General features: G+C 37.1%; 2 protein-coding genes across 12 annotated transcripts; one reads left to right on the forward strand and one right to left on the reverse strand.

Moving 5' to 3' along the window:
* The first annotated feature begins 81244 nt into the window (after window positions 1-81244).
* Window positions 81245-136765, forward strand: PRPF18 (pre-mRNA processing factor 18). 2 transcript variants are annotated; one of them, XM_056800848.1, is made up of 11 exons: window positions 81250-81442; window positions 100734-100811; window positions 101030-101056; window positions 104923-105027; window positions 110026-110139; window positions 112448-112594; window positions 113120-113188; window positions 116607-116747; window positions 116891-116962; window positions 119878-120033; window positions 131190-136765. In XM_056800848.1, exons 1-11 carry the CDS (start codon window positions 81377-81379, stop codon window positions 131268-131270), a joined length of 1056 nt encoding a protein of 351 aa, XP_056656826.1. In that variant the 5' UTR covers window positions 81250-81376; the 3' UTR covers window positions 131271-136765. The 2 variants fall into 2 exon arrangements, with proteins under 2 accessions (XP_001368681.2, XP_056656826.1); XM_001368644.5 differs by lacking the exon at window positions 101030-101056 and having other exon boundaries at window positions 81245-81442.
* Window positions 136766-152812: 16047 nt separating this feature from the next.
* Window positions 152813-896254, reverse strand: FRMD4A (FERM domain containing 4A). 10 transcript variants are annotated; one of them, XM_056800843.1, is made up of 24 exons: window positions 895849-896254; window positions 895318-895458; window positions 392558-392623; window positions 340304-340398; window positions 318746-318838; window positions 302638-302722; window positions 279483-279539; window positions 277614-277636; window positions 261241-261324; window positions 255738-255803; window positions 255445-255502; window positions 252233-252319; window positions 223766-223842; window positions 218653-218791; window positions 210922-211063; window positions 194360-194493; window positions 189767-189889; window positions 184200-184428; window positions 181655-181711; window positions 175592-175829; window positions 173733-173897; window positions 168820-169682; window positions 164130-164226; window positions 152813-156277 (listed from the first exon to the last, which is right to left on the reverse strand). In XM_056800843.1, the coding sequence occupies exons 2-24, from the start codon at window positions 895360-895362 to the stop codon at window positions 156175-156177; spliced, it is 3126 nt and encodes a 1041-aa protein (XP_056656821.1). In that variant the 5' UTR covers window positions 895363-895458; window positions 895849-896254; the 3' UTR covers window positions 152813-156174. The 10 variants fall into 10 exon arrangements, with proteins under 10 accessions (XP_056656821.1, XP_007504048.1, XP_007504044.1 ...); XM_007503986.3 differs by lacking the exons at window positions 895318-895458; window positions 895849-896254 and adding an exon at window positions 688819-690482; XM_007503982.3 differs by lacking the exons at window positions 895318-895458; window positions 895849-896254 and adding an exon at window positions 515139-515631.
* Window positions 896255-1034575: the final 138321 nt, after the last annotated feature.

The following is a 1034575-nucleotide window of genomic DNA, read 5'->3' on the forward strand; positions in this document are numbered from 1 at the left end:
GTAGGAGGAAAATCAACAAGGCAAGAAAATTCAAGACTTGCCATAAACTAAAGAACTGGGAGATGGTTAGCCTGGAGAAGAGACAATTTATGCAAGACATGACAGTAATCTTTAGGTATTTAAAGGGTTGTAATCTAAAAGGGATATTCAATTTGTTATGTTTTACTCAAGAGGGAAGGTAAGAGTGAGAGGAATTGCAAAGAGGAAACTTGGGACAAAATTCCTAATAACTATAGCTGTCCAAAAGTTGCATGAACTGCTTTGGAATGTAGTAAATTCACCATTCCTGGAGTTCTTGTTTCTGAATGTATGATTGATCAGGTCTTCAACCCATCAAAGCAAATCCCTGCTATGCTAAAACTATTCTTGTCTTTGCTTTCTTTCCTTCTATTCTTCCTATTTCTTTTCCAACTACCCTAAATTGAAAGTCAGAAGTCTTAGCATTAGACTCTTATTTACCCTGATTCCAACTCTTTATCTTTTAAAAGCTTTTAAAAATCTATGCCCAAAACAAATCTGAGGAACAAACTGACTAAAGAACATTTAGGAACCTTAATGCCTGTGAATTTAAAATGAGGTTTTATTACACTTAAACTATGATGAAATCATTGAAGTTGTCATACCAAGGAGCAAAACCCTAGGAAAGCTATTAACAAATTAGCACTTCCAGTACAAATGGGAATACAAATTCCGCTTGCCATAGAGAATGTTATATGTGTAGTTAGGAATAAAAGCCAAAGCAGAATGGGTTAGACAAAGCTAGATTTCCTTTGAATCTTTTACCTAATATGAAACTCAAGACTAGAATATGGCTCTGTAAAGAAATACTTTTTCAAAAGCATTGTCTGTGGACCATAATTCTGAAAAGGTTGACCACAGACTCTGGATCATATCAATATTAATACCAAATCAACAAATTCATTTTGAAAAACCACTTTGCATAAACCCCTATGTATGCGTTTCAAAAATAATGTATATATTTTTATTTTGGCTGGAAATGATTCTAATCAAAAGGATTTTAAATGGAAAGGAGGAGAACCTTTTCTATATCTATCCACCAAGGTAATAGCATAGAAAGTGCTATAATGTAATAATAATAAGTAGCACTTGAAGTAGCTTGTTTTTTGTAGTATTTTAAGTTACAAAATGCCCAGTATATTAGCTTAACTGATCTTCACAACAATCCTGGTAAGTAGTTATCTTAATTTTACAGATAACTTGTCCAAGGTCATACAGCTAGAAAGTATCTGAGATAGTTTCTAAACCCAGATGTCTAGTGACACCTACTAGTTTATAGGAGGCAAAATCCAGCAAAGTAAAATAACCAGTAATCAATTCAATGCCTGAAAGTGTCTGTAGGTAAATGTACAAAATATGGAAAATAAGCAGAATTAACTAATGAAAAGTCCAGGGCCAATCATAGATCCTGAAGACACTCTCCTGGAACCTCATTCAGATCGTCATCAAACCATTAAGAACTGCTTGGTGTCTGGTGATACAAATAATTCCAAATCTGCCTAATTGTATTCTCACATTGCCCAAATCTCTCCAGCTTTTATTAAAACAGATCTAAAGCTTGGCAGAGAAGCATAGTATAATGGTAATGAAAAATTTTAATTATTTGGACATCTGATGGAGCTCTTCATGCCAAAAGCAGAGCAGCTAATAATTTCTTCACTTCCTTTAATGATCATTTCATCTTCCAAAAAGTGGAGGAACCTACACAAGGAAATTATATTCTGGTTCTGATTCCTATCCATAAGGAGGATCTGATTGGTAAAACAACAATGATTAGAATCTTAAGAGGGGGAAGTAACTTCCATCTTATAATTGGAGGTAGAGAAAAGGAAAACTGAGAATAATCTGACATGTGCCCTAGATTCAGGGAGAGTAGATTTCACAGGTAAAAGAATATTTTGCAGAATTTTCTCAGAAAAAAATAGATGGGATTCCATGGAAGAAAAATATTAAAGAAGAAAAAGGGAAGAAAAGGGCCAGAGACACAAATAGAAACAGAAAGACATATATGCAGAGAAAGATCAGAGACATTTAACAGATACAACATCCAGCAGAAAAATACTCTTGGTCCAGTGAGCCTATAGTTCCCAGGCAAGCAAATAACCATTTTCTGATTACTGGACTTGAAAAGAAAGCCATGGCCTCTAGAAGAATGGAGGTGAGTTACTAGAAAAGAAAGCATTACTTCCATAAGGGATGGGGGAGTTCCCTAGCATTTGAACAAGGAGGCCCCTTAGTCCAAGAGATGATTGACTATTCAATTAGCCTTGCACACCAGCTCCCCTTGGTGGTCATATGCAGAAAATGGAAGCAAGGGCAGATAATAGAACTTGATTAAAATGTTTCTAGTTCTAAAGGAATAGTGTAGTAGAAACACTTAGAATGAGGCTGAAGAAGGCTGAGGATAACAGGAAAGTCATTTGCTCTCAGGTTTGGTTTTTTTGCTATATAGGGGAGAATCAAATTAATAATAGTTTACTAAGTGCTTGCCACATTTTGGGCAGTATGTAGGGGGCTTCAAGATTAAAAAATGAAGGGAATAAAAGGAACTTATATCCTTTTAGGTGATGCAGTATATGTGCGTGCATGCACACACACACAAATACACACACCTCATGCATACAAACATATAAGTGGAAGATGTCCCAAAAGACTTAATGAAGTTTGAAGGTATAAAAGCTTAAAACTGCAGGAAGACTTAAGGATATCTCATAGAACCATAATGAATATGTATATGGAAAATACAAAATAAATAGATATTAGTTAAGTAAAAGGTAGTTAGAGAGGTAAGACTATTTGTAGGAATTAGAAAATATTTTGTGTGTAGAAGGTATGCACGTGCTGAGTCTTGAAGGAAGTAAGGAATTTTATGAGGCAAAAGTGAGGAGGGAAGATCAATGCAGAGGGTTCAGGTTGGAGATGGAGTATTATTTGTGAGGAACAGAGAGAAGCCTATTTTGACTGAACTGTGCAGTTTAGGGAAAGGAGTAATATGTAATGAGGCTGGCAAGATAGATTAGGGCCCAGTTGTTAAAGCTGTTTAAGACAGGAGTTAATATTTTATCCTATAGGCAATAGGGAATCATTGAAGTTTATTGAGTAGGGAAATAACACTGGCAGACCTACACTTAAGGAACATCATTTTGGTAGCTGTATGGAGGATGGATTGAGTGAGGAAGGACTTGAGACAAAAAGGACTATTTAGAAGGCCATTGAAATAGTCATAATGAGAGGGGATAGGGACCTGAATTAATTTGGTAGATGTCTGATTGAGGAAAGGGTCAGATGCAGGACTTGTTGTACAGGTAACTGATCATCTCTATAGGATAAAGGCCTGGGAGGAGTCATGGACATTCCCAAACTTGGGAGATAGGAAGATTGGTAATTTCCATGAAAAACATAAACAGCTCAGTAGAGGGAAGGGTTTAGGATGAATGATAATGATTTTTATTTTGGACATATTGAGTTTTAGGAGTCTCTGTGACAACCAGGTTGGATCTTCCATTACATTTGTCCAAGACATTCTCAATTAAAATTAAAAAAAAACAGTTATGACCACTGCTCAAGGTGGATGGGATAATAATTTTCAATGGAGATAAAGCAAAGCTGTTCTCCTCTTGGTTTGCTTCTTTTTTCTCTGCCAACCAGAATAATCTTTGAATCTGAAAGCAAAATAAATTTGGCTAGTAGGAAATTGGTTCTTAATGAAAGTAAGTAAATAATAAGAGAATGCCTAGCTGTGTTAGATGAATTGAAGTCACCTAGTCTATATGAGCTACTTTCTTGGGTACAAAAAAAAAAAAACAGACAACTGACAAACGTGATGTCTGAGCCAGTTAGTGGTTCCTGAAAGATTATGGACAATGTGTGGGAAGGTTAATTTAAGAAGGGTAAATATTCTGATTTTAAAAAAGATAACTAGGCTTAAGAACTAAAAACAAATGAGCTTGACTTTGCTACTTAGTGAAATTGTATTATGTATTATTAAAGGGATGGCTATTTAGAAGAGTAAATGTTAATCACAAATACCAGCATCAATAATAAGTAGACCAAGACTAACCTTTCCTTTGTTGGCAATATTACTAGATTTATAGATCAGGCAAAGTTTACCTAGATTTTAGCAAAAAGTTTTGATTTGGGGGAAAGAGATGGAGAAATAGGAGATAGACAAGAGTATAATTGGGTGAATTCAGTGTTTTTTCAGTGCCAAATGGTCATTATTTGTTCTATATTAACTAGGAAGAAAGTCTAGTGCAGTTCCCATGGGATCTGTTTGACTCTGTATCTTCAAATTTTTATCAATGATTTGGATGAAGCTATAGATGGCATGCTTATAAAATATACAGACATGAAACTAGGAAGAATAATTAACCTCCTAGAAGACAGAACAAAGTTTGAAAAATATTAACAGGGTAGAACTGAATCCAGACTATTATCTATTAAGATAGACTAGAATTTGTTAAGATAATTATTATTATCTATTAAGAAAAGACTAGAATCTATTAAGACATTAGACTGGATTCAATAAGCTGAGGCATATTAGAGGGATAAGTGTAAAGTCACACTTGGGTTCAAAAATAAACTCCACAAGTGAAAAATCAAGGCAGTGTAGCTAGACCCCAGCTTGCCTAAAAAAATGATCTGGCAGTTTTACTGACTGTATACACTCAATATGAGTCAACAGTACAATATAGAAGCAAGATAGCTAATGCTATCCTAACTTAGTTTGCATCATCAAAAACAATGTCCATGAATAAGGCATTGATAGTCGTTCTATACTTTGGCCTGGTCAGACAATATCGGGAGTATTGTATTCCATTCTAAAAGCCATATTTTAGAAAAGACATTAATAAGCTGGAGAGTTTGTTTTTCAGGTATTCCCCTTCTCACTTCTACTCCCCATTTAGTAAACTGTAGTTGCTATTGGCTCTGGGGTCAAATATAAAACCTTGTTTGGCATTAAAAGCCTTTCATAATCTAGTCACTTCCTACTTTTACAATCTACTTATGTGTGTGTGTGTGTGTGTCAGTGATGCTGAGCTCAGGAACTGCACTACCAGAAAGAGCACCTGAAAAGCTATGGATTTAAATGATGCCAAAATAAGTATTCATTCAGCTTTGAGGAAAAAAAATTGTCAGTGTTGTTTAACTTATATAGACAAAAACAACTGGATAATTATAGATAGTAATAATAACTGACATTAAAAAATTTCTTTAAGAATTTCAAAATGCTTTATATACATTATCCCATTTGGTCCCTAATCCCAAGAAGTTCTATGAGATAGATGCTATTGATGTTATCTCTTATAAATTATAATGCTATCATTTATAAATTGATGTTATATAACATTTGATATATGACATGTTACATAACAATTGATAAGTTATAATAGATTATAAAACTGTCATCTACAAGAGAGAATATCTTTGGCATCTCTCTAATAGAACCCTTTGAGATTGGGGACCAAATTAGATAATGTATATATTATAATTATTTTATATTAAATTAGATTATAAATGTATGAGATACATTCTATATATGTTATAAAATGATACAAATGGTTTTATATTTTATACTTAAAAAAAGAGGCTTAGAAAGGAGAAGTGACTTGTCCTTGTGACTTGCACATAGCTAATAAAGATTGAGAGTAGGATTCAAATCCAGTATCTAAAACTCATTCTCCTACACAGTGCTACTTCTCATATATCTCATGAGGTTTTTCCTCTTAAGAATATATTTGCTTATATGTCAAGTGGTGGTACAGGAACCATGAAAATTAATAAATCAACAGTTTTGATACTGTGAAATAATTTATTTTAAATTACCTTGAAAATTGAATATGAGAAAAGTTACTTTATAAAGCATAGTGCATAGTGCAAAATGCATGTACTTCCACAAAACTAAACTTCAAATGTAGAATGCAACATATTATCACCTCAACAAATTGACTACTGATGCAAGTCTTCTCATTGCTAAAAGGAACTAATGGTAGAGGAATGTGAGAATTACTTGAACAAGGCCAGAGGAGAATTCATGTTGAAATGTATTCCTCCTTGCTTCATACTTGATTTTAGTTTTGAGCTCCAAACATATGTAATAGGTGTATTTTGGGAATAGTTAGCACATAACATTTTGAGTGTATACTGGAACACTTGAAACATCACAAATGGATTTTACAGTATACATTGTCCATATCAGCTCATGTTATACATTCATCAAGCCTTTGAAAAGGCAGTGTTTCTCTATTAATTATCTAGCAAGGGAATATCATTTCTATATTTTCCACCAACTGATGTTTTACTCAAACCACCAACTAAGTGGACTTCTCAGAGTGTTTCTGGTATACATACATGAGAAAATATTTCACACCATCAGAGGTTGCACAATTTATAACTTATACTGATAAGGTTATAAACTTAAACTAGGTGACAAGAGAAAAATATTGCTAAAAACTTTTAAAAAATGGAAAATCTATGGCTCTACCTCATATCCTTCATCTGGAATCATTTTTCTCAAATAGCTCCCTCATTCACAAGTCACAAAGATTGAATTGTGGTCACAGTTTTATTAGATGTAGCAAAAAATGAAAGGAAAAACAAAGACCCCCCAAAATGGAACTTTACACCCTAAACAGATCCAAAAATGTTATCCCTCATCCAAAGCTTATAGAAAAGATTAAAGGATGGTATGTGTCCAGGACCCCAGACTCCAAGTTTCAGAATTACACCAAAGAAATTCCCACAGAAATGTGGGAGAATTATAAATTATTTCCCTTCATTTCACCAACTAATCAGTTTCAGTCTATACTGCGATTATCAGCAATGTAAGGATCCAGGAAAACTCCAAGGGACTTATGGGAGAAAAGGTTATCCATTGCCTTAGAAAGAATTGGTAGAGTCTGAATGCTAGTCCCAATTGCTATTGATTTGTCCCTAGGACACGGATCTCAGTCATCTTAATCTCCAGGCACTGTGGATTAGGAAAGTACTAATAACTTTCTTCCCATTATCCTCACCCCTGGCAGACAGTCTTAGCAGACAAGCATTAGCATTAGCACTATGTGGCTGCTGCAGCCAATATGGTTACCCAGAAAATTCAGTTCAATTTCATTGCCTCTCCACTCTAGGTGCCCTTCATGGCCTACAGGAAGAAAGTCCTTGCCAAGGTAAACTTTAAAAAAGAACTATTTCCAGATTTCTTCACCTCTCACCTACACAGCTTTCATTATTTCCCTATCCTATCTTGGGGCTTTGTGCTTGTTCCAAAAAGCATTTCTTGCAGACTCTTAAAGAATCCCCCTTCCACTAAGGGTCCTCAATGCTGAATTCATAGGCTTAGTTCAGTTTTTTTAATAAAATTTTTATTTTTTCCAGATTGTACACTTATTATCACATAATACATATTCCATGTTTGCCATGTTGTGAAAGAGGACACATATTGTTTACACTAGAGAAAAATTCAGGGAGGAAATAAAGTGAAGAATTGTATGCTTCAATCTGCATTCAGACTCCATCAGTTCTTTCTATGGCAATGGATAGCTTTTCTGGCATAAGTCCCTTGGAGTTGTCCTGGGTCCTTTCTTTGCTGATAGTAGTTAAATTGATCATTGTTCTTTATTGTTGTTCCTGTGTACAATGTTCTCCTAGTTCTGCTCACTTTAGTTTGCATCACTTCATATAAGTCTTTCCAGGTTTGGTTTTTGGTTTTTGGTGATCATCTTGCTTGTCATTTCTTTTGAAACATTAGCATTCCATTACAATCCTCTACAATAATTTGTTCAGTCATTACCCAATTGAAGGACATCCCCTCAGTTTCCTGTTCTTTGCCACCATAGAGAGGTACTATAAATATTTTTGTCTAAGTAGGTCCTTCTCCCCTATCTTTGATCTTTTTGGGATACAATCCTAATAATGCTATTGCTAGTTCAATAGATATGCACAGTTTGATGGCCCTTTGGGCATGGTGAAGTGGTTCAGTTCTGAAGGAGTCCAGCCCCCAGAGAAATAAGTCAGTCTTTTCTTCATTATCTCTGACCTTTTGTGTCCACAACCTGGTGGAGGTTAAAATCACCTAAAGATTTTATGTAACCCATCTGAAAGAGATTATTAGGGTCCCTTCTGGAAAGGTACTCTAATTCAAAGAAGATCAATTATAGAACAGTCATTTGTTTTCTCCATCATAAGAGAAATGAATAAAACACAAAAGACTCTTAAACTGCATTGATAAATACTTAAAACTTACCTCAGTGCTTGGATCCTCTTCATCTAGATATATATCCATTTATTCAGCATTCTCAACCTGGAATGTCCCTTTGTAAGTATCCTCCCTTCTCCTATGGGTTAATTCCTCCTGTGACCTCGATTTTGTGGAGAAGCCTAGGCTAAATTTACTCTCCTCCTAGACTCAACTTTCCTGTCTATAAAACCATATGCCCCTATGCCAAGTACTTCCATCCTCCTCTCCCTTTAAAATGTACATTCCTTTAGGAGAAGTACTGTCTTTATTTTTGTTCGTATTTGTGTCCTAAGAACTTAGGCACAGAACTTGGCTCTTGGTAAGCTTGTTTCCCTCCTTCCTTCAATTATTTGTTTCTTCCTTCCTCCCTCCCTTCCTTCTTTTCTTATTCCCTTCTCCCTTCTCTTCTTCTTTAAAATTATTTAAAATAACCCTTTCTTCCTATCATATTTTCTTAGAAGGTTGATAGCTAAGATAAAACATCAGTTCAGTTAGTGCCAGTTTCCCTTCCTCTTCATCTGTTCTAGCTTTTGTACTTAAGTCACCAGAGATCTATGCAATGGTGTGAGTGTTAGACCCCTGGAAAAATAACATATTGAGAGTGGTTTCAATACTGTTTAAGGAAAAACTAGCCTTTCCTGATAGGATAGGTGCATAATAAAAGCTAACCCAGCCTATGCATCCGGGCTTTAGGAGATACTGCTTCTATCACAACCTGCTCCTTGGTGACAAGGCCCCACAGGTCTCTTAAAGTACATTGGACCACTCAAATGGCCTCAGAGCTATTAGTGGATGACCTGACCCTGACCTCAGGGATGTGAGAAGTGAGAGAGAAAAAGAAAAACTAGATAAAAAAATAGCACACCTCCTTCCAAAATAAAGAATTTATCAGCCTCTCAAAGAAGAAAATGAATATGGAAAGAGAATTAAAACTAGGAATCCAAAGCTTTGCCTTCCCTCTTTGTAAATAGAGAGTACCCTTTGTTAATGATCCAGTCTTGGTTGTGAATAGTGCCAAATCTTTTCCATTTACAATGAATTTCCCATTGAAAAGGGATGCCAGCAAAAGAAGTCCCAGGAAATATCAAGATCACAGAGTAGATTATGACATTCCCAGCACAATCACCAATCATCTCAGATTAGGATCATCTGTAGTAAATTGACTGAGGCTGTTAACCATGAAGCCTAACATAAGGCCAGGGTCAATAATGTGAATTATCCTGTATCACCATCCACTCAGAGTGCTCCCTAGCCTACCAGCTACTCCCTGGGAGTCCTCTGAGGAGGAGGGAATACCAAAATCATTATCCCTTTAAACATCTCTACTAAGGAATTGTCCCCCTTCTTCAAGAGGCTCTGCTTCACTATTGCCAGAAAGCAAACCATCTTCTAACACCTTTGGCTCTGTAAGTCCCTTTTGGGAAGGAGATGTCCAAAGACCACTGAATACTATGTTGGAAGCCATGTAGAAAAAACTCCAGTAGTTTCAGATTACAATAAGCAAAGGGTTATGCTAGACCGGCCTTTGTTGCTGCCTGTGTCACTGTCCCTCTGTTGAAGCTCATTTTACTTCCCACTTCCACTGGGCCTAAGTAAGCACTGTTCCTTTTTGTTGGTGTCTGAGTGTCTGTCTTCAGTATTGCTACTCCACTATGGCATAGCCTGAATGTTTACTCCTCTGTATCTCAGTCTAAACACTATGCCCCACCGCTCTATCCTCCCCACACAAAACTTTCCATCCAGTGCTGGAGTGAGAGTGCTGCTATGAATGCTGCCATTGCTTTGGCCCAAGTACCATCCCCATGTGTCTTCTTGTGCCAGAAAAATGTTGCTTCTTCCACGGCTGTTGCTACTGCCCTCCAAGGCAGAACCAAGCTAAGTGAAATATGTTGCCAATGCATTTATATTTGTGAACCATCCATAAATGTATTCCCTAGATATACCTTTCCTGCATGGATATGCCCTTGTGCATTTGAGTACCCATTCTTCTCACCAATAGATGGATGTGTTTGTGGGAGAGTGTACCAGAGATTCTGGGGGAATTCTTACCTTATATGCCATTTCATCAAGTGTCTAGACTTTGAATTAATTGTGACCTTTGGTTGACTTGTAAAAGTAGACAAATGGGTACTTTTGAACTATGGAGAGAATACCTTGAATGAGAGCTCTTTTTCTGAGGACTCTACATGTGAGAAAGGATTCCCTACATGCTATAATTTTTTTATTAATCAGAAGCAAAAATGGGGAAGAAGTGACAATCTTTTCTCTTCATATTTCCCAAACTTTTCAGAGTTATTCATTTCACTCTGTCATTTAGACATCCACATCTAAGGTTTACTCATGTAACCTAAAAATACATCAATTTGATTTTCAGCAATGATTTTGTAGGTATAAATGAATTTTTGAGATTTCCTAAAATAAAAATGTATACAATTATGTACTGATTCTCTTGAAGAAATTGTAGTTACTTCATGATTTTTATCTAATTAATCCTTATAGTCTCTCTGAAATGAGTAGATACTATTATACCAATTTTGAAGCTGAGAGAAAAATCAGTTTTGGAAAATTGCCTTACAGTGAAAACTGTATAGTCCCTAGGATTTCAAACTCTCACAACTGGGTGCATTAATTAAAGGATCTTTCCCCATCACCTTTGACCTCTTCAAACAACTCTATACTGAAAGGAACTGAAGTCCTCTCTGCTCTATAAAATGAAAGAATCTATTTTACTTTTCTCTCTACACTTAATTTTCCCATGAGGAAGAGTTGGCAACTGGTCTGGAAACTGGTATGAAAATTATAGGAGCCACAAATTAAGAGAGTGTTAGTTTGATATGTCTGAAATTAATGCTTTAATTTATTCACCACAGAATGTCTTCACACATCGCTGTTTTCTGTAATTTATACCATATACTGTCTGCTCCAGTTAATGTGTAGAGCATGGCTAAATTATGCCTAAAAGGGAACATGATAACTATCTACAAGGAATGGAAGGAAAAAGCATCTAACCAGGAGTAATGGAATTGAATTAAAATAAGACAAATTGGGATAGAAGATCCGGAAAAAAAAAAACCTGTCAGATATTTAAGGTATACTTAACGGGAACAATCTCCCAAGAAAAGTGCTTAAAGCTTCTTATAGTAGTCATTTGAATTGGATTAGACAAACTTCTAGGATATATTTCTATAGGGAACAAATAATTGTACGCTGCTTTCAGAAGTAGACTGAATGATCTAATAGCTTTCTACATGCTTCATATCCTACAGTTTTCAATCCTGTGCTAATCAATTCAAGGAAGACTTGAATAGAGATCAAATGAACAGTCTTATGGAAGAGAGACATATTTTGTCAATATGTTTTCATTTTGTTCTTTTCCCATATGTGCATAACTACTGGCAGAACTTATATTCATTTTTATAGCTAATTTATTGCTGAGGGAGGGTACCAGATTGATAGCTATGAATTTTCCTATTTATATTGACCAGAAACAAAAGGATTATTTTTTTCTGGCTGGGTAGTGGTCTAGAGTAGAAGGGTCAAACATACAACATTCCTGAGTGCAGAGCAAAACAGTTTAAAATTTAGTTCCTATCTGATTTTAATGTGGTATATTAATAATAAAAAATCAATATATAAATCCATGGTTTCCCAAGTCAATATGGGCCCCACAGGGATCCTTATGTATGATTTAGTGGACCCCATTTCTACTTAAGTTTGACACCATTGGTCAGAGGACCAGAGGCGCAAAAATCATGGAGCATTAAGCATTCTGGCAGTGACAAGCCTTGTGTGCCTTTTCCAATGCTGTATCTTCTTGTGTTTTTACAGCCTACACGTTATGATTCCTAATTCCTTTATCAGGCCACATCTATGATGGAGCCATTTTCTGGTGCCTCAAATTGATTGACTTAATTCTGACTCATATGTCTTATGGTATAAAAGGTTCATGCTCACATTCACTTGTTGGGACACCTCAGGCTTGCCCCATTATCCTTAAGTGGTACCTGTGCTTTTCCTAGTTGTTGAAAACTCTATTGAGAGCTGTGCCACTGGGTAACTCAGGATGATTGAGGGTTCTTGGCATGAATTTGTAATAGAAGTAGCATATGTCCCTTCATATATCCTTTACCCAATAAATAGCTGATTTGATTCTTTAACAAGTGAATAGAATATAGGTAGCCAGCTAGGTGGCTCAGTGGACTCAGTGCTGGACCTGGAGTCATGAAGACTCATCTTTCTGAATTTGAATGTGGCCTCAACCACTTACTTGCTGTGTGACCCTGGGCAAATAACTGAACCCTGTTTGCTTCAGTTTCCTCATCTTTTGAATTAGCTGGAGAAGGAAATGGAAAACCACTCCAGTATTGTGACTTAGTGGCTTAATGGATAAGGCATCAGCCTCTAGAACTGGGAATTGTGAGTTCACCTCCCATTTGGGTCAAGGTTAAGCTGAGGATAGCTTAGTGGCTCAGCATCAGACCTGGAGTCAGGAAGACACATCTTCCTGAGTGAAATCTGTCTTTAGACTTTTCTTAGTTGGCCAGCTAAACCTTGTGAAGGTAGCCATCAGGTCGTAAACCCCTGGTGAACTAGGACTTTGCTCACCCAGCATGTGAAGACTGCTTCGGCTGAACAGACAGAAGAAACCAATAAGAAGGTTCAACGGCTGAGATGACGACGCAGCAAAGTACTGTGGAGTGCTTAGGGTGTGTTGGAGCACAAAAGACAACACAGCCATCCAGTGCAGCTGAGGAAGTCTCCAGGTGTAATGACTTTTCGTGCCACTGGACCCAGGCTTCCAAAGCTGAGAGAGTGGGACTGTCTCTGTGCATTGACTTTTCCACTTAAATCTCTTTCACTCACAAGTGTCTTTGTGCACACTCATCTATCATAGATGAAATCACACAAAGACAATCGTCATCCTCAGTTACTGAGAGACTACTACTATAGTGGTATGATCTGGGGCAAGTCACTTAACTCTGTTTGCCTCAGTTTCCTAATCTATAAAATAAGCTGGAGAAGGAAATGGCAAACCACACCAATATCTTTGCCAAGAAAACATCAAATGGGGTCATAAAGAGTCAGACACAACCAAAACAACTGAACAACAATAAAACTTAGGGGGCAGCTAGGTGACTCAGTAGATTGAGAGCCAGGCCCAATGACAGAAGGTCTTGGGTTCAAAGTTGACCTCAGACACTTCCTAGCTGTGTGACGCTGGGCAGGTCTCTTAGCCCTTACCACTCTTCTGCCATGGAACCAATATACAGTATTGATTCTAAGACAGAAGGTAAGGGTTTAAAAATAAACTTGGAAAGCCCCTATAACACAACTTCTCTGTAACTCCAAATTTTAGAGTTGTCCCTATTCACTATGCATAAAGATAGAGACTTGATCTGTGATTTCACTGGTATAAAAAACTCCAGGTGAGAAATCTTCCTGTTCCAATGCATATTGCACATCCTCTTCAATGCATAGTCTTAGAGAACTTTTTAGAGCAAGGATCCAAATTATGGCCCAAGGGCGAAATCTGGGCAACCTGCTTTTGTATGGTCCCTAAGAAAGTTTTTTTTACATGGTAAAATATAGTTTTATTGTATTTTAAAAGTAAAAACAAAAAAAACAAAAAAAACATTGTTGGCTTCAAGCAGTAGGTTGGATTTAAATTTTTTGAAAAAATTTTTTTCAAAAAAGTTTTGAAAAATTAAGCAACATGTCCAGGGTCAGAGAGTCAAATATCTTCCTGGCATTGAAGCCAGCTCTCTATCTACATAATCTTTAAGTATTGATATTTGTGATATGATATTAATGCTTGTATCACTATAATGGGAATCAGCCAGTTTACTTCACATAGACTTCAATCCCCTGGACTATGACTTTTGAAACTTTGTAACTCTGAGCTTTTGGCATAGCCACAGATCTTTATTCATGTCCAATACCCTATTTCTGAATGTCCCTCAAAGTTCTGACCTTGTCTTTCTTGCCCTCTCATAATACCCTTGTCTTTTGGTTATCTCATCTGTTCTTATGTCTTCAGTTTTTATCTCTATGCAGATGATTGTCCAGTTTCTATATCCAGTCCTAGTTTTTTTCTTTAGCTTCAATCTATATCATTGATTACCCAATGGATATTTCTAATTGGATATTCCATAAACATTCAAAATGCAACATATCAAAAATGGAAATGATCTTTTCTTCTAAATCAACCCCTCTTCCCAACCTCCCTATTTCTATTGAGAACACCATCATCCTTCCAGTTAGTCAGACAGAGTAACAACCTAGGAATTGCTCTAAATACCTAATAAATTTTCAAGTATTGTCAATTTCATCTAGAATCCTCACCTCTAATTGGTGAGTTCTTCTTAGAATCTCCATTTGGAGGAAGTGTCCAAGCCAGCCATTATCACTCTCTTTTTCCTTCTGGCTCAGATCCTGATTCTTCAGATTCTCTACCTTGTCCCAACAACTTTCTCCCCCAGGATGATTCCCTATGATCTTCTCTGGAAGATCTGTCTCTGTCTGTGATCTTTTCTTCTGATTGGTAAATTCCTCCTGCAACATCCATTTTGAGGAAGTTCTCAGGCCAACCATATTTACTTCTTCATTCCTCTCTCAGCTCAATTATTAACTCTCTGGACTTCTCTACTATGTCCAGAGGTGGGTACTTTTCCTTCTTTTCAGTTCTCTTTTATATATTATGTTCTCCACTTGGGTGCAAGTTCCTTTATGGTAGAGATTGTCTTTTTGCTTGTATTTGCATTCTCTGTTCCTAATTAAAAATCCTTCACAGTTTTGTTTCAGTCTACACTTTCAGTCGATTGCACATTATTCTCCTTCCCACGCTTTATGGTCCAACTGAACAGACTCAGTTGCTTTTCCTTATACATGATATTCTATCTCCTGGCTTTGTTCCTTTGCACAATTGTTCCCCATAAGTAAAATTCCTTCCTTCCTCATTTCTGCCTCATAGAATCTCTACCTTCCACCAAGGCTTAGCTCACATCCAACTTTCCAAATCCTTTCAGTTGCTAGAGCCTTCCCCTATGGATATTACTTTCATGCATGATGTTTCCAAATAATAGAATATCCTTAAGATACTTGAAGACTGGAATGGTTTTGTTTTTTATTTTGTATCCCAGGTCTCTAGCAAATACTGTTTGCCACATAGTGAACATTTAATTACACCCCTGTCTATGGCCATTAAAACCTACCACCACTCCCTTGCTATCCTCTGACGGTGACACTCTCATAAAAGATAAAAAAGGCATCAGCAACAGGTGGAAAGAACACTTCAGTCAGCTTCTCAACCGACCCTCTTCAGTGGACCAAAGCGCCCTTGACCAGATCCCCCAAAACCACACCATTGAACAACTTGACGTCCCTCCTTCAATAGAGGAAGTCCAAAAAGCCATTAAACAAATGAGTGCAGGCAAGGCACCCGGTAAAGACGGGATCCCAACCGAGGTGTACAAGGCCTTAAATGGAAAGGCACTCCAGGCATTCCACATAGTGTTGACCAGCATATGGGAAGAGGAAGACATATCCCCAGAACTCAGAGACGCCTCCATCATAGCCCTATACAAGAACAAAGGCCCATGAGCAACCTGTGACAACAGCCTGTGACAGAGGCATCTCACTACCCTCCACTGCCAGAAAGATCCTCGCCCGTGTTATACTCAACAGACTCCTGTCATTTGTTTCAGAGCAGAATCTGCCTGAATCACAATGTGGCTTCCGACCAGATTGCAGCACCATCGACATGGTCTTCACGGTGAGGCAAATGCAGGAAAAATGCCTTGAGCAGAACCTAAGTCTCTACATTGTCTTCATAGACCTGATGAAGGCATTCGACACAGTGAACAGGGACACATTGTGGGTAATCCTTAGCAAGCTCGGTTGCCCAGCAAAATTTGTCAAACTGATCCAGCTCTTTCATGTCGACATGACAGGGGGAAGTCCTATCTGGTGGAGAGACTTCTGATCGCTTCAACATCTCCAATGGCGTGAAACAAGGCTGCGTCCTTGCTCTGGTGCTATTCAACCTATACTTCACCCAAGTATTACAACATGCTGTGATGGATCTAGACCTGGGCATCTACATCAAATACTGACTGGATGGCTAACTATTTGACCTTCGCCGCCTGTCTACAAAAACAAAGACAACAGAGAGACTCATCCTGGAAGATCTCTTTGCAGATGACTGTGCTCTCATGGCCCACCAAGAAAATCATCTCCAAACCATTGTGGACAGGTTCTCTACAGCAACAAAACTGTTTGGCCTGACTATCAGCCTCAGCAAAATAGAGGTGCTGTTCCAATCTGCACCAGGGAGGCCAACTAACCAGCCGTGCATTATAATCGACGGCATGCAGCTTTCTAACATCAATACTTTCAAGTACCTGGGCAGCACATCGCCAACGACGGGTCCCTAGACCACGAGATCAATGCCAGGATCCAAAAGGCCAGCCAGGCACTCGGGCGGCTGCACTGCAAAGTCCTCCAACACAGAGGTGTAAGCACTGCGACGAAGCTCAAAGTGTACAACGCACTGGTCCTCAGCTCGCTCCTGTAAGGTTGCAAGACATGGACACTGTACCAGAAGCATATGAAACAGCTGGAGCAATTCCACCAACGCTTCCTCCGGTCAATCATGAGGATCCGATGGCAGGACCGAATCACCAATCAGGAAGTCCTCGACAGAGCCAACTCCACCAGCATTGAAGTCATGGTCCTCAAAACCCAGCTACGATGGTCTGGACACGTCATCCACATGGACCCACAGTGAATACCAAGACAGGTATTCTATGGTGAACTGTCAGATGGACTCAGGAAACAAGGCCAACCAAAGATGTTATATTTAAAATTGGTGAGGTCATAAACTGTAAGCGTTAAAATAGTGGAAGATATAAATTATAGTAGATATAAGAGTGGGTGAGTAAATTTGTGACTGCAGAAAATATGTTTCACTACAGTGTCTTGGTTTTAAATCAAATATAAGGTGGTCGCCAGGGAAATATTCCCAATTATGAATATACCCAAGTCAACTGGGTTTTATAGAGAATTTAATTAATAATACAATGAGGAATTAAAGAAAAGAGAGAAAGAGAGAAAAAGGTAATAAGTATGAAGGGCCTTAAGCCAACATGGCCTAGACCCGAGTCTTAAGAGAGAGAGATCAGTCAGTCAGTCTTTTATCACTCACCACAAGGTCTGTCTAAGCAAGTGACAGAGTCTAGTGACAGAGCCTCCTCAGAGAGAGTTCCAGCCAGAGTCCTCCTCAAAGAGCCTTCCAGCCAGAGACTGTTTCAAAGGGCCTCTCTCAAGAGCCTCCAGAGGGACAGAGTCCCCTCAGAGGAGCTCCAGCAAGACCTCCTTAGAGATTGTCTTCCAAGAGCTTCCCTTCTTCAGAGCCTCTCCCAAGAGCCTTTCTCCAAAAGGATTTTTCATAAGAGATCTTCCTCAAAAGGATTGACTTTCAAGTGATTCTGATTTTTCTTATATAGGGGGGTTTCTCTTATGTCACCTCCCCTAAGTCCTTACATCTACCAATCATAGTAGACATTTTCCAAAGGACAACCCATTCTAAAAACACTGCTGGGTCGACTAATCCCTTTAGTAAGTTTGTACCAGAAAAAACTTCTGAATAAGTTTTCACCTCTTTGCTCCTGGCAAGTTTACAAGTTGCCTGACCTTTAATAGGTACTTAGGACCCCATTGTATTAATTCTAAAAATAGGCATGGCGTAAAGAACTTTTTGCCTCATTAAAAGTATGGGTTTAAGTACTTTCATTGTTTAGCAAGGAGTTCTCTCCCCTAAAGCAGTCCTAAGTATGGGTGGAGTAGTGGTCCTCCCATTTCTGATCCAAGTAGAGTTCTCACATTTTAGATGGGGAATGTTCCCAGTAGGGAATTGTTCCCAGTAGGGAATTGTTCCAATGGAGAATTCCCCAATGTGGAAATTTTTAACATTCACAAGTCTGAGAAATTTCAAGATTTACAATCCCCCCTGATGATCATTGGAAGACTAGTCTCCCCATTGATCATTTAACATAATCATTTTGTAGTTCTAAATGCACTTCTAACTATAGATATATACAAGATTCAATTTTTCTAAGAGGAATTAGAATAGTGAGGGAGGAAATAGAAAAGAAAAGAAAGCAAAACCAATGTTTTGGTAGGTGCATTGACAGAAAGCCAAATTAGGGGCAGTCCCTTTTGGCATAAATGTGTACATTTACAATAAATGTTCAATCAAAGTTCAGTTCAATCAATCATATCCAAAGTTCATTCTTGGTCTTCTTGATGAAGTGTGGATTTTCTGGCATCTTTCTGCAACAATTCATTCTCTGGATATAGGAGTTTCAAGCTTCTTTCTTGAAGATATTTTCTCTAACAAAATTCTTGGATTTTTATAACAATACAATCTTAAACAAAAAAAATCAAAATTCTTGGATTTTAAATTAAAATACAAAGAAAAGATTCAAGTATCAGCTAAAGTCAAACTTGAAGTGGGCTGGCATTACACCAAAGCAAGTAGAACTCGCTGCCTCTGTCAGAAGCAGCTGGCGAACCCACCTTAACCATGCTGCCGCCACCTTTGAAGATGAGCGACGTCGGCGTCTTGCCGCTGCACATGAACACCGACACCAGGCCACAACTGCACCTCCCGTAACAACTGGCGTCCCAGGCCCCATGTGCCACAAACTCTGTGCCTCAGTCTTTGGATTTCAAAGCCACATGAGGGTACATCAATAGATGATAATGCAGAAAGACAATAGTCATTCTTGGTCACCGAGAGATTACTACTAACTAAACATTTAATTAGTATATATCAAATTGAATTATGGGAACTACATCTATTCTTAGCAATTGCCTTGAGAATATTACTCTCTCTTTGGCTTTTGTTGCCCCCACCCAAAGTTTTCTTTGGGAGACTATAGATATAGTTGATATCTAGGTTCCACAGAAATAGGTATTAGATCCCTTATGTCCTATACAAGGACTCTAAGTTTAAAAAATATATATTTATTGATTACTAGGCTCTCTTTATGACATTCCACCAAAAAATGCAAAAGATTTTAAAGGATTCAAAGTAGCTCATAAACAATAACTACAATCCACTTCACCCTCTAGCAGTTCTCATTTTTCCACAAATTCATAAAAACTTCTGGACTTCTAGATTCCCATGGGAAGGGAGCTGAGCTTTGGGCTGATAGTCCAGAAATTTTTCTTCCCACACTGTCCAGTTAGCTTACTGTAATAACAGAGTATAAAATCCAAGGCTTTTGCTACTCTATATTGTGGCATTAGTCATTTGGAGCTGAAGTCACATGATTGATCCTCTTCTCTAACCAAGGGACAGACATACTACTCATGGAGTTTCCCTTCTCTTGCTAGAACAGATCTTCAAACCAGTCAACTTGGGACTATCAGCTAAATCATGAGGCAAAACTTTCCCTCGGAAACATCCCCTCTGTGTGATATTCAAGAATAATATTGTTGGGGGAAGCTAGGTGGCTTAGTGAATTTAGAGTTGGGCCTAGAGACAGGAAGTCCTAGGTTCAAATCTGGTCACATCCTAACCTAGGCAAGACTTTGGGCAAGTCACAACACCCATTGCCTAGCCCTTAGCACTCTTCTGCCTTGGAACCAATATACTGTATTGATTCTAAAACAGAATGTAAGGGTTTTAAAAAATGACATGGTCCAAGAAGCCCCTATTAGGAAAATAAATGTGCATATGTCTGCTTCTGCCATATAACTGTTAAAAGGTCTTATGGGACTATTTCTGCCCCTTTCCCCAAAGCAAATATTGTATCCTTGACAGATAATCCAGTTTAGCTGAAGCAATAGGATACCTTGAGGAAGAGACAGGAGATAGTTTGTGCTGTGAAGTTCAGACTACTGACCACTACCTCCCCTCAGACCTTAGTAGGCCTCTGAGCTCAAGAACCTTGGAGATAGCAGTAGTTGGCAGTTCACTAATCTAGCTTCCATATCAGCCTTTGTAGTTATCATTAGATGAGCAATTCTTATGGGAAAAGAATCCATCATCTTTCCACTCTTACCATCTGCTGACCAATTACCATTATTGGGAAGGTTGACCCAAGAGCCCCAGGAACAGCAGCTCCCCTACGCTACCAGCCCTGCTTCTATCCTGCCCCTTTCTTGAGATAAGATCTGGAAATTTCCCCTGCAGGTTCTGAAGACCCTGCCCCAGTCACCACTTCTGAAAATCCAGAAAAAACTACACCAAAATTCTTTGAACTGCCAAATTGGTTGAATAGCTTAAACTTATCAGGTTTTATTACTGGACTTTAAAGAAGATATGTTACCATTAGCTTTGAAGCTATACACTAAGGATCACTGGACCTTTCAACTTAATTTACAATTAAAACTACTTATATATGTTGTTTCCTCCATTAGAATGGGAGCTTATTTAGATCAGGGACTGTCTTGCTTTTCTTTTTGTACCATAGCACTTAGCACAATGCTTTGAACATAATAAACATTTAATAAATTATTTTTCATACATTTATTCAGTCTATCCAAAAGGAAAAAAGAAAAGGAAAAAGGAGGAAACTAGTCTATTGGTTTTCATGATAAGCACAAAAGGATTCCTTAAACATTTTTTTCCCCAAATACTGGGACCCCAACCAATTTATCTCAGTGATCACCTATAAAATGTTTCCCCTTTTACAGTGGGTTTTTTGAAATATAGAAAGCATACTTCCATTTTTTATTTCACTGTTCCTCTAAAAATATATTAGGGTTTAAAATACTTTGACATGCATCTGTGGGTACATTGAATTCCATTTATCACTTAATTCCTGCTACACCCCTCTTTCTTGTTCACTAATAACACTGCATTCACTATCCTTTCTGTGCCACTCTATACTCGCTTGGTTTTACCCCACTGATCTTCTATGCCATCATTATCCCAGACTGACAAATAATCCTCAGCATTGCTCAGGCAACAGTAATAGGGACTAGAAACATTAAGCCAAGTGCTTTGGAAATGTTATAGCAATGTACAGATGTTAACTATTATTATTGTTATACACTGTTGTGGTGCCCGTGGACTAGCATAAATCCTATTCTCTTTTTCTTGATGCTCTTTTTTTATAGCTATTTTTAAAAATTCAGATATTTTGCTCAGGAAGAGTTTAGTGAGCTCTGTGTTGTGTTGGACAATTTAATTTATATACATATATGCATGTCATATAAAAAATTATTTACATTACACTGCAAGCAGTTTTCACGTGTACTATGAAACCTTGCTGATTTTCAAAAAAAGAAGGCCATTTTATTGAGTCCTCTAATTAGAAACCTCTGGTTAAGTATAGGAATTCTATCCAACAATATATTTCAACAATTTTTTATTAGTTTAACTTCAATAATTTTATGCATCAAAGTATACAATAGCAGGTTTTAAAAATAAAGGGTTGGTAATATAACTAGAGTATTGGATTCCACTTAGCAAATCTTTGCTGTGAATTGGGGTGAGATTGTCTTTTTTGTGAAAATGATCAAGTTTGCAGTTAAGTAAAGTGAGAATTAGCTAGCTTTGACTGTATTTAGCACTTCAAATTTTCACTCTCCCTTTCAATCTTTATTAGTGATTTTCAAGAAAAGGAGAAAAGTCATGGGATTTTGCTAGGTCTGCTTTCTTCCTAATCCTCTCAAATTTTCTTTAGTTTTTATTGCTATACAAATAGACTATTTATATGATTTTCACCTTGATGTTATAGTGAAGCACATTGTATGTGTGGTGGAAAGATTATTTAATTTAGAGTAAAATATGTGAACCCAGTATTTACTAGATACATTTAATCATTTTAATTTTTATTAATTTAATTATTAGACCAAACTTGTATTTTCATTGTTATATGTATCTTCCAATAAGGAAACTCCCTCTAACTATGTAGATTGACACTTGTCCTGCAACTTATAGTCTTGGAATTACCTAGGATGTTAACAGGTTTGTAACTTGCCTAGAGCCTTAGAGGCAACATGTGTCAGAGATACTCAAGCCCAAAGCTTCCTAACACCCCAAATGCTGCCTATCCACTATACCATCCTGCCACTCATAGAAATGTTGCCATGGGCAATTCATTTAACTCTCTGAAATCATCTATAAAATGGGGGTAATAATTGCCCTGTATATTTTTCAGGATTGTTTTAGATATTGAGAACACATGTGAAAATGACTTGAAAACTATATAGTTATATATGACTAAATTATTAGAAAAAACATCTAATCACCTTACCAGTTTAGCAAAGGTTATCCTCCAAAGGTAGCATGCTATACCAGCAAACCAAAAAAAGATGAATGGAGCTCATTTTTATTTTGTGAGCAAGTAGATTTTCAGAGAGCTACAATATCATGTCCTTTAAGCACATGCTGACTTAGTCTCTGTGTCTACAGTTTGTAAATAAAACATCTCCAGCTGCTTGAGCAGTTTAATGCTTCAAATTGTCTCTGGCATTGCTATTTTTTCAGACTTTTTATTGTTGATGTTGCTGAATTTGGAATTTGTGTGTGCATGTGTGTGTGTGTGTGTGTGTGTGTGTGTGTGTGTGTGTGTGTGTGTTGAGGGGGTTGTTGTTATTCTTTGTACCATAGTAGATAGGCCTTGAGAAATGTATAAGAACAAGATATTTCAAGGCAAAAAGTATGATACCTAAAAGATGGTTGTAGTTTATTTGTAAGCCTTCAGAAAATAGGTCTGAACTATTTGTATCAAGCCTATATTTTCCCAACAAAAATGGACATAGAGTAATGATGTGCCCTAGAGAAAGAAAGGATGGAAAGTTTGAACAGAAAAAGAAAACACCTTTGGCTATAAAAAATAAACATGCCTTACCTTAGAAAGGGTCAAAGGCTCAAATAGCTCATTTTTGTATTGGCTGTTGTCCTTCCTACTTGAAAAGGACCAGAAGGGCTTCATTTTGTTGGGGTCAATGTACAGTGTATGCAACTATGGCTGATCAGACAAGTAGAGTCTGGAAGGCTCTTCCACAAGTTGGGCACAAATAGCATGTGGGACCACTTGGGATGAAGATGTCTTTAAATTTGTATACCTCATGTTTCTTTTGAGCTACGGCAATTCTGCTTTGCTTATAAAGCGCAGAACCTCCTTTGAATTTGCCATACCATGCAAAATAGCCCGATGCAAGTAAGTCCCATGGCTCACAACTGATACTAAAGTTTTTCAGAAAGACCTAGAGATTGTCCCTGTATTGTTTCTTCTAACCTCCATGTGAGCTCTTCCATCCTCTGAGTTCTCTGTAAACTGCTTTTAGGCAAACATATATTTACCATTCAAACATGGGCAACCCATTGGTGTTGTTCTCTGTAATAGAGTCTGAATGTTTAGCAGTTCCGCTCAAGAAAGGACCTCTGTGTCCAGTATCTTATCTTGCCAGGCGATCTTCAGATTATTCCTAAGACAATTCAAATGGAAACGATTTAGTTTCCTAGTGTGGCACTGGTATATTGTCCAGGGTTCACAGGCATATAACAATGAGGTCAGCACAAAGACTTTCCTTCAGAGCCTCCCTAACTTTGAGCTAGTTCTGGATATGAACTAGCATATAAAGGGATCGACAAAGGTATTGAACTTGCCTCCAGAGCACAGATTGTATTCTTATCTTTGTCTCTAGTTACTTAGCTTCATAAGACCCTAATAAAAGACTTTGACTGTTAACTGGATGAATAAACCAAGGGAAAGTCTCTAACTCAGAGAACCAGCTCTGAAGTAGGAAGGAGTATCAAAGAGGATATTTTAAAGATTTCACCAACCTGCTACCTGGCAGTGGCAAACCTTAGAATCTTGACTCTGAGAGAGTCAAAGAGAAGTTTCTGCCAGTCCTAGGTTGAGGTCATTGTTCTAGCTAAAAGACTTTAGCATTCCTGCTAAAAAGAGTCCTATAACACTCCAGCTAAAAGAAAAAATGGTACTTCCTATCCAGCTGAGCCAAAAGCTAATGGTAGTGAAAGATTACAGTTGTTCATTGAAGAATAAGCCCAAGGAGTCCAGAAGGTTGATCCAAATAGCATAGACACTATCCCCTGAGAAGAGTCCAGTGGCCGAGTGATCTACTTGACCTAGCCCAGCAAAGAATTTGCCCATTGAGTTCTGGGGACCAACAGCAGGGCTCTCCATCAGGGAAGATGTTCCCTACAAGGACACATCCCAGATGATCATCCATCACTGACATGATGCCCCACAATTAGCTTCAAGAGGTCCCTCCCCCCTGCCCCCCAGAGAGTGAAAGGACTTAGAGGCCCCATAGTTCTGGAAAGTTGCCTTGGCCATGCATGTTCCATATATTTATTACCACTTTTACCTTAAGTTTGTGACCACTCTTTCACCTCATCAAAAATTCTATGTGTATTGGTTGAAGTATATCCTCCTAACTTCTTTTGAGGAAAGTGCTTTGTATCTACTGACCCTGCTATTCATTTGAATAAATGCCTTTCTTAAAGAATAAAATTAATCTACTGGCAAATTGTTAGTGGCACCACACAGATGGAGGTTCATGAGCTAATGTTAAAGCACTCTTGGTCTTATAACCTCAGATATACAGTCTATAACTGGACAATAAAATGGAATTTGTGATATCTTAAAGATGCTTCTTATTTATGTAGTGTAAATTGAGAAAAAGGGGGCAAATGCAGACATGATAGTGTTAGAATTGAGTAAACTTGGCAGCTGATTGAATGTGGGAGTAAATAAGAGGGAATACTTTTAAAATAGCAGGTATGGTACTGGGTAACTGGGAGGATAGTGGTGGCTTCACCAGAAAGAGAATTAGAGCAAAGGTGAAATTAATGCTGAACACAAAGATTGGGGAATAAATTTATATAGAGATAATAGTTGAATCTATATGAATAGAGGAGATTGCAAAAGAAGAGACCATAGAGATGAAACAGGATACTAGATATGAATGCCTGAAAGTTTCAAATAGAAATCTCCTAGAATTCCACTCCTTAATCCCTCAGGGAGTTTTGCCCTGATATTCGTACTAGTGGGATATTAGAACCTTAAAAACAGAAACATTAATGCACTGTGGGTGAAAATATGAATTGTTCTAACCATTCTAGAAAGCTTGGAATTATGCCTAACAAATCACTAAACTGCATACCCTTTGACCCAATGATACCATTACTGGACATATTCTCTAAGATCAAAGGAAAAAGAAGAAAAACCCATATGCCTAAAAATATTTATATCATATCTTTCAATGGTATTTGAAAAAAAACCCTGGAGGCACTTCCAGGTTAAGACGGACCAGAGTAGAAGCAAGGTTCTTCCCTCCTGTCTACCAACCCATATAACGTGCCTCAGAAGAACAAAACCCAAAATCAGATGTGTGAAGGGGCCCCACAGCATTGAAGATGGGCAAAGGTTGGGCGTTTCTACACTAAAAGGGGGAAAAATTACTCCCACCAAAGCAAGAACTCATCACCCCTCCCCCGCTCTGCCTAAGGCACCAGAGTCAGAGTGAACATGGGGCAACCTCTAGGTTCTTAGTGGGGAGGAGGCTGGCTGAGGACACCACAGACTTACCCCTAAGAGAAGTGAGACCTGGGACCCCAGGAGGCTGAGGAAACTTGGAGATTGAGCATGGAGATTGGGCAGAGAGAGGCTGCACACAGCAGACACTGCAGAGACTCAATATATAACCTCAGGACAAAAACCTTAAACAAACAAACAAGAAAGAAACCTTGACCCTAGATAATTTTTATGCAGAAAAATTCCATTCTACAGAGGAGATAATAGAAGATGACAACCAAATAAACACATCCAAACCTCAAAAAAAAAAAAAAAAGGAAATTGGTCACAAGCTCTTGAGGAGCTCAGATTTGAGATTATGAACTAAATTAGAAAGATAGAAGAAACTTGGAAAGAAAAGTGGGAAATAGTTCAAAAAGAAAATAATAGTTTAAAAGACAGAAATTCCCACATGGAAAAAGAGGGCCAGAAATCAAATGAAATAAGGAAATTGGAGACCAGAATTGAATAGCTGGAAGCAATGAAAAGCAGGATAGACCAAACCAAAAAGGAAAATCAAAAGATCATAGCTGAAAACCAGTCTTTAAAGACAAGAATTAGGCAAGTAGAAGCTAACAATCTCACAAGACAGCAAGAATTAATAAAGCAAAGTCAAAAGAATGACAAATAGAAGGAAACATGAAATATCTTGCTGAGAAAACTGGTGTAGAAGAGACAATTTGAGAATCATAGGTCTACCTGAAAACCTAGAAATAAACAGAAACCATGACATCATACTACAAGAAATTATCCAATAAAACTGCCCTGATGTTCTTTAACAAGAGGGCAAAACAGACATTGAAAGAATCCATAGAGCACCCTCTACATTAAATCCTCAAAAGACAACCCACCAGGAATGTAATTGCCAAATTCAAGAGCTCCCAAACTAAGGAAAAAATATTGCAAGAAGCCAGAAAGAGACAATTCAGATATCAAGGAACACCAATCAGGATTACACAGGATCTGGCATCTTCAACACTAAAGGAACATAAGGCTTGAAATATGATATTCAGAAAGGCAAGAGAATTGGGTCTACAACTGTTAAAATTAAAATTAGTTTCTCTACTAAAAGAGTTATATTTTTATGAGGTTTATTAAAGATTAGGAAATAAAGAAAATACAAAATAAGAAAAGCACATGTCTAGGAGGGCTGAAAAGCCCATTCAGTTTCACTTACTACATCTTGAGAGATGCCTGTGCTTAGAAGTGGAAGCAGGGAGAGAGGGTGAAGTAGGCAGAGAGTCAGTTTAAATACAAATTGTGTTCTCGCACTCAGGTGAGAACTCGGGGTGATATTTATAGGGAATTCTGGCAACTACAAAGGACTTCTGGGAATTGAAGTCTGGGGTTCAAATCTCCATTTTACACAACCAAGGATCATCTACCTATCAAAACTGACTATATACTTCCAGGGGAAATTAGGGGAATTTAACAAAATGGAAGATTTCCAAGTATTTGTAAAGAAAAGACCAGAACTAAATAGAAAATTTGATGTCCAAATACATAAATCAAGAGAAACATGAGAAGGCAAACAAAAAAGGGGGGAGGATTTTTAAGAGTTTCAGTAAGGTCAAATTGTTTATATTCCTATATGAAAAAATGTTATTTGTAACTCTCAAAAACTATATTCACTATCTTAGTAGTTTGAAAAATTGTTCATAGCTAGAGTTTGGGGTACTAAAATGTTTAAGATTATATGTAAAAAAAGAAAAAGAGGGAATAGAAGATGGCACCAAGAGAAACTTGAAGGAATAAGAAAAATACGATAATTTATACCATATAAAGAGGCACATGGGAGGGATATGGGGAGGTTAAGAATATTATTATAAGAAGGAGATGAAGAGAGTGCTAATAGGTAATTCTTAAACCTTACTCTTAGTGGAATCAATTCTGAGAGGGAAGAGTATCTAGATACATTGGGGTATCAAAATCTATCTCACCCTACAGGAAAGTTAAGAGGGAAAAACTAAGGAGTGGGGGGAGTGGAGGCATATAAAAAGGGAGGGAAAGAGGGGGGAAGGGAACTTAATAGACCCTAAAGAAAAATAAGAGGGGAATAATAATGGAGTGGGGTAGAAAGGGAAATAAAATGAGAATGGGGATTAGGGGGACTGATTAAAAGCAAAACACTGGTAGAGAAGGAAATAGTGAAATAAGAAAGGGCAGGACTAGGAGAGGAAATCAAAATGATGGGGAATAATACACAGGTGGTAACCATAACTCTGAATTTGAATGGGATGAACTCACCCATAAAATGGAAGCAAAGAGCAGAGTATATCAGAAACCAAAATCCCATAAGAGACACACAGAGGGTAAAGGTAAAAGGCTGGAGCAAAGTCTATTGGGCATCAATAGGAGAAGGCAGGAGTAGCAATCATGATGCCTGACAAAGCCAAAGTAAAAATAGATTTGATTAAAAGATAATTACATCCTGATAAAAAGCAATACAGACAATGAGGAAATATCAGTAATCAACTGTATGCACCAAATGGTATAGCATTCAAATTTTTAAAGGAGAAACTAGTGGAGCTCAAGGAGGAAATAGATAGTAAAACTATACTATGGAAAGACCTGAACCTACCTTTATTAGATCTAGATAAATCAAACCAAAAAATAAATATGAAAGAGGAAAGAGATATGAATGAAATCTTAGAAAAATTGGAGTTAGGGGGCAGCTGAGTGGCTCAGTGGATTGAGAGTCAAGCCTAGAGACGGGAGGTTCTGGGTTAAAATCTGGCGTCAGACACTTCCCAGCGGTGTGACCCTGGGCAAGTCACTTGACCCCCATTGCCTAGCCCTTACCACTCTTCTACCTTGGAGCCAATACACAGTATTGACTCCAAAATGGAAGGTAAGGGTTTAAAAAAGAAAGAAAGAAAGAAAGAAAAATTGAAGTTAATAGATATATGGAGAAAAATAAATAGGGAAAAGAAGAATACACCTTATTTTCAGCAGCACATGGTACATTCACAAAGATTGACCATGTACTGTGGCATAAAAAAATGGCAAACAAATGCAAAAGAGCAGAAATAATAAATGCAACTTTTTTCAGATGATAATGCAATAAAAATAATAATTGTCAAGGATACTTGGAGAGGCAAACCAAAAATTAATTGGAAATTAAATAATATGATTCTCCAAAGTTGGTTAGTTAAAGAACAAATCATAGAAACAATTAATAATTTCATTGAAGAGAATGACAATGATGAGAAATCCTATCAAAATCTATAGGATGCAGCCAAAGCAGCACTCAGTGGGGAATTTATATTCTTGAGTTCATATATGAACAAAATAGGGAGGGAAGAGGTCAATGAATTGGGCATGCAAATTAAAAAACTAGAAAGAGAACAAATTAAAAATCCCCAGAGAAAAAGTAAATTAGAAATCTTAAAAATTAAAGGAACAATTAATAAAATTGAAAGTGAAAAAATTATTGAATTAATAAATAAGACTAGAAGCTGGTACTTTGAAAAAAACAAATAAAATAGATAAAGTACTGGTCACTCTAATAAAAAAGAAAGAAGAAAACCAAATTAACAGTATCAAAGATAAAAAGGGCAACCTCATCTCTAATGAAGAGGAAATTAAAGTAATTATTAAGAACTATTTTGCCCAATTATATGGCAATAACTACAGCAATATAGGTGATATGGATGAATATTTATAAAAATATAAATTGCCTAGCTTAACAGAAGAAATAGAATACTTAAATAATCCCATATCAGAAAAGAAATTGAACAAACTAGCAAAGAACTCCCTAAGAAAAAATTCCCCAGGGTCAGATGGATTCACAAGTGAATTCTATCAAACATTTGAAGAACAACTAATTCCAATACAATACAAACTATTTGACAAAGTAAGCAAAGGAGTTCTACCAAATTCCTTTTTATGACACAAATATAGTACTGATTCCAAAGCCAGGCAGATCAAAAACAGAGAAAGAAAACTACAGACCAATCTCCTTAATGAACATAGATGGAAAAATCTTAAATAAAATACTAGCAAAAAGACTCCAGGGTTCTTTATTATGATCAGTTGGGATTTATACCAAGAATGCAAGGATGGTTCAATATTAGGAAAAGCATCCACATAATTGACCATATCAGCAACCAAACCAACAAAAATCACAATTATCTCAATAGATGCAGAAAAAGCCTTTGAAAAAATACTCACTCATTCTTATTGAAAACACTAGAAAGTATAAGAATAGAAGGGCCTTTAAAATAATAAACAGTAAAATAGTAAAAATGATAAACAGTATAATATTCAAAATTATCAGCAAGCATCATCTGCAATGGGGATAAATTAGAAGCCTTCCCAATAAGATCAGGAGTGAAATAAGGATACCTATTATCACCTCTATTATTTAACATTGTACTAGTAACACTAGCAGTAGCAATCAGAGAAGAAAATGAAATTGAAGGTATTAAAATAGGCAACCATAAACTATCACTCTTTGCAGATGATATGATGGTCTACTTAAATAATCCTAGAGAATCAACTAAAAAGCTAGTGGAAATAATCAACAACTTTAGCAAAGTTACAGGATAAAAAATAAACCTACAGCATTTCTATATTTTCCAACACATCTCAGCAGCAAGAGTTAGAAAGAGAAATTCCATTTAAAATCACCCTAGACAATATAAAATATATAGGAATCTATTTGCCAAGGCAAACAGAGGAAATATATGAACACAACCACAAAACCCTTTCTACACAATTAAAACTAGATCTAAACAATTGAAAAAAATATTAATTGCTCATGGGTAGGATGAGGTAACATAATAAAAATGACAATCCTACCCAAATTAATTTTTTTATTTAGTGCCGTACTTATCAAACTACCAAGAAACTTTTTTTACTGAATTAGAAAAAAAAAACTATAACAAAGTTCATTCAGAAGAACAAAAGATCAAAAATATAAAGGGAAATAATGAAAAAAAATGTGAAGAATGTGGGGCTAGCAGTACCAGATCTTAAACTGTACTATAAAGCAATGGTCATCAAAACAATATGGTACTGGTTAAGAGACAGAAGGGAGGATCAGTGGAATAGACTTGGGGTAAATAACCTCAGCAAGACAGTGTATGATAAACCCAAAGAGCCCAGCTTTGGGGACAAAAATCCACTATTTGACAAAAACTTCTGGGAAAATTGGAAAATCAGATCTCCTCTCTCTATACCTGGCTTTCAATCCACTGAGCCATCTAGCTCCCCTGGTGAATGATACACTTTTGAAAATGGTTATATAAGGGAGGATCTCTCACTGCTAAAAATCTCCTTTGGTCTCTGTATGGAGGCAGATGATTTTCATTTCTTCTTCTCTTCCTTTTCCCCTTGCTTTCTTGAAGAAGGATCAGCTTTTGAATCTGATCTTTCCCTCAGGACAAGAAACTTATCCTGCTTCTTAAAAATGTATTTGTCTTTCTGTGTTTAAGTGTATTTATCCATTAAGCTGACAGTTGTGATAGAAGCTGTTTCCACTAAAATTATTTATGTAGGAGTATTATTGCTAATGCAGTTAAGAAGTAATTAGAGGAAGCACCTAGGAAGAGATAGGGTTATTTAAAATTACTATATTTTGCCAGTAACCAATCTCTTTTGGGGGCTTAGAGCTATAGAAAAAAAATAATTTGTCTTATAACTTTCAAGGGTAAAGAAAATACATGTACTTGAATTCTTCTAGGCAACTGAGTATAGAGGAAGCATCTGGAGGCTGAGGGCAGGAATCTGCCCTATTCCGAGACTTGGTTTGTTGGAAAGCCACACCTATGGGGAAGGAGTCAAGGTAATGAAAGAAAAAAAATTATACACAAGGGAAGGAATAATCCACAAAAATTTAGGGAATAAGAATAACTAACAGTTCAGACTGCAAAAAGACCAAAGTATAGCAACCATGGTACTATGACTAGAGATCGAGAAATAGAAGGTTCAAGACTGAGCTTTGAGGAACACTCATACATGGTAAAAAGCTATGGACAATAACTTCTCAAAAGAGACTGAAAAGTAGTTGTACAGTTGTGAGTAGAACCTAGAAAAGGCATCATTCCTAGACAAAAAGTAGAACAGAAAAGTAGATAATTAGCAAAAGCTGCAAAGAAGGTGAGTCCTTAGAAAAGACTCAACTTTAGCATAAAGAGATCTTTGGTGATCTTTGAGAAAGAAGTTTCAGAAGATTGCTATTGTTGAAAGTTAAATTTCAGGCGATAAATGCATGGTGAGAAGGGGAGACATGAAATATGTACAGTTCCTAGAATTTTGATGACAATGAAAGGGAAGAGATATAAGATAACAGTTTAATTGATTGGCAAGGTCAAAGGAAGGGTTTGTTGTTGTTTGTGTTTCTGAGGTAAGAAAAGACCTGAGTATAATTGTAGGAGGAAAGGAAGGTGCTGGTAGATAGGGAGATATGGAAGATGAGAGAAAATTATTTATCATCTTTCAAGTAACCTCAGGAACTTGCATACTTAATATACTTTATGTATGATATCCTCCCCTAAAATTCTATTGATTCATTATCATGGCTTGTAAGTGACATTGAGTTCTCAAAGGCTATGCCAGCAGAACACAAATGGACAGATGTATCAAGTTGAAAATGATCAACTTGTAGTAGTATATACAGTACTACTATAGTAAAAAGCAGTATTGTAGTAAAAAAGATAGTAAAACAAAATTTGTCTATAATTCAAAGACCAACCTAGTTAAGGTCAGAGAGGCTTATTGCCAGAAAGTTGACTACCAAGTAATGATTTCAGACACAATGATTCATAAAATGGTCTATAAGGTAGTTATAATCCATCCATGGACATAGTACCCACAATAATGGAACTTTGAATTAATGTATTCATAACATATACACATATATACACACATAGAGAGGTAAATGTATACATATACTTATATGTGTATATATAATATATATACACAGATATAGGAATTTATGGGGGCAACTGAATTAGTCAATAGTACTATTTATATATATATGTAGTAGTAGTCTCTCGGTGATCGAGAATGACTATTGTCTTTGTGCAGTTTCATCTACGGTGTATCCTCATGTGGCTTTGGAGTCCAAAGGCTGAGGCGCACAGTTTGTGGCATATGGGGCATGGGACGCCAGTTGTTACTGGAGGTGCGGTTGTGGCCTGGTGTCGGCGTTCACGCGCAGTGGCAAGACTTCGATGTCGCTCATCTTCAGAGGTGGTGGCGGCATGGTTAATGTGGGTTCGCCAGCTGCTTCTGTCAGAGACAGCGAGTTCTAGTTGCTTTGGTGTAATGCCAGCCCACTTCAAGTTGGACTTTAGCTGATCCTTGAATCTTTTCTTTGGTCGGCCTTGTTTCCTGAGTCCAGCTGACAGTTCACCATAGAATACCTGTCTTGGTATTCGCTGTGGGTCCATGTGGATGACGTGTCCAGACCATCGTAGCTGGGCTTTGAGGACCATGACTTCGATGATGGTGGAGTTGGCTCTGTCGAGGACTTCCTGATTGGTGATTCGGTCCTGCCATCGGATCCTCATGATTGACTGGAGGGAGCGTTGGTGGAATTGCTCCAGCTGTTTCATATGCTTCCGGTACAGTGTCCATGTCTCACAACCATACAGGAGCGAGCTGAGGACCACTGCGTTGTACACTTTGAGCTTCGTCGCAGTGTTTACACTGCTATGTTGGAGGACTTTGAAGTGCAGCTGCCCGAGTGCCTGGCTGGCCTTTTGGATCCCGTCATTAATCTTGTGGTCTAGGGACCCGTCGTTGGCGATGGTGCTGCCCAGGTACTTGAAAGTGTTGACATTAGAAAGCTGCGTGCTGTCGATTGTAATGCACGGCTGGTTAGTTGGCCTCCCTGGTGCAGATTGGAACAGCACCTCTGTTTTGCTGAGGCTGATAGTCAGGCCAAACAGTTTTGTTGCTGTAGAGAACCTGTCCACAATGGTTTGGAGATGATTTTCTTGGTGGGCCATGAGAGCACAGTCATCTGCAAAGAGAGCTTCCAGGATGAGTCTCTCTGTTGTCTTTGTTTTTGCAGTCAGGCAGAGAAAGTCAAATTGTGAGCTATCCAGTCAGTATTTGATGTAGATGCCCAGGTCTAGATCCATCACAGCATGTTGTAATACTTGGGTGAAAAATAGGTTGAATAGTACCGGAGTGAGGACACAGCCTTGTTTCACAACATTGGAGATGTTGAAGCGATCAGAAGTCTCCCCATCAGATAGGACTTCCCCTGTCATGTCGACATGAAAGAGCTGGATCAGTTTGACAAATTTTACTGGGCAACCGAGCTTGCTGAGGATCACCCACAATGTGTCCCTGTTCACTATGTCGAATGCCTTTGTCAGGTCTATGAAGACAATGTAGAGACTTAGGTTCTGCTCAAGGCATTTTTCCTGCATTTGCTTCACCGTGAAGACCATGTCGATGGTGCTGCAATCTGGTTGGAAGCCACATTGTGATTCAGGCAGGTTCTGCTCTGAATGAGATGACAGGAGTCTGTTGAGTATAACACGGGGGAGGATCTTTCCAGCAATGGAGAGTAGTGAGATGCCTCTGTAGTTGTCACAGGCTGCTCGTGAGCCTTTGTTCTTGTATAGGACTACGATGGAGGCATCTCTGAATTCTGGGGGCATGTCTTCCTCTTCCTATATGCTGGTCAGCACTATGTGGAATCCCCTATTGATATATAGCAGTAGGACTAAACCTGTGATATTTCAAAAGTTTTTTATAAATGTAGGTCAGCAACTTCCTTTCAATTTATAGTCTAGAATCTCTTAAAGTATTGAAAAGTTAAGTGACTTGCCCAGGATCACACATCCTGTATATTCAGAGGTGGGATTTGAACTCAGGACTTATTGGCTTTGAAATTGGCTTACTTTTTACACTATTGCTTTCAGATGAAGCTAATCTCTCCCTTCTCTGAAGTAAAAGTCCCTCTCATGCACCCTTTGAAACCCTGCTTTCTGCCATGAACATCCAAGCACTGTAGGAGCTACATGGTCTATAACTGTGCCTCTTTGCTTTTTTTTTTTTTAATGTTATTAGGCACAGATATGTATACTGGCAAAGAACTGATGTGTAACAGAAAATGTAACAAAATTCACACACACACCTATCTGTGTGTAGCTAAGGTAGGGTAGAGACATGGGTCCTCCTAATGAGTAAAAAGGAGTAAACTGAGAAATTGGTAGATTAAGGTGTTTGAAGGAGTAGCACTATGTATGTTAAAATTCCCTATTATAAGGGTAGGAGTTGAGGAAGAAAGACATGAGCTAGACATTAAACTCATTGTTGTAGTCAATAGGCAGTAGACAATAGCTATCAGAATTTTGGTAGGTGGTAAATATGAATTGAATGAAATTCAGATGTTAAGAGGTTGCATTAGTAGTGATGGATGGCAGAGGGAGAGCCTGAAAGTGGCAGTGGAAAATAAATAATATTCCAATTCTCCACTTGAACAACAGTATGTGTGTGTGTGTGGGGGGGGGGGGTGTAAGGGACAGAGGGTGGAGGGGAATGAGTAAAAGTGCAGCTAGCGTTAGAAGGAGAGGCTGTATCATCTGGAGGCAGCCAGGAGATAGAAGGAATGGGAAAGAAAAATATTGACTATGAAAGCAAGTTTGTGATCTGTGGAACAGGTGTTCCAGAGAGCATGGTAGGAGTGGGTAGCTTCAGAGTGAGACATTTGGGCAGGGGGTTAAGGGAATGGGAATAAGGAATGAGAATGCTGACAACAGGGTTCAGAATCATTGAGATGAAGAGGATATGACCAGAAAATATCTGTTAATCACTGAGGAATGAGTTCAGGTAAGTTATCAACAGCCCTGAGGTTTGGCCTCTGGGTGGAATCCTCTCTGGAGGTTAGGCAGTTCAAGTGAGTGGCCCAGCAGGGGGAGCTGATAGAATGGAATATTTCTCTCTTTCCATAGGCAAGAAGCCAAGATGAGAAGACTGGCAAGTGATGGAATGAAGGGGGGTGGGGGGTGGGGGAGGAGGTGAAGGAGGAGACTGGTGTAACATAGAATGATAGAATGGCATGACTCTCCTTCACCAGGAAGCATGAAGAGAACTAGTGCAGAAATCAGCAAGCGATAGAAGAAGCATTAACAATGAGAATCAGGGAAACCTGAAAAGAGGAAGAAGAGATACCTTTTGCCCCATGTCTCGTTCAATGTCTTTTCCACAACCATTAATTACATTTAGCTAGGTATAGGGAATGAGGGAGTGGGGCTAAGTTCAGTGGACAAAAGTAATAAAACAGATTTTTTAAAAATAAGATTTAAAAAATTCAAATTATCCCTGCTCCCTTTGAAGGACAAATATAACCTGCTTCATATTATTAATTATATCGACAAATGTCAGGCAAAATTATGTGTAGCAAAGTCTATCCCACTCAGCATTTCAGGGATGGACTTTATGGGAATGTACTGAAACTCTTCCTTTGGCCATATCTACTCAGACCCTTTGCTAAGGGACATGGGTTACCAATAGCTTTTGATTAGTCCTCAGTACCCAAGAAGAAATGTTGAGGTGGGACTGTAGAGTAGCAAGTCTGTAGATATGGACAGTTATTCACAAGTTCTGTGTATGTACATATAAAGCGTACACTGCCTATTTATTATAGGCCAATATAGAGGCAGCTTCTATCTTGCCAAATATTCCATTTGTGGAGGTAGCTAGAGGACAGGACTACCCACAGGACACTGTGATATCCATCCCAAGCCATCCATAAGCTGAAGATTGGGACTCCTGGCCAACAAATCTATGGATACTGATAACCATCCACAAATGCAGAAGGTCATGGCCAAAATTATTTGGCCATGTAAACACATTAGATGAGCCTCAAAATATGCTCCCTTAAGCCTAGAAGATGCCCTCTTTTACACAGCAGCTCTGCTTCTGGATTCAAATAGACTAGGTTTAGACTCAAAGAGAGGGGAGCCTGGTTTTTTCTCACAGTGTCTGGTTCTTTATACTCCTGCTTCAGAGTCCTGGAGAAAATCTCTTAAATAAAGCCTAATTTGGCTTTAATGACTGATTTCTAGATTCTACCCCCCCCCCCAAAAAAACCAAAAGGGTCCCTCCTAGAAAAATATAGAACACAAAATAGTCACTATCAAATATAGGATACTTATTTATTTCTTCTTACTGCAAAAGATATGCTGAAGACAGAAAAGATACATATGCTGGACCTGGAGTTAGAAAGACCTAGTTCAAATGTGACCTCAGTCATTTAATAATTGGCCTCAGAGACTTACTAGTTGTCTGACCCTGGGCAAGTCACAACACTGCTTGCCTTATTTTTTTCATCTATATAGTGAGCTGGAGAGTTAAATGGCAAACCTCTCTAATATCTTTGACAAGAAAATTAGGTCCAAATTGGGTCAAAAAGAGTTGGACTCGAATGAAAACAAATGAACAACAGCAACAATAACAACAGATATATATGTGTGTGTATAATAGATATTATATACATTTACATATAAAGTATATATAACATCAAAAGTTATTCAGAACCAAGTATGTTAAGTAAGTTGTATGATCAAGGTAATACAATTTGAGGGTAAAACAAAGAGGGCCTACAAATGAATAAGATCCATTTTCTTGGTGGGGTTCATAGATTGCCTCTCAAGTTACAAAAGAAAACCTCAAAAACTATCTTAATGATAAAACATATTAAAATGTTTTAATAACAATATTAGTAGCATCATTGGAAAAAAGTTTCACCTTCTAAGATGACTGTATATTAGTTCCTTTCCAATTTGTATTTTTTTGTTTTTGTTTTTTTAATTAGTCTCATTTGCTTTACAAATATACCTTATATGTATGCCTCTCCCATAGGTAGACTTATCATTCTGACACAGAAAGATTCTGAAAAGGACTTTTTGCATTTTTATATTTGACATGGGCACTGTACCCCAGAAACCCAGGCTAACTATTATCAGGGAAACTCCCTTGCCTTTGCATCCTTGTGACTTAACCTAGAAACACTCAATGACCCCACCTAGGGTCCTGAGATGTTTACCCCCTTTTGTCCTCTAGATTTAAGGTGGACAAAGAAATGAATCTTTGTGCCTCCAGGCAAGCCCCAGTCAGATGACCACCTCACTCCACCAAATGCCTGAGGGACTAACACTCTATAGGTCAGTCCACACCATGACCTAGCATCTAAAGAGTATATAAACCCCAGAACTGATGCCTTCTGGGGGACAGTCTTTCCATCCATGCTGTCCCCATGGGGAACAGCCTTTCCATTCATGCTGTCCTCCCTGGAACTGCTCCCCATGTTGCTGTCCCACCTTGCTATCCTCCTGGCCATTCTCAACCTTACTTTCTAAATTAATAAATTTCTCTTTTTGTTTTTAAGCTAAGTTCTGGAGTCTTGCATTCTTGCAAAAGGTATCCTTCCCAAACCCCAAAGGTATCCTTTCTGAACCCCAAAGGTATCCTTCCCGCCCATAACATTTTGGTGTCCAGAAGAAAGAGGGAAACCCCAGGGGTACACATCAACCCCCATAATATATTGACATGGTACTTGTTTAAGATTCACTGTTTTTCTAGAGCTCAAAGTCACGTCCATTTTATTCTATGTTGACGTAATTTAGTTTTGTTAATGTTGTTGAGTCATTTTCATTTGTGTCCTACTTTTTGTGACCCCTTTTGGGGATTCTTTGGGCAGAGATACTGATATAGTTTGCCATTTCCTTCTCTGGATCATTTACAGATGAGAAAACTGAGTCAAAAAATCTTTGACTTGTTTAGGGTAACACAGCTAGTCTCTGAGGCCAAAATAAAACTCTGGAAGATGGGTCTTCCTGACTCCAGACCCAGCCCTATACATTATGACACCTAGCTAATTAGTTATAGTAAACTATAATTTAGTTGTAAATAAATGGCATTAAAAAAAAAAAACTGGAGACTTCCGGTTAAGATGGCGGCTTAGAGAAAGCTAAAGCTCAGATCTCCTGAAAACCCTTCCCGACCGATCTCAAATGATAAGCTCCTAAGGCGCCGAAATTCAAAACGATCAACAGCACAGACCCTGGGAACCCTCCTCCTGGACCTGGACCCGGTTCAAAAGGTACGGCTCCCCTTAAAAGCCAGAACCCGAGATCACTCGGACCTCAGGGGTAGGAGCGCAGAGTCCAAGGCTCCCGGAAGCCGCAGCCCGGCCGGGCTCAGAGAGCAGAACCCTCAGGGCCTTCTACAGTCCCGGTGAAAGTTACTGCCTGGGGCTTCCGCTGCAGAGAGCTGGTCGAAACAACAGCAACCCTCAGGGCGGGCAAGACAGCCTCACGGGCTGGATCCTGCTATCCAAGTCGCAGTGAAAGTCCTTGCCCTAGAGCTTGGGAAAGCTGCAGCCCATCCCCCCCGCAGGCCGACGAAACAGCCTCACGGCCAGCGATTCTGAAGGCAACTTCCTGAAAGCGAGCTAGGGGGAGAGTGTGGCCTTGTGGTCTGACCCTTCCATTCCAGTTCCAGTGAGGCATATTCAGTTTAACCCAGGGAAAGGTCATAGAACCAACATCTGCCCAGGACTAAAGCCTCGGATCACCAGAGATAAGAAAAGCTAATCCTCCACATTCAGAAATGGCAAACTCCACAGAACCACAGAAGCCCCAAAATACCAAGAAAAATAAGAAGAAAGGGGCGACTTTGGACACATTCTATGGAGCCAAAATACAAAATACAGAGCAGACAGAAGATAATATAAAAGAAAATGCTCCAAAACCTTCCAAAGGAAATGGAAACTCTCCACAAACCTATGAAGAATTTGAATCAGAAATGACCAAAAAGATGGAAGCCTTCTGGGAGGAAAAGTTGGAAATAATGCAAAAGAAATTCATGCATCTACAAAACCAGTTTGACCAAACTGTAAAAGAAAACCAGGCTTTAAAGGCCAGAATCAGGCAGCTGGAAGACAACGATCGTGTAAAAGAGCAAGAATCAATAAAGCAAAGCCAAAATACCAAGAAATTAGAAGAGAACATAAAATATCTCACCGACAAGGTGATAGATCTGGAAAATAGGGGGAGAAGGGATAATTTAAGAATAATTGGACTCCCAGAAAAGCCAGAAATAAACACCAAACTGGACATGGTGATACAAGATATAATCAAAGAAAATTGCCCAGAGATTCTAGAACAAGGGGGCAATACAGCCACTGACAGAGCTCACAGAACACCTTCTACACTAAACCCCCAAAAGACAACTCCCAGGAATGTAATTGCCAAATTCCAAAGCTATCAAACAAAAGAAAAAATCCTACAGGAAGCCAGAAAAAGACAATTTAGATATAAAGGAATGCCAATCAGGGTCACCCAAGACCTTGCAAGTTCTACTCTGAATGATCGTAAGGCATGGAACATGATCTTCAGAAAGGCAAGAGAGCTGGGTCTCCAACCAAGAATCAGCTACCCAGCAAAACTGACTATATACTTCCAAGGGAAAGTATGGGCATTCAACAAAATAGAAGACTTCCAACTTTTTGCAAAGAAAAGACCAGAGCTCTGTGGAAAGTTTGATACCGAAAATCAAAGAGCAAGGAATACCTGAAAAGGTAAATATTAAGGAAAGGGGAAAATGTTATCTTCTTCTTTTACTCAAACTCTCTTCTATAAGGACTACATTTATATCAACCTATGTATACTAACATGTGGGGAAAATGTAATGTATAAATAGGGGGTAAAGAAAGACCAAATAGAATAATCATTCTCACACAAAGATTCACATGGGAAGGGGAGGGGAAGAAAACTCCTATAAGAAGGAGAGGAAGAGAGGGGGGGGGGGGTTACTTAAACCTCAATCTCAGGGAAATCAGCTCTGAGAGGGAAAAACATCCAGATCCATTGGGATCTTGAATTCTATCTTACCCAACAAGGGTAAGGAGAAGGGAAAACCAAGGGGGGGAGGGGGAGAGGGAGAACAAAAAGGGAGGGAAAGAGAGGGGGGAGGGGGAGGGAACAAAAAGGGAGGGACTAAAAAGGGAAACATCAAGGGAGGGGACAAGGGGGACTGTTTCAAAGTAAATCACTGGACTAAAAGGTAGAGCCGAAGAAGAAAAGGTTAGAATTAGGGAAGGCAATCAAAATGCCAGGGAGTCCACAAATGACAATCATAACTTTGAACGTGAATGGGATGAACTCACCCATAAAATGTAGACGAATAGCAGAATGGATTAGAATCCAAAACCCTACCATATGTTGTCTTCAAGAAACACACATGAGGCGGGTTGACACCCACAAGGTCAGAATTAAAGGATGGAGTAAGACCTTCTGGGCTTCCACTGATAGAAAGAAGGCAGGAGTGGTAATCATGATATCTGATAAAGCCAATGCAAAAATAGACCTGATCAAAAGGGATAGGGAAGGTAATTATATTTTGTTAAAAGGGACTATAGACAATGAGGAAATATCATTAATCAATATGTATGCACCAAATAATATAGCACCCAAATTTCTAATGGAGAAACTAGGAGAATTGAAGGAAGAAATAGACAATAAAACCATACTAGTGGGAGACTTAAACCAACCATTATCAAATTTAGATAAATCAAATCAAAAAATAAATAAGAAAGAGGTAAAAGAAGTGAATGAAATCTTAGAAAAATTAGAATTAATAGACATATGGAGAAAAATAAATAGGGATAAAAAGGAATACACCTTCTTCTCAGCACCACATGGCACATTCACAAAAATTGACCATACATTAGGTCACAGAAACATAGCACACAAATGCAGAAAAGCAGAAATAATGAATGCAGCCTTCTCAGATCACAAGGCAATCAAAATAATGATTAGTAATGGTACATGGAAAACCAAATCTAAAACCAATTGGAAATTAAACAATATGATACTCCAAAACCGTTTAGTTAAAGAAGAAATCATAGAAACAATTAATAATTTCATCGAGGAAAATGACAATGGCGAAACATCCTTTCAAACCTTTTGGGATGCAGCCAAAGCGGTAATCAGAGGTAAATTCATATCCCTGAATGCTTATATTAACAAACAAGGGAGAGCAGAGATCAATCAATTGGAAATGCAAATGAAAAAACTGGAAAGCGATCAAATTAAAAACCCCCAGCAGAAAACCAAATTAGAAATCCTAAAAATTAAGGGAGAAATTAATAAAATCGAAAGTGATAGAACTATTGATTTAATAAATGAGACAAGAAGCTGGTACTTTGAAAAAACAAACAAAATAGACAAGGTACTGGTCAATCTAGTTAAAAAAAGGAAGGAAGAAAAGCAAATTCACAGCATTAAAGATGAAAAGGGGGACAGCACCTCCAATGAGGAGGAAATTAAGGCAATCATTAGAAATTACTTTGCCCAATTATATGGCAATAAATACACCAATTTAGGAGAAATGGATGAATATATACAAAAATACAAACTGCCTAGACTAACAGAAGAGGAAATAGAATTCCTAAATAATCCCATATCAGAAATTGAAATCCAACAAGCCATCAAAGAACTTCCTAAGAAAAAGTCCCCAGGGCCTGATGGATTCACCTGTGAATTCTATCAAACATTCAGAGAACAGTTAATCCCAATACTATACAAACTATTTGACATAATAAGCAAAAAGGGAGTTCTACCAAACTCCTTTTACGACACAAACATGGTACTGATTCCAAAACCAGGCAGGTCAAAAACAGAGAAAGAAAACTATAGGCCAATCTCCCTAATGAATATAGATGCAAAAATCTTAAATAGGATACTAGCAAAAAGACTCCAGCAAGTGATCAGAAGGATCATTCACCATGATCAAGTAGGATTCATACCAGGGATGCAGGGCTGGTTCAACATTAGGAAAACCATCCACATAATTGACCACATCAACAAGCAAACTAGCAAGAATCACATGATTATTTCAATAGATGCAGAAAAAGTCTTTGATAAAATACAACACCCATTCCTATTAAAAACACTAGAAAGCATAGGAATAGAAGGGTCATTCCTAAAAATAATAAACAGTATTTATCTAAAACCAACAGCTAATATCATCTGCAATGGGGATAAACTAGATGCATTCCCAATAAGATCAGGAGTGAAACAAGGATGCCCATTATCACCTCTACTATTTGACATTGTACTAGAAACACTAGCAGTAGCAATTAGAGAAGATAAAGGAATTGAAGGCATCAAAATAGGCAAGGAGGAGACCAAGTTATCACTCTTTGCGGATGACATGATGGTCTACTTAAAGAATCCTAGAGATTCAACCAAAAAGCTAATTGAAATAATCAACAACTTTAGCAAAGTTGCAGGATACAAAATAAACCCACATAAATCATCAGCTTTTCTATATATCTCCAACACAGCTCAGCAGCAAGAACTAGAAAGAGAAATCCCATTCAAAATCACCTTAGACAAAATAAAATACCTAGGAATCTACCTCCCAAGACAAACACAGGAACTATATGAACACAACTACAAAACACTCGCCACACAACTAAAACTAGACTTGAACAAATGGAAAAACATTAACTGCTCATGGATAGGACGAGCCAATATAATAAAAATGACCATCCTACCCAAACTTATTTATCTATTTAGTGCCATACCCATTGAACTACCAAAATACTTCTTCACTGATTTAGAAAAAACCATAACAAAGTTCATTTGGAAGAACAAAAGATCAAGGATATCCAGGGAAATAATGAAAAAAAACACAGATGATGGGGGCCTTGCAGTCCCTGACCTAAAACTATATTACAAAGCAGCAGTCATCAAAACAATTTGGTACTGGCTAAGAAACAGAAAGGAAGATCAGTGCAATAGACTGGGGGAAAGCGACCTCAGCAAGACAGTATACGATAAACCCAAAGATCCCAGCTTTTGGGACAAAAATCCACTATTCGATAAAAACTGCTGGGAAAATTGGAAGACAGTGTGGGAGAGACTAGGAATAGATCAACACCTCACACCCTACACCAAGATAAATTCAAAATGGGTGAGTGACTTAAACATAAAGAAGGAAACCATAAGTAAATTGGGTAAACACAGAATAGTATACATGTCAGACCTTTGGGAGGGGAAAGGCTTTAAAACCAAGCAAGATATAGAAAGAATCACAAAATGTAAAATAAATAATTTTGACTACATCAAACTAAAAAGCTTTTGTACAAACAAAACCAATATAACTAAAATCAGAAGGGAAACAACAAATTGGGAAAAAATCTTCATAGAAACCTCTGACAAAGGTTTAATTACTCATATTTATAGAGCTAAATCAATTGTACAAAAAACCAAGCCATTCTCCAATTGATAAATGGGCAAGGGAAATGGATAGGCAGTTCTCAGATAAAGAAATCAAAACTATTAACAAGCACATGAAGAAGTGTTCTACATCTCTTATAATCAGAGAGATGCAAATCAAAACAACTCTGAGGTATCACCTCACACCTAGCAGATTGGCTAACATAACAGCAAAGGAAAGTAATGAATGCTGGAGGGGATGTGGCAAAATAGGGACATTAATTCATTGCTGGTGGAGCTGTGAACTGATCCAACCATTCTGGAGGGCAATTTGGAACTATGCCCAAAGGGTGCTAAAAGAATATCTACCCTTTGACCCAGCCATAGCACTGCTGGGTCTGTACCCCAAAGAGATAATGGACACAAAGACTTGTACAAAAATATTCATAGCCGCGCTCTTTGTGGTGGCCCAAAACTGGAAAACGAGGGGATGCCCATCAATTGGGGAATGGCTGAACAAACTGTGGTATATGTTGGTGATGGAGTACTATTGTGCTAAAAGGAATAATAAAGTGGAGAAGTTCCATGGAGACTGGAACAACCTCCAGGAAGTGATGCAGAGCGAGAGGAGCAGAACCAGGAGAACATTGTACACAGAGACAAACACACTGTGGTATCATCGAACGTAATGGACTTCTCCATTGGTGGTGGTGTAATGTCCCTGAACAACTTGCAGGGACCCAGGAGAAAAAAACACCATTCATAAGCAAAGGATAAACTATGGGAGTGGAAACACCGAGAAAAAGCAACTGCCTGAATACAGAGGTTGAGGGGACATGACAGAGGATAGACTCTAAATGAACACTCTAATGCAAATACTATCAACAAAGCAATGGGTTCAAATCAAGAAAACATCTAATGCCCAGTGGACTTATGCGTCGGCTATGGGGGGTGGGGGGGGGGGAGGAAAAGAAAATGATCTATGTCTTTAACGAATAATGCTTGGAAATGATCAAATAAAATATATTAAAAAAAAACTGAAGGTAGTTAAAAAACAAATAAAACATAGTTCTAAATAACTTTGAAGAGAAAAAAAGAGAGAACTATGATAAGCAAGAGCTCCATGAATAGGAATAAGAACAAAGCTTTATGGCTTAACCACCTCTTGATGAACACATTCACTTCCCCACCCCTCCACCCCTCACTTAGCTATTCTTCTTTCAGGTAAGCTCATGAACAGACATGAAAAAAACCAACAACTCTTCATTCTCAGTCTCACTTTTTGTAAGTTGTGTTTTTCATTATAAAATTAAGAGCAAATACCAAGGTCTAATGCTTTTGTACATTATCATCATTCACCTTTTTGTTTCTGGGCTAGAAAAAAGAGAAAAATTGTTGGACAGGAGTTAGCAAGGAAAAAGCTTTGTCAAGATGATGGATGGTGAATTTGGCCTCAAAGAAAGTATCATAGTTGGCAAACAGAGAGTGAGGAGGAGAGGCTAAGATGGGGAGGGAGAGTAAGAGGGGGAAGGGAAGGGAGAGAGAGGAAAGGGGAGAGAGGGAGGAAGAGGGGGAAAAGAGAGGAGGACAGAGAAAGAGAGAGGGGGAGGCAGGGAGACAGGGAGGGGTGTAGGGAGGGAGATATCATATTAGATAGAGCTCATATTATTCCATGGAGGACCAAAGTTCCCTTTGTAGACTTACTATTTCTTGGTGGTACCTATGGCTCTCTTTCAATTTCTTTATCAAAATCAAATCTAGCTATCTCAATTTAGGAAGGATTTGATCAATTAATTTGTACTAAGGTGTCAATAAAGGACATAAAGCTTTATCAACTATTTCTTAGGAGTATTTAAATCTAAGTCAATTCAATAACCCAAAGTACCAGCTATGTACTAGATACTTTGTACAATACTTGGAATAAAAATGCAAAAAAAAAAAAAAAGGAAGCACTTCTGACTCAAAGAACTTAAACTCTGTTGGAGAAAAGCAACATATGAGTAAATAAGTAATATTAATACAAAATCAATACAGATTAATGGGCTGAGGCAAGGAAGAATATGATCATCTGGGGTTGGAGAAATCAAGAGAAACCTCATTTTTCTAGAAACTGGAGCTGAGATTTGAAGTGAGGTAGGATTTCTAAGAGACATTGGTGAGGAGAAAAAGCCCTGAAGGCATAGGGACAGAGGATACAATGACAGAGAAATGAGACACGTGTATTGTGTAATGCAATTCAGCCACTTTGGCTGGAAGATAGAGGGCATAAGGGGCAATAATATGAAATTTGTCTGGAAAGAAAAATTAGAGTCTAATTGTGAAGTGATTTAAATGCATTTTATTCTAGGAGTAATAGGGAGCCATTGAAGTTTCTTGATCAAGCAAGTGTTTTAGAAATATTAATTTGGCAGGAACTTGATACCTGAGGGAGGAGATCTGAATTTTAGAAACCTTATTTAGAAACCATAGTTCTTTTTACTTTACTCTCATATGTAAAGCCTCTCTAAATAGTCTGCTCAGAGCAAGGACTACTATCAATTCTTTCACTATTGAATCTCATCTTATTCCCTTGCAGTTATTACCTTCAGGTCACTGAGGAATTGTACTTCAGGTGCCTGAGTAGTTTTACTCTACTGGGGAGGAGTGTGGATTTGTGAATGAATCTCTATGAGTCTGACCAAGACAAGAGCATTGCCCTAATTTCACACTGAAGCATGGTGACTAATACACAAATCAGGGCATTCTCCAGTTGATAAATGGCCAAAGGATTTGAATAGGCAGTTTTCAGAAGAAATCAAAATGATCAATAATCATATGAAAATTTTTTCTAAATCACTACTCATTAGAGAAATGCAAATTAAAACAATTCTGAGATAACCACCTCTCACATATCAGATTGACTAACATGACTGAAAATGAAAATGACAAATGTTGTAGGGATGAGGAAATTTTGGGGCAACCATTCTAGAGTTCAATTTAGATCTAGGCCCAAAGGGCTATAAAACTGCATACAATTACTAGATCCAAATCTGAAAGAGGTCAAAGAAAAGGGAAAAGGAACTATTTGTTCAAAATATTTACAGTAGTTTCTTTTGTGATGGCAAAGAATTGGAAATTGAGGGGATGATCATTCACTAGAGAATGGCTGAACAAATTAGGGGTGTACAAATGTGACAGTTAGCATCTACAATATACTCTTATAGTATAAGAAATGATGAGGGAGATGGTTTCAGAAAAACCTAGGAAAAAGTACTTATAATATGAACTGATGCAAAGTGAAGTGAGCAGAATCAGCACAATATTGTACACAATAATGGCGATATTGCAACAATGATCAGTTGTGAAATACTTAGTCTAATCAAGAAAATAACTTGAAGACAATTCTTAAGGACTCATGATGGAAAATGTTATCTACCTCCAGAGAGAGAATCAATGAACTCTGAATGCAAATTGAAGCCTTCTTTTTTTAAAACAAAAAATTCTTTCTTTATTGTTTTATTTTGCAACATGGTTAACTAGGAAACATATTGCATGACTCAAGTTTAATTGAAATTAAATTGCTTGGAGGGAGAAAATTTGAGCTTAAAATTTTTAAAAATCCTCCTTTATAAATTTTTTCAGTCACTTTCAGATGGGAGAAAGACGCCTATAAGCTGTTCCTTACTGTCTACAATTTAGCTAGACTATATTAATGTGGTCTTTCAATTTAACAAACCTTTATTAAGCACCTACTCTGCAGAAGGTGCTTTGCTAGGGGTTGCCCATACAAAGGCAAAGAGGGAAACAGTTATTGAGAAGTAACATTGTGGGGAGGAGGGATACCTAAATACATGTTCAGAATCATAGAATTTGGAGGTTAGAAGAAACTGCAGAGGCCATGTAGATCAATCAATAAAAGTATATATGGAAGCAGCCTGGCATTGTGGACAGAGGATTGAGCTTGAAGGAATATCTGCATAATGAAGTTTTTCCTAGCTAAAACAACTCACAACAAACTCCTCTAGCACTTATTTTCTGTACTATTCATTTAGGGTTTAATTGTTATGTGTTTGTTATTAGGTTTCATAATTTTTTTTAAATTCTGGTAATTTCCTGCTGTAGCAATTAACTGGATTTAGGCCAGAGTAATTTTTGCAGAAATAAAACATTGTTATATTGAAAGCCTGCATAATCTTTTCTGTTTTTTTTGGAGGGGTGGGGCTGATTTTCAACAATACACATTTTTCTATCCAGTTAATTAATTTTTAGCATTACTTTTTTAAAAACATTGAGTTCTAAATTCTTTCTCCCTTCCACTCCTCCCCAACCCATTGAGAAGGCAAGCAATATATCAGTTAGACATGTGATATCATGCAAAACCTTTCCATACTAGCCATATTGCAAAATAAATAAAAAGCAAGAAACATAAAGAAAAAAGTATGAATCAATCTGCACTCAGATTTTATCAGTTCTTCCTCTGGAGGTAGATTGCATTTTTCTATCATGAGTGCTTTGGAATTTTCTTGTTTAGAGTTGTAAGTCTTTAACAGTTGATCATTGTAACAATATTGCTGCTACTATGGTGTACAACATTCTGATTCCACTATTTTCACTTTTTATCATGTCTTCCTAAGTTTTTCTGTTATAAGAACGCCAGGGTAGAATCTACCTGTTTACAGACTCTGATCACCAGCAATCAGGAAATGATTTCAAGATTGTTGACTGGGAAAAAAACACAGAACTACTAAATAGTCAAAATCACTCTTTAATCAAGGGAAAAGGGGTTCAATGCGATAGTAGGCCTCGACACAGAGCTGTGCACCACACGACTGCACAGAGTCCGAGGATTGAACTCTGGTCGCTCTGGACACTGACCCCTCAGAAAGCCAATCATGCTTTCTAGGTGAAACATGGGGGCTGAGGATGTGAGGGACAGTTGATTGAATTTACAATGGTAAGAAAGGAAAAGGAGGAGTTCCAGACGGGAATAATGTAAGGGGCTGATGCTTCACAATGGACACAAAGCGGAAAGACCCAGCCCTGGGCTGGGCCACCAGGGAAAGGACTTTAGCCTAGGCCCTAGGGGGAGAAACCATGTGGGACAAAAGAGACTCTTAACATCTTAAAGTCTATTGTTAGTCTGAGATAAGGGAAGTAGACTTTCCCTCAGGGAGGAACTCTTATCTGACAAGGTCAAACCTGGGGTTTCTGCCTCCAAACTAAATAAACCGGGAAGCACCACCTCTTTCCAAGCTACAAGTTTGGGGACTTCTAGATTCCATGTTGATACCCCTCATCATTTCCCACAGCGCAATTGTATTCCATTACAGTCATATGCCACAACTTGTTCAGCTATTCCCCAATGGGTGAGCATTCCCTTGATTTCTAGTTCTTTTGCTACCACAAAAAGAGTTGTTACAAAATTTTTTGTACATATAGGCCCTTTTTCTTTTCCTTGTACTTTGGCCCTGGTTCCAAATTATTCTCTAGAATGGTTGGACAGATTCACATTTAGTGTACCCATTTTCCCCTCATCTCCTTCAGTATTTGCAACTTCCAATAGGTATGAAATACTGCCACAAAATTGTTTTAACTTATTTTTCTCCAATCAATAGTGATTTAAAGCACTTTTTCATGGCTTTAGATAGTTTTGATTTCTTCTGAAAAACTGCCTTTGATCATTTCTCAATTAGAAATTGAGTCTTATTTTTATAAGTTTAATTCAGTTCAGTATTTTGTATATGTTGGAGAGATGAGGCCTTTATCAGATAGACTTACTATAAAAATATTTGATATTACTTCATAGCCTATGGTACCTTTTTTTAGCAAAATGTTGTTTCCCTAGCTATTCCTTTTAATTAGGTCTATTTTTGCTCTTGCTTTGATTGAGTTACAGATTGCTATCCTTTCCTTTTTAAAGTTCAACTGAAGCATACTACTGTAGATTCTGCTCTAGCCCTTTATTTTAACTCTGTATATATCTTTCTGTTTCCAGTATGTCACTTGTAAATTACATATTGCTGAATTTTGGTTTCTCATCAATTCTCTTATCCACTTCTGTTTTATGGGTGAATGCATCACATTCATATTCAAAGTTATCATTGCAATACATTTCCCTCCATTTCTTCTTTTTTTCTTGCTTTTTGTCCTGTCCCTCATTAAAAGTCTATTTTGCTTCTAATCACTGCCTCTCTTAATCTGCCCTTCCTTTTTTCATCACTTCCCCTCTTTCTTTTCCCTTCTTCCCCTCCTATTTCCCTCCTATATATATATATAGTGAATCTTAAAAATTCTCAGACCCTACTTCAGAAGATTTGGTTAAGATTATTCCCCATTTTAAACAATGAAGGTACTTGATCAGGAATGTGAGAACTCTACTTCACCCATACTTAAGCATACTTTAGGGGAAGATAAAGTTGTAAACTCCTTACTGAACAATGAAAAGTACTTAACCCACCCCACCCATGCTTCCAACCATCCTAATGCCTCCACTCTAAGTTCACACCCTACTGATTCCTCCAACCCTAACACATCTGTATCCCCCCCCCCCCAGTTACTAACACTTCTTCCTTTGCTCCTCCTTCCCACCCTGCTCAATTCAATTCCCATATCTTTCCTACCTCTGATCTTTCTGGCACTATGGGACAACAACAAACCCTCTCCCTCGGTGTGCCGAACTCTTCTTTTTCTCATACCTACCCCATTGAGAATGGATTAAGAAGCGTAGAAACAGAAACAGGAGTACCAAATAATTCAGATAGGTTATTTCCTTTAAGGGAAGTACCCACTTTTAATAAATATGGAAACTTGGTATCTGTAAGACATCATACACCTTTTAGCTCTAAAGATTTAAATAAATTTAAGGAAGATCTTCCATCATTTGAGGAAGAACCAATATTAATTATAAACAAATTAGAGAACATATTCAGAACTTTTGACCCCACTTGGATGAATGTTGAGAATTTGTTAGAGACATTTTTAACAAAAAGAGAAAAAAAACAATATCGTCTCTCTGGCTAATCAAAAGCGAGGTAGAAAAGGACATTATTGGCCAACTGAAGATCCACATTGGAACATGAATGTTGAACTAGATCACACAAAACTAAACCAGGCCAGAGAAGCATTATTGACAACCATAAGAGCTTGCTCTGATAGACCTGAAAAGTGGTCAAAATTTAAAAGAACCTGACAAGAGATTGATGAAACACTCTCCAGTTTATGGACAGACTTATTGATGTAGGAACTACATACATGGACCTTGATTTATCCAGATAAAGGGACATTAGGCAAATACATAGGCAATTTGTTGAGAATTGTTGTTCAGTGGTAAAAGACTACTTTAAAACTAGCTGTCCTAATTGGGACTCTATGAACCTCGAAGAATTTAGGAGAGTAGCAACCTATGTTTATAAGGGTCATGTAAAAAGACGTGAGGGAGGCAATATGTTAGTGGAAGACTTAAAGAAAGAAATTGAAATGTTAAAGAGACAATTGAAAAATAAGGGAGAGACTATAGTCCCTTTGCGGGAATTCACGAATAAACCAGTAACCTGCCACTTCTGTGAGAAGGGCCACAAAATGATAAAATGTAGAACCTTTCTTAAGATGATTGGAAGGAATACACAGTTTAATAACAACTTTAAAAATAATAACTATAGAACCAGAATTTTAGAAATTTTAGAAATTATAATAATAACTATGGAAATAACTATAATGACTATAGAAATAAGGACTTTAGAAACCGAAATTATACAAATAGGAATTGGGAAAATAATGACAATGCTCCAAATGAAGAAAATGATAATACACAACAACAATATATAAAAAATGGTGCTCATCCAAAAAATACTCGAGGTGCTAATCCCCCTCAGGGAGGTGCCCTTCAGGGGGGTGCCCAAGGAACGTCTCAAATATAATGAAGGTGGTTCTTTCTTAGACTCTATTGATTTTGTTGATGTTAATTAACCTTTTTCAGTTTTGTCTCCCATCCAAATAGTAGGAAAGAATGAACAAAGAACTTAAAATTATGATTGGAAAATTATGCACTGAGACATTTAAAATGGCCTGAAATTCTCCCTCTGGCCCTATTTTATCTTAGAAGCAGGCCTAGAGGAGACCTACACATCTCACCATTTGAGATGCTTTTTGGACATCTACCTATACAGGCTAAACCTTTTCCCCCTGCATATACATCACTATTAGGGGGAGATAATACTATTGCTTCTTATATACAGGAATTACAGCACAAACTACATGAACTTCATGAATCTGGAGCTGAAGTACAAGCCAGACCACTAGACTTTTCTCTTCATGACCTGAACCCAGGAGACAAAGTGTATATTAAGAATTTCAAGCATACTGGAGCAACTCAGCCTTCGTGGGAAGGACCATTCCAAATACTGTTAACTACTCCAACATCTATAAAGTTTGGAGAGAATGACTCTTGGATTCATTGCTCACATGTGAAGAAAGCATCTTCTGTTGAGACTGATTGACTCTATCCTATCATATGCATTGGAGATAATAATCCATTGATAAGTGGATGCTGTTTTTCAAAGACACATTGAATTACTGATTTTTTCCTTATTTTTCATTATTGCTTTTCTTTTCTTTTGATTAGAATAATTGATTTTTTTTTCATTTCTTGTACTAAAGGTACATACAATTAATATTATTTTCTGCAGTAATAGAAGTTTTATATATATATATATGTATATATATACTTGCTATAATACCAATGTATACCCAAAAGCTTTAAACTATGGGAACCTGCCATTTATTAATAAAATATTATGGGACTTTGATTAATGTTTATGTATGATTCCAGAAAAAGGGATAAAAACAAGGAGCACAGCCTTAACCTGAATAGTGCCAAAAAGAGCACACAGGAAATACTAATGTGAGACTTGAGATTGCGACACTTGACATAGGTTAAGTCGTAGGACTTCCTTGTATCTACACTTTTTGTGAAGTACTCATACAAGTACAAAGTTTGACTATCATGCTGGCTCCGTATATCCCTGAGAATGTCAAAAATCAGATGAGGGAATGACACTTCCCTATCAAAATAGAATTCTAGTTCCTTTTCTTCTTATATTATGGCAACTTCCTGTAGTCTTGGCTACAAATGAGTAAATGTAATATTATTGCATTCTGTTCTACAGACTTGTGAGATAGAAATTACTTTAAATTGGACCTATACAAGGGCCTATTTTGAATTTTTTTCCTTATGTTTTTGGTTGTGTTTTTTCTCTTCTTTTGATAATTGACTCATACACCCCCATAACTCAACATTGAGCTGAACTGGATGGTTTTTTAACGCTTACTTCAGGGGGGATTGTATTTTAATTTAAAATCCAAGATTTTTTATTTTTTGTTTGAGATCGTATTTTTTATAAAATTCCAAGATTTTGATTTTGTTCGAGAAAAAGATCTTCAAGGAAGAAGCTTGCTAAATCCAGAGCATATCCAGAGAATGAACTGTTGCAGAAAGATGCCAGAAAACCTATACTACATCAAGAAGATCAAGAATGAACTTTGGATATGGTTGATTGAACTGAATAATAATAAATTGAAAATTTATTGTAAATGTACACATTTATGCCAAAAGGGACTGCCCCTAATTTGGCTTTTTGTCAATGCGCCTAGAAAAACATTGGTTTTGCTTTCTTTCTTTTCTATTTCCTCCCTCACTACTCTAATTTCCTCTTAGAAATTGAATATTGTATGCATGTGTAATTAGAAGCGCATTTAGGACTACAAGATGATTATGTTAAATGATCAATGGGGAGACTAGTCTCCCAATGATCATCAGGGGGAATTGTGAATCTTAAAAATTCTCAGACCCTACTTCAGAAGATTTGGTTAAGACTATTCCCCATTTTAAACAATGAAGGTATTTGATCAGGAATGTGAGAACTCTACTTCACCCATACTTAAGCATACTTTAGGGGAAGATAAAGTTGTAAAGTCCTTACTAAACAATGAAAAGTACTTAACCCATACTTATAGTGATGCCAAGTACTTAAGCTAAGTCTATTTTTAGGAAGGTGCTAAGTACCCCATGAAGGTCAGGTAATTTGCAAACTTGCAAGTTGCAAAGAGGTGTGAACTTACTCAGAAGTTTTAGTCTTCCCAGGAAAAGTTTAGTCTACTCAGGTGTGAATTGCTCAAAAGTTTAGTCTCCTCAGGTGTGAATTAAGAATGGTCAGTCCTTGTGAAAACATCTACTGTGATTGGTAGATGTGAGAATTTAGGGGAGGTGGCATAGGAGAAAATTCTCTTTAAAAGGAGCTGTCTGAACCAGTTCAAGGGAATTCAGGAGGATGCAGCCTCAGTGGCTTAACTTAGTTGAGTTTGCCAAAGCTGAACTGGTGGGTCTCTGAACACTAGAGTCTTGCTTGGACAAATCTTGTGGTGAGTGGATTAAAGACTGACTGATCTCTCAAGGCTTAAGCCTTAAGGCTGGCCTAAGCTAGTCTAGCCCTTTTCCTACTATTCCCTCTTACTCTGTTCCTTTCCCTTTCTTTAATTCCTTCATTTGTACTAATTAAAATCTCCATCAAACCCAGTTGACTTGGGTATATTTAATATTTGGGAAATTTTCCCTGGCGACCACTATATTTTTGATTTGAAACCATATTTACGCGGCTACAATTTAATGCAACCACTCTTTTATCTGTAACAGTTTATGGCAAACACTCTTTTAACTATTACAATATATATTATTCCTTCTTTTGGACCAATTCCAACAAAAGTGAGGTTTAAGCATTGCCCATACACCTTCCCATTTTCTCCTCAATTATAAAAGTTGTTACTTGGGCATCTCTTTTTATATGAGAAAATTTCCCATTCTACCTCTCCCTCCTCCCTTTTCTGCCTATGCATCTCTCTCTTGTCCTTCATGTTTTTTGAAGATCATTCCTATATAATCAACTCACATCCATGCCCTCTGTCTATGTAAATTCAAAAGGTATGAATCTTAAAAACTACTCAGACTGTACTTTAGAACATTTGATTTTAGCTATTTCCTTATTGTAACAATGGAGATATTTGGTCTAACAAGAATCAGGAATGTATTGGGCACTTTTAAAATTACTCCACCCTCATTAGACATACTTTAGGGGAAGATAAAGTTGTAAATTCCAGATTGAACAATGAAGGTACTTAACTCATACCTTATAGTGAAGCTAGAACCTTAAGCTAGGTCTATTTTTAGATCTAATACAAAAAGGTTTTAAGAATCTATAAAGGTTAAATTAATCACAAAAAGGTCAAGTAACTCACAAAAGGCAAGCTTAACAAAGAAGTGTGAAGTACCTGAGAAGATATAGTCTAGCCAGAGAAGGTGAGAACTAAAGAGTGGTGAGAACTAAGAATGGGCAGACCTGGAAAAAAGTGTCTACTGTGATTGGTAGACATAAAAATTTAGGGGAATTGACATAAGAGAAGATTCTCTTTAAAAGAAGGCTACAAGTCAGTTCAAGAGCTTATTCTGAACTCAGTTCAGGAGATTGAGTTCAGTGGAGGACTGGAACCCAGCTTGGAGACGGTTGTGTGGTGAGTGATAAGACTGACTCCCTTACCCTTAGTCTCAGGGAGGCCACTTTGACCAAGGCCTTTAACTACTTCCTGGCTCAGCCTGAGCCAGAGCAGTTTAAATTAATTCTCTCTCCCTCCCTCTCTCTCTCTCTCTCTCTCTCTCTCTCTCTCTCTCTCTCTCTCTCTCTCTCTCTCTCTCTCTCTCTCTCCTCTTTTTCCTTAATTCCTTCTTTCTATATTATTATGGAGATTAAAATCTCCATAACTCCCAGCTGACTTGGGTATTTTATTATTTGGGAAACATCCCTGGTGACCAATTATTTAGATTTAAGTCAAAACACTAAAATTATGCTTACAAAGGAAGAAATCTTAAACCAGGTTTTCAGTATGAGCTAATACTACTATATTATTGAGACTGTTATTCACCACCCACCAAGGCAAGGCATGTGAAATACATGAAATTCTTGTTCTAAAAACAAGGCAAGAACCTCAAGTCTTATTGAAAATGTTCAATTGCTACCATATTTTCATTCCACAAAAGGTCACGGCAATTTAGCAACCATTCCTGAGTCACTTTTCTGCTTACCACAAAAAGGCAATCTGTGGAGTTAGACTCACCAGTGTAAGTAAGGATGCTTTCTGGAATTTCAAACAGTTATTGACTTCTCTGTCTGTGCTGGTACATTACAAAGAACGAAGATCAGCAGACCTGACTACCAATGCTTCATCTAACAGTGCTAGACATGTGTTTAGCCACAAAATTCCGGATGGCATGGAGGCAGCTTTTTTTTTTTTACTGATCAAGAACAGTGTCATTTACCAAATGGAAGTACACAAAAATTAACACAGAGACCTTGGTGACTGTGAGAGTTGAGGAGTTCTGTGAATTTTCCTTTTACAATTTGTAGTGTTCATAAAATCTTCAAAGCATAAATGCCCACACAATTAAATCATCCTATATGTTGCCTTAGCATCATTTGCTCAGTATTTATGACTACGTGCCTTTAAGCCTGAAAGTACAATGTGGAGGCCCTAAAATTTTGGTCATTAGACCTTGCAGTTTTCATGGGTCATTTCCATTAAATATAGTAAGTCAGTCAGTGGTTAGCTTTTGATGAGAGGGCAGGCAAGGCAGAGGGCAGAGTTTATAGATGCTTCAAGATTGATAGCATAGGGAGAGAGAACCAATAACTGAGAGCAGAAAATAATCCATCTATAGCACCAAACTAAAGTCCCAAAGTGAAAAGGTCACTAGATTGGGAAATAGGAAACCTGCATTTAGGTCTCAGAGCAACCAGCTTGGTGTCTAAGTTTATTAACATTTATTTAGATTTCTGATATCAAAAGTCATGAACAGATTCACTTCAAATCCCAAAAGCATTTATATTAGAGCCCCCATATCCATATGGGATATATGTTCCAAGACCTATCCTGGTTGACTGAAACCACAAATATAAGCAAACAACTGCTGATTCCATATATAACATGATTTTCTTATAAATACATACATGTAATAAAGCTTAATTGATAAATTAAGCACATAGTAATAATAAGGTACAATGCACTTTATTATACAGTACTGTACAGTAGTCCCCTCTTATCCATGGGGCTTACATTTTAAAATTCCTAGTGGATACTTGAAACTGCAGACAGATCTTGATTTAACTTTTAATTTTTAATACCCATGTTAGCTTTACTGAATAGTACTGTGCTTTCGCTGTCTCCTCCTGCTTCTGTGCAGCAGGCTGACCACTACGGGGGTGGACTTCAGTCACAGAGAAAGAAGACCTTTGCCCCATTCCATCATCCTGATGACATAACTGAAACCCAGGATGAAGGAATGACTGTATTAGAAAATCCAGCCTATGACTTCAGTATCACCAAATACATGACCTTTTCTTCATTCCTCATCATGCTTAGTCTTTCTGCAGTTTTTGAAACTATAATTACTCCCACCCTTCTGATTTTCCCTCCACATCCTCAACGCTTACCCCAATGAATTCTTTGTCCTCCTTTGGTCTCAGAGCTACTCTATGGTCTCTGTTCCTCTCTGTCTCCATTGCTCCTCCAACAATGTGTCAAAGTCATTAAGAGAACTGATAGTTAAATTAATATTTATATATGACCTTCAACAAATACTTATTAAGTATCTAGTCCCTAGAAACATGGTTCAAGATGTAGTTCTTAAATTTACAGGTAAAAGAAGATGTGAAAGTAGAACAGCCAAGAATAGAAACTGATTTGTAATAGAGCTGATACTGAATATTCATTGTGGTAAATCCTCCCAGCTTGTACATTATTTAGATTTACTTCCTATATGTTTTTTTAAATCTGTGGTCTTTCAGAGCCACTTGTTGCCAAACATAATGTACATGTTGGAACATATTGCTCATTTATGAAGTATTTTAAAGGTTTTAAAAATATTATGAACATGACAAACATGTGCAGACATAATTATTTCCATTTGCAAAGAAAAAAGTATATATGAATCTGAGAATTTCTATCATGTGCCACTTCGTTTTTAAAAGTTCTATAATAAATTTAAAATTGTAGTTCCAAAGACCTATGTATCTTGGGTCTTTTTGAACCTCCTTATGCTCCTTCCTTTGTATATTTAAAATGTTTTAAAATTTTTTCTTGGCATCACTATCACTTCTCTGCAATCCCCTTTATACCTTTCCCCATCACCTCTGAAAATAACGCCCTCCTTAATAGAAAAAAATAAAGTCAAGCAAAAATAAATAAACATATCAATCATGTCCAGAAATGCATCTCAGTCTGCATCTCTAGTCCATTACCTCTCTATCATTTCATCATTAGTCTTAAGGAGTTATCTGGTCATTACTCATCATACTTCTTAAGAATTTTTTTCCCAATTTTTTTTTCTTTATAATATTGTAGCCATTGTACAAATTGTTCCCCTAGTTCTACTCTCTTCACTCCACATCACATTATAAAAGCCTTCTCAGGTTTCTCCAAATCCATTCCTTATCTATACTTTTTATATATCGTTTATGAGAAATAATGATTTTCTCTCTCTTCTTTCTGATTTTTTCCTAGTATATTCATTTTCTCTCTTCTTTCTTTCATCTTTTAAAACCATCACAAAAACAACAACAACAAAGCACCCCAAGACCTTATATTTGTTTTTCTTAGTTACCTTTCTGAACCTTGAAGTCAGTGGAATTTGGAATAGTTGTCTTACCTCTTCCTCCTATTACTATGTGAGAAATTTTCATTTAGTCCCTTTAAAGTTGTTCAGATATGTTCAACTTTCTAAGTTACTCGACTCCCAGGTTTTCATTTTAAAAAATTATGCACAGTTCTATGTATTTTTTTTTACACCAAGATTGTGTGAATGTCCTGTATTCTATTTCCCCCCATCTGTATTTGGGAAGGGAGGGAATAGAGAAATACCAATGCTTTCTGGGTAAGTTATTCTTACTTTTAAAATATTTTTTGTCTTTTAAAAAAAGTTTGGCCTTTATCTTTTATCTATTGAAATGTCATATTCTAAGGAGAGCCATCCAGTGGTCTCTCTGAGGGTCTGAGGCTTCTCCATCTACGTGTGACAATCCAGTCGAGTAATGGAGATGAGAGACATGTGTGATGTGTGCTCAGGCCCATGTGCATAAGCATCACACAGTGTTCTGCCATAGCACAAAGGTTCATTTATTATATAGACTGGTGGTTACATACTTCTTTGGCACACAATCAATTTTATACATATGTTTCCATAGTACTTAACAACAGATACGTAGCCTAAGGAGATAGTCAATGAAACATTGTTGTTATAGATGAATGACATAAACAGGGTGATCTAGAGATTAGTTCTCCCTGACCTAGGAGAATCATTGTTACTTTTGGTCAGCTTTCACAATCAATTACAATTACTTAGGAGATGGGTAACAAAACATTTTGTAGCTAGGTACAAGGTTAGAGGGCAATTTAATGACAGACAATATTTGAGGTTTTCCTCAATTTAAAAGTTCTATTTTTCTTGTGTTACTTTAAAGCACCTGACAATGTTGCTTGGTTTCTATCCATAAACAGAATTCAGTGGAGTGTGTCTTGAAGGTGATTGATGTTCTTGGCTTGCCTGGCTTGTAATAGGAGTGAATGTGGCTCTGTGAAGAGGAAAAGGAGGGGGGGTAATAGGCAATAATCTTTGGGTTTTAATTCTGTAAATGCAATCTTTTGGGGGTAATAACCTAGGGGGATATATATATATATGTATATATATATACATACACACATATATCCTATAAGTATTTGCTCATATTATTTCTCCTGTATTGGGGAGGAAACAATAATCATAACAAGTCCATTAGTTAGGAAAGGTGGAGAGAGAGAAGTCACAGAAGGTGGTCAATGGGGGTGGGGACTTGTTCTCGGGGGGCTGCCTTGCAGTTCCCGTCTCCCAAACTGTGACCTTGTCAGACAGTGGGGGGGCTGTTGGCTCCCCACAATCTTCTAAGATTTTCTCTCATTTAAATAATTTTAGAGTGGCTTATGTGATCTTGATTTTGGTTCTTTGGTACTTGAACTTCTTATTTTTGACTTCTTGGAGTTTTTTTCTTTTGACAAATGTCACAATACAACATAACATAACTTAACTATGACATAACAACAGAGCAAAGTATAGCATAACAAATACAGCTTTGAAAGCTATTATATTCCTGGGTATTTTTCAATTTCAGTAATTTCAATTTCTTTCTGGAATTTCTTTTAGGAGGTGATTGATCATTTTTATTTTCATTTTGAAATCCTCTGGCTCTAAAAGATTTATGAAGTTTTATTATTTCCTAAAATTTGGTATTCATGTATTTTTTCAGAAGTTCAAATTTCCTCTCCTTAAACTACTTTCAAGTTTGTTATTATTATTATTTTGTGTCTGCTATAGATTAATTATATTTCTTCTATTTTTTGGTCTTTTGGTTTGCTCTAATGTTATCTCTTGGAGTCATAGAATTATAGTATTCCATTCTAATACTCAGGTAGTTTGCTACTAGGTTAAGGATTTTATCTTTAGTTATTCCCCTTTTATTCTTTTCTCCAGAATTTTTATTTCATATATAATTTTGTTTCTTATTTCTTGTTAATTTCTTTCATCCACCTTTGGAATCCTTGTGACCAATCCTTTTTCCCCTCCAAAGCTTTTCTTATGCTTATTTTAGAATTAATCTCTTCTGGATTTATTTTGGGGGCATGCTTGATCCATGGCATTTCTTCATTGTGTTTGGTGTTTTCCTTCATTCACTCATCTCTCTAGCCTAGTTTGGGGCTTTGGACCATTGTCAGTCCTGACCCCTTCTGCACTCTTGAATAGAGTAATGAGACTGTTTGCTCCTATCTCTGATTTCTTGGGCTCATGTTACTGATTTCTATCTCTTTTGATATACCTGTGCTTAGGGTGCTAGATGGCATCAGGCCCCCTGGAACATAATCTGTCACAGTAACATGGATATCCCTGGTCAGAGCATTGTCAGGCTTCTGGATTATTTACCTGAACTTCTGCTTGTTTCCCTCTCTTGCCACCTGCAGTTTCTGCCTCGTGTGTGTGTGTGTGTGTGTGTGTGTGTGTGTGTGTGTGTGTGTGTGTGTGTGTTACTGATGAAGGAGTTTTCTATGGATTTCTTGATCATTGTTCAATATGGTGCCCTTTTAGATCTTTGCTGGAATATATGTAAGAGAGATGGGCTTCTCTGTTATCTGTCATGTCAACTAAAAGTCTTAAATATTAAATATAGGTGAAAAATATGTCAAAAAACTCTGATAGAAAGCCAACAAGCATTCATTAAGCACTGTAATAGGTGGGTTAAAAGAAAGGTTAAAACTAACTAACTGTGAATCTTAAATTTTCTCAGACTTGTGAATCTTAAAAATTCTCAGACTCTACCTTAGAACATTTGGTTAGGACCATTCCCAATTTTAAAACAATGAAGGGACTTTGGTCAGAAATGTGGGAATTCTAACATTACTCCACCCATACTTAGGCATACTTTAGGGGAAGATAAAGTTGTAAACTCCTGATTGAACAATGAAAAGTCCCCAACCCATACTTAAAGTGAAACAAGAACCCTTAAGCTAGGTCTATGTTTAGATCTAATACAAAGGGGTGCTCAGTACCTATGAAGATCAAATTAATCAGGCAACTTGCAAAGGACAAGATTAGTCTACTCAGGTGTGAATTACTCAAAAGTTTTAGTCTACTCAGGTGTGAATTAAGAATGGTCAGTCCTTTGGAAAACATCTACTGTGATTGGTAAGCCTAGAAATTTAGGGGAGGTGACATAGGAGAAAATTTTCTTTAAAAGGAAGGGGTTTAGGCCTCTGAGGAGAGATTCAGCTTTGGAGCTGAATTGGAGGCCAGGAGTCAGAGGAGGCTGCTGAGCCTCTGAACTTAGTTCAGCTTCCTGAAGCTAAACTGGAGGGTTTCTCTGAACACTAGAGCTTGCTTGGAACAAGATCTTGTGGTGAATGATTAAAGACTGGCTTAGTTTTCTCTCTTAAGGAGAAAGGCCTAGGCCATGGCCCCATTTCCTCTTACTCTCTCTCTCCCTTTCCTTAATTCCTTTATTTGTATTAATTAAAATCTCCATAAAACCCAGCTGACTTGGGTATATTTAATATTTGGGAATTTTCCCATGGCGAGCACTTTATTTTTAATTTAAAACCAAGACACTAAAAATTATCTTTACAGTTTAGAAATTCAAAGTCTTGAAACCCATATTTTTGTGGTCACAATTTATGGTAACCACTCTTTTGTCTATAACATAACTAACTATATATAAAATAACAGGTTTATTTAGTTAAAGGGTAAAGGGAATTAGGGAATAACCAACTCTTAACCCAAACAGAGATTTAAAACCTCTATACCTTCTCTAATTATTCTAAACTAAATTCTTAAATTAGTAATTAAGGTTAGGGGTTTTTGGTAGGAAAAGGGCCAAAGAATATCACAATACAGGAGTCCTCTTTGATTCAAATAGTAATTCCAGTAGTAAGTCACCAACATTATTGAAATACACTTCTCTGTAGCAGTAAGGACAGGCAGAATATCAAGAAAGCCAAAGAAGAGGGAACCACTGACTCTGGGGCCACCCCAGAGATACCAGACAGAAACCCTCTGGGATTTCCTGACTGCTAAAGAAAAGCAGCCTCTTCCTCTTCCAGAGGAGTCCACCCACTCTGTCCAGCAACTGCTTCTGAGTTTTTTGTTCCCCAGCTTCTGAGAGTTCTGTGTGGAATGTTGGTTTGCAGGATCTCTTGCTTCTTGCTTTTGCTAAAAACTAATCCTTATAATAGCACTTATCACATCTTTCAGGAATGTACTTAAAAAAGCATTTGCCCACCTGAAATTAAAAGCTTTTAATTTTTATATAGAAGCTGTGACTTACTATTACTATGATTTTTAAATATCCCATTTCTACTTATCAAACATTTGTAGAGCAATGGAAACTGTAAGTCATTATTGGTTGTCATGTTCTTTTCATATTCAAGAGTCAAGTCATCTAGTCCAAGTATCTCATTTTATGATTGGGAAATTGAGGTCGAAAGGGTTAAATAATTTTCCTATGATCATACATGGAATAACAGCTAGCATTTATATCGCACCGTAAGGTTTGCAAGCTACTTGAAAAATGTCTTATTTTATCTTCACAACAACCCTGGGAGGTCAGCTGTTATTATTACCATTTTATAAATATATAAATTGATCCAGATGGAAGTTAAGTGTCTTGCCCAGAGTCACATAGCTAGTCTGAGACTGGATTGAAACTGAAATCTTACCGATTACTAGTCTGGCATTCTATCACTATACCTCTTGGAATGCCTCGTTTCTATCAAGGCTCAGCTCAAATGCTAGCTTCAACCTGAAGATTTTCCTGATGCCCTTGAGTTGCTAGTGTCTTGCTGACCAATCACATAGTGTCTGTTTTCAATGAGGAAATGCTGTTTCCCATGGCTAGTTTGTAAACTTCTTGAGGGTAGGGACTGTTTCACTTTTGTCTTTGCATCTCTACCACCTAGCACAGTATCTGGCACATAATAGACACTTTATAAATAGAAGAGCTAATTGGCCCAGTAGAGTGCCAGGTCTATAGTCAGGAAGACTCATCTTCCTGAGTTTACATCTGACCTTAGACATTTACTTTATTAGTTGTGTGACCCTGGGCAAGTAATTTATTCCTGTTAGACTCAGTTTCCTCATCTGTAACATGAGCTGGAGAAGGAAATGGCAAACTACTCCCATATCTTTGCCAAGAAAACCTCAAGTGTGATCACAAATCATTGGATATGACCAGAACAACTGAACAATAACAATAAATGCTCACTATTTGATTGATTAATAACAGTATAGAATGAGACCATTGCCCATCTGCCTGCTGAGAGCAAGTTTGATATAAAAAAATAAAGAAATGGATAGAGTAGTGAATATGGAACAGAGTGAAAATCAAATTTTGAAAGATTTATTGATTTTTCATAATTTAGATATCACAAAGAAGCTCTGCATACTTGGGCATATCTTATTATTTACACAATTTAAGACTTTATTTTCGGCTGTCTTCCATAAGTCTCTAATTATTTTATGTATGTGCCTTGTTTCCTTGCCTAGATTGTAAATGCATGAAGAAGTTTCTATTTTCAAGTGCCTTTGAAATGTTCTTTCAAGGAATGTTTAATTCCTTGTCTAGTCTAGTGTAGAACACATAGTAGGCACTAAATTCTTACTTGTTTAATTTGATAAATTATAGTGACTTTTATATTTTATTGGATTGCCCTTCTTATCTTCTCCATCCCCCTTCCATTGAAATTATTTGAGAATAACTTAGATATGGTTTTTTTTAAGTAGATATAGCTAAGAACATTTTATAAAGATGTTTCATTATATTTGCATAAAAGAGTGAAGCAGGTGCCTAGTGTTTGAAAAGTGTATTTTCCAACTGAATGACTTCTCCTTTAACACCAGAACATCAGTAAGCTATGCTGCTCTATTTCAGAACTCTCTCAGTCATTTTCCTTCTCCCACCTTTCAAAAGCAATTACCGATTCTCTGTATCTTCAGGAAATAGTCTATCACTTTGTATTTCTTCCTTCAACTTAGGGCCAGTAGTATAGTGTATGATTTTGATGTACATGTTTACATATGCAACAAAATCAATGACTTGGAAATTTTAAAGTATCCTTCATGTGTTATGGTATGCTACTAATCTGCTTACTTGGATCCTCTTACCAGCTTCTCTGAGTTCCCCTGATCCTCTCTATCAGACCACACAGCTGCTCTGATATACTCTCTGAACTCCCCTTAGTACTGTCTCCTTGTCAATCCTCAAGTTTGCTGTGTCAACTCCTCCAATCTCTTCTCTAAGGAATGGTAGGATTCATAAATTATCATTTGTGTACTGTACTATGACAGTAAAGCAAAATCAAACATTCTCTGAGAGAACATTTCAAAGGCACTTAAAAATAAGCGATTTAAAACTTTAAAAGCTTAAAGATGACCAAAATAGCACTAGATATATCATAAATTAATTCCTATGATTCTCTTTTTAGAAGTGCTTGAAATCCAAAGGTCCAACATTAATTTTTTTATTTTAAATCATTAAAAATTATTTTCAATTACACACAGAAACAATTTTCCCCTTCCCTACCATACCTCCCTTCTCCCCCCAAAAGGCTATAATATGATATAGGTTATACAAAAGCTATATAATATCACTCATATAATTCCTATTTCCTCATTCACTGTGTTGTGAAATAAAACACATATTGCTTGGACCAGAGAAAAATTCATGGAGGAAATAAAGTAAAGAACGGTATGTCTCAGTCTTCATTCAGACTCCATCAATTCCCTTGATAGTAGTAGATTACGGTATTTTTTTTTTAAATCATGAGACCCTTGCCGTTGTCCTGAAGCTTTGCCTTGTTGATAATAATTTAGTCATTCACAGCTGATCAGCATGCTTTATTGCCACAACTATGTGAAATATTCTCCTGGTACTGCTCACTTCATATAAGTATTTCCAGGTATTTTTGTGATTATTTTGTTTATCCTTCCTTTTTTTATATTTTATTTTTATTTTTTTAAGAAAAACCCTTTATCTTCCATCTTAGAACCACTACTGCGTAGTGGTTCTAAGGCAGCAGAGTGTTAAGGGCTAGGTGAAGGGGGTTAAGTGACTTACTCAGGATCACACAGCTAGGAAGTTTCTGAGGTTAGATTTGAACCCAGAACCTCCTGGTGTCAGGGTGTCACCCTTCTTTAAGCTTGATACTCCCACCCTACCCTGAAACCTATGCAAATCTAACTGGACAGACCTATATTTATTTTGTCACCAAATGCACAGAAGCAGACATGTTGGACATTATCTACCTACCTCTCTATGTATCTATCTGTACATTCATCTCTTTTAATGTTTTGTTTCTGCCCATTGTTCTTATGGTGCAATTTCTGTCCTTAGGCAGTGCATGTAATAGCACTGAACAAAGTCCTGTAACAAAGGAAAGTAGTTAAGCAAAAACAGTCAATTCAGTGAATTGTGAATGTTTCTGATAGAGCATGCAACATTCTGCCACTTCAGTCCTCCACCTCTCTTCTGAGGTAGACAGATTTTATCTCATGTTCTCAAAGACTGAAATTCTTATTGTTACTTAAGGCAATAGTCTCCAAAACTGAGGGCAGGCTTTGTGGTGACCCTGAAGGAAAGGGGAGCTCCAGTTAAAAGGTGGCAAGATCAGGTGTATCCCAGCTTCCTTCTGATAGTCAATCATGAGGCATTTTCCCAACACAACCAAATCTGCTCTGATATCCAAATCCCCCAACTCTGTCCCTTTCCTCTGTTATACAAGCACCTAACCTCCTCTCTTCTGAACCAGATGTTGGCCTTTCAGGACAGTTATAGTCTTCTACCTGCATGCCCATAGGAGCAATTATGCAGGTAACAATGGGAAAATTTCTTCCCTTCCCCACACCAAGGTATTCAATTGTTGCCTCCCAGATCAAGTCATGATTATGGCAAATGCCCTTGGGAGGGGCACAGAGCAAGCAATAAGAGCATCCTGGTAGATAACTCCTTTTCTTTCAGGGTGGGACAGGCTGAATGAGTGGCTCACTGCGCTGTAGACCTCTTTACTACACTTTGCTAAAATCTACTCCTCTTTTCAACTTCTGGATCATATTATATTATAATATATGTCATATATAACATAATGTATTCTATAATAGCCTGTCAAGTCTATTACCATCCTTCCCATTCATCTAAGTTTGGAACTTCAAGATCACATTTGACTTCTCACTTTCCCTTACCCCACATTTCTAATCTGTTGCCAAACTCATTATTCCTTTCTCCACATCTGCTTCTATCGTTTCTCTTTAGTCATGCAGTTTATCTGCCTAGTTCAGAACCTTATAACCTCTCCCCTGGAATGCCACAAAAGTTTGTTAATTGGTCTTTCTGCCTCAAGTCTCTTCCCTCTCCAAACTGTCTTTCACACAGCTTCCAAAGTTATTTCCTTAAAGTACAAGTCTGACTGTGTCACTCTCTTACTCAGTGAACTCCACTGGCTCCCTATTTACTTTTGGATCAAATATTATTTTTGTCTCACCATTTTATTTTTGTGCAAGTTTTATACATGCAATGAGCACAACTGTATATATCTATATAATTTATAAGCTATTATATACATTTGGATAAGGTATGTTCAAAATTGTTTAAACTGATGGATTAAGTGATCAAAAAATTTGGAAACCATTGTCTTGGGATCACTTTTATTTTAGTGTTCTTTTCATTTCATTATTGTAGTCATTGCATATATTGCTCTTCTCATTCTTTCTACTCCTCTCTGTCATTTCATATGAAACTTCCCATATATCTCTGAATTTTTCATTTTCCTAATTTACTGAATTCTACCATGTCATTACAATAATTTACAACTTTGTGCACCTGATCCTCAGCCAATGGGAATGAACTTATATTGCAAGAAATTTTTATTAAGTTAAAATTAAAGAACATTTTATTTATTTATTTTTAATAAACCCTTACCTTCCATCTTGGAATTAATACTGTGTATTGGTTCCAAGGCAGAAAAGTGGTAAGAGTTAGGCAATGGGGGTCAAGTGATTTGCCCAGGGTCACACAGCTAGGAAGTGGCTGAAGCCAGACTTGAACCTAGGACCTCCCATCTCTAGGACTGGCTCTCAATCCACTGAGCCACCCAGCTGCCCCCTAAAGAGCATTTTATGCTGTTTGAGTGTATTCCAATACCTTTAAGACCTAATAAGTCTGACATTACATATTTCCCAGTGTTCCTAATAGTTCCACAATAAGGGTTCCTCTCATGCTAGAGTCTGTATTGCACACAAATTATTGTCCCCATCTTTCCTATGATCTCAATTGTGGCTCTCTTCCCCCAGCAGTTACCCTCTAATCAAGTCTATGTATGGTATCTTTTTATGTTCTCTTACATAATGTGTCAGCTATGCTAGTGGTCTTTAGAGGACTTGACTATTGCTTTTAGTAACCTAAGGATAAAATTAAAGATATTGCTTAACCCCATATCTATTTGTGGTTTCAATCATCCATGAGAGCACATGGCTGTAATAAGAGAGCACCAAACCCGAGATTTCTTGCTTCCCTGGTGACTCTAGTAGGAGAAAGCATTTAGTGCCACCTATAAAAATAAAATACTCTTTGTCTTTGGAGTTTCTCATTGGAGTCCTTGTCTCTTTTGGATACTTTTAAGTCTCTAATATAAATTCCATGTTTATTTAGGGTAATAAACTTCTCCCATCCTTCGAACTCACTTAAAAGTATCAAGTGAGGGACAACTAGATAGCACAGTAGATAGAGCACCAATCTAGGAGTCTAGAGGACCTGGGTTCAAATTTGACCTCAGACACTTCCTAGCTTTGTGATCCTAGGCAAGTCACTTTATACCAGTTGCCTAGTCCTTACCACTCTTCTGCCTTAGAATTGATAGAATCAAATTCTAAAATTCTTTACCTTCAAATGCTAAAAAAAATCAAGTGACTACTATGTGCTAAGTTCTAGAGTTACAAAGATAGATATGATACATATTCTCTCCTTAAGGAACTCATAATAAATATGAGGAAAGACAAGGACATATATCATTACATATAATTCAAGGTAACCCTCCAGAGAAAGTCTTTATCCTCCTTCTCTCTTTGACGTCTCAAGACCGAGAAACCCTCACCACTCTCTCAGCCGGAGTCTTCTCTCCTTAGCAAATTCACTCCTGGGGTCCCTCCCCTGTTGAGGTGATCAATTTCAAATACTCTTCAGTATGGTACTTTTTCTTTAGTTCCAGCGTCTATCACAGGGGACCATACCTTTATTGGCATATCTTGCTAAATTAGTAATTATTTGTCTTTTACTTTAAAGTAACTTCTAGTTGGCTGGTAAAAGAAATACATTAGTTGAGGCTTGTGCATCGTGCTTTTGAATGGAGATACACACATATACATACACACCTGAGTATACCTCAAACCTAAGATAGAATTCAGTGAGGCATACCTGTGGGAGAAATGCCAAGTGCTACAAAACATTTTCTGCCTCTAAGGAAATGAAAATATATTAAGGGGATATGACATAAATGTAAATAAATATCAGGAAATAGATCATAAGCCTAGCCAAAAGGCATGGTAGCAGTAGTAGTCACAAGTCTTTTCAGTTATTTAGATATATGAAGGGGCTCTGCTTCTCTGCCAAGAGTTAAGTACCTAATAATTTCTTGACTTGCTTTAATGACAATTTCATCTTTCAAAAAGTAGAGGGACCAATGAGGAAATTTTCTATCATGAATCTGATTCTTGCTAAAATGACAGAATTTGTTTCTGGTTTGGAGATGATGGTAAGTACTCCTCCCTCATAGAGTTTTTGATAGAGAACAGGAAAGCTAATCAGAGCCTGATATGTACCCACACTCAGAAGAAGCCAATCCAAAATGAAATGTTGAAGATACAAGGAAAGAATTCCAATGAGAAGAAAGATGGAAATTTTCTGAAGGAATTGATGTCAATGTACAAAGATTTCACTAACCAACTTAATTTTAAAAAGATAGAAGACATAAACAAAGACAGGTAGCTGATGATTATAAAAATGTAACATGGTTATAAGAAGAGTTTCATTAACACCAATGCTCAATTATTACTGTAAAGTAATGTAAAACAAAGAGGAGTGGCTACTGGGTTCTTGTCAACTTGGGAAGAGGTTGTTAGTGGAATGAACCAGAGATTTGTGCTTGGTCCTGTGCTCCTTAATATTTTTATCAATGACTTAGATTAAGACATAGATGGCTCATCTATTTGATTTACAAATGACATAATATGAGAGAGATATTTAACATATTTGATGACAGAATCAGGATTGAAAAAAAGACTTTTACAGACTAGAATATTAGATTCAATCAATCTAATATGAAATTTAAGAGCAACAAATGTAAAGCCTAATCACTGAGTTAAAAAAAATTGATTATACAAGTATAAAATGGGGTAGGCATGATTAGAGAGTAGTTTAAAAAAAAAGATTTGTGGGCTTTTATTGAACAATATGCCTACGATGACTCAACAGTGTAATATTGATGCCAAAAGAGCAAATGCAATTTGGACCACATTCTTTTAAAAGACAATTTCCGGGAATAAGGAGATGATTGTTTTGCTTTACTTTGCTTTCTTTCAATCTCATCTGGCATATTGTGTTCAGAGGTAAAGAGGGAGTTCCATTGTGAAATTCACAGAATACAACCTGATGTAACCCAAAATGCTCTTCAAGGTGCCCTCTGATTCTTGCTTCAGCATTTTTTTGAAATTGTAGAATTTCTTAGGTTTATCTGAGCAGCAGCTCAAATTCATGATAAATATAATAGAAAGGAAAACATAGAAGGCCATGCCTGTGAGCTTCCTCTTCAGTTTAGGAATGACTTTGTCCATTGCCTAGCAACACCAATGGAAGAAGAGAGAATATTTTGACCAACATTCCACCTATCAGCCACTACTTATCAGGTAAGTCTAAACAAAGGAGTTTGTGGAATTGTTTTGGAGTTCAGAGGTATTCTCATAGGTATACATCAGTCACTTTATTAGTGCCTATCTGCAAGTCCTTCCTTCTTCTCCCTCAAGCTTCCTCCCTACTGAATAGATCTCATCTAACTGTGATCTATCAAGGAAATTGTGGAAAAACATAGTTACTGGCTTTAGGTCAATATCCCAACTTGGAATTTTGTAGCTAGAAAATACTTTGGAAGCAAGGAAAATCCCAGAGAGAATGAGTGATTTCACCAAGATCACACAACTAGCTAAAATATAAGCTGTGCTAGAATATATCTCTTATTTCCCAGTCTGGGACAGTTTCTATTACATCACTAGTATCAAACTCAAAAAGAAATATAGTTCACAAAATTGTATTTAAGTATCCTTGTGGGCTGTACATTGACTTAGAAAACCACACATTCATATATTTCTTTTTTAATAAATACATCAACCCATTAAAATCAGATAAGACTCATGTTTTCATTTGATTTGGGGTACACTTGATAATTCTATGGGCTGCATGCAACCCTCTGTACTATACGAGGCTACTTCTCAGAGGATGTGTATTAGGAAAACAACATAGGAAGTGAAAAATATTATTTTACTTTGCTTTTTTTCTTTGCCTCTTTTTCCTTTTTAAAATTTGACTTATAAAACGTGTTTGAAACACCCTGAGATTCTATTTCTGACTTAAATTTGGTATTTTTATTGAACAAAAAATCTATTTTCTTCTTTTACTCCTCTCCTTATTCAAAAAAGAAAAAGAAAACACTTAATAAATATGCAGAGGCGAGTAAAACAAATTTACCACCTGAGCATGTGAAAACAATGTAGTTTAATGGATAGAGTGCTGATTTTGTAGTCAAGAAGGCATGAAGTTGAATCTAACCTTGGACATTTACTAGCTATAATTCCTGTGAGTATCAGTATACTTAATTCTATAGGAAAAACCTTTTGAAAGAATTGTGTTTATTAAACCTGGAGAAGAGAAGACTAAGGAGGGAACATAATTGTCATCTTCAAGAATTTTTTTAAACCTTTGCCTTCTGTCTAAGAATCAATACTGTGCATTGGTTCCAAAGTAGAAGAGTGGTAAATGACTGGGCTATGGGGGTTAAGGGACTGGCCCATGGTCACAAAGTTAGGAAGGATCTAATGTCAAATTTGATCCCAGGACCTCCCAGCTCTAGACCTGGCATTTAATTCACTGAACTACTTTACTGACCCATATATGAATGATTTCCATGTGGAAGATTTGTTCTATGTTGTGGGAAGTAACAAAAAAGCAGATTTCTGTTCAATAAAAATATGATGGGAAATGGGAAGGAAGTGGCTAATTATTGGCTTCTTTGTGGGTTATTTAGAGAATGTGCATATATTCTCTGCCTGGTTCCAATCAACAGATGGAGTTTTACAACCTTGTGTGACTGAATGGCTAATAACGTATATGATAGAGACATGAAGAGAGAGGTTTTGCAGGACTTGTGGACCAAGATGCAGGGCTGGAGATTTGGCTCTAGATGTCAGTCAAGAGAGGATTCCAGGACTTCCGGTCAAGATGGCGGTGTAGAAGCAGCGAAAGTTCAGACCTCGGAAACCCTTCCTTACCGATCGCAAACAGAGTGCTCCTAGGCCACCGAAATTCAAGCTGAACAACAGGATAGACCCGGGGAAACCTCCTCCTGGACCTGGATCAAAAGGTATCACACCCCAAAAGCCAGAACCCTAGATCACTCAGATCTAAGGGGTAGACAGAAAGAAGGTCCCAGGACCCATCCCCCCCAACCCAGAGTGCTGAGCCCATGGCAGCAGCAGGAACCTCAGGGCTCTGAGGACTCACCTTGAAAGCAACCAGAGCCAGTCTCTGGAGCACCCAACACAGACGGCAGGGAAGCATAGAGAGAAGGGGGAAGCCTGTGGCCCCCTGGCTGGGTTCTTCCATCTGGGTGTCGGGGGAGGTCCCAGCTTTGGGGCACCAGCTGAGCCCAATCCCATCGGGAGCCCTCAGAGCTACTGAAAGGACAGAGGGCTCAGGGCTGGCAAAGGGGTTGCTCCGAAGAGCCTACCTTGAAAGTAACCTGGGCCAGTTTCCGGGCACTCAACACAGACTGTGGAAGAGGAGGTTGCTGCTTTTCTCTTTCTTCCTTTTTTTGGCTCTAGGATCTTTTGGCCCACACCACCTGAACCTAATCCCATCAGGAGCCATCAGAGTCCAGGCAAGCCACGACCCCTCCCTCCTTAGAGAGCAGGGTCTTCTGAAAGAACCAGCTGAACCTAATCCCATCAGGAGCCCTCACAGCTACTGAAAGGACAGAGGGCTCAGGGCTGGCAAAGGGGTTGCTCCGAAGAGCCTACCTTGAAAGTAACCTGGGCCAGTTTCCGGGCACTCAACACAGACTGTGGAAGAGGAGGTTGCTGCTTTTCTCTTTCTTCCTTTTTTTGGCTCTAGGATCTTTTGGCCCACACCACCTGAACCTAATCCCATCAGGAGCCATCAGAGTCCAGGCAAGCCACGACCCCTCCCTCCTTAGAGAGCAGGGTCTTCTGAAAGAACCAGCTGAACCTAATCCCATCAGGAGCCCTCACAGCTACTGAAAGGACAGAAAACTCAGGGCTGGCAAAGGGGTTGCTCCAAAGAGCTTACCTTGAAAGTAACCTGGGCCAGTTTCTGGGCACTCAACACAGACTGTGGAAGAGGAGGTGGCTGCTTTTTTTTTCTTCTTTTTTTTTGGCTCCAGGATCTTTTGGCCCACACCACCTGAACCTAATCCCATCAGGAGCCCTCAGAGTCCAGGCAAGCCACAACCCCTCCCCCCTTAGAGAGCTGGGTCTTCTGAAAAAAACAGAAACCTAGAGGCGAAGTCAAGATGGCAGCCTAGAAGGAGCATAGACCTGGCAGCCTGGCCAGAGCTTTAGAGATCCTCCATATCTGCTCCAGCCGTCCAGGAAGTTTAAAACTCAGAATAAACCCAGCCCAACTAAGCTGAACTCAATCCCATCAAAAGTCTCCAGAACACAGGGAAGCCCAGGCTCCCCAACCATCCTCACTGACTGCTGGATTTTAAGCCAATCAAAAGCCTCCAGAGGACAGGAAAGCTCAAATCCCCAACAACCCTCCCTCAGAGATTACACCAAGAGATCCTCTGTTAAAGCTCCAAGAGGGGAGACTGATAGAAGTCCCTAAAAAACAAAAAATGAGAGGAACAAGAGCACAGACAAATACGGGGAGGAAAGAAGGGGTGAATTTGAACAAACAACAGAAACAGAAGAAAGAAACTACAATAGACAGCTACTACTCACCAAATGGAATAGAGGGGAAGAGATCAGCAAACAATAAACCAGAAATCCCAGCGAATTGGATACAGGCTGTGGAAGAACTCAAAACACAACTAAGAGAGGCTGAAGACAATTGGGAAAAGAACTTAAAAATTAAGTTAAGTCATCTGGAAACAGAGGCACTTGAACTAAAACAAGAAAATAGTGTCCTGAAAGCCAAAATCATCCAGCTGGAAAATGAGGCAAAGGAGATGAAAGATGAGATAAAGAGGATGAAAGACAATCTTCAAAGAAACTCAGACCAGAAGGAAAAAGACGACCAAAAAGCCAAAGATGAAATCCAATCTTTAAGAACCCGAGTAAAACAACTAGAATCAAGTGACCTCACAAGGCAGCAGGACACTATAAAACAAAACAAAAAGAATGAAAAAATTGAGGAAAATGTGAAGCATCTCATTCACAAAACAGACGATTTAGAAAATCATTCAAGAAGAGACAATTTAAGAATAACTGGACTACCAGAAGACCACGACAAAAGAAAAAGCCTGGACATAATACTAGAGGAAATTATCCAGGAAAACTGTCCCGAAATCCTAGAACAAGAGGGGAAAGTGGAGATTGAAAGAATCCACAGATCATCCCCTGTTTTTAATCCCCAACTGACAACACCAAGAAATGTTATAGCCAAATTCAAAAACAATCAGATAAAAGAACAGGTATTACAAGCTGCCAAGAAGAAACCATTCAGACACCATGGAAACATGGTGAGGATAACACAGGATCTGTCTGCATCCACACTGAAGGACCGAAAGGCATGGAATATGATATTCCGGAAAGCAAGGGAATTAGGCCTAAAGCCAAGAATAAAATACCCATCAAAACTGACTATATTCTTACAGGGGAAAGTATGGTCATTTAACACAACAGAAGAGTTCCAAGTATTCATAAATAAAAGACCAGACCTGAACAGAAAATTCGAAGTCCAAACACAGAACTCAAGAGAATCATCAGAAAGTAATTAAAAAAGAGGGGAAAAACAACAACAACAAAGGTTTTTTTTTTTTTTTAAGAGACTCAATAAGTTAAAATGATATGTATCCCTATAAGAAAAGAGGTCATTGGCAACTCTTAAAAACTGTTGCTATCACCTAAGCAGCTAGAAGAAATACACTCAGAGGGAACAGTGACAAACTGTATAGGATGAAAGGACAAGACATAAATAGGTATATAGAGATATGCATGCATAAATACATATACATGTGTATGTATATATATATATATACATGACTAAAGTTAAAAAAGAAAAGAGATTATGACTAAAAGAAATGGGAAAAGAGACAAATGGGGATAGATTTATATATCACAAAGAAGCTCATGGCGGGAGGGGGGAGAACATCGATACACTGGAAGGGTAAAGAGGTTGGAGATAGGAAATATTCAACTCTTACGTACTTTGAAACTGACCCAAAGAGGGAAGAACAATCCAATCCATTGGGGAAGAGAATAGATTTGCGCCCTATAGGGGGGTAGAAGGGTAAAAAACAGACTGGTGGGGAGGGAAGCAGTACAAGGGAGGGAGAGGGTGTGGGGGGGAATTTTTAAGAAGACTGCAGGGGAAAATAAGGGAGGGAATAAGAAGGGAGGGGGGTAGAAAGGGAAATACAAGGGGGACTGATTTAAAGTAAATCACTGGACTAAAAGGTAGAGCTGAAGAAGAAAGGTTAGAATTAGGGAAGGATATCAAAATGCCAGGGAGTCCACAAGTGACAGTCATAACATTGAACGTGAATGGGATGAACTCACCCATAAAACATAGACGAATAGAAGAATGGATTAGAATCCAAAACCCTACCATATGTTGTCTCCAAGAAATACACATGAGGCGGGTAGACACCCACAAGGTCAGAATTAAAGGATGGAGTAAGACCTTCTGGGCTTCAACTGACAGAAAGAAGGCAGGAGTGGCAATCATGATATCTGGTAAAGCCAAAGCAAAAATAGACCTGATCAAAAGGGATAGGGAAGGTAATTATATTTTGTTAAAAGGGACTTTAGATAATGAGGAAATATCACTAATCAACATATATGCACCAAATAATATAGCACCCAAATTTCTAATGGAGAAACTAGGAGAATTGAAGGAAGAAATAGACAGTAAAACCATATTAGTGGGAGACTTGAACCAACCATTATCAAATTTAGATAAATCAAATCAAAAAATAAATAAGAAAGAGGTAAAAGAAGTGAATGAAATCTTAGAAAAATTAGAATTAATAGACATATGGAGAAAAATAAATAGGGATAAAAAGGAATACACCTTCTTCTCAGCACCACATGGCACATTCACAAAAATTGACCATACATTAGGTCACAGAAACATAGCACACAAATGCAGAAAAGCAGAAATAATAAATGCAGCCTTTTCAGACCACAAGGCAATAAAAATAACGATCAGTAATGGTACATGGAAAACCAAATCAAAAACTAATTGGAAACTAAACAATATGATACTCCAAAATCGTTTAGTTAAAGAAGAAATCATAGAAACAATTAATAATTTCATTGAGGAAAATGACAATGGCGAGACATCCTTTCAAACCTTTTGGGATGCAGCCAAAGCGGTAATCAGAGGTAAATTCATATCCCTGAGTGCATATATTAACAAACTAGGGAGAGCAGAGATCAATCAATTGGAAATGCAAATAAAAAAACTCGAAAGTGACCAAATTAAAAACCCCCAGCAGAAAACCAAACTAGAAATCCTAAAAATTAAGGGAGAAATTAATAAAATCGAAAGTGATAGAACTATTGATTTAATAAATAAGACAAGAAGCTGGTACTTTGAAAAAACAAACAAAATAGACAAAGTACTGGTCAATCTAATTAAAAAAAGGAAGGAAGAAAAGCAAACCTCAAATATCAATTATTTTCTTCTTATGGAGATCAAAGCACGAACTGCTTTGAGCTTCTAAGTGAAGAGAAGGCAGCTGCCATATTAAAAAAAATTTTAATGTGTGCACAAGCAATAGTACCGCTATTGCTTTTGTGTTTTACTGTATCCTGATCTTAAATTAATGAGTATTCTGAGAAGAGAGTGATTAGGTAACTGTGTGAGTTTGAGAGATTCATCAGAGCCATTGGAGGTCCCAACGACAACTAGAATTAGTAGTAGTATCCATTAGGATAGTAGTAGCCAGTGAGAGAAGAAACACTGTAGAGAGACAAGCAATTATTAATTATTTACTATGTTCCAGGCACTCCCCTAAGTGCTAAGGGTATAATGGAAGGCCAAAAAAGGGTTCTTGCCGTCAAGGAGTTTATATTCCCAGAAGGGGGGGAAAACCTTAAAATACCTATATACAAAACACAAAAGAGTGTAAATAGAAGGCAATATCAGAAGGAACAAACTAAGACAGTAAGATGGGACAGAAAAGGCCTCTTGTAGAAGGTGCAATCTGAGCTGAATCTTGAAGGAACCTTTGAGACAGAAATGAGAATGGAAAGCATAATATGGAAAGACAATCAACTCAAGAAAAATGGTGGCTTCAGAGATTGTGACTATTTGTAAAGGAGGAAAGTTTCCGCTATGAACTATAAAAATGCCTTGATATTCAGAGTCTAGATACAGAACTTACCTAAAGGGAACTTTCTGAGGACTCATCAAAGGGAGAAAGAAACTACCAGGTCCAGGAGTTAGAATGTACTGGTTGGTCATAGGTATCCCCTATATGTGTGTTTCAATTCCATTGTACTTTAAATTGAAGCCCATTCTCCCTAAGGACTTTATGTGTACTCTGGTAATGTAGGGACTTGTTTTTGTAACCACTATTCTTCCTGTACCTCCTCAATAAATCTCTTTTCTAAAAGGTAATGGAGTTTGACTAATAATGACTGATAATATGAAGTATAGCAGAGGGGACCCAAGTATTAGACACAACAGCCCATCAAGATTATCCTTAAGATGCTAAGAATGGTAAACCTCCACACTCTGAGGCTCAAGCTAGGGATCCAAGTACTTGGATAGGGACTAAGCCCAGAGGACTTGTTCCATAAGGGGAAAAAAATTCTAACAATTTGAATTGTTCAAAGTCAGAATGGAAGTGAGTTCCTCTCACTAGTGGTCTTTAGGTCAACAGGTAGACAACCATTTGTTTAAAATTTTATAGATTCTTATTCAAGCTCTGGTTGAACTGGAAGGCATTTGAGGTTTTCTCGAAATCTGACATTCTGTGATTCTGTTTCTAACTTACTTGATCTGATTTATTGAACTCTCTAATCATTCTGTTTGATTCTGTGATAGACAAGATTATTTCTAATTAGCTAATAAGCTCAAATACCAACCTGTTTTTATATTGGGAATAATTTTTTTCCCCTTTAGAACAGACAGTAGAGAAAATAAAGCCATTGTTAACCAATTCATTTGGCTTAGACTGTTAAAAGTAAATCACGTCTTCCTCTATCAAGGCATTTTGACTCTTCTGTTTTCATATCCAAAAGGAGATCTTTAGATTCAAGTGTAAATGATGATTTAATAATGCTAAGGGACTTAGTATTTTACATTGTCAAAATGTGCATCAGCAGTAATTTGTGAAAAAATACCAATCTATCAGTATTGGATGATGTCAATGATCAGGTTTGGAAAGGTAGAGGCTAATTCAGTTCCTGAAATGACATAGCTGTAACAAATTAGTGTAAAATTTAAAATAATATCAATTACTTCAGGTTCTTATTTTCTATAGAGTTTTATTGATAATCATTTGAAGTAGAAAAAATAAACAAGAATAGAAGTATAAAGCCTAATTTTCAAACCTGACTTCCCTGAATACAGCAGAAAAGCATGGCTGAAAGTCAAGCAGGAGAAGACACACATGTGGTCATTTAGGTTAGAAAATTAGGCTTTATACTTCGATCCTTGTTTATTTTTTCTACTTCAAGTGATTATCAATAAAACTATGGAAAATAAGAACCTGGAGTTATTGATATTAATTTAAATTTTACATGAGCAATTCAAGTATCTCTTATTTCCTTCCTATTCTATCCTCATCTTTAGTTAGAGGTGTTATGACTTTTTCTTACTTGCTTGAGAAGAACTCATTTTAGCAAAATAGAGAATACTGAAGTAATGCTTTCTGAGGGCCTGAAAGAGATTCCAGGATGACATGTATATATTATGTATAATATATATGATATATTTATGCTACCCATGTTGAAAAAAAAAGAATAGAAAAATAAAGTAAATTTTGAAAAGATGCCTCAATTTACACTCAGATCATCACTTCTCTTACTGAAAGTAGGCAGTATTTTTTATCATGATCATTTGAAATTGTCTTGGATCATTGTATTGATTAGAGGATCTAAATCTTTCACAGTTGATCATCATTACAAAATTGGTGTTACTGTGCACAATGATCTCCTGGTTCTTCTCACTTCACTTTATATTAGTTCAAATCAGTCTTACCATATTTTTTGGAAACTACCCCTTATCATTTCCCAGAGCACAATAGTATTCCATCTCAATCACACACCACAGCTTCTTTAGCCATTCTCCATATGAGGGCAGAAAAAGAGCTTCTATAAATATTCATGTGCATATAGATCTTTTCCTTTTTTTCTCTATATCTTTGGGACATAAGTCTAGTTGTGATATTGCTGGTTCAAAGAGTATACACAGTTTTATAACCCTTTGATCCTAGCTCTAAATTGTTCTCCCAAATGGTTGGATAAAGATGAACTATTTTAATATGGATTCAAATAGAATGATGAACTGGTCAAGTAAATTAGATCAAGTAAGTTAAAAACAGATTCATAGAGTCTCAAAATTAAAAAAAAAAAACAACCACCAAAGACCTCAAAAACCTTCAAGTATAACTTGGGCTTGAATAAGAATATTCTCTACAGAATTTTAAACAAATAGTTAAAGACCTCAGTGATTATCTCCATCTGCTTGTGGGTACTTCAAACTGTTAGAAACACTTTTTTCCTTATGTAGCAGTCTCCTTAGAATGGTTGGACAGCAACTCCACCAGTGGTGTATTTAGTATCTATTTTTCCACATCTCCAGCATTGACGTATTCTTTTTCTGTCATGTTAGCAAATCTGATAGGTGTGAGGTCATACCTGGAATAATATATTATGGCAGAATATGTATAAATATTATAGAATATGTGTCAATCAGTCAAACAACAAGCATCTAGTAAGTACCCACTATATACAAAGCACTGTGCTAGATTCTAAGGACAAAAACACAGGAGATGAAACAATCTTTGCTCTTCAATGTGTTTTACATCACTGGTGTCAAATTCAAGTAGAAATGAAGGCCACTAAACCCTACTTAAGAATCTCTGCAGGCCATATTTTGATTTAGAAAACCACATTAACATTATCAATGTTTTAGGGTAGTTTTGTTTATTTCTTTAAATACTTCCTAATTGCATTTTAATTTGGTTCAGGTGGCACTCAGTCTTCTGTTCAACACCACTGCTTTACAATATGTAATACATAATATTATATAACAAAACCCAGAGTGCATATTCAGAAGGTCCTGAACAAGGCAAGTCAAGTGGAAATAATTTATCCTTTAATAAAAAAGAGCAACTTGGCACAATGGGTAGAGTGTTGGCTTTAAACTAGAAGAACCTGGTCCCAGGCCATGTTTCTGACTGGTTAAATCACTTAACACCTCAGTGTCCCCAGGCAGCTCTCTAAAATTGTACAGGTCTCACAATAAGACTATTTAATAATTACTAAATAAATACTATTTACAGTACTATTTAAACTACAAATGAATTGCCAACCACGTCAGTGGAGAGTTTCCATCTTAAGAGTTCCATATAATGACAAAATCAAAGGATTGGAGCATGCCTGCTCCCCCTAAGCATAGAGAACTGTGCTGGAGCCCTAATGAATTGGCTCATGTCAGTGGATTGGAACATTTTTCAGTGTATTTGCATCTCAGAGGAAATCAGTAAACACTGCATCACAGAGCTAAAATAAGCTTTAACAATCAAATTGTTTTGTTATTGGTCTAGATTTAGGAAAGTGAAGGAGAAAATGTTAAAAATGTAAATAACTTAAAAGTGTGTCTTGTATTTTTTCCTCGAGAACCAGCTGTTAAAGTTTTACTAGCACACAGTAAGTATACTCTAATGTCACTTTGGGGAAGTCACGTAATCTCTTTTGGCCCTTGTAAAAAGAGGGCTTGGAGTAGAGAACTGCTTCCGTCCCTTTCCAGTTCTAAACACAGACCTTTATATTCTTAGTCTGTGTACGTAAACTCAATTTAAAGAGCTCTGTGTGATGCCGCCAGACGCCGCCAGAGGGCGGTGTAGGCGGAAGCCTCACCATCTCTCCCTGGCCTTCTTACCTTCTTTACTGTACGCCACTGAGTCTTGCCCTACAACTTCCCCCGGAAGTAGTGGTTGTTGACAGTATTTCTTGTCCCTGCCTTGAGTTGGATGGTTGGAAATCGGTACGTGGGGTCGCAGAGACTCGCCTCGAGGGAGGCCTCAGGTGCGGCCAGAAGATGGATATCTTGAAAGCGGAGATCTCTCGGAAGCGGCAGCTGGTGGAGGACAAGAAACTGCTGGGGGTGAGATGCGTTCAGGCTGGAGGATGTGGAAAGTGGAGCGGAAGGGGGAAAGGAAAGCCTGGGCTGGGGGGAGTGGGGATCGTGGAGAAGAGCTTTGGCGACCTTCCTCCTTCCCCTGCTCTTCCTCTGAATTTCTTGAGTGGAAGATAACGGAGGGATCCTAGGAAAACTAATATCCCCCCCCCCCCCCACCCCATAAGAGCAAAGCTTTAGAGATGGAAAGTGCCTTAGAGACCGGCTTCAGTCCGTTTTGCGAGTGAAGAAATCGAGACCCAGAATACAAGTACTTATTATTATAATAAATAGCATTTATATAACTCTTATTATGTATCAGGTTTATGCAACTAGCAAGTGGCCGAGACAGAACTTGAACTCGAGTATTTCAGACTCCAAGCCCTACTCTGTTGTATCGCCTAGCTTCTTATTTGAAACAGACTAGTACATTACAAAGACTTAAGTTGCAAGACAATATTTGACTTTGCAAAATATTGATACCAAGGATTTTTTTTAATGGGTTGGAGCGCGAGAGGGAGAGGAGATTTCTAGTTAAATTTTTTTTAAGTGGGAGGAGTGTTACAGATGTGAAAAGTTGAATGGATTTTCAGAGGACATCGTTGTAATAATTTTACTTAATTATCTTTGTTACTAGTAACCACTCTCATGAAGAGGAAGTGATCTGTAAATGTTTGTAATGTAACAGAACTTTAAAAAAAAAATTAGCCCGTGTTTTCTCACCCCTTCCTCTCCTTGAAAGTAGTTTACAATCAGATTTTGGTTGCAGATATACTTAGGTGCATCACGAATACCTGTTGCTTTATTAGAGGACAATTAAAATTCAAAGTAAAAGTGTCCCTAAGTCTCTAAAACCGATGTAGAGTTGGAGTTGGATGATTCAACCAATTCCTTTTACAGATATGAAACTTCATACTGTTAATATCTTACAGATTTTCCTGAAGATTTAAAGTAGAGTTAACGCATCTCTGTAAAGTGTTTTCCAAACTTTAAAGTGCTATAAAAATACCTTCTACTTGCCACAACTACGTAATACCAAGACCAAAGCTGCGTCTTTCCCAACCCAACAGTCTTTCCACATTTTTAATATTGTTGGAACTGAGTACTGATTGTGGACACTCTCAGGTGGATCAAGTAATCTTTTTCTGATTTACTTATGTAGCTTTGGATAACAACTTCTTTTCCAAACCCTAAGCCAAAAAATGGCACCTGTATTTGTCATCTTGCCTTCTTCACCATCCAAGCACTTCTCAGCCCAGTGAAATTGCTTTCTGACTTTTCCTCATCTTCATCCTTCATGCAGTGAAAAGAGCATAACACCAGATTCATATCTTGTTTTTGATGCTCAATATGTGTAATTAAGGCAAGTCACAACTTCCCTGGGTTTCAGTTTTTCATCTGTAAAATGAGGGAGTTGTACTAGATGGGTCTACCAGCACTTGATCATTGATTGATATATTATCTGTCTAGAACAACCTGCTTCTTTTAACACTGTTGATTCTCCTCTACTCCTACATTGTCTCCTGTATAGCTCTTTCGGGATGTTTCCATTCTAATTTTAATTGACCTCCAGCCCATCTGCCTGTACCCTCTCCTTTCCCTTCACACTCTTTCTTGCTGATCTGATGAACTTCTATTATATAAAACCCTCAGTTTCCAAATGTTTTCACAGCATCTTTCATAACTCTCCCTTCACTTCTCTTTACTCTTGTGGGCACTTTTCCAGTTCAGACTTTCATTACCTTTCAACTGAACTTTTGTAATAACCTCATTATTGGTTCCAATCCATCCTCAACACAGCCACCAAAATAATATTTTTAAAACCAAGATCTGACTATGTTATTGTCCTGTTCAAAAGTTTGAGTGGTTTTCTGTTGATACTTCAATAAAATTCCCCATCCCCACCCCAAGTCATTTAAAAGTTTTTCACATTTCTTTCACTAGACTTATTTTATATACTTCCCTTCACATACTCTGTATGGACTGGGACTGTTCCCATAGAGATGGACTGAGTCTGTGATTGCATTATATAGGGAACTTTCAGATAAGGAAACTTCCTTTGCAGCTTCAACTCTTAGAAAGTATTTTCCAGGTTCTAGCCAAACTCAATTATATCTCCCTAAACATAACGTTTCATCTTTTGCTTTTTTTCCCCCCTTGCTATGGTTTGTCTTGTATCCATGGATTACATTAGAGTTTTGTTCATCTAAGTCTCTTAAAATTTTTAGTGCCCTTCAAGATTCTACTTGAGCACTGCTTCCTACTTTTTGCCCCTCCATTTTTTAAATATTCTTTCCCTCCTCAAATTGTCTTGTAATTATCTATCTATGTGCATGTTGTATTCCTCCTATAAAATAAATATAAACACCTTGGGTACAGAGACTGTTGTTCTTTTTGACTTTGTATTACTATAGTGTTTATAATGTATTATAGTGTAATAGTGTAAGTACACTATAGTGCAGCATAGTATATATAATATAGTATATTATTACAAACACTAGACACTTTGATGGATGCTTTTTGTTGTTGAGAAAGGACCTATTATATTGGTTTCTCCCATTATACAAATAAAAATTTATGTGTTCATCACTGCCAAAAAGGCTAAGAATATTTTAGACAGCAGAGATTAGCAAGAGTGAGCTTGATGAGGCAGATAGATAACACTCTCTAGGTGGATCATACCCCAGTTCTGGAGACAGGAGGTCTTAGTTTCAAATATGGCCTCAGATATTTCCCCGCTGTATGATTCTGGGCAAGATACTTAATCCCAATTGCCTAGCCCTTGCCAATTTCTGACTTAGAATTGATTACAGAAGGTAAGGGTTTAAAAAAAAAGGAAGGAAGGAAAAAGAAGGAATAGCGATCTTGTTGCACCTCTGGCATAGAGAGCATTATCATATTGCATATAGCATTCAGAAGATTTTTTAATTTTGATTTTATATTTTTACAAGTAATTAAGTAGAATTGTGTTTCTAAAGTTTACAGATATCTGGGAATGTCAATATTTTGGAGGGCTTTTTATGTTTCATAATGATTTTAATTTCCAAAAATTAGAAAAATGACATGACATTAATAAATCAAATAAAAGTTAATAATAATAATATATTCCATATATGGAAAATTGGAAAGTACTAGTAAGATAGATAATATTGAAATTAAGGCTTATACAATGACTTTCTCTTATCTCCCAGCATCCTTAAAAAATGGTATTTGGGGAATTTGTATTCTCAGGTATTATCTTTAAAGCTATACAGAGTACTCTATTCTTTCATACTATTTGTGAGTCTTTAATTGAATGTTCTATTGTTATACTGAAGCCTTTGAACATTTAGTAGAAAGTACCATTAATCAATGATTCAACAAAAGTACCTCCTGTGTACTGAGTACTATGCTAGGTGCTAGGAGAGATCTTTATTATCTCTCTTAGCACCTAGCAATAGCACACAGTACACTGTACTCAGTACCGTGCTCCTCTAATTTACCTGTAATGTTACCCTTCATTTCTAAACCCTGTACCCATTCTAAGCTTATCTTGGTATAAGATGTCAGATGTTAGTTTATACCTAGTTTCTGTCATTGCTTTCAAGTTTTCCCAGCAATTTTTATAAGTTCTTGTCCCGAAAGCTTGGATTTTTGAGTTGATCAAACACTAGATTACTGTGGTCATTTACTTCTATCAATTGTGTACCCACTGTGTCTACTCCAGTAATTAACCACTATCTTTCTTATATAATACCAGACTGTTTTGATGACTACTGCCTTGTAGTATAGTTTGAGATTTGATACTGCTAGGTTGCCTTCATTTACTTCTTTTTGCCATTGATTCCCTTGATATTCTTGACCTTTTATTCTTTTTTTTTTTTTTTAACCCTTACCTTCTGTCTTGGAGCCAATACTCTGTATTGGTTCCAAGGCAGAAGAGTGGTAAGGGCTAGGCAATGGGGGTCAAGTGACTTGCCCAGGGTCACACAGCTAGGAAGTGGCTGAGGTCAGATTTGAATCTAGGACCTCCCATCTCTAGGCCTGATTCTCAACCCACTGAGCTACCCAGCTGCCCCCTTGACCTTTTATTCTTACAGATGATTTTTGTTATTATTTTTACTAGTTCTACAAAATAATTCTTTGGGAGTTTGATTAGTATGATGTTTAATAAGTAAATTACTTTAAATAGTATTGTCATTTTTATTAAATTGACTTGGCCTAACCATGAGGAATTATTATACTTCTCCAAATTAAAAATATTCTTAAAAATTACATTTCCAGTCTACAGAATCCAAAGATGAATCAGGCAACACCTAAATCTCCGTTTAGAGATTGAACAAATAAAACAAGTGTTTTGATTCTAGTGGGAGAAAGAAAGGTCACACACTCTCTTTCAGAGACACATAAAAGTTTTCATGTACATTGACACACAGTCGATTTAATAACTCCAATCTTTGCACTATTTAATGTGTTTTCTTTAGTTGAGTTGTTTGGGAACTTTTTAGTGACTCTGTTTAAGTAGTTAAGATGGATGAGGATAGAGAAAGGTGAAGATAATTGATAGGTGTTGTTAGGAATTAGGTAATTGATAGGAAAAAGAATCATAAAAGATACAACTACAACTTTCTTGTTTTAATACTTAATAACTTAAGGCGTTATAATAGAGATTAAGGTACCTAGGGAAGTGCTATAGAATTTCAGCCTACTTAGGCAAGACAACAAGCATTTCTTTCTTTCTTTTTTAAAATTAAAAATCCTTACCTTCCATCTTTGAATTAATACTGTGTATTGGTTCTAAGGTAGAAGCATGGTAAGGGCTAGGCAATGGGAGTTAAGTGACTTGCCCAGGGTCATACAGCTGGGAAGTGTCTGAGGTCAGATTTGAACCTGGGCCTCCCATCTCTAGGCCTGGCTCTCAATCTACTGACCCACCCAGCTATTCCCAAACAAGTATTTCTTAAGGGCTTACTACATGCCTGGCACTATGCTAGTCATACAGAACATTGTTTCTCTGTAAACAGAAAGATATGCAAATAGTTAGAGGTGGAATTTTACATGTAATCACCAATTCCCAAATTATAGTATGTTTTAATCCTTAAGTATTTGTTTGGAGGACTGCCTTTATTGAGGCAAGTAGGAGTAAATGTTATTTGTACAAAGGCTTTGACCTTATTGGTGTACAGTTTTAGGATAATGAGACCTAGTATATGGAGGAACAAAGGAATGAAGAAAAGTAGAAAAAAGAAACAAAGGGAAAACACTGGGTATACTATGTGTCTTTGATATATAGCACTAATTTAAAAGCATTAAATGTTATAAGTATCTTTATTGACACTCCAAGCAAGAGAATTATTAGCTATTTCCTGTTCTCTTTTCTTTAGTCTTTATTTGCTTTTGTCAGACTTCTGTGGTGCTTTTTATTATTTTGTTGTTTAGCAGTTAATTGCCTTATTACTTAACATGCCTGTCAATAATAACATCAAATTTCTATTATGGCTTACAATTTCATAGAATTTTACATACATTATTTTTTGTGTTCCTCAGAATAACCCTGTGAGATTTCTTAATTTTTTTTTAGTAAATCTATGATTACATACACGTGTATACTACCTTCAACATTGTAGATCAGAACCCTTCCATGCCTTCCTGTCACCTTGATTTCTTTTTATATCTTCCCATAACTCTCCACTGATGTGCTTATTCATTATTTTGGGGCCTTTCTCTATGTTACAGGTTCTTAACATTTTTTTGCCTTGGACCTCTTTGACAGTTTGAATCCTATAAATCACTCCTCAGAATAATATTTTTAAGTTCATAAAGTAAAACATATAGGCTTACAAAGGAAATCAGTTATATTAAAATATTATCAAAGTCCTGAAAAAACCCTACAAATTAATAGACTCCAGGTTAAGCACTCTTGCTCAAAGTCATTTAATGTTATCTCTCTCGATGCAACATAAAGACCATTCATTAGTTATTCTTCACTCTTATATCATTGGTCTATCTCCCTTTCAGGTCAAACATCATTTAGGATGTTTTTTTATAACAGGTCTGGTTTGCTAGTTGTCATTGGGAATCTACTATAGATTAGTTATGCCTACGGTCTTTGTTGTTTATTTGGTTACTCAATTTTGATCCTCCAAAGCTTGTGTTTTGCAGCTATTTGACATTACTAGAAGAATATAGTATTTAAAAAGTTATGATTTTGTTTTATCAAGAAGCTTCAGGTTGTTAACAACAATGGGCAATGTCATGAAAGCAATACTGTTCATTATCTTTGTCTTTTCTTTGGAATATAGTTCGTTTGTTTATCTACTGAGTGTTTCAAGATAATTTTTTACTAATGGACCAGTAGTTCATTTAATTGCATATAATATTGTGAACAATAGAAATTTTTCACTTGCTTTTCATTCTGTGGATTATTAGGCACTTTTGGGTGCCTAATCTCATTTAGGAGGTACTATGGTGTTCTGAAACCTGATGTAGTCAAAAGGTCATCTGTAAATAGTATCTAGAGGGGCTCATCCCTCCTAAATTCCTTCTATTTGAACTATTTGTTGGATATCCTCCATCACCGAAATAAACACTTTTGGTGAACTTATCTGTCCATGTATTGCAGTTAGTAGATTGGCATATAAAGTTGTTTTCGTTATTTATTTCTCCAAGAAATCTTGTGTCATCTTTTTGTATAATTGGACAAAACATTGGAGGAAAGCCTTTGGCTCTGTCAAATTGAATGGTTTTTTAAAAATAGTTTACAAGCAATAAAATTGCATTTTCAGCCAGTTTTGCGACTAACAATGTGGTCCATTGTAGAATGTCACTTGTTCAAACCTAACTTTCTCTCTCATTTTTTAAAAATCAGAAATACCCTCCATATTGTCAAGGCTACCATTCATTGAGGTAGATAGGTGATACAGTGGAGGACTGGGCCTGGAGTTAGGAAGATCTGAGTTCTATTATGGCCTTAGACATTTAATAGCTGTGGGACCCTAGGCAAGCCATTTTAACCTTTGTTTGCCCCAGTTTCCTCAACTGTAAAATGGAGATAATAACAGCACCTACCTTGCAGATATATTGTGAGCATCAGCTGAGATGGTACTAGAGAAGCATTTAGCATAGTACCTGGCCAATGGTAGGTGATATATAAATGCTTATTCCCCTTTGTTTTTCTTCCACATGTTTGTTGGTCAGTCTCAGAAAGATACCTTAGAAATAGAGAAGTAACTTGCTAGTGATTTCTGTGCTCTTAATTGCCTTTTTTTCAGTAGTAATACCATCTCTGATTTTTCCAATCATTTGGTATTTTCTTAATATATATATATTTAGTCTTTGTTCCTTAAAGCCCTCAGAACTGTGCATAACCCTCTCTGTATATTTGTTTTGGTCTAGTTTTCTTTATTTTTTCTTACACCATTTTTACTTCCTTGTATAAAACATTGGAGTCTGAGATACTGGAGCACAAATGTATTGTCATTTACAGTAGAAATTTTGAAAAGTTTTGAATTTTTTTGTCAGTTAATTGTCCTTCTAGTTTTTGCTTTTAATACTCAAGATATTGTGGCATACTTGGGTCACATGCTAACCTTTCTCCAAACAAATTTTTTACATTGTTGCTTCATGATGTCTTATTCATTTGTTTGTTCAACAAGCATTTAAGAAGCACCTAATATGTACCAGGCACTGAGACAAGAGCAGCTAGACATAGATAAAAATTTAATGATCCTTGCCTTTAAGAGCTTAGAAACTACTGGGGAAACAATATGTGTGTATATAATGATATTTGGGAAGACTACTAGCAGTTGGGGGAATCAAGAGAGTTTCAGGTAGGAGGTGGCACTTGAACTAACTTTGGAAGAAACTGGGGCTTCTAAAGGTAGAGGTGAGGAAGGAAGGGCAAGCCAAGATGGGTCAGCTTGTAGAAAGCCGTAGAATTGGGAGATAGGATTTCATATAGGGAACAGCCAGTTTGCCTAGAATGTGTAGTGTTTGAGTGAATGAGGGAATAAATGAAAAAAGTGTTTATTAAGTACAAACTAAATGCAAAGCATTGTGCTAAAGTACTGGAGATATAAATAGGAACATAAGACAGCCTTCAAGGCTTTTTCTTACCCCCTTTCTAATGGGGGAAGGTTTCAGCTACAAGTCTAATGGAAAGGTCCCATGATCATGATGTTTCCAGCATGGTGACAAGGCATATGGCAAAGCACCAATGATATGCATCCCCTTTATTGTCTTTTTCATTCATAAGACATTAAGATGCTGATTGATTTGACAAAGTCAGGGACATAATGGGTGGTATTTACTTTCTTTTCTGAATCTTCAGTAATGTTGTACCCATTAAAGCAGCTGCCAGACTACATCTCCATGGGGTTTTCTTCTCAGGATAGTGGCTTTTAGGGTGAGGCTGGAAGCAGGACCGGTGGTCTGAGGGGTGCTGCCCAGGGCTCGTAGGTCCTTATCTAATACCTGAAGCTGTAGATATGGTCAGACAGAAGCAAATTCTACTACATTGAAGAAATAATGTGGGTTAAAATAATTTCAAGGGAATGAAATGACTTTGAAATAATTATAGGTAGAATCTCAGGAGGAAAAAAAAAAGGATTAGCCATAAAGTCTTCTAGAGTGGGTACAAAGAATGAAGAATTGAAATGAGAACCAAAAAAAGAAATTAAAACACTCAGAAAGGGAATAAGTCATTTAGAGCAAAAATGAACAGCTTTTCCAAGTAGTTGAGACTTGAAAAATACAAAGGTATATAAAAATAGAGGGTGAAATGGAAAGTGGGGTAAGGTAACCCTAAAGTTCCATATTTCAGTCCTTGGCCTTGGGGAGCTAGGGTATTGCACCTCCAGGTTTCTCTGACCCCACAACTATTCTCTATAGTTAACTAACAGACCTAAGATTTAACAGGAAGGCAGGCGATAAGATGCAGAGGTAAGGAGGCAGGGAAGGCAAGAGAGCTGGTCCCCCTCCTCCAGGAGTCCACAGCCCCCTTTTGGGGTTTAAGATATCTTCATCTCTTTTACCATCCTTCTCAGTAAAGTTTTGAGAATGAATTTTTACTCTAAACTATTGTTGTTGGTTGTCATATCTTTCCATTTGGCAAGGAGGTCAAGTGTTTGCTGGTTGAGTTTCTAGGCTTCAGGCTTTAAAAATTTTTCTTATGGCAGTTGTTTCACTTTGATTAAACTTTATGAGGAATAGAGATTGTCCATGCCTATGTCTTGCTTTTTCTAGCTTCTGTATTTTGGTGGTGGTATAAGTACTTAATTTGTATGTTAGGCTAGACCTCTTCTAGTTAAATACTACTTCCTCTTATTTTCATGTGTCTTGGGTTTTATTTTTACTTATTTTTTAATAAGTCCATGTTCTGACTATGCATGAACATTTAATGAAGAAATAATTCTCTCACCAGTAACTATGTATTTCTTCTCATAAAATATACTCCATTTCATTTTTGTAATGTTATTCTATCCTATGTCTAGTGCCCTCCACCTTTCTTCTTGAAGGCGTTCATAGTAGCGAGGAGTAAGACTTGTATCTCACCTGTAAACTTTGGCCCTTTTTTGTTTCTTGATTTTGATTTATACTTTCTTTTTTATTTTTCTCTAATATTCTTCATGCTTACTTTTATATTGAAGTCACTAAGTATTCAATATATATGTATATGCATATATAGGCATATATACCTACATATATATATATATATATATATATATATATATATATATATATATATATATATATATATATGTAAAAGTGGTAAGGGCTAGGCAGTGGGGGTCAAGTGACTTGCCCAGGGTCACACAGCTGGGAAGTGTCTGAGGCCAGATTTGAACCTAGGACCTCTCTCATCTCTAGGCCTGGCTCTCAATCCATTGAGTTACCCAACTGCCCCCATCTTTCTTTTTTGCAACAGATATTGGTGTAATTGTCATCTTTACTTTTCCCCCCTACTGATCATTATGATCACTAAAGAAAAAAAAAAGATCCAAGGACTCTATGAAATGGTTTGTTGGTACCTTTTCAAAGTAAGTACCAAAAATATTATCCCGATAGCAGAATTGGGACTAGAATTTTAGACTTGTGTTTCTAGCTCACCACTCTTTTCATTGCCCCAGTGAAATCTACTAGTAGAGAAATACTTGCTTTGACATCACATCTCTATAAATAAAGTTAGTAACAATATCCTCTATTTTTAGAGAGAAAATAAACAAACGCAAAGCAGGTTAGTGTGAAGATGGGAATCAGTACACTGAAATTCCTACTCATACCAACTTTTAGCTTTATTTTAAGTAAAGATTGGCCTGACATTTTTGAAATAATAGCCTGTTTCCTATCATATTTGCCTTCTACTACCTAGAATTTGTTACTATAAAAATGGAGATTTTGAACCCTAGACTTCAATCCCCAGAAATCCTTGGTATTTCCCAGAATTCCCTATAATCTTACCTGAATCTCCACTTATCACAATTGGTATTTAACTGGCAGTAACGCCTACCAAGCTCTCTTCTCTTCCATTGCAATGATATAGCAAGTAAGCTAAGCTCGGGGATTTTGAATGGGCTAATCAGCCATGGGCATGTGCTTTTTATTTCATATCCTTGATTTCTAATAATCCTTAATTAACCTCATAAAATATAATATTTTAGTATTAGATATATAATTTAATTTTTACAGTTAATGGCAACCACAAGATTGGAGGAGAACTTCTCAATTTTTTTTTAAAGATAGCCTAAATAATTTTTTTTAAGCTATGTTTCTCCTGCCAATGCTTTTCAGCTCCCCTTGCAAAGCTGATTCTGATTCAGCTCGCTCCAGCCATCTGCTCTGGACCTGCTTGACCCAGATCACTCTCCCGCCCAGGTTCCAACCCCTGCCAGACCTGGCCCCAGCTGATTTCTGGCAACTCAGATTGCCCCAGGCCCAGCCTCAGGACCCAGGCTGCTGGTAGCTGCCCCAGTGTCTTTGGAATCACAAACCAGGTGTTAAAAACTGGGGTGTTCTTTCCTTAGCCTACAATGATCCTCCACATGGCAGGGGACCTCAGTGGGGGGAATGAGGAGAAGGAAGAGATTTTTCCAAACAGGAAGTTGATTATAAGCATGGCGTATTTCAAAGGATATTTTTTGAGTGCATTGATCCGTTTGCTTATTTTACCTGAGATTCAGGGGAGAAATTCATCTCCCTGCAACTCTTTGCCGTTTGGGCCTGCCCAATTTGAGATTCCTAAAACCTATGTTCTTCCTCGCTATGGGGAATTCCACAGTACTGACAAAAGGAATCTCAATGGATAAAAAAAAAATGAAACAAAAAAATGCACTTTAAGGAGGCTGGAGATTATATTTTTAAGACTTTTCAGACTCCAGTGTTTTATAAGAATTTCTGTATTTTATGGCATTTTGCTGATTTGTTTAAGGTTTAATTTTGTTGGTTTTAAGTTCATATATTAATGTATTCAATACTATTCTGTTACACTGAATTATTTTAATGTACTGGATTTTAACTACTATTATATTCTGTTGCTTTTCCCCTATACAAATACTATTGAATAAGCCCATATTTTAAAAAAAAAACCTTTTTTCTATTTTGAATTTGTAAATTGTCACATAGAGGATGAATGGACTACATCAAAACTGGTTACAATTGTATAACAACCTTTGGAAAATTTAATGAGCTAAATGTCTCAGATTGATTTTAAGGGGTCTTTAGACATGATTTTTAGATTTTTTTTCCAACAACTGATCATTTTGCCTGCCTCTAACAGGAGGTAAGGTCCATTTTAGTAGCTGAAGTGAAATACAATTATAATCCCCACCTCCCACATTTATAAAAATGTGAATGGATGGGACATCACAGTCTCATACCAAAGGAGCTAGGAAGTTAATCCCCGGGCATGGTACCCCTGGATGGCTCCTAAAAAGGAGCATCTCTCATTTATAACTCTTCAGCTCACTTTCCCCAACATCAACAGTAAAGAGGTTTGGTTTTTTCCTAGACTCCTGCCACATTTTTATAATGATATCTAGATTTCTTGATGTTCTAGACCCAAATAAATTTTACTTTGTTTAAAAATATGTTTGCCAAGGTTGAAAGATTTGCTACGTCTGTAAAAATTGTGACAAATATCCATCAGTTCATAGGGTTTTTTTTGTCATACAGCAACTTATATGAAATATGATAGTGGGTTTGTTTGCTATTGTAATTAACTGGGATATTGTGAATTTCGGGCATATTGATACCTACATATTTGTACTACTGTTCTTTATAAAAAAAAAAAAACTGTTACTTTGTGAAATTCATTTGCTTGTACTCACAGTGGATCATGGCCAGGTATAAAGAGGAAATGGATCTCATTTTTGGTGAGAAACCTTGTATTTTACATTTTCTTAGCTGATACAGTGTATCAATGATTATAAGCTATATTTTTTATTTTTAAAACTTTTATTATATTTTTCTTGCATGTGCAATATACTATTTCAGTTTTTTGTTTTTTCTCTCCTTTTTATATATGAAGCACATGTCACCAGTATTGAGATTTTCTTTAACTTTTTTGATTTAGCAGTAATACAAGTTTAAAATATATTTGCTATAATGTTATTGCATGCCCCAAAAGCTTGAAACTATAAAAAATGATGCCATTAATTGTTTTAAATAAATTTATGGGACTTTGCTTAACGATTCTGTCTGATTCCAGGACAAGAGAATACAAAAAGAACCATTGCATAGTGCCAAAGAAGCACAAAGCTAAATTGCATAGTATCAATTGAGCACAAGGTCAAAGAGACCAACCAATCCTGATGGGGTTGATGAAAATTTTGAGCCATGAAAAGAGGAGTTGAACATGTTTGGGGTTTGAGGTTGCGGCTGTTTAACAGACCTGTTAAAGGCAGGTCTTCCTTATTCCACATTCTACCAAGTATCTCAAATTTGACTCCTACCTGGCTCCTAAAATCTAGGCCCTATCTTGTCTTTCATAGTGTGGCAAACTTTCTATAGTCCTGGCTACTGACTGGGTAAATGCATCATTGCTTAAATCATTTTAATTGGGCCCTGATTCAAGGACCTGTTATAGACTTATTTTTCCTTTACTTAGAATTTTTATACATAAGACTTTGATAGTCTATATTTCATCCAGAATTTTTTTAATTTTGATTTTTTTGATGTTTTTGATTTCTCTTCCAATTGATTCATGTATCCCAGAATTCAGCCATGCATCCCTAAGTGATCCCTCTGTTTTTCAATAACCCCCTTCAGGGGGGAATGTATAAATATTATTATCATTTTAAATTGCAAAGTTTAAATTCCTTTTGAGAGTAATTTTAGGTTAAGAAACATGCTAACTCTCAAATCCAGAAAGTGAACTGTTTGGAGAAGACACCATGAAGATGCCTCCACAGACAACAAGCTGCACTAGAAGATTGTAAACCTTAAAATTTCTTAGACTTGTGAATGTTGGAAATTTCACCATTGGGAAATTTCATACTTGGAAAAATGTGAACCCCATTGGCATGAGAGGTTCCTTCTCCCCCCTTCTTAAGATTACTTTAGGACAGAAACCTTTTGCTGAACAATGGAGAGGGCTTTGACCTATGCTTAAGCATGGGAGGTTCTTTGAGTCATGATTGATTTTAGAATCGATACAATAGAGATACTTGGAATGATAGAACCAGGTCTTGGAAATTACAATCTACACCCTACTCAGTCCTAACAGGATTTAGGAAGGGCTGCAGCATAGATCAAAATTTAATTATTCCAATCTCCACCCTACTCAGGGTAACAGGATTTAGGAAGGGCTGTAGCAAAGGATCAAGATTTAATTATTTGAGAATATGACCTTCAACAGACATGTGCAAAGCCACAGACCTCTGGGCGGTCCTGGGTTAAGCTAGAGCCACCATTGGCACAGGGAAGACATGGACAGTGATTGGTAGATGTGAGAACTGAGGGGAGGGAACTTGGATGGTTTCCTTAAAGATAGAGGGGTCTGAGGACTGAGGGGGGTTGGTTGGAGAGGTTTTTTGCTCTGAGAGGTGGTGCTTTGAGAAGTTTGCTCTGAAGGAAGCTGGAGGGGGAGGCCCCTGAGACTGTTTCTCCATTTTGGTCATGTGAGTGATAGGGACTGATCTCTTTTCTTTGCCTCAGCTATCTAAGGGCTTGGGCCTTTTGGCCCAGCCTAAACAGAAGGGGTATTTAAGCCCTATTCCCTTCTCTTTCCTTTCTCTCTCTCTGTCTCTCTTTCTCTCTCTGTCTCTGTCTCTGTATCTCTCTCTCTCTCTCTCTCTCTCTCTCTCTCTCTCTCTCTCTCTCTGTCTCTGTCTCTCTTTCTCTCTCTGTCTCTCTCTCTCTGTCTCTCTCTGTCTCTGTTTCTCTCTCTCTCTCTCTCTCTCTCTCTCTCTCTCTCTCTCTCTCTCTGTCTCTCTCTCTCTAATACCTTTCTTCCTCCTGTTTGTAATTAAACTCCATAAAAGGTTGACTGCTGACTTGAGTTTTCATTAAGGAATTACATAGCTAAATTCCTTGGCGACCTTAAATTAATATATATCAGTCTTTTAAAGTGATTTCCTTCCAACAAGATCCAGAGTGAACTTTGGGATGTGGTGATTTGAACTGTGTGGGGTTTAAATGCATTTGTTTTGTATGTATACTTTTATGCCAAAGGGGACTGTCCCCTAACTGGCTTTTTGTCAATGTGCCTAGCAATTATTGGTTTTGTTCTCTTTTCCTCTTATCCTAAAATTATTGTAATTTCCTGGCTGGTATGTTTACAAGACCCATCAGAGAGACTAGTCTTCCTCGGGCCTCAGGGTGAATGTAAAAATGGATATTTTGAATCGTAGACTTCAATCCCCAGAAGTCCTTGGTATTTCCCAGAATTCCCTATAATCTCACCTGAGTCTCCACATAGGTGAGATCACAATTGGTATTTAACTGGCAGTAACACCTACCATGCTCTCTTCTCTTCCATTGCAATGATGTGCAAGTAAGCTAAGTACGGGGATTTTGAATAGGCTAATCAGCCATGGGCACGTGGTTTTTATTTTGTATCCTTGATTTCTAATAATCCTTAATAAACCTCATAAAATATAATATTTTATTAGTAAAAATATAATTTAATTTTTACATTACTAAGAAGTACTGCCTGGAATGGACCTTTTATATGATTATAATTTCTCCTCTCTAAGCTTTTAATTGATCTACTTCAGTATTCCATCAGCCATCTATTTAAATATTCTGCTGTCACTTGTTTGTACATATGTTGAAGAAAGTATTTCTTTGCTAGTAGATTGAATTTTATGACCTTATGGTTGATAATGCCTGTTGTAAACATAGCTTTATGGGTCAGACATATAACTGCTCAATTAGAATGGAATGTTTGAAGAAGATTTTAAGCGTCACACTATAAGAAATGATTCTATATATCCCATAAGATCATAAATGTATATGAAATTTATATTGTGCCTTATACATCTGAAGAGAAAAATTCTAACTACCTTTAGTACTTTTGATTAGCATTTTAAAGAACAGTTTTGTTTCCCACACAATAGCATAATACTGTGGAAGAGAATAATGATTTTGTAGTCAAAGACCTGTTTTCAAATTTTAATTCTACTACTTATAGTACCTGTGTATTACCTGAGGAAAGTTACTTAACCTTTATTGGTCTCAGTTTCCTAATTTTTAAAATAAGGGATTTAGACTACATTTCTTTATGGTTCTTTCCTGCTTTAAAAATTGATCTTATAATCCTGTTTTTATTTTAGTTCCATTGTGAGAAGTCCCATCAAATGACAGAATTATTCTCTTCTGGATTTTTTGGAAAAGGTTTAGTGTATTTCTAGTGCTTATGCTTATGATGCTTGCTTTTGGATTTTGATAGGTCCTTTTTATGTTATTAAAAAAAACCACCTCTTTTCCTGTACTTTGTAGGGTTTTAATATAAAAGAGTGTTTTCTTTGGTCAAAGATTTTTTTCTGCATCTTTTGAAATACTCATATTAATTTAGATATTTTGGTTTTTAATATGATTAATTATGTTGATTGTTTCCCAAATATTGAACCATCCTTGCAATCCTAATATAAATTGCATTTGATCATAATGATTTCTTGGATAAATAGCTGTAGACTCTTTGATAAGATTTTATCAAACTTTTCAAAGAACCCAGCTTTAGTTTTAATTTCAGGGTTGGGGGGTTTATTTCTAATTTATTTCTTTCCCCTCTAATTTTTTATATCTCCTCTTTTGTATTTATTTTAGGTTTGTTCAGTTGTTGGGCTTTAAAATTTTTTACTGTATTAATTTTTATTTTTTATTAAATTTATTAATCCTCTCTTTTTATTTTTTATTAAATTTATTAATCCTCTCTTTTACATAATTATCAATTATTTCTAAGATTTATTCATTAGTCCACTCATTATTTAAGATTTCATTGTTAAGTTTACATTTTGTGGTCTCTAAACCAATTTCTATTTTTATTGTATTATCATTTGTAAAATGTGTACTATTTCTGTGTTTTTACATTTCTTTGCATTATTTCTGTGCTTTAGTATATGATCAATTTTTGTAAAAGTCCCATGTGGTACTGAGAAACAATGTAGATTCTTTGGCTATCCCATTTAGACAATGTCATAAGTTTTTAAATTATAGACTCTCCATCAGTGAACTTATGCAGAATGAAATAAGTAGAACCAGGAAAACACTGCACACAGAAAGTAAAACATTGTGGAACAATCCAATATAATGCACTTTGCTACTAGTAGCAATGCAACAAACCAGAACACTCCTTAAGGACTTATGGGAAAGAATGCTAACCACATAGAAAGAACTATGGGAGTAGAAATGCAAAAGAAGAACATATGACATCACTTATCACATGTACATATTCTGGGTATATGATTTGGGGTTTGGGCTTTAAAAAAATCACTCTATAGCAAAAATGAATAATATAGAAATTAGTATCAAGTGATAACATTTGTACAACCCAGTGGAATTGCTTGTTGACTCTGGGAGGGGGTAGGTAAGAGGAGAAGGAAATTAAATGAATCATGTAAACATGGAAAAATATTTAAAAATAAAAATTAAAAAATAAAATCACTTTAGATAGACATAAATAAACATATAATTAAACAATAGGCTTTCCAACAGTTCATATTTTCCCTTTTGTTTATCTTGCTGTTAGATTTATTCAAAATTGATAAGAGAGATACTAAAGTCTCTTGAATTGTGCTACTTGAATATTTCCCTTAGGAATTTGGATGCCAAGGTTTTTGGATTTTTTTTTTTTTACTTATACTGATTTGTTGTCTATGGGTCATGCCAATATAATACAGTTTCCTTGTTTATCCCTCTTTATTTTACAAACATTTTTTTTGTCAGATTGTGTAATTGCAACTTTTACTTTTTTATGGTTTCACTTGGTGAATAGAAATTTTTTTTTCTCCATTGCCTCAGTTCTATTTTGCATATGTTTGTGTTTTTTAAAGTATGTTTCTTGTAAGCAATAGATTGTAGGGCTTTGTTTTCTTATTGAATCTATCACTTTTTTTGTTGTATTAGGTTATTTAGTCTATTCAGATTTAAAATTATGAGTTAGATTTATATTTTTCTCCATCTAATTTTTTAAAGTTATCCCCCCACACACACACACACACCTTCTTCTATAGACTCAGTATTATGTTCTTTGCTCTTGTCACTGCTGATCCTCTACTCTTGTTTGTTACTTCTTTCCATTTGGGGTTTTTATAGTCTTTTTCTTATGCTTTTATGTGGTTATATAATTCTTCTCTCCCTTTTTTCCTCTCAGTTGAGTAGATTTGCCTTTCCTCTCTTACCCTTCAACGAGTTTTATTCATTTGTTGTTTTGTTTTTATTTCTCAGCAGTCCTTTTCAAATTCAAAAGAATTTCTCTCATACTCTTATCTTTCTTCTGATTTTTTTCTCTTTTCTCTCTGATTCATGTGTCCTTTTGGTCTTTGCCTTTTCTTTGTGTATTCTTCATTCAATCAAAACTTCCAAGGTACTCATTTTGCCTAGAGGAGAGAGCTTGTCCCATGGATTCCCTTTTTCTATTGTGTCTCAATCCAAATTATGAGGACACTGCCCTCTGGTAAGACCCTCCCCTATAGGCCCCTGATTATGCAAACTATTACTGATCTATGCTGTCTCTTGGATACCTTTCCCCTCCCATTTGTCACACAATCTCTTCCATGGGTACATTTTCTCCCACTTCTCCAGGTGTCAGTTGCCCCCAGTAGTTTTAACCCCTCCCCTTCCCCCATGTAGGACTACTAGGCTTTTAAAGCACCAAATTTCTGGGGCTATAAGTCCTCATCTTCCTTCAAAGACCTTCTCTCTTTACTCATAGCAGCATTCATTATTGGAATCCCAACACTAAAACAATATAGTCAATGATTATATATAACTTAAGGCCTAGGAAGGTAGTCACTAACTACTAGATTTGGAGCTAGAACATTCCTCAGATTTGATCTCTGGTTCTGCCACTTACTCATGCAGTACCTCTGGATCTCAGTTTCCTCATTTTTAAATGAGCACTTTGGATTAGATGATCTCTAAATGTCCTTCTAGCTAAAAATCTAGGATCCTGTCAACAGATATCCCATAGGAAGAGCTGTGACTAGAAACAGGCCCTACTTATAGTTGCTATAGAAAAAAAATAAAGGTAAGTTTGAGGGTAGTATGAAAAGAATTGCTTGTTGTCCATTTCTTTTTTCAACCACATCAGATTTGAAGCATATTTCATAACATCAAATTCTATTACAGCACCATTCTAGCAATCTGCAACAAAAACTATTCCCTAGGTACAATCTATAAGCCATATTTATTTTCAGAATCAATAGTATTCCAAATGGCAAAAAATAATTTGGATGATCCCTTGGAGATTATTGTATTGGATTTTAACATGTACAATATATACATACCATATGTTATCTGTGGCCTTGTGAGTTAGCAGGGAATAGTAATTTAACTATCCCATTATGTTTGATCAATCATGAATCATTTTTTCAAAGGTTGTCTTTTAAATAAAGCAATATAAAATTAAATAAAAGAAGATAAAATCTGTGTTCCATTCTCTTGACTTTATTTCCTAAAGAACACATACAAAAATACTATTACTTTTTCACACATCAGTACTTTGAAAATTGGCAGAATCTACTTACTTGCTAGACATTGATGGAATAAAGCATTGGGGACAATTTTTAGACCTTTGGGATTGGCACTGGGACAGGAAATGTTGCCCAAGAGTTATATTAACCTATTTACTTCTTTCTATTAGGAAAGTAAAAGATATTTCAAACGTAGTGAACTTGCCAAGAAAGAAGAGGAGGCATACTTTGAAAGATGTGGCTACAAGGTATGAATAATCTTTTTGCCCAGACCTCTGGTTTCATCATGAAGGGAGAACTCCCAATGAGGAATCTTCCTCAACCAGTATATATCAGAATATGTTATACAACTTATAACCTGAGAGTTATTATAAATTGTATTTTTATGAGTATTTAAACGTTTAGATTTTGTTAAAATGACAATAAATTGTTGTTCTCTGTTTAATTTGTCATTGTTATACATTAGCCTGTAAATGAGAAGCCAACTGGAGAGGTATGAATTTTTGATGTATATTTTTTTTAAGCATTTTTAAATGCAGGAAGAACATGCATGATATTTGGCTTTGGAATTTGTGTTATGGTTTGGCTTTTTGTGAATAGCATGAAATGGCTTGAGATCAAAGCTTGAATTTTTTTTTTTAAATTTTTGCCTTTTTTCTGTGGACATGAGTACTGGATCTGATACTGGGCCATGTTAATCTCCTCTATCTCAAATATCACTGCTATCCCCAAATGAATCAAAAGCAAAACATAACATAACATACTAAAAAAAAGTTGAAATTTGATAGATGTGTCATTTATTCTGCTTTTAGGCAGATGTTTTATAGTATTAATAACTTTATTTGGCCATGAAGATCCAGTGCATGAAAAATGGTGCCACATAGCATTTATGTGCCTTTGTTCAATAAGACAACACATTTCAAGCACTAATCTTAAATTCTCTGCACTTTTGAAACAAATGAAGTATTGGGAAGACCTTGTTGATATTTCTTAGAAGCATGAAAGAAATTGTCTTTGAATTTATCTTGTTGATAGGGTTAACTTTTGGAGAGGTTGGGGTGAGTTATGGTAAAAGTGTGCTACAAGACTTTCTATAATCAAGGCAGTTTTTTTTCTAAAGTTAAAGAATCTTTTGGAAGAATTTCACTTAGTCTTCTCCCAGGTTTCAGTTTTAGTTATTAAAGTGTATTTGCCTTTATGCGTGTAATATAGGGAGAAAGACTTCTGGAAAGCAAGTTCTTTTTTAGCATTTTGAAGGCAGCACGAAGAATGCACACAGCTCATATGTACATTCAGCTTTTCTGGTAGTGTTTGGAAAGAGGATTGATATTTAACGAGAAAATAGTTAGGGTTCTAATAGCATCAAACAGCAAGTACTATTTGATTTCTGATTTTTTTTATATGTGTTGATTTCCTTTGTTCGTTGTGTAGAAAATTAAGTAGCAAATATTGAATTACTTTTTTTGCCAATTCCATTTGCTCTGATTTAGACGATTCAAGAAAGCATTAACTGTGTGTTTAGTCCATTTTCCCATGCCCTTCCAAATTCCCCATGGCCCTTTTGAGCTTAATGAAGTAGGGGGAAATATTTTTAAAATATAAGATGCTTTTGCTTAGATAATCTTAGTGATGTGTAAGTGATTTCCTTGCTTGTGAAGAGAGAGCACTGAAGCAAGATAATTACTGGAAGGATATTGCTTGTAACTTTGAGCTCAGTTGACAGAGTGTCTCAGATCTTTTCCCCAGAGCTATTAACTGTCATTTTAGAATAAAAAATAAGATTTTTTTCCTTTGCAGTTTGTGAATACTTTTTTGAACCTGGGGAATATTCATCTCTATTCCTAACTAGGAAGCAGAGGTCTGACTTTATAAAGAGCTTTTTCTTTTTTTCTTTTTTCAAGTAGTAGAAATGTGTTCCTTGAATAGTAGTTACTTTTGTTCTATAAATAGTATTCCTTTCTTATTGATAGAATAATAAATTTAGAGCTGAAATGGATATGTTAAAATCCAACACCTTATTTTACACATGATGAGATTGAGAATCTGGTATACTAATTTGCTCAAGATCTACTAGGTAGTAATTAACAGGGCTAGGACTTGAACTAAAATTGTCTCTGATTCCAAAACCAGCACTCTATACACCACCCCTAGATTCATGGCATCTCACTTTATTAACCAATATACTCTGATTTATACCTTTACTCCACTTCAGTTATAGCCAGGAATAGTCAAATCCTTGATTAATCAACATTCATAATTGTCCAACACTCTCAAATTCCATTTTTTGATCATACCCTACTAATCCATCCATCTCTGTCTTCTGCCTTATTCCTCCTAAACTTATTTTTCATCATCACTCTGACTTGTTACTGCACTTCTCCCTACTCTTCCAACCAATACTGTAATATTGAAAAATTAATATTATGCCAAATGTAATATTTGAAAATATATTAGTTAAAAAAAGATTATTGTGGTCGCCATTTATAAAATAAGCCTTAAGTCACAAGGATGATAGTAGCTTTTAACAATATAATTTTAATATAGATATAGTCTAGTAAGAAATAAGGAGCGAAGGAAATGAAAAAATATTTCCTAGCCTACCACTCTAATCTTACCTCACTCTTGTGAGGAGAGTGTCTTCTGCCCTAGCCACCAATGCTGGATCGCAGAAAGACCTCCAGCCAAAGACCTCCAGAGAAGCCCCTCATCCTCATCCTCTTTGGTCTTAATTTTTATAGTCCTATAGACATCTCAAGAACCAATCAGAGTCTCTCTGTTTGGAGCATTCCAGTCAAGCTAATGAACTGGTTCAGACAAGCAGAAAGTTCATGACCTAGGGAGGAAGGGATTTCCTTTACACTACCCAAACCTTACCATCCTTTATTATCTTCCTAGTCTTGATCCTATAGTTGAAACTGTTTAACTGGTCACTTTTTTAAGTGAACGTGAAAAAAATAAAATAATTGCTCATGTCAACAAAACCCGGGGGCGTAATGCAGCACATTGGCCATCTCAGGATCCCGAATGGGACTATAACAATCCACATTAACAACTTCCTAGCGGATACCTCTACCTATATATATCTTTAGTATCTCAGACCTAACCCTAACAGCTACAAAAAAAAAAAATCTCCCCTAAGCTTACCCCTCCTCCAAACTTCATTTGAACTCATCACTTTCCTTCTAGTAACTTGAGTTTGCACTTTGAGAGGTCCTTGAGTCTTCTTTCTCTCTTCACCACCTCCCATATCTAATTAGTTGCTGTCTTGTTGATTCTGCCTTGATAGTATCTCTTGTGACACTCCTCCCCATATCTTCACTCACATAGCCACTTAATTCAGTACTTCATTGCCTTTTACTTGAATTATTATACCTTCTCAATTTGTATTTCTACCACCAGTTTTTTCTGTCTCCAACCCATCTTCCACATAGTTGCTAAAATAATTTTTGTCAATCACTTCTCCACTCAAAAACTTTGTCAGCTCCTTATTTCTTCTAAGATAAAATATGAACTTCACCTTGTGATTTAAAAATCTTCACAAATTGACTCTACTTTAATTTTCCTCATCTATGATAAGAGTTCAGTTTTCCAGAACTGAACTTTGGAAAAGAAACTCAAAAAAAGGAAGAGTATCTACCCATCTGTCATGAATAAATTGGCTATTTAACATTTCTTTTAACATTCTCCATAATTGATAACTGCAAGAATGTTTACTTGAAACATCTACAAACTCTTGGGCATTTATCTAGCTATGCAACAGTGGTCTCTGTGTATTGGTGCTGTTGGAAGTAATTTTTTAAAGAATAAAAAAATTTTTCAACTTTGTGGCTTTTACTGGCCACTTCTTTTTATAGAATATTTTACTTTCCTTATTCTTTAGGCTAGAACAAGGTAAAAATGTATCGGATAGGATGGTGACATTTGCTGAATTGTACATCTGTAGCAATAGAAATAGGACAATTGATCACTTTACAAGGGCAGTTCATTTATTCTTTAAAATTTTTTGACTGGAACAAATCTTACTAAGTTTTATTATGCAAAAAATCACTTCTGCATAAAGAAAGTCCAAATTTTTTAGGTTTTTTCATTTTTTTTTAACATTTGGAGATTATTGTTACATGCCATTTTCTTTTTGTATCATGAATGCCTTCTATGCGTGTGCAATCTTTCCAGCTTCACTTAGCTTGATAAATGTGATATCTTTTATTATGAAATACTTAGAAGCATGTTCATTTCTTGATTCCTTCTTCAGAAGAGCATCTTAAAAAAAGAAGTTTTTTTTTTTCAGTGAGATTTATATTTAATTTCAAGACCAATTAAACTGTAGAATTTTTTGCAAACTGAGTTTCTTTTGCTTAGGTACAGCCAAAAGAGGAGGATCAGAAACCATTAGCTTCATCCAATCCAGTATTAGAACTGGAACTGGCAGAAGAAAAATTGCCCATGACTCTTTCAAGGCAAGAGGTAAGATTAGATGTTAATCTGTAACAAAATATGATGTGTTTTAATGTTTCTTTTCTGTGTTTCTATTTATCTTTAGCTTCACCTAGCAGGTTACATATATTTAATTCAGTATTGGTTGTCTGATGTTCCATGCTCCTAGTAGGAGTTTTTGTATTTTTTCTTTGATTTTGACTGCTTAAAGGGATGACCCGCCAGCCGCAGTGTGCTGACCGGGTGTTTGTAGGGTAGGCAATGTTTGGGACACCTTTTCTAGTCCCTCCCTTGATTAGGGTGAACAGTGCTGTCCTAGAGAGAGCTGTTCAGTCGCCCAGGATGCTGCCCTACAGGACCGAGCGACCACTGGTCCGTGGGCTGCCTATGTGCAGGATCGTGACTACAACTGCCAGTGGTCACTGCCACTCCCCCATCGCCGCAGGTCTTGAAGAGGGTGGACGGGGTTAGGATAGATGAGTGTGCACAAAGATACTTGTGCGTGAAGGAGATTTAAGTGGAAAAGTCGATGCACAGAGACAGTCCCACTCTCTCGGTGTTGGAAGCCTGGGTCCATTGGCACGAAAAGTCGTTACACCTGGAGACTTCCTCAACTGCATTGGATGGCTGTGTTGTCTTTTGTGCTCCAACACGCCCTAAGCACTCCACAGTGCTTTGCTGCATCGCCATCTCAGCTGTTGAACCTTCTTATTGGTTTCTTCTGCTTGTTCCGCTGAAGCAGTCTTCACATGCTGGGTGAGCAAAGCCCTGGTTCACCAGGGATCGACGACCCGATGGCTACCCTCACAAGGTTTGGCCGGCCTGTCGAAGCCCGTTGCCTGGGGTGTGGCCGCTGCCACATGCTAGCAGCTACTGGGAGCCACAAGTGAGAGTTGGGTGTCAGGTGGGGGTCAGAGGCTGGAGAGCTGCCCTAGGAGGGCACGACAAGCCCTCCATACCAGAGATACTACCCCTCCCTGAACACCCCAAATAGAAATCTCATGCACCTAAGAAAAACATTGAGGCTTAAATTCAATAGTTAGCTTGCAGGATGATGAATTTTTCAGCTGCATCAACTCTTGAAGACCTACTAAGTCATAGTTGGATTATAGTTTGTGTTGGTAAAGGGAAAGGAAGTACAATCATCAAAATCATAGATCTTTTAAGAATTTAAGATTAATTAAATTAATTGGTTTTCCTTCTTGATACCAGTTGTCTGAATCCTTTCATATAAAACATGATTTTAATTTCATTCTCAATTGAATAAGACATTCCAATTTATGTGTAAGTTGCTTGAATCCAAACATTTACAAAATTATATTCAAATGATAATAGTTCCCATTTGTAAAACACTTTCAGTTTATAAAGCACTTTGTTACAATAACCCTATGGGGATGATAAGTGTAAGTATTAGTCCCATTTAACAGCTGAAGAAACTCAAGTTCAGAAGAGGATTAAGTGATTTATCCTAGAATCTGAGAGCTGTTAGGAATTGAGACTATTATTTAAATTCAAGATTTGTCTCTGGGGCCAATACAATGTTCTTTCCACTATACTAAATTAACATTTTGTAGTTATGTGTTCCCTCCTCAGTCTTTTAACCCCTAAACCTTTACTTATCTACTCTTATGATATTCTTTTATGAATTCTTATTTTGTGTATTTTTGTATTATTTCTCAAACTATATACAGGCATATATGCATCTGTGTGGTTCCTTTTCTCACATTTGATAGAACTCAGTTCTGACTACCTTCTTTATGTCCTTATCCCATACATTCTGACCCTAGTACTATTCCCTTTTTAAATCTGACACTCTTTTATCAACAATTATAGTTCTGTTTTTTTGGATAAACCATCATATTTGTAGGAACTTAGTGATCTTGTTTCCACATTTTTTTTAATTGAAGGGATACTTTTACATAAACATCAAGTTACTGAAGTTCTTTCCCCTTATAGATGTCATTAAGGGCTAAAACATTGCTTTTAACCACTGGAAATTCACAAATCAAACTGCTGGATATTTGAAAGAATATAGAGGAAAATATAATACCTACACTTAGGAAATGCAGCTCAAAGATTTGTTATTGAGCTGCCTGTGAGTGGAGCTAATGCAGGCTGGGAGCATTAGGCACCCAAATTTTGGAGTATTGGTATGATGTATCATGTTATAATATATAATATTTATATCCTAATTAGTGAAAGAAGCACTGAATAAGTAACCAAGAACTCATGCACTATAATTCATATTCTGTACTTCCTTGTCTAACTTTGCTATTAGTATTAAAATTTCTTTCTAAATGAAATCAGAACAATTGCAACATTCTAAAGCTGAAAGGAATCTGGAAGTTTGCAGGTAGTCTTATTTATTTTTAAAGTAAACTTTATTTTTTCAGTCATGTCTTTATTTTTCTTCCCACAACTGAAAGAAAAAGCAAACTCTTGTAACAAATATGCATAGTCTTGCAAAACATTCTTTTATTGACCTCACTATTGTAGTCAAGAGAAATGGTCAAAAAGCAGAGAAAATATGAAAGGTAATGGAAATGAACCCAAGAGAAGCAGATGGAAGCATCAGGAGCCAGCAGGGGAAGAATTCCATGGAATTCCAAAGAAGATTCAAAAGGAGAAAGCTATTTGGCCAGGAGGAGGTCTGGTTACTTCTCTTCTGACTCTCACCAGAGACTCTGTCCAGATCTAGAGAGCAGAATTGGGTTTCCATATACCTTTTCCTACCTGAATTGTGCTGAAGATGTTACTGCTTTGTTTTGAAGATCATCTTATACTATCATTTCATTCTTGAAAAAACATTTTGATCTCCCATCAAATATAGATATAGGAGGTATTGGGGTAGTAGGGTCTACCCAATCCCTGTGTGCTACCTTTCCCCCTTTTTATCCCTTTGCAATAGAAATAAAATAGCCAATTAGTATACCATAGCCTGTCTCTGAAATTTGTAATAGGAGGGAAGATTTAAAAGTCATACAGAAGAAAGTTGGGAGGGGTTTGACTCACTCAGGGTCAGGTACAGACTCCATAGCTTAGTAGAGGAAGGAGGAAGTGCTACACTTAAATCAAATCCCCCTCCAGCAGCTGGTTTCCTGTTCCTAGTATTAGGAAGGACCCCTCTCAATCCCATCATTACAAGTTGGCACCCCTAGAAAACCTGAATCGACCCCAGGCTTTTGAAAAGACTAAATAGAGGTGTGCTTAAAAAAATAAAAACAGAGACAACATGATGCTTCAATTGTTATTTTGGGCATCTGTAATCACTGTCATAGCGATGTATTGGATATACTGTATTATATATAATAATACAGTGACTGAAGTTATATGGGATACTATGAACTATATATATAGCTAATTCAATGTCATTTGTAACAATGATACCATTTTCCAACAATGTAATGTGGCAAGTGGTCACACAAATCTATGTTATTCTAATGGCCACGATTCAGACCCTGTTCTGTTTGAGAAATGTTTTGAGACTAATAACACCCAAGAAAACAGCTCAAATATTAGTTCTGGATGACAAATTAGAACAGATGGTTAAAAAAAAAAACGTGCTCTGAATATCTAGCAAGCAAGGAAAAAGGAACCAATAAGGAAGAGAATGAAATACAGGCAGGAATGGTGGAAGATACAGAAAATACTGGAAAAGATATAAAGAAAGATACAAATAAAACTAATGAGACAAGGGCAAAGGACAAAGTTACTACTAAGGCTGAGGAAAAAGACAAACATGTTACAGATGAGGTCACAGGGGCTCATAAAATCCTATCCTGTTCCCAGTATTGGGAAGGATCCCTCTCTCAATTCCACCATTACATTATGAAGGGATGGTTGCTTATTTCATCATGAATCCTCAGGAATTATAACTGATCATTGTGCTAATCACAGTTTCTATATCTTTCTGTTACTTGTCTACAATGTTGTTTTTATTGTACAAATTGTTCTCCTGGTTCTTATAGCTTTCCTTTGTATCAATTCATACAGATCATCTGAGATTTTCTGAAAATATCTTTCATACTTTTCATAGCAGAATTACATAATTATATTTATGCCATAATTTGCTCTGCTATTGCCCAGTTGATGGGCATCTCTTTAGTTTCCAGTTCCTTGTCACTACAAAAAAGAATCGTTATGAATATTTTTATACAAATAGAAACCTTTTCCTTTTTATTGAATCTTGATGGGGCATTGTCCACTATGTAGGGGTATCAATAGTAAATGGTGCCAGTGGGCTAGTTCAGTTGCTTTTTGGGAATAGTTTCAAATTGCTTTATAGAATGTCTAGACCTATTTTTATCTCCTCAGAAAAGCCTCTGTTCTTGGAAAACTTTTCATACAATCTGGATATTTTGAATATTGAAAGTGGCAATTTATTAAAAATGCTATTTATAAATTTTTAATGAAACTATGTTATGTCTGGATAATTGTGAGTAATATTTTGTTCCATGATAATGGTCTAGTTCAGTATAATTTATTGGTAGGATCTGCAGAATATTTTTAGTGTCTGTATTTATAGTGTAGGAAGGTTTGTCTGTTCCTCAGAGATTGTGAATTGAATAATCAGATTATGCATTCCTACATATCTGATAGGTGCTACATTTTTACAATTTGCAAAAAATGCATTATTTTTGTATTTGTATTTGTAGCAATATTGTTGTAATTGTTATTTTTTGGACTGGATCTATTATTTCATCCATATAGGAACTTCTTGGTGAGGAAACTTCTTCCACCAAGGCAAATTAGAAAATAATCCATAATTTAAAATCTTTAAAGAGTTACCTGGACATTTAGAAGTAAACCAATTTGCCTAGGATTGCATGTGTTAGAGGCAGGACTTGAAATGAGGTTTTCTTGACTATAAGACCTATTCTCTATTTTACTATACCATAGCCTAGCATTTTTTTAAAAATTATTTTCTTTTTAGATAAGTTTTGCTTAAGAGATTTATCCTCTTGTCTTAAAAACTTAAATGATGTTTAAAAGTTGAAGTGGTTTTTTTCCCCCTTTGCCTTTTTTTAGGTCATCAGGCGGTTGAGAGAAAGAGGAGAGCCAGTTAGATTGTTTGGAGAAACTGATTATGATGCATTTCAACGTTTAAGAAAAATAGAGATTCTCACACCGGAGGTTAACAAGGTAAGTTGGCAGGTGTGAACCAAAGGAAAAAAAAAACCAAAGTGTTCTATATATAAATAATGGGTTGTATTGACAGAATATAATAATGTGTACAGTGCATAAAACTGTACTGTCACATATACATTATATAAGACTGCCAGGTCATTGCTAGCAAATCTGATCATGACAATGGTTTTGAGACTAAAATCAGATTATTTCCCTGGTCCTATCTCTACTCTGATGGCAGTTCTAGAGCATCACAGTGAAGGTTTGCTTTTTTTTTTTCATCTCTATCATCATCTCAGATGCATCTAATCCTTTGTTAGCAGAACTGGTTGCCTATTATTTACTTACCACTATTCTACTTTTGTGAAAGAATAGTGAAATTGAATTGGATGGCTTCACATATTTTTCACTATAACTCCAATTTTAGGGGATAAATTTAGTGCTTGGGTAGGGCAATGTATATTGTCTCCAAATAGAAGATTTTTTATAGTGTATCTTGTTCAACATCTTAGCCCATGCAGGGATCCCCCCCAAAGCATCTTAGTAGTTAATCATGCAGCCTTTGCTAGAGTACTTTTATGACAGAAAACTGATTAAACAGAGGAGTTTTCTATTTTTATTTTTTTTGACTATTTTCATCATTAAAAAATTATTCCTTGAATTGAGCAAAAATTTCCTTTCCTCTAACTTAATCTTGGGCAGCCAGGTGGGAGAGTTGATAAATCACCTATCCTGCAATTTGGAAGACTTGTCTTTCTGAGTTCAAATGTAATCAAGCACTTTCTAGATGTATGACCCAAGGCAAGACATTTAATCCTGTTCGCCTTAGTTTCTCATTGTACTATGATGTAGAAAAGGAAATGGCAAACCACTTTACTGTTGCCAAAAAAACCCTAAATGGGATCACAAAGTCCATGAAGAAAACACCACTATTGGACATAACTGAAGTAACTCAACAGCAAAAATAACTTAGTCATTTGTCCTAGTTCTCTCTTAGCTACATATAATAAATCAAGTCTTTATTCCAAATACCAAGTTTTTATGTGTTTAAAGACAGCTCCTTTTTCTTGCAAGCTGACCCCCCTTGAAGCACATGCATAAACATATACTCTTTTCTGGGCTAAATAACCCCAAGTACTTTTAACCATTTCTCATATGACGTAATTTAAAGACATTACCATTTTTGTTATTCTCTTTTAATTTACCATCAATACTTTTAAGATATTATAGCTTAGAGCCAAACATAGTGGTACTCTGACTAGTACAGTCTACTATGAGTGTTTATTTATGAACATCTTCTTTCCAGGTTATCAGTTCATTGAATATAATAATACTCCTTTGCCATGATTATTCAGGCAGTTAAAAATACACTTACTGTATTATTGTCATAGTTTCTCACACAAATATGCTAAAATTTACCATAGTTCAGCAGATCAAGAGTTGGATACTCAGAGAAGAGCCCTATGACATCTAAGAAGATGGTTCTACATGTTTGTTTGTTTTTTTTAAATCTGTACCTTCCATCTTAGAATCAATACTGGGTATTGGTTCTAAGGCAGAAGAATGGTAAGGGCTAGGAAATGGGGGTTAAGTGACTTGCCCAGGGTCACACATGTAGGAAGTTGCTGAGGCCAGATTTGAACCCAGGACCTCCTTTTCTGGGCCTGACTCCCAGTCCACTAAGCCACCCAGCTGCCCCAGGTTCTACATGTTTTATGAGAGAAGAGAAAAGAATTTATCTGGAAAGAAGATGGGGAACTTGGGAAAATTGAGGAGAGGACAAATGCTATCCATTATCTCAGATATGGTTCTTGGTTGAGAGAGGTCTCTTTGTAGGGTCAAGATAGGTAAAATTTAAAGTAGGAAATGTATAAGAAGGCTCAATCAAGACTTCAAATCTCTATTCCTTGGGAAATTTCTAGTACTAATTATGAAGATGACCTTGAAATGATGGTTTAGATTTTAGCTTTTTGTGATAATTTTCCAAGTCCAGCCATCAAGTTGACATAAGCATAAATCTCCGACATAAAGTGTGTATTTGGATTGTACAGCTATTTCTTTGAGTCCTGATAAGTTTGGAAAAGTTAACTCTGAGGACTTTTTAACAAGTTTGATTCTTATTTGAATCACTTTCTTCATTTTAGTTTATTCAAACTTTTGAATCTTTTCCTTTATGTTCATTTGAAAAACACATAGAATTTGTACTTTCTAGTGAGGTTTAATTAACTTAATTAAAAAACTTATTAACCTCATGTTAACTAATTAAAAATTAAAGATGAAACTTCCTTGTTGAAATTGACATTTTCTTTTTCTTTATTTGTAGGGTTTAAGGAATGATTTGAAGGCAGCTTTGGATAAGATTGATCAACAGTACCTTAATGAAATTGTTGGTGGTCAAGAACCAGGAGAAGAGGACACACAGAATGATCTGAAAGTCCATGAAGAAAACACCACTATTGAAGAATTAGAGGTAATCTGTGTAAAAAATAGATGAAATTTAATTGCTCTGCTGTGATTATACATTCACAAGGCATATGTCTTAATTTTTAACTCAGTGATTTTGATGTTCTAGAAATATAAAATTAAGAATTCTTGTTATTCCTTTAATAATTATTGCGGTGCTGAAAAGGTCTAAGAGACATGTCATTGTTGAAATGGCTCTCTTTAATAAGCATTTTTCTTGTGATCTACACATAGCATCAAAATTTGAAGTTATATGTGTCTTAAAATCAGGATGTATTTTAAGCATGTTTTGTTTTAGAATTTTTTAGTAGAAAACAAGTCTTTTCTACTTAATCTTGAAATTCTATCAGATTGTAAACTGAAACACTATTAAACAGATTTAGGAATGTAAAGCAAACTTCCATATTTTTTCTTATATTTTTGGCTCTGTGTATCCTGTGTGTGTATATATGTGTGTATATACATATATATGTACCATGCATTTTTGCTATTGTTCACTACTGAAAATTAGGAACACTTTTTCTTTTCTTAGGCATTGGGAGAATCCTTAGGAAAGGGGGATGATCATAAAGACATGGACATCATAACAAAATTCCTTAAGGTAAAATTCTTTTGTGCTAACAGAATGATGATACTTTGGTGGCCTGAAAACTCTCCTTTTATTCTTAGACCGTTGGGTTCTTAAGATCTGGGACGAAAATAGTCATGTATAAAATTAGTAGCTGACTTTAAATAGTGATCTCAGGTTTACAAAGTGATTTGTTATTTCTTTTTTTTTATTTTTATATCAATCTTTTTATCAATTTATATTTTATATCAATTTTTTATTGATTTTTATCATTCTTTTTAGGTAGATAGTATTATTTCTCTTCTATAGATGAGGAAACTAACGTTGAGAGAGGTTTAGTGACTTGTTCCCAAGGCATCCAGCTGTTAAGTGTTACTACATGCATGATGCAAGGATGCCCTTTTCTAGAAAGCTTAATTGAAGAAATCATATATACACTCCCTACTTTTATGTCATTGAATTTTATTCAAAGATGGATATACTGATGTAGATACTTACAAAATAAAATGGCAACTATATGAGAAAACAAGAATGAAAAATGCTATTGCTATGCAACACTATATATTTTTTTCATAAATTTTTATGCTTTCTTATTCTAGAATAATTATCTTTTTTCCCCTTAAATTGGAAAGTAGATAGGAGAAAGAATTTTGACCAAGAATCAATTCAATTTAGCCAACATTTATTAAGCACTTTCTATGTGCTAGACCTTATGCTAAGAATTGGAATCATGTGGAAGAAAAGGGATTATATGGAGGAAATGATAAGATAGGAGGAAAGTTGAAGATAGATACAGAAGATAAAAAGATATAGAAGAATGTATAAAATATGTATATTTTATACATAACATACGGATAAGAGAGAAAGACACTGGCCTGAAATCAGCAAAATTCATTGTCCTGAGTTCAAATGTGATCTCAGACATTCATTAGATATGTGACCCTGGGCAAGTCACGTTAGCCTGTTTATCTTAGTTCCTCATCTGTAAAATGAGCTAGAGAAGGAAATGGCAAACTACTCTAAGATCTTTGTCAAGAAAACCTCAAATGGAGTCACAAAGAGTCAGATATATCTGAAATGACTTACCAATATTAACAATATACACATATGTATATACATACATACACATACACATATCACTAAATCTTTAGGGTTTGTGTCCATTTCTCTGTTAATCTGTCTTTGCTGAGAAAAGAACTATGCTATTAGCTGAATGTTTCCTAATATTCTCAGCTTATTTCTTTCTTTCCTTAACAATTTTATTCTTACCCTCCCCAAGGAATTTGGAAGTATTTATGTTTGAACCCTAAAAATATTTCTTGTGTTAGAATTTAGATGAAATATATTAACATTAATTATTTTAAATGCAACTGAAAACAGAGCATGTCTTCATCTATTTGTACATTTATATATTTTATGTGTGTGAAAAATCAATAATGTCTATTTCGCTTATCAACTTTTACTTTAACCTGACCTAGAATTTACTCTTGGTGTTAAGTGGTGTTTTTTGCAATGTCATTACAAGAATTTTGTCATGTTACTTCTTGTTCTTAATGTGCCACTGCAAGGATTTTTTCTACTTTAGTTAGTGATTGTTGTTGTGAAGGGTTATTTGACAATGTTGGAGAAAGGGATGGAAAAAGAAGGTTATGGTTGTATATCTTTATTTTTTCTCTTTTTTGCCCTTTCTTGCCTACAATTGTTAGGGTCACATCTTTTCCCCTAATAATCTAAAGTTCAAATGCTCATGCTGTTGTAAACTTTAAGTGATCACATATTAATTGAACACCATTTTCGTGGTGTTGAAAAAAGATACTTTGTAAATGCATTACTTCTTGATGGAAATTTCACAGATTGACTTACCTTCATGAAATAGAAGCCTAAGCAATAAATACATTCTAATAAATCCCCTTTAGATATATTTAAATCAATAATTTTATACTTTTTGTATAAAATTGGTTATTTTAGAAGCTAGGAAATATAACTAAGATTTTTATAATTGCTGAATAATGTAAAACATATAAGGGAAAAAGAATAAATTGAGTGTCAGAAATATTGCAGTTTGATGATCTTCCACTAAAATTCTTTGACGTTTTTGGCACGGGAGTGGTGGTGGCTCATAAAGGCTTATCTAGAGAATCTTCACCTCTTGGCAAGTTCTATCAGGCTTTGTAAGCTTGGAGAACTGACCTAGGAAAGGATAGGCTGTTAATTGTTTGAGAACTAACCTGGTTACGTTTCTATTGTCTTCTTCCTAGGTTGGTTTCATGTGGATAAATATTTTTGAACATCAGGCCTCTCCAAGCCTATCTTCTCCTAGTTAACAGTTATTTAGTTTTTAAATTTTGTGAAGTACTTTACCTGCACTCTCATTTGAATCTCATGTGTAAAACAAAACTGAAAGGATTATTTTATTATTAGCCCCATCACCTCATATCTAGACAGTCTTGTGGTTGGTCTCTCTGTCTCTAAACTCTCCCCACTGGAGTCTGACTTCCATTCATCTTTCAAAGTGAACTTTGTCTTCCTTCTCATAATTCTGTTTGACTTTTTTTTTTTTTTAACTCTTCTGTTAAGTGAATTGCCCAGGGTCATACAGCTAATAAGCATCTGAGGCCAGATTTGAACTCAGGACTTCCTGACTCCAGGCCTGGTCTCAATCCACTGAGCTGCCTCACTACCTTCTTGTTTGATTTTTAAAGCACTTCCTATAATCTGGTCCCTTCCTACTATTTCATTCTTCTTACAAGTTACTCTATGATCCCCTGACCCCAGACTCCTTGTTCTTCCTGGCATGAAATAATCTATCTTTCAAGTCATCGCATTTTCCCTTGGCTGCCCCCAATGCTTAGAATCTCTTTTCCCCTCCCCTCCATTTCCTTCTTGACTTTCTCTGGCTTCCTTTAGGGCCGAAACCAAATTTGACTATTTGCAAGATGCCTTTTCTCATTCCCTCTAACATTCCCTTCAGTTTATTCTCTATAGAGCTCACTTGTACATGGACATTTACACATCATTTCCTCCATTAGATTGTGAGCTCCTTCTGGCACGTAGCCCCATGGGAGGTATAGTAAGCCCTGAATTGGTGCTTGTTGATTGACTCCAACTTTAGATATTGTGACTTGCTCAAGATCACACAGCTAGTGTCAGATATGATCCTAGGTTCAATCTCCTGGACTCCTATAGCATGTCGTCAACTCTCCCAGACAGCTTCTCTTAAATCACAGGAGAAAGTCTTCCTCAGTGGAGAGAATACTCAGTCTATTGACATCACAGGTCCCAGAAGCATACTTCATGGTGGAATTGTCAGTAATAGAGTAGGCACTAAAAATCCTAAGAGAGTAATGATTAATTACTGAGTAATTGATGCTCATCGTTTCTTGCACATTGTATGTCCAATCTTTGACCAGTAGGTGGCAGTGTGGTATAAATCTACCCATTCTCTTTACAGTTTCTCCTTGGAGTTTGGGCTAAGGAACTCAATGCTAGAGAAGATTATGTAAAACGCAGTGTTCAGGGGAAACTGAACAGTGCCACACAAAAGCAAACAGAATCATATCTGAGGCCACTCTTCAGAAAACTACGAAAAAGGGTAAGAGACATCTGCTAACAATGTTTCTGATCACTGATGTTTTGTACAAGTCAGATATTCTCTCTTTAGCATAAATGTCATTTCTTTCTCAGGGCAAAGAATGGATGCCCAAATTAATTTCCTCCTTTTTCTCTTTTTTTTAGACTCTTCCTGCCGATATTAAAGAATCAATAACAGACATTATTAAATTCATGTTGCAGAGAGAATATGTGAAGGTATGAAAGAGAGGTAACACATGTGGATTGAAATTGTGATTAGCAGCATATCTAGATTAGAGATTTCACAGTATTCATTTCACTTAGAATTAGTGGGATCTTTATAAGATCTTGGGAAAGATGTGACAATCAGCTGGTCACATTTAAAAGTCAGCTCTCCCACTTTGCGGCTCACAATGACATTTGGCCCAACTGTCCATGCTGCCCATCACCCACACCTGGGACATCATCTCCCATTTGTTTGCTCTTGCTCAAGTCTACCTACATGCTGAGCCTGCCACACTTCTTCAGGACTCTGCTCAGATGTGAGAGGTGCATTTCAGCTGTTAGTGATTTATTTCTGCTTAAATTATCATACTCTTTTTATTTGTGTGCATGTTGAATCCCATACCTTCACCTTCATAAAAAGGGAAGATTTTCAAAGGACTGGTTTGTTTGTGTTTTTGTATCCCCAGAGCTCAATGCAGTATCTTCCACTTGATAAGTGCTTGTCACTTTGGATTACCAGAAGTAAAGACAGGGGGAAGTTAATTGGTAAAGCATGATATGAACTGACACTTTGAGATCTTAGTTGTGTTGCTCTTCCTTTGAAAAAATCCAAGCAGCTTTTCTGAGAATTTTTGAGTCTATGAACTGTATTCAGATATGCAATATATAGGTTACATTTCACAAATTTGTTTTTAAGTCAATAATTTGAAATTTGGAACATGTTTTACATAGAAACAATGTTCATTATTTCCAGGCTAGTCCACAAAAGTCTACTTAATATTTGAATCACTAGTATAATTGAACTGTGGTACCTAATCATTATTATTCATTATAGCATTGTTTCTATGTGAAATAATTTTCAAATGCTATCTGAGGATAGAATATAATTTCCCCCTCTGTAGTCTCAGAGATCAGAGCACTTTTCCCCTCAATTCAATAAGAACTTATTAAAATAAGAACTATATGTAAGACATTGTCTCTTCCCCATTATCCCACTGACTTGTCTTCCTCCAGGTCTCCAACAGATTAAAAAAAAAAAAGGTTTGGGAGAGGACACTGATGTTGTTGGGCCTGTAGGAGAGAAAATAAAGATTTGTTAATTCACATGAACATATATATATATATATATATATATATATATATATATATATATATATATATATATATGTTGCACGTGCCTTTTTAAAGGCATTTTATTTTTAATTATTTTATGATAAATGTATAGTCTTTCATTTTGTAGCCTTCTCCCAATATTAAATACCCAGAATCTTGCATCTGATTTTTTGGCTAACTTTGTGTTTACTTGAGAGAGAGAGAGAGAGAGAGAGAGAGAGAGAGAGAGAGAGAGAGAGAGAGAGAGAGAGAGAGAGAGAGAGAGAGAGAGAGAGAGAACCTAATTTGAACATTTAAACTAGTTTGTTTTGTAGTCTGCTGAAACATAAGTATTGAAATTTCCATCAATTGACCTCTGTTGTTGAAATTACATATGTGAGTACCTGTGATAAAATGCTGAGTTAGTTATAAAAAACATCCATGTCCTTTTAAAAAACCTAATAAAACTTCTGCCTGGAACAAGTTCAACTGTTTGCATTTAGCATATTTAAAAAGAAAAAAAACCTTTCTTTTTTTATTGCCAACTTAATAATCATTTTTAAAAAAAGCAAGCTTATATATAAAAAAACTTATTGTATGTAGTTTTATATATAGATTTCAATCTATAAATTTAATATAGGCACTCATATATTTATGTTTATGTATATGCATTAATTTGTGTGTTTGTGTAGTACCCATATTAAATTTAGCAATATGGTAATTGCTCAATTTTCCAGTTACTCTTCTGTACTTTTTTGTTTTATTCTGTGTATTTTTAATCTAGCAGATTTTGTACCTTTCAAAAAGATTTGAATTAAACTTGTAGTTTTATTCATTGAGGGAGCTATCCATGAAGATGTGAATTGGCAGTTGCTTGGCAACCAAATGGACTTTCCCAGGGTCATTTTAACCCAGGTCCTCTTGACTCCAAGCCTGGCTCTCTATCTTTTATGCTACACTGCCTTTCACATGTAATTATTAAAGACTCTTTTGAGATTTAGTCAAATAAACTTTTCTAAAGCTGGCAAGGTCAGATATGCTTCTCTGCTTTGTGACTTTATTTTTTTTTCCCTATATCTGACTAGAGTCAGCTTATAAAAAAAAAGCTTATAAAAAGGAAAAAGAAATCCTATGTTACCTTATTGATTGGTCATTTTCTTCAATTATATATTATAGATAGATAGATAATAGATAGATAGATAGATAGATAGATAGATAGATAGATAGATAGATAGATAGATTTGGATAGGATTTTTGGAGTATATGGCTTTTGAGAGGCCAAAATGAAGTTAAATTTTTATTTGAGATCCTCTATATTTATATATCTGTTAGGGACTTTATCCTACATATATAACACCCATGGCTTTCATTGCGAATTCCATGCGGGGAACAACTATTTCTTCAGGTTGGATTATGAAAAACTAATTAGATGCCATATCCATGTATGACCACCTATAGAGGAGATAGTTCTTGAAGAGACCTAAATTAGAATGTCTAGCAGTGCATAAAATTGCTTCTCCTTCCAGATATGAAAAAAACATTAAATTTCCATTGCAAAAAACAATGCAAGGAAGTATTTGTTTTATATAAGTAAACACTGGTCCAATTTTCATTTTTACCATTGATTATGGCCTTGAGCAAGTTCGGCAATCATTCTAAACCAAAAACTAAAGTGTAAATAATATGATCAACAGTATTTTACCTATATACAGATAAGATGCTATAAAACATTTTTTTAAAAATTGTATCTAAAGTGTTATTAAATCATTGAAAAATTAATACTTACACAAAGCGTTTTGCCTTTCTTTCTCATTAAAAACTCAATTCTTTTGTAGGCCAATGATGCTTATCTTCAGATGGCCATTGGAAATGCTCCTTGGCCAATTGGAGTCACTATGGTTGGTATCCATGCCAGAACTGGTCGTGAAAAGATTTTTTCCAAGCACGTTGCACATGTTCTAAATGATGAGACACAAAGAAAATATATTCAGGTAAGCAATTTGTGAGGAAGAAGTTGACAGAGTTTTGTTTTAATGTTGAGATATTCTTTGGAAAAAAATCACATTTTATAAGAAACATGTTTAGACACTAAGTGGCAAATGATGATGGTTGTCCTTAATAAATTTGCAGTTGAATTAATGGCAGACATAGTCATTATCAATTCATCATTTCTTTCAGTAATTTAAAATTTCACATGTTGTATTTTAGTTACATTAATATTGAAATTATTTGTTAGGGTTTATTTTAGGTATACTGTCCAGTAAGTTTGAATAATTGAGTGCTGAAATGTATATTGTGCTATCTCCCTGTTTAGAATGTAAGCTCCTTGAAAGAGGAGATTTATTGTTTTTATTTTACATTCTCACTGCTTAATCATGGCACTTTTCGCAAATTGACTTCAGTCATTCAGTCTTGTCTGACTCTTTGTGATTCCAAGGACCATAGCATGCCAGGCCCTTCTGTCTTCCACTAAGGTGCTTGACATCTTCTAACTTGAGGGGCTCATCTTCTGATGTCATATCTTTTAGCATTTTATTATTGCCCATGAGGTTTTCTTGGCAAAGATACTAGAATGGTTTACCATTTCCTCCTCCAGTCGGAACTCTCCACTATGACCTGTTTATCTTTGGTAACCCTGCACAACATAGCTCCTAGTTTCACTAAGCTATACAAGTTCCTCTGCTATGACCAAGCAATTGTAAATGAAGATATTTGAGAAATGACAAATGGATCTGCAGAAAAGCAAGGAGCTCAGCATTCTGAATGCCATTCAGCAGAGGAGGGGAGACTGTGGTCCAAAGGAACCTTGAAGTGAGCAGTTAAGCAGCTTGAGCTGGCTGAGAATTCATTCCTTCTCTGGCTGTTTGACCAGAAGGTGGAAGATAGACTACTCTCTAGCCATTACCTTATCCATAAGACTGTGAGCTGAAAAGACATTTGGGTTTTAGCCCAGAAGAAACCTGTCAGCATTGCTGTCAATATCTCCCCTTAGGGAAAGATAATTTTGTTTCCTGAATTTGAATATATCTTGAAATCTTTCAATCAACAGGATAACTTAGAAAAATTTGAGACCCAATCCCTTCCCTCACCACCACCCCTTTTACCTCCTCTATCCAAAAGAATAAAAGACCTTTTAGTTGAAGGATTAATTGTGGGAGTTGGTTATTAGAGGAAATCTTCAATTTACCATCTGTGAGAACATTTCCAAGGCAGTTGAGAGGGAACAGGAAGTGGTATAAGGGAGGGGCTCAAACTCAGTCTTTTCCTTGACTTGCTTCCTGGTGTTACATCTCTGATATTTCCCCATTACCATAATTCCCTTAGTATCAATATCTATGACACAATGATCTAGGAAAGACTTGACAAATAGTAAACAGTTAACAATTGCTTTTTCATTCCAATATGAACATATTAATAAACAAAACCTTATTAACTCAAACTAAGTAGGAAGACCAGTCTGAATTATTGAAGAAAGTAAATTAAATGTGTATTTGAAAGAAATGCAATTCTATTTTCAAATTATTATTAACGTAGGCCTAAAAATAGTACCATAATAGAGATCTGCTTTGATAAAGATAAGAATTATTGGTAAGCAATATATATAATTACATTAGGTATATTCTCTACTTAAAATTTTTTTTCAATTAATACTAATAAGCACTAGCATTTACATAGCACTTTAAAGTTTGGAAAAGGACTATAAATATAACATGTTTGTCATCATTACAACTTCGGGAGGCAAGTGTTAATATTTTCCCCATTTTACAGATGAGGATAAGTCACTTGTCTTGGGGTCACACAACTAATAAGTATCTGAAGCCAGATGCAGGTTTTTTTTACTTTTGTTCCATTGCTCTAGCTACTCATAGGTGCAGAAAATAGAAAAAAAAATCTAGTTTCTTTTGCACTATTCCCTTCATTAAAAAAGAAAGAAAAAGAAAATCAACTCCTTGTTAAAAAAACAAAACAGTATAGTAAAGCAAAGCAAATTCCCACAATTTCCATATTCAAAAAAATCTGTCTCATTCTTTATCCAGTGTCCATGAACTTTTTTTAGGGAGGTGGATAAGTATTCCATGTCCTTTTAATTGCTACAGGAGATCTCTAAAGTTGATTTTAGGATATAGGATTTAGAAAAGACTTTTAGAGACCACCAAGTCTTAGTAGATGGAAAAGTTGAGATCCAAAATGATAGGATAATGGAGCCATCAATTGAATCCAGAGTTGCTTTCCTAATTACACAACTGTTTGAAAATTATTTGTTCCCTTAAATGTGAGTATATTTCTTACATAATCTTCTTTATGCCTTTAATTTACTCAGCAAAACTTTTTTAGTGAAAAGTAACAGCTTCTTTCCAATTCCAAATTAGATTTGAATCAGTGAGGCTTTACTGAGCATTATTGTTAATGACTAAATGTAGGTTAGGTGATGTCTAAAATGGGAAAGAGCAATTGACAACTTCATGAATTATTCTTCTGTTTAGACTTCATTTTAAATGCTGGTTGTTCATTTGCTTGTTCTGTTGTGTGTCATGATCATCACTGTATTTCCAAGTACTGAGTTTTCTTTTTTAATTTTCTGAGTAGGAACCATAGAACTTAAAGAATTTAAAGACATGCATATGGAAATAAAGGCACATGTTTAGAGCAGAACAATAATAACTTCAATTTACTACAAAATATTTTACTTAAAAGTATAATTACTTAACTTTGAAAATAGAAACATAAAAAGAATTATTTTCATATTTAAATGTCTTTAAATATTTGGTGATTTATTAGATTTAGTAATTTAATAACCAGTTATGGTGATAATATAATAATAAATATTTGTTTATGCAGTATATTCATACATTGTACCCTTAGCTTAACTATTTTTAAGGATCCATTAGTATTGAACCCATCTCTGCCATAGCTTCTCAAGCTGTATAATTTTTATTCATGATACTTTAAAAAGTATATAGTGTTAAGCACAGCTAGATAACTCAGTGGACTGAAAGCCAGACCTAGAGATGTTAGGTTCTAGGTTTAAATTTGGCCTCAGACAAATCACTTAACTCCCATTACTTAGTCCTTACTACTCTTCTTTTCTCAGAAGGAAAGGGTTAAACAAAAAAGTATTTTGTATTTAAATATTATTATATAATAACATATATAATTGTATAAATTTTTCTTATTTTGAAAGATTAATTAAGAGACCCACCAAGGAAAGCAGCCATGCTTGCCTGAGATTGCTGGCAAGGCCCCAATCTGTCACACAAAGGCACCCCTGCTCTCGGCCAAAGGTCATCCTTAATTCCTGAGTCCCCCCTCACTCTGAAGAGCAAAGGAGTCCTTGTAATATCATGATTGGAAGTACCAAACCTGCCTTTACCCAAGACCAGATTAGCAGTCACTATTTCTCAACTTGCTTATGTCTATAATAGCAACCCTGGTAACATTCATATGTGAAGTCATTTTCATAAGCATTATCCTTTGGGAAACTAATACCCCCCAAGAATGTTGTGGTGTTTAGTATTTCACTCACTATAAAAGTCTTTCTCTTTGTCATAATAAATGAAGAACATAGCCGTCATGGTGCCGTGACTCTTCCACTTGGTCCTTCTCAGGCATGTTGGACACAGTCTTTCCTATCCTCCTTTTTATCCCATTCTCTCTTTTTAGCTGCTAGTTTCCCTAGAAGGCTCACTGGCTACAGTAGCCCTCAGATCCAATCACTCATCACTGTGCCTCCCATGCATGACTGTGACACATGGCATGTAGATAGGGACACCACCACAATTAATAATGTCTTTAAGAAGCTGTGTGGTGTGAAAAACAATCCCTCTTCTCTTTCTTAAAATTAAAAAAAAAAAAGATCTTTTATTCCATTTAATTTTTTCCCTCTTTTTTAATGTCTTCCTCACTATGGCTTCCCAGGGATGTTGCTTATGCCCTAATGCAACTCAGACCAAGATAAATTACTGATTCCAGATAGTATTTTGTAAAATGTCTGATTAAGATGAATATAATTTAAGTGCTAAAGCTTTTTTTCTGAATATTAAGCATTTGTCTTAGACAGAGGGTCAGACTAGGAACAATGAATGAGTAGAAGTAGCAGAAGCAATTTCTGGCTTGAGGTTTAAGAAACCTTTCTAATAGTTAGAGCTGTCCAAACATGGAATGAATAAACACACAAGGGAATGGATTCCTGCCAAACTGGAAGTCTTTAAGCAAAGAATAGAGGACTATGTGTTGGCTTTATTTTAGAGGGGATTCTTGCTTAGATATGGATTGAACTTATATGACCTCTGAGTCTTTTTCTAACTCTTAAGATGCTGTGATTTTTCTTATCTTCTTAAGTGTCATTTCAGTATTTGTATAATAATATTTTATTTAAATGTAAACCTATATAACAATAACAGTTGATTAATTTTATCAAGCCATTCATTGAAATGATTTATTATTACTTTTAAACATCCATAGAACATGTTACATATGCCTAGCACTTATTTATATTAATATAAATTAATTTCAATATATTAAATGCCACATGCCCACAACTTATTAGTTACAATAGCTTTAAAGGAACAATTTGGATTCTTTATAATTAAGAAAGAATTAATGTCCTCTTCTTCATTAGAAAATCATCATTAATACCATATATTTAAAAGATTAGTTTTTGATTGAGAAATAAGAACAAAAAGCATTTGGTTTATGAAATACAGTGTAAAACATCTAATAGGCTTGTTTGGTAACATTAGAGAAATCTTTACAGTTCTTAAAGTCTTTTTATTTTTGTCATGCATTTTTATGTTTTTTTGACCATTGCACAATTCTGTTTTTTAAAGTGTTATTTTCTTTGGTATTTTTTGTGCCTTTTTCCCCCCCAAGCTATTGATTCTTTTCTTGCTTTATTAATTTCTTCACTCAGTTTTTCTTCTGCTTCTCATTTGAGCTTTAAAATCCTTTTTGAGCCCTTCCAGGAATTCTTGTTGGACTTGTATCTAACTCACATTTTTCTTTGAGGCTTTGCTTATACATAATTGTCATCTTCTGAGTTGCTTTGTCTGCCCTGTCACAATAATAGCACTTTATGGTTAGTTCTTTTTTTGTTGTTGTTTGCTTATTTTTTCCAACCCATTTCTTGATTTTTTACTTTGTGTTAATGTTTGACTCTGCTTCTAGGGCTTCCCAAGGTTCAGGTTTTTCATGGTACTATTTTCTGGGGGTTTGAACATTTTGGTGCCTTCAGGGTGGTATGATCTAAGGAGGGAGAGGTATGGTCACTGTTGCCCTGACTTATGCTCTGGTCTTTACCATGGAAGAGACTTTGTTCCCCTGTAAGCTACAAGTTGGTCCTGAAACTATGACCAGGTCTCCTGTTCTGCAGCTCTAATTCATTCTCCTTTCTATGTTGGAATTGAGACCAGAGTTCCTATTCCTTTGTGAGTAACCATAAGCATTCTACTCTGCTCTGAAACTGTTTGGCATCAGTGCTTCCCTATAGCCACAAGTGCTATCACTCTTTTTGTCCCTGAAACTGTGACCAGAATACCTGTTCTCTCATAACCAAAATCCCTAGTGCTCATTTTTGCCTTTGAACTGTGATCAGAGCCCCATTTCTCCTGTGACCACAAGTGTTAGTGCTTCTTTTCTCCCTGGGATTGCAACTTAGAACCGCTTATAAGCTATAGAACAGATTTCTGAACCCAAGACCAGTATAGGGTCTCCAGTAGCATCTTTCTCAATGGTTGTCTGACCCTATTACTGTCTATGGGCTAAGACTTCCCTAAGCTATTGCTGCCATTAATGTATCAGCCTCCAAGACTGGCTGCTAGTGCTATGTCAAGGCCTGTGCTGAACTCTGGACCAACCACCATCCCGATAAATGGAACTTTCTTGCTAAACTCCCGAGTTATTGTAGGCTGGAAAATTGTTTCACCCAACCTTTTGTTGGTTTAGCCACTCTAGAATTCAATTTCAGGAGTTATTTTAAAGTTGTTTAGAGGAGAATTTGAGAGAATCCAAGTGACTTCTTGCTGCTCCTCTTCCATCTTAGATGATTAACTTTTAAATGAAAGTATATTCACCTATAAAAAAACAGCCACAAAAACAAAAAACTTAATGCATCTTCCTGTTTCATGCTAGAAACTGTGGGAAAAGTTTTAGTCTATCCCAACCTTTCAAGCTATCAATTTTTATCTTATGGAAATAACATTTTCCAGTATGCTTTCCACATGTGCATAGTGTTTTTTAAACATTTAATTTTTGTAGTGGGACCTTTTCACTCACAGCTGTGTGGAAATACCTGCATCTGCTCACTTCCCAAGAGATTTTTATATCCATAGCCCTTACATGAATGGTTATTTTGTCAATTAAATACTAGTATGGCTTTTACTCATAAGAATTTGATTTTAGTGATATACTATGCTGAAAGACTTCCCTGAAGCTAATGCTTAGAACATCCATGGCTTTTCCTTAGCACCTACCACAGCTCTTGGCACGTAGTATTTGCTTAATAAATGCTTGATGATTGATTCATTGTGCAGATGATGTTAGGCTAATTAATGTTGGGGTTAAGAATGTGTATTTGAACCTTAGTGTCAGGTTTTTTGTTTTGTTTTGTTTTTAAGTTCAGCAAGTGTAACATAAGCTTAATCATTTTATATACCAGAGAATACCTTCACTTGTGCAGAATTGCTTATATGTAAATATCACAATATAGATTAATTTCCTTAAAGTAATATGAAAGGAGAATCAGTAGTTACATTTAGATCTTTCAGAATAATTCTTAGAATGACGTCACAGACAGGCAAAAAGACCACTCTATCTAGAATCAGGAAAAATATGGGTTTGAGTACAGTATCAATATTAGCTATATCAGCATGTTGTGATTATTAAAAAGTCTTGAGAAATTGGGTTTTTGGTAAGAAAATCTATTTATTGATTAGGCTAGCAATAACCACTAAATTAATTGGTCAGTGAGCTCAGTGATAAAAGACATTCAACATCTTGAGTCATTAAACATAATTTTTGAAGCTCATTATTCAGCCCTCCCCTAGAAATCTCTAATTTGTGAATGCCTAATGAGGAGGTAGGCCAGCATTCTCTCAATCCCTCCCTGATTCCTTCATGATGATAGAAAATCACGTGCTGAATCCTAAGATTCCAATGTCTATATGAAGAAATCAGATTATGCTTGACTAAAGTGACATCTTTCAATTCTTTTCCATGGAAGACCTAAGGAAACTGCCATGTTGCCTAAAGACATCTTGTTAACCTGACAAATTTTTATCATAATCTCAGTCTCAGTCATCTCAATTTGAGAAACTTCTTTGGAATAGGGAATATGAAATCATTCCTTGAATTACCAGAAACAAAGCAATGAGGAAGGATACTGAATCTCAATAATAAAATTACATAGAACATTATTAGAAATAAGTCTTATTAATGGATACATCATTTGACAGTTTTTAAACCTGTAAAATAATGATGATGGGGTGTTAGTAAACTATATTGGGACTTAATTTTTCTATTTGTTGAGATTACTTTGACTTCTTATTGGAATCTTTGATGTATGTGACTCAACTGAGGACGTCTTCATATTGTTAGGATGTGTTGTTAGGTAGTCCTGCCTTTCATCTTCAGTAGTATATTTTGTAATACTGTATTTATTTTGGTATATAGAATAATGAGAAATAGTTTATTATTAATTTTTAAAGCTACCAATATGATTGATAAATATTTGTACTAGAAAACCTTGAAAAATCTTGAAGACTAATTAGGGAGACCTACTTTTGTTTTTTAAAACTTAATTGTTTAAATATAAGATAGAGGTAGCTCAGCTAGATGATAATTTGTATGAAAGATACATGGGGTTATTAGTGAACTGCAAGCTCAATATGCATCAATTATTTGATGTGGCAGGGCCCCATCTTTAATGGTCTGTATGAATTTAGTCTTTAATTGAAGATAGGCTCCAGAACTAGGGAAGTGATAGTACCGTAGTCAAACTGTATTTGGAGTGTTTTGTTCATTTATGAGAGTATATACTTTGGGAAGATTTTTGACATACTGAAATATATCAAGAGAAGAGTAATCAAGATAGTAAAAGGGTTGGACCTCATGTGATATGAAGGTCATTTGAAGGAATTGGAAATTAGAAGGCTTACAAAGCATACATGAATTAGGGTTTCTTTCTGTATATGAGTCCTATGGAAGAGGGGGGATTAGTTTAATTTGAGTTGATCCCACAGGGTAGAAGTAGGAATAGTAGGTGGAAATTGTAAAATGACAGATTTCAGATTAATGTTAAGGATAACTTTCCTAAGTAGAAGGACTAATTCAAAAGGGAAAGGCCTGCATTAGGGAACAGTGAATTCCCTTGAGTACTTTAGGCAGATAAGCTGAATGAGCACTTGTAAGTGGTTTCTTAGAGGTTTTGGACTGTTTTCCAAAAGTTATTCCAATTCCTAGATTCCAGGAAAATGTACTTTCTCTTAAGCTACATTATTATCTAGTGTTAGTTTGATAAAAAAGAAAGATAAGTTGGACTAATCAGATGAAGCTATAGCCTGGTTTCAGTAAAAGCTTATTTTTTCACAATTGCAGAAAAAAGTTGGAGTTGAGTTAATAGATGTAGCTTTCAGAAGACATTTAGAGCTATTTTTCAGGGCATAAATAATTTAGTGAAAGATCCCATTAACCAGTCAATATAATGTTACTAACATTCATGGAGATGAGTTAAATCTTATCTAATTTGGTATGCTTGTATATTTTATAAATGGTTATCATAGTTTAACAGAAGCAATGCCATTCATTTGGTAATGCTTCTAACAAGCAAAAAATTGTTTTAGAAAGATAATGATTTAGAATTTATATATTGTTTAACATTTTAGAATTATGGAGCCATTTTTGCCACTATTTATTTATCATAAGCTCTAATTACTTTGCTTCTTGTGAAAAACTTGTAAGGAAATGTCTGACTAATTTTAGGAAGTTAGACTCATGCTTCATATTTTTATGAATTAAGAGATCCTGTCAAGTCTTATGTGGCAATCAAATCCAGAGTACAGTAAGCCAGTTTTAGATATTGGCCTACATTTAGTTAATAATTCTGTATGTACTGTGCTTTGAAGATGATCCCTTGAAAATCTATACTGTAGAGGCATCTAGATGACTCAATATATAGAATACATAGACCTGGAGTCCGGAGGACTTACGTTTAAATCTGGCCTCAGATACTTCCTAGTTGTGTGACCCTGGGTAAGCCACTAAACTCCATTGTCCAGCCCTTGCCCTTTTGTCTTAGTTATTACTAGAATAGAATTTAAGGGTTTTTAAAAAAGAAAAATCTCAATTGTGTATTATATAACCATGTTGAAAATGGTATAGTAATATTTTGTTGAAGCTAATAATGCCATGAACTGTCATTTTTATAATTTTCAGAGAATTAGGATAATTTTAGCCTAAATACAAGTGGTATATTTTAAATCATTGCTCATTTAGTTAGTTTAAATCCTTCTCACCACATGGAATAAGCCCTTAGAAATCCACTGTTAAATGGAATGAAAATTACATTCAGCAGAATTATATCAATTTACTTTTCATTTGCTCATAATAATTCTTGCCATGTTTTGCTGCTGACTAAAGCTATTTATTTTTCATCAGGAGTGTTCTTTTTCTTAGCCCCACATCTCTCTTCTTACCTATTCCTTCAGGGGATTTAAGATGCCAAATTAATGATATCACATTCATTTCCATGGTTACAGATCACAATTCGGCAAACATGGGATTAGAGTTTCACTTCAGTACAAGCTGGGCTTCTGAGAAGGGAATGTTATTTGTCTTAAAGCAAATACCTGAGCAGCAAAAGGGAAAAGAGAAAATTTGAAGAAAATATTGTTATATGTCAAAATAGCCTTAGTTGTTTCTTCGGGAAAAATCTTTCTTTAGATTAAATAAAACTGCTAAATACAGTGTTTCAAAATTGGCTTAGAAATCATTAGGGTATTTTAAGTAAACAATTTTAAAATTGTGTTTGTCAGATTTTCTGAGTCTGCTAGATCCTAGTAGGAGTTTAATGATTGACTTAGCAGTAATAAAAGCCTTACATTTTTAACTGTTTGCCTGTGTTGTAGAGAAAAATGTAAATTTCCTTTAGTAGATTTATGTGTGTCAGTAAGCTTGAGTTTGAATAATTGATTTTGATGATAAAAACAAAATGTCTGATCCCTAGTGATGGTGTTTTTGGTAACTTTTAAATCAGTGGACTATGAATGAAAAATGCATACATTTTTAGAAAATCTACTTCCTCCATAGAATTCAGTTAGTTTGTACAAATATACATCAAATACCTACTGTGTACGGCAGCTAAGTAGGGCAGTAGATAGAGTGCTGGGCTTAGAATTGAGAAAGATGAATCTTCTGGCCTTAGATATTTATTAGCTGTGTGTCCCTGGGCACATCACTTAACCCTGTTGGCCTCAGTTTCCTCATCTGTCAAATGAGCTGGAGAAGGAACTGGCAAACCACTCCAGGATCTCTGCCAAGAAAACCCCAAACAGGGCCAGGAAGAGTCAGAAATGACAGAAAACAAATGAACAACAGCCTCCTATGTATAAAATATGGGGTTCTCAGATGTTAACTAGCAAATATTTCATTTTGTTTGTAATCATAGCCATGAAGCCCTTTTAGGTTTCAGTAATATGAAATCAGGAATACTAGAAATATATGAAATTTACTTAGACTTTCTTTCTCCCTGGATCTGTCTGGGTACCGTCAATGTAGGCTATACCCCTCTGATGTACACCTTAGCAGACAATTGTTTTGGCAGAAAAAAATTCATTCATTCTTGCATAATGAGTCTGCAAATGGAGCTAAGCTTTGTTGTCCTTGGAGAGCAGACAAAAATCAGTCTGGCTGGGCCCTTGTTTGAAGCCTTTCCAACTTGGGTAAGACTCCAGAGTTTTTGCTTTGTTAGTATAGCCTTTGAGAACTAGTCACCATCACAGTGAGGATTTAAGTAGAACTTGAGCAGAGGGTTTAAACTGTAGAATTGATTTTACTTCAGAACAGCATATTATCACTGTTATATGATGAGACTAAATTTTTTAAAAAGCATTTTGTCTTGTTTTGGGTTTTTACCATTTTCTTTTTGTTCTCTTAGGGTTTGAAAAGATTAATGACCATTTGTCAGAAGCACTTCTCAACAGACCCCTCAAAATGTGTGGAGTACAATGCCCTCTGACAACACTTCTCTTTGGAGCTGTAGAATAATAAGAAGCATAAGACCTGTGGCCTTTTGGGGAACTGCTACCACGAATGAAGAGGAGAGAGAGAATCAAGTTTTAGGAGCAGCTGTTGTTTTTTTACTTAATTTATTTTTTTGTTTATTTAGAGAATTTTTTGGTTCTTACATCAAATATGATAGCAGATTCTTGGTTGTTGCATCATAATTTGATTTTTAATAGTTTCAGAACCAAGCACCAAGGCTTATTATTTCCCCACATTCTACATACATAGACAACAACCATCGAGGGATGCTATTGGACTTTTCCCCTTAGAGGTGTTGGTAAATGATTAGAAGGAAACAATGGAGATTGATTTTGTGATTATTTCTGTAAAATATGATAATATTCAATTTATAATTACATAAGTCTTATAGAAAAAAAAAACTTTTCTTCTTCTTTAGTAACAATCCCTAAAATACAACATCCCTTAGTGGCATTTGAATTCTTCAAATGTGTCTGATTTTTCTGGATTCCATTAGAGGTTTGACTTTTAATTTTGTGACTCGTTTGTTTTTCTTTGGTTTCTGATCTTGTTTTTCAAAATTTTCTGGGGCTTATATCTTAAAGAAGTTCAAATAATCAGGAAATTGATGTTTTAAAAATTAATTTGGTATATCTTACTATGCAAATTTCTAAAGAAATTTAGTAATCTCTGCATGTGAGATTATGAAACAAAAGGTTTCCTGTGGGAAACAGTATCAGCCAAAAAGGGTGATGAAGTTTCAAAAACTCTTATTCTTTGTAGACCATGATCATCTAGGATCTTGCCATACACTGTGAATTAGTCATTTTTTCATGACATTTTGCCACATTGTAGCAAGTAGCAGAGGGCAAATCAGATGGTACCTTTGTTATCCAGAGCATTCACTTAATGATAGTATTTCCTAGTTCCAAATTATCAGATAAATAAGTATTTGCTCTAATTTCTTTCTGCACATAGGAGCCTCCCCTGCCCCCATCCTATTCAGTGCTGTCCAGTGATCATATTGAATATATGTCTCTGAAGGTAGAAGAAAGAAAAGAATTAGGATATTTTAGGGGATTATGCATATAGAATGTCATTATGTAACTAAGTGGGGATAGTCAAGGTACTTTCATGAGTGGATTGTCATACTAGGAAGGTCTATATGCTCTTGCCCATAGTTGGTTCCACATTTGTTTAACTCAGAAGTCAGGAAAAAAGAAGTTTTAGTGGGAATTAGATTAGACTAAGTTCTTAATGAAGATGTATAGATATTCCTGGCCCAGAAGTTCTTAACCTTTTTGGTGTCATGGACTCCTTTGGCAATCTGGTGGGGAAAAAAAAACAAAAACAAACTCAAGATTATTTTTGAATGTATGAAATAAAATTCACAAGACTGCAAAGGAAATCTATGCTGAAATATAGTTACCAAAATACGTTTTTAAAATTCCTGACTCAGGTTAAGGACCTCTGTTCCAAGCCCTTGAAGAGAACTGATAGTAACTTTAAGATATAAATCAATGAATTAAATGTCTTTATGCACATAAAGAACATTGTGTGTCAAACTGGGGAAGATAGCAAGTTTAGAAAAAATATTGTCCCTACCATCTTACTTAGTGAAACAAAGCTCAAATAACAGATACTTATAATACACAATGTTGCCTGAGCACATTTGAAGAAAGGGCTATGTGGGTTTGCCCATCAAAAGTTGGTTTTTAGAAGGAGGAATAACCAAGATTTCTCGAAGAACCTGACACTTGAGTTGAACTTTTAAGGATAGATAGTAATTTAAGTAAAAGGTGGGGGGGGGGGGGCATTCTAGATAGGGATCCAGGTCAGCCAGTAGCACCAGCATGGGAAAGTATTAGACATATTTGGCATATATTTACTTTTCTTTTTTTTTTAGAAAGAAATATATTAGTTCTGCCTTTTTTATTTAAAATTACAAAAATAATTATGTTGTTTTAAAAAGTAATCTGTAGGATTTCCCAAAAGTATCCCTACCAGGCTCAGTGAAGGAGAAATATTCTTCAGAATTGGATCTGAAATGAAAATACTAACCAGGAAGTAGTCTAGAATGTTAATGATCTCAATCTTTGGGGGAAATTTAAGGAAACAAATCTTAGCCAGAAAAAAAAAAGGATAATTGAATATTAGTGACTGAGGATAGTCCATATCTTTCAGGAAGGCAGAAGAGGATCTTGAGAAAACAAACCTAGAATGGCAGCTGCCAATAATAATAAATCTTGGTGATTTGCTGTACAATCTGAACTCTTAGAAGGATTTTGTGGAAGAGGAAATGTGATTTATAACAGCACAACTTGTTTTTATTTTGTAAGTCTCTATGGTAGCTTCTTGATCTTTCTAGCTCTTTAGGTTGACCTTGGTTTTGAAATGAGTAAATGATTTAAGATTCCTGTTATTTCCTGTAGAAGAAAGTGATAATTTATTCTGAAAGTAAACATCCTGGGAATGATTAGGATAGTATTTCAGTGCCTTTAATGAGTAGATTTATGTTCTTGAATTCTTATCACCATAATTTCCCTCCCACAAAAAATCATTTGGTGATAGTAAAAGAAGTGGGACTGAGTTGCTATGAAAGTAGCCTATTAATGGGGGTGCTGCAATTGTAGGGGTTATCCCTAAGGATGTGATGGCCTGTTCCTCCTCACTTCTGAGAGTTCCTTTCCTTCTCACTCTCTGCCCCACTCCCCCAAAATACTTGTCCCAGTTGAATGAATCCCATGGCAGAATAACTTTATCCCATAGAAATTTGTGGAATGGCACCATATTGGGAGTCTTGAAACTGAAAAATACTTTCTCACGGCATATTTCTATAAGAGTTTCCAGCTGTCCAGAGTGTGAGAGCCAACACTAGTCCCCTGAGGGTCACTATGGGAATACTGTTATGGCAACTGTTTTTCATCACAGACTTTCTGCTGCTAGATTTGCTAGATTACAACCACAAGTTAGTACTCTAATGGTTAATAGTAGCTTCAGAATCTTTTTTGAAAAGTAAAATAAATTCGGGTGGTATGGGATGATAAGGGTGAGCACAAGCATGGCTAGGAAAGAGCAGCAGCTGTAGTGTGGACTGACCCTATTCTGCATTTTTGTAATTTATTTTGTTCTTAAAGTTTCACTAAAATATTGGATTATTGATTTATTGATATTGATATGATCAATATTGATAATATTGAAGGGCTGCCAGTTTATTTTGGGTTGTTGTGTTTTTTTTTTCTTATCAAAGACTTTGTGACACTTTATAGGATAGACTTAAGCTAATCATTTGGTTGCTTGTAATGTTTGCTTACTCTAACTGCTGTTTCCTTTTGTTTAGTCTCTTCTCTCTGTCCTTAAGCATCATCTTTGAAACTATGTCAGCCTTTTCTTACCTTCTCTTCACCAAATATCCATGCTTTAGTTAGCCCATGCATTTACCCATATGGAACAACAGAGAAGGTTGCCTTTTCTTGAATGCTGTTGCTAATCTAAAATTCATTCACTGCACTTCCTGCCAAGAAGCTCAAAATCAACTGCACATGGCTGGGACCCCTGACACTTGCCCTTCATAGTACCGGCCTGTTAACTTGCCAGGAATGGGCCCCAGAAGGCTAAGGTCTTTCCAGCTCTATTACATGGTTCTATGGTTCATTTAGAATTGTCTTGCCTCAGCACAGATTTTTTTAAAGATTTAAAGCAGAGAAGAGGGTGATGTGAATCAAGAATGTGTTTTTAGATGCCCATTTTTATTTTATTTGTGTAGGTTTCTGTACTTGCAATGCAGGAAAACTGTAATAGTAGGTGGTATTTATTATCTTTTCCTCTTTGCATTTGAACCAACAAACATTGAAATATAATGTAATTACTGTAGGCCTTAGGCCCAGAAAAGGAAGAAGCTGATCTGTTAATAACCTCTAGATGGGCCATCTATTTCCATTTCTCTATGCCCATGTATGTTTGTCTGGGGGGTGTGTGTGTGTGTGTGTGTGTGTGTGTGTGTGTGTTGGGGGGGGTTGTGTATGTGCACACACTTATTTATGTATATCAGCTTTTCTTTTTCCTTTTCATCTTCCATATCCCCTGTTCTGCAAGGCTCATCTCTGGACTCTCATCTCTCTTTACATCCTCTTCCTCAATGATCTCATCAGCTCCCATGGGTTTAATTAATAGTTTCTTGCAAATGGTTGCCAGAACTTATATACATGGCCTCAGTTTCTCTTCTGTGCTCTAGTCTCACAATCACTGACTGCTGATTAGATATTTTGTACTGCAGTCTCATAAACATCACCAACTTAGCATGTCCAAAACAGAATTCATATTTCTCTTCCCCCTGCCTCATCTCCTCCCTTTCTTATTTCTTTGGAGGGCACCCTGGCACCCCTTCCCTGCTAGGTACCTAGGCTTATAACCTTGAAGTCACAGTCACATGGAAGAGCAGGATGTGTGCCGATTTTACCTTTGTTTCTCTAGCAATCAACACAGCACCAGGCATGTAGTAAATGCTTCATGAAAGCTTATTTTTTATTGGTAGTAAGACCATTTACATGTAACAGATCCTTATGCTACATATGCAGCTATTTGCTAAGTTTGGTCAATTTTTAGTTCCCCCCCCCCCCCATATCTCCTATCTTTTAACCCCCATGACTTCCACGTTAGTTCAAACTCTTGCCACTTCTCTTCTGGACTGCTGCAGTAACAGGTTTCTATCTTGAACCTCCTTTCTCTCTCTTCCATCTTCAACAGTATTCCAAAGTGACATTTCCTTATGCAGAGGTCTGACCATGCCACTCCCTGCTCAGAAAGGTCTTCTCTCTTCTTTCTAGAAATACAGACTTCTCTCTTGCTCTCGTAAAGCCCTTCCCAACTAGTTCCAGTCTAGCCCTTCCCAACTAGCTCCAGTCTACGTTTCCAGGCTTATTACATATTCTTTCCCCCCGATTCTGCATTTGAACTAAGCTAAAGTACTTCTTCTTTGTTCCATGACCAGGATATCCCATTTCCCCTTTGCACAGACTCATTCCCAAGCTTAGAAACTACCTCCTCTTCACCAGAGCTGCTTAGAAAACAGGATTCCTTCAAAGCTTAGCAAACTTTTTAAATTATGCCTTTCCTTCTCCCCACAATTACTATTGTATTATACCAGTGACTTTGTACTATAAATTTTGTATCTACTTAAATATATCTATCTCCCCCTCCCCCCTGTCCCCCGTAAATTGTGAACTAGAGAGGAGGGGTTTTTGTCTTCCTACTTCCAGAATCTAGTGCACATTGGTATGTAGTAAGCATTTAATAAATACTTGGTAATGGGTTACTTTTTCTAATAGTTGTTTAAATGAATAAAAATCAATTGGTTTAGAACTTTAAAAGAAGTTATTTTGCACATGTTTTTCTTTAGATCTTCCCTTTTTTACCAGCATCATGAGTAAGAGGAAGTAGTGTGAAAAGATTTGCACTGTAAATTTTTATTAAAATTCAGTTTTATTAAAATTCCTGTCTCATGTACTTTGATCCCTTTTAAAACCTGTATGTGGCAGAGAGAAAGGGAAAAACTTTGGAGTTCTGGGCTTTCAGTTTCATAAAGAGATGGAAAAACATGTTTGGGTTGTAATTTGCATTGTTGGAAGAAATATTTGAATCTAATTTTATGCATCTATTTAAGTACAGAAGAACTGGGTAAGTATTGGGATGTCCTGAGTGTGCTGATGGGTTTCTGTTAAAATGGAACAAACTGAGCTTTTCTCATCTCCCTGTGAATAATGGTGCCCTGTGATTGTAACCATGGAAAAACCACTAGGCCACATGGGTAACAGGTCTTGCTGTGCTAGGGCAGAAGCAGAGCCGGTAGGTCTACCTTAGACAATTGTCTTTATCATTGGGCCAAGTTAGGGGGCAACTAGCATTTGTTTTTCAGAAACAGTTTTCTAGCTGGAAGTAGCCTTAGAGTTAGTTCCTCTAGTCAAATCTTTTTTTACAGTGTCATATACTGGACATTGCTAGACTTGAACTCTTAGCTCTTTGTGACTGACATTTACTAGCTCTCTGACCTTGGGCATACTCTAGGTCTGTTTTCGTATATGAAAGTAGGGGCAATATTGCACACTACCTACCTGACAAGGTTTATTTAAAAGGAATTTTGAGAACCTTTGATTCAATTAAAAGAAATTTTTTGAGTATCTCCAGTTGCATTAGTCATTAGTCAGGCTGCTGACACAAAGACAGAAGGAAAATCCAACCTTGTCTTCCAGGAGTTTGTTTTCTACTAGGCGGATGTGACATAGCCCCAGATAACTAAATACAATGTCATTTGGAGAGGGAGAAAGCAAAAGCAACTGTGTGTGTGTGTGTGTGTGTGAGAGAGAGAGAGAGAGAGAGAGAGAGAGAGAGATAAAAGAGAGAGAGTGTGTGTGTGTGTGTGTGTGTGTGTGTGTGTGTGTGTGTGTGAGAGAGAGAGAGAGAAAGTGTGTGTGTGTGTGTATGGGGGGGTACAATGTGGAGAGAGATGGGGAAACCTTTATAACTAGCATTCGATCTGAGGCTTGAACAAGTTGTTTGCAACCTAAGAGCCAAATCTGGCTGCTGTTTTTGTCTAGCCCGTGGGCTAAGAATGAGTTTTACATTTTAAAATCAAATTTACTTGAAAAAAAAACAAACAAACGGATTCATATTAATTTAAGAAGGAAAAAAAATACTTATTAGCTCCTGTGCTGTACAAAAACAGTGGGCTGATTTGGCCCTTAGGCAATAGTTTGTGGATCTCTGGTCTTGAAAATCAATGATGAGGAATTTGAGAAGTTAAGAGACTGGAAAAGAAACAGCCATCTGCTAATAGTCCAGTTTATCTGGCAGTGGTCTGGATTTGGAATCAGGCAGACCTAAATTCAAATCCTAGCTCAGACAAACTGTGACCCTGAGCAAATCATGTAACTTTTCTGATCATCAGTTTCTTCATCTGTAAAAGGAAGTTGGGCTTGATGACTTCTAAGGTCTCTGCCAGCTCCAACTTTATAATCCAATAATGAAACATAGGGCATGTAAAGAGGAACTTTCTATAAAACCCTTCTTGTGCCCCCTTCTCATTTCACAACTCCTTGATTTCGTTCCCCATTATTTTCATTCTCTGAGGATGTAGTCCTTCTTGCCAAGGCCATTCCTTTAATAATAATAATAATAATAATTAATACCTAGCAATATAGCATTTTGGGGTTGGCAAAGTATTTTACATATTTTATCTCATTTGATTCTTATAACCATCTTATATCTCTCTCTTTCCCCACCTCTCTGTCTGCCTTTCACCCCCTTCCCACACACATTTATTTGTATACTCCACTAAAATACAAGCTTATTGAAAGTTGGGATTATTTTATCCTTTGTATTTTTATCTCTAGGGCCCAATCAGTGTATAATTGGGCATTTAATAAATACTTTTTATTAATATTTCATTATCTGTTCTTTTGAGTTGTAGTTTATTTTTTATTTCATGCACTTAAATTTATCAAAGCGATTTGTTTTTTCATTGTTCTTATTATATAAATTATTCTCTTGATTCTTACTTCATCCAGCATCAGTTCATGCAAATCATCAGGTTTTTAAAAAACTGGCAATTTCATCAATTCTTATAGTGTAACAATATTCCCTTATATTCCTATGTAGTCATTTGTTTAGCCTTCCTCAGTTGACAGGCACTCCCTTAATTTTCAGTTCTTCATTATAATTAAATGTTCTTCTATAAATACTTTTATAAATATGGGCTTTTTTCCTTTATTAGTTTGGGAAGAGGCCTAGTAGTGGTATCATTGGGTCAAAGAATATGCCCAATTTAGTGACTCTTAGGGCATAATTCCAATTGCTTCCTAGTATGCCTAGATTATAGTTCCATCAAATGCATTAATGTGCCTATTTTTCTGAAGTCCCTCTCGTGTCATTTACCTCTTTTTTTTGCCATTTTTGCCATTTGGATGAGTGTGAAGTAGAACTCCAGGATTGTTTTAATTCGCATTTCTCCAGTAGCAATTTAGAACATTTGTTAGATGGTTGTTGATATCCTCAATTTCTTCCTTTGAAAAATGCTTCATATCCTTTGGTCTTTTATTAATTATAGAATAGTTCTTGTTCTTTTAAATTTTTGATGTATATTTTGGCTATGAAACCTTTATCAGAGAAATTTTCTATAACAGATTCCCCCTACCAGTTAACTTGTTTCCTTTCTAATTTTTAATTCATTACTTATTTGTATAAATACTATGTAATCAAAATTGTTCATTTTATCTTCTGTTCCTCATTTCTGTTTTTAATTTGAGCCAAATATTTTATTTTCAGAGATCAGCCTCTCCTCACTTCCTTCCCTCCACTCCTCATTGAGAAAGTGCACTCATGTACACACACACACACACACACACACACACACTGCTATTACAAACAAGGAAAACAAAATTTCTTCATTGATCATGTCTTTATCTATAAATCAGCATGTAATCTGAATCTAGCAGCTCTCAGGAGGTAGGTAGCATGTTTCCTCATGAGTCCTCAGGATTTCTGGTTTCTTGTTTGATTAGAGTTTTCAAGTTTCCTTTTCTATTTAAAAAATTTGTTTTCGTCATCCAAGATGGGCTTTGTTATCCTTCTATTCCATCCCCATCCCCATTGAGACCTTTAGAGAAACAAAACCCAATAGTATACCTGTACAGTGAATCAAAACAATTTTCCACATTGGCTAGCTAATAATTTGTTTCATTCTGAATTCGGAGTCCTTCACTACTCTATTAGAAGGTGAGTAGCCTGTACTCTATCATTACTACTCGAATCCTGGTTGGTCATTATGCTCATAAGAGTTAAACACAATATATCCATCCCATTTATGTTTCATGACTTAGTCACCATTCCCCAATTTCTGGGCACTCCCCCAATTTCCCAGAGTTTGCTACTTCAGAAAGATGTATAATATCTTTTGTTCTATATATATGTACACACACACACACATATGTGTGTACATCTTTAGAGTTTGTTTTACTTAAAGCTGAATCCTCTGCAAGTTCCTCACATGAATTTGATTCTGAACAAGGGTAAACTGCTGCTGGACTTTGCTCCTATCATCGACCTGGAAAGCACTGTTGGTTCAGAGCAGCAAAATTTATAGGCTCTCCTTTGACCTAATATTCCTGCCTTGGCTAGTCTTCCACATGCTGTACTTAGATGCTGTAAATGAAATCCTGCTCTGATGCTGTGAAACCAATCTTTGGGCCTAAGGTGTGAGCCACACAGCTACTGCTGGCTTCTTTCCTCCTTCCTTGGAACACCACCGGTGGCTTCCCTACCTGATGACACCACTCCCCTGTGCAGAGACTTCTCTTTCTTAAATAGATAGATAGATGGTGACCCAGAACTGGACAGTGAGCAACAAAACAGCTAATTCATACCTCTCTATTTTTTGGTGCCCTGTTATGGATCTTGAGTTGCTCCTTTTGTTTTAATACACATCTCTCAGGGTGTTGGAGTATTCCCATGGGGCATACTTCTGGCGTGAACCTATCCCTAGTGTCAGTCGATATCCCTGTCTGACTCCTTATGCCCGCCTGAACTGAAAAAATGATTCACTGTTACTTTTTCTGGATTTTCCCTTTACAATTCTGTTTGGTGCATTTTTTTTAGATCTGTTTAGAAGAGTTTGTGCAGGGGAGCTCACCACAATGCTTCTATCTCTACACCATCTTGATTCTGCCTTCTGTGATCCTCTTCTATCCTGTTTGGACATGAGCTTTTTCCTTATCTATATATCTGAAAGGTAATTTCTTTCTTGCTTCTACAATCTTATATCAATTTCTAGCTCAGCGATAGATGGTGTGAGATGTTAATCTCTGCCAGAATACTTTCCTATTTCTCCAGTAGTTTTTGACAAAGAGTGAGTCCTTACTCTGTTTGTTTCTTAATTTCTTGAATTCTAGACTACTGTTCATATGCTTGTTTATATGTTGTTTAAAGTACTCCACTGGTTGACCTCCCTGGTTTTTTTTTTTTAATTCTACCAAATCATCTTGTAGCACAATCTGATATTTGGTACTCCCAGATATTTCCCATTTTTTTCATTATTTCCTTTGAGATTCTTGACCTTTTGTTTCTCCAGATGAATTTTGTTATTATTTTTTACTAGCTCTTTGAGATAATCTTTTGGTAGTTGGATTAATATGGCACTGAATAAATAACTTTAATATTGCTATTTGTATTATATTTCCCCAACTTACCCATGAGCAATTGATATTTTTCCATTTCTGTATTTCTGTAAAGAATATCTTATAATAGTATACTTTTTCTTCCTATGTGTGTCTTGGCAATTAGATTCCTAAATATATTTGATAGTTGCTTTTAGTGGAGTATCTTATTTTTTCATGATGAGTTTGTTAATATTATACTTAAATGCTGATTGTGAATTCACTAATAATAATTTTAATATTTATATAGCTTTACTTCCATAACGCTTTTGGTCTTTGGCTCTCACTTCCCTTGGTTATACCCCTCATTTACCCCCCTTTACAATAACTCTATGATGTAAGTGGTATGGATGTTGGGTACCTTTTACAGAGAAGAGCAATAACACTTAAGAAAGTTGTAATTTATGTAAACTAGCTTATAGCAGAATTGGGATTCAAAATTAGTCTTAAGAATAAAAATCCTTTGTTTTTTCTCATGTGATCATGCCTACTTAACACGCACACAAAGATAACGCCTATCCTAATCATCAAAGGACTTCATGCCAAATAATGCTCAAAAAAATCCTCTGAAAAACTATTGTATAAGTGATCTCTTCCATCAAAGACCTACACAAAAAGTTAACCAGAAGCCCCCAGGTTACAGAAAAGGAGGACCCTCTAACAAAGCAAGTCTGAGAACACCAGAAATGGAGCAAGTGTAGCTTGTCAAGGTCTGTGTAAGGAGGTAGCAGGAGTAAAAGACTCCTCTGAGAAAGTGGAGTGGAGGGGGCACCTTAGAAGTTCAAGATAGCAACAATACATGGAGACCAGTGATCAGCCTGGTGCCATGACACAGACCAGGACAGCCCAGCACTAAGGGCTTTGAGATCCCTAATACTTGGTCCTGAGACAGCAGAGAAAATGGTGAAGATGAAGCCCATTGATACCCAATGAGCTTAGGAGAAAGGTACCAAACATAAGAGGGCAGAGATCTGTCAGTACAAGGACCTGGAGGACCCATTATGACACCAAACAGGTCCCATCATCCCACCTAAAAACATAGCAACAAGTGGAGCCTAGACTTGCCACAATTAATGAAGAATAAATCAAAGAAAACTGGCCAGTATGAAAAATTATTGTAAATTTTATTTCTAAAGCAACTATAAGAAGAGATTCAAGGAGGGAGGGGTGGATATTCCACAAGGACTACATAAGTACATAAGTAAGGGTTAAAAAATTAAGGTTGGACTAAATATGAGAACTGTGGTCGCTGAAATTAATATATCTCAAGTCAAAATGACTTTATAGTTTTATTTACAAAATAGAGGGAAAGAGTAAGGTAGAGAAATGAGAAAGAGGTTAGAGTAAGAAATCTACCTTAACGAGCTAAATATCTGCTCTGGCTCCAGAAGCCCAGCCAGAGGGCCCAGAGGTAAATTAGGTATCACCCACATGGCCTCCGAGGAGGCCTATTTGGTGTTAATCTCTCCAGCATTAGGAAAGGAAGGCCAGCTTTTCCACTTGCCAATCAACAATCAAGAGCCTCTCATTAAATGATCCTCTACCAACCTTCTCAACCTTGAAAGAGCTCTAACCAAACTTCAAAAAACTTCTCACAGAAAACTTCCTGTTGCAACTACTTTTAAAGACCCTTTTTTGTGTCACTTCCTGTGCCTTCCTCCACTTTATGTGGACCAATTTTAGTTTATAAATTTTCTTAGGACTGCTCAGGGGGCAGTCATTCGTTTCTGAGTTGTCACCCACTTTAGCATGTGGGTTATAGACCTCCCCCCATTAAGCATAAAGTGGGGGTGTATATACTTCTGGTGATAAAATCTAAAAGTAGACTGGGGAGAGTTAATCCTGTCTTTACACTTATAAGGAGTTAAAGCAAGAGGTAAAAATGAAATAAAAATCTTGGAAGAAGGAATTGAAAGAAGAATTACTAACTTAGAAGGGAAAATAGTCAACTTTGCCCTAAAAATGAAGTCTTTAAAAAGCAGAAAGCAATGACTCCATGAAACTTTAAGAAATATTTCAACAAAAATCAAAATATTGAAAAATAAAATAATATCTATTTTTTATATAAAATAACTGCCTTGGTAGCTACTTTAACAATCATTAGACAATGAAAACTATTATCTTTTTAAAAAGCTTGTATTTTATATTCCAAGAAAACAAATGAAAATTACTTCATTTTCTTAGAACCAAAGGACAAAATAAAGGAAGAATTCTACCAATCTCCTCTGAAAGATTCTACAAAGGAAAAAGTCTTAGGAATGTCATAGCCAATATCCAGAGCTCTCAAATCAAAGAAAAATTACTGCATGCATCCAGGAAAAATCAGTTAGACTCCTAAGGAATTACAGTTAGAATCATATAAGACATAGCATCTTTTACTATAAATCAGAGATCGTAGAATATAGCATTCCAAAATGCAAAAGATACAGCTTTACAGCCAAAAATAACTTAACCTTGCAAAGCTGAGCATAATCCTATGGGGGAAATATATATCTTTAATAGACTAGAGGACTTCTATGAATTTCTGATGAAAAGATAAGCACTAAATAGAAACTGAAATACAAACACAGGAGACTAGAGGAATATAGAAAGGTACATTTATTTGAGCAATTGGAATTGCAATTGGAACCTTTGGCAAGATCTATATGATGATTTAGTACTGTACTAAGATTCTAATAGGAAGAGAAGAAGCAAGAAACCAAATTTTAAAACAAGGTCTTGAGTTTCTGTTCTGATGATTTTTAAAGGGAAAAAAGAAGGAAGGGTGAAAGGAATACACTAGTGTAGAAAAGAGGAACATAGGGGGAAGACTTGTGTGTACAAAGAAGGGAATACAAACATGGAGAAAAGAGTAGGGGAATTTTGCATTGGATTAACCTCATCCTTTTTGGAAATGGATAAAATAGGCTGAACACATACAGATACACAGATATTTAGGTATTAACATATATTAAATTCAATAGGAAAACAATTATGGATATGGGTGGGTTGGAGTTAAGAATGGAAGGTAATACCAGGGAGGCAATTGTTACAAACAAAACAGATTTTCAGATCTTGAAAAGAACACTGAAAGGAGTGAAAAAAAAAGAAAAGAAAAGAAAAGCAAACAACTAGAATCTAATTAGATTCCTTGAATCAATGTTGTCAAACACATGCTCCACAACCTTGGTATGCAGTCTGAATCAGATTAAAATGTAATTGAGAAATATTTAACAACCTAAAAATACAATAAAACAGATAATGTTAATATGTGGTTTTCTAAATCATTATGCAACCCATTGGGATCCTTTTGTGCAATTTAGTGACTCTTGTTTTTATTTGAGTTTGACCCCAATGCCATGGATTTCCTCTTAAACAATTTGGGAATGGTTAAACAAATTATGGTATATGAACATAAATGGAATTTTATTGAGCCATAAGAAACTATGAAAGGAATGTTTTCAGAGATACCTGGGTAGTATAAACCTACAATATCAGGAAAACAATTTTATATAAGGGTAGACATATTGCAAAGAAAAAAACAGCTGAAAAACTTAATATTAATCAAAGCATTAGCCAATTATGTCTCCAGAGGACCAATGATGATGAATCATTTTATTCCCACCTTGACAGGTGATGGACACAAGTTGCAGACATACATTTTTAGACACAGTCAATATGTACAAAGAAAATGTACAAAAATATACTTTTTTAAACAGAGCAAGCAGTATGAAATGTAGATTCATGCTTCCACCTAGCACCATCTTTTTGTGTACTGCTATGCCATTTTTGGGGATGTCTAAGTTCAGATTTTTAAAAACCCCAACAAACAAAGGCTGTCAGGATTGAAGAAAAGATTTTGCATTAGTGGAGTCAGATGTGTGTAAAGATTTATTTTGCTTTTCCTTGGAGTCCCATTTAGAGATGAAAGGAACAGAAAGATATACCTTTAACTGCCCAATCTTCCAGAAATTCCTTCTGACAAGATATGAGGATCATATACCTAAACTTGTGGGCAATGCCTTCCTTATGCAAAAAGAAGCAGATAAACAAGAATAACCTAGCTTTACATAAAGGCAGGTTTTAACTTGCATTTTGTTTTACATCTATTGTAGAAAAAAAAGCTTCTGGATTTCTTCCCAAAGGAGGAGTATCATGACAACTTAGGCCAAGTGAAATCATTCATCTGAATCTAAGTGCGGTTAACTTTGCAGGGTGATGTTTTTGTTAATTTCAAGGTGATGGCTCCATTTTTCTTCTCTATCAAGGCCAGAGATACTATGGCAAGGAGGAGTGGCAGTTTTTCTGGTACATTCTTTGACTTCCACATAAGAGCAGACCTAAGCATTTTAGCAAGGTGTTATTTTATTCCCCTAGTACAGATCTTTAGGTCTGGAAATTTCTTCTCACTAAGTTGCAGCTGGTGATTAAATTTTCAGCTGGGATAACAGGAGGAAATAATTAGAATCATGGCTGTAAAAGATTTTAGAGATTATTTGATTCAATCCCTTCATTTTACATATGAGGAAACTAAGGTTCAGCAATAAAGTAACTTGCCCCAGTTCACACCGTAGAGCTAAGATTTTAACCCAGATATACTATGTACACTAACTGGCCTCTTCCTCAAAAAGATCCAGTTCACTTCATTGCTGCCATAGAAGTAATAGTAGCCCACTGTTTGGGTTTTGATCCTGAAATGAACTTCAAATAAGATGAAGCGCAATTAAAAAAAAAAAAAAGCCTAGTTAAGAGATGACATCCATAGGGATAGAAATTTATAACTTGATTGAAGAACCCAGTGAAGATCTTGTTGAAATGGTATTCTCAAGGGAACTTACAAATGGATCTCCATTCTTATTATTCTTTATTCCCATCCTCTTCAACTTATTCCTTTCAATGTTCCATTCTAATGTGACCCATCCTTTCTACTATGCTCTCTAGAATGTCTGCTTCAAAGGTAGCAAACTTGATTTTATCTAAAATATTTTCTTTTCCCATTATTTTCATCTATATACTGAGAATGAGCTCCCTCCTGATAATACAATCCACCTTGGCCACCCTCCTTATTCAGCACTCAAACCTTCACTCCTTCACCCTGACTCACTGGTCAAGGTGAAGTAGTTGGAACCTTCTTTGCTACCCATTGCAACTTTCACACTCTCCTACCACTATCTTTCAGTAGCTTTTCCTCATTTGACATTCACTCAATACTCAATACACCTTTAATCACAAGTAGTTGTCTACTGACCTGAAGATCCCTTCTTTCTTAAATGAATTCAGTACCTGATTCAAAATCTATCTCTCCTCCCCAACCCTTACCTGAATACTAGGGGACTTCAATATACATATTGATATCTTAGGTACCCCAGTTTCTATACTTCCTCAACTTATTTATTTCTCATGACTTTCTCCTCCATCTCATTTTTGCTACACACAGATGTTTGATCTTGCTGTTACCCACAATGCACTAGTTCCACGGCCATGAACTCTGTAATTCCCTTATGTGACCACAGTCAATTACCATCTCTCCCTTTGATTTACCCTTTTCTTTGTTTTCATCTAATTCCTAAACTTTTCAGATTTTCCCCTGGCCATCACCCCTGCACTATCTAAACTTTCCTACCTTTCCCATATAAACTGGCTCTTGGCGAGCCAGTTTAGTTCTACCATCATTTTCTCCAAATCACTCACTCTCATATCCTGTTGATGGCCTTTACCTGCCATTTCCCCCTTCTTCCTTCACTACTTCTCTCTTTTTAAACTAAGTTGGAGAAAATAAAAAATCTGTGTTGGCAAAACAAATTTGTGTTATGTATTCTTAGTTGGGTCCTCTCTGCAACAAGTCAATCTTTTTATATATCCCTAATTGACTCACTATGTCATTCACCATCTTTTCTTTTTCTAAACCTTTTCATTCCTCCCTAAATCTCAAATGGCTCTCTTCCTCCTTGTATTTGACTAAAAAATATTGAGACCTTTCTCTGAGAACTTGTCTTATTTTCACTCAGGTCTGTGAGCCCAGCCCAAATGCTTGGTATAAAAAGAGACTCCTTAGAATCCCATGCAGTGCTTTTTCCAGACTAGAACAGCTGGCTCCCTCAAGAGAGATCATCTGTATCTTCCAGAAATGCTCCCTTATCCTTTAGCTCCTCTATGCAGGTAAGCATCCATGTCTACTTTTGCTTTAGTTCATATCACTCTTAACATTTCCTATAAGTTGTACTCAATAAAAAGCAATAACTACTAAAAGAGATGCAGCATTGGGATGACTCTCTCACTTTGGAACATATCCTAAGAGGAAGACAAAAACTGGATCTTCATTCTCATTGTGCCTGATATCCATGGGTTTCCTTAACTTAAGATTCCTTTTTGGACCTTCTTTATTCTATTTCATTTGGTAATTTCATCAGTTAATAAAACTAGACATACCCTTTGATTTGGTAATACCACCACTGAGTCTGTATCCCAAAGAAATCATAAAAAAGGGGAACCGACCTACTTGTACAAAAATGCCTATTTTTGTAGTGGCAAAGAATTAGACACTGAGGGAACGCCCATCAATTGGGGAATGGCTGAACAAATTGTGGTACAAGTTAGTGATGGAATACTGCTGTGCTATAAGGAATGATAAGCAAGATGATTTCAGAAAAAGCTGGAAAGATCTGCAGGAATTGCTGCAGAGTGAAATAAGCAGAACTGGGAGAACATAGTACACAATAACAGCAATATTGTACTATGATTATCTGTGAAAGCTTGGGTCCATCCTGAAAGATTAGGATGGGGAATGCTATCCACCTCCAGGGAAAGAACTCTTGGAGGCATCTTTCACATCACTGTATTTCTGGTTTCATTCTGGGGTTTTGGTTATGATGAATTTGCTCTTACAATAGTGACCAACATGGAAGTGTATTTTGGGTGACAATAAAAAATTTTAAACTCTTAAATCCCATCAGCCATGGTTTCAGTTATAATCTCTGTACTGCTTATCCAGTCCTCACCTCTCTCCTGACCTCTAGACTCAAATTGCCCTTTCTACATCTCGAACTGGTTGTCATATAAACATATTAAACCCAACCGAACTTATTATCTTTCCCCTCAAAAACCTCTCCCATTTGAATTTCCCTATTACTGTTTTTGAGGTTATTTTATTGATATTTATTTTTAACATTTATTTTTGATGGGGCATCCCCTCAGTTTCCAGTTCTTTGCTACACAAAAAGAATGGCTGTATATTTTTCTTGTACAAATAATTTTTTTCCCCTTTTCTTTGATGTCTTAAGAATACAGACCAAGTAGTGCTATTAGCTGGGTTGAAGGGTATGCACAATTTTGAAGACCTTTGGGTATAGTTCCAAATTGTTTTCTAGAACAGTTGGACCAGTTCTCAACTCCACAAACAGTACCCGAGTATTCCTATATTACCCATCCCTTCCAGCATTTGTCATTTTCTTTTTCTGTTATGTTAGCCAGTCTCATAGGTACGAGGTGGTACCTCAGGTTTGTTTTAATTTACATTTTTCTTGTCAATAGTGATGTAGAGCATTTTTTATGTGTATGTTCATAGCTTTATTTTATTTTTCTGAATCCTTTGATTCATATCCTTTGATCATTTATCAATTGGAGAATGGCTCTTATTTTTAGATATTTGGCTCAGTTCCCTATATTTTTGAGAAATAAGGCCTTTATCAGAGAAACTTGCAGTAAATTCCATCCCCACCCCTCCATTTCCTGCTCTTGTTGTAATTTTGGCTACATTGGTTTTGTGTAAAACCTTTTTAATTTTATGCAATCAAAATTATCCATTTAACTTCCCATGATCCTATCTTTTGTTGGAGCATGAAATCTTTCTTTTTCTTGTCTCATTTCTGCTATGGCTAGCATTTCTAATACAATATTAAATAATAGTGCTGGTATTGGACATTCTTGTTTCACTCTTGAATTTTATTGGGAAGGCTTCTTTTTTATCTCCATTATAGATAATGCTTGCTTTTGGTTTTAGATAGATATTACTTATCATTTAAAGAAAGGCTTCATTTGTTTCTATGCTTTCAAGTGTGTTTTTAGGAATGGGTGTTGTATTATGTCAAAAGATTTTTTCTGTATCTATTGATAGTCATGATTTTTGTTTTTTTAAATTATTGTCAATTATTCTTATAGTTTTCCTAATACTGAACTTTTTCCTCTTATAAATCCCATTTGGTCATAGTGTATAATCTTTGTGATATGTTGCTATAATATTGCTAGAATTTTACTTTAAAATTTTCCTCAATATTCATTAGGGAAGTTGGTCTATAATTTTCTTTCTGTTTTTGCTTTCCCTGGTTGAGGTATCAAACTTGTATTTGTGTCATAATAGGTTGATGGGACTCCTGTACCTGTTTTTCCAAATAGTTCATATAGTATTGGGATTGTTTGGTAGAATTCACTTGTAAATTCATCTTTTTCGGAGATGGGACTATTGGATAGCAAACTCTCCTCTCCTCCCTTGATTTGTGATCTGGAAATGGGTAGAGGTGAGTTAGTTACATATCCAGTGCTATCACAAGAGTCCCCTGTAATCTCTCTCTGACCAGTGGCTTGATCCCCTTATCATCTCTGGCTTGAAAGCTCCTGCTACTGCCATCTTCACCACCAAGACCCACCACTGGTGTTGCTACCATGTAGACTTGGATGGCCAATCTCACGCTGTTACAGACCTCTCCTTACAAATTCCAGAATTGTCTTGGACAGGAAAATTTTCTTGCCCCAAACTTTTGTTGGCTCTGCCCCTCCAGAATTCAGTTTGTGGAGTTATTTTAAAGTTGTTTAGAGAGCTTGGCTGTAGTGCTTCCTCTGCTACATCATTTATTACTGCTTAGGGACCCACAATCCTTCCTGTCATCCAGGCTCACAACCTAGGTGTCATCCTCTCACACTTCATACCTAATATGTTGCCAAGTGCCGTCAAGCCTACCTTTATAACATCTCTGGTTTGTGCTTCCTTTCTCTTCTGTGACACTCCAAACACCCCAGGTTTAGATGACACTTTAATGGCCTCTTTGAAGAACTTTAGTATCAATTGTAAGACATGGGAGATACGGGCACAGCACCACCTAGCATGGCGTGCCCGCATCAATGAAGGCACTGTACTTTATGAACAAAGCAGAATTGCAATGGGCCAAAAGAAATGTGAGATGCCCAAATGTAGACTTCTCCATCCCAAGTGTTCATGTGAGCTATTTGTGCCCAACTTGTGGTGCAGCCTCCCAAGCTTGTCTGATCAGCTACATTTGGACATACCGTACCTTGATTCAGACATAGTGATGCAATTTTGGCCCTATTCAAGTAGCAAGGACAACCAATGGACCAGGACCTTTCCCCCTCGTGCTAGAATGATTACTATAGTCTGCTGGTTGTTCTCCCAGATTTGTCTCTCCTCATTCCAATCCATCCTCCTCTGAGTTGTCAAATTAATTTTCCTAAAGAAGAGTTTTGACAATGTTACTCCTCTCCCCCAACCCTTTCATTGTATAAACTCCACTTTCTCCTCCCAGGATCAAATATAAAACCCTTCATTTGTTATTCAAAACCCTTCATTACTTAGCCTTCCCTCCTTCCAATCTTCTTACCCCATATTTTCTCCCCCATTCACTCTGTACTCCAGTGATAACAGCTTCCCTGAACAAGACACTCCTGGATGGACGTGTTCACTGACTATTGTCCATGCCAGGAATTCTCTCCCTCCTCATTTCCATCTCCTGGCCACCTAGTCTTCTTCCAAGTACCAGTAGGATCCTTCTTTCCCAATTCCCCTTATTGCCAGTGACTTCCCTTCATTGATAGCTCCTATTTTCCTGCACATGTCTTATTTGTACATCTTTTTTTTTCATGTTGTTTTCTCCATTGAACTGTCATCTCCTTGAAAGCATGAACTGTCTTTTGCCTCTTGTGTCCCCAGAGCCAGGGCCAGGTGTGTAAGGTTTTGCTTGACAGAATGGTGTGTGATGAGACCATTAGTGTTTCTTATTCTCCTCTATCATGTCATGAGCTTTACGAGGAGATACAAGTGGAAAGTTTAACCTTAAGAACCAAACTGAATTTGCTTTTCCATTTCCCTGAAGAGGGGATGACTGACTCTTCTATACGGATTCCCATGTGATACTAGGCACTAAAAGGGAAATGGGAAAGGGTTCCATAGACAAATGTCATCCTGCCATCCCGTAATCACTGAAGCAAATAGAGGGGCTAAGAAAGGAAAGTAATATGGCATCACGAAAAAGTAGATCAAAAAGGGACAGAGGGATAAGCCCAAGAACCCAGAATCGCCAGAGCTATCGTCTTTATGCAGAACGACTCTCAGATCCAGGTATACAATCCTGCTCTCTCTCTGGAAAATTGGACTGCTTCCTGGGTTCTCTGGCTTTTCCACTGAGCTTTCATAACACCTTTCTCATATGCTCCCTATTCTCTACCCATGTAACCACCAGCCTGGTGTGGGCCCTCGTCCTCTATCCCTTGGACTATGGCAAAAGCCTGCTGGTTGGGTTCTCTGCCTCAGTCTCTCTCCATTCCAATAGCCAGCTGCCAAAAGGATGTTTTATAGCACAGGCCTAACCAGGTCATCATTCCCTCCCCTCTTGCCAATGCCCCCCGTGGTTATGTATAGGATCAAATAGAAAATGTTCTGTTTAGCATACCTTCACAAGCTACCCTCTTCTTACCTTTCAAAACTTACTATACCATTCTGTCCTTTATGCTAAAATCCAGTTATCCTGGCCTTCTTTCTGTTCTTTATACATGATGTTCCCCCAGCCTAGACATGGGCACTGAATGACACGCCCGTACCTGGATGCTCCACCCTTTCCCTTCTACCTCTTGACTTCTCCAGTTTCCTTCAAGACAGCCCAAATAGGATCTTCTCAAGGAGGCATTCCCCACCACCCAAGTCCTGTTCCTATGATATGTGCATTTACCCCTATATAAATCTTGTAGGTGCCCAGTGAATTGGAGATTTTCTCTTCTGTTTAGAATGTGAACATCTTAGCTTATAGCCCCAATGCTTAGTGTAGTGCTCAGCATATGGTAGGTGCTTAATAAATGTTTGTTAGCTGACTAAACACCTCCAAAGCTACATGTTGCACAGCAGGTGCCGACTTCCATTGAATTCCCTGCACAAATGAAATCCCATGTTTAAACCCAAGTCCATGTGTCTCCCCCAATGTGAAATCCCAAGTCTATCTGCTGAAAATAAGTCTAAGGAAAGCGCAAAGATGGAGTGACATCAGTGGCCAAACTTTGATGAACTCTGCAAATGTGTCAAAGTGTCTGGTGTCAAGGAAGGAACGTGCAAAACCTTAAAGAGCAGCCAGGATCATTTCACTTTGAAAATGCTTTAATAAGTGTTGACAACACTGTTTTGCAAAATGTAAAGGTACTATACAAATTCTTAATACAAAAAGAATAAATTAAAAGCAGATTTTTCTTTTTAAATTCTGCAACTTTTTCTACAACATACATCTTTTTAAATTGATTACAGTCAAACAGAATCCAGTAAAATCATTTTACATGCTCTACAGTCAGTTTCAGGAGCAACCTAATCTTCTCCCCATTTTTTAAACTAGAGTCCATTTTACACAACTTGTAATAAAACTATTGACATTAATGTATATGTAAAACTTTACACCTAGTTAACTAAGCAGTAACTGGTCATCTGGTAGCACCTGGATGGAGTTTGCTATGTTTTGAACTAAACTAATACTGAATGAAAACAAATTGGGTTTTTTCTTTAACATTTTCAACACTCAACTGCATATAATAGACTTTTAAAAAATCAACCTGCCTCACAATATAATCTGGTGTATCTGGGAACACCAGTTTTCTGGCTAAACAGGAAATTTCATACATGTATCCAAAGAATGCAATAGTGGCTTTAGATCAGACCAGGGGCTTAATATTTCATTTTATTCTTTTTTAAACAAATAGGTTTTGTAAGAAGTTTGCAAGTGCTTGTATACAATAGCTATAATGTCTCCCATCGTAAGATGTTTAAACATGTTCATCTCAAATGACTAACATTTATGTACATTTGTATGAATTGAATGCAGCTAAACAGTAAAACCTGTTTTACTTAATCTCTCATCTTCACTACCAGACAGGCATGAAATCTGCCTGCTAGTCCCCTTCCTTGTCTTTCTTCCCTTTCTTCATCCAAAAAAAAAAAATCCCCAATTGATGTTTTAGGAATAAATTTTTCCTCTCATCCCTTTTGTGACTAAAATCTGTCTAAATTTTCAATTCTTGACTATATTCACTTTTGAGTGTAAAGTTTAGACTAAGCTTTGTATAAAAGTAGCGTATGTAGTTGTTGTCTCCTTATCCCATTCTTACTTAGTCTTTTGTCCCTTATTGCCCATGCCCAACCAGCTCATAGAGAATTTCTGTTCAGCCTGATTTTGGCCCTGCCTAATTTTTAAGGTGTGTGTGTGTGTGTGTGTGTGTGTATGTGAAACCTAACAGTGTAACAGTAGTTAATGGATGGGGACAAGGAAGAAAAAGAAAAATGTTTATAAAAATAATTACACTTCATAGGTTGATAAAAATATGGGATAACAAAAAACTGACCAGCATTTACACTGGCCTCTATGTCTCCAGTCTGTAATCCAATTTTGTTTTCTTGCCAATTGGTTTTCCTGACCTCATCACTAAGGAGAGGGAAATCACACACACAGTACGTTACAGAAGTGTTTGAGAAATTGCCCAGAGTCTCATCTTTCCTCCCAGGCCTGGGTTCTGACTTTTCTCCCCAACTGCTCCACTAGACTTGCTGCCTGAGCTATATTCAATTGTTCCACAATAAATCATTTTCTTTCTCGTTTTACTATTTTGGTTCTTATCCTCCTGGTCTGGTAGTCTATTGTTATTCTTGGATCACACACACATAAACAAAGGATTATCTATTTTTAATTTCTTTTTTCTTTTTTTTTTTAAAAAAAGGTTTTATTCTAAAGCTAACTTCAGTTTTGCTTTTCCACAAAATACTCCCAATCCCACCCACCCACCCCCTGGCTGTTTAATGCCTTTCCAATAGAAACTCATTATCTGCACAGAACAAGTGGAAAAAAGTCTCCTGCTCCCTCACCTTCCCAACCCCACTTGTGGCAATAAACCCAGCCCAGCACCGATGTGGAAACCTTATTTGTGCAGGCGTAAATAACCCAGTGGAGATTGTGCACTTGTTCGCTAATACAAAAGTACTTTCGAGGCCTTTGAAGATTGATGGCTTTCTAGACAGGTAAAAAGCATTGCTCATAATACATGTAAACTTGCAGCCCCTTTAAATCTTAACCCTTCTTTTTTTCCCCCTTCATCCATTTTGGGCATCTGTAGACAAATCTATGCATTAAGGTTATTGATAAAGTTTTTGGTGGTATTGTCCCTTGGGGAGGTGATTTTTCAAAAAGCTCTGCCACGTCTGCTGGCTAGTAGACACCCTGGTGAAAACCTTAGAGTTTTCGAGCATAGTTGGCTTATTTAAGTTAGCGACGCGTCAAGGAGCTAACTGGGTGCTGAGAGCTTTGAGATCATCGGAGCCCTTTGCTACACAAGTGCTAAATAAACATGAAAAGACCTATGACAAATGCTAATGGAGCTTTACCACTTGGATGGATCACAATGTGCTTTTAATCCTTGGTTTCTCACAAAAAATAAAACGAAACACCCTGTGCATAAAAGAGGATGTGATTTGTATGGGTTGTTTCCATGAAAGACTGCTTGACCACAACCATGAACATAAAGCGACTACCTGTCTTGTCCTCTGCTTGTGCAGCCAGGATCAACAGTACTTAAGCCTCTCGTGCTATCCCTCCCCACATATTTTCCCATATGTCCAGATTACGGCGGACTTTGGGTCAATAACGCTCTCCAAGACTACGGGGTCTTTCCCATCCATCGCACTAGCGTGGTTTTCCAGACTTTATGCTGAAGGGGCAATAGAGGTTAAGGGAGGCAGGCAGGCAGGCAGGCAGGCAGGCAGGGAGAGACGCTCACTTCTGGGAGTGATTGAGAACGTGAAAGGAGCTTACAAAGCAGAATGCCCTCCATCTCTTGGCCTTTCTTTTTCGTTGTTTTGTTATTTTTATTTTAATCTTTGGCAGCATAGAACTGATTGTGATCCTCTGATGCAGCTCTAAAGTGACAGGCTTCCTTTTTCATTCCCCCCAAACTGTTGTGTTAAAAAAAAATACTTCGAGTATAAACTGTGACTACCCACATCCGATATCCTCTTCTGGAAGTGCTTCATTAGCCTAGAGGTGGCAGGATGGACACATTCTTTCTGGGTCACAGAAGAGTCGTACTTCCCTTAGTTCTATCTCCAGGGTTGTCCCTCTGTCACACCCACCCCCAAATATCCGTTAGTGACATGGACCTCGATGTCAACTCTTGATTGTCCCTGGCCTGGGGGAATCTGTGATTGGAGGGCTGGAGGCAGTCACCAGGGATGCTTCTTAAGGATCTGCATGACTCTCTGTGGGCAGGAGAGCCATAGGACACACAGTGGGACCGGAACCTTCCAAAATGTCTCCTCAGTCAGGTTTTGAGGGCGAGGGGATGAGGAGAGGGGAGGAAAAAAGTGCTAAGAGCTGAAGCTGGTGCAGGGTGACCGTGCGTCTGGGTAAGGCAAATGAGAGGCAGTGAGGTGATCTCAGAATGGCATTGAGAAATTGGGGCCCAGCTCATTCACACCAGAGTCCCGGGCTTGGCTTTGTCCTGTCCATACCACTGGACATCGGCTAGTTCTGGATAGAGGGAAGAATCCAGGAAACAGCTATCATTGTAACTCCTGCAAAAAACAAAAAACAAAACAAAAACCCACAGGAGAAGCCATTAGAAACGAGAAGTGATCCTTACAGTCGACATACACATGAGTCCTAAGACACAGCTGAGCAGCGAGACCCTGTTATAGTTGCTTTCACAAACTACATGCTCATTGAGCACTGTAGGGAAGACTCCGTGTGGGAGGATCGAATTTGGAGGCAGAGACCCAGGTTCAGATCCCAGCTCTATGCCTCAGGCGCTTGGTGACCATATCATCAAGTCACTCAAACTCTCTGGGTCTCTGTTCATGGTCTGAAGAACGAGGCTGTCTTCTAATGCTCATTTCTAGCTCTAAATCTCTGGTGCTCTGACACAGATGATATTTGATTTACTATCAAATTGTTGGCTGGAATATGTTAGGGTGTGAAGGAATGAGACAAAATTTGGGGGAAGCACAAGAGGCACAGCTTACACTTTGATCTAGACAAAATTAAGAGCATCTTTCTCCAAAGGACCATTAAAAACACATCAGCTCAGTGAACCTCTACTCTCGCCAGAATGTAGAACATGCTTTGTAGGTTTTGGGTTGTGTCTGGAGATTGGCATTTTAAAGGTAACTATATATTTACTTTTCAGATGGAGGTCACCAATAAGATGGACAGTGGGATAATTCTTATTGTGACCAGTCTCTAGGAGGGATCCAACTCCTACCTGAGGGAACCATCTTTACACCTGTTAGCTTCCCCAGTGCATCGCTGGGAAGACTATAGTCTTCATTGGTGGGATCTCAAATTTCTAACCTGGATCTTTTTTAGGTAATATAAGTCAAGCATTTCTTTCTCTACTTCATTAGGTATAATAATGGGCTGAGATTATAGTTAGTGTATGAAGAAGTAATTCAGGCTATCAGTATAATTAGAACTCCTCCCCCTGAATTGTAAGAATCATCACATTTAGAGTCTGAAAGGATGTTGGAGGCGATATCATGTACCTTCTACTCTAGTCCTCTCCTTTTCTGAGCCCTTGTAGTGAGGAGCCTCCAGGAGGACAGAGTCAGGTCAAAGAGTTGCATAACATTATCTTTCTTACTCCTTCTAACTGATAAATAATATAGATTTATTTCTTGGTCCCTCTCTTTGAATTATGGCGTATGGTAACTGCTAACTGGATGACATGCTGGCTTTTAATCTTAGCACTTATTCTCCGTATTAGCATTTGTATCCTCTATGGAGCCACTGATAAATAGTTTTCTCCCTCATCTATGTGTCTACACTGCTTGGAGGTAGGGATCATAACTTTTGTTTCCTTGTGGCAGATGACATTTTTGGTGATGATAATGTCACTTATTATCTCAATTAGCTGAAGGGGCAGCTATCAGTGAATAGAGAACCAGGCCTAGACATAGGAGGTCCTGGGTTTAAATCTGGCCTCAGACACTTCCTAGTTATGTCACCTTGGGTAAGTCACTTAACCCCCATTGCCCAGCCCATACCACTTTTCTGCCTTGGAACCAATGCTTAGATTTGATTCTAAGACAGAAGGTCAGGGTCTAAAAAGAAAAGAAAAAACACTATGAGAATATAAACTCATCACCAGATGTTTTTCTGCCTGCCACCTTGGCTTGCCCCACTCATCATTAAGGAAGTTCAAAGGGAAACAAGACCAAAGAGAATTTCAGGAATGAACAATCTTCATGGATCCATTTAAGACCAAGAACAACTAGAAATAATATTTTCCTGTTTGATTTGCTGGCCTCTCTAGGAACTAGCTAGTGAGTGAAGGAGCTCTGGGTTTTGTAAATGTTTCCTGTCTAGGCTTTTACAGAAAAACCAAGAAACATCAGGAAATTCAAAGGCTTCTGCCAGAATACCCATGGATTCTAAATGGGCGTCATGTGGCTCCCTTGAAATGCTTGAGTTAGCTAGTACTGCTTAAATGTGGCTTCTGAAGCAAGATGCTACAAAAGCCTTTCATTAGGAGACTGGCCACAGATGTTGCTATCATTAGGGAGTAAATGAATGACACTGTTCTATCCACCCAGCTTTCCCTGTCCTAGAAGAGCTGGCATTTTCACTGGAGTCTGGTATTTTGAAACTTTCGTAAGAGAATAGAACAGTTGGGTATTTTAAAGATTTTCTTAAATTTATTTTCTTTGGTTCTGACATCTCTTCATTTTGAGATAAGAGCAGGACAAACCTTAGTTGGGGAAATTTTATGGCACAGAAGAACCCTCTAAGCAGCCTAAAAATGTTTGAAAAAAATATCTTCTATTAGAAATGTTTTCCAGTTTCTTGTCATGTCATGTCTAATTTAATTACTATGTGTTACTATAGTGTTTTGTAAAAAGTATTGTTAAATGACATGAATGACATGCAAATTCATGAAGCATTCTGTATTGTTGAAGGCTTTCCTGTTTCTACCTGCAAACTAGACTGGATCTCTTCTTCTACACATCCTTAGAATTTTGTTCTTCTTGTGGTAATTATTGAGTACTTATGATACCCGATACAGTATTATTTTGTGTTGCTGGCTTATTTCCCTACTAAATTGTAAGCTTCTTGAGGGTAGAGAGTTTATCTTCTACATTTTTATAGTTCTCAATGCACTGAGCACAGTGCTTTGGAAACATTCAATACATTTTTAAAAATAGAAGAATGGGAATTTTATTTATAGTGTATCTTTGTTCAAAGGAAACTCAAAGTACTCTTAATAATATTAGTCAAAATATATAACTGAGGGCCCCTTATTGTGCAAAGCACACTTAAAGTATGAAGCTTAATTGCATCGTTTTAACAGTGTTAGATTTAGTTGGCTTGACCTAAACTAAATGTTTCAAACATTTCTTAGACTTATAATTTGCTGTATGTGGAGATCCCTTTTGTGGCTCACACTGCCTCCTTGTGGATGAGCAATTAATTCTTCTATGACTAGACTGGGAATCAAGAATTCCCAAGGATGGAAGTAGCCTAGCAACATCAAAGCCTTCCACCCCCATCACTTTAAGCGTATCAAGGAGGATCAATTGTACCTAGTTTAATTTTCCATTTCCTTTTTACTAACATTTTGAGAAAATAGTAAGAAGTGGAACTCCAAGAAAAATCTCATTTAGTCTACCTCTAGAAGGTCAGCAAAGAGTATTTCCTAATGGATGAACATAGTTGTTATTATAATACATGGCATTTGAAGCCAGGATTGTGGCTTAAACTATATTTGCATCCTTTAAGTTAGTAGAGTCAATTGGAGAGAGACACAATACTAATTAAAAGACAGAATCCTTGGAGTTGTATTCTCCATTAATCCACTGATTCGATAAATATGGTAAACATGTACCAAACTATGTACCATAATACCACATATGATGTACAGGTACAGAAATGCCTCATACTCTAAGTGGATGGAACTAAAAATATGAATTAATAATTGGAAGTCATTTTACACAGTGTCTGCTTTGTGCAGAGGAATGTGCCCAATTCCTTCCTCAATATTCTTTTCCTCTTGCGCTCCCAACTACTCCCCAATGGTTTCAATGAATAGCTCTCTTTGGGAGATAAATTCCAAATTTATTTCTCTAGCCCCAACCTCTCATCCTGTTTCAAATTTACAACAGGTCTCCTTGGATATCAGGCTGGCACTTCCAAATTTAGTTTATCCAAAACTGAACTGCTCTTCTCCCCTAAGCTATATTCTTTCCAATTTCCTTCTTGCTATTGTGTTATTGATCTAGTTGGTCAGGCTTTAACTTTTTGATTCTTCCCTCTTCTTTCCCTTTTATACCTAATTAGTAGCAAAATTATATTTATAACTCCTTCAAAAATTTTCTTACATTTTCTTTTCTATTCTTCACTCTCATCATCTTAGTTCAGGTTCTTATTTTCTTATATTAGGGCTATTTTAAAAGTCTAGTCACTAGTATTTCTCTTCCTCCAACTCTCTTTTTATCTCTTTACAGTCTATTGTATATACTGGTGCGAGAGTACTTTTCTGAATGTACAATTCATCATTCTAGTCCTCTACTCAAAAACCTTCAGGGCTTCTCATTGCTTTCCAAATAAAGTACAAACTTTCTAGGCTTCAAGGCTAAGCAATAGGATCCCAACCTGTTATCTATCCAGCCTCTTCTCTTCTCTTCCCTTTACACAAACTTTCTGCACGAGCCAGAGAATGCTATTTGATATAGCTTGCATACAAAATATTCAGCATGGTATAGTGGATAAAGATTTGACTTTGAAGCCAGAAAAGATGTAGGTCTCACCTCTAAGAAATATGAGCTGTATGACCAAATAACTTAACCTCTTAGTGCTCCAAGGAACATTCTAAGACTGTAAATTGTAGAGAAAGTGCTCACCTGCCTTCCCTACTTGGAGTTTTCATATTCCAGTGAGGTTATAGATCTGGTCCCCATTCCTATTCTTATCATAAGTTTATCTTTGAAACCACAGCTTCCCTTTACCCAGAATGTCCTCTTTCATTTTAGCATGTTGAATCCAAACAATCTCAAATACTAGCTTCTCTTTGAAACTTTTGCTGATGCCTCTGCAGGAAGGGATCCTACTTTCCCCTGAATTCAGATGGTACTTTGTCCTCCTTTTATGATGTTTAACATATATTGTTGTCTTATTAGTCATTTAATGTGTCTCATTACTTCTATGCCTGACATATACTGCCTATTTAGATTTTGAGCCTCATCAAGATATAGGATAGGTCCTAAAATTTTTAAATATGGCACAAAATATTGTATGCAGAATGCCTTCAGTAAATCATTTTTCCTTAATGAATGGATTGTATCTTGTGATAGCTCTTTTACTACTGTCATAATCTGACTCCTGTATTATTATTTGCGTTTTCGAAAAGTATGGGTATTTCTTGTTCTTTTACTGTCTTCTCCCCACCCTGTCACTGGATTCCCATTAGTCTGGACTCCAAGTGCTCACGAATTAATGATTATACATTTCTGTATACTAGCTCCTAGCATAGTGCCATATATGATGAACAGAACTTGATCACAGAATACATATTTCTCATACACATCCAATAAATATTTGTGGATTTAATTAATTTACTATTAATTTTTAAAAGCTCACCTTTTTTTTTTCAAAGTCAGATTAGAGGGCAGCTATATTTTATATCTAAATAGCACAACTGATTTTTTAAAGCCTTTTGTCCCATATTGTGAAAAAAGATAGGTGAGGACTTTAGAATTGGAGGATAATTATGCCTGATTCACAGACAACTCTATATGTATCTAGAAACAGGACACAATCATAATAGCTTCCATACCATGCAAAAGTTTCCTTTTAGCTATTATGGTCTGATCAAGACAAACACATCTGGATCATATCTGAGATTATAAACTAAAGGGAAGTGTGAAAAGAAAAGGACCATAAGAACAAAAGATTCCCTTACTATACCTCTATTCATCAGTACTTTGGTGAGTTGGAGACTCAGACTCATCCATAGTGGGTGAGTTTTCTGTTGCTTCTCTGAACAAAGGAAAGCAAAGGAAGGAAGAGCAAAGAAGTAATGTTAAAGAAAAGAAGTGACACAGACATTGTTAAGAGCTTATTAATCCAATGGGAAGAATAATGAATGGATCATCTTTCCAGTTCAGGATATTAGTGACATACAACCCACTGATTTGTACATATTTTTAAACCATCTAATTCAAAATAACGTTTTCGAGGAGCAAATGACATGATTTACCTTTATTACCATTGTTTATGTGGTTCCCGCATTCTTTTTGCCTTCTGTCCAAAACCATTACCATGCCACAACAGACTATATGATTCTTGGCTGTTATGTACCACAACCTACATAAGGCATCGCACTAACAAGATTGGTTATTTGGGGGACTCAGGTGGTCACTTAGAGTTCTTGATGGCTAGAAGTGGTCAGGGAATCTTTCCAAACCAGCTGTGATGGAAATGTCTTTCTCAAGGAGTATACGAGGAGGAATACCAAAGGATTTCTAAAGTGCTTTTTAAATACTTATAATAGGATAATTATATGTGTGTATATGTGTATATGCAGATTACATATGGATGCGCAATCTCCATGTATATGTACATATATTCTACACATATACTCGCATGCCTATCTGTCCTCAGAACTGGACTTCATCCCAAAAAGTCTAGGTAGTTCAGAGAGATATTTTGGGACATGAATCCACACATCAAAATTAGAGAAATTAGAGAAATCACAGAGGTAAGGACTGTTTGTATTAATAATGTCTTTGATAACTATATGCATTTTGATAACTATATATATTGATAACTATATGCATTTTGATAACTATATGTATTGATGACTATATGCATTTAAATTATATTTAATCTAATAGAACCAATACCTAATTGATCCTCTGACTTCTTGGTTAATCTGTGTGCTCCCTAAGCCTCAAGGGAGGAGTTGCTTAGTCAATTTGTGGAATGTCTTATCAAATCTAATGCTTTCTACAGCCGGCCTTCATGGTCTGTGCTAGAGCCTTCAGGAACCCAAGGGTAATTTCTGCCCAAGCGACAGACCAAGAAATCCCAATAATCATGGTAACATTATAGGTTGGATCCACTGGTTCTCTTAATTCAACTAAAACTTTATTCCTGCTCATTCCTATAAGAGCAACCATGAATAGTGAATAGAGGGCCAAACCCAGAATCAAGATGTCCCATGCCTCAGATCCATAGTGTTTTCATGATCCTGGGAAAGTCACTTAATTTCTCAGGATCCCATACAACTTTCTTTTTTTTAAACCTTTACTTCCCATCTTAGAATCAATACTGCATATTGCTTCCAAGGCAGAAGAACAGTATAGCTAAGCAAAGGTGGTTAAATGACCCACTTGCCCAGGGTTACACAGCTAAGAAGTATATCAGACCAGATTTGAACCCAAGATCTAGGCTTAACTCTCAATGCATTCAGCCACCTAGCTGCTCCCATCCCACACAACTTTCTGAGGTTGTAAGTTGAAGAGCAAGTAGTGATTTATGTTATTGGAGCAATTTTCACAAAACAAACCTGTGCTAGGTCCTGAACCTTCCAAAAGTTTTTGAAGGACAGATGACATGGGCATGCACAACTATAGGCATCCAAACATCCTTATAAGTGAATATAAAAACTGAACTTAACTATAACTTTGCAGAGTCAAATAATGCTCACCAAATTTGGGTTTGCTATATGTCAATCAGCTAGCCAACAAGTATTTATAGGAATCCTATTGGTTTTATTGATTTGACAAGGAAATAACTGAAGATCATTACCAGAGAGCTTACTCTTTTGCTGTAGAGATGAAGACAGCTATACAAAGAGTTCATATTAGAGATCTTTAAGCCTGCCATCAACTGGTGTTGGTAGACCACCACTGTGATATATTTCAGGCACAGTTAAATAAAAAAAAAAAAAGATGCTGTGAAACTTCTATATAAAGATCAGATGAATAAGGGGCTAAATTTTGACCCTCACTTAGAAAGGGTTGTCACCATCACTGTGGTGCTTACAGCAATTCCAAGGGCTCTAACAATTCCATTTCCTCAAGTGTGAGTGAAATAGGAAACATTTCAGCTGCCAGTCATGTCATCAAAAAATCAGGAAAGTGTTTAGGGCGATAGATGACTGATATGAATGTGGTAGAGGTAATAGTACCTGATGGTTTTTCCTTTCTTAGCAAGAAGCATTCTGTGTAAATATATAAGCTATCTTCTCTTTTTCCCCCCAATGCTAAAAATACCTTTGCCCAGTACCTTCCTATCTTAGTCTTAACCCATTCCCTTGTTGCTTCCCCCCACTTTAGAAGGCTGCTATTAACCACTTCTCTTAAAGCTTATTGGTTGCCCTTTGAAAGTACAGCCACTGAAAAGAGGAGAAACAGCCCACATGGTACTCACCCGGATTGCCAAGTTAGGATGTGGTGTGGACTACTTGGGGGAGTAGCTCCAATTTCACTGGAAGGTGTTGAGCTTCTCTGGCTGTGAGGTAAGGCAGCTGTACAGGGAGCCAGAAAAGATGGGAGAGAAAATGAGTGTCAGAGCTTGGACAATGGAAACGTTGCTAGAAACCCCATGGAACTGCCATGAGCTCATCCACATTTATAGATGCAGAACACCAGCAAAATTCCCTCCTCCTTTCTTGAATCTTGTTGCTCTGGAGGTATACCAGTAGCCTTCCCTCTTCAACTAATGCCTTGTACCATCTAGTCATGAGTATGTACTTTTGGAAGATCTGGTAACCAGCTGAGAGGTATGAAGGAAGAAGTTTCAACAGCAGAAGAAATTTCAAAACTCCATGGTCCTTTTAGAGATTGCTAATACAGGAAAGACTGTTGTCTATCACTAGAGAGACCTCTCACAATACAAAAATATTTTTTTTTCCGTGCCCAGCATTGGGATTAAAGTCCACTTTTATGAACAGAGGTCTCAAGGAAGCGGCTTTTAGACCTTTTTCTCTTCACTGATGCAGGCTTATAAAGTACTGCTTATCTTATGGCAAAGGTGATAGAGCTTTAAAATTGATCTATTTAAGTCTGAATAATGGAAATGCATTATTTGGAGCAAGTGCAAAACCAGAAGAAAAAGCTTGGCTGATGGGGTTATTGACTTTCTCCCTCCTCGGTCAAGCTAGTATAACCAAACTAACCTAATTTATTTTTGTTTCTGCTTTGGCAGTGGGTAAGAAATGGGCTGATTCAAGCAAGCCTTCAGGGAGCAAGTCCAACCTGAAATGAATGTCCCAGGCTGCCTAGATCAGCAATCAGAAGCCAGTTGTGCTTCTAGGGTAGAGAGAGGCAGTTTGACTAGCTGTTCATCTTGAAAAGAGCTATCCCCAAAAGGAATGGTATCTGTTACTAGAGACATTAAAAAACAAGCTGGGAATGTCAGAGAAGGGATTCCTGACTTAGGAAGTAGTCCAGACCAGATGACCTCCATAATCCCCTCCAATATATAGCAGTTTGAATTCTTATGATCCCTGGAGCCCCTAAGAAAATGGTAATGAGTAATAACTGGTGTTAGGATCTTATGACCCTGTGGACTCACTATAATAATATTCATGAGAGTGCTTTTAAGGAGAGTCACCTTAAAAACAGGGCATATACTGGCAAATAAGCCAATTCTGGTGGGTCCCAAAATAATTATAAACCTTAAAGAGAATTTGACACACTGGCAAACAAGACCTGGAGGATCTTAAACACTCTATTGTTGGGAGTTCTCAGACAGGAGTTGAACTTATTTTTTTTTTAAATTTTGATGATGATTTCAATATAATTGGCTTTATTATAAGCTTATTTATTTTTCCTATGTATTTAAAATATGTTTTCAGAAATGGGGTCCATGACATTAGAAAAGTTAGGCACTTCATATTTTCTGAGTAACAGAATGTAGAGAATGGCACTAAGCTTCATGTTACTATATTACATAAAGTTTACTCTTCTATCAAAATCCAATCAAAATACAAAAGAAACAAGAGAGCTTTAAAAGAGCAAAGGAAATCCTTATAATTGCCACAGGGTGCTATCTCAGGAAGTGTGTGTGTTTGTGTTTGTGTGTGTGTGTGTGTGTGTGTGTGTGTGTGTTTTAAATTGTATTCGATTCCATTTAGATGAGTACAACTTATCAAAACTGTACCTATGTAGCACAGATGAAAATTCTGGAATTCCAAGTAAACATTTCAAGATGGTTCTTCTGACCACTGCTTAAATGTGACCCTACATACCCAGCTCCTTAGCTAAAAGAGGCTTCTCTTTTTATGGCCATTCCTGAGATGTAAGCACTACCTGCATGGAAGTTTCAAACATGGCTGAATATATTCTCGTGGTGCTCTGGCTTCCCTAAGATCTCTCTACTTGCTCCCCAAAAGATGGTCTAAAAAAAGAACTTGTGGCTTTTCAGAAAAGGCTTCTTGATTGATTTCTAAAAAATCATAAAAGTAGCATTTTAGCTAGGGCTCCTCCAGAAAAAGTAGGCTACTGGACAGGTTTTTCTATTTAAAGAGAATATAAATAATCCCCTTCCTTCATCTGCACAGTTTGCAAACTATTCTTTTTGCTGAGGATGCCATTGTTTGAAGGTTGGACTTTTTTGAATGATAGGATACTCTCATTCTTTGTCTCTTATAGTCTCCCTAAGAGATCAATGGCAATCATCATCAGGCTTGTTTCAGAGGTGGAACAAGCGAAGAATGACTAGAGAGTCCCAGAAAGTTCAAGCTTCTCATAATTAAATTAATGTATTATGTAAATTAACTCATTCTTATTTATTTATTATATAGTCTTAGAATGCTGAAGTGTCATGTAATTAAATTATGTTGATTTATTGTGCAAAATAAATAAAATTATGCAAAATATTTATCAGTCCTACAGTCGGGAATATCTGAATCTTTTTTTTTTTTAACTTGGCAGTGTAATACAGTGGAGAAAATATTGGTCTTAAGAGTCAGAAAGCCCAAGATTTTGATCAGTCTGAGTCCCAGCTAAGTGATTCACCTTTGGGAAATCACTTAAATTCTTTGAGCCCCAGTTTCTTAATCTGTTAAAATGGGAATGATAATAATTATATTGTCTACTTCACAGGGCTGTTGTGAGGCAATAACCTTAGAATTAAAGCTTACACCATAAATCTTAGAATTCTACATACATTAGTTATTATTACTGTTGTTGTTACTAACTATTATGAAAGATATAAATTAAGAAACCAGAAACGGAATGAGGAACCTGGACACTCTAGTCAGTAGACTGGAATTCTTTCTTCCCAGTTATCTGATGTATCATCAATGCCAATAATTTTGAGAAATTGCCTGTTCATCCAGATCCTTAGTTTTTTGACCAGAGAATCTTTCTTCTCAGTTTCTAGCCTTGATTTGGAACTTCTAATCCTTTCTATTGGTCCAACTCCAAATCTGACTCCTTTTTGAAGTGGTGAGCTGGGAAACTGTCTTTATTCCAGGCCACTAATGGGGCACTACATGGGAAATGACCTGCTGTACTTTATAGGTTTGAAATATTAATTTCAAAAGTGAGTTTTGGGATTGTGGCCTCCTTGGGTGGTTCAGTTTGCCAACAAGCCTTTGGGATTACTTTCAGTGCCTCTCTAGGGGAGCCCAGCCCTGTCCTAACTGTTCATTAACTGAGTCACTGCACAATCTCCTCATGAGTCAGATCTGATGATTATCCCTGGCTGGGCTACTTCCTCCTTAGGGCTAACATGAATAGCCTTCTGAAGGCATAGAATACTCTATCTCAATGTGCCATCTGAATTTGGAGTAAATTAAGCTGCCATCTTGCTATGCATGAAACCCAAGCTGCTCATTCTTGACTCTAAGGAGTTGTCTCTTTCCCCTCACCTCCATACAAGTACATTTTCTTTCTCCTGTCCATTTCCTTCCCTCTGGAAAAATGGCACTTTCATCACTCTTTTAAGTGAAAAATTCAGAGTTTCTTCTTAATTTCATGTCTACCCTCTGTTCTTTGAAACCCACCTCACACCCCTTCCTTAAGAAACAGAATTATTTCTTGTCAGTTCCACATCCACAACCTTTTTTGCTCTACGAGTACATGTATATGTGTGCCACTCCCTTCCTTAAGAACAGGAGTCATTATATTAGAGGGTAGCTAGATAGTGCGGCAGATAGAGTACCTAGCTTAAAGTCAAGAAGATTTATCTTCCTGAGTTCAAATTTGGTCTCAGACACATATTAGCTGTGTAACCCTGAACAAGTTATTTAACTTTGTTTGTTTCAGTTTCCTCATCTATAGAATAAGCTAGAGAAGGAAATGGCAAACCATTCCAGTATCTTTGCCATGAAAATTCCAAATCAGGTCATGAAGAGTCAGACACAACTGAAATGATCCAACAACACAGTGTCAGAGGACTTTGTGCTGGAAAAGGATTTAGAAGTCACCTAGTTCAACCCTCTCATTTTTTAGATGGGGAAACAGAGGCTTGGAAAGACTAAGAGGCTTGAGTAGCAGAGTCAAGATTTGATCTCAGATCTTCTGATTCCAAATTCCAAAAGATAGAGTAGGAGAAAAGGGGTGTCATGATAGATTATTCTCTAGGCTTGTTCAGCTCCCATAAAGACATAAAGCTCAGATCAGCTGTTGTCCAGCCTCAATGTTAGCCAGTACATTTTTATATGGTTCTTCAGTTGGGTTCTACTCAGGCTCAGAAGCTGAGAACTAGACCAAAGAGAAAGTGGTTAGGGCAAGTGGTCTTAGATCCTGTACTTTTTTGGATAATTTGATAACTATTTCAGTGTAATTGGTTTCCTTTGTAGAGAAGGGAATGGGTACTTGTTAAATTCCAGCCATTTTATTTGCCAGGCATTGTGCAAAGCACTTTACAGATATTTTCTGATTTGGTCATAACGTGTAACCCTCTATTTTATGAATTGAAAAGAAAAAAAATCTGTTAAGTGTTCCTTAGACTTCACCAGAGCATCACCAGGAACCATGACATAAAAAAAGGTTAGGCAGTCCTGAGTTGGGAGCTCGGTGAATTTCTATTTTCAGCACTATATTTATAAAGAATCGGAGTCCCTTGATGGACCCAACCCAATGAATCCTGAGCCCCGGCCCGCTCTTACCTGACGTGGCTTTGCACATCTGAGGCATTCTCGTTACCCGGCTGTGGGCCACAAAGGTACTCTGAGATGATGTACTATATTGGGAGCCGCTATCTGAGGAGGTGGAGCTGGTGTGCGACAGGCGGCTGTGCTCCTTGTGGGAGGCAGTCGAGCGCTGGTACCACAGTCGCAGCTCATCCGAGACAACCGTCCGGCCGGAGCTTTTCTCATGGTGGCCCTCTCGGCCCAGCGACGGAGTCCGTATGATCTGGGAACGGGAGGGGGTCAGCCGGACCGAGTCCCCCTCGTCCCCGTGCCAGTTCTCTTTGAACATGCCTCCCGCAGTATAGGAGTTGGACGTCTTAAATTGTGCTTTTACGCTGTAGTGTCCCTCCTGGTCATTCTCCAGGCTGCGCACTACCACCGGGGTGGAGCTCCCCTCAATGTACAGCGGGTACTCCTTGATGCGGTACTGAGACGAAGGCTGGCTCTGGCTGTGGAGGTAGACCCCGTGGTGGCCTGTGCCATTCCGGGCCGCCAGGTTGGGCATGCTCCCTGAATTGGAAGAGACCAGGTTCCCGGCCGATTTGTGTCGCTGCCGCTGCCTCTCCCTCGCCTTCGAAGGGGAGTCTTCGGCGAGAGTGGAGTAGTTGGGGTTCATCTGGGCTGGGTAGTAGTGCTCAGAGCTCGAGTGGCTGGTACAAGAGGAGCAGTCGTCCATGGGATCCGAGCCGTTGCTGCTACGAGTCCTTGGGGTGTAGAAGTCAGGGCTACCCGTGTCATTCTCTGACCCCAGGAGCTTGCCCTGTGATTCCAAGCTGGAACTCCGGTGCCTAAAGTGCAGTGCTAAGCTGTGCAGTCTGGTTGGGCTGATGTCAACTGACCTGTGGAAAAGCATCAGAAACGTCGGTCTCGGGCTCTGTTTGGGGAACTGATGGCAAAGCTATAGGGGAGGAGGAATCGTCCAACTAAGGGAGCCATGGATTCCTCTCAGTTATGCACAAATGAGCAAAACAGGGGCTCAGGGTTTAGGCCAATTGCTGGAAAGAGGATAAAATGCAATGTTGTCAAAAAAGAAGTTTAAAACCAGAAGGAATGAATCAGTTCACTCCTCAAGGGTCTGCCTGGGGCTATGACAATAAAGGAAGTTACGAATTTATTCTCATTATCATTCTTGCCGAACCTCCTCCCCCCCGGTGTTTTTGTGGGGCTTTGGAATGGGGTACCCAGAAAATCAATAACTACCACTTACTAAATAGCAAGAGGAAAGAGTTAATCCACATCAAAAAATACTTGATCATCATTCCCTCACCCTGCTGTGTTGAATCAATCAAAAAATATACACTAAGCAACTATTATGTTCCTAGTTCTAAGGGAGAGAGGTAGTATTTTGAAAGTCTAAGATGTCCTGTCTGTCTTCAGGGAGCTTAAAGTCCATCCCTTATTAGAAACACAGTGAATGCACAAGAAACTAAAATCTGACTACTGGAACTCTAAGTGCCTCAGTGCTTTCCTTCCATTACTACATTGCTTGACTATTCATTATTTTTAATTTGAATGCTTGTAATTTGAAATTAGTGATCATGCAAACATGCTTATGACAATTTCAGTCATGTAAACGTCCATTTTGTCATAGAGGAAAGTGCTGGAAGCAAATTTCTCTCTCCATTATGTTGCCTTTTTTTTTAACATCATCTCTCAGTGACCTGCAGGTCAAAGACCACTGAGTAAATTCAGGTATAGACAAGCCCTCAGAAGAAGGAAGTTAAAGAACCCAGGAACCAAGGAGACAGGAATCTGATTCCACAGAAACTGGCCCCCCTGGGCGGTCCAGGCAAATTAAGAAGCTGTGATTGGTTCCTGAGATGTGACTTGTGAGAGTTAGTGGGTGGAGAAAAGAGCTTATAAATGGAGACCAGGTGGTCTTTGGGGTCCTCTGACTGGAGCATGGAGAGCTGAAGGAACCTTTGTCTGAGTTAACCAGAGGCCCATCATAGTGGCCAATAAAGAAAGCTAAGTATCTCTTTACCTCTTTCCTACCTTTCCCTCTCTTTACTACTTCTATTACTTTGATTTAATAAAATTATTAAGTTACTATCAGTTTCATAATTTTAATTATTACAGAAGAATACTAGATGTGGAATCAATAGACCTAGGTTCAAATCTCTACTCCTTCACTTATTAGCTCTGAGACCTTGGGGAAAGTCATGCTACTCTTGGCTTCAGTTTCTTCTTGTATAAAATGAAGGCAGCTGAAATAATCTCCAACTACAATATTCTATGATTCTAGTAAATTAACAGGATTACATAATAAACTAAGGTAACATATATTTAAAGTGCAGTCAAATAAATGCTTTTGAAACACTTTTTTGGGCTTAAAAACAATTGCTATGCTTAGTTTAAAATAATTATTATCTTCTTTTTAAAATTATCTAGTCTTAAAAATTTTTCCTAAGTATCTCTTAGGTAACATTTTGTTGGCCTACTCTAAGTGAATGTATACCCATAAATGCACTAAAATTGTAAGTTATTGTTTAATATAAAAAACCCAACATTTCCTAATTTTGACTTGGTTTCCCTAAAATTATTAAGTCAAAGTCAGGTTTTGCCATAGTTATCATTTTGGGCTTTCAGTACGTTGTAGTAACTTCTTCCTCAGAGGTACCTCAGTATCATTACCCAGTTTTGGAGGAAACTAATCCTGTACTCTAATTTTTCACAGGTTGACTGACTCACCTGAAGCCCATCACTGAGCCAGTAGAACTGGAAACAATACAGTCGAGTCCCTGATTTCCTTGCCTGTGCATGGGCTACATGGGCTACAGTGACCTTCCTATGTAGGAAGTTTACTGTAACAGTTTATGGGGGCCGTGGGTAGAATGCCTGGCTTAAAGTCAGGAAGATTTGAGGTCAAATATGGCCATAGACATTTCCTAATGGTGTGATCCTGGGAAAGGCACTGCCTCTGTTTACCTCAGTTTGCTAATTTATAAAATGGGGATAAATAATAGCACCGGGCTCTTATTGCAAAGACCAAATGAGATGATAACTGTAAAACACCTAGCACAGATTAGTAGGAGCTATATAAATATCAGCAATTATTGTTTTGTTATTAACATGAAATGAAAATGTGTATAGACCCTTTTTTCAGGAAGACCTTATAGCTATAAACAAATATCAGCACCCTCCATTTTAATGGGGTACATGTATATTAACTTGATGGGATTTGTTTTTTGTAAAGGGATTTTTAGGGAAAGAAGATCACATAGGCAGAGATTGCTTCATCCATCAGTCACTTGAAGATACCAACCTTTTAGATAAATTTAGCTCCAACTTGGAGGGGGAACATTGTCTTCGAGGCATACAAGATCCAGCGGCAGACAGATCAGCACACAGAGCCCAGACTTTGTCAGATGTTTTACATCTTACCAAGAAATCTCTGAGTATTCATTTTAGTGTTTGATGAATGATTATCTCAAAGCACAAAAGGGAGGGAGACATGTCTGTACAATTTCAGGCATTCATAGACCTGAGATTGACAGCTAAGTTCCATTAAAGCCTTTCCCATCAGCAAAAAGTTATTCTAATTAAAGAACTAGTACTTCTATTAACCCTTATCATCCCACGTTTCCATATGACCAAAGAAGCTCTTCTTAGCCTCACAATCACTAGAGAACAGGGCAATCTCATCCACCCCTTAGGACTTGACAATGTGTCATCTCAGAGTTGTGGCAAAAAAACAAAAACAAAAACAAAAACTGGTGGTCTCATTTGTATTCTGGAACCCTGACAATGACTGAAATCAAGACTTTAATTAATCAGTCAGCAAGGGTGTTGTCAAGCTTTGCAAAGAAAGCTACGATGCAAGTGTGGAGAAAATACATCAAATGATTCCAATTTATGACTGTGATATTTCCCAATAGATGCAATAGTCAAAGAATATGAAATAGCACTTTTCAAAGGAGGAAATCCAAGCTAATGACAATGACAATGTAAAAATGCCTAGCTAGGTGACCCTGGAAAAGTCACTTAACCCCCATTGCCTAGCCCTTACCACTCTTCTGCCTTGGAAGCAATACTCAGTATTAATTCTAAGACAGAAGGTAAGATGTTAAAAAAAATGTAAAAATGCTCCAATCCCTAAAAAAAGAAATGCAAATTAAAACAGATCCTAGTTTCTACCTCTCATTAGTTGTATTTGCAAAGATGGCAAAAGAGGAAAATGATCAATATTAAGTAAGGGAAAACTACTATACTGTTGGAGAGCTGTGAATTGGTAGAGCCAATTCCAAAAAGTCATTAAATTGTCCTTATCCAGCAATGACATTATTAGTCCTATACCCCAAAGAGATCAGGAAAGAGGAAAAGGAACCATATGTATGTTACAAAAAAGATTTACAGCATCTTTTTTCATACTAACTCCAACTGGAAACAAAGGTTTGCCTGCCTATTGGGCAATGGCCAAAACAATGATGTTATATAAAGGTAGTAGAATGTTATTTCACCATAAGAAATGATAAAATGGACAGTTACAGAGGAAAATGGAAAGATGATGAACCGATGCATGAAAATAACTTATACAATAACAACAATATCATAAAGAAAAACAACTCTGAAAGACTTTAGAACTCTGATGACCACCATACCAAACCACAAGTGCCTAAGACTGCAGATGAAGCACTCACTATCTGACTCTTGCCAGTGAGTGATAGGTTTAAAATGCAGACTGGGATAAACTTTTGGACATGGCCAACATGGGAATTTCTTTTTATGGACTATGTGTATTTGTTATGATGCCTTTAAAATTTTTATTGTTGATGTAGTAGAGGGCAGGGTAGTGGGAAGGAGAGATAATCAAGGCTTATAAAAACCAATCATTTTTTTTTAACCACAAAGAAAGCTACTAAAGAATCAATGTGCTGCAGAAGACTTACCTAGTGGAATGAACATAGTGAGGGCTCCGGACCCGTAGATCTGGTGTAGATGGCATGCTGGACTGGGAGTTCCAGTGAGGGAGGCCTCGGATGGGACTATTTTGTAGAGAATTGCTTCCTCCAGCTTCTGCACAGCTACCTGTGCTGGGAAACCTCTTGTGGCTACTGCAAACCAAAGGAAGTCACACCTGTCATCACCAGCTACAATGACGCCTTTCCCAAGGGTCTGAAAGCTAAACTGATGCTCTTGGAATAGTTAGGATTAGATAGATGAAGTCCTGGGCACTGAAAGACTAGCTGAAGACCCAGGTGGAAACCAGGCTTTTTAAACCTCTAGTTTTTGTTTTTCTTTTGGTTTCCATGTTTACTAGCTTAGATTTTTTTTTTCTGTCCAATCTCAGCTCTGTACCTCAGGTCTTACTTTCCAAAGGGTGTGTTTCAAAGTAATGGGGAAGGGGCAGCTAGGTGGCTTAGTGGGTAGAAGAGAACCAGACCTATCCATGGGAGGACCTGGATTCAAATCTGATCTAACTGTGACCCTCGGCCAGTCACTTAATACCTAATTGCCTAGTCCTTTTCATTCTTCTTCCTCGGAATGGATACTTCATATTGATTCTAAGACCGAAGGAAAGGGTTTAAAAAAAAAGTGATGTGGAAAACTATGGAAAAAAATCATTTTTGCCTTTAAAAAAAAAGAAACCTCAAAAAAAAAAAAGTCATCCAAATAGTGAACTAGTAATTTGCAGCTGAGATTATAGCTGTTGGGCATGGCTGTTCTGTTGGATGGTGGTTTAGTGTTCTGAATAAACTTGGGACTCATGTGGGTGGACTGTGGTCATGTCATCTTAGAAAACTGCTGCTTAAGATTCCCTAATTCATTCCATGAAATCTTGCCCTTCTAAAGCCATCTTCCACCAGCCAGGTTATGAACAACAATATGACTTTGCATGGACCACTCAAACACCCTGACAGGACCAGCTGGATTGGGTCAGACCTTCTGCCATGTTGCAAAGCAACCTTTCCACAGCAGAGGGGGCTATTAACCCAGGGCACGGAAAGGTGGCATCAGCCAACAGGAGAAGGAAATAGTTCTAGTTTTAGTTTATAATTTGTGGACTCTCTCCTCATGTCTCCAGGATAACAGACTCACACACATGATGCTAGAATTGGAAGGGACCTTAAAGATCATCTAGGCCAATCTCTTCATTTTACAGAAGAAGAAGAAAGGTAGGCTGGGTGAGGCTAAATGACTTGCAAATGTCATGATTTAGTGGCTGGTTTGGGACTAGAACTCATGGCTTTCATGTCCAATGGGATTTTTCTTTTAAACCTTTACCTTTAGTCTTGAAATCAGTACTATATATTGGTTCCAAGGCAGAAGAGTGGTAAAGGCTAAGTAACGTGGGTCAAGGGTCTTGCCCAGGGCCACACAGCTGGAGTGTGTCTGAGGTCAGATTTGAACCCAGGACCTCCTGAATCTTTAGGCCTGGCTCTCAATCCACTGAGCAACCCAGCTGTCCCCATCCGATATACTTTCTACTACATTGTTGGTGCCAACACATGACATTTATATAGTGATTTAAGATGAAATTTCACATTACAGTTCTTGATTCACTTCAACCTAAAAACGACCTGGTGAGGTAGGTTTTTCTCCATTTTACAGAGAAGAAAACTGAGGCTCAGAAAAGTTAAATTATTTGTTCATGTTCAAACAGCTACATAGCAAGATAGAAACCCAAGCCTCGCCAGACTCCAAGACTCTTACTTCACACAGGCCTTTTATCCAATTCAAAATAAAGAAATAAAGCAATGAATAAACATCCAAATTTGCTCATTGCATCTTCATCCTCTTGGCTCACCTGGAATGGCTGTGCGAGGAGCGCTTCTTTACCTTCTCATAAGGTTCATCCAAAGAAGACTCACTCCACATTTTGGGCTTGATGGGTGACTTGTCATAGTCATTCCGGTGATAGTGCATCTGCCTTAGTCCCTCCAGGGATTGGGGAGGAGGGGGGCGGTTGTGCGATGGTGGTCGAGGGGGGAGCCCTTTGTGAGGGGACTGTAAAGGGGAAATTGTGCTGGTAACCTGAGAATCTTCTGTAGAAAGAGACAGACATAAATAGCAATGGTCATCTCTTGAATACATTAGTATGCTTCTTTGCAGTTCAACAATCTGGTGCTAGGTTCTTGAACTTTATCACTCCCATCGTCTGCCTCCTCACCCATTCATTCCTCCTCCTCCTCCTGAATTACTAGGGCATCTCCCAGCTCAAAGTCTGGCTAAAATTAAACACTATAAATGAATCATTTTATGCTCAAGACAAAACATGGACACTGTCATATTATAAACAGTCATTCAAGAAACGTTAGTCAGTGTCTGCTCTGCTCTCAAAGTTGGCTAGGTACTGTGGAGAGTTCCAGGAATTTCAAGATCTATTTCTAATATAATCTGCTCAAATCCAGAGTAAAAAAAAATGCTTTAAATGTCTTTTTTTTGCATAGTAATAAATGAAGTAATTTTAGAGGCATTATGTCATAGTGGATATAGTGCTGACCACAAAGACCCAAGTTCAAGTCCTACTCTGACTCATGCTGACTATGTCACACTGAGGAGATCACGTAACTTCTTAATGTGTTAGTTCACTTTCTAAGACTGAATTGCAGAGAGGAAGCTTGCCAACCTTCAGTGGTAGAATACTAGAAACTCTATACCAATGAATTGACACTCTATCCCTATTTTAATCTCACATCATTTCACAAGAAGATATTCAACACATCTGAAATAAATAACTTTTATGTACTCAATGCTAGATTTTTAATCTAACAAAATGATGTGTGTACTGCTGAAATTTGAGTCTGTCCAAGAAACTGTATTCACTTATACAAGAAATTATTATTGCAGAGGCACAGAAAAGTTGGATTTTAAACTGGGCTTTGGAGGAAATACAGAATTTGGACAGGCAAGGCGAATAGGGAGAGAAAAGGTATGGAGGAAAAGATGAATGGTGAACTGGTAAAAGGGAATAATAATAAAAACAGTAGACATTTATCTAGCACCATCAGAAAGTACTTCGTAGCAGAGCTGTCTCTTATACTGGGGAGAGGGTCTACTGTCAACTCATTATACAAATCCCAGAGTCCAAATTATCCTCAAATTCCTGAAATTTTCTAGTACAGCATCTTTAAACAGCTGTAGCTAGAAAGGTGCCAGAGCTTTTTTAAAGTCAGTCTATGAGAGAGCAGATGAATAAATCTGAGATGATGACTATAGGAAAAAGCCCATATATTTCATTTTTCGTAAGTCAATAAAACTATTGGCCATGTGAGACCTGGGAACAAGGATTCTGACACAGAAGGGCTTAGTTAGCAGGATAGCTGATGAAGAAGGGCTTTGAAGTTGGCTCTACTTATTAACAGGATGATTACCCCAGGTCATAACTATTTCTTCTTCCTGTTTTATCATGAGGACCCCATCATAGGACCCCAAATGAGCTGATCAGGAATGATATAAGGGCCCCAAAAAAGTGCCCCTCTCTTATTAGCCTAAGCAGAATTCTGTATGCAGGTGTGATGAAAAGGAGAGTTACCTTCTCTGAAAGGTATGTGGGAAACAACAACAAATGAGGGAATAGTAGATTCTCATACTCAGCATTGGAGCAAACATTTAGTGAGTGGAATGGTAGTAAGAACCATCCATACTACTTATTCTGTTTCTCTCTTCTTTTGGGGATGGGGCAGTGATGAGCACCTAGAGCTGAACTGCCATGAGTTAAGTGTATGATACAACTCCATACAACTCCCTGATCTCATTTAATCTTTCTTAGAATAAATGGTCTATGGTGAGGGGAATGTGAGAAAAGATTGGATGGGAAGGATGAAGTCACTAGATGAAGGGTCTTCTATGACAGTGTGAGGATTTGTGTAGCTTCTTCATCTGGGAAGTTACAGAATATTTAGCAGGAGTGACCTATATTATGGAATGGAAGGACTATGCAGGGAGGACAGAGAGGAAACAAACTTTTGAAAAAAAAATTAAGGAATGAAGGTGGCATTGAGAATAGAGAAAGAAAAAATGCCATGGATACTGTGAAAAAAGAATTAAGAGCACTTTAGGTGACAAACTAGATTTGAGGGGTCAAGGAGAGAGAAGAGACAAATATTACTTCTTGGTACCGATTTTTCAGAACAGAGAATATAACAGTGTCATTGACCAAAATGCTAAATATTCAAAAAAGGAGTAGAGAAAGATAATGAAATTCCTTTAAGATTTGTGGTGAATTTGCAGTGATGGCAGGGCATCATCCATGTTGAGACATACCATAGTTGGCTAGAAATAGAGTACTGATGAAGGGTAACCTTAGGGTATTTTCAATGGAATGGCTAGTGTGACAGACTCCAGAGGGTTATGGAGGCCATGGAGGATGAAAAAAGAAAGAGAAGAAATCTGGCTCTGAAAAGAAGGAGGGAAAAAGAATAGTCATTGAAAGGCTTGGGTGAGGATTTTTTCATGATTAAGACTTATACCTGCTTGGAGGCATAAGAAAAGCCAGTGGAGAAGGAAAAACAACACATTGGAAGGAGGAAGCAAAGTTCATTAGAAGACAAGGGCTGAGACACTGAGTGAAAGGAGAAGAGTCAATTTCTGAAAGAAAGCAGGGATGTGATTTCATCAGAAACTACAGTGAAAGATGAAAAGATAGTCATAAAGATCATTCTATACTGGGATGAAGGAGGTAGGATGTGATGGTCTCAATTTTCTCCATGAGAAGATATTTCTGGTCTTTAGCTTTTGGGTGAAGAAAAGGATTGCTATGATGGTTGAAGAAGGGTAGGGGACTACCTAGGAGAGAAGAGAAAATTTGTAACAGGAGTGAGAAGCTCCTAGCCATATGGGAACCAACAATACAGAATGCCCATATTTCATAAGGGTCATGAAAGATATCATTCTAGAATGTTCTATTTGCTCTGTGGACCTGGAGGTCTACTATATACTGGAGAAATGTAGTGTACCAGAAGAAATCATTTTTGGTACTGGCTTGGGATCCTAAAACAAGATGGAGATCTATTCTTCTAAAAAGTATCATGATGGAAGGAAGTGTCAATTTTTTGAAAAGAGATTATACCACATAGAGATTGCTGTTGCAAGTATTAGTTTAAAATATGAATTAGGTCACTGCTTTTGAGCCACTGTCACTAATAAAGTAATTGTCAGCAAAAGCAAGAAAATGTTGGAAGCAACACATTTCAAATGCCTTAAATTCAAATCCCTCCTCTCACACTTATTCTGTGTAACATATGGGAAGTCCCTTAAACTTTGCTCAGCCTCAGTTTCCTCACCTTTAAGATGAAGGGATATGACTAAATGGCTTCTGAGGCTCCTTCAAGCATGAGATCTAGAATCCTAAATTTAAGTTAGAATACAAATGTGAATTCTGTTTTCTGATAGCAGTGCCAGAAAACAATTCTACTTTATTTTTTGCATAGCTAGAGAAACTGAAGCCTATAGGGGGCATATGAGCTATCTATCCAGTTGGCATTAATTAGGATTTCAGACATTCAAGCCAATTCTGTGCCCATAATCCTGCCAGTTCTCCTCCCATACTTATTCTTGTCCTCACCACCCATGTAGTAAAATTGGTAATAAAGTATTATAATTTGGTTTTCTAATAGCAAGATCAAGAAGACTAGTTAAATAACCTGCCAGGCATTGCCCACATCAGTAACAATTATTATTACTGTAATTATTGTTACTACCACTTCTTATGTAACCTTTTTAGGTTTTCCCATCTCAGCAGGCACTTATCACTGCCAGCTTGACATTTTCCCAAAAGAGGAAAAAAATCAATTGCTTCTTATGTTTTTATGTAATCCCTGACTTTGCCTCCAAAGTTTGAATTAAGACCCACAAGAATCTTCTCAAAAAGGATTCCATGTTGGTCATTCTTTTTTCTTCTATGTTAATAGAATTAAATTCCATTTTTCTAGGAGTTTTTATTTTTTTCAATTCCATGCATGTCTTAGCTTTCCATTAAAAAACTTTCCCAAATTGAAGGATCATCAAAATGGGCAAACACTGCCATAAACAACAGAGAATCAAACAGGAAAAGAGGGCTATAAGTGAAGCCAAAGCATATGTAGCTTGCTTTTTTTTTTTAAAGAGCATATATTTAAATGTGCTACTTTCAAAGATATTTTCTAGCAATTCTTAAAAACGGTTAATCTGTTTCTCTTCCAGAATCAATAGGAAATTTCAAAAAAGTTTTGAAGGCAAAACCCAGAACCCAAAGGGACTTCCCCCTGCCCCTAGCTAGAGGCACTCTAAGAGAAGAGGTTCCCCTACCATATCCCCAGAAAATAAAAGGCATTCCAAAGGAAAAGTCAGGCAAAACTGGGACACTCTATATAGTTCAAAAAGGGCACTTTGTTATGGAAAGAAAAAAGTGAAACCCTGTAACGTATCATCTATCTCACACAACACACTCTGCTTGGTTCAGTGGAGTGACTATGAAACCAATAGACATTTCTTTTAGTTGGTCCTAATTTTTTAAAACTTTATCCTCACAGAATTCTTTTTTAGATTTAGAAGACTACTTAAACCATCCAGGACCAGAAAAGAATTTCCATTCTGAGCTACCTGACAAATGGCAACCCTGCCTTTGCTTAAAGAATTCCAGATTGGAAATCAATTATGTCCTGAAGGAGTCCAGCCTATCTTGAGATACCTCTATTTGTTAGGAAAGTTTCCCTGACAATAAGCCCACTTTGCTTTTTTGTAGTTCCACAAATTGCTCCTGGTTTTGCTCTTTAAGGCCAGGAAAGACTAAACTATCACCCCATTTCAACATGACAGCCCTTGCCATACACAAACACAGCAATTACTCATGCTCCTGAGTCTTCTCTTCTGCAATTCCTTCAAATGCGCCTTAGAAAACAGACTCAACATCCTGGTTGTCCTCCTCCAAAATCTGTCCAGCTTAGCAGCCTCCTTTCTAACCTGTGGTATCCTTATCAAACCTAGTACTCTAGAAGAAGCCTAACCAGGACAGAGTATAGGAGGAATATCACCTGTTCATTTCTAGAAGCCATGGCTCTCAAAGCAGCCTGAGATCACATTCCATTTTTGGTTGCTCCATCACATGGCTTACTTTTGGTCCATTGACACATTCAGTTCTTTTGATAAAATACTTTCTACCATCTTATGAAGTTGGTTTCTTGAACTCCAGAATAAACTTTACATTTGCTCCTATATAATCCTCTTTCTTCTGTCCTTTAAATGCTGCACCTCACAAAGTCATTGGAAGAAAAACCATTTGTTTGTGAAAAAGTATGCTATCTTGTTGTGGACACAACAGTAATTTCTTTGGTATGAGATTCTGATGTGGAAACTCCCTTTTTATATACTGAGTGACAATTCAACTATAATTTCTGGTCTTAGAGAGTTGTGTAGGGCAGTGAGAAACTCATTGGCTTACCAAAGTCCCCTGGTTGGTGTGGTCAGAGATAGGACTTGAACTCAGATCTTTTAACCTTTGAGGCCTGGCTCTCCACTCAATTTTACTACCTCTCATAAATGTAAATGATTAATTATTAGTTATTACTATTTCAATACAAAAATATACATTGCATGAAATTATGGATATAATGTAGCAGACTATTTTCTACCTTGGGGAAGGAAAGAGAGAGGAAGAAAATCTGAATCATAAAATGTCAGAAAACAATAGTAAAAAAAATTTTCTACATGTAACTAAAAAATTTTTTTTTAAGTAGAAAAGTAAAAAAAGAAAAAAGCAGTTATTGGTATTTGCTTTTATAAACTAGAATAATGGGATGACAGATTTGGAAAACCCCTGTGCCCAAAAATAATCTAAAGAAAATGTTAAGCCTGATCCATGTCCCAAATATGCAAGCTGGAAATTACCCACCATCCTCAAGAACAAGAGCATCAGAGAGGGAGCTGTCTTCACTGGCAATATTTCCATCTGGAAATAAACAAAACAGAACATTCCCCAGTTAGAGCACATTATTTTTTGTTCTGGATCAAAGAAACATTTCCCATGTCAAGATTCACCCATAAGAAAGTATGCTGTTCTCATTCCACTCTGCTCTCTTCCCCTCTTTCTGCCCAATTAGCAGCAACACCCAAGCGACATGGAATACTGCAAGTTATTATAATGCTACTTTATATCATTATAATCTTTTGAATTATCTCCATGACCAGTTAGGGGCAAATCTCTTTAATCCTATTGCATTAGGTGGCAAAGCGGAGTATCATTATGTCAAAGAAGAAAAATCTGGGACATGGAATGGTTTAATGTCAGGTATAAAAAGTATCCCTCTCTTGGCTGGACTCTATTGCTATCATAGCATAAGGACATGTGCAGACTGAACTGAGACAATAGGTAATTTTTTTTTTTACATTTACTATTTAGATGAAAAGCTTGGCCACTTCCACTTTTCCTTATTGTCCAGTAAGTGGCTTCTTAATCGATTGTTTGAGTCTTTATCAGAGCAAATAGAAGCAGGATTAAGGTAGCATCCTTCTCCTAGAGGCTTATTTGGCCAACTGTTGAATGAATCCAGCAAATGTGCCTGAAGGGCAGATAGGAAAAATGATCTCCCACCCACTTTTTTTAAAACCCTTGCTTTCCATCTTACCATCAATGCTACATATTGGTTAGTAGACAGAAGAGCAATAAGGGTTTGGCAATTGAGATTAAGTATTTTTTTAAACTCTTATCTTCCATCTTATACTGTGTAATAGTTCCAAGGTAGAAGAATGGTAAAGACTAAGCAATGGGAGTTAGGTGACTTGCCAAGGGTAACTCAGTTTCAAAGTGTCTGAGGCCAGATTTGTTCCTTCCACTTTTACAGCTGGGGAAACTGAGGGGCAGAGGAGCAAAGACTTTCTCCAAGTTGTTCTGCTAGTTGAGGGTCAAGTTAGGAAACAGTCCTAGGTCTCTTGATTCCTAGGAATAATAATGCAAATGGTACCCAAAGAAGGCCCCTAATACCTCTCCATCGCACATAAACATGACTTCAATGAAGCAGCAAAATTGAAATAACATATTCTCAAGAAAGCTAGGCCCACGTTTTTACCCGACTCTAGATTGGAAGGAGGACTGAAAAGACGAATACAGATGGATTCTTTTAAAGCTGTACTTGCATTGTAGTTATGTCAGATTAGCCATTCCTGGGAAGGCTCCATAAAGCTGGAGCTTCCCCTGTGGCAAATCACCAGAGACATTCCATTCCATCCCTGAATTTCTCATTCTGGTTTGTTGGCCCTGATGGATGATCCATCTCAGAACTGGGAACATGAGCCATAAAGGTTTTCAATGGGGCATAAAGAGGTATGCAAATAAAAGAATTAAATAAGGAAAGAAGAGTTTATTTGTTTTCATTTACACTAGCAAGTTAGTTGTGGCTCCTTTAAAGAGAGTTGTGGGGAAGGAATCAGGAAAGGAGAACCAGAACCTAGCCAAGACCAAAAGGGCAAACTCAGGAAAGATGCTTGCTTCTAATCTTCTAAAGAGGCGGTATTTTAGAAATGTATAAACCATGAAAGAACCTTTTACACTGTCTCTGGAAGAATTGTCTGACTTGTTAAAAAGGATAATAGTAGGGAGGACTTTTTGCTTCACTTAGGAATCTCCTTGTGGTGGGTTTTTGTTTTTTCTTTGGCTAAATAAATATCCATGGGCTTTGGATCATATCAGTAAGTCACTCAAGGCTGTGGGCAGGCCAGTGGTGTTGGCAGGGAGGGGATCAAAGTTCTAGTCCCTCAGGCTTTGGGTAGCAGGGCTTGTGGGGGTACTCAAGGATAGCAAGGAGATCAGGCTGTTGGAGAGCCATAGTGGTGCTACACCTTTAGAGGCAAAAACTGGTGAAGGCAGGGTAAGCCCTGCCTACAGAGCAGTAAAGAAGGCAAAGACCTTGGTGTCACGGTTACCTATTGATCTATCCTCTTCCAAAGTGCCTGGGCTTAACAAAGGCTCTGTTCAGAAGTGGGATGAGAGACCAAAGGGCATGAAAGATTGAGAGCCTCCATGTTTTACCTTCGCACTTGAACTTGGTTTGCTACATCACCTGCCTCTGCCTCATGGATATTGAGGCAGAAAAAAAAAATCACATATCATAGAATGGTAGACAGGTTGGGCTTCTTCACCATAATTTCTCCCAGATTAGTAGTTAGTAGAAATAATTTGATTTATATAGTTCCTTTCATCTGTGGATCTGAGAGTACTCTGCTACTCTGATCTGGTTGCAGGCATTAATAACTCCATTTTATTAAGGGATAAATGAAACCACTGAGTGGTTAATTGACATGCCTGTGGCCATGCAGGAATGAGGGTTTAGAACTCCCCAAAGAACTTGAGTTCCTAGTTTTCTGGGGTTCCAGCTGACCATGTTTCCTAGGTGGTTCAAGCTGACAGACACTCAGGCAAGGAAGGGAGGCTTGGGACTGACCATCTATTATCAGTGAAGCCCGCTGAGTGGGTTTCTTCCCAGACTTGATGCGGTTGTCATTGATTGCATTTTCAATTTCTTGCAGCTTCTTGAGTGCATTAAGGTAAGAGGTTTTCCTTTGTTTCTTCAGCTTCTTGCTGACGTTGGGGTCACTGGCCAGGCGGCGGGCGGCTTCTGTAATCTGGGACTGAATGGCAAACTCCCGCTCTAGGCGCTCCAATTCAGCTTCCTGTGGCAAGGGAAAACACGGGCTCATTATTCACATGACTAAACATGAGGGCTTTGGGATGCCAAAGCAGAAAAACACCCAAATAACCCTGTCGGTTCATCTTATTTGCCATCCTAGGATCACAGATCACACAATTGGAAGGTACTTAAGACACTTTAATCTAAAACCCTCATTTTGCAGATGAGGAAACTGAGTCTCATGAAAGTTTAATGACCCACCCATGAGCACACAAGATGAAATTTGAACCAAAGACCTCTGACTCCAGAGTCAGTCCTCTTTCTACTATATCATTACTAGGCAACAAGGAATAAGACATTTAACATCAATGGTAGCTGGCATGACAACCTCAATAAAGTGGGCACTATTCCTAAATCTGCTGCAACTGAATGTCCTGGGCATATCCACTTAATTTTCTAATTCCCTTTTTCCTTGTTCTCTTCAGGTGGCAAATTAAAGAAGATTAAAAAAAAAAACCCTCCCCATGCCACGTTTGCTCAGTTTCCATTTGAAGGTCTCTTTCTAGGTCTGTAACAAGAAAGCCTGGGTGGAAACTGTGCATTCGGTTGTGATTTCCTTTCTATTAATGGCATTTTTGTTGTCATTGTTCAGTTGTCTTTGGTTCCTTGTGACTCCATTTGGGATTTTCTTGGCAGAGACACTGCAATGGTTTGCCATTTGCTTCTCCACCTCATTATACAGATAAGGAAATGGGGGCAACGATTAAGCATCTGAGGGGAAATTTGAACCCAGGAAGGGAAATTCTCCTGACTCTAGGTCCAGCACTCAGTCTCCACTGAGTCACTTATCTGCCCATTTGGGGCACAGCAATCAGTAGAGCACTGCTAGCATTAAATTCTTTCTGCAACTTTGCCAACAAAGGATCCACCCCATATGAAAAATGTACTATCCCTTTCATTAGATGCTTACCAAAAGGGGCTACCTAAACATTACTCACAATATACATGCCTCCCCTGTCTGCCAAAGTTTTCTTTTCCCCTTCCTTATTACACTCAGTTTCTGTCCCCCATATTTACAGAGTCCCTCTCTCACATGTCCTTGGAAAATTTTTCTTCTTAAACTCTTGTCTTCACTGTTTCAACCCTCTAATCAGACAAACTTTATCCCCTGAATCTCTTATTTGTCTACCCTTGTGGTTTGCCTTTTGTTATCCATTTATGAAGCCACCCAACTTTCTACTTTTGGTCAGGAGAAGTAGGTGGATTAGGGACTTACAATATTTCCTGATTCCTAATGCCAAGAACACATATGCATTTTGGGAGGACAGATTAGAGACAGATGCACAGAAACTGTCTGGTGACAATCTGTAAACTCTTTTGGAAATCCCTGCTGCATGCCAAGTATTGTCTATTTCCTTTTGGGCAAGTGTGTGTAGAATCCTCTAGAGGAAATAATGGGGGCTGTCACTTGTGCAACCCTCAATTGCTATATAGGAACTTCACAAATGTGAGTGTGTTCACAGGGGAAACAGAATCCCTTTGTCCATCTTGTCTATTGCCTCTCTTCCAAGGAAAACTCCCAAAGTTAGTGTTAATTCACATGGAGGAGACCCTGTTCTGCTCAAGGCTTCATTGAGAATTTTGTCCAGAGCCAAGCAAAGAAGGTTGGAAACCACCATGAGAAACCTCTCCAGCCAATCTTAAAATAATGTAATGCCACAAAATGAATACAGGAGTTAAAGAACCAACACAGAGACAGAGGGAAGCAGCTTTCAAGAAGAGAATGAATTAAAAGGAAGACAGAGAACATTCATTGAGTGAACCTTTGTGTTTGCTGCAATGAGCAGACCTTCTTATCCAACAGCTAAATCCAATACACTTGCTTTCCATATAATTCACCTGGTCAGATGCCTGTAGTCGCCATCAAAGGCAAGGCATTGGCTTGATTTTGTTTACTTTAAACGGTATTAAGCTGAAGGGGGAGGGGAAAGTGGTGGGAAAGCAGGAGAGGAAAGGAAGGAGGAAATTAAATTTAGGAGATGACCAATTGTTAAAGCCCACTCCAATTTATTCAGCAGCTAGCCAGATTTGTTCCATCCAGGGGAGAAGAAAATGAAAACTGACACACTCTGATGTCTTGAAACAAATAAGTCACCAGAGACAATGAGTGTTCTGTGAGTCCTGACTCCACCTTACAGCTGCTTCAGGGCTGTTATGATAGCCATGGTTCAGGACACTGACCCAGGGATTTGTGGGAGACAGAGCCCAGAACAAACACTCCCTATTAAAGAAGAAAAACACAAGGCTGAACACTCCCCATTAAAGTAAGAAAAACACAAGGCAAACTCCCTGGATGTACAGTTGACAGCCTGTAGGAAGGAATGGGAGGAAAACTACATTTGAATTAGAAATCTGAAGGAGCCAGACTAGAAAGGTAGTGGGAGGGAGATGGGGGAGGAAATTCTTCCTGTGCTAGAGGATAAGACCTTTGAGGAATGGCAGTCACCATTAAAAAACAAACAAACCCAACACTTTTTAATTTATGAAAAGTAAAATAATCAGAAGAGAGAGAGCATTTAAAAGTGGACAGAGAGCTGGCCTCAGAGTATGGAAGACTTGGGTTTAAATTGGGTATCTTCTCAGTGTCCCAGGAAACTCTTTTTAAAGTTGCAGAACAAAGGCTTAACTACTTTGGGAGAGAGGTTATTTCCTTATCTTTACCAATGAAATCACAGTTACAGAAGAAAGAAGAAGCCATCTTTGCTAACAAATGAGGAAAGAGTATAGGGACATGTTGCTGTCAGAATGAGAAGGGAGGTGAGGGAGCTTATTAAGGAATGTCTCCCTTTTTAAGAACTTTGTTTCCTGATCAACAAGGCCATTTATAAGCAGAATTTATCTTTATATGTTGGACTAAAATGAAGGTTTAACCTTTATCTAACATCCTCTCTTCCTTTAAAATTCAAGGAAGCCTATATTCCTTAGCTGACTCCAAACCACAGCTTTTCATGTAACCCCAATATAAACCCTAGTATTTAGAAGTCACAGTCTTAGAGTAGGGGGGCTTCTCAAAAGCCATCCAATTTAACTTCTAACAGGAATTCCTTCTATGAAATATTAAAGAGTAGCCAGACAAGTCATCTGCCTAAAGATGTTCTTTGATAGAGAATTCACAACCTTATGAAACAGACAATTCCATTTTAGGACAGCTCTGATTGGTGGCACTCCCCTCTTCCATCAGAATTTGCAACTTCTATTCATTTCAACCAAGTTCTTACCTCTGGGACAAAATAACACAAGTTTAACCCATCTTCCCTAGTGACACTCCTTCAAATTTGAAAGCAGCAATCAAGTCTCTGCCCCTTTGATCTCTCCTCTCAAAAATTTTTTTTTCTCCGCATGCCCTATGATCCAGTTATACCACTATCAGGTTTGTATCCCAAAGAGGTAATAAAAAAGGGTTGTACAAAAGTATTCAGTCATGTTCTTTGTGATGCCAAAAAAGTGGAAAATGAGTGGATGCCATTCAATTGGGGAATGGCTGAACAAATTGTGGTATTTGATGGTGCTTTAAGGAATGATGAAATGGAATATTTCTATATGAACTGGAAAGACGTCCATGAACTGATTCTGAGAGAAATTAGCAGAACCAGGAGAACATTGTACAGAGAAACTGTAACATTGTGGGATGATCAAATGTGATCAACTTTGCTACTAATAGCTATGCAATGATCCAGGGAAACCCTGAGGGACTTATGAGAAAGAAGGCCATCTACATTGAGGGAAAAAAACTGGGGGAGTAGAAATGCCAAAGAAAAGCATATGATTTGTCACTTGTTTATATGGGTGTATGGTTTGGGGTTTGGGTTTTAAAAGATTACATTATTACAAAAATGAAATAATATGAAAATAGGTATCAAGTGATAATACATGTATATCCCAGTGCAATTGCTTACCAGTTCTGGGAGGGGGGATGGAAGAGGGGAGAGAGACAACATGAATCAAGTGATCATGGAAAAAATATTTTAAAATTTAAAAATAAATAAATAAAAATAAAATTATTTTAAAAAAATTATCCTTCAGACTAAAGACTCCTAGTTAATCCCTTCAACTATCTTTATAAAGTATGTGTTTTAAAAATTTCCTAACCTTTATGGTCACTTAAGCATGGCCCAACTTCTTTCCTGTTTCAAGAGCTTCAGACACATTAAAATGCCTTCTGGTGAGTCAAGATACTGATCTAAATGGAGGTCAGCAATGGATTTCATATTGGACTTGATTATTTCTTGAAAATACATTCTGGGGAAGCTAGTTGTCATACATAGAGAGCCAGGCCTGGAATTGGGTGGATCTGGGTTAAAATTTGGCTTCAGACACTTCCTAGCTATGGGACCCTGGGCAAGACACTGACCCAGTTAGCCTAGCCCTTGCCTTTCCTTGAATTGTTACTGCAACAGAAAGTAAAGTATTTTTTTTAATTAAAGAAAATACTTTCTTAAATATTAAAAACAAATAAACCAATATATATCCTTCCATATTTTAGTCTGGGTGTAGCTTTCTCTCATTGATTTAGTGATTTTTCATGATGATATCTCATTAGTAAGTGGTGATAGAGTCCATTCAGAAACGAGTTTGGGGATACATTTCTAAGGCAGGATCTTGAAACCTTGGAAGACATTTCCTTTTATGCTCTCTTTCCTTTTAGGGTCAGGTTTTGGATACTGAGGCTAGGAGCAAAAGCTTTAAAAATCTTCACCACATAAATTATTAGTACTACCATTGAACATGGGGGAAGTTGAGGATTTGAGGGTCCAAGCAGTTGAGCTTAGATTTGAAGTTCTGTGATGGTTGGAATCATTTCTTCATTTTCTTGGTAGCTCCCTCAACACACCACCTAAGAGTCTTATGTTCACAATCAATGTGTGGGGAGAGATATACTTTGTTGTCATTTGAGTAACAAAAATGTGTTGCTCAGGACCCCAATTCCTGACTTCAACTGCCTTATTTCAAATACATACTATCCCTGTTGGACTAGGCTTTAATTCACGTTCTTTTTCGTGGGTCTCTTTCTTCAGCAGATCTGGCAGGGAGACCTGCCTTAGAGAAATCACATAAACTATTATTTTATACTCTGTATTATTTACTTGTTATAGACTCATAATGTTAAATAAATCACTCGAAGAGAAATGAAAATGCTTACTAAAGCAGTAAATACCACCAAAGACATGACTAATAATCAAACTGCAGATCATTGCTGAAGAAGAAAATTCTGGCCATAAAAATCATTATTAAGGCTATGGAAACTGTACAGAAAAGCATGAATATCCAGAACAAATAGAGATAATGTTAGATAATCCAAATACCAAAAGGAAAAGACTCACCTCTCCTTTGGGCAGTATTTTCTGTTCATCCAGTTTGAAGGCAGTACCTATTCTTCTCCGAACAATGGGTGGTTCCTCCCCTGGATCCAAGGGATATTCTCTTGGCAGTTTCCCTGTAAGCTCCTATATACATGAAAAAACATTAGTAGAGGCAAGAAACACAGGTATTAGAGATATTCACATACCTATAAGCTTATATACAAATCTACACACGCATAGTCATACATACGTTCTAAGACAAGCACAGACAGACATACTCTTCAATGCATCATCTTAGAGTGATTAACCATAACAGAAATCCTAGTGGGAAAGTTGTATTTTCATTACAGTATATACAATTATTCTGTGCCCAGAACTATGAGTTTCAAAACAAATTTCCATAAAGTAAATCACTTCCTTTATACAATCAAAGGACAACTGTTTCTACTTTGAAAAAAAAAATCCTAATGGACAGAACTGGAAATTTGGAGGGAACAAGGTTCATAAGCCTTGTAGTAGTGGAAGGGTTTTCTGGTCTTTTTAGAGGTCTATGTAATTTCTCCCATATCAGGACTTTTCTTTAACTCCTTCCTCCCGTAACCTGTCTTTTCCAAGACCATGTGGAGGAATTTGGCGTCTTCTCTCATGGCTTGGTTCACAGCATTCAGAATTTACTTCCCCTCTCTTGTTCATGATGAAATGTCTAAAGCAGTTTAAGGGCTATAAGAGCTTTGTTAATGGGTGCTGCTATCTAACACGTGATATATTTGCTGCCTGAAAATAAGTGATGGCTTCATGTTTTATAAATCTTATAAGTTAAGATTCCATAGAAGTTCATTTATAATAAATTATATTTATATCAAATGTTTGCATGTACCTCTGAAGCAGTAAATTAAAAGATAACTTTGGTGTACACAAGAGGATGGATATATAGAGTTAAAGCCCTAAAGAAATCAGCTAAGCTGAAAAGAAACTAGATTGTACACAATAGAAATGGGAACTGGAGATTTGGAACATTTTCTATCAATAAAGAGCTATTACTTCTAGGCTTGGAGTGTTTCCTAGAGCCCTGTGAGATTACGGGACTTGTCCTGGGTTGCACAGAATATGTTAGAGGTGAGCCTTGAACCCAAGGCTGCCAGCTTCCAAGGCTGCTTCTCTATCCAGTATGTTATACTGCCTCATGAAAAAATGAATAGAAATTAGAAATACAATGGACATGAGTAATAGACTTATTTTAATTTCTTTACCGTTTGTGTGTGTCTGTGTCTAAAGTATCTCAAGATTTAGTCTTGAACATGAAAATTCCAAGTGGTCAGTCCAAAGGCACAGGATTGTCTTTCCTGCCCACTACCTGAGACACTCCAATGGCCTTCCCTCCTACTCCATTTTCAGGTAACTATTAAATGAGCTTTTTAATCCTAAAGGATTGTAGAATACAATAGCCTATGATTGACACAGAGTACTTTGCTCCTTCTCTCTTTCCCTTTTTGAGAGGAACCTGTAGCTCTGATATCTCTAATATAGCTATTACATGTGAATAAACATATGCTTATTCTATAGCCTGTTTTGCTATTACCCTAATATCCTGACTATAAATAGCATAATAACTGGAGGCATTATGTGCTACTGAAGAGTTATACCAATTTAGAAATATTTTTCTTTCAGTTTCACTTGAAATATCCAAGGAGAAAAATAAAAATGATTAAAGCTGTCACTAATTCATGACTCTGAAGCACGCATGGTAACAAAAGAAAATACAAATTTAAAAAGAGGAGTCTACTGTTTGGCTTAAAAGCACTTTTTAGAGTCAAGGTCTCTAATCTTCAGAAATTTAATCTGAATTAATAAGTAACTAAAGCAGCATGAAGAATGATTTGATGCTACTGTTGTGGGTAGCTTTCCCAGGCTACCTCAGTTACAATGTATTGAATTTTCTCACTCATTCTCTTTATGGATGCACAGTTTATGCAGGAAGTCATAGCAATTCCTGATATTCCCAGTGAAGTACAAAATATGCATTTTATAGAGAAACAAAAGAATACCACTGGTGAAAGGAAGGCTTTTTGCCAATATAAGTGAAACAATGAATTTAGTAGATAAGTGCAGAGAGTAGGAGGTGGAAGGGAGTGGGGGTGGAGGGATAATCATGACTTCAGTACTCTTACTATGCATCTTTTGCTCTTAGGATATTTTTTTCTTCTTTATTCAATTTCCTAGTGTCAAAGTTATAAGAAGCTGGGAATTTGGCCTGGGGGTTAGGAGACCTGGCTTCAAGTCTAGATATCACTAATTATTAACTAATTTAACCTCATTGAGAGATTTAGTTTGCTTTGCTAGGAAAACTATTACTTGCTCTGGTTCTCTTTGAATTTGTCATGATAAACATGTTTCTAACTTGCTTTAAATTTCATCATCCCTCTAATTGATATTAAAATATATTTGGATCCTTTAACGTCATTGCTATTTTTTATCCCCTTATTGCAGATAAATAATCAATAAATTTAATTCTCAAAATGATATTTTTAGTTCTGTTGAACAAGAATCTCCAATGTAGTTACTGTTTAATATTGTTAGATATCGTATAAATGCCTGTACAGGTGCCTTAGTTCCTTATTTTTATTAGTATAAATTCTCTGATGGCAAATATATGTATCCTTTGAAATTTAAATCCTCCTAAATAGAATAATAGAGGAGAATTTGGCAATCAAAATTCCAAAAAATTGCTTTTACCTATGATTAAAATAAATACAAAATTTTACATAGAAATAAAATTCCTATCTCCCACTGAATCGAGTATAGTGCCTTGCAAATAATAGGTGCAAAAGTCTGTTAAATATAGATACATATATATTCTAAGAGAGAATGCAAGTAGAAGGAAATATTTTGTAAATTGAAATGCCATACAAATGTGAGGTCACAGTGTCATTATTATATGCTGTGAAGAATGAATCAATTCTCTAAGAATTCCTGATTTTTGCTGAGTTTGAAGGCACTGCTGTGTTAGAAAATTTCAAATACAAAAGCAGGCTTTCAAATCCATTGATTAAAGACATGCAGAGAGCCAGTGAGCTTAAAAAATACTTTAAGTAGGTACTTTATCAAAATGCTTCCTGATATTTTCAATATCACCAGGACATCTGTGGCCAGGCTCTGTGCTTTCCAAAGATTTGAAATGGATTTCTGTTAATACGGTCCTGCTTTGTGCAGACTCCAGTTTAAATCAATCCAGACTATAATTAAGCAAAGGAAAAATGTAATATGATCTCGGTCTATGGCCCCTTGTCTCATTCTTCCTGCTGTAAGCCATTATTATTTGGGGGGCAGGGAAACATGTCTCTTTCAACCAAGGCTGAAATCCCATTTGTGCTTTCCCAGTCTGGACTCTTTACCCAATCTCTTAGGAGTGTACACACATTAGAAAAAAACACACATGCACACACATAGAACATTCACATATACCCTCTCTTTCCCCCTCCCCACATGTATCATATACTTTGAACTTCAAAATAACATCTACAGAAATGCTCAGAAATAGTCATGGAAGGGAAAATGAGGCAGATGTGGGCATGCAGAAGCACTGGCAAGGGACTTTAGCAGGCTCTGAATCCTAATGAACTGTGAAATCATGAGTGTGCACAATTGGCTTGAAGAAATACAGCTGTGTTGCTTTAAAAAAAATAGCAGTGGGCAAACTTCATTGAAAGAAAGAAGGAAAGAAGGAAGAAAAGAAAGAAGGAAGAAAGGAAAGAAGACAACACTTCACATGTATAGGCTTTAGGATTTACAAAATGATTTCTTCACAACAACCCTGTGAGGTGGGTAGTACAAGTAATAGCATCCCCATTCTATGGATGAGCAGGGCTGGGGCTCAAGGAAGTTAAGTGATTTGCCCAAGGTCACACAGCTAGTAAGTGGCAGAGCTGGGATTCCAACCCAAGTCTTCTGAATCCAAGTCCGGTGCTCTTTCCAGAAAAAAAGGAAGTAAGGAAGAAAGAAAGGAATGGAGTAAAGAAGAAAGAGAAGAAAGAAGGGATGAAGGAAGGAAAGAAAAGAAGGTATGAAGGAAGGAAAGAAATGAAAGGGAGGAGGGAGGGAGGAAGGAAGGAGGAATGGAGGGAGAAAGAAAAGAAAGCAAAGAAAGAAAAAAGAAAGAAAAGAAAGAATTAACAAAACTCAAGCCTAAGAGACTAAGGGGATTTATGCATTGAGTGAAAACACTGATTTCCCCCTTTTCCCCCTCCCAACCCAACCTTTCAATAGGAAATATGATTTTTAAGGCAACTTTGAAATTTATCCTGTTTTAAGACCAACACAAACCATAACAATATCATATTTAGGCAGTCTCATGACTCTTGGCAGAAGCCATCCATTCACTAGACTCTTTGATGTGATACTAATCAAGATTTAGCATTCAACAAATGCAACAACTTTCAGTGTGGTTCATTAACTTCCGGCAATTTTTTCAATAAAGGCTCTATGAGTGTCTCTGGAGGATTTTCATTCCTGTTTACGTCCTTCCCATTTCTCCCACCCTTTCCCCCTCTGAATGTGATTTTCAATACATGTTCATGCGTAACAGTTTTCCAAGGCTGCAAGATTCCTATTACTTACCGCTTCTCGAAGACATAGTTTCTTTAGCTCTTCCAGTCGTTGGCGGAGCGTCTCCTCCAGAGCTTCCTGCCTAGATTTTAGTGCAGCCAGCATGTCCTTCTTGGCAGACTGAGAGCTATCCGACTCCTGGGAACCTATCAATAAACATTGGTGTTACTAGGCTAGCTGACAATGGGACCCACATCTGGAATCCTCATGAATTTCACTGGAGCCCCAACTGTGACTGTGGGCTAAGCCATAGCAATCAAGAGACTATGAAATGAAACAGGTGTTGCAAGAGTTGCATTTGTGTCTAGTGAGATCTCAGTGCTTAGCTGTATTTACAGCCAGCCAACAGAACAGGTGGAAGACTTAATCATTCTAGCAAGTTTATTTTTCCTCAGAGGTGCCATGCACCAAATAACCTCCTCATCAAATTTCAGTGAAACTTATAGAGCTTAGGAGACATCTGAAAAAGTTTAAGTGACTTATAATAATAAGAGCTAACATTTACATACTGCTTTTATTTATATAGATATAAATACATAACATACATATAAATACATGTATGATATATATATATATATATATATGCATATATGTATGTAGACTAGGCACAGTGCTAAATGCTTTATAGTGATCATCTCATTTAATCCTCACATCAACTTGGTGAGATAGGGACTATTATTATAATTTTACAAATGAGGAAACTGAAGGTGAGAGAAGTCAGGGACTTGCCCAGGGTTACACACCTGGTAAGTGTCCAAATCTAGATTAAAAAAAAAGTATGCTACATCTAGCTGCCCCAGTTATCATTATGCATATTTTAAAATGTTTTCTAAGTTAGCAATAGGAATATAGGAGGTTCAAGGGTTTTGAGTTAGAAAGCTTCACAAGATCACACGATCATAGATTTCAAGCTAGAAGGGACCTTAGTGATGCTCCTTTTCAACTGTTCTTTCTCCAGGTGGGGATGTTGAGGCCAAGAGAGGCTAATGACTTGTCCAAGGTCACAAAGGTGAAAGAGCAGAGGCAAGATTCAAACCTTTCCATAATACCCTGCCTCCTAAAAAGTTGAATAGTGCTCTTTTCCACTCTTTCTAAAAGACCAAGAGGAAAACAAACAAAAAACTAGGAGGATTAAGAAATACATCAAAAAAAATTTTTTTTGACATGAGTGTGTTGGATTGAAGCAAATTGAAACCTGCTAAAGCCAATGAGTAAGCCAGATTTAAGAATCTTTTATGTATTCGAATAATCTTCCTACCATGCAGTGCCAGAAATAGCATGTATTCTGTGTATGTGATGAACAGGAGCACAAATTCAGGAGACCACTGTTTGTGTTCAATCAAGTATAAAGACTGTTTTTAACAGTAAGACAGTTTTCATTCCCAGAATGAATCATTTCTGGCACTGCTTCCACCAATGGCAAATAAAGAATCATAGAACCAAAAAAGGAAAGGATCTTCGTCCTTTTGTGCATGGCAGGACTCAAACTAAACTATAAAAATATGAATCTATCTTTTTGCTGAAAGTCATTGGAAACTCTGCCTCTTCTAATAGCAATGAATTTCAGTGTCTCATTAGCCATAAAGTTGGGTAGTTAATTTCATCACCTAAATATTTCCCACTGCAATTTGCCCATATACGATTCTATTTATGTCCAATTTCAACTGAAATCAGATAGCTTTTCATTGTCATGGTATCTTTTACATATTTCTGGTACATAATGGCCCCTTCATAAATCCTTGATGAATGAATGAATGGTGAAAGCCATATACTTTCTGAAAATGGTAAAGTACTATCATAGTTTTGTTCCCTTTGAGTAAATAATCCCTATTCTATAGCCTTTGCTTGTAAGACTTGTGACTAAAGATTATAACCATTCTTTTTTTTTCTGTTCTGGATTATCGTAAGTTTTCTCTATCATGCTTCAACTGCACATCCCCAAACTGAATACAGTTCTCCTATAGAAACTTGGCCAATGAGTAGAAAATAGTTATCTTGTGGTTGCTCTATGATTATGTGGTTGTATATGATTATGTGTGCTGCTATGAGAGTCTATTGTTGCTTTGGGGGTGTTTGCTTGCCTTTGACCTATGATATCACTCTGAAGATGGATATATCTTGGTGGTGAAGGAAGGAAGACGTTTGTAAAAAGCCAGTCATCTTGTATTAGTACAGGTCTTTCTTCTTCCCTAAGTGAATTATATTATATCTAAAAGTGCTGCACTGTATTTCATCTTGTATATGTCTGTCTAATTTCCCAATTTGCTCAGGTCATTTTGTATCTTAATTTGGTTTTCTAAGGTAATGGTTACCAATAAAAGTTGATGACCCTGGAAATTTTCATGATTATGTTCTCTATGCCTTCATTTAGGAAAATTATAGAAAAGGCAAAATGTTACTAGGCACTCATTTTTTAAATAAATGTCAACCAAGAGACTGAGATGTTCAAACCAAAGGAGATTAAAATAATATAGACTGGAAGGGGAATTCATTTCTTTCTTCACTATAAGACCAGCCTTTTAATGGGGAATGATGATTTCTTAAAGGAAATGTGAACTGAATTTGTATTCAAGATCAACATAAATCATAACAGTATTAAAATCAAGGAAGCCTATAATCTTAGGATGATAATAGACCATTCATTCTGGTCTCTAGTATGGGAAGATTTAAAATTTGGTCATCACCAACTGCCAAAGGCTAATATGGTTAATTAATATTAATTAAATTATTATTACTTTGCAACTCAACAACACCAAAGACTAAGAACATTTGTACCAGAGAAAGACAGTGTGGGTGTAGTGGAAGTCTCATGAAACTCTTGAGTTTCTGGCTATTTTCTATAGTTGATCTCTGAATGCTAGAACTGTAAAGAGGAATTCTAGCACCTGGGGCAAATTCCATTGTACTGGATTTGGGAGGAGGAGGATAGGTGCTGAAGGGTATGTGGGGGTGAGAAAGGGAGAGATCCAATGTACAACTGTGCATCACTGAGACACAATAGAGATAGGTTTGGGAAACTGGGGAAGTTAAAATTAAGTGGCTAGGTTTTTGAAGGTGGAAGAAGTTAGGATGAGGAAGACTATTAAGTAGGTGCTGAACTTGATAGAAAAGAAGGGTAACTAGGTATCCTAGAGGGTAGAGCACCAGGCCTGGAGTTGGGAGAGCCTGGGTTCAAATCTGGCCTCAGAAACTTCCTAGCTTTGTGATGTTAAGCAAATCAATTAATCCCAATTGCCTAGCCTTTGTCCCTTTTCTCTCTTACTATGACAGACAGTAAAAGTTTTTTTTTTAAGTTATTAAAACTTCTCTCATCCTCAGTTTCTTTATCTAGAAAATGTTTAATTTGAAGGCTTTAATTCTTACTTTTAGATAAAAATCTAGCCACTCATCTCCAGGCTAGGCTCTCCATCCACTGAGTTGTTTTCCTGCCCTTTGTATTATTTACTCTTAAGTAAACTCACCTCTATTTCAGCTAAGGAAAAGTATTCGGTCCTATGTCCTATCACTCTTAGTTGTGACTGTTTTCTAGGAAATAAATCAAGATTAAGACCTACCTACTTCATATTGCTTCTCATGCTGTATTCCTTTTGCTTACTGGGCTTAGCCTCACTATTTAAAATAGAGTACCTAGAATTAATGTATAGCCAACTCTTGGTAATTCATGCCAATGGGGACAAGAACAGCATGGAAAAAAACAATGTTCAAATAATGACACAATATCATTTTAACCTATAATTTTAATTTCCTTTGCCACTAATCCCTTATTGATCTTATGTTCTAATTTAGGTTTACCCTCTTTTTTATTACTCTCCCCCATCCTTTGAATCCCTAATTCCTAGTGCAACAACTGATACATGGTAAACGTTGAATAGACACTTGTTATTGACTTTTTTTGACATTAGTGGGAAGGCAATTGAAAGTACTAAGGTATCACAGCTAAGTGACTCACTGAATAGAGAGCCAGACTTGGAGATAGGAAGTACTGGGTTCAGATCTAGCCTCATATACTTCCTAACTGTGTGACCCAAGGTAAGTCATTTAACCCTCACTGCCTAGCCCTTACTGCTCTTTTGTTTTGTAACTATCAATTCTAAGACAAAAGTTAAGGATTAAAAAAAAAAAATCCTAAGGAGTTGAAACTTTCAATTCAATTCAACTAGTATTTCATTGAGCACTGGAGGGATGGAGATTACATGTGTGCATGTGCATACATGTGCACACACATACAACATAAAATAGAAAGAGATATACAAAGTGATGCCATGGGAGCACAGGGGAAAAGAGATTATTTCATGGAAAACTACATAAAGGAAACAGTATTGAAACTAACCATTGAATGATGGGTAGAATTTCAAAAGTAGAGGAGAAGAAAGGGATAGAGGAGAAAAAGTAAGAAGTGTTTTTAGGTGATGAGTAGTTCAGGTCGACTGGAGTTCAGAATGTATTAAGAAGGAGGAATGAAGCTAAAAAGATTCTTTGGGTCCAGATTGTGGAAGATCAGATTAAAGGCTTTGGCTTATCATCAATAAGTTATGGTGTGAGTGTGTGTATGTCTATGTGTGTTATATAATCATGAAAATTCCTGGGGAAAGGGAGAATGATATTACTCAACAAAATATTCTTCTCTGCTAAAAGAAAGATCAGCAACAACAAAAGAACCAAGGAATGGAAATAATCCATCCATCAAGGATTAATAAGTAATCCTGATAGAGAAATTATTGTATGTATGCTATGAGAGATTTTCAAAAAATGCATAAAATATAGCTTCTTTAAGGAGTTGATAATCTCCCTACAGTCATAAAATATATACTTAGAAAGCACAGTACTTTAGACATAAGTCAGTTTTCAATACATCCTTGTTAATTTGATTTGAAGGATACCAAATTAAAAAATTTTAATCTGTGCTTTTAATGATCCTAATAATCAAATTGCTTTGATAGTTTGATCCAAATGATTTCATGGAAAATAAAAATTGGATCATGTTAAAAAAGTTTTTGCTCTCAAATTAGTCAATTTATTTGTAGGCATGGTTAGAAAGTAGTAAAATGACTTACCTAAGGCTAGACAGTCATTATGAATGGTACCCATGACATGCATAGCTGAAGACTGAGAAAAGAACCCAGCTAGTTCACCTATCTTCTAGACAGAACTGCCCCTAAAGCTATTGTTTTGTTGGTCTTCAGCTGGGGAAGTCCAGCCAGTGCAGCTTTCACGCCAGTGAGTGGTCTGATTCACTGGGTCCGGATGTCAAGGGAACACCAGCAAGCACAAATAACAGCTCTCTTCCTGGACCATTGAACAAATAGAAGGATATCCTCATTCAAAGAGGATAGAGAATTTGCTCCTATCTTTCTAAAGTTGCTGAGTTACTCAGCACAGGATATGAGCATTCATCCTGGAGGAGAAGACTGTTGATCATCAGGAATTTCTGCTTTCTATTTGATGAAATGTTGCTGGTTGGAGCAATGATTGCAACATAGAGGAAGAATGCTTCTCTCTATGAATGGAATGGGGAAAAGCCAAACAAACTCAAGAAGAAGAAAGAAATCTGTTGTCTGAAAAGCAAGGAAGGAAATGGCAATCTGTTTACTTGGATTTTTGGTAAACAATCATTAGGAAAGTAGATTCATAGTAGATCAGTGGCATGAGGGAAAGTTTTGGCATGCTTCTTGGTGTAAATACAAAGAAAAATATTTTTAATTTATTTTGTAGAAAAAAAGAAGTGGATACTCATTTCCCATTCAAGATCTGGAATTATTTATTCCTTTCATGAAGGTGAACTCAAAGGCAATACAGATTGAACAAAGAGAAGAGACTACATAGAACATACTTATGGCACTGTTGAAAGTCATTCTTGAGGCACCTTATCTAAGAGGTAAATGGAGCCTTTAATATGAATATCAGTCTACATTAGGCTATTTAAATTCCAAAGTCATGGCAAGAAAACTCTCCATCATGTTCTTTAATTTTGTAGTGTGAAAGTTTATGCAAAAGTGGGGCAGAAAGGGAAGGCATTGGAAAAACAAACATATACATTTTGCTAATGCATGAACTGAGTAATGGAAAGTTTCTTTTCTCTTCTGGTCAATTTGTGGCTCAGGATTATCTGCACTAGAGGATTGGGAGTAGAAATAGTCTAATGGGTCTTTGTCATCTTCATGAAAGGAATAAATAATTATGGATTTTGAATGTGAAATGAATATTCATTTCTTTTTTCCACTGTATCACCTCTCCAACTCATATTTCAACCGTATATATTTCCTCTGCTAGAAACCCTTTGATAGCTCCATATTTATAGCCCTAGTGAATAATATTCAAATGCATTGACCTGGCACTTAAGATCTTCCATGATTTAAAAGGGCACCCCACCATTCAAGCTTTATCTTACAATGTACCTCCTCTTCCCAGATTCTCTCTTTTCCCCAAGTTTTTATACCACTAATGTCTTCTGATTCTCCCATCCTTCTGACCATTCTTTTTGCAGCTCATCAGCAATTTCCCACCCACTCTGCAAGTGGGAACTTTGAGGATCTGTCCTAGGCCCATTTCTCTGCTTTTGATATAACTGTCGGTTTCCATGGGTTCAGTTATCATATCTACTCAGATGACCCTAACTATATATGCAGCCTCAATGTGTCTATCTCTCTTCCTCTCATCTATCAGTCTCTCATCCAAACTCAGAATACCAACTGCCAAACTGGCATCTCTAACTGGAAGGCTTGTAACTCATCTAAAACTCATTATATTCATTCCTCTTTAGGTCCGCAGCTTCAACCTTCTCTCCTTCCTAACTATTTTTCAAAGGACATAAACGTCTTTCCAGTCACTTAGGTTTGTAACCTGAGTTATCTATCTATGATTTCAGTGGCAGGCACATAATAGGCACTTAATAAATAGTCATGATAGAGGGAATGCTGCTTAAATGCTCACTTTAGTATCTCCCTCATATCTAATCAGGTAGCAAACATACTCAATTGTCCCTGAATGATATAGCTTGCATCCTTTTCCTTCCTCTCGATTCACGTGGATATCACCCTAGTCCAGGCTTGCATCACCTCTCATCTGGACTATAATAACTTCCTTACTGGGTTCCTTGCAATAAGTCCCCCCACCCCCACCCTTTTCACATATCTGCCAAGATAATTTTAGGATATAGGACTGACCACATCACTCACTCTGGATCAAGAAGCTCCTGTGTGTCCCTCTTGTCTCTGGGATAATATGAAAATTCTTCTGTTCAGCTTTTCAGGTCCTTCAAAATCAGACTCTTGGCTTAACTTTTCCATATGTTTCCTAATAATCACCAGTGAGTACTTGACATTCTAGCAGAACTGGACTAACTGTTGCTTTTCATACATGATGCTTCATCTTCCATCATTATGATTATCCTACTCTCTTCCAAGACCCAAATGTACTCTTCTCTCATCTCTGCCTAGGCTTCTTACCCACTCCTCCAAACTGTTCAACTGCTACTTTTGAAAAGAAGCATGATTCCTCCAACTGGCAGTGTCTATCCTTGGGAATATTTTATATCTATTTTGTATATATTTAGTATTTATTTTCTGTGTGTATTTTGTCTCCTTCCTTCCACCAAAATAAACTTTTTGAGGTCAGGGACAATTTTGTGTTTACTTTTGTATTCTGGTGCCTAGCACAGTAATAGGTATGTGGTAAGTGCTTAATAAAAGCTTGCTGAATTATTGACATTCCTTTTTATCTAGAATTGTCTTCAATTGTCTTCACATGACTCTTTTTAAAATACAAATGCTCCTGAGAGGATTAATGGGAATCCTAGGCATTTATATGGCTTTACAAAGTACATTACATAATTTTATTATCAAAAAACCTTGAAAATAGTTGACATAGTTGAGGTAGGTATTGTAGTTTGTTGATTGGGGCAAGGCTGGAGGAGTGTTTTGATCAATTGGTTTCCCCTTTAGTCAAACAGATGAAATTAAAGAAGTTAAGGGCCAGGTAACAGAGAATAAGTTGTTACATTAAAGAAAAAAAAAAGGTATAAAAGTTTACCCTTATATTCTACACATCTTTCCAACTGTAAAGATGTGGTCTGCCATGGAGCATCAGTTTGGTGAAATGTTACCTGTTTCCTTCTCATGTTTTCACAAAGAGTACCCTTGATATGTGTGTATCATTCATATGCATATATAATTGAATGTATATCTTAAGATGGGAAAGTAGTCACTACTGTTCTATTGGTTTCCTTTTTTTGGGTAATGGTATCATCTGTGACTTTTTCCTATTTCTTTGATATCTTCTCCATCCTGAGTCATTCTGCAAAATGATCCCTCTGTGCTTTCAAGATTATGTTACTTCAGGTATGGATTTCTTCAATGTGATACATAAAGCTGGACTCACTGCTTTTCCTGATTTCTTAAGGCATCACTTTGGATTTCTCATATAGCACAGGGGGAACTGTAGTTTCAGTTCCAGAAATGGCAGGTCTTCTCTCATTGATGATGAAAGCAGAATCATAATAAAAATGATGATGAATTGATTCCATTTTCCCATCTATTTGTTGTCTTGACAATTTCAACTATGAAAGCTCTTGAGAAGATGTTCATTTGGGTCTTGTGCCAAACTTCTGAAATTCAGCACCTTAGAGTAGACAGGGACCTCAAGTATGATCTAGTCTAAATTAAATCTGGAAAAAATACTGTCTACAATAAATATACCAGAAAAGTGCTCTTCTACTTTTGAAACTCCAAATGACGGAGAATTCACTAAACTCCTAAGGAACACCATTCCACTTTAGGAAAGCTCTGTCTGTTAGGATTTTGTTCAGCTGTTTCAATAAGGATTGACTCTTCCTGACCCATTTTGGGGTTTTTCTTGGCACAGATTCTAGAGTGGTTTGCCCTTTCCTTTTCTGGCTCAATTTATAAATAATGGAAATGAGACAAACAGGATTAAGTGATTTATTTGCCCAGTCATCCAGCTAGTGTCTGAAGCTGGATTTGAATTCAGGTCTTCATGATTCCAAGCCTATAGTATTCTATCCACTGCATCACCTAGCTGTCCTGTTAGAATTACATTAATGTCCTTAATGTCCCTCTTTGCATTTTTCCCCTGATTTTTCCTAGTTTTCTTTCTTCTGGGATTGAGCAGTATAAATCCAATCCCTTGTCTACCCAACAATCCTGAGGATACTTTAATACCCCCCTAGTTTTCTCTTTTTTAGGCTAAGTTCCCTTGCTCCTTTCAATGATCCTTCAACCGATCCTTACATGGTATGACCTTAAAATCTTTTATTATCATGGCGTCTCATTTATCTATGTTCTTCCTTAAATATGGCCCCTCAAACCAAAAACCATATTCAGGATTTAGGTTAAGGTAGAGTTCAGTGAGGCCTTCTTTACACCTGCTTATTTTCTAGTGATTTTTGTTAAAATGTTTCTTTTGGCTGCCATATTTCTTTATATGGGAAGGATATCTAGTGTTTTCCAGCTGAGCTACCTTTTTTAAAAACCAGTGTTGACATCTGGCTACTATTTGTGATGTTGTTTGGTGCTTGCTTTATTTGAATTCTTCAAATTTCTTTTAGAATAAAATATTCATGACATATAGGCTTCTTAGTTACCTATAAGCCCCAATCCTTTCTCATTTCTCAAATATGAAACTTATTCCAAATTAATTTTTTATATTCTCCACTGGACATACTTTTGCATTGGTTACGATAAACATTTTATTAGGTAGGGTAAAAATTAGGTAGGGGGCAGCTGCGTAGCTCAGTGGATTGAGAGCCAGTCCTAGAGACAGGTCCTAGGTTCTGACCTCAGACACTTCCCAGTTGTGTGACCCTGGGCAAGTCACTAAAACCCCATTGCCTAGCCATTACCACTCTTCTGTCTTGGAACCAATATATAGGAGTGATTCCAAGATGGAAGGTAAGAGTTTAAAAAATATATATGGTACTAAATATATATCCAATACCAAGTATAGACCAAACACACACACACACACACACACACACACACACACACACACATGCACGCATGCACACACACACACTCGTTCTCTGTCTCTTTCTCCCTCCCTTTGGAGCATTATCAAGGTCTTCATAGATTTCTTTACCTTTTCAACTTCTCCAAATATCTTTTTGGTGTTTGTGTGTGTGTGCGCTAACATTCATAATGAGTACTGATGAATGAGATGTCTTAATGGCCCATGAAATGGCATTTCTTATTGCCTCCAGGCACAAAACACCTCTGCTATTTTGTCACACCAAGGAGAACATTTCAGTCATCATTCCATTTAGCTACAACTTCCCTTTGGTTTCCTTTCCTTTTTTTTGGGGGGGGGGGGATTATAGTATCAGAGAGGTTCCAAATGCATGTCAATTTGTAGGTTGCATTTTGGGCATTCAGTGTTAAGTTAATGTGCATAGATAGTCTTAAAACTAACAAGCTAAAGTTTCCTAAGTTTACTTTTTTGCACTTGTGTCTGAAGAAGCAGAAGTTGAAGGGAAGAAAGGGAGAGGGCTAAAGTACATTAAAAATTTTTCACCCCTTTATTTAATTAATTCCCATGGTCAGAGAATTCATCATATCATGGCCAACTCACTGTTGCTGAGCCTTTTCAAATTTAGCTGGACAGCAGATAGAGGATTTGATGAGTATTGTACTCAACACATTTAGAAAATGTTAGACTTTATGGTCTGTGCAAATAGCTTTTGAGACCTCAGGGTCATATCTATGATTTCAGAGCAGGACTTTGTGGAAGCCTCATTGTATAATAGTTATTAATAAACTTTCCAACAATGGGAGGAAATACTTACATTAAGAGAATAAGAATGTGCAAACAGTAGAATGATGAATCTATAGTGACCTCAGCCAAAGCTAGAGTTTTATCTGTGCATAACATACTTTCTCCCAGATGTCAAGACCAAAGATACACACTTTTTTAAAACCCTTGCCTTTCATCTTAGAATCAATACCATATATTGTTGGTTCTAAGACAGAAAGGTGATAAAGGCTAGGCAATCAAACTTAGGTGACTTGCCCAGGGTCACACAGCTAGGAAGTTTCTATTTCTGAGGTCACATTTGAATCCTGGACCTCCTGTGTCTAGGTCTGAATTTCAACTCACTGAGCTATCTAGCTGCTCCCCTCCCAAAATACTCATTCTTCATGTGATGTTCCTGCTGTTCATGACTGGGATGATTCAATCACAATCTTAAAATTGGTGTCTAATTCTTATTTCTAAACATTCTCCCTCTCCCTCTCCCATCCTTTTCTCCCTACTCCCCTCTCCTTCATTCTTTTTGTCTCTAGTTCTTTCTCCCTCTCTGAAACAACTATAGTACTTTATATAGAGTGGGTGACAGAGGTTCACTGACTTGTCTAGGGTCCAAAACCAAAGTAGAGGCAGAAATGAAAAAAAAAAAATCCTCTTAAATACTCTCCCACAATTGTATCCCCAAACAGGAACTAAGGGGGAATGTTGAAAATGAATGGTTTATGCTTCTATATTTTCAATCAAGACACCACCATCAGTAACACTGTCCTAATTCTTTAAAAGTAGATATTATGATAGCAAGTAAAAAATAGATGTAATTCTACTTGCTTACATGCTGGTACTAAAACCCACAAAATCCCCCCAGGAACACTGGCATTTTCTTGGTCATTTTATGGAATTTTCCTTAAATAACTTAAAAGAAAAAAAAAAAACCACACACTTTTTTCACTCCCACACTAGCTATGGTAAATTCCCTGAACAATGTTCAGAACAAACCCTAAATCTTCCCCTTGTGAGGGGATCCAGTATGTGTTCAAGTCTAAAGGGAAATTCAGAGCTTTGTATTCAGGACCTGAGCATATATATATTATGTCTCAAATCTATCCTCATTTTCTGTCCTCACCATTTTAAGCACAGCATATTAGAAGAGAAAATATATCAAATTTTTCACAAAAGGTATACTCATACTTTATTTACTTTGACTACATAGTGATCAGCCAAGGCTCAGTGACTAGTCAGTATTCATGGCTGCTCACCTAAATTTTTTCTATGCCTATGAAACACAGTTACTCAAAACAATAATGAATGAAGAATTATAACCATTTAGTGAGAACAGAGTAACATTACGAAGAAGTGTGATTTCTGCCTTCTTGCCCTCCTCAATTCATTATATTAATCAACTATTCAATAAGTTCAGTAGGAAATACACACTATGAACTTGATTCAAGGCATGTTACTATGGAAATAGAGGGTTTGGGTCTGCATTGGCCAATTCTTGGGCAATTAGCATCAAAGAAAACTGAAGAGGTCCCACTTTGGTCTTTCATTTGCATGTTGGCAATGCTGATCGGAGGATGCCTTTGGAGGCCTGATTGTTTTGGTGTGTATTCACAGAAATGTTCCTCTGATGGTGACATGGTAGAAGTACATTGGAAAGAACATGAGTTGGAAGTAAGAGAACATGAGTCTGAATACCAGCTCCTCTATTTACTACACCTAAACTTTCTGGGCTTTAGTTACTCATCTATAAAATGAGGGGTTGCTACTTCAAAGGTCCCTTCCAACTCCAAATCTATGATCCTTTGAACAATGGCCATGATAGTATATAACTAGTTAGTTATAACATTTATATGAAGACCTTATAAGATGAGACCTGCAAGAATAAATAGTAGATATCTCATTAAGTCTAGGATTCTATTACTATAGCCTTGGAAGAATTCAGAAGAGTCATGTTCCTTCATATGATTTAGCCTCTTTTCCATTTAATTTTTCCTAGTAAGATTCTTCATTTCAATCATAGATCATTAGAGATAGGAGGAACCAAAGATATGTTCTAACTTCCCCTCATCCTTTTATGGATGAGAATCATGTACTAAACTGGATTTCTGTTTATGAAAAGCATTACGAACACGAAAGATGGTATGTGTCAGTCAACAGTTGAGTAGGAGGCTATGGGAGTAAGAATGCCAAGAAAGGGAAGAGGAGGTTGGAAAGAAAGTTATTGAGTTGCAGAATTTTTTAACCATAGGTCATTTATTCCACTATAAGAGAAGAGTGATAAGAAATGGGTTCATAAGAAGTGAGACTATCTATTAACTTCATACATAGAGTCCTATTATCTTCTAGTATCAGGAAAGACCAGGGCTACTGACAGCTAGTGAAAAAAAAAATCATAATCAGCAGCACCCATCTGACTGGTGATAAGATCAATGGTGTCTGAAGTGGTTTCTCATTATTATCATTTAAAGAAGTTTTCATTGTTAGGTGTCTGATGATAAGTTTCCTGTTTGGTGGCTAATCCTCCGGCTTCCCACTGGTCTAACCTCAGAAACTTCTAAAATGCCTATTATCAGTGTATCTGAAATCTCTTATATTAAGAGATACTTTTCAGGCTCAGACATGCAGCAGTGGGATAGGCTTGACATGCTATCCAGTCCAGTTACCTCTGATACTAGTTTGGTGCATGATTCACTCCTTAACCCTTTCTTCAATTCTTAAAAAAAGGTCTTGCTCATTGAGTGCAGTAGAGTTGTAGGGAGATGGAAAAGGGCTGGGGAGAATTAAAATATCTAATCTTAAACCATTAAGTATTTGCAAACTTCTTCCTGTGTCTGAATTAAAAAACAAACAAAAAAAAACCAAACAAACAAGCCAAAACCCAAGAAATTTCTTATATTAAAGGCAAAGGATGAAGAAAACAAAGAGATAACATTATTCCATTATTTCAGTTTTCTGAATAATGTTATTGATTACCACAGTATAGATGAACTACTTTCTATTTAAGAAGGAACATTTTCTTATTAAAAAAAAATAGAAGCTATTTCTGATAATAAACCGCTTCACTTAAGCTTCTAGAGATCGTAGGTTTATATGCCCAGCATAGAGAATACTCTGAACACCATTATAGACATTGCTAAGATTCTGAAGAAAGGCTATATAGGGAAGTTAAGTAGCCCAGTAAATAGAGCACCAGGCCTAAAGTCAGGAGGACCTGGGTTGAAATCTAGCCTCAGATACTTCCTAGCTGTGTGACCCTGGGCAAATCACTTGACTCCCATTGCCTAGTCCTTACTACTTTTCTGCCTTAGAACCAACAATACAAAGTATTGATTCTCTGATAGAAGATAAGGTTTAAAAAAAAAATTAATACCAAAACAAAAGTTATGGTTTAAAAAAAAAGGAAAAGAAAGGCTATAAGACAATGCAGGAGACTTCAGAGATGGAACAGACTACAGTATTATCTGAATTAGGCATTTGGGAACTATTTTCAGCTCTGCTAAATGTCTATACTGTAAAGCAGAGATAAAGAATCTATCATCTCTTGAAGTTTAATAAGACTATGTTCAAGGACAACCAGGTAAAATCTTTTACATGTGTGTAAACTATACAAAATTGCATACTATCTTAGGGAGGTGGAAGAAGAGCAGGGTAGGGAGAGAATTTAGAACTCAAGATTTTGAAAAATGAATGTTAAAAATTGACGTTAGAGGAAATCATGAAAAATAAAATATTATTGAAAAAATAAGTTCAGAAAGCAGTTATAGATCTTGAAATGGACCCGAAAGCATGGTGAAAGGAGCATGACTGTATGTCTATCCAACCAAACTTGACAAATGAACAGCACTGCTAAGAGGGGACTAGATACAGAGAGGGCTCTGTACTGATAGGAATGTGGATGCTAACTTGAGATCTAGTTTCAGCACTGTCTGTTCAATAGACCTGCATATTTTATTTCCAAAAACCAAACACAGCTGTTAGCTTTTGATCTACTCTCTGATTCTCAGCAGAAGATTCCACCCATGGTGACAACTTGAGATAAAAGAACGAGGCTCTCACTGGAAACCTGTGACTTGGATGTGAGTACTTTGGAAGGTGAAGTCAAGGACCTCTACCCCACTCCAGACATTTAGGAACAAAAAGCATTAGGTCTGTAATACTGAAGAAGTAAATGAGGTGAGGACAAGTTTGTGGATGACCAAAAGACCAATTTTGTGAATTAGAAAAGGAATTCAATGATTGTGACAGATTCGTCAGCTAACATTTAATAATACAGTTGTATAGTACTTTACAAGCTTTTTTCTCACAGTAAGCTTGTGAGTTAGGTAGACTAGGTAGTCTAAATACAATTATCGTTGAGATACAGAGGAGTTATTGATAGGCTCAGATTGTTGAGTGGCAGAGCCAACACTCAAAGGAGTTTTCCTAAGTTTTATGTTTGTTCTTCTACAATCCCTACATACTTTCCCATTGGTAAGTGCTTCTAGGAAGAGAAAACTTTGTAAGTAATCCCCTGACTTTTGTGGAGCCATTACAGCCCATTTATGGACTCTAAAATAGCCACCCAGAGAAGTTGGATGCTTCTGAGATATATCACTAGGGCCAACACAGACAGGTTTTTTCATTTCTAGCTCAAGAGGAGACGAGTTTTGGAACAAAACATTCTAAAATAAATGAACGTTAAAAATTTACATATAATTGGGAAAAATAAAATATTGTTGTTTTCTTAAAAAAAAAAAGCCTTACAAAAGCCTAGAAAAGATGGTCAAAGCTTCAGACTCCTTTCTTTGTTCTAACACTCTAGAGGCAGGACTGGATTATTCTAAAGGGCAGTCAAGCATTTGACCTGTGGAGTAACCCTCACTTTTTGGATTTTTCCAGTGGGAAGGTTGGCACATGGCCCTTAGCAATTCTGCTAAGTCTGGCCTAATAGGAATTTGCCTTACATGATTTTCCAACTATTGCCCCAAAGGCATTGCCATCACAGCTAATCCCAGCCTAAAGTCCAGACAGTAAGGAAAAGATATGATTGGTAAGACCCCCATCAATGGTGACCAGTAGATTCTCCTACATCCTTCAAAATATTTCTTTTCTGCCATGACAATGTGATTTACTATCAGTTACGTAGGTTGAGTAATTTGACAGTGCCAATGACTTTACCTAGCATCTGAGTAATTTCATTTATCAGTTTGTCTGTGACCATTTTAGAAACAAGCTCTACTGGAAAGTACTATTATTTCTATTGAAGAAGTAACTAGCCAAAGGTCCAGGGTTAGCCTTTGAAACTCAAGGAGTCTAATGCATTGCCTTAGAACTCTCATGAAACTCTTACAACTCTCTAGTTTTTTGCAACCTAGAGAATTAAAGTGGTCTCTCTTGGTTCCACCACAATACATTTCCTCCATTCATGAAATCACCCCCCCCACACACACACACACTCACTTTCTTTTCTGTTTAAAGATAATGCTACCGACAGTGGATGGGTCCATCAATCAAGAGGCATGACTAATTGATTGATTCTAGGATGTGGGTAAAAAGACTATTGTATTTCAAATCATCCTTCTCTCCCTGAACTATTCGTTGATTGGCAGCTGCAGCTTAATTTTCTTTTGGTAGCACCTGTTGACATTTGTGACAGGGTATCACAGTTTACTCGCAACTTTGTGGTTTTTTTGTTAAGTATCCCATTCTTGACCGCTATACACTGGGATGTTCTGTCAACTATCACTGTTTCCCAGCTCTATGTAGCTCTGCCAGATGGTATGGAGTTGTATTATTTTTTACATTCCCCCCTCCCCAGTAGAACAAACCAAAGTCCTTACCTGATGAAAGGAGACTCCCACTGCTGCCACTGATAATTTTGCCTTTGCTACCCATGTTGGCTAACTTTGAAGTCTTCAGTGTTCCTGTTTCAGTCAGGTCAATAGCAATCTCACTCAGGCTTCTTGCAGCATGGATTTTGGACTAGAATCAGAGGGGGGAAATGTGTTTATGGAGAAGCTCACATTTGGAGAAACATTTACCACTTCCAGACAATATATGAACAATAGGAACTCAACTCTTTGTGATGTTACAATTTGACATTGTGTCTTATTAGCCTAAATATTTAACTATAAATCTAGGGAGTTTGGATCCAACTATTAGATAACATATTACTAAAACTTCTGGCACAGATCCACATGAGGGAGCTGCCACCTAACATGAAGTAGATCATTGTGATCATTTTAATTCTTGGAGACTTAATTGCCTAAGGCCCTAAGAGTTTGGTTAAGTGACTTGCTCAGGGTCTTATTCCCAATATGAAGGAGCTTTTGAAACCAGATCTTCTTGGCTCTAATAGTGAATTAATTCACTAAGCTAATACTGCCAGGACACCACCTAGACTTGGCTCCTTTGTCATAGCAACATGAATAAATGTCATTAGATGGGGTAGCACAAGTTCTCTCTCTCTCTCCCCCCTTTAATATCTTCCCTCTATTGTAAAAATAAATTACCATGAATTCCATTTAACTTTAGTAATTCATTTTGGGATTAAGAAAGAAATTAAATCCCTGGCGACCACCAAATTTAATATTCATTCCAACCAAATAATAAATTTAACAAGTGATTGACGTGTTTCATAACACAAAAGTCATTTTTAGTTGGATCTAAGTTAATTTCAAAGTCTGTATTTGTCATTCACACAGAACCAAAAAGGATTCTTAGTCACATTAGGGGAATGGTAGTTAGATGGTTAGTAGCTATGTCTGTATTATTGGCATGGAATTCTAGTGTGTAACTCATGAATACTTAGGGAACAAATAAATGCTTGCCTTGACTATTCAGAGTCCAAGAAAAAGCAGAAATACAAACTTCTGAAGAAGCTTTTTATATCAAAGAAAGCACACTAAGATTTGTAACTAAATGCACAGTTTATAAATAATTTTATTTGTACTATATTATTATATAGTTAAATATGGGCTGATTGCAATAGGAACAATAAAAAATGTGCTATGTCTATACACTTAGCCTCAAAGGTCACTAAGATATCAACTTTCTGCTTTTGGCAACTAAAATGTCTTGCACTCCCATAAATGTATGAAGTTTATAATTTTCATTTCCTAGCTTGGGAGCAAATTCTGAGTACAGGAATCAAGGCAATGGGCTACATTCAAAGAGTTGCCTGTAACTGCAATCAACATATTTGATAGCCATTCTCCTCAACTGTAGTCATTAACCAGTGTTTATTAGTGTTTATATATAATTTATATACATGTTTTAGGCGGTATCAGACAGCAGATGGAGAGCTGAACTTGAAAGCAGGGAGACCTGGAATCAAGTCCTACCTCTGATACAGACTGGCTATATGACCCTGGGAAAGTCATTCCAACTCTCATTGCTCTAGGTAACTCTAATATGAGAAGTTGCAGAGTAGGGCTGTCCTTCATTGGTAGAATCAGTAAAGTAAGTTTCCTTATATGGAGTTCCTTGTACCAATGACATCACAGGCTGGTTCCACTAATGTAATCCAGCTCAAAGTCACAATGGAGGCTCTAAAGAACCTTACCACCTGAGTAATAATTAATAGTCATCCCCAGCCTGGATAAGTGCCATGGTGTCCTCTCTACAAAAGAGAGCACAGGTGAAGGGTCAAGGAAACATTGTGAAGGCAGAATAAATTAATTTCTTTTTTCTACTCTCACACTGGGGGGTCCCTCTTCCTGCTCATTCTAATGTTACTTTTTCTATTTGACCATCGAGGCACAAGGGTGCTACAGACATGGTCTGGACATCTATCCTATTATCCCAGCTTTGACTGAGCGCCAAAGTAAAGTTTAAATTAGAACTTCAGCTGGTGAATGCCAGGAGAGGTTGACAGGATAAAAGCCCAGGGGATAAAGGAAATGCTGAGACTTGTTGCTTGTTTTCTTCACCTAGGGATGAACCATCTTCCTCCTCATCCTTCTACCCTGTGAATCTTTCCTCTCGTCACGATTCCTTCCTGACCTCAGCAATTTTCCTTGCTCTCAGGATCAGGTCAGCTTTCTCGAGGTGGTGCTTCCTTGTTCTCTAAAATAATCATAGCTGCCAGAGCCCTCTCACAGGATTTGGGTCTGGAGCAGAAAACAGGAAAGACCTTCTATTTCATTTTGACATGGAATATCAACAGCACCCATCTGGATGAGCCCTATCTCTGAAAAAGATCACATTGTGCCTGGAGAAATCTTGCTTCTCTTCTGGCAGTGGCTCTCCTTTTACACAAGCTAGTGGAGATAAAAAGAAAAACCCATATCTAGTATTTAGTTATCCAGGAACTAACAGCACCAAAAAATATGAGCTCCAGATTGACCACCAATTTGCTGAATGACCTTACATTCATGTGGTTAAACCTGAAGCTAATGTGTCCACAAGGAAAACCAGGTTCTATTGCCTCTCACCAACAGTATACATATATGGGTGGATGGCTGTGTGTGTGCGCGCGCATATGTGCACACACACTCTGTGATATACTTTCACTCTGGGCCAGGAGATGTAGAAGAAAATACAACCCTAAATGTGTGAGCCTGAAAAAGGCACCAAGAATCCAGTAATGAAAACTTTGGACCTGGTTTGGTTTGGAATGGAAATATGACAATGACAAAGTTAGGCTGTTTTGAATACAGCAGAACTTGGGGGTGGGGTGTGTGTGTGTTCCTATTGGTAAAGCAAATAGTTTGAGAGTCCTGAGTCTCAGGAAATAGGTCTATCTGTGTGAGGCATCAAGCTCTTGCAGGCAAGACCTAAATTTCTTTTGACTCCTGGTCTTGGACCAACTGAAGAAACCTGTCTTATCTTTAAAAAAAAAAAAGAAAGGACCCTTCAATTATCTGCTATCTCAAGGAAAATTGTTACTAGGTTTCTGGGAAAAGCTTGCTCTTTAAAGGACAGGAAGGGGGATTGTGATTACATTGGAACAGGGAACTCCCATGTGAGGAAGGTCCTTCTATCAAGGCAAGTTGTCACCTTTCTATGTTACTTTTAGATTTGCATTTCAGAATATTGTCATCTGAAGACAGCAACACCTTTCTTGATATAAGGATATAATAGTTTGTCAAACTTGAATAATGTCAACTACCTTGTTCAGCATTTCTGATCTCAGAGGTAAGGTAACTCCGTTACTAATTGCAATGAATATTTCTAAAGTTCAATGATTCTTATTCTCAAAGGGTTTCATAGACATTAAGCAACTTATACTTAGTCAGGGACAGCTGGGTGGCTCAGTGGATTGAGAGCCAAGCCTAGAGATGAGAGGTCTTGGGTTCAAATTTGACCTCAGACACTTCATGGCTATGTGACCCTGGTCAAGTTGTTTAACCCCCATTGCCTAGTCCTTACCATTCTTTTGCCTTGGAACTAATACACAGTATTGATTCTAAGCCAGAAGATAAAGGTTTAGGGTCTTTCCCTCCTCCCACCCCCCAAAAAATGGTCCTTAAATATAAAACTGGGAAAAACTAATTAAGTACAACTCCATGTGTGCACAGATGTGTGTGCATGTGCTTCTGTGTGTATAAGAGAAGGGTGGGATGAGGGAGGAAAGGAAGAAAGACAGAAAGGGGAGGATGGGCATGCAATATACATGTATATTGATATATATACATACATATATATATATATATATATATATATATACAAACTTAACAAAAGGAGAAAAAGGTTCAAATCAGGGAAAGAACATGAACTTTTTGGACCACTTTTTGGGGAACTGTTTGCTCAGATCACTAGATAGTACTTTTGTCTGGAGAAGGTGCTGTTGAAGGACTGGAGAAAAGAATGGGTGAAATGGTACTGTAAGCAGAGTATAATACAATCCCCAATATTAGCCAACATGAGCTGTTCTAAAACATTTCTAAAGTATCCAATTACTTAGATATAACTCATCTAGAAGTATATCTACTCATCAGGAAGAAATTTAGCTCTGAGCATGTGTATATATACATGTTGTTATTCAGTTATTTTAAAGCTATGCCTGACTCTTCATGACCCCACTTGGGGTTTTCTTGGCAAAGATACTAGAGTGGGTTTGCCATTTCCTTTTCCAGTTCATTTTACAGATGAGGAAACTGAGGCCAACAGGGTTAAATAATTTGCCCAGGTTCACCCAGCTATTAAGTGTCTGAGGCCAGATTTGAACTTGGGAAGCTGTCTTCCTGACTCCAGATTAGATACTCTAACCACTGTGTTATCTATCTGGCTCTGTGTGTATGCGCACATGCACACACACACTATCCATTCATTCTATGCATATATATGCATATTATTCATTCCTTGGTTGAAGATTGTTACTCTTCCCCTAAGGGGGCATTTTATCTCTGTTTAAATTGGGGAGCTTTCACTCATTTAACTAACATGACTATGGTAGCAATTTGCATAGCCTTTTCACCATAGTTGTTTCATTTTATTACCTGCTTATTGGATAAGGACAGAGATTTTCACTCCTATTCCGGAGATGGAGAGAGCAAAGTCAACAAGGTAGTAAAAGGCATTTGCCCAGAGTTCTGACTCCCAGATGTTGTACATGATCCCTGACACTCTATATGCCAAAGAATGGACTCATGTATAATAGAAGGGGACCTGGCTTTTGTGAGCAGCCAAGATTTACTTTGGTGAAGCCATTGCATCCATCAGAGGACAAGCATCTCTCAGCCTGACAGGTTGAAGGCGGGAGAGTGAAATTGAGGGATGTTCAGGACCTCTTTGTGGATGCTGAAATTTGGAAGAGTTGCTTAACTGATTGTTAACACAGCATTGATACAATATTACAAAATAATATATAATGATTATACTGTAATGGTTGATACTATTATATGATCTTTCTGTACAAAAATTCTTCTCTCAAGACAAACACAAGGTAGAGTCATTATGTGATCCCTCAGTCAATGCACCAATAACCCATTGAGCCAGGCATGCTGGTATAGTGAGAAGTATATTATTAGGTTGTGGTGTAGTATCCGAGGCTGGGAACCCTGCAGTCTGAGTTCAGATCCCACTTTTAGGATTTCCTGTGTGATCTGGCTCTAGAGTCTTCACCTCTCTGAGACTGGGGTTTCTCATTTTCAGGGGGCCGGGGGGGGGGGGGGGGGGGGGGGACTTGCACTCACCCCTGGGACTTCAGTGGTATGGGGATGAAGCATGCCACCCAGTCAGGATACTTCTACCAATAAGAAATTCTTATGCAACTCACAGCTTTTAGAGGCACTGAATAATGTCTTCCCAGGGTAGGTTTCACAGATAAAATTTGAACTTGGATCATCCTGCCTTTTACCGATATCTTTTTTCATTTCATCATAACTATCACTCTTTCCTTTAGTACAAATTGAGCAAAACAATTTTTGCACTACTCACCTCACAGAGCTACTAGGAGCAAAGTATTTAATAAATCTTAAAGGACTACATCCATATAGATTATTGTTGTTAATTGTTTGCTAGCTATGAAGCCAAATAGGACTTCCCCCCTTTAAAGTCATGACATCAAAATAGGAACCTTTACTTCAAGAAGGAATAGCGTCTGTGTTCTAGACTGAACTACTGAGTCATCTGTCTTTTATATTGATAAACATATATATCTTTTAACAAAGGATCATAGATCTTGGGTTTGAAGGGACCTTAGAAGTCATCTAATCCAGCCCCTTCACTGTCCAGATGAGGAAACTTCAGCCTAGGAAGGTAATAAAAGGACTTACCCAAGATAACACAGGTATAAAGTGCCAATGATAGAATCTGAACCCAGGTTCTTAAACACTACAATCATCAAATCAATATTTAAAGGTCTTGCCTTCAAACTGTGCTTTTATTTCTTAAACTCTTACTTTCTATCTTAGTAACAATCCTAAGACAGGAGAGTAAAGGCTATGCTAACAAGGTTAAGTAACTTGCCCAGGGTCACATAGCTAGGAAGTGTCTGAGGCTTCATTTGAACCCAGGTCCCAACTCCAGGCCTGGTGCTCTATTCACTATGCCACCTAGTTACTCCCAACTGTTCTTATTGGCAGGTTCGACAAAACTTTTAAATCCATTCAACACATGCAATATATAACTAGTTAAGAAACTTGGGCACAATTTCATTTTATTATATCAAATAAAGTCACAAATTCTTGTGCCAATATAAATCATAACCAGAAAATACCATAATCCTAGAGCATTTTAATAGTAAAAGCAAAGTAGAAAATGCCAAATGTCCCTGTCTCACTTTAAGCTAACCAATGCCAAGAAGGAACCAGTGCCAAAAAAGGAGGTAGGAATAAAAAAACTACTAAAAATGTGTGTGTGGAGGTGGGGGGAGGGGGGGGTCTCACAGAGGAAAAAAAAAAGGTAGTTTATTCTGCATGATAGATAGATCCTGGTTGAAAGCTATTCTACACCTTATGCATTAATTTGCTATTCTCCTTATCTTTTCTTTCTCTCCTTTCCCACGCTCTTAGAAAAAGAGAAGAAAAAAAATCTCCAAACAAGGAAAGATAAAGAAAAAGAGAAAATCCCTAAGACCAGCAATTTCTCTGGGTTAATAAAACTCTGAGCTGGTTAAAGTTAGAGCCCTCCCACACCCACCATAGAAACTTCCACCCCAGGAGAGAAAACTCCCCAAGAGATCGGTGGTATCAGCCAGCTGGGCTGCCAAGGTTTGCTCATTAGATATTCCCACCCCCTCCCTGCCATGGCAGTCAGATCCTGAGAAAGGGGCAGAGCCCATCTTGATATGCTTTTATTCCAGAGGGATAATGAGTAGGAGTGGCTCTTGATGGGGGAACATGGGGGTGGGGGGGCTGAAATAGTAGGAAAGAGGGGGTGTTGATATATTTGTGTGTGTGTGAACAAGAGGGATATCACCCACCTATCCATTAGCCAATGAGAACTCCTGAAGTGTCTAAGGGAACCACAGAGATCCTAAAGAAGATGATTATTTACACATTTCTGAGGCTCTGGGACGTATCTTGAAGAAGGTTACCATTACTTTTTTTCTCTTTTTTCAATTGTGTGCGTGAGTGTGTCTATATATTTCATGAAGCTGGCAGCTGGAAAAGCCCGGAGGGTTCAAAACAATTATCCTAAACAGTTAGGTGTTGTCTATCTATTAACTGAGAAAGGTGACTACTTCTCTCCCCTCTAGAAAGAAGAAAACAATTTACCACTAAATAAAATAATAGTTAAAGAGTTTTCCTATTTGCTTGGAGGTGAGTTCCCCAGTGGTTTGAGAGAGAGTCAGGATGCCACAGATGAGTCTTAGCAGACTGCATGAAGAAGGATGAGCAAATGAGATTGTGGGTGGGCCGGAAGCCCCTCTGGCACTTTGGAGGGAATTGGTCTCTTGGCAAATTCTGGTTTTATTCCATCTATCCACAGCCCAGAGAAGCAGAGAATACCATGACTGGCATGAGTTCATGCCAGTAATGAATAAATCAGGCTCCTGTCCAATTTTTAATACCTGAGTTTTATGATCCCTGGGACCCATCCAGCCTCTGACCTCCAGAGACAGTAACATGGTCTATCTAGGAGAAAGCTGCAAAATGAAATCTTTAGTGTAAACAGAGATTTACCTTACTCTGCTTTCTGTCCAGGTAGAACTGGTGTTGGCTAATGGCCATAGCCCATATGGACTTGATTAATGCTGGACATGCATACCACGTATGCACTGCAATGCCACTGTGACCAAACGTCCTCCTAGTCACCGAGGCCCTAGGGAAGCAGAACGAGAAGGTGGAACATGTTTATGCTACTGTTACTTTCAGGGTCAGTAAGTAAATCAGTGATGAGTTTTTATAGTGCTAAGTACAATGCCTGCTGGTTACAAATGTGACTTATCAAAATACACAAGCACAGACACACATATTTTGGAGATGAGCCAACAATGGTCCCTTTTGGGAGTCCTGACTCCTTAGGGTTCAAGCTGCTGCCAAGTCTCTGCCTTGCTGGGTCCTAGATGGGTCCAAGTGGGCCACTGGCCTTTCATGATTGGTACTCGATTGTTGAGAAGACCCAACTTATTGAGGGAATAAAAGCCTCCTATCCAAGAAAATTCGTGAATTAATTGGCAACAAGGTCTCTGGTGACATATAGGTAAATTATTTCCTAATCCTTGTAATCCAGAGCTCCTGACTCAGTCATGCTTTATCTGTCACCTTAGGCTCAATCCTCCATGGGAAATGCTGATTACCAATCTGAATTCTGGCTGTTGAGGTGGAGAGCAGTTAGAGGGAAGTAAGGTTGTTAGAGCTGAAAGGAGCCTTGGAGATCATCTGGACCAATTGTTCTCAAACTGTGGTCTTTATCAAACCCTGTGGGTTTCCAATACCATTTTAGGAGGTCCTCCAGGTCAAAAATACTTTCATGAGGTTAATACATTGTACCCACCTAAACCAAAAATCTTTAGCATCTTTGATGATTTTTAAGAGCATAAAGGCATTCTGAGACCAAAAAGTTTGAGAACTGCTGATCTGGTCTACACCCATTATCTTAAAGATGATATGACTAAAGGCAAAGAGAAAGACAAGATAACAACAAGGGCAATGGATGATAGAGGTTAATGAATGATAGAGTGGAATTCCCCTATCCTGTCCGCCCATTAAATATCAATTATTTCAGCATTGAGTAAAGAAGAAAGAAGATCTAGATTTCCAAAATGACACTGTAAACCACTGGATTTTTCATATAATTAGCTGCAATAAAGAATAAAGGCCAATGTTTTCTGAGAAGGGAAGGAAGTCTCTCTTAATAAATTGAGGCTATCTGGTTACTTTACTGAGGGTCAGGAGGTACATGGTAATGGTAGACTGATTATTATGAAAATGGAATTTTAGCTTTGGAAAGTGGCATACATGAGATAGATAGAGAGACAGAGAGAGAGACAGAGACAGAGAAAAACAGAGACAGAGACACAGAGACATAGAGAGAGAAAGATTAGTTAGAGGAAAATGGAGTTAGGACACTGATATAAGACTTAAGGTTTATCAAGTCTTTTTTTTTTTTCAGGAGAATTAAGGAATATGATTCTCCTAAGATCAGTAAACTAAAAGATCTTAGAGTAACACAAACAGAATATTATCTTTGGTTTTTAGGAAATATTAATAATACATAGCACAGTCAACATTTCCCTTGAGAAAAATTCAAGGTTGCTTCTTGTTTATTTGGGTTATAATTTTAATTTTCTATTCTGCTCCCCTTCCTGAATACTCACTTTTTTTATTTAAAAAGTAAAATCTAGTGTCAATTAATATTACTAATTCCACATGTGTATGATTTGTATTGTTGCTTTGGTTTGAATGAAAGTAAGAGGTAAAAATCAGCATGTGAATGAGCAAAGAGTTGTCGGTTGAAATGGGGCCAGAAAAAGAGGGGAGGGAGGGAACCACATACTACAAAACACAGAGAGATTTAAAAACGAAACTGCCAACCAAGGACTTCTGGCTCCCATAACAGCTATTGGAACTGGGATGAGTTCAACTCTTATTCTTCTCTTTAGCAAAACTGAATCTGGGCAGGGAGTTAGAGGGGGAAAAGTTTGAAAATCAAGACAGTGAAAGTTGTAAAAAGAACAGTAGCTTGTGTAGGGATCAGAATTTTTCTCACAAGGATAGTGGGGGAAAATTAAGACTACCAGGTCCAAGTAGATCCACATTCTTTCCCTACTTCAGGCCCTTCTGAAAAGTATTTTTTTCTTCTGTCCTTCCTAGTTGTTCTAACCTGAATATCTGACAAATCTGGAGGGCCAGAGAACCAGAAGTTAGGCATGGAGGGTCCCTTCCACCCTCCAGCAATTAGACAGGATCTTCTGTGTTCTGTATTGAAAAGATAATCATTATGGGGATGGGTAGTGAGAAGGGAAAGGCTGTGAGTAAATGTGTGACTGATCCAACTCAGAAAACATCAGCTAGAGTGAATTGTTTTCTTGTAAGTTGCAATTTCCCACTGATTGCATTTTAATTAAATGATTATAGCTGACATTTCCTATTCTCATACTCATTTGACTTCCTTCCTCATTCGTAATAGACAAGTTTGAGGAGGTAAGGGTATTGAGAACTCATTATCATCATTACATGTGGTCAATTAGATTAATCTTCTGTACCCGAAATAAAACAATATACCAAGAATTGGAATGACAAATATATTTAACACTGGGGGAACTATCTTCCTTGGATGCTTCTTGTACCTAGTAAAGAACATGGCTAGCTTAAAGTTTGCATCCACTCACTGGAAAGTACTGACAGCAAGATGCTTGCCCCTTACCTTCTCCACCTCTCTCCAGGCCTCTTCTTCCCCAATCCTAATTCATAGACTAAGAATATTCATTCAAGGTCTGTGACCTCCTGCAATCCCACGTCCCTTCCTAGTTGAAGATCTAAATTACATGTATCTTTGAAGATCCACCTCAAATTATTTTTTCCTTAGTGGGGTATATCTTGCTTATCTCTGCCCAAGATAATCTATTTCTTCTCTGAATCTCCTAATAACACCCAGAAGACATTCATCACATACTGCCTTCTACTGTTCTGCCAATGGTTCTAAGATTATCTTTTGGTATTTGTATGTCTCACTTTTTTGAAGGTAGAAATCCAATTTTTTATATTTCTTTGTATAGAAGCATTATAAGTCTAGAATAGGAAAGGAATCTAACTCAACTGCATCACTTTACAGATGAGGAAGCTGAGGTCTAGTAAGTGGCATGATTGTTTCCCTCAGTGCCTTGAACATAGGTTCCTCAATAAAATGACTGATCTATTGTTTTTCATTTAAAGGCTTAAAATGTCTAATATATATGTTTAGAGGATTTCCTTTTCTTTCCTACATCTCTGAGGAGTAGAATGAAAAAAATATGATGGTACTAATTTGACTGCTGGGGGAAATTGAGAAAGGGGCAGTAGACTAAATTTTGTAAAATTAATTTCCATTTTTTACATTTATTTTTCCTATCCTTCATTTAGAGCTCTATGCCTTTACTTTCTCCTTATTGCTCTGGACAAATAACTGAAATTTTCTGCTAATTCCTCCGAGTAGGATATAGGATATTCTCTCTGAAATTTGCTTCTTTCTCTCCCTTTGAGCAATTCTGACTCCTCCCTACTGTGGCAGTATTTATTAAACATAGGACCCATGCACCAACTGTTACTAGTGTCTTCTCCCCATCTACAGAAATTACTGTTACTTGGTTTGCTTCCACTTCTTATGTACCTCTGAGGTGGAACCACCAAAGAGCCTTTGGCTTCTGTCTCCTCCTGTCAGCTGTGAGACATAGGATAAGACTCTTGCTTCTAACTAGAGCAGCTGTTTTATGCAGATTACTGAGTTAAAACACCACTTCTGTCCTGATGAATTATCATATGCTACAGGTACAAATTGTATTGCATGAGCCACATCTTTGTGCTTTGTAGGCAAGGTTTCCCAAGTACAGTGAGAATTCCTTAGAAGTACAGTATTTCATTTGAGGGGCCCTTCATGGGAAAGGGGGGGACAGGAAGCAGATCCTGAAGCCAATGCCTATAAAGCACAGAATGTGCCAGATTTTTAAAATGAAATTTTATTTTTTTAACTGAGAAAATTTTATTTTTTCTCCCTTTCTCATCAGTGGGGGAAAAAGGAAAAATTAAGTCCTTATGACAAATATGTATAGACAAACAAAATAAATTCCTGCATTGCCATATCCAAAAAAGAATCATTCTGGGCCCTGAATCTATCACTTTTCCCCGGAGGTTGTACTTTATCATTGGCCCTGCAGAAGTGTAGTTGTGTACCAGACTTCTTTTCATCAAAGCAAGGAAGGGAAAGGGGTAGTGTTAATGGTATTTAAAATCAACCTTCTTTTCTTGGCAGGAGTCTGATCTTACCAATGTCCCCCTAGAGCTACCTTTTAGTTGTAAATCTGACTCTGGACCTGTCTGAAATGATTTATGTTTAGGTACTAGGCCTGTTTTTAAGATTTCTAACTGCGGTCTGGTGGCTGTGTACAATTCTCAGACTATAAGCAGACAAAGAAAGGCAGAGCACTGGGTTAAAATGGTATTCTAAACTGAGTCTCTCTCTCTTTTTTTTAAACATCTTTCTCAGCATGAACACATTTGTCCTAACCTAGTATCCCCAGGAAAAATATGTGGGAGGTAAAATATGATGTAGAGGTATGCAAAAAAAGTTTTATTTCTTTCCCACCAGAGCATAACTTGCAAACTGTGAAATTTTGAGGCTGGAATGATGCCCTTTGATACTCTATAGCTGGCAGTGTAACTGCTTCATTTCTGTGCTCCTTTTGCCCTGATTGCTTATAATTATGTATATGCTATATCTGTCATTTCTGGAAATTTCTCAGAAGATGCTAAGCTCTGGAAAGTATTTTTTTTTAAAGAAGGAATTAGCTTTCAATTTACTTTAATTGGTTATTTGTTAGGGGAGGACAGGGTGTCAAAACATTCCAGAACTGCAGGCATCAGCACTATAACCACATGAGACATTCACCAAATTGACAAAGTTCAGCCTATTTATTGTCACATTCTGTGCTGGCTTGCAGCTTGGTGTCTACATGATATAACCAGTCATTTCCTAAAAGAAGGAACAAGGACAGTATTACCAGAGAAACACACAAAGCCCTAAACATTCATACTTTATTCTGATGGAGACATGCAAATCGTATCCACTCAAACATGCCAAAGGAAACGTTCAGCTTACCTGCGTGGATCATGAACTTCCACCGAAAATTTCTTCTCTCTGAAGTACAGATTCTCTAACTGTCTCCATTGGAATATCTGAACAGAAAATAACTTTGTTTAAATACAGTGGTAGTTCACAGCTGGAAGTTGGTCCAGTTAACTTCGATTGTGGGCACTTCTCTTATCCAAGGGCAGTCTGTACGTCCTGTTTGATGATCCTCCTTCCCTTGCTTGAAACACAGGGACACATGGATCTTCAGCCTAAAAAGGGCCACTAAGGGTGTGGATTTCCCTGCAGGTTTCTTAAAAGGAAGACCACAAGCTCTTTCCAATCCTTTCCCTTTGTTTAATCCTGCCAGATTGCTCTCAGCTTTGCAGACTTTTTTTCCTCCGGGGGGGGAGGGGGGTGGAGGGGCAGAGAGGTGAGAGGGAGAGGGAGAAAGGGAGAGAGAGAGAGAGAGGAGGAGGAGGAGGAATGAACTCTAGGAGAAGGGAGGAAAGAAGAATCTTTCAGAAGGAAGCAGTAGCCATCTGTGAGTAGTGCTGAACTGAGCTTCCTCCTCTCAGAGTGCTGAAATGGGAAAGCTTTCAAATTCCCCAGTCTCCCATTGGGACTCCACTTCCTGCCCACTAATGTGTAAGCGTCCCTGACTCGAACTGGTGCTTTGGAAACTCCTCTACTCAGAAAGCCTCTCTGTGAAGGGCGGAGGCTGTTATGACCTTAATTCAGGGTAGGCAACATGAGATAACAATATAAGCCTGTCAAGCCCATTCTTTTCTCTACAACACAAAGAGAAGCAAGAAATCTGTTTCTGCAGGAACTTTCTGTGCAAACCAGAGTTTACCTTTAGCCCAGTTGAAGTGGATTGGAGAATGGGAGGGGGAGGTTGAAACAGCTATGAAAATATGCCCTGGCTAAGATTTCTTAGGTTCCCTCTACACCCTCTCTTCAGTGTGGGGTGGATAAATTATCTAAGAAATCTGATTTTAATGTTTGGAAGCAATTAAGACTGCATTCATGTAGTTCTAAGAGTGGGGTATCCTTTCATCTGATGAAAGATAATGTAATTTAATCCCTTGGAAAATTATAAAAAAGTTACATATATGAAGTTAAAGTAAAAATTTTTAATTATTTGTATATATATTATATATAAGATACATATATATGGAGAGAGGGGAGAGACAGAGAGGGTTTCTCATCACCTTCTTAATCTTTTAGCATTATTGTTACTTGTTTTTTATGACCAGCTGTGGGCAAGGGATAGGCAAATGAAGTTAAGTGACTTGCCCAAGGTCACACAGCTAGGAAGTTTCTGAGGTCAAATTTGAAACCAGCTCCTCCTGAAGCCAGGATTGGAACAGTTCTAATTTCTCTTATGGATCCTCCCCACACCCCAACTCCTTTCCCCCTACATCTACTGGTCTGCTATAGCTTGTTCCTCCCCCTTCGCTATATTTCATTCAGCTGCATTGTTGCATCCTCAGCCAAAGGCTTTTCTCCTTGTATCAACTTCTGTTAGACCTCTGACTGTGTTTTCCACCCAGCTTCCATGATATACTATCTAGACCTAAGGAATGTTTGCTTAACAGATGTTACCTTAAGCAAATCTGGAGTAGATTAAAAGATGCTTCCTATAGATGCCATATTTGTTTCAGATGTCTGTTTCGTAAACAATCTCACCCCTTGCAGTCCTCCTGATACATATTTTTTTTTTTAATTTGGTACTCTCCTACTTTTGTAGATTAGGATAAATTTCAACCCTAGACCTTAGGATCATTTCTGTACTTTGGGGAGGTATCCCCAAGTGGGTAGAGGGATGTCAGTCATTTGACAGCACAAATCCTCTTTCAAGGAACAAAATGACCCAAAGCTACAACAGCAGATACCTCCTACAGCTTTGTGTTTTAATTGCCATTGATTGATTGTTGCTTCCCATGTGTCTGTACTCAGATACTCATCTCTAAGCATGGTTTCCACAGGAGGATGTAACTGTGCATCACTATGAAATTTCTCAATAAGATCAGGCAAAGCTTTTCTTCTTCCTCCAAGTGGAAATATATTTGTAGCTATTTTACCTGCAGTTATTACTGCCACCAAGGTAATAAAAAACATACAAGTTATGCTAATGGTCCCCTAACAGTTCTCCAAGCTGCTCCTCCCAATTCTATTTTTAAAAATACCTGGCAGAGGGAGTCAGAATCTTATTCATTTTATTCCTAGCACACCTAAAAAACATCTCAAGGTCAAACACCATTGATATTTGTGACTTGCGATTTTTAACTAAAAGGCAGATGACTTTTCCATTTAAAAAAAAAAAGAGAGAGAGGGAGAGATAGGCTGGGAGATAATGGTTTGGGGGAGAGCAGATTCCATGCCTGTGTGGACCTTTCTTCTTGTACCCTCCCTGGTCAGATACAAGTCCAAATGCTTGAAATAGCTACAGTTGCTTCAGATACTTATTCTCAGTACAAGAGAGCCGTGTAGTTACACTATGTTCCATTGGAAGCCATGTGGTGTGGCTCACCCTGGGTGAGGAGGCTGTTTTCCCACATTTTGAGGGTTCTTCTCCAGCACTCAGCCTGGTGGTGAAGAAATGCATAAGGGAATTCCAACTAGCTGCATCCAAAGCACTTGCTTCTCCTCTCTGTCTTGCCCCTCTTCTCCTCCAACTGATAAAAGACCCCACAGAGCTGAGTAATGTTTGTGGTGAGTTCCCTGGCAACTCCTTCCCCCCTTCATCCTCCATCCCCTTACAAAACAAAACAAAAACCAAGCTTTTCCTCTAAATGCTCCCTACTGCTGCCTGGTGTAGAGAGTTACATGTCTGCCAGCCAGCACAAACAAAACCATCTGGACTCTGCCGAGGGTCTGTCTCCTGTGGCCGCTGCTGCTTCTCACAGGCTCGCTGTCAGTGGTTCTTTCCAGCAGACCCTGGGGGGAGGGGGGCAGGCAGGGGAGAGGACTTTCTGTGCAAGGGAATGACTGCATGGTATCTGTTTTCTTCCCAGGAATGAACTCTGGACTCCTGGCCCCTGGTTCTCTCTTCCAAAGAAGTGGCTCTGTCTTGAATTTTTGGTATATGCTACTGGGGAGCTGACTTGTCCTTCCTGGGTGTTACAAGCCATAGACATGATGTGAAACTTTATTTATTTTGCAAGAGAGAATTGGATTAAATCAGAGCAAAGGCAACTTCCCTACTAGAGGCCGAAATATGGTTAGATATGCTGAAAAGAAAAGGAAATGATGGCAGCCAGAAAGACAAAACCATTAGCCAGGTCAAAGGATGTTTGAAGTTTTTCTTTGAGACTGGGTTTCTATACTGGGGCATGAGACGATAGCAGGAGCTTTGAGGAAATGTGGGCTGCTGCCAACACAATTAAGAGTTTTCTGCTCAGATGTGTATCAATTGAGATAGAGTGAAGGAGGAGAAACACATAGAACAATAAATTCGTGGCATTGCAAAGGAAAGCAATACAATATAATGACTAATCTTGGTCCTGGAGAACAGATGAAAAGCAGAGGTATCAGACTTCTAGCCTAGAGCCTGCAAAACTCTCTAGTGCCATCCACAACCGGATTAAAAAGCAATTGGGAAATGTTTAAAAAATAAATAAAACTAAAATACAACATAGATAATGCTAATTTATGCTTTTCTAAGTCAATGTGTAGCCCATTTGTTTCTATTTGAGTTTGACACCAGTAATGAAATGCATCTCCCTAGTGAAGTGGAATAATCAGAAGACCAGAATTAAAATCCAGTATTAAATACCTGAAGCTATATGACCCTGGCCAAGTCCCTTTACCTTGTTTTCCCTTAATTTTCTCATCTGTAAAATGTGTTGGAGAAGGAAATGGAAAACCACTCCAGTACTTTTGCCAAGAAAACCCCAAAAGGGGTTGCACTGAGTTAGACAGGACTGAAACAAATGAATTAACAAAAGAATAATCTGTAAGCATAGAATATTGTGTTCTCTTGTCAGCGTTCATCACTGTTGGTTGATTTTGCTTAATTGTTTTCTTTTGCTGTAAGGGAGGGCTCACTATGGTAGGATGGCAGTGTACCTAGAAATGACTGATGTAAAAAAGCAAAAAATATCATCATCTCTTTTTGAAGTTGGCAGTATGCTGGATAATTTGGGATTTGGTTACTAGTTATAGAATACATCTAAATTTTGTGTTTTGCTTAATTCTCTTCCTTTTATTTTCTCTGACAAGGAGAATGATCCTTAGACTGTAAAAAAGAATACAAATGGCTAATGGGGAATTAAAATTCAGAGTACATAAGGAGAATGTTCCTAGCTGCCCGTGGTGAGTTCAAGAGATCAGATCCTGATGAACTACATCCAAGAACTGGTGAATGTGATTACTAAGCCATCCTTAGTGATCTTTGAAAGGGTATGGAGAATGGGAATGATGCCATCAGGCTAGAGAAATGCAAACAGTGTTCTGATTTTCAAACAAAGAAAGAAGTGGCTTTTGCTTGTGGCCCATGAGCTTGACTTAAGAGCCTGGAAGAACTGGAGTGCATTCTGGAATGCATTATTAAAGGGATTATTAGTGAGCATCTAAAAAAGGAAGCAGTGATAACGGAGAGCCAGCATGGCTTCATTAGGAATAGGTCATACCAGGCTAAACTCATTTCCTTTTTTGACAGGGTTACTAGATTGGTGGATTAGGGGAATGTTATTTACCTAGGCTTAAGCAAAGCATTTGACAGTCTCTGTACTATCCTTTTACACAAGATTGGGAGATGCTGGTGAAGCAATCATGCAGTAAAAATGGATTCAGATCTGGTGGAGTGACCAGACCCAAAGATTTGTTACTGAAGGCAACTCAGAAGGAGGCCCCTGACTGAGACCTCCAGTAAGCTGATTTTTGTCTCACTCAAGTGGTTTCATACTTTGATCAATAACTTATTCAAGTTTTACAATCATTCATTGTCCTTAATGTTGGGCACTTTATTGTGGCATTGATGCAGTCTCTTAAACAAGGTGTGAAATTCCTTTCACAAAGTTGACTCTATGATAAAGAATAAATTTCTTGCATGAATTCTGGATGCTAGTTGCTATCACCTTGATGCTGATGGCTTGACCACTAGTTTTATGTACTTGTCCCAGACCCTTGGGCTTCATCTTTATAACTGCTGGAGAAGCAGGTGGAATAGCACAAAAGCTGGAAGATCAGATGGAGAGAAGTCAGCTGAGCATACACAAACTTGGTTCCCTTGCAGGAAACCTGCCCTTAGCCTCTCCAGGGAACTACATGTATAAGATCTACATGGCTGTAGAAATGGCAGGGGATTGAAGGAGTGGTCAAACATAAAGGAGTTCCTGGGTCAATCTGAAAGCTATTAGGATGAGTCAACACAAGTGGAACAGTAGTTGTGAAACCACAGAAGAACTCTTGTAGCAAATGGGAGCCAATGAGCAGGAAAGGACAGAGTTGTGAAGGAACAACATGGATCCTGCTCTCCTTTAGCTGTGACTATATGAGCCTTTGAATTCTGAGATTCTCTAGTGGAATAGAACATTTGAGATTTTTCCCTTTGGTGCCCTTTTTCCTCGATGCTCTATCTTATTGGATACTTTAAGGCTTGGGCTGGTAAAATGACAACCAGTAGTTCCTTCTAGAGCCTCTATTTAAAGGATGACCATGACCAAGCCAGCCATGTCTTCATTCCTCTCCTGTTGACACTCCTGACTCTCTCTACCATGCCATAGAAACCTCTTTGCCTTGAAAGTACATCCTTCTTTGACCTGGATTTCTCAGGCTCTGATCCTATTGCCTCTTTCTCTGAATGGCTAGTTCCTTCTAGAACCCTCATCAGAAGGAGGACCTCCATGTTTTTACTCCTATCAAGGCTACTCTCTTGACTCCTTGGAATTCCCCCTCCTTGTAGATCCCTTTGCCAGCTTACTGTTAAAAGTGTTGTCTTCTCCCATTCAAATGTAGGCTATTGAAAAGCAAGAGACTTTCAGCTTGTATTTATATCCCCAGTACAAACATTCGACAACTTGACTTGCCGTCCTCACTTTGGTTTTAGCAATGGAATAAGAATGTGAGGACACATGGATGTTAATCCCTCTGCCATTACTGGCATGACTGCATAACCTTATGCTACTTAGTTAGCATCTCTATGTCTTAGATAATAACCCTCCTCCTAGATAAAGTGTACAAGGTGCTTTGAGATCTTCAGATGAAAGACTCACTGAAATAAACCTGATCATTATCAGCTGTGCCAAGACAAAGTGACTGGGTTAGTACTATTAGGATTTTTTTTCTGGACAAACATGTACAAAAAGCTAATTAAAGGCTATGAAACAAACTGTCCTATCAATAATCAAAGTTTATTAATAATTACCTATGTAAAATAATGCTAGTTTAATACCATTCATCTAAGATTCTGAATAAAAAGTTTTGCAACCCCAAGGAGGGTTAGTGGCACAGGTTCTTCATTTTGCTTTTACAGATGGGGAGGATGAGACCTAGAAAAGTTAAGTCCTTTGCCTAAGGCCACCCAGAAACTCAGTAGGGGAAACAGAAAGAGAACTAAGGGACACCTGGTATACTATGATAACTTCTGGCCATGTTTACCTTTCTACTCAATACTGTGAATTAATATAACAACTTCTAAGAAGTTCACGTTGAAAGTAGAAAGATTTTTAGAAAGAGGAAAAAGTGACTGAAAAATAGGAAATGCCTCAACAAGCCCTTTTTTCTTCACAATGATTTTTCTTTCCTTTTTCTCCTGAAATGATAAAAGGGAAATGAGTCCTGCTGTCACTAGTGATTTGGTTTTCTATATATATAGTTATGAGCCTTGAGGCAGGAAGTCAGATTTCAAATTTGGCTTCAGATTCTTCTTAGCTGTATAACCCTAGCCAAGTCACTTGACCTAAGTCTACTACAGTTTCCTCATCAAAAAAAAAAAAAGGGATAGTAGCACCCATCTCTCAGGATGCCTCTGTAACTGTGAGGAGTCGATGAGATATTTATGAAGCATTTTGAAAACTTTAAAGCACTATTAATTGATAATAAAGGTGTAGTAAAACACCTACAATTCCTCTTGGAAGTTTGCACTAAATAGCAGAGATAAATTTGTTGTGGAAAAAGTTAGGTTTGCAACATGCTATTTGACTTCAGGAATGTAACTGAATGGTTTGGGGTTCTAGGATCCAAATTTTCCTCTGATTTCCATTGTAACCTGAGTTCTTTTAGCCTTAGTATCTTATAAGAGCTGAGGAAAACAATAAATCACAAAAGAGTAGCTAATTTTTAAAAATCACCTTTAAGAAACTTGTCAGAACAAAATACTCTATAAATGTTAAAAAAGAGTAGGACCTCAGTAACACACTCTTTAAAAAACAAACAAATAACTCCCTTGACTTCTGTCTTTTTTTAAAAACCATACTGTATATTGGTTCCAAGGTAGAAGAGTGGTAAGGGCTAGGCAATGGGGGTTAAGTGACTTGCTCTATATCACATAGCTAGGAAGCATCTGAGGTCAAATTTGAACCCAGGACCTCCCAACTTCAGATTTGGCTTTCTTTCCACTGAGCCACCTAGCTAACCCCAATATACTATGATATTGCAGTAAAATTCACACTCTGTAGAATAGCTAAGGTTCAGCACTAAAAAAAGTAATCTACTCTACTTGGAGTGGTAAAACTGTAGTATCAGTGACAGAGGGGCCCAATACTATTGTCAACATCCCAAATATTTATGGACACTGTCTGAGAGTAAAGTTAATAATGATAGTTTGGTCCAGAGGCTTGCCCAGATCTTGGGGAAATCTCAATTTTCTTCATACTACTACTGAGTCTCTAGTCACTTAATAATCTCTATGTGAATTATTACTTTTACTAGACCAAGTTTTTTGTTGTTTAGCAATTTCAGTCCTATCTAACTCTGTGTGACTTCATTTGGGGTTTTCTAGGCAAAGATTTTGAAGTGGTTTGTCATTTCCTTCCCCAATTCATTTTTCAGATGAAGGAAAAAAAGCTAATAGAGTTAAGTGACTTGCCCAGGGTCACACAGCTAGTAAGGTTCTGAGGCCAGATTTAAACCCTGAATATGAGTCTTCCTGATTTCAAGCCCAGTGCTTTATCCACTGAATCACCTGGCTGCCCCTCTAGACCAAGTAGTTATCATATTAGAGGATGAATCAGTAACTGATAAGATGAAAGGCATAAAATACTTTGCTTCAAAAATATGAACAAATTTCTTTTTTCAACTTCATATTGCAGAAATCAGGAGCATGGTAATGTATTTGGACAGCAGTGAGGACAGCTACTGGCTAATAGCAACATAGGGTAACCCTAGGTTCTGCCAGCTCTTGTAGGACCTCCCAAATTAGAAAGGCTTTGAGCATGGGCTTGAAGACACAGTGGAAGTTTGTTTTCCCAAGGAGAGTCCAGCAAATTTAGAGAAGCTCACAGCCAATGGAAGTGATTAATTTTGGGGGAGTGTCTCCACATAGGCTATCTCTTAAGGTATAGAAGGGCAACAATCTTATATGGATTAGGGGAGATAGTATTTACTCCCCAAAATCACAGATTCTCAAAGTAACAAGGAATACTGGAATCAATGTTGATTTTAGAAGCAAAAGAGATCAAGCCAACCACAAACCACCTGAGGGACCTTCTCTATCCCTTGGTATAGTCATCTCTCAAATGAAAGGGTTAGACTAGATCTCTGTGTTCTTCTAGCTCAAAATCTATGTTCTTGTGACCATGAGTATTGAAGAGTAAGGAATGAGGGTTTCTAGGAATGTATACATTATAGGCAATAGGGCTCATAGGCAATTTCTGAAAATGCAGCAAGAGTTAAAAGATGGACAACCAGAGTAATCCAATAGTACTCGTGAAATACAAAGAAACAAATGAAACAAAAGGACAATGAGTGCATCTATCCTCTTTGGAGGATTTATGGAAATATATGGAAAAAAATTCCACCTCCCACCCCAACAATAAGGAGTTGAAAGTTTTGGGTCTGTGTAGTGGAAGTATATTATCTGTGAGCTCATGGACAGTTGGATTATCCACATAGAATGAACAAAATCCCCATGCTTATCTTTGGAGGATCGTAAAACTTTAGAGTTGAAGAGACCTTGAGATCATATTAGGGCAGCCAAGTGACACAGTAGATAAGAGTGCTGAACTTGGATTTAGGAAGTCCTGGGTTCAAAACCTGCCTCATTCACTTTTTAGTGATGTGACTATGAGCAAGTTACTCAACTGCTTTCAGCATCAGTTGTTTCACCTGCAAAATGGAGACAATAATGGTACCCACCTCACAGGGTTGTTGTGAGGATCAAATCAGATATGACAAGTGCAACATATTGCAAACCTCAAAAGCACTATATAAATGCTAACTACTAGACCGTTAATTTTTTAGGCTCAGAAGGTTAAGTGACATACAGGATATGTAGCTAAGCAGGAGAAGAGATGATGAAAAAAAGGAATTTCCAGGCTAAGCAACTTTTTGTCACTGTCATAATAGTTCTAAGAGAGTGAGAAGGCAAATTTGAAGGTTTATGCACACTTTAGAACCTCTAGGATTTCTACCAATTCATTTAGCTCTTCCTCAAGAAACCTGGTACCTAAAGTATGCAAAGGATCTCAAAGCATCAGACAAGTTTTCTCCATACTTAAAAAAAAAAAAAATTAAGCTCATTATTTGTGTACAGCATTGATATAAAAACAAAGCATTAAAAAAAAAGACATGGTTTTTGTCTCACTGAGTTTTATTCATAGGACTACTTTTCACTAACTTCAGAGTGTACTAATACCTCTTTTGTCAATGAAATAATTAAAAATGAGTGGCCACATGAGATGAGAGAGAAGCTAACTTGCACCAGATTGGTGAGAAGCAATATTTCTCTAACTTGCTCACTCGTTCTTTCTTTCTTCCTTCCTCCCTCCTTTTATTCCCTCTTCTTTTTCTTTTCTTCCCCTCTATCTTTCCTCCCTGCTACCTTCCTTCCCCTCCATTCCTTCTCTGTTCTCTATTTCTTTTTCACAACAATCATATAATGAATACCTACCAATGTGCCTGATACTATAAGGGGTACACATGAAGAATCTATTATTTAAATGGGGAAAGAAGTCTTATTTGCCTAATGGTAAATAGCAAAGTAAGAACTGGTTCCATCATCATGATGATTCACATTTGATGTCTGTAACATTCTCATTGAGGTACTATTCCCAACTCTTTCCCATTTGTGTTAAATAAGCTTCACTCTTCTTATTTCCATCAGTTTCCTACTTGTAATTGCTTAGCTTTCTATTAGCCTTCTTTCCATTATAACTTTGTGCTTACAGCAATATGAAAATACAAGCAGTAGATGTCCAGGTCTTAGACTAGCCCAAGGCTTGCAATTCCATGACTCTACATGATATTACATGCAATTTTGTTCCTGATGATGCAGAAAAGCAGACCATTTGGATGAGTTATGGTTTGCTTTCTTTAGGCCAACCCAAGGCTGGAAGAAATCTATAGTGGATATCTATTTGCTTTTGAATTATGGGAGTTTATATATTTTTAAAATATTTTATATATTTTTTCTCTTTGGGTTTGTTCTGCCTCAGTTTGATCAACTTTTTGTTCACCTAAGTGGCCAACTAGAGCAGTCATTTTCCAAATAAGAAATCTAGACCCCATATACACACTACAAGTGGAAAACATGGTAGGACTGTTAAAACATAGCTTATAATTACATAGATTCAGATATACCAGGGATTAAATCATGCTCTCAAAATATGTTAACTATGCATCATAAAAGTTTGAATTTTTTTATAATATGATTATAAGCCCTGTCCCTCAAAACCAGCCATATAAAGGGGTTCCAATGTATCCACTTTCCTCTTAGATGGCCAGATACTATGCAAGGAAAACAATGTTTAATTTCTGTTCTCAGCCAGACCTCCTAATAGAATCAAGATGTTCCTTAGACTGATTCCCTAACCTTTTAGACGGCATGACACTCCAAATTGATTTGGTTAATTCAGTGACAGATGCACAGAGCACCAGGACTCATGACCTTTTAATGGATGGCATCTTTTAACCCATCAAAGCCCTTTCAGCTTCCTGTAGTTTAAGTCTTTACTGTGTGAAAGGAGAAAGAGGGGGTGGTGATTAGGGAGGGGAGAAGTACTGACCAAGTGCTTAGCAGTCCCACAAAGAAACAGGCTATTTTATTTTTCCCTATTGGATTTTATATCCCCCTTTTTTTCTTTTTTAGAGAGCTTCAATATATTATTTTTCTTTGTGTACTTTGGCTTATACCCCAGAAAGACTTCATCTAAAAGTTTTGGCAAATCTAAATGCTTTAAAGGGAGGCCGAAAGTGTTTTTTTGCCTCCTTAGCATAGCTTTATTCCTTCCCCATGTGTGCCTCACAGGGATTTATGAGATTTAGTGACCTAATGACAGGGATTTTAGCCTACAAATCAGAAGACCTGCTTTCTAGTCCCTGTTTTCTCAGGGAAAACCCTGAGATTTTGTGACAAGTAACGTTTCATTTTTCTGTGCCCAAGTAAAGAAAAAATTGTGAAGCCAATCATACTAGCCATTATTTATCTCAAAGGAGTGCTTCTAAAGGACTTGGATGGTCTAAAGAAATGCTTTGGGCTTTTAGGGACAAGGATTATAGAGGACAACTCATTGTTGACCTCTGACAAGGACTCTAAAACAAATGGATTCAATATGATTCTTTGTCTTATATCCCTTGAGAGAATATGATCTTAATATTTTCCTAGGTGAGAGATACATTAAAGTGGTAATACTTAGCCTCTCCTGCAAATGACTATTTTATTTTAAAGCAAACAAATATGAAGTGTAGGCATTGACTACCTAAAAGGGCAAGTAAGTACTGTCCTGATGGTCTTTGAGGAAACCTGCATTTCCCTGGGGCAGCTAGGTAGCACAGTGGAAAGAGTGCTGGATCTGGAGTCAGGAAGACTCACCTTTGTGAGTTTGAATCTGACCTCAGACACTAGTTGCATGACCCTGGGCAAATCACTTAACTGTGTTGAACTCAGTTCCTCATCTGTAAAATGAATTAGGGAAGGAAATGGCAAATGGGTCCCAGGATTTCTGCCAAGAAAAACTGCAAATGGGGTCATGAAGAGTCAGACATGACTGAAACAATTGAACAATATATTTTTCTACTTTTTTGAGAATAGGGTGCCCCAACGTCCTGCCAACCTTGGAAAACTGCCTAATATTTTGCAAGAAGATCAAAGACCAAAGGAAAATTTTGCGTGTACCCAAACATTTACAGTGGTACTTTTTGTGAGAGCAAAGAAGTGGATGCCCACTTTTTAAAGTGGTCATTCATTGATTGGGGAATAACTGGACAAACTGTGGCATCTGAATAAAAAAGCACCTTACATTGCTATATGAAGAAGACTGTGAAGAAATTTGAGAAGACAGGTTGCACACAAGTCATTGAGTCAAATAAGGAGACCAAAGAGAACAATTTGACATGAGGATTTCAATGATGACAGGAAAAACAACTTGGAGAGTCAACACAACTCAGATTGATTCAATGAGTCTTATAGGACTGGTTGCTGAAGCATATTTCTTTCCTTTCAACAGAAGCATGGAGGACTACATGTGAAGAATGGGGCATATGTTGGCATGAGCAATACAATAATTTCTTTTACTTAACTATATTTCTTTATTACTAAACAGGTTGCTATAGAGGGAAGTAGCCAGCATGATCAATGAAAGGGAAAGCAATATTAAAAAAAAGAGACAACAGCAGACCATTTATTTTTTTAAATGAAAAGATCTACCCAGAGTCTATTCTCTTTGGAGTTTGCCAAGCTTTCTTTGCAAAGATGGTCTGATGCTGTTGAAGTGTCTGAAAAAACAGGAGAGCTCTATCGACTAAGGACAGACATAAATTCACACTGCAAACCCTGCCCCTTTGTGTAGCATTCCTTCTGACCCTAAACAGTGCTATTTGAATGACGAAGAAAAAACATTCAAGAGGTCTTAGCAAATTTACTTAACCTTTAGAAGCATGTACTTCTATGGGAAAAATTGCTTGACACCAGGCAGCTTATTTGCAGCATTAAACTGTTCAAATGTTTATGAAGTAGTCCATGCCTCTGTGATTTCAAGCCAGAAATGCTGCCTCCTTCAAAGCTGGGTACTTGGGATGTTTGGGACATCAGAAGGGCCTCTGCTGTCTGATGCTGAAGCTGGAGGTGGGTGCTCCACACTCCTCAAAATTGGTCCAGGGGGGAAGCGGCTGAGCTGGCAATGGGCCTTAGGTGTGTGGCTCACTTTTCAAGTGAGGGTTCTGTTGTGAGAACACTTGTGGCTTTGCTAGTTGCTCTGTAATTAAAGCTGCAGCCAGCAAAAGACGAGAGTCCAATGAGTCTGCTCCCACTTTAGCCATCACTGTCTGACAGGGTCTGCCTGTGCGGAGGGGCCAGGGGTTCTAAATGCTCTTTGGCAGATATCTCTGGGTATCCTTGTAGACCGGGTAATTTTACAATAGCTCCTCAGCTTTTCATTTTGTCTCAGGAGGAAAGGAGGGGGAAGGATGTTTTCCAGAGCTTTCCATCCTTCCAAAAAAGGCTGCTATTATTTAGGGCCCTCCATTAGGTCCACTTTTTGAGTGAAGGCAATCTGTGGAGCAGGCTAACATGGGGAATCGGATTTTGTTGTCCCCTCCCTGCCTCTCGTCTGGTGCCTGAATATAGCCTACTTGACAAGTGACTATTTTTATATGCAGATATAGATATATCTCTGCCTTGTATGTACACAGACAGTCCAAAGGAAGAATGGCAAGAGAGCAGGAATATAAATAGAGAACAGTAGAGTCTTACTATTGTATTTGAAATACTTGTAATGGCTTTGATGATATCTGTGAAGGTTGGCAGCCAGGCTGGGTGATGGGGACAGATCTATTCTGTTCCAACGTAAACTCAGGCTGAACCTGAGTGCATAGTAGTACAGCAATTCTGGAGTCAGAGGGCTTGGGTACAAATGCTGCTATTGCACGTCTAACCCTGGCCCAGTTGTTTGGTCTCAGTTTCCCTAGATGTAAAATGAAGGGTTAGATTGATTTAGATGGCCGCTGAGGCCCCTTCAAAATTCTTATTCCTTGAATCTCATGGTTAGACTCAGAAGTCATTTGGTTCAATTTCAGTCAATCTGAACCACGCCACGATTTAGGAGCTCCTGTTTCAGGATGGGCTCAGTGGGCAAATGGAGACCACGAACTAGACCTGGAGTTGCAACCTACACTAGACCTCAACCCTACATGCCTCATGCAGGTCATAAACTGACCCAATCAACCAGGCTAATAAGGAGGGACTTCAGTGAATTACCTAGTAGAAATGCTTCTCTTTCTCTAATCGGCCCCCTCTTGTCCAAGGTGAGGACTGACTTCCCAAAATGATTTGCCTGTCATGGTTTGGTGATCTATTGACCCACAGCTTCAGGGTGAGGGCCGGGTTAGCATCGGTTTCATTTTTAAATCACAGTCACTTCAAAGACCCGCACACTTCCCCAAGGGTTGCGTGTGTCCACTGAAACAAGCTGTCAAGGGCTCCTAATAGAGAAGAAAGCCGTGTTGCTTGGATTCAGCAAGTAGAGCTTGCCAATTCCAACTCTGAAATGGAAGGCCTAGAGACTACCCAAAGCTTTTTTCAAAGATTTGGCAACAATCCTTCCTTGTTGCCTAATTGCTGGCTCATTTTGATCAGCTACGGAAAGAAATGGGGAGGGGCTTCAGTTTTGCTTCTTTTCCATTTGTCATGACAGTGACTTAAAAATAATTAAATTAAATTAAAAAAATAAAAGTCTTCCTTCTTGCCCATTCATAACACAGGATTTGCTATTATACTTTATGCACCCTCACCAAATTCCATTGAATTCAATCCAAGGAAACTGATCTTGCTATACATGTAATACACAAGCACATACTTTTGACATTTGTTACTAGATCATATTGAATTATAGTCTATGTTTCTCTGACTACATAAAGCTCAGTCTCTTTTGCTCTGGGAAGGCAGGAAATGCTGGGGTGACATTTGATCAGCCCAGGACACCTGACTAAGATGTGAAAGGCCCTGGATAACACTCCTGTCTAAGAAATGCAGACTGTGGTGCTCTTGCTTCTAGTCTCCCCTGTTCATTCTCATCACTTTGTATTCTTGCCTGAGATCCTGGGACCTTCCAGTTTCTCTGAAGCCCTTAGGGCAAGGCTGGGTCTGGAGGGATTCCAACAGAGGCTGCAGTTTCCCACCTTCTGGGACTGGCTTCTCAGGTGGGGCAGCTCTTGTGGGTGCCTGAGGTGGAAGGAAGAAAGCTTCCCACAGTTTCTGTCTCTCAGGAACTCTTGCTGGCAGAGTCAGTTTGGGGTATTATTTTGTGGGACAAAATAACAATAATAACAGTGATGATGATATACATTTATACGGCACTGAAAGGCTTACAAAATATTTCACAAACTATTCCTTCTAGTCCTCAGAGGAAACCTGTGAGTCAAGTACTATCAATATTTTAAAGATGTGGATGCAGGTGAAGAAGGTTAAATGATTTCCCTGAGGTCACGAGTCAGACGCTGAATTCTAACTACTATCTCTTCTGACCCCAAATCTAGTATTCTTTTCATTATTGTTGTTCAGTTTATTTTTTCACTCATGTCTGACTCTTTTTTTTTTTAAAACCCTTACCTTCCTTCTTGGAATCAATACCATGTATTGGTTCCAAGGCAGAAGAATGATAAAGTGGTTAAGGTTAGGCAATGGAGGTTAAGTGACTTGCCCAGGGTCACCAAGCTGGGAAGTGTCTGAGGTCAGATTTGAACCCAGGACCTCCCATCTCTAGGCCTGGCTCTCAATACACTGATCTACCCCATGTCTGACTCTTCATGATCACATTTGGGGTTTTCTTGGCAAAGAATGGTTTGCTATTTCCTTCGCTAGCTCATTTAATGGATGAGGAAACTGAGGAAAACAATGATGTGACTTGCCTAGCAAAGCTGATATGTGTTTCAGGTTGGATTTGAAATTACAAAGATGAGTCTTCCTGACTCCTGGCCTGCCACTCTAACTACAGTGCCACTTAGTTGCCCTCTTTCCATTATATCGAACTCAAATTAAAAATATCCCAAACTAAAATTGTTATCTTGCCACAAGACTTTCTCCCTTCTACCAAATTCCTTATCTCTCTTGTGGTGCCACTGTCTTCTTAGAAATTCAGGCTCAAACCTTCAATTGCCTTCAATTCTTCCCTCTCCCTCAACCTCCAATAATCCAAGGAATTGCCACATTATGTTGATTCTTCCTCAGTATTTCTTGCATTATTGTCCACTCCCATATAATCATCTAGTTTAAGCTCTGGTGACCTCTCAAAACAGCATCTTAATTGACTTCCTTCCTCCTATTCTCTCCCTTCTTTAATTCATGATTCACACAAATGCTAAAAAAAATCTCTTTAATATTCAGGCATCACTATATTATTCCCTTTAGAAACAAAATAAAACAAAACTTCAACTCCCCATTGACTACATGATAAAATACAAACTCTTTAACTTGGCATTCAAAACCCCTCCAATCTGGCCCCCAATTTACTTTGTCCTTTACATATTGTACACTCTTATCAAAACAGGTGACTTACTCTTCACTAATTTGAGAAGCAGGTCCTATATAAATTTATGCTGTATTCATCCTGTGAATTTTAGATCTTACTCCACCCTGCTTAGTCTTTAAAATTCTAGCAACCAGGAATGTATACACCCCCACTTAAGGATTAATTGTAGGAGAGGATGGGTCTGTGACCTGCCTGTGCTAGCAAGTGACAAATCAGAAACAACTGACTGACCCCCTGGGCTGTCCTGAGCCAAGTTTAAGCCACCATTGGTACATGTGAGACACAGGAAGTGATGTAAAGAACTGCCTTTATATTTCACATCACTTCCTGTGAGAGGGGCTTTTGCGACTTTTGTGGATTTTTGCAGTGATTCTTGACTGGAGCTGGAGGCCCAAGACTGCTTCCCTTAGTTGACTACATGGTGAGTGTTAAGACTGACTTCCCTTTCCCTTCACCCTTATGAAGGTTCCAGCCTCCAAGGAGGGCCCTCATTTTGGAGGAGGCCTCATGACTGGAAGCTGAGCTAGATTTAATCTTCTGGGAAGGCCCCTAGGCTGAGGCTTCTGAACTCCCCCTGGGCTCAGGCCAGGTTGGAGCAGATCTTTACCCCTTTCCCTCTTTCTCCTTCTTAATTTCTTCCTTTTATTGTAAATAAATCACCATAAAATCCCATCATGACTTGATTATTAAATTGGGATTGAGAATTTAAATCCCTGATGACCACTAAATAATATATTCAGTCTCAACTCTAAATTTTACCCTTAACAGTCCCTCACCTAGAATGGACACCTCTCTTTATCTCCACCTACTGAAATCTTCTATTCTTTTCAGTCTATCTTCCATGTGTTCCTTTCTTGGAGGACTTCCCTGATCTCCATAACTAGAAGTAATGACTTTCTATTTCAAAATTTTCATTCCATTCTCTTTGATTTTTCCATGCATTTACTCAAAAATTCAATTTGCATTACATTTATTTACAAACATATTATGTTGTTCCCTCTTAAACTGGATGCTTCCTGAGGGCAGACATTGTTATTTTTTCATCTTTGAGTGCCACTCAGCAGAATCACTGGCAACTGTAACAGTGCTTAAATAAATATTTTGTTGTTGACTTGGAAGCATCAATTTGAGTTTACTTTCTTTTTGGAATCTTTGTCTCCTTCCCAATGTTTTGTGTAATCTAAAGTTTATTTTAAATGCTAAATTTAAATTGACATTCATGAAAAGACACAAAATAATCTTTGATCAAGAGATGAAAGGAAGGAAATAAGTTTTTTAAAAATACCTACTATGCACCAGGCACTGTACTAAGTGCTTTACAAATATTACCTCATTTGATTCTCACAATGACCTTGATAACTATTAGTATTCACATTTTACAACTCAGGAAGCTGAGGCAAACAGATTAAATGACTTGTCCAGGATTACATAGCTAGTAAATGTCTGAGGCCACATTTAATCATAGGTTTTCCTGGCTCCAGCATTCTATCCACTATGCCACCTAGTTTTCTCTTACATAAAACTCAAAGGATCTTAGCCTAAATGTGTTTTTAAGCTCAGAATTGGGGTTTAAACTCAGATTTTAAGATCAGGTGTGCGTTTTCTATTGCCACAAATCCCAGTCTTTTCATTCCATCACCACTATTATCCAAGTCACTCAGGTTCAAAACCTCAAAACCATCTTCAAATTTCCTTCTTCATCACTGTCCAATAAGAATTCCAGGGTCTCCAGGAACTCTAAATAGTCTTTCTTGGAGGAATTCTTAACTTGGGGGCATGTGAACTTCTTTTTTTTTTAAACTGATAACTGTGTTTCAATATAATTGATTTACTTTGTAATCAAGTGTATTTTATCTTATACATTTAGAAACCTTCTGAGAAGGGGTCCATTGGCTACAGGACACTGTCAGAGGTATCTGTGACACAGAGGAAGTTAGGATCCCTTATACAATCTCTACTCCCTCCTCCTTCTGTAACTGTTTCTTTATGCCCCTAAGAAGCTCTCAGACCCTGTCATCTCTCATTCTGTTCTATGGCCCTACACCCCCAAAGCTGTCCACTTTATTAATAAAGAGCTCACCAATCCAGGGTGCCTCCCTATGTGCATCCAAACATTTTGCAGCATCACCAGCCATGTCAAATCAGGGAAGAAACATAAAAAGAGAGTAGGTTTTTCTCCTTGACTAATGAAGTGTGGCCAAGGAACCATTAGCTATCCCAGACCTGGCTAGTGACACACTTGGCTGGGGATCAGCTTTTTTATGATTTTCCAACCCTGCAGATGCAAACATAAACTTAAATACTTATGTACATATACACAGGCTCTATAGACACACACCCAGAGATTGACTGGGCCATGACTTATGACACTTGCTGAAATGGGAATGGAGTTTAGTTTCCAGTCAAACATGAACATCTGGAAGAGGCTGTAATCCTAGAGCTGCTTTAGGACTCTGGCTTCTACTGAATTTCCTTTCTGGATTTGGGGGGTGCAAATTTTCCTTGAATGAGGTCAGGCTTAGTCTCAGGGATTCAGAGACCACACTGCAGCTGAACTGATGATGTAAATCTGCCTTCCTGAGGGGCTTGGTGGATTGACTAGAGAAAACTTGTGAAGGCCTTTTGGACCACCAAATACAGCCCGGAGAAGTCAGCTGATGCTAACTGTGACATCTGAAGCTGGGGCTGTCCTACTGGCCAAACCCCATTGAACATTCTCTGAAGATTGGCCCAATATGAAATTGTTTTCTTTCTGCATGATGACCATCTGTAACTAAGAACATAAATTAGCAAAAAAGAGACGATACTGCAGAGAAACTCAAACTATGTGTAACTGGCCAGTTGGCTAATTGTACATGGTTCACTGCAACACAGGCAGGCTGCTGCTTGGCAATGGTTTATTACCCAATAAAATCTTTGGTTTTGATTTTGCTTTTTCAAAGGCACATATACATGGTCAACTGTGCTCAGGGGATAATACTAACAGAGTGTTTCTACTGAGATGTTTTGGGAGCCTGAATCTGAGGCTGTGCTGGCCAGTAGAGTGTTTATAGAAGTATGTTATAAATACCAAATGTTGTTGAGTTTGACCCCTGCTATGTAAACAATCAACATAGCTATTTATATAGCCTCTCAACTCTGTGTGTGAATGTCCATTCAGCTGCTGGAAGGAAAACAGGAGGGAGGAAATCAGCAATGGACACTGGAAGAAACTGAACACTGGGGGTTACAGGGCAATATACCCCGACACTTAAAAAGTGTGGGGACCAAGGTGGAAATTTTGATCATGTGATCAGGTATCACTAGGTCTTTGGATTAACTGGCATTTGCACAGGATGTCAGGATTATCAAGCCTTGATAGCCAATATATCAGCATTCCATGCTAATGCTATTTTTCTGGGGAGACTTTTATTTGTTCAATCTTCTCTCTCTCCAGGGTACATTTGAATTTTGTCTTATTTTATTCCTTCCCCAAATCCTCAAATTGCTTATATGACTTCTTACCATTTTCTCCTTTTCATCTGTTCTGTTAACCTCAGATATATTCCCACTAAATAAAGCCAGCTCTCTAACCATTCCCTGACTGTCTTTGGGCAAACTGTCTAATGCAAAGCTGAAAAATAGGAAAAGGATATGAGTGTGTGTGTGTGTTGGAGCTGTGCATTTAGGGACTTTTTTGAACAGTTTAGATCCATTCCTACTTTCATATCAAAGTATCCATTCTAACAAGCCTCTATTCATTTCACCTGGCCACCCATCATTGTCACTGTCTCTGTCTCTGTCTGTCTGTCTCTCTCCAGATGTCCTCTTAGCCACACTGCACAGCCTGTATGCCAAATAAGAATAGGCTACCCAAAGACAAATGGCCACAGGTCCACATTGATGATCTATGGAGGGTATAGGGTGGTGGTTGTGGTGCTAGAGAGACTTATAGCAAAGTATTTAATGTTTAGCATTCTTGGAAGTTTGACTGACCCTTTACAGGGTGAGATACAGACCAAATGGTAATTCTGGGTGAAGTGAAAGACTCTGGGTTTCCCCACTTAAAGACTAAGAGAAAAAAATCTTCAGTTTTTCAAACACATGCTGCCTGCTGCCTGCAATTATTACCCATCTCTTAGCTAGTGATTGAAAAATGTCAATAACATTTGCTATGGGAGGAATGTAGTGCTTTCTGGAATATTCCCATTTCAAAAAGGGAAAAACAGAAATACAAAGAGATCATGATTTTAGAGCCATGCACTATCACTCAAGTCATCACCCCTAAAATGATCACAAATAATGAACCAACTAGCCTAGTTAAAATTCACTCTGGGACCTTGAGTGATTTGCATTAATAGCAACAGATCATATTTATGCATATAGTAATGTATAATGTAGTGTAATGTATTATTTGCAAAAACATTGAGAGTAAAGGCAATGCAAATATTATTCCCACTTTACAAATGAGGAAACTGAGGCACAGAGAGATTGCTAATTTATCCACAGTCACATAGCTAATAAGCAGCTGATCCAAATTCAGTGAAATTCTTTCTACTATAACATACTCAAGTAACTTTGGAATGGTAGCTTTGAAAGGTGTGTCTGCCCCAGGGAGGAATTAGATTTTGGATTATTTTGAATATAAAAGTCCAATTCAATGTTGCCAGGAGAATGGCTCAATGCTTTCATCTTAAAAGTAGTCTGTCACAATTCGTGAGAGGCAGTGTGATATACAGGATATTCCAAAAGTTTAAAAGCAGTTTCAAGCTACTAAAACTTAGTCTTGCATTTGAGGCGCAAGTATGGAAATCTAGGGCAAAATGAAAATGCTATCTGCATAAGATAGACAGCTGTCAGCATCCAGGCAACTTGCCTTTCTAGGGGCTTACATTACAGTGTTTAACTGCCTTCCACCTATAAAAATGAGGTAGGGACAATTTCACGTGGATTGACGTCACAACCAGTTCTCCAAAGCTACAGTTCAGTGTTTCCAGGTGCATATGGATTAGAGGCAAGAAATTTAAACACTGGAAAATATGATCGATATCAGAAGACGAGGACATTCAAATCCAGAGAGATCAATGCCTTGGTTGAGGTCACATAGCTAATTAGTGGCTGAAGACAGACTTGAATCCAATTCCCTATATTATCAGCTAGTTTTTGTATACCAAGTTCTTATATTTTTATGAAAACCAAGGATGCTATAATATGCTTCTCATGGTTTTTACCCACATGTAGTTATTTAGCAATGGCATGACTTATATTAGTGGTTCAAGAAACGTATGGGGAAGAGGGGGTTGAAAAATCTAGCAACACTGTTAAGGGTGGATTTTTCTCATGACAAGCATTCTTGCAGGTCTGGTCTTTGAGGATGGCTTGCTAACCCATATGCCAGAAACTGTTCCAGACAAGCTTTTGAACCCTGCTAAGGACCACTCAATCCACTTTTGTGAGATCTGAAGGATTGATAAGTGGTGATAGCGGGTGGTGGTAAGAGTGGGGTGGAAGCTTTTTGATCAAAGCACCATGGGATGAGCAGAGGCTACAAAATGCAAAGAATGTTAAATATATAAAGAGTCCAGCACAAGCTGCAGGTATCCATGGAGAATGGAGAATATAGCATGAATAAGAACCCAGAACCAGACCCTGATCAAGAGAGCTCAGAAATAAGGAGAAAAGTCAAAAGGAGGAAAAAACAAATCATTTTAAACAGAAATGGTTACACTGAATAATTAAACAGGGTAACTCCACTGGGAATCAGGACACAATTAAATGGAGTATTTCCTATAAATATGATTTTCCTTGTCCCCTCATCCACTCAGTTCAAAAATATTTACTAATTTATAGTCATGACATCAATTCTCAGAGTAAATTCCCCTGGTTATAAGTTATTCTCTGGGACAACATAAAGCTGCTTTGGCCACTTCTGAAAAAAAAATGTTAAATTGGAATAAACAGCAGGCCATTTAAACCACTCTTGTTTCTGAAGCCTCATTGGGGACTCCATAATGCATCTAATTGTACATCTAAGTGTACATAAAAGCACATCTAATAGCACATCAAATAAATAAGTAAATATGGACAGCCAAATAACAAGGAAATGATCCTGCCATTTTTCCCATGAGGAAGATTTCACTCCATCTAAATTGGTAATCAGGTTTGGCCCTGTATGTAGGCTATGCTCTATACTAGTATATGGATGATTGTTGGTTTTCACCCCTGTAGACTACATTGCCATAATAGGGTTTCCATTTTAACTCTATATAAAATTTTTTTAAAAAGTTATTCTTAGGAGTAAAGGGTTTTTTGCATAGTGTTTAGACTTCTTAGAGAACTTTAGAAAACATTAAGCCTAAACCATCATCATTTTATAGGCAAAGAAACTGAGATCAAAGAGAATGTGACTTTTCTGAGGGATAACAGAGATATGAGTTGCAGGACTTAGATCTTAATCGAAGTCAAGTGGGATTAGAAATGGAAGGTTCTAGGTTTGAACCCTAGATCTTTTCCTTATTGCCTGGAAGACAATGGACAGATTGCTTAGTCTCTCTGGACCTCAGTATCCTCATCTTCAAAGTGATGGGTGGACTTGGACTATATGGACATTAAAGTTCTTCCTAGGGTTAAATCCATATTCCTAAATCCTACATCTTCCAATTCATTGTTCATTGTGTAACACGAATCTACCATACTGTCTCCAGGGATGAGACAGGAAAACTTGTATTTCAGAAAGGGAAAAGAAAGTGGGATGCTTCAGTTCACTGGGTGTATACCAAGTCAATGGGACTTGGGTGCTTTAGAATGTGATAGCATGGTCACCTCTCAAATAACTCTCAAAATTTTAGAAAAGAGGATTTTATTGACCAAAATAAAGTAAAAAAAAATTACCATGATATTTTTGAGGGGAAGGCACTTTCTATGTTCTTGGTCCAATATATGAAGAATCTGGGGTCTGTCTGTGGAATGAGGCAGCCCTGCCATTGAAAATGTCTGCCATGTTGATTTTTTGCTGCCTAATTCAGAATTTGATTTCAGATAAGAAACCATAATGATTGATTGCCAGAGTTCATGAGATTTCTATTTTTTTCAAACCACTACCCACTATCAGTATCAATTCTAAGACAGAAGAATGGCAAGAGCTAGGCAACGGGAAGTATCTGAGGTCAAATTTGAACCCAGATCTTCTTACCTCCAGGACTGACACTATCCATTGTGCTATTGAACTGCCCTTATTAGATTTTAATTGTTCTAAAGACTGAAGAAAATAAATTCAACTTCTTAATACAATGGAAGGGTTCCTTCCTTATAAAGGAGAATCCCTGATCAATTTCATGGGTTCCACTTTATACTGAAAAGACTATGGAAGTATAATCTTCTATTATGGGGGCATCTTCTAATGTTTGTACTTACAGTTGACCAAAGGAAAAGACGATGACATTGGTTGCTGAAACCTGCTGAAGGATCTCCCCAGTAATCAAAGTCTATTTCATTAGTCATTTATTCATATCAACACAAAATTCAAGTTTTACCATTAGCCAGAGGTACTAATTTGACTGTGTTTCCTTCATTATTTCTTGAAAGAAATGCAACATTGATGTAATAAAACAATTTTTTAAAGCAATTCTTAAACTGAATTTTCCCTATTCTCTCTCTCACACACACATGCACAAAAATGTGTGTGATCTGCTAGACATGCTAAAAAAAGTCGATATGACAAATCTACTCATATTTATCAACATCAAATTCCAATCTTTGCTCACAATGGTCTAAAAAACTCACAGAACACAAATGAATTCTGTCAGCACAAATACCTTGGAAGATTCTAACTGTCAACACAAATTCCCATCAAACTTAACGTAAAGTGGCTATGGGAAAAAAGACAGAAAAAGATAAGACCACAAAAAGGTATATTTGAATGTAGTGTTTTAGTGCTGAAAGGTATAAAGGAGAGGGGAAGGACATTTAGAGAATGAGAAAGAATGAACAATTGGGTAAAGAAAGAAAAAAAGGGGAGTCCAAGATGCTGACATTGGAGGCAAAATGGGCAGCTTATTAAAATCTTTTTTAGGGAATTTGGTTGGCCCACTACCTTATTTGTTTTTGTACAGAGGCATTTGGGCAAACCCCATTTTACATGACTTTAAGTACAAAGAGTTGATTTCTCACATTTAAGTACTGCATACTTGGGGGAGGTATATGAGACCATTCTGCTTGTGTTGCGAGGTCCCAGTATACTTCCCAAACTGACATTTGAGCTTGGAAGGAAGAAGACTAGCACAAGTAACCAGCCTGGCAGGGTCCCCTGTACCATATATATCTAGAAATTCCTAGGGAGCTAAATGGCTTTTTTTAAGAAGAGGAAGCCATGTCTGAGGCTAGGCTCTAGGTCTGCAAAGAAGCTGCTTCATAAAAGTACTCTCTAGGTGGCAGGAAGTGAGGGAGGGGAGGACTCTTGGGCAGAAGTAGATCCAAAAGGGGCTGAGAACCTCTAGTACCTTGAACAGAATATACCTCTGAAAAAATAAACTATATTTGATTTCTTCCCAAAAGGCAGCCTGAGCCCCAGGATGAGCTACCCAGGCTGATATCTGACCCGAATGGCAGATGGCAGAAAAACTGTGAAATCTCTCCCTGGCAAGAGTTGGAAAACCTAGAACAAGTTTCAACAGTCAGTTGCCATTTCTGGAGAGCTTTCAGAATGCCAAAAATGTTTTTAAGGCATATGGAAACACTTGAGAAGATCTGTTTAGACTGCTTAGCTCTTCTGACTGTGTTAATTGTTTGCTAAAACCATTAAAACCCTGCTTACCACAGGATTCCTCTGGTCCCTCCAAGGCAAGGAAGGCAGTCTCACTCCTATCATTGTGGACACTCAAAGTGTACATCATTTTCACACAGTGCCACTGGCTACCTCTGCTTCAACTGGGGCAGAGACTCAAAGAAAACTGCAAACCTGTTGCTGGGCAAGAGCAGCTCAAACTGGAAATGAATTGAGCAAAGAAGACCTCCATATAGACTACATGGGTCTCCTTTCAAAGTGTTGTGAGGATTTAGTTGATAGATGAGGCTGTGGGAATATTTTGTGGTTGAGTTGTTTCAATTGTATCCAACTCTTGTGACCCCATTTTGGGTTTTCTTGGCTAAGATACTGGAGTGGTTTTCCATTTCCTTCTCTAGCTCACATTATAGATGAGGAACTTCAGACCAACCGGGTTAAGTGACTTGCCCAGGGTCATAGCTAGTAAGTGTCTGAGGGCTGATTAGAATTCAGATCTTCCTAATTCCATTCTATTCAATGCATCATCTAGCTGCCCTTTGGGAATATGATCTCCTCTAAAAAAAACACTATTAGCTCAGCTCCACTTGCACAGTGTTCTACTTCCTATTGCTTAGGACCACAGTTTTCCATTGTTTTTTTGTTGGGGATGTGCATTATTAGGTGAATATGTCTTGGCTAATTTCTTTCCCTAAAGTTTCATTTTAAAATAGATTTACATTTTCAGATAGACCCTTTTATGTAAAGGAGCCATAAGGCTCAGAAGAGTAATCGTTTTGTATTTAATGTATGCTGCCTTTTATTGTCTTTTATTTTCTTATGAATGGGCAACTAGGTAGTCCAATGGTTAGAGTCTTGGAGTCAAGAAGACTCATCTTTCTAAGTTCAAATTTGGCCTTGGATGCTTACTAGCTGAGTGGCCCATGGGCAAACCATTTAAGCCTGTTTGCCTCAATTTCCTCATCTATAAAATGAGCTGGAGAAGGAAATGGAAAACCACTCCAGTACCTCTGACAAGGAAACCCCAAATAGGGTCAGGAAGAGTCATACATCTGCAAAACAATCGAACCATAACAATTATCTTGTGCAAGTATGTTTTCCTAACTAGATTTAAGGGTGAGGAAATGTCCCTTATGTCCTTCATGAAGCTCTAAGAGCATAGATCCATACACATGTATCTTAAGTGCTCAGTGACTGTTGACAATTCTTAGGTCCTGCCTACAGTATAGGGTCACCATCCTTAGTTATATTCTATATACAGCCTTGTCTCTAAGTTCCAAATTGTCATTGAGGATAAAGTACTAGAATGGTCATTAGAGAGAAAGACCTAGGGTAATATCCTACCTAAGACTTATTAGCTGTATGACTCTGGGCAACTCATTTAACTTCCCTCAGCTTCAATTTCCCCATCTGTAAAATGGGGATAACAATGAGATAATATATGTAAAACACATTTAAGTGCTATGTAAATGCAAGCTACTATTAAGGCTCAATTCAACCCAAATTTAGAACTCTATTTGTGACATAGAAGTCAATGGAATAAATTTTCTCTCCTATTCTTACTTCTAGACTTCAAATGAGTAAAAAAATCCACCAAAATGAAAAAGAGGGATCGTCAGTCTTGATGATTTTGTCCTATGGCAATTCAGCTGAGATATCCAAAAAGAGAACCCATGAGGGATTTGGATTTGATAATCTTATGGAACTTGGGGCCCAAAGCCTGATATTTATTGTTGTGTGATCTTTTGCAAATGACTTCACCTCTCTAGGTCTCATTTCCTTCCTTTGGAAAATGGGATAATGGCTTGAAAAGATGACCTTTAAGGATCCAATTCAGAGCTAATATGCCAATATTCTAAAATGAAGAGGTATATATGGAGAAAATGAGGGAGACAAAGAAGAGATAGAACAGTACAGGGGATTATTTAGAAGCAGCAGAGACAAAGAGTGTGGGAAATTGGCAGCAGAGAAAGCGGGGTGGGGGGGAAATAAGAATGAAATATCCAGCCCCTCCTCTAGATCATAAAAAACGAAAACTGGAAAGATTTCAAAGACAGCTACATAATGATACCCTCTCCCTTGGCCCCCTAAAGAGCCAAATTCCTACTGAATTGTTCCCTGGTGAACCATTCATCCATCTTCTATCCAGATTTCTTTCTTTGAACTTAGTGGATTCAGTGATAACCAAACTAACATTCTCTTCTCTAGGGCCAGTTTATTCTACCAATTTAATAAAGGAGTAAACTATGGCCAAATGCTAATTGGATAAACTAAAATAAACTTAGATATGCAGATTGGCTTACAATCCTACTCAGGGAAAAAGAAACTTGGGAAGTGTTCTAAGATGACATAATAGTCACCCATACTGGTTTCTCTCTTGATAAGTTTTTTATATGAGGCTTTGAATTTGAACTGGGTTCTTGCTATTATTCTCTGACAGGGAATCTTATTGTTAGTATTGTCCTTGGAGGTCTTTCCATTATAATTTTTCAATTTACTCTGGTCTGGGAAATATGTGAAAACTAAGGAAAAAAGAAAAGAAAGTCCCTTCAAACCTTTTGTTGTATATTTACAATGACATTGTCAATAGCTTCCTGCCTAGCTTTCCCCTCCCTGTTGCATGACCTTAAGTTTTCCAGATTTATGGTCAATGTCTTGATGTCCAAATGAATTGTCATTGATTTATATGAACTCTTCCACATTCAAATGTATTTTAATGCTCCTCCCCTTTCTCTGGTACACTAAGGAATGCAACAGGCTATCAAAGTTCATGAATACTTCTGGTTTAGGAAACAAAAGCCTTCAGAGTGTGTTAATCAATTGTACAACACCTCCCCCAACCCAAACAATGGATCTCTTAGTTTGTTTTTTCTCCTAAATACAACCCCATTCATGCCTTCTTGTGGACTGGAGACAAGAGAAACTTACTCCCCTTACTGTGAGTTTTCCTTTGTGATGGTGAGGAAAGCAATTTACTCAGGGAAATCTGTGATGAATTTTAAGTGATGCCAAACTCCTTAAATGACTGACATGTTTATGGGATCATTGGGTTCCTTCCACAAGTCAGCTAAGACAACAAGACATTAACACAACAAATAATAACAGACTTACCTTCCTTGGCTTCACTTTATCATGATAATCATATTGGAAAATTCCTTTGTAGCTGAGTCCTAACCACCATGGAATTCCCTGCTTATCCTAGAATATTGAAAAAAAAAAAAGAACAGAAGGTGGAGTGAGGTGGGATTGATGTCATAGACTATAGAGGCTGAATTTTAAAGATCAACCAAGGTAGAAAACTCTGGTTCACTTGAAGAGGAGGAGAGGTGCTTGAGATGGGACGGTTTAAGTTCCTTGAAATAACCCTAAAGTTCATTCAGTTCTTACAATGTTACACAATCTAGTGCGGGTTTATTATGTGTGAACTGCTGAAGAAGAACATGGCCTAGAAGAATGAGTACTGGAACAGGAGTCAAGGGCCCCAGTTATGGCACTTACAACCAGTGTGACCTTGGGCAATTATATGACAGTTTTAAGAAAAGAAAAGGAATTGGACTAAATTATTTCTAAGGTATGTTTAAGCTTTAAAATTCTATGATTCTAGAGAATTATGTTCTCTGTAATAAAACATATCTATATTTCTGAGAAATTACTTATCTTTTTTACTCTTGAGGCTTTAGGGATTCAGGGTTGGTTTCCTCATTTAGCAGAAATGAATAAATGCACTTGGTGGGGTTTAGAGTAGTATATAATATTCTACTCTATATACAATACAATAAAGATAGCTTTCTAGAACTGAGGGAATAACTGACAAGGCCAGTTCCTCAGTTGTATATATAGCAAAAGACTTTAAATGACAATGTAAGAGGACATTTGGGCAACAAGTGAATTAATTATTATAGTGCTGGCACATATAGTCCTTTTTGATGGGGAGCCTGAAGCTGGGTGGATCACTAGAGCTCTGCAGTTCTGAACTGCAGTAGGGTTAAAATATAATGACTGACCCACACTAATTGTGCCATTAATATGGCAAGTCCCTAGGATTGGGGGAAGGTAGGAAGGTAGGAAAAGGAAGGAAGGAAGGAAGGAAGGAAGGAAGGAAGGAAGGAAGGAAGGAAGGAAGGAAGGAAGGAAGGAAGGAAGGAAGAAAGGAAGAAAGGAAGAAAGGAAGAAAGGAAGAAAGGAAGAAAGGAAGAAAGGAAGAAAGGAAGAAAGAAAGAAAGAAAGAAAGAAAGAAAGAAAGAAAGAAAGAAAGAAAGAAAGAAAGAAGGAAGAGAAAGGAAGGAAGGAAGAAAGAAGGGAAGAAAGGAAAAAAGGAAGGAAGGAGGAAAGAAAAAAGGAGAGAAAGCAAAAGGAAGTAAAGAAAGAAGGGAGGGAGGAAGAGATGAAAAAAGGGAAGGAGGGGAGAAGGAAGGAAAAGAAGAAAGAAAAAACAAAATGAAACAAAGTTTTTACTTAAGTTTTTTGTCACTAGATAATAAAATTCTGGTAGTTATTCTAAATACCTGCCTACTATCTCACATTTATAAGTATCCATCAAAAATAAAAAAGAAAAGGTCAGATTAGATAACCTTTTATATGACATAAAAAGGGGTTCTTTGTCAGTTACAAGGGATGCTCACTAATCCCAAAGATGCCAAAGTTTATGATGAGAGATCTTGGCAAAGGACCCTGCTTAGAATGCTGCTCAGTACAATGCCTACAAAATTGTTTGGTGTTTCTAACCCTGTCTTCACAGAAAGTCCAAACCTGTAGAATGGAAAGCATTTTTAAGAACTGTCATGTATCAGGGACCTCAGAGGTAGTTCTCTAAAACCTTCCCTCTAACAGAATAGATTTCATTTGGGGAAAAATGTGAGTTTGGGGTTTTTTGAGCATATTTTTCAGATGTCACATCTTTGTCTAAACCATCTTGATTCCATAAATTACAACAATGTTTTCAGGAAGCAAAGCAGGAATAAATCGAATATTATTGAATCACTGGATTGAGCAGGTTAGTATTTTTATAATCCCATAAAAGACTGCACTAGTGAAACAGCAGGGCTACAAAATGGGAAATCTTAATACACTTGATTTAGGCAGATTTGGGCTCATATGCTTTTTAGGTACATAGGTAGTAATTACTGATACTTTTAAATTCCAGAAGTCAAGAAATCTCAAGTCCTTTAGTTTCCTTGAAACTCAAGCCCTATTGCTGCTCACTAGCATAAAGTATAAAAGTTTATTCAGTGACAGAGTGCATACAAGAAATGATCTTTTGCTGAACTGTATTGCTATACAAACCAAGGCCATGACCATAGGCAGAGAAGATTAAAGTTTCAAGCAGATTCATCATCATCTTTTGAATATCTGTAGAAGCCTCACAATTGTTATATTGGCAGCTAGTTGGCACTCATTTTCCTGATTTAAAATCTAGCCTAAGAGGCTTATTAGCTGTGTGACCCTGGGCAAGTCACTTCACCCTGTTGGCCTTAGTTTCCTCCTCTGTAAATAAGCTGGAGAAGGAAATAGCAAACTACTCTAGTATCTTTGCTAAGAAAATCAACAAAGGGGTCGTGAAGAGTCAGGCATAGTCTGAAAAGACTGAAAAATAATAAAGGAGATGTTATATTGAAGCTAATCCTAATCTCTATCCTGATGAAGAGAAATTGAGAACAAGCAATAAACTGAAGTTTAAAAATGTGTGCTAGGTGGCACAGTGGATGGAGCTCTGGGCTGGAGGTAGGAAGTTCACATATGACCTCATACACTTACACATAACCCTGGACAAATCACATAACTTCTGTTCATCTCAGGTTCCTCAAATTTAAGATGGGAATAATATAGTTAACACTTAATAAATGCTCATTTTCTTCTGTCCTTTTGGAGTTTACCCAAGTCCCATTAATCAGCTCATCTTTCATGATAGAGCCAATATTAGGATCATATTCTTTAAAAAAATGGAATTAAAGGTCATATAATATAGACAGAACCCTTCTTACTAAGACTAGTTGACTTGTTTGAGACTTTTACAAGATTTGCATTCACTAAGTTTTCTCTAATAATTAACCCAAGTGTGTAATAAAAACCCTCTTCCCATTGTTTTGTCTTCATGGGAAATGGAGGATAATTAGTCACAACTGCCAATTAATTTACTCTTTATACACTTTTAAACATCATAGAATTTCATGTTAGAAGGGCTTTCATTGTTTCAAAGTTATCCCATAGCTCTAGGCTGGTTCTCAATCCACTGAGTTACCTAACTACACCTAAGAAATATTTTTTTCAAAAGGGAAGGTTGCAATCTTTAGAAAACTGGGTTCTTCCATTCTGGAGTCACTTACCTTTACTGCATAATAATGTACTCCATAGGTAGGGAGAGACTCTACAATGCTCATGTAGCTGTGGAACAAGGAATACAACACATGAATACAAAAAGAAAATGGGTCAGAGTGGTCATTTAATTAAATGAGTTTCTTGTATGTGAGATTTCCTTTCTTAGGCATGTATTTGAAGGTAAAATTCAAACACTATCCTTGGGGAAGTGTCTTTTAGAAAAGATCTAAACAGTTCTGACATAGGGGCTATACAAATTAACAAAAACATACTTCAGAAACACTGGAGAGTTCCCACTTACTTTACAATTGCTTGGCCTCTGGTTTGACCATTCAACTTCTTGTAGTGTTCTATTACTCTGTCCTCACTGGAAACAGAAGGAATATCATTTAATTATTGTAGTTCTCAGGTTAATGAGTAAGCATCTTGCTATCTGAACTACCTCTCAAAGGATTATTCCCAGATGATAACTCCAGATGGAAAAGATTTTTCTCTTTTGCAGTGGCATTTTCATTCTTAGCAGAAAATACTTCACACACAGACTGTGTTGAGACCAAGAAACAATTTTCTCAAAGAACTCCAGCTTGATCTGAATTCTCTTCATTTAGTCAGTCAAAACCATAGAGGTTTGGTTGGAGCCCAGATGGAGCCCACTCTTGCAGGGTGCCACGATATTGCTATATTGGTTCTGGAGAAGTTTTGGAGGAAGATAAGAATGAGTGTGTGCACAGAGAAGTGTGAGAAGGATATAGGATAGTATATACAAAGATGTACTTGGAGTCAGGAAGACCTGGAGTTGGATTCTGCCAAAGACAAAGTAAAGTAAGTGTAAGGAAGAGGCAACTTTCTTCATCTGGATAGTTATTTTCACGAGATCTTGGAATTTTAATAGATTCACTGGGACCTCTTTTTTTTGGTTGGGGGGGGCAACTTAGCAAATCTGCTCCAAGTCATGGGAAAAAATAATGCTAACTTGGCAAAGGAAATTATTGAGTGACATTTTCTTCTAGAACAGAAGACTTAAGAGTATGAATATTTACAGATATACATATATGCCTATAAATTTTCAGTGCCATGTTTCACACTAGATGGCAAACTTATGGCACATGTGTTGGAGGGGGCTTCTCCCTTCCACCTTCCCAAGACATTTTTTCACATCACCTGCCCCTCTGCCCAGCAAACGAATGGGAGAGCTTCCTCTCTCCCCTGTCTGGGGTAATGGGACAGCTCACATGTAGCCTGAGGGTACAATTTGGGCACTCAGTTTCTAAAAGGTTTGCCATCACTGCAACTAAATAGTGAAAGTTAGTTTCATGTGGCCAACAGGAAATGCCTCTGCTGCTTTCTCAGCTCCTCTGTATGTTGGGATCTCTCCACCCACCTTTCACACTACATGCTTCATTGTTTTGAAACCCATAATGCTAAAAGGTTTTTATAAAGTCATTTCCTAGGTCATATCTCATGATAAAACTCAGGGAAAAGAATCAGTGTAAACCATTTAATTACTGACATAGACACTAATGAAACATGTAAATGTGGTCAGCCAAGTTTTCAGTGGTTGAATTTTCCTCTGGCCAGGTCACAGCATATAAAGATGATCAAGCATAGATGTAAAGTTAGAACTCCAGATCAAAGGCAATCTACTTCAACTTCTTAATTTTGCAAATGAAGAAATTGGGGCTAAAGGATTTATCTAATATGGCAAAGGAAATATGAATCAGAATCAGAATTTGTATCTGGTTTTACAACCAGTACTCTTTCCATTATTCTCTAAACTTAAAGGCTAGCAACTGAGGAGACTTATGGGACTCTCTGAGCTGAACATGACCCCCTCATCCCAGATGCCAATTTTCCCTCCATTTCTCTGGAACAATTTGGTGATGCCATAACAACTAAATACTTTTTGCCTAGACTTCTTCCTTTTGGAAGCCTCAATTTAAAATTCCTTGTGTCCTGTATAAACTCATTTATAATGCACATATGAGTCTGGGAAATGCACAAAGGTTTGAGATACAAACACCTTTTGCCATGTAGGTTCTGATCGACTCAGGTTCACTGCTGAGAAGCAGCCCAAAATAGGTATAACTGGGGATTTGACCGAGCCTACTGGAATTGGCAATTGTTAACATTTCAGTGTGAGGATTAACACCTTGGAAATCAGTAAATGCTATAAACTAAGACTTGATTTATTTTTTTGTTGACTGTCTACTTTAAACTCAAGAAAGTGAAGGAGAAAACGTTAATAAGTCATATTAATGTTAAAAAAGTTTCTTGCATACATTTTATCATCAGAGAACTGCTGGCTAAAAACTTATCATCACAATTGTTTGTGGATGGAACCACCTATCAGAGACTCAGGAGCTATAATAAACTAACTTTACAAAATAAATTGGTTGGGGGACAAGGAGAACTTTATATAAAAAGAAAAGATAAAGTCAGCACCTGGCTATAACAATGTATAGCTCTAATGTATTGTATTGGCCTTAGGCTTGGCAATGTGTATAAATTAAATTGTCCTTAACCAGTATTATTTCTACTGATGGTGATGATGGTAGCAACAGCAACAATAATAGCAACAGCACCAGCAGCACTTGCTCAAATTTCTTTAGTTCTTAAAGGTTTATAAAGTGCTTTCCTCAGACTAGACTTCTCAGGTAAGTAATACAAACATACCCATTTCATAGATGGAGAAGCAGAGGCTCAGAGGAGTTCAATGGATTTTCTAGAATAAAATATCTAGTAAGAAAGTAACTATTAGAAGTATGATTTGCACCCAGGTCCTCTGATTCTAAGAATTAGTCAGGCAGCAGGGGCACTAAAATGTAAGAATAAGGGTAAGAGGAAGAATTATAAGTTGAAACCGGGTTTGGGACAAAAAGGGTCCAGCAGAGTCTTGGCTTTTGCTTACTATCTTTGAGAAGTCCAAAGCTCTGTGATGTGCAGATGTTTCTGATCAATGGGAGGTGTTAATGAATACACAGTAATGAGCACTCTAGGATTTGTGAGTAGTAGAAAGAGGATAAATCCGTTGTCCTCAAATCCATTCTACTCTTAGACCTTAACATTCTGTAACACTAGGCAAATCATTCTAATCCCAAGTGCCTTTGCAATTTTCCCTAGAAAAACATGTTAAGTTTGAAAAGAAGTCACATGATGAAATCAGTGCCTATTGAGAGTTTTAGCAGAAAAGGTTATTATATTATTACTCAGCATCTTGTTGTACTGTACATTCTGAGACTTCTTATTCTTCTCAGTTACTATAGAGGAAATGTATTACTCTTAAAAGCCTCTTTTACAAATGAAGTTGAGGCGTGAAAGAATAATTAAGTGACCCAGAACTAGATTATATAGCAATTCAGAGGTTACATTGGGATTAGAAGTCATATTTTATTAGATATGATTTAACTCAATACTTTCTCTGATTCAGATTGGCAATCTACTCAGCATACTGCTGTCTTCTGAGGAAAGCCTGATGCATAAAATGACACAAAACAAAGGAACAACCAAAAAACTATATAGTTTTCATTTAGCAAAATTCAAACATAGATAGTGAGGTATAGAGTAAATTTCACTGGGTTCTTAACTCAGTAGTCTTGAATTCAAATATTAGATCAACTAATTATTAGTTGTATTATGGGCAAGGCACTTGTCCTCTAGGAACCTCATATGCCTCATCTCTAAAATGAAGTGGATGGATTAGATGATCTCTAAGTTATTTTCCAGCTCTGGAGACTATGATTTTAGGCTAGGGAGGAGAAGGGTTTGGTATTCAGATTTATGAGTTGGATTATTTCTACTCATCTGATAACGTATAACATTTGACATGGGTGATGAATGATGAATAATGATAGTTGGAGACTAAGAAGAAAAACCCCCAAGCAATTTTGGATTATAGATATTTTTGATTCTATTTTCCATAATCAACATATGCCATATCTATATGCATATATGCACAAAATATAATTACATAAATACTCTTCCTTGAGGCCTTTGTTGAAAAAATTCTAAATAAATATGTTCAACTACCGAGTACTTGCCAACAACAATGAAAAAAATCAAAGAGGAAAAGCAGCCGTGAGTTATCAGGGTAGTCCATGCCACTGACTTGTTTATACAGGAACCAGGCTATGTAGCTTGAATAGATCTGTTTTAAAAACAAAGTCTCAGACTTAAATGCCAACCATTCTGAGAAAAGCAAAAAGGACAGTGATTGTTCATCTGGATCTTGATGGGAGCAGAAAACAAAGAATAGTATGGTCTTAAAGGCAATAGGAAGAGAATGAAGATAGAACAACTATGAATCTTTGTTTGTGAAATGAAGAAAATTGTGGATAAAGTAATCTGTACATCAAAAAGAGAGCATATTAATAGAATTGGAGGGACTTATAAGTACATAAGTGATATATGCTTGAACATGAGAGTGATAGAAAGCAGGGAAAAAAGAGAGAGCCACACAGAGAGAATTCATTTTCACTTGATAGGACTCTTGCTTTACCACTAACTATTTATCTAAACTTACACAAGTAATTTCCCCTCTCTAGGTCTCAGTTTCCCCATTTGTAAAATGAAGGGTTTGGACTAGATAACCCATTGAGGTCTCTTGCAGCTCTGCTAGTCTATTATTTTATAAAACCCTACTGGTGAATTTAGGAATATGATAATACTGAAAATCAGGATAAGAGTACATAGGTTTCCCTGGTTATTTATAGGTTATTTCCATGAGTATTATTCTGCCTCTTAGGCAAAAGGGATTTCATGAGATAAGTATAAACATGTTTGGAACTTCTTATACATTAAGACATACCCTCTCTTATTTAAAGAGGCTTATCAAAACCTGGTTTTAGAAATACTACAGTGCTGAGTGGAAAATGTGTCCAGGCAAAGTGAAACGATAGCCATACATATATCTCAGAATGTACATTTATAAATGCTTTCCAAAAAGGCCATCTTCCAATATACCAAGGTTGACTTGCCTTTCACATAAAGCCAAAAAAAAAATTTTTTTGGCAAAGCAGCCTAGAGTGCCTATTTCAGAATGCTGCTCTCTGAATATTATTTCATGCTGTTAAAGAAGACAAGTCTCAGTAAGTTAACTTACAAATGCTCTTATGAAAATTGGAATAAATGTTAGGAAATGGGGAGGGAAGGCTAGATATCATTTCGACATATATATTATGGGAATGCCAGTTCTATTCATTCTTGAACAAAACACTGAGCAGGAAGTTTTTTGAATTTCTAATTCATTTATAATCAACCACTGAAAGTCTTATAGTTAACAAGAATATTATGTTACACGACAGCTGGTTTTACAGATGTGACACATTGTGGAAGGATGGAGATAAAGAATGGCCTTATATCTTTTGCAAAAAAGAGAAGAAAATTCTGCCATTTCGCCAATATCATGAAACCTTGAATATCTGACATCAGATGATGCTTTCAAAAGGAAATTCTAGAAGAAGATAAAAGGCTTTAGAAGCAGGTAAGGCTTCCAAAATGAAGCCATAGAGAGCAAGTTAAAAACACAACACATGGCTATCGTGGTCATGGCTTCTGGTATTTCATTTAAATACATAATATTTAATCTCACAAAGAGAATCACCCCCAGAAAAAATCCAACACACTCCTGAAGTTACAGAAATGTGCTTCTCCAGCCTTATAGAATATATGACAAAGGACTGATGAGAGAATCCTCTCTAGTTAATCTGACAGAGGAATGGACAAATGAGGAGATTTGGTTTTCAGGCCTGCAAGGGAAAGGAAAGGTGAAATGATGACTAAAGTCTGGAGATCTATGGGTCAGTTACCAGTAAGCCAGGGATGGATGCTCCTTCAGTGCTTGGGTGGGAAGCGCTGGCAGTTTCTTCAAATCACTCCTTACAATTTCATTGCTGAAAAAAAAAAACAGAAGAAAAATGATGCAAAGAAATTATCAAAACAATCTAGTAATGACTAAGAAAGAGTGGTGGATCAGTGGAATAGATTAGGTACACAATGTCCAGTGTTAAATGACCATAGCAATGTAGTATTGATAAACAAATGAAAATGATGAAAGCTTTGGAGGCAAAAATTCACTATTTGATGAAAATTGTTGGGAAAACTGTAAAGTAGTTTGGTGAAACTAGGTGTAGACTAACATCTAATACCACATACCAAAATAAGGCTAAAAGGGATCAAAGACTTAGACCCAAAGGATAATACTATAATCAAATTAGAAGAGCATAAAATGATTAACTTGTATTTTTATGGATTTATGGATAAGAGAAAAATTTAGTACCAAACAAGAGATAGCATTATACATGTGAAATGGATAATTTTTATTACATTAAATTAAAAATTAAAATTAAATTAAAAAAGATTTTGCACAAACAAAACCAAATGCAGCCAAGATTAAAAGGAATTCAGAGAACTAGGGAGAAGGGAAATTTATAATAAGTTTCTTTGATAAAGGTCTCATTTTTCAATTATATAGAACCAAATTCATAAGAATACAAGTAATTTGCTAATTGGAAAATAGTCAAAGGATATTGGCAGGCAGTTTATAGACAAAAAAATCAAAGCTATCTGCCGCCATATGAAAAACATACTCCAAATCACTACTAATTAGAGAAATTAAAATAAAAACAACTGTGAAGTATGATCTCACATCTATCAACCTGACTAATATGACAGAAAAAGAAAATAACAAATGTCAGAGAGGATGTGAGGAAAATTGGGACACCAATGTCTTATGAGAAGAGTTGTGAACTGATCCTACCATTCTGGAGATCATTTTAGAACCATGTCCAAAAGGCTATGCATACTCTTTGACCTAGCAATACTACTAACTAGTCTTTATTCCAAAGACTTAAAAAAAAGGAAAAGGATCTATTTGTACGAAAATATTGATAGCAGCTTTTTTTTTTGTGGCAGCAAAAGATTAGAAATTAAGGGGATATTGGGGAATGGTTGAACAAGTCATTATATATGATTGTATATTCATATGTATGATTCATATATATATAATATATATATATGAAGGAAACTGGCATTCCCTTGTAATCGTTTATAAAAATTTATTATAAAAAATATTTTATTAAAAAATGATGAGCAGGATGCTTTCAGAAAAACCTGGAGAGACTTGTATGAAATGATAGAAAATGAAGTGAGCAGAACCAGCACAACATTGAACACAGTAACAGTAATATTATAAGATAATCAATCAACTGTGAATGACAGCAATTCAATGATCTAAGAAAATATTTCAATTAAAAATGTTAAATATTTTTTATATGTAATTGGAAAAACATTTTTTAAAAAGAAACAGTTTCAGATTCTGAGAAAACAACCTTGGAAATGATGTGCCCTACCTTAGCTCTCTTCCCCAAAGACTCTACTTTCATCCATTCCCTTTTACTGAAAAGTGGGGAGAGTAAATAGCTCCTTCTACTTATTATATACAATCTTTGTTTGAAAAAATACAACAATTTTTACACAATACAGACACATAAGCACATCTAGTTCCTGTGCACCACAACAGAGTTCTTACAGGCAGAAATCCTCATATTTTGAATCAGTGAGGGCATAATGAATACTTTGAGTGGCTCTGAATTGGGAGAGGGAGAGAAGGGTAGAAAGAGGGAAACAGACAGACAGAGAGACAGAGGGAGGGGGGGGGGAATACGGTGGGGGAGATAAAAAAATGTATACCCTTGTTAATATGGGTTTTTTTAGGGACCCAAGAAACTGATAACTTAGATATACCTTCCTGTTTGATGCCCTATGATATTAGACCTGTTTTCTGAGTCTAAATATATACTGAAAATATATTTCCAAGTCACCATTGCAATGTATAAAAAAAGAGAACCTAAATAAATTCCTGATGCTGGATGAAGAGCCAGCCTGGTGGGGCAACTGGCGGGGGAGCAGTGGAGAGTGAGCAAAAGGATTCTGGGAAAATGTACTCAGAGCTAAAAGGATTCTGGCCAACTGATCACTTACAACCTTGCAAGAAAATGAGGAGGACCTTTTTCCTGAGGGTCAGAGGATATCTTAAGCCAGGGGAGGGAGAAAGAACCTGATTTCCATACTTGTTGTGGACCTGTCTCCATCTAGAAATCCTTCATAACTCCTCTTTCAATTGACAAGTTACCCAAGATTCAGAAGGGATTTGGATGCACTCTTTAACCAGAGCCAACTTGCCTTCTTCCCTTTGGGTCTCTCACCCTTGCCTTTTCTTGGACTAAATATTAGGAACTTGGTTAAGTTATAATAGTGTGGAGATATAAGAAGCAGTCAGTTGGGAAAAGGGGCTCAGGCCCAAAAGCCTCTAGGCTCAACCTTTGAAATCCGACCACTGTGAAAATAAATTTTACAGGGCATCCTCTCCCTCCATCCTCTTCCTTTATTCCTTTAACCATATTACCCCTTCCTTTTAATAAATCCTTAGTATAAGTTAGATTTGGGTCTGGGCCTGTCATTATATGAGGGGAAAATAGACAAATTGAAGACAGAATTTAAACTGAATCTTATCCTTGTCTGTGGAAAGCCAGACCTTAGGTTGGCATCATCCCTCCACAGAAAGGGGTTTAATTGGAAACCTCTTTTGTTCAGAACTGCTGGCAAGGAAACCTGACAACACTCCTTTCAGTTTGTGTCAAATAATACTCAAAGGTATTGCCTCAAACCCAGGTGCTAACTAATTTCAGCTTCATCCCTATTCCTTCACTTCTCCCTTCAACCTCTCATTGGAGATTCACATCCATCTAGTGGGATGAATCCTGTTCACCCCTCTCCATTTTGAAGAGAGAAAGAATCCCCCCCTTTCTTCTCTTTTATACTATGTATACTAAAATATTGGTAACAGTATTTTTTTTGTTAAAGCAAAGAATTGGGAATAAAGTCTATGCTCAGCAATTGGGAATTAGCTAAAAAATGGTGGCACATGAATGTAATGGAATAATCCTGTGTTATAACAAAAAATGTGATGAATATAGAGAAATGTAAAAAGATTTCCATTACTGATGAAGACTAAGCTAAGGAGAACCAAGAAAACAACATATATAATGACTTTACCAACTATAAAGTAATTAAACGTTAATGTTTCAAGCTGGGGGAAGCTAGATGGTTCAGTGGACTGAGAGCCAGAGCTAGAGACAGAAGATCCTGGATTCCAATCTGGACTTTAGACATTTCTTAGCTGTATAACCAAGGGTAAATCACTTAACCATCATTGCTTAGTCCTTACTCTTCTTCTGCCTTGGAACTAATACAAAGATTGCTTTTAAGACAGAAGATAAGGGTATCAAAAAAAGTTGTTATACAATTACAAAGAATAAATTTTTCTCCAAATAAGAAATATAAGATGTCCCTATCATAATTATTTTCAGAAGTGTGATACATTTACACATAGTTTCAGACTTTTAAAATGTATAGTTTTGATGATCTCTCTTTTTCTTTAAAAATAATTCATATATGGGATGGTTTTCTGGGAGTAGGGAAGAAGAAGAGATATTGGGAGAAATATTGTAAAAAAAACCATGCAAATATGTTAATAAAATTTTATTTAAAAATTCATTTTTCAAAATGCATAACATACATATTCTGCTTCTGTTGAGGCCAGCGACTACTAGAAAGGTATAGGGCAAATGCCCACATTCTTTTATGTCTGCTGGAACCTGTTTGGTATGGAAGTACAGAAATATGAAGTATACTATTTGGGGAATAGAAATTCCTTATCCCTGGAAGAGGCTCAGCAGCCTAACATAATAGGGGAGGCTCCTCTCCTAGGATCCAGCCAATTCCCCCTGGATTTATAGGGGAAGCATAGATAGCTCTTTGGTCCTAGGTGAAATAAATTACCTCTTTCACCTGTCTCTTTTGAAGAAGTGATCCTTCTCTCTGCCAATGCAAACTTACATTCCATTGCATTCTGTCTTCTCCAATAGATTTCCCCCTTTATCATCTCCACTCTCTCCCTATCCAATGGCTCATTTCCTGCTCTTTGCAAACATGCCTATGTCTTCCCCATTGTAAGTGCTCTCTCTTGATTTTACCATTCCTGCTGGCTATAGTACTATATCTCTTATCCCCATTTTCTTTAGAAAATCATCACAATCAATATGCCCACTTTCTCTCCTCTTATTTAACCCTTTATAAAAATGGTCTTTTGACCTCCTCATTTGATGTAAACTACTTTCTCTAATGTCAACAATGACGCCTTAATTGAAAAATCAAAGGGTCCTATCTCAATTTTCATCCTTCATCTCTCTGCAAACCGTCAATCACTCTTCACCCTTTTTCCCAGATATTCTTTTCCCTATGTTTTTTAGACTGTTCTCTTCTGGTTATCCTCTTATCTAACAATTTCTCAGTCTTTCTTATACCAGAGGTTTTTAACATGGGCTCACAAGAGAATCAAGGGGTTTATAAATAGATCTATGCAATTGAATGGAAAAAAAAATTATATGATCAAAAGACCTACATGTAGAGCTAGAAGAAACCTGTGTTCATCTAGCCAAATCACTTCATTTCATAGATGAAAAAATAAAGGTCTGTGGAGGTTAAATAAGTATGAGAGACAGAATTTGAGTTTCAGACATTTGGCCGCAGTCAATGTTTATTCTATTATACCACAGTGATGGAAATGGAAGCTGATCACCAAATAGTTAAGGCCACTTGAGTTTTGAGTCGGTGATCCTGGGGCTTGAAGTGATGGACAAGAAAGAATATTCTATTTCTCATTCTCCAAGACACTGAATCTGTTTAGTATAGAATATTCTATTTAAAAGCATTTATCAGTTAATGAATCCTGGTTCTACCATATATTCCCTGTGGGGAAAGTGATTTTATCTCTTAAAGTCTCATTTTTCCCATCTGTAAAGGGGTAGTGCTAGGGGAGGGGTAGATTGGATTAGATGTTTTTGAATGTATCTTCCAATTCCCATTCTTACATTATCATGAATTTTCTTCCCTGTCAAATGTGTACTGGTAAATGTTTAATAACCTGCTCTCTGGGAAAAGAAATGTATACATGATATGGCCTTAAGTTTATTCTACATCATTCCCAATTTCTTTATCTTTATCACATTTTTTAGTTCAGACCAGAGATGTCAAAAAGGCTATGCTTATGGCCCACAATACTTCCAATGAAGAACCAGAATAAAACATAATTAGAAAATACATAACAAAACAAAAATACAATAAAATATAGATTGATAATGTAAATTTGTGATTTTCTAAGTCAATATATGCCTATAGGTGACCTTTATGTACCAACTGGTGAACGTGGTTTCTATTTGAATCTAGACAATCAACAAATTTCTAATTTGTAGTGTTTGTTGAGATGCAAATGTTCACACTAAAATTTTATAAATCACTTCTTGTAAACAGGTTCAGTCTACTTCCAGCACACTCATGATGATGCAAGGTCATAGTTATATGCAAGGCACTGTCATTAATGTTTCTGGAAGTACAAAAAGTATACAATACAAACCTGTCCCCACAGGTATTAAAAGCTAGTTAGGGAAGATAGGGCACACAACAAACACAGGCGTGTTAAAAAGCAATTGAGTTCAAAATGACTCTTGGCCACTGGTCTCAAAAGAGTAGTGTAGATGATATTTGAAAAGGAGTTTGGAGGACAAAAAAAAGTCATTATGCTTAGTTCTGATGAGTAAAACTCATCATAAAAGCACTCAGTGAAGGAAATGGTATAACTTGAGATATTGAGCAATATTCAGGGCATATTACAGAGGACACATCTCAGATAGTTAAATCTGTCTGACTCAGAGGGGATATTTATGAACAATTGAAACAAAAACTTGAAATAGTATGGAGGAAGAAGATTGTAGAGATTTGGACATTTTATAGGCAATGGGAAGGCTTTGAAGATTTTTTAGCAGGATATGTTATAATGAAAGATCAATCCAACAATGATATAAGGAGAGATTCAGCCTCTAAGGATGGTTCACAAAACACTGTAAACAGGACACAGATCAGGATATGTCAGAGGATCAATTAAGAAGCCTTTTCAGTGTGTCAAAGAGACTTAGTTTGGGATTTACTAATGATCATTACACCAAAAGTGTGTTTGGGGAAGGAAGGAAAAAAGGCGGAAAGGATCTTCTTACCTACCAAACACCTAATTTGTTGGCAAACATGTTTTCTTGGTAACAGTCACATATTTGACTTCCTTGCTTAAGCTCCCAGAACATTCACCAGTTATCCCCCAGGGTAAAGTTACATAGAAAAATATACTCCCCAAACCATGAAACCAATTCAATCCATTAAAATTTTCGAAAGGTCCATGAAGGTTAATCTTTTCTAAAGGAAAAATATAAAGTAAATTGTCTACCTATTGTATAAGCATCTATAATAACGTAAAGGAAATACTTAATAAGTAACCTAGACCCCAGTACATTGTGGCTGAAAGCCAGGAGAACCAGTTACAAATGAATGGACTTTATTCCCAGAGATCAATGTGTATGCCAACCAACTAGTGTGCCAAAATAGTCTTTGGTTTTTAATCACTGATAAATAATGCTTTCTACTTTGACATAGGCCTAAGAGATTATAATTTAAGAGCTGGAAGTAACTTAGAAAATTTATTATTAGCCTTTCATTTTACAGATGAGGAAACTGGGGTACAGAGAGGTTATAATGATTTACTCAATGTCATATAGTCTGTAACTGGTGGAGACATAATTTAAACTCATTATTCAACGCTAGAGACCAATGCACACAATCATGATGATGTTTCCAAATCTTTTTAAAGTACTTCACTCTTATCCTGCTAACTTTTAATGAATGTCACTCCACTGTAAACTAATTGTGAAAGTGTCTGTAAAATTTCATTCTCATATTCACCACCCTGTACATGACATTTCTAAAATAAAGGCACCACAATTTTACTTTTATTGTTTATATTATTTATGTCTCTAATTTGCTGTCTTTTCTGAGAAGTGTTTTCTGATTTCTGTTGCTCTCTGAATCCCATGGGAAATCACAGGAATAGCTTAAGACAGAAGGTAAAGTTTCCAATAACTGATCTAAAAAGGTTTCTTGCCAAATGTTTTTTGGAAAGGTAGCTAAATGCTCAAAGGGACAGGTAGCGGCAGGCAAATGTCAGTTTGAGTAGGGTCAGCAGAACTTAAAATATGTTCATTTTCTAAAGAAAATATCCTTTTAGGACAAAACTCAAAAAATCATGATTTAAAGTAGGAATAGAATACATTTATGTGGTCTTCCTAAAATGGGCTAAATTGGAACTAAATTTAAAAAGCTACAGTGATGCTACATAATTAGCTAATTTGAAAACACATAGAGGCTGTAAAATATTCAAACGTGTATTTTCTGGCCAGGTAACTCATTTGCCACTTACTTAGTTTTATTGAAGGCTAGATAATTATTAAGTGGACTAAAATTTCAAAAAGAGGAAAAAATCATTATTATTTTCACCAGCCCAGTGAGGTGATCATTGAACTAAAAGAACTCTTCCAGGACTATATAATTTCTATCTGCAAAGATCCTTAAAAAGGACAGATGTTTAGCCATCTGTTTTGGATGGCTATGGTAAGAATTACCCTTAACCAGAGCACTCTGTAGTGCTTATGAGAAAATCTTCACTTTTTTAGGTATATGGTGTCAGGTTAAGCAGTCATTCTGGATATTCCTCATGGCACATCATGGGAGCTTTCCAATATGTTTTCTAATGGTCATCCAAAATAAGGCAAAAGTGAAGATAAGGTGAAATTTTGATGGCTTCTCCAAAGCTATGATTTTAAGTTATTTTATGCCATGAATAAAGACCTACTCAGATCATTCTCATTAAAGAGGAGAAAAACAATTAGCCATTTTTATGAATGTCCTTTATTATATTTGCCTTGATCAAAGTGTGGTTACTGAGTCTTCTTTCCTAGGATGAATCTTAAAAGAAATGAAACCCAAATAGACTTATTTGATTCCCAAAGAGTTTTACTAAAAAAGTTGTTTAATGATCCCAAGCAAGAAAAAGTTGTGAAAGGCAGCAGCTGCCTCCATGGAATTAGGAAGAATCATCCAGATATTAGCTATATAGGTCTAGCTATATATATATATATATATATATATATATATATATAACACATACATGTATATGTATATTATATATATACATGTATGTGTATTATATATACATACATGTATATGTATAATATATTATATATATGTTATATTTAATATATATTATAGCTATTAGCTATATAGGTTAGAGGAAGTAATTTAATCTCCGATTGCCTCCACTGAACATTAAATTGCAAAATAGAAGCAGATCCATATTATTAAAAGGTATTTACTAATCAGGAAGACGGAATGTTTTTGAAATAACCAAAAATAAAATGATGAGAAATAGAAACAATTCACTTTATCAGCCTTGAGATTATAAGAATTTTTTTGTTCCTTCCTTTAGACTGGAGAGGTTTTTCACTTTTTGGTTTGCTAGTTTGTTTCATGAACCCCTTTGTCGTCTAATGAAGCCCAAGAACTCTCATAATTTGAATTCTAGTATCTTTGGGCTTCTCTTTCTGTGTTGTCTTCACCATTAGAATATGTAAGCACCTCAAGGACAGGGGCTGTTTTATCCACTTGTATCCCAGGCCCTTAGCTCAGTGCCTGGAACATGGTAAGCTGTTAGTAAATGCATTATTTATCTATCTAAAGATGTGAACTTAATGAGATGTACACTGATTTTATTGCAAAACTTTTGAGATATTTTAAGTGAAAAGCACAATTCTATTCAAACTATGAAATTATGAGAATATCTGCCAAATTAGTAATTTTGGTGTATTTAAACCATCCTTACACATTTAGAAGTATACACACTATTAACATACCCTAAAATAAGCCCTATGATAGAACTCTTCCCTCCATTCTAAGGATGTGAAACTCTGTTCTTACATAACCCAAAACTCTATACAAAGTAGCGAGCTCTACATCTAAACCAAGGATTTCTCTAGCAATTTAGGATGGTAACTTCCTTATTTAATATTTTGTTTCAAATTCTTGCAGATTCTGTTCCTCTGAAGAGGTCTTACTAGCATCTTAGGTTTCAGCTGTTCCTAAATTATCTTTGACTCTCAAGGTCTTTAAAAGTTATCTGCAAATTATAGAAACAATTTCCCCCACTCTGAGTTACAAAAAACAAGTAAGAATCAGATCAGTTCAGATTTTCCCCAAGCAACTTTCTTTGGGGTTGGGAATAGTTAGGGATATTTCACTTTTAAAGGATTCTTAGCCCCCCTCACCCCATCAGTTTCCAGTAAGCAAAAATAGAAATTTGAATGCTAATTGCTAATGACAAGTTATCTCATTTTCATGATAGAACTTCCATACATTGAATACCACTTGTGTGGCTATTCCTCCCAATCACCTCAGTGACTCTGAAAATCTACTGATTTTCTTTTTAACTCTAATCATTGTACTACTTTTTGAATCTCATAGGGCCAATCAAAAAAGAATTTTCTTAGTTTATTTTAGTAATCAAACAGAACAATAACTATTTGAAATTGACTGAACTTTGAGAGTGTAGAAAAAAGACTTCTAAGTTCTAAATGATGTCATATGAGAACAAGGTATACTGTGAGATAAAGATAAATTGCAATTGTTCTTTCAATATTGTCTGTTGGAGAGGCAGGAAAATAACTTGTATCTTCCTGCTTAAAATAATAATCTGTTTATATGTTTTTTGTTATGGGGAAGTATTTTAGAGGGAAACTAGTTCTTTGTCCTTATATTATTAATAACCAGACTATATTAAATTTATATACAAATTCTCTTTAAAAAGAATGGGAGATATTTTCTACATTTAAAAAGTACTAATTTGGCTCCATACCTCCATAGACTTCATCCATTTATCTTTCTAGGCTGGTGACAACATGGTCACAAGATACATTTAAGATAAAATATTAAAAGCTTTTCTTTTAACTGTTCTCCCAGAGGAACAAGGACTTAGTGTTTCTGGGTGTTAAGTAGACTTTTTTAGCCCAGATAAATGGCTCATGCCCCAGCTCTGAAATGGAGATGAAAATCAATTTCCCTTTGCTAATGAAGGCTACTGTTTGAGTAATATATCACATAGTTGAGATGTGCTGGTAAATGTTTAACAACCAGCTCTCTGAAAAATGCTTTCAAGTTTAATGTTTTATTAAATTTTTCTCCACTATCTTAAATCTAGACAATCAACAAACCAACAATGCCTAGTTTATAGTGTCCACCATTTCTAAGGTGTAAGTGACCAAAGTGAGATCCCTAGATCTTTTTCAGACAAAAGATTTTCAAGTCAAAATATCTTCTACTAACACTTGTAGAACTGATTTTTAAAAAATTTCAAAAGGAAAACTTCATATATATATTTCCTATGAAATTGTATTTCCTTAGGTTTTACCTAATGTTCTAGACTGTGGAAATACATTTTTAGAGCCTGAATCTGGCATCCAGTAGTTAATGATCCTCCCAATCTTGTTGTCATCTGCACATTTGATAAATATACCATTTATGCCTTTATTTAAGTAATGAGAAAAATGCTAAACAATCCTTTAGGGCAGAGTAAAATGACTTCCTAGAAATAATGCCATGCTTTTTTCTTTATAAATAGCAAGCAGTCCTTTACAAAAGAATTATACATAATTAACAAATTTAACAAGTTAAATAAAATGGGATTTTTGCCTACAGTGTCTTTTTTAAAGTTTTGATTCATTAAAGAAAGTAAAATAAAATAAGACAAAATCTTCAATATATTTATTTCTAAGGTCTTTGGAGAAATATAGTATGTATATATTGTTCATATATATGTCATTGATAGACTGAGTGATAAGTTTCTGACACTTTTACTATTCATCTAATGATTATAACTATAATATAGACTAGAGTCAATGAATACTTTTTCCCATATGCTGACATCTCAGTCACGGTTACATAAGGTCATCATTGTTCATCATTATGTTCATCATTGATGAAAATCATAACTTATATAGATTATACAGATTTTTACGGTTTACAAAGCACTTCCTAAGCATTAGCTCATTTGATATTTATTATAGTCCTATAAGGTAGGTATTATAAAAAATAAAAAGTGGGGATCCCCAATATGCAGATAACCAAACTGAGGAACAGAAAGGTTATATGTTTTCCCACATTCTTACAATTTCTAAGTTGGATTAGAAAATTAGCTTGTTTCATCAATTTCAGAAGTATCTACCTTACTGTGACCCCATTTTCTTGGCAAAGATAGTGGGATGGTGTGCCATTTTCTTCCGCAGCTCATTTTACAGATGAGGAAACAGAGGCAAACAGAGTTAAATGACTACTGCGAATACATATCTAAGTTCAACTCACAAAGATAAGTCTTCCTGAATCCAGGCCTAGCATTCCTCCCACTATGCCACCTAGTTGCCTAAAGAACTCTCCTAATTCAGAGAGTAGTGCTTTTTCACTACATCATCCTATGTCTAGTTTATCAAAGAACAACTAAGATTGGGAAGGGAAGGGATATCTAGGTAGCACACTGGATAGAGCACCAAGCATGGCATTCCGAGGACCTGGGTTCAAATATGACTTCAGAGATTTCACAGTTGTGTGACCCCCAGGCAAGTGACTTAATCCTAATTGCCTAAGACCTTACTGTTCTTTTCTTTTAGAATTGATACTAAGACAGAAGATAAGGGTTTAAAAAAAATGTGATAGCCAAGATACAATTTTTTGACTGCTGATGATCAGCAGTCATTAATTCTATCTGATAAACAAACAATTCATCTTCCTGAGTTCAAATCTGGCCTCAGACATTTGCTAACTGTGTGACTCTGGGCAAATCCCTTAACCCTGTTTGCCTTAGTTTCTCTCTCTCTCTCTCTCTCTCTCTCTCTCTCTCTCTCTCTCTCTCTCTCTCTCTGTGTGTGTGTGTGTGTGTGTGTGTGTAAGTATGCAGAAAAGAATATGCTACATGTGAGCAGAATCATTTTCTGGCAATAGGAATCCATAGTGCTGAGATCTTTAGGTATGGTGGACTGTGGTCACACATGTAAGTGGAGAACTGAAAGCAACAGGGATGAACTGCTATAGAAACAAATGCTCTCTCAGTGCCCTGTTTTCCCACCCGAGTTATGGCTCTGTCTCATATTTACTAAGAAGCCTTTGAAATTTTTCCTAAATAAGCAATCTAGTCCTAGAATCATATATGTAATGCCTCTGGTTGATAATTATCTCATGTAAACTCAGAGAGAGATATATTACTATGATGGATCTATTACCTCACCAACATATCCCTCCTCCAATAATTCACACTGTATACCATCCAAACCTTATGCTCTATTGCTATCCACAAAATATTAGATGATCTAAAGGAAAGTCCCCTACTATACTGGATGGTCCTTTTGGGGGAATTTATAGATCAGCATGGATGAGGATATATACACAGCAGGAAAACGTTTGGATCCTGGCACCATAAATCAGTAGGAGTGGAATGCATACTTCTTGTAATCTTCCATCATCCTTTTCTATAAGATTTTATAAACCAGTCAAAATGGTGATAATATTTAGTGATATTTGTTCTTTTGATCCATTTCCTAATTTTTGGTGTTAATAACCCATTTAGATAAACGCAATTGGTATTGCTTAAACTGCATTATCAGATCTTCTCACTTTTATTCTTATGTCTAGCTTGGTATTGATTTTGATATTTGTTCTAACAACAGAAAGAAGGTTTAGAAATGCTTTGCATTTTGGCAACCACTTATTTCTTTTGCATTAGAATATAAACAATTTCATTTTTTTCATGATTTCTTTTGGCATTCCCTTCCCTCAATTCCCTTTTTAAAGAAAGTATTATTAATATAAAGGTATCAAGTTTCTATGAAATTTATAAGCCTTTGACCTACTTGTTTCTCAGAACTGAAACATTTTTCAACATTTGTTCCATGTATTCCTCTATCATTCTATAACCAAACCTTCCCTGTCACCTCTTCATTGGATCCATTTATTATATTATAAGTTAACTTGGGGTGGGGCACTTATCAAGTTTTTCACAGAATTTCTCTACCGCTTCATTTTCTACAACAGATGCCATCATATAAACAACAATTAACACTGAGGACATAAATTTACTTTCTAGTACAGTGTAGAGTCTTTTCTAGTAAATTATCAATTCAAGTCAATAAATAGCACTATAGGTCTTGAAAGACTTGTATATATGTACATTATCCTGTGAGGCTATTTAATTTGATAACAAAATAGAAGGAAATCTTATAATTGGTAATAGCAAGAGGTTCCTATGAACCTTATTTATATAGCTAATAGATATTTTAGCTAGTTGTATTTTAAAGTAAGACATTGTATTGACAGGGCATATCCCTAAAAGAAAGTCACTGTTAAATACTGCAAGAAACAATTGCCTATTTTCATTAATTTTAGACTTATACAGGTGTCTTTTGCAGAGTAAATTCTTAGTTTAGATTCTAAACTGTAACTAACAGTGGAATCAACAGTAAAAAAAAATGTTCTTAATTCATAAAATATTAGAATTGCAAGGAATCTGGAAGATTAGCTAGTCAAATTTCCTAATTTTTCAAAAGGGAACTGAGGTTCAGGAGAGATTAAATGGGTTAAACCAGAGGTCACATAGCAAGTCAGTAGCAGAGATGAAATTAGAGCTTTAGTATCTTGAGCTGAGTATTGCTAAAATCAGGCAAACATTTCTGAAGTATGAATTAAGCACATGATGTTAACTTTAGGTGTTAGTGATGAATTCTGTATTTTGTTGAGGATAGTATGGTTTTATCTAGTTGGGAGATTAAAAAAGTTGGAATTTTGGATTCCTTCTCTGAAATTACAGCTTCAAGTCCTTAACATACAAGATATTTTTAAGAGTCCTAAAGGGTTTTAGGTAGGGAGTGAGGAGGGAGAAGGTAGAGGGGAGAGGAGTGCAATAATCCTGGACTTGGTATAGAAAGTATATTTATATGGGGATTTGCCTTCCAACCATGCTATGTGCTCAAAGCTACCAGCTTTCTTGATCAAGAGGTCTTCCTGTGTGACTCCCTCTCTCTCCTGACAGTCATTCCTCTTCCAGGCAGTGACAGGGACAAACAAACTGCTCAGCAGCACTCTGACAAATGAGGCCAAACCCGGAGACTGGATTTCTCTGTAACAACCCTGCTAGCATTCTGTGTACTCATTAGGCAGCAATAAATTATCACAAAGGCCAGACCCCTGCTTCCTTGACTCCAGAAGAGTCTACAGGCCACACAGATCCAAGTTCTACAAGGCAAGATTATGCATTCATAAAGCACATTCCAGCCTGTCAGGACATTTTTTTAAAAACAAAGTAATTTTAAAGAAACATTTCAGAGCTAGGAAAGGGGTAAAACAAGAACACCTTGATAAACCTAAGGTTAAGTGCCTTACAGATGGAAATTCACTAGGCCAATGGGTTCCAAATGGGCATCTCAAGGGATTCCTTGAAAAAGAGTAAAATCCTAATGGATATGCTGAGTTTGTGGCAGCCCCATCAACTCACACCTCCACCAAACCAAAGACATGAGAAACTAAGCAGAAAAGGCTCCATAATCTCAAAATATTTCCAATAGGTCAGGAATTTAAAGAGCTTCAGCAAAAGATCCTGAAAGCTTCCCCCTCTTTTAACTGTTCTGAGGGGACTTTAAAAGGGTCACAACTTTAGTCTTGAAGCTCTGACTGATCATATATGTATTTTAATGACTGATTGATAGGGTCTCAGAAAAAAAACATGAGCAGGGAGGGGAGAATGCAGTTCTGACCCCTATGAATCAGTCAACTCACAAGCACTCCAAGGCCTGAGAAACAACAAGGTTGTGGGAGTTCAAAGATACCACCAAGTGAAATGGTGCATGCTGTTTAGGCTATTTGGTTGCAGTGGAAATGATGAATGCCTGATTGGAGGAGGGGGAGGTCAGGGGATGATTTTTATGTAAAATTTTATTATGTTGGATTTCTGTACTCAAATTTTAAGCCTGGACACATTGTTGGTATGGGTGTAGAATAGATCATTCAGAAATTTTGTGGGTGGACTTTGGTTCTGAAGAAAGATCCCTATTAGAGGAATCAAGTACAACCTTTAGTAAGTAGTCCCATTAAGAACATTTACAACATAACCTCCAGCATAGGATGTAGTGATGTTGCTGAAAGATACTGCTAAGCAATTTCTTTTAGCCCCATTGACCCATGTGCAGTTTTTGGTGAAAATGGTTTTATTATTAAAATTTGTAGCCCTGCAGGTTTTCTGACATTAATAAACAAATTTTACTAAAGCATCCCATAACTATTCCAATTACGAATATCATTAACAGAGTCTTCAGAGTAATGACTGATATCAATTGCAAAAGAAGAGAGGAGAAAACCAAGGTATGTATTATTCCTTTTATCAATGAGGTCTCTATTTAGGGTGGCAATTCTTTTGAGACCTAGATTCATTTGTTAATAGAGAAGAAATTCATTATAAAATATAATAATTATAAATTATATGTTTATATTATAGTATATATAATTTGTGTATAAATTATATATAAATAAAATGAAAATAAAATTAATGGAGATAATAGTTGAGAAGGTCCAGATGACTTATAATCACATTTACTATAATATATTCATTATATTATATTATATTATTATATAATATATAATATATTATATTATACTATAATATATATATATATTCATTTTATTGTATTCACATTGTTTTCACTGAGAGAAAAATCTATCCTTTTAAATAAGGAAATGTTTATAGCTTTAAAAAAAAAAACTCAAACCCAGAAAACAAGGCTCTGGGATTATCTTCTCTTGTACTTGACATAAAATGTATTTTGCCATCTATTCTCATGCTAAATAAAAATGTATTGGATCTGTCATGTGGTATAGAACTGAATGACTCAAATCAGAGCACTGGGTAGAATTTAGAATGTTATGATTTGAACAGCAACAAATGATGGCTCACAATAAAAGTATATAATACTCATTACTCAACAGAAATGACAAGATCATGTGTTTTCATTGAAAATTTATGGTTGCCAAAGCACCATCCTAAATAGGAATAATAATACTGCTATTGTATTATGATCAGGAGAAAGGTTGAATATGCCTGTGTAGGAGCAATGGCATACAAAGAAAGAAGGAAGGATAGGAGTTTTTGCAGACTCACCTGGAAAAATCTCCCTTTGCCTCCTGAAAAAAATAAAATATAAGTATCAGTGTGACAACTGCATTGCTAGCTTCAGAACTCACTCTTTTTCTAGGTTTCTGGTTTTTCCTTCAAACTAACTCAATTTGGAATTAAGTATTTATAAAAAGATAATTTACTCCATGATTCTATCAAGGTATACTCATAATCAAGGACAAAGCATGGTTGTGTATTACTATAGCCTCATCTACTAGAAAGGCAGAGGGAGGTAGATTTTTCTTGTGCATAGGAATTTGGAGCCCCAGAGGTGATGTAGAAATGTTGTCCTGGCTAAATTTTATATCAATATGGTTGGCCCTGGGAAAGGAGGATGGGAAGGACTGATAGATTGCTTGAAGAGCAAATTGGCTCTGTTTGGGGCTTCCGGGTTGATCAGTAGTGGAATTGAGCCTATGTTCTTGCACTTATAACCTGGACTCAGTCTTTAGCAACAAGAGCAAAAGAATCATAAACAAAGGACAGAAGGGGCTGGCTGCTTGCCATTTGGAAAGGATACACAACATTGACCTACTCAAAGTCATACGTGGGAGAAAATAATAAGAGAATGTGTAACTTCACTCCATTTCTGTTCCAGACCTATTCTGAGGGTCAGCTCTGGTTCAGGGTAGCCCTGATGGATCTGGTTTCATTTGGATTATTCCTAGATTAATGGTTGCTAGGGAAATCGGGCCAGGACTAACTCAAGGATTCATTTATGTTCAGGAGGTTAACCACATTAATTCTGTTTATCTCACACCAGTCAAGACTCCTGATCCTACTCCATATAGGATCCAAACTGTGTAGCTTCATCACTATTTACCTAAATTTCCTTACAGGACGAAAGTGTGGGCCAGGACCGGATCCTTCTTTGTAGATGAGCAATAGTTACACCTCCCTTTGTACCTTGACAATATACATTATATTCTGCTTTCTACCACATTCTGCTTTGTACCTGTCCTATCTTCCTTATTAGACTATAAGCTTCTTGCAAGCACCACCTCTAATTCATCTTTGCAGTTTCTTCTAGTTTTAAGGTGTTCTAGACATACTTTAGAAACTTGATCAATATTTATGATTTAAATAAATGAATAAATTTGTTTTACTATGCTTTTCCATAGTTACATCTAATGTTCATTATTACACTGTTTTCTCTTTTGCCATATGTTAAAGGTCTCTCTTCCTTGTCTTTCTAGAATGGGTAAGATAATTTTTATTAGTTGTTTAATGGAATAAATCCATAGTAAAATGACTAAGTAATACAAACATTATCAATTTTTACTGACTCAGATTATACAAAAATTTTCCTTAATAAAGATCTGATCTCTAGGACTGGGTGAATAGGGTTTAATTAATTTACTGGAAGTTCTGATGGATTTCATGTGCCTAATATCCCTTCCCTGAATTTGGCTTTAAGCAGTTAAGGAAACAATTAATCAATGGTTGCAGTAACAGCATTCTGGCCATGCTTGCATGTGTATTTGCTAATTATTTAAGTGATTTACTATTTTTCCCCTCCTTAATGCTTTGGCAGCAGATTATTTTTAGTTTGGGTTTTCATGAAACTGCCTGTTTGGGATACCTAAGAGCTGGTAGATAATTATGGCAATGTGATTTTAATTAATATACTATAAATTTCCTGATTTCCTTCTGTGCGCATGTGTGCGTGTGTGTGTTTGCATGCCTTATGACTCAGAAAATCACTTCAGTAAAGGAGAAGGCAGTCAGACCCCTACCATTAAATCCTTCTTTGAGGTACAATTCACCAATAAGTCTATCAGGTTCTTAATCACAACATCTGACCATTTAACACACATAGTCCTAAAATATAGAAAGGAAAAAGTTATTTCTTACCTGCAAAATATAGGAAGCTAATTCAAATACCACTTCACTATCAACCTCAATAAGTTCCTACAAAGAAAGAAAAATAGAAAAAGAAGACAAAGTTGGGTTATTTTCTACTGTAAAAGTTCCTCTACAACCTCCAATACCTTCACAACATATCTATTTTATGAGGCAATCTTAAATTAACTGTTTTAACAACTAAAAATTTTTTTTTAAAAACCTATAAACTGATGTGGAATGATGATACTTAGACTGAGAACCTAAAGAGAAAAAACTATGAAGAAATTGCATTTGGGAAGAGCAGTTTGACTGAACCAAATATACATTAAAGGGATCCATGTTGGAGGAAACAATTTTGATTGAATTCATCTATCAATTTACAAAGAGAAAATATTTATTTAGGAAAAATAATAGTGGATCTCAACATTACTGGAGTGATAAAGGGCGATAAAAGAATGTCTACCCTTTGATCCAGCCATAGCACTGCTGGGTTTGTACCCCAAAGAGATAATGGACAAAAAGACTTGTACAAAAATATTCATAGCTGCGCTCTTTGTGGTGGCCAAAAATTGGAAAATGAGGGGATGCCCATCAATTGGGGAATGGCTGAATAAATTGTGGTATATGTTGGTGATGGAATACTATTGTGCTCAAAGGAATAATAAAGTGGAGGATTTCCATGTGAACTGGAACAACCTCCAGGAAGTGATGCAGAGCGAGAGGAGCAGAACCAGGAGAACATTGTACACAGAGACAAACACACTGTGGTATAATCGAATATAATGGACTTCTCCATTAGTGGTGGTGTAATGTCCCTGCACAATCTGCAGGGATCAAGGAGAAAAAAACACTATCCAAAAGCAGAGGACAAACTGAGGGAATAGAAACACCGAGGAAAAGCAACTGCCTGACTACAATGGCTGAGGGGACATGACAGAGGAAAGACTCGGAGCGAACACTCTGATGCAAATACTAACAACATGGCAATGGGTTCAAGTCAAGAGCACATATGATACCAGTGGAATCACGCCACAGGGGGTGGGAGGGAGGAAAAGAAAATGATCTTTGTCTTTAATGAAAAATGCATGGAAATGAACAAATAAAATACTATAAAATTAAAAAAAAAAAACATTACTGGAGTGATGTCATGCCTTGTGCGGGAATTGGATTTAAGGGAGCCAGAGTTGCACAAAATTGTCAGCCTCCCTCTTTCTACCAGTGTCATCAAAATCCAGTAGGGAAAGACAGAAGTCAAGAAGCCTGATGATGGCCCAGCATGCAGAGGATAACCTTGGTGTCTTCGATGTATGACCAAGCTCTATGCACTCTACCACTCCTGCTTCAACTGCCTTCATGGCCATTAGAACATATTGTTCTCATTTGCCCATTCCACCAGGGAAAGTTTTCACATGTGTGCAGTAGACACCTCTCTAACTCACTGATGGGTTCAAGGCCTGTTGGCTATCCTGGCTGGACCTGGTTTAGCCAATCTGCTGAGATGGTTTACCAAGATATGGCCATTGAGCTTACTACAGTTTCTCAGAGCCACGGGTGAGACTTGAGTGTCAGGTGAACACCAGAGGTGGATGAACATCTCTAAAAAAGGCTCAGCAAGCCTTCCTACACCACTATACTCCTCCTTGAAGATCCATATACCTCAAAGTGATCCATGTTGGAAGAGACATAATTTCAAAGCACTGATCTATCAATTTACAAATTTACACATTTACAAAGAGAAGATATATGTTTAGAAAAAAATAATTGATTGGAGAACTGCTAAAAATACAGGGACTGTTGATAACTATTGAACAAAATGCCTTTGAATCTTTGAAAATATTTTAATAATATGTAAATATAAGCCCCTCTAAAAGTATATGTCTTATAAACAATTAAGTAAAACACTTAAAAGGCAATAACTATTCCCAATTTATTGTTCTTTAGTCGCTTCAATTAATTACATAATTAATTATGATGTCATGATACCAGGTGGGGTTTTCTTGGCAAGGGTTGGGTTGCCACTTCCTTCATTTCATAGATGATGAAACTGAGGCAACCAAGGTTAAGTGACTTGCACAAGGTCACAAAGCTGCAAAGTGTCTCAAGTTGGATTGGAACTCATGAAGATTATTCTTCCCAATTCTAAGCCCAATGTATCACATAACTACCCAATTATGTACAATACTTCATGACAATCTCTATGTTTTTAATTGATTATTTAAAAAAAATAAGATGTGTGCTTTAATGTTAATAACTTGGTAAAATTTCATCCACTGTATTTGAACTGTTTTATTGCTTAACACTTTTCCTTTATACCCTTGTAGAGATGGTATATATTAATGTTTTACCAATGATTTTTTCACACCACATCAATTAATATATCTATATATTAATTTTTCATAAATATCATTCCTTTTAGCTTCATAATAATCTGTTATGTTAATATTTTTAGCCATTCCTAAATCATGGGTCTAGTGTGTTTCCAGATTCATCTTACAAACAGTATTATTATTACATATATATTTTTTATTTTTGGGCAATCTCTTTCACTAATCTCTTTGGGATACAAACTCAGTAATGAAATATGAAAAATTTAAATTTTTTCTTGCATGATTACAAATTCCTTACACAAGTTGGCCAGTTCATAAACCCATCAACATTGAATCTGTAAATCCATTTTCTCAAGGTCACACTAAGATTGTTCCCCACCCACCCCCAATATTTTATAGTCTTTGCCATTTATCTTTTTTTTGGTGGGGAGGTTAAGTAACATATTGGAGTTGTTCTTATTTGCATTTCTCTTAGAGATTATGAACTTTGTCATAGAGTTGCTGACAGCTCATGCTTCTTTTGAAAATTTTATTCATACCCTTTAACCACTTATTGTGGGATGAGTCTTCACCTTATAGATGTGTATCAATTCTCAAAAGATTTTGTACATCAGACTTTATTCAGAGATGTTAAATGATTTTTATATCTACATCCTTTTTCTTCTTCTAATTGCTTCCAATTATTCCAATTATTCTAATTCTTATTCTAATCACTTTATGTGATTGAAATTATATACTTGGTTTTTTATATCTTCTATCCCTTGCTTTATTAGTGATTCTTCCTATATGCATAAATGTTAGAGATGAAGGACCTCAGCATCTATGGGAAATACTCCTCTTAGATTTGTATTCTAAACTAGACATTCTCTATGACAATAGCAAACAGTTTTGGTGAATAGTCTCCCTAGTTTTATGTCTCACTTGACACTAACAATCAAAGGGATGTTGAAAAAAGATACCTTTGTTATTATGCCCTTTAAGAACTTTATGATTTTAGTGTATAAATGGAAATCAACTTATTAGGGAAGATTCCTTAAAGTAGCATTTTACTCTAACAAATAAAATGGGTTTTTAAAAATTGTCAGCCAAAAGGATCTTGTATTCTCTTCATCTTTCAATTTGTTATGAAATCGTAAAGATGTGCTTAGTCGTGGAATATCTTTTGAAAAGGACTATTCTTTTCTTATTAAGAATTGCTTTTAATGTACCCAAACTTCTCTGGAAACACCAACAGTGTTCAGTGGCCCTATAGCTATGAATCATATTCTCACCATTTCTGAAGAATTAAAATACTAGGTCATCCAAGGGGCACTGAAGAGATGCATAATGGGAAGGTACAGGCTGAAGCATATTAAAGAAATCAAAGTGAAAAGAGAGGTAAGCTGGTAATGTAACAAGAGAAAGGAATAATAGAAATACAGCTTGTATGTTCCATTGTTACCCACTTAATGTCATCTCTTAAAGATGGTTTATTTGTTCTGCCTATTAAAATTAAAAGCAATTCTTAATAAGAAAAGAATAGTCCTATGGAGGAATTCTAGGGAGATATGGAGAAGAACTATAAAGAATGACAAGTGAATGCATTGCAATCTGAACTGCTGGATAGAATATACATATAGATAAGATCACATATTCACTGAAATATCAAAGGGTTTCATGGCAATTTGGTGGTATAGCATAAAAGTTGTACATCACCTTGGGTACCATTGTCTTTTTCATAATATTGGCAAGGCCTACACATGAACACTAAACATATTTTTTATTTAGGTTTTCTGTTGTGAAAATTTATTTTATAATTTTTAAATATAATTCTCTATATATCTGTATAAGTCAATTTCCATGCATTTGATTCTTATTTAAAATAGTATTCTCTTCATAGTTATTTTTCTTATTGGTCTTTTTAATACTAGTAATATAAAGAAATGTTGATGACATCTAAAATGAAAACCTTGTCTCACACTTTACTAAGAAATTTTAGGCAAAATGCAGTGTTTCCTTTTTTGCCTCTTCTCTAAACTTCACAACCACTTGACATCATTCTCTCCTCCAAACCCCCTACCACTTTCTCCTTTACTATATTCTCTGATGGAGAAATTGTTCTCTTCCCAAAGAAAGTCAATCCTCAATGTGCCATCCCCTCCACTCTCATCTACATTATTGCCCCCACAATTACCTCCCCTTCTCTCTTAATTTTCAAATTTCTTTCTATCTTATCATTTTTTATCTACTGCCTAGAAACATGTCCAAATCTAACATCCTTTAATAAATCCCTCACTAGATTCTCAAGATAGTATCCTATATTTCCTCCTCTCCTTTTCTCAGTCAAATTCCTAGAAAAATACTTTAATATTTCTTGTCTCTATGTATAGTATAATAGTATACTAAAAAGTCTAAAGAGTCAGAGGATCTGGTTCTAATTTTGTCTTTTAGAGTCTCAGTTTTTTTCATTTATAAAATGAGGCTTTGTCCTTTAATAATCCTTTCAGCTCTAGAGCCTTACCTCATCACTCAAATGAAAACTAGGGATTTCTATTTTATCAAACCTAATGCAAGTTTCCTCAGATCTCCTTTTTTTTTCCTGATATTTTTGCATTATTGGACACTGGACTATCAGTTTCTCCTAGAAATCTTCTTCCATCAGAGTTTTCAGGAGACTTTCATTTCCTGTTTGGCCATTCCTTCTTTGTTTCCTTTGACACATCTATATCTGTATCCTTGTTTCTAACTTGTTTCTATCAGTCTACAGGGGTTCAATTCTTGTCTCTATGTAAATGACTGCCAGATCTGTATCTCAGTTTCATTTCTTTTTTGACCTCTAGTCCTGAATCACAGGACTTGGATACATTGAACTGAATGCCCAATAGCCATCTCAATTATTTCCCCCCAAAACTTTTCTTTCTTCTTAAACACTCTCTCTTTTTTTGTTATTGTTGTTGTTGATGATCTTACCATTCTTACAGTCACATCCAGTTTTGCATGCTTGTTATTATTTTATTCTACTCAGTCATCCTAACAATATTGCCAAATTTTGTCTCTGCCTCCACAACATCTATTTCATCTAATCTGACTTACCCTTTTCCCTCCACTGCTACTTTAGTTCAGGCTCTCATCATGTCTCATCTGAACTATTGCAATGGTCTCTTAATTGGTCTCAGGGTCTCACTTCTTTTTCCACTATGATACGTCCTCTACATTGCTGCCAAAGTACTTCTAAACTGCAAGTCAGACCATGTCATTTTATTACTCAATAAACTCCAGTGGTTCCCTCTCAGTTCCAGGATCAAATACAAACTCCTTTATTTGGCTTACAAAAGTCTTGACAGCCTGGTCCCTATTCAGAATGAAGGGGTGGAGTAACAAAAGTCTGGAAAAGCCAACCTTATTACACATCTTATCTGCAGATAGGAGTGATTTGACTCCACTTTGCTCATAGTTGGGATTTATACTAATTGTTTCCCTATTGTTAAAATATCCTTGTAATATAACCAGTAATCCCATGGTAATCTGACCTAGAATGGCAGGGTGGTCCCAGCAGCCTAGATTTAGAGCTGATAGGGAGCTCAGAGGTCTTCTAATCTAATCCCCTCATTCTCTAGTGATAAAGGGTCAGATTCTATCTAATGTTATTTTATATCCTTTCTAAGACCTTTAAACCTGGGATCAAAAACTAGATGACACTGAGTCAATGTTGTAATCTTTAGTTGTTAACTTTCATTTAAAAATTACTAAATAGCCAACATAGTAAGACTTCATTTTGCATGATCAATACATTTTAAGACCCTTCATGTTAGTTGAAAATTGTTCATAATAGTGAAGCCCATTATTTAATAAATATTTCTTATACAAACATACCTAGGCACTTTATGACTTTTCTTAGACTGAGCAGAGCTAACAGAATTACTACTCTTGTACTTTGAGACTATGATCAATAATTAAATAGCATTAATGAAACAAAGAGAAGCATGCTCTTCTCTCTTGTTTCAGATTTGTTTCGGACTTGTTACAACTGAGAACTCTGGACAAATACTGATGCAGGAGCTAAACTTTGTTGCAAAACAATGTAATGCCTCACAATGATACTTCTAAGAGTGGGAAGGAGCATGACTGGGTGAATTGCAGTGAGCCTTTATGGTGCTTATGAAAATGGCATGGATTTAGTGCATAATTTCAAAATTTTACTTTATGTGTTTTTCTGCCTTAATTTTTTTCAACTGCCATTCTAGGATTATCTGAATTCACATTTGTTGAGTATGCATAAAACAGGGTCTTACCATATAATGCTTTCTCTAGGAATTTGATCTCTCATTCAAAATGAGTAATGAAACTTAGGAATAGATATTGGACCTCAATTTCCTTTGTTCGGGAACCTCCCAGGTGATCTAGCAGCCTGAAGTTTAGGCAGAAGATGATGACTTCTCTGTCATACAGAGATAGTCCTAGAAGAGGTGTGAAACTCCAGAGTTCCCTGAGCCTTAGAGAACTTCCCTCTCCAGAAGCAAATTATAATATAATTGGGAAGGTTTCACAAAATAAATTAATGCAAAATAATTTATGTAACTCTAATTTGTGATTTGCCAAGTCAATATTCCTATTCCTATGTAAATTTGACACCATAGGCTTAGAGCATTGAGGTGACTTGTCCAGAGGCCCAGAGGCAATATGGGTCAAAGATGGAACTAGAACCAAGCTCTTCCTGGCTTCAAGAGAGGATCTCTATCCATTACTCTGTATTGCTTCAATGCTTTCATTTGCATGGTGCTTTGAGGTTTACAGAAATATTTCCCTTATAAGAAGCTGCTAAGAGGCAATGCACAAGGCTTATTATCCCTAATACATAGGTAATGAACTAAAGCTCAGAAAAATTAAGTGACTTGCCTACATGGCACAGAATTGACTCAAATCTGGGTCTTTGGCTCCTGGGTCCAATGCTCTGTAATCAGTGCTTTGACTATATATTGATGAAAATGGAATATATAAGCCCTAAGTTTAGGAAATTCTTGTTTGCACATTTCTATTAATTTAATTAGAATGATGGTCAGTAGCATAAGTTGGCAGATTAAAAATGTTCCAAGCGATTTTGATTAAATAGATGCTTGTTGCTTGGTAGTTTCAGTCATGTCTGACTCCTTATGACTCTATTTTGGGTTTTCTTGGCAAAAATACTGGAATGGTTTGCCATTTGCTTCTTCAGGTCAGTGCTTTCCAAGGGTCACAGAGGTACCAAGTGTTTGAGGCAAGATTTGAACTCAGGTATCCCTGACTCCAGGCCAGGGGTCCTATCCATTAAGCTACCCAGTTGTCCCTAAAAAGAGGCCTAGTGCATGTTATGAGAAGGTCAATAGCCATGTTCAAGAACAATGGATAGTGTTCCTTCCTCATCAGACCATGTCTGAATTATAGTACTGAGTGCAATTTTAATGAGGACACTGAAAAGCAAAAGTACATTTAGAGAAGTTGATCAAAATGAGAAGGGCTTTGGAAACCAAGCCAAGCAAGATTTGGTTGAAGGACCTGAGTATGTTTAGCCTGAGGAAGAAAAGGCAGAATATGATTCCTAACTTCCATGCTCTGAAGGACCATGGAATAGAAAGTGGACTTCCCTAAAGGGAAGGATGAGGAGCCCAGCAATGGGTGGCAACTTATTTGGAGGAAGATTTGGGCTTGATGTAAGGAAAAATTTCCTAATAGAAAGAGCTATTCCAAAAGGGAACCAATTACTATTGGGAAGGTATTATTTCCCTCTTACTGATGGTCTTCAAAGACAGTCTGAGGGATCACTTGTCAAAGATGTTATATAAGGGATTCCAACTTAAAGAAATATTGGGCTACATATCTCTGATGTCTTTCCCATTCTGAGATTTTGTAAGAAATTATAATTTTTCAACAAGGATCATATGCTTGGCTTCTATGTTTTGATCCTTAATTTATAAATTTGTTAGACTTTTTTCCCCTTCTAGTGTCAACATGAGTTCCTGCAAAGTAGAAACTTTCAAGAAAGAAAGGTGGCATTAAGCAAGTTACCAAGTCACTTTTTGTTTTGGGTATCTCTTCTTAAAACAAACAAACAACAACAACAAAAACAATGATAATATTTGCCACTGGCTGCTTTGGAAGTTTGGGAAAAGAGATTTCCTGGGAGAATATGGGAGAATCAACATCAATAATTCTTTACTTCAGACAGTATTTTATGGACATTGTAATTGATATATGGTGCCAGTGGATTGAAAAGGTGAGGAATGCCTGGAATCACAGTCTGGGGACTCTTAAGGTCCCATCAGAATGTAAATCATTTAACAATCTACAAATGATTTAACCAAAACATCAACCAGGGTTGCAAAAATAAATCATTTCTATTTCTACTGCTGTCATGTTTATTCCCACTAACTGGCTGGATGAAAAATCCATACGTGATAGTCTGTGTATTTGCATTTGTATCCTCTGTCACATATTAAGCCTCAGGTTGCACTTAATGTTCACTATGGGGCTAATGTTTAATAAGAGAGTGAAGAGCAAGCCAAATACAAGAAAACTGTCTTAACATGGGAGCGAGTCTTTCATTTCATGATTCTCTCTTACCTGAATTTTCACCCTCACTGGAATCATATTGGGGGAATTTTCTTCTGTTTTGGTTCATATGGAAGATTAGATGGTTGTTTGGCCTAATGGTAGACAAGTACCTATGAATGGAAGTAAGCTGGACCAGGTATAATATGGACAGCAATCCATGCGAGTGATGGACAATACATTTAAATGTATAAACATATTTAAACACTCTGGCCAATATTCTCCTATTTGTCTCCAAGCAGACTGTCAGAACAGGAGCCTACTACCAAATTTGGCTGATTTCTTTGTGTCTGTCCTCTTTGTGATGGAGTCGATGATAAACATTTGAAATGTAGGAGGAAGGAGGAGGAAGGAGGAGGAGAAGGAGGAGAAGAAATGGTCAAGGACAGTAAACAAGTCTGAAAACTTGAAACATAAGGGAGTGGATACTGCAGTATCATTATTACTAGGGACAGGGCAGTTGGGGGTGGGGGATGGTGTACAGAGGTTGGACCTCGAGTCAGGAGGACCTCAGTTCAAATTTGGCTTCAGATACTTACCAGCTGCATGGCCCTAAGCAAGTCACTTAGTCCTGTTTGGCTTAGTTCCCTCATCTGTCAAATGAGCTGGAGAAGGAAATGGCATACCACGCCATGATTTTTGCTAAGAAAACCTCAAATGGGGTCATGAAGAGTCAGAGATGACTGAAATAACTGAATAACAACATTGCTATGGATAGGGAAAAGAGAACGGACCTATGATTTCACAGATATAGGAGACTTCCCGGTGAGGAAAATTCCTTTACCAATTCCTTAGCTTCTTTGATGTGCCCAGAGTCCTCGAGAGTTGCTTAAAGCACTTAGAGGTTAAGTGACATAAACAAGGTCATAAAACAGCATGCCAGCAGTAAGACTTGAACTCAGAATGGACTTGGAACATGGAAGCTTGTATTCAAATCCCATTCCTAACACATACCATGGACAAGTTGCAACTTCTCAGTCCCCTAGGCTGACTTTCTAAGACAGATGTTATGGATGTGTTGCCACAATGCACTGGTAGAAAGAGTTTACATATGGAGCCTTCCAAACTCTACTGAAGTCACAGGTTAGGATCATCTCTCCTTAATATAAAAAATAGTGCTAATAGCAAGACTTACACACAGAAGATGAGGCAGAGTTCTGAACAGCATGCACATGACCCAAAACATAAAAGGGAGGGGGAAGTTTTCTTAAATGTTAAGAGGACTCTATCAAGTGGGTTATTACCAAACCTTCCCCTGTCCCTCCTGCCTATCTCTCTTATCTGCCTTCTCAGCAGATTTTCTTTTCAAAATTCTATTACAAAGGCATGAAATAATGTTTGCTCCCACACTTTATCCTGCCTACTCGGCACTGTATTTTAAGATCTGAAACCCAACTTCCTCATATAGAGGGCTTTAAAAATACCAGAAATTGGCTGTCACAGAGTGCTTCCCCTTTTTCTTTTCTGACTTCTGCAACCACATGGAAGTGTCTCATCTTGTGTGTCTTTGCCCAAGTAGAGGCACAAACTGAAAAAAGACTACAATGAGATAAGCCAAAAGTCCATTTTTTAAAAGTCAGAGTTTTGTCTTTCCCTTGGCAAAGGCAGAAGGAGAATGGGAGGGGAACAGGAAAGGATATATCAAGAAAGACAGCTTTTAGACTCATTCACTTTTTTTTGGCTGGCAAGATGAAATATGGACTGGAAGTAAGGAGTTTCCCTAACTTTCTTGAATTCATAGCTCTATACTAGGGCCTCCAGTGATCTGAACCATCTGTTCAGAGTTTCCTACAATGGCTCTTTCCTAAACCCTATTTCTGGAGGTCTGTCTAGGAGTCAGTGGTGGCCTGATGGGTATCGCATCTTGTGTTTTAGGATGCTAGGAAGACTATGCTGTTAGCAATGAAAAGACTTGGAGGTAAAAGTAAATTGTGCTTGGGGTTAGTACAAATTTCTGTTCAAATATTACTTCCCACCTGTGGAAATGTGTATGTCCTTAATCTTTCTCAGCCTCAGCTTCTTCATATGTAAAATGGGGGGGGGGGTAATACTTCTGTTCAGTCATTTTTCATTTGTGTCCAACACTTCATGATCCCATTTGGAATTTTCTTGGCAAAGATATTGGAGTGCTTTGCCATTTCCTTCTCTAGCTCATTTTAAAGATGAGAAAACTTGAGGCCAACTGGGTGAAGAGAATTTCCCAGGGTCACACAGTAAGTATCTGAGACCAGATTTGAATTTAGAAGATGAGTTCCTGACTTGAGCCCTGGTGCTTTCCTCCTTCCCTGAGCTATTCCAAGGGTCAAAGAGAATAAAGCATCTAAAGTGCTTTTTAAGTCTTAAAGCCTGATATATATATATCAGCTATGATTATTTACTGTTTAATTATGTGTAGATGTAGTGATTGCTGATTCTCTGAAAGATTGCCCTTTACAGAAACTCAAAATGTAACTCTTTGCAGTGAGAATAAAAGGAATGTGAGTTTGGAGTGTAGGAGAAAAGGAAGCTACTTTTCCTATTTAGCATTCACCTATATGATTACAAACTAAATAAGAAGCTTCAAGAAAGTTTTTCTTTCAAAAAAGGGATGTTTCAAATGAAAACCTCTTGAAAAATTGTGAAGGGCAGCTAATTGGCTCAGGGGATTGAGACTCAAACTCAGATGGAAGGTCTGGAGTTCAAATATGACCTCAAGATACTTCCTAGCTGTGTGACTCTGGACAAGTCACTTAACCACCATTGCCTAGCCTTTGTCATTCTTCTAGCTTCAACCAATATATAGTATTGATTCTAAGACTGAAGGTGAGGATTTAAGAAAAAATAAAAATTTAGAAACTTTGTGACACTATGGAAAAAGGCATTGGTTTTTTGTTGCCTTTTTTTTTTTAGTCAGAGGACATAAATTTAAATCACAGCTCTGCTACTTTTTTTTTAAGCTATGAGATCTTGGGTAAATCATTTATTGTCTCCAGGCCTCAGTTTCTTCATTTATAAAATGAAGGCTTGGAGTAGCTGGCCTCTGGGATCCTTTTCAGCTCTATAAACTCTATATATCAGGTGTAACCCATTTTCCCCATAGACATAGAGGGGTAAAGAGGTCCTTATCAGCTCTAAAATTCACAAATTCTATTGTCATTCCTATCTCCTTTATCTCTCCTCCTAGTTCTAATCTGCAAACTCCCTAGTTGTTGCCTTGTGAACACTGGGCTTGAGCATATTCCACAAAAATCACCTTTCTTCAGTTAAGAATTACAGAATTATTGATTTCCAAGAGAAATACTGAGTTGCAAAATTAAGAAGAAAGGCATCCTTTCCTAAGCCTATCCAGATTGACATATAAAAGTGGCCTTAGTATTTCTCGAACAAATCTCTGCAATGACCACCTTCTTTCTCCCTACAGAGTTTAGGAATTACAGTTCTTAACAATCTTGTTCTGAGAGGTGAGCAGTAAAGGATAGCTTCTTCTAGCAGATGAAATCTTTGTGGCATGTCAGAATTTGCAGGCAAACTGAATTCCATTGCTCTGTTTCTTCCTTTTGGGATTTCACAGCCATTTTCGCAAGATTCTTTAGCAAGATTGCATTTTGTTTTGCTTTAGTGGTGGGCAGAATGGTGTTTGTGTGTGGGAAGTAGGAAAATGGGTCCTGAGGCCCAAGTTCAGCCAAATGCTTTATCTGCCTCTGTGCTGGTAACTGACACACCTCATTGCACAACCCATAATAGCTGTGCTGAGTCTGCCCCCAGGCGAACAGGGACTGGGATGCAGGATAAGCAAAGCTGATGTGATCTTGCATAATTCCTTTTTCTTTAGCTACTGCCAGTTTTGGGGAAACAAGTCATCTCATGTTTGCTTAATGATCCACTTGGGTTACATGCTGCTCGTGCTGAGAAATGGTGGTTTTCTTACTTTCTTATAGGAAGGTTCCTCTTGTTCTTTCCTCTTTCATTTTTTAAAAAATGATTTTGAGCCAACTACCTCTGTGAAGTTACACAGAGGTAACTTCTGTGTAAGTTTAGGAAAATCATCAGAGACACCAGGCATTAAGTAGCCACCCAAGATAAGAGGGTTCAATTGATTTTTTAAAAGGTCCTCAAAAAAACACATGAAAAGAGACTAGAATTGAGATTCTGAAGGGTGAAGTCAAATTCCTTCAATTTCTCACCTATAAAAAGATGTTGATTCTATCTGCAGAGCACTTTATCAGCAAAGCACTTGGAGAGTTTCCTATGAAGAATACTTATGTTAATATACAACATATTACTCTATAACCAATAAGGATGGGGTTGGATCTGTGATTTCACTATCCTGGGGAATTCCCTGTGAGCAAACTCCCTTTACTAATTTAGTTTGGTAATTCAGATCCAGGGACTAGCAATTAGGAAACAAGTGGGAAACCACTACTCTCTTCTCTGCAACATTGTTTTAGAGAATTGCTTAGAGAACTGAACAATTAAATAACTTACTGGATTCAAGATCAGCTCTCTTTCCTCCATCCTATAATGCCTCTATACCATATACTAATAATTTTTATTTAATCCTTAAAGCCCTCAGACCAATAAGAATATTATAAGGCAGCTAGGCAGATATTAACTCCAGTACATATGATATATAGTAGAAAGCTGTCTCTGACGTCAGATAACCTGAATTCAAATTCCCATTCTTATTTTTACTGTGTGTTCTTAGGCTAGTCTCTTAACCTTCCTATCAATTTTCTTATCTGTAAAATCAAGGGGTTTTTCTTAATTAATCAATTAAATATAATTAAAAATATCAAAAAAATGAAGGGGTTGGACCAGATGGCTTCAATATTCACTTCCAGCTCTGAATCTATGATCCTGTGAATACTTTTCTTCTCTGAAGTGAACTATCTGGTCCTGGGGTCTGAGGACCATGCACTGAGTAAAATTCTACTGAGCACCTCTCAGTATGGTGGTAGATGCTATAATAATAAGGCATAATAATAAAGCACACTCATAAAAACTTAATATTTGGTTTGGAGCTACTCTACAAAGGAATTATTTAATTCAGTTTTAAGTGGCGACTACTGTGATTTCTTCTTGGTCTTTTTGGTGTTCCTGTTGAGCAATTTGAGCACAGAGATCAAATAAATGTCAATGTAGGTATATGTTGTTTTTAGATCAACGCAAAATTATGCAGGGGAATTATATATTTCATCCTTTTGATCAACATCCTTACTTCATTCATTTTAAATCCAATACTTATTAAACTATCCCTATAAAGAACAGAAAAAAGGCAGGCTTTCCAAGATGACAAGACAAGATTCCTGTCTTTATTAGATTTTAGGCCCTTAGTTATTATTTAGTATCCTTCCCTTGTGAGGCATTTGAAAATCTTGATAATCACTTTTTCAAAACAGTTTCACAGATGAGGACACTGCATCACAGTAGAGAGAGATTCAATCCTATAACAAATGGTAGTGCTGAGATGAGAATTCATAACCACTGAGTCACCAGTCTTAGCTAAAAAACTCACTGCCCTTCTTTGAGAAGAGTGGAAGACTTTCTCTTGGCTGGCAAAGTCATGACCCTTCCAGTGATAAGAGATTAACACAGGAAGGTTGAGTTGTGATTTTTCTTAAATGTCTCCCCTGAGAAATATTCTTAGGCATTATTGTCATGGGAGATTTCCTAGAAACCAGGCCATGATTTTATCATAAGTTCAATCTGTTATCTCCTTAGAGCTTCCTTGACAGTGATAATGTACACCTTTTTAAGGGAATAAGTGAGAGAGAAATAGCAAGCTATAAAGAAGTATAGCCACAATAGTTTAAATGATTCCCATTTTTATTTTCCCCTTCTTTCCAATTTCACTCTTTCTTTTTCTTCTGGTCTCATAGAATTAGAGTAATTTTTTAGACTATGAATGTTAGGACCTAGAGCTGTTCTGGAGCCAGTTCATCTTGGGTTGGGAGAGCTGATTGTTAAATATTCTGAAAGCGTTTATACATCAGAATTTATCAAATACTACAATTCATCTCTTTGGAGAAACATATAAAAATAGCTGATGAGTTGATTTTATCATGTCTATATAATTTCATGGGTGTGCTCATCATGAACATTTGCAAAAAGATTGTTGTGAAAATAATTGTAGCTTATGTGTCCACATCTGTTGCAGAGAATAAGGAGGCAAAAGAATTTTAAGAAAAACTTGATTAAATCAGCACATACTTAAATATTTGGTAACTGATGTAGCTGACAGAGTATCAAAAATGTTGGAAAATATGGCTTGGATTTAAGAAACAAAAGTAAACAAAGGCTTAAAGGTAACACAGAAACCTAGCATAGATGTTTCTTTTAAGGAAAAAAATTTGGGAGGCAAATGACATTGGGGGCACCAAGAAAGATGACCAAAAATTTAAATTACCTATATTCTAACAGACAGGAGTCAATTGATGCCCAATATGGAGTAATTTCTGAATTGGCTGTTTCTATAGACTGATTAAAGAATGAAATTAACACTGAACTGAAAGAATAAAAATGAAAATATACATCATGCAAGTGAAATAGTTTGAAATTATTTAAACAGACTTTTTAAGGCAAAATAGGGAAATGGACATAGGGACAGATATCAACAAATACTTCCTAAGGAAGTTTGAATGATATAATTATTAAATTATTTATATTTATACTAATTATTAAAAATTACTAATAATTTGAAAAATGTAAATGAAAGTAACCCTGAAGTATACAAAAAAATGAGTAAAGCTTATAAAATATGGGAAAAATCATAGTTGAAGTGTCTACAGGAAAAGAGGCATACAATTTCATTACTGAGGTAATTGTGAATTGGTTCAACTATTCCAGAAAAAAATTGGGAATGATGCGAATGAAATTATTATATCATTCATATCCTTGTGAACTGATGCTTCGGCTACTAGAACCAGGCTTTAAGGAAGTTACTGAAAGTAAGAAAAGATCCATATACACAAAAGTATTTATAGTAGCACTATTTGTAATAACATAAATCTTGGAAAAATATGTGCCCACTGAATAGGAGAATGCAAACTTTGGCATATGACCATAATGTAAAATTCTTGTACTATAAGTACAAAGACAAAGAATTTGAAAAAAAAAACAAAGGAATGTTTTTATCAAGCACTGTCAAAGGAATAAAGATAGGTCAAAAGCATATATACATTCCTTAAAATAACGTAAATGAAGTCTCCATTTAAAGGGAATAAAACTCCAGTGAAATGCAATGGCAGTGTTAGTACCATGCAATCAACACTAAGGGATACAACTATCCTTTTTTATAACAATAGATATATTAACTTATGTGGGAAGGTACTTTGTTGGGGTATTTGGGGATTGTTTTGGAAAGATTCTATTACATAAAACCAAAATGAATAGATAACATTTTTTAAAATTATCATCAAAGAGACAGATAACAAAAAAAAAATAGATTTGTCTGTTACACATGAGAGCAAGAACTATCAGCAAGAACAGCCTATGCACTATGATGATATCCATGTAAAGGCAAGAGACCTAGAAGAACAACTCAGAATTTGGGGTAGACAGTCCATGGAAAAGTCTTGAACAAAAGTAACATAGGATGAAAAGGAAACTATGGGTTTTCAAGTTGCACTATTGTTGTGAGTTCCTAAATTGATGAGCTCACAGATCCATCAAAGCACTGAAGCATTGTAATGTTATTTATCAACAATGGGCAACTTGTGAAGAGGAATCCCGGGAAGATTAGGAAAAATGAGCCTGCAACATTCAGCATGAATACCTATCCTGAAATATTTGGAGGGAATGTCATATGGTTTGGATTTGCTCCACATGGTTTGACAAGCTAAACTAGAGACAGTGGATTGGAGCTGCAAAAAGGGAGAACTCATTTAGATAAAAGGGAAAACCTTCCTCTGAATTCTCTATGGACTCTTTACCCAATATCCTGGGCTGTTCCTCTAGATCTCTTGACTTTACATAAGTACCATCACAGCATATATGCCATCTACTTGTTATTTCTTGCTCTCAACATATAACAAGCCCGTTTTCTTTTTCAGTCATTCATTCTTGATAATAACTTTAAAAATATTATTGAATGGGCTGCTTCAGTAAGCAGTGAGTTCATTGTTGGGAAGGCATCAAGTGAAGAGCATTAGATAAGTCCTTATCAAGGGCATTGTAGAGGAAATTATTCTTGTACAGGTAGGACTAGATGAATTTTGGGGCTCCCTTCCACTGGAGGTGTTTGATCCTGTTCATCTCTTAGGGCTGTGCTTGTACTACCACACAACTCAGCAGTAAGTAGTGAGGCAGGAAATGGCTTATTTCCCTAACTCAATAATCTACATAGGGAAAATTATATTTTAAGATTATACAATTAAAAAATAGGAAAAAGTCAGCGTGGACCTGACTTCAAGGCTAATGTGGGTCCTAGTTCTGCCACTAGCATATACCTTCTGAGTGACCTTGGACGAGTCACAAAACCTCACCATACCCCAGGCAATTGTATGCCTAAAAATTGTAGAATAAATAATAGGAACATAGAAGCTGTCTGGTCCTAAATACTCAATTTACAGATGAGGAGACTAAGGCACAAAGATGTTTAGTGAATTGCCCAATGTCCCACAGCTGATCAGTGGGAGAGGCAGGATTTGACTCTAAATCTAGCACTCTATGAACTATAACATATATATGATAAGATATACTAAATGAGGCTGCTTCTACACTGGATATAAAGCTTTGTATTCTGATAAAATCACATAAAATACAATAAATATTTTCTACTATTAATGAAATATCAAATTATTAATAAAATATCACATACAGATTCAAACTAATTATTAAATAATCAAATTGAAGAAACATAAAATTTTTAATAAATGTTAAATTAAATTTAAATAAAAAATAAGCATAAAAATAAACTATTAACAATAAATAATGGATCCACTGTGTGTGTGTATGTGTATGTGTGGTTATTATACCAAATAACTTTTTAATGAGAAAAATACTCCCCTCTTTGAGCCTAAATTTTGTGTACTGCTTGGTTGAATTTGTTCCATTTGTGTATTCAATTTGTTGGCAACTCTGCCCTCTGGTGGAAGTTAATAACTATTTCCTCCAATCAGCTGAGAAGGCAAATTGTAGTCAAAAGAAATGGTCTTCTGCCCCAGGGTTGCATATGGAACATATATGGACTGAACTCCATACCCATCAAAAAGGCAAAAATACTGGATTGAAAGCAACTTGGTGTGATGGAAAGAGCACTAGCTCTTGAGTCAAATAACCAGTCTTCAAATCTCATCTCTGATGGTGCTTCCTCTTGTAAGACCTAAGTGACTTGGGCAAGTTGGATCATCTTGAGTTTCAGTTTCTTCATTTTGCAAATGAGTGTGTAAGCATGTGTGTGTGTGTGTGTTAGTGTGGGTGAATTAGATAGCCCATTAGTTCCTACTGACTCTAACTCTATGAACTGTGTAAAAGTTAAAACCAGGATTATCGCTGATGTGAAGGAAATTTTTTATTAACTGACAAGCTTTATTGTTGTAAATTTATATATTCACACACACACACACATACACATATAATACAGATATCTGTATTTGTATTGTATGTGTATGGAGAGAGAGATAGAGAATTTCTGTTTCAAAAGACTCTTGCAAGATTATGTATTGTTTGCAGAATGTTTTCATGGTAAAAGTGATAAAATATTAGAATTAGATTATTAGAATTTAAACAGTTCTTTCATGCAATCTACCTAATAACTGTTATTCTCAAATCTGTATTTACTGAAACAAGAAAGCCTTGTTCTGAAGAGGATTCTTCCAAACCACTTTATCAAGTTTTGCAAAACTTCTGGTTTATGTGAAAGAAAACATGTATCTGCAAATAAGATAAATGAGAAGGCGATTCTAATGTCCTATTGTGATGCCTTGTTGTGGTGTAGGGGTGATCCTGGATCCCTGATATGTATGTCAGGGTAAGACAAATTCTATCTGGTATGCCCAGAATCATCCAGAAGATTAGTGAATAGAATGTGGAACCTGACATCAAGAAGACTTGATTTCAAATCCTTCTTTATACACTTATCTGCTAGCTTGTATAGCCAAGGGTAAATCACTTAGTCTCTCTGAGCCTCAGTTTCCTCAAGGGAAAAGAATAGCAACAACCTCATATTATCTCAAAGGAGATAATATAGGTAAAGTGCCTTGTAAATCTTTCAAAAACAAGTTCTAGTGGTTGTTTTCATTATTACTCTCCTGGAAATAGAGTAGGGGTCAAGCCTTGATCTTTGTTGTTCAAGGACCATCCCAAGTTCAGACAGGCTCATCGCCTTCTCAGTAGAGTTCTGTATTTTTAGAGAGGACAACTTAATTAGTCTCCTAAAATTATAGGATAGCAACAGGGGAGGTTTGTAAATTATGTCAGTGGATGAGTATTCAATCAATGAGCATTAAATCTCTATTTACCAGGCTCTGTTCTAGAGATCTGAATATTCTAAGAAATCAAAAAGTCTTTAAAGTACTGAAGCAATGAGGCTATTACTCATTTTACTCAGAATTATTTAAACTAGCAAGTTATTTATTGCATTTAAAATAAAATTTTAAATTTTAAAATTAAATGCAAAAAAGTGATTTATAGACAACATTCTAGGGAAACTGAGGATGCAGGCATTTAATAAATCTAAAGAATTTCAGAGTTGGAAAGTAACTCAGGGACCATTTAACTTACTGGTGAGCAAGAATATTGTCCATAATATTTCTTGCAAATGGTCTTCCAGCCACTGCTTGAAGACTTCAATTAGGGAAAAACCATTATTTCCCCAAGCAACGTTTTCACATTTGGCAGCTTGATACATTTTCATAAATAAGATAAGCTGTATTGCAAATTACTAAGGGAAAATGTGGTTTTCTTCCTAGCAATACATTTTATCCTTTTAAATAATTCTAGAGATGCCTTTTAAGAGGAAAAACTCACTCCACTGGCTTGTGGACCACAGAACATTCTTCCCCAGAATGGGTGATTCCCAGGCAAAGGGAAAGGTTGATGCCATCTAGTGGTAGCTCCCATGAGCTTAATGGCATAATGTGCAAGAAGACAGCAAGTAGAGAGTTCTACCATATAAGGCACCAAATCATGGAATATTGTGTCCTCTACATGGGCTAATGAAGATGAGAAGATTTTGGTGTGGAAAAGGGACTAACGACATATGCTGGGACATAAGAAGAACTTTAGGAGGCAGAACAATGGCAGAGTGCACCGGGAAGGCAGATGGAGAACCATGGGAGAGAGGGCTGAAATGGAGAATTGATTATTGAAACCATCTGCTGAAACCCCATCCTGTGCAATAGTGTAAGTGACTGAGGCTTCACTTTAGTCAATAACTATTTATTAAACACCTACTATGTGCAAAACACTTTGATAAGTGCTAGAGTTATAAAGTTCACAGTTGAATAGGGAAGATAACATACAAATAATGATGAAAACAAACTATATACAGGAAAAATTGGAGATAATCAGCAGAGGAAAGGCACTAGCATTAAGAAGGATAGAGAAAGGCATTATATTATTGAAGGTAGCATTTTAGCTGGGGCTTGAAGGAAGCCAGGAGAGAAGCTTGGAGGAGAGAAGGGCTCTATTTGTGATTTTAATCTGTAAATAAATATGATTACCTTTTGAGCTCTGTGTGCTTATAAGTGGATCTACCAGGAACCTACTGGCTGGCAGCAGACCTGTACCTGGTTATTTATTAGACCAGTACCTGGGTTATTTGGGTGGGAGGCTAAAGAAGAGGGACTAAAAAAACTTTTCATGGTATATTTGGGCCCTTTGTATCCTGTGATACTTATTAACACAAGAATTGCATATAAAATCATACAAGTATATCAACTTTTTGCATAGGAAGTTTATCTTAATTTTTCCCTATGTACATAATAATAAAAAGAATGTGAAATTAAAAGAGCATTTAACTCAGATCTTTTTAAATACCTTCTAATAAAGTGGAGATACTGTATTTTGGCCTCACCCTGTACACATACCCAGGAGCAGAACACTGATATTAAGGTTTCCTTTGCAAATGCTTATTCTCTTTACTTGGAATCATTCTAGCAACATTTCTTTAAAGTTTATAAGGTCAGGACTAAAGTATTTAGAAATCTTAGTAGAGTCTTTTTTTTTTTTAATTTTTTTTTAAACCCTTACCTTCTGTCTTGGAGCCAATACTATGTATTGGCTCCAAGGCAGAAGAGTGGTAAGGGCTAGGCAATGGGGGTCAAGTGACTTGCCCAGGGTCACACAGCTGGGAAGTGGCTGAGGCCAGATTTGAACCTAGGACCTCCCGTCTCTAGGGCTGGCTCTCAATCCACTGAGCTACCCAGCTGCCCCCAGTAGAGTCTTTTTTGACATGGAAACTATTTCATCCATTTTGTTACAATTTAAAACTGAGCCCTGCTTCTTAGAAAAAAGTATGAATTGTGACTCATTCTTTCAGGTGTCTTTTATCAAAATTTGTGAGTTCAAACAAGTATAATGTGTGTTCAATATCTGTCCTTTATCTATATTTTAAAATAGAATCATTCAAATGATTACTATTTTGGTACAATATATTCCACAATCCAAGGTATTTAATATTTTCTATCTTTTGCCCCTTTTATCACTTAGACCTCTACAAGCCCTCATAAAGGTCAGCTAGATGGTGTATTGGATAAAATGCTGGTCTGGAATCAGGGAGATTCATTTTTATTAGTTCAAATCTGGTCTCAGATATTTGTTAGCTGTGTGGCTCTGGGGAAGTTGCCTTATCTTGTTTATCTCAGTTTATTCCTCTGTAAAAGGAGCTTGAAATGGCAACCACTCCAGTTTCTTTGCCAAGAAAACTCCAAATGGAACCATGGAGGGTCAGACACAACTGAAAAATGTCTGAACAGCTGGGCCCTCATAAACCTGAATGGCTTTTAGTCTGATGCTCAAATCACTTGTATGTTTAATTTGTTTTATAGAGTGGGGAGGGAAGACACATAGATTTTGTTTTATAAAACTGATGCTTCTGCTGCTTCAAATTTTTACTGGTTCCATGTTTGACTGTTGGCCAGGGTTCCACTGAGCTCCCTAATTTCCTTCAAATACCATAAAACTGATTTATTCCAATTTGTCATTAAGAGGAAGTTCTCAGTTCTTCTTTTAACTCCAATTCTACTACACCCTAGAGAATCCAGTATGCATGATGTAGTATGCTCATTTTTAGCACCTTAATGCTTACAAGGACCTCTTAAATAAGTGTGTTCAGTTACATTTGACTTTTTGTGACTCCATGGACTACCAGGTTCTTCTATACTCCACTATCTCCTGTAATCTGTCCAAGCAAATATCCATGACACTATCCATATCATCCTCTGCTGTCTCCTTTTGCCATCTATCTTTCCAAGCATTGTTTTTTTTTCCTACGGAATCATATTTTGTCATTGTGTGGCCAAAGTATTTAAGCTTTAGTCTCAGTTTTTGACCTTTTAATGACTAGTCTTAATTAATTTCCTTAAGTATTGAATGATTTGATCTCCCTGCTATCCAAAGGACTCTCAAGAGTCTTCTCACGCCACCACAATTCAATAGCATCAATTCTGTTGTACTCAGCTTTCCTTATAGTTTCACTCCTTTAGCCATAAATTGCTACTCAAAAAATAAAGCTTTAATCTGTGTTTGCAAGGTGATATCTCTGCTTTTTGGTATGCTGTCCAGGTTTGTCATAGCTTTCTTTACAAGAAGAAAGCATCTTTTAATTTCATGGCTACAATTGCTGTCAACAGTGATCTTTGAGCCCAAGAATACAAAATCCGACACTATTTGCACTTCTTCCTTTGTTTGCTAGGAAGTGATATAGTACAACATTATTTCATCGTATAAAAGATAAGGTAACTGAGGCTTAGAGGACCAAAGTGATCTTTCTATATTATACAACAGTGAAGTGATAGACCTAGAATTTGAATGAAATTCTTAAAAAAATCTATATTTTTGTAAGACTTTTCCAAACAGGCTGCTTTGTGGGTTACATAATGAGGAACGGTCTTCCCATTGTTCTTAGATTTCTTGCCCAGACACTATCAAGGAAATTCAAGGAAATTTCATAAGGAACCAAATGTAGAAGCTACAGTTTTAAAATCCCATATTTTATTGCATAAAGTTCTAACTTACAGAAATGTATAGGTGAATACAATTAACTGTTATATGAAAATCTTGGAAACCATAGGCTTAAATGATGCTATCAGGTTTCAGAAGTACAACTCTCTCCCTTGACAAAGATCTCTTACCTTATAGATGCAAGATTTGGCATTCAAGAAGAATAGCTCAATGGTGGCATTATCCTTCAGGTATGAAATGCTTTCAATATAGAACCTGAAAGAGAAAATAATAAATATGTAGAGATAGAAGTTACAGAAACAAAAAAGTTCAAAGTAAGACATTAAATGAGGAACATAGTGTATATATATATATATATATATATATATATATATATATATATATATACATATATATATATACACACAAATGCAGAATGATTTTTAATGGACTATTTTCATATCCATTCAATAAATATTTCCTGAATTTTAGGAAGGACATTGCTAGGTCTAAAGGAAAGTATCTATGGTATTAAGGAAACTTGAACCATGACATATGGAGGAAGATGTCAGGACAGTAGAAAAGATGTACAGAGATAGGGTTCTATATCTGAAGGACTGTCATGTGAAAGAATAATTTAAATTAATTTGCTCAGTTCCAGAAGGCAAAACTAGAAACAGTGGATGAGAGTTACAGAGTTGTATTTCAGCTCAACATAATGATGGAGGGGAAAAAAAATCCCATTTCCTAACAATTTGAGCTATCCAAAAGTAGAACAGGCTGCCTTAGGATGTAATGAGTTCTCCATTACTGAAAGTCTTCAAATGCAGCGAGAATATGCAGGGATGTTGTAGTAGGAATTACTCAGCAGGTAATTGGACTTTATGACCCTTGTGGTTCCTTTAAACTGTAAGATTCAATGTGTTTATGATATGTCTCTTTAGGAAGAAACTATATTGTTGTTTCAAGTATAGCCATATCTCTTCATCAGAGTTTCCTGATACCTGAGACAATGGATCTCCCACTAATCTGTAAGAGTAGGGCATCAGCCAGTTATTTCTGTAATTCTTTTTTCATTCTTCCTCCTAATTGCCTTGTAGTTTGGAATTAATTTATTCTTTATACTCCAAATCAAAAACTCAAATTCCTGGACTAAACGAGATTAAAATGTAATTGTAAAATATTTAACAAAATAAATAAAAATATAATACAGCATAGATAATGTTAATTTGTGCTTTTCTAGGTCAACAGGCAGTCTGCAAAGATTCATTTGACTTCACTACTTACTCTCCAAGGACTGTGTTTAATTGAATGTCTTTTCTCCGAGTTGAATAAGGAATCATTTTTCTGTTTAAAACCACTACTATGTCTCTTTACAAAGGTTGGAGGGGAGGTGCTCTGATTTCTACATATCCAGAGAAAGATAGAATGTTTTCCCAACTTTGTAGTACTAATGCATATCCTACCATATGACAAATGAATTGATACACATATGTAGTACAGATGGTTCTTAGAAGTTTATTTTTCCCAAGATGAAAGACATTGAAATTATTTAAATTCACATGCACAAAAATGTATTTTTACACATTGGCTTCAGGATTTACTTTCCACTAAATTGTTTCCTTTGCAGAATATGGGTCCACATAGACATGTACAATGTATCTTTTTATACCTTTTCAAAAAATAATTATTGAAATTGAAAGAATTCACAGGTTACCTCAAGAAAGAAATCCTCAAATGACAACTTCCAGGAATGTAATAGCTAAATTCAAGAGCCACCAAGCCAAGGAGAAAATATTTCAAGGAGCCAGAAAGAAGCCATTCAAATACCATGGAGGTACAATCAGTATCACACAGGATCTAATGGCTTCTACATTAAAAGATCAAAAGGCATAGAAAATGATATTCAGAAAGGCAAAAGACTTGGGTCTACAACCCAGAGTTACCTATACAGCAAGACTGAGTATTTTCTTTCAGAGGAAAAACAAGCATTTAATAAGATAGAAGATTTCCAAGCATTCCTTTAGCCAGACCTAAACAAAAAAATTTCAAGTCCAAACATGAGACACAAGAGAAGCTCCAAAAGGTAAATAAGAAAGAGAAAATTTAAGGGACTTATTAAGGTCAAAATATTTTTATGTCTATACAGAAAGAGGATATCTGTAATCATTATAGAGAGGGGAAGATAAGGGTGGTTATGAGCAATGCTTAAACTTTACTCTCATTGTAACTGGCTCAAAGGGGGAAAAACAAGTATACTCAGTGGGGTAGGTAATTCTATCTTACCCTAATGAAATGGAATTCCATACCCCATTGAGTAAGGGGAATAAGACAAAAAAAAAAGGTGGGGAGGTAACTGAACGAAGGAGGAATTGAGGGAATGACAGAAAGCAAAATATTGGTAAGGAGGAAGAGAATAAAAGGAAATCGGGAAGGATCTAAAGGGTATAAGATGATGGTGTTAGTAATCATAACACAATGTGAATGGGATGAACTCATCTATTTAATGGAAACAGCAGAGTGGATTAAAAACCAGAAACCACATAATTGAGCATATCAATAATCAAACCAATAGAAAATCACACAATTATCTCAATATATGCAGAAAAAGCCTTTGACAAAAATACAATACCCATTCCTATTGAAAACACTAGAAAGTATAGGAATATAAGGGTCTTTCCTCAAAATAATAAACCATCATCTGCAGTGGGGACAAGTACTAGAAATGCTAGCAGTAGCAATTAGAGAAAAAGAAATTGAAGGGATTAAAGAAGGCAATGAAGAAACTAAATTATCACCCTTTGGGACTAAAAACTAGTGGAAATAAATAACAACTTTAGCAAAGTTACAGGATACAAAATAAACCCACATAAGTCATCAGCATTTTTATATATTTCCAACAAAACTCATCAGGAAGAATTAGAAAGAGAAACTCCATTTAAAATCACCCTACATGATATAAAATTTAGGAATCTGTCTGCCAAGATAAACACAGGAATTATGTGATCAAAACTACAAAACTCTACAAAACTCACACAATTAAAATTAGATCTAAATAATTGGAAAAACATTAATTGCTTATGGGAAGGATAAGCTAATATAATAAAAATGGAAACCCAATCCAAATTAATCTACTTTTTCAGTGCCATACCTATCAAACTACCAAAAACCTTTTTTATAGAATTAGAAAAAACTATAACAAAGTTCAGCTGAAAGAACAAAAGGTCAATAATAGCAAGGGAAATAATAAAAAGAAATGTGAGGGTGGTCTAGCAGTACCAGGTCTTAAACTGTACTACAAAGCAGTGATCATCAAAACAATATGGTTGTGACTAAGAGACAGAAGGGTGAAATGGAATAGTCTAGGGATAAATGACCTCAGCAAGCTGATGTTAGATGAACCCAAAAATCCAAGCTTTTGGAACAAAAACCCGCTATTTGACAAAAACTACTGAGAAAATTGGGGAAAAGTATGGGAAAAAATGAGGTCAAGGCCAACATCTCACACCCTCTACCAAGATAAATTAAAAGTGTGTAAATGACTTAAATATAAAGAGTGAAATCATAAATAAATTAGATGAACACAAAATAGTATACCTGTCAGATCTATGGAAAAGGAAGGAATTTAAGACCAAGCAAGAGATAGAGAACATTACAAAATGTAAAGTAAATGACTTTGATTATATCCAATTAAAAAGTTTTTGTACAAGCAAAACCAATGCAACCAAAATTAGAGGGGAAGCAACAAACTGGGGGAAAAAAACAAACTTATCCCACTTGATTAGAGAAATGCAAATCAAAACAATTCTGAGTTACTACCTCCCACCTAGCAGACTGGTCAATGTGGCAGCAAATGAAAATGATAAGTGATGGAGGGATTGTGGCAAAATTGGGACATTAATGCATTACTAGTGAATTGTGAATTAATTCAACCATTCTGGTGGGAATTAGGAGCAAAAGGATTTAAAAGAATGCTTGCCCTTTGATCCAGACATACCACTGCTGGGTTTGTACCCCAAAGAGATAATAAGGAAAAATATTTGTACAAAAATGTTTATAGCCACATTCTTTGTGATGGCAAAAAATTGGAAAATGGGGGGGGGTGGGTGTCCATTGATTGGGGAATGGCTGAACAGATTGTGGTATCTGATGGTGATGGAATGCTATTGTGCTCAAGGGAACAATGAACTGGAGGAATTGGAAAGACCTCCAGGAATTCATGCAAAGTGAGAGGAGAACAGGAGAACATTGTACACAGAGACTGATATATTATGGCACAATTGAATGTAAAAGACTTTTCTACTAGCGGCAATGCCATGATCTAGGACAATCTGGAGGTATTTATGAGAAAGAACACTATCAACATTCAGAGAAAGAGCTGTGGAAGTAGAAATGTAGAAGAAAAACATATGATGGATCACATAGTTCAATGGGAATATGATTGGGGTTTTGGCATTAAAAAAATTACTCTCTTGCAAATATGAATAATATGGAAATAGGTTTTGAAAAATGATAAATGTATAACCCAGTGGAATTTCTTTTCAGCTCCAGGAGTGGGGAGGGAAAGGGAAAGGGGAATGAATATGAATCATGTAACAATGGAAAAATATTCTAAATAAAAAAAAACCTACTAGATGATGTTTTGAGAGTTGTTTTTGTTCTTGTTATTTATTTTGGTATAATGATTCCATAACTTTATTATATAAAGTCTATTACTCCTAAAGCTGGTTTTATGACAACCATGGACAGGAAAATATGATATTTCAGAAATGGAATGTCAAGTTATTGATGCCTGTTTTTCTTATGTTGAATATATATTAGGGCTGTGATGAAAAAACCAGAAGTTATAAAAAAAATACACTAAAGTCTCTCTTGTTCAAAAAAATGTTCCTAACATCTATTTTGTGAATTTGATTTATTTGGGTTCTTGTTTTAAGATTGAAAACATTTCCTGTATCCTTTACATTGCATTATAGATTTAGAAAGTCCCAAATGGAAAAGTCAGACATGACTAAAACAACTCAACAACAAAAGGATTTAGAACTAGAAGAGACTTCAGAAATCATCTAGTAGTCATTTTGTAGATTAGAAAACTGATCCCAGAGAACCTAAGGTAGAAAGTATTAGAGCTAGAATTTGAATCCAGGTCCTTTGACTCCAAATCTAGTGCTTTTCAATTACATTAATTCATGCTTGATTGTGAAAATTTTTAATCAGATCATCTCATATTTAGGCTAAATCAACTATACCAATAAAGTTGGAATTAAGTACAACGAAGCTAGGTAGCTCAATGGATAGAGAGCTAGAGTGGGAGTCATAAAAACAATAAGCTAAAATCCTGCCTACACAGTTATAAACTATGTGACCTAAGGCAAGTAAAACACTTAACTTTCCTCAGCTTCAGCTTCCTCATCAGTAAAATTATGATAGTAATATCACTTACCTCAAAAGATTATAAATATCAACAGAGATAACATATGTAAGGTGCTTTATAAACAATAAGGTACAATATAAATGCTAGCTATTATTGTTTGTGTTATCATGAAAAATAAAAGCAATTCTGAAATGCTAAAAAAAGGTAAATATAGTTCAGATTTCTTTTTGTTTTTACAAAAGGAAAGAAATGGAATCTATTTACTATAAGTCAGAGGGGCTTGATTCAGTTTTATACTATTTTTAAAGAGATGATTAGTGGATGTTTAGAAAAGGAAGCAGTAATCATTCTCTTTTCCCTAATATTGTTTTGAATAAAATTTCCAATAATTACAATGTTTTTCCTTAGCACCCTCAGCTCATTCTAAGCTTTCCTATTGTTTTAGACACTTGTTATTCTCTGCACTATTTAAACAGAACCCAAAGAGAAGTCATTAATATTAAGATATCAACTCAGTTGGAGAATTCCAGCAGGTACCTAGGAATATGCCCTTGGTGTGGGAAGCTTAACATTTTCATCAATGACTTGTACGAAAGCAGCGATTTCACATTTATCAGATTTACAGATGACCAAAACTTAGGGATAAAGCTCATTTACCAAGTAAGAAGTCAAAAATAATTTCACAGTTTAGAACATTGGGATAAAACCAAGAAGATAAAATTTAATCAGGAAATATATAGTCTTAAGCTTGATTAAAAAAAATCAATTTGATTTGTATAAGACAGGAGAGATGATTATATTTAAAAAACCACTGAGGATTTTGACGTTGATTGACTACAAGCTCAGTGTAAGTCCAAAGAGTGATATAGCAGTCAAAGAAACTAATATAATCTAAGCTGCATTAAGGGAGGCACATGTCCAAAACTAGGAATGTATACATAGTCCTCCTGCTGTTTTTTCTTCAAATTAGCTCACATGTGACTCACTTTGTTCTGCTCTGATAGGCACATTTTAGATCTAGAAAGTCTAGAGAAGTACAACCAAGGTAGTGAAGAAATACAATAACGGAATGTGAGAAAAGAGGATGTTTATCCTCGAGAAGGAAAGTCTTGGGGTAAGGGGTATCACGTGGAACATGACATATTGTTATACTTAAGAGCAAAACTAGGAGCAAAAGGTTAAAATCATAACAGTGATGAATTAATTTTTTATGTAAAGAAAAGCTTAATATTAGGAGACAATATTAGGAAATCTATAGACATGACACCTAGTACCAACTCTTAGCTCTGCCATTTACTATATGATCTTAGGCTTCAACTTTTCTGGGCTTCACTTGGCTCATTTCTAAAATAAGGGGGTTGGACAAGGTGATCTCTAAAGTCTTTTCCACCCAATAACTATTGCTGTTGTTCAGTTGTGTCTCAATCTTCCTGACCCTGTTTAGGGTTTTCTTGGCAGAGATAATGAAATTATTGGCCATTTCCTTTTCCAGCTCATTTTAGAGATAAGGAAATTGAGGAAAGCAGGACTTAGTGATGTGCCCAGCGTCACATAGTTAGAGTCTGAACTCACAAAGATAAATCTGCCTGGCATTCTATCCACTGTTCTACCTACCTGCTCATATATCGTCTATTATATGTTCATTATAATACTCTATACTTAGAACTATCTAAATGTAAAATGTGCTGTCTTGGGAGGTTGTAGATTCCCTTTCAGGGAAGTTTTCAAGCAAAAGTTGGATGACCACTTGTGGGGTACATTATGGAAGCATTCTTTATTAGGTTCAGGTTGTAATAAATTGCCTCTGAGATTGCTTTTCAAGTTCAAATCCAAGAAAAATCATCATCTAGGTGACAGAGTTCTCCAAAGCTGTTTCCTTTGTCTTTGTTATATCAATAGACTAGAAAATCCTGAGTAATAAGAGTGAACACACTGGCTGTGTAACCTTGAATTATTCATATTAATTCCATGCTACAGCTTCCCACCTGTATTATGGCTCTGCTATGTCAAAAAAAAAAAAAGAAGAAGAAGAAGAAGAAGAAAAAGAAAAAGAAAAAGAAGAAGAAGAAAGAAGGAAAATATTGATATTATGGGCAGAATATTCCGTTCCAGGTTCTTGATTTAACCCTCTTAACATATTCTTCTTTTTAGCATTAGGTGGCAGTGTTGTACCATTTTCTTATTCTTCCAATGAAAAGGAATGAGGATTCAACTAATTCAGAAAGAAAATATCTATTCCCATAGTAAATCAAAGGAAATGAAAGATTCATGTAGGAATCAATGCCTCCACCAGATAAGTCTGAGTAGCGTCCTTTGGCATGTTTAGGAATCTCAGTGCTTTCTGCATTAGAACTTACTGACTTCATAGATTGATAAATTTTCTTTGAGGACAATCTACCTAAACTGCCAGGGATATAGAGCCATGATCCCAAATTCATTTGCCTGGAAGACAGATCTGCCCTCTCCCGATGATGTACAGAGAAGTTGCAGGATCATTTTAAAAGTAGAGTATTTCAGCACTTAAAACAGGATGCTCTGAAGGACTGCAAAGTGCTATTTTCTTATTCTTCCAGGAGGAGGCAGAAATAGCTAAAATGGATTTAACACTGCCCAGGTTTAGCACTGGCAGTTGAGACCATCCAGCTAACAATAGGACAACTCCTTTACTCTTCTCCTTCCTTCTCCAGCATAGACATCAAGTTACTTTGTAACTTGTAATTCACTGAATCTATATTTCAAGGGTGTAGGTCAGTGAACAGCTTACTTTGTAAGAAATGGAAATAGTTCATTTTGACTATCTGCTTTGTGTTAAATGATAGGAAGGAGAGGTGGAATAGGAGAAGATGGGGGAGATGGAGGAGAAAGAGAGAGATGAGGGAGAAAGGAGTTTGGGTAGGGATGGAGGGAAGGACAGAAAGGCATGGAGAAGATGAGATCTGGAAGAAATATCTGAATTAATTTTTCCAGCTGAACAACTAAACAACTAAAACAACTAAACAATTTAAAATTTCAACAAAACTAAATATTACCAGAAAACACACATCTAGGGTCAAATACAATATATCATAGTAAGTAGCCCTGCTTTAGAGTATGTGCAATTGCTGCTATTCTAATTAACAATTGATAGTATCATATTAGTCAAAAGAGAAAGTCTTTCACAAAAGTGACTATAAAAATCCTACCCTTATAGATAAAGTTTTCCTGCTTCTCTATTTTCTCTAATTGTTTACTTTAGGTCATTATTTGTGAAAAGGTACATTGAAAGAGATTTAGTGTAGTCTCTAACTAATTTTCCTGATTCCCTAGGTTCATTGTCAGAGATACAGTGGTACTAAGTTGGACTTACTAATTAAAAAGAATTGAACTCAAAGCTGTGGAAATTATCCCAAATTTGAACTGAAAAATTCGACTCCTAGAGTTGATTAGACAGATTCCATGTCCATTTTCTTTTGGCCAGATTCTTAGAATTCAGGCCCATGAACTCCTTGAATGATGCCAATCAACTCTATAACATTGCTGTCACTCAGGAATTGCCAGAACAGTAATGAAAAACAACTGTCATTTATCTGTGTAATTTTTATCATCTACAAACAGCTGTACATTATTTACTTTGAGGTTTTTGCACCTTCCATTGTTCTGTTTCTTCTTATAAACCTTTAGGTTTATAAGGTATTCCATTTTCATTTAAAGAGTTCCATCTTTAGGAAGGTGTTAAAAGAATAGCTACTGATCTCCTACAATAGACATGGTTTTATAGTAGGGAGATGAAACTGAAGACAGAAGTAGAATTGGGACTCTTTCATATTATTCTCATAGTTGTTTATATGATGCACATTTATTGTTCTCAAATATTTTCCTGTATATATTTTTGATGTCCCAAACTAGATTCTAATTTCCTTTAAGTCCTTCCTTCCTTCCCTCCCTCCCTCTTTCCTTCCTTCCATTCTTCCCTCCTTCCTCTCCCTCACCCCTTTCATTCTTTCTTGCTTTCTTTCCCTTTCTTTCAAGTTTTCCAGTGAAAGGCACTGTATATAGTAGCTAGGGAGTTAGATTAAGAGTTGGAAAAACCTGGGTTTGTAGAATGAATAAACTTTAGAGTTTACCTCCTCCAATACTCTTATTTACAGAGAAGAAAAACTGAACCCCAGAGAGATTAAGTGTCTTGCTCAAGGTCACATAAGTAGTAAATTTAGAAATTTAACTCAGTTTCTATGCCACCAAATCCAATAATCTTATCCCTATACCATGTGGTACATGGTAAGGACTTAAGAAAGTGCTCATTATTCAATGAAAACAGATTTAATTTTTAAAATCTAAAGGGAAAGTATGTAATAAAGTAGAAAGAGCAGAGCATTAAAATTCAGATTTAAGTTTTTGTCTCTGCCACTAATGAGTTATATGCTCATAGGCAAGTCATTTGTCTCTCTGTGCCTCGTTTTTTTTTCCATTTTGTATATGGCAATAATAATACTTGCCTAACCCACATTAATGAAATATTGTAAAGGAAGATCTGAAGATTAGACAGCACTAATTGTCATTATTAATACTAACTATATAGTTTTGCACCATATCCAACAGAGCACCAAATAAAGATGGATACTTGAATGCTATTTAGTTTAGTTGATTAGTCTAGGTACTGAGACTAAAAATGGATGAATACTACAAGTATTTAAATTTATAGAATTTAATAACAACAAAGTGAGAGAGAAAAGGGGTTCCTTCAGCCAAGTGAGCAGAGCAGAGCCAAAGCAAAAGCACCAAAGCCCCGCAGTGTGGGTTTCAGCAAAATTTATAAATAAACCCACACAGGCACACAACACAGGGATGCAAGACAAGGGAGAATAAAAAATGCAGGAAATGAAGTCCTTTGGTCCAATATTTTTTAAAACTGACAGTACTTATCAAAAGAAAAGACTGAAAAGGACAGAATGTAGAGGAAAGCAGAAAGTTTCTGGAGTATTTTTTAAGCAATAGTAGAGAAAAAAATGATCACTTCCTTTTTAAGATGTTCACTAGTCATTCTGCTAACCATTAATATATTCTGTCATGTCTTTCTGACACTCTGACATTGTGAATTTATGCATGAATATAAAATAAAAGTAATGAAGAGGAAGAAGAAAAGGAGGAGGATGCAATGTACAAACAAGTAAAGGATGGGATGAGAAATCACTTACTTATTTGGACATATCTAATATTTCTAAAGCTGCCCTCTCTCTGGTCCTTCTGCCTATGTGCTTTGTCCCATTTTGATAAGAGTAGAAAATGAAAAAATATGAAGGGGAAAAGCCTAACTATTGTTCCTTGTTGTCAGACAAAATGATCTGATTTGGGTGCCAGAGACCCAAATGGAACAGGTTTGTGGATAATCTGTACTGCCTTTAGAAAAATTCTGCTTCTTCCATTCCACTGACTCTTTTCCTGATATCAAGTCTCCTGTTTCATTCCTACACATTGTTGGGAAGCCCCACAGTGTGCTGCCTTTGAAATCAGAGGACCTGGGCCAAAGACAGGTCCTTGGGACAAGATAATGTCGCCACTTGTTGTTGTTCAGTTATTTCAGTCATGTCTGACTCTTGGCAAAAGTACTATAGAGTGGTTTGACATTTTCTTCTCCAGCTCATTTTTCAGCTGAGAAAATAGCCTAAGTGATTTGCCCAGGGACATACAGCTAGTAAGTGTCTGAGACCACATTTGAACTCAAGTCTTTCTGATTCTAGCCCCCATGCTATTACCAATGTGTCCCCTAGCTGCCCTAACCTTGGCAAGGTCCTGTATTTTCTTGGGATTTAATATCTGATTTAACAGAATGATAAGATTAGACTAGATGCCTCCTAAAATCTCTTCCAGTCTTAAATCTATAATCCTATGATGTTCATGAACATAAAGGAGAACATGCCTGTCCTCCATAGCCCCATTATTCACCTGAAAGCTGCCCCTTCTCTGTCTCTGTCTGCCTTCAAGACTTAGCTCAGATCTTATCTTTTTTCTCACTTTCTTGGTGGAGAGAAGTCCTCACATGTTTCCCTTTAATGCTAATGCCTTCTCCTTTCAGATGACTTTATGTATAACTAGTGATGCATACCTCATTAGAATGTAAGCTTCTTAAAGGCAGGGTCGTTTTTTTACTTTCTTGGTGTGGTCAGTGCTTTGGGCAGTAAACTCTCAATAGGTTCTCTCTATATTGAGAAGCTCCAAGTTTCTTATTTGTAAATATAAAATTGAGCCCTAATGACTTAGCATCTTTGAGTTAGTAAATAAAATAGCAAATTTCCTAATGACATAGCATCCTTGGGTTGGCAAATGAATGTTTTACATAGCCCTTGCTTTTGCTCTGGATTCTTCCCTTCTAGTAACATTCTCTATTATTAAAGAGACTTTCAGTTCCATCTGGAGGATGAGATGTTAATGCCTCAAGCCTTTCCACTTAAAACTTGCTTTGGTTGTTTCTTTATCCCCATTTTCAAGATACTCATTTTCTAAATGAGGTTTAGGCTACCCGGGAAAAAATCAGGATCAGAGCTAGAATTAAAGCTCTAGGGTCTTGATTCCTTGATCTGAAGCTTACTTTCCTCAGCCACTCTTCATCAGAAGGAGGGCTGGTGATAAGCTCTTATGGGTCACTTTCCATTAATGAATCTCATGGCTCTTTTGAAGTAATAATTACCATAAGGACTTTGGGGGAATATTTGTTATTTTACCAATAATCTGAGGTATTGGAACCTTTTGAGGCCAATGAGTTACCATTAAGTATGTACTTGCTATATGCCAGGCATTTTATTAGTTATTGAGGTTACAAATAAAAACCCAAATCAATCCCTATCTTCAAGGAGATTTCATTCCATAGGGGAAAAACACATATAGACTCCATGTTTATGTGTGTGTTTGGTAAATACAAAAAGGTAATTTGTGTGTATGTATGGAGGTGGGGGGAGTGGAAATAATAGACACAAATAGTTGGGAAATGAGCAAAGACCTCATATGTTCTTGTTGTTGTTCAGTCTTGTCTGACTTATTGATCTCATTTGTGGTTTTCTTGATAAAGATACTAGGGTGGCTTGCCATTTCCTTTTCCAGCTCATTTTATAGATGAGGAAACTGAGTCAAACCAGGTTAAGTAACTTGTGCAGGATAATATAGCTAGTGACAAGTCAAATTTGAACATGGGTCCTCCTGACTCCTGACCTCTCTGTCCATAGTACCACCTATCCAGCTGCCCTAAAGACTTCATGTATTAAAGGAAGCCAGAGATTCTAAGAGGCAAAAATGAGAGGAGGATGTATTTGTGCTTGGAGAAAAGTCTTGGCAAAAGCTGAAAGGCAGGAAATGGAGTATCATGGACAAGGAACAATAAGTAGGCCAGTTAGTTTGGAATGTGGACTTACATGAAGGACAATAATATATAATAAACCTGGAAAGTTATGCTGGAACTAGACGGTGAATTCATCCCAACCCTGACTGCATTTTATCCTAGAAGCAAGAGGAAGTCACTGGAGGCAACTATAATGAGCAGGGAAGTGGCAGGTCAGGCTTGTGCTTTCAGAATATCATTTTAACAGCTATGTGGGACTGGAGAGGGGAGACTCTTGAGGCAAGAAGTCCAAAGAAAAGGTACCTAGAAAAGTCAATGAAAATCTAGATTCTAGACTTAGAATCTGACGTCTAGAATTTATAGAGTATACCTAGAATTCTAAACCTGAAAAATTAATGAAAAAATATTCTACACACTCTTTTTCATGGACGAATACATTTAGGTCTGGATGGAACTTGACTTCTGTTTCAATCCATTCATTCTACAGGTAAAGAAACTCAACAGTGGTCACTGGCTTTGGATACCCTGAGAAGGTACCATGGTTGGAAAAGCATAACCTGATTTCAAATACTGGAAAGAGGGTTTGAATTTCAGGTTTTTACTGACTCATTTCACTACTCAAGTTACTTAACCTTTTGGCATCTTAGCTTCCTAATCTGTTGTAGAGGCATGAAAATTCTATTTCATCTCACAAACATGTCATAAGAACGTATTTTTGTGGAAGAGTATACATATGCCAAATAAAAAGCCATCCTGGGATGGTATCCAATAAAGACATGTGGGAATATTTATATTCTATAAGCTTCGAAAGCTTGGCTTAAGGCGTTTGATCTTTTCCACTTTCCTCTTTTATAAGGGTGATTTAATTTTCCCTTCTCACTAAGGCAAAGGAAAAGCCACTCACCACCTGATCAGAGCCTGGGTCTGTTATATAGATCTCTTTAAACCAATGCAGAAGTGACTTTACAAGACTCTCTAGAGTCAAACTGCTTTTAAGATATACATGTTTAATGGATGGCTAGGCTGAGGCTGTAGATATTTGGGTTAAATAGAATGGATTCCATCAACTTCCCTGATAAGGAAGGTCAGGTGGAATACACTGGGAAATATCCTGCTTGGAGAGAAATTTTTTTTTCTGATTTTAAACAGTCTCCAACATCTGGAATCTTCATGGAGATAATGCATTATGCCAGTCCCTAGATAAAGAATATGGTATGTAGTCAGCATTAGAAAAACATATCAATTTTGCTGGGGAATCTTTCCAAAATGAAACAATAATAATGAATTGGCATGTAAGCAAGGAGGAAGATCTTTATTGGATTATGCCAGGGAACTGACCTTGGTCCTAGACTGTATTTTTATCATTGCCTTAAATGAATGGGTAGATGGCCTGCCTATTAAATCTGAAAAATGACACAAAGCTTTGATGACACTGGGAGATAGTCAAAATCCAAAAAAACTTATTTCAGCATGCCAGAATGATAGGATAAAATGACTAAAATGAAGTTAAAAGGGCTACATATAAAAATCTATACTTAAAAAAACCAATTGTATAGGTTGAATAAATGAAAGGATAGGCAATAGTTCAAGTAAAGATGTCGGGAGTGGGATTAGTGGACAAAATTTTCATACTATTGTCCTAGTTTCCCCTGCACTCTGAACTGTCTTCTCAGAACCAGTAATGGGCTGGTGCTCAGCTCTTCACTGTTGCTAGTATAGGGAATATATTACATGATTAGTAGAGTCTGGCATACAACCAGTGGAAAAGAGTTGTGAAATTCTGACCTCTAGTTATTCCAAAATTGTCAGCCTGCTATATTACTTTCACACTTTCTTCTGGTATAGCCTGGTTTACTGGTGAGAAGTCAGCTCCTGGTAGTTAGCATGGCCTCAGGGATAAACATTTGCACTACCAATCTTAGTGAACCTCAAACTTCCCAGGAAGCATTAGTTCCCAGTTCCTTGTTGATAACAGACCCTTGGGGGATAAAAGAAGGGTGTGGAGAGGAGTCTCTATATGCAATAACCAAAATGTTTTCTATTTCCATGGTTAATATCTGTGGAGTATTTTGCAGATGGTGGATAGCAATCTTACAAGTTGGGGGGGGGTGTCAATAAGTGTTAAATATTCTCATTCTATCCACAAATAATGAATTGCCTAAATTTGGTCTGTATTTACTTTGACTGAAGTCACCTGATGATAGAATTCTCCCAGGAGAATTTCTCCTTCTGCATTACATGATTACCTCTCCATTAATTTGAGAAAGGATAGGCAATATTGAGAGTATCATAATACTGAAATCCTTCCTATCAGTGATAGAAATGTTTAAGATTAGTTCTGAAATGTAAGCAGCTGTTAAACAAATCAAAAAGGCATCAACTGTTTAGTTTAAATGTACCTTACCAGCTGGGATAAAGGATACATACTGCACCTTGTAAAACAGATTTATTATGTGATATACTCTTTAGATTGAAGACCATTTAGTGCACTTTTGGAATTGTCAGGCTGGTTGGGACTAAAATTACATCCCTTTGGATTTCTGAATTATACTTTTTCCTGTTGGGAATTATTATGCTAATTATGTTTCCATTATTTGAACCTCTGTTATCATGTTTTAAAAGAACTTGGAAAATGTGGAGGTTGGAAATTATTGTGCATTTGAATTCAACAAACATTTGGAATATTTAAAGAAACAGGTCTAAAATTTGAAAGTCTCCATAATCACTCCAAATTATTTGTAAGTAGAAAGAGGCAATGAATGGTTCCCTGAGCTAAGCAAAAAACAAGAGATGTTGGAGCTGAGACTTCTGATTTTGACTCTGTGACTGATTTACATACTTGACCTCTCCCTGACACTACAAAGCTTTCTGTAAAATGGAGGTGATAATTCTGTCCAATTTTAAAGGGTTTGTTGCAAAGGTTAACTAATCATGCATAATAAAGTTCTTTGCAACTACACAATGAACATTTGTCAAAGGTTTAATGAAGTACACAGTTCCAATTATTGTGGATATTTTGTCATGCATTTTTTTTTCCCTATCACTACAGCATAAATCAAACAGAAGAAATATTCTTATTTGGGAACACAAAGGTTCAGAGAAGGCAATGTGGGGACACATGTTAAAAGAAGAGAAACATTAGCATTATGTAGTATATAAACTCTAGAGTTCTCTATATTCAAGTGTTATAATATGTTAATTATAATTAAATTAGTAGGGTTTAAGATATTTGGAAATGAAATCATGACTATTATTTTGAATTGTTTAACCTACATTCCCAGTAATATTCTCTACCTCAAAATGGAAAAGGGTTATAGACTTAGTTTGTATTTCCATAATTGCACTGAAATTCAAAAATATACATTAAGATCATTTACATAATATAATATATTAATACCATCCCCATTTCCTTGCCCTGGCATTAAAAGTCAAATACGTGCTTGTAGGTGTACATCATAGATATGGGTATAGATATACATAATACATGTAGTAGCTACTAGATGAATATTCTAATTATGAACCAAGAAACTCTTATTCCTTTATGGTTGTTATCACCCTCACCTTTCCAGAACTTTCTGTGAAAATATATGCAGCAATGTGAATACTCTCTACATACCTGACACAGAAGTACAAAACAACAGGTCCTGACTTTTTGGGGAAGTCATGTTCCAACACTCTGCGATCTAGCTGAAGCCAGTTTAAATGTCCCCTGTGGGGAGGAAAAAAACAAAGGGAAAAAAATCAAAGTCTATAATATTTCCAAACATTTTTAGCTCTGTGTATATATATTCATGAGTTCAAACTCACACAATTCAGCAGAACCTCTAACAGAGATATACAGTACAAAGATAAATCTGGATGTTTTGCTGAATGATATAGGGACTAGTAACTTTCAGACATTTTTCTGCAGTATCATTAAGTCAGTATTTCAAGAAAGCTTAGAAGATATTTGATAAATATGAAGCCTGAAAGAAAAAAAAATAATGGCATGGTGATATAGAATCACAATTGGAAAAAAATTTATATTTGCTTCCTATTTCCACGATAAAGTCATCAACTTCATTCAAATCTATTAACAAGTGTTCCATTTCCCTTGTACACTTTCCTTTTTCTCTCTTTAATGCCTTTTTTCTGAGGAATTCAAAGCACTTTACAAACCTCTAATCTATCTTGAAATTTTCTTTAGAAAAGTAGATGAAGAAAGAGCAACACTTCCATTTAAAATGGACAAAGAAAGTCATAGAACAATTTAATGAAGTTATAATTCTCTTCATCTTATACTTATTATTTTTCTGCTTTGGGTTTGACTTTGGTCTTTGCTTTAATTCATCAAGGTCACTAAATACTCAACCCTTATGCAAAATAGAAAGTCATGGAAGCCAAGGAAAGGCAATAGTGGCTTAGACAACAAGCATTTGCAAAATACTTGAGAGAGTGGTAGAAGACTTTAAGTCCTAGCCCTACATGGTGAAAAGCAATAGAATTGAAAATTGGAGATTCCACTAAATCAGATTATCCCAAGTATATATATGAAAGCAAATGACAACAAATAGGAAATGGAAAAGATGAAACAGTGTTTCTGTTTTCTCTAGTATCTGTATAAAAGTGAATTTATTAATATCTTTGCTTATCATTATTCAACAAGTCATAAAATAGAGAAACAGATGACTATCAAAGGCATTCACCAACATGACAGAGATTGTTTTGAGCAGTACTCCAATGGTAATGGAATGTCTAGAGATGATGAGGTCCTTCAGATGACCCTATTTATGGATGACATTGTTCTGACTTCATCAATGCCCAGAATACTACATAACCTCCTTAACAAGATCTAGAGCTACTCAAATAAGATCTATGAATTTACAAAGAATAATGAATGGATAAGGCACAGGTAGGTGGCTCAGAAGATTGAGGGCCAGTCCTAGAGACAGGAGGTTCTGTGTTCAAATATGACCTCAGACACTTTTTAGCTATATGATCCTGGGGCTAGTCACTTTACTCCCTTTGCCAACTCCTTACTGCTCTTCAGTCTTGGAACCAATATGCAGTATTGATTCTAAGATGGAAGATAAGGGTTTTAAAAATAAAAAAAGGATAATAGATAAAAGGTAAACCTAGACTATGGCATACAGCTGGAAAAATTGAGCTAGTTCATCAAGCTGTACTCAAAATTGAATAGGAATTAAGAGTACCAGCTGGATTAAATTTGGAAACTGCATAAATCTTTCAACAATCCAAACATTCCCTTTCACAAAAGCTTGAAATAATCTTTGATTCTTCACTTTCACTCTTCCTTTTTCTCCATTCATCAGGTTACTGGTCTAGCTCAAAACCTTATCACATCTCTACTGGACTATTACAATAGCTTCCTAATTGATGCTGGCTGCCACCACCACCACCACCACCACCACCATTTATACAGTGCTTATTGTGGAAGCTATGGGAAGTAGGTACTATAATCATATAATAATATTAATAATAATAATAATGCTATTGTATAATAATAAACCATTTTTCAGATGAGGAACCTGAGGAAAACAGAGGATAAAATAAATTCCTTTGCATGGCATTTAAATTTCAAAATCTATCTTCCCATGCTTCTTTGAATTCTTCATGCATTTTATATTCTGATCAAACTAGCCTACTTGCTGCTCCCTGGACATGATATTCTATCTTCCACCTCAGTTCCTCTGTATACACTGCCCCCACAATAGCCTGGAATGCATTCCCTCATCACCATGACTGCTTAGATTTCCTAACTTCCTTCATGGCACAACTCAAGAACCATGTATAATCAATGAAGTTAGAATTCAATGGGAAACAGTTTCTGGGAAAAATTATCCTTGTGGCAAATTTCTCTGATAAAGTTTTAAGGTCCAAAATACATAGTTAGCTAATATAATTAAATGTGTAAAGTCATTTTTCAATAAATAGTCAAAAGATGTGAATACAGAGCTTTCAAATAAAGAAACCATATGAAAAATTGCTCCAAATCACTAATAATAAATGAAATTCAAATTTAAGGAACTTTTTGGCTTATCCTTCAAATCAATTAGATTAGCAAGGAAAACAAAATATGAAAATGGCAGTTGTTGGAGAGGATGGAGGAAGGATAGCTCCACTAAGGCATTCACTTTTGGTGATGCTGTGAATTGGCCTAACCATTCAGGAAACTTGGAACTATACTTCCTTCCCTACATCACTAAATTGTTGATACCACTGCTAGATATATCCTCTAAAGAGGAAAAGGGGAAAGGACCTATATGAATAAAAAAGACATAGAGCAGCATTTTCATTATTACCTCTTTGTGGTAAAAACCCAGTAGTGGTATTGCTGGATCAAAGGGTAAGCATTCTTGTAAAACCCTTCCCCATAATTCCAAATTGGCTTCTAGAATGATTGGATCAAGTCACAACTTCATCAGCAATGCATTAGTGTCCCAATTTTGTTACCTCCCCACCAACATTGGGGAATGGTTTGATTTCTTGTGTATTTGACTTACTTATATATTTGGGAAATTAGACCTTTGCAAGAGAATTTGTTTTTAAATCCCTACCCCCCACCCCCCAGTTTGTTGCTTTCCTTCTAACTTTGGTTGCATTGATCTTGTTTGTACAAACCCTTTTAAATTTAATATAATCAAAATCATTCATTTTGCATTTTGTAATATTCTCTATCTCTTGCTTGGTCTTAAATTCCTTCTCTTCCCATAAATCTGACAGGTATACTATTCTATGTTCACCGAATTTATGATTTCACTCTTATTTTTAAGTCATTTACCCATTTTGAATTTATCTTGATATAGTGTGTAAGATGTTGATCTAAACCTAATTTTTCCCATACTGTTTTCCAATTTTCCCAGAAATTTTTGTCAAATAGTGAGTTATGTTCCAAATCCTTGGGTTTATATTCTGACTTCAACTGTATGTTTTTTAAAAGCTTGTTCTCTGCTGATTACTTTTAACTTGTGTATCATTTCCAGAGGTATAAACTTTCTCTCTCCGGGTGATTTGTTGGCTGAGAGGGCAAAGGGAAATGAGGAAAAAGTGCTAGAACCAGTGACATGGGCATTGTACCCCCAGAAACTCAGGCAAGCTATCATCAGGGAAATTCCCTTGCTCCCTTACATCCTTGTGACTCTGAGTCTAAAAACATCCAAGGACCCCTCTAGGGTCCTGAGATGATTGTCCTCCTTTGATTTTCCTCTAGATTTAAGATGGACAGAGAGATGCACCTCCAGGCTACACCTCGATCCTATCAGGCTACATGTTAGACATCTGTCTGTTCCCTAAAACTAAGGAATCTTTATGTCTCCTGGCAGACCCCAATCAGATGATCACCCCAAGTCACCAAATGCATGAGTGACTAACACTCTCTGTTGTAAAAAGTATAAAATCCCCAGAACTGATGTCGTCTGGGAGACAGCTTTTAAGTCCATACTGTCCTCCCAGGGGGACAGCTTTTCCATCCATGCTATCCTCCTAAAAAAACTTCTCCCCATTTTGCTGTTCCACCTTGTTATCCTCCTGGCCACTCTCAACATTCCTAAATTAATAAATTTCACTTTTTGTTTTTAAACTATGTTTTGGAGTATTGCATTCTTGCAAAAGGTATCCTTCCTGAATCCCAGGGGGGCACCTCTTCACCCCCCGTAACACCATGATTCTCAAGATTAGTATACTCATGACAGGATCCAATCCAATTAGTGTGAAAAGGGAAGCAGATAGTAAGGTAAGTCTTTGAAACTAGGAAACCTACCAGGAAGATCAGAAACTCAGTTCAGTGAGGCAGTATTTCACAAATAGCTAGAGTCAGATAGCAGCAAGAGAAATGGCCAAAGTTCTCATGAACTAGATTTTCAGAAAAACTAAGGAAACTCCTTGGTGTGACTTGTGCCTAGGGCTGATCTCTTGTATTCCCTCTTTCTTTAATTAGTAAAGCAATATACAATTGTACTCAGCAAATACAATCCCCTCTACTGTATGACCTCAGGTAAATGCTGTCCTCAGAATTGGAGAGATCATTGTTATGATAAAAGTATAAGGGTCTGGTAGAAAAGTCTCCACATTAAAAAAAAAAAAATCTATGTGGAGCTTCCTGGTTTTGTAAGACCTTGGTGAAGTCCTTTTATAATTCTATACCTCAGTCCCCCCACCTGTAAAATGAGGGATTGGGCTATATAATCTTTAAAGTTTTTTCTAGCTCTAAATCCAATAAACAATTTTATAAGAAAAATGCTTACAAAGCCAGGGGAGAAAAGGGAATTTAAAAAAGAATGAAGGAAGAAGTTAAGAGTGAGGACAAGAAAAAATGCATTGCTATTAAATTACTCAGGAATTGATTAGTGTGAAGAAATGAAATTAATCAAAAACATGCTAGTGGTTTCAGGCTTTGAGAACTTTCATCCAAAAGCACCATTTGTACAACAAAAGAAATTCCATTGCTCAAATAAGTCCATTGCTTCATATATAAAACTTTTATTAATAGGTTTTTTTTTTATCCAAGGAACTTTGGAGTATTTTTACCCTGTCGTAAGGACCCTGCATAGAAATATAGAAATCACACACGTGTGCACATGAGCACACACACTTAAAGAAAACAATTTTTACTTTCCAGAGATAAACAAATTTATCTCATCTACTATACATTATAGGGAAAAGAAGAAATATTATTAGGTTGACCTACTTGCACTAAGAATTGTTCAGAAAAACCAAGTCTTTAATAAGTCCAGTACTTAATTCTTTACTCAGAGTCAGGCACCACAACTTTTTCAGGGTGTAAACCCTGGACTCTGGGGATGTTATCCCTGAGAGTGCTACAATGCTAGATGATGACTCTAAGGAACAAAAGAATTTGGGGAACATATATACCATTTGGGGAATCTAGGGACAGGTAAAGATGATTGACTTCACTATAGCTACAAAGAAAATGGGAGTGTTCAAACTACATTGATAGGCTACAATCAAGCTTGGGAAAGGAATCATAGCTAGAGGATAGGGTGTAAGGGAAGGGACTTCTTACTATGGATACTAAAGGATGGTCCCTACCCAAGTGTGGATCTTCTAGGGAAAGGGTTTGATTCTATAGAGGAATCTAAACAAAGAGGGTCCTTAGCATATGATTAGCCTCACCCAATTAGGATTGTCATTTCCCTGAGGATCTCCCACTCAATCTGAAACCACCAGTCTGGGATTCCCTTCAGGGTAGATTCCCATGGAAAAAGGGAACAAGTACAACTTGAGGTCTCCAACCTATAAGCTAGTCTTGAAACTTGGGGTTCATCAGATCCCACTAGGCCACAAGTTTGGGATTCCTAGATTCCATGTTGACAGAAGAAAGAAAGCTAGGTAAATTCTTATAATGTCATATCCCTAGGCATAGTTTCCCTAGATTCCCTTTTGGAATCTAAAGAAATGCAGAAATTAGCTGAACTTTCTGGTCAGAGAGCAGGTCACTCTTAGCCTTCCAAGGAGCACATTATCATCACTTTATTTTCAACAAGATTTGTTCCATTTACTTAGTACATCAACCCTCTTCATTTTCTCTGTAAAACATTCTCTGAATTTTCAAGCCTGCAATTTTTACTCTTCTTCCTCCATGATTATTTCTCTTGTAAACATGGGATCTAGAAGCCCCCAAACTTTTGGCCTAAAAAGATTATTTATTTAGCTTAAAGGCGAAAGCCCCAAATTTGACCTTGTCACATGAGAGTTCTTCCCTGAAGGAAAGTCCAACTTTAGTCTCAGACTGACATTAAACCTTAAAGTAGTTTAAGTGGGGACGGTTAATCCCATCAGGTGTTAAGTATTTCTTTTGTACCAATGGTTCCTCCCTTTAGGCCAAAGTCCTTTACTAAGGTGTCTAGCCATTGACTGGGTCATTCCCTTTTGTGTCCTTTGTAAATCATCAGCCCTTTACTGTTATTCCCATCTGAGACTCCTCATTTTTGTTACCATTGTAAAGTAAATCAACAGTCCCTCTCATATTCAATCCCTTTGTTCCCATGAAAGCTATGGAATCTTAGCTTAAATGCCAACTTTAGCCAACTTTAATGGCTCCTCAGAGTTGTCAGTCTAGCTGCATTGGCTCTCCCAGGGGCCAGTGACCAGAGCAACCAAGTGTCTTGGGTGTGTAGCTAGCAACTCTGTGTGGAGGCCTTGAAGAAAGCAATGAACCCCTTAATGAAAGAATATTTTTTTCTGACTATTTAATAGTTCTGTTTTTTCTCAGTTAATACTCTCAACTCATTTAGGCCTTTATGCATTTATTTTTTGGTCCATCTAATGATTTTAAAAAGTATTTTGCTCTCTCAACATTGTCCTAGACTCCATGTTGACAACATCTAGTAGAAAAATTATTATTGTCTACATTTTATAGATGAAGAAACTGAAACCTGCTCAGAGAATGTAAGTATTAAGTGTGAGAGCCTGAATTAAAATCTGGCTCTTTATTGACTCCACCAAGTTCAGGTCTTTATGTACCACAACATGCTGATGCCTACTAGGTCCTACTAGTGTCATACTAGACCCTTTCCCAAAAAATATGCACTTATCAGACTGTCTTCTATTTTTAGTTATCTTTTTATGTCTATCTCCTAGCTCACACATTAAAAAACAACCTTTATGAGGGCAGGGCTTATGCCTTTTTTTGTTCAGACTCTAGAAGAACATCTTGCATATAGTATACACCTCAAAATGCTTCTGGACTATTTAATTGGTAAAATGGTACATACCCAATCATGTAAATGCAATTTGAATTTCTGCCTCATTTTACTGCTTTCTAAAAGAATTGGCTGGACTCAATTTGAGATGAGAAAGTTTTGGACTGTTTCATAGCCTTAAATAGTTCATGAGAATAATGGCTTAATTTCAAAAAAGCTCAAGTAATAAGGAGGCACCCAAGTCAGGGCAGAATTGAATGCTCTACATATGCCCTCAAGATCAGCTGTCATAACTAGGGAAGCTCAATTCAATGGATGAGCCGGGCTTGAGAAATTTCCCCCAAAGGAACCCATATTATTGACAACACAAGCTCTTGGGGAACAGACTGAGGTCTCCTGGGATAATAATTCACACTATGAAGAATTTTAAAGTGGATACATATTACATAAAATGTATGGGTATCACTTCATATGTGTTTCTCTAAGTTATCTCTGAATCCTAAATTCCTCTTTTTCTGGTTTTCTACTCTTCTTTATTGAGAACAAATGGATAAATGAATCAATACACATATCTGTAGGAAATAGATTTGTTTAAATATACATATGCACATTTCAGTATGTATAAACTTTCAGAAATTAGTTTCATCACTGCTGGCTAAAGTTCATCCTCCCTTCAGAAGCTATTTCACCATTTTCTCAAAAAACCCTTCCAGTTGAAGGCAGATAATCCAAGCCTAGCTAAGGATGGTGCTACCTGTCTACAATTTCTGCTACTGGGAAGACTTAATCAGAGCATTAGGGCATTTGCAATTAGTCAGGTACCAATAAAGTGAGCCCCTAGGAGGGGGGAGATCATCATGCTATTTCTGGAGGAGTGAAGTAGGTCATTTTCTGATAGCTGATCAGCTATGCGAACTGGCCTGGGCAAGACTGGAGACTCAGTTTCACAAAAGAAGAGAAAAAAGGAGGAAGGGAAAAGAAAAAATAAAGGAAAGGGGGAAAGAAAAGGAAAAAAAAGAAAGTAGTCACACCCCCTCTCCAGTCTTTCTGTAGCACTTTCTTTGGACTGATCTCTAGCACTAATCTCCTTGTGTAGTTTTCCCCTTTCATTTGAATGTAACCTTCCTGAAAGTAGAGATGGGATTAGAGAGACCTTCATCTCTTCTTAGATCTACAATCTTTTGCAAATAAAAGGGGAAGGGATCATGAGAGTTTTCTTTCACTTTCAGAAGACTTCTGTGACAAAGTGAGCCTTTAAATCAGAAGATCTTAAATCAAGGTTCATAAACTCAAAAAGTGATAACTTTATTACAATAAGTGGTTTCCTTTGTAATCCTATGTATCTTATTGTATGCATTTAAACTCATTATTCTGAGGAAGATTCCATAGGCTTCACCAAATTGCCAAAAGGGTTCAGGACACAAAAATGGCTAAGAACTGTTATAAAGAATAATAGGACACCAAGCTCCAGTTTTCCCAAAACTCTTATCAGCTGAGAGATCTAGAAATTTGAACAAGTACTGGAGAATTAGAGTAATTTTTGGTTTTGAAAAGTTAGAAGTTGAAACTTTGTTTTCCTTTCCTTAAAACTCCATGGTAGAAACAGTAACTTGTTGAATTTGTTCCTTTTTGTCTCCAAAAAAACTTTGATACTATTGTTACAAAGATTGAGCTCCTATAGTTGAGTAGGGAAGGCCTGAAGCTACAGGGAGGAATCTATGAGAGCCTGGATAAAAAGTTCCTTTTGTCTCTTGGGAGTTAAATGTCCGGGTAGCATCTACTACCCTGGGCCATCAAAACCACCAATAAATATTATAGAAAAAGGTCTGAAGGTCATGATAAAAGAGTCTGAACTCTGTGGACAAATCTTTGGGGCCAGATAGAAAAGTACCTTATTTACATATGGTCCTCACAATGAAAAATAAGATAAGGAAACAGATTCTAAAAGGGTCTAAGAACCCTACTAGCCATGATAAACAAGTTTAGCCTAATTTATTCAGCCTAGAAAAGCTTTGAGGGGGTTAATTTCATGAATAAGAAATTGAGGAATTACAGAACTGGGAGTGGGGGTGGGAAGAAAAATGGAAACCTACACAATGCTTTCATATTTACAAAGCACTTTCATCACAATAAAACTATAAAGTGGGCAATAATTCCCCCTTTTGTTTGTTATTTTAAAACCTAGTATATTTCCCTAGAGTTAGTGATAAAATGCAAGACAAAATTCATAGAAGGGCAATGTGTGCTGATCTCAGAAAGAGGAAGGTGATGTGCTTACTACCTTGGAGAAAGTAGAGCAGGGGAGAAATGAGAGCCCAGGAGTCCCTTCTATTGGCTATTTGAATGAGAGAAAGAAGGGGGGCAATGCTTTTAAGCTTTTAAGACAGAAGAAAGAAAAGGTATAGACAGCCAGCCTGGAAAAGAGGAATGTCTAAGGAGAGTGCTTAACACTGACAGATCTCTCATGACATGAGCTACTAATGAGTAATTATCTTATTGGTATTTCTCTTTGCCGTGACCATGTGCTGTTACAGCATCTAATAGGCATCAAAATGTTTAGTCATAATCGAAAGAAATTTGAATGGAAAGGAGAATACGGGACCAGACTAAGACCTAAATATGTAGTTTTGTGAAATGAGAGAATATGCCCAAGTAAAAATGAAGCTCCATCCTTAATCTATAGTTGTAATGATAGCTATAAAGGTTTAAGATTTCTAAGAAAGCAGGGAAAAAAAGGTATGGGTTAACTACAAATGGATCTATATAGTTCAGAAATAACTTATTTTTGTTGCTACCATTTGAGAAGATATAGTCTTACTATTGCCATACCCCCATCCTGTTTTTTCCAAACCAAGGAATGAAGGGAGAGGCAAAATAGTAGACAATCAAGAAAAGGCTGCCAGATTTCAGGGGCTTCAGAAAGTCACAGGAATGCCAAACAAATCAGAGTCCAAGTTAACACACACACACACACACACACACAATTGAACCAAGTCAAATACAGTGAGAGGACTAGAAGAATCTGCTCACCAAAGCCAGAAAAGGGCATTTGTAGGACTATGCTAAATTATGCCAATGCTATTATAAAAAGAGGAAACAACACCAGAGGCAACATCTCATATAATCTAGTTAGAGTGGCATTTGGGGAGGGAAAGGGAAAAGCACTTATGAATATGAAAAGTCCTATACTTCTGGGAGAAGAAAAAAATTTAGCTATTCTGAACACAAGGAAATCCTTTTCAATAGTTGCTACCTAGAGCAATACAGGTCACATAAAACATTTAAATAAATTGTTTCCCATATGTCATTCCCCAAACTGAGAACCCTCAACAGAAACTTCAACCTGGAAGACTAAGAGGAACAACTTTCTTAGAGCTTTGGAAAACCTTTAGGGGGTGATATTCCATACACAAATGCTCTGTTTTCCTTGGAGATAACAGAGGGCTTCCATTATAATAATGTACTTCTGAAGCATCAGGAGTTGAATCCAATTGTGGACTCTCTTAGTTGAAACTGGATCTAATAGTAAAGAATTAGAAATGCTTAGATCTTCAATTTCTTATCACTGGAAAAGCTATTCTTCCTATAGATAGGACATACACAGAAAGGAAGAGAATGAAGAGTTAAATAATTTACCCAAGGTGGCTTTCAATTAACCTTTTTGCTTCTACAATTTTGAAACAATTTTGAAAAATCTTCATTTTTAAGTATTTCTTCTACCCTATGTAGCAGGGGTTTGACCAATATATAAATCCTAAACCCTCTTACTGAGGTTTAAACCAGATTTCTTTTTTTCTGTCCATAGTGGAGGAGGGGAATAGCTGGCTAGGCTCCTATCATCAAATATATATTTGGAGGCTTCCTTTTTCATAATAGCTATGAAGGAAAAATTAGTAAGGGAATAGAAGGAAAAGCAAATATAGACAAGAAAGGCATCTCTCCATCAAAAATGCCTGATACCTTTGTTTTCATCACACTCACTGATTTTTCATTTGAGAATTCTTACTAGATCGTTTCCCAAAAAGACTTGCCCAAAAAACCCCTAACATTGATATGTAAGTCCAGAACAGAGACATAGAAAATATTTTATTATTACTTTGGCTCATAAAAGTTTTTAAACTGAGATAAGATAATGCTCATTCTGTGAGGTTATAAAGTAAGTCAGAGATGGATCTCTAACAAATATTAAATTGCTTCTAGGAAATAGGATCCATTTATATTTAACAAAATTTTTAAGTCCTACATAGAATCCATCTTCAATAATACAATGCTATTTTTCCCCCTTCTGTGAGTTCTAGGGTCTTCTGTGTAGTATTACATGCCCCCCACAGAATTTATTCAGATATTCTTTCAGATTTTCACATGTGTGAATCAGCACTTGACCTCTGAGGATAAGTTTTCTAGTCACTTCCAGTCATATGAAGGCTCAATATAAAAGGATTTAAGTGCTTTGAACTGGCCAGGTGATCTTATTGAATGCTGAGCTACAGGAGCAGATGAATCACCTGAGTATTTTTTTTTAAGGAAACAGCTTTCAATTCAGTTCTTTGCTTTTATGATTCCTTTTTCCATAAGGCAAGCAGTACTCTTTTGCATTAAAGTCTCCATGAGGAGACAGAGGTGGGTGATGCTTGTATCTTTTCTAATTTGTATTAGGTGGTTTGAAAATCTTTCTTGATGTCGATATATCCAGTCTTCAATTCCTTATGAGTTCCAGTGGTCTTGGGTTTATTGAGTGAAGTTTGTTATTTGTAAGAGGAGCTTCTGCATTTGGGAACACAACCACTGACAAAAGGAACCTGGCCAAGTCCCTAGACTGACTTGTCATTTGACTGAGAAAAACAGTGAAGAACTAAGATCAAATATAAAACAGAGTTCTGCAATCTCCTGCACTGTTCTTAGCTAAGTATCTGTTCCCAAAATATTATTAACATTAGTTATAAATTAAATTTCTGGATCCTGTTTTAAGTCATCTTGGCAATGTAAGCTGTGAGTCTTATATTTTAATATTTGCCTGTGGGAAATAAATACCTATCTTATACCTGATCCACATTGAACACTTGGGAGATAACTAAATGTTAGTCAAAGCCTAGCTTTAAAGAATTTGGCCCTAGGCCACTGAGGTAGGAGGCATAATGAAATGAAGAGTGTGAGAAAATGAAGCCAAGCCCCACTGTCTTTAGAGGGGAGGCAGACTATGTCTCTGGCTCCAGTGCAGAAGAGTTCTTTAGTGGAAAAGTCAATTAAGGCAGAGCTCTGGCTCTTCAGACTTAGCAGCAATTGCTAATGTCACAAATGGAAAGAAATTTAGTGAATGATCAGTCTCCTTACTGGAGTCTGAGGAGTGGTCTGGTATCATCCTACTTATAGCAGCTCCTACCTAAGGAAGAAAATAACGGACATTCCAAGACCCTTATTTATGTGTTATTTCATTTTTTTGTTGTTGGAAATAGTTTCTTTCTTATGAAATGGATTCTCTCAAAAATCCAATATAATAATGTGAAACTTGTGAACATTGTTGTGTCTGCAGCAGTAACTTCAATGCTTCAAAGGGTCTGTGGTTTTGTTAGTATGGCAATTCTTCACCAACCCAGATCCCATTTCCTCTCTAATCTAGCATAGCTGGTCTCTGAGAGTTACTGTAGTTGGAAAAATATATCCATTTGAACTGATACTATTGATAAGGCACTACAGATATAGCTTTGACATGAATGTTCTGGGTATGATGCTGGTTTACACTTGATTGTAAAGAAGTTAAATAGCTATCTTTCAAATGTCTGTGTGTCCATGTGTTTGTATGTGTGAATTATATGTATTGTGATTATATGTATTCTGTTGATGTTAGTCCTTCATTTTCAAAAAGAATCAAGGATATCACTGGTGACATTTTGACTTTTAAGTGAATTGGATTTAAGAGAGGCAGACAAAATCATCAGCCTCACTCTCTCCCCCAGTTATCAAAGTTCTATGGCAAGACAAAAGTCAGGACAAATGGTGATATAGTCTCGGAATGAAAATTAGGCTCACATTTTCCAACCCTTGGACTACATATTTCACTGAATTTCTCCCTTGAGGCACTGTTAATTTTTTAATTGCCTCCCTAAAAAATGAAGAATATCAATATAATTATTAACATTCATTGGATATGGCCCAGACACTATTCAGAGGTTTGAGAGAATAGAGTCTTTGATATAATTTGATCTGAATTTGATCATGCTATCCTAGAGCTAGAGCTGAGGAAAAAGACTTCAGAGTCCCTTCATATTCTAGATGGGAGAAACTTAGACCTAAACCACTAGCTAAGTGACTTATATAAGCTTAGACAGGTAGTAAGTAGCAGCAGTGGCATTTCAACCTAGGAACTCTGATGGACAAGAAGCCTTTCTCTGTCCTCAATTTTAGTTTCTTCCCTGAGACCTCTTCATTTGTTAACATGTTGTACTTCCCAAACTGTCAGCTCCTTTGAGAGCTGAGATTGTTTTGTGCCTTTTTTTTTTGTATACCCAGTGTTTGGCCCAATACCTAGTACACAATAGGTGACTAATAAATGCTAGTTTACTAACTATAGGCAATGCTCTTTCCACTATACCAAAATGGTTATTTAACCACTCTGAGACGATTTTCCTTATCCATAAAATGGGGATGGTAATAATTATAGTACCTAATTCATTAGGTTATTGGGATCATTAACTAAGATAATGTATATAAAATTATTATGTAAGTATAAGCAATTATTATTAAAAACAAAATCAATTATAATTTCTATAATTACTTTCTCTTTCCTTAAGAGGAAGAAGAAAACCAGGCAATAAGGACCAATATAGAACCTACTATGTACCAGTATTATACTACTATATTTTTACAAATATCTCACAACAACCTAGCAAAGTAGGTGCTTCTATCATCTCTATTTTATAGGTAAAGAAAATGGGGGAAATAGAGGTTAAATTATGTGCCCAGGGTCATACAACTAGCATTTCAAGTATAGGAAGTGAATAAAGAACTAACAATGAAATAGAATTTTAAGTTTTGAAAGTACTTCCTCCACAACAAAGCAGTAAGGTAGATAAGAATCATTACTCCATTTATTGTTGTTCATTCCATTTCAGTCATGTCTGACTCTTTGTGATTCCATTTGGGGTTTTCTTGGTAAAGATGTTGGAGAGGTTTGTCATTTCCTTCTCCAGTTCATTTTACAGATGAGGAAACTGAGGCAAATATGGGTAAGTGAGTTGTCCAGGGTCACATAGCTAGTAAGTATCTGAAGTTAGATCTGAGCTCAAGAAGATGAGTCTTTCTGTCTCCAATCCTGGCACACTGTCCACTGTACCACCTAGATGCCCCATTACTCCATTTTAATTGAGTTAAAAGAGAGGAGCATGTTGAAGGAAAAGTTCTGATGCCAAACTCTTTTTCTTCAATTACCTTTGTATATGAAAGTTGTGGAAAAGTAGTTCTCTGATCATTAAATACAAGACCATGTTATTTTCTATATATGTCTGACATTCTAATGTGAGCTGTCTCTGGGGTAGTAATGAAAGGTGAATACCATATTACCAGAAGAAGCTATTAAGACACAGGCACAGAGATTGTTGCTATTGATTTTCTCCTCAAAGTCTCATGATACAGTATTTCTAAGGAATGGAAATCCCAAACCTATTTCTAAATAAATTACTCTCCCAGAGCTGCATTTTTATTGTTATTTCTTCCCCAATTGGAAAATTACCTTTCTATTCTTTTAACATTTGCAAAACAATCCACAAAATTCCTATACTCCCTTGTGTCTATAAAATATTATTTTTTTAAAAATCTACTTAAGGGTCATCCAAATGTAAAATTAAAAAAAAACCTAAAATTAAAAAAAAGTTACTAATCAAAAGATTCAAATCAAGATTTTAAAAGATAACATAATGTAAAACATTTAAACTTGTGGGTGTCAATGAGATTAATTTTCCTAAACATCAATAACTGCCTGATACTTAAATATCATTTAATATTTACTTGGGGAAGGTAGGTGGCATAATGCATAGAGTACAGGGACCTGTAGTCAGGAAGTCCCAAGTTTGAATCTGGCATCAGATACTTACAAGCTATGTGTCCCTGGGTAAATCACTTAACCCCGTTTGCCTCAGTTTTCTTATTTGTAAAATAAGCTAGAAAAGGAAATGGCAAACCACTCTAAAGATCTTTTGCTGAGTAAATACCAAATGGAGTCACAAAGAGTTACAGGACTGAAATGACTAAATGACAACTATTAACATATTAGGATCTAGAAAAAGAAAAAAACCTCAGTCCCTAACCTCATGGAGGTCACAATTCAGCAGAGAAATATGGCACATTCAACATAGATTGCAATGTACTCATTTCTGGGGCCTCTTGGAGGGTGGAACACTAGCAATGAGCCCCTCTCTCTAGGCTAAAGCTACTTAGGAGCTTAGGAGAAACCTTACAATAAAAGATGTCATCAGGGGAAATAGAGGCATTATGTGGAACAAATGAAAGGAGTGGGGCAGTACAATGTTTGTTTATGCTTTTTGTGCTTTTTTGTTTTCCTTAAATGGACATATTTGTCTTGGTTTTATTTTTTAAATTTTATTTCCTCTCTAGGATACATGTTAACTTCTTAGAATTGCAGTCACATGAGTTTTGAACAATTCATTATAACAGTTCTTAAAATAATTTGTTCTATTTGAATGTAAATGGAAATATATGCCAAATATCTGTAAAAATACACAATATGTGCATAAGAGTGGCATAAAACAAAAGTCCCAATGGAATATTAGTAAGTGCAATAGGAGTCTGGCACATACATAGACACCTTGCTTGGCTGATACAACCTCTCCATATAGAAGGGATTGAGTTTGCTTCAGGGAGAATTAAGACATATGGAAGGAAAATGCCATGAGAAGATGGTTGGAGCATTGGTAGACATTCTGGAAAGGGTTGGCTAACCATGCACTAAGTGAAGTCAGTCAAAGAGTCTCCTCTTCAAAACATGGTTAGCCAGTTCTCTTCTTCAGGACCTGCCTCACAGGGTTGTTTTGAAGTTTGAATATGAAAAATGTTTTGTACACCCTACAGTGCTCTATAAGTGTCAACCATTTAATACAAATGTTCTTCAAGGCAGAAACATACTGCCTGAATGAATGAAGATATATTTATTAAGCTCTTACAATGTGCAAAGCATTGTGCAAAGAGCAGAGCATACAAATAAGTTGGCATAATGGATAGTGTGAGGAAGCCCTGAGTTTGAATCCCACCTCTGACATTTACTATCTATGTAATACTGGCTAAATCACTTAAACTCTGCCTTGGCTTCCTCTTCTACAAAATGGAGAAATTAAGAGTTCTTACTTCATAGTTATTGTGATGACTGAATAAGAAAAGTAGCATTTCACAAACAAAGCACTATAAAAAGCTAGCTATTATGACTATTATTATTACCACCACTACTATTATTAATGACTTACATACAATAAGTAGCATCAAAGAAATCATTGAGGAAATGTATCACAGGGAACGGAGGAGAGCCAATCATGCAGAAAGAGTGTGAGGTTAATAGAAGGACACCCTAATATTATTGCAGGCTTCCAGAATATTATTTTTGTGGATTAGGGATATTATTTATTCTATTTCTCAATGGAGAATGGACCTAAAATATAGATGAGAATTACACAGGATGAGAAGGCATATGTGTGGTGTGTGGGTTGCTGTCTTTATCATTAAAGACAGCAATTCACCCACACCCAGGAATTCACAGATCTACAGAAGTGTTAAGGAAATATTTTACTTTACACACCTTTCTACTCCACACACTTCTCTCAAAATCCAGAAAATCATTCATTCAAACTGAAAGAAAATCTAAAGTGTATGCTCTAAAAAAGTGTGTAGACAACATATTAGTACAATATGTGATGGAAAGCAGGGGTTCATAAGACATTTTTGTGTCATCAACCTTTGTGATAGTCTGGTGGAGTCTATAAATTCCTTCTCAGAAAATTTTTAAAAAATCTGTACATGAAGGGAATATTAAATTTTAATTAGAGGTAAGGAAAAAATAAATGTGTAATTTCATTCCTATCTAAGTTTACAGACCTGTTGAAATCTATTCATTGATCCTAATACACTGGAGGCCCATGGACCTTAGGTTAAGAAGACTTGATCTAAAGAATATGGAGAGAAAAGAAGTAAGCACAGAATCTTATACCACTGAAAAAATATCTATTGTTATAAATGTTACCTTCTAAATGAACCAGTACTTACACAAACACATATTAGCCTATCTGTACATGTAAATAAAAATACATTTTATTTATTTCATATTAAATGCACACAATTTCAGTTCTCTAGGAAGTATGATGTGGTCAAGGGGCTCTGCCTAAGTGGTAATAAAAATTCAGAGAGGGCTGTTGAGAATAGCTAGAAAGGGGGCCAGAGATGTCCACAAAGAAGGCCAAGTAAAATCTAGGAATATCCAGATCTCTAAAGAAAATCTCTCTATTAAAAGGGGGAGGGGGGGATGGAGGGGAAGAACAAAAAACCAAACAACTCAGGTAAATCAAAAGGCTACCCAGAGGGTAAATGGTCAACCTTCTTTTTATCCTTGGCTGATCTTTATGCCACTGACTCTCCCTTTCTATCTGCCTCTCTCCTTTCATCCTCCCCTGGCCTCTTGTTTCTGTCTGGGTGCCTCAAACTGTCTGTTTCCCAGGGGTGAGTCAGGTGCACCTGCTTGTTCTTATTCAGTAACTATTTTTGAACTTCATTTCTTTATCATTTGCTTTGTCCTCTTGGCTTCCTCCTGGCTGTTTGCCATTTCTGATGTCTTTGGGGAAACCTCTCACATAGTCTCCAGTGAGTTTAGCAGACACTTTCCCTGGAAGGTGCCAACTGGTTGGCTTGTGATCTCTCTGTAACTGCCTCCCCCAGGTTCTCCCCAAGGGTAGCTACTGATTTACTGTAAGTCAGTCATTCATTCATTTATCTAGTCAACAAATATTTAAGTGCCTACTATGCACCAGTACTGTGCTAAGTTCTGGAGGTATGAAGGAAGACAAACACAATTTCTGTTCTGGAGGAAGGGATATTTTAATAGAAGCAACAAAATGTAAACATCTAAGTATACATATGCTCTAGAAAGAATATGTGAAGGTAATCTGAGAGGAACAGATATGGGAAGCTGGAGGGTGTGGGAAAGACTTCAAAACTGGGATTTGAAGTGATATTTTCTCAAGAAAAAACAAGGAAACTAAGAGATGGAGAGGGGGAAATGCATTCAATCACTCAAACAAGAAATATTTTTAAGCATCTACTATGTGCCAGGCACTATGATAAACATTGGGAGAAACCAATGAAAAAGAATGGAACTCAGAAATTAAATAAAATGTTTGAGGAACATAAGTTGGTGTAGTTATATCTTAAGTAGCAACAGAAAAGAGTAAGGTATAATGATGTTAGAAAAATAGGAAGGTGCCAGGTTATAGAAGGAACATTAGATGCTAAAAAGATGCTAAAAAATCACTATAGCCCTTTGAGCAGCAAGGTGACACTGGTAGACCTGCAGCACTTTAGAAAAACCACTTTGGTGGAGGAGAGAATGGATTGGATTGGAGATAGACATGAGGCAGGGAGGTCAGTTAGATGGAAGGAGGTGATATGGATAAAGCATTTTACAATCTTTAAGGCACTACACAGAGTTAGCTGTTACTATATTATTAATCAGTAGAATTGATGAGATCATTGAAATAGTAGACTTGAGAGAGAAGGGGACCCAAAACACAGTCTTGAGGGAAATGAGGCTTTGGGAGTATGACATAGATGATGAACTGGAAAAGGAGATGGAAAAATAGTCAGATAGACAAGTTGAGAACCAGAAAATTAGAGTATCTTGTATATTCATCCTTGAACTCTATAAACATACACATGCAATCTAACATATTCTGGGCCAAAGTATGACAAGGAATATCAATTTCTGTCCTTAATGGGACAGATAAAGCATTTAAAACCATTTACTACTTATGAAAGAAGAAAACCAGAACTAGGGTTATGTAAAATAAGACCAACACATGCTTGGGAAAGGAAAATACAATGAGGAACACATTACTGCTATTGGAATATGATACATTTTTTCTGGGAATATCAATCCCCTAGCATTCAATAAATACCTACTATATGCTATGCACAGTATTTAAGTGTTGGGGAAACAAAAACAAAAGTAAAACAAGACCTGTCCTCAGATAGCTCATATTCTAAGGATGAAGACACGAAGTACATATGTAGGTAAACAGGCCACAACACATCACATTATGTTACAATTATAGCTCTAATGGAATATTCTTGAACATGCTGTAACATTCTATAAAGTAGATAAACATAGAGACATAGTTCAAGAGAACCACACCCTCCTATGATGTTGTCTTGGGTATTCTTCCATGCACAATAGAGGAAACCCACATCAAATCTTTCATCTCTTAAGACTTCAAGATACTCTCTATTTCTAGGTCATCAAGGGGGAAAGAAAATAAAGTCTACACATATAATTTTTTATGAATGTTTATATTTTTAATGAGAGAGAATTTTACTCCATATGGCATATAGGTACTTAGAGATATGTTAAATCATAGAAGTTACCATAAAATAGAAAAAATTGAGGATAAAATAGGAAATATTGAGGATAAAATAGAAAAAATTGAAGATAAAATAGGAAATATTGAGAATAAAATAGGAAATATTGAGGATAAAATAGGAAAAATTGAGGATAAAATGCAAGCCCAATTAGAAGATCTAAAAAGTTTCTTACAGGATCAATTGGCAAACAACCACTCTACCAGAAACAGACCTGTTTCTGAACCTTTGAATGAGGAAATTTCCTTCCCTGAAATAGAGATGGAAAACACCTTCCCTATAGCCCAGTTAACAGACTGCTTCTCTCGTGCAGTGCAAATCTTGACTGAATTTAATCCCCAAAACCCTTCCCCTGCAATCCCAGTTTCTCATGTTCCCTCTCCTACAGAAAACCAAATTCCAACGCAAAGGAGATCTTGTCCTCCTAGAGAAACCGTCCTATTTCAGGTACTTCTCTTAGAGGAAACAGGCCTCTAGTTGAATTTTGTGCCTGTGGGTCAGTTTGACAAGGACAGGTTTCAAAGATTCTACTGGGCAGGAGCACAAAGAGTACACAGTCTAAAAATCCTTGTTCTTGATCAGCAAGAATATGAATTTAACTAACTGTCTTTTCTCCCCAAAGTCTATGATGTCTTTCATACTTTTCCTCCCTTAAAAAACAAACAAACAAACAAATCAACAAAACTCCTTTCCTTGAAAGGAAATTTCCCTTTGACCTGAATGGCAGGTATTTTCAACATGTATCATAGTTTTGTTTTGTTTTTAACTTTTTTGGAGGCCAACACTGCCACTCCAATTCTTTTATTCTTATTTTCTCAACAAGGAAGTTAAATTGTTATTGAATTATAGTACAAAGACTTTTTTGAATTGTACAGCCCATTTGAAAATAAAAACAATGGGAAGTTAATTAATTGAAATATTTTCTAATTTTTAAAAAAGCTATTCAACAGAAAAATAGCTTGGACTACATACCTTTTACTTATTTTTAAAATGAAAGGGAAAAAAAGTAATTTTTGTAAATCAGGGAGCTGTGTGTCAGGGAATCATGTTTACAGAAGTAAAAGTTTGGAATAAATTCATGATCTGAACTTTTGTTCTAAAGTAATTATTTTTATAACATGGAAAAAGCATGTGGATGTTTGACTTAGGAAAAAAATCTTTTATGTGGGTGGTTATGTAAAAAAATTTTTTAATTTAAATAAAATTTTCAAGTATCAATAGATTAAGAAAAAAACCATAAAAATTTTAAAGGAATATTTGTGTCACAAAACAATTTCAGAGGCAAAAAGTGAAAAGACCTTTTAAAAAACCTAAAGTTTGCTGTATTAGTAGGATGATGTATGTTTTTAATTCTTATATTCTGTAACTGAGTTTAGAAAGATTATTATTTTCTTCCATTTATCATCAGTCTTGCTCCTTGGCCTCATTTTTCTTTCAATACACAAAGAAATATCTAATGTCTAAAAAAAAAACCTTAAAAATTTAAGTTTTAAAAACAAGCCCATACAAACATGTTGTTTAAGCATAATTTTTACAACCATTCCATATCTAAACTTAATGTTCTTGTCCATGAATGTTCTTTCAAATATAGCTAGATTTTAAAAAAATCATTTCTATATCCACAACTAATTACTGACCTAAGACTCATACTGGCACAATATGATCACATATCTATTGAAGTAATCAATTATTATTGCCCAAATTGTACCCTTTGGCTACACTAATTGTACTCAACTCTTACCATGACTTTGAATATTGGAATGCAAAGCAGGGGTAACCCATTTCCATTGACTACAAATGATTCATGTCAACTTCTGATAGGTTGGAGAGGGTTATTAGAACCATTACATCATCATTTAGAGTTTTAGATGTTGTTTCATGGCACTTACGTCTCATCTGTGAATGCTATTCCAAAGTATTCCTTTTCCTTCAGGTTGAAGTGAGATGCCACTAGATCAAGCAGTTCCTTGGCCAAAAGCTTGGGCTGAAGGAGAATAAAGGAGAAAGACAAAATGGTGACATGAGAATAATTGTCCTAAAAAATATACACCCTGCTTTAATTATGATATGTTATCTTCTTCCGAGGACCTCAAAATACATGTTAATATAATTAACATAGAATCTTCTATGTTATACCCCATTTATTGTTGTTGCTCAGTCATTTCAGGCATGCCTTACCCTTTTTGATTCCATTTGGGGTATTCTTTGCAAAGATATTGGAGTTGGTATACCATTTATTTCCTTCTTCAGCTCATTTGACAGAGGATGAAATTGAAGCAAACAATGTGACCCCAGGGTCACATAGCTAGTAAGTGTGGGAGGCCAGATATGAACTCAGGAAGACTCATCTTCCTGACTCTGAGCCTGGCACTCTATCCACTGTGCCATCTAGGTGCCCCAGTGGTGTAGATTAGGACATAAAGATAGAATCTGAGACATAAAGAAGAAAGCTGACTACCCTCAAGGGGCAAAGAAAGATTCACCGTCAGAATCAGCACCCAGATCTGGTGCCTCACTCCCTGACTGCTCTTTCTACTTTTTAGATAGCTCTAATCTAGGATGTAAAAATCTTTATATTCTCCTCCTACTCTAAACCATGTAGAATATGCATTTTGATCTGGACTAGACTTACTACTTCATCTTCCACATTTGTACATTACATAGCCATTCCACATATCTAAAACACATTCCTTAATCTGTGTCTTAGAATCCCTAACTTATTTCAAGACTCTCAACTCTAATACCACCTCTTTTGTGAAAGATCCTCTCATTAGTTCCTTTTCTTTGTCCTCGATTTTTTAAAAACTCTTCTTTGTATATATGTTATATCACACAATTTGGATATAAAAGCCCATTGAAACCATCTCTGTCTTCATTTTTGTCTTTGTATTCCCAGAACCTAGGACAGTGCTTCATACACAGAGGTGCTTAGTAAATGTAAGGCTGAGTTGAATGATTCTGCAAGAAACTTTAATTACAACAAAGATGATGAAATGAATTTTTCCACTAAATGACAGTCAGCATCAAGGCCAAGCTAGGAAGAGATTTTTAACTCTCTCATTAACTATCCACCTCAGACTACTTTACACTTAAATGCATAACTATTTTTCTCAAATCCAAAAATCTAACACATTAGATTTCCTTTGGATCTGTGGGTCATCTCTTAATTTCAGACAGTTATAAACAACCATGAGTCAGTATTTACACTTGTGCTTCATTATTAAAACTAGCTCCATGGAGAGAGAGCTGGAGTCAGCAAGATGAGTTTAAATCTGCTCTCAGACACTAACAGCAGTGTAACCATGGGAAAATTACTCATCTTTTTTCTGTTTCAGATTCTGAATCAATAAAGTAGGAATAATAGCACCTAATTCCTCAAGTCATTGTGAGGATAAAATATTAGTCTAGTGCTTTGCAAACTTTAAAATGCTATATAAACACAAGTTATTACTACCACTATTATTACAGTATTATATACAATATAGTATTTATTATATGATTATCAATAAACTGCAAATGTACTGAGTCATAAAATGTATGAAAGGACATTTCTGATAGAAACAGAACCCTAAGGGAAGAAAAGAATGGAGAGAGATTATTTTCACTCTGTTGCTATAAAAAATTTCCAACTCTCTCTAAAAATTTCCAAGCTCACTCTTTTGAAATCCAGTAGCAGATGAACAGATCTCTTTTGACAATGACATTACTATAAAGAATGCAGAAATTAAGAGACAAAAGCAGAAAACTCCACTTTATGGTTTCTGTAAAGTTCCTTTACCAATAGCTTGTGCTATTTTTGCAGAAAAGGGAGATACTTTTCCCTTTTGATGTCATATCTCTAGGCAGAAGAAATGGCATTCTCTGAGTCCCAATTACCATCACTTTACTGAAAAAAAAAATCAAGTTGATTCATTCCATGTGTAAATGTCTTTTGGCCCTTTAAGTGTAGTGCTGCCTGGTTTGTATTTCTAAGAGGTGCCATGAGTAGACTCTATGCTGACAAATCAGAATCTGCCTCAAACATCTCATGTTTCTTTTCACACACAATTTAATAAAGATCTCTATGAACAGGAAGCTAGGTGACACTGTAGATAGAGTGCTGGGCCTGGAGTTAGGAAGATTCATCTTCCTGAGTTCAAATCTGGCTTCTGGATACTTCTGGATCCCTGTGACCCTGGACAAGTCACTTAATCCTGTTTACATCAATATCCTCATCTTCAAAATGAGCTGGAGGAGGAAATAGCAAAATGACTCCAGTGTCTCTGCTAAGAAAGCCCCCTACCAGCTCACAAAAAGTCAGACATGACTGAAAAAACTGGCTGATGACCATCTCTATGATCAATAATGTTTTGTGGAACACAAAGAAAGCATCTGTCCAGATGCCAGGGTTTAGAGCTGAAAAGAAACTCAAGAAACCCTCTGACCTAAATTCATCACTTTACAAATAAAACAAATAAGCAGCTCAGAGATATTAAGCTATCTATGTAAAATATTTAATAAATGTGACTATAAAGTCATAGTGCCATAGTATGTTAAAGATAGAAAGGGCTTTAGAGATTATCTAGTCTAATCTCATCAATTTACTGATGGAAAAAAAACATGGAAACCTATTTTGTTGAAGTGACTTATCCCAAGGTCATAAAACTAGAGAATAGAAGTATAAGAACAAGATTCCAGGTCCCTTGACATTCAAGTCTTTCTTTTCTAAAAGCAAATCAGTATTTTCCTTAAACAATACAATCTTGACCTGAGTCTTTTCTCTAAATACAAGCTTCCTTAGTAATTGCATAATTTCCTATGGGTTCAGTTGTTATATCTATGCAAATGGCTCCCAAATCCATTTTGCTCTCATCTCTCAGTCCCAGTCCTATATTGCTAGCCATATATCTCATGGTTGTGTTAAACTCAACATGCCTGAAATAAAACTCATATTTTCTTCTTCCTAGCTTCTCTACTTCTGTCAAAGGTACCACCATTCTTCTAGTCAACCCATTATGCAACACAAGACTCATCCAAGATTCTTCCCTATTTCTTATCCCCTATATATAATAACTTGTCGAATTTTGTCTATTACAGTTCCTTGGCATCTCTGGCACTCTCTACTTTCCTCTCATGTAACCCCTGTTCTAATTTATGCTCTTACCTTGAATATTGTCAAAGACACTTAATTGTTCTCTCTGCACCCAATATCCCCTCTCATGTACACAGATGTCAGAGTAATAGTTCTAAAGCACACATCTGGCCATATTGTTCCTCTGTGCAAGAAAGTTTCAGTGGCTTTTCCTACTACTGTTGCTTATATAAAAGGTGTTCACCATGCCTGAAATATTCTTTCTTCTTAATGAAACTATTAGATTCTTCTTCAGTTCAGCTCAGGTGCCACATCCATCAAGAAGTCTTTCCTAATTCATCAAGTTGTTTTGTTATTATTGAGTCATTTCAGTTGGGTCCAACTCTTTGGAACCCCATTTGAAATCTTCTTGGAAAAAAATCATGGAATGGTTCACCATTTCCTTTTTCAAGTCATTTTACAGACAAGCAAACTGAGGTAAAAAAGGCTAAATGACTTGCTCAGGGAGATGTCTTGACTGGCACTCTATCCACTATTGCCATCCCCCAATTATTTTTATATACTTTGCATATAGCCTGTATTTACTTATCAATGATCACATTGTCTCTAATGATAGACTGTTAGCTCCTTGAAGGCACAGTCTACCCTTTGTCTTTGTAATCCCAGTGCTAAGCACTGTTCTCCATATATAGCTGATACTTAAAAAATATAGTTTGAATGATTAATTCATCACATTGTTAGAGACATCTTTAGTATTTCTTTATCACTATCACTATCACTTGTGCCTTCCAACTAACTACCTTTTGACTTCATAATTGATTTCTCAATAACTCAATGGATAGGGGCTCTTAAGCTTTCTGGGGTACCCCTTTGGCAGTCTGGTGAAGCTGATGGCTTAATATTTTAAGTAAATAAAATGAAAAAAATTGAAAAGGAAAGCAATTACACTAAAATACACATCAAAATACAAATAATCCCAACAATTATATAATCTCAAATTAAGAATCCCTATAATAATGAATGGTTTTTGAGACATCTTATGTCCAAAACAAACAAAAAACCTCACTGCTTTGTGGCCAACCTGGTAACAAACTCTATGAACTTTCTTATGGTGGTCCTTAGAGAAAAGACAATTTATTGCTGGAACCAATTCTATAGCTTTTCTAACCTGATCAAGTTTGCCAGAGTGTGTGTTCAACTGGCAATAGGCTTTGGAATCTAGGCACCAGATTGGCTTTACACATAGTAGACACATAATCCATGTTAATTCAATGGATGAATAAGTGAAATTCTTCTGTGATGGCAACTACTTGTTCTTTGAGAATGGATTTGATATTTGGAAATAATGAAGTCATTTTGGTGACAAATGTTGTGAAAAAGGTGGATGGTCAATATGGGACTGAGGTGGGGGGGAGAGAGACTAAAACTAATCATGTATATATATAAGTCAATACTAATACGGTGGCTGCCTGCCCCTCTATCCAGAGAAGGTTGTCTAAGAAAGGATCAACTGGTCCAGAAATCAAGCAGATCAGAGCTGCTGGGCTGATAAACAGTGGTACTGGACTACATTTCTAACCTGGGTAAGACAAGGGTGACTGAGTCTCAAAATGTTTTTTAAAAATTCTAACTTTAAATGACAAGACACTTTTCTGGTATGAATCATAAACTAATTCTGAATTCTCCAATTGTCTTGGGTCAAGGTGCAATATTTTGGATAAAATTATTTCCCCCCAAAGTTATAACTATTTAAAACATACTATCATATAAAATAAAGGACAACTAGTATTTCATTCCATAGGAGAAAAAAAGTACAAACAGCATAAAGAGTTCAGGGAGTCAGGAGAATAATTTATAATTTTCTGTATTATCATAACGAAAACTTAAATTTTCAGCCCTGTGGCTTTTTGCCTTCTAAACTATTCCTACTATTGTATATTTACATGACAAATAAAGTTATCTATGCCCTAGAGTTTCCTAGAGTTAAAAATGATAAGGTCATCTAGTCCAACAATTCCAAATTACAGAATTTTATAAGTGACTTAGTTAAGATCACACAGACAATAAATGACAGAGGTGGGACTTATACCTAAGTATAGTTCTTGGGTAATAAACTCAGTACAATTTTTTCAACTAATTTGCCTCACCATTACAAACTTGATGAAGAGAAACCCATATTTAAGATTTCCAACTCACAGATGGAGAAAATGACAGGGGAAAGAGAAAGACAGGTAGAAACAAGAGACTGATAAGAGGGGACCTCATTCTCGAAAAATCCTAATTTTAGAATCTTAGTCACTTAAGTTTTTAGTCTCTTTACTTCCTACCTTCCAAATTAAAATAATACACTACTTAGATCACCAAGAGGTAGTGGTGATTAATGAATTACATTGTTTCTAAAGTCCTTTAAACTTACTCAGAGAAAGTTGCTGCCTAAACAGAAAGCATTATACTATGATACTACTCTGAGAGGATGTTTATAGAATCCTGATGATTATAATTTGCCAATTACATTGAGCTATAAACAAGCATGCAGCTTTGCAGGGATCAGGCCAGAAGCCAGGCCAGAGATGAGATCCTGTCCTAGAGAGATAACAGCCTCATAGACAATTGTGCTTCATGACATACTGGGCTGGGAACAAGAGATGGAGATCCAGAGCAAGAAGAAAGACAGCACGATTTCTGATCTAAAATTTTTCCTCCTGAATCTGACAAAGTCATTCTTCTTATAAATTCTTTCCTTCAAAATAACTCATTTTAAGGAAGCTCCCTCATAATTCCAACATTGAGAGGCTCAATCAGTTTGACAAAGAGGTCCTGAATAATTCAAAGAGAAAGGTTTAGGAAAAGAGCTTTCCAGTCAAGAAACTGGCTGGCAAGAATATTCAGGAAAGAAGCTAGAAGCAGAAACAGCAGCTTTGGGGCACTAACATCTCTAACCTCTAATGCATCAAATTCTACTCAGTCTGATTGAAGTTTAGGTTGAGTAGAAGGAATCTTAGAGACCATACAATTTAGATCCCTCCTTCATTGTTTTTTTTTTAAACCCTTACCTTCCATCTTGGAGCCAATATTCTGTATTGGCTCCAAGGCAGAAGAGTGGTAAGGGCTAGGCAATGGGGGTCAAGTGACTTGCCCAGGGTCACACAGCTGGGAAGTGTCTGAGGCCAGATTTGAACCTAGGACCTCCCTCGAGGCTTGGCTCTCAATGCACTGAGCTACCCAGCTGCCCCCCCTCCTTCATTGTTAAAGGAATTAAGGCCCAGGAATTTAAGTGACTTGCCACAGGACACTTAGGTGGTAGACTGCAGAGCTGAAATTTTAATCTAGAAATGTAGCTGGGTGGCACAGTGTATAGAGCACTGGTCTTGGAATCAGGAAGACTCCTCTTCCTGAGTTCAAATCTGAACTCAGACACTTTGCTGTGTGACTCTGGGCAAATCACCTAGTGATCTCAGTTTCCTGATCTGTAAAATGAGCTGGAGAAAGAAGTGGCAAAAGATTACAGTATCTTTGGAAAGAAAACCCCAAATGAGGTCATGAAGAGTTGGACACAACTGAGAAATGATTGAATAACAACCAGAAGTTCAATTTCATCCTCTATCGATTTTCAACACACACACACAGAGGCAGCTAGGTGGCACAGTGGATAAAAGTTCTGGATTTTGAGTCAGGAAGATTGGAGTTAAAATCTTGCTTTTAGGCTGTGATTGCTAAACCCTGGGTAAGTCATTTAACTTCTCTTAGCCTTAGTTTCCTCTCCTGGCAAATCTCTTCCAAAAAGCCTTCCTTGATCATCCCTTGATCATCTTCTCAAAGATCTCTCCAGTTGAACAGTATAGAGGAAAAAAAAAATACGCTGGATATAAAGACCTAGGTTCATGTCCCAGTTCTGCTACCTTGATTGATGCCTTTGGGTTAGTCACTTACTGTTGGGAGCTCACCTATAAAATTGGGGTGTTGGTCTAGAAAACCTCTAAAGTCTCTTTTAATATGACTAATAGAAACTGTGGCATATGAATGAAATGACATATTACTATTCTCTAAGAAATAATGAATAGAGATCATGGAAAGATACATTTTAATGATATAAAGTGAAAACCTGAGACATTTGTATTCAGTGACCCAACATTTAAAATCTGGTTTTAATGCAGACTTGAGTTCAATCTTGAGGGGTTTTTTTCTGTTTAAGAAATGCCCATATGGCTTGATTTGCTTCCATCCTGGTTCCCTACAGGGACCTTGCCAACAAGGTTTATGTCCAGGGTTTTACAAATATCTATAACACAGAGGATTAAGATACTATGCAAACATTCAGTTCACAACATACAATGACAACCTTTATTTCAGTCCACAGAGAGAACAAAGGTACAAAGAAATCACTGTGGCCCACAAATACTCACTGCAATTCTCCTTCCCTTTCTTATAAATTCTTCCTTCCTCCAGGGACCCATAAAGTCCTCTAGACTCATAGCCCCACCCTGTGGTTTGGACTCCCTCTAGAAAAGAAATGAACTTGGGCTTGTTAGAGTTGTTTACCCCCCAACATTCAGGTAAGTGATATCTTCTCCACAGGGACCTAAATAGGCTTCAGTTCAGGCCACATTTAAGTACCCTAAGTGTTTGGTCCCTCCTATAAGGACAACTCATTTGTCATGTATCCTCTTAACTCTATAACCTCTTGTTTTTCCTATTTATTTGGCATTTAGCTTATTTTTAATTATTTATTTGCATGTTTTCTCCCTTAGATTGTGAACTCCTGAAGAGCAGGGACTATCTTTTGCCTTTCTTTAAAGCGGCTCCAGGAGTATACCTCAGTTAAAACCTAGTCTCAGATACTTAGGGGCTGTGCAAGCCTGGGCAAGTCATTAAACCTTGTTTGCCTCAGTTCCCTCATCTGGAAAATGACCTGGAAAAAGAGATGGCAAATCATTCCAATATCTCTGACAAGAAAACCCTAAATTGGATCATGAAGATTCAAACACAACTGAACAATTTCCCAGTGCTTAAGCACAGTACCTTTCATATAGCAGGCATTTAATAATGCTTATTTGTTAACTGACTGGTAGAATACTTTTTTGCCCCTGAGAGCACCTTCTTATCCTTTTTTGCTCCTCCTTTATGCATAGGCATCTTATAAACAAAAAATCAGAGTTGGAAGGATCAGTGCTGATCAAATTCATCTTATATCTAGGGGCAGCTAGGAGGCTCAGTGGATAGCCAGGACTAGGGCCAGGAGATCCTGGGTTCAAATCTAGATACTTCCTGGCTGTGTGACCCTGGGCAAATCACTTAAGCCCAACTGCCTTGCCCTTACTCCTTTTCTACCTTGGAACCAATACAGTAGTGATTTTAAGATGAAAAGTAAGGTTTGTTTGTTTTCTTTTAATTCAACTCAAACCTCATAGAAAACCACCCACAAATCCAGCCTTTGAAGACTTTCAAGGAGGGGGAGCTGACCACCTGTAGAGGCAGCTCACTCTACTTTTGGACAGTAATTGCTACTTGTATTTTCGATTATTATTTTTGTTCTCACATTTTGCCTAAAATGGCCTCTCTGCAACTTTTATCCATTGTTACTGATTTTCTTCTGCAGCCACAGAGAGATAATCTAACCCCTCCTCCATAACCAGTCCTTCAAATACTTGAAGCTATCAGCCACCCACTCTCAATTTTTTCTTCTCCAAACTAAATATTCCCAGTTCCTTCAGATTATTCTTCTTTGGACACTTTTCAGTATATCTATGTCCTCCTTAAATTGAGGTGCCTTGAACAAAATAAAACACCCCAATTAAGGTCTACCATAGACAGAGCCCACAGTAGAATTTTTCTTGTAATGAGTTGTTTCAGTTGTGTCTCATTCTTGGTGAATGTATTTGGAGCTTTCTTGGCAAAGGTACTGGAATGGTTTGCCACTTCCTTCTCCAGCTCATTTCATAGAAGGGCAAACCGAGGCATATGGGGGTAAGTGAATTGCTCAGGGTTGCACAGCAACTATCTTCTCCCTATTCTAAAGAACCAAGCCCTCCTTATAATAAGAAGGCAATAAATATCTGGTGGTTGAAAGAATAAAGGAAATTAGTTTGCATTTCAAAGCTCTGTATTTGTCATCTGTTTTGTTTATCAAGCTCATTTTCTATGCAGTCCAGGAATCTAAGCCATAGCTAGTGGAGGTGAAGAATCCTTTTGCTGGGAGCACAACCATAGTTGGGAATTAAAACTGCAGGTCCCTGACTCCAAGCTGGCCCTCATGCCCTTCAGCCTTTCTCACAGTTTCTAAACCTAGGGCATTCCAACTCCTGAATTCATTAAAAGAAAAAAAATCAAACAAGTTCCATCTGTGTTTGAAAATGAATTACAGCTGTGCTCAACTAGCAAATCACTGACTCCTTATCATCAAGGATTTATATTATTTTTAAAAACAGCTTATTTCTCATTTCACCAGGAAACACACAATAACACGAAGAATGGTGACAAGACATTGCCTGTCCATGTAGCTATTCCAGATTCTGAGACTTCTTTCCCAATGGTCACAGACTAAATGCAGCATTTTATTTGTCTGGCACACCCCAGGTAGTGCTGCTTAAATCCTGGACCTAGCAAGTGACTCCTTGTCATTCAGAAAGAGTCACAGACTGGATGCTTTTGACAATAGTAGGTGACACTCCTGTAGGTGTCAGAAGCACTAATCCAGCACTGGGTGCTAACAAGGATTCTATGGCAGTGCAGCCCTTTGCTCCCCAGAAAGGTTTTCCTTTCTTAAAACCTGGGATGAATAAAAGTAGAAGGAAGAGATACAAATAGTTTGGAATAAATGTCTTTTCCTTTGAATCCAGCACTGGGCTATTGTGATTCCTGAGAGCAGCTGGGAGTCTGGCAGTTCCCTGCCATCACCCTAGGGGCTTCTGTAATAAGCAGAGCAAATTCTCATTGGCTGTTTGATATTTCTGGGAGGGGGGGGGGTCATGTGATTAAATGAAAGGCATGAGGTCATGCTATATGGCTAAAGTGGGCCTTACCCCTTAACCCTTTTCCTTTGTTCTCTCTCCACTCTCCCTAATAGGTGGAGACTGGGTTTCCATGCAGTCCTCCCTCCTCCCACCCCCCATACTAAGGGAAGGAAGGCAATGAGCTGGATTTCTAGAACTCTTAACATGCCAATAACTAGAGCAAGCATCAGGCTATATCAAGAGTTTGCATTTATTTATATTGTAGGAAGCTATAAGAAAAAACCGATGGCTACATCCTTAGCCATTCAGTGTCATTGTTGGGGATATGAAGTATCTAAGGTCTCTGCAGTGTCCACATGGGCAATGAGTCTGTCCCACGTGTAACGAGGAATGAACCAAGGAAAAAAAAATCATAACCACACCATCAGAAATATATATGATATGGGGCAATTAAGAGCATATTTCTGACACTATAGTTACAGGACCCTAGGGGCTATTCTAACCAAGATGCACCTGAATCCATCAATGGTTTCAAGCTTTTTTCTTTGTCCCTAGCAAAAAAGAATGAAAACAAATAGTGAGACTGACTGCCATTTTGGAGATTAAACAAATAAACAGGTCCTGCAGGAGCTAAATAGACTGAAGTGAATTTTTTGGCCCAAATGGCCAGAGTGGTTACAACCTGCTTTTTATTATAACCCCTAAACAATTGATTTGAAATCTGAAAATTATCTATTTCTAGGAACTCTAAAGGAAGAATGAGGTGGAGTTAGGAACAATGATTACACACTTCCAACAGAATTCTCTTCAGAGGGTAATAGAAAAATAGAAAATTAGATCTGAATAAAGAGGCTCAGAAATAGATTATTCATTTCAATCTCATATTTAATTTTAGGGAACTGAAACCTACAATGAGAATTGTTAAGTTTGACGTGCCCTAAAACACAGAAGTCATATGCTAGGTCAGGCATCAAGAAGACCGGTGCTCAAATCTCACCTCCAACATTGAGAATTATGTGACTTTGGGCAAGTTATTTAACTCCATTTGCCTTAGATCCATAAGTGCAAAATGAGCTGGAGAAGGAAATGGCAAACTATTCCAGTCTCCTTACCAAGAAAACTCCAAGAATTGGACATGAATAAACAACAACAAATATGGCAACTTTCTACTCCATCAATAACTGGTAGAAAATAGCTTGGTTTCCCTCTAAATTGTATGTACACAAAACGCTATGATAGGTATACAGAGCTAGAAAGATGATAGACTAGTTTCCATTTTGAATACTTTTCTTTTTCCCTTCCCCTCAATATTCCCGTACTCTTTCTCTCTTTCTCCTTTCTAAACTCTTTCTTCCCTTGTTTTGCTAAGGTACAACCTAGACTCAGTTTTCAGGAAACCAGGAAGGTGATATTCATCTGAATAATGCCCACTGGGAAAGCTTTGACAGACATATATAATGATTACTCCTCCAAGAAATGCAAACTGCTTTTGTCATCCAGAGGAAAAAAGCCTACTTTACCCCTTAGCCCCCATGGGAATAGAAAAGGGTAGGCAGATGTTCATTAGGGACTGCCTTCTGATTAACATAGTAACCCAGACACATATCAGTCTGCTCAGGCTAATGCTATATAGGCTGCCAGTTCAGAGTAGTTCTGTCTGGAGGGACTTTGCATTAATTATACCTCTCTCTGACTTGGTAAAAGGAAACAGTAAGACACACAGCACTAGGCTTCACAGTGCCAGGTGGAGAGGCTGTCAGGTCTGTAAATCCATATTTTTGTATATCCTTAGCATAGTGCCTGGTGTAGGAATAAGTGATGTGATGAATGTTGTTATTATAAAATGGGGAAGTGCTAGGGTCCTAGGAATTCAGAGGCTTGCTTTTTACTATAGTCATCTCTTCTGGTGAAGAGGTAACCACCTTTATTGTTATCTACAGGAAGAAAGGCTGGGTGGCCTTTCCTGTTATGAGAAGACTTTTTTTTAGAGTGAGGTGGAAAGTAAATTACTCTTTAAGAAAAATTATCTTCACCAGGAGGTCATGACACAATGAATACAGGCTAGTGCAATGGCACATCATCCTAATATCCTGGTCTTAATGAATATTTTTCAGCATCTGGGTGGCTCAGTGGATTGAGAGCCAGGAGGTCCTAGGTTCAAATCACTTCTTCAGACACTTCACAGCTGTGACCTTGGGCAAGTCACTTACCCCCCATTGCCTAGCGCTTACCACTCTTCTGCCTTGGAACCAATACACAGTATTGATTCCAAGATGGAAGGTAAGGGTTTAAATATATATATATTCTATTCTATTCTATATTTATTCTATATTTAGAATATTCTATATTCTATTCTATTCTATATTTATTCTAACATTTTCCATTGTTGAGCTCTAAACTTGTAGTCACAAGATCTTAGTGACTCACCATATCTCTGGCTCTCAATTTCATCATCTGTAAAATGAGGTGTTGGACTATATAAGCTGTTCTAAAAATCTGTGATTCTACGATTAATATTAATAAATTGTTACCTGATGCTTGTGCAAAGTAAGTGGATGGCACATAATGTTCAGTAAGTTGGGCAATGTTTCCAGAACACAAAGAATAGTGATTTTAAAAGGGAATTGGTGCTTATGGAATACAAGGCATACAAGATTTAGATCTTTAGTAACATTAGATATATTATTAGGAGTGGCTATCAACTCCCACAATGTCCATCAATAAATAAAGAATTACGGAGGCTTAGGGAAGGTTTAAGCCTAGATCTTCGCATCTAAAGGTTTGTGATTTGATTAGGTATTAAGTTATGTATAGAGTATCTATGTAGCACCTCTCCACAATAGGTGCTTAGTGAATATTAAAGCATCTTCATGTGGAAGGGAAAAATTTTCACTTCTAGCAGTTATATTTTGTGGGGGATGGGGAAGAGGGGGCATAAGGGAGAAAAATACTGGGGATTTATTTTGCCTTTTAAAAAAATTACTTTAAAAGGGAAATATTCAGTGAAAAACCAAACATAAACAAAAGCTACCTTAAAAAGGTAACCAAATGGAACAAACAAAACTCATTCAGAAAGGCTAATCTGGTTCCACTTAGTCACATAAATAGAAGATAGGAGAGATAAATTTAAATTCTACATGAGGAAGACCTAGAGCAGCTGTGGAGCAGAGGATAAACTGCCAGGCATGGAGTTAGGAAGACTCACCTTCCTGAGTTCAAATGTGACCTCAGATACTTATTAGCTGTGTGATCATAAGCAAGGCATTTAACCTTTGTTTGCCTCAGTTTCCTCATCTGTGAAATGAACTGGAGAGGGAAAAAAGGCAAAGCATTCCAGTATCTTTGCCTTGAAAGCCCTAACTGGGGTGAGAAAAACAGAAACAACTGAAACGACTGAACAACAAGAGGCAGAATGATTCAATAAAGTGGACTAGGGAAACTTAGGAGACAGGATCTTCCACTCTAAGTCTCTTTGTGTAAAGGCTAGGTGACCACTTATTAGAAATGTTGTTGAAAAGAATTCCTATTAATGTATAGGTTGGGCTAGTTAGCCTGTAAAGTCCTTTCCATCTCTGAAATTATGTGATCCTGTAACCTTTCTAGAGAAAAAGGTCTTTTCAGAACCCTTGAATATGCTCAATAGTATTTACTTCTCTGGACTACAATTCTTTCCCTAACTTGGTTCTTAATAGGTTTCAAATTGATCTGAAAGGGTATAAGAAGAAAGCTCTTTGCTCAGCTCAGTGATTTGCTCAGAAATGAAACTCCTTTCCTGTTTTTCTTTTTTAAAATCTACATTTTAATTTCAAGGTTTCCTCCCTTTGGGTCTTCTTGTTGAACTGTTACCTATGCATGGCTCTTGCAAAGTGCTGCTGGCAAGTACAGTACATGTTAGAGTAATGAAATCTACTTTGCTGATGATGTCATTTTCAATAGAATTAAAAAGGCCCTTGCACTGGGGCTGGAGCTTAATGAAAAACTATAGAGATCTTGGGTTTCCTAGGAGGCCAAGAAAGGAAGACCAATTTTTGGCAGATAGATTTGTTCCTGAATGGCAGTTTTCATTAAGGTCAGGCAAAAGGAAAAAAAGGCACTGTAGAGGAAACCTCCTCTCTTCTACTACACTAATTAAATGAATGAAAACAGATGGTGTTACAGTACACTTGACTCGTCTAAAAAAATGAATTGTGGGCACATACACGCACATTAACAAAAAATATTTATATCCTTCCTATTTCCAAAAGGATTTGAGGAGGCTTAGAAAATTAAATGTACAATAGCACAATGAAGGACCAAATCAGAAGAGCACAGAGAGTAAAAAGATGCTACCAAGTACTTGGGATGAGCTAATTACTACTATTGGGGACTGAATTTGTCTCAAGTTTCCTGGCAGCTAAAGGAAAAATAGAAACACTTTTGATCCCATAGCATTTTCTAAGGAGAGAAAGCATAGACATTTGTCCTGCAGAGGCAAACTATTCCCTTAACCTAAGCTTGAGAAGGAATTTATCACATAGTTCTTTTTATAGGGAATATCAGGTAATACAAAGGAGAATTAGATTCCCAGTTCTTCAGCACTGGCTTTGCACAAAAGGTACTCAGATGTTTAAAAAATAAACAAATCTTTTATTTATGTTATATAAACACATGCTTATGTGTACTCAGTACTATAACTCTGCTGGCCCCAGAGGCAGATTTAAAGGAGATCCCCTCAATCCCAAAGTAAAGGGGCTTTGGGAGAGTCTCTGTGTTAGATATTTACAAATGATTTTGGCCAGAATTTTCTGAACCTGTGATTTACTGAGATTTAGAATGTCAGGTATCTTAACATAAAGATTTTGTTCCTATTTCTCAACACAAACCATGTGAGTAAAGAAAATGGTGACAGTCCCTATCGAGACAAGTGTGCTGGCTGGTTCACAGTTCTCACTGTTTAACAGAGGAAGAGGGATGATCACAGTGTCTCAGCCTTTTTAGTTTTGGCACATATGGAAATTTATATATTTGTAGAAGTGTATCTTGGCACAGTTGACTCACATGCCTGCCTATGAAAAGGGTTCTTTCTGTGGACTCAGGACACCCTTAAGAGTCACTTTTCCAGAAACTCTGAAGGATGGAAAGTCTAGTCCTAACTCCTCTCAGGAACCAGATCTAGATGTAATCTTATGTGCTCCAGAACCTCTTGTTAACTAGGGAAGAAGTAGCTACTCAATCTTGCCTTACTGAATCATCTGAAGAAAACAGTAGTTTAGACTTCCATAACTAATGACTGTTGGGCCACCAGACATATTTAGATGTCAGTAACCCATCTAGGAGGAGGACCTTAGGCACTAGATCAAGGTAGGAGGCAACTTCATTCTCCTTATGTGGGGTAGATTCTGGTTTGTTGCCAGATTGACCTATGGGACCAGTTCCTGTCACAGTTTGCACTGGGTCTCTACCCCATTGAAGAATATTATTCACAATTCATTCTGCTCTTATTATGAGGGATTTCATTTAACAGGTCAATAGTAACAGGTCTTCTTTTTTAAACTTTTATGTTATTTTAAATAACAAGTATTTTATTTTCTCTTTAAGCTCTTTTCCTACATTGGGAGGTAGGATGAGGGGGAAAAACCAAATGAAACAGTTGGAGAATGTCTCTTAGTTTTATAAAAATCTTTTTAAAAAATATATTGAAGGTATTTATAAGAGAAACTATGCTACAAACATTTTTTTCTCTTCTAATTTTTGAATGTACTATTTTTGTTTATGCAAAACCTTTTAAATTTTATGTATTCAAAACTGTTCATTTTATCTACTGTGATCTCCTCTATCCCTTGTTTGGTAATGAACTATTCTGTCCATAGATCTGAGAGGTAATTTATTACTTATTACTTTGTTCTTCCAATTTGTTTATGATATTACCTTTTCTATCACAGTTATGTATTGATTTGCAGCTGATCTTTATGTTATAAAGTGTTGATCTAAGCCTAATTTCTGCCAGAATGTTTTCCCAACAATTTTTGTCAAATAATAGGTCCTTAGATCTTTCGGTTCATTGAACACTAAAGTACTAGGTTTGGTTGATTCTGTATAATGCAAAGACATTATAAATTGAGATCTAGTATGACTAGGTTCCCTTCCCATTTTATTTTATTTTAATTTATTCAGTATTAATTAATTAATTATTTGCTTGTTTGTTTGTTCATTTATTTATTAAGTCAATTTAGAACATTTTCCCCTGGTTACAAAAATCATATTATTTCCCTCCCCTACCCCCCTCCCATAGCTGACGTGCAATTTCACTGGGTAATACATGTGTCCTTGATGAAAACCTATTTCCATGTTGTTGGTGTTTGCATTAGGATGTTCATTTAGAGACTACGTCCCCAGCCATGTCCCCTCGACCCATGTATTCAAGCAATTGTTTTTCTTCTGTGTTTTTACTTCCACAGTTCTTTCTCTGAATGTGGATAGTGTTCTTTCTCATAGATCCCTCCAAGTTGTTCAGGATCACTGCATTGCCACTAATGGAGAAGTCTATTACATTCTCTTGTACCACAGTTTCTGTGTACAAGTTCTCCTGGTTCTGCTCCTTTTGCTCTGCATCAATTCTTGGAGGTTGTTCCAGTTCACATGGAATTCCTCCACTTTATTATTCCTTTGAGCACAATAGTATTCCATCACCAACAGATACCACAATTGTTCAGCCATTCCCCAATTGAAGTCCATCTCCTCATTTTCCAATTTTTTGCCACCACCACAAAGAGCACAGCTATGAAATTGTCTTTTTCCTTATTATCTGTTTGGGGTACAGACCCAGCAGTGCTATGGCTGGATCAAAGGGCAGGCATTCTTTTATCGCCCTGTGGGCATAGTTCCATATTGCCCTCCAGAATGGTTGGATCAATTCACAACTCCACCAACAATGCATTAATGTCCCAACTTTGCTACATCCTCTCCAGCATTCATTACTTTCCTTTGCTGTCATGTTAGCCAATCTGCTAGGTGTGAGGTGATACCTCAGAGTTGTTTTGATTTGCATCTCTCTGATTATAAGAGATGTAGAACACTTTTTCATGTGCTTATTAATAGTTTTGATTTAACTGAAAATTGCCTATTCATGCCCCTTGCTCATTTATCAATTGGAGAATGGCTTGATTTTTTGTACAAGTGATTTAGCTCTTTATAAATTTGAGTAATTAGACCTTTGTCAGGTTTTTGTTATGAAGAGTTTCCCAATTTCTTGCTTCCCTTTTAATTTTGATTGCATTGGTTTTGCTTGTACAAAAACTTTTAAATTTGATGTAATCAAAAATATTTATTTTATATTTTGTGATTTTTCTAGCTCTTGCTTGGTTTTAAAGTCTTTGACATAATACAACACTCATTCCTATTGAAAACACTAGAAATCATAGGAGTAGAAGTGCGTTTCCTAAAAAAATAATAAATAGTATATACTAAAACCATCAGCAAACATCATCTCCAATGGGGATAAACTAGAAGCCTTCCCAATAAGATCAGGAGTGAAACAAGGATGCCCATTATCACATCTATTATTTAACATTGTACAAGAAACACTAGCAGTAGCAATTAGAGAAGAAAAAGAAATTGAAGATATTAAAATAGGAAATGAGGAGACCCAGCTATTACTCTTTGCAGATGACATGATGGTCTACTTAAAGAATCCTAGAGAATCAACCAAAAAGCTAGTTGAAATAATCAACAACTTTAGCAAAGTTGCAGGATACAAAATAAATCCACATAAGTCATCAGCATTTCTATATATTTCCAACACATCTCAGCAACAAGAATTAGAAAAAGAAATTCCATTTAAAATCACCCTAGACAATATAAAATATTTGGGAATCTATCTGCCAAGACAAAAACAAGAACTATATAAACACAACTACAAAATACTCTCCACACAATTAAACCTAGATCTAAACAATTGGAAAAACATCGATTGCTCATGGAGGGGACGAGCTAACATAATAAAAATGACCATCCTACCCAAATTAATTTACTTATTTAGTGCCATACCCATTGAACTACCAAAAAACTTTTTTACTGAATTAGAAAAAAACCAATATAACAAATTTCATTTGGAAGAACAAAAGATCAAGGATATCCAGGGAAATAATGAAAAAAAAATGCAAAGGAAGGAGGCCTTGCAGTCCTAGACCTCAAACTATATTATAAAGCAGTGGTCATCAAAACAATTTGGTACTGGCTAAGAAACAGAAAGGAGGATCAGTGGAATAGACTTGGGGTAAGTGACTTCAGCAAGTCAGTCTATGATAAGCCCAAAGACCCCAGCTTTGGGGACCAAAATCCACTATTTAAAAAAAACTGCTGGGAAAATTGGAAGACATTATGGGAGAGATTAGGCTTGGATCAACATCTCACACCCTACACCAAGATAAACTCAGAATGGGTGAAAGACTTGAACATAAAGAAGGAAACTATAAGTAAATTAGGTGAACACAGAACAGTATATATGTCAGATCTTGGGGAAAGGAAAGACTTCCTTTCCCATTTTAACAATGACAGTTTTGATAATTTTCAAGCACCTCTCCTTTCTAGTTGTCTTCCTGGGGAAATGGGAATTCCTTACTTTACTGAGTACCTTATTTCCTCTCAAAGAATCTACACATGAAGTCCTTTCAGAATCACTCTTTTCAGATTTAATCAGCACAATCCAAATCAACAACTTTTCCCCACCACTGAGCACTGGTTTTCCAACACCACAATCTTCAATTAAACAACATCAGTCTAACACAAATTATATAATAGTCCCTTGAATTGCCCTGTATACATTGCTAGCAGGATCTAAAATGAATAAGCAACTATCAAATTATAGCATAGATGTTGAAAACCTAGGTCACTAGACTATAACTTGAGCAATATAATTTACAAACACAAGGACATTAAGGTAAACAATTTATATCCATCAACCTCTCTGAATTCTGGATGAACTCTCATAAACTATAATCCATATATTACGCATTTCTGAATTCATATCAATTATGGCCCAAAATTATGGGAGGGATATTTTCAGTTATACAAATTACTTCATTTAGTTAATCACCTGTCTTTTTTCACTGTATCCTCACCCAGTTTAAAAAATGTGTGTGACTGGAGCAATATGTCCTAAGACCTTGTCATGTAGGCATTTTTCTTAAGACCTTTGACTGTAAAGATTCAGCTAGTTCTTTTACATATGAGGTACTGAAACTCTCATCTCAGGCTGCTGATGTGTCTTCCCCATCCCTCCTTCCCCATGAAGGAGCTCCAGTCCTCTCTTTCAAACTTCTGTCCACGGCTTGCTAGCATGAAAAAACCAGGAAAGCTGTGCTCAGCTGAATCCACATAGCACCTTCACTTGGTATCTTGGTTGGACATTTTTCTGCTGTGATCATGAAGTAAATCTCCGATCAGTACAAAGCTCTGTTCTGCTCAGAGCAGAATCTGCTCCTTGTGTTGTTTCAGTTGTACAAGAAGCCTTCTTTATTACCAACTCTCCTAAGTATGGTAAAAGGTTGTATTCTTGCATTGTACATCATCACTATCTGTCTTCCTCTCAGTGACTTTAGCTTCATAGTTCTAAAGGAAACCATGCCTGATTCTTGTCCAATCAGACCTTCCTTTGGGTTCCAGAACTTCAGGTGAAAGGTAGTCTCTCCATTAAATGTACCTCTGTTACATTCCTCTCCATGATTTGTCCATACTCTTGCCCTTATGGAAACCTCATTCCCTCCCTCTGGGTCTCAGTCCTACTTGCTCTTTATGTAGCTTCATTGAGTACTCTGGCTTTTTGATTGTGGTTCACTTTCTCTCTCCTGGCCCATTAGCATGCTTCTTCCTCAAAAATTGGTCGTAGTTCCTCCTCTATTTTTTTGTATCTTTTGACAGGTGACTCCCCAAACTATCACCTCTAATCTCTCTCTAAAGGGGGCAGCTAAGAAGCACAATGGATAGAGTGCCAGGCCTGGAGTCAGGAAGACTCATATTCATGATTTCAAATCTGGTCTTTACTTTACTTTACACTTACCTAGCTGTTTGGCCCTGCACAAGCCACTTAATCCTTGTTTGCCTTGGCTGCCTCATCTGTAAAATGAGTTGGAGAAGGAAATGGAAAACCACTCCAATATCTTTGCCAAGAAAACTTTAAATGGGATCACGAAGAGAATGACACAACTGAAATAACTGAACAACAACAACAAATCTCTCAGACACCATTCCCATTTTGCCAACTTCCTACTGGATATTCCGTTACTATCTTAAGTTCAATAATGAAATTCATGGGACTTCCAGGTAAGCATGGCGCAGATTAGACGTGTCTTGCTTCCCCTCCTCAGAACCAACGATACAGCCGACCTCAAAAGACCCCCCAAAAAACATCCTCATAAGAACGGAGGGAATCTACAGCAGGGAGTAGCACTGAAGGTACGTGGGATACAGACATTTCCACACTATAAGGGAATGAAAAAGCTCCCACCCAAACCTGAGAGGACCTACCTTCCTCCACCACACCTAAGGAGCCAGAGTAAAAGTCAGTGTGCCAGAACCAACAAGTGAGGGAAGAGTTCACCAGGAGTGAACAACGGGCAGCTCCAGGTCTGGGGAGCTACTAAGACCACCAAGGACTTACCCCTGAGAGCAGTAACACCCAAAAACCTGGCAGGCAGGCAAGGGGAGCTCAGACCTCGGGTGCCCAGAACCAGCGCACCATAATTAACGAGAGTGTGAAATGTAACCCTGAAGTGAGCAAGGGGCACCTATAGGTCTTGGGAGTTAACTAAAACCACCAAGGACTCACCCCTGAGAGCAGACCTTGGGCTCCCCCAGGAAGATAGCCCAGCTGCAGAGAATTTAGAGTTGGTCTGAGGCAAAAAGCCTTGAGCATTTATCCATATACAGAGAGCCAGCCATCCTCACTCAGATTTCTGACTGGAAAGGGAAGGGAAAGCCAGAGATGGCAAACAGTGCCCAGGAACAACTTCCAAACACCAAGAAAAGCAAGAATAAGGGGTTGACTTTGGATAGTTTTTACAGAGGAAAAATACAGAATACAGAGGCAATAGCAGAAGAGAAAACCCAAATAAATGTTCCAAAACCTTCCAAAAGAAATGGAAATTGTCCACAAGCTCTTGAAGAATTTATATTGGAGGTTACCAAAAAGATGGAAGCCCAATAATGGAATTCATGTTACCATCTACTTCTCCTACTAATTTCTGTATTTTTTAAAGTTGCCTCCATGCTTAGAATCATTCATACTTGAATTATCTTTAATTGTTCCTTTTTCCTTAACTTCCAAATCCAATCAGTTATTAAGGGTTTATAAATTCTACCTTCACATCTCTTGAATTCATTGCCTTCTCCCAATACACACAACTCCTACTCTAAGAGGGTTAAGTCCTATCTTCAAAAGTTTCCTTCTTGGTCTCCCACTTTTGAGTTTCATTTCTTTCTAATTCATCATCTATACAATTGCCAAAATAATCTTTCTAAGGTATAAGGATGCCCATATTGTTCCTCTGCTCAAACATATTCTCTTCTCTAGCCTAATCATTTTCAGTTACTTGAGCTGATCCTTACATAGCATGAATTCAATGCTCTTTGTATTAATGACTTTGGGGGTTTACATGGGATAGGAGGCATGATGAAATTCTTCTCATCAATCTTCCCCATCATTTACCAGCAAATGCTTTTCACATAGATGATACCATGATATTTTAGTAGCCATAGCAGAAAGATGTAAGATGTTCCACACAAATCAAACATTTGAAATTAAAGGTATTAGAAGGAAAATTTGAAGTATAATCAGCTGGCTGTTGATTTCACTGTTACCTGTCCTTCCTTTTTTACATCATATGAAAATCTGATAAAACATGTGATTTATGCTGTGATATAAGAAATACACCAGAATCTCCCATTATGTTTGCTGGCTTAGTTATTTTCTTCAAAAGGCATGAAAGTCTTAATTGGTTTTTTCCTAACTCAGTGAGTACTAAAAAACATGAGTAATTCCAGCTTCTCCTTGATCATTTACTGGTGGGTCACCATGGATAACATAAAGGCAAGAGGGTTACATTCATGATTCGATTTGGTATTTTTGTTTAATATCTTTTAAAGATACCTTTTTCTATGCTATGGCCAACCAAATCTCCGTCTATAAACTCTTAGATGAATTAATGAACATCCCATCTGTTCTAATTTCAAAACTAAGAGCAAAATAGTTTTGGTCATCCCTATCCTACAACGTATCCCTTAATTCAAATTACTAAAAAAAGACAAAAAAAGTTTAGAGCTAAAAGAAATTTCTAGGCTCCTCCACTGGAGATCATCTTCTAGAATCCTTAATGACATTGTCTTTGGCTCTAGTCATTTAGCCAGTATGGAAGCTATCTAATTATACTTTGATCCAGCCTATATTCTTCCATGTTTTCAAAATAATTGCTTTTGTGACATGATTTGCTGACCTGTAGGTAAAAGATATAATATCTTCCTCTTATTTACCACTTTTTTAATTCATTAAAATAGAGTGGTCACTTTCCAGTAAAGTCTTTCAGTCTTTTTTTTTTACCCAGTAAAGAGTTTCCTTTTTGTGTGTGACAATCAGATCTAGAATAAAATTTGTTTGTGGGTTTTTTCATTTAAAAAGACAATTTGGGGCAGTTAAGTGGCTTGATGGAAGGATAACCAGGTCTGGAGATGGAGGTTATGGGTTCAAATTTATTCTCAGATACTTCCTGGCTGGGTGTTCCTGGGCAAGTTGATTAACCCCAAATTGCCTAATCCTTACCACTCTTCTGCCTTGGAACTGATACGTAGTATTAATTGTTAGACAGAAGGTAAGAGTTTAAAAAAAGACAAAATTCAAGCAGGATAAGAAATTTTTAGCTGATTTGTTTTGGGTGTAGAAAGCGGCTGATGGATGGATAATTGAAGCACCCCTTTATTACTATATCATCCCTCTTTGCTAGACTTCAGAGATATTTCCGAAACTCCTAAACTCTTCTTTCTGCCCAAGTGGTGTATAGTACTCTAAAAGAGTTTTGCTTCTTTCTTTGCTTCTTCAATTGCTTTCCACCTCAAATTTTCTTCATGATTCCTCTATTTGGTCCCTGGATTTCCTCACATGAGTATTTACAAAAAAGGCAACTGATTATTTTCAACCTTTTACCCCTTCTGTATCTTTTTAATAAAGTATGTCATTTCTATCAGATTCTAGACATGGATCTCATCTGACCACAATTAGACCTTATGGCTTAATTTTATTCTTTGCATTAGACTCTCTGGTTCATTATTCTCTTTACCCATATATCATGTATAGACAATAGATATCTCAGGCCATGAGGTCTCTGATTGGCTCCTTTTCTTGGATCATTTTACAAATGAGGAAACTGAGGTCCAAATTCCAAGTTACTTAACAAAGGCCACACAAGTTATAAACAACAGAATTAAGAATCAATTCCAAGACCTCTTATTCCCATTCCAATTCTCTTTCAGCTAGGCCAGGCTATTCCTCTTAAGAGTCTTTCTGTCAAACTTGATCCCTCATCTGATAGTTGACAAATAGATTCACCTCTTGCCTCCAACCAGAAAATTTCCTCAATATGCTGCGTGATCTCTGACTTCTTTATAATCTTAGTTCCTTTAGCAAAGATGAAACAAAAGGCAACCATCCAGGTTCACAGCCAGACCTTTGAGCCACCTCCCCAAGTTCCCACAAGTAAACGATTAACCCTTTCTTCTGAAAGAAGAATGATTATGATGGGGCTATAAGATTCTTAGAGTTAGTAGGTAACCCTAACCCTCCTAATATGGACAAGAATTTTATAAAATAGTAACTAGAGTTATTGAGTTCAGTCATTTCCATTGTGTCCAACTCTCTAGGACTCCATTTGCTGTTGGGTTTGGGTTTTTTTTTTTGGGGGGGGGGTCAAAGATACTAGACTGATTTGACATTTCTTTCTCTAAATAATAATGATAATGATTACAAAAAACCTGAGTTTTATATAGAGCTTTCCACACAACAATGGAATGGAATAAGAATTCCTGTTATGTAGTCAAACATTTCTTTTGAGTGCATCATCCTGAGTCAATATAAATAGAATCTGTCAGAGTAAGTAGAAGGGAGTATCTTTTTTTATATATGATAGGCCAAAGTTCTATAATTGTCTTTACCTTCCCATGTCACTTGCCTCATCATTCACTATCTCTTGCCATCAATTCCCCCCCACCCAAAGGCCATTTGACACACTTGTACCCGAGTTGAGAATTTAAACTGTTGTGACCTCCCCTCTCCCTTCCCTCCTCTTATTATAAAAGCTTTGAAATTTCCCATGTAGTTCAGAGTTGGTATTTGAAAATTTTACAATAATGTGCCAGTTTGTATAAAGCACAAACTGATATGAACTAGTGACAGGAAGGATTATTAGTTGCTAAGTAGAGATGCTCAAGAAGGAAAATGGCAATTCTATCCCCCTCTATTTTTTTCTTCTTCATTGAGAATGATCAGACTATGTCCCTTGTCATGTGTCTAAAAGATAATCTGACCATATGGTTGCTTTGCCAATTCTCTTTAAGGTTTTCTTTTAAACAAATCAAGGATTGGGAGTAGGGTGCCATATTTATGAGACTAAGATAAGAAAATAAAATTCTTTTTTTTTTTTAAATTTAAACACACTTTTATTTGGTGCTGTGTTTGGTGGTGTGTCAGGCACTCTCTTGGCCTTCAGGAAGCTAATAATCTAATCATAGAAACAATATCCATAGATACACACATATATGCCAGCAGCCTGAGCTTTTTAATTCTCTGAACTAATCAAGTTTCAAGGATAATTTCAATTTTATCTTATAAAAGATGATTTACCTTTTAAGGAAAAATTAGTTCAACTTTCATGGGGGCAGAAGTTCTGATATTACTCCTACCACATAGGCCATTTGGCAAAGGAGACATAAGTGAGCAACAGTTAATACAAAAGTAACATGTTAAAGTATGATAAAAGGGAGAAGGAGCTAGTCAGGAGTGAAGAGAGAAGAATACTACTGTAATCAGGTATTTTTTCCTGGGGAAAAAAAGAACATCTATTTGGACTGGCCTTGAAAAAAAGGCTAGTAGAAAGGGTAGGTAGAGAGAAGTATATAAACCAAGTCATTATTTCATGTCACTAAAAATAAAAATAAGGTTATTCATACAAGATATCATAGTTAGAGAAGACTTTACACTTTCTACATGTATGACCCTGAGCAAATCATTTAACTCCAATTGCCCCACCCTTATCACTTTTCTACCTTGCAAACAATACTCAGTATTATTTCTAAGGCTGGAGATGAGGGTTAAAAAAAAAAAAGAAGAGGACTTTAAAGGCTACTAGTACAATCTGTACATGAACAAGAAACTCTTCTGCAGGAAACCCAACAATTAGTCATTCAGCCTCTGCTGGGAGAACTTCAGTGATTGAGAACTCATTACTTCCTGAAATGGCCCATTCCACTTTAGAATAGTTCCAATTGTTTAGGAAGGTACCAACAGTCAACATTTGCCCCTCTACTCATTGCTCTAAGTTCAATGTTTTGGTATATCAAACTTAATCCCTCTTTTCCATGACTGCCCTCTAAATTCTAGAAATCAACACTCCCATTTCACTTAAGTTTTCTCTTCTCTCCACACATTTTTATTAAATACCTTATTAGTTTTAACTTGCTATCCTAGCACATTAAAATCTTTTAAGGGAAATAGTAGTATATGAGAGAAAAGGTCCTAGACATGGAATCAGCAGAGATATGGTTTTACATTCTGTGTCTAATTTTCGCTAAATAATCACTTGAATCTCTACGAGCATTTTTTTATTCTGTAAAATTGGGATAACAACATCCAAAGTATCTACCACACAGAACAATTAGGATTAAATATTAATGTTAAAAGTTCCTAATTAGCCTTCTTGCTTTATTTTCTTCTACTCTTCCTAAAGTACAGATTTGATAATGTTCCTCTCCTGTATGAGAATTTTAAGTGTGATGAATTTATTAATCATTGTGATTTAGGTCTGGCCATTTAACTACTTTCTCACCAGTGCATTGTACATGACTGGTGCATGATAATTTGTTAAATATATTTATTTTAACTTCCAGGTAAACATGATGGCAGTCTAGATGCAAGACTCTTCCTCTCCTCAGGACCCACTACTTTAAAAGAACAAAAAAAAAACAAATTCATAAGAACGAAGGGACTCTACAGTAGGGCACTGCATTGAAGGTATGTGGGATTTAGGCATTTCTACACTATAAGGGGGTAAAAAAGCTCCCAGAAAAATGTGAGCTGATCTACCCTCCCCGACCCCACCTATGGAGCCAGAGTCAGAGCCAGCAGGAGCCAGAATCAGCTAGTGAGTGAGGGGATACCTCTAGGTCCTTGGGAACTTACCAAGACCACCAAAGACCTATCACTGAGAGCAGCTACACCTGAAACCCAAGCAGGCTGAAGAGCACAGATCGGGGGCACTCGGGGGAAGATAGCACAGAGAAGGGCAGAAAACAGCAGAAGCTATAGAGATTCAAGACCTTGTCTCAGGCAAAAGTCCTTGCTCCTTAACTCCATACACAGAGAGCCTGCTCATCTCACTCAGATTTCTGACTAAAAAGGGAAGGAAAAACCTCCACGGTGATGGCAAATTGTGCCCAGGAACAACAACCTCCCTACAAGAAAAACAAAAAGGCATTGACACTTGAAAATTTTCACAGAGGAAAAACCCAGGCTACAGATGAAATAGAGGAGGAAATTCAAATAAATGGACCAAAACCTTAAAAAAAATGGAAATTGCCCACAAACTCTGGAAGAATTTAAAGCTTTCTGGCAAGAAAAGTGGGAAATAGTTCAAAGAGAAAATAACAGTTTAAAGGACAAGAACTCCTAATTAGCTGGAAGTCATGAAAAGCAGGATAGACCAAACTGAAAAAGAAAACCAGTCTTTAAAGAAGAGAATTAGGTGACTGGAAGCCAATGATCTTGCAAAACAACAAGAATTAATAAAGCAAAGTCAAAAGACTGACAAAATAGAAAAAACATAAAATATCTGACTGAGAAGATGACAGATCAGGAAAACAGAGCAAGGAGAGACAGTGTGAGAATCATTGGTCTACCTGAAAAGCCAGAAATAAACAGAAATCTTGACATCATACTAAAGGAAATCATCTAAGAAAACTGCCCAGATATTCTTGAACAAGGGGGCAAAATGGACATCGAAAGAGTTACACCTTTTACACTAAATACTCAAAAGACAACTCCCAGGAATGTAATTACCAAATTCCAGAGCTTTCAAGCTAAGGAGAAAATTCTCCAAGAAGCCAAAAAGAGTCAATTCAGATACCAAGGAGCACCAATCAGGATCACCCAAGACCTGGCACCATCCACACTAAAGGACTGCAAGACCTGGAACATGATATTCAGAAAGGCAAGAAAATTGGATCTTCAACCAAGGATCACCTATCCATCAAAACTGACTATATACTTCCCGGGGAAAGTATGGGTATTCAACAAAATAGAAGATTTCCAAGCATTTGTAAAGAAAAGACCAGAACTAAGTGGAAAGTTTGATATCCAAACCCAAAGATCAAGAAAAACATGAACAGTTAAATAAGAAAGAGAGGGGAAAAGGGAAAAAATGTTTTTTATTCAAATTTTCTTCTTTAAGGACTACAATTAGATCAAATTATATATATATATATATATACATATAATTAGTATAAGGGGGAAATATTACTTGTAACTCACAAAAATTATATTCATTATTATTGTAATTAGAAGAATCATTCACAGAAAGGGATTGGGGTAATAAGTGCTATAAGATGATATGCAAAAAAAGAAAAAGGGGGAAAATTGAGGATGGCACCAAGAGATACTTGAAGAAATATAATAAATAGGATAATCTTTATCACACAAAGATATGCATGGGAAGGGGAGGGAAGAATACTCTTATAAAAAAAAGGAGAGGAAGAGATTGTTAATAGGTAATACTTAAACCTTACACTCAATTCTGAGTGGGAAGAGCATCTAGACCCATTGGGGTCTTGAATTCTATCTTACCCTACAGGGAAAGTGAGAAGGGAAAACTAAGGGGGATGGGGGGGGAGTACAAAAAAGGAGGGAAAGAGGGGAGAGGGAACTTACCTGACCCTAAAAAAACAAGAAGGGAACAAAAAGGGAGGGTCCAGAAAGAGAAGCATATTAAGGGTGGAGATTAGGGGACTGATTAAAAGTAAACCACTGGTTTAAAAGGATAGAGCAAAAGAAGAAAGAAAAGAACTAGGAAAGGATATCAAAATGCTAGGGAATACCCAAGTGACAATCATAATTTTGCGCATAAATGGGATGAACTCACCCATAAAACAAAAGCAAATACCAGAGTGGATTAGAATCCAAAATCCTACCATATGTTGTCTACAAGAAACATATGAGGCAGGTAGATACTCACAAGGTTAGAATTAAAAGTTGGAGCAAAACCTACTGGGCCTCAACTGACAGAAAGAAAGCAGGGGTTGCAGTCATGATATATGACATGATATATAAGCCAAAGTAAAAAATAAATCAGATTAAAAGGGATAGGGAAGGTAAACGCATCCTGATAAAAGGGAGTATAGACAATGAGGAAATATCAATAATCAACATGTATGCACCAAATGGTTTAGCATCCAAATTTCTAAATGAGAAACTAGTGGAATTGAAGGAGGAAATAGATAGTAAAACTATACCACTAGGAGACCTGAACCTACCACTATCAAATTTAGATAAATCAAATAAAAAAATAAATAAGAATCATGTAAAAGATGTGAATGAAACATTAGAAAGATTAGAGTTAATAGCTATATGGAGAAAAATAAATGGGGACAACAAAAAGGAATACACCTTCTTTTCAGCAGCACATGGTACATTCACAAAGATTGACCATGTACTAGGTAATAAAAACATGGCAAAGTAATGCAGAAAAGTAGAAATAAAAATAATGATTAGTAAGGGTACATGGAGAGCCAAATCAAAAATTAATCAGAAATTAAATAATATGATTCTCCAAAATTGGTAAGTGAACAAACATAGAAACAATAATTTTATTGGAAAAAAAAAGACAGTGATGAGACATCCTTTCAAAATCTATGGGATGCAGCCACAGTAGTACTCAGGGGAAAATTTATATCCCTGAGTTTATATATATTAACAAATTAGGGAGGGCACAGGTCAATGAATTGGACATGCAAACCAAAAGACTTGAAAGAGAACAAATTAAAAATCCCCAAAAGAAAACTAACCTAGAGATCCTAAATTAAGGAGAAATTAATAAAATCAAAAGTAAAAGAACTATTGAACTACTCTAGAAGCTAGAAGACTAGAAGCTGGTATTTTGAAAAAACAAACAAAATAGAAAAACTTACTAGTCAATCTAATAATAAAAAAAGAAGAAAACCAAATTAACAGTATCATAGATGAAAAGGGAGGCCTCATCTCCAGTGAAGAGTAAATTAAGGCAATCATTAAAAACTATTTTGCACAATTATATGGCAATAAATATGCCAATCTTAGTGATATGGACGAATATTTACAAAAATATAAATTGCCTAGATTAACAGAAGAAGAAATAGTATTCTTAAATAATCCCATATCAGAAAGAAATTGAACAAGCAATCAAAGAACTCCCTAAGAAAAAATCCCCAGGGCCTGATCGATTCACAAGTGAATTTTATCAGACATTTAAAGAACAGCTAATTCTGATACTATACAAACTATTTGACATAATAAGCAAAGAGGGAGTTCAGGCAGGTCAAAGACAGAGAAAGAAAACTATATATAAAATGAACATAGATGCAAAAATCTTAAGTAGGATACTAGCAAAAAGACTCCAGCAAGTGATCAGGAGGATTATCCACTATGATCATGTGGGATTTATATCAGGAATGCAAGGAAGGCTCAATATTAGGAATACCATCCACATAATTGACCATATCAACAAGCAAACCGACATAAATCACATGGTTATCTCAATAGATGAAGAAAAAGCCTTTGACAAAATACAACACTCATTCCTATTGAAAACACTAGAATGTAGGAAGAAAACGGTCTTTCCTAATAATAATAAACAGTATTTATCTAAAACCATTAGCCAACATCATCTGCAATGGGGATAAACTAGATGCATTCCCAATAAGATCAGGAGTGAAACAAGGATGCCCATTATCACCTCTATTATTTGACATTGTACTAGAAACACTAGCAGTAGCAATTAGAGAAGAAAAAGAAATTGAAGTTATTAAAATAGGCAAGGAGGAGACCAAGTTATCACTCTTTGCGGATGACATGATGGTCTACTTAAAGAATCCTAGAGAATCAACTAAAAAGTTAGTGGAAATAATCAACAACTTTAGCAAAGTTGCAGGATACAAAATAAACCCACATAAATCATCAGCATTTCTCTGTATTTTCAACCCATTTCAGCAGCAAGAATTAGAAAGAGAAATTCCATTTAAAATCACCCTAGACAATATAAAATACTTAGGAATCTATCTGCTGAGACAAACCCAGGAACTATATGAACACAACTACAAAACACTCTCCGCACAATTAAAACTAGATCTAAACAATTAGAAAAACATTGATTGCTCATGGTTAGGATGAGCTAACATAATAAACATGACAATCCTAACCAAATTAAGCTACTTATTTAGTGCCATACCCATTGAACCACCCCCCCAAAAAATTGGTACATTGCTGGTGGAGTTGTGAATTGATCCAAACATTCTGGAGGGCAATTTGGAATTATGCCCAAAGGGCACTAATAGACTGCCTGCCCTCTGATCCAGCCATTGCTGGGTTTCTACCCCAAAGAGATAATAAGGAAAACATCTTGTACAAGAATATTCATAGCTGCACTCTTTGTGGTGGCAAAAAATTGGAAAATGAGGGGATGCCCTTCAATTGGGGAATGGCTGAACAAATTGTGGTATATGTTGGTGATGGAATACTATTGTGCTCAAAGGAATAATAAAGTGGAAGAATACCATGGGAACTGGAACTACCTCCAGGAAATGATGCAGAGCGAAAGTAGCAGAACCAGGAAAACATTGTACTCAGAGACTGATACAATGTGGCACAATTGAATGTAATGGACTTCTCCATTAGTGACAGTTCAGTGATCCTGAACAACCTGGAGGGATCTATGAGAAAGAACATTTTCCACATTCAGAGGAAAAACTGTGGGAGTAGAAACAATGGAAGAAAAACAACTGTTACATAGGTGGAGGGGGACATAGACCCTAAATGAACATCCTAGTTCACATATCAACAGCATAGATAGATAGGTTCTGATTAAGGACAAATGTAATACCCAGTGGAATTGTGCATCGGCAATGGGAAGTGTGGGGAGCGGGGAGGGAGGAATAGAATATGATTTTTGTAACCAAGGAATGTTTCAAATTGACCAAATTAAAAAAAAAATAAGTAGCCAAGCATTGTTCAATTGAGAGCCAACCTTGAAATAAGGAATCACAAAATCCATGTCTCACTTTTGACATATCTTGCATTTGTGAGGTTAAAGTCATTTCATTAGGAAACTCTCAAAATTATGCATTGCTGATAATGTATCAACCTGCATTGATATACAGGTAGGAGTTTCCTCTTTCAATTAAATAGAAAATCTACTACCTATTACACATAAATATAAAAATAAATACACAATAATAATTATACATATAATTATTGTTTTAAAAATCAATAACCTAACATTTTTCTACCTTATCAGAAAAGTTATGATGACCTTATCAAATGTCTCAGTGTCAAGTGTAGTGCCTAGCACTACCATATAGTAGGCTATTACTAAGTATTTATTTAATTAAATAAAAATCTTATATTATTTCAGTAATGAATATTCCCCTGATCTATCAGTTGACTCTGCCAAAAAAGGAAATAAGGTGAGCCTAGCATAAGCTAGTTTTGGAGAACCCATACTAGCCCATTGGGAATACATGATTCTATCTCACTTATTTTTGGTTTCTATTCCTGATTAATCATTTTAATACTTCCATGTTTTGGTACAAAGGTCCTCTTCCTTTGCAGTAACAAAAATTGATAAGGGCAATGACCTTTCATTCTGGCATTACAAGTTTCAAATTAGCATTCTAGCCTGTATTAAGGGAGGCAGAAGGAAGTAGAAGGTCCATAATTTGTAAATAAAATTTCAAGTGACTCAATATACAAAAGAAATGGAGTAGAAACTTAAAGTTTAGTAAGTTTCACTTCCTATTCTTCTATAATAGGTGTTACTATTATATTATTATACTATTATACTATTATATTATAATATACTATACATATATAGTATATTATAATATACTATTATATTATAATAGGTGGACAAGGGAGGTAAATTTCTGTTATCTTATTTTGTCTCTAAAAGAATGAACTATAGGAGGTCTTTCAAATATGGAATGAAGAGACTCAGGAGGTGAAAGTCAGGCATCAGCAATGTAGGCTCAGGAGTCTCATTTGATTTTTAAAAAACAGTTCTAATTCTTTTAGTCAAAGTAAAATCTATAATGATCATAGTTTCCATCCTCAGCAAGAGAGAACCCCCATCAGAATGTCTTCATCCTTCTATCTTTAAATATTAGCCCCATTTGTTCATATTGTACACCCCCAAAGTTTGATGTGCTCTGCTTCTCTCTTTTTTTCCTATTTCATGTTATTCTTTGGTTATACTCCATCTCTGCAGGGACAAGTTCTTTCTGCTTTCCAAGGTGGTAGTGAGCTAATTTGATAAATTTTTTTGTATTAATGTTTGTGACAGAAAGTTCAAGTAACTACTCAGCCCTTTTAAATTCTAGTTTATGTGTCTTTCACAACAAGGGTCTTCTGGAGACCAATTATTATCATCTGGTTTCCCTAAAATTCTGTAATAGATGAAGAGGCACCATGGTATCTTGAATGGATCTCGGTTCAATTGCATCTCCTAAAACATATGGTCTATGTGATACTTGGTAAGTTATTTATCTTCACAGACTCAAGATTGTGAAAAAGTTGAGTTCTGAATTGTGAGAGGGAATTTTCTCACAAAAGGAAATCATTGGTCTGGTCTAAAACCAGTATCTTATTAATTATTAATATAATTCCATTGGTTAAATTGTAGGTTTGTTCCAAAACCATAATCTTCCCAATTGTTAACATATAATTTTTACCCTTACTTTCTTCACCTCCCCTAACTCTAAATTTCTTGTTAGTTATCTTTGCCAGGCCTGATAGATTTAACCATTTTATTTCCTGAAGTTCCCACTGGGAGCCCTGTTGCCTTGATTGCTGCATTACTTACTTGGCCCACTTTTTTAGGCATGCTATAGTAACTCTTCACCCTAGTCCCCAGCCATATTCTTACCAGATGACTTACTTTGGCAAGGAATGGCTCAGGACTCCCATTCCCTTTGCTGTTTTGGGACCAATATTCTCTGTAAAGGGTGTATCAGTCTAATCCCTCAGGGCCATGTTAGTGAATCTATGGCATGCATGCTGCTCTGCACCACCTCTCCATTGTACCTGAGGACATTTTCCAATTCACCCTTTCCTCTGCCCAGCAACCCACTTCCTTCCTCCCCTGTCTCGGATAAGGGGTCAACTCACATGTGACATGAGAGTGCAGTTTGGGCACTCAGTCTCTAAAAGTTTCACCATCACGATCCTAAGGGTCTCTCTCTTCTTCCAGGCAACTTTCTGGGCCAAAGTGCTCTTCTTTCATTACCACTCTTTTGGGTGTAGTGTGTCCCTCCCTCCCCATTAGAATATAAGCTTTCAGAAGACAAGAACTATCTTTGCTTATGTATTGTATCTACAGGAACTTAGCAGAACGCATGATCCATATTTTTGTATTCATAATACGTATTGATATGCATTATTTATCATAGGCTCTTTGACTAAGACTATTCAATTTTTATATCCCCAGTTTATAGCATAATTCCTGATACACATTAGACTATATATGCTTGTTGATTTGGTCTCTCTCTCTCTCTCTCTCTCTTCTCTTCTACCTTCTTCTCCTCCTCTATCACAACTTCTCTGTACAAATGATTTTTTATAAATTCTCTGGCAATAAAATAAAATATATATACACACAGCTCATCAGAAAGCTCAGAATGTTGGGGTAGCCATTGTTTGGGGAATGACTGAACAAATTGTGGTATCTGATGGTGATAGAGTAGTATTGTTCTGAAAGGAATGATGAATTGGAGGATTACTATATGAACTGGAAAGACTTCTAGGAATTGATGCAGAGCAAAATGAGCAGAAGCAGGAGAACATTATCTACAGACTGATACATTATGACACAATTGAATGTAATAGACTTTTCTACTAGGAGCAATGCAATGATCCAGGACAATCCAGAGGAACTTATAAGAAAAAACACTATCTACATCCAGAGAAAGAACTGTGGGAAGAGAAATGCAGAAGAAAAACATATAATCTATCACTTGGTTTGATGGGGAAATGATTAGGGTTTTGATGTTGAAAGATCACTCTATTGCAAATATGAATAACATGGAAATGGGTTTTGAGCAATGATGATACATGTATAACCCAGTGGAACTGCTTGTCATCTCCATGAGGGGGGGAGGAGTGAATTGGGGTGGGGAAAATTGTGACTCATGTAACCATGGACAAATATTCTAACATTCTAATGAATGAATGAATGAATGAATAATTGAAAACTAAGAATATTGATTAAAGTAGCTCTTTAAAAAGTTGAGTACATAAGGGTTACTAGGGTATCCAGCAGACACTGTGTTTGAACCTGAAAAACCTTGGATCTCCTTCTCTGTGAGGATTTCCCCCGAATCCCCATGTCATTATCATCCTATATATTGTGACTTTTTTTTCTAGTTCCTGTTATAAAATTCCCCTACTTCTTCCTTCCTTCCTTGTCTTCCTGCCTTGGCACCTAAAAAGAAGTGAAACTATCTACCATACTTGGGTGTATCCAAGAGATTGCTTGCAAGTACCATAGAGAACCATAGCAGTTCTCTCTTTTCTGGTATTTATATTGTCTAGAAAAGACATTTGTAAGAGTTTTGAAGCCCTGAAACTGGTTTTCATAACCCCTAGAGTTCCAAAGCCTGAGGACTGGTATAAAAGAAATACACATAAATTCAAAATATTTGTCTTTTCTTCAAAGAAGCCCCCAAACACTCTTTTTCTGTGGAACATGTAAAAGCATTCATCCAGATCATTAAGAAAAATTCATATCAGGAGAAAAACTCTTCTCTGGGAATGATCAGAGTATCCTGGTTATTTTCAAAACATCTCCCTAGAACATTTCCTTAATTCGAGAAAGCAGTATCTATAAATTAGCTCAGGCTTAGACTACTCTAGCTGGAAAGGACCTTAATGATTATCTATCCATCTATCTATTTATCTATGTATTTATCTATCCTTTACTAAAGAATGAGACCCAATGTCATATTATCTACTCTTATCCCCTTTTAGGTTCTGGAACCAATATAAAATCAGTTCTGCCACTGCTCCAGGAAAGGGTATGTCAATCTAGTCCTCTAGGGCCCCATTCACAATCCTAGTCACTTTGGGGCCAAAATGCCTTTCTTTTGGTCAACATTTTCCTAAGCCCCTTCTTCCTCATTAGAATGTAAGCTCCTTGAAAGTAGGACTAACCATAATGCCAAAATTTGAATTCAGGACTTCTGATTGCCAAGGCATTAGTCATCATCCCACCATGCTATCCCTCTCTAACAAATTATGACACTTTAGACAAAGAAGCCATCTTCAGTTTTCTCCTCTAGTCAAATCAGCCAATGAGCAAGCAGTTTTTAAAAAAAATAATTTACTATACATTGGGTTACAAGAAATGGGAAGTAACTTCATAGGTAAGGAATCTGAGAGGATGTGGGAGAGCATCATGCAGAAGTTGGCATTTGAACTGAGTCTTGAGAGAAGCCAGGAGGCAGTCAAGGAGAGAGAAAGTGCCCAGGTGAGGGGGCAGGGAGGAGGTACAGCCAAAGAATTGGAAGAAGGAATGTCCTACATGAGGACTCCAGGAGGAAGAAAAATACCCTCTTATCTTTATAATTTTAATGTTAGAATAATAAAAAGGATGCCAGAATTTGAAAGTCTAACATTAGAAGGAAAACTTCTGAAGAAACTGACTTCATCCCTCGGGATAGAGATGATGCTAAATTGATGTGTCTGAATTTTCTGAAAAGGAATTAATAAATTTGTTTCAGAAGTCTCTAGCATTAAAAAAAAAATACAACAACAACAAAAAACCACAACATGAAAAGACTAGGTAATAAGCCCCTTTGGAAGGGAACACAGATTCAAGGCAGAGCCATATTGCTATATGACATATTTCCAAGGAACCTCTTAAACACAAGTCATTTAAATGAGTTCAAGAGATGGGTGGCTACTGAAACATAAAAAGTATTTCCCCCCTAATGACAGCATGGATCTTAATTTTCACCTTTTAAATATCTCTGACTAATCTTCTTCCATCTCCCTCCATTCCCCCTTCAATTCAGCTTGACAAAAATTTAACAAGAATACAACCATTTAGTCTTAGCTGATGGCCTGCATAAGGATGGAAGATTTTCTGTTTTTTTATATTTCAAAGCTGATGAAGGAAAGATTCAGCATTATAAGATTTGAATTTGGAAATAGAAAGTTAAGAGGGGAAGGAAAGGGCAAGTTTATTTAACTTTGGACTTGAATATGAATGAATTCTCTCTTTCCCTCCTGCCCTTTCTTCTTCTCTGCTTCTGTCTCCAGAAGCACTCTCTCTATCTCTGTCCATCTTTCTTGATAAAACCTCTTCTATAGTGAATGCTGTTAGATTGAGTGCTCAATGGTTGTAAAGGCAAACACGACATACTGAAGTTCTTAAGACTTTCTTAAGGGGGAACATGAGCAGGAAGATTTTGTGAAAAGCACCTAAAATTATTCCGAGTGTCAAGAATGTTGCTTTGACACTATGGTGTCTATGCCAGACTTGTGAACTGTCTCTTGATTTTCCCATTTATTTCTGTAAGAATTTAAATTTAGGTTTTATGCTAAATGAGAATTCTAAAGTAATATTGTGGTCACCGATTTAAAAACATTACAGTTTAAGTCAAGATGACTCAAGATCATTTAAAATCCACTGATCTTCCCTCTAATTCAAACTCCACACTGTTTCTCCTACTCTGGTTTCAGAAATTCCTCATGAGGATTATTTTCTAATTACAAAGTCTGAATGGTACACTAAAGGGCTAGCCTGATTGTCTAAAATAAGGGTCAACACTTCAAGGGCCAAATCCAGCGCACTGCCTGCTTTTATGTGGTCCCTAGCTAAGAATGGTTTTTACATTTTACGTTGCATTTTATATTTTATATGATAAACTTTTATTTCAAAAAACATAAAAACCATTCTCAGTTCCTAGTGTATAAAATGTATGGTCTAGATGAGATTTATCCTTCAGGGTATATTTTTCAGGTCTAGAAGACCTGGAATCAAATTCTTCTAACATATACTGATTGAATGACCTTGTTATTTAAGTTATTTATCCTTTCTGTGACCCAAGCAAATCTCTAAGACTCCATTTAGTTTGCAGAAAACTTGCTGATCTGTACTGGTGAAGGGAGTCTCCTTACCAGGAGATCCCTCCCTTGATGAAATCATGAATCTGGACCCAAATCATTGTCTTCTTAATCCTTAATATACATTATTCCCTCCCCCTCTTCTTCTAATCTGTTCTTTTTGAATTAGGCATACTATTCCAGAGCCATATTCTCATGAATTCTCAACTATCAACTTAGGGATATATATCTATAAGGTTGAATTTGCCTCCTTGTATTAAGATCTCTAATTCATCTTCATCATTACCAGTGTTTGGTTGAGTTTTATTGCTAACTCCTTTCTTCTGGCTTTTCATCTACAGGATATCTACAAAATCTTAATGGAGTTTTAGCTTTTAGAAGCTTAAAATTGCACTAAGACTTTGGGGATATTTTATATATGGTACCTCTGGAAAAGAGGAATTAAAATCCCCAGAAGGAAAAAGTAAGACAAAGATCGGTTAAACTACTTGCTCAAAATAGCATCATTAGCCTCTGGTAAAGTTGGAACATTAGTTTTACTCCACCCTGCTTAGTCTTCTAGCAACCAGGAATGTATACACCCCCACTTAAGGAATAACTGTAGGGGAGGATGACTGACAGGTGCTAGCAAGTGACAAATCAGAAACAACTGACTGACCCCCAGGCTGTCCTAAGTCAAGCTTAAGCCACCATTTGTACATGTGAGACACAGGAAGTGATGTAAAGAACTGCCTATATATTGCACATCACTTCCTGTGATTTGTTGGTCAGTGGCTTTGGGAGCTCTCCGCGGTGGCAGTATGATTTAGGTGAGACACCTTCCCTGAGTGTCCTTGGTGAGTGGTAAGGCTGATTCCTCCTTTCATTGACCTCCTAAAAACCACTATCCTCCTAGGAAGCCCTTCATCTTGGAGGAGGCCTCCTGGCTGGAAGTTGAGCTAGATTTAATCTTCTGAGAAGGCCCCTTGGCTAAGGTCTCTGAACTCTCCTGGCCAGGGAAAATCTCCTACCCATTCCCTCTTCTCCTTCTTCTTAATTTCTTCTTTCTATTGTAATTAAACCACCATAAAAATCCCAAACTGACTTGAGTATTTTATTGGGATTGAATTTAAATCCTTGGTGACTGCTAATATAATATATTCAGTCAACAGCCCCTAATTTTACCCTTAACAATACCGATTTTTTAAAAAACCTTATTACTTAGAATCAAAAGGGCCAAGCAATGAGGGTTAAGTGATTTGGCCAGGGTCACACTGGTAAAAAGTGTCTGTCTGAGGTCAGATTTGAACCCAGGATGGCATGAGTTTTGATTCATTGAGCTATCTAGATACTCCCTAAAACTATGTATACCATTTGACTCAGCAATACTACTATTAGGTTAATTTCCAAAGGTGATGAGGGAAAAATAAAAAGAACCTATATGTTCTTAGTGTCAGTTCTAAGAGAGAAAAGCAGCAAGAGCATGGTCAGGGTCAGCCAGCCTTTAACCCAGATCCTCCCAACTGCAGGCCTGGCACTCTATCCACTGTGCTACCTAACTACCACAATCTAGGAATCTACGGATTCCTAATCTAGTAAATTAGGTAATTGGTATTTCCTTGTAGGGAGGACTGATGGAATCCAAATGAAAGGTATTAGGGGTAGTAGAAAGGATCCTTCTCTGATTCAGAGAAACTAGGTTCAAATGTTAGTCTTGCTTCTTATTCTTTCTATGACTGCAAGGCATCTAACTACACTGGGTTTTAGTTTTCCTCATATGAGAAATGGGGATAGTAGAAGAAATGTCCATACCTGGAGTTCTGTATCTTTATCTTATTTGAAGAATTAGCATACAGAACTCTAGGTATAGACCTTTCTTCTACTATTCTAGTAGATACATTTTAGGGGGTTATCTAACAAAGCTTAGGACAGAGAGGTTAAAGAGTTGACTGGCCCAGAACTGGTGGACATACCACCAGTCCATGTCAAAATCAGGATTTGAATACAGGTCTCTAATGGTAAGACTAGCACTCTCTCATTTATGAATCACATTTCTACTATGAATGTCAAGATCCTACAAAATAACTAAAGTTATCAATGGTTACTGGATCATAACAAGATTTCAAGGCACTGGTACCAGGTTTATGGGAAGGAAGCATAATGAAGCTTTGACAGTTTCTGGGTTTCTGCATGTGCCTAGAGGCTCTGCCTTCTCCCTTGATTTCTAACATGTATCTGCATTAAGTAGGTCAATACTTTTCACTTTATCAAACAAAACCACACAATGCTTTTCTCCCCAAGAAAGATAAGAGTGGGGGAAAGTTTAACATTTCCCAAAGATCAAAGGAATCAGTTTCTCAGTCACTTTTTATTTTAAATAAAATTTGTTCTAAATAATAACAACAACATTAACAACATACATACATATATATATGTAAATATATATATATATATTACAATAGAAAATAGAAATAATAAAATTTTCAGCATCATGGTCAGTATCACCTAGGATTTACTTTATGTCACACTATTAGCCTACTATGTCATCTCTATCCTGTGAATGCTGCTGTTGTTATTTAGTAAATTACTCATGTCTGATTCTTTGTGAACCCATTTGAAGTTTTTTATTTATTTCTTTTTCTTTTTTTAAAACCCTTACCTTATTGGTTCCCAGGGAAAAGATTGGTAAGGACTAGGCAATGGGGGTCAAGTGACTTGCCCAGGGTCACACAGCTGGGAAGTATCTGAGATCAGATTTGAACCTAGGACCTCCTGTCTCTAGGTCTGATCCTCAATTCACTGAGCCACCCAGCTGTCCCCCATTTGGAGTTTTCTTAACAAAGATACTGGAGTAGTTTGTAATTTCCTTCTCCAGCAACCTTTACAGATGAAGAAACTGAGGCCAACAGGGTTAAGTGATTTGCTCAGAGTCACTTAACTAGTAAGTGTCTGAATGGGATTTAAACTCTGGTGTTCCTGATTTGAGAGCTAGCATTCTATCCTCTGTGTCACTTAGCTACCCAGTACACACTTGCTGCCTTATTAAATAAGCAGAATTTTTAAGTCCTACATCTCTGATACTAGATATTTCACATAAACTCTCGGAATAATATAGAACAGTTGGATTCTTTCTACTCTACTGCACATGGCCACCTATTCACCTTGGCCATATTAGCCTAGAAAGCAATCAGGAATGTTCTTGGATAACTCTGTGAAAACCTATACTTTTAGAAAGGATCTCCAGGGGTCCTTTGGCAAAATGATTTGCATATTTTGGCCTTGTCTCTTGGAGTGGTCTCTTCAATATGATTCCTGCTTATTCTACGTCCTTCTTTGGTAGGGAAAGGGAGGCCCTATGTTTCCATAGTAACCATAAGTCCTTTTTCTATGCCACTTTAAGTTTTACATAATATTTTCCATGCCATGTTTTTATGAGGGAAATTACAAAAGCATAACTAACCCCATTTTAGAGATGAGTAAACTGAGGTTAAGTGCCCAGGATCACAAAACCTATAATCTTAAATCAGGTCTTCTGATCCAGAGTTCAATGCCCTTGATATTATGCTACATTATTCATCACTTGGCTGCCACAACCCTTCTTTTTTTACAACAGTTAAGAGTATTCTACATAGTTATTTGTTATCTAGATTGTAGCTCTTTAAATAGATAAACTCCCAGAGAGCAGACACTTGTTTGTTTCATTTATTACACAGTTTATTATACTGGGAGAATAAAATAAATCTTGGATGTACTGGGCTCTTTAAAATGTTTATTAAATTTACTGAATTGGAAATAATGATAATTATGGCTTCAGTGCTAGGACATGAGAGTCAAATAGATTTCTTTTCTTGGAACTTTGCTTTCATCATTTTCTAACTGATAGCTGTACAAATATCTATGGATATGAAGAATTATTTTCAGAATAATCCTCCTAAATTGTCTAGCATTCCTCTACCATCATAACAAACTCACTAGGATAACTGTGAAATACTAAAATTAACTGGTGAAAAACTACTTAATGTGACCTTTAGCTAAGTGACATACATATAAAATCAGTTATATTTTTGGTTCTTTCTCTCTTTAAGAAGACAGAATATTGTTGTTTAGTCATTTCAGACTTTCTCATGACCCTTTGTGGGGTTTTCTGGGCAAAGATACTGGAATAATTTGCTCATTTTACAGATGAGCAAACCAAGACACACAGGTTAAATGACTTTGCCCAGGGTCTCACAGCTAGTAAGATTCTGAGGTTGGATTTGAAATCAGAAATTCCTGATCCCTGGTTTTGCACTCTATCCATGGTGTCATCTAGAAGCTTAGAAGCAAACATAAGGTTTGTGCCTGTACTTGTGTATTTCTTTGGTACAGAGAACTACCAGATGAGGAAACTCACTACCAATGCAGATCAATACCTCTTCTGTAATCTTAGAGAGTTGTCTAAAACATTGAGATATTTCTTAAGTGACTTCTCCAGAGTCTCCCAGCCAATATGTCTCAGAGGTTGTAAACTTAGGCCTTTCTGACATCCTGGGTGGCTCCAGGTCCACTATCTCATGCTCAGACCTACTTTAGATTCAGCTCAGCAGCTCGCTAGGGCAGGTTAAGGAAGGAATCTTGACTGGTGGCAAGCACCATGGCTTCCATCATCTGAATGAGGTGATGCAAGAATTAAGCAGGTACATAAAGCAAAAATGATGGCTCTACTTTAAACCAGCAAATGCTGTCTTGACTCGGGAAATCTCAAGAAGGTGATTTACTTTAAATTTACAGAAACCTTAAAATGGCTTGGTTGAGAAAAAAAATTACAAGGAAATTGAGGTTTTCAACAAAAGTAAGCAGTAGAAAGCTCCTTGACTTTCCCACTTTATTTTTATTTATTTATTTTTTTAAGCAGTGAAAATGAAGGCTTACTCAAACAGGAATTCTTAAACATTTTTGTTGTGGACTCCTTGGAAAAATGTTTTCTAAATGCATAAAAGCATAGTCTTACAAAGGAAAAAATTCTATTGGACTATAATTATCAAAACATTTTTTAAAGAAATTCATGGATTCTATGTTAAGAACCTTTGAGAAATAGGAGAAAGAAAAATGTAATTGGGGAAAACATTATACAATGTTTAAAAAAACTAAAGGGAAAAACACAATAATAAATAGCATTTACATTATTAGGATTAATTAAACCATAGGCTAATGAGGACCATTTGGATTAATTGGGGTCTTAGAATCTAAGGACAGGGTAAAGAAAAGTGGGTAAGGTTTCTTTTAGGCCAGACAGAAACTTGGGAAGAGGGCCTGTTAGAATTCTGGATAGCCTGAGTCAGTTGGTTTTCCAACTGTCAATGGACTCCTGGAGGTTTTTTCCCTAGGAGAAGGTTGGTGTTTCTATTCCCTGGATCACTGAAAAAATCCAGTGCTAGGTGAAGGAGGAGAACAGGTTAGAATTTCCAGAATAATTTTTTGGGGAAATCAACAGAAAAGGGAAAGAGAGAGATAACTGAACTGATTTAAAGCTGAAAGATCTAAGGAGACAGTAAACTTACTGTCTTAACTAAACATACAGTAAAAAATTGAGAGGTTACTAATAATTCCGAATTCTTTTTATCTCATAAGCAATACAATGCTTAAAAATGTAATGACTACTTGAGTGACAATCTGCCAAATGTCTTTACAGGAAATGATGATCAATTAATGCAGATAACTGAAAAATCTTGAACCTATGGCATGTGTGCCAAAGGGAGTCCTTTATGTGGGCACACACACTGTTGCCCCAGCACAGAGTTTGCCAGAGTTCATTACTATGAAGTCAGAGGTTTATAGGACTATTGGGATGGGTTGCTCTCCTCCTCTTCTCCATGCATGGGTTTTGGGTTGCAGTTTGGGCACTAGGTCTCTAAAAGGTTTGCCTTCACTGTTCTAGGAGAAAGGGAAGTTACCCCATAATGGGGAAAAGGACTAACTGCACAATTTTGCTTAGGGTTCACCTTGTTTTCACCTTAGTGAAAAAGAGTAGATATTTATAAACCTAATAAGATATGAAAGTGAGTTATTAATGCCATTGCTGCTTTCTACATGTGTGAAACTTAATATCTTTGTCTAATACAAGTTCTAAACCCAAAGAATTCATTAAATGGATTAGCATTTAAGGGCCCCATTTCTATTTGATACTACTGGCCTAAAGTATATCTCAAGTCCCTTCCAGTTTTAAATCTTTTGAACTAAAAGATGAGATAAATTGAATACCTTTTCCGAAAGAGAAATAATTCTTAAACATAATTTTATTATTATCAGATGAATGTAGCCATATGTTTTTAAGTGCTATGAAACCTTTTTGAGTGAAGTATAATGAATGGATCTATTACTGACAAATAAAAGGATTTCAAGTGAATTTTCAAAAACCCTTTTCCTAAGCAAGATTTTAAAAAGACATTTCTAAACTGGCAATGAAGCATTTCCTGAGAAACTTAACTCTCGAGGGAATCTTCAAAGATTGCTAGCATTCCAGAAACCCATGCTAGCCACATGTCTCTCTCAGCTTTGCAGAGCACTATGGAACTCATTTGAATGTCAAAAAAAAAGTCTATTCCATTGTGTTATAACATCTGGCTAGTACATTGAGGCACTTTGTAAGGGATATAGCCCTTAATGGGAAACAGCCAGGAAAATGTATTTCTGATAGCTTGAGCTTAAGTTAGGGGGAATACCTACCTCCTAAAAATGAAATCATTAACATATGTAGAATGAATGTCATATGCCTTCAGTTTTCACCTTCCCATATAATACTAACAATACAGTCTCTTTGTGTCAACTTTTGCTATAGTGCAGTTTGCTGTGGAGAACTGATATTAGAATATAAGATAGGGACATTTATAATGTAGCCTTACTCCAACTTTTAGAGTTATAGTTCCATTTCATCTCTAACAAGGGGAAACTATTTTGTTTTGACAAATAACAGAGTTTGGAGACTGTTTTGTGTATTTGATCATCTACATTCTGCAGAACCAAGCTTCTTCCTCCTTCTCCTACTCCTTTCCCCATTCTGAATTATGATTCCATAACATCAGTTAGGGAGCGATATGTTTAGATCACAAGATGATTGCATCAAAGATTTAGAGGTGAAATGGGTCTAAGGCCAACTATGTCAACTCCCTTTTTGTAGTCAAGGAAAAGATGATTTAGAGAGGTTACTTTTATCCACATAGCAAGTGACAGAGTTGGTATTTGAACTCAGGTCCTTTAACTCCAGTGTATTGTACCATAATGCCTCCTAAAGCCTCAGCCTTAGAAGGACAAACAGGATGAAGCACTTTTGATAAATAAACCTTCTCCCATCAATTGACTTCAAACTGAACCTATTTGAATAGCAGATAATGATCAGATCTTAGGCAAGCATGCTTCATTTTAAGAAAACTAATAGACAAACTAAGAGGAGGTAATAATACCAAATAATTCTTTGCTTTACAGATGAATTTAGTGAAAGAATCTTTAAGTGACTCTCTACTCTCTCATTCTTCCCCACTATGTTTAGCTATGTGACCTTTAGTTACTTAATAAAATAAGCCTTAGTTTCTTCATCTGTAAAATGAAATATTACTTATTTAATTAACCCTTCCATCTTCTAGTCTCTTCACTCTTCAATACACATTCCATAAGGCTGCCAAAGTGGTCACTCCCCTGCTCTGCTCACTCCTTTTTGCCTTTCAGATCAAAGTCTTCTCTGCTTGGCATTTAAAGCCTTCATATCTAGCTCTAGCTTTCCAGACTTATTACATTTTATTCCCTTTTATGAATTCTATGGTCCAGACAACTTGCCCACTTGTTTTCACTGGCAGTCAACAAGCATTTATTATGGTGTGTACTATGTGCCAGTCACTGTGCTTCACATTGGGGATACAAAGAAAGATAAAAATATTGTCTTGTTCTCAAGGTGGAGATAACATAATTAGGTACATATAAGACAAATACCTCCCTAAACATATGAATATATTGGGGGGTTGTTATCCATCATACTCCAAGAGGACCAAAATAACATACTGGTGATGTCTTTTGACTGGTGCAGAAATTAGACTTAAGTTCAGCAGAGTTATACTAAAATTGTCAGCTTCACTCCCTCTTCCAGAGTCATTGAAGTCCAGTGGAAAGACAAAAGACAAGATGACTATGGTGAAGTTGGTGACTTTGGCTTCTCCAATGCCTAACCAAGGTCCAGGTGCTCCATAGTGCCCGTTTCTGCTGCCTTTATGGTCTTTGGAAGATATTGTTCTCATCAGGCCTTTCTGCTGAGGGAAGTCTTCGCATGCCTGGGATAGACACCCTCCCCACCAATTCACTGACTCACTGACTGGTTTTAGTTTGCCTGCCAAGATGGATGGATGGAGCCCCATCCAGTAGGAATAGTAAATAAGTCAAAGAGATGATGAATTGATTGGAGAGAAGACAAATATAAGAGATATTATGGAAGTGGAAATGACAAACTTTGACAAAAGATGGCATTTGTAGGGACATTATGAGCAAGAACCAAAGATGATACTGAATTTGTGAGCCTAGGTGATGAAGAGGATTATTTGACAATAAGAAAATTAGAAAGATGGAGGTGTTTAAAGGGAAAAAATTAATGAGTTCTATTTTGGATACCTTGAATTTGAGATGCCTATGGGAGATCTAATCTGAGATATCTAAAATGCAATTGGTAATATAGGAATAAAACTCAAGAAAGAGACTATGACTGGATTTATAAATCTGGGAATTATCTGCATAGAGATGACAATTTAACATATGGAAGATGATATGGTGACCAAATATTATTATAAACAAGAAGAGAAAAGGATATAAGAACATTTTGGCAAACATCCAGGATGTTTTATGACATAAGTGAAGAACAAGCAAAGGAGATCAGAAGAAGCAACTGGAAAGATTAGAGAACCAGGAAAGAATCATATCATGAAAAACTAGAGAAGTAAGAATAACCAGGAAGAGATGGTGATCAGTGGTAATGGAAAAATCTATTCTCCATGTCTGGAATTAATTATTTCATCATATCCACTGCTTGGAATTCCTAGATTCCTTCTTTTGAAGTTATTAAATTTAAGTCACTATTATGTTGTCAATGATGGCTTCAGTTTACAAAGATTTTATTTATATACAGGTTTTCAGGAAGGTGTATAAAGTGGGGGAAAGGTTAACATAGGAAGCTGCCCATATTATATAATAGGACCTGAAACTATTTTATCATTGGAAGTCTTAGTATTGCTCTGCAACAGTAAAATGAATGAAACAGTTTCACAGTGCAGTGAATATAGTAGAAGCATAATAAATGTTAAATTAATTGAACTCACATAGGGTGCACCTGATCAATGTTGGATTTTGTCACTGAAGTTCATTCTAAGATTAAAGTCTGATGATTCTACAACTATTATATCCAACCCCCCCAAATTGGTGAGGCAAAAGTTAATAGCAAAAGGAGCAATAGGATTAGGAAGGAGAGAGGGACTGGTCTAGACAACAAGGTCAAGGGTTAAAAAATAGAAGAAAATTATGACAGGAATGAAAGTCAGTGAAAGGATCCAAGTAGAATACAAAGAAATAGAGAAGATGGCAACATGGTTAAGTTCTTCTATGCTGAGGAACAGTAGCCTTTTAAGGAATATTTATATGCCTTCCATGCACATATTCTGCTTTTTTCCCTAAATTATCTTGCATAGAGCCTGTTTATACATTGTTTTTAAAAAACCCTTAGATTCTGTCTTGGAATCAATACTGTGGTAAGGACTAGGCAAGGGAGTTAACTGACTTGACCAGGGTCACACAGCTGATGTCACATTTGAAACCAGGACCTTCTAGGCCTGGCTCTCATATACTTACCCACCTGGTTGGCATCTTGGGCACAATTATTTGTTGTCTTTCCCTGTTATAGTTTGAGCTCTTCAAGGGCAATAACTGTCTTTTACTTTTCTTTTCATCCCTAGGACTTAACAAGGTGCCTTAAATATAATCAACTGCTATTGACTTATAATTGGTAAATAACATATAAACACATAGTCATATATGAATGGGCAGCTATGTAAATAGGATCATTGTGTCAAAGATTCCATGACCTGAAGAATTCAGGCAAGTTGGGTATTCATTTGGAGCCCTGTTATTTAATAAGTGCATAATGGATGACTAACAATAGCAAACTTCCATATCACCTTCCTCTTATGGATAGGTCAAGACCTTTTTACTCTATTAGTTCAATTACCGGCAAATTCCATCTATAGATGTTGAGAATGTATAGAGTTGAGAATGCTTTTTTAAAGGAGATAAGGAAAAGGAGAAAAAAAGAGTAACCTGTCAGTGAGTTCATGACTATTACTTGTGAGGTCTGCCATGAGGAGGACAGTGATGAAAGATAAGGGCTGTGACTCCTAGTGGAAAGATATGTATGGACCCTGAGTTTTCTCCTCAGTATTATCTACTCTTTCCTTCTTTCTACCTTTATGATAAGGACAGGAAAAGTAAGAAAGAAGAAGGTTTCTCTGGAGTTGAAAGGCAAAAGTAATATTGAGCATATGATGTATGTTTCTATAAACTACTAGTAGTTGTATTTTATATCTTTTATAGCATGTGACAACTTCCACCTTTAGGAAATTCTTAAATTTAACTTAGAATCTTCAGTTATAGCCTACGTTTCCTCGTTCTTTGTCTGGAAAAGATTCTCCTCAACATATACATACTGGTGAGAAAAAGAGAGTAACACATATGGCTGTACAGTTTACAAAGGATTTTATAATCACCACTTCACAGGTGGGGACACTGAAGTTGAGAAAAGTTAACTAACTAGCCCAAATTCACAATGAAAAGGTTTGGGTTGGGACTGAAATCTACCTTTCTTGATACTTTTCATGATGTTATTCTTCCCTTCAAAAGGGAATAAAAATGGAGAAGGAATAGTGTCATTAAAAGATCAAAAACTAGTTTTTATACAACTAATGGTAGTTTATAGAAGCAAATACATCATATCCTCAATATTACTTTTTCATGGCATATTTCAATATCTGACTAGAGTATGGCAGTGTGAGTTAGCCTTTGTAGTCACAGGAAGACGAGTACAAATTTTGCCTCTGCCAAATGTCAGCTGTGAGATTGGAAGCAAGTCATTTAATTTCTCAGTGATTTAGTATACCTATCTATACTGGAAGGAATTACCTTCTATTATGATATCACAAGCTTGACCTTCCTCTTTGAACACAGTTGTGTACATCCATCCATCCATTCATATGTTTATGTATCCATCCATCTTGTCTGTGCAACTATCTAAAGTCCCAACTCCTGCAATTACACATGAGCCCCAATGAAATGAAAGGCAACACATAGCTAACATGCTTTTGCCTGTTCTCTCACAGGGACAACTAACAGTGGGTCAGGGCAGAGAAAGCCAGGACAGTAAATCTTAGGATGAACTTTCCATAAGACTTCCTTAACTTGGAATTTGTGTTTCTGGTTTAGAGTTCTGATTGACGAAAATAGTGAAGACCAAAAGGAATAGATATCCTTAGTTATCAATTTCCCAGGTCAGACAAGCCTCCTTTTATAGCCAGTTATTCATGAGCATGACTACATGGAGCTGTTACAGTTCATGTCCCAGGAGCCAGAAACAACCAGTTGATGACACACCTGTGGCTTTGGGGGATGAATTTATATGAATTTAAATCTGAACATGGGTTATTGACCATTCATACTTCTAGGGATTTGCTGAGAAATAATCAAGGATCTAGAGGCATGAATTCAAACCCCTCCCCCCCCACCCCCCCCCCCCCCGGTCTCTAAGCTCTTCAAAAAAAATATTTTGTGGTAGAATCATACTCATTTGCTCTGTGGTCCAGAGAAGAAATGAGTTTTTTAAAGACAGAGTGGGCAAAAACAAACCACAATCATGTGTAGTGGCTGCATTTTCTAGATAATCTAGAACTCTTGTGAAGTATAGAAATGGCTTGTAAATCTTTCCTTCTTTGACTACAAAACTACTGTATTTTTCTCATTAGATATGCCTTTTTTGTGTCTAAATTATTGGCTTAAAAACCCGAACATCCAACCTCAAAGAAGGCTTCAGACTTCTCATGAAGTTACTTACCTCACTGATATAAACCTGAGCTTTCTCTCTAAGTCCTCCCTTTCTGACTTTCAAACTCTGTTAGGTTAAACTTGTGAAGAGTCCCTTCTTTCCTTCAAGACCAATGGTTTGAAATGAAATGCCCTACTTTAAGACCTCTTGTAGACATTAATGAACATAGAAGGATCCTTAGCATCAGGTACAGTCTGATGATTAAGTGAAAATGAGTAAGCCAAATGGATCAGATTTCTTTTTAATATTCACATAAATTAAAATTTAAAAAGAAGGCATAGGGTCAAAACATCAGATAGATGACAAATCATATATGCTATAAACTATAGCACATGAGGTTAACAGTAATAACAGTGTGATACAATGTAAAAGTCTGATGACTTGAATCATAGGACTTAGGTTCAAATACTATAGAACTCTTACTACCTATGTGACTTTAGAGACATCACTTGCACTCTCTGGGCTTCAGCTGCCTCATCCATAATATGAGGGTGTTGAGCCAGGTGGCCTCTGAAGTCCTTTCCATAGATCTAGGGTCCTATGAAATGTTTCTCAATCTGTTCCTTCCCCTCTGGAGTGAAGTCATAGACCTCTCATATCTTTAAATAAGGCTCTGATTAGTCAGCGACTAATAACTATCACCTTGTTATTCTAGGTTGTGATTACCTAGATTGAAATGTGATACAAAGGAGGCTATTAAGTCTTCTACTTCATAGTCCTTTGTTTTTTAAATAACCCACCTCTCCCCTCATGCCAAGCAATTAGGTACTATGGCGATAGGTCCTTTGGGGATGTGATACCAAGATAGACTGTATATGGAAGCTAGCACAGGCACAATATGTAGCTAATACAGGTAAACAGAACATTTTCTTTATGATCTTTCATTTCTGCAAAAATCACATACTGAAATAAATTTTTTCTTAAATCCAATTTAGCTTCAGAATTCCTCATTTATCTTTGTCCTTCTTACATAAAGGCAAATATTTATCCTGACTACATGAGGCAAGCTGGACATCAGATGTAATTTTGGTACCATAACAGGCTTTATTTCCTGTTAGAACATTGCTTCTTTCCAAAACCATTAGCACCCATAATGGAAAATACAGTAAAAAAAAAATTCCAGGCAAACATATAAACACCATAACCAATTCTTAACCAGTAAGCCTCAATGGTAGTTGGAAATCTTGCATTTACTGAGCCATATAACTGGCTGAAAGCATTTTGGTCAACATCAGACTTCCTCTAAAATCCAAACCAGGATTTAGTCCTTGATTAAGGTCAAAAGTATAAAGTATCAACTCTTAAGGTTAATTGCTTGGATATTGACAGGTTTGAATAATGTATACATGACTGGGGAAAGGGGAAAGGAAAGTGGTTGAAAATGATGATCTCTGTCTCTTTCTCTCTGACACAATGCCTTGTCTCCCCATCTCCCACCCTGAAAAGGTCCCCAGAGCTTTTCCCAAAGTCAATGAATCAAAGCATAATTTTAATCCACTGATGCATGATAGTCACTGCTGTGGCAAAATGTGATGGATGATAAGTCAAATAGTAACACCACAAAAATCTTAGCTGGGAAGTTGACAATAATCTATCCAATATTTATTTGGATTCAATTCCAATCCAGAGCAAAAATAGAACTTGAATTAAGACAGGAAATTACTAACTCTTGAAAGTTTTATAGTTACACAATCAGGTCTAAAGACCTGTTTTTTTGGGCTCAGAAGAAATTAATGGATTTTCTAAGTAGTTTGAACTAGAGTCCAAGGTTGGGGGGGTGGTGTGTGGGGAGAAGACAGGTATCAATGGCTCCAATTTCATTTCTTATCTGACTTGGATTTGTTCTCTCTTTATTTGATTTTCATTGCCTGGATCTGAATTTTCTAAGGTGTAAAATACAGATAGAAACTTGAATCTTTTTATAGGGATGAATAGGATAATATTCTTTTGTCTTGAAATACATGAAGACAAGTGGAGAATGCTGGCAGTTATCTTCCATTGATTCAATCCAACCATTTAGCATCAAAGAATAAATTGGCTTAACTTGAAGGAAGAGGCATTTAGGAAAGAAATGTGAAAAATCTTCAAACTAGTAGGAGTAGTTATAATTTATATATAATATATATATTATATATATATAATATAATATATATTATATATTATATAATATATATATAATATATAATAAAGATTTTCTAATGATTGTTGTGGAGTTCTATTTAACAATAATCCAGATATATATCTGTCTACAATAATTTAAGTAGAGTCAAAATGGAAACAGGATATCAATCAGGATTTCACAGTGAGTTTGTCCTGATTACATATTTTATAGAATAAATTTGAAAAAAAAATATTTTCCCCACTCAAGAAATAGATTGAAGACTATATTAAACTTTTTCTCATTAAACAAAGAAAAGCCCTAAAAATAAAATAAAAATAATTTACCTGGACTAGCAGTTCCAGCTTTCTGTCATCAAGGAGATGGACTTGACATCGGCGACCCTCCGTCATCTAAGAGGAAAGGAAAGTCAGAGTTATGAGCTTTTAAAAAAGGCTGGGAAGCAACACCCTAACATTTATTAAACACCTGATGTGAGCAAGTCACTGTACATAAGTTAAAAAGAAATGAAACAGCCCTTACTCTTAAAGTTCTTTTTTTCTTCTAAATGCATAGAACCTTGTACACTGGAGAATAAATTCAATTTAATTTGAGCAGAGAGATAGAACTAACAATTGCCTTCATAACATTACCACCCAGTACGAATGAGATTTTGACCATCATATCTGTGTGTGTGTGTGTGTGTGTGTGTGTGTGACCTATGTAATACTAATAGTCATTGCTTTTTTAGTTTCCTACTCTCTCAAGACAAAAATAATCCAACCACCAGGCCATCTGGAAAATGCATAAAAGAATCTTTTGTTTCATTCAATAGAAGTTAGAAGTCCCCTTTTGTTTTTTGCTTCAGCCTTACACTATAGTATTGGCAAACCCCTAGAGATAATGAAATGTACCTGTTTACCTGGCTTTTACCAACAGGAAGAAAAACCTAGTGAGAGATGCATAGTTAACCTGACTTTCATGCTTTTATGTCTTTCGAATATAGGAGACTGCTCCTAAGGGCCATTTATCTTCCCCATCAACATGCATCATTTTTTTCCCCTCCCAGATTACTAGATACTTTTTTGCTCAGATTTAACAGGAAGGTCCAACATGGAGAGATGTTGGATATAAGATGAATTAACCTTGCCTGGTTAACCTCTTTCAACCTGACTATACAGCAACTACTTTTCTGCTAATGGGATGGGGTGGGGAGGGAGAGCACATGTATAACTTTCCTGTTCTGCCCAGCTCTAAACATATTCCATCCAACTTATATAGGCTCCCGGTGAGAAATACCTCTAATTCTCCCTTCAAATAGATGGCAGGATACGACAGACAGCTAAGTAGCACAGAGAGTTCTGTACTACCAGTTGAAGAGCCATGGGTTCAAATTCTGACTCAGATAGTTCTATCTGTGTGATGTGGGAACATCACTTAATTTCTTGAAGAGTTTATATTTTTTAGCAATAAAATGGGGAAAAGCCCATATTAAAAATGCCAAGACTGTGATTATTAGAGTTGGAAGGGAACCGAAAGATAATAAACTTTCCCCCATACACACATTTGACAATAAAGAAACTGAATCCAAGAGATAGAAATGGGTTGCTCAAAGTCATTTAGACAATGAGTAGCAGAGTTGTTGAAATCCAGGCCCTTTAACTCTCTATCTCTTTTCCCTACACCAAAGAAATCTAATGGATGATAAAGAAGTCATATTAAGGTTCTTTGTCTTGTTATAGGATCTGATCCAAAACAAATCTGCCCTACTTGGATGGCTTAATAGAAAAACTCCTTTGTTCTTCAATAATAACAGTGACTCAGTAGCTACCTATATCATGAAAGGTTATACCAAGAAAAGATCTAATCATACTTCAATATTTTGAAGGATTTTTATACAGACTGATAAAATCCAACCATCATTAATAAAGATCACTCTGGTCTTATAACCAATGAACTAATTTCCTGTCTCAAGCAATTAACTAATCCACCAATGAGTATTTACCAACTAAGTGCTAGATACTGTGCTAAATATTAAAGACTTTGCTATGGCCAAAAAAAATGAAAATAATGGTATTGACTTTCATCATTGTCATCATCACCAAGTTTCCAAATTTCTAGACAATAACTTTTTCAAACTTGGGCTATTCCTTTAAAAACAGTCACCCACCCTGTGCTTCAAGTCGGTCTCCGTTTGTAGAAAGCACTAGGACATGTGTACCACTTTAGTAGTCATAGCTGCCACTTTCATGGCATATTGAGTCAAACAACATTAGTTGAGATCAATCATAAGAATAGAAATGAAAAGAATGAAATGGAATAAGAATATAGCAAATCAGTCTTATTATGTAATCTAAACTTGCCTCTAAATAAGATGAGAGCTTATCCTTATCTGACTATAAAAAGCATTTGTTTCTAGAAAACTATTTCCTTTGATGTATGTCCTAGGTAGGATAGATCCTGATATTAAAAGCGAAATTATATTGCAGTTCAGAGGCATTCAACAAATATTTGTTAATCAGATTCTAAAAGTTGTTCAGCCAAATTTTCATCATTCCTTCATGAAAACTCAATGAAACTCAGGAGAATTAAGGTTCCTGAGTTCTTAAATGAGAACAAAAGCCCAACAATACCTTCTGTCGAAAAAGGAAATTCCCAACTCTGCAATCCTATAGTTGGATATAGTAATGACTGGAATACATTGGCTACATCCTAAACTTGAACAATTCATTGCATGATAGAAAGTATACCAAGTTACTGGAGTGAAAAGTCCCAGAGCAAAATCAAGTTATATCCAATTAGCAACAGTAATATGTTATTTTGAAAACCCCTTTTAAGCTATTTTCATAATATTTAGAACTTTCCAGAAAGAAAAATATCTGAGAATCATTGCACACACACCTCTTTTCAAAAGCTGGATAATCTATGATTCACCTCATTGCAAAAAGTAAATGTGTGATTTAATGGAGTAGCTTATTAACACATTCTTAACTTTTTCAAAAGCAGAGGAAAATTGGTGTCTGAAGGACTTAATAGTACCATATAAATATTTTATCATAGTAATAAAAATGATGTGTTTTTCCCTCAAATATTATCCAGTATTTAATACCGTGTGACTTTGATAAAAGTCTGTAAGAATTCTGCTATTGAATCTAAAAGCTAGAATTGAGAAATTTTATATCAGGCTCTTATGTTAATCTGTGCTTGTGGAGAGGGAAATCCTCAAACAAAAAGCTTTCTATGCACTTTCTCTTTAACTCTCAGTAGTTTAAGCAGGTCACACCCAAGGCATCAAGATGTTCAATGTTTCCTCATTGAAGCCTAGATACTAACTTGTAGGGTATATGAAAGACTTCCCCAAGTATTAATGCCTCCTTGGTTGAAGAGGGAAACAGGACTAAGTAGAGCCTGAGTTTTGAACTGAGTTTTTATAGGGTTAATGTTTTCTTGACATCACACCTCTATGGTTTTTCAAATCAAAATGTAGACTGTTCTAGTATTGTTTCATACTGGACAGAATGATACTCTCCTTTGGCATCAATCAATTCAGTAAAGATCTACTTACTAGGGTCAGTACAAATAATGAATGACTATCTGCCGGTTTTGTCTTGGTTGCTAGGCATACTGAAATTTCTTTTGAATACCAACAATTGTAAAATAATGCTAGTTTCCTTTTCATTTTCAGCTGCTCAGGCACAATTAGAGTTTTAGCATCCCCCTCAAAGGAAATCCTTTGGAAAACAAGTCTTAAAAATGTCAGCTGGTTATGATTCAACCATAAATTGTCTTGCTACAATATAATTCTATAACAAGCGCAGGCGTGCCCAACACACTATTGTTCTAAAAGACATATAGGAAAAGTTATTTTGAAAATGGTGTTTCTACCCCTTTGTCTTATCTACTTTGTTGGTAAGATATACTCAAATCCATGGGTGGTTATCGAAAAGTGGCCTGAATAGTGTTTTTTTTTATCTTAAATTTGTTTAAATAGTTCAAGTATTTTTTATAGCAAAGAAGGTCTTCTCTCCAGAGTCTACTCCTAAAAATAATAAAAATGAGAAATCACCATGCTTTATGGAGAACAATTCAGTAATTCAAGAAAGACTGAAGGTTTCCTGACTGATTTCATGAATTTCCCCCCCCCCCCCCCCCCCGACAAAATTACAGAAGGTAAACAAATGACATAAAGGGGCATCTACATAGTAGACCTTGCAAAGACCAGGTCTACCCATGTAGAAAGGCAAGAGAACTTGGGGTTTGTCAAATCTCAATTATGTATTACCAAGAACATTTGCTCCTCATTTCCAAAATTAAGCAATTCTCATATATTCTGACACTTAAACCTGAAAGAAATCTGAGAGGCCATCTAGTCCAAACCTCTAATTTTACAGATGAGGAAAGTGAGGTCCAGAGAAGATTACTGACCTGATGCAAATCATGCAAGTGAAAGAGGAAAGATTTTGAATTCAGGTCCCTTAACTCATAACTCATTTTACTTTATTTATCCCTCACATGACACTCCATTTCTCTCCTTTTTTAGGTCATGGCGTATTCATTAGCTGTACTCATTTCCTTGATATCATAGTTTTGATAGAAACTGAATCCAGCTATGGAAAAAAAATACAACATATAGTATATAGTATCTGTGTGGTTCATACTTTACAAAATACTTTCACATCAGTTATAGAATGTTCCTTAAATTAGCCTAAGGTCTCCAGGACATTGTATAAATCAGGCAATGGGGGAAGTAAGATTTGTGAAAATAACGTAATTACAGCTAGCAGCACTGCTATTCCATTTCTTGGATTTTCCAATTCCAACTTATCAGCTATGACACTACAGTAATGTGGATCTTTGCATATGGCCTTATAATTTAAAACCCCAATATTTAGAAGACTAGTTAAATCATCAGTATTAAAAATATGTAGTAAAATTTGTGTTTGGATGCATGCATACAACAAAAATTGAAAATTAGTTCTGGCCACTTTCTTGAAAGGAACTCATCACTACTATTTTTGACAATGCATTTATGAGAGGCAATAGCATACAGAGAAAAATACAAAGTATATATATTAAAGAAACAGGAAAGTGAATTCAACTTTCCAGCTTTGTAGCAAGAAAATCTAGTAATTAATTATTTATGAAGAGTCAGACTAGCCACCTAATTTTTCCGCCCCTTAAAACTCTAATACATCACATTACATGATTTGAAATGCAAACCTCAACATATCTTCTAAACACAGAACTTATAGTCCTTCAGCACCTGGTTTTCAGATACTGTTCACTAAACCCCAGATGACATTGAATACTCTAGCAACACCAGAAGTATTTGGAGCAGCACCTCAAATTCTGCCACTCAGTCCAAACAATGGAGTTGCTCAAAAGGAAATTTGAAAGATCTGCCTAAAACTGTGGCATATTGCTGAAGTTTCTAATCAGTTACTTCAAAAACATTGTTCCTCTCTCTCAGTTCCATGGAAATACGAGTCAAACAGGAACTTGTTTCATACACTTTTTGGGTATAGATATGTAGGCTAATATGAACCACAATGTACTCATGATCTTGCTTTTAAGTAGTTTTTCAGTTGTTTCCAACTCTTTAGTGTTTTTCTTGGCAAAGATACTGGAGGGGTTTGCCACTTCCTTCACCTCTTTTGACAGATAAGGAAATTGAGGTCAACAGGGTTAAGTGTCTTGCCCATGGTCATACAGCTAGTTTTTAAAAAAATAAAATCCTTATGGAGTCAAATTTGTGTATTGGCAGAAAAGTGGTAAGGGCTAGGCAATGGGGGGCAAGTGACTTGCCCAGGGTCACACAGCTGGGAAGTGTCTGAGGCCAGATTTGAACCTAGGACCTCCGGTCTCTAGGTCTGACTCTCAATTCACAGCCACCCAGTTGCCCCCTCACACAGATAGTTTCTGAGGTCATATTTGAACTCAGAAAGATGATATTCTGGATTTCAGGATGGGCTTCACTGCCCCCTCATTAATGATCACGACCAATCTTATAAACAAATTAATGTGTAAAGACAAAGCATTTACAGGTCTCAGGACATTAAGAACCAATAAAAGCAAATAGAAGACTTTAGTCAAACTTATAGAAATACTGAGGCATTCAGGAAGTATTTTCAACTCTTATCAGAGCAATGTGTACCTGATGGCAAGTGATACAGCAATGAATTAAGATGATAGGAGATTGCTAAGGAGTTAGAGAGGGAGGTCACAGCATGGGAAGTAATTCTGGCTTTGAAGGATTTGCTCTGTGACTTCTGGCAAGGTTCTTCTGGCACAAAAGACAGAAAGCTGGTCCCACAGTCTGGAAGACCTGACTTCAAAATCCAATTCACACACTTATTATCTGGATGCCTTTCTTTGCCATGAAGAAAATTTTCATGCTTATGCCAAGAGTCTTTTGCTAGTTTTTGGAACTGAGTCTGCATAGTTTCACTGCATTGATGAGGCAGTTAGGTGGCTCAGTGGATAGAGTTTAAATACAGCCTCAGACACTCACTAGCTGTGTGACCCTGGGCAAGTCACTTAACCTCTGTTTGCCTTAATCCACTGGAGAAGGAAAAGGCAAGCCACTCTGGTTTCTTTGCCAAGAAACTCCATATGGGGTCACAAAGAGTAAGACACAACTGAACAACAACTGTTGTATCCAAGAGGGTTATCAACTGTTAGCCTCTTGGATGTGCTGCTGTCGGGGACACTTTGTTCACTCAGGGGACACATCCCAAAGACTGCTTTACGTCTTCACATTCCAAGAGCAGGGAAATCAATTCCAATCCTCCACAGATGGAACTGCAGGGCAGAGGGTCAGCAAACATTAACAATTACTCCTAGGGACTGCAGCTGAGAAGGGAAATGGCCAGACTTCGGGGAGTGAAGCAAGCAGCCTCCATCAATGGATTTTGTGATCCTCCAGAACGGAAATTCAGACCAGACACTGAGGTGAGTCAGGGTTGTGGCAACTGAGAAGGGTGGGGTTGGGCAGAGAGGAACATTATTTCTTCCTTAGAACAATGAATAACATTGTAAAGAAGATCATGACCCGTATGCTTGATTGCTGCAGTACAGATGTGATGACGAGTACTTAGTCCAAGGTCAGCAGATAGAACAATGACTTGAGATTTGCTTTTTCCTAGGCTTGTATGTCAGTGACCTTTTGACACATGGGTGGCCCTTGAAATCCTTCACTAAGAAATTAATAATAATATAAACTAATATTTATGTAACATTTTGGTAGGCAGCTAGGTGCTACAAGGGATAGAGTACCAGGCTTGTAGTCAGGAAGACTTGGGTTCAAATATGACTTCAAACAATAACTGTGTTTGAACTGTGACTCTGGGCAAGTCTATTTGCCACCTTATTTATTACTGTTATCTCATTTGATCTTCACAACGACCCTGGGAAACAGGTGCTATTATTATCTCCATTTAACAGATGAGGAAACTGAGGTTGAAAGAAGTTAAGTAACTTGGCCAAAGTCACATACTTAGTATGGATCTAAGACAGGATTTAAATACATTTTTCTAGCTCCTGTGGCAAGGTTCACTGTTCCACCTAGTAGTAACACTCCAGTGATTTTTGTGAGCATACCCATGCATAAATCATGGGGACCCATCTCCCTCAGCAGCAGGAACAAAGCTATAAACACAGGGGCATCAAAGGATTCAGGGTTAGGAAGAGCCCTCATAGACCATATCATTTAGTTAAATTTACAGTTTACAGAAGAGGAATCTCACACCTAGAGAGGTAACTTATTCAAGGTGAAACAGGTACTAATATAGCTTGTTCAAATCTGGTTCATTGACTCCAAATTTACTCAGGTTTCTACTATACCACACTTTAGTAAGTAATAGTTGAATTGGTAAATAGTGGATGTGCTCACTTAACTTTTAAGCTCCTAGTGAGCTTGTGTTTAACTAGATGTCAAATATTAATATGAAAGAGCATACTTCTCTGATTGCTTCTAATAGCATCTTTCATAGATGTTCATTCCTTTATCTCCATATGATGTACTTTATATCTAGCTTTCAATACTGTAACCACCTCCAGGCCAATATATAGAGACTCTTTTTTCCCCCCCCTTCAGACTGGGCTTAATATTGCCAGTGCCACTGTGATTGAAAACACTAGTTTGACATTATCAAGGTATTAGTGTAGAAGGCAGGAAAAGAAATGTTAAGACAAAGAATCAAAGCCAAAGGAAATTCCATAGAATAAATACTATACTTTTGAGGCAAGTAGATGGCAAAGCAGATAAAGTATTGGACTTAAAAGTTAGGAAGCCTTAAATTCAAATCCAGCCTCAAACACTTACTTAAGTGGGTGAATCTGGTCAAGTTACTTAACTGGAATAATAACAATTGGACTGGGGGCAGCTGGGTGGCTCAGTGGATTGAGAGCCAGGCCTAGAGATGGGAGGTCCTGGGTTCAAATCTGACCTGAGACGCTTCCTAGCTGTGTGACTCTGGGCAAGTCACTTGACCCCCATTGCCTAGCCCTTACCACTCTTCTGCCTTGGAGCCAATACACAGCATATATCAATTGGACTATTTTAAAAATCAACTGAGATAACATTTTCAAAGTAACAGTTAATATTTCTAAAGCACCACAATACCTGGCAGTGTTTATTAAATGCTTATTTTATTTTTAAATTTTATTATTTTTATTTATCTCAGTTCATTTGTTTATTTATCTATCTCAGTTACCACAACCCTGACTCACCTCAGTGTCTGGTCTGAGTTATTTATTAAATCCTTTCTCCCTTCTTTTGGTCACAGATGGGTGATAGGAAGCAAAAGGATTATTAGATTATAGCCCTTAAACTGGAAGGACTGTAGAAGTGATCTAGTTCAGCCTCTCTTATTCTCCATTTAATAGATAAGGAGAATAAGAGTAAAAAGAAATTAGTTGTCCAAGGTCATATACCTATTATCTAAGGAACTAAGGGAGGATTAAAACACATCTTCCTAGCTCCTCAACTTAACAATAACTACTATAGTCATTTCTATGTGACTCAATGTATGGCTGAAGAAATTGAAGTAGAGAGAGCTTTCTTGGCCAAAGACCAAGTAGTTGGTAGTGTAAGTCTCATAGCAGGGATTTGAACCTGCTCCAGAGACAGAGCTATTTCCACTGTATCTCATTTCTTCCTCACTCAGGTAGAAGATGGAGAAAAATCAGTGCACTGATATTTACTGAAAAGTCTAAGGCAGGAAGCCAAATGTGATTCAGAGTCAAAAAGTAAGTGTAGATAATCTATATCTCATTCAATCTTTTTCCTCATCTGATTTTGTTCTATCATTCAGTCAATTGTTCTATCATTCAGTTTTCAGTTGTGGCTGGCTCTTTGTGACCCCATTTGAGGTTTTCTTGGCAAAGGTACTAAAGTGGTTTGCCATTTCCTTCTTCTTCATCTGATTTACAATAGTTATTTTTACTTGAATAGCTTATCTATGTGCACATATATTTGTAGGAAAAGCTAAATTCCATAAAAAGACAATTTTAAAGCTTATAAACAGAGCAAAACCAACCACTACTTAAGTCTTCCAAAGCTATTTGTCTTTATAATATTCTTTTGGGTCTGCTAATTTCACTGTGAAGTCTTATCATGTCTGTCTGAACCTTTTAATTACTTCTTATGGCACAATGGTATTCTATTACATTCAAATCCTACTTCCTGGATGCAGTGGGGGCAGCATGGACCCTGACTCCTCTTCTGAGAGTTATACACACTCCCTCATTCATCCCATGCTCCTCCCCCCTCCCCAATCTGTGTCTCCACTTGTAAAATGAAGATAACCTGAGCACCTACATCACAAGGCAGTTGGGGTGATAAGATGAGGAACTGTATGCAAAGTACTTTGCTAATATTAATACTGGTTCCTTTTATTAGAGATTCAGAGAGGTTTATTATCAGGTTAGCTTCAGGGTAATGACATTTTTAGAAACAGCAATCCTCAAAGACTATTGAAAAATAAGGAGGAGCTTTGATCCATCCAAGTGGAGAGAGATATCCACACTGAGATGTAGTGAAGGAACAATATATATGATAATATTCCAAGGGTGATTAATATTAGACTTATTATGTGCCAGAGTAGTCCCTGTGCCAAGCACTTTTTATAAAAATTATAATTTTATAATTTATAATTTTATAATTTATAAAAAATTATATTTTTATAAAAATTATTTTTTATAAAAATTATATTTTTATAAAAATTATTTTTATAAAAATTTGAACTTCACAACAGTCAAAGGAGGTACATGCTGTTTATTATCCTCATTTTACAGATGAGTAAACTGAAAGCAAGCAATGATGAAGTAACTAGCCTAAGGTCACACAACTGCTATCTGAAGCTGGATTTTAACTCAGGTCTGCCTGGGTAAGGCCAAGAGTTCTATTCTACCTACTGAACTATCTAGCTGCCTAACTGTCCTAAAGCTGTATTGAATGAATATTTTTGATTGGCTCATCTACAGATATACAAATTAATACCACCCTGCTCCCTCAAAATACATACATCTTGTGGGTAAGTAAGCATGTCTATTCTTCCCAAAAAAAAAAAAAGCTACACAAGCACATAAATGATATATAGAATGCAGCTGACAATTTATGGTCATTGCTAGTGGGTACATTTTGCCCCACAAATACGCATTGTTAGGGTACAGGTTTCTCTTCCTAAAAGCTATTGTTCATCCTGATCCTTTCTCCTTTAGGATAAGTGGTATCACACACCATATCTAGGGTCTTTCAGTGATCTGTGGAGTCCTCTGAACTAGTCTCCTAGCTGCCATGGTAGAATGAAAGATTGTGTTATTAATAACTTTAATAATAACTCATAGTAATAAAGGCATATTATGAACCTTATGACATAGCCATACAAACATTATTGTGCCCATTTTACAGATGAGGAAATGGAGGCATGTAGAGGTCATTTGTTTAGGGACTCATGGCTAATAAAATTCTCAACAGGGATTCAAGCTTTTCTAACTTCAAGTCTATCATTCCTTCCTTTAAACCACATTGCCTCTTAGACATGCAGTCAGAAGACCTGGAATTCAGGTTCTAAAGCCATGTACTCTTGGATAGTTGTGAGAAAAGGACAATTTAAACTGTGTGGTTCCATATATATGTGAGCTATTATGATCATATGGCCATTTCAGAACCTGCCAGAAAATATTAGCACAACCATAATGTGTCTCATTGCCCAATGACAATGGACAATGGACACAGATTTCTAATTATAAGAGATTTGAAAAGAATCACTACAGTCTTTGGTCTTTTTAAAAATGTCTTCCTTAAATCAGCTTGAGGAATCATCATAATAATGGAGCAGATCCAAGGAACAGGCTTCTAGATGGAAATTTGGAAAACAATCAGGCCCATGAGGGTGGTCAGCCCTCATTCCATCTCAGAAGAGCATAAAACAAATTTCCAAAAAAAAAAAAGTTGCTGTAAGAGCATTGGGGCTCTTTTAGTGTTTTGCATTAAGGAAGGATTTTACAGCTACCTTTGACATGCATACAGAGCAGTAAATCTCAGCTGGAGACTGCTGCCCAAATATTTACATAGTTGATTTCTTTGGATATAATTCCTCTGGAGCAGGGCTGGCAGTGGCTTCACACTCTTACATGAACTATGTTGGCAGATTACCTCTTCTCCATTCATCTTGTCTTAGACTTTAAACATTGGCTGGGAGAATCCTCTAAACCTTCCCAGACGTTGCTTGGAGACCTACATAGGAGGCTCCAGAGAAGCCTGCTCACAGGTCAGTCTGCTACTCAATTATCACCACAGGGTGTAAAATCTCACAAAACTGTACAAAGAGTTTACTGCCAAAAACATTTTGATCAGAATAGAGTAGGGAGTGCAATGATGAGAAAGTTGAGACTGAAGGGAGAGAAGGCAGAAGATAAAGGTCTCCAAAGAATGGTCCTAAACATACCTGCCCATTCCCAGGTTGAAAAAAAGGCCATATAGACTATCACCCTTAACAAATCAGTGTCCTGATAGGCAGGAGCTAGAGTTGATGACAGTTCTAAGAGTATCCAGGGTCCATTTCATTAGGTAGTATTTTCAGACAGATATAAAGATATTTTATCTCTGTGATTTAGATAAAAAAAATTGTGACTAGAAAAATAAAGCAACCAAAAGATTCTGGCAGGAGGCAATTATTACATTAAATTCACCAAGGGAAAAGAAGGAGACAGTTTTGTCTGGTTTTGCTAAAGAAGAAAACAAAGAATTTTTTGAGTGTGGTTGAGGTCCATTTAAAATGGTTCTTGCTTTTCACCTCATAGATTTGAACAAATAAAGTGGCAAACTAGAACATCTGCTTGTATCGTTTTTATACTGATGAGTAACAATGGTATTGACTGAATGAATGAAGGGAAAAAAATTTAATGTTTACTATGTGCTAACTGCTAGGGTTACAAAAAGAAAGACAAGCTAGTTCCTGCTCTCAGAAAACTCTCATTCTTAATTGGGGGGGAAAGAAAACAGAGGTCAGCTACAGGGTGGATGGAAAGGCATAGTGGTTTGTAGGTTACAGTAACAAGGCAGATGGCAAGGTCCAGAGGTCTTTAGAGTTCAGCTGCTGGGCAGATGGCAATGTTCAAGGGTCTAGGGAGCACAGTAGCAGGTTTTGGTTTTAAAACCAAATGATCCCTACAATAGGCAGGGCAGATGGTAAGGTTCTGTTTAAATATCACTGGAATTGTGGATTTTTAGGTACAAGTATAAATAAGCAAATTTTTTAAAATGAAGACTTATAGCTGAGACTATGATGCAATATATCAACATATGAAAATCTGTGGAAATATTATCAGATGAAGTACACAGGTAAGTGGCAAGGTCTTTGTTTTTCTGTATAGCACACAGACCCGAGTAGAGGTCCAATAAACATTTGTCAGTTGAAAGACAGCATACATGAATGAGAATCTCAACCTATTTTTTATTTGGTGGGAAGTTAAACTATGATTTCTTTGGTGTAGGAAATACCTGGTGAGGAGACTCTCTCTACTAATGTAGAATGGCACTTATTCTGTCATTTATAGTTTCAGAAAGGTGCTTTGGTGTACTAAAAGGTTAAATGACTTGCACAGGATCATAAAACTAGGTAGTACCTGAAGCAATAAAGGTAAAGCAACTTACCAAAGTTATTAATCAATAAACATTTATTAAGCATCTACTATGGCAAGTCAGTCAGTAAGCAACAGAGAGGGATTATGAATCTGGGGCTCTCTGATTTCAAGCCTATTTCAAGCCTACAACTCTGTTTATTAAACACTTCTAGGGATGAACATGGTATACTAAAAATGGCCTTGAATTTGGAGTAATACAACTTAGGTTCAAGTTTTATTTCTATCATTTTGTGACCCTGGATGAGGTACTTAGTATCCCAGTGCCTCAGTTTGCTTATTTGTAAAATAAAGATATTGGCACTAGCTAGTAAGCTCATAAACTTTCAGGGAAATGAAAGTATCTTTTAACCTAGAATGTGATACAAGCTATTACCTGTCATCATTGTTATTATTTCTATTGATGTAAAAGATATCTATAACTTTCCCTGTGCTTACTATGTCATATGTAAGTTACTCTCTAGGGAAGATTCAATTTCTTTCTTTCTGCCATCTTAGCAAACTCATTCTCTACTTCCATGGATCTCATTCTGCTCATTATTCTTTATTTGTGAAGCTACTTACAATTTCTTCACCTGATTTTGTGCCCTCAGTTGGGAACTATTCATGTTTGTGTGACATTTTTAAAATCATTTTAAAGGTATGCTAGGCTAGTTTTGCTTTACAGATGTATTTGTAACAACCATTGACTTTTTACCATGATACACTCTTCCAGTTGAGCCACTCTTCCAGCCTTCTCTCATGGTAGCATTCCTCATGCCCCTACTCATTCCCATTCTTATTCTACCTTCTTTTGGTACACTATGCCTTTATTGAATTAGTTCTCCATATTTAGGATTGACTCAATTCATTCCCATCTCTTCCTGGTGAAATGTTTCTCTCTTATCAAAACTGCTTTATAATCCAGGTATTTATGTACATGTCCTTCTTCCCTCTGAGACTGAAACATCTTTAGCAATGAGATTGAATCTGATTTCATCTTTGTATTCCTGGCACAGAGTACAGTGCCCTTTGCAAAGTATGTGTTTAATAAGCTGAATTGAATTGGATTTACTTATATTCACTTAGGTGGAAGACAAGAATTCCATGGAAATGCAAAATAAGAAAAGACATCACAGTTCATAGAGTCTTCTGGGGAACGATGATTTGGAAAGGAGAAGGGTTGCCATAGAATTGCAGGGATACGTTTGGGAAAGACTAAGAAAGTCAAATATGGAGAAATTTAGATGTAATTAAAGACACAACAAAGAAAGGCAACTGATTGGGTGTTAAGTCAGTTTTTGAAGGTTATATATGGATATTAAAGGGGAAGAGAAATTTCAGCTTAAAAGACAAAAGGCAGACGCAATAATAAAAAAAAAGGAAATCAGTAAAGGATAGTGTTGTGATCAATTCCATTTGATTCCAAAATAGCATCTAGAGACAAGGGATGTGAACCTTAAAATAAGTTTTGTAAATTTCAAAAGCAAGTTAAACAAACAAAAAAATCTCTGATGGAGAAGGGAAGCCCATATGACTGCTACATTAGTTTCTCACATCTGTGACAGACATAGATATCTAATATCCACACATTATGTAAATAACCTATGGTATAACAATGAGCAAAAATCATGTAAAATTTGGGGGCAATCTAAAAAAAACTTTTTTTTCTATTCAAAAGAATCCAACACATACTGACATATATATGTATGTGTAATATGTATGTAATACACACACATATATGTATTTATATTTGTAATGTGGCAAAATTTCTTTTGTAGATTAGACTAGAATAAATCAAGTTTGGCAAATTCCTACCAGTGAAAGTTTGTTTTTTTTTAAACCCTTTCTTTCTTAGAATCAATACTATGTATTGGTTCTAAAGCAGAAGAATGGTAAGGGATAAGCAAAGATGGCTTTAGTGACTTACCTAGGGTCATACAACAAGGAAGCATCTGAGGACAGATTTGAACCTAGGATCCTCCCATCTCCAGGCTTCCTCTTTATCCAAGAGAACCACATAGATCCCTCCCCTCCCTCCTGGATAAGTTTTAAGAAGGTAGAAACTGTGCTTAATTTATCTTTGTATCTCTCCAATAATTTCCATAGTGTTCTGCAGTAGTCAGAGTTGAACAAAATTTTACTTTATGTTCATTAAGACCAGAATCCATCACCCAAGAGAACTGAGGACCAATAATATCATAGATTTAGAGATGAAAGAGATTTTTAAGCACATTTAGTCGAGTCCAACAGTTTTACAGATGAAGAAACTGAAGCCAAGAGATATGACTTGCCCATAGTCATATATAAGTAACACTGCTGAGATTCAAACTCAGATCCTCTAATTCCAAATACACCTCTCTCTCCATTAAACAATGCTGGCTCATCTAATTAATGAATGTGGATAAATACAAATTTAATTATAATTTATTTATTCATTCAGATATTTTTCCAAAGGAGAAATTTTGTCTTCAAATTACAAAGTATTAATTGGGTTTTTGTTTGAAGAATGAAAGGAGTAGCAAATTGTGGGTTGTAAAAACCACATTTTTACAAAGAAGTGAAAAGATAGAAGAGTAGATTTTGATTTCTTTATTAAGTGACAAAAATATTCTACCCAGGTAGTGTTTACTTGCAAAATTAATTTTGCTTGATTGTGAATGTAATGTATAATAAATACAATTTATGTATTCGTTCATTGTCTTTTATTCTGCTGTCTTTGCATATTTTCATCATGATTTTCTTCATTAATATAGTACATCTTTTGAAGATAAACCAACTTTGAATGACAATCTGTATATCCCTACTCATGAGGAGGTGCTTTGATAAGAAAATAGCTTGATGACAATAGGGAGGAATAAGAGTCAGAGGAAGAGGACTACCACAAAAGCATGAAATAAAATATAAACAAATTTCAAGTAACTAAAATATTTTCTAATTGATATCTACAAGTCTATCATGGGAAAATTGGAAGTAATGAATGTTTATGAAAATCTTAAATGACAGTCAATCAGTCAGTCAACAGAAATGTATTAAGCACTGAGTAAGTGCCAGGCAGTGTGCAAAGCTCTGGGGATACAAAGACAGACAAAAGACAGTCTTCATTCTCAATAGGTTTTTTAACAATGAAGGCGACAACCTGAAAACAATAATGTACAAACATGCTGTATACAGGATAAGTTGCAGATAACAAGCAGAGAAAATATACTAGAATTAAGGGGGATCAGGAAAGGCATTTAGGTGAATGAGATTTTAGTTGAGACCTGAAGGGAGCCAGAGAGGCCAAGATGCCCAGATGAAAAGAAAAGTTCCCTATGAACAGTCGGAGAAAATGCTTGGAGTGCTAGGAACCTTGAGGAAGGCAGTGTCTCCGGATTACAGAGTACATGGAAAGGAAGAAAAGGGGAAGGAAATAAATATTTATTAAATGCCAACTGTATGCCAGATACTGTGCGTTAAGTACTTTACAAATATTTAAAAATATATTGGGGAGGAAAGTGTACAAAGTCTGGAAAGGTAATGAAGGCGCCAGGTTCTGATGGCTTTTCCATGACCAAAAGGATTTTATATTTGATCTTGGAGTGGACATTGAACTAGTGGAGTTTTTTAAATTAAGGGAATGATATGTTTGGACCTTTGTTTTAGGATGATCAACTTGAAAGCTGAGTATTCTCTGGAGTAGGGAGTGTCTTGGGGAAGAGAGAATAATCAGCAAGGTACTGCCAAAGTTTGACCTATGACAGTGTGGCTGTAGGGTTAGAGCAGAAGGGTAAAATCTACAGAACTTGGTCATAGATTGGGTATCAGAGTTGAGAGGGGGAGGTTTTGGGTCTGAGTTATTGTGGGGAAGAGCTGATACTTCATCATCAAGAGAGAAGTTTTGAAGGGGAGTGATGGAGAGAAAAATAATGAGTTCAGGGCTGAATATCTTACATTTAAGACACTTACAGGATATCCTGTTCAAGATGTCTAATGGGCAGCAGGAGATGTGAAAGCAGAGGTCAAGAGAATGGTTAAGGTTAGATAAGGAACCATTTTCCTCACAGATATTACAGCCCTACATTATTAAGAACTGGAAGCAGGGGGCAATAGATGGATAATTACATTTGGAAGTTTATCTATGTAGGTGCATATATATATTGCAGATATATACCATGCATGTGTATATATATATGTATATATATGTGCATGACATATATACACATATATGTAAACAGCAACTTTATTTCCTTGCATTTTTCTTAAATATCTTCCTTGTTCTTGTTCTTTAACAACAAGAAAACACCATACCTTCTGTCTTAGAATCACTACTAAGAATTGGTTCCAAGGCAGAAGAGAAGGGCTACAAGAAAGCAGATAATATGTTTCTCTAACTTCATAATGTTTTCTCTTTTCTAGATTAAAAAATCTCCAATTCCACTGGTTAACAAGCCCATGTTATTCAGTTTCTTCATTATGCTAATTGCTATCTTCTGGACATGTTCAAGTTTGTTAATGTCCTTCCCAAAATTCTGGAGTCCTAAAAGGAATAGTACTCCCTATGTGGTTTCACTAGTGCCAAGTACCTTTAGAATCTCCTCCTGGATCACTGCCTTGTTGGGGCAGAGGGGCTTTATTAGCATGGTCTTTGTCATTACTAACAATGTTCTGACCAACTGTCACAGACAGGCAGATAAAACCAAGATCCCTCAGAATAGCAGCTCTCTCCTCTTCCTCCTCCTCCTAACCAACACCATTGGTCTTGATTCTACTTCAGCCTTTACAACCATCATCTGGGAATGTAATTCATCTGGCACTGTGGTCAACTTTCCTGACCAAATAGTAAAATAAGCAAGTTGAGCCAGCCTAGTTGAACATCAAGGTACTGCAAAGATAGGGAAGGAAGTGTCATATGCAGGCAAGTCAAGTTAGTAGTACTATTTCTAATCCAAGAGCCTTGGGAATAGTGGTGTCCCCAAAGACAACCATCTTGATTCTCCTCTGGACTCATTGAATGGAGCAATTACTGTATAGAGGGGACCCACTTTCCCTGCTACTTCCAATATCAACTATCGTGGGGCAAGTAAGCCCAAGAGCCCTGGGTATGGCAGCAATCTTTCCCACTACCTTGTCCCTCAACTTTGGTTCAGCTTTCAGCCTAGATCTCGTAATCATTATCCCAGGAAGCAATGTATGTAGACATGACCTGGCAACTATTTCACTGAGTGTCATAGCCCTTGCTGCCCCTTGAGCAAACTCATTTACTGATAGCTCAGAAAATAATGTTCTCACTACCAAATTCTCTGCCACCATCACATAATTCAACATACTAGTAAAAATGGTAATTATTAAAGTGTCAGCAGAGAGAGAGCTGATTAGTCAGTTAATCAAAATGCATTTTTTTTTAATTTTAATATTATTTTATTTGGTCGTTTTCATACATTATTCACTGGAAACAAAGATCGTTTTCTTTTCCTCCCCTCCCCCCCCCCCCTGCCTTTCCCTCTCCCATAGCCGACGCATGATTCCACTGGTTATCACATGTGTTCTTGACTCAAACCCATTTCCCTGTTGTTGGAGTTTGCATTATAGTGTTCATTTAGAGTCTCTCCTCAGTCTTATCTCCTCCAACCCTGTGGTCAAGCAGTTGCTTTTCAGCGGTGTTTTTACTCCCACAGTTTATCCTCTGCTTGTGGGTAGTATTTTTTTTTAGATCCCTGCAGATTGTTCAGGGAAATTGCATTGATACTTATGGAGAAGTCCATCACCTTCGATTGTACCACAATGTATCAGTCTCTGTGTATAATGTTTTCCTGGTTCTGCTCCTTTCGCTCTGCATCACTTCCTGGAGGTTGTTCCAGTTCACATGGAATTCCTCCACTTTATTATTCCTTTTAGCACAATAGTATTCCATCACCAACATATACCACAATTTGTTCAGCCATTCCCCAATTGAGGGGCATCCCCTCATTTTCCAATTTTTGGCCACCACAAAGAGCGCAGCTATGAATATTTTTGTACAAGTCTTTTTGTCCATTATTTCTTTGGGGTACAAGCCCAGCAGTGCTATGGCTGGATCAAAGGGCAGACAGTCTTTTATCGCCCTTTGGGCATAGTTCCAAATTGCCCTCCAGAATGGTTGGATCAATTCACAACTCCACCAGCAATGAATTAATGTCCCCACTTTGCCACATCCCCTCCAGCATTCATTACTTTGCATAGCTGTCATGTTAGCCAATCTGCTAGGTGTGAGATGATACCTCAGAGTTGTTTTGATTTGCATCTCTCTGATTATAAGAGATGTAGAGCACTTTTTCATGTGCTTATTAATAGTTTTGATTTCTTTGGCTGAGAATTGCCTGTTCATGTCCCTTGCCCATTTGTCAATTGGAGAATGGCTTGATTTTTTGTACAATTGATTTAGTTCTTTATAAATTTTAGTAATTAAACCCTTGTCAGAGGTTTTTATGAAGATTGTTTCCCAATTTGTTGCTACCCTTCTGATTTTGGTTACATTGGTTTTGTTTGTACAAAAACTTTTTAATTTGATGTAATCCAGATTATTTATTTTGCATTTTGTAATTCTTTCTAATTCTTGCTTGGTTTTGAAGTATTTCCCTTCCCAAAGGTCTGACATGTATACTATTCTGTGTTCGCCTAATTTTCTTATGGTTTCCTTCTTTATGTTCAAGTCATTCATCCATTTTGAATTTATCTTGGTGTAGGGTGTGAGGTGTTGATCTAAGCCTAATCTTTCCCACACTGTCCTCCAATTTTCCCAACAGTTTTTATGAAATAGTGGATTTTTGTCCCAAAAGCTGGGATCTTTGGGTTTGTCATATACTGTCTTGCTGAGGTTGCTTGCCCCCAGTCTATTCCACTGATCCTCCTTTCTGTCTCTTAGCCAGTACCAAATTGTTTTGATGACCGCTGCTTTATAATATAGTCTGAGATCTGGGACTGCAAGGCCACCTTCCTTTGTATTTTTTTTTCATTAATTCCCTGGGTATCCTTGATCTTTTGTTCTTCCAAATGAACTTTGTTATGTTTTTTTCTAAATCAGTAAAAAAAATTTTTGGGAGTTCCATGGGTATGGCACTAAATAGATAGATGAGTTTGGGTAGGATGGTCATTTTTATTATATTGGCTCGTCCTACCCATGAGCAGTTAATGTTCTTCCAATTGTTCAAGTCTAGTTTTAGTTGTGTGGAAAGTGTTTTGTAGTTGTGTTCATATAGATCCTGTGTTTGTCTCGGGAGACAGATTCCTAAGTATTTTATTTTGTCTTGGGTAATTTTGAATGGGATTTCTCTTTCTAGTTCTTGCTGCTGAGCTGTGTTGGAATTATATAGAAATGCTGATGACTTATGTGGGTTTATTTTGTATCCTGCAACTTTGCTAAAGTTGTTGATTATTTCAATTAGCTTTTTGGTTGAATCTCTAGGATTCTTTAAGTAGACCATCATGTCATCTGCAAAGAGTGATAATTTGGTCTCCTCCTTGCCTATTTTGATGCCTTCAATTTCTTTTTCTTCTCTAATTGCTACTGCTAGTGTTTCTAATACAATGTCAAATAATAGAGGTGATAATGGGCATCCTTGTTTCACTCCTGATCTTAATGGGAATGGATTTAGTTTATCCCCATTGCAGATGATATTAGCTGATGGTTTTAGATATATACTGTTTATTATTTTTAGGAATGACCCTTCTATTCCTATACTTTCTAGTGTTTTTAGTAGGAATGGGTGTTGTATTTTATCAAAGGCTTTTTCTGCATCTATTGAGATAATCATGTGATTCTTGTTGGTTTGCTTGTTGATGTGGTCAATTATGTGGATAAAATGCATTTTTTAGTCACTATGTATCAGGCACTGTGTTAAGCTCTGAGGATACAAAGACAGGTCAAAAGCAATTCTTGATTTCACGGAACTGGCATTCTAATCAGGAAGGTTCAAAAAAATGGGTACCCTTTCCCCAGTCCAAATAACTAGATTTGGGATGGCCTGGCAACATCCATATTATTTGTTTGTAGTAATAGCCTTTTTGTTTATTTTTTTTCTCTCCAAGTAACTAATACTTTTGTGTTATAAATAGTAGATACAATAAATATTTATCAAATCAAATAAAAAACTATGATATTTATGTATACTTATGGTTAAGAATAGCCTGGTCTTGAAACTACCCTATTATCATTCTCATTTCTTGTCATGAATTATCAATCTACCCCTCTATTTCATATACCGTTTTTATGCCTTCCTCTTACAGAAAAGAAAGAGCCATAGAAAGGAGAAATCTATCTTTATAAGAACAACTTGGTTCTAAGTGGAAAATGAATGTTTAAATCTTCAAGTATTATTTACTAGACAGCAGAAATAAAAACTATTGTTAAGAGGTGTTGCTGCTACCCACTTGTGCCAACAAAATTGCTTATTTTGAGGTTGCCCATCTGTTGCTCACTGAGTAGCCAACACATCAGAAAACATCAGGACAGACTAAGGAAATGAGAGCCAGGTAGATCATAATACTTTATCCTGAAGCTTTAACCATTCTTCAGCTTTAATATTAAGCATATATAATTCAGTGATGTGTTCCTTCAAAAAACTGGTACAGGAATTCCTCAAAAGATTAAGTAAGGGACATCTGCTTAGCTCACTGGATTGAGAGCCAGGTCTAGAGATGGGAGGTCCTAGGTTCAAATCTGACCTTAGACACTTCTCAGCTGTGTGACCCTGGGTAAGTCACTTAATACCCATTGCCTAGCCCTTACCACTCTTCTTCTTTGGACCCAATACACAATATTGATTCCAAGATCGAAGGAAAGGGTCTTAAAAAAAAAAAAGATTAAGTAAATACTGAATTCATTCACTACTGAGTGCAAACTCAGAAGCAGCTAAATGGCAAGTAGGATAGAGTCCTGGAGTTAGAGTTAGGAAGCCCTCATTTCAATCTTGCTTCCCATCTAATTTGCTATGGGATGCCAAACAAGTAACATAACTTCTTTCAGCCTCAGTTTCCTCATCTGTCAAATTAGAATAGGCCTTACTTCGCATGGTGATTATGAGATAATATATAAAGTACTTTGCAAACATTGAAGAAATAAAATATTAATTATTAACTCTACATACAGAATCACAAAGTACTCTGACTATGGAATAGCATATAGATGTCAAAAGAAGACAAACAAAAGACTCTGTATGCAAATTCTCTCCATTGTGTGGGAAGGACTAAGTGAAAATTAGTGTTTTTGACATTTAGGGTACATATCTCGTCAAAATTACTTCACTCAGAGATGGGGATTTGATTTTAAATTTAAAAATATATGAGTAAAAGATTTAGTTGTGTTAGATATGCAGTGTCTACTCTTAAGAACTAGAGTAAAGAATACTGGTATGTCTGGGATGTAGGCAACCATTCAGGACCATTTGTTATCAGCCAATTTTTTTCATAATTATTGTTTTTCAGTTGTTTCCAGTCATGTCTGACTCTTCATGATCCCATCTTGGCAGAGATACTGGAGTGGCCTGCCATTTATTTCTCCTGCCTCATTTTATAGATGAGGCAATTGAGACAAACAGGGTTAACTGATTAGCCTAGGGTCACACAGCTAGTAAATGTCTGAGACCAGATTTAAAATGAGGAAGAGTACCTAGAGTCAGGAAGACTCCTAAATCTGGCTTCAAACACTGACTGTGGGACACTGGTGCTTCAGTTCCCCCATTTATAAAATGAGTCTTCATATATCATAATTTGTTCTGCCATTCCCCAATTGATGGGTGTTCACTTAGCTTCTAGTTCTTATTTGTAGAGAAAATAAGTACTTGTTAATTGAAAAAAATTCTAAAAAAGAAACATTGATTTTTCTTTTGGGGACAAATAACTTACTGCTGATCCCAGCAAAAGTAATATACATATATAAAACACAAATAATAAATGATGTTTAGTAATAGCAACCATAATTCCATTGTTATGTGAAAATAGTGTCATAAAATTTCAAAACTGCTGAGTTGGAAAGTATCCCAAAGGCTATCCCCATTCAAAGCATGAATCATATCTGAAAAATTGTGCTTCAGTTTCTACTTGAAAGCCTTCAGTGATGGGGAACTCAGGAACTTCTGATCCTGTTCTATATTTGAACAGCTCTTATAGAAGACCGAGTTCTTCCTCATTCTGAGCCAACGCCTTCTTCCCTGCAATTTCCACCTATTTGTTCCTTTGGGTCCAAGTAGACAAAAGCCTAACTAATCCCTTTTCCATATGATAGATTTTTAACTCTTTAAAGACAATGATCATGTCTTGCCTTGTCTTTTCTCCCACAGCCTAAATCTCCCAAGTTCCTTCAACCTTTAAAAAAATGTTAAAGATGATTTTTTGGGGAATGAGATTACCAGCAGGGAACACATGACTAGGTGACAGTATAGTACAGATGAGTTCTGTTGGGCAGCAGCTAGGTGGCACAATGGATAGAGTTCCAGATTTGGAGTCAAAAAGATTCATCTTTCTGAGTTCAAATCTAATCTCAGGCATTTACTAGCTGTGTGCAAATCACTTAACCCCCTCCTCAGTTTTACCATTCATAAAATGGGATTAATAAAAGCACCTACCTCCCAAGGTAAGAAGCAAATGAGCTATTTATCTATAAAGTAGAAATCTTAAGAGTCCTACAGAAATGTTAACTATTCATCATTATTTTTAATCCAGAACATATACCCTTTAATACCACAAAACGTCAGGTTCTTTTTTTTTTTTTTAAACTCATAACTTCCATCTTAGAACCAATACTGTGTATTTGTTCTGTCAATGTGGAATCTAGAGGTCCCTGGACTTGTAGTGATTTGGTGATCCCCAGTTTATTTAGTTTGGGGGCAGAATCCCCAGGTTTGAACCTTTTCACATGAGAATACCTCCCTGAGGGAAAGTCCTACTTCACTGATCTCAGACTAACAATAGACTTTAAGATGTCAAAAGACTCTCCTTGTCTCCAGAAGCCTCTTCCAGTACATCACACCCTCCTTCAGAGGATCAAAGTCAGAACTTTCAGCTTGGGAGACTGATGTGCTACCTACTAAGCCAAATCTTAAAGTCTATTGTTAGTCTGAGATGCCTCCAAACTAAATAAACCAGGGATCACTAAATCCCTCCAAGCCACAAGTTTGGGGACCTCTAGATTCCACATTTACAGTTCCAAGTAAGAAGGGCAATAAGGGCTAGATAATGAGGGTTCAATGCTTGCCAAAGGTTACCCACCTAGGAAGAGTCTGAGAACAAATTTGAACCCAGAACCTCTAGGTCTTGCTCTTAATCCACTGAGCCACCTAGCTGTCCCCAAGCCAGGGTATTTCTGAGATACTCACTATAGGTCAAGAATATGTTGATACCACAATACAGAGGAAAGGATTTGATTTCTAAAAGAAGTTGCTGTGATAAATATTTTTGACAGCTTGGATATATGCTGATGTGTAAAACTACCTGCTGCAGATAGATGTCTGGCTAGTCATTTTCTTGTTTACAATGATTCTGAAAAGCCAAGACCAGGGGAAAAAATAGAAATAATCCAATAGGTCAATGTTATTTATTTACATTCTTATGAATTGATTGCCAGGGAGGGGGTTTCCTGGGGTTATTTCCATTTTTTCATACCAATGAGTATATCTGAGTATTTCCTTATACCACTGATCTAGTAGACTTTAGTTAATGTAGATTTCTATTAACACAACTGAAGGTTGAATTCTGCTATTAGATTTGTCTTTTGATGCCTCACTGTAGTATAGAGACCCTGGTCTCTGGAAAGCTCCATTAATTCTAACACTTTCTACTCAGCTATCCATGGGCTGGCCATGCTATAGCTGGACAGGATCAGGCACAATAAACTAATGAAAACCATCTACAAAGGCAGAGTAGATAAACTGCAATCCTCAGTGGAAGGAATATCCATTTTCAGTGGAATCATGGGTCCTAGAAGTATACCTACTGTCCTGATTAGGATGAATAATGAATCCCTAAAGTAGCTGAATACTCAAATTCAGACTATTCAAAACTGTAATCATGTAAAATATGGTATTTGGTTCTAACTCAATGGTCAATGGAAACAGGTAGTTCAAATACAAATAATGCCACCACCTGAGAAGATTTTTCCCACACAAATATGGACCTAGCTGCCCTGTGCCATTTTACTATTTATGTGACCTTAGGCAAATCACATAACTTCTGTATTTCAGTTTCTCATCTGTAGAATGAGTAGGTTGTAATATGACCTCTAAGATCCTCTAGATCTACATCCATTATCCTGGAATCAATCAGAAAAGCATTTATTAGTATGTGTCAGGCAATGAGGGATGATCTGGAGATGAAGAGTTAAGAGTGAAACAGACCATGCCATCAAAACAGCATGTAATGTTGTTGATAATAATAATAACATATTTATATAACACTTATACTGTACTAGGCAACTGGTAACTATTACCTTATTTATTCCTCACAATAATCCTGAAAGGCAGGTGCTTTTATTGTCCCCATTTTACAGTTGAGCAAACTGAGACAAAGATCAAGTACTTGTCCAAGGTCACATGGCTAGTAAGTGTTAGCAGCTGAATTTAAACTGAGGACTTTCTGACTCTATCCTACTGCACCATCTGACTGCTTAACATACATATATAAATACTATAATCCAAGTAGTGTGTCCATATGTATATATACACATATAATATAAACATATATTCTAAGAAATAACAGATTTACTGATACATTGAGCACTTCCTTCCAAATTTAAAAAGCATACCCAGGATCATTTGTGACTCAAAGATGAATGTTTCTTAAAGGAGTTGTAACAAATGTATTTCTGATCTTTGATTTTGCAAACACTCTTTTAAACCTAGAATTTCTAGAAAAGCTACGCTCTCAATTTTAAGAAGCATTGTTTACATGTTTAAATATGTCTTAGAAAATTGAGCTTTCAAATTTGAAAATGACCTGAGAAATTTCCAAGTCATGATGCCATGCTAAATCTATGTCTTGAAATGAATTTAAGACATTTGATATAAGTGTTATGTTTTTATCCTTCCAGGAAAAAAGAATAATGAGAATACTAGGTTATGATAATAGTTGAAAATTCTGAATGTACTCTTATTTCACATCCATAAGATTTTTTATGTACTGACACATTCCCTCAACATGACATTTCATGAACTTCCTTACCAGATCACTGTCCTTGTCCCCCCTTTCATATACCAATCACTTCCAATTTCACTTTTTACCATCTTCTTCCACATACCACATAATTCTGATCAGTTCCAGGACCTTGGAAAAGGTCTAGTGCCTTGCTCCCTCTTCTCTCCTCCCCACCTACATGTGACACTTTCCCCTTTATTGAAAAGCATAGTTATATAATTGAACCCTATTCATATTGGAATGAAATCTGTATGGACTATCCAAAAAAGGAAACTACTTAACTTCATAGTATCTCAGTTTCTCTGCCTCACCAGCCACTTACCTTGCTAGCAGGACATAGTGAAATAAATTCTAAAATTAATAGACTTCTAAATTGAGGGGATCAATGGATAGCAAGTATCATTGATAAAATGGGTTTGTGTTGAATGACTGAAAGAAGATAGTAATAGTAACAACAGGTTATTTATTATGTATCATAGAAAAGAGGATAGGATAGTTGGATTTTCTGGTATTCCTTTAAACAGAACTTCTGTTGCCACTAAATACGTGAAGTTACATTTTTAAGGGTAAATTTTCCTATGCATTTCAATTTAGGCCTTGCTTTCCAAGCTAAACTGTAGCCAATGTGCTCTCCATTGGTTGGCTAGTATGGTTTTGATTTCCATGAGTCTCCAAATATTGACTCCAATTAAATTAACAGTAGCTATTTAACCACCCAGGACCTAATAGTTTCAAATCTATTTGTCACAGCACCCTCATTCATGCTGAGTACTTAAACAAACTGAAACTACATTCTCAGCAAAATGATTCTATTTGCCAACAGCAGTTAATACACCACAAGTGGCTCTCCTCTACACATTACAGTCTGCAAGAGATGACTGACACTTTGGGAATCATCACCAGAACCCCCGTGCTTTCAAATTTACATCTCCCAGCCCAGAATGAATTATATAGAAATGTACGATGAGTAAAATTGATAAAATGGGTTTGTGTTGAGTGTAGGATGAGTAAAAAAATATTTTATGAATGATTTTGAGGCAATTCTAAAAAGAACACAGATAATGAAATGAATTTGGGGGATATCTTGTTTTATTTATATATATATATGTATGTATGTATATTATATATCTATTTAACCACTTATACCTAAAGCGTGTTTATTAACTGCAATGGATAGATTATAGAACCTCAATGCATACTCCATCTTTCCAGAGTAAATGCTGATTTCAGCATGTTAAGTTAGCAATTTGTCCTGTAGTCACTCTGGCTGATGTTTCCCCTCCCAATCAGGTCAATTTTGGAAAACAAGAAGATTAGGAATATTAGAGAATCAGTAAGAAAACCTGCATCTCCAGCTTCCACTTAAATGCATTCCCTTTTCATTCATCCCTCTACCACCCACTATGAGACAACACAGTGAAAGCTATTTATTCCAAAAATGAACCATCAGGCCCTCACCCCATTGAGAATCTAAGACTTAAAAATGGGCATGCTCCAATCTTCTGTGGAGCTCTGTTTAAAATCTGGGAAGTTACAAACCTAAATAAGCTAAAAACAATAGCAGCTTTCTCTCTGAATGCTCCATTAATAAAAAATGAAAAAGCCTCATCCATTCATAGTAGGGTCAGGAGAGTCTTTTAAGGGCACTAGATCACATTTCTTTGAATGCTGGTTTGCTTGAGAGGCAGCATGGTTGAATCATTCAGAGCCGGTATGTATAGTAAGTAGCAAGCGCCTGCCAGATCTATTCTTAGAACAGCCTTCTCTTGGAAATTTTGCAAAAGATGCTTGAATCTACCAGGCAGTTGCTCCACTAACAAGGTAATGAAGAAAGGAAATGAGTTTCTGTATACACACAGACTGCACATATAGCTTTATAAGTAGATGACTAGGCAGTCTTTTCTAAATTTAATATGTAGGAACTTTTGGGGTGTGTGTTGTCTACAAAAGAATTATTTTGCCTGGATGCAAGCAAAATAAAGGTGGTTTCCTGCCTTTCTTCTTTTTTCTTCGAATCTCTTCCCTTCTCCCCCCCCCCCACCTTTGCAGTACCCCCTTTTCTCTGCATTAAACTTGCAGCAGCCATTTGAAGAACAGTCCATCCTCAGCAGTCAGGAAGCCGGCAAGCTGCTTGCTCAGTTGCAGTCGTCCCCACCCTGTCCCCCCTTCACCCACTAAGGATGATGTCTGAAGAGTGACTGTGGTTCACTCTTCAGACACTTCCACAGAAGGTTAAATTAACAAAACAAAACAAAAAACCCACCACACAGTACAGGTCAGACGGTAGCTATTTTGTAAGTGAAATTCAGATTTTGCATGAGCCTTCCTAATGCCAGGAAGGTGGGGGGGTGGGAGGGTGGCAGGAGAGAGAACAGTATATATCTCCTCACGTGGAGTTAGCATTTCTAAAATCTGCCACAGGCTGAGAAACAAAATGTTTGAGACCTCAGGAGATATGCTGCCTCTTTTTTTTTTTTTTAAACTAGTCCAGCATTTTACAATGGAAAGAGAACTGCCGCATGAACAGCCACCGAACTGCAAACGCTACTGGAAAACAAAGAAACATTACCTTTTTGCTTCTCACTTCCCGAGGAGCAGGGGAACTTCAGATTTTAACCCAATTATCCACGGGCAGCGGCATCCCCTTAAATCCCGATCCAGCAGGCCCTTGGCCTAACAGACAGCATCCATTGCTCTGAATCCGTGGTTTGCTAGGATTCAGGCCTGGCCCTTCCTCTCCCTCTCTCGGACCGGCAGCCGCGCGCGCTCTCTGCTAGGAGCTGCTCCTCTCTCTCCAATCTTACCACATCCCATGTCCCCACTAACGGTCTCTCACACAGACACTGGCTGCCATCCAGGGTGCACCACAGCCGTCTCTATTCCCGACAGCTGGGGGCTGGGGCTGGGGGGTGGGGGGAAGCAGGTCAGAAGAGAGGTAAGCCCCCTTTTCTCCTGGCAACCTGGTAAGCAGCTCGCGGGAAGGCACCGGCACCGGCACCAGCAGGCAGGACACCCAGGCTGCCTGGGAGATGCGAGAGCAGCTGCTGTCCAATCACCCTTGACACGGGCTTTGCACGTACCGGGAGTCCCTATTCTGATTTTTCCTGCTCTTCCTCCTCCGGCAAAGGCTCACGTGCAGACAAAAACACACTTTGAACCGGAGAACGAGTGGCTGGGGGAGGGGAAAGAGGAGAGGAGCGAGCCAGAGAAGGGGGGTGTGTGCGGTGAGGGAGCCTCCAGGCCCTGACGCGGCTAGGTCATGTGAAAGGCAGGGACCCTGGCGTACAGACAGCGGGAGAGCGAGTTCAGCTGGAGCGCGGTGGGTCGGGCTCTGCCTGCCTCGCAGCGGGGTGGTTAACTAGTGCCCAGACCGGAGAGAGGCGGTGGTAGCTGGGGAGAGCAGCAGAGCCCCCTCCTTTGTGTTTTTTCCTCCCTTTAAAACAGGAGGGAGGGGGCATGAGGGAAAGCAGCCCCAGAGATTGTTAATCTTTCAATTTCCTCTCGACAGCATATGCAATCAAGGCAAAGTTATGTCTTGAATTATGCTGGCGAGCAGGGAAGCACTGTGCTGAGTCGGGGAAAATTTCCTCCCCGGTAAAGAGCGAAGAGGAAACCAACTAGAGAGGGGACAGATCCTCAAAAGGAAACTCAAAAATTTCCCCAAGGAAACCCCAGCGATCAGTGGCAAATTCCCCCTCTCCAGTCTTGGCGACCATCCAAGCAGCTACCTTAGCCAAAGGTGTGGTAGCCTTGCTCCATCTTTTTTTGATGCCCTTGAATTTTACTCTCCCTCCAACTCTTTAGAAAAAGGAAATCACTGACAACAGTCTGGGCTCTAGTCAAGTATTTTACTACAATTACCAAGGAAAGGCTTTCCAGCCAGAGCTCCATTTCAACAGGCCTGGGGGAGGGTGGAGAAAGACCCCTCAAGTTCCCCAACCAAAATAAGAAGGAATGAAAAAGAAAAAAAAAGGGAAGAAACCCAGAGTATATTATTATTCATAATAGTAACTCCACCCACATTGTATTACTAGAGTGGTTATGCCTGAGGAGCTCAATTTCCCAGACATACATTTTCTCTTTAATTGCTAGAATACCCTTGGGAAAATAAGGGAGGAGGCAGGAATTATTACCCTTTTTTTCATAGATATTGAAATTCAGTCTTGCCCAGGTCAAGAATAGAAGCCCACACACATCTCCTGACTATCCAACCAAACCACAGCTGAGTCTTTAAGCTTTTTCTTCACCCAATTATATTAATACCCCCACAGACAAAGGAGGCACTGCCAGATCTAGCATTACCATTGTGGAGGTCACTGTCAGGCAGTGAAGACATCCTGAACTCCAGGATCTACACAAGCTGCCTCTCAAGTTTATGAATTCACCCCCTGACTAGTTTGCAATTTTCCCTCTGCAGAAAGATCTCTGGGATAAGTTCATATTGCAGAAGGAAATTAATACAAGCATCAACTACACTTTTATTTTGCAAAAAAAAAAAAAGTTCCTCCAGTCCAAACTCTTTTATGTGATTTTATATATTATGGAACTTATTCAACTTATCACTTGTCTAAGGTAAAGCAGGTAATAAGAAATATACCTAGGATACAAACCCAGGTTCTCTGACTCCAAATTCTAGTACTTTGCTATGCACTTATTTAACTGGATAAGTTTGAAATGAGACTATAGGCATGGTAGCATAGCAGAGGTAGAGGGAATCTGCCTATGTGTCAGCAAGACCTGGGTTCAAAATTAACCTTGGAACTAAGTATATGACTCAATTACAGTCATGTAATCTCTCAATGCCCCACTCTCTTAAAACTGTAATTACTGCCCTGGTGCAAGTCTACACTGACTGAAAGAACCTCCCCACCAATCCCTACCAAGTTGTTTTCTATATTTATTAAATAATATATCTAGTTTTTTAAAAGTGTATTTATATGAGAGAGAGAGAGAGACAGAGAGACAGAGAGACAGAGAGAGAGGGGAGTTCCTCTGTTCCTTGGGAAGTTGTTTCTTTGCTCTCCAGTAGCAATTACAAATTTATGAAAATCATCTGATGAGGTATTATTTGTACTCCTAATGTCCCAAGATTATTTCCTCATGCCAGACCCGTTATGAAGAATTATTTTTGAATCTTCTTTACACAAAGGGCATTTAGAGACAACCAAAACAGAAACATTTTCCTCAGATGTTAGGGTATAGCCCTCAATAAGTGTCCTGCTTATCACACACCATGGCTGAGAATATACAACTATGTTTTTAAACTGATCTGTTTTCTTAAAAGTAATGCTAATAAAATATTTATAACTCTCCTAATTGTCACCTATACACAGGCTGAGGGCAAGGTGGATGGTATTTAGCAAATGGTCTTTGCGTTGACTTTTTAGTGTTTTTTTTTTAGGAAAAAAAGTACCATGATTCTATGGGTTTATCTTTCTCTGTGTATCTTGAATCTTATTATCCAAGGTAATCATTCTAGTGATAGCTATATGATACATCTACCCATTTTAATTTCTTAGCATATCCTCATTTCGTTAAAAAAAAAACAAAACTGGCAGACCAGCAGAATTTTATTTATCTTGTTTACCTAGATTGTAACAAATATTTATCAAAATTTCTCTTGCTTATTGAAAATGAAATTATTGAAAATGAAATAGAAATATTCAGGCCAGGTGATAGGTAGGTTTGGAGCTAATTGAGTGACCCACAAAGTTGATTTAAAGAAACCTCAGAAATCATCTATCCCCAAATAATATCTTAATAATAATAATAATTCCTTCTATAATATATCAAAAGTGATCATCTAGGGTTTTTTTTTAAACCTTGTGTGAGGGAAGGGCCCTAGTTATCTTGGGGGCAGGGTATTTAAACTTTTGGATAGACTGTTAGGAAGTTATATATTACAAAAAAATTAAATTTGTATCCAAAATTTTTACCAGTTGCTTTTCTTTTGCCATTATAGGGCATACCTAATTCCTCTTCTGCCTTGAGGGTGTCCCTCATGCTTGAGGACTGTTTGTCATTATTTCCCTTTCTCCATAATTTTTTTTATCTTCTTTTCATTCAAGGTTTGATATCAACTTAGAAGGAGGTCTCTAATGCTGAATAATGCCAAGAGGTTATCAACATAGTCTAATAAAAAAGAAAGAAAATCATGCCTTATGGTAGTTTCAATGATAGAAAGGGAAAAGGTGCAGGGATATTTCTTGTTAAAAATCAACTTGATTTGGTAATTGATTGGTATGTGTGTGTGGTGTGTTGTATGTTTGGGGGGCAGGTGGGAAAGAGAGGTGGGGTGACTGTAAGATGCAGAGATTAAAGATGACTCCAAGATTATAAACCTGGGAAACTGGAAAGATCATGATACTATTGAGAAGTTAAGAAGAAATGTATAAAGAATATGTTTATGGACATGTTAAAGATTTCAAATAATTAAATTGTATTTGAAAAGGTTTTTTGAACAGCCAGGTCTTTACAATGTCTAAGTAGGCAGTTGAAAATATGATTCTAGAGTCCTAAAGAGAAAATGAGATAGAGATCAGAAATTTGCAAGTCATTAGCATAAAGGCCCTAATTAAAGTCATAGGATTGGGCCAGATCATGAACCCAGAAAAGGGCAAGAAAGACAAGGAACACTCTTAGGAACACTCACATTTAAAGGATAGTAGGAAGACTACTCAAAGAAGGTAAAAAAAATTGTAGTCAAAGAGATAGGAATAAAACCATAGGAATATAATACTGTGGAAATCAAAGAAGAGATGGAAGACAGGAGGATGACTTCTTTTTTATTCTTCTGTCAGTCATGAAGTAAACATGAACTGAGGCATTGAGGCAATCACAAAGAATTCTATACTTTCATGTTTCGTTCAAGAGTCTAACCAAGAAGTTAGAGGACTTTGGGAAAATGTATAAAAGATTAGATTCCACAGTATAAAATTATTTAATAGGGCAAATATTCTTAAAATTACACATAAAATAATCCCAGTTAACTTGCTCATAAATTTCTAACTCAATTGGTCAAAATCTAGCATAATTCTCAAAAAAATTAATTAATTAGTTTCCACTACAGTTTCTCAACATTTATGAAATTTCTGGGCAGGGGAAATTAATTAGTTAATTAATAAATATTAAAGTTTGTCAAACATTTAACTCTTGTTTATATTTAATTGGTAATCTGGTGGGCCTGGTCTCTTACTTATTTCTCTATTTTTTTTTCATTCAGTACTAGAGAGTTGTGGTGATTACTGCTTTCTAATATATTTCATAGTTAGGGACTACAAGATCACCTTCATAAACTTTCTTTACAGTGTATAATTAGAATTTGTTCCCCAGGACACTAGATCCTAGCTTCCCACATTCCTTCTCATATAAAGTACTAACTTAGGGAAGATATAAATTTTGTGTAGCTCCACCCTCATGCTCTTTTTTCCCCCCTAATCATGGCTGGAAGATCAGGTTTTACTCAGGATTTTACTTTCATCCTTTTATTTCTTCTACTTCAAAAAATTATTAAATCTTATAAAACAATACTTGGAGTTATTGGATATTAATTTTAATCCTTTAACAATAAATAAAAATAAATAAAATAAAAATAATAAATAAATAAAATAAAATTCTTGTCTGCTTGTTTTACATGTAAATTTCATTATAATTTTATGTAGTTCCATATAAAACCCTGTTGTTATTTTGAATGACACTGTATTAAATACAAACAATAATTTTGGAAGTATTATCATTAATCAGATCCATCAAAAAACATTGATTATCCATCCAGTTATTTATATCCTTTTTATTTTAGCCATTATAGTTTTATAGTTCATCTATAGGTCTTGTGAAAAATTCCCAGGTACATTAATTACCAAGAACCTGGTGACTTTTATTGTTATTGTAATTGGTATTTATTTTTAGTATGATTTGGGGGATTATTTCTAGCAAAAATAATGCATATGATTTTGTGGCTTAACCTTGTAACCTTTGATAATTATCACAATATTAGATTTGAAAGTGACTTCAGATTTCATTTATTCTAACGCATGATAGAAAAAGAATCTCCACTGTAACATATTCCTGTGTGGTTATCCAACCAGTGCCTGAAGGCTTCTAATGGAGTCTTAACTCCCCCATGGGTAAAATTTTCCTGGTATCAAAACCAAAATTTGCCTCCAAAACTTTCCCCTTGATTTCCATTCCTAATTTTCCTCACTAAGGTCAAAGAGAACAAGTCTAATCCTTCTACATGACAACTCTTCAAATTCTTGAGGACAGGTATCATAAATCCTCTTAACTCTTTTCTTCTCCAGGCTAACCTTCCATCATTCAATTCTCATATGACAGAATCTAGGCCCTTAAGTATCCTGAATTGTTTTCTTGGGTTACTCTTTCACTTATTTTTCCTCCATAACTCTGGTCCAGATGTAGTCTGATCAGAAAAGAATAAAGCAAAACAATCACATTCTGTGATTTGCTCAATGTGGTCCAAGATTTCACTAGTTTCTTTAGCTAGCTTATCACTTTGCTTAGTCAAATTAAGCTGTTATCTATTGAAAATCCCATTTTCATTTCTTTTGTCTGTCTCTTAAATCTTTTTTCTTGTCTTTTTCTTGTTTTCTTGAAATTGCTAGAATTTCTAGAACTATATCAATAAATATAATTAAAATGTATAGCCTTACTTTATACCAGCATTTAGTAGGAGTACTTCTAATGTTTCTCCATTACATATTATTTGGACTTTAAGCTTAAGATAAAATTTTAATGTGTGAAGAAAAATATTTCCATACTGCTTTTTAGTATTTTTAATGAATATTGCATTGTCAGACTTTTTTGCATCTATTGACTTTATTTTCCTATATTGTCAGTGAATATTTCATTTAGTATTTGTGCATATGTATTTAATGAGTGAACATGATCTTTAATTTTTTACATGTTATTTTTACCAATTTCTAAAACCAGTACCTTTGCCTCAGAAAAGGATTGGTAGTGTTCAAACTTTTTCTATAATGATGAATAACCAACATAATGGAGGGATTATTTATTCTTAGAAAGTTCTGAAGGCTTTTGTTCTGAAAATTTCTAGAAGTTCTTGTAATTAAAAAACAAAACAGATGATGACTTATTTTATTTCTTCCACTAAGATTAGACTATTCAAATTATTTAGTGTTTGATGAAGTTTAGGAAATAAAACTGGTGAAAGGATTATTTAACAAATATACTTTTAAAGATTGTTTTTTGCAGAAAGGAATTTGGACCTTCATCAGAGTATACCCTAGTGAATTCCAGAAACAAAAATTAAACAAAGTATTCTAGAAAAGACAGATGGAGCCAAATATAATGGAGGATTTCAGTTGAGAATTTTTGAAAATTCAAGAAGTGAAAGATATATTTGACTATATTTTAAAAATCTGTATACTAAATTAAATCTTCTAGCTTGCTTCAGTGGCAGTATATTAGTGTCTCAAAGTAGAATTACTTTTCAATTTAAGATTGGGACCCGAGTTGTAGTCCTACTGTTAGTAGCATGTGACCATGGACAAATCATCTTACCTCTCCAAGTTTTAGTTTCCATTTGCAAAATGGAAATAAATCCTACTTTTACCATTTTCCTCACAGTTTTTTTTTTGTCTTAGTAGCCACACTAAGTATCAATTCCAAGGCAGAACAGTGGTAAGGGTTGGGCAACTGGGGTTAAGTGACTCACCCAGGATCACACAGATGGGAAGTATTTGAGGTCTCATTTGAACCTGGTAACCTCTAACCATTGAGCTACATAATTAGGTGTCCTTAGAGTTATTGTAAAGCATTTTGCTAACCTTAAAGTGCTATATAATGGGCCTCACTATGACTACTTTTGCTAAAAATAATAATAGATATTATTTTTATTTTAGACTATATTATGTATGTTTGATTCTGCCACAACTAAAGTACACACACACACACACACACACACACACACACACACACACAGTAACAAACGCATGAGCAATTAAACCAACCTACTCAGTGGTTGTCCATTATACATATCTGGAGACTGTTACTTAGGAACTGGATTCATTTCAATTCAGTTAGTATGTATTAAATGTCTAGAATGCACTGAGCATTGTGCTAAGCATATGGGGATCCAGTGACAAGAAAAAGAAGCAATTTGAAAAAGAAATAATCTGTCTACAAGGAGTTAACATTCTGCCAGATTAGAGGTTTTAGAGTTCAAAGGAATAAAGGGTTGGATTATGTCAGATCCTGGTTTGTATGAGGCAAAAAAGTGTCCCCTCCAAAAGACTACTGAATCCTTGCTCAGGTTTTGGACATGTTCTGGGAATCAATGAAGGGTGAAACAGAGTCAAAAGTTTGTAAAACCTTGTAAAACCTTGAACTCTTAGACCTCCTGACAGCAAATACAATAGAAAAACAATTTTTAAATGGAAAATGGATGTCAGGGGATGGACGAGAAGGTATATATTCAGGACTGAAGAGATAAAATAGATCCATTAAAATAAGATATTAAAAATAAAATTCTTAATAGAATTCAAAGGAACAAGCATTCATTAACTAGTGGATAGACCACTGGGCCAGGAGTCAGGAAGAACTGAGTTCTAATGTAGCCTCAGATAGCTTGCCATCAATGGAAATATTTTATATACCATGTATAAGTAGACCACAGGAATGTGGGTATGGTATGTCTTCAGATGCTAGCAAACGTGATCCATGATCATACATCTCTAGTAGGTACACATAATATGGAATACTGGACCTAACTTCATTATATGAGGATCATTTATTTCCTTCATGAATGTTTCTCTAGTGTAAACAATGTGTCTTCTTTCCCAATATGACAAACATGGAAATATGTATTATATGTAGAATCTATATCATATTACCTGTCATCTTGGGGATGGGGGAGTGGTGGGAGAAAGAAAAAAAGGATATGGATTATAAAATATCAGAAAACAATTATTAAAAATTATATTGATAAGCAAACCTCAAAGTCAGGGAGACTTGGATTCAAGTGAAACCTCTGATCCATTCCAAATCATCTTGGACAAGTAATCTGACCTCTCACAGTGGCTCTCTATGGCTATAAGTTGTAGAGAAGGAACCAACTGGAACTGGTAAAGAAAATTTCCTCACACAGGAATTTCCCATATTAATGCGATCACAGGTGCAGTCCCTATCTCTATTCTTAACCATTTGAGGAGACGTAGCATTACATAGTAGATGGAAGACTATTTGAGAAATCAGGAAAACATGGGTTCTGTTCCTATTTCTGACCCATACTAATTGTGAGGCCCATGTCTGCAGACAACTAAGACCAAAAATCACATGTGAATTTCTAATTTGCAGCAATGGAGCGTTTTCATGTTGAGAGCTTTCCTTCAATTAAATCACATGTTCACTCCCACCCCCTAAATGAGTATATATGTATATAAATATATGCATATCTAAAATATGTGCAATGTTATGAAATTTCATCTGCATTAAGTCCAGGATTCAGATCATGAGGTTTAATGAGAGCCCTGTAGAGAAATCACAAGCAACACCAATCCTTGGTCATTGCCTGAATTGCTAACCTCTCCTTTGAGTGGACTCAGCATCCTCTAATTATATTCTTTATTATATGTCTGTGATTCACCTGAGTGAAAATGAAAGTCTACTTGTGAGAACTCTGCCTGTGTTCCATAGACACATTATGACTTGAATAATGACACATTATTGACTTGAAATGTATGCCTGTGAAGAATGATAATTAACCACCTGAAGGCACTCTGAATTTCAACATTTTTTCCCAAACCCCATTGTATGACAGCCCATAATACACTGTGTGTTACTATATGACAGATCTTCTCCCCTGATTCCACATATCCAGATGTGAATGCCACTTTTCTGTCTACCTGGGAGGCACCCTACAGTACAATAGCAACTTATTATCAATTAAAAGATCCAAGAACATAATCCACAGCTCCAAAGTTTCTTAGTAATTTCCTCAAAGAGATGGAGAAGATTTGAAAATAGGGTTTGATTTGAGTGGTATTAATCAGTATTCAGACTTGTGGGAAATCCAACATTGAATGAAACAGTCTGATTTTACACAATTATGCAACTTATTAGTACTCTTTTACCTTTAGCCTTTCAGAAATCTTATGATTCTCATGAATTCCCCCAAGATTTATTGAAAGCATATTTATTATCTTCATGTGAAAAATGAGAAAACTGGGGTAAAAAGAGGTTGAGTGATTCACAAGGAATCATGGGGTAGGTACAAGAGCACTGAATTGGAAACCAGGTAACCTTAATATTGACTTTGCCAACAGTTTAATGTTTGACTCTGAGCAAAAAATTAAAACCTAGAACCTCAAACTGGATTTTTCTCCTCTATAAACTGAGGTGACTGAATGAAAGAGGCAAAGGGGAAAATGTGTTGGACTTGGAATCAGAGGATCTGGGTTCAAATCTTGTCTCTGCCATTTACTACCTTTAAGGCCTTGAAATAATTTCTCCTCTGTAAGGATTGGTTTCATCATATGTAAAAGGTGAGCCTTAGCCTAGATAACTTCTGAGATTTCTTTTGGATCTAAACCCATGATCCTAGCATCTCTAAGGTTTTTTTTTTTTTTTAACTCTTCCATCATTCTATGAGTATGGATTAGAAAAAAATAGATACAGCTGAGAAGTTAAGTTAGACAATATGGTTTCCCAACAGTTAGTTGTTGATCTCCTGAGAAACATGAGGCATTATCAACCTCAGACAGTAATAGAACTCTTAAACTTTCAGAAATTATTGATATTCCATAGGTTAACAGTATGTAAATTAAAGGTAAAAGACTCCCAGGATGCAATATTATTTTTTTTTTGCTTAAATGAACTTTCCATAATCATGGTATTACTGGTATTACATGGTATTACTGAGGCAACCTCTAATTACAACAATGGTTTGCAATACAAGTAAGCGCACATTCATATTTGTTGACTTTATTGTGTATCAATACTTTGCGGGGAGTGGGGGAGTAATAAAGAATCCCATTTTGATTTGTGCATTAGAACACTAATCTGATCTAATCCTCTAATCCATGGTGAATTTTTTTTAAGTGAAGTCTTTGTGTTTGACAAATTTGATCTAATATCCGTACTTAGTTGATTCCAAAAAGGAAAAGATTTGTCATTTGTGGGCAACTTGAGTCTCCAAATGTGTTCTTGTTGTTTTGAATTTAGTGGGAATGACTCTTATTTCCTGATAACAAGTCATCACCAGACTGACTGTAGCATGATGAATGACAAATCAGCTACAGCTATTGTATGCGTGAAATGAAAACAGTGCTGAGAAAAGCAAGATAAAATAACTTCCTATCTACAGTATGGTTCCAGATTTTGTAAATATGCACTTTATAGGCATAATCATGCCAAAATAATTGGAAGAACTTAAAATTTCCCTACTTTTTTCTTTGTCAGGTATATCTTAATGATTTATTATAAATTAAGTTTTTACAATGTATGCAGAATGCAATTCCTTTTCCTTCCCTTCTCCTTTTCCCAGAGAGAAAAATGGAAGCTGTAATAGTTATCCTTTAAAACAGTAACTATGGGTAGTCCCCAAATTTGCTTATTTTCTTGGGATCTTCATCTCTACTTCTATTACATAGAAATAATTTCATTGACCCTTGTAGAGTATAAAATTCACCCTGTAGACCTTAAAGTGTTATGAGTTATTATGAATAATTCTAAAAATATACTTTACTAGAGAGGCACACTATGAAAATTACAGTAACTACAATGCTAAAGTAACACTCATAGAAAACCTTATCTCCCTACTAAGAATTTTGTGTAATTCTACCTCACTTAAATCAAATTCACTCTCAATTCATCCTGTGATGTCATTGGTCTTCTGAAAATGAAGGATAAACAACAAATGAGCCACAGGGACATCAAAAGACCTCAGGAAAATCTGCTAAGGCAGTGGCTTACAGCATCTAAATTCAGGAGAATAGCCAAGAGGATTTGATAATAAAAACACTCCACATGTTTTGAAAAAGGAAGAAGTAAAAATTCCCATTTGAATGGCAGATGTCCGCTGGTTTCCATTTGCTATTTCCATAATTCATGGATGGACCTACTTTTTAAAAAGTTTGTTTTTAAGAAGAGGGTTTATGGAACAGGTTTTGGGGGCATCCTTTGTCAGGGGGCCACTGCCTTTTCTTATTCTTAAAACAGTTGTAATTACAGTAGAACTGTGGTTTTCCAAAATGACATTAATGAGCACAGTTGATGTCAGGGGGATGGAAGTTGGAAAGGCTCCTTAACAGGAGAGATTAAAATAAAATCCTGATTCTAACAGGATGAGTTACAAATGAGCCACTTTGCCTGTGACTTTGTTTATACTGCAGTGGGGTATCGTTTTACTTGGGAAACTGTTCATACATCATTGTACTAATGAGCTAATGAGTAACGAGATGCTTGTATTTTCTACTTTGGGGCCCCAATTTATTCCAGGGCAGTAACAGCCTAAACAAATTAAAAGAAAGGGTTCAAGAATGAATGTGTGTGAGAGTATCTGTGTGTGTGTGTGTGTGTGTGTGTGTGTGTGTGTGTGTGATGCTTTAATGAAATGTGGTTATAATAAGTTCTTGTCATAGGAGAAAATATTAACATTGAATTTAGGGGCTTGGATAAAACCAAAAATGTGTGCTGTGTTTCCCTTTCCCTCTTTAAAACTACAATATAGTGCTTTATACACAGTCATAACTCAAAAAACGCTCATTGAATTTCCCAAAAAATGTCTCCCCCAGAGTCTGAACCTCTCCTAACCTTCCACAGAATAAATCATAAAGAAAGAAAAAACTTCATGAGTGAGCCAGGTATACAGTGAAGGTATGGAATGATTCTTTCACAAATTCACAACACCAAACATCCAGCTAAAATGATGAAAAATTCCAGAAACCATCCCACTCTTTCCAAAGTACTTAGATATATGATGTCTAGGCAAACCATCAGAGTCATTTGCTGAGTTTTCTGCTTTTCATTCTGCTATGTGTGTAGCCAAACACAACCCCCAAACCCTCTAGTATCGAGGTGTGATTGTTTAACTAGAAATCTCTCCCTTTTATATAATTTCTCCATCTTTCCTTCCACATAGGAGAGACAAGTGCTATTGATATACAAAACACTGGAATTTACAGTTGTATATATACAGTTGTATTTTCCTCCCACCATTGAGGAGGTAATGGGGAATTTATATAATTTGGGAATCCAAGGCCAGAATCTTTTAGATGAGTATCAACTCTCACAACCACAGCTTGTTATCCTTTTCTTTCCCTATTCTGGCCATTGTTCTTTCAATTCCTCCCTACCCCCCATATATCTTAATCTATGAACACACTCTATATAGTCAACACATTTTCCTTATATTCCACATGAGGTGTTTGGGTCTACATCTTCCTACATATCTTCTATATCTATAAAACAGGCATGTTATGTTACTGATTGTTTGCCTCAGTTTCCTTACTCATGAGTTGAAGAAGGAAATGGCAAACCACTCCAGCATCTTTACCAAGAAAACCCCAAATGGGGTCATAAAGTGTTAGATGACTGGACAACAACAACAAACCTTAAAGAAACTGAGCTATTGTTTGAATCCAAATGTTGAAAAACAATTGTTCTTTGTCCTCGCCAAATGACTAGGATGCTTCCAATTAGGAAGAACTTTCAATGTTTTCAACTGAAAATTAACTAGGAGAGCAAGTTCATTACATTATAACAAAATCATTTCCCCTATACCGGGTATGTGGATGGGAATTGAATCATTACAATGAGACAGAAATGTTGACTATTTCTGCCATATCCACATATTTATGATTTTTCTAGACTATGGTAATTGCTAGCAATAAATGGACTGTATTCACACAGCAGGATTGATTTACTATTCAATATTATAACCAACCATGGGTAGCTCATTCTTTGGTAAAAATTATGCTTGTAGAAGTGAGAGAATATGACGAAAAAATGTACTCAAGCCATAATGATAACCTAGGGTAATCATATAATTTTCTAAAAGGAATAACAAGGAACATAACCTTTGTCACATGTAAATATCACCATTAAAAGCACTTGGAGCACTAGGTCGCTGGTCTGTGAGACTTTCCAGAGAAAATTGATCAATAATGACTGCCATTTTCTTAGAATTTTGATGTAAATGTACATTTTAAACAAAGCATGTTTCCATGAAAGCCATGTTTAACCTATATTGTGTTTTATAAAGGGCTTCAGCAATATTTCAATGAAGTCTAATGTTTAGATTTAATTATATTAACTTTTAACCTATGCTATCCTCTCTGTGAGGAATCAACAAAGCCCAAAACAAAATTGAACTACCATAGAAGTATTAGTTTGTGATGCCAAGTAAGTGGTAGAGTGGGTAATTGAACCTGCCTCTGATTCCAAAGCTGGCAGCTTTAGCTTTATGCTGAGGGAGGAGAATGAGTTTAAACCTTAATTAATCAAGTCAGATCCCAATATTGTCACAAAAGACATTATTTCCCCAAATGCTTTAGGGGACCTCAATATATTATGGAATGTGAATAAAGTCTATAAGAAAAATTTGATACTAGTGAGCCATCTTGTGTAAACTATGTATCGGTTCCAAGGCAGAAAAACTTGTAAATTAATTTGTCAGTCAAAACTAACAACTCGCCAAGTATTTACTGAGTGTCTTCGGTGTCTAGAGGCCACTTTTCTCATGAGGTTCTGAATTTGCCCTAAATAGAATTTCCTGACACAGAAGCTATTTTATCAGAAATTTAAGGGGGAAAAAAGAACTAGACCAACTCAAAACTAAATCAAGCTTGTTTAGACAACTATAATATAGATTTGTCCCTTTTGTCTGTTAGTTATATGTTGGAATTGGAGATGAGTCAATTAGTTCAGCATCCCGGCCAAAGTATGAATTCCTTCTATCTTTCTCCTAAAAATGTCTATCTAATGTCTCATATATAGTTGAAGTAGTGGTGAGCTCACTAATTTTTGAAACAATTGATTTCACATTTGAATGACTTCAGGTGTTAGAAAATTCCTTCTTCCTTAGATTTGGGTCCTAGACCTTCCCAGCTTTGCCAGGAATTAATCATGTGACTTGGGGCAAATTACTTCATCTCTTTCAATCTCAGGCATCTCATCTGCAAAACTGAGTCTATTTGATTAGCTCTCTGAAGTTCCTTCTTAGTCTCAATTTTTACAGTAAGTCAAAGTCTTCCTTTCAATGAATTTTACCCATTAGTTCTAGATCTGCCTGCTGGAATGTTGGAGAATAAGTCTTTTTTCTTTTCTATAATGTTTGAAGACAGAAATCTTGTTCCACCTTAGCCTTCTTTTCTTCAAGATAGACATCTTCTGGGGACAGCCAGGTGACTCAGTGAATTGAGAGCCAAGAAGTCCTAGGTTCAAATGTGGCCTCACTTAGCTGGGTGACTTGTAAAATGGAGATTTGAACCCTAGACTTCAATCCCCAGAAGTCCTTGGTACTTCTCAGAATTCCCTATAATCTCACCTGAGTCTCCACCTGGGAGAAACCACAATTAATATTTAAACTGACAGTAACACCTACCTCTCCCTCTTCTATGCTCTTGCTTGCTCTGCTTGGCCATTTATTTGCAAGATGTAGTAAGTAAGCTTTGAATGGGTTTTCTTATTTTGTATTTTCTTATTCCTTTATTTCTAAAAATCTAAAAATCTTTAATAAACCTCAAAAAATATAATACTTCTCTTACTAGATTACTAAATTTGATTTTTACAGACTTTGGGCTAGCCACTTAACAGCACCATGACTTAGCCCTTTCCACTCTTCTGCCTTAGATCCAATAGACAGTATTTATTGATTCTAAAATGGATTAAAAAAGAGACAGACATCCTCATTTTACTCTGGCCCAATATAATTTATATCATTATCTGGTACCTTTGTTTTATCCTCCTTAGCATGAAGATCTTTCTCTTTAATGAAAAAGACAGAAGAAAAGGAAAGAATCCCATATTCTCTCTCTTGTGTAGAGGCATTTTGGTATTTCTCAACCCTCTAAATATGCTCAGTAGACACTAATTGGTGCCAGTGACTCTCAGAGGCTATGTGGGATTATTGGACATTACTGGGGCAGTTAGGTGACTCAATCTATAGAGAGCCAGGACTAGAGACAAAAGGTCCTAGGTTCAAATCTAAACACTTCCAAGCTGTGTGATGCTGGGAAGAGTCTTTTTTAAAAATATTATTTGACATATTACTAAAATAGCTTTTCTTCATTTGAAGTAGAGTGTAAGTACAAAAGAATATGTTCTATTTAAGAGGCAGCATAGCATAATGGGAGGAATGTAGGACTTACAAGTCAGAAAATTTGGTTCAAATTCTGCTTCAATTATCAATAAGGAGGCATTTATTAAGCATGTACTATATGGCAGGTACTGTGCTAACAATGCTAATAGTAATAATAGCTAGCATTTCTATAGCACCTACTATGCTATGTATAACACCATGCTAAGTCCTTTCTAAACATTAGCTCATTTGATCTTCATAACAATTCAGAGGTAGATGCTGTTATTATCTTCATTTTACAGTTGTAGAAACTGAGGCAAGTTGAGGTTCATTGACTTTCCCAGTACGACCCCAGAGTCTGAGGCTGCATTTGAATTCAGTCTTCCTGACTCCCCGGACAGTGCTCTATCCACTGAGCAACCTAGATACTTTTAAACTTTGTATTTATATTCCTGGTGCTAGACATTGGGGATAAAAATACAAAGAATAAAACAATCCCTACTGTCAAGGAGTTTATAGCAGAATCTTAGGAAGTTTTTTTTTTTTTCATTCTAAACAGTGACTAATAACATTAATAATATTTCACAGATCTGTGAGAAAAGTGTTTTGCAAACTTTACAGCAATGTGTCAAAATGAGTATTATTCAGGTAGTGCCTTTCTGCTGCTAGAGTAGCTTTCTAAAGTTCAAAATCTCTCTGTGAGGGTAGGGATGGGTCTTTGTTATTAGTCTTTCCCCACTAGAAATGGAGGAAAATGGAGCCTTTGGATGAATTTCCATGATTTCAAAGCAGTTGGTCAATTCAGCCAAAAATTCGGTTAATCCTGTAAATATGTCAGTCAAACAAGTGATTTGGCCTTGTGTAGAATTAGTCGGTGAATGGCTGAGTGACTTTTCTAAATTCTCGCAGCGGCTGTGTCTACACTTAGTAGAGGAAACATTAGAATACAACATTCATTAAGTTAATCAGTGCAGCCTGTTTCCCCATTAGCACAACTGGCAGAGGTCCAGAATAATCAGTCATCTCCTTCAGGATTTTGGTTGACCATGAAACATAACAGGAATGGATGGACTGGTGGGTCTATAAACAGACAGTTGGGTCAATGAAAGACATGGCACAATGAGAGACACCTATATAATGTGAAGACTTTCCTAATCACAAAGGCTAGAGGTAGAAACCTACTCAACCCAATTGCTGTTGGTCTATCTTTTTGTCTCTCTCTCATTCTTTTCCCTGCCCCACCACTTTCTATGTGTGCACAATGTACCCACATTCACTTCTTTGTTGTTGTTCAGTCATTTAATGCAGGGATGTGGGTACACTTGGTGCTGTTAATATTTTGCTGTTCTTTCATTTCAGTCCTATATGACTCTTCATGAGGCCAAGTGGTGTTTTCCAGGCAAAGATACCGGAATGGTTTGCCATTTCCTTCTCCAGCTCATTTTACAGATGAGGAGCCTGAGGCCAATAGAGTTAAATGATTTGTCCAGGGTCATACAACAAGTTGTCTGAGGCCAGATTTGAAGCAAGGAAGATGAGGCTATCCACTGTGCCACCTAGCTGCCCATCACTCGTATAAGCCATTCCTATTTAAACATCTGGTTCATCAGTGGCAGCTAAGTGGTTCAGTGAATAGAGTGCCAGACTTGGAGTATGTCTTTTCATAACTCCCGAGTATTCTGTTGTAGCAGAAGCTGTTCCTTTGGTCAAGGCACCTTCTCAATCAATTATTAATCAATCAGCAAGCATTTATATCACACCGCTTACATGCCTATCAATATGCTAGGCACAGGGAATACAAGTACTAAAAATAAAACAATTACTTCTGGTGGAAAGTTCACATTCTAATGGAGGAAACTCCTTATATGGTGAGGCTCAGTTAATCAGCTAAATGACTTGATTGGCTAAACAGTTGGAGTGCAAGGCAGGGAACTTCCCATGGAATTCCCCCAGGATTTAGCCAGGAGTCAGTAGAAGAAATAAGGGCCACTATTTCTATCCTCCAAAGGTTGGCTATAAAACCACAGCGAAGTCTGGAGAAAGCTTCTGGAATATTTAAAACCCATTTTTCAGATGTTTTTGCTTTTGTGTATTGGACATTAACTGGAAGTGATGAGAAGAAACAGAACAGAGGAGAAATTGAGGCTGTGTTTTGGGAAACATTTCTCAACCTGCTCTGCTAGACAGTGGAGCAGATGCCCCTGGGGAGGCAGTAAAAACCTCATTGCTGGAGTCATTTACAACCAGACCGGACCAGACACTTGAAATTTAACAGTAGGGAATAATCCTCCCTGGACCCCTGGGATGGAAGTAGGGGGTGGGAGCTGTACGATGGGAGGGGGAAAGAAGGAAAAGATGATCTAATAGTTATTTCTCAACTATAATGAGCATATGTAACACTAAGGCTATACCCAAAGCACCCTACACCCAAGGTAAAAGTAGCACAATAAAAATGCCAATAATCAGTCAGGAGTTTAGAAGATGAAAGGGAAAGAGCAGAAACCAGGTTTTATTTGCAGGCTTCTTAATGCTATCTCACTGAAATACAACAATAAAGCACAGTATTTTTGTCCCTGGTTCTAACAAATTGGTAATAGGCTTTTTAGTCAGGAAAGAAATGCTGTGAAGTTTGTCTCACACAAAGGTTATTGAGGATGTCTGTGTTCTAGTACCACCTTCAACAAGGGTTAGTTGTTTTTGTTGTTGTTTTTTTCTGTCTTGTGATGGCAAAAATGAAAAAAAAAAAAACAGTGCTCCAGGCTTGAATGTTTCAAGGAAGCACAGCATGATGGGAATGAGAAAACTCATAGGCATCACCAATTATCAGATCCTTTCAGAACAGAGCAACAGTGACTATAGACACATTGGGATCACTCAGGCTTTTTTCTTCTCCTTTCGTGTTTACAGATTCTTCTGTCTTTCCCCAAGAAGTATGTTTAATTTCTGAACCAATTCAAAAGGCTTAATAATTCCTTTTACTAGATTTTGCCCTAAAAGGTCCAATGGTGTTATTTTCTCTTTAAATAGGTAAACTGAGCTATAGAGGGGTATATTTTCTACTAAAGTAAAAATATTTCTAGGAGGGCAGCACCTAAATGAAAATTCATGCTCATCTGTGAGTTCCTGTCTTATGGTTGTCTGCCACTGTTAATCTTACAGTGATAAGAATTTTCTTGTAACTTTTTTTTAAACCTAGTTACTCTAGAAATAAAGTTGTTGGATTTTACCTGAAAATTTCTTCTCTGATTATTGAATATACTTTTCTTCTTTTTCTTTGATGATTGAGCTATCATAGCAGGTTATTATAGAAAATAATAGTGCAGGGAATCAAAAACCTAAATCAAGGATAAATCTAGTAACTTGAAACTTTCTTTTACATACATAACACCCCCCCCACACACACACACAAACTAATATGGCAATCACTGACTAAGAAATTGCTGACTAAGAAAAAAAAATCAGGCATGTGTAAAATCAAGCATGTGTAGGGATTAACATTTCAAAAGGCTATGCTTTTAGAAAAATATATGGATATTGGGGGCAGCTATGGGGCTCAGTGGATTGAGAGTCAGGTCCTGGTTTCAAATCTTGCCCCAGACATTTCCCAGCTGTGTGACTCTGGACAAGTCACTTAACCCCCATTGCCTAGCCCTTACTGCTCTTCTGCCTTGGAACCAATACAAAGTGTTGATTCTAAGACGGAAAGTACAGGTTTAAACAACCACCACCTCCAACAATATGTGGGTATTTAAAAGACCCTATTATTTGAATATATTATAGACTAATTTTTAGTACTAGCTGCTTAAAAAATAAAAGAATCTAGGTCTCCTAGAAAGAGTAGTTTTATCTAGAGACAATAAAGAAATGAAATTGATTCTTAAAATCACTTGTAGACTTTCATTCTTAGGACATAGCTTGTAAAACACATTCACTTTCCATTTAAAATCATAGCATCAATTGCCTATTAAATAAAGGTTGGCCAGAAAAAAAATGAATATTTATGCAGAGTACACCTTCATGACCCAGTTTATTTGCCTTCTTTTTCAACTATACAAAATGCCCCTAAACTATAAATTCCAATACATGAGAAAACCAAATACATTGCACAAATATTTGAATTGGCACATTTTGGTAAGAAGAAAGCTTTTTTATCTTGGTACTCGGTCAAATGATCTAAATGAAGAAAGTTAAAATAACTATCAAATAAAAATGAAGCTTTCCTACTTTACTTTGGCTTGATCCCATTTCGTTTTTTAAATATTCAGTTGAAAATAGGGATTACATATTTTCTTTAATAACCCATGTGATTCAGACAAGCACTGAAGCTAGTTAGTTGATGATTGCTTTGAGGTTGTGTGAAAGGGTTTCTTTGAAAAGAATGTGAAAGTTGCTTTGTATTATGCTCAAACAATTTAATCAGGCTCCACGTTTCTGGGACAGCTGGAGCTTCTCAGTTATAACAGATTCTTTCTGTTGTTTTGAAGTTGTGCAGGAGTTTCTTTCTCCTATTTTCCTTCCCCCTCTCCCTTCCCACCTTTTCTGAAGCATGCAAAAGAATAATGAGAAGCAGGAGGCCTATTTGGTTTAACATTACATGGAATTTTTAATTTAGTGAAACCCTCCAGCTTGCTCTAAACATGATGGAACGTTTGGTGATGGGTTAGAAATTGGTTTGAAAGCAATTTAGCTGGACATGCTGGAGACCCTTCTCTTCCTGTACCACTCTATTTTGTTATTTTCACATTTTATTTCCTGATTATTTGAAGAAATACTCGGCTGCCCAGCAGGCTGCAAATTACTTACAGTAAGGCAGCCCGTAGCCATTTAAAAAAATTAAGTTACTGCTTGACATACATAGTATACATTTCCCATAATAATATAGTAACACTGACAGCCCCCATGTTTCACAATTTGTTCAAATGGTTCACTTTCCATATGGAATAATTAGTTGAAAATCTGGAAGACTTTCTTATTCTTTCTCCAGGCTGGGCTCCTATTACAGTCCTGAAGTCCAATTACAATGTGCAGGCAAACTGCCTGGGTTCATTAGAAATCCTTACAGAAGGAACAGAGATTCTGAAGGATCAGATATGGTTCAAATTCCAGGCTGTCCCATTTCCTTAGGTCACCTGTGCAAAGGAAGGATGCTCCCTCTCAAGTCCAGATAGGTCTGGGATGGGAGAGGTGATGATATCCCTTTCAGAATCAGCTGGCCAGTCCATCAGTTTTTGGCACTATGCTAAGATCTGGGGGATGCAAGATAAGTAAAAACAGACTCTGGTCTGTAAGAGCACACATTCTAATGGGGGAATGTAGGGAACAACATGTAAATAATTGGGTAGAAATTAGATAAAGAAGAGATATAAGGTATTCTCAGAGGGAAGGCAAGGTATATAGGCAGAGGTGGTAGTTAGGAGAAATGGGGCTTGGGAATGGAGACCAGGAAAGCCTCCCATAGAAAGTAAGGTTTGAGCTAAGTCTTGAAAGAAACTAGGGAAACTGTTTTATGGAGTTGGGGGTAAATATCCATATCTATATCTTCTGTCATAAGATTTAGAATTTCAAGGAAACTTTGAGATCATTAAGCTCATCCCCTTCATTTCTGTTTTAAAGAGGAGGAAACTGAGGTCCAGAGAAAATTACCCAGTTACACAAATAGTCATTGTCGGAGCAGAGATTCAAGGAAAGGGCCTCCTACTCCAAATCTAAAGTTCTATTCATAACACCATGCTCACTGTAGGCAAGTCAATTAAGTTTGCTGGCCCTCCTTTTCTGTAAAATGGGGTGGTGGTAGTGATTGTAAATCTACATAAATGTCACTCTATAAAGAAGCTTCCAATCATGGGCTCATAGCTGATGTTTCATTTGAGATTTAGCTATTCTAGCTGAAGAGAAGAAGAATGAGATTCTCTAAGTCAAGAAGCCTGGATCCTGATATTGGGTTTAGTCTTTCCACAGCTGTGGCATTCAGTGGAGGTCCTTAAATGGACGATGATTCAAATTCACAGTATGTAAAATAGCCATATTGATGATCAATAGTGCACTGAGATGTATTTGGGATTAATCACACCATTCACTTCACTTCAATTAAATAAATATTGACTAAGCCCACAATTGATGTGAAGCACGATAAAGCTTCTGGGAAGAACAGCTTTTAAAAATGAAGTATTGTTTCCAGTGGAGGAAGATTAAGAATTCTACTAGGGCAGAAAGCTGTATAGACCTAACAGCTTCAAATTCCAATAGACTGAGTAAGGCATTAACAGGGCAGATCTTGACTACTCTTCTCTGCATGATTCCATTAGTTTTAGGATTTTAAGAAAATATAAAATACGTCCGTGATCAAGCTCATTGGATTTTGTGGCTTACTTGGTTCTAGCTCAGAATTGTAATTAAGTGATGGTGAATGACAGGAGTAAGTGCCTGTTATTATCCTGGTACCTCAGTTAAGTGTGTGATAATGCTGGGTGGATGCCAGATAAGCCATGAGGGTTACTTGTCCTTAGTGAACTTCCTTTAGATAGCAGAGCAAAGCTCTTAGCAATGTATGAAGCCTGTTGGATTTTTATAAAGGAACTTTGTTTACACTTCAGTGCCATGTAGATCTGTCATTATAGAAATCTTGTTTCCTTTGGCTTTCTCTGTAACACACAGTGCCATTCATAAGATATCATGTTTAGGAAACTCTTTGGACAGAAAAGAGGAGGGTATAAGAAACTACATTTAATGCAAACACTACTTCTCAAAGATAGGGGTTCAGAATTAAGAAATAATATGGATGAATGATTTCTTTAACTTCTACAGTGCTGTATAAGTACTAGGAAAGCAAAAGCTAAAAAGCAAAAAACTAATAACTACATGGAAAATGTGCAAATTCTAATAATGAGAGAAATAAAAATTCTAACAATTGTGATATACCACCTTGTTCCCATTAAATTGGTAAAGACAAAGCTGAGCATAGGCAGAGCTATGGAGAAACAGATACTCTCTTACATATTGCTGGAGGAGCTATGAATTGATAGAATATTTTTGAAAGTCAATATGGCATTATATTATTAGCTAACAAAACTGTCAATATTCATTAACTCTGTGATTGCATTACTAAGGTTATGCCCTACAGGTATTACTAAAGGGACAAAAAGAATGATATGTTCTAAAATATTGAGTAGAATTATGGATAAATTTAAAAAACTGGAAGCAACCTACCTGTCCAATGATTATGTAATAGTTCAATATATCCCATTATAAAAATGGAATTATTATAAACAGAAATAAAACCAAAAATATGAGAAGACTTAATGAAATGATGTAAACAATCAGAATAATACTAGCTAACAACAACTAAATGAGTAAAAATACCAATCAATTTTGAACAAATTCACAGAAGAAAAAGTTCAGAATAGAACAGGGAGACAAGCAGGATGTTTTTCTTTTTCTGCTGCTAAAGTTAATATACTCATCCCACAAAACAAACTGCCAATAATAGAAAAAAAGAAAAATGGGTGTACATACTAGGCAAACTAAATATGACTGTTGTTTTAAGAGGTCTGACTTTTTCCTCTCCTTTCATCCTGCCCTAAGTGATTCTCAACTGCTGTTGAAACTGTGACATCCTATATTTTGGGTTGATCTGTTATATTTTTCTCCACTCACCAAAAACTGCTATCTGCTATATATTTAGCTTTTGGTTACAGTAAATTAAAAAAAAAATTTATATTATTTAAATATTAGCTAATTAATTTCATTAACTTGTTAATGAAATAAGAAGCCTTTATCCTTTAATTTCCCAAGGTAAACGTAGAGAAAAGGGAATGGACAGTGTGTGTTACCCCTTTTTAGAGAATTGCCTGGGGGATGCTGAAACTTGCCATGGGTCATAAAGGGAATATATGTCTGAAGCAAGACTTGATCCCAGATCTTCCTGACTTCAAGGCCTATCCTCTATCCACCTCACCATAGTGATCCTTCTGTTACATTTGTTATAAAGAAAAAAGTTGATTGCTTTTCACAAACATTAAAGTTATTCTGATCAAGACTTATAACAATGCAAAAAATGAAGAGGCCATTACCAAAAAATACTGTGAATTTTTTTGTAGATACTTATATGTAGGATTATTTTGGAAGGTTCTATACTTCAGACTGATTGACTAGCACAGTATCTTGAATGGTGGCAAAGTAGAAAGGTTATGTGAGAAGAGAGAAATAATTCAGTTTGGGGGCCACATTTAGGTTATTTCTCAATATTTCTAAATCCAAGAAGTGTTAGAAGGACTAGATTCTGACATAGAATGGGCAAAATAGGTCACCATTGTGCTAAGCCACTGAATAAAGAAAGCTATTCTCTGTAGAGATGTGGACATTAGAATTCAAAGAGAAGTCAGCTGATATCAGAGCACTAACTTGGTCCCACCAAGCACAGGGAGCTCCACTTCATCAGTCATCAAACAGCTGGCTGTTAGCAGATGGTTGTGAGGGATGGCTGTAGGAATGCAATTCTAAAAGTCATCCAAGACATCAATGACAGAAAAAGAATTTGGGAAAATAAAAAAATAAAATAAAAAATAAAATAAAAAAAATAAAATCTATCTATCTATCTATCTATCTATCTATCTATCTATCTATCTATCTATCTATCTATCTATCTATCTATCTATCTAGAGCATCCCAAGATAACCTAAAATGGAGAATGCCAAGTGCCTGCTCTTGGGAGAAAAGACTGGTACTTGTGTGAGCATTTTTTTAATTGTTAAATTTATTTATTTTTACATTTGTTACATTAAAATTCCAATGAGGACATTCTGTATTGGTTGGATTGATTGTATAGCTGGTAATGCCTGTTTCTTTAAGTCTGACTGAATCTTTTCTGCAGCATCTGCAGGGGTGAAGGAATCATTTATTCACAGCAGGGACACACTATACAACAAGCTGTGGGGAAAGAGTCTGAGGGTCACCTTCTCATTAGGCCCTGTTTTGGTCTTTTTTGTTTGTTGTTTTCAATGGGTAGAGTAGAGTCTTCAACTGACATGGAAACTCACACTAGAATTTTTATTATTGCTGTTGCTCCTGCTGTTGTTACAATATAAATACTATTATTACTGTTATTGTAAAGCAGCTGAACTGTTATCTCATTTGATCCTACTCTTGCAGGAGGTGGTTGAAAGTAGAGACTAGTTACATCTCCACCATACCAAATATTTGCTTTGATTCTAATTTACTTTTCTCACAAATTGGATGATTTAAAAAACTAAATTGGTGGCTTGTTTCGTGTATAGATACAGATATAAACACATGTATAGACACAGTGCCCTCTACTCAGCCCTCCTCACTTGACCTACATGGGATCTATAAACCATGAGTCATTTCCCTAGTTTGCTGGCTGTGAATAAAATAGTAGCTGACATTACACTTTTCTCCCCTTTGTACATTCTGCCAGTCAACTCCACTGACCTATAATATTGTTCCTTGAACATGGCACTCTTATCTCCATGTCTTTGCTTGGGCTATCCTCCAGGTTTTGATTCTCTCCCTCCTTTCTTTTTAGCTTCCCTGACTTACTTCAAGAATAAACTTAAATCCCAACTTGTGAAAGAGGTCCCTCCTTTTACCCCCACCCAAATGCCTTCCTACTGAGATTCCCTTCCATTTTGTTGTTATTGTTGTTCATTCTTTTCAGTCATGTCTGACTCTTCATGACCCCATATGGGGTTTTCTTGGCAAAGATCCTGGAGTGGTTTGCCACTTCCTTCTCCAGCTCATTTTATAGATGAGGAAACTGAGGCAAACAGGGTTAAATGACTTGCCCAGGAGCACAGAGCTAGTCATCTGCGTGAAGTCTTCTCCACCAGAATGTGAGTTACTTGAAGGCTAGAATGTCTTTGTCTTTCTTTGTAACCTCAAAGTTTAGCAGAGTTCCAGGCACCATGAAAATACTTTTTATATATTTACTCAGTGACTAAACAACTCAGCCTCTCACTAGACTATCCTGCCAATAATACAGGAAAGGTAACAAAATTGTTCCAAGATTCAGAACAAAAATCACTATCTATATATACTGTGAACATAATCAAGATTCAAATTATCCATTAATATTCTTCTACTGAGTGACTATAACTTATTCCATTGTTAATCCCCATTAAATCACAAATGATTATACTTTCATCACTTGAGCAGAAAACACATATGCTAAGGTTCTTCCCTTAAATAAATTGTTTTGACATTTCCCTGCACTGTATCCTGTCCATTTTTATAAATCTTTCCTGAATGATGCTCAAGGCCTTTGTATGATGATGGGAAAGGCATTGTCTTGTACAGTCACACAGAGCAGTTCAGAGTAGATTATTTGGATGAGGCACCAGCTGATATGAAGCATCTAAGTATACTCCAGAATGCAAATGTAACACTGAGGAGAACATTTTGAGACAATGTTTTTTTCTGCAAATCATTTGGGGGTAAACCTCTACCGTGTGTGTATTCCCATCTTTAAGTCCCTCTCCTTAGAAAGCATCAGAAATGTACAATTCCCAGAAGCCACCAGACTTGGGAGACCAAAAAGGTATAGCATGTATTGATAACAGGGAACCTCAGCTGAGGTGTAAAGGTGCTAGTCCCCTGGTTATAGAGGTTCTTGCCAGCAAGATTTAAAATAATTAACCCCACAGAGACAACAACAGATGAAGCAGAAAGTAAAATAAGAGATGATAATTGAGCTAAAAATTAGGATTTTGACCACTTTGGAAGGACAAATGTAATAAATAATCTCATTCTACTTTAAGGAAGGAAACCTCCCCCACCCTAAATTTTAGAACAGCAATGGACTCCAACCCTACAGGCAGCAAATCATTAGTTACATACATTAAATGTTGGATTGTTTCCTTTGATCTGACCAGGAGGAGGTGAAGGAGTGAATTGTGTATTTTAAGTTTTTATTTATACCTGCATAAAAACCATGCTGATTTGGTCTTTTTACAAAGGTATTGCTTTTTGTTAGCTGTATTGAGATGCTCATTATTTTCTATGAGAGAAGACCTAAAGGCCCTCTGGGCATTGGAGCCTGACTATAAATTAATATTTATGATTAAGATTAATAAAATTTCAATGAAAAAATGGCTTAAAATTAATATTTAAAATGCCCTTAAGTCTGCTAATCCATTTGCAGTCGAAGGGATGGAAAAATCTTGGGCAGCTCAGTATGTTACATATCGAAAACATTTCTCAGTGGGCAAATTTTTAAATTGTCATCATTATATCATATTATGAATGTCTCAATAACCTCTCAATTTCATTTATTCTTATTTCTCATTCAGTTTTCTCATTTTATTTCTTCTTTTTCTTCTTTCATTTCTTCATTATTTCTTGTCACCTCAAAGTTAAAAATTCTACTGCTGAAACAGCAGAAGAAAGAAGAATTGAAAGAAAAAGGGAGGAGGTAAAAACTTTTCCCTAAACTCTTATAGTCCAGTACATCTTAAACCATTTTACTAGGAAGTCAAAACAATTCATTTTGAAGAGGACTTTAAGAGGTCACTTCATTTATCTAATTATATCCAAGCCACTGATATATAGGAAAAATCTTTCCTATATACAAAATATATAGGAAATATATATAAATAATTAAGATATATAAAATATATATAAAATTTTTTATGAAATACCCAGTTCTGTCCTTGGCATTCCTAAGTGTTAGGAAGTTTTACTTTCTGTCTAAAAGGAGTCAGGCCTGCTGCCATTCTGTTTCTTTCTTTAGAGCCCCCTGTCCTTAGTTAGTCATAAAATTTCATCAAGTACTTTTCCCACTGAGTCACATATTCAGTAAAACTAATATTAACAGCTGAGCAACTAGGTGATGCAATGGTTAGAATACCAGTCCTGGAGTCAGGAAGTCTCATCTTCCTGAGTTCAAATCCAGCCACAGATACATACTATATGACTCTGGACAAGTCACTTAACTCTGTTGGCCTCAGTTTCCTCATCTGTAAAATGAGCTGGAGAAGGAAATGGCAAACTACTTCAGTATCTCTATCTCTGCTAATAAAACCCCAAATGGGGTTGTGGAGAGTTGGACATGACTGAGACAACTGAACAACAAAATATTGATAGCACCAACAGCAACCATAGCATTAAACACTATTTAAAAATTTAAAAAGATGAAGATGAAGATATTTAAAGAGATTAAGGAAATAAGGCCTCTGCCCCCAGAGGAACCTACCTGAGGTGACAAAACAAGCAAAGAAGAAATTATTGGGGAGTATAAGCAAATTATAAGGTGAAATTCAAACTGTAGTTTGCCTTTTTAAAATAGAAAGCTAGGAAGTGATCTATGTGGGGTGAGGTTAGTCCAGGAAGGCTATTTGAAGACCATTCATAGTTTGAAAATGTTTAGCCATAAAAATTTGGTTGTATTTCCTCTTTCATCTTGAGATTACAAATCCTACACAACCGTTTCCTCATATGGTAAAAGATGTAAGAAGCTACAAATACTTATTGGGAAACTCAAATGTTCAGGAAACATTTAAGTCCAGTTGGCTCAACTGTCAGCTCGTAACAAAATTCCAAGCATTTGGCACAGTGAAAAGGATTTATTTGTAATATAAACTTCTGGTTGGTTAGATCCTGGCTCCAGTTTTAGAAATGACCATTTTTTTGGTAGGGGTTGTATTTTCCCAACGTCAGTTGAGAGAGCTACATTTTTTTCCCCTTAGAAAAATGTCCATGTGTCAAAAGTCAATGACATAAAAATATTCCAAATTTAATGGCAAGCATGCCTAAATATAGGATGGAACTGAAACCTAGATTCCCTTCAATGGAGCCAACATAAACAAAAATAATCTATGGACCTTCATAGAGCCTTTCTCAACGGATGAGTTTTTAAATACACCACATTTATTTTTCAATAGTTTAACCCCACATGGGAAGCATGCACAATCATGTATTGTGTTAAATTGGATTCCTTATTTAACAGAAAAAAGAGAGAATTTACCACTTCATCTCGGTATTAGGAAAATCAATTCTACATTTTCCTAGTGGAATCTCTGAGCTCACTGTTATACCAACTTTTGGTTATTTGGACAGATAGTCCACATTTCCTTGCTTTCCATTCTGGTGTTACCACTTACTGGCTATGTGATTATGGCCAATTTCTTTAACTATTCTGAACATCAGTTTCTTTAATAAGTAAAAGAATAAGACTTTTAAGGTTATTATAAGGAAAGTACGAGGTAAATTGAAAGGCAGGATACCGAGGTGAATTATTATTAATGACCATAATACAAGTACTATTAATGACATTCAAGAAATGCTCTGTGCCAGACACGATACTAAGCTCTGGTGGAGACACAAAGAAAAAGCAAAAAACGTAAAAATGATAGTTTATTTTAATAGATAAACTATCATTTTTACAATAAAAATAAGGTGAGGACTAAGTATTGAGTTGAATTTTCTGGAATCTGGTTCACAGAAAATTGTTGGGTCATAGATCTTTCCCTCTTGTAAATTAAAAGGAGTTTGGGAAAGGTCCTACTTTTGAAGTCTATGACTAATTAACTTAGGTAGTTTGAATAAGACTCAATCCTCTTGTGGACCAGCTAGTTTCTTCACGTCATATGGAAAGGGCAACTCCTAGTCCTGGCTAGTCATCTCACAGCTATGCTGCTTTTGGCCACAAGAGAACAGAGTGACAGAATGCAGGCAGATCAGCTCAAATCCTTTCATCTCCGAGAAACAAAACAAAACAATCTCAGTGGATGATTTAATAGGGGGCAAATCAATGTTTGCAAAGAAAAAAAAAAGAATTAAAAAATTTCCTCGATCTTACACATGTAGTGATTAATTGTTGAAATGTCTGAAAGTAAAGTGGTAGTCCTTGTTTTGGTCAGTAGCATTTAGGGTGGGAAATACATTTTTAAATGTCTGTGGATGAATTGTATTCTTACCTATTAAGCTTGGTATTTAATTTTAATTAATTAATTTAGGATATTTTTCTATGGTTACAAGATTCATGTTCTTTCTTACCTATTAGCTTGGAATTCTAGACTTCTTTGTCTCAACTGAATTCCACATCTAGTGACATCATGAACTAAATGATACCTTTTTGCCTGCCTTTCTTCACTTACGCCTGTGCCCCACCATTTGGTAGGAGCTTGAGAAAGGAAGGCCACAGTAACTGACCAGGCAGTGAGTGAATATTGATAACACTGGTTATCAAAAGAATTCCTGGACTGGATTTAGCATCTTCCCTAATCTAGGAATCCTCCCCAGATGGCCTGGTTCTGCCACCTCCTTTCCCAAGGAATACCAAGTAAACTTCTATGCACATCAATTCCTGCCTCAACCCTACCAGATCACACCTACCAAAGCATCATCTTCACTTCCCCGTTAGAGTGAAAGATCTATTAATACATGTGAGTAAGGGGTTAAAAACACTGAAAAGCTTGAGGATATTTGTAGAAAAACAAGAATAACTCATGATATATTTGATCAGAGGCAAGTCACTTAAACTCTCTGAGTCTTTGCTTCCTAAGTGAAGATACAACAATATTTCCCTGGGCAGTTAGGCTTATTAATAAATAGCTATTTCCCATGCACCATAGTATAACGGAAAGCATTTCATTAAGATTTTGGAGGCTTGAGTTCAACTGTAGGCTTTGTTATTTACTATTTATAATGATTTAGGGCAAGTTACAACCTTTCAAGGTTTTAGTTTCTTCATCTGCAAAATCAAAACTTAGGTTAGATGATTTTTTAGAATCTTTCCATTACTTAGGCTTATAACCACCAAGGAATATCACCTTCAACATTTTGGGATGGCCTCATTGCCACATTTGCACTATAAGCACTGATCAGTAATTGAGTAAGTAGGATAGAGATAGAGATAGGGACTAGAGCTGTGGTTTTACTGATATAAGGGAGCTCCTTGGTGAAGAAAAGGGGCAGCTAGGTTGCACAGTGGATAGAGAACTGAGTCAGGAAGGCTTACCTTCCTGAGTTCAAATCTGACCTCTGACATTTACTAGCTGTGTGATCCTGAGCAAGTCACTTAACCCTGATTGCATCAGTTTCCTCATCTATCAAATGAGCTGAAGAAAGTGGCAAATCCTTGCCAAGAAAACCCCAAATGCAGTCAGAAGAATATGACTGAAATGACTTAAACAACAAATGTTTAACTGACTTGAACCCAGATATTCCTACCTTAAAGGTCAGATTTCTATCCATTATACAACGCTGAGGAAACAGATGAGGTAAATTCAGAAAATATTGGAGTTTAGAAGGGATGGAAAAACCATCTAGTTCAACACTCTCATCATACAGATGAAGAAACTAAGACATCAAATGGATTTCCCAGACTTATAACACTTAGATGAGATGGGACCTTAAAAATCATCTAGTCCAACGCCTTGTTTGGGGAAGAGGAAAGTAAATTTCAGAGAACTTATAACCAGGAGACTGTTGGAGCCAGCTCATAAGAGCCAATTCAGAAATATTCAGTGTAAGCACTTACACCTAAGAAATCAACAAATGCTACAAATTAGGGCTGGGCTTATTGTTTTGTTTAATGCTTGTTTAGATTTTGTGAAATGATGGAAAATATTAATAATTCATAGTAAGCTTAAAAGTATGTTGTATGTACTGCCCTCCTTCCCCTCTGTAGGAGCTAGTTGTTAAACATCTACTACCATGTTAATTTACCGAAGTTTAAAGTAAAAAGCATCAAAGCCTGGTTTAAAATTTTGATTACACACCTACTTCTCTTTCCACTATACCACTAAGCCAAGAAAAGATCTAATGATGAATTTAGCAGCTAAAGGAAATAGCATTACCATCTTCTTTTTCCCTCAGCAAGATAAATAGGATTGCAAACATGTTAAAACTCATGTCATGCCCATCCTTCCACAATTTCAGTGTAAGAGCATGTACTAGAACTTCTTTGATCTCTAAGTCAATGGCATCTACACAAGAAATGACCAGCAGATAGAAGATACACTGACATTGCTCCCTGGGCTTGAGGTTCTCTTTGTTGTGCTTCTCTCTACCCAATCTTCTATATGGGAGAATGGAAGAGATTTAGGGCTGGAAAACTGGGGACCTCCAGAACTGTTTGGCAATTAAAAAGCAAATAACCATTACCTGGTTTAATGCTCAACCTTGAGAGACAAAAATTTAGATGTATGTGGGTTGCTCATGATAAATAAGGGAGAGATTTCTGACAAATTCAACCTTCATTGGGAAAAGAAGGTAAAAGTAATGTTAAGCTCTAAGTTTACCTTTAAGTCATATTCAACTTTAAGAACATTAACCAGTTGGGAACACTTTGTTCTTTGATCCAAAAAACTAAATGGCTAGGGTTAAATGATGTTGGTTTGAAAAATAACTGGACAAGACAAGTTAAGCTCACAGAGATGGGATCTTACAGGTGAAGTCTTAAGATACAGATTAAAAAAGAAAGATATAACAAACATAGGTTTTATTTTAGTCGAAAGAGCAAGGCAATGACCTGATCTTCCCTCAAAGAGAAAGGGATATCAGTTGAGCCATTTAACTGAGAATCTAAGGTTTGGGATATAGCACAGTAGAATTGGGTGAAGACTACAAAAGTAGCAGGAAGTAGGAACATCCAGCAAAGACAATGGGAATAATAATTATTATGGGAGCAGCATGATGACATTACTAGAGACATGAAGCATTGGAGCCATGGGTTGTCCCTACATGTAGGCACGTTTGTCACATGTTTTCTATATGTGAGCCCCTCAATAGGTGCACACTAGCCATATGTATCCTGTATATGCCTTTCTACAAATTTCCTATGTATTATCATTCCTTTCACTGAGTTATACACAGAAGAGTGTGCCTAAGGTTTGTGAAAGAAATATTTTATTGCTACTTTTCTTAACATACTGCTTCATTAAATGCTTTTGTTTGAGGTAATTGTATTTGTTGTTGTTGTTGACTATAAAAGGTGAGCTTCTTGGTGGGGGCTCAGGAACTTTAAGGACATAGATTCATAAATTACTTTGAACTTGAGGTCAAACTGATGAGTGACTCACACTGTGAACTGGTACAATGCCCCCAGGCATTGACAAGTTTCCAAACCCCTCAGACTGATGCCTAAGCTGATATTATACTGTCATGTTGTCATTGGTATATTTTTATGCAATGGAAGAAATAATTTTCTACTTTGATTGGATATCTACACTGAAAACTGAGGAAGGCAATTTTGTGGTTTAGTAAATTATTCAGAGTTTCCAATTTGGTCATTAATAAAATCAGGTAAAATTTATAACAGATGTTAATTAAATATGCTTTTCTCTTTAGACCTGTGCCATTTATAAACTTTGCCTCTGATATTTATTTCTTTCAAATGCCTTTGAAAGAAAAACAACTGTTCAACCCCCCCCCCCATACTAAAAAGAAAATATTTTAAGTTTTAGAATTTCACTATATTTATTTCACAAGGAATATAGGATTAGGGATGTGGGTGTTTTTTTCTTACTGCATTTGCATTCTAGAGAACAAAGGAAAACTTCACGTCTGAAAATCTTTCCATCTTGGAAACATCTGAAAGAAATCACTGAACTGTGGGGGCTACAAAGATTTCACACTGGAAAGGAGCAGAGCAGCTTGCAAACTCTACCTAAATTTTCACTCTCTGTACAAGGGATGGTACCTGGGACTTGGAGATGCTTCTAAAAAAGGATGATGAAGGATAAATGTTAAAAATGACAAATCTCTGGTATAAATAAAGCTTATTTCTTATACCAATTCAGCACAATATCCTAGCTAATATGTGAACAGAGAAAAGGGGAGAGCAGAGCAAAAAAAGGGTGGAATTATGTCAGTCCCCCCCCCCCCCCCAGAAAATAAGAAGATGCTTTGTAGTTTACCTCATAAATTGATACCACAAAAAGATTTTGGGGGGAGGGAACAGTTGTTAAAACCCCTCAAACTAGGGGGTAAATATCTTATATTTTGGAATTTCACTCAAGGTGTGAAGTGCTATGAATTACCATACAGCAAAAGAGCCCATTTTAAGGATGCAAAACCAAATACCACATTTTCCCAACTGAGATATTGATAAAAAAAGATGTCTGAATCAAAATATTTCACAGAAATATCTACAGCACTTTAAAACTATGTGACACAGAAAAAGGTATGCATTTATAAGTTATTGCTCCTGAAAATTTCAAGTTTCTCTACAGAGAAGCCCAATTCAAGGCAAGATGAATCACTGGGGCATTGCTCAGGGGGAAGAGAATTTCCTGAGGGGTCACTGAAGCCTTGTCCAAGGCTAAAGTACTTTCTGAGGCAATAAGCATCCTTAATGATAATGAGACCCAGAGCTTTTCCAATTCTTATTTCCTGGTACATTTTTGTGGCTCATTGGCATTGCATCATAGAGATGGGAAGGCATTTCAAGAGGTCATCCATCTGGTCCAGCCTCTCACCTTCATGCAGGTGAATGTATAAAGCAGAGTTCCCAGCAGAACCTGGTAGAAATGTACTAGGGAAATATTTACCAAAACAAAATATAATAAAACACAGATAATATTTTATTTTAAATCCGAGTATATTAGCCTGCACAGATCCTTATGTAGCGGTTATGAGGAGTTAAGACACCACTGGTCTAAATCATCAAGGAAGACAATTGCCTACTCATTTCTTAAATCCCTCAAAGGTTTTCTTCAGTAGTTCATTCCAAGTTCTGGTCAGATAAACAGCAAAGACTCACTCTCACACAGAACTTCCTAGCTGTTTATAGGCATCTTGTTATTATCAGAGATGAAGAGCTATCTACCCACCCTGAAAATTCCTAATCCAGTTGTGCTCATTTTCGACTCTTGGCTATCTTGCCAGGTGCTTGTGTGGGTGCTGGTTATTGAACAAAAATGCATGAAATATTTGCTCACTAGATCTGCTTCATGGATGTGATATGCAAAGTTTATGCTGGTCTAGGCTTCAGAATTAGGCTCAAGTTCCATTCCATCTACTTAAGAAGAGGGCAGATGGCTATTATACAGTGAGATGAAGAGTGGGATTTCAGGTGGATAGGTCAGGGAAACCCAACTTCAGGAAATGCTATTCACCCAGTGTAGTGTTCCCATTCCCTGCTCAACAGAGCAAAATGCTTTATAGAAATAGAATTGTTTCACGGCTAAACGAATCATGGCACATGAGTCACATGGAATATTACTGGGCATAAGAAATATCAGGCAGGATAATAAAGTAGTAGATGGAGAGAATAAGGAAGAGCAGTCTGAGTTCAAGAGCGATCTGAGTTCAAGTTCCTTCTCACACACATACTGTCCATATGTCCATAAGCAAATTGGTTTAATCTCTCACTGCTTTGTGCAATGCTCTAAGATTATACATCATAGTTGCAGAGAAAGAATGACTTACATCGGTAGGAGCAGTTTACTCACTTGGAAGTTCCCTGTGCCCATGAAATAACAGGTTCATCCTTTTCTCTTAGACATAAGAAACAATGAATATGAAGAATTCTGAAAAAGCCTATGCAAAAATTAAAATTAATATACAATAACTCAATATTTTATAAGATGCATTAATAATCACTAGAAGTAACAAAATAAAACCATGGGCCCATGGCTAATCTACCTGTTCAAAAACCCTGCTCCACCACAGTCATGATCCAGCAAGCAAAGAGAGCAAGATTGGGACCCTGCCCCATTTATTCATTGTCTAGGTCAGCATGTAAGGACAGGAAGTTAGTGGGCTCCTGGGAAATACAGTTCAAAGGCACAAGATTTCCAATTATACACCTATAAAGATGTATATACAATATAGAGAATGAGGAATTCCCCCCTCCCAATATAAATGGAAAGGAAAACAAACTGAACATTATGCAATTATCATGACCAAGTTTGGCTGTGGGGCCAAGTTGAGAAAAATTCATTTTCCTAACCCTATTATAGGAAATATTATTAGTTAGGTGAGGGACTGTAAACATGGGATACTGGATGGTGGATGTGCTGGTAGTTGGAATTGTTTTTCTCTTTTTTTTAAGAATTATAAGTTGAGGGAATGCTCACTGGGAAGGGAATGGAAAAGATACATATTAAAAAATGTCTATAATGTAAAAATAAAAGCTACCACTAGCATCATCATCAGTAATTAAAAACAAAAACAAAAACGTTTCACTTATTTGTGGGAATGGAAAAGGTGTTCTTGTAGAAATTGGTCTGGGGAAGGATGGGGGGGTTGGATAGGGCAAAGAGCTCATATTATTTCATTGATTTAAAAAAAATATATGGAATATGGAGAGATGCAAATCAAAACAACTCTGAAGTATCACCTCACATCTAGCAGATTGAACATGACAGCAAAGGAAAGTAATGAATGCTGGAGAGGATGTGGCAAAGTCTGGACATTAATTCATTGCTGGTGGAGTTGTGAATTGATCCAACCATTCTGGAGGGCAATTTGGAACTATGCCCAAAGGGTGCTAAAAGACTATCTGCCCTTTGACCCAGCCCTAGCACCACTGAGTTTGTACCCTAAAGAGATAATAAGGAAAAAGACTTTTACAAGATATTCATAGCTGCACTCTTTGTGGTGGCCAAAAATTAGAAAATGAGGTGATGCCCTTCAATTAGGGAATGGCTGAACAAATTGTGGTATATGTTGGTGATGGAATACTATTGTGCTCAAAGGAATAATAATGTGGAGGAATTCCATGGAGACTGGAACAACCTCCAGGAATTGATGCAGAGCAAAAGGAGCAGAACCAGAAGAACAATGTACACAGAGATTGTACTGTGGTACAATCTAACGTAATGGACTTCTCCATTAGTGGCAATGCAGTGATCCTGAACAACTTGGAGGAATCTACGAGAAAAACCACTATCCACATTCAGAAGAAAAATTGTGGGAGTAGAAACCCAGAAGAAAAACAACTGCTTGATTACATGTGTCGAGGGGATATGATTGGGGATGTAGATTCTGAATGAACATCCTAGTGCTAACATCAATAGCATGGAAATAGGTTCTGATCAAAGACACATGTAAAACCCAGTGGAATGGGGTATTGGTTATGGGAAGGGTGGAAGGAGGGGAGGGAGGGAACCAAAGAATAATGTTCTAAATTGACTAAATAAAATTTTCAAAAAAAATACATATGGAAAGAACCTATATATTCTGAAATATTTATAGCCCTTCTCTTTGTGGAGGTAAAGAACTGGAAAGGGAAAGGTACATCAATTGGGAACTGGCTAAACAAGTTATGGCCTATGATTGTGATGGAATACTGTTCTGCTATAAGAAATGATGACTAGGTTAATTTTGAAAAAAAAACATGGAAAGACTTCCAGGAAATTATGAGGAGGGAAACAATCAGAATCAAGAGATCATTACATAAAGCAACAGAAAAAGTTTGAAAAATGACTTGTGTATATCTACCTCCAGAAAAAGGACTGATAAACAGAAATGATATGGTTTTATATGCTTTTTAAATGATTGTGATGAAGGTAAATTGAAAGAAGGTATAGAATTGAATTTCTGAGGTCCTTTTCTCTTAAAAAATATTAATTTTACTTTTAAACCCTTATCTTCTGTCTTAGAATTGATAGTCAGTATCAACTCCAAGGCAGAAGAGTAGTAATGGTTAGGCAATTGGAGTTAATAATTTGCCCCAGGTCACACAGCTAGGAAGTGTTTGAGGACAAATCTGTCTCCAGGCCTGGATCTCTTTCCAATGAGCCACCTACCTGCCCTTCTCAGACCCTTTTCTCTATCTATTAAAAAAAAATGCAATCTCTAACCCATCCACCCCCTCACAAAAATAACCTGTTGTTTCTGGACACAGATGAGAACTTATCCTAGTCATGAGCAGGTCAGAATTATGATTATTTAATGTCCTGTGCTTGGGAATTAACACTTGCTCTATTTGACTGTCCCTGGTTAGTTCAGTGGCAGCCTTCCCTGCCTTTGCCAGGAACAGTGTAGTGTTGAGTTATTGGGGAAACAGATTCAATTGTGAGAAACTGAGACACAGCCAAATTTACAAGAATAATGGCAAGCCCACAAACTAGGGAAAAGCAGAGTGAATGGAAGAAGTAAAGGCATTAAAAGGAAGAAACAACTCAAAGTAAAATGTCTTTTTGGTGGGAATGGTGAAAATAGTCAAGTTCTTTTCCTCGATTCTTTCTTTACTGGAAAGAAAATAACAAGATAAGGATTATGACATTATTGTTCTTCCAAAGATGGGCTCAGTGGCATGATCACTTGCTATTTCTAGCTATGCTGTATTGTTAATCAGTTTCCTTTCCCCTCCTACAGCCAAACTGACAAAGAATCTTAAAAACCAGAACACTATCAAATCCTTTATGAAACGTTTGGGGGTAATTATCCTTTCTGGAAGTCTACATTTTTTTTTCCTTGTGCTTAAATTTTTTTTTAATGGAACACAGTTCAGGTCTCATAAATGCTTAAATACGTAGTCATAAAGTTTGAGATGTCTCGGGGGCTTTGTTGTCTGAAAAATCAGCTATGTGAGGCTCTGTAAAGTTGCTATTCTAATGGATTTCCACTCTTCTTTGTCCCCTTCCCCCCCAAACACTGGGTATTATATAAGCTGCTTGAAGCCTCTAAATGCTACATGAGATTACTCACTTGATTATTAGCCACAGTCACCCCAGATGATTTGGCCATTTACACAATTAGAAGGAAGGAAACTTTGTTTTGTTTTGGTTTGTGTTGTGTTGTCCCCATCCACACAACATTAAACCCTGAATTTGTAAGGAAATCTAGTGATTTAGGTTCAGAAAGTTTGGCAGAAACTTGAGCTCTGCCTTCATCTGGAAGGTGACAAAATGATAAATATTAACTTGAATTTTACCTACTTTCCTGTGGGATCTTTTCTTCCTCTTTCAGGGTAAAATGCTTGGGATATAGGAGGATGGGATGTTTACTGATGTTTGGTGTCCAGTTCTGGACACTGAATGGTGAGATGGAGATAACAAAATATGATGGGTTTGGGTGCTTTTGTATTTTTCTGTTCCAGCACATTATCCCAGCACATTACAAGCAGCAGGAGAATTCTGATATGGCCCATATTTATACTGGGTGGGAGTCAGAGGACTTGGTTTAGAAACTGAGTTCTTAGGCTTCCTACCTGTGTGACCTTAGGCAAATCACTTAACCTTTCTGAGTCTCAATTTCTTCATGTGTAAAATAAGGGCACAGAGTGGGTTGTGATTGGGAATTCAAATTGCCAATACTTCTCACTCTTTGTGTCTTACAAAATTCTGTCATCATTTCTTATCTCCATTTCATATCCAGTGTGAGGCTTCATGGGAAAAACAAACTTGACTCTTTTATCATGTTAGAGTTGGGATCTCTTGATTTGGGTACATAAGCACCAGCTTTATTCTAAGAGATAAATTGGCTTATTTTATAATGGCTCCTGCTGTGTAAGTCCACTGCTAAATAACCCTGAAAACCCATCTGTCTTTCTTCTTTTTTTTTCCTCTTCTCGTCCTCCCATATTCCTTTTTCCTCTGTCATTAACTTTTTTCCTTGACTCTTTTGCCCCTTTTCCTTTTTCTATCCCTATAAATTAGGAATTTCTAACAAAAAATATGTTTCATATCAATTTTGTGAAAGGCTTGTCTCAGTAGTGGATGAAAAGGTATAAGACCCAACTTCCCTCCTTAAGGAGAATACAATATAGTTGAAAAGATAGTATATGTTTAAGTAAAAGAACAACTAAGGTTATACGTTATAATATATATATATTATATATATATATAATAAGTTATAATATAACAACTAAGGTTATATACAAAAGATAATAATGATTACTCCTACTGATAGAGGGCTTTCAGGTTTATACTGGAAAATAAAAATGATAGGAGGCTGAAGGAAGGAGAGATCACTATGGACTGTGTGGTCAATGAAGCCTCCATAAAAGAAGAAGGACATGAGCCAGGTTTCCATCAAATTGAAGAGGATGGAAGAAGGCATTCCAGCCTAGACAAATGATGCCCCCACCCTCACCCCCAAAAAGTTATAGAAGTTGTAAAAGTGAGCAAAGATTGAGGAAAGAGAGTGGAAAGAGGTGATTAGGGACTGAGCAAGTGTAGAGTGAATGAAGAGGAAAAGATGGGTGTCATGGTTCTGACTAGGGCTCCCATGGAATCCCTTAGCCTCTCAGTGACATGTGGGACTGAAGAGATTGCTGACCTCTTCTTTCAGAGGAATCCCTGGGAGATTCTAGTATCCAAGCTACAACAATAAGAATGCATGTTGAAGTGAAATAAGAGAATTCCAATCTTTTAGGTTTGATATCTTAGGAAAACTTCCTAAGAGTTTAACTCCATGTGAAATTAGTTGTCTTTTGAATAAACTAAGTTTCAAACATGATTTACCAGCAAACTGGCCTGCCATAATTAGAGATGATGCCCAGTGATCACTTTAATCCAAAGGACCACCCCAACATGCTATTCAATCCCTCTATCTCAGTATGACAAATGGCTAAGTCAATATTGCCAGGATCTTTATAAAATCCTAGAGGCAGCATTTGCCAAGGAGACAAAACTATGCACTTCCTTGATCAGAAGCTATAAAAATGCTCCATATGTATCAGGTTTTCCCCCTTGGAATGCATGAAATCAGAAAATATTCATTTCACTATGTCATCAAAAGTGAACACATCTTGAGAAGGATCCCAGCATCTCAGAGAAATGTTTCTTTAATTAGCAATATATTCAAACTATTACCCCAGGAAAGAGCCTTGGCTGTATTCATTCTTTTTGACCTTGTCCCATCCCAGGAATTTTTCCCTTCTCCCAGCTAGCCATAAGAGGATAAAAAATATATATATGCCCTAAAGTTCTCTCCCAGATGAGTGGCTTGGGGGGGGGGGGCGGGGGGGGGGGAGAAATACTTAACTTCTCTTACAAGGAGAAAAAAAAGGATATTTAAATTTGTTCCTTTGACTAAGTTTTACTATTTTTTAAGAATGATGTTATTTCTGGCATTCTCCTAACTAATAACTGCAAGGATTGATTTTAATGTTTGGGAGCCACATGTAAACCTTGAAGATTCTCTTTTCTTCCTTGTCAGCTTTATCTTTTCAAGGGTTGAGGTTTTTTGACTTCTGTTTGCATTTTTTAAATCATGAAATGAGATGGAGCTAGTTACATGGTCCATTACATCTTGTTTAATTTTAATTCCTTGTGTTAGGGTGAAGAGAAAACATTTTATTCTGAATTTTCTTTCAATTTCCCTTTCAAATCCCTTTCTTTTCAGTCTTACCTTTTAATTTCTAAGACATCAAGCCTTGAGATTTACATTAAAAATAGGGAAAATATACTGTGATTAAAAGTTTCTTTAGTATAGGAAACTCCCAAGTGAGGAAATTTCCTTTACCAATGCAAGTCAGTACCTTCTCTGAAACATAACAACAGCAGCAAAATAATAAAATAATAATAGCTAGCATTTATATAGGGCCTTAAAGTTTTCCAAGTACTTTACAAACACTATCTCATTTTATTTTCTCACTAACCCTGCAAGGCAAGTGCAGTTATTATTCCAATTTTACAGACAAAGAAAATGAGGCAGACAGGTTGGGTAATTTCCTCAAAAGTCATACAGCAATTAAAAGCCTGAGGCTATATCTGAACTTAGGTCTCCCTGATTCCAAGTCCAGTGGTCTATCCACTGACATGTCTGAAGCACTCAGAGGTGGCAGAGCTAGCTATGGGCCAGTCAGGACTTGAATACAAGTCTCTCTGGCTCTGAGGTTAGCTCTCTATTAGCTATACAAAAGGTGTCAAACACTCTCCTGCCTGAGTGAGATTAAAATAGAATTAAGAAATACTTAACATAATACAATAGAAGATAGAAATTATATTTAAAAACTAAGTCAATATGAAGCCCTCATGGATCCTTAAGTGCAGTTTAGTGGTTCCCCATTTCTTTTTGAGCTTGATACCACTGCATGCATCTTGCCATCTCTAATTCAGTGATTACTCATGATTTTTATTTTTTCCCTTTTCTTGTAATATTTTCTTATATTTTTCCCAATTACATTTAGAAACAATTTTTAATACTTGCTGTCTGATTTTGCAATCCAAATTCTTTCCCCTCTTCTAGCATCCCTGAGATGGAAAGCAATCTGATGTAGATTATACACATGCTATCGACTCATGATTTTTCTGTTCCTACATTCCTGGTTGTTTAGGAATTTGTCACAATCACAATTAGCTTTTCACTGAACCACAATAGCCAAAGCTAGCTTATTATTCCTATGTTGTGAGAATTAAATGAAGGCATGTCCACAGTAACTCCCATAATGTACAATGATCAACTCTGAATGACTTAACTATTATCAACAATACAAAAAACCAAAGCAATTCTGAGGGACTCATGAAGGCTATCTACTGCCATAGAAGGAACTAATGGGGTCTGAATGCAGATGGAAGCACACCATTCTTCATTTCATTTTCTTCATGAGTTTTTTCCCTAGTATAAGTGATATGTGTCTTCTTTCACAACATGATGAACATGGAAATATGTATTTCATTGTGTAATTAATCGATACTCTTGAACTACTTTTCCCAGAACCCCACTTTCATCTTTACATTACGTTTTGGAAATAAGGTTTCTGTAAGCCTGCCCTCTCTCTCTTTTCTCCTGCTTTCGCGGTCCTGTAAACTTGTTTTTACTCAGGCTTTATCTTTTTCCTCTACATCAAGTGATTATTAATAAATATTATAAAACATAATACGTGGAGTTATTGGATATTGATTTTAATCATACAACATGGTAGCATATGTATAACCCTTACCATATTGCCTGATCATAAAATGTCAAGAAACAATGATTAAAAATTGTATCTATAAAAAAAAAAATAAAAAAATAAAAATTGTATCTACATGTAATCTGGAAAAAAATGTAATTTTTTTAAAGGAAAGAAAATGAAGACAGAAGACTGTGGTTTGGGATTTCCAAATAAATAAAGGAAACTATCATGTGAAAATGTAGATATTCTGTCTAATCCTATGCTCAGTTTTTGCTGCCTAACTCTAGCCCAGTTATATGTTAAAGTAACCAGAGATGAAAAAGAAGGGAAAACCCCAATTTTTTAGCAGTCTCCAACTACATTTGGTGTCTCCAGCTGCTAACATAATGGAGAAAGGGAATAAAAATGAGAAACATGCTACTAACACTGTCAAAGCTCTCACATGCACTAGTTTTACAAATTCCATGGTTAAGGAAACTGGAATAATCCAGACAGGCAAACTATCAACAGCCCTGTCTCTGCTCAACAGCTATTCATTCACCTAGGCAGAATTACTGCCTTGTATTATTATTCAGTCATTTTTCAGCTCTGACTCTTCATGAGCACATTTGGGGTTTCCTTGGCACAGATATTGGAGTGGTTGGCCATTCCATTCTTTAGTTCATTTTATTTTTGAGGAAATTAAAGGCAACAGAAATAAATTACTTTCCCAGGGCCACACAGTTAATAAGTGTCTGAGGCTAGATTTGAATTCAGGTCATCCAGACTCTATGGTTCATACTCCAGCCATTGTACTACCAATCTTGCTGTCTTACTGATAAGGTGACTGAAATTCAGAGAGGTTAAATAATTTGCCCAAGGTTGATAATTAAGAGGTGGAGTCAAGTTAACAAATATTTATTAAGCATCTATTATGGGCCAGGCAGAGTGGCAAAAACAGTAACAGCTCCTTGTCAAGGAGATCCCAGTATGGTGGGGAGTGAGAAAAGATACTGAAGGTGACAATAATAATAACTGGCATCTGGATGATGTGGGAAAGTGTGCAAAGTGCTTTCCAAACATTATTTGTTTGAGATTAGATTATAAATGGATTATTAATTTCATTTTATAAAGAAGGAAACTCACAGAGATGAATGATTTGTACACAATTTGGGTTAGAATTCCAGCTCTGCTACTGCATATCTATGTGATCATTTAACACATGGACCTCATTTTCCTCACCTGAAAACGAACTATGAGTCTTCTGAGATCCATTACAGCTACGTATTTATCTATAATCTTGTGAATTTTCCATATTGATACAAATAGGATGTAAATGTTCAGGGTGGGTTTTAAACTCAGATCTTCTGAACTCCAAAGCCAATAGTATTCTTTTCCAAAACTCCTGTTTATTCCACCATCATAAGGACCACTATACCTAATGCAGGAAGGTAAACCATAGCACAGATAGTTTAAATAACCTCCCTAAAGTACCATGGTATGAATCAGAGACAGACCATATACTTATTATGAAAAAGCTTCCTCCCAATTACCCTAGCACTATGTCTAATATTCATCTCTATTCCAATTGCACTATCAAGTATCCCACCACAAATATAAGAAATATGTCTGACAAAAGAATTATCTTGATAGGATAAATAATAGGGGTTCAAACCCCCTTATTTCTAGAACAGTAGGAGTTGAACCTACATTTAAGAACTCAAAATTCCACGTGTTTCCTTTACACCACATTCTAGTAAGGTCAGCTAAATAAGCTATCGGGCCCATACCCCGAAAATGTTGGTTTGCACCCTTCCCATACTAATGTCCCCCTACGTATTAACCATTGTTTCGCTCAGCTTATTAACAGGAACTTCAGTAACTCTAATTAGCAACCATTGGTTAACTGCCTGAATAGGCCTAGAAATTAATACACTGGCCATTATTCCACTAATAACCTACCCCCACCACACACGAAACACAGAATCAGCCATCAAATATTTCATAACTCAAGCTACAGCTTCAATACTCCTCATATTTTCTATTATTTATAATGCATCCTTCACTAATCAATGGACCATTAACCATACACCCAACCAATGAGCCTCCTTACTAATAACCTTAGCCCTAGCAATAAAACTAGGACTAGCCACCTTTCACTTTTGAGTGCCAGAAGTCACACAAGGAATTCCACTACTATCTGGTATAATACTCCTAACATGACAAAAAATTGCTCCCATCTCAATCATATACCAAATTTCACCCTCACTTAACATACAAGTACTAATAACCTTAAGCATTTTATCCACACTATTAGGAGGATGGGGGGGACTAAACCAAACACACCTACGAAAAATACTAGCATACTCATCAATCGCTCACATAGGATGAATAACAATTATTATCATTATTTACCCTACACTCACTATACTAAATTTACTAATTTATTTTACTACAACCATTAACATATTCCTTTTTTGTTCTAACCATTAGTTCTACACTTAAAATGGCCACTGTGTTATTTTATAAATGCATGTCTAAATGTAGCTCACATTTCTTCTGTGAATTCTTCTGTGAATTTTAGATTTTACTCTACCCTGCTTAGTCTTTAGAATTCTAGCAACCAGGAACGCATACACCCCCACTTAAGGATTAACTGAAGGGGAGGATGGCCTATGACCAGCATGTGCTAGCAAGTGACAAATCAGAAACTGACTGACCCTCTGGGCTGTCCTAAGCCAAGCTTAAGCCACCATTGGTACATGTGAGACACAGGAAGTGATGTAAAGAACTGCCTATATATTTTATGTCACTTCCTATGAGGCTGCCTCTCACGGTGTTGGGAGCTATTGGCGGCATTTGGCATGGTTGTGGTTTTGGCGGACTTTGGCGTTGGAGTTGACTAGGAGAAGCTCTGTAGCATGGGTCTAGGTGAGGTGATTTCCCTAAATCGACCTTGGTGAGTGATAAGGCTGACTCCCCTTTTCCTTGACCTTCTGAAGGCACTATCCTCCGAGGAGGCCCCTCATCTTGGAGGAGACCTCGTAGCTGGAAGCAGAGGTAGATTTAATCTTGAGAAGGCCCCTTGAGTAAGGCCTCTGAATTCCCCCTGGCTTAGGCCAGGCTACAGCATATCTTCTATCCTTTCCCTCTTCCCCCTCTTCTTAATTTCTTCCTTCTATTGTAAATAAACCACCATAAAATCCCATACTGCCTTGAGTATTTCATTGGGATTGAATTTAAATCCCTGGCAACCACTAATATATATTCAGTCTCAACCCTAAATTTACCTCTAACACTTCCTTCCTTCCTTCCTTCCTTCCTTCCTTCCTTCCTTCCTTCCTTCCTTCCTTCCTTCCTTCCTTCCTTCCTTCCTTCCTTCCTTCCTTCCTTCCTTCCTTCCTTCCTTCCTTCCTTCCTTCCTTCCTTCCTTCCTTCCTTCCTTCCTTCCTTCCTTCCCACTAGAAAAGGTTCACGGTCAAATTTGAATCCAGGACCTCCAACCCCCAGGCTTGGCTCTCTCTATCTATCAAGCTACCTAAATGCCCCACATATTGATTCTATCACATGTGAAATTTATTATTAAATTTTAAGCATTCATGGTCAAAGGATATGAACAGGTAATTCTCAGACTAAGTAATTAAAGCTCTCTAAGGTCATATGGAAAAAAATTCTCTAAATTACTATTAGAGAGATGCAAAGTAAAACAACTCTTAGGTACCACCCTACAGCAATCAGATGGGCTGTTGTGACAGAAAAGCAAAATGATCAAACTTGGAGAGGATGTGGAAAAATTGAAGTAGGGCACTATTGGGGGACTTGTGTAATGATAAACCATTCTGGAAAACTAGGTTTATATCCCAAAGAGATAAAAAACAAAAAGGGGAGAACCTTTATGTACAAATCAGCTTTTGAGGGCAGCTAAGAATTAGAATGTGAGAGGATAGCCATCAATTGGGGAATGGCAGAGTAAGCTATAGTATATGATTGTAATGGTATACTATTGTGCTGTAAGAAATGACAAGCAGAAGGAGCTCGGAAAAATCTTGAAAGAAGGACACCAACTGAAGCAGAGTGAAGCAAGCAGAACCAGGAGAACACTGCACATATAACAGCTATTTTCAACAATAGAATGACCCAAAACAATCCAGACCAAAACAAACTTTTTAAACTTTCTATCTTATTTTTGTTCAAGTTTCCTTTCATAAAAGGATTAATAAGGAAAAAACGTCTTACATGATTGCACATGAAGAATCTATATCAAATTGCTTACCATATTGGGGGGAAGAGAATTTGAGCCCCCAATTTTTTTTAATGTTGTAAACCATTTATACATGTAATTGGGGAAAAATAAAATAAAGTTTTTAAAATCTTAAGTATTGACAATATCTTTTTGAAGGTCATCAATCTTGACAGTTAGGCAACATTCTGTTTTGGTTCCTTAGGGCTTTTCAACACGAGCAGGGGTCTATAGTGCTAGAGATGGTTCCTGGTTTCCTAAGCTTCCTTCAAGTCCCAGCTAAAATCCTTTCTTCCTTAGAAAGCCCTACTGAATCCCTTTCAATATTAATGACTTCTCTCTGTTGATTATTTACAGCTTATCCTATCTATACCGTGTTTGTACCAAATCCCTCTTAATATTAGTGCCTTCCTTCTGTGGATTCTTATTTACAATTTATCCTATATAAAGCTTGTTAAGTGGCACAGAGCCTTAAATCAGGAGGACCTGAGTTCAAATCCAGTCTTAGACACTTACTGACTGGGTGGCTTTGGGCAAGTCACATAACCCAACTGGCCTCTGTTTCTTTGTCTGTAAAATGAGCTGAAAAAGGAAATGTCAAACCACATCAGTGTCCTTGCCACAAAACTCCAAATGGTGTCCTGAGGAGTTGGACACAACTAAAAATGACCGAAAAACAACAAATAGGTTGTTCCTAGCTGTTTACCTGTTGTTTTTCCCATGAGCAGGGACTGTCTTTTCCCCTTCTTTCTATCCCCAGTGCTAAGGGTAATGCCTGGCACATAGGAGGCACTTAATGTTTATTGACTGAAGAGAGAAGCCCTTTTGCATTAGGAATAGAAGTAAGCCTTTTGAGTCAGTTGAATTTCCCTTCTTAATTAAAAACACCTTCGAATACCAGAAGTAGTGTCTGATGGCTGGCTTGCCTGAGAATACTAAGTCATTGCACTTTGGGGGCCCACTTTGCTTTAGAATTTCTGGGCCATTAACAGCCCTATAGAGGAAACTTTGTTCCATACATGTGATTTGGAGCTCTCAAGAAAGGTACACTGGGGAGTTAGAGGCTAATGCCAATAGCAAGAGGAAGGCACTGAAAGCTGGGATGGAGGATGCCTCTTTCTACTGGTTAGTACCTCTTTCATTGGGGTTGAATCCAGTGTAAAAATGGTGGTGAGTATGGATAATAGCGCCTTTTAAAAAAGTCTTTCAAATTAATTTATAAAACTTATGAAAAGTGTTTTTAAAGGAAAACTAGATTGCTAGAACTACCAAGAGAGATAAGAAAGAAGAAAACCTTTTTTACTAAAAGATAAATGAATGCATTTTAAGAAGCAAATGAATATGCTTGAAACAATCCTTTGAAATATTTGTAAAGATTCAAAGAATTTCATGAAACTAATCAAGGTTAGATCTTTTTTTTTAAATGTTGCTCTTTCGGTTATTTTTAGCAAAGTTCCCCAAAAAAGTTCAGAGAGAGCTGGGACTTTTTTTTTTGATCAGTCATTTCAGTTGTGTCTCACTTTTCATGACCCCATCTGGAATTTTCTTGGTAAAGATACTGGAGTGGTTTGCCATTTCCTTCTCCAGTTCATTTTATACAGGAGGAAACTGAGGCCAACAGGGTTAAATGACTTGCCTAGGGTAATATAGCTATTATCTGAGGCTGAATTAGAACTCAATTCTTCCTGACTCCAGGTCCAGTCTTGGTAGCAGAGGATATTTTTTGGAGTCTAAGACATATAATTCTTTAGGTATAAATGTCACTTATTACATCCTCCCTCCCTTTTATCCCCTTGCATTTCCTCAAGTTCTAAGAATTGAATTCTGCTTGTCACACAACTGGCTTAAATGGTGGCAAAAACAGTGAGCAGACTCTAAATAAGTGCAAGCTCGACACATTTTTACTCACATTTAGATTTATCTTCTTTGTGCTGGAAGGGGTCTGACATTGCACAGATGTGTACAGGGGATGAAAAAGTCTGTCTACAATGTGAGATTAAATAAATAAATGCATACCTTTGAGAGATTATACTTACGTTGACCATTTTTACTTTTGTCTCTCTTTCTGGTTTGTATTTTATTACTAACAGTTATAGAATCAGAGGAAAAACTAGTCCATGAAATTTAAAAATAATAATAATAATAAAAACATAACTCCGTTCTTTGGGAAAGTGCCTTGTGTTCAGACTCTGAGCCTGGGAACCGGAGATCTTTGATATTATTTCTGGCTCTGGTAGTCATAATGTCTGGCATCTTACTTCATGGGTTTTTTTTAACTTTCATTAATAGTAATAATAGCTAGTGTTTATATAGGATTTTAAGTTTGCAAAAGTTTTATTCATGATCTCATCCAAACAACCCTGAGTTGGGTGCTATTATCATACCCATTTTACATAAGGAACGGCAGAGTGGTTAAGTGACTTCCCACTCTACCACCTCCCCAGCATCCATAATGTGTCTGTGGCACATTTATATTCAGGTCTTCCTAATTCACGCTCCAGACCTTTAAACCTACACCACTAAATGCAATATTTATTAAAGTGAAATATCATTGGCTCCTAACACTTTCTAAAACTATGAGCATCTTAGAATTCATCGCATCTCAATAATCTGAGTATACATTATACTTTCCCAACTCCATAACTCTGGACAACTGATTGGCTCTTTTTCTTTTTTTTTTAATTCTTACCTTATGTCTTAACCAAATCAATACTGAGTATCAATTCTAAGGCAGAAGAGTAATAATGGCTAGGTTGTTGGGCTTAAGTGACTTGCCCAGGATAACACAGCTAGGAAGTGTCTGAGGTCAAATTTGAATCCAGGACCCCGTCTCCAGACATAGCTCTCTATCCACTGAGCCACCTAGCAGCTCCCCAATTCTCTAAATGTTACCTCTTTTGCTCTGCCTGGCAATCCTACCCATTTCTCCAGACCCACTTTAACTCTTCTCTCTGTGAAAAGGTCTTCCCTAAGCACTCCAGTTGAGAGCAGGGTTCCTTCTTCTGAAGTTCCATCATTTCTACCACTCAATTGACAATGACCATATTGTTCCGTGATATATTAATTATTCTTTTTTGTATGCACTCCATGTTTTTTTCTCCTCATCTAGATTATAAGTTCCTTTAGCCTTAAATTTAACAAATGCTTATTAAATACCTAATGTATATGTGGGGTTCACTATGCTGTGGAATGGGGATGATAGAAGAGTTAGATAGAAGCATAAAGGAAGTGTGATACAGTGGAAAGAAAACTGGAGTGATTCAGTCAATAAGCATTTCTTGAAGGGGCAGTTAGCAGATTGCCAGACTCAGTGTTGGGAGGACCTGAGTTCAAATCTTGCCTCACATACTTCCTAGTTGTGTGACACTGGGAAAATCACTTCATGTCTAGTCCTTAGCATTTTTGTGCCTGGTAGTTGGTGTTTTTTGTTTTTGTTTTTGTTTTTTTAAAGAGCACTGATTGAGAATTTATTCTGGGCCAGGGATTGTCCTAAGACTGGGAATTTAAAAAACAAAAACCAAACAAACAAACCATTTTCCTTGCATTCAAGGAGCTCACATTTGAATGGGAATGACTACATGGGAATATGACAGTATGGCTGTACAACCTCTGTACAGAGTAAAAGTAAGCATTGGGTTGGGATGGGATGGTTGTGTCAGGAAAAGTCTCTTCTAGAAGGTGGGATCTGAGCTGAGTCTTGAAAAGAGCCAGAGAAACTAGGAAAAGCAGGGGAGAAGGAAGAACATTTCAGGCATTGGCTATGACCATTTTAAAGGCAAGGAGTCGCGTGTTTGAGGAATAGCAAATAGGTTAGAGCAGAAGAATCACAATGTGTAGAAGAGATTAAAATAGATTATATTGGCAAGGTAGGAAGGGACTGGATTATGAAGGGTCTTAAAATCCACCAGAGGACGTCAGTAATAGGGAGCCACTGGAATTACATGAGGGGTGAGGGAGGTGACCTGGTCATATCTACTCTTTAGGAGAATCACTTTGGTAGCTGCGTGGGGGTTGGATTGGAATGGAGAGACCTGACGATAGAAGACCCATCAGAAGGCGACTGCAACAGTCCAGGAGAGAGGTGTACAAGATCTGGCTCACTAATGGCTATGGCAGTGGAGGGGAGGGCAAATATGAGAAGTGCTGAGAAGGTAGAAACAATAAGCTCTGGCAACATATGGGGGAAAGAGAATGAAGTAAGCCTGGGTGACAAGGAGGATGGAAATGCACAACTTCTTTGAGCTAACTCAGTTGCCAAATATGAAAAAGTGATGAATAGTATCTGTACTGTCTCCTTCATAGTGACTAAAGCACACTAGAAATGAGTGTATTCATTATTTATTTATTTATTTCCAGATCTGTGGTTTCTTTGGTAGAGTAACAGGCCCAGGGTCAAATGGCCTGTAAATAACAATGTGTCAGAACTCAGAACTTCTTGACTCCAATGTAGGCTCCTTATCCACTATGCCATGTCTTGTGTGTGTATATTTGTAAAACAATAAAATGAGTACAAGACATGGTTTCCTGCCTGAATGGACATGGATCTTCCAATACAGGAGAGAAGGAGGGAGAAGGAGAAGTAGAGAGAGAGACAGAGAGGCAGAGGAAGAGAAAGAGACAGAAAGAGAGAAAGGAAAGGGGAGAGAGAAAGAGAGAGACTGAGACAGAGAGATAGAGGGAGAGACAGAAACAGAGAAAGGGAGAAGGGGACATGGGGAGAGGGAGAGGGAGAGAGAGAGAGAGAGAGAGAGAGAGACTGAGACAGAGAGATAGAGGGAGAGACAGAAACAGAGAAAGGGAGAAGGGGAGATGGGAGAGAGAGAGACAGAGAGAGAGAGAGACAGAGAGAGAGAGAGACTATTCATTTCAAACCCAAATCCATAAGGAGCTTCTTTTATGACAAGCTTTTTCATTGTAAAGAGTCCTATAAAATAGCTAAGAATTCTCCTAGAACAAGACATTCTAAGTGGTGACCCAAGATGTGCCTACAATAGCTAAGCCTATTCTTTCCAGAGGTTACCTAAGGCCACACTAGGCAGAGGAGGAAGTATAAAATTGACCATAGGAGAAAAAATGAAGGAGGTTACATTGATTTCTATCGATGTCCAAGATGCCAAGTCTTGATTGGATAAAAGAAGCTGGCACTCTCTCCCCTTTCCAGGGTTGTTTTTGGACTGTGTCCCTTAGAGCACTGTATCAGCTTCAACTTAGATCTGCCTCTAACAGTAAGTGGGGTTCTACTTCCCCATGGGCTGAGTAGAAAATGCTTAGTGGCACCCGGTGTGATAGGTTTTGCAAAGAAAGAAAACAAAACTGCAGGTTATTTGGCCCTGATCCACAGGCACTGTGGAAATGCCACCATTGCTGTTCAGAACAGGAAAATGACTAGTAAAATGCCCCCTCAGGGAAATACAAACCAAACCACCAGAACAGAGGCTGTGGAGGAAAGAGACAGCCCCCGCATTTGGATCCTGCCTGTCTCTGTGGGGAGGAGAGAACAGAAGGCTCTTCTGATTTCTAGGAACTGTTAACCTTGTGACCTACATTTTTTCAGCCCCCAAACACACAGGAAATTTGAACCCTGGGATTTCTGCTGCTAGCAAAGACATCAAAATTACCTTCCTACAGTCTTTCTGGAGCTGCTTATTTATCTCATATCCGATTTCTCTCTCAGAGCATTATTTTAGCATCTCACTGGGAAGTCAGAAAGGATAACAATAGTTAGAATAACAGTATTGATGTTAATATAACTTTGGAGCCGTTGCTTTTTATAATGCTAGAGAAACATTTTGATTTTCAACATTTGCCAGAAAGTCCTAGAGCTGTAAGTATCATTAAATTTGGAGTAATATATATTTCTACATATAAACACATATACAAATACATACATGTGACGCATGTTCATAAACACACATGCACACATGTATATATTCACATCTGTGTGTATGTACACATATAAATATTTATACATATAACATATAGGCATACATAGACCTATAAAACAAAAATAAAGAAATCAATTCATTGCCCAATTGACAACTGGTAAAGGGATATGAATAGGCAGTTTTCAGATGCAGAAATAAAAATCAATAAGCACATGAAAAAGTGCTCTAAATCTCTTATAATCAGAGAGATGCAAATCAAAACAACTCTGAGGTATCACCTCACACCTAGCAGATTGGCTAACATGACAGCAAAGGAAAATAATGAATGCTGGAGGGGATGTGGCAAAGTAGGGACATTAATGCATTGCTGGTGGAATTGTGAATTGATCCAACCATTCTGGAGGGCAATTTGTAACTATGCCCAAAGGGTGATAAAAGCCTGTCTCCTTTGATCAAGCATTACCACTACTAGGTTTGGACCCCAAAGAAATATAAAAATGGGGATAGTTCTGTTTGTACAAAAATATTTTTGTGGTGGCAAAAAAAAATTGGAAAATGAGGGGATATCCCTGGATTGGGGAATGGCTGAACAAATTGTGGTATATGATGGTGATGGAACACTATTGTGCTATAAGGATGAACCAGTTGATTTCTAGAAGAATTGGAAAGACCTCCATGAACTGATGCAGAGTGAAATAAGCAGAACCAGGAGAACATTGTACACAACTGTAATGTTGTAGAATGACCAAATGTAAGACTTTGCTACTAACAGCAATACAATGATCCAGGATAATTCTGAGGGACTTACAAGAGAGAAAGCTATCTAGAGCTAGACAAAGAACTGTTGGAGTAGAATCACAGAAGAAAACATATGATTTATCACTTGTTTATATGGGCATATGAAGTGGGGTTTGGGTCTAATAAGATTACTCTATTATAGAACTGAATGATATGGAAATAGGTTTTGAGTGACAATATATGTATAACTCAGTGGAATGGCTTGTCAACTCCTAGAGAAGGAAGAGAAGAGGGGAGGAAAACAACATGAATCATGTAATCATGGGGAAAAAGTTTAAAAGCACAGATAAATATGAATATATATGCACAGATATGTAAATAGAGAGGTCAGTATTTGTTCATTAATTTATTTAAGGTCAAATACAAAAATATGCCTAGGGTGAGAAATTAGGTCTCCTGGATTTCCTATGCTGGGGCAAATCTCCATTTTCTCTCCCTGGGTGTTTCATGAAATATTCTTTGGCAAAATGATTTTATTCTAGAAGATCATGTGGCCTTTCCTTTTCCAGTGGTTAATGCTGCATGATTCCTAGAAAATGTCCACCCAAATAAACCACTATGCCAAATTCAACCTGTCTAAAACACATAGTAGCAAGATATTGAAGACACTGTCATCTCATACAGAGAACTAACATCTTTTAGAATTCATTTGATGAGAAGGTAGGATAGTATGAGCTAGAATGACTGGAGCTTCAGAGATTCATTAGTATAATGCAATTAATTAAGAGTGCAAAAAGACTATTATTGAATCCATTAGGATTTACAATAATTTCATTTCTATAAAGTTTCATTAGCTATAAAGCTAGAAAGACCTTTAGAGATCAATTTTAATTCAACCTCCTCACTTTGTGGATGAGAAACTGAAGTCCAGAAAAAACAGTCACTTTCCTGAGGCCCCACAGGTTGTTAATAGCAGAGATAGCTTTAGAACTTAGGTCTCTAATGCCAAATTCACTGTTCTTTCCACTCTATCATGGAGTCAGAATGTTTATACTATTTTTTTTAAGGGAAAAGCTAAGGAAAGAATATTTGCCTGAGATATTGAGAGGGGACCTCTGTGGAGATCTTTTTTTTTCTTTTGAGGAAATCAAAGACCCAGAAATCAAAATTGAGTAGGAATGATTTTCTTATTGCTAGCAATACTTCAATGAAGCTGTGATCTAACTGATATGAGAATACTCTTCAACAGTAAATATTGAAAATCCTTATCAATCTCATTCAATTCTTATTCATGTTCTCCCAGAAATTCTATGATGGAGGATATACTCAATAGGCTGGAGGTCTTCCCCTCTGTCCTCAAGTTTTGTGATCATAGAATTTGTACTGTGAGACACACTCTATCCAAAATACCTAGGACTACTACTGAAGCTCAACTAAAGTGGAGATTAGTTCTTCCATACCTTGCCTCCATCCATAAAACTGTCAAAAGTGGTCATAGAGGCAAGAAGTGGTCTACCAGAGACAGTGCTGGACTTGGAGTCAAGAAGATCTGGGTTGGAATTCTGCTTCAAACACATATAAGAGGTATGACTATAAGCAAATCACTTAATCTCTCTTCACCTCAGTTTCCTTATGTGTAAAATGAAGAGTTCTGATTCAGTGACTTATAAATCCCTTCTAACTCTAAATATATAATCCTAGGACCCTTGTGATTGCTGTGACATTTCTGAATGTTCCTTCAGTGTGAAGATAAGCAGTAAAGAAAATCTTCTGCAAAACCTAACTCAAATTATTATTTTTTTTAACTCTTATCTTCTGTCTTAAAATCAGTACTAAGTATTGGTTCCTGTAAAGGGTAAATTTTATGGTTGAGACTGAATGTAATAATTATTTGGTTGCTAAGAATTTTATTTGTAAAATCCTAAATGAAAAACACTCAAGTCAGAATGCAGTTTTATGGTGATTTAATTATAACAGGAGGAAGAAATTAAGAGAGAGAGAGAGAGAGAGAGAGAGAGAGAGAGGAGTTAACTCAAAACCTCTCTGGCTCAGGGTGAGCCAGGCCGGAGTTTAAGGCCTTGGAGAGCCAAGGGAAAGAAGGGAGTCAGTCCTTATCACTCAAGTGACTGATCTGAAGGGAAGTTGTCTGCGGGGCTCCTCCAAGCTCGAGCTCCAGGATTGAACTGGCCCTCTCCACAGGAAGTGACGGGAACTCCAGTTCTCTATATCACTTCCTGCATCTTACATGTACCAATGGTGGCTCAAGCTTGGCTTGGGACAGCCCATGGGACAGTCACTTGTTTCTGATTTGTTATTTGCTACACATACCCCTGTAGTGTGGGTGTGTACATTCCTGGGTGCTAGACCAAGCAAGATGGAGAAAATCTAAAAATCACAATGCCCCCTGATAATGATTGGGGGACTAGTATCCCCAATTGATCACTAAACAGAAGCGTCATGCATTCCAAAAATTTCTAACTGCAAGTGTATACAAAATTTTACCCTCAAGCCAGAGCAGTTTTGAGTTAACTCCTTTCCCTCTCTCCCTCTCTCTCTCTTAATTTCTTCCTCCTGTTGTAATTAAATCACCATAAAACTCCATTCTGACTTGAGTGTTTTTCATCTTAGGATTTTATAAATAAAATCCTTGGCGATGAAATAATTATTATATTCAGTCTCAACCATAAAATTTAAGCTTTACAGTTCCCATGTTCCAAATTCCTGGTCCTGCCATGTAACTCTTGCATGAAGACTTAAAGGTTTGCAAGATTACTTTGCAAACATATTTAACAATACTTAATTACCTTATTTCCAACTCTACCACTATACAAGGCAGAAGAGTGGTAAGGGCTGGGTTATACAGCTAGGAAGTATCTGAGATCACATTTGAACCCAGGACTCCTTATCCACTGAACCATCTAGCTGTCCCTTAACTTTAGGAATTAAGAAGAAAACAACAAAAAGTTTCAAAATGTTTCTAGGAACATTGAAAAAAATGAGAGATGTTAAATGATTTATTGAATCTGATCATATAAGGAAAGGAAAATTCACAAAATGAGTTAGTTTAAGCCTTTATGCTTTTTTTATGGGTCAATAAGTAAAGGCATCAATTTGGCCTATTATATAAAACATAAGATATCCCAAATTCAAAAATATTGTGAAAATGTTAATACTTTAGTTTCTGATTGACTACTTTCTTTTTCTATCATATGCTTCTGGGATGAGATGGTTTTGCCACTGCTTTTTCCAAGCAAAATTCATCTTCATGAATTCAGATCTGGCCTCACTTACTATGTAACTGTGGGCAAGTCACTTAACCCTGTTTGTCTTAGTTCTTCATGAATTAAGGAATGAGCTAGAGGAGGAAATGGCAAACTACTTCAGTATCTTCCCCCAAAAACCCACATGGGGTCACAAAGAGTTGGACACAACTGAGAAATGATCACAAGACAACACTTATGCCTAATAGGAATCTTTCTTCCTTGCCTCTTTAGGCACCCATAATTCTGCTTTATGGAGATGTGATGAATACATAGCAAGAGAAGGGGATGAGTCAGAAGAGAAAGATTTCACACTTACATGTGAAATCTTAAGAGATCTGTACCAGGGGTTCTGAACTTTTCTGTGTCGTGGACCCCTTTGGCAGTCTAGTGAACCCTTCTCAGAATGAGAACTTTAAAAACACAAAATAAAATATACCAGATTACATAGGAAATCAAATGTATTGAAATATAGTTGTCTATATAGCTATGTGCAGATATATGTGTATATATATATAGCTATATATATATTAGATAGATAGATAGATAGATAGAGATAGATAGATAGATAGATAGATAGATAGATAGATAGATAGATAGATAGATACAGACCCTTGGTTAAGACTCTCTGATTAGAAGAAGACTTTTAGGATGTTTGATCCTGAAAGGAGAATTTACAGAAGACCTAGACAAGAACTATATCGCATGATAAAGTATGGATAAGTTACAATCTGCCCTGTTGGAAGGAGTGTCCATAATCTGAACTTTTCCACTAGAGAATATACTGAAGACAAGAAGCAGTGTGACTTGGTGTGAAAATAGGACTGATCTTTGCATCAGGGATCGAGTCTGAATTCATACCTATATTGGATGTGTGATTAGGCGAGTCATTTAACTTCTTGGTGCTCCCAGACAATTCTTTAAAATTCTCTGTTACTGAAGCTGAAGGTCAGAAATAGTGGATGAGTTTCTATGCCAAGTGTTCTGACAAAATCAAAGAAATCACAGGCTAGGAAATGGTATTTCCTCTAGTATTGCAAATCATAACTCCTCTGCAATTTAATAAAATGTCTTTGAGATTTACTCTGGCCAAAAATGTCATCATACTGCTGCCAAAATTGAAGTGAATCTTTCCAAATTTAGCTAAACTGATCATTAGATGACATATACTTCATTGTTGGGTCTGTACTTGAAGTCTTTCCAGACTGGCAAAATTGACCCAAACTTGCAATCTGCAGGCATTGCCTTGAAGAGCTAGGGGATACTTCAATGCTAGGATGAGGCATGAAACTTTAGAGGCCAAAGAGAGTAGAAAAAAACAAAGGCTTAGATTTGACAGCAAAAGTGTAAACAGTTCTCCAATTAATTTGCAAACTGTTTTTCCCCATTGCATGTCTTTTGTTCTTTAGCAATGACAGCTGTAATGAGCAAGAGTGGCACACTCAGAACTACTTGGCATGGAAACATTTAATAATACAAAGTATGTTTTTTGCCTTTTGTACTGTATTTGAAACTATTTGCCACCATCATGAAATGATAAAAATAGGACAGCAGAAATAGGGAATTAAGAATTAAATCTCAGCTTCCACATGTGAAAACATCTGGGTAATTTGTGGCAAGAACCTATTGGTCCCAGATTGGTCTTACATTGCATTTCAGAAAACACGAATCATTCTTGGAAAAAGAATCATCATTGTTTTTGAAGACAATTCATCATTTTCATTGTCATGGCCAAAAGTTGATGAAATTACTCTAGCTAAAGAGGGTACAAGTAGAGGGTTTTTTCCATTTTTAATTCAATTCAATTCAAAGTATTTATGAAATATCTACTATGGGCAAAACTCTATGGTAGGTGCTAGATGGGCAAAGAGGAAAACAGAATAGTTCCTATATTCCAGGAACTCACATTCTGCTAAGAAGGAAACAAGATGTATACAGAAAAATAAATGCAAATAAGTACAAGATATAAGGTGAGTAGAAGAAGAAAGGATAACTGAAAATTAGGAAAAGCCTCTGACAAGCAGTATCACTTGAGCTGAGCCTGGCAACTAATTAAAAGGTCACAAAAGGAAGAAGTGAAGAGAGCAAATGAGAAGATATGTCAAGAAGGAAATCATGAATATAAACCCAGGACCATGTTTTAGGGAGATCTAAAAGCACTTATCCAGGTTTTTCTATAAAGCATGTGGGAAGATTGAGATATATTTTTCATAAGCCAAGAACAGATTTGAGTATAAATGAATGAAAAAAAGAATGCAGGGACACATAAAGCCCCCAAGGATGATGATATTCATGCAGTATTTTGACATTGACCTTTGCTTTCTACCTTATGATCGCCTGAGGGGAAATCTAGAACTAATGTAGACAAGTTATATTAAGGCAGATTTTAATCAGAATAAGAAAGGACTTCTGAATGCTTAGAGCTGTCCCCAAAACAGAATGAATTGTTTAAGGGTCAAGTTCACTAGAAGTGCTTGATCAGAAGCTAGTTGGAGGGTGTAACTTTTTCCCCCCATAGAAAAAAAGTGAATATATTCAACTTTTGCAAAAAAAAAAAAAAGAATCCCATTTTCCATATGTGACACATGTGTTTCTAAGTCTTTGGAGCCAGAAACAATTTATGGCAGACTATTACCTCAGAATGCTGATCTTATTTATTTTATTCTTCCTTATGCTGCATAAACTGAGGAAAAGATGAGCTGCTAAATTACTTCTGTGGGTCAGATGAATTTTGAGTGCTTGATCTTCAAGTCTAAAACATTTATGAAATGTTCTAGGAGGTGTGACAGGACTACCTTGGCTAATGTAGCACTTGGCACTTAATTCCTTTGGAAGCTCATGATGATAGCTCTGGGAATGAGCAAAACTCAGAGAGAGAACTTTCAAAGAGTGGAGCTCAGGGGACCAAAGACTCCTAACACAGAAAAGGGGTAAGGTGTGCTGACTTCTAAACTTGGCTAGTTTAATGCCTCTGGGGACAACCTTTAGAGATTTCACCCCTGCTCTTTGGTCTGTTGGAAAGGACCTTAAAGAATATCCAATACAAATTTTCTCCTTTTAAATATAAGGAAACTGAGTCTCAGGAGAGTTAAGAGATTTGCCTATGGTCATAGAGAAAGTAAATATCAGTGGTGACATCTGAACACAGGACTTTTGTTTTCTTTAAAAAAATTTTTTTATATTTTCCCATGGTTACACAATTCATTTTCTCTCCCTCCTTCTCCCCTACCTGAGCTGACAAGCAATTCCACTGAGTTATGAAAATTTAACAGAGGACTTTCGACTCTATAACCACTGCTCTTTCTTCTAATTTTCCTTCCTGTACCCTGTTACCCATCCTTCATTGGTAAACGCTAGGCAAAGAAGCTCTTATAAACAGTAGACATACTGGGAAGTAGTAGCACCAGATATGAGAGGGATATCATAATGCCATTAGTAGTAACAACAATAAAAAAGGGGAATGGAGACCCCAAATTTCTATTCAAAGATTCCACCAGATGAGAAAACAAACAAAAACCAAACAGATTTGTACCATAATACTTTGCACACCGTGATTGCTTACCTTGAGAAATGAAAGGCTTTAAAGAATCCACTGAGGTGAAGCTACTTGGTACTAGAATTCTATAAGCCACACAAAGGGGTCAAAGAGGAAAAGAAGACCCAGAGAAGGAAAGTCATGGACTTCAGGACCAAAAATTTATTTAGTGCTGGAAGGGAACTTAGAGGCCATTGAATGAGACTCCCTTATTTTAGAAGAGGAAGAGGGAGGCTAAGTCACTTTCCCAGTCATACCATTAGTAAACTGGAAAAGGTAAGCTGGGGGCATTGCACTTCCCTGCATGGGCAGGGAAAGAAGGTTGCCTCAACCACAGGGCAACCTGGCAAACACCCCAGTGCTCAGATTATAAATCTAAATCTGCCTCTAAGTGAAGGGATCAATAAATCTCAAGGAGGGCAAGCTCAGCCCCATGGCACAGCCACTGTCAAAGGCCATTTCTATTACCTCCGCATTGGCTTGCCATTGGAGACTTCTAATTAGCAGCTTAAGAAGCAGGAACGAAGAGACCAGAAGTAGCTCTTCCTCTGAGGAGTTCTCTAAGGGAAGAAGCTGATACATCATTATAAAGGGTAGAGAGATATGGAAGCAAAGCCAAATACGGATTATCCTTCTAAAGCCTTGGAAGATGTCTCTTCAATGCAATCCAAACACTGAAAGAGGAACTTGTTGGCAGGTGAGGAAAAAGAGAATTATTTAGCTGTAGCTGTTAATTAAGGTATTTGGCACAGGTCTCATGAAACAAAGGGTAGGTAGACTGTTGGATTCCAAACAGTGAGGTGAGTCATCCATAAAGATGGATGACTCCAAAGACATTTGAAGGTTAGGTAGGCATTCCACCACTGATGGTGCAACAGTAAATGAAAGGCATACCTCAACACCAGAGACACTGAACATGTTCCCCTCTCCCAGGCTATTAGATTAAAGCTGAATCTTATCAGAACTAAAAAGCTCTAGGAGAAGGGCTTTTTAAGCCCGAGGAGTATTTAAAAATTTGTTTGAAATTGTTAAAATTAAATTTGTTTTAAAATTTTAACCTGGGAGTGAAGTTTAAATTTTGTTTTAAAATGTTTTGATAACTTTATTTCAAAGTGATTGGAGTTTCCTTTGTAATCCAATGTTTTAGTTGATACATTTAAAAACACTATTCTGAGAAGCCCTATAGGCTTTGCTTTACAAAGGGCCAATGATACAAAAATGGTTTAGAGCTCCTGCTATAGCTGATGTCAGTGGGTGGCACACTGTAGCCTGCCCACCTTTTAAAGTCCTTAAGGTCTAATAGTTTCAAAAACACCTGGGTTAAGGAAGTTTCCTTCCCTCTTTCCTTTGGCTATATAGATATACTAAGTAAATATATGTTTTCAGAAATTACTTTTTAAATGAGAGGAAAGACTCCCCAAATTCAAGGCTCTTGAAGTCTGCCTTCTTATATAGAAGATATCTGCCCTCTATCCTTATTGCTTCTCCTAGAGATAGAGGATTAGGAGTATGATTTCACTAATTTAGAGAAACTCCCTCTATTAAGGCAAGCTGGCACCCTCTTTGTAACTCATTGTCTTGGAGTCTTAATTGCCTAAGGCCCTAAGAGTTAAGTGACTTGCTCAGGGTCTTATTCCCAATATGTCTCAGAAGGAGCATTTGAAACCAGATCTTCTTGTCTCTAAGACTAGTTCTTAATTCACTAAGCCAATACTGCCTGGACACCACCTAGACTTGGTAAAAATAACAGCTCCTTTGTCTCTCTCTCTCTCTCTCTCTTTCTCTCTCTCTCCCCTCTTCCTCCTCTTTGTGTCTCTGTCTCTGACTCTCTCTGTCTCTCTCTCTGACTGTCTCTCTCTGTCTCTGTCTCTCTCCCCACCTTCCCTTCAGCCTCCCTCCCATCTTTTGATGTTAAGAAGAAATGTTAGAAGATAGACAGACAAATCCCACCTGGTAAACAGCCCTGGAGATGCACCATGGTTTCAACATCAGTTGCAAGACTCGAAGGTTTCCAGCTCGGCAGGTCCTTAGTGCCCTGGCAGTCAAGTTCCACACCAGGCTGTCCCAGCTATATAAAAGGTCTTCAAAACCAAAGAGTACAGCCGCCATGCCAGCTACGTACCCGGCTGTACCCTTCTCTGGTCCCAAGCAAAAAACTAGCTGCCTGGACTTCTTAGAACCACAAGGTTCAAATGTCACAGTGTTTTAATCAAAAAGTAAAAAAAAAAATGCTGCCAAAATAAACTTAGCTCCTTCTTCCTTAACCTTTAACCCTCCTCCTCCTCCTCCTCCTCCTCCTCCTCCTCCTCCTCCTCCTCCTTACTGCCACTAATCTTCAGGGACTGTTTTCCCTCAGGGGTTATGGAATGACTTTCCTAAATCAAGATGCTTTTCCTTACCCCTGGGAATTCCCCAAGACAAGGTGAAAGTATCCTCTTCTAGGGAGCAGATAGTCACACATCCCTCCCTTGTGGAAGACTGATGCTTACTTTTAAGCTGACTTCTCAGCTGGCCACAGCGGAACCTAGAAAAGAGCTCAAATCCCAAAGCATCACTAAGTTTTCAAAGTGCTGGGATTCTATCCAAGGGGAAAAAGCAGAGGGGAAGAAGGGGGGAAAAAGCAAAAACAAAACTGCTGTCTCTCTCTGCCAACATTCCCAAGACATTCCATGTCTTTACTTAACCCTTTCAAATTCAGCAACCTAAGGCTGTTTTGGCATTGACAAAATCATGTTTAAATTATAAGAAAGCCAGTCTCCCTCCCAGTCTCCAGCCTCAGGAGGCACCATGTGTGATTTAGCAAAAACAGAAGTGTATTCTTTAGATACTTTGCAAGTTTGGGTTTGTATGGAATGGACTCCAGGAAATGTTATTGAAAGACTTTAAAGGGAGGTGGCAAAAAGGTGGGAGAGGCATCACAGGCCCCACTTTCCTTTGCAGGCTGTTTTCAGACAACCCTTTTCATTATCTGAGAGGACAGGATCACTTATTTGTTTGAGAGGATAGGACACATCCATGCAACCCATGAAAGAAAGCTCAGTAAAACTCTTGGCTCCATGAAGCCAAGCATGTGGTAGTTGTTTGTGATTACAATTACAGGTTATTTTATATGGTTTTACCAAGCTTCAGAAGTGCTTCATCCAAGTCCTATATGTTAGAGCTTTGATCTGTGGGGAATGGAAACTATCCCATAATATGTTGCAATAAAAAAAAAAGACAAAAAAATCTGCATTCTGCCAGTGGACTACCTAGCTTGGGATATAAAAAGGGATATGCCTGAAAGACCAAAAAAACAATAAGCCATATCCTGAGGGGGGAAAAAGTAATAGAGGGGTTAATTGCTTCTTCATGCTCTCATTTTGAATGAATATAGAGTCATAAAAAACTCATAATGTTTTCCCAAGTATGTTTATGAGACATAATTTAGCCTTCTGCACATTCTTTGCTCTGTCTCTGTGTCTCAGACTTCACATGCATTTTTCAAGAGGGGATGCTATCATATCAATGACATTCCCTGATAATTAGTGAAGGGACACAGAGAAGATCCTGGCTTTGGGAATAGAAGCTCAAGATTCAAATTCTTCTTCTTTAGGTACTTTGATATCTCTGTGACTTGGATAACTCACCTAGTTTCCCTAGGTCTCAGTTTACTCATCTATAAAATGAGATGGTTGGACTACATGGTAAGGTTTGCTCCAACTTTAGATGCTAATATCTAAGGCTATTATGAAATTATAGGTATGATTTTTATTTTTAATTTATTTGAAATTTTTAAATTAATTTAGATTTTCCCATGATTACATGATTCATGTTCTTTCTCTCCCCTCCTTCCTCCCCTCTGTAGCCAACAAGCAATTCCACTGGATTTTACATGTGTCATTGTTCAAGACTATAGGTAAGATTTTTAAAGAATGCCTCTCAGTTGGAGAATGTCTTTCTCTCTCTTCTGGTGTTTCTACACTTTCCATGTTCTTCTACATAATTAAATTAAGAAACAAATGTTATTTCCACTATCAAATCCATATTAGAGAACTATATCATTTGGTGATAAAACACTGGCCCAGGGCTAAAACTACCACGTATAGCCTTAGCATTATGCATTATATATATATATATATATAAATTACATTTCCCTGAAACCCCATGATTCATTTTAGTTTTAAAAAGAAAAACAAATATGAATTTTAGTTATTTACAAATTCCCCATAAATTCAAAGACTACTTTCATAGAATTAATTTTTTTTTCAGCTTTTGCTAAAGCAAAAGACAAATAGAATGTGGTCTATTAACATTAGCTAACTGCTTTGGTATTCTCAAGGAAAAACAAATAGATGATAAAGTACAGTTAGCTACTGCATGTGTGCCCTGAGCTCATTCCATACATGCTCTAGAGAATTTTGGCTGTGAACCAGGCTCCTATCAGGAAGCATGTAATTATGGGACAGATCGGGATGTTGCTAAAGGAGATGTTTCACTCTATTGATTAAATAATATGACTTTCAAAAAAGCCAATTTAAATATGTATTTAGCTAATAGACTGGAACAGTTACTTGGGAGTGCCTTTAAGTCTAAAGGTGCTTTAATAAACTTTTTAAAATTTTTGACTGAATACAAAATGCACTTATTTCTAAGGACAAAAGAGTTCAAACTCATTTGGAATTTTCATGATTTTTGCAGAATGGGAAAGCTCTCTAAAGGGATTCTTTGTCTACTCAAATTTGAAGTTCCTAAAGAGGAAGGACCCTCTCTGATTGGATTTCTGGAAATTTTACATGCTCCCATGCATATGCATGTTAAGAGTGGTTTCACATCTGTGACAAAGACATTGCTGCATTATCCAGGGCAAAGTCAGGACACTTGAATTCCTTCCTTTGCTACAGACCCAAAGATAGATGATTTACTGAGATAAATTTCCATAGGGCGATTAAAAGAGACATTTGACCAGGGTAGGTGTGTAAACAATGTGTGTAAACAATGAGAACTTGTACTTATAAGGAGCTTTCTAATTTTCAGAGTATTTCACAGGTGTTATTTCAACCAACTTCTGCAGTGTGGTGAAGAAGAAAGGAAAGAAAGGAAGAGAAAGTTAGAATATGTAGGGAAGGGAAAGGGGGGAAGAGAGAGCAGAGGGAGGGAGGAAGATAACAAAAGAAAAGAAGGAAACAAGGAAATAACCATTTGTTAAGCAGCTACTATGTGTTGAACACACAACCCATGGAGGTAGGTACAATTAGTTTTCCAATTTAGCAGTTGAGGAAACTGAGGCAAACAGAGGCTAAATGACTTGCTCAGGGTCTTACAGCTACATCTGATTCAATTTGGTAGGCATAGCACCTAGAATATGGGCTGAGCTCTCATTACCATTCGTCTTTCCCATCCCCTTATACTCCAATCCTAATGTAAGCAATGGCTCATGTTCTGTAGGCATACCTGTGATAGAGAGGTTAAGTGGTATATCCAAGCTAAAAAAAAATTAGTTGTAACTGTCCTAGGACAAGGACCCTGGGCTTCTTACTCCAAGTCCAGTGTTCTTTGGGCATAACAGTGACTTGACATCTGCCTTTCCCTACCCAAACACTTTTTATTCTCTTTATCCTTTCATCATCACACTTGGAAGATCAAATTCTATAAACCATCTACTTCTCTAGAAGCTGAGAGATAGAATATATGGAAGGATAAAAACAAAACAAACCAAGGACACCAAAAGACATAGTTTATGCTAATCAACAGACTGTTATATAGATGCTCGAGGTAAAAATCTCTTTGTGTTCAAGGAGATTGTTTTCTAATGGCTGATATTGAAAACATTTTCCTTGAAACCCAAAAATACAAGGACTGGGTCAATTAGTTAACATTCATTAATCATCTACTATTTGCTCTGGAAAGTTATACAGAGAAATAGGTTCATAGATTTCTAGCAACAAAAGGTTTTAGGAGTCATTCAGTCCAATTTGGGTATTTAACAGATGAGGAAACTGAGGCCCAAATAGAAGTGATGTGTCAATGGTCACATAGATACTCAGATTTTGAATCTGTCCTCTGATTCCAAATTCAATGGTCTTGCCCCTAAATCAGCAGTTTTCCAAAGTCTCTGAGATTCTTTAAAGGGGTCTTTGAGGCTAAAATAATTTTTGTGTTGATACTAAGACATTAAGTACCTATTGAAATATACCTCAATTTTCCAACTACATTTCTATATGGTCAGATTTTCTTTACAAACTTCAGCCAAAACAACATATCCCAACAGACTGAATGCAGGAATATACATGAGAATTCAACTCTCTTCCATTAAGTGATACATCAAAGAGATTGCAAAAATATTGCAAAATTATGCCACTCCTCACAAATGTTTTTGATGGGAAAATAGCTATTTTTTAATAAAATGTGTTATTTATATTAACATGTAATGGGTTTAGCAATAAATAAACATGAAGTATTGCTTACTACGCCAACAGCTATAAAAATTGCAGGAAAAGACTCATGGTTCCACTGCTCCCATGTAAAACCAGAAAAATTCAACATCACTTCCATATCCCCCCTGTTCTTCATATCTCCCCATTTTCCCCTATAAATATTATAGTTTAGCAATAAATAAAATATTTAAATGTTTAAAAATAAATGTTTAAAAATGTATCTGTTTTGATTTCTTATATGGTAAAAATATCAGTAGCCATAATCCATATATGCAAAAACTTTCATTTTAATGAATGTTAAAAGGGTCCAGAGAACAGTTTGAGAACTGATTTCCTACATGCTGTTAGAAATAAAAACCATGGTTCCTTAGTTTTTTGAATGGGAAGAGAAGCTAATGAACAGTTTCTGGAATTGAGAGGTAGCAATTCAGGATGATTATTGGAGTAAGAGAATGTCTGACCTTCAAGGGAAGGGAAAGAGACAAGACATTAAATGATTATGGAATGCTAGCTTAATCCTAACACATCCAACACATCTCATCCCAACATATCTCTACTACCCTTAATATAAATGTTCCCTAGAATGACTTATCCACCCAATTATCATAAACTCTAAATTAGTTACTTTCAGAATGTAGAAAGAGTCATAAAGGCATACTACTGCTTCTTTCTGGGGCTTGGAGCAGGGCAGGTGAGAAGATCTGAAGACAAAGCATATATAGTTCAATTACTTTCAACTCCTTATGATCCTACTTGGGATTTTCTTGTCAAAGACATTGGAGCAATTCGCCATTTACTTCTCCAGCTCATTTTACAGATGAGGAAACTGAGGCAAATAGGATTAAGTGACTTGCCCAAGGTCACACAACTGTGAGTAGTAAATGTCTAAGGTCAGATTTGAACTCAAAAGAATCTCCCTGATTCTCTATCCACTCAATTCACTGCATCGCCATATATATCTTAACTTTTACACAATTTGATACTGTATCATGGAAAATATTCCTCAGAAGCCTATGATAATATTAGGCAAATGTTCAGCTTCCCAGGCGGGTATAGTCTTTAGGTATTATTCACCTCATTTTCCTTTATTCTGGCCCATTTGCCTTTCTCCCAATATGTGCTTCTTGTCCCTGTTCTCAGGCCCTCGTTCACTGTTTTTGTCATGGCTCTGGGAATGTTTTAAGACCTCATTAGTGCCTTGAATAGGCTTTGAAAAGCTCTAAGTTGAACATGATATATTTTACAATTATCAATGTGTAGAGTACATAAATACCCAGGAATACTAGTACATAACTCTGGGAAATATATATTTATATTATATGTACATACACATACACTGAGCAATAGACAATTATATTCAGAGTCCCTTGTAATTATTCGATGATTATTTCCTGCCATCTATTTTTAAAAAATGTCAGGCATAACATTGACTACAGAACTCCCACACTCCGCCAATGGGCCAAAGGGTGCTACTTGAACGCATAGTCTTTTTTTTTTTTCAAGTCTTCTGGGATGAATTTATTGCATTGTGAATGAGTCCTAAAGGTAAAAGGTGATCACTTTACCATTAAAACCCAAACCTATTACAGCCCAAAGTCAAGAGTTAAACTACAAAATTAATCAATTATAGGGCCTTTATCCAAAGCTCACTTGGGGCCCCAAAAGAGTTATAAGAGAAGAGTTCCTTAACATTGTTCAAAAGCCTCTGGAAAAACTAAGGAATCCATAACCAGTTAGAAAAAAGGGAGTTAAATCCCTCAAGAAATTGTTAAAAACAACATTTTGGGGTAGAATGCAGAGAGAAGACTTAGTACATATTTATTAGATGTAGCTTGTTTCTGGGTCACATCTGGACCGTTTTTGTTCTTGACTCTACCCTCCAACCACCCACCCCCTACCTCTGGGGATCCCCTGTAGCCATACAAAGGACCCAAAACCTGGATTTAAATTCACTGCACATTTAGGTCTTTATTTTTGCTCTCTGTTTTATGAAAATAACTATCTCTTGTTTTCAAACTTTCAATGAACAACAAACCATAAGGTGCCAGGATATTGCAAAGTCTAAAACTTTGTTTTTTGAAAGACAATATTTAAATTTTATTTAAGACATTCTCCAAGTTTTATTTTGTTTTCTTAATATTGTTTCTGTAGCATCAGCTTTTCCTCAGGTAGGATAAAAGTTGGCAACGGGCCCAGAATGCAATGTGGGGGAATTGATCCTCTTCTTTTAGCCAAAGGGTTACTGCTATTTAGATTTTTCTGAAAAAAATTTTTTGACATGTAAAAAACAAAAAACAAAGTGGAATTGCTCCTTGGCTCAGGAAGTGGGGAGAGAGGAGAGGAGGGAAAGGACATGAATCATGGAATCATGGAAAAATATTCTATATTAGTTGATTAAATAAAATTAAAAAAATTTTTTTGGACCTGTTTTTGGTTCCAAGCTGTTTCCCTGCCTTCCTCTCAATCTTGCACTAGAGAAGGCAAATATTTGACATATATATGTGAAAGCCATACAATATGTACTTTCATATATTAATTTGTTTTCTAGAGGTAGATAGCATCTTCCTTTAAAAGTCCTTTGTAACTTGAAATATTACTCAGAATAGCTTAGTCATTCAACTCTGAACAATAGTGCTATTAATGTATACTTGGTTCTGCTTGTTGACACACTGCCAAATTTTTCCATGTTTTATTAAAACCTTAAACTGCTCATCTTTTCTTATTATACAGTTGTAGTCTATCACAATCATATTCCACAACTAAATCGGGCATTCCTCAATCAATGGATATCTCCTCAATTTCCAATTCTTTGGCACAACAAAGAGAGCTGCTATAAATATTTAAGAACATATAAGTTCTTTTCCTTTTTTTCCTGATCACCTTGGGAAACAGACCTAATAATGGTGTTACTGAGTGAAAGAGTATACAATCTTATAACTCTTTGATCATAATTCTAGATTCCTCTTCAAAATGTTTGGATCATTTCACAGTTCCACCAACAGTATATAAGTATTCCAATTTCTCCATATCCCCAACATTTTTCATTTTCCTCTTCTATCGTTTTAGCCGATAAATGTGAGATGTATTTCAAAGTTATTTAAATTTACATTTCTCTAATCAGTAATTATTTAGAGCATTTTTCACATGACTATATATAACTTATGATATTTTCTTCCAAAAACTGCTGATTCATATCCTTTGACCAATTGGAGAATGATATATTCTTATAAATTTGACAGAGCTCTCTATATAGTTGAGGCATAAGGTCTTTTGCAGAGAAATTATCTATACCTCCCCCCAATTTTCTGCTTTTCTTCTCATTTTGACAACATTGATTTTATTTGAACAAACCCTTTTAAATTTAATTTTTTATCTCACAATACTGTCTATCTCCTATTTATTCATAAATTCTCCTCCCATACATAAATATGAAAGTTAATATGGTCCATGTATTCATTTTGACCTTAACTTAGTGTAAGATATTGGTTTATAACTAAGTTCTGCCAGACTGATTTACAGTTTTCCCAACAATTTTTTAACCTCATTGAGTCACTTCAATGCCTTGCATTCCCAATAATGTTTTAACAGTGAACTTTTCTACCCAAAGCTTAAATCTTGACATTTATCAAATATATTACTATAATTATTTATTATTATGTACTGTGTATCTTATCTATTCCACTGATCCACCATTCTATTTCTTAGCTAGTACCAGATAGTTTCGATAATTATTGCTTTATAATGTAACTGAAAATCCGGTACTGCTTAGGCTTCCTTCCTTTACATTTTTTTTTCATTAATTCCTCCAATATTCTTGACCTTTTGTTCTTCCAAACAGATTGTTATTATTTTTAGTAGCTCATTTTTTTTGTTTAATTGGGATGGCACTGAATAAGCAGATTAATTTAGACAGAATTGTCATTTTTATTATATTGACTTGGCCCACCCATGGATAATTAATATTTCTCCAGTTATTTAAATCTGATTTTATTTGTATATAATTATGCTCATGTGGTTCCTGGGTTTGTCTTAGCAGGAATATTTCCAGTTCTTTTATATAGTCTATGGTTATTTTAAGTGAAATATATCTTACTATCTCTTCTGGCAGGGCTTTGTCGGTGAAATGTAGAATGTGGATGATTTATGAGGTTTATTTTCTATCCAGCTACTTTGCTAAGATTATTAATTATTTCAACTAGCTTTTTAGTTGAATCGCTAGGATTTTCCAAGTATATCATTTTGTCATCTGCAAAACAGAAGTGATTTTATTACCATGTTGCCCATTCTGATTCCTTTGATTAAAAAACAAATCCTTACCTTTTGTCTTAGAATTGATACTAAGTATTGGTTCCAAGGCAGAAGAGAGGTAAGGGTTAGGCGATTAGAGTTAAATGACTTACACAGGATCATACAGCCAAGAAGTGTTTGCAAACGGATTTGAACCTAGGACTTCTTATCTACAGTCCTGGCTCTACAGTCACTTAGCTGCCCTTTTCAATGTATTTTTTCTTCTCTTATTGCTATTGCTAGCATTTCTAGTACAATAGTGAACAATATTGGTGATACAAGGCATCCTTGTTTCACTCCTGATCTTAATAGAAAGGCTTCTAGCTTATTTCTGATACTCTATTTTTAAAGACTTCCTCCGCAGAAGTATGGCATCTATGATGCAGATGAGACTGAAGACCTGATTTCCCCTTCCTTATTCATTCTCCAGCCAAACCTCAGTCTGTAACATCCTACCGGGGGAAAGCCTTAGGCTTTGTGAAACTACCTCCTCAAAAACATCATTTCTAGGGTCCTGGGAAGAAAGAGGATACTGTTGTTGGGGAGTGTTTATTGGGCAAATCTTGGACCAGAAAAATCTTTAAAAGCTTGCAACCCTGCAATGCTGACCCCAATGCACTAAATTTCTATCTGGGTCTGGATAGCATCCTGATGTGACACCCAAAGAGTCATCATCATTTCTGAACCAGAGAATTCAAAAGACATGATGATAAAAACAAAAGAGAGAGGAAGGATGAAATCATGACTTTCATCTTTTGGAGAGTGAAGCATAATGAAAATAAAGTCCTGCTGGTCCAGTATATAAAAATATTTTAGGTCCCTGGGAAAGTACAAGAAGAAGTAGGAATTGCTCTCTGGAGTAATCATCAGAGCAGCAGGCCAAGATCTATGTTTAGAAACACTCCCCAAAGGTCTACAACTATTAGCCAAACTGATCCTATGGTCATAAAAGTGATTTCATTATCCAATTCCCTCAGTCTCAAAAATAAACACTTGGCCACCCAGGTTCTCAAGACCTAAAAGAAATCAAAAATATCTAATTAAATGTCTTCAGTGATTTAAAATGTATTTTCTTTTTTCTAGATTCCTTGTTGGTCAACGTCATGATACTCTCCTCCATGTTTGTTTGTATATTTCCAGGATTGTGAGGGAATACACAGTATTGACTCCAAGACAGAAGGTAAAGGTTTAAAAAAAAAAAAAAGGGCAGCTGGGTGGCACAGTGGATCAAGCACTTGGTCTGGAGTCAGGAAGATTCATCTTTCTCAGTTCAAACTTGGCCACAGACATTTAATAGCTGTGACCCTGGCAAGTCACTTAACCCCATTGGCCTCAGTTTCCTTGCCCATAAATTGACCTGGAAAAGGAAAATAGGAAACCGGTTCTGTATCTTTGCCAAGAAAACATCAAGTGGGGTCACAAAGAGACAGACAACTGAAAACTGACTGAAATGGGCGGATTTCATCAGGAGAGGTACCCCGTCCAGGTTTGCAGATTTATAATTATAATTTCTCCATATTTTATAATTCCCTTAATGAGCTGTTGTAAGGAGAAAAGTCATTTGACAGCCAACACTCTGGTGATGATCCTCTATAATCTTTGCTTTGCCAGTCCTTAGAAAACCTAAATATGGTCTGTTGCCAACTGGTATGGAAGTCAACTTGGTAGGTCATGCTAGAGATTGTGCTCTACTGACAGAGCTTTCAAGGAGCATGCTTCTTCCATGCCAGGATGAGGCATCAGGGCAAGGCATTAATGGAAGAAACACTAAAGAGGAGGAAAAGAAGTTTTAGGGAAGAGAAATAATCTATTCAAGTTCACTACATTTAACTGAATCCTAGCATAGATCTCCAGCATTGGGCAGAATGCTTACTGAAACTCTAGAATAGGTAGCTCAGTGGATTAAGAGCCAGGCCTAGAGATGGGAGGTCCTAGGTTCAAATGTGACCTCCAACACCTCCTAGCTGTGTGACCCTGGGCAAGTCACTTAACCCCCATTGCCTAGCCTTTACCACTCTTCTGCCTTGGAACCAATACACAGTATTGATTCTGAGATGGAAGGTAAGGGTTAAAAAAAAAGTCACAAAATCAAAAGAAAAAATGTATCAAAGGAAAACCAATCCAAAGGGAACTCAAAAGCAGAGGATGTCTATATTAGCACAAATATACAATTTATATATTTTTAAACAAATTATAAACAAATGTAAAATTTGTGGTTTTGCACATCTTTTTTTATACATTTGTTTATTTCAAGTTTTTTTGGTGATAATAGTGGTTACTAAGTAAAAAAAAGTAGGAAAAAAAAAAGAAACTCTAGGCTAAGGTACTGTCAGTCCACTCCCAAACCTCCCCATTGTACACTAAGTCCAAAGGACAAAGCAAACTCACCCTGGAGTGACCTGGTTCCTCAAGATCCTTGCATTTTTTCCCCCTCAAGTCAAAATAGATGCAGATGGGAAAACTTGTTAAAAACCAGGCCTTCTTAAGAACAATTTTCATAATTTATAAACTGTTAGTTTAAGAGTTTTGGCCTGAGCTTCCTTCTAAAGAGTTCACTTGGACAAAATCATGTGAGTTCTGATCTGAGGTTCTGTGTGGGTGAACTATTTAAACTGGCTTAACTACAGGCAACCCTGTGGAGCATTGGTATATGGGTATGGGATGGTTAGGCTGGGGACAAGCAGAAGCACATCCGGGTCTAGGAGAGGAATTCTTAAATACTAGGCTTGTAATGAGGATCCTAGAAACATCTGTGAATCCAACATCAATCAGGGAGAAGCAATAGACCTTGGCAGGCAAACAAAAGTCAAGACATATAGAAATGCTCCAAAATCAAAGCAAGGAATTGATCAGAAGTCTTGTAGATAGACAGGAACCAGGAGGACATCAGGGTGGCTATCTGGATAGAAGTCCAGAGGATCACAGGACTTAATGGGATAGGACAAAATAGATGGAAAGGAACATGCAAGGCACCAGTGCCAAGAAAAGCTAGAACACAAAAGCAACTCTTTGTCTCAATCAATAAACATTTTTATTTTATACCTGCTATGAGCAAAGAGCTAATCCCCATGTGTGGTGAATTTATAGGTGGAAGCAAGTAAGCAGGAACACTGGACTAGAGAAGGAGGTGAATAGGCAGAGAAGACAGTGGATCCTGGAAGAATGGCCTTAGCCTTTTCCATATTTATATCTGGCACATAGTAGATCCTTAGTCAATGCTCTTTGATTGACCTACTGGATCATCCCCAAGTCCTGCTGACTGTTGAAAATGACCAAATGTCATATACATCAGAGTTGCTTGCTAACCAGACCCAGTAAACTCCAGTATTTGTAAATGGTTACTATTTTAATTTCATCTTTCTCTGAATCAAGGCAACTGAAGACAGAGAAGCAGCCCTAAGAGCCTGGGAAACAGATGATTAAAGAAAAAAATACAATCTACAATTTAAACAAAACTAAATGTTAATCCACTCAGGCTGTGAAAGAATCTAAAAATTTGCAAAGAAAATTAGATTGACCTTATTTGATTTACCATAAAAATAATTTTTTCCTTATCAGATAAACTTGGACCAGAGAGGAAGCCTTCTAGATGCAGAATTGAAAATTAATATTCATGGAGAAAAGTTTCAGAATTTGGTACTTTCTGTTACTCTCTCCCAATGCAATTATAATAATGCCTTCATTCTACTTAAAAGGGACTAGTCTCCTTGCTAATTAACTCACCAACAAAGAATAAGGCTGTTCCCCGTGACTCTCAGAATGAAGTACAAGAGGTCACATCTTTGTCCCCTATCACAAAACTAGTTTTGTGCTCCTGGTAGTGGAAAGTGAGCTGCCCATGAGGTAGCTGAGAAAAGAAGCTGATGGAGAGATTGGAGACCAGATGGTTTTTTTTTTTTAATTCTTCCTGTAATATGAGCTATTCCTTCCTACCAGGGATGATATCTAGTGAAATCTGCCTGACAATTACATAAGAGGAGAATATGCCTCTGATGACAAAGTCATGCTTTAGTCCTTGATTTGAGGAAACAAATAAGGAAAAAGTAAATTGAGGCAAGTGTATTCTAATTTCCACGGAGGTCTGATGCCATGGCTCATCGTGGCATTGAGGCTAGCCTAGATTCTTGAAAGCTACACCAAATTCATAGGCAAAAGTAGCACCAATATTTGTAAAGAGCTGCTCTCTTCATTTGGAGAAGATCCAAGTGGCTGGGATACACTAGATAAAACTCCCCAGTGAGGCAGAGCCAGATTGAAGTGTAATTGGGAAATATTTTTTGTTTAGTCACTACATGACCTCTTTTGGGCTTTTCTTGGTAAAGATACTGGAGTGCTTGGCCATTTCCTTCTTCAGCTCATTTTAGAGGAGGAAACTGAAGCAAAAAATGTTTACTGCCCATCTCCCATACAATACAATATAGATAATGCTAATTTGGGGTTTCTAAGTCATCTGGCTGGTTTAGGGATTCTGTTTTAATTAGAACTGATACCACTAATGCGCCACTAAATAAACAAGACCATAATGTAGATTTAGAAGGGACCTCAGAGGACATTTGTCCAATCTCCCCCTTTACAGAAGAGAAAACTGAGTTTAAGGGACTTACCCACTTTCACAGGTTAGGGTCAGAGCTAGAATTTGAACCCTATATTCCGATCCCACCAGATCTGTGGAGTGTACCTAATTCAGCTTTAATCAGAAGTAGCTACAAATCAGGACTTGATTCATGGCCTATCGATTGTCTGAATTTAAATGTTAATAATGCAGATTAAATTTAGGAGTTTGTATATACATCCTTTCCCCCTTCTTCCCTCCCACAGAGCCTGGTTGTTAAACATTTACTAGCACAGCTCTGCATTGTTCTACAAACCTTGCTTGAGCTCAGTAGGAGGAGCAGTAGAAGGTCAGGGAATGGAATCATCTCCAGGCTGGGGGCCTCATGACTGTTGGCTAATACAATCATCACCAACAAGGACAACAATTGGCATTTATATAGGGCTTGAAGCTTTGGAAAGTGTTTGACATTTCATTCAAGTCTCACCATAACCTTGGCCATGTCTTACCAAGCTAGAAAGGATTTTAATAATGGACTGTCCGTGCCAGTTTTCCAAAGATCAAGTTAGCTAACTTTAATGAAGTTTATTAGGTTGGTCACAAAACTATTCTTTTTTTAAGTTGTCAAGAAGTTGCAATTTCTGTGGATGGAGGGAGTAGTTACACTGATGGAAGTCCTAAATCCCTGATGACTGACTTTGGTCTAACAGAGTCAAGTACAAAGGACACTGTCAAATGAAGTACAAGGACACTGAGCTCTGTTGTACTCTATAACCAGGAGGAGATACAACAATGAAGAAATAATGGAGGGAGGAATAAGTAGGTTGCACAATGGATGGAGCACCAGGTCTGGAATCTGAAAGCTCTGGGTTCAAATCTTCACTGACACTTACTAGCTCTCTGACCTTGCCTAACCCTTCCTCCTATGTTTTAAAGTTGTTACTAATACAGAAAGTAAGGGTTCAAAAAAAGAAGTAGGAATAGATAAGATTATCGCTTAATTGCCTTTTCAGAAACCAAATCTTTTCCTCAAGTCTGCTTTCTCCCAAGTTTCCCAATTCCTACAATTTATTTATTACCTCTTGAGTCAGCCCATATCTTTGTTAAAGATCTCAATGTTAGGACGTTTTCTTGCATCCCTGTTTAAAGACATACAATTACTATTATTAATTTACTGAGGATTTTATCTTTGTGCAGGGGTGGAGGGATCACAAAACTATGTTTTGCCTGGAAAATTTTAAATTCTGTATGTATAAATAATAAATCTGTTTTTTGATAACTATTCAATTAATAATTAAAGTTGATGGTTATTTAAATAATTTTCTTGTACCGCTTCTACTTTCTCTTTAACCTTCACAATCCCTAAAAAGACCATAAAATTAATATCAACTTTGAATTATTATTAAACCAGCATACAAGATTTAAACTAAATAATAATTAATAATAATAATAATTTCATGTCTTTAAGGAATTGCAGACAAGGATGAACTCCCTTTAACTGGGGGTCTTCAAGCAAAGGTAGGAAGATCACTTCATGTTAAAGACTTGGTTCCTACTCAGAATTGGAATAACCTGGATGATATTTAAAATCCATTCTAAATCTAAGGCGTGGTTATTTCTAAGGGGATTGTACACATCTGAGAGTTTCTAACTGAGACAAATAAAGGAATTGCTAGAAACTTGCTTTACTGGATAAGGTGGTGGACTTGAACACTGAGACGACAAGAAGAAGAACAAACAAATCATTTAAAAATTTAATATTTTTAAATTTATTTTAAATTTAATTATTTTTATTTTTAAATTTAATTAATTTAATTCATTCATTAATAATTTTATTATTAATTAATAATTAAAAACAATAATTTAATTAATTTATTACTTAAAATATGTTTTATGTTTGTGCAATTGTCATATCACAACATCCAGCTTGTCAAGAGTCCATACAAGTACAATATATAGAGGTTCATTTTGGAATCAGGGGGAGCCAAGTCCAAGTCAGTCCTGCCTCTTTCATGACTCTCACTAGCAAATCACTTGGTTTCCCATTCTCTCCTTCAGGTTGCTAAGACTATATATTATAGACAATTTGTGGCTTTGCATTAGCGGAGAAAGTTTCCACATGTGGAGTTCCCCATCACAGAAAGAATAATCATAGTTAAAGAATAGTTCCAAACAAAAGAGATCAGGTCCTTTTCCTTTCCTATCAATGTCCTCTCCTTAGGTAGTCAATATAGATCCACCCATTGAGGTTTGAAATTGGAACCCTGGTCACCTACACTTCATTCCAAAATGAAATCATTTTCTCAGGGAGATGATATTTGCAGTGGTCTTTTCCTCAAAAGGGAGGCAGAAAGCTGCCAGACTAGGACACTGAGTCATCACTCATTCCACTGTCCTTTCAGATGGGAGACAAGATGTTCAAGATGGGAAATTCTACAACAAAAAGGATTTTTATTCTTGATGCAGAAATTTGTGACTCATTCTTTGGTCACTTTGTTGCCAGTCCCATTTCTTTCACCCCATCCCTGACCACACAGAAAAATAAAGAAATAGCATTTGCTATTTTTTATCTCAGTGCTCAAAAAATTCCAATGTGTCTGCTCTCGGCAACTTCACTTCCTGTTATGGAGAACATCCTAAAATTTAATAGAGCAAGATTTTCAGGTCAAGCATAAGTTCTAATGATTTCAGGGTTTGCTTCCCACTTAAAATTAACTAGGTCACAGCTGTGAAGAAAAAGAACAAATAAATAATCAGATCACTCTGAGGCAAGAACGATCATAATCATCTGTAGCTAGAAGAATTACAGATTTCTCTCTAGTTTGTGTTTTTAAGAGTAGTCAATCTCATGTATGACCATAGCCAAAAAAGCAGATTTGAGATCTTTTAAAAAACTAGAAATGTTCATCCTAAATAGGCTGGCTGGAGGATAGTGCCTCAAACCTATTTGTTTGAGCAAATTTACTAACTACATGCAACAGAAGATAATTAAAGGTTCTCCAAATCTGTAGGTCAAAAGAAGACTTTGATCAGTGCACATAGTTTCTTTGGCATTATACATTGCTTGAGTTTTACAGGAAGTTTTCCATTAGGCAATGAAAGGATATCCCACCAAGACCCAACAATTTCAGGTTCCCAAAAATGTAGGTAGATCTTCAAATTGGAACTAGGTTCCAGACTAGGTAGATGTCACACTCTTCAATAGCCAAGAGTTCAATCTCAACTGTTCAAAGTTCAGTGAAACAAGATCTCAAGATCTCAATGACAAACCCAATAGATGTCAATAGTACCTCATGGTAACCAAAAAGCTCATGTGATCTTGGGCTATAGGAAGATAGAGGGTCCAGAACACTAGGGGTGATAGTAGTGGTTGCACTTTGTCCATGTCAGACAATATTTGGAGTATTAAGCTCATTTTGGGGTACCATATTTTAAGGACATTGAGCAGGCAGCTAAGTGGCTCAGTGGATAAAAAGACAGACCTAGAGACAGTAGGTCCTCTGTTCAAGTCTGGCCTTTGACACTTCCTAGGTGTGTGACCATGGGCAAGTCACTTAACCCCCATTGCCCAGTCTTTACCATGCTTCTGCCTTAGAACCTATACATAGTATTGATGGAAGGTAAGAGTTTAAAAAAAAAAGGTAAGATGAATGGTGTCTACAGAAGGGTATTCTAGACAGTTAGAACATTTCTTATGACATATCAATTGAGAAAATTAGGAATATTTTGAAGGGAAGATTCAGGAAGAACATGTTACCATGTTACCTACCCTACATGCTCCCTACTGAATAAACTCCAGTGATTCTGTCATCTCCAGGATCAAACATAACATCCTCTGTTTGGTATTCAAAGCCTTTCATAATCAATTCCCTCCAGTCTTCTTCCTCATCACCACATATTCTTTGATCCAATGAGACACTGGACTCCTTGTTCTGTGAATGAGATCCTCCATCTCTCAGCTCTGGGCATTATCTCTGATTGTTGTCCTCAGAATGCTCTCTCTCCTCATCCCTGCCTGTGAGCTTCCTTCAAGTTCCAACTAGAATCTCATTTTCTATAAGAAGCCTTGCCCAACCTCTAATAATTGTAGTGTCTTCTTTCTGTTAGTTATTTCCTACTTATTTTAGATACAGTTTGTTTGTGCATATTTATTTCCTTGTTGTTCCATTAGATGAAAAACTGAACTGTCTTCCATAAACCTTTCCTGGTTCAATGACAACCCAGTGTAGTCAGCATTGTAGGCAGAGACTGGTTTTGGCCTCTTTTTGTATCCACAGTGCTCAGAACAGTGCACATAGTAGGTGCTTAATAAATGCTTACTGACTGATGGATGGATGTCATTTTAAGAGCTGCCATGTAGAAAAGGAGTTAAATTTGTACTTTGATTCTGAAGGCAAAACCAGGAGCCAGGAGAGAAGAGGGAAATAGGAGCGTGATATAAGATAAAAGTTTATATCAATAAAAGCTCTTCAAAAGTTGTAATAGCTGACCTGGAAGTAGGGGGGTGCCCCTCTCTGGATTACTTCCAACAAAGGCTAGATGACCATTAGTTGAACATGCAACAGAGGACACAGATAATAGTAATAGTAATAATAATAATAATAATAACAGAGAGCCTTAAGGCTTACAAAGTACCTTCTCCCAACAACCCTGGAAGGTAGGTGCTATTATTATTCCTATTTTAGAGTTGAGGATACTGAGACAGAGTGAGTGACTTACCTAAGATCACACAACTACTGATTGTCTGAGACAAGATTTGAATCAGATCATCCTGACTCCAGGTCTAGCATACTAGCCACTGTTCCATCTCCTATCGATCTCTCCCAACCCTGAGATTTTGTGATTGTCTGTTCCTTTGGTCCCTTACGGTCAACATTATCTTATTCTGTTCAATTGATGTATTTCCTTCCTTGCAACATGAGAACTTTGCCCGAGAATGTTAGGTGGAGGAGAATGGGAGAGATGTAACTTGCTATTTATTCTATGGCCACAGATGATCTAATTAATTTGCCACAGGAAGCAAATTTTGGACTTCCTTTGGAGGAGCATCTTTGTCTTGCAAACCAGGAATGATGAAACAAGATTGTATTTCCTTGACATTGCAAAGCAATCACAGGCACTTCAAGTGTACAAGCCCTCAGATCTGTGAAACCCCAAATCACAAGGTCAGAAATTCTTAGAGAACTAAGAACATGCCCAGTTTTTCCTCCATAGTTAAACCTGCCCCACAATGAAGAAATTTCCTTTAATCTTTCCCATTCTTCTCACACTTCCTTCTTTCACTGCAATCACTGGGATCTTCGAAGTTGCATATGGATTGAGTTGCTCCTTCAATACTAGAAAGTAGATTCCTTGAAGGCAGGAACTGTATTTTTTAAAAAAATTATCTTTAATTTCATTGCAGTAACAAATTTACATAATTTCCAAGTTTACATGATTCATGTTGTCTCCCTCCCCTCTTCTCTCCTCACTCCTGGAGTTGACAAGCTATTACTCTAGTTATATATGTCTCATCTTTCAAAACCTATTTCCATATTAATTATTTTTGTAATAGAGTGATCTTTAAAAACCAAAATTCCCCCAAATATCCAAATAAACAAGTGATAAATCATATGTTTTCATCTGCATTTCTACTCCCACAGTCCTTTCTCTTTCTCTGGATAGCATTCTTTTTTTTCATAAGTCCTTAGAATTGTCCTGGATCATTGTATTGATGTTAGTAGGAAAGTCTATCACATTTGATTGCCCCACAGTATTTCAGTTACTGTGTTTAATGATCCCCTGTTTCTGCTTATTTCACTCTGCATCAGTTCACCTGGGGCCTTTCCAGCTTTTTCTGAAATCATCCTGTTCATCATTCCCTATAGCACAGTAGTATATATCACCATCATATACTGCAATTTGTTCAGCCATTCCCCAATTGAGGGACATCCAGAGACTGTTTTTTGCTTGTCTTTGCTTCCCTGACATCTAACACTGTATCTGGAATATAGCGGGTACTTAACAAATGCTTGTTGATTGATTGATTAAACAGCATTTTTAAAAAGAACAAAAAAACCAGGAGATGGTAGTAGGATGGTTTGGGATCAAGGTGCCTATTGAGTCAGGCAGCATATTGCTCAGCTGCATTCCCCAGAGTAGGTCAGGTATGGTTTTGATTTCTGAACCAGCGTCCCTCTAATCTGATTTACTAACTATTCTCAAACTGTCAAAATAAATCCTTTGGTTCTCTTAAATCAATATTCTCTGTTTTTACTGCTCTTGGCTATGACCCCACTGCCCGCAGCCACAGCTCTTTCCCAGGGAGGCTATTGTTATTTGCTCATTTTGTAGTTTACATTAAAGTGTACAGATGGCAGAGTTACAGCAACATGCAGTGTAGAAGGGGTGTGGAGAGGGGGGATAGGAAAGAAAAGACAAATGAGGAAGAGGCATTTAACATTTCTGGTGAGAACTGAATAGCATAAAAAATGCCCTCCTTTCTTCCCTTCTTTGCTATTAAATCTTGATTCCTCACCAAATCCTCAGAGGCTTTTGCAGCTCAAGTCCAAGGTATGTATCAGTTTTGGGTATGCAGATTGGAATGTGTATCTTTTGGCTTTTAGCTAAGAAGACCCCTTCTAAAATACATTCTTGAGTGACTGTTCTTTGTTAAGATCTCTCTCCCCTCCCCCCCCTCTCCAATTGTTACTGATAGTTCCTTTAAGTCACAGATATATAATAGGATGAAATAGAGTGTCTCTGCTCTTTCAGGACCCAATATCCCATTTGAATTCATTTCCCCTGTGGGAGAAATTCCTTATTTGGAGTGTGGCATTCCCATGCCATACACCACCTTTGAATCATCTCTGGTACACCTGCTGGAACAATATGTTTCACCGAGGGGAGTAAAGGGAGGTATTTTGTTCTTTTAAACTGGAGCTGTTTCCATTGTGCTGATTGCCTATTGAAAATCTAATAAAAGCAGAAGAGAAAGTGATAAATATCTATCTTCCTGGCAGGGTACAAGGTACAGACTTGGGTAGGACCGTTCACTTTGAGTCCTAATGGAAGGGATGAAGTAAGGCTGGGAAAAATAAACAGAAGCTAAGCTGATGGATTTGACTCTAGTGTAATAATTCCTGATTGACGTTCATGCAGAAAACTCCCAAATTTACAAAGCATTTTCATCATAACAACTCTGTGATGCAAATATTATAACCCATCTTTTTCAGGAGAAAACAGAGGCTTAGTGGGTAAAGGGAATTGTCCAGGATCACACAGCTAGTAAACCTGGAGCCTCTCCTGAATCTGTCTGGGTCTCTCTATCAGACTGTCTTGCTTCTCAGGAGAAGTGCAATTTTTTGATTTATGATTCTCAGAGTGTTGAGAACTATTCTTCCCAAATAGTGTATTACACTTCCCAAAGTGTATTACAAATGCACCCATGTCATTGTTGGACTTGTTGACCCAGTATAAGGTGGTATGTCTGTATAAGTGAGACTTCATAATAAAAATGAGGGAAATTGAGACATCTGAGTATGGAATCTGATACATACATGCAAAAGACTGAGCGATTTCATTAGACTAGCGACCATCCAGTTCCTGTCCTCACAACATCTGGATTAGAGGCAGTGGGATGTAGTGGAAAAACCTGGGAGTTGGAATTCAGAGACCACTTACTATAGTGAGAAGACAGGGCAGCTAGGTGGCACAGTGGATAGAGCTTCAGATATGGAGTGAAGAATACTCCTCTGCTATGTGACCCTGGGCAAGTCCTCTTCCTGAGTCCAAATTCCTCCTCAGACATGGTATAATCCTGGGCAAGTCCTTTAACCCTGTTTGCCTCAGTTCCCTCATTTGCCAAATGAGTCAGAGAAGGAAATGGCAAACCACTCTAGTATCTTTGTCTAAAAAACCCCAAATGGCATCATGAAGAATAAAACATGACTCATGATGACAAAAAAATGAGACAATGGGTAAGCAATTTAACCCTTTTGAAATTGAGCTTGACAGAAGATTATGTTTTTTAGAACTTTTTTTTTCAATTAATAAGCATTCATTTCCCCCTCTTTTCCCAATGGGGATTAGGGAAAGACCTTGTACAGATATGCATAGTCAAGTAAAATAAATTCCTGCTTTGGACATGTCCAAAAATGTATGTCTTGTTCTGCATCATGAGTCTATCACCACTCTGTCAAGAGGTGGGAGGCATGCTAGAGTTATTGCAGGGTGTTTTGCAAACTCTAAAGGGCTATATAAATGTAAATGATTATTAAGGCCCTCCTGGCACAGCCAGGAGGTCTCCTGATTCAGCCACAGTGAATCAGTGTTATTAGATGAAATGCTTTTGCTTGACTCACTGACTTAAGTCATGGTAACTGGATAGATAATTTAGGAAACAAGATTACAGAGTGATGTGAGAGGGTCACAAAACCTGATATTTTTTTTTCACTTTCCTTGAGACTGCCTTAAATTTCATGGCCAGAAATACTTTCTTGTATAAAAAAGAATTGCCAGGGAAAGAAGAAAATGATAATAGTAACAATGATATTTATGTAACACTGTATGGCTTACAGAGCTCTTCCTGCCCATTTACTCAATCAACCAACAAGCATTTTTAAGCTCTGACTATGAACCAGACACTGTACTAGGCACGGAGAATGTTGTTCAGTTGTTTTCATTCATGTCCAACTTTTGTGAGCTCATTTGGGTTTTTCTTGGCAAAGATGCTGCAGTGATTTGCCATTTCCTTCTTCAACTCATTTTATGGATGAGGAAACTAAAGTCAAAAAAGTTAAGTGCTTTGTTCAGGATCTCAGAGCTAGCATCTGAGGAGGGATTTGAATTCACGGAGAGAAGTCTTTCTGACTCAAATCCCAGTACTCTGTGGTATGCCACTTGTCATTGAGACAAAATAAAAGAGGTCGTGCTCTTTAGGGGCTTGTATTCTACTTATGTTCACAACAGTTTTGCAGGTAGTTCAAATATTATTCTCATTATTCAGATGAAGAAATAAAGATTTAGAGAGGTATAATGGTTTGTCAAGTAACATGATTAATAACTGGCAGGGAAGATTATGTATGCTACTATTTGACATAGAGAAGATAGAAATATCTTTGGCAGCAAATCTATGCACAGTAGAGTTATATCTAAAGCCCCAGAGTAGAGATTCATCAATTGAGAGCTAGAAGGGGTCTTAGAGAGCATAGGGTTTAATCTTCTTAGAGATGGGGAAATTGAGGCACAAAGCAGATTACTTGCCCATGGTCATATAGTTACTGAGTGTCTGAGGTGAATCCGTAGCTTTTTGATTATAAGTCCAGGGTCCTACTCACTATCAATTCTTCACATATGCCAAATCAACAAGGACTTTAAAAAAATTAGTCCTTATCTATTTTTCTATCAGAACCTCAATAAGATTCAACAAAATTGAACTTTGGTTGAAACAAAATAGAAATGGCTCCTTTGAGACAAACCCAAAGCTGCTTGCTTCATAAAGAATGGGTGTCAGCTCCCCAACTTAGGGCTCAAATTAAGATTTGCTCATTCCAGTGCCCACACAACCCAAAATTATACTTTCTAAATATACTATAGGACTCAGCTGGGTTACAAAGCTGAAGCATGTGACTAATCCATTCTCCTTTTTGTTTTCCTTCTAAAAAATCCCACATTTCCTTTAGCTATCCCCAGGAGAATTCAGATGTAAAAGGTACTGATACTATTTGCTTTGCTTGAATGAAATATTGGAGATGGATTTTTAAAAATTTAGTTAGAAGTAAGACAGTAAAAAGAGAAGACTTTTCCCTGCATTTACTGCTAAGCATGAGAGAATTCTGGTTTTAATGACTTTTCTGTTGTTTGGTCCTTTTTCAGATGGGTCTGATTCCTGATGACTCCATTTAGGGTTTTCTTGGCAAAGATACTGGAGTGGCTTGCCATTTCCTTCTCTTAACTCATTTTACAGATGAACACTTTAGGCAAATAGGGTAAGTGACTTGCCCAGGGTCACATGAATAGTAAGTGTCTGAGGCCAGACTTGAACTCAGAAAGATGATTCTTCTGGATTCCAAGCACAGTGCTCTATCCACTGAGCCACCTAGTAACCCTAGCTATTGATTTTTATCTTCTTCTAAAGTTACTTTCACCCTTACATTTTCTCACAACAAGGTAGTCTTATTTAACATTGTTCTTTCATAAACTACAAATTTAAATAGGGCTTATTTGAGACTTGAAAACCAGCTGTGCTTCTCTAGACAAAGTCAGTGATTGCCTGTCACCATTCCCTTCCATCCATTTCTCCCAGAGTTGGCTCTATCTAGGATAGATGCAAATGAAGGTTATCTTTCATGTTCTTCTATTATCTTCCTTCTCCAGATCACTCATTTTTAGCATCACTTGATTAACATTGTTATTCCTTATTTTACTTGGATATTTACACTAAGGACATGCTTCTGTGCTCATATTTCTAGAGCCAGAGTGAAGCAAAGTCAAGTTCATTGATTGAAGGGCTTGGAGCCAGAAGACCTGACTTTGAGCCCTGCATATGAGCAAATGACTAAACCTGTTAGAGCTTGAGTTTCCTCCTCTGTATAAAATAGATTTAAATAAACCTTGCACGATCTACCTCAAAGGGTTATGCTGAAGAAGAAAACTCCATTCTTTTGTAAATTGTAAAATAAAACATAAATGTGAACTATTACTCTTGTTACCATAGTTATTAGAGAATGAAAATTTATGGTCACCCAGAGGGCAAATGAAAGGAACATGATGAGCAACACATTATCAGTAAAAACTATTTAAGGAAAATGGTGCAAGCAAAGGATGTGATCAGCTAAATGTATGATAGGGGGAAAAAGTAAACAGATGTTGGTCATGTGGTAAAATGAATGATAACTGATGGACAATTCATATGGGGTTTATCTAATATTTTAGAACTAGAGAAAGCACCTAAAACATTAGATAAACCCAAATGGAAGAATTATGGGAGGAAACTGACAAGACTAGTTGGATGAGAAGATATGGGTAGGTTGTGATTTTCATCTTTGGAGAGGTTATCCATATAAACATCAATGAAATAATAAATCTATTTGCCTTAATCCACCAGAGAAGGAAATGGCAAACCATGCCAGGATCTTTGCCAAGACAACTCCATAATGGAGTCATGAAGAGTTGAACACAACTGAAAATCAAAACCAACAGTGAATCACATATGTGAAAAATTGCTTCTTGTGCTCAATTCTATTTACTTGTTTATCTTTATAGGTCTTTAGACTTACCCTCTTTTGCATGTTTCTAGGAAGTTTTTGTGCTAGGAATCAGGAAGATGTATCTTAATAGGTTCAAATCTAGCCTCCGACACTTAATAGTGGTGTGATCCTGGGTAAGTCACTTAATTCTGTTTGCCTCAGTTTCTCATCTTTTGGTAATATGGCATTCACCATTCATTACTACTCCAGAGGCAGCTCAAATTAAGATGTCAGAAATTATAGAATAACAAGCCCTTGTATTTAATGATCAGAGAAATACTTTTCCTAAACTCATTTACTAAAGTAAACGAAGGAAAAAAGTTTGGCATCAAAACTTTTCCTCCAATATGCTTTTCTTTTTCTTTAATCACAATCAATTAAAATGGAGTAATGAGGCAGCTAAGTGGTACAATGCATAGAGTTGCAGACCCTGAGTTAGAAAGACATCTTCTGAGTTCCAATCTAGCCTCAGACACTAACTGTAACCATGGAAAAGTTTCTTAACCTTGTTGGTCTTGGTTCTTCATCTGTAAAATGAACTGGAGAAGGAAATGGCAAACCACTCCAGAATCTTTGCCAAGAAAACCCCAAATGGGTTTATGAAGAGTCAGACACAAATGATGGAACAAAGAGTTCTAGATGGCACCAACCAAATCTTCAGATGGAGAAGAACATGTCATCTGAACTAATGTCCCCATTTCTCCCCTAAATTCATCCAAAGAGAAAGTATGCAGATTTTTTTCTGGTTGATTACATTCTCTGTACTATATTCTTTTTCTCAATCTAATTATTAAAAAAAAAAATCTCCTGGGGGCAGCTGGGTAGCTCAGTGGATTGAGAGTCAGGCCTAGAGATGGGAGGTCCTAGGTTCAAATCTGGCCTCAGACACTTCCCAGCTGTGTGACCCTGGGCAAGTCACTTGACCCCCATTGCCTAGCCCTTACCACTCTTCTGCCTTGGAGCCAGTACACAGTATTGATTCTGAGATGGAAGGTAAGGATAAAAAAAAAATCTCCTTAGGTACTCTCCCTCTGCCCTGCCGATATTTCAAATGGTGACAGAATTATAATGCATCTAAACTACTTTCCTTATGATTCTACTGCTGTCTACCTAAGTACAGGTCCAATTAAACTGATGCCATGAATACTCTTGATAGTCAAGGAAATAATTTCAACCTCATCAATTTTAGTGATTCATCCAGAAAAGCATAATGGCATTTGGATCATAGTAAAAGATGCTGTTTTCAGACCTCAGTTTGCCTCTGTCTTGCTTGAAAGGTTATAATAGATTTAGTTTAAGATGATCTAGTCTGCACGCAAAGAGAGTCTCATTACATTCCACAGACTGCCTTTGTGAGGATGGAGAGCACTTATAGGACTAAGGAAGATTGAAAGAGGCACATCTCAGAAACATCTCATAGAAGGTGCCCTAAAAATCCATGAATGGGCAAAAGCTTTTTAAAAACTTTTCTTCTCTTTTGCTTTTTTTTTCTTTTGTGGTAATAAACTGACCAAGAGTCATGTGGATTAAAACAAGTGCTAATGTAACTTTATCTTCAAACAAGTGGATTGTTTATTTATTTACTTATTTATTTTGCCATTCAACTTCAAAAAATATTAAGGGCTTAGAGTAGGAATTGCACTGACTTGGCACCAGGAGAGATGGAAAAGACAAAATCAAATAAAATCGGGTTTCTGCCATTAGGGGGTTAACAATCTAGATGAGGATGAATGGGAGTATGACACATATACAAGTAGCATAACTCAAAATGCAGAGTGGCCATTCAGGTCTTCTATGATGTGGTTTCAGAAAACTGTTTTGATCAACAATAATCAAGTTGCTTCCTTGAGCACCACACTAGAGACATATATAGTATATAGTCACTGTTATTAAGCAGTTTGCATTTTTGGTATTCTGAAAGTGGGACTGGATTCACAGGGGGATCTTAACCTTCTCCAAACTGTTTCTTTGTTCTAACCCCTCATCATCTAGGAAGATTGGAAGACTATTGTTCCCATTATGATTATTTCCCAGGTGACCTCCCTAGGAAACAGTTGGGTAAATATAATGGCAATACCTGGGTTTACTCTCACTGAGAGGCAACTTTTGAATAGGAGATTGAGAGTTGTCTCTCCTGACATATACCATAGGCATGCAATCTTTCATGTAACGAAAGAAAGAAAGAAAGAAAGAAAGAAAGAAAGAAAGAAAGAAAGAAAGAAAGAAAGAAAGAAAGAAAGAAAGAAAGAAAGAAAGAAAGAAAGAAAGAAAGAAAGAAAGAAAGAAAGAAAGAAAGAAAGAAAGAAAGAAAGAAAGAAAGAAGGTCCTTGGAGCACAAGGATGCATATTAGCAAATGCTTAGCTAAGGAGATTGTTCAACTATAAAAATGTATAGTCCAAGATTAGGGTGGGCTAGAATAGAGTGCTGGATATGGAGCCCAGAAGGCTTGGATATCCCAGACACTTACTGTGTGATACCCTCTCAGCTTCAATTTATCTGTGAAATGGGGTAATAATAGTACCTATTTCAGAGGGTTGTTGTAAGGATTACATGCAACAATTATGTATAAAGTCCATGGTTTAAAGCTTTATAGGAATGTTATAGCCATTATTACAAATATTTTTATTATTTTCCTATTTAACTTAAAGAAATTCTGAGCAATAATTGAGGGGGAAAGGCTTGATCTTGGCTTCAAGTAAAAACCAAATATCATAGGAAGACTGCCCTTAAATTTGGCTTGTGAACTAGAGAAACTCCAGATCAGATGCGACAAGTTCTTTCTCCTCTAAAAAAGACATGTATTTTTAGAAGGAACAAAACCTTCTGCCTCATTAGGAGGTTGCGATAATAATATGCATGATTATAGTGATCTGTCTCGATAGTGTCTTTGCTGTCTGCTTTTAATGGTAATAAATATCCACTGAAGACAATTCTTTAGTATGTAGGTTGTTTTGTTTGGGGCGGGGGAGGGGGACAGTCTGACACTTTCCCTGCATGAATATATTCAAAATATATGTGTCACACACAGCCTGTAGAGACTGCATGGCTTCCTGAATCCTTAACTAATGTAGCTTAGCTGCTGTGATAATGTAGTGGTTTGTGAAATAATAGGATAAAAATGTTAGCCCAGAATAACATACTAAATAGTGTGGGCACAAAAAGTTGATGATTATAATATTTTGACAATGTTTCTCAGTGACATCTCACCATTTGGCTTCTTTTGCCAATACATAGGTGTTTTTAGCCCTGTCACCCAGCTAAAAATCCATTTTGCCTAAAATATTCAGATAACTGGGACAAATTGAGGCATAGATTGCTATCTTCACTCTTCCTTCTAATGAATTAGCCATAATTCTCCCCTTTATGTTCATTGTTTTTCAGTTGTGTACAATTCTCTGTGACCCCATCTGGAGTTACTTCTAGCAAACATACTGGAGTGGTTTGCCATTTCCATCTCCAGCTCATTTGGCAGATGAGGAAACTGAGGCAAACAGGGTTAAGTGACTCACCCAACTAGTCACACACAACTAGTAAGTATCTGAGGCTAGATCTGAACACAGGAAGATGAATCTTCTGGATTCCAGGTCTGGCACTCTATCCACTGTGCCACCTACCTGCCCATACCTGTAGCTGCAACTTAAATCTGGCCAGATCATCACATATGAACTTGGTTTCACCTCAACCCCTTGACTTTCATATAAAAGTTAAGAATGTGTAAGAAAGGAATAAGGATATTTAGTTTGTATTTGTGCAAAAATAAATGCACCTGAGTGAAGAACAAACTCCATGTTGATGGTTAAATATAAGAATGGGGTTGTCATGGTGGGTCTTCAGATTTCTTCTCCCACCCCCCCCCCAAACCTTTTGATTCTGGCACATTGAGAATAGTTTCCCAAAGACAAATTCTACTTGATTGCTAAATATTTAATGTGGATGATAATATATTGTACACAGACATATGTATACACATATATATCAGTTGTGTATATTCACATGTAGATGACATGATTGCAAATGTATGTGATTACATATGTATATGTGTGTAGTTTGTATATGATTACATATACATATATACACACATATTTCTGGGTCTTCCTCAAGTTTTCTATTCATTTACATGGAGGCAGTATGTGAAAAGAGCCTTCCCTAGCTTCCAAACCAGAGGACATGGGTTCCAATCCTACCTTTGTGGCTTTGTGACACCTGCATAGTGAAAGGCAAGTTATGCCTCATCCTCAATGTCTGTACGTTGAGGTGGACACAGATTAGATTACTTCTGACTGAAGTCATTTCAAGCTCTAAATTTGTAATTCAATTTTTTGAAAATATATTTACTTTCTACTAGTCTCAGGGCAGAGAAAATATAGTATGTTGCAAATGATAATGTTTTTCTTGCAACATGAAAAATTACTAAAGAAACAGAGGGAAGGGCAGCTGGATGACTCAACCCAGGCTTAGAGATGGGAGGTTCAGGGTTCAAATTTTACCTCAGTCACTTCCTAGCTGCCAGACCCTGGGCAAGTCACTTAACCCCCAAGGCCTAGCCCTAACCACTCCTCCACTTGGGAACCAATAGACAATATTGATTCTTAGAGGGAGGTAAGGGTTTAAAAAAAAGAGAAAGAGGGAGTGGCTAGCTATTTCCTTCTCATATATACATATGTATAACTAATTTTGGGCTGCTTCTTATCTGATATACTAAAGTCTAGGAGTTAGGAACAGGGACCAACTTTATTATTATACCCCCCCACCCAACTCCATTATTTTCCTAACCCCAGGCTATAGGAGTTTCTCTTCAGGGACACAATGGCCATTCAACTAGTTTAGTGATAACCTGGGACCATTATGCTAATTTCTGATTTAGCCAGCTCCTAGATTGTATCATCTTGGGCAGGGACTTAATTGGTCTGTGAATCAATTTTCTTCCCTCTATAGAAGGTGAGGACAATGATGCCTGCTCCATCTCCCTCACTAGGAGACTGAAATGAAACAAGAGATAGATGTGTAAACCTTTTGGAAATAAAGGTGTTCTATAGGTGAGAGTATTATATGGCTAAATATTTGCAGAAATCGATGTTTACTAACTTGGATGCTTCTTGAAGTTCTTATTGCTTGGGAATCAGGGAGATATTGCTAAGCCTTTAGAAATACAGTTCCAGTGGCAATGCCTCCTATTATAGGTGAAGCTTTCCCTCTCCTTTCTTGTTCTTTCCTTATATAAATAGATGACTTAGACTCTGAAAAGTCTCATAAACCTACAGATAATATTAAAAGCCCAACTGGAATTGACGTGACATCATACATTCCAATATACCTTCATCGTCCATTACAGTGGAAGTGAGACAGGAGAGTCACAATAAACGCAAGACTACACCTCACATGAGTTATGAGCCTTTCCTCCTCCTGCCTTCCCTTCAGAGCAGTGATATTTAATGTGATGTCTAGTGTTCCAGCAATGTACAAACTCTTCTCCAAGGACCAGAGAGCTCTTAGGTGCATGCCTTTTCAAATCCATGCAAGTTTGAGGGCTTATTTAAAGGCAAGTTTAAGAAAACAGAAATGTCTTTGGCAGATAAACCCCCAGAGAAAAGCAGATATGCTGAATTCAAGTTTGCCATTGACAATGATTAGTCAGTGGAAGATCAATGAATTGAAATGGAAGTGGATTGCTAAATGTTTGACTGGCAAATCTGATCATTTAAAATAGCAAGTCGAGGTACCTGTCATTTGTGCACATATACACATTATGTACATGCCCTGTACATGCTTTCAAGCATACATATATCTATCTACACACATATGGTGAACATATTACAAAGTATCTCATATATTACCAAAAAAATTCCTTCCTACAAAATATATTTATCTGTAGCATAAATCTATGGTTAAATTATATCCCAAGTGTATATCCTTAATACCAACATGATGAAAAAGTTTTACTGTAATACTGTTATGCCACCATTATCATCATCATCAGTAGTATACTATACTATGCTACACTACACTACACTATAGCCAGGCACTATGTTAAGTGCTTTACAAATATCTCAGTGGATCCTTACAATTCCAGGAAGTATTTTTACAGATGAAGAAACTGAGGCAAATAGAGGTTATGAGACTTGCTCCAGGTCCTATAGCTAATAAATGTTGGAGGATGAATTTGAACTCAGGTCTTGCTGACTCCAGTTTCTGTGTTTTCTCAATCTAACTCCACTGTGTACAACAGATACTCACTAAACTTTAGTCCATAACAATTTATACAAGCATTGTGTGTCAAAATAAAATAACTCAAATATAAGTACCATCAATTACAAAGAAGTATGTTTTTTTAAATGAATGAAATAACAGAGCAAAGCAATATTTGAAATAATAAATTTCTTGTGGATTCTCAATCCAGAGTGTACTTCATGTTTTCTAAGCCCTAAATTATATTTCCCCAATATCTCAAAATCAATGATTAATAATATATTAAAAAACCAAACTAGAGTCTCCTCAACTAAACAATATTAACAACTATTAAGTACCAAATCACCAACTTATGAAAGCCTTCTTTGATACTTTTTACCTTAATCAGGCTTACATCACACATTTTATCTGAACTCTTTTTGGCTTCTCCCAGCTTTCTGACAGCTGATGGTGAGAGCTCAGGGTGATTTAAAGAGGGGATCTTGTGTGTTTATGGGAGTCCCTGGATTGTGGCAAGCCTGGGTAATTATCACCTGCTATTGCCACAGGTGTGACCTAAAGTTCTTGCCAACCAGCTTTGTTTTAACTACAAGCATTCCATGACCTAAATCATTTCCTCAGACAAGGACAAATCATCATTATGATTTTATTGGATCTTCACTGCCAGAGGCTACCATAAAGTAAGCATGTTTTCAAGAAATTAACAAAATGATTGTGTAGCAGACCCCGGAATATTTTAAACACACACTTAAAATCATAGCTAATAGGTCAGAAACATTCAGAGATTTTAATCAACCAGCTGTCCATCGGAATCCCCCACCCCCATGCCAAAGCTCCTTAACTGCCTGATCTTTGGCTATTTATTTCCTCGATTGGACAAAGTCATCCTGTGAAAAAAAAATGTAGTCTCTCAGCTTTAATGAACGCCTGATTTCAATTGCTGTCCCAAGAAGCAAGTCTTAGGGGGTTGCTGCTGTGTATGTGTTTTTAATAAGCCCTGGCATTTTTCATATACTCTTCCATCGCTTTCGTTCTCTTCACACACACACACACACACACACACACACACACACACACACACACACACACACACACACACACAGATCTTTCATCGTCGCAGTCTCCAAGTGTCGTCTCAAACTTTCCCCTACCCCAGATGAGAAGAAAACGCTTAATTCCGATATAGGCTCATACAATCCCAGTAACTAATTCCTCATGGAAAACGTTCCTAATAGCGTAGTGAAGCTGGTTACAATTAAAATAAACATCTTTTCCCTCGCTCGGCCGCACTTTGCTTAGAGAAAAACAAACCGCCCGCCACATTGCTTACCTTCTCGGCTCTCCGTCTTCTCAGAGATCCATAAGGTATTTTGAACAGTCTTTGGGACCCACTGGGAGCTACTGCTGCCTGAACTACCATTGCTCACCAACTCACCCTGGCCGTGTGGCTGCTTCCCTAGCAAAGAGAGAAACGGGCTTCCTCTAGAAGAAGTGATAGTCTCCTGGCGATTTGCTAAATATCAAATAACTAAGAGGGTTTTACTTTAGACCACGAGCCAAGATGTGGCTTGTCTGGGGAGAAAAGTGGAGAGAGAAGGAAAAAAATAAATAACCCAAGCTCCGCAACCTTAAGAGCATGTCTTAAGCAACATATCTTTAGCTTCCTTCTGTCTTTCCCTGTGCAGGCAGTTGGCTCAGCGGGGTTGTTGTGTCTCAGAAGTGGAAGAATTCAGCTTCTGGGGCAAGTGATCCCAAAATGTCAACCTCACTTCTTTTAGTTACAGATGGGAACCAGGTCAGTTGTCTAATCAAAGCCCTATCAGGCAAGATAGATGCCGTCACGTGATTCCCTACCCCCCTCTGCTTGCTGTACAGTAGATCACATGTTCACCTTAAAAAGATCATCTACTATATCACCATCTGGTGCAGAGATTAATGCTAAATCCCGAATTCAGAATTTCCCTCTCTTCTGGACACAGGGAAAATATTTGAAGTCCCGAGACATAACACATTAGGGATTTGGGCGAGCCAGTGGAAGAGTCCATCGGAAATTTCAGCTACTTTGGATCATCAATAAATGAATGCGGTTGATTAACAGTATATATATATCTGTATATAGTCTCAAGTCAAGGGCAGGGTAGAGAAATAACATTCATTCATTGTACCACATGCCCCATAGGAATCAAACACAACCTATAAATTTGAAAATTAAATGCCTCATTGTTGAGATGTTGGTGTTCCTTGGCAGTTGCTTTAATGTGTACTAGTAAACACAGAGAAGTAACAGTGAACTTTACAAGGGTCTGAAACATAGTTTTAAGAGACAGACGTATCCATCACAGTTGCTGTTTTGGATCTAATTACATTGTATGTAGAATATAATATGAAATGGAGGTCAGACAGGGTAAAAAATCCTTTTCCTAGTCTCTCACCTCTCTGTCCCTCATCTACTTATTCCTCCAGGCAAAGGGAATGGCTACAAAGAAAACAGTAAAAGGTTTTCTAGCCTGGAGGCTTCCTTTTGCTTTAAAAACAATTTCATTCGAGCTATTCCCATTTCTACTTTTTTGAAAGAGGCTAGAATTTCCTTTGGAATAATCCCATATTATTCATTCAGGCTCACATTATTAGCATCATATCACTTATGTGTTGAGAACTACCCTCAATTTATTCCCCAGAGAACTGTGCTGTGAGGGGGAGGTGAGGATAGAGAAGGGGAGGGGAAAAGATGGGATGGGAAAGAAAGCTATGTTTATCCAAAAACATAACTCTGGGGGGGTCAGAGCAAAGAGTTGGAGTTTTAAACTGCATGAAAAATGAATCAGGAAACAGGCACTTTTAAAAAGCTAGGAGGAAAGAAAGTGAAATGAAATGTATGTATCCAGCACAGACCTACATTAAGAGGCAGTGAAAGAAAGCATAGATTCAGTGTGGGAAATTCCAAATATACAACAATTGAGCTTTGTCCATAATTGGTTCCATATGTGCTGTTAGCAAATGAGTGAGTGAGACAGGGAGAGGCAGGAAAAGATGGAAGCCTCTTAAACCTAACTGACTCATGAAGCTTCTTTGGAAAGATGGTTTAGGGTTACACATCTTCCTTCCTTCCTCCCTTCTTTCCTCTATTCTCTTGATTAAATTAAAAACAACAACATCATCTCACATCTGGAATGCTACCTGACCATTTGAACCAAACAGCTGAATTCTCTCTTCCTTTTTAAATGGAGGTCTACCAGTGGTTTCCAGACCACAAGGATAATATCGATTTCAGTATTATCTTCCCCAAAGCAAATTTGATTCACCGAACAATTTCCCCCCTATACTGTCCCCTGACCATTCCAGTTAGACATAGGACAATGGGTCAGATCAGTTTAGGGGTCATTCCCTCCCTCTTTGGCCCTGATCTAGGCAAAGTTCCCAGGGGTTAGATTTCCTGTTTCTCATGGGCCATCACCAGGGTGTCAGTGGAGCTCTCCATACGTTATTCAGGCTGGAAGAAATATTCTGATGAGCTCAGTATAAGTGAAACAGAAACATATGAATTGTATTAAGCTTAAATTCTATGTAAACATAAATGTTAATGGAGGGAAACTATCCTGGACCAAACTCCCAAGTGTTTGAACTCTTTTGGGGCAGTTAACCCTGATGTTACAATTGTAATTCAGCAGCAAATGGAGATAAAGCATATCACTTTTTAACATTATGATAAGATGTCTTCACTGTATCACCCTGGAGACATTGGAGCATAGGATTTGAAGAGTGCTCAAAGGTCACCCTATTCAACAACATCTCCCTTATCCTTCAGTGGGTACTTGAAATGTATTCAATGGGGCCAACATTTTAGTTTTTGACAGGATTTCCAGGAAGCTACTGTTAAAATGCAAATCTATTTATCTACAAAGGCTATCACATAAATCCATTCACATACACTAGCTTATTAGCACAGATTCCTTTATCAGATTAATTTGGAAAGTCAGAAATCTGGGCTCTAAGGGACTGAGGCATGCAAGGTTGGGGGAAAGGAAGAGGGAAAGACCTAAGTAAAGGAACTACCTGGAGGAAAGATAAGTCAGTTGGAACACCCCATATGTGGAATGGAGGCAGCCTGAGGATGAAGACTTTGGACACTGGTAGGGACATCAGGAAAAGGAAAAGGCAGCCTACAGGAGAAAGGGAGAGGGAGGAGTAGAAAAGATGAGCTTAACATATTCTGAAATTTTGATCAGAGCAGATCTGGATTGTCTGCTCTAATCTAGACCTAGAGCTTTATTTCTTTGATTGTCTCTGGGAAAAGGTATTCATTGATCTGTCAGTTTTGTGTTCAGAACCTTTTCTACTTATCTCTTCGAAAATGTACTTGTGAAAATGTTGGAAATGAAAGCATATAAGCATCAACCAAGCTGTATTTCACGAAAATCTCATCTCAGCACATTGAAGTGAGATTCTCTAAACCAAAAGGATGTTCCTAGTCATCCAATGTAAAACACAAAAAACAATGTTTGGGGATAAAATACAATCCTGTCACTGAGGATTGTATTTTGTAGAGCTAGAATTTAAACTTAAACCCTTTTAGGTTCTGGAGGAACATGGGATAAAACAATTCTCTGGAGTAATCAATCAAGCATTTATTGAGCACCTACTGTATGCCAGGCACTATACTCGGTGCTCAGACTATACAGACAAAAATCAAATAGTTTCTCCAGGACCTTATATACTATTGAAAAAGAAAACTTATACATGTGCAAGTATATTTTAAAAATTGGTAATGAGAGGAGAGGGATGAAGCACAAGCAGCTGGGGAAATTGGGTAGGGTTTGAGTTACTTTGGAGTAAACTAGTGATTCTACAAGGTTTAGTTAAATAGAAACATTCTAGGCATGGGACACAGCCTTTAAAAGGTTCAGAGGTCAAAGGCAGAGGGCAAGCTGTGGCATGCCTGAGACAAGCTGACTGGACCATAGAGTTTATAAAAGGAAGTAAAGTATAATCTTGAAAAGTTAGGTTGGTACCATGTTTTTGTACATATTTAAAACAACAAAAAAAGATGTTTTGGTAACACACCAAACAAAATTCAGGCCAGTTTTCTGAGACTTGACTGTAAGTTTTGGAATGGAAGGAAACTTGGCAAAAGTAGGAACAATTTCACCAAGAGGAGCTCCCTACACATATGAAATCACAGATCTGAATACCTTGTCGTTCCCTCCTTTCCCTCCCCACCCTGCCCCTAAGAAAACCCTAATTGTGTGAGTACAAATTGAAAAAATTTTATAGGATTCAGCCTCCAGAGATCCAACTCTTGGTTCTGTGAGGGTAGCTAAAGTAAGACTCTCTTTGCCTGGGGAAGACATAGTTCTAGGGATGGCCAGGACATATGGGTAGACGTTCATTTACATATTCTAATTTGAGAGATGCAGAAAGAGATAGCATATGTATTTTTAAGCATATGCAAAATGCATGCAAAACATAGAGTAAATTTTATGGTGAAGGAGGCATTATCCTGGGAGATTCAGGAATGGCCTCATGGTGGAGGTACTGTTTTAGGTGCACTTTGAAGAAAGCTAGAAAGCAAGAAGAAAGAAAGCAAGAAAGCAGGAAAGCAAGCAAGCGAGAGAGAGAGAGAGAGAGAGAGAGAGAGAGAGAGAGAGAGAGAGAGAGAAAGAAAGAGAGAAAGAAAGAGAAAGAGAGAAAGAGAGAAAGAGAGAAAGAAAGAAAGAAAGAGAGAGAGAAAGAAAGAAAGAGAGAGAGAAAGAAAGAAAGAAAGAAAAAAAGAAAGAAAGAAAGAGAGAGAGAGAGAGAGAAAGAAAGAAAGAAAGAAAGAAAGAAAGAAAGAAAGAAAGAAAGAAAGAAAGAAAGAAAGAAAGAAAGAAAGAAAGGACATAGAATACACATCTGATGTTGGCATATGCAGTGCTGTAACTGTCTAATTGTTGGGGGTGAGTAGAGAGAAGCTAGTATTATAGTAATCCCAAATATTCTAACATTTAATTATAACAAAAACCACATAATCTGTGGCACTCAAGTCCAGAAAGGAGCAATCTCAGTATCCAGAGACAGGGTGCTATAGCTGGGTATAGAAGGAAGTATTCAAATCCACATAAATGAGTGGGAAACTTCTAGTGGGTCTATAAAGGGGTACAAATTCATAATTGGAGAGTCTGGGAGCAGAGGCCCAATGATAAGGATCTACTAGAATTGCAGGTCCCTGGAGAAGATGAAACATGTGGGTTCTGCTTGAAACAGACTAACTCAAATAGACAGTGAGGGCAATATATTAGAGTGAAAACCCACTTTCTAAGGGATCAAAGCATAGAAAACTCAAGAAGGGAATGGAAGTAGAACATTTAGGTTTGAGGAAGGAATAGAAATAGCATTGGGGTCCCTTTGGGAAAGAATCCTTTCTCACTGAAATTAAAAGAGTGGACAGGCAAGAGTGGCCTTCCCAGGATACCAAAGAAGTTAGTCTAGGTCAGAAATTTTTTGGAAGGGGCAGACTAGAAATTTACAGGGGAGATTTCCTTACTAACTCCTAAATTCTTTCTGGATAATTGAGGGCTGGAGAAGCTGATTCTAGAGGGCTGAGAAGATAGCCTGCTGACCAAATTCATGGCAAAGAATTTAGAACTGAATTAATGACACAAATGAGACTAGGCAGAAAGAATTTAGTCAAGAAGGGCACCAAGAAAGAGTAAAGGCGGTAAGAAAAAGTTAGCCCTAAGTCTAACAACTGTTGCTGAAAATCATGATTAAATAAGAAGCTTCAGTTGTGACAATGATATTCTTCTTGCCAATTACTATTACCACCAGTCCCCATGCTCAACTGCCCCAATATGTTTCTTCTGTAGTGTTTTGCAGTAAAACTTTTAAAAAGCATTAGAAGGTGATATGCTACTAGGAAGAGTTTAAGAAGGGATGAGAAAATGGAGAAAATCCATTTTTTTCATAAGGTACCTAGTGAAAGAGAACTCACAAAAGCTACGTGAATGGTTGAAGAAGAAATCCAAGACCTAAGCTGGTAGGTACAAAAACTGAAAGTGAAATGGAGAGAAGTCACCACAGTCACCCATGCTTCTTGTCTCTAGGCCTCAGTCACATGACTACAGAATAGTCAAGCAAAATAATTTGAGGAAGAGATTAATGAACCAACCAACTATTCAAACAATAGTCCTAAGAGAGGGTATATTTGGGAGGATGGGCCAAGTGGTATTAAAAGTAAAGTAGTACTCAAAGGGGTAATGGAATGTAACAAAAATACATAATTTTAACCAGGACTAGCCTTGATTACTAGAAAGGCTGAAGAAAAGTCTTTCTTCCCTCCCTGCTTGAGGGAATGTGATTGATGCTAACACCCTTTTGTCTGAACTGTAGCATCAAGCTGAATGAATGAATTAACGGACATTTCTCAAGTATTCATTGCATGCCAGGCAGTGTGTTAAGTGCTAATGATGCAGAGAAAGGCAAAAATAGTTTGAGTCCTCAAGAAGCCTTCATTCTAATGGAGAAGACAACATATGAATATATAGGTACAAACACGATTCTTACAGAACAGATAGGAAGGTATCTTATGAGAGAAGGCTTTGGGATCTAATGAGACTAAAAAAGCCTTCTTTTAAAAATATTAATTAATTTTTATTCAGCCCCACCTTCTCCCTGCCAAAGGAGACCACATTGGCCAAAATATATAGACTGTCTTTTGTGTTTCTGTTTCTCAGTTTGTTCTCTGGAGGTGTTATTCTTATATGAAGGCTATATGTTATATGAAGAGTAATACAAGTTATTCTTCAGGATAGGCTTCTTGTAGAAGGTGGCATTTGAGTAGAAACTTGAAGGAAATAAGAGATTATAAGAGATTAAGATAAAGAAGGAAGGCATAATAGGCTGGGTTAGGAGATAGAATATGTATGTATGAGGAATAGCAAGCAAGATAGAATGTCAAACAAAGGATTTTTAATTTGATCCTAGGGGTTACATGCAGTCCCTGGGAAACTTGAGTACATGGGAGCACCTAGGTGGCTCAATGGAATAAGAGCCAGGTCTAGAAATGTGAGGTCCTGTGTTCAAATTTGATCTCAGATACTTCTTAACTGTGTGATCCTGTGCAAATCACTTAATCCCCATTGCTTAGTCCTTACTGTTCTTCTGCCTTGAAAACAATGCACAGCATTGATTCGAAGATGGAAGGTAAGGGTTTAAAACAAAACAAAACTTGGGTGCATGTTTGTGTGTATGTGTGGCAGAGGAAGGAATGACATGGCCACACCTATGTTTTAGGAAAATCACTTTGGCAGGATACATGGAAGACAGATTATAGTGGAGAGTTTTGAGGTCTGGACACTTATTAGGAGACTATTGCAAACATCCAAACTGGAAATGTTGGTGAGCTTTCCCTACCGTGGTGGCTGGGTAATGTATTCTCTAGTATGGTGCCTTGTACTGATAGGGTAAATCAATCTAGCTGATAATAGTATGAAAAATAAGGGCGATGATGCATCTCTTCTAACTTCTATGGAACTATTATTGAAAACTGAGGAAATGCTGTGAAATCAACTATAATTGTAATCACAAGTAGGACATTTATTATAGCACCAAAAGTAATGAATTATTCCCAATGGATGACAACTATGAGAATGTATATATATACGTGAGTCAGGGAAGATAAAGTGATGAGAATAAATATTTGATCATTGAAATTCCACCTTCAGTCCTAATCTCTCCCTCCCCCATCCTGAATGATACATTTCTCAGAGCTCTTTTTAAAACAGCATCATCAAGTTGACAGGATTCTTGTGAAAGGAATGGTGGAGGAGTATGATCTGTTCTTCCAGATGATTCCTCCAAGGTTCCAAAAGCAATTCAGGGCTGGGGAGATGAAAAGCTTCTTTGGACCAAAAGATCAAAACCATCTGGCAGACAATCTGCAGAGAGGGGCATCACTCAAACATAATCATGCAATCTCAATTTCCCAGAATAAGCAAAATGTGAGCAAACTCATTTGATAGCCTGAGTGAAGATGAAACAAACATAAACACAAATAGCACTTATTTTTATCAAGTGGGTATAATTTCAAAAGAGAAGATGAGGAAGAGAGGGGAATCCCTTTCATTTCTCATCATTTCCTCCTAAATCAGCTAACCCCAAGGGCCATTTTTTCCCCACTTCTTAGTACAAGTACAAGTACAAGAACAGATGACAGCTGTAATAGTCAGTTTTTAAGGGGCTGGAATTTAGGCCAAATATCCAAACAAAAGGTCTCTGAAAGCAAGATCCTTCTCTGGCATGATGACCTCCCCCAAGTTCTCCCAAGTCCCCAAATCATAAATTCAAACATGCACAAAATCTACTATGGCTCCATAGTTTATCCGAGAATGATATTTTAGGATTTAAATTATTTTTATTTGAAACTACATGACAAACACCAAATAAAATGAGCAGAAGAGAAAAGAGGATTGGACATAAAATAGTGATTCTCTATTACATACAGCTTGCATTTTCTTTTTAGGAATCAAAGAAATTCAACATATAATATTCAAAGTTGTCTTCTGTTTTCTTCTGGACGTCCTTCTATATTCTTGTATGCCTTTTAAAAATGATGCTTCAGTGACCCTCTCTTTTTTTATTTTAAGACCCTCTCTAAATCAGTAGGATTTAAAGTTTTCTTAAAGATTACTACAGACCAAAAAATGACTCCTCTTACTCTGAGGGGAAAAGTCCAGGATAAACCCCCAAACTCTAAAAATAGCAGTATCCCCTAGACCAGCATTGGTGAACAGAGGGCAATTTTGAGCTGTTTGTGAGCCCCAGACATTATCTGGGAGGATGTGCTTACTTTGGGTGGCTGAATAGAGAGATGGGGCATGCAAAAAATGTTCTTGGGCACTGGGAAGAGGAGGAACAGAGAAGCTCCTCAGTGCCAGGGCCAGCCCCTGTGTGCCAATACTTTCCCAACACTGTCCTAGACCATTGACTTTGCAAACAGCACAGACCCCACAGCCATCAATGAGTGGAAGAATTATTGTGATCCTATCCTCCTTGCCCCACAACAACCAACTGCTGACCAATTTCCACAATTGGGTGGGTGGGTAGAGGCAGTAAGCTCAAGAGCCCTGGGACTGACAAAACTCCTCAGTCCTGTGGTCTTGCTTGTAGTTCATTTCTCCCAGCTATTATCCCAGAAAATAATTCCTATGGAGATGTAGCCTGGCAACTGCTCCTTCATCTGCTATGGCCAATGTTCTTATCTATGATATTGACTGGTTGGGATTAGCTTGAAGACTTGGAAAAGAGAGTTCACTCTTTCAAAGCCCTTGGTACTGTCAAATGGTTGAGCATCAAAAACAGAGATTTTTTTTTATCAATGGAAATGACAATAAAGAAAATTCATTACCATCTGCTTTGCAGTTACACCCTATGGACCAAGGAAACTTTCCATTTAATTTGTAGCTAAAATACCCTACACATGTTGTCTACCCTCATTAAAACATGATCTCCTTTAGAAAAAAACTTTTACTCATTAGAATCCCTAGTGCTTAGATCATTGCTTTAAACATAAATGCTTTTTCATCAATCAATCCTTTATTTTTTGGGGTGAATTGTGTTTTCTTCCTTGCTACTTTCTAAACCAGGAACAATCTCCATGAATTTTTTCAGTTAAACCATCCAGCCATTGGCTTTTGTTTTTTAGGTCTCTCTCTCTCTATAAGACTTATTTTCAACCACCTCAATACTTCACTGCAATACAGATTATATATGATTTCATTCTAGAGTGACTTCTCCTTAGCATTCTCCCTCTATTAGGTTTTAATCTGATGATTTGCGCATGTAGAATTAATTAAGACTTGGATAGGATAGCTTTAAAGGGAAAGTGGACATGTGCCCAGGGCCCTGTAATATACCCTGAATATTATATGCCACTCTAGGGTTGGATTAGTCTTCCAGAAATTGTCCATAAGTTTGGCATCATAGGAATCTATCCAGACTACTTAATGGATCGAGATCTATCTTGATTGTGCTATTAAGGACATCAGGGACATCAGATAAGAAAAGTCAAGGATCTGTAGGCCAAGCTAGTTCTATAAAGTCAAAACTATATATAATGTAATGGTGCCATAGTTTCTATAAGGGTTCCTACTGTTTCAGGCAGCAAGCATTTATTAGGCTTCTATTATGTAATCAAAATTATATTAGGCATGCCCAACTCTTTGTGCACCATTTGGAGTTTTCTTGGGAAAGATACTGGAGTAGTTTGCCATTTCCTTCTCTAGCTCATTTGATAGGTAAGGAAACTGAGGCCAGCAGGGTTAAGTGACTGGGAAATGTCAGAGGCCAGATATGAACTTGGAAAGATTTATCTTCCTGAGTTCAAGCCTGGCACTCTATCCACTGTGCCCCCAGCTGCCCCTAAGTAGATACAAATGCCAAGACTGAAACAAAGGAACTTTCAAAGGGGGATTATAGTGAAGTTTATAGCTGGCAATTGGGAAATAATGGTGATGATGACTTTGAATGTTGAGTGCCTCGAAATCCAATTTTTTATAGGAGTAGAGTGATAATGACAAAGGGACTTAGACTAAACCCAGAGTTCTTAACTCCTGGGGTAGGGATAGGTCTATAAACTTGTCTTTTAAAAATATGTAAATTTACTTAAAATACAAAAAATTGATAATCATTTAGATATGTTGAATGTTCTTTGTAATCCTAGGAATTGTAGTTAATTCATTTCAAAACATTATTCTAAGGAGTATAGAAGCTTTCCTAGGTTGCCAAAAGTGTCCAATGCCTAAAAAAAGGTTAAGAAATTCCGCAGTACAGGAATTTTCAAGGGACAGATGGTATTGTATGTTAGGAACAGTGATGCATTTGATCATAAGATTATACATTCAGAACTAAAAGCAACTTCAGATTCCATCATGCCTAACCTCACTCGAAGATAAGGGAACTGAGGATAAGGGAAGTTATGTTACTTCCTTAACGTCACACAATTTATTATTTTCAAAGGCAGGATTTGATCTCAGGTCTTCCTGAATCCAAATCCACTACTCTATCTAAGCTACTAAATTTGGACTTTAAAAGACTTACATTCAAATCTCAGGTCCAACCATACTATCTGTGTGGCAAACCATTTAACCTTGATAAGCCTTACTCATAAAAAGAGGCAGTTGGACCTCAAGATGATCACAAAGCTTCCTTCTAGCTTTAGATCTTACTCCTTTCAATACGAGTAGGGACAGTTTTAGTTTTCTTACATCATGAACCAATGAGAAGTATTCTCTGTGCCCTTTCCAATGTGTTTGGCTAAGCCGAGCAATTTATTACTGTAATATGGGTTAATAGGCTGTTCTGCATTGTGGTAATAGCTTATTGCATGTGTTATTAGGAGTGATGTCATGTCCAAACCCCAAGGAATCAATAAGGCCACCAGGATTTCGGTGTGATTAAGCAGGTAATAAGTTGCCCTGACTGGGCTGCCTGTAGTTGAGCTTTCAAGACAGTTTTGCAAAACCCTATTTCATGCGCACTCACTTAGGGATGGATTTTGATAACTAGTATTGATCTGCCGTGTTTATGAAGTGCAGTGAGCACAGGGTAAACTGTGTAATTGCACCAGTAGTGGCAAAATAAATTGTGTTCTTATCTATGATATTGACTGCCTGGGATTAGCTTAGATATATAGTGTATCTCCGAAACCAAGTCAATGTAACGTTGACTTTTGCTCTTTCCCAGGCTTCGATTCCAAGTTCAGGTTGTCTTTGGGTAAGATAATTCAGTGGCAAAAGATCAACTGTGAAATTTGCTTCTAATTTCTCTGCTCCAACCCCACCCTGAGAAGGAATTTCACACACAGTTATCTTTAGCAGATGAATAGGTCATCCAGCTTTACATGATCCCCCTGATTCGACGTTCGCCAACACCGAGCACCCCTCAGATACTCATAGGGATGTTGAATGAATGGTAAAATATTTCTCTCATGCCTAAGCCTAGCTCATCTCAGAGGGCAATTGGGCTGATGCCCAGTGGCCCATAGGAAAAATCTATGTGTTTTGTATTTCTTAAAGGCAGTGAGAGATGAGGTTAGAAGTGGGGGAAGGTCTGCTAAGAATTCTGTCTAGAATCATGGGAATTTTCCCAGCCTACTTAGTGAAGAATGTCTAGCCCTGATTGTAAAAGACATCAAATTACTGGAGAGTCTACAGGTTCTATGGCCAATGAATGCCATTACCAATGCACCAGGCTAGGAGTGGTCAGAATACAATAAATGTACAGTTCCCACATCCCCCTCTCAGGTTGACATAGGCTCCCCAATGAAGTCTTCATTTCCTCATTTGCATGAAGGGACAAAAGTCCAATTGAAATGTTCCACGAGTTGAAGAGAACTTCAGGGATCCGGAAATAGTTCAGTGAGGCCATAATTGTTACTCTAATTTAACACTTAGGGAGCACCAGCCATTTTGGATATGTTTTCTGGAGCAAAGTTTGTTATGTGTATTCATTCCCACTGGACTCATAACTTAAATGAGCACTTCTCTCTTACAGAGATGTTGCATGGATGAATTAATTAATGTTTGTCCTTTGGAAGCTGAAAGTACAATCTAAAGACTTAGGAATTATTATTAGATGATTAAATTAGATCCATTGCAACAGGCACCAGGTCAGTTCAGCCACAACAAAAGCACATATGGTGCATTACAAGTTTTCCCTAAAGGGCAATTAACCTCTACTTTTCTCAGTTGTAAATAACTGAACTTGATCTTCTACACAGCTGCCAAAGTGCTTTTCCTAAAGCCCAGATCTGCCCACATCACCACTCCCTCTGCTAAAAAAAAAATCCTCAAATGGCTCCCCATTACCCATAGGATCAACTATAAATGCCTCTGGCTAATATTTAAAGTTCATCACAACCTCATTGTTCTTCTTAACACTTTATGGCCCACCCATGGTAGCCTATTTGCTGTTCCTCACACATGAGACTCTTATTTTCCCTAGGTACATTTCCTCGGAGTCTTGGGTCCATGGTGAGGAATTAATATTTAAATCCAAGATCAGGTCTGGCTTTAGAAACATCCTAGCTGTATGATCCTTAGGTAAGTCACTTAACCGCTGACTGCCTCAGTTTCCTCATTTGGGGAAAACAGGAATCATAAGGGGGATGTTGTGAGGATCGCATGAAATAGTATTTGTAAAGCACTGTGTAAATAGAAGTTTGACATAACTGAACTACATTTACCCAGCATCCTTTTAGGTTATGTCCTCACTTTGCATTCTGACGTTTGGGATTTGCAGAAACCCACGCTACGGGGCTCTTGGGGTTTTGGCTTTGGCAAAGCTCTGCAGGTGTGGGTGTTTGGCTCTGTGCTCTGCTCACTAGCCTGAAGGAACCCCTTTCTCTCCCACTGCACTTAGCACTGTGCCTGGCACATAGTTTCCCTCCAACGACACCCTGTATCTATTTTGTATATATTACAGTTATACATGTTGCTTTCACTAATAGTGAAGTCGACAAAGCACTGTGCTAATGGCTGAGACTCTAGACATGGGCAGAAAGAAAGTCACTGATCATAAGGAGCTTGCATTCTAATGGGACTAAACATCAACAAAAAGGGGAGCTGAAGAGTGGGGGAAGAGCGAAGATCCCCAAAGGAGGGCTTGGAAAGAAGACATTGTGGGGAGTCTGGCGGGTGGTGGTGTTCTTCCGCTTTTGAAGAACAAGATCAGCGACATCACAATAAGTTGATGTCTTGATTCGCATGTAAATTGGATTTTAGTGAGTCAGAATTGTGAAAAATTCAAATCGAGAGAATAAAGGGGAGAGGGTACTTCCAATGTGAGAAATAGTGCAGGGGAGGGGTGAGCTTCTATGGCGAAGAGGTTTTTTTGGTACAGTATATTCTTCCCCCCCTCCCCCATCCTTCTTTTAAACCCTTACTTTCCATCTTAGAATCAATGTGTATTGGTTCCAAGGCAGAACAACAGTAAGGGCTAGGCAATGGGGTTAAGTGACTTGCTCAGAGTCACCCAGCTAGGAAGTGTCTAAGGTCATATTTGAACCCAGGACCTCCTGTCTCTAGGCTTGGCTCTCCATCTACTGAGCCACCTAGCTGCCCCTGTAGTTTATTCTTTAGGATTATATGGTATGATATAATATATATGAAAAAAAAATATATATGGTACAATATCTTCACTTAGTTATCACCGTTTTTCCTTTTTCATTTTTTTAAGCCCTTACCTTCTGTCTTAGAACCTCTGTATTGAATCCAAGGCAAAAGAACAGTAAAGGCTAGGCAAAGGGGGTTAAGTGACTTGCCCAGGGTCACACAGCTAGGAAATGTCTGAGTCCACATTTGAACCCAGCACCTCCGGTCTCAGGGCCTGGCTCTCTGCCCACTGAGCTGCCCCTATTATTTTCATTTTTATAATTAACAAGATAATAGAATATAAGTTCTCTGTCGACAGAGATAATTTCATTTTTGTCTATATCCTTAGTTTTTGACACAGTGCCTGATACTCAATAAGAGCATCATAAATGTTTGGTGTCTGATTGATGGATTGCTGGTAAAATGGGGAGGCTTTCTATGGATGAAAGTCATCTGAAAAAATTTGATTAGTTCAAGGGAAGGAAAAATGAAGTGAACCCAAGTTAGCCTTGCATTTTGTGATGCTCATTGATACCCTGTTACTTGTGTCTGACATGGATAAAAAATAAAACTGGGTGAATTTGGCAGTCTACAGATCCTTCAGACTAAGTCATGCTGTCCAGTTCATCCTTCTGATGTGGCCAGGAGAAGGCTCTGCTTTTGAATTATTTGGCAGTCACACTATTGAGGCTGGTTATCTTAGTATGGACCAGAGTGATCCAGTCTCACGGGGCTGTAAATGGGAATATATAAGTCTATTAACTACTGTGTTAGTTGGTCCATCAAGAAGTCTGTCAGATGATCTGCCAGCTTTCTGCCCCAGCCCTTTTCTTGTGGCAGATATATTCATAATCTCAGCCTCCTGAAACTGCTATTGGAACAACTTCTGTGCACGAAGCATTTAATCCATGCTGGGAATAGGTACATTGACAGCAAACAGCTTGACAGTGATGGGAGAAGCAGAACATCACTTAAAAAGCAGGCAAACTAAAAAAAGAAACTCTAGAGATATTGATGGTTTTTCTATCTATATATTTTTTATTTTTTGGTGGGTGGAGGAACGCACACCTGTGATTCTGTCCTCCTAGGGAATTCTTTGGGAGCAAACAGCCTCCACTGAGGCAGAGGAGCAACTTGCCTGTAATATAGAGTCCTATAGAATTATCTGGGACACTGAGGGACCAGCTGGTTACAGAACCAGCATTCATCTGAGTCAGGCAGGACCTAAACTCAGACCTTTCTGACTCCTATGCCTAGTCGCCTCTGTGTGCTACAGCCCATTAATATTATATATAATGATCTCAAGTCATAAAGATGATGTTAAATTCTACTAAATATGCTGTCAAAGTAGATGGAGATGTATGTTTTTAATACGTTTTTAGAGAGTTTCTATATCCAAAGAGATTCAATTAAGTTTAAACACAAGCACTCAAAGTGTTAAGTGTCAGCCAAAAAACTCTCATGTAAAATGACCTTCTCTCTGACAATGCAGGCCTAATTAAGTGCTAATGTATTTACTGTTCTAAATGTATAATATGATTCCATTTCACACTCTGTGGGGTCTCCTATTCCTGATTTGAAGTTGTTTTTAAGTAAGCCTAAAGCCTGCTCTTATAGCTGTAAGCAATGATGACAATGAATACATTTAGTAAGTTTCTTATTATTCAGTCCTTTTCAGTCATGTCTAACTCTTCATGACCCTATTTAGGGTTTTCTTGGCAAAGTTACTGGAGTGGTTTACCATTTCCTTCTCTAGTTGATTTTGCAGATGAGAAAAGTGAGGCAAACAGGGTGAAGTGACTTGCCTAGGATCACACAGATAGTAAGTGTCTGGGGCTAGATTTGAACTCAGGAAGAGGAGTCTTTCTGATTGAGGTCCTGGTGCTCTAGCTACTGTGTAGCTCAGTGGCTAGAGTGCTAAGGCTGGAATTAGGAAAAGTTGGCCTCAGATTCTGCTGCTGAGGCTTATAAGTCAGTGTGGGCAAATAGCTTTTCCTCTCTGAATCTCGGGCAAATTCGTTTAATACTTAAAGATAGAAGGACCAGTTAAATGACAGGTTCTTGATATATCTATATATATAGAAAACTAAGAAATGAAGTTGATGATGGCAGATAATGAAATATCAGGCTCAGGTCAGGTGCCGCCATCCCATTCTTAGAGCTGCCTCTCCAAAAATTATTTCGTATTTATTTTGCATGTATTTTCGTATTTACTTACCTGTAAATATTTTGTAGAAGCATAAGGTAAGTGTCTAGGAAATAGTAGCAGCTTTCCCATCCCCTTCTTGTGTTTATAATGCCTACCATAGAACCTCAGATAGTCAAGAAGACTATTTTATTGTTTGTATTTATTTGTATTTGTATATTACCTTTTAAATTTCCAGTATTTTTGCCCCTCACTTCCTACCAGGTACTTATATTCCAGTGACATTATTAGCCTCCTGGCTGATTCACAAAGAGGTGTTCCATCTCTGTGGTACCTGGATTCTTTCTGGCTCTTCCTCATGCCTAGAATGCCTACCTGGAATGCTCTCCCTCAGCATCTCAGACTCATGACCTCCTTAACTTCCTTTAAATGCCAACTAAAATCTCCATCTTTTACAAGAAGCTTTTTCCCAACCCCTTTTACACACACACACACACACACACACACACACACACACACACACACACAACAACAACAACAACAACAACAACAACAACAACAACAACAAAACCTTACTTTCTGCCTTAGGATCAATACTGTGTATTGGTTCTGAGGTAGAAGTATTGTAAGGACTAGGCAGTGGGGGCTAAGTGACTTGCCCAGAGTCACACAGCTAGGAAGTGTCTGAGATCATATTTGAACCCAGGACCTCCCATCTCTAGGTCTGGCTCTCAATCTGCTGAGTCACTTAGTTGCCCCCACCAGCTTCCCTCAATTCTAGTGCTTTTGACCTATTCTTTATTTCCCATTTCTCTTGTATATAGTTTGCTTTGTATATGTTTGTGTGCATGTTCAAATTTATGTTTCACTGGGAACTCCTTGAGGGCAAGGACTGTCTTTTACCTCTTTTTTGTATTTCCTTGAACATAGCACTTAATGCATGTTCAGTGTCTTCCCTTAGCAGTCATTTAATCAAACCTAATAGGTACTGACTATTGAAATCATTGAAATCGAATTTTCCTCTTAATGCAAGGTTTCAATGTAAGACTGGCACTATTGCTTTTATTTTTCAGTGTATATACTCTGTCTTCAATCAAGAGCTCTTTCGGTTTCATAGATCCCTCTGGCTGTGCGGCAAAGCCTACAGACTCCTCAGGATATAGGTTTTAAATTCATAGAATAAAATACCTAGATTTACAAAGGAAACCAAATACCACTGAAATTCTGTTTTCATAATATTTTTTAAAGTTTATGGGATTCCACTTTGCCAAAGTAATTAGCGAAAGCAATATGGCATTTTTTGAAGAGAGGTAACTGAAATATTTTCACACAGAAGAGGGAAGAGGGGGTAGGTTTATTCTGATCAACTCTAGAGCTAGGAACTGTAGACAGAATCTATAGGGAAATAGATTTATTTTGAAGAAGTAAATGCTTCCAAAATGGCTTTGGAGGGTAGTGAGTTTCCTGTTTTATGCAGGTATCAAGCAGAGAATTAATGGCCACTTGGCAGGATTACTCAGGTGGGGAATCTTGCTTGAGGTAGAGATTGAACTAGGTGATCTCTGAGATCCTTGTCAACTTTTTTGATGAAAGTAAGTAGGGGCAGGAAGTGAGATGGCTCAGTAGATTGATAGTCAGGCCTAGAGATAGGATGTCCTGAGTTCAAATCTAGCCTCCGATACTTTCTAGCTTTGTGATCTTGGCAAGACAAGTCACTTGACCCCCATTTCCTAGCCCTTACCACTCTTCTGCCTTGGAACCAATATACAGTATTGATTCTAAATCAGAAAGTAAGGGTTAAAAAACCCCCAGCCCCAAACAAGGTAAGGATTCCCTTACATCCTTTATTTATAGTTTGCTCCCCAAAACTATAGTGTGGAAGAACTGAATGTCAGAGTAAGGATGAAGAATATTATTTGGGGTTACAAGGTAGAGAAAGACCTGTGATGACAAATTGGATAAGGGGATTTTTAGAGTTCATGAACATGGAAGTGGTACATTGGTGGGTGTATGAAGGGTATGGCTATATCTGTGTGTAGCTAAATTGGAATGGAAGAGGAGGTCTTGTGAAATCAGTTGAGGAACTGAATGTTTGAGGGAGGGATGTTAGAATTAGGTTATGGAAGTTTGTATATTAACCTCCAAATTAATGAGCAGCCATTGAAAGTTTCTGAGTAGAGAAATGACACAGGATCCCAGATTTAGGGCTGGAAGAGTCCTCAGAGCCAGCTATTTCAACTTTTTCATTTTATAGATAAAGAAACAGAGGGCCAGGGAGATTAAGCCTGAGGTCAAGACGAAAGTTCTAAGCATCAATGGAGTCATTTGAACCCAGGTTCTCTGCCTTCAGAGCCATCAATAATTCCACCAGACCATATAGGAGTACAGGACTTATAGTTGAAAGATACCTCAGAGACAAACTAGTCCAACCTCTTTGTTTTGGAAATGAGACCACTGAGACTGAGAGGTTAAATTGCTTGCCCAAGTCCATAGAGGTAGGAAATTGCAAAGCTAGGATTTATACTTGATTCCTCTTACTACAAATCCAGTGCTTTTCCCATAGTCCCACCTTGCCAGGATAGAGTAGTTTAGAGAAAAAGAAGTTCCTGAAAACTGCTTTATGTCCCTTAAATGACCTTAGGGTTGCTCTATGTAGTCTATGGACTCCTCTGTGTGTGTGTGTGTGTGTGTGTGTACACTCGTGTGCCTGTGTGCTCTCAGATACATGTATGCCAGTTCTAGTCAGAAGCCTGTTGGCATGGCCTCTCACTAAGTTGCAGCCAGAGAGCCCAGAAGTGATGACAGCTAATTATGAAATGTCATGTCTGATGTCTCCCTTTTATCTCATCTTGAAGAAGCTATGGAATCCAACAAAGCCCTCCAGTGGCCCTTTGTGATTGGGACAGGAAGTGTCAATATGGTAACAGCTGTTCTTGAGATAGTGGGATGACAACCTAAGGAGCATATTATGGGTTGAGAGGGTGAAAAAAAAGAGGCTAATGGGAATCTGATGCAAATTTTTATCTCAGACAATTAGGCTCAGGTGGGAGTGCCTATGGGCACTTTGGCAGCAAAAGGCAGGATGTGTGGAAGAGAAGGCTCTGTAAATGCCAAGCTACTGAAAACTCTGAATGGGGTTCTGATCCTTTCACACCACCCAGAATGCCTAGGGCTCTTTTTAGTACTTCCCTTGAAGGTCACTCTTTCCCTCCTCTGCAGGTAGGGTTGGGTGATGGCAGAGGAAAGGAATTCTCTTTATTAAGTTTCGTAGTTGTAAATACAAGAGCCATGACATATGCTGGAATAAGGAGTGACAGATGTTCACAGGCTGACCCAGCTCAGATGAGACAACCGGGGCTAGATCACGCTCATAGATCCTAGGTCCTCAGAGGTTATCCAGTCCACCCTTTTCCTTTTAGAGATAGGGAAACTTAGCTCAAAGCAGGTAACACACAGATAGTGAGTTGAAGAGACAAGTCTGTACAACAGTACAACAACCTGTCAGATCATTGGGTGGTCAACAATCAGCAGTCTAGAATATAAATTCCTAAAAGTGATAGAGAGAATTGAACCCTGGATCGGAATCTAGGCTTAGCTATTAACAAGCTGTGTGACTTTTTGATAAATATTCATGTCCTTTTGATTCTTAGTTTCTTGATCTGTAGAACGGGAATACATTACTTATCTTTTAAACAATATTTTATTTCTCCCAAATTATATGTAAAAATGATTTTTTAACATTAATTTTTAAACTTTGGATTCCAAATTCTCTCCCTCCCTCTGTCTCTCCCCTCCCTGAGACATCAAACAATCTGATATAGATTTAACATGTGCAATCTTTGAGATTATTGTAAGGAAAACATTTTATAAGCTATAAAATATCAAATTACCATATGTCCACTTCTATGGGCTATTATTATTATTTAGCACTGGATTGTTTTTTCATTCATGGTGGTATAAAAGAACTGAGACTAAAAAGTTTGCTGACTAAATTTTTCACTTTTTAACAGTTTGCAGTGACACAAAATATGTCAGTGCCCAGGATAGGAAGCTCATGAACTGCTATACTTTCTCTTTGGAGATCCCTTCCTTCCTCTTTTCATTGTCAGGTCAGTTCATCAATCCTTAAATATTCCTTAGCACCTGCTGTGTATTCAGCACTGTGTTAGGTACTGGAGAGGTATGTGTGGGGGAAACGGTGAAAAAAAAATGTCCCAGCATTTATATAACATATTAATATTTGTAAAGCCCTTAATCAATTGATAAACATTTATTAAGTACCTACTATGTGCCAGTCCTGTGGTAAGCATTACAAACATCTCATTTTATCTTTGTTTTACAGATGAGGAAACTAGGTCAGAGTTTAAGGGACTTGTATAGGGTCACACAGGCAGTAAGTGTCTGAGGCAGAATTTGAACTCAGGTCTTCCAGATTCTATGTTCTTGGCTCTATTCACTATACTCCCTACTGTACAGCCTAGCTGCCAAACAGTAAAGAACGGAGCATCATTATCAATTTCCAAGGATTTGTAATATGCCTTTGGATCAGATATAGCAACATTAAAAGCTAATCAACAATACAAGGCAATATATGAGTATGGTTTCAAAGAATGCTGCAGTCTGTGGTTGCTGCAGAAGCAAAGAGGAGAGAGAAAATGCTATGACCTGGAGTCAGTAGGAAAGGCTTCCTAGATCTGAATGGGGACGTGAAGACTGAGTAGATTTCAGACTGTTCTATAGGAGGTAAAATAAGGTGAAGGATTTTGTGAATGCAAGAAAGCATAAGGAGCATTTGGGGAAAGATTAAAGGGCAGCTATGTGGCACAGTGGATAGAGACCTGACCTGAAGTCAGGAAGACTCAAGTTCCTGAGTTTAAATCTGGTCTCAGACTAACTATGCCAACCTGGACAAGTCACTTCACCCTATTTGCCTCAGCTTCCTCATCTTTACAATGGGTTGGAGAAGGAAATGACAAACCACTTCACTCTCTCTGCCAGGAAAACCCCAAAGGGGGTCACAGAGAGCTTGGCTGAACAACAACAGTGAGGAAAAGTACAACAGCTTCACTGACTTGAAGGCTCCCCATTCCTCACACTAACTGCCTCATGGAGGAATGTGATGGAGATCAATCTTAGAAGACAGGTTGGGGCCAAACTGTGGAAAGCTTTGATGATTAAGCCAAGAAAATTTTATCCAGGAGGTAATGGCAGGCAAAAGGAGGTTATTCAGTAGAGCCATTATGTGATGGGAGCCTTATTTTGTTATGTAAATATGCAAATAATATATAATTCTTGTCATCCTGGGGAAATTTCTAGTAGGGGAACTGCCTGTAGGAAATGAGGATTTTACCTGATCTATGACTTTAGTAGGTATAGATTTGGGGCTGAAAGGGACCTTAGTGGCCATCAAGTACATGAGACTCATTTTATGGATGAGGGAACTGAAGTACAGAAAAGTTAGATGACTGGATCAAGGTCACACAGTCCATGAGTGTGTATAGGCTGGATTTGAACTAAGTTCTTCCTGATTCTAAGTCCAGTGCTCTATCCCTTAAACCATACTGTCTAAGTCACAAAGAAATTTGGTCAAAGAGATAGAGTCAGAAGTAGGATTTAAACTCAATTCTTTATGAATTCAATTTTTTGTTCTTTATCCATTATAGACATGTTAATGAACCTGTGGCATGCATGCCAGAGGGGGCACTCAGAGCCCTCTCTGTGGGCACACACACTATTACTCCAGCACAGGGTTTGCCAGAGTTTGTTACTGGAAAGCCAGAGGGAGGCAGGGCTAGGCTGTACCCCTTCCACTTGCCTGAGGACATTTCTCATATCACCTATCCCTCTAAAAGGTTTGCCATCACTGCACTATAACTTGCTGCCTCTGGTATTTTATTTTGTATGGTTCAATCATCCTTCTCTTTCAATAAATCTTCCCTTGACAGAAAAAGACAACAAAGTTATATCAAATTGGTCAGCAAAAACACCTATGTGTAATGAAGTATGCAATAATCCACACCCAGTTACCTTACTTTCCTCCAAGTGGAGAGAAATGTATTTCACTATTTCCTGGAATTGGGATTAGTCAATGCAATTGCTTTGAGTTTGGTTGCCTTTGGTCTTGTTTTCATCAACATCATTGTGTGTATTGTTCTGATTCTATCTTTTTTTCACTCAGCATGAATTCATACACATTTTCCCATGTGTCTCTGAATTCTTCATATTTGCATTTCTTCCAGCATCATAAAAATTCATTATATTCACATAACAACATTTTTGCTTAGCCATTCCTCAGATCCATCATTCCCCCCAAAAGGACAATCCTTTTTTTTTTTTAAACTCTAACCTTTTCTTAGAATCATACTAAGTATTGGTTCCAAGGCAGAAGAGTGTCAAGGACTAGGCAATTCAGGTTAAGTGACTTGCTCAGGGTCACACAGTTAGGAAGATTAGAACCCAGGACTTCCGATCTCTAGGTTTAGATCTCTATCCAATAAGGTATCTAGTTGCTCCCTGGACCCTTGTTTCTAGTTCTTTTGTCCACACAAAGGTGCTGCTTTGAATATTTTGGTATGTGAGGGACCTGAAAGCAGAATTTTAGAAAGATTAATTTGACAAGAGCAGCTAGGTAGCACTATGGATAGAACTCCAAGACTGGAGTTGGGAGGTCCTGCATTCAAATGTGGACTGTGAGCAAGTCACTTAACCCCAATTGCCTAGTCCTTGCCACTTTTCTGTTTTAGAATTGATACTAAGACAGAAGGTAAGAAGGGGCTTTTAAAAAGATTAATTTGACAGTGACAGTAGTCTGTGGAATTGATTAGAGTGGGATGGAAGAGCCTAGAGATAGGGGCAGAAGTTACTAGGTTATAAATTTCACTTAGAAATGAGATAACAAGGTCCTAGACCGGGATTATGTAGAGAACACGAGGCTGGCCAGGGCTACATTTTACTCCTTGTCTACACTGTCTCTAATCTAGAGTGCAAAGCATAATTAGAGTTATTCACACGATTCTTATTCAATTCATGCATGAATGAAATCTCTTCAAGAGGCTTCTTGGGGAAGTCTGAAGTTTTAATGGCTGCTGACCCAAGGAACACAGGAGCCTGACTCACAAATCCCCTGTGATAGATAGAGGGGGAAAGAGCTCCAGATTTGGTCTTATAAGGTTTGTCTATTCCACTATCCCAGTGACCCTGGGCGAGGCATTTTATGTCTGGGACCTGTTTTCTCATCTATGAAATGAGAGGGTCAGCACAGTGCCTGGCTGAATAAAGAGGTGCTGAATAAAGGCCAGATGAGTGACTGAATTAAAGGTCAGTTAGTACAATTTCTTCATTTTTCAGATGAGGAAATTGAGGCATAAAGAAGTTAATTAATTTGACCAAGATCATAGAACTGCAATTTAAATCATCTCCTTACCATCAAACCAATATTTTCCCCCAATACTCCATTCTGTCTCCTTAGATGATGCTAGGTCATCCTCGTCACACCCATCCCTAACTTCCATGTGCCTGATGACACCTCTAACCATCTACTTACATCCCAGGAATTGCAATTGGGCCAAGGATTTCAGTGTGTTTAAGAAAACAATGAAGGAGCCAGGTGGGGTGCCATTTAACCCCCATTGCCTAGCCCTTACTACTTTTCTGCTTTGGAACCAATACTTAGTATCCATTCTAAGACAAAGATAAGGTTAAAAAAAAAAGGAATGGCTATTGATTTGGGGAATAGTGGACCAAATTTTATTATGTGAATATAATTGGAAAATAACTTCGGTGCTATATAAGCAAAAGATCTCTAAATTTCTTTAAACAATTTTTTCTTAGTAAATGTTTCTTGAAATAAATTTGAGTAGGTAGGAAAGTATTATCAAAATATATCAATATTCAGAATTATTTTACTAAATAATTAATTGAAAATATCTTTAATAAACAAAACAACTGGCCTTGTTATATCCTACCTAGACAGCCATTATTATTGTCTAATATATTCCAACTTCTTTTAAAAATTATAGAAACTCTCATTTTTGTTTTGATTACATTATGATGTGAATTCTTGTGTGTCATTTCTGTAATCATGTTTTAAAGATCTTGCAATTATAAGGGGAGATCATATTGACAAACAAGACTGTGTATTAAATAAGTTTCAAGGGAAAATTTTATATGAATAACCAAGGAATAAGCATAACTCTCCTCCCCTCTACTAAACACATCGTGAGCCAATCTATTTTTTTTTCTCCTGACAAAGTAGTTAACAATATCTTCTAAATACCCTGGAAGTGTACTTTCCTTCCCAGACAGAATTCTTTGGGGGCCCAGTTTAAACACATTTGTCCAAGCTGAATGAGATTCAGACAGCTGACCATCACTGCCCACAGTCCCAAAAAGAATGATGACCTTTAAGGGTGTTCACTGAGGAGTTCTTGCCAGCACAAACATAGATTCAATGTAAAGACAAATTATAAATTAATAAAGGAAAAAAAAAAGGCCCAGACTCACATAGCTGCCAAAATATACTATTCCCTGAAAAGATTCCTGAAAAGGATTTCAATTATCCAACAAAAAATATTCCTCCTAAACTCCTTCCAGAGTTGAAATTCCAGATTGGCTAAAATTCAAAATGTAAATCATCCCCCCTGCCTTGGCCAGACCTCTGTATTTCTTGGAATAGGCATATCATTCTGCTATGTTACCACCTGCATTTTTTCACACAGCCTATAGTTTTCCACATCATTAGCAATAGTAATAATTTAGCATACCCATGACCTACAGAAAACTATAAGAAATACAGTTGCTAGAGGGCATTTGGGGGTGAGGAGAAATAGAATTGACCACAATTCCTTTTCTTTGGCATACAAAAATCATTGATAAAGATACTACAAATAAAAGTATGAGGTACTCCTATCAGCTGCTTAAAATAATAGAAAAGCACACACATAAAACATCCATCCATACACAGGAATCCATACATGCAAGGGAAAAACAAAGACAAAATACCTCTGCCATACTCCCAAATAAAACCTATTTGTGGAGAACCCTCAGTAATCTAACACCTATCAAAAGATGAAAAGGGCTCAGACACTTGAGGCTGCTGAAGACTGCTCAAGTACTCTGTCATCAGAGCTCTCAAACACTCTCTAGCAGCAAAGGAACCCCTTGTGGTGTTTGGAACCGTTCTGTCTGGAAGCAACACTTGTTGCCTTAAATAGTGATTGGATTTATCCAGTGAATGTAAAATGGCTTTTGCTTCTGAAGTAAGTTTCCCTCCTTCTCCTGATGCATGCTGTAATTCTCACCTAATACAGACAGGGCTGGACTTTTGAAAAAGCCAGGACGCCGGCTCTGAGTCTATGTGTTTCTCTGCCCGTACCCCTCGCTGTCCCCCAACCCACCATTTAGCCCCCTCCAGGCATTGGTTCTCATTGCTACCCGGAGCATGGAAGACCAGTGCCTTTGGAGACTTGGGCATTAAAGGTAGACACAAATTAGAGTTTTAAATGAGAGCAGAGTACCACAGATGCTCCTCCTACATCCCTTCCGAGGAAAAAAAATACCGCCTGGAACATCTATGGCATTTCCAATATGAAATTGCTATCTACTTACAAACACATCCATGAGCAGGTGTTCAAGGGTCACCTCGAAATCTTCCAGTTTGGCCGCCAAAGTCATGATGGCTCACAGTGTCTCTCAGGCCAGTCAACAGCCTCAAACTTGAATGCGTCTCAACCCAGAAGATTCGTATGGGTAAATGGACTCAATTTGGGTTCGAAGCAAAGCTGCTCCTACTGGACAGCTGGAGTCATTGAGACAACATGGAACATCGCAGGCTAGGGAGCTCAAGACTTTGCAACCAGAAAACCAGAAAACACACGAAACAAAAGCTCGATTTCAATAGTACCAATGGGTTGGCCTGCTTGAAATCACTGGGCTTAAGCATCAAGGACCCACTCGGTCTTTCCAACTTTGCAGTCTGAGGTGCTGTGATTAAATGCAGGAAACCACAACAGGGGGTGAAAGGGAGAGAGGGAAATGGGGGCAAGAACAGTAATGGGGGGATAAATGGAATAAACTGTCTGACTCTGATATTTATAGGGCCACATGTTTTTGACTCAAGCCTATTTCTCAGTTCATTTCTGACCTTTCATAAATGGCTACACACAGAAGCGTATTGTGGAAGGAGGGCAGTGGGTCCCACAGAAGTTGGCTGTGACCAATGCTAGGGCAATTCACACAGATACACTATCAATAGTTCTTTGTGAAAAAACATATCGGACCTTGTTCTAGACATGATGACAGAAAAGCTCATAGTCTTGTAAAAAACAAGGAAATGAAAGTTGTGGGGTACTAATTTTTTCCTCCGAATATTATTAGATCTCTTACACTTTCTCGCTCCCTATCTCATTTCCCTCCCACCCTTCCCACTCCAAAAAAAGTAGGCAAACATGATAAAAAATAAAATTTCATGTCAACTGCTTGAGCTTTTGGCAGTTAGAAGAGAATGAACTCAAATTATGCAACTCCCCCTTTTTTTTCCTGTGTTTAAAGTTCGCTATTTATATTCTGAGAAAAATTGCTACTTGGATAGTGCATGGAGGCTGGGAAAAAATCTCTCAGAAAACACAAGGTTGTCAGATCTAGAGTTGCAGTCACTGTGACAGAAGTAATGATGATATTCTACCACTTATACCTGGGCAAGATACAATCTCTCTGGGTTATTTCCCCATCTATAAGATGATGGGGTTGGACTAGATGGCCCCTGAGGTGTATGATCCTAAAGTTGCTCCTGGTTCTTCATCTAGGACTCTATGAATAACCTTTCTTCTGAAAGTAGAAATAGGTTGTATCCATGTGGCACTTCACTCTTGCAAAACACTTGTCAAAGAGCCTGTCATCAGATAATCATGAGATATCTGTGAGATTGGTGGTATGAGCGTTATTGTTTCCATTTTTCAGATGAGTTTTAGAAAGTTTAAATGGCTTGATGATCACATAGCCAGTGCATGGTGGAACTGGGACTCCTAAATCCAATTCTCTTTTCACTAATACCTCTTTCTGTCCTGTAATATCAGCAAATACCTAGTGGGCCCTAAAAAAAAGTACCGACTTCTCTTGGCTCTGCCAAGCCAGGGAGACTCGGACTGCTTCTGGACGAGATCAATTATCAGTATAATGAGTAGCCACATGAAAAAAAATTGTGGAACATTTAAAGCATGTGAAATTCCATTCCCTAAAGTGAGTGTCAATCAATCACACATCCTTTATTAAATACCTACTAGGTGTCATTTACTCTGATAGTCTCTGGAGCTCTAGATTTGATGATGCAGTATCTTCTGAGTGATTTTTTTCAGCCATAAAAGTTGTTCAAATGAGCAACCTTTCTTAGGGTTTAATATAGTAAACCCTAAACACTTAATTCACTTACATATGAATGTTTGGAAATGGCTAATTCTATATCTTTTGGTTGTTGATCAATCCCTCTGTATTCTCAAAGATACAGACTAACTCTGTCTTAAAATCAAAGTTTTTAAAACTCCACAAGAGAGAGACAGCAACAGAGAGTTAGTGTAGTGGAAATACAGCATTTGGGGTAAAATCATGCATTAATTGTAAAAGCAGATTTGGAATCTGTTAAGGAAGTCCAGAAAAACAAAACAAAAACAAGAAACAACCAATGATCAGCTGTACCTAAATGCTCTTCAAGTTGTAGTTTCTATTCTACTTTCAAACATCTAGTCCAAGAATCAGAATGGCTCATGACAGGTGTCTCTTATTAGGCAAAAACACCAGGGAGTGGACAAGCTGCGTCCTGATGAATGGTTTCAATAGCCATGATCATACAGAATATATATTTCCCCACTGGGTAAGCTCATATACACAGACCTCCTCATCAGTTAATGGTTTTGCCATGCTAGAAACACACCAAGCAAACAAAAGAACAACTTCACCATTGATGACTCCCAGGGCAAAGAGACTGCTTGCTATGGGGTTGCTGCCATCTGCTAAACTGATGACTATGGTGAAGATCCTGAAAATGGATAGTCCAGTCTCCAAAACTCCAAGGAAGTGAGAGAGTGATTTGTGAGCAGAATCCTCTGCATCATTTTCATATTATATATATACATATATGCAAGTATACACACATATAATTACATACACATAAACAATGTCTATACATTATACATACATATATACACATACATATACATATACTGAAGTGTGGCATAATTTTTCCATTCCCATAAGTCTCAGAGAGCCTTAAAGATAAGTCATTTCTTTACTACTTTCTTAATTAATCTTAAAAGAATTATTAAAAATATTAAGACATCTAGGATTTCATAGAACTCTTTGTTTCATAAAATATTTCTGGGACAGGCAAAGGATTAAACTGAGAAAAGCTTTTCTACTAGTCATCACTAGAGTCCTTGGTTTTCTGGAGAAAACAGTCTTTTATCAGAGACAACAAATAATTATTGTGCCAGCCTTGATGATCTAGTCTTCTTTGAGAGATTTTCTTGGGTTTCAGAACTCTTCAAAATACTCTACTTTTTTAGTATATGATAGCAAACTCTAAAGTATGCCATTTAAATTCCAAATAATGACAAAAAGATCTTTGCATGACCAGGATTTATTCTTTTTCAAGTTGGCAAAAGTTTGAGCTATTGGTAGGAAAAGTTCAGGATTTGGGGCCAGAGGATCCAAGTTCAAGTCTTAGCAATTTACTTCTTTGAAGACCCTAAACAGGTCATTTAATGTCTCTGGGTGTCAATTTCTTTATCTAGAAGATTAAGGAGTTGGGTTCGATGCCCTCTAAGTGCCCTCATTGTTCTCAATCTATGAGCTTATTATTTTTTCATCCTGTATTTCCTTTATTCAGCATATTCTTCCAGATACCATATATAAAGTAATATAAATATAATATATAACAGATAAATATAAAACTAATATTTATACATCATATACCCCTACTCTTCTCTTCTATCCACAAAGGGTGAGCCCCAGTTCCTCTAGAGTTCATTGAACACAGTGTATGCTCAGTAAATGTCTGGGGAACTGAATTGAATTGGCACATAAGATCTTGGGGGCAAGGAAGAGGATATGCCCAAGACATCCCTTAGTTAGAAGGTGATACCACTTAAAACACTTTCAATTGGAGTATTGTTGGGACAGACAAGGGGCTCAGTCTGAGGGCCCAGCAGGTGACTGGGGTCAGACAGTGACAGGAAATGTCTATGAATTTGGAAATGTGGTTCAGAGTAGAAGAATGAAAGTAAGATGCTGTAAGTTGCTCTTTGAGGACAAGACTAATTTGTTGATTGTGAGGAAAGGAAATTGATGACTAATGAGTTCCCAACAGATCATGTTTTCAGAGTCACAAAATTGACTGAAATGTATAGAGGATATAAGTTTTTTTTATTATCAATTCATTTTTAAAAGAAAAATTTTTATTTTGTTGAGCAAAATTCAGAACAAAAAATCTCTTTGAAAAAAAGTACTTTCTACACATATGTTAAGATAATATAGGTGTTTTGAATAGATGCAACAACAGAGAAAATTTCATAATCCTCTGATTAATAATAATAAGGAAGGGGACAATGAGCATATATATCCTAGCAAAATCCAAATGGTGAAGGATTCCATATAAGTGATGATGTTACCTGGATTGTCCTGTTATTGTATGATCTATTGTTGACTACTTCATACATAGCCCCATAATATCTACATAGATCACACGGAATGCAAATGACTGGAGTTGGAATTGAATTGGAAGAAGAAAATAGAATCACTATTGATTATTTTTTATTTTATTTATTATTATTGAGAAATGCAAATTAAACCAACTCTGAGGTACCATTTCACATTTATTAGATGGGCTAATGTAACAGAAAAGGAAAATGAGAAATGTTGGAGGGGATGTGGAAAAAACTGGGACACTAATGCAGAGTTGTGAACTGATTTAACCATTCTGAAGAGTAATTTGGAACTATGCCCAGAGGTCTATAACCTCTACTAGCTCTGTATGCAAGAGAGATCATGATGGAAAAAGAAAAAAGGACCTATACAAAAGTATTTATAGCAGCTCTTTTTGTGGTGGCAAAGAATTGAAAAGTGAGAAGATTCTCATCGATTGGGGTATGTCTGGACAAGTTGTGCTTATATGACTGTGATGGAATGCTATTGTAGTATAAGAAATGATAAACATGATGGTTTCAGAAAAAACTAGAAAGACTTAAGTGAACTGATACAAAGTGAAGCAAGCAGAACCAGGAGAACACTGTGCACAGTAAAACAAGTATGGTTTCTAAGACAGTTCTGAAGTATTCATGATAAAAAAAATGCTATCCACCTCCAAAGAAAGAACTGATGAAATCTGAATGTAAATTGAAACATACTTTTTAAACTTCATTCTTCTTGGAGGCTTTTCCCCTTGTTTTCATTATTACTATTATTATTATTTTTGGCAACATGGCAAATAAAGAAATGTTTTGCAGGACTTCATATGTATAATCTTTATCATATTACTTCCTTCTCTAGGAGGGAGTGTGGAGAGAGGCAGGCAGGGAATTTGGAACTCAGCATTTTTAAAAAATGGAAAAAAAATTTACATGTAATAGTGAAAAAAATTAACTAAAAAAGGAGACATTGACTTATATTTGAAAAACTACAGGGCATTTTCAATGTCCTACAGTAACTCTCTAATATATATACACACAACCTTCTTCACATGGATTTTCTTCTGGCAATGCTATATAGCTGTGAAATGTGGAAAAACTTCATTTCCTACATTGTATCAAAGGATAATAGAGTGATACATGAGGGGTAAATAGCATAATTACCCAGGAAATTATGAAAGGTAGAATTATGAAAGGCAATGTAGTTGAGGTATAACATATAAAGTACCCAATTTTTTTTTTAAACCCTACCTTCCATCTTGGAATCTATACTGTGCATTGGTTCCAAGGCAGAGTAGTGGTAAGGGCTAGGCAATGGGGGTCAACTGACTTGCCCAGGGTCACACAGCTGGGAAGTGTCTGAGGCCAGATTTGAACCTAGGACCCCAAGTGTTTTATTGATGCCTATAAACTGCTAAAAGACCCAGAGGAAGGTCTCTAGAAAATGGGGTAAAACCCTTATAGAGAATTTATGATAGGATATGGTTAAGAAGCATTCAAGATGAGAATTGGTTGAGTTGTGAATAGCAATATGATTGACATAGAATAACCACACTGATCATAGATCTGCTGAATTATTAAATAAATAGAAATATTTTACATATTTTAATAGTAATATATTTCCATATTTATATATAAACATATTACCACATTTATACATAAACAAAATATATTCATAAATTTATGAATAAATATATATATTTGAAAATATTTCCCCTATTGGACTATAAGTTGCATGAAGGCAAAAATGAAGTCTTTTTAAACTCATTGATCTGTAATTTTCAGTTGTTCAGTGATCTTTCAGTCCTATGTGTTTCTTTATGACCCAATTTGGGGTTTTCTTGGCAGAGATAATGGAGTGGTTTGCCATTTCCTTCTCTAGCTCATCTGACAGATGAAGAAACTGAGGTCAATGATGACTCACCTACAGTCACACAAATAATAAGTGTCTGAGTCCAGATTTTGACTTAGCAAGATGAATCTTTCTGATTTATTCAGTGAGCCACACAGCAGCCCTGATCAGTATATATTAGGTGCTTAAATAAATGTTTTCTCAATTGAATAGAAAACTTAAGCTTAAACAATTCCCAAGATGACTAGGAAAATTAAAATAATTTCATAATTTGGTTTGTGGCCATTTCGTTGAAGCTGAGTAAATGTAGAAATAAAATGGTGACACGCAAACGTTCTGTCACACTGTAGACCCTACTGTAAGATGAAAAAGAAATGAGATTTTTTAAAGCATCAGGCTGGTCTTAGTCAAATAGCCCCTTTTGATGGCTGGATAGATAGATGCCTGTCTTCAATTATTCATAATGCTTCTACTGTCTGCCATAGCGCTCTCTAGGAGCACAGACATGTTAATTTAAAGGTTGATTTCTATAGAGCCCCTGACAGGCTGGTACTGCAGTTTACGGAGGGCACTGGTTGTCAGCAGATCATGCTAGCTGTTCCTCGCAGCTCGATCTGCCTACATCTGTGTTCTAATATTGGTCAAATGGCTCCAACAACCAAACTTGTCTTTCTCTGCTCACAATGAATTTTAGATTTGACAGAAACCCTGACAAGCACGTGGGGGACGTTCTCTCCACTCCTTCAGCAGTTCCTGCTCCTCTCTCCTCGCCCCCCAGCCCGCATTCCCCTGCTCATTCATGAGGATGAATTCCAAGACTATTTCAAAATTAACAGACAGTGAAAATAGTGTCAGGCACTTGGAGAGATGCTTTGGGCCCAGGATGAAGAGGAATACATAATGATTGGCCTGATCTTCTCTCAATCTTGCCACCTGTCACTTGCTTTATCACTTGGAGCCAAAAAGCCTCTTAGGAGCCTCAGAGCTGACATCAACCAAAGGACATGCAGTACGTGCCCAGAATTCTTAGCTGGTTATTGCATTGATCTATCGCACCTTGTTTCCAAGAAGGGAAAATAAGTCCATAGATGGTCTCTGTTTTTCCTAAGAAAAATATGCTGTCTCTTTATGCAAAGGTTTCGGGGGCTTCCTAAGCCCCTACCTAGAGTACCTTCTTTGACCCCTTCCAAAGCAGTTGTGAGGAGGAATGAGATCCTTGGGTAAAACGTTTGCTTGAAGTGGCTCAGAAAGGAAAAGCACTTCAGAAAGCGAAGATACTGATTTTGCTGTTATTTTATGTTTGTTCTTTACAAGATGTTCTCCAATCTGAGAGATGGATAGGAACTGAAAGTCTGGATGAAAGATAAGGTTTTCTCAGTTACCCTATTGCAAAGAAGGGGGTGAGTCTGACAAGCACGCAAAGAAAGTATTATCTAAAATAGTTTTATTTGGACAAGCCACTGCTTTTTGGGAAGATACAGGGGTGGTTTTTTCCTCTTAAGAAAAATGTTTCATATGCAAACTCTGGGATCCAAGGATCAGAGAAAACATTGGTGGCACAGGAAAAAGTGTTAGACCCTGAATCAGGAAGCCGTTGGTTCAATCCTGGCCTCCTACATTTACCAGCTCAGTTTTCTCACCGGAAAAATGAGGATCATAATTTGAACTATTTCCCAGGGTGGTTGTGAGGATCAAATGAGACAAAACAGGCATTCCTTTTGCATCATGGGGGTTAAGAGCACAGTGCCTCCATAAAAATCTGTGTAAAATTTTTGGGCTTCCTTTGTACCAGAGAAGATGCCCGAATTTGTTTTCATTTATAGCAGTGGTTCTCAACCTTTCTAATGCCGTGACCCCGCAATATAGTTCCTCATGTTGTGGTGACCCCAAACCAAAAAATTATTTTGGTGGCTACTTCAAAACTATAATTTTGCTACAGTTATGATTCAGAATGTAAATACCTGATATACATTATGTATTCTCATTACTACAAATCAAACATAATTTAAACATAGTGATTAATCACAAAAACAATATTTAATTATATGTTGAGAAATATTAATCCAGCAGGAGGCAGCCTGAGCGCTGGGGCAGGAGGTAAGTCCTGCTTGGGGAGGGGGTCCGAAGCCACTGCCTTCTTCTTCCTGTCATCTCCCTCCAGCTCAAGCTGAGGCTTTACTTTGCTGAGATTACTTGGCTCTGTTATCCGCTCCAGGAGTTATCCGCTCCAGGATTCGTTCTTAACCCCTCCAGAGCCAGTGCCTGGGTGCTCTCTCTGGGTCTCTGTTTGAGTCTGGTCTCCCGGCAACAGGGTAAATCCATCCATCGCCCCTCATAGGGGGAGGGCTGCTGATAGATAACTAATATTAGTACAATGTGCAGGCAGCAGGGTCCCCGTTCTTTCCGAGATCTTGCTGTAATGATTTCTCAGTGGCTAAAACCATTGGAAATATGTATTTTCCAATGGCTTTAGGTGACCCTTATGTTTTGGTCGATCGACCCCCACCAGGGTCGTGACCCACAGGTTGAGAACTGCTGATTTATAGGATGTTTACAGTAAATGATTTTTATAGTTTAAAAAGACATGCTGATATTATGCAATACCACTCATACATTCCATGCACTTCTGAGTTTCTAAATGTTCTCTGTGTCATCTTTTGCTATCTTCTGTGGCTTCTGCAAAACTCACCCCCCCCAAGTTCCCATTTAATTTCTTATGCTGACCCCACTATATATTAGAATTGTGAAAGGAAAAGTTGGGATGTGGATGGTATCCCCTGTTTTTGTAAAGCACTTTGCAAACCTTAAATTACTAGATGGTCTCTACAAGCCCTTCTAGTTCTTAATCTCTAATCTTAAAATCTAATAAATGGGAAACCTGGTGCCTGCCAGCTCATTGCCCCTGCAGCAGGGTAATAGCAGTAAGAGCAAAGGGAACACTTTGGTGGAGTGTCATTCCATCCTTATTGTTGACTCTGTGGCTTTACCTGGCATAAGCACCCTTCCTATTTTTCTGGCACTATATGGTTTACCAAGGACCTATCTTTAGAACTATCCCTTTGACAATTGAGAAAATAAGGTCCAGAAGGGCTAAGGTCACATGCCAGGATGATGGAGCTAACAAATCTTGCAGTTCCATTCAGATCTAGGTTACTGGGTCCTAAGCCTAAGCATCCATTATAATGGAAATAATTATTGAAATATTTTTGAAAATTCATATACTCTAAGTGAAGAACTTCTGCTGTAAAGATTATCATCTAGTCCAAACCCTTTCATTTTACACATAATAAGACAATTATCAGGGAGGCAAAAAGACTTGCCAGAATACCCAGATAGCACAACAAGATTCAAATCTATGTCCTCTACCTCCAAATAGAGTGCTATTTCTTCTATAATTTATTGCTTTCTATTTAAACTTTAGTTCTGGTCTTGCAGGAACATAGCAAACATTACTGGACAGAGGCTCTGACACTCTAATAACAAGAACTGACTTTTTCCCCATGAGGATTACAAATAACTTTTATAAATGCAATTGTCTTTATTTCTTGGGTAGGCCTTAAACCCTCAACATGTAGAGATGAATGGCTGCCAAGGCCTATTACCTGTTGTTACTCATTGGCATTAGGGAAGTACAACCAATGCAAGGGTTTAAAGAGAGATTCAGAATTCAGTGTAGCTGGGAATGACCTGCTCCAATCTCCAGCTGGCAGAGTTCTCCATCTTTCACACAAGAACATCAGAACTCTGAAGAATATTCACAGTACAGAGAGCTAAAGAATGACTGTGGGAGTCTGGCTCTTGGCCTTTAACCCTCAGTGGGATTAATGTAATTCCGTCTCTAAGAAAAGTGCAACTTCCTCAAGACAATAAGATAAATGTTTGCGTAAAAATTACTCCAAATGGGAAGTACTGGAGGATTGTTTGGATAGCAGAAGAACGCCTTTCCCCCTTAAGAAAATAAACTGAATCCTTTTCACCATTCCAAATCCTTGATCAAGTTAAAATAGAAGAATAAGAGCAAAAAAGAAATTCAGAGCTGGGGACATGGGATTTTTAAAAATGTATCTAGGCAATGTCAACTAGAGACCAGACAAATTTCTCAAGGTGTCCACCCTTATTTTTAGACAAGAAAAAAAATCACAGAATTATAGAATTTTAAAGTTCAGTAGAACATTACAAACCCTCTAGCATAATCTATACCTGAAAAAAATTCCAGCTACAACACTATTGGTTATGTAGTAAAACTCTACTTGAAGATTTCCAAGGAGGAAAAACTTATTCTTTTTTCATATGGCCAATTTCATTAATCATTGTTTCTGATTTTTGTAAACATTTGCTCCCGGACATCAAGCCTATATTTACCTATTTACTTAATTTTAAGCTTGGATGATTCATTACATCTTTGGGAGGTCTTCAGAGAAGTCAAAAACTATCCAAACTGACCAATTCTGGTGCTCATTTCTAGATGTACCTCCTCATTTGCCTCATTTTAGAAGAAAACTACTTATTACTTTTTGGAGGACTCCAAAGAGTTTGACTTTGGGAAAGATTGGAGGTTAAAGGAGAAGAGGATGGCAGAGGATGAGAAGGACAAATAGTGTCATGAAAACAAAAAGCTATGACCTTGGACAGGTGTTATGAACCTCTAGCTGATCAGGAAATCCTATGGATTTATTCTCAGAATCATATTTTTAAATACATAAAAGAAAATGCATAGGACTATAAAGAAAACCAATTATATTGCCATAGTTATAAAAAACAAAAAACAAAACCCCTTCCTTTCCTTCTTAGAATCAATACTGCATATTGTCTCCAAGGCAGAAGAGTAGTAAGGGCTAAGGCATCCAGATTAAGTGACTTGCCCAGGATCACATAGCATGGAGAAAAGGGAGGAGATTACAAAAAACCAAACCCTACAGTGATTCTTGAAGCAATACAAGGCTTGTTGAGGTGAGGTATGGTTTGGAGAAGGCAAAGGAATGAAGCAATATTTTGGTGGAAGTAGGAAAATGAGCAGGAGAACCGTTTGATTTGCCTGTGTAATTGATTACTTTAAAAACTCCATGAACTTCAAACTAGGACTCTTATGACTTTATGTTCTTAAAACTGTTCAACTTTTTAAATTTAAAATTCTAACTTAAATTTTAAACTCTTTGTAAATGGCAAAAGGTATGTTGTTTTTTTTAAAAAGCCTAAAGAACAGGGTATGAGGCAATTAGAAGGCTCAATGGATAGAGTGTCAGGCGAGAGAACATGAAGCAGCCTTTATAAGATAGGAGTATTGTGAGGGAATCACTGTGCACAAGGTAAAGCAGTCATTACACAAGGAGTTACTAAGGGTCTGCTAGATGACACAGTGGATAGAGTTCTAGGACTGGAAGCAGAAGACTCATCTTGCTGAGTTCAAATCTGGACTCAGACATTTACTGCCCATGTGACCCTAGGCAATTCACTTAACTCTGTTTGCCTCAGTTTCTTCATCTGTAAAATGAGCTGGACAAAGAAATCCAGTATCTTTGCCAGAAAATCCTAGTCTGTTTGAGTTGGACATGACTGAAAAATAACTGAACAACAACGGCAATGGAAAGGGCACTGGATTCTCGGGTAGCAGGAGTTGTGGGCGTCAACAGCAGCTCTACCTCTAGCATAGGCACATCATTTAGCCTCTTGCTTTCCTTATCATCAGTTGATGGGTTAGAGAGACAGCATCAGATGATATAGAAGGAAATAGACTTGAAGTCATTAGACCTGAGTTTGAATCATGTGTCAGTCATTAATTAGCTATGAGATAAGGGACAAGTTATTGAACTTCTCAGAGATTTAATTCCTCATATGTAAAATAGAGATAACAATAATTATCCTCCCTACCATAAAGGGCTGTTGTGAAGAGTTTTGTAATCCTTAAAATATCCCACCTGCATGTTATTCTAATTATATCCAGTTCTACAATTATATGATTTTGTCTATGGCTTTTAACTTGGTCATAGATGAACACTATATATATTCCACATTATTAATAAATACTTTGAAGAAATCATGATTTCATCATGGTGGTCATCATGAGTATTCAGCCCACCAACCTCCATTTCTTCTCATTATATGTAATTTTTTGCCCATATTTTCCAATTTAATTAAAAGAGATCCAGTTGGCTTTTATTAAACATTTGTTTGGGGGTGGGAACTATATAACATATTGGGCTTACAAATGAAGCTTTTATGGGTGAGAACTTTGTCAGGTCAATTACTGACCAAGTGATTCCGACCCCACTCCTCACCCTCACCCTCACCCTCACCCCCAACTCAGTTGTTGTAATCACAGAACCTAAAGAAAAGTTAATAGAGGAAAGAAGATATTAAGATGTGCTGATACTCTTTTCCTTTTACAAGGCATGAAGAAATTTTCCTGATTGAATTGAAAGGAGAGTTTGACATTCATTGGAAGAATATTGGTCATCCTCTTAGTGGTCCTCAAAAGAAACAAGTTTTACCAACCCAGATTTTCTAACAAGCAGGAATCTAGCTTCCCCCAAGACATGTAGGAGAGGTATGGAACTAGGAGGTAGATGGCAAATGAGAAGGAAGGTAGACCTTGATAAGCAGAAGTGCAAGCAGAGCCAGTCACTGTTAGGTGCAGGCATCAGAGGTTAGGCTGTATGGTTTCTTGGGCTTCAGCACATTGTGATGGAGGCTTTGTCACTGAAATTCCACAGGCCTCCTCCTAATACAGTGATTATTTAATTACTCTCTCCCTTTAGACTCTCTTAGGGGTGCCTGGAACCTTTTCCTCTAGGAAGGTTTCTCAGGTTTCCTATTTCTCAGAAGACTTTTGTCTTTCTTTGTTTTCAGTGTTTACGTTTATAAGCACACAATTGCAATTAACTGTGAAAATCATAGTCATTAGGTGTATTTATTGGGAATATGGCAGAGAGGAGTCTATTAAATGGACCATCCAAGGAAAGAAGGAAGAAATCTAAAACTATGGTGTTTTGCCAGAATTCTGTTTCAGGCTGGGCTCTCAGAACTAGAAAAAAAAATTGGAGAATTATGTAATAATTTGTTATCATTTTCAGGAACAGAGAGTATTTATACAAGAAATACATCTAGGAAATGAGTCAGTGGTAGGATGGGGATGAACAAGAATGGCTGAACGACTCTATTTTCCACCTCTATCCCTCCACTGCTACACTAAAGATAAAATGACAGTCTCTTTCTTCAAAGGGTTTACATTCTCCTATGTATTATACAACACATATCAGTTTAATGGAAGGTAAGGAGTGATCCTGGGCAGAGGAGAGATCCAGACAAATTGCTACAGGACTATTTGAAGGGGGAGAGAAAATGGTCATTTGAGAAAATCAGGGAATACTACAGGAGAAGGTTTCAGGTGACTTGAGCACTGAAGGCAGGTAAGATTCTGAGAGGTGATGAGCAGGGAGGGCATTCTTAGCTTAGGGGACAGTCTGCTATTTTTATCCAAACATAATGGAAATAATCCTCTTATTCTTTTCATATGTCATGAAAGAAAGGAAGGAAACAATCCTTTATTAATTCACTCTCATGTGCCAGGTACCGGGTTAAGAGGTTCACAAATTTTATCTCATCTGATTCTTCTAACACCTACCTAACTGATGTTATTATCCCTATTTTACAGTTGAGGAAACTGAGGCAGAATTGAAGTGACTGACTTAAGATGACACAGCTAGAAAGTGTCTGGGTAGAATTTTAACTCAGATATTCTTGACTCTAGACTCAGTGTCCAGTTAGGCTGCCCTTAGGGATATGAATATACTCATTGGGTTGGGTTTTTAGTCTCTTGTTCTAATTATGTGACTGGCTTGCTGTTTTTTTCAGTCATTCTTTATATAGGCTTGATAACAATCTCTTGTGTACAAGATGCCATTTGTAATGAGAAGAGAGAATGTTCAGAAATTGAACCAGTGGGAATGAAATGATATTCTTTACCTATGTGTTTTGATTTTAAAAATCAAATAGCATCTATTACTACAAACATGACCAATGAGAAACATGAATCAGTGGAACAACAGAACAGAACTAATTCTTTCATTTTAATAACAGTAATGGCAGATAAGAGGGAAGAAAAAGAAAGGAGAATAACCTGATTAAGATCTCTAGAAAAGTCACAGAATCATAGATCACCAGCTAAAATAGACCCTTGAGGCTATCTAGTCCAACCTCTTCATTTTATACTTAAACAAACTAAATCCCAGAGAGGTTAAGTGATCCAAGGTCACATCAGCTGAATTTGAACCCAGAACCATTGACTCATGAACCAATGTTCATTCCACGGTACCACATGTTTTCCCTTCTTTGACTATGTCAGTCATATCCAATTATTCTTTTTGAATGACTTTGGGTTTGTACTCCTTACTAAACATTTGTCAATGTCATTCTTAAATATAATTTTCTTCCTGAAAGACTGATTGAAGGGCTATCTTTCTTAAGGACTAAGTCCTATCCATTTGAAAATGAGTGAAAAGTTCTTTTTTTCCTAAACATTTCTTTCCAATAATAGGTTTTATAATTTCCTTTAAAAAGAACAAAACCAACAATATTCCTAGAAGCTAGTTTAATAAAAGTTATTTGGATTATTAGTCAGCCATAGATGCCCTGTTAAACTAAGTTTATTGATCCAAATGGTGTTAGTTGTACATTGCAAGTCTCCAATTGGAGCATAAGCTAACCATTAATCCAGGGATGGTTACACCATTTACTAACTAAAGAACAGATTGAAAAGCAATTTCAAAGAATCTTTATTAATGGTTCCCGTATGCACCTCCAGATTATTTACACTGAACACACCTGCTCAGATGCATAAAAATGAAAAGCACATCTAAGCAGAAAGAAATTGGTTATTCATCCAAATCTCACCCTTTGCCAATTTTCCCTTTGGCCTTGAGCATGGATATCAAAGCAGAAAAAATGTCTTGAAAGGCTTTGGACTTTGATACCTGATCAGATGTGGACTTTATAAAATTAACAACATTTGCCAGCTTCTCAATTTCAAATCTTCCAAGCTCATAAAAAAGTCTTATAAACTATCAACAGTATAGGTAAAAAAACATTCTTAGAACTTCTATTGAGCCAAGACACACAAGATCATCAACTCTAAGTATGGCTCTAGATTTCTTGTGTTTTAGTTGAGCAAAGACATATTAATGATTTTTTATCAGAAATCTTCATCCTAGGGCCTTACCAAATTTATGATTGGGTATTGGTTTGATTTTCTCACTAATCTCTGTTTATGTTTCCCATCTGTTCTCAAGGTCACCAGCTGTGTTTGGACATACAATCATAACAGCAATGTTCAAGCCACACATTTTGATCCACATTTGACAAGAGTTACTGTGGACATACCAAATTTTGAATACCTATGGAAGACATCAACCAAAGGATTAGTTGTTGGCCTTTTTGAACTTCAAAAAATGCTCTTTAGATAATTGAATATCCTTGTACTTACTACTAAATATATTAAATATTTGTTGATATTGCTTTCACTGAAGTTATAATTAGGTTGAGATTGTCTTGTACTGCAAACTCTGAATTATTTATCTTGGAATATTCAAAATTAAAAATTGTATAGGGCTTATTTTTTAGGATGTGTGTGGCACTTAAATGATTTAGTGCTTTGCTTTATACATCTTATGCCCCACAAAACAAGAGGGTATATTGGCAACAAACATGTGAGATGGTTGTTGCCATTTATGGAATTAGAAAGAATGTAGGAGCTAGAGCCAAGAGAAGAATGTCAAACCCTGTGTCTTGTTACTATGTGATATTGCATAATTCACTTCCCTCCTTAAGTCATAGTTTGCTCATCTATAAAATGAGGGGATGGGACAAGATAGCCTTTCAGGTATTTTCCAGATCTAAATATTTGATCCCAAGGATGAATATTGTCTCTAATACTTAGTAGCTAGGTGATCATTGGCCAGACACTTTTCTAAGGCTCAATTTTTATCTTTCAAATAGAAAGAATAATGTTTATATTGGCTACCTTATAAGGTATTCAAAAGGATTTTATAACACTAAATGAGTGAATAAAAAAAGTATTTATTGAGTCTTTCCTATTTTCCAAGTATAGTATTATAGGCTAGGCATACAAACAGAAAAAGAAAACCACCTCTTCCTCAAGGAGCTCACACTCTAATTGAGGAATTCAACACAGATAGGATATTTGCTATTCAGTTACTTGACTCCTCATAAACCATTTTGGAGTTTTCTTGGCCAGGATATTGGAGTATTCTCCCATTTCCTTCTGCAGCTCATTTAATAAATGAAGAATTCAGTGACTTGCCTTAGGTCACAGAGCATCTGAGGCTCGATTTGAACTCACAAAGAAGAGTCTTTTCTGATTCCTGGTCCAGCACTCTATCCACCAAGAGAGGGTACAATTGCAGGATAAATGACAAATGGCCAGGTCCAGGAGAACTGAAGCTCCTATGGCACACACAGCATGCTTCATCCACAAGAGTGTTCTCCCACCATTGGGAAGATGGCGGTGGGTCTAAGGATGCTGTGCTCCCTCTGGCAAGGGTGTCTGTCCAGAAGGGCACTTAAAAGGAAAGAGAACAGAGGCAGAATATAGGTTTGGGAAGGGGAAGTGAAGATTTATTGGGAATAATCTATCTCTATGTCTATCTCTACATATATATCTATTAATATCTCTATCTATTAATATCTATCTCTATATCTACATGTATATCTACTAATATCTATTTATGTAGATATAGACAGATATTAATAGATATATAGAGAGATATTAATAGATATTGATATTGAAATGTGACTGAAGGTAAAAAAAAAGTGAATGTGTATGTATGTGTATATGTGTCTTATTATAGGAGGTAAAATTCCTAGGTAAGAGTTTACTACTTTTTATTCATGTATTTATATACATACTGCAAGTAGATGTTTGCTCTCATACACACTACCAAATATTTTTCTGTTGGGTGAGAAGAGTTATAATTGTGTTCATTATTAGGAAACGATTGAAAGTACAGATTGGTAAATGGCACTTAATGAATAATTATTTCGAAACAGAATCTGACTTTATAGAAGAGGAAAATCTAACATGTATGAAAGGGAAGGGACTAAAATTCTTCTGCATTGGGGCTGAGGTCACTTAGAACTGAAAATTGAGATGTGCCTGCATTGGTTCAAAAGACCTGAGTGTCAGATTTTCAGCTTGAGCCTTTATACCCTCTGAAATCAGCAAATTAAAAATCGGAGGCTTAAGAAAGTGATGAAGAAAATGTGAATAAAGCAGATTAAACTTTCAAGTATGTTTTGTGTCCTTTGTTAAATATTCGCCAACATATCCCTGGTTCAAAAGGCCCTTAGAATCAGATTACCTTGATCAAGCTGCTGGTGTTAAGGAAAAGGAAACCAAAAGCTAAACAAGTCACATAGCTTGTCTTGGATGGAACAAAAACTGACCTTAGTTCTCCTGAGTTTTTCCCCATCCTACCATACTCACACATCCAGGAAATGTTCAGGCGCCACAGGCCAATTCAGGTTTCAGTTTTTTCATGATCCTCAAATAAAATCTCCTGGTGTAATAAGATCGAATGGAGACTGGGGCAAAGACCAGTGGTCTCCATGTTCATGTGTATAGGTGTTTGATTTCATGAAGTGTTGATAGGCTGGGAGGTGAACAAAAAATAGTCCCAATGAAGAATGGTTAGTGAAGAGAAAGCGAAGGGAGATGTCGGTTACCAACAAGTTAAAATATATTCTTCTGTGTTTTAGTCAGCTGCAGCAGGTTTTGTGTATGGAATTACTGTTCTACTTTCTCTTAATTAAAAGAATTATATGACTCCCTTGTGAGAAACCAAAATGACTTATTTTATCATAATGGAGCTTTTTAAAGAAAGACCTGCAGTATTTTGTAAAAATCATGGAGAATGTGTAGTTACACTTGGTTCTTTCTTGTTTTTTATTATTTTGGCTAAAATAGGCCAGTAAGGACAAATGCAGAACACTTCTGCTTTCTACAAATAAAACAGAGCTCTTTCTGTCTTCCACATTCTTCAAAGATATTTTTATTTAGGACAGTTCAATTTAGCTTTTTTTCTCATGCCACACAATTCAGAAAGTCTGGCTTCATTCTCATGTTTGAAAGTTATGGTCTCCAAATAATTTACAATCATTGGAAGTTCAACTAGGTGCACAGCTTCTTCTTTTAAAAGAGTTTTAATCTAGACAGTTAAAACTAGACAATCTAGTTTTAATCTAAAACAATATTATTATGATACTCTTGTTTTAGTTTGAGGCTGGGGAAGCAATTCCATTCTTTATGACCTCATAAACTTTGATACAAAATAGTTTTGGTCAAGCTCTCTTCCTTCCTTCCTTCCTTCCTTCCTTCCTTCCTTCCTTCCTTCCTTCCTTCCTTCCTTCCTTCCTTCCTTCCTTCCTTCCTTCCTTCCTTCCTTCCTTCCTTCCTTCCTTCCTTCCTTCCTTCCTTCCTTCCTTCCTTCCTTCCTTCCTTCCTTCCTTCCTTCCTTCCTTCCTTCCTTCCTTCCTTCCTTCTTCCTTCCTTCCTTTCCTTCTTTCTTTCTTTCTCAACATGGGAGGACAGTGGGAAGGTGGGAGAGGGATGTTGTTACAATCCTATCTATAATAATTCTTTTCCTGATTTTGAAATGATCGGATCATTTCATTGGATCAAGAACATTTCTTATTAATTTATTTCACTAAAATGTTCTGAGTTCCCAAACAAAAACAACATTGTGCTAGTCTGGGTAGAATCAGAAAATGAAACTGTTTTTTATTGTCCAATAGGAGGAAAATGAAAAGTATTTCCAGTGAGAAGTACTTGAATTCTTAGGAATGTTGTCCTTTTAAACATGAGAGTCCAGTTAAATATCAGGGAAGGATGAATGCAATCTTTTGGAGATTCAAAACCAATCAACTGAATGAGGCCCTGGATCTGATAGTATAGGAGACCAAGGACTGTCTTCCTTTTGGAACTATTCTTGTTATCTATTCACTATGTAAGCACAACAAAAACCACAAATTCCAAATCTTGAAAATCCACTCAATTTAAAAAAGCTCCAAAAGACAAGATGCCAGAGCTCTGAGAATAGCAAATTCCTGAAACAATGGTGCAAAGTTATTAAAAGTGGCTGTGGGAAAAACTTCTGTTTTTAACCAGTATTATGTTTCTGGTTTGCTGCTGTAAAAATTCCATTTCAGCCAGGTGTACTAGAATTCTTTGCCTATGACTTGTTCATTTTCTTAACTTGGTTAACTTGGAGCTTAACTCGTTTAACAGTGCAATTAAATCATTTAGTTTTATAAATTTGCTGCTGAAATTCAATGGTTGTAAATTACTATTATAACATAAATAACATAATATAATCTAATAGCACTAAGCTTTCTTTTATCTTCATATTCACTGGGGAACTTAAAAGCAAGACAAGAAAACTAGTTACTCTATCTAGAGAAGTAAATAGTAAAATGGAGGATGCTAATTCACTTTCAATGGTAGGTAGACTGAGAACTTTGGGAACCCTGACAGTTTCATGAGGCTCATGTATTTTCAAGCAAGATCCTTCATAGCTGTGGTTTGGGGCATGTTAAGAAAGACAGTGATTGAATGTGCCCTTTAATCTACTTTAATGCATTTAGGTCTAAAGTAAATCTAATTTTCAAAGGTCTGCTTGGGAATGGTGAAAAAAGTTAAGCTTCACAGAATAAAGATTCAAAGGTAAGTAAGTGATGGGATGGAAGATTATTAATGAATTGAAGAGAATTTTTAGTCTTAGAGTTTTAAATCTCAATCTTCAACCTTCTTTAAAAAAATTTTTTTTTTGCTCATTAATCTGATATTTTTATCCAGCCCTACTACTCATGTGAATCTCTTAACAAATATTCATTAACTGCCAAGATGTTAGGCTCTGAGCAGGATATTGAAGGAGAAGATAAGAGTTCCTTTCCTCAGGTACTTAGAAACTATTTGGGTGAACAAAGCTAAATATGATACAACTTAAGTATTATACTCAAATACTATCCACTCTCTCCCCTCCAGTTTTGTTTTGTTTGTTTTTTGCCTTCTTCTGTTCTATTAGCCTATTCCAGAAGACTACCTTGAAAAGTTCTCTCTCCTCCTACACATCACATCAGAACCTCCTTCAATTTTTGATCTTAGCTCAAGTTTGCATACATAAACATAATTCTTCCAGGCATAGCCTTCCATTAACCAGGTCAGGGGAAGCCTAGCCCTCTACAGAATAGCAGGGACTCTAAAACATCCATCACTCTGATGGCCTGCCATGTTGATGTAACATGGCTGAAACATTCCACTAAAAGTTATCATTGGAACATGACTAGAAGAGTTGGACTGTTTCATTGTTGGATAAGGATTATGGGTCATGGCCAGGGTCAGGCTGTAAGCAGCTAATTCATCCTCAAGGCTATATAATTCAGAATGAGCAGGGTCATGTGGTGGAAAGAGTTGTGCATTTAGAATCAGGGGACCTGGGTTCAAATTCCAAGTCTGCCACTTATAACCTACCCAAGTGGCCTTGGGAAAACCATTTGATTTCTCTGAGCCTCGGTTTTCTCATTTGGATAATAAAGGGATTGGCCTAGATAACCTGTGAGATCTCTGCCAGTTCTAAATCTATGGTCCTGTGGTTTTATGAATCAGTATAAAGAATTTACCTATAATCTACCCTATTTTTAAGTGCATTGTCTCTAAATATTTCCCAGTGGGAATGCCTTTCTCATTTTGCTTTGCCAACTTGTGCTTATTATTTCCCTTAGAACCATTTCCCCAAGTCTTCCTCCTCAAGGAAGACTTTCCTGATAAACATGGTCCCACTCAGGTTAGTCCCTGGACATTCTTCTATTTGCCTTCAGGACTTCCATCAGCAATGTTAATTTCCATTGATTGATAATATTTTATAAATACTCTCAAACTGTTCTTTTCTGTATGTGGTCTTCCCAATTCAACAGCCAGCTTTTAAAAGCTCTGTCCTTTTAGAGAATATACGTTTTGTCCATTCTTCCCTTCCTTCTCCCCTCCCTTTTGGCACTCGATGAATATTGTTTGATAGATTTGTAGGAAAAGAAAGTCTGTGAGAAATACCTGAGGGACTAAGACAAAGGTGGTTTGCCTAACGTTTCTCTTGGATGCTTCGTTGCTAAATCCAGTTTCTTGCCTCCAAATTACAAGTATATTTGCCTCTTCTTAATCCACCATGGAACCCTGGCTATCACACCGTGCCCTGCCTTGCCTCTTCCCCACTTTAGTTGATGCTGTGCTTCCTGCTCTAGAAGCCGCTAGTGCCCCACCCCCACCCCCTCGGAAGGATCTCCCATCTGAAAACGATCCACCATCTGGTCCTGTATATTCATGTGCAGCGATTCAGTCATTGTGAATGTACCTCGTGCATCTCTGCTCTTTGCCCCCTCTTTGTTTTCCTCAAGCAAAAGAAAAAAAGCCAGCATTAAAGTTCTTGTGCCTTTTTTTTACCTCATAAATTCAAAAGAAAAATAAAACATATTGCTTGCAGGGCTATTGGGGGAGGCGGTTAAGACATTTGCTCCATCCTCCCAAGTAGCAAGTGAATTCTTTATGTTCTTGTTTAGTCCTGCCAAGTCCATTAGACTACATTTTGTCGTAAAACCCTTAAGCCTTACTCAGGGAACTGACATCTTCCCTATCTCTTCTGGCTTGAAATTGCTCAACGTTGGAAGCCACAAACAATAAAAAATGGCAATTGTCTCCCCTGGCCAGCTTTAGGAGATGAAGCATTCGAGATCTTTATAATTAAGACATTCCGGTTTGTAGGTCAGAAGGGGTTATGTAATGAATTGTCGCTCTGATGCCAGACTCTCGGTTTCTGCCTCAGTGGTGGAGGGGAAGCTGAGGCCCCACTGCTAAATCTGAGGGCAAATTCCAATAAAAGCAGGCACATTCTTAATTAAGTGAAACGGATAGAAGAGCGCTTTATTTCCCCAGAATAATCTGAGTATCTTCAGACGTTGTATGTTATTCGCAAGATGGTTTTATGAGAAAATGTCATGTTGACAAATACAAGCTAATAATAAATAATGGAAACCCAACTGCTCTTATTTATTACTTCAACTCGAGAATTTTAATGGGGAGGGTATGACAAAACAGAGAAGGAACCAAAAAAGAAAACAAAATAAAATAAAAACATCAAAGTGAAATTCTGTCAACTGGAAAGGCAAATGTTCTTATCTTAATGCAGGATATGGGGGAAAAGGAGGACAGCTGGGTGGCTCCTAGTCTGACAGCTAGACCTGGAGAAACGAGGTTTGGGGTTCAAATGTGACCCCAGAAACTTCCTAACTGTGTGACTCTGGGGAAGTAATCCCCCTTTGCCTAGCCCTCACCCCTCTTTTGCCTTGGAACCAATACACAGTATTGATTCCAAGATGGAAGCTCAGAGTTTATATTTATATATATAATATACATTATATAGAAATATAATATAATTATAAACATATCATGTCTAACATAGATTATAAATATTAATATTATAAACACATGACAAATATAAATATAATATATTATATATGTAATATCACACATATATACTATATATATATTTATAATTTTGTCACAAATAAGTTTTCTGGACAAATTGAGGACATCCATCTCATTTGTAAAGGTAGAAGACTGCAAGTTTTCATTATTGTTTATATTGTCAACCTTCTCTGATTTCTTGATCTTGCTATTTAAGGCTACTATGGGGTGTGGATAGAGGTGGTTAAAAACTAAACCAAACTCTACCCTTTAGAAATGAAAAATCACAACTTTTTTTTTTTCAAAGAAGCAGTGTTTAGTATCCTAATAACAACCCCAAACATTTAAGTTTACTTAGACCTTAAACTAAACAGACTTTTCAATTCTGATTTTTTCCCCCATTAGGTGCAGCTGGGAACAAGGGGTTGTAAAAGACCTGATTTGGGAGAAGGATGATGCCACTTAACACCTCTCTTCCCTTTTTATCCTGATCCTTCCCAACACACACACACACACACACACACACACACACACACACACACACACACAGAGGAATGGTGGAAATAGGGAAGAATTCTTATGGTTTTCATGAGGAACATTCATAGAATACATTGAAATAGTATGTTTATGTTCCATCTGAGATTTGATCTTGCCTGGTGCTCAGTGTGCCTATAAAAATGTTTTACTGATAAGCTTTGCTTTTACATCAATGATTTTTGAAAATTCTGCTTTTGTACTGTAGCTCCTAAAGAACTCTTCCTATTAATAAAAGAAAGCAGTGCAGCAAGCCCCTCAGTACAGTAATGAGAACTGACAGTATATACAACACTCTTTCCTACTAATCTCGCACCTCTTTGCTAAGAAGGAGGGGGTATATTTCATTATCCAATATCATGATTGTTTTTTTCCATTTTTAACTGACTTTTCAATAAACAAGTTAATAGAACATGCAGTTTGAAAGCCATACTCTCAAAATCTCAAGTTTCTAATTATAGAAAATCATTTCTTATTAATTTCTTTGGGATGTTATCAGGATAAATGAAAGATGGGCAGAGAGCACAGCAGTCTGAGAGAGAAAATATTAAAAGCCTTTCCCTCCCAAATGAGTTCTGGGCTTACTTTTCAAAATTTTGAATTCCCATTTTTAACAAAGTGAGGGGAAAGTAGAAAAAGAATATAATTACATAATTATCTCTCTCTTCTTTTTCCTCTCTTTTTTTCTCTCTGTCTCTCTCCCTCTGTCTCTATCTCTCTCTATCCCTCTTTGTCTCCCTCCCTGTTTCTGTCTGCCTCTGTCTCTCTCCAGAAGGAGTATGCTCTTAAAAGAATTCTAGAGGTTTTATAGCCTGGAAATAAGCGAAAATTTAGCATTAAGTCTTTTTGAAGGAACATATGCTCAGGAGCCCCCCTCCTGACTGTAACGTCACCAGGGAGCTGTCTGACTGCATATGATTATATATATCCAGCAGCTAAATCATAGATCCCAGTGCAACATCCAGCACTCAGAGACCACATGTGGATTTTTAACTTCCAAAGTAATTATGTAAAATGTCTTTTCCTTTAGTTTAGAAAGAAGGGAGTGGGATTGGGCTTTGGCCAAACAATATGGGGGAGGAGGGTAGAGTGGTTTCTGATTTTTAATTTCAAAGAATTATAAAATGTTAGGTCTGGAAAAGGTCCTCTGACATCATTTGGTCCATCTTCCTGTGACAAATGAAGAAACTACCTAAGCCCCAAAGAGATTAAATGCCTTGATCAATGTCATATCTGGTCATCTGCATCCAAACCCACTCCTCTTTCTACCAAGTCATGTTGTAGGCAAGGCACAAGGGGACTAATTAACGTTTCATTTTTGGATAAACAAGATAAAAGAGATCCCAATTATCAAAAGAAAGAGAAAAACCAAACAAACAATCCATCAACTATGTGTGGAATGAAAGGGAGGGTAAGATCAACAGGTTGAAACAAGAGAAATTGAAATCTAATTTTGGGGGGCAGTGAGGTGCCTTAGTGGATAGAGAGCCAGATCTAGAGATGGTAGGTCGTGGGTTCAAATGTGACCTCAGACAATTCCTAGCTGTGTGACCCTGGGCAAGTCACTTAATGCCTATTGCCTAGCCCCTATCATTCTTCTGCCTTGAAACCAGTATACAGTATTGATTCTAAGATGGAAGGTAAAGGGATTTTAAAAAATGTAATTTGTCTTTGTATGCCCATGTTTTAGCTAATATCAGGCTAGAGAGAAGGCATGCTCATATTTGATTATCTCTAAGAAATGACTCCTTGGGACAAATGGATTTGTTGATTCAGGACTCAGTGTCTGGACAATAGCTCACCTTTCTATAATTGATCTCTCTGCTTCTAGCCTCCTCTGTCAGTAAGTCAGTCAGTAAATATTTATTAATGTGTCTGGTATTACACTAAGCTCTAAACATACAAAGAAAGGCAAAAGACAGCTCTTTTGGAGCTCACGGTCCAATAGGGGAGACAACATGCCAACAACTATGCGTGAACAAGCTATATATAAGATAAATGAGAGATAATTAGCAGAGAGAAGGCACAGTTGCTAAGGTACTATTTTAAAAGTGTGGTTCAGACTTGATCATGTAAATTCCCTGTTCAAGAATGTACAATGGGGGTCAGCTGGGTAGCACAGTGGATTGAGAACCAGTCCTAGAGATGGGAGGTCCTAGGTTCAAATCTGGCTTCAGCCACTTCCCAGCTGTGTGACCCTGGGCAAGTCACTTAACCCCCATTGCCTAGCCCTTACCACTCTTCTGCCTTGGAGTCAATACACAGTATTGACTCCAAGACAGAAGGTAAGGGTTTAAAAAAAAAAAAAGAATGTACAATGATGGGGGCAGCTGGGTAGCTCAGTGGATTGAGAGCCAGTCCTAGAGATGGGAGGTCCTAGGTTCAAATCTGGCCTCAGCCACTTCCCAGCTGTGTGACCCTGGGCAAGTCACTTGACCCCCATTGCCTAGCCCTATTGGCTCCAAGACAGAAGGTAAGGGTTTAAAAAAAAAAAAAGAATGTACAATGACTCCCATTTGTCTTGGAGGTTAGGGTGTTTGGTATTTAAAGTCCTTCAAAATCTGGCTACATTTTACATTTTCAGGTTTTGCACACATTCTTCTCTACCTCATGCATTTTGCACTCCAGCTAAAATGGTGTTCCTTGCAGGCTACATTTGTCCAAGTTATTCCCTCTTACTTGTAGCCCTCCCTTTTTACTTCTTAGCTTCTTTCAAGGCTGAATTCAAGTACTGTCTTCCACATGAGGCCAATGGGATTCCCGAGTTGCTTGTCCCTCCTGAAAATAACTGTGTGTTTGCTGTGTCAGTCAAGCATTTATTATAGGCTTACTATGTGCTAAAACACTGCTAAGTTCTGGGCATGACAAGAAAGGCAATAATCCTTGAGACTTATGGTCTAATGAAGGAAATCTCTATTAAATAACTAGGAATATACAAGATAGATGCCCAGGAAGTGATGGTAATCTAAGAAGAGAAGACACTAGCAGAGAGAGGGACTAGGAAAGACCTCATGTGAAAGGCAGAATTATAGTTGCATCTTGAAGGAAGCCAGAAACTGAGGAGGTGCTCCAGGTTTGTGGGATAGCCAAGAGCAAAGGCAGAGAGAGGTGTGTGCCTGTGTGTGGCAGCAAGAGGGCCAGTGAACCTGGACTGTTCCATGTGTGGAAGGAAGTAGAGCCTAAGAAGCCTAGAAAAGAACCAGATTTTGAGGACTTGAAAAGCCAAAGGAGTTAATATTTCATCTTGTAGATAATAGTAAGACCCTGGATTTGACTAAAGAGAGTGATGACATGATTAGATTTACCAAAAACCAAACCAAACAAAAAAACAACCCACAGCATGAGAGGATGCTAGATTGATGTCCTGGATCACCCTACTCCTACCCCCAGGAGAAGGTCAGCTCCTTGAGAACAAAGACTATTCTTTTCTGTTTTTTGTACGCCCATCACCTAGCCCAGTGATATTTATATGTTATTGCTGTTGAGTAGTTTCGGTCAAGTCTGACTTTCTGTGACTCCATTTGGGGTTTTCTTGGCAAAAGGTACTGGAGTGGGTTGCCATTTCCTTGTTCAGTTCAATTTACAAATGAGGAAACTGAGGCAAATTGAGTTAAGAGACTTCTCCAGGTCACACAGCTAGAAAGTGTATGAGATCAGATTTAAATTTGGGAAGACTAGTCTTCTTGACTCCAGACCCAGCATTCTATCCACCGCATCACCTAGCAGACTCTTATTAAGTACTTGTGGAACAAATGCCTTATGCTGTGCTCAATGCCTTCCTCCTAACAATCCTATCTTATTGGCTGCTTCATGTTCACTCACCCTTTCCACCAGGTCCTCTCTCACTCATCCATGGACCCTTGCTTTCAGGCTCTGGGTGCCCATTTTCCTGATACAAGCTCTTGGTCTAGCAGAAGTTGTTGGATCAAGAAAGTTCTCTTGTTTATCCTGCTTTGTCTTTTGAGTATCTGTGGATTTCCCATTTTGTAATATATTTGCAAAGTACTTTTCACATGTAATCTCCTTTCAGGCAGACTACAACTATGTGAGACCTGGGCTCTGTGTGTAAAAGTCCCTGCTTTATAGTTGAAACAAAACACAACTAAAGCTCAGATTCATATCAAAGGCAAGATTCAAATCTTGTTCTTTCTGACAATAAGTCTAGAACATTACTCTCATGCTAGCTAGAGAGGGTAAGTGGAAGTTAGTTGGCACAGTGGATAGAATGCTGGACCTGAAGTCAGGAATGCTTGAGTTCAAATCTATCCTTGGGCACTGACAGATTAAAAATTAATATCTAAATACTTCAAGTGTTATATTTTATAAGAATTTATTAATAATAACTTGAAGAAAAAGGAAAGTGATAGCCTTAGCAAAGAGAGAGTTGTCCAGACTGCCAAAAGAGGGAAGAGAGCCAGGAAGAGAGCGTGGGAAGAAGATAGCGCAAGAGGGTAGAGTTACAGAATTTATCTATACACACATAAGGACGCAATGTGGGGATGAAAGAGGAAAGGGATGCTGGGAGATGAAGTCCTAGGGTTCAAGATTTCTAGTTATACAGCACTTAGCTATGTGACCCTGGGCAAGTCACTTCATCTTTGTCTGTCTCTGTTTTCTCAGCTGCAAATAGGGATAATTATAACACCTTCTAGCTAGAGTTGTTGCGAGGATCAAGTGAGATAATATATTTAAACCTCTTAGCACAGTGTGTGGCACAGAGTAGGCACTTCATAAATGCCCTTGCTCAGCCACTCAGCTAGTAAATGGTGGAATAATCAGGATGGCCACCTCGGTCTGGTGACTGAATGTAAATGCTCTTTTATTAGTCCATGCTGTCTCTTAAGTAGGCAGGTCTCACCATTATTAGGCAATAGGATTCTTCCAAATTGTGGGAGTGACATTGGCATCATCAAGGATCAGACAGAGGAAAATGGCAGATCGTGTTGGGGTAGACTGAGTGAGGTATCCACTTGTGGAATATGACATCAGATCCTAGTGATCCAGTCCCTGAAACTAAATTTCAGATCAGAACCTCAGTCCTTGAGAACACGGGGAAAAGGAAATGAGGCAGGAACTCTCCAACGCTGTGCTGGAATACTGGAAGTACAATAAAGATGAGCAGTGGAGTGCAAGGTATAGAATGCTAGGCTTACCATGGGGAAGATTAAGCTACAAGTACCCTTTCCAACATTTACTAGCTTTGTGACCCTGGGCAAAACATTTAACCTCTGTGGGGCTCATCGTTCTTGCCTGTAGGCAGGGATGAAGTGGTTCTAGCCATTGATTCTACAGAGATGTTGGAGGATTAGAGGAACATGGGGCACCAAGAGAGTCAGGTCAATATATATTTTGGGGTTATATGACCAACATAAAGAAACAGATAAACTACTAATAATGTTCGTTTATTTTCTGTTAGACCAATGAATAGCAGTCTTTGCCCTACAACATCTCAGAGCAGTTCTCAGAATCTCAAAGACATCATGAAATTATTTTAATTTTTTTCTCAAAATAATAATATTTCTTTGAATCTTCAAGAAGAGATGCCACCATATAGCATCTTATTTTGGTTGTGGAGGTAGGGAAGATGAAAGAGAAGGAGACCTTTGTTTTTCAAGACTTTATGATAGAAGCAGCTGGTGGAGAGGGCATCACACAGTAGATAGAACATCAGTCTTGAAGTTGGGAGGACCTGGGTTCAAATATGGCCGTAGACACTTCCTAGTTGTATGACCCTGGGCAAATCACATAACCCAAATTGCCTAGCCTTTGTCACTCTTCTGTCTTAGGGTTGATACCATGTCAGAAGGAGGGGTTTAAATTGCCTGCCATTTGGGAATATAAATTTAATATATACGTATATTAGTTAATTTAGGCTAATTTCACATGCCATTATCATTACTGCCTTTCCATCTTTGTTCATTTTATTTCTCTCCTCTGAAATGTGCTTCCTCTTTTTTGATGTCAAGTCCAAGGTCCTACCCATGTGCCTCCTTTGACTACTTGGACCTACAAGATTCTTTCTTTTTTGAAGAACTGTTGCATTTCCCACCAATATCTTATTGTTTGTGAAAACCCAGCAGACTGAGGGAGTTCTGACCTTCAAGCTAGGGAGATTGGGGTTTGCTCTGGGCTGGGATACTGTGGCTAGGTCATCCCACCTCTTAATGCTCCTATCAGGCTACCTACTTTGGGTGAGTTAGTTCTCCGTGTGGGAGTTCCCCATATTAGCAAATTTCCAGGCTTAGTTCTTTCCCCAGTCCCTCTCACAGTTTACAATTGCATTATTCCTAAATTGACCCAGACTGTGTTTATCAGCATTTCCCAACCTATGCTTCTTTTGCTCTCAATCCCCAACCCTACCACCTCTCACTCTCAGCGTTGTGCTAGGCACATAGTAGGCAGTTAATAAATAACAGCTGTTCATTGACTGATGCATCAAATATCCCAACTCCAAAAAGCCTGGGAATCCCTGCATCAAACCTTTCCAAACATTTGCCAGGATTAGCTGCTTCCCATCTGCTATGTGTTCGACTACCAAGGCATTTTTAACTCCTACCAGAGTTAATGAGGGCTTCCTGCCTGTCACAGTGGGACGAGAGGGCTCCCGTATCAAGACGAGGGTATTAGCCCACCTGCTCAATTTATTTATGTCATGGAAAATGGTGCGCAAAGCAAAGTGCTGCTCTAGACAAAGACCTAGCGAAGGGAATTGTAATTGTCTTCCTAAGGCTTTGGAGCCCAGTCGATTGGTTCAGCTGCTTAAGAGATGATGCTCTGAACCGATGCACTCATCTCACCCTGGGACTTGGAAAATCAAACCAAGCTCTTCCCGCAGCTTCAGTCAGTATACTATAGTATAGTAAATAGTGAATAGTAAAGGTTTTCCAGTCAAGATTTCACCAGCCATTTCACTGCTAAGTGCTCAGAAACAGGGTTCAACTCATCTCTTTGACAGCTGTAGCCCATCCACAGCCTGGTAGCTAAGGATAGTACTTTTTTGAATAGCCTAAAACATGTTTGGCCACAAGATATTGAAATCCTAAGAAGGGGCCATTTTTGCATTGCCTCTTTCCCCTGGTTATAATCTTATCTCACGGAAAGATTTCCTGTTTTTGCAGGTCAAATATGTTGTTGGGTTTTTTTTTTCCCAATCATCCTTTTCCATCGTCCTGTCTATTGATTACATTTCTATAGTGGAGTGGTGGTGGGAAGGGGAGAACCCTTGAAAATACTGAATTTTCCGCCCTGCCATTTTCATGACTGCAACTAGGAATTTTCTTTTTTCTTTGGAAAAACAAAAACAAAAACAAAAACAGAAGTATATTTATTTTTAAAAAACCCTTATTTTCTTTCTTAGAATCAACACTAAATATTGATACTAAGGCAAAACAGGAGTAAGGGCTAGGCAACTGGGGTTAAGTGACTTGCCCAGAGTCACACAGCCAGAAAGTGTCTAAGGCCATAATTGAACACAGGACCTCCAACTCTAGTCTGTGCTCTGTCCACTGGGCTTCCTAGATGTTCCTACAAATGTATATTTCACTCACAAGTACAGATCCTTCTGGGTGAGTTGGGAGATGCTCAGTTGGGATTAACCATTTTGACTTTATTACAAAAGCAACAGAATCCTTATTTTATTATTGAAGAAATTAGAGGTCACTAGTTTGGCAAAGAAGTAGGATTAGAAATCTGAGCTGAATGATGACTATAACATATTGATGGCATGATGGATAAAATGCTGGATTTTGAGTCAAGATACGTTCAAATATGTATTCAGACATTCTAGCTGTGTGGTCCTGGGCAAGTCATTTAACCTGTTTGTTTCAGTTTTCTACTCTAAAATGGGGATAATAATAGAACCTTCCTCCCAGGTCTGTGAGGATCAAATAAGATAATATTTATTAAATGCTTAGTACTGTGTCTAATATTATTATTTGTAGAACTATAGTTCTATTAGAAACTACATATTAGAACCATAATTCTAATATTATTTTTTAGAAAAATTGATTTGATATGGTAAAGGGGAGAATAAAAAAGAATCAGACTTTAAATTCCCTGCAAAATAATTGAACAAAAATAACATCAGAGAGGATAAGAAGTCTAACACACACACACACACACACATACACACACACACAAAAGTAAAAAAAGATAAAAATTTTAAAAGTAAAGAAAAATTTAACATTATTTAAAAATAAAATACTGCAAAACATCTGAACAAGCACCAGAAGGAATGGAAAAATGACCATGCCAGATAACTCTAGTTGTTTAGTCATTTCTGATTCTTTGTAACCCCATTTGGAGTTTTCTTGGCAAACATATGGATTAATTTGCCATTTCCTTCTCCAGTTCATTTTACAGATGAGGAAACTGAGCCAAACAAGGTTAGTGACTTGCCCAGGGTCACACAGCTAGGAAGTATCTAGGGCCAGATTTGAACCCAAGAAGATGAGTCTTCCAGACTCCAGTCCCCGTGTTCCTTCAACTGTACCACCCAGTTGCCCCTAGATATCTTGAGAGGCATGTTGAAATAAGTGTCAAGTGGATGGATACTGGCCCATTCAAATAAAGGACGTAGGAATTGATAGTCTTAAAACAATTATACTACCAAATAGAAGACCTTGAAAAAAGTACAAAATTAGATGAAAGATTCATAATAGCTATGAAAAAAGAGGAAATGATAGTCAAAATTACCAATATGGAAAATATGATATAAAACATGAACAAATCCTTAGAAACAAACTGCTAATTTGTTATAGCAGAAAACTGTTTGCAGTGCAAAGCAGCTGGAAATGTATCCTCAAAGAATTGATGGGTTATTCAAACTATTCAAAACCAGGAAGGCGTGTGTGTCAGATCCACATCATAACATATGGATCTCAGAAATTCTGAAGTCATAAAGAACTAAAATATCAAAGAATTTTTCTTAGATTTTGGTCCCAACAACCAAACAAAAGACAAATAGAAAGGATACACAGGACCCTCAAAGGTCAGTTTCCACATTTAGTATATTTAGAGACATCATAGTAAAACTTCCATGATAAGGGGGGGGGGGGAGTATAAGATGCAAGAAACAGAAATCATTTAAATTGGAACAAAGATTAGGATGACAGCAATCTTGGTAAAGGGTCAACCCAGCATTACAGAAATGGTCATTTTTGTTATTGTTCAGGTATTTGGTCATGTCCAACTCTCCTTGACCGCAAGGACCATAGCATTCGAGTCCCTTCTATCCTTCACTGTCTCCCATACTCTGAGTTTATGTTTGCTGCTTCTCTGACATGATTTCTCCATCTCATCCTCTGCCATTCTCTTCCCCTTTTGTCTTCAATTTTTCCCATTAACAAGGGCTTTTCCAATGAGTTCTATCTTCTCCTTATGTGACTAACATATTTAATTTTAATGATAGGCAGGAAATTATACTTCTGTGTCCATAAGATTATGAAGTAAAGGTCACAAATCTAGAATTCACTATTTAGCAAAATTCAACATATAAGGATATGTATTTGAAATGTTTTCTGAGACATTCAATTCAATTTCAATCAATTCAGTGATGCTTATTAAATGCCTACTATTAGCCATGTGCTGAGCTAGGCAGGAGGCATACAAATGACAAAAATGAAATAGTCCAAGGAAGTAGCAACTCCAAGGAAATCTTCTGGCAACAAATCAACTTTCCAGGCACAAAGATAAGCATTCAAAACAACTGAGATAAATTACTTGCTAACAAAATGGGAGAACCTTTTGGACAATGTTATTATCGGCTAAAGGGCTAAAGGTTTCAGAGATATATTTGTGAGAATTTGGGTGAAACCAAAGAGGAAGGCAAGGAAAGGCAGGATGATTCCTAAGGGAAGTGCCTATCTTTAATAAATGGAAAACTAAATGAAAGAAACCCACAGAACTGTTCAGTATAAGAAAAAGTACTTTGTTTATAGCAGAGGAATAATATTGATGATAATAATATATTTATATAGCAGTAAGGTTTGCAAAGAGTTTTAAAAATTAAGACCTTGTATCCTTATAACAACCCTGGGAGGTCAGTGCTATTATTATCCATATTTTACAAATGAGGAAACTGAGGAACAGAGAGGTTAAGAGACTTGCCCAGGAGTTGTCTTAGGCCATATTTGAATAACTAGAAGGTGAAGTGGAAAGAACACCAGATCTGGAATCAGGAAGACCTGAGTTCAAACCCAGCCTTAAGCTCTTACTAATTGTGTGAACCTGGACAAGTCACTTAAACCTTCTGTACCTTAGTTTCCTCATCTGTAAAACAAGATTGAGAAGGAAATGGAAAGCCATTCTAGTATCTTTGCACAAAAAACACCCCCCCCCCCCAAACCTCAAATAGGATAAAAACAGAGTTGGAGATGACATGACTGAAAAATGACTTAACAACAGCCTGCCAGTATGTTCTGGTAGATGTTTAACAATTGGCTCTCCTCAGGAAAAATAATGTAGGCAAGATCCACTTTAAAGTGTGATCTGCATTATTAACATATTCTTCATCACTTTCTTAAGTCTAGGAAAATAATAAAACAAAATGAATTCTCATTTATGGAGTTACCAGTTTTTGAGGAATAAATGCTCATATTGCAAATTTAATGATTGGCTCTCAAAACTAGCTCCAAAGTATTACTCTTGGCCCTGTTATCTAGTCATGGACCCCTTTGGCAGTCTATTGAAGTCTATGTATCTCTTCTTAGATGAATGCTTCCAAATCCATAAAATAAAATATGTAGGATTATGAAGGAAAACAATTCTATTGGAAGTTATTGAAATAATTTAAAAAATAAAAACAAATTAATGAGTCCCTTTTCATAAATGGAAAGTAACTCCATTGAGTTTAATATGGCCATGGCTAGTATGTGCTTTCAATTCTTGTGATTTTTAAGGAATTGAGCCACTTACACTTCAGTGTGAATTAATTTGGGGATAGATTACCTTAGTAAAGTGACTTCCCTGAACTAACAAGTTTTCTATATATATCCTGGTGAGGATGAAGAGGACTGAAAAGTAGAAGAGGGCTTGAGAGAGAATTTTCTCCTAAATCAAGTCCTGATCTTATTTATTAATGCAGTTTTGTCTATGTGTAATGGTTAGGAGCCTTTCACAAGTTTACTGGTTTTAAATACCACTATTAGGTCTGTGTCCCAAAGAGATTTTTTAAAAAGGGTAGGGAAGGATCCATTTGTGTAACAATATTTATAGCTGCTCTTTCTGTGGTAGCAAAGACTTAGAAATTGAGGGGATGTGCATCAATTGGGGAATGGCTGAACAAATTGTGGTATATGTTGGTGATGGAATACTATTGTGTTATAAAAAAAATGATAAACAGGACAATTTCAAAAAGAGCTGGAAAGACCTTCATGGACTGATGCAGAATGAAATAAGCAGAACCAGGAAAACATTGTACACAGTAACAGCAATATTGTATGATGATCAACTGTGATAGACTTAGCTATTCTTGGCAATGGAATGATCCAGGATAGTTGTAAGGGACTTATCTCAAAGAATTCTATCAGCTCCAGAGAAAGAATTATTGGAGTTGGAATGCAGCTCAAAGCAAAGTATTTTTCACTTTAGTTTATTTGGGTTTTTATTTGGGGGTTTTGGTTTTATATGAGTATTCTCTTATAAAAATAAACAGTATGGAAACAAAAGGGTTTTGATTTTAGTTTAGAACTTGGAGGTTACATATTTTTGCTAAATCATAGATATTTTCTTTTCTTTTTTTTTATTTATCTCTAACACACACATTTACTTTACTAAATAGATTCTGCATAGCATTCCATTTGACAGCTTGAGAAGCAGGACCATCATGGTGTAAATGGACACAATAATAACAAAACAACCTGCATCGAATATTGTGAGATCATAATGACCAGGCTTGGAACCAAAGAAAAATGATTAGAAGACACTGTCCTCTCCAGCTCCCCTCTCCCCAATATCCTTTGCAAAAATGTACATGGAACACTATATTTAATGTCAATCCTTTGGATAGTTTTCCTGAATGACACCTTTTACCCCTTTTTTATTCTTTGTTATAAAGGATGGCTCTCTGGGAAAAGGAGATAGTGGTATATACCAATAGAATATATATCTTAAGAGCTAGAAAAGCTTTACATAGAATTCTTAGCATTGTGTTACACAAGATACAGTTTTTTAGGGCAAAACATTTCCCCAGCTGTACTGAGAATGTTTACAGCACAATCTACTGTACAGTAGCTGACCTTGGGATATTCACCTCTCTGAGACATAAACTTTTATTGGGGTTAATTGGGGAGTAGTTTCCTGCATCTTTCAAGGCTGATGAGAATAAAATAAACTTGCCTCACTAAGTCAGTAGCCCTTTTGATATATTGTTTTCATGATTTGTGTGAATATTATTCCCTTGACCCAAAACACATTACTTCTGTTCTATTTGACTGGCATCCATGCTACCAAGGCTTTCAAGCACTCAGGGACAGAAGGTCACTGATTTGTTTGAATATGTTTACTGAAGAAGAAAATGATATTAAGTATTCCCTGTTTTAAATCCTCAGGATATTATGTAATTTGACAAAAATGGAGATTATAGGTCCAGGACTTAGACATTTTATTTCCAGTTCTGCAACTAATTACTCAGTAAATGAGCACGTTACTGAATCTTTTGATGCCTCAATTTCCTCAGCTATAAAATGGGGACAATGATGTCTATCTACTAAATGTTAGCACAAGATTCTCTACAATTCAATACAAAACACTCTAAATGGCTAAATCTCTATTCTCTCACTTTCTCTCACTGACAATAATTTTATCATCCCCTTAACTAAGCCCGGTAAATAAATAGATCTTCAGTAAGCAGACAAAATGCAATGTGATATGGTAGAAAGAACCCTGAATGTGGAATTTGATTTTATTAAATTCTCTTAAGAGAATGATTCTTGGGTAAGAATATTGATTATATCCAATTTATTGGTTAGGCCAGCATCATAACCAGTAAAGTGATACAGGTTTCCATGGCTCTCTCAGGACCAGGGACAACTCTACCTAGATCAGGGAACCTAATAGATTTTTAGGATCTCATTATTCAGTATCCCTATTGAACAACCCAAGACATCTTTAATTGATGATAGCTAATTAAGAGGTGATCTATCAACCTATGCACCCCTCTCACCCCTATTAGTAGACAGGTCACCTATTCAAGAAAAGAACCTTTGTCCCTTCATTAATAGCCAAATTCTTTAAAAAAGGAAGATATTTGTTGGGATTCCTAAGTTGAAAGAAAGTGCAAATAGCAGTAGCCTGGATTGTATCTGACCCAGATTCTAGACATAAGAATATGCAGTAATTTGCTCTCCAGGAATTGAAGAATATATGAAAAATAAGTTCTCAAAAATTAGAAACTCTGAAGTTGAGTCCTTAATTATTAACTCTGAGACCTTGGGCAAGTCAGTCTCCTTAAGTCTTGTTGACTAACTTAGAAAATTGGAAAATGTGTACTAAACAGCAGGGTATAAAGCATAAAAGAATCAAGAAGGCTTGAGTAGAAATCATTGACATATACTAGCTTTGAGACCACAGCAATTTACTGAACCTCTCAGGAACCTAGTCAAAGACCAAGTTAGAGACAATTGCTAATCTCCACTGGGGAAAGTAGTTTCCAGGCTCCCAAACTACTCACAACCTTGAAGTCACAAGTCTAGACAAAACCCCAAAATAATGATTAACAAGAATTAAACCACTGGGGTGTTGCAAATTTGAAATCAGATAATGCATGTGAAGAAACCCTGTAAACTCTAAATTGCTAGGGAATCACAAAATTTCCAAGTTGGAAATTAGAGGTCTCTGCTCTGACAGTTCAGTTTCAATCCACAGACTGGATCACTAGCTATGGAATAATAGAGAATAGTTTGTACCTACAATCTGAAATCAGGGCAGCTAGATAGCACAGTGGATGGAGTACTGGGCTTGGAGTCCAGAAGACTCATCTTCCTGAGTTCAAATCTGCCCTTAGACACTAGCTTATGAGCCTAGGTAAGTCAATTAATACTGTTTGCCTCAGTTTCTTACTTTGTAAAATGAACTGGAGAGGAAATGGCAAACTACTCCAGTATTTTTGCCAAGAAAACCTCAAATGGAGTTACAGAGTCAGACATGTTTGAAAAAAACAACTGAACAGTCATCTGAATTCTCATCAATTCCAGAGAATTCAAGCTTCTTCTAATGGCCTTTCTGTTAATTTCCATTTAACACCGAGGCAGACTGATGCACGGAAAAGAATATGTAGTGGGGTTGGGAGGAGCCATTGAGTTGGGAGATTGATTGCTGGAGCCAGTTTCATTCACCTTCTTTGATTTCAAGACAAGATCTATGCCTAGAACTCTGCAGTAATTACTCTGCAGGGAAAAGAAGCAAACCCAGCATGCACCAGGGCAAGCTACTCTTAGCAGGGAAAGAGCAGGGATCCCTGAATGGCAGCTTGTGATAACCTACCAATCTGATCTGACTTTCTGTGCTCCATGAATGGAAACACTGCATGTGTGGGCTTTTCCAGCCCAGTTTGAGGGAAGCCAGTCAAAAGAAGGGATGAGTCTGAAGCTGGGCAAGGTTCTGCTGGTGACTGCAAGCAATGCTCAGAATGGAAACCAACTTTCCTTGAGAAAGAACATAAATCAGGTTTGTAACTTAATACCACTGAAGGGAAAGTCTGTTTGATGTTCTTGACCTGTATCCAGAGTTCATCGTAACTCTGGTCTCTATGACTCTGCTTTCTCAGCTGGAATGGTTAAGTTCACCCATCATACATCATCCCTAAATTATATAAACAGATGAGGAAATTGGGGTGAAGAATCAATCTTGTTTTGGGGGAAGGAACATTTTTTTCCTTTTTATTTTTAAAATAATTATACTTTATAAATAATCATACTTATTTTTATTATTTATTTTTATTTGATATTATTTATTTTTATTAGCTTAATTAATTCATTATTAGCATTAATTATTGTTTATTATTATCTGAGTATTTATAAATAATTATACTTTTTATTTTATATATTTACTTATTTTTAAACTCTTACCCTTTATCATAGAATTACTACTATGTATTGGTTGTAAGGCAGAGGAATAGTGAGGGCTGAGAAATGATGTATATTGGGCAACAATATATATTAATTGACCGTCCAGGGCCACACAGCTAGAAAGTGTCTGATGTCAGATTTGAATCCAGGACCTAGGTCTGGCTCTCTATCCAATGAACCACCTAACTTCCCCATCCTTCATTTAACATTTATTTTTTTAAAATTTTGAGTTCTGCAACTTGGAGGGATCTACGAGAAAGAACACTATCCACATTCAGAGGAAAAACTGTGGGAGTAGAAACACAGAAGAAAAACAACTGCTTGATTACATGGGTCGAGGGGATATGTTTGAGGATGTAGATTCTAAGTGATCATCCTAGTGCAAACACCAACAACATGGAAATAGGTTCTGATCAAGGACACATGTAATACTCACTAAAATTTGAGGGTCAGCTATGGGAAGAGTGGGTGGAAGAGAGGGAGGGAAATAATATGATTCTTGTAACCAAAGAATAATGTCCTAAATTGACTCAAAAAAAAATTGAGTTCCGAATTCTCCAGCCTCTCTCCCATCCAATATGAAAGCAAGCAATATATCCATTATACTGTATATGAAAAGTCAAACAAAGCATATAAGGAACAATTTTTAAATGCTTCATACAAGGCTAAAATATTTTAAACATATTATTATTATTATTATTTCTTTGGCTTAGCAGTTTTGACATTTTGAAAATCACTTCAAACCTGTTCCAGATTTTAGAAAGAAGAAAAAAAAACTGAATTTGGCAAAATTTCCAAGATTGGAGAGAAAATTGGCAGTGTGTTCATTGTGAAAAGAATATTATCTTAAGGCAAGACCTGGATTCAAATCTCTGAAGCTTACTCCCTGTGTGACTTTGGGCAATTCATTTAATCTTCCTTGGCCTGTTTACTCATCTGTAGAATGAGGAGTTTGGATTAGATGATGCTGACATTCCTTCCAGTTCTAAATCTACAAGGCTATGAATTAGTATTTGTTGTTCCTGTTTGGTCATTTCAATCAAGTCTGACTCTTCATGACTCCATTTGGGGGTTTCTTGGCAAAGATACTGGAGTGGTTGGCTATTTCCTTCTTTAAGTCATTTTACAGATGAGAAAATTGAGGCAAACAGGGTTAAGCAACTTGCCCAGGGCCACACAGCTAGTCAGTGTCTGAAGCCAGATTTGAACTCAGAAAAACAAGTCTTCCTGACTTCAGGCTCAGTCCTCTGTCTGCTGTACCACCTAGCTGCCCTATTTGAATTCCTTTAGAATGATTTTGACTGGCCATGTTGGTTAATGGGGTTCCAGGGTCAGAGCAGAGCCTGACAGCTGGGGTGGAAGGGAGCAGTGGAACTTCTGAAGGCTCCTGCTCTTAACAGAAGTCTCCAAGGAAGAGCCTGATAGATGAAGGTCTATGATTGGCAATTAGCAAATGGACTCCTTGAGGGCAAGAGTCAACTTGCTAATTGTAGGATGACTGACATTGCCATCTTCCCTCAAAGCTAGGAAGGGGAAGACTTGTTTATTCAGAATTGCTCCTTATTGTTAAAAATCACAGTAAAGAACAAGGTGATCCAGGCAGAAAAAGCAGAAAAAGTGCCAGAGGTCATAAGCAAAGACCTTGCACCTGTTAGGGAGAGGATAGTCACAGGTCCTTTAGAACTTTCTGGATTCATCCAGTTATTGAATGGCTTTTACCTGCTAGGTAGGTGGCTCAATCATGTGATTTAAGGTAGAGCTAGAAAGACCTCTTTTTTCTACAAAGCTACCTCTTGTACTGGGGTCAGGAGTTGGTGCATTGGATATAGCACTGGGCTTGCAATCAGGAAGACTCATCTTCATGGTTTCAAATCTGGCTTCAGATACTCCCTAGCTGTGACTTCGTGACTCTGGGCAAGTCACTTAACCCTGTTGGGCTCAGTTTCTTCATCTGTCAAATGAGCTGGAAAAGGAAATGGCAAACCTCTCCAGTACCCTTGCCAAGAAAACCCCACATAGGGTCATGAAGATTTGGAAAGGACTGAAAAACTAGAAAACCACTGAAAAAGAAAAAATGATTCCATCTCTTTATTTCATTTCTCCTATATCCGTTTTTCATCCTCACTTATTACCTTCTTGTCTCCTACCTATAAAGAGATATCATGAGGTCCATTACTCCCTGTGGATTCATTTTCCTCCCTTCCAATCTTGGTCATTAGTAATTTATACTTTACATTAAACTCTCCTTTCAACCTGGTCTACCAAGTGGCAGTTAACAAGTTAGGAGGGGTGTCTACCCCAAGAATGTGGAGGCTTTCCCTGGTGCAATGGGTAGATAAGAGTTAATTTGTCCCAATGGCTATGAGGGCAGCTGAAGTAGAGCTTGGTCAGGAACCAAAGATGCCAAGGTCATCCATTATATCCCAGCTCATTGCCAGTTGTCCTGACCTTTGTCCTGCCATGGACTGAGATGACTAGAAGAGAATGTGAAGCTGAAAATTTTTTTCAATTCAGTCTCACTTAAATCCAACATCAGGATATCATTGGCCATTGTTGAAAACAAAGGATGAATAGCATCAATACTTTCCTCTTTTTTTTTTAAACCCTCATCTTCTGGCTTAGAATTACTACTTAGTATTTTGGTTCCAAGGCAATAGAGTGATAAGGACTAGGCAATGAGGGTTTAATGACTTTCCCAGGGTCACACAGCTAAGAAGTGTCTGAGGCCAGATTTGTACCCAGGATTTCTGATTTTATAGCCTGGCTTTCTGTTTACTGAATCACCTAGATGTCTCTTTCTCTTCTCTTCTTGAGTCTTTTGTTCCCCTCTCCTATTTCTCTTCTCAGAACTTCCCCCAAAGAAATGCTAATTTAGACTACCATCTTTTGATAGCTGGAGAGAGTCACACCATCATGATGATTAGGTCCACTACAAATCAATGTTATATAATCTCAACTGGGTTCTCACTACGGCAAGGCAATCCTTTTATAACTCCCTAATTCATTCTATATCCTTTAAAGGCTGTTCCAAACTTTTTCTGTTCTCCTCAAGTTCCTATGCTTCCTTCATTCCACATCACCTTTAGAAAGCAGAAAACCATGCTTTATTATACTTCCTGACAAAACAGAGATCATTCATTAGGAGCCCCCTTTTTTCTCCTTCTTGATATTTCACAAACCTTTAACACAATCCCAAATCTGCCCTTTATTACTTTAATCTCTGATGAAGGGATGGCCCATCTCTTGAGAGGGTCAATTCTTCAACAAATATCCTTGATCCTATGTGTTCCTGAGGTTTAAATCAGATTACAACCATAATCACTACCCTCCTCAATTTTTCAATATTTTTCAATATGTAGGTTCCTTCTCCATCTTCTCCAAACATGTCCCAATATCAGTCATTCTTAAAAAAATAATCAATATGTGCACATAATTTCAAATGATCACCCTTGATTTCTTCTGTCTCAACCAAAAAGCTAAAAAACAGTAACAAAAACAAACCAAAAAGCAAACTTTCTATATTTGTTGCTTCCACACCCACTCTTCACTCACTTCTTAACCTTTTGCCATTTGGCTTGATGGCTAAAATTACCAGGGATCTCTTCATGACCAAATCTGCTAGCTGTTCTCCATTATATTGATTACCCTTTGAAGCATCAGACACCATTAAATGTTCCCTCTTCAAATCAAAAGAGCTATTGCACAGCCACATGGTTCAGTCAGCTTTCTCAGCTGACTCAGCCCAAAGCAGCTGCTCAGATCTTCCAATATTCCTCTAGTCTGCTCAGTTAAAGAGGCAGAGGGTGCGCTCTGCCATAAGCCTCTCTCTTCGGGTGACTGTGGTGCCTTCTCATTTTTCTGATCTTTGGTTTCTCATCTGGCCATCTCTGGATTCTTATACCTCAGATAAGGACCTCTTTTTGAGAAGGATATTTAATGTCCATATTTCTATCACACATGATGCAAACAATAAATAATTTCCCCATAGTCTCCAAGCAGTTCTCTGAGTTGTAGTTTCTCAGCTTTACTCTTCAAAACCCTGAGAACAGTCATGAACCGGTGGACAACGATGCTTTTCAGCCATTTCTACCTTCATTCAATACTTTGAGTATTTTTTTTTTGAGCTACTTTCAAATAGGTTCTTTCAGGAACATTTTTCTGAAGAGTAGTTTTCTTTCAGGTTCTCAGAACTGTCTCAAGGTGATTTTTTTCACATGATTGTTCCCTTTCTGCCTCTTTTGGCACATATCATGTTTATATATAAAGGGACAAGTACTTTACAAGTAACATTCACCTTATATTTTTATTGAGGTCTGCTTATGATTTGTCTGTTTTAGATATTTATTTTATGACAGAGAAGATAAATAGCTGCCTGTACCCGCTACCTCCCACTTTGTACATTCGCTAACTTTTCTAAAAGGGACATAAGTTGATTAACCATTTTAGGAGAGACCCTATCCCTGAGGCACGCCAAAAATAATAGTAATAATTAGCAATTACATTGTGTAATGCTATTGTTTGTCCTTTGTTTTCGATGAGGACCAATGACATCAAGAGAGAATGATGTCTGGACTTGTACATGACTAGATTTAAGTGAGACAGAGTTGCACAAAATCATTGGCCTCATCTCTCTTCCAGGGTCACTGAAGACCAATGGCAAGACAAAAGTCAATGTTATGAGCTTTAAGTACTTTGGATAAGTTATCTCACATGATCTTCAGCACAACTGTAAAGGCAAGACAACCTTACAATCTCTATTTTACAGTTGAGGAAACTGAGGCTGAGATGTCTCAATCTGCCCAGTGCCACATAATCAATAATATTCCAAGGTAGGGTTCAAACAGGAGTCTTCCTGACTGTGATTCCTGCATTTTATTCACTGTACCACTTAACCTGATCTCATTTTAGGTAGGGGCTTAAAGAGCCAGAGTCTAAAAGAAGTCTGATCCTTTGGGCATAAAGAGCCAGAGTCTAAAAGAAGTCTGATCCTTTGGGCATAAAGAGCCAGTCTAAAAGAAGCCTGATCCTTTTACGTTGGGGTCAGGATTCCCTAGGACATGAACCTGATCTATAGCTAGTGTTCCCTGTTCAGAAGAGCCCATCTCTCACCCTGGACTATGGATTACATATAACTGGGCATTTTTTCACAAGACAGAGGATTTTCAGAAAACTACTTCCCTCTTCCAATTTGAATTCTTTGTAAATTAAAAAGAAATGATATTTCCTTATTTGTATTCCCCTCCTTCAAATGCCCAGATTTTTCTCTTCACGGTATAAAACACACAGCCTAATTTCCAACAATGTTAGCAGCAGCACTCTCAATACAAAGGACTATTTATCGGTTATTTTGGGAAAGGGGAGGGATTTAATTTTAAAGAACAGAGGAAACCATGCCAATGAACTACTTGTCTATGCTCCTTCCCCACTGAGATTCCATCATTGTCTCAGATGGCTACATACTCAGCCTTTAAAAACAAAAAAAGAAGTGAGACAGATATCGGAAATAGTTTGAGTGATGAAATTTACTTGTGGAAAATAACCTTCTTCCTCCACTTTCCACAGTGAGAGAGATTTTGTCAGAAGGAACATTGGTAAAGTGGAACTCGGGGTCCTGCATTCTGGGGGATGGGAATGAAGGGGGAAGTGAAGAGAAGACATCAAGGTCAAAGGAGGCAACGGATGAGATAAAGATAAAGGAGCAAAAGCAGAAGGCAGAACAGGAAACAAGGAAGGCAGCTTAGCATGTTAGCTAAATGTATGGCGATACAAAAGATCATAGGATTCTAGGCTTAAGCTTTTAGTCAGTGTGACTCATCTTAGCCTTATACTGCCAGGCCTTATTGTGAGTATTTTTGAAAAGGTTAGGCATATTATCAGGCTCACTTCATCCAAAGATGGAGCACAAGATTTGAAACCCAAGGGAAAGCTCCCCACCAGTCCCTTCATCCCCAAAGTTTTCTCTTAACTATACATGACTCCTGAAATACTGTTAGAGTCTTAGACTCATAGGATTTTAGAAACCAAAGTGGCTTTGCAAAGTATCTAACCCCAATGTCTCATTTTACAAATGAAGTAATAAGATTAAGCCACTTGCCAAGAACAGACATCAAATTCATGCCACTGAGTTGAGATATTATTTCCAGAGAATTCCTATAAAAATGTACTTCTAACTTAAGAGAGGAGTTTTTTGGGTCTTTTTTAGGGATGGGAGGAGAGTGTGAACCCCTGGTTTCATTTTTTTTTTAAATTCACCTTCTCTCTTGGAATCTATCCAAAGTATTAGTTCCAAAGCAGAAGAGCAATAAGGACTAGGCAATGGGGGTTAATTGGCTTGCCAGGAAGTATCTGAGGTCCAATTTGAACCCAAGACCTCCCATCTCCAGGTCTGGCTCTCTTCCCAGTGAGCCATCTAGCTAACCCCTCTCTGATTTCATTTGTGTGGGAAACTGCTAGGAAGGAAACTCCTACCAATGCAGATCAGTAGGTCAGTCAATTAACATTTAGTAAGCACTTAGTAGACAACTAAAGGGACATGGTAGATAGAGAGCTGGTCCTGGAGTTGAGAAGATTTATCTTCCCAAGTTCAATTCCAGTCTTAAATATTCACTGGCTATGGGACCAAGGGCAAGTCTCTTAACTTTGTTGGCCTCAGTTTCCTTATATGTAAAATTAACTGGAGAAGGAAAATGGCAAACCATTCTAATATCTCTGCCAAGAAAACCCCAAAAGAACCCCAAAGAGTCAGATACACTTGAAAAATGACTAAATAACAAAAAATATTGTGTGTTAGGCCAACACTGAGAATACAAAGACAGGCAAAAGATGATCCCTGCCCTTAAGGAGCTAACCAGCTAATGGATCTCGACCTATAGCTGAGTTTGTGATTTATAATCTTAGGGGGTCTCCTGGGTCACTGGGAAGTTAGATAGCTTGTTCAGCTAGGAAATATCTGAGGTCAAAGCTGAACCTAGGTTCTCCCATCTCTAAGCTTGGCTCTCCATCCACTGAGCCACCTAGCTGCCCCTTGAAATAAGTATTTATATAGCACCTACCATGTGCCAGGTACTGTGTCCTGGGAATAAATATTTATATATAGCACCTACTATGTGCCAGATACTGTACACTGGGAATAAGTATTTATATAGCACCTACTATGTGCCAGGTACTGTGTACTGGGAATAAGTATTTATATAGTACTTACTGTGTGCCAGATATTGTGGAAAGTGTTATCTAAATATCTTATTTGATCTTCACAACATCAATGGGAAGCAGATATTCTGCTTTTACAGTTGAGAAAATTGAGGCAAATAGAGGTCAAATGACTTTCCCAGGCTCACACAGCCAGTAAGTATGTGAGGCTGAATTTGAACTCAGATCTTTGACTCAGGGTCTTGTGTTTATTCTCTATACCTCCTAGTAGCTTCTGATTTTCCCCATTGGAAATAACTGTGCTCACTAGTTTTGTGAAGTGTTTGTTCTTTGGTGGTGGTGGTGTTGAGTTATTTCAGTCCAGTCTGACTCTTCCTGACCCCATTTGGTAAAAGATTATTGAATGCCATTGATTATGTTTCACCTTTTTTTGCTTTTTCCCCTGGAATTAATTATGCTTTGCCTTTTTTGCTTCCCCCCCTCGAAGAAGGAAGAAGGTGAATAGTGTCCGCACACACACAAAGAATGAGGGACAGTCAGCCGCAGAAGGAGAAGCAGGGATAATAAGTCATTGAATAACTCTTAAGTTGTCTTGCACGGATAACAACCATGGCCACCGCAAGCCAAATAAACAGTAGAAATGGCTTCACAGCCAATCTGTAGAACATAAAATCCTCTGTGGAACAAAAGGATTTCTGAGTCCTGTCACAATGCTCCCAGGGATTAATGCATGGACAGTCCGTGCCTAATGAAGCTAAAGAAACCGAAATTCTTCATTCAATTCTGAGCATCAATTTAATCAGTCTCCCGTGAGGAGGGGCAGTCAGTGCCTCGGAGTCCTATTCTTCCATGGCTCTTTGGCCTCTCCTGAGCCCCCTCATTTTCCCCTGCTGAAGTTTTCCCAGGAATTACTCTATTCTACTTGCTAGTGATTTATGTAGAGGCAGCCCAGAGAAGGCTCCCAAGGGGATGGAGACCTGGGGGGAGTGAAGGGCAAATCCTACATAGGAATGCCAGGAACCTTTTCATCCAAAGGCAAAGGGCTCTCTATACACCAGGCACTGTGTAAAGTCTTGGGGAGACGACAAATTAACAGATAAACTGTCCTCCGTCTCCCCAGCCTCCCACTCCCGCACAGATGCTCTGTCTCAAGGAGCTCCCATTCTAAAGGGGAAGGCAATAGATAATGACCATGCACCTATAAGGTGTGTGTATCCATATTCAGGTATAAATACATATTATATATACTATATAAATGTGTGTGTATATTTATAAATATATGGTTATACTAATATATAGCTATAAATATGACTATATATATACATACATATGGATTTGTAGTATATGTGTGAGATGAATATGTCAAAGCAGGAATTAAAAATGATTATAAAACCAACAAGGACAAAAACATTTTGCATGTGTTATTCAGTGAACACATCTCCAGCCTGCCTAAGAAGCTTCACAATTTCCTTCAAGATTCTAATGATCTAATTTGGATAATATCATCAAAGGAGGCATGTTCACCTAGGCAGGGAGCACGCCTCACAGTTTGAAAGACCCAGAAAGTTCAAGTCCTTTTGGCTGTTAGCTTCTTGAGAGCATGGAGTGGGGTCAAAACTGCACTGTGTAGCCCTGATTGCAGCCATTGTAACACCCCACATTGAATGGGAATTCCAGAAATGCTTAGTGAAAGGAGATGACCCATGGAAAATCAGAAGTGCTAAAATAGACAGTTGGTAGTCCAGAGTGACCATTTAAAGGACAAAGGAGGTGGATCAGTCTGTGATCAAACTGAAAAATTCTTCTACAAATTGACACAAAGTGTGAACAAGTCCCTAATCTCTCCTGGTAGAATTAGAAGACCACTGGCATTAGACAAAAATGACTAGATAATGTGTCCTTTAAAAATGCAAAATAGGTCATCCCTCAATTGATAAATGGGCAAAGGAAATGAACAGACAATTTTCAGATGAAGAAATCAAAGCCACATGTAGGAATATGAAAACATATTTTAATATGTTTTAAATCACAACTGATTAGAGAAATGCAAAGCAAAACAATCATCTCACATCCATCAAATTGGCCAAAATGTCCAAAGGGCAAAATGACAAATGTTGGAGGGGATGTGGAAAAAAGAGGACACTAAAACACTAATGGTGGATCCAACCATTTTGTAGAGCAATTTGGAATTACACTCAGAGAGTTATAAAACTGTATATCCTTAGCCCAACAAAACTAGTGCTGTGTCTATTTCCCAAGGATATCAGGTAAAAAGGAAAAGAACTTACATGTCCCAAAATATTGATTTTGTAGGAATGCTACTGCACCATGAGAAAGAACAAGTAGGCTAATTAAAAAAAGTTAGAAAGAACTATATAAGCTAATGAACAGTAAAATGAGTAGAACCAAGAGAATATTATATACAGCTAGAGATATAATACTTGAAGAATAATGTGTGAATGTTAACTCCAGAGAATGAACTAAAATGGAACCATGAAAGACAATTTATATATACATATCTGTTTCTGGGATGATGCCTTGTATGATTCAGGAAAGGAAGGAAAGGGCTGAGACACTCATAAATAAATTGTTAACTAAAAATATTTTGTATATATATATATATATTATACAGTTTTAAAAAAGATTAGCTGGCTCTGACTAAAGACAACAACAAAACAAAAACACAAGATAGTCAGTTGGTTCTGGAAAAAAGATTTCTCCCTTCATCATTTTCCTTTGAGCTTCTTGGATACATACCATAGCAAAAAGGAAGATTTTGTTCTCCTCCCCCCCCCCCCCCCCCCCGTTTCCTACACCCCTAATTGGCAAAGGGATATTGCAGCAAAAATCACATGACAGTGTCCAGGGGAGCAGTGATTCCAATTTATTGCTCAGTCATTTTGGTTGTGTCTGAATTTATATGACCCCATTTGGGTTTTCTTGGCAAAGATTCTTAAGTGGTTTGTCATTTCCTTCTCCAACTCATTTTATAGTTGAGGAAACTGAGTCAAACAGGGTTAAGTGAATTGTTCAGGGTCCCACAATTAGTAAATATCTGAGGTCAGATCTGAACTTGGGTCCTTCTAGGCCCAGCACTCTAGTCTCTGAGCCACTTAGTTACCCAGTGAGTCCAACAGTGGTACCCAAACCAGTTGGGTAAAGAGAGATGAGAGTAATAGATGATACCCACACCCAGATAGAGAGCTCATGGACTTAATGTGCAGAATTAATCATATTTTCTTTTTTCTTTTTCATATTTTCTTTTTTTTTAATTAAATTTTATTTTATTTTCAGTTCTGAATTTTCTCCCTCACTCCTCCCCTCTCCCAACTCACTAAGTCAAAACAACCCAAACAAACCCCAAACCCATTACAAATGTATAGTCATGTAAAACAAAGTTCTACATTAACCATGTCTAAAAAAGAAAAAAAAAAGAAAAAATATGAAAACATTTTTTTCTTTTCCTCCTTTCTTCCTACTAATGTAGAAATTTGTTTTGCTTGACTAAGCATATTTATGATGATTTTCTTGTCTTTTCCATGAATGGGGGAAGAGGGAGACTGGGTGGAGAATTTGGAAATGAAAATAAAATTGACTTTAAAAAAGATATGAGAGCCTGATACTCCCAAATGTTCTATCTCTATCTACTTTCCCACTTCCTCCCAAAGACAGAGGAGAAATGGAAAACTTCTCTTAAGTGCTAAACTATCTTTTCCTAGATCTAATGTTATATCCTTCCTTCTCTATTCCCTAAAGGAATTCATCTGATTATCCCACAACCAAAAATAGCGGTTTTATAATTAGGGAATGAGATTTGTTTTTTACTCTGAAGTGTCAATATACTTCCTCCTCATTTTCCCATTTTCCCCTTATATTTTTTTTGCTCATTAGATTCTTTAACTCAGTGAGAAGCCCTTTGTCTTCTCAAAGTCTATTAATCAATTGATAAGTATTTATTAAGAGCCTACTAAGTTCAAGGAATTGTAAAAAAAAATAAAAATGAAAGCCCTGTGTTTCAATGGACACTGTGTGTTCTTGTAAACCATTTTTATTTTATCTTTCCTAATTTTTACTCTGAATCAATCATAGATTGATACAGAAAAATTTAATTAATCATTCATTGGAATGTAAACTCCTTAAAGGCAGGGGCTCTTTTTGCCTACTTTAAATATATTTAGCTCTTAGCTCAGGGCCTGGCAAATAGAAAATCTTAATAAATGCTTGTTGATTGATGCTTTATTCAAATTACTGAGAAACTTTTCCTCGTTCATACAATAAATAGCTACTCAAGTATGAGTCTAAAAGCGAGCCTATTGAGTCTACTTGTCTGTCTCTGAAAGGTTTATTTTTTAAAATGGTGATACTAGGTCGAATGTGGTGTGATGAGAAATGGAAAAAAGGGCCTATAAAGTGAAACTAATTGTGCAAAATACTGCATCACGGTGAGTAATTTCATCCTCAATCCACCTGGTGATTATCCTGGTTGCAAGGATTAATGACCCCTGTCATTGGAGTTCTGTGGCACTCGGCATCTCATCACAGCACCATTTCTATGCATAATCGTAATGAAGAGCGACCTCTATATAGACAAGAGACCTCATCCTCTTGCAGTTGGCTTCGTGGGAACCAGGAGGACTTCGGAGATGCTCCAAGAACAGCCTTTGATGTTCTCTCCCTGGGTTATTTTGTGGAATCCTCAGATCCTTAAAAAGTTCCCCGTCCTCTTCCTGCCTTCAAGCAAGCTAACTCGAGGCCATCTCGATCTAAAGGAAAAGAAGAAACTGTAATGCACCCTGGTGCGCCGTTCTGAGGTCCAGGAAGCTGTGCTTCAGGGAGTTCTCTTGCTTCCGGGCAAATTTATTTTCTTTACTTGTAATTCCGGCCAAATGGTATCAGCTGGGAAGGAAATCACCATCACCTTCCGCGAACAGAACTTGATCTTTGTGGAAGAGAGTAGGGTTACGCTGCGATGGCACTTGCCTCGTGATCCAGGCATGTATTGGATCTACTCTGTGAAAATAGGCTGGGTCTGCCTTCCAGGCTGTCTGATTCCCCTCTAAATTCAATAGGCATTTATAGAATGCCTACCAGGTATCGAGCACTGCGCCTAGTCAGTCAACTTGAGCAAGCGATTATCAAAAATTTCTTATTGGCCAGGAACTGGGCGAAGGGCTGAGGGACCAAAGAAAGGCAAAACCCAAAGAGGACTGATTCTAATGGAGAAGAAAACCACATGTACCTCACTAGATACATACAAGAAGAGGCGGAAGGTCATCTGAAAGTGGACAATATTAGCACCTGAGTGTGATGGGACCGGCAAGAGTAACCAAGGCTGACTGATGTCCTAATAAAAGCTCCCCAAACTGGCCTGCTGAGGAAAAGGGTCAAAAAAGCTGCCACAAGCTCACAGTCCCTCAGGTGCTTTCTACTGGCTCAGACCAGGCCAGAGAGAGAGAAGCCGCTGTTCCTGTCAGAGGGCTGAATAAATACTGTTGTTTCAAGTGCTTCCCTGCCTGCAGTACTTCCTCCCATCTGTTGGAGGGGAACAAATGAAGTGGTTAGCCGTAAACTATTCTCCATATACTTCCAGAGTATAAAAGAATTCTGGGAGAATGTCTGATACATCTCTGTGCCTTCAGGCTATTTCATAATAAAACCATCCCATACAAACAAAGATCTACTCATTTTTTTAAAGATTTCCTGATTTCCTAGTGCCCTACTTTTTCTTCCCTTGAAATTACTCTGCATAATGGACTTTGTACTTCAGTTATCTGTGTATTTGTCTTATCTCCACAATAGTGAAATGGACAAATAAAAAGGATTTCTTAAGCACTTATTGTGTTTTAAGTACTGAGGTGACAGAGAGAAAAATGAGACAAGGGGCACCTAGGTGACTCAGTAGTTAGAGAGCCAGGCCTGGAGACAGATGAAGTGGGGGTCCTTTGTTTAAAGCTGGCCTTGGATGCTTTCTAGTTGTGTGACCCTGGGAATGACTCTTAATCCCAATTGCCTAGTCCTTACTGTTCTTCTTTCTTAGAACTGATATACTTAGTATTGATTCTAAAACAGAAGGTAAGGGTTTACATTTTTTAGTTTAATTAAAAAAATTGTAGAAAAGAAAAACAAGACAGTCCCTCTTCTCAATGAGATGACATTTGAATTGAAGAAGAGGACACTTACAGGGGGATTCAGGAACAAGGGCAAAATAGGATGGCCAAAGTGGTTCTTTACTGTCCTCTCCAAAGTTACTAATGATCTCTCAATTGCAAAATCTAACCACCTTTCCTTAGTCCTCATTGTTCTTGAACTCTCTTCAGCTTTTCACACTGTTGATCATCTCTTCTTGTTATTCTCCTTTCTCTGAGTTTCATGACACTGTTTTCTCTTTATTCTACCTGATCATATTTTCTTTGTTGATTCTTCATCCAGGAAGAACCTGCTAACCATGGATTTTTTTTCCAAGTCTGTGTCCTACTTCTCTTCTGTTTATATACTATTTTGTTTAGTAATTTGCCAGCTTCAAAGGAATCTATTCTCTTTTCTATCCAAATGATTTCCAGATCTATTTAACCAGCCCTAACCTCTCTCTTAATCTCCATACTTGCCTCTCCAACTGCTTATTGGACACCCCAAATCTGAGGTTTTTTTAGACATCTTAAATTCAATGTATCCAAGATTGAATTCATTATCTCTCCCTCCACCCTACCCAATCTCTCCAATTTGCAACTTTGCAATTATTGTCAACGGTATCACCATCTTCACAGTTACCCAAACTGACAAACTTGGTGTCATTTCCCTCTCTCATTTCCCACCTCCAATCTGTAGCCAAGTCCTGTGAATTTTACATTTGAAATACCTCTCATATACCCCTCCTTCTCTCCTTTGACATTACCACCATCCTGGTATAAGCCTCACCATCCCATGCCTGGCTTGTTAAAGTCACCTACTCATCAAGCTCTCTGCCAGTCTCTCCCCATTCTGTCTTAGGTCAAATAAAATCTCATGTTTGGCTTTTAAAGCAATCCCTAACCTAGCCCCTTCCTATTTTTTCAGGCTTCTTATACCTCATTCTCTTCCACATACTCTGTGGTCCAATGATGCTAACTTCCTTGCTGTTCTTCACAGAAGCCTTTATATCTGTGCACTTTTACTGGTTGTGGCCTGTGCCTGGAATATCCTCCTTCTCCTCTTCTTAAATTCCCTGGCTTCCTTCAAGTCTCAGCTAAAATCATAATTTCTATAAGAAAACTTTCCTCACTCCTCTTAATGCTAGTGCCTCTCTTCTGAGATTATCTTTCCAATTTACCTGGTATTTCACTTGTTTGTATATAGATATTTACCCTTTGTCTCCCTGATTAGATTATAAGATCCATGAAGGAGGGACCATTTTGACCTTTCTTTGAATCCATTGGTACTGAGGACAGTGCTTGGAACATAGTAGGTATTCAAAATACTTTTTGACTTAACTTGACTCCATGGGATACTATGGCAAAGTTACATGATAATGAATCTTTCATCTCCCCTGATAAAACCATATCTCTCTTAAATTTTTTTTTTGTCATATTAAAGTTTTTTGGTGTATCTTTCCCTCTCTCCCCTCCTTGAACTAGAGAAAGCACCATTTGAAAAAAAAAAAACCAACAAAAACATATGTCCTTTTGATTTTGAACCTTTTAATTGTTCCAAGGATGTTGGTAGCAAGAACTTTCTATCCTCTATATTCTTTTATTACAGTAGCTAGGGTTGCAGTGAGCTTCCCCTAACTTTCAGTTGTGGGGACCTACTAGAATCAGGGTATGAGGGTCATTACTTTCCCTGGCCTTCTTGTATACAATGTAGTCCTGGTCTTCCTCCACCTACTCATTGAGGGAATAGGTTATTGTACTTTTGTTTCTGTATTCCTAGTACTTCATGCATAGTAGGGATTTAATCAATACTTGCTGAATTAAAATGAGCTGTAAAAATATGGTTTTTAAAAAATAAAGAATTATTACATGGCATTTCAGGTAAAAATGTTTTCATATCTTAAACTAAGACTTTTCACTGGAATTACAACAGACTCCTCATGTTAATACAAGCATTATGCTGCTTCTAAAGGATTATAAGTCTACAACTAGAACCATCTGGTCTAAATTCTTTATTTTGCATATGAAGAAACTGAGTCCCTGACAGTTTACCTGAGGTTTTCCTAAGGTCATATAGGAACAGAGCTAGGATTTGAACTCAACCCCATGTAACTAAATTCTGAATCCAGGAGGAATCCAGACTGTGCCTACTCTTTCCTGTGCCTTGGCATTTCAGTTATTGATCAATGCTACTTTCCAAGAATGTATGATATAAAGGGAAGTATGACAGAAGAGAATTACAAATATTTTGATAGAAGACTTGCATACAACCTCAGGTTAGCTAGTTAAAGTAGCTACCTAGTTATCTAGATTGATAGCAAGTTAAAATTTGGCTACGTGGGTAAAACAGTATCATCTAGCTTTAATGAAAGAAAAAAAATTGTGGAATCATCAATTTCCATTTTTTTTTTACTATAACACGAACTCTAACATCTCTAAGTATTTTTAAAAGATCAGACTGGCCTAAATCTTGGCCTTCCCACCCAAGAGAAATAGGATATAAAGAATCTCTTAGAATGTGGCTTTGAATTCTACCTCTGTCACTCATTAGCCTACTGATCTTGGACAAATCACCAAAACTTTCTGAGCCCCTGCTTTCCATACTGTCAAGAGAAAGGGTTGGGCTGGATGCCTCTGAGGTTCCTTCCCTTTCTAATCTATAATCTCATGATATTCTGAGCCAGCCTTGCCATATGCTTAGGCGGAGATATGTGTCTACCTCTGTTGTAAAGCTACCCACATTCATCCAGCTCCTGGCAGAACATGAACAACTAAATCTCTTACCAGATGGACTGAAATAGAAGTGTAAACTGTAGGAAAGTGAGTGAATCTATTACTACTTGAAATAGAAGTAAACTGAGGTAAACTATTACTTGTTACAATGACTGAATGCTCTGGCTTGAGACTAGAGAGCAGCTGCTACAGGGGAACCTGATGCTGCCACACAAGGGAACTGCTACACAGGGGAACTGCTCTGGGGAATGCTCTGGTGTTTGCTTACTGATCCCTACTGATGGCTGATGGATCAGTGTATCTTTCTAACCTCCTCCTCCCTTTCACTCCCTCCCTTCTCCAACCCTCTGCTCCCTGGCCCCCTTCACCTCCCAATTCTTCTTGAAGCCTTTGGCTTCTTCCCTCCCCACTAAGTGAACTATAAAGATCTTTTCTTTTTCCTTTTTCAAGTAGGGATTTATTGGGATAACAGGATGGGAAACTGAGGAAAGTGGGATGAGAGTTCCCCTAATCCATAAGGGGAATTGAGAGGGTTATGGAAATAGTCCAGTAACAAAGGTGAGAAGAGGAACAATTAGATAAATGGAGGACAACAGATAAGATCTTCTCTCTTCTTTTACAACACCATCAAGGTCTCTCAGTTTCTCTTGGCCAGCTTAAACTCTCAGAGAGAGACAACCAACTCAAAAGTCAAGTTTCTCCTTCTTCTCCTCTCTCTGTGGCCAGAAAAACCCCAACTCTTGGTCAGTCAAAATCTCAGAGAGCGCAGGGGTCTCCCCTTGATCAGAAAGCCCCCCAAAACAAGCCAGCACAATCAGAATCTTCAGCCAGCCTCAACTGCCAGAGAGAGAGAGACACTCCCAGTCCCCTCCCCCTCATCAGCTCAACTGCCACTCCTCCTAGGAACATTCCATTTTAGAATCTTAGTCTTGATTGACAAGACAGGTTCCCAGCTTAGTCCCTTGTATCTTGGCTTGTCCTTCAAAACCTTTCTCTCTTCATGCCTCTTCCACAGGACATATAATCTATGAACTTTTCTTGCTCTCCCTAACCCATTGCTTCTAAGGAGATTCACAGGGGAAATGGAACTTGGTTCATTGGTCAAGCAAGTTGCATTTTCCTTCTGTTTCTGCTACTTTTTTACTACTTCCTTGCTTTTTTCCCCCCACTAGTAGGTTTAAATGTGGTACAATTTCCCTTTTCTTTCTTCAGTACCTATTCTAGGCTGTGAACCTTTGAGCTGGCTCCAGTGCAAGGGATTATCCTAAGAAGGGAAACTGCCCAGATTTTAATATATTCTCTCATGATGGACTCTTCTCTTATCCAAATTCATGGGGAGAAGCAATTTGGACAACAGAGAGTGCTCCTCATTGATGTCTTTTTATTTTATCTCATTCTGCTGTAGTCTAACTAAAATGACTGACACCCCTCCTGGGTCAGGACTTGGTTGCCAAATTCCTGCTGTACCAAATGGCTTTTCTTTAAAGGCATTTCTAAAATCAAATAATAGTGAAAATGGCCTTAGAGATTTGGTGTAGCAGGCTTATTCATAGATGAGGCCATTAAGGCCCAAAGTAGTTAAATAACTTGCCCAAGATTACACAGCTAGTTAGTGGCATGACCAAGATGGGAACCTAAGTTTTCTAGTGCCTGATTCATCACTCTTTCTACCACTTCAGTCTACATTCTTAATATGTGCCAGATTTTAATGATCAATCTTAAGGACTAGTCCAAAGAGACAAAAGCTTAATGTCAACATAGGACTGGAGGATCCAATGCAAGAGGCATCTACTAAGTAGAAACAGAATGGAAAATGGAAATAGGTGAGGTGGAGGGTTGTATTTATTAGCAAAACTGTCAGCTTTGATATGATCTATCACCACAGACTTTATCTGTTAATCCCCCAAAGTCCCCTCCAACCTGTTAAAAAGGAGAATGGATTAGAGAAGATAGAAGGTTAAATACAAATCCATTACCACTACTGGAAAAAAATATCTCAAAGTACATACTTATTAATAAAAACTATTATTTTATCTCTTATTTATACAGAGTTTAAGGTTTACAATTTCTTCAGAACAAATCTGGGAAGGAGGTTATTTCCCCTCTTTTACAAATTAATAAACTGAAGCCCAATGAGAATGACTTAACCATGATAAAAGAGCTCATCAGTGTCAAATCTAAGGTTCAAAACTAACATTTTCAATGAGTCATCTTTGAATACAAAAGACATCAGGACAATATCACACACGAACAGAATATGCCATAATTTTGATATGAGATCATTCAGTTTATAATAATTCTCCTCAAATCAATAAATTACATTAAATTTATGTGTATCATCCAGCCAGAATAATTTTAAATATCATTTTAAAATAATCTTTTGACTACTAACAATTGACAATTTTTGATATACTCTGACAAAATATTATTTCTAATGTTTGAAATCCTTTCTGCATGTGTGTATAGTGAGAAGAAAATGCCCTAGACCTATAACAAAAAAAATGACCATGAAATATTTCTCAGCTCATTAAATTAGATAATTAGATTAAGTCTAATGGATCTGCCTGATTATACCAATGCCATAGTTGGAGGCGCCATGTAAATCCCAAGACAGACAGAGAGGTAGTGCTTGGAGCCATGAATAGGAAAGTTATTATACTTTCTACCAGAAGAAAACAAAAAATATTTTTTAAAGGAGAAACTACTCTTATACAGCCAACTTCCATGTGATAAGCCATTCCCCAAGAGATAGATGGGTGGGAAATCTACATATTGTGGTGAAATTAGCTTGGTCTGAATAATGGAGAAAACTGTTTCTGCTACTAATTGATGGTATGTCTTTGGACAAGTTATTTAATTACTTTGTACTAAGATTTTCTTATCTCTAAATTTTTGTACAACAGCACATCCTACCAGCTGAGTAAGGTTTTCATTAGGATAAAATGAAATAAAAGAAATAAAAAATTAGTGTCACATTACACTATCACTAAAAATTTTAAAGTAAATACAAAATATTACTATTGTAATTATTGTCTTCTCTTGAAGTTAAGTTTATCTCATGAGGAAGTGATAGAATGTTAGGCTTGGAGTCAGGGAGACTTGAGTTTGAATTCTCCCTCAGACACTCATTAGTTGTGTTATTTTGAAAAAAATTACCTAATCTCTCTCTGCCTTGGTTTCTTCATTTCTAAAATGAAAGTATACACACATACACACAGACGTTTATATATATTTGGGTTTTTAACATATATATTTGTGTGTGTGTGTGTGTGTGTGTGTGTGTGTGTGTGTGTGTGTGTAAAGTTTATAAGAAGAATGGGAAAGTAAAAAGGGGCTGGGTTCTAAAGTATTTTAAAATCAAGTAGAGATTTTTAAAATTTTAAACTGGAAATAAGAGAAAGCCATTAGATTTTACTGAGTTGGCCTTTGCTTTAAGACGAACACTTTGGCAGCTAACTGGGTGATGCCTGGAATGGAGAGATACCTGAAGCAAAGAGACCCATCAGAGGGCTAGAGCAGTGTTCCAAGATTCAGCTGGTGAGCAGCTGGAACAATGTGCTAGATCTGCAAGCAGAGAGAAGGAAAAGCACAGGGGAGAACCAGTGTATTCTATTCAATTTTTCAATTAAATAAATACATAGTCTATGATTTTTCCAACATGGACATGTAGGGACTTTAGCAGGTGCAGAGTTCAAGTGATCTGTGACTCAATGGGTATCAGCATCCTGGATTTAGAGGTAGAAGGGTCTGTAACAGGTTAAGACAAGTCATCCCCTTCAGGTCACAGATGAAAAGACAGAGTCTCAGAGATGTTAAGTGTCTTGGCCAACATCACAAAACTATCAAGTGCCAGAGGCAGGAACTGAAACCAAATCATCCTGACTCTAAGTGCAATGCTTTATCCTCTATTTTAGGTTTCAGTAACTATGACCCTTGGGCCAAATCTGGTCCTTGTGTCTCTAAGAGAGAGCAAATAATGGTTATGCCAGCTCCTGCTTATATCTGAAAGTCTAGTCAACCTTTTATGATCTTTGAATTCCAGAGTACTCTGTCCTCTGACTAGGAAACTTGGGTGTGTGTTAGAATCAGCTTATCCTGGCTTGCAGAGTCAAATGTTACATATTCATTGTATCTATATCTCAGAAATTGTTAAAGTTTACAGATTAGGATTTGATTTCCTGTTTTACTGATTGTCTAGGCTTAAGAAAGCAATGGATAAAATGTTAATAAAGCATATTAAACCTTTGAAATGTGCTTATTTTAGAGAGCTGATTATTAAACATTTACTAGTATACCTCTGATAAGTTCAAAAGGTTTTGTCAAAAATTGTAACCATTGTTGATATTTTGAGAGAGGCCACATTATCAAGCCTTTCATTGTCTCCTCTGGCAAAGAACTTAGGTAGTTCACAACAAGGTCCAGCTCAAAAACATTTTCAAGCTTTCACGGAACACAAGGAAACATAAAGACAAGGGCACACCATCCAGGAATCCAGAGACTTACAGACATGACCCAAGACTTGCCTGCCCCATCAATTCACAGTGTAATGGCGTACCTGTATCATGAGGTTGTATCTTTTGCACATTTTATGTGCCAGCTACCAGCAAACCCAGAATGGAGAAGGGACTGATATTCTCATCAGGACCATTGATAGCAATGAAAGCTTTGCCAGGCTTACAGTTCCATTGCTCTATCTTCCTTATTACAGTTACACTGTATTTCTTTTTGATTGCATATAAATATAATCTCTGACATTTTAATTATAAAAGTAACCATTAAAAAAACTCAACCCTTTGGTTTCAACTACTATATAACACCAAGTAAGCTTTTCATGACCAAATCTCTTTAAAAGGTCCTTCACCATGGTTACAAACATATCTATATATTTCTGTCCACTTAACCTTATGGAGAAGATGAAATCTATTACCCCCAACATATATTTTGCTGGGAAGTCTGTGGTTTGTTGTTATGCTTCATTGGATCTATGATCTTCCTGATCTAATTACATATTCTGGTGAAAGAGATCCAAACTCATCCATCCACACACCACCTCAGCTTCTGTGACTCGTTTAGATCTTTGTACAAATTCTTCACCAGGGGCCCAACCATTTTTATATTTGTATCCTAGTTTTTGATACATTGTAGATGCTGAAAACACTAAAAAACCAGAATTTAAGACTACCTCAAAGGACCATGCAAATTTTGCATAAATTAATATGCTTGTCCTTTCTATTGTTAATAAATGTTCAACTAAATGGAATATTTTGTTACTTAAGGTCTGGCACTTACCATCAATCATCACTAAACTTCTTTAATCCATAAATACTTGAATTTTTTTAATTAATGTAGACACTTATTAATGTAAATTATTAATGATTCATGTTATTAATTTGCATGCTTCCTTTGCTGATTCAAAACATATGTAGTTCCATTAGACCTTACTAGGGATAAGAGAAAGGAATAGAAGGAAAAATTATCCTCCCAACAACTGTGTCAGGTAGGTGTTGCTATGATCCCTATTTCAAAGTTGAAGAAATTGAGGCAAACAGACATTAAAAGACTTGTCAAGGATTACGCAGCTAGAAAATGTATGAGGATGGATTTCAATTCAGGTCTATCCACTGTGCCATCTAGCTGCCTCCAATGACCTTTGAATGTTGCTGTGGTCCCAGAGCTCATTGTAAGGAATCCAGCTAGGTGATGGACCTTAGCTAGTCTGCTCTTTGGGTGACACATTGTGCATCTCAAAGCCATTATCTGAAGACTTTCTGATTTAATAGAATTTACCAACATTTGCACCCTGTTTGACAAAATCTGATTATTTTGGATCCTTTTCATATGTTGATGAAACATTTGGTGGAGGAGAGTATAAATATCAATTATGATTGTCAGTGTAAAAAGTAGTATAGTTTGAGCAGAATCTGTACTGATTCTAAAACATACCCCAGAGTAGCATTGGTGAACCTTTTCTAAATTTGAGTGCCCAGAGGGTAAATTCAATCTGTTTGCAAGTCTCTGCATTATGGGAGAGAGCTAAGGGAGGAAGCACTTCTGTTTTTCAGCTGGGTAGAGGGGCAGGGCATGCAAAAAATGTCTTCAGGCTCTAAGAAGAGGGGAAACAGAGCAGCTCCCCAGTAGCAGCTCAGCACAAATGCCATGTCTTCACCAAGGCTGCTCTAGAGGGATGTTATTATTATGTATCTGATTGCATAATTTTCAAAGAATTAAAATGATAGGTTTTCCTCAGGCTAATAGAGATATGGATGGTGGGTATAAGTAATCCACAACATATATATATATATATATATATATATATATATATATATATATATATATATATATATATATACATATATGATTGATGATCCAAAAGCAAGAAATGGCATATCACCAAAGAACTAAATGACCAAAAAGAGATGTATCAAAAGAAAGATCAGGGCTTAAACAATGGGTATCATATTTGTTGTTGTTGCTGAGTTGTGACTGACTCTTCATGACCCTTTTTGGGGGTTTTCTTGGCAAAGATACTGGAATGGTTTGCCTTTTCTTCTCCAGCTCATTTTACATATGAGGAAACCGAGGTAAACAGGGTTAAATGATTTGCCCAGTGTCACACAGCTAGTGTCTTGAACTCAAGGAAGATGAGTCTTTCTGATTCCAAGCTCAATGCTTTATCCACTGAGAGCTGCCCTGAGAAGCTTTCTAGATAGATGCAATTTTAGATTTCCTAGAGGCAACTATTCTATGACTCCATCTGCATAAAAATTTTCCTGTCTGAACTCTCAAGTTTAAATTTTCTCCTGCTTTTCTTATATTTTACATTGATATAAGCATTTGCCATCTAATATATCTTCCTCTTGCAGCATAGTTAGGAAAGATGAAAAAAGCATTTTTCTCATTTCAGAGATAAGGAAACTAAGACTCAGGAAAGCTTTGTCCACATTTCTGTAGCACTTATAAGCCATGTATGCCATTTTACATACAGTACCTTAGTTGATCCTCACAACAACCTGCCATGGTGGTGGCTATTCTTCTTTTACAAATGAAGAAAGGGAGATCCAGAGAATTTCAGTGATGTTTCCTGTTAGCCTCAGTTTTTTCAACTGCCAAAGGGGGGTGGATAATAGCAGGACCTACCTCCCAGAGTTGTTTGAGGATCACATGAGATAATATTTGTAAAGAGCATAGGACAATGTCTGGCACATAATAAGTGCAATATAAATGTTTATTTCTTTCTTCTTTCTCCATGGTTACCTATTTAGGTGTCTCAGAAAAGATCTGAATATGTGTTCAAAATTCCAATGTCAATATTCTATCTACATTTCTCTTTCTAGCCTCATTGGAAGTTACTTCACTTTCCTCACTCCAACATCCAGCCAAGAAGACTTCTGACACTTCTTCACCCTCCATCCCCATCCCCTCCATCCCTGGAAGGCACTCTCCCCTTATTTCTTTCTCTTCTCTTTTCCAGATACAGCTCAAGCATCATCTATCTGGTCTACCCAACTACTAGTCTTGCATATAACTTTGCTTTGCTTATATTTGTATTTATTTTCTTTTTATGTAGGCTGAACATATGTGTATATATCTATATATATGTATAGATGTATATGTATAGATAGATGTATCTATGTATCTATCTATGTGTGTGTGTATACACAACTAAATATATGTATATGTATATATATTTGTGTGTGTGGGTATAACTGTAGACCCAAAGTTTCAAAGCACAGTTTCAAGCTTAAAAAAAAAAAGTGCACCATGACTTTTAGGACACTAAATATGTTCTTGTTCCATATATGCATCTGTATTCTGTATCTAGGTACTTAGAACAGAAGCTCCTTGCAAGGAAAAGTTACTTCATTCTTTGTATGTGTATTCTCAGCCCCTAATGCATTGTCTGGCATATAACAGGTGCTTAATAAATGCTTGCTAATTGACTGATACAATTCATAAACCTTTCCATAGTTTCTGTTCTTTTCTAAGATATTAAAAAAATCTTTGAGTAAATGATTGTGATGGAATGGTATTGTGCCAGAGGAAATGATGATAGCTTAATTAATAAGACAAACAAGAGTGAAATGAGTAGAACCAAGAGAACATTATGTATAGCTATAAAACTAATATCTGAAGAATAACTTGTAAATGTCCACCTCCATAGAAAGAACTGATAAATAGAAACCCAGAAGACAAAACTTATGTATATATATTTTTTGATCAGGTGATGTCTGCTATGGTAAAGGAGGGGTGAGATACCTGAGAATACAAAAAATAAATTATTAAAAATAAATAAATTGTAGTTTGAGATGATCACCCCAAATGGGATTGATTTATTCTTTAGACATAAAATCCAACTTTATACCCAATGGAAAAACTTTGCGGACTGGATCAGCAATTCTGTAGAAAGATCAGGGTCCTTAATTGCTTTCTCCCATGAAAAAGAGAGAAAGTGACAATGGTCTATGCCAGTAGCTCCTGGTTAGTTTGTGAAGAGCTACAAGAAAAAGATACCTGAAAAGCAGATCCAAGAAGTATGTCAATTAATGTCCCTGTGACTTGACTGCTGCTTTTCAAGAGAACTCTCTAGACCCTTAAGTTCCTGCTCAGGTATACCTTCTTTGTCTTCAAGAATTGTTCTTTGATTGGTCCTTCCCATTATCCAGTCCATTAGCTCAGTCTCCGTTTGCTTGTTTCCTTAGGCAAAGGAGAGTAAATGATTGCATTCATGTGAGTTGGGGATTCCCATAACGTTTTTTGGTAGATAATGAGAAAGATGGAAAAAAAAAGATGGAAAGAAAGAAAAAGAATGTAAATGAAACAGTAAGCAGATGACAGGAAGGCAAAGTTCAGGAAAGGATCTAGACAAGTAGGGCAATTGTATTTTGCTATGTTAAATTGAATATACATTTCAAAGTTGCATGTTATAGAATCTCAAAGCTTCACATAAAGTCTTCTTTTCTTTTCTTCATTGGATAGTGAAAGGTTATTGTTTCTTGGCATTCAATTCATAATGAAAATTGAACCCAAATCATAGATATATTTTCTGTGGACACTGCAAAATTCTTGGTGCTTATGATAAGCTAGATGGCATTACCCGTCAGTTGGAGCAGCTAAATAGTGTCTGCAGTCAGGTTCAAATCCGGCCTCAGACACTTACTAGCTGTGTGACCTGGGCAAATCACTTAACCTTGTTTGTCTCAGTTTCCTCCTTTGCAAAATGAGCCAGAGAAGGAAATGGCAAACCATCCCATTATCTTTGCCAAGAAAACCCCAAATGGGGTCCTGAAGAGTTGAACATACCTGAACAAGGGGAAAAGTTCATAGTTAAAGCCTGAAGATTGAACCTTCAATTATAACAGAATTCAAGTGACTCATTCATCTTTTTAAAAAATATATTTTTGGTGTGCAGATGGGTGGCTCTGTGGATAGAGAGTCAGACATAGAGATGGGAAATCCTGGGTTCAAATCTAACCTCAAATACTTCCTAGCTATGTTACCCTGGGCAAATCACTTAACCCCAATTGCCTAGCCCATATAGCTTTTCTGCCTTAGAAACAATATTTAGTATTGAAGGAAGGTAAGGGTTAAAAAACAAAACTTTTTTTCCCAATCTCATGTGAAAACAATTTTTAATAATCTTTTTTTGAGTTATTCATTCTTTATAATTCTGGATTTAAACTCTGAATATGAGTGATATCTGTCTCCCTGTCCACCCTCTGCATACATAAATGCCCTTCTGTTTTTCCTCATAAAATATCATCTCTACCTTCTTATAACTATTTATTTTCCTAGCTGATTTTCCTATCACAAAAGACACTTCCTCTCTTGCCTCTTTTCCCACCAGGCTCCCTGGAGTCTCTAGTTTCACAGGGAGGATGTGCTGTACTTTCTGTTGGCAGGCACTCACTCCACTTGTTATTCATTTTCTATAAGGTTAGGGTTTTGACCTGTGCCAGCTCCCATTCACAGAGCTCAAGTCTGATTGTCATCACAGTTCCCAGAGAAAACAGGCTGCCTCAACCACATGGTATCACCTGCTCTAGGGAAAACAAATCAGTTTGCTGGGAACAGGGTCAACCCCACCTCCCCCATGCATTCCTTCTTGGTTTTCAACAAAGTCTCAAATGCATCCGTGTCCCTCTTGGCTTCCATAATGACCACCTTATTAGAGCTGGAGAACCATGTTGCCCACTTTCAGTGGATAACAACCATCTTATTGGCTCTCCCCACAACCTTATGCCTTTCCCCTCTCCATATAGCCACATTCTATTTTCTACAAGAAAGCTAAAGTGATCAGAAACTTCTTTCCCATGGGGAAATGTCTGCCATTCAACTTCAAAGATGTAGTCACTGATCATTTGGATTCAACTGAATGCTCAATGCATTCCAGAGAGTTGGACCAACTCCACAATGGACCAGTCATGAGACCAGGCCACTAGCTATTGTTTCCAGGGAGTAGCAGGTCACTGCTACCCCCTTCCAGGCTTAAAGCAGAAAGACTCTAGGTTACCCACAGGCCACCAGCTAGTGCCCAATAGCCCTGTGGGGAAGTGTGACCTAGTGCTATATAATACAGTAACTCTATTGCTATTTCACAGAAATCTTGTAAGGGGATATTTCTGGGAAGAACAAAACAATTCATTTTTTAGGAGAGATTATTTCTCTTTTATTAAATACTTGCAGTCAGACAAATAAATCCCAAACAGAAAAACCAACCTCTTCTACTAAAAACAAAAAACAAACCAAAGAGAAAAAAATCCAACATGGAAATAACCCTCCAAATCATCCCCCGAGTAAGCATTTGGCTCATTTATTTTATCTTATTTTTTTATTGACAGGATCAGGTCAACTGAGTGTGAAACTCTCAAAGGACATATCAGTGGACATTATTATCTATAGCAATCAAACTAGGAAAATGACACACTTTATTTTTAACCAAAACATTTTTGCAAACTCTTTGCATGAAACATCTGTACTATTTCCAGACTATAATGATAAATGAGACTCATGATTTCTGAATTGTAAATTTCACTGCTTCAAGGCACTCACTGCCTCTAGGAAAAGATATATTCCATAAATGAGAAATGAGTGTTAATTCCAGAGTGGCAGCATTAATAATAATAGCTAGTATACTTTACATGTTTTATCTAACTGGATCCTCACTATCACTCCATGAACTAGATGTTAATATGATCTCCATTTTACAAAGAAGGAAACTGATGCTGAGACCTTGCCCAGGTCCAAGGAGCAAATAATTACCCAAGGTACAAATTGAACTCATGTCTTCCTGACTCCAAGTCTAGATGTCAAGAGTTTTGTGAACCACAGATACAATGAGAATCAGCAGTGTAACATGGAAGTCAAAACGGAAGGCGGGGGAAAAGCTTAATGATCTTAAATTTTGTTTAGTAGAAAGGCAGTGTCCAGAGTGAGGGAGATAATGAGCCTGGTGACCTTCTCCCTGATCAGACATCCCTGGAATGTTACCTTTAATTCTAGGTTCTACATATGAAGAAAGATATTGGCAAACTGCAGTGTGTCATGGTATATGAAAATTGGTTGAAAATGTGAGGATGCTTTAATTCTTTTTTTAATAACTCTTACCATCTGCCTTTGAATCAATACTGTATATTGGTTCCAAGGCAGAAGAGTGGTAAGGGCTAGACAGTGGGGGTTAAGTGACTTGCCCAAGGTCACACAGCTGGGAAGAGTCTCAGGCCAGATTTGAACCTAGGACCTCCTGTCTCTAGGTCTCTCAATCTACTGAGCTACCAAGTTGCTCCCAGATTTCATTCTTTAGGAGAGTTACCTTCAAATATATAAGGGGTTGTTATGTAGAATTTATATCAGATTGGTTTTTCTTGGTCTCAAAAAGGAAAATTCTGACTTTATTTAAAGAAAAACCTCCTAAAAACTAGAGCTATCCCAAAGCCTAATGAGCTGCCTTAGAAGGTCCTGAGGTCCCTATCATTGGAGGGCTTCAAGCAGAAACTGTGTTACAACTTACAAGCGATGGCAAAGAGAGGATTCCTTTTCTGGTACGGATCATAGTGCTGGAAGGGTCATCTAGCCCAAATCTCATTTTCCAGTTGAGGAAACTGAAGCCTGAGAAGTAAAGCAATTTTCCCAAGTTTATTATTTTCCTAAGCTAAGCTAAGTATCAGAACTGCATTGATGTCTAAACACTCTTATAACCCTGAGAGTTTGTTAAGTTCCTTAGACTAAACCTCTGCCTTCTAATCAGTAAAATGGGGATAATAACTTTAATTCCTACCTCACAGGAAAGCTGTGAGAAATGTAACTGTAACCCTTAAAGTACAATAGAAACATGAGTTAATACTAACTCCCATGAAATTCTCAATTTTCTAATCTTTCTTCATATTTTGTATTCTGACCACCAGAAAAAATATGTACTTCTAGAAGTTTATAAATTCTGGAGAGTAGATGTCCATATCTATAGGTCTATTATGAAGGCTTGAAGACTAGTCAAGAGGAAGGAGGTGCTAGTTGCAAAGTTTGTTTGTTTTTTCTCTCAAATAAGAGAAAGGAATGTTTTCCAATCTTGGCCATGAGCTATGATTTTCTATGAGGAAATGGGACATGGGTTAGTTGAGGTAACTCAAGAATGACTAACTTCTAAGATTTCAAGATTTATGATCACATGATACCTCCATGATCAGAATTGGAAAAATACAAATAGAGAGAGATAGAGACCCACAGACAAACAAACAAGGAGAAAGAGACTAATAGGGAGGAGAGGAGAGAAAGAGAAAAAGGCACAAGCAGACAGAGACAGAGAGAAGAGAAAAGAAGACAAGAGAGAAGAAAATATTGGAGAAAAGAAGACAGGAGAGGAGAGGAGAGACAGAGAAAGTGAACATTTTTCCAAATGGTGAATGATCTCCAAAAGTTCAGAGAACTGGTACATGTTATGAAGATGGAAATATATCATACAGTTCATTTTTCATTTCTATAATACTATTATTTTAATTTAAAAATAAATAACAAAAGTCATTAGAAGAGGGATTCCTTTAGCATAAATATATCTATTACACCATTAAAAATTATTACTAGTTCTATTTTGGGAAAACTGTTTGAAAACATTGAATTGAGTATGAGAATGATCTATTTCTAATACCAGTAATAGCTCACCGTTATGAAGACTGTATGGCTATAAAGTCATATCCATTATCTCATTTGATTCTTAAAGAAGGCTTACAGGAGAGGTAGTGCAAGTGTTATTATCTTTACATTACAGATGAGGAATGAAGACTTAGTGATATCAAATATCTTTACCAATCCCTATTTAAATGACTGCAAACCTGCAGTTGGTATTAGCTTTGATCTTGTAAGGAGTACAGTCCAGTGCTCAATAGTCAAAGAGAGAGACCAAGCTATCCAGTGGTAAATAATGAGAGACCAAGACCAAAAGACAAAGAATGAGACTAGTAGAGTCAGAGAGAAGATGGACAAAAAGGAGAAAAAAAGAAAGACAATTAGATAGAGGTAAACAAAACTATAGTCTAGAAGACATAAGAAATCTGTCTGGAATCCAGGGTCCTCCCAAAAGTTTCTTAACACATTATTTCTGCCAGTTTAAATCTGCCATTGAGAAAATCTAATATGGCAGCCAGAGTTGAGTGACTAGGTTTCGATTTACTCATGAAAATGATGAAGGGATGTGTAGGGTGGATTGGAGGGAAACAATCTGTCCTTCACTAATAAGACTAAGCTAGAGTAGCAGTGCCCAGCTTTCTATGTGCAGGGGCATTATGTCTTCCTGAAAAGCCATGCTTGAGTACTCTGTGCTCATTATCCCAGAAGTAATGAGTTTATAATGTGAGTAATGGATTTATTCTTAAATGTTACAACTGTAAACTTAAAGATATGTGTAAATGTGCCTTAATTATATACTGCTAAGGAAATGAGTAGGCAAAACTCAAATTCTTATTATTCTCCCATTTGGAAGAAAGCCTATATGGCAATACACCTAAATAGGAAGACTGAAATGTGAAGTGGAAATTGTCCTTGGAGTCAGAAGACTTGATGATTGACTCTACTAACTCACCGGCTCTGTGACACTGGGTAAATCCTTTAACCTCTTGTACTAGCTGCCCCACAAAGTTGTGACAAGATTTATTACCAAGAGAGATTACTGACCAATTAATTTATTGGTTATTGCTAGCCTGATCAATAATGGAACCCAATCTCCCTGAATTTTGTCACAGTTGTCTTATCAATTAAGATAAAAGATAAAGTAGTTTTTGACTGTATTTAAATGTGAGTTGTATAGTAAGCTACTAATTGACAGTGTTTTAATGTTTACAAAGATCTTCAATTATGCTATTTTATTTTTTATAAATATTATTTATCTTCATTTTATTTCTAAATAATGCTCTGTATGGTCCATATAATAGAGTTTCATATGTTTTTCAAGCCTCTTTTCTCATTCTTTTCTTCCTGACTCTCCTAGGAATTCTTCCCTATCCTGGAGTGACTTTTAAAATAGGGATATTTAAGACTGTGAATTTAAGTCTAATCTTGCCCAATAAACAGAACATAGTCTTGGTCAAATATATCTGGGGAGTTCCTTGAGTCTCCCTTTGGGGTAAAAGGAGAAGGCCACTGCTAAATAGGCTTAATCTAATTTCTTCATCTAGACACTGGAATCCTATGATCAAGGAGAGTCTGAAGAATTTTGAAGCCCCCCTCCTCAGTAGGCACCTACCAATTAGAGATGGCTGATTAATGAAATTCCAAAGTTGTATTTAATGACTCAAGATGCTGAATGTCTTGGTCTTTGATCCCTGATCACCAAGAGAGATTACTGACCAATTTATTGGTTATTTATTGGTTAATATTTATTGGCCAATTTTAATTTATTGGTTATTGCTAGCCTTAACCATAAATTGATTTTCTTACATGGAATCCAGTCTCTCTGAATTTTGTCACAGTTGTCATATCAATTAAGATAAAAGATAAAGCAGTTTTTGACTATTTAAATGTAAGTTGTATAGTAAGCTATTAATTGACAGTGTTTTGTTTTGTTTTTTAAATCCTTACCTTCCGTCTTGGAGTCAATACTTCGTATTGGCTCCAAGGCAGAAGAGTGGTAAGGGCTGGGCAATGGGGGTTAAGTGACTTGCCCAGGGTCACACAGCTGGGAAGTGTCTGAGGCCAGATTTGAACCTAGGACCTGCCATCTCTAGGCCTGGCTCTCAATTCACTGAGCTACCCAGCTGCCCCCAATTGACAGTGTTTTAACCTTTACAAAGATCTTCAATTATGCCTCTTTATTTGAGCCTCTCAGTATCTCTACGGGATAAGTATCATTATTAGGTCCATCTTACAAATGAGGAAAATAAGTGTCAAGTAAATTAAGTGACTGGACTACAGTCATCAGTCTAGTCAGTGTCTGTAGTGGGATTCAATTTAGGTTTCCTGATGAAGTCTAGTGTCCTATCCTTTAGGCTATACTGCCTCGCAAAATTTTATACTCTCAAGCTAGTATCTGTTAAATTTGGAGTTGCTTTGAATATTAATGTTTTCTTTCTTCCAAATAAAATGCGTTTCTGATTAATTTAGTTCAATTCAATAAATATTTAGTACCTACTACTACAGGGTAGCAAGGTAGTATAGGTTACTGAGAACTAGGTCTGGAGTCAAGAAGATTCATCCTCCTGAGTTCAAATCTGGATTCTGTGGAAAGGAAACTAGACTGACAGTTGGTGAGTGAAGTATCCCCATTTTTTCCAATCTCCCCATTTCCTTTCCCAATAAATATAACAATTCTGACACTTATTTTAACTATGACAATGGATAAGTCTGTCCTATCTGCCTCAGTTTTTCATCTGTAAAATGAGCTAGAGAAGGAAATGGCAAACCACTCCAGTATCTCTGCCAAGAAAATCCCAAATGGGATCCACTAAGAGTCAGACAAGACTGAAACAACTGAATAAAAGCAACAGTAACAATCTGCTACTATGTACTATGTTAGATACTGCAAGCGAAGAAAGAGAGAGAGATAAAGAGAAAGACAGAAAGAGAGAGATGAAAGAAGGAAGGAAATGAGGAAGGAAAGAAGGTAAGAAGAAAAAGGAAGAAAAATGAAAGAAGGAATGGAGGGAGGGAGAAAGGAAGGAAAGGAAGAAGGAAAAAAGAAAAAGGAAGGAAGGAAGAAAAAGGAAGGAAGGATCTTTCAAGACATGGTCCCATCCTTTAAGGAGCCTACCCTCTAGAAGAGGATTTAAAGCAAAAGGATTTAAAGTACAACAATAATTACAATACAAAGCAGAATGTAGTAAGTGCCACAAGATAAGTAAAACAAAATGCTGCAAGGATTTGGAGGATAAAGAGAAGCTGAGAAGGTAAAAAACAAAACCTCAGTATCATAAAACTCAATAAAAGATAGTTTCCAATAACTTAAGCACCACCTTTGGCATGAGGCCTTTTCTGGTCCTTTCAGTTGCTAATACCTTCCCCTCCTAGTATTTGTTTTTGTATACTTCTATTATTGTTGCTCCTTCATTTAAAAGATTAATGACATCACAAGGTGGGAATGTCTTCACTGGAGTATAAATTGGATTTAAATGAGGCAGAGTTGCAGAAAGTCTAGCCTCACTCTCTCTCCAGTCATTAAAGGCTCCACAATGCCTGTTTCAATCACTTTCATGACCATCTGGAACAAATGAAAAAGAAGAAAAATCTACCCTTTCTGCAGGGGATGTCTTCACATGCTTGGATAGACATCCACCAGATTCTGCTGAGACAGTTTTACCAGAGTATGGTCACTGTACATGCTATTGCTTCTTGGAGTCACAAGTGATAGCTGGGGCAAAAAGTGAACATACCCAATCCTCCTTTTAGAATATAAGCTCTCTGAGGGCAGGGCCATTTTCACTTCCCCTTCCTATTGCTAGGGTCTAATACAGTGACCAGCATCTGATAGGAGCTTAAATAATGCATGATTAACAGTAGGGATTATTTGTCTAATATCCTCAGTTAATAGATGAGGACATTGAAGACTAAAAAGTTAAGTGACTTGCCAAACTGTTACATAGCTAGCAATCAAAAGAGTCAGCATCTGAACTCTAACTTCCTGATTCAAAATCAATCTCTCTCTCTCTCTCTCTCTCTCTCTCTCTCTCTCTCTCTCTCTCTCTCTCTCTCTCTCTCTCTCTCTCTCTCTCTCTCTCCACACAAAAGGTACCCAGCCACATGTTTCATGTCTACTCTGAGACTGTAGTTTTTTCAGAGGCCACTCTGCATCAGGTATAAGGGGCAGGAGGAGAGAGTCAAATAGTACTTTAGGAAGAGAAAGATGCAGAACCTCCACAAAAGGGGAGAACCAAAAAATAATCAGAGCGTCAAAGAAAGAAGAGAATTACAAAAAGTAAGGGATGGTCAGTAGTGTCAAGCTTTAGCAAAAGTTTGAAAAGGGTGAGGACTGAAAAAGCAGATTCACTGCATGGAAGAAGCCAAATTACGAGGGTTTGTAGAATGAGTGGAAAAGGAGGAAGTAAATATGGAGGGCAGAGGTTATGCTTTCAAGAGGTTTGACTAAATAGGGAGGAAAATATAGTATAGGTGAAAGAAGAGGTTCATTTTTAGGATATGCAAAGAGATATTAGAGAATGAAAGACTGAAAATAAGATGAAGAAAGAGAGAGAAAGAGAGAGAAAAAGGGGGAAAAGAGAGAGGAATGAGGGAGAGGAAAGAAAGAGAGAGAGGGGAAGAGAGAAAGATTGAGGTTGAAGAGTAATAACGAAAGAAGGAGCAGAAGAGAGAAACACAGGCATGGGGTGAGGGTCGGAAGAAGCAGAAGAGAATGTGATATGGACACGGCAAGAGAATGGACAAGGACAATCACCTTTACTGATGGAAGAAGGAAGGAGAAAGGTACAGAGAAGGTTTGTGTTAGAGAGGAAGGAAGTTAAAAGAACTTTTTAAAGATGGTCTTTTTTTTTTTAACTCTTACCGTCCATCTTAGAATCAGTATTGTATATTGAATCCAAGGCAGAAGAGTGATAAGGGTGAGGTAATAATGGGGGTTAAGTGACTTGTTCCGGACTAGGAAGTGTCTGAGGTAAGATTTGAATCCCAGGACCTCAGAAGACCTGGTTGTTGTTGTTGTTGTTGTTTTTAAATTAAGTAGGAAGGTTGAAAAGACTTTTGACAAAATCTAGGACCTGTTTCTACTAAAAATTCTAGAAAGCATAAGAATAAATATTTGTACTTATCCTCAAAATAGTAAATGATATCCATCTACAACCAAGATCAAACATTAGATATCATGGAGAACAGCCTCTGCATTTTCTCATAAAATCAGGGCTAACATAAGGATGCTCATTATCACAACTACTATTAAACAGTTCTAGAAATGCTAGTTATAGAAAAAAAGGAAAGGAAGGAAGAGAAAGAGGGAAAGTGAAAGTGTATGAAACAGAAAGAAAGAAAGGAAAGAAAGAAGAAAGGAAGGAAGAAAAGAAGGAAATAAAGAGGGAAGGAAGGAAGGAGAGAAGGAAGAAAAGAAGAAAAGAATTACAGGCACAAAGGAAAAAATTATTGATTTTTATAGATTATATAACAATTTTCTTAGGAGTCAAATAATTGAAACAATACATTCAGCAAAATTGCAGGATAAAAAATATTCACATAAATTATCAGTATTCCTGTGTATTACTAATAAAACCCAACAAGAAGAGCTAGAAAGAGAAATTCCATTCAAAATAACTAGAGGAGTTATAAAATATTAATTACTCATGGGAAGGTTAATATAAAATATAAAATGACAAAATTACCCAAATTAATTTATTTATTCTATGCCAAACCAATCAAACTACCAAAGGATTATTTTATAGAGCTATAAAAAATAATAAAAATTCAAATAGAAGAACAAAAGATCAAGAATCTCAAGTTTAAATTTTTCTTTTTGAAAAGGACAGAAAGGAATATGTTAGGATCAGATCTTAAACTATACTACAAAGCAAATAATCATTAAGATTTGGTATTTGCACTCACATGGCCATAAAAGCTCTGCATATCTTTCTCACAGTAATACCACTACTGGCTCTGTATCCCAAAGAGATCAGAGATAGAGGAAAAGGTTCTACTTGCACAAAAATATTTTTAGAGCTCTCTTTGTGGTGACAAAGAACTGGAAACTGAGGAGGTGCCTACCAATTTGGGAATGGATAGACAAGTTGTGGTATATGGTCATGATTGAATACTATTACATTGTAAGAAATGACAAAAAAAAAGAATGGGTTCAGAAAAACATGGAAAAACTTATATCAAGTGATACAAAATGAATTGATCAGAGTTAAAACAACAGTAGACACAGTAACAGAAATATTGTACAATGATCAACTGTGACAGATTAAAAATTATCGGCAAAACAAAGTCTCAAGATAAGAGCATGGGACTCATGTTTAAAAAAATGCTATTTACAGTCAAAGAGGGAACAATTGGAATCTGACAGCAGATCAAAGAATACCATCTTTCACTTTATTTCCCTCATGAGTTTTTTTTTTGTATGTGTAATATATGTCTTCTGTCATGAAATGGGAAATATGGAAATATTTATTGCATGAAAGTACTGGTATAACTTATAACAGACCATTTACCTCCTCAGGGAGATTGAGAAGAGAGGGAAGGAAAGAATTTAAAACACAAAATGTCAGAAAAGAATTGTAAAAAATTGTTTCTACGTGTAATTGGAAAAAAAAGAAAGACAAATGCTAACAGGCAAAATTAAAAAAAAAAGATATGGTACTGTATAAAAAAGAGATGTAATCACTAGAACAGATTAGATATTCTTGTAGAAACTCACAGTAGCTTGTTTTAGACAAATCCAAATTCTAGTAGAGTAAGACATCACTATCTAACAAAAACTTCAGGAAAAATTGGAAAGCAGTTTGGCAGAAATTAGGAATAGACTAGCATTTCATACCATATACCAGTAAAACTCAAATCGAAACATGACCTAAACATAAAAAGTGACATTATAAACAAAGTGAGAAAGCAAGGAAAAATTACTTTTCAGATTTATAACTAGGGAAAGAAATTATGAGGCCAAATAAGTGACAAAGGATTATAGAAGATAAAATGGATAATTCTGATAAATAAAAAAATTTACATTTTTTCCTCACAAATTAATCTAATGTGGTTAAAGTTAGACGTGAAACAGATAGCTTGAGGGTAGGGGGAAATCTTTGCAGCACATTTATCTTATAAAAGTTTTATATCCAAGATATATGAAGAACTGATTCATGTTTATTAAACTAAAAGCTATTCCCCAATTAACAAATGGTCAGTGGATAAGAATAGACAATTTTCAAAGAAAAACTATCAATAACAATATAAAAATGTTCTAAGTAATAATTATAGAAATGAAAATTAAAGAACTATGTTTCATCTCCTACCTATCATAGCGGTAGAGACAAAAAAAAAGGACAATGTCAAGTGTAAGAAGGTCTATGAGAAAACAACTACACTGATAAACTATTGATGAAGTTGTGAATTTGTATAACCATTCTGGAAAGTAATTTGAAATGATGCACCAAAATTTAAACTCTGATTCTATTTGACTCAACTGTCTCACTATCAGGCTGATACCTTAAAGAGATCAAATAAAGAGGGAAAGGACACACAGACACACACATATATAAATAAAGATTTATAGCAACTCTTTTTGTAGTAATCAATAACTGAAAGGAAACTGGGATGCCCACCTACAAGGAAATAGCTAAACAAATTGTGACATATGAATGTGATAGAATATTAGTGTACCTCAAGAAATCACAAAATGGATACTTTCAGAGCAAACAAAGTATCTTTGATTTGAAACAGAGTGAAATGAGAAGTAGGAGAACAATTTATTATAAAGAAAAATAACTTTAAAAGACCTTCAATCTCTGACCAATGCAGTGACAAGTAACTAGTCCAGAGGACTGAAAATGAAACATACTACATACTTCCTACCAGAGAAATAAAATGCAGAGTGCAACATAAATTTTTGGACATGGTCACTGTGGGAATTTGTTTGCTAAATCATGCATATTTATTATGACAATATTCTTATTCTAGTTCATTTTTTCAATGAGGGAACAATAAAAGTGAGAGATAAGTACTCATAAAATTACTAAACTTTTAAAAATATCAAAAATGAAATGAATTTATCCTAGAAGAATAAAGAAGTTAAGTGGGAGGTCAGAGCTTTGAATAGCCTATAAAAGATTTAAAATTGTTCTTGTTACAAGAATGATAAGAAGTAAAACAGGGGGATGGCTGAGGTTCGTGAAATATATAACAGATCAAACTAGTTTAGTTTTGACAGTAAATATGTTGAATTAAGTCAACTTTGTTCCCTGACATCATTTTAAAAACAAAGAAACAAATAAACAAACCTTACCTTATGTCTTAGAACTGAGAAACTGCCAGGGCTAGGCAACTAGTGCATATTTCTCTGATAAAAGTTTTATATCTAAGATATATGAGGAACTAACTCATGTTTATAAGAAGAAAAGCTATTCCCCAAATAACAAATGATCATACAACTAGGAAGTGTCTGCGGCCAGATTTGAACTGAGGTTTTCCCAACTCCAGACTTAGCACTCGACCCATTATGCTGCCCCTTGTTTCCTGACACCTTGATCTTCTTTATCAAATATTAGTTAGCTGGAGAAGAGACAATATGAAATTTTCCATTTTGACCAGGTAACTAAACCAGCAAAGGTCAGCTATAGGGTCTAAAGAGAAATGAGAAGCTATGCTTGGAAGTAAATGTAGCAGAAATGATACCCCCAACTATCATACTTATCATAAGATTATTACTCAAGGAAAATAATAAACATTACTATTGAGGCAATAGAGTTTTGTTCACGATAGCTTTCAAAAGACCAAGTTATTGGGTTGACAAGCAGTAAAGAAAGTGTCTGTGATGTGGTCAGTCATATAAATATGGTTTTAGGTCAAACTATATAGGAGGGGATATGTGAACCTCAGGAGGAGACTACAGTGATGTAATGTTTCAATTTTTGATAAAGATTCCAATTTCAGAACACTAACCTAAGCTGTCATTTGGCTTAGACTGGTGATACCACTCATAATCTTTGATACTAGGAATAGACACTCTCAGTACTGTTCAGTTCCCTGAAATACTGAATTCTACTTTCCTCTGAATTCCCTTTAGAAGTGGAATCTTTTCTCCCACTGTTCACTGCCACCTAGTGAATTTGTCTGGGAGAGAAACCACAAGACTGTATAAATGCAATAATTTCAATGATACTGATGTCATTTTAATGATATAATGACACATACATGAATACATATGATATATATATATATATATATATACAAATGAGGAGTTTAAATGATCCCGATGAGAGAAAGAGTCCAAGATATTGAAACCAAGATCAGAAAATCAATGATTATAACAAAAAAAATGCAATTCAATTCTCAAATTATAGCAGCCTAGATCTTTCAAGGTTAGAAGGGAACAGAAATGTCTATAGGTGACCAAGAATCACTTCTAGAGTAACTCTGACAAGTGGTCATCCAGCTTCTGCCCCGAGACCACCACTGAGAGAAAGTAGCTCACTTAGCAGCCCATTTCATCTATTTGTAATTTTTATATAACTTTTTTTCTTTCTTCTCTACCTGAATTTTGCTTTGTTGAAACTTGAAAATAAAGCTCAAATCCCAAGCCAAGAAACATTTAAGCAACTCTTATCCATAAATTACTATATACTGAATAGGAAGGAACTCTGGAAAAGTAACCTGATGCTCTGAAGACCCTCTTTGCAATCTGTATTCAGGTGGTCGTCACATCAGTGCCATCCTTGGCTGAGTTCTAACGCAGGTCCGCATGCTCAGCTTTCTTTCTGCAAAGCTATTTATCACTCAGCTTAAAGTTGGAACATGGAGCAATTTATGCCCAGAGTAGAAGCTCCCATTTAACTGTGTGGCATTAAAACTATGTTAACGAGGCCCTCCTGGGTGTATGATCACAGAAGCTCCACTTGTGGCTTAGGGCAGAAAACTGTAATTAAAAAGGGAATGTAATCTAGTTCAGCTACTATACATCCCAAACTATGTCTTCAGGGTTAATCTCTCATTGTTTTTCCAAAGGCACCCAATATGAGGGCTATATTTTCCACACGAATCGAGAGCAAACCAGGGTCTTTTATACCTCCTCGCCAGCTCTCTTAGTGCTCAGAAGAAGTTCCTGGCTATTCAGCAATTGTGGAAAGGAGGACAAATCGGTCACTGATCTGGCCTGGCTTTATTCAGCTGGGTGACCTAAGGATGAATTTCACATCACTCTGTCAGGTGTGGGGCCATGCTAGGATGCTCATCTGGTGGCTGTTCAGTATTGGGTCCAGTGCATGCGCTCAGAGAATGGATCCGTAGGGCACCCGGATAACACCTGAGCATCTAGGAATGCCACTGGCCTGGGGTGGGGCCATGTCTCCGTGGGCAGTTCACATGGGGAGAGCCGGTTCTGATTTGCAAAGTGTGCCCATGTGCATAAAATAGGGATGCTTGTCCGCATTCACGGGGGCACAGGTACATGCAAACACACATGCACTGTGGCATACTGTATGTGTGTACACATCTATAGGTGATGTACTTTATCCCAGATTTATATACTTATATATTTCTATATATACTCACATAATGGCTTGAAACTTTCAGGAAATTCCTCTGGATAGGTAAAGGATAAATTTCTGCCCTAAACTTCTCTTTCTTTAGGTGTCATTTTAACCTTAAGAAGTTTTCCTATATATTAAAAGATAAAAAGGAGAAAAATTTCTACACAATATTAAAGAATTCCTCCCTACTATTCCTACTACCCCTAATAAACAGCTAAGTGAGTTGTCCATATATATATATATATATATATATATATATATATATATATATGTTTCGTGTGTGTGTGTGTGTGTATATGGAAAAATCACATGTGTGTGTATATATGTGTGTATGTGTATACTTGGTCAAACATATATGCACATACACAGATACACATACACACAAACAAGGGCAAACACACATTCATATATATATGCACACCTGGGCAAACTCATATATGTATATTATACTTGTGAATTTTTATTATTTCAATGCATTTTCTTTTACCATATTTTATTATGTTATATATTATACTATATTTTATTATTTCAATGCATTCCCTTTACTATATTTTTATTATTATATAGTATATTATACTATATTTTATTATTTCAATGCATTTCCCTTTACTATATTTTAATTATTATATTATACTACATTTTATTATTTCAATGCATTTCCCTGTGCTATATTTTTATTATTATATTATACTATATTTTATTATTTCAATGCATTTCCCTGTACTATATTTCTTCCATGAAGTAAGAGCTAATGAAGAAACTGGTTAAGTGAGGCAGGCCAGCAAACTTGGGCTTACTGAAGGAATCTGAACAAGTCATAGCATCATAGAGCTCCAGGTAATTTTCTAAAACTCCAAGTTGCAGAGATTGTGCCAATCTGCAGTAGAAGAAGGTGTTTCCTTCCAAGAGTTCTTTATGTAAATGAAATCAAAAGACCAATCTCTTACCACATCCCCACAAATATCAAAACACTCTTCAAATAAATAATTGATATATTAAAAGATTTGTGAAATATATGACTAAGTATTTAGTGAGGTGGTGCAGTGGAGAGAGTTCCAGGCCTGGAATCAGGAAGATTCATCTTCCTAAGTTCAAATCTGACCTGACACTGGTTCTGTGACCATGTAGTGTTTTTGTCCTCAGTTTCCTCATCAGTAAATGCAAGATTTACATCAGACCATGCAAGCCATGTAGTATTTTTGTCCTCAGTTTCCTCATCAGTAAAATGAACTGGATGGAGAAATGACAAACAATTCCAGAATCTTTACTAAGGAAACTCTGAATGGAATCACATAGAGTCTGATGTGACTGAACAATAATGAGATGCATGACTATAAAACCCTAAATTCAAACTGAGGCATTTCTTTTATTTGACATTAAGAGGCTTCTGGTTGATATCGTAAGAGAATATACATGCATGCAAAGGACAATATAACATATAGAATCTCATTCGATGGGAGCATTCTTGATGAAAGGCTTTTTATAGTACAATGTAACACAATGGCTTGAAACTTTCAGGAAATTATCCTACATACATAAAGAATAAATTTCTACACTAAGCTTCTCTTTTTTTAGGTATCATTTTAAACCTAAGAAGTTTTTCTATATATTAAAAGCTAAAAAGTGAAGTTTTCCTACACAATTCTAAAGCATTCTTCCCTGCTTGTCTTTCTACTCCAATCACTCTCTAAGTGATTTGTTCAGATTTATCCCAAAGAAGAAAATAACAATAGAAATAACATACACTTACATAGTGCTTTAAGGTTTACAAAATATTTTATTTACAAATAAATAGATAAATAGATTCTATATCTATATATAGCCATAGAATTACAAGATCATAGATTTAGAACTGGCAGGGACCTTAGAGGTCATCTTAAAGATAAGGGCATGGTCACACAGGTAGTAAGTGAAAGAGTTGAGATTTATTGACAATTGCTCTTCTGCTTAAAGATGAAAAAAGAATTTTGCATGCAGTCTCTCCCTTTCTAATCTTTTGAATGTAAGATAATACTTCAAAATTGTTCTAATTTATATACCTCTGATTATTAGAAATTTTTGTTTTAAATACTTTTTTAAAATGGTTGTTGTTATTTTTAGATTTTTACTGTCTAAAAGTGCTTGATCACATCTATTGACCATGTATTTATTGAAAAGTGTCTTTTTCTTAAGGATTTGTATAAATTTTCTATATATGTTGTATGTCAGTCTTTTATCAGAGAGATTTAATGCATAACATTTTCCCTCTTACCCATATCTTTTCTTCTTTTTTTGTTATGCTTTTAGATGCAAAAGCCTTATTTATTTATTTGTTGAAATTTTTTATTTTTTATTTTTATTTTTATAATTTACTTTTATAAATTGCTTTACATTCATATTTATATTATGTAAGTGGCTAGTTAAGAATGATTAAGAATAATTTCCCTATCCACAGTTGTGGAGAAAGGATCATCTTCTATCTTCCACTACTTAAAAATAATGGGGGCCACTAAGTGGTTCATTGAATAGAGAGAGTCAGACCTAGAGATGGGTGGGGGGTCCTGAGTTTAAATCTGGCCTCAGAAATTTCCTAGCTGTTAAACAAATTGTTTAACTCCCATTGTCTAGCTCCTCCCACTCTTCTGCCTTGAAACCAATACAAAGTATTGATTCTAAGATGGAAAGTAAGGGTTTAAAAAAAAGAAAGAAAGAAGAATAAGAATGTGAGAAAGATATGGCAGGCATTTTGACCTCTTGAAACAATTTGTTGATGACAAAAGTGGCATATGAATCAAAGAAGGCACATAGCCATTGATTTCAGTAATTTAATATAAAATTTAATTGACATCAATCAACTGCAACAACAAGGAAATCAAAATAACCTAAAAAGCATTTCAGTTATCAAACACTTGATTTACTTATCAAGTAGAAAGATGTGGCAGTCGAGAGTAACATAAATTTCAGAAATAAAGCCATTGTTAAAATCTTAAGGAGAAGAAAGATTAAAGATTATGAGTGATACTTTTTCATAATAAAAGAAAGAAAAATGACAAAAAAAAATTAAAGAAAGTTTGACAAGATATTGAAATAATTAAAGTTATCCCAAGGGTATTCAATGATGAAACTGAACAAAGGGCAACACACAGGAGAAAAATGGAAAAGATCTATGAAAACAATTCCTAATGGGTTTTTTCACCATCAAGGACAAGAGAGCTTTCATCATGCCAGGACTAACATTATATTTACAGATAAGTGTGTAGCTGTAGCGGGAGTAAAAGTGGAGCTAAATGAAACAAATACAGAAACAATAGCTAGATTAGAGGACAGGTAGGTGATGCTATGTCTAGAGTCAGCAAGGCTTATATTCTTGGCCTTGGAGACTTACTCCCTATGTGGCCCAGAGCAAGGGATTTAACCCTACTGGCCTTAGTTTCCTCATCTGTAAAATGAGCTAGAGAAGGAAATGGCAAATTATTCCATTGTCTTTGTTGAGAAAACCCCAAATGAGGGACAAGAAGTGTCAAATGTAACTTAAAGAATGGAACAACAGCAATTAAATTAGATCATGGATCACAATTTTGAGAGTATTCAGGGATGGATTCATAAGGTCTCTAAAGGATGGAAAGATATCAAAGGTAACTTCTTAACACTTTGGTGCATTTACTGTTATTTTAAGTTGATAAAAATTAGCTGACTTTATCATGGTCACTCACTCTGACATCTTAGATGTCCTAGTGGTCATTGATTCAATTCTTTCAACTGTATTTCATTTCATTATTTCATTCAAAATTGAACATGTATTCAAGGTCTGTTCAGTATAAGGCACTGTGCTAAGTATTTTGAGGGATGTGAAAATTTAAGATAAACTCTCTTGGGTTTCCTCAGCTCTAAGAAGCCAACAGGTTATGGGATGTTTTGTGGGGTTGTATATAGCTTCAGTAAATCATGCAGAAGAGTTTTTGCTTTTCGACTAAAACATTCCTCAGGCATTTGCAGACTTTTTAGTCTTTAAATAGCTGTTAGAATTGAGGCCAGTGGAATGAATTCTGCTTCTAGGCAATGAGGATGGTGATGGAAGAAACTAGAAATTTGTAATCTGGAGAAAAGTAGGCTTTGGGGGGATATAATTGTTGTCTTCAAATATTTTAAGCGAGAATAGAGAAAGAGGGATTTGGTTCATTTGACCCAGGGGCAGAACCAAAAGCAATATTTGGAGTTACAAAGAGGAAGATTTAGGTTTGACACCAAGAAAAATGTATTAAAAATTTGAACTACATAAAAGAGGAATGAATGCTCATTCATCTCATTGTCACAAGATTGTGGTTTTCTTTTCACTGGAAAATTTCAAGTGATGACCACTTATCAGGGATGTTATTCTGGGGATTCTTTTGTGTATGGTTTCAATTATAGTTGTTGAGGTCCCTGACAATTTTTAAATTATGTGATTACATGTTAAATCCCTCTAGTTCTTTTTATTTATTTATTTGAAAAAATTGTATTTAATTAATTGATTTAGATTGTTTTTCCAGGGTTACATGATTCATGCTCTTTCCCTCTCCTCCTCCAAACCTTCCCCTTCTGTATCCAACGAGTAGTTCCACTGGGTTTTACATGTGTCATTGAAAGTCCCTTTAGTTCTAAGAATGGGGAAGCTAGATGGCACAGTGAATCAGGAAGATTCATCTTCATCAATTCAAATCTGGTCAGACATTTACTAGGTATGTTACCCTGAGCAAGTCCCATGACCTGTATGTCTCAGTTCGCTATGTGTAAAATGGGCTGGATAAGGAAATGGCAAACCAGTCTAGTATCTTTGCCAGGAAAACCCCAAAAGGAGTTCATGAAGAATCAGACAAGGCCAAAATGGCTGAACAACAACAAAAATCTCTAAAAGGCTGTTGCAGAAAAGAAAAAGCCAAACTATACCAGAAGGACTATATACAGTATTTGAGAAGAATAGGTTAGAAGAATAGGTACTCACTACCCAGAAACATAGGAAAGGAAGGAAGGAAGGAAGTCTGCAATCTAATCTCAGTTAAACTTGTACTGATGAGATAATTAAGGGGCGTTAAATTATCCTTTTCAGTCTGGCAAAGTAGAATTTTGCTTATGTTTACTGTTGTTCCCCAGGCTGTCCATGGTTTTAAAAACCATCTTCTTGTTGGTAATCATGTATTAGTTGTACATTTGCTGTAATCCTTTCCAATTTATAGCAACGTAATAAAGGATGGGTAAAACAGAAACAGATGCGGTGTGTACAATTTTTTAGATTCATAATGTAATTGTCTGAATTATGCCTTATCAGCCCATTTATCTAAACATTTAAAATTTGATCCCAGATAAACTTGGATCCAGAGATTTCTAAATCAAAGCGAAGTGGAAAGAATAAAAGAGCTGAAAAGGAAAAGCCACAGGGAAGCCACTGGCTCCAGGGAAGTGGGGATGAGGAGCCAGAAGAATAATCCTACTCAATTTGACTAATTTGGCTAATGCTCTGGGTAGGGGCGGAGCATGCAATCATTTGGATTGAGGCTAGGATTTGAATGTAAGAAATCTAAATCCTCACTCTGCTATAGGAAAACAACAGCTTTTTTTTTTCTTCTCACAAATCAGCAATGGTAGGAGTGGAGAAATAGCAAGTTAAAACTAAACTCTGACCCACTGGTAGCAATGAATTTCTAAGGATGATTCAGTACTTTTTGGTTTTCTGATTGGTTTTATCAATGCACTTAAACAAGCCTTTCCTCACAGTCCTTCTTGAAAGGTCTTTGGTCCTGCTTATCACTGGACTGGGTGTCAGGAGACCTTAGTTCTACTTCCAGATTTGCTAGGACTGTCTTTGTTTGCTTGATTAAATTATTTAATTTCTCTAGGCCTGAGTTTCTTCGTGAGAGCTTTACTGGACCAAAATGATCTCTTAGGTCCTATCCAGTACTACTCCTTTCCCTATTAACCTTATTTGGTCCTTTTAAAGACATTTGGTTATCCTACAATTAAAAAAAAGTTAAATAATACAAGTTAAAGCATTTGGAAAAGCAGAACATATCTTGTCACTATAAGGTAGTATCATGTTATTGGGTTAGAATTCAAGAAATAATTTCTTTTTAATGCTTTATTATAATCATTTATATTTTAGTGTAATATATAAATTTGAAATACCTAGTACTTTAAAGTTCACACATATAATTCATCCATGTCCCTACATATTTTGAAACTCAAAAGGACTGTGATTTCATCAGTATAAACTCCTTCTTTCACTATGGTATGTGGCCTCTTTGTGACTTAGTCAGTAGTCAGAGAGATTTATTTGAGACCCATAGAGGTTAGATGACCTGCCATAAGTCATATAATTAATCAGGGTTTGAGACAGGATTTAAACCCAGGGCTTCCTAACTCTAAGCACAGCCCTCTATTCACTATGAAACACTGTCTCTATATCCCCTATATTCTGAGATTTATTAAAGTATTCTAATAGATAACAGTTATTTTGTTGATTTAGAAGCTCCTTCCAGTGAGGCAGTTTGTAATCCATTCATGCCTGCTAACTCTTTTTCATATTCATCTACAAGTTTACCATGGAGAGAGAGAGAAAGAGAGAGAGAGAGAGACAGAGAGACAGAGACAGAGACAGAGACAAACAGACAGACAGGCAGGCAGACAGACAGATAGACAGAGGCAGAGACAGAGACAGAGACAGAGACAGACAGAGATAGAATGAAAACACTGGTGGATACCAAGATTTAATAGGAAAAATAATTTTGGTCAAAACAATTCCCCTTAGCTTGATAGACAAATATAATTTAGTAGTGCTATTTAGGCATTATTTGCACTTAAAAAAAAAATAAAACCATTCCCCTTCTGACTCTGGGTAGCTGAACATCTATCCTTTAGGTTAATTTCACTTTCAGCATCTCTGAACCCCTGACCCCTGAAAAAATGGAAACAAAAGATCTAGTCTAACATTTCATAACCAAAAATTGGATCTGAAACCATGTCCCTCTTTGACATCGATACAAATCTCTGAGTGGATGGGAAAAGGCTGAGCAGTTCTGCTTTCTCAGCACTCTCTCTATACCTCCTGAGAATTTCATGGTTTGCCTGATGGCTCCCTGAATCCAAGTGATCAGCAAACTCCCTTTGGAATGGACACTTTCATTATCTCCTACCACTGCAAAATGACCTATATGAGATACTTTCTTTCATTGTCAGCTTTAGTTTTCCCTCACTCCCCAAATTGTTCATTGGTTGAGAGAGAGACAGAGACAGAGACAGACAGAAAGAGAGACAGACAGAGAGACACAGAGAGAGAGACAGAGAAACAGAGAGAGACAGACAGACAGACAGAGACAGAGACAGAGAGACACAGAGAGAGAGAGAGAGACAGAGAAACAAACACAGAGAGACAGAGAGAGAGAGACAGACAGACAGACAGACAGACAGAGAGGCTCCTGACTATTTTTATTGCTTCCCTCCATTCTCTACTATAATAATAACAAACTTAAGAATTTACTGTTTACTAATCACCCCGTCCCACACTTTGCTCAGCTCTGGACCTTAGCTCTTCTCCTCAATTCTAGCCCAACCCTTTTGTACAAAACCATAGAGCCAAACTTGAAAAGGACCTCTCCTTTAGCTCTTATGTCAAGGGCTATAATTTATTTCACTGGTCCCCAAATGCCAAACTCTGCTATTAAACTTTTGAAAGGATATGCAATGTATATTTCCCTTCCCATATATGCACATATACATATATACATATACATACACACATATAGGCATTGGTCAAAAATCAGAAGGCAGAGAATAAAACTGATCAAGGAAACAGTGCTTCCTCAACTCCCACCCTCTGTTCCTGCCTCTTTCAGATTCGGGCACTTCTACCAACCTTTTTTACAATTGTATTTTTAGTTTTCGTCAATGATACTCTGAACTCTGGTGATGCCCTGCCTAGCTCCTTGTTTGACTCAGAAGATTCAGCTCAGTTAGTTCCTCTGCTTCATTCAGTGCCAGTTCTTCTGTCTCTTCCATCCCAGGCTCCATTCACCAAAGGTTTTCATTTAAAAAAAATCATACTGTGCATTTCCATTTTCCATCACTTTTTATTTGAAGGTACATCCATTCAGCAGCTCCAGGGAATTCATTAGAAACATTCAGGTTGTGCTAGAGCTCAGCACACTTGGTTACTTGGGGAAAATGCCTAAGATAAACTCTCTGTCAAAAATATTTTTAAATTATTTCATCATCATCTTCTGCTCTAGGAAGCCTGGTAACAAAATGTCAATTTGAGTCAATAAACATTCATTAAGGGCCCACTATGTGCCAAGAACTGTGCTAGGCACCAAGGAAACCCAGAAAGATGTAAGAAAGAGTATTTACCAATTTATTTATAGACTACATCTGCAATTTTATGGATATGGAGAACTTCTGATATAAACATTCATTCCATTGATGCAGATTGAAAACTAACCTATATTTCTAGCTCTGTGACCCTAGGCAAGTCACTTAATCCCAATTGCCTAGCCCTTACTACTTTTCCGTTTTAGAATCGATGCTTATTTTCAGCTTTTGTAGATTGAGAGCCTGGCCTAGAGACAAGAGGTCCTGGGTTCAAATCTTATCTCAGACACTTTCCAAGTGTCTGTGACCCTGGGCACTTAACCCCCATTGCCCAGCCCTTACCACTGTTCTGCCTTGATTCCAAGATAGAAGGTAAGGGTTAAAAAAAAAAACAACATAAGGTAAGGGTTAAAAAAAAATCTGACTATAATCTGATTACTAGATTTTTTTCCAGAGATATTGAGAGATTAAGTGATCCACAGATAATGTGTGTCAGAGGTGGGCCTTATGCCCAGATCTTTTGGACTATAAAGTAAGCTTTTTTTATCTGTAATGCTCCCAAGAGTCATATTGTCCCCCATTACATTTCCTTCTTTCTTATCCTGATTCTAAGGTGTTCTATGAAGATCAGGTGGACTGAGCTTCAGTTTCCTTATCTATAAAATTATGAGATTGATCTTTAAGATAATAATAATGATAATTAATAATAATAGTTAACATTTATGCAGCACTTTAAGCTTTGCAAGGCATTTTACAAATATCTCATTTTTATTGTCACGTTAACCCTGGGAGGTAGGTGCTATTATTGACCCCATTTTACAGAGAAACTGAGATAGACAGAAGTTAACTGGTTTTCCCAGGGTTGTCTCACTAGTAAGTGCCTGAGACCACATTTGAACTTGGGTCTTCTTGATTCCTGGTCCAGCCCTTTATACACTGGTCCACTTATCTGTGTCAAAGATTCCTTCCCACTCTAAAATCTATGGTCTTATGTGTTGGGAAGATAGACTCTTACCCTCATATTTGATTGGATTTTAGTGATAGTGATAGGTTTAAGATAATCAGTATTGTGATTCTAAAGTGATTAACATAAATTCCATTATAAACATAATACAATCAATAGAATTCATGAAATTTATAATCATTTCTAACTAAAACATAAAAATTACTTCTAAAGGGATTTCTAACTCCTTCCTAAGTTTGTACTTCCCTTTATCATAAGATGCTGATCATCTGAGTCTTATGTCCAGATAAGGTGTAAATATCATGCACCCGTCCCTTTTGGGAATGGATGAAAATATCCATCTTTCCCCCCAGATCAGATGAATTTGAGGTAATGGTCATCATATCTGCCTAAATAACGGTATTGCTTTGTGATTTAACCTTTAGACTAATATGGGCATTTCTAAATGAATTAACCCATCAGCTTTGTAATTGGGTAACTGTTTCTAAATAAGGTCTATATGATATTATGTCTTGTGGTATGTCATCAACCTTGAATGGAAATATTCATTTTGTTACTGTCCTGGTATATAAACCTGGTCTCTGCCTCCGGACGCTTTCTCTTGCTGGAGTCCAACAATGTAATACATGCAAGAGAATGCTTTTATTGGAGGAATTGGCCCTCTTTCAATAAATTATAATTTTCTATCTTGACTTGGAGAAATTTGTCTTTTTGACTTGATTTACCTAAATTGTCTATATTGAGGAGGTGGGTTTCTATTATGTAACATATGATTATTCATGGATGGGTAAATCTAATTCCATGTAGTCCTTTCATCAAACATTTGAAGATCCAAACTTTTAACAGCTATATTTTAGGTCCCCGGTTATAAGCCAATTTTTTTTTTGGATTGATGTTCACGTCAGCTTAATAATTTGGAAAATTAGTCTTCTAAGTGGCACTATTTCTATTGCTTCCCTCCATTCTCTCCCTTTCTTTTCAGCAAGAACATCAACTTTAAAATATATTATTTACTAATGACCCATTCCTACACTTTATATAACTCTGGACCTTGGTTCTTCTTCCCAATTCTGGCCTGACCCTCTTGTACAGAACCAGAGAGCCACCTTCAGCTACTTGTTTGAGGGTTATAATTTTCTCCACCAGTCCCCAGAAAGCAAACTTTCCTATTAAACTTGGAGGATATAGGATACAGGACAAGGCAACTTTCTCCCTACTCCATCTGACCTCCATCATCCCCATTGTGAGAGGGCATGAAATTCTAAACAATTCAGTCAAAGTTACACGTAAAGAACATAGGTGTCCCATTCAACAGACAAGGATATGCTATCAAGTGGACAGCTCCTATTAATATTCCACCAAATAGTTCAGATGACATAATGCATTCAGGGCACACACTCCAATCTTTCCAATGTAGGAGATTGTGCAATGTACTACTCATTCCTTATTACCGGAGCTTTTGATTACCTAGGATCTGTCAGGTCTCGTTTAGCATGGATAATCAGAATTCTAACTCACTTCATAAAATGTAAGAACCTAGGTATATCCTAGAAGCCATGACCTTAGAAGAGTCCCACTTATTCTAAGTTGACCCCAGGGGACCCTTTTTCATGTCTCTAGTAAATTTGGCATGTCTTCTAGATTTTGAGTGCAAAAAAACCCCAATCTAATTCAAAAACTTGTTCTGCAATTGCATTGTAAAGCCTGGGAAAAGATGGGGAACACACACACACACACACACACACACACACACACACACACACACACAATGTAGAAATGTGTCCTCATAAAGAACAGGGCTGAGGTGTTCTCAATTAGGCATGTAGACCTTAAATAGATCTGACAGCTTAATTTTCTAATATGATATGCAGGAAATGTGAAATTAACCCCCAATTATACCCTGTACAGTGATTCTGTTGGTGGATAAATTCATGCCTGGCAACTCAGAACAGTCAGTTCCCAAAGCTTTACATTCTAAAAATCAAACTTCTGGCCAGAGAAATCAAAGTGACCAAATAAAGGGATATGGATTGTCTGAGCATTTGTTGCATTCAGACTACTTACACTGGTCCCGCCACATTGTCTTCTCACTTTAAATCAATTAATAAACATTTAGTAAGCACCTACTATGCACCAGACACTGTCACAGGTGCTGGCACAAACACAAGATTTTTAACAGTCCCTGGTTCCAGGCACTGCATTGTGATGACCAAGTTACAAATTGTCATCACCAGTCATGCTGACTCTTGTATTGCTACTGGACTTTGATGACTCTGGAAGAGAAAATGAGGCTGGACTGCTTTGTGCAACTCTGCCTCACTTAAATCCAATTCATAGGAGAGTTGAGATATCACCTCATGATGTCAATGGTCCTCTTCCAGAAATAAGGATCAAGGACAGCAACTACAATAACAGATAACGACAACAACACAACAAGAAGCTTTAGGTGCTTTACTAATAGGATTTCATTCATCCTTACATTAACCCTGTGAAGCTGATGCTATCAAGAACCCCATTTACAGAGGAGGAAACTCAGATGGATAGAAGTTGAATGATTTGCCCAGAGCAACACAACTGGTAAGTGTCTATAGCACAATTCAAAGTCTAGGCAGAGACTGTCTTCTAACTTTCTTTGTACCCTCATCACCCAGCACATAGAAGACGCCTAATAAATAGTTTTTGATCAACTGCTATCTAGATTTCTGCCTACAATGCCACTTAGTTGCCAGTCATTGCTATTACCACTTACCATTTTGTTTTGTTTTTAAACCCTAACATTCTATTTAGAATCAATACCAAGTATTGATTCCAAGGCAAAAGAGCAGTAAGGGCTAGGCAATTGGATTTAAGTGACTTGTCCAGGGCCCCACAGCTAGGAAGTGTCTGAGGCCAGATTTGAACCGAGGACTGCTCATCTCCTGGCATGGCTCTCTATTCACTGAAACACTCAGCCCATAAATTTTTAAGCTTTTGTGTCAGGTTCTCCTTTGGCTTCCCAGTAAAACCTAAGAACTCTTTCTCTGAATAATTTTAGTGTGTAGAATTATAAAAGAAAGCAATGCAGAAATATAGTCTGAATACAGAAATATTGTGACAACAAGTAATCCAGGACTGGGTCTATATGTACAGTGATTTCAAAGCAGTGAAGAGCAAAATATTTTAAGACATCTGCAACAACTTTAAGGCCCTATAAAAATGTCTGATTTTTGTTAGTGAATAGTATTGTTGAGAGAATAACTACTTTCTGTTAGCTAATACTACTGTGGTTTGTTGCCTACATTCATAACTTAAGGAAATGCTAAGTCAGAGAATAGTGAAAAGATATATTCTCTATTTTTTCCATCAGAATTCATAGATCTTCCAGGTTAAGAACACTTTACTTAGGATCAAGCAAATAAAACATGATGGGGCCCTTGTTTTTAAACAGTAGAAAATATGGGGCAAAATACGTATCATGTTAATATTTCCAGACAAAGTTTTCCAAAAGATTAGTTTCAAGGTAGCAAATATTTATTCCAGGGTTGGGGAAATAGACTAAGCATTCACTTCAACTCAGGAAAAACTGATAGATACCCATTATACATAGGCTACTATTGTGTTGGTTCTGACTCAATAATTCACAGATTTCATTTACTGAAAAGAAACAAGATAATATCTCCAAATGGAATTATGATTTATTTAGGAGAGATGTCCCTGATTCCTATAGTTTTGTGTATTTAATAAACTCACTGATATCTTAATTCATTCAATCAACAAGTATTTACTGTATTCCTACTGTGTACATGGCACTGTGTGAGGATATAGATGAGATGAATAGAAGTATGAGACATGGTCTCTGCCATCCATGAACTTACAACTCTGTGTGGTGTATTTAACAGAGAGAGATTTGGTCTTAGGGAGGAAGATCTGGGTTTATATCTGACCTCCTGGGTTCAAAGCCTACCTTGGCTGTGCAAGCTTGGGTGTTATTTAACCTCTGAGTTTCACTTCCTTATTTGTAAAATGACAGATAAGAGGACAAACAAGGGTGCCTTTGACTTCTAAATCTATGGTCCTATAGTTTTTCATGAAGCAGGGTAGCCAAACAGTATACCTGACTATCAAAATGAGAGACACATACTATAAATGTTATAGGGGTTCAGAAGAAGAAGAGGTTAGTAGAACCTAGAGGCAACAGAGAAAGCCCATTTCACACAGCTTTGGAGAACTCTCTGACAGCCAAAAGATAAAGTCCACTCTGTACTGGACCCTGGAGGCCAACAAAAAACTGGCAGAAAGATCAACTTCACTTATTTATTCCTGGAAGCTATGCTTCCCATAAGGCATAATGTGGCCCAAGATCATAGTAGCTTTTTTTTGGCTGGTCATTTATTTTGGGCTAGTCCTTCATTAAAGCACTGAGGTCTTCATTAGACCAGCTGCTGTTTACCTATGCTTACCCAAACTTGTATCTAATAATTCATTTTTGAAACTTTGCATTGTCTCTCATTCTTTCCTTCTCCTTTGCTTCCAACATTCATTAAACACAAAGTTGTTGTGTTTTTTTTTTTAAACCCTTACCTTCCATCTTAGAATCAATACTGGGCATTGGTTCTAAGGCAGAAGAGTGATAAGGGCTAGGCAATGAGGGTTAAGTGACTTGCCCGGGGTCACTCAGCTAGGAAGCAAACACAAAGTTCTCTTGGGTTCACTTCTGTAATATTTCTCAATTTCTACCTTTCCTTTCTAATCTTACAGTCACCACTTTACTTATAGGTCTTCATTTCACATATCTGGATTAACTGCAATAACATCTGACTAGGTTTTCTCTTCTCTATTCTCTCTCTGATCCTTCATTTATCCTTTCCAATATGGCCAGATTAGTTTTCCCTCTGTATAGATATGATCACATTACTACTTTTCTCAAAATTTGTCACTAGCATCCTATTGCTTACTAAATGAAATATAGGTGTTCAAGGATCTCCACAATCTAGGTCCAATGTTTATGTCCAACCTTAGTTCAAACTACTTAAGTCCTTGTATTTTATTTTCTAGTCTTCCTAGGTTACCAATCATCCCTCATATGTGTCCTATATTTTCCCGAGTCATGCTTTTGCCTTGATCTAGAACACTCTTCCTCCATCTATTTGCTTCTTGAAATTCCCTCCATCTTTCAAGACCCATCTCCAATGTCACCTTTTCCACAAAGCCTCCCCTTATCTCCTTTGTGAGGAATGATGTTTCCCCAATAAGACCTCTTATAGCCATTTTTTTCTGTACTTCTCGAATGCGTTTCTTCCTTGCATTATATTTATTTGTATATCTGCTATATCTTCATTCTAGATGGAAACTTCTATAAGGTCAGGTTGTTTCTTATGTATCTTTTTGTCCCCCCTAAAGTGTTCTGTATATTGCAATGACATAATAAATATTTATAGAATTAAGAGCTGAATATAACTGAAAATCTTATAGAACTGATTATGAAGTTTTAGTAGGGTTAGTGTGTACACCTCCAGTGGTTTTATCTAGCTAGGGTTTAAATTTGTTGTTGCTGTTCAGTTGTTTCAGTTGGGTCCAATTCTTCATGTCTCCATTTGGGGTTTTCTTGGCAGAGATAATAGAATGGTTTGCCATTTCCTTCTCTAGCATATTTTACAGATGAGGAACCTGAGGTAAACTGGGTTAATTGACTTGCCTAGGGTTACAAAGTTAGAAAATGTCTGAGGCCAGATTTGAATTCATAAAGATGAGTTACCCTGACCCCAGACCTAGCACTTTATACACTGTGCCACCTTATTGCCCCTAAATAATGATAAATTAAATTAGTATAGCAATTTGTCTCGGAAACTAGAATTGTTAGTTGCAACTGCTACTTCTACTTAAAAGAAAGGAAGAGTTGTTTCTTTGTTTAGTTATAAACATGGGATCATCAGCTGTGAGATGACTCCCAAGAGGCATAGGAAGGGAAGGCTCTTGGGTCTAAAGGTTTTTTAAATTCATTGAGAGCAATAAAATGCATTGATGGCATTTCTTTCCATGATCCCCATTTATGCACTAGAAAGAATATCACCCAATCACAAAACTAGAAAAAAAGACTATTAAACAATAAAAGAAATAGGTCTGAAGTAATAAGTCTAAAACGAATTTGTAAAAGCCAGCTATCGTTCCATTTTGTATTGCTTTTTAGTTTTAATTCAGAAGCTGAGCCAAGTACTTGAGCCTGGTTCAGAAGCTGAATCACAAGAAGATTGCTTGGCTAGAGCATGTACCATGTTGCTATGCACCACTGGATGCTATACAGCCTTTTGGAGATGGTATCAGGGGCAATGTCCATTCTCTTTAACCCACCTGTGTCAGATGCTTGTAAACGTTCTCTCATTTTAATTTGTCCTTAATGAACACGCACCTTCACAGAGTTTCATTTTTCATTCTAATGTGTTTGGAACTTCCAGCTCAATTGCAACCTCATCTTTCTTCATCAAGAAGTTAATGAAATTACCAGGTGTAACCAATAAAGAGCTGAAGTGATGGTTTCTTTCAAAGAGAACTGGAAACCATACCAACTCAGGCCAGATTCACACAGGGAAATTATAATGAATGAAAAGGAATGAAAAAATCCTCACTTGAATTTGTGATGCCATTCAGTTCAGCATATTTCTGAAAGGAAGGAATAATATTCAAAATCCTGCCCAATAGGGTAAATGGAAGGTAGTATAATAAAGAGGAAAAAAGAATTTGTGTAATCTTAAGAACTAATCTGAAGTCTTGTCTCCTCTATGAAGCCTCTACTTCTGACACTAGTCAACTGTGAATAATATTCCATTTTTAACATTGAACTTGGCACCTTACAAAGTTTTTTTTTTTATAACTATGATGTGAGGCAATACTACAAGTATCATTACTCCCATTTTAAAGCTGACAAACTGAGATTCAATGATGGTAAATGATTAATCACAGAACACAAAATCAAGTTTTTATGGATTCTAAATTCATTGCATTTCCTCTGACTTCTAACTTCTCCCTCCTGACAATGTCAACATGGTTCAGGTATTTTTTTCTCATCTATTACCTCATATTTCTTCCTGTTTGTTCCACGTCTTCGTCTCCTTAAAAAAATTATAATCTCCTTGAAAGCAAGAATTTTGTTAGCTAACAGTATTGCAATGGCATCCTGTTGAATTTATCATGGCTGATCAAATACTTAAAATTTAAATTGATCACATATATGCAGGAGAAAGAAGACTAAATATAAACATAATGGAACAGATTTATAGATCCACAGAGAGCTACACATTTGAAATGTAAAGCAGAAATGTGAAAAAGGCCAACATGAACCTGGCAAGCAGGGAAAGAAGGAAGGCTCATTTAAGCTGGGAAATAATTAGCATTCCTCTACTCATTACTGGTCAGAATCCTTTTGGATCATAGAGCCCAGCTTGGCTCATTCCATTATAAAGAGGGGACTAAGACACTGGAGTGCAAAGAGCAGACAGTGAATGAAAGGATGGAAAATCTGTCCTCTGAGAAAAGGGCAAAGTACCGTGTTTGTTTGTGAGGGGTGACCTAATTACTGCTTTTATAGAAGATGGATCTGTAAGTTTTCTCCTATCAGGAAGCAAAAGCGATGTTACCCATGTTTCCCTTTTGACCTTGGCTGTCAGTAAATTCAAAGCCTAGCATTACAATCAGATCCCCAGAAATACCTACTTCTTTTTTACTTCAGACGATCCCCTGTTCAGTTTTATCCTTAAGTGCCTTTTTACTCTATTGCAATCACCTCTTCATTAGGCTCTCTTGCCATTAATATTTTACTTCTCCAATTCATTTTGCATACTGTTAAAAAAAATAACACTCTCTAAAACATAGGCCTGACTCTTTCATTCCCTTGCTTAAGAATAAAATAATAAGGGCCAGCTTGGGGGCTCAGGGGACAGAAAGCTATGCTGGAGAGGTCCTGGTCTTAGACACTTCCTAGCTGTGTGACCCTGTGGAAAGGAAACAATTATTACAATTCCCCATCTTTCCCCAATAAATATTACAACCCTTAACCCCAATTATCTAGCCCTTACCACTCTTCTGCAGACAGAAAATTAAAAAAAAAATCAAATAACAGAATTGTAGACCTAAAGCTAGAAGGGATCTCAGAAGCTGCTTAATCCTGCACCTACTTCCATTTTACAGATGAGAAAGCCAAGGCCTGGAGAGGTTAAATGACTTTTCCCAACTTCATTCAGCTTGCAGATGTCCGATGTGGGATTTGAACCCAGAGTCTCTGACTCCAAAAATATCCACTATAATCAGGTATGTTAGTATGTGCCTGAAATTCTAGTTTCCTAGGAGGCTAAAACTAGCAGATGTCTTGAACTCAGGAGGTCAGAGCTTCAATGGGTTAAGCCCACTGGGTGTCCTCTCTAAATTTGTCATGAGGGAGCCAGGGGGTCATTAGATTGCCCAAGGAGGAACAAACTGACCTAGGTTGGAAGTAGAGTAAGTCAAGCCGGCCAATGAGTCTCTCTGGGTGACTAATTAGTGACATGCTGGGTCACTCATCTTTAGCCTGAGACTTGAAAAACTGCACAGGACTGACCTGTTCATGATAAACAAATTGTAGGAAGATATAGAAAGAGAAGTGGAGAAGAAGCTAGATTTGGGGTGACCAATGAGGAAACTCTCACCATAGTCCCAGTGTGCTCATAGTCAATATTTGAGTGCAGTAGGTTTCTAAAGACTCAAGGGTTCACCTGTCCCTTTCTGTCACTTCCTGCCACTTCAGGCTCAGCTTATGGTAAAAAAATGATTAAGCTTCATTCATTTCCCAAATCACAAAGACATCCTGTTATTCACTTCCCTTTCTGCATTCACTCAATGTTTGTAATTATTCTAATTATGTGCAACACACAGAGGGCTTATTAAATAGTGATTTTTGTTTAAGTGTGTGCTAATTATATAAAGCAGACTACAAGGTCAGCTTGAGATGAGCCTTTGTACAAAATAATCTGGATATTAAATACATATTCAAATAATAAACCCTCTTCTAATGATAATCGGGCCCTTTTATTGGAAACCATGGAAGTGAGTCTCAAAAACCAACCAGATGATGTGCTCATGCTAACTTCTGTCATCACTGGCACTGCAGATGAAGTGTTTGGGTTTAAGAAAAACAGAACACTCTGCATGGTAAGTTCATTACCAGAAATCAGAAATATCTTCTGCATTATCATGTGATACAAGCTTCAGAATGAGTTTTTAAAAATACACCTGAAGTGCTTATGATAACTTAAATGTCAATAGTTTAAGTTATTTTTCTTGACAATAATCAAGAATTATGATTTCATCAGCATATGGAATTCCCAATGCGGGAGGCTCCTCCCAAAGCAGCTCTTAACCTACCATGACTTAGCTGATAAGTATTAAGAGAGTTGCTTGAATCAGGAAAAGTTAAATGTCTTTCTAGTAAAGGTCAGAATGGAATTTGAATTCAGATCTTCCTTCACTAAATTCAGCCCTCTATTATACCACATTGCTTTTAATTATTTAACATGACTTAACATGGTCAGTTTCCAAAGAACTGTTCATTTCAATCAATCCTTTAAAAATTGGTCATTTAGGTGAAAAATGTTTATATCTAAAAAGTGACCAGTAATTTCTTGAGATTTCTGAACCCTCAGATCCAAAGCAACTTTGCTCATGAGGACATCCTGACCAAATGGACATAACCACCATGGGAAAGGAGAGATGAGAGAGATTTTGACTATATCTTTATTTATCTATCTACATAAAAATATGGATTGTCTTAAAGACAATCTATGAAATTTTCCCTATCCCTTAGCATGTAACCTTACATATATCTACATGGACCTAAGTGGCAGAGAGAAGGTTTGTAGAATGCTAGGATACTTCCTCTCTCAGTTTATTTTCACAAATACTACTCAATCTCAGCCTTTAACATAAATACTCTATTATCTCTGTTTACTTAAGTTTTTAAAAGCAGGAGAAAGTGATGGATCAAGTTTTAATAGCTCTTTCCCCAGAAAATTGAGTTTTGTGCTACTCTCATTTGGCCAATCAAAATGTTTGAATTCATGTCTGTTCACAAAGTAGATTCATCTCTAAATTATCTCATTACTTTCAAGTATATGCTGCTTTCCCAGTGACTCAGGATTAAAATCTTGGAGTCATCCTTGACTCCTTCCTCTCCTTCCTTTCCTATATCTAGTCAGTCACCACTGAGTCCCAGTGTTTTCTCTTTAATATCTTTCATATTCATTTCATGCTTCCTTTCTTTCATTCTATTTTCTCATCTGTAATGTGAGGATAATAATTCTTGCTGATCAAATCTATTAATTTTTCTAAACTTGCATTTTTCTCATCCATAAAATGGAGATAATAGCTCTTGTACTAAACCTGGAAGGATAATTGTGAGGACCATTCTTTATAAACTATAAAATAGTATAGAAATATAAACTATGACTATTATTATTTCCTCCCTTATCCAGGGCTAAAACCATCTTTCCCTGGACAATAAATAAGCATCCTTACTGGGAAAGTTCACTCTATTTCAATACATTTTATATACCATTTTCAGATTTATCTTTTTAAAATACTACTATGTCCATATTACAGCTCCTTTCCCCCCTCAAAAATTCTAACTCCTTAGCCTGGAAGGTCCTTTCATCTTCTCTCCAATTATTTAAGTCTCATATCTTTTGTAAAAATTTCCCTGCTTACTGCAATCTATAGTGATCTCTCCTTCCACTCAACTCTTACTGAATTTATTGTTTATTTCTGTAGCTTTCTTGTAGAAGAATATACCACAAAGCAACATTTTATTTCTATTTATTCCTCCATAAGAATAGGTTTGTCATGGCAAAGTCCTCAAATTTATCTGTAATCTCTTTAATTTAGAAGTATCACTTCTCACCTGTCAGATTAGTCAATATCACAGAAAAGGAAAATGACATGTTATACGGGAGGTGGAAAAATTGGGATTCTAATGCACTGTTGGTGGAGTTGTGATTTAGTTCAACCATTCTGGAGAGCAATTTGGAACTGTGTCCAAAGGTCTATAAAACTATAAATACCCTTTGACCTAGCATCACCTCTACTAGGTGTGCATCCCAAGGAGGTCAAAGAAAAAAGGGAAAAGGGTATGTGTGTATATAGCAGCTCTTTTTGTGATGGCAAAGAAGTAGAAATTGAGGGGATGCCCATCATTGGGGAATGACTGATCAAGTTGTGGTATATGATTATGATGGAATATTATTATGTCACGAAAAATGAAAAAGCAAGATGGTTTCAGAAAAGCCCAGGAAAACTTATATGCACTGATGCAAAATGAAGAAATCAGAATCAGGAGAATATTTTACACAGTAATCGTAATATTGTACAGTGATCAACTGTTAGTGACTTACCTACTCTGATCACCACAATGATCCAAGACAATCCTGAAAGACTTATGATGAAAAAAAGGCAATCTACTACCAAAGAAAGATCTGATGAAGTCTGAGTATATGTTGAAGCATAATTTTTTTCATTTTTTCATTTTTATTTTTGGCAACATGAATAATATACAAATATGTTTTGTACGATTTTACATGTAAAATTGATAATGCATTTCTTATCTTATACCTTCTCAACAGGAGGGAGAGAATTCAGAACTCAAAAGTTTTTTAAAAATGAGTGCTAAAAATAAAATAAAAAAATAGAAGTACATCCCCAACAAAGGAGATTGCAATCCATCCATGCTTGCCTATCCTCTTCTTTGGTAATCTATCTTGGCTCAAAATGTCACCATAGGATCACCTTTGGGGAAGATATAGGTCATCTTCCCATGTGCTGGAGTCTTTCTTGGCTTTTTCTTGAACTCAAGAGTATATAAGAAGCACTCTGGTTGTCTACCTCTTATTCCTCACTCTTGTCAGATGACCAGCCTATTTTCTACTCCTATTTATAAATTTCCTTAATGATATCTTTGATTTCTGTTCCTCAAAGTTTCTTATTAGTTATACCTTATAGATTACTCCCACCCCATTACACTTTCCACATAGGTAGGAACCATCTCATATATATATATATATATATATATATATATATATATACATACAATTTTATAGCCATAATCCTTATGAACATCAGTGAGAAGACACTCAATATTTAGTTGTTGATACTGATTATGCAAAAGTGATGGTGAGTAGGAGTTAGAAATGAATGTTAGCCTTACTGGGACCTCAGACTTTGGTTTGTTGCCTGCTCAAGAATAGAATGCAAGCGATTCCATTCTTGGACTGAAATGATGTGGATCCTCTTCCCACATTGTCAGAGTTCAGGCAAGTGAAATGAAGCTCAAATGCTTCCTTATGGCAAAATAAAACACCCTTTGGGAAATTTAAGAGACAAAGAAAATAAGAGTGGGAAATTTGAGGATCTGGTGTTATGCCCCTTTTGAAAAAAGTCTGAAGCCTTCAGATCCGATTTTAAGTATCTCAGCTTCCAGGAATGTTCATTTAAGCCAAAGAGATTAACACATGCTGATATGATTTCATTCTTTGGCCCAGTGGGTGCCCTCAGCATGTGTGACTAGCATGGCCATTTTGCTTACTGAACACTAGAATAAACTGTAGCCAGGAGAAAGAGAGAGAGAGAGAGAGAGAGAGAGAGAGAGAGAGAGAGAGAGAGAGAGAGAGAGAGAGAGAGAGAGACAGACAGACAGACAGACAGACAGACAGACAGACAGACAGACAGACAGACAGACAGATAGACAGAGACAGGGAGATAGAGAGAGACAGATAGAGGCAGAGAGACAGAGACAGAGAGAGAGACAGAGAGAGACAGAGACAGGGAGATAGAGACAGACAGACAAAGAGACAGACAGAAAAAGAGACAGACAGAAACAGACAGAAAGGCAGAGAGAGGGAGACAGAGACAGAGAGGGAGAAAGAGAGAAAGAGAGAGGGAGAGCAGAAGAGTGAGGATTGGATATCACAGGAATAGTAGGAATGACATATTTTTAAAGTATGGGATCTCAAGCATGCAAATGGCAATTATTGGAATCTACCTGGTTTGACCATTAGCAATGCAAAAGTGCCACGTCATATGAAATGGAGTTCAAGCCAAGCTAATTCAAAACAGCCCTGATCTGTGGTTGTAGTGATAAACAAAATGCCTCCTTTTCCTAGCTACTGAGTTTGTGAACTAACACTTCCCACAGATTAAAACACCATTTATGCAGTTGTTTTCTGTTTTTCCTCCCTCTCCTTTGCTCCCAAAAATCATTGAAAGAATTTCTTTTCACCTTCTCTATTCACCATCCTTTTCCTTTATATTGGGGTCTCTCCCTCTGGCACTGTGAAATTGCACTGAGGTCTGCTAAAGAGAAATTGCACACAGTAGGCTCTTAAGGAATATTTAGCCAATGGACAAAGGGAGTATATTGTAAATTATGCAATGCTTTCACTCTATCAATAATTATACTGTACTTATCAGAAAAGAGATGAAATTTCAGCTTCCTTTGTTCATTTAGCATGTTTATTCACCTATTATATTTGAGAATTGTAAGTTTCATCTGTGCTTATGAGAAGAATTGCATCACTGTTTAGTGATATATGACAATACGTATGCCGCTTTTTTCCCCCCTGGCTGCCTCTGCCTTGGTACATACATACTGAGGGTTATTAAAATTTCATGTCCTGCCTCATTGCATTATCATATTAGGATTCTAAGATGATAGAGGGGGAGAAAAGATAGAGAAATGTTTAATTTTAATGCTATCTGTAAGAAAACTCGAAGAGTCCCCAAATACATTTTCTATTTCCTGTTCTAGAAAAAAATGAACATAGACGGGCGACCTTTGTATTTTTATTCCTCTACATGGAAGAAGAAATGGGTTGAATTGACTTAATCAAAGGTTAGGTCTCATGTGTTACAACTAATCATTATCCTGGTATTTCATTACATAGAACTCTGCCAGGTCACTGTAAGGTGGACTCCTTAAACATAAGAAAGTATCACCACTTGCTGGAAAAAAAATTGTAGTGTTCTATTGGGAAAGTAGAAGGAAAGCCCTTTTTGACTGAATAAGTTATCTCAAAAGCATAAACTCACTTAGCCAGTAAGTTAGGCAAATTACCTTTGTAGTGGCCTAGAAATATCCTTTGACATGAAAAGTTTTACATGATTTTTCACAGGGCTACTACAGCAAAAACACTAAACAAGTGGCAGAGAGTGTGAGAATAAGAAAAATGGGATAGCCTGAAGTTTTTGTGTCTTTAGACAGTTATAAATAATAACCTTGGAGGACTTCTCGAGGCAGGTGTAATTTAAGTGACTAGCTCATGCTCATGAAGTTTACTGGTTTCATATTTGAACCCAGTGTCCAAACTGCCTCCCTTTCCTTGAGTTTATGAACCAACACTTCACACAAATTAAAAGACCATTTATGCAGTTGTTTTCTGTTTGTTTTCTCCCCTGGTTTTTCCTCTGAAAATCTTCCTGATTCTTAGTTGAATACTTTCTATCACACACACACACACAAGCTACTTCTGAACATTAGACAAGCATGAAATTCCTCCTCTGAATGTTGAAGGAAGGAAAGAAGGAAGAAAGAAAGAAAGGAAGGGAGTTAGGAAGGAAGAAAGGAAATAGCAGCAATAAACATTACAAATTTATGAAATAATGACCAATATGGAACTATGTTTTGCATGATCATACATGTATAATCCAGATCAAATTGCTTACCATCTCAGGGAAGGGAGGGAAGGGGGCAATTTGGATCTTATAATTTCAGAAAGTATATGTTAAAGATTGTTATTACATGTAATTGGGAAATAAAATATTTTTTTAACAAAAAAAGAAAAAATGTATAGAATAAATGAAAAGAGATGATCAGAATGGGGCATGAATGATCAGGGAAACTCAATTACTTTCTTGTTAAATTTAATATATGCTTAAAAAAACCTAAATGACAAAAATTCACTGTTTGGTATACAATCCTTTTTGTTCTTTATAGATTTATAGATATAGCACCAACCACAAAATATTTGATAATTAAATTCATAATAAAGGAGAAAAAAATATTTAAAATCCCTCCTCCAATATGGACTCTTTCCAGATAGGTGTGTGTGGTCTCTATGACAGGAGGCACCACCCAAGCCCTGGAGGGAGGAGAGGATGCTAAATCTCTTCTGTCTAACCAAAGCCTAGGAAAATGTCCTCAGGGAGCATTTTTAGTACAGAACAACTTCAGAGTACGTTTCCCTGGACCTAGTGAGGACCTGAACAAACACTTCCCCTTTCTAACCTTTTCAATCCAAGTAAAGGCTGGGTTGGTAACAGAGATAGTTGCAATGATGTATTGACAGCACTTTAGAATGGGAGTGAGGGGAGGTAATGGTAGAGAGATTACCCCATTGCAAAGCATCCAAAGGACCTGTCTCCCTTCACATTTAAAACTTCTACTTCCCAAAGAGATAATAAGGAAAAAGACTTGTGCAAGAATATTCATAGCTGTGCTCTTTGTGGTGGCAAAAATTTGGAAAATGAGGGGATGCCCTTCAATTGGGGAATGGCTGAACACATTGTGGTATATGTCGGTGGTGGAATATTATTGTGCTAAAAGGAATAATAAACTGGAGGAATTCCATGGAGTCTGGAACGACCTCCAGGAAGTGATGCAGAGCGAGAGGAGCAGAACCAGGAGAACATTGTACACAGAGACTGATACACTGTGGTAGAATCCAATGTAATGGACTTCTCCATTAGTGGCAAAGCAGTGACCTGAACAACTTGGAGGGATCTATGAGAAAAACCACTATCCACATCCAGAGGAAACACTGTGGGAGTAAAAACCTAGAAGAAAAACAACTGCTTGAATACATGGATCGAGGGGATATGGTTTGGGATGTAGACTAAATGAACATCCTAGTGTAAACAACAACATGGAAATAGGTTCTGATCAAGGACACAAATAATACCCAAAGAAATTGCGTGTTGGCTGCGGGAAGGGCAGGGGGAGGGGAAGTAGGGAAATAATGTGATCACTGTAACCAAGGAATAATGTTCTAAACTGACTAAATAAACTTATTCAAATGGAAAAAAAAATAAAACTTCTACTGATTAATGGAGCCAAACCCCTGATAAATAGGAGGAGATGACCAGGTGGAAACTGATATCTCTTCTGATTCAATAGTTAATCACTCTCTTTGAAGGACAGTCCAGTGCTTCCCCCCCTCCCCACATACTTTCAGAGAAATAAAGCCATTGGTAACAGTGGACACAGATCCGGGCTTTTAGATGGAAGAAAATTCTTAGGTTGAGGCAGTGAACAAAATCTGCATATGCCCCTCATAAGTAATGAGATCCCCAGGGCAAAGCAGGTGACATCTGTTCCATGCCTATAAAAGATGGGTTAATTTAAAAGAGCCCCCACCTTCATTTTTGCAGGCAGGCAAAGGGCTTCTCAGTTGGGAAGCTCAGCACAGTTTTTCCCAGTAACTGCAGGAGGTAAGTGTGATGAACACACGCAGACTCCAGGACTGCCATTTATGCCTTTTGTTTCTCATGTTGGCCAAGACTTTTTTCCACATTTCGGGGAAAAGGAAAATCAGAAAGGCATTTTGCATTTGTTTTTCTATGAAAAAGAGAAGACTGAGGAGGCAATACATTTGCCTCTTAGACTGTAAAGAGGTAACTTAAGCATCTGCTCTCAGACATGCTCAACATATCAGTTTGCTTTGGCTTACCCATACTTTTGGTTGCAAAGGAAGGCTCTATGGGAGTAAGGGGGCAAAGACAACAATGTTTTTAAAAGCATCACGAAATATAAAGAAAACAAAACCATAGCTATCGAATAGAGGCCAAGTATGACATCATTAGAAAACCTCTTAGGGCTCTGCTTCTATTTTAACTGGACCACTGACCTAGAGTACAATTAGTTCTTCCTCTAGGGTTTAGTAGGCGCCAAGGACAACTGTGTCTAGTATTAGCACCAACTACCATCATTTAATATCCAGAGATAACACCATGTGCTTGGGTTGGTTTGTTGTCTTGTTCTGGTGGAGGACCATTGGGGGGATTGCTTGCACCTCACATCTCATTTAAATTCTTCAAGCAGGAATACTTTCATGTGGCTACTCGGTCCCTCATAGGTATTTCAATCCCTCTAGATCTGAGTAGGTTTTATTTATGAGACACTGGGTTCCCCCACCAAAAGAAAATCACCTGGGGACTGTTCTTGGGGTGATTAGTGATGAATCCCTCCAAAACAATTCTTTACTGGAAATCTTTCCAATATGTAAGCTGGGAAAGTTTGCATTCTATAGGCATATTCTCTGAGAGCTCAGGGTCACCTCAACACTAGTAATTCAGCATAGAAATACAGTGGAGGGAGTCCCATTTGTTAACACAATCAGAAAAGCAGAGCAGTTGATCTGGGGGTCAGGAAGGCATCACTCAGAGGTTGCCTTAAAAAAAAAGTCTTACAAAATCAGGGATGTTTCAGGCTTCTAATCTGGTAAGTGAATGTCAGAGAGGAAGGAAAGCCAGTGAGGCAGGGGAGACTTGTATGGAAATAAATGGAATTCCTAACTCATGTGTTCCTTATCATGACTACAAGTATCATGCATGCTTTTCCCAGTTACAACATTCAGCCCAGGCTCCCGTGCTCCCTGTGTGACCTTGAATAAGTCACTCTCAGTTTTCTCATTTACCAACTAAAAGTTATGAACTAGATGGCCTCTAAGGTCCCTTCCAGCTCTGAATCTATGAACCTGCAGCTAGAGAAAGCATAATATATGTTCTGCTGTGGAAGGGTTTCCTTGTGCCAGAATCCCTTGGCTCCTGGCAGAGGCTGTGTAACAGCTGTGACCAGTTCCTATCCTTCTACCAGCTGCTAAGGGTAACTCCCTGAAAATAACTCCCAAGGGCACAGAAAACTCTGCTGGTCTTCCCCGTTTTCCCCCCTCAAGATCAGGACTCCTCCTGGTAGGGAATGGTAGTTTCTTGGGACTCCACAGGGCAATTTCATTGAATTCAAACTTTTTCCTTCTTTTTCTGCAAGAGTCCACAATGGATGAAGTGGCTCTGAGCCATGCCCATTTTTACAATGAATTGCAAACTCATGCCCTGGTTTCTGTGGAAAAGCTCAGAGGGAATATAAAAATCCTAGTCAGGTTTTGGAAAGCTAGATGAACTCTGCTGTATTTTGGCTCCTATTTCTAGGGAGACACAATTGAAACACTAAACTTTCAAATAATACTTTGGGTTTACTAAAATGTTCAGTGTTCTTCAGAGCTTGTTGTTTAAGTGGAATGCTTTTTTATTTAGGTAAGCCCTCGGAGACTTTCCCCAAAAGACGTTCTCCCTCATTTTTCAACGAGATGGTCTATTTTTATCTATGAGTTCAAGGATAACTGATTTATACCTTCAACCGCCACTGAGTGTTTTGAAAGATTGGTTTGGAATTCTATACATTATTATGAAGCACTTGCCATTGTAAATATACTTTATCAATATGATGTCAGCCTCTACCTGTATTAGCTAACCTATGGCACTCTTGCTAGAGGGGGTGGCTCCCTTCCCCCTCTCCACTATGTGTGAGACATTTCTCCCATCCCCCACCCCTCTGCCCAGAAGCCCACTGGGAGCGCTTCCTCCCTCCCCATTTGGGGTAAGTGGGGGGGAGGGCTCACAAATGGCATGAAGGGTTGTAGTTTGGGCATTCAGTCTCTTAAAGTTTCACCATCACTGGCCTAAACCATTAAAAAAAAAAAGTTTCTCTTCTATCAAGAAGATGATTTGAGTAAAATAAATTAAATCCTTCCTTGAACACAACCCATGACTTCCTTGACAAGGCAGTGGAACAGAATGAAAATGCATTTATTTAATACTTTTTAATATGCCAACAGACATAATGCTAAGCTTTGGGAATTCAAAGAGCAATTTCTGCAGCACCTCCCCTTAAGAAGCTTACATTCTGATAGGGGATATGGGAATACGATTATATACATAAAATATATATTATATATATATAAATACATATATATGTATATATATATATGAAGAACTGTGGCTAGAGAGGACTTTTTATAATGCTTATTGGATTACAGTTTTCAGAGCTAGAGAAGGAAGGAAATGCAGGGGTTGGGGGGAAAGGTGGGACAGACGGAGCAGTCTAGAATGGATATGTGCATAGAGTAGGGTAATGATTCTTGGTCTAAGTAACATATTGTCAATATCTATCAATATGAAGCCCAGCATCCCATAGCAGGAGCTTGGAGTGCCTAGTTTTAGGTGGTTACTGAAAAACACAAACATAACATCAAGGCAAAAGACTTGTACAAAAATATTCATAGCTGTGCTTTTTGTGGTGGCCAAAAATTGGAAAATGAGGGGATGCCCTTCAATTGGGGAATGGCTGAACTAATTGTGGTATATGTTGGTGATGGAATGCTATTGTGCTCAAAGGAGTAATAAAGTGGAGGAATTCCACTTTATTATTGGAACTGGAACGACCTCCAGGAAGTGATGCAGAGCGAGAGGAGCAGAACCAGGAAAACATTGTACACAGAGACTGATACACTGTGGTACAATCGAATGTGATGGACTTCTCCATTAGTGGCAAGGCAGTGATCCTGAACAACCCAGAGGGATGTATAAGAAAGAACACTATCCACATCCAGAGAAAGAACTGTGGGAACAGAAATGCATTAGAAAAATATATGATCAACCATGTAATGCAATAGGGAAGTGATTAGGATTTTGGTGTTAAAGGATTGCTCTACTGCGAATATGAATAACTTTGAAGAATGATACATGTATAAACCAGTGGAACTGCTTGTCCGCTTTTGGAGGGGGAGGAGAGAGAGGGAGAGCGAAGATCATGAATCAGGCAACCATGGAAAAATATTCTAAATAAAAAATTAAAACAAAACATAACATCATGGCAATGGCAGAGGCATAGCCAGGTCTAGGTTGCATGTGGTAAGTGTTCCCCAATGGAAGGAAGCAAATTTGACCTCATGGGCATCCCTGAGACTTTGATGGGATGACACCCATGATCAGAATATGGTTCTTGAAATAGACCTTATTTTAAGAACATTGGATAAGTAAGTAAAAGGCAAAGTTGAATATTAAGAAGATATTTTTACATGTAATCAAATGGGCAGGGAAGTATTTATAAAGCAGAAATGCAGAAACTCTTCTGTCCTAGACTGGGTCTCTGGAATCTCCTGTCTTGGCATGGAGTGAAAAAGTATTAAGAAATGGATCCAAAAGGAACAAGGAGTCAGCAGAGGTGAGCCTTAATTCTAGCTTTGCCATTACTTATCTATAAGTCCTAGAGCAAGTTGTTTACTCTCTGTGGCCTCCATTTCCCTGTCCAACAGAATTATGGGGTTGGACTAGAGCCCTTCTGGAGATGACATTTTATGATTCTTTGACCAGGCATCATTTTGAAGCCCATGGAAAACTGCATGAGCCCTGAGAATCCAGACCATCTTTGCAGGGGGAGGGAAGGAGAAAGAGAAGGCCAGCTCTCAGGAGCAGCATCAGTTTTCAGGACAGGAGAACAGGAAGCTTGACATGATAGTGCTTTCCTAGACCTTTCTGTTACAAATGAGAACAGAAGAAAGTGAAGTTAATGGAGCAGCTCAGCCCCATCAGGAATGTGGCATGAAGTCATCAAGCCCCAAACAGTGAGGCTTGTGGGACTGTTGCCATGACATTCCAAAGCACTTACTCTGATCACTAGGAATATTCTGCCGACTGATTGATCATCTGCTGCTTTTCTTTCCTTGTAAGCAAATGTGGTAACAATATTAAGCAATTACTAGTAATGTCACCCAGCTGCTTCTCCACTGCCTTTGAGATATTATTTCTGAACTGACAAAATAATTACAAAGTTATTAAAATCCAGTATGGGTATGTGTGTGTGTGGCCTTTTCCCCAGTGCCATTCCTGTGAACCAACAACAACAATAAACTCTCCTTTCTACTCTTTCCTCAGGGATTGATAATCAAATTACATTTACCTTTGCTCTTGTCAAGGGTAGGACAATCCACTCTATATGGCTGCACTAAAAATGACTCTGGTCAGAGCCCTAGGCTGTACAGGTCAAAGCTTTCTTCCCTAACCATTACCCCCTACTCTCTCATTCTTATCCATGTCATCTCCATCTCTCCAGTGCCCCTATTGCACTCTTCCTTTCCTTACATTATATACCTTCCATCCTCTATCCCATTGTTATCAAACTGCCTTTCTCAGTAGATCTTTGTCCTCCACCCAGAAATTACCTTGTATATGATTGTATTTGCTTATATATCTACATGTTATTTTCCCAAGTAGAATGTAAGGTCCTTGAGGACAGATCTTAATTTGTTTTTTTTCCCTTTGTACCCCATTACCTGGCATAGACCAACAACCCTGCATCTAGCTCCTTCCCCCTCAAAACTTCATCCATTGGAACAACCCCTAGGTTGACATGCTTTCTGCAACTAACACCAGATCCACCAACACTGGATACTGACACCAGTGTGCAAGAGCACCTCCTCTCTTCCTGCTTCTATTCCTAGAAACAATCCTTGTGATCATTAGACCTAACAATTGCAAACTCTGTAGGTACTGCACCCCAACCTCCTTGGAGACCATTGTTCAATCATTTTTCAGTTGTCTCCAACTCTCCATGACCCCATTTGGGGTTTTCTTGGCAAAGATACTGGAGTGGCTTGCCATTTCCTTCTCTAGTGCATTTGAGAGACAAGGAACTGAGTTAAATGATTTGCCCAGTCACATAGCTAGTATCTGAGGCCAGATTCAAACTCAGGAAAATGAATCCTCCTGACTTCAGGCCCAACATTCCATCTTCTGAGTCTTAGGGACTAGTGCTCTCAAAGACCTAGAAAATATAGTTCTCACAACCAAAGCCGTTAGCAGTGAGAAATGGTTAAACATCAGAAGTGGAGATGATTTTTATTAATAAAAAATATACTAAGGAAGACACATTCCCTGCATTTGCCAGTTGCCTGCAGCTGATCCTTAAGGACCACAGGGTCTTTCCATTTGCCCTATGCTAAAACCACTTTTATGCATTGTCTTCCAGAAGAGAATGTAAGCTCTTTGAGAGTAGTGATTATTTTGCTTATTTATATCTTATGTGCTTAGCACAATTTTTTTGCACAACAGCAAGCACTTAAATACTTTTTCATTCATTCATTCTGTTCATTCATTTATTCATGCATCCATCCAACTATCCATCCATCTAGGCATAGTGCTTGGCAGTCCCCTCCTACCTGTTTGGGAATGGAATTGGATTTCACTCCAGCACTTAAAAATATGGATCTTTGAAAAGTCTTTCTTGTTCTCTGTACCTTTAAGCATCATGGAGTTTATGGAGGTTCAATCAGATCAATGAGATAGATGTTCTGAGCTCCATAAACACAACCACTTAAAAATACAATCAGAAGTGGCACAGGCTCTTGACTGCTACATTCTGTCTACTCAGGAATTAGATTGGGAGCTGCCTTGTTCTTCCATCAGGATGACATAATGAGCTGCATTGGATTGCTGAGTGGTCTGGGTGATGATCTCTAATGTTCTCTTTAAAACTCTGGAAGCCAAGGACTCCTGTGAATTTGTGTTCAAAGCAACAACTTAATTTTAAAGGGTCTTTTTTTCTTAAGAACCAAAAGACTTTATGAAATCAAATTAGGTAATATTTGTAAAGTGCCTAATAGTGCCTGATACACAGTAGGTGCTTAACAAATGCTTGCTTTCCCCACTTTTCTGTATATCATCTCCTGCTTTTTTCTTTCATTCAAATGATTCCCTATTGTCTTCAGTGCATGATTTCCTTACCTCAGCCTCATTAGAGCCTCTACTTTCCTTAAGTCCAGTGTAGGTGCCATCTCCTTTGACATTTCCAATTCCCCCAAGCTTCTACCCTATGCTCCAGTTATTGCCATTCTCTCCTCAAAATTACTCTTTATACATTCTCTGGATAAGCGAGCTCTGCTCTCCTTTCTTCTGCTCTCACCAACTCTTATCCCCAAAGGTCAGGGTCACTGAATTCTTCCCCCACCCTGACCCCCAGAATATGATGTCTGAGGTGGACATTTCATTTTTGTCATGTCTTCATTATCTACTTAACATTGAACCTGACACATAGTAGGAATTTAAAAGCTACTTACTGGATTGGATTGAGTTAATCTTATATGGTAGGCAGGAAGAAGTACTCCATGAAAGAATAAGGGAGTCAAAAACAGAGATTGTGACTTTTGTAAAAATGTAAAAATTTTGTAAAAAATTTGTAAAAAAGAGTGTAAAATTTTTTGTAAAAATGGTTTTACCAATGAGTCTACTTCAGCTCTATTGCTTTCCTTCAAAATTCAAAAACTTGAATCCCAATATCTCTTTCTAGATTCATGGAAGCTAATTCTACTTACTATTCTTACTTGAAGACTCTGAGTTCCAGTCACACTGGTCTATTCGCTACTTGTTTGTCTCCCTCTTTTAGGCCATTTTTGTACTCTCTGGACCAGACTACTCTCCCAAAATGTGAGCATATACACAGGATAGTCTCAAACTTGGTAATATTTGGGTAACTATGAGTAACATTCTCTTGTAGGAATAATATGATTCCTTTCTGTCTTTGTGTCTACAAAGCTTAGCAACATCTTGCACATGGTATTCCAAAATCAATATTTTTGTTGCTGTTGAAAATCTTTCCATTTCCATAAAACAAAGCTTTCTTCCATGAAACATTTGCTTTTTCTCTCTCCTGTTTTATCTATATAGTAAATTATTAATATTTTATTTACTTATTATATTTAATAATACTTTATTATATCTTATACTATATTATTTAATTATTATTACTATTTAATTATTAAATGGTTTGGTGGGGTTTTGTTGTTGTTGGATTTCATCTCTTTGTATCTGTCTCCATTTCCATAAAATTTGGCTTGTGACATTTGTTATTTAAATGCCTATGATGTGCAAGGTATTGAGGAAAAAGATAAAAAAGGGAACTGCCGTTTTTCTTAAGAAATTTATATTCTATTGGGGTATATAGCATGAATATAAATAAGATATAAGATAACAATGAGAAAATAGATTTTTAAAAGGCATTATGGAACAGTAATTTTGCTATTGGGTGCTTTTGAAGTGCTATACAATGGAAAGAAAGCATTCTTTTTGGATAGACACAAAGACTTGAGGAAAAACTGAAATGTGAATTTATGGGGAGAGTATTCCCAGATTGCCAGTGAGTAGATCTGGAAGAGAGGCAATGCTACTGAAATGTGTACTCTGTGCCCACTCTCCCACATACTTGATATGTTTCTCTAGTCACATATCAGTTTCCATCTGAGGATATTCAGAACACAGTATCCCACTCTATTTTAATCATCATGGGTGGTTGAGAAGTGTCCAACTGAAGCATCTCTGCTTCACAAAAGGAAGAGCTCAAGTTCAAAGGCATTTTCTTTATTTGGTTGATTTTTAAAAAATGAGCAGCTCTTTGTTTAAGAACCTTAGGAAATGCTTATTGATTAAAACATGGTAATAAGAAGCAGTTAGGTGGCTTAGTGGATAGAGATCCAGACCTGGAGATGGGAGGTCCTGAGTTCAAATTTGACTTCAGACACTTCCTAGCTGTGTGACCTCCCAGTGCCTAGCTTTTATCTCTCTTCTGCCTTGGAATCAATACTCAATATTGATTCTCAGGTGGAAGGTAAGGGTTTAAAAACCCTAGCAACAATAGCAGTAGGATTAGGGAGGGAATTGGAACTGAACTTGGGATTTAATTGGCATAGGGAAATTTCCGGTGAGCAAACTTAACCAATATAGGTAGACACCAGTTCTATAACTTAGTATCTAAGAGCAGCAGTTCTCAGACTTTGTGGTTTCAGAACCCCTTTGCCCTCTTAAAAATGACTGAGAAACTATAAAAACCTTTGTTTAGGGGGGCTACATCTATTAATATTTATAATATTAAAAATTAAACTATTTTAGTATTATTATGAAAATAGTTTTGACCTTGTGGATTCTCTGAATTGGTCTCAGACCACTCTTTGAGAATCATATTATGTGTGTGCTAACCCATACATTTGGATGGCAATAGCTATTTTTATCACTAAAATCAGGATCTAATGATGAACTATAATGACAGATACCTGGAACATCTTACTTATTTGCTCCAGGTACCTATGTATAAATAATAAATTACATGAATACAATATTTATGCATATATATGCAGATACACATTTGGGTATGTGTGTATGTATAAAGACATATATGTAAAAATGTGTGTGTGTGTGTATATTGGTGAGCACACAAATAATTTAAGAAATACAAATGATAATAACTTCAGGAGCTCCCAAAACATTATCTTAGAGAACCTTTTAATAGAAAGGCTAGGTTCTTGGAGATCTCAAGTCTTAATTTTTAAGATTCCATCTTTAGTCTAAGAGTCTTTAATTTTTGATCCATGTTGAGTTTAGAATCCAAAGATCACACTCTTATAGTATGAAGAAAAGAAAACATTGCATCCTGATAAAAAACCAGCATCTTCTTACATTGCATTTTTATGTGTACACCATTATTTTTGAGTCAATACAGAGCCAAACATCCATAACACCAACAGAGGCAAGGCTAAATTTGGGATCAAGACACATTTCTTACTCCTGATTATGGCATTATCATAATATGAGGAAAAGGAAGATAGATAGCAAAAAGAGAGTTGGGTGATAAGGAACAAATTATCTATTTTGGAGAAGAGCCCTGGGAAGCCTGGAGGCAAGAGGAATTAAAGTAGGGGCAGAATATATCTCCTAGTTGGAAGAATCAGGCAATATCCCAGTCAACACCCTATCTTATTGCTGTGTTATCTGGCTCACTTCCATTGATTTCTTACTTTTTAAAAAATTTTTTCTTTTTGTTTTTAATTAATTTATTTAGTCAACTTAGAACATTATTCCTTGGTTACAAGAATCATATTCTTTCACTCCTTCCCCTCCCCTCCCCTTCTCATAGCCGATGTGCAATTTCATTAGATATTACTTGTGTCCTTGATCAGCACCTATTTCCATGTTGTTGGTGTTTGCCTTAGGATGTTCATTTAGAGTCTCCATCCCCAACCATATCCCCTCGATCCATGTATTCAAGCAGTTGTTTTTCTTCTGGGTTTTTACTCCCACAGTGTTTCCTCTGGATGTGGATAGTGGTTTTTCTCATAGATCCCTCCAAGTTGTTCAGGTCACTGCTTTGCCACTAATGGAAAAGTCCATTACATTGGATTCTACCACAGTGTATCAGTCTCTGTGTACAAGGTTCTTCTGGTTCTGCTCCTCTCACTCTGCATCAATTCCTGGAGGTTGTTCCAGTCCCCATGGAATTCCTCCACTTTATTATTCCTTTGAGCACAATAGTATTCCATCACCAACATATACCACAATTTATTCAGCCATTCTCTAATTGAAGGGCATCCCCTCATTTTCCAATTTTTGGCCACCACAAAGAGCGCAGCTATGAATATTCTTGTACAAGTCTTTTTCCTTATTATCTCTTTGGGGTACAAGCCCAGCAGTGCTATGGCTGGATCAAAGGGCAGACAGTCCTTTATCGCCCTTTGGGCATAGTTCCTAATTGCCCTCCAGAATGGTTAGATCAATTCACAACTCCACCAGCAATGCATTAAGGTCCTGACTTTGCCAACTTCCATTGATTTCTGATGAAACCCAGTTAGGAATCACTGTCTCTCAGATTCTGATTGATAAAGGACACTGGGAACATACCAAACAATAAGAAAAACAACAAATAAGCAGAATGTGTGATTCACAAGGTTCATATAAAATTCTTTTTGGTCCTTTATTTAGTCCCTTATTGGCAAGGGGGCAAATGGGAAGTGTGATTTTTTTCCTAGCAAGAAAGTAACTAAAGGATCATAGAAGGCAGAAGCTGATAATAAGGAAAGAGTGTTACTATTCTGAACTATATATAATCAGCAACATTTGAAAAATTGCATGGTTCACTGGCCTGTTTAAAGATTAATCTGCCTGGAAAGAATTTTGTAGTTTTCCTGAATGTTGCTGCTACTGGAACCTGGTGAATTCATCCCTGCTCCATTTTCTTATCCTCCTCTGCCTCATCCCTGACTGGCAAATCCCCTATTCTCTCTAAGGTATACATATGTTTGTAATGGATTCTGTCTCTAGAAAAAGACAAACAGATTTGTATTGTGTCCCGAGTTAGTGTTTGCTATAAAGCAGGGGAATGCACAATGGGGAAGAACAAAAGGTCATCCACGGGCCAATAGTTCTAGATTTAACTGCAAGCCTATATTGAAATTGGATCTCACTCTATCTCTCTCTCTCTCCATTCTGCTCTCACACATAGACAGGTTTTGCTCTGTTGAAATGTTCAGGTTTTCAGGTGTACATCATGAGAATGTATAAAAGACTAAAAATTGAAGGATATTGGTCCCTAATAATCAGCTGATAACAAAAATAGACTAGATACCTTTGCCACTAATCAGTATAATTTCTCCATTCCTTTCCCCTTTTCTCATCTGCCTTTTACACCCTCCCTTTACCTGATTTAGAACATTAAGTATTTCTAGTTTCATAGTTTGGGATGTGGATGAGACGCCAGAAGCTTTCTAATCTCCAAATTTTATATATGAGGAACCAAGGCTCAGGGAAACTAATTGACTTGCTAAGAGTCCTAGATAGTAATCTCAGTTGTGGGATTTGAACCCTGGAATTCTGAAACCAGAGTTAATGTTCTTTGCTTTATACCACAGAGAGCTAAAGACTGAGATGAAAACAAACAGCTAGACATTCATATATTGCTTCTTGGTCCATTAGCAAATGCTTACAAGTGAGCCTAGGATAGGACACATTTGACACCTCAGGAAGTAAATCTGACCCTACTTTACAGGTGCCGGAAGCTCCTTGGAGTGACTGAGAGACGCTGGCATGGTCTAGGGTCAGGCTGCTATAATCATGAAGTCTCATCCTCTCCTCTTAACCACTACAGAAACCTCTTTACTTCTGACCCCAATAGATGTGACTGCTCCCCTAAGGTCTAGCCTGACAGTCCTCGCTTTGAAGCTCCCTTTGGTTTGCCAGCTATAATGGCAATTTCCATTTCCTTATCCCTGCTCAATGGGGCAGAAAGCTCAAGCAAACCAAGTCAGAGGAGTGTACAGGGAGTGACAGGCTCTTTCCTCATTTCCAACCAACCTGACTGGGAAATAAAGAGGAAAATGGAGAGCAGGGCAAGTGTACTGTGGAGAAGGCATGTTGCCAATTGTTTTATGAGAACAGAAGGCAAACGGCTTTCACCTCTTAATATCCTTGACTGCACTGAGTGAGTTGGCAAACGTGCAGCCCTGGTCCCCAGCAGGCTCTGTCCCCTCACTGACACCTGGGATTGAAAAAAAAAATCCAATCCATTCAGGAGGGGAGTGCCTGGATTTTTTTCGCTTGTTTTCATCCGCATCATCTTTTGTTTGAAGTTGAATTCACATTTTTCAAAGCTCTTACTCTTACTTGCTGGTGACCAAGAGGTTATGGAGCATTGGACTTATGATTAATGGTGGAAATGGGTGGTATCACTGCCACTCAAGAGAATGGACCTCTGTTCAGGCTTAGCTATAGTACCTGATACATATGAGGTGCTTGGTAAATCCTTTTTGATTTGGAAGAGAACTGCATTGATGAGATCTGTTTGTGGTTGCAGCAACATTCATCTCCTTTGTCTTCTCATTCCCTCTCACCTCAAAGAGTTTCTTTTTTAAAGGTACAAATGAATTTCATTCAATGTAATAAAAAATTTCCCCCAAATATTTTAACATATTTAAATCCAAATTTGATTTTTGGGAGTGACAGTTGAATAAGCTTTAGAACAAATGAAGAGCTGTTATTTGAATGAAATCATTATTAGCCAATATCTAGAAGTTTATACTAGTTTTCTATTACTTTATACATCTTGCTTTAAAATATCTATGTAGTTTACTAAAAGATTTTAAACATGATTGTTTAAGGTCACAAAAGTAACCTTTTTTTTTTTTTGCAGTGCAGGATGTAAATAGGACTGGTCTGTTTTTATGGCAATGGAGGTCCATCTTAGATGAGTTTGGGCATTACATTCAGAAAAAGGCATAAGACAGGGGAAAAGGGTTAAGGACATGGCACAGGACCCTTGCCAGTTTCCTGACCATTAGCTAAGTGAACCTTGGGCAAGTCATTTAATGTTTCTGAGACTCAGGTTTTCTGTTTTTAAAATATAGGTAAATATAATATAAAGTGTAAATATAATTTATTATAATACTAAAATAGAATACTTGCATTGTTACTATATTCCATAATAATCAAGATCTGCTTTATCATTACAATCATTTTTACCAGTGTCACTGTGTAGCACCAAGTGTGAATTTTAGATTTTCTCCACCCTGATTAGTCTGTAAAATCCTGCAACCAGGAATGTATACACCCCTACTTAAGGATTAAGTGTTGAGGAGGATGGCCTATGACAGACATGTGCTAGCAAGTGACAAATAAGAAACAACTGACAGACCCTTGGGCTATCCTAAGTCAAGCTTAAGCTACCATTGGTACATGTGAGATGCAGGAAGTGATGTAAAGAACGGTCTATATATTTCACATCACTTCCTCTCTCCGGACTCTCCTGCAGAGACATGGCTCTTTCTCTGGCTCGTGTGGCTCGTGGCAGTGTGCTGGGTGTCTTTTCGGTTTGCTGTTGAAGTGACTGGGAGAAGTTCTTAGCATGCTTGGTGAGTGGTTTAGACTGATTCCTTTTTCCTTTACCTCCTAAAATGCTATCCTCCTAGGAGACCCCTCATCTCGGAGGAGGCCTTGTGGCTGGTAGCCGAGCTAGGTTGAGAAGGCCCTTTGGCCAAGACCTCTGAACTCCTGCCTGGCTCAGTCTGGGCTAGAACAGTTTAATTTACCTTTTTTCTCTCTCTCCTTAATTTTTTCCCTCTATTGTAATTAAACCACCATAAAATTCCCAAACCAACTTGAGTATTTTATTGGGATTGAATCAATTCCTGGCAACCCCTAGTATAATATATTCAGTCAAAAACCCCTAATGTTTACCCTTAATACAGGAACTGGTGGAGCACCCCTGTCTCCTGTGGACTAAGTTAATGTTAAAGTGGAGGGTGGTTATAAGTAGCCTGGAACATATTACCAAGAAAGGAACCTGAGACATGAACAAGAGTAAAGATGCCACCAAAGGATATCATCAAAGAATGAAAAAGATTAAAAAAAATCACATGGTGAGGGTGAGAGATGGTAGATGATGTAGAAAAAGGGATGAAAGCCTTAAATTCACTGGGCACTGTTCACTCTTGTGGTGAGCTTCTGGAAGGCTGTGAAGGAGAGTCACACAGGATTAGTGGAAAGGGACAGAAAGGTCTTAATATGCAAATTATATCCCTGGGAGGTGCTCCAGAATCAATGAGATTACAGATTTGCTTGAGTACAATCCATTTTGGATATGTAAGGAAAACACTGTAAAACCTTAAATCAATACAACAGTAAGTTATCGGAATCTTTAGAATTGCCATAGCATCATAGGATTATAGACTTAGAACTAGATCTAGCCTTAGATCTTGCCTTATGATCTATTGTGCCCAATTCTTTCACATTATAGATGAGGAAGATGAGGCAGGTCACATGATTAGTAATCAGTCAATTTATTGATCAACAAGTATTTAAAGGCTTATTATGTACTAAGAAGAATGGGATGCAAAGGAAAAGCAAAATCAACCCCTGCCCTCAAGGAATTTACATTCTAAAGGAGATAGCATGAACATAAATGGACATATACAAAATATATACAGAAGACAGAAGGTTACAGAAGGGATAGCACCAGCAGTTTTGGGGAGAATGATAAAGAGGTAAGATTTGCCAATTTTTTGGAATTCTAGGAAGCTGGGCCAAAGATTTGGTTACAATGAACTAGTATATTGTTAGCCCAAGGGAGATTTTCAGTTATGCAGACAGTCGGCATTAAAAAACACTAATAGATTTATTCATTTATAGAATTTAATTATCCTTTTTCTCTCTAATTTATAATTGATACAATTCTGTCTATGTAACCTGAAGTAAATTCCTAGACTTCTTGATGCTTTGGGGCCTCTTTCAGTCTGTCAATAAACACTTATTCATGCCAGAAACTGTGCTAAGAACTGGGGATACAAATACAAAAAGAAAGTTCTTGTTCTTGAGGAGTTTATTATCAAATAGGAGAATACAACACACAAAGGGGGAGCTTTTTTTGTTTATTAAAGAAAATTTCACATTGTACAACATCCCTTCTGCAGGTATGGTTGCATTCAAAAGAATATGTATATGTATACAAAAACATATAGAGGCATTAAACTAATAATATTATCATGTATATGGTATAATGACTTATTTAGGATGTCAAGCTTCATGAAATAAAAAAAGAAAATACTAAAGTCAGGTTGCCTGCTCCAAAGTTGGCTCTCTATCTACTATGGCAAGTTTTCTCTATGCCTTGCATGAGACAGGTGCTCAATGTATGTTGGTTGAATTGAATCAAAAGGTAGTTAGTAAAAGAGAATGTGGAGGTTTTTCCAAGCTTGTCTTAGAAGGTTAACCTTCATTTGTTAGTTATTGGGAACTTGGGATTGCTTTGGGGAGGAAGCATGATCCAATATAACATAATAGCCTAAGGAAGTTATTTTGTTGGGGGCTTAGAAGATATAAAGGTAGAGTTTGGATAAAGAAAACCAGTAAAGAGCCTATTGCATTGGTCTAGCATGAGATGATGCAGCCTTGAATTAGGGTGATGATAGTGGAAATTGAAAGGGACATACAAAAATGATATATATTCTGTAGCAAAAAAGAATCTCTAAGACTTGTGGAGAGAGAATGAGAAAGAAGCCAAAAATCATTCTGAGGTTTGAAGCGTGGGTGATCAGAAGAATTGTGACACCATTAATGGAAATAAAGGAAATCAAGATGCAGAGCTGTTTTGTAATGAAGACCATTAAGTACAGCTCTGGGCATGCTGAATGTAAGGCTTCAGTGGACCCTCTAGGCAGAAGTGTTGAGTAAGCAGGAAGAAACTTAGAATTGAAAACTAGGAAATCAGCAGATCAAGAGTCATCCCCAGGAGATGAAAGTCCAAGTTAATGGGATTGGAAAAGAGCTCTGAGGCAGAAAGACTAGTGAAAAGAAAAGGGAGTCAAGAACAGAATTTTGAGGAATGTCTATACTTATGTCTTTGAAGGAGGAATAGTTGTAAAAGAAAAATCAAGTCAAGAAATCAAGAAAGTACAATTCTGGAAAGCCAGTCAAGAGAGAGGTTTAGTAAGGGTGGAGGTGACAGTATACTAGTGAGCAGTGCCAAATGTTTCAGAGTACAAGTAAAAGCAAGTTTTTTTCCAGATGGAAAAGTCTCATTTACTTGGCCATCAGATCTTTCATGTCCTTTGGGAGAACAGTTTCAAACAGATGGTGATGGCAGAAATCAGACTCCAAAGGTTATGGGGTAAATGAATGGTAAAGAAATAGATACAAATCATGTGTAGATTTTTGTTTTTCAGTTTATCAGAGAAGAGTAGAAGATAGAATACATATAAGCAAAGGGTTAAGTTGCTTCTCTTCTTTCTTCTCTTCTCTCCTCAGCTTTCTTTCTGAAACCAGTGGGAGAGTTTAAAGACATCTTTCTAAAGGTAGCTTACATCTACTCTTGCTGTATTCCAATGTAGCTATATATTTTTTCCACATTAGGATGCAATCTCCTTGAGAGAAGGGATTTTGTTGTTGTTGTTGTTGTTCTCCCTGAGATCCTAGTTATAGTATGAGGAAGAGAATAAGAACTTAATAAGTGCTTATTTGTTGGCTGATTAATAGAGAGATGAAATGAATCAGTATAATAAGGTCCTGGAGAGAATGGACAGAGGAGCAAACACATTAAGAGGGTATATTTTCTTGCTATAACCAAGAAAAAGGAAGGAATATGTGAAGAGGAAGAATTTTAAGATGGAGTATGATGAGAAGTGAACAACAAAATCATCTCTAAGTCCTCAATAGGAGTTCAATTAAGGTGCCTGATGAAGATGAGATGAAAGGGTTAAGAAGTGGTATATGGGTGGGGGAGGAAGTTGAGTTGTTTGAAAAAGTTATCCAGCAGAACATAGGGGAGAGTTAACTAGAGAGCTAAGAGACTACTAATAGCATTCAGGGTCCAGTTAAGGTTGAATAACACAAATGTGTAATGTAACTAATTCTAGTGTAACTACTCAAATAAAATGCCCTTGTCAAACATATACATGCAAAGTCAAGGGAAACAAGTGCAAGAAGTTCGTTTTCATGACCAGGAGTTAGGGAAGTAATGTTTCATTTGACAACCCCACCTCCATGAACACTACTGATCTTCCTTGAAACATGAAAATGTAGCCATCATTTACTGATTTACTGAAAATATGACTTCCTGTTTTATCTCATTAGTCTCCCAGAGGTTTAAGTTATGGGATGGACACCTAATCATTCCAAGCATTACCCTTGCTTACTTTCTGGTATTAATTTCCTTCAGCTATCAAATATAGATCTGCCCCTTTCATTCCTCTTTCAAAGCAAATTCTGCAACATTCTCACATCCTAGGGATTTGTTGTTAATTAATCCCTAGGAACCAGCAAATCTGGAGTCTCCATAATTAGCACTATCCATTTTGCATTACTATGATGAGGCAGAGGAAACTATGTGCCTAGTGCCAGAGGGTTGGTGCCAAATCACAGTGGACTTCTTGTGAATTACATATTTTATCCACACTAATTCTAAGTAAGGTACCAATGATTAATATCATTCCCCTTCCTTTCCCATTACTACCGATAACATATGCCCTTCAATTGGATGGAAATCCTGCCATTATTAAGTGAACAGCCTCAAGGATCTATCTTAATCTATTCTAGCCTATTTTCAAGTAGTCCATTTGTGCAAAAGTCAACAGCATTGTTCTTGGAAGGAGAATTTTATTACTTTAATTTAATTTTTATTTGACTGGAATGCGATTATTATTTGTACCATTATTCCTAAAAAATTCATATTTCTCTGAAAAGAAATGCTTTCCTTCTTCAGCAACATATTCCAATGCTAAACCAGACTGTAGTCTAAAGAAAAATCCAAAGAATTATTGAAAAAAACAGTCTTCTAATTCTGCTTGACAAGGTGCAAATTTTGAAAAGACAGAACATGGCAAAAAGATATTACATTTTTACCTTGATAGAAACTTTGAGTCAGGTTGGCATTTTTCTCATTCATCCTTTCCCCCAAACCCATTGAGGATTTTGGCCTTTGAATTCTGCCTTATAAGATATCAGCTCAAAATGACTTCAGTTTTAAGAAACTGATTGTCTAAAATGAAAGAAGTGATTGAAGTTATAGAGCAGAAATTCTCTTTGCAGGCAGGTAGAACCCAGGAAAATCTGCTTTTAGTGAACCTGAACATTTCCAAGAAGTGTTCTTTCCTATGAGGCCATCTTTCCCTTTCTTCTCTCTTTTACCTTTTCTCTTCTCATTAAAAAGCAACTACTTTACTTTCTTCTGCAGTCTTACTTCACTTGCTTCAAAGATTCTCCTTTTGGGAACTAGTGATTCTACCTCTCCCCTTCACCAATTCTCCCAATTAATCTCAATCTTTTCTGAAAACATTTGTTTCTCTTATTTCCCTTTCTCAAATGATTTCACAAGATGTTATTATTAAATCCTAAATGCATTACTTTTATGAGTGTTTGAGAATCTAGATACTCAAAAGCACTTTGAATGAAGTTATTCTGCTATGCACTTTGAGATCACCATGAAAAGGATGTATCATTTATTATTGAAAAGGCACCATACACATTTCTGAAGTTGAAGGCTATATATTACACATATGCACACACATATTTATTGCCTTCCCTATATGTATTATATTCATATAAGAATATATATATCCATTCATATGTGGAAGGTAGTAAATTCCACTGAGAACACACCAATGATATGAGTGAGACATTTTATCTTTGGTCATTAGAATTGGCACATGCTTCTTTCTGGAAATATTGTTTATATGTTTATGAATCATAGTATTCCTGCATATAGATGGTATTCCTATTTCTACTTCCCCACTTGTACTTCCACCCCCCTTTGCTTGCTTCATTCAGCTCTGTGTCCTGTTTAAGAGTGATAAATCTCTTTATAGACTTAAGTTTTCATTTTTATTTTTAAAGGTAAAAGTATTACAAGAAGGCCTCTTCTATTGCACCCTCTTTGGTAAAGCCACAGTTAAAAGGTCATACCATAGAGCTGTTCTTGGCTTCCTTCAATTCTTAGCCATGGTCCTACCTTCTTTAAGAAGTCCTTTCCAGTGTCCTCCCTCTGAGATGATTTCTAATTTATCCTGCATATATCTTATTGGTAAACTATTGTTTGCATGTTGTCTTCTGGGCCTGGACTCAGGAAGACCTCTCTGGCCTCTGATACCTACTAAACTATGTCACCCTGGGCAAGTCATTTAACTTCTGTTAGCCTCATGTTACTCAACTGTAAAGTCAGGTTAATAATAGTACCTACCTCCTACGGTTGTGAGAATAAAAATGAAATCATACTTGTAAAGCACTTAACAATATACTTGGTACATAGTAGACATAAATACTAGCTATTATGATTACTATATTTATTTATCCAGTCATTCATTAGATTGTGAATTCCTCCAGGACAAAGACAATTTCAGCTTTTCTTTGTATTTTCAGCACTTAGCACAATACCTGGCATATAGTAATTACATAATAAAAGTGTTTATTGACTTGACTTGGAGAAGTCGGTAAGTTAACTTGCTCTTCTATAGTCTGGTTCTAACCAATTAAACTTATACCTCAAAGCATCATAGAATTGATGAAGTGCTCTTCTGTTCTGCAGTGAGTAGGATCCACTTGATTTAATACAGTGTTCACCAATTAGTGACATGGAATGGATTGAGAAAGAGCATGGTCAAACCCTGATCAGATTCACAAATAGTTTCTTTCTGACTCGAGCTAAGGGGATATAGCCTCAGATCCTAGCAGGAAAGCATGTGCCAATTGGCATGTGGTAGGCCAGTGAAAAAGATAATCTAGTCTTTGACCTGTTTCCTGTGTGTGTCTCTCTTCTTCCTAGCTGGCAATGAAAGCAGTTCTTTGCCAGAATGTCTTCTTTCCCTTCCTTCCTGATGATCCACTCTGATCTAGTCTCTTTCTGACATTGACCTGATTTTTTGCTTTCCTTTTAGTAAGGGACAGGATAACAGCATCCTTATATTGCTTCTATCTTCATGACTTTCTGTCTATGAAAGGACAACCGAATAACTTTGTTCCCATTCTTTATTTCTGCAGAATTAAGCAGAGGAGAAGGACTTCTCATGGACTTTCCCATTCTCTAGAGATGAGCAGAAAATTAGAGACTTGGCCCTACTGCCCTTGTATTCTCCCTTCTCTCTTCCTCTTTCTCTCTATGCCAAGAACTGAGCAGTATAGGGGGCAGCTGGGTGGTTCAGTGGATTGAGAGTGATGCCTAGAGACGGGAGGTCCTGGGTTCAAATCTGGCCTCAGACACTTCCCAGCTGTGTGAACCTGGGCAAATCACTTGACCCCCATTGCCTAGCCCTTACCACTCTTCTGCCATTGACTCCAAGACAGAAGGTAAGGGTTTAAAAAAAAAAAAGAACTGGACAGTACAAGGGGTCTCATATCCAGGCAGGCTCTTCCAAACTTAAGACAGGTGTCAATTTTAATTCAGCACAATCCTTTTTTAGGAACAATTGTTTGCCTTCTCTGTCTAGGATTATATTTTCATTATGTTGAAGGCATTTTTCCATACATTTGTATTTATCCTGCTGAATTAATAGTTCCTCATTCCATTGGCTTGGTAATCTGCTTGGAGTTGTATGTTTGTTACTTTTTGATAACTTATGTGACATAATAAATGAATTGCTAATATTGGAATTCCCATGAATTTTGGGCCCTTATTAAATGCCTGTCTGTCCAGAGAATCATCATTTAATTATTTTGTGGGATTCATATTTTTGGGTGTACTAATCTAAGCCCTAAAAAGATTACAGGAGTACTGCCTTCAAAGAGATTTATGGGATAGAGAGACAAGCAGACCAGTGTATCAGAAGTAGGGTTTTTTCCTCTCTAACTGACTGCTTAACTAAAGTATTATCCATTTTTTAAATCATTTTTTTTCCTCTCTGAATTTTGCCTATACTCTTGGGGAAGGATTTAAAAGTACAGTTCTAGAGATTTTCATAGTCACAGAGATATAATAATTACCATGATCCTGAGTATGATACTATGGTGCTAACTAACATCCCTAGTCTAGAATTTGATGGATTTTGATACATAATATAGAGGAGTTGAACCAGAATATTTACTATAACTAGATTTGGGCTATTGTTGAAAGCCCAGAACCTGCTATGGTTTAAATATATAGATATAGATTATTTTGTGTATATGAGTCTATATCACATACATGCATTTAATATTTAGCTTGACCTTTAAAGGTATACCATTAGTCAAATTCTACTGTATAAAGACATAAAGGTATAGTACATATAGTTGGGAAACTTGAATTCAAGTGTGATCTAATGTTATCTGGCTGTGTGATTTTGAACAAACCATTTTAGATCTTTGGGTTTCAGTTCCTTCATTTTTTTTAAACCTTTACCTTCCATCTTATAATCAATTCTAAGGCAGAAGAGTGATGAGTGCTAGGCAATGGGGGTTAAGTGACTTGCTCAGGGTCACACAGCTAGGAAGTACCCACTGAGCTGTTCCTCCCCCTCCAAGTTCCTTTATCTTTAATGTAAAGGGGTTGCACCAAGGTCACTTCTATCTCCAAAGCTCAATGATTCCATGGTGATTTTTTTTTAATTTACTAAAAGGCTGAAATGACTCTTTATAGTCCTTGAATACTTCCTGAGGATTCTTCCTCCAAAATATAAATCTAAGTACTCATATTCAATATATGTAGATGAAAATTGTCAGTCACTATATTCTTTTTCCCCTTTAAATATTGCAAAATAACTATTTCCTGCATTTATCTTATGCATGGGAAAGGCAAGATTTTTAAGACTGTCAAACAAATTAAAGTCTATAATTATGAAAAGAGAAAGGAGAGAAGAAATGCAGAATGGGGAAACTAAGACACAATGGAATTATTTAAATAAGGACAAAAATCTAGACAAAGACTTTTGTCACAAAGTTCAAGTCTCTGACTTTAACCCCTGTAACTTTGCTTCTTCTCTGTCATGCATAATGGTTATTGGAGATTTATGCATCATTTATATACATGTTCTGGTGACATTCACTAAATTGTTGAGCACAGGTTTTCTCAGTAAAGTGCACTGTTCGGCTCTTATGGGAAACCGTCAGGCAATTGAAGCAGAAAATTTGACCTAGTAAAATGCTGACCCTTCAAAAGCTATAATCTCATGGTGAATGCAGTCAAAATACTGTCAAGAAAATCCATCATATCCTTGGAGAAAATTAAAAGGAGTGAAAGCACTAATTTTTGCATCCCTTGCTAGTAAGGTAGCCATAGTTGGGATCTAGGAGAAAATGAAATCAGATGCAAACAAGCCAGCCTCTCTAATGCAAAGCAGAGAATGCTGTTCATTTGACAAAAATAAAACAAGCAGAATAAGAATAAATAAAAAGTAAATATATCTGCCTTTATTTTTTAACACAACGAAGTAATGAAGTTGTAGCACTAATGGAAGAAGGTTGGAGGGGAAAAAGGTTTTTCCTGAAAATCACTAATGATGGGGAACCTATTCTACCTTTTATAAAACCCTTATTTTCTCTTAGAATTGATACTAAATATCAGTTCTTAAAAAATCCCAACCCTTTCATCTTAGAATCAATACTATGTATTTGTTGCAAGGCAAAAGAATGGTGAGGGCTAGGCAAAAGGAGGTTAAGTGACTTGCCCAGAGTCACACAGCTAGAAAGTATCAGGTCATATTTGAGCCTCTGACTTCTCATCTTTGGCCCTCAGTCTTAAATCACTGAGCCACTGGGTTGCCTCCTATGTATCAATTTTTTTTTTTAATTTTTAAACATTATTTTATTTGGTCGTTTTCATACATTATTCACTGGAAACAAAGATCATTTTCTTTTACTCCCCTCCTCCCACCCCCCCCACCCCCCGCCTTTCCCTCTCCCATAGCCGACGCATGATTCCATTGGTTATCACATGTGTTCTTGACTGGAACCCATTTCCCTGTTGTTGGAATTTGCATTATAGTGTTCATTTAGAGTCTCTCCTCAGTCTTATCTCCTCCAACCCTGTAGTCAAGCAGTTGCTTTTCATCGGTGTTTTTACTCCCACAGTTTATCCTCTGCTTGTGGATAGTATTCTTTTAGATCCCTGCAGACTGTTCAGGGACATTGCATTGATACTAATGGAGAAGTCCATCACCTTCGATTGTACCACAATGTATCAGTCTCTGTGTACAATGTTTTCCTGGTTCTGTTCCTTTCGCCATGCATCACTTCCTGGAGGTTGTTCCAGTCTCCATGGAATTCCTCCATTTCATTATTCCTTTTAGCACAATTGTATTCCATCACCAACAGATACCACAATTTGTTCAGCCATTCCCCAATTGAAGGGCATCCCCTCATTTTCCAATTTTTGGCCACCACAAAGAGTGCAGCTATGAATATTCTTGTACAAGACTTTTTCCTTATTATCTCTTTGGGGTACAAGCCCAGCAGTGCTATGGCTGGATCAAAGGGCAGACAGTCTTTTATCACCCTTTGGGCATAGTTCCAAATTGCCCTCCAGAATAGTTGGATCAATTCACAACTCCACCAGCAATGAATTAATGTCCCCACTTTGCCACACTATATATCAATTTAAAAGCAGAAGATTGGTAAAAGATAGGCAAGTAGGGATAAGTGACTTGTCCAGGTCACACAAACAGGAAGTATCTGAAACTAGATTTGGACCCAGGTCCTTCTAACTCCAGGCCTGGCTTTCTATTCACTGAGCCATGTAGGTTTCCCAATCCTATGCCTGGAAGCAGTTCATTTCACTTTTAGGTAACTCTAATAATTTAGGGAGTTCCTTATATCAAGAAAAAATATGTTTGTAACTTCTACTCATTGCTCATAGTTTTGCTTTCAGGGGCCAACCAGAACAAGTCTCATCCCCCTCTTTTTTTAAACATTGACCTTTCTCCATGAAAGCTCTTAAAATACTTCAATACAACAATTAGGTATCCCCTAATTTGTGTCTATTCCTAGAAAACCTCTTTAGTTCCCTTAGCCAGTCTTCATAGGCCATGAACTTGAGGCTCTTCACCATCTTGGTTCCCTTCTTCTAAATGTAGTGCCTAGAACTAAATATATAAACAACACTGGATGTAGCATGACCAGAACAATTCAATTCATTTCAGTGAATACTTATCAAGTTCATCCACCACCAACCAACCAAACACTGTGCTAAATACTGGGGGATAGAAAAATAAAGACCATCCCTGCCCTCCAAGAGCTTATAAGCTAACCGGGAAGGACAACCTACATAAGGAAGATGGAAAGTGTAGGGAGGGAAGGGAGAGAGGGCTGCCAGAGTACCTAGCATGGGGATGTGAGGTTATGAGGAGTTGAAATCAGGCAGAGATGCTAATGGAAAATGGAAAGGCACCTGGAAAGGTCAGATCCTATCCCTCTCTAAGCGAAAGCTTTGGAGGAATCCGTTTAGTGCTCCTCCCTCCAGCACTCCAGTAAGAGGGGAAAGGGGACTAATGGAAATAGAAGGCATTGAAAATCAAGAACTCAGTCAGTCAGCATGGTGATGAGGTTCCTGTGATCAGCTTATCCTAGACAGAATTTCAATGATGGTAAGCCAAGAACAGCAGCTGATGGAGAATACAACAGAATACAACAGAAAGAAAGATGATCATCTCACTCCTAGAAATTATGCTTCTCTTCAAAGATCCAAAATATACATTAGTACTTGGTCTGCTTTCTCACACAGCTTCCTCAGACTTAACATACAGTTCACTAAAAGCCCTAGAAAGTTTTCAGATAAAGTACAATCTGTCCACACATTGATTTATAAAATACTATGTGCTAGACATCAAATGCATGACTAATCTTATTATTTACTTGGTATCACGATGTGAGTTTCAAAAATTATTAAAGATATTATTTCAAAACATGAGGCAGATCTCCAGATTATACCATTATAGACCTAGCTGTGTTTTTAGAGGAGGAGGAGAACAAAGATGACAACAGCAGCCAGATAGGAACAAATATATACAAAGGAAGTCACACTGGGTATGACAAACTTGTGAAGAGGCTGAAGAATAGATATGCAAAGTGTATGAAGGAGGACAGTCATATTTTTGAATTGGGAAGCTAAGAAATCAGAAGGACATGGATTAAGGTTTCTGGACTTCATAGGAACTTTGAAAGATTAAACAAGGACTATAATCTATAATCAAGGACTAATACTCAGATCTTACTACAATTGTATTCCTACCATTGCATTTTCCTTATTCTTCAATCAAAGCATCCAAATGATAGGAAAGACCTCAGAGATCAACTTGTTCAGATAATAAACTAGGAATCTCCTTTATAACATCCCTGATGAATGCAAATTTAACATCTTCTTAGACTCAGTACTTCTGGAAGCAGCCCGTTCCATAGTCTTCTTAAATAATAGGAAATTTCCCATTGAAACAAGACCAAATCTGCCTCTCTAAAACTTCTACTCACTGTTCTGTCTAATTCCTCTTCTACTTGATAGCTCTTCATACACTTGCAACTATCATGTCCCCTGCTAAATTTCTTTTCTTTTTTTTAAAAATTTAAATCCTTACCTTCCATCTTAGAATCAATTGATTCTAAGACAGAAGAGTGATAAGGGCTAGGCAATGGGGTTTAAGTAATTTGCCCAGAGTAACACAACTAGGAAGTGTCTGAGGTCACATTTGAACCTAAGACCTCCCTTCTCTAAGCCTGGCTCTCAATCCACTGAGCCATCCAGCTGTCCTTCTAAGTTTCTTTTTCTTGAATTTAAGCACCCATGGTTCTTTCAGTCTGTTGTAATATAGAACAACCACAAGGTCCTTCACCATTAAGACTGTCCTTTTCTGGACTACTTTCAGTTTATTGACTTCCTTACTAAAATATGGTATTCAGAGGTAACATTTTAAGTACTGCTCTCTGAAACTAATTTATTTTCCTGAGTATTCATTGGAATTGGGCTCCTAACCAAAGTATTGGGGAACTCCATTCCAAATATTTTACTTTCCTATCTCCATACCAGAAAACTATGGCAATTGGACCTAGAAGGAATTGGTATCTTCTAATCTAATCCTTTCATTTTAAAGATAAGGTAACTAAAGGCAATGAAGCAAAAGGGCTTGCCTCAAGGTCACACAGTTCTTCAGTAGCATGTTATAGTTGTTCAGTCATTTTAGTCATGTGTAACTGTTCCCTCATTTGAGGTTTTCTTGGCAAAAATACTGGATTGGCAAACCACATTTCCTTTTTCTACTATTTTACAGATAAGGAAACTGAGGCAACCAAGGTTAAGTGATTTGCCCAATATCATAAAGCTAGTAAATGCCCAAGGCCAGATTTGAACTCAGGAAGATGAGTCTCCCTGATTCCAGATCTGGTATCCTATTCACTGTGTGTCACTTGTCTGTCCACTGAGTAGCATATTCAGATTTAAATACTTTCCTATGGCTTCAGATCCAGTGTTCCTTTCTCTATACCAAAATGTCCTTTGCCTTTAGTAGATCAACTGAGGGTTCAGAATAAATTCCCAATCTCAGAACATGCTTCTTCCTCTATATTGAATTTTAGGTCTTACTCCTGGAATACCCTTCCTCAGTCAGAATAGAGTTTTAATGGTACTAGGTGCTTAGATTCAAGATTCAAGGACATAGAAAGAATACTTATCAAATGGAAAATAACAAGAGGTAGAAGGTTCTAAGGAGCTAGAGCAATGGGTAAGAATTTGAAAAAAGGCATTATCTTTCATAACCAAAAAGTCTTACATTTGGATTAAAAAAATGCAAGTACTGTATGAGAAAGACTGGACTTGGTAAAAGTTTATATGGAAAAGATCATGATGTTTAGTTGACAACAGGCTTAACTGAAATGAACAAAGAACATTCGTGTAGATGGGGAAGGGGGAAGGCAATGAAATCTTGTGCTATCACAAATGAATTTCAGACTACAAAAAAAGAGATGCAGTAGTTCTATTGTCATTGGCAGTTGGCAGACCCCAACTGGAATAGTATGCTTGGTCTCATGCCTGATACATTGAAAGAGGGACATCAATAAGCAGGAATGCATCTAGAGAAGTGTGTTCAGTATGGTAACATGTCTGCAATATGAGTCTTATGAATAGCTGAAAGAAGTAAGAAGTTTGGCCTGCAAAACAACAGGTTTTGGGAGAGGATGTTTTAAAAAAAGGAATGTTTTGTGGAAAACAGAACAGATTTATTTAATGTTAGTCCTCAAGGAAGAACTAGAAAAAACAGTGACTAAGAGAAGAAAACCAGAAATATTTAGCCTGGGGAAGGGAAGGCTAAGCAGACAGGTAGGGAAGTGGGAGGAGAAGCTTAGCTCTTGTTCGAAAAACTACAGTGTTGAAGAGGAATTAAGTTTATTCTGCTTGATTTCAAAGAACACAACTGGGAACATCGGGTGGAAGTTGTTGAAGGGCAGATTTTTGCTTTATAGAAGGATAAATTTCCTAATAATTGGAGCTATCCACAATGGAATAGGTCTGTGGAAGTACTATTTCCACATAAAAGAAGATTTTCAGAGAGATGTAATCCTTCTGACCTGAAGGCCCTTGTTATTCTTTGGAACATTCTCAACTGGTTCATTGAAGATCAGAGTGTCAACTTGGGGAACTCTACATCAGCTATCCCTTACATAGGCTCATAAAACTGAAAACATAGAAGCTAGCAGTTATATGAATACAGTGCCAGGTTTGGAGTCAGGAAGATTCTTTCTGAGTTCAAATCTGGCCTCAGACTGTTACTAGTTGTGTGACCCATGGCAAGCCACTTAACTATTTGCCTCAGTTTCCCGATCTGTAAAATGAAATGAAGAGGCAGTGGTAAATCACTGCAGTATCTCTGACAAGAAGACCTCAGATGAGGTCATGAAGAGTCAGGTATGTCTGAAAATGACTGACCACCACCAACAAAAATCTAGCTAGTACTTATATAGTGCTTTAAGTTTTATGAAGCATTTTACATGTTACCTAATTTGAGCTTGTTGACTACCTACTCTAATGGGACAGGAGAATAACCTGAAATACCCATCAGGTGCTTTAAAGCTTTATTGTGTTGAAGCCCTGGCATGATAGGGAAAGACTCTTACCCTAGTCTAGCCAAGGGTACGTGCCAAGGTACCGTCTTGATACATACAGTTGTGGCAAAACAAAAAAGGTTTGGGTGTAACAATGGTAAAATTTGCTTAGTGAAAAGACAATTTCTCCAGCATCGATCTATTCTTAGCATTTGTCCGGTACCAAAGAGGAGGCCAGTCAGTTTTGCTTGGTGATTTAAAGTCTATTCATGACAGAGCCATGTTGGCTAGGATATGGTTCCTGCAAGTGCATTTCATTACTTAGAGCTGACATGGTTGGTCTGAGTTGACCCATAGTTCTGGTCCATAGTTTTGGCAGTAACAGATTGATAGCAACAGAATTCACCCTGAGTGTACACACACAAAGGACTATTATTATGACAAGCTTGTAGTACATCTTGATTGGATGAGGTATGCTTAGCTGTTAGGTTTGAGCCTGGAGTTGCTAGGTCTGGGTCTGAGGAACAGAAAGGTTCAGGGAAATGAGAGACTTTAGCAAGGGATTAATTTTGGGGTCCTGACAATCTTTACAACTTCATGAGGTGGGTGCTGTTATAATCTCCATTTTACAGATGAGGAAACTGAGTCTTAAAGAAATTATGTGATTTTTCCCAGTAAGTGTCTAAGTCAAGATTCAAACTTATATCTTCATGACCCCAAATTCTGCACTCTATCAACTGTGCCACAAACACAAGACAACTTTATTTCAACAGGAAAAAAGAGAGAATGGCATCTGAGCCAAAAGACAGCTACCTAGAGATTGTGAGTCCCTCTTGATGACTTATTCCATTCTTAGTTCTCTTTTGCAACTCCCTGATGGTTAGTTTTCCTCTAACAAATGGTGTTAATTGTCTCCTCTCTTGAATGAATGGAATAAATCAATCCACCAATCAATGAAAAATCAATTATCTACTAAGTACTTACATGCATGCTTTGTGTGAAGTGTTGGAAATGCAAATACTTAAGAAATTCAGTCTCTGTCCCCAAGGAGTTTACATTCTAACAGTGAGAGGCAATTTATTTAGGCAAAAGGGTCTAGAGAAAGGTATTTTGGTCTGGTATATCACAGGGATAGTGAATGGACACATTTGGACATTGACTGTCATACTTCTGACAGAAGGAATATTAATGTTGATTTGATTATTATTCCCAGAATAAGGGGTTAAAATTGAGGATGGGGAGTAGCATGGCATATGATAGCATAGACAGAACAGCATATTGAGAAGAACGGCTGGTGGCTGGGTCTGATGAAATATAATTGGCTTTCTGGCCCCAAGGGAGGACTTTGAGGAACCCCAGTAATAGGGCAGGATAGCAAGAAGATAGCTTGGGTAAACACAGTTGGAGACTGATGTCTGCTAGATATAATGGACTCTCAGAACTCATGACGATGTGGCTGTTCCAGATAGTAACAGGGCAGCTTGATGAGAAGATGACTGGGATGAAAGGGATTTAGTTAGTTAGGTATGATGAATTTTTGTCAATTAGATAGCAACTCTTGCACAAGTGAACCCCGGAAGAAATTACACTAGAGCCTCAATTTATGTTCTGCAAGTTCGTTCCCATCTCTAGGACATATGATTAGAACTTCTGTAAAATTTCTAAGTCCCACAGTCCCACCCACTATATCCTTGGAAGGTGAGTTTCTCTATATAATGTTCTGGATAGTCTTATAGTGAACCTAGAGCTTCTTTGTCCATTAGTGTCTGAGGGGTGTACATCCTTCTTGTTTTAGTATCTCCCATTTACTCTTTGAAGGTTTGGAGGATCACCCTGGCTTTTATTTTCTCCACTTCATTTCTCTTCTTATTTCCTTCCAGGGCATTTTATCCAGGTTATGCAAACTACCCCAAACTCTCTCAGAGATCAACGAAATAGAAGGAAAACAACAGGTCCCAAAGATGGATGTAGAGGATTTGACTCAAAGAGAAAGAGAGCAAAAGAGGTAACCCTTTGTTATACAAAGGATGCCTGACTACTGCTAAGAGTGCTTCAGGGACAATTCTTCTCCAGGTTCCAGGGATGGACTAGGGGATTTTGTTATTTTCTTCCATAGTTGAGATTCTGAATTTCATGTCCTAAAGATTAAGGAGTCCATAGGAACTTTCTATCAATTGTACAAATCGTGTATACTCATGCTGATTTTACCAATTCATCCATTAAGAATAATCCATTTTGCTTTGAGAAAAAAATCATATTAAATACTGAGGATATGACAGGGTCTTGGAAAACACAATGCCAACTTTAATATATTTAAGTGACATATTGGATAGAGTGCTTGGCCTGAAGTCAGTATGACTGGAGTTAAAATCTGGCATCAGACACATAACTATGTGACTCTGGATAATTCATTTAATCCATATCCTCAGTTTCTTCAACTGTAAAATGGGAATGATATCAGCATCTACCTCACAGGGTGCTGTGAGGATCAAATTAAATGATTTTTGTAGAATGCAGGGCACGGAACATGGTAGGCACTATATAAAAAAACACTCAACAAAACTCATTTCTTTTTTTTCTTCCTTTCTTTGGGCCAGTTTTTTTTTTTTTTAACTCTTACCTTTTCCAAGTAGTGGTTCCACGGCATGAGTGGTAAGGACTACACAATCAGGGCTAAGTGACTTGCTTAGAGTCACACATTTAGGAAGTATCTGAAGCTAGACTTGAACCCAGGACCTCCTATCTCTAGACTTTGATCTCTACTCACTGAAGCCACCTAGCTACCCCTACTGTTATTGTTAGAGTCAACTAAAGTCCTACCTCATTACCACTTACAGTCTATTGTCAGATTAAAAATCAATATCGAAATACTTTAAGTATTATACTTTTTTAAGATTTATTAATAATAACTAGAAGTAAAGGATAGTGATAGCCTTAGTAAAGAGGAGGATCCCAGCTTGGGAGCATGGAAGAGCAAGCAAGCAAGAGAGCTCAGGAAGAAGAGCCAGAGAAGGCAGGGTTATAGCACACTTATTTATAAGATGAAAGAAAAAGGAATTCTGGGAAATACTAAAAGAATTCTGGGGAACGTAGTCCTGGAGTACAAAATTCCAACTACATGCTATACTTTAGTATCTTTTAGTGTGGTAACATAATATATTGTCTGAGCTAGAGAAAGTTTTGGAGAAGATTCACAGCAAGACGTGTATTTGGCAGGCACATGTGCCACATTAACATTCCGATATCCCTGAAACTGTATTCAGATATCTGAAAGAGAAGAAAGTATTTTAATTGCCCTTCTACAATTTCCAATTTAATGTGCTATAAGAAGTTTAAATGTCAGGAACTAGATTATCTTCCCAGCTCTTTCACAGAAACCATCATCTGCTCTTTTAACCTATTTGACCAAAACAGAGCTGCCATGTCCTGAAATGGGAAAAACTAGGCTACAGAATGAATGAATGTATACAAAGAAGTCATGCTTAGCATATGGTGTTATTAGATTGAATGCCTTTCCACTATCCCTCCCTGTATCCTTTTTCAAGAAACCTTGAAAAGAAGCCATTTTCAATAAAGAACAGTAGAACCCAAAAGAAAAAAATACGGAAAGAACAATGGCGGATCTGGGACAAGACAGTTATGAATATTGTACAGCATATTGTTAATGTTATACAGTGGTTTCATTGTTCCTATATATTATCTCTGTCCTTATATTTACAGATGTCTGTGGATTTATACCTTTATACATCCACCCAAATGTGTATGTGCACTTCCATACCTGCATGTCGCTATTTGTATTTTTGTGACTTAAGTGGAAAGAGCAAGAGAGTGGAAGAGAGGAAAGAATATTAGTCACAAGACTTAGATTTCAGTCTCAATTCTACTTATTATCTGTGTGTCCTGGGCAGCCAATTTCACCTGTTTGAGTTTCAGTTTCCTTACTATAAAAGAGAGATAATACTGGCCCTGGGGATGGTCATAGAGATCAAATGAAAGCATGTACCTACTGTATCTTGTAATTGTGAAGGACCGTACAAATGTATGTTATGGTTATATTCATATATACCTCTGAATAATCATGTACCAATGTACCACATGTGTATTTACTGACATACTATAGCACATGCATAACTGCACATACGTCATTGAAAGGAAACCGATTCATGAAACAAGGCACAGAAATGACAGTTTTGAGGAGTATTTTGGTTTCATTGGTTGACCAAAAAGCAAATTTCTACTGACTGCTTGAATTGCTTTTGTTTACCTCCTGAACTTTCCTAGAAATCTTTTGAATTTTTTTTTAAACTACCTTCCTGATATTTCAGAAATTAAAATTTCAACCAATCAGATCTCTCTATATGTAACACCTGCTTCATCATCAATAAGACACAACTGCAGCATGGAACTTTATTAGAGATATGTCAGTAATGTTCAATAGCATTGGATTTAAAAGCAATTTTATTAAAACATCTCAAAGGCTAAAATACTGAACCACCAATGAATTAATATTAGCCATCACTGTACTTCCCTCTAAATGTTCCTATATGAAAGATTCACATGCAAATTTTAATTTTACTTGTAATCTTTGAGAAGTAGCATTTCAGATTAACTAGGGAGCATGAAAGAACTAGTATCAAATCCTGATACTAAAATATACTGAGTAAGTTACTTACACTCTTAGTGCTCTAGATAACTCTCTAGGAAAGCAAGTTTCAGAAAAGGTGCCATTCTCCATTGGTAGAGGGAGATTTTCTTACAGCCTCTCCCCCATATCCATTCCAGTGAATCTTCTATTGTAGGCTTCTTAATTATTTATATATTGTTATATATAACAATACAATATATACAACATATATACAACAAAATACACAATATATACAACAAAATAAAAAAATATTATATATTGTTGAAGTTAGAAGGTATTTGATTCTCTTGCAACATAGTCCATCCTACCACTTTCACAAATGCTTATCAATAGTTCCAAAAGTTCTCTTAAATCCAGTATATATATTATATATATTACCAATTAAAGACCTAAGGATTCTGCCAAAGATTTAGTCTTTCCTTTCCCTGTGCACAGAAACTCTTATATATCTCCAAATCTACCCACACTTCAGTTAACACTTGTACTCAATCACAGGTGGTTGCCTAGGTAACTAGTCCATAGTATGGAAACCCAAACCACAGATTTCCATTTTTCTCTTCACTATCTTTGTCCCAATGTGATTTACTTAATAAAACACCTGCCAAGAATTTTATAAATTACATTGAAAGTTACTATTTTCACCCTTAGTGCTTCACTCATTCACGAAAAGCCCAGATTAGCTAGTAAGGAAAGACCTTAGATGTGCAGTAAAAGCTATGCAAGTGTGGATCTCAAAGTAGGTTATAATTACTGATTTCAAAACTGTTAAATTTGCCATCAGATAGTTATACAAATACTTAGCAAGTTTCCATTCTGTACAATGACGTCAAACTTTTTAAAGCCAGGGAATTTTGTTAAACCCTAAATTCATGGAACTCTGATAAAACTGTAAAGTGATTGGAAAATGAGGGGATGCCCTTCAATTGGGGAATGGCTGAACAAATTGTGGTATATGTTGGTGATGGAATACTACTGTGCTCAAAGGAATACTAAAGTGGAGGAATTCCATGGGGACTGGAACAACCTCCAAGAATTGATGCAGAGTGAGAGGAGCAGAACCAGGAAAACATTGTACACAGAGACCGATACACTGTAGTACAATCGAATGTAGCATAGTTTTCTATTAGCAGCAATGCAATGATCCAGGACAATTCTGAGGGACTTATGAGAAAGAACGTTATCCATATCCAGAGGAAGAACTGTGGGAGTAGAAACACAGAAGAAAAACAACTGCTTGAATACATGGGTTAAGGGGATATGGCTAGGGATGTAGACTCTAAATGAACATCCTAGTGCAAACACTAACAACATGGAAATAGGTTTTGATCAAGGACACATGTAATACTCAGTGAAATTGCGCATTGGCTGCTGGAAAGGTGGGGTGAGGGGAGGGAGGGAAATAATGTGATTCTTGTAACCAAGGAATAATGTTCTAAATTGACTAAATAAATTAACTTAAATAAAAAAAAAACAGTAAAGTAAGATTCAACAAGATGCAGAAAGCAAATGAATAGATGAAAATCCAGAATGCTTCATAGCAAATAATTCAACTTCAAGGCCTAAAATATAAATAAAATAATAATATAAAATATAATTCTATGTGGGGTATGTATAGAATAGCATTTTTGTTATCTTCAATTATCCTCCACAAAAGTTCCATTTCAATGCTGGACTATAACGTTAATGAAAGAGAGTATCATAAATTAAAGTTAGAAAGGTAAGTAGAGCCAGACTGGTAAGCTTTGATCCCTGGCTAACAAGCTTACATTTTAACATGCAAGTAATGGCGAGCCACAAAGAAGCTTGATGAACTTGGAAGCAAAACGGGCAGATACATAACTTTGAAGGGTTATTTTGGAAATTGTTTGGAGAATGGATTGGAGATGGGAAAGACTGGTGGCCAAGAAAGAGAAGGTGACCAAGTAGGAAACTATGGCAATAGTCCAGGCAAGAGTTGTGTTCAAGATACGTATGTGGCATGAAGGATGATATATCTAGAAAGGAGTGGACAATGTTCACCTGGAATTCCAGAGAGAAATTTGGACTAGATGTAGAGATTAAGGAGGATAGAAGTGATATTCAAACTCAAAGGAAGAGATGAGCTCAACAAGAGATAGAACAGAGAGGGAGAGAAGAGAAAATTATATGAGACAGAGGTCTGGGGAGATAATAATGGGGCCAGAAACAGAGAAGGAAGAAATGAAGATTGAGGAAGAGTGATCAGACAAGCAGGAGAAGAATCAGTATTATTGTATTACAGTAGCAGCAGCAGCAGGAGGATTTTATATATACACATATACATATATTTATATGTAATTTGTGTATATTATATACATTATATATATCTTTAAGGTTTCTATTTTATATATAGTATTTCTTTTAATCCTTACAACATTGCTTTGAGGTGGGTGCTATTATTATCCCCATTTTATGATGATAAAACTGATGCCAAGAGAGGTTTTGAGGTTCCAAAGTCAAACAGTGAAGAAGTAAAAGAAGCAAAATTCAAACTCATCACATCCTCTTGATTCCAACTCGAGCCCTTTATCTAATAGACCAGGCCATGACAACATTTCTTTCTTTGCTTTTTACATTTATTATTTGAGTCACAGTAATGCCCATGTAATTCATTTTATGTCCACAGGTGACCATACTTATACTGTTCCATCTCAGGTATTGTCTTTGATTGCTGGGAGAAAAAACAAAACAAAACAAAACAAACTAGCATTTATTACAGGTGCAAAGGAGAATTTAATTTAAAGATAGTAAAAAAAGAGTTAAATTTTAAAAAAATCTATCTGGATTTGAGGACGTTAAGGAGGAACAGCAAGAAAATTGGTTTGGCTAAACTTTAGACTATGTGAAGAGAGGTGATATGGAAAAGTAGGTTGGAGCCACATTATGAAGAGTTTGAGGTTGGAATTAACTCTTTACATTGAATAAGCAGCTATCATTGCAGTGATTAAGAGTATTTTACCAGCATTAATGTCCCAAATATCTCTGAATAGAAGATCTAGGAGTTTGTAAAAGCCAAATCAGAGATAAAGTATAAGGGGAATTAGAGGGAAGTTATATTGTCAATAAAAAGTATAATTTATTATGATTTAACTATTTATAGAGTAACTAGCACTTGAGAGAGTATACTTGTCAGAAAGTTTAAGTGCTCTTAATTCTTTGGGGAATACCACTGCAAGATGCCCTACTTTGTCTTATTTATCCTTAAAATTCAAAGCAAAAATAAAAATAGATCAAAACAAAATTTAATACTCCTTGAAACCACATGAAGCAGTCAATGCCCCACTCAAGAGACATGCACTATTTACCAAGACTGCAAAAAAATGATTAGAAGTTATAGTACAAGAACATTTTTAACACAAACACATTTTGTAAAGTACTATTGGCCTCCATCCATGCTTACAGCTGGCCATTCATTCCCTCCTGCCATATCACAATCACCTCCAATCTCCATCTTGAAGAGTAAAGAAAATAACACATATGTCATGGCTAAAGATAAAATTCCTACCATAATTTACTGGTTGGAAGAATATTTTAAAACATTCTTTTGTGTTTTCTATTTTTTTAATAAAAATTTTAAATCAGGCCCTATGTCTCTTGTAGAGGTCTTATAAGATGAACACAGGTTTTCTTTACTTGGCTGCCCAGCATAGAATTCAAGAATTATTAAACAGAAGCATATTTAATTCCTTGTTTCATTGTGACTCATTCTCTAATCTCTGGAAAATCACATAATCTCTTTATTTCTTTTGCTTAAAAAATAAAGGATTGTACTTGCTCCCTAAGGGTCTTAGAAGGAGTACTATAAACATGAAAGCCATTCCCTTTGTTCATTTTTATACCTTTAGAGATAGGAGCTTATTATTGGTATTATTTTCTTCCTGTCTTGGTGTGGACTTATTCCTCCCCCCTCCCAATGTTAAGTTTTATTTGCATCAAAAGCTTCTCCCTTTGTAAAAAAAAAAAAAGGACCTCTTTTCAAAACAAGTCTCTCCTTGCTCTTGTCTTACAAAAATGTGCTCCCATAGAGTCTAAACAAAAGTGGTTAAGTTATCTTGCTAATTTGCTTTTGGACTTTGAAAATAATTTTTCCTTTTTATTTGTACAATTCTTTGGGAAATTTTCCCATTTACCCCTTAGAATAACCCATATTCCCCCAGCATCTTAGTTTTTTAAAGCTCCTCAAGTTGATTTAGCAAACTGGACTTATAAGACTGCATTTACTATGGAAAATGGCATGTTATCCTACCTTGTGTTAAATGTTTTTGTTCAGTTGTTCTCAGTCATGTCCAATTCTTTGTAACTCAATTTGGTATTTTCTTGGCAAAGATACTAGTGTTTTGCTATTTCCATCTCCAGCTTATTTTATAGATGGGGAAACTGAGGCAAACAGGGTTAAGTGACTTGCCCAGAATCAGTTAGTGTCTTAGGCTGGATTTGAACTTGGGAAGATGATGTCTTCCTGTCTCCATGCCCAGTATTCTATTCACTGCACCACCTAGCTGTCCATTTGTGTTCAATGGTATCTGACAAACTTCATATTCTAGTTAGATTAAAGTTTGCTATTTGAGGTCTTGTGGTCACTGATGTGTCATCTTTGGACCAAGACATGAGGCAATGTGGCATAGTAGAAATTTGGTGTCAGAGGGCATGGGTTTGAAGCATAGTTCTGAGATGTAGACATGGGCAGCTTCTCACTTAATCTCTCTGGGCCTCCACATCTTCATCTTTAAGAGGAGGGAGGTAGACTAGATGGCCTCTGAGGTCCTTTCCAGCTTTAAACCCATGAGACAAGGTGATTTCCAGTTCTCAATCTATGACTCTACCACTGAGAATTGCTCATAATCTTAGGGTTCTGGAAAATTATTGAAAAGGTGTAAATTTAACGGTGTTGTGAGAAGCCAAACCTATCTTGTTTGGTTACCAGAGAAAGATAATAGTATATTATGGATCATCTTTCATAAATGAAGTTGAACTTGCAGATGTGGACAGCAAGGTAGCACAGTGGATAGAGTACTGGACTGGGAGTCTGGAAAACCTGATTTCAAATCCAGTCTAAGACATTTACTAGCTGTATGACCCAGGGCAGTTATTTAACCCATCTACCTCCATTCCCTCATCTGTAAAATGTGAATAATAATAGCATCTATCACCCAAGGTTGTTTAGAGAATCAAATGATATACTATTTGTATAGTACTTTGCAAACCTTAAAGTTTTCTATATATTTGAAAACCAAGATTGAGACTAAATCAAATTTGGCTTAGGTCATTAATTTACTTTTTGATCACAAAACTGAAGATGGCTATAATTCTCTATTCCCTGCTCCATCCTTTCACCCAAATCTTCTCTTTATTTTTTGGTTTAGTCTCTGCTACTTTCTACTAAGGTGGTTTAATCAGGCTATTTCAACTCTCTGGGCATTAATTTCCTCACTTGTAAAGTGAGGGCTTCTGAATAGCTGAGCTTTAAGAACCCTTCTTATTCTGACATTTGTCATCCTATGGCTTTCTATACTAAACTAAGAAGGTTGTTTCTTGACATCTTCTATTCTTTCTTTTCTCTTGTTTTTACCCACTGTCAGAATAATCCACTTAGACAGAGCTCTGAACCCAGGGAAGACCTAATGGATGCTGCAACGGTTTTACAGAACTCAGGCTACCAGTAAGCTGATTTATGTGATCATGGAAGCCATGCGGCTGGCCATTTAGCAATGTCCTAGAAACTTCTATATTATGACCTTTTTTTCTGTTCTCAGTTTATAGTGTAACCTTGAAAAATTCAGCCTTCTCTGTTTCAGATCCTTCATCTATAAGATGACATGACAGTTGTAGGCTGAATTGTTTCCTAGGATTAACTATATACTCATTTTCTCTTGAAAGTAGTCACCATCTTCTTACTGAGGGATTCTAAGACGTCACAAAGCACTTCACAAATGTAGCATGTTGTACATATGTTAAATAATGTCTTCTAATTACCTAGAGCCATTTAATTATGGGTTATAGACTTCTTCATGACACCTAGAAGGCAAGGTGATGCTGTGTCCATTTCATGCATTACTGAGGTATTACTTTCATTTCTTGTTCTTGCTGTACAGAAATAGCAAAGAACTTGGCCTCAGAAAGATCTCTCTGACCATAGGAGTTTTCCCTTCATTTTTCAATAACATTGATATCTTGAAAGCATATTGTCTATTTCTTTTTCACTTGTTCCCATGACTTTGCCATTTTCCACAGTAATCCACATTTGCTTTAAGTTTCTCCATAGCTTCATTCCTTATAATTCATTTGGCTCAGGTCTGCTTTTCATTTTATTTTTTCTCACCTCTTACCAAAACTGGCTAAATGAGACTCAACCCACATGATAAGTTCTCTCAACACTTAAACTAAACTAAACCAAACTCCTTCTTCCAGAATATTACATCTAGTTCCTTTTAGTAGCCTTTAAAAGAAAAAGACTAAAGGAGAGCTAATTGAATTAATGTAGAGGAGAGGATAATCCATTTCCTGTACAATTAGTATAGGCACTTATATTTCCATTTTTCTTATACTGAAATTGTCATAGGATTATAGAACTTGAAAAGTCCCCATTTCCTTAACAGCTTTGATTTTTCACCTCAAACCACTTTTAGCTGATCCAAAGGCTCCTAGAAAACACAAGTCTGCAGGTTTTCTCAAGAACCTCTCTTCATATGGCAACCTTTCATGGCAAGGAAATATTTCTTTAGCTATATGTTGCACTGAAGTTTTAACTAGATTATATCCAAATGCTCCAATTCCGGTTTCCTCTTGCTCAATTATACATTAAGACAGAAAATGATTATTAAACTATATCTCTGCTAGACTATATTGTGCTGAATATTATATATACTATTTGATATGGATATATTCAGTCACATATATAATGGATATGTGTGTCTATACACACATAGACTTTTTCAGGAACATGAAGGTATAAAACCAGGACCATTTTTTAGATCATAATTCCATTAATAAAGAGAACTCTCAGTAAAGAAACTCCTTCTGCCAATGAAGATGAACAGGTGATTTTCAAAAGAGGGTTGTCTGGGCTATTTTTATGTGTATATATGTGTGTGTACACTCATATATATGCACGAACACTATATATAGTACTCTGGGTTTGATGTCAAAGGATCTGGGTTCAGATCACCATTCAGCCATTGACTGCTATGTGGCCCTTTGTAAGTTCTCTAGGGCTTAGTTTTTCCATTTATAAAATAAGGACATTGGAGTAGATCATCTCTAATGTGTCTTCTAGCTCTAAATCTCTGTTCCTATCACTGGTGATAAACATATTCTCCCTAGAAGTCATTCATGCTGACTAAATGGGCCTTTCCATGCTAGGAAGCATTGTGCAGTAGATAAAAAACTGGCATCAAGAAGATGCCATGTTAGTTCAAGCCATGTCGCTGACATTTTGGTTATGTGCACTGGTCAAGTCACTTAATTTCCCAGTAGCCCAGGCAACTCTCTAAGACTGTAAGTTGGCCAGCAGCCACTCATCTGCTTTTGTAGAGGAACTTTCAATAATGAAGTTACACATCTGAAAAAGTCCTGATTTTATTCCTGTATAATCCTTAAAAAAAATTCTTAGGTCTACATCCACAGATATAAATACCACACTCTATTCATAAGATAAAATCAGAGAAATACTAGCTGTTCTCTTCCTGCAAAATAGGACTAAAACATTTATATATACTGATCTGTCTTTGCAAAGTGCCAAACATATTTACAACAATTGTAAATGGCTTCAGGGATTTCATATACTCTACAATAACCAGTCTAACATACTATAAAACTTTTTACACACCAGTGTGCTTTTTGTATTTAATGGCACTGCCTGTATTTTACTATTTTGACAGCTTAAATCTATATTTAATAGTTTTCTACAAATCCAATGCTTCTATAAGTCTAGCATTTGAACTATTTCTATGACATTTGTTACTTAAGGCAGGAAAGTGTTTAATAAACAAGATAAAGTTTAAGCAGTGATTCTCAAATACCAGTAGATACTCATGATCTTCTTTAATTTCTTCTCAGACTTCCTTCTTTCTTTTCTCATTTAGTTTCTACTTCATGAAATGTCCTGACCATGACAGAGGACCTATCTCAGAGGACTTCATTCTATAGGACAAAACTGATCCAGTTAGAACAAGCAAGTGCAAAATTCTAGATTCGTGTTTGGTCTATAAAAAAAAAATAGCCTCTCTCTAAGGGAACTTTTGTGATTATAAGAGTTTCTTTAAAGAAAATTAGCCTTCAAGAAAAAGGATTAAATAATAAGAAAGTCTACCAAAGTATTCTTAAATCCCTGAATTCCTTCTGAATCATTTGCTGATTTGCAAAATTGATTATTTTAAAGATTTCCCTTTCAATTTTCCTGAATAGGTGTCTTAAAAAATTAAATTAATTAATTAATAATATTTTTCCATGGTGACATGATTCATGTTTTTCCCCTTCCCTCTTGCCTTCCCCCTCCTGGAGCTGACAGGAAATTCCACTGGGTTATACATGTATCATTGTTCAAAACCTATTTCCATGTTATTAATATTTGCAATAGAGTGATCATTTAAAGCCAAAATCTCCAATCATATCCCCATCAAACCATGTGACTAGATAAAAAGTTGATCCTATCCAACTCTCTACTGATCCAGGTAAATATTTGGTGAAGTCCATTCTAAACTTTTTTCAAATGAACAGGAAAAATACCCAGCCCAAACACCAAGTCTTTGATACTGGAATTGTTCTGCAGCTTTCCCACTGGCACACACTGCTCTCTCTCTCTCTCTCTCTCTCTCTCTCTCTCTCTCTCTCTCTCTCTCTCTCTCACACACACACACACACACACACACACACACACACACAGAGTAAAGAATTGGCTTGATATTAGGCAGTCTTAGCCAGGTGCTCTTTGCAAATCCTGAAGTAGGCATTGGCAGGCAAGCAGCACAGAGAGCTAAAACAACAGAAATCCTTTTGCCAGCATCATTCACTGAAAGCATCACAGAGGATTAAAAGGAATTATGAAGGACAGAGGATTAAAAAGTAAATTAAAAAGAGACCTTTAAAAAATGCACCAACCGGATTAATTATAAAATTCCTTCTTTTGCCTCGATGGTTGTGTCTATTGTGCCAGTCACTTCCCTCTATGTGTGTGTATGTGTATGCATTTGTGTATGAGTGTGTCTTACCTTTTTCAGTTGGAAGTCATGGTTAGACTTTTAAGTTTTGTGTCACAGTCTGCTGGGAGGACAGTTAGAAGCCTGTCCATTAAGCTGGGCACCTTTGGGGATTGCATGATATATAAAAGGAAAATAACAGGAGCACCCAACTGAATCCAGCCAAAACATGTGCTGAGTTCATGTATCACTGACAAGACAGGGCCTGTGATTAAGCAAAAGGCCAGCTGTCACCTCTGTCTGTTTCTGGCTGTGTCAAGTGTAGCCACCTTACTTACCCAGGGAAGCAGGGGGGACTCAGGTGCCTTCATTTCAACTGCCCTAGATTTAACATGATAGACCCTTTTGCCACCCCATTTTGGCACTTCCAGTTAATCTCATGCATATTTATATGCCAATTATGCAAGGCAAAAATGAATTAAGCACCCATGATTTAGTCTGGTTAAATCTATTACATGGTATAATGAAATTATAGCCTGATGTCCAATTTACCTTAACATTTGCTTTAAACTGTCACTAAGTTATTAAGTAAGCATAACCCACCAAACTATACCTCTCAGAAGCTTTACTTGTCAATTCCATCACAATGCCCGGTGCCCTAAAATCTGATGCAAACCCATGCAAAAATTAGCGGGGAAAAACCCAGACTGAATGTTCAACTAGAAATATAACATGAATAAGGCATTTAGCACAGACTTCAGAAATAAAAATGCATTCTCATTGATCCTATCCCTGATTAAAATTAAAGACCACTGGGTAATTCATCCTACAACCAAAGCCTTCAATAAGCTAGCATGTGGCAGTGTAAGAACTGGAAGCAAACATAATCAAGGGAGTACACATCTTGCAACCCGTCATAGTAAGAATTTACTCCAACAATCTGTTCCTGCCCTATGAATTGAGTCGATATGGCAAGTTACCAGATTCAAGTGGGATTTAAATTTTTGATGGGTTAAGTGATAATTTCCAGCTACAGCATATGTATGCAAGAAAACTGAAGGTGTTTCTTTTTGAAAGCCCCAAATCTCTTGGACTCTATGAAGTGTGTGTGGGGGGAATAATATCTGAGTCCCTTATATAGCAGAGATTCCATAAATTCCATAAAATAATCTTTGTGCTTTGTAGGCTTGATTTGTAATAAGAAACAAGTCGAATACTTGCTAAGAGTAGCTAACCTTCAAATTCGATTGATAATAAACCACAAAACATCAAGATACTGATGTTCAATTTCTTTTTCTTGCTACAGCATGCCATTTTAATAGCTCTCCAATGTGATTTCCAAAGTGCCTGGATTCTGAATCCTTTTATAGAGGGAACTCCCAGTGAAGTCAATGAGAGTTCCGCTTGTGTAAGAATATGAGCTCAGACCAATAGATCTGCAGTTCTATTCTGAGCCTAGGAGGGCACACTACCCTGATAGTTTGCCTGAGGGGATAATTCCAACACAGGGGGAGAAATGAACAGATTATAGAGCTATCACCCAAAGCATTTAAACCTCACCTAGTCAATAAAGGAAAATAAGAATCAGCTTCTATTATGGTTAGTGCGTTAGGAAGCATATTTTTTTTAAAACAACTACAGCAAAAACCAGCTTCTAAAAATATCCTTTTTTTATAGCACTTTATACTGAAATATGTATGTGAGCACTGTTACTCTAGCTGTATGGAAAAGAAGAACAAGGGAGGGTGTCTGCTGAGCAATAAGGTAGGAAGTCAACCAAGAGGCCAAGATTAGAACCTTTGGTAATATCCTCTCACTTTGGTCTCTTTTGTACTTCCAGTGAATAAAAATTAAATAACCAGTGCTTTGGAGAGCTTCTGAACCAAAGAACTTTATGAAGGAGCCATAGCATCCAATGAGAAAAGACTATTTTATATATGATCCCAGTTCAAAAACTATCTTGGAGGACTCTGACCAAATTAAATGACCACCAAAAGGAAACTGTATTAAGACAAAGAGGTGTATCAAAAGGTCCTGTCTGAGCACCAATAATTAAATACAGAGTAAACATCCAAGGTCTAAAACAAAACCCTGCCTTCTTTATTTATTCAATTACTCTGCTAAGTGAATATGGATATTTTCTAGCAGTTTTAAAGTTATTATAAAAACAACATTGTAATCACTCGGTAGAACTTCTAACAGAGGCATTTAGAGTACATTATAAAGGACTCTACCACATGTCAAATGCTCGTCTCATTCATCAGTTGTCATAGAAAATCTTGACTTTTAAGATACCCCTTTCCATAGTGAAAAGCCCCTTCCAGCCTGAGAGCAATGATTGCCCAAATTTTTTGAAAGAGGTTTCCCACACACAGAGTCTGGAAGTGCTATAGAGCAAGCCCCTGGGACATGAGGTCCAAAATCTTTTCAGTACATCTTTCACCACTTCTCCAAGGAAGGAATACATTAACCTACTTTGCAGAAAAAGGGATACCAAGTGGTCCTTATTATAATAAAGAGGCTAGACAAAACTAGAGCTGGAGGAGAGAGACAATCACTGGGTGGGGGTGGGGATGAGGGGGTGGCACAGTCGATATGCATGCAAGTCCCTTTTTTGTATTACTCTGGAGCTGCAAAGCAGTCAGCGAATTGGTACTTTCCTAGTGAACAGCTCCGAGGCTTGTACCAACCAGAAGGATAGGTTGTAAAGGAAACCCAACTAAAATATGGCTGTCTGATCATCTAAGAGGCAAAGTCATTCACTAAGGTTCTCATTGTCTCCTCTGAAGAAATGGTAACCCCCTACCCCGAAGACCCCGGTGCCCCTTCCCCAGCTCTCTGTGCCTTTGAATCAATCCCGATCCCCAAAGGATCTGGTCTCATTCATCAACATAGTTCTGAAAGAAGACAAAAGCTCAGCGAGCCTCCTATTCACAGAGGCACAGCAGCACCTCCCCTTCCTTTTTTTTTTTTTTTGGTACAGTTAAGCAGCTTCAAAATACATTGAAAACCTTTTCTCCCTACCTTCGTCCTCATCGGAGACAGGAGTCCTTCCATTTTGATTTAATCCTCATGCCAATTCCACTCTTCTCCAAGTTAGTCTCTCTCCGTCCCTTCTTCAAGCATCCCACGCGAAGAAAGCCATGTCAGGCACCAAGAGCAACTCCCATTTCAGCAGCGGCACCCAGCAGCCAACCTGTCTAACTTGAATCCCCAGTGCTGGGAAAGCACTGTTCCTGGAGAAGCGTCCCCACCTCCCTTTTCTCTCCCTCTCTCTTTCTCTCCCTCTCTCTTTCTCCCCCCACCCCTCTCTCCCCATAATCTGCCTACAGCTCTCTCTGTACAACAGGCTCACTTGACAAATGATCGCTGTCTTACGTAATGCAGTCAAAGCCAAGGAAAAGTGATCTTTCCCAAACTAGGGAGATCAGGTCATCCTCGGACAAGTGGACACAGACAGACTTTGTTTTAGCGTCCTGTCTCAATCGGGATTTGAAAGCTCTAGATTTTTCGGCTGGATCTCTTTAAGAATGCTAGGTTAAGGAATACTTTATTCTTCCCTTTCCCAGAAAAGCATCTAGACATGAATGGGTGAATCACAGCTGTCACCAGTAGCACTCATTGGGCTTTCTGATTTGTAGATTTTGCGTGTTTGCTTTGGTCATTTCTCCATTTTGGTGGTGGGAGGTGCTCTGAATGTGTGACTTCAAACATGGAAGAAACTTCTTGTGGAGAAGCTCCCTCCACCAAGGCAGATGAGGGGCTGATTTGTTGCCGATTATCTGTAACTTAGAGCAGTGGTGCCAAACCCAAACCGAAATAAGCCATACATAACCCATATTGACTTAGAAAACCACCTATTAGTATTAACTGTTTTATTGTGTCCTGATTTCTTTTGTTAGAGATTTCCCAATTCCATTTTAATCTGGTTCACTTATACTGGGGAGTCCTGCTAGAGCATGTGACCCAGGGGGTGTTTTTGACACTTCTGACTTAGACTGTTAAGGGGCTGCCTGGGATACTAAGAGGTTAAATGACTTGTCCCTGATCCCAAAGTATGTGTTAAGGGCAAGATAAGAAACAAAGTCTTCCAGGCTTGAAGGCTAGTCCTTTATTAATATCCTGTTCCTCCTCTGTGTCTGTATAGTGGACAGGAATAAGAACTGGACCTATTCTTTCAATGGTAAAGGAGACTAAAGGTAGATAAAATAAATGCTTCCCATTGAAGCAGATCCTTAACCTTTCAGCAAATTGGAGTCTCAGAAAGTTTCTTAGGACAATTAGAGGTTAGGTGACTTGACCAGGGTTACAGTGCCAATGAATGTCATGGGTTGGAATAAACTCCCAATCTTCCTGGCTTTAAGACCAGCTCATTATTCATGAGGCCACTGTTTCTGTGTCTCCATAGATATCTAAATATGTGAAGGAAGGAGTATGAAAATTTCAAGCATCTTTGTCCTCAATTATCACTTCGATGACTGACTTGGGCTTGCGTTGTTCATCCAAGTGTTTTAGGACCATGAAAGCACAGTCTTATCTATTACATGAAAAGGATTTTTCAAACACTGATTTATGGACTTGGACAGTTCCTGAATAGCTGAGCATTAAGTATCAATTGAATATTATATTAAAAAGGACACCTAATAAATCAGGATTTGACTGTTTCATTCAGATTTGCTACTCAGTCATAAAAAGGTGCAAAATTAAAAAAAAATGTATAGCACAGACCTATGTCAAAGAAAATGAGACTCAACAGTTGCTTATTTGTCCACGTTCTTCTGTCTCCTCTTTATGTGTTGGGGATCTCTCCATTGTGAAAATGGCTCAAGTATGCTACTTCAAATAATGCTCTTTAGTTATAGCTGAGAACATCAAAGCCATTCCAAGAAATCCATCAGTCACTATGCTGGGAATCACTATTTTTAAAGGTTAGATCAATCAAACCTCTACTTTGCAGGAACACTGGGTTAACCCACAGTGGAAAAGATATTACTTATGTATCTTTTGGTGGTGGTAATTGGCAACTTCATCCTGTTGTCTCCCTTCTATTTTTTCTTTTCCTTTCATTTATTCCTGACTCCCAGTAGGTCCACAGGAAGAGAAGAGAAATAACATGTCCTTCCAGATGAGCCATAAAATGAAATCTTAATACTCCCTTTCCAAACTTAAGTGACATTAATACACATATACAGACTCAAGATGCCATTGATGTGGCACAATCCAATGCCTCCATGCTCTATTAGAAAATCTTTATGAGTTGCAAAAGGCAAAAACATGTCACCAAATGTTTAGCAATGAGACTCTTTGACTTTATCTAGACCGGTCCTTAGACAATAAGTATGCAATTTGCTATTGAGTCTAATTATAGTACTTAGCAAATCTTTCATACCTGCCCTTTCTTACCCCTAAATTCTAAAACATATATTATGCTTTTTAGTTATCATTTCTATCCATTTTCATACATCATTCCCAAACTGCTTCAACATTGTGTCTACTCTCTATTACCTGTCAATTCTGTTCTCATCGCATTTTTGTAGTCTAGAATTCATTGTTTTACATTCATTGAAATTCCTACTTTGCAAAATATGACTACAATTAAAATAACTCTGCATATCACTTCATGCCCATTAAATTGGAAAATATTGTAGGAAATGGAAAAAGTCAGTGTTCAAGGGCCTAAGGGAAGACAAGCACATGAATACATTGCATGTACAGCTGAGAATTGGTCCAAATATTTAGGAGAAAAAATTTATTTATAAGGAAGAACTATATTTGTGTCCTGTTAGCTAATGCTCAGTCCCACTGAGTCTATGCCCCAGGAAGGTTAATGGTAAAAAAAATGGCCCCATATGTACCCAAATATACATATATATAATTTATAATATATATTTATAACTTATAGGTAAAACTATATGACCCAGTTATTCATAGTAATGCTCCTTGTAATAGCAAAACAAAACAAAACTGGAAGCAATTTGTGGGCTCAGTGATCAATGAATGGCTAAACAAAATGTGGTATAGGGATGTAAAAGAAAACATATAAAGAATTCAAAGAAACAGGGGAAGGTATATATGAAGTGATGCAGAGTGAAAAAGAAGACCTTAAAGAACACAATGCACAGTGGCTAAAACAATATAAATGAAGAAATAATGAAAACCAATATAATGAGGGTAAAATAAAATTCATAATATTAGCTCCATATTATTAAAGTTAAAGCAGGGACAACTAGGTGACTCAGTGAATAGAGAGCCAGGGTCAGGGAGAGGAAGTCCTGGTTCAAATCTGGCCTCAGACACTTCATAGATGTGTAACCCAGGGCAAGTCACCTTAACCTCAAATGCCTAGCCTTTTTACCACTCTTTTGCCTGGGTCTCAATACTTGGTATTGATTCTAACACAGAAGGTAAGGGTTTAAATAACTTTGTAAACATTTATATACATATCCTTGCTTTAACTTTTTGTTTAGGAATAGTAAATTACAAAAAAAAAATATGGAGAGCAACATGTATTGATCACTTCTAAATTAGACAGTTTTGCTTCATTTTTTTAGTTTATTAAGGAGCAACACTTTAATATAAATTATAGCAACATGATCTTTTAAAACAATTAAGCTAATGGTGACTTTACTATCTTTTCCATCCTGAACTTTTGCCTTCCTTTTACCTTAATAGAGCTGTGTCTTTTGGAACTCTTTCTTCCCCTTCATTTTCTCAGTATTGTAGTTTAATGTGTGCAGAAGACAGAAAATGGAGAGTATAAAGAATACATAGAAGAATATAAAGAAGAAAATGACTCTTCATTAGCCCAGTGTTGAAAGCTAGTTCATTCCAGGCAAACCTATGGTTGTGGAGTCAGACCTGGCTGACCTGGTTTAGATATCTACTCCCATTAGGAGAAGTTCTGGATATCCTGTATCATGCTAACATCTAATATTCAGGGAAAACTAGGTCCTTTCTGGCTTCTCATTTGTAAGACAAAGAAGCCAAGCTTAACAAATTCTCTAATCCCTTCGAGATCCAAATCTATGGCCCTATGATTGTATCCACACCCATAGCTGCCTACTCCCTAAAGGTTTGGGATCACCCTCATGTATTGAGTGTGGCTGGATTCAGGATGATGCTAGGCATATTATGTGAAGGCTAACCCAGAGCCACAAACTCAGTTGGGTCTTTGAAACTATAGAAGACATAAAAAAATAAATCTTGAAGTGCTATATAAATGTGAGTTATCATCATCACCAACATTAGATCTTCTGAGGCCATTGCTAATAGTAAGGAAACTATCCTTCAATTTTTCTACCTTCAACTTATCAAGCACTTCTATTCAATTTCCAACCAAATAGCCCTCAACTAGGTAAAGAGCCAAATGGAAAGTCAATATTATATATTTTATCAGTAAATAGTTTTAAATTACAGCATTTTCAAAGTTGCACTAGGTCTTTCACAACACTAAACTATACTTTTGTGAAATGAAATATAGGACTATTAAAGCACACATTATTCTTCCTACACAATGAAGCACTGTATACATTGCAGGTTTTTGTTAAAAACAACTTGAAGTTTCTCATTGACTGGCACTATTGTTCCAATGGTGATTTAATCACCAGACTTCCCTATTCTGTGCAGCATTGCAAGGATTTTGTGTGTGTGTAGAAAACATGAGATCTAATCTGAGCAGGGTAACGGAACAGATTCTGAGTTAATGGTACTCAAAACACATCTAATAGGGTTGACCTATAGAAACTCTGTAGGCCTCAGCATGATGGGCTGATGTCTTCTGTATATTATATTCCTGTTGCCACTACCATAGTTCAGGTATTTATCAATTGCCTTTTAATTATTTTGCCTTTTTCAAGCTTCCTATCTTCCTTTTAATTCTGTTGCATGCTTCTGACAAGTTAATCTTCCTAATATATAGCTCTGATTCTTAATTTAAGAAATCTTCATTGGGTCAATTTCTTCCCTTCTTTTCTGAAAGGTCCGACTCAGATGCAATAAAATCTTGCCTTACATTTTCCCTTACTAGAGCTTAAAGTGCCCTCCCCCTTAAATTCTATTAAAACAAAGATCTCCTATAGAGCAATTCCTATGATTCTTTTCTAGTCAGATATACTGTTCATATATCCAACAAACCTGGAATATTTGCTGTTTCCCAAACATACTCCATGCTTTCCTATTTCGATGCCTTTAATTACTTACTTATAAAGTAAATTTAGTGGAAGAAATGGTCTGTGGATGGATAGAAGGCTTTGGGAAATTGGATCAACTCCAAGCCCTCTCAGCTAGTCCCAGGCGTCCAGCTCCTATCAGTCCTTCAAAAGCCTGGTTCAAATTCAATTTTCTCCAGGAAGCCTTCCCAGATCTTTTGAAATAGAAGTAATCTTTCCTTTATTTAAATTACCATAACATTTTGTATCTCTTTTGTCAAACTTTCAAACTCAATCTTGTATTTTAGTTATTTGTGTTTATGCCACTCTCCTTGCCTAATAGATGTCAACTTCCATAAAGAAAATGATCATTTCTAATGTATTTCTGTGTTCACCTCCCCTAATTTCTGATATATACCAGGTATTCAAATTGGTTCAAATGAATGAACGTTGGATGTAAAATTCATTTGTTCTTATATTGGTAATGTATGCACCTGTGCGTGTGTGTGTGTGTGTGTTTGAAGGGTACACCTATATTAGTACTCTAATGAAAGATTTAATTCATCTTTTAAAAGTGTCTCATCTTAAGGCAATAGATTTCAAATACAGAAAACAATAATCAAAGTCAGAGGGTAGAATGGAAGTGCCAAAGGAAGGGAAGGAACTTTGCCAGTGTCTAGCTTTCTGTCTAGTCTGGTCTTTCCTTGTGATAACTTACTAGATGTTCTTCTGAGAGTCTTCACTCTACATGCTGTAATTCATCCTTTATACTGGTTCTTTAATAATTTTCCAAATAACCCTTCTAATTATCTCACTACTCTGCTTTAAAAACATCAATGAGTTCCCACAGCTTTAATAAATAATCAGATATCAAAATAAAATTCTGATTCTGATCTCTAATGCCTCCCACAATATGACTCCAAACTACTTTTTCAGACAGAACCCATTCTACTCTTCTTCTAACACTCTATATTTCAGATGATCTATATCCCATTCTCTTTCTGTCTTCTTTCATCACTATGATTTTGTTCATATCTCCTCCTATTCATGGAATAGGATATCCCTTTCTTTATATGCCCACTAGAATTTCTTCCCTTCCTTTCTGAAAGGTCCAACTCAGATGCAATAAAATCTTGCCTTACATTTTCCCTTACTAGAGCTGAAAGTGCCCTCCCTCTTAAAATTTATTAAAACAAAGATCTCCTATAGAGCAATTCCTATGATGTAACTATATTTGTATTCCCCAGTGCTTAGCCCAGTATTTTCTAAATAGTAGGTACTCTATAAATGCTTAATGAATTAAATTTAATCCTCTAAACAGGGTCTAAGGACTGTATTCTAGATTCATGAAACTAATTCAAATATTGGACTAGTGATCAATATGTCCTGGTGATTTCCCACCATTTAATAAATAATGCTTTCTAAATGAATATGAATAGTTTTATAGTAGGCATTATTCCCTTGCTATTTAGATGTGAAAGTGAAATCCATTATGTTAAAGTAACTCTGTAAAAAATGCTTCCCTACCCTATGAACTAGTATGTCTCTTACTGTGGTTTAAAAAATACTGGAAGCTAGTTTGGCAGAAACTAGGTATAGACTAATATCTTACACCATTCACCAAGATGAGCTCAAAATGGGTACATGACATAAAAGGACATACCATAAATAAATTATAACGGGAAACATACAAGCTATTAGATTTGTGAGTGGAGAAGAATTTATGAGTCAATAAGGGATAGAGAGCATTGTAAAATGTAAAATGAATAAGTTTGAGTACCTTAAATTAAAAAAAAATTGTACAAATAAAATAAATTATGCCAAGTTTAGAAAGAGAACAGAAAATTGGAGGGGAAATTTTATAGACATACTCTCAGATAGAGATTTCATATCTAAAATATCTAGAGAATTTTGTCAAATTTATAAGAATAAGAATCATCTCCCAATTGATTAATGGGAAAAAGATATGAAGAAGCAATTTTCAAATGAAGAAATATAGATATCTGAAAAAAATGCTCCAAATCACTAGCGCATAGAGAAATGCAAATAAGAACAACTCTGAGATATCACCTCACACCTATGAGATGGACTAAAGTGACAAAAGGGCAAAATGGCAAATGTTGAAGGGGATATGGGGAAATGGAGACACTTATATACACTGTTGATAGAGCTGTGAGTTGATTCAACCATTTTGGAGAGCAATTTGGAATTACACACAAAGAGTTATAAAATTGTGTATACCTTTAGACCCAGCAATGCCTTTTCTGGATCTGTTTTCCAAGGAGATCAGGAAAGAAGGAAAAGAACTCATATGTTCCAAAATATTTATAGTGGCTCTCTTTGTATTGGTAAAGAATTGGAAGTTGAGGGGATGCCTGTAGCAGTCAACCCCTAGCTATGGGCAAGGGAAGCAGTTGGTATGTACAGATTGTCTTAGTATTGGACATGTCTGGGAAAGCCTCTGACCCTTGACCCCAGCTTCTCCCAGGTTAGGCAGGTACACAGGTTTCTTTGTGCTCACCTGGTTAAGAGAAACCACACCTATACCTTATCATTAACCAATGATAATCATCCCTATGTACTGTGTATAGTTGCAAAGAGATTAAATAGGGCCCAGCCAGCTCCGCCTCTCTCTCTTCTGCTCTTCCTCCCTTCCAGCTCGCACTGATGGTTGTCCTTGCTGGAGCCTGGCCTTTGACTAGGCTCCATCTTTAATCTTTCTCTATCATCTCTCCGACCTGTGTGGTATTGAATCTGGATCTCTGGACTGGTATAAGCTTTCGGAATGGTCCTTTGATCAGAGCTTGGCTGTGGCTCATTGATAATTAATAAAGACTCATTCCTGCCACCTCATATCTCTAAGTCGACTCCGTCATCCCCCTCGTGGTATCTAAAACTTCTATCCTTTCTCTATCTTCCTACCTTAAAGCTTCTCTCTCCCCTCTGAGGAAGCTTTAATGCCCATCAATTGGGGAAATGTTAAACAAATCGTGGTATAAGATAGTGATAGAATACTACTGCACAATAAGAAATGATGAGCACATTGATTTAAAAAAGAAACTTGGAGAGAACCACAGGAGATAATGAACAGTAAAAATGAAAAGAACCAGGAGAACATTATACACCGCCACAGAATTAATGCTGGAAGAATAAATTGTGAATGTTATCACCTGAAAGTGAACTTAATGGTGACAACATGAAAGACTTAATTTATATGTAGATGTTAGTATCCTAGAAGATACCTTCTGTGGTTTGGAGACAGTTGGAAGTGGCTGGGACTCTTATGGATGGGATTAGTTATATAGATATGAAGAAAATAAACATATAAGTGATTTATGATTCCATGTATATGAAATACACATTTCATATATGTTCATATGATTTCATTTATATCTTCTTTGTTATATGGAAATGCTTGGTTTTTGGTTTTGTAAAATTCAGAATAAAAAAAGAAAAAAAATTTAAAATTAGAGTAAAATCTCTCTATCCTGGAAAGAATAGATCAAGCCACAAAGGTCATCATATATTGTGATTTCCTATTTTTCCTACATTGACAACTCTGACTCTTCCTTCCTTTCACCTTTTGCTCTTTCTGGGGTTGACATCTTTAGGGCCCTTGTAGTCATTCGGGAATTCTGTAGCTTTACAATTAATATTCATTAAGAGAGGATTGAATTGCTCTATTTCATAAACTGCTTTCAAATTATTAAGCTACAAAGATTGAAAACTTCTTTTATGTATCTCAACAACTATTTCCGTGTTAGCCTTCATAACCTTCCTATCACCCTTTGTTTTTTATTTAAAATCATAACCTGATGGCTGAGCTTCATAGTGAGAAAGAAGAGAAATTCATTCTTGAATTGAGTGCTGATATCTTTTGTAATAACCTTGGAGGAAGCTATTTAAATATATTCATTCTTTCTCAAAGAAAACTTAGTTTTACCTTTTGGCAAAATGGGGCTCTAACACACATCTCAGGGAAGTCTTCATTTTTGGACTTCCCTGAGATATATTTTTATACTTCTCAAAAATCCTAAGAAGTGTGACCACTACTTCACAAAATCTAATTACTTGAATGAATGTATTATATGTATACAATGCTTTTCACTAAAGTCCTGTTCCAAGGGGAACTGACCCTTTGATTCCCAAGGATTAAGGCAGCAGAGAGCAAGTTCTCTCAAGTCCAGCCACACTGGAAAGGCTTCATGTTTGGGGCTCTTGTCCAAGGACAAGCCTAGGTAAATGCATGGAGGCTCATCAGCAGAAGTGTGGCTACAGGGTGATAAGATTGTCCTGTTACATCAGTTCTTGAAAACTTTACTAAGGCATAGAGGAGTTGTAATTTTCATCAGAACTGAGTGCTCACATCAATAAAATTGTAGCTTCTTAAGGTATAAACTATTGCATGTTGTTATTCTGTAGTTTCACACTCTTTGTGCCCCTACGAGCATAACTATAGAACTGGAAGGAAGCTAAACAGGACTGAGGTGAACTTTCAATTCATGAATTTCCAGGTAATTCACCTGGTACAGTGAATTTCCATTAGTTCCATAGTTAGGTAGGTCGATCCTCAGAAAATAGCCTGTTGCTTGGAGTATACTAGATTTTTCCAGCATGATAGAATTTCCTAGAGTTCAAACCCTGATGACATGGGCTCCAAGAACCCATCATACCCATGGTATAGTAAAGCTTTGAGATCTTTGATACTTTAGAATCTAGGGCTCAGGATTTAGGATTATGTTCTAGAATCTTAATGACCATAAGTTAGATGAGAAGAAATTTTCTGCTCCATACCAATGAAATCTAGGAATGGCAAATACCACTTCAAAAAAAATATATATGAGTGTTTAATCTTTGCACAGCACTTTGCATATTTTATCTTGTTTGGACCTTACAACAACCCTAGCAAATTGGTGGACAATTGGAAATAGAAATTGATAGACCTTTGCAATTGCCCCTAGGAGATAATGATTGTAAATCAATGTATATAGGTGATTGAAGCAGAAATAGGAAAGGGTGAGGATGTAAGAGAACATGTGGGATACTACAGAAAATTAGCCATCAAAGATTTGGAAACTGGTTTTAGATAGGAAAGTCATTGGATGAAAGAAGAATGAAAGACAGCGCCAAAGTTTCAAGCATATAAGCCTGGGTACCATCAAGAGAAAATGAAGCTCAAAGGAACAGATTTCAAAGAGAGAGAGAAAAATGACAGAAATCTAAAATAGAATTGCTATGGTATTTGCCAGCTGTTCTATAATCATCCAATGGGCAGAGGATATAACAAATAGAGAGGGCTGGTGTTGAAGCCAAGATGATCTGGTTTCAAGTTCCTCATTTAATAAAATGGCCATATAACTCTGGATAAGACATTTGACTTAACAGTACTTTAAAGGAGTTTTTAAGACTGTAAATTGGAAAGAAGGTGCTAACTTGCAATAATTGGAGGAATTTATTTTCCCCCATGCCAATGAAATCACAAGTCTAGTCCCTTTCTCCTATGATATAGATATGATTTAGATTGCCCTGAATGCTTTTGTATAATGAAAAACTGTGAATAACCATTCTATGTTTGTTTTTTTCCCTTAACTTGATGCTTTTTATATTGTTTAAGAAATCAAAAAGTGTTAGAAGACACAAAAGGAAACCATTCTGATGAAGAAGAAAAATGGGAGTTGTCTGATGCATATACATCACCAACCTAGATTTTTAAATGGTATGTATAGAATAAGGGCACAAGTTTTATACAAGCTTCTAAAATTAAAAATGAATATAAAATTAGTGCCAAGCATGCAAATGCTCAGAAGGAAATCTGAGTTAAGTTAAGGAATATCAAGGACAACAAAAAGGGTTGCTTTTTAAAAAAAACAATTAGCTTACTTGGTGGGAGGAAAGGACAGAACCACTCCTTTGGAAGAATGAGGTGATAACAAATGTGACAAATGACAAGGAGAAAGCAGTTTCATTTCTATTTTGCGCCAGTTATTTCTACATGAGAACACTATTTGCACTGCAGATAATAGAACACAAATGCAGGAAGTTGATGGCCAGCACAAGTCTGGACATAGCTTCATTTGATGAATTCAAGTACCTGGAACCAACTAGCTATATCCTTGGGTATCACAAGAACTACTGAATGTGACTGTTGAGTCAGGGATATCTGAAAATTAATGGAAAACAAGAAAGGTACCACAAAATAGCCTGATTTTCAGAAAGAGAAAAAATACTAAGCTATGTTCACTAAACTTGAATCTGATTCCTGGAAATTTTTTAGAACAAATCATTCTTAAGAGATGGTCAGGAAACATCTAGAAAAGAAAACTATGATTGCAAAGAATGTAATTTCATCCAGAACAGGTCATGTTAAACTTGCTTCCATTTTTGGCAGAGCTACAAAATTGATCATAGTGACTCTGTAAACATAATTTATTTAGATTTTTAGCAACATTTAATAAGGTTAACTATCTATGGAAAAAATGAATAGGTATAGTAGAGGATCAAAACAGATGGATCTGGGAGCAGCTGGGTACCTGAGTTGATTGAGAGCCAGACCTAGGGATGGGAAATTCTAGGTTCAAATCTGGTCTCAGACACTTTCTAGCTGTGTGACCCTGAGCAAGTCACTTAACCCCCATTACCTATCCCTTACCACTCTTCTGCCTTGAAACTGATATATAGTATTGATTCTAAGGTAGAAGGTAACAGTTTAAAAAAAAGTAATAGATGGATCTGGAGCTGGCTGAGTTACTGAATTTTAAAAAGTCATTAATGGTACAATGTAAATATGGCAGGTGGTCTCCAATGGAATCTCTCAAGTATCTAGTCTTGTGCTATTTAATATTTTTTTCAGTAGATAACCTGCTCTCAAATCTGCAGATGACACAAAGTTAGGAAGGATCTCTAATATTCTGGATGACAGAGTTGGGATCCAAGAAAGATCTAAATAGGCTAGAGACAAGATTGTCATGTGTCATGAATCCCTTTGTCAGTCTGATGAAATCTATGGACCCTTTCTCAGAATAATATTTTTAAATGAATAAAACAAATTATATGGGATGATGAAGCACATCAATTATAGATATCCCTTCCACTTTTTCCAATGCAATTTTGATATTGAGGGTCAGCATAAGAAATTAAGTGGAAATTTTGGGAGAATTTTGCAGAACTGCAGATGACAGGTGAAGGTCAACAGACTATACAGGGAAGGTTTAGAAACTCAGAAATGTATAAAATATATGCATTGGATGATATAATATAAATGCATTTTTTAATAATATAAATACATACAATTTCTTTTTCAAAGTTCAAATAAATAAAAAGTTGAAGTTTGAGGAGAAAATAACATGAAAGCCAGTAGATGATACACAGACTAGAAATGTTAACATTGATCTACATATAGTCTATGACCAAATACTTCACCAGAATTTTACAATAAGGTACTGTAAATACTCCATGAAAGAAAAAGAAAAAAATAAGACTTTTTCTCTGATATGGAGGGCCCAAAATTTTTACATGGATTTTCCAGATTGCTGGGGTGCTGAACCCTTAGCCCCTTTAATACAGAAGGGATACCTGTATATTGAAATAAAGATCTAAATTTTTTTTTTAAATCCAAGTTCTTGAACTCTGGTTAAGAATCCTTAGGCTAGAGCAACTACTGAGTTTAAGGTGAAACTCAATAATGATGGATGTAAGGTACTACACTTGAGTTTTTTTTTTTTTAAGTCTTCCTAAGTATAAGATGGGAATATTAGACATCAGAGTAGAAGGAAAGGATGTTGATGTTTCAGTGGACTGAAAGCTCAGTATGAACCTTGGACTGTGAATCTGGGACCCTGGACTCAGAGAGGTGAGCTTTTACTTCATCTCACCAGTTCCCAAGTCCATTCTCTGCATCACTTCCAGTCCATCACTATACCATACTGTTGTATGTGTTTACCCTTTGCCCCTTCTATCACCCTTTTATTCTCTTTCCTCATTAAACTGTAAAGTAACTGAGGGCAGAGACTGTCTTGTTTGCTTATAATAATACTTAGCATAGTTGTTGTTCAGTTGTCTCAGTTGTGCCCAACTCTTCATGATCTCATTTGGAGTTTTCTAAGATACTGGAGTGGTTTTCCATTTCCTTCTCCAGTTCATTTTACAGATGAGGAAACTAAGGCAAACAGGGTTAAGTGACTTGCCCAGGTACACACAGCTAGTGAGTGTCTGAGGCAGGATTTGAATTAAGAAGAGTCTTTCTGACTCTAAACTTGGTACTTTATTCACTGTGTCATGTTAGCATAGTACCTTGCACCTAAAAAACATTCTATCTATCTGATAGAGAAATAAAAAAGTACAGTCTTGGGCTGCACCAAGAAGCATAGCTTCAGGGCAGCTAGGTGGCTCAGTGGATAGAGTGCCAGGCCTGGCGTTTGGAGGATGTGGGTTCAAATCTGACATGAGACAATTCCTAGGATTTGAACTCAGGAAGATGGCAGACCTGACACTATTCACTGACCTACCTAGCTACCAAAGCAGGATATTTAAATATCTTTTAAATAAATTCACATTTAAATATGTTTTAAATATTTAAAAGGCTGTTATTTAGATAGCCATCACGTAGAAGACACATTAGATTTGCTGCATTTGTTCCTGGAAGGCAGAATGAAGAGTGGTAGGGAGAAGTTTTAAACAGGCCAATTTAGGCTTGATATCAGAAATAGACTTCCTAACAATTAAAGCTGTCCAGAAAGGGAAATGGACTATTTCAGGAAGAAGTGGCTTCTCCCTCACTGGAGATCTTCAGACCAAGCCTGAATGATGACTGATAGTTAGGCTCATTATAGCGGGGATTCCTTTTTATTCATGAGTTGTGCTAAGAGAGCTGCTGAAGCGCCTGCCTTCTGGATCTAAAATCTCCATTTTTTAAATCCTATAGTAAAGGAATTAAGATTAGAATGTAACCTTTCAAACAATGCGGCTACTGGACAATTTATTACTTTCATAGCCACGAGGTATTTTTCCAAATCAATGTTGCATCTTAAATATACTTAGCCAATTTAGAGATCTGAGACACAAAAGAAAATAATAATTGCTTGAGTCAAGCTGTTACTACATATCATAACAATGAAAATAATACGAGACATTAGAATTTTTCATTTAGTTTCAGAACACAGAAAGTGCCTTACAAATGATATATGTCTGTAGCTATTTTAGGTGAATGGTAGAAAGGTCTTTCCTTCATTTCATAAATCCCTGAACCAAAACAGAAAAGCTGTCTTCCCCCGTGTCCACTAGTCAGCCAGCATGCTGACTCATGCCGAGGCCATTACCTCAAACCTGAAGAAAGACCATTTTTTGATCCCAGGATTTTAGATAGTACACCAAAGACAAGCACTTTGGCCGTAAGGAGACAGTGATTTAAACGAAATGTTCAATGAAAAGTGTAATGTAAGGATGTATATTAGGCAGAAAGGGCAGCTGCTCCTTTCCAAGAAGAGCTGGCAGAAAGGATGACCTCTTCATCTAATGGAATTCATTCCAAACTTGGATAAGAGTTTGCCCAATTGAGTCATGTGACAGACATGAGAACGGTAGAAAAATACTTTATTTTCCAGAATGGTGTCTACCAGAGGCATAGAACAAGGACTGTAATATTCTGAGGTGACACTGTGAAGAGAAAAAAGGGGAAAAAAAGAAGAAAGAAAGAAGAGATATCAGGGAAAGATGGCGGACCCAGGTAATGGTTGCCACTAGGCAAGCAGTGAGTTCTTCTTAGAAAAATCTGGGGCACCTGCAGGAACCAGATTATGATTATGGTCTTATTAACATCAGAGGATAAAAAGTGTGTGAGGCAAGCAGAAGCTACAGATATAAGTATAGTTAGTATAAAAGGGAAACAGAAATGATCCTTTTCATGGGAGCAGCAATCTTGGGACACTGACGCTGCTAGGATTTTCCCAAGTGATGTTGTGTTTCTCTTATGATGACTGAGGTGGGACTCTTTTGGAAAAGAGGAAGTAGGAAACTGCACTCCTCTGGGAGATAAACTATCAGTATTCATCATCTGTTTTTACTGAGGTGGTTAGGATACTAGCTTCTTCAGTCTTGACTATCATATGTTTAAATGCAGACTAGAAGCTTAGTTTCTAGCAGGTATATTGTCCTAAAAGGGACAGAGAGATCATTTGTGTAATGGCTGGACATGACCTATAAAAGAATTTGGGGAATGAGAATTTGCCAGACTGTAACTTGGTTCACTTACCCCGAAGAGAACAATTGACAAGGATTGCAGAAGCCATGAGTTAAGTGGCTTTATCATTGTTTAACGTAGAGTTGCATTACTTGAATTCACACTACATATTTCCAATTGGCTGGAACCAATGACCATATTTTACATCATTTAACTTCAAATAATGCAAACTTGAATACATATAACTACTTCAAACCAACCAGGACCTGGTTGTATTCTGGGAATAGAGGTTTGGCCTTTTTAAAAACCAAGGGCAACTCTCATCAGTTATCTTTTATTTCTGGTTTGTGGAGAGACCTTTGGCTACTAAGGTCCTCTTCTGATGCCTTGTCATGCTATAAGGTGATGCTAAGTTACTAAGCCTGTACTGGCAGAAAACAAGCTCTGGTATATATTTGTTGTGTTTGTCCAATGGTTCAATCTTGTCATCTCTTTGTGATCTCATTTGGGGTTATCTTGGCAGAGACAAGAGTAGTTTTCCATTTTTTCCTCCAGTTCATTTTACAGATGAAGAAACTGTGGCAAACAGAGTTAAGTGACTTGCTCAGGGTCACATAGTTAATAAGTGTCTGAGACCAGATTTGAATTCAGGAAGATGAGTCTTCTGTGACTCCAGGCTGACATTTTATCCACTGTGTTATATCTATCTATTAACATAAATTATCAAGAATTGAAAGGCTTTCAGCCTGGGCCCAGGAACAAAGCATAATTAAGGATTAGCCCTATAAAGTTCAGTAAATCTCATAACCAATTTGGCCACAAATTGTGAGGGTAGCCACTGGGTCGTAGACCCCTGGTGAACTAAGGCTTTGCTCACCCAGCATGTGAAGACTGCTTCCACCGAACAGACGGAAGAAACCAATAAGAAAGTTCAACGGCTGAGATGGCAACGCAGCAAAGAACTGTGGAGTGATCAGGGCGTGTTGGAGCACAAAAGACAACACAGCCATCCAATGCAGCTGAGGAAGTCTCCAGGTGTAACGACCTTTCGTGCCAATGGACCCAGGCTTCCAACGCCGAGAGAGTGGGACTGTCTCTGTGCACTGACTTTTCCACTTAAATCTCCTTCACGCACAAGTGTTTTTGTGCACACTCATCTACATCACAGATGAAAGCACACAAAGACAAACATCATCCTCGGTTACTGAGAGAGTACTACTAAATCTCATAACCAATTTGGCCACAGGGTGATGGATTTTTTGGTTATAGCAGCTCTCAAAAACCATTAAGTCCAAGAGAGGTGTGACTTACAAGAGTGGAACAATGTCTTATGTCAGTGAAGTTGCAGGTCTTTGAAATATTGAATAACCAAACTTACATCTTTTAGAAAACTTTCTGGTCTAAATAATGGAGGAAATATGCTTCAGAAACTTTACAGAGAAAGTTAGAAGGAAACTTCAAGTATTTATTTATAAATAAATAAGTAAATTTATTTATAAATTTATTAACAAAGTAATTTATAATTTTATTCATTTATTATCACAGTGCCTGGCATATAGTAAATGATTAATAACTGCTTATTGATTTACAATTCAATAAATCTTTTTTTTTTTTAATTTGCAATCCCTGAGACTAAATATTCTGTCATTACAGTAGATCTCATCAATTTGGTTATTCATTCCACTGGAGCAGAATGCAATCCATTCATGCCTTCTCCTCCAATATGGTTCCTGCCTGCGCTTTCCCATAAAGGCTCCATAAAAGATCTCCCCCACCCCCCATGCCAGAGGTCTATCTCTGGCATACACATCTCAAGAAATATGATGTATATATGGGGAGAATAAGATTAGCTCGGATAAGGTTAGAACATGTCCTCTTTTTCACCTTCCTGGCAAAGAAATCTTTCAAAGAAAAAACTCCAGATTTGTGGCAGATAGGTCAGGAAGTCAAAAATAAAAAGGGTATTCATAAAATAAAAGTTTTGCTTGAAGGAAATGCTGCATTTTTTTATTCCATCCCTAAAGAAATGACTGCCAGGATCTAACAGCCCTAGAAATGCTACATATAAGACTGTTAAAATAGTCCAGGGTGTTTCCCTAGATAGCCAAATATAATCAGACAGTTCTATAACTGGAAAGCACAGAATGATGAAAAAAAATGCTTAGGAGAGAAGAATGCTTCAAATCTTTTTCTGGGGCCCATATTCAACTAATTTATTTTCTATTAAATCAGACCAAGGACTGATTTTTTTGTACATTGATCACTCTTCTGTTCAATTTACATTTGGATGAATTTATTTTTCATTTAGCTTGGGCCATAACCTTTCCATTTGCTTTCACAACAAGGCTCCTGTCATGTTTGTCCTCTTCCCTGAATCCAGTCTTGAACACCACATTGTAGGTTGGTTTCTTTGTCCACTGAGTCCCCTGGGTGCTTACTCTCTGGACCTCTCTTTTGACCTACTGGTTTATAAAACTACTTATCTTTTTAGGAATATATCTTGTCTCCCCATCCATCTAGATTGTAAAGCCTCAAGGATAGGTACTACATCTTGTACCTGTACTATATGAAACCATAGAATTTTTGAGCTGAGAACTCAGAAGAGCTTCTACTTTTGCAACCCTGACTCTAGAGATGAGTCACAAAAGTATTAAGTGATCTGACCAAGATGACATAATTGGCTGACTGTAGGGTCAAAACTTGAACACACAGTTTCAGGAGCCCTCCAGAGTGTTATTTCACTTCTTGATGTTTATCTACTTGTAGCCTACTTATATTGGGATTTTAATAAATATTGGTGGTCATGATTTTAATTTTAATGCTAAGGAATGGGCTTTAGAACTGCTTCTTAATCAGGCTTGCCTTCCACTAACATCACTACCACCCCCCAAAAAAAGAATACCTCTGAGGTAAGCAGAAATGAGGGAGTTGGACTAATTGACCTAATGTCCTTTCCTTTCCAGCTTGAAATGAATGATCCTATGATCCCTACCTTCCCTTCCAGCTCTATACCTTATGATACCATGACCCTGAATAGGGAAGGAGAGAATGAAATGGTTTTTCCCAAATCCCAGCATACACCACTCTTTTCTTATGTTACACTGCCAAGAAACAAAATGGAGTATGAATTGGGTCTATGATAATCAATTAGGAATAACTATCATTTTCCCCTTCTGAAACAATTCATAGGGCTATAAGATTAGAGATTTAGAACAGAAGATCTTTACCCTTTTTGTGCCTCTTTGAAAAGCCTTAGAATAATATTTTTAAATAATCAAAGGAAATGCTAAATTTGATTTAGATTTAAGTGAAAATAAAGATGTTTTTATTTTTCCTCATCCAACTTAAAGACCACTTGGTACTCTGTGAAGCCCAGGTTAAGAATACCTGGTTTAAAAATTAAAGAGGCTTCTGAAGTCATCTAGTCCAACATCTTCATTTTACAGGTGAGGAGATAGAGACCCAAATGGCTAAATTATTTCCCCAAGATCACGCTGGCAGGAGGAGGGGAAGGAGATCCCAGAAATTTGAATTCCAAGTCAACTAGAAATAAAACCAGGATTTCTCAATAGGTGGGGTGGGGATTATATCTGAAGGGTTTTAACAAGCTTGCAAATCACTATTTAAGAGAGAAGTGGTGAAGCAGGGCACAGATAAGCATCCAGTAGGCTAGCCAGTTCCCAATGGAAAGGTAATCAGCAGGATCAGGTCTGACTTGTAAAGCCTAGAATGAATCCTTGTAAAAGTCCCTCACAGTGGCCTACATTCAGTGTGCCACTAATTATGAAAATCAGATCAGCTGCTGCTCTACATTTCCTATGCAATGCACTCAGGCATCATGTGACTAGACAGATCACCAGCCGAACAAAAGGTAGCATCAGGCTGTTGCCATGGAGACTCAAGAGCCATCTGAATTGCTATGGCATCATACAAGCAAAATTCCAATGATTGGTCTTTGACTATAGGGCTGTTGAAACCCGTCTCTTATTTTTAGAATGTGTGACATTTAACACATTGATGAATACTTCCAGCTTCAGAATATAGCCTCTATTTTCATCGTTGGACAGGGGTTTTGAGTGGGCTGGGTTGGTAGTAGATCTCCCTCCCTCTTCCTCCAATAAATCCCACATCTGCTTTTTTTTTTTTGTGAATGCTATTCTTTATCTGTTCCCCTCATTCCAGAGATGCTGATCCATTTTCATCTCCTGTTTACTTTCCCTTCTATAAATAAAGCTGGCTATCTCCTCTTGCACAATGCTGTCTTTTTACAACTCTTCCAGAAATCCTTATTCAGGGCTTCATCTTTTCAAATCTTTTTCAACTACAGCTTAAGCCCCAGTTGCTCAGTCTAACTGGTGTGGAGACTCTGCATTTAGGTGCATCCTGATGTCTAAGAAATTCTTTTATCTCTGAAGTTCTTGCCTTCTCCTAGCCTAGGGGAACCCCTATTTATTTGACTTTCAGGTCTATTCCCTCATTTCTTTCTTTTTTCCACCTTAAATTTGAACTTGAACCAGAAACCTTTGATTTTATACACTGAGAAATATTAATTTCAGGATTGGATTGTGCCCTTGTAAACACAGCCCTTGGGTAGAAGAGGAATGTATTTGAAGTAAAATCCCTTTAAGATATATTTCATTCCATAACATTCAACAAATATTTATTAATCACCCACTATCTTCAAAGCTCTGTATTTGGTCTATAGAGAGAAAGATGATAGACAACTCAGTCCTTAGCCCCAAGGAGTTTCCTGATAGTTCCTTAAAACAATCACAACTTAGACTCAAGCATGTTAGAGTTGGTAAGGGTCTTGGAACAAATTGAGTCCGGCTCCCTGCTTCATAGATGAGGATGCTGGGCTCCCAAGCCATAAAGAGACTTGCTCAAGGCTATGCATCCCATTAGGGTCACAGCCAGAGCCCCAACAGAATTTTCTACCACATCCGGCTGCTCCTTCTTAACAGGGGAAGCTTGTTAGAAGCAAAATGAGAAATTATAGCTATAAAACCAGAATAAATGAATTCACCCGGGAAAACTTTCTAAGGAGAAACTTGTTTAAGAGGGTTTTACTGTAGAGCAATTTCCTCTACTTTCCTTTCATTTATCTAACACTGGCCTCTTCACACCATCTGGTGCCACTTGATATAAGAGCCTATTCTGCTGAACCTAGTGCCAAAGAACAGCTTTCTGAGATCTTTCTACTCCATTTATTCTCCACTTCTCTCTAAACAAAACTCCCTTTTTTCTCTATAGATTTCTTTTGCACTTATTCTTCTTGTGTTTTTCATTTTTATTATACAGAATCTTCCTGCCCAATGGTATCCATTTTCTGGGATAGAATCGAAATTCTACTGTTTCCTATTCAGGGGAATATGGACAATCAAATGGTCCATCAGCAAGCATTATTAAATGCCTTCTGTATGCCAGGCACTGTACTAGGTGCTGAGGGTGCAAATGAAAAAGAAGGAAACAACCCCTACTTTTTTTTAAATTTTATAATATTTTATTTGATCATTTCTAAGCATTATTCATTAAAGACAAAGATCATTTTCTTTTCCTCCTCACCCACCCCCCCATAACTGACGCGTGATTCTACTGGGTATCACATGTGTTCTTGATTTGCATTGGAGTGTTCATTTAGAGTCTCTCCTCTGTCATGTCCCCTCAACCACTGTAGTCAGGCAGTTGCTTTTCCTCGGTGTTTCCACTCCCACAGTTTATCTTCTGCTGATGAATAGTATTTTTTCTCCTAGATCCCTGCAAGTTGTTCAGGGACATTATGCTACCACTAATGGAGAAGTTCATTACCTTCGATTGTGCCACAGTGTATCAGTCTCTGTATGCAATGTTCTCCTGGTTCTGCTCCTCTCGCTCTGCATCACTTCCTGGAGGTCGTTCCAGTCTCCATGGAACTCCTCCACTTTATTATTCCTTTTAGCACAATAATATTCCATCACCAACATATACCACAATTTGTTCAGCCATTCCCCAATTGAAGGGCATCCCTTCATTTTCCAATTTTTGGCCACCACAAAGAGCGCAGCTATGAATATTCTTGTACAAGTCTTTTTCTCCATTATCTCTTTGGGGTACAGACCCAGCAGAGCTATGGCTGGATCAAAGGGTAGATATTCTTTTGTCGCCCTTTGGGCATAGTTCCAAATTGCCCTCCAGAATGGTTGGATCAGTTCACAACTCCACCAGCAATGAATTAATTTCCGTACTTTGCCACATCCCCTCCAGCATTCATTACTTTCCTTTGCTATCATGTTAGCCAATCTGCTAGGTGTGAGGTGATACCTCAGAGTTGTTTTGATTTGCATCTCTCTGATTATAAGAGATTTAGAACACTTCTTCATGTGCTTATTAATAGTTTTGATTTCTTTATCTGAGAACTGCCTATCCATGTCCCTTGCCCATTTATCAATTGGAGAATGGCTTGAATTTTTTGTACAATTGATTTAGCTCTTTGTAAATTTGAGTAATTAAACCTTTGTCAGAGGTTTCTATGAAGATTTTTTCCCAATTTGTTGTTTCCCTTCTGATTTTAGTTACATTGGTTTTGTTTGTACAAAAGCTTTTTAATTTGATGTAGTCAAAATTATTTATTTTACATTTTGTGATTCCTTCTATGTCTCGCTTGGTTTTAAAGTTTTTCCCCTCCCAAAGGTCTGACATGTATACTATTCTGTGTTTACCCAATTTACTTATAGTTTCCTTCTTTATGTTTAAGTCATTCACCCATTTTGAATTTATCTTGGTGTAGGGTGTGAGGTGTTGATCTATTCCTAGTCTCTCCCACACTGTCTTCCAATTTTCCCAGTAATTTTTATTGAATAGTGGATTTTTGTCCCAAAAGCTGGGATCTTTGGGTTTATCGTATACTGTCTTGCTGAGGTCGCTTGCCCCCAGTCTATTCCACTGATCCTCCTTTCTGTCTCATAGCCAGTACCAAATTGTTTTGATGACTGCTGCTTTGTAATATAGTTTCAGGTCTGGGACTGCAAGGCCCCCATCATTTGTGTTTTTTTTTTCATTATTTCCCTGGATATCCTTGATCTTTTGTTATTCCAAATGAACTTTCTTATGGTTTTTTCTAAACCAGTAAAGAAATTTTTTGGGAGTTCAATGGGTATGGCACTAAATAGATAAATAAGTTTGGGTAGGATGGTCATTTTTATTATATTGGCTCGTCCTACCCATGAGCAGTTAATGTTCTTCCAATTGTTCAAGTCTAGTTTTAGTTGTGTGGAGAGTGTTTTGTAGTTGTGTTCATATAGTTCCTGTGTTTGTCTTGGGAGATAGATTCCTAGGTATTTTATTTTGTCTAAAGTGATTTTGAATGGGATTTCTCTTTCTAGTTCTTGCTGCTGAGCTGTGTTGGAGATATATATATATAAATGCTGATGACTTATGTGGGTTTATTTTGTATCCTGCAACTTTGCTAAAGTTGTTGATTATTTCAATTAGCTTTTTGGTTGAATCTCTAGGATTCTTTAAGTAGACCATCATGTCATCTGCAAAGAGTGATAACTTGGTCTCCTCCTTGCCTATGTTGATTCCTTCAATTTCTTTTTCTTCTCTAATTGCTACTGCTAGTGTTTCTAGTACAATGTCAAATAGTAGAGGTGATAATGGGCATCCTTGTTTCACTCCTGATCTTATTGGGAATGCGTCTAGTTTATCCCCATTGCAGATGATATTAGCTGATGGTTTTAGATATATACTGTTTAGTATTTTTAGGAATGACCCTTCTATTCCTATGCTTTCTAGTGTTTTTAATAGGAATGGGTGTTGTATTTTATCAAAGGATTTTTCTGTGTCTATTGAGATAATCATGTGGTTCTTGTTGGTTTGCTTGTTGATGTGGTCAATTATGTGGATGGTTTTCCTAATATTGAACCAGCCCTGCATCCCTGGTATAAATCCTACTTGATCATGGTGGATGACCCTTCTGATCACTTGTTGGAGTCTTTTTGCTAGTATCCTACTTAAGATTTTTGCATCTATATTCATTAAGGAGATTGGTCTATAGTTTTCTTTCTCTGTTTTTGACCTGCCTGGTTTTGGAATCAGTACCATGTTTGTGTCATAAAAGGAGTTTGGTAGAACTCCCTCTTTGCTTATTATGTCATATAGTTTGTATAGTATTGGGATTAACTGTTCTCTGAATGTTTGATAGAATTCACTGGTGAATCCATCAGGCCCTGGGGATTTTTTCTTAGGAAGTTCTTTGATGGCTTATTGGATTTCATTTTCTGATATGGGATTCTTTAAGAATTCTATTTCTTCTTCTGTTAGTCTAGGCAGTTTGTATTTTTGTATATATTCATCCATATCACCTAAGTTGGTGTATTTATTGCCATATAATTGGGTAAAGTAATTTTTAATGATTGCCTTAATTTCCTCTTCATCAGAGGTGATGTCCCCCTTTTCATCTTTGATGCTGTTAATTTGCTTTTCTTCCTTCCTTTTTTAAATTAGATTGACCAGTACTTTGTCTATTTTGTTTGTTTTTTTTCAAAGTACCAGCTTCTTGTCTTATTTATTAAATCAATAGTTCTATCACTTTCGATTTTATTAATTTCTCCCTTAATTTTTAGGATTTCTAGTTTGGTTTTCTGCTGGGGGTTTTTAATTTGATCACTTTCGAGTTTTTTTATTTGCATTTCCAATTGATTGATCTCTGCTCTCCCTAGTTTGTTAATATAAGCATTCAGGGATATGAATTTACCTCTGATTACCGCTTTGGCTGCATCCCAAAAGGTTTGAAAGGATGTCTCGCCATTGTTGTTTTCCTAGATGAAATTATTAATTGTTTCTATGATTTCTTCTCTAACTAAATGCTTTTGGAGTATCATATTGTTTAATTTCCAATTAGTTTTTGATTTGGTTTTCCATGTACCATTACTGATCATTATTTTTATTGCCTTGTGATCTGAGAAGGCTGCATTTATTATTTCTGCTTTTCTGCATTTGTGTGCCATGCTTCTGTGACCTAATGTATGGTCAATCTTTGTGAATGTGCCATGTGGTGCTGAGAAGAAGGTGTATTCCTTTTTATCCCTATTTATTTTTCTCCATATGTCTATTAATTCTAATTTTTCTAAGATTTCATTCACTTCTTTTACCTCTTTCTTATTTATTTTTTGATTTGATTTATCTAAATTTGATAATGGTTGGTTTAAGTCTCCCACTAATATGGTTTTACTGTCTATTTCTTCCTTCAATTCTCCTAGTTTCTCCATTAGAAATTTGGGTGCTATATTATTTGGTGCATACATGTTGGTTAGTGATATTTCCTCATTATCTAAAGTCCCTTTTAACAAAATATAATTACCTTCCCTATCCCTTTTGATCAGGTCTATTTTTGCTTTGGTTTTATCAGATATCATGATTACCACTCCTGCCTTCTTTCTGTCAGTTGAGGCCCAGAAGATCTTACTCCATCCTTTAATTCTGACCTTGTGGGTGTCTACCCGCCTCATGTGTGTTTCTTGAAGACAACATATGGTAGGGTTTTGGATTCTAATCCATTCTGCTATTCGTCTACGTTTTATGGGTGAGTTCATCCCATTTACGTTCAAAGTAATGTCTGTCACTTGTGGACTCCCTGGCATTTTGATATCCTTCCCTAATTCTAACCTTTCTTCTTGGGCTCTACCTTTTAGTCCAGTGATTTACTTTAAATCAGTCCCCCTTGTCCCCTCCCTTGATATGTTTCCCTTTCTAGTCCCTCCCTTTTTGTTCCCTCCCCCTCCCCCCTCTTCTTCCTTCCCTTTTTTGTTTTCCCTCCCTCCTCCCCCCCTTGGTTTTCCCTTCTCCCTTCCCTTGTTGGGTAAGATAAAATTCAAGATCCCAATGGATCTGGATGTTTTTCCCTCTCAGAGTTGATTTCCCAGAGAGTAAGGTTTAAGTAAAAACTCTCTTCCTCTCCTTCTTATAGGAGTTTTCTTCCCCTCCCCTTCCCATGTGAATCTTTGTGTGAGAAAGATTATTCTATTTGGTCTTTCTTTTACCCTTATTTACACATTACATTTTCCCCACATGCTAGTATACATAGATTGATATAAGTGTAGTCCTTATAGAAGAGAGTTTGAGTAAAAGAAAAAGATAACTTTTTTCTCCTTTTCCCTTTCCTTCATATTTCCCTTTTCAGGTATTCCATGCTCTTTGTTTTTCGATATCGAACTTTCCACAGAGCTCTGGTCTTTTCTTTGCAAAAACTTGGAAATCTTCTATTTTGTTGAATGCCCATACTTTCCCTTGGAAGTATATAGTCAGTTTTGCTGGATAGCTGATTCTTGGTTGAAGACCCAGCTCTCTTGCCTTGCTGAAAATCATGTTCCATGCCTTATGGTCATTCAGAGTGGAACTTGCAAGGTCTTGTGTGGCCCTGATTGGCATTCCTTTATATCTAAATTGTCTTTTTATGGCTTCTTGTAGGATTTTTTCTTTTGTTTGAAAGCTTTGGAATTTGGCAATTACATTCCTGGGAGTTGTCTTTTGGGGATTTAGTGTAGAGGGTGTTCTGTGAGCTCTGTCAGTGGCTGTATTGCCCCCTTGGTTCTAGAATCTCTGGGCAATTTTATTTGATTATATCTTGTATTACAATGTCAAGTTTGCTGTTTATTTCTGGTTTTTCTGGAAGTCCAATTATTCTTAAATTATCTCTTCTTCCTCTATTTTCCAAGTCTGTCACCTTGTCAGTGAGATATTTTATGTTCTCTTCTAATTTCTTAGTCTTTTGGCTTTGCTTTATTAATTCTTGCTCGTTGTCTTCGAGTTGCCTGATTCTGACTTTTAAAGCCTGGTTTTCTTTTTCACTTTGGTCAAACTGGTTTTGTAGATGCGTGAATTTCTTTTGCAGTATTTCCCACTTTTCCTCCCAAAGGGCTTCCATCTTTTTGATCCTTTCTGATTCAAATTCTTCATGGGTTTATGGAGAGTTTCTATTTCCTTTGGAAGGTTTTGGAGTATTTGCTTGTGTTTCCTCTTCTATCTCCTCTGTATTTTGTATTTTTGCTCCATAAAATGTGTCCAAAGTCGCTCCCTTCTTCTTGTTTTTCTTGGAATTTTGGGGCTTTTGTGCTTCTGTGGAGTTTGCCATCTCTATCTGATTGGGGAGGACTAGCTTTTTTTTATCTCCTTCTGGTGTTCAGAGGTTTTAGCCCTAGGCAGATTGTCCGTTTTATGCAGTTGTTGTTCTGTCTTCCCAGAGAAGCCAGGAATTGCTGGTGTTTCCGTGTTACTACCCTCCTTGGTTCCCTCCCGATGCTTCTCCATTGCCTTACTTCCACTCTCTGAGCCTGGCTTGGCCCTTTCCTCAGGGTGTTTGTTTCTGTGCCTTAGCTGGCCAGGAGAGCCAGCACTCTGAGGGGGGAGGGGCCGCGGCTTCCTGGAGCTCCGAGGGCTCCTGATAAGATTAACTTTCTCTGGGTTGAATTGAGTATGCTTTGAGGCAGGGACTTTCCGTGAGACTCGGATGGAGGGATCCAGCCAGGGGGTTACAGGCTCCATTCCCCCCCCCCCCCTGTCTCTCTCTGTTTCCCTGCTGTCTGTGTTGGGTGCCCCATCATCTGAGTCAGGTTGTTTTCAGGATGGGGCCTTCAGAATAGCCGGCCCTGAGGCTCTGAGGTTCCCTCTGCTGCCTTGGACTCGGGTTGGGGGGGGATGGGTCCTGGGACCTTCCTTCTGCCTACCCCTTAGGTCCAAGTGATCTCGGGTTCTGGCTTTTGGGGGGGGCATACCTTTTGATCCAGGTCCAGGAGGAGGATTCCCGGGGTCTATGCTGTTGATCGTTTTGAATTTCGGTGCCCTGGGAGCATATGGTTTGAGTTCGGTAGGGAAGGGTTTCCAGAGATCTGAACTTTAGCTTTCTCTAAGCCGCCATCTTGACTGGAAGTCCTCACAACCCCTACTTTCAAGGAGCTTTTATTCTGACCTCTATGAGTTTCATTTTCTTCACCTATGAAGTGAGAACCCTAATATTTCTACTATCATCCTCCTCAGATGGTTGTGAGAATAAAGACAAAATGTGTACAAAGCACTTTGTAAAAGCAAAACATTATGCAAATGTGTTATTATTTGCTTTAATAAGTAGCACTTACACAGTATTTTAAGTTTTGCAAAGCAATTTAAAAATATTTTATCCTCATAACAATCCTAGGAAATAGGTGATATTATTATTCCTTTTTATAGATTAGGAAACTGAAAAGGATAAAAGTTAAGGGACTTGTCAAGTCATACAATTAGTGAATACCTGAGTCCATGTTCGAACTCATGTCATCCTAACTCAAGATCTAATACTCCGTCCACTTTCTTTGATTAACACTTTATATTTTAATAATAATCAGGTGCTTATCTCTTCAAAGAGATGTAGCATGGATTAGTAGAAAAATTATAAGACCTGCTTTTTATATATTCTAGTTGTATGACTTTGGGCAAGATATTAAATTGTTGAGAGCCCAGGCAAAATCTTAAGTTACACAAGAGTTGTCAATCTGCATCCATTTCGGTAGCTTTCATACATTAAACTTCCCATGTCAACGAAATCAGAGGAACCCCCCAAAATATCCCCCCTCATGTATATAACAACAATAAACCTAATTCAAGAGGGCAATGTAATTCCTAGTAAAATGAACTTCCATTATTAATAATTATGTTTTATAATCCTTGCCCTTAACACAGTACTAGGCATATAGGAAAGACCCCCCCCCCCCCACGCACACACTCCAATTCTTAAATGATTGGCTGATTGATTGAGATGCATCTTGCTCTTTTCTCTTTCTCTGAAGTATACAGGAGTTCTATTCCTATTTTCACATAGGTCTGCTGCTATAAGTATTACTGCTGCATGTAAAATTTAATTACTTCTTTAAGTCCTAGCTTACCAGTGAGATCCATTTGAACCACGTCCATTGGAGTCACTTTTTCTTGGGATGGTGAGAAAGCAAAGAATGATTTATTCATTCATTTTTATATTGCTAATCACCCCAAAGAGCCAAAATGTTCACCACTGTGTACATAGCAACCAAAGTTAAATGTATTTGCACAGTGAATCCACACCAAGAAATTTTAAAATAATAATAATAATAATAATAGCATGGTGTGTTTGCAGACTATGATGTCAAGGACTACATTGTTATCCTTGTCAATATCAAGGTCAAATTAAATACTGTTTTCAGAGATTCGACTTCGGTAAACTGTGGTTATTACATTCTCTATTTGAACAATCCCTTCTGGCCATTATGATCTTGGGAAGAAAACAGTGCCTCTGCAGACTGAATTCCAAGCTCACTGCAGCTGACTTTCAAACAATATCTAGCACACTCATTTGCTTCTCCTCTGTGCAGGATGAATTTCTGTCAATCAGTTAAACCAAAAAGCTATCTTCTGCTCTTCTTATGTGCATAGCACAATATTAGAGCTAACAGAATCATACGGGTCTTTTCATTATTGTTATTTCAAGTGTTTTTCCTACCCAATTAAATTGTGAGTTCCCAGGAAGCAAGGTCAGTGTTTATTACTTTTCAAAAAATTGTTCATCATATCTAGCAAGAAATAGTGTAGATACAGCTAAGAAAGTGACTGAGTCAGGATTTGAACACCTCACTCAGAAAGCCATTGTTAAACGTTTACCAGCAGTTTGATTTCATTTGCTTCTCATAACAACTCTATGAGGTATATTAATTATTAGTAGGATTAGTGCTGGGAGCCATGATCTCATTTTTATAGATGGGGAAACTGAGGTTCAATCACTTACCCAGAAAGTGACTGAGGCAGAATTTGACTTCTCACTCAGTCATTGTTAAACATTTACCAGCACATCCCTGGACTGTGATGTCAGAAAAAGAGCATTGCAGGACACTGGGAATGTAGAACATTGTATATAATGCTGGACTTTTCCCATATTAGTTTGTTAGTTTTGCTTATCTGTTTTTTTCCCTTTTAAAAAAATTCTTTGTTATAATGGCTAACTCTCTGGAAGGGAAAGAGATAACAGAATGTTAGGGATGAAAAAATAAAATATATCAATTTATGTTTTAAATGAAAAAAAAAAAGTAGTGTATATAAGAGACCCAGCTTCAGAACCAGGAAGATCTGGTTTAAGTCCTCCCTCTTACAGAGAGTGGCTATGGGATCCTACACAACTTTCTAAGATAATAAGCTGCAGAGAAGGTACTGATCTGAAGTAGTGGAGGGTGTTTCCTGTTCTGGGAGTTCCCTATGCCAAGAGTATCACAGGTCCAGTTCCTACCTCCTACCATATCTAGCACAGTATTCTGGACATAGTAAATGTCCAATAAGTACTTCTGGAATGAATGTATGATTGGAAAAAAAAAAGAATGTGACTTCTCTTCCCAATGCTTATTTCCAGAGAGGGAGAGAAGGAACATGAAATAATTATAAAACACTGTAAAGCAGACTATAAATAAATGGTAACTAGTACCAGACATGTTATTTTTATTGTCCAGTTGTTTCTGTTGTGTCTAACTTCTTGACCTCAATTTGGTGTTTTCTCAGCAACTTGAAATGGTTTGCCATTTCCTTCTCCAGCTCATTTTACAGATGAGGAAACTGATGCAAATGAGGGGTTTAGTGATTTGCTGAGGATTATGCAGCTATTAAGTATCCGAGGCTGGATTCGAATTCAAGTCTTCTTGATTCCAGACCCAGCATTCTATTAACTGCACCAGACATACTGTAGCACTCTCATGAAATAGAAGATCTGTGAAGGCTAGAATAGAGAGGGAGGACCACAATAGGATTAGGGGAGAATTTGAATGGGCAGTAGGAGAATTAAGCAGGTAGGAAAGCAAATGAATAAGCAGAGAGGAAATTGGATAAGCAGAAGCATCCAAGAATACCAAGTGGATGATATCAAAGATTATTAGTGGCTTGTTTAGCATGAACTACTAGGTAACAAACTCCAGCTTCTCAAAATATGCTGGTGTTCACCAGAAAAGTTAGTCCTCTGATGGAATAGTAGGAGGTAGAAACCACCTGCAAATTTTAAGGATTCACTATGGAACACATGCTTAGTTCCAGCTACCCTGAACAATGATTCAGAATCATGCTGAGAAAATAGCCAATTATCTCAGTCTTTTGGTCCAGAGATCTCAATATGACCCATATACTCCAAAGAAGTTAAAGGTCTTTTATAGGAGAGGCAAAGTGGCACAAGAAATAGACATGAACTCTTGGAGTCTCGAAGTTAGGAAGATTATTTTAAAATACATCTCAGACACTCAAAAGCTAGGCGATCATGGGCAATTCACTTAACTAATGCCTCATTTTTTAAATCTGTAAAACAAGGGGGCTGAATTCAATGAACTCTAAGGTCCCTTCTGGCTCTAAATCTATGATCTTAAGATGTAAGTCAAAATATTTAATAATCCTACTTTGCATAGTAGCAAAGAACTAGAAACAATGGAGATGACCATTGATGGTGGCATATAACTAAGTGGAATATTACTGTACCATAAGAAATGATGAATATGGAAAATATGGATAATAGGAAGACTTGGGAAGACCTACAAGACCTACAAAGTGATGTAGGTGAAACCAGGAAAAGAGGACACACCAGGGGCTTCAACTACCTAGATGGAAATAACCAAAATAAAGCCATAAACTTGAACATTGTATAATTATAATGTCTAAGTTTGCTCCTGAAGAAGTTGTTGGTTTTTTAATGTACTTTTTCTTCCCATTTTTCTCTTCCCCATTTTTGCAGAGGTTAGAGACTCTGGGCAAAAGCATTGTAGAGTCTATCAGACTCAGTGGATTTATTTGTTGGTTAGTGTTGCTGAATTGCCTTTTTCCTTGTTCTTTGTTATAGGAGAAATGCTCTGTGTGTAACAGAAGAGAGGACGATAGGTTGATTATATATATATGTGTGTGTGTGTGTGTGTGTGTGTGTGTGTGTGTGTGTATAAATGTATATATGTATATATAGGCATATATTTCAATGATGGTGGTTTAAAAATGAAAAAAAAAACCCTCATAATTTTTAAAAGTGTTCTAATATGACCTTATTGGCTAATAGATGCGTGTGGCTATTTCTTGCAAGAACAAAGTAAAGAAGCAAATCTCAGAACATTAACCTACTACCATTATTTCTTAAATGCCATACTTGGTACTAATTTGCCAGGTATTTCAGGCAACACTGGCCAAGTGATGGAGCTAGTCATCTTAATGCGAAAGTCAGTTTCCTCGGTGATAAAATAGGAACAATAATACTTTATCTACCTCACAGAATTGTGGTGAGAAAAGTACTTTAAAAACTATGAAACTACGAATCAAAGTGACCGTATTACTATCTCTGTTAGATTATATCTGTTAGATGGCAAACTTGGCGAGGGCAGTGACTTATTTATCTTCATAATAACTCAGCCCCCAGGATTGTGCCTTACATATCTTAATCCTTTAATAAGTATTGGTGGAGATGGGCAGGGTGGTACACGGCTAGTCTCTGCTACTAGGGAGGCTAACGCTGGTGAACTGTTTGAGTTTGGCTGTTCTGAGTTGCAGTGGGCTCTGCCTTTGGGGTGTTACCATTAGGTCTGGTACCAATGTAGTGTGTCCTTAGAAAGGAGGGGCTAGTAGGCTGCCTAAGGAGGGGTGCACTGACCCAGGTGAGAAATGAAACAAGTCAAAGCACCTGAGACAATCGGCAGCAGGATTAGGCTTGTGAGAGACAATTGTACTTCCAGTTTAAGTGAAATATAGTAGACCCACTATCTCTATCCCCCTAAAAATTATTATTGAATGAACATTAATTGAATAAAAGCAAACATTAAAATATGCAGGGTCAGTTAGTAGTACAGTGGTTAGAGCACCAGGTCCGGACTTGGGTTCAAATGTAGCCTCAGACACTTCCTGGCTGTATGACTCTGGGCAAGTCACTTAACTCTGATTGCCTAGCCCTTGCTACTCTTCTGTTATAGAATTGATATTAAGACAAAAGGTAAGGGTTCAAAAATAATTTTTTAAGTATATTCAGAGTTTGGATAAGCAGGAAAACTGAATAACATGCTCCTAACCTTGAAAAGTTTACCTCTTGTAGGTGTTAATAGTGGGAAGTTTTGCTTTAAAAGCCAAATCCTTTAAAAATCAGCCCCTATTTTTTTGAAAAATCTTTAAACACTGCTTGATTACATGGGTTGATGGGAATATGACTGGGGATGTAGACTCCAAATGATCACCCTAGTGCAATTATCATCAATAATATGGAAATAGGTCTTGTTCAAGAACACATGTAAAACCTAGTGGAATTGTATGTCGGCTTTAGGAGAGGGTTGGGGGACAGGGAGGAAAAGAACATGAATCTTGTAACCATAGAAAATATTCTAAATTAATTAATTAAATAAAATTAAATATTAAAAAAAGAAAAATCTTTAAACATTTTAATATATCTCTTTCAAATTTAAGTTACTACACATTTTAAATGTTCTTTTGGATAATGGTAATTCATAGCTTAATTTACTTGTCTTTTACCAACTATTAACCAGACATTCTGAAATAGATATATCAGACAAATTCCTTTGCATTTTTTTTCTTCAGGTTCATTTAAGGGCTGAACAAGTCACCTCTCTGCTCCCTCTCACTCTCTTATCTCTGTATCAAACCTTATGAAAAAAATATTTTGTGAACACCAATAGGTCAAAATTATTAACAAGTGTATAGACTGCAACCTGAAGTCATTTAATCAACCTAACAAGGTTAAAGAGTAAAGCAAATTTGTTTTTGTTACTTTGTTCTGGCTTTGAGGACATTGCCCCATTGAAGGTGTAAATATCTCCAAAGAAATGATTGATGGCATCTCCTTGATGGGGTCTGAACCTAACAATGTTCAAGAATGAGCCCTTTGTCTTGGCTTTGTTCTGGCTTTGTAGATGTCTTCCTCTCTGTACAAAGTATTGACATCCCCATTGATACCACATTGAAATGATTGATGACATCTCCTTGAAGAGGTTTGAATGAACAACTATACTAGTGTTTGTTGGTCCTTTGATGATGATTAAGCCACGGAATTTGGGGATATTTAAATTGCAGCTGTTGTAAATCTGAGCTGCACCCTGAGATTCAAGCCTATAAAGAACACATACAAGTCTGACAGAAAAGCAAAGAGAGCTCTTAGAAAACAGACTTGGGTTCTTGAAAGGAGGAAAAACCTGTCAATCTGCATAAGAGGACCATGCTGACCCAGAGAGAGCATCAACAGGGTAGAAAGATCTGAGACAATTCTCCTAAAGGGACCTTAAGGATTTCCTGAATGCAGACTTCTAGGGAAACAAAAGGAAGTTCTATCTATATTTCTTGGCCCATGAGGAAGAGGGTAGGTTCTACTAGAGTTACTAAATCAAGCTTTTTTTGGAGAATAATGACTGCATAAAGATAGAACAGAAGCAAAGGACTGCAACAATGTGGAAGAACAAATCAAGACCTTATCCTCTTCTACTAACATGATTTATATGGAGTGTTCATGGTTTTGTTTTGTTTTTTAAACTCTTACTTTCTGTCTTAGTAACAACTCTAAGACAGAAGGGCAAGGAGTACGCAAATAGGGTTAAGTACTTGCCTAGAGTCACATAGCTAGAAAATACCTGAGGTCTGATTTGAACCTAGATCTTCCTAATTACAGGTCTGGTGTTATATCCACTTGTGCCACTTAGCTTCCCCTTGAACTATTCAGGTTAGATGGGAAAGGGGTTGATCCAAGCAGATCCAAGGATAAAATTCACATTTCTCCTGCCTGCAAGATTTATTCTGGTCTGGCTCTCCCAGTAGAATAGTTCTTATGTGCACTATTTTTTGTTTTTGCATTCCCAGTATCTAAAACAATGGCTTGCCCATTGTTGATACTGAATAAACGCTTGATGAATTGAATGGAAAATTAGCCTCAAGAGGATTCAACCTTAAAATAGAACTCTTAAGTCTAAAAGACCATGTAGGTATTTGGAAGGAGGAAAGATGTGGGCTCCCTTGGAGATAAGAAGTTAATAAAAATTTCTCTTTGGGAAAAAGATCCAATGACAAGGTTACACAATTAATCTGGATGAGTTCCCTGGGGAAAGCTGGGACTCACTGGAGAAGAAAGAAGTCATCTGTTTAGAGACTCCTGTGAATCCTTTGTGGTTATTTTAGCTATTCTTGCATACTGAAATATGGGTGTCCTGTATTTGATATATATTGTTTGCTTGCTGGCTTGCATCCTTGCTCAAAGCTCCTTTTGCCTACATTTGTACAAACCTAGATATTTCTCGATTCTGAAATTCCCAGGGGAGATCCTGTGAGGCATGGGGCAGAATGAGCCAAATTTTGAAGTTACCTGAGATGATTCTGAGTAAGGGCAAAAATGAAAGGGTCATTAATGAGACAACTATTACCATCCAAGCCTAGAGCTTAGGAATCTACTGTAATATATATCTTAAAAGAGTAAGTTAAAGTGGCAAAATTAAAGTTTTCTTATACTATATTTATTTTTTTTCTATTATATCTTTAACAATAAAGATGCCTTATATGGAAAGCAGTGATATTACTTCCAAGCTGTTTTCCTTCCCCTACAGCTATCATCCCATTTCATTTTCACAACTTTATTTTTAAATGTAATAGGAGGAGTCTATAGTAGCATTTTTATATTATAGAAAACAGTGACCTAAAAAGTTTCAAGTGATTTATCTTGAGTCACACAAAAAGTCATTATTAGGGCCACATTAGAAGCCAAAGTCTTCTGATTTCCAGGAAAAGGTTTCCAGGGAAGTTTTAAAGAACAAATACCTGTGCAAATAACTTAGAGCTGAATGAGATTTTAGAGATCATTAAGTTCAATTCTCTTATTTTTTAGATAAGAAAATTGAATACTGGAGAGGGAAGATAGGAAGGAAGGAAGGAAGGAAGGAAAGAAAGGAAGAAGGAAAGAAGGAAGGAAGGAAAGAAGGAGGGAAAGAAGGAGAGAAGAAGGAAGGAAGGAGGGAAGAAGGAAGGAAGGAGGAAGGAAGGAGGGAAGGAAGGAAGGAAGAAAGGAAGGAGAAAGGAAAGAAAGAAGGAAAAGGAGGGAGGGAGGAAGGAAGGAAAGAAGGAAAAGGAGGGAAGGAGGAAAGGAGGGAGGGAGGGAGGGACAAAAGAAGGGAGTGAGGGAGGAAGGAGGGAAACTTGTTAATTTTTTTTTCCTGTGGTTAAATGACTAATCTGTGGTCACAGAGATATTTAGCAGCAGCATGGACTCTCTTAAATCCTACCAGTTCTTTTGTTCCCCATAGTATAGGAGGGTAATTATAACATGCTTCCAATGGAATTTAGGATCCCACACTTCCATGAGATTAACAATGCTATTGAAACAAAGACCATGTCTCTCCTTAGTTATTTTGCACATTCAATCAATTAAACTCATGAAGCAGTAGAGAGTCTTAAAATTAAATTTGTGAACCAAAAACTGGTGAAAAATTATCTCTGAAGACTCTTGATTACTGAGATTCTGGCTTTCAAAGAATGTTATTTGCCCATCTGTGCATATACTTTTTCTTACAAGGAGAATGAAAGTTTGTTGTGAGTAAGGGACTGTTTGTCTATATCTTTGTATACCCAAAGCCTAATAGAGTGTCTTGAATATAGCAGTTGACTAAGCAAAGCTTGGGGAATTGCAAACTGGGTTTTTCTTTGTGACAGAATTTCAGATGCCACTTCTTATAAGAGAAAGCAATCTGAATCCAAATAACCCCTTCCATTATAATTACAATAATAGCTGACATTTATATAATGTTTTTAAGGTTTGTAAGAAGATCTGTGGCACCATGGACAGAGAGCTAACATCAAAGACAGGCGCCCCTGGGTTCAAGTCCCATTTCTGGCACATATTGTATATCTGAACCTGGGAAAGTTACTTAACCTCTCGATTCTTTCTTTTCTTCTCACAAATTATCTGAGATGCTAAGTTGTAGGGAAGTTGCAGCTCTGCATGGGTATCAATCATTTCTCATTGTTCTTCATTCATTCCATCACCCTGTGGACCCTACAGTCCAACAAGTTTTCTTGGCAAAGATACTGAAGTGATTTGCCATTTCTTTCTCCAGTGTATTAAGGCAAACAAAAGTTAAGTGCCTTGCCCATGGTCATACAAGTTAGTGTCTGAGGTTGGATCTGAACTCAGTTCTTCCTGAGTCCAAGCCCAGCTCTCCATCCACTGAATCATCTACCTGCCAATCAACCAATTAACAAATACTTTTTGGGTAATTACTATAATCCAGATACCTTCCTACTACTGGGAATACCAGGAAAGCAAACAATCTCTGCACTCAAAGATCTTATATTCTAATGAGGGAGATGTGTAAAGAATTATGTACATACCAGAAAAGTGCAGTAGTAGCTAGGAGCTACTTCCAGATTTGGGAGTTCCCTCTGCCAGTGAAATCATGACTATTAACCTCCAATTTTTATTTTGTTAAAAAGCACTTTCCATAATCCTTTCATGAATACCAACTATTGACAAAATGATAAATTCACCAAGATTCATTTCTATTCAACAAACACTGACTCTGTAAAGAGCATATGAGTATTTTGAACTAGATCACAGTCTGAGCACCATCCAACCACCAGCTATAGTCATACCACTACTGAAGACCAACCTTAGACTACATAATGCACAATTAATTGAGGATCAGATTGAAAACTTGTAAGCTGGGAGCCTTAAACATGTAGCTCTTACAGCTTTTGAATAGTTATGAGTCATTCATTCAGTAATTTCATACACCAACCAAATTGTATTTGTGTTTCAATCTTAGCTTCATGTCAATTATAAAGCAAAGTAATGATAAATTTGCCTGAAGGAGGTCTCTTGAGTTCTAATATTAAAAGGATCAGAATTCTGATTATCTGCCTATGTCTATACATGCAATGTGTAGTCTTCTTCTTAGGAGTACAATCCCATTAATTTGGGCCCCACTAACCAATTCCCCAGAGGCTAGACACTCTGAAAAGAGCTCTTTTAACACAAATTATCAGCAATAGACCTAACAAGGTCATAAAAGGCCTATTTAACCTATCTGAATTTAAAGGTTCTAGTTTATTAATTGTTTATATGCAAATTGTACTATTAATCGACAAACAAGTCAATTAAAGCAAGCTTGGGAACACTTTAAAAATTGTAGCTATCATAGGCATTTAAAAATAAAAGAACTGCATTTCTTGATTTCATTCTGCAATTCAGACTGCCCATGGAATTCAAACTGATTGTTTGAAAGTACTGAGATTTTGTTCCTTCTATATCAATATATATATATATATATATATATGTATATATTTTATTTTCTTTTGAAGTTGGCACACCACAGACAATTTAGGGAAATATGAGTATATTATATCTTAGGAATCTTTATATTCCTCCCCCCTCAGCACCAAGGGCAAAGGCAAAAAACAGTCCTTGCTCACCAGGAGCAAATGACATCATGAGAGAGACAACAGGTAAACAAATACATACAAAGCGAGCTGTATACAGGATGAAAAGGAAAAAATTAAGAGAGGGAAAGCAGTGAAGCTCAGAGGGGTTGGGGAAGGCTTCCTGTAGAAGATGAGATTTTAAATAGGACTTTAAAGAAGTCAAAGAGGTTAATAGTCAGATTGGAGGGAGAGCATTCCAGGCATGGTGGACAGCCAGAGAGAATTCCCAGAGCTAAGAGATGGAGTGTTTTGTTTGTGGAACAACCAAGAGATCAATACCACTGGATCTAAGAGTAGGTGTTGGGGAGCAAAGGGTAAGAAGACTGGAAAGGCCGGAGGGAGCTGGGCTTCAAAGGATGGATTTGAGCCTTGCTCTAGCCTGACATTAATCTGATAATCAGCCATTTTTGGTTCTTCTTGGTGTACAGTAAATTAAGATAGGAAACCAGTGATACAGAAGGCAGAAGAGTAATAAATGAAACTAGGTCAAAGAAGACTTAATCCTGAACCAGGGGGCAACCAACCAAGCAAAACTGGACCCCTTATATTCCTCCTTTCTAGAACAGGATTGGTTCCCAAGCCCATTATGGGGGTGAACTCACAGGTAAAAATTATAGGATTCATACTCTGAGGCACACAGAGGCAAGGAGCCCTGTAGCTAATTATTATTCTGCTAATTTAAAAACAGAAAAAAAGAACTTTTACTCTTTTGTTTAAAAGCTAGTTTAGTTTAAAAACCAGATAAACATGTTAGTTTTAAACTAATTAAACTAGCTAGTTAAAAACAAAAGAACCCCAGCTGTGTGACCCTGGGCAAGTCATTTAACCCCCATTGTCTAGCCCTTATCATTCTTCTGCCTTAGAACCAATACACAGTATTGATTCCAAGATGGAAAGTAAGGGTTTAAAAAAAAATGAAAACAAAACAAAACAAACAAAAAACCCCAAAAGAACTATTTATTTTAAATAGATCTTTTAGTCAATAACTATTGGACATTTAGATAAATATAAATATTTCAAAACAGAATCTAAAAGACATATCTACACAAAAGAAAAAGAGGGAAGGCCAAAGCAAACTGATATTTCCTACACCAGGAAACTAGTATCTTGTCTGAAGAACAGCAAGGAGCCCATTGTCATTGAATCAAAAAGTACAAGAGGATCGAGGGGTATAAGTTCCTGACATATAGTTATTGCCTAATAAATGCTTGTCCTCTTCTTGGTTTAAGTTGACAAGGGAAACTGTAAAGATGAGGAAGAAAATGAGTCATTAAGGAACGAGGTTGTAAGTCATAAACTTTATATCAGGAAATATGGGAGATAGGTGAGGATGAGAATTGAAGTTTTAAGAGTTGTATTATATATTTAGCATATACTAGATAACATTTATATAACACTTTATGGATGAGCAAACATTTTACAAATATTATCTAATTTAATCCTCCTACCAATCCTGATGGGTAGGTGCGGTTATTATTCTCATTTTACAGATGAGGAAACTGAGGCAGACAGTTGTTAAGTCATTTGTCCAAGGTTATGTAACTAGTGTCTGAGGATGCATTTTCTGATGCTAGCAACCACTCCCTAAATTTGTCCTATGCCACACCCCATTTTCACGTGCCTTATTTGCGGGACTTAAGGGGGAAAAGGTGTGGGGCTGAGTTCTCTCTCTCTGTGCTGGAGGGAGGGCTTTTGAAGGGTTAGGCAGCTTGGTGGGCTTGGGATTTTGGCTTAGGTATTTTTTTAAATAGGTGAGATTTTTCTGTCCCCTTCCTTTATTTACCTTTTTCATATATCTCCATTTTTATTAAAATTATATTATTAAGAGCTACTAACAGACTCCTGATGAGAGTAAATTTTATAACAGCAACCACAATGTTTTATTAATATTACACTTAGTAATTCCACTTTCATTTATTACAATTTACACTGTGGTCTTCCTGCCTCTAGATCCAGAACTTTATCCATTGAACCACCTAATTGTTTCCCCACTTAATGAAGGTACATCCTTTTCCAATAGGTAATCCTCTAGCCTCTGCTCAGATACTTACAATAATGGCAAACTTAGTAAAACATGATTCACTTCATATTTGAACAGTTCTAATTGTTGAAAAATTCTTCTTTATATTGTGCCCCAAACTGCATTTCTGTAATTATCAAACATTGATCCTGCTTCTGCCCTCTGGAGCTCCATGATATAAGTCTAATCTTTCTTCCATGACAGTCCTTCAAATATGTGAGAGCAGTGATCCTGTCTCCCCTAAGACTTCTCCTTTCCAGACTAATCTTCCCCAGTAGCTCACCCATTACTCACATGACATGGTTTGCAGACTCTTTGCCATCCTAGTTACCTTGCTCTGGAAGCACTCTCATTTATCACTGCCCAGAACTGATGGCAACACTCTTCAAATGTCCTAACTGGTACAGAGTCCAACAGCCCTCTTACTTCTCTGATTTTGAACTCTAAGAAAGTACACACCCACACACAAAATATATTCAGTCTGACTGTCAAACATTTCCCAAGATTCTTAGTAGGGTGTTCCCAGAACAGGGTTAGAGATAAGACCCTCAACTGCCTCAGGCATAGATTCTGCCAGACACAATAAGACAGATGCTCCCTGGTGAGTGGGATACATATACTCAGCATATCTCCAACAAACAAGAGGCCAAAAGGTGGTGGAGGATGATGCAACATGGCTCCTGGACCACTTCCCCAGAGATCAACATCTTGAAGCAAACACACAGAAATATGCCCCAGGCTGGGAGGAGACTTAAGGGAAGTCCCACAAGGCAACTACCTCATTCCCTAAACCTGAAAACCTCAGCAAGAGACGGCTTCCCAGAGAAATTGAAAAGACAATGAGGTGAGGCTAAAGTGTCCAATTTCAATCTACCAGCAAGGAAACTACATTCTTTTCTCCCTGATGTCCTCCAGCAGATCATAACGGTGGAGATGTGATTAAATGCAGAATTACAGTCTCCCTTTAGCTCTGTCCTAAGTACTAACATTTTTGGCACATTACTCTACTGGCTCTTACTGAGATACTCCAAACCTGATCTTGTATCCTTTTTAACCTAAGTGCAGGATTCTACACTTATTCTTTTTACATTAGATTGGACTCATTAAAATCTTTCTGAAAACTGATTCTTCAACTAGTGTATTATCTGTTCGTCTCAGGATTGTGCGCGCCACTCACACATTTCTTAGGTATACCCTTTATGTCTTTATTCAAGTTGTTGATAAAAAAGCAAAGTTGATTGAATCAGACAGGGCCACAAACTACATCTTGCAATACATGATAATACATAAATACCTGAAGACTTTTTCTAAAGCTTATTAAAACCCTTAGGAAAACCTGTCTGCCAAATAACCTGTTTTTGGGAAATAAATCTCTCTAAGACCATGAATATTCGGATGGAAAATGTCCTATTAGTGTGTCTAGTCAATGCTTTGCCACTTGATGATTATTCTTTGATATATGATACTTTGGTGATTTGGCGCTTGAATGACCCAGGCAACTAAATGTCTATTGCTTCCCCCAGGAAAGCTAATGCCCTTCAAATAGATTCTCATCTTTTAAGAAGTTTCCCAGATGTTTGGCTTAAAATTTCCAGTGTATCAACATTTTCTTTGCATGTAAGGCTTCTTGCCCTCTGCTAAGAAACTCATTTTCTATTGTTTTATCTTTGGTTCAGAGGATATAAAAACAGATCATGATCCTCTTGTTAATTATCATTTATATCTTTCATAAAATGGACTAGATGATTCTGAATGTTTTTTTCTCTCCTAATCATTTTGAAATTATTTTTTGTTTTTAAAACATTTTTATTTTGTAAAACATTCACCAATTACACTTAAATCTTTTTAACACTTATTTTTTAAAAATTTGAGTTTCAAATTCACCTCCTTCCTCCTACTTCCTCCCCCATGCCCCCACCCACTTGGATAATATTCATAGTAATATTTTCATATTAGTATGATGTCTAGGTTTTGGGATTTTTTTTGGTCATGATTTTCAGGTAGTTCAATAATTCTTAAATTGTTTCTCCTGGATCTTTGCTCCAAGTCAGTTGTTTTCTCAGTGAGATGTCTCATATTATCTTCAATTTTTTCATTCTTTTGATTTTGTTTTAATATGTCTTGGTGTCTCATGAAGTCATTAGTTTTTAATTGCCCAATTCTAATTTTTAAAGACTGAATTTCTTTTATGACTTTTTGATTCTCCTTTTCCTTTTGATCTATTCTTCCTTTCAAGTCATTTTTCTCTTCTAATTTTTTTTGCATCATTTACCAGCAGGTCAATTCTGGCTTTCAATGCCTGTGACTCAGTTTCCATATGACATATTTTGCTTTTCAGGCTATTTTCCTCTTGCCATTTTTCTTCAACCTGTCTTATTTGATTTTTAAATTCCTTTTTGAGCTCCTCCATAGCCCATATCCAATTCCCTGTTTTTTGTTTTGTTTTTTTTAGGTTTTGCTTGATGTTTCCTGGATCTCATCCTCCTCCATTGCTTCTGCTCTATGGTCCTTATCCCCAAAGAAACTTTTCATTGTAGTTTTTTTTTTCTCTCGTTTACTAATTTTATTTACTCTTCCTACCACCCTATGGACTATATCAATTTGTCCCTCTGTTGATCTGCTGAACCAGAATGTTTGAGCTGTAATGCCCTGAGGCCAAATCTTCTCTTTTCTCAATCCTCTGCTGGTATACTGGATTCAACTGATTGAGCTAACCTGCTGAGCTGGCCTGCTCTGGAGGAAAATTTTCACTGTAGCCAGCAGGCTAAGGGTGTCCCACCTGATGACCGCCCCCCCCCCCCAGTTCTTCCCTTCCAGCCATTATCAGAGTCTTAGGCCACCTGTAGTAGGTCAGAAGCAAACTTTCTGTGGTTGCAGTCTCTGCCTGGGGCTCACACAGTCAGCTCAGTCTTATCACAGATCTCAGCATTGGGTGGGGTAGAATGTTGATCCCTTTTCCCATGAAAATAGAGACACTGTGACTACCTTTCAAGTTGTTTTCAATAGGAGAATCTCATGATTTCTTGTTGATTTTGGATTTCTGTTTTCCTTGAAGCATAATATAAATATTAGTTTGGAAGGATTGTTGGAGAGGTTTGGACTTCAGGTGCTTCTAAGCCACCATCTTGGCTCTCTCCTCTTTCTCCCTTCTTGAGAAGGCAATTTTATGTAGATTATACATGTGAAGTTATACAAAATATATTTTCATATTAGCCATGATGCAAAAAGAAAGCAGAAAAAATAAGAAAATAAGAAAAATAAAAAAAAGTTTTTAAATGTATACTTTGATTTTCACTCAGAGTTCATCAGATCTCTTTCTGGAGGTAGATAACATTTTTCATTAAGGATGATTTGAAATTGTCTTGGATCATTGTATTGATCAGAGTAGCAAAATTTTAAGAGTGGATCATCCTTATAATATTAATGCTATTGTGTACAATGAATGTTCTCCTGGTCCTGCTCACTTCACTTTGTATTAGCTCATGTAAGTCTTCTTATAGCCCAATACAATTTCATCACAATCATATACCACAATTTGTTCAGCCATTCCTCAATTGATAGGTATCTCCTCAAGTTTAAATTCTTTGTCACTACAAAAATAACTGCTATAAATACCTTACTACAATAGGTTCTTTTCCCCTTTCTTTTATCTTTTTGGGATATAGACCTAATATTGGTATTGCTGGGTTAAAAGGCATGTACAGTTTTAAGAACTCTTTAGGAGCAATTAAAAATTGTTTTCCAGAATGGTTTGACTAGATCACAAATCTACCAACAGTACATTAGTGTCTCAATTTTTCCACATCCTCTTCAGCATTTGTCAATTTTTTTGTGCCATGTTAACCAATTTGATAGGGTTGAGATGGAATCTCAGAGTTGTTTTGATTTTTTTCATGGTGATAGTTTTGCTTTCTTCTGAAAACTGCCTGTTGATATTCTTTGAGCTCTCATCAATTGGAGAATGGCTCTTATTTTTATAAATTTGGTTCAGTTTCTATATATTTGAGAAATGAGACTTTTGTCAGAGTAACTTGCTGTAAATGTTTCCCCATTTTTAAATTTTCCTTCTAATTTTGGCTGTTAGCTTTCTTTATGTAAAACCTTTTTTATTTCATATAATCAAAATTATCCATTTCACTTCCTATGATCTCATATATCTTCTTTGGTCACAAACTCTTCCCTTATACCTAGATCTGACAAATTCATTTTTTAATGCTTTCCTAATTTACTTATAATATCACCTTTGATGACTAAATCATTTATCCATTTTGATTTTATCTTGGTATTGTAAAAACAAATTATGACAAGCTACATAAAATAAAATATTTAGATGGAAAAACAGTTCCAATATAGATTCAAAACCGTTTAACTCTCCAATCAGGTTCAAACTGTTTGGATACTTTTGATAGAGGTAATCAAAAGTATCCTCAGTGATGAAGTGAAGCTCAAATGTGAACTTCCCTTCAGGGCCAGGTGCAAGGACGCTGAAAGAGAATCTTAATATAAACATAAAATGTTTATTGAAATATGTAAGGATAAATAAAAGATTTCTAATTCTAAGGGATTCTAAGTCTACCCAAATAAACTCCCAGGTTCCATGGGGAACCACTTCTCCTGTGTTTCACAGGCTACATTAATCCTCCCTAATCTGATTAACCCAAATTTATACTATCTAAATAAAAACTATCACTATTTTCCTTATAAATTTTAATTTCACCTTCAAATTATAAAATAGCAAAGGCTAGCTGGTTGAGCCTCAACAAAAATCAAGTTAGGACTCAGTCTGTTAAGACTCCAAACCAAAGACCAGATCTTTCTTTGGTCTTCTCAGATATAAACCAATCTATAAAAACCATAACAGATAGTCACTAGTGTTTCCCAAGTTGGGAAAGGAAAACACTAAGTTCCTTCAGATCTTTCCCTCAGACACAGAGAGAGGCAAAGGTGTTACCTCCTCCAGCCCTGAGAGAGTCTCTGAGCATGTGTCTCTGCCAACTGCCTGAGAACAATTCCCAACTGCCAGAGAGAGTAATTGACATAGAAAAATGGTTATAACTGTTAGCAGTTGAAATTAACATGCTCTCTCAGCTCTGCTTCAAACTCCAGTTCTTTCTCAAGCCAGCCACTTTACTTCTTATCCCTAAACTAATAAAAAAATACTTATTTTCTAATATCATCCTTACAGTATACAGTGTGAGATGTTGGTATATTCATAGTTTCTGTCAAATTGTTTTCCAGTTTTCTCATCAATTTTTGTTAAAGGTTGAGTTTTTATCCTAAAAGCTTATACCTTTTTTTTTTTTTTAAAATAAAACATTGGTACTGTGATCATTTACCTCTATGTATACCCAAACTATTCCATTGACCTAGCACTCTGTTTCTTAGCCAGTACCAGACTATTTTTATGATTACCACTTTGTAACATAGTTTGAAACAAGGAGCTGCTAAGCTGCCTTCCTTAACATTTTTTTTTCATTAGCACCTTTGTTCTTCTGAATTAATTTTATTACCTTTCTAGTACTAGAGTTCTTTGGTAATTTTATTGTTATGGCACTGAATAAGTTAAATTAAGTAGAATTGCCATTATTATTATATTGGCTTGGCATACCCATGAGCAACTAATACTTCTCTAATTGCTTGTCTTTCTTTTGTATTTGTATGGAATATTTGTTTGAAAAATGTTTTGTAATTGTGTTCATGTAGTCTCTGAGTTTGTTTTGACAAGTAGATTTTTAAATATCTTACACTATGTGCAGACATTTTAAATGGAATTTCTCTTTTTATCTCTCTTCCTGCTAGAGTTTGTTGGTAATATATAGAAATGCTAATGATTTGTTGATTTATTTGATTTCCTGAAAATTTGCTAAAGTTATTTATTTCAATTAGTTTTTCAATTGATATCTAACATCGTATCATCTGAAAATATTGATAGTTTTAATTGCCTGTTTTTATTCCTTCAATTTATTTTTCTTGTCTAATTGCTATGCTTAGCATTTTTCAAACAATAGTGGTATTAATGGACATTATTATCTCACCTCTGATTTTAGTGAGAAGGTTTTAAGTTCATTTCCATTACAGATAAAGCTTCCTCTTAACATTTTGAGAAAGACTTCATTGATTCTTTTGCTTCCTAGTGGTTTTAGTAGGAATGGGTATTGCGTTTTTCAAAAATTTTTTTTTCCTGACTCTATTGATATTTATATGATTTTTGTTGTTTTTCTTTGTGTAACTGGGAATTATGCTGATCTTTACCCTAATAGTAAACTAGTCCTGCATTCCTGGTATAAATCCTACCTGGTTATAGTGTATGATGTTTGTGATATACTGTTGTAATTGACCTGCTAATACTCTATTTAAAATTTTCACACACACACATATATATATATATATATATATATATATTCATGAAGAAAAATGGTCTATAGTTTTATTTCCCTGTTTTTGTTCTTTCTAATTTAGATAGCAAAACAATATTTGTCAAGAAAAGTTAATTTGAGAGGACTCCTACTTTATCTATTTTTTTTGAAAAGCTTATATAGTATTGGGATTAATTATTCCATAAAATATTTGGTAGAATCCACTTTTAAATCCATCTGGTCCTGAAGATTTCTTCTTAAGGAGCTCATTGATGGTTTGATTATTTCTATGATTTGTTGTTTTGACCACTCATTCTATAGCATTAGATTAGTTTCCAACTAATTTTTATCTATGTTTCCAGGCCCTTTACTGAATGAAATTTTTATTATATTATTGTGTGAAAAATATATTATTGTGTGCTTTTCTTCATTTAGTTGTGAGGTTTTTATTCCCTAATATATAGTCAGTTTTTGTTAAGGTGCCATGTGTAGCTGAGAAAAAGACATATTCCTTTTTATACCCATTCAGTCTTTTCCAGAGGTCTATCATATCTAACTTTTCTAAAATTCTATATATCCCCTTAACTTTCTTATTTATTTTATGATCATATTTATCTAGCTAAAAGATAGGAAAGTTGATGTCCCCCTCTAGTATAATTTTACTGTCTATTTCTTCCATGTCATTCATTTAACTTTTCCTTTAAGAATTCAGATGCTATGCTATTTGGTATATCTATGTTTATTACTGATATTTCATTGTCTACAGCTTCTTTTAGCAAGATGTAGTTTTCCTATTTATCAGTTTTGGTTAGATCTATTTTTGTTTTGATTTGTCTGAAATCGTGGTTGCGACCCCTGCCTTTCTTACTTCACTGGAAGCATAATAAATTTTGTTTCTGTTTCTTATTTTAATTCTGTGCATATCTCTATTTCAAGTGTGTTTCTTATATACAACATATTGTTGGATCCTGCTCTCTACTTATGTTTTATGGGTGAGTTCATACCATTCACATTCATTGTTATGATTAGTAACTAAGTTTATGATAGTTACCATGTTTCTCCATCCTATTTTCTGACCCTCCTATAACTATTGTCTCAGGCTTCAGGCTTTTTTACAGTGCTGTTTTTAGAGCTAGTTCTGAGGGTATGGACATTTTTGGTGCTTCTAAGATGTTGTTATCTGGGGAAAGGTGTGGTCTTTAGTCTCCTGGACTTCACTCTAGTCCTTACCCAGAAGGGGCTCTTGATCCCTTGGGATTGTTATCAAAAGAGCCCTGGGTTTCTTAGTTAGCAAGTGTCTGAGGCCAGATTTGAACTTAAGAAGATGAGTTTTCCTGGCACTCTATCTACTGGGCCAATGTTATTATGATACCATTAATAGTACATGTTCTCTGTTATTTTTATCATAGTGGTGATGGATTTGTGCTAATTCATGAACACCCTTATCTGGCTCACATGTAATCAAAAATATACTATTGTGAGACAGTTGGTCACTGTTAGGGGTAGAATTTAGAGCAATGGAATTGGGTGAAAATAATACATACACATATGCCCATTACTAAGGCCTCATAAAACCATGATTTAATTTATAGAGCACTAACAGTGAGAGGAATTTTTCAAAATCCCCACTTTCCTTATTTCTGCAAGTCATGTAGGTATCATGTAGGTAGGGATATGTCAATTTGGTGACATCATTTTTTTTTAATATGTAGAGGGTTTTTTTGTAGATGCCATGATTTTCAAAAATTCCATATAATTTTGTAGTAATAAGTTTTAGAGGATAAATTAGCAGATGGCAGATTAAAGTGGAATAAATATCTTTGTTTACATGCACCACACATGTACTTAGGAATAGAGGGCCTCTATCAATTATGTAGATATTCCCAAATATTAAGCATTTTTATGTCATGAAGAAAATCTGTCCCAAAAGAGAATGTATTTTTCTTATTTCTCACAGTTTGGTGTTATTCAGATATAGTCACCCAGAGCTAGTCTTACAGAAAGGTATAAAAAGTAGCCAAGAGTGCTTGTGAGACCAAAAAGTTCCATCAGTCAAGTAAGGCTGCTTTTTGTCGTACCTTGCACATACCAGAGATTCAATAAATATTTGATGATATTGATTTTGATAACACAAAGTAATAGCTAAAGAGGCAAAGCTGAAGATAACCCAAAAAGTAATAGATTGGTATTTAGTGGATATGAGTGTGATGTGACATTTTAAAAATCAGAATTATTTAGGATAGGTAGAAAAAAAGGTGTCATCAAAGAAGGGTATTAACAAAAAGATCACAGAGAAAAAGCAATGGACAAGTCAGAGTCTGATACTCTTCTACCATCTTCAAACCATCAAAAGAACATGAGGAAGGTCACTAGAATGTTGGTTATATCCAATAACCAGGTCCCTAGTCCATGGACATGGTGAAATCTTGAAAGAGGGCAAAGATGTGAGTCATTCAGGTTGACAGGCACAAATGGGTTATAATGGGCAACCCAAATGTATTATGGGATCAGAAAGAAGGTGACAATGATATTAGTCTACAAGTTATGCCAAGCAGATTGAAATGAAATTGTTCCATTTACTTCTAGTAGACACTAAAACCAGTCTTTAGCATTGCTATTATTTTTTTCATTTTCTTGCTTACCTGCTCAACTCACTTTTGAATTATCAGTACTTAGAACTGAGGTCACCAAATCTACTTAAGTGACATCTCACTAATTTGGTGCTATCCAGTTATTAGTAACTACAGTTCTTTTTCATATTCAACAAAGGATATACCTGTTGGGGTCAGAGTTGTGTAGATATTGCCACCCTTTCCTCACTCTGCAATAAATTTATTATCTTCTTTCCCCTGGAGATATCCTCTCTATTTCTACCTCCTTAGAAAGTGATCACTCTCCTTATCTCTGCAACAATGCCATAACGGGCTGAAATAATCTTTAGCTGGACTCAGAGATGTCTACATACAGTAGATATCACCTAGTGTCATCCTTCCTCTTGACCATGATGTATTGGCCTCTTTTGCTTGAACAGTCTTAAACCACTCTGGTTCTTACCTGGATTGGTAGCAGCAGATCCTATGGGACTACTTATAACACACTCAGGCACATGTGAAGGACTTTTGAGGGGAAAAAAAAAACAAGAATAAGGAAGAGTTCTTTTGTGACTGGTAAGAATGCTGGTATTTTTTTTTTTACTTTAGCTACTTCTTTTCTGTCTGAATGGAATCTTTATTCTTTGAAGAGCTATTGAAAAGAAAGGAGAAAAGAGAGACCAATTTGAAAGAATCACTTGTGCCATCCATAGCACTTATTGATTAAGATAAATTGTTTGGAGGTGATGTGCAGATGAAATGAGACCTGTAGCAGAGTAACTTCTCTGCATCAACTCAAATAGATCATCATCATTAGCCAGGGTCGATTTCTCTCACTAGCAAGCAACTGTAAAATTGTCAAAGAAGCACCCAACCCATACAAGGGAGTGGGGGAGATATATTTATTTTCCAAGGTCCTTTTTTTTTTACTTTATAAAATTATAATTTGTTTATTTCTCTGGGTGGGCACATCATAGAAGCTGTCATATCTAATCAGAGCCTGGAGAAAAAGATGAAAGGGGCCTGCTCACATCTGTGCAGCTGGAACGAGCAGAAAGAAATTGAGAAGATTAAGCAGAGAAACAGCTTTCACAGCCCAAGATAACCCAGCTGTATGAAAAATCAAGCCTATTGAACATAAAGGCATTAACCCACCAAAATAACTACTTGGACCAGGAAGAAAAGGAAGAAGTACCCTTAAACACAGAGAGAGCTGCATGTTGCATTTCAAACAAATTCATAATCTGTCTCCTTCCTCTCTGATCACCTGCCCTTTTCCTCACCCCCAGTTCAGAAGTCATGGTCATTCAGGTTCTATTTTAATTTGGGACAACATGGATTTTTGATAGCAATGAAACAATCGGTAATTAGGATAACTGAAGCTGAGCTGACTGAATATAATGTCTTGCTTAGAGTAAGATCCTTGACAATATTTCTTTTGACTTCAATGAAAATAAAATTTGAATTTTAAAGTTCAACTGAAGAATTTTGGAATTCAGTTTTAAGAGTTGGTTTTTTCCCCCACTCTTAAAAATATGTTTCTCTTTGTACTGTTCATCAGAAGCCAGGCTGCCATAGCAGATAGAGAGCTAAGACCTGAGTGTGACTCTGGGCAATTCATGCAATATCTCAGTGCCTCAGGCAATAATCTGTACCAAAATGCAGATCTGGGCCCACCTGCATTGGTACTGCCAGTTTCCTCACTGAAAATAACAGGTCTGTTACTTTAAAAAAACACAGTGTTAAAAAATATAGGTTAAAAATGGTGGATTGGAATCTGATCATCTGTTTTATTATCCTTCAAATACGACCAATTGTTACATCATCTAATGATTACTGAGTCGTGAGGTATTATCTCAGAATCTGTACTGCAACTGGTGATTGAAATTGGGCATATTTATGGAATCTGGATTTGCTGGTTAGACCTCTACTTATTTGAAAGGAGGGGGGCATTAATGAGTTGGCTCCCTTCTCCCAACAAAGCAGAGATCCTGCCTTAGAGTTAAAACAAGTTCCTGAAGGTCATTTGCCTTGCCAAAAAGCATTTATTGAGTGCAGTTAAGGTGTTCTGCTAGGTACTGTACAAAGGAAATTCCATAAGTCCAGCCCCTGTCCTCTCTAAGCTTCCAATAGGACTATGCCAAGGAATAGCCAAGTGGAGAGAACCCTTGACTTGGAGTCAGAGGCCTTAGTATTGTATTTTTGCTTTGCAGCTTATTAATTATGTGACTTGGGGCAAGTTCTCTAACATCTTTGAGGCTCACATTCATCCTCTATAAAATGAGGCTATTAGATCACTTTTATCTTGAACTTATAAGATCCGATGAGCTCTGACCCAGATACTCACAAATGCACTTTCTATAAAAACTTGGCCCAGAACAAAGAACTAAACTCATATACTGGAGCAATATGTACACTCTGAAGGGTTGATCTGCATCTCCAAGTTTTCAGGTTGTAGAAATGGAGATTTTGAGCCTTTGGACTTCATCCCCCAGAAGTCCCTTAGTATTTCCCAAAATTCCTTTCTTCTGCATCCCTGCATTTTACATGATTGTATTTAAGTGGATGTAACTCCTCCCTCTTCCTCTTTTTGGACCTGTGATGGGGCTGAATTCAGCCAGTTCTTTTGCCCTAATTATTATTAATAAAACTTTAAAAAGATAATACTTAGTTATTGAATATTAATTTTAAAACTCACAAGGTAAGGGCCACCAAAAGGGTAAATTAGCAATATTTCAAGTCTTCATGCCAGCCTTGCTTCCCAGTGGGAATCCTATCCAGACAGTTTGGTTCTTTGGGAGGGGGGTGTTTATTGCATAGTAAAAAATGATTAAGCCCAGAACATGTTCCTTTCTGGCACGCAGTTCTGCTTGGGATTTACAGTATATTACAGAGGGAGAGATGTTGGGATGGACAAAAGATAGCACTCCATTCGTTTTCCCATGGGTTGTTCCTTTTATTTACTGTCATTGACCCAATCTGCTTTTTCCATTAGATTTATAATACCCACCAGCTGCTGCTAATAGTGAACCAAGACCTTCTTTGGTTGTTGGGTTCTTTTCAAGCTAAAGATGCAAAAGAGACTGACAGACATCTAGACAGACAATACACACACTCACCCCCCTGCCATCATGGAGGCTCACATGTCTCCTTCCCTTCCTGGCAACTTGGTGACAAACAGCCAATATTTAAATGAAAGGCAACCCCAAACCTTACCACCTGGAGGTTTTCCTTTTGGCACTAAAACTAAATCTAATGTCTACTTTCTTGTCCAACTGAGTCTGCCCTCTTCTCTTTTCGCTGTTCCTTGCTGGTAGATGCTAATGCTTTGTGTTGGGAAAAGAGTCCTAACATATCTAATCTTCAAAAGGAATGATGACTAACATTTATATAACACAATAGAGCTTGAAAAGCATTTCACAAGTATTCAAGCCTCTACAAGAACCCTGTGACTTACATGCTATTGTTAACCTCATTAAAAAAAAAAAGCAACCAAGGTAGTGGTTAGGTGACTTGTCTAGGGTCTTACAATAAGTAAATGTCTGAAGTCTAATTCAAACTCAGACGCCAAGTCCAGAACTCTATCCACTATGGTACCTAACACTGATCTATCACTATCTCAAATGCTGACGAGATCACAAGAGTTCAGTGCTAATAAACACATCACAAAGAAGACAAGTGGGTCTAATGGCATTACCTTCCTGTAGCATCATATAGATTCAGAGATGGAGAAAGCCTTGGAGGTCAGTAAGTCCAATCCCTTCATTTTAATCTATCAGTTAATCAAAAAAGAATCATTGATTAAATTTCTACTATGCACTTATAAAGGGCAGCTTGGTGGCTTGGTGAAGAGAGTTTTGGTTCTAGAGCCAGGAAGACCCGAATTCAAACCTAGACTTGGCCACTTCTTAGTGAGTTGTGTGACTCTGGGCAAATGACTGAATCCTTAAGGCTTCAGTTTCCTCATTTATAAAATGAGCTGGAGAAGGGAATGGTAAATCATTATAGGATCTTTGCCAAGAAAATCCCAAGTGAGGTCGCAAAGAGTCAGACATGACTGAAAAATGACTGAACGATAATATAAATGGACTTGTAAAACTTGTAACATAAAAAATGTATCAATAAAAAAATAGTTTATTAAGTACATGCTATGTGGTAAGCACTGTGATCATTGCTGAAGATAAGACAAAACAGACCCTGATCTCAAAGGGTGTATATTTAAAACTGAGGAAACAGACAGAAGGCTTAAATGATCTTTTGAAGGTAAGATTTGATGCCAGAGCTTCTAAGTGCAAAGCTAGCCATCTTCCCACTGTACCATGCTGTGTGTAGACTTCTGCAGAGAATTATATTTCATTAAATTAACTCACACACACTTCCTTATTTGACTTGCCCAGTTGCTGTCATGAAGGTCAAAGGCTTCTGTTAGTCATTCCTGGTGTCCTAAGGAGTCATACTAATCACAATACAGTAACCCCAGGCTGAGTGAGAAGAGCAAGTGCCCTTGGGGAATATAGATGACCCAGCTTTCCTACTTGGGATTTAAGGGAAGCTGTTTATCTTTTCCACACAAACCTTGATCACTCTCTTTTCTAAGATGGCCCAGAGCTCTCTAGTGATCCTAAATTCTAGAATGTTAGATCTGGGGGGGAAGGATTGGAAAGGTCATCCAGTCCAACCTCCTCTTTTTGCAAAGATGAAGAATAAGGGTCAGGCAGGTTCAAGAGGCCTATCTGAGGTCACCTGGCTAGTCAGTTCTTGTAGATTTATTGATGTTTGTGCAATGAGGAATGTGGGAAAAGATAAGGAGGGACTTATATACTATTGGGGCAGGACACATGTTGTAGAAGGAGAACCATGAAGACTTAGCAACTGATTTGAAGTGTGGAAAGAGAAGGAAGAGTGAAGGATGAACCAGAAATGGCAAACCCATTGACTCAAAGGTCAGGAGTACCCTAGACAGAAATCAGGGAGACCAGAAGAGGTTTGGGTTTGTAGGGAAAGAAAACAAGTTCTATGTGAGTGTGTTGAGTTTGAGATGCTTATGGGACATCCATGTGTACTGGAGTGTTCTTGAGCTGCTAAATAAATCCCTCTACATTTTCCAGTGGGACACCAGGACTGTCACCTTGTTGTTAAGCCAGAAACTCTAGGCTACCCAGGCTAAACTCATTTGCCTACCCAGCTGGTATAGGAAAAGAAGCCAGAGGAATCTAGGAGATTCTGGATGCTTTCAAGGACCAATTAGCCACATATGATGTCCGAGAAAGGGATTTGCTTCCTGCTGCCCCTGTAAGTCTAGACCAGCTGATGCCATAGCTTTGAGATCTCTGAAGCCCCAGCTACAAGGTCTTTTGTGAAGGGTCCAAACATGGACTGTGCCATTGTTGGTGAAGGCAATCACATAAAGTGGGCAGATTCTCCACAGGGAATCCATGAAATCTTTTGGTTAGGAGTGTTGACAGGCTTGGGAGGAAAGAGGTAGTAATCAACTACTGCAGAGAAAGCCATGGGATCAGACTGGGGACCCAAGTGAGTATAAATAAAAGCCAAGGCAATCTGGGTTTTTCTAGAGCAGGGTTGTTAAAACCTGAGTTCATCCTGAAATTAGGAAATATTTTAACAAAATAAATAAAAATACAGTAAAACACAGATAATGTTAATATATGGTTTTCAAAGTCAATATGTAGCTACAGGATTATCTGCACCTCATCTACAGTCTAGTGGCCCAGGCCCAGGTCTTTATTTGTGGCACCACTCTTATAAAGCAATGACATCAGAGAAGGACAGGTGGAATGGATGAAACCTGGATGAAACTGCAGAGATACAAGGAAAGGTAGATAAGTTAATTGTTCAACTGGATATTTCCCCCAGTTTAATGCAACTTAGGGATCCCTTTTTAGAATAATTTAGAATAATATTTTAAATGCATAAGACTACAAATTAAGCAAATTGGGTTGAAATAATTTTCAAAATATTTTTTAAAAGTTCCCAGAACCCAGATTAAGAACTCCTGCTTAAAATAACCACTCTTGCTTATCAGAGGAGGAAATACAGTTTTAGATGTTTGCTATAAAATTCTGAATACTCTAGGTAGACTGTTAACTGTTCTTGTCCCTTCAACGGGGAACAGATATGTCCCACTGATAGTAATGGTGTTTTCCAGTCTCTATTGACAAACTTAGCTATTCCAGTCTGCAAAACCAAGGACACTTACCCAAGCTTCTGCTAGGGAAGAAAAAGTCTTAATCCTTAAAGAAGATGATTGTCCCTTGAGGTTAGGGCAGGAACTAGGCTAAAGATAGTTCTCAGTTTCTATCTGTACATTTGTCATCAACTCCAGCCTTCAGCAAGAGAATGAACTCTTTATGTGTTCAAATTGTTCTCTTTTTTATCTCAAAATTGCAGCTAATACCAATTTAATTGATTTAATGTGTTTTATGGTCCTTGAGCAATTGATACTACAAATCCATTCTTATGTTGCACTTTCTATCTCTGAAATTAGATAGATACAGGCACAATTTAATGCTCTCATTTCAGTCTTTCATTTAGCTTCCTTGAAGGAAAAAAATAGAACCATGGGGATCTCAACACTGGTGCTCTGGCAAGAGGAGAGCAAACAAACCAAGAACTTGAGCAGATTGGGTTCTCAAATGAGAAGCTTTATGGTTCAGTTGAAGGTACATTGGATAGAGTATTGGACCCAGGATTGGGAAGACCTAAATTCAAATCTGTGACCCTGGGGAAGTCTCTTAATCTCTGTTTGCCTCAATTTCCTCAACTGTAAAATGGGAAACATCTTGTGCATCCTGTAATTGGGAAATATTTAACAAAATAAAAACATAATAGATAATATTATGTTATATAACAAACAACACATTCTTCCCAGAGTTGTGGGAAGGATCGAATGAGATTATGTATGTAAAGCATTTGGCACAGTGCCTAGCATATAGTAGATATTATATAAATAATATATTTTCCTTCTCTTCCCTTCAAAGACCTCCTGGAATTGGCACATTTGTATTTGAGATTAATATCAACCTGGATCACACCTTTAGCAGTGATAGAGAGTAGTTCTACCATAAAACCATAGTCTATGGTTGTTGAAGGAAGATGACAGGTAGCCTTAAGGATTAAAGGTTTGGACTTTGGTGCTTCTGGTCCTTTCTGCTTATACATCTTGGGGAATAACTAGTGGATAGGTTCAAATCTGGCCTCAGACACTTCCCAGCTGTGTGACCCTGGGCAAGTCACTTAATCCCCATCACCTAACCTTTATTGCTCTTCTGCCTTGAAACACAGTATTGATTCTAAGATAGAGGGTAAGGATTTGGTTGGTTGTTTGTTTTATTGTGTGGCTATGAAGCATTTCAAGTGGCAAACTAGATTTACTTGTTCTTTCTTCCTGTCTGTTGTCCCTCTCCTCTATCACACCTGCTACAAAAGGATTCAGCTAGTGAGTAAGAAGAATGGCCACATTGGCACTCACAGCCAAGGCTTAAAAATAAGTGTGAAGTGATTAATTTCACAGGAGGCTTTTCCTATTCCTTCATAAATCTAGCTGAATTTATTGGCTGATTGAGCAATATTGAATCTGAAAACCATATTTGTCCTTTTTTCTGGTGTATTGTTTCTTTTAACTTCTCAAAATAAACTTCCTTGAAATCCAGTAGTGTATCAACTTGCCAGTTCAGTGAGAAATATCTGATGATCTTTTCTTAAGCCTATGGAGGCAAGTTTGGTAGACTAAAGCTTAGTTTTTCACAATGATTTAATTGTCTTGAGTTCTGTTGCCAAGTATGGATTCTTCATGGTTCTTCAGTGATCTACCTAATTTTCCCACTTAACTGAAGCTTCTTTTTGCCTCTAAAAGTAACACTTAGAAGTGCATAGGATATTTATTTATTTATTCATTCATTCGTTTATTTTATTTTTTAATCCCTACCTTTGGTTTTAGCATCAATTCTAAGACATAAGAACAGCAAGGGCTTGATTGGGATTAAGTGACTTGCCCAGGTTCCACACAGCAAGGAATTGTCCGAGTTCAAATTTGAACCCACATCCTCCCAACTCCAGGTCTAATTCTCTATAAAGTGAGTCACCTAGCTGTCCACCTCCCCCCACCCCCTTTTAACTTAATTACTGCCATTCCCTTCTTCAGTTAATTTTACAGATAAGGAAACTGAGGCAAGCAAGGTTAAGTGACTTGCTCAGTATCATACTAGTGCCTGAAGCCATACTTGAACTCATGTCCTCCTGACTCCAGGTCTGGTGCTCTATCCACTGTACCACCTAGCAGCTGAGTAGGATCTTGATCCATTTATTTACACACAATACATTTTAGAAAGTAAACGAACACCACCCTATTTATAGAGTCAAAAAGAAAAATGCTTTTCAATGCTACTCCAAGAGCTCTGCCTTGTAGTCTCTATTATGCCAAATCGTTTTAACCCTGGTGTTAAATTGAAATGATAACAATAGACCACAATTCAGAGAGCGCAAAACAAAGATAGCTGACTTGCGCTGGGTATCTTCATTGTTATGGGTGAGAAATATTATACGCTTTCAGATCTATGTGGTGCATATTGATGGCTTTAATTATCTGAGGGACTCTGGTTTTTTTCCTCCTTTAAGTATATGCATGGAATTTCAAATAACTTTTGATCCCCTGGAATGGGCTTATTTCCTATAACTGTATCATTAATGTCAAGAGGCAGATTGCTGTGGATGACGATAAGGTATCATTTCCTGACTTAATTGGCTGCCATTGTAGGCCAATGGAGCAGTCAAGCTCCCAATCTCTTTTATGTATAATACATCTCAATCTGAAATCTAGCCAAATTAAGGGAACTAATTAATTGTGCTTGCTATAATCCAGCCCAGAAATAAATTGCCCAAGATTAGGATAATGTGCTTTTAGTGTATCCCTATTTGCTTTTCCATTTGTAATAATGTCCTATACATCATGATATTCAAGGGTAAACTCAGGAGCTTCTATTACTTAGAAAATGCTTTATTGACAAGGAATAAAAAATAGAAAATGAATATTTTAAAACTATGCCTTTACTTTATTTCCACTTTCTTACCTCAGGCCTCATCTTTCTCAGGGAGGAATATGGTGTACTAATAAGAACTCTTTGGAGAATTATCAACTTTTCTCAGCCACTAAATATTTGAGAGGTATCGATAAAAGCCATTTCACTCCTTTTTGCCTTATTTTCTTTATCTTTAAAATTTAGAGAAGGGGGCATAGGGGAAACAAAAGAGAATTTATTAAGTATGTGCTATATGGCAGGCACTGTACAAAGTGCTTTACACGTTAACTGATATGATAAAACAACCTTGTGAGGGAGCTCCATTCTATACATTAAAGGTCCTGGTGACTCCAGGTTTATTAATTGTAGGTAGATGGAAGTTCAAATATCTGTCAGTCAACAAGTATGTCTTTCTTTAAATGTATTTATTAACTTAATTTCTCATATGTTTCTCTGTTATTGTTGTTGTATCCCAAACCTATCATATTTTAAGAGGATGTAAATTTTAATTTAGTTTCCAGGGGAGGTGCTATTTATTTTTTATTTTAAAAATAAAAACCTTTACCTTTCATCTTAGAACCAAGTTCCAAGGCAGAAGAGTAATAAGGGGCAGGCAATCTGAATTAAGTGATTTGTCCAGAGTCACACAGCTAGAAAGTATCTGATACCAGATTTGAACCCAGGACTTCCCAACTCTTAGTCTGGCTCTCAATCCACTGAACCACCTAGCGGCCCTATTGTTGTTGTTGTTGTTGTTTTGAGTATCAATCACACTGCCTCTCCTAGTAATGTGAGAAAAGTGCTTTCTAGTGTAAATATGATATAATTTATTATATTAATCTTCTCTACTTGATGAAGTTCTGATAGGAAGAGTCCTAAGATAAAGCATCATATTTACATTCCATCAAGTTGAGAAGAGTAAGACAATAACTTACATCACAATAGGAGCAGAGAAGGCTAGGCAATGGGGGTGAAGTGACTTGCCCCAGATCCCACAGTTAAGAAGTTTCTGAGGCCATATTTGAAACCAGGACCTTCCATCTCCAGGACTGTCCATTGAGTCATCTAGCTGTCCCCAGGACCTTCTTCTTTAGGCTATTTTTCATTTTCCAAGCTAGAGGTCCAGGTGCAATTGCCACCTCTGGGGTTGATTGCACTAATGTTAAGTACAGGAACTCTGACCCACTGAGGTTCTACCTGGCTCTAGTTCACCCCTTATTAAGCAATCTGGTCTGTGGCGCCATCCCTCCACTCAACTCACTGGTGCCAAGCTTAGTGCAGATACCTGATCCGTTTAGTCCACTGCAGTTCAGAATCCTGATTTTCAGAGAGCCAGCCACCTCAGCCACCTTGGGAACCTGGGACAGCTTGGTATCCTTATCAAGAGCATGCTGGTAGCCTGTAGTAGTGCCTGCATAAAAATTCAGACCTTCTATCTCCAAATACTGCTCTTTGTCCTCTGCCATGATGTCTCCCAAATCCTTCAGCGAGGGTATAGAAATTAGAATAGATAACTTTGGATCACTATTTCTACAGAATAAGTTCCTTGAGGTCAGGGAATGGTTATACCTTTTTCTGTATAACCAGAATCAAGAGCAACAGAAATTCAGCAAATGTTTGCTAAAATTGATGGTCCTTCCCCCAAAAAAAGCTTTGTGTACAATGGCCAAGCCTTGACTAGGAGAAAAAAAATCTATGTTGTTGTTGTGGCTGTTCAGTCATTCATTTGGGTGGGATTCTGGGACCTGTGGATTATAGGAACTTCTAGTCTCCATCTCTCAAAGTCTGGCCAAGTTCACGTGCATTGTTTCCAATGTAAAATTCTAAAAACAAACATCTTTCTTGGGAGTGTCCTGCATTTTGTGGGACTGTGAATAATAGCTACACATGAGCCTGTACTTGGAGAGAACCTACAGCGACTTCTGGGTACCAGTAAAAAAAAAAGGAAATATCTCTTCCACAAAAATATTACATAAGTCAAGTCTCAGAAAGGGGCCAAGAGGAACTCCATGAGTTTAGTGAAGACCTATTTATGTCTTCCTCACATTCTCTTTCTAAGTAATTTCCTTATCCATGATAAAAGTTTCCTTTCATCCCAAGGAAACTGAGGACTGACTTCAAGTTGCCAGTTATCAAGAATGCAATTTCTCTCTCTCTCCAAGGCACCCCTTCCACCTTCTCTCACCTACAACACATCATATAAAGTGGTGGACTTGGAGCCAGGATGATGTGAGTTTGAATATTGCTTTGAACATCACTGCTCTGGGACCTAGGATATAAGTCACTTAACTTTTAGTCATACTTTTCTTATCTGTAAAATGAAGATTTAATGCCTCTGAGGTCCCTTCTCACTCTAAACTGATTGCCTTATGAATGCATGTAATTCCTAGATGTACCCTCTTGTCCTTATCTCAAGGAAACACAGTTTCTTCCCAACTACCCTTTGCATATTCATTACGATCACGTCTGTCCGCATTCTCTTCCTGGCATATATGAACACTTCTTGAGCCCCTACGTGGAATTCTTCTGACCTTCAAAATTGGAGGTCTTCTCCTTTCTCATCTCCCAGTGTACATGGTTCCCATTGGCCTTTGACCACAGAGGGGGTCTTCAGATCACTGACTAGGGGACCCTAACCTATGCTCACAGTGGCTATACTAAATTCTTCTAGTTAGTCAATAAACATTTATGAAGCATCTACTGTGTGCAAAGCACTAGGAACACAGAGACAGGCTCTGCCCTTGAGAAGAGCAGTTTAATGGGGAAAACAATATGCAAACCACTGTGTACTGTGATTTGGCAAAAACAAGCTATATGTAGCGCATAGGAAATAATCAACAGCAGGAAGGTACTAGAATTAGAATGAAGGGAATTGGGAAAAGGTTCATGTTGAAGTGGGATTTTAACTGGGACTTTACAGATAAGGAAGCCAGGAGGTAGAAACAAGGAAGAAAGCATTCTATACCTGAGAAACAGCCAGTGAAAATTCCCAGAGTTGGGAGATGTAGAAACTTGTTTGTCCAACAGTGAAAAGGCCATTGTCACTGAATTACAGAGTAGTAGTGGAGGATTTGGGGGGGAAGAAGGAGGTAGGGTATAATATGACTTGAAAAGTTTGGATGGGGAGATGAGATTATTAGAAGTTTTGAATGCCAAACAGATTGTGTATTTAACCCTGTACAGGACAGGGAGCCATAGGAGTTTATTGAGTAAGGGGGTGTGATATGGTCAGATGGGCACTTTAGGAAGATCACTTCTATATCTCTGGATGGAAGATGGAATGAAGTGGGGAGAGACATAAGAAGAAAAATTCTGATCTGCGTGTATGATTGGGATACATGGAATGTTCCAGGTTTGGTCCATTCTAATGATTCTGTTCATTGACCTAGTAATTAACTATTTTGTGCCAATGGCTTTCTACTTTCTTTTTGCCTCGCCAGCTTAGAAAAAGCAAACCGGGTTTCAGGGTTTCAGCCTCCTCATGTAGAAAATTAGAGAGGAATATATGATCCTATGCATCCCAGATGTGCTCCTCCTGCTTTGACAGGACTCATCCTACCACTACCACAAGTAGGAAATTCTCAAAAACATGAGAAAGTTGTTTGCCCCCAAAGCTCTGTGTTCAAGGCTTTCTTCTCATCCCAGATGGACATGTTTGGAAAAAGTTAATTGGAGAGATTGTTTTGTGAAGCTTTGGGTTTCAGCATAGCCACTTACTGACTCTTCTCTCCAGCTTTCCCTTTCCCACCCCCAAATACATTTAATCAATTCAGTTGCCCCAAGGAATGGATGATTCCTTTCCATTCCTTTTCCAGATATTTTATCAACTAGGTAGGCATATTAATCTAATTGTGGAATTTTAGGTATTGGCAATTTTCAGGTATAAGAGACTAGCAGTGGAGGGAATTGAGGAGTCATGAAATATTCCCTGATATAATACCCCCAGAGCTATCTTTTCCTTTGCCTGCTCACAAGCTTGGCTTTCACTGTAGCAATATTTGTACTAAACTAACCATATGAGGATTTTCACCTGGACAGCCTTTGCAATTGGAATTCAAGGCACAGCTGTCAATCTAGGCTTCCATCCATGACTGCCCTCTAACCACCACCCTGAAAATTCTGGATGGCAGTTCCCCTCTGCTTTGGTTCCAGACCTTATGTTCCAGTAATTCACATCAATTTGGTCTTTAGTCTTCAGCCTACTAATAGATGCAACTGTCCAGCATTAACAAGATGCAATTTATCATCCTTATTTAGAAACCCAAAAGGGTATGGCAACCACAAAAACCAAGCCTTGGAAAAACTATCTGTAATTCCCCTTCCAAACAAATGAGAGAGATTTTCCAATCTCTTGCCCAAGAGATTGCCCAAGATCACACAGAGTTCAAAGCCAGGTTTTTAATTCCAAATTGAAGAGTCTTTCCATTCTTCCATGATGGTCTCTCCAAATTTCACTTCATTTCCCCAGACTTTGAAGTAGTAGCCTCTGTGACTACACAGAGTATGTATGGCTACACAGCTTTACATAATATTCTTTTTAAAGAGAGACAGTTTACTATAGTGGGGAAAATGCTGGACTGAGAATTAGAAGACCAACCATAAAATGATAAAAAATATTGTTGGTGCAGTGGGTAGAATATTGAACCTCCAGTAGGGAAGATGAGTTTAAATCAGGCCTCAGATATTCACTATGTGACCTTTGGCAAGCCACTTAACTAATGCCTACTTGAGTTTCCTCACCTGTAAAATGGGCACAATAATAATGGTTATGATCCAAATCTGATACGATGGAACTGTATATGAATAAATATAATTTTACATTTAGGTTCTAGCTTTGCAAATAAAAACAAGGTAGGCAAGGGTTCACATGAAGTAAATATTGGGGGACAGGGTAGCATTGGTTAGCATAATGAAAACCCAAAATGTGCCAGTAGTGTCGGATGGCAGCCATAAAAAGCTAACTTGATCTTAAGTTTCAGAGATAAACACAATGTTCAGAATCATGGAGGTGATACTCTTGATTCATACCACATCTGGAATATTGTGATAATTTCTGGAATACTTAAGGCCAGTTAACATTTATTAAATGATTACTGGTGGGAGATATAATAAAGGCAAAAAAAACAACCAAACCCAAACCAGAAAATAGTCCTTGCTCTCATGAAGCCCACAATCCATTATGAGAAAAAAACAAAACAAAACATGCAAATGACTACATACAATCAGGATAGAGGCAGGCTAAATTGGGGATATCCTCAGAGGGAAAGTACTAAGGTTAAAGTGGATTGGGAAAAGCTTATTGCAGGAGGTACAACTTTAGATAAAACTAGAAAGAAGCTGAGAAACCTGGGAGATGGAGATGAGAAGGAAGAGACATGAAGAATCCCAGACACAAGGAATAAAATACTTGGATTTGAAAGTTGCAGTGACTTGGTTGCAGAGGTGAGGATTATATTTGTGTATAAGGATTTTAAGGGCTCTTATGTGGAAAAGAGAACAGATGATGTCATGAGGGAGAACTGGAAACAATAACTAGAAGTTTCAGAGAAGTGTATCTCAGTTTAATGAGAGGAAAACCTTCCCTATTGTGAAAACTACCCAGAATGCTGCTCAAGGAAAAGGCTGCCTAGGGAAGTAATAAGTTCCTGTTCACTAGAGGTGTTCAAAAAAAAGTTTCATCAATGTTGTAAAACAGATTTCTTGGTCAGGTGCAGGTTGGCCCCTGGGGACCCTTCCAACAATGAGATTCTGTGGGTTAGGCCACTCCCAACATTCCTAGGAGACAAGACAATTGTTTCTCATCCATCAGGACCTAGAAGCCATATGGATTTAATATTTCAATTTCAGTTCATTAGCAAAGTATGAAATTATTTTTAAATGACATATTTTCGATATTTAAATGAGAATCAATCTGGCAGGAAAAATTACATGATGCTAATTATACTTGGTGCATATAAATCAGCTGTGAAATCATTTGCAACTCCTGTGTGTTTGTGTTCTTTATCAGCAATGCAGCCTAATTATCAACCCAGCTTGTAAGCCTTACTTAAAAAAAATAAAAATCTCATTATTGACTATGAACATAATTCTGCATTTCAAAGTCAGATCTTCTCCCTAGCATGAGAAGTATATGACTAAGCCGGTGTTCACCACTGTGCATATCGTTAAAAATTGATTTATACTTATTCAGATATTTAAAAACCCAGAATCCTCTTTATATAGCACAAGATATGGGAATTAGAAAAAATGATGAAATGATGATAATAGTTGATGACAAAAGGTAAGTTAACACCTTTTATTAAAAAGAAAGGTGGGATTGAGTCTCCTGCTATTAGACGGTGAACTCCTTAAGAGCAGAGATGGTGGTTTGACTTTTTTTTTTTTAATATTGTCAGTGCATAGCACAATGCCTGGTACCTGGTAGGAGTCTAATAAATGCTAGGTGCCTGACTGACCAAGCTATCTCTGCCTTTATTAGTACTTTGACTATTGGGGTTCGTCATTGATAGAAAGAAAAGATTAAACCACTTCCAACTCTAACATTCTATGAAATTCAATGATTCTCTAATTAATAAGAACAAAATCCAGTTTGGAAAAATATAATACTTCTTGCAGAGAGAAACTAATTTCTACCTGCCTCACCTGCCTCAGTCTCCCCATCTCCCCTAAATTTTAATCTTTACAGGAAGTGGAAAAGTCTTGTAAAATCAAATGCTCAACTAGTCATGGTCAGCTAGGTGGTCCAGTGCTGGACTTGAAGTCAGGAAGCCCTGAGCTCAAATATAATCTCCAATACTTACTGTTTGTGTGACCTTGGGAGAGACACAACCTTTATCTGACTCAGTTCCCCTATCTGTAAAATGGGGGTGATGATAGCACTTATGTCACAGAGTTGTTGTCTGGATCCAACGAAATAATATTTATAAAGTATTTCACAGTCTTGAAAGCACTTTATAAACGCTAACTATGCAACCCATATGTTGTGCTCCTCCCCAGAGGGACTGTTTGATGAAAGGCAAGTTTACTAGAGTGATTGCTAAAATCCAAGGAGCCTCAGACCTGACTCTAGGAAGATGCTTGTGGGAAGAACATCCAAAGCAAGGGAAACCAACAGAATTAGGGAGGAAGACACTTCAAGTGAAATGACAGCCACATAATGGCACTGGGGAAACTACTGCCAGCTAAGCCTTGACACCTGGCAGAGGGGTGGGATTTACCTTGTGCAATGATCTGGGACTGGGACAGCATTCAAATCCTCAAGATCTTAAGATGCTTCTAGAGGATCTGACTTACTCAGTGACATCTTTTCCCTCCTAGAAAGCGACTCACCTCCTTCCCAGGGATTAGACAAAAGAGCTGGTGATGCAAGCTGGTTTATTCCTTATCTGTTATTTCTAATTTTAATCTTAAGTATTCACCATAAAAAATCCTTGTTAGCCAGAGGAAAGTCAAAGCTGTCTGTCATATTTAATTTAGTGCTCCTGCATCTAGATGAAAAGAAAAGAAGCCATTCTCTGTTTTAGAAACATAAAACTTTTGTCCAGACATGAGAGGGGCTGAACCTGTTGGTAGAACCATTAGGCCAATAGAAGAAGTGGGGAGTAGAGACACCAGTCTTATAAATGCTGGTCAAATCCCCTAAAAATTCTTTTTCTTCCATTTTCCAGTATCTTAATGGAATCAAACTGGTGTTCAGGCTCAAAAAATTTCCCTCCCATAGCCAGCAGCATACTTAGTGATTGGATCAGACAATTTCTTTTTTTTTTTTTTTTGGTTCCAAGATAATTGCAGAAAAGAGTAAAATTAAAGCCATAGGCAGGTTTAGTCCCAGGCAAGAGTGAAATAGATAAATTAATTCATTTGCTTATGCATTCATTCAACAAACATGTGTACAATGGCCGATTCTGAAGGAGACTTAAAGATTTTTAATAGAGTCATGAACTCTTATGGAGTTTAGAATAAGTATTTAGAATAAGTATTTCCCTATCCTGAAATACTTGTCCTATATCGTATTCTCTTACTCAGCCCTTGCTCATTAGTCTCTGATTCTGTATTAGCTGATACTTTGAGATAAAGTTGAAAAAAACATAACAACCTCAAAGAGGTATTCCTATTTTAAAGAAGGGACCCTGGAGGACCTCCAAACACCAATGAAGTGAAGCTTCAGTATTGGAAAGTTAAATGATAGGATTAGTATTTGGGAGTAAATCATAGGGCAGCTAGGTGAAAGAGTGGATAGAGTGTCCAGACCTATGTCCAGGAAGACCTGAATTCAAATTTGGCCTTAGACATTTACTATCTGTGTGACCCTAGATAAGTCACTTTATCCTGTTAGCCTCAGTTTCCCCATCTGTAAAAGGAACTGGAGAAGAAAATTGCAAACCATTCCAGGATCTTTGCCAAGAAAATCCTAAAGGGGAACCTAAAGAGTTAGTTTGAATCACTAAAATTTAGATAGTGCTTTAAGGTTTGCAAATCTCTTTATATGTTATCTCATTCGACTCTCACAATAATACTGTGATAAGTATAATTATCCCCATTTTGTAGATGAAGGAACTAAGGCAGACAAAGCTTAAGTGACTTGCCCAGGGTTATACAACTAATATCTGCGTCTCAAGAAGACTAAAGTCCTCTTGACACCAAGTCCATAACTCTATCCACTGTACCCCATTTACCTTGTATTTCTTCAAATGACGTCCATCACTTTCCTACTCCACAGAGATCACTGCTATCAGGGACCTCCAGGAGTAGTCCTTCCCTGGCCCCCAAAGCCCAGAAAACATGTGCACTGTGTAGAGAAACTCGAAAGAATAAAAATAAAGCGTTCTTCTCTCCCTCCTGCAGGGCGTCACAGTAACCTGCAGAAGGTTGACTTCCATAGACAATGAAAGTCTAGCCTTTGACTTTGGTGAGCTCTGGTCAGATGGTTCTCTTGCAAAGAAGCTGCCTGCACAGACAGAATCAATTTTGTACCATTTCCCAAAGTGCCGAAATTCAGAAATGAAACAATCCAATTATCCTTTCTCATCACAAAATTACAGAATTAATCCAACCAAGCTCTAAAGAAACCTTCCAGTTCCTGGTAAAATAAAAACACCAGTCAATAAATTTTGCAAATAGGCTCTAATGCCCCAGGAAACTCTCTGCATCACCAATTGCATTTTAAACTCTTCTTCATTGCAAGAGGCTACCTTCAAAATGTAATCATTTCCCAGGTCATACTGGTGCCCTGGACCATCGATAAATCACTGCTGGGATACTACAGAGCTCACTCTCCTACTGTGGCCAAAAGGTCAGATAATAAAGTCTTGCAGAGAGTCTCAGGACATTTCCCTGGAGAAAGTGACAACTGCAGACCAGTGAGCAGCAAAGAAAATTGGCTTAACTATTTTGACACTGTTAGCTACAAGCTACAGAATGAAAAAAAATTAAAGAATGGATCAGTCAGACATAGAAAATATGCTTGGCAAAGCTTTCCTCTACCAACGTTCAGGACAAGAAATATCCATACCCATGTGATTGGTGCATCAAAGAAATTGAGCAGCGACCCTGAAAGGAATTGAAAAGTTAGTCCCAAAGAAAAGTATGTAGTCTACCTGCTTCTTGTAAAAGTTTTCATTACTAAAAAAAAAAAATATATATATATATATATATATATATATATATGGCAGCTCGGTGGCTTAGTACATTGAGAGCCTAAAGAGGAGAGGTCCTGGGTTCAAATCTGGCATCAGACACTTTCTAGTTGGATGACCCTGGGTAAGTCATTTAACCCCCATTGCCTAGCCTTTACTACTCTATGCCTTGGAACCAATACACAGTATTGATTCTAAGACAGAAGATAAAAATTGAAACATGAGTTTAGACAAGGTTTTTAAATGGATCTACAGAAGGTATTCAGATACTTTAAAATATTCAGGTAACTGATTAAATTTCTCAGTTTTTATCTAGATGTAGAGACATCCTTCACCTAATAAAATGGAATTAATAGAAGTAAACCTGAGTAGGATGAAGAAAAGAAAGTATATCAATATACTGGATAAGAATGGCCTCAGAAACCTCCTAGCCGTGTGACTCTGGGCAAGTCTAGCCCTTACTACTATTCTACCTTGGAACCAATACCCACTATTGATTCTAAGACAGGAGATAAAGATTGCTGTTGTTGTTGTTTTTTAAAGAGCAATAAGGAAATCCCATAATTCTCAGTGTTATAAAGGAGGGCAAAATAACCTGCTCTCAAATAGCTTGACAAACAACAAATCTACATGTTCTCCTTCATCAGGATGTTTCTTTTAGTTGGATTAGTTGGAGCACAGTTCATCTCTCTGATTGGTAGATAATTTATTTTAATTGTTGGTTGTTGGGGGCTAAGCTTAAGGAATGTGGAGAGTGTCAAGAGGTGTTGCCTACCTCTTTGGGGAGACTGGTATTTTAGAGAGATGGGAAAGGGAGCTCAGGGGAAAGAATGATCTGATGATGATATTAACTTAAATTTTATATAACATTTTCTAGGTTTACAAGGTACTTTGTGGAGACCTGGTAGGTAAGTTCTCAAAATGTTACTATTTCCATTTACAAATGAGGAAACTGAGGCTCAGCATTTATTGCCTTGCTCACAGTTAGACCATATTATAGCTGGACTTCAAATCCAAATCTCCTGCCTTTAAGTCTAGCACTCTTAGATAGGGTTTGTGAAGGTATTAAGGAATCAATTCATCCAGGAGATGTTGAAACAAAACCAGGAAAACTTGTCCCTGTAGCAAGAAATGCCAAGGGTGCCACAGGGACAGCCCCATTCTGACATCCTTGTGGAACTCCCCTGTTGAAGAACATGACAAGCATAAGACAATGCTCTGGGCAATCATAGAATTACAGAATGCTAGATTTGAAGGGACTTTAGAGGAGAGTGAGTCCAGACCAGAAATAATACACACAAAGAAAATGAGGGACAGAGAAGCAGCACTACCTAGCTGTCCCCTGTGGGAATCAAATCACCAGAAAAGTGGTTACAGGACTAAGCCCAAAGATTGGTGACAGATTCAACAATATCAGTACAGAAGATCTTTAGTGAAGTGCTATAGAACTTGATTCAACATTATCATTGACTTAGATAAAGAAATTTATATACTGTTTTTTAAGTGGTAGGACTGTGTATTGCTAGAAGGAATGGTTACTACATGGAGGATAAAGATCTCAAAAGGACATTGATGGCAGACCAAAGCTAAAAAAAATGAAAAGAATAAAAATAAATGTATGTTCTTACATTTAATTTTTTTTTAATTTTCTGGGAGTAGCTAGGTTTCACAGTAGTTAGGGTGCTGGTCTTGGGAAATCAAATCTGGACTCAGACATTTATTAACTGTGTCACCCTAGGTAAGTCCCTTAACCCTAGTGGCCTCAGTTTGCTCATCTGTAAAATAAATTGGAGAAGGAAATGGGAAACCACTCCAGTATCTTTGCCAAGAAAACCCCAAATGGGGTAACAAAAAAAGTCAGACACAACTGAGAAAATGACTGAGCAGTAACAAAAATCAGCTGAACAAGGAGGAAATAAGGAAAACATAACTAGAGATCTGGAATTTTTAGCATTCTGTAAATTCACTCTGAATCAGCAGTGGGGCATCATAAGGCAAAAAATGTTTATGTAATCTTAGTCCCCATTAAGAGGAGATGAATAAAAAAGACAATTACACTATGGTGTCCCACAGGCAGTTCATGTTTGTGTGGTTTGCTATAGGAAGGAGTTAATATCATTTGCAAAGCCTGTGAACCTTCCATTTCAGTGTTTAAAATAAAGCTCTGTGTAATTCTGGGCACTTGATTTTTGGAAGGAATACTGGGGAACTAAAAGTTATTATAGGAAGGGGATTGTGATACAAAAAATAGATGTTGCATTTTTTGGGCATCAGTTGGAGGGATTAGAGAGAATTTCTGTCTGCAGAAGAAAACAATTGAGATCAACATCCCTGTGGTCCTTGGATATTTGAAAATTCATTTTGGGAAAGAAATACTAGACTTTGGGGCAGCTGGGTGGCTGATTGGATTGAGAGCCAGGCTGTGAGGTCCTAGGTTCAAATATGACCTTAGTTACTTTCTAGTTGTATGACCCTGGGCAAGTCACTTAACCCCCATTTCCTAGCCCTTACCACTCTTCCCCAATGGAACCAATATACAGTGATCCTTCACCTATTCTGGGAGTTACATTCCAGGGACCCCTGTGATAGGTAAAAATCCATGGAGTAGTGGCATTTATATTTATTTTATTATTTATATATATTTTAAGGCTTTATAGACCCTTTCCATGCTCCTATAAACCTTTCCCACACTCTTATAAACACTTCATATGCTCTTAAACACAGTGCAGGACTGATGCTACAGTCACTGAGCCAATCAGCACCCAGGATAGAGAACACAAAGCTCTGGTTGGTCCCCTTTCATTCTATCAGCCAATAGTGTGCCATGTACAATCTCAGATTGACAAACTTGAGCAACTGGTGGTGGTGTACTGCATTTCCATTGTGTACAGTACAGTATTCATCTGCAACATCCTGCCATATAGCAAAAACTCTGTGATACAGAATTAGATTATATTTTTTTAAAACCTGTGATACTGTGAAACCATGATATGTGAACCGTGATACAGTGAGGGACAACAGTACAGTATTGATTCTAAGATGGAAGATAAAGATTTAAAAAAATAAAAGAAAAAAAGATTAGATTTGGTTATTCCTTTACAGGGCAGAACTGGGTCTATGAGTGAAAGTTACCTGGAGGAAAATTTCAACTCAATATGAGGAAGAACTTGGCAGCATTCAGACCCAATGGGGATAATCTTGTGCTAGTGAGGTCTGTTCACCAAAACCTAACAGGAAGCAAAACACTCAGAGGAAAGAGCAGAAGAGCCAGGAACCATATTTTTGGTAGAATAAAAGATGTGAACTATGTCCACAGGGGGGAGACATTTTCTTCCACCAAACAGAATGAAAAGGTGATGCAACCTGATGAAAGCATAAGGGAGAAGGGAAGAGATTAAGCATTTATATAACACCTACTATGTACCAGGCACTACACTAAGGCCTCATACATAGCATGGTTTAGCAGAAGACATTATACAGGAGACAAGCTTGATCCACACACACAGTAGGGTCAAAAATTCATCTAAAGGCAGAATGACTGGACTGTTAGAGACAGTTCCAACTTTAATCAGGAGAGAGCAATTTAAAAGAGTGGTTTCAAACAAATGAACACAAGGGATGCTAATTCTTACATAAGAACCTCTGTGGGGATGCGCTGACTTAGCTTTTAAATGCCATGTCATGTATGCTTTATTATGTTATTTTGGTAAGTTTATTCGTTTTGTTAAATATTCTCCAAAATTATACAAAAAGCCTTTTTTCAGGCTGCACTCAGGAGTGGTGAGAACTGTGTATCTAATACCTCTGTTTTAAGACATTGTCAGAGTTGAGGCTGATGCTAGATGAGGTTGATGAAACTAAACTTTGGGGTCTCAGTGCCCTGTTTGCACTCTTAAAACCATTGAGGACACACACCCCACTCGCAGAGAGCATTTGCTTAGGTGGGCTATCTCTGTTAATATTTACCACATTAGAAATTAAAATGTTTGACCATTGTTACGAAAATAATTTTTACCTAAGGGACCTCTTGAAAGGACCACATGGATCCCAGGGGTCCCCAGACCCCAGATCTTGAAAACCAGATATCTAGAGGAATAGTAGCAAGGAAACTATGATGCTATTATAGATTTGTGCCCCAGTAGGAGAGTGATCTCATAGCTACAGGAAAGATCTTACATCAGGAGTGGTCACAGAGTGCCACCCTTATTCATATTTATGAATTGATGGAACTCCCTAGGATTTCCTCCCACAATGCTTTAAGCAAAAGGACTTATTCTATATGTCAAATGGCGGGGGGGGGGAACCCTGCTGTGTATTGTGGGAATGAACCAAGGCATAAGCTGCCCTTCTTAGGTCACAAAGGAAATCAGCCTATGGTGTAAATGTGGTTAGAGGTTCTGCTAATGAATATGTCCCCAAGGTGTGCCAGGATTACACTCTCCCTGCAAATACCATGATGTCAATGACTGAAGTTGGTCTGTGATTGTAGACAGGCTATGACTGAATTTTTCTAACAAAAATCATGCTTTAGAGTAATGGACTTCTCCATTAGTGTCAATGCAATGTCCCTGAAAATTCTGCAGGGATCTAAAAAACACTATCCACAAGCAGAGGACAAATTGTGCGAGTAAAAACACAGAGGAAAAGCAACTGCTTGACTACAGGGGTTGAGGGGACATGACAGAGGAGAGACTCTAAACAAACACTCTAATGCAAATATTAACAACATGGAAATGGGTCTGAATCAAGGACATGTGATACCCAGTGGAATCGCGCATTGGCTATGGGAGGGGTGGTGGGAGGGGGAGAGGAAAAGAAAATGATCTTTGTTTCCAAGGAATAATGTTTGAAAATGACCAAATAAAATAATAATTTTAAAAAAACACTCTTTAGAAGGCAGTAAGTTCTCCTGTCCCCACAGGTTTTCAAGCCCAGGCTAAATGGGCTTTAAGTCCAGCACTAGTGAAGGATGTTGTAAAAGCAATATATGCATCAGATAAGGTTGGGCTAGGTAACTTTATGTTCCTTTTTACCTCTATTAGTCAATGATTCTATCTCTCAGTTATGATCCATTTTAATGAACTTTTGAAGAAAGGACCTTTTTATTTTTGGACCAGAGGGAGGAACAAGACATTGATTTTAAGTGATTTAAATCAATCAACCTTTTCAATCCAGATTCAAAGTAGTTGATAGCTATGGAAAGTCTTAAGTGAATAGACTCCCTGGACTTCCTCACCTGTAAAAGTCCCTTCCATAGTGCTCAAAATACAATCCTATTAGTTACAACTCATGTGCTATGCATAAGGACAGCAATCTCACCCCTAAGCAATTCGATGACTATCAAGTATTCTGAAGAGGAAAGCAGTGTTTGTGATCTACACTTTCTCAGGGGGTCAAAGAGATAGGATGCAAAATCCAGATAAATGGAATTGGAAAACAAAAGATGACAGTAAGCAGTGATATTTAGAGTCAACTTTTGATTAGATAGTCTAGTTTATCCATATTCCTCTCATGTCTAGGATATCAGTAGTAAATAAATCAGACCTTGTAACAAAGTCTGATGATCACTTAATTTACTATCTCTGGTTAATTTTATTATTTTTTATTAGTTACCTTGAAGACCTTGTTATAGGAAAAAACTCAATGGTCTATTTCAGGAGAAGGAAAGGTGTGAAATCACAAATGCAGGGGGGAAAGGGTTTGATTACAAAATTCAGGGAAGACATCTGAGTCAAAGTGATGCGCTGGGAATCTAGTCAAGTTTCTAGTAACTCCGGTTAGGGCTTCACCTTGAAGCTTCATTTTTCTGTTTGAAAAATGTGAATCTCTAGCACACTCTAAACAAACAAAATCAAATGTAAGTACAAAAAATACACTCCAAAACCCAAATGTAAATTATTTTTGGAACATCTGCTTCTCTAGATTATTTATGCATCCATTATTCTCCTCCATTAGCATAGGCAATCTAAAATCAATTGTCAATTGCCTGGATAATGAAAATGGACTGTTGAAGTGTTTATTGGGAAACATTTTTCCAGTATAATTTCTTCACTATTAACCAGCTGCTTGACCCTCTGGAAAACCACTCAACCTTTTCAAGTTTCTTTACCCACCAAATGAGGGACTTGGAACAAATTATCTCTCCAGTCCTTTAGAGCTGGCTCTAAAGTTCCATTATTTTGTGAAATTTACAATTTAAATAAGTACTGGGGGAAATGGGAGATGCTATTTATAATGAAGTCCTTTTAAAACCCATACCTTCTTTCTTAGAATCAATACTGTTTATTGGTTCCAAGGCAGAAGAGCAATAAGGACTAGGCAATGGGGATTAAGTGACTTGCCCAGGGTCACACAGCTAGGAAGTATCTGAGGCCAGATTGGAACCTGCCTTTCAATCGATTGAACCACTTAGCCGCCCCCTGCAATGAAATCTTAAAAAAGTTTTTTTGGGGGGTATTTTGGGAGTGGGATACTATTCACAACAAGCTTAAGCCTATGTTGATTTTAAAAGGGCTGGTTTGTGGGCTCCTCCATTAAAAAGTTAGATCCTTGAGCACATTAGGGATTGTTTTTTGTCTTTCTCAGCCCAGAACTTACCACAGTGTCTGACATATGATCGAAGCTTGAATAAATGTTAGGTGATTGACTAACTGTTGATTCTGTTGGAAACATCTATATCCTGCATGAAAACCACTGTGGAGGAAGAGAACTTAGAGAGAGCCCAAAACGGAGCCTGAGGAAGTAAAGCATTAAAGTCTGCAGCAAAGAGGGGGAAAAAAAAAAGATATTTTATTCAGAGCCAGATTTTGAATTTCATCTGACCTTAGGCCAATCACCTATTGCTACCTCAATTACCCAATTATAGGTAAGTGTAGACATCTCTACAGAATCGCATAATTTCAGAATTGTTAGAGACCTCAGTACTCACTGATTAAAAACTTCTACCTGGCCAGGAATCAATCCCCTCCACAACCTACCTGACACAAGTGGAATTCTAGATCCTATTTGATAATCTCCAGTGAGGAGGGACCCATTGCTTCTTAACATTACCCATTCTCTTTCTGGGCAACTACTTGGCACAGTGGATAGAGTAAAGGCTCTGGAGAAGGAAATGGCAAACCACTTCATCCAAGAAAATCCCAAATGAATTCATGAAGAATCTGGCATGACTGAAATGATTGAACAACTTATATAATGGAGAGAATTAGGGTGACCCCTCGTTGTGCTGACCTGGACACTTCCCAGTAAGATTAGCATGTAAAGCTTTATATTTAATATCCATGAGGCCAGCAAATGAATCTCCATGGGAAGTACCTCCAAGTACTTAGATTTGGGGGAATTCTTGATTATCCCAGTCATTCAAAACCAAACACAAGGACATAGCAGGGAACTGAACAAGAAATAGATAGTCCTTCACTCCCATTCCTCTTGTTTCAGGAGAGTGCAAGCCAATTCATCTCCACTGCCCATGCTGCCGTATCAGCTCAGTACTGCCATCTAAGTAAAGCAAAGAGTGCAGTGACTCCACCATCCTGCAATCACGGGACCGGTAAGGTCTAATTAGTGCTGCACTCTCTATGCCTAAGAGATATGACATCTTATCACCAGATAAGTGAAGCACTCCAGTCCTTCTAGTCTGGTGTCCTTCTTGGTACAAGAATTGTAGTTAAGGAGCAGAGCCTCCTCCCCCCATGAAGATACCCAGCTTCAGGACTCAAGAGAGTCTGTCATCTTGATCTCTGAAGGGCTAGCAATAAGAAAACTGAAGGGAAGCCTCCTGTTAATAGGGGCAGAGTTAGCTGCTGAAGGGCAGCCTACTAGCTCTGACACTGTTTTCCTCTGACCCTTCCATTTTTCTCTGGCTCTCTTGTATCTTCCCTCCCTCCTTGAACTTTCCTTCTTCTCTCCTATCTCTGGAGAGGTCATTTTACCTGGCTATCCCTCCATTAAAGGTAGAAGTGACAAGCAAGGTAATAAGGGCCATTTCAACAACCTTATTATATCACTGAAGAAAAAAAATCAACCAAAAGGAAAATAATAATTATTAACCTACCTATCTATGTTATCATCTCTATAAATTATTTCTTGGCTTATATATTTAAATTTTTTATATTTATTTTACTTTTTCTCAATTACATGTAAAGAAAAAATTTACATATTCATTTTATTATAAAATTTCTCCCTCTCTCCTCTCCCCCCCACCTTGAGAAGACAAGTAATTTGACATAGATTCTACATGTGCAGTCATGCAAAACAGTTCCATATTAATTTCTACAAATTCTTTATGAGAATTGTATATGCATAAATTAATAGTATTTTTGATAAAAATGGGAAAAGGGAATAGGCAGGCTTGATTGACTGCAGGGTTGTTGCTTTCATTTGTATCAGACTCTTTGTGACCCTATTTGGAGTTTTCCTGGTGCAGATAATAGATTGGTTTGTCATATGCCTCTCTAGCTCATTTGCTAGATGAACGAACTGAGACCAATAAGTGTCTGAGGCCAGATTTGAACTCATGCAGATGAATCCTTCTAACTGTAGACCCAACATTATATCCACTGTGCCACCTAGCTACCTGACTGATAGGTATAGAGGATCAAAGATGCCACTGTTTTTATTGTTTGAGGATTACTATTATTTAAAACATTTGATCCAGCAGGGCAAAAGCTAACCCTTGATATTCCCCTCCATCAAGGTGTTTCCCATGAACTAGGTGACTCAGTGGATAAATATTGGGCATTCTAGTTAGGAAGAACTGAATTCAATATTGCCTCAGACACCTTTACTAGCTCATGATCCTAGACAAGTCACTTAACTTGTGTCTGTCTCAAGTTTCCTTGGAGTAAAATAGAATAATAAGAGCTCCCCTCTCCCAGGGTGGTTGTGAGGATTAAATGGGATAATATCTGTAAAGTGTTTAGCAGTGTTTGATATGTAATAGATGCTTAACTTGCTTGGTTCCTTCCAAGGATATTTTAGGGTCATAGATTCTTTGATCCATAGAATTACAGAAAGGTCCTCAAGTCTATTTGTTCATATACAACTATGCTTTTAATTGCTGGCTGAGACAAGCCATATACATCTATGTGTCACCAGGGTATGTTTGTGTATTACAATCTACATGAGTGAAAAAACAGATTAGAAAGGGGAAGAGGGGGGAAAAAAACCTATTCATCCTCCCTCTTTTCCCAACAAAGAATGTACTCAGTCTAATCTGATAGCTATCAGAAATCGAGGATCTTACCATTGCACTACACAGTCATATACATTGAATTTGTTTTTTATAAAAAAAAGAAGGTTGAAATGCTATTTTCCAAAAGTGAGTCTGAAATCATAAGTCACCTTGACATAGGGAAGAAGTTATAAATAATTACATTCTGTCATTTAAAAATACAAAAATCTATTTGGCACTATCTAGCAAAATAAAAAAGAAAGAAAACTTTTAAGAAGCTGGTATTAAAAAGAAAAAACACTCAGTGGATGTAACTTTACTGCAACTCTGAGCAGAGCATTCCTTCCCGGGGATATAGCTAGCAGCAGCCAGGCAGATAAGTAAAATGCATCTTTCTTGTCTGAACTCTCCACACAGCATCTCTGGAGATAAGCATCTCATGTATTGATTCCCTATTCTCTAGGACTTCAGGGAAGTGAGGGAGAAACCACTGGCACTGATTGAATCAATGGATTATATTAGTATCTGGTACTGTATTTGTGGATTTCCATGGCACTGGTGCTGACTAATAGGGTCTCTCCTCGATTAGAAGCTCTTAACACAGCTCTGTTTCTCCTTTTTTTTTTTTTCCTTAGGAAGTTCTTGGTGTTATTTAATGGGTTAATAAGCTCTGTTCTGAAACTTAAGTTTCCCATCCCACCAGGGAGAGAAGAGATAAGGCTCATTGAACAGATCCTAATGAGCTCAGGTTTCCAAGGAATTGGAGAGGAAGGAAAACTCTGTCTACAAATGAGTTGGCCAACTCCATGCCAGAATCACCGATCTGGGGACCTTAGAGGCCATGTAGCTACCCCTTTTAATTTTACAAGGTTGCCCTGATGCCATAGTTCCCCAGAAGGGGAATGTGACCCAGGACACAATAAGAGGCAAAGCATGTTCAAAGTGATAGGGGATTGTGGGAACAGCTCTGTCCTCTGTCTCCCCCCTCCACACAGAGCAGCTTCTGAGCTCATTCTAAATGAGTCTAAAAGTGCAATACTGCTGGTGCTCTAGATGCTATTTAATAAACAGAGAATGGAGGAGGAAGGGGGCAAAATGACAGGTTTCTTTAGCTATCCCATGTGCAGGCAGAGCTCCAGGACTGCTTACACTAAAGAGCACTCCAAACATGGAAAAGAGCTTGGACTGAGGACACATGTGATACCCAGAGGAATTACGCATTGCCATTGGGAAGGTTGGGGGGGGGGGGTGGAAGAAATAATCTTTGTTTCTAATGTTTGAAAATGACCAAATAAAATAATGTTTAAAAAAATAAAAAGTACTCCATTCTATTGGAGCTGAAGTTAGGCAATTTCTATCCAAAGCTAAAGCTTTAAATATGAGACTTTCGAGGCATTGTCTATATACACTCATCACTCCCTGCTACATTCCTGAATCAGAAAGTAAATCAGCCTTACACCTGAGAGGCAGTGTAGTATAACCACACAGAACTGTAGAAAGTGTGTTTGGAGAGACAAAAGACTGTTCTGGCCCTGCTACTTAATGTCTACGTGACTTTGGATAAGTCACATACCTTTCTCAGGCTCAGTTTCCCCCAAGTGTAAAGTGATGGAGTTGGACTAGAACACCCTGATTATTGTTACCAGCTCTAAATCTATGATCCTATGACCCTTTTATGAATGGGAAAATGACAGCAAAGGTATAAAAAAAATAAGCTGCTCTAATCTTACAGGAAATCGCTAGTAAGGGAGGAGTCATAGGATAATAGTCCTAGAACTGGAGAGACTTCAGGGACCATTTTATCAATAAAAACTGAAGCCCAGGGAGAGCAAGTAATTGTTCAAGGTCATATAGTTAGTAAGTAGAATGGTCAGGATTTGAACCTAGGTCCTCTGACTCCATAATCAATAGTTTATCTTTTTCTTGTCTCTTTTTCCCTTGAGTACCTAAATAGTAAGACTTTCACATACTCTGACATTTCTTCAAAGAGATTCCTTCTTCTCTTTACTGTCTCCCCTTTATTTGACTGTAAAAATGTCATAGAAATGTGAGTTTTCCTATGGGTTAAAATAGCTAGAATCTTGTGCTTAGCCCAACAGCTTTCTCCCAGCCCCTCCTTTAAAAAATAGATCTTTAGGAGGGGCAGATAGGTGGCACAGTGTATAGAGCCCCAGGCCTGGAGTCAAGAAGACTCATCTTTCTGATTTCAAATCCAACCTTGGATACTTGATAGCTGTGTGATCCTGGGTAAGTCACTTAACTCTTCTGGCCTCAGTTTCCTCATCTATAAAATGAGCTAGTGAAGGAAATGGCAAATCACTCCAGTATCTTTGCAAAAAACAAAACCCATATGGGGGTCATGAAGAGTCAGATACAACTGAGAAACTGAATAACAACAGTTCTTTGGGAATCCCCCCAGCTGAATCCTTCCATCCTAAGAAGCCATCCCAGGTTCTCAGTAGATTTGAGCAATTCTGTTAAGAAAGAAGGAAAGTTCAAATTTGAAAGGAATATCATTTGTAGTATTCATTAACACAACAGAAATAATTTAGCCAAAGGATAGTGCAAAGGATATGGGGAAAGGAAGTAGGGAAAATACCATTCAGTTTATGGAAAACTTCTCCAGCATTTTCAGAGAAACCATATCATCAAGAGTTTTTTTTTTAATTAATAACCCATGGCATCACTGCATGAAGAGAGAAAAAACAGCAAGAGGCCATTTGTAGATAGCTTGTTGATATTAATAGAGGTTATGAATAAAGACATTCCATCACTGCTGAGTCCTGCTGGGAAATATTCACAAACAAGAAGGCTATCATGCTAGTCCCCCATATCAATGAGAGGAGAAGCCTGGGGAATGGAGGAAGGAATGAATTGATAATGTCTATAATACAAACCAAGCAAGAGAGGCACCATAGCATAATGGCTAAAGGGGCCAGGTCAAGATGTCCTAAATTCAAGTCCAGCCTTTATGGTTATTTGACCCCAGCAAACCATAATCTCTCAATGCCCCAGGCAACTGCCCAAGATTATAAATGGCAGAGTAGGTAAGGAGAATTTCTATAGGAATGAAATCACAAGTCCAAGCACTATCCCCTTGCCTAACCACGCATCTCACTTATTGATATCCCTGAGGAGGTATAGGAACCATGGCTCATTGACCTAAGATTCACAGCCGAAGAGGAAAAAAAAAATCAAAGCCAAGAAAAAAAGCTGATTTTAAAAAAACAAAACAAAAAAACAACTTGACCCAGAGTGTGGGATCACCTGGTGCGAGGTGGTGTTGTGGGTGGGAATTCAGAGGACAGAGCTGATCATGAAGTAATTTTTTTAAAAAGCATTTTTACTTGCCCTTTTTAGTGAATTCAAAAGGGAAAAATAGGGTACCAGGTGGTAACAATGATGATGGGAGCTTGTATTGCCATATCTCAAGGCATGTTTTCATTTCTAATTTAGGATTTCTCTTCCCATCTGGTGTCCAAACCTAATTGGAATTGGAGATCTATGAGCCTGGCCCATCAGCCCCAGTTTCTCCCTTCTCCTCAACTCCCCACCATTTAATATATCGACTCATCGAAATAAAGACCCTTTCCCCATTTAAAAAAATGAATAAATTCAATCAGAGGACTCAAGTTCACATTTATCCCATTTAATCACTTTGGGCTTTCCAATGTTAAGTAATTAAAAACCAAAACAAAACAACTTTTCAAAGATCAGCTCTAAATCTACAATTGACCAGGCTCCCTTGGAAGTCCTTGGCCTGAGAATGAAAACAGACTATTTCCAAGCTTCGGAAAGTCATTAGTCACATGATCATGCCAGCTGGGTTCATTATGAATTCATGTAATCTAATTTCAACTGAGCCCATACCACAGCAAGGGAATTCTTTTATTCTTCCATGATAAATCCTCTATCAGATCCCCAGAGTTGCTATTCCAAACCTTCTTTCTATTCAAGTCTCCCAAGCTATCCACACACCCATTTCTCTCTATAAATGCCCTTCTCTCCTATTTAATTAATAAAATAGAGGTCATCCATAATGAGTTCCCTCATGCCTCCTCCTCCTCTAATACTTCAAAACTCTTCTACTTTTCCACTCAGTCTTTCTCTCTTTGATCAAGTATATAAAAGAAGTGGCCTTGTTTCATGTCAGGATCAATTTCTATACTTCTGGGTACAATCTGCCCTCTATCCCATCTCCTTAGAGATATTTAGGTGGTCAGCAGATAGAATGCTAGGCTTGGAATCAGAAGGAGTTCAAATTCAACATGAGATACTTAGTTGTGTAACCATGGGCGAGTCAATTAACTTCTGTTTGCCTCAGTTTTCTGTGAAAATAACAGGATCTGCCTTCCAATTCCAACAAACATGGCTAGACCCCCACCAGATGCAAAAACCTGACCTTGCTATCATCTCAAGTTACCTTTACCTATATTGTTCCTCTCTTTAATGACCAACTTTCTAGATTTCCCTACTCCTACTAGCTCCAATTATTTACTGTGACTCTCATTTCTTAATCCCATGTAGTTTGGTTTTTGACCTCATCTCTCTGTAGAAAGAAAGTACTCTATCAAACATGTCAACTAGTTTCTTAAATCCAACAGCCTCTTCTCAACTCACATCTCCCCTGAACAGTCTGGGGTTTTTCACACAGGTCAAAACTCTCTTCTCAGAGACATTGCCCTGGTTCTCCTGACTCACTGAGATGCCTTTTCTAGACCATTATCTATTCCCCCACTCCCTAATTATGTGCATTCCTCTCTGTCTTCTTTTTCTATACTGTCTCCTTTGGTAATCATATCATCATTTTTATTGTCATGTGGATTTGTAAACACAACAATCATCCTAGTCTTTCTCCCTTATTCTCCCTCCCTCTACCATAGCCAAAGATGTGCCAGTTATCTCATCCTTGAATCAACACATCAGCACTCTAGTTTGAGTCCTTCATTTCCTTGTTTTGGCATTACTATAATAGCCCCCTCATTGGTCTCTTTGCCTTCTAGTTCCTTCTCTCTCCAATCCATCCAACCCAAATGTCAATGTAATGCTCTTAATTTTTTGTAGTTGTTCCCTAATTCTTTTTTGGGGGGGTGGGTTCCCTAATTCTTTTAAGATAAAATGCAAACTTCCTAATTTACTGTTTTAGACCCTCTACCACCTTGCTCCAATTTACCTGCCCAGTCTTCTTCTATGTTACTTCCTTTCATGAACTCTTTCTTCTAAATTCTCTCAATCTCAGCATTCCATCTCTCACTTCCATTCATTTCCATCATCTACCATTTTCCTCACCTAAAATATGCTTTCAGTGCATGCCTCAAATCTACATCTCAGAAACTTTACATTCCTTCAGAGCTCATCTGAGTGCCACCTACTTCTTATATCCTTGCTTGATACTCTAGCTGTTAGTATTCTATCCATCCTCCTCAAATTATGCATTCATGTATACAGTAAAAAACAATAGTGAAGATTTTTCATTTTTTCATCAGTATCCACAGAGCCAGAACTGATGCTCTAAGAAGTGATTAGTAAACATTTCTTTAATTGAACTGCATAGAAGAAAGAAAGTATAGAGAGAAAGGGGAGGGACAAAAGAAACAGGAAGAATTTTTCTCTGTTATGATATTCCTAGTTTCAAGTCTTCAGGATAAAACAAAGAGTGATCAATTGTTATATGAGCATTTTTGCCAGTGTTCTTAAGGGATCCAGTTAAAGAAAAGAACTGATACATCTTGGCACAAATAATCTCACACTAATAATAAGAAAATATATGGTTGATTCAATATATCATCACCTCAGTTTGTCTTTGTAAAATGAATGGATTGACTAGATTGCCCGTAAGGCTCCTCTCATCTCAAAACCTATGATATATGGTGAACATCTGTGTTAATTTGAGGTCATAGCTTGGGTTGCCCCAATATCCAAAAAGAAGATGCCAGAATTGGGAAAATAAGTGATAATGAGTTATGGCCAAAAGCAGTTCAGTATTTTCCAGCCATGCTTACACCTAAATTTCTTCTTTCTAGAAAAGTAGTCCCAGGCCAACAGCTTTGGACAGAGGTGACAATCTCAGGGCGGATGAAGGTAGGAAGACTTTTAAGACCTAGAGCACACATACTCAAAGCCAAAGGTTGGAGAAGCATATTCTGGGAAGGTTGTTGTTTACAACTTTGCAAAACCAAAACCCACTAGCAAGTTACAGTAGCATCTATGCCAGACAACAAAGCCTGTTTCTTCTGTGAATTTGCAAAAAGGATCAGCATTACCTTTAAGAGCTTTGTAAATGGTTTTTTTTTTTTTAATTTGTTTTGGTAACCTTCCAATTTCCACACTGCCACCCTATGTTTTCTATCCTGTGGTGGTTAATAGTAAAACATTTTTTAAGCACCTAAGAGGAGTAGAGGATATCTACAGGGAAAAGGAGACAATGCACACTTGGTTTTCCATCTACAGGCCAAGCTAGGTGTAGTGGAGGAGGTCCAATTCAGGGACATGATGGGTGCAGTGATGGCAGCCAGAGTCAAGTTTTAAGGAGAAGAAGCAGGGTCCACTGGGCAAAAGGGTGAATGTGGGAGGGAAGAGGTGTAACCAAGAAGGTTTGTGGGGTAAAAGAAACAGGTCCTAGGAGAGACAGCTGATGTTTAGGGTTGGCTCAGAGAGAGGAGAGGGGGTTTGAAGAATTTCCCCCTTTAACCTTCCCTCCCCAGATATGGCTGCTCTCACAGATGAGCTCTTGTTCTCCTTTTCATCCTCCACTACTTAAGCCTAAATGTTCCCTCCCTCTTCAAACTGTTCCAATCACACTTGATTCAAATTTGGGGAAAGGATGACCACTTTAATGCCAATTAATTCAATTAGGGTAATACAAAGGAATGACTGACAGGGAAAAGAATGGGAAAGTGGGGAAAAGGAGGTCCCTTTCTCTAACTAACCCCCTTTCCCTCCCTCCTTGAGTTTGGGGGGGGGGGGACTCAGGCTTTGGCAGTCTGAGCCACCTGAGAGATAGTCAGTTTGACTGACCCTGTATTTGGCCCCTTGGCCACAGTTCAGATGCAGGGCAAGAGGAGCTGAGGTAAAGTCTGACAGATTCAAAATGCCTTTCTCAGGCTTCTCCTAGTAGTCTTTCCAATTGGGAAATGTTGGGGGGGGGAAGGATATCCAGTCATTAGCAGGAAAAATGTGGGTAACCCTCAGGAGAAAGTCTTAACTAGCCCTCTCTCTTCAGCTTCTCCAAACTGAGAGACCAACTGAAATCCCAGCCAGAATCTTCTGGTTTCTCTCAACATTCCAGACCTCCTGGGACCCCTCCCCCATCAAGGGGATCAGATCCACACACTCTTTAGCCTGGCACTTTTTCTTTAGAGGCAAAGGAGCTAATGATATCAGAGCAGCATTCAAAGGCATAACCAGCAATTTTCTAGCTTGTTTTTAGTAACCCCACTCTAGGACACTTGCCAAAATTGCCTTACCGTACCTCTAGCCTTTCGCTAAGGACACCTGTGTTGCTCATGAAAGTCCTAAACATCAGTCAGTAAATTTAGCAACCAAAGCCATGTAAGAACACTTAATTAACTAGAATGATAAATGAAGTGAAATAGTCATTGTTATGGAGTTTGTCTAAGGATATCACACTAATGAGTTGTTGGTAGAATTATGAATTGGTTCAACTACTTTGGAAAACAATTTGGAATTATGCACAAAAGTCACAAAGTGATCCCTGCACTTTGACCTAATAATATTACTTTTAGGCATACATCTCAATAAAGACAAAGACAAAGGAAAGAGACCCATATGTACAAGAGTGTTGCATCTTCTGTCATGGCAAAAAAAAAAATCAGAAAGAAATTGAGTGATCATTAATTGGCAAATAGCTGAAAAGGAATATAATTTACAGGAATATAATTTTATATTGTTGTGTTATAAAAGTAATAATAGCTAGTATATGTATATATTTTTTTAAGTTCTCAAAGCACTTTACCAATATTATTTCATTTGATTCTCACAACAAACCTAGGAGATAATTGCTATAATTCTCCCCATTTTACAGATGAAGAAACTGAGGCTGATAGAAGTTCAGTGATTTGCCCATGGTCATATAACTCTTAAGTATCTGAGGAAGCATTTGAACTCAAGTTTTCGTAACTCTCAGTCCAGCACTGCCTAACTACCTCTACTTAGCTACCAGTAAGTATAATTAACATCCCATTATTCCAAGGAGCTACCTCATACAAACAAATGTAAAAGATTTGAGGAAGAAATATGGAAAGATATTGAAGATATTTAAGCAGACCAAAATGAGTGGGACCAGCAGAGCAACTTATTCAAGGACCACAATAATAATGTGGGGGGTAACAACCTCAGAATGCTGACCCAAGCAGTGGCCAATCATTATTTCAAAAAAGGAATGATGAAATACATCTTTCTCCTCATGGCAAGGAAAGAGTGCACTGTCAGGTTTAGAATGAGGCATGTATGCTCAGAGATGGCCATGTATTGATTTGTTTTGTTTGACTGTCCATATTCGTTACAAGGGAAGACTTCTACTTGGATGGTGGGAAGAGTAAATTAGGATAATGTCTAAGAACAGACTTGAAAAAAATTAAACTTCTTAAGTACAAAAACAAAAAAGTTCAGTAGAAGACACAAATAGGGCAATTTGTTACCATATTGTTAAAGTTGAACGCATATTTCTTAAACATACTGTAGCAGAAATTGTTGCTTATACAATTCTCTCTCGTCCTTCTTGCCTTGAATTTTTTGTTGTTGTTTTTGTGTTTCTTGATGGAAGATTCACAACTAAGCATTTTTCCAATGAATAATTTTCTCAACTCTAAGGAACATGCTTTTTTTTTCTTATACAACCTGACTCTACCAATGGAAGTAACCTGGTTGAGCATGACAGTCTTCATCATCAGGTCAGTTAAGGACTTCATGGCCATAGCCACCAGTAAGTGTGTCAATGTCCCACTGTACTGAGGAGCTACCATGTTTATTGTCTTTTTTTTTAATTAATTTTTTTTAAACCCTTACCTTCTGTCTTGGAGCCAATACAGTGTATTGGCTCCAAGGCAGAAGAGTGGTAAGGGCTAGGCAATGGGGGTCAAGTGACTTGCCCAGGGTCACACAGCTGGGAAGTGTCTGAGGCCAGATTTGAACCTAAGACCTCCCGTCTCTAGGGCTAGCTCTCAATCCACTGAGCTACCCAGCTGCCCCCTCCATGTTCATTGTCTTGAAGTCAGGTTGTTTTGGGATTCGTATGTATCTTCTTTTTTGCCTTTGCGGCTCTAGGTGAGCATCTGACACACAGGAGGCACTTCATAAATGCTTCTTGGTTAGATCGCTGCTCTTAGACCTGGACAATCCTACAGCATGGGCCCATGAGGTAATAGTTTTACAAACTTCTCCACCACCTACAGAGGTGGCATGGTAGAGGAATTGATGACTTACTATGGTAAACTTTAATGGGAGGTCAAACAATTTATATACTTTCTAGGCTGTTGTTTCCTCACCTATAAACTGGGAGTAGGAGTGGAAGAATCATTTCCCTAACTGCTTTCTTTTTGGTATTTCCTCTTATCAGGATTAATGGACAAGAAATATTTTTAGGCATTCCTGAGGCAGAAATATATAGAAATGTGGATCCAGAATTAGAAAGATCTATCTGGTTTCAAGTCCTATATGTGACATATGTTGGCCATATGATCTTGGGTAAGTCACAACCTCCCAATGCTCCAGGTAACTAAGAAAGCAGTGACTGGTTTGTTTTTTTGAAGGAAGTTTCCTTACCAGGAGCACTGTATGCCAATGAAATTACATGTCCAGATCTACCTACCTATCTATTCAATATACACATATAGTTCACATATATACACACAAATGCATGCATATATTTATTTGTTGTTCAGTTGTTTCAGTCATGTCCAACTCTGTGACTTCAATTGTGGTTTCTCAGCAAAGATACTGGAGTTTTTTTCTCCAACTCATTTTATAGATGAGGAACTGAGGTCACCAGGGTTATGTGACTTGCCCAGGGTCACACAGATAGTATGTTACCAAGACCAGATTTAAACTCAGGTGTTCCTGACTCTACACTTGGCTCTTTATTCATTGGACCACTTAGCCACCCTATGGATGTATACTATATATGTGTATATGTATGGATGAATTGTGAAGAATATATATACATATATATATATACACACACACATACACACACACACACATATATATCTAATTAGATGTTTTTCGACCAAATAGCAGATATTACTGAACTACTGAATAATTTGATCCATATGACTGAAAATGGTAAAAGCCTGCTTCCATTAAACCAGATTTAGGGCTTCTCTCTCTTAGAGGTCCTGGATAGTCCTGCTCGTGATGCCATTGATCATACTTTGACATAACTATCATCAACAATTGGCCTCATGCCTTCCATATACAGCATTACTCAATACTACAGGAGAGATCAATAGCTATCATTGAACCATTAGTGATACTCATATATTATTATGTTATGTAAGTTCCAAACATGAAAGCTACAAGAAAGACACATATATTAAATTAATGTAGAGATTTGTTATTAGACCATAAATTCACTGAACAAAGATTACTCTGGAGAAATCCTATAAAAAGATCAAGATACAAAGTGCAACATCATAATAATTTTTGACAGTAGCTTTAAGCAGGCTTATGAGACATATATTATTTACCTTCTAATGACTAAGGAGCCTTCATTTCCTGAATGCCTATTATGCCTTGGAATAAAGAAGAACAGCCTTTGCTTTAGCGAAAGGAGATAGAGCAGGAACCTTTATAAAACACTGTTTATTACCCAATAAAAAGGATGGAGTAGATTGTTTTAACTGATGACATTTGCTTGACAAATGTACATATTTTTAATAAGTGATATTTACACAACAGAGCAGTGTGGCTTAATTAAATCAAGCAAAAATGATGTGCACCTATGCCTTCTCAGTTAACTAGAACTGATTTTTTTTTTCTGACTGAAAAACTTGGAAATAAAAATGACAATGCCTAGAGGTAAAAGATAATCTCCCAAAATATCCCACCTAAGGATTGGTTCATGCTAGCATTTTCGGAAATGTAATATTCAATTACCAGAAGCTAAAATGACTCATGCCAGTCACCATGGAGCAACAGAAAGGGGACTGAACTTGGAGTCACAAGACCCAAACTGGAATCTCAGCTGGGTCCCTTCCTAGTTACTGTAACCTTAAAAATCAATATCCAAATACCCCAAGTATTATTTTTATAAGATTTATTAATAATAACTTGAAGCAGAGGAAAGAGTAGCCCTTGGAAAGAGGAGTTGCCCAGTCACCGAAAAGCGGAAAGAGAGCAAGTTAGGAGAGTGCGGAAAGAAGAGAGCAAGGGTGGAGTTCACAGAAACCTTTACCAGCAAAACATCAGGACATATATGAGGACACAGAGGAAAGGAATTCTGGGGAATGTAACCAGGGGGTACAAAATACACATTACCATGCGCAAGTCATTCTTTTTTTTTTTTAATGGATATGTATATTTTTATTTCCTTTTTTTAAACATTATTTTATTTGGTTATTAACAAACATTATTCATTGAAAACAATGATCATTATCTTTTCCTCCTCCTGCCCCCCTCCCACCACTTCTCCCATAGCCGGTGCACAATTCCACTGGATTTCACATGTGTTCTTGATTCGAACCCATTTCCATGTTGTTGGTACTTGCACTAGAGTGTTCATTTAGAGTCTCTCCTCAGTCATTTCCTCTCAGCCCCTGTAGTCAAGCAGTTGCTTTTCATCTGTGTTTTTACTCCCACAGTTTATCCTGTGCTTGTGGATAGTATTTTTTAGATCCCTGCAGATTGTTCAGAGACATTGCATTGTCCCTAGTGGAGGAGTCCATCACCTTCGATTGTACCACAATGTATCAGTCTCTGTGTACAATGTTCTCCTGGTTCTGCTCCTTTCGCTCTGCATCACTTCCTGGAGGTTGTTCCAGTCTCCATGGAATTTCTCCACTTAATTATTCCTTTGAGCACAATAGTATTCCATCACCAACAGATACCACAAGTTGTTCAGCCATTCTCCAATTGATGGGCATCCCCTCATTTTCCAATTTTTGGCCACCACAAAGAGTGCAGCTATGAATATTTTTGTACAAGTCTTTTTCCTTATTATCTCTTTGGGGTACAGACCCAGCAGTGCTATGGCTGGATCAAAGGGTAGATATTCTTTTGTCACCCCTTGGGCATAGTTCAAAATTGCCCTCCAGAATGGTTGGATCAGTTCACAACTCCACCAGCAATGAATTAATGTCCCTACTTTGCCACATCCCCTCCAGCATTCATTACTTTCCTTTGCTGTCATGTTAGCCAATCTGCTAGGTGTGAGGTGATACCTCAGAGTTGTTTTGATTTGCATCTCTCAGATTATAAGAGATTTAGAGCACTTTTTCATGTGCTTATAATAGTTTTGATTTCTTTGGCTGAGAACTGCCTGTTCATGTCCCTTGGGCAAGTCATTCTAAGTGAGCCTCAATTTCCTCATCTAAAAAATAAGGTGGTTGGACTAGATGACCTTTAGGGTCCCTTCCAGATCTAGAGCTCTGAGCTTGTATCCCTTTGATTATGGTTTTTTTTTTAAATCCTTACCTTCTGACTTAGAATCAATACTGTGTTATTCATCCAAGGCAGAAGAGTGGTAAGGGCTAGGCAGTGGAGGTTAAGTGTTTTGCCCAAAGTTACATAGCTAGGGGTTGTCTGAGGTCAGATTTGAACCCAGAACCTCCAGTTTCCATGTCTGAGACACCTAACTGCCCCCCATCCCCACCCCTCATCATGTCTTGGGACCCTGAGGAATGATTTAAATACAAGCTTATGGATATTCATTAAATGGCAAAGATTGAGAGTTACTGGTCCAGAGATCCTTCCATTAAAAGGTAGTGCTGATACTATACATTAATTTAGAGATCATGGGGAGAAAAAACAAGTAATAGTTTCAGACTAATTCAGATAAAGGCCTTCACAGGTACCTCAAGTGCTACCACTACAGATTGCAGCAAGCCAGTGAGTGACTGATATTTCTCCACTCCCCACAAGATTCATCTTCTACTAGATTCATCTTGGAAGAGCTCCATTTTCCCCAATGCTGAGTCAATTTTCATCTTTTGGAATTAGTTTGAAAATGAAATCTTATAAAAGCAGGGAAGTATCTGTAAAAATTTAACAATCACTTCCCCACCCCCACCCCAACCCAAAATAAGTTTATTCTCAATACTTTAAACTTAACCTGCATTAATTTTCTCAGGTCTAGACAATTGACAAAACCATAAATCAATGATTTATAGTATATGCTGATTTCTAAATAGCATGTAGACATTGCTCCTCTTTTTGGCTTTCTAACCCCAATGCCTGCCACATAGCAGGCACTTAATAATACTCCCTGACTTATTTTTGTGATTTAAACATTAATGATGGATATGAGGTTAAGCCAACAATTTGTCTTCTAAACTTTAGTATAATGGCATGACAGGGACATTACATTGCTCCAGGGACAAAAGCATAGGCAGTATATTTCAAAGAAAAGGATTCTATATTTGGACCTAGAGGATCTCAGTTCAAATCCCAGACTTGACTCAAATCCTAGCCCTCTCTCTTACCTGTACAACTGTGGGCAAGTCATTCAAATTCTCTCAGCTTCAGTTTTTGAATTGGTAAAATAAGGACATTGGACTAGATATCCATAAGGTCTTAGCCAGCTTTAGGTTTATGTACCTCTAGCTATGGGGCAAGGATGAGGGAAAAAGTCCAATAAAAATGCTACCTAATAGAAGCTTGTCATTCCATGGTGGTGGTATTCTACTCTGAAAACCCTTTAAATACCTCCCAGGGTGGCTATCCTGCCTCCCCTCTGGCCACATATTTCAGCATTTAGGGATCCACATGGTAATAGCTTTTTTGTTCTCCATTCAATTGGAATGCTAATAAGCTTTATTATTATTTTAAAAGCAAAAAACAAATAATACTGAAAATATACTTCTGTGATAATTTAATAAACCTTGTCCTCCCCAGGTACTGAAATAATAAAGGTTCTAGATTCTTCTTTGAAGGGTTTTATGTGTGGTTTTGTTTTTTTCCAATGTAGGATCAATTTTCATCTTTTAGAGTTAGGTTGAAAATGAGCCCCTATAAAAACAGGGAAATGCCAGTAGATATTTAACAACAAATTCTCAACAACAACAACAAAATGACTCACAAAATACTTTTAAGCTTTACCTGTATCATTAAACTTTTCTCCATTGATTTCTTAAATCTGGAAGATCAATGAGACCATAAATCAATTATTTGTAGTGTATGCTGATTTAAAATATAAATATTTACATTGAAAATTTAACAAATGGCTCTCCTGAGTTGGTAGGACCTCTAGCACATCCCTAGAAACAGGCCAGAAAACATAACAAAACCCTTTCTAGGACTTGTTCTGAGTATTAGAAACTATGGGCAATTAGGAGATAAAATTGCTGCCTATGATTTATTCACATCATAGCCCTTTCTGTTCCTCTTTTGCTTTTACCTGGAGTTAATTTGTTTCCTCCTCTCCCTATCTTATTTTCCTGACACTGACCTTGTCATTGATTCAGCCTTTTGACTCTTCTCCCTCAGAACAGGGCTACTTCTCAGTATGCCAGGTACATACCAGGTATTAGCACATAAAACATTTTTCTTTAAGGCCATCGGAAGGGTAGTCGTACCCAAAGAAATAACATTCACTCAAGTCTTTAATATGCAACAGTACTAAATCTCTTTACTTCCCAGAAATATTCTTTTAAATGTGTTTATCACTTTTTTTCCTCAAGGAAAATTCTAATTTTCATTGATTTACATCTATTTAAACACCATCCTATGACCTATAAAAAATGTTATGTAGATGCAGCCCTCATATCAAGGGAACAGAAAGGTAGGTATGACACTTTACCCTGGAGCATCTGCATCTATTTTAATTATCAAATCTCTCCATGTGAAAATGACCTGGAGTTAATTTTAGTTTTCCTTCCATTTGTTTGGGAACTAGGTATTTGAAAACCCTAAAATGGAAGGACTCCTCTGGTCACAAAGACTGAGATTCTCCTTGATTGTAAATGTCCTTTAAAGTGGATAAAGCTTGTTATACCTTTTTTGTTTAAAAAAATTTAAAAACCTGTGGGGGGGGTCAATCACATTTTTATTGATCCTCAGTTCAGTCCCTCTACCACACCACTGAGACACTATTGATTAGATAACTAGAATAGATAATGGAAAAGGGAAGATTCCCATCCCAGCTTTGGTGGGGCTCAAAGAGTATTGTTCCTATGTGGAGACACTCCTCTGGGCTCCAATTACATCTGGGTAATCTGCTCAATTAACTGCAATGAAGTTTATGATAGAATGTGCAGTGAGGTAATTAGCACACAAACCAGGACTTGGACAGACCTTTTTAATTAATGACATCACCAGCCGTTTGGAGATCTCTGACTGAAAGCCATCTATTGATTTAGAAAAGGGAGAGGGATAAATTCGAGATCTGTGATTTCATTAGTTAGGAGAATCCCCAGATGGAGAAACCTCTTCAGCCAACACAGGTCAGCATCGTCTCTTGGATTTCTAGCCTTAGAGAGTTTTCAGAACCCAAGTGACTTGCCCAGAGTCTTTCAGCTAGAATATATCAGAGGCGGTACTTGAACCTGCCTTCCTTGCCCTGAACTTGACTTTGAGACTGGTTCTCTACCCCACTGTATTCTGCTGTCTCTCGTCTACTGACTTAAAGAAGACCCTAAATTAAGTCTTCCCTTAACTCTGTTAATTGAAAATACATTGCATGGGCTCTGCTCCCAAGTAATTACAATTATGATACTGAGGTAACAATGACAGTTTCCTTTTTTCTTACCCAGTCCATTTTTCCTTCCCCATTAGAAGTAGGATTGTCAAATACTTAATCTAATGTGGCCTTACACCTGCAATGTTCCGGTGGAAGTGTTAGCTAGAAATCACAAATGCAGCAATGAGATAACATGTGGCATGACAGCAATTTATGATTTACCCTGCCTTCTCCAAATGCTTTCCTTTTTCAATGTATGCATGACATTTCTATCATGTGCATGCTCAATATATGTGTCAGGCCTTTCCTAAACAAGACTGTTGGTATATGATGATAAATAGTATCATGATCTGCAGTGATTTCCATCCTTCCACACGTTGGCAAAGGTCGCCTAGCAACTGTTGTTATGGGCAACACCAGCATCTTTAGTGTAATTCAGTGGCAACAGGGCTGCTTCAGCCTTGGAGGCTAGCACTTATCCCCAAGAGAAAAGGAAGCCCTCACAGATCTACAATACTTGTAATCTCCCATATATGTGCATAAAGCTTGGCAATCATTAATGAATTTGTCCATTTTCCAAAATCAAAACTGTCATCCTAATAATATTATACCTTCCATATATGTGGTAGTGTAAGGCTGTTAACAGATTTCTGGAACTGTACAACAGCTTGTCCTCTCTCCCTTCCCTACTTAACATTCACATCATCTTTAAAATGGTTAGCAAACCTGTGAAGCCCAGGATAAAGAAACCCTTTTATTCGGCCCCTGCTGGGATGCTTTCACTTAACATACTCTTTAAAACAATGTGTGAGGAGCAACATTACAGGAATATGTTCAGGATTCCCTTATTTCTAGAATATAACTCCCCCTACTGATTGATCCTCTTAATGGTTTAGCACAAAAGGGGACACTCAGTTACAGATATATCTACTGGACATTAACTCAGCTGATAAGATAACTCCTTCCACCAAGATGTGGACCACCACCTCTGTAGATACTAATATTCCTCAAAGACAAAGTTTAGCTTAATGCCATCACCTTTCTGAACTGATAAGCTACTCTGTTCCATTCAGAAAAAAGAATGAGGAGAAAATGAACAAGATTAGCTTGCCACTAAACTCTGCTAGGAAAGACCAGTGCTTAGTAACTCTTAGAAAAAAAGTGAAATTTATGATCTGAAAGAGGTGAGAACCTTTTAACGCCTAGTCACTCATAAGGTCTGAAGACATCAGTCTTCATTCTCAACATGTATTTCCTCAAAGTTGACTATTAAAATTACTCATTCAAAAACAAGTATTTGTGGAATTCATTCAACAATAATTTGGGTTGATATTTAAATTTTTAAAATATATATGTATATATATGTATATATGGGGAACATGGGAGAAGGATCATTTGGTAGGGAGAAGATATGATTTGAAGTCAATGTACCTTGGTTTGAATGTTTGTTTTGCCACTCACCACCTGTGTGACCTTCTGGGTCTCAATTCTCCATCAGGAGGTTGGATTATTTGGCTTCTAGTCCTTTCTGAGCTCTCAATCTATGATCCTAGGATTTTTTGAAAATAAATTTTGAAAATAAGTCCCTAAAGTCTAAAGTATGAGGGGGTATGTAGAGGACAGAAATTCACAAACTTTCCTCCTTTTACATTTTTTTAAGTGACCTCATTAAGCAACATACATTTTCATAGATATTCTAATCCCTACTGCACAGCTGGGTAACCTTTCCAGCCGCTCTTGGGTTTTTTCTTCTATTCACAAAGCTATAATAGCTGTTCAATGAAGATTTTCTGGGCTCATTTTAAGTTGCTCAAACCAAACCCAATTCAAAGTGAAACAGTGACTTTAGGTCCTAAAGAGGGAATCAACAAGAGAGGTGTCAAAAATTTGTCCTTGAAGCCCCTCTCTGGGTGCAGTAGCTCTATAGGGAGTGATAGAGGAATTAGGCTTAGATGTTTACCTCTCTGGGGCAACCTGTGAAGAACAGACATAATGGCTTGGATTTCCTTTGTTTCTACATGCTTGGGTCACCACTGGACTGCTTTTCTTAGAATGCTAATTATGGGTGAGATTAGTGACTCCTGCTTGCTATAGCAGCAGCCTCATTTAGGAGAGGGACAGCCCACTCTAACAATGAGCTAAATGCCACAGTTTCTCCACAGGCTCCCTGAGGTGTCTGGATTTTCTCTCAACAGTCTAAGCATCAAATCTTAGCTACTTAAAAACCGAGGAGGTTTGCAACCCAAGTAAGGTACACAGAGAAAACTGTAGCTTTGCATCAGAAAAGGAAACATCTACCCTTAAGAAAAACAGAGATCCAAGTTCCTCTGTAACATGCTGGCTTTTCAGTCACATTGGGAGTGGGGGGAATAGAAAAACTTCAGAACATTTTTCACTACTTGATCAGTGCTCTTTCACTCATGCTTATGCATGTAAAACTCATAAAGTACCAAGAGCATTCACTAAATTAATTTCACAACTAATATTCTCCAAAGGTCTGGTTTTTATGATTAGATTCATCAGTTGTCCTAGCACTTAAGTTGCTAGAGTGACAGATGTTGGGGAAAAGTAAATAACATTGGAAATAACCCATAGGTACACATACCACATTAACAGTAATTAAAAAACGATCCTGACAAAAGGTAGAAAACATTAGAGCTAGAAACATTGCAGCTGCCTTCTCTTCCCCATAAAAATGCCCACAGACAGCATATGAAAGGAAGATCTCCTAAGAAGAATGATAGTATTGAATAAGGGAAATAAGACTGAATTGGGAAAAAGGAAACCAGAATGGCAATCCCAGGTCTGCCACTAACTGTGACTTTAAACAAATTACTCTTACTCTCTGGACCTCAATATCTTCAGTCAGAAAATGTGGAGGTTCAATCAAATAATCGCAAAGGCTCACTACAGCTCCAACACCTTCTGACTTTACTTAATGTAGCACTATTCAAAAGAAATGACCATTTTTTTTTTTAGGTCTGGTCTCAACTCTAGCACACACAGGTTGCCTATACATGTAACTATCAATGGGTCGCCATCTTGAAATGGAATCTAGATAGCACTTCCATGAGAGCCCAAAAATAAACAAAGCTTTTTCATACATTTATGGTGGAAACTAGATGTAAGAGACTAGAAAAGAAACAGTCCAGAGGTCATACCACCTGAATAAGCACAGAGATAACATCTTGTTTGGTGGGCAGGGGAGAGAGAAGGAAGTTTGAAGTCAGCATGATCAATTAATGATTAATAAACTTAGTTAATGACATAACCAGGTCTAGACATAAAAACATATCACCAACTGTGTCCAGGAACTTTTGTGTCAATAAGCATCTATTAAATTAAATGACATGGATACAAAGTAAAAATGAAATATTTCTTCTACTGAAGAAGCATTGCACATTGTACACTTCTAGGAAGTGTTGTTTTGTTGTTGTTGTTGGCTTTTTTTTATGGGTAGACATGGTCAGAGAGTAAATTTGAGTTTCAATATTCTGTGCCTCAATTTGTCAGGCTGGAGGATGAATGTCATCCCAGGAATGTTCTCAAAAGAGAGGAGGAAGGATACAAGTCTTTAGTAAGTACCTGGTTGAGCTAGGCATTGTGTAAAAACTTTTCTGATCTCATTTGGTCTTCTGAATAATTCTGGAAAGTAGTTCTATCATGATCCCTACTTTGCATTTGTCAAAAACTGAATGAAACCGAAGTTAAGGGACTTCTGCAGGGTAACATGCTAGTAAATGTCAGGTCAAATATGAATTCAAGTCTTTCTGACTCCAAGCCCAGTGTTCTAGTTCTAGTCCTGGTTCTACTGCTAAGACAAATCTGCTTGGACAAATTGCTAACATTCCTTAGTTGTAAACAGCAAAGATAACAATGAATCCTCAGTGCTCAGTCTTTTAAAAACTTTCTCATATAAAACATGCAAGCAAATGGAAGGTGTAGATGGAATCTCTAAGGCTAGAGAAGGAGATGGATTACCTTTTACATGGATGAAGAAAGTGACAGAGACAGGGGGACAAGTGGAAACGGCATCCTGGGAAGAATATTGGATATCTTTATTTATTGGTAGATTTGGACAGCTAGATGTTACAAAGGATAGAGTTCTGGAACTGTAGTCAGGAAAGCCAGACCTCAAATCCAACCTCAGACACTTCCTAGCTGTGAGAACCTGGGCAACTCAGTTTCTTCATCTAAAAAATGAACTGAAGAAGGAAAGGTCAAATCACCCCAGTATCTTTGCCAGTAAACCTCAAATGGGGTCTCGAAGAGTCAGATATGAGTGAAAGGGCTGGACAACCACAAAGATTTTGGAAAGGCTTGACACATGGTCCCCAGTTGCCCCCTCTTTCCCATTATAAGGAAATTCATGCTGATGCATAAGGACTGCTTTAACCTAAAGAAGGTACTATCTGCCAAGAAGTACATGCTTTCCTTAGTGTAGGAGCCCCTATTAAGTGATAGCCTGGGTGCTAGCAATTCCATTAGGAGATCACCAGAAAGGCATACTAGTTACCAACATGTCTATCCTTGGCATATAGCAAGGCAATATCTCTTGGAAACTGCTCGGCGCTCCTTATTACACCCTTCTGAAAAAAGCGGCTTCCCAAAGCCTCATATAGTGTTTAGGTAGAGAACTACAGCTGAGTCTTATTACAAGACCCCTAAGACCATAAAAGAAGCATTGTTGCCTTATGAGACAATTAGAAATTTGCTCTTCTACTGCCCTCACTATAGCCATTCTGTGAATGGAAATAGAAAAGCCTTCAAGTGCTACCTGATATATTGCAACGATGTGCACCAGGAGCTCCTACCCCAAACCACAAAGATTGATGTATTCCCAAGCACAGCAGCAGGCCTCCAGGAATACATCATGTCTATGCGTGGCTACCTCCATGAGCCACTTGTACTTTTTCAGATCCAATTAAGACCTGGGTGTTCAATTTTAGGACAGCAACAAAGAAACAATGACAAAATAAATATAAAACTCATAAATATTAGAAAGTCACTGCAGCTTAAAACTCAGCTAAATTAAATATGTCTGAAATATTGTCAAGAAAATATGCTCCACTTGATGGAGTATACAAGTGCCTTTGGAGAATGCGAACTATTTTTAATGAGTTAATAAATAATATCTAGCCACTGTGCTCACAAGAGGGGCTAGGTCAGGGGCTTCTGCAAATCTTAAATTTCAAGGAGTTCAGTACAGTTCTTAGCACGTAACAAGCACTTAATGATTTTTCATTCATTTTTTAACAGCTCTTTATGTCACTGGTACAAATAACTGTCAAGATTTACTCATTAGGTAGCGAACTCTTCATTTCAGAAAGTATTCAAGGAGAGGAAGAAAGAATACCTGCATCTAGGATGTGATTAAATTAGATGTCTGAAGATCCTTCCAGTTTCAAGATTCTATGATTCTACTAGTCATTTTGAAATATACTAATTCTTTTTTTTTTTAACCTTTACTATATATTGGTTCCAAGGCAGAAGAGTGGTAAGGACTAGGCAATGGAAGTCAAGTGATTTGTCCAAGGTCACACAGCTAGGAAGTGTCTGAGGCCAGATTTCAGCAGAGGACCTCTCATCTCTAGGGAGTCACTCTCAATCCACTGAGCCACCCAGCTCAGTTTTATTCTGATTTTACTAGATAAAGAGAACCTTCAAGGAAACCTTCAAATATAGGTCTTACCAGGAATAAGGAATCAAAGGAATAAAGATCACCCACAAGGGTACAAGGGAAGAAGGGAACACAAAATCTATTTGAGGAGTAAGGGGTCCCTACAAAATAGAAATTCTCCAGAAAATTGGAGAGAGGGAATAGGAAGAAGGTAGTCAGTTAACTAACAATTATTCAGTGTCTACTATGTGTCGGGCAATGTGCAAAGCACTGGGAAATCAAGGAAAGCAAAAAACAAACAAATAAAACCCAACAGTCTCTGTTTTCAAGGAGCTCACAGTCTTCTGGGAGGAGGACAATATGCAACTACTTACAAACTATATGTAGGCATGCTTTGAAGTGTGTGTGTATGCCTGTGTGTGCTCACGCATGCACGTGTATACATAAAACTTTGGAGTAATCTTAAAGAGAAGATATAATTTAGGACAAACAGAAAAGGTTTCTTGAAGAAAGTTGAAATTGAGATTTAATAGAAGCTACAAAAGATAGGAATCAGATATAAGGAGATAGAGTATTCCCGATATGGGGAACAGCCAGCAAAAACGCGTGGAGGGGGTGGCACACTAGATGGCTTTGTGGATAGAGAGCAGATCTAGAGATGGGAAGTCCTGGGTTCAAATGTAACCTCAGATACTTCCTAGATGTGTTGCCCTGAACAACTCAATTAACCTCAGTTGCCTAGTCCTCACCACTCCTATGCCTTGGAATGGATTCTTAGTGTTGATTCTGAGACAGAAGGTAAGTGTTTTTTAAAAAGAAGAAAAGAAAAAATGCATAGTTAGGACATTAGTTGTTTTGTTCATGGAAAAGCAAAGAAGCCAGTGGCACTATATCACAGAGTATATGGAGGGAAATAAGGTATAAGAATATTGGAAAGATAAGAGGGATTCGGATTATGAAGGATGTTAAAAGCCAAACAAAGCATTTTCTATCTGATCCTCAAAGTGATAGAAAGACACTGGAATTTATCATTAAATAGGCTTATGATATGGTCAGATCTGTGTCTTAGGAAAATCAGTTTGACAGCTGAGAAGAGGACCAATTGGCATGCAGAAAGATTTAAGGTAGGGAGACCAACCAGAAGGCTACTGCAATAGTCCGTGCATGAGATAATGAGGAATTGTGCCATGGTGGTGGCCAGAGGTGAGAAGGGAGCATATACAGGAGATATTATAAAGGAAGAAAAGACCTGAGCATTAATTGGATTTCGGGTTTGGGGGAGTGAGAGAGTGAGGAGTCAAGGATGACACATAGTTGGTAAGCCTGGGTGATGAAGAATGGTGTTTTCCTTAATAGGAATAGGGAAGATTGGAAGAGAAGAACATTTTTTGGGGAAAGATAATGGTCTTGGTTTTGTACATGTTGAGTTCAAGATATCAACAGGTTATCTTAAGTACAAGATGTTTAAAAGGCAGTAGGAGACACATATGACAGGAGGTCAGGAGAAAGATTAAGGCTAGACAAGTAGATCCAAGAGTCATTTGTATAGAGATGATAATCAAAACCAGGAGAGCTGGTGAAATCCTCAAGTGAATAGTAGAGGGAGAAAGGGATAGTGTCTTAAGTGACAACCATAGTGAGAGGGTGTAGTCTGGATAAATACTGAACAAAAAAGATTGAATGCTTAGTCAGATAGGTAGGAAAGTGAGTGTCACAAAAACCTAGAAAGAAGAGAATAACAAGGCAGTGGATCTAGTCATCAAGAAATGGATTTTTTGACTAATAAAGAATATATTCAGGAGGAGATACTCTTATCTTGAATAAACTGAACCAAGATAAAGTGAGTTATTAAATGAATGGGGGTTATGTATATAAATATTGAAGTATGATGGCTCTTTTCATCTTTAATAGAAGTTTAAGGGTTTTTTCATTACTTTTTTGGGTGGTCTAGACCTATGATTTCATTTGTTCAGGGAACCCCTAGTGATAAAACTCCCTCCACCATGTCAGCAATTGTTCTTCAGGTTATGATTTTAGAGATTTTCTTGAGGCCTTGGGTCATACAGTCAGTATGTGTCAGAGGAGGAATTTGAACCCAAATCTTCCTCCTTTTAAGTCAGTTTTTTTTTTAATGAATTACACCAGTGATGGCAAACCTTTTAGAGATGGAGTGCCCTTCCCCTCCCCCAAAGGCTGGGCACACCCTACCACCACCCCATACCCCACAGAGGGAAAGGAGAAAGCACTCTCATTGGGCTCCTGGATGGAGGAGCAGATGAAGTGAGGAATGTCCTCAGCGGAGTGTAGAGAGGGGGAGGGGAGTAGCCTGAGTGCCAGGCTCCCCTACAACTCTGCTGCCTGTGACCTGCCCACCTTACCCCATGTGTGTTCCCATTGGGCTACTGAGTAGAAGGGAGAGGGAATGTGAAAAAATGTTATCAGGCACAATGGGGTGGGGGAGCAGCTCCACCCAAGTCCCTCTACCTTTCTAGTAATAACTTTGGGGGTGGGGAGGGATGGTGGTCTTGTGTCATCTTTGGCACCCATGCTATAGGTTCGCCATCACTGATCTACATCATGACATCTCTAAACTAATCATAGAGATGTCTGGCTTCAGCTCCCCAGCCCTGCAGGGACAAAGGTCACATCTAATTGTGAGCACCAAACTGGACGGAGAGCAGAGAACTAAACTAATTTAACATGGTTTGCCACCCCAAGCCTTCAAAACCTTCCATGCATACCTCCAGTGCAACCTATGGTTCTAATGATTATCTAGCAAAGTGGAGAGAAAATTGATGGCCACTATAGTAACAGCCCTCCATATTGCTGCAGTGAGAGTCTGTTTCATTCTGGCAAATAACAGATAATTAATGTCTCATAATGATTGTGTTCATATTTGGTCATTTCAAGTCATGTCTGGCTCTTGGTGACCCATTTAGGGTTTTCTTAGCAGAGATACTGATATAGTTTGACATTTCCTTCTCCAGTTCATTTACAGATGAGGAAACTGAGGCAAAAAGATTAAGTGACTTGTTTAGGGTCATATCGTTAGTTCCTGAGACTGGATTTAATATCAGGTCTTTTGGACTCCAGGCTCAGCACTACATCCACAGCATCACCTAGGTCTATCCCCATAATCAAAGCCACAGTCTAAAAAAAGATTCAGAAGGAAGGTCAACTTCATTCAAAATGGCCATTGTACAGAAGCTTAGTGGTTTAAGGATTCAGTCAGGCTTCATTAAGGATTTGGGGTGAGGCTCCAGTCGTGGGTAATACAAACATCCACATAGGTTCTGGAACAAAGGCAAATTAAGAATTCTACTCATCTCTCTAGTCAAAGGAAGCGGGATGACATTAATATTCTTGCCACTTTCAGTTTCTGCTAAACTTGCTAGCTTCAAATACAGAGAAGTCCTCTGCCTCAAGAAGCTATCGCCCCTCCCCTAATTGCTGTGTTCTGGAGATGGGCCTGAAGGATCCATATGCCTCAGCCTGGCAGAGGAAGCTCATAGGAAAATGCCACATCCATTCACCTTCTGTCAAAACAGTTAGGAAACCAATCCCTGATCAAGAAAACGGAAACGTGTGTGTCTGCGTGTGTCTCCTCAGCCCTGCTAGAAACCCCATCCTGAAGCTTTCCGGTTCTGAGCTCTGAAAACAAAAGTCAAATTGCTCCACAGTCAAACTGCATTTATTTCAAATGAAACGGGGTTTGCCATTTATAATAAAACAATATCAAAGACCTGTCCAAGAGCTCAGAAAGCTCTGCTGACATTGTGTAAACCACATGAGACAACCTTCTGGTGAGTTTAAAAGACAAAGGGAAAAAGAAAGCTAATTGAAAGCAAACCTTTGGGGGACTTCTAGGTGGCTCAGCAGATAAAGTACCAGATCTAGAGACAGAAGAGGTCCTGGGTTCAAATTTGACCTCAGACACTTCCCAGCTGTGTGTCCCTGGGGAAGCCACTTAACCCCCATTGCCTAGCCCTTATTACTCTTCTGCCTTAGAACCAATACACAGTATTGATTGTAAGGTGGAAGGTAAGAGTTAAAAAAAAAAAAAGAAAGCAAGCAGAGACCCTCTGATATAAATAAGACCAGAGGCCAGCCTAGGCAGTATGGTAAAGTGGACAACATTGATCATTGATTTTTAGTCTTGTCTGACGTGTCTGTGACCCTATTGGGGGGATTTTTTGGTAAAAAATACAAGAGTAGTTTGCTATTTATTTCTCTAGCTCATTTTGCAAATGAGGAAACTGAGGCCAACAGGGTTAAATGACTTGCCTACGGTAACACAGCTAAGATGTATCAAAAGCCATATTTGAAACTCAGGAGAAGAATTCCAGGTTCAGTATTCTACCCTTTGTACCACCTAGCTGCCCTGTCTCCTCAGTAGTGACTCTCACATGAATCAGAAATCTGGAAGGATAAGGACATGATAATGACAAGGGCATACATGGAGGAAGATGAAGGTGGAGAGACATGGAAAGGTTGGATTAGGAAATTAAATGACATCACTTTTTTTTTTTAACCCTTACCTTCCATCTTGGAGTCAATACTGTGTATCGGCTCCAAGGCAGAAGAGTGGTAAGGGCTAGGCAATGAGGGTCAAGTGACTTGCCCAGGGTCACACAGCTGGGAAGTGTCTGAGGCCAGATTTGAACCTAGGACCTCCCATTTCTAGGTCTGGCTCTCAATCCACTGAGCTACCCAGCTGCCCCCGACATCACTTTTTAAAACAAAAATATTCCAGGTCACATCAAGTTAGTCACTTTCACTGACTGAAAAAGTGACTGGAAAAACCATATCCTTCAAGGAATGCAGGCAGGTTTATGGGGCTGTGGATACTGTGCAAGGAGTGGAGTCAAGAAGACAGAGTTCAAATTCTGCCTCAGACTCTTAATAGTTGTATGATCCTGCTCAAGTTACTTGACTCCTTTCAGCCTCAATTTCCTTATCTGTAAAATGAGAGGAGTAGGGATTGTTCTTGATAATCTTTAAGGTCCTTTTAAGTCTAAATCTTATCAAGTCTAGTCAAATTCTCATACAGTATACAGTGCAAAAGAGGGATCCTGAGGCGGGGTGGGGGGGTGCCAATAGCAATGGGTTTGAAATAGTGAGTCCATCTTAGACTCTGAATTAAAACTCAGCAACAGAAACTGATATAAGTTAATATTACTATTTTTATTCAACCCCACATCAGTCTTAGCATCTCTGTTTGAGTATAAAATATTCTTGGGATGACAGCCTTTACTGATCTAATTAAAAGTTAGGCTTGCCAAACAGTCAAAATATCTTTTATTAGAGCAGAGAGTTCTTAAGAATTAAGGATTGATCCTCCCCCCCCCCCCAACTCATGCTCCAATCAAGGTCACTATCCAAATGGAGAATCTGGATTGCTGTTATTTTTCTTCATTATCACAGATTAGGATAGTGAATTTCAGGTAAATGACAGGCATATCCCCTAAGAATTCTATTAAAAGATCTCAATTTTACAATAAATTTATGCCCTGATTTTGTCTAATAATTTTCATATTACTTTGTGTTATTACAAAGTACACCATGCAAGCATTTCTTTAAGAAGTGTATTGTACTCACTTCTTTATTTTAAAAATCCAAGATTTCATCAGTATGAAAAGTCCCTTCAGTAATCAAGATCCCAACATTTCTGTGCCTTAGAGATAGCTTCATGAACATAGGGGATTATGATCATATATTTAGAGCTGGAAACAGCTCAGAGGCCATTTGATTTAAACTCTTTATTTTACAGTAGAGGAAATGGAAACCCAAGAGGTTAAATGACCTGCCCAGTCACCCAGTTAGTAAACATCAGAGATAAGACTCGGATGCACAACAGAGCCAGAGTTCTATGCACTGTACCAAGAGTTGCTATAGTCAATGAAATACATTACTCAATGTCCACCCTTCTGGTAATGAAACTCTCCCAATTTAGCTGGTCCAGTCCTTAGACAACTGACAGTATTGCTTACGTGCTCAGAACCCTTCCCTGGTGGTAGGGCCTGTCAGAATCTGTACTTGGCTGTATAGTCATTGGAGAACCCAAGGTTATCTTCATATCTTGAAAAAGAATTTGAGTAGAAATTTAATATACTTTAATCCTCACTGAAGATTAAATCCTCCTGTGACTGATAGAAGGGTTAGATGAGGAGTTGGATTTCTAGCGAAAGAGAGTTTTAATAAAAATATCACTAGATGATCCCATTCCTCCACTGAGAAAGCCCTTAATTCTCATGACAAGCTTTCCAATGAGTACATTATGAGCAAAGCCAGTTTCAAAGACTTAGTGGACTTTTTACTCGCTCCTGTTAACATGCTTTTCTGTTGGAAGGATTTCTGGGAAAGGATCATGTCTTTTGGCCATATCCATAGTCCATATCAGTACAATAGACACTCAGTTTCTTGAGTTCAAATCTGGCCTCAGATACTTACTAGCTGGATGACTCTAGGCAAGTCACTTAACCCTATTTCCATCCATTTCCTCATTTGTAAAATGAGCTAGAAAAGGAAATAACAAACCAATGCGGTGTCTCTGCCAAGAAAATTCCAAATGAAAAGAGTTGGACATGACTGAACTGACTCAACAAAAACACCTCACGTCTATAGTTTGAAAGGATACTGCCCAACACATAGCCTCCCTCTATTAATTCCTTTCACTTCTACTGTTCTTGGTAGAGATTTGTACACTGAAACACATTTTTGTCTTAGAGTTCAAGTCAGACCTGGAGAATAGATATTACAGTTTATGTTGTGCATTTAGTGGAACTTGATGGTGTAGGAAATAATTAGAATAAAATTTCACATTGGCCAGGCATCACAGTGATTTAGGAGAATGACTAGCTGCCCTTAATAAGTTCAAATTACCAGACTTAGAAGAGCAACTCATACAGTAGTACTCTATGAATGCAAAGGAGCTGTCTGTATACTGTGAAAAACTAGTGCACAGGAGAGGAGACAAAGTTCTAGTTTTTAAGAAGAAGATTCAGATCATAGACTAGTGAGCTTGACTTTTGTTCCTACACAATTCTAGACCATATTCTTAAAGGTATATTTTATGAACATTTAGAAAGCGAAGGAGTGATCTTTAAGAGCCAGTATAGTCTCAATAAAAACAGGTCAAGCCAGACCGATCTCATATTCTTTTTTGATAGGGCATCTAGCCTGGTAGGGGCAGCTGGGTAGCACAGTGGATAGAATGCCAGGTCTGAAGTCAGGAAGATCTAAGTTCATATCTGGCCTCAGACATTTACCACTCAGGCCCTGGGCAAACCACATAGCCCTATTTACCTCAATTTCTCATCTCTATAATGAGGTGGAAAAGGAAATGACAAACTAGTGTCTTTGCTGAGAAAAACTCAGATGGGGTCACAAAAAGTGATTGGTATAACTGAACAAGAGCAACAGCAATAAGCAGGCTGGGAGATCAGTTGAAAATATAGTACCTCTGTTTAAAAGGCATTTTTAAAGCCCTCCATGGCTTCTTTTTAAATAAGATAGGGAGACATAGACCGGAAAAAAATTGAATAACTGAACTATAAAAGCAGCCTAACTCTAGTTTTGAATACCTTTCTCAGAGGGACTATGGAGCCTGCTAGAAGCCAGATGGAATGTTGAGAGAATAAGTTTGTGCTGGGAGTTGGAAAGTGACAAGTTAAGCTCTATCTTGATGTGTAGTTCATCTCCCTAAGGAGTCTGGGAGAGTGCGAATGGTTTATTGGGAATCTCTAAGGACCTCTGAGGATTCTTTGGAAAGGACAGAGAGAAGAAAGGTGAGGTGAAACTTCTTCTTCAGCAGAACTGCCATCACTGATATATTATAAAGAATCTATATAGAGACAATTCTATGAAGGATTTCTGAGAAACTCACAAGTAGAGGATTGGAAGTGGTTTTGACTGAACTTTCACTTAACTAAAATAGAATAGTTCTATAGTACTTTGTTATTTATGTCAGCTCATAAAGTGTATATGTTTATTTTTTCCTATATGTAAAATGAGGAATATTTTAAAAGAACTTGGGGAATTGAGTTAATGAAAAGTTTGTAATTTTATGAGAAATATTATCCAAATATGCCCTTAGATCTCTACAGAACTCTGAAGGATTAAAGTAAAGAGGAGAATCTGTCAAGACAAGGAGGAAGTAGAATCAGACAAGTGAAAACAGTTGACTTCATTGTTTAAAGTGGCAACATGTTGCGGTATGCCTTTCCCTAACAACGTGCTACAGTAGTGATTGATAAGGTCGACCTGGTTGATAAATGTAAGCTTAGAGGTAAGTATCTGATGACATACCCAAGGACCTGTTCCTGATCTTATTCTGCACAGCTTTTTTCTTTACATCAGTGACTTAGGTGGAAGCAAATTTATCATGTTTATCAAATTTTCAGATGACACAAAATTGATGGGATAGTTGACATTTGGGATGCAAAAACAGTTGACAGGTTAGAGCAATAGAGCTGGTTAGAGCTAGTAAGATGAGAAATAACTATAATGATTTTTGTTGTTGTTATTTAGCTATTTCAGCATGCCTAACATTTTGTGATTCCATTTGGGGTTTTCTTAGCAAAAATATTGGAGTGGTTTGCCATTTTTTCTCTAGCTCATTTGTAGCTGAGACAACTAGGGCAAACAAGATGAAGGGACTTGTCCAGGGTTACACAACTAGTAAATGTCTAATACCAGCTTTTTTAACTCAAAAAGAAGTATCTTCCTGACTCCAGGCCTTGAAATCTATCTACCACAACATCTCACTGTCCATAATAATAACTACTATTTATATTAAGGTTTCCAAATGCTTTACCTATGTTATATTATTTGATTCTTACAACAACCCTGTGACCTAAGTGTTAGCTTTTATATATATGAAGAAACTGAGTCTAAGAGGTGTTATTTGCCTAAGAGCATATACATATAGCACAGCTAGTAAGTGTCTGAGGCAGGATTGGAATTCTGGTCTTCCTGACTGGAGACCTAGTGCTCTATCCAGTGCATCACCTGGTTGCCTTTAACAGGCACAGCCAGTTAGCAGTTCACTGGAAAATAAAACCTGGGATTTTTTAATGCACTGAAAGATCAGTTCTGTTAAGATTCAATAGTGACATGGCTGACAATAAAACAGCACCTTAGTTCACATTAAGAGAAATATAGTATTCAGAATATCATGTTGGGTGACAATTCCACTGTCCTGTAATAAAGTCAGCCCATATTTATAGTATTTTCCATAGTGCTGGGTATCACATTTTAGGAAAAACACTGGAAAGCTGAAACATGCTCAGGAAAGGGTAACCAGGATGAGGAGGAAGCCAAAAAACCATGTTGTATATGGATTAAAGGAAATGGATATGAGAAGGAATATGATAGCTGTTTTTAAATGCAGGAAGGGCTCTTGTGTAAAGAAGGGATTAAATGTGGGTTGGTTTTTGTTTTGGATTTTTTTTTATTCTGGAAGACAATTAGAAGCAATGAATGGAAGTTTCAGAAAGACAAATTTTAACTTGATGTAAGGAAAAACCTAATAATTAGAATGACTCTGAAGTAGAATAATTTGCTTTGGGGATGAATGAGTTCTGAATCAATGGAGGTATTGAAGCAGAAGTTGGATTTGTGGGAGATGTTATAAAAGGTGCTTCTTCTCACTTAGGATCCTTTTCAGTTTCGAATTTATGATTCTGAGTTGTAGTGCAAGCCTCTTCTTTAGAGAAGAAACTAAGTAGAGTAGAAAGAACATTGAACCTAGAAGATGAAGATTTGAGCTCAATCTTGACTCTGCTCTTTATTAACTTCTCAACAAGAAGTTGCATATCTCTCTAGGACTCTTTACTCCTCTACAAAATTAGTGGGAAATATGTGAGATTCCTAACTTTCCTAAACCTTACCTTTAAAAATAATTGTACTTTTCATTCTAAATTTTACAAAACCAAATGAAACAAGTGTTTCCATATGCAAAGAAAAAGAAAATAGCACACAAATGAAACTACAGATCTCCTAAATGTTTAGTTTATTTTTCTTTGTATCTACATAATAAATTCCATCCATTAGTGCCCCAGCCTTTCTCCACCTGCCCTGCATCACAAAAGATTATTTCTGAGGTGTTAACATGTACATATAAATTAAGTCTTTCATATTTCACCTGTTCGCGTTCTAGAGGTAATATTCACAGTTTATTCTTCCAGGATTAATTCTGTGGCCATGTATAATTTTCTCCTGGTTCTACTCATTCCACTGTTCATTATCTCCTTTAGTTCTTTCCAAGGTTTTTTATAAAATCAGTCTGTTCATCATTTTTATGACTCAGTAGTACTCTGTCACATTCATGTACCATAGTTTGTTCATCCATTCCCCAACTGATAGGCATCCTTCAGTTTCCAATTCTTTGCCACTACAGAGAGAGCTACTATAAATGTTTTGGAACAGAAGGATTCTTTTCCTTTTTCCCTGATCTCCTTGGGAAAGAGACTGAGTCTAAGGATATACACAGTTTTATAACTCTCTGGGTATAATTTCCAATTGCTCTCCAAACTGGTTGGATCAGTTCACAGGTCTACCAGCAGTGCCTTAGTGTCCCTGTTTTTGTACATCCTCTCCAACATTCCTCACTTTGTCCTTTTATCATTTTAGCCAGTCTGATGGGTAGGAGGTAATATCTCAGAATTGTTTGGGTTTGCATATCTTTAATCAGTAGTAATGTAGAACATTTTTTCACATACCTATATATGGCTTTCTTTACTTCATTCATTGTTCATATCTTTTGCCCATTTATCATTTGGAGGAATGCCTCTTAGTCTTATAAATTTGACAAAGTTCTCTATATATTTTAGATATGAGACTTCTAACTGAAAGACTATAAAAATTTCACCCCAATTTTCTGCTTTCCTTCTGATCTTGGCAACTTTTATTTTATTTGTACAAAAGCTTTCCAATATAATGTACTCAAAATTACCCATTTAACAATGCTTTCCATCTCTTGTTAACTAATAAATTCTCCCATCTATAACTCTGACAGGTAGTATGTTCTTTGTTCTCTGCATTTACTTAGTTTTCTCCTTTCATGTTGAGATCATGCATCCATTTTTGTCTTAGTGAATTGTATAAGATATTGGTCTTGTTACAAGGGAATCACTTTAAAAGACTGATATATATTAATTTAAGGTCGCCAAGGAATCAGCTATGTAATTCCTAAATGAAAAACTCAAGTCAGCCGTCAGCCTTTTTTGGAGTTTAATTACAATAGGAGCAAGAAAGGAATTAGAGATATATATAGAGAGAGAAAGGGGAGAGAAGGGAATAGGGCTTAAATACCCCTTCTGTTTAGGCTGGGCCAAAAGGCCCAAGCCCTTAGATAGCTGGGGCAAAGGAAAGAGATCAGTCCCTATTACTCACGTGTCCAAAATGGAGAAACAGTCTCAGAGGCCCCCACCTTCAGCTTCCTTCAGAGCAAGCTTCCTCAGAGCCCAGGAACCACACCGACCCAAAAACTCAACAACCACCACCTCGAGTCTCCAGACCCTCCTATCTTTAAGGAAACCATCCAAGTTGCCTCCCCTCAGTCCTCACATCTACCAATCACTCTTCATCAATTTGCCTGTCAATGGAGGCTCTCGCTTAACCCAGGACCGCCCAGAGGTTTCTGGCTTTTTGCACATGTCTGTTGAAGGTCATATTTTCCAATGATTAAATCTATACTCCTTTGCTACAGCCTTTCTAAATCCTGTTAACTTGAGTATGGTAGAGATTGGAATAATTAAATTTTGATCTAGGCTGCAGCCCTTACTCAATCCTATTAGGACTGAATAGGGTGGAGATTTATTCCAAGTATCTCCATTGTATCAATTCTAAATCAATCAAGACTCAAAGAAATTCCTGTTCTATGCTCAAGCATAGGTCAAAGTCCTTTCCATTGTTCAGCAAAGGGTTTCTGTCCTAAAGTAATCTTAAGAAGGGAAGAGAAGGAACCTCCCATGCCAATGGAGTTCCCATTCCAATAGACTATCAGTAAGAAATTTTCCAAGTATGAAATATCCCAATGGTGAAATTTCCAACATTTATAAGTCTAAGGAATTTTGAGGTTTACAATCCCCCCTGATGATCATTGGGAGACTAGTCTCCCCATTGATCATTTAACATAACCATTTTGTAGTTCTAAATTCACTTCTAACTAAAGATATATACAATATTCAATTTTCTAAGAGAAATTAGAATAGTGAGAGAGGAAATAGAAAAGAAAAGAAAGCAAAACCAATGTTTGCTAGGTGCATTGACAGAAAGCCAAATTAGGGGCAGTCCCTTTTGGCATAAATGTTACAATAAATGTTCAATCAAAAGTTCAGTCCAATCAATCACATCCAAAGTTCATTCTTGATCTTCTTGATGAAGTGTAGGTTTTTGGCATCTTTCTGCAACAGTTCATTCTCTGGATATAAAAGTTTCAAGCTTCTTTCTTGAAGATCTTTTCTTGAACAAAATCAAAATCTTTGAATTTTTTATAAAAGTAAAATCTTAAACAAAAGTCTTGGATTTTTATAAAAATAAAATCTCAAACAAAAAAATTCAAAAATTCTTAGATTTTAAATTAAAATACAATCCCCCCTGAAGTAAGTATTTAAAAAAAAATTATCAAGTTTAGCTCAGAATGCAATGTTCAGTTATGGGGGTGTATGTGTCAATTATCAAAAGAATAGAAAAATAATCAAAAACATAAGAAAAATTCAAAATAGACCTTGTATAGGTCCAGTTTAAAGTAATTTCTATCCCACAAGTATGTAGGACAGAATGCAGTAATATTTCACTTAGCCATTTGTAGCCAAGACTACAGGAAGTTGCCATAATATAAGAAAGAAAGAATTAGAATTCTATTTTGATGGGGAAATGTCATTCCCTTGTCTGATTTTTTCCTCAGGGATATAGGGAGCCAGCATGATAGTCAAGCTTTGTACTTGTTTGAGTACTTCGAAAGGAGTGTAGATACAAGGAAGTCCTACGACTTAAACATAAGTTAAGCGTCGCAACCTTGAGTCTCACTTTAATATTTCATGTGTGCTCTATTGGCACTATTCAGGTTTAGTCTGTGCTCCTTGTTTTTATCCCTTTTCCTGGAATCAGACACAAACATTAATCACAGTCCTATAATATTTTATCAATAAATGGCAGGTTCCCATAGTTTAAAGCTTTTAGGCATATATTGATATTATAGCAAGAGTATATATATTAACTTGTATTACTGCAGGGAAAAAATATTAATATTAATTATGTGTACCTTCAGTACAAAAATGAGAAAAAAATCAAATATTCTGATAAAAAAATAAAAGAAAAGAAATAAGAAAAAATAAGAAAAAAATCAGTAATTCAATATATTCTTGAAAAAAAACCAGCATCCATTTGTCTATGGATTATTATCTCCAATTCATATGATAAGATAGAGTCACAATTCATATGATAGGATAGAGTCAATCAGTCTCAGCAGAAGATGCTTTCTTCACATGTGAGCAGTGAATCCAAGAGTCTCTTTCTCCAATCTTTATAGATGTTGGAGTAGTTAATAATATTTGGAATGGTCCTTCCCATGAAGGTTCAGTTGCTCCAGTTCGCTTGAAATTCTTGATATAAACTTTATCTCCTGGGTTCAGGTCATGCAGAGAAAAGTCTAATGGTCCGGCTTGTACTGCAGCTCCGGATTCATGAAGTTCTCGTAGTTTGTACTGTAACTCCTGTATATAGGAAGCAATAGTAATATCTCCCCCTAATAGCGATGTATAAGCCGGGGAGAAAGGCTTAGCCTGTATAGGCGGATGTCCAAAAAGCATCTCAAATGGTGAAATATGTAAGTCTCCTCTAGGCCTGCTTCTAAGATAAAATAGGGCCAGAGGGAGAATTTCAGGCCATTTTAAATGGGTCTCAGTGCATAATTTGCCAATCATAGTCTTAAGTTCTTTATTCATCCTCTCCACTTGGCCTGAGCTCTGGGGGTGATATGGAACATGGAATTTTGGAGTTATCCCCAAGCAAGAATATATTTGATTTAAGACAGAATCGGTAAAATGACTCCCTCTATCGGAGTCAATACGTGCTGGTAGGCCAAAACGAGGAATAATTTCTTTTAAAAGTATCTTTGCAACAAAATCTGCTGTGGCTCGGGTCGTAGGAAATGCTTCCGGCCATCTGGTTAGTTGATCTACAATTACTAGACAAAATTTATAACGTCCAGCCTTTGGCATTGTTATGAAATCTATCTGTAGGTGTTCAAAAGGTGTGTAAGCCAGAGGACGTCCCCCAAAGGCTTTTCCACGATATGCATGTTGGTTATATGCCTGGCAAATAGGGCAGGCTGAACATACTTTAGAGGCTACAGTAGTTATACCAGGGGCTATCCATACTCTCTTGACAGAGTCCACAATGCCCTGGGTGCCAAAATGACCATTTTTATGAATAGATTGGCAAATTTGGTTATAGAAACTTCTAGGGAGCAGGGGTTTTCCTTCAGGTGACACCCATACTCCATTAATTTGTTTTGCTTTAAATTTTTGTTTCCATTTTTCCACTTCCTTTTCATTATAGGAGAGTGATAAATTTAAATTATCAGTGGTTGTTAATGTTAAAATTAATCCAGGTCCTTCTATGGCTGCTAGTTTTGCAGCGGCATCTGCTCGGTCATTTCCTCTAGAGACAGGGTCAGAGCCACCTGTATGGGCAGAGCAATGAACTACAGCTAGGGCTTTAGGCAGTTTGAGAGCAGAAAGAACTTCATTAATAATTTCTGCATTAGCTATGGATTTTCCAGCTGAGGTTAAAAATCCTCTTTGGAGCCATAGCATCCCGACTGAGTGACAAATGCCGAAAGCATATCTAGAATCTGTATAAATTGTTGCCTTTTTATCCTTGGCAATTATACAAGCTTGTTTTAGAGCTATGAGTTCTGCTCCTTGAGCGCTAATGTTAGAAGGTAGTGAAGCTGACCATTCAGTGGCAAATTCTGAGACTACGGCAGCTCCAGTGTAACGTATGCCATCCCTCATAAAAGAGGAACCATCGGTAAATAAAATCAGATCTGCATTTTCTAAGGGAGTGTCCAAGAGATTATCTCGAGGCTTTTCTGCCATGGACACTAATGTTTCACAGTTATGTAGTGGTTCTCCTGAAGTGGGTAAATCTGGAAGCAAGGTGGCAGGGTTAAGAGTTGAACAGCGTTTCAAGGTAATATTTTCACTATTTAATAAGGTTATTTCATACCTTGTAATTCTCTGATCCGAGAATGCCTGTGTTCTATGTTTTACCAATAATGCTTCAATCTCATGTGGGCACATTATTGTTAATGGACATCCCAATACTAAATCAACGGTTTTTGTTACTAGTAAGGCTGTAGCAGCTACTCCTCTAAGGCATGGTGGTGCTCCTGCTGCTACTGGGTCTAGTTGGGCAGAATAATAAGCAATTGGGCGCTGAGAAGGTCCCAAAGTCTGAGTTAACACACCAGAGGCTACTCCTCTTCGCTCATGCACATATAAAGTAAATGGCTTGTTGTAATCTGGGATGCCTAGAGCAGGGGCAGACATGATAGCCTTTTTCAGATCTGTTAGAGCTGACAAGTGTTCAGGCTCTAATTTGAGGGGTTCAGGAACTGAATCCTTTGTTAATGCTATAAGGGGTTTAGTGATTTCCCCATAGCAAGGAATCCATTGTCTACAAAACCCTGTTGCTCCTAAAATTGCTCTCAGCTGTTTCTTAGTGGTAGGAGCACTCAATTTTTGAATGTTCTCAATTCGTTTTGGAGAAATATAACGAGCACCCGCAGTCAAGATGAATCCCAAATATTCTACTTTTTGGAGACACCATTGAACTTTATCCTTAGAGATTTTATGTCCTCTTTTGTGCAATTCCAAAAGAAGGTGTTTGCTATCTTCTTGACATGTTTCTGCATCTGTTGAAGCCAAGAGTAGATCATCTACATATTTGATTAATTTGCTATTTTTAAATGTTATATTGTCTGTGTCTTGGCTCAAAATTTGCTCAAATAAGCTCGGACTTTCGACATAACCCTGTGGCAGCCGACACCAGGTATATTGTGAGCCCTTCCAGGTGAAAGCAAAAATATGCCTGGAGTTTTCATGTATTGGTATGGAAAAGAAAGCTGAACACAAGTCTACTACTGTAAAGTATGTAGCTGTGCTAGGAATAGATGAAATAATAGTATGTATGTTAGAAACTACGGAGTGTCTCTTTATAACGTGATTATTCACTGCCCTTAGATCCTGTACGAATCTATAGATGTGCTTGCCATCGGGTCCTTTTTTTGGTTTTTTAATTGGCAGGATGGGCGTGTTGTATTCAGATTTGCAAGGGATTATTATTCCCTGTTCTATTAATGAGTTAATAACTGGTGTAATACCCTCAATTGCCTCCTTTGAGAGGGGATACTGAGGGATAGAAGGAGGTGGGCTAGATTTAGTTTTTATCTGCACAGGAACAGCAGATTTAAGTAAGCCTACATCAGAAGAAGATGTGGCCCAAAGAGACTCCGGTATATCTTTAGGTATTTCAAAAATGGAAGGTTCTTTTGCCTCCTGGTTTTCCGAGAGAAGTACAGGGAGTAAATTTAAAGATTCCTCTGGTACTTCTAATGATAATGAGCCATCTGGGGAGCAGGTTATTGTGGCTCTGAGTTTGCATAGAAGGTCCCTCCCCAGCAAATTTAAAGGGGAGTCAGGCATCAAAAGGAAGGAGTGTTGTACCTCTAGGGGTCCTACAGACACCATTCTAGGAGGAAGTCTTTTAACTCTTTGGGTTATTCCTGATACTCCCATTACATTCTCTGAGCCAATAGAATAACATTGTAAATCAGGTGTTCTCTTTAATACAGACCAGGAAGCTCCGGTGTCTAATAGACAATCATAATAGGTGTTACCCACTTTTAAGGTAACATGGGGTTCATTAGTATGGGGAGGGCAGTGGATAGGGACAACGGGTAGTAGGACATCAGGGTCTGGGAAATCAAAGGTTGTATCCTCTGATTCCTGTGCCCCAGCCCCCCCCGGGCACCATCATTGTGTTTGGGATATTCCTTGGGCACCCCCCTGAAGGGCACCTCTCTGAGGGTCATTAGTACCTCGAGTAATTTTTGGACGAGCGCCATTTCTCATATATTGTTGAGTATTATCATTAAAATTTTCTTCAATTTGAGCATTGTCATTAAATTCCCAATTCCTATTTCTATAATTCTGGTTTCTAAAGCTCTTATTTCTATATTCATTATAGTTATTTCCATAGTCATTATTATAATTTCTAGAATTCTGATTTCTATAACCATTATCATAATTTCTATAGTTATTATTTCTAAAACTATTATTAAACTGTGTATTCCTTCCAAACATCTTAAGAAAGGTTCTACATTCCATCATTTTGTGGCCCTTCTTCTCACAGAAGTGGCAAGTAATGGATTGATAATTGGATTTCTGGAGAGGGGCAATTGTCGTTGGTTCATTATCATGCCCACTTTCTAATTTAGTTATCCTATCTATTACACATCTCATTTTTTTCTTCATTTCCTCCATGTCATCATTATTCTCTTTCTCCTTTTCTTCGTTTCCCTTAAAAACATATATAGCTGTTTTTCGCAATTCTTCAAGGTCCATATCTGACCATCTTGGGCATTGTGTTTTAAAATAATTTTTAATTACTTTGCATGAATTATTTACAAAGATTCTTCTAACTTGTCTTAAACTATTCTCTTTATTTAAGTCCCAATCTAAGTATCTGTCCCCAAACTCGATAATTCTGTCCATAAATCTGGAGGGTGTTTCGTTTTCCTTTTGCTTAATTTTTTCCAGTTCCATCCACTTATCTGTACTGTCCGCACATTCCTTCATGGCTGTGAGGATGGCCTCTCTACAACGGTATAGTTGTAGATAGTCCTCAGGATTATTATAGTCCCATTCGGGATCCTGAGATGGCCAATGTGCTGCATTACGCCCCCGGGTTTTGTTGACATGAGCAATTATTTTATTTTTTTCACGTTCACTTAAAAAAGCCTGTAGTAAGCTCTCAACGTCCTTGTAAGACGGATTATATTGAAAAAATATGTCTCCCATCTTTTTTGTTACTAGAAAAGGATCTTGTTCATATGTGGGGATATTTCGTGTAAATTCATTTATTTCTTGGGGAGTAAACGGTATCCTATGTCTTAAAGTCACCACATCCCCATTTCGTCCTATTTCAGGTACTTCTCTTAGAGGAAACAGGCCTCTAGTTGGATTTTGCACCTGTGGGTCAGTTTGACAAGGACAGGTTTCTCTAGGAGGACAAGATCTCCCTTGCATTGGAATTTGGTTTTCTGTAGGAGAAGGAACATGAGAAGCTGGGATTGCAGGGGAAGGGTTTTGGGGATTAAATTCAGACAAGATTTGCACTGCACGAGAGAAGCAGTCTGTTAACTGGGCTATAGGGAAGGTGTTTTCCATCTCTATTTCAGGGAAGGAAATTTCCTCATTCAAAGGTTCAGAAACAGGTCTGTTTCTGGTAGAGTGGGTGTTTGCCCATTGATCCTGTAAGAAACATTTTAGATCTTCTAATTGGGCTTGCATTTTTTCCTCAATTTTTCCTATTTTATCTTCCATATCTCCCATTTTATCCTCAATATTTCCTATTTTATTCTCAATATTTCCTATTTTATCCTCAAGTTTTTCTATTTTATTCTCAATATTTCCTATTTTATCCTCAATTTTTTCTATTGTATCCTCAATTTTTTCTATTTTATCCTCAATATTTTCTATTTTATCCTCATTTTGTTTTATTTTATCCTCATTTTGTTTTATTTTATCCTCATTTTGTTTTATTTTATCCTCATTTTGTTTTATTTTATCCTCAATATTTTTTATTTTTTCATCTCTAAATATAGTATTGAGGAGTACAAAAATGACAGTACCTATTAATATAAAAATTTGGAGGTATCCTTCATTCCTCAATGCCCCTACTTCTTCAGCTGCCATATAATTGTCAAAGAATGTAGTACTCATTTTTATATGTATATTTTGTAATTTCACAAAACACGTGGGGAGCAGGGCAAAGCAACAAACTTTCCACAGGGTTTTTTTTTTTTTTTAAATCCAGGAAGTTGTTCCTTAAGGGAAAGGATATTTAGAAACAGTTCTTCCAGCCAGGACTTTAGAGTCCTGTTGCTGAGATTTAAAAACAGCTGTTTTCTGTCTATCAGAGTCACACAGCTGGGAAGTATCTGAGGTCCGATTTGAACCCAGGACCTTCTGCCTCTAGGGCTGGCTCTCAATCCGCTGAGCTACCCAACTGTCCCTTAAGATTAAAGGGAAGAAAAAGAAAAAACTGCTGATTCCAATTTAACTTAAGGAGAAAAGAGAAAAAGTTTTTTATACTCACGTGTTCTAGCAGCTGTGTCTTTAAGCCAAGTTTTTTTTTTTTTTTTTAAAAAAAAAAAAGGACTAAGTGGTGAAACAGTATAGTAAAAAGGCAAAGAAAAAGTTTTATTGAGAGGATTCTTTAGACTCCCGTGTGGTCAGCCACAATGTTACAAGGGAATCACTTTAAAAGACTGATATATATTAATTTAAGGTCGCCAAGGAATCAGCTATGTAATTCCTAAATGAAAAACTCAAGTCAGCCGTCAGCCTTTTTTGGAGTTTAATTACAATAGGAGCAAGAAAGGAATTAGAGATATATATAGAGAGAGAAAGGGGAGAGAAGGGAATAGGGCTTAAATACCCCTTCTGTTTAGGCTGGGCCAAAAGGCCCAAGCCCTTAGATAGCTGGGGCAAAGGAAAGAGATCAGTCCCTATTACTCACGTGTCCAAAATGGAGAAACAGTCTCAGAGGCCCCCACCTTCAGCTTCCTTCAGAGCAAGCTTCCTCAGAGCCCAGGAACCACACCGACCCAAAAACTCAACAACCACCACCTCGAGTCTCCAGACCCTCCTATCTTTAAGGAAACCATCCAAGTTGCCTCCCCTCAGTCCTCACATCTACCAATCACTCTTCATCAATTTGCCTGTCAATGGAGGCTCTCGCTTAACCCAGGACCGCCCAGAGGTTTCTGGCTTTTTGCACATGTCTGTTGAAGGTCATATTTTCCAATGATTAAATCTATACTCCTTTGCTACAGCCTTTCTAAATCCTGTTAACTTGAGTATGGTAGAGATTGGAATAATTAAATTTTGATCTAGGCTGCAGCCCTTACTCAATCCTATTAGGACTGAATAGGGTGGAGATTTATTCCAAGTATCTCCATTGTATCAATTCTAAATCAATCAAGACTCAAAGAAATTCCTGTTCTATGCTCAAGCATAGGTCAAAGTCCTTTCCATTGTTCAGCAAAGGGTTTCTGTCCTAAAGTAATCTTAAGAAGGGAAGAGAAGGAACCTCCCATGCCAATGGAGTTCCCATTCCAATAGACTATCAGTAAGAAATTTTCCAAGTATGAAATATCCCAATGGTGAAATTTCCAACATTTATAAGTCTAAGGAATTTTGAGGTTTACAGTCTATACCTAGTTTCTACCAAATTAGTTTTCAGTTATCCTAGCAATTTTTTACCAGTGATTTCTTATTCCCAAACCTAGCTCTATGATTTTGTCAGATAAAAGATTACTATAATAATTTGCTGCCTTTTGCTGTATGTCTGTTCTGTTCCACTGATCTAACCTTCCATTTCTTAGTACCAGGTAGTTTTAATAATTATGTGCTACTTTATAATACAATTTAAAATCTGGCATTTTTAGCCTACCTATGTGTTTTTATTTTTAATTAATTTCTTTGCTATTCTTGAAATTTTTTTCTTCCAAATCAATTTTATCATTTTTTCTAACTCAATAAAGTTTTTGGCAATCTAAACTTTACTAATAATATACAAGAACTTCCTCAAGAGAATAATACATATATGGTATATTGAAAATTACAATAAGCTTTCTCCCATAAAGTTAAATGACTTTCCCAAGGACACATAGCGTTTGGGAATGACTCATTTCAAATCACATAATGTATCAGGGGTCCTCCTAGGACTCCAGAGTTCTATCAAAGTCCTTTATTCATCAATACCACATTGTCTCTCATTTATTCTTTCTGTACAGTGAGCATTAAATCCATCTGAGTTCTCAATGAAGATCTATCTAGCTATGTATAAACTAATAAAGAAGATTTTCATCAATGTTGCAGAACAATCTGGCAGAAGGAGAGCATCCAGTGCTGCTTGACAGTTTCAAATATTGACAGCAAATAGTGACGATGTCACCAGGTCAAGCAGAGCAGCAGCTGCAATAACACAGTGAGGCCATAAAGCGTTCTTGGTGACTCAGGGTTCACGCAGCTGATTCAATCAAAGGATTATCAGTTTTTCTAAATGCTCATTAAATCATGGATAAAGAAGTGTCTTCTGTCATGGTATGACATCTAAATGACAACTTGCCATTATTAATCTTAGTAGCATGGCAACCATGGCTCTGACCAAAAACAGGTCTCCATCCCTTCAAATTAGCCAACGCTGTCCAGCTCTAGTCAAATAAAAGCAGGGAAACAATACAAATGACATCACTTATCCTTCTGTCTCCTAACCCTTATTTCTTCTGTCATTTGCAGAAACACCCAGCAATAATGTAACATGGATAAACAAGAGCAAGATGTCACCTTGACCAATGAAAATGCCCAAAGGAAGTGGCATTTTGAACCTTTGATTCTTCTCGAGTCTCCAGTATCCATCAGTACTTCTACAAAAAGAGGCTGTAGTGAAAAGACTCCAGAATGCATGTCAGAAGACCTGTGGCCGAGTCTCAGCCCCACTGTTTACTAGTCAGCTAGCCTTGAGCTGGTCCTTTAACCTCCCTGAGTCCTGGTTTCCTTATCTTCACACCTCTTTGCATTGTCTTATTAATTTGGTACTCTGGCGGCATTTATTTTGAGGTCAGAGGATGAGACAATGAAGGTAAAGTGCTTTATAATATTAAAACATAAGTATCATAAGTGCCTTTCTCCTTGAAATTCTACATGAATTATTCCCCCCACACACATAAGGAATTACTAAGTTTACTCCATGGACCAATGTTATGGGAAGAGAAAGGATGGCAGAGGAAATGAAAAAACTCATTGACATCATTTCAACAGAAATAGAAGTCCTAGGGTCATCTTGGAGCCCCTATCTTCCAGAAGGCAGTTTCCTGAATCACCTTACGATAAATCTTCTCTCAAGGAGATTATTTTTTCTATCGTTGGTCTGGTGATGATTAAACAATGATATGATGTGTCATGAAATTTGCTGAAAAAATGCCTTACTGGAGACTGTGCTTATCTACAACTCCAGGTTGTATCCTGAATTATTATGGATGGAAGATGAGAACTGGCCTTGTTCCCAACAGTCCCAATTACTCCTTCTCTCGTTAAAATTCACACCAAATCAGTAATGACTGGCACGAAAATAGTCACTCTATTATTGAAGCCACTGTTATATCAGCAATTCCTCAAATGTCCTGGCCTCCAATCACATCCCCAGATATAGCACTGATTCACCTCCATACATCAGGCATAAAGCTATTCTCCTCCTAAATTTTTCTTTTATGCTCATACTATAAGAAGCTACTGGGAAGTACACTGGACTGAGAATCAGGAGATCGGGGTTGTAATTTTAGATCTGCCATTAATCAATCTAAATTTCTAGGTTAAGGGACATTAAACGAGTTATTTCACCTTCATGGGATCAGTTTCTTAATCTACAAAAAGGAAACTTGGACTACCAAGGTGCAGAAAGCAGAGACTAATCAGGCATCAGAAAATCTGAACTTGTACCCCAACTCTGTTATTCGCTGTCTTGTGACTTTGTTACAAACTCTAATATTCTACAAGTCTGTTTCATCGATGAATCTAAATATGAATTGGTAAATACTCACTTTCATTCTAAGAGCTCTGCCTATATGATCTATTTGGGTGCCAGCCCTAGGATAAACTGGAATATATTATTGAATAAGCCATGAGCATGGACTGGATGATTCACCACTTTGGAACAACTTGATATCTCCCACCTCTGCTCCGATACACACACTAAGTTCATGAAAACACACGACCAAGCCATTCCAAATCTATAGCCCCTTCTTCTAGGATCGGGAATAATTGTTTGTTGTTTTGATAGAAACTCTTTTCAGGTGACAGATTTTCCATAATCCACACTGTGCCTTTCACTCAAACTATTACAAAAAGCAAATTAAACTAAAAATCAGTATTGCCATGGACTTTGAAGCATATGCTTGTCTTGTTTAGTGCTTGCTTTCCAAGTGAATGCATGAACGAATGAAGAAGCACTTAAATGCCAAGCACTGGATTAAATGGGACAGCTAGGTGGGAAAGTGGATAGAGTGTTGGGACTGGAGTTAGGAAGACCTGAGTTTAAATCTGACCTCAGATAATTACTAGGTGTGAAACCCTAGGCAAGTCACTTAACCTTATTTGCCTCAGTTTCCTCATCTATAAAAAAATCTGGAGGATGAAATGACAAAGTACTCCATTTTCTTTGCCAAGAAAATTCCAAATGGGGTCATGAAGAGTTGGCAACAACTGAACAACAACAACACTCTATTAAGTTCTAGGGATACAGACACACAAAAGAGACAATAAAAAGCCCTGATTTGAAGGATCTTATATTCTAATAAGGAAAGGTAATGCATATAGGGAAATGGTAGGGAGGGGAGGCCATTTTGACTTGGAAATTTACCGGAAATATATTGACTAACCTTTTCAACAAAGCAGTAATGATTTTATCATCATACTAGAATTGGCAAGGACTTGGGGGGAAGCTGAGAGTATAGAAGAGGAAAAGCTGAGAAAATGGTCAGGCAATAAAGTCAAACAAAAAATGAGATTGGTCTAGGTATAGAGTGTCTCAAAACATATTCACCTGTAAGTACTGCAAGAGGACTCCAGAATGGGAGTTCCAGAGCTGAAAGGGTTAAGTCCTCCAGGGAATGGTCTTTGGGCTGGACAATAAAGCTAGGTCAAGAATTTTGTAAAGTATAAATCAAAGAATATGGTACAAGCAGTAAAATGAAGCATGGATTTAGCTTGCTCATATATAAGGGGCTACAATGAGGAATATGATTTGATAAATGGTCCATTGCCCTTTACTCATCTATCCTCTAGGATTTAACCACTTGTGTAATAGAGCATGCAAGAGGAACCCAGGGTCCTGCACAAATGTATTTCTGCCTCCCCAAACATACTAGACAAGTGCAGCAGGAATAAGTTGGAGGTGAAGAAGTTCTGAGATTTTCAGGTCATTATTCTATTTTTTAGCTTCTCTTCCCCATTATCAGTTGCCTGTGGGTCTGAACATCATACTAAGTGTCAATGAATGGAGAGAAGCTGAGAAGAGCTTGTAGTAAATTTGAAAAGCAAATTGGAATGCCCAGACACTGGGAAAACACGCTGTCACCATCCTGCCTGTGCTAACATCCCTCTCTCCTTACCATCACCTCCACAACCATTCTACTGTTTAATAGGAGAATCCTTCATCTCTCTAAGTCATATGCTACCAAGTACATCCTAAAGGGAATTTTTCTGAATGAATAAATAAAACAGATCAGCATACTGAACAGGATTCCACTTCATAAAGAGAACAAGTGGGGGGGCATGAAGAGAAGGAAAGACCCCAAAGTCCTTTCCACTCTATTTCTATCAGTCTAAACTAGGCAAGAGGGAGAAATAAACTTGAAGGTTTCCTCTACGTTTTAAAGCCCCTCTCCCATCTTTTTCAGTTCTTTTTTAAAACAAATAAGTGGAGGCAGAGGGAGGACACCAAGTTGCTATCAAGCTAAAGATAGCATTTAAAGGGAATGGAAAGAACTAAATAGTTCACTGTTGCTTTGAATAGAAAGTAGATTGACCCTTATATTAATGAGTAAAAACAAGGACATAAGACTGCCTCTATATTGTAATATATTGTGAATAAAATATATAACATTATATATTTATACTATATGATTTAAATGTAACATCATATAGTACATGTAGTATTTTATGTATTACAATATAATGTAGTATTATGTGTTATTTTAATATGTTAATATTAAAGTAATTGACTGATTTAAAACAACTAAAATATCAATTTGATGGCAGGATCTGCGATTCCTTTCCCAAGGAGTGCAGGGCTAGTCTGACAGCATTCTCATTTTAGTCAGGAGCTCTCCAGCTTCCTGATACTCTTTCTTTCATGAACTCTTTCCTGATTTTTAATATGGATTTGGAACCTTAAAACAAAGAAGTTGTCCATCCTAATTGCTTTCACCTATCACTGAAAGTCACCTGCAGGTAACTGCATTTATGCCTTTAGTTTTCTGACTGTATTTCCCTTTCAAATGTGGATAGCAAGAAAAGTGAGGAAGAGAAGCAGCCAGGTAGCACAATGGATAGAATGTCAGGTCTGGAATCAGGAGGACCTGGGTTCACACCTGACCTCATATACTTCCTAGCTGTGTGACCCTGAGCAAGTCACTTACCCAGCCTTTGAGATCTTCTTCTTAGGGCTGATACTAGGACGGTAAGAATTTTAGAAGAAAAAAAAAAGAGGAACAGGATTTTAGTGCTGCCTACATATAAATATATAATATTATATGCATATATTACGAGATATAATATTATATTATATACCTTACATAGGAATCAAATACATAATATAAATATAAAATACAGAAATATTTTTGTTGTTGTTCAGTTGTATCCACCTCTTCACAACCCCATCTGAGGTTTTCTTGGAAAAGATACTGAACAGGCTTGCCATTTCCTTCTCCAGTTCGTTTGATAGATGAGGAAATTGAGGCAAAGAGGATTAAGTGATTTGTCCAGGGTCACAAAGCTAGTAAGTGTCTGAGGCCAGATTTGAACTCAGAGAGATAAGTCTTCCTTACACCAGACCAGGGGTCACCAAACTTTTTACACAGGGGGCCAGTTCACTGTCCCTCAGACCACTGAATCCTGGACTATAAAAACCTAACCCTAACCCTACCAGGCAGCAGTATACACTCCCCCAGATCCCCACACACCATGCTTATGTCTTCCATTGTGCAGCCACATAATCCTTTATGCCGCGCCTCATTCTTGTTCAGTTACTCTCAGAACAAGGCGCCACACAAAGGATCATGCCACCAGAAGTAGTACTGTACGTGAGCGATGCTATGCTTTGTGGCGCCATCACATACAGTGCTCCTCTCTCTGATCACCAATGAAAGAGCTGCTCCTTCCAGAAGTGCAGTGGAGGCCAGATACATAGCCTTAGGGGGCCGCATATGGCCCACAGGCCGTAGTTTGGGGACCCCTGCACCAGACCAAGCACTCTATCCACTCTACCACCTAGCTGCCCCTTTGTGGAAACATAAATATAAATAATATTGTCCATCAATCCCCCCTTTCCTTCTCAAGGAAGAAGAAAATGGGGCAGCAGCTTGACTCTAGATCAAACACTCTTTACTGTACCACCTAGCTACCTCTTTGTGGAAATATTTATATTTTTATTTCATATTTTATTTATATTTATACAAATTTATAAAAATAAATATAAAATATGGTTCATCAATCCTCCCTGCTCAAGAAACTGAGGCACTAGCCACAGGAGTTTTTTGATATGAAGATCCTGACACTGATAGATGAGGAAAAGGCAATAAACTCAGAGTTAAAAAAACTAAACAGGTTTGAATGTTTAATTTTCCCTGTACCAGCAATGTATGACCTCAGCCAAGTCATTTAGCCTCCTTGAGTTCCTTCATCTGCTGCAGATAGGTATTAAGGGAAAGTGTTCTTATTCCAAGGGTTTCCCCAAACTAATGAAATCACAAGTTCTCACCAACAAACAAATTGTAAAGCAATTTATAAATTACTAAGTGTTTTACAGACGTCTCCTCATCTGATGTATATAGTAAGCCAGTAAAGTTTGTAGTTATTGTCCCTCTATAACAAAGAAGAGGATGGCTAGATGGTACAAGGAGTAGAGTTTCAGGTCTTTAGTTAGGAAGACCTGGGTTCAATCTGGTCTCAGACACACTACCAAGCTCTGTGACCCTGGGCAGGTCATTTAACCTTGTTGGCTTCAGTTTCCTCACCTGTAAAATGAAGTGGAGAGGGAAATGGCAAACAATTCCATGTATCCTTGCCAAGAAAACCCCAAATGAGGTCATGAAAAGTAAGTCACAACTGAGAAATGACAGAACAACAAAAAATAAAGAAGAAATGGAAGTTCAGGGAGGTTAATAGAATTATAGATTTAAGTCTGGCAGGCACCATAGAGGTCATCTTGTTTAATCCCTTCATGTTAAAGAGGAGGAGACTAAAGCCCAATGACATATAAAGAGTGATGTGCTAGTGAATGCTTAACAACCAGCTTTTAGTGGGGCGGGGGGAGCAAAAACATATGCACAACACACTTTTAAGTTTAATCTGCTGTGTTAACATTTTCCCCATTGCTTTCTTAAACCTAGGCAATCAACAAAAATGATAAATCTAATCTCGATTTTTAGCACTTACTGATTTTCAAATTGTAAATGCATTCACTGAAAACTCAACAATCTGTTCTTGAGAATCAGTAGGAGTTGACTCCAGCCAACCTTTGGATGTGAATGACTGATCCAAAGTCACACAGATGAAAGTAGAATTAGAAACAAGGTACTCTAATTCTAAATACTTTGCTCCTTCAATTGCATACCATGCTGCCTCTCATTTTAAGGATGGTCCCCATCGGATGGGAGGGAAGTGCTTCTAGATTTCCTGGATTAAAAAGAGCAGCTTGTATTTATACAGCTCTTGTGGTCTAGTGGAAATGATGCTGGACCTGGGTTTGAATGTCCTTTCTGAAATTTAAGTAGCTATTTCACATTGAGGAGCATCCTTAAAATGAGAAGCAGCAATCGAAGGAGCCAGGCATTTAGAAAGTGGTTGTGAGAGCAAAAATCCTAGGATGATAGAGAGACAGTTTCTGAGACTTAGATTCTCGGAGCTCAGCTATGATCAGGCACTGGTTCTGACAAGCCAATCACCAACCTCATCAAAGCCCCCATGAAGTTCAGGTCCATCCTCAAGAGTCCAACACAGGAAGATATTTGGGGCAAATCAGCAGCAACCATTGGGAACCAAAAAGAAGAGACACTCAAAAGCAATCTGGAACCTCTTTTCAAAGAGTATTATTCCAAGCACAAACAGCCGCAACAGGGGGTTTAGTGAGCTAACACCAGGTGCTTTTTCATTAATTACATCCCCTTTTTGCTACGCTCTCACTCCTGGAGAGGGGAAGAAAACTAATGAGCACAATCAGAAGACTTCTCAAGAATTTTTCACCAGCCAAGCACTTAAAAGATTGGCTCATCAATCCACACTGCCCTCCCATGAAGATGGTAATTATTATTATGCCCAGTTCATGGATGGGGCAACTGAAACAGAGATTAACTGGTATCTAGGTCCTTGGGGGTAAATATCAGCCTTTGTTTAATACATGAGGGCTCTGAGTTATATATTATACTCTTCTCTACTTTCATCCAGACTCAGTTTACCCATTTATTATTAACCTTCCAAAGCAGGGGGTAGATTATGGGTTATGGCAGGAATTCTCAAACTTAGGTCCATAAACTTTTTAAAAAAGGGTTTGGTATGTATATTACAATAGAATTTGTTTTCTTTATAAGGCTGTCTATTTTTGCTTTATGCATTGAAAACAGTTCTCTGAGAAGACATTAATGATTCAGAAAAGGTTAAGAACCCCTGGGGTATGCCTTATCCCAGTAAATTCCATTCAAAGCGATTTATAATTCCAAAAAAAATCTCACTGTAATATGATCAAAGTATATATAAGCCCCACTTAATTCATTCAATATGATTAGATTTCTACTGAAATAAATAATAACAATTTGAGCACCTCATTCAAATCTAGTATAGTAGGATTTGACCAAGTACTAGTCAGAAGACTTGGGTTCAAATTCTACATCTGCTACTTATAACCCATCTGACCTTACGTTATTTTATCTCTTTTTACCTGAGTTTCTTTATCCATAAAATGAGAAGGTTGGACTACACACTTAAGAAGTCCCCTTCTGTTCCAAATCTATTTTCTTATGACTACCTAGAGAGTGCAATATTTCCCCAAAGCATCATACCTGATCCATGCTTTTAAATATCATTCCATAAAAATAAGGCTTTTCATATTGAAATCCTTTAACATTTTACATCTTGGTAAAAATATAGACCCATGTATCATCTTGGGCATGGAACTTTTCCTTTGTTCCCTGATTGAGGAAGATTGTAATTTCTCTGGAATACTCTCTTGTCTGAACCAAAAACCAAACTCAACCTGTAAAAGAAAAAAAATGGACAAGGAGGTACAGAGCTACTTGAGAAAATCTCTGCAAGATCGAGGCCTACAATACAGAGATGCCAGATGGAACACGTACCCCCAATTTGTGGTATCAGACATCAATATTGTCACAGCGGGCAGCACGGTTAATAAGGACCCATGTTAGGGGCACAGACTCCTAAGAAGAAGGAAACAGCACAGCATCTCTGTAATTTCTGGGAGTTTGATTGACTATTCCTAACATTTGACTAATAAAGCCAGTATGGGGTAGTGAAAAGAATGATGAAGTTGGAGTTGAGGAGCTTTCGTTCAAGTCTCAGATCTGATATTGACTAAGTCACTCATCCCTACTGAGTATCATCAATAAATCTGGCATAATAATTTCTGCACCCATACCACCTCCTTCATAGGGCTATTTCAATGCAAGTTTTTTTATAAGCCTTAAAGCCTTAAACATGCCAGTGATAATTATATGCGATGATACAGTTTTCCCACAATAAGGCAAGGTCTCTCCTCCTTTCATCAGCTTTCACTATCTACCTAAAGGTACTAGACTAGATGACTAGATGAACATCCAACCAATTGATCAACATGAATTTGATTGATAATGGCCTCATTATGTACAAGACCCCATATTAACTGCTGAAAAGCTCATCTAATTTAAGAATAGGAACTAAACCTATGATTTCATTGACATAGGGAACTCCTGGATGAAGAAACTCCCACCACCAGTGAAGGTTAGCACTGACCTGAAAATTATAATCTTAGAAAGTTGTCTAGACTACAACACTGAAAGGCTAAGTGATTTAACCAAGGTCATATAGCCAACATGTGACAGAGGCAGAATTTGAACTCAGGAATTATCCATTATACCATGGTTCTCTCTATGTTAACATAAGAAAATAAATGTACAAATAAAGCTGTGGTTTCCTTGGTTATTGAAAAAAAAAGAGAGAATACCAATATGATTTATCCTACATGAATTCCTATTAATCCCATTGAAATTAGTCTTAACATAAGTTAAGTGACTTGCCCAGGGTCACCCAGCTAGTGTCTGAAGCCAGGATGGAACCCAGATCTTGCTGACTCCAGTCCCAGTGCTTTATCTACCGTATCATTGAGCTGCCTCTATGGTTTGGAGTTTGGTTCTAGGCACTTCATAATCTGACTTCAGCTTATGAAAATATATTTATGCCCTTTCTGGTTCAGCCACAAACTTTGCTTTTCCTTATATATGATTCCACCTTTGGCTCTGCACCTTTGTATAATCTGTCCCCCCTGATGTTCCTCACAATGTTCCTAGCTTCCTTCAGAGAGAAGCTCAAGCGCTGTCTCCTACAAGTAGCCCATCCTAATACCACACACATGCTGAGGCCACTTGCAGAAGTTACTTTATATCTACTATAGATATATTTTGTGTTCATTTTTCTGTGTTTACATTGTTTCTTCTCAAAAGCACAAAAACTCCTCCAAGGCAAAGATTGTCTCTCTCTCTCTCCCTCTCCCTCCCTCCCCTGCCCTTGTATCCCTAGTGCCTAGAACAAAAAACAGCAGAGCAAAAACCAAAAAGAAAAAGAGAAAGGAAATAGTCATCCCAGTGAAACTGATATAAAAAGGTCAAAGAAGAATATCATTGAAGTAGCAGCAGCTCTGGGTGAAGAAATGCAACCTGAATATATATACTGGGGAGGGGGCACCTAGGCAGCATAGTGGATAGAGTCCCAGGCCTGGAGGTTCAAATCTAGCCTCAGACACTTCCTAGCTGTGTGACCCTGGGCAAGTCACTTAACTCCCATTGCCCAGCCCTTACTGTTCTTCTGCCTTGGAACCAATACACAGTATTGATTCAAAGACAGAAGGTAAGGTTTTTCCTTTTTTAAATCAATCAAAAGAAAACTAATGTCCTCTAAATTCTCAGAATTCTTAATCCTCAAATAGATCATCAGAATTGCAGATCGGAGTTGGCAGGGGCTAAACCCTACCTTTTAAATGTCCTCACATAGTTCCTGGAAGTCGTTAAAATTTTTAGGGGTTATCTTATGATAAAATTCAATTCCTTTATCAATTGGTTTTTCTGGTCACAGACCATCATCTTATTCTACTGTATGGGCCAGCTGCTATATATGCATAATTATCATATTTGGAAATCTAATGGCAAGTTCATTGGTTTTCGTGTTTGCTCTACATGTGGTCAGACAAAAATGTTTAAAAAATGGTTCCCAGAAGATGAATGACAGAAGCATAAATGATATAAAAACTTTCCCGTATTCTTTTCCTATAACATTAAAAAAATTTGTAGAGGAAATCTCATTTTCACACTTGAGATGCACTCCTAATTCCATGGGAATGCACATTAGTTTAGTCGTTTGTACTTTCTTTTTCACTAAGAGGGGAATCAAAGAAATTCAGTTGCAAATGTATTCAAAAGTTAATTATACAATAATAAATTATATCCTTTTATTGCTCTCTGTGGTACACCAGAAAGTTAAATCTACCGCTTTAGGATAAATAGCTGTGCATAAATGTACTAGGAGTCAATATACGATATGCACCATTGAGCTAACATCGAATAGAATGAACTCCCACAAGTCATAAATGTAACTGTTTCCCCCTAGTTTATCTAAAAAACAGCTAACCCATTAATGACATTACAGTTTCTTAGCAAAGCATAGTTCAGTTTCTCCTAAAAATTGGAATCCTTGAGTAGGTGAGGTGGGCGGGGGGGGGGGGGTTGGGGGAGGGAGATCTGCACTGTGTAGATACAGAATCAAAATGGCAGAGGGATATGTTGACTACTTCTGGGTCATATAACGAAGCTAAACAGCTAAGAAAAGGAGACATGATTTCCAGGGAATTATGCAGTATAAGACTGAGAAGTAACAGTTCATTAGTCTACATAAGTCATATTGTTCTTTTAGACAAATATGGATATGTATAATGTGTATTGTATGCATCATTTAAGATGATGTATAATTATTTTTTTACTTTTATTTCAATTACCAAGTGTTTATTTTCTCTCTTTCCATTTTCCCTCTTCGTACTGGAAAAAAAGAAGAAAAGAAAAGAAAACCCTTGTAACAGAAAGGCATAGTCTAGTAAAGCAAATTCCCAAACACTTTGGTCATATCCAAATATGTCTGTCTCATTTTGCATTTTGAATATACAATTCCTCTGTCAGGGTAGCATGCCTTGCCCTGCCTCCCTCCTCTCTCTCTCTGCCTCTTCCTTCCTTCCTTCCTTCCTTCCTTCCTTCCTTCCTTCCTTCCTTCCTTCCTTCCTTCCTACCTTCCTTCCTTCCTTTCTCTCTCTCTCTCTCTCTCTCTCTCTCTCTCTCTCTCTCTCTCTCTCTCTTTCTCTCTCTCTCTCCCTGTTCCTGGGCCCCCATTAAAGATTCTTTGTACTCTCCCACTCCTTGCTTTCCCAGTCCTTTTATGCCTTTATTGACCTTATTTTTATTTCTTTGCAATTTTGACTTAATAGATAACCAGTTCAACCTACATTGTTCTTTTCCATAGAGTCACTTGCCTCCAGAATCTCTTGCCACTAATCTCTTTCCAAATCTCATCTGAAATACACCCACCATCTGCCTTTTCTGTTCCTATTTTTGTGTTGCTGAACTTTTCAGGAGAAATCTAATAACTGAATGGACTGAGTCCACTACATATTTATACTAGCTAAAAGCTACACAATCTTTCTATTCCTCTTGATGCTTGACCACCATCCCAAAATGTTATGTTCCAAACAGACTTCTCTTCTTTCTTCAAGCCACTCATACCATCCAATCTCCTCATGTAATCAACAGAGGAACTTGCAGCATAATACAATGATAAAATATAGGTAATTCATCATGAGTTCCTCTCTTCTCCCTAATTCTACTATTCAAATCTCTTCCTCTTCATCATTAACCCTCATTCTCTTTCTTTTGCTTCAGACACCAAATATATGATGGCTCTTCTCTTTGCCAAGACCAAGCCTTCTACATGTATCTTTTTTTTTTTAACCCTTACCTTCCATCTTGGAATCTATACTGTGTATTGGTTCCAAGGAAGAAGAGTGGTAAGGGCTAGGCAATGGGTGTTAAGTGACTTGCCCAGGGTCACAGAGCTGGGAAGCGTCTGAGGTCAGATTTGAACCTAGGACCTAGACCTGGTTCTCAATCCACTGAACTTCCCAGTGCCTCCTCCTCTACATGTATCTTGATTTTGTCCCTTCTTGCTTCCTCTGTAAATTGTTCCATCATCCTTACTTTCTCTTTTTCTAATCCTCAATTTCCCTGTTTGTACTGACTTGCCCAGAATCACATAGCAGTACATGTCAGAGATGGAACTTGAACCTGTCTTCCTCACATGAGGCTAATTCCTCATTCATTACAAATAGGTGCCTTCTGTGTATATATATATATGTGTGTATATTGTATAAATATCTGAGTATATAATAAACATGTATGTATATATAAATTGCCTAAGCTTTTAAAAAATAAGCACCAACACACATGTGTTTCATATGAAAACAAAAAAATCTACCTTTGATCCCATGTGCTATTAAATATTTTGCATTTCATACCTAATATATCATTGCCTACTTGATGTATAGCTCTGAACCAGAAAACAAATTGCCCTTCTCCGACCAAAAATCACATAAGAAAGAGCAGTGATGCATCTCAAAAATACTTCCCCGCATCTACCTTCTTGGACCCCTTACACTGTCTTGGAAGAGCTTGAATGACAGATCATTCAACATGATTACTGTTTGTTGGTCCCTCAAGTCCAATCAATGAACACCTCTGATGCCCCCCATCCATACTGCTTTAGCCCTAGATCTATTTATTTTTGACAAACGGACCTAAATGCTGCAAATGTAATATATTGAAGGACATCCTCCGTCTATTTCTTTCTTCATTGATCTTCATAAAGAAAAATATAAAAGTAAAATTGCTCCCGTTTTTCATGTGCTACATTACTTGCCATGGACTCTAGGCAAACAAGCAAAGATAAGCTAATATTTGGGTAAAGTCAGAAGCATTTGATGCATTATAAAATCTACACCATATCCCTGTGGAAATAGAAAGCTTTATTGTCATTTAAATTGCAATTCCACATACTAACACATTGAAACTGTGGGAAGCAATGTTCTCTTCTTGCTATACCAATAGCATAAGATACAGTCAGCTTGGCACTTACTAGACTATAGAACTGTCAGATGGGCAGATACTAATTTGTTAAAGCAACTCTTAAATCCCTGTCTGTTCTGCTGATATTCAAGGGGACCATGACCCAAGTAAGCCCCGAATTCTAACCCATGAGTAAGTGTTTGAAGGAAATGGTTCCCTTCTAGTCCCAGCAAAGGTGGGTAAGAGGAGTGTTTTGGAGCTAACTCTAACCAGTTTAAAAAACAGATTGTTAAATTTTCAGCATAAGCATTTAAACCTTGGAAATTAGTAAACATTATCAACCGAGCTTGAATTACTGTTTTGCTGATAGACTTAAGAACGCTATCGAGAAAATGTTAATAAATGAGGATTAAATTTAAAAGCATGTCTTTGCTTTTAAACAACAAACATGTGACCCTGGACAAGTCACTTGACCCCCATTGCCAAACCCTTACCACTCTTCTGCCTTAGAACCAATACTGGTTCTAAGATGGAAGGTAAGGGTTAAAAAAAAAAGAAAGAAACATGAACAGATGAATTTTTTAAAACTTGGAAAGAACCACATGAGATATTGAAGAGTAAAATGTGTAGAACCAAGAGAACATTACATGCAGCTACAGACTTAATATATGAAATATAAGTTGAAAATGTTCCCCTCCAGAGAATGAACTGAAAATAGAAATAAATAAGACAATCAATATATACATTTCTGACTTGTCAGATGATGCTTTCTATGGTGTATAGAGAGAAGGAAGGGCCTAAGATATCTGGAAATAAATTCTATTAATAAAAAAAATCATATTGACTTGGCCTACCCATAGGCAATTTATTTTTACCCATGTAACCCAAAGCCCCATTGGTGGGATGTTCTCCATCTTGGTGGAAATTAATACCCCATCCTTTATGATTGGTGGGTCAAAGTTAATGAGGACAAGAGAGCTCCAGCCTTCTTTAGGCATCTTTGGTAGTCTTCAAGGTTCAAGTCTTATTAGGAATTCTTAAAGATCAATTTACTTTGGGTGTTTCTGACTTTCAGGTGCAAGAGGGAAGATGGAAGAGGTCAATTCCATTTCAGATAGCTGAAGGGAAAGGTTCTGGGAAGACATGAGAGGAACTAATAATATCTGTCAAGCCCAGACTTGAGGGATTTTGCTCTTAAGTGACATCTAGAACTCTTTTGGTGGAGCTCATTTACCTCAGAGAGAATAATTGGAGTGCCCAGAGGGCAAATTCAAACTGTCTGTGAGACTCCTGGATTACCAGAGAGGGAGTTGAGGGAGAAAGTGCTTGCTTTGGGTAGCTGCTCAGAGGGATGGGGCAAGCAAAAAAAAATGTCTTCAGGCAGTAGGATGAGGGGGAATGGAGCAGCTCCCCAAGAGCTGGCTCTGCAGGCACACCATGTCTTTAACAAAGCTGTCTGGCATATGTTCTCCTATGTATACCTACTCAGATATCTATTTTGCTATGATTTGGACAAATAGATTTCTTTACTTAAATAATAAAAAAAATCATCCTGCACTCATTCACCATCTCAGAGTCTTGTTAGACTAGCACACCACTAGTAGGAAAGTATTACCTATGGTTCTCTTGAAAAATTTAGAAGAGAAATGAGAGAAGAACAGAATTAGACATAAGTGACCCAGAAAATTTATATATAAACTCAGAATCACATATCTAGTACATGGAACTACATAAACTAAATTTTATTTTTTTAAGCTTATTTCTTACATTTAAGAAATGTCTCCTGTCCCCATTAGAGAAGGCAGCATTTGATTGACTGTGTGTGTGCATAATATTTATAAATCTTACTTATTTCTATTTATCATTTCTTTTTCTGTAGTTATATATATACAAGCCATTCTTCAAACAATATTTTATTGCTGTATATGATAGCATCTTGGTTCTGATCATTTCATTCTTCATAATTTCATGTGGGTCACTCCATGTTTTTCCAAAAGTAATCTGTTCATCATTTCTTTTGGCACAGTAGCATCCCAGTACCATTATATGCCACAACTTGTTTAGCCATTCCCCAGGTAATGCACATGCCTTCAATTTCTAGTTTCTTTGTCACCATGAAGAGAGCTGCTATAAATATTTTACAACATATAGTTTCTTTTCCACTTTCCTTAATCACCTTGGGAAATAAACCAAATAGTGGTATTGCTGGGTCAAAAGGTATAAATGGTTTTATAACACTTTGAGCATAATTCTGGATTTTTCTCCAAAATGAATGGATCAGTTAACAGCTTCACCAACAGTGTCCCCATTTTTCCATATTCCCTCCAATATTTGTCATTTTGCCTTTTAAAAAAGGTGTGATTTTAGCCAATCTGATAATTGTGAAATGATATTTCAGAGTTGTTTTGATTTGTATTTTTCTAATCAATAATGATTTAGTGCATTTTTTCACATAATCACATGTAGCTTTGATTTTGTTATCCATAAACTGTCCATATCTTTTGATCATTTATCAATTGGGTAATGGCTCATATTCTTATATATTAACAGACTTCTCTATACCCTGTAGATCTCTATCCTAGATTTGCAATGTCATCCTAATTAAATGACCAAAAATTATTTTAGTGAATGAGAAAAAATAATATCAAAATTCATTTGGAAAAAAAACAAAAAAATCAAGAATATTAAGGCAATAATGAAAAAAATGAAAAGTACTAGCTAAGAAATGGAAAAGTAGATTAGTGAAACAGGACAGGTATTCAACAAATATTTATAAAAGGTTATAGTATCCTTGTGTATGGCAAAAGTAAAGATCCAAATTTTGGAAAAAGAATTTACTATCTAGTAAACATTGTTGGGAAATCTAAAAAGCAGTCTAGCAGAAGCCAGATATAGACCAATATCTTACACCATTACAAGATATATTCAAAATGGATAAATGACCTAGGCATAAAGGGAAATATCATAAGCAAATCAGAACAGGGAATGAAAAGATTTATGGATAGGAGAATTTATGAATAAAGAAAATAAAGAAAATTTCATGATATGCAAAAGAAATGCTTTTAATACATTAAACTGAAACATTTTTGTACAAATAAAATGAGTGTAGCCAATATTAGAAGGAAAGCTGTAAACTGAGGGGGTAAAATTTTATATAGTTTTACATATAAAAAATACAAACTTCTAAAAAATTCTATTGTATCCTTTCTGTACAGGCATTTCATGTCATTGAATAGTGTGCTTGTTAGCTCTCTAAGTCTAACAGGATAAAGTCAGTTCAAGGTGTGCAAGGAAAATTTTGACTGGACACTTAAAAAGTAATGCTAAAAGTTCTTCTCACTCATTTTATGATAATTGTTAGATGGTAGATGACTTTTGCTGACCCCTCCATCATATTTGGGACCCAGAATCAAAACTATCTTATCAAAATGAGAATAGACTCATTTCCCAAACATTTCTCTCTAATTTACCTTCAGAATTTTGTAAAATATATTGCCTAAGAAAGCTTCAAGCTGGCCTGTGGAACTACTAATACTTTCCACACACACACACACACACACACACACACACTTTTTCAGGATTCAGATTAAGTCGTAAATGACCTATCAGCCCTCCAGAGTAGCCAGACCCTACAGTCAGGAAGACTTGAATTCAAATTTGGCCTCAGGCATTTACTTAAGTCACTTAACCCTGTTTACTTCACTTTCTTCAACTATAAAATGAACTAGAGAAGGACATGGCAAACCACTCCAATTTATCTTTGCCACGAAAATGGGGTCAAATATAGTCAGTGGATTGAAGCAACTGAATGATGACAACAAAAAATTAGAATTAGAAAGGATCTTAGAGATTGTCTAGTTCAGTCCCTTCACTTTATAGAGACTACAGAGAAGAATTTTAGGCTATAACAAAATCTTAAAGACAAGTAGCATGCATACTTTATGGGCAATTTAGCTACTTGCCAACAGTTTTATGACTATGTATTAATTGGGTATACTTCACAAACATTTCATTCAGGATATCAGAAAGACTATCATCTCCTTGCTAAATTTTCCTGTTCCACAATCATTCCCTTTCTCCATATGGAACAAATTGAGGCAAAAAGAAATATCACTTCTACCTCAAAGTGAGGCAATTTGATGGAGCAGTAGATAGAACACCACACCTAAAGCCAGTAAGACCTGAGTTCAAATCTTATCTTAGATAGTTGTCACCTGTATTATCTTGGACAAGTCACTTAACCTTGTTAGCCTAAGTTTCGTCCTGTACAAAATGAGCTAGAGAAGGAAAAGGTAAAACATTCTAGCATTTTTGCCAAGAAAACTTCAAATGAGGTCATGAACAGTCAGATACAACTGAAAAACACAATCTCAATCATGTACCACATAGTGGTAAATATTAGGGACTAAAGTTAATATTGAGCCCTTAATCTGTAATGAAATCAAACCAAGTCACATACTGTCTTGTTTTACCTTGCTCAATAGCATCCCTCTATCATAGCTATATGTCCTTCTGGAAGTAAATTATGCCCTGGCTCTAAGACTAAGTCTTTCAATTCTACCAAAGGCAGCTAATTTCCACGAAAATCTCTGGAAGTTTCAGTGATTGCCATTTTGAAGTCACCTGATTTGTAAATCATTTTCCATTAATCAGTTTCCATTGACCTTGCCTTACAGACTGATAATTTCTATAATCTCTAAGAATATATTTCAAAGAGTGCCCTAACTCTCTAGCTTTTATGAGAATGTTCACTAGAAATATTTGGCTCCATTTACTTTGTAAATATTGTCATTATAAAATAAGCTGCTAAGGTAGAAATAGTTTCTGAGTGCCAGCAGAGAAACTGGTTACTCTGTAAAGCAATAAAAATAAATGCTTTGCTGTCATAGATCTCTGTAGTCACTTGATGTTACGCAGCCCAATACTGAGGTATTCTAGTTCTCTCTTAAGATCTGGCACACTTTCCATTCACAATAATTCCATTATGGAAGTTGAAGTGTTTGATTCTGGCTTCCTTAGACAACAAATGAAACCAGGAGTCACATTCCCTTTCTCTTACAGTCACAGGGGTGTTTAGAAAATAACCCCAACTAAAGCAACTTAGTAAATAGTACTGAACTTTTTTTCAAACTCATGTAAATTGGTAATGGATTTGGGAGATTTGGTTTTGTTTTTAACAACAAATGAACATAGTTTGCCGTTGTCTAAGGTAGAGTAAATGGCATTAGAGCGAAACACGAGAGATTAAATTATATCACCTTCCCAATGAGTCTTCTGGATTCATTCTAAACAAAGAAATATCTCTAAGTGAGAGATATAAAAGAGAAAGGAAGAATAGAAACTAATAGGTATAGGAAAGTTGGGAAAGATGAATTTTACTTCCATAAGAAAAGTGAATGAGAGTTGAAAAAACTCCTAGAAGAGTAATTAATGGGTCAATCAACAAATAGTTCAGTCAATAAATATTTTTTGAGCACTTGGATTGAGCCTAGTGATAGGAGATTTAAAAGATTCTCACAATAAATCCCTGCCCTCCATGAGAATATAATTTAATTGAATAAGGCATAATGACAATAAACAAACAGAAAAACTGTCACAGCTACTAGACAAAAGAAATGCCTCCAATTTCAAAAAGGTGCACGTTCCAAGGATGAGTGGGGAATAGAAGATCCAATTTCAGTCTTTTAGAAAATCCTCAAAATTACACAATATCCAACAGTATACTTGAACAAGATCTAGTTGGAACTTAGAATACTAATACTGTCATCTCTCTTTGCGGAGCTATATCAACAATGTCTTGCATTTCCATAGTATTATATTCAAGCTGGTGAGAGTTATTGTAATATTTTCAGTTCATGCAAAAGACGTAGAGAATGTGTGCACATGTACACACACATACATACACAAACACACATGATAAATCCTGTAGAGAAATTCTAAAAGTAGTACAAAACAGGCAAGAAACAATGAAATTTATACCATTTTCCAGAAAATATTTCATAAAGGTTGTTTGAATTCGCTGTAAAACTCTCCTTTCTTGGAGAAGCTAGATTGCTCAATGGATAGAGAGCCAGTCCTAGAGATAGGAGGTAGTAGGTTCAAATTTGACTTCATATACTTCCTAGCTGTGTGACCCTGGGCAAGTCACTTAATCCCGACTGCCTAGCCTTTACCACTCTTCTGCCTTGGAACCATTACACAGTATTAGCTCTAAGACGGAAGGTAAGAGTTTAAAAAAAACAACAACAAAAAAAGACTAATCTTCTTTAATGAGCTTGTATAATATTACACTCAATTTCACGTTGTCTGCATAGAAAAGGTATGACACCAAAGGGTCCAGAACATCCCTATAACCTTACAAAGTCCTGCTATGTAAATATGTATTTCCCAGCAGTTCTCACTGCTCATAAGGAGTTACATTCAAGCCTGACTGACTCCAGTTTTTTTTTGGGGGAGGGTTGCCCTTAACCACAACTGAGTCACCGTACATTTTTAGTTCTAATCTACATGTCTCAATATGTACTTGAGAGTACATTTCATGTCTTTGGACATGGATTCCTTAGAGATTTTAGATACTATGACAAAGTAACTGTTGGGCCAAATAGAGACTGGCACACTCCACTGGTACTTCAAGCCCTAAAATCAAATACACATTTGTTTCCAGTGCCAATGCTCATGAAGAAATATCAGAATTATGGGTTATTGGAACCAAAAGTACCAGAAGAATGACATTAATTGAAATAGTTTTAAGCCCCTACCCATGGAAAAAGAAAATACCTAGAGGATATATAGTCATACCCATAGTTTTGTTAGTAATCAAACTTAAAGAACATGTAAATGGATCCAGGATACTCTACATAACTAATTGTATCTTCAACATTGATTCTTCAAAAATTTAAATTCCTATCTCCAGCTACCTACCTGAATGCCCTTGGCTGGTGTGTCAAATTCAGTACAACCATGCCCATCATACCAACTCTTCATTCTGACTTCACTGCTTCTGCCAGTTGCTCTACCCTTCACTCTTCCTCACATGTTCAAAAATCAGGAGTCATCTTCCCTCTCTTATGCCCAGTTATATACAAAGTTCTATCTCTTCTCTCTCTGCAATATCTCCATCTCTCAGTTTCCATAGTGACTAGTCTAGGACAGGTCCTGGCTGGGCTGTTATGTTAGCCTTCCTTTCCCCCCAGCCATTCCCTTCAAGCAATACTTCCAGAATTACCCTACATCTGCATCCATCTTATCATATTATTCCTCTATTCAAAAACCTTTAGTCTATCTCTCTGTCCTTAAGACAAAGAAGTCAGTTTCCACTGCTTAGCTTATAAGATCCTCTACAATCTGGTGTTCCCCTGCCTTTCTAGTCTTATCACATATTACTTATCCCTCTATCCTCTTTGAACCTCTACCTAGCTGGTATACCAAGCCATCTAAATATTCACAGGGCTCTCTCGCATCCTTATCTTTACTCACATAGCTATTCAAATCAAGCAATAGGGATTTATTCAAAACTTATCTTATGCCAGCCATCATGCTAACTTTTGTAGGTACAAAGAAAGGCAAAAACACAGTTCTTGACCTCAAGGAGCGTACACTCTAATAGGGGATTCCACATGAAGTTCAGGGTCTTAGGTCAGTTAAACTTCATATCTTACTCCAGCACCTAGAACAAATCAGTAATAAATGTCTGTGGAATGGAGGAATGAATAAATGAATTAGGCAAATAGATGAAGAAAACATTCCTTTATGAATCAGGGTAGAGTCTGGTATAGAGGAAAGACATAAGAGGATTCTTTTAGTATTAAATTTATATACCACTAATGTCAAACCTTAACTTTTGGTCTCACATATAGAATCAATACAACTGAATATAAGCATTTTAAGGTTTGTATGTCCTGGGATACATGTAATATCTCCTATGTCCCCTAGATTCCATTTTGGCAGTAGGGTCAGCCCTTTAGATAAGAGGAGCAGCTAACCTCTTTCCTGAATGCACAGACTAAATTCTAGGGTATTGGGAAGGCTGCTTCTCTAAGCTGTGCCCTCCACAATAATAATAAACCTCTGCACAGCCAGGCTCATCTCTACCTCTCGCTCTGTCCTCTGGCTTTTCTCTCCACCCCCTGGGGAACCCACTCAGAAATGAGATTTCTTTTTCAGAATTTCTCATTAAGATGATTACAGCCTTCTGGCTTTCTGCTGAAGGTCACTCTCAATGTCCTTGCATGTGTGCAATTTCAAGGAACATTCTACATTTTGTTTCTTTGCCCCTAGAAACAGCTTCCATACAGGAAAGTCCCCAGTGTTGGGGGAAACTGGTCAACCCAGGGATGAGAGAGGTGTAAGAATCCCACAATACCTGGGATAACTAAGGAATTTTTTAAAGTTTTAGTGATATGGGATGGGAAGGGTATTGGTTGGATCCATTCCCCTTGCTGCTATTGTCTAATGAAGTTAGCCATCAGTCCAATGTAATGGCCAGAATTTTGAACTGGGAGTCAGGCTTACCTTGATTTGAATTTTCCTTGTGATATTTACTGTGTAGGCATGGTTAAATAACAACTTCTCTGAGACTCAGTTTCGTCCTTTGTAAAATAGGCATGTTAATACCTATAATGCCTAACTCACCAGATTAACATAAGTCCTAAATGAAACAGTGTGCTTTGTAAACCTTAAAATTGTATATAAATATCATATATTACCAGCATTTTACACGTAGTAACCCTAGTAATCTACAAATCTAGGCTCCCTAAACAAGTATTTATGAAACTAGCTTCCCACCATTGATGCAATAGGAGACATTTTCTAGTTTCCAAACATACCACCTGTCTTCTCAGGCTTAACTTTAGATTTGTTTTCCCACCCCAAGTCCCAAATTTGGGGATACCCATTACTGGTTCTGAACTGGTAAGGAGTAGGCAAGGCAAGGCAAGGCACTATCATTTCTTCCAACCTCCTCTCCAGATGAAAAGCTATTTGACTGACACACATTGCAGCCTAATCTTCTCTCTGAAGCATATTACTGATGTGACCTTTGACAAAGCTCTTCACCTCTCTAAGCCTCAGATTCTTCATCTCTAAAATAAAGAGGCTAGACTAGATGACATCCTTTTAACTTTGGATTTAAGATACTGTAAAACTCATCAGGTAGCTGCTTTAAGGCACAGCTCAGGAATTAGTTGCAGAGTTTATCAAATGGTTTCTTCTATCACTCAGTACCTGACACCAAGAACCATTTAGATTACTTATAGATAGAAAATCAATTGTTAGTTCTCTAAATATAACTTCTATTTCTTATCCGCAATGAATGGATGTAGAACTAGAGGGACTGAATCAGATGAGTATTTATATGGCTGTAAATGAGTCTAGACAACAAAAGGAAATTATAACTAAATTGAAGGATGCCTCACAGTTCTTCCTAGAGAAGCAAATGAAGGAGTTAGAGGAGTCATAGAGCCAGAGATAAAAGGGTTCTCAGAGGCCATCATGACCAACCATCCTATTGTGCAGATAAATCCCAAGGAGGTTCAAGGTCCCACACAAGACATGTCAGAGATAGGATCTGAACCCAAGTCATCTGACTCCCAAGAAACCAGTGTTCATTCCATTGTACCATGCTGATTTTATCTGGCATTCAAAGGCAAGAAAAACATCATTTGATTGGATACTCAGTCATCTCAATTTTGCAGCAATCATGATGAACATTTGTAAAAAGACAACCATGAAAATAATTGCAGCTTATGTGCTAACATCTGTTGTAGAGAGACAGAGAAGGTTTATGGAAAACTGAATGAAAATCCATCAGATTAAACCATCATATTTAACAACTGGTGATTTCAATGTAGAGATGGGCATAGGATAAGAGAACAAAAGTTAAGTTGGAAAATAGGGCAAAAAGAACAAATGTAATCAAGAGCATATATATATATGTATGTATATTACACAGAAACTGCATGCATACAGGAGGTATAATGAGCAATCTGAAGGTGTAATGGATAGAGTTATGAACCTAGAGCTCAGACAATTTGGGAATCCCACTTTCCTACAGAATCTTACAAACTCTGTGAACAGGGCAAATCACTTGATCTCTTTGAGTCTATTTTGAAAAACGCACATATGTATGAAACTCTTATGAGCTCATGCATCTAAGATTTTTTGTAAACTTTAAAATTAATTAACTTTAAAATAAATATCAGTTTGTAGTAGTAGTAGCAGCAGCAGCAGCAGCAGCAGCAGTGGTAGTAGTACCTCACAAATTTGTGCTTTGAAGCTAACATGAGAGCTAAGGAAGGAAGGAGGCAGGGAATGTGGCACTTAAGTCCAGAGGTTATGCCATGTCCTCTTCCTAAAAGTGGAGGTTCTGATGGGAACTCAACAAATAGGAAAAGGAGACCATGGGGTTGAGGGTACCAAAACCATGTTCAACAAAGTCTAGAAAGTAAAGCATGGCTGGCCTTGACAAGGGCTGGTGTAATCCAATTTGCTTATTCTTCCAGTATTCCTGTTCTAATTGGATCTTTTGGTGCATCTCAGCCCCTGATTTTGGGGAGGGATGGCAGGTGGAGCTGAATCAAGTAGTAAGTAGCTTGTAGCCTTTAGAAATTTTATATGTTTGTCAGGCAACATGGGATTTTCCTTCAAGTGGTTACCCTATTCTGACATTGATTGTGCATGGTCCAAAGACACAAGCCATCAAAAAAAAAAAAAAGGATTAGATCCATTAATTGTTCTCAAATCTGGCTTTGTCTATGATTAATGACTTGGCAATTACTCAAAGGCAATAATAGATTATTAGGAGAAGGTTAAGATTCTCCAAATGTTAGCATTTGACTCTAAGCCCAATATGGCTACATGACTAATTCTCCCTTTCCAAGAGAAGAACCAGAAAGCTTATTTTTTAATGTTTTCGGTCAAGCATACATAATTATACTCATGAAAAAATAACCAATCAAATTAAAGGGAGGTGAGAAAGGGTACTAACACTACAAAGCCTGGGCCCAAATGCTAGTGTGAAAGGGTTCAGTCATGCCTCGGATCATAAACTGCCCTAAAATCAACTATCTTGCTTGCATATGTGATACACAAGCAATAGTGATTCATCTTTCCCAGCCGACTCTAATAAAATGAGTAATAGCCATGGGGAGGCAGCACAGTTCGGTGAATCGAGTGCAGGTGTGAGAGACAGAAGCTAATAAATTCTCACCCTAGCTCAGCCCCAGGCTTTCAGCTCAGTTTCCTCACTCACTCCCATCTGTTACACGAAACAAACCACACTTCTCTGTCATATGGGACTGTGGGAAAAAGTAATAAATAGAAAATGCTGAGGACCAGAGAGTTAAGAAACAGGAGGGCCACTACCCAATAAGGGCTTTAAGTCCACAGACTTCACAATGCTAAATATGCTTATCTGATGTGGAGACGTTTAAAGAGGAATAATAATATCTCACATTTATAGAGCACTCTAAAGCTTAAAAAGCTTGTTACTGATGTTATCTCCTTTGCGTTTCCTAACAACCTCAGAGAGTAGGTATTTCCCTTCCAGTATTACTTTCCCTACTTTATAGCTAAAGACACTGAGGCTCAGAGGGTTAAGTGATTTAGGGCCAGTGGCAAAGTTAAGTTCATTTTATAGACAAGGAAATAAAATATTAGAGAGGTTAATTGAATTTCCAAAAGTCACACAGATGGTAAAAATGATAGAATTGAGACATTTGAGCCCAGACCCTCTGAATATAAACCTTCCTACTAATTCCTATCCACTCACAAGCATATGATACACTCATTTCTTAAATATCATGTGACTGTTAATGAGACATTTTATTTATATTCTAGACTAGTTCAAATCTTATATGTCCTTTATGTGTGTAAATATACGACAGCAGTGGATCCCAGCTCTGCCTCCCTTATTTGTCCATCATTTTCAAAGGTGATCAGTGACACCACAGGGTGAAGTCTTGACTCATAAATTGGATTGAAGAGAGGCAGAGTTGCACAAAATCATCAGTCTCATCCTCTTTTCCAGAGTCATCAAAGTCCAGTGGCAAGACAAAATTCAAGATGACTGGCCATGACCCAGGATACACTAGATGGCTGTGGTATCTTGGATGTCTGACCAAGCTCTTAGCTCTCTACAGCTCCTGCTTCCATTGCCTTCAAGGTCATTGGAACAAATTGGTCTCATCCACCCATTCTGCAGGTAGACGTCTTCTCATGCTTGGAGTAGCCTCCCTTAAGAATCAGCTCAAGTATCCCTCTCTACATTTCTCCTTTTCTGTTTCTACTGGGTTCCTAGAGCTCTCTTGCCCCAAATAAACTGGACCCATTCTTCATTTACCTAAACAGAGGGTCCCAAAAGTCTTTTTTAAACTCCTACCTTCCATCTTAGAATAAATATTGTGTATTGGTTCCAAGGCAGAAGAGTGGTAAAGGTTTGGCAATGGGGGTTAAGTGACTTGTCCAGCATCATACAGTATACAGGGGTCATATTTGAACCCAGGACCTCCCATCTCTGGGATGGCCTCTCAATTCAATGAGTCACCTAGCTTGTTCCCAAAGTCTTAAAGCATGTTTTAAGCTCTTGACTCACTAAGATTTTGAGGACATTCTTTATAACTACATGTTGACTCCCCCAAGAGAGTGTAAGCTCTTTAAGAGCCCAAATTATTCCACTTTTTTCTTTGTATTCCCAGGGCCTAGAGCATTTCTTATCACATTGTAGGTATCTAATGATTTTTGGTGGACTGAATGAAACTCATTTTATATGTGAAGAACTTCAGACCCCCCAAATTATTCAGAAGCACTGTAGGAAAATATTATATAACAAAACATTAAAAAAACCTGATTTACATTCTCCACAATCTGGTTCCCATCTACCTTTTCAGTTTTATTTCATATTTCTCTCCTCTTTGCACTTTCAATTATAGTACAACTAGCTGCCACATATTCTTCTAATGTAATGTGTTCTTTTTTCAGCCTCTAGACTTTTGTACAAGTAGTACCTTATGCCTCAAATGCAATCCTTCTCTGAGGTACAACTCTTATGCTAGATGTTTTACAATATCCCAGATTGGCTTTTCTTTTTTTTTTAATTTAGAGTATTTTCCCATGGTTACATGATTCGTGTTTCCCCCTCTTCCTCTTCCCTCCCTTCTCTTGGAACTGACAAGTAATTCCACTGGTTTGTACATGTATTATTACTCAAAACCTATTTCCATGTTATTCATATTTGCAGTAATCTTTGAACATCTAAATTCTAATCATATCCCCATCAATCTACATGATTGATCATATGCATTTCTTTTGCATTTCTACTCTCACAGTTCTTTCTCTGAATGTGAATAGTGTTTTTTTCTCATAAATTCCTCTGGATTATCCTGGGTCATTGCATTACTGCTAGTAGAAAAGTCTATCACATTTGGTTGTACCATAATATACCAGTCTCTGTGTACAATGTTCTCCTGGTTCTGCTCCTTTCTCTCTACATCAATTCCTGGAAGTCTTTCCAGTTACCATGGAATTCCTCCAGTTCATTTTTCCTTTCAGCACAATAGTATTACATCACCAACAGATACCACAATTTGTTCAGCCATTCCCCATTCAATGGACACCTCCTAATTTTCCAGGTTTTTGCCACCACAAAGAGCGCAGCTATGAATATTTTTGTACAAGTCTTTTTCCTTATTGACTCTTTGGAATACAAACCCAGCAGTGCTATGACTGGATCAAAGGATAGGTAGTCATTTAAAGCCCTTTGGGTTTAGTTTCCAATTGCTTTCCAGAATGGTTGGATCAATTCACAACTCCAAAAGCAGTGTATTAGTGTCCCAATTTTGATTGGCTCTTATTTCAAAGGATAACACAAAATCGACCATTAAATTATCTCGGGGAAATTGGTTTTGTTTAATTTTTTTTAATTTAAATTTAGTTTAAAATACTTTAAACTCCAAAACTTCAGTGATTGTATCAGTATAGACACTCCCTCCATGAAAAGAGATAACAACCCATCCTCTTCTTAGTGGATCATTTCCCATGAGTTGTTGGAATGCATCTACTGATGAGTTCTCACTTTATCTAGGCTGGTTCTCAGGGAATAGACACATCACAAGTTCTGGTTCCAAGTTGTGAAATCTTTTCTATTTGATAGGACCTTCTAGACCTATCAGAGCTCAAATTTTATTTACTTGGTCTGGGGAAGTTCAGGGTCATGGGTTCTTTTTTTAATGTTTGTTTGTTTGTTTTTAAAGAAATTTTTAATGCTTTTATTGCACAATTCTTTATTATTAGATTTTCTCTATACTCATTGAGTTGGCACTATCTATCCTGTGGGGAAGGGCCACTTTCAGAACATAATGCAAATTTCACTACAGACATATAGGGGATCAATTTGGAGTGAAATGAGCACTGGATGTGAAGTCATATGACCTGGATTTAAATCCTAACTTTATACAGAGGTAGATGTTTAAACTATTTTAGAGTGATTTTGATACATTTTTTTAAAAATAGCTTTGTTCTTTGTGTTCAGTCATGTCCTATTCTGTGAGGACTCATTGGAGGTTTTCTTAACATAGATATTGGAGTGGTTTGCCATTTCTTTCTCCAGCCCATTTTACAAATGAAGAAAGAAGCTGGTTCAAATCTGGTCTCAGACACTTCCTAGCTGTGTGACCCTGGGCAAATCCCTTAACCCCCATTGCTAGCCCTTACTACTCTTCTGTCTTGGAACCAATACATAGCATTGAGTCTAAGGTGGAAGGTAAGGGTTTTTTTTAAAAAATGAAGAAGAGGGTAACTGAGTAACTGGGTAGCTCAGTGGATTGAGAATCAGACCTAGAGACAGGAAGTCCTAGGTTCAAATCTGGCTTCAGACACTTCTTAGTTGTGTGACCCTGGGCAAGTCACTTCACTCCCATTGCCCAGCCCTTACCCCTCTTCCACCTTAGAATGAATACCTAGTATTCATTCTAAGGTAGAAGGTAAGGGTTTTCAAAACAAACAAACACACAAATAAAGATTTAAAAAATGAAGAAACTGAGCCAAACAGAGTTGTTAAGTGACTTGCCTAGGGTCAAACAGCTAATATCTATGACCATATTTAAATTCAGATCTTCATGCTCCAGACCCATTACTCAATCCACTGCACTGTTGACCTACCCAGGGGCCCTTGGTATACAAAGATCAAAGAGAAATGATTCCAGTTCTTAAAGAGTTTGAGGCAAGGGAGAATGTGAGAGAGGAAAATATCAACATGTTCATAACATTGGGGTGTGAGCTTAGAGGTCTTGAAGATAATTAGGAATGTAAGAAGGGAATGCATTCTAGCCATGGGAGACAACCTATACAAAGGTCCAAGTCCAAGAAATGGTGTGTTCTGTATGAGAAAGAGTATGAAAACAGTGATTTCCATCTGAAACTCATGAAACATCATATAGCCAACCACTACATCCCAGGTTAACTTTTGACATTATTTTGTGGTATTTTACTAACTTTTCAAGTCTAGTTATCAGCATTTGGGAACTAATTAATTGTTTCTAGTCCTACCCAGAAAGTATTGTCTAATGCCTATGCAAGGCACTGCCATTTGAAGGCACTACCATTACAGATTCCATCTTTATGATTCAAATTCTAATCTTCAAATATGTTTAGAATGTAGAGTTTTATTATAGACACAGAAGGGAGCTGACAATATGGTGTAGAGGTGATTTGGGTTGTTAGTGACTGTGTCAAAGAAGTGTCAAAGAAGAATAAACTCTGTTGGGTCTGGTAGATTCAATCATGGAATCCAAGGACCAACCTGGCTGTTCATCACCATTTGGTTGGCTACCAGTTGATAACTTTTTTCATACAAAACACCTCATGAAGATCATCAGCTAAGTAATGAAGAAATGATGATATGCTTTAGTTGAAGGGCTAACCATAACCCATAAAATAAGAAATATTTTGGAAATGATGAAATAATAAAATATTGAAGAAGACCCGTTGAAGAGACTTTTGAGAAACATGCCAGAGATTATATCACCATGTGAATTATTTTAATGGAATTTATTTAAATACGAAATACAACTTTAATCGAAAAGGATCTATTTAGTACAATATAAATCTTCTATTATTCATGAATCCTATAGCTAGATGGTTATATTAAACAAATATTTGAGTAGGGAAGAAAGCAGTATGTGCATTTGTCAGCAACAAAGTCTTGTGTTTGAAGCTTTGGACTGGAAATTGTTTTCTAGCTAAAGTCATCAGACTGACTGAAGATAGCCCACAAATGCCAAGTTGAACTCTGGGTAGCCCAATTCGCCTCCATGGACCAGGCACAAATGTCAACATTAATACATACTTGCTGCCAATGAGTCAGATTGTCACTTTGCCTTAAACACATTAAAACACTTATAGTAGAGTAGACCTAGAGCTTCAAGGTACCTCAGCAGCCATGGACCAACCACTTAATTTTACAGATGAGAAAACTGAAACCCACAGAGAGATAAGGTGACTTACTCAGTCAAAAAGGTAGAAAATAACAGAGTTGGGGACAAAACCTAGGCAGGGACAAAACCTAGGCAGGCTCTCTCACCCCAAAATTAATGCACAGCACACTACTATCCTATGATACCTGCACCAGTCTAGAGGTGGGGAAAATGGCTTGGATTCAATTATAAAAGGAAGGTTTAGAAACACTAGTCTCACATGACCCTAGTCAAAGACACAAAATGGTGGGTTTGGGAACAGTTGCAGCAACAGGAAATAAAACATATAAAATTAGAACTCTCCACACGTATTTTGGTGTTAATTTAGAATCTGAAACCTCCCTTGTACATTTCCAAGCTTTAGCATTCACACTGAAGTTCCAATTCTTTTTGGATAAGATAGATGTGAATATTTGGGTGTGAATTTGGCAGGCTAAGAAATGCAATTAGGGATGCCTGATAGGTATTTCCTGTGTTGTTTCTATATTCTGTATGTGCTGGGAAATTGCAATTTTTTTAAAAAATAAGAATATTTTATGGCTGATTCTATTATCCTCAACAACCATCTAGATTTTCATTTCCATCAACAAGGAATGGGAGGAGAATGAGGGGAAGGAGAGAACAAACTTTGGAAGCACATCCCTCAGCAATACTGTCAAGCCATCAGACTGAGAAATCTTTAGCAACTAGGCTGCTTGCCACTGCAACTCTTCTTATTTAAACTGCATTATTAATATTCACTGCTGTCTCCTTTTAAGCAATGGCTTAGAAAAAATGCTGATTTAAAATTATGCTAAGAAAACCAGGCCTAAGACACTTTCTAGGGTCTTAGTGACTCTGCACAAGTCACTTAACCATGTTTGCCTCAGTTTTCTTATATGTAAAATTAGCTGAAGAAGGAAATGGCAAACCATTCTAGTGTCTTTGCCAAGAAAACCCTAAAAAGAGTCCCAAAGAGTTAGACACGATTTAAAACTTACTAAACAACACATTAATATACACATGTGCATATATGTGTCTATGTACACAGACATAAACATATTATAATATTTTTTATATATTCATTATAGCAGCGAACTAGAAATAAATTAGATGCTCCTAGACAGAGGAATGAAATGAGCAGAATGGTCATGGGATCAAATACTACATCAGATACTTACTGTGCCATCTGGGACAACTCACTTAACTTTTCTGTCTCTGTTTTCTCATCTGCAAAATGAGGGATTTGCCCTTGATAGCCTCTAAGATCCCTTCTAGAAGCATGAGGAGGCAGATATTTTGATGCAAAAATGGAGTAAGTAGAAGCAGGAATGCAATATATAGCAAGACTTACATCAATGCATGCAAACGAAGGGAACAAAAAGAATGCCAAGCTGGGTGATTATCATAACCAAGCTTAGACCCAGAGGAGACATGGGAGAATACACCTCTCTTCTGTCTTTGCAGAGGTGGAGAACTATGAAGGTAGAATATTGACTATAACAGCCAGTTTGGTTGATATATTGGTTTGTTTTGCTGAGTTGCTTTTTTTTTTCTCTCTTTAAAAAAATTATAAGGGCTGGCTCTTTGGAAATAGAAGGAATATACTCAAAAATGAAGATAATATAAAAACAAAAGAAATCTATAACATTTTGGAAAGAAAACAGTCAAAACTGTCATGGGAAAAAGGCTGTGTAATGAGTAACAGAACTAGTCAAAATTCCCCACTCTTCTCTGAATAGCTAATAAGAACCATCAAGACATTCAGCAGTATTTTCCAACTAAGTGCCAGGAGAATTCCCTGGTCTTAATGCCATAAGTCACTTTCACTGCAACGCCAGCCAAATATTTACCCAAACTGAATGTGGATCCCTTGGAGATCATCATCCATCCATACTTTAAGAGTACAGGGGTTAGAAAGCAGCTACATATGATGTGTAAGTTTAAAATTTAATCCTAAAACAATATTCAATCCGACTAGATTAGAGGTGATGGTATGGGGATTTGTGGAAATCCCCATTGGAAGCTTTCCAAGGATTTCCATGGACTAGTTTGCAGTTCCATTACTCTTTGCCCAAACACAACGAGACTAATGAATTGCTTCTGGATATACATTGCTCCTCTGTTTCACCTAAAACTTGAAATTTAAACTAAATAACATCAATATTAATATTTCAAAATAATTTTTTTTCCAAACTGCTCTAAATTTCTGAACTGATTAGACTTGTCCTCTATAAAACTGTGAAGTCAGATGAAGGCTTTGTCTGTTTATGAATTAATCTCTTCCTTAGAGCCTTTCTTTCCTCTTGTTCTTCCCTCCATCCCCATTCTCTGGTCCCCTAATTACCGAAGGTAGTTGTCAACCAGTCTCATTTGGATTTTATTAGATAATGATTCAAGACTATGAACTTAAGGGTAGGGACAGTCCTTTGCCTTTCTTTGTAACTGACCACTTAAGACAGTACCTGGCACATAGCAGTACCTAAATAAATGTTTGTTAACTGTCTGATTCTAAAAGACCAACAAGACTTTAGGTCAAAGGAATTAAGTCAAAATAAGATGACAGATAGTAAAGTAGAAATGTACAAATCAAAGACTTGCCCATCATTCTCTCATAAAAGATTACTCAAAGGATCTGTGATTTCAGCATCACAGAAGTACTTAGCCTATTAATGTAGATTATTATATCTAGTAGATATAGGAAACAGTGGATAGAGTGCCAGTCCTGGAGTCAGAAAGGCTCATCTTTCTGAGTTCAAATCTGGACTCAGACACTTACTAGCTGTGTGACCCTGGGCAAGTTGCTTAATGCTCTATTCCTCAGTTTCCTTATTTGTAAAAAGAGCTGGAGAAGGAAATGTCAAACTACTCTAATATGTTTACAAAAAAAAAAACAAAGAAAAAAGAAAAAAAAATGCGATCTTGAAGAGTCAGATTCAACCCAAAAAAATGACTCAATAAGAACAAAACATTTAGTAGATAGGTTGTATGAAGGGAGATAATTGAATCAAATATAAGTGACTTGTCTACAGTTCCTAGGATCATAAGTCTACACCTGGAAATTACCTCAGAGGATATTTAGCCCAAATTCCTCATGAGGGGATGAAGAGGTTGAGTTCTAGGGAAGTAAAATAACTTGATCATAGTCATGCAGGCAACAAGCATCAAAGGTAAGTTAAGAACCCAGGTCTTCTGACTCCTAAGCCATTTATTTCCCCACTGTGCCCACGAAGCCAGTCTTTCCCTACTGCACCACATCATCATATACTCTAGAATGATGCCATGGCCATCCATTGTATCCAGGATATGACTTCGTCTTGTCATTGAATTTCTATGACTCTAGAAGACAGAGTGTAGTTCTGCCTCTCTTTAATCTAATTCACAAGAAAGTCAAAATATCATTGATCCTCTTCAAAAATTAAGGACAAACCACAAAACACTATCACATAGTTAATAAATATAATGCAAGAACCCAGGTCTTTTTGAAGCAAAGTCCAGGGCTCTATTTAATATGATGTTACTTCTGCTCATAAAATAGAAGCAGATATTTGGATCATAGATTTAGAACAGGAACAAATCTCTGAAATCATCTAGTCCAACTCCATTTTACAGATGAATAACCTGAGGTCCCAGAAGGTTAGATAACTTATACAAAATAATAAAGGTAGTAAGCTTCAAAGCTAGGATTTAAACTATCATCCTCTGACTCTATATCCAGTGCTCCCATCACTGCAACCAAATCTGCTTTCTGTGTTCTATTGAGATTGGCCCTGTTTTGCAGTGATCATATTAATAGACTAGGTTCCCCAGTCCCATTCCTTTTCCTGTAACCCAGTCCTTAAATGGTAGTATGCTAGTAAAATCCAGTTGTCAATGATTTTCTTTCTACTTTTTTCTTTCAACCATTCTCTCTCTGCAATAACCAGGCAAAAAATGACAACAGAAAGAGCAATAAACCTGAAGTTTGGGAAAAATAGAGTTTTAATGATTTAATGTCATCACTGCTCAGAAATGGTAAAACTTTAAGGCAAAAGTGCCTTCCTAACTAACTATGAGAATCATCACTAGCGTGAGAGTTTACTTTTCATACACTGTATTCATTCTCATGTCAGGGCTCTGGAGTAGAAAGACCCCCATTCCTGTACGGTAGAGAGAATTCTTGAATTGAAGTCTTGGACCTTCACCACCATCCTGTCTACAGATCTTTGCATTTCTTTTGTTCTTAGAATCCCCAGGAATGCGTCCCTTTTAACAAAATTGGTTAATAAATTAAAAGGACAAGGGATATTTTTCTGTGTATGTGTTCCTCATCACATGGGGATGGGGAGGGGTGGGTAGTTTGATGGACCACCTCCTAATTAGACATTTACCAATTAGTGATGTCTTGGGATATTCAAGGGAGGAGCTCAATAATAAGCTGCTAAAAGTCTGTTTATTGATCTTCCTGACCCAGCTTCAGGGTCTCTAGTCATCCAGACAGCCATTGACCAATGTCACTTTATTGATCATGATGCTAGCCTAATCAATAAACTGACCTTCCTACCCAAAATCAGTCTCTTGAGATAATTTTCATCCCATAGAGAAGTGGAGTATTAACCTCCATTTGCAGAGGAAATTGAGGGAGTCAGTCTTCTCATGATGGAGAAATGGGGCTGAAGAAAGACAAGAACTCAAATGGAAGAATTACATGAATCTGATTTAGTCCCTTTAGTCAAGAAATAGTGAAATCTTAAAAGTATTTGAATAGACACACACAGTATGTATATGTATGTATACATATGTACATGTATGTGCATTACATATTTTTGAGGTTGAATCCATATTATTAACATTTTGCATTATTTTCTCAAGTCTGGCCAATCAAGAAAACAATAAAGCAAGCCCTGATTTATAAAATTTACACATTTCTGAGATATAAATGTTCAGGATTAGCTCAAGGGAGTTTGTCTGAGGTGGCTTTTCTACCCTGCCAGGGGCTTACCAATGGAGAAGACCTTCAAGGAAAGGAAGGTACATACCTGTGAAGAATAATGTTATGCATACCTAAAAAACAAAGTCAGGAATTGAATGGCATTTTGAGATCCCATCTAACCCAGACCTTATCTAAGCTGAAATTCAGATATTTAAAGGAGGGTAGCAGACTTCTTGGGATTTAATACTTATGGATAAAAGTAATGCCATAATTTATTAATTGCTTTATTACTCCAATTCTATCAAAATCTGTGATTTCATTAGTGTAGTACTCCACAAACCATCTCAGTAAGACTTAGTAAGAAAGTTTCCTAAACCTCCCAGAGTTTAAAACTGTTGGCCATCATAACATAGCTAGTAAATGTCAGAGGTTTGACCTACACATTTAACTCGGATCTGCCTTGTCAAGATTCTATCCACGAGGTCATGGTTCTTCTTTGATTTGCCAAACACAGATGCAAAATATATATTATGCTCATCTCAGTTGACTGAAATTTTCAAATAACAGTCACAGAGAGATTGGCTATCTTGGCCAAGTCAAGTCAGTAAAAGAATCAGAGAATTTCAATTTCTTGTCCTAAACTCTCATTATTTTCATAAACTTGAGCATTGAAGGGAGAAATAAAAAGCAAGTCATTTCTTCACTGAGGGTTTTGAACATTAATTGATTCAACTCACAATAACATTTGCTGAGAATCTCCTATGTACAATGAACTCTACTAAACCAAGAAGGATCATACAAAGATAATTACCAAGAGGAGATGATACATACACAGATGTCTATAATTCACTGATTCAATCATTTAGCAAGATTTTAAGTGCCTTCTTTGGGCCAAAGGGTAGCTACATAGTACAGTCAATAAAGTGCCAGACCCAGAGGCAGGAAGATTCATCTTCCTGACTTCAAATCCAGTCTCAGACACCTACTTAGCTGTGTGACTCTGGTCAAATCACTTAACCTTGTTTGCCTCAGTTCCTCATCTGTCAAATAAGGTGGAGAAGGAAAAGGGCAAACCACTCCAGTATCTTTGACAAGGAAACCCCATAAAGGGCCACAAAGAGTCAGGCACATCTGAAAAATGACTCATCAACACCAGCACTTTGGACCAAGCAGAGTGTTAGGTGCTAGAAAATAAAAAGACAAAACTGAAATGATCCCTGCCCTCAAACAACTTACATTTAAATTTGGAGGAAGACAATAAAGGTAAAAAATAACAAACAAACAAATCATGAGTACATTAGAGAGGTATAAAAAAGTATGTCATGTCACTGGTCTATCATTCCTAAGACAATCAATAGGACTGTTGTGGAAACACAAGGAACTCATTTATAAATATATTTTAAACATAAACAATTCAAATATAAGTGAGCTCATTTAACAGAGAACAAATACAAAAAGTCTGGCATTTTCCTTGAAGAATAAATTAAGGACAGATTGGGACTGGCAAGTAGAGCCAAGGACAATAAAAAGTTGGATTTGGTTTGGGGGGAAATTCTAGGAAAAAGATGAGACTCAATGAAGAGATAGAATGGTGCTCAGGGCTAATAAGATGATCATAATGTTTTTAGGTGATAAAATGGAACTACTCAACTCTGATTTTGTTTTTCTTTCTCAAGGACAATAATCCTTGACCTGGGAAGGATGAAACAGAAATGGCTAATAAGAAGTTAGCACCCAAAATGAGGAGAATGATAATAAATGCACTTAGCTGCCCTTTATGAGATCATGCCACTATGCTCAGATGAACTACATCTCAAAATAGTAAAAGAAATGTCAGATAAAAGACTTACTTTATGAGGAAGGATGGGAGAGATGCCACATGAATGGATAAGGGGAAATAATTTTCTGATTTTCAAAATAATTTTAAAAGGAGAGTAAAACCTATAAACTATAGATCACTACAACTATGTATGAATCCTGACTAAGTTCTAGGATGCTTATTATTTTAGAACATATGGGAAAAAGAAGAAATTATTACTGAGATTGTGGCTTTCTTGAATAACAAATCATGTCAGACTAACCATTATATTTAGTTTATTTAAAATTCAGCAAAGCATATGATCAAATATTTTATATAACTCTTGCTGTCCAAATGAATAGGTATGGATGGGCAACATAGGAATTCAGAGAGGTAATCCTATAACTAGTTGAATGCTTAAAACTAAGGAGTATTATTATTATATTAATATATTATATAATATTAATGTATCATATATTATTAGTAGTATTATTAATGAGTTCATATCAACTTCAGAGGGGGTCATTAATGAACTATAACAGGGATCTGTGCTTGGCTCTAAGCTCCTCCATATTTATTTATCAATTATATGGATAAATATATAAATCATGACTATTAAATTCTCAGATAGAGCAACATGGTAACGGGGTGAGATATGACTAAAGATGTCGGGATTCAAAAAGATCTTAAGAAACAAGAATGTGGCACTAAATATTAAGAGATGGACATTTATTGGGATATATATATATATATATTTGTTACAGTGGTTAGAATACTTTCCCTGGAGTTGGGAAGATCTGAATTCAAATCCAGGTTCAGACATTTGCTAGCTATGTGACCCTGGGCAAGTCACTTAACCTCTATCTTGGTTTTCTTGTTCAATGAAATGGAGACAATAATACCTACCTTCCAGGGTTGTTGTGAGAATCAAATGAGATAATGTTTCTAAAGTGCTTGGCATAGTACTCGACAGGTGATAAATGTTTTATAATTGTTAGTTATCAGCAGCAGCATTATTATCAAATGGGTTCAAAAATTATCTTTGCAAGGACAAGATGGTGGCTAGGCAAAAGTTTGTCTGAAAAAGATCTGAGGGTTTTAAGAGGCTATAATCTCAATGAGTCATTATGTGACATAGCAAACAAGAAAATCAATGAAATCTTACATGCATTAAGAGGAGCAAGGCATTCAGAATATGGGAAGTGATGGTTTCAATATGGGCTTTCCTGGTTACACTGTGTTCATTTGTGAGTGGTGCATTTTATTTGTACAAAAGCCTTTTAATTTAATATAATCAAAATTATTCATTTTATACTTTGCAATGTTCTCTGTTTCTTGTTTGGTCTTAAATTCCTTCCCTTTCCACAGATCTGACAGGTATACTATTCTGTTTTCATCTAATTTATTTATGATTTCTCTATATTTAAATAATTTATCCATTTTGAATTTGTCTCAGTATAGGGTGTGAAAGGTTAGTCTAAACCTAATTTTTTCCATAGTGTTTTCCAATTTTGCCAGCATTTTTTGTGAGTTCTTGTTCCAAAAGCTGGGATCGTAGGGCTTATGAAACACTAGCTTGCTGATGTCATTTACCCCTAGACTATTCCACTGATCCACTCTTTTGTTTCTTAGCCACTACCATATTGTTTTGATGACCACTGCTTTGTAATACAGTTGAAGATCGGGTACTGCTAGACCCCCATCCTGTCCATTTTTTCTCATTAGTTCCCTTGATATTCTTGGTTTTTTGTTCTTCCAGATGAACTTTGTTATAATTTTTTAATTCTATGAAAAAAACTTTTGGTAGTTTGACAGGTATGGTACTGAATAAATAAATTAGTTTAGGTAATGTTATCATTTTTATTATATTAACTCATCCTACCAATGAACAATTAATGTTTTTACAATTGAAGTGGTGCATTTTTTTTTTTAAAACCCTTACCTTCCGTCTTGGAGTCAATACTGTGTATTGGCTCCAAGGCAGAAGAGTGGTAAGGGTAGGCAATGGGGGTCAAGTGACTTGCCCAGGGTCACACAGCTAGGAAGTGGCTGAGACCAGATTTGAACCTAGGACCTCCCGTCTCTAGGCCTGGCTCTCAATCCACTGAGCTACCCAGCTGCCCCCGAAGTGGTGCATTTTAAAAAGAACATTGATAATTTGAAGAACTTTCAGAGGAAAGTAACTAGAGTTCTGTAGGACCATGAGAATCAGTTGAAAGAATGGGGAATGGTTAGCCTAGAGAAGAGAAGACCTAAGGAAAAATCTGATCACTATCTTCAAGTATTTCTTTAGCCCTCACAAGAAAGAGTGATTAGATTTGTTTTTCTTGGTACTAGAGGGCAAATCTAGGAACCATGGATGAAAGTTACCAAGAAACAGTTTTAAACTTAATATAAAGCAAAGCTTCCTAACAATTTTGTCATTCAGCAACTTTTTAGTCCTAACTCTTTGTGACCCCATTTAGGGTTTTCTTGGCAGTGATACTGGACTTGTTTGCCATTTCCTTCTCTAACTCATTTTTACAGATGAGAGAACTGAGGTAAATAGGACTAACTGACTTGCCCAGGGTCACACAGTTAGTAAGTGTCTGAGGCTGGATTCAAATTCAGGAAGATGAGTCTTCCTGACTCCAGGCCCCCAATTCTATCCAGCTGTCCCTTTCTAACAATAGAGCTATCCAAAAATAGAATGGGCTATTCAAGGAAGTTTAGGAATAACCTTCATTAATTATCTTAAAGTAAAGATTGGGTGATCATCTCTCAAACACGAGAAGATTCTTTTTTAGATCCCTGTTTGGATTTTCTAATAGCACCTGAGTGCCCTTCTTAATCTGCTTTTTTGAGTTCCTGTGAGCCTTAAGCATTTCTGGCTAAGTATGGTAGGAAATGGCAGCATATAAATCAGGTTTTGAAAAATGAATCTTCAAGAAAACACCCCTTTAAATACATGAAAATTGCTATCATTTCTTCCCCATATTCTCTTTTTCTTAATTCTATCAACTAAGCCCCAAGAAACTCAAAGAACTTCCCTAAACTTTCAAATCCTCAGGAGATGATGGAGACAGTCCTACCAATTCTATTATGAAGCAAGCACTAATATATAAGAAAGTGTCTGGAAAGAACCAACCCAAAGGAAATGGAGATGACTTGCTTGGCTAAAGTCACAAGTATAAGATTTTAGGAACTAGTGGAGAGGATGTCTGAATGGCTTAGAGTGAGCTAAGAAAGGAAGAAAGGACAGCTAGATGAATGTAAGAAGTCTTTCCCACTTTCACATAGCTGGAGGCAGATAAAATAATCAGACTATGTGCCCCTGGCTTTGAAGAATAGGCAATAACTCTGCCAAATATTGCAATCCATAGTTCACTGACCCTTGACATAATAATGGTTACCATCCTCCCTCCACACAATGAGCAATCTTCTGGCCCCAAGTCGGGCAGATTCAAGTGGACAATCCAGTGTGAGTGAGGCTATCAGCATCTTGCAGGAATAAACCCACAACAAACTAATAAAGACACGAAGACCTTTTCTCAACCATAGTACCCACGCTCTGCATTCTATTAACCTGCTGACACTGTTTGTTGGGTAACAGAAAGGTCATTGAAACCTAAATCCTTTCCATAAGTATCCCCAGTGCAATCATCTTAAAAACATGAGCTTTATTAAATAACAGTTCTCTTCTTTCTGAGAAGGCTGTGGGAAGGTGACACTGGGCTCAGGTGTCTGGATCTATTTTATTATTACTCCTTTCATTTGCGTAGTTCCTTCCCTCAAAGGCATTCACAATGTCTCACACATGGCCTTGCATTAATCTTCAGCCTGCTCCCAGAATGAGAGAATGGGGATGGTCATGTCTCTACACTTTTTTCCCCATTCAACTATGTTGGAACTGAAACCAGAGATTGAATATTTGTATTTATGAAGCCCATTTTGTCATTCTCTCTGGACAGAGGTTCAAGGGTGGGGTGGGGTGGTGAAAGCCTATCTAAGTCTAACTTTAGGCAACATATTCATGGAAGACATAATAAGTACAGAAATGGAAAGCATCCTAACAAAATCCAGCGCAAAATTCACACAATCCAGGTCCAATCACCCTGAGATGCCTGTGGAAAGATGGATAATTCTTTGTTATAAAGGAGAGAGAACACTGATAGACATGATCAACCCAGAGGACACGATAAACACTTTAATAAAGAAATAATATGGGAACAAGAAGACATCACCTCACTGAGCAAGGGAAGGCTGATAATTGGTACAGACTATTGGAATTGGTGGAATGAAATCTAAAATGGTTTACCTTTCAATGGAGTCTATGAAATGATGAAGGTTCAAGTGTAGAATAAAAAAAGAATTCTGGGAGCAACAACCACATGAACTCACAAAATATGACCTCAGATAACACAATATATATAATTCAACAACCACATTAACTCAACATTATGTTGGCAAAGAGGCATTGGGTTAATGACTGAGTGATGCAGATTCCCAGAAACTAAAGGACCTATGATGGCAGTTAAAGACTGAGCCATAGCTACTAGAAATTAAAGACGACTTATCTATAAGGAGCTTGATCTTAATGACCAACCCATTCTCTGAAGGGAAACTATAGAAATTGTGTAGCACATCATTGTAGGTTGCAAAAGTTTGGTATCTACCACATACTGAGCAAAACCTGATCTGGTGGTTACAATCAGATCTCCAAAGTTCACTTTTTCAAAAACTAGCAGGTGACATCCCCATGCTATGCAGATATCAAAGTATTCCTAAAAATTCAAAAAATAAACTGTTCTGAAGCCAGACTGTGATCACAACCCATGTCACCCCAATATAACACTAACAAGTGATGCCCCCATGCTATGCAGATATCAAAACATTTCTAAAAATTCAAGAAATAAACTATTTCTAAAAATTAAAAAAAATAAACTGTTCTGGAACAAGACTGTGATCACAACCCATGTCACCCCAATATAACACTGATTCATAAAAATTTTAAAAGAATGTTTTACTAGATGTTGCCATACCAGATACTCACCATTGCCGAGCTATGAAATGAAAGGCTTTCAAAACACAGGGATCTATAGTAAAAAGTCAATATCACATGTAGGAAAAGGATGATGTGCTCATTATACATATAGTTTCTTTACCCCTGAAGTTATCCCAAAGATGCTCAGTAAGCCTTCATAAAATGAATTTACATAATAAATAAGTGAATGAGAGGATGAATGGATGGAAAAGCATTTATTAAGAACTTAATGAGTCCAAAAAATGTGCTCAACATTCAAGACACAAAATGAAAATTCAAGATAATATCTGCTTTCCAGGAACTCAAATTCCTATTACAGGTGACAGCACATAAAAGAACATGTAGTTACAGGTAGATGTAAAGGTATAAAATGCCCAAGACATACTCAGTGCTCAAGAGCAGAGTGAATGTCAAGGCATTAGTTCAGATGACAGTGCTAGGAGTCTGCGGAGAGTAGAGAAAGAGAGGATAGTAAGGCCAGGAAGACTTCAGAAGTAGTGGCAGGGAATCTAGTAAGGCATAGGAGTCTTCTCTCTTCCCCAAAGGAATAAAGTTGATGAATCTAATCTCATCTAAGCCATGGGAGTTATTAAATATCTGAGTTCTGAACAGAGCAGGACAAGGAGAAGACACATTATTTTATCAATTTATGCAATAGTCTACAAAATATTAAATATAAAAGATTAATAGGATAGTGACTTGTCCCAAGACAATTTCTCTCTCAACTTCATAAAAATGGTTAGAAGAATGAGATAATAATAGCAATAATAATAGTTGCTGGGCAGTTATGGACAGATCACTTGGGTTTTTCTAAGGCTGCTTCCTCATCCATTTAAAAAAAAAGGTGTGCTCAATGACCTCGAAGGTCCCATCTAGCTTTAACTCTATATTTCTGAGTCTGATAATTGTAGACATCTGGCACTTTGAGATTTACAAAACTGTTGAGACTCATAATATCTCAATAAGATACAGCAGATATTATCCCCATTTTACAGAAGAGGAAACTGAACCTCACAAAGGTTAAATGATTTGCCCATGCTCAATTAATGTTTTCTGGCAGTATTTGAAATCATATCTTCCTGAACTTAAGTCCAATGCTATGTCCCCTTTACTATACTGCCTCACAAGAGAAGAGGTAAGGCACATTATTGAACACACTGTTGGTGCTCAATGAACCAGCCAGATTTGCCCCAGTGGGCAAGCTATTCCTGCTATATTTGAGGAAGAGGCATTAATTATTTTGCACCAATTGTTAAATGGAGCTCTAGCTCTCTGTAACAATTAAAGCAATTCCCAGAGTGCCCAAACTGCTCCTAGAGTGCTTCACCCACTGGAAGAAACTAGCTTACTAAATGGGATGATTGCTTATATGGCATCTCGTCCCTTGGCAACTGAATAGCCTACAGAAGTCTGAAAAGATAGGACTCCCCTTAACTCCTATCATACCTTGTTCCTTTGACACAAATGACTCTCCTAAAGAGTTAAAGGTAGATATGGCTGCACAAAACTGACTCCCAATGTTAAGTGAATTCTTAAAGTTTATATAAGTGATATTCAGCAGTCAGAATCTGAACCCAGGTCTTCTGATTCCAAATACTGTGCTCTTTCTATGACTATATAATGAGCTGTGTGCACTATAAGGTCCCTTATAACTCCAACATTCTGTGAATCTGTGACTAATCTGAGTGGGTGTGTATAAATGCATATATATATATATGTATATATAGTCATGCAAGCTTGCATATATGAACAGCTGGGTGGTTCCTTGGACAGAGCATTGGGTCTGAAGTCAGGAAGATCTGAGTTCCAAACTGGCCTCAGATACTAGCTGTGAGACTCTAGGGACTAACTGATACCTCGGTGTCCTCATCTGTAAAAGGAACTGGAGAAGGAAATGGCAATCTACTCCAATATCATTGAAAAAAAAACCCAAAACGAGGTCATAAAGAATCAAACATGTGAGCAACAAAATTCACACACAATGAAAGTGTAACCCTCTAACCAGGTTATTATTAATTTAAACAGTAATAATATTTTGTACCAGGACAAGTGCTAATAATGATCTCTCTGTGGTTCTTGAAGCATGGTTCTGGAGCCCCTAGAATAATGTAAAGACATTTTAATCTCTAATATGGTAAATATTGATAGTATAATCACATAAACAAAAGCACTTTGGCATCCTCAGACATTTCTAAGCCCTAAAGGAGATCTAAAACCAAAAAGTCTGAAAAATACTATTCTCAATCAATTAAATCAAAACTCTGGTCCAAAAAATTTGGGTTTTTCCTTTATATATTATTTTACCAATATTATATTTAATATTCCCATTTCAGGGTAATAAATCATACAAGTATTATTAGTTTACTCATCTGTAAAATAAAGGGCTTTCCTTCCTTCCTTCCTTCCTTCCTTCCTTCCTTCCTTCCTTCCTTCCTTCCTTCCTTTCTTCCTTTCTTTCTTTCTTTCTTTCTTTCTTTCTTTCTTTCTTTCTTTCTTTCTTTCTTTCTTTCTTTCTTTCTTTCTTTCTTTCTTTCTTTCTTTCTTTCTTTCTTTCTTTCTTTCTTTCTTTCTTTCTTTCTTTCTTTCTTTCTTTCTTTCTTTCTTCTCTTACCTTCTGTCTTGGAATCAATACTTGTGTATTGGTTCCAAAGCAGAACAATGGTAGGGACTAGGCAATGGGAGTCAAGTGACTTGCCCGGGATCACACAGCTGGGAAATATCTGAGGCCAGATTTGAACCTAGGACCTCCCATCTCTAGGCCTGGCTCTCAATCCTCTGGGCTCCCCATCTTCCCCCAGAAAAAGGGCTTTTAGATTAGATGACCTCTTAGGTCCCTTAGAGTTCTAAAACTGATCATTATTTTAAAGATAAGGAAATAAACTGTCAGAGAGATTTAGTAATATAGTCAAAGCCACACAATAAAGCTAGGACAGTCAAAAGGAGGTGTGCTCCTCTTAAAAACAACAAAACTGTACAAAAATATGACCCTTTGGTATCATTAAGTTAAACAGCATTTATTCAAGTCTATAAAAGAAGTATTATCAAGAATTCACTGAATACTGAGCTTCCCTTCTGTACTGAAGTCTTTGTTCATAAATCAGTAGCTACTTCATGGAGAAGATGCCAGGGCACAGAAATTTAAAGTGTTTGGATTCGTTGGCAACTGAAAAGCAATCAGAGGTGATAAAACAACAAATCTAAAATTACAATGAAAGGCATTTGGAAAATGTGATTTGACTTACTATTTATTATATAAAGCTAAATGCCTTTGTATCAAAATGGAACAAACCTTACCTAACAGAACATCTTTAGGTTAGCTTTAACTCTGGTTCTGAATTATTAACCGAGAAACGGATTTAGTCTTTTGGAATTAGAGCAAAGAACACAAACTAAATAACATATCTGAAGATAGAATGACATGCTAAAGCTCTTGTCTTTTTCCAAATTTTTTCTTCAATTAATATTTTCTACTTGAGTTTCCACATTTTAATCACTTAACAGAGAAGAGCTAGTATTTATGTCTATAAAAGAAAAAAACAAAGAATTAAGTACCCAATATAGCAATTGATTCTATTCATTCATTCATTTGTTCATCCATCAGGATTAAATATCTACAATGTGGAAGACATTGAGCTTGTTCAAGGAATCTGCCTGCTTAGCTATCTTGGAAATATTGGAATTGCTGACTGATACTGCATTACAAGTGTATCTCACATGAGAGAGGACTAATGGGAACTGGGAATTAAAACAAGTACCAGTGCCCAGTGGTGGCAAAAATCCCATCCTGGGAAGCAAGGGCTAAATCAGGATCCAAGTGACTATAGATCCAAAGCCAAGTCAGGCCCAGGATTTCTTGAGAATGGTGGAATCCAGTGAGGTTGACTTAGAAACAATAGACTCTAGTTGTAAGGGCAATTATAGATCAAAGGCAAATGTTTTGGGAAGTCAACATTTTAACTTAATCTGCCTCCCAAATCTTCAGCTTTTTATAGCATTAGGACATGTGAGCCCCTGACCTAATGGCATGATCGTAAACCTAGTCCACAGCACCCTTCTGACACCTTTCAGCCTTGCCAGTGAAGCTCTGAGGTGGGACTGCCTAGCTATTTAGCAAAGTAAGAAGGTATAATGATGTAGCCTTCCTCTGTAGCTCTAGGAAGACCAAAAGGGCATGGGAAGGAGAGTCATGTCATGGAACTAAAGAGGGAGCATTTTATTTTTAATGGGGCAACTGACTTGTTATTGAAAAGGAACAGTACTAACAATAACCATCAAACATGACACAGACCTTTGAAGGCAGAAGGCATAGTTTTGCTTTCGTTCTTCAGGATACTTTGAGGACAATTTCTAAAAGCTCTAGAAGAGGGCTCTTAATTGGTCTCTGGACTTCCAAAAGGTCTAGGGATAGATTTCAGGGGACTGTGAACTTGGATGGCAAAAGAAAAATTCATATCTGTATTTTCACTAAACTTTAAATGAATTTTAGCTTTTAATTATGAAAATAGGTAACAGATTTAATTCTGATGAGTCTATAGGTTTTCCCCAATTGCTAAAAGAGTCCATGGTACAAAATGGTGCTGGATTATTAGGAGGGAAGGTAAGTGTACAATCTAACTAGGTGGTACATGTGGGAAAACTAAAGGGAAGACATGCAGAATATCTGCTTTCCGTTTTCTTTTAAACAAAGTTAGAAGCTGCATTATTTATTTTCCTCTGACTGATGTCAAAAGTTTTGCTGGTCCCTTCTCTCTGACATTCACTTTCCATTTAGTAGGTATAGTGGGAACTGGAGTTGAGAGAGAGGAGTTGTTTTGTTGTTGTTGTTTTTTTGTTTTTTATTTTCTCTTTCTCTGTTTCTGGTTGCTGCCTAGGCTCAGCTTTTCTGTCTCTTTGGCTAATTAGGAACAGAACTAAAAGGTTATATGTCCTTGTAGTATGTAAACCAGTCCAACGGGATTATAGGAAAGTACCAACATCCTCTGCATATGAAGCCTCTGTGTCTAAGTCTGTAGGTTTATTATTAAGAACTATATTTTCAATTTATAGGAGAAAATAATTTTGGAGAGAGTTTGATGCTTATAATGATGTTTCCTGAAAATTCATATGCTTGTTGGCGCTCCCGAGACATCATATAATGAAAAGAGTAGTTTATGATGAAAAAAAAGTATATAATATGCATAGAGCAGATTTGGAGTCAGCAGATTGGGGGTCAAGTCCTAGCTATATTAACTATATGACCTTGGACAGCTCATCAGTTGTTTGACTTTGGAGCTTAGTGGCTTAATTTCTCTAGGACTCAGTTAACTTATCTGTGAAATGAGGGAGTTGGATTAGATAGAAAGCACCCTTTCACCTTTGGTAGCTAAGTGGCTCAGCAAACAGAGCACTGAACTTACAGTAAGGAAGACATGAGTTCAAATCTGGCTTCAGACACTAGCAGAGTATAATGAGCCACTGGTGAGGTTCAAATGAGATAATATTTGTGAAGTACTCAGCACAGTGCCTGGGACACAGTATGCACCCTATAAAAATTAGCAATTAAAAAATTTTTATCATCATCATCAATAGCAGCAAAGTCCTGCCAATAACTCACTTTTCAAAATAATGTGTAAATGAAAGAGTATTTCTGATCTACATACAACCAAGTATTGTGTTAAATGAGAATATTTCCTAACAATGGCCTTTAACTGAAAGCAATGAAAGTATGGACTAACCTGTAGAAACATGCAGACCTGAACATGGTGGTCTGAATACAATAAACACTACTAATACCCAGATAACTTTGCCAAGCTGTTAAATTAGTTTATTCATGAAAGCCAGTATGGTATGATGACAAGAGATCTGGACTTGTTTTGTTCATTTTGCCTCCAGGAAATCTTTTACATACAGCCCTTTCATTCCATCTATTTGGCCACCATTCCAGTTCAGGTCTCATCACCTCTTGCCTCAATTATTGCAGCAGCCTCCTAATTGGTCTCTGCTTCCAGGCTCTCTGCTGGTCCATCCTTTGGCCAAAATAATCTTCCTGATGCACAAGTCTGACCCTGGCTATCCTCCTATTCAAAAACCTTTAGAGGCTTCCCATTGCCTAAAGGAGAAAATACAAACCTTGTATTTGTAGCTTGATATTTTGGACCTCATTTCTTATATGATTGCATTCACAGAAGTCATATCATGTGCTTGGCATAGAATGGATTCTCTACTCATTCCTGCCTCTCAGGATTCTTATCTTCTCTCAAGGTTCCACATGGATTGAGGCAAAACCTTCCTTGTTCCCTCCAAATTTTATGGTTCTTCCCCATCTTTAATTATCTTCCTATCACACTTGGACACATGCTGTCCCCAAGAGAATATAAACTTCCTGAGTTCAGGGTAAGTCGAATTTTGACTGTCTCTCCAGCACTGAGCATAGTACCTTGAATATAGTGGGCATTCAATAAATACTCATTGAATTTGAACTAAACCACAGTTCAGTAAACTTTTATTCTGGTACTGGCTGTGGCCTTTGCTAACCTGGTTCCCTGAGCTACTCAACTTTTCTGAGTCTCAAGTTTTTCATCTTTAAGAAGGGGATCCAAACCTGTGTCCTTCTCCCTAACCCACAAATGAGACTGTGATTGTGTAAGGCATTGTTTATGAACAGAAATGCTAAACTTGGTCATCTGAGCACTCTAAACCTAATTCCTTATTTTCAGTCTTGCATCCCTAGTATATACCATGGCATCTTGCAATTAATAAATATGTGAGTTGAAGAATTAGCACCCAACTTACTGCATCAAGATAGATTTGAGAGGCAGCTAGGTAACATAGTGGTTAGAGTACCAGAACCACTGAAGACTCAGGAGGACCTAGATTCAAATCCGAGCTCTAACTGTGTGATCCTGGGCAAGTTGTTTAACAACAATTGCCTAATCCTTACTGCTCTTCTGTCTTAGAATTGATACAAAGAGAAAAAGTAAAGGTTAAAAAAATCAAAGATAGATTTGACCTAGAACAGCAATACATTGTTGTATCTGGGTCAGATCCCCTGAACCTCTACAAGGCCAACCTCACTCCCTGTTAAGATAGAGCTCTAAACTTCTACACACATTCAGCATCAATTCTTGGCTTCCTGCTTATATTCTGGACAGATAAATGATATTCTAAACATGCTAGGTATAGATCTCTGTCCTCCTATGCATGGTGGTGAGAAACTAGGAGCATCTTATAACAATTAGAGAGCATCACTAGCTTTCTTTTTATATAAGAGGGGTGCTGGAGGTCATCATACCCCAACAGGCTGACAAGGTCATGGTCTGAAGAAAGAAGGTCTGCAAAGCAGACCACAGAATGAGGGGCCCCCCACTGATCCCCTTCTTTGACTTCTCTCCCCAAATTTTCCCCACTAATGGACTTCTTATGATTATTATTCTCTCCCCAATACAAGAAAAATAATATAAGAGCAAATACTTATAGGATCAATAAATATATACCCTACTTTAAGCCCCCTAGGTTATCCCAAAAAGATTGCAATTACAGAATTAAAGCCCAAAGATTACTGCCCATGACCCCTCCTTTCTCAAGCACAAGACACTCTCCAAGGTCCTACAATAAACATTGGCCAAAAGCTTGAGTTCTATAATGATCTTTTCCTACAGTTACCACACTCCAATGAATTTGTTGAAACAGAAGCCAAGCAGCATTGCTAAGCACTTCAAAGTAACACACACACACACACAAACCAGAACTTATAAATTGAGGAAACCCCCAAACTAGTCTGCTTTAAGTCCTCATACCTAGATATGAATACGTTTTGTTGTTCATCTCCCAAGCAATTATGATTGATAGTGAAAGCTGACCAAAAGCACAATGATCCTCTCAGTAAGGCAAGGGGTACTAATCTATAAATGGCTTTATTCACATTAATCATATCTATCACAGAGTGTTGTAGAAACCTAGTAAATGATCACAGAATTCTTTGTTGTAGTAACATCACAAGAGTGCTTAGGTGATTTTATAATATCCAATCAAATTGTAGAATGTCACATATGTAGAAGATTGATTGTGTGTCAAAGAAGCATGTACCAAAAAAGACTATATAATAAACAAATCACAGTACTATGGCAGAGCACTCTGTGTGATGCCTGCATGAATGCACAGTGTGTCTCTTCTCCTCCTTATTCCAACCGTGACATCACATCTGGGCAGAGAGACCTTGGATCCTCAGAGGGGCTTCTGGATGAACCCCCATAGAGGGGCACTTGAAGGTGCAGTGGACAGAGTACTAGACCTTGGAGTCAGGAAGATTCATCTTCCTGAATTCAAAACCAGCATCAGACACTTACTAGCTGTGTGATCCTGGGCAAGTCACTTAACCTTGTTTGCCTTAATTTCCTCATATGTAAAATGAGCTGGAGAAGAAAATAGCAAACTAATAAAACTAATCCAGCATATTTGCCAAGAAATCTTAAATAGGGTCATTAAAATTTAAATATGACTGAAAAATGGCCTAAGCAACAACAATTCATGTTGGAAACATATTCATGGTTTCTAATTTGAAGGACCAGTTTGTATCATAGATAGGATGTTGGAATTTGCCCAACTTTGACACTACCTTGGACACCAGCTGTATAATCTCAACAAGTTAACCTTTTTGAGGTTTCAATTTGCTCCTTTAAAGGGTGATGATAAGACCCAAAGCAGTTATCTCATAGGGTTGATGAAAAGATTAAATGTGATGTTATGAGTAAAGGACATTGTAAAACTTACAGTTCTCTCTTTGTCTCAGTTTCCTCATCTGCAAAACAATGGCCTCAAAGGTCTCTTTTGGCTCTAATATCTTTATATTATAGTATATAATATAGGTATCATATATATGATAATATACTATATGTTTATGTATTATAAGCTATGGCATAGCCTATAATATCTTAATATTATTATATATTACATTATATGTATATCTTAATATTATTACAATTACATTATAATTTATATTCACATTATTTCATTTAATATATTTTATTATTTGTTTTCTATGTATATATTATAAAATATAATATAGAATATCTTTACAATACAATTAGTTACTACTACAATTATGCCCACTGCCCTATGATTAATCGTTTTCCATACTACCCTTGGTGTCTACCTTTAATGATTTGTCTGGACATTCAAATGATCCCTGATCATCACAGATGTGCCATCTTAGGTATAAGAAATAAAACTTTATTATCTGTCAGCACTGAAACAATGGTCTAGTAACAATAATAGAATTTAAAAAGGAGACAAAAAAGGACAGAAGGAAGTAAAGTCAAATAGGATCATTTTGAAAGTAATGTACATTTTTTAAAAACAGAAAGTAATGCACATTTTATTTTGTAATTTTCTTTAAGCAAGTGGTTTGAAATGGAGATTTATAGTTTCATATAGACTTTTCTTTTTTGTCTTTTGCTGCATTTATGTAAATTCTCTTTTTTTGTGTTTAAGTTAATTAAAAAAAATAAGAAGGAGGCATTTGGGAGAGAGATAAAGATGGATGGGCTCCAGTTTAAAAGCAAAAACAGGAGAAACACAAAGGGACTAAGTGCCCCCAAAGGTCAACATTATGAATTTCTTTCTTCCTTTCATTCTCCTATGAATTAATTAACCTGATTAAAACTTGCAGTGTCCCCCATTGGGTACCTATACATCATGTGATTCTAGTCCTAAAGTATCTTGATAAACTTCCTCAAAATAACTATCAGAGGAAAAGTAAATCATATCAATTCTCTGTTTTCCCTCCAAAGCCTTTTGATCTAACTAATTCCACTAAGAGCTACCCTATACAATAGGCCCAAATGAGTCTGAGAAGCTTAAATCAAGCAATCAATAATCATTTAATAAGCACAAACTATGTATATTTATATATATACATATGTATCTATTTGCTTTAGAAAAGATAAAATAAATAAGGACTATAATATAACATTCCTCTACTCTCAGTTTATCAAAATCAGCACAAAATCAAGGAATTATAGCCACACCAAACATGTTGTTTAACAAGCAGCATGTATATCACCCTAAGAGGATAACATTCTGTTTAAGGGAATAATTTTTCCTGCTATTTCCTATATTGCTTTCCCCCTTCATTTCTCTCATTTTTTTTCACTGTGGTTTCAAGCATTTCCAGAAGCTAGAAGAGCTGAGCTGTGGAGGTCACAAAGGCAGCAGCAGTTAGGAAGAGTCCCAAAGTCTTCTCTATTCTATCCATGCTTGAGGCAGCCTGCAGTCATTTGTTTAAAGTTCAGTCCACAGATTTAAAATGTGTCATCATTGGAGGAAAAAAAAAAGTGGATTTGTGATATGGGGTCTTACTGAGGCAAAGTAGAATAGTGGCAGGAATTTGCTGCTCCTGGGTGACTTTCCCAGTGTATCTGTGTTCCTTGTGAGTTTTTTTGCAGAAGGGCACACTGTAGGAGCTGTCACTCCTGTCTTCCTTAGTGTGTTGTCTTTCCCTGTCTCATTGGATTGTAAGTTCCTTGAAGATAGAGGCTATCTTTCTTTTTATTAATTGCATCCCCAGAGTTTATCACAATGTCTGACTCATAGTAGGTGCTTAATAAATGTTTATTAGATTGGATTGGATTGGATTTCAGAGCAGTCTGAGTTCTTGTGTGCAGGGAATACCAGAGGATTGGCAGTGAAGATCAACAAAGCTGAATCTTTCTCATAAACATGCCAGTTAGGGTCTTGTAATCTCTCATTGGCATGCCCAAAGAGAATAGAACACCAACATGGTTAAGGGAAGGATACTTTGCCACAACAGAGAGTTGCTATAAGTATTTTTGGTACAAATAGACCCTTTTCTCTTTTATTTCATCTCTGGCTATAAATTTAGTAGTGGTATTGCTGGGTCAGAGTATACACAGTTTCATAGCTCTTTGGACATAGTTCCAAATTGTTCTCCAGAATGGTCAGAATAGTTCACAACTCTACCAACAGAGATTGTGTCCCAATTTTTCAACTTGAAAATGGCTTATTTTTATGAATGTGACTCAGTTCCTCATCTATTTGAGAAATGAATCAATTGTTGGAGAAACTTGCTTTAAATTTTCCCCCAGATTCCCATTTTCCATCTACATTTGGCTCCATTAGTTTTATCTGAACAAAAGCTTTTTAATGTCATATAATCAAATTATCTACTTTACTTTCCACAATCATCTCTATCTTTTGTTTGTTCATGAACTCTTTCCTTATCCATAGAGCTGCCAATTACATTTTCCCATGCTCTTCTAATTTATTTATCATGAGCAAATGTGTAAATATATTTTATATATCATATAAAATATGTTATATAATAAACATATAAAATATTTCAATAAATATAAACATATAAAACCCTTTGATCTTTTCTTGGTATGCAGTATAAAATGTTGGTCTATGCATAGTTTCTGACAAACTGTTTTATAGTTTTTCCAACTTTTTGTCAAATGTTAAGTTCTTACCCCAAAAGTTTGGATCTTTAGTTTATTAAACACTAGATTAGTGTGGCCATTTCTAGTTGTGTATTGTGTACTGCTCTATTCCACTAATCCATCACTCTGTTTCTTTTTTTTTTTAACCCTTCCCTTCCATCTTGGAGTGAATACTGTGTGTTGGCTCCAAGGCAGAAGAGTGGTAAGGGTTAGGGAATGGGGGTTAAGTGACTTGCCCAGGGTCACACAGGTGGGAAGTGTCTGAGGTCAGATTTGAACCTAGGACCTCCCATCTCTAAGCTGGACTATCAATCCACTGAGCAACCCAGCTGCTCCCATCACTCTGTTTCTTATCCAGTACCATATTGTTTTGATGATTACTCTTTTGTAATATAGTTTTAAATTTAGAACTACTAGGCTTCCTTCCTTTGCATTTTTTCCATTAATTTCCTTTATATTCTTGTCAGTAGTGGGAGTTTAACCCAGGTCTTCCTAACTCCACATCCAGCATTCTATCTACTATAATATGCTGTGTCTTATCCTTATTATGGCCTGACATGCCAGGGGCATTTTGGTCTTGTGGTAGAAGAGTTCTAACTAAGCCTCAGGGAAGGAATTGAGGGTCAGGATATCCAGAAGAAAGCTTACTCTTAATATCCCTCAGGAGTCCAAATTTAACCCTGAGGGACTAAGATTTCCAATCCCATTGTTTATGAGAACCAACCCATGTGCTTTCCATTAATAATAGACCAGTAAGTAACCTCCATTAGCTTTTAGTAAAGGTCATTTACTGTGATGGTACAGAAAGAATAGTCAGCATAAAACATTTTCCCTAAACAGAGATTCATTCTCCCTTTGAACCTATAAGGTTGCTAGGGAAAGTTGGTTCAAACTTACAAAAAAGTGGTGGTGAGGTATCCATGTAAAGGCAAAGAGATATCTTAAATCTCCTAGTTACTGGAAGTCCTTACCTCCCTTAGAGTCAATGTAGATGTTACAGAATTAGTTCTGAGAATTAGTGTGGTTTATATCCAGTACTTATCTCAAGGTTCACAATAACTGAGTCTGCCACCATCTTGGTGGGGGAACTAATTCCACATCTATAAGATGGCTCTCCCTTTGTCATCAGCCACTATTGCTCCAGTAGCTACAGCTACTGCCCATGACTGCTGATGGGACTGTTTTTCCATGTCCATTTGTAGGGAATTCTTCTGTTCCTGGTCGCCACTGTTCTGGCAGCCCTTTTAACCAGTTATGGTTGGCTCCTATGTACTCTACTTGCAATGATTTCCTGAGAGGACCTTGGATTCTCCCCAACTCACACTGTTGCATGGGGTAGGGGTAGGAGAGAAGAAGATAAACTTCCTTCTTCTCCCCTAAGTGGCTTGATGAGAATCCCTTAATTACCAGATTGTCCTACCAGGTAGTATCTTCATCTTAATATAGGTCTAACAAAGACAATAACCCTGACCCAAAAGAATGACTCTAATGTCAGGAATTTTAGTCAGATGTCAGGTCAAGTGGAATTTAGACAAGTTGAAGAGATTCTTTTCATTTGCCTTAAATCACACTGTTTTAGAAATTGTCTACCATACCTATATGTAGGATAGTTCTAACTGGGTCCAACTACAGGAAGGGAATCCCAACTCCATTTTTCAAATGAGATCACCGAGACCTAGAAGTTTGCTTAAAGTCACATCAAAAGTAGAAGAGCTAGAACTCAAACCCATGTCTGACTCCAAGTCTCATTTTTCCATTATAGTTCTCTGCCTATTGAAGATAAAGGAAACACAATCTCCTAAGGGCTGTACTAGGAATTTTGGCCCAGAATAGAATGAAGTGGTCGTGGAAGGGTCCCAGGGCCTGTTAGAAATCTGATAACTCTGTTTTCCATTATTCTAAGTGGAAAGCATTTCATTAGCAGTGTATCATATTCAAGGTCCCTTCCATCAACTCCCTAGCCTCCAAGTCTGCCCACAAAAGCTAAAGTAACCATTTACAATCAAATTGCTTGGTCCAAATGTAGTCAACTTTCAATTATTCAGGGGCTAATTATCCTGTTTGTGAATTTTTTCCAGACCCCTTAGCCTTTCTTCCTCCTTTCTGTTGAACACATGGTAAGCCAGTTACCCCAAATTAGTGCCTCAAAAGGAGGAGGCAAAGGGGAAGAAATGGACCTTAAACTGGTTAATTTTGTTCTCTTAAGTCACTACACTCACAAGCTATGGGATGGTATGTGCCAAGCAAATCTATCTGCCATTATTCCAATCCCTTCTCTATCTATTCATTTCACCCTGCTCAATGTCTCACCTCCCCAAATCTCTTCCCCAAAACTACCCTCTTATGACTGTAAACATTTCTAACTTAAAATGCTCCTTATCTTTTCCCTTTCTCCAAATATTTTCCATCTACTTTTTTGCTAATCTATTTATGATAAAGTATCCATTAAAAATGCTGGATGTTTCTCTGTCACCATGTAGTTCCTGTCTTCTCATCTTAATACTGACCTTACACCTTCCTACCTTCAACTAGGTGGTGCAGAGAATAGAATCAACCTGGAGTCAAGAAGACCCCCTACTAAGCTTTGTAAGCCTGAGCAAGTCACTTAACCCTGTCTGCCTCAGTTTCCTCATCTGTAAAATGATCTGGAGAAGGAAATGGCAAACCATTTCAAGAACTTTGCCAAAATAATCCCAAAATGGAGTCATGAACACACTCAAAACAACTAAGCAACTTCAATGATGTCTGTTTCAGTAGAGTATCAGAAGAGTAGGCATTTCAGGCATGGTGTAAGCAAAAGTACCGACATGGGAGAGAATATGTTGTATATGGATAGATCTGAAATAGGTCATCCAATCCAACTCGAGGGCAGGTAGAGACTATCTTTTGTCTCCTTCCCCCCCCCCCCATTCTAAGTGCTTAGCACAGTTCCTGACACAAAGGAAGGATTTAATGAATATTATTAACTGGCTAACCCCCTCACTTTACATAAGCAGAAACTGAGGCCCAGGAAGATTAAGTATCTTGCCTAAATCTACCCTCTACCAAGGATCAGAGGTGGGATTTGAAACCAAGTCTTGTCTACTAAATTCTCTTTAAGGACTGTATAAGCTCTAAATGCCACCAACTCTGTATATTTGTATTTGCCCTCTTATGTACCAATTTGATTGCTTTTATTTGTAATCCCAGAATTTAACTTAACTTAACAATTAGCTATCTTTTTGACGAAAAGGAATAAACATTTATATAGCACCTACTATGGGCTTTATCTCCTTTGAGTCTCACTAAAACTGTGAGGAATCTAGACACAAATAGCAATACTCCCCTCTCCCCTGCACCCCCCCCCAGATGCATAGTTCCAAAAAACCCATTCTTTCCCCCTCCCCATCTGCCCCAGTTTCTTAAATATCCCTGTCACTCACTTTTCTCTCCTGCTCTCTCTAGGCTTCTTAGCCTCTATTTTCTCCTATGGAGCAGGGTATTCCTAGACCCTGATTCAGCAGATATTTGACTTCTGATATGTATGTCTTGATTCCTATTTGCAGGAGCTACTTCAATATTTCAATATTAAGAGAAAAATCCATATTACATATATGACTTAGGGATAAGACCTCGGTTTCTTTCAATGTAAAATGAGGGAATTAGATTTTTTAAGACCCTTGCAGCCCAGAATCCCCCCATCCAAGAGACACAAAAGTATCCTTTGTATGAACACAGTTATATAATTATAAAATAGAGTGGTACAGAGAATGTAAGAAGTCATTAAAAAGGGAAAAGTTATCATGTTATCAGAACATAATATTGTCTGTGTCTTTTCCATTAAAAATATTTCAATCCCCAACATGCCAGTATAACATATAATAAAACACATATATCATTCATGTTAATTAAACATCTTTCTACATTTTATTGCAGGCAATAAGATAAACCCTTTACTAATCATGACCAACTTGGATGCCAGATGTTCTCTCTTCTGGAGTTTCCCTCTGTGATTAGCTGGCCCTAGGTACCTCCATAAATATTTGGTCCATAGCCACTGTGTAAAGGGTGAGACTGTGGGAAATAACTGCTGGATCAGACACAAAAGAGCTTTCCCTACAGGGAATGAATATCCATGTTTTTAAATAGCTAAGTGAGAATTAAAATTAGCTGAATTCCAAATGTAACAAGTGAGACAAAGTCAAAGGAAGGAGGAGAAGCCAATGTCTCCTTGCAATGCCTAGAAATCATCCCCCATGAGAAGTGAAAAGCCCAGAGAATTCTTCAACCTAAATCAAATGGGAGGCAGAAGTAGTAAACTGCTAATGTTTGTAATTTAGCAAACAGCTGTGCAAACCCAGAAGTCATTGGAAAGAGCAAACATTCCATTTCAAGGTGATTGCTATGAGAACACAGACAGGGATACTGCCCAAGTAACTCTAGTATTACAGGGAGGAAGAAAGAGGGAAGGAAGGAAGAATGGTTAGACTCCCTTTCCCCTATTGAAAAGATATTTTGATCCATTAAAAATAACAAAAGGTCCTCTTGGAAATTTTTTTGGAGGCCTCAGATTTTAAAGCTATGCCACTAAGGAGGAGAAAAGAGAGTGTAGAGTTCATAGAAGGAAGAAAATGTGGTGGTGGGGGGGAGCATCCAGTAAACATTAAGTAGAAAGTAATATTGTTCATGGCTTCACCCCCTAAAATCAGCATTTTAAAATTATTTCACATCTTGAAAAAATAGATTACTGTTCAATAGCCTAGAATAGCAGAATGTATGGGATAATAGCCCAAAAGCATTTGGAATAGAGAAGAACAACCAGCAGATTCATCAATTTATATAGGCAATTATTTGTTACTTTGGTAATGACCTTACGGTTTTAGATATAGGTGCCAATATCTAGGAAGATTTTAATTAAGGAAACATGAAATTCAAAGATACTATAATTTATGAAGTCATTGTTATTGACTTATGTGTGTGTTCTTACAAGCACATGCTGCAAGTTTCCCCAAGTCCAAAAAATTACTCCTAAGGTGAAAAATCACTTGATCAGGAATGACCCAGAATCCAAAGAACAGCAAAAAAAAGAATTTTAAATCAAGTGTTCACCAGTCATATCTTAAGCCAGGAGCTTCACCAGGAATGCAAAGTTAAAAGTGAAATAGCTCCTGTCTTCAGGGAGTTTATATTCTACTTCTTCTTAGCTTCCTCTTTTATATACCAAGGGTACCCATTTGGAAAACATTTAAAAATATTAACTTGAAATGCAAATGCTAAACCAAGCATTTCTCCTCCTTCAAGTTCCAAAAGATACAACTGGCCCACCAGAACTGAGAGGGGAATCCTTCCTGTTGCTGCCCTCCAGACAGGAGGGGTTGGAGGAAATGAGAAAGGAAGTACAAAAAGCTTTCCAACCCCACTTAATGTTAGGGAGGATTTTCTCTCAATTAGCTTCTCTTTCATCCAACCTATGCCTCACTAAACATTTGCATACTTAGGGCCTGTACCTTGTAAAAATAATATGTCAAGTTAGGGTTATTCTAACCCTAACCCCTCCTTTCCTTCTACCTCAGACAGTGAGGAGAGAGAGAAAAGAAGATGTCACCTGCTCTCACCATTTCAAGAAACTGCCAGAGATCAACTGCCACAGAAAAACCATTACCCCTTCCCCACACACTGTCAACATTTGAAACTGACACTCTGTCTCAACTCTGTTTCAAAAACTCCAATTCTTTCTCATCATCAATAAGCTTCATCACTTATCTCTAAACTAATAAAACAAGACTTAATATCTAATATCATCCTTTAATATTGCAATTCCCAAAGACGAAACTCCCTTTACCAATGCAAATAAGCAAATTCCTTGCAATTTACATATCTCAAAGAGATGCCTAGAGCACTAAGACAGCTAGGTGGCATAGAGGATAGAGCCCTGGGCTTAGAGTCAGGAAGATCCAAGTTCAAACCTAGCCTTCAGCCACTTACTAGCTGTGTGACCCTGGGCAATTCACTTAATTCTGTTTGCCCCTGTTTCCTCATTTGTAAAATAAGCTGGAGAAAGAAATAGCAAACCAGTATCTCTGCCAAGAAAATGCCAAACGTAGTCATAAAAAATAAGGCAAGATGGAACAATAATAAAGAACAATGAGAGATTAAGAGACTTGTACAGGGTGACAAACAGTAAGTATGTATCACAGGTGGGACCTGAACCCAAGTTTTCCCCGTTTCAAGGCCAGTTCTCTAACCACTATACTATGCCACCTCTCAAAACATCTTGTACTTAAAGAAATAAGTTCAAGGAATTCCAAAGATATCCCCTTCTCAATAACTAACAGTCATTTCTTTCCCCAGAAGTGTTTATTTACCTTCCTGACAATATCCTTTTGCATTGAATTTCTGAGAAGAAAAGTGTGGTGGGTGGAAATACTAGATCTGGAGTCAAAGGTCTGAGTTTGGGTCCCGATTCTGTTACTTTCTAGCTATATAATTTTGGACAAGTTCTTTCACCTTCATTGGACCTGTTTTCTCACCCAATAATCAAAGGAATCATAGGATCACAGATTTGGAATCAAAAGGGATCTTAGAGTTTATAAAGCATTAGACCAGAATCATTAAGGTCTTTTCCATTCCTATATCCTATGATGCTACATCTTTAAATGAGCCCTACATTACAAATAATAAAATGCACTGCCTGAAGAGAATTCAATACTTTTGTTATTATCTCATAACAAATATATTTTTCTGATTTCTTTGTCTTTAGTGTCAATTCTTACTGCCTTATTTTCTCTAGAACAACAAGGTATTCATTGTCCTTTCACCTTCTAATATACTGAGGAACCCTCTGTTATGAAAAATTGTTATTGTTGTTTAGTTGTTTCAGTCATATCCTACTCTTCGTGAGCCCATTGGAGTTTTCTTGGCAAAGATACCAGTGTGGGGTGCCATTTCCTTCTCCAGCTCCTTTAACAGATGAAGAAACTGAGGCCAACAGAGTTAAGTGACTTACCCAGGGTCACACAGTTAGTATCTGAGGTTGGATTTGAACTAAGGAAGATGACTCTTCCTGATTCCAAGTCCAGGGCTCTATCTGCTATGCCACACAGCTTCTCCCAATACATGACATTACTGTATTTTGAGATTAGATAATAGTAAGCTTCTTGAGGGAAGGGCTGTTTTTATTTTTGGTCTTTGTATCCCTACTACCTTGCTCATTGTTTGGCACATAGCACTCTTAGGAAATACTCATGGAACTAAAGTCAGTGATTGGATCTATATTAGAAAGCACAGCAAATAAGACATATTCACTGAATGTATTTAAAAAAAAACATACTTATTGGCACAAAGAGAAGGGAAGAGCCTGATTTTTCATAGGACTGATGTTCAAGTTCTCAAGCATAAATGGTCTCATGCAGGGCCATCTTCATTTTTTATTCATTTAGCTACAGGTAGAGGCAGTTCTTTTTCAAAGGGCATTGATGGACACACTGCACTATTGATTGGGACCACTTATAGACTCAGAGCTCTTCCTCCAGGCCCCAGTGTTGGTTTGGAATGACAATGTATTTTCAACTCCTTTGAGAAGGAAGTGAAAGAAGATGCCAGGAAAACCATGCCCTAGGAACTCAACATGCAGTTCTTTGTTTTAATTTCTCTGATACAGAAACTCATTACACTTTTGTCTACAGAAAGCCAGAAGAGGGCTGAGGCAGTCTGGGGTTTTTCTTGCCTTTTACCAAAATGAGAAAAAATAATCTGAAACTGTGCAATATAGCAGATTAGTGGGAAGATTTTTTTTCACGGTTCCTGAAATCAAAAGGAGATTTTTTTCCCCCTGCTGCTGCTGCTCAAAACTTTTCTCTCTTTTTAAAGTCTATTTTCAGATTTCAAGAGGGAAGAGGACTTTGAGAAGGCACTGATTTTAAAAGAAAATGTGTCCATAACCTTCTTATTAGGATATATTCCCTTCTCAGCATGCATGCACCCTCATTCTGACTCTTATCACATCTCTCCCTCCCTGCAAAAATTCAAGGAATTTCACTAATATTCCTTGTCTAGTTATCATATAGGTTTCTTTGCCTTAAATCTCTCCCTACACTAATCCATTCTTCCTATTGATGCCAAAGTGAGTTTCCTGAAGATCAGTTGTGACCTTGTCATTCCTCACCCTTCTCAATAACTACAGTCGGCTGCCTAGCACCTCTAGGATCAAATATAAGTTCCTCTGTTTGGCATTTCAAGTTCTCCACACCACCTAACCCTTTCATATCTTTATAGCCCTTTTATACATTGTTACTATTTCTGCCTATACCAGGCTCCCAACATTTCTGTGCGGAGATCTAGTTTAAGCAAACATCCAAGGCAGCTCTGGATAGAAGAGATCACAGCAGGCAACACGTGTGGAAGTGGCAAAGTATGAAATGCATTCTTTATGCCTTGGGTTTAGTGACTATGTTCAAGTCTTGTTTCTCAGTTGTGTTCTACTCTTTGTAACCCCATTTGGGGTTTTCTTGGCAAAGACACTTGAGTGGTTTGCCATTTCCTTCTCCAGCTGATTTTGAGAGATTAGGAAACTGAGGCAAAAAAGGTTTGCCAAAACTTGTCCAGGGTCACACAGGTAGGTTCTGAGCCTGGGTTTGAAATGAGGTCTTTCTGGACTCCAGGCTAGATATTTTATCTGCTGAGCCACCTAGTCACCCTTCAATGCACTTTAGAAGTCTATTTGCTATTCTTCACACTGTTCTGTCATCTGTAGTTGTATATTTCCACTGGCTGTTGTCCATTCCTGGTATGCTCTTCCACTTTACCTGGATTTCTAAGAGTCCTTGGTCTCATTGAGGTCTTGGTTCAGATATCCAATTCTGTAGGACACCTTTCTGATTCTCCCAGGCTGTTAGAGACACCTCATCTATGGTTATCTCCCTCCCACTCTGTAACATGTTTATATCTCTATGCCTTGGTTGTCTCCCACATCAAAATATTGTCTTGAGGGCAGGGATCATGTTTGTCTTCCTAACACCTGGTAAATGTTTAATAAATGCCTGTTGATTTAATTAATTGATGATGAATCAAATACACTCAAGACTTCTTTCAAGCCTACCTAGTTTTGTACATCAGAATTATATGCAGTTTACAACAATAAAGTCCCTGAGAATTCTTCTGGTTTTAAAGAGAAAAGGCTCGAAGCAAGGTAAACATTTTAATATTTTAAATGAAAAATTTGACTAATGTCTTCAGACCAGTAATTCTCCTTGTCACCTCTGGGACACTAATGAGAGAGGGAAGAGTTAATGTGTATTCGAGATACAAGCAGGGGACATGTTTTGTGAGCCTGAAGATCTTTTTCAAACTCTTCTCAAGGATTTCAAAATTCTAAATTCCTTTTGGATTCTTATCTCCTCTATGGGGAATTGGCATCCCTACAAAGATTTGTGCTCTCTGATCATCTATTATTTTCAAAATAAAAGGTCTTTCCCTAACAAAAATTCAAGAGGACAGTGGCAAGTGGAAGGGTAAAGTTAGTGGATTAAGGTAGATTAAGTGGTGATAGAATCAGGAATTAGAACTTCACTTAGCTCTGTTTGCTAACTCACCCATTTTTGTGAATGTTACCATCAGGATCCCAAGCTAGAAACCATGGATGGATTCCTTCATTTTTATCTCTCTATTCCATAAGCCATCAGAATTTTAATCACTTATTGCTTTATAACATCTCTTGAATTCTCCCCCTATTCTCCATTCCCATTTAATCTAGTCTTGAATCTTATCACCTCATATCTCCTTGGTCAATCAACAAGCATTCATTAAGTTCTAGGCAGCTAGATTTACTCACTGTCCCACAATGCCATACACATTTCCATTTCTAGCCTTCCTTTATTCATGATATTTTCTTCATCCCTAGCCCATTACAAAGTTTTTCTTGAATCTTGCCCTAATAAACCCCTTATACAGAAGCTTGGTCTCTTCCATGAAACTTTCCCTGACTACCCTGTCCCACATTGATTTCTCTCTTCTTTGAATTGTATTTATAGTCAATCAAAAGCACTTCTTTAATTGTTTTCCATGTGTACATCTTGTATTCTATAATAAAATAATAGTAATAATAATATTAACTTATCTAATAACAACCAAATGCCCAGCCACTCTAAAAATATCTCATTTGACTCTTGCAACAACCCTGGGAGGTAGGTACTATTGTTACTTTCATTTTACAGATGAGGAAACTGACATAGACAGAGAATAAGTGACCTGCCTAGCATTACACAATAAGTAGCTGAGGCTGGATTTGAACTCAAATTTTCCTGACTCAAGGTCTAGTGCTCTACCCACTGCAGCTAATTATCTTTACTATAGTTTAAACTTCACAGGACCAGGATCATTTTTCATGTATTTCCTGTAACTTCCTATCACTGTCACCAAATACAAAGCTGTACATATAACAGATACTCCATAAATACTTATTGATCAACTCCAAATTCTCCAACACCTGATTTCAATGGTTTTCAACAACTGATTAATTTCCATATACCTCAACAATAAGTAACATAAAATCTAATACACATTAATCCTCAATTGCTGAATAGACTGATCAATGGATTTCTAATTTTGGTGGCATTCTTAATCTTGTCCAAATTTTTTGCCTAATCCACCCCACCCAGGTGGTACCTCACAGATGAGCTGGGGCATCCAACACCTGAGACAATAAAACTAGGAGAAACCAAAAGAGAACTGAAAATATTATTGAAAGAAATTTGATTCTTTCATTAGGAGGTGATGCTGACATCTAAATCAAACACGATGACATCAGGGAATTTAATAAATGCTTATTGATTTGATTTAATTTGACCTCAAGGTGACCCCACTTTGCCTACAGCATCTTGTGACCAAGAACTATATGGATTTCAAGCAACATCAACAGCAGAGTAGAAGGTTGGAAAACAAACCCAAAATTCATGTCTGCATTTTTCTGCATTTTATTGTTTTGCTATTAAGTGGATCACTGTCAGCAAGTAATCATAAAGCACTTTTAAACCCTTCTTCCAGGCTTTTATTTTTCACTTGCTTGGCATCTCTCATCACTGGCAACTATTCATTGTTCATAGCAGCTGCCTATTATGGATTGGTGGTGCTGGAGCCAAAATTTAGGAAGCTCCCATATGCTGTTGTTTGTGAGAAAAGAAGCGGGTGGGATCTGGTCCTGCGTATATGAAAGGAGATTTGAGAAATAAAGAATGCTCAGGATGGAAGAGGGAGGAGGAGGACGGAGTCTATGAAATGAGGTGGAGGATGGGAAAAACCAGTGCTGACAGCCCTTGGGTAAGGGATTTCTAAGAGCTTGATGTCTTGACAGCTTATGTATGACACCGAACATGTGTTGCAGGAGAGAAAAGGTTAAGGGCAAACAAGGACTCAATATGTGTTTGGGTCCAGCATGCCCCATGTGCCATTACACAAGTAATGGGGAGTGTGATGAGAGGATATTAATCATATTTGGTCTTGTATCATTAACTGAATCAGGACATTTCTGATCTCCTTTAAGTATACAAAAGGAGCTTTCAGGGCAAATAAAAGACAACTAACTTTGGACAACCAATGAATCTATGAGTGGGCCCTAACATTGATGATCTAAATCTGTGCTCAAAAATGAGATTTCAAAGCTCAAAACTACAATCCTGTGAAAAACACGTGGATCAAGCAAAAAGAACAATGAAGTTCTTTTCCAAAAGGAGAAAATAATTGAAATATTCTAAATTTAAGAATTGTTGAAAAGGGCAGCTAGGTGCCTAGAGACAGGAGATCCTGGGTTCAAATCTGGCCTCAGACACTTCCTATCTGTGTGACTCCGGACAAGTTGTTTAATTGCTACTACCTATCCCTTCCTGTTCTTCTACCTTGAAGCCAACATACAATATTGATCCTAAGATGGAAGGTAAGAATTGTTTAGAAACACAACACAGTATCCTTTGGCATCAACCAGAATCAATTATTTCTGGATTGTGGTATTGTGAGGAAAGCTTTAACTCTCTTTTTTTCTAATTGTAACCATTTCTAATGGACGTCTTTTTTTTTTAAAAGGTTATAGTTTCCTGACTTCACCAACAAAGTATATTTGGATTAATTTGAATCTCACTATCATTGGTACTCCCTACAGTGGCATAAATCAGGACCCATATACATCTTGTCATTCTGTGCAATTTGAATCTGTGTCTTTCCATAAATTCAGTAGAGAGGAGATAGCCAAAGTGATGCTGCTAGGGATGGAAATTTAGCACTTTCTGGATATTTTGGGATCATCACTTTGAACCCTTTTAATACTATTCCCTAAAACTGCTAGGGGCCATTGACATATGTTCTCTACTGTCCATAGAACCAGATTGTATCACTTTTGAATTTCTCATGTCTTGTTTTAGTCATGTTTCTGCCTGTCTCCATGTTTTTTTAGCTGACAGTCATTTCTCACCATTTTTAATCTATTCTCAGCAGAAATTCTTAGCACTTCTAATTTGTTACAAGAATACTCCATTTAAAGTAATAAATTGCTTCTGGAAAAACCTGATGTTAAGTTAAATGATATTATATATAACGTACCATAGGAACAATGTTATGAATAAACAATCAGTCAAATAAGGTAACAATGGGATTTCATTTTTAACGTGTCAGTGAATGTACTACGAAATATTGTTGGTTAGGGCAAACTAATATAAAGCATCTCAACTTTTAATCAACTTTAGTCTTGAAAACTAGATCTCCAAATTTGTTAGAATAGTGTGTAATATAAGAGTAAATAGGTTCTCAGAGAAAACACTAAGGGCTTTCTTATGACCTTCAATGCATAGATTTTATAACAGTTAGGTATTCTGATTACCCAATGGCCTCTCCTTCCTTCCTTCCTTCCTTCCTTCCTTCCTTCCTTCCTTCCTTCCTTCCTTCCTTCCTTCCTTCCTTCCTTCCTTCCTTCCTTCCTTCATCCCTCCCTCCCTCCCTCTCTCCCTCCCTCTCTCTCTCTCTCTCTCTCTCTCTCTCTCTCTCTCTCTCTTTCTTTCTTTCTTTCTTTCTTTCTTTCTTTCTCTCTCTCTCTCTTTCTTTCTCTCTCTCTCTCTTTCTTTCTCTCTCTCTCTCTTTCTCTCTCTCTTTCTTTCTCTCTCTCTCTTTCTTTCTTTCTTTCTTTCTTTCTTTCTTTCTTTCTTTCTTTCTTCCTTTCTTCCTTTCTTCCTTTCTTCCTTTCCCCATCTCTCTCTCACTCTCTCTCCCTTCCTTCCTTTCTTTCAAGTTTTCTAGTTTTAGCTGTGATTCAAATAGGTGAGGCAGCTAAATAGCTAAATTCTAGAACTTATTATATCATTCATTATTTTTAATTTTCTGTTGGAATTGTTTCATGTAACTTTTCATTTCTCTACTGGACCATATCCTTCTTGATGGTAAGCTTGTATATATTTTTTATCCTTTGGAGTACCTAACGAAGAGTAAAGGTGATAAAAACTGGTTAGACTTGGCCCCTTCCTCCAGAGGAAAGTAGAAAGAGGTGCAGATAGAGATAGCCAGAGTGGCTGATGACTATTCATAAATATAGTCCCTGACTCCTAAGGATTCCTATCAAACTGCACATTATTTCTATCCACCCCTGTATTTTACTTCATCTGATATACCCATAACTGGTACATTCAAAATTATGTGGCATCCACTAACCTTTGGCTTGTGAATGTGTAAAAAGTTATAGCTCCTTTTTTCTACTTCAATATAAAATCAGACATCCATTAACAATTTCAGGCCATAAGGGGTTGGGCTGGATCTGAATAGTCCTAATTTCTGAATAATATAACATGAAACTTCTGTTCCTTGAGTTAAAAAAATTAGGACCTAATGGATGGCAATGAAGTAGAATGTACGTGTCTTCCTGCATAATCAAATATGTCAATGAGTAATGTGTATATCCTTCAATCAGTCCTGCAGTTAGATCAAATTAACTTGAGGCTTTCTCTGTGTTCACTGAAATCCCAACCTAACAGACTCTAATAAGTATTGATTGATTGAATATTTCAAACAAAAAATATGATTAGGACAAGAGGAAAGAAGAGGCAGTGATAAATATTGGATTCATAATAGAGAAAGAAATGGGTTTTAGTTTTTGCTTCTCAAACAGCCATTTGTACTATCTTGGAGAGCAACTTCACCTCCCATATTCTCGGGTTTCTTTATTCATAAATGAGAGATTTGGAGTAGATGACATCCTTCCAACTCTACAAATCTATGATTATATGACTGGTGGGGCAGCATTTTTACTCGGAAAGACAGATGGTATCATAAATTAACAAGTGTCAATCTCTCAATCTAACAAAGAAGGATACTTCAGCCATTTCTATCAGGTCCATTTTCATTGCCTGTCGTTGACTGCTCAGCTTCCTAGTTTTGAACATACTTTTAATTTGCTTCTCATGGCCTTCATTGAATGATTTGTTATGAAATGATAAGACTAAAGCTTTGAGACTAAGAGGCTTCATGATAGATTTTTAAACACTTTTAATGACAATTCTGTTACCACACCAGATGGATATACTCAGCATTTTCCAGGGGGCATGTTTCTACTTTGAAAAAGTGGCTAGTGACTATTTTAGAAACATTTGTTTTGGTGTATTTCTTTTTGGACAGATGTGACATGCAATCTGAGGTAGCTTTGGTGGGTGAGTGGGGACCAGGAAAAGACTTTTCTTTTCAGTTCTTCCAGAAGCAACAGAATGCCTCCTGCCTTTCTGATACTAACTAGTGTAGTTTTACTGAGAACATTATGTGGAGTGGCTGGGGAGAGGGGAGCCAGTACATAATTTCTCTTTATGTTGCACATGGTTTGTGAACCAATTATGCCTCTACTACATATTTTATATACTTAATATCTTGTTGGCAAAAATTATTTTTTTTTGCCTTGCAAGGCATTTCCCTGCCTTGCACTGGCAAAATTTTGCTAAAATTAATAACAAATAAAGTCTTAAAGGAAAAAAGTTCAAAGTGCAACTTTCCTAACCTTTCTCTTGGGTGACCAGGCAAAATATTCTGAGAGGAGTAATGGTGCAAAAACTTCCAATACAAAGTGCCTGCATTATTCACGAGTTAAGAGAAAATTGTCATTTAAAAGGAAAAAATGAAATGGGTGTATTCTCTGTCTGAGTTATCCTTCAAAACACTTGGGATGGCATTATATTTGGGGTCATATCATATTTGGGCTAATAGGGCACTTTGATAAAAGGGTGTTGTTGACATTAAATAAGAGAAATGTTTTTAGCTTGCTTTCACATTCTATTAATGGAGAAATTAATATATTTCCATAATATAAAAAACAAAAACAAAGTTCAAAATATTATATTCAATTCTTCAGCAATTTCCAGTACAAACACTAACCCAAATCATCTCCTTGCCATTGGGAGAGTTGTTTTGCTTCTCAAAGGTGTTGTTGTAGGGTGGCTAAAGGAAAACCTGGGCTTGAGTCATGTTTTAGACACATATATATAACCCCAGCCAAGTTACTTTATCTATAAAGTAAAGGGTTCCCACCTCTCTCTGTCAGATGCCTCAGAAAACCTGAAATAATCACTCTGGGTTGCCCTCCTGCTACTGGCATTGCTTCTCTCCTTTCTTAGGTTTCTTCAAAGCCCTCACAACTTCTCTTCAGTTAGTCTCATTTATTCTCAGAATTTAAATTCTTTCCAAGTAAAGATTGTTTCATTCTCTGACTCCAGTGCCTAGCAGCATGTCTGGCACACAGTGAGTGCTTAATAAATGTTTGTTGATTGATTCCAAGAACCTCTGGAATTTCTGTACACTTCTTTTTGCTCTACTCTCTTCTAACAGTCACATCCCTAATAGGATGGAGAGCCCAATAAAAATTGCAAGATGTGTATAACTCCTCTATCCCAGACCCCTAACATTTCTGTGCTAGTGAAATCTAGCTTAAACAGACATCAAAGGCAGCTCTGAATGGGAAAACACATAAGAAAAAGCCATGGTTGGCTGTAGCAGAATTCCAGAGACACTTCCTGTTGTATTAGGGGGTTCCTTTTACTGGGTTGTTTAAGGTAACTGAAAGTGATGAGCAAACACACTGAGAAATAAGGTAATAGGAAAGACAGAATTCTTTCCTCTCCTCCCCACCCCACTTCACCCAATTCTACTATCTTTTCAGTTGGAGTCAAGCAAGGATTCAGAATTGGTAAGTTGACTGCAGCTTTTAACAGACAAATTACTCTCTATAATACTGGAAATGGATTTATTTTAAAGGAAGGGAGGGTAAGGGAATTTAGATGGAAGAGAGGAAATTTAAGATTTCCCTAATCTAACTCTCAATATAAATAAATAAGGTTGTATAGTCTTTAAAAAGGATATTATTAGCAACTTTCAAAGATCTTCAGAGCCAAGCCCCTAATCTTTCAGGGAGAAACCAATAACCAGAAAGGCAGAGATCTCTCTCTATAGCTCCTTCTCCAAGGTCCAAGTAAAAGAAGTGAATAAGAAACAGTTTGTGACAGCTTGTTCAAACTCCCTTCCACCTGGTTACATTCTCCTTTGAAATTTTCCTTGATGGAGTGATCCTCAAGCTTCTATTTATTGCATCTGCTTTGCAAGGTTTCCTTTAGCCTTAATCAATCCTTCACACTACATCTTGGGTCTTGTCATTGTGTTAGAATCTTGTTATTTTTCAGTCACTTTGAATCATGTACAACTCTTTATGATCCCATTTGGGGTCTTCTTAGCAAAGATACTGGAATGTTTTTAATCTCCTTCTCTAGCTCCTTTGATAGATGAGTAAATTGAGGCAAACAGAGTTAAATGACTTACCCAGGGTCACAAAGCTAGTAAGTATTTGATGCCAGATTTAAACTCAGGTTGAGGAGTCCTCCTGCAGGATTCCAGACCCTGCACTGTATTCAGTGTTTTATCTAGTTGCCCTTGTCGGAGTCTTATAGTTCATATATGTAAGTATATAATAGCCACTAATCCTTTTATCGGCAATTGATGCAGCTACTGCCTTCCATATTGGCCAGTTATAATTGGAACTCAGGATTACTGCCTATAATTTATAAAGGTCTTTGAGAGTTTCCTGGAGCACAAAGTCTAAATAACTTGCCTATATAATATAGCTGTTATGTGCCTGAGATGGTGATGACTCTCAAAAGGCTTTATCCAATCTACTTTAATCCATGATACCTTTCCGCATTACAGTTGTGTATATATTTTATTCTCTACTAGTCATGGGGTTTCTCAGCCTTTGGGACCCATGGGTAGATTTGAAACCACTATGGGTAATGGATTAAATTTTTAAACAGTTAATCTTTAAAATGACTGGAATTATTAAGGCATTACAATTCTTTTCTATAACCGTAATAGAGTTTGCAAAAATTTTTTTTTGAAAAATTTATTTAGTCAGTTTAGAACATTTTTCCTTGGTTACAAGAATCATATTCTTTCCCTCCCTTTCCCCCACCCCTTCCCATAGCCGATGTGCAATTAATTCCACTGGGTTTTACATGTGTCCTTGATCAGAACCTATTTCTATGTTGTTGATATTGTTTGCAAAACTTTTTAGATATTTGGTTTGAATGAGACAAAACTGGGAAATTAAGTAATTCCCCATTTTATAAATGGGGCCCAGACAGAATATAAAGAGAACCAAGGACCAAAAAGAGATGTGATACATTGGAAAGCTAATGGTAACAATAATTACTACTCCTCTTCCTCCTCCTGCTATTACTATAACTAGTATTTATAGAGGACATTAAGGTTTGCAAAGGATCACAAGTATTACCTTTACTCTATAAGTAAAGTAAATCTCTCTTTTTAGCCTCACAAAAGCTGAGAGGTAGACGTTATCATCATCCTTTTTTCAGATGAAGACACTAAAGCCGCAAGGGATAAGTGACTTGCCCAGGGTATATACAGGAAAGTGTCTGAGACAGGATTGAACTCAAATCTTCCACAGATCCAGTGAGTACCCACCATTCTACCTAGTTTTAGACTCAAAGGTGCTGGGTTCAAATCTCTTTCAAAAGCTGTGTGACCTTGGAAAATCATTTCCCAAGAGGTATCAACAAATCAAACAAGTCCCTGAGCCAGCCTTAATTTATTCATATGTAAAAGGAGGGTCTGAGATTAGATGAGTTTTGAGGTTCTTCCAGCTCTAATTCAATGAGAACCCCCAAATCCTGGCTTTCTAATTCATCACTTAGGCTGTCAAGTAGCTTTGTCTTAATTGAAGTCTCTCAGAAACTTCTATACAAGGAAAAACTAGAAGCAAAAGTAAATTCCCCTTCATTTTTCTTGCTGTGACTTAGGATAAAATGGACCTCTCTAAGAACCTTTAAAATGCTCTAATTATTTTGGCCAAGAGTGAGAGGTCAAAACCTCCCTTTAGATATGTCAAGTCAGCCAGAAGTAGCCCTTTTTGAGGTCAGATTTGAAAAATCTCCTATGAAACAGAGTATTTGTTACCCACTTCTCAAGAGACAAGCTATAACAGATCAGAAAGTCTTGTGCTTGTTCCTCTCTCAAGCCCCAGATCACCTGTTATCCTTTTCCAGTTTCAAAGCCTGATTTTGTTATGGAGAAAACAAATACAGGCAAACTCCTGTCTTCATTATAAGGGTCCTTGGTTTCCAATTCATCTTGCCCTTAGAGTTTTGTGCCTTGGGGACATGTAGTTAAAAAAAAAAGCTATGGTACTCAGTAAGGATGGGGAATGGAGAGAAAACAAATAGTTATTAATACAGGTAAGTTTCATGTTTTCCAATTACAGCAGCACATGGTAGTCCTTATAATGGCCTTCCATAAAGCATTTCCTAGACTATACTAATGGGTGACTAGGGTTAATGACCTAAAACTAAGCCCCAGGCCAACAGCTTATTCTCTCCATCATTAATCCCCAGCAAATGACCAGTTCCTTGTTCATTATGACTCAATTATGCCTACACTCCTCACAAGGCAAAAAGGCATTTCAGTACTATTACCAAGCTGTGTCCCTATGTTTTCCTTTAACACATCAGCCATAAAAATACAAAACAAGTTATTAGTCCAAATGCCAAGCTCTGTTGTAGAATAGGAGAACCCAGCTTGGTTTGTTCACTAACTGTTCTAGTGTGAACTAAACCTGAGGATACTGCAAGGTCACAGTGCAGGTAGATGGCACCATTTCCCCAGGACTTGACACAACCTCTGGGCTCTTCTCAGTGGTTTATGTTGCAATGAAGAAGGACCTGCGATAGTGTAGTCTGAATGCTCATTGCTTTCCAAATGGATATCAAGGTGGGTGAGAGGAAGACAACACAAAGAATGTTTTATTCCCGTGAGTGGCAAAGAAAACATATATGTCCCCTTGCACAATAATAATCTGCCAATAAAAAATTACTGAGCTCACATGGGCAAAGCACAGTGAGAATTGTGAAGAAGTATGAGACTTCTGTGTGCTGGAGCTTACAGAAAAGAAAGGGGCAAAAGCTAAGAAGAAGTGAAATAATAGAGAGCAGCTATGCACTAAATGCCAGCTGAGAGGCACAGACAACAAGAACTTAGAGATGACAGAGAACACTGGACTGGCATGAGAGTGAAAGGGGATAGGACCAAAACTGGACCCGCATGCAGAGTATCTAGATAGAGGATATTCTAGGTAGGGGGTGAATAGCTGAAACAAGGAATGAAGAAATGAGAATGCTGAATGCTGACCTTATCCTCCATTTAATCTATATTTATCTTACGTCTATCTTTGTAATGTATATTTTTGTTTCTCCAATTGGAATAAAAGCTTCTTTAGGGCAGTGAATTTTTTTTTTGCTTTTATTTTGTATCCCGAATACTTAGCAGAGTATCTGGCATATAGTAAGGTCTTAATAAATGCTTATTGTGTTATTAATGGGAAAGAATGAGGCCACTCTGGAACTAAGATGCGTAGCAGAAGCTCACATCATCCATGACCTCCCCATTGTTGTCATCATCATCTACCCCTCTTTTGCCCTCTCTAATATCTTTAGGTTGATCTATGTTTTAAGCACCCAACTTACAATCTTATTATTAACCTCTCATTACCCTGGGAGATTTTATAGTTAGGTTGATTACCTTTTTAACACACTATCCTCCTAGTATCTCTTGACTATCCCCCCTTTTTCCCCACTTACACTAAACCTAAGAAATATCCATTCGGTCTTTACTGTGAATATTGGTCCTGGTTTCATCAGGGTTTTCCAGTCTATATCCCCCTCTCTGACTTAACTTGCCTTGGTCCCATAGATTCACTAAAATCTTTCATCTCTTTGCCCTTAGGCTATCGCTGAGTTGGGTCAGTTTTCACTCTGTACTATTTCTTGGATTTGTTCCTTCCTCTCCATGACTACAATCACTTTCCAATTGTAGACCCTCAAACATCACACTTAAATCACTGCAATCACTTCCTAATTGTTCATAGTGCTTTCAACCTCTTCTATCATCAATCCATCTTACACACAGTTTTCTAAAAATTTCAGATTTATCATATGTCATTGCCTGTAGAATCAAAATAACCTTCTGGTCCTGGTCTCTTCCCTGATTTTGTCCCACCTTGCCTATGTAATCTGCTTCCTTCCACTCCTCATTACAAATCCTTTGAGGCTAGCCCCCTTATTATCCTTCAGTTGGTCAATTAACAATTATTAAGCACCTACTACTATTTTTCATTCTTACCTCCATGCCTATGCTCATTTTGAGCATTATTAGAATTAGAATGCTGTGTTCGTTCTTTTTTATTCAAATCGTACCTATCCTTCTAGCCCAGCTCAAGTCTCAATTGTTCAGTAAAGTCTTTTGTGACTTATAAATCTCTTTACTGATCTTGTGTCTTCCAACTTCCATAACACTAAGTTCTGACACTAAACTCCTTGTTAGTGAACACTTAGACCTGTAAGGGCTCTTAGGGACCATCTAGTCCAATCCCTTATTTTATAGAGGACTGAAGTCTACAGGGTTATCAACAAATCAAGCCAGAATTTATTAAGTGATTGCTCTGTGCCAAGCACTCTGCAAAATGCTGGGGCTGCAAAGATATAATCACCCTCTGCCCCCTCCCTCCACCACTGGTCAGGAACTTATGCTCCAATGAGAGATGGCATGTACATGAATAAGTATATCATATATATATGTATATTTATAACATACCTACTCACGAAGGCATATTTATAGGTCTATATATTCTAAACATATAGTTTATACATATATATTATATATCCTTAAACATACCTACTCATTAAATATATGTGTGAATATGTGTGTGTGTACATGTGCACACACACAGTAAATGCAAGGCAACCTTAGAGGAGAAGTGATTTGCAATCAGGAAACTAGAATAAAAAGCATTCTACTCGAGCTGGGTCTTGAAGGAAGGTCAGGTATGCTAAGAGCCAGAGGTGAGGAAGAAGAACATTCTAGGCATGGGGAACAGCCTATGCAAAGGAAGGAGATAGAAAATGATGTGTAAGGAACATCAAGCAGACCAAGATGACTGAACTAGAGACTGTATGGAGAGGAATAAGAGGTATGAGAAGATTGATACTGGAAGGATTGTAGGCTAATTTATGAAGAACTTTAAGTGCTTTTTAAAAAATTAATAGAGTAGTTTTAAATTTTTTTTAAATAGAGGAGTTGATCTTTGATCCTAGAAGTAATAGGGAGCCTCTAGAGATTGTTAAGAATGAGAGTGATATGGTCAGAACTGCTTTTTAGAAAAGGCACTTCGATAGCTGTGTCTTTGAAGGATGGAAGCAGTTTGTGAAGTGGGATCAGAGCATAGAAGAAATAGTAAAGGTAAATATTTAGATGTTGTTGTCATTTGCCTATAGAGATAACAATTAAAGGAGTTAGTGAGAAGGAGAGAAGAATAGACTCAGAGCAAATCATCTTGATTTTTTGGCATGATATAGAGCAAGTTCCTCAGCTGAGAGTGTGAGACACAGGTGCTAATGGACAGCTTCCCCGAGAAGGGAATTTTGGAATGGTTGCAATGATAAGTGGAATAGAAAATCAATGATGGAGGAGAAAAGGGATTGACTTTTTGCAGTGAGGATCCATTTGAGATCATATAACATAAATAGGGAGTGGATCCAGTCAACAGAGTTTTGCAACTACTAGTTCAGTCATCAGCATGCAAGGAGAAGGATAGGAGGTGGATGTTGGGAACAATTCAAAATGGGTACTTGGCAAGGTGTGATCAATAATATGTCCAGAGAGAAAGGAATTTGAAAAGAGAATCATGTGGAATTGGACTGGAAAGATAGCACCTACCTCCCAGAGGATAAAATGAATATTTGTAAAGTGATGTGCAAACCTTATAATATAAAATAAATGCTACTTATTATTATTATTATTATTAAAGACATTGAAATTGGGAAACAAGAAGAAGGTAGACAGAATAGAGGTAATGTCCCAGGAAAATACCAAGAGTCATAGTGAGGCTGAAGAACAGTTTTAGGAGTAAATGGCATAGGGAAAGATGAAATACTGTGATCTTTTGAGTTCTTGAGCTTAGAAGTGAAAATGGATTATGACAATATCAAGAATATGACTGTTTCCAGGTTGTAGCCGAGATGAAATGGAGGAGTAGATTATTAAGGAATTGGGAAATTAGGGTATTTGAAAGAGCTTTAGAGTCTACATTTAAGTCCTCTAGTATGAAAGCTGGTGCTAAGTAGGAGAAAGAGTCCATCAGCCATGTACAAAACTCATGGAGAACAAATAAAGACTTCTAAGTAGTTCAGTATATAAAAGCCACCAGGAATTAGACTATGTGATAATTTTGAATAACTGGGTCACACAGTAGACTTGAGTGTTGGTCCTGAGTTTAAATATGGCCTCAACCTAGCTGTGTTACTTATTCCTATTTGCCTCAGTTTCCTCAAACTATCAAATGAGTTGGAGAAGGAAATGGCAAATCACTTCAGTATCTCTGCCATGAAAACCCCAAATGGGATAATAAAGATTTGGACATGAATGAACAATAACAAATGAGTAATGGACAGCTAGCCCAGTTGGAATTGAATTAGACTGGACACTCAGAAAAACCACTGAGCCACAATCAAAATGAACATGGTTACTTCTCCTCAGGATATACAACATTAGCTTCCAACCAATAAATGTCACCTTGACTTCTGAATTCGATCCTCACTTTTCAATGTACCAAATGGCCTGGGGTTCAACTACCTTTTCATTAAGACTAGTCGAAAACACTGAGTGGTCCATCAGGACTCCATATTTTGGCATACAATGAAATAGGGAATTTCTACCTGATACAGTAGCATATGCTCCGCAAACCACTATTAAGCCCCATAAAACAGCCATACAATTAATTTTTAACAGAGACGCACTAATAGCTAACTGATCATGCATAGCAGAACTAGATGGGAAACATTTTGCCTCTGCCAGAACAAACATATTGCATCCCAGATTTCAGACAGTTCCCTTCAAAAGACAAATTTTGTTAGCTATTCAGGACAGAAAAGCAGATAAAAATATGTGATTTTTATGGTTTTTCTGCTTCTTACAAGCGAGTTTGTTTCTCTATAATTATGAATCCTATGATACTGACCACTAAGAACCCAAGAAGGGAGGAACTGGATTGATTACTTGACTGTGTTCCCAGCTTTCTGTACTCTTAGAAAACTGCACTTGAATAGGGATGGGGACTGAATCTGGAATATCTTGGGCATAGGGAACACCCAAGTGGAGAAACTGCCTCTACCCCGAGGGTCAGTACTTCCTGCAATTTTTAATCTTAAGGACTTGTCAAGGGCATTGAGAGGTTAAATGACTTGTCTAGGGTCATGTAGACAGTGTTTACTAGAGGGAGGACTTGATTCCAAATCTTTCTAACTTTGAAATCAGCTCTTTATCCACTCCCCACACTGTCTCTTGTTATCTTCTTTTTAATTTAAAATGAGGATGGAAACAAAATGAATATTACTCAGAGAGATATGAAGACCTGTATAGCAGATGGTGGCAGGGAACAATATGTGGGGGAGGGGGAAAGGAAAGAAGAGGAACTGGGGTATGGAAATTTCTGAGCAAAAAGGACAAAGGACTGATCACATGGCGAAAGAAGGAAAACTGGTATCTTTAGATCCACTGTGATAACCTCACAGGAAGATACAGGCAAAAGCTGCACAGGATGGGCAGGCACAGGACAGTTTGCCATCTGCAATACCAAAGGGAGTTTCACATATTGATGAGAACATGGATGCACTGAAATGTTTTAAGTAAATGGAGCTGGATTAGGTCATCAGAGTATTTGGGGTTCTGCTTAACCCAGCATTAAATGCTTATCCTACTGTGGTAGGCACTAGAAATTTTCAGCTTGGGTTTATTTTGGGTGAAACTAAATATACAAATTTTGGATGCACTAATGCTTTGCATCTGTAAGTAGCTTTGTAAAAGCAATTTGACAGGAACATGGTTCAAGAACCATTAAGCTTTTCTATATACTTCTATTCTAAGAACAGGGAATGCAGATTTTGCATAAAATAGACTGGAACCCCCCCCCCCCAAAGGCTTAAGTATGCAAGATAAACTAAGTTAAAGTTGTTCTAATATTTGCTTTTAACAATCACATACTAAAACGGAGGTATCTGAGTGACCTTAAAATGAGAAATAACTCTGTCAAAATTCCTAAGGCATCTTTTGATTGAAATTTTCCCAAGCAAATGGGTCTCAAGATTGTCTTTCTCTCTCTCTTTTTTTTTTGAATGGAGAAATGTTGACACACATATAGAACAAATGGTGGGTTTAACCATCTACCAAAGACCTTAAGATGAAACTTGCAGTAAACTCCTATGATAAATAAGCCATATTTATAGGTCACAATAATTCTTTCCCACAACCACTGTGTTGTTATTTTAGCTCTTTTCTAAATAAATAAATATAAGAGCATTTGTATTTTTCTTGCTTCCTCCATCTTGGGATTGGGAAGAGTCTGAGGAAGTCAGAGCACTGACTCTGGAGGCAAGAAGAGATTCCTCTTGAGTTCAAATCTGACTTCAGACATTTACTAGGTATGTGAACCTGGACAAGTCACTTTACCTTCTTTGCCTCAGTTTCCTTATCTGTAAAATGAACTTGAAAAGGAAATGCAAACTACTCCAATATCTTTGTTAAGAAGACCCCAAATAGGGTCATGAAGAGTTAGACATGACTGAAATGATTAAACAACAAGAGAAAAGAACACTTGTTTTAGAGTTGAAGAGCCCAGATTCTAATTCTATTCTTTATTACCTGTGCCAACCACTTAACTTCCCTAGGTCTCACATTCCTAAAATATAAAATCAGAGGATTAGATGATTTCTAGCATTGCTTCTAACTTAAATCTATGTAGGCTTTACTTTCTTCAACTCCATGACAACAGATTTAAATGCAATAAATATTAATTTAGTTAAATGAGCTTAATTTTGTTTCCCCACATGGCAACCAAAGAAAATACAGTTCTAGATGAAGGAACTATCAAAAAATGGAAATGAAAAAAAGTTTAAAAGAACATGATCAAAAATAAAAATTGTGAGTTAACCAGTAAAGTATGGTAGAAATCAAAGACAATGGACTAGAAATTAGAAATTTGTTCTTGTCCATATTTTGTCAGTTTTGTCAATCAGGTGACCTTAAGCAAGGCATTCAGGCATCCCATACCTGTTTCTTAATAGCAAATTGGAATAATCATAATAAGTGATACTAATAGCTAGCATTTATATTGTCTTTTAAGTCAGGGGAATACTAAAAACTCTGCATGTGTAGGAAATAAGGGAATGCTTGAACAGGACTTTTTCCTCTTTTTTCCCCCCAAAATGAAGAAGAGAGTATAGGCACAACTTCCAGCTTCCCAGTAGATCTCAAGAAGAAACAACAGGAATGAGATTTGGGCAGTTGCAGATCCTAGGTGTCAGGGCTGAAATAAGGAAGAGTCAAAGTCTCATTTCAAAATTAGGAGGATTGACTTAGTGGCAGCTTCCCAATTCCCCCCAAATCAATGAGTAAAAATTACCTATGCCCATTGATGGGAAAATACCTGCAGCTGAAGAAGTACTTTTTTTTGAGAGGTTGGAGGAAGTGGATAATATTCCCTGGGGCATTATATTAATATAATTTTTAAAGTAATGTTATTATTTTGCCCTTTTCTTACTGTAATATTTATTTTATTTTTATAGTGGCATAATTATCACAAAGTTCAAGGCAATTTTTACTACCTGGCATTCTTTTCTGGCCATTATTATTTGCTTCATTTCAAAATTATTACCGACAATCATTTTGTTATGTACAAGAAGAGGATGTCAAACATACTAGTTTTGCCATTGCTTTAAAATTTGCTAAGCTGTGTATGTGTGATTTCATCTGATCCTCACAATGACTAAGGAAGACCAAGATCAACATTAAGTGTCTGAGGCAGGATTCAAACTTGGGCCTCTCTGAATCTAAATCCAATATCCTATCCATGACGTAACCTAGCTGTGTCCATAATAATCATAAAAAGATCTGTCCTGTTCATCTTCTTGAGATGCCTTTAGGTAACAGGGATAGGAAGTATGAAAGTGTGTTAAAAAACATGAAGTGAGATACAATTCAAGGAACTGATGAAGCATATTCAATTAAATACATTTTGGTTGTAGTTCAGTTGTTTTAAGTGGTGTCCAATTCTTTGTGACCCCATCTGGGGTTTTCTTGGCATAGATACAGGAGTGGTTTGCCATTTCCTTCTCCAGCTCATTTTACAAATGAGGAATTGAGGCAAACAGGGTTAAGTGTCTAGCCCAGGGTCACAGAACTAATAAGTATCTGAGTCCAGATTTGAACTCAGGAAGATGAGTGTTCCTGACTCCAAGTCCAGCCTCCTAGCTGTCCCTACACAGAATGCATACACAACAGCAATAAGAGGACCTAACAGTGATACTGATAAGTTCAAGCTACGGAATAAAAGCATCTTCTAAAAAAAGTAGGCTGTTACAGGATGTCTTCAGTATGAATTTTGAAGGACTGTTAGCATGTGGAGGTAACTGAGAGGTTAAGAAAGCTCCCCACTATGCTTTTGGTTACCAGTGAGGAAATTTCAATTTGAGAATTGACACAAGTCAAGCTCTCATTCTATACCACAATTCTATTGTCCGTCTTTGGGATACAAATGTGGTCTATTCAACCAGAGTGAGAAGAAACCCTCCATCCCTCGTCTACAAGTCCTAAGCTATTCCCACTAGCTAGCTGGGCAGTGAATTCTAGATTCTAACAGAAGCATTTCAATGCCTATTTCTGCACCATCAGCTCTGGGTTTTAATGTTCCCACCAAAATCAAATACAGGTTCACTATGCACCTATGCAAAGGTCATGGAACCTATGGAAAAAAAAGATGCACATGGTCAAGTCTCAAATATCCACAAATAACCCAAAATCTTGCTTTAGAAAGTCACTGGTTTCAGCTTCCTGTTTCTTTTCTTTCCCTTCATGTCCCCACCTGCTTTGTACAAATGTTCATTCACCCTATAAAGAGGCAAAGTGGTAAAATATTTTTGTTTGGTCTCATTTTCTCTCCCCTCTGCAATCTGTTGGTAGGAGAGCTCACAGAATCACAGAATTTTTATGCCACAACAATAGAAGAAATCTAGAGATTGCCTGTCAAACTGGCCATACTTTCTTCTTCATAGAAAATCACTGCATTGAGGTTGCCAGCCCCTATTACCAAGGCAAAATATCAAAACAAGACTTTCCAGGGAGAAATGTGAACCATCATAGACAATCTGAAAATCAAGTCCTAATTGGCATTGGTGCTCCAGCGCTTTGAGGATGGAGGGTTTGGTGGGAGACTAGAGTTAGGACCAACTTCAAGAAAATTTGAGAAGATGTCAAAACTTGCTTTTGACCCAACATCAGACCTTTTCTCCCCCTTCCCAGTTTACCTCCCCCAGGAACTTGTTCTCAATAGCTATCACAATCCTCACTAAATGGTCAGCCAATAAGAAAATAAGGTATCCTGAGTTCTTTGAATAGCTGTATTTTAATAGGGGACACGAAGGCAGAGGGACTAGACCTGTGACTTCACTGTTAGAATGAACTCCTAAAAGAGCAAATTCTCACTATGGTTAGTTGGGACCTTCTCCACATCTCATAGTCTTAGTTGTCTAGGGACATTGACAGCTTAGTGGCTTGACCAGAGTTATACAGCCAATAAAAGTCAGAGTCAAAACTCAAATCAAGACCTAGAGGTCTCAGAGACCTACTCTCTATCTACAATTATGAAATGTCGCTCAGAGAATTTTGGAAATATCAAAAAAGCTCAAACCTCCCAGAATGAATTTTCAATCATAGATTTTAATACAATTTGTCTGAAGATAATACTTGGGGGCTGGGACTGGGTGGACCAGTGACTTCCCAGCCTCACCCTATCCATGAAATTACAAGCATCAAGATAACGGTCCACACCTAGGAATCTGTCTAACTATTCCTGATGCTCGTCCTGGCTATAGAGAATGAATAGAAAAGTAAATGCCTGTAATGAAGAGGGGAAAAAAAATCAAACTCAAGACCTGATTGTTGCCTTTAGCTGATCTCAGAGGAGGAACACTTGGGGGATTTGAGGGTCGGTGGGGAAATGAGCTTCCTAAATGGTTTAGATTGGCTCTCAGGCCACTTATATGCTATACGAAAGTCTCCATTCAAGAATTAGATGCAGAGGGAGTCACTGGAGATTCTCCCAGACTTTCCCTACTACAAATCAATCTCTGGGGAAGCAAGAATGCCAACAAACAAATCAATTTTATTCTTTGTTGCCAAGAGACATCAAGGAAAAGGAAGCAGTCTCTAGTTTGAGAAATACCTAGAGGCTTTCCCACAACAGTAGGAAACCACAGTCTTACTTGAAACTCTGGTATACTAGTCAAATATCAATTTTAGAGAATACAGGAGTGAGAACAGACCACGAATGTGGTATAGTCAGAAGTGTGCTGGAATTGGAGTCAGGATCTGGGATCTAAGCCTGCCTCTGCTATTTATTACCTGAATGACATTGGACACGTCACTTAAGGTCTCTTGGCCTCAAATATAAGTTGGACTAGGTGGCCTCTAAAGTTTCTTATTGCTCTAAATGAGGGGTTTTAAAACTTTTTTGTCTTGGACCACTCCAAGACTCCAGCAGTCTAATGAAATCCCCTCTAAATTGTGTTTCTAAATGCAAAGGAGTGTAAGGGAAAAAGTTATATTAAAATAGTTGTCAAACTATATTTTTAAACCTCCTCCTCTATATAATCTATATCATATAATCTAGTTCCAATCTTTTTCTAGTCTTATTTCTGCCATATCCAAAACAATCTTCTGATTTTGCCTTGTTTTCACTTGTCTCTAGAAAATGCTCCTCTCTGACTATCCAAATTATACCTATCCTTTAAGGTCCTTCTGTAGCCCCATCTCCTCCATGAAGCCTTCCCATGCTGCTTTACAGTTACAGTGCTCCATCTCCTTCTTCTGACCTCATAAGACATGAAAAGCTATCAGACATTTCCCTGACCTTCTATTTATATGTTTCATCATGCTATGGAAGCTGATCTTCATTTCTCAAAGCTATTCCAACTAAGTATGTGTCCTGGAAGGTTTTGCCAAGCTGAAAAGGTTTCAAATCATGTATGAGCCTAGGGACAAGCAGCATGTCTGCCATGCAAAGACCAGAAGAATTGAATTCCAGGAGGCTCATTACCATATTGGCCACAGGGTAATGAATTGTTCTAGCCCTAGGACTCTGGAGGAAGGTCTACCAAGTCACAAAGAAATAACAATCTGAGTCTGCGGTTTTGTTGTTGTTCAATAAGGAGGAAAAAACCCATTTGGGATTTTCTTGGCAAAGATACTGAAATGGTCTTCCACTTCCTTCTCTGGCTCATTTTACAGATAGGGAAACTGAGGCATAGGGAAATGACTTGCTTAGGGTCATGTAGCTAGTAAGTGTCTGAGGTCAGATCTGACTTTAGGAAGATGAGTCTTCCTAACTCCAGAACTGGTGTTCTCCCAACTGCACCATCTAGCTGCCCCCTCAACAATTTACCAAGCCTATAAATTACAGAGAAGGTGCTGATTTGCATCTATAGAAGAAGTTTCATCATCTGAGAATTTCCTATACCAGCATCTTTCAGAGTAGGCTCTTTCAAAATTATTTTCATAATGATACTAAAAAGTTATTTGTCTATTAAAATATTCCTCCCTTTTCCTATGATTTATCTGCATGAGTTTGGATTGTCTTCATATACTTCAACCAAAATAGCCTATCACAACATTTTGAATGCAAAAAGAGATATGAAAATCCAGCTGTCTTCTATTAAGTCAGACATTAAATAGATTTGTAAAAATATGTAAGACAATGCCAATCTTCTCACTAATTTTTTGCTTTGGAAAATAGAATTAATTTTCTTCAAAATGTGTTATTTGTCAACAAATAATGCATCTGTTATTATTTTAAAAGGATAGAAAATTTTAAATTGTATCAGTTTTACTTTCTAAACATCTATAGAGATAGCCAACATACATAAAATCTCTTTGGGGTCCTCCATAATTTTTAAAAGTGTATTGGGGTCTTGAGACCAAAATATTTCCAAACTGTACTGTGGCCCTAAAACAGTGAAATCACAGAGGCAGCCTTTATCTCTAGCAGTAAAAATGATAGGCATAACAGAGACTCAATCTCAAGATATTTACCCATTTAAGGAGAAAAAAATATACACCAGACAGTAATAATAATATTAATAATAGAAAGCAGTTACATACAAATTTGAGGTACACAGAGTTCTTTGCAACTATCATTTGATCCTCTCAATCCTGTAAGGTAGATATTTTTATCATTTCTATTTTACAGAAGAGGAAACTGAGACTTCGAGATTAAGTGACTTGCCTAATACCACCTAGCTAGTGTCTGAGGCACCTTTTGAAGTGAGGTCTTCCTAACTCCAAGTGTTCTAACCACTGTTCCACTTAGCTACCTTATGACACAATGGAAAGTGAAGCTGGATAGGTCCAGGGCAATAATTATTTTATTTTATTCTATAAGGAATTTGAGGGAGAAAAAATTATTTCTCCCAGAGGAAGGATAGGTCAGAAAATGTAGCCTGGAAGGAATGATAAGGTGAGACTTGGAGCAACAGAAGAACTTCCACAAAGATTGTAAGAGAAGTGAGTTCATTCCAAGTACTTGACCAAGAGGTCAAGAGCAGCTGTGGAGACTTGAGAGATCACAGGAACACAAATTTGGAGCTGTAAAGGACTTGGGAGATGACCTAATCCAATATCTTCATTTGATAGATGAAGAAATGGTGTACCAGAGAGTTTAAGATTTTCCCCAAGGTTAAACAGGTAACAGCTAGGTGGCACAATGGGATGAAATGCTATGTCTGGAGTCAGGAAGATTTATTTTCCCGAGTTCAAATAAGCCGTTGGATGCTTGTTATCTCTGTGACCCAGGGCAAGCCACTTGAGTTTATTTGCCTCAGTTTCCTCATCTGTAAAATGAGTTGAAGAAGGAAATGGAAAACCACTCCAGTGTCTCTACCAAGAAAACCCCAAATAGGGTCATAAAGATTTGGGCACGACTGAAAAATACCATAAGGTAGAAAGTAGCAGAGAAAGGATTCAAACTTGAGCCTTTGGATTTCAAATTCACTTTAATATTATGCTCTATGGTACTTGTGAAACAAGGTAGGGGGGTTCTTTTTGTTAGACTCTTCCATTTGGCCTCTCTAGGCTAATAGTTGTAAAAAAATATATAATGAAAGAGCAAAGATCATTTCCTTCCCAGCTCTGGCTTCCAGCCAGGACTATGACTCCATCTCTCTGTAGCTCTCCCTGCCAGCCACACTTCTCTCTCTTTTTCTTTTTATTTACCCCATGCATTTGGGGTTGGAAGCTAGTGCAACCAATGACCTTGTGCCAAAGTAACCCAGTGGGGGCCCAGGATAGATACCAATTTGTAATCCAATACCATTGTCTGAGGATTTTTGTCAATAAATCTTCCCAGTTATTTATTGTTTTAAGATGTTTCTTTCCATCTTAATGGACTCTTTTTAGGATAGATTTTCCTGTTTGTGATAAGCACTTCCAAATGTCCATGAAATTGCTAGGCCCCATTAAATACTTCTGGCATTTCTCAAAGTGATATCTGTCTAGGGAAGATTCAGGCCACTGCAGAACCAAAAGCAAAAGATGCCAGGAAGTACTGGCTCCAAGGGAAAGCTTAATTGAACCCTAAACCACTTCCCCCTGTAATGCTTGTGACACTACCTCTAGTCTCAGCTCTGTCTCTCTCCCTTTCTTGTCACTGAAGTCAGCAATAGTCATAGATGCAAGGGAATTCAGACATTTTAAGGAAATGTATACCAAATGACATACTGAGTATTTTTGGATAACTAGAAATCAAAGTATTTACTTTTCTTAGTACCATCCACCGAGGGCAAGGCTCTCTACCAATTACCTTCCCATGTTGCTTTTAATAAACTCATCAGGCCTAGAAAATCAGCTTTCCCCATTGCCTTCAGAAGGTATGGATCAATATACACAGTAGAAACCCTTGTTCTTTGTTTGTAAAATCTCCCGTGTAAATGTTAGAGACATTCATACTCCAAAATTTCCCCCAGGTTTGAACATCCTGCAGGCTGCTAGGTAGAAGGAGGCAGATGGGGAGAGCAGAGAGACACAGAAAAACCCAAAGAGAAAAAAGAGACAGGGACAGATGGAGACAGCCACAGAGACCCAAAGAGAAAAAGAGATAGATAGGGAGAGCCACAGAGACCCAAAGAGAGAGAAGAGACAGAGAGAAAAGAGACAGAGACAGAGAGAGCCACAGAGACCCAAAGAGAGAGAAGAGACAGAGAGAAAAGAGACAGAGACAGAGAGAGCCATAGACTCAAAGAGAGAAAAGAGACAGAGAGAAAAGAGACAGAGACAGAGAGAGCCATAGAGATTCAAAGAGAGAGAAGAGACAGAGAGAAAAGAGAGAGAGACAGAGAGAGCCACAGAGACCCAAAGAGAGAGAAGAGACAGAGAGAAAAGAGACAGAGACAGAGAGAGCCATAGAGACTCAAAGAGAGAAAAGAGACAGGGACAGATGGAGACTTCCACAGAGACACAAAGAGAAAAAGAGATAGATAGGGAGAGCCACAGAGACCCAAAGAGAGAGAAGAATCAGAGAGAAAAGAGACAGAGACGGAGAGAGCCATAGAGATTCAAAGAGAGAGAAGAGACAGAGAGAAAAGAGAGAGAGACAGAGAGAGCCACAGAGACCCAAAGAGAGAGAAGAGACAGAGAGAAAAGAGACAGAGACAGAGAGAGCCATAGAGATTCAAAGAGAGAGACAGAGAGAAAAGAGACAGAGACAGAGAGAGCCACAGAGACCCAAAGAGAGAGAAGAGACAGAGAGAAAAGAGACAGAGACAGAGAGAGCCATAGAGATTCAAAGAGAGAGACAGAGAGAAAAGAGACAGAGACAGAGAGAGCCACAGAGACCCAAAGAGAGAGAAGAGACAGAGAGAAAAGAGACAGAGACAGAGAGAGCCACAGAGACCCAAAGAGAGAGAAGAGACAGAGACAGATAGAGAGAGCCACAGAGACTCAGAGAGGAGACAGCCACAGAAACAGAGAGAAAAGAGACAGAGACAGACCAAAGAGGAGGAGGAGATGGGAGAGTTGAGAGGGACACTCCCACATGAAAACTAGAAGTTAGGAGTCAGAACAAGAGGATATCATTTTCCTTGCTCATTTTAATACCTAAAGCAAGCACAGTAGCCTTCTTAAATGACTAGAAATACAGGCAACTTTAGAATGACAGTCACAAAAGCTCACAATCATGATAAATGCCCAAACAAACCCTGACAATTTCTCCTTCTAGCTGCCCACTGCTCAGAAAGCTATGTTTCCAAAGGACCACAAGGGAACCACCTCCGGAACCTCTATTTGGGAACGTGATAAACTGGCATATATTAATATATGTATATGTTTATCTCTATCTGTTTATCTGAATGTGTGAATGCCTCTAGAAATTTAACCACTCAGTGCCAGTGTAAACAATCCACAACAATCGCCAAGAGAAAAATAGAGGGCAAATCCATATAGGTCTCCTGTCAGACCCCGGCCCCCCAGGACCCCCCCCCAAAAAAAAGAAGAAATAGTGCTGGGCTCTCTAATTCAGGCATAAACACCTGTTTATCAACTCCCTTCTCCAAACACTATTCATTAAGGCACGAGCTCCTAAAATGGAACACATTCATTATTCAGAACCTTGCCCAAGCTTTGTCAAGGCCAATCCTCTCCTTTAAAGCATCATTTGTGAATGAGGACGACAGGCAATGGGAGCCCCTTGAGCATCTCTGCCCCAGCAGCCACCCACACGGCCGGCCGTGGGAAGAGCAGGAGCCTGGGCTCCGGGTAGGCCCCCCAGCAGCTCGCAGGGAGCACTTACCATGAGCAGGCTGAGAGCAGAATCGGGAACAAGCTGTACAGCCATGGCCTTCTCTTCCCATGCACAGATAGATATTCCAGCAGAATCCAAGTCAGTCAGGCAGCCTTCGGCCCTGTGCCTCCGCAAAGCATCCACAGACACCTGCAGCAAACGAGCCAGACATTCTGACTCAGGGTGGAGTGGGAACAAGGTTAAATAAGGTAGGCCACATGCTGGAGGAGGGGAAGCTTCGGCGGGGTGGGGGCAGATCTGAGGGGAATGGGTGGGGGGAGAGGAAAAGGCAGAGCAGGAGCTCCCGGGTATTTAAAGGTGAGCTCCAAATAGCCACAGGAACACAGAGCACATCAAACAGAGACATGACAGCTTAGAGCGCAGGATTAGTCGGATACCTTACCAGATGCCGTAACTCTTCCCATAACAAGCATGTTAAAAAAGAAATCTCTTTTGCAGATAAACCAACCAGCCCCGAGCCCCATTCTGTAGCTCTCCCAGCATTTCTGCTGCATAAACATGCTGAGCATCACAACCTACCGCTTCCAACCTGGTCACTGTCTTCTTTTCTGTAGCAAGGTGTGGCCCCTTTGCAAAAAAAGAAAAAGGAAAAGGAAAACAACCAAGTATCTAGACAACTCAGACTGTCACCAGGCAGTCACTGGGGATCAGTGGGTCCCCTTATCCTAGCTGAATAGGAACTCAGCTCTGCGGTGACCCCTGTCACCTTTCCAAAATCTACTTCTCCTCTCCAAATGGATTGGAAAGCTCAGCTCCCCGTGGGGCTAACACACTTACTAGAAACATGTAATTACACAGCCGTTCTGTTAGGGCTCTGATCTCACTGCCTGTACCACATGTACGCAGCATAGACACCCTCCTCTACTTCTCTCTCCCTCTCTCTCTCTCTCTCTCTCTCTCTCTCTCTCCCTCTCTCTCTCTCTCTCTCTCTCTCTCCCTCTCTCTCTCTCTCTCTCCCTCTCTCCCTCTCTCTCTCTCTCTCTCTCTCTCTCTCTCTCTCTCTCTCTCTCTCTCTCTCTCTCTCTCTCTCTCTCTCTCTCTCTCTCTCTCTCTCTCTCTCTCTCTCTCTCTCTCTCTCTCTCTCTCTCTCTCTCTCTCTCTCTCTCTCTCTCTCTCTCTCCCCCCCCCCCAAGTCCCTCCTTTTCCCTCCCATCTCTCCACAGGGCTGCCTGTTAGGATTCCTGATGGAGCCTTTTCAGCTTGGGGAGACACACATAAGCCTAATTTGTGGACAAGGACACAGCTTAAGACATGAAAGCAAATTAGTCCTGCAAAAAAAAAAAATCATATGCTTCAGGATTTCCATCAGAAAATGTCAATGGGAGAAAATGGAAGCAAGCTTGCCCGGTCTTGTTACATAATGACTAGCTCTAAAAGCTTCCTGGAGTCAAAGAATTCAGAAAACGCAGGCATCTTTTTTCCATAAGTGCTTCTGGTTGGGGCTACAGGTTGGACTGAAGGTGGCAGTTACTTAATAGTCCTTGTTAACAGGATTTCATTTCCCTACCTAATTCTTTGTATTGCTTACTTCCTCTAATAAAAACTCGATTGAATGAGGATATAAGCTTGAAATGAGGAGGAAATTGAGATCACCTTTTAAAAATGAAACGTTGGGGGGAAACTCACCTGTTAGATAATCATGCACAACCTATGACTTTTTTTTTTGGCAGAGGTGTCTACTTTTTTATTTTTTATACCTTTACCTTCTGCCTTAGAAACAATTGGTTCTAAGGTAGAAATTGGTAAGGGCTAGGCAATGGGGGTTAAGTGACTTGCCCAGGGTAACACAGTTAGGAAATGTCTGAGGCCAGATTTGAACTCAAGACCTCCTGTCTCTAGGCCTGGCTCTCCACTCATTGAGCCCCTCAGCTGCCCCCCAAAATTTCTACTTTAAGTGCTTCTAGGGCAGTGATGGAGAACCTATGGCATAGGTACCAAAGATGGCATGCAGAGCATTTCGGTGGGCACTTAGCTGCCTCCCCAAACCCTGAGTTCATTATTAGAAAGGCAGAAGGACTTGGATAGAGCTGCTCCCCTCCCCCTCTCCACCATACCTGATGACATTTTTTTTACATCCCCACCCCTCTACCCAGCAGCCAATGGGAACACTTAGGGGGTAAGGTAGGCAGCTCACAGGTGGCAGAGCTGGAGGGGAGTAGAGCACTCAGGCCACTCCCCTCCTCCTCCTTCACTCACTGGGAATATTCCTCACTTTACCCACCCCTCCATCCAACAGACCAATGGGGGAGCACTTCCTACTTCCCTTGTGTGGGGTAAAGGGTAGGCTCAGGACACATCTCCTCACTTGGTGAGGGGGAGGGGCATGGCAACATAGATGGAAGGTGGAACCCAATCCTCTGTCTCTAAAAGGTTCTCCATCACTGTTCTCAGTGTTCATTTACTATTATTGTTGAGTCACTCCAGTCATGTCCAACTCTCCCTGACCCAATTTGGGGTTTTCTTGGCAAAGATACTAGAGTGGTTTGCCATCTCATTTTCCAGTTCATTTGACATATGAGGAAATGGAGGCAAAAAGTGTAAGTGACTTACCCAAGGTCACAGAACTAGTAAATGTCTGATATTTGATAGATTCTTAAGAGTCCTTAATAGTCCTATAGAGAAATAATCTCTGTAGTTGATGGCTGGCTTTGAACTCAAGTCCTTCCTGACACTAGACCTAGCACCCTATCCACTACACAACTAAAGATCTTATATCTATAGCTGTGAGAGAGCTTAGAAGCCATGTATTTTTACTCTCTTCATTCCTCATTTTGCAGATAGGGAAACAGAGGCCCGTTTCTTACTAGTTCTCTTTGAGGTCAAACTCATAAGACAGAGATGAGTCATTTATCTTCTGCTTAATATTTTCCATTTTTTGGAAAGAGAACTTAAAGGTCATGAGTCTAACCTCTGCATTTTAAAGTTGAGAAAGTTGAGGTCCAAAGAGGGAGTTAAGACTTGCCCAAGGTCATGCTGCTAATAAATGGTAGAGGGAGCACTCTTGAATTCAGTCCTTCAATTAAATTCAGCAAGAACTTATGACGTGCCTGCTGTAAGCCATGCACTCTGTTAAGCGGTGAAGATACATATGATGACAATATGTCATTAAGGAACTTACATTATGTTTGAGGAAAACAACATGTATACATACAAGTAAATATAACTGATATGCAAAGAAAAGAGAAAGTAATTATAGGTGTGACTGGGACTAGGACCTGAGGGACAAGAATAAACTTTTTTTTTTAACCCTTATCTTCCATCTTGGAATCAATACTGTGTATTGGTTCTAAGGCAGAAGAGTGATAAGGGGTAGGCAATGGGGGTTAAGTGACTTGCCCAGGTTCACACACTGGGAAGTGTCACAGGTCAGATTTGAACCCAGGACCTCCCATCTCTAGGCCTGGCTCTCAACTCACTGAGCTACCCAGCTGCCCCCAAGAATAAGCTTCTTGTAAAAGGTGACCTTTGAACCGAGCCACAGAGGGATTTAGGGATTGTCAGAAGCAAAGATTTGGAGGAAATGCATTTTAGAGGCTTGTGGTTGCTATCTTTCAGTCATGTCCCACTCTTCATAGCCCCATTTGGGGTTTTCTTGGAAAAGATACTGCAGTGGTTTGCCATTTCCTTGTCTGGTTCCTTTGATAGATGGGAAACTGAGGTAAAGAAGGTTAAGTGACTTGACCAGGTCACACAGCTAGAAGATGTCTGAGATTGGATTTGAACTCAGAAAATCTTCCTGATTCCAGGTCTGGCTCTCTATTGACTGTGCCACTCAACTGTCTCCTTCTAGAAGTGGACAAGACCTTGGGCAAGTCATTAAACCCAGGTAACTCTCTAAGACTCCAACTGCAGGGCAGCTGATTTGGCAGAAGGAGTTTCCTCATCTAGGAGTTCTTTATACCAATGAATCCATGTCCCTAGCCCTAATCTCATTTTATAGACAAGCAAATAGACAAGATATACTTGAGAATTTTAATGTAACAAACAAGTAAATACATTAAAAAAATAAAAAGATATGTGAAACAACTATTATTAGAAATAGAACTAGACCACAGACATTTTGATTCCAAAGCTAGTGTTATTTTCACCACACCATGCTGTCTTTTACTTTTGGTTAGTTAGTCAATAATGATTTATTAATTGCTTACTATATGCTGCAAGAAAATCATTATTGGTGATATAAAAATGGCTAGGATATGGTCGATGACCCCAAGTAGCTTGGTACTTAACATGAAGTCTAGACTGAATAAAGAAACAAGAGAATTCAAGAGAGGGCTAATGGATAAGGGAAAGAAACAGAGATTGAAGGACCCTGGATCACAATGAGGCTAAAGCTTTTGATCTGGAGTAATGAGATAGAGAGAGAGCAGGTTGGTGGAGTTGTGAACTGATTTAATCATTTTGGAGAGCAATTTGGAACTCAACCCAGAGAGCTTTAAAACTCTGAATACTGTTTGGTCCAACAATACCATTACTAGGTCTGTATCTCAAAGTGATTTTTTAAAAAAGGGAAAGTATCTATTTGTGTGAAAATATTTATAGCAACTCTTGTTGAGGTAGCAAAGAATTGGAAATTGAGGGGATGCCCGTCAATTGGGGAATACCTGAACAAGTTCTGGTATATGGTTTTAATGGAATCTATTGTGCTATAAGAAATGATGAGCAGGATGATTTCAGAAAAACCTAGAAAGATGTATATAAACTGATACAAAGTGAAGTTAGCAGAACCAGAACATCGTACACAGTAACAGCAATACTGTATGATGAACAACTGTGAATGACTTAGCTATTGTCAGCAACGCAGTGATGCAAGACATTCTCAAAGAATCATGATGAAAAATATCACCCACTCCGGAGGAACAATTGATGAGTCTGAATACAGATTAAAACATACTATATTTCACTGTCTTTCTCCATTTCTTTTTGTTCAAGATCTCTTCCATAAAAGAGCTAATAGGGAAAAATGTTTTTCATGATTGCACATGTATAATCTATATCAGATTGCTTACTGCATGGGGAAGGGAGAGGGAGAGAATTTGGGACTCAAAGAATTTTTTTATGGAATGCTAAAATTATTTTTATGTGCAATCATCAAAATAAACATGTTTTTAAAAATAAAGAAATGAGCAAGTCTGTAAAGCTAGAGTGTTCCAGGTGAGGTTGGGGGCAGAGAAAAAAAGAACAGTTTCTAAGGGACACTGAAATATCCTGTGGAGAGACCAGGTTTTCATTTACATTTTAAGATCATAGATTATCTTATCCTTCAACATCCCAATGTAACCTCAATTCTAAGATGAGAAAAATGAAGCCCAAGCACATTCAATGACTAGCTTAAAGTCACCTAGGAACTGAATAGGCAGAATCAGGATTTGAATCTTATTCTTCTGACATCACAACAACATGTTCTACTATTCTGTATTACCTAATGATGTCTTCCTTGCCTACTTTATTCTGTGACATTGTGATGAAGATGTGGTATTGACTTTTGTGACAAATTATAAGAGTTGATATTTCTCACCCCGGCCCCAATTAAGTTTTAAGTCTCCTCAAAGGCAGCATGGAGTAACTAACAGATGTCAAACATAGCCTCCAGGAATACAATATCTGAACCAGATTAAAATATAATTGAGAAATACTTAAAATAAATTAAAATGCAACAGAATATAAATAATGGTAATATATGGATGTCTATATGACACAGGAATTGTTATATATGATTTTAATGGACTAATTTATTTTCTATTTTTCACATTTAATTTTATTTTTTCTAAATATATCTAAACCAAAATATTTAATATTAAATTTTTTAAATTCCATTTTCTTTTTTCCCTTCCTTCTCCTTATCCTTTCTTGAGAAGGCAAGCTATTTGATACAAATTATACATGTGAAACGATGCAAAATGGCTTAATTTCTATTTGTGTTTTACACTGCTATTGTAGCCAATAAAGTGCTGGGCTGAGAGTCAGAAAGACTTGGGTTCAGATTTATTTCTATCACCTATTAGCTGCATGACTAGGAAAACCATTTAATCTCCATATGCCACAGACAACTAGCTATCAAGGAGTCTATTAAGTCATCAATGAGCTACATGTGCCTTGGAGGATGGAGGGACTTCCTTAACTGACAAAATTACAGAGCCTGCAAGTTTTCCTGGATTTTACACCCACATCCTGATATTTTTAGCTGTAGCCTAAATCCTTTCAGAGTTTAAATGATTTATTAATTTAAAATAACACTAAAGTTTATACTGGACACCTGAACAGCTTTAGTCTCTGTGTGCCCCCTCACCAACATAGCATTCCCTTGATTCTCAATCAATTTGCTTATTGTGTTCATTCATCATCAATCTATTGTGAGGATCTGAGTTTAGGGATTTAAGTTTCTGTGCAACATGCAGTTTCAGAATATTGCCTATGTTTTGAAATTCAAATTCCATGTGCTAATTCTAGAAAGAAGCACAACGACCTAAAAATGGACCAAAATGAAGAGCTATAGAAGACTTTTAAAAATCAAGTTCTAAAATGAAATATATTCTTACCTTTCATTTTTCACTCATATGTGCAAGTGTTAAAATTGTTGAATAAACATTTCAAGTTAACTTAGAATTCTATGAAAAGCCATTATTTCCCACTAAATTTTCTCTTTTTTGGTGTGGTAGTACTGTCTACCTTTGACTTCATCAGTGTGGATACTTCTCTCCACTGATGTAGATCAGTTACAATTTATAATCTTAGAGAATTACCCAGGACACTCAGTAAACCCCCCCCCTTTTTTTGGTCACATTGTATATTTCCTTCCTTCCTTCCTTCCTTCCTTCCTTCCTTCCTTCCTTCCTTCCTTCCTTCCTTCCTCCCTCCCTCCCTCCCTCCCTCCTTTCTTTCTTTCTTTCTTTCTTTCTTTCTTTCTTTCTTTCTTTCTTTCTTTCTTTCTTTCTTTCTTTCTTTCTTTCTTTCTTTCTTTCTTTCTTTCTTTCTTTCTTTCTTTCTTTCTTTCTTTCTTTCTTTCTTTCTCTTTCTTTCTTATTCTCCATCTTAGAGTATTGGTTCCAAGCTATAAGAGGTCCAAGGACTAGGTAATTGAGATTAAGTAACATGACCATGGTTACCCAGTTAAAAAGTGACTGAGACCAAATGTGAACCCAGGTGTTCCCAACTCTAGGCCTGGTACTCTATCTACTGTGTTACCTGACTGCTGCTGATTATCTTTTTATTTAAATATTTTTTAAACCCTTACCTTCCATTTTGGAATCAATACTGTGTATTGGTTCTTAGGCAGAAGAGTGGTAAGGGCTAAGCAATGGTGGTTAAGTGACTTGCCCAAGGTTACACTGCTAGAAGTGTCTGAGGTCAGATTTGATCCCAGGACCTCCTCTCTCTGAGCCAGCCTTTCAACCCAATGAGCCATCTAGCTGTCCCCACATAGGATATTTCAAGAGCAAGACTTGAATGCAGGTCATCTTGATTCCAAAGTTGGTTCTTTATCATTTATGCCATTCTGAAAATACTAAATAAAATTCATCTTTATTCTATTAAATGGAATTTATTTGAAGAGATCTCCCAGAAACATGGGATCTCACAAACTAAGAGTATTATTTTTAGATTCACTCATTGTCTTCTCTGATGTCATGGTTCCTGGAGGAAAAAAAAGAAAAAGAAATTCCAATGGGTTCAGCCTACTCCAAATAGAAAGGAGGCAGAGAGCAAGACCAGCTGAACCCCTTGATGGATTCAGAAAACAAGAGTTTCAAGAGCTACACTACACAGTAGAGCTCTGAAAGATTATCATTAGTGTCAACTGCTGTGACTACACCATTCTGAAATCTTTTAGCTTCCACATCCAACTTCATGTTTGCTTTTGACCTGAACTTTTGTCCCTGCACTATGGAGGCTTGGACCCCTCATCTTTGGTGGCTTTTGTTGAGTTCACCAAAAAAGGCAGCTTTGGGCTCATATGGCTTGTTTGGTCAGAATCTAGAACTCTGATTCTCTTCCCCCTATAGAATTTGATGCACCTGAAAGGACGTAAGTCATCAGCAAATTCCTCCATAGCCCTCTGAAGGGGTCTATCTGGCTATTTTGGGCTGTATTGCTCCTTGTTTATCCTTAAGGTCTCAAGGTTCTCAGGTGTGACAAGGTAAATGATGAATTATGTGAATTGTCATCAGTTTTGAATTGGGAAGGACGCTAGAAGTGATTTAAGTCAACTCTCCTTTAAATACCTAAGGAAGTAACACAGAGAGGTTTGAGAATTGTGAAGGGATACATAGTGCCTGGGGTAGGATTTGAACCTCAGTCATTCTTAATCAAAGTCCAGTACTGCACCATTCTGCCTTTCAAATCTAGATACCCTAATGGGGCATGAACCCATGAACTTGAGACTGGGTGCCATTCACTACTCATTGAGCTAGCCAGGTATTTTTTAAAAATTAAAAACCATTACCTTCTGTCTTAGTATCAATAGTGTAGTTTGGTTCCAAGGCAGAAGAACAATAAAGGCTAGGCAGTGGGGGCTAAGTGACTTGCCCAGGGTCACACAGCTAGGAAGTGTTTGAGACCTCCCATGGGGCACATATTTTTAACAAAGATATACATAGTCATAATATTAATTATAGAGTATTTAGTTGATTTAAATCAGAAGAGGTAGCAATTCCATAGATAATCTGTCCTGAACACTAGTTTCTTCATCTGTACACAGTGGGACATTTGGATTAGTTAATGTCTAAGATTCCTACCTTGAAATCTGTGATTCTACAGGCAACGGATATAGCATAAGCTATTTAATTTCAACAAAGTTTTTATTTAAACAGCTAGAGGACACAATGGATAGAGTACCAGGTCTAGATTCAGGAAGACCTGAGTTCATATCCTGCCTCAAACATTTACTAGCTGTGTGACCCTGGGCAAGTCAGTTAACCCTGTTGGCTTTAGTTTTCTCATCTGTAAAATGAGCTAGAGAAAGAGATGACAGATCACTCTAGTACTTTTGCCAATAAAGTCCAAAAAATGGGGTCACAGAGTCAGAAAGGACTGAAAAGACTAACCAACAATTTTTGATTAGTCAAAAGATAGCTAAACGAAATTATTGCTTCTACCCATTTGTTTCCCCTACTCAGGTAGCCATTTCTCCATTTCTAGCACTTCCACTAAAAGGGGGGGGGGTTGAGAAGATGGGAAATCATATCAATTTCAGGTGCTAGCTTGGAAATATATCATCAGTCATATGAACACATTAAACTGTTCAAATACATCAGATAAATTAATGGGAAAAGCTAATCCTGTCCTTTCATGGAAAAAATATAGCATTTTATGATGAATAAAGGATCATAAATCATGGTAGCTGTCTTGGACTCTAGCTCCTCCTTTTAGAATTGATCCAGATGATCCTGTCCTCAGCTCTCATAGGTTTTCTTTCACTTCTTATTAAAGATCCCTAATCACCCATAAGACCTTTTGGCAGCTAAGTTGACTTGGCTCATTTTGATCAGACATCTATTGTGCCTGATCCCTAATTACTTGTCCTGTATTTTCTCTGGGTGTCTGCTTCTCAGGACCCACTTCCTTCTTTCCTTTCTGATCCCAGCATCATCCAAGCCCAATGGCCACTGAGCACCCTTCTCCAAAGCATTGAAAATCAAGTGATAGCTCAGTTGCAACAATTAAGATAGGCAGCCTGCCTGTGGGCTGTCAGTTAGTCAACAAGTCCACTTGTTAAGCCCTTCCTATATGCTGAGTCTTGTGCTAAATATTGGAGATTCAATGAAAGACAAAGACACACATAGTCCTTGCCCTCAAGGAACTCACCTTTCATGGGGACCATAATTTAAATTTAAATCGTGTATATACTTCCTCATTTCCAGTTTAGTCTCTGGACTCAACAACAGCATAAACCATGACCCCAGAATGATAGTCCCCATGTACCACCATGATAATACAAAGGAATGAGACACAATACCAATCCCAAACCAAACCTCTCCATTTACAGATGAGAAAACTAAAGCTCTGGCCAACGCAGTGTCTGGCATAAGGTCACATAGATAGATAAGTTGCAGAACAAGGATCATTCAGTTATTCAGATTCGACTGCTCCAGCAATATTTTCCACTATCCCGTGTTACCCAATACAATTTTCCTTGACTACTTTATTCTTTGTCAAAGTAATGAAGGTGGTGGTATTGACTTTTGTGACAAATTATGAGAGCTGATATTCCTTCCTCCCCATCCCCCCATTTAAAATTTTTTGGCACCTTAGGGGATGGCATGGTATAACTGAGAGTGTCACATATGGACTATGGGAATGCAGAGTCTGAGCCAGATTAAAATGTAATTGGGAAGTATTTGATAAAATTAATAAAAATAAAACAGACTATAGATAATATTTATACATGATTTTCTAGATGAAGGCAATGATCCCAGAGAATCCAAAGCATCCATGGTGAATGTTATTCACCTCAGGAGAGAACAATACAGATTGAAGCATGCTTTTTCATTTTCTTTTCCTTTTTTGTCTGGGTTTTCTTTTTCAACATGCCTAATATGGAAATGTTTTGCATGACTTCACATGTAAAATCAATATCAAATTGCTTGCTTTCTCAGGGAGAGAGGGACAAGAGGTACAGAGGGAATTTGGAACTCAAAAATTTTTTTAATTTAAGTGTATAATTGGGAAATATTTATTTAAATAAGATATACTGAAGAAATGTGATTTTCCAATTCATTATAACACCCAGGGATCCTTCTATATAGTTTTAGTGACTCATTTCTATTTGAGTTTGCTTTCATCGGTGGGGCCAAAATTACACAGAAACTGCTCTAAGTTTTAGCTTACTCTCACCAGGGAGCAAGATGTTAAAGGGCAGAATGTGCCCCTCAAGTTTTGATGAGGAGGGGAGAGAGGATGAATGTTCTTCAGTTCTTGGTACATATTTAAAGTAAACGTCCCCTTTAAAATCTGATTTATGTTAATTGGTTAAATGGAACTAGAACACCAATAACTGCCAGCTAATAGTTTTTGTGGGGTTGGTGAAGGAGTGAAGAACACCAAAATGAGGGCTTAAACCATTAGTATTAGAGAAAGATAGTCTCCAGATCTTCTGGGGTAACCTAGAATGCTTTGGTGCAGGGATGCAAAGAGATGGAAGATATACCCGGTCTGCATTCAGAGCAGTACATCCTGTCATTCTCACTCATCCCCCCTCTCAGAAAAACAGTAAATTTTCTGATTACCGGGTACTTCTATATTATTTTGTAATACTTGCCTAATCTTTTGTTGCTGTTTAGTAGGTTCAGTCATGTCCAACTCTCCCTGACTCCATTTGGGGTTTTCTTGGCAAAGATACTGGAGTGGTTTGTCATTTATTTCTCCAGCTCATTTTATAGATGAGAAGCTGAGGCAAACAGGTTTAAATGACTTGTCCAGAGTCACACAGCTAGAATCTGAGGCCAGATTTGATCTCAGGAAGAAAAAGTCTTCCTGACACTAGGGTTGGCACTCTATCCACCTCACCATCTAACTGCCCCACTTATCTATCAACCCTACTCCCCAAAATAGGTCAAGGAAATATAATACAAATGCCACCTGCTCGCTTCTTCAAGTAGCCTAAAAGTTAATCTAGGTGGTATAATGAATTAGAGCCTTGGAGTCTGGAAGACCTGAATTCAAGTCCTTCCTGGAATATTTCCTAGTTGTGCAACCCTAGGCAAGTCAGGTAAATCCTCTCAGACTCAGTTTACTCAGTTATAAAAAGAGGGTGGCTGACTGGCTTCCAAGCCTCCTTCCAACTCTAAAGCTATGATCCCCAAATTCCCAAGAGGCAATCTTTTTTTAATAGGACTATATTTTAAAATAATGTTATTTTAAAATATGAACATCAAACAGAAAAGGAAATAAATGTCATTGACTAGCCAAAATTTATATATTCTGATGGTTGCCTTTATCTTTGGATATTTCCAAGGCAGTATTTCATGGTTGCAAATAAATACTTGAGAATTTATTATATAGTTATAAGTATAGCTCCCCAGTTAGGTATGATCTGTAGGCATTGTGCTTGAGTTTATGAAAACTGGAGTGGATCTGGTTCCTTAGGTCTGATGAAGAAGTTCTCTTTCTCCTGTCCCTCACCCTGATGCTACCCCCCTCAAACACACACACTTTAGAACATGTACAAATATCTTCTTTTTAAAACTTAAAATTTTTTTCCAAGGTTCCATGGTTCTTGATTCCCCTCCCCCATTTTTTCCTCTCCCCTCCTGGAGCTGACAAGTAGTTCCCTGGGTTATACATGTATCATTGTTCAAAACCTATTCCTCTGTGTTATTCATATTTGCAACAGAGTGATCTTTTAACCTCAAAACCCTAATCACATCCCCATCGAACTATGTGATCAATCATATGTTTTACTTCTGTATTTCTGCTCCTACAGTTAGTTCTTTCTCTGGATGTGGATAGTGTTCTTTCTCCTAAGTTCCTCTGGATTGTCCTGGGTCTTTGCATTGTTGCTAGTAGAAACGTCTATTACATTAAATTGTGCCATAATGTATCAGTCTCTGTGTACAGTGTTCTGGTTCTGTTCCTTTTGCTCTGCACTAGTTCCTGGAGGTCTTTCCAGTTCATATGGAATTCCTCCAGTTCACCATTCCTTTCAGAACAATAATACTCCATTACCATCACATACTACAATTTGTTCAGCCATTCCCCAATTGATGGACACCCCCTCATTTTCCAGTTTTTATTTTTGCCACCACAAAGAGCATGGTTATGAATATTTTTGTACAAATCTTTTTCCTTATTATCTCTTTGGGGTATAAACCAACAGTGATATGGATGGATGAAAGGACATGCCTTCTTTTAAAGCCTTTTGAACATAGTTCCAAATTGCCCTCCAGAATGGTTGAAACAATTCACCATTCCACCAGCAGTGTATTCATGTCCCAATTTTGGGCAAATATCCTCTGACTTTTTTATGTCTTCCATGATTATTTGGGAGTTTTTGGTCTATGTAGTGAAGAGTCTTTTTACTGACTGCTGAGCCAGAACTCCTTGGATAAACTAAAGAGGCAATCATCCTTTCAATCTCTCTTCCTTTCTGATTCAAAAGGCAAAAATGACTCTCTGCAATGGTGGGGGAAGAACCCAAACAGCTGAACTCTTAAAGCACTCAACATATTCCTTAAAAGTTGTACAGAAGGGCCTCATTTAACATGATCAGTTCCAAGACCCTTAGTGTAAGTTGAAACTCAACAATAATAGTGAACCCCATTATTTAGTAAGTAGTTCTTAGATGAATATCTAGTCATTTTCTTAGGCTTATCAGAATAACTACTCTTGCATTTTGGAGTCATTATTAATAAACAAAGAGAATTAATGAAACAAAAAGAAGCACTGCTCTGAATTGGACCCAACTTGTCATAATTGAGAACTCTGGACAAAGACTGATGTGAATCTGTTTGCTACAAAATAGTGTAATGACTTACATTTTCATTTCTCAGACTGAGAACAAGCATGTTTGGGAAAATTGCTGGGAGGCTTTATACCACTTGGAAAAGTTGCATGGATTTAGCAGGTAATTAAATATTTTTGATTTTAAGTATTTTTCTGCCTTTATTTTTTTCAACTGCCAGTCATGAATACCCAAATTCACGTGCATTGAGTTTGCATAAAACTTCTCTATCAGATTCAGAAAATAAAGTGTCAGGTCTGGAATGAGGAAAACATGAATTTAAATTGGCCTCAGATATTAGCTTTAAGGGCAATTTGTTAATCTCTGTTTGCCTCAACTTCCTCATCTGTAAAATAAGGATAATAATAGCACCTACTCCCCAGGATTGTTTTGAGGATCAAATGAGATAATAATTCTCACACAGTTCGTGACACACAGTAAGCAATATATAAATGTTGGCTATTATTATTATTACCCTCTCCCCTTTAGGATCATCAGTAGTCAAAAACACAAAATAAGAATTCTTTGCTACTAATCATAGGCAAGTAAACTGGAAATGAAAGAGGGGAAAAAGCGAGGAGTTAATTTCTGAATTAATTTCCCAGATTTACTCTTGGTGTACCAAACTCTTAACCTGATCAGTTTTCTGAGTGTTTATTTTCCAAAATTGACTAAGCTCATGGGAAAAAGAAGAATTTAAAATGAATGCTTAGGGAAATATTTAAACATATAAGAGGGTCTGGTGTATGTGGGGTGAATAGATATTTAATTTTGGGATAAAACAAGTATTTTATTGCTTATTCTCACAAAACTTGTATAATGCCAGTTAAAATTGGCTCGGAGAAATCTACTGTGATAAAATCTAGGTAAGGCAGTTGGGATAAAATCTATTCAAAATTATACAAAAATGACATCAATAGAGAAATGAGTTATTAATGTCATAGTGTAGATTATTATATTCTAGAAAATTCTTTAATATATCATTATGTAAGCCATGTGTGAGGCAATATAGAGTAAAAGAGCTCAAATTAGCAGTAGGAAGAACTTGGGTTCAGGTCCCAGTGCTGACACAGAAAAGTCACTTAATATTAATGTTTGTGTGGAGACATTTTATTTTATTTTATTTTTACTTTATTTATTTTTTTTACTTTATTTTAATTTTTATTTTTTTGAAAATTTTATTTAATTAGTCAATTTAGAATATTTTTCCTTGGTTACAAGAGTCATGTTCTTTCCCTTCCCTCCTTCCATCTCCTCCCATAGCCAACTCACAATTCCATTGAGTTTTACATGTGTCCTTGATCAAAACCTATTTTCATATTATTGATTTTTACACTAGGGTGATCATTTATTTTTTGTATCCTTAATCATATCCCCATCAACCCATGTAATCAAGCAGTTGTTTTTCTTCTGTGTTTTTACTCCCATAGTTTTTCCTCTGAATGTAGATAGTATTCTTTCTTATAAGTCCCTCCAAATTGTTCTGGATCATTGTATTGCTACTAATTATTGCTACTAATAGAGAAGTACATTTGATTGTACCATAGTGTATCAGTCTCTGTGTACAATGTTCTCCTGGTTCTGCTCCTTTCACTCTGCATTAATTCCCAGAGGTCATTCCAGTTCACATGGAATTCCTCCAGTTTTTATTCCTTTGGGCACAATAGTATTTCATCACCAACATATATCATAATTTGTTCAGCCAATCCCCAACCAGAGGGCATCCCCTCATTTTCCAATTTTTTGCTACCACAAACAGAGAGGCTATGAATGTTCTTGTACAAGACTTTTTACTTATTATCTCTTTGGGGTATAAACTCAGCAGTGCTATGGCTGGATAAAAGGGCAGACAGTCTTTTACTGCCCTTTGGGAATAGTTCCAAATTGCCCTCCAGAAATGTTAGATCAATTCAGAACCCCATTAATACAATGTATTAATGTACCAATTCTGCCACATCCCTTCCAACATTCATTACTTTCCTTTGCTGTCATGTTAGCCAATCTGCTAGGTGTGAGGTGGTACCTCAGATTTTTTTTCTCTAATTATAAGAGATTTTTTTCTCTAATTTATTTATTTTTATTTTTCTAATTATAAGAGATTTAGAACACTTTTTCATGTGTTTATTAATAGTTTTGATTTCTTTACCTGAAAATTGCCTATTCATGTCCCTTGCCCATTTATCAATTAGGGAATGGCTTGATTTTTTGTACAATTGATTTAGCTCTTTATAAATTTGAATAATTAGACCTTTGTCTGAGGTTTTTGTTACAAAAAAAATTTTTTTTACCAATTTTTTGCTTCTCTTCTAATTTTGGTTGCATTGGTTTTGTTTATATAAAAACTTTTTAATTTAATGTAATCAAAATTATTTATTTTACATTTTGTAATTTTTTCTAACTCTTGCTTGGTCTTTCCTTTCCCAAAGATCTGACAAGTATACTATTCCGTGTTCACCTAATTTACTTATAGTTTCCTTCTTTATATTCAAGTCATTCACCCATTCTGAGTTTATCTTGGTGTAGGGTATCAGGTGTTGATCCAAAGCTAATCTCTCCCACACTGTCTTCCAATTTTCCCAGCAGCTTTTGTCAAATAGTGGAATTTTGTCCCAAAGGCTGGGAACTTTAGGTTTATCATAGACTGTCTTGCTGAGGTCATTTACCCCAAGTCTATTCCACTGATCCTTCTTCCTGTCTCTTAGCCAGTAACATATTGTTTTGATGACCACTGCTTTACAGTATAGTTTGAGATCTGGTACTGCTAAGCCACCTTCCTTCACATTCTTTTTTCATTATTTCCCTGGCTATCCTTGATCTTTTGTTATTCCAAATGAACTTTGCTATGTTTTTTTTTTCTAATTCAGTAAAAAAAATTTCTTGGTAGTTTGATGGGTATGGCACTAAATAAGTAAATAAGTTTGGGTAGGATTGTCATTTTTATTATGTTAGCTCATTCTACCCATGATCAATTAATGCTTTTTCCAATTATTTAGGTCTAGTTTTAATTGTGTGGAAAGTGTTTTGTAGTTGTTTTCATATAGTTCCTATGTTTATATTGGCAGATAGACCCCTAAGTATTTTATATTGTCTAAGGTGGTTTGAAATGTAATTTCTCTTTCTAATTCTTGCTGCTGAGATGTGTTGGAGGGATATAGAAATGCTGATGATTTATGTGGGTTTATTTTGTATCCTGCAACTTTGCTAAAATTGTTGATTATTTCTACTAGTGTTTTAGTTGATTCTCTTAGATTCTTTAAGTAGATCATCATATCATCTGCAAAGAGTGATAGCTTGGTTTCCTCATTGTCTATTATAATGCCGTTAATTTCTTTTTCTTCTCGAATTGCTACTGCTAGTGTTTCTAGTACAAGGTTAAATAATAGAAGTGATAATGGGCATCCTTGTTTCACTCCTGATCTTACTGGTAATGCTTCTAGTTTATCAGATGATGTTTGCTGATGGTTTCAGATATATACTATCTATTTAGGAAAGGCCCTTCTATTCCTATGCTTTCTAGTGTTTTCAATAGGAATGAGTTATATTTTGTCAAAGGCTTTTTCTGCATCTATTGAGATAACCATGTGATTTTTGTTGGTTTGCTTGTTGTTAAGGTCAATTATGTGGATGGTTTTCCTAATGTTGAACCAGCCCTGCATCCCTGGTATAAATCCTACTTGATCATGTTGAATGACCCTTCTGATCACTTGCTGGAGTCTTTTTGCTAGTATCCTATTTAAGATTTTTGCATCTATATTCATTAATGAGATTGGTCTATCGTTTTCTTTCTCTGTTTTTGACCTGCCTGAATTTGGAATCATTACCATAATTGTGTCATAAAAGGAATTTGGTAGAACTCCTTTGCTCATTCTGTCAAATAGTTTGTATAATATTGGGATTAGCTGTTCTTTGAATGTTTGATAGAATTCACTTGTGAATCCATCTGGTTCTGGGGATTTTTTCTTAGGGAGTTCTTTGATAACTTGTTCAATTTCTTTTTCTGAAATAGGATTATTTAAGTATTATACTTCTTCTGTCAATACAGGCAATTTATATGTTTATAAATATTCATCTATATGACATAGATTACCATATTTGTTGCTATATAATTGGGCAAAATAGTTTTTAATGATTGCCTTAATTTCCTCTTCATTAGAGGTGAGGTCTCCATTTTCAATTTTTGATACTTTTAATTTGGTTTTCTTCTTTCCTTTTTAAAATTAGATTGACCAGTACTTTGTCTATTTTATTTGTTTTTTAAAAAATACCAGCTTCTAGTCATATTGATTAATTCTGTAGTTATTTAACTTTTGATTTTATTAATTTCTCCTTTAATTTTTAGGATCTCTAGTTTTCACCTGGGGATTTTTAATTTTTTCACTTTAAAGTTTTTTTGATTTGCTTGTCCATTTTGTTGACCTCTGCCCTCCCTAATTTGTTAATATATGAACTTAAGGACATAAATTTGAGTACTGCTTTGGCTGCATTCCATAGATCTTGAAAGGCTGTTTCATCATTGTCATTTTCTTCAATGAAATTATTCATTGTTTCTATGATTTATACTTTAACTAACTGATTTTGGAGAATTATATCATTTAATTTCCAATTAATTTTTGATTTTTCTCTCCATGTACCCTTACTAATTATTATTTTTATTATATTATGATCTGAAAATATTGCATTTATTATTTCTGCTTTTTTGCACTTGTTGGCCATGTTTTTATGCCCTAGTACATGGTCAGTCTTTGTGAATGTACCATGTGCTGCTAAAAAAGTGTATTCCTTTTTGTCACTTTATTTTTCTACATTTATTAACTCTAATTTTCTAAGATTTCACTTACATCTTTTACCTCTTTATTATTTATTTTTTGGTTTGATTTAACTAGATTTGACAGAGGAAAGTTCAGGTCTCCTACTAGGTTGGTTTTACTATCTATTTCCTCCTTCAACTCCCACTAGTTTCTCCTTTAGAAATTTGGATTCTAACTGTTTGGGGCATACATGTTGAGAACTGATATTTCCTCATTGTTTATGCTGCCTTTTATCAGGATGTAATTATCTTCCCTATCTCTTTTAATCAGATCTATTTTTACTTGTACTTTGTCAGATATCATGATTGCAACTCCTGCCTTCTTTTTCTCCATTGAGGTCCAATAGATTTTGCTCCAACCCTTACACCTTACTCTTTCAGTGTCTACCCGCCTCATGTGTATTTCTTGTAGACAACATATGGTAGGATTTTGGTTTCTAATTCACTCTGCTATATGCTTTTATTTTGTGAGTGAGTTCAACCCATTCATATTCAAAGTTATGATGGCCACTTGTGTATTCCCCAATATTTTGATATCCTCTCCTAATTCTGCCCTTTATTCTTTCGTTATAACCTTTTAAACCAATTGCTTGCTTTTAATCAGTATGCCTAATTCCCACCCTTATTATACTTCCTTTTCCATCCCCTCCCTTTTTGTTCCCTTCTTATTTTTCTTTTTCGAGTCTGTTAAGTTCTTCCCTCCTCTCTTTCCCTCCTTCTTTTGTACTCCTTGCCCTCTCCCTTCCCCTTTGTTTTTCCTTTTCTCACTTTCCCTGTAGGGTAAGACAGAATTCATTACCCCAATGGATCTAGATGCTCTTTTCTCTCAAAATTGATTTCACCTAGAGTAAGGTTTAAGTATTACCTATTAGCATTCTCTTCCTCTCTTTCTTATGAGAGTATTCTTCCCCTCCCTTCCCATGTGCCTCATTATGTGATACAGATTATTCTAGTTATCTTATTTCTTCAAGTTTCTATTGCCATCTTCTATTCCCCCCTCCCTTTTTCTTTTTTTGCATATCATCTCATACCACTTATTACCCCAATCTCTTCCTGTGAATGATTCTTCTAATTCCTATAATAATGAATATGATTTTTGAGAGTTACAAATAACATTTTCCCATCTATTAATATAAACAATTTGATTATATTGAAGCCCTTAAAGAAGAAAGTTTAAATAAAAAAACATTTTCCCCTTTCCCCTCTCTTTCGTATTTCCCTTTTCATGTTTCTCTTGATTTTTCTATTTGGATATCAAACTTTCCACTTAGTTCTGGTCTTTTCTTTACAAGTACTTGGAAATCTTCTATTTTGTTGAATTCCCATACTCTCCCCTGGAAGTATATAGTCAGTTTTGATGGGTAGGTGATCCTTGGTTGAAGACCCAATTCTCTTGCCTTTATGAGTATCATATTCCAAGTCTTGTGGTCCTTAAGTGTGGAAGCTGCCAGATCTTGTGTAATCCTGATTGGTGCTCCCTGATATCTGAATTGTCTCTTTTTGGCTTCTTGTAAAAGTTTCTCTTTAGCTTGGAAGCTCTTGAATTTGTAAATTACATTGCTGGGAGTTGTCTTTTGAGAATTTATTGTAAAGGGTATTCTATGAATTTTTTCAATGTCTATTTTGCCCCCTTGTTAAAGAACATCAGGGCAGCTTTCTTGGATAATTTCTTGTAGTATGATGTCAATATTTCTGTTTATTTCTGGGTTTTCAGGTAGACCAATGATTCTCAAATTATCTCTTTGAGACTGGTTTTCATGGTCTATCATCTTGTTAGTGAGATATTTTATGTTTTCTTCTATTTTATCAGTCTTTTGACTTTGCTTTATTGTTTCTTGCTATTTTGTGAGATCATTGGCTTCAAATTGCCTTATTCTGGTCTTTAAAGATTCATTTTCCACTATAAACTTTTGATTTTCCTTTTCAATTTGGTCTATCCTGCTTTTCATGGCTTCCAGCTATTTCTCCAATTGGGAGTTACTCTCCTTTCAACTGTTATTTTCTTTTTGAACTATTTCCCACTTTTCTTACAAAATTTCTTCCATCTTTTGGATAAGCTCCAATTTAAATTCTTTAAGAGTTTGTGGCCAATTTCCTTTTCTTTTTTTTTAAGTTTTGGATGCATTTATTTGTATGTCCTCTTCTGCTATTTCCTCTGTAGTCTGGATTTTTTTTTCTTCATAAAAATTATCCAGGGTTAATGTCTTCTTCTTATTCTTCTTGGTGTTGGGAAGTTGTTTTTCCTGGGCATTATTTGCCAACACTATGGTAGTTTTTCCTTCCCTTTCCAGTCAGAAGTCTGGTCGAGGAGGACAGGCTTTCTGTATATGGAGCTAAGGAGCACAGTTTTTGCCTAAGGCCACCTCTCGAGTCTCAGCAGCTTCTACTATATGCTGCCCTTCTCTGTGCTCTTCAGCCTGCTGGGGTCTCAGCTGCCAAAGACCTAGAAGTGCCTCCTCACTTGCTCTAGAGGTGACCTTCATTCACTCACTGATTCTAGTGTGTTGGCTCTTACTCTGGCTCTTTAGTTGAGGTGGGGGAGGGTTCATCAGTTTGCATTTTGGTGGAAGCTATTTCACCCCCTTATACTGTGGAAATGCCCACATTCCCCCATACCTTCAATGCTATTGTGGAGTCCCTTTGTTCATGTGATTTTTTTTTACCTTTTGAGGCCTGTCTGTATTGGTAGGTGGTAAGGGGAGGAAGAGTCCTGGGTCTACAATACCACCATGTTTGCCCGAAACAATCTATGTGGAGTCATTTTAGTTATGCCTGACTCTTTGTAACCCCACTTGGGATTTTCTTGCAAAGATACTGGAAGATGGGCATTTCCTTATCCAGCTCATTTTACAAATGAGGAAACTGAAGCCAACAGGGTTAAGTGACTTACAAAGTTAATAAGTATTTGAGGCTGGATTTGAATTCAAGAAGAGGAATCTTAATGACTCCAGACCTGGCATTCTATCTACTATTCTACCTAATCATACTTTAATAATAATAACCTTACATCTTATTAAAATTATTATTACATTATTATAATTTGTCAGTTTTTATATCATTTATAATATTTTATAATATCAATTATTATAAGTATTATTACAATTAATATTTTAAGAGCCTTAAAGAAATAGTGCTTTAAGGTTTCTAAAGCATTTGAAAATATTATTTCATTTACCGTCACAACAACCTTAGGAAGAAGATACTATTATTATCCCCATTTTACAGATGATAAAACTAAGGCAGATGAGTATTAAGTGATTTTGCCAGGATTACAAATCTCATAAGTAACTGGGGTTGGATTTGAACCTACATTTCCTCATTGAAAAACCAGAACTCTATCCACTTCTGTACTAAGTCACTTGATCAATTTAGTTTCTATATGCCCCAAGCAACTTTCTAAAACTTTTAGTAAAGAAACTGTTGATGTATTTTGACAGACATGTCCTTGCCAAGGCATTTCCTATGCTAATTTAATTAAGTTAATTAAATCAATTAAAGCACAGGTCAAAACCAGGGGGAACAATATAGAACAGAATCAATGAAATAAATGACCCTTAGTATATAGATGTTTATAGAGAAAAAATTGTTCTCATTTCCTTCCTGTTCAAGATTCAGCTCTGCAGTTGCCACTTAGTTCACACTGGGACAAAAATAAGGCACAGGAAAGTTATTGAACCATTGACATAAAGGTTTATTTTGCTTCCAAACAGCAAGACTATGTGACAAGGCTATTGTGATTGTCCTTTGTTTTTGAAGAGGACCAATGACATCACAAGGTGATGTCCTGACATGTTCATGAATTGGATTTAAGTGAAGCAGAGCTGCACAAAGTCATCAGCCTCACTCTCTTTTCCAGAGTCACTCAAGTCCAGTGGTGAGACAAAAGCCAGGATGACTGGTGATGGTCCAAGATGCAACATTGGTATCTTCCATGTCTGACCAGGAACTGAGCGCTCCACAAATCCTACTTTAGCAGCCTTTGTGGCCATTGGGACAAGTTGTTTTCATCTGCTCATTCTGCCAGGGATGTCTTCACATGTTTGGGGTAGAAATCCCCCTAACTGGTGGGTTTGTGGTCCATCAGTTACCCTCAACCTCATTTAGTCCTTCTACCAAGATGGTATACTGGGGTGTGGCCATTGCACATATTATGGCTTCTTTGAACTACAGGTGACAGTAAAGTACCAGAGGGACATCAAAGGTGGATAAGCAGCCTTGAAAAGGGCTCAGCAAATCCTCACACCAGAAGTGTTAGTCCTTCTTGGATAGTCATATACCATAAAACAAGGCTATAATGGCACTCAGGTTCACTGGACATCCTCCCCATCACCCACTCCTTTTTTCCATATGGAAACTTCTTTGGTCATTAAGGTAAAGGACATGGTAGCACTCTTCATCTTCAGAAATTCATGAATTCTGAGAGGTCTAGACTCCATGTGTCTGCAATATTTTATACCTTGATATGACCAAGAACTTGCATAAGGGAAAGCAGGTCCCACTGGAGGCAATTTTGACTTCTTTAAGGTAAATTTTGGGTAAGGAAAGTTACATCAGAAAAATGCTGGCCCTATCACACAGACACACACACCCGTTTTCTGTTCCATAGTCCAATACACTTTATAGATTTTCCCATGGTTTCCTGGTGTCTCATTTTATAGAATGTCATCACGTTCTTCAGCATGTTTGCTTCACCCTGGAAACTTTGGTAGGAACCTATTTCCTGCTGAAATTGTCCTCTATTGGATAAATGTCCAGCCTCAGAGCTAACATCAGGGGCAAATATGAAGTTTTCACTGGAAAAAAAGAGTCCAATAGAGTAGCTAGTACCTCATTCTCTTCCCTAGGGATTCATTTCTAGAGCCCAAGAACAGATATCTTATGCCTTTTTTTCTTTTTCTTTTTTCTTCTAACCTTCTAAATATCAGTTCCAAGGCAGAAGAGCGGTAAGGGCTAGGCAATTGGCATTAAGTGACTAGCCCAGAGCCATACAATGAGGAAGTGTCTGAGGTCATATCTAAACCCAAGACCACCCATCTCCAGGCCTGGTTCTCTATCCACTAAGCCATCAAGCCACCCCTCATCCTATGACTTTTCAAAACTGGAAAAATAGGACAAATGGACAAGGAGAATGGACAAAGTGAAACAGATTAATTGAACCTACAGCTTCCCAATTAAGAATGTAGCTTCACTTGCCTTTTTGGTTGAGCAAGGGTTGACTAAGAAATAATTACTGACAGAGAGTATCCTGGGGTAATTTTTTTTTCAGTTAGTGTTCCCAAGTGCAAATTTAAATGCAATATAATTAAACCAAAAATGTAGAGGATGTTGTAACCAAAATAATTAAAGCTAAATACCCTAAAGGTCAATAACGAGATGGTAAATTTTAGATTCCTGTAGCTTTCAATTGTGAAGTGAGGCTTAACCACATAGTAGTTTTTGAACATTAATGCTCCTATCTAGAATAATTCACATACTGCATTGGAGTACAGTAATTAAGAATTCTATTGCCAGTCTCCCTCTCCTCAAGAAACAGTTCATTTTTAGATGTCAAGATTTACTATATGTACATATATGCATGTATTTTCTGAGGAAGTAGAGGAAGGAGGAAGCCTATTTAACACAGTAGTTAGCCACTGAACATCCCATTCAAAATGACATTTCACTGTGTTACCAGTCAATTCCTTTTTATGTGCCCCATTCCCACTATATTTTCTATGGTGCCATGCAACAGTCCCCAGGTTCCAAAACTTTCTCAAGTGTTTCATAAACATTATTAGCTGTTTTTTTTTCTAAAGTCCTGAAAAGAAACAGCACAGCCAAGTCCCAGGAGTTCATTCCCAGAACTTAATTTGCATATTGGGTCATGAAACAGTTTGTTTCCCAAGAGCATTATCACTGTAGGAGTTGGGCAGGAGGCACAAAATCTCCCTGAGGACTAAAGAGCTTTGCCCTGGGTAGTCTGTCAGGTGGCAATGAGGGCTTCTGCCTAGGACAAAGTCCTTGTTATATCCCTGGACCAGGAAGCACCTCTGGCTCAGGGTCAGACCTCCCAGGAGGGAGCGAATGGCAAAGGGGCTTCCTAAAGATTGACCTTGAGAGTGACCAATTGTCTCAAGAAAAAAAGGCTGCTGAGTCATCTACATTGGCTCCCTACATGGATGCTCAGGCAACATCTTCCTGGTTGCTTCAACAACCAAACTATATTTCAGAATGTTTACCGAAATCCTTGTCCTTAACTGAGCTGCTATGACAATGAACTTTGGCCCAAAAGCCCAAGGCCCAGGCAAAATCATGAATGAAGATGACCAGATTAAAATCAGAAAGACTCTTAGGATTGAAAAGGAGTCATGGATTTGGGGAGTTTGGAAGGAACTATAAAGACATCGATGAGACAAACGCTGGGGAGTTAAAAGATAAATGCTAGACAGAGCCATGGATAGGAATTTAAAAGAATTTGAATTGGCATTATAGTTTTATCATCATCCTCACAAAATACATAGTATGTTGAGCTTTACAAATTTACATGGGAATGGAGTTAAAATGGTGGGGTAGAAGCAGGGAAAGGTTAAACCACTCTGAGAATCCTCTCTAGTCCACCATAAATAATGTCTCAAAATGAATACTGGAATGAAAGAAGCAACAAGGAATGGAGTGAAGTACCTTTCCAATAGGAAATGACTTGAAAGGTAGGCAGAGAGAATCTTATTCACTTGAGTGAGATGGAAAAACAGCCCTCTGCAAGACCCCGCCACGGAGTACCAGGGCAAGCCAACAGCATGTCTCCCCACCCCATATCTTCTGTTCCAGGTTCTGAACCTGGGTCCAAGCCAACTTCAAGACATGCTATGCTGCCTAAGCCAACAGTGGTGCAATCCCTTGAATAGCTCTTAAAGTCCCAAGCCTTTAGTGAGACCCCAAAGCCTGGTATAGTGCATTCCACAGTGTGCCTGACTTTTACAAGTCAAGAAAGAGGCTCTAAACCCCTGCTGAAATCCAAAATGAGGATCCAAGTCCCAGTGCAAGGCAGTTGGAAAGGCACCTGGCTGGTATAAGCCCAAGAAAAGGCCCAGAGCCCTTGTCCAAGCCTGCAGTGAGGTCCAGAATCCTAGTTCATGTCTGTATAAGCCTAGAGAGAGTCCCAAAAGTCCCTACCTCAGCTAAAGACTAGGTTACAAGCCCCAGGGCAAAGCATTTTGCAAGGTACCTGACCTGATCAAGCCCACAGTGAAGCTCAAAGGCTAGACTGAGCCCCAGTAAATGTAGCTCATTGTGCTCTTAGTTCTGCAAGCCATCAGGGGTCTCAGGGGGTGAATCAGCAGTGGGAAATGGGTTTCAGAGCTCCCAAGCCACAGGCCATCATACCAACTTGGAAGAACTGAAAGTTGCAGAAACACAGAAGTAGAGCTAAGGGTAGCAGGAATGAAAAACTGAAGTTTCAAAGTGCTCTCTCTACCCTCAGGACAGATAAAGATAAAAGTAAAAATCAAGAAAAAGGCTGGGAAAATGAACAAACATTTTTTTTAAAACTGACAATCATCAATTTTTATGGAGACAAAGAAGATCAAGGAACAGTTTCAGAAGGGAACAGTGAAACCAAATCTTCTATATGTAAAACTTCAAAGAGAAACAGAAATTGGTCTTAAGCTATAGAAAATCTCAAAAAGGATTTCAAAATTCAATTAAGAGAGGCAGAAGGAAATGGGGAAGAGAAATGAAAGAATTATAAGAAGACAATAAGAGTTTAAAAAGCAGAATAGACCAAATGGGGGGGAAAGGAGGCAGAAAAATTCAAAGAAGAAAAGAATTCTTTAAAAATTAGTACTAACCAAGTGAAAAGGGAAGTTCAAAACCTCATGGAAGAAAATCATTCCTTAAAATCTAGAATTTGGCAACTAGAAGCTAATGATTTCATGAAACATCAAGAAACAATAAAATAAAATAAAAAGAAGAAATAAAACAGAAGAAAACAGGAAAAATCTTATTGGAAAAACAATTGAACTAAAAAAATATAAATAAGAGAGAAAAATTCAAAATTATTAGACTATATGAAAGCTACAATAAGTAAAAAAAGCTACATATCATATTACAAGAAATTATCAAAGAAAATTGCCCTGATATCCTTGATCAAGAGGGTAAAAAAGAAATTCAAAGAATCCACAGATAACCTCTTAAAATAAATCCCCAAATGGCAACTCCCATGAATATTATAGTTAAATTCAGGAGCTTCCAAGTCAAGGAGAAAATATTGTAAGCATCTAGTAAGAAACAATTCAATACCATGGAGCTACAGTCAGGATTACATAAATGACTTTTCAGTCTCCACATAAAAGGATTGAAAAGCATAGAACATGATATTCCAGAAAGTGAACGAACAAGGTTGCAACCCAGAATCACCTACTCAGCAAAACTGAGTCTACTCCTGCAAGGTAAAAAATGCTCATTTAATAAAAGAGAATATTTCCAAGCACTTCTGATGAAAAGACCAGACCTAAGAAGAAAAGTTGATGTTCAAAGTACAAGACTTGAGAGAAACATAAAAACATGAATAAGAAAGAGAAAATTTAAGAGATTCAATAAGATCAAACTATATTCCTACATGGAAAGAAAATATTTGTAATTCTTAAATTTTTGATCAGTATTAGAACAGTTAGAATCTGTAAAGAGAAATCCCATTGAAAATGACTCCAGACAATATAAAATACCTGGGAATCCACTTGCCAAGACAAGCTCATGAATTATATGAACACAATTGCAACAACTTTCACACAAATAAAGTCAGATCTAAACAGTTGGAAAAATATTAATTGCTCATGGGTAGGTTGAGCTAATATAATGACAATTCTACACAATTAATTTACTTATTCAGTGCCATATTACTCAAACTACCAAATAATTAGTTTATAGAACTAGAAAAAATTACAAAATTCATATGGAAGGAAAAAGGGTCAAGAATATCAAGGGAATTAGTGAAAAATGTGAGGGAAGTTGGCCTAGTGGTACTAGACTTTAAACTGTACTATAAAGCAGTAATCATCAAAATGGTCTGGTACTGGCTAAGAAATAGAATGGTGGATCAATGGAATAGATTAAAGACACAATATACAGTGTTAAATTACTTTAGCAAGCTGGTGTTTGATAAGCCCAAAGACTTCAGTTTTGGGGATAAGAACTCACTATTTATCAAAAACTCTTGAGAAAACTAGAAAACAGTATGGCAGAAACTAGGCATAGACCAATGTCTCACTTACTATACCAAGAGAAGGTCAAAATGGGTATATGATTTGAACCTAAAGAGTGATACCATAAATAAATTAAGGGACATGGAATAGTTTACCTGATAGATCTCTGGAGAAAGGAAAAACTTATAACCAAGCAAGAGACAGAGAGCATTATAAGATGTAAACTGAATGTTTTTGTTTATATTAAATTAAAAGGCTTTTGTATAAACAAAACCAATGTACCCAAGGTTCGAAGGGAAACAACAGACTGGGGGATAATTATGATAAATTTCTCTGATAAAGGTCTAATTTTTCAAATTTATAGAGAACCATCAGATTTATAAGAATACAAGTCATCACTCAAAAGACAAATGGTCAAAGGATATGAACAAGCAGTTTTCAGATGAAGAAATAAAAGCTATCAATAATCATATTAAAATGCCCTGCACTCTTGATTAGAGAAATGCAAATTAGAACAATTATGAAATACTGCCTCACACATATCAGAATGGCCACTAGAACAGTAAAGGAAAATTATAAATGTTAAAGGGGATGTGTCAAAATTGGGACACTACTGAATTGCTGGTAGAGTTGCAAAATGATCCAACCATTCTGGAGAGCAATTTAGAACTATACTCAAAGGGATATTAAAATGTGCATACCCTTTGATACTGGGTCTGTATACCATAAAAAAGTGAAAGATCTATTGCATAAAATATTTTATAGCAGCTCTTTCTGTGATGACAAAAAATTGGAAACTCAGGGAATGTCCTTCAATTGCGTGAACAAATGGTTGAACAAATTGTCATATATGTTGGTGATGTAACACTAAATGATTTCAGAAAAAGCTGGAAAGATCTACATGAACTGATGCAGAGCATAATAAGCAGAACCGAGAGAACATTGTATACAGCAATAATAACATTGTACAGTAATCAGCTCTGAAGTAATTTAGCTACTCTCAGCAATACAATGATCTGGTATAATTCTGATGGACTTAATGACAGAAAATACTATCTACCTCCAGAGAAAGAATTGTCAGAGTTACATGCAGATTAAAGCATGCTATATTTCAAATTAGTTTGTTTATTGTTTTATTTTCTGGCTTTGGTTTTATAGGAGTAATCTCTTACAAAAATGACCAATCTGGAAGCATGTTTTGTATGATAATACACATATAACCCAGATAAAATCACTTGCCATCTCAGAGGAGGGGAAGAGGAGTGAAGAGGGGAACAATTTGGAGCTTATAATTTTGAAAAATGTATTGTTATTACATGTAATTGGGAAAAGAAAGTATCTTTGAATTAAAAAAATCATTTAAACAACCTTGAGAGACAGATGTTATTATTATTCCTATTTTATAAAGCAGGAAACTGAGACAAACAGATTTCTCCAGGGTCACACAACCAGTAAGTAAAGCTTCATTTTAACTGCGTCTCCCTGACTCCAGGTTATCATTCTGGCTGCTTGTATCACCCTGAGCCAGTGTTTGGGGTAGAAGGCACAGAGTTCAAAGTCCCCAGGAAAGTATTACAGAACACTAGGGGCAGCACTGCTTGTCCTCTCACTACCAATTACTTCTGTGGATTCAAATATCATGTTCTTAACAGCTTTACCTAAACCTTTTCCTGTCTATAAAAATAACAATAACAAAAAGAAACCCTCTTTTAATGTATATCACCATAAATAATGATTCTGCTGTGTTTCTCAAATCCATCAATAAAACCATTTCTGAGCAAAGCTGTGCTAAAGGTGAAATTTGTTTAGTTTCTTATTTTTCTAGCCTTCATTTGCCCTGGGTGCCTATAGGGGTACAAGCTGACCAAAAGAAAGAAAATGATCAATCAGAGTACACTAATAAAGTGCCTTTGGTGTACCAAGCAGTGTGCTAGGCACAGGGGCAACAAAGGAAGAAATAAAACCATCCCTACACTCATCAGGATTAGAGTACAGCAGAGGTAGATAGCATGATTATATATATGTTTGTATGTAAAAATACATACATGAGGTAAAAATGATGATGGGGGAGGGGAAGCACTAGCTACAGGGAGGAGATAAAGGCTTCATGTAGAAGAAGCCCTTTAAGGTGAAACTTAAAAGAAAATAGGAATTCTGGGAGATGGAGTTGAAGAGGAAGTGCATTCCAGTTATGAGCAACAGTCAAGATAAAATCTCAGAAATAGGAGGTGGAGGGTTGTGTGTGAAGAGCAGGTAGACCATTCTGGCTCAGTTGTAGACCATTTGAAAGCATCCTAGATGTGGACAGAAACGGAAAAGAGAGGAAGAGGCCAGGATGTGGAGTTTAAAATGCCAGATAGAGAAGTTTACATCTGATCCTAAAGATAACAGAAAGCCGCTGGAGTTTTGTTGTTTATTTTTATTTATTTATTTATTTATTCATTCATTCATTTATCTATCTATCTATCTATCTATCTATCTATCTATTTATTTATTTATTTATTTATTTATTTATTTGACTTAGAAGGTAACAGTTTAGGAAAAGCAGTTTGGGAGATGTGTGAAAGATGAATTGAAATGGGAAGACACTCAAGAAGGACCAATGCTATTGAAAGCTTTTGCAATAATCAGGTAAGAAATTATGAACTAGGTTGGCAGCTATGAGTGGGGTGACAAATAGAAGATATGTTGTAAAGGTAAAAATGATGAAATTTGGCCACAGATTAGGTATATTTGATGAAAAAGAATATGGTTTTGAGGACGGCATCAAGGTTGTAAATCTGGGTTACTAGAAAAATGGTGGTGCCCTAGATTTTAATATGGAAGCTTGAAAGAGAGGAGTTTTGGGGGGAAAATAAATTTTGTTTGACAGGTTGAATTTGAGATGCCTATGAAACATGCATTTAAGAACTGTCCAATAGGTAGCAGCTGATACAATACTCAGGAACCAAATATGTAGATCTAGGAGTTGTCTACATAAAGATGATAATTGAACTCATGGCTGTTGAGATCAACAAAGTGAGAAAGTATTTTGAGGAAAGAGCTGCACCTATAGTTTATAGAGGGTAGTAAAGTTGATGATCCTCCAAAGGGGACTGAGGAGAGAGGTCAGAGAAACAACAGGAAAATCACGAGAAAATAGTGCCATAAAGACCCAGAAAGAATATTGAGGAAGAGAATGTGGTCAGAGCTATAAGACACTGTAGCAAGATCAAGAATGATACAGATTTTCAGTAATACAATGATCCAAGACAATTATGAAGGACTTATCACAGAAAAAAATTGTTATCTACTTCCATAGAAAGACTTTATGGAGTCTGAATATAGATCAAAACATAATTCTTTTTACTTCATTTTCTTGGGTTAGTTTTGGGGTTTTTTGGGTCTATATTTTCTTCTGCAATTTGACTAATATATGTTATAATTAAAATTATCTTGAGAGACTGATTTTAGGATAAGAATATAGCTTTAAAATTAGGTTTATTTGGTTAGGCTAGTATCATAACTGATAGAGTAGTAGAGGTCTCTATGATTGTTTCTCATTACAAGGGGACCACCTGAGCTAGGTAAAGCAGCTTGTTAAATAGATTTTTTGGAGATGATTATTCAGCTTATAATTGTTTGACTATTCCAATATCTTTAATTGGTGATGGCTAATTAAGAGGTGGCCCATCAGACCATCAGCCTTTCCCCAAACTGACAGGTGGATAGTCAGATCCACAGGAAAAGAACCCTTGCCTCCTTCATTTATTAACCAAATTCTGTTAAAAAAGGAAAACATTCTTTAGGATTCCAAAAGACAAAGATCTTGCAAAAATCAGCAGACTATATGGTATCTCTGATCAAGATCCAAGGCTCAAGAATACCCAATAATCTTCCCTAGTATGTAGGAATTAATATAGTATATGAAAAAGACATTCTCACATAGGGGATATGCATGATCCCCCACATGTAAAAACTTTATCAAATTGCTTGCTTTATCTTTGAGGGGTGAGAGGAGTCAGGAAGAGAACTGGGAACTTAATTTTTTTAATAAATGTAAAAAACTGTTTTTACATGTAATTGGAAAAATATTTCAAAAGAGGGAAAAAGATCTTATATTTATCAACTAGCAAAGATTATAAAGGAGGAAGATGTGAATGAGAGTAAAATCAACAAGGGTAAGAATCTTCCTAAAATGGAGTTGAAAAAAGAGAGGGGAGATAGCTTGAGGAATGGTAGTGTCTTATGGAAGGTGGGGAGAAACTTAGGTGTATTTGAAAGCATCAGGAAAAGGACTAGTTGATAGGGAGAAAGTAAAGTTTAGAGAGAAGGGCAATGAGTATGAGGGGCAATCTGCTGGAAAAGATGAGAGGGGATCAGACCAGGGATATAAGTAAAGGGAAGGGTATTTGTCAAGAAGATAAGCCACCTTGATAACCGAAGAGAGATGGGGATGATATCAATAGATTAGGAGATTTAGAAAAGGATGAAGGAGACCAATAGCCTCTGTTTTTAGTATGAGGCTAAACCCTTACTTAGAATATGGTAGGAAGAGATGACATGGGAGGAAAGAAGAGAAATTCTTTAATAGACATTAATGGAGTGGTACAGACAATCTGATAAACCAGTTTATGCATAGGTCTTTATTGATTTAATTAAGGCCTCCTCCACTAAGTATTTACTGAGGACCTGGCATTGTCAAGTAGTAGTGTGGGGGACTCACCTCTGAGACATAAAGACCTGTATTCAAGTCATCCCCCTATACCCAGGCTATGTGATCATCAGCATCATTAAACACTTCAATGTCCTAAGAAACTCTTTAAGACTACATAAATAGCCAAACTTTCTATTTAGCTTTAAGGGATCAATTTCCTCATGGGGAGCCCCCCAACTTCTAAAATCACTGCTGAGAACAAACAAAAAATCTGGAGAGAAAAATAATTAAATAAAAAAATGTCAAGTTCATATTCTAGAGTCTCTAAAGAGATCAAACATCTCAATCCTATAAGCAACCAGCTTAAGTTTCCTTCCCTATAATGGCTTAATAATAATTGAGTGTTATGTACTTCAGAGGATTGTTGTGAGGAAATTATTGTGTAAACTTTAAACTGTTTTGTAAAAATCAGCCATATAATTATTGTAGTTGTTATCCTGCCTACCAAGTCCTCTATCATACTACTACAGAATGGAGGTGGCTCTGTAATCCTGACAACTATGCCAGCAGAGAACAAGCTCTGGAAAGTCCTATCAAGCTAGATTGTTTGTTGTCCAAGGATCACTATTCAAGCCAAATTTAGAGCTGGCTTCTACTTACCCACAAGGTAAGCTAAAGAGTAGTAAATAGAATTAGTTCTAGTCTTTTGTAAAGGCAGTCTGCCAAATTACATTGCCTACAAGAGTAAAACCACATACTTTGAAGTGTTATGATTATTACAATCACCTACTCCATCTATGACTGTGTCTATGAGCATCCTCTGGAAAGCCAACTTGTGCCAGAGAAAATGGAATCATTCTTCACATTCTGGAACATTAGCCTTTAAGTTCTTCCTCTCCATCAAATCCTGACATCCTTTCTATTATTCATAATTCTAATTTGCAGCTAACCATTCTTTATCTATTCAAAATGCTTTAGATGACAATATTATCTTCAATTAAAGAAAGTCTTTTAAACTCCCCTTCTCATTTGCCCTAACTTTCCTTATGATAAGATTTTTCAATTTAGAATAATCTGTCCTGGAGAACCTCCTTTCTCTTAGGTCCTCATATTCTCTTATGCCAGGGGGAGATCATACTCCACCAGTGTTCATGGACATTTGTCTATTCATGGAAAGGCTTTGATTTATGGGTATATTGACAGATGTTGCTCTCTGTCATCTAAGAATCAGTCCAACCTCTCTGAGTTCAGAGACACTCATCTTCAGAAAGGGAAGGAAGGGGATTGTGATCTCTACCAATGGATGGTGTAATGTACTCAAAAAGAGAAAAAGAAAAAGAAAACCATGCATCTCTGAAGTATTAAAATAAGCATATATAAAAGGCAAGATTGCATAGTAGATGCAAAACTGTCCTGGGAAGCAGGGTGACCTGTATTCAAATCTTATCTCTGATCCATACTGGCTGTGTAACTCTGGGAGAATCACTTATTCACCGAGTGTTCCAGACAGCTCTCTAAAACTAAGTTGAAGGCAGTTGCTAAGCCCTATTGGAAAAGAGATTTTCTTCACTTCAAGTTCCCTATGTCAAGGAATTTTTAGATGCCCTGATAAAAAATAAAAATGAAACAAACCCCCAAAGGCTGCTTTCAGTTCTCTTTTTCTCCAAAAGCATATTAGAGAAAATAAATCTTCTTTGTCCAGATTTATCCATTTTCTGTCTTTTAGGAAATCTCTTAGATTTGCCAGACTTTGGGGGATTGTGGTGCAATACAAAAGGGTTGGAAAATACAGGATTAGGAGGGGATGTCCTTCAATTGGGGAATGGCTGAACAAATTCTGGTATATGTTGGTGATGGAATATTATTGTGCTCAAAGGAATAATAAAATGGAGGAATTCCATGGAGACTGGAACAACCTCCAGGAAGTGATGCAGAGTGAGAGGAGCAGAACCAGGAGAACATTGTATACAGAGACTGATACACTGTGGTACCATCGAATGTAATGGACTTCTCTACTAGTAGCAATGCAATGATCCAGGACAATTCTGATGGTCTTATAAGAAAGATGCTATCCACACCCAGAGCAAGAACTGTGAGAGTAGAAATGCAGAAGAAAAACATTTCCTTGATCACATGACTCGATGGAGAAATGATTGGGGATATAGACTCTAATTTATCACTTAATTGCAAATATTAATATGAAAATAGGTCCTTATCAATGATACATGTAAAACCCAATTGAATTGCTCATTGGCTATGGGAGAGGAGAGGGAGGAGGGGAGGGAAAGAATACAAATCATGTAACCATGGAAAAAATATTCTTAATTAATTTTTTTAGGAAAAAAAAGAAAGAAAATACAGTATTAGGAGAGAACACTAGATTTGGAGTTAGGAAGAACTGAACTCAAATTCTACCTCAGATAATTCCTGGTCATATGTCCCAGGACAAATAATTTAACTAATTTAACTAAAACAATAATTACTAATTTTTAGTTTCTTCATATATACCATGGTATGATAATAATAATGTCTACCTCCTAAGGTTATTGTGAGGATCAAAGCTGAACCTCAAATAGTGAAGATTCATATCCTTTCCTCTCCAGTGGATCTCTATCTCCAAAAGACCTAGAGAGCCCTAGAGATATATGGTATATCTTTACTCTGTTTGAAACTATCTCCAAGGGGAAAGTCCTTGGGGTCACTGAGGAGTGAAATAAATTTCTCAGACCTGCACAGTATGAACTTGTTTATCCTTCATTTTGGAAGTGAACTGATGATGTCTTGACTTGCAAATAAATTAGAATTAAGTGAAGCAGTCAAAGTCATCAACCTCACTCTTTTCCAGAGTCATCAAGGGCCAAAAGCAAAGTAAAGATCAGGGTGACTGGTGATGGCCCAGGATGCAGTGGATAACTCTAGCATCATTGATGTCTGACCAAGCTCTAAGCATCTCACTCACAGTTCCTGATTCAGCTGTCTTCTTGGTCATTGGAACGAATCATTCTCATCTATCCATTCTGAAGGGGAAAGTCTTCACATACTTCACACACATAATTCACAGTATTGATGAATGACATGCTCAATTCTGGGCCTATGTGTTTGTATTTCCTTGGTTTCTCCTTGACTCCAGCTCCCATTTAGTCTAAGAGCTTATCTTTAACTTCCCCAACCAAAGCTAGCTTAAATTTCCAGAGAACTTCTAGAAACTCATTGATGGCCCCTATTTGCTGCTATTTCTAGAATTTTCTCTTTTCTTTAATTTTTTTCTTTTATTTTATAAACTTAATGAACATCAGCCAACATGAATCAATTTACCAATAAGAAGAGATTGCATGAGTTTGCTTTAAAAAAAAAAAACTTATATTAAATGGGATTCAATAGTAGCAAGATTACCCTGTATGTTTGTGTCCCCATTTTGAATTTCCTTATTTTTTTGTGTTCTTTTTAGTTGCATTGATAATCCTTTCTTTTATTCTTTTAAAAAATTATATTTATCACTTCCCACCAGCTCCTCCTTTACCCTATCCAAATTAGAATCCCTCCCTTGTAAAAAACATAGGCAAACAAAGTAAATCAACATATTGCCTATATCAGAAAAGTCATAGCTTATTATTTATCTTTTGTCACGTACCTCTGTTGCAAAATATGGTCAAAATGCATGTTTCAGAATCAGTCATCTGAAGTCATAATTGGCCACCCAATTGCTCAGAGAGGTGAAATCTTTTAAGTTGCTTTCCCTTATATTATTTTGGTCTTTCTTTAAATTATTCTCCTGGTCTTAGCATGCTTCAATCTATGCCAATTTTCCCATAATTTATTTTATCTGTCATTCTTAGAGTGTAATCATATTCCATTGCATTCATATCACTCGTTCCAATCATCTCCTAATTAATAGGCATCCATTTTTTTCACTCCTTGATATAACTATTTTTGGACCTATTCATCTTTTTCCCATCTTCTACCTCTTTGGTGTACATGCCTCACCCACATAGTAGTATGCACATTTTAGTGACTTTATTGTATGGTTTTCCATAATGGTCAAAATAATTCATAAGGGTTGTGTCTTCCTAGAGCACATGGTTGCCCACACAGCTGTACAGGCTTTTCCCCAGGGGACTCAAAACTGTGCTTGTCCAACAGGTTTCTCTCAGTCCAGGCTTCTAGCTTTGGGTCATTTGTGTCACCCTATCTCTGTTCTCCATTTAAAAGGATAAGTCCAAGGGTGTAGCTGCTAGTCAGTCATTTTCCATGGGATGAATGAGACAGCCTAGACTAAGGCAAGGAAACCACTCCTTCACAGGGAAAGAACATTATCAAAGGAATTATATCCCTTGTTAAGGAGTGTGTAATCAGAAATCTTATACCTTTGAACTACATTACCCAGAAGCCCACTCACTTCCTGTCCTTACATATTGAGGTAGACAGAAGATAAGTTGGGTGGAGTTCCATGTCTAGGTCTCTTTCCTTCCTGTGTCCTGACTTTGGATGGAGCAGGCTTTTTGAGCAGGAAGAGAACTTGGTCACATGGTTCTATTTTGTCAGATAATAATAAACTTTATAAAAATAATACTTGAAGTATTGGATGTTAATTTAACTCTTACGGGAGACATATTTAATGTCAAAAGAAAATTTTCTTCAATTAGGGGAAATAAATAATTGTTATCGGCTGGGTCTGACTCAAACTAGCACCATTGTGGTTTAGGTTCCATATTGAAACAAAACAGAGTGTTTATAGGTAACTCACTCAACAGTTAGCAAAAGATTTAAGGATACCTTGAATTGTTTCAACTGAGAGAAGCTCCCTTGACTGAGTGCTTCACCAGCTAAGCCTCAGAGGGCTCCAGGCACTCCCCGTTGCTATTTTTTATTCAAGCCACCAGGACATGATTTTAATAACCAGAATCGAGGATGGCCTCAATACCATATAAGGAAAAATCAGCCTAAAACACAAGGGGAGATGAATCAGACTATTGCTTTTACCACAGTCACAAAGGCTTGTGCACCATGTATAAGCAGAAGTAGCACCAGGTTTATAGTCTGTCTATGACACATACTAGCTATGTGACCCTGGGCAAGTCACTTAACTTCTATATATCTCAGTTTCCTCCTCTGTAAAACAGGGATAATGGTAACACCTACCTACCAAGGTTTTGTGGGTATTAAATGAGATAATAATTATAAAGCACTTGACAAAGAGTATGCATTATGAAAATTTTAGCCATTATAGTGCTTCATATGTAAGCAGAAATGGTGCCTGTTCTGAGAAAATCCTCAGTTTATATATTGTGCCCATGACACATACTAGCTGTGTGACCATAGGCAAGTCAATGAAAAGCTCAGTACCCTGGGAACCTCTCTAGAGTGTAAGTTCCATAGGAGTCATGGGTCTCCATTAATGGAGAGAGTTTCCACACCAACATTTCCCCACACCAATGAAATCATAGGTCCAGATCCCTTCTTAATCCCCCAAATAAAGGTGCTGTCATCAATTCTAAACCAAAAGTCATTGTGGTTAGTGGAAATCTTCATTTGGAATCAGAACAACCTTAAGAGCCTGGTGTTTGATTTGATATTGGATAAAGACTGGACTGATGAATTTTGGAAGATTTCATGGCGTTTGAGACAGTAATAACACTTAAAGGATGGAAGAGCAAACCGTGGTTGTAGGCAAGTATCATTAATGTACCGGGGATATGAGGCGCCCTCTGTAAAGTTTTAGAGACAGAAAAGGGTGAAAATAGTCAGGAGGAGAGTAATAATATTATTAAATAGTGCTTTATGGTTTGCAAAACGCTTTACAAATATTATTTCATTTTATTTTCATAGCAACAGTGGAATGTAATTTCTATCATTTCCTCCATTTGAACAGACAAACATGAATTGACTTGTCCAGGGTCACACAACCAATAAGTGTGTGAGGCAGGATATGAACTCTACTTTTCCTGACTTCAGGCTCAATACTCTATCCACTATACAACCTAGCTGCTGGCTCCCTTCTCGATGGTGCTGTCCATAGCAGACTCCTTACAAAACTCTTACAGAGTAGCAAGGATAAATATCACCCCTCTTTTCCCAAACAGAGAGAAATAATGTGACTTACTCAAGGTCACGTCGCTGGCAGTGAGAGAGGGTGGGATTTGTAGCCACATTCTGTGATTCCTAAGCCAGTACTTATCCTCTCCAGTGTACCATTTTGTCCATCAAAGAGCTTTGTGGGAAGGAAGCTAACCAGCAATGAGTAGAACCAAGTAGGGTGAAGCAAATTGGTGGGGTCTTAGAACGCCCATAAAGAGGCATTTCGTTTTAATTCTCCCAACTTACCCAAGACTGCTAGACTGTGCCAAGCAAGCACTCTTTATTATTATAATATAGTATATTAAAATACACATTGATAGTAGGAATGACCTCATTTATTTTATTGTCTGCCTTCTGGAGGCTTAGGGAATATATGATCATATTCTCAATCGACCAGTCATGAGACTAAGCGAAACATAGGTGAGTGGTATGTAGAGACACATACATGTTTTAGGCACCAAAATGCACTCATGTCATTAACATGTATGGGGGCTAGCACACACACAAATATAAGTTGGTATTTCCTTCCCTAAGAGCCACAGACAGTCATAAAGACACACAAGTTTAAAAAAATCCTGGAAACCAATAGACTGAGCTGATCAGTCATCAATCCCTTTGTTTCCTAACACAAATATGAAATTCCTCTTTATCTCCCAACAGAAGATCATCAGAAGCAGCTGCTCCAGTAAATACAGAGCCTGGCGAGGGGTTCGATAAGGGTCAAGAGCCAGGCTGACAGTCCATCCAGTTCTTCAGGAGGGCAGCGAGTAAGCAGGCACATAGAAGTGCCCCCAGACCCTCTCACCACCACCCCCAGGCAAAACAGCAGAGCCAAGAAGTCAGCCAAGCAGCCTGCCATTCTTCACACAGGAAGCGGCGGCTAGAGACAGCTTCTGGACGCGGACAGGTGCTCCAGCCTCATTCTCACACGTGCCAAGTCACACATGTCATGGTGCCAGAGTGCTTCCAAATGCCACCAGCTGCAGAACACTGTGCTAGGGTGATCTCAGAAAGTTTCTATCATGACAGCCGTATGGGCCAATGGCTAGACCACACATTACACATGTGTGAGGAAGTGCGGGTGCCAGTTAGCACCGACAATCAGCCATGTGCCCATTGGGAGCATGTATTGCCTTTCCTATCTGAAATGTAAAATGGCAGCTGGAATATGCCAGGGAAGAGAAGAATTTCACACCCTCCAGAATTGGATGGTGAGATAGAACACCAGAGGACTATTTTTTTTTTCATAGATCCCAGGGCATCAGCCAAAGTAGGAAGCAGAAATATTTAGACTTTTGTGCTTTAGCTACTACCTAATTTGTCATATTAAAATCTAATAAAAAAAATTAAAATTTAAAAAGACCTGATCATTAATTTCCCCCCGGGGAAATTCTCTGGGGATTGAAGAAACAGACACATTAGCATATTGGAGGCAGGGTACTGGGAAATCTCTTCAGTAGTCGTAGCACAAGCATCATAAAGTTTCTAAAAATTAGAAAGCTCCTTATCAAATAAAGCTGAGTTCACTGTTTGGAAAAACTTGTCACTGGATTCAGGATCAGGACCCGGATTTGAATTCTACCTCAGTTACTTATTACTTTTATGACATTGACAAAATCATTTTACATACATAAATATTTCCTTATGTATAAAATGAGAAAAATGAGAAAATATAGGATTTTATAATTAATTAAATGAATAAATTAACATTTAAATAAAATAAAGTTGAATTAATTAACAAAACTGATGATTTTAAATTAAATATTAGGATGAGTTAAATAATGAATTCACATTTTAGAAATAAATTTAAAATTGATAAAATTATATGATATGTAATGTCCCTTTCTGATCTAAATCCTGTGATCCCTTACATCCTAGGTTTGACAAGGAATTAGATCAAGGGCATCACTAGATGTTCCTATGTATAAATATACATTCCACACAACTGAAAGATGATGATGATAGCCTTAACTAGCACTTACATAGCACTTTAAGGTTTGTAAAGCATTTTACAAATGTTGTCTCATCTCATTTTTATCTTCACAATAGTCCAGGGGGGAGGGGCGATGTTATTTTTATGTCCATTTCTACAGATGAGGACACTGAGGCAGACAGAGGTCAAGTAACTTGCTCAGAGTTAATACAGTAGTGAGTGCCCAAGATTCAGTTTTCCTGACTCCAGTTTCAATGTTCTCACTGTGTCACTTAGCTTCAAACCAAGTTTCTGAGAAGGAGACTCCATCTTTGAAAAAAGAGATTCTCCCTTTCTCTTTTCTCCCCTCCCCTGCCCCATCACTGAGAATGATATCAGGGGAAACAGACAAGAGATAAAGCATCCAGAAAGAACAGCTTAGAAAGACAGCCAAGAAATGGAGGAAGCAACTTTAAGAACTATGTGATCCCATTCTATTAGGTAACAATACCCATTTATGAAATGAAGAAAGGACTTCCAGGAACTACAGCTCTTTACTGCCTATGTTCTCTGCACATGTATTTCACTATCTTTGCATGCTACATTTAGAACTCACTCTCCAATGGGACCTCCTGTGTGCAAAGGGATAGTTAGTTCCTGGTTGGTGGAATAGTTCTATAACAACTATTCTCATTATACCTACCTAGTAGATACCATTTTTAAAAACTAACAATTTTATTTGTCTGGTTATCAATGGGAAGCACACTGGTGGGAGCTCAAATTCCATGGGCCATTTCACAGCTCCACAAACAGTACCTTAATGTACCTATTTTCCCACAATCCCCCCAGTATTTGCCATCTTCCCTTTTTGCCAACTTTGTCAATCTGATATGTGTGATGTAGATTCTCAGAGTTGCTTTAATTTGCAATTCTCTGAACATTAGTGATTTGGAGCATTTTTTCCCATGTGGCTAATAATAGCTTGGATTTCCTCATTTTAAAACTTCCTATTTGTATCCTTTGACCATTTGTCAATTGAAGAATAAAAGCTCATATTCTTATAAATTTGAATTCATTCTCTATATATCTTGGGAGGAAAATCTTTCTAGGAAAAACTTGCTGCAAAAATTTCCATGCCCCCCAGGCTTCTGCTTCCCTTCTGATTTTTTCTTTTGTTTGTGCAAAAAATTGAATATTATGCAATTAGAATTGCTGCTTTTGTCTTCTTTGATACTCTCTCCCCTTTGTTTGGCCATGAATTCTTCTCCTACCCAAAGATCTGTTAAGGAAAACGTGTATATATCTATGACCTAAAGAAAATGTGTGTAAAACTATAATGAGTTAACATTCTCAAATGCATAGTCTAAAAATTCTATCCCAGAATTGGTGTGCCCTCTATCATATAACAGGTAGTGAAATTATTGTCTGCTGAGGCCAGTTCTGATAGGGTAGGATAGCATGTGATATTCTGCAATAATGCAGTATTCTACATACAATCAATATATGAAAATTCAAATTGATTTAGCAAATGGGGACTTTACAAAAAGATCCTTTGCTTCATAGCAAGCTTCCCTTATGCATTTAAAATGTAATTCAATTTACACTTGACCTTATAGGAAATGGATATAATGTGTAAAGCAAGAAATAGCTTAGACAGAAGAGATGGAAGAGAATATTGGGAACTCTTCTTGAAGCAGTTATTCTGTTTTTTTTTCTCACTTGAATCATTTTTTAAACAGTGGCTGGTCCCCTTTCATTTGGTTATCTCAAGACATTAGAAGGGATGCTAGAGTTCATTGGAACAAATGGTTGCCTGGTTACTGACACTGAAAAATTACATCTTTATTCACTGAGTTCTCTTAATTTACCTCTTCTCTACCATCACCTAGGTCCTGGGAAGTCTGTTATGCCTTTGATTTGTTTTCTAATGTTAGGGTATGTCGATCATAAAGGAAAATATCTGGTAACTGCCTCAAACATACATTATCAAACACATAATGAGTCCTCACTATATGCAAAGCAATGTACTAGGCACTGAGGGATAGACTAAAATGGAAATAGTATTTGTTGTAAAAACTCTATTCACTGGTAAACCATCACCAGGCATTCAGTAAGCACCTAGCATGGGGTAAGCATTGGGCTAGCCACCAGGAACACAAATTGAAGGTAGTTATATATAAAGAAATTAGGGAGTTGGGGCACTGGTACTTAAGGGAAGTTGAGGTTAACCAAGAGGCTTCAAACCTGTTCATGAGTTGGGGGGGGGGTGTCTACTTCAGGTATGTGAAGAATCTTCCCAGCAGAGGGGGTTAATAAGAAAATTTGCTTCAGTGGCCAGAAAGACAGCTGAAGCTTGGTAAAACATTGTAGAAGCCAAGGTCATCCAGTGTGTATAGAGCCGTCATTGGTCATCTTGACTTTTGTCTTACCACTGGACTTCAAAGACTGAAGAAAGAATGAGAAAGGTCTCATTTCTCAAATAAAAAGAGAACTGAGTCAAATTTAGAAGAATATAAAGCATTCTCCGATTTAAAAAATGGTCAAAGGATACAAACAGGAAATGCTTGAATGAAGAAATTAAAACTACCTTTAGTCATATAAAAATTCTCCAAATCAATCTTAACTTGATAAATGCAAATAAAAACAACCCTGAGGTACCATTTTATACCTATTAGACTGGCTAATATGATAAAAGAAGAAAATTATAAATGTCAGAAAGAATGTGGAATAATTAGGATACTAATACACTGTTGTGGCACTGTGAACTAATATAACCATGCTGTAGAGAAACTTGGAACATGCCCAAAGGGCCATCAACTTGTGTGTAACTAGGATCCAACAATACTGTGTCTAAAAGAAATAAAAAAAATGGGGGAAAGGATCTACTCTACAAAAATATTTAGATTAGTTCCTTTTATGGTGGCAAAGAACTAGAAAGAAAGTGTTGCTCATCAACAAGGACTTCCCAAACAAATTATGGTGAATGATTATAATGGATTGCTATTATGCCATAAGAAATAACAAATAAGACAATCACAAAAAATCCTGGAAAAACTATATAAAGTGATGTGAAGTGAAGTGAGCAGAACCAGAACATTGTACACAGCAACAATAATAAAGCATAATAATCAACTGTGAATGACTTAACTATAATCAGCAGAGCATGAATTAAAGACAACTTCAAGGAACTCATGGTGGAAAAGGCTCTCTATGTCCATAGAAGGAACTGAAGGGGTCTGAATACAGATTGAAGCATGCCATTCTTCACTTTACTTTCCCCATGAATTTTTTCTAGTGTAATTGATATGTTTCTTCCTTCATGACGTGACAAATATGGAAATATGTATTATACGATAAAATATGTACAGTGTGTATCATATTACCTGTCACCTTGTGGAAAGAACATGGATGGAAAAATATCAGAAAATGATTATTAAAAATTGTAGACATGTAATCTGGAAAAAATTTTTAAGAGTGACAATGTCACTGACAACTTTGTGCAAGTCTGTCTTTTTGTGGAATAGAAAGAAAGAAAGTTTAAAAAATAAATTAAAATATAAGGCTATAAATGGTACTAAAAGGGCTTTTAAGAGAAGAGGATTGTGTCATACTTGAGAGACTCAAAGGAGAAGGAGCTGTTTTGGGCTGGATTTTAAAGGGTGGATAATATTTTGAAAGGTGGAGATGTTGAGGGAGACTAGGGGAGAGGGAACTACAACTGTATGGGATAATATGAACAAAGGTAGAGAGATGAAAAAAGGTTATGTTAGAAGATCACTAAAAATCCTACTCATTGGGGTATAAAGGTGACCACAGATTCTTTTTAAAGATGTATTTATTTGTTTGTTACATTAAAATACCCACTTAATTTCCTCCTTGTTTCCCCTCTCCCTATTAGAGAAGGCATCATTTGACTAAAAATATGTGTATATAAAATTGTGTCTTACTTATTTCTACTCATCAGTTATTTCTATGGAAGTGGATATACAAGTCATTGGATAGAAAGGAGAATATTGATAGCTTGGATATTTTCCTTAAATTTGAGGTTCTAGGAGAAATCAGCCAATCAGAGGAAGAGGCAGAAAAGTAATTTTCCAGGTGGAAAGTAATTCTGGTGTGAGATGTCGAGGGGCAAGTGAACTTCCAGGACAAGGAGGTTTCTGTGGCATGACAGAGTTCAGAGAGTCAAGAGTACTGTGTGGTGAGGAATAAAAATATGCTTAGCCTGGGCATATTTCTTGAAATGGAATTTGGGGAAGAATCAGCAATCAGAGGGAGAAGCCACAAATGTGAGCTCCTTGAGAGCAGATACTGGGCTTTTTGGTCTTTCTTAGTGCCTTACCATAGTATCCTGTATATAATAGATGTTTCATAAATGTTATTTGACTGCCTGACAAGTAAAAGATGGGGGAAACTCAGCCAGACAGGTTCATTTGAAAATGATCTGGGAAATTTAGTGGATTATAAATTCAATTTGTGTCAACAAGGTGATATGGAAGCCAAAGCTAATCATCTAATGTGACCTTAGACTGCAGGATCTAGAACTAAAGGGATGATAGAACAACTATACTTAGCTCCAGGCATACAATATCTTGGATGTTGTATTCAGTCTGGGAGTTATGGTTTAGGAAAGATAATCTCACCTAAAGCACTTCCCAAGAAGGTCAGCCAAGAAAATGGTGAAGGCAATCAAATAGGATTGGCTGAAGGAACTGGGGATGTTTAATCTAGAGAAGAGAAGACTTGGGGCTGATATGGTAGCTATTTTAACTTAAAAAAAAGCAACCTTATCTTCTTTCTTACAATTAATACTAAGTATTTGTTAAAAGGCAGAAGAATAGGAAGAGTTAGACAGTTAGGGTTAAGTGACTTGCCAAGGGTCTGAGGCCAGATTTGAAGCAAGGACCTCCCAAGGCCTGACTCTATCCATTGAGCCACCTAGCTGCCTCTATCTTTATGTTTAAAGAGGACTGTCACTTGAAAGAGGAAGTAGATTTTTTTTCTATTTTATACAAGAGTAGAAACTGTAAAGAGGCAAGTTTAGAAGTTCAATATGAGAGGAAAATTGCTAATAATTAAAATTATCTGATAGTGGAACTTTATAATTTCGTTTGAGAGATTCACAGAAAATTTGGGGACCAAATTCTTCTCCCCCCACCCCATTATTTAACAGCAAATGCTTTCTAAAGAGCCAATTCAATACAAGCCAAGCAGCCACACTAAAAAAGAGAAAGACTGCATGATATCTGTTGTCTTTATTCCTAAGACTCTGTTTTGGCATATCAGATTATTCCAATATGTTGCAGTAGTAAATTTGAGGGAAAGAATAAGGGTTTTGGAGATGAAGGCTAAGGTCTGTGAGACATTTTATCTGAATATGTCCAAATCTGAGGGAATCAAATAGTTCTAACAAAGAGAAGAACAAAGTTGGCATTACCTTTGTCCATGCTCTTTTTTAATGACAACTATTAAATATCTTTGACTCTGCATCTAAATTTTAAGACACACTATGTAGGTACAATTAAACAGATCACCATTTACTAATGATTTCTGAATGAATGGACACATTAAAATGCTAAGCACTAAAGGGCAGCAAATAGAAAGTAAGACAGTCTCTTCTCTGAAAGAGCTCACATGCTAATTGGAGGTTTCAATAACACATCTGATGGAACAGCATCCTTAGGATGTCATGGCACACCAGGGGGTAAAGCCTCTTCCTTAATTTCATCTACACTGATAAAATCCTATTCATTTCTGATATTGAATCATCCAACAATGCCAAGGACTTCAATGGCAAGAATTTTCTTTTCTAGGGCTTTTGCAGTTGAATAGGAGCAGATGTCCAGCAGTATCTCTACATGGGTTGTTTCCCACCATGATGGCTATTGGCACTGATCTGGAAGCATTGATATCCGCCAGGCTCTTGGGATCTGGGTCCTGATTGGACTCTGACAGGGTACATGAAGGGCAGTGGTAGTTTGAGAACCTGGCACATGTTGCCTCCCATATCTCCCTCGGGGTGCCCAGCTGCTTCAACTAGGCTGACTTGCTTGCCTTGTAAGTGGAAGTTGGTTGGCAATTGGTGGGAATGACTGGCTCATTCTTCATATGGGTTGTTTCCCCAGATGATGGCTCTGAGAGCTGGCCTAGAAGCAGGACCCTCAAGTGAGCTGGAGGGTGGAGAGGGGAGTATTTCCATTCCAAGGGCTCTCATGCTTATCTGCCTATTCAGAGCAAATGGTCCACAGTTGTCACTAGTGGAATCTGATACTTTAACAGTATTTCACGTATTGAAGTGCTTAGCATCTCTGAGAGAGACCCTCAGGGAGATACAGGTTTCTAAATAAGGGTACCAAAAATGCTCTTTCAAGGATTTCCTAGGTTTCTTCTCTTAGAGATCTCCAAGCAAGACCTGGGCAACAATTAGTCCAGTAGAGAAATGTTTTTATGGTTGGACTAGATGGCAACTGAAGTCTGCCAACTCTGAAATTCTACACAATCTGTTTAGAATTATAGGTTGGCCTCATCTTTCCAGCAATAATACTAGTGTATTATTTGAGGGGAGAGAGAAGAGACAGGCAGACAGAGACAGAGAGAGTCAGAGAGACAGGCACAGAGAGAGAGAGAGAGAGAGAGAGAGAGAGAGACAGGCAGAGAGAGAGAGAGAGAATGAGGCATATTATAGAAATTTTTCCACTTGGTTCTAAAAATTCGGAGAGGTAGGTGGTATAAGTTCTCCCTTTTTTCAGATAAGCAAGCTAAAGATTGGAGAGCTGAATATTTGTCGAGGATCACAAAGCCTGTAAGGGGCAGAAGCAGATCTCAGACCTAACTTTTATCTTCAATACCAATGTGTGTTCTACTACCTCATGCTGCCTTAATAGGTGCATAGAGTTGAAAGGGACCTTAGAAGTCTTTGAGTCCAAGCCCCTTGTTCGGGTGAGGAAATGAAGACCAGAGAGGTTTAGTTGGGTTTTTTTCAAACTAACATTTTTCAACTAACATTAAACTGTTTACTAGGTGCCGGTTACTGTGCTAAGCACTTTACAATTATTTCTTCACTTGATGATCCTAACAACCCTGGAAGGAAGATGCTATTATTATCACCATTCTACAGATAAAGAAACTGTGGCAAATAGAACTTAAATGACTTATCCAGGGTTACACTGTTAATAAGGGTCTAAGGTGGATTTTGACCTTAGAATTACCCAACTCTAAGTACAATGTGACCTTCTCCAAATTAGACTACAAATGATTCAGGAACAATGGTCTTGATGTGGCAAAGGCAAGAGGAGAAAATGTTGTCACATGGGAATGTCATTACCAGCCCTTTGGGAGTCTCTACTCCACCCTCAGCCTCTTCCTCCAGAAAATGTTTAACTCTGTTGGGAAGAAAGAGGTGCAATCCTGACAGCAGCCCCAGGTCAACCGAGATTCCCCAAAGTAACCACCCACACAGCTCAGGTCTGCAGACCTATGTCAGTATGACATCCTACATCATTAATCCTAAATAGAAATTCAAGGAGATTATCGGGTGCAAAACATTCCCCATCCTGTCCAACTTACATGATATTCTCTCCAGGCTTGTCAACTCCCTCAATGGTGATGGCTCAGTCTACTATTTTAAGTGTACAACTCTACTTTCTCAAAATTAGGCTCTGCAAATGATCATTAACTTATCAAATTCTTCACTGCCAGAGCTCATACAGCTTAAAATTGAATTACCCACCATTTGATTATCTCTGGTAAACATCAAATTTGTTGCAAACAGCACGCATTCAGCCACTGACTTACTATGCAGAGGCTTTCATTAGTTGTATTATTTTCTTAGTCACAATTGCAGGTAGGGTTGGATGCTTACCTATAGGGGCCCCCCATCACTGACAGGCAGCCAGGCTTCACAACCACAGCTGCTCCTCCTGCTTGCTGCCCTGCCTCTGCCAATGGGAAACTTTAGAAGAGCATTTGCAGGATAAAATGGCACTGTTCATTTTTTGTTCTACCCAAGTGGTATATAATTAGTGATGTGTTATATTACCAACCAGCTCATTGGCTTATTCCCCTCTTTGGATCTCTGTTTCTTCATTTATCAAGAAATGTGGTTAAGACTAAGTGATCTCTAAGGTCCCATCCAGCTCTAAAACGCTGTGGCTTTTGTACTTCTAAAGTATCAGGGTTTCTGGCAGTGAAGCCAAAGCCAAGCTCTGCCTTGTGACCAAACCCTGTCCCTCCATTATGACTCTCCCCACTCAAGTCTGTGAGGGGGAATGTGATGTCCCTCCATTTAAAAATCTAATTAAACATTGATTAAGCATCTGTCATAGGTAAGGTATTGTTCTGGACACTGAGGGTACAAAGATAGATATGATGAGCCTTGCTCTCAAGGGGCTGATTCTTTCTCTAGACTTAACTGCCTTTGTCCTCCATGTGGGAAAGGGTAAGCTTTATGTTTTCCAGGTGGATGAAACAGGGTGTCAGAAAAATGGAGTTTTCTATTTCCCCCAACACACACACACACACACACACACACACACACTATTGGCTCTGGAAAGAGAGGAAGGGGGAGAGAGAGAGAAAGGAATGGGGAGGGAGAGAGGGAAGAGAAATAGAAAGAAAGAAAGAGAAAATGAGAGGGGGAGAGAGGGAGGGAGGAAATAGAGGAAGGAGAGAGGGAGGGGAAGACAGAAGACAGAGGTAAAGACAGATGGGTTGTTGTCAATTAGAGAATCAAAAAAGGCTCTATGCAGAATGTGGCATTTTTCTTGGCTTTGAAGGATAGGTTGGATTTCAAAAACATATAGGAATAATTTACTGAAAGACACTCCAGTCATAAAGAACAGCATAAGCAAAGGCATGGAAGTGATAAAAGTAAAAGTCATAACCAAAACAAAGCAAGTAAGCAAGTTTGCTCAGAGCTTTGAGAGGATAAGAAAGAGATTAATGAATTTGAGAGAATAAAAAGAGGTTAAATAAGGCTAGAATAAAAGATAATTTGGTCCAGAATTTAGATGACCTTAAATGCTATCCTAAGAACTTTGTATTTCTCTTATGGGTAATGGGGATCCCATGAAGATTTTTGAGCCATGAAGGAAAAGACATATTTATTGAAATATTAATTTCTCATTAATAAGTGAAATGGATCATAACTGGGAACTGTAAGACTTGCTGTGAGGATACTGCAAGAGCCTAGGAGAGGTAAGGAGGGTAGTAGGGTGCCAAGGAGTAGCAGAGAGTGTGTGGGTGAGACACTATTGAGACAGAATTGATATGTCTTAGTGTTGATCTGATGTGTGGGCTAAGAAAGGGAGGAAACAAAGGCAACTGAGGTTATAAATATGAAAAGTGGGGCCATATTTTTCTAGCAAGCAAGAAGAATGAAATAATAGGCATCAACAATCTCATCCCTTGATATTTCTAATTTTCTTTTCTTTTCCATTCTATTGGCATCTATTTCTTTATAATGCTCATTTAAGAAAACTTCATCTCATTTTGTTGTTCTCTGGAATTCTGCCTTCACCTGAGTGAATATTTTCCTTTTACTTTCCTTCTTTTCTCATCTATTTGTAGTCTCATCAGATACCATTTTGGTCTCTTGCTCTTCTTTTACATTGGAGTTGTTGTTGCTGTCTTCTGTACAATATTGTGGACCTCTGTCCATAATTCTTTAGGTACTCTATCTGCCAGATCTAATCCCTTAAATCTATTCATTATCTCTACTTCATATTCATAAGGGATGTTTTTTAGGTCATATTTATAAAGTCTGGTGGTTTTTCCTACTTTCTTCAATTTAAGTCAAATTTTGCAATAATAAATGCATGATCTGAGTCATAGTCAGCTCCAGGTCTTGCTTTAACTAACTGTCTCAACCTTTAGCTGCAAAGAATATAATCACTCTAATTTTGATATTGACCAGTTTGTGATGTCCATGTGAACTACACTTTGTCGAAAAAAAAAAGTTTGCACTAACCAGTGAATTATCTTGACAAAACTTTATTAGTCTCCACTCTGCTTCAGTTTGTATTCCAAGGCCAAACTTGCCTTTTATTTCAATTATCTTTTGATTTCCTACTTTATCAATCCAATACCCTATGATGAATGTGACATCTTTTTTGGTGTTATTTCTCAAAGTTGTAGCTCTCTTCATAGAACTGAGCAGCTTTGGGCTCTTTAGCAACAGGTTAGAGCATAAACTTGTATTACTGTGATGGTGAATGGTTTGCCTTGGATTTGAACACATATTATGCCATATTTAAGGTTATACTCCAGTATTGATTTTCTCAGCCTTTTATTGACTATAAGGGCCTCCATTTCTTCTAAGGAATTCTTGCCCAAAGTAGAATATGTAATGATTACCTGAATTAAATTCACCCATTCCATCCATCTACATTCACTGAAACCCAAGATGTCATGTTTAAATCAACCATCTTCTGTTTGACTAGATCCAGCTTACCTTGGCTCATCAATCTTACATTCTGTGTTCCTATGCAAAGTATTTCTTTTTTTTAATCTATTATTGGATAATGGTAGTTATGCACAGAAAATTTATATGCTATTATATTTCTGGAGTTATTGTTCCAATTAATGGTAAATGTTCATCTTCAAATAGCAATAATTTTATTTCTTCCTTTGCCTATGCCTATTCCCTCAATTTTTTTAACTTGTTTTATTGAAAGCGTGAATACTTTAAGAACTACATCAAACAATAGTGATGACAGTGAACATTCCTGCTTTCCCTCAAATCTTATTAAAAAGGTATTTGCTTCTTCATTACAAATAATATTAGCTCTTGAGTTTAGAGAGATATGTCTATCTTATTAGGGAAAGATTCCTTTATTACTATGCTTTTTTGTGTGTTGTGTGTTCTCATTGTAAATGAGTGTTATATTTTACCAAAAATCATTGTCTTCCTTTTTGTCATATTTATGTGGTTTTTTAAATCAATTTTGTTATTATATAGTGTTGGATCTATAATTTTCCTAACATTGAGTCAACCCTGCATTCTAGGAATAAATCCAACCTGGTCATAATCTTTGGAATATGCTTCCACCTTTCCCATGAAACCTTCACTGATCCCCTCTTCCACTTCCCTGTAGTACCCTTAAGTCTAGAGTACTTGTGGACTTTTACTTAGGGCTTCCATAATGCCTCATTCTGTGTTAAGCCTATATTAGATGTTCAGTAAGTGTAAGGTTATTAAGTTGAAGTATCATTGCTATTTTTGCTGCCTGCCTTCCAGGACTGTTGTGAGATAAGTATTCTTTAAATTATAAAGCACTCTATATGTGTATACTGTTATTAGTATTGTTAGTATTGGGATTTTAAGAGAGTTTGGGGAAACATGCAAAGATTTAAAATAAAAGTGTAGTTATTACTTTATGAGAATCTTAAAAGCCAAATGTGTGTATGTGTATATATAGAAGATGAATTGAGAAATTGTCTTTCTTGCCATTGATGTGGCTAACTGCCCTTCTGAGTTCTCCTTGAAGTTGGTATCTCTTATTTATTCTGTGTAGAATTATGCTAATTTAAACTCTTAAGAGACTTCTGTTTCTTTTAAAAATTTTTTTACAGATTACATGTAGATACAGTTTTGAATAATCATTTTCTGTCTTTTTGTAATTCATGTTCTCTCCTTCCTTCCCAACCCTTCCCTCCTCCGCAAAATGGCAGGTAATGTGATATAGGGTGTATATATCATATATTACATATTTCCATGCTTCTCATATTGTGAAAGAAAACACATATTGCTTACACTAGAGAAAAAAATCATGGAGAAAATAATTAATGGTTATGCTTCAATGTATTCAGACTGTCAGTTCCTTCTATGGCCTTTTTCATCATGAGTCCTTTGAAGTTGTCTTGGATCCCTTGCATTGTTGATAATTGTTAAAAAAAAAACTCACAGTTGATCCTTGTGTTTTGTCACTCTTTCTGGGTACAACATTTTCCAGATTCTGCATACTTTACTTTGCATCACTTCGTATAAGTGGTTTCTTGGTGATCATCTTTGCTAGACTCCTAATTCAAAAAAGATCTGATCTAATCTACTCAAACATGTAATTACAAAGCATCTACTTAATTCATTCTCCTCCCAGCTATATTTCTGACTTTTCTAGACTTCAACACCATGCCCCAACTATAGCAGTACCCTGGAACTTCCCTCAGTACCCGAAACATCTCATGCCAGAATATCTAATTACTCTTCTAGTCTTCTTGTCCTAAAATATTCCTTTGCTATTCTAGCTCCCTTCTCCTTTGCCTCACTGGGGAGTTTTGGAGAGGTGTTGAGACTGGCCAGATATCTTTCTTTTCTAATATGTGTTTCTGACTGTCTGGACTGCAATACCATGATTCTGGGGCAGGTACTGTAATAGATATATTTTGAGGGTGTATATTTGATTGATACTAGATGACAATTTTTTTTAAAGACAAAAAAGGGAGATAGATTGTGGAGGAAGAAGCATGCAAGGGACAGAAAGCTGAGGATAGATCATCTGTCAGTCAAATGAAGGTTCCATTTTGGAATGTTACTGGGAAAAGCAGTTGGAGCCAAGCCAATGGCCTGACTGGACTGAAGGGCTTTTGGCTTTTGGCTGATGGTGGTGATTGAAGCTGAAGGCTTTTGACTGCTGGCTGAGGTGGCGGAAGAAGAAGAAAAGACTTTGGTTCCATATATCTCTCTCTGACTGACTCTGTTTCACAATAGTAACTGGATTGTCATTTCCCTCAATATCCTCCTAACCAAGGCTCCCTGTAGAGAAAAGGGATATCCTACCCCTCTTACCTTATCCTCTACCCTTGTCCTGTCTTCCTCAAATAAACCCTTACTTGAGAAAAGAGGAGAAAAGAGTATTCCCTCTGAAATCTCAAAGCTCACGGAAGAAAGGAGGGAGGGGAAGCTGAAAGGCTTCTGAAGAGGGAGGAATAGGGAGGAGGGTAGGCAAAACTTGATCCATTAGTCATCTAGTATCCATCAAATATACACCCTCAAAATATATCTATTAGAGTACCTTCACATTCTTCTCCCTTTCAAGCCCCCTTTTGTGTATTGTCTTCCCCCATTAGAATGTAAGTTTCTAAGTGCAGTCACTGTCTTTCTTTTGTTTGTATTTCCAGCACTTGGAATCCTTAGCACATAGAGATTAATAAATGGTTGGGTTTGTTTTTTTTGTTTGTTTTGTTTTGTTTTGTTTTTGTTGTTGTTGGTGGTGGTGGTGGTGGTTTTTTATGGTGCTGGGTTCTAGAGATAAAAAGACTAAATTTTTAAAAAATCTTTGACCTCAAAGAGCTCATATTCTATTGGGGAAGGGAAAAGAAAACATATCTTCATACAACTAAGTATTATTATTGAAGGAGAAAAAGAGTCCCAACCACTAGGTGGATTGAGACAAATAGCATATATATGCATGAGCCAAGTGTTGAATAAAGTTAGGGATTCCAAGAGAGTGAGGCAAGGAGGATGTGCATTGCAGGCATAGGGATACAGCCTATGAAAAGGGATGGATGTAGGAGATGGAATTACAACTTTGCCAACCACCACAAGACTAGCTGGGCTGGAATGTAGCCTCCATGAAATGAAATAATGGGAGATGATCCTGAAAGGGTTAGGCTGACACCTGTCTGTGAAGGGCATTAAATGCCAAATGAAAGTGAATTTTATCCTAGAAGTAACCCTGAAGGCTCAACTTGGCAAGGCTGAAGGATTTCACAACCCTTCTCTGAGGTATTTCTCAAGTTTCTTTGTTTCTGTGGCTTCTGGCTTAAGGAAGGTCTTTCTCTACATAAACCCACAAAATTCCTGCCATGGACTTTAGCATTTACTGTACTAATCTTACAGTAGCTACCTCTACTTTTCTGGAAGTCTTAATGGCTCTAGAGACAGAAGGTGTTAATTTGCTTTTAACTCAATTTTTTCATTCAATAAATTCCATTTCATAGATAATTTCTTAAGCCACTGACTATATACATAACCCAGTGATAGATTCTAGGAGAAGCATGAGCTGCTGCTTTCAAGAAGCTTATAGTCTAGTGGCTGAATATGACTATGTAATTATTGTACACAAGCACACACACACACAGTATCCCAAAAGTCTTAGGACAGTTTTAAACTAGTAAGGATTAAAATTGCCCTAAAACTTGGGGGACAGCTGGGAGGCTCAGTGGATTGAGAGACAGATCTAGAGATGAGAGGTTCTGGGTTCAGACACTTCCTAGCTATATAATTCTGGCCAAATCACGTACCCCCCACCCCCCATTGCCCAGCCATTACTGCTCTTCTACTTTGGAATCAATACATTGTATTGATTCTAAGATAGAAGGTAAGGGGATTTTTTTAAAACTGCCCTAAAACTTTGGGGATACTTTCTGTGTGTATATTTATATCTCTGTGTATATAAATTTATGTATATATAAAATATATTAAATATATATTTATACATACACACATATAGTGTCTGTGTGTCTGTCTGTCTGTGTGTGTGTGTGTGTAAGAAAGAGTACAAACTAAACTGAGACTAAGCTCAGGGCATTTACAGCTCCGTTTCACCCCCTGAGTATAAATCAGTCACAAGGAGCTAGCTCCAGATTCTCCCCAATGCTTAGTTTGGAGAAAAGGATGGGCAACTTAAATCAGGGAGTTTCACGCAGTTAAGCTAACATGAGATGTCCTTGATGCACATTCTTATTGCATATTTTTCTCCTGCTTTGGATAAGTAACTGTCCTTCATTAACTACTGAATGATTTGGGTGACTCACATTGTTCTACTATAAACTACAAACAAGCAGCGAACTGGTCTGAATCAGTGTCAATCTAGAACATCTAGTCTCCTTTAAAGCAAGGTCAGTAAGTTTTTCTGTTCCCCAGTTATCTGTGTTATCTCCTTCTTGAAAGCCATACGAAACTTTACATATACTTTATATTTAATAATGTACATATTTTGTATCTTTCCCTTCCCCACAAAATATAAACTCCTAGATTTTTATTTTTATTTTACATCCCCAGAACCTGGGGTAGTGCTTTGACCCCAGTAAGTAATTTATAAAATGTTTGTTGTGTTTTTGAAATGCATGGAAGAGAACAGAAGGAAGGCCAGAAGGAATTATGGACAAGCAGGTAAGCTTTGAAAGTCACCTACTAAATTTATTAGACTCAGAAAGAAAAGTAAATCATATATAACAGAGATTTGTGATTTCATGTACCTGCTCTTAATGTCCTACCATGTATCTGGAAGTGCTCATTTTAAATGATGTTTAATAAATTGAGAACTTTTTTAAAATAAAAAAAACCTTACCTATAAGAAGGCAACAAGTAGTTAAGTCTATATTTTAAATTTATTTTACTTATATTAAGCATTCATATGCTTAATAAATATACATACCTATATGTAGATTAACTCCTCACTCTCTGACAACCATCACTACAGTTACTCATGTGCAGTCTATTGTCTATGGGACTTCAGTTCAAAATGACAAATAGGCATTTAGAGAATCAAGACTACAGGTCAGGTGAGAAGTTAGCACTGTATTAAGAATTTGAGAATGAAATAATATTATGTATGCTTGTGTGTATAAAGCGTATATATTTTATGGCAAGCACTGATAATTTCTGAGAATACAAGGAAAAGCAAATCCTGCATTCAAGAAGCTCACATTCTTTTTTTTGGGGGGGGGACAAATTTGCAAGCAAAAATGTATACACAGAAAAACTCATGTGAAAATTTGTCAATGAAATGTTTTAAAATGTATACTCCAAATCTATAGAGGGTAAATTGGAATTTGCAGCAGCTAAATGTTTATAGAAAGTTTCATTGCCCTGGATGAGCTCCTCTGAGTTTTCTGATATGAATGCCCTGAATGTTGATTTGAATGCATCTGGGATTTCATCAGTGTGAGCATTTCCTCTAACACAACAGATTTATCTCTTTTCCTCCTTTTCATCCTGTGACCAATACAGGAGAAGACTTTCTCTGGTTCCTTTAAAAATATTCCATGAGTATTAATACCATATTATAGCTGTCCATCTATTCCCTCTGGCTCTTACTATGTGACCATTACCTAGTTTCCAGTCAAGTACTCTTGTCCTTGATAGATTTTGTACCACCTTAACAATGGAACAGCAATATTTTTGGCATCCACCAACAAAAAAGGGAAAAGTCAGTTGTCCATACAGGAAGAAATTTAGAAATTGGACTTGTAATGCCATTGGTATAAGGAACTTTTACATTCTGCCAATGTAGGGCAGCATCTTCTCTGTAATGTAATCTTGGAAAGTTGCCTAGAGATTTAGAAAACTGCCTAGAACACCAAGAGGTTTAAGGTCCTTGCTCTAAGGTTACTATCAGTATGAGTTAGAGGCAGAATTTGAATCTAGATCTTTCTGCTTTAGAGCCCACCTTTCTTTCTGCAAACTAAAACATGTGGCCTCCATGTTATTCAGGATTTTGATAAATTCATGGTTTCCAGTTTCATAGTAGGTTATTAAGGGAAAGTTAAGAATGCCACACTGATCCTCTGAGGGTGGGGAATAGGAGGAAGAGATAATAAATGCCTGTAATTTTAAAATATGCTTGTTTTCTATTGCCACACCATTCATTGCCCATTCCATTCTACTCTGTGCCAAGATTATAAAACATTATAAAAAAAGATTGCTTCCACAAGACATCTCTTGGGCTTGCTGTCAGACATAGAGACATGGGCTGGTTGAACTCTGTGTCTAACTCATAATTGACATTCCTTTTTAAAAATTATTATTGTTTCTGACATTATTTAATTACCAATAGCAGACCCTGAAGACTTTCTCCCTGGAGATTGCAAGTAAAATTCAACTTGTTTTAGAAAATGCACTTTGAAATAATCCCAGGATGTCATCTCATTGACACTGAAATGTTCAATCATGTTCAGAGTGAACTACAGTGACCTCCAGGTTTGGAAAAAATGATTCTGGCTTTCTAGCTGACCTAACCTCTTTTGCAAACTCAACTCAATGCTTCTATATCCAGTGATATTCCTGGCATTTACAAAAAGGCTGCTTTTGCCCAAAGCTTTAGCACTACAAAGCTTTTGATGGAGCTGTAGATAATATGACAAATTTCACACATTTGGAGGCACTTTCCTGGAAGCATGCAATCCTGCTACATGTTCTACTCCTGGAATTTTGATAAAAACAACAGCAAATAAAAGTACAGGATCCATCTGTGGGTTCCTCCAGGCACTGGGGGACAGATTCTGCCTCTCTGCCCTTTGGCAAGGGCTCTGGGACTAGGTCACTAACTATAGCACCATACCTCCATCTGTGCCCAACAGATGCTCCATCATGTGCCTAGAGTCACCACTTGTTGGACTATAATTCAAGATAGGTAGAGGCTAGAATTAGTGTCATATAACTTTGCCATGCTAAAGATTAGCTTCTGAGAGGTTTATCTAACTTTCAAGGTCATAAGAAAGGCTAAAAACCAATATTGATTGAATACGAGTGGTTAAAGACCAGAAAAGTATAATAAAGCATCTGAGCTATATATGGAAAAAAGAAATCTTGGCACAGAGTAGAATGGAATGGGCAATGAATGGTGTGGCAATACAAAAACAAGCATTTTTTAAAATTACAGGCATTTATTATCTCTTCCTCCTATTCCCCACCCTCCCCAGTAGAACAATAAAAAAAATTCACAATGAGTGTGCAGAATCTTCCAAAAGAAATGTCTACACAGGCCTTATTCAAATATATATATATATATATATATATATATATATATATATAATTCTAGATTTTAAGTTCAGCTCTGGCAGGAAGTGGGTGACATGTTTCATCACATTTCCTCTGGCTCATAGCTTTTTATTGCACTAATCAGGGTAATAAAGTATTACAGAGCTGTTTTTCTTCTTTTATGCCACTGTCATTTATGAATTTGTTTTCCTAGTTTTACCTTTATATGCCACATTTTTTAGCCATCCCCCAATAAGTGGGCAGTGTCACCTCCATCCATACCTCTGCCTGACTCCTACAGAAGAAGCTGCTATAAAATAATTTTGTACAACTTGATCCTTTCTTCTTTCTTTAATTTAGGTCTTGTAGTGGTATAGTGGAAGAAAGGAATAGTACCCAAAAATAATTTTTGTAGTAGTAAAGAATCTGAAACTAAGGGGGTATTCATCAATTAGGGAATAATTCAACAAGTTGTAGTATTGTAATAGATAGTAATTCTGAAGTGGGATATTGATTGATTCTCTAGATGACTAATGGATCAAGTTTGCCTACTCTTTCTCCCTATACCTCTTGTTTCCTCCCCTCTTCAGAAGCCTTTCTGCTTCCCCCTCCCCCCTTTCTTCAGTTTCACTCTGTGTTAACTGATGCTTTAGAGAAAATATTCTTTTTTCTTCTTTAACTCAATTAAGGGTTTATTCAGGGAAGACAGGAAAGGTGGAGGATAAGGTAAGAGGGATGGGGTTTTCCCTATTATCTACAGGGAGCCTTGGTTAGGAGGATATTGGGAGAAATGGCAATCCAGTCACAACTTGTGAAACAAAGTCAGTCATGGAGATATGAGGACAACTGTTTGTCTTCTTTCTTCTTCTGCCAATCAAACAGGTAACCTCCAACTTGATTAATTCAAGTCCAGAGACACAATTAGCTTCTTCACCACCATCAACCATACCAGCCAAAGCCAAAAGCCTCTCCACCCTGTTCAGCCACTGGCTTGACTCCAACTGCTTTTCCCAGTAACATTCCAAAAGGATTGTTCATTTTGACTGACAGTTGATCCATCCTCAACTTTCTGTCTTGCATGCATGCCTCCTCCACAGTATACAAGTGATCCTTGTAGTTTATTGCTGTCACTATGTAGAGCATTTTTCTGGTTCTGCTCACTTCATTTTGTATCACTTCATCTCAGTCTTTTCAGGTGTTTTTGTGATTACCTTGTTTGCCATTTCTTATGGCACAATAGCATTCAATTATAATCATATACCACAACGTGTTCAGCCATTCTCCAATTGATGGACACCCCTACAGTTTCCAGTTCTTTGCCACGACAAAAAGAATTACATAAATAGTGGAAGCAAAGGAGAGCACATGAGGGGTAATAATGTGAAATAATTCTGATGAGACTGGTTAGACTTAAATTGTAAAGGACCTTAAGTGTGAAACAGAAGTATTTGGTCCTTCAGGAGAGTCATACAAGCTTCTTGATTAGGGAAAAATGATATGGTCAGGCCTGTTCTTTCAGAAAGTGTCCTGAGGATATGTAAGCTATACCTATACTTACCTTTGAAATCTCATGCATCTATGCATACTTATATTTTTGTATATGTGAATATATCTATCTTTATCTTTCCTTACATAAATATAGATAGAGATATACATGGAGAATGATTGAACAATGCTATAGGATTGTGTTGGAATACTTTTGCACCATAAGAAATGACAAACAGGAAGACCACAAAAAGCCCTGGAAAGACTTATTTGATGTGAGGCAAAGTGGGCAGAACCAGGAGAATGTTGAACATAATAAAAGCAATAATGTATGATGATCAAATGTAAATGACATCATTACTATCAGCAATGCAAGTATCCAAGACAACTCCAAAAGACTCGTGATAAAAGGGTTATCCACTGCCATAGAAGAAAGATTGAAGCATGCCATTCTTCACATTTTTCTTTATGAATTTTTCTCTAGTATAAGTGATATATGTCTTCTTTCACAACATAACATGGAAATATGCATTATATAATAGTACATGTACAACCTATATCATATTACATGATGACTTGGGAAGGGGTGGAGGGAGGGAGAGAACATGGATCTCAAAATATCAGAAAACAATTGTCAAAATTTGTTTATAGATGTAATTCAAAAAAATTTTAAAGTTTAAGAAATAAAAGTTCTTGGGACATAATAAGTGCTTAATGCTTCTTGAATTTAATCGATTAAATGAATGTAAGGAATATTATTGTTTCACAAGAATTGATGAAAATGAAGAAATCAGAGGATATTGGGGAAATGTTTACTGAAGTAGAGTGGAATGAAATAAGCAGAATTAGGAAACCAATTTAGATGATGATCATAGTAGTGTAATAGAAAATATCAAAAAACACCCAACCTCTGATCTATGTATGCAATGAAGATTTGCAAATCCAGAAAAAACAAAAGAAAAGTAGACCTTCCTCTGATCTGCATAGGAATGGTGGACCACAGCCAAAAAACAAACAAACGAGGAATACATGGCCAGACATGACCAATGTGTTGGTTTGTTTGACTTCATAGTACTTCTTTCTAAAAAAGGAAGAGTTATACCGGGAACAAAATGGAAGTTGTTAAGAAATTTTTAAAGAAAGAAAATCCAAGAGAGAATTATTGAAATTAGTGCTAGCATCCATTGCCCTCTCCATTACAAATTCCCTAAGTCTATGAGACTTTGACTTCTAATTAATCTTCTGTCATTAAGGAGTTGACTCAAATTAATAGCTCTTCCCAAAATGCTAATGATAGCAATCTAAGATGTTGTAGCAGTTTTCTGGGAACCTACTGTTAAACCTTAAAATCTGAATTTTTTCTGCTTTAATACTACTAAAAAAATCCTCTTATTTCACTCTCATAAGGAAGTCCCGTTGAAGAAATTCCCTTCATCAATGCAGATCAGCATTATAGCTTTAAATTATAATCTTAGAGACTTTATCTAAGGACACTGAGAGATTAAGTGTCTTACTTGGCTACTAAGTCTTAGTGGCAGAATTTGAACTCAGATCTTCCTGTCTCCAAGATCAGCCCTAATTATTCTATACCATGTTACTTCTTTGTGATAAAGCCGCAATTCTAACAAAAAAATTTTAATCTCAAAACACAAAAGGATGAATTATGCATGGTGAAATTTCAGGTATCAGTAGGAAATTGACAATTTTAGGAAAGCAAAGACAAGTTTTGTTCAGATGAGTAAGTACATGAGATTTTGTTCTATAAAAACAGATAACATTTTATGATCATATTAAATTCTTTGCTTCAGTTTTTTTAATTCATTATGCTACTCAATTACTCAAATACTTGAGTACCTTGATTTGGAAATTCTCTCCAAATATGCCAATCACAGCCCTTCTTAAAATAGTAATCCTATGAAACTCTTGTTCATGTCCTCCCATAAATTTTCCATGGGCAACACTTAACAGAGTAAATATGATGTCTTGTCTGTCCTCTATTTAAGCCATTCTATCTCCACTTCTTTGCACAGGGAGTCCAAACAGTACAAAGGTTGTAAATCAGTTGTTTTTCAATTATGTCCAACTCTTAATGGCTCCATTTGGGATTTTCATAGCAAAGATATTGAAGCAGGTTGCCATTTCCTTTTCCAGCTCATTTTACAGATAAGACAACTGAGGCAAACAGGGTTGTGACTTGCCCAGAGTCACACAGCTACTAGTTGTCTGGGTCCAGATTTGAACTCAGAAAGATGTCTTTCTGACTCCAGGAACAGCATGCTATCTACTATGACATCTAGTTGTTCCAAAGTATGATGGGTGTATAATGGGAGCCTTTCTTATTTTCTCTTGAAATTAAGAGGAGATGAGTGAAATGAACAGGTCATCTATTTGTTAATCATTTTGTCCATGTGATCAGTCCATCTTCTTTTGCAGGCACACATTTATTAATAACCTTCTTTACTCATGTGTTCCTTTGTTTTATATGTCTATGGGAGATCCAACCTGAAAAAAAGTTGAACCGGCAATTGGGAATATGTGTCTGGTGCTCAGGAAAAGAGATTAGGGCTAGATATGTAAATCTAGGAGGCATCCACATAGAGGAGATAATTAAACCCATTGGAGCTGTAGAGATCAACAACTGATCAAGTAAAGAGAATGTTTGGAAAAGCCTTGGGGTATACTGCACAGTTAGAGGTAGGATTTGCATTATGAACCTGTAAAAGAAACTCTTTAAACAGTTAGAGAAAAACCAAGAGAGAGCAGTGTCATAAAGACCCAGAGAGGAGAGAAGACCCAGGAGGAAAGAGTGACAATGTGAAATTCACACAGGTCAAAAAAGGATAAGAACTGAAAAAAAAATGTCATTCAATCTGTTTTGGAAGAAACCACTGGTTCTTTTTGCCTCATTTTCTTCAGCAGTGTTCTTAGGGGATCTTAATGAATCCTATGCTGATAGCTTCTAATGAGAGATAATGCTATAAGGGGGAGAACACTTTGGGTTTTCTTCCTTCTGTGTACTTGGACCTGTCCAAGAAATTCAGTTCTTGTTCTTTCGCATTTTAGGTGAAAGAGAATCATTTGGAGGTCAATAGAGCAAGCCATAGGAATGTGTTCCTGAATTATTAATTCATTTTATAGATGAGAGAATTAAGGTGAATAAGGGTAAAGTGTCTTATCCAGGATCCCACAGTTGGTAAGTGTCTGGTTTCAAATTTGAACTCGGGTCTTTTGATTCCAGGTCCTGTAATTTCAACTACTATATCATCCAGCTACTTTTAATTATTGGCTACCTTGTCAATACAACAGATTTTGGTAACAAATAGTACTTAAAAAAGCATCTTTAATTTTTTAATTTTGTACATATATATTTAATAATTTAAATAAATTATGTTTATTTTTACAAAGGCATTCTCATATCTCATCAATAGATAGAATTGATCTTGGGTTCTTGGAGTTTGAACCAGGAGAGTATAAGTTCTGGAAGATTCTGTTAATACAGAAAATATTGTAGTTCTGGCAGTAGACAATCTACTTTCCAAGGATCAGCCTAATTGAGTGTGGAAAGACATCACCTAGAGTGTGCCCAACTTCCCATGGAAATTATGAAAATAAAAGGAGTTAATATTTGTAAAGCACTTAACAAATCTTAAAATGTTTGATATTGTTATTAACATTGTAACCAAAGAATTCTGGCACTTTTATAATATTTTGAAATGAGAAATCAGGCTAGATTTTTCAACTAGTCCAGGATCAATGCTATGAGGATCAATTGAGATTAAATTTGTAAAGTGCTCTGCAAGTCCTAAAAGACTAAATAAATGTAGCTCTTCTTATTATCATCATCATTATTAAGGCTTCTGTATAGTCTCCAAGTGTTTGGTCTCTCCTATTCCCTTTTTTAAAACCATATTTTCTATCTTTGAATTGAAGTCATTGCATAGCAAAATATTTATTGATTTGATTTCTCTAAAGCAAGGCATAGCAGAGAGCTAGAATTGTAGTCAGGAAGACCTGGATTCAGCTCTCACTTCTTATTAGAAGTTACTGGTTATATGATATGTGGTTATATGATCCCAGGGTAATTAACTTACTCTCTCAGCATCTAAGACAACTCTCTACCAACTATTTTGGAAAGAAGATATTGGGCTGCAAAATGATTTTTCTCATCAAGGAATTCTGTACAACAACAACAACAACAACAACAAAACACTAGTCCAGTCTCTATTCTTTGTCCCCTACCTTTTCATATTCTACTAGAAATACTACATAAGCTGCAATTATTTTCCCAGTACCATTTTTATGACTAGCTCTCATAAGCATTTCAATTCAAAATGTCTGAATATCCCCTGTAATGATGTACCTTGTTATCTTTGGACCCATAATCAAGCTAGCTCTGCCAACTATTTCATTTGCCTCTCCAAGGAGAACCAATAAGCCATCATATTACTTATCCCCAACTTCCTTCTGCCTTCTGGTTTTGTTTAGACTGAGAATGTCAGGATTGATGTGATTCAGTTCCTCTTCTGGTATGTCCACTCACTGGTCATTGAACACTTATGGTACCTACAGTTAAACTGAAATTTATAGACAGTCTAAAAACTGTGTGATTCTTAGCACCATCTGCCTCCCTTTCCTCAAAGTGCTGCACAGGACAGAAAATATTCTGTGTTTTCCTTGTTGCCACGGCCAAAGAATTCATCACCACATGGCCAGTCTCTGGGTGATAATTCTCTCCATATTTGGCCAGGCTGATCTTTGGAAAGTAGATTGTCTGCTACCAGAACAGTACTCTAATATTTTCCATGTTAATAGGACCTTCCGGAGTTTATACTTTCTCTGCGCAACTTTCAAGAACCCAAGGTCAAGTCTATGATGTGATGAAATGTCACAATAGAATGCCATCTTAAGTACAAGCTATTTGTTACCAAAATCTACTACACAACCAGGAAATTATTGACTCAAGGCAGATGGGTGATATAGTGGAAAACATTGCAGGAAATGGAGTCAGGAAGACCTGAGTTCCAATTTGAAACCAGACAGTTACCAGCTATTTGACTTTGTATAAGCTACTTAATTTCTATTTGCCTCAGTTACCTCATCTTTAAAATGGGGATAATCATAGTCCCTATCTTTCAGGAATTTCTTTTAAGATGAAAAGAGATAATATTTGTGAGGTGATTAACAAATCTTAAAGCGCTATATAAATGCTAAATGATTTTATTACTATTAGAACAAAGGAATCCTGGAACCTTTTTTTATTAAAAAAAACAAAAAAAAAACATTTCTTCAGATTCCCTTTTAAGATTTTCCAGTCCCATAATGGAAGTTCAATTATCAAAAACAATATGTGCTGGGTCTAAGACTCTGATCAAGTTAAGTTCAGACAAGCACAAAAGATGTCCATCCTGCCCTTCTTTTTCACAGTATACCTTGTGATAGTAGTATGTTGGGAGTTATCTTTTCACATTCCATTGACTTAGGAAGTTCTTAGTCTGAGACCAACAAATTTGTTTTATTAAAATGTTTAATATAATTGGTTTCATTTATAAGCCTATGTAATTTATTTTACACATCTAAAAATATTTCTCTGACAAAAGATCCATAGGCTTCACCAGACTGCCAAACAATTCCAAGACACACAAAAAAATGTTAAGACTTTTTGCACTGGGTAAAGCTTCCTATTCAAGTTCTGAAGAATGATAAATGGAGCCTCTTACCTTAGATTGTCCATAAGTAAAACTGTGAACAGTTATTAATTTTACCTCAATAAATAACCTTCAATGCCACAGACAGCATAGCAGCATTCATATGGAAATTTCCCTTCTGTAGATAATGGTGACTAAGGGTAAAAGAGCCCCAAACCTACAGCCAAAATGAGTCAGGAAACAGCCTGGTGAGTAGCATTTCCCTTCCTTCTGGGCCACCTACTCCAGGCAACAGGAAAGTGAGTTCTCAGGAACATAGAATCTTGAGAACAGGTTGGAATCCACACATGCAGCACATCTCTAGAGCATCTCCATAGAGGGGATGTATGAGGAGGGAAGAGAGGAATACCTTTAGGGCTCCAAAAACTCCAGCTCTACAATATATTTCCAATTCACAAGCAGTCCAAGAGTCTTTTCTCTCCAAAGTTATTACAGAACTCTTGCTCACCAAATCCAATAGTCTTTTTTTTTCCCCATCCACATCCTTCTTGACCTCTTTTCAGCTTTAGACACCATCCATCACTCTCTTCCCCCTTGATATTCTCTTCTTTCTAGGGCTTTGCAGTTTGAAAGAGGCAGGACTTGAAGCCATGGTTTTCTGGTTTGGAGACATGCTTTCTATCCACTATGCAACACTACCTCTCATATATACGGAGAAGGCTTGTTTCAGAGTCAGGAAGACCTGGGTTCAGTTCTAAGCTCTGACACACTCTAGTTGTATGATTCTGAGAAAGTTACTATATCTCTCATGGCAACTCTCTAACATTAAAAGTTACAAAATAAAATAGCAATCTACAATTGTAGAAAAAATTCCCTTAATAGGAGCTTCCTATGCAGGTGAGATTATAAATGGGGGGGGGGTTATAGACCAATTCTTGAACATGCATGAGCCTACACGTGTCTCTTGGACTGCATTGGTGTAACAAACATATTCCTGGTTTCTTATTTGCCAATGCAAAGGTTTTGGAGAAATTTCTCTGGGCAAAACCATTCTCTCTCTCTCTCTCTCTCTCTCTCTCTCTCTCTCTCTCTCTCTCTCTCTCTCTCTCTCATACGTGCTAAGGGAACAAATTCTTTCTGTGTATTATTTGGTATATTCCAACCTGTAGAATTTCTCTAATTTGTTTGCTCTCAAGTTGGATAAATGGGTTTATTTTCTGTTCATTGTTCTGATGGCCTTAATGTAATTGGCAAGTAATGAGAAGACAGGTACAGTAAAACTATAGCAGGTACTCCCCATTAAGCAATAGTAACCAAAAGAATAGCTTGAACCAAAAAATCATTTCTCCTAGACTAGCAATACTGGGATGAAGGGAAGAGTGGAAGGGATATGATTCTAGGACTTTCTGAGGAGGGCAGATCAGATCAGGGCAGTCAGCCTTAGTGGCCTCAAACTCCTGTTCCTCTCCTTGGAGAAATCAAAGCTACCCTTGAGGGGTTTGAGGGGGTGAGATTCCAGAGAGAGCTATTCTCTCCTCCTTATGAGTCATTTATAGATAAACATTATAGATAAAGATATATAGATAAAATATACATTTTATCTATAGATAAAATAGACTTACACCTAATCTATCTGAGGAACTGTTGTTTTGAAAGAGAACAAAAGGCAGGCAGGCTAGGAAGGAGAATAGAGAGGCACATGGTTGGACATTGCAGAAATCCTCTTTAAAAGAAAAAGCTCCAGAATATTCAATCAGGCCACAAGACTATAAAGAATAAAGGACCCCAGCTGCCTCAATAGGAATCAATGAAAAAGATGGGTAAAGGAGAACTGAGAGCTACAGTGTTGAAAAGAAAAAAAGAAAGAAGCAGAGAAATTGCCTCATGACCTGAGGACTAGGAGAAGCTAGGTGGCTCAGGGGACAGAGATCCAGGCCAAGAGATGGGAGGTCCTGGGTTCAAATGTGGCCCTGGACACTTCCTAGATTTTTGACCCTGGGCTAGTCATTTAACATCCATTGGCTAACACTTATAATTCTTTTGCCTTGGAACCAATACTCTATATTTATTCTAAGACTGGAGGTTAGGGTTTGTTTTTTGTTGTTTTTTTTTTAAAAAATAAGACTTGGAGGTCAGAAGAAAAGTGTGAGAAGTTTCATCAAGATTGTCCCAGTCACCCAACAGGAATATAAACTCCTTGAGAGTAGGGACTGTTTTATTTTTGTCTTTAAATCCCTAGAACCTTGCATAATGCCTGGTATACAGTAGGTTCTTAATAAATGGTTTTTAATTTATATGTACCAAATAAACATGTCTTAAGTAGCGTTGGTATAGGAGTCCCACCTTCCAATCCCTAGAGTTCTTCCAGGCACCAAGTATGCCATAGAATGATGTATCCAGTAGTCATCCAATGACTGCTAAGATATGTATTATGCCAATTGATGATCAGTCAATAAGGGGTAGCTAGAGACCATAGTGGGTAGAGTACTAGGTCTGGAGTTAGTAGAATCTAGATTCAAACCTGGCCTCAGATATTTCCTAAATATGTGATCTATGGAAATTATTTAATCCCATTTGCCCAGTCCTTGCCCTTCTGTCTTAAATTTGTTCCTAAAATAGAAAGTAAGAGTTTTTTTTAAATAATAATCTGTTAATAAATATTTATTAAGCACCTACTCTATGCCAGGTACTATGCTAAACACTGAAATACTCTCAATCAGTTATTATCACATTCCTGTGAAGTGGGTCAATATTTTTTATCATCAATTTTTGGACCAAAGAGAGTAATTAATAGGACACATACCAAATTATTGGCATCACATGCTAGAAAACTGAAAGGTTCAGATTTCTTGGCCCAGCTTTCAGGTCATAGTACCAGGCTACCTCTTTTAATAGTGATCTTTCCCACAGCTATGCTCAGAAATAAGAAAGATCAAATTCATCTAGGGATTCATCAATTCTAATATAAGAAAAGTAGGATACAAGGCATTGCTTACTGAGAAATTTGCTAACCCCACAACTTCTTTTCTCTGGCTTCCTGCCCCCTAATTGCAGTAATGTGGATTTTACAGCAGAAGGGGGAAAAAAAACCTCTTGATTTTTTCCAAATAGATTGAGAATAATAATAGTAACCAGTCTTAGTACAGCCATGGGGATTTCTATTTTTGCTGGCTTTAACTAACATTAATTAATCGCCCAACACCCTCAAGAGATACAGCGGGTATTATTAGCCCTTCCTTTCAGATAAGGAAGAATGTCAAGAATAGGTAAGGGACTGGCTCACAGCCAGGAATATTAGGTGCTATTTCCTCTACACAGATTGAGCTCTAGTAATTTGCTAGATAGAATCAGCTGTCCTGCACCATCTCACTTGTCTAAGGTGAAAACCTGAGAATCATCCAGTCACAGAGTATTAGCTCTGGAAAGAGCCTTACACATCGGCTGATCTGACCGCTTTATTTCGCAGGTGATGAAATGGAAGCTTAGTGGGATTGAAAGGATTGCTCAAGGTTACCCATAAAGGTGAAGGGAAGCTAGGTGGTACAGTGGATAGAGCCCAGGAGCTGGAGTCAGCAATACTCATCTTCAGAAGTTTAAATCTGGTCTCAGACACTTTACTAGCTTTGTAACTCTCAGGATGTCACAACTCTATTTGTCTCAGTTTCCTCATCTGTAAAATGCACTGGAGAAAGAAATGCATTGCAAACCACTCTAGTATCTTTACCAAGAAAGCTCCAAATGGGTTCACAAAGAATCAGAAGCAACTGGAAAACAACAACAACCCATAGAGCTAGTAGGAGAACCAGGTCTAGAACTCAGGCCTCTTGACTTCCAGTTGAGTGATCTTTCATGGGATCATAGATTTAGGATTCAGGGGACCTGGGAGACCATCCAACCTAGTGTGTCAAAAACAGAAACAGGGGCCACTAACCATACATAAGTTTCCCTGAATGCTCCATAATGACTTGGGAAATCATTTCTACGTATTTTTATTTATTTTGCTAAATATTTTCAGATGACATTTTAATCTGATGGGAGCCACACTGAGGAGTGTTATGGGCTACATTATGGCCAACAAGCCTCATGTTTGACACTTCTGATCTAGCCCGCCTTTGTCTCATTTGATAGATGAGAAAATGGCCTCAGAGAGGTTTCAATGATTTGCTCATATCTAAGAAGTGTCAGAGACAGAGATTAAACCTTGATCTCCTGAGTTTTCTTGACTCTAAGTCTACAGCACACTGGGCATGCATTGGATAGAGTGCTGGATGTGGAGCAAGAAAGATCTGAGTTCGAAACCAGTCTCAAATCTTTTCTAGCTGTTTGACCCTTAGGAACTCTATTAACTTCTGTGTGCCTCAGTTTTCTCATCTATAAAAAGGAAATAATAATGGCACATATACCCCAGGATTACTGGGAAGATAAAATGAGATAATATTTGTAGAGTGCTTTGTAAACCTTTGATACTACGCAAATGCTAGTTAGTAGTAGTAGTATCACCAGAGAAGATTGGAAGTCTGGCCATGATGGCAATAGCTCATACTTATGTAATATTACATGTATCATTGATTCTTCCAATAGCCCTTCAATGGAAATATTGCTTTATTCAGTACTGCACTTCCATGTGAAAAGGATATTTCACCTATATTGTCCCAATTTGATCCCTGTAACAATGAATCAATCACTCACAGAGGGTAAAAACATTCTTTTTTTTTTTTTTGCCTGCATACCCAGTGCAAAGAGCAGTTGTCTGTCAAGTAGTAGGTACTTAATAAATGCTTGGTGCTTGATTGAATGTAGGATTGATAACAGAACTGTGAAGTACGCAGAACAAGGAGTTATTATCCACATTTTATATCCACATTTATATTATCCACAATTTATATTTTATTTATATAAAGAAATCAAGACACAGAGAGAGTAAGTTCATGTCCAAGGCCATATAGGTACTGAAGAAAGGATATAAACCCAAGCATCCTTGCCCTGTGGAGCACTAAGGTGGTACAGTGGAGAGAATGCCAGACCTGGAGTCAGGAAGATTCATCTTCCTGAATTCAAATTTGGCCTCATAAAGTTACTAGCTGTGTGACTGTAGGTAAGTCACTTACCTCATTTGCCTCAGTTTCCTCACATGTCAAATGAGCTAGAGAAGGAATTGGCAGACCATTCCACTCTCTCTGCTAAGGAACCCTCAAATGGGGTCACAAAGAGTTGCACACAACTGAAAAAGAGTGAACAACAATGTTGCTGACTCCACATCTAGTGTTCTTCCAACTTTACCAAGTCATCCTAAAAGAATCAAATGCTACTGTTTCCAGGCACTAAAAGAACCATCATTACAAATGAAAGAGGATAGCACTTTTCCAATTTTAACAACTTGATACTAAATTGACTTCATACTAAATTGACAATCCATTGGTTTGTTGAAATGAAAGTACTATGCTTGCTGCCTGAAAATATATTGTGGTGAAAAGAGGAAGGATGAAGAAGATGGTCAGAACTGTAGAGGGAGCTGCCACCTTCTAATAGTAGATTTTTGTGTTTCAGTGGTGAAGAATTATTAGGTACTTATAAGACACTGAAGCCAGAGCATCATGAGGAAAGAAAGAGGTCTGGGTATCCCAAGGGATGGGCAATCCTAATGCTTCTTTTCATTTGGTTTTTAACTTCAACTCGGCTCTTTCTGTATAGCAGCTATTTGGGACTGACATGAAATGAATTAGAGGAGGCCCAACTCCCTAAAGTAGGTGTCCATGAAAAAAAAAATTGGATAAATTGGCCTTGGTCTCATCAGATTTTTCAAGGGTTTCCTGCAACCAGATGGGTCTAGGATGTGATTCATCCTGGAATGGGAATCATCTTTATGGATTCTTGGAAATGCTACAGCCTCTTCCTGTTAGGTCCTATTCAAGATCAATGGAATAGACTTGGAGGCTGGTCTCTGAGTACATGCATGCTTGTGTGTGTGTGTGTGTGTGTATTAAGTAAGCATGGGTCGGGGAGAGGGAGGGATATACAAAGTTTAGCCAAGTCATTGTTTTTGCCCTCATTAGCCTCATACTCAAATGTTGCTGCCAGTGATAGGAAACTGATGAAACCCCTGTCAACTGTCCTGCCTTCCTTAGTGTGGTGAAAATAAAATAATGGCAGAATTTCCATATGACCTATAATACTCTGTCTTAGGAATCACTTTATATTTAAGTATACAATGTCTCAATTTCACAGAAAAGAGAAAATTAGATCCAGAGAGGTCATGTGACTGGGCCACTTGCCAAACAATAAATTGGTGAATGAGCAAAAAAAGAAAGAAGGGGGAGGGGAAAGAGAAGGAAGGAAGGAAGGAAGGAAGGAAGGAAGGAAGGAAGGAAGGAAGGAAGGAAGGAAGGAAGGAAGGAAGGAAGGAAGGAAGGAAGGAAGGAAGGAAGGAAGGAAGGAAGGAAGGAAGGAAGGAAGGAAGGAAGGAAGGAAGGGAGAGAGGGAGGGAGGGAGGAAGGAAGGAGGGAGGGAGGGAGGAAGGAAGGAAGGAAGGAAGGAAGGAAGGAAGGAAGGAAGGAAGGAAGGAAGGAAGGAAGGAAGGAAGGAAGGAAGGAAGGAAGGAAGGAAGGAAGGAAGGAAGGAAGGAAGGAAGGAAGGAAGGAAGGAGGGAGGGAGGGAGGAAGGAAGGAAGGAAGGAAGGAAGCTAAGGGCTCTGAAAATTTCTACTTAGTTTTAGTCACAGTAGTTCCTAATGTGTGCCATAAAACCTAAGGCAAGGCATTTGAGTCAAAATCCCATCTGGCTTGAAATGGGAGGAAATTGATTATAAAGGAATATTTTTCAATGGGTAGTTCATCCATAACCAAGGAGGAGGTGAGAGAAAAAGTAAAGATAAGTCAAATATCAAAGAGAAACTCAGGGTTTATATCAATATCTGCAAGATGGAGAATTACCATGCAACTTCCTACCTGCCTTCTTGGACTAGGTTTAAACTAGTTTGCCTCTGGCTCTGACTCAAGTTGGTTCTGTGATCCTGCTGTCAAGTTCACTAAAGTGAATTTTTGAAGTCTGAAGAAACTGGCTCCATTTCTAAAGACTGAAGAGATGCCCTTATGAAGCTTGCTGTCCTGGGCACTGGAGGGCAAGAGGGGGAAATGTGAAGGTTAGCCCAGACACTGTTCTTAACTTCATTAAACTTGCAGGCAACGGTGTGCTGGAGCCAGCCTACTGCTCAATTTCCAGTGGGAACATTTATACCTCAAAGTCAGGCAAATTCCTGCAAAAAGCAAGAATTGATTTATTATTTTCCTGAATGTCTAACTTAAGTAAGTGATGGAGAAGAGATGTTCATAATGTAGATTATATTTAAAACATGAGTACATTTCCCCCCCAAAAGTCAGTTGTTAAATGTTTACCAGCACACCACTTGGGTCAAGACATGTACGTAGATATCTACAGAACTTAGTTCTATATAAGTACCAAGAGAGGTGCAAAGTGCTCTGAGAGCTCTGAGGGGAAATATCTTTTTGGATAAGGAAATGTTCTTGGAGAAGATGGCATCTGTGGGTGAGTGGGAGGGAGGGAACCAGCACTTATTAAACACATTACATGCCTAAACAGGAATAATAACAGCACCAACTGGGCCAAGCACTTTGTAAATATTATCTCATCTGATTCTCTAGGGGGTAGACATATTATGTACCCCATTTTACATGTGTAGAAAATGAGGCAGAAGTTATAGGATTTGTCCTGGGTCACACGGCTAGTAAGTATCCAAGACCAAATTTGAACTCAGGTCCATTGTTCTATCCACTGTGATATCTAGCTTCCTATGGGCAAGGTGCTTATAAATTCAATTCAGTAGGGGAAAAATGGAGAGAGGATAAACCACACTTAAGGAAGAGGGTGAATAAAAGCATGGAGGCAAGAGAACACATTCCTCAGAACTGTCCATTCCAATATTCCTGGATGCCAACACTACAAACCACGCGAGAATATTCTCACAGTGCAAGGGTGCATAACCATGTATTACTGCTGCTGAAGATACCATCTCTCTAGTCCAAGGCCCAACTAGCAGCTTTTCAACTAAAAAGTGAGGGGGCTGAAAGTTAGCAGACAGTTTCTATAAACCACCCACCAATCAGTTTTGTCTCTCCCTACTTCCACAAATTTACAATCCCAATTCCCTGGTTTAAACCACAGTAGGCCACCTTGCTGTCCCAAATAAAGGACTAAGTAAACTTACATAAATGAGCAGATGGAGCAAAATTTAGAAGCAGCATGTGGGAGTTTCACATTCAAATCCCATTAACAAATAACAGAGTTTATGGCACCAGTGCCCACACATGGCTTTGGAAATTTCAGACTTGTGGATAACAGATTGGGCTCATCCCTCCCTGTCCCTCAAATTCTTTCCATTTTCATGGAAAGAGAGGGTTTTGTAAGAGGGTCAAGCAATCTCTTTAGGGTTCCACAAAGCCAAGCAAAAAGACAACAACTTGGAAACTGAGGAGCAACATGGTGTAAGGAAAACAGTGCTGCATTTAGAGGCAGAAGACTTAGGTTCAAATCCAAGCAAGGTCACTTAGACCTTCTATGACAATGGGCAAGTGGGCATCCTTTTTGAGCTTTAGCTCCTCAGACATTAAGTGAGAAGTATAAATTAAACAACCTCTCTAAGCCTATGCTCTTGTCAACGTCAAGTAAAGGCAATGAGGCTACCTAGGATGGGCTCATAGGACCAGATACTGAGAAAAAAATGTTAGGCAAAAAATTTAAGACACAGGCTTTTTAAAATCTAATGAACAGAGAAATAAATGGGATATTTATCAGAACATGACCCAATTAAAGTCCTTTGCTTACTGCCTCAAAAAATGGGGTGGGGGGAGGAAGAAATACCAACAGATAAGATTATTGCATATGGTCACCACCCTGGAATATTTTGGGGGAAATATCAACATTTGAGGCCCCAGCTCCAAAAGTCCACCATACCCTAGGTTGCTTACATTTTTTTATGATCCCAATGAATATCAGGGTGTCTGTTAGTTTTCAAAAAAGTCCATGTAGAGCAGAAATGCTAGTAAACATGGGCTTCAGTTCTGACTACAGATGCTTTGGCAGAATAACCGATCTAGGCTTCAGTTTCTATCTGGAAGTGGAGAAGTGTGGGGATGAATGTGATGATAGATGTGAACAGGCTTTGTGCTCAGTAGAGGAAGGATGCTATATAAATCCAAGGTATAATTATAGCTGCTCATTATAATCACCATCATAATCAGAGCTGAACAATGTTAGATAAACACAAGCTAAATAGCATAAATAGCATGAATAAAGGGGTTTCAGTAAGGAAATAGAAAAAGTGAAAATGCATTGAAAGAAGTAAAATAATGGTATAAATAATATATAAAATAATAATATGTTATAAAATAAGAGTATAAATAACAATGGTGATAGTAACTTTTTCAAAGAAAAAACAAAGCTATAGAAATATTAATATGAAACTGTCCCCAATCAATGATAGAACCTCAGATTGCTAAGGGATCTCAGAGACCATATAGACCAAGCTGAGCCCGACATGAAATTTTCTGTACAAAATCCTTGACAGACTGTATCTTACCTTTTCCTTGAAGACTACCAGTAAGGAGGAAACCACTTTGGTAGAGTACAATTCATTCCCTTTTTGAACTGCTTTAATTTTTCATGAAGTTACTCTTAATCAGTCAAATAATCAATAAGTATTTATTGAACCTGTATTGGACATTAGATAGATATGAGGAAAGAGAGCATTATCAACATAAAAGAGAGTCTATATACAAAGGCATGGAGGCAGGAGATGACAAATAGCAACAAAGCTTTCTCCTTGATAACACTAAGCTTCGTGTGTCTTCCTTTTAGAAGAACAAGGCATTTATAAATTTTGCCAGCCTCCTTTGGTTTAATCTTTCTTCCCAATGCAAGTCCAAACCTTTCTGTCTCCATTTTTCCTTGTTACATATGAAGAATTTTGTATCTTAATTCAACCAGGTAGCTCAGGGGATTGAAAGCCAGGCCCAAAGATGAGAGGTCATGGGTTCAGATAAATTCTAGCTGTGTGACTCTGGGCAAGTCTCTTCACTCTCAGGCTTAGCCTTTATTGCTCTTCTACCTTGGAACCACTATACAGTATTGATTCTAAGAGGGAAGATTCTAACGATTTTTTAAAAATAATTTTGTATTTACAGAATCCCAAATGATACATCAATATTTTTGTGGAAAGTTTCCATGTTTAATGTACTTTTCAACAAAACCATATAATTTATGTCATCCATACAGACCAAGTGATTTTAGTAGGACTACCTTTTTGACCTGAAAACCATATTCAGTTCCACTCTTGAGGGATGATAATGGATTAAGCACAATGAAAAACATAGTGGATTTATATAATTTCCCTGGAAAATGTCACATTCTATATTAATCATTCTTAACATTTAAGTGCTTAGTGGAGTGCTTTAAGTAGAAAATAATTTGCTTTGTAGACATCAAATACTCTAGACTTCTCACTATACTTGGTAGAGAAGATAGAGAAGAGTAAAGAAGAAAGAGAACAAAGGAGATCAAGGGGAGCAGAAAAGAGAAGATAAAAGAAGAGGAGAGGAGAGAAAAATAGGAGAGAATGGGGAATGGAGAGGAGGAAAGGAGAAGAGAGGTGAGATCATTGGACATCTTATTTTTTAGTGCATAGAAGAAAACAAAAGCAAGTCTAGAAAGAAGCACAGATAAGCAAGATAGCTTTGAAAGCTACAGGTTGAACTAAATATACTTTAAATGAAAGGCAAGTGGCAGAGACAAGATGTAAGATTAAGGGCAGTTGCCCTATTAAATTCTTTCAACATTCTCCCTCAAGCAATTTTAAAATAATACCTCAAATAAAATTTTGGAATAGCAGAGCAAGCAAAATGTCAGGATGAGGTATCTTCTAGTCTAAGAAAACTTAAGAGGTTTGAAGGAAAAGTCTAGGATGGAGGCCTGTCCAGAGTCCACATATGTAGGCTACAGCAACAGCAGAAACAGCCCAGAGATAGAAAGGGAATCAAACAATTAGCAAGAAAGAGATTACAGGGAATGCTTTGCTGGCACTGAGTATAGCTGGTACCATTCAAGTAATCTTTCTGACACTAAGCAGGTCTAGGTCATAGTTCCAGGGTAGAGGGGAGCACTGAGGGTCAGACATAAGAAAGCAGGGGTCCTGGTCATAGTAACAAAGCAAAGATCGTGTTTGTCACTGTAGGGGATGGACTATTTCTGAGTACTGTTAGGGGTAAATTTAGGGGGTTTTGACTAACAGATTATCCTTATAGTCACCAGAGATTAATTCAAATTCCAATAAAAATATTCAAGTCAGTTTGGGAAATTTATGGTGGTTTAATTAATATAGAGGGAAGGAATTAAGAAGAAGAGAAAGGGAAAAGGGTATAAGATTTCTCCGGCCTAGCCTGAGCCAAGGGGATTTCAGAGACCTCAACCATGAGGCCTCCTCCAAAATTTAATCTAGCTAGGCTTCCAGCCATGAGGCCTCCTCTGAGATGAGGGGCCTCCTTAGAGGATAGCGTCTTAGGAAAGGTAAAGAAAAAAAAGGAATCAGCTTAAACTTTGAGAGCTCAGGGAAGATGCCTCACCTGACTCATGCTAAGACACCAAGACACCAAAATGCTGCCATGAGCCACACCACTAGTCGAACCCAACATCTCCGAGAGAGAGAGAGAGAGAGAGAGAGAGAGACCCCAAGTTCAATGCCTCCGCCACCAAAAAGAGAGGCCAGAGAGGAAGTCCCCTGAATATATAGACTTTTTTTTACATCACTTCCTACGTCTCACATGTACCAATGGTAGCTTAAGCTTGACTTATGACAGCCCAGGGGGTCTGTCAGTTGTTTCTTATTTGTCATTTGCTAGCACATGTCTGTCATAGGCCATCCTTCTCAACACTTGATCCTTAAGTAGGGGTGTAGACATTCCTAATTGCTAGACTAAGCAGGGTGTAATAAATCTAAAATTCACAGTACAGACCAAAAAGCAGACCATGAGAGAGTGACCACATTTTTTTTTTCAGATTTATACCACTTTTGAATCATCTAAAACTTACAGACTCCCAGAACTAGTTTTGAAAACAGCAGCATAAAAAAAGCCTGATGTTTGACGACAGGGCTTCCCCACCCCAAGGTGATCAGGAACCAACTTTAACATAAATCCCAAAGTAAAAAAAAAATAGGCTGGCATAATGAGCAAATAACAAAAAAAGAATTTAACCATAAAAAGCTACTAAGGCAGCAATCAAGACAATTCAGAAGAAAACAATGTGAATACAGTTACAAAAAAGTTTCAAAGAATAATGTTTGGACCTAAGCCCAACAAGAATTCTTGAAAGAGTTAAAGAATGAGATAAGAATGGTAGAAGAACAAATTGGGGGAAAGAAATGTGAATGATCTGAGAAAATTATGAAAAGAGAATTAACAATTTGGTAAAAGAGGCACAAAAATGGTGACCAAAATAATATCTTAGAAATAGAACTTGACAAATGGCAAAACACTGAAATAGAAAGATGATCTGTGCGACACTATTTCTTGTTGTGGTAACTGGTATATACTCTAGCTTGAGACTAGAGAGAGCTGTTAGTATGGGACACACCTGAGGATTTCTTAGTTACAATGGGGATTGGTGTACTTTGAGAGACACTGAGAAATGCTGCCACAGAGATAGAGGTATGTTGTTACAAGGGAATGCTCGGGGGTCTGCCTACTGATCCCTATGTGAGGCTAATGGATCAATCTATTTCCTAACCTCCTCCTCCCTTCACTCTCTCCCTTCTCCAACCCTCTCCCACCTGCCTCCCTTGTCAGTCAGTCTCTTTTCTATGTAACTTAAAGGTGACTGTGAGGTTTAGAGAAACTTCTCTTGTTCTCTTTCTCAGGTAAGGAGGTTTATTGGAAACAAACAGGATAGAAGTTGAAGTGAAGGGGATAGGGTGTCCCTAATCTATAAGGAGAATTTTGGAAGGTTATGGAAATAGTAAGTCTTGTCACAATTGTGACTCAGAGGGACAGTTAGAGAGATGGAAGACAACAGTTAAAATCTTCTTTCTTCTTCATAAAGCCACCAAGGTCTATCAGCCTAATTTCAGAAGTGCTCCCCCCCCTCCCCCCGCCACAAGGGTTCTTCAGCCTGGGATAAAAGGTAACAAGATCAGTTCAGCTTCTTCCCCCTCAGTCAGCCACCAAGAAAAGACTCTCCTTCAGCCTGGCTTTCCTCCAACTGTCTTTTCCTGGGAACATTCCGTTTGGAACCTTCTTCTTGATTGACAGACAGGTCCCCAGCCTTGGTTCTTGCATCTTTGCTTGTCCTGCAAAACCTCTCTCTCTTCATGTTTCTACCACAATAGTTTAAAAAAATCCACTGCAGAGAAAAACTCTTTTAAAAAATAGAATTGGCCAAATGAAAAAAGAGGTACAAAATTTGACTAAAAAAATTCTTAAAAATTAGAATTGGGCAACTGGAAGATAATGATTCCATTAGACATCATGAAAAGATACAGGAAAGTCAAAAGAATGAAAAAAAAATAGAATTTAAATATCTCATTGGAAAAACTACTGTCCCAGAAAATAGATCAAGAAGAGATCATTTAAGAATTATTAGACTACATGAAAGCCATAATCAAAGAAAGAGCCTGGATATCATGTTTCAAGAAATTATCCAGGAAAACTGTCCTGATATCTTAGACCCAAAGAGTAAAATGGAAATAGAAAGAATCCACCAATCAGCTCCTAAAAGAGAGCCTAAGTTGTAAAATCCCAGGAATAATATAGCCAAATTCCAGAGCTCCCACATCAAAGAGAAAATCCTCCAAGTAGTGAGAAACAAACAATTTGAATATCATAAACACACAGAAAAATCATAAATGATTTAGCAGCTATCACATTAAAGGAGGGGGGTGGGGCTTGGAATATCATATTCTTGAAGACAAAGGAGCCAGGACTGCAACCTGCCCAGAACAGTGAGCATAACACTTTAGGGAGAATATAGATATTTAACGAAATAGAGGATTTTCAAGCTTACCTGATGAAAAGACCAGAACTGAATAGAAAATATGACATTCAAACAAGACTCAAAAGAAACATAAAAGGTAAACATGAAAAAGTAATCATAAGGGACTCAAAAATTAAATTGTTTATATTCCTATATGTGAAGATGATACATGTAACCGCCTAAGAACTTTATCACTATTAGAGCAGTTTAAAAGAGTTTAAATAGGGCATTACTCAGAGAGCATGAGTATGAATTAATTATTTTGGAATGATCTTCAAAAAATGGAGTGAGAAAGAAGGATATACTAGAAGAAGCAAGAATGGAAAAGTAGAACGAGGAGAATTATCTCACATGAAAGAGGTACACAAGGAAGAGTTTTTACAAGAGTGTGAAATGCGGGTGATGTGGACAATACTCTTTTAAAAAATGATTTAGCAAAAATTACTGAACCACTATGATGCTCTTAAAAAGTGAATAGTCCATAATATTAATGATATTTAATAGTTCCACACTTTCTAGTTTTTTCAGAGAAGCTAGTCTTGTCTACTTCTTGATATAACTATTTTGTTGTTCATTTTATTAGTGGTATGCAAGTTTTGTTTTACATTTAATACAGCTTGCAGCTTCATTGTAATGGACTTAACCAAATAGGTGACTAGAAATTGACCATTCTTCATCATTCTTTTTTCTTCAGACATTCTTTATCTCCCCTAATTTCTTTCCATCTCAAATCTCAACAGCAATGGTTCTTAAGCTGGGATTTACAGCATCCTAATATGGACACTGATGAATTTCAGAGGATTTGTGAACAAGGATTGGAAACATTTACACCTCTATTTCAATATAGTTGCTAGTTGCTCTTCATTTTTTTTCATGCATTTGAAAACATTATTATGAGAAAATATCTATAGGTTTCACCACATTGGCAAAAGAATGTATGCCACAAAAAGTTTAATAATTTCTATAGTATCATTTTAAATTTATGTTGATGTATTTATTGTTTGTGCTATCTTGATTCATTTAATGTAATAAATTAGATTCAAACTTTTGACTTTTATCTAGAACTCCATTCAGTACATTTCTTTGTTATTGATTTTAAGTGAGAAATATGGTATTCAATTTTTTATCCTATGTTTCAGATAGATATTGATTTAATCTTCCAATTAATTTCCACAATTCTTCAATAATTTCCTCGAAACATTTCTGCCAATATGATAGCTGACTCCTTGCCAAGGATAATTCCAGAATAGATCCTCCCTTCCTACGATAGTCCTATTGGGATAATGATTATAGCCTGTGTAATTGTGTACAGATCCTAAAATGTTTTTACATTCTCTTCAAATATTTTGGGAGAATGTATCTATTCATGATGATAATAGTTGATTCCAGCTTTTTTGAATGCCTATTGTCTGTTAGAATGTCAATCTAGTTGCCTACTAATTGGATCCATGCCATGAATTTCAGAAAGTGCTTTTTGAAATTGAATTCTAAGTATTTCCCTCTTTCTCTCAAAATAAATCTAAACTCTGGCTTTATTCTTTCATGATTTGTTATTAAATAATACTTCTACAGTTTGTGTTATAAATAGATTTCAATGACAGGTTTTAAATTTTTTTTTCTTCTGATTAAAGTAATTTAGTTTCCATTCTTATTTCACCTACTCTGGTCTAGAAGTGAAATTATATCTTATTATTTCCCCATATTAAACAATGAGATCACATGTATAAAGTGTTTGGCAAACTTTAAAAGTTATTATTGTTACTAATCATTTAAGCATCTTTATTATAAATGAATTCTAATCTCCCCATCTTTGTATCTTCAGATCTATTGCCTATGATCAAATATCCACCAATGGTCTATTTGCAGTCTGTTTGGATCTCCAAATCTTCCTCCCCTCCCTTTCTCCTCTAGGGGTAGACTTGGGGGCTCTTGCCTAGTTGCTCTAGTCTCCTTTGGAAAGGTCCCTTTAAGAATCTACTTGTGCTTCAGCTATAGAGAGGAACAGGAGGGAGAACATCATGTTCTCTCAGGTTGGAGTCTATCCTGGCTTGAGAACAAGATAGGCCATCAGGTCTCTATCCTTTATCATTGAATTTATTGTTTAAACTTAAGAAAGTGATGTAGAAAATATTAATAATGCAGATTAAATTCAAAAGTGTTTCTTGTATATTTATTTTTTAGAGTGCCATCAATTAAACATTTACTAGCATAGTCTTGTTCATTTGACAACCTTAAAACAGTGGGTGTGGGTTTTAAAATTAATAATCAAAAACTAAATATTATATTTTATAAAGTTTGACTAACAATTAAAACAAAAGAACTGCCTGAATTCAGCCTGGTCATAGGTCCAAGAGAAGAGGGAGGAGTTACAGCCACTTAAATATAATCATGTAAAATGTGGGAATGCAGGAAAATGGAATTTTGGGAAATACTAAGTGAATTCTGGGGGATGAAGTCCAAAGGCTCAAAATCTCCATTTAGACATATTCCCCCTGTGATCCTATTGGGAAACCTGTTTCCACAAAAGGATCATGGAAACATAATCAACTTAAAAATTGTAATAATTTGTGGATAAAAGGAAAAGAGAACTAAACCAATGATTGCTAGGTTGACGAAAAACCAATTTGGGGGCAGTCCCCTTTGGCATAAGAGTTTACATTCAAAACAAAGACATTTCAAACCCCATAGTTCAATTCACATCCCAAAATTCACTTTGGATCTTCTGGTACAGTGCATGGTCTCTGCAGGCATCTATCTTTATGGCACATTCTGGATTCTGGGAAGTAGAAAGTTTCTTATCCTAAAATTGCTCAAATTTAAGTCAAAGTTCACAACAATAACTTGCCCCCCTGAGGTGAATAATAACAAACACAGGGACCACTCAGGGATGCATGTCTGTGTTATGAGGTATATGAATCAATTTGCAAAAGAAAATAAAAAACATGAAACAACCCAAATAAAAGAGAAAAATAACTTGTGGATGAAATACAAAATGTAAAAGTCTTATGTATAAAAAAATCTAAGTAAAAGAAAAACAAATCTATAAGAAGTCCTTGGATCAGGATCCAGTGAAAATGATTTAAGCAATTATGCATTTACCCAATCAGTAGCCATGACTATAGAAAGTTTGCCACATCATGAAAGACAGAAAAGGGACTTGATTTCAGCCACAAATGGGAGCCAGGATGGCAGTGAAAAGTAGGTACTTGATAGAATGTGGCTCAGAGGAAGTCCAGTCTCTGACATATGTCAAAACAGCTGCAACCTCAAACCCCAAAAAAAGTTCACGTCCTCTTGCCTTGGCTCAATATTACATCAATCCCACAGGGATTGGTTGGTCTCTTTGACTTTGTGCTTGATTGGCACTATGCAGTTTAACTTTGTGCTTCTTGGGCACTGTGCAATAGCTCTTTTTGTATATTCCCTTCTTCTGGAATCAGACAGAATCATAAAGCAAAGTCCCATAATTCTTTTAAAAAATCAATGGCATCATTTTTATAGTGAAAGCTTTTGGGGCATGCATTAATATTAGGATAAATGTATTTAAAACTTATATTACTACAAAATAAAAAATTAAAGAAAAATCTTCTCAATAATGTTGACATGCTTCAAATACAAAAAGGAGAGAAAAAATAAAACTCATATTATATTGCACATGCAATAAAAAATCAAAGTTTTTTTAAGTTTAAAAAATTAAAATATATAGTTTAAAATCAGTGACACACAGTCAGTCATGTGCGAGCACAAAATGATTTTCAGAATAAAAGAGTACCACAGTAGATAATGCACATTCAAAGAAGTACCAAAATCCCCCAAATTCACAATAGTCCAGTTAATTACAATAGAAAACAAACCCACTATCATATTTCACATAAGTTGCTGTATTACATAAAAAAAAACCTATGAACTAATGGATATTTGTCACAATTTTTATAGATGTAGCAAATCTTTCAACCTTGGTAAATATAATTTTTAACAGAGTAAAACTTATTTGGGTCTAGAACATTATCAAGAAATCTAGATTGTTCTGGTGGAAGTAAATTAAAATGAAGAGTTTTGCAGGAGTAATTTTTCTTATGCTTCCTGATTCATAAAAACACCTTGGTAGGAGCATTTCTTTGTTTCTCTACCTTTAATACAACATTCTTTATAATATGTAAATATTTTAAAAATCACCCATTCAGAACCTACTAGTTACTAAAATTATTTTTGAAGACCCCTTAATATTATAATTAAATTCTTAGCTTATTAAATTCTCTAAAGGTTTTATATAGCTTTTGATGAAGTCCATCCATCATTATCTATGTGACAATACACAAAGGCAACATGTTATCTTCAATGGATCTAATGACAAGGGTTTTAGGCAAGATGTTCATGGGCTTATACAATGATATTTTGTTCTTCAGCAGAGGTAAAGGTACAAATTAAAGATCAATATAGGGAAAACATAGTAGCTTAAAATGATTCAGTATTATAGAAAGGTATGGACTAGATTAAAACAGATAAACTTAAGAAAATTTAAACCTTAAAGCAATCAGAAAATACAATAATATAAACAAAGGTGCAGGCAGGTGGTGCAGTCAAAATCCTTTTCATCAGTCCCAATAGACTTGTTTACTGTTATAGGAGGATAATAAACTCAAAATAGTTAGCAAGAAACTTCCAGATCTCTTTTAAAGTTTCCTTCCCCTCCCCCCATATTTATTATCCATTTACATTTCATTTGTCAGAGGTCTGAATTTTTTCATAGAAGCACAGGGCAGAATCTCCATTCTGCATGTTGAGAGCAGTTAGGACTTTTAAAACTTTGTCAAAATATTTCAGGATGGTTTGTAGCATAAGCAGCCTAATTTGTGGTATATTCTCAAGGAGAAGGAAATAAAGTGGGAAATCTCCAATGAAAATAAAAAGTCTCAGGATAAGAATTAAGCAGATCCAAACTGCACTTTTTAGCTCTACCAACTCAAACAGTTGTTTCAGAGTTTCAAGCATGCTTTGCAATAGCATTTTTCCTGAAAGATGCTGAATGGGGTTTGTTTAAAGAGTAAACAGAAAGAAGCAAAACTTTGAGGGAAAACAATAGCATATTTTCATATGAGCGGAAAAAATGCTTCTCCTTAGTGTTTGGGTCAAGAGAAAGAAGGGGAAAAATCAGGCTTATTCCCCAAAACTGACTTTAAATCTACTGATTTGGAACTAACTGCCCTCCCTGTGAAAAATCTTTAGTAACAGCCTTCTAAACTAGGAGTCCAGGATCAGCTTACAAAACAATCTGCTTGAAAATGAGAGGTGTGGGGTTATTTTTCCACACTGAAAAATGGCTATTGCAGGCTAGACACACACATGTAGAGTGTGGAAAGGGATTGGGGTGGAAAGATTTTTATACAACACCCTCTGTGGAAAAATATGACTGGGGTTGGCAGGCTCTTGTTGTGGGTCTTGTCTCCACAAGAGGAGGCTCCAAGCTGGGTGGAGAGGGGTGATGAATGCTGGCCAAGCAGATAGATAGGAGAAACCACAGGCAGTGGCAGGCAGCAGGGCAGGGCAGGGCAAGAGTACAAGCACACCCTGCCACTGGAACCTCATGGTGGGCAGTGACTGGGCAAACTTACTATCTTTACTGTAAGGCTATCTGCTCAAAATTTTTTTTTGAGAATTTGTAATTGCTTCATGGTAAGCCAAAGTTTTACTAATAATAACTAAAACAAAAGAACTGCCTGAATTCAGCCCGGTCGCAGGTCCAAGAGAGGAAGAGGGAGGAGTTACAGTCACTTAAATACAATCACAAAAAATGTAGGGACTCAGGAAAATGGAATTTTGGGAAATACTAAGGATCTTCTGGGGGATGAAGTCCAAAGGCTCAAAATCTCCATTTATACATGGGGGAAAAAACCTGGAAAGACTTATTTTATCAAGTAATATAAAGTAAAGAGAACAGAACCAGGAGAACACTGTACACTGTAACAATAAGGTATGAGGCTTAACTGGGAATGATAATGATTATCACTAAGGCAAAGACCTAAGACAACTCCAAAGGATTCATGGTAAAAAAAAAAGTCATAGAATAAACACATGGACTCAAAATGCAGATTGAAACATACTATTCTTAAATTTTTTCCTCCATGAATTGTTCTCTAGTGTAAGTAATGTGTATCATGTTTCATAGCAAGACAAACAGGGAAATAAATGTTGTATGTAAATATATGTCTAACCTGTATCACATTATCTGCCTTCTTAGGATGGAGAGAGAGGTGAGAGTGACAGGAAAAAAGAATGAGACATAGATTTGGGGGCATAACTAATGTGAGAAATTGTTTCTCCTGGAAAGCTTGTTTTTTTAAACAATTTATTACATTTATGACAAATCATATATATTATTGTCATATATTATGTTATATATTTTAAAAATTAAAATAAATGGCAACAAAAAAGAAAGAAATGCACTATCACATTTCTACATGGAACAGAGCAAATGGATGAATGGATGGCAGTTCTGTTGTCCAACCATTTTTCAGTCCTTTCTGATTATTTTCATGACTCTATTTTGGGTTTTCTTGGCAAAGGTACTAGAATGGTTTACCATTTCCTTCTCCAGATCATTTTATACACGAGGAAACTGATCCAAAAAAGATTATGTGACTTGCCCAGGGTCACACAGCTAATAAGTGTCTAAGGCCAGACTTGAATTCAGGAAGATGAATCTTTCTCACTCGAGACCTGGTGTTCTACCTATTACACCATCCTATGTCAGTTCTCTCTTCAATCTCAACAGTTGTTCCCTAGCACCGTTAGAGATGTTTTGAAGAACAATAGGAGTCTTCTTCAGTTTTAAGTATTTTATCATCCTTGGAGTAAGGTATAAGTTTGTCAGTGTTCCATGTCAAACAGCCAGGAAGGGACTAAGTATTTGCCATGGCAAAAGAAATAGGACTTTCCAGGTGCAGTGAAAAGTCAGAATTGGAATGGGGAGTAGAGGGAATAGGAAATCTGCATTTCTTGATCCTTATTTAGTTTGGGGACAGTGGGAGCCAGGTATTGCATTTGCCATAGAAAAGGAGAGAAAGAAGCTTAAAGAAAGAGACAACCATGTTTATTCAATAGGAATGGTTTGTAGGCAGCCATATACCCCTTTCAATAAGTCACAATGGAAAAATAGTGGAAGCTTAAAAGAAGTCTCCAGATGTGAGGCACAGCTTCTTCCTTCTGTTTCTTCTCAGCACCAATATTTGAAGGCAGTCTCTTCCCGACCCAAATCATTCTTTGCACTATTAATATGTCTAAATTTTCCTCCCTCACTTTCAGCCTGGAAACTCTTAGAGGTTTAGAAACTATGCCCTGAAGAAGAAGGATTGTATGGGTTAGTAGAGCAGAAGACCTGGAGAAGAAATCAGTTTTTAGGTTCATGATTTTTAAGAAGGAAGGAATATTGATAATAAATATTTAACTGACTGGTAAAAAAAATGATTCGTGGACTAATGGTGAGGAAACATTGCTATATCAGAAAGCTGAGCTTTGTCTGATACTGCTGATTTTGATGCTGGTCACACACACACACACACACACACACAAAATCACATACAGAATTTCAGAGTTGGAAGGAACCTAATTAGTCATCTAATTCAACTCCTTCCCAAAATAATCCCTTCTAAGACAGAGCCAACAAGTTGTCATGTAGCTTTCGCTAAAAGATTTCTAATTAGGGTTCACCTACTATGTCAGCCCATTCACTTTTTGATAGCAATAATTATTAGAAATATTTTCCTGACCTCCAACCCAAATTTGACTCTTTATAGATCTTATCCGTTGCTTGTATATATGTAGTCAAAAAGAACAATTTCAATTCTTCTTCCATGTGACAGTCTTTTAAATTCTTGATGGCCATATTGTGCCTTTCCTGAGTCTTCTCCTAGCTAAAAATCCCCAGTTCCTTAAATCAGTCCTCATATAACATAAATTTGAGGCCACCCTATTATCTTTCCTCTGGATACTTGGCAGTTCATCTTTGCCCTTCTTAAATTGAGACTCCAAGAACTAAACACAATTCTTCAGATGTAGTCTGAAGAGGACAGAATACAAGAAGATTATTATATTATCATCTTACATTAGATTGTATTAGCTTTTTTGTGTGCCATGTAACACCATTGAATCATCTTACTCCTACACTGCAAGACCCCCAAATATTTTTCAGACAAATTGCTTTCTAGCCATTCCTCTCCCATGTTCAACTTAAAAAAGTTGGTTTTATAAAGCCATAAGAAGGGAAGGGAAGAGGGAAGGAGGGAAAGAAGAAAGGAAGAGAAAAAGAAAAATGAAAAAACATGAAAGAAGGAAGGAAAGAAAAGGAGATGGAAGAAAGGGAGGAGGAAAGTGAAGGAAAAGAAAGATGTTCAAATTTTGTCTCCTCTATTGCAGATTCTAAGAGGTAGTGATCATTTCAACTACAATGTGCCCAAAATTTCCTTCCCAGAAACCATTTTTTCCTTTTTCATCAAACATCAGCAACAAAGAAGTAAATTCTCTAAAGAATTTATTAGGAGATGACCACAGAACTAAGTGGTCTCTTTTCTATGCCAGCTCATCTCTATCTTTGTTGTTCCATAAGATTTAGAATACAGATGATTGGTTCTATTTTTGTTTCAGGAGAAGGAGTTCCCTTCCTGAAGAAGGAACAATGCCTAGTTCCCTTTTACTGTGCATGGAATACAAGGATTAATAATTTAAAAAAAAACAATAACATTGTGATGGGTATGTCCAGGTATTTCCCTTATGTTTCTTGGGTCTCTTTGACAAAGTTCAAATTATATAAATGAATTGTAAATTCCCCATTCCTAACTCCTCATTGCCTCATTGATGAGATCTTTCAATCAGCATTGACTCAAATTCATGAACTGGTTCACATATCTGAATTGTAACCTTGGCATCGACTTTTTAAAAATTTTATTAATTAATTTATTGAGAATATTTTTCCTTAGTTACTTGATTCATGTTCTTCCCCTCCCCTCTCCCTGAGCTGACAAGCAATTTCACTTGGTTATACATGTATCATTGTTCAAAACCTATTTCCATATTATAAATAGTTGCAACAGAATGATCATTTAAAATCAAAATCCCCAACCATATCCCCATTGAACCATATGATTGATCTTATGTTTTTCTTCTGTGATTTTGTTCAGTTCTTTCTCTGGATATGGATAGTGTTCTTTCTCTAAGTTCCTCTGAATTGTCCTGGATCATTGCATTGCTGCTAGTAGAAAAGTCTGTTACATTCAATTGTGCCATAATATATCAGTTTCTGTGTGCCATGTTCTTTCTTCTGGTTCTTTTCCTTTCATTCTGCATCAATTCCTGGAGGTCTTTCCAGTTCACATAGAAATCCATTTTATCTTTACTTATTTTTCTCCAGATATCTATTAACTCTAATTTTTCTAACATTTTATTCACTTACCTTACTTCTTTATTTTTTGGTTAGATTTATCTAGTTCTGATAGGGGAAGGTTATGATTCCCCACTAGTATGGTTTTGTTACTTTTAATTTCTCCTTTAGAGTTATGAATGCTATACCATTTGATGCCTATATGTTGAGTACCAATATTTCTTCATTATTTATATTGCCTTTCATCAAGATGTAATTACCTTCCTTATCTCTTTTAATCCAATCTATTTTTGCTTTAGCTTTGTCTGAGATCATAATTGCTACTCCCATCTCCTTTGCCTCAGTTGCAGCTCAGTAAATTCTGCTCCACCCTTTTACCTTTACCCTATGTATGTCTATCTGCCTCAAATGTGTTTCTTGTAGACAACATATGTAGGAATCTGGTTTTAAATCCATTCCACTATCTGTTTCCTTTTAATGGGTGTGTTAATCCCATTTACATTAAGAGTTAGGATTACTATCTGTGTATTCCCCTCCATTTTTACTTCCTCCTTTGATTCTGCTTTTTCTCTTATCCCACTTACCCTCCCCTCCAACTTTTTGGTTTTAGTCAGTCTCCCCCCTCTATCCCCTCCTTAATGTTACCCCCTTCCCACCCTGTCCCTTATTATTCCTCTCTTCCTATAGTTACTTATATAGTTACTTACTATACTTTTAAACAACCCCCCCCAAACTCTCTCTCCCATATACTGCTCCTCTCCCCCCAGCCCATTTATTATCCTTCTATTTCTCTATAGGGCATGATACAATTCTTTGCCCTAATGGATTTGACTGTTCTTCCCTCTTAGAGCCAATTCCAATGAGTGTAAAATTTAAGTATCACCTGTCACCAACCTCATCCTCCCTTCCATTATATTGGTTCTCTCTCCCCTTCCCCTTATCACACAAACATTTTAGCGTCAATTTTAAAGATGAGAAACCGTCTCGTCGATGTACTGCATCAGAGTGGACACATTTTTAAATGGATTCAAGTTTTCAGTCAGCAGACATCACCTAAGAGTTATTTAGAATTGGGAGAGTTACTACTTACTCAGATTACAAAAAGATATCAGCATTTAATTGGTTCTGATACTGATACTATTCATATCACAATGGCACATATACAATTTCAAATGTTACTCATATAGTATCTATCTTCACAAATAAAATTTGCAAAATTTAAAGGAAAAATTGATAATCATATTCCTAGAACCAAAACCTTGCAAATTGTGAATGTATCTCTGATTGTTTTTTTTTTTCAAAACTAATATCATTGCACCTTATTGTTGATGCCATGAATATTTTCACTGCTGCATCAAATCAGGAAAAAGCAGAAGCTTTTTCCTGTCATGTTAATACAGACACAGTCAGCAAAATTGACTGCAGTTAGACACCTGCTTAAGGTTATAACAGACTTATAACATCATAGATGACTCTGTATGTTGTTTATCTGGTGAATTCTTTAAAAGCTGCAGAAATTAGACCAGTGCAAGATGCAGAATTAGTTCTGTTATTTTACATGTCCACCAACTTCACTAAAGTTCCTCATGGGTAGAACACTAGAAAGGGGAACTAGAGACTGAAAAATATGGGTGCGAAGTTAAAGTATAAGGAAAGGAGATCATAAGGTGAGAAGAAAGGCGAAGAAACACAGAGAGTTTCAACATAGAATAAGTCTGACAGCGAGTTAGCTCTGGTGGAAAAGAGTTCTGGTGGCATAGAGCTCTGGTGGTAAAGAGCTTAACTAACTCTTAGCCCAACATACTGATTTTTATAGGGCAATAAAAGGAAAAGGGGAAGGGTATTTGTCAAGAGATACAATCTGCAGGGTCCTAAAACAATAGGTATAGCCCAGATCAGGAGTTCATTTGACCTAAGGCATCTAAGCTTGTCTGATACAAATGTTAAATGATTGTTTTTAGCAAAACAAAGAGACTGACATAGCTGGTCCAGAGTGTAGCCTCAGGGAAGGGTTTGAATATTACAAGGTTACAGTTTTTATAGAATTTAAGGGCATAGCAGGTAAATGAGCACAACGCTCATAAGTATGGTTTTTTGAGTACTTATATAATATTTTCAAGATCTATCATTGCCTGGACTGCTATATGCTTCTATATGAAATATATATTTACCTCATTTTATCTCTTTTCCCATTTCTCTTAGTATTATCCTCTTTTTTATCCCTAGTTATATATATATATATATATATATTTTTTTTTTTTTTACAAAACATCCTATAAAGTTTATCACTGTAACTGTTAGGTATACTTCTTCTAGTTACACCTATGATAATATCAATTTTAAGAGTTACCAATATCATCTTTTCATATAGGAATACAAATCATTTGAACTTATTGGTTCTCTTAATTTTTCCCCCCTTTCTTAATTACCTCTTGAGTTCAATATTTGGGAATCAAATTTTCAGTTTATGTCTGGTATTTTCTTCAGGAATGCTTGGAAATCTTCTATATTATTAAGTGACCATACTTTCCCTTGCTAGAATATAGTCAATTTTGCTGAGTAGTTGATTCTTGATTGTAGACACAGTTTCCTTGCTTTCTGGAATATCATATTTCATGCCTTCTGGTCCTTTAGTGTGGATGCAGCCAGGTCCTGTGTAATCCTGACTGTGGCTACATGATATCTGAATTATTTCTTTTTAGCAGTTTGTAGTATCTTTTCCTTAGTCTGGAAGTTCGTGACCTTGGCTATAACATTCCTGGTCATCATCAACTGGGGATTTAATGCAGGAGGTGATCTGTAGGTTCTTTCAATCTCTACATCACCCTTTGTTCAAGAATATCAGGGCAGTTTTCATGGATAATTTCCTGTAGAATGACTTTTTCTTTGGTCATGATTTTTAGGTAGTCCAAGAATTCTTAAATTGTCTCTCCTGGATCTATTTTCCATGTCTGTTGTTTTATCAATAAGGTGCTTCATATTTTCCTCAATTTTTTCATTCTTTTGATTTTGTTTTATAGATTCTTGCTGCCTTGTGATATAGTTTGCTTCTAATTGTTTGATTCTAATTTTTAAAGATTGAAATTTCATCCCTGATTTTTGTATCCTTCTTTTCCTTTTGATCTGTTTTTCTTTTTTAGATCAATGTTTTTATCTTTTACTTTCTTTGCCTTATTTTTGAGTTGGTCAATTCTGGCTTTTAGACACTTTTCTTTTTTTTAATGTTTATAATAAATGTTTAATTTCTCAACTGTGTAAACAATCAAGTCAAATTCATAAGAATACAAGGCAATCCCCATTTGACAAGTGGTCAAAGGATATGAATAAACAGCTTTATTTATTTATTTGGTTAATTTCAAACATTATTCCTTGGTTACAAAAATCACTTTCTATTCCTCCCTCCCATTCAGACACTATTTTCTTGTTTTGGTTCATGTGCTTATGTTTCCAGATGAATTAGTTTGCTTTTTAAGTTCTTTTCCCAATTTCCTTCAACTTCTTTTAATTGTTTTTTTTTAATTGTGTTTTGAGTTCTTCCAGAGCATAAGTCGAATTTGCTGGAGTTCCTGGGTTTTTGCTTGGTGTTCTTTGGTCCTCTTCTGTTCCATTTGTTCTTTGGTAATTACCTGAATAGAAGCTGTCAATTAAAATTTCTTTTCTCTTTTTCTGTTATTTACTAATATTTTTTTTCCTTCTTTCCCCCTCCTTATTGGCTGTATTCTTCCTCTGTTTATTTTGCTGGATCTATAAATTTGAGCTTTTCTTCCCAGAGGGGGCTTCTTCTCTGCTGTGCAGATTAACTAGATTAGGCTGAGGGGCCTGACCTGTTGTATTAATGTGCCCTGAGGCCAGATCTTCACCAGCTGCCAGCAGAGGCTAAAGGTAGCTACCCTCTGTCCTCTTTTCTATTCCTTTCTGCTAGCTGCCTGGTCAGATCCCTGAGCTTTCTGTGGTGGTACCAAGGTACTTGTGTTTGCAGCCTTCACCCTGAGATCTCAGTCAGCCAGAGTCCTACCATGGGTCTCAGCCCAGTAGGTGGGGGAGTAGTCTTGGATCTTTCCCTCAGAATTCAAAATTATCTGCAGACATTTCAGGTTGGATGGAGTAGGAGAGACCTGTGGCTCTGTCTTGTTGACTTTGGCTTTCTATGTGTTTTATCCACTTACTCTTCTGTTTTTTTTTTTCTAGCTTTGTGAGATTGAGCTTTTCTTCCCTCTTGAGGCCTCTTCTCTACACTATTGATAAACTAGATTAAGGCCATTGAGCTGATCTGCAGAATTGAATGTGCCCTGAGGCCAAAACTTCCAGAGGCAGAGGCCTAAGATGGAGTTGTGGTGGCTGAAGGCCACCAGCCTGGTCTTCTTTGCTTCTCTCTTCCAGTTGCCTCCTTGCCAGTTGTGTTCAGAACCCTGAGATTCATGTAGTTGTGGTAGCAAGGTACTCTGTCCCAGGTAGAGCCCTAGCTCTGAGATCTCACCAACCTCCCAAATCTCAGCACAGTAGGTGAAGCAATGGGACCTTCCTTCTTTCTTTTCCTTAAAACTGAGAATTCAACCTTCTCTGTGTACCTTTTAAGTTAAACGGAGCAGAAGGGTCCCATACCTCTTTTGTTGGATTTGGTTTTCTATCCCCTTTGAAGTGCTTTGTTTTTGATTGGTGTGGAAGGGTTTTCACAGAATAATCAACTTTTGCTACTTCTAAGCCACCATCTTGACTCCACCTCCTCTTTGCATCAATTTTTAAAAGAATAGGTAGAACAAAGAGAGAGGATCATTAACCAGATATAGACCCAATTCCTTATAAATTTACAAGGCCACTTCTTGTACATATGGGAGTTATGTCTTATCAAATAATCGCTTTGGGAATGATAATGAGAGGCTGTTGTCATAGAAGCTGGGCACTGTTTTGCTACAGCTATGGAAAAAATGGAGTCTTCCATAGTAGAGAGACCTGGGACCAAATTCAATGAAAGGAAAACCAAAGTTTGTTATCTTAGACATTAAATTGGTATTTTTAAGACTGTCATGACATGAGAATTTCAGCTTGGATGAAAGTAATGGGTCAGAATCCAAAGATCGTCTTTTCCTTAAACTGAGGATCCTAAAATCTCAAGGAAAAGAAGTTAGAGATCCTGACCACATGGGACCAAGAGACATAGAATATCCATATTCTCAGACTGGAATGCCCAGTAGGTTCGAAGATACCAACTCGCTCAACAAAGATACACAGATTGAGTATCATTCAAGATATTCCCAGATTATTGAGCCAGAGATCAGACTGACACAGCTTCCTCAAGTGCTAGAAAAATATATTGACTCATGTAACCAGGTAGAACCTAACTGTAAATGACCATATGCTTTTTTTAGGGCAGGACGGCACCTATGTATGATGTGATATCCAATATGTGACACCATGTAATATGCATCTGCATGTGACTATGTATTTGGTCTACTCTATGGAATGCTACTATGTAATAGTGTATATAAAACATATATTCGCAAATGACCTGTGTCTAAGATACCTTGCATATAATTTGCTATAAATTGGCTGATGGATAATATATCTTGGTAAAATTTTGGGGACTGCAACTTTTTTAAAATAACAAATCTTAGACGACCACCACAAAATGTCCCCCAGTGTTCATGCTAACATTCTGAGCCTACAAGAACTATTTTAATCTCAGCATTTCTCTTGAGAACATATGAGGTTATCTCATTATAAGGCCCTAAACATGCAAGAATCTCAAGCTAACAATTTTTCTTTAAAAGTCACAACTATATTTATCCTAACCAAAAATACAAAGGACTTATAGAAACAACAAAAATAGCTTCCTCCCTCTTTCCAGTGGGCTTCCACTTTCCCCTGGGATCTAAATACTCCATTTGACTTAAAGTACTGCCCAACATCTCTACATAGGGTCCCACAGAAAAAGGAAATAATCTAGCCCTTCTAGGAAGTAATGAAACCCCTCCTAAGGCCTCAGATTCCTTAGAGATATATAGCAATTCTCCAGCATTATGCTATCCTGCCCACACCCTTAAGGGGAAAGTATTTGAAAATATTAATGAGTCGAATCTCTGGTCAGTGAGGGACCTCATTTCCCTAGTGACTTACATCATCTCAATTCCATATCATGGATCTGTGCCAATCCTCCTTCCCTTTCATATTTCCGTCTGGCTCCTTTTCTTCTATGTCTATGCTTCCAACAGAATCTCCATCTGGTGGTTCTCTTTGGTCTTTCTGCAGTTCCTCAATTCATCTGGTTTCCTGAGAGGACCAAATGGATGCACATTCTTGGGTGTATGGGAGGAGACACAAGACCTTATTGGCTCTCTGACTCCTTCCTGGTCACCTAAGGGCATAAAAAGTCACATTCACATGGAATTTAGGCAGAGTAAGAACCATTCAATGTTTAATGCTTTTTCTACCACACAACACAGACTTAGTAGACAAAAAGAAGTGCATTGCCCTAATTAATTAAACGAGATTAGAAGCTTTGCAGGTAAGAAGAGTTTTGCTTGGGTTCCAGTCCTGGTTCTGCCAATAATACAATTGTGTGACCTTGAGCAGATGAATCACTATAAAATGAGGGGGTTGAGAAGGTGTAGGACTTCCCAGAACTAGAATGTTATGCATGGTTGGCACAAAATATCTCCTATTTGCATAATCTTCAAATTAAAATGAATACAAGCTACCTGTAACTTCAGGTCTGATAGTTGAAAGAAATTAAGTGGCTTGGCCCATGTTCACTAGTTAATAATTATCAATTAAGGCCATACTGGCACATAGGTTTAGAACTGGGAGAGAAGTGGCAAGAAGGAAGGGAGTTAGCATTTATATAGCACCTACTATGTGCCAGACATGGTGCTAAGTACATTACAAATAGCATCTCATTTGATCTTCCTAATGACCCTTCAGAGGGAGGTGATGCTATTATTCCCATTTTATGGCTAATGATAAAGGGAATGCGAAACAAAGGTTAAGTCACTTGCCTGAGGTCACAGAGATAGCAAGTGTCTGTGGCCAGATTTGAACTTGAGTCTTCCAGACTCTAGACCCAAAACTCCATCTACTGTGCTACCTGGCTACCATGGATGTCATTGAATCTAATCCTTTCACTTTACAATTGGAAAATGGAAGCTGAGAAAAGATAAGTACCTAAAGTCACACAGCTAGCATGTCTAAGGCAAGACTTGAACACATCTTGCTATATCCAGGTCTAACATGCAATCCATGCTGCTTCTTCATAGTCACTCTTTTGTTTTTCTTTTATTTTTTGTTGCCTCTTTATATTTATATCAACAACAACAGCACCATGGGTGTAGTGTTTTAAGCACTCCTCAAATTTGTTCTATTTAATCCTCACAACAATCCTAAGATGAAGATATTATTATTATCCCCATTTTGCATATTGGGAAATGAAGGCTAAGAGAGTTTAAATGATCTGCCTGGACTCACATAGCTAGCATTTGAACACAGGTCTTCTTGTTTCCAGGTCCAGTATACTCTCCATATATCGTGCTATCTCTTTATATATTACGCACACACAAATTATTATTCTTTGTGGATTGGAGACTAGACTATCTCCTATTGCTCGTATTGGAGTCATTAGCTGAACTGTTGAGCTCAAACATGTTCCCAAAGGCAGATGAGTAAGAGAGAAAGCACTTTTAGGAGTTATTATGAGGGGCAAATAATTGCTGGGAAGTAGAGAACAGATGATCAAGCTAGAGGTATTGTGAGTGACTTGTGAGAACATCAAAATTGTGGGGTTTTGGAAGTGAAGATCCTGAAAGATAGGAAAGGCAATATGGCAGAGTGTGTACCTGCACACATATAAACTAGAAGCTACCAAATTTGGCAGTGGTGAAAGAAATGCAAAAAGCCCTGCGAGTAGACCAGGATTTCCTGAGCATGTCAGTAATATGACCTGGTGGTGCTGAGAATAGCTGGAGTTTAACCCATCTGCTGGGCATCTCCTCCCTACCCTACCTCATCAAAATTGGTTGTCTGGTTAACAAATGACTCCCCCCCAAAAATTGAGCACCCCCAATGCCAAGGCCTACAGCTGTAGAGCTGATAACTCCATGCCAGGAGTTGGCTACTTAGTTTGTGTTAAGACTTGCATAAAGCTGGGCACTTGGGGATTGGCAAGCCTGCCTAGCAGCTACTTCCAAGATAATTGGCATGGATGTGTCTTTCCCTCCTCTATCCTGACCAAATGAGTTTGAGCACTGAAAGCAACATATCCTGCAATTTGCAAGGCAGAAACCAGTGAGCTTAGTATGGGTTCCAGTCCCTGCATTGGCTCCTGTCCACATAGAATGCAGCAGGCTGGGTTTGAGAGCCTCGGGGACAAAAATATCTCTGTTGGTTTTTTGTATACATTTTTCTTTCTGAGACATGAAAGCAAGGCCTCTATGGTTAAGAAATATGGTGGCTGGCAGTTTTACTGATGGTGCTAATGACTGAGTAGGCAGAGAACAGAAGAAACTAAAGAAAAACCAATAACAAAAATAAACCATAAATGGATTTGTTTACTGAAAACTAAGCCAATGAGAGACAGCATGATGTCATGGAGAGAAAACTAGGTTTGGATTTGGAAGACTGGGGCTTAAGCCTGTCTGATAATTATGATCTAAATGGCCTTGGGGAAGTCACTTCACTCTCTGGGAAAAGCCACTCATCCAGTCACTTTCTTCATCTTATTCACTGTAGGAGGTACTTGAGTCTAATATCCATCAATCTGGCCCATGGCAGCTGGAACCATTCTTGCCTCTGGATCTGATTCTTTACTAACTAAGGTTCTCTCCTGCATTGTATTTCCTGGATTAGGGTCAGGGCAGGGGTGGGAGGGAAGTGATGCTCACCTCAATTTTACTCTCTGAAGATGAAAAAATCAGGAGGATGGCTTAAATAATCTCTCAGTTCAATTCTAGTTCAAAACTTATGACTGTTTTTTCCTATGTGCCCCCAGCATACACATAAATGTTATCTATATGACAACTAAGGACAGCTAGGTAGCTTAGTGGATAGAGTGCCAGGTCTGAAGTCAGGAAGACATCCTCCTGAGTTAAAATCTAACCTCAGACACTTTCTAGCTGTTTGACCCTGGGTGAGTCCCTTAACCCGATTTGCCTCAGTTTCTTCTTCTGAAAAAAAATGAGCTGGAGAAAGAAATGGTAAACCACTTCAGTATATTTGCCCAGAAAACCCCAAAGAGGGTCATGAAGGATCAAACACAACTGAAAATGACTGAACAACAAAATGACATCTATATTGCAGAGGGTTTTTAGAATTAGAACACTAGCTAATATTCATATACTTCTTTAAAGTTTACAAAAGCATTTAAGCTAAATTATTTTATTTGGTCCTCTCAACAACCCTGAGAAATATGGGTGATCCTTATTCTGCTTATAGATGAGAAGACAGAGCCTGAGAGAGGTTCAGTGATATGCTTGGAGGTACACAGCTAATAAGTGTTTGAGGTGAGATTCCATCTCGTATTTTCTTGACTCTGAAGCCCTGTGCTCTATCTACTCACCAACACTGATCTACATTAGATATGCATATATGTTAGATAAGTATACCTAAAAAAGATGTATATTTGGTTATTATCAAATGGTAAATGCTAAATAAGTCAAACAAAAATATAGCCTAAGCATTAGCAAAACACTGTCCAAATCTCATGAGGGCTCACCTCTACTTGTAAAGCCATTATTATTAGCCACAACCCGGTGGGGAAACAACATAAGTGTTCTCATCATTTTGTAGATAACAATACATATTATATCTCAGAGAAATAAACAATCTGCCCACAGTTGCACAGCAAGGAAATAACAACCAGAACAACAGCTCCAGATGAGTACCTGATTTAAACATTGAGGATGACATCATAAATAAATTAAAGGAGCATGAAAAAAATTGCCTGTCATCTATTTATATAGGAATAGTTCATAACCAAGCAAAAAACTCATTGGAGATTTGATTAGTTAAATTTTAAGGTTTAAATTTTAAAAGCTAAAATTAGAAAAAAATCAAGAAACTGGGAGGAAATTTTTGTAATAAGTTTTTCAGATGAAGGTCTTGATTCTAAGATATTTTAGGAAACTGAGTAAAATTTAGCATTGGAGCCCTTTCCCAAATGACCAATTGACTATTTGATCAAAGTATAGCTAGTCTTCAGAGGAATAAATAAAAATTATCAATAGCCATATACAAAAATGTAAATTTTAGTCATAAGTCATTATTAGAGAAATGCAAGCCAGGTGACACAAGAGATAGAGTGCTGAGCCTGGAATTAGGAAGACCTGAGTTCAAATCTAACCTAAGACTTACTAGCTGTGTGACCCTAGGCCACTTTGCCTCAGTTTCCTCATCTACAAAATGAGCTGGAGAAGGAAATGACAAACTACTACAGTATCTTTGCCAAGAAAATCCCAAATGGGGCCATCAAGAGTCAGATATGAGTGAAGTAACTGAACAATAACAAGAGAAATGCATATTAAAACAACTCTGAAGTACTACCTCACATCCATGAAGTTCACAAAGATGATAAAAAAGAAAAATGATAAATGTTGGAGAAGCTTAGGGAAAATAAGTTCATTAATGTACTATTAGGGGTGCTGTAAACTGATGCCAGCATTCCAGAAATCAATTTGGAATTATGCCCCCAAACTATTAAATTATTCATACTTTTTAACCAGCAATAGTGCTACTAGTCAGTTCATAACCCAAAGAGAGCAAAGAAAAATTAAAAGAACCCCTCTGCACAAAAATATTTCTAATGGGTCTTTTCATGGTGCCCAAGAATTAGAACCTGAAAAAGGACCACCAATTGGGGAATGGCTAAACAAATTATGGAACTTGAATGAGATGAACACTATTGATTGTAAGAAATGATGAAGGAGATGGTTTCAGAGAATCCAGGTCAGAATTGTAGGACCTGATGCAAAATGAAGTGAGTAGATGTAGGAAAACAATTTGTATAATAAAAAATCAAAAAGATAAACAACCGTGAAAGACTTGGGAATCCTAATTGGCACAAGGACCAACCACAATTCCCAAGGATAAAACATGCTACCCATGTCATATAGAAAGGAGATTCTTTCAGGGAGCAGATTGAGATTTTTTTTTATATGACTAATGTGGGATTTTTTCTTTAACTATATGTATACTACTGCAAATTATAGAAACTTGTAAATTTCCCTAAAGAATGAATGCTCACCAGAGTCTGAATTTTTGTAAAGGGAGATAGTAATTCCTTTCTGAGGAAGTTAAGGTCAGTTACATAAATTCCCAGATTATCTAGATAAAGGGAACCAAGGAAGTGAGAAATTCTTCAAGTTACATTTATCCTCTCATATCAGGAATCACATAGGTGTGGCTGGTTAGTTCAGTAAGTTACAGCAAAAGGCTTATTATGAGGCTAGGATAGTAGATCTGTTCTATCCTGCCTTTGTTACTTAATACTAATCTGTCTTTCTATAATTTCCAATCTATGAATTGCACCATTCCTCTCATAATTATATCCAATTGTCCAAAAGGGGGGAAAGTGAGAGGATACACATGGACCCAGCCAAACCCATCCTCACTCCCTCTCTGCCAAACTTCCCAATGCCAAAGTTCTTCTGGTTGTGGGTCTTTAGATGCCTCTTTTAAAAAAAAAATTGCATAGGGTGGCAGATGTGATGCAAAGACCACTGTGCCAAACTCTGAATCTTAGTTTCTTCATCTATAAAATGAAGGGATTAGACTAGGCAGTCTTCAAGATCGGTTTCAACTCTATGACTTGATTAACACCCAGTACAATTTGGGTAGCAAGTTCTACCTAACAGCAATGACTTCCTTTTACATTTATCCAATGGTCCACTCTCAAAATCGCAAGGCTGACCAACTTCATCATCCAGCCAGGGGACATAATCAGAAATGCAATAGGATCTGAACTACCTTGAAAGCATCCTGAGCAGAGGTATGGAAATACACCTCTTACTTGAAAGGGCCCCCTTTTCTCTCACAGCCCTGCCTCATTCATAGAGCATGTCCCAGGGCTTCCAGGAAATCAGCCAGGCTCTCCTTCTTATATTTAAATTTAATCTAACCGTAACATTACCCCGCATGTCAACAGTTCAGGACAAATTGATGGATTCTAGTTTAACTATTTAGCTGTGCCAGTGGTAATATGTTCAATCATGCATTAAATTAAAAATGACACTTAGAAATATGTGTATCCCAGGCCCTGGTACTCTGCACCAAATAAAGAAAAGATTTAAAATGCTGTCTAGTGGAGGATTACCATTGAAGAAGCATGAATCTCATTATGGCAGGCTGCACTGAACACATTTGCGAAGTTCCATTTAAATGCACCTCTGATGGTAGCTGCCTGGTTATCTGGCTGGCTAAACATTTCCATTTACTTTCCATCACAGCAAGCCCAGCTGCTTGCTGAGGGAGGAGGAGCTGTCAATACACCTCCACTTTCCAAACACCCACCAAGAATTCTCCTGTACCCATTCCTCCCCTTCCAATTACTTGCTCCTCCACAGGCCCCTGAATCACCCATCTACCGAAATTACCAATCATCTAAAGAAGTCAGTGCTTAGAGGGCTGAAATCTATACCACCCAAGATGTCAGCATAGATACAAATATGCCCCCATGTCCAAGAATATGGCTGTTTTAAGCAGATCAGGACCAATACATATGACAAAAGAAGTCATTGTGACCTTGGGCAAGTCATTTCATCTCTTTGGGATCATCTGTAAAACTCAGTGTAGCAGGGGGAAATGTTTTATACTAGATGAGAGGCAGTAATGGCTAGAACTCTGGGCTTGGAGTCAAGAAAACCTTAGTTCAAATCCTGGCTCAGATTTTTATTATCTGTGTAACTTTGGATGAATCACTAAATTTCTTTTGTGCCTCAGTTTCCTCAACCATTAAATGAGGAAATTGCACTAGAGCTAGGTAGATTAGAGGTTCAAAACTGGGTTCAGAATCAGGAAGACCCAAATTAAGATATGGCTTCAGACACTCACTAGATGTGTAATCCTGAGCAAATCACATAATCCTATTTGTCTCATTTTCCTCATCTGTAAAATGAGGGAAATAATAGCATCTACCTCCCAGGAGTGTTGTGAGGATCATATGAAATCATATTTGTAAAGTGTTTATTTAGCAGACTACTCAACACATAGTAAGCACTACATAAATATTAGCTTTTATTATTATTATTACATTCTATCTGAGATACACACTAGCTGTTTGACCTTGGCAAGTTGTTTAACCTCGCAGTCTCAGTTTTCTCATTTGTAAACTAAGGAATTTGACTTATGAATGCTAAAGTCTTCTACCTCTAGGTCTATGATCCTATCAGATTCAGTGGCTGATGGACCTTTCTAATTGCTTTCTTTTCTCTTGGGTGCTTGGTCACAGTAAAGAGGAGAGAGAAGAGATGATAACAAACAGGGGAAAAGTAAGGAGAAGAGAGAGGGTTGGGAGCCTCCAGGCAAAAATCTGCCCAATTCACAGTATTACAAAAGGCTAGTCCTAAAACAATCCAAACCTGAAACCAGTTTCATTAAATCAGTGGTGACCGTTCAAAAGGTACCAGCTCTCTCACCTTCATTCACTAGCAACTGCATTCTGAAGAAAGCTCAACCATTTTCCAGAATGGTAGCAGAATTCACGCCCCATAACCCATTCCCAAATCTTTCCCCCAAATTTAAGCTCAAGTCTTTGGGGATCAGTACAATGAAGTGACAAAAATCACAGAAACTTAGAGCTGGAATCATTCACTCCAGCCCCTTCATTCTACAGTCAAAGAATGTGAGTAGTTCAGCTAAGTTCAGCAGTCCGGAAAGGATACCATGAGTGAGCCCTGGCCAAGCAAGAAGCAGAAGAAGGAATAAAAACCTGGACAAGATCAATATATTTCCCTATCTACCCAACACTCCCTCCTATTTTTCTGCCGCCTTTTTCATCTCTCTTGCTACAGCCATCCTTTTGAAAAAATGTTCCAAGCTTTCATTTAGAGACCCAACCACTGAGGAAGGTTCCTTTAATAAAAAGTTTTTGCCACCAGCTTAACCTTGCAGAGTTTCTGAGCTGTTCTGTCATCATAAATGAGGATAGAGACAGCAGCAGGACTGAGCTGAAATTAACTTGAATTGGGCAGTTGGCTTCTGATTGTATTTGTGTCTGTTGCCTTTAGTACTGTCAGGCTTGCCAAGTTATTTCCAGATTCTCTCTCCTCTCTCTCTCCCCATGTCAAGGTTGAAGGACATTGGCAGAACAGCACACCAGCAGGAGCCCACAGCACTGATGCTTGGCAGCTCTTCTTGTAGGGGGTCACTCCACAAAGTCAGGCTTACTTCCATCCTTTCAACTTGTCTTTTGTCTTTGGAAGTAAATGGGAAAATTTTGGATCTTTCGAAATGTTTGCACTCACTCTGTTAAGTCAGACAAATATCAAAAAGCTGAATCCATTTAATTCACTAAAGCTCATCTGAAGGGTGGCACATTGATTGGGGGCTAGATGAATGACAGAGGGAGAGCAGTTCCAAATTTTAGATTGTAGTCAAGTAGTTCATCCATGTCAAGAGAATCATGCTTTTGGAGATGGATGTGTATCAGGGCTTTGGTGTATGCCCAGATCACCTAAGGTGGGAGATGCCAGTGGCCTGCTTCTGGGTGATGGCATTCTGCATTCCTCTATCATGTGAGTGGGAGAAGCCTCTTTCTATTGGCTATATAAGTGGATTACATCTTTTAAAGTACCAGATGGGAACAGTTGCTCTCATTCTGGTAGCATCTAAGGATGAGTCTCAGTCACTCACAAAATGCATGAAGCTGGGTGGGGAAAAGGGTTACCTTTCCTTTGCACGTAGACTGTGACACTGAGAAATGGATTCAGGATCTGCTCTATTTCATTTATCCTTGTCCACTCCTTATTGTAGAATGTTGGCCTTCCTGATACAGGAACTTGAGAAATGGAAATCTTGGAGTCTAAAAATTCAGTTTATATAAGTAGCCCATCAGCAAAGCCCTGAGAAGCCAGGATTAAAGGACATGAGGATTCAAGGAATTCAGATTTAGAATTTAGTAGGATTTATTGATGCTATAAGAACAGATATAAACTACAAACCTAATAACCCTCACATTCCCAGAGACCAAAAAGGCATGGAAGATTTATTGCCCCCAAGTGTTGGGGAGGGATTTTTATATGTTTGTTCTTATTGACCCTTAGAATTAAATATTCCTTCATAAAAGCTGATTTGTTAAGTGGTTAATTGGCATTGGAGAACTTAAACCCCTAATATTGGGGTAATGTGATCAATGGTAAATTTAGTCTTTGGTAAAGATGAAAGGTCTCCCCCAAGTTCTTTAAGAATAGCAAAGACCATTCCATGGAGACTGGAACAACCTCCAGGAAGTGATGCAGAGCGAAAGGAACAGAACCAGGAGAACATTGTACACAGAGACTGATACACTGTGGTACAATCAAAGGTAATGGACTCCTCCACTAAGGACAATGCAATGTCCCTGAACAATCTGCAGGGATCTAAAAAACACTATCCACAAGCAGAGGATAAACTGTGGGAGTAAAAACACCGATGAAAAGCAATTGCTTGACTACAGGGTTGAGGGGACATGTCTGAGGAGAGACTCTAAATGAACACTCTAATGCAAATACCAACAACATGGAAATGGGTTCAAATCAAGGACACATGTGATACCCAGTGCAATAGCACGTCGGCTATGGGGGTGGGGGGAGGAAAAGAAAATGATCTTTGTTTCCAATGAATAATGTTTGGAAATGACCAAATAAAATAATGTTAAAAAAAAAAGAATAACAAAGACCCTCGGAGGAAGGATGAAATGTAACATATTTGACCTCAGACAGTGGAGGCTAGAGTAATTACTGTTCTAAGAAGGAGTCTGAGAGAAATTTTAGTCCATCCAATGACTTGCTCAAGGTCTCAAAGCTAGTACCTTGGCAGAATCTGGACCCAAACCTAATTCAATTCACTTCAATCCAACAGGCATTCATTAAATTTCCATCAAAACAATACATACAACATACAAAACATACAAATAAAATACAACATACAAAACAATAGGTTAGATGCCAAAGATACAAATTAAAACATAACATTCTCTGCCCTCAAATAATTTATGTTTATATTAATCAATCAACCAGTCAGTATTAATAAGGCATCTCTTATATGCCACTCTATTCTGGGGATAAAACTGAAATGAATGAAACAATTCATATTTAAAAGAAGTTTATATTCTAAGGTCTTTTTGGAGTATACACCATTTGCCATGCATCAATTTTATCATATTTGCACAGGATGACAAACTGTGCTCAATTGGGACCTCAATCAGTAAATATAACCGATTTTTAAAATTGTTTTCCATGGTCAAATAAATGGTGGCATGCTCCATTTCCCTTTCTAACATAACCAGAGGTCAGGAGTTTAAAAAAATAAAAAGTAATATGGCATATTAACTATATAGAACACTGGAACTATAATCAGAATTCAAATATGGCCAAAAGAGAGTCTTCTTCCCACAGAAAATGTTATTAACCCCTACAATATAGTATTAGGCAACCCCAGAGGTACTAAGACTCAGTGACTTCCTTTGGTGTAATCCATCCTTTACCCATTTTGCTTGGTTTAAAGAAATTTGCCCTACTTGCCTTGTGAAGATCAGTACCCCGGGATACTCTATAGCTCATACAGAAAGGAGCACTCAGCAAAAAAATCCCTTTTCTCAAGTCAGTTCAGTCAAGGAAGAGAACTCCCTATAACTAAAGGGCATGGGTTTTTAAGTCATTTTTTGTTGGTGGTATGACTTTCATTTCTAAGTTCTTCCATGACAAATAAGTGAGGAGTCAGTGAGTCTCATACCACAAGGCTGGATGACCAGAAGGATTTCTCAAGGTCTACTGATCTTGCAGATTCACAAAATGTTGAGTTTCTTCTATTATCAAACTGAATTTCAAGAGAAGATGGCAATACTTGACAATGAAGGGTAGCTGCTAAATTTTAGGAAGGCCCACAAAAGAAGCAATTCCCCCTCTGCCTGGAAATCTATTTATCAGGTAATCCATATTCACAAGGGAGCCCAGTTGGAAACTTTCTTTTCAGAACCCAAAGTTTAATCTTATAATACTACTTGGCACTATGGACCCCAAGGGGAAAGAAGCTAATAAAAGGATTTCTTGAATCTGTAATGTGGCCAGTATATTTGTGTACCCCACTCTGAGAAGCTCATATTTATGTGGTTTGGATGTGATGCTTTCTATGATTCCATGTACGACAGACCACAGACAATGATGATGGGAGCCCAACATCCCCTGCCTAGTAAGTAAACCACTTAGGGCAGGCAGTGTTTCAGTCAATTTTCTCCTCTCCTTAAAACAGAAATATCTATTTCCTTTGTAAATGTTTTATCTAAAAATATGTATATTTGTTAATAGTCACATAGACACTTTGTTTCCTGAAGGAAAACTAAGCTCTGTATGGGCAGAGATTGTTTCGTTTTTGTATTTAAGACACCTAACATAGAGCTTGGCATACACATGTGTTTAATAAGTGTTTGTTGATTCATCCATTCTGAAACAAAAGAGTAACTCAAATGGTAACTGTCGCTCAGATGATACATTAAGAATGATAATCAGTTCTTGGTTGCAGAGGCACTACATAAGACTTCTAATGAATAACCTTGGAGAGAAAAACAGACTAACGAGACTAATTATGCATTTTTCTTAAAACCTTTTTCCCTAAAAACATGTTTGCCAGGACTCTTAAGAACGGAAGACAACCCCAGCATTTGAAAAAACAATCTATTTAAATTACCTAAGGAATCAAGAGGAATACCAAGCAAAGCCACTAATACTTGGCAGGATTTAAATCTTGAAGTCCTAATTTAAAAGAAATTATTTCAAATTTTTAAAGTTTACTGAGCGATTTTATTTTTTCTTTTTCTTTTCATTTGGTTTTTTGGAGTCCAAGCAAACATGTTTTTGTGCCCACTTACTTGAGGAGTTACTCACTTATTCAGAAAGATTTTCTGCTCATAGAATTTAAATGACTGTTTATTTGTGGATGGATGTTTTGTCCTAATTTGAAGCTTTAACTTCTTATCCCCTCTCCAAACCAGAGCAATTAATTTTCTAAAGAACATTGTCATGAAGATATGCCTTAGCAAATGAATCTTCACAAATCACCACCTGCACATCTCCCCCACCTCTAGCAATGGCTAGCATTGCTCTAGTGTTATACCCTAAATTCCTGAGGCCTGAGTATGGAAAAGATACTTTACAGAAGGCCTATAGAGACAGGAGTGGAGTTGTTTTACCCATTTCATACCCTTCTCAGGTGGAGTTCAAGGTTAGAGTGATGTTTATCATTGCTAACCCCTCTAGTATCTTCACCAAGAAAACCCCAAATGGGGCCAAAAGAGTCAGACATGACTGAAACAGCTGAGCAACAAAAATGTGAAGAGAACAATAGTAATGGGCATAATTTCTGTCGTTCTGATGTTTCTCCAGGGTCATTAATAAGAAGTTTTGTCTAAGGTAAAATGTCTCTTCAATCCAAACTGCAAATACTTAGGATTTGTTATTTGACTTACATCAACCACTTGAGTTGTACTTCTACATCAAAATAGGACATGATGAGCACCAGATAACAACAAAACAAGTGAAATATAGTACATTTTAACAAACAAGATTCCTTGTTCATATAGAAGTGGTCCTTGAATAATTTGTTTGTATACAGTCAGACCACTGACTTGTAAGAACACAGATCAAAATCAATAAAAATTAAGAATAAAAGATAATAATTATTAAATGATATAGTGAAAGATAGAAACAACTCAATCCTGAACTATTAGAACAAGTGATTTAACTATGTAGGAAAATGGTGACTAGATAGCACAAAGGACATTGTCAATGATTACAATAATTTCATATACAAGTTTAATCAATGCAAATCTATTGCTATAACAATATCAAAGGAACCCAGAATGTGCTTTAATCAGTAAACATTTTATTTACTTATCAAGCATGGAGAGATGGTGGTCAAAGACTAAACTGCTTTAGAATATAAAATCATTTGTAATTATCAATAATATAAATATACAAACTCTCTGGGGCAACTCCCTCAAATTATACTCATACTGATTGATCTTGTTCCCAGAGTATACCTTCTCAGGGCTTTTAGGCAAAGCAATAATAGCTGTATGTCTACAACTGTTTTTTTGAGCCCCTATTGATATGTTTGGCATGGATAATAAAACTTAATCAACTTTTAGTAAACTTATTTGCTGAAATGTCATGGCAATAATATTAGGGGTTTTTTTAATCCTCCCCTAACTTGGGATACAGACTCTCTCAAGTACTCATAGATTCTGGAGGAAGAATTAGCTTTAATTTATAGTGAGATGGTAGTGAGACACACATGTAGAGAAAATGTGTAGATAAAGGGTAAATTCATAACTCCTGATCACTGGAAGTCTTTCATTGAGACCATAGGAGACATTAATATCTGATACACTGAGTCTTGTTCTTTAAAGTTATTTCTTCCTTCTGGTGACCATTTTTCTATATCCATCTGGGCCTGTGTACATCTGTGTTTACCCTTGGTTTGTCTCTCTTTGCTCCTGGCTGGACGTGCTGACAGCAGTGGCCATGTGTTCACAGCCAATCAGGCCAGGTGGCAGAATAGGCAGCCAAACTTCCTTTTCACTCTGTCAGGTCATTAGCCCTGAGGTTTTGCTTATTCTCAGATAGGAAATAGGAATACAGAGGCAGAGTTTCTACTTAGGAGAAGCTTTGTCCTTAGTAGGTCTTTCAGCCACTGCTTTGTCTCCTACTAGACCCTCTTCTCCAATAACATGTTCATTAGTAGGTGGGGAAGAAAAGAGAGAGACAGAGAGAGAGAGAGAGAGAGAAAGAGAGAGAGAGGGAGAGAGGGAGAGAGAGAGGAAGAGAAAACTCTCATCTCTCGAAAAAGTAATTCTCTTTCCAGGGAATTAACCTGTAGTCCTTCACCACTGGACTTGTCCATGGATAGACAAAGTTAACAGCTGAACTAGCTACTGTTTTTATTCATAGCCCAAGAAGAATGATTTGTTCTTCTCAACCAACTACACAATGTTCCCTATGTAGAATTATCTGTCTTTCATCCAATAGCCCAAAAGTCCTATAATCATTTTAATGTGACTAAAGGTTCATTCACTCATTGTGATGTATTCATGGGAAAAAATTTTAATATCCCTTTTACTATGTTGGTTGATTCAATTAAGATGTCTCTGCCTACTATGATTGCGTTCATTGGAGTGTGATGGAAACCCCTACCCTTATAATTACAAAAAGAATAATGGGCCATTTTAAACAACATCACTTTATAAAGCAGAGAGAAGCATTGCAGAGTAATGCCAGTTTAAATAAAATTTAGGAAGATATACGTAGGGCAACATGGCCTGGAGTAGAGGATAGAGAACTGCCTAGAGTTGTGGATAATCAGGAAGTTCAAGTTCTATCTCTGACATATACTAGAGTGTAATCATGAGCAAGTCATTTGATCTCTCTATGATTTAGGCCAGAGATGTCAAACATGTGACCCTATATCCCGTAGCACTCCTGAGCATAGCCTGAATCCAATTAAAATGTAATTTTATTACTTAATATTTAGCAAAAAAATATTTCACAAATAAAAAGAATACAATAAAACCTAGATAATTTAATATGTAGTTTTCTAAGTCAATATGTGCTCCTAGGAATACTTATGGATGGTTTATTGGTCCCCATTTCTTTCAGTTTTATGCTTCTGGTCTAGGCAAATTACTAAGACTATTAGTTTCAGAGAAGGCACTGATCAACATTGGAACAGAAGGTATCTTACCTAAAACTCCCTAGATAAGTAACAGAGAGAGAGACACAAAGGTACAACAAGCAGAGTTTTCCCAAGAGTACTTAAGGACTAAAATTAAAGGAAAACAAACAGAAGAATATCTATAGAGAGAACTATATGACAAGCTTTTCAGCATTAAGGATGGCAGAACCCTAGATGTGCTTAGAGGACGGGCATAAATGGAATAAAATATAACAAAAATGGGAAAACCTGCTAATTTGTACCAAGTATAAATAGAGGAGAATTGTGCTGAAGAAAATAAAATCCTTTGAGTGTCAAAGGATTAACATATAAGGCATCTGAAAGAGGATATATAAATATACAGAAATACAAAGATTATATACAAATATACAAAAACAGGATGTGCAGGAATAGAGAAACATGTATAATTACAGATTCTGTATTATATTATATTATATATTATATTACATTATATATAATGATATTATATTCTTTATTATACTAATACAGATTCTATATTGTTATTATAGATCTGTATTATAACATTATTAATACCAAAAAAGATGACCAAGAAAAACATTAGCAATTACCTACCTATATGTTCAATGTCATATTTGTACCAAATCTTCATGAGAGCTGTAATGGGGGAAAGGGGTTATTTTTAAAAGGGTTGGACTTGATTATTTAAGAGTGGTTGCCAGGAATTTAATTAATTCCAAAGAGATTTCTTTTAAATTTATTTACAAAAGATAGAGAAGAATGAAGAAGGAAATCAGAGAGAGGATGGGATAAGATATCTAGCCTAGGCACTAAGTAATTTACTCTCAGCTCTCCTGGGCAAGGGGAGTTAGTTTCAGCTGGCCTCTACAAAGTAGAGAACCCTGGGAAGTCTCTCAAGAAGATAAGTCTTTCCTGAAGCCAGTCTCTTCAGGGAAAAAAAAAACAGCAGTTAAGAGTAAGTTTTTCACTCACCACATGTCAGACCAGTCAGCAGATTCTTTATCAGTCTCCACTCCAGGTTGAACTCCCAGTAGAGCTCCCAGTAGAACTCTCTCTCACAGGAGGTTCTACTCCAAGTGAGAGTTCCAAGTCGAAGTGCACTCAAAAAGTTGTCACTCCCCTTTAAAGGCACTTTCTTTTGTGTCACTTCCCCTAATTTTTACATCTACCAATAACAGTTGACACTTTTGCTTTTAGGACTGCCCAGGGACAGTCAGTTGATTTTGATTCATCACCCACTATTTCACATGTGGGTCACAGACCTCCCACTTAATGTGTGAAATGGATTGTTTACACTTTTGGTGATTAAATCTAAAAAATGGGCAGATCTTCCCACTACTGTAAGCAGGGTGTTTACACTTTTGGTGATTAAAATCTAAAAATAGGCAAGAGTTACAATTTAATCTTCACAATCATGGGAGAGTTAATTAATTTCATTGTTATAATCAGGGGAGAGTTAAATTTAATCTTCACAGAGCCATCTGTGCATGAATCAAGGACATCCCCAATGAGGGGGTATTAGTGGGTAACACACAGACTTTCACAAGTAGTATGCAACAATGGATCTGATCTTTATTACTTGGTTATCAATTGAAACATAGAGAATACAAGATTCCATTATGCTTATTGTTTGTAGATTATGAAAACTCATATGCTTTACTAGAACAAATTCTGTCTTAAGGCTTGTTCTTACAACAAAAGTTCTCCTACCCTTATGACAAAATTATTTAAGATTCCTTGAAAGGCATAGATAACCCTATGCAAAGACACCTAATTAAAAACATTAAGGCATAAAATAAGGAGATATATTCTCACAAAAGGTATGAGAGAGGAGTCCAAGTTGAAAATTCTCTGTACATGATGAGGTCCTCCAGCTGTTACCATTTGTGGAAAATATTGTGCCAGTAGCATAAAGTTGTGAATATTGCAGAGCATCCTATAAGAGATACAGAAGCCATTCAGAAGAGTCTGGCCTGATTATCCACATAGGAAAGATTACCTAGTGCCCAGATCATGACACACAAGTTCTTTGTTGTAACAGATCCCAAGGAGTATTACTAAACTTAAGTAAATTTCTTTTTAAAAATTTTTTGAATTTCAAATGAAAATAGCATAGTAAAGCAAAAAGAGCCTTGGGATCTGGATTTGAATCTCAAAATGGGAACTGAGTCACCTCGAGCAAGTCACTTAATCTCTCTGATTATCCACAGCTTACATCAACAAACAAAATCAACAAGCGTTTATTGAGTGCCTGCTGTGTTCTGGATATGTGCTAGTCTTGGATATAAGGAAAGTTTTTTTTAAAAAAAACTGTCCCTATTCTCAAGGTTTTCACCTTGATGGGAAGAGGCAAAATACAAACAACTATATACAAATAAAATATATATTCAGGGTAAACCAGAGATAATCTCAGAGAAAAGGCACTAAGATGAAGGAGGACTGGCAGAGGTTTCTTGTAGAAGGCACAGCTAGCTAAAGTTTGAAGGAAGCCAGTAGGGGGAGAGGAGAAAGGAAAGCATTCCTGGTATGAAGGACAGTTAGTGAAAATATTATTTCTATCATATTAATGTAATAGGGTTATTAATATATAACATATCATAGCATTATTAATATATACATTATTAGATAAACAATTATTATATTGATATTGTTACAATAGCATGTATTGTATAATTAATATAATTCTTAACAATAGTATTTTATAATACTATTAATATAAATAAATATAAAATATTAGTTTTATATAACATTAATAAATACCATTTTTATTTTTGGTTTTTTAATCCCTATGCTGAATTTACCAACATGGCTCATTTTGCAACTATAACTGCTTTTCTAAACCATTTGGGTTTTTAATTATATTCTTTTAATGTTCTTTTCATCAAGGACTTGCTTTAATTTATTCCTTCACATTTTTTTCTTTTTTCTTTTTTTTAACCGCACATGCTGGAATACTAAAGAATTGCTGGCCTGTTTCCATGGATTATTTATTAGAGAAAGCACACATTTGTTACTAAGCATACTGACATCGAGGGGAACAGCTTTAAGGAATAAGAAAGCCAGAAAAAAAAATCAGAGTCAAAAATCATTTCTATTTATTGATGAGTGACTGAACAGTATAATTGCCAATAAACCCTAGTGACTGCATCTAAATTGTCAATGTGAGAAATTTAAGCAATTATTATTTGGGAAAAAAATCAGCTCCCTATTAATTGAGTTAGGGGAAAAAAAAAAGCCAAAAATGCAGGAGAGGACCAGGATAGACTGATCTCACAACATGGAACTCAGAAAGCTTTCCTTAAAATTCTCTCTACCACCTGCCTCAGTTGAACCACTTTTAGTTTACACAAGTCAACCCTAATAAACTGTTTCTTCCAGCAAAATAATCTCTGCAGTTTGGGGGTGGGAGAGAGAGGTTAAGCCTGGGCCTGGAACCCATTTGATTTTCCAGAAAGAGCAAAGCAAAATAGAGAAGAGAATGTATCCGAGATTGCTGCTTTTCTTTCAAGGAACAGGTTCTGAGATGAGAGTGGCTGGCAGGGGCTCAAGATTAGGGGACTTTGGGTTGTAGGCGGAGTAGTAGTATTTATTAGATAAGAGAGGAATAATAGGATTTTAGAGCTAAGAGAAACCTTAAAATCAGTTGGTCCAACTCCTTCCTTCATTTTTCAGAAGGGGAAAGTGTAGTCCAGAGAAGTTAAATGATTGCCCCACAGCTATTTAGTAGCAGAACTATGAGTATAAAAGTGAAACTTCTATACAGTTTTCTTAGTTTATATTTGTTTGTATGTTTTTCCTCTATTAGACCTAGAAGATCCTTGAGGGCATGGATTGTTTTTTGCATCATTTTGTATCCTAGTGTTTAGCATAACGCCTGGCATATAGTGCTTAATAAATGTTGATTGATTGATTGATTGAGACTATCCTTAAACACCTAAGGTTCCAGGTCAAGGGCTGTACTTCCTTAAGATGGAATCATAGGATCTGGAGATTAAAAGGGATTGTAGCAGCCATCTAAAAGAGTAATTTTTCCATTTGGAAAACTGAGATAATCCAACCTGATATTCTGTAGCTCCTAAATATTGTGTGAAATAATCTTGACCCAGAGAGAACAGAACCTATTCTTCTGATATCATTTCCAGAAGAACACACTTAAAAAGAGTGTGTGTATCTCATTCCCTATTTCTCCCTACATTGATTTCTGTGGTCAATTCCTCAAGAACAACAAAAAAAAAACCTAACCTTTTTCTTTTTTTAATATAAATGTATGGTTTTCATCATTGCTGACTTTTGTATAGAGTGGAGTACTGCGAGTCTAGAAAACTGACTTCGGTCTTAAATGCTTTGCATTGGGATTTAGACAAGGATCTCCTAAACTGAGGAAGAGCAGCAATTTGGAGAATAATAATATTATTATTATTGTTATAGCTGACATTTATAGAGGACTTGCTATGTACCAGATACTACTAAATGCTTTACAATTATTATCTTATTTGATCCTCAAAACTGCCATGGGAGGTAAATGCTATTATTGTACCCATTTTACAAAAGTAGAAGCTGAAACAAACAGGTTAAATGGCTTGCCCAGGGTCACATAGCTAGTAAATATCTGAGGCCAGATGTTCATATCTTCCTTACTCCAGGTACATCACTCTATCTACTGTGTCACAGAAACCAACCTCGGTAGCTACCTTGGTAGCTTTGGTGAAGTAGAGCAAATCTGAGGGAACAAAGCAATTGATAAAAAGTTTCTGGGGTAATTCCTTATATTAACCACCAGAATGAAATAGCCCTGAATCTAGGATATGGAACTTTATATAAATAAACCAAAGTTTAAATATGCAAAACACAGCCACTATTTCCCTCCTCTCCACTCAAAAAAATAAGCATAATCAAGACCTTGTCTCCAAGTTGATCTCTCCTAAACAGGCTCTCTTTTTACACATACATACATACATACATACATACATACATACATACATAGAGAGAGAGAGAAAGAGAGAGAGAGAGAGAGAGAGTTTATATATGTAGTCCATCTTTTTAAAAAAATTTATTTATTTGTTACATTAGAATTTCCAGTTAACTCCAATCCCTCTCCCCTCACCCATTATAAAAAGTATTATTTGGCAAAAAGATGTATGTATATACGAAACTATATTTCTATTTTTCAGTTCTTTCTTTGGAAGTGTACATAGTGTCTTGAAAAGTGGTTCCTGATGTTAAATTTAATTGTGGTTGGACTTGAGTATTTAATAGGTGGTTGCCAGGGATTTAATTTCCATATCCCAAAATGAGTTACTAAAGTAAATGGAATTTATGGTAGTTTATTTACAATAGAAGTTAGATATTAAGGAAGTGAGAAAAGAGTAGAGAGGAAGAGAGAGCTCTGGCTTCCTCAGAGCCAGGTGGAAATTCTAAGGCCCCAATCAGGGAAAAGAGTCTCAAGATGATGGGCCTTTCTCAGAGGTTTACACTTCCAGAAAGGCAGGGTCACTAAGTCAGCCTTTTACTCACCAAGGTGACCATCTAAAAAGAAAGCAGTCTGAGGTCTCCTGCAGGAGCTCCTCCAGGGGTCTAGTTTCACAGCCAAGTTTGAGTGTCTGTCTTCCAGTCTCTCTTTTGAGTGATTCTTCTTCACTCTATCACAAATCTTGAAATGCTCGACTATCCTAAATCTCCAATGTCTTAGAAAGATGATCCTGGCTTCTGTAGTCCTCTTTTTAAAGATCTTTTTCTCTTGTGTCACCTCCCCTAAATTTCACATCTACCAATCATAGTACACCCTCCTCTCCAGGACTGCCCACTCTTTAGTTCACACCTTCTTTGTTTAGATTATACCTTTTTTGGTTAGATCACACCTTTAGTAGTTAGTCAGTGCCTTTTTGTGGTTAAAATGGGTAGATCTACTTCAAATACTGAGTTTACACTTTTTGTAGATTAAAATGGGTAGATCTACTTCAGATACTGAGTTACCATCTTTTGGGAACTAAAATCTAAAAATAGATTGTGGATTACAATTCAATTTTCACAATAAAGGAAGAGTTAAGTATCTTCATTGTTACAATCAGGGGATTACAGTTTAATCTTCACACTGAAAGTTCCTTGCCAGTTTATGCAAAGATAGGTAGTAATATACTTACCATTCTCTTTTACCATTGTTAATCTTATCTTTATGGCAGACTGTATATTTCTTCTTTAATTCTTCTATAATTCTTCCTTCTCCTAATCATCCACTGAAGAATATTTATCTTTCAACTTTTATCTCAGGAAAAGAAGGAAGAAGAGAAGGCCAACAATGAATTAAGTATAAAACTAAACACACACATACATACCTAGAAAAGCAGCAGATTTAACCCAAAACAGTAAAAAAAAAAATTCTGAAAATCAAATGAGAGATGACATTGAAAATGAGAACTGGTGGTGTTTTTAAGATGAATAAAATAGATGAACTATTAGCTAATCATTTTCTAGAGAGGAAAATGAACCATTTCTCATGCTGTAGGTGAAACAGTCCAGCAATCTCAAAAGTAAAACATGGATTATTTGTTCATTAAAGTCAATGAATCAAAAGCTTTTCCCAATAGAGTTCACTTTCTCCTTCTGTTCCTGATTGCTTACATAACCTTCTATTTATTAATCTTCCTTTCATTCTCTATCTTGGGTACCCCATAAGCACAAAAACTGTTCTAATTATTATTTCCTTTACTTTTCACTTGTTAGCTAATTATAAACCCACCATATCCTCATTTGGCTGCCAAGAACATTGCTGAAAGTCACAGGAAATTAGGACAACTCCTTTCCAGGTACAGTAATTAACCAACAGATACCAGTTGCCAAAATAAAATTGGCCTAGATAATATTACTCAAATTTAAGTGATTCATGGAGAATACTTTATTATTTTTAAGGACATAAATGTATGTCTGTTCATCATTGTTTTCTTTAACAGACAATGATTTTTTTTTTCATTTTCAAATTAATGCTATGAAATTGAATCCACTGACAAGTCAAGAAGTAACCTAATTTTGGCTGTTGGCTAATGAAACTGTCTTAGATAGAGTCTATGGGTTAGTATTGGCATCCTTTTGTAACTATTTGTAACTAACTGAGTTGCAATTACTGTCTTTAGCAAGAGTCTAGTGCTCCTCCTATAATTTGAGTTGGCTATAATTAAGTGCCTCTGTTTTGCAAGCTCCATTTATAGTAATGATTTTTGCAAATGAAGAACTATGATATAGATGGAAGAAGATTCTGTCCTATAATTGCTTCCTTCAGATTTCTCTGAAGTTATTTGACCTCTTTAAAGATTGAATTGTCAGTTGATATGCCATGAAAATATTAGATCAAAAGTTGTTTTTTTCAATTATTTTTTAAAATCCTGAGAGTAAATAAAGGAGATGACTCCCAAATCTGAAATAAGTATACTGAACTTTAGTGATAGGTTTTGTTTCATGCCTAAGAGTGTAAGACAGTCATGATGCAAGGGGGGAATTTATCAGGAAAACTATTGGTATTGGAAGAGTGCAGCAGCAGCATCTCTCAGAAGGCTTTAGTTGTAGCATCCAAGTAGGGAAGAATAGTGTTCATTCATTTCAATACACCAAAGATTTATAATTTAATCAGTATGGTTATTCCTTCCACTTACAACTTCTCTATATCTTAGTTAATGGTCTTCATGATTTTCTGTAGCTCAAATAATTAATTACCTTTTATCCAGTCCTCTGGTGATAATTTTTCCTAGGTGGATCCTCAGATAACTGAAATTTGAGGCCACCATTAGGTTTATACTTAAGATTTTACAGCTTCTTAGGACATCCCAGAGAAACTGTGTTCTTCTATCATAGCCTTGAAGAACTGTATAATCATAAAATATCACAGCCCCCCCCCCCAGAAGGGGCCTCAGAAAAGGGCCCTTCATTTTACAGATGAGAAACTGAGGCTCGGGCAGATTGTTCAAGGAGATACTAGTGAAGGATTGTTCAAGATGACAAGGCAGTATAGATGAGATCTGAACCCAGATCATTGATCACAAAATGGAAAGATGTGGTATAGAGAAAAAGAGCATTGGATCTTGAGCCCAAGGACCTGGGTCAAATCCCAGCTCTAAAGCTTTATGAGCTTTGTGACCTTAAGACACTTATATTCCCTGGGACTTATATGTAAAATAAGGGAGTTGTACTAGATTGCCTTTAAGATCTTTTCAAATACCAGGTCTAAAGTTCTATGATTTAATCCAGTATTCTTTCTATTATGCCAAATTGTGAGACATTAGAGTATAATTTAGCAGAGGTTAAGTACTAATTAAAAATGTTAACCACAATAAAATGATTTTACTGCAATTCCTCATTTAACTTTCCAGATGTTCAAAATAGTCAATGGAATCCTTGGAGCATTGCACCAAGAGCCTGTCAAGATTCAAACTCTACAGAGCAACCATAAACTCTGAGTATCCTGGGAATCACCATGGAAGAACAAGACCATATCTTCATTTATAGTAAATGAATGTCTTAGCCTTCCTCCTCTCTTCTATCTCAACTTCCTACCTCCAGTCTGCTGCCTTCCTTGAAGGACTTATTTTTACCCCTTACATCATGGAGCAATGTATTTTCTTTGCATATTCCAGATGTGAGTCATATTGATTTAATTCAGATCTATGGTATCCTATCTATGTCTATCAGGAATTATTCAGACTATCAACTCTTTGAAAAATGAAGCAGTGAACCATCCTTATTCCCTCCCCTCTGTGTACAACCCCTCCCTTCCAAGGACCCTAGAGAAGCTTAAATTTCTCCGACTCCTACCTATATTTTCTTCTTTTCCCAGTGTAGGCTCTATAACCCAAAAGCATGGGTTGGAAGAAAGGAGGTCATCAAGAAGTTTCATAAACATAAAATACACATTCACTCTAAGTAGCAGTTTGCCAATCAGTAAAATGATTGTATTGGACTCGATTTCTAAGATCCCTTCTTGTTTGACATGCTTTATTCTCTCAGGTGGCAAACAGTATGGAGTAGTGCATGGTGCTGGGGAGAATGGCCTGGGAATTAATTGACCTGGGTTCTAATCCCTTCTCTGACATAATTAATTATATGATCTAGGGCAAACAACTTGAACTCTTTGGATCTGATTTTCCTCCACAGTAGAATGAGAAGATTGAATATAATGATCTCTATACTTCTGGTTTATATAATTTTTTTTATTTCATGAACCTATATTCTATTTTACACATAGATTAGCAAGCTATTGTTGAAATCTCAACAGATTCTGGAGTATACTTGAAGATGCTTCTATGATCATCTCTATAGAAAAGAGATAATTAATAATCTATGTATCTAGAACCTCTCTCCTAAACCTCAGCTCCTAATCCTCAATTGCCTATGGAGTATTTCCATCTGAAGACAGTAATAATAATAATAATAATAATAACTAGCATTTATATAATGCTTTAAGTTTTGAAAACAATTTTATCAAGATTGTCTCATTTGATCCTCACAACAATCCAGGTACAGAGGTATTATTATTGTCCTTATTTTTTAGTTAAGAAAACTGAGGCAAATAGAAGTTAAATGATTTGTATGGAGTCACATAACTAGTAAGTGTCTAAGGCTAGATCTGAACTCAGGTTTTCCTGACTATAGGTCCAGTCCTCTATCTGTTTCACCACTCTGCTTCATGGATATCATTAGAAGCTCAAATTCACTATATCGGGAATGGAATTTCTTATCTTTCTCTTTTAATCTGACAAACTTCCCTCTTTCTTCTGAGGGCACAATCATCTGCCCAGTGACACAGGCTAATAACTTCAGAACCATCCTTGACTTTTCCCTTTCCTTTATTCCTGTTTAGTTTCAAAGTCATATATTCTACCAAAGCAACATTTCTCACATCTATCCCCTTCTTCCACTCATATCACTACAATCCTAGTTCTGGAGCTTAACATCACCATCTTGGATTATTGCTCTCCTAAATAGTCTCCTTATGCTCAGTGAGTCTCTTCTCTAATCCTTCCTCCAAATAGCCACCACAGTCATCTTCATCATGCACAAATCAGTCCAGGATACTTCCCTATTTAAAACTCTCCAATGACTCTCTAGTGCCTCATTTTAAAAATTAAATTAAAATAATTAAATATGTAAAAATTCAATTAATTAATTAATTAGTTGGGAGTAATTAATTAAAATTAACTAAGTTGTTTTATTGTTACACTAAAATTCTCAGATAATAACCTGTCTACTAACTGTTCCCTGCCCTGAACAATCTCATTCTTGCCCCAGTGTTTGGAATGCTCTCATTCCTGACCTCTTCCTGGTAAAAAACATAAGCCCTCAAAACACTCAAGTGCTATCATCTCCTTTAGGACGGTTTTTCTGATTCCTTCAGTTGTTAATATTCTCTCTATCTTCCTATGCCTAGACAATATCCTCAAGGAGGATCTTTTATGACAGGAATTTGCTCTTCATTTTCATCTTTTTATCCCTAGTAGATAGTGGAGTTGCCTTGAACATAGTAAACACTTAATAATTATTTTTTTCAAAATAGCTAAATAATTAATGAGGAAACTGTTTTATGGTATTTCATATAAGCTGGGAGTAAAGGGTGATGACCTTACCACCATATTGGAAGAGGAAACGGGGATGATGAACATAGAGCCAGTCTAATGTGTTCATACAATAAGAAGACAGTTCATCTAGTTCTTACAACTCACCTTGAGACTTGGAGTTGGCATAACCCTCCATCTAGTAAGCAATTTGTACAATTGAAGTGCCTTTGGGAAGTTGCCTTATTTGTGATCTTCAGCCCATCTTGTGAAGTTGTCATTGGACTTAATTATTTGATTTATGAATGATCAATATTATTGATTGTCCAGTCGCCCATAAAGCCTTTCACTTAATAAAACGGTGCCCTCTTATCCCTCAAGTTCAATAAGCAAGCCCTGAGGTAGGGGGCACAGATATAGGAATGCAAGAATAGCCAATCACAGGAGCTGCAAACTCCCCTGGTTTTGCAAGAAACTATTAGAGGAGGGAAAAGATTTCACATTGGATCTATAGTTGAATTGCTTGAATCTGCATAAAGTAATTAGGATGCAGTTGAACAGAATTTAGGACTTCTGGGCAAAGATGAATATTTGAAAGTACCCATAGCAATGAAGATGAATTTACTGAAGACATATGTAGCTAGGTCCCAATTAGTATGAATAATGAATCCCCTGATGTGATCACATTATTTGAATTCACATTGTATATTTCTCTTGGGCTGGAACCATTCTACCATATTTATATAAGTATAACTTAAAATAATGCAGATTTGACTATATGACCGCATTTTGGGGGATTCATTTGTACTAATCAGGACCTAGCTATACTCAAGTGTAGACATGTATGCCAGTGAGTATATAATCCCTTTAAAGGCTATTCTCCCTTCGCCACCACTGTCCAATGCTATGAACCATCTCTAACTACCACAGAAGAATAGATGAGCTCATGTGGCTCTGGGCATCTCTATTCCTATAAATAGGCAAAGGATAGAGAGTTTCTACAGCCCATGGGGAGGGAAGCTTTTTATGACACAACAAGACCATGAATGCTGTGAAGAACCGGAAAGATTCTGAACCCTTCATCATGACAAAGCCTTTGTGTGTCCAATTCCCTTTCAAGTCATTGGGAGTTGCAAGCTCTCACAGTGCTCTGCAGTACATGAGGAGATGACATTGGACCTTTGGCATAATGAAATGTTCCCATAGCCAGGCAGGTTTCTCTGCTTTCTTCTCTGCTATGATTATTAAGCTGTATGCCAGGATTTCTCATTTTGAGCACACACAGCAAAGATCAGAGTTTAACTGTGCCTCTCCCTGTCTCAGAACAGATTGCGAATTCAGTCTTGCAATAAGAGGAACACATTAAAAATTCTACCAGTCTGACATTCCTCAACGGAAGACTGGCTTGAACCTTGTTCACAACCCCCCACAGCACCAGACAGAACAGAAGCCAATTTATTCCTCACTGAGCATGCAGATCCCACTGAGGGGCCCATTCAGAAATGGAAAGGTGAATGCATTCTTTCTCTCCATACTGCAGATTTCTCAACTAAAATAGGCCCTTTTCTATGATGACAAGTCCATGCTCCAACCAATTTCTTCTTTTATACATTTTCTGATCCCATCATAGATCCAGAAAGCTAGGATATTTGAGAGAAAATATATATTGAAACCACATCTTGAATTTTATGTGCACTAAAGATAGTAGACATTTAATAAATGTCTGCCAAATGCATAAATATCTATTCTATATCTGATCCATATAAACTATTGTGTTATAATGCAGAGAATGTATGATTCCTCACTTTATTTTGGTCAGTTAGTTTGTTCCATGAGTGCTAACTCCACTAGGTATTCCACTATTAAGAAATGACCAGATCTAGCTTCTGAAATAACTGCATGACAGAGTCTCAAATGGCCTTGGGGAAAACATTTTGCACTAAAGAATCCAGCTGACTGAGGACTTTTGACATGATTTTATAATTTTGTTGAGTATTTCAAAATATAATTGTTACCTATAGGACATTGCTCAAATAAGTTTTCCCTTCTGGCCCTATGATTTCACCAGTATGAAAAAAGGGCTGACATGGAAATTTCCCATACCACTACCTGACTGTCAACTCATCTCTAACTTTGAGTCCAAGAGAGCTGCCCAAGGAAGGAAGTTTATGGGATTGTCCCATGGCTACCTAGCCAGTATGCATCAGAGTTGGGACTTGGACCCAAGCCTTCCTAACTTAAAGGTTGGTTATCGATCCACTATATTAGAGGTGTCACATACAGCCCATAGCACAACCAAGGAGAGCCTCAAACCAGAATAAAACATAGTTCTTATCTGATTTTGAAGTGCTGACACATTAGCACAAAATGCGTATATATGCATCTGCATCCCTCAGGGACCCTCATGTATTGTTTAGTGGTACCTCTTCTATCTGAGTTTGGCACTGTTGCACTATAGCATGCTGCCACGGGACATTCATATTGTTTAACTATGGTCCAAATACTATGCTTGGGTTGATTGATGCCTAGAATATTATAGTATAGAAACTGCATTTTTATGAACAATAGTATACAAATATTACCTACTTTAAAGTTTGGAGATTTTTTTAATTGTCTTAAATAAGTACATTCTGTTCCCTGGAAAGCCTGTAGGACCGTGGACCCACTTTTTACCATAGAGTCAGTTGAACAGAATCCTAAATTAGTAAATGATGAATTGCACAGCATGAGAAGATGCTGAAATACTTTGAGATCCAGTCCCCAAAGAAATCTTGGGTAATACTAGGTAGGGCAGCAAATTGACTGTGGGAAAATAAAGGAGAAAAAAAGTGAAATTCTCAAAAATTTCAAGAAGAAGAAAGCTTAAAGCCTTATATATAAACATGTAACTCAACAGAAAAAATGGTAACAGAAAGAAATATGCTCTCCAAATCTAATAAATATAAACAAATGTAGCAAAACAAGGGAAAATTATGCGATACTTGATGAGGCAGTTGAGAAAATGGATCCACAACTGTTCCTGAGTTATACAAAAGAGAAAATACAATCATGAGAGCAAAATTTTTGGCCTGCATAGGAAAAATGAGCAGAATAGAAAAATTGGAATCTGCAAAGGCAAGACTCAGCAAAGAAACAAAAGAGAAAACAATAGAATGGGAATTCAGAAGTGAAGGGCAATCTAGAAGAGAAGCATAAAACCATAACATTAAAAGAAAATAAGTTCACTTTGCAAGCAAAACACACTGATTTCAAAGAAAGCACACAAAGAGACAACCTGAAAATCACAAGTCTCCTAGTAGAATATAACAGGACAAGAAAACAATAATAACAATACCACAATGAAAGAGATAATAGAAGAGAACTGCTCAGAACTTCTGAACATAGAAAATAAAATTCTTATTGAATGAATTCACAGACTATCTCTAGGGGGAAAAAAGACTACAAAAACTCCAAGACATACAGTGGTTAAATTTAGCAATTCTATTCAGAAACAAGTTCTGTAAACATTTTGAAGAAAGGCATTCAAATGCAAAGGAATGGGCATTTAAATATTATAAAACTATTCTGCACCCACTAGAAAATATAGGAGGTAATGGAATAATGTTGTCTAAATAGAAGTGGAGCTCAGGATGCAGCCCAATGTGACCCATCCTACAAATCTATGCTTATTTGAAACATTTTTAAAATGAAAACCAGAACTGAAGTGATTATTCACATCTCAAAGATGAAGAAAAAATAGAAAAAGAGGAGGAATAAATAAATGCAGCAAGTAAGAATAGCAACTGTACCAACAGAGAAACCAATAAGAGACTTCTTTTTAAATGTCCACAAGAAAATAAGTATGAAGGCAGAAGAGACAAACAGGACATTATGGATAGAATCTGGTGACACCCTGCCTATAGGTAAATAATTTTCTTTGTGGGACTATATTACAATATAGGAGGGTACATGAAAGGGGGTGAATTGAGAATGGGGGTAGAAAGGAGTATAGTCAAGTCAATTGCTAGCAATGAAGGGAAGATGATTTTTGGTTTTACAAAAAGAAAAGCACCTGTGCAAGTGTAGATGATTAAGAGGAGGGATGGATTGAAAGCACAGGGGAAAGGAAGAAGTCTTATTTGGTGGTGGGAAAGGGTTCCATTAATGAATGTTCCTATGAGTGAGGAGAAATAGTCAGAGAAGGGAGATGCGGACCTTACATTGGATTTGATTGGAGGGATTTGATACTTGAAAAGTTGACTCATTTCACATTAGGAAGGGATTGGATTGGAACATCAAGGGCCAAATGGCACTTGAGGAAAAGGAGAGCATGGACATCCGGAGAAGATCTAAAAACAAATTGGGTGAGGGGGAGGTAATTAGAGAAGTATATAGATTAGCAGTAAATTGTATAAACAAGAACAAGTGGAGGAGGAGCCCTGTAAAGGTGTAATGTCCTCTTTATCATCTTCAATGGTTGACATTGTTCTGGAAGAAGGGTTCCCTATGAAAGAGGGAAATCCCTGGGTCAAGTCCTACAAAGCAGTGGCAGAAAATCTCTAGATGGGAGAACCTGAAATAAATATCCAAAAATATTTCATTGCATAATGAAATCAGAGAAAAGAGAGACTGGATAATTATAGGGGCCTTAAAGAATGAGAATCTAGAGGAGACAGAAACAAAGGATAATAATGAAGAGGTAAGAGAAATCCTTTTTGGTAAAGCACACAAAAAATGAAATTTAAAATACTAATGAACAGGACTAGTTGAAGGGTGGGGGGCAGGAAAGAGAGAAATCCGCTTAACTTATTAAGTGGAAAAATGGGAAGAGTGAAGAATTATATAACCAGATAAAAACAAAAACAAAAAAGAAAGGAATGAACAAAACACCAAAAGGAAAATGGTAAAAAAAAATAGAGGAAGCTGTCAAAAGTCAGGGGAAAAGAGACAGTTGTAAGAGAAGAGGAGATTGTAATCTCCTCCATTATATTGTAATTTCTTTAAAGGTAGGGACTGTCTTTTGCCTCTTTTATATCCCTAGCACTTAGCACAGTATCTAGAATGTGGTAGATGCTTAATAAAGTTTATTTCTTGAGTGACTGATTAGAAAATAAAAAGCATAACTTGAAAAAATGCAATATTACAGACAGATAGAGGAAGATATAAACCTAACACTTTTAACTTTATTTCCGAATGGATTATTCAACTCCATAAAATGAAAAAGAATGACAGCTCAGATAAGTAAACAAATCCCCAAACATACATAAAATAAAACTGAAGGAATGGGGTGAAATGTACTAGGTACCAAGTGAATCCAACAAATCAGTAGTTGTAATTATGCTATGTGACAAAATAAAAGCATTCAAAACAAAAAAAAAAGGATAAACAAGATTATAAAATTATAATGAAAGGAGATATAAAATCAACCAATATTAGTTGTAAACATATATACTACAAACACCAAAGCATCTAAATTCATAAAGGAAACATTATCTGACCTTCAAGAAGACATAGACATCAGCACAATAGTGCCAGGAGACTTCGTTTTGGTTAAGTTTAACAAAAATATAAACAAGAGAGAAAATGTGAACCGAAGAACCTGCTGAAGAACCTAGAGTTAAGGTTTGTGACATCTTCTCTAAGGAACAGCAACAACAATTTATGTATTTCTCATCACTTTATAAAACTTTTATAAAAACTGATCATGTGCAAAGTCACAGAGAAAATTAAAAAACAAATGTAAAATGGCCAAAATGGGTATTATATTATTTATAAACTATACTACAATAAAAATAGAAATTGATCCAGGAACCAAAGAAAAAATATAGAGACCCAAATGAAGACTTATTAATAAAATATTAAATAATGAATGGGACAAAAAACAAATCCTTAAAACAAATATTAACTATGTAAAATAAAATTATATTGATGAAATCACATTAAATTTTCTGGAATGCAGCTAAAACAATTTTCAGCAGCAAAAACCATTTCCCTACAAACATACATTAACAAGCTAGAAAAAAAATTGAAGTAAATATATATATATTTTTTAATTAGAAAACCAAAAATAAACAAACCTAAATTAAGAAAAAATGGAAGACACTGAAAATTAGAGAGGAAATAGATAAATTGGAAACCAAAAAAATAGAAAAGATAACTGAAACTAAAATAAGATTCCTTTAAATGCTAATAAAATTGATAAACTCTTGAGAGCATAAAATCAAACCAATATAAAAGCAAATAAGTAAGGTAAGTCATGGCAAACCAGAAGAAATAAAAAAGGATGAGAACATATGCTCAGTTATGTACAATGCTAACAAAACTAACACAAGAGAAATGGAGGAATACCATCAAAAATATAAAATCTCCAAACTATCAGAAGACCAAACAAAGCTCATAAAAAATTGAATCCCAAAGAATTAAGTAGCTCTATCTAAAAAGGGATCACCAAACATAGACATTTTTGTCCTAGTGTATTCACAGGAGAATTCTTCTAAACTTAAAAAAAATTAGTACCAATATTTCAAAAATTATTCTCAAAACAAAAAAAGTAACCTACCACACTCCTATTGTGAGACAGATACAGTCCAAATAAATAAACCAGAGAAAGGTAAAACACAGAAAGGGAACTATAACCCCATATCATCAATGAACATAAAAAAGCATAGCTATTTACCTAAAAAATCATTCACTATGATCAAATGGGATTTATACTAAGGATACAGGGTAGTTCAACAATAGAAAATAGTCAACATAATCAATCATATTAAAAGCTAAAATATCAAAAGCCATATGAACATCTCAATAGATGCAGGGAAGATCTTTGAAAAAGTATATTCCTCTGTACTAAAAATCCTAAAAAGTATAGGCTGAGAGGCACTTACAAAATCATTTATAAGTATAAAAGACAAATGGTCAAAGGATATGAATAAGAAGTTTTTAGATGAAGAAATCAAAGCTATCAATAATCATATGAAAAAATATTCTAAATCCTTCTTGATTAGAGAAATGCAAATGAAAACAACTCTGAGGTACCACCTCACACTTACCAGATTGGTCCATATGACAGGAAATTAAAATGATAGATGTTTGAGGGGATGTGGCAAAATGGAGACACTACTGAATTATTGGTGGAATTTTGAATTGATCCAACCATTCTGGAGGGCAATTTGGAATTATTCCAAAGGGCTATAAAACAATGCATTGCCTTTGGTCCAGTCTGTATCCAGGAGATATTTTTAAAAATGGGGCAAGGATCTACTTGCATAAAAATATTTATAGCTATTCTTTTTGTGGTTACAAAGAATTGGAAAATAAAGGGATATCCCCCAACTGAGGAATAGCTGAACAAATTGTGGTTTATGATGGTGACAGAATAGTATTGTGCTATAAGAAATAATGAACAGGATGATTTCAGAAAGAGCCAGAAAGACTTTCATGTACTGATGCAGAGTGATAAGCAGAACCAGGAAAACATTGTACACAGTAACAGCAATATTATGGAATGATCAAATGTGACACTTAGCCACTTTCAGCAATACAATTATCTAGGACAATTCTGAAGGACTTATGACAAAAAAAAAAGGCTATCCACCTCCAGAGAAAAAACTGTTGGAGTCAGAATGCAGGTAGAAGCATATGATTTATCACTTATTTACTTGGTAATATCTTTTTTGAAATTTCAGTTATTTCTGAGCACCATCCTAAGTAACAGAGGGATTGGGAAAATTTCACCTTTTTTTTTTCCTCAAGGAACTAAAACATATCTTACAGTCTACTGGAAAAGAGTTTTGGTTGTTGTTGGTATTAGTAATCATATTTAAAAAACAAAACATTGCAAACTCAGAAAAAAAAAACCTTTTTGGGCTATCAGATTCAACAATTCAACAGAGGTAGCTTACTATTCTTTGTAAGTCACCCATCAAATTTACTGTAAAATACTAGCATCTAATAAAGATCTTGAACAACTGTTGACCTAAATCCATATATTGTTTTGTAACAAACTAATTTAGCAATGCTAGTTAAAATCCCTCCATGGTTTTATTGATCTATTTCCTAAGTTCTTCACATGAGCCTTCACTAAAGCTTGAGGTCCAAAGATTTAAAATTATTATGCTTGGATGTGGGGAAATGGGGCCACTAATACCCTGTTGGTGGAACTGTGAACTGATCCAACCATTTTGGAGAGCCATTTTAAATCATCCCCAGAGAGTTCTAAAACTATATATACCCTTAAAACTAACAATTCTTTTGCTGAGTTTTTTTTTCCCCCAAGGAGATCAAGGGAAAAGGAAAAGAACTCCCATGTTCCAAAATATTTACAGCAGCTCTTTCTGTGATAGCAAAGAACTGTAAATCAAAGGGATGTCCATCAATTGGGGAATGGCTAAACAAATTGTGCTATGTGATTGTGATGGGCTACTACTGAACCATAAAAAAAACAATGAGCAGATTAAATTTTTTTAAACTTGGAAAGAACTACCTGAGGTAATGAAGAATGAAACAAGGAGAACAACGAGCATATTGTGCATAGCTACAGATTTTATATTTGAAGAATAACTCCAGAGAATGAATTGAAAAATGGAAACATGAAAGACATTATATATGTATATATATGTATATATATATATATTTACATATATATATATATATTTATAGTGGTAGTCTCTCGGTGACCGAGAATGACGATTATCTTTGTGCATTATCATCTATTGATGTACCCTCATGTGGCTTTGGAGTCCACAGGCTGAAGCGCAGAGTTTGTGGCACATGGGGCATGGGACGCCAGTTGTTACGGGAGGTGCAGGTGTGGCCTGGTGTCGGCGTTCACCTGCAGCGGCAAGACGTCGACGTCGCTCATCTTCAAAGGTGGCCTGCAGCATGGTTAATGTGGGTTCGCCAGCTGCTTCTGTCAGAGGCAGTGAGTTCTAGTTGCTTTGGTGTAATGCCAGCCCACTTCAAGTTGGACTTTAGCTGATCCTTGAATCTTTTCTTTGGTCGGCCTTGTTTCCTGAGTCCAGCTGACAGTTCACCATAGAATACCTGTCTTGGTGTTCGCTGTGGGTCCATGTGGATGACGTGTCCAGACCATCGTAGCTGGGTTTTGAGGACCAGGACTTCGATGCTGGTGGAGCTGGCTCTGTCGAGGACTTCCTGATTGGTGATTCGGTCCTGCCATCGGATCCTCATGATTGACTGGAGGGAGCGTTGGTGGAATTGCTCCAGCTGTTTCATGTGCTTCCGGTACAGTGTCCATGTCTCACAACCGTACAGGAGCGAGCTGAGGACGACTGCGTTATACACTTTGAGCTTCATCGCAGTGCTTACACCTCTGTGTTGGAGGACTTTGGAGTGCAGCCGCCCGAGTGCCTGGCTGGCCTTTTGGATCCTGGCATTAATCTCGTGGTCTAGGGACCCGTCGTTGGCGATGGTGCTGCCCAGGTACTTGAAAGTGTTGATGTTAGAAAGCTGCGTGCCATCGATTGTAATGCACGGCTGGTTCGTTGGCCTCCCTGGTGCAGGTTGGAACAGCACCTCTGTTTTGCTGAGGCTGATAGTCAGACCAAACAGTTTTGTTGCGGTGGGGAACCTGTTCACAATGGTTTGGAGATGATTTTCTTGGTGGGCCATGAGAGCACGGTCATCTGCAAAGAGAGCTTCCAGGATGAGTCTCTCTGTTGTCTTTGTTTTTGCAGTCAGGCAGCGAAGGTCAAATAGTGAGCCATCCAGTAGGTATTTGATGTAGACGCCCAGGTCTAGATCCATCACAGCATGTTGTAATACTTGGGTGAAAAATAGGTTGAATAGTACCAGAGCGAGGACACAGCCTTGTTTCACGCCATTGGAGATTTTGAAGCAATCAGAAGTCTCTCCACCAGATAGGACTTCCCCTGTTATGTCGACATGAAAGAGCTGGATCAGTTTGACAAATTTTGCTGGGCAACCGAGCTTGCTGAGGATCATCCACAATGCGTCCCTGTTCACTGTGTTGAATGCCTTTGTCAGGTCTATGAAGACAATGTAGTGACTCAGGTTCTGCTCAAGGCATTTTTCCTGCATTTGCCTCACCGTGAAGACCATGTCGATGGTGTTATGATCTGGTCAGAAGCCACATTGTGATATATATATATATACCTATTATATTGTTGTGGGGAGGGCAGGGAGGAACTGAGATACCAGAAAAACAATTATATTAATAATTTTTAAAATTATTACGATTGGTGAAAATAGGATAATTAATTTGTATGGAATTCAACATACCCCAAATATATCCATCCTGGAAACCTACTACAGTAATCACTTCTGTCTACTGAGCATCTAACAAAGTGCTCTGCACATTCATGCATGCTGAATTGAGTTTTTCAAAGGGAAGATAAAATGCCACTGCCTTCATTTCTCCAGGTCCTAGGACTCTTCCACCCTCCCTAAAAAAAGTTATCTTGAATTTATTATGTATATCAACTTGCAAATATTGGTATATACACACACATCCATACACACATCCCCTAATTGCATGTAAAGTGTCTGAGGGCATGGTCTCTTTCATTTCTGTCTTTGTAACTCCAGCATCCAGAACAGTGACTGGCATCTAGCAAAAAGTAATTGTTAATTGATTATTTAATTGAATTGATTTAATCCATAAATATATACAGCCCCAAAAGTAGCAAGAAGTTTGATAATTCTGTCTTAAATTATCTATTTGGACAATTTGTGAAATGTAAGTTCCTTCAAGGTAGTAACAGTCTCTTTTTTTCCATTGCATACAGAGTAGAAGTGCAGTAAATGCTTGTTCCAAAGATTAACCTTTCTTAAGGAAATTTTTCTGAGTGTATTGGGATTTGTCCAAAAGACCTTGATTAGGGTTTCATGGTTTACTTAAGAATTAGTGACAATAAGAACCAGGTGCCTATATCTGAAGGGAAGCTCTGGATTTCACCTCTAATTGTTCTGTTCAAGCATATGTTGTCATCTAAGGTCAATCAGTCTACCCCATAACTCCAAATGCCAAAAGTCATCAAATGAACTCCACGGGTACAAGTACCTCTGTCCTCCCTTTTTTACCTACCCCTTTAGATAATGTGTCAGGAAAACACATAGTAAATGTAGAACATCTGTTTCAGTACTTAATTAGCCCCTGTTTGGGGTACATTGGGAAGTCCAACTGGCTATGACCTCATAGACCTGAGTCTAGTAACAGAAAGACTCAATCCAGATGAGGAAATGTGAGAGGAGGAATATCTGCCAGAGCCCTGAACTTAAAAACTGGGCTAGTTCTTTTCCTTAAAAGGTGCTGAAACCTTCCTCCAACTTTAATTGGCTCAAGAGATTAGAGACTCCCACCATTGGTGTCAGTTTCTTGGTCAAAAAGCCACAAGAAGCTACAGTTCTCAAATGCTTGACCAGCAAATGAACACAGACAACACAGAAGAGTAGAGATGTGCACAGCTTGAATCAATGAGATGTCTTCACAGGAGGAAATGGTTACCATGCTAGTGATCTTGGATCATAGATTAAGAGCTAGAAGGGACCTTAGAGGTCATGGGGTCCAACTCCCCTATCTGACAAATGGGGAAACTGAGGTTGAGAGAGGCTTTCCCAAGATACACAGCTAGTAAGTGTCTGTGGAAGGACTTTACCCTTAGTTCTCTGACTCCAAGACCAGAGACCTATGCAATGAGCTGCCTAGCTACAATTGTATCATTTTATTTCAGAATCAAACCGGAACTACCAAGGGACTAGTCCCAGTTAGTCCTTTCCTACAACATAGGGCCAGGGTAAAATTGGGTTCCATATTGATCAAAATCCATCCTAGCAGAATTAGAGTAGAAGAGGTAAATGACTGACACATTCTCTTCCACTGCCAATATGCAGAAAAGATGCTTCTTCCTCATGGAGTCCATCACCCCAATGCTTCATCTTCCACCAACCCAAATGGGGGAGGGGAATGGGACACCCACCCAGGGAGTTGTCTGTCCACTCCATGCCCTAAAGGGGAAGAGTCCCCCTTTCTCCTGTCAATTGCATCTTCATGATCAAACTGCCTCCTTCCTACCACCCTCCAGGGCTGAAATTGTTCTAGGACCAAGAATTCCCAAGTATGGTTCGGTTCCTCACCCACTCTGGTCCTTTTTTAAAATGCTGACATAATTCTCTTGGAATTGTATGTGCTGGAGGGAAGAGTAAGACATGAGTGTCCTTCAGCTCATCCTTCTCTTTGCAGCTTTCACAAGCCACCTGACCCATACTGCCTCTGGGAAGAGGCTGCTAGGTAATACAGATCCCTTCATGTCGGCTTTCACAAGTTCCAGTTTCTGAAATCAGTGGCTATAGTGGCTATAGAATGACAAAGCAACTGACCCGGTATGAGCTAAGGAACGTAGAGGTCACATTTCCAGATTTTGGTACACAATATAAAGCTGTAGTAACTGATGAGCTCCATGTTTTCCCACAAAGAGAAAGCAAATAATAACATTTGGAAATATTGGTTAAATCCCAGGTGTCTTCCCATTTGCCTATAACACACGCCTACCATTTGTGAGTAGCACAAAATGCATCATTAACTACCATGGTTTCCTTACAAAATGGGACCTTCATTATCCTTTCCAAATGTCTGAGGGCATATATGATACACATACGTGGAAAAAGAGTATGAGAGACGTTTACCATGAAAAAGCCTCATTTTCCATTTCTCAGGAGGCCATGTGTTGATTCCAGTGATTTTTATGAAAGGTTTTTATTAGCCAGCATGACCTCTAAGAACTGTGACAAGAAGAAATAGAGGTTTGACTCCATTTTCTGGAAGGGTGTCTCTTCTTGCCCACATCACCATTGCTCAAACCAAATTATACCCATGGTTTCTAAGGGAAGCCTTCATCCTTTCAGTGCCCACCTAAAATGTCTCTTCTGCCTTCTGAGCTTTCATTGTATTTTTCTTTTGACCACTCAGAAAGCAAAACAAGGATGTTTTCAAACACCAGCCATTTCCTTCATGGTGTGTGAAGTTGGGTGACGGGCTGTACAACTGTATTTCCTCTCAGCAGATTTAATAGCTTAAAACCAGCCTTCCACTGTCAGCCATCCATTCTCTCTTCAGTCCAGGCCCTGAAACTCCCATTAAAGTTAATGGAGACAATTATGCCTGCAGACCAAAGGGAAAATAAACCCCTTCATCTGTAAATTAGCCTGATTCCAGCAGAAGATTTTCTATGTCAAAGCAAGCAAGAAAAACATGAAAACATGCCAATCACAAGCTACTTTATTTAAAGATCTGAAATATTCAGCTCCATGTATGTATGGGTCAGGGGGAAGTCCTTCCCTCTCTGAGAGCAGAAAAAGACAATTGGAAAAGATCAACAGTTCTTGGGACATTGGGTCACTAAAATGCTTATCCATGCTTTTTTCTACCATATCTACTCAGTTAAAAATCCAGAGAATAGTTGTCTCTTAGCATTCCCTAATTTCTGCTTTCATGAAGGGCTTTCCTAATCACCCTCAATCTTTCTATTCTCCCCTCTTCTCCTTTCCTCATTTTTAAAATATGTATTTTCTATCTCTTGTATATATACTTATATATACATGCAACTATATGTTGCATCCTCTGATGTTTATGAATTTAAGCTCTTGAGGGCAATGAATATTTCATTTTTGTATTTTTATTACAATCACCCAGCACAGTACCTAGCACAGAGTACACATTTAGTAAATGTTGGTTGATTAATGGATACTTTTTGTCCTCATGATTCAAATTTTCCTTTCAATTTGTTGTTATTGGGTTTTTTCCATCTGTTCTTCATTTATGCTCTTATATTCAAAAATTGATTTCTCCATATTTAGTTTTGTTGGTGCATTTTTTTTTGAGACTTTGAGAATCAGTTATCCTTTGGTGTAAGTTCCAAGTTGACAATGCTGTAAGGATGCTGAAGAGTCAGCAGCACTAGCCAGGGACAATGCTTGTCATTCAAGATTTCCCACAGTAGTGTCTGTCAGTCTGAGCTTTAAACTAAACATGCATAGGGTTATTATTGAGATATACTGACTGTGGGGAATTACAGACAGGAGTCAAAATTAACTGGTCCACCTGTTCTCCCAATATTGATTTTGACAGATGTCAATTCATTGTAGTACTTCTTCCATGCTTGAAATAATGCACTGCTAGAATTTATGCACTTCCATAAGCTACATGATCTGCTTCCACTTTGATGTCCTATATCTACTGATACATCAATTGCAAGAACTGATGCAATAAATTCTTTTATAATTTTTCTATAATTTACTATAATTTCTCCTATCTGTGCAAATGTGCTTTAAAATACAAACAGTTGCATACAGGTATTAGGCGGGATAGTAAATAGAGTGCTGGGCCTGGAGTCAGGAAGACCCAAGTTCACATTTGACCTCAGACACTTACTAGCTATGTGAGTCTGGGTAAGTCACATAAGCTTGTTTGCATAAGTTTCTTTATTTGTTAAATGGAGAAAATAATGTCAATTGTCATGTAGGAATTTTGTGAGGATCAAATGAGATAACATTTGGAAAATGTCCAACATAATACCTAACACTATAAAAATGCTTCTACAGTTTTCTTCCCCTATCTTTAGTTATGTGTAGACACACTGCAACAGACAGAGCTTGGTCCTTCAAAGCATTCTTTTTTTCTATTTAAATTTAATTTTTTATTAATCTGAACTTAACCAAAACCAAATTAAACAAGCATTTCCATAATTCCCCATAAAACTAAAAGAAATAAAAATTAAATCCTTTATACTAGATACAAATGGTCAAAATAAGTCCCCACATTGGCCATTTCTGATAATTTTGCATTTTCCTCATTCTCTTCCTTAAGTTCATGACTTTTCTGTTGGGAAATGGATAATAGATAATCACCAAGCCTTTTGGAATCATGGTTGCTCATTGAGTTGACTAAAATTAAGTTTTTGAAGCCGTTTTCCTCTTCATTGTTGGCATTATTATAAAAATTGTCCACTAGCATTCTTAAATTCCAGTCCTAGTGAAGAAAGATGTATTGTTTGTTGTGTCTTGTCCCCTGAAAATGTAGTTGTACTGAAGGCTAAATTGCTTCTACTCTTGGAAGATGATAGGTATTAAAGCAGACTCCCACTTTACCAGTGTAACCATATCTAGAGCAAAGTGAATGAAAGCCAGGTCATTGCAATAAAGGTTATCTTCCTGAAAGTGGGCTCTTATCACAAAAGGACCTTTTGTTAAACATGAACTCTTAATCACAAGAAGACAACAGGAAACAAAACAACTGAATTGCATTTATTTAATTTCATGCATATATTTTCATACCATTTGAACTTCCTTTTTAATTCTTGAGCCCTTATTCTGGACTTAGCCCAAAGGGTCATTCCAGGTCCTCTTTAGGGTGGTAGAGATTGTGCTACTGCCTCCCTCTGGGGGACAGCTTATGATCACTCCTACCCTGAGGGAAGGTTGGATAATGCCGCAGCCCAGCCTCAGCTGAGAAAGGTAAGAAGAAAAGTCTGGTTAATATTAAGGTGTGTGTCTTTGTTCCCCCACTCTATCCCTTAGGGTTTCCAATCTAGGACTTTTTTAAGCCTGCCTTTCATGTTGTCAGCTATTGCTCCTGTATCAGATTGTATCAAATCACTATAATAAAGACAAAATAGTTTATATTGAAAAAAAAAACTTTTTACAAAACCTTTTTAATTTAATGTAATCAAAATTATTCATTTAATTTTCTTAATATTCTCTGTCTTGTCTGGTCATAATTTTTTGTCCCTATATCTGACAGGCAAACTTATCTGTGTTCCCCTAATTTTTTTTTAGCATCACCCTTTATTTCTAGATCAATCATCCATTTGGGGTATGGTTTGAGATGTTGGTCTATGTCTAGTTTCTGCCATATTGTTTCCCAGATTTTCCAACAGTTTTATCAAATAATGAGTACTTCTTGAATATTAGGTTAATATGATCATTAACTACTGTGTATTGATTTCCTAACCTATTCCATTGATCTACTACTCAATTTCTAAGCTAGTACAAAATTATTTTGATGGTTACGATCTTATATTATAGTATGATACCTGGTGTGACTAGGTGTCCTTCCTTCATATTTTTAAAAATTAATTCTCCTGATTTCAGAGCCTCTTGTTATAAATGAAATTTGTTGGTATTTTTTCTAGCTCTATGAAATAATTTCTGGGTAGTTTGAGTGGCATGACATGGAACGGGTAATTTAGGTAGGATTATCATATTTATTATATTGGCTTGGCCTATATACATGAGCAATTAGTGTTTTTCCAGTTGTTGTTGTTGTTGTTGTTGTTGTTGTTGTTGTTGTTGTTGTGTGTGTGTGTGTGAAAAGTGTTTTATAATTGTTTTCACATGGTTGCTGGGTTTGTTTTGGTAGATATACCCCTACGTATCTTATATTGTATTGTTATTTTGAATGGAATTTCCTTTTCTATCTCTTGCTATTGGGCTTTGTTGTTGGCAAATAGAAATAGAAATAGAAAATTTAGTTGGGTTTAGTTTCCATCCTGCAACTTTGCTAAAGTTGTTAATGATTTCTTTTAGTTTTTTAGTTAATTCTCTAGGATTCTCTCTGTATGCCCTTATATCATCTGTTTCTTCATTCATTGTCTGTTGTAATGCTTTCAATTTATTTTTCTGCTCTTATCGTGGTAGCTAGCATTTCTAGTACAACATTATATTGTAGTGGTGATAATGAGAAGAAGGTTGGCTTTCATGTAAACCTCTCTTAGCAGAGAAGTAACAACTTCCAAGTGTTATCTGAATCTTACCTCGGAATTTCCTAATATTTCAATTAGTTGGTTACCATGAGTCTAAAGGTCCATGTAACCTGACATTTTTGCCAATCACTAGAGGTGAATCTTGAGACTGTTGGTTACAAAAACATCCAGGAGGAAGGCAAGAATCCCAGGAATAGAACTTTGAGGCAGAGCACAATCCTTGGAAGCCACTGCCAGGAATCAGACAGGGAGAGTGAGTATATAGGGGTAGCAAGATGGCACAGTAGAGAGGACACTGGGACTGAAGTCAGGAAGTCTTGAGTTCAGATTTGACCTGAGGCACTAGCTGTGTTATCCTGAACAAGTCACTTAATGTCTGTTTGTCCCTGTATCCTCAACTGTAAAATGAGGATAATAATAGTATCTACCTCCCAAGGATGTTGTAAGAATCAAATGAGGTAACTGCAAAGCACTTAACACATAGCTTGCTCACATGTAAAGAGAGTATCTTCTATTGAAACTGATTGACTGTATCCTGCCACGTACATTGGAAATAATAGTCCATAGACAAGATGATACTGTTTTGGGGAACACATTGAATTCCTGAATTATTATTTTATGATTGCTTTTCTTTTATTTTGATGAAACTATTTGATTTTTTCCCTTTTCTCACTTCTTAAACTTAATGTATATACAATCAATATTAGTTTTTTATTCTATAGTAATATAAGTTAAAATATATATTAATACATACCCAAAAGCTTTAGACTATTGAAACCTGCCATTTATTGATAAATGTTATGGGACTATGATTAATGATTGTGTCTGATTCCAGGAGAAGGGAACAAAAGAGCCAAGAAGCACAAGGTCAAAGAGACCAAGCAATCCTAATGTGGTTGATGAAAATCTGAGCCAAGGAGCACAAGGTCAAAAAAGACCAAACCAATCCAGGTAGGATTGATGAACTTTTAAGCCAGTACAAAAGGACTTGAACCTAGTGTGACACTTGAAGTTGCAATGCTTGACATATGTTAAGATGTAGGACACCTTGTACAACACTCTGTGAAATATTCACAGACAAGTACTGAAGTTTGGCTATAATCCTGGCTCCCCTATCCCTGAGAGTGAAGGTAAAATCAGACCAGGGAATGACACTTCCCTGTCACACAAAAATCTAGTACTTTTTCTCTAGTATGGCAACTTCCTGTAGTCTTGGCTAAAAGTTGGTATGTGAAATATTATTGTATCTTGTCCTATGGACTTGTGGGATAGAAATTACTTTAACTGGAACCTACTACAAGGCATTTTAGAAATTTATTAAATTACACAATGAAATGAAAATAATAATCAGTAAGGGTACATGGTGAGGCAAATCAAAAATTAATTGGAAATTCAATAACATGATTCTCCAAAATCAGTTAAAGAACAAATCAGAGAAATAATTAACAATTTCATTGAAGAAAATGATAATGATGAGACATCCTTTCAAAATCTATGGGCTGCAGCCAAAGTAGTACTAAGGGGGAAATTTATAACCTTGAGTTCATATGTTAACAAATTAGGGAAGGCAGAGGTCAATGAATTGGGCATACAAATTAAAAATCTAGAAAGTGAACAAATTAAAAATCCTCAGATGAAAACTAAATTAGAGACCCTAAAAATTAAAGGAGAAATTAATAAAATTTAAAATCAAAGAAATATTGATTTAATAAATAAGACTAGAAGCTGGTACTTTGAAAAAATAAAATACACAAAGTACTGGTCAATCTAATTTTAAAAAGGAAGGAAGAAAACCAAATTAACAGTATCAAAGATCAAAACAGATACCTCACCTCTAATGAAAAGGAAATTAAGGCAATCATTAAAAACTAGCATGCCCAATTACATGGCAATATAGGTGATATAGATGAATATTTATAAAACTATAAATTGCCTAGATTAACAGAAGAAGAAATAGAATACCTAAATAACCCCATATCAGAAAAATAAATTGAACAAGCCATCAAAGAACTCCCTAAGAAAAAATCCCCAGGACCAGATGTATTCAAAAATGAATTCTATCAAACATGCAAAGAACAACTAATCCCAATATTATATAAAATTTTGGACAGAATAAGCAAAGAAGGAGTTCTACCAAATTCCTTTTATGACACAAATATGGTACTGATTCCAAAGCCAGGCAGGTCAAAAACAGAGAAATAAAACTACAGACCAATCTCATTAATGAATCTAGATGCAAAAATCTTAAATAGAATACTAGCAAAAAGACTCCAGCAAGTGATCACAAGGATTATTCATTATGATCAGGTGGGGTTTATACCAGGAATACAAGGATGGTTCAATATTAGGAAAACCATCCACATAATTGACCACATTAACAAGCAGTAGTAGTAGTCTCTTGGTAACCAAGGATGATGATTGTCTTTGTGCGTTTTCATCTATGGTGTATAGATGAGTGTGCACAAAGGCACTTGTGCGTGAAGGAGATTTAAGTGGAAAAGTCAATGCACAGAGACAGTCCCACTCTCTCGGTGTTGGAAGCCTGGGTCCAGTGGCACGAAAAGTCGTTACACCTGGAGACTTCCTCAGCTGCATTGGATGGCCGTGTTGTCTTTTATGCTCCAACATGCCCTAAGCACTCCACAGTGCCTTGCTATGTCGCCATCTCAGCCGTTGAACGTTCTTATTGGTTTCTTCCATCTGGTCGGCCGAAGCAGTCTTCACTTGCTGGGTGAGCAAAGCCTTAGTTCACCAGGAGTCCACGATGACCCAATGGCTACCCTCACAAGGTTTAGCCAGCCTGTCGAAGCTGTTGCCCGGGGTGTGGCTGC

This window comes from Monodelphis domestica, chromosome 5 (genome assembly GCF_027887165.1).
Source record: "Monodelphis domestica isolate mMonDom1 chromosome 5, mMonDom1.pri, whole genome shotgun sequence".
Classification (NCBI taxonomy): Eukaryota; Metazoa; Chordata; class Mammalia; order Didelphimorphia; family Didelphidae; genus Monodelphis; species Monodelphis domestica.

What these genes read in the sequence shown, in the direction of transcription:
- PRPF18 (XM_056800848.1), top strand. Translation starts at nt 81,377, where the DNA reads ATGGATATCTTGAAAGCGGAGATCTCTCGGAAGCGGCAGCTGGTGGAG. An exon ending in TCACACCGGAGGTTAACAAG is followed by an intron (nt 110,140 to 112,447) that starts GTAAGTTGGCAG and finishes CTTTATTTGTAG; the next exon opens with GGTTTAAGGAATGATTTGAA. An exon ending in TCAGAAAACTACGAAAAAGG is followed by an intron (nt 116,748 to 116,890) that starts GTAAGAGACATC and finishes TCTTTTTTTTAG; the next exon opens with ACTCTTCCTGCCGATATTAA.
- FRMD4A (XM_001368682.4), bottom strand. Translation starts at nt 483,250, where the DNA reads ATGGCGGCTGTACTCTTTGGTTTTGAAGACCTTTTATATAGCTGGGAC. An exon ending in AGAGGCCAAGCAATTGTAAA is followed by an intron (nt 255,503 to 255,737) that starts GTAAGTGGGAAC and finishes CTTGTTCCACAG; the next exon opens with CTACATGAGCATTGTAGAGT. An exon ending in GAAGTTCATGATCCACGCAG is followed by an intron (nt 218,792 to 223,765) that starts GTAAGCTGAACG and finishes CTGCTTCCCTAG; the next exon opens with GGCCTCGGTGACTAGGAGGA.